The sequence below is a fragment of the Diorhabda carinulata genome, chromosome 3, assembly GCF_026250575.1.
Source record: "Diorhabda carinulata isolate Delta chromosome 3, icDioCari1.1, whole genome shotgun sequence".
NCBI classification, from domain to species: Eukaryota; Metazoa; Arthropoda; class Insecta; order Coleoptera; family Chrysomelidae; genus Diorhabda; species Diorhabda carinulata.
In genome coordinates this window covers 23754285-24845308 of record NC_079462.1, presented here as the reverse complement: position 1 = coordinate 24845308, position 1091024 = coordinate 23754285, and the positions used below count along the sequence as shown (strand labels likewise).

The 1091024-nt window shown below is 31.7% G+C and overlaps 12 protein-coding genes and 1 pseudogene across 41 annotated transcripts; 5 read left to right on the top strand and 8 right to left on the bottom strand.

Annotated features, from left to right (window-relative positions):
- The first annotated feature begins 13993 nt into the window (after positions 1–13993).
- LOC130891777 (uncharacterized) lies at positions 13994–14692 on the top strand (annotated as a pseudogene).
- Positions 14693–30843: 16151 nt separating this feature from the next.
- On the bottom strand, positions 30844–37576 carry LOC130891776 (uncharacterized). Its single transcript, XM_057796739.1, has 3 exons — positions 37181–37576; positions 31066–31305; positions 30844–31002 (listed from the first exon to the last, which is right to left on the bottom strand). The coding sequence occupies exons 1-3, from the start codon at positions 37508–37510 to the stop codon at positions 30844–30846; spliced, it is 729 nt and encodes a 242-aa protein (XP_057652722.1). The 5' UTR covers positions 37511–37576.
- Positions 37577–66757: 29181 nt separating this feature from the next.
- Positions 66758–67728, bottom strand: LOC130891276 (28S ribosomal protein S10, mitochondrial). Its single transcript, XM_057795913.1, has 4 exons — positions 67482–67728; positions 67210–67424; positions 66958–67159; positions 66758–66893 (listed from the first exon to the last, which is right to left on the bottom strand). The coding sequence occupies exons 1-4, from the start codon at positions 67482–67484 to the stop codon at positions 66822–66824; spliced, it is 492 nt and encodes a 163-aa protein (XP_057651896.1). The 5' UTR covers positions 67485–67728; the 3' UTR covers positions 66758–66821.
- A 230-nt stretch (positions 67729–67958) lies between these two features.
- On the top strand, positions 67959–97142 carry LOC130891565 (transmembrane protein 131). Its single transcript, XM_057796390.1, has 18 exons — positions 67959–68222; positions 68300–68355; positions 69015–69106; positions 69166–69289; positions 79914–80027; positions 81750–81872; positions 82460–82623; positions 82952–83253; positions 84321–84580; positions 86561–86737; positions 88043–88267; positions 91111–91302; positions 91356–91572; positions 91692–93301; positions 93356–93836; positions 94305–94820; positions 96283–96554; positions 96737–97142. Exons 1-18 carry the CDS (start codon positions 68129–68131, stop codon positions 96836–96838), a joined length of 5121 nt encoding a protein of 1706 aa, XP_057652373.1. The 5' UTR covers positions 67959–68128; the 3' UTR covers positions 96839–97142.
- Positions 97143–97667: 525 nt separating this feature from the next.
- Positions 97668–131655, bottom strand: LOC130891567 (stromal interaction molecule homolog). Its single transcript, XM_057796391.1, has 10 exons — positions 131331–131655; positions 131129–131274; positions 126769–127001; positions 119529–119641; positions 116684–117003; positions 116452–116619; positions 115368–115629; positions 113046–113108; positions 108680–108806; positions 97668–106998 (listed from the first exon to the last, which is right to left on the bottom strand). The coding sequence occupies exons 1-10, from the start codon at positions 131491–131493 to the stop codon at positions 106635–106637; spliced, it is 1959 nt and encodes a 652-aa protein (XP_057652374.1). The 5' UTR covers positions 131494–131655; the 3' UTR covers positions 97668–106634.
- Positions 131656–132290: 635 nt separating this feature from the next.
- LOC130891218 (uncharacterized) lies at positions 132291–133060 on the bottom strand. Its single transcript, XM_057795824.1, has one exon. The coding sequence runs from the start codon at positions 132877–132879 to the stop codon at positions 132307–132309; it is 573 nt and encodes a 190-aa protein (XP_057651807.1). The 5' UTR covers positions 132880–133060; the 3' UTR covers positions 132291–132306.
- Positions 132291–141708, bottom strand: LOC130891215 (alpha-(1,3)-fucosyltransferase 10-like). The gene is made up of 6 exons (XM_057795821.1): positions 141291–141708; positions 141094–141240; positions 140818–141037; positions 140434–140617; positions 135895–136072; positions 132291–135841 (listed from the first exon to the last, which is right to left on the bottom strand). Exons 1-6 carry the CDS (start codon positions 141390–141392, stop codon positions 135404–135406), a joined length of 1269 nt encoding a protein of 422 aa, XP_057651804.1. The 5' UTR covers positions 141393–141708; the 3' UTR covers positions 132291–135403.
- Positions 141709–141804: 96 nt separating this feature from the next.
- Positions 141805–147297, top strand: LOC130891217 (nucleosome assembly protein 1-like 1-B). Of its 2 annotated transcripts, none has more exons than XM_057795822.1 (4): positions 141805–142096; positions 143009–143255; positions 143333–143662; positions 146521–147297. In XM_057795822.1, exons 2-4 carry the CDS (start codon positions 143013–143015, stop codon positions 147058–147060), a joined length of 1113 nt encoding a protein of 370 aa, XP_057651805.1. In that variant the 5' UTR covers positions 141805–142096; positions 143009–143012; the 3' UTR covers positions 147061–147297. The 2 variants fall into 2 exon arrangements, with proteins under 2 accessions (XP_057651805.1, XP_057651806.1); XM_057795823.1 differs by having other exon boundaries at positions 142031–142289.
- A 6175-nt stretch (positions 147298–153472) lies between these two features.
- On the bottom strand, positions 153473–183016 carry LOC130891137 (uncharacterized). Its single transcript, XM_057795713.1, has 7 exons — positions 182639–183016; positions 181894–182585; positions 181546–181837; positions 179707–179924; positions 163373–163935; positions 161050–161198; positions 153473–153628 (listed from the first exon to the last, which is right to left on the bottom strand). Exons 1-7 carry the CDS (start codon positions 182791–182793, stop codon positions 153571–153573), a joined length of 2127 nt encoding a protein of 708 aa, XP_057651696.1. The 5' UTR covers positions 182794–183016; the 3' UTR covers positions 153473–153570.
- LOC130891138 (short/branched chain specific acyl-CoA dehydrogenase, mitochondrial-like) lies at positions 167194–179639 on the top strand. Of its 6 annotated transcripts, none has more exons than XM_057795715.1 (5): positions 167194–167260; positions 168918–169081; positions 178018–178303; positions 178567–179007; positions 179088–179639. In XM_057795715.1, the coding sequence occupies exons 3-5, from the start codon at positions 178030–178032 to the stop codon at positions 179618–179620; spliced, it is 1248 nt and encodes a 415-aa protein (XP_057651698.1). In that variant the 5' UTR covers positions 167194–167260; positions 168918–169081; positions 178018–178029; the 3' UTR covers positions 179621–179639. The 6 variants fall into 6 exon arrangements, with proteins under 6 accessions (XP_057651698.1, XP_057651699.1, XP_057651700.1 ...); XM_057795716.1 differs by lacking the exon at positions 167194–167260 and adding an exon at positions 169169–169384 and having other exon boundaries at positions 168166–169081; XM_057795717.1 differs by lacking the exon at positions 167194–167260 and adding an exon at positions 169169–169465 and having other exon boundaries at positions 168166–169081.
- A 212-nt stretch (positions 183017–183228) lies between the features above and the next one.
- LOC130892048 (BLOC-2 complex member HPS5 homolog) lies at positions 183229–208372 on the top strand. Of its 8 annotated transcripts, XR_009058981.1 has the most exons (6): positions 183229–183466; positions 183517–183627; positions 183912–184145; positions 184431–186236; positions 187296–187545; positions 188977–189260. XR_009058981.1 is itself a non-coding variant. In XM_057797250.1 (5 exons), the coding sequence occupies exons 1-5, from the start codon at positions 183293–183295 to the stop codon at positions 208305–208307; spliced, it is 2400 nt and encodes a 799-aa protein (XP_057653233.1). In that variant the 5' UTR covers positions 183229–183292; the 3' UTR covers positions 208308–208372. The 8 variants fall into 8 exon arrangements, 7 of the variants coding, with proteins under 7 accessions (XP_057653233.1, XP_057653232.1, XP_057653236.1 ...); XM_057797250.1 differs by lacking the exons at positions 187296–187545; positions 188977–189260 and adding an exon at positions 208233–208372; XM_057797249.1 differs by lacking the exons at positions 187296–187545; positions 188977–189260 and adding an exon at positions 201687–202072.
- On the bottom strand, positions 198823–203153 carry LOC130892049 (E3 ubiquitin ligase Rnf121). Its single transcript, XM_057797255.1, has 7 exons — positions 202929–203153; positions 202820–202854; positions 202627–202768; positions 201005–201159; positions 200718–200946; positions 200529–200662; positions 198823–199148 (listed from the first exon to the last, which is right to left on the bottom strand). The coding sequence occupies exons 1-7, from the start codon at positions 202962–202964 to the stop codon at positions 198926–198928; spliced, it is 954 nt and encodes a 317-aa protein (XP_057653238.1). The 5' UTR covers positions 202965–203153; the 3' UTR covers positions 198823–198925.
- On the bottom strand, positions 205031–975523 carry LOC130892046 (teneurin-m). 17 transcript variants are annotated; one of them, XM_057797239.1, is made up of 20 exons: positions 975259–975520; positions 930714–930767; positions 611405–611620; positions 285420–285596; positions 242779–242897; positions 239804–239966; positions 235636–235788; positions 234358–234552; positions 228859–229136; positions 226815–227034; positions 224974–225168; positions 224450–224659; positions 224051–224386; positions 223281–223488; positions 222845–222871; positions 221825–222627; positions 221521–221770; positions 217865–219896; positions 213035–214795; positions 205031–211882 (listed from the first exon to the last, which is right to left on the bottom strand). In XM_057797239.1, the coding sequence occupies exons 2-20, from the start codon at positions 930763–930765 to the stop codon at positions 211142–211144; spliced, it is 8136 nt and encodes a 2711-aa protein (XP_057653222.1). In that variant the 5' UTR covers positions 930766–930767; positions 975259–975520; the 3' UTR covers positions 205031–211141. The 17 variants fall into 17 exon arrangements, with proteins under 17 accessions (XP_057653222.1, XP_057653223.1, XP_057653216.1 ...); XM_057797240.1 differs by having other exon boundaries at positions 226815–227031; XM_057797233.1 differs by lacking the exon at positions 930714–930767 and adding an exon at positions 696814–696892 and having other exon boundaries at positions 234358–235788; positions 975259–975523.
- Between the last annotated feature and the right edge of the window lie 115501 nt (positions 975524–1091024).

The window sequence follows — 1091024 nt, the reverse complement described above, 5'->3', positions numbered from 1 at the left end:
AGTCGTGCAACGATCTTTCTGAAATTGGAGAAGCGTGCTTACGAATTAGGCAAAAGGATTCGAGGATGAATAAAGAATGAAGAGTCAGAATTTTTAATTTTTTAAAAAGTCCCTGTAGTGAGACCTGCTGTTTAGTCCGAGTAAATATCTAACAGCTCTCTTTTATAGTTTGAAGATTCGCTCAAATTGAGTCGCACCACACGTACTCCAGAAGGAAAGGGCATAAGTTCAGTTCTTTGGAAACTGGTCTCATCGAAAAACAGGAGGAACTTAATTTTTAAAATTTAAACATATGCAATTTGATAGAAAGTATAAATAGTTATAATTTCCCTCTTTGCAAAGCGTAGGTAAATTATGGAAAAAATTATTATTTTGCAAACGATTTCTCTCTCCAAAAATCTTGAAATATGACGTTTGTTTGAATTACAATCCAACGTAGGTATTATCTCATTTTAAAATACTTTTATGGATTGAACAAAAATTGTAAGAATAGAACTATTATTCTTATAGTCTTATTTCAGTATCAAGCTTCAAGAACGTTAGACCTTTGCTAGGTTTCTTGTACTTCCATATGTATCTATGGGGAGACAGTCTTGAGTTTGGGATACTGCATTTTTTCCTTCTCCTCCTAATAGAATATATTCGTAAGTTTTGATCAGTCCTATCCGGAAGCTAGTGAAAAGTTTTGATTTAGCGGTATCCAGTACATCACCTTACGTATTGGTAAATGGTCATAGAGTTAATATTGAAAATAGAGAAAGTGAGGTTCCGGAGTTTGTTCATGTTAAGCCGAACTGAAGGTAGAAAGAGAAAGAATATCGGTATAATATCTAGCTCTCTTTACCATATTCTGATGGGATCACCATAATTTCGATGTTTCGAGCTTTTAAAACGACTAAAATGAGTAGAAAAACAAGTTTAGAATTTAACGCGAGTAGATAGAGTGGTAAACTAATATTCTTCTATGCGACTCTCTGTATCTTTAATATTAACTCTATATAAAAGGTACAGAAAAAAATTTATACAGAATAGTTTTATTCCATTTATCGATCTATATAAAATATTAAGTCATTGGATATTACAAGAAGTACTTCACATAACAGCAGGGAACAGCAGTTTGTTGTCGAAGAGATTTTTGAAATCGCCTCACAGTCAGCTTCAAGAAATGAATGTTTTAAAGCCTTTTTTAGTTTTTATGAAAGTCTGGGTTTATTCTTTTTGGTATCATCAGTTCTCTTGGCATATTACTACATAATATGCAAATTGTATAAGGATAAACAACAGACCAAGAAATATTTACATAATCCGGCAAATAAATAAATCTTACCCAGGTTCATTATCTAGTAAGTGTTTTCGTGAAAATTAACAGGAAATTGGTATAATGAATCACCAATTCTTATCATATCTACGCTAATTATCTTTAAATGATTAGAGGTAAATGTGCTAAATATTCAAGTGTTATGTAAAATTTTATCCAAAAACATTTTAATATTCCACTTATCGCTTTTATTTATTACTTCGTAGTTGAAATGACAGTAAAAAGTTGAGCGTTGCCGGTAGACGACAAAATGTAGTCAGTACTAGCACAAACATATCAGAAAAAGCGTCATTTCTATGGCGTCTGGAGCAATAAAGAAATAGGCAACTGAAAACTAAGGGTATATTTTATAAAACTTGAGCTATTAACCATCGTTTCAGTTTGTTAAACGATAAAGACAAACTTTAAGTGGCTGAGTTACTTTGAAAAAAACGCTTCCACGACGACTTTGATCTATTTTTTGTCGATTATCGTGGGAACGAAGCATTCAGGGAGTTTGTGTAATCAATATCAAATTCTACACTACACATTCTACAAAACTACACTATTAATAATTTACTGAAAACTTGCTTAAAGTACTGGCTAAGTAAATAAGGAACTACCAGGGTTGTCTCACAAATTTTCGAACATTTTTTCCATAATTTTCCTCAAAATAGGCGTTTACGTTGCAATAACATCCTCGCTTGATTGCACGTGAAACTTTAAGGTTAGAAAACGGAAAGGTCGCTGGTGAATACAATAGGCGGTCAACCAATTTATGAATTTTAGCCACAGCGATCATCAAAGTATGGAAAAGTAAGTTAAAAAGTTAAAGTTAAAGATAGTCGATGGGCATAATCCCTTGAATATCCCAAAAACACTTTCTATCAATTTCCCGACCGATGATACGTCTTTATGGGAGCAGGTTCGCCTTTCGTCATCAACTATCTCTACTGTTTTTCGTTTTAGGAGTGTAGTAGGGGATCAAGATTTCATCTACAGTTATGAATCGACGCAAAAATCCCATTTATTCTGCTTAAACAGCATCAACAAGGCCTGGTAAATGTTCATTCCCATGCACTGTTGGTCCAAAGGGAGCCAAAGGGAACCATTTGATGATATCGATGGTTGTCGATCAAGTTGATACGGCCATGTTTGAATTCAGCCTTAAATGATTGTACGGAGCCTTTAAAAAACAAATATCGATACTCTATTTTTTCCATTTTCAGAAAAATCTTTACAACTATTCACTTATACGATTGCCAAACAGAAACAATGCTGAAATTGTTGAGGTCTGAACTTTTTCACACAACTCTCTCTGTCGGATGATTGCAATAATCCCGTTACGTTACTCTAAGGGTTTGGTTTGTTTCTTTGAATCAAATATATAGATTTCCCAATAAATTTATAATCAATTTCAAATCATTTGGTTACCCGAAATAAAAATCAGTTAGCGTTTAGCATATCAAATAACTGTTAATGAAGACCTCTGACCCTGTGAACAAAATATTGAATACTTTTTAGAAACGCAAGTGAATACATATAGTTATTAATTTAATTCAAAGTATGTCAGTTAGGTGATGTCTATTTGGAACAATATTCAAGTTCTCATTGGATCCACAATCTTAAGAATATTTTGAAGATGAAAACTTTGGTCATTATTTCTTTTTTTATAGAGCTATCATACAAATTGCCAAAAAACCTTATTGGGATAAGAGAAGTCCGTTTCGAGAAATTGGTGAAAACAATTATATTTCGACTCTATTCACAAGCTCAGGAATACCTGGTTCGGAATGGAACTTATTGAACACACTGTTTTTATCTCTCTCGGTCAGTTGCGTGACAGTTGTAGGATGAAATAGATAGTGAATGAAGATATACGTTTATGTATTTTTAATTGCGTTGGTCGGATTTCACAAGAGGTGGTGGCCACACGTCATCTGCAAGCAATGTGGCCATTCTCGGAATATCAAACGAAAATAAATAAGATAAATAAAGTCTTACAATAGTTTCTTGCATTCCTTCTAGAATTATTGCCCATAATTTAGCCTTATTGGGTAAGGGGGATGTAAATTCGACAAAATTAATAACTCCACCTAAGGTTTCACAAAGATCAATTTACATTCATTGATAAATTCGACCCAAAAGCTATCACCAATTTTTAGGGTGTATAGAATTTTTTTTCAGTTACTAAAATGTTTTCGCATTGGTGACATCATGGAGGTGGAGTTGAAAGAAATTGTTAGAGAGCGTTGTAAACCTTTGTTGTGGTATGTAAGTATTGCTTTAGCAATACCAAAGCTGGTTAGGTTAGGCTCATTTGGCACCAAGCGCGTCAGTCAAGTTTCGCTTAGTATGAAACCAGATTTACACATTCTCTTTGTTTTAATGGTAAGTTAATATTTCCAATTCAAAAGCGTCCGACTTGACTGGAGGCGAATGGACTAGACTGGCTTGGTGCGAAATGGGCCTTAGGTTGTTGTATTTGTATTTTTTTAAGTTTCTATATACCTATCTGGTATATGGTCCATTCGTTGGGTTACAATTTAGGGTTGCATTCTTAAAATGGCACACACGGGATCTTTTACCTAAAGAAGGAGCTGAGAGATCTTTTTGAGTTGTCGACGCAAATACGAAATAAAAACTACTAAAGTGTTTAAATTCATAGCTAACCAAACTAAATTCCAATTTCACTAGCTAGATTAGTCGACCTGTGAACTTTTTTTACCCATTCGGATTATGGACGAGGATTGCGATGAGGTAGCACAGTACAATAATAAAAGTTCGGTAATTAATCAAACTTACTATATATACAAAAATACCAAACAAAAAAATATATACAAAATTATATCCAAAACGAACAAGTAAATAAGGTCGCTTTTATCTAATCTCTAGGAACAGCGTAAGTCCCGAGCCCCGGGTCAGAGGGATGAAAATGATTCAAAACGTCTCGTCTAGGTTCGTGTAAATATGTTGGTTTTACCTTAAACGTGTACCAGGTATATCGGAGAGGTTTGAGATCAAGATTAGAACATAAAAGAGGATTTTGTTTTATGGAGGGCACATGGCGCTACAGGATCATTTCAGAACAATTTATACAAAACTTCAGATGTTCATGAAACAAATGATGTTATTAATTTTATGTGATTAACCACGCATATTAAATTTTCACTTTTAAGCATCAGTATATTGAAATGAAAAATTCATCTATATTTTGTGGTTAACCAATGAATTTATTATGTAGATAATAATGTGAATGTATTTAGTCAATGTGCGTCACTTTATAATCTCACTGTATATATTTATGATAACAATCCATAAATACCTCAGTGGGTAGACGATTACGTTAAGGACACACCTCTACAAAATATTATTTTATATTGAACAAAATGTGTTGTATTATAAATTTCTTATAAACATTTGGTTAGAATAGCCTTGGAACTTGTATCTGATATCAAATAAAAATCTATTTATAGTAACATTCAGCATTTTGTTGGATAAGTCATAGCACATTGTATCGATATGTTTTGTCGCCGGTAAATTTCCATTCATTTAAAATATTACAATAGTTAATTATTACATATAACGTAGGTATAGTTCTTCCAATATCAACTGCAGATTATAAAAACTGGTTCGAAAACCTTGCCGACAATTTTGTCTGATCTATCATAGGCGTAGATACGTCATTTTATAAATTTATTATTTTTATAAATACTTCTAAAAATATTTATATCTAAATGTTCTTGATTTTAGGTCTCTTTTGTTTTAAAATTAGTTGTTTTTCATAATTTTTGAAATATTGATAGGAATAGAAGATCTCGAGGAAACTGTCCTAAAAAAAACTTGATATAAATATTCCATTCTTTTTTTGATATGCAGATGATTGCATTACTGCCGTATCAATGAATCAAATTGAAAATATAAATAAAAAATTCAATTCTTATCATAAAAAACTTCAATTCACAATCGAAATGGAACAAAATGATAAAATCAATTCTCTTGATGTCACATTATATAAAATTAACATAAGAACAGAATGGTATACGAAATCAACTTGGTCCTCAAGATGTTTAAACTTAAATTCATGTCATCTTATATCACAAAAAAGATCAGTGACAATAAGTTTGGCTGATAGATCTATCCAACTATCAGATCTCGAATTTAGATGCTTAGCTATTCAAAAAGCAAAACCTGCATTGAAAAAAAAAATAATTATCCGGAAAAAATGATAAATAACATAATCAAGAAAAGGATAAACAGATACTACAATCAATTAAAAAAAATAGAAACGAAACATCAAAACAAAACATTTTTCCTTGCCATATGTACAAGTACTTTCCCAACGAATATCAAATTATTTTAATAAATATGATACTAGCTTTTACCCGCGGCTTCGCTCGCATCGAATCCATTAAATAAGTATCAGAAATCATTAAAAATGTAATAGAAAAGAACGAGCTCTGTAGCTATATTAGAACCTGAGATATAGATCTTTGAATGTAGAAAAATTGCCAAAAACCTACAAAAATCCATAACTCCACATTAATGTCCACGCCTAGCTCCTCTCCAACTCAACCGATTTAAGTGTTCTGAAACTCAAAAGAAATAAGGTGTTTCAGCGAGTGTTCTTAAGCCAAAACGAACTCTGTAGCTATATTAGAACCTGAGATATAGATCTTTGAATGTAGAAAAATTGCCAAAAACCTACAAAAATCCATAACTCCACATTAATGTCCACGCCTAGCTCCTCTCCAACTCAACCGATTTAAGTGTTCAAAAACTCAAAAGAAATAAGGTGTTTCAGCGAGTGTTCTTAAGCCAAAACGAACTCTGTAGCTATATTAGAACCTGAGATATAGATCTTTGAATGTAGAAAAATTGCCAAAAACCTACAAAAATCCATAACTCCACATTGAATGTCCACGCCTAGCTCCTCTCCAACTCAACCGATTTAAGTGTTCTGAAACTCAAAAGAAAGAAGGTGTTTCAGCGAGTGCTCTTAAACCAAAACGAAGTCTCTATCTTGAATAGAACCTGAGATATTGAGGATAGAACGTGTGTTTGTGAAAAACTCCCATAAGTAATGTACAGGGGGAAATCGCATTTGAGTATAACTTGAGAATGGTGAAAATTAGATGAAATCCGATGGCTGATGGCTGATCTGTGCATGAATACCTTTCATTAAAAAAAAAATTGAGCAAATCGGTTGGGTAGAACGCCTGAAAGGACTCGGAATGGAAATCATCACTTTTTTTAATATATAAGATTAGTATAAGTCATAAAGGTCATAATACATTAACCAAATATTTCCCTGAATTAAAATCTAAAACACCAAAAAACAAAAGAAGTTATACATATATCAAGTGCTTTGTACTAATTGTGACGCTGTCTACATAGGGAAGATCTCTCAATATTTAGAAAATAGACTAAAAGTTCATCAATACGATAAAAAAAAATAAAACTGCGTTAAAGAACTATGAAAAATAAAAAAAAAACATCAATTCAATTATAAAGTTTTAAAAATTCTTGGAACGGAATCTAATACACGAAAAAGAGAATTTTTAGAAATGGTTCACATTCATAAAAACGAAAAAGCAATAAATGATAAAAAAGACCTAAATAATTTAAGTAAAATTTAAAGCTCTATTTTGTAAATTCTAATAAAACTACAAATAATTTGATTGATTAAATATTGCTACATATTTGAAATTTGAGGAGGAAGAAAAAATTAATTTTTCTTACTAGAACAAATTTCTATTTTGATTTTATTCTTATTCTGATGTTCATGTTGTAGGTAATCTATTGATTAATATAAATTGTCAGTGTCAATATCATATTTTGAAATCAATTTTTTTTCAATCTTTCAAAAATTATTAAAAAAAAACTAATTTTCAAATAGGAGAGACCTAAAATCAAGAACATTTAGATGCATTAATATATCAAAAGGTCTAAGAAATACGAAATGAAAAAAAAATCAGTATTGTACCTCGCTAACTTGCTACAATTGAATATTAAACTATAAAAGGTAAATAGACGAGTACAATGTACCTGCCTGTAAGGGAGTTTGGTTTAAACAGGGTACCAGACGTGAATTGAGCCCTTTTTGTACACTATCTATCAGTTTTTTTTTGTAAAACGAAATTTTTAAGCGAACCAAAAAAAAGGAGAATAAATTCTTTGCAAATAAAACAAAAGAAGAACAACATTTCAAGTCCAAAGTATCTTTATAAATAATAATAGTGTCAGAATCATCATAATTTGATTGAATTTTGAAGGGTTGTAAAGAAGGTTATACTACATACTCATTTTCTTCTTTGATAACATGTTCAACACAGTTTTTCCAAAGCTCTGGGTGGTCTGCTGCTAGAACTTTCTTTTCGAGCTCTACAACCGTTTACTCAGTTCTGGAGACTGATTACTTTTTCGTAATTCTGATTTTACGTTTGCCCATATTAACTCTATAGGATTAAATATGCAATAGTAAGGAAGTAGCCTGAGAATAGTAGGACCCTGTTCTGCTTGCACAGCTTGTCAATATAATAAATCGCCTCTAACTTTGGACCTTTAACAACAGTAAGCAATTCTTTGTTTGTTGGCCCTTTTTTAAGATCGCTGACAGGAATAGGGATATTTTTTTTCAGACTTAAATGCTTAAATTTGCGCTTTGTTACTACTACTATTTGGTATCTTAATAACGAGTTCATTCAACCAATTTTTAAATAATTCTGCTTTCGTATCTTCAGGGGCATCAGCTGCACAGTTTTTAATTTTTTTAGCAGATATTAATAAAGCATTAGACACGAAACCATTATAATGCGTTTCCCTTTAGAACATGACCCATTCAAACAGCAATTTTTACTATTGTCAACCCAACCGAAATTTATTACATCGTGACTCTCAAACCATGTTTCATCTAGACAAATTATGTGTCTATTAGAACCTCGGTAGTCTTTTATCTGATGCAAATAATCTTGTCGCCATCGAACTATCCTTGACGATTTAGTTTTTGCCATCCGTTTATTCAGTTTTTTGTGTTTAAAACCATATGCTGACAAAACTTGAGGCAGTGTTTCTAAATTGGTATAATTGTATTCTGTATAATCTACTACCTTTTACTGTATTACTTCTAATGTCGCAGCCCTGTTCTCTTTAAATTGTCCTAGGTATAAAATCTTGAGGAGTTTTGTTATGTTTTCCGGTTCTGTGAATGATCGACAACGGTCAATGTTGTCGTGTGCAATCATAGAACCAAGGATAAAACAGTGGTATTCGTGTGTATTTTGAGCCACTGAATGCAAAAAACTGGTACGTTTTGTTTAAATCGCAATTGTTCAGACAAATTATGAACAAATGTTTTTTTTCGATTCGAACAATTTTTTTATGTAAATTAACGACATAAAATATGCGCCAGAACAGATCCGCCTGCGTTAGGCGCGCGATGATCGAGGCTTGTCGCCACGTGCTGCAACGTTGAGAAAGCGTTTAATTGTCAAACGCGATAAATGAGAAACGCCGGACCTGCACTAATATCGAAGTACACCAATTTGTAGAGTAAAGTTCAAAGAACAACCCATTTGTTCATAATTTGTTTAAATAATCGCGATTTAAACAAAACGAACCAGTTTTTCGTAAAAACGACGGGAATATTTGGATTCAACGGCTCAAAATATTGTTTTATCCTCGGTCCTTGGTCCTATGAATGCACACGGCAATTCTAAAATTATATTTTTAATTAAAGTAGTCCGAAACAGATTCTTTGATTTAAAATGAAACAAAATTTCCAACTTTTATTTGCAAATAGGTACTTATAAATCTTTTTTAATATAAACAGGTGACCAATCCCGGCGGGTGTAATTTGGGCGCTAACCATCTTTCTTTACCTGTCTGACCAAGAAGGGTAGATAATCCAACATGTATTTTCGGCGCCAAGAAGTACAGGTAGGTCGAGTCATAAAATAACCCAATAGAGGGAAAGTTGATAGATTTTTAAGTAGGTTAGGTTAGGGTATGTAAATCTCTTATTTCATATGTAATATGTACTTAAGTACTAAATAAAAATATAAAGAAATATAAAATTTATTCTGTAGAGTGTTACAAAAATGTTGTGAGGAAACTTTATTAAGTGCAGATTTTTCATTTAAAAAAAGTGCAAAGTAGCCCCCTTTGACGGTAAATTTTTTCAGACCTTAAGTGATAATAGGTCATTTTTCTTATAGGAAAATCTAAAAATTCAAAAATATATCTTATTATAAATGTCGGTGATTTAATAAATAACTGTATTTCATAAATCATGTACTTCAGTCGGTTAGTGCCCAAAATACACATAGGATTAAAATGACCTTTCGGTCTTGGCGCCTAATTTACATGTTGTAAAAAGTACATTAATCCTTTAGTGCCCAAATTACATCCGCCCACCAATCCAAACATTTTGCTATTATGCCTACAGCTTATGGTTGTAAAAGACCAATTAAGGCCCGAAAACTTGTATTAGTTCAGGTACATTTAAGAAAATTTTTGGGGAATATTTTGATTATTCTGTAATATGTAATATTTAGAATAACCTTACCTAAGTTTTGAATTAGTAAGTAGGTTCAATGGTAATTTCATACTTTCGCTTTTTTGTAAAAAAAACGAACAAATTGAAAAAAATTATACAAAAATGTTGATTTATCATGTTTTTACAATTAAAAATAATAACAATTTCTCTTATAATTGACTTTTTCTCACATCTGTACCTTTTTTATCAAGTAATCATTAAAGTTATATGAACAAAAACATTCTTAAAATCACTTATTGTAATCAAGTGTACAATATTAAAAGTTTACTTTGAAAAACTGAAAATTTTCACCATGGTATCTTTCTAAGGTTGACTTAAAGAAAATTGGTAGTGGGGTGAGGGGGGAAGGGGGTTTGAAAAGAAAACCAAATGTGAACATTTGTACTGAACTTTTAAAACCTCTCGCACCCCCCTAAGCTAACCTTATCAATAGGTTTTTTTCGTAAAAACGAAGATTTTAATAAAAAATCGGATGATTTTTCGATTTTCTAGACCCAAAAAACGAGGGGACTGCGAAAGTATAAAATTACCGGTTCTATTACTCTCTCATTCATAAAAATAGACTATAGGAAACATATAATATGAAAAGAAAGAAACGCCAAAAAAGGCATGACAAGATGTAGTAAAATTCTATTTACGTAAATACAATAAAATATCCGCCTCTGTTGCATTAGTCTGGTAAACATCGAGCCATTTCACTGACAAATTTTGGCACAAAATCAATATATTTTTGGCAATGTTTAATTCTAAATATACATGTTTGTGTTCTAATAATATTAAGTAATGAATAACGGCATTCTTTGAAACATCACGTGTTTTTTTTTCTTTAAAATATTTTGTCGACAATATGTATAGAATGTTAATTGCTTTAAAGCAGAGGCGTGTGTCTATACACGGATTATATTAAATTTAAATGAAATGAACAAAAAAAATTACAGGTATACAATGATTTTGGTAATATAAAAAATCCTACAGTTATAAACACGACAAATGAAAGTACCTCTCTTGGTATTTCGCGTTTATTATCATACGAGTGCGTCTACTGATCGGCACCATGTGGATCGCTCTAATTTGCTGGTAATAATTGGTACTAGCGATGCTGTTGATGCAAAAAGCAACTTTTGAGAAGTGTGTCGATGAAGTCATACGGAATACAAATCAGGTGGACAAGCCCCCGTGTAGTTTTGAAATATGAAAGCGGCACAAATAATTGCAACTGTGCAATAATATGAGGAGATCATCATCATCATCATCATTCAGCCTTATCTCGTCCACTGCTGGACATATGCCTCCTCCAAATACTTTCAGTTTTCTCTGCTCTGAGCGGTTGCTACCCAATTTGTCCGTATTCTATTAATATCCTCAGTCTGTTCTCGGTCTCCAATCTAGAATTCATTTTGTCCATCGGTTATCTTATATCCTTGCAACATGTTCTGCCCACCGCCATTTTTGTCTCAGTATTTATATATGAGGAGATATAATTTAATAACATCCGAATTATTCGTGGTTTCAGAATGTCAAGAAGAAAACCGAATTCAGCTAGTGAATATGTCGAGCGTCCAAATCTTATGTTTCATGTTTTTAGATATTTGTGCTTTTTCTTCCTTTTCTGCGAACATACAAACAATTATGAATTGTTCTTATTTTCTTTCTAGAGGATGTCACGGACCCAATTGGCGTTGGTAATCTGATTGCAGTTACATGGGTCGCTGCTGATGAGGTGGACATATTATAAAAATTGGTCCAATTGATGTCATGCAGACATATGAAATTTTAGCGTCTAGGTGCGTAATAATCTAGAAATAATATCGTTTTTAGAGTTCGTACGGTTTGATTAGAAATTCCACAATAATGCCACAAGAGCTTGCAATAGTAAAGTTCACAAGTTTGTAAGTGGATACGACATAACTTTAATCGTCACCACTGATGTCTTTGAATCTGTAAAATTCTTGTGGACAATTCTTTGAAATAGGAGTTACATATTGCCGCCTTATCTGAAAAATTAAGTTTCTCCTGTTTTGCGCTGAGATCAGTTTCTAAAGAATTGAACTTATCCACCTCTATAACAGTTTATTATGCACTTATTGAGTCGCATCTTCAAACTACAAAAGAGAGTTGTTAAATATTTACTCGGACTAAACTGCAGGGCTCACTGCCGGGACTTCTTTGAAAGATTGAAAATTATGACCCTTCCTTATTCATCTTTGAATCCGTTTGCCTAATTAGTAAGTGCTTCTCCGATTTCAGAAAGGTCATTACACGGCTATTCACATAGGAACGCCGAGCACGACCTTTACCTACCTACTCTATGTTCAGAATTAGTTAAGGGCTCAATATTCTACAATGCAAAAAAATGCACAATCACTTGCCAATTGAAATTAAATCGATATCATATTTCCCGCTTTCCACAATAAATTGAGGGCATATTTACTGGAAAGTACTTTCTACTCTGTAAACAACTGCATACTGTTTAATTTTGCTATGGACTTTGTGGTTTTCTTCTGTATATTGAAATTTTATTTCATTTGTATCTTTATTTAGCTTCTTTTATGTTTATTTTTTAGCTTTTACAAGGTTTTGTATACAAATTGTACCAATTTTCTTGGTAATAAAGCATCTCTCTCTCTCTCTCTTTCACAGCAAAAATCGAAGCTTCATAATCTGCAGTTTGTTTTATTTTCGTCTAAACCTATAGCCTTTAGAGTAAATATTTACCAGACATACAAAACGGGTGGTTTATATCAATCTGAAGAGAATGTTACAACTGTGGACTAAAACAAAGCTCTGAAACCTTGAAAGAAGATGATTGTGTTGAATTGAATTTTTAATACTTACCAATCAACGAAGCCATAAAAATTGAAATGTATAGTGAATAATTAAAGCTTGCAGAATAGCCTTAAACCTCATGATATTGCAGCTTTTTTTATTTTTCGAGTTGTATTCGAATGAAAATGCTTTATTTGTGCAACAAGCAAAAGGAGTTGGATTTTTTGTGACGATTCATAACAGTAGATGAAACTTGGATTCGCTGCTACACGACTGAAAGGAAAAACAGTCAAGATAATGGATTGCAAAGGATGAACCTGCTCCGAAAAAGGCAAGGAAGAGTGATGTCGACCATTTTTTTGCTATAGTCATGGGATTCTGTTTATCGACTATCTTCAAAAAGGTGGAGCAATAAAGGGAGAGTATTACGTTTAATAGCTTGACAGAATAAAGGAAGAAATTGCAAAAAATGACTGAATTTGAAGATAAAGGAAGAGCTTTTTCATCAGAATAACGCTCCTTCTCACACTCGGAGATCGCAAATTGCACTTCGAGTTGGTGGGTCAACCACTTATCAGATCTGTCCTCCAGAGGTCCTCTAGCGTTTCCTAACCTTAAAGTTTCATTTGCAGGAGAAAGATTTTGGTCGGGAGAGCACGTTACTGCATACTTAGACACATATTTTGAGGAAAAAGACTGCAACTATTATTTGGAAGGATACTATGTTGAAAAATGGGAAGGATTATGATAAAAAAATATCCAGAAACATTTCAGACAAAACCGTCATATTAGCATGAATGGACAACAAGCAGCCAACGCTTTTTTACATAACAATAATTTTTTTAATCAATCACACACCCTTATCTGAATGTTAAAAAATATTTTGCAGTTTTTAGTCTGGTTTGCTATTAAAGTGTGTTTTTTAACCTATAATTTATTTAAAAATTGCTTCCACCAGCATACGAACATTACCAAACGGTGCATATTGGCCCTGTCTAAAGGAATATTTGGAAAATTCCAGGTTTAGCCACTTTAGTAAGCAGAGGTCGATTACTGCTATTGGCAACAAACCGATTAATTTGAATTTTCTGTTATAGATTATGTCGTATAAAATGTATATGTAACAGACCATATATAAAATGAGACAGACCGTATGTATATGGCCTAGGTCGTATACATATGGTCTAAATTGAGCAGACCGTATGTAAAAAATATGGTATTTCACGTTTATATACAGACTATTGTGATTCAGGCCGTATGCTCGATGGCAGTGTTTCCAAGCACGTGGACAGTTTACCGATATTTTGCGGTTGTTTACAAAGTATTTTATCTGAAAATAACCCGTAACAACTGAAGAAAATTTGGAAAATGTGATGAATTCCATTCATACTGACATTGCTGGCAATGCAGAAATCGAGCAATCGCATCAATCGGAGATAGAAATTGTTACAGAAGCAGAAGAGCTGATAGAAGAGCAGCTGGAAGGAGTATTAGCGGAAAATAATAATAACGGTCAAGAAATTTCATGTCCGATATGCAGTACTTGTTTCAATTCCGTGAATGAAGAAGGTTTTGATGTTGGAAACCCATGTTAGGAAAATATTTGCAGTTTTTGCACTAGAAACAGAAACATAGCAATGGCAAGAAAAGCTGCTCAAGATGGATTACAGCTACAGGCAAAAACGAATGAAAGTAATATCAGATAGCACCCATCCAAAATCGAAAATCGGATCAACTGTAAGAATTCCCGTTGCAGACGTCGATCGAGGCAGAGGAGATGCTAGGTCAATTTTAGCTGTAGTACTGGAAGCCACTGACGATGGGTTTTACTGCTTGGGAACAAAACAAGGAGTGATTTCAAAATACTATAGCCGTTCAGAATTTAGTACGTTTCCAAAGACAGGGAAATCCCCCATAAATCGGTGGCTACTGCTCAATCGACAGGACATGGGCAATGTTTTAAAAAATATAATTGTAAGGCTAAATGTCAATCAAAGAAATGTGCTTGTCGAAAAGGTAATGTATTATATAATTCTAAATGCAATAATAGTCTAAGTTGTAGAAACAAATAAAAAAAATGAAATGTCCTGATTTGTATTCTTTACTTATGTATTTTTAAGTATAACTCATTTCTATAATAAATTAATAAAAAAAAATGTTTAAATATCTTAGAAATATACATATGGCATAGGTACAGCTGCAGCTGCACCTAGACTAGACCTTTTACAAACGGACTAGATAGTTCATTAAAAGATTAAAAGTTTTTTACACATATAGACTAATATTCTTAGTCCTTTTTGTATACGGACTAGTCCTTTTATATATGGTCTATTTTTCATAAACGGTCTGTAACATATACACAATTTGAGCAATATCTTGTTCAGATAAACGATAAAGTAGGCTACAGAAATCACAAAAAGGCTTTTAGGAAACTATGGTCCAAGAACAGTTGATTGTGGATCCTAACTAACGTGTAAAAAGAAACGTTATTTTGATTTTAAACATATTATTAACAATATCGATTAATTAACCTTTTGTATTAAAAATAAACTATCCGCACATTAGTATATCTGTAGAATTTTCTCTCTTTTGAGCTGCAATTCATCATTTTTTTTTCTTTTCTCAGAAGATCATTCAACTGTGGTTTATCTTTATGCTTACACTAGAGTTCCATTGAAGTCGAAAATTCACATTTGCATTTACATGTAAATTTCAAATGGCGACATTACTATTGAATAACATTATTGTTAAGTTTACAAAATGGGTCATCCTGTACTAGAAGATTAGAAATTACCGTACTGTATACTTAGCATGCAATAACAACAAATTATAAATTAACTTGTATGTAATTTCTGATAATAATATCTTGTTTATTTTGATAGAAACGAAAAACTGTTTCAAGGCCACTGTTGCATTATACGATAAATAATCTAATTTTCCAGTTGCAAATGACTGACCTATCTCATTAAAAAGAACTATTCTTGATCACAACAAAAACATTTAGCGTCGTAATGGATTAATTTACCATAATAACTCTGAATGTCATTGTTGAATATACGTCGTTTCTTTCGGTGACTATTTTTCAGTTTTTAAAAATAATTGCGTCTGTTCACAAAATTACTAGGTGTAATTTTAAATGGTGTTTTATAGAGAGCACTTAAATATTTGAATGACACAAAAAACTTTTGGTGTTTGTACATTAATTTTTTTTCTGTTTTCGTGCTCAAGCCTTGGTCCTCTTTTATACAATCATATTTCCGAAAAACTATACATAAATTTTGGAACAGAATACTTGGGATAACAAGGTCAAGCGGCTCAATTCTAATAACAAAATAAACCACAAGGTTGAGAAAACTTTATGAATAAATTCAACTAATGTTACGAGGATAGCCCTGGAAGTACCTGGCACACCAAAGGAAACACAAAAATATTGAAAAAAAATATATTGATTTTTCAACATAATCTCCTTTAGCTCCATACCCTTTTCCCAGCGATGTTCAATAAGTTCGATATCCTTTTTATGATAAGAATCAACAAGCTCCTTAAAATAGCCTTTAACTGCCGACATCACCTCTTCATTGTTGGAAAATCTTTGACCACCGAGCCATTTTTTTTTAAATCAGGGAACACAAAATGATCCGAGGGGTTAAAATCCGGCGAATAGGGTGCAAGAAGTTACAATTCAAACTATCATTCATTAATTTTGGCCATTGCAATAACGGATGTGTGAGCTGGTGCATTGTCTTGATGAAACCAAACTTTCTTCTTAGCCAAAGGCGGCCATTTTTGTTTGATTTCTTCCCTCAAACGTTGCAATAAGTTCGCATAATATTTGAGATAGTTTTTCCTTTTCCAGGTAGTCAATACAAATTATCCCACGCGCATACCAAAAATCCAACGCCATAACCTTGTCTGCAGATGAAACGGCCTTTGCCCTCTTTGGAGCCGGTTGTCCTTTTTCAGGAAATTGTTTGATTGTTCTTTACCTGTACCCAGAAGTACCAATATAACACAGCTTTACTACCATACACTTAAAAAACTATAAATCAACTACAGTTTTCTTGAAATCATTTCTACAAACACCCATATTTTGCCCCAGGATTCTCTCACCTATCTTCAAAGAAAATGAGCTTTATAAATATAATGGTTTGTCTAAAGCCAATAAAGCTCAATCATGTGATTTATCACTTTATTCCAGGAAATAGTCTACGAGACATTGTAAATTTTCACGATTGAAACGATACAATTTTTGTTAATTGTCATCTACAGTTTTCTTGCATATTTTGGAAACTTTCACTAATGATGGAAAATGGACAAATACAATAATAAAACCAATAAAAGGCTGATTTTATTTATTCTGGATATCAATCCGCTCTTATCACACATTCTTCTCCATTTATCCAAGGGCACGGTAGCTTTTGTGCGATTTTCAAAACGTTGTTTGCATCATGTCAAGTGGCCTCAATATTCATGTAAAAATGTAGCTTCTTAGAAACCCAACAACAACCAGCTTAATCGAATTTTTCGTGTGAAGGAGTGAAAAAATTGTGTCAGATAAAACGCTACATTATATATTTTTCGTTTTACTAAAATTTTTATTTTCTATTTCCATGCTATCAAAATAGACAATAACTCTCGATTATTTATAATGTATTCACTCCAATACTTGTTATTACCTAAGCACATCGTTTACGGATTGGATATCCCACAATCAATTTGAATTCGGTTCAGATCGCTGATGATGGATTGATGTAACAGTGTACTGTTATTGGAATATTCAACAGAGGGTGATATTGATAGATGATTGGTAATAATGATGACATAAAACTCAATACCTTTAGGTTCAATAAATGTATTTAACAGACATCTCTTCTTTCCCATTTAATATACACCTTTTTTACTTGCACTGGAAAGTAGTTGGCTTCTTTTTGGTAAATATAAATTTGTACGGTGCAATATCAATAAAGAAAAGTAAGCGATGGTATGAGTCTGGTTTCAAGCCGTGTTTTTTTAGATGGTGAAGTTCATCTAGTCATGAATTATCATTAATCGATGCCCCTTAGGCCCTGAACGGATCAGAAGAATGGATGTACGTTTCATCTATGTAGAAAATGGATCGACCCAGTAGTTTGCGACTAGTTTTTACTATGCGCCTTAGAAAGCTTATGTTACGTATTTTACCACCTCTAAAACACAAATCTTGTACGTATGACCTTCCATATTCATTTCTTAGTTGTGAACAGAATTGCACAAGTCTCCTTTATACAAAAACACATTGATACTAGAGGTCTCCCATTCCAAACTTTAATAGTGCTCTTTATGTATCGTATCAACAAAGATCTAGATACAGGGAATATCAAAATTCAGTGTTTTCTGATTGCATCAAACTCTATTTCTTTTTAAATGCTTCACAAAAAATCGCACACTGAAGTAGAAGTAAAAAACATTTATCATTGGCTGGAAATCGCAACATACACATACACAAACACACTCATACATATACACACACCTCCGAGATTTATGACGAGTGGAAATAACTTTTGCCGAAGAGGAAATAACCTCCTGACGAACCATCATCCTACCGTCCGGTTTGCATGCTAGATACCGCGGGACAAATACTGGAACGGATTATTCACGGTAGGATTAAAAAAGTTATCGAATCGCTGCTATCTCATAACCAATATGGCTTTCGAAAAACCGTTTTCCGTTTTTTGATGGAAAATCTGAAAATAATAGATGTTTTGAGCTATTTCAGTCTTTAGCGATATAAATAGTTACGTTCCCTTGGACCTGACTTGGTCTTTGTTGATTTATTTCCATTCGTAGGAATTTTCTCATTAGAAATCGGCAACAGTACCACATGTAATTTTGTGCTACTTATAATTGGAATTTTTGCTTGAATTGTCAAGCAAATATCGATTGGTATTCATGGAAACAAATAAGTCGAATTGACGGATGGATATATTTCTATAACAGTGAATGGAACAATGTGGTAAATATAAATTAGTACGGTGCAATATCAATAAAAAAAACTAAGCGATGGTATGAGTTTGGTTTCAAGCCGTGTTTTTTTAGGTGATAAAGTTTATCACTAATCGATGCCCCTTAGACACTGAACGGATCAGAAGAATGGATGTACGTTTCATAGCTTGCGACTAGTTTTTATTATGCGTCCTAGAAAACTTATGTTGCGTATTTTACCACCACTGAAACCCAAATCTTTCTTGCACTTACAATTGTGTACAATTCCTCACAAAACGCTATTATCAATGTATATCAGTTTGACGTTGTACTTCTATTGTGGATGGAATGATGCAACGATCATTTTCAATATTTTTGCTTTCATGATAATATTGTTCCTTGTGCTTCTACCAACTGTTTGTGCTTTCAACGTCATAAATTTGAATATATTATACACTATTTCACGATTTATTGCATTTGAACTTTTATGCTTGACAAGCGATCTAAGTTTCTTATTAAAAAGTGTTTCGCTGAATGTACCACTGTTCTGATAAATGTTCTTCACCTACGACATTCTGTTTGGTTTTCAGCAGTTATTTTATTACGTATCTCACTGTAGCATTAAACTCGCCTTAATTCAGAATAACATAAAAACGCTTTTGATACTTTTTCCAGCTTTGGACATGGAGATCTACAGGAATTCTTTAGAAAACTTGCAATAATTATTTGTTCGTTTTTTGTACCACATCATATGTATTCTATTTCTTCTTCTTCTTCTTCTTATTTTAAGACTGTGTCTTGTGTTTTCAAAGAGGCAGCCTAAGTTGTGACTGCGAGGACCAGCTCTCATACCAGCGCTTTAGTGGTCTTCCAGGCGGTCTACTTGTATTGGGTCTCTCTTCCTTTGCGATTTTCGCCAGTCGATCGTTGTTCATTCTATTGACATGATCTCTCCATGCTCTTCTTCTAGTTCTGGCCCATCTCACTATATCCGGAACGTCACACATTTTTCTAATTTCATTGCTCCTTATTCTATCTCTTAGTGTTTTCCCTGTGATTGAGCGTAATGTCTTCATTTCGGTCGTTCTAAGAATCCGCTTAGTAATTTGAAATTAATAATTCATGATAAGTTATTAATAAAGAAAAATACCAATTACGTGCTATAGTTGTTTTTCAAATAGAATAACAACATGTACAATGATAATATGCAAAGAGCCCGCTATTTGAAACTAACATATTAAGGTAGCTAGCTCAAGTCTTCTTGATGCTTTCAATTTCGTCAGTTAAATTACAAAGAGTAGACAGAGGCCTTGGAATCAACCAAAAAAGGGGTGATTTGTTGCGTGGAGTAGGCAGGGAATCGTATCTCTTCTTGCAAATGAACGAATAACCCCTTCCCCCATCCCTCTGTTGATATGGAGCCATTTATGAATTACCTCACAAGAATTTTAGCACTTTCGAACCTCTCCCACCGTCCTTGTCACAAGTTATCACATTTTTATAAACCCTTTTCTGATGTGACGACACACATTTTTTTTAATTTATGCGTGGATATGGAAATAATCGAGAGAAATCACATATTTTGATTTTTCACTTATATTTTTATTAAATAATCTAATAAAATCAAGATCGAATAATTAAATTGAGAAAACTATGAATGTCACTCAGCAAAAGTTAATCGTCAAGAAATCAGTAGGAATATGTTGAAGTCACTGCGCCGGCGCATGTGGTAGCACCTGTCAAAGGAAAAGGAGCCTATTTAACCTATTTAAACCTTCCCCATTCAAAATTCTCGTGAATTTGAATGTTTCACTCGCATTACAACGTCGTTCTAGAAGTTTGAGAGATAATTTCATAGCGAGATTGCCAAATTATTAATAAATTTGATAAAGTTCGTAGATTTTAATAGTTTTTTAATCACATATAAATTTCACGTTTTAGAGTTTTGAATTTTAACATGTGACGTCACAAAACTTGACCCTTCCTGTCCCTTGTCACACATTGTCATATTTCGTAATATATGGATGAGCCCTAATTGCTTCCAAAAGCAAGCTGAAAGGTGGAGAATTTTCATAATTCAAAATATTGAATAATTTTTGTTATAAAATGTTTATCTATAATTATTTCGGCTTAGTATTTTGGTTATCTAATTGAATGCGGAAACTAATTTTAACTCATTCATCGTTTCCTCGAATTAAATATTTTACAATGATTAATCGCATTAGTTCTATTAACTTCCTATACGAGTATATACGAGTCCATTAAAGCAAGTTGACACATTCAATTACAAATATGGTAGTGCCCCATTCAACAAATTAGTTTTCCTTGCGTTTATAGCATTTGCAGACAGGATAGGACTAACATTTATTTGAATTTAAAAATTAATTAGTTTTATTCAACAAACAAACAAACAAAATACAATATATTCAGAGGGGGTTTCAATATCTGTTTATAGAGAAGTCCAAGTTTAGTCTGCAAGCTTCGCTTTTGGTTGATTTCTGTTCTATGAGTATTTTTTATGCTTTTTATGGGATTTCCATAATGTGATCCATACAGTATTATGAAGTTTACGGTTTCAGATTTTGAGTTTTGAGTTTTCAATATACTTTATGATCGTAAATAGTAATACAGGGTGTTCCTATATTCGACCGACAACGCTCTACCACAGAGAGATCAATAAATGATTCATTTTGATATGGGAATACGAACAATTTTGGGGTCTAGCTGCTGAGATATAGGGTGTTCAAAATTTTAAATTAAAATCAAAAATTTGCAATAAATCAAGAATGCCTTTAATTTTTTTTTCAAATTTGGCGACCAATATGCTCCTTGATAAAGTAATATTTTGATATAAACAAACTTTTGAAAAATAAAACAACTGGCAGGCAGGCTATCACTTATTTTTTACGCCACTTGAGCAAATTCTTTTTTTAGTTTTGTTTGAAATTACCTGATTATTTTTAGTTAAAAAACTAATAACCTTTTATGGAGCTAAAATGAACGGTGTTGAATAAAATCCGCACTTTTTTCGTGAAAGGGGATTTCAGCATAAATATTCGGTTAATGTGTGGGTGGGTATGGCTGGAGATTTCTTAATTGGGCCGTACATTTTACCAAATAACGCGCTTTCTGGAAGAAATGTTGGAAGAATTGTTGGAAATTGTGACATTAAATATTAGACAGCACATGTGGTTTTAACACGATGGGATATCCGTTCATTTTGTTGCAGCGGCAAGAAATTACTTAAACAGACGTTTTAGAGAAAAATTGATTGGTCGGGGTGGACCAAATTGTTGGCCTCCAATATCACCTGACTTAAGTCCTATACATTTTTTTATATGGGGCTATATGAAATCCTTACTGTACGAAACAATGATCGAATCTGAACAAAATCTAGAACTAGAATTCAAGCTTCGGTAAAAATTATTCAATCCCATCCAGATTTATTCTCAAAGACACGTTTTTCAATGACAAAACGGTGTAATAAGTGTATTGCAGTAAGCGGCCAACCAAGAACGTAAAAAATAGGTGGATAAAAGTGACAACTAACCCTGACAGCGCGCCACTGGTTAAATTTTTCCAAAGTTTGTTTATGTCAAAATATTACTTTATTAAGGAGCATATTGGTCACCAAATTTGAGAAAAAAATTTAAAGGCGTTCTTGATTTATGGTAAATGTATTATTTTGATTTGTTTTGCTTAAGTCAGAGAAAAACTCTTCCTGTAAGAGGAATATCTGGTGAAGAACTTCGTTTAACACACACATTATTCAGGAACACCAACCCACTTCAGAAAATTACCAAAAATCGTTTAAGAATAGAGACCATTCTTACACGGAAATGTGTGCAAGAAGAAAGTTGCTCTAATACCGAAGCAGAGAAAATGAAAATTAACTTTACAAAAGTAATCGCATCCTTAAATTTAGTTCGTCTCTGATATAGTGTGATGTGAGAATTTTCCGTCAATTATCGTTAACTAGATGTCCGTGTGTTGTATATTGTAGGAAAGTTCCACTTTCTGTAAGAGTAGGAAGGGTGTCCTAAGTTATCAGAATATCTCGCTCATTAACAAGACAATAAAGTATAAAGATATTTATTATATTTGACAGTCCTTTGCTAGCTACCCTAATATTTTATTTTCAAATAGCGCGCTCTTTGTATATTGACATTGAATATGTTGTATATTCTATTAGAAATTATAGTAATTACAATAATTATAAATATGTACTTGGTATTTTTTTTATAATAACTTTTCATGAATTATGAATTTCGAAAGAAACGCATATGATGTAGTAAACAAAACAAACGAAAAATTACAAGTTTTCTAAATGAATTCTTGTAAAATCCATGTCCAAAGCTGCAAAACGTATTAAAAGCGTTGAACTTTACTAATGAGTAAAAGACGGCTTGAGACGAAACTAATCATCATATTGACAAAGCAACATACTACAATGTACAGTCTGAAAGATCCACATCTTAAATAAAAAGATATGTTGCAAAAATATTTCTTATCAAGATAAAAAGTTAACGATTTTTTTTATTTAAATAATTACTGAGATAATGTCGAGGAGTCAGTGGTATTCCCGTGATCAGTGACAGACATTTCGGAAGGAGTTTTTTGCTGGGAATGAAGTTTAAATTTAATTCTATTGATTAGACGTCTAATACGATTTTTTAAAGATCTTTCTTCTACATTAGGATAAATTAAGGACCGATCCTTAAGAATAAGGCAATAAATTTGTTGGTATTTTCATGAAACGCAATAAATTGGGAGCCGTTAAGGGAAAAGGATTCAGAAGTATCGTCGAATTGTTTATGTATGACGGAGCATGATTTAGGGCTTATGAAGTGACAATCGTTTTTAGTCAGTTTAGATTTTTTGGTCCGCTTTTTCTCAGGGTTTCTGGAGCTGGATGTTGAAAATTTTGGGGGAGCAATTGTATCTGGATCATTCGAACGGGGACGTTTTTCGCTAGTTTTTTTAAAGAGGGAAAACAAGAAAGCAACTAAATACTTTTATGGCTCTCTCGACCGCTCGATAGGGAGGAACTTGAACGTTTCACCAGATTTGATTTGCTATGATTGTTTTGTGATTTTTAATCGATTTTTTTCGCTCAATGCAGTGATATAACTGGCATGCGAATGTTTTGAAAGACCCTGTATACTGTATACATTGTATGCCTATAAAATGCATAATGGTATATAGTGAACCTTGACTCTTGATTCATTTAACTGATTTGAGTGAATTTTTATTCATACAATTTAAACAAAACACGTTAAGCAGCAACTTATTTCATTCATGTCGTAGAGTGGATATGTATAATATCAATACTAGCAATAAAACGAGGTGAACGAACTTATTCTACATTTACTGTGACATTGTTCCAAGCGAATGTGCGATTCTGCTTTAATCTCTTAAACACATCGGAGGTTGTGTACAGAAAGGTTTGTTCTCTCACAACATTTCATTCTTATGGAAATTCGTGTTAATGGAAGAGTTAAACTATTTAACCGGGTGTTTACATATTTTTAACTATTAAATGAGGTCTGAACGATTTAGATTTGTATCTATTATAATATCTTAATACGCGGTGGGATCCCTATTCAAATGTAAATTAAACCAATTGTATCAATTTAACCATGACCTTGCAAGGCTATATATTTACGCAATAGCTTCCATACAATCATATTCTTACCAACGATATTGACAAATTTAGGTTCTATTAATTACAAAAGTTGGTAAACATATTGAAACGTTTTTCATTTGAGAGTACTTGAAAATGAAGATGATACTTAGAATGTATAATAAAAAAAATTATCACAAAACTTTATTTAAAATACACTGAAATTGGAAAATGAAAATTTGGTAAATTTGAGGGTTTTTCGGGAACTATAACACGGGATCAAGTAGATCACGTTGATTGCAGATTTTAACCCAGATATTTTTACCAAAAAACGCGATATATTTTTATTTTTACTAAATGTTGAACTCAAAAATTAACCTAGAAATTTTCTGATTTCGCTAGTTTAATTTCATTCACAAATTATACAACTACTGTGAAATTTACTATCGATTTACCAAAACACACGGAAGATTTACTAACACATACAGAAGACGAAGTTTCCAGATGCAAGCAACATTTGTTGATGTGTCTTGTGATTTTTGGTTTGTAATTTATTAGAAAATTTAATGTATTCATTTATGTTTTAACTTCTTATATTTCATGATGGCCTGGAATTATGCTTTATGCAAAATAGATCTATTTTGTGAATAAAATTGAATGAAAATTAGTTTTTCCTACGTCCGTTATAATATTCACGTTTTTTCATACATTTGAATTCATAAAGAATGTAATTTCTGCATCGGCCAAAAAGCATGAGTCTTAATTGAGACCTTTTGTTGAGTGAATATTTTTTAGTTTAAAATCTAACTGTTTTCTCTTGTTTTTGATATGTGTTTTCCATGAAACTTTTTCATCTAAATGCAAACCTAATTACTTGAAAACTCGTTTTATTGGAAAGGGATTATTATTAATGAAGATTTGCGGACAAACAGATTTTCTTGTTGTGAATGGTATTTGCTCTGATTTACTAGCATTGACGTTGATTTTCCATTGATGGCGCCAGTTTTGTTACAAATTTAGATGATTTCGTACTTTTTCTGCAGTTACATTTGGGTCTACATCTATTGCCATGATTACCGGGTCGTCTGCAAATGTTGCTAAGAAGGTATCGTCTGTGCTTGGAACGTCTGCTGTGAATATCCGATACTAAAACGGGCCTAGAACACTACCCTGAGGTACTCCAGACCCTATCGAATGGTAATTTGACTAGACATCAACAGCTTTGACTTGAAAGTAGCTGGAAGTGATATAAGATTTTGAAATGAAGTATAGTTGATCCATAAAATGTAGTTTCAGTTTGCAGAGGAGACTCTGTCGAAGGCCTGTGGTATGTCGAGAAACACTTCAATGCACATCTTTTTTCTTTGAGGGTTGTTTTAATTATGTTAACTATCCTGTCGCATTGTTGAAATGTGGAGTGTTCGCATCTGAAACCGAATTCTAATTACACAAAAAAACTATTTTGATTGCCTTTGGGATGCATTATTGAAATTTTGTTTAAGATGTTTATTCTTATATTAGTCTATAATTTATTTTCTAATGGTGAAAAAAGGAACTATTCACTTTCTTTTCTTTCTATTCTTTTTGACTCTAGAAAATCGAAAAATCATCCGATTTCGTTTTTACCGCGGATTTGCGAAAAAGATTATGGGAATAAAAATTATAAAAAAATTATACAAAAATGTTGATTTATCAAGTTTTTTCTATTAAAAATAATAACAATTTCTCTTAAAATTGACCTTTTCTCATATATAATCCTTTGTACCTTTCCTATTAAGTAATCATTAAAGTTGTATGAAAAAAAACATTCTTAAAATCACTTATTGTAGTCAAGAGTACAATATTAGGTTAACTTTGATAAATTGAAGATTTTAACCATTAAAAAAATGGTATCTTACTAAGGTTGCTAGTTAGAGATAAAAAATGAATAAATTAAACATTTGTCAATTTTTTTCTTCCGAAATGTTCGTTTTTGGTTATTATACACTTTCACGGTCACCTGGTTTTTTGGCTCTAGAAAATCGAAAAATGGATGGATTTTAATGATATTGGTCTCAAAATGTTCCATTTTACGGCGGATTTATAAAAAAAATTAGTAGAAATAGCTGGAATGAAAATTTCTCATAGTTTTACTGTTTTAAATCGTAAAAAAACGGTTTTGCAAAATAATCCTTTACAAAAAATTATGGTAATTATACACTTTCGCGGTCACCTGGTTTTTTGGTTAGGTTAGGTTAGGTTGGCTCTAGAAAATCGAAAAATGGATGGATTTTAATTATCTTGGTATCAAAATGTTCCATTTTACGGCGGATTTATAAAAAAATACGAAAATTAAAAAAAAATAAATATTTTTTACAGTTTCATGACTTTAAATGCAAAAAAAATGACTTTCTACATATAATCCTTCGTAACTGTTTCTGACGTCGTGGAATCAAGTTCGTATATTTTTTTTCGCAATTTACATAAAAAAATGATTATTTTGAAAAAAAAAGTTTTTCTACTATTTAAGGTTTAAAACTATTGAAAACCGCAAATTCAGCCACTAGCCCCGTGTTTTTCATAAATTCGTCGTAAAATGGAACATTTTGAGACCAAAATTATAAAATTTATCTATTTTTCGATTTTTAATGGTCCAAAAACTATTAACATTGAAGAATATAGTACGAAACTATTCGCGAAAATTGATTATTTTTCATCGATTTCATTTTAAGCTGTAAAAACTAAAAAATCATTCTTTTTGGATTTTTTTAAAATTGTTTATTAATTATATAGAATACAAAAAAAATATAAGAACTTTATCTGATAATGAGATAATTTTTTGTAAAGGATTATTTTGCAAAACCGTTTTTTTACGATTTAAAACAGTAAAACTATGAGAAATTTTCATTCCAGCTATTTCTACTAATTTTTTTTATAAATCCGCCGTAAAATGGAACATTTTGAGACCAATATCATTAAAATCCATCCATTTTTCGATTTTCTAGAGCCAAAAAACCAGGTGACCGTGAATAAGTATATTTACCTCGTTTTTTTGTGTAGATTAACAAAAACAATTATAACTTCGTTTGATGCTTTGTAAAAAAGTTATGAACGATTATTTTCAAAAAAATCATCGAAATCGGATGACTTTTCGATTTTCTAGAGCCAAAAAACGAGGGGATCGCGAAAATATAAAATTACCGGAATAGTTATCGTAACTGCCAACAGTACTGATTATTTTTTGAAACAATATATTTATCGACAAATTGATTCATTACTTGCTTTCGTAATAACTAAATACATAATGATGGCAATATCACTAGTGAAAAATACCCTTGAACACTTGGTAGATTTTATTTTTAAATAGCTCGAACCGCTTTTAGAATACATAATCGTATTTTTAGTCACTGCCGTAGATAAAGGAATTCACAATTCGCACAGTTGTTTTCAGCAATTGTAATGTTTATGACAAGGCATCCTTCAGAAGTCCAGCGATACAACATGAAATGTATATTAGTTCATTATAAAATATTTTGTTTTTCAAAGAAATGTCTATAAACTCACAAGATTTGTATAAAATAGCTGTCACTTTTCAACTTCTTTCTTCTCTATTCGGATTTAAAATTATATACAGGGTTTAAAAAAGCTTTTTATAATAAATATATGTTTTTAATAAGAATATATTGTGATGTTACCGGTTATTGAAATCTATTAACTAGCTGTATTTGTTTGTAATTAGATGTATTCACATTAGCTATCAATAATTTCATTATATAAAAAAACCATTGATGAAAATTATCTATAAAATATTCACCTGTATCCATAATAAGATTATTCAATTAATGAATTGTGAGAAAATAAAAATAATTTTCAAAGTAAAATGTCAGGTAATTTTATAATTTCGCGGTTCCCTCGTTTTTGGCTCTAGAACATCGAAAAATCATCCGATTTATGAAAAAAAATATGGGAATAAAAAAAATGAAAACATATTGGTTAGGTTAGAGGGGGGTGTGCTAACAATTCAGAACAAATACCATACCATACTAAGGACGGTTTTTTGATGTGTTGGAACGAATCTTATATATCAAAAGGGCTCCACGGAATTTAAAATTCACAGACCAATTATTTATAACTTTCATCCTAACATTTATGCCAACGGAGATTAGGAGAAAATTTCTGAGTTAACGATTCCATAACTTTTTGAAAAATAGTGATTAAACTACTACCGTGTGCTTGAAGTACGTACATTAGACACACTTTCGAGTGCGTAAAATTCACACAATAGTGCGTCAGGAAACATATTTTTAGCAGTAGTGCGTAAAGCAATTTATTATTAAGGTCTCACTAATGGCTACAGTACAGGGCTCTTTTCTGTAATTAGCTTTTGTAATAATTTTTGAGATAAAATTTGACGTTTCGTCTTTTCTTTGAGTCTTTATCAAAATATGATATTGACACTGACAATTTTTTGCGTATTTATATTAATCAATAGATCACCTACAACACGAACATCAAAATAAGAATAAAATCAAAATAGAAATTTGTTCTAGTAAGAAAAATTAATTTTTTCTTACTCCTTAACTTTCAAATATGTAGCAGTACTTAATCAATCAAATTATTTGTAGTTTTATTAGAATTTACAAAATAGAGCAATAAATTTTACTTAAATTATTTAGCTTTTTCGCTTTTATGAATGTGAACATTTCTAAAAATTCTCTTTTTCGTGTATTAAATTCCGTTCCAAGAATTTTTGAATCTTTATAATTGAATTTATGTTTTTTTGATATTTCATAGTTCGTTAACGCAGTTTTATTTTTTTTTATCGTATTGATGAACTTTTAGTCTATTTTCTAAATATTGAGAGATCTTCCCTATGTAGACAACGTCACAATTAGTACAAGGCACTTGATATATAATATTACTTATTTAGTTTTTTGGTATTTTAGATTTTAATTTAGTGAAATATTTGGATAACGTATTATGTCCTTAATGACTTATACTAATATCATATTTATTAAAATAATTTGATAATTGCTGGGAAGGTCCTTATTGTACATATGGTAAGGAAAAATGTTTTGTTTTGATGTTTCTATTTTGTTTCTTAATTGATTGTAGTATCTGTTTATCCTTTTCTTGATTATGTTATTTATCATTTTTTCCGGATAATTATTTTCTTTCCATGCAGTTTTTGCTTTTTGAATAGCTAAGCATCTAAATTCGGGATCTGATAGTTGGATAGATCTATCAGCCAAACTTATTATCACTTATATTTTTGTGACATAGGATGACATGAATTTAAGTTTAAATATCTTGAGGACCAAGTTGATTTCGTATACCATTCTATTCTTATGTTAATTTATATAATCAAGAAAATTGATTTTATTATTTTGTTCGATTTCGATTGTAAATTGAAGTTTTTTATGATAAGAATAGAATTTTTTATGTATGTTTTCAATTTGATTCTTTGATACGGTACGGCAGTAATGCAATCATCTACATATCGGAAAAAGAATGGAATATTTATATCAAGTTTGATGAGGACAGTTTCCTCGAGATCTTCCATTACTAATTGTGCTATAACACTTAAAATGGAAGCTCCCATAGCACAACCATTAATTTGTTTGTATATTTCATTTTCATATTTGAAGTACGTTGTTGTTAGTGTGAGTTCTATAGCTTTTATAAATTCGTTTCGAGGTATTTCTGTATATTCTTTAATTTTGTCTCATTTTCTCATTAATATATTTTTCGCAATGGAATAGGAATATTTGTATATAAAGAAACCACATCTAACGAAACAAATACATATTCGTTAGGAATTTTTATATTTTTAATTTTTTCTTTGAAATCCCTTGTGTTTTTGATATATTTTAGGGGGTAAGGCATTTTGAATTTTCAATTATTTTGCGTCTTATGGTGAAATAAAACGTTGTTCTTCCCAAGATCGAATTAGAAATAAGAAATGAATGAAAATTATTTTTTAAGTGGCATTGTTAGTAATTAAATTCTGTTGTTTTATTAATTTGTTCTAATCTTGGTAAAAATGTACAAAATATTATAAAATATATACTATATTTTATAAGGAATCCATAAAAGCGTAATAGTTTCTTCTAGCGAAAAAAGAAACTTACTTTAAGCTTACTTACTAGTGCGCGAGGAAAATTATCAATAAACTTTTATATTTTGATAAAATTTTCACTAGTAGGAAATATATTGTATGCAATTCGTGGGTAGAGGCCTTTTTTCGACTTATGTGATTGTCTGATGACTACTTTACAAACTTGTTACATAAATAACTATTTTCTAGGAGGAGTGTTGAGAAGATAGTAGTGTTTTTTCAAATTTTTGAAATGACATTTTATGTTCTAAAAAAATTATTCTTTTCTATAACCTTTTTGGGGGCGAAGCGCGCAAACTGTAACAGCCACGCGGAGCCCTATTTTCAACGTCAAATTAAAATTATAAATAATGGAGATAGATTGTAGGAGTTTTTTCTTTAACAAACTTTTTATAAAATTGCTCAAATATTTATATATTTCGAGTTTTAACGAAAAACTAAAACAACTTTTTATTCGTCTTATTATGATGATAACAATTTTATTTTTTTACCTACACAAAAATCATTCAAAAATATTTTTCTAGGGGTGATTGCAAATCGAATTAACCATCCTTCATATCTTTAGGAACTTTATTTCTATTTTTCACTTTTTTGAACTTGTATTCTAGACTAGTTACCGAGAATACGAAAATAGTAAAATTCTCTATTTTTGTCTTGGGATTGGGTATTTTAAGTACTTCCTCTTTTTTACTTTGTACAGTCTTTCAAGTAATAATTGATAAAGTAATTAGATTTGAATAGTTTTACATGTTCATTTGAATTACAGCAATGAGATAACTTATCATATTAGAGAGTAGGATATTTATATTTGTTTGCCTAATATCAAAAAATCCAGCTGCAGAAAAAACAGGCCTCCAAGTTGCTGCGTAATCGGCACATAGTAGTAAATCATTCTTGATGTCCTTGTTGATTTTCTTACTGGCCAGTTCATAAAATTTGTCGACAACGTTATAACCACTTTTTTCCAAATTATTACAGGCGATTATGACTGCTAATAAATATACCTGAAATTTAATTATTAATATTAATAATAGATCATTAGATTACGAGTATGGTCCCAGAAGTACCTGGCCTGACACAATCCATACAGCATATGTTTCAAGTTTGAGACGCCACATTGCTAAGTATTTGTTTAGCAGCCATCAATACTGATTGTTTTCATGAAAAAATTGGTTATCGTTATGTGATACAATTATTACTTATACATTATATATACATTTGTTTGAAAGGCATTAAACCAACCAATATAAAAGCTGAACTAGATGCTACTTCAGGTGAAACTGGTTCTTCGATATCAACAGTAAAATATAGTAGCAGAGTTTGGCATCGCAGTGGACGACTTAATGAGGTGATGACTCCAGAAATGTTGAGAAAGCTGTGCGCAAGATGAGATGGAACAAAAACCGCTTGGTGAAGATGTTTCCATCGAGTGTTTGGCAATGTTTCACAGAAATAAAGCCCAATTTTTGCGTCGTTTCTCAAAATCATGAATGAAATGTTGGTCCATCACTTCACACCCGAAACAAAATAGCAATCAAAACAATGAACTGAAAAGGGAGAACCGGCTTCAAAGAAGACAGAGACCGTTCCATCAGCAGGCAAGGTCACGGCGGCGGTTTTTTAAATGCGCGTGGGATAATTTTCATTGACTTGAATCTTGAAATAGGAAAAACTATCAACGGCGAGTATTATGCAACGTTTGAGTGAAGAAATGCAGCAAAAACGGACGCATTTGGCTAAGAAGAAAGTGTTGTTTCATCAAGACAATGCAACAACTCACACATCCGTTGATTCAATGGCCAAAATTAATAAATTAAAGTTTGATTTGCTACTCGTGCACCCTATTCACCAGATTTAGCCCGCTCGGATTATTTTCTGTTCCCAGATTTGAACAAATGGCTCGATGTCAAAGATTTTTCAACAATGGAGAGGGGATGTCCGCAGATAATGGCTATTTTGAGGAGCTTGACGATTCTTATCATAAAAATGGTATCGAATTTATGAACATCATTGGAAAAAGTGTATGGAGCTAAAAGGAGATAAAAATTTTTGTATTTTCTTTGTAGGACCAGGTACTTCTAGGACCCCTCTCGTATATCGAGGAATTTGTAACTACAGGAAAGAATCAAGAGATTATACTGATTATACAATGCGTCTCAAAACTTGACCACCTCCTCATAAATCCAGAAGAGTTTAAATATGTAAAAAAATACGTCATATTTTACTGGGACAGAGATTAGTTTATACGCAAACATGCAAACCCTTGTGGCAACCTAATTTGTCTCAATAGTCAGTTCCGTCGACTGTCGCATCATTTCAAACTAAATCTATTTGTCTTCAAATTTGAATTTTGAATTTTGAAAATATTGTAATTTAACTAACTCATTTATTTATTATCGATAATAACACCAAAAACTTAAAATTTCACTAAATTGACAAATTAACTGTCCATAATGTCCTCCACAGAATGATAAAACCTATTTTCAAAAGTTTTTCTTCCATCAGCTCATCCCGAAAGTAAGTTTTTTGATGCCCTTCAAAGGGAACTAAATTATCCGTGTAAATTGCTTATACGTAACAGAACTATGACATATCAATCAAAAACCAGTCGAACATACTGAAATACTGTTCACACTACCACCACATCAACACAATAATTCAAAAAAACATTCTATAATCATCTGAAAGTAAACTAAAAACTATTGCCTTGACCTACCTATCAACACTAAGTTCCTCTCGCGAAAAAACATATCCAGTGGGAAAAACCACTTCGGTAGGAAATTTCACATCCATTCCTTAACTAATAAACTATAGGGTGGGCTGTAAGGAATAGATCCTTTAAACTAATCAACATTTAAAAATCTTAATGCTTTCAAATGGATCTAACGACAGATATAACTCAATTTTTCCTACTTTTTTCCCGAGTAATTGGTATTAAAGCTACTTGCAGTAGCATCAGCACTAATAACAGCTTCTGACGATTTGTACGTAGAAAAAATTAATTTTGACGACCACTAGCTTTTCAGTCTTGTATACATATGTTATTATATATAATATAAATTTTTATTGATAATAATAACAATAATGTCTGTGTTTTTGTTGTAATAAACGGTATTTGTTTTAACCCCATCACATCCAATGTTTCACATATGAACATTTACAATTTGTTCCTAGGTAGCATAATAGTAACGCGATTGCTTAATGCTGATCGAAAACTCGCTCGCGTTAAAAATTCAAGTATTTGAAACTAGTGTATACTAATTATATGTTAGGAAAAAATACATTGGAAAGAATGGACTCTATACGAGAAATGTGTTCCCAAGAAAGCAAATACTGTTTTTTAGCCAATAAGGTCATGGTCAGAGTGTTTTGAGATTCCAAAGTGTCATCATCATCATCAAGCCTTTCAATCCCATGTGGATTATGGCTATCGCTTTTGGTACTTTAAATCTTTTTTTTTGAGCTGGATTACTCCTCGTTTTCTAATTCTCATTTCCTTTATAGTTTGTCGTTTTTTTGGCTGCCTTTGTTATTATTTTCCATTCTTTTCGGTTCCGGCATTTTGCTCTCCAGTTCTCCTTGGCCACAATGGGATCCATTGCGTTATTCTTTTGATCATTTCAATTGGTTTTCTTCTCATTATGTGCCCGGCCCAGTTGAGCGTTTGTGCTTTTATGCATCGCACTATATTCTCCTTCCCCAGTTCTCTCTCTATTTATTTGCTCTTCTTTCTCCTTCCTGTGTTATGTTTCGGCCTGTTATAATTCTCATTATCTTTCTTTCGTTTCTTTTAAGTTCTTCTTCTTCTCTTTTGATAATTACTGTTGTTTCCATATGTGGTTACTGGTCTTATTAGGGTTTTGTACATTTTTATTGTGTTTTGTTTCATTATGTTTTTGTTTTTTAGTAGGTTTTTGTTTCTTCCATAGGCTTGGTAGCCCTTTTGTATCCTATCCTTTATCCTCTCTCTGATTGTTTGTCCCAACGTTATTCCTAGATGGTTAAAGGCCGATAATGCTTCACAGTTGTATTTGCTAGTTTTCAGTTGGTTTGCTCCCTGTTCTGGTTTTCCTCCTATTTTCATATATTTTGTTTTATCTGTATTTATTTCCAGTCCGTAATTTCTTGCTTCTTATTATAATTTGTTGATCGATTTTATTAATTGCCTCTGTCCATTTGCTATGATCGTTACATCATCTGCCGATGGCGTTAGGATTTTTTGCTTCATTCGCCATCCGGCTCTCTTCAACTACTTTCTCTTCTGATTTGCCAGCAATCCAAGCAATTCCGACAGAATATAATATGTTTTTTAAGTTTTATGAATCAACACAATCCTCAATTTCTTCTTCTTTATTATTATTTACAATTGAAATATGGAAATAGAACTAAGTATCTGAAGATTTTCTAAAAGTAAAATTTTTTTAATGAAGTCCTGTAAGTTGGGTTCTTGAAAGACGAAAATAAGTTAATTGCTGGATTGATGACATCAAACCCATTCTTGGTCTATACAAAACCTAAAAAGTCTGAATTGATGTGAATATAGGTAGGGTAAGGTAAGACACACACCTTCTTGCGTCTGCCTTAGCGATTAACTGCTCTGAATAGACACGAAATACGATTTTCAAATGGACACAATCATCTAAGACACCATTACAAATGATTTAGAGTTACACTGATGCACTGAGGAAGAAGTAACAAGTCCAAGCAAATTTAACAGTTTGCCCAATGACATTACGAGGTTCAAGTCAAAGAGATCTATTAAAGAGAAATATCACACATTGAATTTATTATTTTTGTTTCTTCACTTTATATATTTCCTATTATATAAAAAAAATCTGTATTAACGTTTGAGAATTATGAAAAAGCGTTCATAAGCTTGGACACGATTCTTTGATGATTTACTTATACTTCTGAGCAATTTTTCAATGCTTTTCTAATTGTATCATCAATCCTCCTACTCGTACATTGTATTTTAATTTTATGAGAAAAATATGTGTTGAAAATATATCACTAAATTATTTTAACATAAGATCCAAATGTTAATCTTACGAAATGACTCTAGTATTGGATAAGCTGGTACAAGCGCCAAATTTCAATCATATGTTCTGTTTTTGAGGTTATGAAATATATTAGCTGAACGTTATTTCAAATGGATCACCCTGTGTATTTTCGCTTTTCGAAATCCTTAAAAAATACTTTTAAATTTAGATGGCTACCATTGAATAAACTCGTTTAATTTGAATATTCTTTAATAATTTCTGTGCTAATACACATCTCGTAACAAGGTCTAGTGTCTCAAGTTAGTGAAAAGTTTAACGAAACTGAAGACAAATCTTTAAATGTTTGTGTCATGTTATAAGAAGATCCACATTTGTGAAGTAGAAAAATTACGAATTTTAGAAAACACAGTAAAAGCGATTAGAGCACATCTTATATAATACAACAAGCCATGCGATTTTTAAAGCTTTGCAATACATTTTCCAACATCCCTGACTGTTAAATTCTTCTTATCTCTGTGATAAACCTATCTTTTAATTCCTGAATATTGGCAGGTTTCATTTTATAAACGATGTTTTTTAAGTGACCCCACAGGAAGCAGTCTAAAGGTTTCGTGTCGGGTCATCGCGGGGGCCATTCGAGAAAACCACTTCTTCTAATCCAACTTCTGGGAAACACATTATTCAGGTATCGCCACACCACACACGTATAGTGAGGTGGGACACCATCTTGTTGTATTCAAATAAAATATCATTTGGGTTATAGTTATTGTCTGAAAATTTCTAATAATGAGTTTTTTTTAAATGTAATTGAAAAAACTTACTTGGATTATTGGATTAGGAAATATCTGAGCCAATTCAGGTATAATACTATTTTCCAATAAATCTAAATACGCCTTGCCATTTAAATTACCCTCAATAAAAAAGGGACCAATTATTTTGTCGCCTATTATTCCAGCCCATACATTCAGTTTTTCGGGATATTGGATGTAGGATACACGCATCCAATGAGGATTGTTACGTGACCAGTATCTACAGTTATGCCGATTTACGTTTCCTTTAATACAAAAAGTGGTCTCATCGCAGAACATAGCTTTGCTTGAAAAATTTGGATCGTTTTGATTGTATAATTTTTACATCAGTAGGTCTGCAAACCCTTCACGTGTATCAAAATCGTCATCTGACAACTCTTGAACCAACGTTTCTTTGGATGGATGCAATTTATTATCACGTAAAATTTTCATTACGGATGTGTGCGAAATATCATATTTGTCTACTACTCAAGTGTTGATCGTCTTCTAACAGAACACAAACATCTAAAGATTTGTTTTCAGTTGATGCAGTTTTTCTGCGCTCTGAATTTCGTTTAACTTTTTTACTAATTCACTAACAGTAGATCTTATTTCGGTTAGGATATAAATTATTAAAGATATTACACGTTTCTTGTTGACTTCTACGCCTATCACCATAAACAATAAACTTCAACAATAATAATTTATTGAAACGTCAAATTTGTTATTGTAGCAGTTCTAAACGTATTTCAACTTTGGCGGAGATAACGCAAATGTAGCTATAACTCAGAAATTACGGCATTTAGGTATAGGGAACATCAGATGAAAAATAATAAGTATTTCTTAAGGATTTCTAAAAACACAAAAAACACATATATAGGGTGATTCATTTGAAATAACAAAGTTCTTAATTTTTCTGGATAAAGGAAAGAGCTGACAATAATGTAGATACCACCATAATACGTATCGCAAGATCCTTGCGTATAAATATATATAAATCTCAATCTGTATAATGTAATAATAAAATATAATTTTTTGAATGTGAACATGGACGTGAAGTTGTTAAATGAATTGTGGTGATTAATGCTTACCAAGTATATGGAATCACCTATTACGGCCATCAGTTTTGTCTCAATATCGGCATCTGTATAAACGGAGAAGGAAATAGTATAACAACCATCCACCATGACAACTACTACAAAGGTAAAGAATTGCAAACCGAAAATAATATTAGCTTTCTCCATAATTTTGAAGCAAATCTTCAAAAGCTTGACTATTTTATAAACCAGTAAACATTTATTCCTACGATCACTGATATTAATCACATCGTTTAGTTTAAAGCTTATAAAATTGTATCTTTTTTCAAGCAAATTCGCGATGTAAATGATGTATAAACATTCAACGCACATCAAACTCTGCATTGTGTTCCAAAAAATAAAAAAGAAAGCTTGATTTTTTTCGAATTCGCTGATGTATAAATATGTAACATTAATTAAAAGGTAAGGTAACATAATCAACCAGCACATAACTAATTTAAAGACGGACTTTTTAATATTACCGCATTGCAAAGTGGTCAAAATTTTCTCCATCTTATCCAAATACGTATAAAATTCGTACCAATCTTTTGTGAAAGTAATATTAGCAGTAATAATACAACAAGAAACAAAAATTATATTTACGGTAGTACCCAGACCTACAAGAATACCTATAATTGCCGCACTCCATGGTACTGGGTAGAGTATGTTCAGGTAAGCTTCCACATATATGTAGAAAATAACGATATATACTAAAAGTGGATAGTACCTTATCAACTTATTTTTATTCGTATAGAAATTTAAAGGACTTATTCCTAAGTATTTACCAAGATGTAATATTTTTAACAACATGGCGTAGTCGTCATGTCTGATATTGTTTATAAAAGCTGTTTTATAAGTTTTAAATATCATCGTATAATTTTGTTTGGAAACGTTTTACCGACTGTTAAGGTCAAGTTTATATTGCATGTTCGTTTGAATCACACCGAGTGTTAAATTGATTTTCACAGATATTTTTTATTTCAATTAATAATGTATTAATATAATCGTGTTAAATCCTAATTGCATGACAAATAGATATTATACGGGGCATATCCGAAGTGATACTGATATAGCTAGTTCCTATAATTATGAGGAACACCTCTCGCATGGTTTAAGTCATACCTTACAAACAAAAGTCAGCTTGTAAGAGTTGATACAACGATGTCTTCTAGCAAACAAATAGAACGTTCAGAATTAGTTAAGGGCTCAATATTTTACAATGCAAAAAAATGCACAATCACTTGTATCTTTAATTCCTGTGAAATAAACATGAATATAAGAAAGATATAAAGCAAAAATCACTCTAATAGTGTGCAGAAACGATAAGAATAATTGGTACTGCATCCCAAGTATCTAAGGTGAATGTACATTGTTGATTTTATCGTCACGTAAGCAACCATTGCTGCAGAACGATTCTACAGACAACGAGAGATCATCTCTCCAAAAATGATCTGACCTGCATTTGTATAACAAAAGCTATAAAAAAACGCACTACAGCGGCTTAGGAATTAATTATAAACCACACTCCATTGTATATGAATCAACAAGAAAGAATTGAGTGTAAACTCTCACTAGTCAGTGGATAGTAATTCTGAAACATGCAACAATGTGAATGAGGAGAAAGAAAACCTCTTAAATAAATTCAATTCAGTAACATAAATATGTGTTATCAAAACATCATTACTAAATACAAAACGAGTATCATTAAATTCGAGAACGAACTGGTTTAAGAGGATCTGGGTTTGAACAAAAATTTTGCAAGCTTGGAAAAAACCTCAAACTCATTCCAAGCGGAAATTCATGTAAAAACATTTAGAAAGCAGAGAATAATAATCACGTCGGATAGTCAAAACTCCATTCATTTGTTAATCTCTTCTGTAATCAGTTTCAGAATGTTTTTTAGAAGAATTAACTAACTACGAAGTAATAACACATTTACCATGCTGTGGATACCAAGACATAGTAGACTAGTGGAAAATAAAATATAGCAGAAGCAGCCCAAATTACCTTTTAGAACCTATAAACCTTTTATAGAATTAGCACCAATACAATATTGAAAGAAATTGATAAAAAATAAACGGACAACACACTAGGGCTACGATAAATGATGACACTAATGGTAAACATCGACCAGAAGAGATCTACATAAGGCATTAGTAATTGCAAATCCCGTATAATAGTCCTTATCTCTGTTTCATAGATTTGGATACTATTTAGAGATAAATTATCTGAGCCGTTATTACGATAAGTTCTTGTTTATTTTTGTTTTTATTGTATTTACATTTAAATTTTTTTCTTTTAAATTTCTCTAAATCCAATTTAATTTCAAGCCATTTTGGCAACCGATTTTTTAAGGTTATTTTCAAATTGAATTACATCTAAAAATTCACTCTTTTGTGGACTCGATGTGTACCTTGTTTGGATAATAATCGATTCCAATTCTAATAGATGATTAACTGCAGACATCACCTCATTATTCTTGGAAAATCTACCACTACCGAATAAATTTTTCAAGTTTGAAAACAGAAAATAGTCCGAGGGAGCTCAATCTGGCGAATGGGGTGGGTGTATGAGTTTAAATTCAAACTTTAATTCATTAATTTTGGCCATTATATTAACGGTTGTTTGAGCTGGTGCATTGTCTTGATGAAACAACGTTTTTATTAGCCTAATGCGACCGTTTTTGCTTTATTTCTTCGCTCAAACGTTGTATAATACACGCCGTCGATAGCTTTTCCTATTTCAAGATTCAAGTCAATGAAACTTATCCTACGCGCATTAAAAAAACCGACGCCGTGACCTTGCCTGCTGATGGAACGGTTCTCCCTTTTCAGTTCATTGTTTTGATTGCTATTTTATTTCCGGTGTGAAGTGATGGACCTAATTTTTAACCATGGTTTTGAAATGACGCAAAAATTGGGCTTTATTTCTGTGAAACATTGCCAAAAACATGGAAAAATCTTCACGGCGCTGATTTTGTTCCATTGTCAGCAAATGCGTTACCCATCTTTCGCACCGCATCTTTCATATTTAAATTTTCAGTTAATATGCGATTTACCACACTTTTTGAAATTCCTAACGTCTGCTAGCTCTCGCAATTTCAGTCGACGATCATCCAGTAACGCTTTGTGGATTTTCTTCAACATTACCTCATTTGGTCGACCACTACGATGCTGGTCTTCGCAGGTCATACCGTCCTGCTACCCAATATTTTACTGTTGATAATGAAGGAGCAGTCTCTCTCAGAGTAGAATCTAGTTCAGCTTTTATTCACTGAAAATATTCACTATTGATGGTTGCGAAACAAATACTAAACAACGTGGCGTCTCCAAACTTGAAACGTATGCTGTATAGATTGTGTACTTTCTAATACTGTGATATTTTTCTAGCAACTACCTCCATTTCTAGGTCAGGCTAGGTACTTCTGAGACCATCCTCGTGTAATAAACTAGCTCTTGAGTGGTAGTAGAAATTGTAAACGTATATTATGACACTCTTAACTAATCAATATAATTGTATATATCACGATATTCCATATCACGTTAATCAGATAGTAAATATAGATAAGTAAAATTTTTATGATATATCAACATGCTAAATTTGATCAAGGACAGAGATGTCCGAAAGAGGGAAACAAGGAGTGAAAAAGCCTTTGAACCGTAGAGAGAAGCCTGAAGTTTGAGCGTATTAGTCTTCATCAATTGTTCTTTTTGCAAAAAGGTATTTAACGTTCAGTTTTAAATGATGTTGTTTAATATTCTTAATATCCTAATTCTTATTTATAAATCATTAAACATATGAAATTCATAAGGAAACATACATTTTGATTGATAATAGGCTCCGTCGATAAATAATAATTGTCCTGATATATTCTTCATTTTTTAAACTCTTCTAACGAATTTTTTTCTATATTTTGAAATTGAAATATATAGGACAACCTGTAACGTTTTATGAGGATTGAATGCAAACGAAGTATTCAGGGAATTGCCGTTATTATTTCCGACTCTCCGGAAATAAAACCGTCTGGAGTGAAGTATTGATTTGGGGAAGTTCCTCTTAGCCTGACCTTCTCAATTTAATACGCAGTGCGAGATCATACAAATGATAAAGCAATAAAAATACTGATTGAAATAATTCATAGTTGATAAAATTAATTATCGATAATATAGGTGTAGCTTCAACTTTTAAGCGGACAATAAATTCAATACACCCAAAACCCAATTTATTTTAACTAATAAATATATGAATTACGCGTTTAAACATACTATATCAAATGAGAATGGGAGTATACGAAGTTTGCTATTTATATTTGTTGTTTTGGCAACATTGACTGTTGTTGACTGTCACTGACACTTCCTGTGTAAATGTTACATTGTTGAATAACCTCTACCACATTTGGTTATTCGTCTACAGTTTGGAGATTAATGAAAACCCAGTAGCGGTGTTCGGGCAGCCGTTCTGATCGCCCGACTTAGGGAGGTCTACTTATTCATAAGTCTCAAAGATTGAAACAATTAGATAAATACTCGGAATCTTGGTCTTGGTAATTATACACTTTCACGGTCACCTGGTTTTTTGGCTCTAGAAAATCGAAAAATGGATGGATTTTAATGATCTGGGTCTCAAAATGTTCCATTTTACGGCGGATTTATAAAAAAAATTAGTAGAAATAGCTAGAATGAAAATTTCTCACAGTTTTACTGTTTTAAATCGTAAAAAAAAACGGTTTTGCAAATAATCCTTTACAAAAAATTATCTCATTATCAGATAAAGTTCTTATATTTTTTTTGTATACTACATAAATTAATAAACAATTTAAAAAAAAATCCAAAAAGAATGATTTTTTCAGTTTTTATAGCTTAAAATGAAATCGATGAAAAACAATCAATTTTCGCGAATAGTTTCGTACTATATTCTTCAATGTTAATAGTTTTTGGACCATTAAAAATCGAAAAATAGATAAATTTTATAATTTTGGTCTCAAAATGTTCCATTTTACGACGAATTTATGAAAAACACAGGGGTAGTGGCTGAATTTGCGGTTTTAATAGTTTTAAACCTTAAATAGTAGAAAAACTTTTTTTTTTCAAAATATTCATTTTTTTATGTAAATTGCGAGAAAAAATATACGAACTTGATTCCACGACGTCAGAAACAGTTACGAAGGATTATATGTAGAAAGTCATTTTTTTTGCATTTAAAGTCATGAAACTGTTAAAAATATTTATTTTTTTCAATTTTCGTATTTTTTTTTATAAATACACCGTAAAATGGAACATTTTGAGACCAAGATCATTAAAATCCATCCATTTTTCGATTTTCTAGAGCCAACCTAACCTAACCTAACCTAACCAAAAAACCAGGTGACCGCGAAAGTGTATAATTACCATAATTTTTTGCAAAACCGTTTTTTTCACGATTTAAAACAGTAAAACTATGAGAAATTTTCATTCCAGCTATTTCTACTAATTTTTTTTTATAAATCCGCCGTAAAATGGAACATTTTGAGACCAAGATCATTAAAATCCATCCATTTTTCGATTTTCTAGAGCCAACCTAACCTAACCTAACCTAACCAAAAAACCAGGTGACCGCGAAAGTGTATAATTACCATAATTTTTTGCAAAACCGTTTTTTTTTTCACGATTTAAAACAGTAAAACTATGAGAAATTTTCATTCCAGCTATTTCTACTAATTTTTTTTATAAATCCGCCGTAAAATGGAACATTTTGAGACCAAGATCATTAAAATCCATCCATTTTTCGATTTTCTAGAGCCAACCTAACCTAACCTAACCTAACCAAAAAACCAGGTGACCGCGAAAGTGTATAATTACCATAATTTTTTGCAAAACCGTTTTTTTTTTCACGATTTAAAACAGTAAAACTATGAGAAATTTTCACTCCAGCTATTTCTACTAATTTTTTTTTATAAATCCGCCGTAAAATGGAACATTTTGAGACCAAGATCATTAAAATCCATTCTTTTTTCGATTTTCTAGAGCCAACCTAACCTAACCTAACCTAACCAAAAAACCAGGTGACCGCGAAAGTGTATAATTACCATAATTTTTTGCAAAACCGTTTTTTTCACGATTTAAAACAGTAAAACTATGAGAAATTTTCATTCCAGCTATTTCTACTAATTTTTTTTTATAAATCCGCCGTAAAATGGAACATTTTGAGACCAAGATCATTAAAATCCATCCATTTTTCGATTTTCTAGAGCCAACCTAACCTAACCTAACCTAACCAAAAAACCAGGTGACCGCGAAAGTGTATAATTACCATAATTTTTTGCAAAACCGTTTTTTTCACGATTTAAAACAGTAAAACTATGAGAAATTTTCATTCCAGCTATTTCTACTAATTTTTTTTATAAATCCGCCGTAAAATGGAACATTTTGAGACCAAGATCATTAAAATCCATCCATTTTTCGATTTTCTAGAGCCAACCTAACCTAACCTAACCTAACCAAAAAACCAGGTGACCGCGAAAGTGTATAATTACCATAATTTTTTGCAAAACCGTTTTTTTTTTCACGATTTAAAACAGTAAAACTATGAGAAATTTTCACTCCAGCTATTTCTACTAATTTTTTTTTATAAATCCGCCGTAAAATGGAACATTTTGAGACCAAGATCATTAAAATCCATTCTTTTTTCGATTTTCTAGAGCCAAAAAACCAGGTGACCGTGAAAGTGTATAATTACCTTGGTCTTTATTAAGACTCTTATAATATTAGCTTTGTACGTTTGTACGGAACATTCCAAAATATGACACATTTTTTTTAAATTTTCGCCACGATCCTTATTAGTATCACCAGAATCTGAGAATAAAGTGATATAAACCTAACTAGAAATCGGTTATACCTTAATTTAGATTGACAAATCATGTCAATCAGAATAAAAAACTTAATGAAAAAGTTCAACAATAGATAAGCTAATCAAGTCAAATTGTATTAGCCTTTTTACGCAAATGATTATTATTTTAGTTATTTCATCATATTCTTTGCCTTTATTCGTAAAGGTTTAATATAGCAGATTGGAGCGCTGTGAAAATTTCGCTGGTAGTACTATAACGATAAATTGAACAAGAAGCTAAAGCAGACAAGTATTTGATGCAAAAAACATGATAAACAGTTGGCATAAAGAAATCTTTCAAATTCTATTTGATTTGCAACAATGCATTCTCAAGTCACATATTAAAAACGAGATTTTTAACTGATGGTTGTAAATTCTTTACAATGTTACGCTTACAGATTAATATTGCTTTTGCTACATATAAAATGAATGTAGTGTAAATAAATGAACAGATATTCACAAACAATTCGTAACTGACTTAATGGAAAGCGTTAATGAAATTTTCATATAGGAGACACGTGTGTGGGACAGAACAATTTAATGAAGCACATAAAATGATAATGTTCTCATTATTCATGGAACCATAACATTAAGAAGACAGAAATATTTTTAATTTGGTTGAAGGACGTTTTGTTTGAAAAATTTGGCAAGATAAACTGGGTACAAATGATCGTCAGGTATTTATAGAATATTTATGAACTGACTTGAAATTACCAAATAGTAAAGGTAGCAATCAAATTATCTTTCACATTGGAGGAGATAAAAGATTTTTTCATGGAGGCAAGAAATAATTTGTTTCAAATTCTGTGAAATATTAGCATGGAGAAATGATGCTGGTGCTTTTGAGGAATATTTCAGTCAAGTGAAATAGTTTTCACCAACCAATTCTAGAATAGTTAAGATTAACGCGAAATGGAAAAAGAAAAAAATCCCTGATTAAATAATAACGAATACAAAAGTGGCAGAAGGGGCATCACTCAAAAAAATACATATTCTAGTAATGTAAACACCATTCACCATTTAAAAAATGTGATGTAGATGAAATGGCAAATGGTTTTAAAGTGCTGCGGTTACCTTACAACTGTGAAGGTAACTCCATTGAAACTAATCTAGGCTCAATGAATACATTTAAAAATCTGGGACTCACACTAAATAATAAACTTCTTTGGAACAAACACGAAAAAGAAATAATCACTAAAGCCACAAAAGCTCACTTCGCAGGGAGAAATTGGGGTTGTAGCTCAAAGATCCTACTGTAGATGTACATGGCAATTGTGAGACCAATCATCACATAAAGGAGAGTACAACAGGGAACAATATCTCAAAGATATAAAGATTGATTTGCGTATGTGCAATCGGGGACATGAAATCATGCTCAACAGCTGCATTAGTGATTCTACTAAATCTCCCACCTTTCCACATGGTGCTGTAAGGTGTGGCAAAAAAAACATCACTTAGAATGTTCAGAGACGGAATCACCAAAGAAAAACCGTCCTTAAATAATGACCAAACCTGGGATATGCCTCAAGATAATGCATCGAATGTTTAGTTTTGAGAAAAAATTTACCTCAATACTAAGCTACAGAAGTAAGTGGGATCATAACACCATACAAGAAATGAACAGAAATGCCATTAAATGGTATACGGATCCAAAACAGCAGACAGAACTGGATGAGCAGTGTACGGGCTGAGAACCAAACACTCTGAAAGCCTGGGCAATACACCAAGCACTTTTCAAGCAGAAATATATAAAATTGAAGAATGTGCCCGGTTTAATATAGAGAGGAAATCGCAAACAGGAGATCGCATCCTGTTTGATAGCCAAGCAGGTAATAGACCTTTAAGCTCCAATATTATACAATCAAAATTCGTTTAGGACTGCCTAGATAAATTAAAAGAGCTAGTCAAAAAACAAAATTACCCTACAATGGATTCCGGGACACACCGGAGTAAAGGGAAATTAAATTGCTGATAAGCTCGCTAAAGCGGGGGCAGACATGGGACCTGAGCCCTTCTGTGGTATCAGGCAAAGACTATCCTGGGAAACCATGACCACAGAAGATCTGCTGAATGTATCAACCTAAGTCAGCATAATATACGAATACTAACAAGAGTCCTATCGGGACACTACCGCCTCACCAAACACCTGAAGATGCTAGACCTAGCAGATGATGCGGCGTGCAGATTTTGTTGCACGGAGGACAAAACCTCTATCCGCACTCTCTCGAGGCGTGAAATAGTATGAAACTCCAAAACACTACACCTGGTAGCGTATGAAATAGAAAATGAAGATCTCTGACATATACAGCCATCCCACATTCTGAACTTGTTAAAAGGAGTGGGATTAACAGATCAGCTGTAAACACTGGGTTTCTCAGTATCGCAGCAAGAAAGGGGTCATAGATCTTTTGGGTCGAAATGTATATGATACACATACATATATACAAGATATATACCGTGAAAAACCATACTCGAAATTTTAGTCAGATATGATGTGCCTCCATATCAAAATTGGCAGAAAAATGATTATTCTGGAAACTTGATATGTTGATATGGGAAACAATAAAACCGATTGTTATTTCTGTAGATGATAAAATTGATGATGATGGCTGCTTATCAGGAGGAAATGACTTAGAAAAATGAAGAATACCTATAAGAAAAGCCATTTTTTGGATAATGCGAATTACAAGAAAAAAAAAAACTATAGCGGAAGAAGAATCGTGGAAATATGGACACAATATCTTAAATAATTGGAAGGAAAAGAAATAACAGCATAATGAGAAAGTAAATGGGAAGCAAAACAGGTTAACCCAAAGGCGGAGGAAAATATAACAGAAGAGATTTAAGAAATGAAGACAGAAAAGCACCAGGTGAAGATATCAATGTACATGCTGAAAGAAGAAAATGACTTGATGACAGGCTGTCCGAGAACTATAGTGAATAAAAATCTGGGAACCAGGACTGGGAATTATCGGAAATAGTCTATGTAGATGAGAAGAGAACAATTTCAATGATTATAAGTAATGACAAAAACGTACAAGAGAGAAATTAAACTGCAATAGATGAAGCGATTTAAATATCTAGGAAAAATTACTTAATATGGAAGAACAGGAAAAGCAGGAAGCATCTACAGTACCTTCCTTGAAAAGCAAGATATATGAAAAGAAATAAAAACATAAGATTTTATAAACAAAGTCACTCCTATACTCACTTTCGAAGCAAAAGCGTGAAACACATACCAAAAGAAATTATATGCAAAGCATGGAGAAAGTATACCTATGGAAGATGAAAGATAAAACGTTAGTGGAGAGGATTAGAAATAAAGTAAAACCAAGCAAAGCATGAAATAGTGAAGTTAGGGAAGGGGCAGAAAAAGAAGTATAGAATGGAATCACATAAGACCAAGAGAAGGATGAAATGGGGAAGTTAGGGCAGAGGCAGAAGAAGAAACATTGAATGGAATTAGATAAGACGACTTAAGGAGTAAGTAAGCAAACAAATATTTTTCTAGTAATAATAATAAGTAATAAATTTGGTTGTGTGTAGTAGTTCTATGATGTATAGTATTTAATATTTTTCGTCTAATGAAATTTTTCTTCTGTTTCACAACTCTATATTTTGACATAAATTTTGAAAATTGCGCTATCAAATATTTCCAAATAAACTTTAATAAAAATATATTAATAAGGCTTTAATAGGTATCTATAAAATAACCGCTCTTTTGATTTTTGATTTTCGAACAGTCGCTTCGTAATTTATTATGAAATCATTATTTTCCTTTCAAAATTAGAAACACCTTGTATCAATTGACTTGTCCAAAATTCTTAATAAACTGTGACTTTCAAATGATAGTTTATTCTCACTTGCCATAAGCTGGATAACCGCCAGATATAAACTAGTTTTCCATGATGCTAGAACCAAACTTGGCAACTGCTGCTTTTATCTAAATAATTTTAATGAAGACAATCGGCGCCAGCTATTTTTACGCTTGTTCAATTTTTATACAGTAATTACGTTGTTATTAAGTTTGTTAGATTATATAGAGTGTATTGGAAAAGTTTATTGAATTAATTTTATATCAAATGTATATCTCTTGTGTGGTTCCACGAACTACTTCTATTAATTAAATGAAATCATTAATTCAAGTTGTTGACTATAATTTATTAATATTAAAAAATGGTAATTTTAAGTGAGGCAACGGAAATATTCTTGGAATATTACAGATAGTAAATTTTTATTTCTACTTCTAAAAAATATCAACTTGCCCGGATTCCAATCGCCCAGATTTTATACTATATGATCATTTATTAGATTTTTACAATTTCTGATCGGTTTTTAGGGTCAACATCATCTAAAACTACTTAATTCCACTTTTTTCTTGTCCTTCCTCTCTTCTTCTTTACTCCTAGTTTCCTCCAAGCTATTCAAGTTTCTGTAACCTGATATTCGCACTTTTTCCATTCGTAGATTCTTGGCACAGTTTTTTTTCCTTATTTCTTCCATTGAGTGGGCCGTACAACTGTTTTTGGCACCCTTATTTCCAATTTACTAGGAATCTGCTTGGATTTTAGGATCTGCTATAACTCTCTGGCACATATATTTCCGTTTAGCTCTTAGCTTGTAAAATTCCAACATCATTTGCATATTTTAGGCCAGGAGCTTACTTTATACGGCCCGTAGAGTAATCACGCATGCATTTTTTCAATCTCTAATATTTGTTTTTGGCAAATATAATAATATATTGAAGAATTGGATTTTATATGAGAAGTTTTAGTCTGATTTTATTTAAAAATTACGTACATATTATATATGGCACAAACTCTTCACATGTTTTTGTCAAAAAAATCCATCAAAAACATGTGTCCATAGCAGACGGTGTCCGGCTCGGGAGACATCTAGAGAATAGTCTCAAGCTATTGTACATCTGCGATCTAGACCATTCCCGGAGACTCATCATTCATTGCTGTCTCGAGACCTCGATTATTTCATGTCCACCTAAAACTAAGTCTCGAGAGAAAGTCTCGAGACTAGTCTCAGGCTATTGTCCATCTGCGATCACTTTCGGTCTCGGGACCGCTCCCGGAGACTCAACAGTCATTGCAGTCTCGAGACCTCGATTATTTCATGTCCACCTAAAACTAAGTCTCGAGAGAAAGTCTCGAGACCTAGATTATTTAATGTTCACCTGAGACTAAGTCTCGAGAGAAAATGTGAGACTCCACTCACAGTGACAAGTTTAATATAATTTGTTTTATTCATATAAATGGATTGCTTTTATAGTGGGGAGTAGAGAAAAGGGACTTTTGGATGATGAAATGGGTGGATAGAAGACATGAATTAGGAGCGTGTTCCATACTCGTTAATGAGCTGAGGCTAGAAGATGCACAACAATCTCGAGACTACTCTCGAGACTGTTTTGTTTCAGATGGATACGTACCTTTAGACGTATTTGCCCACTCCTGCTTCAGGCATTTGTGGTTTTTCGTTAAAAAACTTCTCTCGTCGATTTATTGTACTGTTTCGTATTATACGCTGCAAAGTTTGTTTGAACAACATAGTCGATAACGGGTCTCCTTTCCTCAATCACTACTATAACTCAAATGCATCCACATCTTGGAGGGGTGCATTCTAATAACTCTTTTTGTTTGGGGGTATTTGAAAATTATTTAAGATTATTAATAACTTCACTGTTCACTATATACGAGTTATAGGGCACTTTAAAATCAATAAATGACATATTCACAGCAATACCGGATTTATCAGAACATTAATATTTGATCTGTTTTGACCTAGACTTCCAGAATCCTCACTCTTGAGGTCTTTGTTGCACACTTGTTTTTGATCTGTTTTTCATCATAATAGTCAACACATCATGCATTGTATCAAATAAAGCTATTTCTCTATAGTTGTTACAGTCTTCTGGTCAGGGCCAGACAAAGGGGCAGATTGTCCCGAGCTTCAGGCACAGGGGGGCCTCTCGAGAGGCTTCAAGATTAGCAGGGGGCTCGGGACCAAACTATTCCACCAAAAGTCTCTCGGCGGCCCTACTTCTGGTAGCTCTTAGCTTATTCAAAAGTTTTTTTTAATATTAGAGACTTTTTCTCTTTGAAACTCATCGACATTTTGCTGTCATATTATTAATTCATTTTATATATAGTGTAATCGCCTGTCTTGACTGTTTTTTCATTTCGGGGCTGTAGTGGTGAATCCAAGTTTCCTCTGCTATTATGAATCGACTTAAAAAAACCGAATTTTGCTTAACCACGTTATTAAAGCCAGGAAAATATTTATTCGAATACAGTTTTGGTGAGTAGGCCCAAATGTATTCAGTTTATGGTCAGAAGTTTTTCAGACAACCCTCGTAATTGATATAGTTTCCACTTCTTTGTGGTACTTGGGGATTGTAACTTTCTCTCAATAACCTCCGAGATCCGAGACTGAAATGAACTCAATTGACAACCTTTAAAATTAAACAGAGAGGAATTTCTTTGGTTTCCATTATGCCAAAACAACATGATATGTAAATATATCAATCTTATAATAGATGTTTATAGAAGAATTTAAAATAAATTTATTTTTCCTTGTTCGTTTGGAAGTTTCAAGGTTAGTGATAATGAATTTCTCGTCAATATAATCAGGTTACTATTCCTGGGTGAAGGATATAAGTCACAAACATTCATGTTATTAATATTATGATTATTTATTTGTGATAATTTCTGGAGTGGACAATATCGACAACTACATAGAACTAGAGAGGGCCAGAAAAGAAACTCAAAAACATTTGAAAATATGTAAAAAATACTGAAACCTCTCTATTAAAACATACTACCCGTGATCTTAGTAAACAACTTACAATCTTTTACTGGTAACATCCGCCTCTTTCACTAGATTTAGTACTATGAGATTTCTGGTTCTTTTTGAGAAAATAGAAAATATGCTAAAAGGGGGACGTTTGAACACCATTTTTGACATTGAAAAAGCCATATTGGATTGTTAACCGATGGTGGTATTTCAAAAAGAAGGACTAGCTGGTCCTTATTTCAACCCTCAGTTGTGTATCTTGAAAATTTTCAATGTTTTATTACCTTATGAACCTCCTTTATTTAATTGACTTATTTTTTGAGACGCCGTATAAACTAAAATTGTCACGGAGTTTTTTGCGAATGTTTGAAGAAATTCTGATAATATTATTCATCTTATCCTCCTTAATATAAGGTAGACTATTATAAATAAAATGTTTTCTGGAAAATAACAATTATTAATAAAATTACGACAAACAAATATTTAAACTGCTGCTTTAAACACAAGGATGGAAATATATGCGCAACAAGATTATAATTAACGTCAATCATTAAATCAACAAGACATAAATTACCAAATAGTAAAAGTGTCTAATGTGTTGTGAAATAGTAGAGCATTATTTATTTTGGTTCAAACCGTTCTAGAATACCAAAAAATCTTTATGAAATTCAGTATTTTAGAAATTACCATATAGCTGATTATTATTTGCAAGCCAGTTAATTATACAACAATTAAATAATGAGACTTCTACCGCATATATGTTAAACTTGTCCTAATAATACAATTTTTTTTAAATTACCTCTCTCATAGCTTCGGGTTTTACGAGGATGGTCCCAGAAATATCTAGCTACTTGAAAAATACCACCATTTTAGAAAGTACACAATCTATACAGCATACATTCCAAGTCCAAGAAGACTCCACGTTATTGAGTATTTTTTTGGCTGGCAACAGTAAACGTTCTCAGTAAATTTGTAAACATGGAAAAAATTGGTCATCGTTATGTGACACAATACTTTTATTTGAAAAGCGTTAACCCAACCAATATGAACTAGATTGTACTACTGGGTAAGATTAATCCTTTGTTATCAACAGTAAAACATTGGGTGGCAGAACTTAAACAAGGCCCTACGACTGCGAAAACCAGCATTGCTGTGGTCGACCAAATGAGGTGACGACTCCAGAAATGTTGAGGAAATTTCACAAAGCGGTGCTTGATGATCTTTGACTGCGCGAGCTAGAAGACCGCTCTTTTTGAAATATCTACTATGTTTTCAGCGCATATTAACTGAAAGTTTGTACAGGGTGCGGCAGCATAACTTCCTTTTTTCAAAAGTTAATAAAACTTATTGTATGAATCAGAAAATTTTTATTCGTTTTTTATAATACAGGCACATACATAAAGTTTTGTTTTACTGAGTTTTGAAGATCAAATCAGTTAGGTGACGTCCCCCATTCTCCATACACTGAGTAAACCGATTTCTGGCGTTTGTCATGACTCTTGCCAGCATAGCAGGCGTTATGTTGGCAATTTCTTCCTGGATGTTCGTCTTCAAATCTTGTAGGGTCCTTGGACGGTTCACATACACACGGGATTTCAAAAAACCCCATAGGAAATAATCACAAGGGGTCAAATCGGGAGAGCGGGCTGGCCACTCCAAATCGCCCCTAATTGAGATAAGGCGCTCTGGGAAGTGTTCCCTCAAAACAGCCATCGATGTTCTTGAAGTGTGTGCCGTTGCTCCGTCTTGTTGGAACCAAGTGTCCCCTAAGTCCAACTCATCTAGCCGTGGGAAAAAAAATTCCTGTAACATGTTTACATACCGGTGCGAATTCACTGTCACTGTGACTTCATTTTCCTCAAAGAACCAGGGACCAATAATTCCACGTGAGTAAATTGCACACCACACTGTGACTTTAGGTGAATGCAAAGGCCGTTGATGCAATTGTCGAGGATTGGTATCAGCCCAGTAGCGCATGTTTTGTTTGTTTACGGATCCACACAAATGAAAATGGGCTTCATCACTAAAAAAAACAATAGCGTCCTCAGGAACGACTTCCAGAAAAACCTCACACGCGTTCCTCCGAGAATTGAAGTCACGTTCAGAAAGTTCCTGCACAATTGCCATCTTGTATGGATGAAAATGAAGATCATCATGAAGTATTCTCCTCACAGAACGATCGGAAAGTCCAAGGGCAGACGCATGTTTGCGCGCAGAACGCCGTGGTGATCGCAACACTGAAGTTCTAACTAACTCAATGTTCTCCGGTGATCTAATGGGCCGAGGGACTCCAGTTCTTCGTCTTGTCACACTTGCAGTTTGTCTGAACGTAGTGACCCACGTAACAATTGATTTCCGGTCCGGGACAGGGGCCAAGGGGGCTAAATTAAAGCGATTCCGAAAGGCGCGCTGGGTTGCGATCACAGAACATCCGCTCGAAAAGTAAACCTCAACGGCAAACGCACGCTCCTCACTGTTCCAACGCATGATGGCGACTGAACTGTGCCGGGACAAAACTTTATAGTCCCCCCTCTCGAACGAGACCACTAGCACTCCGTTACGACATCTACCGACTAAATGGCGAACTTTTTAAAAAAGGAAGTTATGCTGCCGCACCCTGTACATGAGAAAGCTGTGCGCAAGATGGGTGCCGCGTTTACTCACAATGGAACAAAAACAACGTCGTGAAGATGTTTCCGTCGAATGTTTCACAGAAATGGAGCCGAATTTTTGCGGTGTTTCATAACTATGGATGAAACGTTGGTCCATCACTTCGCACTCGAAGTAAAATAGCAATCAAAACAATGAACTGAAAAGGGAGAACCAGAAAACAGAGATCGTTCCATCAGCAGGCAAGGTCCTGGCGTCGGTTTTTTTTGAATGCGCGTGGGATAATTTTCATTGACTTGAATCTTGAAATAGGAAAAGCTATCAACGACGTGCATTATGCAACGTTTGAGCGAAGATATAAAGCAAAAACGGTCGCATTAGGCTAAGAAGAAAGTGTTGTTTCATCAAGACAATGCAACAACTCACACATCCGTTAATTCAATGGCCAAAATTAATAAATTATAGTTTGATTTGCTACTTGTGTACCCCATTCACCATATTTAGCTCCTTCGGACTATTTTCTGTTTTCAAACTTGGAAAATTTGGTCGGTGGTCGAAGATTTTCCAAGAATAATGAGGTGATGTCTGAGAAGACAAAAACCGTTCCATCTGCAAGCATGGCGTTGGTTTTTTCGGGTGCGCTTGATATAATTTTCATTGACTATCTTGAAATAGGAAAAACTATCAACCGCGAGGATTATGCGAAGTTATTGCAACGTTTGTGCGAAGTAATCAAGCAAAAATGGCCACATTTGGCTAAGAAGAAAGGATGGATAGGAAAAGGAAAAACCGGTTTATAGGTTTACTAACACTAATATAGTCAGTTAACGTTTCTAATGATAGCAGATGAGCAAAATAGAAACTGCGAGACTTTCAGGTAGATTTAACTCAATATTTCTCAATGAGAAAGCTCTATACAAAAATTGTTTTGAAAAACATTTCAGAAGAGCATGAACAATATTAAATTTCAACTGCAGGGGACTATTTGAAACAATCAAAAAGTGATCCTATGCTGGAATAAATAACCGCAGATCATGACGAAACTATTCCACAAACTCCACCATTTCCACGATGACACCATGCCAAAAAGGAATTGCAAAGAAATTTAGATAAGTCCTGCCGGAAAACAAAGATTTTCAAGAATATGTGTCTGCCCTCGGAATATAGACAGGGAGACTTTTTATGACTGAACCATCTTCTTTTTGTAAGTTTTACGCGTTTCGTATTTGCGAAACGTACATGAATGAATTAAGTGGGCGATAAAAGTTGGTTTTTTTCTTCAAACCGAATCAACAGTAGTTATCATCTAATGATCCAAGATCAAAGAAAGCTCACATGTGCTGGTCGAAATGAAAACGATGCTCATCTGCTTCTTTAGCAGTTGCAGGTGATCCATAGAGACTTCGTTCCATCTGTAACGATCTTGTATCAAAAATTATATCGAGAAGTACTTGATAGGCTTCGAAAAACAATTGGGTGCTGCATCATGACAATACACATTACTTCTGTGCGATAAATTTGATTTAGTTTTTAGCTTCCAAAAAGGTTCCAGTGCTACCACAGCCACCGTATTTACCAGAACTTTCCCTCCAAATTAAAAATTGATCGATGGAGGACATCCAAACAACCGAGAAGGGAGTACTCTAGGTGGTTCCAGCCAGAGATTTCTGAAATAGCTAAAACGCCTCGAATAATCGCCTAATAATTTCATAACAAATCATTTTTACAGCATCAGTCTCATTACTTAATTGTCAGATCTCATAGAAGAAGATAGAATCTCGTAAAGAAGTTCGATTTTTAAAGAACTGAGAATAATACAGTTGAATGATAAACAAGGTGACCCAAAAAATTAATCAAAACTGATTAAGTGGTCAAGTTGATTTAGTAATGAAGAAATTGGTATAATATTCAACAACCATGCATCAAAAAATGAACACACTACCACTTCACCAACAATCACAATTCCACTCTTTGAATGCATTTTCTTAACGAGATTCTTCGGAGACCGAGGGTAAATTGAGTTTTCTTTCAGTCTTTGAAAACCTAATTATCGAAATACGTATCAAACAATATGTCCAATATGAATAACATCAACGGTTCCAGAACTTCTATCTTAGATGTTTTAAAAGTACTTCGAGTTAAGAATCAGTAATATTACAGTACCTAAGAATACAAGACTGAGTCTGATTCTATTCTCTGAGAAAATTAGCTACATAAAACTTATATTTATAAAAGAAGAGAAAATTTTGCTTAATCTGATTCTATTTGAAATTCTAAATTTAAGAAGGAAGTGGTGCTAAAAAATATAGTTTAGACTGATTCTGTTTGACATTCTAATATTTCCAAAGAAAGTGATACTAACAGAGCCGCTGAGAAATCAGCTGCTGAATATAACTGAAAAGATATGAAATAGAAGGTAAAGTCTAGTTCCGAATATCAATAGATGTTAAAGTTTAGGTTAGTTTGATTCTAATTTAAAGTTTAAGATTTCTAAGCCGAGTAGGACTAAAAGGGTTGCTAGGAAATCATTATCTAAATATAACTGACAGGATATATTATAGAAAACAAAACGTAGCTTAATTAATTCCATTTGAATTAAAAAATAAATGGATCATAGAATGCGAAGTATAAACATCAGGAAAATAAGAAAACTAAAATAAAAACAATTTAATAGTTTAATCGAAGATATCAATAATGAAATTTTGAAAAAAGGGCAAGACTAAAATAATACATGTTGGGTATATTCACTTTTGAAATAATAAAAAACGCAAAACAGTAATTAAAATAACTGAATTAGATAAATTTTATTGCTTAATTAATGACACGGGCTATCAAACGACACCTCATTTAAAATATTTTTCCTTCATACCTTGGTCGAAAGTACGTACTTTCGTCCCTAGCAGGAGGGACGGAAGTACGTACCTTCGAACAAGGTTTGAAAAAAATTGTATACACTACACGAAACTTGAAAATTTACAATTTTTTTTCTCTCAAATAATATCAAAGTATTAAAATTAGAACCGATATTAAATTGCCTTTAGATTAACGTTAACCATATCAACAATTAATTTAACAAAAAATAACAGCAGTTCAATATAATGAATGGTGGGTCACAAAATAAGTGTTGGAAATGAACAACACTTCCTGAATGTTCTCAATTAGAACAGCCAGGTCACAGTGATACGGACATATTTGCTTATAAAAAAAATAATTTGTTTTTGTATGATAATTATGATAACCTCAAAAATATATTTTCGTTTGTCTGTTGTTTGCCCTTCAACAGTATAACTAAAAACTTTGAGGTTATCGTAGTTTTTGTTGAACCTTTTGCTTAGCCCCTATGAATAAAAGATCTGACACCGCAATTTAATATACTCATGTTCAATAACTGATTGTGACCATATCACCATAGTGGTAATTCAATATGAACATAAAGATAAACATGAATTTTGAACATGAGTTTTTTATATCTGATTCAGAATTATAAAATGAAAGAGCAAATATTTTGATCTATAAAATTTGTTATTGTAGCTACTAGAACGTAGTTTTAAATTTCAAGGAAATATATTTTTTAACAAACTTTTATTAGCTCAGTAAGTATATATTTATGTAACGGAATCTTTTATTGTGATTTTTACCCACTCCGAAAATTCGGATTTACAGTAGCGGCTTGTCTAATAAAAAATATTTTTAGATATTTTTGAAGTTAGACCCGATCAGAATAATCAGATAAATTTATCAAATTATTGTATTGCCATGGGTCCATGATAGGTATGCGAAGTCACCTATTATTAAAAGAAAGTAGCTTGAGTCATAGACCCAGGCTTCCAGAGAAAAAATAGCTTACAATTTTTTATGTAACCCCACAATAATAATTTTAGTTCTGTTACAGTTTAATACGAACGATAGTTGGCGCTCGTTTTCAATTATAAAAACGTCAGCACTCCCAAATTTTTCCATCGAAGTTTTGATTCTTTTTATTTGTATAAGATTCAATTTTTCTTGAAAGTAATATAAGTTTCTTCATGAAACAGCAAGGATAAAACAATATGGCACCAGAAACAGCTCATAAATAAATATCTATGAGTTCTGTGTCTAGCCAATTTTTATCATCTGGTAATTTTATTTTCACTAGACACTACCAGGTGTCCAGTAAAAGAAAATCTTAGCCGGATTTGTTAATTAATATTCTTTCCTTTTTTAGTCAGAAGAGATAATATAAATTCGGCGTTTTTTAAAGTCGCAGACTCTCCATAAAGACTTCATTTATGCTTATCTTGATCTGATCCAACACTTAGTATTATATAGGTTTAGAAAATGAGTGCACCAGATATCGCAAACAATTGAGTGCTACTGTGCATTGAGTTTGACGCAGCTTCCAGTGCTACCACAGCCACCGTATTCACTAGATTGATCGCCCTGTGACTTCTTGCTTTTCCCCAAATTAAAACGTCATAAAAGGAATCTATTTTGAATAGATTGAAGACATCTAAACAACTGCTTGAGACCAAAGGAAGTAGGACTAAAAAAGACGCTAAGAAATTAATAGGATATGTAGGTAATAGAAGGCAAAGTCTATCTTAGTCAGATTATATTCCGAACAAACAGACGACCATCTGCTTCGAAGTGCTTCGTTCGCGAACAACTTTTGTTGGAATTTTCTCAGCATTTCTTTGCACCAAACGACACGAGCTTTTATTGAGCGATTGTCAAAATATGCTGTATACAACGCGAACAAATATTTTTGACAGCAACAGACAATTTTAGACAACCTTCATGAAATTCATCCTGTAGCGAAGCGCGACCACGATTTAATTCAGAAAACCAGCGAAATACGCTGGCTCGAGATGTTGCTTTATCACCATGCGAATGATCGTCCACACTGCTGTTGGTTTAATCCAAATCGGAAGTCATAAAAAATAATCGTAAGAAAATGTTCACGATTCAATTCCATTTCTTGACAGAAATGAATATTCCAAGTTTCAAGTATCTGTAAACAACTCGTATGACAAAACGTTCTGAGTACGTTCACCAATAAAAATATCAAATTTAACATATTCACATTAGTATTGCCATATTTCAAAACTCAGTAGTAAAGCACTCGTAGCAAGCAGTTTATGCCTAGAAATTGAGATTAGGTATATTTGAAAATTTGATTAAAGAACAGCTTCTACCTAATATTGCACCAAACTTAATTATAGAAAAGCTGAAATAATTGTATTTTTGTCTCTCTGTAATCAATCTTCTTCTTCTTATGACGCCGTCTCTCTACGGAGGCTGTCGATCCAAATGGCTATTGTAGCACGAGAAACCGCAGTTCTGAAAATTTCTGTAAACGTCTGTCCGAGCCATCTGCGCAAGTTTTTCAGTAATGATTTTTGACTACAGTCGATCTACCCTTCTATTATCAGGCGAAAAATCTCATATCGCTCGACTCTCAGTATATGTTCTAGGTACTGCAACTTTCTCTCCTTGATTGTCGTGGGAAGTTACCCTTTTGCTGTAGGATCTCTATGTTTGTCTTATGTTCCATCCAACATATCCTCAGCATTCGCCTGTAGGCGTACATTTCTAACGCATCAATTTTCTTCTCTGTGGCCGTATCCATGGTCTAAATTTGGCATCGACCAGAGGAAAGAAACACATTGAGATACCACGAAAGTACATCCAGCAACACATTGGCAACACTGTGATACTGCAACACGTCGAGAGCAACAAACAGATTGCAGACATTCTCACCAAGCCACTCAACAGAAGAATCTTTGAAACATTCCGCTGTAAATTGGTCAAGGAGGAGTGTTGAGAATTGATCAAATTGACAGCTGGCCCGACCTATCCCAACCTTGAGCCTAGTCTTACCTCACACTATTTTGTTTTATATAGAATCAAATTGGTAACCATGTTCATGTTAATTTTTAATTTAGTTAAGTTGGCAGACGATAAGCACTTTTTGATATGTTCACGCGACAGCGAAAAAGCGAATAGAAATGGCGACAAGCAAACGTGCTCCAATTTGTAATCTCAAGAATTGTTAAGTATTGATCAACAATCCGACGATTGTTTAGCAAGAGTTTTATTAATCAAAACAAATACTGTCAAACGATTCAAAAGGTATGCTCATTTCGTATCAAATTAAGCTTCATTTTTGTATTCAAATTTTGTTGCCACATGCCAAAACTTTCTTCATTAATTTTCTTTCACAAAATTGTAAGAATTGTAAACAAACAAATAAGTTGCTTTTATATAAAGTCCTGAATATTTTTCTTATTAAAATTGTAAAAGTTAGATACTGATTTTTGTGTACATCGACAGGTACCCCTCAATAAACTGAACATTTTGTCAGCTTTGGACTTCATCATTTCTCAACAAAGAACCCAAACCCACTGAAAATAACAACACAGCCAAGCATTCGGGTTCCGAGTTCCAGGCTGAGGTTGAGGTTTGTCAGAAGTGTCCTCATGTTGTTCAGAGTTTTCCGCGCTTGCTCAATTCTGGATCTGATTTCTAGTTTTGGGTCGCATTGCTGGTTGACTAGCGTGCCCAGGTATCTTAGAGATGACACTTGTTCAATGATATGTTGGCATTTCTTTGTATTCTTAAGAATACCAATAGTTTGGTCTTGAACGTATTCATATAAAGGCCGAATTGCTCGCTATAACGTACATAAGAGATAGTTCCGGTAGGCTACTGGCCACTACCACGTTATCATCTGCGTAACGAAGATTGTTTATAATAATTCCATTGATCTTTAGACCTCCAGTTGTATTCTCGAGGATTGCCTCAGAGTAGAGGTTAAACAGTAGGGGAGACACTACACATCCTTGTTAGAAATAGTAAATATTCTTTATTGACGAACTTTACAACAATCGAGGTCATATTCCTCTAAGGGTCCTTATTATATAAGTATTTTCGACCGGACGTTATTCAACCGCCAGTCGAAACTCCACCGATGGTTAACATCAGTTCGGCATTATAACTCATTTGCAGCCATCCGTTAGCCAACCGGAACTTTGTGCTGAAAATTTTGCGTTGGCTGCACTGATAGTTCAATTTTAACCAATCAGATCCTAGTGAACTAACATTTCCCGGAGACAGTGTGTCAGTCAAAAGTCGAAGTATAGTTTTGTTTGAAGTTTCCACGTGTACTTTCAATATTATATAAATTTAAAAAGATTTAATTGCAAAGGAAAAAGAGTAATCAAGAGTATCAGATGACTCATCATTAATACTATATTTCCAAAGTAGCCTGTTTCGTAAAATTCGAGAGAAGATGATGGCTCAATTAATTTAAAATAATATATAAATTGAGTTCATAAAATGCAAGCCAAAGTAAACAAAAATTGAGGTTAGAAAGTTTCAAGTCTCGGTTGACTCTTTAAACTGAACTTTCGTTGAACCAACCGACAATCAACCACCTGTTCAACACCTGGCTAACGTTTATATATATTCGGCTTCAACCAACAGTTGAATCTCAACCTTCGGTCAACCCACCCACTGAAGTAGAGAAATTAATTTCATTCACGGTTTTTTTTGAAACTTCGTTGTTTTGGAAAAAATCGAATGGGTGTCACGTCTAGTACCCTAGAAATTGGACACCCTTAAGGTAGTTTTTCTCTTGGTTTTCTTAGATTATTTACGTAATAAAAGGAAAGCTTGTATAATTTTTGTGTACAAGGATTTTGTGAGACGACCGGTATTTTGGTGGTATTTACATTGTTGTCAGATCTTTACTTTTTCCGGAAATATAATGAACATTGTTATTGAAATCACCATGTATATTTTTCGCTTTTCGAAATCATTATTATTTTTCACCTAATGTTCCCTATACCTGAATGCCATAATTTCGAGTTATAGCTAAATTTGCGCTATCTTCGCCGAAGTTAAAATAATACATTTAGGTGGCTATGACTGCTAAAATAACAAATTTGACGTTTCAATAAATTATTATTGTTAAAGTTTATTAAAAGTCACAATGGATCGTTTATCTGAAAAAGAACGAGTTAATATTTTTAAATTAGGATATGGTGATAGGCGTAGAAGTTAACAAGAAACGTTTAATATCTTTAATAATTTATATCATAACCGAAATCCCATAACAAGATCTACTACTAGTAAAAAAATTAGTAAAAAAGTTAACGAAACTGGTCCACTGTAAAACTTATCCAAATCAGGGCGTAAAAAACTGCATCAACTGAAAACAAATCTTTAGATTTAGAGAAAACTCACTCTTTATAAATGGAAAAGATTTTGAACATCTCATTATTTAATAATTTTCTTCACTTTGTTGTTTGCTTGTAAGTGAATTTGCAATCCCCCATTTTTAAATCTTGATATTAAGCTTTTCGTATTTGACACTTTATGTTTAGGATTAATTTTACTTCAGGGTGAATTTCTTTTATTTAACTGATGTATTGAAAAAAAATTTGTTTGAAATTTGTTTTTTATATGGTATTATTATGGGAAAAATTGGGCTTGATTTACTTAAGCATAACGTTGTTCAATTATCTGGCTATTGAATATCTTAAAAATATCTAAGTATAAAGTTAATAATCTCCATTTATGCTGCTCTGTCGCTTTTAAGCTTCTGAAATTCTAAATGAATGAACTATACGGAATTTTTGAATGTCTATTAAATTACGAATCTTTCTTAACGATAATTTATTAGATGCCCTCTATTGCATGGTCTCCGATACGATGACCAAAGATATTATAGCTGGATATTTGGTTTACACTACGCGCTCGTGTTTACCGACACGTAGGCATATTAATGAAATATCTTAACAAAAAATAATTTGAAAATCTATAGTTTATTTTTAAAAATGTGCATCTACCTTTAGAGATACGTTCTTAGTATACGAGGGGAGTTGTCTTACTCACTTTTATTGCACTATTATTAAAACAGACTAAAACTGACCCATAAACCATTTTTAAATTCAAAAAATGAACGGAAAATGTCTTTTTATAAGATGTTCAGTACGAAAACTTGATCAAAACTAATTCGCTCAGTTATTTCTTACCGTAAGTTCACCATACTTCAGGTTTCTCTTTGCGATTTCTTTTATACTTCCATGGTATAAATACATTTTTTGTATAAGAAAGCTGTAAATTAATGATTATATAAAAAGACATGGAAGAAAATTTTATTAGAAGAGCCTTCTTTTCAAGTCGGAGGATTCTCCAATTATGCAAATCCTCCATGAGCTAGAGCGAGGTAAATTGTAGAGTGAAGACATTATTCAGGCAACTAGACCGACAGGGCCTTCCCTTTCTTAGTATTAATATTTTACCAATTAGATAATGAGGCTTGCAGCAGGTATATACTGCTGAAACTAGATTAGATACAATAAAAAATGGTACAAAAGAGACGTACTATTTAAAATGTGGCGTTTTATGACAACATAAGAAAAACTGTTATTATGAGTACTGCAATTATGAGTACTAAATATTCTCCCCTTCTCAACAGCACATATATTTCTGGAAGAATACCATAAAAATGATTGAAATCAGAGTTCATTACACTCCTAAGAAACAGTCGCCAAAAATGCGAAGAATACCGTACGATTAGTATTATGGACCATATTTTAAAGCTTTTTCTCAAAGTAATCCAAAAGAGAATCCACAAATTATGTAATCACTAAATACCTCCCAACAGGGTTTATAAATGCAGCGGAGTATTGTTCTCAGTACGGATCCTGATACAAAGATGCAGAGACGTAAATTACGATGTGGATGCATGTTTAATAGACTATGAAAAGGCATTCGATTGAATGAAGTATGTAAAAATGATGGAGATAATTAGGAATGAACACTAACGACCTGGGAATAACTTGAAACATCTACTGGAACTAATCCACAAAACTTATAATCGAAGCAGAAAACACAGAAAAGGTGAAATTAATAAGAGGAATCCATCAAGGCTGCATATATTTTTAAGATATGGAATCCATGTAACGGATTCCACCAGGAGAGTGATGAATATGTGGAACTCTTATAGCCTACCCACTAAACCGCCATCTTCTGTCATCTCCGTTCAACCAGGGACTATTGTGATATTACTTCTGGTTAGTGGGTCTGTCCGTGTATGATGTTTCTACTATGAGATAATAATACCAGGTAGCCGTCTACATTCTTTTGCCTAAGAATTCTCATAGGTAGCAATCAGTTGCCAACATTCTACCTTGTGTAGTATTACCTGGACGATATTATCAGGATTTATGCTGCCGACAGTCTCTTCTATCTCCTCTTTTAAGCCACATTGTGTGAAGATACCTACGGAAGTAGCCGTGTCCCATCAAAAGGTAGGTAATGTAGAAGTTCACTTCTCCAAACTTCCTTTCGGTCCACAGTTTAAGGTCTTTTATTAGTCGTCGCGTTTTTTCAGCTGATTTATCTTCTGTCCATCGTTGTTGCCACGTCCGTTTTGTTCTAGTGCGTTCGATTGTTGCAGCATCCTATCCTATTATATCTGAGCTGCTTCTGTAAATCCTCTTACACTCGAAAGCCAGGAGATCCACGGGGATTATGCCTGCCACCACTAGAACAGCTTGTGCAGAAGCAGATAGGAGATTCTCAGTGCACCTTATCTCTGCACCATCGTCATCGCTTTGCAGTATTTCTTTATTCTCAGGGCTTCTGCCCTCAGCAAGGCTGCAAATTATCTTCAATGTAATATATGAGACAGAAAAATGTATGCTGCTAAATGGATACAGACTAAAGAATATCAGATATACAGATAACACTTGTATTTGATGAGAATATAAGATTTACAAAGCCTAATAGATAGTATCACCCACCACAGTCAGCAATATGTCCTGAATATTAATGTTAAAACAAAAAAACTCATAATTATAAGTAAAAATAAGATCACAGGAAGCCATCTCTATATCAATAAAGTTCCAATAGAAAGAGTCTTGGTACTATTATAAACGAGGAGTGGACAGACAACAACCAGGAAATAAGGACACGCGTCGAAAAGGTAACATCCGGATGAGTGCCTTCGTCACAATCTCTTACCTGAAATGAAAATATGAATGCTAAGATGCTAAGTTTTCTCTGTCCTGTTTATGGTATTGACTCCTGGACATAGTAAAAAATTAAAAGCATTAGCATATAGACGAATAGTCAAGAGCCCCTGAATCTCTTGGGTAACAAATGAAATCCTCACAAGAATTGAAAAAGAGCGAGAAGTAATGATAACCATAAAAACTCGCAAACTACAGTATTTCGGCCACATAATATGAAACGAAGCCAGATATGCATTGCTCTAAGCCATACAGCAAGGTAAAATATGTAGAAAAGGAGGTCCAGGAAGAAGACGAACATCCTGACTTAAGAATCTTAGAACCTGGTTTAATAAAACCTCCCCTCAACTCTTTCACATTGCTGCTGATAGAATAAAGATTTCTATGATGATCGCCAATAATAATATTATAAATAAGCATTAAAACGTCCACTGCTATTATCTATTAATACTGAAAAATGTACAAAAATACAAATTTCAGTCATCACACAATGCAAAATAAAATGTTGAATAATTGCCAACATCCTATTTTAAAGTTTACCGTTTTTGTACGACGCCGTAAACTACAAAAAAAGCTAAATATCAAACCTAACACGTAATAACGAAGGTTGAGATAGGTTACGTTGAAATAATCCCATGAACGTTCCAAACTTCTCTGTATTTGACTTTTTTATTATCAATAAATAAAGTTTTATTATTCTTAGAAGTATCTACATGTAGTATAAATATTGTACACTCTTTCTCTATCTAATAATTTCCAAGGAATATTTCACATTATATATATAAATTAAAATTTCATTTATTACTGTTAATTTTTTAAAGAAAAAAAAAACGTTAAAATATTCCAGACATGAAACAACTTGTCTGTAGTATTACAACGAAGGAATTTCACATCGAATGGAATGCATTTGTTTATAGCCGAGTAGATTTCACTTCACAGTCAATTTTTTGCTCTTACACAAATGACGTCATAAGAATACATTCGATCATTACACTTAGCCCCATCTATATTAGAATAGATTAAGAGAAAGGTTAATAAAACAATATTGTAATCACTGGGAATCATTATTAGCACATCCAAACGGAAATATAACATTCAATTTAAATAAAATCCACATTATTTAACCTTTGGAAATAGAATCGTTTCAATTTAAAATATTATAGATAGGTTCAAGTTTAGCTAGCTGTCTATAATAGAATTTGGGTAAAGATGATAACGTGATTACTGTTATAACATTTCCAAGTAATGGATTTGAGTAAAACCTTCTGTTCGAAATGATAGGTGTAAATAAAGGTAATACTGATTACATATAACACTATCATTACTCAGAATAATTTTAATTATGTACTTTATTATAGGATTCCGGTAATACTGGTTGCATAACCACAATAAAAGAACTGTAGTTCAATAAAAGTTTCACTGGTTGTATAATAAATGTATTCGTGTAATACTATCATAATTAATAAATTTATTTTTTAGAGTGTAATGACATCATTTTTTATTAATGCTTTATAACTTGAATACCACGAGGAACAATCTCTCGAAGGTAAAAAGAGTGGCTTCCATAAGTGTAATCAGGGCAATGAAATCATGCCCAACAGCTGCATTAGAAGTGATTCTAAATCTCCCACGTCTCCACATAGATCCAAATACTCTGAAAGCCCGGACCACACACAAAGCATTTTTTGAGCAGAAATTAATGGAATTAAAAAATCTGTCCAGTATTTCTAGATAATGACTATCTCAAACAGGAAATCATCATCCTGTCTGATAGTAAAGCAGCCATTAGAGCTTTAAATACCAATATCATAAAATCTACACTTGTTTGAGATTGCGTAGACAAATTAAACGAGCAGGGCAAGAAAAATAAAATTTCCCTGCAACGAATTCCGGAGCATATCGAAATGGAGGAAAATAAAATAGTTGATAAGCTGGCTAAAGGGGGCAGACAAGTCCTTCATATGACCTGAACCCTCCTAAGGTATCAGCTGCAGAACAATAGAAAAAGTAGTATATATATATATATATATATATATATATATATATATATATATATATATATATATATATATATATATAATATATATATATATATATATATTCTATCTTTTGTAACAATGACACACAGATCATCTTTCCCATGTTCTCTCTGTTTTGGATCATATTTTTGCATTTTGTGATATTTCCATTCTTAGGTCTTCTATTGTCTTTATCCATGTGCATACTTTTTCTTAACAATTCTAAATCTATTGTATCCAAATATCCGATATGTTTGGTTAATGAAACAAAATTGATATTGTTAAATGTTTTATTAAATTTCTATAATACTAATATAAATAATTTTAAATTATTTAACTATATTAAGCAGACTTTGGGCTTTCTTTGAACGTTTCAGGTGGTATTAAAAATTCAGGTATTGGCTGGATTTCAACCTAAAAAATTAACAAAACAATATATTAAGTATAAAATGAATATTCATTACTACAGAAAACTCACTTTTGTAGCTTTTAATGCGACCCCTTCAGGTAAATTTCTTTCTATGTATTCCAATACCGTATCTGCTGTTGATCCTGTTAAATGCTTATACTGTACGAATGAGTAATAAGTTCTGTGTTCGTATTGCACTCTATGTTTTTTATAAATATGTACTGATTTTAACACTGTGTATCTTTCATGGTTTGGTTTACGTAAATTCCATCTGAAGATGAATCATTTAAAAATTATTTGATACAATGTAAAATAACTTACGATTTTACTGGTATATCTAAATGATTTCCTGTAGTCACGGCGAATTTACAGAAACTTTTTAAAACTGCTGGATCATTTCCTTTTAATTCTAGTTCTACAAATTTATACAATTTATCTGGCTCTTCACCTGGGTTATTTTTAATAGAAATCGCACAAAATGTTCGATGCACATTGGATATTACTGGATATTTATAAAAAATATGGCGTAATGTGTTCTGAAAAATATTTAAGATTTATATATTGGATCAAGTTATCAAATATAGAAATTTTACCATATTTTTATTTAGATATCAAATTATATTCAAATTAAATACATTAAATATCTTTAACCTCAAATTCAATTTAATTGCGTTTTGTTCTTCTTGTTTATATGAACCATATATCTCTCTTTATCAACAATTCTATCCAGGAGATATACAGTTACTGTGTACACAATGGTTCCCAGTACTTAATCTTTCACTGGTCTATTTTTGAGACACGACTGTGAAATATTATTATTTATTAATTATAACCTCACTGTGCTAGGGATCTATATTTCTCGTTCAAATTTTATTCTTTGGTCTTCTGTAATTTTTTAAATATTTCATATAGTCTGGAAAACTTTGCAAACTAATTTTTCATATTTTCGTAGATATGTTTCTTTTGGTAGTTAAAATAGCAATCGAAGTTATCACTGTCTCTACAACGCCGACGCAAAAACCCCCAAAATTCTGTCTTTAAATGTATTTCTCTTGCCATCTCTGTCGTTTAGTTTTGAAGATTGAAACGAAAGTTTTATCAGATCGAATCATTTGGCAGTTGAACATACGATTGTCACCTACCGTTGTCACTAATCGCTAAATGACAGTTAACGAGCAAATAGAGGAGCATCTTGTCGAGTTATTACTGAATATAAATAAATGCTGCTGCAAATGTCAAAATGTTTAAGAATTCTTTATCATGGTATATTTTTACCCTTTCATTACTGGAATTAATAATTAAAACTCATCCAACACTTCATGACAGTAGTCATGGTAAGTTTTTTTCCAAATTGTGTCCTTAAATGACATTAGTGATATTAGCATGATCTCAAATTATCTTTTCATTCTAGGCTTCATCAGCAAAAATCCAAGATATTTCGACGACGAATTTTCGCATTTACATGAGGTAACAGATTAACACATTTATTACTTAACAATTTTTGTATACATTCTTGAAGAGTATCATGGATCCTTATTTCTACAAATAAAAATAGTAAAGTAAAAAGGTGGAATTTTCACACCTTTATTTTTTTTTTGTTATTTATAAATAGTATAAATAACACATTTTTTACTGCCACACATTTTTTTATCCCCTGAACGAATTTCAAATTTTGCTACTTTTTGTGGAATGTAGTTGTTGTTTATGTTGTAAAAAATGATCATATGATGACTTTAAAAACAAGTTTTTTTATTTTCGTCATTAGTTTTTTAGTAAGTTTGACTTAATTGCTATGTATTATAATAGTTGAACTATATTATTGATTATATTAAAGGATTTATGGATTTCAAAATTCAATATTTTGTAGTTATTAAATTAAGTTCATAGATATTTTTTTCATATTTTATGTTTTAAAAGTGAGATTATGTATATAGTGAGCACACTTAGATACAATTCTCTCCATTTAAATCCACAGTTTCTTTTTTAATGAAAACTAGAGAATGATCAAGTAAATTGGTTCTTTGGGATATGAACTCTTTAAGAAACTTTATTATAACATGTAGTATTTATTTAAGTTCAATTTACAAAAGGAGTCTCTACATTTGAAATAATTTTGATTATTCCAGGAATTTGGTTTACTCAGAACATCCAAGTTAAGTGATGTACCATTAAAATTTCATATGAAATTTGAACCAACTTTTCTCGATTTTAACCATAGGTAATGCATGATAGTTTCCTTGAACAATTGTTTACTGTTGTAATTTATTTATTTTTCAGACCGCTGGGTATACCCCATTTGGAAAAAGTTACTTTATTTAATATTGATAAAAATAAAAGCATCCATATGACATCAATATCTGGAAATACTGTCCACTTCCATAGCTCCTTTTTTGCTGATAGGGTAAGTAAATAATTAAACTCTTCTTTTTAATCCTATATAAATTATATTTATGTATCATTAAAATTAAAAATATTGTGAAAAACCAAAGTAAACCAAAAATTCAAAATTCTTCTTCCCTTCCCGAACTACCCTCATATTTCTGTTAAAAAATATGTTTCAGTTTTATATATTGTTTTAATTTATATTTCTTGTTAAATACTACTACATAATTTTTCTTTATTTTTTATAAAGATTAATAACATTTTCATTAACAGTCAATAATTATTATATTTACCCTTCTTTAAATTACAAATTTTATTGATTTATACAGAATAATTTTCCCATTATGGTTGATGCCCAACAGATGTTTTTTGAGTTACTATCTTTAAAGTTGTTTAAATCATAATGAAATCATAGAAGTTTGTACTTATATTATATGTACATGTATATTATACAACTATTAAGATTTTCAGTACTTAAAAAGGCTTTCAGATATTATTTTATCTACTAATATTTTCCCCAAAATCTACAAACTATTTGTAGATTTCAGGACATGTTACCATTTGCAATTAAAGAGTATATATTAGCAGCATATATGTTGATAAAACATTAACTGTTTTGAAAGGGGTAATAATATTGTATAATCCCATATTGTTACTAGTCATAAAATATTACTATACTCTTTGGAATCACAAGAATTATTTGTTTCACATAATCATAATATTACTATTGGGCACATTTATGAATATAAAATAGTTGTTTATGATATAAATGTTAAAAGATGAGTTTATGAAATGAGCGGAGCAAATTATACTACTACTACCACTGGCACTATGGTCCTCAAAGAGCCTTTGGCTCGTCTACCACATTTCTCCAGTCATTGCAGTTCAATGCTCGGCGTCTCCATCCCTTCACACCTAGCTCCGAAAGGTCCTCTTCAACATCATCCAGCCATCGTTAGCGCTCCAAATGGCCTAGCCATCTAGCTGGGATCATTTGTGACCAAAAATAATGACAACTCGATGGAAATAAGAGAACATGTGAAACCTGGGAATAGAGCATATTTCAGTCTCCAACTACTACTAAAGTCACGTTTACTGAATTGTGGAACAAAAAGGCGGATCTATCGCACAATTCTCTCGAAATTTCATGAACATAATGAAATGACAAATCTTATACAAAGTTTTTGTGTATATCTGACCTATTTGGATAATAAAATATGCGAATTTGGAATGACATTAAATTTAAAAATGCATTTCAATATTTAAGTAATCACAAAACGTGTTAAAAATACTTTCAACACACTTTTATGTGAACAATCACATTCAACGCTGTTGACTGTCATTAAAAGTAACGTTTTAATAGCAGTAGTACAAAAAAGATTGTTTTTTCAATTGGGCTTTACACTGAATGGTTAAAATGATCAAAATAGTCATAAAATGAATAATTAAGAGTTAATTTTTGTTTTGGCGGACATTTGCAAATCAACTTCTTTTATTTATCTATGGAATAGTTAATCAGGATTCTTTGCTATTTCCTTCATTTCATCTTTTTTTTTGTTTTTTGAAGATGTTATGTCTAAAATATCATTTTATATCCTTCATATTCACTTTTCATTAAAAGTTCGTTCTTTATCAATAAAATTGAGTCAATAGAAAGATAAATTATAGTTGCAAGTTTAGTAAATAAACAGTTTTTTCACTTATAAATGTATTAAAATGATTTTTATTAGTTAGTTATACAGTTATTGCACAAAATAATGTGATTTACATATTTTTCAAACTCTTATATTGAAGCTGTGGTTTTATTCCAAAAATAGGTATGAATAATGAAATACCACAGACTCTGATATATGTACCAAAATATTATAACATCTAGATGAATGAAAACTAATTCATAAATAAGTAATCAAAACACACAAATTAATTACCAAACATACATACATAAAAAATGACAATTGTCTCAAACTAGTTAAAAACCAAGACACTTTCTCTATAATGATGATGTTGGGTTCATGAATTTTCAATATAATTCTTTAGTTTGTACTTTACTATTTTACCTGACTATCATTTTGTTGAGAATTCCTCTAATACATTGTTATCAAAGAAGTTATAGAAATTATAAGGGTTTTAACCAGTTTTGAAAGCCTCTGATAATAAAAAACAAATTCTTAGAATTTAACATTTTATTCTTATTTTATTATAAGAGGTAATAAAATATATTTTGGTTAGAAATTTTCTATTGAATGGCAGTTTAAGAGTGGTTTCTATCAAATATTTTTGACATTATATGATAATACATTCATGTGGATTTGACCCATAAAAGAAAATATTACATTTTGAATGACTATAAATAAAAATAGGAGTAAATCTTATGATTTGTTTTAAATCTCAAATTTGAGTAATGAGAATTTTAAATTCTTGTGTTTACATCCTTTGAAATTACACTATTTATAAATGAACAGTAAAAATAACTATTAAATTGTGAACCAATTCTTTAACATAAACCAACAATCTGGTGTGTCATAATATTTTACTGTCCTTGCCATATAAGCGACGAATTATGTAACCACTTTAAGGACATGCAAATTGATATTGGTATTAAGCTAATACAATCGAATGATCATAGTAAACCTAATTATCAAATATTGACGTAAGTAATTACCGTTTGTGATACCTGTAGTTGTTTATTAATTTTATGTTGGTGTGTACGTTTTTGTATTAAATAATTTGATTTTCGTTAATATAATCACGCATGCGCTGTTAATACATATTCATCACTTCTACTCAATGTTTTGTATATATATTATTTATGTGTCCCCTCTATTTTCAACAAGAGCTGGTTTTAGAAACAATTCCTTTCTGAGCAAGGTTTTTAATATTCCTGAAATGGTTATGTTTAATTTTAGAAACTTTCTATAAGATATGGCAATGGAACAAGTTGTTGTGGTTTTCAAGAAACAAGTTTATTTTTTAATGTCAATGACAACAATAATAAAATAGTAGATACTTTTAGATTCACTTGCAAATTCTTCTACGATTTATCTTTAGCAAGAGATGGCCAACCCAAAGCATCTTGCAGGCCACATATTGTTTTTATTAAAATAGAGAAAACTTATAATCTGTGTACAAATAATAAATACGTAATAATACATAAAAGTAAATTAGTATTAATAAAAAAAATACCGAAAATTTGGAGTAAACATTTTGAATCGAATTAATTATTATAAAATGAGTTTTGGTGTCACTAAGTGACTACTAATTAAAAAAAAGGAGTTCCGCTTCGATAGAGTACAAGAGTTTGGATATCTGGGAGTAACGGTAACAAGTAAAGGGGACGAAATCAAAGACAATCGACAAGATATTGGGAAGAGGCAATGAAACAGTTGGAGCTCTAGGAAACCTATTAAGATCCAAGGGTAGCCAAGCTAACATTTTAATAGACAGTTACACAACCTACGGTGTTATATGGTAGTGAACGTTGGTCCATGAATAAGAAAGAGGAAAACAGGCTAAAAGCATGGGAGAGAGAGACATTGCCTGCTGTCCTGTTTTATATATACAATTTTAATCCTAGTAATCCTTATTTTCAAATTCTCCTACAAAATGTGCAGTTTGAGAAGGGCTCTTTCATATTGTACGTCTGATGAATTAGTTTTTTTTTCAACTTTCGATCACTACGTGCAGAAAAAGCGAGCATGCGCTGAAGGCGACTGAAACTACACACACCGCCATTGTTGACATTCAGGCGTCAGTCGGCGTTATGCTACAGCCACGTAAATATGGCCGTCACTATTGATGCTCTCGCCAAGTGTGAATTGCGAAGTGTGATTCGTTTTCTATAGGATTAAGGCCATAGTTCTACAGAAATCCAATGGAGAATGAGTCGTGTGTATGGGGAAAACTTCATGAGTGATGGTGTGAAAAGTTTTAAGGTGGCCGTAATGATGTGCATGATGAATGGGGCCATGGACGCAAATCTCTAATTTCAGATGACCTGGTTCAACAATTTGACAGAATGGTTAAAAAAAACTGCAGATTCACCACTTTGTCTACGGAATTTGCAGAAGTTCCAGGGTCTGTTGTGTACTTTATTGATAATGAACGGTTAGGTTACATAGACGGCAACTTTCTTTGAAGAGGGTATTGAAAAGCTTGTCCATAGATATGACAAATGTCTCAATCTCTTCGGTCATTATGTCGAGAAGTACGTGTACCAATCTTTTGGTAAAAAAATTATTGTTTTATATGATTGTCTTTTATTTATAGCCTATCGGAGGTTGAAAAAAAAAACGGCTCTCGTACTATATGTTCCATTACATCATTTTTTCAAATGAAATGTACAAACATTCCAAGTCGTTACAGTGTTATATAATATACAACATAAGTTTTCTATTTGTTTAATGCTTGTCAAATATTGCTAGGTCTCGTTGCTTTTCTTGAATACTGCTAACAGATTTGAAAGATTTAGGTAGCCGTTGAAATTTACGAGTCTAATGAATTTATTAATAAAAGTTTAAACTATTTTGGATACAATTATAACGCATAAAAACATGACAAAGCTCATTGAACAACGTATTAATATAAAATCCAAAATTCAAATTCTAAGCACCTGTTTTTCATTTAACAGAAGATTTTGAAGAAAACTTGCCTCATTTACTGAAAATTCTTTTAAACACTGAGTGACTTTTCAAACGTTTATTCAAGTTAGTACATACATTTGCTTTTGACTCAAATATGAACTTTTCACATTTCATTTCACGTTCTTTTTCATTCACTAAAGGACGCTTGGCATGACGCAAGTCAACGTGCATTGCAATATTTCTCGATGCAAAGTATACATAGGTGAAGTTCAGCTGATTATTTTATAAGATCTCGCACTTGCACCATTATCGGTTTGGTGCAATTCTGAGAAAAAAATGAGTTTCTAATCTACTACGTCTCTTGTCAAAAATTTCTTAGTTATCTTAGATGTTTTATTTTTCTAGGCCATTTGTCAAATGGTTCTTAATCCATTCTCAAATATAATTTTGTAAGTTTTCTGGACCAATTCTATAGAGGAATTTTTGTTTTCTCTTATTCTATCTGGTCAGGGCTTGGCACAATATCGCCTAGGTGCTCTTTTCTGCCCATCAGACTCCAAAAGCAAGGCAGCAGCCTATAAACCTATAATCATGATGCAATGGGAAGAGACTTGCGAAATGTTAAGCAGCATGTAATATTCGTCTATGTAATATTTTGATCTTCCAAAAATTGTATGCAATTTCTTGCAAGTTGTCTTCCCTCATGTCAAGCGGCCTTAATTACTTTTAATGTCAATTTGAATAAATTCACATATTTTACTCATAAAATTATTATAATGATGAACAAATTTAGTTCTGTATTAAAGTTATATTCAGTTTTGAATAATTCATAAAAACGTGGTGTTGTCAAGGTAGTCCAGTTTAGAAAAAAAAATGCGATACAATTCGAGATATGAAATTTTCAAAAGAAATAAATATTTTTGTTGTATTTATTATTAAAATAAAAACAGTCGAAGCGTGGATGGGAACAACGATCAAAACTTGACAACATTGTAATCGCCATGTTTAACCTTAAACTTTCTTTTATAAATATTAATTAGTTTAATTCGTGAAACTAAGAAAACGAAACATTTATCATGAGTATCTGTCAGTAACGACCTTTTCCGATTGCCCCAGAGCCCTGAAAAATGAATGACTAAAAAATGGAATCGGAAGGAACGATTTATATTGTTTTAATTTTGCCTGTATCTATTATTTCATTTTAAATGTTATATTAATTACAATTAACGTTTAAAATGGAATTAAGCACCTTTCTTTGTCACTGAAATAGGTATTTTTACGACGAAGAACAGATCATGTTACCATCTGAAGTTCCCTTTTTAATTTTTTTGCATCAATTATTGCGAAACTTGTTTTTTTACATTAGTTAAGAACTTCATGTCTAACATCTTGGAATAGATTCTAAATTGAATTATTATCATTCCAATAAAGAGTACAGTTGTAGCAATAATAAACTGATGGTATTTAAACTATAACACAATTCACATATAGGTATACATATTTGAAGGCCAACGCACCTAGATATTAACCACGTTGCCAGACAACTGTCGTACATGATCTACCATGAAAGAATTTGTTAATATAGAATGTGTTTTTATAAGTTTCGATCCCCCTGTATATAAAGTATTTTTAAACTGTACGGTTTATGCGTAGAAAACTGCAAATCTTTATATTTGGGTTTATGTAAACTAAATCCTGACATCATTTTGTGAAAATGGAATTATTATGTTTATCTCAATGTCATTTTTAATACAATTATACAATATCATTGTCACGGCCATTATCAATCTACAGGTTTTAATTTTACTCTAAAAACTAATTAATAGGAAGGTTACATACTTAGCGGAACAAGTAGTGACAGGGCGACCTAAACGAAAAGAAATGTAAGTGGAATATTTGTCTATTGGATTAGAACGAAATAATTCAAGGTGCCATGTATAGTAACCGTCATGGTATGAGTCTTATGACCTGTCTTTCGTAAAAACGGAAAATACCTACAGCAGTACCGAGAAATCCCAGTTGTAAATCATTTAATATATATGTATGGATGATGGGGTGTCTAATACACACCGACCCAAAGGATCTATTGAGACCCTTTTCTTTCTGCGATACTGGGAAACCCAATGTTTACAGCTGACCTGTTCATTCCACTCCTTTTAAAAAGTCATGATTTTGAGGTGGCTGTAGTTACCAGAGTGGTGAGTTCCATAGTGGCTCACACTTCGAGAAAATGTGGATAGTGGTTTCGTCTTCATTGCATCAAAATTTATACGCCATATTATCTGCTAGCGTCTTCAGGTATTTTTTGAGGCGACAGTGCCCCGATAGGACTCTTGTTAGTATTTGCAGATTGTTCTTACTTAGGTTGATAGATCTTCTCTAGTTATAGTTCCCTGAAGAGTTTTTGCCTATCTCAGTCCCTGTAGGTAATACCAATAATTAGTTTTGCTCCTATCTACCTTCTTTTCCATTGCTTTTTACATTGTTCAGCAGCTGATAACACGGAAGGGTTTGTCTGCCTCCGTTTTAGCGAGCTTATTAGCTATTTCACTTCCCTTTTTCTTATCTAGCTTGTTCGATTTTTTCAGGCAATCCCACACGAGTTTAGATTTTATGATATTGGAGCTTAAAGCTCAAATAGTTGCTTGACTATCGGACAGGATGATGATCTTTTGTTTGCGATTGTTCCTTTCTAGATTGAACTGGATACATTTTTCAATTACATAGATTTCTGCTTGAAAAGTTCTTGGTGTATTGCCCAGGCTTTCAGAGGGTTTGGTTCTGGACCCGTACACTCCTCATCCAGTTCTGTCTGACATTTAATGGCATTTCTATTCATTTCTTGTATGGTGTTATGGTCCCACTTATTTCTGAAATTTAGTATTGAGGTAAATTTTTTCTCAAAGCTAAATATTTTCGATACATTTCCTGAGGCATGTCCCAAGATAAATCATTGGATAACAGCCGGGTAGTCTGACCGCCCAGCTCATGTTTAGAATGTTTTTCTTAGATGTTTCAATGAGTGAGTTTCAGAGATTTCAATCACTAAGTTTAAATCACTGTTACAAATTTTAAAATCTCTGGCACACTTATTGATCAAATACAAAACGATTTAGAATGTCATTATTGTAATAAGTGTTTAACAGAGTATTCACCTGCAGATTCTAAGAGTAATTTTTACAAAAAAAAAACACCCATATGGATAACCATTAAATAACAAATCAGCCGCTATTATGATGGCCGTTTTTAATTTTGTTAATAAGTTAAATATCAAATATCTTAGTATGAGTTTATTTGTCAATTTTTTTATATCAATGTTTCGACTGTGGAAATACTATACTTACATATCCTAGATGCAGAATTTCCAGAAAAGTTAAAAATCAATAAGAAGGCATCATTTGTCGCGTGATGCTAGTGAGCAACGTGTACCAAGGATTGGTAGAACGATGTTCAAATCCAATCAAAACAACAAATGAATTAACAATATTCAACAGTGCAATCCTAACCTAACCAATAATATCCCCATCCATGGAAGTTATCCCAACATGAGAGGGTTAACCTCCAGGTAATAAAATAGTTAACCAGAATTCAATATGTATTCAGATATCGGTAATCCTCGGAAGTATAATTAGTTTATAGAAGTATTTAGTATCACATTTCTTGGAAAGTCTTCGGGGCAATTCATATACGACCCTTACAGTAACCCGGATTAAAATTTGACCGCGGGACGCAATTCGTATGCAATCGTACCAGGCAATTTTTTGGGTCTAACAAGGGTCAGTATCTGATTGATTGTATGGTGAAAAACCGTAAACAAAATAATCATTATAGGATGACGGTTATTTACGAATTTTGTCATATTATTTAAGAAAGTACCATGAAATATACTTATTTTTTTTCATATATCATACAAAAAATACTTAATATTTATATTATATAAGTAATATTTCATTGAACAAGGTGCTAAGTTGGCATTTCTGCAACCGTTGGCGATATTCATACTGAATACACTATTTACACCACACACTCACAATTACACTGTCTCGATCTCGATCCAAACGCGCGTCAGACAGTGTAATTGTGAGTGTTGGTGTAGTGGTGGTGTAAACAGAGTATTCAGTATTAACAAGGTGCTATTTGTAATAATCTCTGAAATGATTAATTCTATTAGATTTTTTTACGATAAAGTGTTTCTGAATGTCCTAAATAGATAATTATGATTCTAAAAATAACCTCTGCTCAGGTGATTCTTTGAGATCAATTTTTTTCTTGATTAAAATCTTCGAAGCATGACTTAAAGAAAATATCAATGAGCTCACTTTCGATTTGTTAGGCAATATAGACGTAATTCAATTTTAAGATTATTTTAGTAAAAAATTCTGACCAAGGCCCCTCATTTCGGCCCTGGATTTTCTGCGTTCGACTGATTTTTGAGACCGCTATCTCTCACTCACAATAAAAAGCATCAGTATATTTCCCAAATATGCAAATGAAGAATTGTACCAGTAAAATAATACTACCCCTCATTTTGATATCTTCTTCATCATCGTACGTTAGGATTTAGTCCTGTGTTTACGTCAATGGTTGCCTAGCTGCAGCTGGGATGATGAAGACCAGCTTTCATACCATCTTGTAGATGGTTGGAGATGTATTCGGTTTTTCTTCTTGTGCAATCTTCGTCAACCTGTCAACTGACATTCTGTCCACGTGTCCACGTCTCTCCATCCCCTTCCCCAATTTCTCGCCCATCTCACTACATCTTAGATGTCATATATCAGCCTTATTTCGTAATTTCTCTTGTGGTCAAATAATGAATTTCCCGCTATTGATCTCAGTGTTCGCATTTCAGTAGTTCTTAAAAGTCTGTTAGTTATGGTGTTCTCTGCTCGGTCTCTATCGCGTATGTCATTACTGGTCTCACACAGGTCTTTTATATTCTGACTTTTCATCCTGGTAGCTTTTCCACCAAATTACATCTCTCAGGTACCCTGATATTAATGACGACTTTGTTGTTTGAGCTTTCACTTCATTGTTTAGATTTCTATTACTTGTTCTCCTCCTTCTCCTAGATATTTGAATCGCATTACTTGTTGTACACCCTGATCATATATTGCGAGCTTACATCTTCTCGCGGTTCTATGGATACTGTAAAAGATTTGGTTTTCTTCAGGGTCAAACCTATACAGTAGCCTTTGTAAGTTATCTTCGTTTTCTGAGATGATCACTGCGTCATCAGCATAACATACTATTTTTATTTCTTTATTTCTCATCTGGTATCCTCTTCCCGCTTGCTTTACCTCCTTTTGATATGTTGTTCATAATTATTCAGATTAAATATGTTCAAATCATTGGATGGAGAAGGGGGTTTAACTAATGTCCGGCCAAGTCACCAGCTCTTACACAGCAAGTTTATGATACATTCTAAGCGTGGTCTATTAAATTCAGAAGACGATCATCTTTGAGGCCGAATGACAGAAGTCATAGTTGCAGAAACATTCGACTTATTAAAGAAGCTATAACGGAAGAATTACATCATAACATTTACGAGAAATTTTACCCTAAAGATACCTTACACAACCGGGCGTACACATGATTTGCTGCGGATAATATTGAAAAATTTTGAATCTGGAGGTATTATTATATTATTGTACAGGTATTGTAATACTTTTTGAAATACCAATTACATCACAAAGCAAAGTGTGCGTCTTTGAAGATAAAGATCAGAGCTAGTGAAAAAATCACGTTCATTAGGAGATAAATGATTGATTCTTGAGAAAAACAGATTTAGTAGCAAGTTTGAACATTCATATTTCTCTCATTTTACCCTAAAATATTTTTACTTATGATGGTATTAGAAATTACAACCGTATATATACAAATAAGTAAAATTTTTTCAAAGGAAATTTTAGTCTACCGGTTTTTCTTATTGACATTATAAAATTTTATTATATATTTTTAAAAAATAAATTGAAAATTGTTGCTCATGTTGATACATAAATGTCAGACTTAATTACTTCATAATATAAGACAGCAAATATTTACACTATTAACTTTTTATTACAGAATATACCGCCAAAAGGGAACACATCTTTCAGTGTTGTATTTTTGGGCAGAGAAGAAGGCTTTATAGAAAGCGACTTATATATCCACACTTCTGAGGGATTTCTCAAATATAATGTAAGATATTATTATAAACAAAACTTCAGCAATTTATCATACAGACACTATTTTGTTTAATGTCAATAGAAAATTCACGAAACTAACATTTATGATAATAATAAATTTCCTGATATCACGAAAATTACTTTCAAAACTTTATATCGATATTAAGTCCATTAAAAGTGGTAATCACTATAATCTATAGTGATAGTTAGTAAAACAATAACCGTACTTAATTAAGCATTGAAATTCGTTAATCAGCTGAATCCGTCAAGGTTTTTTTTAATTTCAAAATATTTACAAGTATTAAATATCCTGAACTTGAAGCAAATTGGGATTTATAATGAAATTAATACTAGTAAGCACTCATTTTTTTTTATAATTGATTCATATTAAATGAAAAAAATAACCATAAATATCTTAATATAGTTGATTATGAATTATATATACATTTTCTAGTTTTTTATTTGCTAAATGGATCAATTTTCCAGTATCATTAGGTTTAACAAATTTTCTTGACCCAGTGGCACCCAGAAAAGAGAATTGGCTCAGTTATAATCATTAAGATGGTGATGCAGTATATTTTGAGATACAAGTCTTTTTAGGAAAATGATTTTAGTCATGTTCAAAGTATATACAACCTACATAAATACAAATTGGGATATGCCTTGGAAATAAAAAAGCTGTAGAATCAAAGGGAATCAGAATACCATTCTAGAAATGAAGAAAAATGCCATCAAATGGTATATGAATGAAAGAATTAGAATAGGAGTGTACTTAACCAGACCTAAATACTCTGAGAGCTTGGGCAATACATTAAGTATTTTTTGAGCAATGGAATTGGAAAATGTGTCCAGCTCAATCTACAAAGGAATTATAGCAAACAGGAGTTTATCATATTGTCCGATAGCCGAGCAACCATTAGAGCACTAAGTTTCAATATCTTAAGATCCAAGCTATTTTGAGAATGCCTAAACAAATTGAATGAGCTAGATAAAAAGATTAAAGTTACTGGGCTGCAGAACAAACTGGAATGGAAGGCAATGAAATAGCTGATAGACTTGCTCTAAGTAGGGATAATCCTTCATAGTTTCTTTTATGAAATCAGTTACAAAACCATGAAGAGAATGAGAATGAGGATACTGAAAAAGAAAGTAGATATGAAAAAAAATCAGTTACTGGAATAATCTACAGATGTTGAGGCAGGCAGATACTCCTGGGAAACTATAACCATGTATCAACCTAGGCAAGAACAATATACAAATAGTAACAGGAATCTTGTTGGGGCCTCGTCAGCTCAATGGACACTTAAAGACTCTAGGTTTAGCAGAGAGTGCAACATGCAGTTTTTGTTGTGTATATCCTCATTCTCTGAAAGACTACAGAATTTTAGAGTACTATACCTGGGAACCTATGAAATAGAAGACGCAAATTTTTGGCAGCTAGATCCATCCCACATCCTATCTTCCTAAATGAGTGGGATTAATAAATAAGCTATAAAGTATCCCCAGTTCCACAGCCATAAACACAATAGATCTCACTCTCAAAAAATTGATTTATCTCATCATCCATCATGAAATGTCTGCTCCAATTTCTCTAGTTTCGTGGCATCTCAAAGTATACAGAGCTACCCTTGTATAATTATTTAGGTTACTTTATTTTTCTCTCACTATAATATGAACAAAATTTACAGTTAATTGTCAATTTTTCCTTTTTATCTAATATAAATTCGTTTTTCAGGTACGTGCTGCTAGTACATTTAGCCATTATAGAATACGACCCATTGTTGGGGTCAAATTGCCATTAAATTCAAGTTTCGCACCATTAATTTATTTGCACAATCCTCATTTGGAACCCCTCCAAGTAAGTTTAGATTTTATAACTTTATTTAAAGTAGGTAATGGCTAGAAAAAGTTTATCTCTTCAAATAAAAAGTTGAAGAACAATGTGAATCTGTTGATTAGATATCAAACTAAAAAAATAAATTAACACTTATTATAAATATCATTAAGGTAGAAGTTTGCATATGAATACAAAGGTGTCAGTCATTTCTGTTATTATGGTAATATCAATTATTTATTTATTGTTTATTTTAAAGAGATTTTTTTTATAATATAGCAACAGATATTGAACTCTTGTACCCAAGAGAGTCTATATTGATTCACAACCATACCAGCATGTTTATGTTGTTCAGAGTACTAGATTACTGACAAAACCCGCTTACGAAGCCAACTCCACTTAAAACTAAAGGTTTAACTATTCAGATGTATCAGTGTAATTTTTTTCTGAATTTTCTTTCAGAAAAAATTTCCACAATACGTAAATAGGTTCAACCACAATACCAAGTGTATAAGGAACTTTTAATGAGAAAATTCCAATAATAATTATTCAATTTTTTGTTGGTTTCAATATATTCCAAACAATATGAAAGGGTTTTCTCTTTTTTACAGATTGTAGAAATATACGGAAATGGAGGGGGATTTCATCTTGAACTGCCAAATGGAGAACCAGAAGGGTCAAATGACATATGGGAAATCGCTCCTCAAGAAACAAAAGCCATAATTAGGGTGATTTTACATGCTGAAAGGTTGCAGAATTATACTGCCTATGTCAGGTATCAATTTTCATATTATAAGTATGCCACAGATACGTTTTTTCTTTATACTTATAGATTCCGAATAGTTTAGACTAATACTCATATATTTTGTAAAAATTATACACAACTTTTTTAATATTTTTTTCTGAATTAGTTATTCATATAGACATTAACCACCTATCAATTATTATTTGGACTTGTTACTTGGTGGTATACTTGGTGAATTCATAATTTAACCGTTACTGCTAACTATACCATAAAAAGTGTATATTTTAACATACAATTATTTTTATTATTTATTCCAATAAAAATTTGAGAATATAAATTTTAAAGAATTTTTTTTTAGGATACGATTGAATAAACCAAATCTGACACTGGTAGTTCCAGTGGAAGTGGAAGTAACAACTGATACAGAGATCGTGCACCCACGAGGTTATGTAGATTTAGGTTTAGGAGGTAGTTTGGATTTAGCCAGTGAGGTTAAACTGTGCCTTTCGAATCCTAACAAAAAACACGTAAGAGTCCATAGTATTTCTACGACTTCCAAAGCAATCACAGTACAACATTATAATATCAGATTACCACCTGCTGTTGATACAGATGAATTTGCAGATCAATGCGTCGACGTAGGGATGCTAACAGTCGACTGTAAGTATTAGTAAACTACTGCTGTGAGCATTAATCTTTATTATTAATAGTGTAACAATTAAATATGAGTTATTGTTCTTTCCTCTGTAGCTTGGTCTTAACCTATATGATTACCCAGTTATAGAATATACTAGTGTCTTTAAGTGTTCTAAAACGCTGAATTCCTCTAAAGAACTTACAAGAATATTCTAAGGCTTCAGATTAGAAAAAACATTCAAAGTTTTCTAAACCTGGATTTAAGTTTGATTTGTCTTGTATTTTCACTTTTTTGTGTTTAATATATGGGCTATTTGTGTGGTTTTTATGTAGATTACCTCCAAAGTATAATATATAATAAGGCCACCATAAACTACTGTTTTGATATGCGTTTTGAAGACTTTCCTTTAACCAAAACTGCACTTCAATGATTTTGATTTGGTTTTCATCACAAAATTATTTTAACTAAATATTTTGAAGTATGAGATTTTTTCGAAATATCAATATTCGTTCTTTCTGGATCAGGTATATTTTCTTATTTTATAGCCTTGTAATGATTTGTTCTACTGTCTTTTGTCTATTGCCATTACCGCCAATTCCTCTTTTTGCTTCCTTCATTTGGTCTATCCCTTTCTTTCTTGGTCTCCTCCTTCATTTTCCAATGTCCATTAATTTCCTCGTTAATCTGTACTCACTCTTACAAAAATGTGCGTTCTTATAATGTAACTGTTTCTTCTATAATTTAAGTGTTTTATTACTTTTCTAATGTGTTCATTTTCAATCTCAATGTTCCAATTTTCTACTGGATATGTTATAGTTATTACTGCTATGACTTTTTTTAAATATCCATATCTATATGATTGGTTCCAGAATTCTTATGTAGATATATCCTGTTAAAGAGGTTTGCATCTGTTTTTTTCTTTGGTCAAGATACTTCCAAGATATACATACTGTTACTCTTTCTGAAATATGATCATTATATTTTATTTCCTTTGCCCTTCAATTTTTTCAAATTCTGGCGATTACACTCTCATTAGCTTTTGGATTTTATTCTTTAAATTTTTATACAAGATTGAAATTACATTTTTCAGGGAAGACTGTTTACGAAACCAAAGACTTTACAGGAAAAATAATAGTGAAATACAGGAACGGTAAAAATAAATCCGAAATACCGTATCATTTAACAGTTTTAAAGGGTGGATTAACTTACGATCCACTTACCACCTCCTATTTTATGAATGACAAGGCAGTAGATTTATCGTCCAGACTGTTCAAAGTTAAAAATGAATTTGAAGAATATATTTATATTTCTGATGTTATTTTTCCCCAAGATGCTCATTTGTATTTTAAGGTATTCTATCATTTTTATTAAAACATTATTTTAATATTTATTAAATATATATATAATATATTATATATATTAAAAGGTTTCTTTTTATAAAAGTATTCACCTGCAAGGTTTTATGGAAAGGTTCTAGTTTAATATTGGTTTCTATTTTTTTTATTTATCAAGAAACATGAAACTTAAACAAACAACATCGTATTTACTGTAAAATTTCTTATTACTCCAAAATACTCATAACTTTATTAGACGCACTGTATTTTTTAAATAATTTTGTTTCTTAAGATTTGTTATGCAGTCATTGTATGTTTAAACTACAATATTATTAATTTTTATTTCGAAGATTTGTTGTAGATTACCTATTTGTATTTATTTTTAACATCTGGCAACACTGTGTTCACAATGTGATACATGAATGTAAACAAGTACAAACCTGTACATCTCGTCGGGTACGGGCGTGTTTCTGAGGCTTTATCGACTGCGATTGTTTGTTGAACAGTTTAATACTACTCAGTTATTTGTTTATTTTATATGTAGTGTTGGAAAAAAATAATTGGACTTTTTTCATTATGGGTAGAAAAGGCGATCTTTCACCACGTAAAAAAGCTGAAGTGAAGGACCTTGTGAATGTGAAAACATTTACAAACCGCGAAATTTCACGAAGATTGAAGGTTTCTGAAGCTAGTGTACGACGCATAAAAAAGAAAATTGAGTCAGGAGAGGAATTAAGTCCAAAAAGAAAGAAAAGATGTGGTAAAAAACCAATTTTCACTCCACAGTCAGAGATGTTTGAAGAAAATTTATCTAGAAAACAGATTTGCTAGCACAAAGATGATAAAATCACAACTCCAGGATGCTAGCGTTAATGTTTCTGAACGCACTGTTCGAAGAACATTGAAAGAGCTAGATTTTAAGGCCTGTCGCCCCACCAGGAAGCCCTAGTTAACAGCTACAATGAAAGCCAAGCTCCTGAAGTGGGCCAAACAATGGAAAGACAAAGATTGGACTTCTGGAGATCGATAAGATATTGTAATTTAATCAAAAAATTACACATTCATATCATTTTCAGTTAAATAAAGCAAAGAAACATGGAAGTTTGTATATTTTTTTCTACTTTTAACGGGTCTGCTTCAGTGACGAAAGCACATTCGAAATTTTGCAGAATAAAGCTCTATATGTGCGTCGATGTTGTAGAGAAAAGTTTCATCCTGACTGTGTCGTTCCAACGGTTAAACATCCCACCAAATTGATGATTTGGTCAGTCATCAGCGGCAAGGCCACTGGACGTCTGTACGTCGTAGAGAAATAATGAGACAAGATCAGTACAAAGAAGTATTACAAAATCACTTGATTCCGCAGCTGAGAGAATGGTTTCCAAATGGAGAACCGCTCTCTTTCATGCAAGATGGAGCTCCCCGCCACATTCCTCGGTCCGTCAAAGTTTTGTTGACAGGAGGAAAAAGAAGAAGAAAATTTGTGAGTGCTAATGAAAAGAGAAGTAGCTAGGGATATGATTACCAACAAACCCAGCTTTTAGAAAAGATTATTCATGTGTGGAATCTTTATCCTCAAATACAGGAGACAGTACAGTCTTGCATTGATAGCATGCCGCGCAGAATTAAAGCTTTTATAGCGGCTAAAAGTGGCTCAACTAAATATTGATTTTTTCACTTTTCTGTAAAATTTAATAAACATTTGATTTTATAAATTAATGTTGTTTTATTTATGTTAAATTAATTGGTCAATTATTAGATAATAAAAAAATAAAAAACAATGCAATTTAAAACAATAAAACGGTACAATATCACTCGGTAGTTAATATTTTACATAAAATCTTGCAGTGCGTCTAATAATTTGGCCAGGGATATATTTTCATCTTCAACTGCTAATTTTATAACCATTCACTAATCAATTGAGCAGAGCCCTGCTGTAATTTTGAATAAAAAAACCTTGGAATGAAGAATGAATTACAGTTGGTTTTATTTTTAGATTCAAGACCTCTCTCCAAAAATATTGAAGCCTGGCGAAGAGGTGAATCTCTTTAATATTAAGTTGAAGAATAACATCAGATTGTCTGATTTACAACTACACTCTCATATTATTATAAAAACTAATATTTCTAGCGTACGAGTTCCATTATTAAGTTATAATGGGAAACTTCAAGTGGTAAGTCATAAATTAACTGTTTTTAGTAAAGAATCTTCCAAAATTACCCCAAGATTTAGATTGAATAGAAAATACAGCTTTTAATGCTTACCTACATTAATATTTTTTTTGAATAATTAATATAGGGCTCTTTATAAAGTTAACAAATTGGGCAAATGGCCCCTCAAGATTTTGCTGGCACATAAAGATTTTTGTCAAAATTTTTCTGCATAACTTTGGCTAAAGTTCATTGATGCAGTGTTTAATTTTCTTCTGTTAAATTACACGATTTAAAGGAACAATTATGATCGCTGAAACGACCAGGGAATGTCTCATGTAGTAATGATTTGTCTCAGAGTGTAGGGCATGTTATAACGTCTTGTTGAAGTCACCTATTGGCTACACCAGTATCATTTAATTTTAGCAGAAAGTATTGTATCATGTTACATTATCGAGAACCAGTGATAATTACCACTTTACCATTTTCATCTAGATGAAAATGTATTATTAATCTTGTTCAGGAATTCCTTTCCCTGACTACAGTTATTGTGCTGTACTTCTTGCATTAATTGAATTTTTTGAGCAAGTTTACCTTAATTTTGGTACACGTGCATTAAAACACTATATTGAACTGAGCTTTTAGAATAATTCTCATCATCATGTGGAAAGTATTACTTTTTATTCAAACAAAATATTTTTCACTGGGTTTCTTCCATGTTTTCTGCATTAATGTTATGATTGATAAGGATATGATTCTATTACTGGCAATGAAGTTCAATTTTTTATCTATCTTTAAATTAAGACATAATGAAATAATTGAATGAACTTTTTGCCTCTCGGTATTATTTCTTTTAATTTCTATTAATTCCATTCATCCATCCAGATTACATTGATATTTTGTATGTTAACTATCGGTGATTTTTATACTGAACATTACACCAATATATTCGTTATTACCTTCAAAGTCCAAAGGTAAATAAACTTACTCAAAGTTGTAAATATATTCAAGGTGATAAACGGTATTATCCTGCTCAGTTCAACTTTGGTATTCTCAGTAGATCATTTGGTTATTGAAATAGTAGTAAGCAATGTGTTCAGTAGTATGAATATTACTAAAAGTTCCAAAAATCCACCTTAAAGATTTTGTCTTACTTTTTACATTACACATATAATATCCAATACAAAAGAGTTTTAACAAATTGCTTATGATGTCTGAAAAAGATAGCTGAAGTTTCTTTGTCTTACATATTAATTCACTTGCTTGAACGTATCAAAGCATTTATTATGAACATATTTTATTTGTTTAATAAAATTTATATTTTTCAGCATTTACCTTTTAAAAGTAAAGATTACTCCTTGGACATCGGCCTTTTAGGCTTCAACTCACTCAAAGAAGTGTATTTTATGGTTGTGAACAATAATCCAGTTACATTGTATTTAAAACATGTTCATTCTTCCATTCCCATGACGCGGGCTGGTATCGTCGGCTGTGGATCAGGCGACCACAGACTCGTATTATTCCGTGATTCATTTGACAATCTATCTAAATGCGTAAGTTGATTATTTGTTTAAATGAATTTTGTTTTGAAGATAGACAGTTGCATCTCAAAAAACTAATTTTGATAACAAGAGTTTACTTTAATATATGCTAAAAGCGAAATATTGCTAAACAACCATCTTTCTTCTTTTTTAACCGTCGCTACGGTCCTTTGAAAACCAGGGCCTTCTCAACAATCGACTGAGCCAAACTAACCATGATTTCAGTTAATTTGGATGTACTCTTTCCACAAACTCTTCATGTTGAATCTGACACACTTGATTTGGAATTAGGTATAAGGGTGCGTAGCTTTAAACAATGTAAGAGAAATGGGAAAGTATCTGATAGCAATAAATTAAGTTACCCACTGGGAAAGGCTTTCATTTTTCTCCCTATCGCATGCACACTCGTCAGTAGTTTTTTTTTTAATAAAAGCCAATGAGCAGGTATAATTTTTTGGAATGATCTTGTTTGGGAAGACACCACCAGAATGTTTCTCTTTCAATTTCCTTCTGAAACACTTTCTTATGGATAAGGACTCCGGGCCAATAAAATAAGCTTCTGCTCTTTTTCTGGCAAATATTAGTCTCTCAATTTTTTTCGATTCGTGTGTGATTAAGAACCCAGACTGCAGAGACTATTATCATCAAGTTTTCTCTGGCACTGTCAAGTTAGGTTTAAGTCGATGACATTGAAGCTCAGGGCTTTGATAGATACTTGATTATCATAATAAATCATTGTGTTGTATTTATAATTGTTTTTTTTTAAGTTCATTCATCCTTAAGAAGTTCCCATAGGAGACTAACAAGGATACATATCTGGCACAATCCACAAATATACCAGTTCTTACGGTGAATTTTGAACCGTCTATACCATTTAATCGTACTTCTTTCTTGGCAAGCTTCCGATGACCTTCATAATGCCAAAAGCTTCTGTCAAATAAAAAATGCAAACTGGCCTGAGTTTACCTCTCTCGCCGAAGCATACTTATCATCTTTGATCATTTCTATGAATATAAATGATCGCTAGATATGTTCACTAAGAGCATACTTGCGGCTACCACGAGGCTCACATTGGTAAAACGGTCTTTTCCTCGGCATGTAGGGCTTTTTCAAGGTGGAGTCCGGATTGTTCGAATGCCACACATGAATCAAAACATGCTCTTAATAGGTTTAGACGTCACAAAACACTAGAAAATCTTATTTTACATAAAAGGCTTAAAGCTAAAGCTAAATTTATTGTCAAGCAAAGTAAGAAATCTGCTTGGCAAAGTTATACTTCATCCCTTACCCACCCATATCAAAATTCCTTCTTTATTATCTAACGATCTGCTTATCACCGACAACCAAAAAATCTCTGACACATTCGCACAACACTTCGAAGAAAATTTCAGCATCCATAATCCGGCATCTGATTTTCATAACTCACATATTCAGCCCTCCTCCACACTCCAGCTAAATCCTCTCGATATTGCGTCTGTCAATTTAAATGAACTAAAATTCGCGCTATCGTCCTGCAAAAATTCTGCTACCGGTCCTGATGATGTCCTGTATATATTTCTCAAAACTATCCGACTCGTCCCTCTCCCAGCTCCTTGACATCTATAACATTATTTGGAATACTCACCAGTTCCCTGATGCATGGCGCAACTCTATAATCATTCCAATTAAAAAAGCAGGTAAATCCACATCATCCCCTAAGTCTTTCCGTCCAATCTCACTCATTTGCACTACTTGTAAACTCCTTGAAAAAATAATAATCAATAGAAGACTCCAATGGTTCCTTCAAAAATACAAACTTATTCCCGACGCACAATCGGGTTTTCGACGTAATCGATCTACATACGACAACCTTGTTCTCTTGCAAACAAATATCTCCTCTGCATTAAATAACCATCAGGACGTCATTGCAACTATTCTCGACATTGAAGGCGCTTTTGACTCTATACCAGAAGTGCAATACTGAAATAAACTTACTCAATACAATCTACATGGTAACATATTATCATTCATCCATAATTTCCTAACTGATAGAATTTTCAGGGTTTTGTCTCAAACGGTAAGCTCTCCTTTCCTCATCCACAAAATACTGGCATTCCTTAAGGTTCAGTATTAAGCTCTACTTTATTTATCCTCACAATAAATGAGTTATGTGACAACTTCTCATCTCCCGTAAAATTTGTCCTTTACGCTGATGACCTAATCATTTATTGCCATGGTATATACGCAATAAATCTACTACAAGAGAGATCCCCCTACCTAGGATTATCATTTTCCTCAAACAAATTCATGCTGATAAAATTCTCTCGAAGAAGATCTCACCTGAAATCCCAGTTCAGCTGGTCAATGATCTGAAGATTAACTTCAGACACCTCATTAAAAAATCTTGGCGCGATACATGGAGCAAGAGTACTAAAGCACTACATCACATCCACTCATCTACTTCTCACATTTCCCTAAACTTTTTGAATAGGAGAGAAGCTGTGACAATACGCATCAAACACACGAAACTCACTCACGGCTATTGGATGTCGTCAGAAAGTCGTTCTGTCTGCCGAACTTGTCAAGTTCCTGTGACTGTTAAGCACATCCTCACCGACTGCAGAGAATATTCTACCGCATATCAACAGTTTCATATGAAAACCAACTTCAAGGAGACACTTAACTGCCCGACGGAAATAAAGAAAATCGTGGAGTTTCTTAAAGCGACCAAGCTGTATAAGAAAATATAATTTAATTTATGCATTGTAATAGATTTTGTAACAGTCCTCTATTTAACTTATGATTGCTTTTGTACGCCAATAACCAGCGCTGTCAAGGCACGGTAAACTGAAATAAAAAAAAATATTTTGTTTTAGCACACACTAAAACCATCCCATTACGCAGTGATCAAAGTTACAATTATGACGACTCAAGTGGAAGGGCAAGTTTGGGGAGACATATACGTTGAAACGCAATTTGAAAATTTAAAAATTCCTGTTCATTTCAAAATAGCGCATGGAAAATTGGAAATAGGGCCGGATAAACTTATTTTTGATCAGTGCTTTCCAGTTAGTATCCCTTTTAATTTAATAAGAATTCAATTTATTATTACATTTTTTAGGGCAAGTTGTGTACTCATCCCGTACGAATACATTCGACGTTTAACGAACCTATGATTATAGAAGATATTCTGTCGTTACCACCGGATAAAAGGATTTCGAATAAAAACACAGGACACATTCTTGCTAGGACTTCTAAAATAGTAGGACATATGTTCCTTAATCCCGAATTAGAGTGCCAAACAGAATGCTATACAGGTCTGCAATCTGACACAACAGGTAGGAATTGAGATATTGCTTTAGTCAACTGTTTACTGAAATATCGATGTTTTTTTGTTATCATATTTTATATCAAATCTAAATGGAAACATATAATTTATATAATAATTTTGTTTTAGCTCAATGGTTAAGGATACTGTCGCTCTCTAAATATATCTCCGATTTAGATTCACATTTAGCTAATTTATTTTATACAAGATATTTAAATTTAACCTCTAATGGTACAAAAAAATGGCAAAACATAACATTACGATTAGACACATCTGAAGTGAGAGGTCACATCTTTAAATCCAGGGTGAAAATGAGTTGGCCGAGCTTGATAGCTGATCAAAATATTGAAAACAAATCTGTTCTTAATTTTCCACTCACCCAAGTAGGAAATGTCACTTTCCATAATCTCACCATTCGAAATCCAGCCAGTTATAATTTGATAGTGCAGTTAGTTTTTGACAGAGACTATCCTGCTTTTGAAACCTTATACACTGCCCTACCACCAAACTTCATAGTTAAAAATTTTCATGATAGTTATTACTCTCGAGGTTTCTTTTTCTTGAATGAAACTAAAAGAGAACAAGTAGATTTTTTCGAGCAAATGTTGGGTGTTACTACACATAAAGATAGTATACCCATTTTATTAGCTCCTGGGGAGAGTTACACGGTTCCGATTGGATTCAAAGCTGACGATAATGATTTTCATTCGGCGATTTTATTGCTAAGAAACAATCTTACGATTTTGGAAGCAGTTAGATTAAATGCGAGAAGTGCACAGCCACTTTTTAAATTTGGTAATCGTAGACCAGGGTCAGTGCAACCTTTGATGTTTGAAATGACAGACAGACATTTCAGAGATTGTGAAAAACTAAATGTAGTCGATCCAAATTTCACCGTTAAAAGAACTTTTACAGCTAGAAATATAGGAGAAGTAACTTTGTATATTCATTCTTTTCACATAAATGATTATATCTGTGAAGGATATGGTTTCAAAGTAATGGATTGTGAACCTTTTGCTCTTCATCCTAACCAAACTAAAAAAATAGACATAGCATTTACTCCAGACCTAACTTTATCGAAAATTTCCAGAACGTTGATTTTGAAGACCAGTCTCAATATTCCTGTGAATTATACATTGTATACGACGATACCGCCTGTATATTTGGGACTGTGTTCGGAGATAATATCCAGACCGACATGGGAGACCTACTTGAGTTATCTAACTGTAGCTTCCATGACAATTCTTCTTGTCATTATTTTATTTATAGCGGCTATAGATGCGGAAAGAATACGAAGACAGGCGATAGGATCGTTTATACTACCCAGTAGTTCTACCGTCCAACCTGTATTAGATTTAAGGATGGTAGGACAACAAACGAGGGAAGAAATTCAAACACAAAAACCTGCTATTGTTAAGGAAGAGAAGAAAAGTGAGAATACAGAAAAGAGCGTTTGTAATGTGGAAACAGTTGAGATCAAACCAAAAGTCGAAATGGAAAGATATACAGTGCTTGTTCCTACCACAGGAAAGGCTAAAAAGAAGCTTGGTAAGAGAAACAGTAATGAGCCGGCCCAACTGGAAAATCATTATATGCAGGTGGTCGATAAAATCGAGAAGAAAAAAGAAAAACATGTGGAAGTCAAACATAAAGTAAAGGAGAACAAAGATGACAAAGGAATTGGGAAAATAGAAGAGAAAGAGAAGAAACATGTACAAAATACCGTTAAGGAAAAAGAGGTAAGTCGAAGAAGGTTGTAGGCTTTAACTAAATAGAATTTAAATTGTTTTTAGGTGAAGAAATCTCAATTTCATAACAAAAAACATACCAAAAATACAGTAGTACCTGCATACGAAGAGGAGACTTCGTCGAGCGCGACTGAAAGTAATGGTAGCCTCAATGAAGACCCCGAAAAAGAAAATAACCAAAGAAATACCACAAAAGTTTGCTCAAAAACAACAACAATTAAAAAAGAGAGGGATATTCCGACAACCAACAATAACATTGCTGAAGTTAATTCTCCCAATACAAATGATTTTAAATGCGTTAATTTTAATCACAGTAATCATCACAATAAAATAAAACATCAAAAACCAGCTACGAAAATCGCGAAAACTTATGAAAAAGTCATCAAAGAGAGTAAAGACTATGATAATATACAGAAGACCAATGAACAGAACCAAATTCATACAAATCACAAACAACACCATAATCACCCGAGAGACAGAAATGATAAAAAAAGGGAGAGGGGTTTGAAGGATCGCAAAGAAAAGGGTAAGAGTTAATCTCACTTTTTCATATTGTTTTAGTCGCCTAAAATGTATTTTTTATGTGTATAAAAATTTTAATATTTTAATTTAGTGGTACTTGAATTGTAACGTTAATTATTTTGATTGAGTTTAAGAAAATTGTTGCCCCGACGTGTATATTAATTTAATGAGGATTAAAATTAAAATGTCCTGAAAATTTTCATTCTGCGCCTATTCAAAGAAATCGAGAAAATAGAGTTTGAAAAATATGTCCAAATGTATTATGGATTTTGAGGAGTTGAAATTATAACTTGTAGATAGATGCACCATTATTTGATAAGTGCACTTGGAGACTGAAAGTTCGGTAAAAGTCAACAAATGTATTGATCCAAATTTTATATAAAAACAATCTGACAACCTTTCAAAATATTGCTTCTTAGTCTCATGTACTGAAAAAGTTTTTTATATTTATAACTTGTTTCAATTATTGCAGGTTTTCACAAGAAATCAATGGACAAAAATAAACACCAGAACCTCTCAGAACCGATACAAAAACAAAAATCTCTATGTTTTAACGTTCCGCTTCCTACGCCGATCACATCGACAGTCTGGGGTGAAAGTCGAGCCAAGTTTAGCGATGTCGTATCTCGAAGCGAACCGAGTTCAACATCTTCCAGTAATCGCGTTCAAAATCATAATACAACAAAATCGATAGTTACCAAACCAACTATGTACGTGGAGCCTTACAAACAAACAACACCTACAGAACTAGGTCCGATTGGTTCGAGACGTAATGACAGACGATCATCAAACGAGAATAACCGCAGATCGATCATAGATGGCTTCAATCACGATAATTTTTTAAATGCCGAAATCACCAACAGTTATTTCTCCGATGAACCGAGATTGAATAATGTCGGTAGAGAAAACGGTTTTATGGGCGATTTGAATGGTTGGAGTCAACAAGGTTTTAGTAATAATATAGAGGCAGGGTTCAATGTTCCTCAAGGTTTGTTAATAACTCTTTGAATCATAAGATTTATTTCACATTAACATTAAATGCTTTTTGAACAACATAAAATCTTATGAAAGATACATGTATCCTTCAAAACATTGGATTAATGATTGTTTAACAACGTTACTTTTTAAACTTCATTGACTGCTCAAGGCAATTAAACAAATTAAGGCATACACATTTTTTATAAAACTGCAATACTTACGATATTTTTAGTAAAAGAGTAGTCATCGCATATTTTTGTTATAAACACCTCTCATCTAATAAATAAATTTTTAATAATTTCAAACTCACCTTTCTAGCTTTTTCACGGTGTTCCTTAACCAGACTTAAGAGAAAATTACTTGTACATCATCACTCTATGACTCATTGAATTGTTTGAAAAACGTTTAAGTATTTCAAAGTTTTAATAAAGTCGTTGATGCTTATTTGAAAGTGAAATTAGATGAATGTAAATCATTCATATAATCATTAATCAAAAATAAAAAGACATTTTCGAAAATCTAATTCAAACCCATATTATTTTCCAAGTGCTCGAGAAACGGATTTTTTTGAATAGGCTCTAGTTTAAGTGTATATGTAGATTAAAGAGGTCCAAGTAATTTTCATTTAAATCATACCCACATTATTAAAATATTCATGAACTTCATTTTGGTCTATCTCATATTTTCTTTATACTGTATTTAATAAAATAGGATCGTTACTTTGAGGCATTTATTAACACCATAATATAGAATGGTTTTACGAGGGTAAAAAGAACGAAAATAGGAAGGAATCTCACTATAAACTTTTTTATCTCTTCTCTTTTTTCTTATTTTAGTATGCTCTTCCGATAATTTTTTATTATCATGTCTATTATGTTTGGACCAACGGTAATTTGAATATAATTTTGTTTTTTTTTTCTATGCTTTCTTTAGAGGATTATACTGACAATGAAATAGGTAAATATATAAGATGCTAATTTTTGCAATCATAAATACAATACACGGTATTGTATTGAAAAAAATTTGAGGAATATCAATGTAATATATTTACAAATTTAATTCAAATTTATCAATGTATGTTTCAATATAACAGTAGGATAAATGTTAATGAACTTAATTATTCTATTGGATGCCCACAAATATTTGGAAAATACTTTTAAATGAATTATTTTCATTATGTGGTCTTCCAGGTCACCAAATTTATCTTCAAAAGGTTTTTTCATTTTTGGGGGAGTTGGGGGAGATTCTATCAAAATATACACTTCTAGCTTGGAATTAAGTTAATTGAGGTAAAATACTTTGTCTTCTATCCTAAAAATGAATAAACCCGTGTCAGACAGTAAATATGTGTTTTTGTAGTGATAATAAATAGTATGTTTGGTAAAAATATTACCAACGTTTCCACAAAATTCAACTTAGTTGATGGGTATTATCAAGAAAATTAGTCTATGTAGTTACCACTTTTTTTCTAGATCCATGGAGTCCAACTTTACTAAACACAAGTTCCTATTGGGATAGTTTTAATCCTCTATTGAGTGATAATTCGGGGTTGTTGGAAAATTCTTCAGTTATTGGTAGTACTTCGTTGCGTTCACAGAATACCGTAGCACCGACGACAAACGTTTATTTATGGGGTTCATCTTCAGTATGGCAACCTTGGTCTCCTGAAACTCCCATAACTCCAAGTACTCCTACAAGGACACCTCCAGGATTTGATGAATTGGTGCATCGAAAACAGGATGAAGTAAGTTAATTCGAATTTCATCTTGTTCCTTTTTTGACCCAGTTATTCTAATAACAATCAATTCATTTTATGATACTGGAAATTCATTACAAAGCTCAAAATTTAATTTTAAGATACAGGCATCAATCGAATATAAAGAAATTTCTAAATTTTCTAAATAATCGTTTTTATTTTATTTTTAGCAACCACAACAGTCTTTAAGGGATAGTTACAGTCCTTTCAACAGTTCACCGTTGTGGAATCAGCAACAAACGAAGCCATGGAATTACTCACAGGAGCCGTAACAAGCCAAATTTTTTGGATTCGTGTGTTCGATTTGTTAGGCCTTTTGCACTTATTCCATATTTATTTGGAATTTACTGATTGTGTTTTTGTAAGACTGCATGTAATATAATGAAATACTCATTTGTGTAGGAATCGTTACATCCTACTTTTTCATATATGTTTTTGTTCTTTTTGATTTTTCTTAGGAACCTTTCAATTTTAAAACAAATTGATGTCGGAAATGCCTTCTTTAACTTAAATAAATGACTTCGCGCGGCGTTTTCTCTATAAGAAGATCCCTAAATAAATGTTATGAGCAGATTACTCCATATTGTGTCATTTTAACCCTATCTACATCAACTGTTGAGGTGAATAAATTTTCATTATCATATATCTATTCTGTAAGGTAACTGTAGTTTATATCAATGGATATAACTAGTGTCACCTTTGGAAATCTCTGGAACTAATTACTTATGCATAAAATATAGAACCATCTGCCCTTAACCTATGTCCGTAAGCTATAGATATCATCCTATGGTAGGTTTATCTGTTAATGATTTCAGTATAAAACTTGAAACTTTTTATTTGCTGCTAAGACAAGTTCAAAAAAATCGAGATATATGCTCTTTTTAATCGCATCTATCTATTTTAACGATCTTCCTAATCAATTTAAAATGTTTATGAGAGTAAGTAAAACCATTGGACCAAATTTTCGAAATTAAAATGAAATTAAGTTATAGATGTTAATAGATTACAGAACGAAAAATCGAAGTTATTATATCAATGTCTATCCCCGCTGTACTCTTATTACTAACACAAATATAAATTGAATAAATTAATATAGAAATATATAAAATAAATTCTTTATTGCTTACTTTTTACATATTAAATTTCATCATTGAAATAAACCAGGTGTATGGGTTTATCGTCAAGTAAGTTAACAATAGATTTATCAAAAATTATCTTCAAATAAATCACAAACCTATCAGCTTACCCCAATACAAAATTGCACTTTTAAATCTTACAGATCCTTGAAAAAACTTTATCAAGCAAGCTGACAGATATTTGTACAAATCACTCATTAATTTTATTAGTACTATATCACTAGAATCAGATAAATGAAGAGATTTGCTTTTAAAATATAACAATAAATAATAGTGTGAACTAACAAAATCCCCATTAAATTAAAAACGAAATACCGTTTTCCTTGACACCAGAGTGTTAACATCATATCAATTAAAATCCAAGCGACAAATTAAAAATTGCAAGAACTATAAAAAAATCTACAATTATTTAGTCTTCAATCGTGAATATAATTGAAAGACAGTTTTGATGTGTCTATATAGTCAAATGTTGAATAAGACTATCACATGTTTACAGTTGAGAAACTCCCAAAAATATCTCGTATTAGAAATTCAAGCAAGTCATTCTGATTCTAGAAATTTGTTAGAGAGATGCTAAATAAGAACTGCATTGTATACATTATGAAAATAAATGTGTTTATAATGGATGAGATCTAGAAAATAGTTTTTTCGCGTATTTGACGTTACAGAAACAGTTTTTATTCTTCGGTTAGTGCATCACTGTCAAGTTAGGGTCTTTAATCGTAGCTGTCAAAAAACATATATTTTTGAAAGTAAAACAAACCATAAAATTATACATGAGATTTTGGAGACTTTACTCTACACCAGCACATAGCCTTTAGTTGCAGCAATAGCTCTCATTATTTTAGCTTTCGCAATGAAAAAACAACTAAAAATTAGGATTCATAAAACTGAAATGAGGCAAAAACACAACACTATATGCAAAAAGAAAAATTTTCTTTAATTTATTATTTATTAGACCTTTTGATATATAATGATTCTAAATATTCTGGATTCTAGGTCTCTTCTGTTTAAAATTAGTTTTTCTCAAATAATTTTTAAGATTGATAAAAAATTGACGTTTCGACTTCAGTCTTTATCAAAATAATTAAGAGCAGAGGTTTTGTATAAGACTATATCCGTAAATATATGAAATACGAGAAAGTTGAAAGTTAAAATTTTTATTTTATTGCTATGAGAAGCAGGTTTCTATTTTTAAAAACCAAAAATTTGTTATTTTTGACGATTCAGTATTGACCTATTAACCTTATAGGGTTAATTCATTCAGTTTTATTTAATGATCAAGAAAATACAATAAGTTTTATTTTTACAAATAAAAAAAATTAAGTTCAATATCTAAAACGAAAAACTAACTTATGTAAAGAAAAAATATTATTCTTTATTAGGTGCAAATCTCAGTAAATGCATTAACCTATGGCATTTCTACATATATTAAGTACAAAAGCATTTCAAAAAACTGATATTTTTAAAACTGTAATAAATTAAGTACATGGCATTTCTAACAATCATTTTCATTATACTAGTGTCCCAGAATTAACGCATGATTTTCATTGCAAATTCTTGGCAATCTAAAAACGACCAAAAAGACAGTTGTGGCTGAAGGGTAGTAAATATGAAACGTTACACAATACAACAACGTATGTTCACTATTGAACATCTCGAAAGATAATGAAAAATACACCTTGACCTGTTAATTTCGAATGCTATGTTTGGGGTTCGGATAACTTAATGTAATTGTCAAAAAACAAATACAGTGATGATGGTGCGGATTTTGGATTGGTGGCATAATGAGATCTTTGGTATTTGAAAATGATGCTGGTCAAAAGTAACTGTTATTGGTGCTGCTATCGCAGAACTGTCTTGTTTAAATGTGATAAAGGTTGTGTAAAGTGCATCAATTAAATTACTATGTTAGACTTCGCGTGTACTCTCATTTAGATGATCAGGATTAGCCCCCAAGAATTTAACATTAGGTTTCTTAGGCCAGAATTGTTTCCTATTTTCCAACACAAAAATAATTTAAGACTAAAAACGTATTTTTTAATCCAAATGTGTTAATTTTGAGACACCCATTACGAATTCATATATTTAGGATTTCATATTTATTCCCAAGCATTGGTTACTACTATAATTATTTTCATATTATATAAACATTCTTATTTAGCAAAAAGTTCAGCAACGTTTATTTTTATCACAATATATGGGTAAATCTGTCACAATAAAAAATTAATAATTTAAGGAAAGATGTAAATATACTAGAAAATTTTTAAAACAGTCCAATTATTTTAAACAAATTAAAGCTTATAGTGAATTTAAATCACAAGTTAAAACAATGAATATACTGTTTCAATTTTTTTACATTCAATAAATTTCACCAATGGTAAAACAATTTATTTTCCGGCAGTATTTTCATTGATTATTATGTTTTAAACGCACTCTACAAAGTATATTTTACAAATCAGAAAAAATAAGTACCACGTGGAATTGAAAATGTCGATAGGAGAGGATAAACACTCCTTATTTGGAAGACTTCAAATGGAGTTTTTACTATTAAATTTCAATTTTTTTTAACTGTAGCAAAGGAACAAATCATATTCCATTGTGAAATATGAGCATTATCCAGTCGTTGATATTGGCATTTTTTCTCCATATTCATATCAACGACGTATTTTTTTTCTAAATATTTCAGGTGACTTCTGAATAAATATATATTTTTAATAATAAATAAATTTGTTGTAACCTTTTCTTCTTTACAAAAAATGTTGAAAAGAAAATGTGAGTCTTCTAGTGATCATATATAGAATAATCCTAAACCACATTTGTCTTCTTCTCTTACTACAAACAATTTTTGAGAAAATACTTTCAAATTAATGTATGATAGTACTAAGACTCATTTCCCTCAGCACTTCTAATTATGAAGAAAATATTTAAGCACAATATAGTAAATAATCAAGTCGATATGAAATATTTAGATGCAAAATCCGGGAAACCCCTTCCAACTCTATATTCATTTCTAAGAATTATTCTTCTGTTTATTACAAAATGAAAGATCATAATTAATAAGTAATATTGAAAATTTCCGTACTTTTTACTATAAAGAACACAAATTGAATGTATCTGCACCACTATAGGATCATTAATTGGTATTAAAAGCAAATAAAAAGAGGAATTCTGAAATTTTTTTATTGAATTTAAATGATCATTCCCTCTCTGGTGGAGGCACAAAATAAAAAAAAATATTAGAGAAAAAGTGGAGAAATTAATCTATCAAAACAAAATTTAAGAAACTATTATCAATCGATGACTTTAACACCATCTCTATATAAATAGAGATTTCAACAAAAAATAAAAAAGGTATTCTGAATAAATGACATTCTGACACGATCTTCCTTACCTAGACTTAAATTTTTGAACGTCTTCGATGCAACGTTTTAAGCTTATTCAAAAAATCGGTTTCCCGAGCTCTTGGAAAATAATGAAGGGTTTGAATTGTTTGTTCGATAGCTTCTTTTTGTTTTCGATTTAATGATTATATATATAATAATGAAATACCAATGAAGGTAATACTAATTATTTTGATTATTCTTCAAATATTCACATAAAGAATGATTTTCGAATTCCTGCGTTCAATATAAGGTGATATAAACACAATTCAGAGTTATGCTTAGTGTCAAGCTAACTGTCATCGTTCAGTTTATTCTTGATTAATTGTGTTCAAAGTTGTCCTCAAATTTTGAAAAATGGGTTTGAATCGCCCTAGAACTGACGATGAAAATCTAGATTCAATGTGCTTACTGTGTTTTGAGAAATGTTATAACATGAATAAAATAAATGCAGCAATGCAACTTAAATTAGAGAAATTATTAGACGCAGTTGAAAAAGTAAATTTCTCATGTGAACAATGAAAAGATATCTGAGAAGAAGCAAAATTTCATACACTGTTCAAGCTAAACGACAAATGCCAAATACTCATTTAAAATTCGGTATAGATGGGGAAGGTGTATTTTTGGAAGTATGTGTCCATCAAGTTTTCAGAGATAAATGAATCAGTGAAAACAATCTCACGTCAGAAGTATAGTGAAGGAATAACATCAAAAAATTTAAAGCTTCTGGTGCGAAGCAGTTATTTATCTTTGCTATAGAATCCAGTACAAAAGACAATTACACAAATGCTTCGATGTTGTGGTTAAAATTATCGATCAATAATATGGTGAAATGGAACGATTGCTACAGATCTAAAGCTGACAAATATTCTAGTGGCTATTATGAAATACGCAAGTTACTAAGCTTGTACGTGGTGTTATGCTAAAAAAAGCGAAATCACAAACTACGCCTTTATAGAACAATTGGAGAATCAACAAAAAATTATCTAGACTAGATTGAAGCAGGAGCAAACAAAAAAAGCTCAGAATTTCAAGTATTGTATTCATTAACCAATATAAGAAAGATAAACTACTCCTGAGTTTCACCTACTTTTAGATGTTGTAGACACATTATACACACACATGCTTCAAGACTGCAGCGTAAGATCACGCATGGCTCTCTTGCTTTCAAGGGAAATTCATGCCGTGTTGCTAAATAAAATAGACATCTTGAGAAGAGACTCATTGAATTGTTTGAAATATTTTTAAGTATTTCCAAAGTTTCAATAAATATAGTGATAGTTATTTCAAAGTGAAATTAGATTATTATAGTGAACAAGCGATGGAGTTAGTGCATCATGACTTTAATATCACATTGATGAAATATAAAGTTTCAAAGGCGAATCCCGAATACGATAGACAATTATTGCGGGCAGTTTGTGAATATAATTCATATAATATGTGATTTATGCTCATTTAAAAAATGACTTTACTTCTATATTATATGTCATAATTATTGATATTTCATTTTAACGTAGAAAAGGTGAATGTGAATCATTAAATCAAAAATAAAGAAAATTTTCGAAAAAACAATTCAAACTCATATCATTTTCCAAGAAATTGGGAAACGGATTTTCTGAATAGGCTTAAAACGTTGCATTTGTGCTCTAGTTTAGGTGTATACGTAGATTGAAGACGATCAAGTAATTTTCATTTAAGTCTGGTTAAGGAACACTGTGCTGAATCTCTCCCTAGAAGATTAAAAAAATTGGTCTGAAGGAACAACAATTTGTTATTTGTCCAATAGAAGGATTAAATAATGATATGGTACTAGAAATATCACTCCTTATAAATTATTAAAGTGATATCCTATAAGGTGCATACATAAATTTATCCCAAAGAAATGTGAATTATTCATTGATAAGTACTTTACCATCGATGCTTTTTTGAATTTCGTCATTCTATTGTTATTAGAGATATTACAGAGTAGACTAGAAAAGTAAACTTTCCATAGTTTTATCAATAAAAAACGGACATACTTTGAACATTCGTTACAAGTTTTTCTTTAAACAGAATCAAATCAGTTAGATAAAAACTTGTATTGAAATTTAATAATAACACCTAAGTGTGATTGAGCTTTAAAATCAAACCTCTTTGACACTAACCTCTACATTCATAAAGAAAGGTCGCTTTTTCGCAAATAAAGTTTTTAATCGAGTTTTATTTGTTTCATATAATTAAAAATTTTCTAATTATGTCAATGGTATAGATGAAATCTTAAAAATGGTCGAGAATGACAATTTTATTTTATGGTTTGTGTGAGAAAGTGCTGGATTGATTTAAATTCTTGAAAATACATTACATCTTTTACCTTTTTCTATCGCAATATAGTTAGAACAGTATTATTAGTTATTTCTAAGAGCCAAATGGAACAATGAGTTAATTGTTTGGATTTATATGTTAAATTTATTATAAAACTATGAGATTCTTTGATAATTATGTCAAAAAAATTGGAATTTCATTACTAGAGAGCGTTACGCTGAAAGAAGTAGGAAAAAAATCTATTTTTTACCCCTTCCTTACACCGGTGGACGACCGTGACACATTTATACGGGTGGAGTGTGAGAGGAACATATTTAAATTGATCATTTATATCACTAGTCTTTTTTACCAGGTATTATCATACAATTTTGTTTGTATGAGAAAAAAATAGTTTTCGATAGATTATATATTTTTTTAATTCTTTGATCAATTTATAGAGAAAGAAATTAATGAAAATTCAAAAATTTTGTAGGTAGTTTAAGCATTTCAGTAAGGCTACCATATTGCCATTTTTCAATATTTTATAGTAATTACGTTTATTATGCGTTTTATTCTCAACGTCATTATGTAATAATGTAAGAACATGACCTATAAAAGGTTTATTCACTTATATATAAAAAAATGTTTTATTTACACGTAACTAATAAATAAAAACTGTATTATAGTAGCACACGCTACGTTGCCGACAACGATAACGTCGTGATCACCAAGCAGACAACTGTTCAATGTTTTTATTAAACCTTTGACGTCACAATGAGAATTGTTTTCTTATGTAGTTAGAAATTTGAAATTTTTGCGATTTTCAATTGAATATTTAGATATTATTTTTTTACTTTTAATTAAATATTTGACTTTCTGACATTATTTCAAATCAAGAACTTATAAAATAAGCAAAAAATAAATACTTTTTTAAAAAATGCAAGAACCCTATGTTATTATATTTAACTATTAATTGACTAATCATTTCGTCACATTATTTGTTCCAAAATTTGCATAAATTTAAAAATACAGATCATTAAAACAAAAAAAAAATAATCATTTTCGATTATATAAATAAAAAAATACATAACATGTAAAAAAATTGTTCGCATAATTGGGCAAAAGTAACGTGCTTTAAGCATGTTACAATATTTGACATTTTCCGTTTTGCCTGTGAGGGTACAAAACCATATTCTGCAGCTACACCAGCAGGCGTCTTAGCCATACCAAGTTTGTCAAGCGTTCTTTTTTTAGGCGTTCCTAGTAATAATTGCAATACTAAATTTTTCTGCAATAATTGTTGATATGTTTTAAACTCTCCATTGAGATTGTTGCTCACGTGGGTGACAAACGCATTGATTGTTGATAAATTTAACAGATAATCAAAGGTCAACGCTTGGTAGTTCTGGTAACATTATAGGATGTAATAATGTGCTAAACTATGCTTTCGCCAATTTTTGTTTGATTGTAAGATGGTTTCTCATCAATACCCTCTACGTTAATTACCATCTTTGCGCAACAAGGAAATAAATCTTCTTTTACATTAATTAGGGCGGAAGATTCCTTGTTGAGAACTTGTTTTGCATATTTTATTATTTTCTATACATAACATATTCGAACTGAAGCTGAGGTACAGAACAAAACATAATTTTACTAATAATGTTTACGAATCAGCAATCAAATTTAATCCCTTTCAGTAAGTCTGACATGTATTAGAAATATGAGAATTTGATAAAAATATATAGAAAATTTTACAGGTTTGGATTTTAAAGATGGTTGGTAGACCACGCCCGTATAACGGAAAAGGTTAAAAAAAGTATATATAATATTGAGATTTCTAAATTGTCCTCATTTATAGTATATTGTATTATTTTTTAAAGGTAGTGTAATACCTACAGAATTTACAAGGATATATATCTGTGGGTAAATAACACACCTAATTAGGGTAAAATACCAGAAAATATATTAAATTGTGAAAGAAGTGGTGAACATATCTTGTTTTTACAAATCTGAAGGTACTTAAGTATTGGATCAGATTGTACTAATTAAAATAAAAAGTATGGTTGAGGAAAAACCCAAATAATGAAAAAACTATGCCCCACTGTTCTGTAGAAAAATAAAGTGTCATTGTTGTTTTTCAACAATAAAAAAATTTGTAATAATGGAAATAACCAATATTGTTATTTAAATTTTGCTCTTACTTTTAATTATTAAACATTAATTTTTTGAGAAATAATTCTTACTTTTCTATTTACTTTTTAAATCCAAAAAATTAGGTTGGGTTTACAACTTTATACAACTAAAAACAAGGTACTAGTTGATTTGATGTGCAATATTTTCAAGATTTAAAAAATTTATTAGACATTCTTTTGTATATCATATTCAGTTTATGATTAGAATATCTAAAATGAACTCGTTATAAAAGTAAACTAAAATGGACAATAGAGATAGAAAGTAATAACAGTTATAACAGCATTTTAAAGAACTAGTACCAGTTATAAGGGCATAATTGAATTTTTTTCTCGTTTTCTTTATTATAATTCCATTTTAAATTTATGTGTTACAAAAAATTTTTTTTTCTTCAATATCGTTTTATAGAGGGTGCCAAAGTTGAGACTTCGAAAATGATAGTCTCCCACTGTGCTGAGATAATCTCTAATTTGGTAAATATGAAACAAAAAATTCAAAAAGCTTTTTAACGAAGAAGGTCATTTACCACCTTTGGATATAAAAATTAAAAAAAATTATAGCTGTTAAAAAAATATGTAAAATGTTTTTTTTTCATTTTTTTTTGCAAACTGCAAAATTATAACCGGTACTAGTCCCTTTATCGTTTTCAAGTCGAAATGCTTCACTGTTATCAAAAACAAACGAATATTTGTTAAACATTTTCGATTTATCATTAACAAAACAATAATTTGTATAAATTATATCATTATGGAACATTCCCTAGTTGCCTTAGTGTTTTGCCCTGGGCAATGAATCAGTAATCCTTTTTTGGTAAAAAATATCACTTCCAACTAAGTAGAATAGTTTGGAAAAATACAAAATAATACTAGTTACCAAAAACACATAGTTATACGATAAATAAAAATCATCTCAGGTAACTCAAATAAATTATTTGCAGGAAAATTTAAGAAGATGTATATTTGGGTTACCTTGTATATTCAATATTGAATATTTGGAATACTGCGAGGTTTGATATTAAAAAAATTAATAATCGGGAAGAAGTATTTAAATAAATTTCACTATCAAATTGCAGACTCCCATCAATCTCCTTTATTCTTACTTTTTTTTGAAAAAAAATTTAATTTACGTTTTTTCTTCTTAATTTCTTCATCTATCATGGAAGAATCGGTGGAGCAGATGTCTTCCTCCATCGACGACGTCGGTTGTTCTTGAATCGTCATTTGCCTAATAGCTGTTCTAAGTTTTGTTCCTTCTAAGCTTGGTTCTGATTGTGATTTGGATTTCGTTCCTAAAGCAGATACATCTGAAGTTGCTGATTTGGTTACTTGGAATTTTGTAGACAGATTTATTGTTGCTAAGTTTAGTTGACCATGGCTGACGCTTTTCGAATGAGATGCGGATAATTTGTTTGTATGTCGAGACGGGTACGAGATATCCTCGATTCTGAAAATTATTAAAAATTCAAAACTAATCCATAAAATGAATCGCTAATGAATTTTTATTAAAAATTCATTATCGATTCTTATACTTATATTCATTGAAGGCTTGTGATGAGGTCCCATCCAGTGATCTACTCAAAAACTTCTAACATATCTATTGCTTTAGCAAAATATATTTTTCAATGTCTCAGTGGTTATAATAAATAATTTATATATATATATATATATATATATATATATATATATATATATATATATATATATCATCACTCAATAAGTCATGACATTTCGATTAGTCAGAAAGTGAGCCAATGAACTTACTTACTTTTGTTATTCCAAAAATAATGGAATCAAAACAATTTCGTGTATTAATTGCATCTTATTAAAAATATACTGTACAAGCTTAGCAATGGCTTCAAAAGAATTATCCGTACTCGGCTCTATCGATAAGAACCATTTGTAATTGATTTACTGAATTTAATGATGGTGAACGTTCTGGTCGTCCAATTGAGGTGGTTACTTCAAAAAAACATCGAAAAAGTTCACAAATTGGTTATATCTAATTGTAAATTGTAATTGCGTGAGATAGCTGAGGACGTAGAGATATCAGAAGGCAGCGTGTTTACAATTATGCATGAACAATTGACCATGAGGAAGCTATTTTCAAAGTAGGTGTCGCGTTAACTCACAGTCGATCAAAAACAACAACGTTGTTGTTGATGATTCAGAGCACTGTTTGGCTATGTTTACACGTAATAAATCAAATTTTTTGCGTCAATATGGGAATGAATGAAACATAGATCTATCACTTCACTCCGGAATAAAAATGATCATGATCTGAGTGGAGTGTAGCCGATGAACGACGTCCGAAGCGCCCAAAGGCATAACAATCAGCTGGGAAGGTTATGGAATATTGTTCATTGACTATATATAAAACGAGGATACAATCAATAGCGAATACTACATAGAGTTTTTGGATTCAAAAATCAAGGAATAACTGCTTCACATGTCGAAGAAAAAACCATTGTTTCGCCAAGACAATGCACCGATCCATAAATCGATGGCAACGATGGTTAAATTGAACGAATTACACTTCGAATTGCTTCCTCTTCCACTGTATAGTCCAGATCTGTTCCCCAGTGACTACTGACTGTTCGCTGATCTCATTAAAGCAATTGCTGAAACTGAAGCCTATTTTGAGGCAAAAGACAAATCCTTCTACAAGCACCGCATCGAGAATTTAGAGAAGCGTTGGAAAGATAATATTGCTCTTGAAGGATAGACATTGATGAATAAAATCGATTTTTGGCAAAAAATGTGTTTTTATTAGTAAAACACACGACTTATTGAGTGATGTGTTATTTCAGTTCCTCAGCTTGCACAGTTGGCTCCTAATTAATCATTTCACATTATGCTTCTAGAATACCATTAATAGACACCACCTTTGCAATAACCAATCAAATCAAAGTATTACTGGGGAAATCCTTTTTCATCTATAACAACTGTGTATTTTCGTCACATTTTACTTGATGTATTACATGAACTTTTAGTAGATTATTTTTGATCATATCACACTATAGAAAAATATGTTATAGAAATTACATCAACAATTCCATATATAAAACATTATAACAAATAAAATTACTCTTAATAACTGCATTAAAAATTAAATTATGAGTACTTACCCTTCATCGCCAAGTGTAAAATGTATATTATTTCGACTTCCACCTTTGCTTTCACTAGCACAAGCATTTTCCTCTTCTTGTTTACTAGTTTCGCTACTCGAAGAATCACCATCTTTGCCGTGGTACCCTGCACAAATATAGCACCGTCTTACCACCATGTTAGTAACAGTGACGTGCAAAAATTTCATGGACTGTGTTTATATTGTTAAAAAATAAGTTTAGTGGGTTTATTCCTCATCCAAATACATAATTTATTTCTTTGCGACTGGTAGATTTATTTTTAAAAATATCTAAACATAAACAATATTTTTATGACTTGTTCAAATGAAATAATGAATTTTTTTAAATATGTAATTTTATAAAATTAAGATTGATCAAATTAATTGACTATCAGAAGTTTTCATTATAAAATATTTTGATCAAAAAGTGATTTAAATAGAAATTTATTTCAGTTTTTTTAATAAACTGACATAATACGGATATTACTTATTCCCATATGATTTTAAATGTATGCTGTTATTAAACATACACAAACACAATTTTTAAGTAAATTATACTTGACCTCTTGGTGTGTGGTGTAAGTTGTATTTAGTATTTGAGAAGGTTATCATGGTTATTCCTTAAACCAAGTAAACAATTATTTTCAAGCTCAAATGTTAGAGACAGCAATTCATGTTCAATGGGTTACATTTTATAACTGCTATTAAAAATTATTAGAAATATAAAAATCATATTATGTACAAGTTAATTATTGCAAAATAAATATTTAATTAGTCGAAAATAATGTAGACATTAATTTTTCACATCTTTTACTTTACTCGTTAGAAAATTTAAAATTTTCAATACTATAAATGCATTTACATGAACAGAGATTATCATAAACATTTTTGGTAGATTGTATTATTTATTAACAATCAATTGTCTCAACTCGATATTGATGGTTATAGATCTGTTGATGAAAATTGCAACATTGAAAAAACGTTTAAAATTTAGTATTTATCGAACATTATATCATCAAAATATGTACAGACGATTCTACTGACCAAACATATCTTCTAATGCAAAGATTGAACAAAGTCTGTCATTAAGTTTACATTGATTAAAAATATCAAATGGAAGTTCACATGTCACATTATTTTCAAAAGTAATCCAAATTTGGAAGAATATATTATCAACCAGCCAACGACCAAAAAGCTAACTCAAATTTAATATATTAAATGAAATTTCACACTACATGTCACAATGACATCCAAAAGCGATTTAAATTTGGGAAAATATATATCTAACCTGCCATAAACGACCCAAAGTCGTTGTATAATGTTTTTCTTTTTGAAAACTCAAATTATCGGTTTGAAGCATCGATTTTCAGTCTATAGAAGACGTGAAATAGAAGTGGTAATAGCCGAAGTATCTGTTGTATTTTTTTTAACGGGGTATTCTTGTCTAGAAATTTGAAAAAATCGATTTTTTACCATATTTTCAAAGCTTAAACTCTTAAGAATGCGTCCTTGAACGGATTTTTAAAAATTCGCATTATTTCTGGAGATTCGGTAAATTTTGTGACGCAGCGTCCAAGCTGGCCGAGTGGAACAAATTATTCTAGTGGAATTTTTTTTTTGAATTATATATATCTCTATCACGTCTGCCTTGGATTTTAAAAATTTGGACTATTTTTTTTAAATTCGAAAAGGACAAAAAAGGGACAAAAAAATGTTAATTGGAACATTGTTATCAATTTCTTTTAGTGTAATATATAAAATTTTGAGATTCAGTTAACAGCTTATTTAATTAATGTTTACGATATGATAATAAACTACATTTTCAGGACTTTTTAAATGTTTTCTTTTTATAATAATGATCTTTGGACATCCTGATCATTGAACATAATCATTGATCATTTTAAATTCCACATACCATCAATAAGGGTTGATTTCCCATGGAATTATTTTTTTTAGTACTGAAAATAAATTCAAGTTCAAAATTTTACCTCTTTCGTATCGTTGGTACATGAAGGACAAAAATAAAAATTTAAGTTTTGGTGACATATCGACGCTATTTTTACAGATTAAGAATTTATCTAATTTTTTTGTTCCAGATCACTACAAGGGCTGGAATCATGTCAATCAGGGTACACCTTTTTTTGTAGCCCTCACTTTACCGGCCTGTAATTTATTGAAATTCGGATTTTTTACCATTTTTTTATGTTCTTAAAAAGTTAATATATAAAAAAATGGATAGTAAAAATGTTTTTACGTTAGTTTCAAAAATATCTAAAATTTAAGCTTCCAGACCAGAATACCCCCTTAAAAGAAACATTGAATAACTTAAATTAGATAAATGGATATGTATATGGGAAAAATAGACACCTTGCAGGAATAATCCGTTTATGTTATCGTTATATTCTGTATAACTGTATGAAATCATTATTTAAATTCATTTAAAAATATTTTCTTCTTACCTGTGTATACATTCGAATATTCAAATTGAAAAATAAGGAAACAGGTTATCAAATGAATAACGAATTTCAAATACTTCATATATTTATAAATATAATCTACAATGATAATGTACAAATGAAAAAAATTAGTTGATTATCATTATAGTGATTAGTTCTGTTGTATAATGTCTTTAAGTATATGTATTAGTATCAAAAATATTGTTAATATTAATTTAAAAAAAGAAGAGATTCTTATTAGAGTAAGCCCTATTTATTAACACTACCCTGTTTTTATCTTTCCCATTTTTCAATCCGAATAAGTGCAGTATTTTACAAAATAATAACAGCAAGTCTCAAAATAAGTTCTACAGTAACATGATTCAAAATATTTACTCAAAACCAAATATATTTTCCAAGAACAACTATCAACTGTGAGACTCATAATTGTTCGTATCATGAAAACATTTCAACTATAAAAACTATTTTTTCCCATAAAATATTGTTTTGTTAGTATTCTAGTATTGTCGTACCAACCAGGTTTTGTGGAAAATTAACCTGGATCTTTATACTACTACTAAGTAGTAACAGAAAGTTATGAATCAAACTTAACGTTGACATGTTTCAAAATGGTTTGGAGCTACCAAGGAAAAATTATATAATATATAATTATAACCTGCAACAAGTTTTAATATCCAAAGTTATATGCAGAAAAGTGATGTCTCAATTCGGTTTGTATCATGAAAACAATTCAACTATGAAAAATATTGTGATATCATCATAAAAAGAGAACTCGAATTTTCTTATTGCTGTGAGCTATTAGCCTTTTAATATTTATGTAATAATAAATAATCGCGATAACAATTTGAAACAAGCTGTTAATTTCTTAAGTGTTAAAACTATCAACTAAAGCTAATGTAATAGAGTACGATGACTTACAGATTGAAAAGTTCAACGAAGTAATTGTACTCTAACTATATTTTATAAAGTAATTGGTAACTATCGATCTAAAATCATCCCACAGCACAAAAATATCAGTACATCCTAGATCAACAAATGCATAAATAAAAAACTCCACAAACTTAAGTAGATACATAACTAAATATACTTGCGGTGTATATACAGTTTAATAAAATATGTATTATTATATGCAATTATCTCGAAAAGTTGAAAGGTTTTCTGTTCTCGACGTTGAATTTAAAAAATTTTCGTTCGATAAAAATGTTCAACCTTCAATAAATCATAACTCGGTTTATATTATATCTGAAGCAAATTTAAAAAATAAAAACAATTTTTTCATCTTTGTGTAAGCTTCATTTTTGTTTCTCACACTTTTTCTGATCAAATCAAAAGTATTTGAGTTATTCATGAAAAATCGATTCAAATCGTGGTTTCTTTTAAAGAAAAATTCAAGTCGTCAATCAGGCATAACTAAAAAACTATTGAATTTAAAAAAAAATTCTAAGAACATTTTTTGCTTAAAATTTGGTTTTAAATCAATTTCCGCAGTTATTCTCAAAATAAAAATATTCACTCCCTAGTTGAGGCCAAAAGCACACATTTCATTAAAATCAATGCCGGTTCATGGAAATCAGAGGTGAAAACCTGGGACCATAATTTCATTCGTAAATTCCTAATATGAAATTTTCTTGAAAATATGTCACAAAAGTGACATATATTGATAGATCTTATTTCTAAAATAAGCTAATATAAGGATTAAATAAATTTGATATTATCATTGCTTATACAGCAAATTCGGCATGCTATTTAGGTATGCATCCATTACTAACAGCTAAACGCAAATATCTACGTACAAAATTACACAAATCCTGTATTCTACCTAAGTATTGGGTTAAGTATATAAAATTCCAAAAAACTATATATTAATGGTTCACTCACTGTCGTAAACATCATCAAAGGAAACTGTCTTACCTGCAGAGGCACTATAGATAGACCCTGTGTCATCATCCAAATCATCTGTGCTGCTCATACGTCCTTCAAAAAAAAAATGTATCAGATATCCACACATTCATACATAGTATAACAAAATTAACTTTCTTGGTTAAAATAATTTAAGTAATCAATTGAGTCCTCAAATATATAATTATATTTTTTAGTGATCTCATAAGTACGAGATACTGCAGTTAAATCAATAAGAGTTTTGTCTAAATTCAGTATTATGAGCAGCGTCCTTCCATTTTTGCAAATACAAAGAAAAGTGGATACCAGATAATCAGTTTTACTAACATTTCTCTAATACTTTTAACTTTTTCATATGTAATATCTAGGTTGGAATTTCTAGATCAATTCGTATACATACTGTATATTAACACCAAAACTTAAACTGTCTGATGCACATTTTGATAACCAGGCTATTCTCTTTTGGGGGTTAGACTGAAGTAGACAATTTAGATACCAAAATGCATAATTGTGAGTTTTTGTGAAGTGGTAGTAAAAAAGTGCAATTTTGGAATAACTAAATAATATTAACAATTCATTCTGCACTTTTTTCTTGACATATAGTTAACAAGACACAATTTAAATTTTACTTGCAGGGTATTTTCTTCTATAGCGCGGTATTTTTGCTTAACGCGTTGCTTCATATGTTGGACGGTGTGATTGTCAATTCTTTAAAATATTCTACATGAAAGCTGTTGCTCATTTTCGGCTTCCCAATCCTTATACACTTTTCTACTCAATATCGCCCACAAATTTTAAATGAGGCGAGCCTGCGGAACATTTTGAGGATTATCATATTTCAGTACAATTGCCTCTAACTAAGGTGACCATATTTTTTTATTTCAAATCCGGGACGGGAACTTGTAGCGGGGGGTGTAGTTAAGTTGAATAACTTAAATACTATTTAAGGATTAATAAAAATCGGTATTTTTTTTAATGAATTCCTTTTTTTAATCAGAATCATTTAGGACAAAACTTTTGTTTTTTTGCTTAGAAGCATTGTATAAAATTTAGTAAGTAATACTGCTTTTAGTGTGTCGAATCTTGTCGCTTGTTCAAAAAGTATTGATTAAAGAAAATATTTTTTCTGTAGAAGCATTTGTGACAAGCAGTTCGGTTATTTTTCAATTGGACATTGTAATATATACATTCATATATGTATACTCGTCGTATATATCATTTTCAGATATTGAAGCTTGATAAATATTGAAAATTCGGGATAAAAATTGCTTCTAGAAAAAACCGGGACGCAAGGTTAAAATCCAAGACTATCCTGGCCAATCATGGAGGTGTGGTCACCTAATTCTAACCGATCTCTAGTTACTTTAGTGACAAGAGGCTTTGTTATAATTGTCTAAAAGTTTACATATTTCGTTAGTTAAATAACCTACAGCATCAGTAGTGAATATTCCCTGCCTAAAACCATATTGTTGGGGAGAAATTAATTTATATCTATCTATAAAGAATGTTAGTTGTTAATGTAGAAGTTTTCAAAATATTTTATTTAAAGCAGTAATTAAAGATATTGGTCGATAATTCATCTCTTTTATATATTGGTATTACAATGGATATTTCAAATTGATTTGGGCAAACACCTTTTTCTAATATTTTGCTTATAAGAAAAATAATAGGTGGGGCAATGTCATATATTTCTTTAATTTCATTATTTTTGTCTTTTTAATCAAATACTTTTATTGTATTCCATAATGTTTAATAATGATTTAGAAGTATTTTTAACTTTTCAATTTGCTCTTGATAGTATTTTTTCTTTGCCACTGTGATTAACTTGTTTAATTTGTTTCTATATATAATAAAAGCACTCTTATTTTCGAAATCATTTTGATTGTTTTTGTAAATTTTGTAAAGATTATTTTCATTGTTAATTCATTTTATTAAGCCTTCGGATATCCATATTTTTTTCTTTTAAATTCTACTTTTTTAATTTTTATTTCATTAGTGTTTTGGAAAATTTTTATTAAATATTGAAAGATACTTATGGATTCACTCAATGCAAAAAGATGGATATTTTAGTTGTTTTCAACATACAAGTCTCAAGAAATCATTAGAGGGAAGTTACTAATTCATATGACATTTACTAAAAGACAGAGCAATTGGACGAAAATATCATCAGCAAGAGGACCCAACGGATCTTTTTAGAGCTTAGTACATTACAGACCCCTTAGATTTTGAATCTAATCTAATAAGCAGCAATTTATATCATTTATAAAATCAGACCTGCATTATGTCTGTTCAAGCTTCACAATTTTATAACAATAGAGAACTGACCCCACCTACCTTTCAAACTAGATCCACGGCCGTTAGCATTACGATAGAGAACATTTTCCAAAAAATTGAAACCACTATTATTCATGATGTTAAATCCACATAACATTTCGATTTGTTTCCATCTATGAACTCTTTCTTGAAGCTCATGTGTTACTTCATTTAGTGCCGTTCTAGCTTCTACGATACTTCTGTCTACTTCATCTATGGATTTACCATGAGTTGAAACAAAGGCACCTACAAGACTTGACCGTTTCTTTCGGAGTTTTTCACACTGAAATATTATAATTGTTTATTGTTGTTTCTATTAAATTTAAAAACAGTCATTGATATCGTCATTATAAAATAAATACGAATAATGGTAATACTACTGAGGTATTTCAGGCAAGACTAAAAACAAATAAAATTCAAAATCTAATAAACATCTGCTTCCAAAAATACAAAAAATCAAGATAATTAAAACCATAGTCATGACAACAAATGAAAATAAAAATAAGCAATATAATGAAGAATATAAATAAAATATAAAGAAAAATATGATACAAGTAATATGTACAGCAGAAAGATGGACAATTAAGAGGCAAAATGAGGCATAAAAGGAAAGGGAAACGAAACACCTGAAAATAATAGCAGAAATCTATAATAGAATAAATGGAAAAGAAATAGAATTCGTAAGGAAATGACATAAAACTCGAGATATATAAATTAATGAGAATAAGAATGAAATGGATAGATTATATAAAGGAATTGAGGAAGATGACAAAAGACTAGATCCCTTATTTGGGAAATGAAAAAAAGAAATAAAATTTGGAAAAGCGACAGTGAAGCGGTTCCCCTATAGAATTTGGGAGCACAGATGTTTTTATTTAAGAAAAAATGAAACACAAGAATTATCTCTCCAATATATGGAGGTTTCAGAGTTAACAATTAGTTTACTGATTGTGTTATTACTTGTGTAAATATAAATTCATTCCAGCGTCTGAAAAGGCAGAATCATTAATCAAGAAGAAACAGAAAGAAATATAAACTGCTGCCAATTTATCAAGACTTTTTCAAAATTAGTCTTCTTGTCTAATAAAGAAATTATTATACTTACAGCTTCACGTGCTTGTTGTAACTGCTTTTCAGCTTGAATTTTTTTCTTAAGATAAGACTTATTCTCAATTTCGTGCGTAAGCTGTAACCACTGCTGTAATGCTACTGGTGGAGTCCAGCATCTATCTTTCAGTTCACCTTCTGCTAATTGTAATTCAGTTCTTAGCATCTACAATAAAATTAATAAAGTTAAAGGTTAGGACAAGGTCACAACGAAATAAAATTAATTGTACCTCTATTTCTGCTTTTAATTGAGTAACTTCTAAGTCTGAATAGGAGCTAGGTATTGAATTAAGTTCACTTTTAGAGTCTTGAAGTTTCTTTTCCAAGACTTTCTTTTCAGTTTTCACAGATTCTTCTGCCACTTTGGCTTCTTCCAATTCCTTCTGAAGATTTTGTAACGCTCTTTCTGCGTTTTGGAGACTATCCATATCTCTGTTCATTCTATTTAAATGGTTCCTAAATTTCTTTTTCAATTGATAAGCATACCAAATTACAGTAACGCCAACGATTATCAAAAATATTAACATCAAATCTTTCCAGTGCGGTACATCTATAAAAAAACATAGGAAATATTGTATTCCAGTTTTATATTTTGATATTTTAATGCATAGTAAGGTGATCTATCCTTTCATTATGCTGCTATATATAAACGTTGAACCATTGATGATAAAAAAAGGTCTAGAGATAATATAAATGGAGAAGATAATATCCCAGTGGAATTTTAAATATCACAATATACAAAATTGGTTGATTCATTTAGTGTAGGGTGTTAATGGTTATATTTGTGCAAATTTCCTCAGTTCAATTCTATTATGAGCTAGGTCCTTTGCTTCTTCATAGTTTATTCCTAGTTCATTCAATATAACTGTTATAACTTTATCCCACGATTTTCTTGGTTTACCTCTCTTTCTGTTTTTTCCAATTTTCGCTTTCCATATTCTCTTAACAGGTCGTGCTTCATTCATCTGTTTGGAGTCTTTTCTCTATATGATCTAATGTAGGTTGTATATTTAAGTCTTTTCTCATATTTATATTTTTTATTTTATCTTTGATGTCACTCCTTTCACTCTTGTAATAAAACTACTCATACAGTGATTACGAAGTAGAAACTAGGATGAACGTTAGAAGGTAAATCACATATGACATCTTATTTTGTGCTATTCAGTTGTAACATTGATAAACAATCTTTATAAAAAATAAGCAGCTTTTTGACATTTCAATGTCTGTATAAGTAGATTAGGAAGGCACAAAAACATATACAACCAACTCTATTATGCATGAGCTTTACTGCTACAATAGTTCTCATTATTTTTACATAACTTTGAATAGCGTCAGAGTTATACAAAATCCCGCTGAAATATAATAAAAATCGTTACCAACAACATTCCCACCAACAAGAACAATTTGATTTGACTACACTTAGAACAAATTCTACTGCCTGTACAAAAAGTAGAATAAAACAGTATTGTAAATGAGTAAAACATTTTTCACTTGTTGGGTATCAAATAAAGACATGTCACCTTCTTCCGTCACATTACACCAATTGCATTCTATGAGAAACAAAAGAGTAACAGCAGTATTAATGAAACCTTCCCAAACGATGTTCTATATTATACAGCTATATTTCCCCCAAAAATCATGATAAAAACTTTGGCAGTAAGGATATGAATTATCCTTTTTCCTTTAAATCTAACATTCTGTAACGTTGCAAGGAAGAACCTGGAAAGCACAGTGGTTTGGATTAATACAAAAAGTTTTTTCAACATTTTTGTTCATGTTATATTTTGAAAATAGGATTAATCGAATCTCAGTAAAATCAATCCACAGCTCATCACTATCTTCCTTACGTGGTACTGTCTCCTCATGCCAAACTTGATGAGATTAGGCCTAACAGAAACTAATCATTGTATACCATTTGAGAGGTTAAACTAGTTCTGGAATCTATCACAATTGCAAACAATGCTTTGAACAAGTAACCCGAACTTTATTACTCTAAAAGCAGCCCTGACAGGAGGACACAATAAAGCTTAAGGTTGCAACAATTTAATCTCTAATCTATATCCCGGATCTCTGTGTCAGAAATATTTCACCATTCAATGAGTTGATCATTTATATAAGTTAATTTTTCTGAAGGTTAAGCTGATGTTACTTTTTGCACTATTATTATATTCAAAATTACTGGTAATAATAAAGAAGATAATTCAGGAAGAAATAGTAATTGCAAGTAACTCTATAAAAGGAGAGCATTATCACAACTGAGTATAAAATGAAACATACTCTAAAAGAGAAAATATTTGTCAGGTTAATTCTTTGTTTAACCAAAATACAAAGTATAGCACTAGATAAATTTCTAGTGTTTAAATGAATAAGTCTGATAGTGTTTGGAATATACTGGGATTATTCTTACTACATGTTAAAGTCTAAAATTTCAGTACATCGATTGTTTGTTTATAAATTACGGATGGGCAAGAATGAAATATGTCAGTAGTAGTATACCATTTATATAGGACCTTAAAAGCTTCTGCTTTAATATTGGAAACAGAAATTATATTATAAAAACGTTTATAGTTATGCATAAGGAATATAAATATTTTTTAATTGAATCCTGTATATGTCTAGTCATTCTGTAATTCATACTTTCAAACCAAAATATTTTTTTGGCATTTTAAAATATTGCAAAAAAATATCATCCAGTTTTAACTATTGTAGTAAAATATGAGATGGATCTACAATAATTTCAGTTTGAGTCATAAACTGGTAGAAATATTTATTATTCATCAGTGCATTGTTTATCTAACCTTTCAAAACACAACTCATAATCTATAAAAACAATCATTGCACTATAAATATCCCATAGTTGAGTATTTGAACACCCTTTTAATCACATGACCAATTTGCTTGCACCACTGAATTAGACAAAAATGAGTTACACAATAAATCTCTGCAAAAATGTCAAATTTAAAGAGAATCATTTGTCACGGTAAGTAAACAAAATAATAAGCGAGTGTAGGAAGACAACAAACATTACACTTAGTTGAATAATTATACATTTTTTTTTTCAATATTTGCACTTACCTTTTGGCGGTCCGAAAAGGACAACGTCCATTGCCTTTAGGGCGATCTTTTGTTTGTGTATTGGATCCTTTATTCCAAGGACGTTTAAGTATGCGGCATTATTAACAGCTAATCTAAAAAGAAATAATAAAGGTTAAACAACCATTTTTATGTTTAAAAAGTAAAATCGCATAGAGCAATTAGGAAAAATTATGGTAACCACTAGCCATCAAATTTTGAAGATATTGCCAATTAATGTGTATCGCTAATTTAAACAGTAGTTAATAAAAAACTTCGGCCTTTTAGTGTAGATTTTTTCTATTTAAATATTAATAAAAATCTTTTACGAATATACAGGATGAATCACATAGGATGTCCCAAAAGTAGACAAACATAAAATTTTTAAATAGAGCGCCCTATATTTGATCACATTTTTGAATTCTACATGCCGCCCGCCTTAGTGGAAATTTGAGATAACAAGGATAGTTTTATTGAAAACATTGCAGAAAAGGTAAAATTTTTCACCAGAACCGCCACTGAATTATTCTCTATATTAATTTCTTGTTTCATAAATATTTTTTCAAAAACAAATTCAACATCAAAGTAAGTTGGGGTCAATTCTAATAATTAAAGAAATGAATATTTTAAACAAATTTTCCTAAATAGATCGATAACCAGATGAGCCATAATTATTTGAAACACTCCTATGGCAAGACTTAACAACATTAATTTTACTTGGAAAAATAGTTTAGAATATCGGAGAATATTTTTTTACTGTTTATTCTATATTTAATCCTTTGTTTTATAAAACCTTCTCTTTCTTATATCGACTCTGTTTTGCGATATCTTTTTAGAAAGAATAAACGTAATAAATACAAAGATTATCGATTTTTATCTGATCCACGAGTTATTGAAACAGAAAGTACTGAATGATAAATATTTTTCTCGTACTATATAGAAAACTCACATCAACTCAACTTTGTTTGGATAAATCATGACGAAATAATTAGTACACAATGCCAATGCCATGGTTATGTAATTAATTAATATATTATTTAATATGAATAACAAAATAAATAAATGATTCCACAAATGTTTTTATATTGATAAAATGAATAATGAATATCACATAAATTGAAACTGTATATATTCTTATGGAATTTATATTGAACTCATTTCTCTGAATTATTTTATGTAATAATAATCGGCCGAGAAAAAAATTTAAGCGGTTATGATGTGATGTAATAATTTTAATGTGAAGGTCAATTAACAACTTTAAATCGAGTTTTAAATTATTTGAGATGGAAACTATTGCTACGAACATCCAAGGATGGGAAAAATTCTTTGAAGAAGTCACTCATTTTATGTTTGGAAAAGTGTCTAGAATTTCAAAAAAAGGTGTGACATGACATAAAATAAAACTTCAAGAATAGAGAATTGAATAATATAGAATTTGTTTTTCCAAACTAAGAACCTTGAACGCATTTGACAATACTCCACACGAAGCTGTCAAAAGAGCATTAGATGCGTGAGGAGTTGATAGGACAACCTCCAGATAGATGGCACAACTACTATGTACTAAAACAGCAGAAATGAAAGTAGGGCAAGACACCATTTCAGTCAATGCAAACAGGAAATGCCCACAAGGGAAAGTTACATCCCCACTTATGTGGAGCTTAGTAGTAGACGAACCCTGTCAAGGATATGCAGAAGATATAGTCATCCAAGGATGCTTCGAGAATACACTCTATGACATAGTTCAAAGAGGGCTCACCTATACAAAAAGGTAGTGTCGATCAGTGGGACTAAACGTCAACTCGAACAAGACCTACCTAATTTCCTTCACTAGGAAGAAAAAACTCAACTTCCAGCCTATCAAGCTAGACGGGCAAGTAATCGAGTGGAAACAGAAAGGAAATATCTGGGACTCACACTAGATAGTAAACTTCTATGGAATAAACATGAAAAGCCACAAAAGCCCTGATGGTGTGCAGAAACTTTGAAAGGAGGAATTGGGACTGTAATCTAAAGATCCTGCAGTGGATGTACATTACAATGTACAACCAATCATCACATATGGGGCAGTGGTTTGGGGTATTAGAATGAATACCACGAGGAACAATTTTTCAAAGATACTAAGACTAGCTTGCTTATGTGCAGCTGGGGCCATGGATTTTTGCCCAATAACTGCACTAGAAGAGATTCTAAATCTCCTACCTCTTCACATAGTACTGGAAAGCGTGGCAGAGAAAACATCACTTAGAATGTTCAGAGACGGAATCATCAAAGAACACCCGTTCCTAAATAATGACCAGCCTTGGGACATGCCTCAGGACGTTACATCGAAAAATTTTAGCTTTGCCAAAACTTCACTTCAATAATAAACTGTAAATGTAAATGAGATTAAAACATCATACAAGAAATGAACAGAAATGCCATTAGATGGTATACGGATGGATCAAAAACAGGACCCAGAACCAAACAATCTGAAAGTCTGGGCAGTGCACAAAGCATTTTTCAAGTAGAAATCTATGAAATTGAAAAATGTATTCAGTTAAATCTAGAGAGTAACTAACGCGAACAGGAGATCGTCATCCTGTCCAATAATTAAGCAGCCATTAGAGCTTTGAGTTCCAGTATCATAAAATCTAAACGTGTTCTGGAATTGCCTAGAAAAATGAAACAAGCTGGGCAGAGACAGACAAGCCCTTCATGGGATGTGAGTCCTTCTATAGTATCGGTTACAGAACAATGGAAAAAGCACTGAAAAAGAAGTTGGATAAGAGCAAAACTAATTATTGGGAAAACCTATAGGGGCTGAGACAGAAAAAGACTCTTCTAGGAAACTGTAACCAGAGTAGATAATACTGCGTTTTCACTAATAAAGAAACAAAAGAAAAAAGTCTAGCATATCGGGGTACAATAAACAGAAAGAGACAATTGAAACTGCATAACAAAGATAAAATATGTAGATCAACCAAAATCATACAATCGAGGGGAAACGTTGAACAAAAACTGTTATTTTAAGCAAAAAAGAGACAAGAAGAAGAAAGAATTTCGATTTTCTTCGCATATAGTTGGTAATTTTCGTTACAATATTTTTTGACGCATCACTTACCAAAAACCTGATTTCAACGAGTTTACTACACGTACTGAATATTTATCCAAAGATACTGCATGTCATCTAACTTACATTGATTTATAACTATTAAAATAATAAAATAATATTCGAGGAAAAATTATATCTAATTAAATTGGGAATTTTTAGAAAAAAAGGTAAGACAATATATGTGAAAGATATATTATTCAAAGATATTATTGAAACAGTGGAAAATAAAAAAGGCGGTACTATAAGTAATACTAATTATCATATCATTAATAACATATTCAAGTTTATAATGTAAGAGAGTAGCTGGTTAAATCAAAAATTGATGTCATTGTACAGTTTATGCAAATAGGAATAGTTCATAATAATTTTTTTTTTTCGATATACACCAAAAATCCAATAAAATTCTTGGTGTTCTCATGTTATGTAGATATAAATCCCGACCTTAATGTAAGTGATAACAAATTGGGAATTTTAATAACAGAACAATGAATATTTTTCGAGAGTTTGGTAAGGTTATATGCTCATGTGAGTAGAATGAATTATTTTGTTTTGCAAATAATGACTTCACGCGATATGATAAGAGTTGTCACGTGACTAACTGCCGGTTAGATAATTCCACCCTAACTGGCTTTTTAACTAAAGGTTCCTTTAGATTAAAGGGTCGTTTAACTTAGTTATTAAAATGTAACGGTCTCTCAAGTGAAAACGTTAAAAGCATGTTGGCAATACTCTTTCCTTTTCCAATATGTGTTGTTATAGTCCAGGCTACCAAGGTTTTTACCTTCCGCTTTCCATGAACCTGCATCGATTTTAGTGAAATTTTGATAGCGTGTAAGGAATACCTCAAAAAGCAAAATCTACGCCGGTGTGTGCTTTTGCCCTAGGGGTTCCACCCCAACTAGAGGTTTAAAATTTTTATGTTCAAAATAAACGTGAAAATTGATAAAAGATCAAATTTTAGCATTTTTTTTAAATCAATAGTTTTTTTAGTTATGCGCGATTGAAAACTTTTGTTTATTTAAAAAAACACGTGTTCAATAAATTTTTCATAAATAACTCGAATACTTTTGATTTGATCAGGAAAAGTGTGAGAAACAAAAATGAAACTAATAAAAAAACAAAGAAATTTTTTTAAAAATCTTCGATTTATTGAAGGTTAAATATAATCATAGAACGAATATTTTTTAAAATTCAACGTCGAGTAACGGAAAAACGGTCTACTTTTCGAGGTATTTGCATTTAATCTTTTTCAAAGTACTTTTAAAAAGCTTTGAAATGAGAGTAATTATATTTAAAATCGAAAAATCATTTGTATAATTTTCAAAAACATCCCCTTTTTTCTAAAGTTCTGAAAAACTATAGTATAAATATAGAAATTGATGGGGAACAAAAAATTAGTATTTTTTTTTAACAAATAACTGAGCTATGACCTATAAGTCTACGTTTTGAACAACTAATTTGCTTGAAAATTGAAGATGTGGGCAAAAAACTAGATATACTTTTTTTTTTTAAATTTTGGACCAGGTAGATTTTGGAGTATAAGTGAAAGTATGTAAATAATTTTTCCATTTTTTTGTCATAAGGGATGATTTATTGGGTTTTTAAATACATAATATTCAACTTACAAGAGATAAAAAATATCAATTTGATATGAATAAATCGAAAAATTCTATAAGTATATCTGTAAATACTTTTTCCAATTTTTCCCGAAATATGAGATGATTTATGATTTATATTGAAAATTATAAATACAAAATATTCAAGTCAAAATAGATAATAATATGTCCATTTAAAATAAATAAATCATCAACACGAATAAATACGTCTATAAATGATTTTTTTCCGAAATAGTGGATGATTTAAGTAAGCTACCACAAAGTAATTAAATAGTATTTTTTTATTTTTATATTACCCGGGGGTGCTTTATCAAAGATGAAATAAAACAGGCAAGGTTGAAAAATTATAAATACTGTATTGAAGTATCAAACAACTTCTATTCAAGCCTCTAAAGTATTTTTCTACTTATTGAAATTTATACTTATAATTGTAATTGATTTTTTGCAATAAGGGGTAGTTTTCATCTCTAAAAGTAATATGCACGTATCGGCATAGGGTATATTTTGAAGATAAGGATAAATCAAGCTTAATTCCACATTTTCATGCAAATCTATGCAGGTTCGTGGAAATCGGAGGTAATACCTGGTTTTTTACCTTGGTATCCTGGACTATTAGAAAAAGAAATGAAATAAAACGCAGAACTGAGTGTTATTTTTTCGCCAACATTTCTTTTAGCTTGATCTTTGGTGGCGTACTGTTGTGTTTTATATTTGCCAATTTATTTCTTCAATTCAATTTTTAATTTCAATTATTCTACTCAATGATTATTTTTATCATTTTTAATTGTTAAGTATCAAAGGTTTTACATGATTGATACACGACGTTTCTTGTTCTCCTAATAGACTTTTAAAAGACACCAGAGGTACACATAATTCTGTAGATGTGGACCTTTAAAGTCTAACAATTCATCTGTATTAGTATTTAGAATTTTGTTCCTTTGTACCGCATACAGAGTTGAGTGCTCAACTATATTTTTTCAAATTGGCTCTAAAAAAGTTAAAAAAAAATTGTGGCTGTTTCACAACATTATGCAAGTATCTTGTCACTTTAGCATGGCTGTCAGTAACAAAAATTCCATAAGTAAATTAAATAAATTCCTAACGTTAGATTTTATTTAATATTTTGTGACTGGTTTAAAAATGAAGACAACAAAGTGAAATGAACTAGAAAAAAGGGGTAAGTGAATAATTGGCAATAATGATATCTGCGTCATGCATTGCATTTCAAGTTGTATTGCATCATGTCAAGCGGCCTTTAGATCTTCAATCTTCTTGATATTCATGGATACATGACCATTGTATGGTTTTTTCATTAGTAAAACTGGAATAATAAATCAGTTCCTTCTCAAATCCAATCTATTAACTCTTCCAATATTTTGAATGAATAGGTGAGCTATTGGGCATCCTTTCTGATTATCAAATTCCAAAAATTGTAAAATCAAAAATTGTTGTTTATAACTTTGTGGAACTTGTCAAAAATGGCATCTCTCTTATAAAATCTATTCCATCAACACTTGAAATTTAAAATATCTTCTGTTTAAACTATAGATACAATAAACTTTTGATTCGCAGTGTTCCAAAACTTCGCATTGTGCAAAAACAAATGGTCATGGAGAGGGAAGCGATGATTTATCTTAACAAGTCGTCTTGACACAAGCTTATTATATTTCTGTTTTACCCCCCACAAGAGAGAAGATGTAAAGTTCTCTTACTGTTTTGGGCACTTGTTCCTGGATAGAATACAATAGAAATGAACATTTTTAATTGGGGTAAATGTTAGCAGATGCACATACAAATATAATTTGCTTGCCATATTAGTAACAATAGATGAGGTTCAAAATGCAAAGTAAGCACCCACCGTCAAAAAAATTCAAGATGCAACTATCAGCAAGGGCTATATTTAGTGATGCTGTGATGAGTATATTTAGTAGATTTTCTGCAAAATGCCACCAGAATAAGAGGTGCTTAATATATTAATTTAGTAGTATGAAGGTGTCATAAAGTGTCATAAAGTCATATTTGCGAAAAATCAGTGGATTGCAATGTTTCTATTAAGGCACATTAGAAATAGAGAAAGATGGAAAAATGTGTTTACCTTAAGGACTGTATTGAAAAATAGCAATGATATCTTTGACAATGAAACAATGAAAAAGGTCCACTACTTTGTTGATAATCTTTGTTCAATACAAATATGATGTTCTACCATAATATATACATTGGAAAGATTAAAAAAAAGACACAAGTGCCACCAAAACCTTAACAATTTACTAAAGTGAGAACTAAAAAACTACAAAAACTACTACAAAAAACTACAAAAAAAGACTAAAAACGCGATGGCCATTGAGCTAAAATTAAATATTGAACTAATTCCCATGCTACATATGGAAGCACATGACAAATCTAAATTGTTGACATGGATAAATAGAAAAGTATTTTCAAAAATAAGTAATTATTGTAAGAAACAAATCATTTAGAAAGATCATAGAACCAATAAATATATTTGGACCCATTTTTAGATATAGATTTTTGCACTTACCTTGGTAAATTGGCACCAGTAACTTTGTGTTCAATAAACTTAGGAACATACTGGGGAAGTTCTACACAAGATGTTAACCAATCAGTAGTTTGTACCACTGTCCAATTATGAACTTCTGATTTCAGCCAGGCTTCCCATAAATCTTTGACAGATATATGGTAGTCGTCATTGCGATGGAAATTTTTCTGCCTCTTTTCAGCGCCGGAATTATATTTCAATTCTTCTTTCAAGAACTGCAAAAATGAAAGAAGCCTATCAAAAACACATTTATTTGTCTAGAAGATTTAGTTTATTTCAATTCACCAAAATATATTTATCAAGGTTCAAGTTTGATAAATAATTCTTAACTTCTAGACCTTCTGTTACTACGACATGATAAAAATATTAATAGTAATTTTATGGAATAACTAAGAAATACAGAATATTTGTAATAATATTAAAATAGTCCTTTCCATTCCTTTAAATACTATACATTCAATAGATATTAGATGGAATTTAAATAATCGGTATCATAGTTAATAAATAATTATATGTATTTAAAACATTATTTCGTTTCTGGACATATCTGTAGATGAGTCTAGAAAAAAATAACCTCTATGCATTGTTGTTTGAAACAACCTCTACAAGAATTTAATAACCATGTATATAATATTTTAAATAAAAATCTGTGTTAATATTCAGAAAGATAGCAAACAACTTAGAGCCATTTAGAAATAACTAATGTGATTTGTTGTTGATTCTGGGTATCTACGTTTCATACTAAATTATAGCATATGATTGGAACATGTTCAAAACATTATTCATAAATGATTCTTACAAATTATTTTCAATTTACTTGCCAATTTTAGAATGTTTAAAATTTGGTTAAGTATTGTCTAGCATTATTTTAACTACTACACCGAATATATTCATTCAAACATAATAATAGATTACATTTGAGTCGGGACACCAAATGGTAATACCAACATACAGGATGGCCCGTTAGTAATGAAACAGAGAACTACTATAGATTTCAATTTGTGTCTAGTTCCTAATATTGAGTGAAATTTAGAAAAGAGAAATATTTTATTACATTCAAAGTTTTTTCCCATGGGAATTAATCTATAAAAGCTGCTAATATAGTAATTGGAATATTCATATATATTGATTACTGAACCATATAACCATTGTCATAATGTGCCAATGGCAAAAAAAATATAACTTCAACAACGATGACCTGCATGATCTAACAACAAGCAAGAGTTAAACATTCCTCGAGCACCCTGGCAATGTTCATATAGAGCAGGAACAGAGACACAATTTAAGGTAAGTGCCAGTTTTAGGAATTTCAAAAATTATAGGTTATTCATTATCAGTGACAACCAATAACATTCATTAAAAAATCATCTTCTTAATAGGATACTTGATTTATAAATAGCTGCTTTCCATTTACATCAAAACTCAGATTATTCTCACTTGTGACGACATGCACGTTCTTTTTCAGTCTCACAAGTAAGATTTAACAGTTTTTACCAGCAATCTATACAAGCTTAAGACAGTATGGTTTAGTGAGTTTTATGAACTCAGATTGAAGTGAGGTTGAGAATATCATGTTGTCAGATCTTATCACCAAAATAAGCAAGTAATTACACAATACTAAATGATTGCAAACAGTCATTGATTTAAATCATCGTAAAATTAGTATTATTTTAGTTATGTCGTTTCTTTCACGGCGAGTAACAGACGGTTGTATCACCAATGGTAATGGTGAATTTTAAGTTGTTTTTGAGAATATTAACTCACATTATGTTTATAATCGAGTGTCTCAGTTCACTTGAATGTAAATGGAAAGCAGCTAATGTTGAGGTTTTATGTCACTCAATAATTAAGTTCAAGAAAAAATAGGAAATTTATGAATACATGCTGTATTTATTTTGGAGAATCTGTAGAATGGTATCCAAAAAGAAGGTATTGTAATAAGTTGATGTATACTCAATTACATAAAACAATCAATGTTGCCTTTTGACTTTATTGTCAATAACAATAAAGCAAAAATTGCTTTTTTCTCCAAAACTAATGAAATTCTGAAAATTTTTTTTATTTCCTAGTAAAATATTTTTTAGTGGATGAGTCAGTAAACTTTAAAATTCATTCAACAATAAGTAGATTGTGAATTGTTTCAGTTAAATATAATTCAGAATGTTTGTTGATAGCTTATCAATTTTTGTTATTTACAGTTCATTACCTATATATTGAATATTCAAGGTTCTATTTTCATATTATTTCAACATTACAAAAACGCTCTGGATTGTGGGTAGGAAAAGTTGTCTTTTGACAGTATTAAAAAAATAATTAATTGATTGGAAAATTATTTTCATGGTCTAAATATTTTCAGCACTCAGACCAATGATAATATATTTGTAGTCAAGCCTTAATAGAATAAAATAAGAAGAGTAGAAATATTTCAACAGTAAAATGATCTATATGGAAATACCTAGAGATCTAAAGTGGGCTATCAGAAGGACCTATAACAATGTAAAGACTAAAGTACAAACAGCAGGAATAAATAAATTAATAAATAAAGGGATACAGCAGCTTATATCCATTTTAATGTAAATTAATAATGGATAAAATAATAAAACAATTATAAAACTATACTGGATGAATAAATGTAATAATTGGTTAACAAAAACATGACACCAGTGACTTCATTACTTTATGCAAATGATGTAATATTAATAGCAAATACTACAAATAGACTGTAAAAGATAGTGATTATATGAACTAAAGAAATAAAAAATTTGAAAACGGAAATGATACTAATAAAACTAAAATGAATATCATAAATTATAAACGTGATTTGAATACTAATAATATAAAATACAGAGATAAAACACAAGAAAGAGTAACAACATATGTTTATCTGGAGAATGTATTGAAATATGGTGGGAATAATGAGACAGATATAACAACATATAAGAGGGACAAATGTGGAAATGAAGAGATAAGACAAATAACAAACTCAGAACAATAAGAAAAATGAAAAGGAAACAGTAAAATCTGGGTACACCTATTTTTAGAATGAAAGGATATAGAATTAAGAGAAAAGTGATGGAAAGACAGTATTATCAATAGAAGAAGAAGAGGTTGGCAGAGAGGGTATATCAAAACAGGAAACAGGGGATAAGAAAGGGAATGAAAAGATTAGCAAGAGACAAGAAAGAGTTAAAGCATTGGGAATGAGATGAACTGAAATTCTTTTCAGACACATGAAAATGTATAAAGGGAACACAAGAAGCACTTTGGGAGTTCTGAGGTACTTTAGAGGATCTTGGCATAATTAATAGCAGCAACTTTGGTGTGTTAGCTTTTTTAATACACCCAATTAATATTATTATATATAATATTTATATTCTTTTAATAGTTTTAATTATACTAAATCTTGACTGACAATTATTTTAACTATAATACCCTAAATTTTAGTATTTTGACAGCACAAATTATGGGAATTATCTATAGGGTTTTGCTAACTTACATAGATATGGGATATTACCAATTTCATACTGAGGCAATTTTTAATTTGACATCCTGTATTTTTATATATAATAAAGAAATAAATATCATGCTTGATAAAATTTTGTTATTATTATCCATTTTAATAAAATTTACAGGTTATTGAAAAATTCTGTCCATGATATTCTTGTAGTTATTACATTATATATATATATATATATATATATATATATATATATATATATATATATATATATACATATATATACATTATACATATATTATTTGATGTAAACAATAAATAATTTATTATCAATTTAATTACAGTCAGTTTCAGTACATTTTCATAATATTCTGTGAATTTAAATTTGATAATAACTTCAGTTAGTCATTGATAATTTTCCTTGTTTTTCTAATCCTTCTTCCTGATTATTAAATCAGAATATAAACAAGTTATACAACAAATTTCAATTGTTTTCCACGGAAATTTGCTAATGATGTAAAATCTAATTGTTTAATAGATTATGGTAATATTAACATTTCTTTTCAATTAATCTTTTGTTTATATACAAAACTTGTTTTTGTACCTATAAAACATATATGTTTGAATTTGAAAGAACTAGATTTCTTATACCTATTTATATTGATATTTGGATTATTGCTACAAAATATTTCTCAAATAACAAATTATTTTCGGAATATTTCAATATAAAAAAAAATAATACAAATGTGAATTAAAAAATTGGAACTTGACAGTCATAAAGTCCAATCAGCAATATAATCAATCTGATAGTCACAGAATCATGGACATTGAATCTCTTTTTTGTTAACCCTTGAATTGATGGAAATGTTTTGATGAAATACTTACATCATCAGATTCTGATAAATCTATTGTACCATCTTTATCATCATCCAGTTGCTTATGTAATTGTTTTATCGCTTCTAATCCTAATCTATCTTTCTGTGCCATAGCTAAACAGGCAAAATCATCTTCACTGCAGGTATCAAAATTGCCTGAAATTGATAAATAGCTGATACTAGATTTCGTTAATAGAAAAAATTTTATTTACCTTGAAAAACAGTAGATGGATTTCCTGTATATTGATTGATTTTAGGATATTCTCCACTTGTTTTATAACCATCTGTAGTTTCGGGAACTGTATACTCGTTTGAAGATACATACTTGTAGTATAAATTGAAAATTATACAAAAAATAAGGCCCCTTATATTCATTATAATATATAATTATCGCAGCACAAAACTTTTAACAAAATATACAATTAAATCATATCCACAACTTATTATCATAATATTTTTTGTAAATTTTTATCATGACATTTCACCATTTGCTCCTCTTAACAGTCAAGGTTGAGGTTGACAGTTTTGTAGTACGACGATATTTTAGTGGTGTGTACTCGTCTTTTATAAATTTTTCAAAGATCTGAAGTTTTATAAAAAATACATTCTTGTACATTGCATGTAATTGCATTACAATACAAAAAAAGATATAATCAAACGCTACGTTTTTCTATAAATTTAAAAAAATTATTACTATAGATTATGCAACACAAAATACAAATAAACATAGATGAAATATTAGAAAAATAGGAGCTGCATGGAAAATGCTATTGGACAATAAACTATTTCCTGAGTCTTATAACAAAATAATTTCGGTCATTGGCATACGTAAAATCCATTTATCTTGTTTACAAGGATACTAAATTTTGGTGAATTTATTAGGCAACTAGTATAGCTTCTCATATATTTACAAAATAATTGATATTTTTTATATAATTAGTCATGTAAATATGTATTGATATTCAAAATTATCTCTGGCTACGTAAGAATTAATTTGAGTAGAGGGGGATATAAGCATTTGCCTATTGTAAAAGTACTTTCTATTATTCACACCGGCTTCTTTAAAAATCAACTCTCGTCTAAAAGAGCATTGATGAAGTCGACCTTAACACAAATATTTTGTAAAAACTAGAACTTTGTTCTAGATAGGGTAAAATAGTAATAAATAAAAATGACTATATAAAAATTTTATTTTTGAAAAGATGACTTTACACTTTGAATTTTCCTCAACAGAATTTGATTTTCTCTAGCAATTTTTGCTTCTTGACGTTTCCGATTGATTGCCGCGCTTGATAATAATTTAAATCCACTAGATTTTGATTGATACTGGTTAGGTCTTCGATTATGATACAATATTTTTTTCATTAATATTTCATTATTTCTTTCAATTTCCCTCAATTCTGGATCTGGAAATGTACGATTATGTCTTACATCATTAGTAGTAGAAGCGCAAAATGTATTTCGACTTTCCGTGACGAGATTGTGGATATCGTCATTTATACTGTTATCTGAAACACCAGCTTCCTCAAAGTCATCGACATAACTTACTTGGGAGTCTTCACTATCAGAATCTTCATTAGGTGATTCCTTTTTATTGTTCGAATTTTGAATGTCCACACACTCATTTGAAGTACTTTGATTTTTTAAATCGTGTAAATCACAAAGGGTCGGAGAAGGAGCTATATTCTGTATGCTGTCGCATATAGTGCAATCGTTTAACTTGTTTAAGATACGAATTCCATCTCTGGGGGCTGTAGCCATAAATATTTTCCAAAACAAATGGTTAATATTCGGGAGATTTTATAAAATGGAACTGTCTTAATAATACTGATATTTTTTGGATAGAAATGTCAAACCTGATATAATAAACATACTCCGTTACTATAGCAGCGTTTATAATTCTCTAACAAAACATTTGCATTGAATTATTTTTCATGTTATAATTTTAACAAGTTTAATCGATATAATATGTCAAGTCGTCGCTCTTAGTTCAAAACGGATGACCTTGATTATTTATATTAAAGAGTGATTGGCCAATCTCAACTTATTTAGGTATGTGCAAATTTTTTTAAAGTTTTTAAATCCTTTAGAAGGCGTCATTGGTGAATTAATAATTAATTCTATCCAGGGCCGGATTAAGCTATGGACCTGGGGGGGGTATAGCCGCGAGCCCCATCTTTTGGAAAACATTATATTTGTACAGAAAATATGTGATATAATTAATTTATTGGAAATACCTATCACTTCTATTACTCTTGTTTTTCCAGGTTTCTGGATTCTTTAAGGGGGCCCTTTAAGCCTCGGGCCTTATAAATCTTAATCCGGCCCTGACTCTATCTACAAAGTGTACCTGGAAAGATGAAATGAATCTTTTAAGAAATAAAACATAACCTTTCTTTTTATTTTTTGAGGTTTAGACTTGCTTGACAAAAAACTAATTTTTAAAATTATTTAAGTTTTGAAAAATCAATAATACTGAGCACAATGTTTACACCACCACTACACCAATATACACTGCCTGATTCCAGTTTCGATAACCAAGTTATCGTCTTCAGAGACTGAAGGTGAAATGTAATTGTGAGTGTTAAGGTTTTTTCTGGTAGCTGCACTTGCAGAATTAGTTCAGGAAGTGTACACTAAAGCGTTATTTGTAGCAGAATCGGCGCTAGTGTCGCTGTTCTTAGTAGCAGTGCAAGATAACTAGTTCACCCAGTTCACTGTACTGCTTGTACTGGGTCTAGAATAAGTTCAATCAACGCAGTGCAATACAATGTAATCTGGAAACGGTAGCATTATATCTTCGTCATATTACATAAAATATTAAAAAGTACTAAATCGTTTTCCATTATTCTTAATACTACAAGGCCTGAATCACATCAAATAACCTCAAATACAACAGTCAACAAATGCTCCATTGCTCTCTGTACTAAATCGTTTTTTGTATCCGATCGAACTAATTCTATACACTCATGAACTGGTCTGCACTGGTCCAGTTCAGTACAGCTACCAAAAACAAACCTTTGGTTAGTAGAAGTGTGAATAGTAGCTGCTTTCCATTAACATCAAAACTTAGATTATTCTGACGTCGTTTAATGTACGTTCCTTTTCCGTCTCCCAAATAAGACCCAACTGAGTTTTTACCAGCAATCTGCACAATGACGTCATTATCTGTGTATAAGATACTCACATAACTGAGTGTCTCAGTTCAATTGAATGTAAATGGAAAGCAGCTAGTGTATTCAATATGAATATCACTAACGGTCCCAGAAATTCCAAATAAGTCGTTTAGTTGTCTTGCCGAGCTGGGAGGAGCTCCGCTCCCGGGCGGAACGGGATCTCAAGCAAGTATTGGAAAACCTGGCAGAGACAGCCTTCCTCCAGCTCTGAGGCCTATTTAGCGCTTGCTTGGCATATTCATACTTTCCCCAATTCTGGAAATCCGCCAGCACTGATATCATTTCCACACCCGGCAAAGACCCTGAATCTTACCGCCCTCTATCGCTCATCAGCGTCCTGGGTAAAGTCCTTAAACGTCTGATCAAAGACAGAATCTGGGACTTCTGTACCGAGCATAATACAATTCTAAAGCTCCAATTCGGATTCAAGCCCGAACACGCACAACGCCATCACCAAGAAGCTCTATGATTTTCTTCATTTCCGTCGGGCAGTTAAGGGTCTCATTGAGGTTGGTTTTCATATCAAACTGCTGGTATGCGGTAGAGTATTCTCTTCAGTCTGTGAGGATGTACTTAACAGACACAAGAACGTGACAACTTTGTCAGACAGGATGACTTTCTGATTAAATAGCTGTGAGTAAGTTTTGTAATGCTGTAGTACTCTTGCCCTAAATATAGCGCTAAGATTTTTGAAGTTAGTTTTCAGATCATTGGCAACTTGAACTGGAATTTTAGGATGATTCTTTGTAGCTTCTTTGGCATGGCGATCTGTAGATTCGTTTCCAGTAATTCCAGTGTGCGATGGAAGCCAGATGAGAAAGGCTGTTATATCAAGAACAATGAGAGTTTGGTAGATGTCATGAATGTTGGATTATTGGATGGTCGGTGAATGGATGAAAGAGAGTCATTACATAAGGTGATATGTTTATTGGGAGGAGAGATAAATTTGAAAGCTTGAAGTATACTGTATGCACACCAGTGCAAACACTACACGTCGAGGGTAAGCGGAAAGAACTTATAAGTTCGTGATTTGTAGTAACTGCGCAACCGACACCGGATTCAGCTTTGGAAGCATCCGTATAGAGAATTAGGTCGAAGGATAAAAAAATTTAATAGCATTTTTTGTTGTAATAAAGATACTTCCAAGTTTCTTCGAATTTTTCTTCTGTATAGGATACATTCTTGCTTATCAAAAGTTTAAGTGCTCTTGATTGACATCTTCCTATATCCCAATGTTGATCCCAAGTGTTTTCTTTGTTGTGTGGGTTCGGTTTTGGACATTTATAAATATTTTTGTTTTCTATTTTGTAATCGTTCATCTGTTCATGTATATGTGTGCAAACATAACATTCAAAATCGGTTATGGGATTATCTGTTAAAATTTGAGATTTCAACAGGTTATTTTCTATTTTCTTTAGAGTTTTATGTGTTAAAAAACTGTTATATAAAGTATCATTTTCATTTACATATTTTATGAATTCCGCCAAAGATTGCGCATTTTTAAAATTCTTCACTAAAATAGCTGAATTCTTGTTTGGCATCCAATCCTAAAAATCAATTATATAATTAGAATCTACATTTAGTTTTGGTGAAAATATACCTTTATATTGGTAGCGCCTAGATAAACGGGTATACTACCAACAATGAGTGGTCTCCAAAATTTTTCTGTCACATAATCTTCACATGCAGCATTTTCAATAGAAATTATAAATTTGTATTTCGCTATAAATTTCATAAATTCCTCATTATAAACATCTAAAGGATATAATTTTGATAATCTGTAATAGAAATACTTTTATATGACATAAGACTTAAATGTATACTGATAAAAAATTACCAGAATAAAACTGAAAATATTTTGGTCTGTTGATAAGTTTGTCTAATCGTTAATTTTTTTAAAATATGTTATTCCGATTAATTGGTCAATTTGAACAGAAAATCAAATCAAAAATCAAGAATTTTTCATTAATTTTGAAAATCACAACAAAAAATTAGATGTGTTACTAGATGGCGCTGAATTTAGTGGTGATCAACAATGTAAGGGTGTTTGATGTTGTATAGTTTTAAAATTTTATTAAATTGATTAATATCTCTTATTATTATTTTGTTTTCAATAATTTTTATGCTTTTAAAATCCGTTATTAATATAAAAACAAACATAGGCACTTCAACTAATGCGAAAACCAAAATAAAATGAGTCATAGTTCAGTGTTAAAAATAGTTGTGCTTCCGGCTTTCATGTAAATGGATGGCAGTTATCCTTCTTTTAGTATTACTTTAATGGGTACCACAAATAGAAAATTTATGTATTGTTTATCAAGTACAAAATTTCAAAAAGTAAGTTTTGTTATAAATTTAGTACAGTTTGAGGAACAACTTTTTCCAAAACATTGACAAAAATGAATATGTAGCTATTCGAAGAGAAAAAAACGTTAAAACAAAAGTTTAGCTGATTTGAAAGTACTGTCGAAACTATACCAAGAAAATATCAAAAAGTTCATAAAATCTTTTTGGAGAACCATGAAAAAGAAGTTTATATTCCACTTCAGTGACAATCTGGCTTGAAAAGATAGTACAGTTTGTTATGTCTAGGGTAAGATGGGGGAATGGCGGTTACTTAAGCATTGATCCATATTTCAATTTATTTTAGTGACTTACCTTACAGATGTAATCATTTATTTACAGGCCCTATATAGTGGACTACAGATATATATCAAACACATTATCAATCTATCACGGGTTTCAAATTTTTCAATAATTTTGTAAAACCCTTCATTGACCACTATTACCCTATGGTGTGGGTAATGGCGGTCTACTGTTGGGGTATTCCGGTCATTCAGAATGAACACAGATTTGCTTCTAACATGTCTTGAAACAAAATAAAACGACATTTTATTTTATAATCTTTATTTTTTATAATGCAATTATCCAAAATATTTTTTTTACATTCTCACCAAAATTACCATTTTGTTAAAATAAACCAAATATATGAAAAATATTTATATTCCTACTTTGAAAATCACACATTGAGATGCATAGGAACCATCTTTTACTTAGTTTCTAAGTATATTATATTTATTTTTTATATTTTAAACAAAATAAACTCTTTTTTATAATTAACCAAACATATTCTTCTTTCTCCGATCTTGTAACGTACTAAAGGGTATGCCGAACGTCTTGGCTGTTGATCTTAGAAAATTTCCAGCACTAACGGCTTCAGGAGCTTTTTTTAAATCCTCTTTGGTCGATTTTCTTTTCGCCTTGTTGCCCTATACAGGACATTACCAGCCATTGACTGGTATTGCCAGCTTAGAATGATTGCCACAACCTCAAAATATGAGTTTGTTTTGTTTGTCACAAAAAACTTGAATAACTTCCACAAAACCTAGCAATACCCTCTTCAAATAAGGTTAACGCCAATGTAGACTAACTGTTCAGTCACAATATAGTACAAAACAGACTTTAAAACTTCTGGAAATTCCGTAGACAAAGCAGTAATGGTGAATCTGCGGTTTTGTTTAATCATTCCGTCAACTCATTGAATCAGATCATGTGAAGCCATCTTTAGACTTTCAACACTATTCACGCACAACACCATCACTTACGAAGTTATCCCCATACACACGACTCATTCACCGATGGATTTCTGCAGCACTATGGCCTTCAGCCTATAGAAAACGAATCATACTTCGCAATTCACACTTGGCGGGAGCATCAATAATGGCGGACATGTTTACGTGGCTGTAGCACAACGCCGACTGACTCCTGAATGTCAACAATGGCGGAGTGTGCAGTGCGAGAGCTTCGCAGTCGCCTACAGCGCATCCCCATTTTCTCCTAGTAACGTATGCTCGGAGCGATCGGAGGTTGAAAAAGAAACGGCCCTCGTAATTAATATATTCAATGGTATAAATCATCTTAAGCTTACCTTTAACTGAATTTATGATTTTATAACAAAACTATTATCTACCTTTAACAATTGTCAAGCTCACTACACGCGACCCAAAATGGCGTCGCTTGGTGAATAAATTTACTCGGCCCCATACTAGATGGCAACATTAGTAAAAATAACAGAATGTTTTTAGAAGTTTAAGATTTTAACGTGGCCGGCATTGCCCATTGACCGCCATTCCGCCATCTTACCCTACATGTTTTGTCTACCATAGGGTCGCATCAGCTACTTAATGCTGATTTGTGGATTAGATACAATACTTTAACTATTTTATTATGTCGATATTATTAATATGGAAGTAAACTAAAATCTGTGTATACAACATTGATAACTTCTTGCTATATAACTGGAAAATAATATTTACATTCAATTTTTACAAAACAACTTGTCTCGCCGGTGCTTCCACTATTCAAAACATTTTCTCACTCATTTTTTTCTTTATCTCTTCAGTGTTGTGGAAGTCGTGTGCTTTGATGTCTCCTTTAAAGCGTGGAAATAAGAAATAGTCACACGGCGCCAGGTCAGGCGAGTAAGGGACGTAACCACGCCATTTTTAGCAAAAATCTGTTAAACTGAAATGGCTGTGTGTGTAGCCGCATTGTTATGGTGGAAGAACTAGTCTCCTGGCTAAAACAAATCAGGTATTTTTTGACGAACACTGTTGAGCAATTGTCACTCGACGATCTGTAAGTACAAGATCTCAAATGTTTGCATATTGTTATTGATTCGGAAAGTTGATGGTAGTCCACAATGAGGTTTATCATTAATCGACATTTCGCCATTTTTAAACCGCATAATTTCCCCATACAATTGTGTTTTTCCCATAGCGTCATCTTTGAAAGCAATATGTGGGAATATTGAATACAAAAATCCTTCTCTTTTAAGATATTGTACTTTTACAATATCGATTTTAATATGATTTTGGACTTTTCCGCTTTAAAACATTTGTTAAACACCTTTTAACCTTGTCAAACAATATATGTTAGTACATATTTCCTAAAATGAAGGTTTTCGAGCTACAGGTCATAAAACCAGGTATAGGTTTATATATAGAATAAAATCTAAAAATGTATTAAGGTTAGGAAGTAGGTAGTTTAGTTCTCTCCGAGCATTAATATTGTAAAAACATACCTCCGAAAAGTGAAATAAAATATTCTTCTAATTGATAACGTATTTAGTTTTTTTTTCATACATACACCATTACCTTATCTATAATCCCAACATAATGAAACAGTTACAGCTCCACGTTGTACATTTAAACTTGGAATCATAAAAAACTAAAGATACCATCAGTGACTTTCTTCAAGATATATAAGTGAGCCATACATACATTATTTTCAAAAAGATATTATGCGGATTGAAGTTCTCAACTGGGTAGATTTTTGCAGCCACTTCCAACAACCTAAGCCTTCCCTGTGAATTCTTCTAATTACTGGTGAAGAAACCGCATGAAAATTCGTTGATTAGTGTTTGAATTAATCGCAAATAAACAGACAGGCAGACAGAAAGACTTTTTTGGGGTAACTGCAACATGTGATAAAATGAAATCAAATAAGGACTTTTGGTGACAATTTATACCGGGATGTGTGCTGTATTGATTATCCCATAAAATGTGAAGCGCTTAATGAATGAGTGAAGGAACTTTATTGTCACAATAAAAAATAAAATACCATAACTATAATGATAAAAGTGCTTACAAATAATATTTATGTTACCAAAATTCTAAAGGTTTTATTCAAATAAAAACAATAAAAACTAGAAAAGATGACAAATGAACTTTGCAGCAATTAAAAAAAACAATTACGTAAGAGCGGGATTTGTTTTTATGTTGCAAAACCCAAAGAAGACATTTGTTTTACCTATACAATAACTATACTTGAGCATCAAGCGAGGAAGATATTAAGGAGGTAAAAGTTATCTGTTTTGGCTTTATTGTCTCATTTTCTTACATAGTAGGTACTTTCTCCATACAAAAAGATTTAAATGAGAGGTTTTTATAGTTTTCCAGTAACCTATTCCACATTTGAAACAAGGTATACAAAAATTTTTTTGAAAGCTTGCCATATGCAAAGAAAACCTGTTTTCGAGATATTAAAATATTAGACAAGCTAAGAAATAATTCTCTTATTGTTGAAAAAGTTGTGTTTTCTTCATTAGATCATAAATTCATTTATAAAATTAAGTTACCCTTTTGGAAACTCCTTATTTTTCAAGCAATTACCATAACTATCAATTTTTATATATTTCGATAATTCTTCTACAAAATAATCTCTTCCAATAGGGGTATCACAGTCTGATTGTATATATAATACTGGCGAAAGTTGCTTCAAAAACAAATTTTTGTCTTCCAAGGAGACAAAATATTTTTCATCTAAAAAAAGGACAATTCAATTGAAAATAGATACTTAACCACCCTGGGATGTAGCAACCATCAGATTTGAACTTTAAAATAGTTTAAATTGCCAGATACATAAGCAACTAATTTTTATTTACATAAATAATAATATAGTTTAATGCAACAATATAATGAACAACTATCTTGAAAAAGCTATAAGTGGAATAAATTAGTACCTGTCAGAAGACTTAGGTTTCCAAAATACTGCAAAGTTACAGGAAAATCACTGTTTTGGCTAAATGTTGATGTAATATTAAATAAGTCTTGTGTTTCTTTAAATAATATGGGACCATAATTCTTTGGAGATTCTTCATGAAAAATTGCCCAAGGAATTTTTTCGTTTCTTGGCAAAGGAAAATCATGATTAAGAATTTTGCTTCCATAAAACATCAACGCCTAAAACATCATTGTATGAAAACTATTCTGTAAAATAAAGTTTTTTTCTTACTCACACCCAGTTTATTGTCATGCAAATATTCTCTTTTACTACTTAGTATACATTTATATCCGCCAGGCTGGCATTTTACTATCCTATCATAATTTGGCATGAAAGGTGTCCACCATAAAATAATTTTTTGAGACTTTTCATAATGAAATACCTAAAAATTCTGTATGAATTTAATTAAAATTTTTATTTGTGTAAAATTACCTTAATTAAAAAATAAAAAATTATTAAAAGAAATGCAAAGTATAGAAATTTAATAAGGCGCGATAATTTTATTCGGCATAGATAATTCAGTATGAAGAACATCTGGTTTTGAGGTTTTTATAATTTGTGTTACGGTATTATAATGGCATTCTTATAATTTTCGTATTACACATCTCACTTCCTAGACACAATGTGCTACACATTCCTCAAGTTCAAAGTCCTTAACTCAGGTCATCTTATTTAAACAGTGACTGTGATGAATCATATGATTAATATGATTTTTACACGGTACTATCTTTAGTCCTGTTAATGATATAAACGCTTTTTATAAAATAACTAAAAATATTCATAATTATATGAAGTGTTTCGACCTTTATCACTAATAAAGGTTCTTTATAATCTTGAAAAATATCCTACAATTCAAATCGCCGCTGTTTTTTTTTCTATGTGATTAAGTCAATGTCATTTTTGTCAATTATTGAAACTACGTTGTCAAGCCACCTTTTTAGATTTCATGATTTTAAAAGCAGCGAACGAATAAATCTGCTGCGTATGTCTAGACATTTTGAAATTTATCAGTTCTTATAAATTAATCCAATGAAGTTTGCGAGTTTTAATTTGAACTACGAAATCTGACAATGCAGCGCTGTTAACAGAAACTGGCACAGGCGCAGATTCTGCTCTTGACGAAATTTGTTAATCTCAAGGACGAGAGTGGGATCATTTGGAATTTTCTTTCTTCCATTTGCCGCCTTTGAAGCTGGTAGAGCTTGGTTTTATATCAAGCATTTCGGCTAATTAAAAAGGTAATAAGTTGATAATTTACAGTTTATTGACTTTAACGTTTTTGTTCTTAGTAGGCTCACAGCAAAGAAGTAGTTTTATGAAGTTTTAAATTACGTCTAAGTAAAGTGAAATTTGACATCTTAGTTTTCGGTTTTTGTGCACGTGTACAATTAATTATTTCTTTGTGGTAGCTCATTACATTTTAAAAAAAATGTAAGTTTTTATAGAAACACACCTTTGTTTAATTGAAGTTTTATTACTAACATCTTTATAACAAGTGCGATGACACAATCTTCTACTCTTACCGATCAAGTAATTTGTAAAGCGAAACTGTTAAGAATGTAACATTTCTTATATTTCTTTCAAGTGATTAGTAAGTGTTGAATTACCAGAGATAAAAATGTCAAATGTAAACGTTGCAATATCTCGCAGGTAATATTGAAGGTACATTGCGATAAGAATATCTTGTAAGTGCTGCAAAATTTAAATAGGTGTTAAAAATGATACTGGTATATTAAACATTCGATTTTACTGAAATTACAAGTTAGAATTGGATCCAATAAATTGTCTGTTTTATCAAACGAGAATGTGAAGGGTGCTATGCTCTATTCTGCTTAATTCTTATGCAAAAAGTTGAAATCCCTCTTCCTTAAAATCTCGACAATCATTTGAAAGTTACAACATGTGTACCAGCACAAAACTTGTATGAAGAATCTTTTTTAATACTCAATCATTGCATAAATATGTGAAAATTTTTAATCATTTATATACATAGATCTTCCCATTTAAACCCCATAAAGTGATTCTTATATTTATTATATGATTTCAATAGTTAGAACTTCCGTAAAATCAGCAAGTGTATGTCACTACAAATATTTCATATACCTAATTGGAATATTACACAATTTTCTTCAATAGAATTCTTATTTCAGCAATATGGCAACTGATCATGATCAAGCTGGAGACTGCCCTGATGATGTAGAATCTGTAGAGGAGGAGGAACTTAACCAGGAAATTTCTAGACAAATTGAAAACTTTCCACATGTGTATGCAGCTCTTCAAAGTCAAAGAAATGCTGAAATGCTTGCACTTTTGCCACTCTCAGTAAAAAGGCGAATCAAAGCTTTGAAAAAACTTCAGTTAGATACCACTAACATTGAGGCAAAGTTTTTCAAAGAGGTTAGTGTAGAAATTTTTATTAATTTTTTATAAATTCATGTATATAGTTTTAATATATATTTCACTCATTTCTTCAGGTGCATGATTTAGAATGTAAATATCATAAATTGTACCAACCTTTCTATGAAAAGAGAAATACAATTGTTAATGGTACCTATGAACCAACTGATGAAGAATCTCAATGGCCATCTGACGATGAATCGGATCTTCCTGAAGCAATTAAAGAAAAGATTAAATTGGATGATACAAAAAAAGAAACTGAGGCTACTGATGAGAAGGGCATTCCTGATTTTTGGTTAACAATTTTCAGAAATGTTACTTTGTTGTCAGATATGGTTCAACCTCACGATGTTCCAATACTAAAGTGTTTGACTGACATCAAGACTATTTGCAAGGAAGATCCAATGGTAAGGATATAAGTATATATACTTTTCAAATACAAAACTATTTTTCAACTTATGGTATGGAACTGAATAACTGAATAACTTTAATGCTTCAAGAATTAGTTAGGGTTATCAAAGTGTGCATTATTTTTCCTCTTCTGTTAATGTTATTGTCATAATTTTCTATAGAACCCTCAAATATTTCAGTAATCAATTTAAATTCACAGTATTGTATGTTGACACTGTGGTTTAGAGTATTGAAAAGTGTTTTAATATTTTGATGCATAGTTGTGTGAACTTTTCTTATATTTATGCTTTACAAAGTCAAAAATTCTTATGATGACATGCAAGGGATTATAAAAACTACTAGCCACAAAATCTGGCCATGTTTATTTTCTTTTTTTATTATTTACTATTGAATATTGAATATGTAGATGAATCAATATTTATTAACAATAATAAACATTTTTCTGTTTAATATCTCTTTTCTATGCCAACACATTTTTGTAATTCATGTTGGAATCTGAATACAGTGCAATCTTGAAAGAGTAAAAATATCCATTACATCAGTAAATATCCATTATATCGAGTTATTGGATTTTTGTCAACATGATTATTGATAAGGAACGCCTTTTTCGTTTCTAAGCTATTTCAACTTGAATCTTTAACAATAGTGATGAGCAGCAGTGTTTACATTACTTTCCATCAAACAACAATGATTGTTTTATGAACCAAAGCACATCAAATACTGTTGCGCCATAAAATCGCATACTAGGAGATTAGAGTCATACCTTGGTGAGATTTTTATATAAAGGTTTTGGATTGACAAAATTCGTTAATGAAAGGTGTTTATACTTTTTTTTTTGATAGTTAAAAATTCGTAATAAAGAGATTGTTCGCAAAAAATGTTTGCAATGTAAAGGAATATTTTAAATTTACTCCGATGGGCAATTCAAGGAGATTACGAGGGATCTGTTGAATTGAGGGAGTTGTTATATTGAGGTATGTTACATTAAGGTTGCACTATATATTCTAATTTCCCATGCAGATGAAACTGTTAAATAAAAATAAGAATTTTCTAATACAGTCACTGCGTTGAGACGATTGTTCAAAGTTCTCACTAAATTTTTCTTCACAATCTTCCAAGTATCATTATCTTTTTAAATTTCTCGTACAGAATCATTTTCCACATCAACAGCAATTGCAATAGAGTTAACGACAACAATGAATACTGCTTCGGTATTGTAAAAACTAAGTTGAAGCTGGGCTGATTAGGCCAAATAAATATGGTCCTCTTTAATCAAACTTTAATATAATCGAATTATTTGAGTATATTTTTAAGAGTTCCTTAAAACCTGTTTATATGTCTAAAGTAGTCAGCTGTAGTTTTTGTTTTAAGTTTTGCCCTTTTCAGATTAGGGAACAAAAGATAATTATTTGCCAAAATAGAGCTTTTTTGTTTTTAATTAAGAGTCTCAGTCTAGTAACTATCTTTTCAAAATATCACTTCATCCATAAGGTTACATTGTGTTCTTAAATTGGCATGGACCATCTGTTTTTTAAAGCATCTATGTTTCTTATAGTTACCAATAACTGAAAGCTTCCTTTCACAGGATTCTGTCAGGATTTGTTGCAATCATGTGCTGTCTAGTATTATATTGTAGTCTGGTTTCTTAAGTTGGAATTTCTGGAACCATTGGTGATATTTATACTGAACACACTGAAACCACTAAACAGTGTGTTCTGTATAGTCTGGTTTCTTATTAAATATCTCATCTGGTCAATAGCCCGGTTTCACGAGGTACATTTTTCTATTGCATCTTAATCAACACTGCTAAATTCACCAGCTAAGTCCAGAGAATGTGAATTCAACTAGACAAGAATTGGTCCATTTAAGTTACAGTATTTGTCTTTTTATATTTTAACAGCAAAATGACCTCAATATTTATATTCTTTTTTATTGAATATTGTAGTTATCAAAAAGTATTTTGATATTCATTTATCATTATTCATAGCTTTCTTTTTGGAGATGATTTATTTCATATTGAGCAGATAATATCAGCCCACCTGGCCTCACTTTGATATAGTAGCTAAAATGGAAAGAAAAACTGAGTCATCATTAAATTCATTTTATTCCAAGCCAAAATGCACTTGTCAATACCAAAGTAAAATCAAAATAAATTCGCAAATTTTAAGCAAGATGTTAATCACTAGGCACTAATCAAAAAACAAGTAAAAATACCCACAAACTTTTCAATAATTAATCAAATAACTGAACTGAGTTATTTCCGTTAAACAAAAGTTGGTGCTTCATAGGTAAGAAGGGAGGTAAATATCTCAATTCATAGGATTTGAGTAAAATTAAATGGGACGTAGAATTGAATGAGCTCCACATAAATCCACTATTCAAATTTCTTACAATACTGCTGAGCTGAAAATATATTTACCTAGTGTTATTAATTAGGTATAATACTTTTATACATGTACAGAAAGGTTGAAATGAAACAATTAACAAATTTAAAAAACATGCTGTCATCTTCAAAAAAGTAAATGGTGATTTACCTACATTCACCTATTTTTTTCCAGTGTTGTCTCAAATTACTGATTTTTTTTTTGGGGAAATTCATTTGTTAGTTTCTATCATTCCCATAAAGTATTTTTATTCTTCAAGTCATTTTAGTTGAATTTTCTGATGTGATCAATGTCTGAGCATAAGAAAAAGTATTTAGGATATATTAATAAATCCGCGTGATGGTGCATTTCTATTTTCCTACTGGACAATTTTATGTTTAGCGGAATTGCTCTATTTATGGAAAATAATCTATGATTGATATGTTTAGATATAAGAAGTATCGAAAATGATTATTCCATTTTTTTTTCAGAAATTTATTTTAGAATTTCACTTCTCTGCCAATGAATACTTCACCAATACTGTCTTAACTAAAGAATATGAAATGAAATGTGCTCCAGAGGAGGATGATCCATTCAGCTTTGAGGGCCCTGAAATATTCAAGTGTACAGGTTGCACAATAAACTGGAACAAAGGCAAAAATGTTACTGTGAAAACCGTCAAGAAGAAACAAAAACATAAGAGTAGGGGTGTGATACGTACAGTTACCAAAACTGTTCAAAATGATTCCTTTTTCAACTTCTTCAGTCCTCCAACCATTCCCGAAGATACTAAAGAAGAAGATGTAGATGAAGACTTGAGAAATTTGCTCACAACAGATTTCGAGATTGGTCACTACATAAGGGAAAGAATTGTACCCCGAGCTGTACTTTTCTTCACAGGAGAAGTTTGTGAAGATGAGGATGAGTTTGAAGAAGAGGAGGAAGAGGATGACGATGAAGATGATGGGGATTCAGATGATAAAGAAACTGGAGGAAAGGTTAATAAAGATCAAAATTGTAAACAACAATAGACCATATTGCTGATACTAGGATATAAATTCTACCTTTTCAGTTATCCCACTCCTTTCAAACTGTGCTTCGATATTATTATAAATTATTTGTTCTTTCAATATGTTATGGAAAAAAATTATTTGCATCGATTTATAGAATTCTGTTGAAATTGACAGTTTTGTAGTCAGCCTTGTCCAGTTGTAATATTTCTAAAATTTGTTTTGTAAGAAATATATTAATAAAATCATTTCATATTATTTTGAATTTTACTTTTATACCTGAAATGAATAAAATTTTTCTATTTAGTCACAAATAACTTGTAGAAATGTGTAGATAAGTCAAGCTCGTTCCATTAATATACAGTAGAGCATCGATTTTAGTCTTATTGTCACTATAATATGAATAATATACTGTAACTCGAGTCTTATCAATATATACACCTTATACAAAAAACAGGTAATAGAATTTACAAAACACCTTTAATTATGCAAATTACAGCACTGTGTGTTTAAGGATGCTGACAATAGAAATCAAATATATTACAGAAGTTGAAAGAAAACGCATTTATTGGGAAAACACAATTTTATTGCCACTGAATTCAACTATTTAACAGCCGCTTGCTGAGAACATAATAATAATGACTGAAAACTAAAGTCATAGATCGTTTCTCCGTTTTCAAATTCGACAGAGATAAGCGATTAGACAGGTTCTTGAAAAAACAAATACATCGATTATTCATTCCTTAGAAAAATACGAATTCTTTATGATGACAAATCGAAATGAAATTATACAGGTTGTAACAAAATATGAATCTAATAAGAACATGATTCTACCCTACATTATAATACGTATAAACTATTAACAAACAAGTATCTAATCATAAAACATAATAAATATTTTTTTTGCATATAAATCTCTTAGTCTTTTTGAAGACAAAAGCTGAATGGTGTCACATTCAGTTTGAAGCTCCAGTCACCTTATTTATGAATAAGAGCACTTTAGCAGTTGAACTTGTTTTTTGATGGTGTTTTTTTCACATGTTGGATAAAAACTTTCTTATACCAGTCACCAAAAATCTGTTTCCATCCACGATTTTTTTTAGTTTTTGTATATAACAGGGAGTTTGCTTATGCACTTAAAACATCTAGTTTCCAGGCTGTTTTGCTCTTATAATAATAAGCAGCGGGAGCCTGTGATAGCCAGTTGAGTTAGCGCAAATCCATACGGGCTTTGCTTACTTTGTACCTAGGCGCTGCAGTCTACCTTTTGGAAACAAGGGACTTGGTTGGCAGCTTTTTCCAGTTGAGAAATTCTATCATTCTCCTCTATCAATTGGTGTAAAAGCAATCGAAGTCAAAATATCACATCACACTTGCCGCCAAATTTTGAGGTTAGAATTTTTTTCTCACCTCCGTAGCTATATATACGATGCGCATATACCTAACAACACCATTACGAACCCCCCGTGCAATTCGAGGTCATTGTTGATGGTAGTGGGAGAGTCCTAAAAATATTTCCAGTCCAATTCTATTATACGGACTTAAAATCCGGAATCCGAAAATTACGGCTCCAAGTTCAATATTCAACGATTACTGGACCTTTCCTAATGTGGGGGGAAAGTAGTGCTACCATACATCAATGACCAGGATATGTGAAGGCGTTCTGCGCTGTCGTTCCTAAATTGCGGGAAAAACAAATTTTTCAACCCACTTCAGAATTTTTTCTCATGAATTTTCCCCCACGAATCCTCCCGATTTTTTTTCCTTGGGATTATGAATATTTTTTGTCTTCAAAACGTACTTTCCGTTTTTCCGCTATCATTTAAGGTAAAAAAGTTGCACCCCCTCAATTGAGGTGCTCCGAAAATTCTGGCTCGTAAAAAGTGGGGCAATCGTAATAATACACATATTTTTGGAAATCGGGACTCTCAGCCAAGTGTATTGGAATTTTAGAAAACCGAAAAAAGTTTTCATAAAAACACAATTATTAGTTTTCCGTCTTCAATGGTTCAGAAGCACCCATTACGTGGGCCCCTCTATCGTCCGAGATAGGGGGAAGGGGAGCGAGGTCATATTTTTTCCGCAAATCAGAAGGGTTTTTATTTCTGATATGAGAATGTGAAATTTTCAAATTTCACTTAGAAAGCAGAATTCAAGAAGTTGTGGGTACTGAATGACCTTAAAGACTTAGTGTGTACTTACCATTAAATGAAACCATGTAGTTTTGTTAACTGTATATTTTTTTAATAAAAATTGTAATTACAAAAAATTGTTAAAAAAATCTATTTTTTCACCACAGAAAAATATTAGGCTTGTCTAAATATAATAAATTCAAACTTAAAATTAGTCAATTTCATATATAAATTTTTGAGCTTATTCGCAATGTAAATATATTTTTTTATGCATGTTGCATAAACATTACATGATTAAGGCCACTCGACATGATGCAAAACAACGTGCGAGAAATTGCATGCAATTTATTTCAAGGTCACTATATTGCATAGATGATTATTGCATTTTATCTTATATTTGTGTACTGTTCAAAAATGAAAATAACTAGGGACAGTAAACAACAAAAAAGTGGTCAGTGCATCACTAGCAATAATTATAACTTCTGCTACTTTGCTTTTGGAGCGCGATGGATAGAAAAGAGTATTATTCTAAATCCTAACCTCAAATTTTATTTAATATTTTGTGCCTAGCTTAACAATGAAAATAAAGCCAAGTTTTACGAAAGTAAGCTGATGTTAAGCCAAAAGTAACTAGATTTCTTTCTAAAATTGCATCTTGATGAACTTCATATGCGCATGTTTTTGAACAAGAAATATTGCGTTTTGCATTGCATTGCACGTTGTCTTGCATCATATCAAGAGGCCTTAAGGCTACTTGACATGATGCAAGACAACATGCAAGAAATTGTATGCAATTTCTTGCAAGATTAAAATATTACATAGACGAATATTGCACGTCGTTTGACACTATGTAAGTCTCTTACCATTGCATCATGGTTATCACTAATAAAAATTCCAAAAGTAAAATTTCCTAATTTCAAACTTTATTAAATATTTTGAGGATATTTTAAAAATGAAAATAACGAAGCTGAGTTAAGTAAACAAGAAAAAATTGTTCGGCGCATCAATGGCAATAATTGTTTCTTCTGCTGCGTTGCTTTTGGAGCCTGATGGACAGTTTAGCTAGAGAAAACATAAAAATTAGTTGAGAATGGATGAAGAAACATTTGAAAAACTCCTAACGAAAATACAACGTAATATCAGCAGATTACAAACTCATTTCTCTCTAAAATAGCACTTAAAAGGCAATACAAAAGGGCACCAAATCGATAAAATTGCAAGTGCAAGATCTTGCTTGGAACGATCAGCTGAACTTCATATGCGCATGCTTTTGATCAAAAAATAGTGCGTCTTGCATTGCACTGCGCGTTTTCTTGCATGCGATTTATTGCAAGGTAACTATATTGCATAGATGAATGTTGCATTTTATTTAATGAATGAATGAAAATAACAAAACTAAGTAAACAAGAAGAAAGTGGTCAGTGCATCACTAGCATTAATTGTAACTTCTGCTACTTTGCTATTGGAGTGTGATAGACAGAAAAGATTATTAATCAAAATCCTAACCTCAAATTTCATTTAATATTTTGTGCCTTCACAATGAGAATAAAACGAAAGTCAGCTGATCTGTTGAGCCAAAAGTAACTAGATTTTTTCCTAGAATTGCAGCTTGCATGCAATAAAATGACATCAAACCGAGAAAGTTGCGTCTTGCATTGCATCGCGCGTTGTCTTGCATCATGTCAAGCGGCCTTTATAAAAAACTGTTATTGAACGATAGATACGTTTTACAATACAAGTAAACTTAGTAAATCTAGAATAAATGACATCTAAATTTTTACTGTGACTTTTCCACACATATCTTTGTAATGAAGTGTTTGCAATCTATGAGTTATGGCAGTGATGCAGTACGGCCGGAACTCTTCTGCACAGTTGAATAAACTACTGTAAGTACTGGATCCTTGGATTTGGCTCGCAATTTTTTCGTTCTGCCTGGATTTACTTGAAATTTTCACAGAGGGTAGGTAATATCCCATGGATCAATTTCTATATCATGTCACTGCACGCTAAAACCACGGGGGTGGATACCACTCCTTTTCGTAAGTGGAACTTTTTTTTAAATTCTGACTACAGAAATCGATGGAAAAAGTAACGTTTTTACCGTAAAACTAATTTATTATTTGCGGTTGAAAGTAACAGTTTTTCGACGAAAAAATCGACATTTTCGACGTTTGTTTGCGATTAACTCGAAAAATTTACTAGAAAGCAAAGACCAAAATTGTAGCTTTTAAGAAAACAAACAAAACCTATTTATTTTAAAAATTTTTTACGACCAACACCAATCGAGATACGGCATGTTAATGGTTAGTTTTTTTGTTGAACGCATAATTTGAAAGATTCAAAGCCAAATAACAGGAAAAATTTGCGTTTTTCGAGGAAAATTCATCAGAATTCATAATTAGAGCTAAATAAAGGTTCCAACTTTCTTCTATGAAAAAATCAACCCCTCTATTAAAAATAGATATTCACCCTGCTGTCATTCTCTTTATATATGTGTAATTTTAGAAAAAATTGGAGTTCTTCCCCCTATACTTCAAAATATCTCCGAAAATATTGGAAATACTAAAAAATTAATGAAATACTAAATTGTAACTTTTTTAATAACTAAAATGAGATATAGCCGTTAAAATCCTTTATTCGCGAGCAAACATCACCTTATCTGAGCCCTTCAACTCACCTCTTTTAAAAATTAAGAAATTTAATTGACATATTCTCGTTTCTCTTGATAAGCCCTACAAAATCATATTTGAAAAAACTCTCTATCACTAAAAATGAAGTAGCTAGGTACGTTTAGAAAACCAATCAATTTTTTTTTTCAAAAAATTCGAATAGCCCACTTCGGAGCGTAGTAATCTACATAACCAGTATATTTGGCAATAATACGTTATTTGTTTTTTTTTCTACTCAAATCGAAAAACAGAAGAAGAAATATCTGATCATGTGACTGCGTGTGTGAATGTGTATGTTACGGTAAAAGTAATAATTTGATGATTGTATTTAATCTCCACTGAATTTGGTAAATATGATAAATTATTTCATATTGGTTTATAAAATCCCCAGCTCGTAATGGGGAAGTAGATCTAATTTCGTTGCATATAGATGTTTTTTCGCTACCCACTCGTAAAAAATGAAATATTGAATAATGGTTGAATCTGATCATCCACGATAAAAAAAATGAACTAGAAGGTAAAATGAGCCGAATTCCAAATTTTTGTACAAATCGATGCAGGACAAAAAAATTGCGAGGTTTTGCCTTTTTTGAGATTTATTTCGTGAACTATTAGCCAGATCTCGGCTTTGTAGTGCGAATAACACAACAAAAATCTCATGTCTCATATTTATATTAAAATTGCTATGTTATTAAAGGTTAAAATATTATGAACTTGTATCCTACAGCATAAAACAATTCTTAGTCGACTAATCCAAGCCCCATTTTACCCATGTCGAGGTTCAAAATGTTATTTTATGATTTTTTACAATCAGGGATAGTTTTCACTCTTGAAAAACGTACAACAGCACGATATAGAAAATTAAATAGAGGGTGAAATGAGACTAATACAAATTTTTGTTGAAATCGATGCAGGACGAAAAAATTGCAGGGTTTTGCCTTTTTTGATATTTATTTCCTGGACTATTAGCCAGATCTCGGCTTCGTAGTGCGAATCCTACCGACAAAAAACTCATCGTTTGATCTAAATGATTCTCGGCCGTTTTGCTACTATTGACAGCTCCATGATAGCTAATTTCAGCACTACACCACTCTTAATGGGAAAATTTATCATGGCCATAGCGGTAAATAAGTATAGATATGGTTAACTTATCAAAATACCTATCATAAGGGAAAATTAATTTTGTAACAAAATTATTTGATAAAATGTAGTTAGGCGTAAGCGAAGTGGCGACTCGGGAACACCTTTTAATAAGGAGCTCTCCTTTATAGGTCTCCATTAAAATAGGATGTATAAGGAAGGATAAAGTTTTGTATAGATACAGCAGATTACAGAAAAGCTTCTCAAATTGATAGATAATATGTGATTGAACTTAAAGAAAAACTGATTACTTGTATTGGAAAACAGCAAATTAATAACTAAGGATGAGTGTATTACTTTGATTTGGCGACAAGGGAAATACTAAAGAGCTTCATTTTTGTTGAAAATAAAAATAAATATGTATAAATTGCTTTCCATTTTTATCTGAAAAACTTTTGGTATAAAAAAACGATACACTCACAATATACAAATTATTTATATTAAAAACGAGAATATTATTCAATAAATATATTAATTGTATATATAACAAAATAAAAGGAAAACGTTTTATTAGAGGGATATGCTTCACAATACCTATATTTAGAAAGCTCGGATATAAATATAAGGCACAAAACAGCAACTACATTTCGTTACTGGGTTACGGTTTTCATTTCCGTTTTAGAATACACAGATCTCGAAGTTTTTGGCCTAAAATTGCATAAAATTGTAATTATTGATATTTTCTCGCTAAAAATAAGCAAATAAAGATTATTGCCATGTTTCAGATTCATTACATTAGGTCCATAGATTATAATAAACGAAAAAAATGCTCATGAATATAAGTCGATTACATTGGTTAACAATGCAAGTCAAAAAACTGCTAGTCCTCATATACACTCAACAGCAAAAAAAACTTCATATTTTTCTTATTAAAATCTAATTTTTAGCAATTTGTTTGTTTTCGTGGGTATTCTATTTATTATAGAGAATGTAGGGTCTAAATCCATGTAACTAATACTTTCAGGATTAGTAAACAATTAGATAAAACTCAGATTTGATTTGTTTGTCTTGAAATTGATTTACCGGAACTATTCTAAACTGTAAGTAGTTTTTCCCACATTTAAACATCTTTAATTTATTCCCCAAGCCTTTTCTGTGATTAATAGACATATTTTTTTAAATTTTTGTTCAGAATATTGATTCTTTCAAATGTTGACATAGCCCGAGCTGATGCCTTGGCCAGAGAAGGCCGGAACTTACGGTACCTTGGGATAGCGAAGTCTACCTTTCACGATGCACTCCGTCGTCTCCCGAAGACTGGTAGCTACGATAGGACGGCTGGCGGTGGGCGACCAAGGGCAACAACGGCAGTTGATGATCGATTTATTAGGCTATCGATATTGAGAGACCGACATTTAAAGGCTCCCGAGGTTCGGGAGTGGCTCGAAATACACGTGTAAGTGCAGAAACAGCGCGGCGGAGATTGAGGGAGCATGAAATCGTATCCAGGCGACCCGCGACAGGGCCCCAACTCGAAGGTACATCGAGGAAGTCCTCCTAGAGGCTCTTATCCCATTTTCTCTATTTATTGGTGAGCAATTCATTTTAATGCAGGATAATTCTCGTCCACGTACCGCCATTGTTACCGAATACTTGGAGCGAGTGGGAATCACAGTTCTGGACTGGCCTGCACGATCTACAGATATGAATCCCATAGAGCATTTGTGGGATAATTTAGGGAGGCGTGTTAGACGTAGTCATCCTCCTCCTAGTAACTTAAATCAGCTCCAAATTGCTTTTAGAGAAGAATGGGATGCTATGCCGGTGGAGTAAGTCCAAAATTTAATTTCTTCGATGCCTGACAAGGTTCGAGCCCTTCGCCGTAGGAGAGTGAGTAATACCCGCTCTATTAGAATTACATATATTGTTAGAAAACCTAAAATAAATGAACAATAACGTTTTTTTAAATGTGTTAATTCATAATTTTTTCTTTATTCTGTATTTTTTTGTAAATAATCAATAAAAATTATTCACTTTTGGCAGATTTTGTTTAAATAACCTATAAATTAACCAATTCTTACCATAAGTTAAAGAAATTAATATATTTAACAAAATTATAAGACCAAATCTAAGTGTCCGGTTTTTTGCTGTTGAGATTATTTTTACTGGGATATTTCAATTATTTGGAAGTTATAAATTCAAAAGATATTATTTTTTTTTTCACAATTTTCAAATTCGACAACTAAATCAAAATTATGCAAACTTCATTTGTTGCATTAAAGATGAAACATTTTTGGAGAAGAAACGGAATGAAAACCAATGAAATAAGGAAAACAAAATCGATTTACAGCTTCCATTGACTGCTATTTCGCCTAGTTCCCTAAAAAGTCTGGATTGTTAGTGACAACACAAGAAACAGTTGAATAACCAAATATGCTTTTTGCTTTATGATCTATTTTTAATTCAGAATGTAATTAGATGTTCTCTAATCACAAAAATTAGTCCTACCTGTCAGGTATTCTACTAACAATACTGATCTATTAGAAAAATGTGTCATTTAATGACCAACCATTTATTGGTATAGTCACGGGGTTGCATACATCGACTATCTTCAAAAAGTTTAATGAATAATTACTAGATAAGATGAAGAGGAAATTTGGGAAAAAACGATAGCAATTCAAAGAAAACAAAGGGCTTCTCCATCAGGACCCTTCTCACACTTATGTGATTGCCATGGCTCAAATTCACGAATTGCACCTTTTATTGGTCGATCACTCACCATACTCACCAAATTTGGCCCCAGCAACTTTTTCTTGTTTCCTAACCTTAAAGTTTTACTTGCAAGAAAGAGATTCTTTCAGACGAGACTATTATTTAGAAGGATTAGAAAGATTAGAGCATTGCTTAGAAGTCTATATACTCAAAAGGAGACTGAATTAATTTGGAATTTCTGGTACTGTTGGTGATATTCATACACATACATACACTGTTATACACTACCACTACATCAACACTCACAATTACAATATCTGAGTTATCGTCTTCAGAGATTGAAGGTAAACAATTTAGAAAACAGGTGTCAGACAGTGTAATTGTGAGTGTTGGTGTAGTGGTAGTGTAAACAGTGTGTCCAGTATGAAACTGAGTTAAGAAATAAAAATATTAGGCCGGAAACTTTTCAGACAATCCTCGTACATCTTCACACCTAATATCTGTAATAATTACGTTCTTTGACAGATAATGATCCAGACTATAAGAAAAAAATACACATTTTAGTCCGTCCCAATCATTTGCTGCCTCTACATTCAACTTATTTTTAGATATTACCAATTGACCTCAATTTGTTGATAAATATTTGTGTATGTTTAATTAGAGCGAATCAATTTTTTCTTATTCATAACCCTAATTAATATTATTAGACGGATGAAATGAGAGAAAAATATTTTTATTTATCGGTGATATTAAACTCTTCAGATTGTGAAAATGTAGTTATTAAAATTTGATAGTAAATAATAATACTATTAGCAGTTTTAGTGATAATGTTAAGAATCAAAATATATAGAGAAACAAAAAAGGTTGTATAATAATGAGGACTGTCAACATTTCATATTAAAAGTTTCTTTCAAAAAAAATATTGTGTACCTAAATTAATTTTTTTCTAAACATCTGGGGTTTTGGTACATGAGCAGATTTTCCGAATATTTCTCATCAGGCTGAAATACTTACATCTAACATATGAAGAGATTGTATTTAAATAATTGAGTTACAAGTGGTATTTAATACAGCAGTGAGTCATTTACATGTTTCTCTGAGAATGCAGAGTAAGATGTGTCTTCTTTCCCTTATATAAAGTATGAAACACAACTTTGAGTGTTAATAAATATATATATTTGGCAAAAATGTCCCGAATCTTCCTGAGGCTTCAGAATTCAATATAATTCACTTTGAAACATTTTGTTCAACTAAATAAAAAATCACTTGAATTAGCATCATCTTTGTTAATTACATGGACTTCTTGATGATCTATTAAAGGAGTCTCCATTGTTTAGAGCAGTGTAACGTGAAAGAAAAAGTTGTTGGGACAAAATAAGAGTGAATATTGTGGACATTCGTTAGCAATTTCTTTCAAATTATATAGAATAATGATTACTATTGATATTTGCTTTAAAATCAGAATAACAACAAATAATTCATAATATTTAAAATACAATTTAGAGCAACTTTTTAATATATCGAGATTAACATGTTTGCTATCGCTGCACTTTCCTAGTATGGTACAAAAAATATGAAGAATATATAGTGTAGTTCAAAAAAAGACTAAGTGGAAGTACCATTATGTTGTATAACCATCATTATCAATTTCTTTACGAAATCAATAAGAAGTTATTAGAAGTAAATGGCTGTAATATTTTAAAAAATAGTCCTACTTTGCTCAATAGGCGTTTTTAGATTTAAATATAATAGTTAAAACTAGTTTTTAGATAGAATGCGTTATTCCTAGTTAGAGCTAGTTTTTCACATATACTCATATATAATATATACTATATAACTAATGCTCTGAAGTGAGTCAGTTAAAACTGTACCACCTGATCATTGTAGTGTCAATATAGCATTTGACATGGCAATTTGTTTCAGAAATATCTCCAATATCTCTCCCTGATGACAATCTTGCTCTGACAACTTTTTTATAATAATAAATACAGTCTGCCACTTTATAATTATATTAATTTAAATACAATCTCTCGATTACAAGAAATACATTTTAAAAAAATAGATACACATATATAGTTGAGAAATTTTACAAAATATACAGTATTTATACATTGGCTCGAATTTAAAAACCAACTGAAGGTAAAATACTTTTAAAAATTTATCTTAATGTAAAGTGACCATCTAAAAGATCTGTTATCTTTAACTGAAAACTATATTTCAAAATGAGTGTGAGTAGAATATGAAAAATATCAACGTATCGAGTTTGGTTAGAACCGAGTCGCTAAGGTTGTGTTTCCACATTCACATATAAAAGTGAGATATGTAGTGTGCAATTGCAATGAAATACACTGAGAAGGCAAATTTATCCCTTCATTTACAAATAAAAGGTAGAGTAGACAACATCATTTTTTTGGAAAAATAATTTGGTTTTTCGTTATAAAACTAATATGGAAAATTAAAATGGGGATAAATGCTAACACGTATCCCGCTGGTCAATTTTAATTAGTAGAATTAATGGTAGAAGTGGAAAAGAGTCACAAAGACAAACGGATGGTTATTCATGATTAAGTTGAGATTTCTGGAGCTGTTGGTTATAGTCACATTAAAAACACTACTAAAACTGCACCAAAACACATATATGTCTAACGTGCGTTTAGTTATCGTCTACAGATACTGAACGTAAACTTAGTTATCGTAACTCAACGTGGCGATAGCTATCAAACTCGTGTCAGTGTAATCAGTATTCAAGGAAAATGTATTTCGCTTAAAGTATGTCATTGAAAATATATCAGCAAGTATTGTGCCCGCACAACCTAGTATTTATCGACCTACATAAAGCATTTGGTTCTGCAAAATTTCCATAAAGTACAATTTAGTCGCGCACTAAAAGTAATACAAAATTTTAAGTTTTAACATTAGGTTGTCATTTAAGATTGAAAATACAGTTTTAGTAGTATTTAATGTTAATAAGCGATGGATAATTTAGATGTGTCAAGTGAATCAAGCATGTATTTTGATAAGATCGTGTTTGAGAAGAATAATTATCATAAGCTTATTCTGGAAATTAAAATCAAAGCTCCAAAGGAAATTTCCACAGCTTGTACTATTGACAATACCGCACTTTTTTATTTCTAATAATAGGAAATAAGATTTTTTCCGTTTTTTAGTAGACTCATCCGAAGGCAAAAAATAACACGTTAACTGCCAACTAGGAAATAATTAAATTCCTCAAAAAGCTTTTTGTTAAAAAAATCAACCAAGAGAAATAATTCATTATCCTTTTTTTTAAAGCCTCTATTTTCTACACCTTTGGATGATAACTTATCTAAATTAGTGGTTTTAGTGATATAATACGATTAAAACAAATTCTGAAAATCGCCTTGGCAGTCAACGTGTTAAGGTTAATGGTTTACATTTTAACGACTTCAACTGTTTTATATATAAAGGTTTCGTTTTTCAGACACTTTAACTAAGGTTCGGGGCTAAATTGCGCTAATGAGAACTTCAAGATGATCACTGTAAATCATAATTACAAATTTATTTACAAAATAAAATATTTCGTAAATACAAAGTGAAACATAACAATACTATCTCACACAAACAACTAACAAGAATATTTTGTATTATATAATAATAACAGTCTGAATATTAGTTTAATATATACAAGATGGTCCAGAGTTACTGTACACTTTTTTCAAAAACTGAACAATAAAGAAAATAAAATTATTTAATTAGGTGCCCTTTAATTAGGACAATTCATTTCAGCTCATCTCATATAAATACATATGTGGTGGGTAATTAAGTCACAGTTTTTGTAATTTTTTATTATTTAAAAAATATCCTTAGGCGTGGCGCACACGTGTGGGTGACTAGCAAGTTTTTCCTTAATTTTTTTTACGAAAAAACGACAGAAGAAAAGTTAGTAAGGCGGTTAGGAAACACAGAGATATAAGTGATTATATGAAGATGAAACTGAAGAATTGGATTTGGGGTGATTTTGCAAATGTTTTACGTACTTCGGCAAACTTGTTTCGATTCATTCGTGAAATAATTAGCAAAATCAGTATCACTCATTTTAGTTGTACTTAATTTTGAATTGTCCACGATTTTTTCTCTTCGATAGAATAAATTTATTAGGTGATTTAAATTTCTTCCTCATCAAGGAATTAAACAACATTTCCTCATCAGCATCATCTGATTCTGATTCAGAACGTAAGTTCAATAACAACAATTGTTTTGTTCGATTGTCAGTAATGTCAGACATTTTTTGATGTCGCAAACTGCCAATCAAATCCAAACCGTTTCCTAGTTGAAAACGGGTGACTCAATATGCGGATCACCACGTTGCACGTGTCACGCTAACTCACACGTGCTGTACGTGTCCTAATTTGCGCCTTGCCTTATTTTTGAACATACTATCAGTTCTAGAAATTAATGGACTCAAGTCTGGACCATTTTGTATATTAAAGCATCATCGATTTGAGCTCCTATCATTAAAAATTTTAAAATAAATATATTAAGATCAAATAAGAAAAAATTTAGTCGTTATTGGGTGAGGAAATTTTGAGAAAACAAACAAACATTACTTTTATGCTGAATAGATATTTTTTCCTTTCCGATAAATTGATGTTTTGATGATTTTTTTTATCATTTCAATTTGATATATATATAAAAAAATAATTGAAATAAATCAGTGTAGTTCAAGTTAATTATATAAATTAGTGTAAATAAATACATAAATTAGAATTTTATATAAATTAGTTTACAATAAAAAAACTTGAAATATAAATCAAAATAAATAAATTCCTAATAAAAGCATTTTCTACAACTTTTCTACAATCATTTTTATACAGCTATTGGAATTCATCATATTATATTTTTTCGTATTTATTATTCTTTTTCAATTTATTATTTCACCATTGAGACCGTCCCTCAAATTTAATTGGAATGTCATTTTCAATATATTAATTTGTAACAATAAACATAAAAGAAATAATATCAACAATTTTATATCTCTTCATGAATTGGAAACATTGGTGGAAATGTACCTTTTTCAAAGAAAATTTTAATTTTTCCAAACTGGTGAAAAAATGTTCTACATTTTGGACACAATATTCCATGTTGTCATCAGCATCATCAATAATAATATAAATATTAATAAATATTTGTAATTGAAGTCTTCATGAGGCGAATACTTTACCAAATTTGTAATATAAAAAGTCGTAGAAAAAGTATAGTATGCAACGCACGAGAATTAGTTATTTTACTCAATTTCGTAATCACTGTTATGTGAATTTGTTTTCTCAATTTAATCTTAATAAAAAACGATCGATTATTTGTTTCGAATTTCGAGATTTCGTCATGAAAACGAAAAATTTCACATCAAAAATTTCGGGACAACATTTTTACAACATTACCTTACATTACTACCACGAGGTGCGGGTATTTTAGAAGCTGGCCTGGGTATTCCTGTGGGCCTTGGTAAGCCACTAGCTTTTACTGGATGGGGTTTTACAAATGTGTTGTCACCTACTAACGTAATTTTTTCTCTTGGCATCGGTTGTACCTAACAGGAAAATATAGTTACAATCAAGTACAAGTCAAAATAACTGGTAATGGGAAAGTTCGACGAAAGATGTGTGGTTTAACTTAGAGAACAGGACATGCGATATCGATGGTATGAGTAAGAGCATAGATTAGATAGAAGGAAAGATTCCTGAAGATTGGAAAGCTGATACTACAGGTGCACAAAAAGTGATATAGCAAGGACTGCAACTCTAATTTTTTTTTGAATAAATAATAGATAAGAATTGCGAGCTAAAATAGAACCAACTTTCATGGAGTTGCAAAGAGGTTTACGGAAAAGCAGAAGTACAAAAGATCATGTATTCACTATAAAAGAAATCATTTGAAGAAAAATGGCAAAATCCAAATCAATTTGCATTCCTAGACGGGGAAAAAGATTTCGATAAAGTTCCACAAATGAAAATATGGAAGGACCTGCGAACAAGAAATGTTAGTAGCAAATTAACTGAATAGCAGAAATATAAAATTAGAGACGTTCACAACACAAGAAGGAGTGCGACATGGAATCAGTCTGAGCCCGTTAATATTCATAGCCTTTTATGGCAGACAAGATCACTATATATATCCCACTACATAAGCCTTCTTGCTTCTCAACAGACAGTATAACGGAACCACCAGAAAGTATTACTTCATCATACTGCTTAGATTCATCTTAGTCTAATAGATCTTTTTGTTTTTGGGTTTTCCAGACTTCTTCGCTAGCTATCATTTTATAAACAATATTTTTTGGTGACAGTAAGCTCTCGATTCTTTGTATGACTGCTCTACGTTACAAAAAAAGGTATCTTCCACTGTAGGATATATCAGAATGCCACTTGCAAGTGATTGAATGATCATAGCAGAAAACCAGAAAAATTTACAAGAAAATTTGAACAACTGACAGAAAACGAAAGGAAAATGAACAAATAAAACCAAAGTTATGGTAGTTATAAATGTAAAAGAAAAAAATTGAAATCGGGGTCGAGGAGGAACAAGTTAGTAGCTTAGAAACAGAAAAGTAGGATTTGGAATTAAATAATAAAATAAAGAAAGCGAAACAAAAAAAGAAAACTACAAAGAAACAAAAATTAAAGTGTACAAAGCAATTTACACGCCAATCTCACATATGGCTGTGAATCTTGGATATTGACAGAGAGGGACAAGAGTAAATTTAGAGCAGCAGAAATAAAATACCTTAGAAGAGTGAGAGGAATTATTTTTGTGAGCGATTGATGTACATGTTGGTCAAAAAAATATCCAATTGGAAGATGAGTACACTTTTTCACGTAACTGCCATGCTACTGGTCAACGGAAAGTCTTTACAGAATAAGAGTAAGTATCCTTTTAAGTTTAGGATTATTGGAAACCATATTATTGGTTCTTTTTGCATTGATTGCAATTTGAATATCTTTGAATACCTTAGAAGAGTGAAAGGAATTAAGCTCCCATAGAAGAAAAGATTTAAAAGTTGAATCCATAGAAGAATTCATAGAAAGGAAACAACTAGGATGGTGGAACTACCTACAAAGGATGGATAGCATGGTGCCAGTTAAGAAAATCTTAAAAAAGAAGGGAAAGCCATGGGTCACAGCGAAAAATTTGGTGTAAGATAGGGAGGACTATATACATAAGATAGAGTACTTAGAAACAGTAACATAAATACCAACACATGCAAAAAGTCCTGACCTAAGTCCTGAACTAACGTAATTTCAAATAATCCGTATAGTCCGGTCAAATTAGACCTACAAATAAGAGTGAAGGAATTGTTTAAAATATAATTAAAAATAATGAAAGTTTCCCATCATTCCCGTGTATGGCGGTACATCGCTATTGACGCAATTTACATGGACTCAGAATGAAGAAGAAGAATTTGAAAGTTACGACTCCGACGATTAACACGTTCACTGTCAAGTCAATTTTGACAATTTTATTTAATCATATTGTATCGTTAAAAATTCTAATTTAAATACAACGTTTTCACCAAAAGGTATAGAGAATGTAAAAAAAATAATTTATTGGTTGAATCCTTTAATAAAAATCTCATTGGGGGGGGGGCTTAATTACAAGTCATTTTAAACAATTTTACTGCTCAGCTTGGTGGGAATTTATATAACTTCGAATGTCTAAATTGACCGGACTATTAACGTACAAATATATATATTTTTGTATACTTACTTCTACTATATTCAGAGGAGTTGCTTTATTCAACGTCGACGTTGTATTGGAACTAATTAGAGGTGGCGCCACTGGTAGATTAGAGCTCATGGGTCTTAGACTAGTATAAGAGCCTTTCAGTTTTGTACCCATAGTTTTTAAATTAGACCCCATATTAATAGATGGTTGTTTCGCAGTACTCATTTTATAAATATTCGAGTAACTACCAGGTATGTTCGAGTTCATAGGTTTGAGGTTAGAATATGAATTAGTCTTAGCATAGGGTCTAGTTACTGGCAAAGGTTTGGGAGCTGGTGCAGTATAGGAACCTTTTTGACTAATTTTGATTGTTGCATCTAAGGAAATCGGTGCATAACCTAAGCTTTTTGGTTGTTGTTTAATGACGAATTGATCTAAAGATCCTTTTGATGATATGGTCGATCGGACGCTTTTGTAGTCGTCGTTAGATGAATGGTCAGAATCTGATATAGTTTCTACTGTGGTTATAGGTGATATGAAATTATGGTCCCATAATTTTTTGGAAGCTGTCGATATTTTTGGAGTTGACATCACTTGTTGGAGACCTAGAATAAAAAAATTAAGAAAGAACATTTTCCAATAAGCAGAATTGTAAAACCAAAGTTATAATAGTAACAAATGTAAAAGAAAAAAATTAAAAACGGGGTTGAGGAGGAACTTATAGAAAATGTTAGTAGCTTAGAAACAGGAAGGTAGAATTTGGAATTAAATAATAGAATAAAGAAGGCGAAGCAATAAAGAAAACTCCAAAGAAACAAAAATGAAAGTGTACAAAGCAATTTACAGGCCAATCTCACATATGGCTGTGAATCTTGGGTATTGACAGTTATGCTACTGGTCAAGTATCCTCTAAAGTTTAAAGTTATTGGAAACCATATTATTAGTTTTTTTTGCATTGATTGCAATTTGAAAGGCGATCATTATTTGGAACTTTGAAATTTATATCGATATACCTAGTTTCATCAAGATGGAGTACCACCACAGCACAATATTTCCCAATCGGCGAATAGGGGGGCAAAAATCGATAGAATGGCCAGCGCAATTATTTTTTCTAAATATATTTTTCATGGGTCAAAAAAGTACCCGAATTAGAGATTTTTCGAACCTTTAAAAATATTACCTTTTTTATTTATATTTCAATAAAGAATATGAAAAAAAAAAGCCGTGAGCAGCAGAGCTCCATCACGAAAGTCGAATTTTTCGTCGAATGAAGAATTTAACTAATACACAAACAAATCTTTCCACAAAATGAATTTCTTGGAAATGATATCAATTCTCAATCTTATTTCTCTATATGGAAAATTTGCTATTCCTCAATAACTTTTCATTTCACAAGTTAACTCTCTCTCTCGAATGAAAATTCATAATTTCAATAGACCCGGTGGTCTCGAACCCTCTTGTTCAATTCCAATTGACAACAAAAAAAAATTGTCATTATGACAAGAAATTTCGAAAATGGGAAGAAAAAAAATCACCCTATTAAGATCATACTCGTATTATTCATTAAATAGGAGGCGGTCCAGTTCAACAATTACAACGATCAAAATGATTTCGGGCGTTTTGTGCTAGAAGAACTGAAGAAAAAAACTTTGAACTTGAGAAAGACAATTCTTCAACATCACCCCTACTTGCATGCGAAGTTCGAACCCTCTAGTTAAAATTTTTCTGGCCAAAAAATAAGAAAATATAACAAAAATGACCATAAAATGGAGAGGGGTGGAGATGGAAAGTTTCGACCTTAGATAGGAAATCATCTCGCAACTAATTGAACCTACATGTGAAATTTCATTTTTCAGTCGCTTTTCGTTTGACCTGCAGAGGTGAGCAAAGGTCAAAAACCACTTTTTTTGCACTGCGACCCCTCGAAATATTCATTTGTTTTCAACCAAACTCTAATTACATCAATCCGCCGCCAAAAAAGCCATGTGCTAATTTTGAACCAAATCAGACCCATAGCAATTGCTCGAGAGACGAAAATAAGAATTGTAGCTTAAACAGATATATATATATATATATATATATATATATATATATATATATATATATATATATATATATATATACATTCGAAAAACCATCATAATCGTGTTCAGGAGGTCTCAAAACATGCCTACCATAATAGTCTAATTTTTCCTTGAAAAATTCGACTAAAAAGGGCAATTTGAAGGGGATCGCATAAAAAAATTGAGGTGGAACAGATTTCGGTACTCATGTGCCGATTCCTCCTGGACTAAAGAGTTTCTTATTGACTATAACTTAACTTTGAATAAATTTTAACGGAGTAAATTTAACTAAAAATATTGGGAGGCATATTTTGTAGGAAATTTAATTCCCTTCAAGAATCTTTATTGGATTTTTTCGGATACTGATTTTTAAGTGAATTTCAAAATTCCAAAGTTGAAAAATAAAATTCTGAAATTATATTAATTTTCAAGGCGTGGTTATGAGAAAACGGTTCATCTGATAAAAAATTTCAGTCTTTTATTGTCAAGTAATTATCTCGATGGTTTAGGAGTTATTGGACAAAGACCCGCACCGGAAAAAAATTAAAAGTTGCGTTGATAAACCTCTCAATATCAATTTCAAGGGTTCAGATTCTTACAATATTTTCGATATACTTAAAAAAATTAGTTTATTTTTTTGGCTTAGTCTATATTAATATTAATCCATACATTTATATGAAATTTAATATGAAGATATAATATAAACATTAACAGGTATTCAAATTATATATCAATATTCAAATATGATATGGTTCTCAAATTGTCGCCCATTGAAATATTACAATATTAAATTTCTTAACAATACAATCAATTTACATATTTTAGAACACAATGCAGACAATTAGATCCTTGAACTTTCATGATTTTTTGTTACATTGTTGCCAAAATAAAATTTTGACGAGAATCTTGTACAACAATAAACAAGCAGAATAGTAAAATATAAGAATTAAAATCAAATATAAAATATTTAAAACATTCGCATTTTGATGTAAGAAATTAAACATGACACAACCAATTAAAATTAACAAAAATTCCAAGTTAACTAAAGGTATCTAATAAAATAATAAAACTGAAAAGCTTAAAAAGAAAATTAGAGTAAAATTGATAATACTGGGACATATTTTTAAGCAAAATATCCTGTTGAATGAATTTTTAAGAGTGATAGTCTTAAGTCTGCACAACAATTATCTACCAGTAGAACTTTCTTAAAGGTTGAAGAAAATTTAATATAGATTTTTCATCCTAGCAGCAGTTGAGGAATTTAATTCTCAATAATTCATCTAGACACTAGATGAAATTGGGCATTATCAAACAAAATTTTAGAGAATAATAAAAAATGAAATGACAGCAACAAGTCAAATAAATCTATTAAGTACCTAGACACTTTCGCTGAGGTTGATTATACGACCCCAAATTGGAGAAACTGTTCTAATCATACTTCTTAAATTAAACATCTTTTTCGACCTATCAACTGCTGAATAGTTCATGCTGATTGATTAAATTCGTCTGGGAACAAAAAAAAACTTAACGTATGGAATGATCAACATTAGCAGAGCTACAGAACCAACCAAGTATTTTTAGAAAAATAATTTTTATCTGGACAACAATGAAAAAGCTAATTACGTTGATATTGTTAAAAATGTTTGTTAAATCGTCTGTATGCAAACAACGTTTCTTGTAATCAATACATATACTGTGACGCAAATCTCGAACGCCCCCGCCCAACCCCGCTTCACCTGTTTACCAAAAAGCATATTATACGTGCGATAAAGAATATTTGAGCAGGAAATTATGCAAAGTATGTTTTTGTATCGCGTGCTTGTGTGTTGTGAGTTCGTTTTGACCGAGACATTTTAATTTTTTTTAAGTAAGTGCATATGAAGATATAATTAATAATTTGACTAATGTTCAAAAGTTCATGAATATTTGTTAAGTGAGGAAATAACATTACAAGATAAAGTGGATCAGTTATTAATTTAGACGGTATCTGGAAAAACCGTAAAAAAATAATTTAAACGTGAAAAGACGATTTGTGGCTGCAGTTTTGTTTTACCTCCCTTCCTGTCAATAGTGAAAAATTGTGAGTGCATTCGGGTGTTACTGAAGTAGTGGATAATAAAAAAAAAATGAAAGTGATTTTTACAATTATCTTCTCAATCAGGTTAAAGTTCCGAAAATATTAAACTCCCGATTTTGTGAAATTCTCGCCAAAGCTTGTACTTAATTAGACAAGATAAAACCTAAAAGGATTTTGACCCACAAAGTTTTGTTTGCGCCCCAGCCAGCCAGTGCCGGCCTACAAGAAAAATAGTCAATTTAACTACTGCCGAGATATTTTGGGTCATAGCAGTCAAACTATGTTTATGTAAAAAATGTCTACCTTCTTTGTAGAGTTTCCAAGATCTTTATTTTTCGGTGGAAACCTCTTTCTCTAATAAATAATCATAAATCATAATAAATAAAATCAGCTCGAACTCTTTAAAAATTAATAATATATATATATATATATATATATATATATATATATATATATATATATATATATATATATATATATATATATATATATATATATATAAATAAATAAAATCAGCTCGAACTCTTTAAAAATTTCAATTAAATATAAATTATAAATAGAAATAAATTCAAATCTTATATTATAAACTACAGGGTAGGCCAGAAAGGTGTACAATTTTACAAACTCTATTTCGTTTAAACGTTATGAGAGGGAGCTGTGCAGTAGCTGATGAGTAGCTCGGGCTCGGAAATTTAGTCGCGATGGATCACTTCACCGGAGCGCAACGTGCATTCTGCATTAAACATTATTACATTTGTTTCGATGTGAGTTTGGATAACATGACATAAATCAGTGTCCGAAGTGTAATTCGATCGTGGGTCAGAAAGTTGGAAGCACTGGTTCGACTCTCAATCAGAAGCCTACAGGACACGCCCAAGATCAACAAGAACAGAAGACACAATTGAACAAGTTAGAGCTTCAGTTCAACATAATCCTGGTCTTTAGACTCGTAAGCGATCAGCCGAACTTGTGGTATCCAGAACATCTTTGCGTTGCATTTTGTCGAAAGATCTGAAATTACATCCGTATAAAATTCAACATGTGCATAAATTACAGCAAAATGATTTAATATTCTGTTCTTCTACGAAGCCCATTTTCACTTAAATGGGCATGTCAATAGACAGAATTGCCGTTACTAGGCTGCAAAGAACCCACGTGCAAAACATCAAAAGCCACTGTATTCGTCGAAAGTAACGGTTTGAGCGGCCATATCAGCGCATGGAATTATCGGACCCTATTTCAAAATCAATAGGGGCAATCTGTCACTGTGAATTCTGAACTATACGTAGCCATGTCAAGGGATTTTTTTCTTTCCGCAACTGCAACAATTTGAAGTTTATAATCGTACGACATGGTTTCAACAAAATGTCAATATATCATATCCAATATATTTACCCACGAGTCGCCACTGATCTACAACCATGAAATAATGGAAATCAATTTTTAGGTAAACAAACAAACTACAAATAGCAATTCGTCGTGGCAACAACGATACTTATGTTTAGGAGACACAACTGATTGTGATCGCTAAGTAGAATTTAGACGAAGTGCCTTTGCAGTATTATATGTTAGCAGATATTGCACGAACGAATGTTACGGATATAGTAAAATGTAAGTTTCTATGAAAAATGGTGAAGGGTGATTTATAATTGATTGGGGCATATTTATTATATTTTAAAAAGTCGTTCCTATATATAGGTTATTCAAAATCTAGTTAGAACAAAAATGAATATATTGGAGTTGCAGCAAATTTTGGAAATTTGTGTACTCTTTATTAAACTAAAAATCCAAGCTTTCTGGAAGTGTTCTTTCCATCAGCAGGGAAACTACAATATAAGTGGAGTGGAGAGTGTGGACTAAGCACGTGAAATCACCTTTACCTGGTTTGGAGCGAACAAGAGCTCTAGGGGAAAGGTAGGTTGGGGGACGCCCCTAGTACCCTTATCGGTCGATCACAAGATCGGTTGACCAGTGGACGTTTACCTTTATGAGGATGTAAGTCCTACTTGATCTATAAAATTTCAGATAGAGATTTTATATTATGTTAAACTTAGTGATGTTGTGTTGGGATTCGGTCTAACATGTAGGTTTGAATCTAATGAGAGTAGGAATGAATAAATCTCACCGAGATTGTGTATGTCTGTTTTTTTGTTTATACAGTTTTGTGACTGACATATGTAGGCCATTTCTATGAAGGTTCTTTTCTTCTGATGCTTGCAGCATTGAAATCCATCTGATGGTTGGTCGAACTGACATGTTCAACCAGGGCACATCTTCCAGTATGTAATTTACAGTCGCTTTTATGGGAAGTGATTAAGTTAGATAAGGATCTGAGGGTTTGTTATTACAATTAAAACCCGTTTTCATTAACTAGGGTCAACTAGTTCCAACAAACCTATTCAGTTAAAGTTTTTACTAATCAAACTATAGTTAACTACATCTTTCTATTGGGTAGTGAAAACTAGTGTCAATTAAAATAAAATTTTATAGTCCGTATTATAATTGTAATGTAGATTTCACAATTGGATTAAGTGTCAGGTTCAACTTTGTTCGTGCAAAGTGCTACTGAAAAATAATTCACCGGCTCAGGTGGATAGCAAGGTTTCCTAAGATTCTCCCGGAAAAACTGTCGTGTTTCTAAACGCGGTTTGTACAAAAAAAATAATATGCCACGAAAGTTTATTTCAAAAATCCTGACTTTTTAATGTTATACTAGAATAAAATTTTAAAACAATCAATTTCTCAACTGGAAACCCTGTTTTCCATTAGTGGATTTCTCTAATAAAAGCTAATCTCAGCTGAAAATTCTATAAACTGAGTAAATTCTAGTATTTCAAAGTGAAAAATGTAAAAAAAAACTAGGTTTAACTCTGATTGACTAATAAAAACAAATTTGAACGCCAAGGATATTAGACAATACTATTTTTGACTAGTAAAAATAAGTTTTAACGCTGAGGGTACTAGTTAACACTAGTTTTGGCGGTAAAAACAAGATTTAAAGCCGAGTGTACTAGTTTCGACTAGTCAAAACAAGTTTTAACGCCGAAAGTACTAGACAACACTAGTTTTAAGGCCGAAAGTACTAGACAACACTAGTTTTAACGCCGAAAGTACTAGACAACACTAGTTTTGACTAGTAAAAACAAGTTTTAACGCTGAGGGTACTAGTTAACATTAGTTTCGACGAGTAAAAACAAGATTTAAAGCCGAGACAACACTAGTTTTGATTAGAAGAAACAAGTTTTAACGAAGAGGGTACTAGACAATACTATTTTTGATTAGTAAAAACAAGTTTTAACGCTGAGGGTACTAGCCAACACTTGTTTTGGCGATAAAACCAAGATTTAAAGCCGAGTGTACTAGTTTCGAGTAGTAAAAAAGTAAAAAAAAATTGGAGAGATATATAAATACATAAATATATAAAACCTATAATTGTTTTTCATGGTGTGACTGAAAATCTTCTTCTTATAGAACATATATTTTTAATAGTGTTTGATTCAATAAATATTTACTATTATAAACTCACAAATCGCAACTTCAAATTAATTATTATATAATCAACGCTTACCTTTAATTAACAGAATCTTCAAATAGTATTAAAAAATGCTAGTCAATTGATAAAAATTTCAAATACAAAAAGATATAATCATTTTCAATGACTTACACACAAATTATTATGACATAATATATCAGTTCTGACACACGACAGATGTTAAATAAATTAGCATGTAACCTGGTTTTCAGTAACTACTTATTGGATATTGACAATCTGTCCTTTATTGTGTAAATTTATCTGATGGAAAAAACGACCAAAAATGTTTAAAGAATATAAGACAAGAAAAAAATCAAAACAAAAGAGAAGCATGCGAAAATCAAACAATGGTATAATTAGAAATCAAAAAATTAACATAAGATTTTACCACAAATACATTAAAAAATGAAACAAGAAAATCTACAGTGTAGGTAGACGGCAGCGTTTGAAAGCAATATTTTAGTGGAGTACGAGTATTGGAGTAGTTTTTACAGAAGAAATTGACGGAGGAGAAGAATAATCAACCATTATAAGAAGATTTAAAAAAAGAAAATATAGTTATTGAGATGGTGGAACAAAAAACTTAAATGGCCAAAAATATATAACTCTTATGAACTCTGAAATATGAAAATATCGATTTTAATAAAACTAAAAGCCTTAGATACATGAAAAATTGATGAATAAAAACCAATAGAATTTAAACCCAAAATCTGTCTAATTCGGTCACGCGTGACAACTGTTCCATATCTTCTTCCTGCAGCTCAAAAGGATCACAACCACAATGCTGAACTTTAATAACCGGAAGCAATCGGAAGCAATGCTCCGGTGTGACTTATACAACATGGCCGAAAACTTGTCATGACTGCTCAATACATGGCGCTCACGTCGCCCTGCCAAGGTCTTGTGCACTCAAAGGATGGCAACGGACCAAAAAATAAATGATCACTACCTAAATCAATAAAAATATCCCTAATACGTCCAGTTCTGACTTATGTGTCGGAAACATGGACGATGAAAAAAGTTGTAGAGCCTAGTCTTTGAAATAATTGTGAGTGTAATATACGGTCCAATAATATAGAAGAATATTGACGTGGTCAAATACACAAGAGAAACTGCGGTGGGCAATTAAGTCGTGCTGTAAATGAAAAGTCAATTCAATAAAGGATCTTCATTACCGGATTAGTCGAAAGGCAAATGTTAAGATGATTGGATTACGTCTGAAATGTCTGGATTATTCAAATAGAGAATTGGCGAGCGGCTGTCTGCGAGTGAATTAATAGAAATAACCAAGATACCGTGCTAAGGATGATGATGACTACTACGCCGATTATACTGAAGTTTGATTATTCACCAACAAATGATTAATTGTTTTATCAATTTCTTATTTGAGCCATATATTTTTTATGAAAATTAAGTAATTGTACGAAATACCTCAATCGGAAATTATGTACGAGGATGTATTGATATCTAGTTAGCCTAGACCAGTTCCATGCATAAACAAAATAATGCGTTACCATAGCGACGAACATAACTTATTAGAAGTGTAAGTGTAAAGTTTGACGTCAAAAAAGTAAACCAGAGTTACGCAATAAATTGAAAGAAAAAAGATGTCCAGCGAAATTGTGAAAATCGAAAAATTGGGGTATCGAGCCATCATCAAGTACCTGTATTTGAAAGGGTTAAGAGGTAAGCAGATTTACGAAGATATGCTTATTACCCTTGGTGATCAATGTCCTTCGTATGCGATCGTGATCGTGGACTACAAGCTTCAAAAGAGGTAAATTTACCATTGAAGATGATGACCGATCGGGAAGACCAGTTTTTGTGTCAGTCCCTGAAAATATTAATGCAGTTCATGACATGTTGACCAAAAACCTTCAAGGGTAGAAACATCGCGTTTGACCTATGCTCGATTTGAAGACAATGTAGACTTCTTAAACCGAATTGTTACTATGAATGAGACTTGGGAACATTTCTACGATCCAGAAACAAAGCAACAATCGATGGAATGGCGACACTCTGGTTCTCCAAGACCTAAGAAGTTGCGTGTCCAATAATCTGCTGGAAAAGTTCTCGCTTCAGTTTTTTGGGATTGCTATGGAGTAATAATGATTGATTTTGTGGATAGAGGAAAACAATAACTAGAGATTACTAATCGACATTTCTGACCACACCGGGAAAAAATTAAAGAGAAAAGACGCGGAAAGCTATCCAAAAGTGTTTTGTTTTTGCAGGACGTCGCCCCTGCACACAAATCCCATGTTGCCATGCAAAAAATTCGTGATTAGGGTTTGAATTATTAGAACACCCCCCTTATTCACCAGATTTGGCTCTGTCAGAACATCATCTCTTTCCTCAACCTCAAAAAAAGTTTAAAAGGTCGTAAATTTTCTTCCAACGGGAGATAATAAAAGCTGTGAAGGTTTGGTTTGCAAAGCAAGAAGAAAATTTTTTTTTGAAAGGTCTAGAGACGTTGCAGGTTCGCTGTAATAAATGTATCCAATTAAGAGGAGAATATGTTGAGTAATAAAATATTTTGACATTGAAATTTTGTTTGGTTCTATAGTAGGCTAAGAATTTTTCAATATATTCTCGTAAATATTGACTGTAAAATTTTATCAAGGCAGACAAGCTAGTTAAGAAAAAAACATTACATTACAGTTATAAACAAAAAACGTTTTATACGTATACTTTAATTAATTTAAAAATTAACAATAATATTACACCACATAAATGTGACTTATTGTAATTTTACGCCCTTATCTTATGGGGAATACCTGGTGTCACAAGTTAGGTCTAGTCAATATTATACAAAATTTCAAGATGCATGGAATACCACCGAAAACGTGAGTCTCTAGCTCCCACCACACTATTACATATTAAAAGGTCAATTTGCAACATAAAAATAAATAGATAACCGTTACACAATATCGAATGACCTATTAAATATTCACAGGTACTTGATCTCTTTTGGTCTTGAAATCTTAAGAACAATATAAACACACCAATACAATTAGGGAAACACAACAAAGTCGATTTCTTTCTAAATCTAAATTTCTAAAATCATTCATTAATACAACTATATTTTTCTAAATGATAAATTAATCAGTTGCACTTTAACTAAAATAAATGTTGAGCAAACTCACACAATACAATAATGGTCCCAGACCTACCTGGCCCGGCAAAGAAATTCCAAAAATTTTGTTTCATTTCAATAAGTTCGATACCTTTTTTATAATAAGAATCGACAAATTCCTCAACATAGCCATCAACTGCCGACACCACCTCTCGTTGTTGGAAATTCTTTGACCACCGAGCTATGTTTTTAAGTCGGGAACAGAAAATAATCCGCGTAGGTTATATCTGGCGAATAGGGTGCATGAAGTAGCAATTCAAACTTTAATTCATTGCAATATTGGATGTGGAGTTGGTGCATTGACTTGATGAAACAACACTTTCTTCTTAGCCAAAGACGGCCATTTTTACTTGATTTCTTCCCTTAAACGTTACAATAAGTTCGCATAATACTCGCCGTTTTAAACATTTCCAATTTCAAGATAGTCAATGAAAATTATCCCAAAAAACCGACGCCATGATTTTGCATGTAGATAGAAAGGTCTTTGACTTCTTTGGAGCCGGTTCTCTCTTTGCAGTCCATTGTTTTGATTGTTCTTTTGTTTCGGATGTGAAGTTATGGACCCATGCTTCATCCATGGTTATAAAACGGCGCAAAAAATCAGCTTATTACTGTGAAACATTGCCAAACACTCGACGAAAACATCTTCACGACGCTGTTTTTATTCCATTGTGAGCAAACGGGGCACCCATCTTGCACACAGGTTTCTCATGTCCAAATTTTTCAGTTAATACGGGATGTACGTCACTTTTTGAAATGTATTAGTATAGAGACAATTGTGCTAAGCGACGATTTCTCTTTTACATATCCGGATTTGCTGATTTATTTATCTCATACGTCTGATCTTACAACCTTTGAAAAATATCCAGAGTTAGATCATCCTGTATAAGTATATGAATATTGTGATTAAGTTCATTAAAATGCATGAGTAATTAATGTGAATCCTGATTCCATTAAAAATAATGAGTATGATAAACTGCTAGAATTAATTTCCATTTTTTCATTAAATTGAGGCTTCTACCATGTGAACATGAAACCTATAAACATTTTATTATTAAGAAAAATATAACTGCTGCGGTTTCTTCATTTTACAATCCCATAGGTAAAAAATCTGATTTGTATTCTATTTTATTTAGTCACTGGATAAATTAAAGATTGGTTGGTTATATTACATAATATTTATTGTGAGTTGTTGAATGCAACAGTACGGTTAAGACTGAATTCAAAAATATTTTTTCTAATATGTTGCTATTACTACTCTTGTATAATAGATGCTGTATTGTGAACTGAACATATTTGCCATTATTTATCACAAGCTTTGAGTATTACATGTGTACAAGAGGCTGGATACTGTTTTAGAAACAAAAAAAATTAAGCTTTAACATTTCTTAGATAACACTTTTTAGCATAACCTCAAAATTTGAGAATGAATTATATACACTAACTTTTTTATTTAATAATTGCTTTTCTTGAACGAATGGTCTGATTTCGAACGAATGTTTCAGGAAATTCAACATGTCACTTTTCATGGTGTTTTTTAGATATTTGCTTAAGAGCAAAAAACCTTTTTTTTCATTAAAATATAAGAGTTGTGTTAATTTTATACTCTATATCAGTGTATAATTGAATAAAAAAGTGAGAGTGAAAGCTGCTCAGAAAATAAAACTAAATCAGCAGATACCCTTTCCAGCTCCTTCTGAGAAATCGAATCTATTGAAAGTATACCAACTTAATGGCACAAAGTCCTCATTCTAAAGAAATTTCAAATTTTTACCAGAAAATATTCCTTCAGATTTTTTTTATATCTCAATTAGAAATTAAGATGTTTATAATTAAATAATACTGAAACACTCCACAGATTTCAATTATTTGTTTTTGTTTAATAACAATATAAAATAAACTGAAGTGTATTTTCTGTAGATTTCTTTGGGTGTATATGTATTTTTGAATTTTAATTTTTAACAATAATTGAAAATTTCAAGCTTTAACGAGTCTTTTTTGGAATTTTTCAAGTATTTTTTAGAGTTGTAGCCTTATATTATGTATTTATTTTTTCAATCAAAAGTAAATAAATAAATAAGAAAAGATTCCTAAGCCCTAAAAATAAAATATTTAATCAGAAATTTTGTTTGAGAAGAGAACGTTTTTCGTTTTAAAAATACATCTCAAAAAACAGTATGACATTTGAACTTTTTTAAATCCTCTTGAAAAATACTAATTCTAATGAAAATTCGTTAAAATTTGACTGTTCGTTCAAGAACAACAATGAAAAAGTCCGTTTTTTTGTAATTTACTGACAAATTTTTAGGTTATGAGAGAAAATGTTGTCTACAATAGTTGTAGATTTTTACATGATCTACAACTTTTGTGGGACGATTTTACGATGTTACATTTTATTGTAATTTTTTAAAAACCGTTTCTACCTAATTTCAATCCCAAAGCAGAAGGGCTGCGCTGATTTGGTTGTCCACAAAACGTGTTTTATACTTGTTATTAGACATGCATAGTTTATCCAAGATTTTCTTATTGCTCCAACTATAACATTTTCCCAATATTCAGCTGCCCAATAGACCACTTCCTTTACGTTTGTTTCTCTAATCTTTTGTACCAAAGGGATGGTATCGTCCTTGATTAAAGATTTTGAAAAACTTTTTCGGTACTGCAACTTCAGAGCCTGCAAAACTTCCTGGTTCATTGGCTGTAGTAGAGGTGTCACAGTAAAAATGTTGTTTATATTTCGCCTCAAGTAAGTTCTACAATGTCTGTATGGGGTGTGGATGCATTATCGATCAAAAGGATAGCACGTGGGATAGATCATTTTCCTTACTAAACTGTTTAACAGAAGGCATAAATTGATCATGAAACCATTATTTGAATAATTTGCCATCCACCGAGTCTCTTTTCTGGTGTCTATAATAGAGTGGAAGTGACTTCATGTTGATATTTTTAAAGGCTCGAGGCTTAGCAGCTTTGCTTATCATCATGAGAGGAAGTTCATGGTTATCGGCAGCATTAGAACAAGTCATTAATGTTATTCGGTCCTTACTCATCTTAAAACCAGGAGCACGAGTTTCCTTTAGCTGTCAAATTTTTAAATGTAGCAAGGTACTTCCAGCACCGCAGCATGATCAGAAGAAAGCTATTCTCCAGTTATAGATAACTGGCGGTATTAAATGGTCCTTTTTCCATCAGTCAAACCAAGTGGTGCTAGCCGTAATGAATTGTCACCATTTAATAAGACGTTCAACTGAATAGCTTTTTCATGAACAATAGGTTCACTTAAATGGGTTCCTCTTAGAGGTAAGGTGCTATGTTTACGTTTAGTAGCCATTCCATTTTCCTCCCAAACTAATCTTTCAAACAATAACACAACAAACAAAAAGCAATACAGTACTGTATCTTCACACTTACAGAACACGCACGATTCCACTGGTGACCGACCACAGTACAAACAAAATCAGACTAGATTTCGGTATTTACTATCACTATATTCCCATCACATTCTCCAAAAGAAAGAAATCTTTTGTAATGATTTTCATCAAAGTAAAAGATATTAATTCAGTTAAAATTTCCTCGTAGAGTGTGGTTTTGATTGGAATAAGTCCTTCATTGCAATAGAAGTAGAAAGCATAGAATTATTCAAATATTATTCAGTAATATTATTAATGGAAAATATAAGAAACTGTCAGTAATATTGCTGAATATTTATCATTTAAGCAAATATTTTGGAATTCCTATAATCTTTTCACAATATTTACTGAAACCCTGGTAACAGACATAATTTTTTTTTATTATCAAAGGTTAAAATTATTCTATATTTAAATTTATTTAATCACCTTAGTTAATGATAAGTAACACTTTAGTAAACATAACTTCCAGAAGTCTAAAAACATGAATTTGATGAGTAGAACAGCTAAATTATTTCAAAAGAAAAGCCTAAGATACCCCCAAAAAAGGACAAAACACGACCACACAGGAAGGCACGTACCTTTAACGCAATTATCAAAAGATGAACGTGACTTGCAGGAAAATGTTGCGAAATTTGCTAGAACTAGCATAGCGCCATATGTAAGAGAAATGGAAAAAGATGGTGAAATCAAACAATCTGTTATAGATGCTTGTTTTAAAAATGGATTGTTCGGACTAGGAATTGATGAAAAATATGGTAGGTAGAGCATTTTAGATAAAATTATATTCTTACAGACCAAAAGTTAACCCACATCAATTTAAATAAAAACACTGATGGACAGTAAAAGCGAGGTACCTCCAGACTGCTCCTTATGCTTGAAAATAGAGATCAATTGTACTAAAGTAATACCAAAAAAAAGTTTTTATCTGTTTATCCAGGAATCTTGAGATTATCTTTCCTAACACACATATATGTGGATTTACAAGCCTTCTCAAGTAAAATTATTTTTAAATTTTTAGGTGGAATAGGATCAGACTTCATGAGAAGTATAATTGCGATAGAACAAATAGCAAAAGTAGATCCTGCAGTTTCTGTACCAATTGACATTCAAATTACTTTAGTCAATACTATATTAATGAAATTAGGTACTGAAGAACAGAAACGGATGTATTTACCACGTTTAGCAAACGATACCATAGGTGCTTTTGCACTATCAGAACCCACATCTGGTTCTGATGCTTTTGCCATGAAAACATTGGCCAAGAAAGATGGTTCAGATTATATTTTAAATGGAACAAAAATGTGGATTTCGAGCGCTGGTATAGCTGGACTCTTTATTGTTATGGCTAATGCTGATCCATCTAAAGGATACAAGGGAATCACTTGTTTTATTGTTGAGAGAGATAGCCCTGGTTTGACTGTCGGAAAGCCCGAAATCAAGTTGGGTATTTGTGCTTCTGGTAAGTATCAATAAGCCCCATATCAATTTTTTAGACCATATATAAAATGAACAATGTTAAACGTTCATTTTTTTGTTCAGGTACTCATCCAGTCCATTTTGACAATGTCCGAGTCCCTGAAATATCAATATTGGGAGAAGTAGGTCAAGGCTACAAAATAGTCGCTGGTTCGTTAAATGAGGGAAGAATAGGCATTGCAGCACAGCAATTGGGCATAGCTCAAGGTTGTTTAGATGCTACCGTCCCTTATACATTAGAAAGAATCCAATTCAAACAACCTATTTTTAATTTTCAAGGTTTACAATACCAGATAGCAAAAATAGCAACTCATATTGAATGTGCAAGACTGTTAACTTACAATGCTGCTAGGCTAGTGGAATCAAAAACAGATTTTTTGAAGCAAGCTTCAATGGCTAAATATTATTCAGCAGAGGTTGCCCAGCACACATGTACTAAGTGCATCGATTGGTTGGGAGGTGTTGGATTTACAAAAGCATTTATACAAGAAAAAATGTATAGAGATTGTAAGATTGGAAGTATATATGAAGGTACTTACAATATACAGATGAATACTATAGCGAAATGTATAGAGAAAGAATATAAAAATATGTAATAAATAATTTTCAAAAACACTTCTCATTCATCATTATTTATACAGCTAATAAATAATTCTGTGAATTAAACATGAAAGTGACTTACTTCTTTCCTGCATCTCTACAATGGCATCTACATCTGCCATATTGAGCATTTTGTTTGAACCTCTACTACTGCTTGACATGCTGCTTAATCTATCAAGACTGTCTGCAGAACCAGCAGAGCCACTTAGATTAGAAGTCTTCAAATTATTTGAGGATCCATTTATATCATCATATGCTTCATGTAATTCTATATTATCATTTTCAAGGCAATAACTTAACCTATAAAAAATCAGATATGGTACATTTTATTTCAAATCTAAAAGTTAATTAAAAAAAAAATTCAACCCAGTTTAAGTTTAGCAAGGGACTCTAATATACAAAATGATCCACTATTATTTATATTAATTCTAAAGCTACAAAAGATACCACTTAATATACTAGGGAGATACAACTCTTTAAAGGGGCGAATTGAGAACCTTATTCTTTAAAGTTTCTGTCATATATACTGAGTTTATATTCTGGGGGTGATAATTTCGTGCCACTATCTACCTCGTCCCACATGAATACAGGTAGTTTTAGATAATTTCATCGTCATATTTTTTTAAATTTTCAATTATTTAAAAATATGATCTCTTTAAAATATTTCTACATAAAAAATGTCATCTAATACTTCGATAGATTCGATAAATTGTACGATTTTCAATACTTTGTCGATTGTGTATCAGCCAATTCAGGAAAAGTGACGATTTACTAAATGAATGAATCTGATTTCATAAATATCAAGGATTGTACATCTATATCCAGAATTAAAACTTCGATGCCTGGTGCAAATGTGCGAAACATGATTCAAATTATTTTTCAATGGGGAACATACAATTTATTCTACAAAAATGACTATACTAAAAAGCCACTAACATATACTTTACTTTCTTTATACCCATGATTACTATTAAATGCAAGATAAAATGTTCACAGTAAGTACATTTTGCCATTTTACTAATTCATTTAGAAACATTTTCAAGAAATTGTATTCACACAAGCTGGGGGTTACGATTCACAAAATTTGTAACAAACAAATAAATTTTTATCCTTCATAGTTTTCAAGAAAACGAGTTTTCTTGGAACATGCTTTAGTGGCTTAGTCTTTTTCTTTCTTATCAGGGCAAATTGTACGATTTTTCGTACATATCAACATAACGATTTACTAAATAAATGTATCTGATTTCATAAATATCAAGGATTGTACAGCTACACACAAAATAAAAATTTTGAATCCTTGTGCAAATATGCGAAATATGATGCAAGTTACTTTTCAACTTGGAACATACAATTTATTCTACAAAAAAAACTTTGAAGGTGAAAAAATAACACTAACATTCAACTCCTTATCAATGTCTAATTTATATATATATATATATATATATATATATATATATATATATATATATATATAATCATAAAAAAACAGTAAGTACGTATTTTTCACAATAATTCACTGTACTCAAAGACAAGCAAACAATAAAACAACCATTTGTAAAAAATAATAAAACCAATGTAAGTGATTTTTAAATTACTGTTGTTAAAAGACAACAATGATTCAAAATAATATGGTCTTTATATAATAATGTTAAAAACTACTTAATTGGATAAATAAAAAATGCACAAAATAAAAAAAATTCTGTTAAACATAGGGTTTCACAAAAGAATATATTTTTAGTGTAATATTCACTGTTATTTGAAACCTGCAAATGTATTTGTAATAATGGATAAGAAAAGGAAATGTCTGAACCCTTTTATCAAGCATTAAATTAGAAATGATAAGTTACTTAATAATCACATGTTCACAATTTGTATGTGCTAAGGAAGAAAATAATTATATCAAGAAAATAAGCTTATTCACCTATTTAAATCTGTATACATATCCATGTTGTCGGATAATTCTTTTTTCATGTTTTCAACACCATTACAGTCTTTTATAAGCACATGTGTTGTATTTGGGTTAATTTTTTGCTGGGGTTCTGTCTCAAATGTTGTATTTAAAACATTTTGATTCTTTTTAATATCAGACTTTTTAAATGTGCCATTATGTTTAGTAATTCTACGATATGTACCATTTGGATTAACCCAAGTTTCGTTGTTTTGTCCTGTGGAATTTTCAGAAATATTTTTAATTGTATTGTCCCCTTCCTTTTCTGAAACAAAACAAATTCACTTTATGAAGAAAATTTCGTTTTAACTCATTACATACCTAATTCAACAGGCTTACTAAAAGTTGTATCTGTATGTTTCTGCTTGTCTCCTTCTTTCCATGTATTTTTTTTAAATGTTCCATTGAAAGAAACCTTTTTTAAGAAATTTTCAGGAGTGTCAGAATTAATACTGCTGCAACTTTCAGTTATTGATTGAAACATTGGAGCTTCAGAATCTTGCAATAATACAGTTTCAGAATAGTCAGTATCTCTGATTTCTCTTAAAATAGGATCATTCTTAATAAAACTACTTTCCATAAGATTGGCAAAAGTTGATGAGCACATGGAATTTACAAGACTTGGTGGGGACATGTTTTGAAATGAATCTGACTCTCCTAAGTCTGCTATCATTTTGTCAAAATAATAGCTGCTGGAAGGAAGGGATAAATCAAAATTAACAGGCATTTCAGTTTCTCTTATAGGCTCTGAATTTTCTTCTATTATGAAACTTCTAGAGTTTGTTTGTATAGTAATTGTTTCACTGCTACTACCATACATCTCTTCATTGTATCGTTCTATAGAAGGACGTGTAAACCTTTTCTTTGGACGTGTAAATGTTCTAGAGTCAACATTCTTCTGTGAATCAATATATGTTGTGATGTTTGTAAGAGGTGTAGAATTTGTATCTAAATCTTTGCATAACCATTTATGTAAATCTAAAACGGGATTTTCACTACTAGAAGAGCACAACCTATAAAACAAATCTATTATTTCTTAACATCTGTAATGTAAAGAATTACTTACCAGGATTCATCATCTTCAAAATGTATGCTATTAATATCTATGATATCAACTTCTACATCAGAAAAATATGGAGGCAATGAAGAGTTTGAATTTCGTTGTCCTCTTTTGTGTTTTAAAAAGTCTTGGGAAGTTGGATTACCCGATGACAATTCCATTTTGGCACAACAAATTTTTAAACATCAACAATTACAATAGATTCTTATACAGGAGTACGGTCACTGACTACAATAGATTATAAATAATTTACCGCTATTTTCTCAGCTATCGTAAACTAGTTTCAGAAAATAATAATTAAATTAATACATTAAAAACAATGGTAAAAATTTCACCCGTCCATTGTACTTTTCAATCTCATCACTGCTACCACCGTTATTTGCCATGTAAAATAGAATGCAATTCGGCGTTGCCATGAGTAAGGAATTATCGGCAAAACACAGAATATTTAATTCTCCATTATGTAAATAATAGATTATTTATATATAGAAAACTATTATAACAATCGAAAATATTTCCTATTTTTGTGTGAATTATAATAATTAAGAATTAAGTATAACATTGATGAAAAATAGAGGTTCTTACTTTCTGTGTGACTGAAACAAAATAATTTTTTCTTGTTTATCGGTTTCTATTTCATTGTGGATAAGAGAAAAATAAATGTTGGTATGGCTATTACGCTCCCTAAAAATAGCTAAAAACGGCCGAGTGAATAATAACAACATAACCTTTTTTTTGATATGTGTAAAAATGGAAAAATATCTTTTGGTTGAATACTTAAGCACAATTAAAACGGCTATTAGTGAAACTTTTAAAAATACTCAACGTATTAAAGTAAGTAACGTAACCAAATTAACGTAATTGCTAATTGAAATTTGTTTTAGATAACTTGTTTTGATGTTTCAAATCAGTATATCATTTTGGGAACTAGTAGTGGCGGAATCTATGTGTTCAAAAGGTCTCCATGTGAATTTCTTAAGTTAATTCCAAGCAAAGTAAGTCTAAAGTCTTTACCTTCGATTCAATATTTTTTTATAGAATCATGTCCTAATATGTAGTTTGTAGAATTAATGCACTTCTTTGTATATTGTTTGTGTAAACAGAGGTCAAATTAAATACTGATTCTACTATCCTAACAATTATTAAAAGTTAGGACAAACTTAAACGCTTAGATATTTTAAATATGTTTCTCACTAAAAAAAGATACATTGCTTTTAATTTGAATAGCAAAAACCCTTCATAGTAATCAGCTAAGCATGACTCAATTTCTTTGTTTCAGGAAGGAACAACCGTTCAAATAAAAATATCTGCAAATGAAAAAAATTTAGCTCTAGCATCTTCTAGGGGATATGTGATAATTGTAGAAAATGTTTTTGTTGATTTCAATTTAAGACCTCTTTTGTATACAGAACACGAAGGCAATACTATAACTGTGATGACATGGCATGGAAATGATTTATACTGTGGTGATAATACTGGAAAAATTTCAGTATCTACAATAAGTTCAACATTAGTGAGTATTGACTTTGCACATAATTAAAGTATCAACTCTTAAAAGCTAGCAGTGAGAATCAAAATTTAATACAGAATTTTATCTGAAATATTTAATTTTGTTACTTGAGTCCATTCCTCAGAAACTATGTTAATACTCAATTCTTCTCGCAGGAAAATTTGTTGATTATTTGTTTGACAACTAATTAGCAATAGATTTCCTTACAGACTTATCACTGCTTAAGAATTTAAAACGGTATTTTACATGATTAAGAATTTACAGTTGAAATATCAAATTTGTTTTTAGACCAAAGCTATTTTTCAAACTTCCTCTGCAACTTTAATGCATCTTGATTCAACCATAATTCAAATAGATATTTACAAAAACTATTTACTTGTTTCAACTAAAACTTGTACTTATCTTTGTGATACAGAAAAAGAGCAATACAAGCAAATAGGAAAAAAATTGAGGGATGGAAATTTTGGTGGATGTTTTTCACAAAGAGATGCTTCGGATTATTCTTCAAAATGTGAAAGAACTAGAAGTACATTTAAAACTTTGGGAGAGGAAGGAAACTTCAGTGGTGCTATAAATAACAGTGATGGAAAAGTTTATTGTGCTAGGCCTGGAGGTAGATTGTGGGTAGCAAACTTTGAAGGAACAGTTTTGGCGACCTATCAGTTTAAACAGTCTTTCTGTGAAAATCCATCTGATTTAATTACCATAGAAAATACAAAAGAAGCTAGACTCAATGTAACTAAATGTGACAATAATAATGTCTCTAAGGATTTTAATTTTGGTAAAGTTTATCTTTTATGTGCAAACATAATTTTTACTTATGATAATCAAGGTATCTATTTTTTTGATATGGAAACAACTAGCCTCATATGTTGGTCTCATGTTTATGACAATATTAAAGATATACAAATTGTGAAACGAAACATCTATGTTTGGAGAAACAATCTACAAATCAACATTGTTTCATTACAGTCTTTAGAAGAGTTGTTAACAAGTGCTATAAGTAGCCACCAATATTTATTATGTTCGGATTTATGCATAACTTTTAATAATGAAGTTTTGACTTTAATAGAAAAATCAAATAGAATTAATGTATTATGTCTTCTACCACGGAAATTAAAAGAATTAGGTGCCAAAGATCTTTTAGAAAAAACTCAAAATGTATTAGACAAAATTAGCGAGTATTATAATGATGATGAAAATGAGATGGTTTTAGTAGAAAATCAGTATTCACCTGAAAATAAAGTGCAAAATTCAAAAGTCGATAAAAATTTGGAAAAATCGGAAATTTTATATAAACAATATGTACTTAACAAATCTTACAAGTTAGCAGAATTAACAGAAAGTAGTAAAATTCTAAACAGTTTAAAATTGAATGAACTACCTCCATTATTTGAGTCTTTTGTTAAATACGTCCAAGAAAATTATGATGAAGATCCTTCCTTGTGGTGCAAAGAACAGATGATAAAACTTTCTTTTAGAAATTCTAACAACCTTAATGATTTATTACCGAGTACTCTAGATTTTTTGAGTGCTTCGTTTCTAGAATTAAACAATTATGAAGTAGACTGTTGTAATTGTAAATTTCCATTACCCAAAGCTCATAAAAGGAAAGTAGAACATTACAAACTGGCTTGCAAATTGTACGATTACACAGAGAACAAAAAAGAATACTTAAACAACATTCCATCTTTATACAAGCACAAGGCTAGTGAGACAAAATTTAACCTTTCATTAATAGTCCAGTTTAGCGATTTGTGTTTATTTAAAGATTGTGCCAGTAAAATCACCTTCGAAAAATGGGACGAAATTATAAAATTGTTTATACGATTAAATAAAGGCATGTGTTTAAATTGTGATGAGAAGATCGATTTGGAAGGCATATTAACTTGGAGCGATATAGGAAAGCATATGGTTGAAATCATAGGGCCAAAAACCGCTGTTAAATTATTAATGAGGTATTCTAGGTTTATTCCAAGTGGCCAGTTGGACATGCAATTTTATCAGAGTTGTATTTTTTCCACTATAAGTGATCAACAAGGTCCAGCTGTCAAGTTTATTGGTGACATGAGAATTAAGGAAACCTCACACATGGTAAGTTAGATTATTGTATTTATACAAATGATAATCAACTAACTAATAGGGAAATGTTCTATTTGTTTTGTTTATTAAAGTTACGGTTTTTTATTCTGATTTTTCTTTATAGTACTCACAGAATTTTGAGCCTATATTGTAGCTTAGTGAATTTTCTGGTTTTTTGGAATAATTAAATTGAGGGTAATATGGTACACCTAGACTATAACATGTCTTATTTATTAGTATGCATACTCTAATGTTTCCTTATATTATGAGTTATTAACTTTTTATACGTCGGGTAGAATAAAATTACGAAAATTAAGTGAAATAATTACGTAATTTTTATACTTTTTTATTATTTTGATTGGTTTACACTTTTTTAGTATAGTTTCTTATTAATAAGTAAATAAAAAACTCGATCCTCCTATCACTTCATTAAAATTTAAATTTTGCGGTTATTAAAAAAATGTTTCTCATATTTTACAATCTATATTTATAACCAAAAATAGAAAATGAACCATGTTTCCACGTTTTTCTGTACATTACAATTAAAAAACAAAATGTAAACACTATAACCTAGAAATGCTACATTTTTCAACATTGATCACTCTTGGGTTAGTCGATACTCATTGATATATAACCTCTTTAATATATTCCTATAAACAAATTTTATGAAACAGCTGATCGAGAAAATTACATAAATGTTTTATTTATTAAGATTACGCCGTAACTTTAGTTAAGCATATCATGAATACATTAAAGGAAAATCAATTTATTTTCTCTCCCTGATATAAAATCTTTCACGTACTGCAATAGTCAAAATAAAAGTTCTAAGTTGGCGTTGGTTCGTTATTCATTTTTTGACAGTTCATTTCATTATTGTCTACAGTGTTTGAAAAGGTTAACTGAGAAAACTTATTCCGTTAAATTTTGTTGAAAAATGCACTCGCTAAATAGAGTAAATTATAATGATAATAATAGTGATTCAAATCAATTAAGAAATGATGTAAACCGACGAAATTCATTGTCCCTACATGCACATTACACGCCAAACAGACAGCCAGTTTTCGTTCCTAGGGGAAAGAACATTGCTAAAGAAAGTGAACAGCCAAATATTTCGAAACGAAATCAAAATTCAAATTATAGAGGAAGTGATAGAAACTATCTACTGCCGCCGCCGCGAGCAGGTAACTTGCAAAGAATAAATTTGTCACATCCAGTTGAAACTTGCACTGTTACACAAATACGGCCACATGAGCGTCCTAATGCAAATTCTATTGTGAATAGTTATATATCAAAACGGAATATGACTTTACAAACATATCCGGTAAGTACTTCATTATACCGGTTGTCTCATAAACGTTCTCATATTAATATTGAATTAGAACGTTGTGAGTATATACAGTGTGTAACAGCCAAATGGAATAAATTCGCTAATAAATAAAGGAGGGCGTATTGGGGGAAAAGCTGGGACACGTTGATTTATATTTTGAATTGCGCATTTGTTTCAAAATAAAAATATATATACAGGGTGTATCATATGACAATGGCTAATACAAAATTTCTTGCATATTAATTCTTTTTGGGATTCTCCACATAATTCTAGATATAATTCATATACCTTCTATAACTACATATTTTCAATTATATTGGAAATATTAAGTGTTTTCAAATTTATTATAAAAATTAACATTAAAAACAAAAATTATTTCACAAATTCGCTACATTACACTAAAAATCTAATTTGTAATACTAATTCATTTTGAAAAAGCATTGGTGTCATTGTAGAAGATGTTAAAAATGTTCGCAACGAACCTCTTCATCGAAGTTGAGCTGTTTAGTTTTGTATACAATACTTTTGACATATTCCCATAAAAAGCTGGTCATTCTATCGATCCGCGCCTCTCTATCCACCGATTTGGAAAAATTTGGTTCATGTACTACCGGTCATTGATTTGGTAATGGAACGGTGTTCTATCTTGCTAAAACCATAATATATTCGCAGGACCTTATGGGTTTGCTGTGTGTCTGTGTTATACCGTGTCTATAGACAAACAGTTTAGCCGTTTCATTCGTTTGTTTACGAGCTGTTTTTTGTTTTGCCGTAAAAATTATCGACGTAAAAATACAGCAACGGATTGTTGTGAAATTTCACATGAAACTTCACAACTTTCACGTTCCGGTCGCCCTTTCATGTCAATAACGGAAACATTTATCGAAAAAGTCTGTAATCTTGTTTGGTTTTCCCTTCGGTTAAGTATTAGTGCGATTGCACTAATACTTAATTGTATCTATAGGAATTGACAAAGAATGTGTGAGGCAAGTGTTCTAGTCATGGTATTTTTACATCCTGGCACAAAACACGATTTAAATACCATTTTTCAGATTAATCAAAGCTCAATAATAACTCATATTTTAGAATAACCGAGAGAATAACTCTCGTATTTACTTGGTCTCATATGTTCAGTATTTATTTTATAACTATGACGTCACGCAATATGGCGGCCTCACTGAAATGTTTAAACTACCACAAAATTTTTGAATTTTCGATAATTTTTTTTTTCTATAAATATTGATCAAAGAATTAAAAAAACAATTATAATAAAAGTTGTATATAAACTATCTAAAACTATTTTGAAAAAAAATGCGCATATAAAAATACAAATCGACATGTCCAAGCGTTTCTTCTAAGAGACCATCATTCATTTATTAACAAATTGATCCCATTCCACACGTATAAAAAAATCACTTTTTTAAGGCTGTTGGTACGTCCGGCATCACTAATATGAATACGCCAAAACAACAAAAACCTGAAGAGGCCAGCTCTGAAATGAAACGTTTCGGATCAAGTCCAGAGGAAAAATTATGTATTTTCACTGGAACAGTGGAAAAACTGATTCAGTGGAACAAAATATTAACGAAAAATTTATATTATTATGAAGTTATAGCTACGATGGTTTCCTTGAGAGAAGGTAAAGTAAGAACCCAAAAAATAATGCTTCTGAGGAATAGGTCTGGTCCTGTTCTACAAGTAGTTTATTATACGGTGACTCACATTGATTTGGAAGATTTTTATCTGGACAAGATAGTCAGATGCGTAGGATACATGTCTGGACATAATGTTTTGAATGCTTTTAGCATCAGAGGTGCCACTCAAGAAGAAGTTGATAATCTTGAAAGATTTACCTTGATAAGCGATCAATCGGTTTCTTTGCAATTAAAAAAATAAGTCTTATTTAAGTTAATAGTGTAATAATGTCGTTCAATAATAGAATTTGAAATAAACATGTTTACGTTATCAGTTATTTGATTACAATCAGGGGCGGATCCGTTGGGAGTAGAGCCTCAGCCAAGAATTATAAAAAATGGTCATTTACATGCCTACAACTCACAATTTAAACGAGGATGGTTCAAATATTAACCAGAGTTTTTGAATAGCCGCGCGAAACATTTTGTCGTGAAAGTTACGAAGCTGGGATCGCGTAACCTCGCTTTTTAGTGTTGCCAAGAGCATGAAAGATGTACCATTGATTGTTCGCAATACATAATTCATTTTTTGGTTAAAGATAATGCAAAATTCGCGTAAATTTAACGAAAATCACTCGAATAATTCGAAAATGAGTGCTTTACTAAAAGACTCAAGTTTACGAATGGTGTTTCGCTTTCCAAAAAGGCCGAGAAGTGGTGGTAAACAAGCTTGCCACACGCACGGCGCTCCATAAAAATTGCTACCGATAGGAACGTCAGTGCTGTAGAAAAAACTCATTTTGGAAGACCGACGCAGTACTGAATGGCTGAATAATTGGGAATCAACGTAGGTAGTATAGAGCAAACAATTCATGAACATCTCGATTACCGCAAAATTTCAGCAGACTTTTGAGTATAAATTCACAGGAAGTTGGCAAGTGTCTCCTGCAACGGTGTAAAGAAGAAGGAAAAACTTTATTGCATCGAATATTCACCACAGACGAGATTTACGTACACCATTATAGTGCGGAGAGAAAACGCGCGTCTATGGAGAGGAGAAACAAAGACGAAGGCGCGACAGTTACATCATTCAATAAGTCGTGTGACTGACACACAGATGGCGCAGCCACTGTTAAATCCATATGACGTTTATGAAGTACCAACTTTCAAAAGACTATGAAAAATTTCATGAAATTTCGATTAGTCAGAAACAAAATGACAGCCCTTCAAGTGAAGCTACTTTTGTTATTTTCAAAACAATGGATTCAAAATAGTTTCGTGTGTCAATTTATCATTACTACTTAATGAAAAAATGGCTTCAAAAGTGTTCCATCTGGTCCATTGGAAAGAACTATTTGTTATTGGTTTGCTAAATTTAAGCCTGGTCAATAATGGTGAACGTTCTGATCATCCAATTGAGGTGGTTACTCCAGAAAACATCCAAAAAGTCCACAAGGTATTTATATCAAATTGTAAATTCAAATTGCGTAACATAATTGAGGCCGTAAACATATAAGAAGGTAGTGTATGTCCAACAACGTGTTGATGATTCAGAGCACTATTTGGCTATGTTTGCACGTAATAAATCAGATTTGTGACAATGTATGAAAATTGGATCCATCACTTCATTCCGGAATCAAAACGATTTTCGTCTGAATGTACTGCTGCCGGTGAAGCACGTCTGCGTCGTTCAAGGCACAATAGTCAGATGGGAAGGTTATAGCTTCAATATTTTGAGATGCGCATTAGTGATCGACTATCTCCAAAAGGGAGTGACAATCAATGCCAATACTACATAGAGTTGTTGGATCATTTAAATGCAAAAATCAAGTAAAAACGGCGTAATATGTCGAAGAAAAAACCACTGTTTCACCAATACAATCCACCGATTCACGAGTCGATGGAAACGATGGTTAAATTGAACGAATTACATTTCGAATTGGTTTGCTAAAAAGGGTGGGTTGTCCCGGTAAGACAGGATTGATTTTTTTATGAAGTATCTCACTCTACTAACTACGTTACTGTGATATATGTACTCTACGATAATTACATTTTCTACATTACAATTTATCATGCTTTTTATCTTTTAACGTTTCTTTCTTTCGTATAATTATTCTACCAAACATAATGACCCGATTCAAAATTATATTTATTAAAAATCTAATTTCTATTACATTACACTTCAGATTTCTATAGTAAGATGATCCGACGAGTTAATTTTATTTTCCTACGACCAATTATGAAAATGATAAATTGCACACTCACTTTTATTTAAAAAACAAGCTTATTTCACATATGTACTAAAAAATAACAAAACATGCATGTATTGAAATGCTTCTTTTTCTTATGGTATATATGGTCTTGAACGATAGAGGGAATATACACGTGAATACAATATGAATGTGGCTGGGTGCTGAAAGGCAAAAGGCCCAATTTAAGAAGACTGAAGAAGTAGACAATATACTTTTCAACACAAGTTGAAAAGTATGTTATCTACATGTGAGATATTGTTTCATTGACTTTCCTATTTAAAAAATACGTTTTGTTGAAGAATTTTTTACGTGATCTTAGGGAAAATAGTGTACACAATTCGTTGGAAAGTCTCGTTACGTTTCAGTAACTAGTGCGAAGTGTATCACTTTCTATACTCGTTATGTAATACTGTTACACTTAGAAGTAGGAAGATATTCTACGAAATTATTCATTTTATGGTGGTGTAAAATCAATAATTTTCTATTATAAAGTGTGCTGTAATCTGGAACTGATTTGATAATTTCTTTTTCAGTTTGAAGACTATTTGAAAGGATTTTTAAGTGCAAAATATATGGGCACACAATTACCTTTAAATTTCAAAAAGGCCCATGAAAACACTGCTAAATGTTCAATCTGTCAGATATCTTTAAATAATCCTGTTTTAATAGACGTGAAAAAATGTCACTGTGGTAATAGTTACCACCAAATATGTTTAAGCAGTAATAATAATGTCTGTAAATTTTGTGTGAATTCAGCAAGTAGCTAAATATTTTATAAAATCATTTGTTTTAATAATTCTACAGGGTTCTAGAAAATCATGTTTTGTTTAATGGGTTTATACGGTCAAAAGAGATTTTACGGATGATTAAGTGTGATTAAATGAAAATAAAACTATAAACTAAAGCGTACATGTTGGAAAATATCATTTTCAATCCTCATAACAAGGCAGTTACTTCCTGGATTGTAGTAATAGTTTTTAATATAAAAAAACGTTTTTATGTACACTCCTTTTAAAACCGAATAATAAGGAACCGACAATCTGTTGAATTTATTATTATCGTCAGAATATTAAACATTTACCACATACTATCTGAATATATGTTAGTTCGGGGTTAGCTTCAAAATTTATTACTTTATATAGACTTTTATAAACGTGCACATGTAACAATTGTTACATTTCTTCAATATCCCAGAGGTTCACAGAAGGCTCGATAGAGGTCTACACAAATTTATATTATTAGATCAGTGATTCCGATTGTGGGCCAGTAAACTCCCAGTGAACCAAGGAAGAGACTCGAATGGGTTTAAGAAAATGTCCATCATAGATTTTCACATATGTTAAAGAGTTTTGGGAAGATGGTTGAATAAATTAATAGCAGGGAGTCCACGAGAAAAATAGTTTATGAGCTCTATTATCAAAACGATTTGGCAGATATTTGAATAAATGAGGTTCTCAATTCACCCTTTTAAAGAATTGTATTTTCCTCATTATTCGGTTTTTAAAAATTGTACAAGACCGTTCAAATATGATCGAGACATTCTGCACATTCATTTATTATCGAGAATATTCACAAAAATTCACAGTTTTTCTAGGTTATTCCTCTTATACATTTTTGCCATATCTCCGGAAGCTTTTTGATGCCGGTACCGGGAATTTCTTGGGCGTACAAACTCCTCTACTTCGTCGTCGGTGTTGAATTTTTGACCTCCAAGGGCTTCTTTCAGAAGTTCAAACATATGGTAGTCGCGGGGTGATAAGTCAGGAGTGTAGAGGAGATGCTCTAGTATCTCCCACCCCAGCACTGATATTGCATCAAGTGTGAGACGCGCGGTATTAAGGCGCGTATTATCTTGGAGAAGAATCGCACCTCACGCTTGAAAGCTCCTCCGTTTCAAGCGATAAGCGGGTTTCACGTTTGTTCTCAGAAGGTTAGAGTAGTATGTAGCATTTACAGAACGTTGTGTCGCAGGAAGTCAACGTTGGTCGAGGAATACAGTACACATAATCTCTTCCCGCAGATTTGGATGTCTTCGCTTTTACTGGCACTCCTTTCGTCTTACTCGACTTTTTGGACCACACCTTGCTTTCGGGTTTCATCTGTTGTGAAGATTCGTGTTAAAAAACAGTTGCGTTAGCAAGCTGCGACCGCAGGATTTTTGCTCGAAATTCAACAGTTTGGTCTATCAGTACTAATGCGGAGTTTAGTCAAATTTTTCCAAACATTCAACCTACGGTCCACCAAAATGAGAACAACTTTTTCTAAGCGGCGAATGTTGTCTGGTGTGATGCTGATTCCCGTTCGACGATCATGCAGATCATTTTGAACCATTTAAATACAGCAGAACTACTCAGGCACTCATTACCGAATTGATTTTGTAAAGGCAGAAAAATGTCTTCCTTCCCACACCAAAAAACGAATGACATACGTCGCGCAATGGCAATCGGCTCTTGACGTAGCACGCGAGTGAAACGAAAACTATGCCACATTGTTGGCAAGGGATCCAGCTCACACATAATCAAGCCGCGACTCTCAAAACATACAGGCGCGCAGTCTACAGCGTTTGTCTAGATCATATTTGAATAGCTATAATACATAAAGAAGTCTCTTCATCTAAGAACGAACTAATATCTAGAAATTATTATTCTGAAACACTTTTTATAATAGATTTGGCGCTTGTTCAAGTATGATGTAAAGACTACAAGGTGTGTTCTTGCGCAGCCGTATAGCCAAAGCCAATGAGAGGCCATATTGTTCTTCTAACCAATCAATTCAATGCGGGAATTTGAATCTTTTCGTTTTAAGATTGTTATGAACGAAACGTTGAGAAAAATGAATTCAGCGTATGGTAAATTGGGCTTGGTTGAAAGGTATTTAAATAAAAACAATTCTCAAATTAATGTGATTTCAATGATTTTAAATAGATTGCAAAACTTTTTGCCATGTAAAGAATGTATATTATAAATTTTTTCCATTAACAAGGAGAATTAGATAATAAATAAAATCATGTTTTTTAACAATTTATTGATAAAACAAATTGTAAAACTTTAGTTGACATAGCAACACACATAGAAAGCAGGATCTTTAACTGTAAGATATAAACAGTTTTTACACATACTTGATTAGGGAGCTACTTACAAATATTTTATAGTTATACAGCATTTCTGCTAATTTTTTCTACACTCACGTTGAATTTTTGCTGATTGATAGATTCTCAGTTGGCACTGCATCTTTGGATAACACATAGATATTAGTATCTCCACTAACAATCAAGTGCTCGTGCTTTTGCACTATCTTTTTTTTAAATGACTCGAACTTTTTTCCATTCATTAAGTAATTTAATATCTTCTGTAGGAAATCTATGAAAACTAATATCTTTACCTCTACAATTATTATTGTTATTTGCGCATGAAGATACAGAACAAAAAGGCATTTCAATGTTAATAATTACTTTATACACTCAATGTAAATAAATATAAATCAGTTAGCTGGTGACAGCCAATATGGCGTTAATTTTTTTTTCGGTAAGAACACATCTTGTAGGCTTTATATCATGCCTCTAATAATTCCAGTCTGTTTTTTCTATTTATATTTGACCAACTTAAGAATGTAATATTTCTGTGATATATTTTTTTTATATTAGGGCTCAATCAGACGTTGTGGAGTAGACGTGCGACACGACTATTATGAAACGGAGAGAATCCATATATGTAATACTTCTCTCTCTCCTCCGGGCGCTTCAGATAGTTCTGAGCATCTTTTGCGCGCATGAAGCATGCGCAGTATAGGTAAAGTGTATCGAACGAGAGAGAAAATGAATATTGTCATTTCATGACGTACACGCTCTGGGCCGGTATTCTTAGATCCTCGCTTTATTTCACTTGCATTCGCATTTAAATAGACAATTCTAACCTCTCATTTTTATTGATAGTGTTTAAAAAATTATAATTGTATATAAGTCATTTATGATTGTAGTCATATATAAGGGATTGTATATTGGAGTGCTGGAAGAACTAGAAAAAACTGAAGAAATTGTTGTAGATCCCTAATGAGTTGTTCTAAGAGACCCTCTAATACAACTCAGTGATGACCAATTTAAAAAAATATTCCGGCTAACCAAAGAAACTTTCAGATATTTTTTGATACAATATATCTGGACAAACCTGTAATAACTACAGTAGTAAGAACTGTTTTATTTTTTATTTGGTTTTGATTTATATAAAGATATGTAGAATATGTAGCTGCACAGTATTTAACATGAATTGAAAGTCTCTAACTGTTAAAATGAAATGATTCTTGGATTAAATTCAAACTAAAAGTAGTGTAATTAAAAACAACCAGTTACTTTGATCCTCCAGTTTCTCAGTATAAGCCTTGAAATCAAATGATCCTGACTTGCTCTTGATCAACTATCACACAGTAGTTCACAAAACAACTTGATTAAGGCACGTCCATTTATTCAACTCCTACAGTTGGCGTGAATCTGGGCATCAAAAATTCTTGGGTTAAATTCAAATTAAAAAAAGAATAGAACTAATGACAATGTAATTAAAAACGACCAGTTGCTTTCAAAAAAATAAATAGTTACAGAAACGTTTCCGTGAAATCAATATTCAAACGGTAAGTCAATTGTTGTTGTCTTGTGTTCGACCAAGTACGAGGTAGGTAACTCCAACAATGATTTCATTTAGTTATTGGCAGCATTGAAGTTTTTTGATACTGGTAGTTACTAGCAAGATGTAGGTAATAATTATTGTTTGGATATTTCCCAATCATTGTAGTCTTTCAATGATACAGCTGAGTACTACAATGGCCCTGACAATATAGCCCTCTGCTTCAAGTGCGGTAAAGAAGGACATCAACTTAATGCCTGCAAGGAAACCGAAGAAAGGTGCTTACTATGCAATGATGAGAGTCACACCATAGGCACAGAGAGATGTAAAGCATTTAGAAACGCGCTGACAAAAAATAGTAAACTGAGAAGACACACAGACAGACATTATGAAGAACCAAAGAGTGTGAAGGATGCATCAATAAAAATTGTAAAAAAAAGATCTCAATATGCGAAAGGGGCACAGAAAATGGGTTCGTCTGGATTGAAATTTAAAATTTTATTCTAATTAGCTTTTATATTGCACTTAGTAGAACAATCCAAAGATAATTAGATCCTAAAAGGAATCGATGTATTCACAAAATTAGTGAGGTATTCAATAGACAGGAATAAACGGATGCATTCATAAAATTCCCCCAAACAATTCCTAAATTAAATGATATTGTTCTCAGTTGAATATAAATTTGAAATGTTTGAGGTTCTTTTTAAAATCTGGGATAATTGTTTGCATTGACTTCACTCATGCTGCTCTATTTCACAGCTCATAAACTGCTACTATTAAAAAAATATTTTAGGTTAGAAAAGAATTATTTGCGTTTAATTGACAGCACAAGCATATAACTAGAAACTATTTCGACAAAATACGCTAATATACCGATGTTGCCGTAACTAGTCGCTCTCGTTACAAATTTGAGAGCGAAGGGGTACATGAGAATATAAAAATTCCATATCGCTACCAATCCAATCACTCATTTTGGTGACCGCTCGCTTGTGATAGGAGTGATTTAAGAATGGACACGCAGAATCAAGTGACACATGTGTCTAGGTGTTTATTGGCTTTCTCCGTTCCTCAATAGTCGTGACGCACGTCCATTCCGCACCGTCTGATTGAGCCCTAATACATGTGAATATTTCGAAATTTTAAAGGATCTGATTCATGTCTTAAAATACATTTGATTATAAAAATTCGTTAGTAGTTTAATTTGGACCATCCAAACAACTTTCAATCAATTCCCACTGCATAGATTATCAATTGAGGTAAACTTTGTCGTCATTATCAATTTTATTTTCCATTGTAATGATGTGCAATCTGAATTAGTTTTATTTCTGTTTAGTATTTGTGTACATATTACACTTTTCACTTTGTCAGTTTTAATTTTAAAAGTGACATTGTTATCACGTCTACTAACTTTCCTTGGTTTAATTAAAATGTATGTAAATATCACGTGCCCCAATTCTAAGATGTTCTTTATTGTGAATTCAGAAAACTGCGAAATCGTAACTGGATACAAATGTTGTAAATTTAAATGAACCGCGACATAAGATTAGTTATGCCACCTACCATCAAGGGCATTGGCATCGAAAATGCGCCATGTTCTTTAAAATGTAGTAACAACTAAGTTTGTATTTCTTCTTAGGGTGTGTTCTGTGGTTTGAACTTTAATGATAGACGACGCAGTTGCTGTTGTCACCGGCCGTTTTAAAATTGTTACAATTTGTAGGCACAAGTTTTGTAAAAAGGTCAAAAACAAACATAAAAATAACCAAATAAATAAAAAGAAATTAAAATATACAGAAGGAAACCACAATGAATAACAAAATTATAGGTAATAATTTGTAGTATATAAGTCCATAGCAAAATAAAACCAGTATGCAGCATGTCCAGAATTAAATATTATTATTAGAATAGAAGTCGTTTAGAGAGTAGAAGGCACTTTCCAGTAAATATGCCCTCAAATAATTGCAAAATGCAGGAGAAGATGAAATCGATTTGATTTCATTTGGTTAGTGATTGTGCATTTTTTGCATTGTAAAATATTGAGCCCTTAACTAATTCTGAACGTGCAGTAGGTAGATAAAGATCATGCTCCGCAGACATGCAGGAAAAAACTATGTGACAAGGAAAGGACAAGAAAAACCTAGAAAACAAGGACCATTGCTAGCAAGTCGAAAAGTGTCATATGTGATATGGAATTTTTTTTAATTTTCCAAGTCAATATACGTAAACCAAAATGGGATTTCCTGTTATGTTTAAAAAGTAAATATGTATCTATCACTTACAACAATTTTCAACACATTTTTTGTTTTTCCATAATTAAAGACTTTATTTCTGAAAAATATGTGTTGTCCTTGTTTGATTCTAAATTTTAATAAATAATTTACGAACTTATGAAATTGATTTAAAAAAAAAAATTTAAAAAAACGTGTACTGAAAAAAGGTTATTCTGTTGCTTACATAGTTATTCCATAAAGATCTTCAATTATGGTCATTTATTCAGAACTTTCAATGATTATATATCTAAACTTTTGTTTAATCATGAATAGATAGACACAGCAGAGGACTTCGTTTGTAATTATATTATTTGAAGACAAAGATATCCTGTAGTGTCTTACTGATTTAATTCACTTGGTGGCAGAAGAACTTATTGATACTCTACTTTCTAGCTACTTGAAATTGAAATACAACCATTTTGACAACCTGCAATTACAGACCGTTGGTAGAATTTTCATAAAGGAAATCATTCTCAAATCAAGAGATTCAATAAAATTAGTCTTCGCATTGTAATATGATTTTATATTAAATAATTCAACATCACAAGTTTGGTAAGAAAAATTACATAAGTGAACAGATTATCGTGATTTTATTCTTAGTCTTGTTATTCCAGTCCCAATGCCCAGTTTATTCCTTGCACTAGAAATAGAATCATGGGTTGCCATACGACTAACCACCTTATCCAATCTAAGAGTTGTCCAAAAAGTACATGCGGTTTTTCCCACGGATTGGAAAACATCTTTTTAAGATCAACTTTTTCTTTACAATAGGGACAAGTTTGTTTTTTACCTACTATACACCATCCGCGTATACAAAATTCATGAAATCTGCAATAGAGAGATTTACAATATGTATTTGAGGGTATTCAATTGATTACTACACTTTCCAGCAAAATTATTCATGTTTTCTAGTTTCTAATTTCAAAAATATTGCACAGAATTTGGGAAAAAAAATAGTATAAATAGAGATGGAATTAAATCTTGAAAAGTTATAATTTCAATTACTAATGTAGGAAATCCAAAATTTAGTAAAATTTTCCAAACAGGAACAATAAAAGGGCTTAATTAATAACACATAAATCCTTCTCTAGCATCAATTACAGCTTGAATCTAAGACATGGCTCATATAAATTAAGAGGTGGATCTAATAAAACTCATTCATTAGATCCCGGAGAGACTCAATTGGTCAAGACTATTAGTTTGCTATTTTGGGTTTCAATAGCTACCTGATAAGTTTTAGTAAAAGGTTCAACTTCTATTCTATATATAGTTCTAATATGTCAAAAATGTACTTGAGTGACCTTTTGCAATGATCACATTATTGACAAGGCCTTCTTATTAATGCTACCCAGTACCATAACATATCTGTCACTTCTCACACCATCTTGTTTGTTCTCAAATAGACAAAACCTTCATTATCTGAGAACATTATACTAAACCATCAGCGGTATTCCCAGTCCCAATGATCTCTAGCAAAATACACTAGGGTTGCAAGAGGTCATCTTTCAGACATTCTCGTTCTCAAATTGATTTATCCAAGTCCTTTCCATTTTTTGTATTATTGCTTATTTCTTGTTAATAACATAATAATAATAATAATACATGTGCCGATTTGAAGCATTTACAGACCCACAGCCCCCTTTTTCTCGTCTCTTCAAATTTTCTTATCCCCTTATCTTGTTTGCTAGAGTTAATTCGAGCATGCTTCCAAAATAAATATTGTGATTGATTTTCAATTTTTCTCTTAAGACAATGTTCCAAAGTGTATTTTTTTATAAAAAAATGATTATTTTGGCTATTTTTTTTTAAATCTGGGCCTTAAGGGGCTATTGATCTAGTGAGCAACGATTTCACCACTTGCATTTGTGAAAAGCCTTCTTCAATAAACGTAATAGCTACAGAACACTATTTAGGAATAATATAATTTTAGCAAACATAAAGGTCAATTCGAAAATGTAAGCCGAGACCCATTATTTCAAAATAAACCATATCTTACATTTTAGCAAATTTATATGTTTTGCCCAGAAGCAAAAAGTATTTATCAATCTTTGTCCTAGATATAAATATTGGGCATCAACAAACTTCAGCTAATAAAAGAAGTTTAAAGTTTTTTTATTAAAAATTTTAGCCAAATAACAAATTGTTAATTTTGCTGAGGAGTGCATTTTTGATATTTAATTCTACTCTAACAATAGGGATGATACTTACACATGTTGACAACTCAATTTATAAGTATTTTCTATAACACCTTCTTCATCTTCAGCAACTAATAATTTATTTCCACACACTGCACATACACCAGGATCCAAATTTCGTGTACTTATCCCTTGTGGAGAATAATACTAGAAATGAAATTATTACAATGCTTATAATAAATGAGTTCAATTATTTTCTTACCCCAATATGAGCTGCCATTTTATCAGCACAAATCTCAGCAACGTCTCTGCCTAGTACACCATAGTACACTCCATAAAATATTAACAATAATGCACAGTCCATCCAACTATTAGGTTTCGCATTGAATACAAAATTTAGTCCAAAAAAGGTTGCCATCATTATTATATAGCCTACAAGGCCAAGCACATAACTTAGCTTATGAAGAAGTAGGAACCATTTGTATACCAATCTGAAAAACGAACTAGTTTGTTAAGTAACTAATTTTTAGTCATGTAATGTTATATTACCTAGGGGTTGTCCTTTCTATAGGCTTCTGAATGGCTTTTCTAACAATTAAGCTTGTAATACTAGAAAATAATAGCCATATAAAAATAAACCTCCACCAATGACTCCTCAAACAGAGTCCTAAAGGTACAAGCCACATTCCGAGTAAAGTTATAAGCTAAAAATAATAGTAAGTATTCTGAATACAGTTTGGCCAAACATTTGGGTAGAAAGACACCCTACATTATTGAGGATTTTGTCTCAGTATTAATAAGTACGACAAAAAGAATATAAGATTTTTTTAACTGGAAAAAAATAATCAAAAATCTCCTCTCTTTAAGTTTAACAATCAGACAAAAAAAATCCTTCTCTTTGAGTTTCACAATAAAAATAATTATTTATATTTTTGGTTTACCGAAACTGTTTTATGAGATCAGTTTCTTTCAAAATGTATTTGTAAAAATCCTTACATGTCAAATTTTTCAAATTAAATTTTACAACCAAAATTTTGGCAACAGTGTCAACATGTAATCCTGTTGCTTTCATTCGTCCATTGCTGACCTATCAAGAAGACAGCTCTTTCAATGTTTGCGTTATGTCCTGGGATAGCAAAGTAATACTGACAAATAGTTAGGAATTTTGAAAAGCAATCTTGACTTATCATTAATTTAAAATAATTCTTGAAATAAACATTCCCTTTGTTAGTGTTCAGAAAACGGGCGACAGGTGATACTTGGGCCAGCGAGAGCAACCAACAGTCGACTATTCTTCCTGCGCTCGGTAACGCTCGTGTGTAAAATGTAAGAAACCAGACAAAAGCAGGATACCGTTTGTTTTGGCCAGACACGCAATCAAAAAGCCTACCTATTTCAAGCTTAATCCGGACGCCTGGCAATGCTACTTATAATACATTTTTATAATACACAATTTTGATTCCCATTATAACACAGGAATTCTCCCATATAACGCGGGGATTTCCAACATTATATTCTTGTACATACTGTGAAATTTATAAAAGATTTGTACAGTTCATACTTAGTTTTGCACATGTGTAAATTGTGTTATAAAACTAAATAAAATTATTTTACAAATTTTGTGTATTAAAAGGTGTAAAAATTCTATTTAAAATGAAATATTTAATTTTAAGCCATGATAAGTGAAAAGGAAACAAAATCCAATTTAAAAAAAATTATTTCTCTACAACAAAAAATTGATATTCTGGATCAGCTAAATAATGTAAAAAAAATCAACAGTAATAGCAAAGGATCTGAAGCTTAATAAGTCAAAAATACAAATAATTTTACAAAATGAAAGTAAAATTAGGAGTGCTGTAATGTCTAGATCGTTGAAGACCTTAAGTAAATCTTCACGTGTAAAAGATTAGTTATACTAATAATTTGGACATGATATTGTAATCAAAATAATATTCCTATAAATAGTTGTATAAGAAAAGCAAAATACAAAAATGTTTTCAATCATTTAAAGGAATTGGAAACTGTTTCTACCAACAAGCAACATGGATAATTTATATGCAATGCATTATAGGGGGTCGTAAAAACGCGTTATATGGTGCGGAACCAATCTACCATGTTATAGGAGGGATTACTTTATATTAATATAGAATGTCCATTGTTTTATAACTTACAGAATAGCTTCTATAATGTCGCTTTTTCCACTCTATTAGGCACAATTGGGCTATCATTAATGTAATAATTAAAACTATAATCATTTCTGCATGCATCTTTTCATGTCCCTTGTGTTGTTCATGTATTTTCTGATGTTCTAGCCTAAAATAATTATTTTTTAAATAAATTAAATATATGCTGAATTAATTCTACCTGTATCTCTCCTCAACAGTAAGTTCGTCCATGGTCTATGGTGAAAAAAATCAATGTGTTATATTATCGAATTTAAAACATCCTCTAATCTTTTTAAATATATACTAACCCGATTTCCCATGTCTACAGGTTTGTGCAGGTCCATTTTTATGAATTGAAAAATCTTTTCTGTTAAGTTGTGAATTGTCTAATTACATTAGTATACAATTATCTAAAAGTTAGCCCTTAACTGAGCAAATGTAAATAAGGTGATTTTACATCATCACATTAGCTTTAATTTTGAAGTTGCGTTAGTAAACCAATCAATCTGATGAAGATGACATTTGACTTGACATTACTATAACAAGTTTTGGCGATGAATCGTGAAATGAAACGGTTAAGCATTTAAAATGACATCAATTCGGAATATCCAAGTACGTAATTAGCGAAATAACAACCAGTGAGCTTTTCGGAAATTATCATCTTGGGTCATAATAACAGCAATTACAGATGAGTCAAGCTAAAAAAATTAATATTATAGTTCATTATTAAAAATTTCTACAATTGGCGTTGAACAAAAGTGTGAAAATTTGTTCATGATGTAAATAATATTTGGCGTTTCCTTTCAAATTAACCCTGATGCTAATGTTGCGCAACCCTTATTTAAGACATTTCAACCGACACTTTTCATATACACAGTTTGTTCTCCTCCTCTCTCCCCTCCACACCTCTGCACGGAATAAAAAAATAAACAAACGAAACAACCCGTCAGCTGATCGCACTTACTCACAAGCCCTCTAAAGCACAATAATTAAAGTCAGTAATAATAATTTATTTTAACAAAAATAATATTTAATTAAAACATAACCTGAGGGGAATTTTGCAAAACTTTCAATCACTTTATCATTAAAATTATTTAGGTTTTTATTAATTCTAGCTATGTGTACACTCATCATGGCCAGACCATTAAGGCGATATTCTGCCATGGTGCTTCTTAGTCATGTTTTTAGTCTTCTGAGGTTACTAAAGGATCGCTCTACTGTACAGGTCATGCATGGTAAAGCCTTCAAAATTTTTAATGGTTTTTCCGTTTCGGGAAAGAAGGAATTTGTTTCTTTTACGGCATCAACAACTGTTAGATTAAGCCTATCGTGCCACAATTGCTGCCAAAGTTAGATTTCATTCTTTTTGTTTGGTAAATCATAGAAATGGGCAATAGATTTACAAGTTTATTTCAGATTTTCAGTTGTCATTTTTTGCATCTGCGCCGGGTGTAACTTAGATAATGCGAATTATGGCGTGTTTTCTTCAGCAAAATGATAATTGAATTCAAGTATGATATTACTAAAGACCTCTACCAATATACTGAGGGGTTTTCTGCTGGATGATTGCTTCTATGACGTTGATTACCCATAATACGCGGCATTGATGTAATGTCCTCGTCCAGTCCGACTTTGTCTGCAACAACAGCAGCTGGTGGTGCTGGTGAACGGCTGTCACTTTTTTGATAATCCTTTTAACATGTTCCGAGGCTTTGACCACGTCCAAAGCTACAGATAGGAGTACGTTGAGAACGGGTTCCATCAAATTCGAGGATTTGGCTACCAACATAAATCCGAGAATAAAAGAAATTCTGGAAGTAGCCGCATGCAGTTGAAGGTACTTTTATGAGTTGCACTATTTCCTTCCAGAGATAATGTTTTTGAGGCTTTTAAAATTACTGGAAGTTTTTCTTTAAAATGGTTTTGTGTTTCTCACTCCATCTTGTCTCGAAAAGTCTTGAAATATTAGGTATCAACTTCCTCGTCAAAACTGATTCCCGAAAAAAGTTTATAGTATCTTTAGATAATTGATAACTAGATTCAGTTTGTGGGACGAGTAATGAAAGTAGAGGGCTTTGGTGTACTTTTTGCGTAAGGTCGCTTGTACCCCTCCGTCTTTTCCTGATATAGATGAACAACCATCAAAACCAAAACCAACGCATTTTAAAAACGGATGTCGAAATCTTAATGTTATTAATGAATATTTCAATACTTTCTACCATATACATTAAACCTTAATTTGTCATATGATGCGGAATTTATTAATAGGTAAGGAAGTCGCTCGCACGGCCTTAGGACTTTGGTCGCTTTGCGGCTAGCTACATTTGATCTCTGAGGGGGGGGGGCAACTGCCCTCTGCCCCTCTTGGCGATGTCATTGGCTTGGATGATGAAAAAAAATCACATACCTATTTCTGTTTTTAATAAACGATTATATTACTGAATAAAACATAATATATTTACATATAAAAACAATATACACAATAAATTTATATATATACATACATAAAATATTATCAATATTTTACGAATATGGTCATCAGTATTTTCAATGCATTACAAGTGCAGGCCGTGTGTCAGACAGCCACACAACAATTGCACATAATTTAATAATAATAATAATAATTAAGAATAATTTTTTAAGAAAGTATTGCTTTCAATTTTAGTCACATTAGAAAAAATATCACTTTTCCACATATTGGCTTTAGTTCGCCCATTTTGTCCTACCTATTCAAATTTTATGAACGTCCATCATTCGCTCCAAATAAAAAAAAAACTCTAAAAGACATGAGTATTATTGTAGAGTACAAAAAGTTTATAGAAAAGGAGTGAATTTATCATTATAACAGCAGTACCTAAACACAGTTTCGACTATTGCAATATCTAACATATTTTTGATCAATACAAGGTGAGAAAAAAACATTTCTAGTTAGTTGGGCAATTAATACAATTTATTTATTGAAAAATGTCGTTCTAACAGTCTCATCCACAAATGTTACTCCATAAAAAGTTTATAGGAAATGTAAATTTTATTCCAGAAGCAGAACATCTTTTGAAGTTCAGTTTCTAATTTTCCTTTTCTAACATTTTAGTTAACATTATGAAGTTTTCGTGCAGATTACAGAAAATGCCAAACGGTAAAGCTTGTCGTTGCATTTTCATACTATAGTTGATTAAATATTTTGCAACAATACCATAACTTCGAGGGTGAATCTCACGTATTTTTTTCGTCAATTTAAGGAGTGGTTAACAAGTGCAGTCTCTGTTTGTAAGAGGCTGGGTGATGTTCATTTCAAAATATGATGTGAGAAGTATTCAAAGTGAATTTTTGGAACAAAAGAATAATTTTTTACTTCACACTCAATGTTAGAAGAAATGAGCAAGTTTTGATTCAAGTAAAATTTTAATAAAGCATCAGATACAAAAATAAAATTCCAACTATCCAAAAGCAGGAGCTATAAACTTTATATACTTCATTTTAATGTTGTGTATGAAACTGTTCAAGTGAATGAGATTGTCACGGTCACATTTAAGTAGTACGCTATTCTAATGATAACTTTGCCCATTGCAGAGTATTGACGGGTTAGAAAATCTAATATTTCAAGGTTTGTGGAGTTATAAGCACCAATAGAGTTGTAAAACTAGATAAAATAAAAATAACATCTATGGACTATGCTTCGTAATATGTATCTATAATCGTGAATGGATAATATATCAGTCGAATGCTACATATTCATTGATAGGTCAGTTTGTGAACATATTTTTCATTAAACTCAATTGAAAATGTCAATATTGAATAAAATTTGAGTTACATGTTATAATAATTTGTGTGTAAAAAAATTTTATGAAGAATGTTATACAGTATAACATATAACAGTATAGCATTCGCGAAATGTTGACAAAACTAAATGAATTTTTATTTGAACATCCATGTTTTTGTTTAAAAAGTAATAACTATATAAGTTTGTTACAATCTGCTAATTTGGACTATTCTCGGAACGGTTATTGGGTCGATATTTTCTGCGCAATCTCCGTCTATGTACGGTTTTAGTAACAGTACTTGATATCAACCAAATATCGAAAAGACCGTCCCGGAAACGGTTCACAAACTAAACGTCGATTTTGAGTTGGAATTTCTGGAACCGTTGGCGATATTCATACTGAACACACTGTTTACACCACCACTACACAAACACTCACACTGTCTGACGCGAGTTTTCTAGACTGTTTACCTTCTGTCTCTGAAGACAATAACTTGGTTATCGAAACGCGCGTCAGACAGTGTAATTGTGTTGTTAGTGTTGGTGTAAACAGTGTATTCAGTATAAAGGTCAATCCACACGTATCCGTGCCGTGAGGTACCGTACCGTGATCTTTAGTGGAAAAAAAATCGTTTGACGAAATTCTTAGTTAACTAAAGGGGTAAATACGGTGCGTGTTCAAACATTAACGACAACGTGACCACTTGAGTCCTTCATATTGTAAAGAACTGGTCGTTCCCGAACTAACTCGATGAGAAGCTCTTCGTTCATACACAGAAAATATTGAAAAGTGAATCGAGCAAACGACCGGATATGTGTGGATCGACCTTAAGTCTATTGGAACACAAAACAGAATCGTTCCTATAACGGAAACTGCCCTGTTGGCAACATGTAATATCTATTGCGCAGAATCCTCACCGTATCAGGGACGGTTTTTTGTTGGACTTTGGAGGGTGGAGGTAAGGAGAACCGTCTTGTATGGGGGATCAGTTGAAAAAGTGTTCAGATGTAAATAGCAAATTAAAATACGAAGACTCGCCAAAATAGAGCTAGTGTAGCAAATGGAAATGATATTAACTTAGCAGTTATATTTTTTATTTACAATTTTCGAATGAATTTGTATATTAATAGTTTCTTTGAAATAGTCATGACTTTCAAAAAAGAATTTAATTTACTAGTAATAGTTTTTGGCGCACTTTTTAAAATTTTTCCACTTGCTACTATAGCGCCACCTTAATTTGCTTCCTTTCAACAGACATTTTTCGAAACACCGAGGTGGTTCTCCTTACCTCTATCCTCCATAGCTGGAACAAAGCTTATATCTCTTTATAATATGAATGAAAAAAATTGAAGAAGTTTAGCCAAATATTAAAAAAAGATTCAATCAAACGATGACAGTATTTAAACTGTTCTGGGTAGATTTATTTATCTCAAAACACTATAATTTGTTATTAGACAACATTTTTCAAAAAATTTTTGAAATAGTGTTTAATATGGTTATTTCAATATCTCAGATGATGTATAAAGATCTAAAAAAAAGCAAAAGCATGCATGACATGTGAAATTACAAAAAAAACTAGATAAATAGAATGCATGTTCTTTTACTATTCATTTTCATCTAGTATATTAGGCATATGAAAAATTATGGATAAAATTTTTTTGTAATATAATTTTGTGTTGACAGACTGGCCTACGATGTTTTTTTTTGAAACATTCATAAGAATTTGCAGCATAAAAATCTAATCAAATACTCGTCATAGCGATTCACTATAAGTTTTCATATAAAAAGCTTCTGACATATGTACAGGTCATTCTTTAGTGTTACCTTAAATATACTTTAAATTATTTTCAGAGTCTTCGCTTTCTTCACCGACTTATACAGGCTAAGATCAATAGGAGTCATCAACAATTATACAGCAATATTTGAAAAATAAACTTTGGATTTATGCTTACAATATTATTAGTACTAGTTTCTTATTTAAATTAGGATAAATGTGTGTAAATTAAACAGAAGGGTTTGAACACAAACTGAATTCATAAAAGTAATCTCAATGGTAAAAATCAATTAATACGCTCAGTTATCTATGATTCAAATAATATAAGTGTAAATTGGCTGAAAACAATTAAATGATCATAATTTTAAGAAATATATTCTTGCTTCATGACTCGTTTATTGCTTCACATACTTATTTTTTTCAAAGTTTATTGTGTGAGCTGGTCATCTGAAGCATAGTATCACAATTCACTGCTATATATTTCTACCCAGATTTTGTTTGCTTCTGTAGGTTTTATTATCTTAATTAAAGATACTTTTTATACTTGTGTGTCTACTTAAGCTGGAACCATATGGAAAACTTTTTTATTAGTGGTTTTATGATAAAAATTCTGCATGGTCCAAAAGTTAAATTGCAACCATCAGATAGCAATTTTTTAAAGCAGTATACGAGGTTTGTCAAAAAATCTGAATTTTCTGCAAAAGTAAAGTATCTTTATTTTTTACAAAATACCATTTTCTAAATATCTTATTTTTGAACTGTTTATTTTTCTTATTAAATAATTTACAGATATAAAAATTTTTCTCTAAAATTATTTATTACTCACTTGAAATCATTATTTTATTAGTACGTTTTTTTTTTCGTCAAAATTATGTATATTTAGTTGTTGTGCCTCCCAGAGATCCTTTCCTATTTCAGTCAGTACCTTTATTATTTTTTAAATAGTATCCTTTAGAGTATGTTGGCTACCCTGTTGGACAACGCATCCTTTCGTTAACATATAGGCCTTTTGATTGCTTTTACACAAAACAGTTACAAATTTCATTGGACAGATTCATGGCTTTATATGTTCACATTTATTATATTATCAAAATATGCCACGAATTTTATTATTTTTTCATTTAAAAAATATTGTCTCTGTAATGTTTAAATAATGTTGACTTCAAGGAAACGACTAGGATTTGATTTGTTGTCATGGAGTATGGCACACAAAAATATTTATGATGTCATATTTTATAGTAGGGCAATAAAACAAATGATCCAGCTGGATATTTTTTTAGGTACATACCTACAAAATAGTTAGTACTTCACTTCTTTAATTTAAATTGAAATCATTTGATTAAAAAGCCAAAATTGTTAATTTTTAAAAACAATATGTTCGAACATGTATATTAAATTTGGCACCCTTTTTTGAACCACATCCAACTCATTTATTGAAATGATAGGGTATAAAGAACAATAGCCCACCGTACAGTTTTGACTCATTTTTTAAACTCCTATAGGAATTATTTTTGGTTAGAGGAATCGAAAAAGTGCAATTTCTGAATTGATTTGAAATATTGAATCGATTAATGAGAATATTCCACGCAATTATGTTAATATAATTGGTAATAAAAGACAAGAAACTGAAGACGTAATGACTGCTTTGTGAATATATATTTTATTCTTATCTCCACAATAAATGATATTTATTAGTAGTGAATCTTATTAACGTTTATTTTCTATTTTTGTTAAGGGATGATACTAAATTAAGTAAAAGTTTTATTCGATGCAGACACAAATTTCATTCAATACAACATATATTGTTATTCAACCATAAATATATATAATTAAAACTAAAAATTGGTTGTTACATTTGTAACAATAGATAGAATGCAGTATTAGTATGTCCCTATTAAGGATTTTATGAAAAAAATTCATTTTGTTTCCTCTTCCAGAAAGATTTAAGCGATATGCATAGCTAACGACATGTTGGTTAGTCAGTTAGTTAGTTATCACATAATTTAACGTGAATTTTATTGTCGGTGTTTTCCAAGTGTAAAAGTAAAGTAATAAATAAAAATGATTTAAAAAGTGATTTTCCACCTTCGGCGAGTTTAGTTTGCGTTATTTTATCGTTTCTTGTAAAGAGTGAATGTATAAGACGTTTTTCATAATTTAAAATATAAAAGTTAGTGTCTTTATATTTATTATTCGACTGCCTCGACCATCCAACTACATTTATTACGGTATAAAAAGATTTGGATATTGTTTAAGCAAGAGAGTCAGTTCTAGATAACGGATTACAATTTTTGATTCAACATGTTTCTCTAAATATACGAATTATGTAACTGTTCTGATAAACAGGATATAGGTTTTTTATTCATTTGAAAATCTTATGAAAAGATATTAATTGAACTTTCTCGTCCAGAAATACTTATTATTATTATAGCATAAAAAGTAATGAATATATATTTTAAGCATGAGAAATTGGAGCTGTCTTCTTTTCTAGTAAGACTAATAATGACATAAAAGTACTGAGTACTGCTTTAGCAAGAGAAATTGAAACTTATTTTAAAGTAAAACTTTTTATTAAACAAATTCTGCTTAACAGGCATTAACTGCTTAGTCTTCATAACATATCTACATTTACAAAAATTGGTATTACACAAAACAATATTGGAACCTTTTCCAACGTAATGGAAACTGTTATTTCATTAATTCTCAAATAGCGAGAAAGAAACACTTTTGATTTTTTTAGGGTAGTACGAAAAATCTCCAATCTTTAAGTGAATTATTAATGAATAAGTAATTACTATGTTTTTGTCAAAACTGGGGTGCGTTATAGTTCCCTTGATTATTGAATTATTAAATAATTTAAAACAAGCCAATTGTATTCACAATCTCTAGTAAAAATTTAGATGATACAATTAAATTTTAATAAAAACCAGCTGGAATTTCATTTTAAACCATACTATAATTTAATATCACCATTTTAATTCCTTAATCACGAATGTCTATGTATTCTACTTCTTCTGACACCACTCTTCCTTCGTTTGCGTTTAGTATCCCTCTGGAAAGCAACGTTCCCAGGATCATCGGCCAACTGAGGATATTTGTGTATACTATGTATATCCACACCTTCGTAACCATCTACGTCACCATGGGAGATTAATTCTTCCTTTTCTTCTTCTGTCCAATCTCCTCTGCCTTGAAAACCGGCAGCGACGAGTTGCTTTTCGATTTCCCAGGCTCTTTCCACAGCTCTTTTGTGCGCATGTCGAAGAATTTTGTGCGTTTCAATTTCCGGATCGGCACCGTATTTAATAATTACTACTGCATCTGGATTGTGTATTCGCAATTCTTTTATTGTTGTTGTAGAACCGTGTTCGGTTATTTCGTGGGTAGATACATTGAACATACCACCTAATCTACGCAGCTCTTCTAAATCGTCACGTATTTTAAGTACATTGTCTTTGACAAAATAGAAAACGTCTTGATCATGTATACTGAATTGTAAATTTAAAAAGAACGAATTATTAAATACCGAAGTTACTACGTCTTGCACTACACCATTTACTCCTTCTACTACACTAACTAAGGCTCTACTTCCTAAGCGAGATATGAGGACACCTTCGCCGAAGACGGATCTTCTATATGCTACTCTGGGAAGAAGATTCTTCGTTTTGGGTTCCATTTTCAGAAGCGGTTTCGGAACGAAACTCAGATCCATGAATTTTTCATTAATCTATTCAAAACAAAAAATATAAATAAAATTAGTAAGCTGTCGAGTTAATTGAAGATAATTTAAGTTTATTTATAGAGAAAATGTGTCTTAAAAAAAATAAATTTAATTTTTTTCTAATATGAAAATGGAATTTCTGGAGCCTTGGGGATATTTATAATGAAAAAGCTATTGATTGCTACCACTATATAATCCGGTCAATTTAGATATTAGTTACATAAATTCCCAAAAATCAGTGAAATTGTTTAAAAAACAATTAAACATAGAATTTGAATGTTCCTTATCATTTCCGTGTATGGAAAAAATTTTATTCAAGGTCAAAGGTCAAAAAAATTAGTTTTTCGCAATTTTCAGCAAAACGTTGAGTTTTATGATAAAAATACCTTAGATGAAAATTGTAGACCATAAAATTATCTACAAAAAACGTATTTATACTTTTTTCCTACAAGCCACTGTTTCTGAGATAATTATTCAAAAAGTTGTCGTATTTAATGGTTTCACTAATATATTTTCAGCAGTAAACTTTTCTTACAACATTGAAATGAACCCAGACTTGTTCACTGTAAATTTCTGTTGACTTGTGGGAACTGTTATAAGTTCATCAAATAAATTATCAATTGACAAAGATTTTGCTAAAGTTCGATGATGTTGTTCTGCAGTAAATTTGAAGCATTATAACTTTTACAACTTTTTGAATCCTTATATCTCAGAAACGGTGGTTCGTAGGAAAAACAGTATTCATACATTTTTTGTAAATAATTTTATGATCTACAATTTTTGTCTTAGGTATTTTTATGACAAAACTTTGCCCATACACGGAAATGATGAGGAACATTCAAATTCTATGTTCAATTGTATTCTAAACAATTTTACTGATTTTCAGCTGTATGGGAATTTATGTAGCTTCACTCTTATTTTTTGGTCTAATTTGACCGGACTATATACTACATTAACGGTCACATCAATAACGTATCACACGGATATTTTGAAGTAATCGTCTTCAGAAATTGAAAGTAAATGTGAGTGAAGATGTAGTGGTAGTGAGCATTATGACTACGGAATACAGTAGAGTGGCTGAATTAGAGCCTTCCTGTTCTGACAATTTATCCGGAAACGTTACTGGATACATTCTAATAAAATTCAATACTTTCTTACCTTGTCCACTATACACTGAAGTCCAGACATAATTCCAAAATCTGGTGCTAGTTGAGGAGCAGTCACTAGCGCCTTTGGTCTATAAATCAGACGACTGATATACCGTGAACCAAGCATATTTTCAATATCATATCCATATAGTTTCAACCAACTGTTGAAACTTGTCATATAATCCAATGACATCTTGGAGTTGATAGGATCGTTATTGTGGAATCTATAAATGAACACATCAGTTGGTATCGATAATTTCGTCGCTAGTCTTTCCCAGTCTGGCGTCATCCACTGTCCGACGATCGGATCGTATAATCTTTTGTTGACGAATATAAGTTTCGTGTTGGGATCTAGAATACCACCGTGGAAATCTACCGGTAGGTAAAAATCTGGGTTTGTATCTAAAACGATATTACCGAACGGCGTTCTTCTGACCTCCTTTATGAGATTGCCGTTAATGTCGAACAGAGCGATTGGAGAACCGTTTTGATCGCAAGCAACGTAGAATCTTTGTTCAGAAGTTTCGACTGTTATAATGACATTTCGGGAATCGTACAAGAAACGAAAAGTTCTGCCGGTTTTGGGGAAATGTACGTGAGTTAGTAAATCTGGGGTGCTTGGGTTCGTGTATAAGTATTGCGTTACGTTCCCTTTGTCATCGTTCCAAGATACTAATCTACCTCTATCGTCGTAATAGTACCAAATTTGAAATTTATCGCGTTCGAATACATGAATCAGTTGTCCTTTGGAATTGTATCTATATTTTTGTTCCCCTCTTCTGACTACGAAACCACGCGAATCGTAACTGTAGAATTCTACGTCTCCATATTGAACGACTCTATCACCGCTGTCGTATCCTAATGAAATCTTTTCTTTTTCTTTAATAACTCCGATTATATTACCGTTTTCGTCGTAAACGTACTTCCAATTACTAGTACCTATAACTTCCAGGACATGACCGTCGGAGTTGTAAGAAAATCTATCCATAAATTGCGATCTACCGACCATTAACTTTTGCATCTGTATTCTATTTCTGGAATCGTACTCTACTTCTAATCTAAATACGTCAAAGGATTTTATGTTTATTAGAATAGTTTTAATACGTCCGCGATCATCGAAATCGGTTATAGTAAAGAATTGTTTTGTGGTATCTTGCATAACAGATCTGTTGAACGTGTTTCTGTACACCCGTAAGTCGCTTATACCCTCCAAAATTCCAAGATTTTGATTATATTTTAGTCTCAACTGGGGCAGTTCCTTACCGTTTATGTCTACATCTACTGTTGATAATCTGGCGTTTCCATCATATTGATATTTATAGTGAGCATTATCTAAACCACTTTTACTGTTAAATTTGATTTTTTCATCTTTAAGTATACCAGCGTGGTATTTGAATTCTTGTTTCAATTCGAAGTTCGGTTCTATGATCTCAACACTTTTTACAAGATCTAAAAGTTCATGATAGACGTAATGGGTAGAGCTCATTCCGGCTAAAGTAGTTTCGAGTCTTTCTGCGTCATCATATACGTAAGAAACTCTTCCAGATTGATGTGGGAATATTTTAGCTAATATTTGACCGTTATCGTTGTAAATTATTTCGTATGGGTGTCGGTTCATCGGTGAGAAATATTGATATTTGAAAAATCCGAGAGATGTTTGTAGAGAAAACGTGTGAATATGTCCTCTTGGGGTTGTTAAGGATTGCAGAGCTCCGGAATCATCGTATTGGAGCAAGTAATCTGATCCTCTCGGTGTACTTACTTTGAGCGGCTGAAAAAAATATATTTTATTTACACATCTGATAACTAAACGGTAATTAAACTCTGCCGTATTTACCGAACTGAGCAACTAATTACTATAATATAATAACTCGAAGTTATGTTCGTTATGTTCGTCAATAGTAGAAATATTTCTTATATAGATTTACTATCGATCTTATATCGTGATTTAGTGATAATCGATTTATAACATGTCTTTAGAAAATGGTTCATAGCCCCCTACACACACCAGCACTTGTTGCTAGTGATGGTGGTACTAATTTTTTTAATCGATGAATTCATTTAATCTGTTGTCATACTTCATTTTTCTACCCAATTTTCATTAATATTGAGGCACCTATCGTATAGTGGGAACAGGTTTTGTTTTCCATGGTCAAAAAAAGGTTGCCACTTGATTAGATAACCATTGCATTACAGTCGTCATCATTGGTATGGCTTTACCTTACCAGATATCGCTCGGCGCTAGAATGGTAGTTGCTTTGTAGCCTTTAGTACTAAGAAAACGTATCACATCACGCACTTCAAAACGGTACTGACCTTAAAAGCACGTCTTACAAGGTCTGGCTATTGAATAACGAGACTGCGCGAGTAGAGGATTCCCTTGACGGTTGGGGTAAAAAACGAGTAGTGCGTTGGGTATCTAGATATCTTCACTAGGCACGTCCCAAAACACGTTTCCGTCACTATTATAGTATTTGTGGAGTAGCGGTTTGAAATGAATGTGTTTTTTTCTCGTGCTGAAAACCGTGTGTGACGAAAAACTCTGATTGAGTGCTATTAATTGTTGTAAGAGGCCTATGGTGACAATTCTCTATCTCGTGCGCGTGTGTTTGAGTGGTGTAAGCGCTTTAGTGAAGGCCGAGAGAGCACTGAAAATGACCAGCGCCCAGGACGCCCTGTGACTGTTTCAACTCCGAAAACAGTGACCAAAATCAACCAAATTATGCGCCCAGATCGTCGAATGAGCATCCGGATGATTGCCGAGGCTGTAAACACCGATAAAGAAACGGTTAGAAAAATTTTAGCCAAGAAATTACACATGACAAAAAATCTGACTTCTTACCAAAAGCTCTTGCGACAAAATTTTAGCCAAGAAATTACACATGACAAAAAATCTGACTCTCACCAAAAGCTCTTGCGACAACCGGTCTGCTCAGATTTCCTTGAAAGGTTAGAAAAAGATCTGCTTTGAGAGGGACCCAATTTTAGTCGATGAAAGAGGTAAAGCAAAAAACGGCAGATCTCCTAAAGGCCCTCACCAAAGAATACTTCCAGCACTGCTTCGATCAATGGAAAAAACGTATGGAAAGGTGTGTGGCGAGGGGAGGGAAGTATATAGAAGGAGAACATTTTCTATAAATTGAACTAAGGATCATTCGTCAAATAGGACAATAAAACCTATTCAGAACATCCATTTTTTCAATTCGATCTATTTCTTATTACTTTTTTTGTACCTATTTCTAAATTAAATATTCTATAGCTTCGTTAGCTGCAATAATCAAATAAAATTTCACTATAATGTTGCCAGTAGTTTCGTAAAAAATGTGTCTCATTTTTTTTTTCAACGCCCCAATTTTCTACTAAGCAAACCGCAATTATATATAATACAATATACTACCTATTCTAAAATAGGGGTCACTTTTATTAAACACCCTATAGGATTAATAAAACTAGTAGTTACATCGCATAAAATACGCTTGTGGAAAAATATCTGTTAGTAATTTTATGCTACAAACCGACGATATTATAGTGAGTTATTATACGAGGTATATCCAAAAAGTAAGTTTCGTTTGGTTATATAAAAAAACTTGTACAAATGTAGGACAAATTTTTATTGTATCACAATCTACATAGCTTCCGGAATTTTGTCATAGCGCGGCACAAATTTTTGTATGCCTTCTTCATCGAAAGTTTTCTGTGATGATTTCAACCGTATTCTTTCAGCTCATCTTTGGATTTTTGACCACAAAAGAAAGTGTTAAAGTTCGCAGTGTGAGGTCGGGCGTTACCGTGAAAAAAAACAACGACTTCTGGCATTAAACTTCGGCGCTTATGCAGTATTGCGCGGCGCAATTTCTAATGGTTTCACAGTAAACGTGTGCAATGATTATTTGGCTTCCTGGTAAGAAACAAATCAGCCAATTGCCTTATCTATCCCAAAACCGGTGCATATAAGTTTTCGAGGTGTCAAGATTTGCTTACGCTTAACTTTCGTTGGGGACGAAGTGTGTCTTCATTCCATCGATTATCGTTTAATTTCTGGGGTCTTTTAATTTTGTAAGGTACTCTAGTTTCATTCCCATGACTATTCGAGAAAGAAAATCATCACAACTTCATTGAAGCGTGTCATAAACCGAATACGCATTGCGTATCAGTTGGTTTTTTATTATTTAATAAGAATTTTGGTTTTCGCTTTCTCTCATCAATTGCGTGACATACTTCATTAAAAACTAAAAACGGGCGTACACAATCGTGCATTTGATGCCTCCTCGTAGATTTGCCGATGAGGAAATTTCACTTGGTTTAACTTTTTTCGCATTTAGAAAATGAATCATAGGTATGATTTCAAAAGCAGCGGTATTTTCAATTGAGGCTGACATCATAAAAAAGCATTAAAAAGAACACGTTGGCAGTAGCGATTTGAAAACGGCAGTCAGAGTAACCACCGCGCATGCTCGGGTCTGCAATCGTAGAGATGCCGCTGATAAAAATAGAAACAACGGAACTGACATTGTGTATATATCTCGCCACAAAAGTAGTAAGTTATAGATACTATTATTTACTCAGAAGTAGTCGAGTAATTAATATATAAATTGATTAGTGAATAAAATTATCTACTTGTTTGATGTCAACTATTAGTATAAGTAGTTTAAATCCCGGGCTGACAATAGAACAAACTAATTTATGTTGACATATGTGAGTTGTCTCAATTTTCAAACGGACCATTTTTTTCCATAATTATGTATCAATAAGATATAAAGTCTTCGTTTATTGATATTAAACTAATAACTAGATGTATAATTGTTTTAATGAATACAGAAGAAAGGAAAAATGAACTTACCAAACTACTGAACATATCCTTGAACGCATAAACCAACGATGATCCATCACCATATTTTATTTCATTCAATCTTCCAGCTCTATCGAAACCATAGTTTTCACTCAGATCTCCCCATTTCCAGCTTGTTAGTCTACTGAATCTGTCGTATTCTAACTCAACTTCCGTAAATATTCCATTTCTTGGTCCTAATTTAACAGGTCTCGCCGATCTATCATATGTTACGTTTAGTAATTCAATTTTATCATCCATAAATACCGATACAGAAGCAGTTTCTCGATCGTATTCCATTGTAAGGAGATTTTCACCGTTTACTCTTAATTTTTTACCGACTTTAGTTAAAATTCTCGGTGATGCGTTCTTATTATTTTTGGAATTTTGATTAGGTCTTACGAAATATCTCCATTCAAATCTATTAGCGAGATCTCCACCTATTTCTATTCTCTGTTTAGCAGGTACGGGGTAGCTTTCACCTAATATAGGATCTTTATCTGCTAGAATATTATAAGGAACTGTATCTGTTGTTATACTATGGGACCAAGATGATTCGCTAGTTACACTACCATCAGGTAACAAAATAATTCTATTTTCGACTTCATCTATCCTAGTTGCTACACTAGATCCTTTTATTAACATCGAAACTGGCGGTCGATTGTTTTGACTGACTTTAACAGTGGCACCTTTCAAGCTCAAATCGAAAGATAAGCTGATAATTTTTCCTGTCGGTGTAACTGCTGATACCAATCTACCGAATTCATCGTAATTGTACACATAGCTTCTTCCACTACTATCTAGCTTAGTTTTCAATAAACCAGTAGGGCTGTGGTAATCGAAAGTCACGTTGTAATTATCTGGTGTACTAAGTTCATACAACATCCTCATTCTGGACATTCTTAATCTGCATTTTTGACCTTTCGTATTTTCTATAGAATTCACTTGACTGGAATAATCTCTTAATAAAAACACTTTATTTCCGGCGGCATCAGTTACCGTACTAAGTTTACCGTTGCTGGTGTTAACGTTGTAAGTGAAAACATAACTCGATTCTCCAGTTAAAATGTTCTTTGTAGCTACGTGTTGACCGAACCTATTGAATATATAAATTTCTTGAGTTTCCGGAGAATAAATTTCGTATTCTCTGGATGCACTAGCGTCTGGAATACTTGCCATGACGGATCTGATTCTGTAGTTAGCTTGATCGCCGATGTGTACGTGACCATCGGGCGTAACTGTAACTGATGATATAGTGTTGAATTTGGCGTTAGAAGCTAGGAAATGATCAGCTTCGAAACAATCGCAGCCTCTTTCTAAGCAGTTACATTTCGATTCGGCACCGGCGTACGGAGATATTTTTCCATCTGTACCGATCACTCGAACTCTATTTATCCGTTGAGAATCACTTTCGGCAACGTAGAGATCACCCGAGGAACTGAAGGCGATACTTTGCGGCATAACTAATGTGGCATGCGTGGCTAGTTCGATATCGTAGCCCGTAAGAGGAGAAGCGCAGTGCAAAGGTCTACCCGCTACGACTTTCACTCTTCCATCTAAAGTCAGCTGTAAGATCATGTGGTCATCTATTATATGTAGAGTATTATCAAGAGGGTTTATTGCTAGTTCTGTAGGCCATCTCAGATGTACTTCTTCGAGATTCAAAGTTCCTTCACAAGGTAACGGTTTCCAATGCGATTTGTGCATGTGGTTTCCTATAACAGTGGTAACAATACCATCTCTGTCAACCATTCTTATGTTCGTTCCATCGGCGAAATACAAAACGTTGTCGTTAGATACCGCGACTCCTTTTGGATACGCTAATTTGGCATCTCTAGCTAAAGCACCGTCTCCACAATGTGCTTCATCGCCTGGAAGACATCGCTCTCCGGATCCGACCACCGTTTCCCAGTTACGGTCTGGATCGGAATAATCGTCTTTACTTCTAACTTTAATGATTTGATGAGATTCAGGATCGGAGATGTACAAAGTTCCATCTAGTGGACTTAAGGACATGTGGTATCTGTAAGACACTCTGGTAGCGCTGAAAAAAGAAGGTATAATTATTGTAACTAAGTGAGAATATATCTTTTATTCATTTTGATTAAATAACAGGAGAGTTGTCTGCAAAGTTTCTGATCTCAACTTGAAGATGATAGCATTAATCAATATAAGCTGGGATATACAAGGTATTTCTATATTCGACCGACAACGCTCTACCACGGAGAGATCTCAATAAATGCTCATTTTGATATAGAATTACAAACCCTTACAAAATTGGCAAAGTTTCAGAAGTTGTTCAAACTGTTGGCCGCTCAATTCAATACCCTTACAATACACCGTTTTGTTATTGAAAAACGTGTCTTCGAGAATAAATCTGGATAGGATTGAATAATTTCTGCTGCAGCTTGAAATCTAGCTATTAGATCTTGTTCAGATTTGATTATTGTTTCGATAGAATTTAAGTCAGGTGATCTTGGAGGCCAACAATTGGGTCCACTCCGACCAATCCATTTTTCTATAAAACGTCTGTTTGATTAATTTCTGCCGCTGCAGCAAAATGAGCAGATGCCCCATCGTGTTGCAGAGGAAATATTAAATAATATTTTTGAAAGGCCAGTTCTATTCTATGGAAAGTTTTGAAAGAACAAGTGTTACATCCATACAAATTGGTCAGTGTTCAAGCATTAGAACCTAGAGATTTTCAGGTGCGTATGGAATTTTTAAATTGGTATTTACAAAAGTGTCGTGAAAATTGAAATTTTCCAAAATATGTGTTGTATACCGACGAGGCTAGATTTACTAGGGAAGTCAACTCTAGAAATAGTCCAGTTGGGATGAAGAAAATCGGCACTTTGTTCGTGAAAAAGGATTTCAGCATAAATATTCGGTTAATGTGTGGGTGGGTATGGTTGGAGATTGCTTAATCGGGTCTTACATTTTACCAAATAAATTAAATGGAGCAATTAATACGCGCTTTCTGGAAGAAATGGTGGATAATTTTTGGAAAATGTACCGTCAAATATTAGACAATACATTGGTTTCAATACGATGAGACATCTGTTCATTTTGCTGTAGGTGCAAGAAATTATTTAAACAGACATTTTAGAGAAAAATGGATTGATCGGGGTGGACCCAATTGTTGGCCTCAAAGATCATCTGACTGAATTTTTTTATATGGGACTTTACTGACGATAAGAGTTCGGGATGACTAAAAACCGCGATAACTAGCAATATCATCCAAAAAGTTCACAAAATGGTATTAGTAGACAGTCGGATAGAAATTAGATAAATGAGAGACGGCATATCAGAAGAACGCATTTGCCATATACTGGCCATATTGGCGCGATACTATAGTATCTTCTATCGTTTTCTTGAATATGTTATTTATCATTTTTATTTAATAATACAGTTTTTGCTTCTTTAATCTTCAAGCATCTTAATTCAGGATCTGATAGTTGGATAGATTTATCAGCCAAACTCATTATTCCTTTTTTTTGTGACATAGCATGATAAATTGAAGTTTAAATATCCTAAGGACTAAGTTGATTCAATGTACTATTCTGTTTTTATATTATTATTAATTTCATATGATGTGAAACTAAGAAACTAACTTTAACCCTTATCAAAAGTCATAATCAGTGTATACAAATTTCAGTTATACTCACTTTAATCTGACTATAGTTCGTACGATTCCGTCAGTCTGAATCTTTCTGACTAGATTGAAATCTCCAACAAATAAAGAACCATCCGGAGCACTAGCAAGAGCGACTGGTGCAAGAAGTCTCTGCTTGAAAGCCTGACCCTCGCAATCTGTACATTCCAGTGGTCTTTGATGTCCATCGCCCATGGCCGTCAATATGACACGTGGTTTGTGTTTTAAGTATATATTTGAACCATCTCCTTTTTGTAAAATTCCTAAAAACAATCAACATTTACATCTAAATGTACTTTTATTAAAATTATGTCTACCTTCGTGGAAGTTATAACGATGATGAATGTCTAAATTCCATCCACCAACTTCTGATATACTCATATCGTGACCACTTAATTTCGTAGTTTGCACATCCCAAATAATATCCTTGCAATTATTGTATTCGTAACCAACTTTTACGATAGCGTTAGTTACTCCATAAACTCTTTGTCTGTATACGTTGAGTCTATTCCAAGCATACGTAAATTTTATAACTGGATCTGCTTCGAAAACTTTTTCAAAAAGAATCCCTTCAATTGTAATTCTTAAATGAATCAATTTTAAATCGGCAGGAACAATTTCTGGTGTAAGTTGTAATTGTATTGTCGATAAGTATCCAGCGGCGCGAGAACTTTGGTAAACAAGATTCAATCCTGTTCCTGGTATACGAAGACTTTCTTGCACAACTTGAGATTCGGCCAATATAGCGCTTTTATCAGGACAAGCTCCTTGAAAACCATGTTTCCATGTCGCTAAAACGACAGGTTTCATCGTATCATAATCGTGGGAGCTGCAAGGTTGTGGTATGACACTAATTGTCCTTTCATCTCCAGTTACCATAATTACATTTTCTATAATGACTACTTCATTCCATGGAACGTAAACTATGCGACTCTGAGGGCTGAAAGGCGATCTTCCGAATTGTAGAGTAACCGCACCACCTCCATTAACTAGTAGATCAAACCATCCATCATCTCTTGTTAATGTAAAACCTTCCAATGGAGTATTGGTACTAACTCTGACTCCCATTAATCCGGTTCCTACTTGTGTTGTTACTCGACCTCTGACGACCGCAGATCGACTAATAAAATATATAAATTAATCAGTTGTATCATTTATTTTTCATAAAAAGGAAAAAAATATGGAAGCCAACATAAAAAACACGAACACAGTGGATATAGCACACAAAAACAAGCAATAAAGAACAGAGCACAAAATACTATTTAAAAGTGTAGTAAACTTCTTAAAGCTAACTTCTACCTAATTTTGTATGTACTTATTATGGCTTCTAGCCTTACCTCGTGTTAAAGTTGTTCCAGAACATACTGAGCAGCAAGAATCAAGAAAGCCAAAAATTGATAAGTTAATATTTTTAGATTAGTAGCTGCGTAATGTAGATTTAAAAAATAGAAAAGGTAGCTAGTAGACCTAATCTGTTCGTTATTTAAAACATTTAAAGAGCATTGATAAAAACGGTGATAACTTCGGTTCAAAGCTACGTGATCGTAAGCAATTTTATTAAAAACAAACATTATCATTCTGATTTAATAAATACTTTGAAACGAAATAATCGCTAGTGAAAAAGTTTGAAGTAAAAAAATTACATAAATGGGAGTGTTTTAACGTGGGGCACAACAAAGCAGCTAGAAATATATTAAACAGATAACATTTAAAGTTGAAACAATAATACTTTTTTAGAAGAATTTGTGTAAAGTATGATTAGTACCTACTCACCTTTCGTTGAATGTTTCAGCTCGGGCGTAGTTCTGAAGGCTACCTTCGTCTATTAAAAACTTCATCCTTTCAAAAAAAGATGCTGTTATCGCCGGAGGTTGTTTTCGCAGTAAAATATCTATAGGTTTAGGTGACGAAACGCAAAGTTGACTGTTTTTGCAAGCATTGTTCGAACAGCATTCTGGATCTTCACAATCTACTAGGCCATCTAAAACCCACCAAATATTATGTAGTAGGGAAAGGTTGCCTATATTGGATCAATTTTCAGATTTCTTATTATAGATTCAGATTATAACACAAAATTGATCTACATCACAAAAGCTATTTTTTAGTATACTTTAGTACGTTGTCCACTTGCTGGATTTTATACATAATTTTATTCTAAAGTATCTAAGATGTACAGCACTATATAGAAATTACTGTAAGTGGTTCAATGTTGCAAACGGGTTGCCTAAATTGCACCTAGGGGTCCCAAAATTGGGTCACATGATTTAAGCTAGCAGCATAGGTGTTAAACACTATAAAATAGTTCATACAGGAAGTTTTGTACTTAAATTAAAAAAAATAGAAAATCCTTCCACAATAATTGAATATGGAATATTGAATATGAAAACAAAACAATGGTTTATTTAATTGAAATTGAAAATAATTAAATGGCGAAATGTATGACAATGTACATTGAAAGATTGTTCAAATATTAAAAGTTTCTTGTATCATGTGATGAGCAGTTTTCAAGATATTGGACTGGGGGCCAAAAAATAAGTTCTTACCTTTGTCGTTATCTCTTCCATCATTACAATTTTGTTCGAGTAGAAGATTACAGTCGACACCGTCCCATCCGTTATCACATCTGCATTCCCAACTACTTTCGCTACTGAATCTACATTGACCGTGCCCGGAACAACTATTCGGACATCCTTCAATAGTACAGTGTTTTCCGTTCCAACCAGTGACACACAGACAAGTTCCGTTTTTACATTGACCGTGATCATTACACCTTGGATCACATTGTTTCATATTGCAGAATTCACCAGACCAACCAGCGTCACATTGGCACGCTTCGTTGACGCAATGACCGTGACTACCACAATCAAGATCGCAAAGTTCTAAAAAATGCATCAATATTTAAATAAATTCATGATGTTACTTGACTTCTTGCGTACACTTACCTCTTGAACAGTCATCGCCAGACCATCTCGGTTCACAGGTACAAGTTTGAGAATCGAGATCGAATGTTCCGTGCCCAGAACAATCTGGAAGACATTGAAGTGCATCTTTATCCATTTGGGAGCAATCGCTTCCTTTCCAACCCTTCTTACAAATACAAGTTCCTTCTACACAATATCCATGCGATGAACAGGTCGGATGTTGACAGTCAGCTATAACATAATTCGGGATAAATATTTTGAGTCTGAATAAAATATGTTTACGTTTGGGAAATGTTTCAAAAAGCTTTGAGAAGTATATCATTATGCATAGAGTACATAAGCTCTTACATGGTGAAGGAATTTTATTGTATCCATTGAAATTGGACAAAAAGATTAATCTTACAATTAGTTCTTTATTAATTAATAACTTAATATTGTTCTCAACCAAACCTCTTCTGAATTTGATTTCTTGTATTTAAGATCGAAAAATGCTGTTAATGAGTGTATTATATATGTGGTTAGTATTTTGCTAATTATGTGCTCACCTTCCTCACAGAACTTTCCTTTATAGCCCCTGATGCAGTTACATTTGCCGTTAGCACAATGCCCGTGACCGTTGCAATCAGGCACTTCGCATTCATCATGCCTTAGTTGACATTCTTTTCCTTTCCATCCGGGGTTACATTGACATTCTCCATTGATGTACTCGCCACGTTGACTACATAGCACAGGACATACACCTAGCAGAAAGATGTTTAATGATATCATGCAAAAGGAGACTCAAGCAAATTAATCTAACCCATATTTTGTTCATTTACATATTAGATTTATGTACAGTAGGTTATGAAGACTCTGCAGTTTATTGTCATTCGCACGTATCGACAGATTGAAAAGTTATGAAATGGCTGATTAATAATATGGCGATCCAAGCACGATGTTATAGTAGAGTTAGTAATTATTTTTTTTTCATTCCATTCCAGCTCTTAGTTATTACCGTGAAGCTCTAAACCGGTTCATTACATTTATTACATACCAAATTTGGAGGGTCAGTTTTCAAGAAAAAACCGTTATGTAATAGAAGAGGACAATATTCAAGAACGTAGATTGTATCACAAACTAAAATATGAACTTTTTTCGCTTTCCAGCATAATCACTATTAACAATTAAATCTTTCTCAAATCGTGACACTAGGTTTTGAAATTCCCTCATTAAAGAACTTTGCCGTCTGAATATAAAACTAATTAGTAACATTTTCTTTCAACTTATCATCATTATCCAAGCGCATTTCGCCAAGACTTCCCTTCAGCTTCAGGAACAGTTAAAAGTCTGATGGTGTTAGCTCAGAGTTGTAAGCGAATTTCTTCATCTTTCGTTTTATTTATACTGGGATGTTTAAATAGTTCTTCATCTTTCATTCATTAAAAAGCCCACATTTACCCCACCACATACAAAAAGCTGTTGGTGGATTCCAGCATGATCAACTTTTTAGCATTTAAAACCAAATTCTGCGGGAACTTCAAGCCGACGGGATTTCTGATCGACATGGTGACTAATGAAGCAGTTTACGCATGTAATAAACACCAGCAGAGACTGACAGGATGCGCAATCGGTATTCATTATCGATTACCCTCGTTGTATGATGTGACGAATGTGATTTTATAGAAATAATTACTCTGCATTTATTTAAACTATGAGCTGTGACATGTATTAACCCGTTTGACTGGTCAGGTTAATACTACAGCTTCTTTAGTGAAGTCTGGGTATTGATTAACGCATTATAATAAGTAATTTTTCAAATTGGAGAGGAGTGCCAAATAAACTCACAGTTAAAATCGCTCTAAGGTGATAATATAATAGTTTTGAATAGTGTTTACGAGCGTTATGAGCTAACCCCAACTAAGGATACTGTAAACCATGATGTAAAGACTACTTCCCAGCTGGTGCGCTATAGCTCACCTTGTAGTCTTTACATCATGCTGTAAACTAAAATGAACACTAGAATATTTGCGAAACGATGTGCGAAGAAATGAGCTAAAGCTTCCTTTTCTATTATGACAACGCAAGTTTTTGGCCGCCGAAAGGTTCCTGTCGGTTCGCATACATTTTACTAATTAGATTTAGCACCATATGATTTCTGGCTCTTCTCAAAAAGGACAGAGCATATAAGTGCAATGTTAGCCAAGAACTGTAATTTGAAGGAAATCAATCCACGTTCGATGTAACCTTTTTCTATAGAAAAAGTCGTTAATTTTTTGAAAATCGCAAAATCTTGTTATTAGCTATATAATATTCAAAAATATGTGGTTAGATATAAGTAATGTTAGTAGCTTGTACATACCATAAAGAAGTGATTTTTGATAATCTAATATCATCAATTTCAACTTACTTTCACTGCAGTCATCTCCTCCAAATCCAGGATTGCATTGACAGTGACCCATCAGACATTCTCCTTTTCCGCTACAACCGTTCGGACAGTTGTGGGTCATATCATCCGCTACTACAGCAACAAACGTAACTTCTTGAGGATCCCCATCATCGTTGTATAATGATAAAAACCAATGGCCTTGTTCCATGTAATGAGTTACTTCTTTTTTCACACTAGACTGCTGAAAATAATACCTGTTATAACATTTCATCCAAATTTTACTTCCTTCAAGTTATGAAGGATTCAGGAAAGAAATTTCTTAACAGATAGCTTCAATTTGGATTTTTTATATAAAATATGAATTTATTATATACTGTTTTAGCCTCTATTGTTCAAAACAGTACAAAACTCTAAACCAAAAATTTCCAAACTTTTTTCCTCGTAAACCACTTCTAAAATACTTATTACTAGTTTTACTTGATACATTTACACCATATCATCAACTAAGTTCAAGTACACTCCAGTAAAGCTTCCCGTGGACCCTTGTGGAGCACCTGGACTACGTTAGGAATCACTGCTGTAAACTATCACTCTTTTAACATTGCGGCTGCGTTTACAATTATTATATGATGTATATCACCATTTCAGACAGAAAAAAGCTGAAGACGTTTCTATCTATTGGAATACTGAGATGGCTAGTGCAAAAACGAGGACTCGAATCATAAGCAGAAAAATTAAATTAGTGGTTAGTGTGATTAAAATATTAATAAATAGAGTTGTGTAGTACTTATCAATGAATTAGAGTTGAAAAAATGCGAATAAAATTGCTCTTATGAGATTACTAGCTTGACATTTTTAAAATTAAATACTTTGCGATTGTTTTTAGAGAATTATTGTTTTACTGTTAAGGTGAAGGTTTTTCTCCAGTTTGGACAAATATAGGCACCATTGGAAATTGCCTAAATATGTCACTATTTTGAACATACTCCCCAGTATATGATATAGTCAAAGATCGATATACAGGGTTTTCAGACAAACCTATAAGTCGAAGCATCAAACGTCGACAGTAAAATGATTTGTTTCTGGATTTGCTCAGTCGATCATAGAATCTAGCAAACTCGATCAAACATCGATTTGTACTACAAACATAAAGGACCCTGTACACGTTATATAACAACGGTTAATAATTCTAACCATGTAATACCTTGATTTTATCATCCACAACATCGGCATATTGCGATATATGAAGATAACTTATAAATTTTTGCCGCTATTCCTGTTATCATTTTATAATCGCAATTGTGTTCTTCATGGTTTGAAAACAATAACTGAGATCTGGTTTGATAAACACTATCAAACATGTTTGTGAATACAACATTAATCCTAATTTCCACCGAATAAGTTAAAAATTTACATTCTTTGACAACCAATCTTGTACACTCTTAAGAAATTTGAAATACAAAATGCTCCGGTGCTCCGATGAATACAGAAAAGGCAAATGAAGGTCTTCAAGTCAATTGACTGAATGTCTTATAAAATAAAAAAGTTGATGGTTTATACAGAATAGAAATGAAAGCAGGAACAATAAATAGACTTTTTTTGGAGAATTCAATTTCGATGATGTGTTCAACATTGAGCTGTTTCCAATATAAAACCGTTTTAAATTTGAGGACTGTATAAAATACATAAGATGCTTCTAAAATTTTTATAAATGATATAACGTAATGTGCAATTCTCAATGTCATAATAATAATAATAATAATAATAATAATAATAATAATAATAATAATAATAATAATAGTACATAATAAAACAATAAACATTGAAATTAACAAATTTTAGCCCAATCTAGGGGCTTTATAAGAATATTCTGATACCTGATTGAAGTTAGACTTGTGAAATTGAGTTTCGACTTTTTCCTGACCAAATTATACCTCCCAAGTTTGACAAAAGTCGAAGCCCAAATAACGTCATGTTTTCACCAAGACAAGATTGACTCGTCAAGTTCAGAAGTGCTGATACGTCGAGATTTGACTATATACGTCTAATTAAAAATATTACTTACATGTGATGCTCTTGTCGTTCTAGCCTTAAACCCACTAAGTACTTCCAAAATGTGATATTGTGTATGAGTAGGTAGAGCGTTTCTTCTGGCATATACCCCTATACTTGCGCCCCTCGGAATGCTGTAATCAAATTGTACGTACGCCGCTTCAGATTGATAGAATTGCATGTTCCAATAACTATACGCCGGAATTTCTTTCGATAATCGTTGTCCTAGCGATATTTGAGAAAATGTAGTTCCGTCTGGTGGAAACGACTTAGCTGGAAACGTGCGGGCACCTAAATTCAAGACAAAAAACTTAGCGGATGTTTCAAATCGTTGAAACTTACTAAGGCAAAAATCAAAATAATGAAATCTTTTATTTCATATAACTCGACGGGATTGGCATTCAAGTCTGATAATTCAAGGTGAGACGAATATTTTGAGCTGTCGTGTTGTTGGGAATCAAATTGATAGGACTTGAAATAAGCTTAAGGTTTTGAAGGACTTTCTTAGAGTTATAGAAGAAAAAAGTTTTCTTTTCGCGTACTTCTTGCAAGAAAATATAAAAAATAAGAGATTGAAAGAGTAATTTGTGCCTTAGTATGTAAGATTATTTCGTAATATTATAATGAAACCTATTTTTTACTGAATTACTGAAACATTATTATTGGTGATGAGATTAATTTTATTACAATATAAATATAAATATCAATGCTTCTAAATGTTCTGGATTTTAGGTATCTTCTTTTTCAAAATTAGTTTTTTTAATAGTATTTAGAAGATTTAGATGCATTAATATATCAAAAGGTCTAAGAAATAAGAAATTGAAGAAATATAAATATCTTAAAATTTATTATTCTGAATGTACTTGATACAATTATAATTGTTGATAACCTCAATAATTATCATATTTTCATTTAATTTATTGTGAGAATCCTCTTTGGCCGCAAAAGAGGACATATTTCTCTAAAGTTGTGTAATATTTTTATTCAGTATCAAGATAACTATTAAATATGAAAAAAGTTTGAAATCAATATTTAAAACATTTCGTACAGCTTTTTATTTCAAGTTGAATTTAGGATTCTGCTCTTTTTAGCTCTGACAGAAACTATTCTCTTTAAAACGACATTTTGATGAAAATTAACATAGCAGAAAACAGAATTGTAGTATTTTATTAAAAAATATTTTCATATTAAATGCACGCGGTTTTTTGAACTGACACAAAGTTATATTAAAAAATAGAAAAGCCATCTGCTAACGTTATACCAAAGTTTTGGGAATTTCATAACAAACAAAAATTTATTTCTGTTGTTTTTTAATGTAAACGTATATAAAAAAGTTGTATCTGCAGTGGCCTAACTCACGTTTTGATCATCATTAGTGTTAAAAAAAACATCTCTCAGCAATAATAACTTTGCAGAGCCTAGGAAGCAAATCATATTTTAAAGAAATATAATTTGTATCGAAGTTATTTTTGATACTCTTTCATTTTCAATATAAAATGATACGAATTGTAAGACATTGTTTAATATTAATAGTTCTCTTTGATGATTGATTTGTATATACTGCAGTAATTGTTAATAATATTCAATTGCTCCTGCGATTTAGATTCATGCCCAAGTCCATTTTTAGTGTTTACAGAAGTACAGCTTGTTACCAAATTGGGACGGTCACATTTTTTTCTCAGGTTCTTTCATCGGGTACACTTGACTACAATTTTAAGTGGTGTAAATATTTTTACGTTCACAGGATCTCAACAACTCAATTTCAAGAGCTGAAGAATTTGTTTGTTTTCAAAACACATTTGAATAACGAAATGAAACACATGAAAGAGTGAATTACGGTCAGTTACGAATCAATTTGACAGAGACAATGAAGTAAAGACTGTTTACCTCGCTTCGTGAGCACCACCAGAAGATTGTAGAATATTGGAATAGGGCAAATTTTTATTTTATTTTCTATAAATTAGTATTTATAAGATTTACGAATTGATGTGTGAATGTGTGAATATAATGTTGTGGTTTGTTTGAAATGCTAAAAATTTCAAGCTCTCATAAAGTACCATGGCAGAAGACGCATACAAGAATGTCCCTGTTACCACTTCAAGTTTCTGAGATTGGAAAGAAATTTGGTTTATGCACGATTGAGCACCGTGCCATAAGTATAAGAAGAGTATAAAAAATATTTCAAAAAACCATAACAGTTCAGGGGAAAACTCATAGGATATCACCAAGGCGAAAATTGCCAAGAAAACTATAACAATTGAAGTAAGGCTAATTATATAATATAAATAAAAGAAAGTGAATGTATAGAAAGCGAATTGAAGCACATGTAGGTGGATGCTGACGATTTCGCATTACAATGTTAATATTTATTAACAATATTATACAAAATATCAAAATTTCGCGACTGGAATGGTTTGAATTTCCCATTTTCAAGAAAACTTCTCTCAATTGTTCAAATGTCTGCACTGGATGATTAGTAAACTATTCTGGGTATTCTGCAACGTTTGTTTGGTAAATTCTTTTACTTCTGATGACCAAGAACATATGTGTTTGTTCAGGATAAGACACCTCAACGCACAATTAAGTAAGGAACTAGATTAATTTTGATAATAATCCATTAGATCAGAAATTATAGTTTTACAGTTGAACCTTTAGAGCTTTCAAAAGTTACAACGCTACAAAAAATATTCCTAAAAAATAGATCCGGAAAAGTTTTAATCCTAGTAACCAGTCCCAACACCCTATTTTATTTACGACATGGTCATTTGTTTTTTTCTATCAGATTAATTCTAAAAACTGTAAGCGTTGTAATGTTCGTTCTGAGATCTACAAAAATATCACGAAGTTTGGCAATGTTTCACCTAGTCTCAGTATAATATTACGCAATAAATCCTGTCTTAATAAATAAGCGAATACTCATATCAACTAAGCTCAAAATTTAAAGCAATATAAAGCAGCGCAAACGTACAATAAAACTACAGTAGAAGAATGCTAACTACATTGTTATATATTGAGGTGTGTTAGTAGTAGGTCAAAGGGCAAAATATCTATTAATTATTGTTGATATCGTAAAATTAGTTGCACGGTACTGATGGAAATATTGTCATGATGCCATAATGATTAATTAAGGTAGGTACATATTTGGACAAATTTGTTATGAACACGATATTGCCAATTTTGGAGTTTGTAGGGCAATTGTAAGGTGCAGTAGAGTTTCCTTTGAATCATACATTTCTTATTAACCATATTTTTATATGAAAATATAAGAGTCACGTCGTAGGAAAACATCTCTTATATACATACGAGTAAAATAATAATAAAGAAAACGTGGAAATCTCACGATATATAGTGAAGGACGAAATCTTTATTATTATTTCTTCGAATACAGACGCAGATAAGGAAATATCACATCAGTAATGAAGTGTTACATAAGTCTTTGACTTCTCATCTGATTAATCATTTCTCAAACGTCTTCTTTGAGCTCTAAATAAATGTTTCTCCATTTTTTATTTCTCACAAAAAATGAAATTTATCCACAAAATAGGTATATGTGATAATTGTAATTAAATATCTTTTCACCAAGTTTGGAAACAAGAAAGAAGTCTCTCGGTTACTGAAGGCGGAGAAAAGGGCGTAAGGGGGATCAACTCGTATTATAATTAATTGATGTAAGCACCCTCGCATTGTTCTTATGCAAAATAACTTCTTTCAGTGTCCAGCTTCGTTTGCGGATCAAATTTCGAATCATTTTGTAAGGGGGTAGGTTGAAGTCACGTCGACCCGTGAACTGCAATATTGAAAATGCGCATGCAATCCGTCCTAAAATGATTCGGAATTTGACCCGCGAACGAAGCTGATATTCACCACTCAAAACTGTCGCCATGACTATTGGATCTTGACCTTCATTGGTGTCGGTTCATTCGATTTTGACTACTCTTTGATAAGATTACTTTACTGGTTGAATGTGAAAAAACACGGCACGCATATACGGAAATCTTTTTCATATCAGAATCACTGGAAATTAAAACCAATGATCCATGTGAGATGCTTATAGTTTTCAAAATATCTGATCGGCCATGTGAGACGCCTATGGTTTCCACAATTTTCGATATGTCACTACCATATCACGAATGCTGTTAATTGTTTTGGGGAGTGAAGAAACCTCAACTAAAAGACAAAATTGTTTCTTCTTTATCTTCCAAAATTAGGCATAAAGTAATGGTAAACCAATTTTTCCATTTTCTTCTTAAATCAACATCTAGTGGATGTAAAATGAAACTAAGTGACGTAGCTCAAATTTCGAAGAAGTCAAATGATAAATGGCTCTTGACTGGAGCAGAATTGCCGTTACCGTTAAAAGTGTGGACATATTGGTTTGCCTTCGTAATATCCAGATGTAATTTTTATATTCCTCAATCTAAATCGAAAGTATCAGTATTCTATATAATTATTTCTACAACACTACATAAATACTTGGGTCAAATTCAAAATATAGAGCCCATAAACACAATTTTAATTTTTATTATTTGTGGATTAACAGCACCAATGCGGTAATTTAGAATGCTGTATTTGATAGCTTTTTTTCACAAAAACATTGATAATTTTCATGATTTTGATATAACAGAGTTGTCATGTTTCCAGTGTTGTTGAAATAAAATCACAGCACTAATACATGGAGACAGCGTATCTCGTTTATTATTCAACTTTATGCTCATGCAGCTCTAAATACGATATCAGACTTAGGCAGATGACATCCATTGTTGACAATGCACTGCGTTCATCTATTTCTGAAGTTTTATCAATTGTTTTCAGAATATCGATGGATATATCCTTGAAAATCCGCCACAAGGAGCGATCGGCATATTTTTTAGAAGAGTCTCCAGAAGATTGCAGGCTGGTCGAAAAATTCTTCTCTTAATTTCCTACCTGTAAGACATCCAAGATGGAAGTGAATAACTTCACTGAAGCTGGTAAAAGTGATGTCAAATAGAGCAAGAAGCGCAAACTTTCTCTATGTTCCAGTATCTTTGAAAATCCGCTACTACGATCTGCACATTTTTTAGAACAGTCTCTAGAGGACCGCTGACTGCTCCAGTCGATGTTTGGGAATATCCTTACTGGTCGCAAAATTCTTCTCTCAATTTCGCTAAAGCTGTTTACCTATTAAACATTCCACTTCCTACCTGTAAGATATCCAAGATTGCAATGGATTTGACATTTGACACTTCATTATACGAAATAAAGCCAGTAGCTTAAATTTTTACGATTCATCTCACGGAGTAAGCATCAAAAAATTAAAATAAACAAGATATTATGTCTCTTCCTTTATTAAGAATTGAGTCAAGTTCTAGAAACAAATCACTTATTGGGAAAGAAAATCGGGGCTTAGTTGGCAATATCGGTTCAATACACAATACATATCTACAAAAATGTACCTTTTCAATTGATACAAAAGCCAGGTTAAATTGCTTAGCGATATTACAGGCTAAGCGATTGACCAGTGGTATCGTACCTTCCAAAATAAGAATAGTAGGTGGCGGTGGTAATTTCGTAGTGACTTCTGGACAAACGGTTGACCAGTTTTCGGAAGTCGATTCTATATCGGTCGTAGGATTTCTCTCCGTGCTATTACCATACAATTCAGTAGTAGTTAAGTTGTGATGTTCGATGACGATGTTATCGTAATCATAGTCTGCTGTCGAATTGTCTGAAAATTCGTTAGATTCTAATGAAGGACATGAACATTCGCAAGCGCCACCCACTTCTTTTTCAAAATCTAGCGGCGGGGCAGTTGTCTTATCTGATAACTTAACTGTTTCCTTGTGATGATTATCTTTCGTGTCAATTTCAACTCCAGGTTGGGATTTACCATCCGTAGGTACTGACACCGAAAGCACATATACAGATTGCCCATTGTTAGTATCGTCTGTAGCTATAGTTACGTTTACAAGAACTCTTTTGGAAGAGGACATGCTGGCAGGAAAGTCTACAACTTTAAAGTTAGGAGAAGGTTTGGGGTTAGATTTAAAATCACTAAAAACTTCATTGTTAGTAGCGTTATTGTATAATACAGTCGGTCCATTAATGCGGATCTGCTTCAAATCTTTATTTTCTCCCATAGGTAAAATAGATAAATTAGCATCTGTTAATTCTTTGGAATTGTCTTCTATTTTTTTGATATTCTTGTTATACCCTACTTTGGCTTTTTGAGTTGTTGACAATAATTTATTATCCATATTCACAATTTCTATACTATCTTGTGGTTCATCTTTAAAAAAGTCGTTGTATTCTTCTTTATCCAATTTGAAAAGCGAAGAATCAGACATATCGTCTTCGGAACTTTCTAGCAGATCATAATAAAGATTTTCTTCAGTAGCGTATCTTAATGTTTTTCTTGTAGTAGTTTTAGTTGCAGTTTCAGCACTAGATATCTGCTCAATTGAAGATTCATCGGTACTTTGAGTTTCCTCTGAAGACGGAACGGTTTCTTCTAAATCTGTAAAAATTTCTTGTGTCGTCGAAGATGTGATATCCATAAAAGTAGACGTACTTGTAGGAGTCGAATCTGTAGTACTATCTGTAGTAGATATTTCTTCGGTGGTACTATCTAACGCTGTGGTGAAATCTGAATTATTTATATCATGCATTGAAGTAACACTATTGGCATGCACACTAGTACTCCTAGAACTAATACTACTAGAAGTTGTGCTGTCAACTGGTAACACAAAAGCATGCGGTGATATTAAAATCTGTCTACGTTTTCTTGCATATACACTTTGATAGAAATTACCTCCCGTGTTAGAAGTCTTAGGTCGTGTCGATATCGATAAATTCGTTTCGGAAGGTGGTACCGTTTTCGAATCGGGTACTATTTGTGTATTATCCCCTACGAGTACTTCGCAAGGTTTCGTATTTTGATATGACAGGTTTAATAAATTAGAGGCTGAAAAATAAAATTAAAATTAATCATTTTTCTTACAGAAACAGTATGGATCATGACACTTAGATGGTATTGATGGGATACATAAAGTTACGGATTCACGGCAAACCAGAGTACGCAATTTTTTTATACCTGAAAGCATCCGAATTCCTATCCGTAGACATTGGTTTTTATCAAAATTGTTCGATACCACAGTTTCTAATTTTAATCTATTATTGTTCTTAAAGTTGTTCAGAACATATCTATCAATAGTCCATAATAAATTGCAATACCAACCAGCGCTGCTATTTGGTTCGTGTTGTTACAACTTTTTCCATCAGATCATCTCTGGCGCCATCCTCACATTCAATTGTGAACCATTTTGTTGATATATAAGGTGCGTCTAATATATAAATGTTTTAAAAATAATCATCCGATCTTATAAGGTTATTTTATTTTAAATATGTACCCCTTTAGATGTACTGCATCCAATAATTAATTTCATTCCACATTGTAGCTAGTATTTCTTGAGTTATGGATTAGATTGCCGCTCTAATATTTACGGTGCTCCCGTAATTCCATAAGTTGTGTGACTAACCAAGCTTATCTAACTTCTCGATGCTTGTAGAGGGATTTGTCTTTTGCCTTAAAATAGGCATCAGTTTTAGCAATTGCTTCTTCATTTGAACCGTATTTTTACCGACAAGCATTTTTTTGAGGTCAGTGAACAGCCAGTAGTTACCTGGGGCCAGATCTGGACTATAAGGTGGATGAGGGAGCAATTCAAAGTGTAATTCGTCATCGTTGCCATTGAATTATGAATCGGTACATTGTCTTGGTGAAACTGTGGTTTTTTCTTCGACATATTAGGCCGTTTCTACTTGATTTTTTCATTCAAACGATCCAGCAACTCTATGTAGTATTTCTATTGATTGTCTCTTCCTTTTGGAGATAGTCGATGAAAAATATCCCATGCGCCACCCAAAATACTGAAGCTATAACCTTCTCTGCTGACTGTTGTGCCTTTCAACGTTTCAGAGTAGTTTCATCAGCTGCAGTTCATTCAGATGATGATAGACTCAAAACACTGCTATGAATCATCAACACGTTGTTGTTTTTGATCGACTGTTTCAACTATTTCACGCAATTTCAATTTACGATTAGATATAACCAATCCGTGGACTTTTTTTATGTTTTTTGGAGTTACCACCTCAATTGGACGACCAGAACGTTCACCATCATCGGTGTCTGTATGACCACATTTAAATTGAGTAAATCAATAACAAATGGTTATTGTTTTGAAAATAACAAAAGTAGCTTCAGTTAAATCACTTTTTTCTGACATGGATTTGATTATGGCAGCGCCATCTGTATGTCAGTCACACGACTTATTAAGTGATGTTATATTCTCAGTAAAGAGAAAGGAACTATTCTATGAAATTGGACAGAAATTTTGTGTGGTTGCTTGTCCACTATATTCTCACATTGTGGCGGTTCAACTTTTACAAATGAAAAGTTGTCTCGTCACTAAAACTATTTTTCACTCTTTTTTTTACCATCTAGCTTTAGATTAACTCACAAAACTCAACAAGTGTTTGTTTGTCACTTTCCGTTATATCTTGTAGTATTTGAGATCTGTACGGTTCCATATGCAAAAGTTGGTACTAAATGCGCCAGACGGGTGTCGAAGGAATGTTAAGTTCCCTATCAGTATGTCGACTGAATGTCTTGTAGGGCTTGCTTGTACTCGTTTCTTATGCTTTGGAGTAGGAGAAACAACAATTTATGCGATACGAATTTCATGTTACACTGAAATGACATAATCATATACAAAAAAAGCAGTGCGTTGACAGAAGTTATCTGTTATCTTGGAGAAACCACTTGAAAATTCTTCTTTCCAACAGATTATTCTTCTAGGACATGAGATTCATAAATGGATAGCTACGATTTTCATAATAAATACTTCTTGAGTTAAATAATATCAAAAATTTTAAGAGATACCCACCGCGCTCTGATTGATGGTGAATCCGCAACTTTTAATGTGCCCTGATACTACGTACCAGTTTTATTAATTCCTGAATGAAAGAGACATGGCTTGAGAAGCATTCGTCGTATAGTTATTTTGAAAAAATTAGGAATTCAAGTATCAACACAATGGTGAGAATTATAAAAATTTAACGGGTCATAAATTTATAGGACAAATGCCGATATACTTATTATCGTGATAACCAAAAAACATTTGAACTACAACTGTCTGAATGGTTTCTTTCATTCAAACCGAAAATAATATACAATAATAAAACACACATGTATTCGATTTTTAACGTTTCTATAGAAAAACGAATTTCTGAATAAGCAACTGTTCCATTTATTATATCCATTAACAATGTTATGCGAAAAATATCTGTCGAAATGTCAACCGTAGGTACCTTTTAAACCAGGCCAAATCAGATTTTCAATTATCTGCCACTCGAGCGTATTTAATACCCGAAGATATCCTCTCCAAATGGGGTCTTGCCTTCTACCTGAGAAACTTTTCAAAAAGAATGGTTGCCGTCAATACCAGCGACAGAAAGATAAAAAGTCTAATGCCAACCGTTCTACGTGTACCATATTTTTTATTTTCATTAATTTAGAATCTTTTTCCGTATATCATACTAAATCGATTGGAAAACTAGTTTATTATACAAGGGATATTCACAAAATCTAATAATAATATTTGTCAATAGAATATTATATATCTCAACAGTAAAATTCATTTACCGAAGCAAGTTTTGAGATTTGAGATTTTTGAGTCACATTGAGTTAAATTTGGTGAGTTGAGTTACTGTTTCGATTTACGCGCACGGTTCATATATAATAGTCTGTGTCAAATTTGATTAGACCATATGTACAATCATTCGATTTCTCAACTTCTTTTCCTAACCAACTTTTTTTGTCATTTTATTGATATTTCTGGAGATGTTTCAAAATAAACCCAGGGAGGCACACCTGGAGGAACTGATGGCTGCGGAAGTAGCTCGTTCATAGTTTTTATTTGTTACATGATGCATTTTCTTGGTGAAAAAAACTTTTTTTTTACACCAGAGTCCGTCTTTTGTTATTTCCTCCAACGATGGGTCGAATAATATATAATAATAGTAACTGGTAATTGTGTTTACTTTTTCCAAATAGTCAAAGAAAAAAGTATACTATCCGCAACCTTTCCCACCCATTGTTGCGGTTCTGTTCGCTTAGGAATACTTTAGCCGGTCAATTTTGCATACACAGCGCAATGAATGATCCATTGGTTGGTGCAAGGAAACACAGCACCCATTTGAAAAAAAAACTTTTCCATGTTCAAATGCTCACATCATATCTCACCAAGACGTTGCTTAAATGCTTAAAAACAATCAACAAACGGGTTCGGGTTTTTTATTCATCCGATGAACAAAATTTTGGTTGATTTCTTTGAAAACAAATTATTGGAGGGATTGGAATCATATTTAGACGGAGAGATGGAATCAGAAGGAGACAAAATTGAGTATTAAAGAAACATTTTTGTATCTTTTATTGTGAAAAAAGATACCTAGATAACCTAAGATCATTTAAACACTATTAAGATGCTTTATAATTTATGTATAGTAAGTAAACAAATTTTATGATACATTAAATATCTAAGACAAGTCTTTCTAGTTGAGTAATAGAAAAAGAAGGCAAGAAAGTGTTGGTGAAGGTTAATTTTACAGAACGGCTGACTACGGAATTCATTTGCAATATTTGAATACACCTACAGATGTGCATATAAAACTCATTATGGAAAAATTTATTCCAACTTTATATTCAATCATATGATAGTTCTATAATGAAGAACCTTTCTCATTGTAAGTGCATTTATAACAGAATACATGCAGATATTATCAAAATAGTTCTCTTTAAAAAATATTTTTCCATTGGAAAATTCCTTGTCAGTGAAATGGTTATTTTTGTTTGTTTTGTACCTAGAAATTACCTCTTTTCAAATGTTAAATTGTTTGAAGTCTTGAAACTTTTATCATACCTGAAATATATGAAAGAGCCGCCGTTAAGACGACAGAGAGCATTATAAAAGCTATTGCCGTACACTTCCACGTACACTTCGACGTCAGTCCTTTCCTAAAATGGAATCGACTAGCTTGAGGAAAATGACTCGAGTTGGGCCTTCGGACGGGCACTATAGGGACCTGAAATGAAAAATACGGAAATTAAAAAAAAGATATTTCCTATGGTACACCTCACTTAAAAGAACCTCATTTTATTATTCCATTTTTCCATTCATCATTCATATATAGTTTATTTATAAATACCATGAAATTTTAAGAAATTATGAAAAACTTAAACTGGTTCAAAGAGATGGTTGAAATTAGTTAAGCAGGGGCAGCTTCAGCTGCTTCTATTACTTTGTCTCTCCGGCTTATTCGTGGTCAACACTAATATTTGTTCCGATTGTATCCACATAATCACGTAGTATTTGCCGTTAAATAATTTTTTTCTATACATTGTTCATTTTATTATTATTCCTCGGAAGTGTGTTATTCTTGTTTATTGGTGAAACTATTATAGTTTGAATTATATAATGTACAAATGTATGAGCCAGATATTTCATTTTTCCCAAGAGTTGTAGGGGAACTGAAAGTTTCTAGAGAAATAAGGCACAATTCTAAAGCAAACCAATAACAAAGGATGACTCTACAAGTTTTTGTACGATAATCCCACATTCTTTTCTTATGGATTATTTCGTTTTCTATGAATATGATAAATTTATTTGAAGGGTTAATTTCATTGTTAGATGTCATTGACATACAAGCACAAAAATATGATCAATATAATCCCTTGACTCTGGGACTGTTTATTATTATTTGTATAGTATAACAAACTAAAAATGAAATTAGTTAGGCGCGTATTATGAATTAAGGGACTTGGATACTACTATAAATATAAATAGTACAATAAATTTATTTTTATTTTGTCGTCTGGAAAAAAGTAAACACCTTACAAAAGACCCCAAAATCTTCAACAAAGATCGACAAATGGTATAAAACCTGAAAGATGGAAGATAAACAGCGGCAAAGGCCAAGCCGTCCTCTACAAAATCCAAATGCGCCACCGAACCGACAAGAAAATATCAATGATGAAGAAGTCCAGGGGACAATCAAGTACGTCACGTATGCCACGGTAGCATGGAGCAACACAGAACATACTTGTAAAACCACAAGGAACAAAGAGGGGCCAAATAAGACAACAAAGAATATTGGATTTAATGGGTACCAGTACAGAAAATATGTTTGAGGAGCTTGAAACACATCCGAATGAGGAATTAAGGCGATTCAGGAAATATACTGGAGAAGACTACGTGAAACATGTGAGACCGAAGAGACAATTGGATCTATAGGTTAGGTTAGTTCGTGAGGAGTACAAAAACAATAAATAAAGCTTTGTGAAATATTGAAAAGCCAAAAGAAGATCCTAGGACTCGAGTTAACCCACCAGAGGACATGCCTTTAAACGATAACTCCGTACTTCATAAGCAAGAGCCGAGTTAGGCATCTGGGACAACTTCAAAGAAGGCGAAGGAGCACTCGGATTACCCCTACACTTTACGAAGATAAGGGTGTATAGTATCAGGAACTAAACCTTCACGAGAAGAGAAGACCTCCTGGAATCTCCCAGACAACTAGAGGAGAGAGGAATGTCCTGTTTAGCCTCCATCCGTGGACTTTGTCTGAAGGTAGATGCTTAACGGAGCGAGTTTACTCCTGGGTGCAAATATTTCCCAGAGCCTTTCCAATTCTTCAGTCAGTACAAACAGTAACCATAGAAATACATTATGATCACAATTGACAGTTTTACTCCTACAGATGGAGTAAAACGTTTGTACGTATTTGAGAAAAATAAAAGTTGTGACAAGGTTCAGGTACCATAAACACATCGACTAGGACGATAATCTATTAAATTGGAAGTTATTAATAACATCAATAAGATGAATAGTACACAATAATTTCTTCTGTTTGGACGATATTTTCTGGAATCGAAGACAACAAGTTGTGAACAGGCAACACAAACTTAACTTCACGTTTGCTAAGTTTAATAGGAAATTTCAATTCATAGAAATGCAGAAAATAATTACTTGGCACCAAAACTATTTCCATAAAATGGCAGAAAATTGTAAACAATCCATCTGTACTTTTCTCATTCATTAAAAGAATTGGTTGATGGTTACTATCAAACTACATCAAGCCAAATACATTTATCTAATACGGCTATGAAATGGTTTTAGGACTATATCATTGGGAAAATTTCCAGAGAATGTATTATGGTACAAAAGAAGTTATGCTACGCGCCTCAATAGCATTTAATATTACAGTGGAGCGTGTGATATGTACTCCAGAAGAAGATGTTACTTACAAGCATAGAATAGAAGAAAACCACATGGAAATTAGATACTGTTATTCAAGTTAGGGGTGTTAATAGTAGCAATATTAGTGACTGAAGGAAGTAAATCATTTTATGAGGTACTTTGGATCAATATTTTACCTTAAAAATATTACTATCAAACATACCAGCGATGTTGAACATACTGTTTACGCTACCAGTACACTAACACTCATAATAACACTGGCTGACTGAAGTTTTTAATTCTGAAGACGATAATTTGGTTATCAAAAACGCGTGTGATTGTAAGTTTGATGTAGTGGTATTCTAAACTCTGTGTTCATCAAGAATATCACCTCCAAAAAGTCCAACTTAATATATCAGTGATTTATAAACAAAAAATGAAACAAATATTAGAAATAATAATTATATTAGAATATTAATTAATAATTCAGTACCGCTCTTTAATATACTGATTATGCAGATGACTACTTTCATGTTCAGTATTTTGGCCTATAATAGGATTTAACTAAATTTTGGAAGCGTTACAAACAAAATTTGGGTATTTTAGCAAATATGTTTGTCAAAGGATATCCTACTATATATTTATTACTATTAACATACCGCGTGTGATCCATAGGGCAAACTCCCGCACCTATCGGAATTTTTCATTTCTTTGGAAGGACTGCAACACGGTGAATTCGAAGACTTGTAATCTATATTCGGATTTTTGTTGGCGTGATCTGAAATAAAAAAAAATAAGATTCGATTATGATACGGATACGAACAGATGGTTGACGACGGTTACAGATTGATGAATTGATTTTTAATTAAATAAAATGTTGGTAGTTTTCAGGTAGACAGTGCGAGGTAGGTGATGGTAGCGATAGCATTTTTGAGAAAATATTTTGTTGAAGGTTTGTCATGAATCCAAATAGTTCGACAACAGTGATTCTTTTAAACTGTTATCTACTGTTTTTTTTTTCAGAGCTCTTAATTAATACATTTATTAAAAATATAAAATTAACCTTTTTGAAACATGATACATAAAACAGTATACTAACCATTGCATTTCCGTTTAATAATATAACCAAAATCAATGAGAATTGAGAAGGTTTCGAAATACCAAGTATATTAAATATTCTTTGGTCCTCGTAAGTTTTATTGAAGATTTTTTTATTAATTATCTTTTTTGAACAATCCCCTAGAGTAGTTTCATTAAAATTTTCAATCATGTGAAGGATGTTCTATTTGAAAAATGAAAATTCCTAAGAATAGCTAAATCGAAATTCTCATAATTCTAATTAGACGGGGAGGGGTGAAAATTATGTAATTTCTGCAAATGTCGATATTTGGTTGTCATTTCCAGCACACAGAAAAAAAATCTTAAGATTATTGGATTTTTTTGCAAGGGTACTAACGCATAAGTTGGGACCAAAACCATTTGCGGTATTTATCCAAACTCCATTAGACGTTTGTTAATGTTAAAGATGGTTCTTTGAGTTCAAATCTGTTAATTTTGATCCCTATTGATCAAGATCAAGCATTGGATAAAAACTTGTCGGCCATCCAATAACCTTTGCAGTAGTTTGAATAAATAAAGAGCAAATGTTTGAGATCCCCATAATCAATCGGAATAAAACACAGCTATCACATACAACGTATTGCTTCGATGTTACAACACAGAACCGTTTTTGGATCGTTTGATCACTGCAGACGAAATATGGATTCAATGTAATATTCAAAAAAGTGAAAATATTAGATACAATATCAAAAAGGCGCTTCTGTGTGATTGGTGAGGCATGCACGGACTACTGTAACCTAGACAAACTGCTAATGCGGATCTTTATTCATTTGATCAAATGAAATCACTTTTAATTGAAAAATATCCTCCGATGGTCATCAGATAAGGCGCTATGTTGTAACATGATAATGCAAGACCTAAAACACTGAGTTGAGTTGGGAGATACTTGCCTCACTCGCTCGATATCGAACCATAGGAGTTTATTTTATTCCAATCGCTACATCTTTCTTAATAGCATACAATTGGAACATTTGTCGAGATATTCCAATTAAAAACCAATTGATTTTTATCGGTACGGCATCGAAAATTTGCACACTAGATGCCGAAATGTTGACAAAGACATAATTGATTAAAAATGAGAACTTGTTCGGAATTTTACTGATTCCACTGTTTACAGCACCGCTACACAAACACTCACGATCACACTGTCTGACGCGCGTTTCGATAACCAAGTTATCATCTTCAGAGACTGAAATAAACTAAAATCTAATAAATTGATCTGTTTTATACTAAATTTCCCCACCAATAAACCTTCTCCCGCGAAAATTAATTCCAGCGGGTAAAAACCCATATTCATAATCATTCTTTGAGTACTAAACTATAGAGTGGACTGAAAGGTTTTGGCCCTCTGTCCCTATTTAAGTTACTCTTACATCTAGCAATTTCTATGTATTCAAATGCATCGAACAATTTATTATGGGATACATTTTTTAACAATTTTATATTATTAGTATTCATGCCATGATTATACTGGCAGCGTGATCGGCAATACTTGATTTTCCGGTCCGTCCATATTTTAAATGAGCTATGTGCTCTTCAAACCGGACAATAACGGATCTCTTAGTCTGCCCAATATACTTTCCGTCACAATCACCACAGCTAAATATTCCTTCCAATCCTTTTGTATAGAGAGGATTGAAAGGTGTCAGAGCAAATTTTTCTTGTTTTTCACTTTGGGTTTGGAATAATGTGGTTTCACATAGAGATTTCTCAAACCTACGACGATTGATTAACCTTTTAACTTGTTTATTGGTAGGAAAATTCAGTATAAAACATGTAAGTCAAGTTTTTAGATTTTAGTTTACCTTCAGTCTCTGAAGACGATAACTTGGTTATCGAAACACGTGTCAGATAGAGTAATTGTGTGTTATAGTAGTAGTTGGTGTAGTGGTGATGTAAACAGTGTATTCAGTATGAATTTCGTCAACGGTTCCAGAAATTCCAACCTAGTTATTCGGACTTAAGTTGTTTCAATTGAAGTTGGGAATGTTATATATTTATATTCTCGGTCCACAATATATGTTGATGGAACTTTTGACTATAGTGAAGGTTCTTCACACAGTTGTTTGATATTCATACATGAGTAAATGGTTATTTACACGTAGTAAGTTTATTTGACTAATAACTAAATGACTACCTATTGTATCACCTTTAATTAATTATTGTTATAATATAGGGTTAAATAAAATTTTCTCCACTTGTTTGCTACTTTGAAATGGCTATTCAACAAAGTGCAAGTAGTGTATGACCTGAAATCGAAATTATAGGCTTGGGTTTCATTGGTTGAGAACTGGTATTGGAGCGAAGAGACTGAAATTGACAGTTGGTTACATAGATTCATATTTTGTTGGGAATAACATCAAATATATCACGAATGTCATAGTTCACACCTAGAATATTTTGAAGGATAAATTCATACATATAAAATTAAATAGTATTCACATTCTTGTTATAATAAAAATATATTAATTGTTAATAGAGGCACTAATATACTCCAAATTTAATTAGTATGTATAAGTAGATTGGATGTATCCCTTGACTTCAGTGCCGACCTGATCCTTATCACTTACGTCCAAGTATCATGTAGGATTAAGACCCCTTAAAGTTAAAAGTTACCATCGCACGGATATGACCCATGACAATTAATGATAACTAACAAGACAATTCTACTTTAAATCATCTTTAACCAATTGAAAAACATCGATTAGAATAGTAAAAAACATATTTTATTCAAGCTATAACATAAAACTTTGAGGAATTTGATCAAGATTGACAATTTCAAAAATACCAAAGTTTCATAATTTTCAAAAGAAAATTTAAAAAATAGAATAAATGAACATGGTTGTATTGTATAGAATTGAAGCAACTTTGAAAGTTCCTCAAGTTGTGCTTCTGGTCACTAGATACATGATACGAATAGTTTGAAACTATCATAAAGATCTAGCACTCTATAGATTAAAATTGACCTGGCATATTTGCGATGTTTTCACCAAACTCGAAATATTTTAGTTGGATCACTGGAAATAATCAATAAAACCGATTAACTTTCTTTTCTTTCATTAAAATAATCTAACTATTTCCTCCATCTCTGGATATAATTTTTGTTTTTAGTTCGCTATTTTTTTCAATTTACTTTAACTGAATTATCTGTATCTACTCTTTTTGATTTGAATTTTATAGGCTTCACTTTCAGTTTTCGTATTTTAATGATCTGTAGGTGTGGTAGATCACGGTTTTTAGTTTTTTAACACATGTGCATGAAGTTATTAAGATATTAATCTAACAAGATTCATTTCCAATGAAACATACTCACAGTTTTTAATTTATAACAAAAGTATGACTAACGCGAAATTGAGAGAAACTCTGAGGTTAAATGTCTTCTACTCCTCCTATTGTTGGTGGGAAATTGTAATTATTAGAAAATATTGATTCTTCTTCATATTTGACACTGTATGAAGATAATTGAGTAGATTAACGTAGCCGGGCGGCCTGGTTAATATAAAGGTAAAGATAAATATTTATTGACATTTTCTAATTATTTTCCCCTTTTTGGATATTTCTGTATTTAAATATTAAAATATTAATCTCGAAAAACTACTGGGAATTAATTGTCTCTCTCGTATTGCGTTCATATCAGTTAAATATATGGTTCTCCGGAAGGCGGAGGTGTTTTTTTTACATTAATAATAGCTTTTCCTGAATGATGACAGATAGTAAGAGTGGTTATCAATAAAAAAAATAATAAAAGAGGTCTTGTGGTACAGTATTTTTTTAATAGAATAAAACTAATCAACTAGTATATAAATGATAAATAATAAAAGTTATGGAATGGAGTTTATTTTTATTAAAATATCAAATGGATTAATAATACTACCACATAATAAATAAAACGAGAACAACTCGTTGTTACGTTTTCCTTTAAATATTTTGAATATTCCTTTGTTCACGTATTGTGGTAGAGTAGTCACTTCAGATTTATTTATTCGAACTTTCGAGGTTTTGAAGAAATTAATTTGTTATCGACCTCCCACTCCATTCAAGAAATGCAATAAAACCTCGAAATTGATTCGAGTTCTTCCTCTACCTATCTACACTTCAGACTTTATTCTTTATATTCGCTGTTCTACAGCTGCCAGGTTGGGAGTTTCCACAACAATCACCAGACTACAAACTTAACATCAACTCTAACATTTGGAAATCCAGTTGGGAGCTGCAACCATCCCGGATTTCCATAGATAAGTCCCAGCCTTATCTTTAATCTATAAATAAATCTGAGTTGTTTTTAATTTATAACGGCTTTTGTTCGTTGTGCCCTTTTGGATACGCAGTTAATGCGAATTTATTATTTTTTCAATAAATTTATTTATTGCTGAAACTTTTTTTTATTTTTCTAAGCAATAAATATTAATTTGGATAATCGTGTCCGGAGATAGTTTTAAATTGTTTAATTTTCATTTCAATTTAATTCATAAGGTGTTTCCAGTTTATCCGCCTTTTTTATTCATTTTTAACGTCGGCGTCCAATTTAATATCAATGGTTCGCCCCATTTGAATACCAGTTTTTATATACTTTAATTGAGGCCGAATACCAATTCCTCAGCAAGAGTAATAGCAATGGAAAAAAACAATATATAAAATTATGCAATTTTCTTTGGTAGTACAGGGTTAGCGATTACATTTAAGCTCGAGGGTCATCATCATACAGTTACGCAATCTATATATTAGTTTGATTTGGCCATATGTGATCTTCGGTTATTCTTTCACCTGAAGAAACATTTACGTCGTCGACGTTTTAATTCTGAAATTAGAATCATTTTTTTAAGAAAACTTATAGTATTGGTACTGGTATTTTAAAATATATAGCGCTACCCTCGTACGTGTTGAGAATGGTAAGGTTAATATAAAATTTGTATCAATTTCTTTCTAATTACTCACTATGACTAGCAATGCACTTATCTGTTCTGTAAAGACTTCCTCAAACTCGGAAATCGTGTCAAAACGTTCAGCTTTTAGCACACTTTTTATTTTTGGAAGAGTCTTAACTCGAAAGGTCCTAATTTGGATAGAAACAAGGATTTATAGCGGTCAAAAACTCCCGAATCACTAGTGACATATGGTACAGCGAATTGTCATGATGAAGAAAGAATTGAGTAACTGAATTTTTAGGACTCGTTCTGCAAAAAGCGCTCAAATAGTCGATGCCCTTTGTGTACGAAAGTTTATCTACTTCTAGCAGTTTTTCACTCGAGCCTGAAGAACTCCTAAACTGATTCATTTGCCCTTTTCATTCTCGCACAACTTATAAAGTATGTGAATCATGACAATAGAGAGACGGTCTTGTGGCCTCAGTTCTTTATTTGGATTAGTATTATCAAAAATTATTCACTATATGTTGTACTGGAGACTTGGAATAAGTTATATAATCTCTATTTTGTTGTAAAATTGAATATGAACAAGAGGAATCCTCAGAAGGTATTTGTAAATTGATAACACTAGTTTTTAATGTACTGATGCGTAAATTTCCTCGTTGGTTTTGTTTTCAGTTGAATAAGAGTTAGATTGTTGTGGAATAAATATTTCACACGCATGCAATTTGAAATTAATGAAAATAGTAAAATAAAATAGGTAGTTTTATATATTAGGACCTTTCAAGTTTCCAAAACGTATTTATTATATTCATGATTTTGGCAATAGTAGTACGGAAAGTTAATTATGTGCTGCAAGTACAAAAGCTGCTATAAACGCATTTAAGAAATGGTAATTCATCTCCTTAATGCAAAGTTGGACCTGTGTAACTTGGACGAAATACATATATATCCAAGTCTACTGTACCAAATATCAATGGCTTCTTTAAGTTATTTACCATTTAACTCTAGAGTAGCCAACCATATAAAAGAGCTTTGCTACTTCTAGATAAATGCATTAAACATATGCAGAAAGACAAATAGTTGAGAAACTTATGGTCTTTATTTATTCGAGAACAAGTTTCCTAGTGTGCCTAAAGTGAAAATCTGTTTCCATTAATTTTTTATTGATGAATGTAGGTTTGCATTCTCTATCGTGAATTGGTAGTTACAGGTAGAAAGCTTTAATAAATAATTAGAACTGAGCTGAGGTTTGATATGAAATATGCACTAGACTTCCAACAATACTCAATGGTGATGTCGACTTAAGGTTCTACATGGTAAATGAGCCGCTATTGTCTCCATTGAAATTGACATAACGTTGAACTGTGTAGTGTATATCTTACCCATATATTTATAGTAACTAAATTATTAATGTATGGTGTGTCTTTATATGAAATACCAAAACTTTAACCGTCCTTACATTTTCCATGAATAAAATATGATATATCCAGACAAGAAACTACTTTTGTTGTGGTTTTTTCAAATGAATTCTTTTCAAAATATAAATATACGATAACGATATTGGTACTCAAAACTGTTTTCTTTTGTTATACGGAGGATATTTGTAAAGTAAGTTCCGTTTTGAAATAAAAAAATTACCAATGCAGATACAGCAAACCAATTTATTACAAGAAATCTACCAATCTTACAATATTGAATCTTTGAATGTCAGAGACGGTTGAAAACGTCGTACGTCATCCCGCCTTTCTGTGGATTGTGGAGACCATCCACATACTCACACACCATTCAAAAAACGTATTTAATAAAACCAGAATTCAAATCCTTTCATCCATCTTAAACAGTCGTTACGATGTGTACACAGACAACAGCAAGTTCAAAATGGCGTCATATCGTTCTGGGCATTCGTGAAACTGCAGCGTTGTCAAGGAGAACAATGGAAACGGCACTTACTATATATATGTTTTACATCTATTGCATCTAAAATCAATTAATTTGTATTCTAGACAATAATTATTTCCAACATTGAATACATTTTATATTTGCTTGAAGAATGCTTGGTGTATCTGTATCTTTCCGTTTGGTTTTGCGCCCATACATTCTTATCTCAGTTCCATCTGATGTTCATTCCCAATATGGTGTCTTCATCCCGTTTGCTTCAACAGCTTAGTTTGGAGGTACACTGGGCCTAAATGATCGAATGCATTATCACCATTTACCTATAATGATAAAGGCTTCCTCTAGATGTTCGACAAATTTTCCCCAATCTCTTTTTTCCTCAACTTCTCTTTTTAAAAAATAACTTTAGTGGTTCTTCTGCCTAAAAGTTCAATCAAGTTTCACCTCAACTTTTTATTATATGAATTGAATCATTAGGTTTCTATTTCTTTGAGTGAACTTTAACATATTCTCTACTTGCTTTTCTGAGTTGTTTGAGGATATTTCTGAAGCAAAAAATGATAGGGAAAGCTATTTTGTTTGAAAAGCGGCTGTAGAATACAGTACATTTTCTTGATGCTTTCATTCAGCGTGATGCATTATCTGAAATGAACGTCGTTTCTAAGTAATTAATTTTTCTTGCAATAAGTTTACTCAACTTATTCTATTTTCGTAATATTCTTAGCAATACTTCAAATGAGGAAGTTACCATCTGCAACTTTATATTGATTTATGATTCTGTTTGTACTGGACAGTTTATATATATTGCTTGAATTCAAATAGAATTCAAGCCTTGGTGAAACTACGGAAAAAAGTATTTAACAACAATAAATTATTAATTGGCTTGTTTTCACGCCTCTTAACAAATTAATACGCGCCTCCGCTTTCGAACAACCTCGAGATCATTGAAATCTCTGAGATTTTAGTGAAGGTATTTCGTCAATATTTCCGACGAAATTCTTAAAAATAACTGAACAATAAATAATAATGAACCGTAAAATTCCATACATTTTTAATATAACCAACACTAGCCTCTTCTTCAAGATCGTTATGCAGTAAGGTGTCATATGATAAATTGACATTTTTTCGAATGAACATGGACTTGTATACTAGAACAAAGAAAATCCAATTTACTGAATCTAATACCACATCAACCGAGGCACTTCCCACCTGATGCGTGCTCTATAATTATCTTCGAGACGCCAATCCCCTTTAAAGTCATCTGGTAAAATCATCAAAAGAAATTGTACGCTTGTGCAGATCGACACAGATCACCATATGCACCTTTTGGGTTTTTGTGAAGAACTACCTACTACGACGGTTTAATGATAAAGCGAATCGGTCGGTTAAATCAAAATTATATCTGATTTTTCAACACATGTTACTGTACATTGAGGGGTATAATGAGTGGTATTCAATCAGTATAGAGAACGAATAAAATGTGATACAGAGAGTATCAATTGCGTCATTTCTCGAATAATCGATTTGATTCCTGTGAATACTAAGTACAATGACCTATCCTATAGAGATTATATTGAGCGTATTCAACATAGATATGTTTATCTAATACTCGATGAAAGTAAATAAAAGAAAAATATTTAAAAACTAATATTAATCCAACATATGCTTGTCTGAATGGAAATATACGGTAATTAAGGGACTAGTATCAGTTGGCTAGCGAAGAGCACGTTCTCAAAAAGGATTTTTATATTGTTTCAGATTATTATGGGTTATTATATTTTTCGGAGATAAAACGATTATTTTGTTAGTTTTTTCTTTTGCGTGCACCATATGTTGGATTTTTTGTTGAATACAGATGAAGGTTGTCGGACCTTTGTAGGTATTTATAAGATTTTGACTCACTTATTGCCGAAAGGACGGAAACTGGTTATTTGAATTGTCCTTTTGTGATGAAATAATACACCGTGTGAAGTGATTTTATAAGTGTGCTTGATATGAGATCAACAATGATTTTTATGCGTCTTATATTTCATTGCTCAAATAAACCAGAAGAAAAACAATCAGTCATTTATTTTTCATTATCAGCTCTAACTACCATAAAGCCGCATCCGCACGCGAAGGTGCGATGCATCCGCGAATCATGAGTGTGGATGAGGGCTTGAAATAGAAGACGAAGATCTCTGGCAATTAAGCCATCCCACAAATTTTTAAAAGTGGGATTAATGGATCAACTGTAAACACTGGGATCTCCAGTATTGCAGCAAGAAAGGGGGACACAATAGATCCTTTGGGTCGTAGTATATACGAGACTTCAAATCTATATATACATATATACATGAGTATGGATCCGATTCGCATATTCTTCGCGGCTCGTTCCTCGAAAATTTTCGTTTTTTGTCCAGCGATAAAGGGCTCGCTGGATAGAAGCGCACGCGAACATGACAAAACTCCACATTCGCGGGTTGCTCAGTCGCTCAGTAGCAATAATTGCTACGGACGGTTGTAACCATAAATTGCCAAAGAGCAGAGTAGTGAAGCACCTGCTATAGTATTTTCATCGTTCACACAAATAAAATTTGAAAATTTCAAGACTTGCATACGCGTCAAGAGCGCGAACTATACTGTGAGTCCGGCACGAGCCGGCGAGTGTAGAATGTTTATGATCTTATCCGCGATTCGCACTGTTATTCACGCTGTGATTCGCGTGCGAGTGTAGATCGGCCATAAAACTTTTTTTATTCCTTTGAACATAGAAATAATGTATAGTAGAGAAATCAAAATTTATTCAAAATAATGCATTCCTACAAATAGTCAAAAATGCGGATTCCAGAATTATAGTTATGATAACATTATCTAAAATACAAAATTTTCAGTGGAGTGTCAAATGCCTATCAGAGCATATAACAAGAGAAGCGTATGGTGAGCGTCTTCCTATAACATTAGAATAAAAAATCACCTATCTTAAAAAAAGGTAACACAGATTAATGAAGGTCAAGTGAATTTTTTATTATCAGTTTACAATCCTAGATGGTTTTCCAGATATAAATAGACGTCGAGTAGGTTGAAATAAAAGGAAAGTGAATAATTTTGTGTTGGTAGATAGGTGAAAAAAAAACAAGGTCGCAATTTAAAGAAAACAAACGTAAACAATAGGAGAGACTGAAGCAGGATATAAAACTGCTTACAATGCTAGTGAATGATATATCAATACCATGATGAGCTACTTTAAAGGTAGACGTAGGATGGAATCCATATTATTTGGAAGAGATACTGCTATTTCGTTAAAAAAAAAACGTCTTGTCGGAAGAAATATACGGATTTGGGTTATCTATAAAAAAAGGCATGTAGTTGGTCGAATACTTTCAAAAAAAATTTAGTTATTGTTGATGGATATTTTACATTGTTTGTAAAACTAGTAAGGACTATAAAATAAACCTCAAGATATACGGGGCTTGTAGAGACCAGTACGCGAACAGTGAGTGCTGTAGAACGAGAAACTGTTTGAATAGCTGAGTAACTTTCAATCGGCGAAGTTTCCCAATTTATAATATTAAGGGGTAAAAGTGTAAGGGACGAATACCAATGCTACAATCTAGTAATGAATGGAAAAAAATGGTTTCTGGAAATGTTCTTTAGGTGCTTACCGCCACCATCACCATCATTCCACTTACGTTTCATATTAATCATTTCATACGAAAATGATGAAAATTTATAGTATTTTTGATGATTTTAATAATAATAAGAAAAATATGAATATGATTCTTCTAAATTTCATAGCATAACACTTTTTATCTTTTATCTTTAGGTATTGTTACGAACAAGTTCTCGAAATGGGTCCTTAGGCCGCCCCTGTCCAGCTACAATGGAATTTTAAAATTCGGAGAATTCGCGGGGCATCTTTAACATTTTTTATAAATGACGGAAACGTCGTTGATGTGTCCTTTTAGAACTTTTTATTATAGCGGGCGGGTTATTTACAGTATTTCTAGGAAAGTCTATTTATTTATTTATTTCTTTTTGGTCTAGAACTTCTTCTAATAGAAAATTAGATAAATATAGAACTAAACAACTTATTTTAAATCTTTAGAAAGCATTTTATACTGAAAACTAGATTATTCTGATTTTGCACTGTACTTTATAATGTCAAAATCCTTTCCGTTTATAATATGCCCCTTTTCCGGAAAAGATTCATATTACTTGCTATTGTAAAATATCTTTCATATCAAACGGCTGTTGACTATTCAGCAGACTACCGAAATGATTCTAATGATATATATCCTTCATCGGTAAGCATCGACTTGAGAAATCCCTCATTTTTTTGACAAAATATCCGCTAATAGAATTCGTGGCAATAACTTTGAAAACAGGAGGATCTTTCTTGCAAAATATTTGGAACTAGTTTCTTTAATTTCAGTTTACGTTTACCAAAACGATTTGGTGAACGAATAAGAATGTGGGATTTTTATGGCATGATTTCCTCTGTCGTCAAATGAAAAAGTTTTTCCTCTAAAACCATTGTAACTTCTGAACCAAACGAAAAAAGTCATAAAACTTTTATAGTCTAACTCACCCACCCGCTAAATTAATTTTGTGGCTCCATCTGAGATTTATAGCTCACTTTTCAATAAGTTGTAAGGGGTTTTCTCAATTCATAAGATAAAATTCTCGTTTGGTGGAAATTATGATGAATCTTTCCTATAACAAAATTAGTCTTCGGAGATATCACCATTACATAGAGTTGAGTAAAAACGAGTCACATTTTTATGAGGTTTGTTAATTTCATCCCTTATAATTTAACAGAATTGTTGACAAAATACCGGATCATGAGTCTAAATTCTTATCATCATCTTGGGGGAGTGACATACCTAAAGAGTGTGGGCTGTTATAGGAAAGACCCATCGTAATTTTATACAGCCAATTACATTCCGTATTTTGTCGCAATGACTTTGAAATACGTTGTGTATATAAATATGTTTATTTATTCATATAATCTGTTTTAAGTTTAAAAAAAAATGTTAATATAAACATAAATAACGGAATTGCATGGAAAACTATATTTCTATAGTATTTTTCTATATTTATTAGACAATAATTGTCCAATTTAGTTAATAAAAACGACAATAAGTACCAAGTATAAAGAAATTCGTGTTATTATAATTATTAATATAAATCAATTTACATCGAATGAGGCGATGAAAGGAGTTGAAATTAGCATAATCGAAGTCGAATAATGAGTATAAGATGAATTTATTTATACCACAATTAGAATGGTTATTCATCGCAGAATACCTGGCAAATTTCTAGAACAAAAGAAACAAAAGAAATAAATAAATAGACTTTCTTAAAAATTATTTAGAAGAAATGAAGAAAATAAGCCGCCTGCTATAATGAAAAATTCTACAAGGAAATATCAAAGGCGCGTCCGCCATTAATAAGAAGCCGCGCGAATTCCCCGAATACATTGTAGTTGGACAGGGCCGGCAAAAGGACACATTTCACGAGCTTGTTCGTAACAATTCTATACTCGAGGTGATAGATAATACTGTGATATTACTATGCTCTGTTTTTTTAGAAAGCATTCATTTCTTGAGCTTGCTCCGTTTTTTCGAATTTATGTTTGTTTGCCTTCCAATTCCGCTGAATTTTGAAAAATAGCAGCCCTTATTTTTTCATAAATAATCAAAATAAATCATATTGTATCCAAAAAAATTTTTTATTCCAACAGAATAACATAAAAGGTGAGCTGGAATTAGGTCTGGTTTAAGAAGAGGCCTCTTTTCCGCGAGATAAATTTGTTTTGTAGCATTTCTTTAACCACAAGTAAACTTTCGTCATTTGGTGCACTTTATATTTTACTGTTGTAACCCTAAAATGATGTAGCTATGGCTGAAAAAAAGTTTCGTAGCATTTTCACACATTCTTCAAACTGAACAGTAACGCAACCGACGCTTGCATTTTTGAAGAAGTATGAAGAACGAAGCACCAAAGTAGACTAACTTTAATATATATTCCGAGCTTTCGAATACTTATGTATTCATCATCTGGGACTGAAATTATAGTCAAGCACAACGATAGTAAAATTTACTTAAATAATTCATTAAGATTTGCGGCAGTTTTAATTAGTTTCAATGTTAACTTTTGTAAAAACATTAAATTCATGGGTCCTGTCCGGTTATAATGGAATTTGGCGAATCCGTCGTGCCTCTGACGTTTTTTTATGTAATTTTTTTAGAACTAATTTCTAGGAAGGTCTTTTTATTCATTTGTTTGTCTGTTTATTTTTAAGAATTTTCGAGAAATTCGTTTTGGGTATATGAAGGAGTTAGTTAGTTTGTAATTAAAAGTCATAATGAACGGAACGTAAGAAAGAAAAGTAATCGGCGAATAGTGATAAGTTAATTATTATATAACTTAGTTAAATCTAGTGTTAATGTTAAAATAAATTAAATAAGTGAAAGACAGTGTTTATAAATTCACCCAACCGATTCATGACTATGAACTGCTTCTGCGGAAGCATTAATTTTTGGGATATTTTCAAAATATAGTTGTTTGTGTGTTATGTTAACGTTGAATCTAATCATTCGAATAATTTATCAACGTAAAAATAAAATATGAGCTAAAGTTAATTTGTGGGCGTTTATACAACCCAACTGTACACACGTAAAACTAATTTTAATCGTATATACGTTTCGACTCTTTCATTTTGTCCCGACATTCGTTTCGTTACGCCAGGAGTGGAGAGGAGATTAAACGTGGGATGACAAAAAAGGGTTCGGCCAATTGGTTTGTTACATAATAATTTAACGGACGTCGCGTCGTCCGAAAAACTCATTATTGCTGAACGACTGTCACGGTTCAACGAGCCAGTATCTTTCTTGCGGTTGGATATTTTGGCGAAGGCGCCGTGTCCGTTCACCATTTTTGCAAATTGCAACCAGTCTATTATGTTTTTTTAGTTTATTATGGCTTAACGAGTAAGGAAAAGGATGAGATATTATTTTGGAAAAAGTTAATTGAAAAATGGATTATTTATAGGATTTTCAAATTCTTCAGGAAGATTTTTTCTGTCCTGGATACATAACAATTATACTTAAATTAGGAAAATTGAGCAATTAATTAAGTCGTATGGCAGGAAGCCAAGTATATATAACAAAAATACAGGCAGAAACAATAAGTGTTAATTTTAAATACTGCATGGTCTGAATTAGTTAAGGGCTCATTACTGTACAATGCGAAAAAATGAACAATCATTTGCCAATTGATTGAATCAAATCTATAACATATTTTCCCGCATTTGGCAGGAGTTTGAAGGCATATTTACTGGAATGTGCCCTCTATATTCATTCGTAGTTTTCTTGTGTAAACTTTATATTTGGATTTTATTTTATGTGTCTTTATTTAGTTATTTGTGTGTTCATTTCTTAGTTTTTTACAAGCTTTGGTCCAGAAATTGTAAACAATTTTTTGACAATAAAGCATTTCTCTCTCTTTCTCTCTATTTCAAAATTAAAATTCGATAAAAATAATGAATAAATGTAGCGAGAACAAAAAAGTGAGTAGCCTGAATTAGTTGTTGAAAATGTAAAAACAAAATCTTAGTTCTTACCCATATCGTTTCTTGTACATCTTATTACAAGTATATTATGAAAAATTGTAATTGTTATACTTCTTGATAATATTGTTTTCATTGCAATTTCCAATAGAAGTATTTTTTTACGTATTGTGAATCAATTTTATAATATTTTCACTCTCTCTCTTCCAGAAATACAAACAATATGATCTAATTGCTGGAGATTTATGTACAGAGTATTAGTTTTAATAGACTCATCTAGCTAGAAATACGTTGTTATAAACGAAGCTCGAGCTTATTACATGTTTTTCCATTTGGTCTAAGGTTAAACCGCACCTTCTCTTTCGAGGTCTCAATTCCACCTTTTCTCGTACGGAAAACAAAATACAGAATCCAATTTTGTGTCGTCTACGTTCAAAATAATTGAATTTCTTCTAGTCATTTGCTATCGGAGCAAACGTGAGTTTGATGGATTATTCGGATGGTTTCACAGTTAACGTATTTACAGGACCGGTATTAAAATGTGAATAGGTTTGTGTTTATGATTTAATTATAAATATACGGGTTCTTCACAAAAAAAACATTATTTGATTATCATTAAATTTTTATTCTTGTGAAAATAGTTTCTTTTAACAACTCGTTTCCAATTCGCAGACAAGTCATTTGATATGAAAAGCAATCTGAGTAAATGAGACAACTTTTAAGGTGTTTGAGAAGATAAGAGGAAATCTAAAAACTGGAGGTTTTTTTATTTTTTGATTTAATAAGCAAAAGGTTATCGATATGAATTGAGTATTAAATGGAATACTAGATTGTCGGTATGACTAAACATTCTATAATATTATAAAATATATCTTTGGCGAAATTTTGTGAACATCTTTAAGATGGTTTTTTAAGTGATCAAACATGTATTAGAAAATATTTATACCGCTGCTTATGACTCACTAGAGCAGAGCGAAGAAGGATTCAATCTGGAATCTTTAAACAAAACTAAGAGCACTGACGGACGAGTTAATAATAATAATAAAGCTGACTTACACAGGGTGTTCCGACAATTTTCTCATACAACCCCTCGTTTCTGAGTTATAGGTTTTAAAGTTGCGAAATCAGAACTAATATTTAAGTATATTTTCTTAATTATAAATTCGATATAAACTTTTTCCATAAAGTACCGAAACACTCTGTTTATATACAAATAGCTATTATTTTAATAAAAAAATACTTGACAGTTCTTTTGTTTAAACATAAATCTAGCCTTAAAGTATATTTTAGACATGTCGTTCGTGGTCTTTCCACTAACTTTCGACGTAATGCTGTTTTTAATTGTAAATTAAGACCATAAAATCTGCATAAACTTTATTACTTTTTGGTTAACACGTCCCATCGGGACATATTGGATACTATTGAAAATAAAATTATTATGCCGCTTCGACCTTTAAATAATATTGAATTTTACAGCTTGTAATTATGGACATTGTATAAATACATATATACACACAGAGAAGATCACGATAAAAATATTTATGACGAGCTCTTTCGCTCTGTTACATTGTTAAGTTGACGTAAAGTAATTCATTTTATTATTTTCTCTCCGCATCTTTACATCTTCCAATTAAAGTCAGGTTAGATTTTTATTGCTACTTCCTGATCAGATGGTACTTACGGCGTTTGTAATTTAATGAAAGCGAGTTGGTTTCGTATTAGAACGGATTACTTTCAGTACGTAATTAAAACTATCAAATCATTTCATCAAGATAAATATCAGATACATAAATGAATTTAATAGATGTAATTATTCCGAAAACGAGTCGCGACATAACTAAAGTAATTTGAACAACTTAATGAAAAGTCATTTGTTTATATATTTTATTTCATAAGGATACTTTGGAAATGGTAAAAAGCTCGCTAGAAACTTTCGTTTTTACCACACAGACATCTGTCATTTGACAAGTCTATTCCTTTCGCTTCTTCAACCTCTTTATTTTCAAGTAGCATGTGCTGGACATATAGATGGAGTTTTTAGGACATAATGATCCTAAAGAATTTTTTCGATCTTTGCAAATATGTCTTAAATTGATTTAAGAACCAGACGCTTTGCTTAAAGTATCACCGAGACGATCAATTATATTTAACTTTTTTACTCTGATTGAAGACAACCAATCAGTACATTATACTGAAAGCAGGTCCCATCCCCCAGTTTTCATTTTATCACATTGTCATAAATACATATTGATCTATTTCGATTTTGACGTTTCAAATATTTAATATTTTAAAATGTGATGATTTGATTGTAGTACTCAATGAAACCCTACTTGAATCTTGACGAAGAACATCATAAGCACACTATTAACAGCATGCGGATTGGAAATACATCTTTATCAGTTGTGGAAACGAACACGTTTTTGCCCTGTATTATTTCTATAATCGACAAAAAAATTGCTATCCGAATAACATTCATATGTTCAAAAATTTTATAACAACTTTCTCAAGTTTGTTGCTTATAGGTAATAGCTCCAAGTCACAAGATTTCGAAATCAGATATAAAAATTTTTCGAACAATTATTACTACTGAAAATTAAATTGACGATCCCGATTGATGGGTTTTCAATGTTTTACCAAACGTTGCTCAGTGAATCTTTGGTTTATTGTTTATGAACGGTATGGTTTCCAATGTCGATTTGGACTTTATGGCCTTAACAATAGACAATATAAAAGAAATGAAGGAGAATCTGGTCGAAAGAATGGTATGAACTGAGAAGCAGTTATGCGAGATACTGAAGTAGATAATTAGGTACAAGAATTTTCTCCGATTGTACTAAAAATGCTTTGTTAAATTATTAGCATTATTAATAGTTTTTTTTTTGTGAAGCAATACTTTATTTATTGATATAATCCTCAGGTTTCATCGTGATACAGCTTTAGCAATATCCGCGATGTTTTTACAGTCCACGGTGTTCAGTGAGGTATCCGTGACAGACAAGCAACTGGCTACACGCAGTTCTCTTTCCCAAATCTTTTTGACATATCATAATTTAGTGTGAGAATACAAAAGCTATCCAAAGGTTACCATAGTCTTGTAGCAATTGTTTTGTGTAGTCCTATATCAAATATAATTTTTGAATTTGTTCCAAACTACATAAATATATTTCTTTAATACATAAATATGCAACATCACTAAACGAATAATCTGAAAAATTGTTTATGCACTACGAAAACAGTTCATATGAAAACTTTGCAATCCATTTTCTGATACAAAGAAATAATAACTAGCAGAAATACTTGATTTTATGTATGTATAACATACTGCAACAAATTAAAAGAATCGGTCGATCACCAGAATTCCAGAATAACTATTCAGTTCCACGTATTTTATATAGTCAGCTACATATAGTCAGTTAAATATACGAGGTTGTTTTGATATCTAATTAGCCTAGACCAGTTCCATGCATAAAGAAAATAACGCGTTACCATAGCAACGAACAATAACTTATTAGAAGTGTCAGTGTTAAGTTTGACGTCAAAAAAGTAAACCCGAGTTTCGCAATACATTAAAAGAAAAAAGATGTCCACCGAAATTGTGAAAATCGAAAAATTGGAGTATCGAACCACAATCAAGTACCTGTATTTAAAAGGGTTAAGAGGTAAGCAGATTTACGAAGATATGCTTAATATCCTTGGCGATCAATGTCCTTCGTATACGACCGTGAAAAATTGGACTGCAAGCTTCAAAAGAGGTAAATTTTCCATTGAAGATGATGACCGATCGGGAAGGTTAGTTTCTATGTCAGTCCCCGAAAATATCGATGCAGTTCATGACATGATTTTATCTGACCGTCGAATTGTGCTAATACGGATATCTGAAGCTCTGAATATTTCATTCGAATGCGTTCATCATATAGTTCACGTCAATTCGGACATGAGAAAAATTGCTGCAAAATGGATTTCCAAATGTTTGAATGTTGACCAAAAGCGTGCAAGGGTAGAAGCATCGCGTTTGATCTGTGCTCGATTTGAAAACGATGTAGACTTCTTAAACCGAATTGTTACTATGGATGAGGCTTGGATACCTTTCAACGATCCAGAAACAAAGCAACAATCGATGGAATGGCGACACTCTGGTTCTCCAAGACCTAAGAAGTTTCGTGTCCAGAAATCTGCTGGAAAAGTTCTTGCTTCAGTTTTTTGAGATTGCCAGGGAGTAATCATGATTGATTTTTTGGATAAAGATAGAACAATAACTGAAGATTACTATTCGACATTACTGACCCTTTACGGAAAAAAATTGAAGAGAAAAGTCTAATTAAGTTTGATATCAAAGCGTTACTAATGTAACTTATTTTAAACTATTTATCTGTATCTTGGTTTTTATTGAAGGTTTATCTAGGTGGACATGACGCCATTATTTCCATATTTAAAAATAACAATCAAGATTCTTAAAGTTAACCATAAAAATAGTGTACGCGACAGGAAATGTAATTTTCGTTTTCCTCAGTTATAAACACGCCACAAAATTTGATATATTTGGTTCGGTAACCTCATTAAATAGATGCGTAAAAATAGATGATTCATTATAAAGCAGGTGAATTAAATAACGATGAAAGAAAAGCCTATATAAATTTTAAAAATATTTCTATCGAAATTATGAGCGAGACGTATTTTAATTAATAAGATCATTAATAATGGGAATGGCACCGAGAATGATGGACATTAAACACCAGAAGCGGGAGGAATTCAGGACAAGCTCCTAGAGATATCTAATATTACGAGATAAGTAAATTGGAAGAGGTACCGGGAGTAGATCATTTAAAAAGTTCAGTTAAATGGGTTGTCGAAAGTTTTTAGCTAACTTATCCCTCTTCTTCTACATTCTAGTTTGTTCATAGTACTCAATTTTGTCAGTTTATTTACCGATTTTTACAATTGATCGTATAATTTTTCTCAATGCAATTTCAAGCAAATAAAAGTTAATGTTTATAGTCAATATCGAAGAAAATTCGAATGATTTACACAATGGATTCAAAAGCAATTCAGACGTAGTGGAAGATTTATTTCGATGATCAATTTTTTTGATAGACTAAAGATGGAATAATTTCATATTCTCATATGGTTCATGTTATCCAATTCAATATCATAATATTCGATACTATTTTACGATAACTCTACTTAATACCTTCTGGATTTTATGAAATTCATGTAAGAATTAAATTGCTTCCAGTAAAACGTAATTATAATTATAATAACCTCAATCTAAAATTTAACTCAAGTTTTATGCAAATTGATTACATAAACGATGCCGTTAACCTGTACCTCTTTAAGAAGTATAGGAGCTTTCGAAATCATAATTAAAACGTGGGATTTTAGGTAACGCGAAACTTAATAACATTAGTAATAACGTAAAACTAGTTGGAATCTTCAGAAGTTTTTTAAAATAAATAAAAATTATGTGAGGGGTTCCAGATTATACCTAATTAATTGAATACGAAGGAGTTGAAAATATTTGCATTTTCAATTGCTTCATACAAATTAATTGCTCACTATAGAATATGCAAATCCACTAAATGCTAGATTAGGTAGTTTTCTGAATAGACGACTTTTTGTGAGACTTATAAGAGAATTAATTTCATGAATATTTTTTCTGTACTTTGAAATTTTATTAGGAAATATTTGAATAGAACACTACTGATACCTTTTATTTAACTTTTTTATTGTCCTCACTCCAGTTCTTTCAGTTTTATTATGAATATGTACCCATTTTTTTTAATTAAGCAAACTCCTAACGTCAAATTTTATTTAATATTTTGTGACAGGTTTAAAATGAAAATAACAAAGCTAAGTGAAATTGTCAAGAAAAAAACCGTAACCGTAACCAATCGTAACCGTTTTTACGCAAAAACTTCTCTCTAGAATTTCAGCTTGCGTGCAATAAAAATAGCATCAAATCGATAATGTTGCAACTGCAAGAATTTGTATGAAATAATCAGCTGAACTTCATCTGAGCAAGCTTTTGATCAAGAAATATTGCGTCTTGCATTGCATTACACGTTATCTTGCATCATATCAAGCGGCCTTAAGGTTTGATATAAGCCTTTTACATGTTTCGGAATGAGTTCAATTCAAATCAAGTTCAATATATTCAAATGGTGTATTGGAAGAATTGATGTTTGCATGGTGTCAATTTATTTATATTGTGAGATGGTTTATGTAGATTACTTTAGAAGCAATGGAAGTTATAACAGGTTACTTGAAAGAACCACTTGTACGATTAAGCCAATTTGTAGATTGTTTCACAAGGTTATAAAGTATCACACAAAAATGCAGAGGGATATTTTGTTTACGATGAGGATGCTGTACCTGATCGTACCGTGAGAGACTGGTTTAAATGTTTCCTTGCTGGAAATTTACTTGTAAAATATTTTCCTCGTTTCGGACGACTTTTCACTGAAAAAACTGTTAGGTTTGGGTAATTGATTAAGATAAATCAGCATTTGAACTATGAAGACATTCCTGATGTATTGGGTATCAACGAACAAACAGTTTGGAATCATTTGACGAAGGGTGAATATACAATGATTGGGTGCCGCATAAGGTGACTGCACGAAATTTACTTGAACGTTTTCGAATATGGATGGATGAAATCAATTGATAGTTCTTGATGAAAAATGGATGAAATATGAGAACGTTGAATGAATGCGAACTTTTTTCTTAGTGTGGAGAATTATCAGAAAGGACTGCAAAGCTCGGATTTAAAAATTCTGAAACTTGCTTAGTCAACAAACAGCCATGACAACTGAATTGCAAAGTTTTAATTCATACATTGTTTAACCTGGATATTGCACTATCTGACTATGAGTTATTTCGGTATTTGTAAGTCTTTTTCTGATGGACAGAACTAGAACAATAAATAAGACATATAAAATCACTTAGCCAAGTTTTTTGACACTTAACCATAGAAGTTCTACAACTATTGGATAAAGAAACAATTCCGAAAATGGCAAAAGATCAATAATTACACGTATGTACTTGTATAACATCGATGTTTAGTAAACAAACTGTTTACTAAACATCGATGTTTGGTAAACAAAAATTAAATTAAATTTAATCACCTACCATGAGTTTATAGAATAAAGCATAGTTAAATATTAGTTATATAAAGGGTGGTGAATGAGATGGATGAGGCCATAAATTGTAACGCATTTCGGATAATTTTTATAAAATAGTAGCGTGATGGAGCCAAACACTTTTCTTGAACAAATAAATTCATATTTTCTCAAGTTGGGTATCAAAACATACCAAAAATGGCATAGCATTGAGAAGTTATTGTTTTCTGAATAATCTACAAAGGTTAGAAGTTTGGAATTTCAAAATACTGCAAACCTATCCTATACTCAATTCACTAGTCAAATTAGGTACTTGTTATACTGAACACACTGTTTACACTACCACTACACCAACGCTTACAGTTACACTGTCTGATGTGCGTTTTTACACCAAGTTATCATCTTCAGACACTGTTAACGACAGTGTAATTGTGAGTGTTAGTGTAGTGGTGGTGTAACTAGTGTGTTCAGTATGACTATCAACGTTTCCAAAAATTCCAGCATAGTACGTACTTGTTATCTGACGGTGTTAAATACGAAGCACGGATTTTATCAGTTATCCCTTGAGTTTTTATTATATTTCCTCGATTTTTTTAAGTGTTCTTTCGCGTGAAAAGTGGTAATATACTCGAAATTTCTTTTGCCCATAATTACTCAACGGTTTTTATTTAAATATCTGACAAATGAGATCAGAAACATAGCGGAAACTAATAATATATTCACAGTTATAAAAGTTTTGTCAACCCTTCCTCGTTAAAGTAATAATTATTATCGTAAAATAATTAAAATAGTTTTACTGAGATTCAAAGATTTGAAATATTGATGGAATCTGTGTACATTTTTTCACACTACATTTTCCTGTTCCATATCATTAACTTTTCAAATTAAAACCCTATGAATGATGCACGTCGTTTTCTTCACTTCTCACGTTATCAAACGTAATGAGCCAATTAAAAAAAATGATAATTTCAATTTTAGTCTTTTCTCTCGGAGCTGCAGCCCTAATATGCTAGACAGATATAAAAGCGAGGTGAAGGTGAATCTTCCCCATAATCTTATATTAAATCCTAAGATTCTCAGAATAAATATTTCTGTGCATGAGATAACGCCTACACGACACTGAATTAGTAAAGTGGAAGAACTTTTTTGAATTATTAGTTATGGTTTGTTTGTTATATTTGGAAACCTGTTGACGGAACGAACAATGTTGTAGATAAGTGGGCTTGAAAATACAATTTGATGGACATTTGAGGAGCTCTTCATAATCTAAATTGTGATTACAAATTATAGGGGCTCATCGGTCAACGTTCTTAGTGAATAATTAATCCAACCAACAATTTGGTATTAACTTAACGATAGGGCTGTCAATATTTTTATTTATTATGTTTGGCAGTAAGTTTGGAAACCATAACAATTTACAGAAACAAAACTACTGAAAAGCTCATTCTATGAATACTAATCTTGTAAGTGTTGTTTTTCGTCTTCAGGTACTGCGATGACAACTTATAGTTTGATTATTGGATATGTTTCCTCTAAAGTTCGTTACAATTTTCTAGCTACATAATGAAAGTTTTGTACAGAAACATCCAGATTTTTGGACAACAGACAAAAGTGTATTTAAACTTTTTGTATAAAACTATGTAGAAGTCGATTTGTTTATGTTAACAGAATGGATCTATCCCAAGTGACATTTGGAGGGTTGGCAGCTGATTGGGACTTAATGTACCTACGAATGATAGAGCTAAATAATCACGTTAGTTTCAGAGGGCCTAGAAGAACGTTTAAATATCGGCCCCTCCGAATTTTATAATCTACCTGTGATATATCCTAGTTTTAACGTGAACCTGAAGTTTTACGAACACGTTTTTCACTTTACAAGCTCGAACAGTTAGGTTAGTTTGATGTACGCGTCTGGTGTTAATTGTCTAACAGCTGGGGTACTTCAAGATTGGAATGCTTTTGTTACCTATCTAGCGGCTTTCTTGATATTTTCTCTTTCTAGGTCGCTGTGTCGAACATACCAAGGAACGCCTCCTATATTTCTTGGTATTTTTTTTTGGAGCGTTTTTTTGCATTTCCTTTTTTTGGTAGCCCTCTAGTTATAAGGCTTAGGTCCACACCTGTTCCAAAACCTGTTTGTGAATCAGAACGTTTTAATACTTTATCTTTAATTGATCTGTTATCTTCTAAGCATATTTTTTTCCACCTTTTTTTATCTAGATTAACACCTGGATATTCGTCGTTTTCTCACTGCTCAGGTCGATCTGGAGGTAATTTTTTCTTGTGTTGTCAAATTCCATAATTTTAAACGTATTTTTTATAGACAAATATCATTAACTGCCATTTGAAGATTGTCTATTCTATAGTTCTATAGTATTTTACTGCTTTGTCATGAGCTTCGAAAATGTTTTAGAATATTGTTCCGCAACACCTAGAAAAGTCTAAAAACCCTATATGGATTTTATCATTTACTTTGATTACTTCATAGTTATTAGCTCTAGTTAAGTACCAGAATGAAACAAGATCTCAACAACACATCTAGTATGAACCGAAATTCGACCCTTATCATTTTATTGAACAATTCCCTTTAGACTAAATGTAGTAGGTATGACTTATTTTATTAATTCATCATTCATTGTTATGAATTTCAATTTGAAGAATTAAGTAATCATACATCTTAATTATAAGCATCATTCTCGCGTAATATTTATTATTTCAAATTCACAAAAATAGTTTGGAGTTTATATTACTGAAATAAGTTGAATGACTTCATTATAATTTCCAGCCAATTTAATATGCTTAAGAAATTCCATTTATAGGTTATTTTTATTGAACATTAAATTATACGCCCACAGACTGAAATGTGAATACTTATATGGTATATTTATCTTTCGCCAAATTTACAGAGTACATAGTAGTAAATACGCTGTATTATTTGTATAAAAATAAAGTGAAAAAAATGGAAAGAATTAATTTGATTCAAAATATTGTTTAGCAATCCACTTATTCCGACGTTAAATCCAGTTACAGATTCAGGCTTGCTTCCGTTCTAGGCCCAGTTCGATACGCCGCCCTTTTTGATAAAATAGATTCCATTAATTTTGATTTAATAGTTTTATTTCAAAATAACTTAATTTAATTGGAATATAAGCGATGTCCACATTCGAAGACGTTATATTCCGTTATTGCTGAAGAATTTTTCAATCTTGAATCAATACATTCATTGTTTAACGTGTCTTTTTGTAACGCCTTTGTATCTATTTCAGATAAATCATACCCAAAAATGGAAATTTACCTAAAGATATTTCATATGGGCTTTTAAGCTTGGCTAATTGTACACTCAGAGTGTCTAATACATATATGTTAATAAACATTTGTGCGAAAATTGTCTCATCCAGAAAAAGATATTCTTTCATTTGTTCGGAAATAATCGGGCAGAATTTTTCTGTTACGGCAGTAATCAATAATTCTACAGAGTGCTTTGGTTTTTTCTCAATATTCAGAAAATCGTCTGCTTCTCATGTCTTCAAGAAATAAAGCCAAAGAACTGCACAACGGATGATGAATCAGCTTGAAATTACTGGAGCTTCTTACTAGCAGTATTAAAACTATGATATCTGTTTCCAACTGTTGTAATTTTCTGTGCAATCCTATAGCTTCAGATCGCCTAGTCGGTTTCTCATCTCTACTTTCTGCAATAAATTCCAGTGCATCAATTATTGCAGACAATTCTTTTTCTAATGCGTAGTATGGAATCATGTCGAGCAGACCAACAAGTTTGAGAAATACTCATAACTCTTTAATCTGTACGCTGCGTCAAGATTTTCCATTTCCTATGTGTAGATATAGTTAAAAAAATGTATAGTTTTTGTAAAGTAAAACAAGTCGACTGCATCTATTACCGATTCAACTGCACATCATCCTACCAAATTTAATGAATTGGCGGCACAAAGAACATAATCTGCTAAAGAAACATTTTCGACACAGCACCACCTCGATTTATCGACCAATTCAGTACGGATTTACGCCACATAACCGGGAAAGACAACGTTATGGCCGATACACTCTCTCGCTGACGAACGACGAAGAACTGGACAACATATGAAATCAGGATCTTCTTTGCAACTGAAACAAATACAAATGCCGGATGTCGCAGCAGATATAGATGTGTTTGATCTTGTGCTTTCGTTTAATTGAGTGTCTAGTGTCTAAATGGCAAATATCTCCGCTTGAAAAATTTCAGCTGAGTGCCCAGCTTTCTTCCTTTTCGGTCCATTGCTAAAAAAGCTGCACCTGCTGCCAATGGGATCTATATACCGAACAGGCCCTTTTAGGATTAGGAGAATCTTCTTCTCAGTTACGCCTACCAGAGAAGATGACTTTAAGTTTGGTTCTAAAGCTGTAGAATTTGTTACGACGGTCACACGGTAAAATACGAATCTCTTCAAGTTCCCTGTCCTTTAGTATAGCAACATGACCATAATACACTGCACTTCAGAGTCCTTGTGATTGCAGTATAATCGCAATTTTTCCCGAAACATCAAGCAACGCTAGTGGATAGAATTTATGAAGGGATTTGACATTTCTTTTTCTTTTCAATGTAGTCCACCATAAGGTTGATGCGTAGATGATTTGTGGAACCAAGATGGCGGTATAGGTTCTTATAAGTACAAGCAGACTTTAATAAAGAAATTCAGTCTTAGAGGTCTCGCCGATGTAATGACAACTTGTTGTCCTCCCGGCGCACGCAACTCCCAGGGATGCAGAAACAAGGAGGGTGGTTTAGTGGGTGAGAGTCCCACACAAACTCACAGCATTGCACCCGCCCGCTGTGAGGACGGCATTAGCTTCCACCCTACCTTGGGGCCAAAAAAAAAGTCTTAGAGGTCTAGAAAGCTTTCATAGAGACATTTTTTGTAGAGAGTACCGTTTTGGTCTTAATGGGTTTAATCCTCATAGGATTTGACTTATTTTAATGAGATTAAGAGCTTGTTGCGTCTCATTATTTTACGTTGCAACATCATCAGTATAGCCTATAGCTTTAAGGGCATCCTTATTTTACATAGGTCTTTATGTTGCTGTATAGTTCTGTGGTTAGAATTCCATTTTTTAGCTTGAAATAGGTCTCAGTATGGGATAAACCGGGTATGAATGAAATGGAGTATCATCAAATACCCATTTTATATCAATGAAAACGCCCAGTAAGGCACTTTTCTTATGAGTTGCTCTCTCAATGTATCCTACTGCTCGTGTACAGCCATCTCCATGGATTTATCCAACTGGTCAATTGACATTGGTTGTAATTTTTTTAATAAATGTGTCAATTATGAAAGTAAAATTACCTATTTTCATAGTTCGAAATAGATAAACATATCACAGAGAAAATTTAATCTTTCATAGATGCGGGATCAATTGGATGTAATTTATTTACTGCAAAATATCCTGGAAAAACTTTTACCAAACTATGAACATACTCATAATGCTGGGCATCCTGAAATTAATAGCAACGTGAAACTTGATGTTTTATTAAAACTACAAGACAATTATCAAAGTAGTTCAAAGTAAATGGATGAAAATACCTACAAAATTGAGCATCAAGAACTAAACAAGGAAAAATCAGATCTTGAATACAGCTTGTTAAAAGATTGCATGATTTATGTAATCGATTCACGGTTTATTAATTAAGGTCACATTTTAACTAGATAATCAAAATTACTGGAAACCATTCTAGATGGTCTAAGGAAACACGTCTTTGGAAATGTTTAGGGATCATCAATAATAGAAACACTGGTTATAAAGAGTATCTTTAGTATCTTTATACTATTTTACTATTTTACGTTGAGTTATATTTAATCAAGGGCTTATGTAATTGGACCACAAAATTTACGATACTTGAGTAGTATAAACAGGTATGTAATGAGACTAATTACTCCAGTCGTGAACAATGCATCAGTAGTTATTTATTGTCAAGGAGCATGAATCTTCTTGTAATTTTTCTCTGAAAGGTATATTCAATGTCAAGAATACAATGTGTAAAAAGTCTTCAATAGCGTTATTGTTCGAATTAAATAAAAAGTTACAACCAACAAAAGCAGTTCTGATCGAAGTCTACCCAACTGTGAATCTCCTACATTGAAAGATTTCCCTTTATTTGTCCATTCCGTAAGCTCTAGGCGTTCACTAGTGCTTGTAATAACGATCGATGCACTGCAGCTTTTTATACTCTCCGAGGGTGACTGCAAGGGAAGTTGTAACGCGGTAACCAACTTATAGAGGGCACTGCTTTGTTCTAATCCGAGTTACAACTCGACGAATTGACTATTTTATCGTCGTTTGCTACAGCACAAGAGTAGGTTGTTAACACGAACAAACACACTTTAGTTTTTATGAGATAGAATATAAAATGGATTAAGGGGGCAGTAACAGTTTTTGAAAATCACCATATCGATATATTATATACAATACAGATTAGAAATGTTTGTCTAATTTTTTTAATAATGATATTTATTATCAAACTTAATCGTAGTTTTTCAATAAAAAGTATTAAACGACGGGATAGAGAGGAAAGCATTACTTTTCACGAAATACCTAAGCCGGGCGACTTTTTAAATACGAAGATGGTTCCAGAAGTATCTAGCCTGACGTAATGATGATGTAGTTGCTTGAAAAATACCACTGTTTTAGAAAGTATACACTCTATACAGCATATGTTTCAAGTTTGAAGACGCCACGTTGTTCAGTATTTGTTTGGCAGACATCAATAGTGAAAATTTTTAGTGAATTTTTAGACATGAAAAAAAACTTTTATTTGAGAGGTGTTAGCCAAACCAATATAAAAGCTGAATTAGATTGTACTCTGGACGAGACAGCTTCTTCGTTATCAATAGAAAAATATTGGGTAACAGAGATTAAACGAGGCCGAACGACCTGCGAAAATCAGTATAGCACGGGTCGACCAAATGAGGTGACGAGTCCAGAAATGTAGAAAATCCACAAAGCGGTACTAGATGATCATCAACTGGAAGTGCGCGAGCTTAGCAGATATAGTAGGCATGTTAAAAAGAGCGGTACATCTCATATTAACTGAAAATTTGGATATGAGAAAGCTGTGCGCAAGATGGGTGCCGCGTTTGCTCACACTGGCACAAAAACTGTTTGACAATGTTTCACAGATATAAAGCCAAATTTTCATAACCATGGATGTAACGTGAGTCTATCACTTCACACCCGAATTAAAAGAATAACTAAAACAATGGATTGAAAAAGGATAACCAGCTCCAAAGAAGGCAAAGACCGTTCCATCTGCAGGCGTCGGTTTTTTGGGATGCGCGTGGTATAATTTTCATTGACTTGAAACTTGAAAACAAAATAAGCAATCAACGGCGTACATTATGCCGGCTTATTGCAACGTTTGAGCGAAAAAATCAAGCAAAAGCGGTCGCATTTGGTTAAGAAGAGAGTGTTGTTTTGTTAAGACAATCCACCAGCTCACACATCCGTTGTTGCAGTGATCAAAACTATCATTTTCTGTTCCCAGACTTGAAAAAATGGCTCGGTGATCCAAATTTTCCATCAACGAAGACGTGATGATGGTAGTTAACGGCTATTTTGAGGAGCTTGACGATTCTTATTATAAAAAGGGTATCGAACTTATTGAACATCGCTGGGAAAAGTGCTACGTTGAAAAATAAATATATTTTTTTCCAAACTGTTGAGTTTTCTTTGTTGGGTGAGGTACTTCTAGGATCATCCTCGTATATCTTCTTTCTGTTTCTGTAGCTGAGTGACAGTTTTCTCTTACACTTACTTATTCCCCAGTTGAGCCAAACTTATTGGGATCTTATTTCTTGTAAATATTATTGACGAAAGCAGTACTCACGTTAAATATTTCTACATTTGTAATTAGAGCTGTATTTGAATTTCATTGTATTAAAACTTGTGTAGTTAAAATTCAATACTCGAGTTTTAGTTTACTTCTTTTGCTGTTCAGTCCAAAACACAGTTTGCTAATAGATTAAACTATATAGAGTTATTGACGCCAGGAACTCGGTGTCTTGATCAAGTAGGTGAATTTTTGTGGTTTTCCAATATTTATATGAATATTATTTTATATCTTAATTAATTTACGTATTTATGACGGAGTCAAGTAAATTCAAGTGCTGCTTGTGTTTTCCTAAAAGTAATTTGAGGGAATCAAGTTTGATTGATCTTATACTGATCAAAAAGCAAATTATCTCAAGCAATGAATCAAAAGTTTATCATTCAAAAGTGAAGAAAATTGTTATAGTCAATACATCACAAGAAGATATCCATAAAATTTGAGCCGAATAAGACATTTTAATAATACGTTTGCCACATTATCATCGGGAACTCAGTCAATTAGAAAAAATATAGGCAATGGTAAAGAATGACTTAGCTTGATGAAACGTTAATTTCCAGCTAGACGTGTGGAAATCAATAGAAATGAAATTTAGTTATGTAATAATTCAAAATTGGAAAATAAAATATAAATTAGTGAACTGTAAGGATAAGGTTCACGATGTAATAAGCAATGAATGAAATTATTATTATTATGACAGTGTAGTTTTAAACAAATTATTTATCCTACAATTCAACAAGTACAGAGTATTAAATACAGTTCAAATTTTATTAGGTGATGTAAGTGAATTTAATTTATTATTGTATTTTAAAAGATATTCTACAAAGACAATGACTATTGAAGTAGATACGCGATCCAGTCAACGTTTTCGTGTTTAATGATTTCATTATTGTTGCTTTTGAGTTCTTAAGAAATTCACAGATCACTTGCGTGCCCGGGAGCAGATGTTGAGGGCAAACATCAATTTTATACTAATATTAAAAACTGTAAATAAATTATTTGATATTAAGAAAGACGCTTATAGTTTATAAGGATTAACGTTATTATTATTACTTGTAATCGTTTTGAAATGGCATCATATTCTAAACGACTTTCGTTCTATGTAGTTTTTTGTCGGAAAAAGCGCAGTACTTGATAAATCAAGACGTGCTAAGTAACATCAATCACTTTTACTGTTGTAATTGCTCTGTATAATGTATGAAATGTTAAAACTTCCCACAGTTCTTTTTACTTCTTTTTCGGTATCTTTGTTGCGTTTTTTTCGAACATCTATTAACCATACTTTTATTCTGCATTCTTATAAATATTTTCACTCACGACTTGTTTCAAATTAAATTCCCACAAGAAACCGGATCCTACTATATATTAATGAAGTTCACTGTACACTTTAAAATAATACATATTAATTCACACAAAAGGTTAATCATTCGATGAAAATTATTCAAAATGTATTATCTTAACATTTAGATTTTTGAATTTAGTTGAAATATTTTTCTCATTCAAAAGCCACGCTTCTGATGTAGCCTTAATTAATTTGAAATTAAATACCAAGAGAAAGTCATAGTTGAATAAGGTTTATTACATCACAATAGTAATAGCAAGTTAGATGTCCACCTTCTTCTCCCAAGTGTTAGAATCTGAAGTTTTATCTTCTAATATATTGAAAAACTCCACCACATTATTTTCGATATAAACTATAATTTTTTAAGCAACACAACTTTCTCCAACTAGCGATTACTTTAACATTAACCTTACCAAATCACGTGCAAATAAAATTAATCACATATTGTTGTCACAAACACAAATCATAGGAAACCGTTAATAGAAGAACGTTTTTTCGTTTATTTCTTTCCTTATTCAATACATGGACATTTATATCAATCAACAGATTACTTGTTAAGTAAAGTGACGAATGCTTCGACAATTAAAAGTTCCTACTAATGTTATGTGGCTAATAATTATTTGGCATTTTATTATAATGTGAAGAAATCGGTCCTTAAAAAAATTTTATTCATATGGAATATTACAAAATAGTTGTTAACACAGATCTAGAGTTAATGATATTAAATGCACATAAAACAAATAACACTAGTTTAGGGCGGGCAGTTATCTCCAATCCAGACATCCGCCGAATTCATTGAAAAAAACTAAATATCCGATTAAGTATATTACTCAAAAAAATGTAAGACAAAAAGGTCAAAATAGTATCATTCATTGTTCAAAAGTTTAAAAATATTTTCACTGTTGATCGCAATACATAAACTGATTATATAACTGTGATATTTTTTCACAAATAGCATAATGTTCTCAATTTTCTGATGAAATGTATCACAATTTAAGCCGACATCATCGTAAGTTATTGGTAATAAAGAGCCGTTGTTTATCAGAAATACTCTTCATAAGAAGCGAATGCCAATGTACTACTGTGTATTAAAAATGTCGATTCTTCGAAGAATGCGATTAATATCATTACTGCATCACAATTTGATAAAAGCTTGTAATATTAATGGCATTGTTTACTGAATACTTGGATGTTAAATGTGTGTGTGACAGTTAGAAATTATAATTATAATGTGATATTTATCACCAGTCTGTTCACGCATCATAAAAATGTACGGTTATTGATGGTTGGAATGTTTTTAATCCAACTGAGTGTACAAATAAATCTGTCTTTCTTATAGTTTTATCTAGATTTTACCCTATTCACATGATTTATACAATAATTCTTCACGTAATCTCCGGCACAAGTGAAATTTTAGTTTTTAGAGTAGATAAATGAATACTTTCTCAGAAGACGTTAATTTTTTTCATATTAACAATCAGAATATTTTAAAAATTCTATGAGTGCATTTGCTCGCTAGTGTTAGATAACCTAACATCTATAATGTTTCGCGAGGTTCTTAAACCTCATATTAGTTCTATTGGCTTCTTTCAGTGTTTTTGCGTATCTTGGCGTTAACTACTCCTCTAGTAGAGGATTTGGGTGGGTTTCTATAGCTTTGTGGTGTTTGATGATCGTCTCTTGGATAACGGGCACATCTAGGTCAACGTGAATGGTGTGATTTGTTACATGTCATGGAGTCTACTACTAGTTGACGGAATTTTGTTCAATTGGGATCCCTGAAGAATATTTATATTAGATTTGAAAGCGCAACCCCACGGTTCTAATCCATGCGTCCATATAGGCTTGATGACAGATTTGTAGATAAGAACTTTGTTCTCAAGTGAGACTTGGGATTTTCTCCCTATCTACCAATGTAGTTCTCTTGCTTTTATATAAAGTTGTTTTCTTTTTTTGTGATGTGATGTGAAGTTTTTTGTAGAAGACGTTAATTTGAAAACGGATTTCAAATAAGTATAATTAAAATTTTGGCTACATTATTTGTTCTCTACTTGGAATCAGCAATTGAATTTTTAAATATTTCCATGGGAAAGCGTTGAAGAAGTTATTCTTCTTTCTATGTATTATATTTTAAAACTATTATTACGAAGAGAAAAAAATGCTTCTCAAAGGTTTGTCTGTATCTATTTTATTCATTCATTTAGTCAGTTATTAAAAGTTAGATTCACAGTTTAAAAGTTAAGTCCCTTTCTCCAAATCAGTTTTATAACTACTCTGGGAGAAGGTTCAAACTGCGGAAACGTTGAAAACAGGTAGCTAACCGAGTACGCAGATGCAAAGAACATTGATTTAGTGATTATGCAAATGTCATTAACATTTTATTATCAATTAATTTATAAACTATCAATTTTAAAACTAAAAGTCGGAAGTGATCTATAAAAAATATTTCGAAATTGCTATATTATAGAAAAAGAGTTTTGTCTTCGATCAATTAGTGATAACTTAACACTACAAAATATATGACCCAAAAATGGACTTGGGAATTAATCTGGATAGAACAATGTACATGTGTATTGAAAAATAGCAAAGTGGAAAAGTAAAAACAACATTGTGAGGAGTATCATAATAAAAACAGATGTAACACACTATAAACACACACAATAAGATGTAGCTGTTGGAAGTACGAACAAAGAAGATGTTCGAGACAACGAAAATAGATTTCTGGCTGAGTGCTGCGGGAAAATATGGGATAGAGAGTATAGCAAGAAGAAAGAATCATAGTGATCATTAAAACAAAACATACAATATTGAAATATAGACAACTGGGAACATGGTGGAAAAAAAGTTAGATAAGAGATAGGGAAATGTGGTCGAGAAGAATAAATAAATGTTAGAGTGGATTGAAGATTAGGTATTGGATTCGTCAATGTAGCTTATAGAATGAAATGAGCTACACAGAATAGCCTCAGTTTCAAGACAATCACCTCAAGTTGGTTATATCTATGAATGGATTTCGTGACCACCAGTATAAAGTTAGATAGATAAGTCCCAAAGCCTCAGATGTTGGAAGGGGTGGTCAAAAAAGAAACATGCCGTCCCAGCGCCTCAATATTTTCACACCACCTCCAAAAAAGACCATCACAGAACCGCTACTATCGGTGAACTTTCTGTGTTAAAAACATCTCATGTACACATATGTATGTGAACGCATAAGACAGGGTTTGAAACACTTCGCCTACAACTTGTGGATGTACTAGGAAGCAAAGATAGAACTCGATGAGCAAAACAAATATTTGAGAAGGCATCCTGTGAATAATGTAGATGAAATCATCGGATAAAAGTGGAGCTCTCTCCGTAAACAAGTTCTTGGTTTATATCTCAATGTACCGATCAATTATCATCTTTTCCTTCCGAATCCGAGTCTTAAAAGTAATAATTTGCTTCTATTTAGCTTCTAGATCGTGAGAAGTTTTTTCAACTTATTCCAGGTTTCCATCGCTTCTAACAAATTATTCAACTCAATATTAACAGCTATAAGTTTTGCTATTTTGACTGCTTCGTTAAAATTCCATCGTATTTCTCATTACATCTCACAAAGTAATGGACACAAATACGAAGTAATATATTGATTGAAGCAGTCCACATAGGTTTATAGCTGACATGATAAGACAGAATGAACATTTACAATATATAAGTAAAGTAAGTAGCTCCTTTAAGATAACAGATAACTGAACATATTATCATAAGATTGGACATGACATTGTTCAATATATAACCATTACTGTCTTACCAACGTTTTTGTACACTCTCCAGCTGAGATTGATGCAACTTTTTGTATTTAATACATATCAGGTCTTTTTTATCGATTCACATAACTCATTTGTTCTATATGGGAAACATCTGGAGAGCAGTCGAATATTATCTTGTGGTATTTGGCTTCGTTAAGAATGCTATTTTTAACCGCTTAGTCTATGAGAGGGAGAGAGAGGGAGAGAGAGAGAGAGAGAGAGAGAGAGAGAGAAATGCTTTATTGTCAAAAGGTTCTTTACAATTTGTAAACAGAAGTTTGTAAAAAACGAAGAAAAAAACATGAAAATAACTGAATAAAGACAAAAATAAAATGATATCATGTCAATAATCCATTAAGTGTTGTCTTTGATACAAATGCTTCATTTTTAATTTTTTTAAATGTCTGGATTATTATGTTTGGCAAGCAGGGAAATTGCATTCTTTTATAATGCTAGAGACATTGTATGATGAGATCGTTAGAGATTTCGTTATGGAAAGAAATACGATTTTTAATAGATTTAATACATTATTTACATCAGTAATAAAACTTATAATATTTGAAACTTTCAGTAGTTCTCCTAGCATGCCACTTCTCAATCAATAAATTCATACTCATATGTATTTGAACAAATAACAAATAGTATTGTTCAGTATTTTGAGTAAATAAATAATAGAATATATATTCTACAGGATAATAAACTAAGCAGCATTTGTTTAACTTTTCGCAAAGTTTTTCAATAAAAGAACATGACTAGACCAATACATAAGAAGTTTTTTGAATTTCGTGAAAACTTATTTTTAAGAATGTTAACATTGGAACATCAAAGTCATTCATTAAAAGTTAAAGAATCATAAGCAGAAAATACTATTACAACAGAACAAAAATAACTAGAAACAAAAGCTCATTACATGGTAAAAGTCACTTTGTCTTGGATGATTATTAAAAACTGAAATTTTAATTATATTACCAGCAAATCAATTTGTTAAAAAATGAATGATGACATATTCTGTAGATTGGTTTTTCTGTTTGGTATAAAAAAAATAACAGAAAATCAAATATTTAATAAATTGAGTGCGAATAAATAATCAACTGAAAACCCTTTTATAAATCTATCCCTATTCACTTGAAGTTTTCGAGGCTCAGTACACTTTCAGTGGACATAAATATGATGTATACTTTATACGTGTTGTATACCCGCAAGTTCTTCATTGCTATTCCGACTATGTCTTCCCATAAACTATTTTTTTTTACTACCGTGCGTACGTACGTACTTTAGACACACTTTCAGGTGTGTGAAACATACTTCAAGCGTAAAAGAACGTATTATTAAGGTCTTCGTAGTGTAGTGGCTAGAGTACGAGTCTCATGTGCAGGAGGTTACAGATTTAAGTCGCGGTGATGCCATTTTTTATGTTTCTACTAACGTAGTAATAATTATATTTAGGTGGCATTTGTACATGCCGAAGAGGAGAGATTAACTTAGTAGCACAAAATCGTCTGTTATTTTGACAATTTCTAATTCTAATATTGATTAAAATATTAATAAATATATAATATATAATTATACGTCTGCTCGACCTTTATAATACCCATTAATCTCGGTACAATTAATGAATCATTAATCACTGCTGTCAGTTTCTCTCTTCATTTAGCTATATTATATTGTTTTGTTACAAAAAATATGGTTTTCATAATTTTATCCTGTAAAACACTTCTCAATATTTCCAAAAAGTATATTTTGCTAAACCAGATTCGAAATCGGGAGGTCCATTTTGAAGGCATGGAACATTAAAACCTGAGGAGCGACATGAATGTGACAGTAAACATCACCTAGCGAATAATAATCTCCATTATACACTTGTTTATAATATAGTATTTTAAGGATAATTAACATTAAACTCTGTATTTTGATAAAGTTTCCGCTTATAAAAAAAATATTGTATACAATTTGTGTGTAAAGGCTTTTTTAAAAATTATAGTTATTTATGTAACAAGTGTGTAAAGTAGCCTTTTTTCGACAAATGTGGATATTGTTGAACCACTTCTGTCGAAAAAAGGCCTTTACACACGAATTACATACAATATTTTTCCTGCTAGCGAAAATTTTATCAAAATATAAAAGTTTAATGTTTACGTACTTTAAAGGTTTTTTCGCACGGTAGTAGAAAAAATGTTTTTTTTTATATTTCAATGTTAAAAACTTAAAAATGAATCATTTAGCACTAAACTGAATTCAAACAATAGTTCTATAAATATTCCGAAGTCACTGCTTCAAGCTATTTCGTCCATTGTAGAAACATCTTTTCCAGAATTGTAAATTTTCAACTTGCAAGAGCGCAATAAAATGGACTAGGGGAAGAATAATCTGCTATAACAGTCCGTGAAATTCCTCTCTTTTTTTGTTTTTAACAGATCTATTTCCAACAGAATCTGTTAAATGTTTTGTTTGCTTTTTAACTGGCTCTTTATAACCTTACGGAAACCGTAAATATAAAACAAATTGAGAAACTTTGCGAGGAAGTTCAACAAATGCTGCTAAGTTTATTATCCTGTAGAATTTATGTTTTATTGTTTATTTACGCCTTAAAATACTAATTAATACTATTTAGTATTTGTTTAAATATATACGGGCGTGAATTTATTGATTGAGAAGTGTTAAGCGTAGCAGCCGAAGAAAACTAATGAAAGTTTTAAATATTATTAAACATTTTGGTATCGTTATAGATACTGTCGTGTATCTATAAAAAATTGTCTACCGTTTCCGAGGTATCACAGAACCTCCAGAGATCTCATCATACAATGTCCTTTACTTTGTCAATCATAATTTAGTTGTTTTAGTTATAAAAATGAATGGAATTATTGAAATTGAAATTGAAAGAACCAAATACCACACGATAATATTCGACTGTACTCCAGATGTTTCCAATACAGAACAAATGATTCATGTAAATCAATATGTGGATAGACTTGAAACGTTTTAAATGAAAAAACTTGCATTAATCTCCGCTGGAGAGACAGAAGAGTACGAAGAATTCAGTTCAGAGAGTAATTACTTAGATATGAACAATATCGTGTCCAATTTTATGAAATTAGGTATGATTTTGATTGTAATACATGATTCAATAAAAAAATGAGGAAATATTTATAAAATCACGTGATTTTATATGAAACAAAACGTTCTATTCTGCATTTACATCACTTAACAAGTGTTGAATGTAACAAACTTGATTTTACTAATTTTCTAACGATTTTTGTGAAATTAACCATTTAGTAGGGTTTTTGCCAAATAAAGCTTTAAATGTAAAATAGCTTTGATATCTCAATGAATGCCAAGTGTGGGCGTTTGATGTTTATAGTGAGATCGGGAGCAATGGGATAAAATTAAAAGCCTCCACAATTTATAGTATTACTATGTTCATTTGAACCCAACTTCTAGACCTCTACAAAAACACGCGAACTTTTATAGTTCTTACCATATCAATTGTAGAAGACAGTTATGCGAGGAACAATCAATATTTCATAAATATGCAGGGTACTCATACCAAATTAAGAAATGAAAAATAATGTTTACTCCCCATAGAAAATTCCAATCAAAACATCGAATCGTAAACATAAATGCATTGGCCGAAGCTGTGTGTACAGTTTCTTTGAAATATCTATGCTAGACAGTCTGCGATCAGTGGCTTCGTTTGGTGAGATTTGTTTAATTCATAAATTTCTTTAAATAAATAGAAATATAGCGTATAAGTTGTATCTTCAGCGTTACTGTTCTCGTTATAAACATTTGGTGAAGAATTAAGTGGCTGCAATGACTTATTCCGGGGTGATTTTGGACTAAAATATCCGTATTTTTTCAAAACAGCCATGATCTCCATTTTGGCATCCATTTTATAGTCTGGATGAATTGGTTTTAAATCTTCAATCGCAAAGTTGTATTCGGGTTCACTTTCATCACTTTTTCTGTCTTTATTCACTCTCTCGTCCATCCTTTGCAACTTTTTAATCATTTGATCCTCAGTATCATAACATTTTTTCTTTCTTTTCTCTGTTGAATAATCATCGTTTTTGTTTATTGTGTTTCAAATCTCTTTTGATGCCTTTTTTTTTCAAATTACGATCACTAAATTCTTTGCTTCTTTGGTTCCATATTACGTAACGATTTTGAATGAATGATGAGTGAGCACCTACATCCTCTCACAATCGTGTCTCATTAAGAACTGAAGTGAGGTGAGGCGTACGGGTTGGTGTTTGCATGCGACAGTACAAAATGGCCGCTATTCGCAGCGATCTCGTTGCGTGTTCGCGAGGCGTGATCGTTGCGCGCCCGCTTCGTTTTTAAGACGTTCGCAATCCGCTAGTATGATAAAGCCCTTACAGTTTTAGATATATATATTAGCAAAACCTCGAGGGACATTTGATATACAAATAAACATTTATTTTGTTCTCATTATCATATTCATATTCAACAAAAGTGGTGATTTCTAATTTATAATTAATAAACAAGGCTACACATGTATTAAAAAACTCTGAATTTCTTCCGAGAATTTTTTGGATTAGATCATTTCAAGGAAAAATATCACACTGTACAACAAACAATGAAACTAATCGTAATAATTATAGTTCATGCAACAGTACTAATTCTATTTATGTTCACACTCGATGCACAACAAACATATTACAAAACCGCTTTTTACTAAGCCTATCATCAAATTAGGATCGAGAATAAAACGCCGTTATTATTATTATTAAGTTAATGTCCTTGACTCCACAAAACTTATTATTTTCAATTGATGCATGTAAATAACCTTGTCGCGCTTTGTTGTTTCCAAATAATGTTCTTCCTATTTCGAATTATTTACAATAGCTAAAGGTGGATTGAGTAGTTGAATTAATGTAATTCAACATATGGTGAAATTTCTGATTTTCATAGAGAAAATCGTCAAACATACACAATCTGTGTACAAGTACGAGGCGAAATAGTAATTCATTCATCCACAAATTATTCCACTTTCCAAACAATCTAGGAAGGATTAATTAGGTGAATATGGGCGTGATTTACTAGAGCCAAGGTATCATAAATGATGACGAATTACGATGAGACGTCTTTGGTTGTAAATCGATATGATGGAATAATTAATTTGTTGTTAAGTACAATATAGTCACATTATGAATCAGCTTTCAGAACGTTGTGGTCAATCACCAAATGAAATCTAATAACAGTTAACCGCAACAGAATTAGTCATATTACCAAATGGTATCTTTATTGATGAGAAATATATACAAAGGCTTTTACATTATTTTCTTTTTTTTGTTTTGTTGTTTGTGAGTGAATCTTCTTTAAAATTTACTACAATTATTTAGAATGGATGCATTTTTTGGTTTTAATATTTTATTTTGATCAAAGGGTTCACAATACTTAGGTTGGCACAATTTGGAAAACTGTTTTATTAATGGTTTTATGAAAAAAAGTTATTTTTGGTAAAAAGTTCTGCATGGTCTAGAAGTTAAAATGCAACCATCAGATATCAATTTTTTAGGGCAGTATTCGAGGTTAGGTTAGGCTAGATAAAGTTGTTTTGACTTAAAAGTTATATTGAAATATACAATTACAGCCATCACAAAACCTGAATTTTCATAATAAATGGCTGTAATTGCACATTTGAATATAACTTTTAAATCAAAACTACTTAATAACAATTTTCTGAATTGTGAAAAATTAGGATACTTTACTCTTGCACAAAATTCAAATTTTTTGACAAATACTGCTTTAAAAATTTGATATCTGATGGTTGCATTTTAACTTTTGGACCATACAGATCAGACAAATGGTTCCAACTTAAGTAGGCACACTGTATATTATCATAAGTTTAGGTGATTTGGAAAATTCAATATATTCAACTAGCACAGAAGTCGGCATAGTACAGGCAACAAATTTGCATTTAGAGGAAAAAATGCAGCGTCAAAACGAATTTATTGGATGAAATTATAAAAGGGATACGGCATCATTTTTCAACGGAGAGGCATGTCAAGCTGTCCGCGATGAGTTTCGAATTCTTCAATTGCAGTTCGTAGGTCGGGAAGGGTGCGTGGTTCTATTAGAAAAAAGCGGCCCTTGAGAAGACCCCACAGGAAGAAATCACATGGTGTTAGGTCACATGACCGTGCGGGCCACTCAATCAATTATCATCTGCTTATTCATTCTCTAAAATGAACATTAAGGTACTCTCGTATACATAACGCGAAGTTGCGGCATAGCTGCATCTTAGTGCTTAAAAAGACACAAAAATACCAAAATATACAACAATAGAAGAAAAAACATTCCTTCTTTCTCAATGTATAAATAATAATTGATAATACTTATAACATACGCTCAAAATATTGTGATCAAACCTAATTGAGTTTACTTTCTGAGTTACAAAGTGTTTTATTTGTACTATGTATCATACCTATGGACCTTTACGTTTTTCATCAAAGATTTTATCTATTTCATTAATTGAAGTCGTCAACTTTTGACATTCTTTAATTTTACCTGTTTCTAAAGGCAACAATTTTAATATTGTGCAAATTAATTTGAGGTTGTGTATCCTTATACTAACTTCTTTGCTTTTCTTAGAAACATACTATGTCGATCATATTATAGTTTTTCCACATGTATATCATAGTGATAAACCTTCTCGACATTTACTAAAACAATTCAGGATTATTAAAAATCACACTATAGAAAAATGAATGGTCAATCATTCTTCTCCTCCAGTTAGTTAAATGAATTGAATTCGGTTTTACATTATTAGAAAATTTATTCATGTGCCTCCATTATTGAACAGAATTATTCTGGTCATAGCACAAAGGGAATAACTGTCAATGAATGAATTTCCCATGAAAATTAAAATATCAGATAATAAATATGCAATTGCATACAACTTAATTACGTATTCTATATAAAAATTATCAGTCTGCTTCATTATTGACGCCTGCTGAAAAATCTAACCAAAGTACCTCAAACGGATCACTATCTTCAGAGTTGGTAATGCAAGCTTGAAGCGAGATTGTGGTTTATTGGAAATGAATTTAAATTTAAAAACGACCTCAGAATATTTGAAATGACAGCATTTGTGTGTTATCATGGTTTATTGTGAAATATTTCTTTAAAATGAAAAATTGAAAAATACTTTAATATTGAATATTAGAAGTTAAAACTGAATAGTTGATCTGAAATTCTAACAAATCACAGACTTATTTTTTTAAACTAGATGGTTCGCCGGTTTTTATTATTTTGTGTCTTCTGGTTTGTTTGTTTCTACAGGGAAAACTTTAGTTTCCAGGCAATTAGTATTTTCTGTTTATTTGATAAACGAATATAATATAAAATATAATAAAGATGTGATTTGATTTTGCCTAAATCGTCCTCTTCCAATTTTACCTGAGCTATAGGATACGATTTTCTAGAGGACAGTTAAACCTATTTAGCATGTTAAATAGAAAGTAAATAATATCATGTTTTTATAACAAAAGCATTACTACAAATAAAAAATTTGACTTGCCAATATATCGAAATGAAATAGTAGGCATATTAATAGAAGTGGTGATAGAAATATGCTCTGAAAAAATCAGTTAAAAATTGTACTACCTTACTGATGATATCCTCTAAACACTCTATTTATTTTTTTAAACACTGCACTTGTCACTACCTGAACCAACATTTTCCTTTTAAAATATGAATGAAGCCAACTAAAACTCACTAATTGTTCCACTTGGTATGTACACATTTCCTGATGGTGTCCTCACTAGACAAGACGGTTCGAAATCTTGTGCAGATTCTGCTGGAGGTGCTGTTGTTAACCTCCCATTTAAACGGTTCATTGTGGGGTTTCTGGGAGGTACATCAGGGGGACGAGGCACTCCGTCTAACAGACAACCTGTGAAAGAAAACGATTCCACTATTAATTTGGTTTTGTAAGATATTTGTTCAAATCGTTTTGGCGATGGAAGACATAACATGGTGTTTTTGGTGGATTTCTTGATGAATTCGTTACGATATTCAAATTGAAATTTCACTTACGTACTTTTTGATTGGAAGAACTAGAACCATGTCCTGTACAAGTTTCGAAATTCTTAGTGACATTTTTAATATATTTACGAAAATAAGTATTTCCAAACGTTAATCAACACTTGAGACTGTGAAAGATATATGGTTTTTGACAAAAATTTGTAAAATGGTAAAAATGTTCTTTACTAGGCTACAAATGTTGATTGATACTGGAAACAATATATTTTGAGAGCTTCCGTATAGATACCAGCTTCCAGGCGGTTAAATTTGTACGTAATTATTAAATGACAGATTTTTGATAAAGAAAACTAAAATACTTCACAAAAAATTGTGTCTGTTGTTCCTTAGTTTGTTAACATTAATCAGGAATTGAGCTTTTTGGGTTTATGGTGTATGTAAGTGGAATTCAATCTCGTTTTTCATGTGAAAAAAAGTATTTGATTTAAAAATGAGCTAGATTAACTACTTAAAACACGTAGAAAATTTGAAAGATTAAGCTTCAATTCTCAAGCCATTATCTAGTGAGAGGAATTTAGGTTGGTTATTCATTCGTTGATCTTAGAAGTGATCTTATTTGGTTGTTCCAATCTATCTACATGCAACAAATCATCTCTTTAGGCTAATTTCAAGGCGTCAATCTGCATATTCCTTGGAACTATAACGGAAAGTTCTGAAAACAGTACACAAGCTTTTAAATGATATTAACGTAGCCCCAGTTACCTAGAATTGAACATTTATCATAGTTTAGAATAGAAACGTAAGAAGTGTGGCATTTAAGTTCCGAGAGTTTTTTTCAGTTCCACTTCACGTTTGGTTTTTATTTTGTGCGCATTTTTCTAAAGAAACTGGTTTAGTGGTATTGCGGATATTACTGACATATACTACAGACAATATATTCAATTTAGTGGAATCTGACGAAAAACCTAAAAACCTCCGCAGCTTTCAGTCGGTGTACAGAAACGTGTATATATCAAAATTACGTGAATGAGCGAAAAAGTTCGAGGAGAGCATGAATCAGTAGAAGATGTTACCTATCATGCCAATGGCGTCTGTTTGCACAAGCATAGTTGCCTGATACCTAATCATTCAAGCGTTTCTGATGAGGTTGAAAGCTCTCACTTATGTATGAAAACAAATGCAAAAAACGATCAGCAAGCATTTGATGTGCTACAGAGATGAGACCAGGATATTTGCGTATAGCTCTCTGAAAGCGGAGGTCTCCAAGTGATGATTGTAAACAATGTTGCATTATTAAGTGTTTTGTGCCCAACAAATTCTATGTTAGAGTCTTGGAGTAGCTGAGAACAATGGTCCTTTTTTTCATTGATTGAGTAGAAGTTTTTGACGAAATACTCAGTCCAAACACCCTATTATAGTACTGGTGTCACCTCCTAAATTTTTCGAGATGAAGTCACATAAAAAAACTTATCATATAAAAGAAGAGAGGGGTATTTCTAAGCGGGTTAATTTTAGATGGTTACCTAGGATGGTATGAATACACAACGTTAGAATCGTTGTGTAGAAACTAATGAAGACTGTTACGATTGTCGTTGAAAGAATATGTGTTCTATTTCCGCTTTTTTTGCTTGTTTTTATTATTGTCTACCTCGAACTTAATTTCCACACTTAATTTTATTAAGCGACGTAATTCGTTTTTTCCGCACAAAAACTATAAACCCACTAATAACGATTGTAAGTTGTTTCCTTTTCTTACAAAAAGAATTAAAATATTTCCAATGAAGTAAAGAAATTTTAATTTAATCTTGCAACCTTTAAACACTTTTCATCGAGTGTATCACAGTGTTAATAATTAAATTTTAATTCAATAATATCTGAGAAGGAAAAAAAACGAATACTTTGTTCTTTTGTTAAATTAATACTTTCACTTTCTTTAAAAGATCTCAAAGCAGCCCTGTGGCAAGTTTTATATTAAAAATTGTATCATAAATTGATTTCTTCTTGAATCAGAGTAGCACTTTTGATTGATTGACAATTGTGTATTCATTTCGGCATCTTTAAACACTTTGTTTTATTGTTCTTGTATATGATTCATGATTCTAAGTATGTTTTTATTGTATTCATTAAACTTTTAGGGGTTTTGTTGACATTCCACAGTAGTAAATTCTTATATGATTAACATTAATACATACGTGTAAATTAGGCATTATAGTCTAATTTACATTATCACTGCGCTATTGAAGGAATGAATTTTCATTCTAAAGTTATTTTATCATGTAGATGTTATCGACGAGACGATTGGTCTTCACATTCAAATGATCTGAAAGCCCTTTCTCCTGACTTTTAGTAAACATGGTTATCATCTGACCAACAGCGTAAATTTCCATTACGGAGGAGAAGTTTTTGAGCACTTTGCTCAGGAATCTTTGGACTATTTCGATATTACCTTTTTCAACACAATTGTTTGTAAGTCCGGTTTTGAAATTTACTTATTAATTAGCATAGAGTGGATTTTCTCTTCAATATCAATTTTATTTCTAGCACTTTTTCCTTCTATTGATATTGAGAAGTATGTTTCTCAAAATTTTCTTATAAATTTCTATACGTATCTAACAAAAAATCTTGTAATATATCGAATTATGTAGAATAATTTAATTTGTATCAAATATTATACACTGATGGAAGTAACCGATTTTTTAACATAAAAATTATTTCTATCGATACGAAACATCTCGTATTCATAGCCCACACGACTATTTTTATTTTTAACACAGACTCAACTTCGTTTGTCTAATGAAATCTGTAATTTCTTGATGTATGAGGTACGTCAACAAATAATTAAACTTACAAATCAGTGTAAACTACGAAAAGTAATTAAACTTAAAGAATTTTCTGTCATAGTAACTTTGAAGAGAATGTTAAAATCATGAATTGGGATCGACATATTTTTATAAAATTCATGGGTTCAACATTTGTGAATTGAAAAATATATCTACGGATGAAATTAAAAAGTTCTGCAATCGGATGAAACGTGAAATTTTCTTTTATTTCCTATCCCATACAACACATGAAGACAACCATGAATTGAACAAATTGAAGATAAATTTGTGTCATTAAGTATCAACAATAAAATATGATCCAATATAAATACTGATGATTAACCACTTTATATAAAAAGAAAAACTAAATGAAATTAAATTAAATTTGAGAAGCGAAGAAATACTACAAAAACAAACAAAACAAAAGCTCGTAAATTTTTTTTACATTAACAATAAATCTTAACCAATCATATCAAAATGTCAAGTTTCTATATCAACAACTAGAAATAGCATCAGGTGTGTATCTATTGCATGCTCAAATAATTTTGACAAGAATATGAAAGACATTTTTCAATTTCCAATAATTGAATTGAAACAATTGAGTATTTATATTATATCTAAGTTTATATTAGCTCAGGTCGGATCTTTTTTACAAATATACTAAATAAGAACAGATTAAAATGAAGACGTTTCTTTTCGATAGAGTCGTACAACTTTTTGACAGCAACTGAAAACAAAACCAGTCGTATCTAGTCCGCGCATTTACATTTAAATGTTTCCCAAAGCATTATTTTTAAACACAATGATGGAAAATCGTTACGCCTTTGTAGACGTTGAGAGTTTGTTTGAAAATGAGATTTATGTATAGAACTTAGAGAAGTTTTATACCAAAAAGTAAATTGTACATGTGCTTTGGAAGATACGACCTATTTCACACCTTTTTGGAATCGGAAATTGGAATTCCGAACGTTATTTGATGTACATTGAAAAAATGGAGATTCCGAAATATTTGTTGACGAAAAAATCCAATTAAAGTAAATGAATGCTGATAGGAATTTTTTTTATAAATAAATATGAGTCCTTCTATTTTGGACCGTATCGAAAACGTTTTTATTATTTTTTAATATTATTATTATTATTTTATTATCTAAATCAGAAACGTGATCATCAAATATAAAGTTGTATCAAAAACTAAGTTGGAATTTCTGGAACCATTAGTGATTGTAGTAATTGATAAATATCTTTAATTTTTTATTTCTTAGACCTTTTGATATGTTTACGTTTCTAAATCTTCTTGATTTTAGGTCTCTTCTGTTTCAAAATTAGTTTTTTTGATAATTTTTGAAAGAATGATAAAATTGACGTTTCGACTTTTCTTTAAGTCTATCAAATTATAATATTGACACACAAGCTGCGTAATTATATTGATCTATAGATCTTCTCTATCATGAATATCGAAATAGGAATAATATCAAACTAGAGCTTTTTTCTAATAAGATGAATTAATTTTTTCCTAGTCCTTATATCTCAAATATATAGCAGTAGTCAAATTATTTTTAGTTTTATTAGAATATACAAAATAGAGCAATAAATTTTACTTCAATTATTTAGGTATTTAATAAATACACTGTCCTCTTTTTTCTTCACGACTTTTATTCGTAATCCAAATTCATACCCAAATATTTCACGTTTTTTTAAATATTATTTGTTTGAATGCGAATATTGTTGATTTTTCTTGAATGAACAGACTTTTTGCGTTCAATTTAATTCTCCATTTTTTGTCTAGGTCTCCATCACATGAGTATTTTGGAACAGTATTCAATATTTGTTCTCATCGCACTAAAAGCAGTATGGTCTATATATGATATTGGGATGTCTTAAGTATAGATCAAGTATAGTATAGGCCCCACAACGCCAATACTATACTCTAGGGTACTCCAGCTTTTATATCTTTACTTGACGAATATTTTCCTTCTTATTTCATACAGAAAAATCTTGAGAGATTGTATTAGGTTCTAAATTTACTTTGAAAATATCATTTGTATTTTCTAGATAAGCCTAGCATGCTAGACTTTGTCAAATTCCTGGGCTATATCTAAAACTACGGCTTAAAAAATGGTCTCGTCTTCAAATGACCTTTCAATTATATAAGATAATCTGTCTCTGGTCAAGTGTAGAGTATTTCTCTCTAAATCCGAATTTAATTCATTTTATTAAAATTGAAAATAAAATCAAATTTAAAATTGAAGTAAACAAGTACTGAACAAGGCAAATTGACGACAAAATAATATTAATGAATATTTTAAATTGGAAATGCAGGGTTAATTCACTATTAAATTACATTTAAAAAAATCTTTTATTTTCGCCATGAAGCACGCTACAATACTGTCACTTACTTTAATTTACTTTTTTCTAACGACAAAGTAATTAGGTAGGTAGTGCTCACATTATTTCGATTAAAAAGTGTACTCAAGTTAATTCTTTTCTAAATCAACTTCTACAATGGTATTCTTCTTTCTCTGAACATTTTCAAGATTGATATAGAATTTAAAAATCCTAAGAGTTTAGACAATAGCCGTGTGCTAAGATTTGAAAAATACAATTCAAAAAGGTGGTTTTCAAAGAATTTGTTGCATTTAAAATGACTTTAGACATATAGGTAGTGATTATGATGATAAATATAGGATAATATATATTTTGAGCTATCTTAACTTTATATCGTACTCTCATTTAAAATTAATCACTAAAAATTCGATTGGAATTATTATTTAAATTTGCAAATTGATGTTGGTTCAGTGATAATTATAATAACAAAACGTAATCATTCTTTCACCACACTTTTGCCTACTGAACACATAACTTAGTTTGTTAGATTTGTCTGTTTATAACAATAATATCAAACCAATTTAATTTAGTTTTCAAAACCCATATCGCAAAATATGATTATACCAAGAAAGTCGAAATTATTGCTTTACTATAATACTTATCGTGCGTTTCGATAACCAAGTTATCGTCATCAGAGACTGAAGGTAAACTAAATTGTTCATCAGTCATTTTGCAAAGCACATCAGACATGAGTTTCGAGTTTTCGAGTGTTTAGTATAGGTATGTAGACGATATTTTCTCCATATTCATTTCACGAAAAAGGCAAACGAAGACAAATTCATTTTGGAACTAAATTCAAAATATCCATCTAAAAAGTTCATCTATGAAATAGAAAATAGTGGACAGTTACCATTTTAAGAGTCTTTAGTAATTAGGAATAGCTAGAATTTGATGTATTTAGGACAAGTGTGCAAGTATATTCCGGCTGATTCTTTTCATTATATCCAACATAAGGTGGCCAGTCTCCATTACCTGGTACAATTCACTTTTCACTCAAAAACGAGAGATACAATGAGGAAAAGAGCTTCATTGAGGTTGTGGTTATACTCAATGGTTATGATAAAAGAATTGTAAATAGGTTTAAGAAATCTCTATGTAAAACCTCTTTTTGCCAAACTCAAAATTTGCTCCGGTACTTTTTAATCCTGTTTATACAAAAAATTGGAAGGAATATTTGACAGAGTGGATTTTAAATATGAAATTAGCTGTGGTCATTGTGACGAGAAGTATATTGGGCAGATTAAAAGATCCGTTATTGTCTGGTTTAAAGATCACCTAGCTCATTAAAAATTTGGACGAAAAGTCATAATCATAGAATAAATATAAATAATGGAAAATTGTTGAAAAGTACATACATAAATCAAGTTATTAGGTTTTAGTTCAGTCTCTGAAGAAGATAACTTTTATACATTTTCATTAATAAAACTGCTATTAAAACTTTCTGATCTAAATCTAAAAAACATTCTAAACGAAAACATGCATATAAAAATAAATACAGATCACGCAGTTATTATTTGGTGTTGATATTGTTGGTTTACATTTTAAGGATAACAAACTAATTGCTACGCTTTGCCACGCACGAAAACTTAATGAAGATACCTAACAAAAAATACTCAACGTTCAAAATTATCTCTACGTAGAACGGTATAATTTTATGACTCTCGCGATAAATGATCGTGCGTTGAATGTTTTGCTTCATTAAAAGAATATAGATCTGGCATAGTGATTTCGGCGGTTTCATATTTTTACGTTGATGGTAAATTGAGAAAAAACAGAAGTAATAATATTTTCTACAAAGTTGAATCAGAGACAATTTGGATACCATAAAACGCACTAGTGAGTTTTAAGTATTGAGGAATCTTCTTAAATAGAGATGAAGATAGATAATTTATCAGTAGATACAATGAGGATTTAAGGCTTCCTTCAGATACAAACGATAGCACAAATAGCAAAATAGAAATACGTGTGAGATTTGACAGAATACCTTTCAAAAGTTCGAATGTTGAATAAACATTATTTTTTACAATTAAAAAGAATTGCAGAAAACGAGGAAAAGTTACGTGAATATTATTCCGAAAGTACTCCATCACAGGAAATGTGAGTAATTCTATGCTTCTAATGACATGAAAAATTTGAATGAATGTTTGGATATCTTCAAATGTAATCCAAACGAATATTTCGAGCAATGTATCACAATAGATGAAACTTGGATAAACCAATATAACCCAGAAACAAAAAACACTGAACTTTATCTGGTAAACGTGCCCCCATGAAACTATAAACTGTTTTTTGAGTTAATAAGGTCACGAACCCAGTGTATTGGAGTTGAGATAGTAAAAGTTGGAACGAAACTAACCAAAATTACGCTGATTTACTAATACGTTTTAATTAAACTTTTTGTCCCTAATCTTGAAAAAAATGTTTGGTGGTATCTTCTGTAAGTTCAGACAAACGAAGGGATGATGACAAAATAAAAAGTGTATATTTACATATAGGAGAGAGAATGAGACAGTTAATGAATTTTGAAAATGTGAGAGAATAATTCATAAAATCACGCAGATTAAGATGGTACGGACCCATTTATTTACACTAAGTAAAAAGAGAAAAATAACAGAATGAATACCAAAAAATAAAGACGAATTTAAAGATTGTTAATATTAAAAGCAATGAAGAAAGCAAATGATAGTTATGAAGAAAAATAGTAGGAAAACTGAAATTATAATTTCTAGATTTCAATCTATTTTCTCTATATTGCTTAAATCGCTCAATTCTCCTATGAAATTTTATTTTCATTTCATCCATGAGCATAACGATTTTTGTTGAAGTTCAAACGTTCAAATCATAAAATCGTACATGGTTTTACGACCTGAAATTAATCTAAATAATTATATGAAATAAACATGATGGTGGCTAGAGATGAGACCTTAATTGGTACATATTTATATTCTTTAATCAAAAGAGAAGTTGACTGGTATGTAAATGAAGGATAAAATACAAATAAATTCAAAGTAGAGAACGCTGCTTTTATGTAACTGGCCTTTGACTTCGATATCGGACAGTTCGTGCTTTCGACACGTAATTAAAGTTATCTCGTAATTATCAATTCCCTTGATTGATTTTTACAAAGTTGAGATATTGTTTCTGCAATTTGATGTTTTATAAACTTGTGACGTTATAATGAAAAAATGACGTTGACTAAATGAACAGAAGAAATTGATTAAGAGGGTTTGCTTATCACAACAACTCGGCAGTTCGTAACATTAAAATATGTATATATTTCCTTTTGAAATCTGACAAAATGAGCAGAAATTATTTAAAAATGGTCAAAATTTGTTAAAAATGTGTCGCTAACTTCTTCTATTATGCTGCTGTCCGCTACGGGTCTTCTTGTTATCTTTTTAAAGGTCTTCCAATTAGTCTACGCATTTCAAGATATGACATGAATATTTCCTTAATACCTTTCAGTGGTTATTTATTCAGTTTCTCATTTTTTGTTTTGCACAACAGTATGTTATTACAAGTCTTATAATTCTCTTGTATATTCTGACTTTATTGTTTACGTGTACTTGTCTGGATCTAAATAAATGCCTTATTTGCCTGATGAAATCTTCTTCTGATCTCTATGTTTTCATAAGCTGTTCACACAGGTATATGAAATCTGTTACTCTTTCCAGATTGTCATCTCCTATTGTGATGTTCGGTAGCATTCCGTTTATTTCTGTCAATGGAATTTTAGGCCTGTCTGATATCCACGAATATTTGTTGAACATCAACGTCATATTTCTACGCCTTTATTGAGATTTCTTTGACATTAAATATTTGGTCGATGGTGCATCTACCTAGTTTGGTCCCCGTTTTATACTTAATTATGAGCTCTTCTGCATATGGGTAGTCTTCAACTTAAAATGCAAAATAGTAACTAAATAGTCGCCAAAAAATCGATTACATTGCTCGATTCTGTCCTAAAAATGTAAGTAACAATGCTAGTTCGACTTAAAACTGGTAGTAATATCAGAAAATAAATCAAACTTTGTTCCTAAAGGACTCTATTAGTTCTTAAATTTCAAGTGTTGCAATCATTAACAAAATATGAAAAACGGTTGGCCCTCTACACCATTTTGTTATTTTAACAGAAAACAAGTATGCATTAATTCTTTAATAAAGTATTTAAAAATTATAATTTAAAAAATCTAGTGCCCCGTAAGCGGTTTCTCTTCTGGGTGATAGTAACTCCAGTTTCAAAGAATAACCGCTTACTGGGTTCCGAAGTTGCTACGACAGGTAGGCAAATAGGTCACAGTTAAATTATTGAATTTGGGAAAAGCCTCTCCATGTCATCCCATATCTTCATTGTATTATCCTTTAAAGGAGTATCAGTAGATGACAGGAACATATGAAATTCTGTTTATGATTTAGTTTTATCTTTCGTATTTTGAGTTCATATCATTGTGTGACAATATTTTATGATAGCTCTTTCCTGATTATCGCGTTTTTTTGAAACATTTTTGGAGTATATTGTGGAAATATCCCTTTTCGAAATTTTTCAGGCTAAATATTGATCAGTAAACAATGCATAAAGAAATGAAGATAAATTTTTCAGTACGGTCCTCTAGCAACATATTAGCAGAAATGTTTACTTTCGATATCCAGATCAAATGATCAAAAAACTTGAGGCATTTGAGATGTGGCTCTATAGACGCATCCTGAAGATACCCTTGACTGACAGAATCACCAGCGACGAAGTACTAAGACGCATTGGTCGCAAAAGAAAATTGTTGACAATTATTAAGATAAGAAAGACATCTTTTATAGGACACATCTTACGCAACGACAAATACCTACTGCTACAGAACATAATGCAGGGCAGAGTAGAGGGAAAGAAAGGCTTCGGCAGGAATAAGAAATCCTGGCTCCGTAACATAAGAGAATGGACAAATCTTAGCGTCGAAGAATTGTTTCATATCGCGAGGGACAGAGACGTATTTAAAAACGTTGTCACCAACCTTCAATGAAAAGACGGTATCCAGCTATTGTTACTGTTAGTTTTTTAACGCATAACAAACATTTTCTCGTATTTGTTTGGGATAGATCATAATTGAGTTTTCGGCAACTAATTAGCATTTTTAGTTTTTAGTATTTTATTCAAAATATTTGTTAATTTTGCAGTGCTATTTCTATTGAGAAAAATGTGAAAGAATGAATAGAAATACAGATATAAACGTCACAGCGTTGTAAAAATATTGAAAGTTGAAGTATATAAATGGGAAAGAAAAACTGAAGAAACACTGATCGATACAGATGACGAAGATTATAGCTATTGAGCAGTGACAATTTCTTGTATATCAAAATAAGAATATTGGATAAAATTACAATATGCGGTTTGATAATTTTCACAATTAAAGCAAATGAGTGTAGAAAACTTATAGTAGGATCCTTCAATCAAGTTATCGGTAATTATTACCATAAAAAGTGATTTTACCAGTGAGTTGAAGCTTGTCGTAATAAAAACATCACGAAATTAATTTGAACTGTTGTTTTGGCATCTCACAATTCCACTAAACACTGACATTGTACTATACTTGAGACATAGCCAAAGTTCTCACAAACATTACTAAGTAAACACACATGCAGATAGCAATCGCGACATATACATTACTAAAACTAACATTGACGTGATGGTGAGTATATATCTATAATACACAATACACAAATTTAGAGTAAAAATAATTCGAACGACGCGACGCTTCCAAAACCCCAGCTGTTATTATTAGTTATGACTACTAGTAGTTTTTGAAAGATAAAGAAAATAAACATAGTGAAAGTCTTTTGTTTATTTCTATATTTTATCAAAATTATGTTAATAACTTAAAATTATATCAATGAAGAATAACATATTATATTATTATAATTATTTAGTCAAGTATAATTTATATATTGATTTGAATGTATAATATCCTGTAGTTTCGGAAAATTTTTGTAATAAAATTTTATTTCCCTCATTATCATGATGTTGATACTTATACAAGTTCATCAACTTGTACCTAATCAAATGATTAACACCCACACACAACAATTTATACTACAAGTCGTTAAGTATATTGAGAATAGTTTAGTACACTCGAATTAAAAATAATTTCATACCAGAAACAGGTATTATTGTCGAGAAGCGAGGCTTCGAAGTCTTTAAGGGATGCGATACATTTTTTTATCGGGGTTCACATAGTATTTTTATACAATTGGAATTTTATTTGTAAACGAATAGTTCCTCTAACTGATAAAAATCATAAGAAATATGGAGTTTTTTCAAAAATCGAATCATCCTTACTTGTTACATAAATACTTGTTAATCTTTTGCTGGTGGTCTAGATTGTTAAAAATCAGAGATTCGAATGGTGGTACTCCACCTGAAATTTGAGCACTGACTAAAGAAGTGGAGCTATCCCCAAATGAATTACGGATATTCTTTCTTTTGCGTTTTCAAGAGAAGATATAACGGAATTTATTTTGGAAGCACCAAATGGATCAAGATCTAATCATAATCAAGCAGACTATATTTCTCTAGCTTTAACAACTTTTATACTTCAATAAAAGTTATGTTTACAAGCTATGATAAAAAATTTTGAACATAGTAAACTTTAGAGCCTTCCTATTCATTTACACATTTTATATAAGTGTTTTAAATGTTGAAAACAATTTGGTTGAAGTTATCGAATTTTATGGAATCATATTTCTATGAGAACCTCATAATAATTAATCACGATTATTAGAAAATACTATTATAATGTTTATTATAATCTATAGTTAAAATTTTGTCAATATTTAAAATATTCGAAATATTCATCAATTTTATCAAAACCAAATAGTAGTTTATGTAAAATTCCACGATTCTCTAAATGTGTTTTTTAAATGAACAGTATTTTTTGAACAACTTTCATATGTTTATGTTTAGTAACAGTTCTTGGACCTCTGCTGTTGATATAGTTTTAATCTATACAGGGAAAAATGTCAAGATCAAAATCAAAATTTAAGTTGGCGTAACAAAAAATAAATATTAGAAAAAACAAAAAAAAATAGATTCGTTCTGCAGGGATGATAGTAACTTTCACGGAAATTTTATATAGAGAACTACTGGGCTTAAAACTTTTATTACATAACTTTTCAGTTAGAACAGATATATTATATGATATATAATAAATGAAACAGTGAAATCTAAAAAAAATATTACTATGTCAAGTAATATTCACTTCACATGATTATATTATTATCAGCATTTAATGCTAGTAAAGCATTTGAAAAAATAACTGAGAATATTAAGAATATAGAAAACTACACATACTAACCAGAGTTATGTTTAGTTAGATAGAATTCATTCAATGTGATTTGTTCTATAACTGTAAAATAATTCACGTATCCTCGAGTTCAGAACTTTACACATTGATTAAAGAATCGAATCCATTTGTTGTATTGACAAAGATATAGAGGATTGTTTCAAAAAAATTATATTTGGCAAAAGCTCATAAAAATATTCAAAAAGGTGGAAATACATTCTGTTAGAATACACTTCAACCCTTCTAAAAATGTTTGAAATGAAATAATTTAATAGACTTCGATTATACTTTTGAAATATTTTTAAAACAATTATTGAATCTTTTGAATTTAATATTTTTTACAAGCGAGTCTCACTTTTGTTAATATTATTATCATATTAAAAACATTAAAATCTAATCAATTTTTGAACTTATGTTTATTTATAATTTTCGTTCTCAAATCGTTAAGGCATTATATTAAATGCAATATACGATTTACTTTAATAAAATTAATTTTCTTCTAAGAATTATATTTTAATCCTTTGTTCTTGTGTTTCAGTATTTTTTGTATATCGTATCCAATTACATGTTTCTTTGGATAGTAGTTTATTATGTCTGTTGTTAAAAACACATAAATCCTTCAAATTAAATTCAGACATTAATGTAAACTTTGGAAACACTAGCTTTTTATTACTTTTGAAAACATTCTCTGGGAACAAAAACATTTTTGGAAAAACTTTTCAAACATGTGTGTAAATATTTTAGTAAAATTTATACTTAGAATATAGATTTGATAGAAATACGATTAATATGAATTTGTAGTGATATCAATTTATAATTTTAAGTTGTACTATTATTACTTTTGGTGGAACTGCAATTAATTTGATTTTATTTCTTTGTACATTGAATGACGAAAACTATATTTCTCTATTTTTCTAAGGAGCTTCCAAATCCTTCTATTCATTATATTTCAGATTTTGTGAAAAGTATATCTGGTAAGCATATTAAGTATATTTGAAATGACAAATCTGATATTTATTTGGTTTCCTAAAAGCTGAAGCATTCATTTAAATACTTCAACTTTGGTCTGATTTTATTATTATTCACATATATATTATTCACATATAGTGAAAATATCTGTCATGTTAATTATTAAAAATGAACTTGTAAAATTAAATTCGATCTCATTTTTGATACATTTCATTAGTATATTCAAGATAACGAAAATTCTACATATTTTAGCTAATCCATAATTTATCAATTTCCATAGAAAAGTTTTACTTTCTTCTATTCATCATTTGTCATTCATTTGGTTTTCTAAGAGTTGAAGATATTTTGCATACTTAAACTTTTGTCTTATTACATTATTATTATCGTCACTCAGTGAAAATTTCATTTTATTATGTTTGTAATTTCAATTTTATTTAAATAGACTCACCATTTCTTTTATAATTGAATTCGATTTTATTTTTCGACACATATCATTAGAATGTTCATAAAGAAGAAAACTACACACACAAATCCATTATTCATCTATTTCGATAAAAAACATTTATTTTCTTCTATTCATTCATAAAAGTTGAAGATATTTTCAAAGTTTTGTCTTTTTACATTATTATTATCGTCATTTCGTTTTATAATGTTTCCAATTTCAATTTTAGTTAAATAGACTCACCATTTCTTCTATAATCCGATTTTATTTTTCGATACATTTCATTATAATCCTCATAATGACGAAAAATCTACATGTTCTTACAAATCCAATATTTATTTATTCCAATAAAAACATTTACTTCATAATATTCGTCATATTTCAGACCAAGGCAAAAGTATATAAGTTAAGCATTATATATTTGTCTTGGCCAATATTTTCTTTTGATATTCATATAGTTTTCTGAAAGTTGAAGATATTTTGCATACTTGAACTTCTTTAATTTTTTTAGTATTCAACAATATAGTTTTGACTTAAATGTAGTGATTTATATATTACCAAAACCTCCTGAGACATACTTTGTTTTCCTTCTCGAAATATTGTTTATTAAAACTGGAAAATTTGTGAATTTGTGAAAAATAATCTTTTAATGAAGTAAGTTTTGTGAAAAAACTCCTTTCTATACTTATTTTCAGTTTTAGTTTTTTAGAGATTGAATAAAAGGACTTTGAAATCATTCAACACTTATTTCAAATCACTTTGGTATTTTTTTCTAAATAAATCATTTTCTTGTGAGAAATTAAGTAAAAGAAGAGATTTTCAATGAAAATCCTGGGAAACGCTTTCTACTTCTCTCATTCCCGAAAGTTGAAAGGAACAATCGATATATTGGCGAAAGGGATTTCGCAGATGTTGTCAAACAAAAAGATTCTCGCATTATATCACTCATTTACTTGAAAATTTTTGTGCGTTATCACTGTAATCCACCAAAAATTGAACATGTTACATCTTCACACCACCAAAATCACTAACATACATTGCGAGTAACGAGTAGAATACTGATCATCGTCTTCGTCTTTTTCTGTTCTATGCAACGGCCCGCACGCGTAAGGCGATATCATCGTACTGACTAGCAACTCGGATTCTCTTCCACACGATCCCACGAATCGTGTTTAACCGAATGCCGAACGGGCTCTCCTTCGGGTTTGAGAGTTTTAGATCCTACTGAAAGGGCACTATACACCAGACTGGGGTAATGGGACGGTAGCCAGGTCAAAATAGCATCTTTAAGCTGCAGGGTGGGCTCTCTTTTCGAACACATAGGCGGGGAGGGAAATAGAAGAAACACATGTTCTTTGTGTGCGTGTTATATCGATGATTTTTGATAGTAGTCAAGGAATTTTTTAAGGGAGTGGATTGGTTATTGCGTGAGGAAGTTACTTCGTGAAAAAAATCATTTGATTATTCGGAAGAAATCAATTTTATTCTGTTGAAGTTTCATTAACACACACCCCGTTTTTCCAAATTGATGCGTCTAGTATTTATGGCTATCGACAAGTTTTTATCAATCTTATACCACAATAATGTGATTAAGAACATCATTTACGTATCACTTAGTATAGTGATAGTGATAGAGTTTTCTTCCCATCAAAAGGAAAACTAAGATATATTCATATTTACACATACGACATTAAATAGCAAAGTGTACCATTTCTAATATATATACAAGCTATAACAATAATAATAATTACACACATACATTAATTAGTTGAGTGTTCTAAATTTTGTTATTTCATAAAAAAATTGATCGATATCAAATATCAATATTCAAATTGACGCTTGAAATATTAAGTTTATTGATTCTGGTTGCTATAGAAATCGTTGTTGATTTTTATTGGTTACATTTTGAATTTTTATATGCTAGTTCGTTACGAATGGAGCTGAAGATTTATCGGTTAGATTATGAATGACAAACAACATAATAATGATGAACTTCAAAGACAAATAAATAGCCGAAAATAAATAGTTATAAAAATTGTGGACACCTAATAAAACCATTCGGTTTCTCTCATATTGTAATAGCTAGATAATAGTTCTGGTTTAATACAGAAGAAGTATTGACAAAGAAATTAAAAGTGTGATGAAGAAAAAAAATATTTCTAGAGATACTTACTACTTTTGATTAACAAAAAAAGTTGCGCAAGAATTACGAGAACAAACTAACCACTTTATATAAATTGATAATAAACCGACAACACCTGCAATTAATCAGTAGCATCGGGAATTTTGTTGAAATTAATATTGGAAAGTTGTGTACACATGAATGATATAAATAATTGGATATTTAAATAAAAGTAAAATATAATCACGTTATATATTTTGAGATTCAAGAAAACTTAAGCGATCCCCACGTACATCAATAAATTTTGTAACCGAAGCTTTCACAACTTGAAAGTTTGAAGCCATCTACTCCACCTATATTATCCTCGATTGTGAAACTCCAACCACATGTTACTTTAGGTGAAACTATAACTAGAAATCACAATTGGTCAAATCAGGCGAATAGGATAGATGTTCGATGAGTTTCACTTTCTATAACCTAAACATGTAACTGATTTACTGCAAAAATATTTTGTTGTGTACCAGTATGCTGTAACTGAACGTTGATATTCAAGTTTAATTGTTTCCATTAATTTTGTATTATGAACACAATAGAATTTAACATAATTTTCTTGAAATTAGTAATTCTTTATTGTTGGTGTTGAAGAATCTTCGTGTGAAAAAAGTAACAATTTTTCGTCTTTGATCTTATTCGATCATAAGTGTCAATTTTTAAATGTTTTCAACAATAACTGAAGAGTACGGGCCTACTAGAATGTACCTCATCACTAAACGTTATGAGTTTTCTGTTAAATTCGCTATATCAGCGGAAAACAGTAGCACAAAATGCCCGTTGAACCGACCATTGAGTCATAGTAGATCATAGCACACACATGTTCTCTTGAAAAATCCATATTTCAATAAGACATCATATGTACCACTATTAACTCTGTTTACAGCGACTGAACTACAGTTAGAGCATAAGGATGGTGGTATTCAAAAATGCAGTATTGCCAGCTTAAATTCTTCTAGCTTCGTGGTATAGAGTGCTACTTTTACATTATTATTTTACTATAAGATTGTGATTCTCTGCTAAAAAGACTTGTACCAAGTACTCTGACTATTGACATTTTGTTTCATAAGGCCACGAGGTAACAAACACTACTCATTGTTCCATAGTGATGAAGAAAACCATCCAGCATATACATCTCATTGTTTAAAAACATATGTCCAGTAACTGCTGCAAGCAAATCATATAGAACCATAGAAACTAGAATTTTTAGCAGCACAACTAGAAGCTTTAGTAGACACCAATACTGAAGAGTCTTCTAGTGCACATCACTTGAGTAGGAATGTCTTATGAAACAGTGACGATGGCATTATAGTTGAATAAATTTTGCTTTATTGAAATGCAAATTCTTCTATAGCTTTTTTGACACAATTTCTACCGAAGTTGTGAATCTGAAGTATTAAAAGAAAGTGAATGTTTGTCCCATTTCTCTTGAGAACACTATTATTGGATGTTTATTCATCGGAAAAAAAATTAACTTGTGAGTTATGCAGAAACTTGCTTCGTCAAACAAGTATTTTATTATGAACAAACTGATGCGATTGGCAAATTTGCAGAATCTCATCAATTTCCAAGAAGATGGAGCGATACCACATCACTATCTTCCAGTTAATTTATCTCGAATGGACTCTAAACAATATTTCAGATTTGATAATAATAAATGAGATTTAGATGTCAAGAGATTTGGGTAAATTTTTTTCAAAATGCTATTGGAGTTATTGGAATATTTGGAGAGCAGAACTTTTCACTGTTTATGTAATAATGGAAAACATTTGAAAAATTCTATGCTTGTCATCAAAAAACCGCCTAGAAAATCAGGTATTAATCAAATCTAATATCCATTTGAGATTCTACGAGTTGTATCCGATAGTGTTAAGAGGGTTCAAGTAATTCATTTCAAATGTAATGTACAAACAACAACCCCTGCAAACCAGTGTGACATAGCTTCTATATAATTTTCTGTCGAAATATAGACAGTGGTATGTTTTTGAATTGACTCAGTTTACCTTCAGCGGTTATCGAAATGCACGCTAGACAGTGTAATTGTGAGTGTTGGTGTAGTGGTGGTGTAAACACTGTTTTCAGTATGATTATCAACGGTTCCAGAAATTCCAGCTTAGTTGGTCTTTATTTTGTATACAATACATAAAAACTAAGAACTTTTGAAGTAATATCCACATAAGGATAGCGAGACAACTCTCATAAGATGTTGAAAAGAAATTACATGTATCAAACTACCGGTACCTATAAAATTATAGGTTTGTGACCAAATTGGTTCAAAATAACTTTTATATTCATCAGGGGGATCAAAGTTAAAAGAAAGAACAATATTTTACTGAAAACAGAAACAACTTCGTTGGTACTGATGATTTAAAAAGCAAAACAAATATAGGAAAAGTCTTTTAAATTTTACATAATTTTCTCTCGAAGCAATTAAAGCTAGGCATTCATAGATTTACTGTTGTCGGTCAGTTGGCCGAACATAGTAATCAAGAATAAAGGATCTTCGGAATCGTTTATACAATATTTTCTAACTTTCATCATGTCATGTTTTCCATTGGAAATAAAATATCAAAATTGCACTATTGATCCAACAATGAAAAATGCTAAAGAAAATTTATTTTGTGATAATAAAATTTTAATATATTGTGATATTCTTAATTGACAGCTTTCGAACTGAATTTCTCAATTATTTCAGATCGTTAAGTCGAGGACTTGACCCGTTTACGTTATTAAAAACTCTCATCGATTGAATTTTAATGGTATATACATTCATTTCCTTTCGAAACAATCATAAGAATTTCAACGTGGTAGTATATTGAACGTTCTATATATATATAAATTTTTGATTATCGATTTCCGTAAAAAAAATTTATTGAGGCAAAAATCTCCAAATGTATCTCCACGTTTCAGGAAGAACAACTACGAGTGATTATCCTCGATACAAGCAAAGCTTTCTATCGAATGTGGCACAAGAGCTTACTTTTTAAGATGGCAGAATACAGAAATCTCTTATATAAGTCTTGGGCAACCACCTTAAAGAAAGGAAGTTTCAGGTGAAGTTGGCAAACGGGTAATTTTAAGTCGGAAAGGCAGAAATTCAGTATTATCACCAATACTTCATACTATTCACACGGAAGTTGATAGCGCGTTATATAGCAACGAGTTACTGGGGAGTGAGAAACATCATCGAAAAGACTCCAAAACCAAACAAACAAGATAAAATGCAATTAGGGAAAACTGCACTCTATAATAAAAGGTATAGCCACAGTCTCGACCACAATTTAAAAATAATCGACGAAGAAATTTAATGGTCAGACAAAACCAAATGCCTGGACAAATCTCAGAAAACAGAGAAAAAAAAACAAAACGCACAAAAAATGAAAAAAAAAAACCAAGAGGTTTAAAGAGGACACCACCCGAGACGGTAATTTGGTACTTGACCAAATGCCCCAGTTCTACTTTGAGAACAGCTATCTATAGAGAAGGCGAAAGACCACCCAGATTATAGTTTTTCTTGCCGAAGAAAATTGAATAGGTTTACCTGAGGTGACAATACACACACATACTACGATGACCGAATAATCGCGACCATAAAGGTACATAAATAACAGAGCTAGTCATTCACGAGTAGTTTAAACCACTCGAAATCTCTTATAGAACTGGAGATATATGAAAAACGCAAAATAAAATGTAGATCTGTTGAAATGACAGCAGATGTAGGAAGATCCGTAGCATCCATCCGTGGACGTTGTCTAAGGTTGCATGCCCAACGGGGACAGGCTTTCACACGCTTGTGGATGTGGTCTTGAATCATGTACATTGAAATTAAAAATCTTTGGTGCTCAATCAATGAAAATGGTTGATTATTTTGATTATTATTTATTGTGTCTCATTTTTAAAAAAATTGCACTTGATCTACTTAAGTCCAATTGTCTTATATTTTAATATTTGTCTGTGCTGCTCAAAAGTAGCCAACACATAATATTTAATTGTAAATGGATGAACTATAGAGGAAAACATCCTAATTATAGTTAGTATTAAGTTATAGTATTTGTTAATCTTTTGTGTATTTGAATTGCTTTAAAATAAGGAACAAGATAAATGAATCCCATAATAGATGCCCATAATCTCATTCATTATCAAATAGTTTTTGTGATGTGTGTTTCCACATTTGCACTATATTGTTCTTCAGAAAGAGTATCGTCGTATTTTGTTCATAAATAGAAAAGTATCTCAATAAAAACACATTTTGTCGTCTCTTGCAAGTTAATTATTTTTGACGTTTTAACAATAATCATCGTCTTTTCTGTAATCTGGTTGAGGTTGAATCCGCTCATTTACCAACAAACAATATTGTTCATAAGTCACGATTTTGACTAAAAGATGTTGCTAATAATAAATGATAATGATGAACGAGTCGAAAAATTTTTCAATTTATTATTTTTTTTTTGTTTTTTGTTATTATTCATAGACATAAATTACAAATGCACTACGTGCCTGTTGGTATGAAAATATTTGGGAAAATGTCTTCTTTCTTTGCTTAGTTTTTGAACCTCTCGGTGCTAAAGAAATGTAATAAAATTAAAGAAGGTCATTTGCTTCTCAGCAGACTAAGGGGGAAATATAACGGAAATAAAAAGGTATGAGTGTCGCTGTAGGTACAAAAGTAGCTGTAGCGATGCGTCCACTTCATTCTATGAAGTTATGTTTATGTGATTCCTGAAGAAATTGGCAGCTTGGCTAGTTCAAAATGTTATAATAAAACTTGGATTGGACATTATGGTAATTTTTTTTACTAACGTGCGTAAGATACGTACTTCAGACACACTCTCGAATGCGTAAAGAAACATACTTTAAGCGTAAAAAATGTATTATTAAGGTATCATATGCGATAGTTTAGGTTGCATTGATGCCATTTTTGTTTTTCTACTAATGTAGTAATAATTATTTTAAGGTGAGATTTATACATGCACACCGTTGTTTTGTTAATTTGTCCTAATCTTGATTAAAATGTTATTAAGTATATAATATTATTTTATAAGGAAAATAAAATAAAAATAACCATTAACTGTATTTTGATAAAATATTCGCTTGTAGAAATAAGATTGTATGCAATTCGCGTGTAAAGACCTTTTTTCGACGCATGTGATTGTCGCATGAGTCTGCGGCATTCTTTGAAAAAAGACTACTTTACATACTTCTTACATAAATTACTATTCACGCCTCAATTTGTGAACATCATTTTTATTTTTTTGTACAATCATAAAAAATGTCACAATTACAGTAATACAACAACAAAGTTTCTACCAAAACTATCGAATATAGTATATTCTCTGTGCGTGATGTTAAAATATTTGGAGTTGGTGATGGGATTTCCTAAGGGAGTGGGTTTATTCGTTGCGTGAGGAACTGATTTGTAAAAAAACATAATTTATTAGATTGATTTTACTGAATAATTCAATCACTGTTGGGATATTTGATTACATGATATTTAACGACGTTGTTTCTAGCTTTTTCCATTAATAAAGTTATTATATAAACCATCAAATATCAGGTTACATTCAATATAATTTTCCTATTACCTTATTTAATAAAGCAAAAGTTAATTTCAAACTGATATTCAAATCTAGATAAATATATGTTTTATTGACCTTCTGACATATTTTATGTTAAAATAAAATTATTCATTATTACATTTGAAGTAACTTATCAAGACACTTTTCTTGATGCAGAGTTTAATATTTTCCTAATAATTGTTGCTTTCAATATTTGCGACTATGACTGGTGGTAATATATTTTACAAACTAAATATAAAGTAAAATAAGAGGTCGCTGTGAAGCTTGGAAAATAATGGAGACCTTGTTGTTGTGATTTTTTTCCCGTAAACATTGCAATTATGAAGTGCTTGGTGACAACATAGTCTACAATAAACGAATATCGAGAGAAAACTCGTGTCTAAATATTGCGATACTTTAGTTATACGATTTCTATTAGTGAGGTGAATTAATTTATTTAAGCACCACACTTAACTAATTCACTTATCACTATCATTTAACTAACTTAAATAATTTATTTAAATTCCTCGATTACTTCTTTTTATGTCTGTTCACTATGACTATCTATTATAAATTCTAAAAATTCTAAAAATTTCTAGAAAATAAAGAAACAAACCAAATAAATAAATAGACCTTCCTAGAAATTATTCGAAAGACACAATGTAAATAAACCTCGTGCTGTAATAAAAAGTTATATAAAAAGAAAATATCAAAGGCAGTGCTTACGCCAAATTTTCGAATTCCAGGTATCTCAAACGTACGTCGAAGGTTGACGCCGGACAGGGCCGGCGTGAGAACCCATTTCTCGAACTTGTTCGTAACAATATATTGAAATATGTTTTTTCCAGTTCCGTCCTAGTAAGTTCCAAAAAATTAAAACATTTGCTATTCACTATTCATTTTATCAAGGTTTTTATGGATTTTAGCGAGAAAAATTTCACTCATGATTTTCAACGTCCAATATAATTTCTGAATGGTAGTAAATTTTGACAGTTTTCAGTTGGACGTGTATTATAATAGCAAAGCTTCAAAATCTAACTTGTAAATGAGTGAAAGTGGTGAAAATGAAGACGAGAAATAAGTAATGATGAATATTATAATAGGAACATATTAGAGCGTATGAGATTCCAGTGGCGTGCTTTTGGAAACAACAAGGGAAATTAAGTACAAGTCGCGACTGTCGATCAGCATAGCAAATCTGTGATAATTTAGTTTACCAGAATGTCTTGCTGAGTCGACACGCTGTTACACAAAAAATAATGCATTGGATGAAACATCTGTTCCACTCAACAGATAACTGGCAAAAATTGACAGTTTTTTAGCAAAACTGAGTCACCACTCTGAAAAGAATAATACCACTTAGATTCTAAATTAAACGTGGGAGAGAAAATTTGTAAAATTCCGACATTCACAATTTGATTTGATCTGAAAGATTGAAAGTATAACTATAGGGGAAGCAGAAAAAAACGCTTTTTTTTTGCTTCCAATGATCCTTCTCATGAATGCAAATGTGTATGTACTACTTATTCCCGTGCAAGAAAAAGAAAACACAACACAACTGAAAATTGATGTAGCGATAATTAGCTGAACTAGAACTTATGATACATAAAAACTATTCAATTGAAATTGAATGAATGAATAAGATGTTCAAAAAATGTCTATCTAGTTTCATATAATTGTAAGGGCGCTGTTCGGAATTACGTATAATGTTTTGTAGCAATTAATTAACTTACAATTCGGTACTCTTCGGTCTGTTAATGCTAACGAAGAGATTTGAGTTCTTAAATTTTTTCTCTTTGAATAACCTCACAAAAACAAATTTACTTGTAATAGTAGATCTTGCAGATCAGTTACTGAAGCTCCACTTTCCAATATATTTCTCAAGAAATAGTTTATTGAGATATTGCCTTATAGCTACAATATGTGAAGGTGCATCATCTCGTTATACAAAGAGAACATATTCTGAGAATGCCTATTCGCCGGAAGAGCGACAAAAATGACTTGTTCTTCATCTACCAAAATGCAGAAATATGAATAAATCGATAAAAGTGAAAATATACAAATAACATTTTGATTCAGATACTAAACATGAACTGTAGTCTCAGTTTTTGTTGAAAAATATTTTCACTCACTTTATTCGATAGAAAAAAAAATAGATGCCTGTCAATAACATTATCAAATGTATCTAATTGTTTTCCTTTCATTTATTCACAATCTATTATTAATATAAAGATAATTAACAACTTTCAAATATTCTATTCGATTGAAGCACTTATGTTTTGTATTACTTACATGTAAATTTAATTGCATTTATACAGCTTTTCCTTTGCTCTAATTTTCAACTCGCAGTTGAGAATATTTAAACTTTACACTTATTGTTTTTGTTTGTATTATTTCAATTTAAAATACACAATGACCGTTGCAATCGATTCAACTGTTTCCACCTTATATTTCGCTGACGCGTTAATCATTTTTAATTATATCTGTTGGAATGGAATTAATAGTATCTCGTAATAATTTGATATAAATTTTTTCATCTAAATTTTGTGGAAAAAATAAGTCCAACAATACCATAACTAATAGGTAGGGTATGTACACTTAAAATTTGTTGATACAATAGTTAGGCAGAAATAATTGTACATTAAAACTATTTTTCACAGTAAGAATTTCACAATTTCACATAGGTCGTAACAAAAAATAACTTCTTTTATCGTTAGTTTTTAGACATTTACCAGGATGTGCGTCTAGGAAGTTATTTAATTATCAGTAGCTAATTATAGATGATAAGAATATTACTGTTTTTGCTGTACGTTGAACGTATTATCTTTCGTTCTTCTTATCTTTGCTTCTGTGATTTCTAAACAATTTTTTCGTCACAATATTAAAAATTGAATCATTATTTGAAATACACAAATATATATTATCTATGGTGTAATAATATGAAAACTGCTATTTCGTACTAAAAATCATCAGACTCGATTAGTTCAACCACGAAATCAGCATTAGGATATTTTTTTATTTGTAATTAGCTCTTAACATAACTAAACTATTTCTGGTAAAATTTATATTAAGTTTCTTGCGCTACCCTGAAAAATTTTTTTAGTTCTAGCAACTCAAAAGCAGCATACATAAAAAGTTTGTGAGAGTGTAATCCACTTTTGGAAAGTCTCTGTAGGTTCCAATTACAATAATACCACGCTTGTTACTAGTGAGTCTCAAACTTGTAGACACCGTAAAGCAACTTTTCTTCCTGAACCTTCCTTAACCCAATCGGCTTTTTTTACTTGCAAGTCTTTAAAAATCTTTGGTCTACTTAAGTACTGCTGATCGTCTTGCCATAACCGTTCCTTTATCGGAGTTTACAGCCTCGGCAATCATCCGGATGCTCATTCGACGATATTTCTTAGTGTAGGGAACAAATACTTTGAAGGAATTGAGGTATCACATGATTGCGAAATCGAAAAGGATTTGAACGAATATCATTTCCATCTGTTTAGCCAATTGAGATTTGAATTTGGGATACCATGTTTAGTTATGTCATAATTATCTGTTTGAGTTAAACTTTATCAGTAACGAAGAAGAAGAACGATTTGAAAAAATGGTGCTATCAATTTGAAGGAAAAATATCATATTAAAAGCAAAAATTGCTTGAGGAAAAGAATTGAGTGCAAAATGTGAGTTTTTGTAGGGTATGATGATATATGATACAACAAGAATAATTTGTACTAATCGCCAATATTTTGATTAAATGAAGATGGAATAATATTAATAAACATGAGAACTAGAGAAGAAAAATATTGGAGATCAAGAAAACAGCAAAAGCTGAAAATGATAATGGGATATAAAAAAGTAACGAGTCAGTTATTATAGGGTAGATATGGATACTTCCATAAATATCAGTGAATAAATGGAAGTCAAAATATTGTCACTTGAAGCTAAGCTAATGGTAAATAAATTCGAGCATCTCATCAGAAACGACAGGAGAATTTATGTTAATATTGTACTCTCGGCGGTTATTGTTTTTTCAAGGATTCAAGAGATAAAAAATTTTGTACTCACTACCCGATATTCCTTTCTAGTTTTAGCTAAATTTAGAAACATACCGAATTCAATTAGCTGCCATATTTTGATGTTTTGTTTTGCCTAAATACTACTGTAATATAATCCGACAAGTACTGAATTTGAATGTTCTAAATAAGGCAGCCAGCCAAATTAGTGCATCGCCGAATCAGACGAAATGGCAGACGGTTAATGAAAAAAGGTGAAATTCTATTTTCAATGACTGTCACTTGCTTATTATACAAAATTGAATTGAAAGCGATGATACGAGTGGATAATTGCTACATATTGCAGTTATTTTACAAAGTTATTGGGGATGCATATTCTCGTAGACTATAGAGACTTTTTCTCTTAAACACTATCATTCATTTCATGACAAACTTCATATTTTAAATATCTAAAGGCCCGTTCTCACGAAGCGAAATTTGTGGACAAATAGGGATGATAATATACGAAGAGAAAGTGGTTGATAGAACAAATTGTTAATCGTTAATAATAATGTCAGAGTTCCGATAAGTACGAGGCTTTATTATATAATTTAGCTGTTTGCTTGATAGTAAATGGAGGCACTATAATCGATTTGTTAATTTTAATATCAAATTTTGAGGTTGATGAATGTTATGTTTTTTATAAAATATTACAAAATTCCCAGACGATGAATACATAAGTATTCGAAAGCCGGAATATATTAGAGTTAGTACACTTTGGTGTTTAATTTTGCCACAATCCCACTACGAAAAAGTTTATATATAATCTGTTATGTTTTTACCCTTTAGGGTACTATTTAGCTACTTTCTTATGAAGAGTTTCCAGAAATAATCCATGCATTAAATTTCAAAATAATACACTTCAACAAATTTCTCTTTTATATTGTCAAGCGAAGGTCGAAACGGTGTCTTAGAAACCAAAAATAATAGTGTCCTTTATTTATTTACTTTATACGAACTCATGCTTATGTTTCGGCGAGTGCGACAAGTTAAAACTTGCAGTACCGGCTGATTTGTTTATTATTTTTTAACTGTGAAATTATTTCTTAAGTAGTTATTATTGTAGTTCAGTCCCAATTAGCCCTATAAGACGCAACAACGTGCTGTGATTACTATTTGGTTTGGACCGAGACAACTTTTCGTAAGATCGTATTGTTTTCGTTCTCGCAAATTCAGACCTAAACATTTTAGAATGGCCTTGAAAAGCCACAACCGGTCTCAGAGATAGCAGTTCAAATCAGTGATTCTAGAGATTTGCCTTTGAGTACTTCTACAGTGAAAAGTAGCTTGACAGAAGCTGGCCTTTTCGAAGGGTGGCAGTGAAAAACCTCTTTTCAAATCTCAAAATAAAGTATGTACAGAATTAGTAGTGGTCTGAAGAATATAAAATTTAGACGCATGAAGAGTTATAAAATAGTGTTTATGCAGAGCTCAGAGTAATAATAGATGTGAAATATGTAATCCAAACTGCAAAACTCAGCAGGTTATTGTTTGGGAATTTGAAGGAATAGGGTTTTAAAAACATTAAACGAAAATGTAGTACGATTTGCATGCGCCTGATTGGCAGAACATTTGTTTTCTAGCATGATAACGATCTCAAGCATTCCTCGAAGCTGTGTAAATAGTATTTGAATTGAAAAAGAATAATAACTGAAAGTTAATTGAGCGTCGCAGTCGCCCGACCTCAAACCGATTGATTTGTGTTGGCAAATTGGACAGGGAAGTCAGGAAACAGTGGACTTCTTTCACTTCACATAATATCCTGACAAATGAATGATGCAAAATAGACGACGATTATTATGTTCTTTAAAATCTGAATATCAAAATCGGTCATATTGTTTTTATTCGTTGTACATCACGCAAAATATAGGGTTGCTTCAAAAAGCCTTTGTACAAGGAACAAAAAGCGATATTCCTCTTTTAAGAAGTTTGATTCATTCATGTTAATAATCAATTACCATCTATAGAATGACGACTGATAATTCGGATTAATTTAGCACAAGAGTTAAATGTGCTTGTGTAAAAATGGAACTAGTAAATTTTGTCTTTTCTAAGAATTCGCAAAGCATTAGCACTGAATAGGTTCGTTGATGCGAAACTCAAATTTGATTTTTTAATTGCTTTTGTTCTAATTATGTTTTAGATATTATTTTTATAGAATAAAAAAGTAATTCCAATGATTACGTCAACTATTGTGGAGGTTTTAAATTAATTCTATATCAATCAATTCCGTTACCATACGAAACTATTGAAACTTTTCTTTAAGTTATCAAATGTTTATCCATATTATTGTTTTTATTCTATTTTAACACCACAAATGACTAAAAGTAAACGTAAGTGATCTTGACCAATAGTTAATTAAATACGATAGTTTATGTGTTTACTTAAGATACTCGTAAACTTATATTTAACTCCCTGCAGTTTGATTACAGAATTAAAAACATGTGGTATAATTTAAATTGTGCATATCAGTTAAATAATTCTTGGAAACATGCGAAATATAAGTTTTCAAATGTTTCCCGGTATTCTCTTACATCATGTGCGAAATGTTTGGAAGAAATTTGAAAAGGATGTTTTTAAAGATGAGATGTAGTTTGAAATAGTCGAAGCTGTCAACAGAAATTACAATTATTTTTGAAGCTAAAATCGAATCAAAGGAAATAACAGAAGGTTCCAGGAGAACATGTAAATAATAATTCTATTTTAGTGCTTATTAACTAAGACAACTTTAGACTATAAAAGTAGAAAATCTATCAATTAGATGGGATGGTTAAGTTTTAGCCCAATAAAAAAAAGTAGTTGAACAAATAGTATTAAATAATACCATTAGAAAGTATGTGTTGTCTGTTTAATAAAATGCAGTGAAGATGTAGTTTGAGTTTGCTTTAAATTTATGAAATTTATTTATTTATGAAATTTATGTTTTAATGAATGAAAAGTCTAGAAAATAAATGTTTGGAAATTCAAGCCAAAAAGATGAACTTAATGCCTGTTGACTGAGGAAAAGGTGATGCCAAATCTAATTTTAGCTATCATCATAACAATAACTGAAGATGGATTCATAACAATAACCGAAGGTGGATTTTGCCAATTGAACAAAAGAAACGGCCGCGTAAAATAATTTTATTTCCGATCCCAGTTCAGTATTTGCCAACAAAAATTAATTAAAACCGAAGGAGTACCGGATGTAGAAATATCGCTCCGATCAGTTACTACAGCTCAAAATTTAGGTACTGGTCAGGGATTTGAAACATGATCGTGTGAAACAAAAATGTTTTGTTTTAGAAATAATGTTCTTTGTAATTCCAAGTGTCATTTTAGTAATCCTTTTAATGTAGTAATGATTTTAAAGTACGTTTCCATAAATATCTTATACCCTCCATGAATTAGATAAATTACTTCTTTTTCATTTTAATTGTCTATACATATTTAGTTTATTGATAGAATACGAAGTTATGTCATTTTAGATAAATTGTTTATTTTACACTTTAACTGTCTTTCATTAGTTAATTTATAGAATAACTAGTGTCAAATAAATAACATATTACACAATATGGACTTCAACGGTAACATATATACTGGATAATTGAGTGATAACCCTATTCATCTTTTTGACTTATAACTAAATTTTGCACCAGATCACTAGTAGAAGCTGGTAAATTATTTTTCTCATTGCTTTGTTCAGAATTTATCAAACTATGATTTAACCTTTTGATGTTCGGCATGAATGTTTACGGCTTTGTTCGCTTTTTTATTAATATTTTGGAATTTCATCATTTTTCACATTCGGGATTACTCCGTTCATTCACATATTACCTTATATAAATATTTTTTTTAAATAGTTGTTTTTTTATGAAGATTACTATAACTAACTTATTTCCAAGGGTTAAAAATCTTATGAAATTAAGGAAATAAATAATTCAACTTTGCAACGGAATTTCAACTGAACGGTATCGCGAATTTAGCAAAGATTGCGAGCCGCCTGGTTAATATTTGACGAGGGTGAGACAAGGCTTAGGCCCCTGAGCGTACACCACCAAGAACTAGCTAACTTTGACGATTGACTAACAACGAATACAGCAATTATAACATTTAAATAATATAAAGCCCATATATGTTGTTAAATAAAATGAGGTAAGGCCTCGGTAAGGATATAAAATTCGACAGTTTTGGTGGCGCTTGTGATGCTTGAAGAGGAGGTAAAAGACGACCGCATACGAAGAAAAATCACAACAAGGCACTCATTACTTATGAAGAGGAAGAAAGAAGGATTTTACCAGATTTTGATAATGAAACAATCAGAAGACAACAATATCTAGTTACTATTATTTTATGTTGCATAATAACATTGGACGGATTCAATCAAGACACACAACATTACGATTCTATAGTAAGCATCGTGACGCAGCGCAGCAGGCTGAAAGTTAAATTGCGTATAATTTAATATATTAATTTTTTTAAATTAAGTGTTGACAGGAAAAAATATTTTAATTTGGTATTATTTTGAAAACAAAACAAAAAATGTATTTTATGTAATAAGTAAAGAAATAATTGGGTGATTCCGTTCTAACTGTGATTTTTTGTATTCAAAATTTCAAGATTTTAAAATTTAACTTTTCTAACTTTTTTATGCATATTATTCATCTATTTTACTGTAAAAATAAAACTCTAAGAGGAATTTACTACAACTTCAAAGTATCACGAGCAAGACACAAATGTCGGATTTTGAGTTCCACGGTACTGACTCATTTATCCACGGTACTGACATGGTAACTTAAGATATTAAACAACAAGTGCATCAATTTTCCTCAGTTTGATCATAAACATTAGAATTTATAAGGTAATTAGTTTAAATCATTTGTTACGACAAAAAAAATTAATAATTTATCGGTAAATTCTAGGAATGGACATGACACGGTACTGACATTCAAGTGATGTAGTATAAGTTTTCTTTAAGTGGCAAGTTATATTGTATAAAAATAATGTTTAAATATCTTAAGAATTATTCAATTAACACAAAATTTTTATTAATTGATTATTAATTAATGACTAGTACAAAAAAACAATACAGGACATTGAATATCACAGTTAGAACGGAATCACCCAATTATATCACAGTGTTTTTCTATGTTACTGGAACAAAATATTGGACTAATATAGAAACTGAACCATTTATAGTTTGCTTTTCAATTTTATTTCTTAACAATGCTCATTCAAGGAAATTCTCTTTCTTCCGGATTTAATCGTGAAAGAACTAGTTGACAAATTATATAACTAAAGATTTACAATAAAAAAATACATATTTTGAGTACTTTAACCTCAATTCACTTCAATTTCCTTCAACTGTAACAAATTAACCATTTTATCCCACTCGAACATATGTCGGGTCCTTATGTTTCCATTGGTAGTCAAATATATTTTCTACTAGGGGTTTGTGAGTCACTATTTTAGGTTAAAAGAATTGGAAACTGTTTATCCTTTGATTCATTGAATTATTTACATGTAAAATCAACACAATTCAAACTGTTTATAACTCTAACGATTGAGTGTGTATCCAAAATTTCTGTCAATTTTATAACATACATATGGCTTGTTTTATTTTCAACATTCGGCTATCTGCGGAGAAGTTTTCCCGTGTCTCCTCTGCAGCCAATTAATTCAAATGTGCATTCACATTGTCTTAAAGATCTTCATATATTAGTCAAACTGTTGTTTTAGCCACTTCTTCAATTGTAGAGAAAGGTGAAAGTCACCGTAGGTTAAGTCAATACTGCACAACAGGTGATCAAAAATGTCCCATTGAAATTGTTTGAGGATCCGTTTGGTTCCAGTGTGGGAACGAGTGATTTAGCACTACTACTGAAGTCTGCATTCTGCTTTATTCTTTTTATTTATTGATTCCCCTCAAACGTTGTCAAGTTTCACATTAAACATCAGCAATTCAGACTTGGCGGGAGAAACAATAGCCGGGAACCATGTTTACATGGCGCTAGTATAACGCATATCGCTTCCATGTCGACAATGGGAGAACGTGTTAAGCGAAAATTAGGCGTCGCCTACAGTGCCTGCAATGTTAAAGAAAACGGCTCATTATATATTTTTTTATGAAATTGCTCCCACTACGTATACTTGGAAAAAGTTATGGTTATGGCTGGTTATGTTCGTTAAAATTCACAGCCCTACGAATGAAGTGAAAAAAATCTACATCAATTTTATCCGATTTTTTGTTGTAAGCACAACTAATCATTTCAGGTACAGGTATACCTCTAGATCTCTTAGCTTGTCTTCATTTCACTATGGACATAAAACTACAAAATGTAGCTTTCAGAAATAAAAAACTTGAAGGCAGAATCTGCTCAAAGAATTGCAAATTGCTTTATTTAGCCCATCCTCTGTCGTGAACGTCCACCAGGTAAATGTTTCTTTGAAATTACAAATGCTCGAATCGGGTGGATGTTTACTGACTGAGACAAATATTATGTCTGCAGTGTGTTATGGAAATCAACTCCAGAATATTGACTGACTCAAAAACTGCAGGTAAATATTTTATTCTGTAGCAGTTTGCTGTAACAGTACGTTGTTTTTCAAGCTTAATTGCCTTCACTGTACCACGAAAAAACTGTTTACATAACTTTCTTACACAACTTTGCTTTCTCGCTATTGTTGGTGTTGGTGAATCTTCGTGAATTCACACACGCTATCACAAGCAAATATCATAAAATGGTATGTATTGGTATGAACCCATCTCGGCCCTGGAGCCGGTTCTGTTTAGTTATAATAGAATTCTAAAATTTCGCGAATGCGTCGCCGGAATTCGTTTGATCTTTGTTTTCATATCAGTTTTTATAGCAAGCGGTTTCGAATCGAAGAATTTAAATAAATTCCTCAAGTTAGTTAAGTGATAGTGATAAGTGAATTATATTGATTAGTTAAGTGTGGTGTTTAAATAAATTAATTCACCCCACGAATAGAAATCGTATGAATAAATTGAGAACGTAAGAGACAGTGTTTGTTAATTCATCTCACGAATAGAAATAGTGTAGATAAATACGAAATGTTTTTCGTATTTATTGGTGTCAGAATTGAGATATTGTGAGTAAATAGTGACATAAACATGGGAAAGAGCCTTGGTGACTTGAAAGTGAAGAAAATGAAAGCGAAATTGGAGAATTGCGAGTTGGAAAAGTCTGGTAAGAAAGAGAATTAGTAGAAAGACTCAAAATGGCTCTGGTAAGTGATGTATTTGACCCAGAAACTTATCTATTCAAAGACGAGTCTTTCACTTTAATCTCGTCAATTTCTGAGAAGAAGAACGATATTTCAACTATGAAAAGTGATATTCCGGCAATTTTGACGAGACGATTACTATTGGGAAGGACGATATTTCAACTCTGAAGAATGATATCTCTGCCAATATTGAAGAGAAGATTTCCACCATGAAGAGCGGTATGTCTACTTTGAGGAACAATATTTCTGCGGATACTTTGTCATCGAAAAGTGGATGGATAATAAAATTTCATCTCTTAAATGGGATATCGCGAATAAGATGGCGACGATGAATGAGCAGATACAATCGGATATCGACAAATAGAAGAAAACGATTAATGAGAAGATACAATCTGATATGGAGAATAAAATGACAACGATTGATCAGAAAATCAAGGAGTTTCAAACAAAGTTCAAACAAACGAGTTGTTGAGTGCGTAATAGTATGTTTCATCATTATTATTTTAGAAAGAATACGATTTTCTTTTTGTTTTGTGAATCGTTAAGCATATGTGACGAGTAACATGTAAAATTGAAGATCCAATATCAATACTTGCATCTATTGCTTGATAGGTGCAACTTCAATAATACGTCTCTCTCTCTCTCTCTCTCTTTTAACAGAAACGGAAGAACGTGGCCTACGATCATGTGCCTTCTAAAAACCTATAGGGACCTATAGGGATATGTTTGATTCATTTTATTATATTGGTACCATGTATTCCGTTTAAATGTAATTCAAGACTATGAATTATTCACATTTTTCAGTATTCAGTAATAGATTTGTTGACTAAGCTCCATGTGCTCATCCAATTTTCAGTTCGAGATTTATTTTATGAATTTTAAGATACCTCAAAATAAATTTCATCTGGTAAATATTTAGGTCATCTTATTTTCAATAGATTTGATAACATGCCACAAATTTCAAGTAATTCCGATTAAAAAAATATAAATGTTAATAATAATAAAAGAGTTTATAACAGCCATCAATTATTGAATATCTAAATACGAAGCGAAGCCGACCCTCCCTAATGAAAATGTACAAATTTCCACAGTCAGATCATTTCAATGCTCGGAAATGTTTTTGCTGCTATAAAACCTTTTAACACGCTTCACGTTGAGTTAAAAAAATCAAAATGTGTCGATGTAGATATATGAATAAAGGAAACAAACAAAATTAGGTGATTCAAGAAATTTGACACCATAGAAAAACAATTTTTGATCAAAATATGAAAATAACTTATGATAGCTTTACAAAGGATTTATATCGTCTTTCAGTTAAATCTATTATCCTCAAATTCTGTCGTATAGGGTGATAATCACTATTAAAATTACGTGAATGTTTTTAGTTTCGATACAGTTTATGTCATTGGGGAACACATTAAAATCGGCCTCTTGAAATTCCCTATCGCACTTCATTGCTTGGCATATGTCTATCCTTACCCAGACAATTCTCTACAGCACCTTTTTGAAGGTTCTGTGAATAAACGATTACATACCGAGGGTTATACAAAAGTTACATGATACGTAATCGTGTCGAATGTCGGTTTTTTTCAAGGGCCATTGTACGAAGTCAAGATACGTGAAGAAAATGCTAATAATAACAACAGAACATTCTGCATTTTGCAATAATGGGTTTTGGGGATTTTTGGAGTGGGCCCAAACTCTTAGTAGTACCTAGTCAGGACCTTTACGGAATTCATTGTGTCGGGATAAAGGGCCTCTTAATCTTCTTAGCTGGGAAGAATTGTAAATCTGTTTCGGAAAGATGTAATTTTTTTTGAACAGTGGCTTACATCAAGTAGTATGAAAAGTTATAGGAATTGATTAAAAAATATGTTTATTTAATTTATTAAGATGCGTAAATAATTAAAAAAACTCTATTTTGCTTATGTATATTTTCTATTTACAACAAATAACTGAAGAACACCGGTTGGGAAACTAATAACTTATAAACAATTCACAGAGCTTACTATTTTATTAATAAGTGTAAGAAGAAAGATATTTTTATTTATTCATATCTCTACAAGATGTGACCAAAAATATGGTTATTTATTGTATTAAAAACAAATCAAGGAAACATAGAATTTTCATTGATATGCTTCAAATTACAAATCTTGGCTAGCAATGTGCTCATCAAAATGCTGAATCCATTATAAGTAGCATTTATTGGAAAGCTTTTGTCGTAATGGTTTCTTTTGCTCTGTCGTGACCTTCTCAATAACGGTAATGGTGTCAAAATGTTTTTCTTTTAGTACATTGAAAGAGCTAAAAGTCGCATGTTGCCAAGTTTAGTAAGTAAGACGAATGTAAATACAGAGAAAGACTTTTAATGGTCAAAAACTGACGAATTTTTGGCACCGTAAGATGAAGTAAAATGTCGTAGACATAATTTTAGGTCTCCATTTTAGTCCATTACTTTGTAAACTTTCCAATAGACTCTTTAATAGTCAACCTCTTGTTTGAACAACTTGTGTGTGTCTTCTTTATACACATTTTTATCGTACTTAACACTTCTAAATAATATTCAAAGGTTCGGTATTATCATTATAAATGGATTGTTGAACGTGTTTGGCTCTTTTATCAAATTCAAAGAACACAATGTCATTGCGTTATACAAGATTCATATTTCACCACCAAGGCAGATATTACTTAGGATTTGATTAGATGCTACGTAAGTACGAACTCATCTCTACCCTGGAGCCAATCCTGCTTGGATATAGTAGAATTCTAAAATTCGGCGAAGGTGGCGCCTTTGATATAATACCCTAAATTCGTTTGATCTTTGTTTTCATCAGTTTTTAGAGCAATCGGTTTATTTACATTGTTTCTTTTGAATAATTTCTAGGGAGGACTATTTATTTATTTGTTATGTTTCTTTATTTTTCTAGTAATTTTCGGATAAAGAGTTTATGTAGCGTAGTTGAGTTTATAATGAATAGTCGTAGTGAAGTTGTAGTGAACAGACCAAGATAGAAAGTAAGCGAAGAATTTAAATAAATTGTTTGAGTTAGTTAAGTGACAGTGATAACGGAATTGTTATAAGTTAATGTAGTGTACAATGTTTAAATAAATTGAGAAAAGAAGAAAAGAAAACGATACAGCGTCTGTTAATTCACCCCAAAAATACAAATCTTATACATAAATGAGAAAAGCATTATAAAACTCTTATAAGAATTCATTAAATTGATACAGAGGTAGTAACCATTGCTGATTCGTAATAATACTATCGCTTTGATTTTCCTATTTAAAAAGTTACATTCCTCCTTTTCATTTTTTATTCAAAACCCCGCCGCTGCGCTGCATATCTACATTTTAGGGACGTATCATTGAAAGTAAAACACCTGCGTGGTATGTAATTTTATACGTTTGTTTGTCGAAAAATATTTGTTTTTAAAAAAGTCTTCTTGGTTCGTATTACTAGATGACAACTTAGCAGTGCTGGAAATTGAGTAAGATGTTATTATAGTCAGTTTACTCAGTCAATAAACATACTATTCGAGCTATTTAAAAATAACACCCCAGATTTTTAGATTCGTCAATATTTTTTCAAGACTGGTATGAATGTTACACGAATAAACATTGTAATTGGGGACTAAAAGATTGTATCAACATATTTTCCTATATATATATTTCAAACAATTTTTCCAGAATTATTATTTGTTAATAATCAGTAATTTTTCATTATTGTTATATACAAATTATTGATTATAATAATACTTATATAATACTATATATATATATATAATATATATATATATATATATATATATATATATATATATATATATATATATATATATATCCAAAATGTTTTATAATAACTTTTGCACGCGCTTGTTTATCCCACGTAACCTATATTTTTGTTTTTAACGGCTAATGAGTTTATATTATAAAACGTGATTACTTTTGTCTTTACTTTCTTCTTCTTTCGAATTTTGCAATGGTTACAGTTACAGCATAATAAAAGTAATTCCTAGTATACATAATTTCCTGTATATCCACATTTGGAACGTCACCATTTCCGATTATGTACAACAGAGTCGGTTTTAGAAGAAACTTATGAAATTGACTGTCTTTATTCTTGCTAATTAATAAAAACTACAGGTGATTATTCATGTCTTCGAATTCTGTAATGCCAAAGCTTAATTAATTGGTAGGGTACCCTGAAAATAAAATTTGATAGGTCTGCTAAATTGGAGAAGGGTATTAATAAATCAACAACTCTCACTAAAATTTAATTCATCATCGTTTAAGGTATTATGGAAATATTTTCCTATATTCCAAAGCTTAGTTAAGAATTTTTAAACATTATTTTATTTCAATACGTCAGTTAAAGAAATTAAATTGCCTCATACATTTCTATATTATTAAAAAGAATAATTTGTCACAGTACACCTAGAATCATTGTTTAAGGAATGGATCTTCTATCCAAACTGAAATATCAGGTAACAAGTATGCCTATTTATGGCGCATTCTCTATGAAAATGATTTATCTGGTGTATTATTAATGCTTACCAAAGTAAATAACCAAAGTATCAACAAATTTTGTTTGTAAAAGTCCACCACTTTCGCACGACAAAAATTCGAAATGTTTTGATATTTTTTTACTAGAAACTGCATTTAAATTTCATAACAACCGCAGACTTTTTGAATTAACAACAAAAACTGACAGCATTTTTGACTTTTAGACAAGAAGAAGCTTCATTATATGGTATCATTGTTTATAGTTAAATATTTTTTCCGTAATCAAAATAAAATTGAATCAACATAGTGTCAAAAATGGTGTCAAAGTAAAATTAATTCTTAAAAAATTATAGATACATATTAGGTATCAAATGAAAAGCCTCAAACTATACTTTCCTAATCATCATATATTAGGAATACAAAAAACTTTAAAAAGTATTTGAGGTGTTTAAGTAACTCAAAATTCATACCAAAATTTTGTGGTGGAATTGCGGATTCGCTCACAAACAAACAACGGAGCAAAATGAAGAAAAGAAAGGGAAAATACCATTATTTGAAGTGCGGTGAATCGTGGTTTCATCCGTTTTTATTCACTAATGAATCTACTGATATGTGCTAAGGCTTTCAAAAATTCAAAAATGAATTATGTATTCTATCGAAAATGAATAGTGATTATCATTTTTGATCAAATAGTGCACTTTTGTATTTAAAATTAAAATAATACTAGTAGTAGGAGTAGGCCCTGATATAGGAATAGCTCCTCTGCAGGGCTGGGGTTGTGGTGGTTGCGTGGGGTTGTACTGACCTGGCTAAAAGGAGAAAAAGTGAACCACCATAAAACGTTTCTTCTCGGTTTGGGGTTGTGTTTGTCTAAATATTTCTGAAGGTAGATTTTGGCCAAAAAAAAAGAAAATGAAGCTTGTAAGCTAAAACGGCTCTTTTCATTTTTTTTGACGAATTTGTTTCTTTATTTTTTCTATTTTCGAAGAAACACTTTTTTTTGGTTTTTGTGTTTTTTTTGTTCATTTTAAATCTAAAAGGTGGCGGGCGGGTACAGCTGCGGCTGCATTATTCCCTATCTTCGGCAATTTGGCTGGAGAACCAGTTCACCACGTTGCAGGGAAACCGCAGAAAACACCGACGATACGAATGAGAGCATTCGACAGGCTATATATATACGAAAAAAAAATTTCATACAAACTGTGAAAATTCAAGTACTCATCTTAACCATTCCTTCAATCGCAGCGGTCCAAATTTCTCTTTTTCAATGTTTGGCTACTCAGAGAACTTACCCTGAAAATTTAGTACGAAATGGATTATCCATCTCTGATTTCTAGATCCTTTCTCCCAAAATCAGGAATTTTGAAAAACTCCGATCGGAATTGGAAAATCTCACCCTTTATGCATTTCCAAAGGACATATGGGGGCTCTATTTTTAACTTCAAACTCAAAATCTCAAGTCTTACTGTTCTTAGGATTTCCGAAGCATGTCGATAGAAAATAACATAATAACGATAAGATTTCCTCCTTACACTGATAAAAATATTTTTGACGGTCGTTATTGTGTGTTGAAATGATAATTCGCATGTTATGTTGATGAGGACAGGACACAAGAAAATATCTACCCAATTTCAAATTTCTCACTTTGATTTCTTGAAATAATGTTTGGTAACGCCTCACGAGGTATGGGACGCATGTTAAATAAATGTCTATGGAAAAATTCATAAAATTTGTTTCGGTCACCAAAATTGATTTTATTTTGAACATATGTCATCACAACAATCGCAAATATACTTTTCGGTTTGCCAGAAATAGCAGTCAAGTAGCAGAGCTGATGAAATCTAATCTCAGAAGAAACTAGAAGAATATTAAAACATTCTGAGGTGAAACCCTGACGTCGGCATTGTCCAGGTGAACGCCGGGTACGGGTTTTGCTTGGATACGAGACAAGTAGAAGCGAACACCTTCCTTCCGGATCTTTGACTGATATTCTCTACTTGCCTGGACAAGGAAAGACAGGTAGTAGTAGGCCATTGTTTTAAATGGAAGTGAACACAGTCGATCACTTTGAGCCTATCCAAAACCTGAGTTTCTCTTCAATCTTCTTAAATAGCTGTCACCGTGTTACGTTGTGGTTGATCATGACGACTACGGAAGTAGATGTGAAGTTTTTTAATGTGTCTTGTACAAGAAAGGCTTGAGACTCAATACAGAATTATTTACAAATAGTTTCTCATGTTGATATCTTGTTCTTGAATGTGTACCTTTATCTTCTTCAGATGATCGTTAAATGACGCCACAGATATTCGAAAATAGTTGAAAACTTATAATTATCATCCCATAATTTTAAAAATAATGAATCGAATGCGCCATAAAGTTATCTTCTATCTACAACAGGATGAACCTAAATACATCTGAAGCGTTCTTTACTCCTCCGATAGTAAATTAAGCAAAGAATTGCTAGTTTTTTAGGTCTGGATAATTTAATATTTGCAAAAAGACTGTTGGACCATTCAATGTGAGTTCAATCTGCATATTTTTGCCAGGTCCGCGCAAAACCCATAAAGTTGTCGTCTTTCTAAAACAGGATGAACCTTAATACATCTCAAGCGTTTTCTCTTCCTTCCATAGTAAATTAATTCAATCTGCAAATTTTTCCCAGGTCCTAGCAAAACCCGGACCAGATGGACGCTTGGACCAGGTACACCTGGCATGATCAGCACAATATTCGACGTTTGGATCTAATTAATGCTAACAATTGGCTATTGTGAAGTAACTAGCGAAAAATATTGAACTATACCATTAATCCATATACAAGAACTTTTGATTGAATAAGTATTAGTAGTTGTCCAAAATTTAGATAAGCTAATCAAAATAATGCGATGATACAATAAAATTATAAACAAAGCAGAAGTTATGGGAATCAAAACACGCCAATACTGGCAGACGAAAGATCTGTTCAAGAAAGAATTCTACATTGTACTTTAGGATTAACAATCTATTGCCAGTTTTTTACCAATAATATTTTTTTCTGGGAAATGGAATACACTACTTTCTGTTTGAAATCGACTCTGTAGCTAATAAACACATCGTCCAATATAGTAGAATCGGTCGTTGTTTATGTACAGAAGCCGAACTGGCGATCTGACCTACATTAAATAAAACAAACGATTAGAGAATATGTAAATAAAAACGTCAAAATTGATGTCGGTATTATGTAAAATAATACAAGCATACATGATATTTGATACAAACTGGCTTTATAATGTCGGCATGATATGTAATATATGTAATAACGATATAAAATGGCTATCGTTTGCGTGAAAATATACGGTTATTGTTTAGATTATGAAATAATATCAACCAAGCTCAATTTTTATATGTATATAATATTACAATAATACGATCCCGTTGCTTTTCTGAGTGAATATGCCCATGGGGTCTAGATTACATCATTAAAAAAACAAATAAGATTATAATAATTGACTTGTATTACAAAATAAAAAAGAATTTGGAACTTGGGTTATTTAATCATCAGCTAAGGTTTAGAGTGAGTTTCAAAACTATGGAAATATTCGAAAACAAAAATCTTTCCATCCTAATAGAATGTGGAGTGCCCCAAGGCTCAGTATTAGGCCTTATTTCGTTTCTTCTGTTTATAAACGACATCGTCTTGGTAAAATATGTTTATTTGCGGCACTTCATAGAACTATATCTAGTGACCTAATCACCATTAAATCATGGTGCGATTCTAATCTTCTCTATCTCAACGTTTCTAAAACCAAAGTTTTATCATATAAAAATACATTGCTGCCTTTTCTATTAAATAAAACCACCAATGACGTCGTTGAATCGCTAAAATTCTTAGGGCTTGCTGTGGACAATTCCTTGAAATGGGAGTTACATACTGCCGCCTTATTTAAAAAGTTAAGTTCTTCCTGCTTTGCGCTGAGATTAGTTTCCAAAGAACTGCACTTATCCACCTCATTAACAGTCTATTATGCCCTTATTGAGTCTCATATCCGATATGCCCTTCCCTTCTGGGGTACGTGTGGTGTGACTCAATTTGAGCGAATCTTCAAACTACAAAAGAGAGCTGTTAGATATTTACTCGGACGAAATAACAGGGCTCACTGCAGGGACTTCTTTAAATGATTCTGACTCTTCCTTCCTTATTCATCTTTGAATCCGTTTGTCTAATTCGTAAGCACGCTTCTACAATTAATTTCAGAAAGGTCTACTCTGTAAACGACTTCTATTCTAATAATATTTAATTCAGGACATGCTGCATACTGGTTTAATTTTTGTTATGGACTTATATACTAATTATTACCTATTACTATTATCTACGATTTTGTTACTCATGTGTGTGTGGTTTTCTTCTATATATTGAATTTTATTTTATTTGTATCTTTATTTATTTATTTTTATGTTTTCCCTTCAGTTTTTACAAGCTTCTGTCTACAAATTGTAACAATAAAGCATTTCTCTCTCTCTCTCTCTCTTACTGACTCGTGCGTTTCGATAACGAATTTGTCATCCTCAGAAGTTTACGAGTTTACGTTTAGAGTAAGAAATGAAAATAAAGATGTTGTGTATTATAGAAATAGAGATAAAAAATGAGATAAAATTCCTCTTCTTCTTTTCCTTTTCTCAAGACTTAGTCTTTTATTCAGTCTCTTGAGAAGTAGATGTCCAGCTTCCGTGGTTGATTTTTCATCTTTTGCTCATTACTACTGCGCCTGCAGTGTCCTGAGGTGGATTGAGTAATTTCAAGGGCACTGTTGTCTCAATCCCAGAGAGGAGGAAACTAGCAGCTCATTTACTCTTAAAGAGATTCAATGCTCAAAGTACTACTAATAGAGCCTCAGAAATTAGACAGATTTCATGGAATAACGACACGGCAAGACAAAGCAAAAACACGGAATAACAAAGATCAAGAGATTATAATGTAAGTGAATAGACATAATATTGAAATATATGCATTGTCGAAATTGGCAAAGAAGAGAAAGAACGAAGAAGAACGAACTGCCTTTTTTGTGAAACTGCAGTAAGTGATAAGTGAAATACCCAAAAATATCTAAAATCTTTATAATATGAGAGATTTTAACTCCAGGATTGAGAATACAGTTCTCCAGATGTAATGCAAAGATTTAATGTTAATGCTATCAACAACAATGAGGATATAACACTATAGGCGCAAGAAGAATTTCGAATTAATAATATATCTTATAAGCACAAAACTCAACAAAAATACACCTTTGGTAAAACAAAAAACAGAAACCCAAAGATAGACCATATTGTTACTAATAGCACAATACATCTGAATCGGATACTGGACGTTCAAAAACTTACATCAGCAAATGTTGCCACAGAGCGCTGTCTAATGCTATGCAAATACCGCTTTAAAACCAACCCCTTAAAGAATAAACTACCAATGTATATTGAGAAGTTCAACGTGGAGTGCTTGCATAACAGCTCAACAAGGGATTGCACCATAGTAGATTAAACCATATAGTTGACGAAGAAGATGCCGAGGAAATGTCTAAAGAGAGCCGTGTATGGGATAATTGCTTATTCAATCTGTAAACAGAACATTGGTAGTGATTGGTTGCAACTATGGATTGTTGCTTCAGCAGTGTCGGGCCTAGCACTCTTATATAAGATATCATCTTCATTCAACATGTTCGGTTGTTTTTGTTTGATAACTTGTTTTTCTATTACTATGAACCTATGAATGCAATAATTTCACTGACAGAGGTTGTAATTTCAAATAATTTTTCATTCGTAATTTGGAATATACTCCGTAGTTATTTTGTGCTGATAGGGAAGAAATTATGAAGTTCCTAACGATGTAATGTGCTGGTAAAATGGTAAAGCGGAAGACACGTGAAATTGTACATCATTCGTGTGGTTTGGTGCTCATCGGAAACGCACATGGACCTAATGCTTCACATTAGATAAACGATATACTGTACGCTGCCGTAGTTCAATACCAATTCTTAAAAAACTTAATTTCGACTCATGTCGCGGAAAAACTTTGCCAACTGCCCCCAAATTACTTTTTTTTTACATTCAGTCTTTCTGATTGGAAAGATTGACATAATTTCTCTACATGTTGTCTGCTCACGAGCATCTTGCCATTTCAATCGTCCTGAACCGAACCGTACCGTACTTATTCGTATTCCAACTGCATGCAATATATCCTCAAAAGTGGCGACTTGTATTATTTTTTCTGATTATCCCTCGTAATTATGGGTTTGATTAGGAAAAGAAAAGCTGACGAGTTGAGCGTAAAATCGGTTGTTAAATGATACTAGCTTTTAATTTGCACCTGTCTTTCTATTTACACCGTAGTTATTGTCAGTTCATAAAAGTTATAATTTATAGCTTAAGAAGTTAACACTCAAAGCTCCAGAATGGATATGTAATAGGATAATAAAAAAGGTTGGGTTCATTTCAGTTGTATTGTTTTTCTATAAATTAGCTTCATGGCAAACAATATGTTCGAAGATCTTATTAAAAATGAAGTAACAAATACTCATAAATCTCAATTAATTTATAGCCTTTGTAAACTTTTTAGTGGCTACACTTTATGATTCAGTTAAAGTTAACACGTTTTTTGCGAAAGTTTACAGCGCAATCATTTAACTTCAATAAATATTCTCATGGATTGTCGTCCTGGAATAAAATTAAACCTTACCAAATATTGCACATAATCGTACAAGTGGATGGATGTCTTTTAATGTATTCCCCATTGTATTCTTTAATTTCTAGATCTCTAGTTTTAGATATGTTCGTTTTGTTTTAAGATTACCAATCCAAGTCCACTTATAATGAATATTTTTTCTGTGCCTTGTTGGTTCGAATGTTTTCTTAGGTTTATCTCCTAAGTTTACCACTCTATAGCTCGTTGTGTTGTTCTCAAATCAGTGGTAAAAGATAAAAGTAACAATCTTTATATTTCAGCCTCACACTTGTATTTAAATATGAAATGGAAGTGGAAGTAAGAAAATGGCGAATACTTTTTTTGTTAGTACTATTGGAGAAATCAAGTTATTTTATCGAAGTTTCGGAATGGTATCCATTATTTTGTATGTGTATTCTGTTCCTTCTCTTCTACCAATACATTTGGCAGGAAATCTATGATTTAGCTACTTTCTGACTTAAAGAAAATTATGAAGTGAAGCTCAAGTAAATTAGATTCCTTACGTCTATTTTTGTAAAGCAAATTTAAGTGGATTCCGTCAGTTACAACTTTTTTTAATTATTGAAGGTGAAATAATACTATACCCTAGAATACAAACCTAAGTTCACTTTCCTTTGATACATTATCTACATAGTTTTTCACTAGAAGATCTTGAAATTATAACGCTGCAGTAGCGACTATTTTGTTTGTTAATATGCCCATTTAACAAAGCACTCATCGGTAAAGCAAATATTCTGATTTTCTGTTGCCAAAGCCGTCATTGCTGTACAAAATTCCATCCGTCTGTCGAAACCGTCATCAAAAAGGTTGAATAGTTTGAATTTTATACAAGTGATGGGCACCAGTTTCACTAAACTTTGTAATTAATTAGGAGATATTCAGGATTTAAATTACAATACAGACATCCTGCATTAAACATTGTTAAAGTTCTACTTGCATAGCTCTTTTTGAAATATACACACTGTTAGAAAAAATAAAAAACGCTCGTTCTTTCATGCAAAGTTAACTTCACGATAAAGTAATTCTGGTGACATCAAATTGATCTGGAATCTGGAATATGTTAACCAGAATTTTTAGCTTAGTATACAAGTTCTCTTTTTTTCATATATAATAAGTACGACTGCGAAAAGTACTGATTTAGTTCATGTTTAATTGATTACTATGTTCATTTATTATAATTTTTTTGATATTAGGAGGAAAAATAAGGAAAAAGTCCTGAAAATGGCTTACAATTTTTAATACATTATTCACGATTAGCAAGAAATTACGAAGCAGGTATAGTTTTTCCAATAGCAGATGCAAGGATCAATCAATATTTCATAAATACGTACGGCCGCGGCACTTATACCTAATTAAGAAATGAAAAATAATGTTTACTCTTCGTAAAAAAATTAGTAAATATCTTACAAACCGTCAGTCCGCATGGACTCTCATCTTCATTGTTTACCAATCAAAACATCTAATCGTAAACATATATGCATTTCTATTGGCCGAAGCTGTATGTACACAATTTTTTTAAAATATTCCTGGGCAAATATTCGCGTTGCTTGCCGAGATTAATTTAATTAATAAATCTCTTTAAATAAATAGAAACATGGACATTCTTTAGACCATGGGCGAATGAAGAAAATGAAATTACACAGTGTAGTGAGAATAAAGACAGAAATGAATCTAATAATAAAGATTTACATATACAAACACTACAAGTTATTTTAAATATATTCGAATGCTTAAAAAAGAAAAATATTAAGCAATCTGATAATGCAATCATAATAAGAATTGCTGAATTAACTGGATAAATAAACTCGATAAATTTTCCATTTATCGAATAGTCACGAATCATTTGACAAAGTTACCCAAGATTTTTTCCAAGTTCCAAGTAGGACTACAATTAAGTGCATCTGTCTAAATAACGGCGTATAATGCCGTCCAATTCAGGATGATTCGATTGACTTTTAACGAATACTTTCTCGCATAAGATATACATATTTTTAGAAGTATTTATAAAAATAATAAATTTATTAAATGAGGTACCTACGCCTATGGTAGATCAAACAAAATTGTCGGCAATGGTTTTTATAATCTGCTATTGATATTAGAAAACTATAGTATTTTGGAAGAGGTAGATGATCTTTAAATGAGATATTAGTCAACCTCCCTTTACATATATTTTAGGGGTTGTGTTCTCGCTTTTGATATGTAAATATATATTTGAATTATTTCAAGTTTATTGAACAAAAATATGTTGTTCATTTTATTATTTTGATCGTTATCGTAAGGGAGTGGAAATTTTGAAAGAATTAACGTATGTTATGTAATCATTCTGTTACTAATTTTTAACATCCATTTTGTAAATTCTCATTTCACTCTATTTCAATTTATCACCGTATTCAACTGTAATCTCATCATTTAATCATCGTGACTTAAAGTGAATCAAAACTAATTCAGTATAGATTTTTGTAATTATATTATTAAGGAATATTCTTATATTTCAAAAACCAACCAAGTTTTTGGTAAACTATGTGGTGAATAAAAAAGTTCGCCACAAGATACCGTGATAAGTTTTCAAAGTTTTAATTTCTTATTTTATTAAAACTTTTCTGGATATCTGACAAACTGAACTGACGGAGGAAAAGAAGAAACAAACGGAAGATTTCATTAAACATGACACCAGGATGCATAAAAAAACTTTATGATCGGCTTATTGGTGAAGAAGTGTCACAATATAGGCACACGTTCGCTCACGCATTTGACTCATGCGAGTTTTATTAAAACCTTTTTTCCGGTTACAATATTATATATGGTTTCAACTGACTTATTCATTTTGAAAAAGAAATGGAAAGATTTTCTTTTTGTAGATGCAGCCGTTATTTATCGATATGCTTAAGATATTATACTGACAAAGAGGAATAATAAAAATGATATAGTCGGACGAACATATTGAAAAGTGAAATTAAGTTGAATAAATATAATAAAACATTTTTATATTTCACTACTTATTATTTGGGAGAACTGTATTTTTTGGAATCGTAACATTTTAAATGATATACACTTTGAGATATTTTTTGAAAAAAAAAAGTATAATAATTTAGATATTAATATTCAGTCTAGGACAAGACAAGTTAGTAACCATTTTATCAAAATAACTTTATTTGATTTGGCAATATTTTATTATTTCACTAGTGAGCACTTTTCATTATTTTACTAGTATTTTTTCAACAAATTCTCAGGTTTGCTCAACGGAATAGTGATTTTTCAGAAGTCGACCGTATTTTAAATATTTTAGTTAATTTGTTTTTCAGATATAATCAATAATGAGGATACAAAAAATATCTTTTTGTTAAATATGAGTTATCTTCATGCTTGAATAAAATAAAACATTGCTATATTTCACTACTTATTATTTGGGAGATCTGTCTCAATTTTTTGGAATCGTAATATTTTAGAAGATACACATTTTAAGATATTTTTTGAAATAAAAAGTATAATAATTTAGATAATAATATTCAGTTGAGGACCCTGCAGGACAAGACAATTTAATAACCATTTTATTAAAATAATAACTTTATTTGTTTTGGAAATATTCTAGTATTTCACTAGTTAGCACATTTTGATAATGATAATGATTTTTAAGAGGTCGACAGCGTTTTAAATATTTTAGTTAATTTGTTTTTCAGATATAATCAATAATGAGGATATAAAAAAATTTTTTTTAAATATGAATTATCTTCATGCTTGAAGAAAAATAGTTTCGGAGTTTCGTTCAGAATATTATTATCGGTTACCATTGCGGCAGTTAATTTCTGAACCTTCTTCCATTAGTAATATAATCCAATTGGTAGGTACAATTGTCACGTAGTTTTAATGTTAACTATCAGTTCATTTGTCTACAGTGTTATATTAAAGTAACAAACAAATAATTCCTTCTAAATTTTACATTGCAAACGTGCCTGGAAATTTGGTAAAACGCATATACATGGTACGGAATTGAATTTGATTGCGTTGTCACAGAAGGTTTGACTTTCTTTGGTCGACTATTTCCTGCTTCAATTAGTGATTCAATAGTAACTTGAATCATTTTTAAAGAAAAGGGTTATGAAAACTCTTCTAGTCAACATTCCTCTACTGCCTTCTCCGAAAACTTAAGCTTTCTGTGTAGAAATCAATGGAAAAAGATGAATTCGAGAATTTTTAAAAAATTGATTAAATTGTCCAATGAAATATTTTTGATAATAATTGGTTATATTCGATTTAAAGTATTTTGTTGACAATGTATGAAAAGTTTGCCTCAACTGTATTAACTGCTGCGTACAGCAGTTATTTGTGCCTCTCAAAGAATTTATAGGAGATTCTTTCATTAGGTAGCATCACAGGGAGTTTCTTCTATCAAACCAGAATAGTAATATGATATAATGACGTATGAACCCGGTTTTGCTTGACAACCACAGTTATGAAACTTAGGTAAATTATGGAAAATAGCATGGTCGATGAGAGAAGCTCTATGCCTAAACATTCGCAGTTTAGTTGTTTACAGTATTTTTAGTTAGCTAGATGTTGTGGAAGCAAATTTTTTGTAAGAGGCAGTACTTCCAAAATACATGAAATTTCACAATAAATTCTAATAAACTCACTAATCACAATAGCAAATCTATTAGACTACCTTTTCACGTAATAGACTCAATAAAATGGCAGAATTTCGTAAATAAAATGGGTTCCACCACTACGTTCCTTAATCTGATTTCGAACGCTTATGGACAGGTTAACATTAACAAACATGTGAATGACAGCAGTTTATAAAAAGTGGCAGACGAAATGATATAATTCTTTGTATCTGAAAAACTATCAAGAAAATATGCAGGCGAATCACTTCAAACTGTATTTGAGTGCATCATGTAACATGTTGAAAATCATTCTATTGTTATAATGGATAACGCTTTGTTTCATATTCGCCAGAGCAATTGTATTCTCACTTAAAACAATCGAGAATGAAATGTAAAAAAGGGATTGGATATTATGATACTGCAATTAAAGTACATTCAATATTATGTCAATAAAATGTCTAGAAAAGAGGAAAACTGTATGTGAAGATTATATTTTCTAGTAGATATGGCCAGTTTTTATTCTTATTGGGATCGATAAAAGTAGCAGTGATAGTTACAGTTTTTCATCAGTTTTGTGCATTGTGTTTTGAATCACTATTTTATCATAATTATTTTTTATTCGTGAAATATTAAATGTAATGATGTGACATACCAACAAACTTAAATTGAATTGTAATTTTATCGAAGCGCGTCCCTACTAGCAATAAAATCGATTAAAGTCGCGAACATCCCTAGATAAAAAAAAATTCTTTGCAAACAGATCACTGTAGAGAAAAATGTTAAACGGCGCCAAAAGTGGAGGGAACATAGATTTTCTCAGTTTTCAGTAATTATTATTAAGTTATTTAGGGATGCATTAGTGACAAGAAAAAGTGAAAACGTTGAAGAAGATGGTGGCGGCAACATATCTATTCCCAAATATTTATTTATGACGGAAATCAATTATTATTGAAAATTTCAAAGTATTAGCGAGTTGTATGAAAATTACACAAGCTAATCAACCACTGGTTTAAGAGTATTCTATTGAACTTATTGGACGGAAAATAGACACAAAATGGAGTTTGTTCTACATCCTAGTCAATCCCCGAATAGATATTCAACTATTGAGGGGCGTCCATTAATTACATCAGGTAAGATTTCGTTTGATTTGGCTCAACGCCCTCCTAGTGTAAATGCTTGCGGATTTATTCTAAGAAGGAAAAAAATAATTTAGTCAATACTTTTATCAAAGACTATTATATAAGATGCTGAGAAAGTAGACTAGAATTACAGTGAAAATTAAACAATAAAATACTTAAATCGTAACTACTAAGATTCACAAAAGTATATTTATTCCAATTCAGTCCAGGGAGACTCTTGCACGGTCTCAAGAGTGACTATTGGAACTACCATGTCCATATGATTTTCAGTAAAATCATCTGCTCCTTCAACCACGTCCTGATTTAGCTATTTGATTTTAGATTTGGGACTCGCCTTTTATAATAACATAAATTATTCCCTCCACCACTGATACAATGTTTTTATATATCGAAAAAATTACTTACTAATTTCGTTTTTAGTTTTTTAGACTATAATATTAATAAGCATGAGTCCAGGAAATTAATTTTGCTTCGTTTTTCGAACAATGACATCGGAACAGTGCTTTATTTGGTGGAAATAAAAATGTATATCGTTTCATATATTCTGAATAGAATATGGCCAGATGTTGTTGTATATGTTAATATTTTCAATATGACCTGATGGCTTTTAACCTAGAATTCTGAATGAATAACAAACTGCGGGCGGCTTAGCCGTTGAGTAATGAAGCAACCGACAAGTTTGAAATTGCTAATATTGTATGTGGTTCGAGTCTAATCGACTGATAAATTTAATGTTAACGGCCTGTGACTGTAAATATATTTATTTACATCTTTGGATGGTAACGCAAACAAATGTTAGTGTAAAGTAATTAACTTGAGATAAAGTATTGAGTGGAATCATTCATACATTGCAACCAGTTTGAAAGTTTTATCTTTATTTTTTTCCAAGAAGCTTAAGAATATCACATAAATGCTAGTCGATTGGCTCAGCGAAATTGAATAATTATTTGTTGTTTGACAATTAAAGGGGATTGATAGTATTTGCGAAAAATCTTTAAATAAAAACGTTGATGATATAGTGATTATTGCACATAATTAGAATATGGATAAAAACCGACAGTAGGGGGATATAATTATATATTTAGAAAATTTAGGCCCAACAGGGCAAGAGACTCACACGGAATTATGAATGAGCTTGTAAAATATATGGGATAAAACCTAAAACCACTGTTTGAAATGATGAGGATATGCAACCACAAAATTTACGTGTAATTCGTACAAAAAATAGGAAAGTCGGGTATATGAGGTAAATGTTTAAACAATGTTTTGTTTCCAACCAACATTATACTTAAAAGGCATAGTACATGTGTTTTAGCGAAGGATACCTTAGCCATTTACTTCTCAATGCTTCGAGAACGAGTAACTTTTTTCATGGCTTTTCATCTCATTGAAACATCCAATCTATCTTTCACTTTTGAGCAGTGATTTTAGTAAATAATAACGATAGCATTGATCCAGTGAGATTACAAATAAGAAAACAAACAATTAGAACCATGAAAAGTGCCACATAGACAATAGCTGGAGATGAAAGGGGGGGCAGAAGTTATTGTTGTTGCAGGGGTAAGAAATTACACGCCTTTTTTACCGGGATTTTAAACTCTTTAGTGAACATAATATGATTCATTTTCATCATAATTATTTATTGTAATTATTTATAATTGTGAGAAGACTGTTTCAAGTGATCTCATTTGTTTATAACGTTTTCAAATAATAAGAGAATTGATAAAATTACAATAATTTCAATAACCTTCAATCATAAAGAAGTGCATGGCTTCAAATGTTTATTCCGTGCACTTTTCAAAGCTTTTCACGTCTTCAAGGTGAATGATAAGACCCATAAGGGTCAGTTTTTCACGTTAAAAATGGTTGATAATACTTAAAAAGTCGGTAATCTAATTTGATCTTATTGTTAAAGAAAACCAAGGAATTTGTAAAAGGTTATGAGCAATTTTAACATTATATTGTTGATTTGCCAGATCTTCCACCACTGTTTCAAACTAATTAAGTTTCGTATGAAATGTTGTAGGGAAAGAGACCCCACTAATATTGAAGGTGAAAGTAAATGAAAGTATATGACTCCAAAATAAAACTTTGAATTATTGAGTGTTGATAATCAATTGCACGTGTACATATGCATAATATACAGTGCTCAATGCTGCTTAAACTGATCAATAACTTATTTTATATGAAAAAGGCTTTTCATCACTTTCGTTTTGTAGCCAGAAGCTTTGTAAAGTGTTACATGAGACTCTTACTTCCTTAACTGACACTTCTGCCAAAGGTTCTGATATATTATCTTCATTTTCATCGTTGATTTTTTCATTTGTATCTGTCGAAGAAACGGTTAGTGAACCTGAGACAGCAAATCGAACAAAGTCAGAAAAACTCACACCACTGATGTCAACTATTGGTTCTATTGATGGTTCTCCATCATCCGTAATTTTTGTATAAGATTTTTATAATTTTATATCATAATACATATTTTTTGAAGCAGTTGAAAATCGTTTGAGATGTTATAGCTCTCCATGCCTTGTCAATTAGTAAAATAGCCGTCAGAACCGTGGCTTTCGCAGATAACTTAACAATTTCTATACAATAGAACGATCTAAAAGTGTATATGATCCCTTGGTCCAATGGTTGCAATTTGGAAGTTGTATTCTACAGAAAGAAGTAGAGTTCTACGTTGGACAATGTAGGAGGACTGTTGTGGACAGTGGACAATTATCTAAAAAGAGTAAAATTTTCTGTTTTTCTCGTTTCATGTTTCTTTCAACTGTTAAAAGCCAATTGTTAAAACGTTTTGAGGTCATCCAAGCTTTATTGTTAGCACTATAATCAGTATAAAACGATTTTACCCCTTTGAAAAATCGTGATTACATTGCTCTTCCTATCACTAAGGGTTTATGCTTTCTTCATCCGTTCATATTCTCTGCGAGTAAACTGTCAACCTCTCTTTATTATGTTTTTCCCCGTGACATTTTTTATCTTTAAAAGTGTCTTGTCCGGTAAAGATTTGAAAAATAGGCCAATTTCAATAACATTAAAGATGTCTCAGGCATCAAAGTTTTCAATTAAAGTCTTCAATTTACCGCGCCAATCTGACAAAACTTCGTCATTAACACTTCCACTTTTCCTACAAACTTTTTTAAACACAACTCCATTTCTCTTCTTGAAATTTGTAAGTCACCCTCCACTTGTCGCAAAGTTTTTGGTGCTTTTGATTTTTTTAACAGGTTTTTGCTAATAGACACTTTTTGTTCCCTATACTGTTTTATCCAAATGACCAGGGAAGACGAGGGAATTCACCTTTAGTAGTTTGTTCCCGTACTCTAACAGTTCAAGTAGTATAAGTTTTCTCCTTGTGTTTTATTATGGTCTAGAGGAATCTTAAATTACTTATTACTTATAACTAACGCAAACTTTTATTTGATCTGTATTCCATGAGGAAAAGAGAAACAGTAACTTAATTCAACAAATCAATTCGGGTGGAAGTGTTTATCAAACTAATCATTACAAAAACAATGTACGATAATTCAAGTTTGAGCTTGCTTTACTCGGACTTGTTTATAAGAGAATCAAGTGACTTATCCTTTAATAATTGTCGGGTGCCAATAAGTTCGAACTAACGCGTTGTTTTGTTGGGTAAAGTTGATTTATAATATATATAAATTAGCAGGTAACAAAAAGCCAGAGGGAAACGAAGTTAAGAATATATATACACAAAGAGTATTAAATCTTAATTTTAAATATTCTTCTTACATAGCCTTTTAGATACCACCCTTATTTCTCTAAATATGAATTATAACCTTACGACACCTCCTATCTATTCACAATCCGGAAAAAATAGGCTTCCCACGTCGTATATGAACATAAAAAACACTTTTTTAAAATACCGTTCTCTCATGGATGAAGGAACAACATATAATTACTTAACTTGTATCAAATTTCATATACCTTGACTATCACCGACCTTCGCAGGCGGTACTAATATTTATTAAATATCTAGAAATTGTTTATTGTACACGAGGCGGGGATTTATGCATTCCATTATAATCGGAAAGGTAGAGAAGTTGTCAAACGAAAGAGACAGCTACATGAAGATTATATAATTTCAGATTCCGATGTGTTTTACATTATATTCACGTACACTATCCATCAAAATTGAGTTGTACCTAGTGAAAAAACACGTGTGAGCTACTCTTTCTTCTATAGATTCACAACAATTTAGCAACTAGAATTGTATAAATATGTGTATTTGAATGAGCTCTGTTTTCAATTTAAATAAATTCTGTTCAATTCAGGTTCTCTTTATCCTATGTTGCTTTGATAATAGTGACAGAAACTTCAATATTTTAGGTATTTTGATGAAATACGTATGTAGAATATGCGTTTGATTTATATACAGCGGCAATATAATTATATTGTTTTTTAGAACTAATTTCTAGGAAGGTTTTTTAATTTTTATGTTTGTTTGTTCATTTCTAGAATGAGAAATTTGTTTTGCGTATATAAAGGACTTTGTTTAGCGAGTTAGTTAGTTAACAATAAATAGACTTTGTGAATAGAACGAATTAGCAAAGTATTCGAATGATTTGAATAAATTATATAAGTAAGTTAAGTATAAGTGATAAGTTAATTATTATAATATTGAGTTGGTTAAGTCTAGGTTACCCCACCGATAGAAATATTATAAATAAATAAGAAAAACATTACACTATGTAAAATTTAGGTTTTCTGGAGCTTTACGAGCTGTTTAAAACTCCAAATTTATCTTCTTTAATAACTCTGTAAATTGTATATTCCCAATATCGAGCCTACTACAGAATAATTCCACTGTTTCTGTAAATGATAAGTTAGAGGACCGATTTTTCGGCGTTTACGTGGCATTTCTATATTTTCCATAATCATCCAAAATTTCTAGCATCTATAGGCAAACAGATTTATGGCTATAAAAAAACAAGGAAAGATCAAAAACTTGCATTAGCTCAAATACATTTATATTAATTCTAAGATATTTGAATTATTGTATATATATTTAAAATGACCGTGATAAGTTTTGCCTTAGAAATTAGGTTTTATTACTCTTTCATGCATAAGCATATTCGTAAAAACTTGATTGAAAATTGAAAATAACTGATGAAGTTTTTTATTTGGAATGATTTTTCACATAAACTTATAATGAATATCCAATAATACACTCAATATTTTCTTATCCTATCTATATAATTGATTTATAAAGTTGAAATAACAGTGATTTATTATTACAATTCATGATTATTTATACAAAAGACAATTTATTACTTATAATTATGAACTTGTTAGGTCAATATCATCATGGCTATTTATAACTGTTTTAATTATTAGTTAATCTATATTATTTGCACTACATTCAAAATTTATGCCAAGATAGCGAAGGTTAAGTTCCTCAATTTGATTGAGTTTAATAGTGAATTCTTAATTACACCAAAGTTGCCAATAAACAGGGAAGAGCCGATAGATCTAGCTGGTACTAATTTGAATGTTATTTATTTAACATGTTGAGGAAAAGTGATTTAGATACAAAAGGGTTTAGTTGAAAATTCATTTTCAATGAAATAAAAATTACCAAATTTGTACCCTTAATATGGATTACCAGTATATTTCTAAATTAAAAACGCTCGCAATAAACAATGAGTGTTTTTTCTTCAAATTCCCATTTGAACCTAAAGTTTTACCGTTTCTCTCGAGCGAGCTTTTTCGTCATTGTGACAGTGTTTTCAAGTACCATAATTAGTTCTATTAAGTATCATCTCACTTGATCATATTGGTGGTTATAATTTTTTCAGGTTTTATCAAAAAAGATGCACGGCAACTTCGATGATTTAAGACCTACTATGTTTCGAATATTTCAGGAAAACTAAATAACTCCAAGTAAAGTCATAACTACTATAAGAAAAACCGATTGAGGTACAATCCTCTTTTAGTGTAATTGTTCGAACAAACAGTCGAAAAATTCATTTAGTAAAACTGTAGTTGCTCGAAAAAAAGAGCTTAAACTATTTCCAAATACCATAAAGACAAGCTGTTAGTGAGAAGACCAACTGCTACGTCTTTCGCTGCGACATTTGAGTTCATTGAATAATTAGTAAGCTCATGAGTTCATCTGGTCTAAGTTCAACTACTAATGGTCCAAATCGCATCTAAAACGTTGACGATTCTGGGTTAACAATAATAAAGAAATGGAGAGGAAAGAAGCTAAAATAAAACATTGACTCTCAGTAATAAATTCAGATGATGAGGAGATGGTTGCCCGTTTGATTCACCCATTGATCTGGATGCCTTAATAGAATGTACAGCACTAGTCACTGAAGATTCGGTATATTTTTGCTATATATTTTTGCTGGTATGCTATATTCGAGTGATAGTCGTGGAGAAACATGGATCAAGTGCTTCTGGTCTAACAATACTTGCGCTGAGTCTGATACCAGACTTTTTGAATTTTGTGCATAGTTTGGCTTTGTTTTTAGTATACCAAAATCTTGGGGTAGCAAAAAACTAAAACACCAACGGCTACATCTACACCAACCTAGACCACAGCTGGAAGCTAGTATCGCTAAAAATTTTTCATTGTTTCCAGCAAATTATGTCAATTTAGAGATACTTTATTTTGTTTGAATAACGTTAATTTACAAGGTAGAGTGTATCTACCTTTGTCTATGATTTGATTTCATTTCTTTCAATTTGGTTCAATTTAATTTTGATTGTTCAACCCATCAAAATTTCAGATTTATATACTTGAGCTGAATTCAAATACCATTTTCTGGGAAAGAGTCTACAACCTGTTTTGCTATTTTTGAAAATTTTGAGATTTTATTGATTTTTCGCACCCCTCTAGAGAGTTGCTACAATTAAATAGAATATGAGTTTTTCCTCTTGAATATGAATATGTAAATTTGATTTTCTGTAGAGTGTAGTACGTTTCCCAATTGATACCCCATACCAAATAATGTTTTAAATGATGCTGAGACATTTCTTTGAAAAAGACGTTATCTAAATGTTACTGCTAAACTTAAAAGTAGATAAAAGATGACTCATCTGTTCGAACGAACTTTATAGTTGTTTGCACTTTTCCAACTATTATATTCTATCCAAAACGTGACTTTGTTAAGTTCAATTTGACAGTGACATCCTCTTGTGTTTAAGATTATTAAGTTAAATAATTATTTGTATTGAGGATAAGCAAAACCCCTTTTTTAACCAAAATAATGTTGTTACGTTAGAGGATTTAATATTAGTAATCTTCTGTTGTCTGATTTATGAAAGGAAAATTATATTTTTGACATAAATCACAAAAGCAGTTGACTAAAAGCTGGGCGTTCCGGTCGACCACTTGTCTCGTCTGAATTGTTTTCGGAAACATTTAAATCCAAATAGGTTGACTTAGAGATACATTATAGAAGACAAAATTATAGTCATAGAAGGAGATAATTACGGAGATTCCGATTTTATATAATAAGTATATTATAAGGGACAAACATTTTGAAACTGGTTGTTATAAAGTAGTTCTTCCTCTTAAGTATAATTACGGGCGAGTATTTTATAAAAATATTATGGTACGGGCAGACATCAACATTTTTTATACATTTGTCGAACAGTTCTAAGATTATGTTGTGCATTTAATTTTCATAATCGGAATTAGAATTTATGCAGTATTTGAAAATATCCTGCAACTTCTTATCATATTGTGTACTTAATTAAAATATTACTGATTACTGATAAACTGATTATTTTATTAACCGATAGTACAAAAAGAAAGCTAGGCGCATTCTTAGATGGTTAACAACATCAATAACCAATAATACGTGTTCTTGAAAAAATCTTTTGGTAATACGGATGTCAGCCAGACATGTTGCAACTTTTCTCTAAACAACTTTCGGGACACGAAATCTGTAGGATCTGCGTGCGTTTTCGTATGTAATTTATCAACAATTACATCCTGGGGATAATCGCAATAAAGTGTAATATTGCTCCAGGATTAGACGCTCAATAAGTTTCTTAAAAAATTACAAAATTGAGTGGTGTGCGGTTTTGGCTCACGTAATCATTAATCCATACTTTATCGAAGAGATAAGTAGGCAAGTAACATTTAATCAACAGAGGTACATACAAATTTCACCAAACTTTATCCCTGATCTACGTCAATTTAATCGATATCTACGTAATTTTGAATTTGGAGACCAATTTTTTTACAAGCGTTTCTGCTGTGGCAGTTCGATAATTTTTTCACTCTCTATACTGCTATGCAGTTCGTAAACTTCTTGAGAGATTTTAGAATAATCTCGCTATAACTGATGTTTCTAGACGCAAATTGAGCATATAGCTAAAATTCAGATAAACAGCAAAAATCATCAATGCCGTTATAGTTTTTTTTTGTCTTGGACAAGGATGTTTGCATATAGATCATGAGTATAATGTGTGTATGTTTGAATTTGGGGTTTCATATACACTGCGACCCAAAGAATTTATTGTCCCCCCTTTCTTGCTGCGATACTAGAGGATCCAGTATTTACATCTGATCAATTAATCCCATTCCTGTCACAAAGTCTAGAATGTGGGATGGCTTTAATTGCCAGAGATCTTCGTCTTCTATTTCATACACACCCAAGTATAGTTCCTTAGTGCTACACATTTCGAGAGAATGTCGATAGAGGTTTCTTTAGGTGTTTGTTGAGGAGACAGTGCCTCGATAGAACTGTTAGTATTCGTAGATTGTTCTTACTTAAGTTGATACATTCTGTAGATCTACTCTGGTAATAGTTTCCTAGAAGAGTTTTTGCATATTTCATCCCTTGTAGGTTGTCTCAATAATTGGTTTTGCTCCTATGAGCTAGAGTTTTTTTTTGGACAAGGAGGTTCGCATATAGATCATGGAGTGTCATAAATATATATGTCATAAATGGATAAAATCATTCAGTACCATTTATTTTGGGAACTACTGTATTCGTTTGATAATCTATTACCAACAATCCCTTTGCAATCTAAAATATACCCAAATACTTGGTAGATGCCCGGTGTAATTCACATCTCTACGTCAACCGGTACAGTTTACAATCGCCAAAACTTACAAATTTGTAGTTCATCAACTGCTACATACCTGCAACAAAGAAAAGATAGCTTCAAGATATAATTCTTGTTTCAGGATTCATATGAAGTATCATTTTTTTATTTGGATTTCACATCAAATTTCTGATTAAGAGAATTTTTTCGTTGTATCATTTGTTAAAATACGAAACTAATAAAATATACAGAACCATTTATATCGGAAACATACCTATATTAAAATCATATGATACCAATAATAGAATTATATAGCAATATAGCAGACTTTTTATTATTTTGTGAGGTTATTATACAAATTCCTAATTGAACCTATGCTCAATGATGAACTAGTTTCGTCGAAACAACACCCCAACAATATGTGCTACCGCTGCTCTTTTAACAAATAAAGATATGTCGAGGCAAAGGAAAGGGTTTGGAATAACATCTGTTGTAATGACAATTTTAATTTTCGACCAATTTGTTAGATTAACAAATCTATGATCATAATTAAAATCGTGTGCAATTTGAATTTCTATTATCAGTAATGCGAGGTTCGTTACATGTTTCTTATTAGTGAAGAAGTGCAAATAATTTTTTGCTAATCATCGCATTTGGCGGATGTAGCATATAAGACATATTTGAGATGCATGTTCCAAATCATGCGTATAAATATGCTGCACTTAGCAAACCGTAGATAATAGCGGAACATAGAACAATTCTAGAGATGATACTTAGCTTCCAGATCGTAGGAACTTTTTATAACTTTCAATACTTTCACTATTTTTGATAAATATGACGACATTATAGGTACAGTGACATATTTCGTAGCCGAACAAACAGCTCATTTCATTATGTAATTATCAAGTTTCGATATCAGATTGTACAATATATAACTGTCATTTTTTCCATAATCTTATTACACATATTTTCTTATCTTCTCGGCAGTGTCTATGAAATCAATGGAACTTTCTTTTATTTCTCACATATCACTAGCTTTGTTTTACGTATCAATTGACTCATTTATTCTGCGTCATGTAGTAGTATTTGGCTCGTTTGGATAACATTCAAAATACTATTTTTAACTATCATGTCTTTCTGTATTGTCTTTGTTAAATGTGTTACTTTTTAAAACTATTTTTGAAAATCGGAACTTGTTAGGCTAATACAAGTATCTTCAACTTTAACAAGACTCAGGACGTTTTTATTTATGTTTGTTGTTTCGAAAAACAAACGATAAAAATAGTTTACTGATGGATATAATGCAATATTTAGATTAGTTGGTGGTTCGTGAGATCCAGGATAAGAAGAAGAGTTTGCTATATTTCCATGATTTTGATTAATTTCATATGTTATACGTAATTTTTATAAACAAGACACCGTCGTGTAGAGTAACCAAGAAATTTCAAAGTTTTGAAGTGATGGGTTCCGGATTTCTTCCGTAGATTCAGGGATTATTATTAAATCAATTATTTAGACTGTTTTCATATTATAATTGTTATTATTTCAACTTCCTAACCATCTACGAGTTATTAATTTTAAAATTATGGGAAGATTTATCGGCTATCACGGCCCTGTAGAAGAGAATAATATAGGCGCCAGGTCCAACTACAACAATGCAGTATTTATGATCTGACTTCCTTTGAGTTCTTTGTTGGTGGTTCGAGTACTATCAACATTGACGGAATTTATTATGAAAGAAAATAAATCGTTACCAAGAACAAATTTTTTGCCTAAAATAATAAAAAAATATATTGTTCAAATTGTATCTAAATAAATTTTATTTTCTTTAGATACAAGGAATCTATTTTTACTTTTGTTTACTTGCACAGATAATGAAAATAAAAAAATAACTTCACATTTCTCATTCTGAATAAGTTTGGAGGATGTTGAAGAATGGTTGGAACGTACAAAGAAAAATTCATTTTATAGGCCTGACAATAAAAAATTTTAATATATAACGGAAAGTTGACATTTTGGAAATGGTTTTAAAGGTACATTTCTTTTCATTGGCACATAAGTGAACATAAATAGATAAAACATATCAATTTCCTATTTCTTAGACATTTTATATATGTTTATGTTTCTAAATCGTCTTGATTTTAAGTCTCTTCTATTATAAAATTAGTTTCTTCATAATTTCAACTACTTTCAGTCTTCGGTTGCCGACTCTTCTGTTCATATTAATTCTGCCAGTTTAAAGCTAAATGCACTATTAATACACATACGGAAATTTCCTTCTTTATTCCCATAGATTTTCTCACAAATTTTCATGCGTTTTAGGTTTTTTACTAATAAAAATTGGTCTAGTTTTCAGAATCTGTTATTTTTGAGCGATTGTTTTCGTCTATGTATAATTCGGACATTATCATATTAAATCGTATAAATTTGTATTTCTTTTCAGTAATTGCGCTTAATAAATATATTTCAATTGTGTATTATTGTATATTGAATGATTTTATTACATTACTATAATATATAACTATAATATATAACTGAAATATTATGATTGATATTGTATATAAATAAAAAACAAAAATATTTTCAGTGGGTTGAATCATTTTTATCTACAGCCAACTACAACTTTGTTTTTTTGTTCTTAGGTAAACATTAAACTTGAATAAAACCCAAAATTGAAAAAATGACTCTTATCTGTAATTTACTGAGTGAAACTCTGAATTGATGTTTATTATAGTTTCTATTATCTTCCTTCTCACCTTTTTTGGCAATTAATAATTCAATGACAAGGAGAAAATTGTACCAACACTATTAAAAGTATGGTGGAGAACCAGGAGACTCTTGATCGGCTTCATAATTTGACAAGATAAAAGCTTAATATAATAATGAGTCAAGTTAAACCTCTTACATAATATACTAAAATATATACAGTGGGTTAAATCATTATTATCTACTTCGACTACTCTGTTTTTTTTTGTGATTAGAAACACATTAAACTTGAACAAAACCCATACAAGGAAAATGATTCCTATCAGTAATATACTAACTGAAACACAGAAGTGACCTTTACTCTAGTTTTTATTATTTTCTTTCTTACATTTTTAGGCAATTAATTTGGATAATTACAAGAGAAAACCCTATAAACGAAAAAACCATCCCAAAACCCAATAAGCACCTGACGATAACAGTTGAAAAAAATGAGGGGTCAAGTTAAACTGCATTTGTCAGACAGCCTTATCTATTTTTTTAAAATAAATTTTGTTGTTTATATTGATGTGAACAGCACATCACTTTCTGAATAGTCCACGTAATTTCTTTTCATAATGTCTCAAAAATATTTAAGATTATAGTTACTAGAATAAATAACCTACACAATTGAAAGCACAATCTTCACTACCTATAGTAATATTTCGGGATTGCTTCGAAAAATACTGCCTTTAGAAGTTATTTAATGTTTGAAGTTGTAAAGTTCAGTTCGTTAAATTGTCTTCTTATATTATTGACGAATATGAAAGATGGACAACAGTCGTGCTCTAGTATGAGCTCAAACAAAGAACGTGATGATTTTCTTAAAAATGAAATTTCTAAACCATGTTATTTTTTTAATGTCCGGAGTAATAAACTTTTAACACAATTCCACTACTTCCTTTTAGCATCAACTAAACTAATAAACTAATGGTTTTTTCGGGCAATAAAAATGTATAAAGCAACCATCATCTTTCCCAGAAGAGATAAAGCATATTTCAAGTTAAGTGTACCAACCCTCTAGACGCTCTTGTAAATAGTTCATTAAAAGATTATAAAGCGTTTAAGGAAATATATAATTTTTTTCATTTCGTTGTTAGCAGTTTGTGAATACTAAATATTTTATTGCTCTTTGGTAACCGTTATAACGATAAAAGTAAAAAAATTATTAAGACGAGATTATAATTTATAGGAGTCCCTACTTCGTTTAGTTGATTCAACTAATCCTAGATAGATAAACCTTAGTTTGTTTAAAAAGTACGTTCTAATTCATATACAAGCTCAGACATACCTATATGACTTTGACCAAACAAATAATAATTTAGAATTTTCATTATAAATTCAATTGATACGACTAAGCTTATTCGATATTATGATGTTTTTTCAGTTATTCAATATAATTTGAACAAAAAAACAAAGTAATAGGTAGCGACAAGAAGCATTACCAGTCACTCTTAAGTTTTAATACCGTATCAGTTCTGTTTTGTGTGATGCTTCACAAATACACACAATAATCGACTAGAAAATTGTTCTCATTTCCTGAATAAAGCGAATTGATGTAGTTCGAAGTGCTTTTTTCATATGGTGATAAACATTTTCTATCATAACTGCTTGAAGGCCATTTTGAAATAGGAATGTTTTTATCTCTTGGAACCATGTTGTTACAGTTGAACGTTTTGCTTTGTTATTGTTGAAGTATTAATCCCCCAACTAGCAGTTGCATGTCATTAATAGAATGCAATAATTTCTATTCTATAATTATATAATTATCATATAATTCTATATTCTATAATTCAGTGCCATTAATGGAAAGAGACTGCACGATTGTTCATATCAATATATTGGAAACTTGATTTTTCCTTTGAGATAATATTGAATAAATCTATTTCTTTTATTATCAACACAATACCAAAAATAGATTTAGCACTCTCAATTACTGAATTTTTTCCATGTTGAGTTTTGGGTTTGGTGATACAGATTAAACTTGTTGAATTTATATTTCATTTTTCTTAATTTCCAGGGGCTCATTTTACAGAATGTTTTCGAAGAACACGCTCATCTCTTTTGGTAATATTTGAATCCCAGCCAGTTTCAAATTTTCTTTTGTTTCAATTGTGACATTATATTTTTGATAGGATTTACTACAACTCGTGATGATATTTCAGGTAAACGAAAAGGTAATCCAAGTACATAATACAACTCGTTTCATTAAAATTATTAGGTATTTAGTACCTACTCCACATTGCAAAGTTGCAAAATCCAATTTTATAAAAAACACAGATCTATTGAACAATGGTCGAGGAGAATATTTTTTATTCGATAATGATTTAACTAAATTACCTTTGGATCTGGAATACACTGTCAATATATATTCAGTTTTTGTTTTCCATTTTATAATTAAAATCTCGAGCTGTATAATCTTCCGTCACGAGTTGTCTAATCTTCATGACAACTACGATCACGAGTTGGTATATTGTAACAGAAGTTAAAATTTTATGGCAAGTATTAAAATCAAGCACACGCCCTTTTGATATAGACCACAAGTTAAATAACTCAACTGTGCTAAGAAATTATTATTTCAACTCGTACTCGATAATATGATTTTGAGAAAAGATGGTTCAATTCATTTGCATCAGATATTACTTTTCGTTTCTAATTATTGTGTGTAGTGATATGATAAGTATTAGTAATTTTTTATTAAATGACATAATCACATAATACCAATTGTGCATATTGGTATTCGTTTAATTGAATCAACTAAATTACAGTTCAAAAATTATGTTGTATATTTGTTTTGATTTAATTCTTAAGCTTCTTGGATTTGTTCATAAAAATCTCATTCATAATTACTCAACCATGGTATGTTCAGTTAATTTTAACACTTTTTTACATACCTATATGTTGCTGATAAAGTAACGAGTGCAAACAACATTGATAACATTGAATATATAGAAATTTGGAAACTAAGGAAATTTAAATTAATATGGAACATTGGATCCATGATAACTGGCGATTGATAAGAGGGCCGTTCTTTTTTCAACCTCCGATAGGCTATAAATAAAGACAAGTTCATATAAAACAAAAATTTTATTACCAAAAGATTGGTAAACTTCTGTTACTTTCACAAAATAATAACAGAAGAGATTGAAACATTTGTCATTACAAAGCAGACATTGAAACTTTAACCTTTCTGTCAACCGTTTGAACCAGATCCTCTGAAAGGACAGATTTGCGTCCTTAGCCCCCTTCATCATGCATATCGTTACGGCTATCTTTAAACTCTCGACACCATTCATGCACAACACCATCACTCATGAAGTTTTCTCGATACACACGACTCATTTTCCGATGGATTTCTGCAGCACTATGGCCTTCGCCTGTAGAAAACGAATCACACTTCGCAATTTACACTTGACGGAAGCATCAATAGTGGTGGATATGTTTACATGGCTGTAGCACAACGCCGACTGACGTCTGAATGTCAAGGATGGCAGAGTGTTTAGTACGAAAGCTTTGCCCTCGTATTTGAGATAAGATCACCAATCAATGCAAAGGGAACATCAAGCAGAGATTAAAAAAAGCAACATAAATAAAAAATAATTAGATGGTTGAATTGTGCACTATAGAATAACAGAAATTTGTGATTACCGTGATTTAAACCATATTAATTTATACATGAAGGGGAAAAAGAAATGCTTTTACAGTATCCGCTAGAAAATCATGAAGAAGAAAGAGTTCAAAATGCCGTATGAATGAAGTAATTGGGAAACAGGAGAATATAAGCAACAGATAATTTTAATGACGACAAGTTATCAAGATGAATAATGAGGTGGGTATTACAGGAAAGAATGAAGAACGGACGTAGTAGTAAAATAGAACATAAATTAACTCATTTCAAATATCTATCAAGGAATTCTAAGGAGGAATCACGGTTAATTAAGTACAAATAGATCAAGTAGAAAAATTTATGTACATGGGAACCATAATAAATTACAAATGGGATCTTAGCGTGGAGATACGAGCAAGAATAGCCAAAACCAGAACAATCAAATAGTTTGGTCAGGTGATGCGTAACCCTGTAAAGTACGATCTTCTTCACGTGGTATAGTAAAATAATGGGTAGAAACATAAGTTCGCACACAACATCGTGCTTAACGCTAATAGTTCGAAAAATCCACAGCTCAGCTACTCTGCACAGCCGTAAACAAAGCAATAAAAGGCAATATGATAGCCAACATGAGAGTCAACGATCGATCATGATCACGGTACGCGAGGAAGATAACTTTTTAAAATATAAACTAGTTTTTTTCAATCTTTGACGTACTTTATATATATTTATCATAAAATGAGTCTAATGGTGGGTCCACTCGATACAGACTTCCATAAAATTCTATAGAATTTTGACTGTGCAAACTAGACAGTACAGACAAATGTCGGTGCGATCCAAAAGTCGGAGTATGCAAGTAAGTCTGCGTATTTATCGTAGCTAAGAAATTTAAATTGTATTTTCAAACGAAAAGTAATGAAAAGTCTGTACAGACATTCTATCCAAATGTTTGGGTAAAATTTTTTACTCCGACTTCATAGTTCGTACTGATATCAGTACGAACAAAAGTCTGTATTGTGTAAACCCACCATAAGAGCGTTTTCTGGCTTTTTATTTCGTATATATTCTTATATGACTAAATTAATGCAACAGGCTCTTGAACATTTTTTATCATTTATTACGCCATGCTGATTATTATATATGGAGTTGGCTCGAAAACAAAAAACTTGAATGCTTGTAATAATTTTCATAGTTATCTCTATGGGACCATAAAAAGTACCAAGAATAGTAATCAACCCACCTTCTTTTTCCTTTATCTAGATCTATATTTACATATAAAAAAATACATTTTAGTGTTGTTGTGACACTTGCACCCACCAAAGCATTAACCACTCCAAATTGAAGAAGTTAGACGTAGTTGAAGAACTAAGTAGGAGTGAAAAGCGTAGAAGATTTTCGAACCAAGACAAAAGCAATCTTACCATAAAATATATGTTTGAAGTGTCTAAAATGTTACACAAGGTAACGTCATCGAGATTGAGAAGAGTACAATATAAGCACCTAAACCGTTTTGATGTTTTGTGTGTGTGGTCGGTAGTACGGACAATTAAAAAATTAACACATCTATTCAACATAAGTAATAAATCACATTCATACAACGACATAAAGTACGATATTATGCATGTATCTAGAAGAGGATTTACATAATACAAGTTGTCAGACCGAAGAGTAATAATTATTTAAATTCGTTGTTTTCTGATTGTCACGTTACATAAGACATCAGGCGCCATTTTCTGAATGCAGAATTCGTACAAAACAGAACTATGGAAAATTCCAAGTGGAATTCTATAGAAAATATAAATCTCGAATCAAATATAACATTCTTTATTTGGGAAACTAAATATCTTCAAAGTAGATTTCGTAGTTTAATAATTTCATTGTAAAGGTAAGGACCGTTTTCAATATTAAATTTTTATTCTTTTCAAATTTCTTAACGTTAAACTCATAGTATGCTCTACTCTCTCCTTGTTTATCTCGATTCAACTATTTTTCGAACACAGATGGGTGCCAATAGTCTCACAATACAAAAGGTCACGAGGATTCAACGACCACCCACGTATCAAGAATCAGTCAAATCGTTGGACCAAAACAATTACTTGAAACAGTGAAAGATAATGAATGATTTTTTTTCAATTCCAATTTCCGTTGATTTATTAAACCAAAACGATAAGTTGTTAATTTCTCTCAACATAGAGACAGCGTTTAAAAAAATATAAAAATTGAATTAGCACTTTCTAGGAACCTTTTCAAATTTATTGAGAAAGGATTTAGCCACGATTTAATTTTTTTTCTACGTTTCTAAGATATCTGAACATCTTTTCTTTATCATCAACATCCTTCTATTATTAAACTTAATATTAGGACTTATCTTGTTACACCCTACTGCAATATAATAGGGCATTTGTTCTTTTAATTAGGTGCTGCAGAGGCAGCTATAAAATGCCACGTAATTAAATTTGTAAGTATCCTAGTTTTTTCATTTGCATATTTATTTCCCTTTTTTGCTTTATAATACAATTTCCACCCTAATTGTAGATTTTTAAAACAAGAGATGAGATTTTTGTGCCAGGGGCGGGTAATTGATAACGTCGTGGAAAGTGGCGGTAATAGCCTTTCCGCTGTCAAGAAAACAGACCTTTAAGGTACGAAGCCAGTGATTTATATTCATTGTAAGGAAAATCGCCAAGGGAACGGATAGCAGGGATGAGAAATATTTTCACAAATTTTAGAATGAAAAACTTCACATATGAATGTTTCGAATCGATCACATGAAACAGCAGATTTTATTCTTGGCTTGATATAGTTTCTTAAGTGGATTTCAAATATACTTTTCACAATCACATATTGTGTCTGGCAATCGTCATTTATTATCATTTATATTGATTAAAAAAATGCATTTGTTTGGGTATACGTTTGAAAATATTTTTATGACCGTTTCACACACCAAAAGGTATTTGTTGTATCGAAAAAGGAAGCAGGCAAATCACTTATAAATATATTTCCTATCTATGAAACCGGGTAATTTCATAGTAAAAACCTGGGTAAGCGCAGGTCTCTCAACAAAGCAATTTGCTTAACGTATGATGGCTAAAATTATCAATCAATTAATACAAATTCAGATTATAATACAATTTGAATAATTTTCTTAGAACATTGGGAAAATTTACTACGATTACATATAATCTTACGATATTTGATATAAATATAACTTGGATAGTCATCATACTAAATTGTTTTGTTTTCCAATAGCAATCTTTGAAGATTCACAAGAATTCTGATATATTAGTTTTATTGTAAAATTATACGAAAATTTTGTGACTTGAGTTATTACCGAAACATACGCCGTTTGCATTTATGCTTGAGTCTAGAAAACTTATTTAGTTAGTTTTCCATTTAGAAATTTCTCAAACCAAATTGAATTATTTTGTTTAGTAAATTTACTAAAACATTTTTGGTAGAATGACCAAAGAAATGTTTAACAGTGTGTTGTAAGTAATTTGTATATGAAATGAAAATTTCCACCATTAACATTTCATTTTGTTCGAAATTTGCTTCCAAGACATCTCTCATGATAACTACATCAGTTCCGTCAACGTATTTTTAGAAAGGATAATATTTTATTGGTATTATATTAACGGAAAAAGCCACTCTCGCAAGATGAGTACAAATCTATTGGTCTTTATGTTTAGAGACATATATGAGCTTTAATTTATAAATTTCGTCACTAGATATATTCGCCGATGACATGGTTAAGTACAAACAAACTCATTACCTCTGCCTTCTTTGAATATTCTGATAATAACCTCGTGAGCTGTTTTATTTATCAACAAATGAAGAGATGTTAGATATGTGATAATTGACAAGTGTTCTAGTCTGACACCTTATCATAGTTCCAGTAATGCATATACAGGTAAAACTTATACAGGTAAAACTAGTGTTGTTTTTCCTTACGTTTACTCCGATTGGTATATTTAAGCTTCTCGACTGTTTGAAGGTGGAGAACACGTCTGTTCATTGAAATAGGACACATGTCTAGGGACAGATTTTTGAAATTTTTTAACTGTGTAAATTCACTAGATATTTTTTGCCACGTTTACCAATATTAAGTAAGTATTTCTAAATTCTTATTATACCATGATTATGAACCCTTTCAGTCCAGCCATATTCAACTTGGCACTAAGCTTTCTGCCTTTCAGTTAACTAAAGAGGCATCAAGTACACTCTTACTTCAAACCTAACTCAAATTAATGATTGAATTATCTGTCATTGACAATGAAAGAGCTGTGATTCACGTAGGCAAAATGTAAGTCTATGGACAAAAGTGTATGTTTAGATTTCATGTCTTCATGATAATCTTTATTAGTTTTTTTGATACAAAGTGAGTTACAACGTTTATTCGAGGTACATATCTTCAAATAGTGGATCATAACAGTCATATTTTCAGTTGATAATGACACAAATCAAGTTGAATGAAGAATATTCAATATATTTGTGGCATATTTTAAGCATGTCTTACTTCTGCAATATTTTAAACAATGCTACAATACCTTTTCTATTTTTGTGGATATCGGAAAATGAGAAAAAAAATTCTGTTAAAAATAGAAAGATACGTTTTTAGTCTTAACAACAGGTGATTTAATATAGCAGATGCTGAACATATGCCCCCCCCCGCAACCAACTACTCAGCATGGAATATGGCGTTAAATCTGATTATTTTGATGGCCATTTAATCGTAGTACGTACTTCCTTCAAAGTCATAAAAGGTACTAATTCAAATTTTAAGCATAGTTCAATTACAAGCTATTCTCTAAAAAATATTAATCCAATATTTTGTTGATGATACCCGTATATACATTTACTTTTAGGACAGGCTGTGTATGAGCTTCACATATCCAGTGTAGGTTTTACCAAAATGATAAATGTCTCTGTTCACTATTGCATTCAGGTAGAAAGAAGCTTCATGCAAGAAGAGTATATTGACTGGAAATGATCTTCTGGTCAAATCGCCTCATCATTTTCTGACTAAATTACATATTTTATAAAAGCCTCCAGTAGTTCATTTGGACGCAGTATGATTTTAGGTCAATAAAACCGTTGACAAATGTAGATCTTCCTGTTCAATTTCTTATCATCGTCTAAACAAGTGGCCAACTATTTCTACACAAGTCCTTCATTATACTTTGTTCTTCGAATTTGTAAAAAATTTTATTTACAACACCCCTTCTAATTAGATTTTTCGGGTATTTTGCATTCAATCTCCACATTCCATTATTATGAAGTTTTCGATATCCCGTTTCTTGGTTAATGAATTTCCATTACACAAATTCATAACCTAGACATTCAAATTCAATTGTAGTCTGAAATACTATAAACTGAACACAAATATTTAAAATGGCAAAGAACGCAGCATATATTTCATAATACACAGCCCAACGATTGCTTAGGCCTAAACTCATTATATGTATCACAAACTCCAACAAATGTTATTGTTAGGTTATGTTAAACATGATAAATCGATGCTTTGACTGCACAGTCTTGCCTGTTTCTAATAAAAACTCAGAATTAAAGATAACCGTTAGTTATTAGCTGTTATCATTGCCTGAAAGCCTGCTAAGTAGAAGGACTATGGCGACAGCTCTAAAGAGGTTTTTGTTTTTAAAAGAATTTTTTTCTCATTTTGTAATAACCGCACAAGTGGAAGAAAAATAAGAGTTCCATTTTTGCCGAGTTTTTGATTGATACTACACACATCTTTCTTTGTATTTGTAAAAAAGAATTGAGTAGGTTAAAAAACTGTGTAATTGTATGGCAATAAATACGACCAACGTGTTTCATTGTTTCTTTACTGGTCATAAATTTATCCTGCATTCTGTTTCTACCTTTTCATTTGTTTGGTATTCATTTTGTAATATTTATAACTGACTTTCAAATTTCTATACATAATACAGAACTTTTCACCTTCCCTTTTTATATCGACCGAAGAAACATTCAATTGTTGTCTCTTTCCTTCCAAAATTTAGCACGTTGAAGGCAAACTATGAAATAACTTATAATTAAGCTCCCCAAATATATTTACATCAGATGATTCAATTAAGAAATAATTTTTTTTAATATTCGACATTCTCTTTATCTTTTGGTGAAAACTTTGTATTTAAATATGAAATTAATTATACAACACGATTGTATAAAATTGTGAAAATTGGCTTGGCAGTCAACGTGTTGAATAAAACTACATATCGTAAGCAGAGCAGTACTTAACTATCATATTCATACCCAATAATAGTTGCGATCTTTCCGCTGCTGGCCATGGAATTCGCTTGTTTTTATATCCTCTTATAGCAAACTAATTACATTTTTAGTTTGTTAGTATTTGATAATCAGAGCATCAATTTGATGTATTATAGAAAACTATGGTACAGACACGACCGAAGATAATTACTTAATTAATAATGGTTGACAACTACCCACAATTAGTACCTAATTGAAAATAATTAATTATTCAAGAATTGTCATGGAACTTTGGTGCATTATGAATAGGAATCACATAATTTATCCATACGATTGGTCGTTGATTTACTAATTAGAATATAAAATTACAAGTTCAAAATTTATTTGAACTTTTCGAATTTATATTGTTGTTGGACGCTTTTATATAACCTTAGAACTTTGACACTTGTATTTATTCAGTTGAATGAAACATGAATAGTTCATTAGAAGAAAATATAAGGGTACACTGCCCTACAGTGAGCCAATAATCTTTATTGTTGGCATATCTATCACAGTTTTGGAACGAAAACTACTGAAAACGGTTTGATAAACTTTTTGCTTTATTGGGATTAACTTAACATCTAAAACTTGAAACAAATATACTTATTATAATTAAAAAAAAATGTCGCGTGGTTCACTGTGTACTACACTGTGGACAGTCATCATGTACCGACCAAAATAGAAGATTTAGTGCGTTGCAGCGTTGTCGTGCAAATATCGTCGAGATCGAGTATGCGAATTGTCAAAAAATGCTTCCATATTAACACGATTAAATGAAGTAGCCCCTGCCAAACTACAATGCTTTAGTGATCTCAGTAAAAGTTGTGATATCTAGTACGAAATGATTTATGCAACTCCGTCATTTTTGTTGTAAGAAATAATTATTCTTATATTACTATTCTTGGCGATTTCGTAGGCTATCTTTCTGCATTCTATGTTACTTATACCATGGAACGTGTAGACACATTAATTAATAATTAATTAATAATCAATTAAGGATGTTTCCATATGCAAAAATTCTATTTACTTCATAATTGGGTGTTAATTTTACGGCATCCTAGTCTTTGTTGTTTTAAAAGATAGCGTTTGAGTTTTGGACAGCCAAGACCTGTCCTTTTGCTGCTTTTCCTAAACTAAACCTTGACGTGTTAGAACAACCGCCTCTCTCATGTGTTCCTCGGAATATTTTACAATTTTAAGGTCTTTTGACGCTCCATACTAAAACAATAGAAAAAATCTGGTCATACGAAGTAGTACACACTGAACAAGTACACAATGAACTAGTCAACAGGTTCTGTGTGTACTGCTTCACTGGCAAATTTTCACCATATCAGATATAAATACAAAACGAAATAATTTCAGATGTTATGTACCTGTATCTTTGCCCTTTCACTAAAGTAATCAACTAATTCTAGTGAAATGTGCTTGGAATGTGTTACTTGGAATGCTCTTCCCACAGCATCTCATGACACTGAATGGTAATAGCCAAAATGATGTTATTTAAAGTTCAACGCATGTCCGTATGATTCAGTAACGGGAGCGAAGAAATATCAAATGATTCACTTTCTACCTTACTTTACTGTTTACCCTATAAAATTTTTACTTATTGTTCCGAGCTCGTCCATGACATGGACAGTGGAGCCAGTCCTTTTCGGTTATAATGGAACTTCAAAATTTGGCGAATTGATATGCTTTTATCATAAACAGCGGCATATTATTACTAGGAATGTCCTTTATTTGCTTGTTTAGCGGCGAAAGTAAGCAGAAAAGTAACCGGCGAATTTAAGTGAATTATGTAGGTTATTTAAGTATTATTGAATAAATGTCTAGTATCAGTGTTTAATTAAATTAAGTGAGTAAAAGCCAGTGTGTATAAACAGATGAATGAATTAGGAAATAAGAAAAACATTACAATATGAAGCACACAAATATACGTTATAACTTATTAATTTTTTGATATTTTTAATATCGTCTATTCCACCCTCCTATACAATACTTGTGATTTTTACAACTACACTTTTACGCTGTATTTGAAGAAGCAATCTTTCCCATCGTTTATACCATTACATTAAAAAAAACTCCGGGAAACCTATCTTCCTTCAGGGATTTATGTAGGGAGCGCTACAATCAATGCAGTAGACAATATTCAACTTGAAACTCTTGTGCCTCGCTATACTCGTAATCAAAAACTTCCCAGCACCTTCTGAATCCCAGGAGCCAATCTTCCACAATATAAAAAGATTTTCACGAAAAACAGGCTTGAAATCCTATGAATCTGTTAAGTCCAGGGCTATCTTTCATTTTTTTCGGGTTCTAGTTATAAAACTTTCTAATTTACCTGAAGATAATGAAGTTTCTATTTAATGCAAAAGGTTATATTTTGGTGAAAATTCCGACGGTACATAATATATAACAAATCGATAGTTTGTGAAAACTTTAGATTGTTTTAGCTTTGCTCACAGCTAGAATAAAATATATTTAAAAAAGTTTTAACTCTTATGTTGTTTATGTTTATAGTTCTTTCTAGATGTTTTTAGTATACCTGTATGTTCTCAGTAACTTCACTGGTGTTAGTATATAATCGATTCATTTTCCTTCCAAATATTTACTACGATGTTACTGATTACTAAACATTACTAAACTCTATCTAGTTATCTTGGACCATTAGTTGATATCTTCTTCTTCTTAATTTCTTCCCATCTAGTTTATAGAGTACTAATATGCTCTAAAATGGATTATGGCTGCTTTATGTATATAATCCTGTAAATTTTTGCGCCTGCTCACAGATAATCCTTTCCCTCCACGACAATCCTTATCTTGTAACCTATGATTTCATTCCTTTTCTCACAAACATGAAATCTATTATCTGCTTATAGTTATTTCATTAAACGAAATGAGTTTATGGACGATCTTCCTCAATCAACCATTCTTAAAACACGTTTAACATCTCACTTACCATTTATAACAAAGGAGAATTCCCGTCTGTATTTGTATGTACATATGTAGATATCATATACACCGCGACCCAAAGAATCTATTGGGTCCCCATTTTTTGCTAATATGTTAATCTCATTCCTCTTCGTACCATTCCCGTTCAGAATTTGATTTGACTGTAGCTGTCAGAGATCTTCGTCTTCTATACGCTCCCTAGTGCTTTGAAGCTCTGTAGTGTCTCACACTTCGAAAGAATGTGGATAGAGGTCTCAACTTTTGCGAAAGAGAATCTAATCTAGCATCTGCAAATGTTCATTGAGGCGACAGTGTCCCAATAGTTAGTATTCATAGGTTTTTCATACTTAGGCTGATACCTTCTTATTCTCTGGTTTCCCTGACTTAACTTCTGTAGGTTGTCTCAGTAATTGGTTTTGTCCCAATCTACCTACTTCTAAATTACTTTTTCTGTTGTTTTACAGCTGATACCACAGAAAGGTTCAGGTTCTATGAAGGTTTCCCCCTCCACTCCCGCGTGTCCCGAAATCTATTGCTGGCTAACTTTATTTTTCTTGCCTAATTCAATTCATTTGTCTAAGCATTACCAAACTGGTTTGGATTTTATGCTATTGTAGCTTAAAACTCTAATAGCTGCTTGGTTATAAAAAAAAGTATATTATATATATTGTATTTGATTTAGTCCTTTTTAGACACTCTTTCAAAACTTCAGATTTGCTGTGATTACTACGCAAAAAGTCATAAGTAGTCCTCTGTTGTTCACATTATATGACTCCCTACCGTTCAAAAATTCTTTAAAATCTTAATTTACTGATTATCCATTATCTCAAAAGATACTTAACATATATCAATTCCTTTCATGGACGAGATAAAAAAGTATCACTGTTTGGCTTCCATCATACATCGGTCTGATAGCCTTGACCTATAAATTCTAGTAAATTCGTTGAATCATTAAAAATATAGCTATTGGTTAAATTCATCTCATCCTTGGCCGGTTACTACTCACCGAATTTTCAAGAAATAATGCACGGATAGTTAGAACAATGCGAATTGGCCACACAGGATTGATTCTTGCCCATTTAATGACTCGAAAATAATCAGTTCTGTCACGCGTGCAACGGTTATTACCGTTGAACATATAATGATAGACCTTCAATCCTACGGTGATGTGAAGCAACACAACATGAACTTTACATTGAATGAAGAACCAAGTTTCTCCAGTGAATTAGATGAAGCTAAACTATTTCTTAAAGACATTAATATCTTTTTTAAACTATAATAATGTAACGTCCATTCGCCATATTTTTCGAGATAATCGAATCGAATGAAAAATTATATCAATAATATCCGTTGTTGTTTTGTTTCTTTTTGATAATCGACTATTAAAATTTATAATTTCTAGATTCCTATTTTTTAAATTTTAAATAGTTCTAGGCATATTAACGCCTCTTTAAATTTGTTTCAATGTTTTATTTTCATTCTTATCAGTCTTTATTAGTGTTTTCAATTTCCTTTCATTCTATTCGTTATATTCCCGATTTTCTGCGTTTTTATTTTTTGTGCAATTATTTCGACCATTTTTACGATTAATAACAACTGTAATTAGGTAATTAATAGTTTTGTAGTTATTTTGAATAATTCAAGGTTCTTTTCGATTAAGTTAAAGACGTTTTGAGTTATTCCTATCTATTTTTCAATCACACAAAAATATATTTGTTAGTAATACTTCAGTTTTCCTACATTGCCTTATTGAAACAAACGATTTTTTACGGACCAATATTTCTGTTCCTCTTCTACCATAGTACTTTATACCTCATAAACAAAGAACTTTCAACTTAACTATTCCGGAAAAACTGACGGCAGTGTTTAACAAACAAGAAATCTAGTGTTTATATATTACGGTTCAAAAGGTTTCATCTTTCATTGTTGAAAATTAACGTCTTTTAATTTTGAGCAAGTGTCATTTTGTGGTTAGAATTTTGTTTTGGGACATTATTGATAAATTAATTTGTTGGACTGTTATAATATTTAGTTTGAAATATTATGAAAAGTAAAGAGTTGCGTAATTTTCCTTGTATAAATTCTTCTGTTTTCAATTTTAATAATTCATTCCAGGTGTTCAGTATCTTCATATTAAGTTGTGAGTTTTTCGAGTTCTATGTACTGTACTGTACTGTTCCGGAGTTTTTCTTTTGAACTCCTAAAGCTAAAGACATACACTTAGAATGCCGAACCTTAATCTGAATCTCCTTTGTGTGATAGCTTTATTTCTGCTCTGTTTCTAAATCTTCTCTTCAATATTATACGAGTATTATTATTAGCACTTCTGCTGTTGTTTACTCTCGGATTTAGTTTTAGTTTTCTATGTTGTGGGAAAAATTTTGTATAATTTTTGTTCCTCTGTCTACCATGTACGCTTACGCTTCTGCTTTATTATTCTCAACTTTTGGCGTCTTTATACTATTTTCTTTATGTTTTGATTACTTGTTCTACGTTCTACGTCGAGACGCCATCGTATGTGCCGTTTTTTGGATTTCCAATTTGTGCTAAATCTTCATTTGATTTCAGTGTTTGAAAGTAACGTTTTCCGTTATTTATAATTATTCTGTGGCTTTTCAAATGTTATAGTGCTACTTTATCTCGTTCGTTTTTTAAGGTTCTATGAAACCGTTTTTCAACAAGAGAATTAATAAATCGATGTAATTTACATGAGTATTTCATAAATCCATCACTACGTTTTTCAGGGCTGCCTTGTATGTTTGTTTCAACGAAAAATTATATTTAGGTATTTGTTTTCATACTTTGATATAGCCTTCTACACATATAGATAAGTTTTTACATTCACGGCAACGTTTCTCAACGTAGAGGCAGGTGAATTCTTGTCGTTCCAGTACACGCAGATATGCCGACTGACCGTACCGTTCAGATTGAAGGTTGCTCCATCCGACCAAAAAATGAAATGTTGGATCACCCTAACTGTATCCTAACTACCACTCGCGAAATTCCAATCTGCGATTGAAATCATGCTCGTGGGAAGACTCGGACGATGAAGAACAATCGGATATTTGAGGTTCTCCCAATAGCCGCTCTGCAGATCGGTTCGGCTGCTTAACTAACGCCAGCGCCACTGTTTCCATATTTTCTGGTACGTCTTCCACTCTATTGAACGATTTGCTAGCGGCAAGTTCGGAAATTGTTGTTGAAATTAGGTGAACATAGTTTCGTAATCCGTGTTCGTATGCAGATAAGGCGTAACAACAAAAAACTCTTTTCGAAAAGTGAATTTGCAGCGTTTATCCATTCTGAGAACGCGGATTCTTGACAAGCACGTGTTATCATGACACAGACACAACTGTCTGACGCACGAACATACTTCGTTTCAAATCTTTTTCGGCAGCGTTGTCAGACTTACGAGCGTTGCATGATTTTTGTACAGAATAGTTGTTAATTGTTGACATAGTGTGAACTTGAGGGAATGAAGACTATGGTGTTCTTTACTGCTCAATATTGAATACCGCTGGAATCGCTTAACTTGGTGTCGAAGCCCAGTAGTATGGGATGCTAAAAAGGGTAATGTAATGTTTACAAACGAGTGAAAAATTTACTTGCTAACCAATCATGATTAGTGAGAATTTGAAAAGAAGGTGAAGAACGAGTTGGACTAGCTTATCCTTATATCGGTGTGGAATGATTTTGTATGGATTCTCTTGGGGTGCTCACGGAGCTATATACACGTAGTGTCAATATAAATAGTCAAATATATGAAAATTATATTATAAATGTCCCTGTGGAGGAAATCAGGGATAATTTCGAGGCCAATTTCACGTTTAGGTCTTTTTCGAAAGCGTTGTCAGATTTAAGAGCGTTACAGGATTTATGCTGATTTTTCGATAACGTTGCCTGACTTATGTGTATTTCGGTATATTTCAGCTGTTTCCGGGATGTATTGATTCTCTTTATTTGCATTTATTAAGTTATTTCTAAGCATTGTGTTTTTGTTCGAATGCTTCCAATTATTTGTAGTTGTCTTTGATTGATAACATTCATTTAGTTCATTTTTTAAATATATTCTATGCTTTTAATAGCTGTCGAAGTTGCTTTCAGTGCTGTTTAATTTATTACTTTCGATAGTAACTATGTTTCTCAATCTTCATTTTTTCCAATTTTCAAATTGTTTTTATTGTATTTCTGTTATTTATATTTCTCTCATAAAAAGTCCACCTATTATTAGATTCTCCTTTTTGGCTCTAATAATTTTAATTGGTGTCCTTTTCCTTTCAATTGATCTTCTAGTTATTTCAAATACTTTTCCAGATCATCATCCCTTAGAGCGATTGACAACTTTCCTCGTTTGTATATCACAAATTGCAGCGAGCCAATAAGAAAACAGATATCACATACAGAGTGTAATAATAGTATTTACCATCAGTCTGTAATTGCTTCTATGCTTTCCCAAGAAAATGTGCGCCTTATCTAAAACATGCTATACACATTATGCAGCGTAATGTAAATTTAGACATTTTAGGTATCGCTTAGAAAATATGTTAATTTCGACTGAAATACTAGGGTCGGGCCTTTCTAATTAATTAAAGTTGGTTAGTAGAAGTTTTCTATTAGTACAGTTAAATTGGTTTAGTTTAGTGCATTGAGCAACAGCATGGGGATCAACTCAGTCTCTAAGACTGCGAAAACGTAGCATTAAAACAAAACAATAGTCTAAATAAGGAAAACGCCACCTTATTCTAGAAGATTATAATATCGTGTGTCATACTGTAGTATAAATGGAAGTTGAACTTATCCGTTCCTACATAAAAATAGAGGAAAAATGGATAACGATAGTTTTAGAAACATAAGTTATGCTCAGTGTTGAAACTTTCCATTAAAATCATATCGAAGAGACTTGAAGAAAAACACTGGTTCGGATAGAACAGATCGACGGTGGACCAAATATTCATAATATGTTAATTGATAATGTTAATTGATGAAAAAATTGATTATTTTACATACCCATGCTCCTATGTTTGTTAACCACACTAAAGTATGATCTAGAGGAGTAATGATGGTTTTAGAAAAGTACATATTATGAACTGGATAAGATGGAGCATAAGCCTTTCAATATTCAATATAATCGAAGACAGAATAATAGAAAGCGCCGACAAATGACAGAGAATGAAACGCATATTTTACAGCACGTAGACATTTGTAGAAAACTGTAATTAGAGCAATCGATTACTAAATCAATGGTTACCATCAAAAATCGGTAAAGATGTAAACTAGCTGTCAACAACAACATAATACAACGAATAGTGGAATTCAACAAACTTGGTGTAGCAATATCAAGTGACGCGATTTAAGAGTGGAAACACGAACTTAAACGATAAAAGCATCAAGTGACAGCGATGTTTGAGAGTGATATGAAAAAACAATATGATTAGTACATAAATCCACATGAGAATCTACAAAATATGCGTAAGACTTATTCTTAGGTTTATCCACAATTGTTAAAGTATAGAATGGAAACAAGAGTCAAAACATAAGCAACCAAAAGGATGAATAGAATGAAGATGCTGAAAGCAAATAAGGAGTAAGGATTTTAGAGAAGAACTAGGAATTTAGGATGTGGTGAGATGAGCTAGAGGTCAGAAACAAAGTTCAAGAATACCCGAAAACACATGGGGGAAAAGCAAAAACTAAAAATACGGAGACTACTAAACGGACTATAAAAATATAGTATAAGAACTGGAGATCAGGAAATGCTCAGAAGTAAGCTGAATATTCAAAATTGAACAAGACATGCTCTTATTAATAAAGAAAAGAAAATAAAAGTTTGAATGGATGATATTTAGTTGAAACTTTATTATTATTATTGACTATATGAGGTATCCAAGAGAGATTGTTGTTTTATTAGAGTAGTTGACTAGGTAATACATTTTTAGTGAATCGAACAATGCCAGTACTTATTTCACAGGACTATTAATCAAAGTTGCTTGATCGAAATTTGTTTGGTAGCAAGTCGAAAATTCGCATTTGAAAGGGTGAACAACACGTTTTATAGAAGGGGATCTTTTGCCATTATAATAAATCATTCTTGATGACTGCAATGCTCATATTAATTTGAATAATATTCGAGAGGAAGACTTTAGTGTATAACTAAAATAAGCAACTTCAATGGGTCACTTAAAACGTTGGAGATAATAAATGACCATCTCTACTAGACCAGATCTAAATTTGGAAAGCATCTAGTCTGTGAAGTATTTGCATAGGTAAGTGTTTTAGTTTCCAAGGGTGAAGGCCTTGCGAAGGAAAATTTGACTAATTTGAATATTTATTTTATGTCTTTTGCATTATTAATGACCATTTGAGTAAAGTTTCTTCATTGATAATACTAGAAAATTCATATGTTCTGAATACCTATATCCCTATTCTCGATAGTCAAAGTATAATTACATCAGGAAATATGTTAGATAGTTGTTCCATTCTATAATCATGTTTATTATAAAGTATATTATGATTATCGGAAACGAATATGTGATAGAGGTAACATCAAATGAAGAATAGGAAAAAGATGAGTGTCCCAAATATTTCTCACTACGTGATGTCAAAAATAAGAATTTTTAATAAAACGATTATCAACTAACATATCTTTGTAGTATATAAAAAATTCAAAAATTTTTAAAACTAAAGTAAAAAAAAAACTTTGCTTCCAACACAAATAATTTGGCAACTAAGCTGAAGGTCGAAAAACTCAACAATGTGGTTTCACCATAGAAAGTTTTAAGAGCTGAACCCTTTTAGTTACTGTAAGTTTTGCAGGCATAAGGTACAGGTTATAGGTGCAGAGGAAAAGATAAGTATTCAGGAAATTTCTGTAGAATACGATATCAAAATTAGAATATAATTACTACCAAGTTATAAACTATCATACATTTTAAAAGAAAATTAAAAAATTATACATAGATAATACAAAATTGTGAAGAAATTTTGTATTAAAGTTCATAATGTGCAATAACTGTAATCTCAACAATATGGTATCGATATAAAAAGTGTTAATAACCGAATCATTTCAGTTATTTTATGTATTCAAATTAGGTTTAAGTATAGCTATTGGTTTAATAAAAGCTAGAAACTTGGAAGTAGGGAACACTATCCTGGAAATTTGTTTTGCAAAACATTTTCATTTTCCCGATCAATATAACTTTTCTTTTTTATCAAGATATAGGAGTGATTTTCATTTACAGTGGAAGCTCCAACCAAAATTATGGAAGAGAATAGTTGGTTAGATAGATATCTGCTAAAGTTTTGCCCATGTCTTTATATGATCAATCTTAACAAAAAGTAATTTCGAAAGTGTCCGCTAAAATTGTAATTTGTTCAACACACCTTTTTTTCCATATTTCTACTGCTTCAAATATAGATAGATAGATAGATATAGAAAAAACTACTCTAATTAGTCTTATATATTATATATAACTGAAATAATACCATCATCGCACTGCTTTTCTGAAAGTATAAAAAAAGTTTCAGGGGTAAAAAGGACGGGGATGTTTATCATCTAGAACGATATTATATCTTCAGTTGTAATGTAATATTCGATAGATGAAGATTTTTCCCAAGCCCTTTTACCTGGTTTTACGCTAATAAATAGTATCAGCTCTGCTTGAAAGTACTTTTTCAATATTGAAGCTTAATACTATAAATTTATGGTATTTTTTATCATTTTTCCCATCATACTTATTTTGATCTGTTATTTAAATACCTACAATTTTCAACTCATCGTAGGAGGTACTGAAAGTATCGCAATAAATCAATATTTTAAAATATTTTTGTGTGTAGGTTATATTTTCTTAGAATTGAGCTTAACAGATAAGAAACTTTGCCTTTTTAAACAAGTTACAGTGAGACTTTCTATTCTGAAAATATTTTAAATGTTCCAAGACTGAATTTATCAAGTCAAGTCAATTAGGAATAGACTAGTTCTTCACATCCTTATCTAATGGCGCTGATTCCTTTGATTTCTAACCGCTTTGTATGGTTTATATTTATTGTGCATTTTTGCCTTGACAGGCCACGAAAAATTATTAACAAAGTGATATTCAACAGAATTCATTGATTTTTGTTAATACTGACCTCATAAATGTACGAAAAAGAATGAAAGCTATTGTTTAGATTTCCTGTATTTCCTATGACATGGTTATTACAGGCCTGCATGTTATTAAACTTTCAAATAAAGGGACAGAACTTCATATTTGATTAAACTTGGTCACGACAATTCTTGAAGATATTCAAGTGAGGTTTTTAAAATATTTGCGGTATTGTTCAGTTTGGTAGCACTGAGGCGTAGTTTTAATTGAATCCTACGTGCGTCTGTAAGATTTTCTTTCCTGTTGTTCGCCCATTATTCGACGAAAAAGCAGAAATATCGACAATTTATAATTATTGATTATATCAACATAATTAAATCCTTATCTTTTTACCTATTACTCTAAATGTTAAAACATATTTTTAGTTTGTCATTTTTCTAACCGTTCTCAATATAAAAATATTGAGTAAATTTTAGTTTCGGCTTTTATTTCAGTTGACAAATCTTGTTTTCGAAATGAAGAAAAAAATGAATTAATAAATCTTATATCGGAATCTATTAGCCGGTTCTGGAAATAGTAGTGGGAAGTTGAGTGCAAAGTTGCTCCTCATGAGTTGGTGTTTATCGATTAACCCGTGCATTCCTAGTTCAAAAAAGAACAAAAGACAACAAATAAACAAAAATATCCGCGTGCTAAGTCAATGATTAGAATAACCAATTAATTTCCCAAAATAATAAATCAACAAAAACAGACATGATAAGTACTTGGAAACATTTCGAGACCATATATCAACACAAAATCCAAACGGTTCTTATACAAGAGATAGAGATGAACTGAAAATGATTATAAAGAAAAGTTTGCGGGAATCGGATAGAGATATTGTTTAGCTTTGAGCCGGTGGAGGTAAGAATCGAGTAAACTTTGAGCGATGCTTTGAAAGAGACAACAGTAAACTATCTGGCAAACGTAATAAAGAGATAGAAGCAGACATAAGAGAAGAAGGAAAATAATATTCAGGCACACTTGGTTGAAACAAGTGGCACAGGACAGAAACACCGATAAGATTGGAAGAAATGGGTAAAAGAAGAGAGAAAACTCAAACCCTAACACTCTTATGCGCGAAAAAGCAAAAAGCGTTCTATAGAAAAATAAGAAAAAAAATCTATAACCTTACAGATACTCGAAAATAAGGCAAACAAGTGTTTAAAAAAATCTCTTGACTCATGAAACAAAAGAATTGGTTTCAATTTCAATTGCAAGTTTTTTGTTTTTAATTTAAAGAAAAATGCATTACTTTTAATTAAATTGTTGTTACATTGTTATCTTACCCTAATAATTTGTCTTCTCTATATAAACAGCAAAACAAATAAACGTCTCTGTAAACTAACAGCTCATTCTTTTTAATAACCATCGTACGCATAGATTAGACAGATAAAATCCTTTTTTTTCAAGAATAGATTTGTTGTTAAGGGCAAAACAAGGCAATATGGTCAAAATTAGTGGTTACTTTCGACATAGACCAGCCCCTAAGTTCCCCTGCTGAGTTAATGGTCTATTTTTTCCATTATAAACTGAAAATATTTGTTCATAAACAGATACTCTATCTTGACGTTTTTCGATAAATCATTTTGGATAATACATAAAAAACGCCGAAATGGTATGGATGGGTTCTTTATCTATTATTTTTCACTGTCTGTGGGGGTTGGTCGTACACATACAGGATATAGAATGTTTTTAAAAGAAGTGTTCTGGTACATGTAAGTTTCAGTTTACATGAAAATGGATCTGTTTTTACAAGTACTAGAAACTTAGTTCAGAGTTAATTAGGTGGCTTAGTAATCTACTCTGTTTTGTAGCAATATTTTCTATTTTCTAAGAAATTCCATGGATTGAAATAATTAATTGTATTCAAAATAAAAAGCTGATCAAAAGAATACAGAATCAATTCGATTTCAAAAACTGGAATAATTGATATTATGAAGAATATATTTGTTATCTGTCGAATGCCATAAACGAATCATACATTTTTTTCTTATCTTAGAATACAGAAAAGTGCTCGTTTATAATAATAAAAAGAAGAATTAATTGAAGAATTTAATAAAAAATTATATTTAAACAACAGTTGATATTCTGTGTGACCTCAATTTGAATGTATCACAGCAGCACATCTTCTCAACAAGCTCAAGAAGATTCATTCCCTATGTGTCCCAAACATGCTCTATGAGATACAGATCAGCTGAAGAAAACATTCATTTTATATTTCTTCTTAAGCCACCGCACATGGATAAAGCTGCATAAAATTGTGGCCACCACCTTCAGTTCAATGGATCCTTCACCTCTAGCAGTTGTCTCGAGTATTTTTGTAACCGCAAGTCTCAGACAATGATTATCAATCAGGGTTGTAACTCTGAATCTTCCAGTAAGTCCTTCGCCTTTCCACAATGGTTTCCTACAGCCGATTGACCATCCTCCAAATGTTACTTTGGGACATATTTGGTCGAAATGGAGCGTCCGTCTGTATTCTATTAAGTCCTGAATACAGGGAGGATTATAATTAAATCAAACAAATATTCACTGCAACCTAATGTTTTCATAAATTGTCGTTTAAATCATCTCAAAACTTGGTGAATTATATTTTTAATTCGTATAATGCCAATATGCTAAGGCGCTACATTGATCATAGGTGTTTTTTGCAGCAATTCATATCAAATGAAAATATATACAACGTAAAAATATAAAAAATATGCTACGACACTGTCAGTCTACCGTGGCCTTAACTAGTAGATCTATCACGGTATGGAAGACGAGTTTGGTCGACACATCTCATCTTTTTCATGTTGACTATGATTTTAGTAGACATACGGAAAGGTTTTTGGCCTACACAATGGTAATGGAACTCATCCAGGACCCAATTTGTTTGATATTGGCCCAAAATATAGGAAAGAACATGCTCTTAAATAATTGAAGTTTAAAAAATTGTCAAACGTCCCTTATGTCTGTTTTTTGGTAGTAATTTTTGATTTTGTTTTTTTGTTACTTCCTCTCTATATTAATTTTTTTGTTGTCGTGATTGTTGTTAATTGAATAATGAAAAATTATCGAATAGAATTGTTTCTTGTTTCTAAGTGTTCTCAAGCTCACAATTGAACACTGTAACACATTTCATTTCATAATAAGTACATATTGAGATTGGATAGTTCTATATGTGTATATCGATTGAACTCCTTTTCTTTTCAATGGACAACTAAAATTTGAAGAAATTATAAGTAATAAGAGTGATAAACTTGTACCTAGACGACGGCTAATTATAAAATATTAGTAATTGCATCCTATATAACTTCTTATATCCGATAGACAATTGTGATAAACTGCTGCGGGAACTAACAAAAAGCCTGGTGGTGAGTGTTTGTCCTCCTCGGTCTGTGCAGAAGAAAATCTTTTAATCTAATGGACATCATTGACACTTTTCTGGACTTCTAAGCGTTAAAAAATTGAAATGAATGCCAGTGTTGATGACTCAACTACATTTCAATGTAGAGGGCGATGTTATCTCATAAATTTATTGCAACAATGAATTCAAATAAGTAGAATTAACATAATTAAAGGTCTTCGCTAATTACTTGAATCAAATTGTTAATGTCTCTCGGAAATTGTTTCACAACTCTATTAATTCTCTCTTATCAAGATGGTGATCTAACGTAATGAGGAATGCCAAAACTTCCAAATCTACTCATTTATAAATTACGTATTATACGTTGTTTTCTCCTCAGGTCACAGATCACATCACGTTACGAGCTTGGAATTAGATATTTTTGAATATTTAAAAATGTTTAATTGAAATTAAGGGCGCCTTGACATGTTGCAAGACAACGTGCAATGCAATGCAAGACGCAATATTTCTTGATCAAAAGCATGCACAGATGAAATTCAGTTTTTTGTTTCATGCAATTCCGTCATTATCGGTTTGGTGTCATTTTTATTGCTTACAAGCTGCAATTCTACAAAGAAATGAAGCTCTCGCCAAGGAATTCTCATTTATCTTATCTCTTAATTTTCAATAGGAGTTTTTTTAATTTTGATTCATCTATTCTCAAATATAATATATATCTATAGCTAGACTCATGTTTCTCCAAAAGCAAGTCAGAAGCAGACAACTTTCTCTTGTTTACTTCACCCAGCTTTGTTATTTTCATTGATAAATCGACCATAAAATATAAAATAAAATTTGAGGCTAGGAAAATATTTACATTTTTTATGGATTATTTGATTAGTAGCAACCATGATGCAATAGCAAGACGCTCGTTTATGCAATATTTTGATCTTGCAAGAAATTGCATGCATGTCTTGCGTCATGTCAAGCGGCCTTCAAGATGATTCATGATCAAACTTATTTTGTTGAAATTATCTAATTTTTCCTGTCGAATTTGAATTGGGATGTTTGGTGATAGTAATTTTGGCGATTGATGCTACAATATTATTGATATAATTATTGATTTTGTATTGATTGAATGCACTTTTGCAATTTTGTTCTGATATTGTGTTAGGCCACGGGATTAGATAAATGATACGATATCCTACCTCTGGGTATTGAAACTATCTGTCTAAATTCTACCAAAAAATTCAGTTTTTCACCAACTGCAGCTTCCTAGACCACTCGCAAGCATTTATCTGTACATAACCTAGTTTTCTCGCGTAATATTTTTACAAGTCTAAGAAGCTATCGTGAGCTTGTTCTCAGCATTTAATTCTTTGAATAATCTCCTTCCTATAAGTGGTGTTAGTTTTGTCACTGCCGGGCAACTAGAGGATATAACCGCAAAATTTTTTCCACTTAAATGAACTTATGACTTGCCTAAATTCGTCTCAAATCGCTAAACATGGTGGAATCTGTTCAAGATAAGAACTAATAAAATATATTTTTGCTTTTCGCTTTAACAACAGCCTTCTACGGCCAACACCTACGCCTATTGTTTTTGTGTGTACTATCTAGTCGCGAAAGACAAAAAGGTAAAGTAATACATATTTTCGATGCCTATTTTCGTAAAATACATTAGTTTTATTCTAGTTGTATTTGTTCAAAAGCTGTCAGCAATTATTTTTGATTTTTGACTATGCCAAACAATTAGAGATTTTAAACGAATCTAGAAGGGTGAAGTATACAATTCTATACATAAATTTGAACCTGCAATGCGAGATTGACGATCTGACAATTAAAAATAATTTAGGGTAATTCCTGTAGGTCAGTGGGCAGGACAAAAATGATAGAGATTGGAAATTACTCAAACAAGAGAATTCTGAATACCCGATGTCAATAGCTTTATTAGATTTGATGGAAAAATCTAATGTGATATCCTCTATTTAGCCTCTCGTAGACTATAATTTTTAATCGAAAATATGAAAGTTCTATTAGTCAATAATAATCTACTTGAGAATCTGTACACTTGATATTATGAAATTTTGAGTAAAAACTCAACATTTACATTAATCCTTTTTATCTAAAATACGAAAATTATCATAAACGTTGGAATCCTTTTTGTTTTTCTAGAGTTCACTCAAAAATTAATTTCGTTTATGTTGCCTGATAAGTTTTATTCGCCATCAAATTTGGTTATCTAGCTATAAAATGTGAACTATTTCTATCCAAGTTATGGTTAAAGTAGTAGTAAAAACTATATTTTGAAATTGTCTTGGCGTTTATCAGTTTCATAGGTCATTAATACCCAGAATCGTTAAAGATATGATATCACGGCTCATAATCCATATTAAAAATGTTTCGTTTATATTTTCATATGATGAATATAAGAATCAATGTACGCTCGCTTAATTTTATGGAATCATTTTGAAAAAATGGCAATACTAGATTTTTTATTAGTTAATGATTTCAGCAAATATTACATTTTCACCGAGTATTCGAAAAAAACATTTTTTATGTTGCTAAAATATATGGTCACACAATATGAGTCTGTAATTTGAAATAAAATAATATTTTTATGAAACTTGTTCGGGCTAGCAAATTAGTACATTGAATCGCGATTTTTTCTGTCCAAATTTACAGATAATCGTCATCATTTATTTAGTTGAATGGTAACAATGTCAGCTTGAATTAGGTACTGTGGTTTTTAACAAGTCAACAAATATTTTTAATTTGAAAAATCTCACTGTTCACCGGTTCACCAGGTTGCAAACCGAGAAGAAGTTTCCATTCTCTGATTAATCTACTTTTATGATAAATGTAAATATAAATAGACAAAATGGTTGATATTAGGCAAATGAGTATCTATACTTCAAGAGGAAAGGACATACTCAAAGCAAAAATAAAATCAATGAAAAGAAAAAAATTGTGGGAAATCAAGGTGAAGAATTAATATTCTTTGACGAAACTCACTATGGTATACGATATTTGAAATACTTTTAAGAAGAGTTAGTGCCACAATTGGCTAAACTTGTACATGCTTACACAAACTAGAGACATCTGGTTGCAATTGGATTGGGAATATCTAAACAGATGGATAAATTGAAGTAAATCACCAAGACACTCAAATACCAACCTTTTTGACTCCTTCTGATAGGGATACTTGAAAAGGACAAATACGAAATTAATGTAAGATTAATTTCTTCCCAAATATGTTTAAGCCAAATGTATTAATTTATTGAATTAAATTCAATTATAAATAATTAAATTTCATTTGATTTGACAGTGATGCACAACTTACATCATACAGAGTTGTCGCTTAACAAAATCAACGATATCGCAATTGGAAATATATTTCGATAGATTCAAGCATTTTTCAAAAAAAAACTATGTTATTTGAAACATCTGCTCTGAAATATCGAGCTTATTTGGGACAATATATTTATCATTCATGTGATTCATTCAAATAGTGTAAATGTGAATATGAACCGTCATACCTCATCGCATATTTAATAACAATTTTATTACCCATTTCTTTCAATTCTAAATGTATCATATATTGCATCATAGGAAAATATGTTCTTTATTAAATCAACTCAATTTAATAGAGGAATTTACTAATGTAGCTATTGGTATGCTAGACTCGAGCTTTTAATATGAAAACTTAGTAGAACGTTATGTGAAGGAAATGATTAGTGAGATTTCAAGGGAAACGGGAATTCTCCAATCCTTCAACAGAAAGAGAATTATCTCAGAACAGATATATTCAATTCATAAGATACGGATACGCTTTTCCGACGAATTAACAGTTTTATTCCGTCATTTATGGAAAGGGCCAGATGCAAAAATGTATTGATGACTATATTTGAATTTCATTGAATTTTCGTCATAAGATAATACAATATAATCATTTTCTGAAAATTTTGAGAATAGATCAATTTTTTTTCTGGGTTTAAATCAACTTTTATAATTTCTTATCAGCATTTCTACTGAACGATAAGAAAAAATGATCCATGTTTTCTGACAACAAGTACAGAGTAAACCACAATAGTTTAAGTCGACATACATATTGGAAACTAACATATATATTTTACAAATATCTGTTTATAGTTCAAATATTTCCAATTTCCAATTCAGCTTTTAACTGGTAGTTTTTTTTGTTTCCAATTTCCAATGGAACACTACTGGAAAATCCTACTTTTTCCATGGGAACATTAAATTTGTAGATAAATATCCATTTGAGTAAGCCGTCTCCATTTAAAAAAGGCTTCTTATTCCTTTTCTAAGCCTTGAGTCTTAAAGTTGAACTTCTTGATGAAAAATCCACAAGAGGTTTTACCTCCTTGAAGTGTCTAAAAATTCGTACTCCAATGCTGCTTGACCTCAACCTATTGAGGATATTTTTGAGCTGCGTCCGTAATGGATTCATTTTCCAAAAAACTTCAGAGCTTAAATGATTTGTTCCTTTCACACTTATCATGTCTGTGACCGTTAGTTTTAGGATGCCTACTCTATGAGTGCAATTCCAGAGGTAGATCCATGATCGTCCTTTCACACTTACCCACATCCATACAAACTTTGGTATCCGTACCTAGTTGAGATTTCCTTTGCCTTGTAGCTCCAATTAATCGGCATGTTTTTCCTAATTATTTGATATTTCGTCCAATTCTGTCCCTCTAAAAGCTAGGAAAGTTTTTCCAACCTCGCAGAACCTCGAATATAGGGTAAGCTCTGCATTCACTTTCTAGGATGCGACTTGTTACGCCGAAAGAACCGTTCAGATAGATTACCTTAGGGTCATTAATCCATTGTCAGTATATCTACATAGTTTAGCTTTATACAACCGAGACACGTGAAAGATGTTTTCATTGGACATTGAACAATAATGGTTAAAATACACTTGCCTTCGAGAAGTTGCAATGTTCTATGATTCATCCTGCAAAACTATATATTCTGGTTTCTCTCTTCTCCGTACAGAAAAGGGAAACCCAGAGTCAAGTAATTCTGTTTTTGAATTTTTCTAAATTCATCGTGGATTTCAGAGATGCAATTCTACGTCAACTCATTCCATTTTGGTTCACCCTGTACATACCTATCTAAGCTAAAGGCAGTTTTAATGGAGTAATGTCAAGAACAGGGAACAATAATTGATTAATGATTCAACTGTTGGTATGAATAATAAATGTAAAAAGATCTTCACTGCAACATAATATTTTTAAATAATTCGTATCGAGAGTGTCAATCTTAAGTGATGATTCATTTAAATTATACATGCCATAGACGACATTCTTCATATTTATAAGAACCACAATATATTACTTGAATACTTTCCAAATTGCCAATTACGGTCACGTTAATACCCATATCATCAGCGACAATCAAAAATTTTAATTCAATAGCCCGAACTAAACATTTTTCGTATGGCGTATGTAAATGTAGTTTCCACTTTGTTTATTCACGCCGTATCATTTCGTATCACTCTGTGTTTCCAAAGCTTGATATCCATCTTTAACACCCCGACATAATGACTCATCAATTGACTTGTCAACTTTACGCTGTCGGAATGAAGAATTAGTATATTGCATATAATGCGCCACCCATGTTCTTTCCCAGGAAATGTTATACTCAACGCGACACTAAAACTCAATGGGTTATTTTTTGATTGTCACCGTTAGTTTATCGAGGGTTTAAGTGTTTTGAGGCTCGATACTCTGGTCTAACGACTTTTAGTCCAATGTTAATGAATCCTCTTGTACAGGGTGGAAATAAATCTTCGTTGATGATAGATAATAGAAACATCGTTTAAGGGGATGCGGACTTATATTCTGACATATTTATATTGAGGTTAATACGATCTTATATCAATATATAACCGCTAAAGCTGTCACTTCATTAATGAATTAATTCTCGTGATGAAACACTTTTGCTATTAGCAAGTTCACAAGAAAAAATAAGCGAGGAGCGAAGTCCTCTTCTAGCTAAGGTAACGTTTTGAAATTGTGTATCACGTTTACTTTGCATTTAACCTAGTTTTTTCAATATATGTACTCGTAGAATTAGGACTTCACTGACTGTGAATAGAAACCATGTTATCCCAAAATTTTAACTAAAATTCTAACTAATAAAGACATTGTACTGGTATTGTTTAAATAATTAATTTGATTTGATGCTAACTTTTATATTTTGGAATAAAACTTTTTCTCTTGCTAAAATACATGACTTCACCAAAATCATTCCTTGTTTCTCAATTATTTCGGCGGACTGTGAGTGCAGTTTCTTAAATTTCATTTAAATTCTTGGGTGTCTTCTTAATTTTTAACTTCGAAGCATTATACTTCACTTTGCTAGCTTTTTATAGTTTATACTAAGATTATAATTTTTAGACAGATCTTACATCCTGAAAAATATTCTTGTTATAACTGTATATGTTTAATAAATATAATAAATAACTATTCAGTCCTATCAAAACCACAAACTCAACTTTTCAAAATAATGAAAGATTATAGTATTTAAATGCACATTATTACCGTTATTTAGAAACATTTATTATTGGCATTCATCCAAGAGTATGTAAATTTTATTTATGGTGTAATCAAATGCTCAAAGCGGAATGCAGGTGATACCATCTCTGATCCATATTATAAGCCACATCTCCTTAAGCCAAACCATAATGGCTAATATGGATAATGCATGCCCTATAATTCAATAGATGTTTGTGTACCAGTTGGTTATATTAAACACAATTTCACACTGCAAGATATTTACTGTTACGAGTTTTGACTCAATTAGGGAGTCGACGTATTTATGGACACCCAACTATAGTCTATTCGGAATGTATGCCTCAGAGAAATTTCAATAGCTTACAAATATATGTTTATTAATGTTTTGTTCTCAAAATTACACCTATATCACTAATTTAATACCTACTAAAAAGTTTTTTGTAGCGTATTCAACGGTATCTCCAATAAAGAGACAAATTATAAACCTTTGATAATAATAATTTGTTATAACAAGATTTTTACTATATTTGGAATCGAATTGAAAAGAGAAACGAATAAAGGATAGATTAAGACCTTGAATAGAAGTGACTGAAAAGAGACTAGAATAATAAAATTGGAAAACTTAAATTTCAGATTCGATGCAACGAATGAAAAGAGAAATGTAGAAAAATTTGCTTTATATAAAATAAACCGAAAGTTTCCCAGCAATTTTCCTAATAAAGCCTACTTATAATCTATTTTCCAGTTGCCATATTGGAAAATATGCTTTCCTGGATTAAAAAATAATCGACAAAAATTAACATTTTAAACCTAGATTGATAAGAAAAGCTTGGATGGTATAGACATAATTATCCGTAAAAGAATTTATGTACATAATGTTTTACCCTAATTGCAAATTTCTACAAAATTGATTCGTTACATTTTTTGCCAAAAAACTGGTTACTAGCCTAAAAATTTTTTGTTGAAATCAGAGGTACATATTCACCGGTATCACAAAAGCTTATAGTCTTATACAGTTTCTATATTAAGTCTCCCTTTAACTTAAGACAACAATTTCTTCTCATTTCGTATGCTGCTTTGATGTCTTCTAAACCTTCCAATCCTGTTTATTCGCTTCTTACCACTTTCTTTCCAACTAAATAACAAAGAACTTAATTTCGATTGATCAATTGCTCGCAGTAAAAAACCTTCGACATTTCAATGTAATCAAGACTTAATCACTTAATCACATGGTTAACTAGTACAATTTTAACCATCAATAGATTATCTACCAAAACGATGTCAGAATAAAATATGTTTTAACCATTGAAGTTTCCGATCCTAGTTGTCATATCACAAAAAATGCAACATTAAATTTGAATAATTCGAAGTTATATGTCAATTTCTAAAATGGAATTATAAATTTTTACACACATTGTTTAAGTTGTTGCTTTCTCTATGTATGTGAACAATTTTTTTGTCGTAATTGTCTATGTTCCGAGGATTATTAAATTTTTATTGAAAGTATTTTTCTTTAATAGTCCAAGTTTTGTTAATACAGTTTTATTTTACTGACTCTTTAATCCACTTTCTAAATGTTAAGATGTATGTCCTATGTCAACAGCATAACAATTATTACAAAGAACCGCATATGTAGTATAACTTCTTTTATTTTTTGATGTTTTATATTTCAGTTTAGTGAAAGTCCTTGGATATATGATAACAAAATTAACAAAGAAAAAAGTTACTAAACATCAAATTGTAGTGCTGTCAGACATTAATCAATATGATCAAAGAATAAGTCATAAAGACCATTTTACATTTCAAAAATATTTGACTAGAATCTACATAAGATACCAAAAAAAGAAAAGAAAGATTTAATATTAGGTTATTTGTTAGATTTGTGACGCTTGTGATTAAGGACAGTTATCAATATATAGCAAATAGATTAAAAAGTTATTGCATAAACAAACCATGAGATACTAAGAATACTTATATTCAATTATAATATTTGGAAACAGAGTTAAATGCAAGGAAAAGATGATATCTAATAACTGTTCAGGATTGAGTAAAAAGAGGAAATTCTGTACATACTTGTTTGGGTCTGGATTACTTATTACACTTTGTTGAAGGCATTAACTTTGGCGCAAATTTTTTTGATGGAGCCATTAGTTTGTTCTTCTCAATTCTTATGCTACTGTATAAAGATTAGTATGGAAAAGAAGTGCATCGAAAATACTTCTTGTGATTTTGACATTTTGAGGTGAAGTGAAAGTTTCTAAAATTCATATACGTTTAGAAATGCATTACTTCGCCTGTTTATAAAAAATAGAACACACTAAATTGTAGAATTGACATCTATTGGCTTTTTTTTTTGTTAGAGTCAAGTTTTCTTTGAAACAACGTGTATATAATGTGATACTCAATTCTGCGTCTACTAATCTAATGTTATGCTTCATATTGTTGAAAGTTTTAAGTGATTTCTTAGTTTTTGGGATAAATTGCTCTTCGCATAGAAGTTATTTAGTACATATAATTAATACTATATATTTAATACTTCACAATTAATCACAATAATTATTCAATAATATAATGCTAAAATCAAAAATATTGAGGCGATATACCTCTGTTTACTTCACTTCATATTTCCCATTATTATCCTTAACGTACACGGTTGTCAAATTCCCTTAAACCCCAGGGTGCACAAATATCTTTCCACCAGTATTTTAATCAAAACCAATCATCAAGAATAGCAGTTGAAGTGTACGTATCTCATAGACATTAATATCGCTGGGACGTATGATACTTCTATATCCGTCTTGAATACAAACTACCACCTGCAGTTATTGATATTACTTGTGTGTTCTTTTTTCGGGGAGAATTGATATACTTCTTTTATAAAACATATTCAATAGTTTTCCGAGTCATCAATTTAATTATATGTTTTTCATGGTGTGCTAATCTGAATAATATGATTCAAATGTACATTCCTCTACTCAGTTGCCGTTGATTCCTTTTGTTAATTTATTTCGGATGGAACATGCTCGAGGAAAAATTTGAAAAAAGTTAATTATGGGAATACAATAAATAATTTCAATAATTAATGATACAATTTTCTGACGTTAAAGAGTTTAATTCGTTCCAAGGTATTTCGATTTGATTTATTAATTACAAAAATTTTGTTTAACTATTACGAAATAAATAAATATGAAACTTTGAAACTTTGATTTCAACTACAGAATTATTTTAGTATCAATTTCGTTAGTATTAAGATGATATAATGTAAGCAACTACTACATTTTTTTGTTAATCATTGTCACTTGCTTTCTACCAAATCATTTTTACACTTCACTAAGTTTTAAATATTGATTTTCTTATTATACCGAATCTTTTATACATATCGTGTTTTGTTTTATATTTTTACTTTCAAGATCATATCATGACAAGTGTAATAACTAATTTTTTAATGCATTGACAATAGAAAAGATCCTAAATTTTTCTAGATACGGGGTATAGCTACCTGTACTTCATATGAATAGAAAAATTTGAACTTCATTTCAATATTTCTTTGATTGTTTCATCCTGTTTTTGTTTTGCAATGGTCAGAAAACGTAATCCCATGACGCATTCATAAACAAGCTGCACTAATTACAACTTTAATATCTATTTATAAAAAAATCAAAGATACCTGCGATTACAGCATCATATTAACAACTACTACTACAAAAAAGGTTTTTTTATAAAACAATTTGATAATGACCTGGTTAGATATTGGCATCGATTGATTGACAATCTTACAAAATGTAAGATTGTCTTCTTATTATCCGCCATTGCAGGTACGGGAATACAAACTTTAATAACATTGTTTATAATGTCCGAAGATACAAAATCTTCAGTTTATTTTCCAAAGTTTTTTTGCAATTGCCACCAAATAACTAATTTCAACTAACCTTTCAGTGGTTTTCCAGGTACATTCTTAAGATTTATGAAATTCTTAATTGAGTTATATTTATAATTTATAGTTACAACTAGATCATTCTCTGGGATGTTTTCTACAAATTAAGCTCAACTACGCAGTTCTTATTTGTCAAGGACTTGAAAAAATTGAATTTACGAGTCCCTATTATCTTGACTCGAACCAATTTCCTGGGATTCCGCAGTAAGTTCAGTATGATGTTATATTTTACATCCAAATTTCAATATGAAGTTTTTCCGTACTGTAGCAATCTCGCAGTGGCGGAAAAATAAGAAAGTAAGTGGCTACCAACCGAGTTGGTGAGAAATGGTACTACTAATGGTACACAAAAAGGGTACAATCATCAATAAAATTTTATTCTTTTATAATATTATATGTGCTTTCCTCTTTTAAATAGAATTTATTCCCCTATTTTCAACTCAATTTTTTTTGCCTTTTGGCACTTCTTCGGTAAACAATTTTTTTCTCAAAATACATCTTATTAGGAAAGTGTGTGCCAAGCTAATTTCGCGTTGGCTTCTTGTACTATTAGCGGTTATTACAGTAAGTACCCAAAGTCAAAATAGAATCTCATGAATATTAAAACACACTGTATAATATTTAATAGACGTGTATATCATTGCAAACGAATATTGGTTTATATACCTGGGTTTGAGTTTGCTTGTGGATATAAAAAAACCAACAACAATAGTTGGTACGTGGGTATTATTTCCTAGCTCTCTTCTCCGGATCCTGAAAGGTGTGTCAATAAATTTGAAAAGGTTCATTTATCGATAAGACGTGTCCTGGCATACATCATCAGTAACATCGAGTGCATGAAGAAGGAAATTAATATTTCGAGATGACGAACGATGCATATTGTCAGAATTTGAGAGTACAATGGTATCATTGGGAATCTAAATTACATCTCTTCTCATTTAATAATGAGATCTAGATAGAATTGTGGAACGGAGAGAATTTTCAAAGAGGATTCATACAACTTTTAATAATTTCATCATGTGATGTAAGTGTTGATTTTGTTAGAAAAAATCCGAGCTTACGGCATTGGAAAAGTGTTGAATACAATATTTAATTATAAACTCAATTAAAAATTTCAACAGATTTTAGAGAGAAGCGATCTTGAAAAAGTGATGAGAAAAAACTTTGAGATGAGAAAGAGTTTAATAGGTCAAGAGCATTTACGCTACGTTACAAGAAATCACAAGCAAATATAATACAAAATTTGTATTCTAATTGAAAAAAGGGCCGCTTTAGCCTACAGCACCTTTTAAAGTACTTCTAGCATGAAAATATATACATACCCTGTTTAAATTAAATTAGTGAGATCAATAAAAAAATGTCAATTTAGATAGAATATGTTAGCACAGGAACGTGCTTTTCTTTTCTTTGACCAATGAAAATCATAATCACGTAGCTAAATTTTAATTATAATGAAAAATCATCGGGGATTTAATTAAGCTTTGGTGTGTGCAAATATACGCTATTTATGTCTGCTCTCAATATCATAATGTAGAATGAAATGTTATTTTAGATTAAATTTGTATAATAAAAGAAGGGATTTGGTTGTTACAGAAAAATGATATGAAACGCTTCTTCTAAGACTGGTTACATTCTTTGATACTCTGATTAGTGCAGTGGATTTACATAAACTTCCGCATTACATCATTTATTAAATTTCAAAATTATCAACCTACACTGTCCCAATAATATTAATTTCGGGACACATCAATCACACTGTTTTATGTTCCATTTTTCTCGATATATTAATATCAATACCTTGGAAGGATTACATAAAACTTATCAAGCTCGATTACGAGGGATATTAATAAATTGAGGAATGTTTTTGAGTGGAAAAATGAAACTAAATAATAGAAAACAACAGCTTATCTACATGTGAAGTAGAAAGTGGAATTTTACTGTCCAGCATAGTTGTGAAACAAATTGAGGCAGTCCTCATATAGGTAGACAAACTTTGATATAAGTTCTCATACAACTTTAGCTGAGATCCTAGCCAAACTGAGTTGAAAAATTAGGTAAAGTGAATTTGAACGGATTTACTCACAACAAGTTAGAAGTCCAGCTGAATCGAATTCGAATCGAATACGATTTAAACGGGGTTTGTAAAATTTTCGTTCGGTCTTAGTTGATGGTGGAAGAAAGACTGAAATGTTCAGGCTTTTTAGAAGATATAAGCCATACGCCCACGCTATGTGTGCGTTTTTATGTATACAATGGAGAGTTCAAAATTAACATGGAGTTTGCAGATGTTTGTCTTAGGTTTTTGTTACTCTGTTGTTCACTCACCCAATTTTGTGGTTTTTGGTAATTTTAGAACAGGATAAATAAAATAGAAGGTAGAGAAAAAAGTAGTTTAATAGTTTGAAAAGCTACTATCTAATTTATTGAACGATCAAAAAACACTATCCAATAATGGTCTATCAATCATAGCAGCATTCTCGCTAAACGTGATCGCAGCGAGGCAAGCTTCGTCTCCGTTCACGTATTCGTTCACACAAAATAGCCGAGATAAAGCTAAAAACTCAATAGTATAAACAGGGACAGACTCGAGTTTACATCAATTCAAGACAAATCTCGTTTTTCAAACCGAGCAGCGCATCACTATGCCTTATACTTAGGAATAAATGGAAACCTCTAGGTGCAATTAAGAAGTGCAGTTTATCGTGTGATGTCGAGCATTCAATGAGACTTAAAGTTTTCTCGACGCTTATTTTAAATTATTCCTCTATGATTATAGCATAGCTCAAATGACCTTTCACAAACATCAGTAAGTTGTCTTGCGAGCAAATATTTTGCTAGTTTTTTTAGGCGTGTATCTCCATCTTGAAATATTACCCTTGTTCTTAGTCACTATTAAATTTAGTTCTGGGTCATTATACTCATTAACAAAGGTGTTTCCTTTCACTCGCCGTTGTGGTAGCTTGTGACGAATTTCGGAATCCATTTTGCAATAAATTTGTAGTAGCTTTTAGTAGTTTTTTTAACAATTTAAAACAACATACTTCCGGAAACTGGCCAATCCGTCTCACTTTTTCAATAGGAACTACTTTTAAATTGAAATATTGAACAAAGTCGGAGCATAAAAATGCTTCAGTGATGATTTTTGACATTGACTGAGATACAGTGCACGCAGAGACCAAAACAGTGTGCGTCTTACGGTTTTTAAAGGAAACGTTCCTTACTTTCTAAGTTGTCTTCGTATCCAACATTTTATACTCAATATCTCTATTTTTTCACTTTTTTATCTTTATTATTATTTGAGAGAGTTACTACGCTTCGGAATTAAGACCAGAGCGTAGATAATGGGGTTATTTTGGTATAATTTTCAACACTCAGCACAAATTGTGTTCATTTAATCGAGAGAATATCATATGATGGAATCAAAGGTGAGTTTTTATACGATTATATTTTTTCAAAAAATATTGGTGTGTGACAGAGAAATATTACGGATAATTGTTTCTTATTCTATTCTTCATTGTTGTACTGCACTTTTTAGAATGGCAAGAGAAGTGTGTGTCGTTTTCTCTTGCTTAAATTTTTTAATTTAGTAGGTTTTATTGCCGCCTTAAGAAAAATACCACATACACAACCAATCAGTTCTAGACACCATATATTGAATATTTACATAAGAAAAACACTATTTTGACTACATTTTATAAATACGATAGCGATAAGACGGAAGAGATTGACATTATCTTTACTGATATGATTGTTAGTCTTCGCTATTTTTCTGATCTAATCTGTCAAAATTTTACATAACATGACAGATAGATAAGTCTTAATACCCACCTTATACTGAAATGGAAAAATTCGTGAGTAGTTCTCAATAATCCTTATAAATCAACAAATAAAGTACGTGAGAAAGCTAATAAAGTGAATATTTTGATAAAATGGGTGTAACATATTTTATATGGAAGGTTCCATATGAAAAAGCTATCTGCAATGTAAGTGCTACGACTGTTTAATGCTGAATAAGAGCTCGCTAGCATTAAGGTTTTTCAAGCCAATACAATCGTGGTCTTTGTGTTTTGATATTGCAAAGATATAATCATCATTGATTATTTAGAAAAAAGCTAAACATCAATTAAGCAATATCATGCTGATTCGCTGATACATTCTAATGAGAATTTTAAGAAAAAACGAATATATATGTTAAAAAGAACAGTTTACAGTTTATTATCTTATCCTTCGTATTCACCTAATCGTCATCTTCATCTTCACATCTTCGATTACTTTCTTACTTTATTTTTTTCACAGATCCTTATTGATAAAAATTTCAACATATGCAATAAAAGTAAACATTGCGTGAAAAATCTGAACTGAACTGAGTTCATTTTGTTACAAAATTTGAACGTGAGGAAAATGGCAGTTCCTCATTTTTCTCACGAAATTCCAATAGAAATATGGGTTCAAGTAAAACCAAATGTGAGGTATATTCAATATTCACTGAAGATGGAATATAGTTGATACAGTATAGTTTGAAAGACAGAATAAGAAATACGATGCTATTATTTCACATCGCTACTTTAAACGCAGCCAGCAGAAATGCATTTTTTGCATTAGATGTAAATTAAACATTTCGTTTTTTGAGTTGACAACCACGCAGTACAAAATAAGAATAAAATATTCTCTTTTTTGTAAGGTATACATTTGTATCATATATCTCGAACCTTGATCTATTTTTATGTTTGTTGAGAGTTTCCACCACCATGGTGGAATTATCATTGAATACTATTTCAAATCACAAGATTTTTCGCCCCAAATAACAAATAATAAATTTTCGTATTCGCTCGGCATAATACTAGTTCCATTACCAAAAGTATTAACTTGCAAAATCATCTAAAAGTGTAAAGGAAAATGTTCATGAAATACTCAAAGCCTCAATTGTGAAAAATCCTACTGAAATATCGGAAAAACTCTAAAATGAACGAATGAATTTCCTTTAGCTCTATTTCTATTAACTTGATTAGTTTCTGTTTATTTTCATGACAATAATTTCTAATAGATAATTACATAATAAATTTAGTTTCTTGCTTAATTCCCATGTATGAAAATATTGAAATAGTCCTGGTTATCATTTTATAACTATAGTAAGAAACAACACGCATGTGTTTAATTCTAATATTAAATATATAAATTGCGTTTTTCTTGGCATTTTTTTGTAAAAATTGTTTTCTTTTCTCCAATATTCAACTTTTTCAGCGAAAAAAAAAGAAGGAACAAGAGGCTCATTCACATGAAGTGAAATTATTTTCATTTGCAGTGTAATAAGAATTTTAAAACATTTTAAAAGTTGCGTTAACTTTGAGGCGCTTTCGTCGTTATCATAATGTGCAGAAGCCGTTATCTTCCTTAGCACAGCAGTATATAGCTCCATATTGAAGCATCGGATTTGTAAATTATTTTCAGAGATCTTAATTTTTGTTAAACTTTCAGTTTTCTTATTAAATTTCTTATAAAAGTGAATTCATTTTGATCAAATCAAATAATGTTTCAAAGAAATCTTTTGTTTGTTATGGATAAGTTGATTATTAAAACAGAGAAGAAATCAAGACCTGCTATTTAAGAGAATATATATTATAGGCTGTAATTGATACTAACTATATCATTTTCATATAAATTTGAACGGCTTCAAATTAATTCAACTTTCATATTATTCTCGTCCCGATTGTCCTCGCCGATTTGTAAAGCGTGTAAAGGAACAACCAATAATTAAATTTTAAATGTTCAAAACGACAACAATAATATCAATTTAAAACGGAATGTACTTGAGCTCCGTTGAATTACAACATTTTAAGCCGCAATTGTTCTCTTAATTTCCAAACTTTTGGGGGACTATGCTTTTATTTGGTTTAGAGTTATGGTACGCTTTTAAATGGAATGAGAGAAAATATACAACGTACCTAACAAAGAATAGAATGCGATAGAAATTCGTTAGTATTTAGTATATGTCTCAAACAATGAAGAGTTCCAGCTTTTTCATAGCATGAAATTTATAGCTTTACGGAATTAGAATCACCGAATGATTTTAACGGCAATTTAAAAAAAAGCGTTGAGTAATGTTATGGTTCGTTAAATGATTCACAACAATCTACGAATCCTAACAGGAGCTCTATTGGGTCATTGTCCCCTCAACAAACATCTGAAGACGTTAGACCTAGCAGATAATGCGGTGTGCAGGTTTTGTTCCACAGAAAATAAAACCTCTATCCACATTTTCTCGAAGTGTGAAACACTAAGGAACTTCAGAGCACTACACTTGGGTGCGTATGAAATAGAAGTCGAAAATCTCTGGCAGTTAAAGCCATCCCACATTCTAGATTTTTTAAAAAGAGAGGGGTTAATGGGTCAGCTGTAAATACAGGGTTCTCTAGTATCGCAGCAAAGAAAGGGGTCACAATAGATCTTTTGGGTCGCAGTGTATACGAGAGCCCAAATACATACATACATATATACATGATTCACGATTTGTAGTGAGATTCAATAATTTCTAAGAAATTTTTTGTTGACATCTCAATTAAAATGAAATTATCTCTTCCCATTAAACTGTCACTTCACCTTACAAAAACCATGATGACTAATTTATTAGTACTATGTAAAATCTCCCGCAGTATGATGAAATATTTTCAAAACTACCGCTGGTGAGAATGACGAAACTTACACAGTTAAAATATAATAAATTGTGTAGGTTCATGTGACATTGTGATATATTGGTTGGAAAAACAACGTTTTATAAACACGCTTTTCCTTAGAATGTCTTAACACATTTAAGTTTGAATCAATCAATCTTCAGCGGTTATGCGCAAATGCGATTTTGTATGATTCAGCGAGCTTGTGGTACGAGCAAATTAGGCTATTTTGACCTAAAACCATCAAATTAAATTAGGCTGTTTTGATTTTCTATATTCTTGGAGGTTTTGGGATACTGAATAAGTAAGCAATTCTTAACAAACTTACGGGTATAGATTTTCGAAATTTTGGGACTTGAAACTAAACAAAATTTTGAAACGCGAATAACTCGAAAAATATGAGGAAATCGAAAATATGCCCTATTAAAAAATGTGTACAAAATTTTCTATAAAAAGGTATTTATTACTAACCTCAAAATTTTCGCCTTAAAATGGGTTTATACACTCAAAAATATGTTGATCCCGAAAACTACAAGAAATTCGAAAGAAAGTGCTGGAACAAAAAATGTACATTACACATTTCTCTACAGATTGGTCTGTAAGCATTTTATGATGAAATGGGTTTGAAGCTGAAAACTACGTAGAATTTGAAAAAAAGTGCCAAAACTGTAGAGCACAAAATGAGTACCTACATTTTTGTGGAAGAGGAGCTATTAAGAAGTCTGTGAATATGGAAATAATAATCAACCGAGAATGAAGATAGTGTTCATGATCACGTTTTTTAAAAGTTAGTTCATTTGAAACCAATACATTTCCATTAAATATCAATCGAAGCTCTTAGTTTACAATTTTTCATGACAGTTGCCGGTTTCATTTCTTAATTTACAAAAATTTGAGGAAATCATTAGTTACAAAACCTGAAGCACTTTCAGTATTTGACATAATTAGTATTTTACACTGATAATTTCAAACATCTATTTTGTTTGAAATTTCAGGAAACGTGTGAAAGATGAGGATGTAAGCTTCGTATCAATTTTCAGCTTTCTTTGGTATTCAATTTTTTTCTTTGCCTTTTCTTTAAATTTCTTGTTATCTCAGTTCTATTCCATTTGAATCCCATCTTTTTCACCTATTATATGAATGCGTAAACTCAAAAAATATCCTATATTCATTGAGTTTCAGTTACAAATATAAGACATACCTTCAACTTTTTATTCCATCAACAACGTCAAACGAACAATGATTTATTTTTCATTTTAAAAATGTTTGTTGATAAGGATACAGATTCAGCTTGAAAAATTGACATCATGAGCTTGATGGAGAGTTCAGTACACAAGATTTTTCGTGAATACACCAAAAGCAAGGATTTTTGAAACTGCAGTTGCAGTAGGATTTTTTCTTGTATTAATATGTTGCTTCATACCCCTTGATTTTTCTGGCAGTAGCGACACAAACAATATTTGTTGATTCATCTTTATATATTTAGATGTTATACAAATTAATAATTTCAATTTCTCTCAATTTTTGGATATAATATCTCAACCAGATGATGCTGATAATATAATAATGCTATAATGCTGTAGAAAGCGGTAAAAGCTGTCCATAATTTCATACAGAAAGTATCAAATGAAAATCTAAGAACAAAAGTCTGGGATATGGAAAAATGTTATATATCTAGCTTTATTGCCAGCTTAGTTATCGCTAGGGTGCAAAATCGTTCTCGATTAGTAATTGTTCTTTACATCCCTTGCAGTATAAATAACTATTTCAAACTGTAGCATACCAGTTCGTACAAAGAAGAAACTGTTGGATTTTTGGGTATGGAGTCTTGCAAACTTTCTTTTCTATTTCTTTTGCCGATGAAAAACCTGCTTCTCCTTCAATGGCTTGGAATATTGTCAGTGAAAATAATGATTTTGATAATTATTTCTTCTCAAATATATCCACTCACCCTTTAGAAGCTGCAGGTTTATAATGATAGTTTTTCGTGATTATTTATAGGGATTTATAGGGAGTGTTACCCTTACAAATTGCGTAACAGTACTTCAAGGTCATCATGTTTTTTCTTGCTTTTAGAAAGTTGCATACACTGTGAGTTATTCCGGAACCTTGGCTATCAACATAGTTGTCCTTTAAAAATATATCTACATTAAACATATGGAATAATAAACTTTAATTCAACATAGGATAATAACGAAAAACTTTCACTGAAACTCTTTCACAATGTTTATTCCGTGATGTTTCAATTTGACATGAAAATTTTGTTATATTGAGCCATATACAATAAAATCCGGTTTTTCCGTTTATGCGATGATTTGTTGTAATTGAACAAGAATTTTTGAATATGGCTTGGATTTTCGGATGAATTTACAGGATAAATATCACTTATTTTTCCAGTTATAAATATTTCACATTTAGTTAAATGGAATATGTGTATGAAAATAAAAGTCCGGTTCTTTTCATATGAAGTAAATCTAGTTCAAACATAAGTTTTTGTGATCGTTCTTTAATGTTTAGTGAAATCTATCACTGAAAATGAAGTGATAGAGTTAAATGAATTCCAAATCACCATTTCAAAGGTGAAATACCCAAACTTTTAGATAAAAATGATTTAGAGGTGAAAAAGAGATTATCAAAGATGTCAATGTAGTCAGTCTAACCTAACTCAACGTATTCGGGATCAAGAATAGTTTTATTGTAAAATTCAATATAACTGTATTGCTATCTCTAATAATACTTCAAGTATTCATTTGTAGAACATTCATTCAAGTCTCGCATTAATCATGGCTGCAATCCAATCTCGACGACCTTAATCAAAATAAATCACGGGTAACTGTAGCGACGTTATTAATATTAGAAAGAGAAGAATAGATTGTTTTTGTCCCTTCCGTCAATTTGTTGTGCGTGAGAGCCTCCCGCAGTTTTTGATAGAGCTCCCCCGTACTCTTCTATAACTTACTTGTTTAATCGATTCCAAGCTACCCGGTATACTATTCCAGCAAGATTCCTGCAGCGATACAGATGCGGACTAAAAGTAAATACCAATTTATTGGACTTTTAAACGATTGTGAAACATTTATTCCATTATGATATAGCTACAGATGGATATAATATACCATAGGTGTCGAGGTGATATTTTTTTTCCATTTAATTTTATCTTTTGCTTCCTGTTTAGCTCGCCCCCAGCACAGTCCTCTTTCCATTTCCTTCTGGCCCTACCTCCTCTCTTCTTTTTCATTATTTCAGTTTCCCATATCACTTTTACTGTTCTGTTCTTCTTCATTCTCACTATGTGCTCAAACTAACTGAATTGTTGTTGTTCTATTTTTTGAACTGCACTGACTACGTTTAATTCGCGTCTAATTATGTCGTTCCTTATTTTATCAAGTCTCTATCCCCGCTATTTTTCTCAGTACCTTCATTTGACTTGTTGTTATTTTTTGCTTCAATTTGTTGGTTAGCACCCAGGTTTCGCAACCATAGATCAGCATTAGTGGTAATATTCATTCGTAGATTGTACGTTTTATCTCTTTTTTGTTGAAGAATAATCTGTACAGGGCTACATAAGTGAATATGTATTGTCTTATTCAACCTATTGGCTCTTCGTCAATTCTTCCATTTGGTCTTACCATTGTCCCTAGATACTTCAGCCTGTTAATGCTCTTCTTTTCTAGTTCTTCTATTTACACTGTTATTTCTTTTGTTTTTTGTTTGTTTCCGTATCCCTCCATTTCATTATTTCACTTCTCTATTCTTTTTTGTAGCTCTTCTTAGAAGACCGTCTGCATACATTAGTTTGTTTATGTAGATTGGTCTCAATCTGTTGTATCCTATGTTTTCTTTCTTTCTTTGTTCACTTCTTGTTCTTGACTAGAAGAAACAATAACAGGCTTAAAACATCACAAAACTTCTTGCCTCCAAGTGAATATCCAATCATGCGTTGATCTTTTGATTCTAAATGCTACCTGTGGGTCATTTAATGTGTTGTCTATCTTCTGTGTCTTAGTCTTCAATTTTACGCTCACAAAGCTTGTACGAATATGCAGTACAGAGTATGAAATATATTAACCGTATGCAATTCAAGGCGATATTAATAAGTGGAAACATTAACTTGGAATTAAATGGAGAGTTTGAAAATTAAACCGAGAACATTTTCTTTGCTCTTTATTAAGAGTCAGAAGATGATATTGATTAGTAGTCATTATAGTCAAATTCTTCAATAGAATATGCTAGAAATGGTTTATCAAAGTTATTCTAGTTAGCTTTTTATTATAATTCCGCATTCCATGATTGAAGCTAGACTTGCTTCCTGTAAATTGAGTTTCGATGAAAGCTAGATTCCAAGTGACAGTTATGAGCAGATTTCATCGTCAAAAATACTTCAAATAATCATTGCGTTATCCAGAATGAAATTAATATGGATACCCAGACAAGTTAAGTGGTTTGTAGATCCTCAACATAAAACAGAATAAACACACGTAGAGATCATCTACAATAAGCAATAATCTCTTAAACACTCCTGTCCACGCTATTCAAGACTCTATCTTATCGTTCTATGGCCGCGATGCTCAACTAAACAGAATTGCAATTATTTGCTGATTATTTTGTGCTGTGCACGAGCTAAAATTATTCAGGATTTCCATTTTCTAGATCAGAGTTTTATTGTTAACAATGCTTCGAATAATGCGGAAGGCTTGAACTGCAAGCTTAAATATTTTTTCACAAATTATAGTTGTAGGTATCAAACCTCTGAGGACCCATTTGAGATTTGCTTCGAGTAATTGGTATTTACCTAAACTTATTCATTTCTTTTGTGAGATCAATCCAATATGACGCCTCAATTGTCATAGGCTTGATTAATAGTATGATCCAGGAGAAACAGCCAAAGACGGAAACCATGAAACGTTATATTGATTGATGTGGAATTATTATTCATATATATTATATTTTGTGATGAATTGGGGTTTTAATGTTTCATAATATTTAATATATTGAACGTATGGTCATAAATGATACATAAAGCGAAAAATTAACTGAAATAGTGTTGTTGTCGGTTCCATTGTATACTCCACCAACCTTTCAAGATGCAAGGATGACGTGTAGGTAACAGAAAATATTTATTTTCTTCAGAGAGTTATATTCACTATACAACGTGTATTTCTTAATAAGTTCCGTTGCAATCTTTGAACACAATAGTTTCCAAAGAGAATATCATCTAGCTGCCTTTTTAGAGAAAAGAGTAAGCGAGAACTGGTGTCATGTGTAGCTTGGAGAAATTCGTTTGGAGAGTTAGTTGTTAATTAACAATTTCTGTAAAGATGGTACCTTTTGGAGAGTTTTTGGAGACGCTTACCGCTACGCCATCATCGTTTGCAGTTTGTACAGATTCTACAGATTTCTACAGATTCTGTAGTCTACAAACCATGATTTATGTGTCAATTACTCTAGCTAAGTGTTGCTACACTACGATGAAGTTTTAATTGATTTTATCATCTTATCCAATTTAGTGGATACTCATAATATGCGAATTTGAGGATCAGAAACTATCGCGATGACAAGAATGCAACGAGAATTCACAAATTTGGATATTTCTTGTGTCATATTCAGGTGGGGAGCCTTAAGACCTTTTTTTGACGAAATAATGTGAACTAGAACTTCATTCATCAACGACGGTACGTTGTTTGAATAGCATAACAAAATAGACGATTGGTTGTCTATATATTACCATCACAATTACTCGATCTGACACATGGTTTCTACCTTTTAGGTTCATAAAAGGTCAAGAGATACTGATAAAAATTGAAAAGAAGTCACATATTGCTTAGACATGTGATATATGACGAATGTAGCTCACGTTTAACACGTCTGGGCTTTTAAGGAAAACTGAAGTTTAATATATGATAAAGAGAAAAATCCGCTATTCATTTTGAGACACCTGGTATTAATATAATACCTCAAATTTGGGTCTATCAATAGAACCATTATAATATATTATTTTACACAGCTATGTAGGATATGAAAAGTTGTAAGCATTTAGTTTTAGTACTATGTATCCAAAGTTGTAGAGTAATGAAAATCGTTTTAGATGGTCTCAATAATATAGTAGGTATAATGGATAAATTAATTTGGGGTTTTAAGATTCCGCTTTTGAAACACAATCTCATGTTTTCCGATGGATACTCTTACATAGACATGAATTTTTTTTCTAAGTAGCCCGCATAAATATGTACAAATGTTAATAAATGATAATAGTTTTAAAAAACTTGTCCAAAAAATGTTTACATATACTAAGGTTATGCCAATTCCTAAACGGATCATCTTCATTATTGATATCTTACTCTTCATGAAAGACATTTTTCTGTATCATTACTTCTTATATCAAATCCATCATTCTCTGTCTCTGCTCTAAGTTTTTATGATTTTCGTCAACTTTGTTATTTTGTACTGTAAATTTTATTCAATAATACTTCAAGTTGTTTCACTTATTTTTTATGAATCGAATAAGAACGAAATTGTCTCATTATTTCCGTCTCAAACTGAAACATTTATTTATCATTGATGTCTTTTGAATGAACTTAGCTTTTAGTGACAAAGTGATGCGTTAATTGATGCTTCCGGAATAAATATTTGGATTTATTCAAACCATTTCCATATTATTTGAACGGTTTATTCAATTTTCTTGATTTGTTGATAGATATAAATCATACTGTTAAAATTAAACGCTATATGTCATCAAAATGTTATGACTGAGCTAAAATTTACTCTCCTTCGTCGTATTTAAACAGAACTTGTAGGTGGGCAATTTTTTCTCTTCGTTTTTTTATTTTTTTATATCAAGATTCATAATGATAGAAAATTTGGTTGAATTGAATAAGTAAGGCAGATTTCGAAGCGAAGTATCTCATTCGCCATAATTTTTTTGTTTTCTTCTACTGGTGACACGAATTTAGATATATAAAAATGGATGAATCTAGAAAAAGAATTGTTAATTCTATTGTTGTATTAGAGAAGAAATTGTACAGCTTCAATTACATCCAGAATACGGTAAAAGGAAATACTCGATGTTTAATGAAGAGAAAGGGAAGGACTTTAGTCAATTTTGATAAAACAACACAAAAGAGACAATAATTTCCTAGAATTTCACGTTAACAGCTCAGTTGCTCATTGGAGATAATCTAAGATGATCTTACGATTAATCCTTACAACCATAAAACAGAACAAATAACTTCATCAGAGAAGATGGCAATGACTTTACAGTGGAGTCTAGAAGAATTTTTCACATATTTCACAACTAATTCATTGCATAGTTATTAAAAAAATGTGTTAGACTAGAGCTTTGTTGATCCAAACTGGATGGACAATTTATGTTCTAGGCGTTCTCAGTTTGTTAGAGGTTATAAGTTTTCTTCATTCATTCTTCAGATACATGTTTATTTATCCATATCCGCTGCGATATACACATCTTACTGCTTTCAGAGCAGTAAGTCGTAGGATAACGTAGAAAAAATTAGTAGCAACGACTAAAAAATACTAAGAAAAGCACTGCTCATATCTAGACGAATTAGTTTTCGACGATCGGCGAACTTGGATGAAAACGTGGCTTTAATACCTACTTGGTACGTCGCATATTTAAAAAAAATACTCAAAGGTAATCAATTATGTACGACTATGTTACTGACACGCGCTTTTACGGCAATGGGAGGAAGAGATAAAAATCTTAAAAAAATTACAGGAGGTCAAAACGTGAATGAAACATACAATTGAGATGAAATAATGGTTGGTTGAATTAGCAATGGAACAAAAAATGAGAGTAGTAAGTACACAATCTTACCAAAAAGATATTTCCAAAGTTACTTGGATATTCCTTACCCTAACTCAGAACCAAATAGACTACGTATTAATAGTCGACAAAAATCTAGGATGCGTTAAATATACAAAATGTTACCGTGGAGCGGATGTAAATAGTGATCCTAGTCACTATGGAAATACATCAAGAGATACTAAAAACACCGAAGATAGGGAACAGAACAGATATGATATTGAACGACTATAAGAAGATATGGTACAAAAGCTTTTGGTGGTGGTAGTCACTGGAAAACTGTGGCAATATCAGGATATCAAAATAAAAGAAACTGTGCTAGAGACCGTCCTAAAAGTGTTGGAAATGATGAAACAAATAAAAAAGTAGACTGGTACAATCAGTAATACAAACAATTCTGTGCGGTAAAGGACAAAGGCAAAATGAAGATGTTTAAATCCTTAACAGTAGAAAATAAGCAGCAATTCAAAAGAATCAGGGCACTAGCCAAAAGAATATGTAGATATTTGAAAAGAAAACATGTAATGAAAAATTGAATCAGATCAGGATCTACAGCAGCAAGTTCACGGTAGAAGGTTTAATATCATAAGCTTTCAATGTGGTTAGAGGATTAAGACAAGGTGACCACTGGGAAAAATCATATTACACAAGGACTACTTATCAACAGGAACATCAATGTATTGCTTATGCCAGCAACATCAACAAAACTAAAAAAATATGAACATTATATGGATGATAACTTTTCTGTGATTTTTTTTTGTATTTCTGAATGATTAATTTTCCTCAAAAACTCTTGAAATTGAAACACAAATTTAAAATTGACCTATTGCTTATCACGTGTTAACTGTTGTGAGCTTATAATTTTAATTTTCATTATATTGGAACAGCTAACAAAGCAATCAGCTTGTAGTTGATTTTTGAAAGGGAATTGAGCGTTTGTTTTAATAAGCGGAGACCCTGGTATTTGGGAAAACGCAAAGGTAATTATTTAGGAGCCAAAGAATTCCTGGATAAAGGACAAAATTCCAAGGAGCGTTGGCGAGAGAACGGTAACATATTACATTACAGGTCGTTGCATCCTGCGACATTTTCGCTTTTCACGATAAAGTATTATCGCGTGCTCGAGAAGGCGAGTTATGCCCTTTCGAACATTTACAATGCCACCCTTTGGACTTGCGTATATATAGTCGAGTAGCTTGTTCAATCCTGCAGGTACATTACAGCCTGAATGCATCGATGCTGCAAAAAAGCATGGGGTAAAATTTGCTCTACTACTTTCTATTTTTTATTCAAGTAAATGAGGGACAAAAAAGTGGAAATTATATTTATTCGATTCAATTTACAACTAGCTACTAGAAAATGATACACATCATAGATGATTTTAATTGTAGTGTATTTCAAATATTGAAGTTTTATTTTTACAAATGTCATGTATTTGACTGTTTACGTAAGAATCTTTGATCAAATTCCATATATGGGAGAAAGTTATATACAATAGATTTATCCTTATAAATGCGTTGTACTTTCGGTGTTACTAACGAAGGGAAAAGGCGTGCAACTACTTTCCTGTAACGAATGGATCAGTTTGCTCATTGATTGCACTGGTCAACAATGGTTTCTTCACAATTTGTGAACAAACGATTATTTTATAAGATCTGCGTTCGGTTTTTTTTTAAATTTTTCCCTATTTTAAATTTCAATTATTAAGAAACATGAAATAAAATAATAGCATGTTTAAGCAGTAAGCTGCCATCTTGTGACGATCCCACCGACCTTGATACCTTTTCTCCTTCACTACAAGTATGGTTCTTGAAGTACCTGACTCAACAAAGAAAACACATCAATTTTGAAGAAAAATATATTTATTTTGACCGTAATCTCTTTTTTCCCGAGCTTATTGAACATAAGTTCGAAATAGTTATTAAATGCCGACATCACCTATTCATTGTAGAAAAATCTTTGACCATCGAGTTATTTTCTCAAATCTGGAAACAAAAAATAGTCCGAAGATGCTAATTTGCAAAAGGGATGTATGAAGTGTTAATTTTGGACAATAATGGATGTAGGAGTTGGTGTCTTGATGAAACAATACATTCTTTTTAACCAATCACGGTCATTTTATATAAGTCAAATCAAATAGAATTTAAAATTGGGACTTATGATTTCAAGTCGGTTGTCGAATTATTTTTGATATCCAATTTGTTTCGATACTTGTACACCAAGGCTGAGAATGCTGTTGAAAAAGCACTAAAATGGTATCGCTTGGATATTCATTTTGACGGCTTAACCAAAAATTGATTAGTGGTACAATTTAAAACACATTTAAGGTAGATGTCGTATGAGATTTCAATTTAACTATTAACTTATTCTTCACCAAAATTAATTATTTCTTTCTTTTAAGTGTCGACATTAGTCTATTCTTATTATTTATAAAACTATTATTTCTGGAAGATCTTGAATCCTGAACTAAAACTGATTGTGTTTTAAAATGTAAATCTTCTTCTTCAAACAGTTTAAAATATCCTTTTAAAAGTCGTTGTTTCCACACAAAGTTATTTTAAAATTATTTCGGCGAATCTTTCCGATGTACTGAGAATACTTGAGCTAAGCTTTGGAATTGGAACGTTTATTAACTCCTTTAAATCGTAGAATCTATCCTTAGATGGAAAATATAGCGTATTTTTTAGATGTGGGTGTCCATTCAGATATACCAATGCTTCGTCTTTCATCTCAAACAAACGTTTTAAAACGTTTTTCTTTTGAAAGCTATCATGAATTACAATAGAAAAGGAAGTGATTATGATTTTTTCTCCTTAAATAATTGTATGAAAAATCTGCTATTCAGTAAATAAGACTCGAGGTTGCTCAGAATATTTGAAAAAATATTGAATTTAAAGCAGAATGTTATAGATTTTTTGTGTTGTTATAATTTTTGCCAAGACACAGTCAGACACACAGTATATTCGTACATTGCAAACCAACATTTGAAATGAGTAACAAGATAAACAAATATGATCAATTCATATGTCGCGTGGTTGTACGTTGTTATTAGTGTGTCATGTACTATGCTACCCAAAGGATCTATTGTGTTTTGCTGTGGCACTGGGGATACTCAGTATTTACAGCCGATTCATTAATCTCATTCTTTTTAAAAAGTTTATGATGTATGCCGTATGGTAACATAGATTGTTTATAATTTCTGCTATACGTCTAGATATACTTTTATAATTATTAATGACTCTTGTGATAATTGATCCCAAACAAAAAAGCTCGTAATCCATCAAGAGTTTGCGGTGCGGAACTGTGGAAACTAATAGGTAGCTCTTTTGAAACAATTCCAAACGTATTCGCTGGAACTCATATCTGGCGAATTGGCTGGTGATTCTAAATGAAGAATTTAGTTTTGTTCGATTTGTTCAATCAAACTTCTATAAGCTCCCACGTTTACAACCAAAACGTGAAATGAAATTTGGTTCTAAATTATCACCGGTTTCATGTCAATTTTCATTTACTGGACTATTTATAGTGCCATTATGTGTATAGAGCTCCGAATTAGTTCAATTCGTTCTCCAACTTCTTTTTGAACTCTTACTAATCAGAAGTGGTGGGCATATTTTTTACTCGTCTGTAAACATTACATTACCCCTTTTGTCATTACATACTACTCGGTTACGACAACAAGCTAAGCGATTCCTGCAGTGTTCAATATTCAGCGATAAAGTGCACCATAGTCTTCATGCCCTCAAGTTCACACTATGTTAAGGATTAACAACCATTCTATGTAGAGGTCGGCATAAGTTCGGCAACGTTCATAAGTCTGACAACGTTGTCGAAAAATCTTATGTTCGTGCTTCAGACAATTGTGTCTGTGTCATGTTTAAAACGGACTCTGTTGCGGACGCGCTGCGTTCTAGACGACCGGTATCTGTAAGAACTAAAGAAAACATGTGGCGCTGATATTAGTTGAGGAGGCGAACCAATCTACAGTGCGGTTATCGTAAGGACTTTAAATATCTGATCGTTTTTTACGACGAATGCTGAAGCGCATGCACTATCTGGTTTATCTCGGACCAGTCAGAATGATCTGCAGTTCCAACATTTCATTGTATGGTCGGATGAGGCAAGCATACATGCGTGAGATCTCGAGGGTTCCTACTTTCTTGAGGGTTAAGTGAAGGGCCAATGTTATATGGAAATGACGATGAAATTCACCTGAGTGAATGGACAACGATCCAACACACGCGAACAAACGTCATTTCTTGCAGCATGGAGCTTCGCCACACTACGCGTTATGTGTGCGGGAACTTAATTTTCATTTTGGAGAATAAATAGGCAGACGAAGTTTCGTTGAGTGGCCCGTACGGCCTGACACTTTGTCATTTATTCCTGTGGGGCCTTCTCAAGGACCACGCATCCTTCTCAATGTCTGAAGTGCAATTAAAAAGGAAATTGAAACTCTTTGATATACTTCACTGGACCTGCCTCTCCGTTTAGAAACATTACGTTAGATGTATTGATCAAGATGGGCATCAGTTTGAACACTTACAGTAACCCTTTTTCGAATCTCTTTTGTAATTTCTTCTAATAAATTCATTTCTCTTACGGCTGGTTTTTTCACGTTCTAATAAAGTGCCAAATAATTATTAGCCACATAACTTTAGTAGGAACTTTTAATTGTCGAATAAATCACCCTAATTGGTTTAAATCTGAACTAACTAATAAGTATTTGTCACTTTATTATGTACTTAACAAATAGTTTGATGTTGGTTGGTTTCCTATGAGTTGTGACAACAATCTCTGCGAAATTATATTTGCACGTGTTTTGTTAAGATGTTGAAGTAGTCGATAGTTGGAGAAATATTTGTTAATCTGAAAATTATAGTTTATATTGAAAATAATTGATAGGAAAAGAAAAGGAAACGGTCAAAAAATTTCATCATCGGACAAAAAATTGTAATGATCAATTTTATGATGAATCGAATAAGCTTGTTTTGAAATTTTCTGTATTTTCTCAATCAATTCTTCATTGAACAAACTACTTTTGATGTATATCAACGGTTAGTTTCTACTAAACTCTTTAATTTCACACTTGTGACTGCCTAATAACTCATTTGGCTAATAACTCGATTTAATCGGAGGTTCACTTTATTGGTGAATTTTGGTAATTCGGTAAATATTTAGGATTTTATTAGGAAGTGAAGAAACCCAGCCTTAATGCAAATTTTTTACCTGACTTATACCTAACTCTGTATATAATATGAGAGCCACTAGCTCTGCGTGAATCAACAGCTATCACCGAGGTTGGTTTGGTTACATTTCTCCCTGCCGAGATAGTAATGAAGCGGTCTTCTGGCAGTAGATATCGCTTACTTTCTTTCAATTAAAGCTAAATCTAATGCACCAAATATATTTGCAACATACAGTTGTCTCGTACCATTAAGCACCTTAATCAATAGCAATTTGCTAGCTAGATCACAGATCACTGCGTTTTTATAAAATAACAACTCAAATACAAGAAGCTGTGAATACGGTAAGCAATCCTTTAACTTGAGTTTACAACAAAATATTCGTTTTTTTCTCAATTCTTTTAATATCTCCCACTTTTTTTCTAATTTTTTTGAAGGTATTCTAAATCTCATTTATTTTTCAAGGAAATTATTAAACAATGTTAAACTGCATAAAAGAAAATTATTAAGCTATATAAAACTTTCTCTATATACTCATATCTCAAAAAGTATCTCACTATCAAGAATATATGTCATTTTCCATAACTAGTTAATATTTTCATAACAAAAAAATCCAAAGCCACCTTACTAACAATACCGTCCGTTTGCGTGTGTCCTTCAGAAGCGTTTCCGCAATATTTCTTAGCGATGACGACACTTATCAGTTTTCTTATCAACAAATCCGTCGGCTCTATCTGTTCCTTTCCGGCCATCCGAAGACGGTCGCCATCTTGGTAATATCACCCCCTTTCACGCTATATATACTTACATACTTACAAACATACAACACACGACGGCGTGCATAATCGCGGTTTTTTCTAGCCGAAATCTACGACTTGGAACGTGAGTGACTTCTAAGCCAGTCAAATGGTCGTTGACAAAATTGGACGACGAACAGTAGCGTTTCGTACACGTGGTTCTGCATAATGTAGTAGCGCTTGTTCGAGAACTTTACACTCTCGAAATGTGCTTGACCCAACTACTGGTTTCATAAAAAGGAATATATTTACATGCTGCTGGGATGAAAACATTGTTACGAGAGAAATTTCAGATATAATGGAACGATTAATCGTATCTATCGTGAATATATTTAATCGTCTTTACAGATAATAAACTTTCTCATAACAATATCTGTTGTGTATACTTCTTAATTTTTAATAGTTTTTAACACTCTTCCTTAACAGTTTTACCTATATATTCTTATATTTGTAACTGACTGTTTGACCTCGATCTTGCACTACTTTGAGCGATGAAATTTAATTTAAACTCCACATACTTGTCAAAGACTGACAAAAACGCAATAGTTCCATTAAAATATTTGACTATATTGATTAGATTCGCCAGGATCTATAAATTTCTTTTTGTATATTTTGCATGCGAATAAGAAAGATAAAGCAGACTTCGAGAACGAGATGCAACCATCAACACAACAATAAATTATAAATGGATTAAATACACGGGGTTATTCTATTTCTGAAGATCATTCCAATTTCTTACAGCTAATGTTGACTGTAGTTGTAGGCGAAGCAGATTAGATTTAGAAAGATGAACTTAGGTCGAATCATTGACAAAATAAAAACGTTATCAGGCAGTCTATGATTGAGTGTGAACATAAAAATCACGTTGATTCATCTTATTTATTATAGGTATAGAGTATTCTCACAAGACTAGGAGGAGAAAACTCCTTAACTTAACCTCCTTGATATTTTCGAATAGGAAATAATTTGAAGACTTGTATTTATATTTCAGGTCAATATATATTTAAATTGGAGATTAACGTCTTCAGTATTAAAAAAGTACGAAGCAACAATGTTGTTTCGATTCAGCTAACACATATTCAATAGTAAATTTATTGGAGATGGATTCGGTTTTCGTCATTATCTTGATATAGTACTTTACTATCATGCTTTTCTTTTGATTTCTTGTAGTTTTGTTTCCATTTCAGATAATATTCAGGTTAGAAGAAACGCGATGTCTGTACGAGTTGAACCATAACCATTATAGAAAATATGGGCCGCAAAAATATTATTTAGAAAAACGTGATATGAAAAATTGTCCTCAAATTAAAGTATTTAGTGCATCCTCAAAATCTTTTTCAATCTACTTATCTACTCACATATCTGCAACCAAATATTTTTCTCCATTTGGTTCTATTATTGCTTCTTATTTAACACGTCTCCATTTCATTCCTTTTTTTCCCAGGATGTTCACTATTTACTGTATTCCGTTTCCCTCTGGGTCTACTTTTTCTCTTCTCCTTATTTGTTTTGGTTTCTCATATCACCTTAATTGTTCTGTCCCCCTTGATGATCATTATGTACCGAAATCATTCCAACTGTTGTTTTTGATTTACACTAAACTCAGTACGTTTATTCGCGTCTAATTGTATAATTTCTTATTTTATCTACTCTCTTCATCATCGATACTTTTTTCAGTATCTTTATTGCACATGTTGCTATATTCTGCTTCAATTTGTGGAATAGAACCATCCCTCATTTCATTACACCACTTCTGTATTCTGTTTTGTAGCTCTCTTTTTGTGTTAGCAAATATTAATAAGTAGTCTGCATACATGATATCGTTTATGTTGATTCGTTCCAGTCCGTTGTTGTATATTTTTTGTTTTTTTTTATTCATTTATTTAGCTAACTCGTAGTACAATTCCTGTTTTCTATGTTAATCATTTGTTTATTAACTGTTTTGTTTCTCATTCTTTCCAATTTCTTCCACAAATTTGAAAATGTTCTAAAGTTTTTAAATGATTAGAGAAACAATAATAAGTAGTTGTGGTACGACTCTGTTGAATTAAATCTGTATAATACGGCAAGCTCACAACATTTGGCTTTCATCAAGGCAGCAACGAAATACCGAACACATAAAATGTTAACCCCCTAATTTGTCTACCGCGCCTATTACGTCATTTGTCTGTCATAAAGACATCTTTCACTTACGGTCAATAACTCACACCTAACATAACAAAAACATCCACCCCTGAACCGAACTGAGCATACAAAGCGTCCAATTAAAAGGAAAAACAAAACGTGGGAGTTTTTGTTTCGAGTGCAGAATGGGACTAGACCATAGATAGTAAAATAGTTGAATAGATTTAATTAATGATGATATTAAATTCAATAATTATGTCCATAGTAGCTTTCAATAATTTTCCCAATTAAAATAGTTATAATAATTAAAATGGAATTGTTCCCATCCAAATTAGGATGTTTTATTTGTTTGGTTTTAATAATTTTGTACATTGTTCACTTGTTCAAGAGTTTCGTCATTTTTACACTATAGAATGAGTGAAATAGTCTCTTTTATTATTTTATAATCTAGTTGTCCAATGAGGATTATCATTTCTCTATGATATGAATTTTTATTAAAATTTTGTGATTATGTTTTGGTATGATAATTATTTTCTGATTAGGATGTAGTTCAAAATTTCTCGTGTTGATCATCATTACAGATTTCCTTACTTTCTGCTGATCATAATTTCCTAGTCCGGCACTGTTGGAGCAAATTTGAATAGAGGAAACAAAAATAGCAGTTGAAATGACAGAATGATCTCTTCTGTCTGAAACTACTTTCCAGGATGTAGAAATACATCAGTTTCGAAAATATCCCGTTTCACAACGACGGGTGGTGATTTTAAATTTGAACTTTGTTTATTTCCAGCTTTACTTACTCCTCTCCATCACGTAATCCAAATACCACTAAATTACCAACCATTTGGTTTACCTTGTAACTTACTAACGTGGACTCGAATTTATTGAGCAACGTTAATGGTACAAAAGTTCTAAAAGTAATTTAAAATTTGTATTTCCAAAGTTTTCATCCATTTATATCCATTTATACGGTTGATGTGTGTTGATGTTAAGTGAGAGATTAAAAAAAATTGAAATGATACTTAATTATCGAATAAATGTATTAATAAGGGTAATTAACATTCGAGATAATTTAACGTATTCTCGCTTATAGTCGAGATAGGTAATTGCTTTTCAATTCACTACTTTGTAATAAAATTTCTGTACCTACCATATTTTTCAAAGATAAATACAACTTATTTCCTATTTTCATTTATCTAATGATGAACAACAATCAATATCTCTTATTTATATCAAATATTAATATTCCAAATCGTAGAGTATATTAAATCACAAGAAGGTATTGATAGGACTTCTTTGATAGAAGTGATATGGCTAGAGGGAGTATTCTGATAAGTAGTATTTTACTACAAAAACTTCTTAGCCATCTCAGAAATTATTCATAGAATCTCTTGATAAAGAAGTCAAACAATGCTCAGTATAGAGATGAAAGGGATCTAATTTCTAAAATTTTCCAATAACGGACATCAAATTTAAAACGTAATTTATGCCGGCAGCGTGGAAGATTTGTTATTTTTCACAAAAGCCCAAAATTATTTTTGTTAAGCTTGTGCCAGGTTTATAAAAATACATCGAATTAAAAAAATTTGCTTCATTATTTGCAATGGTACTATTCGTATTTGTTTCTTCACTTCTTATAAGATGTAAGTCGTTTTAGTATCTGAACTGAATAGTAAAGTCGCTTTCTCAAATTAAATTCAAACTTCTAAATGGTTAACAAGTTTTTATATTTAATCACTTTCTTTATCAACAACATTCAATCATTTAGTATGCAAATAGTCAATGTCAGACCTATGAGTATTAGTTGGCTTGTGAGTAAAGTATCTTGAGATGACGATATGACATTTTAAATGTCATCCATATTTTAAAATTTTTTGCCACTGAGAAAATGTTGTGACGATATGAATAAATAAAAATCCGAGGGCTAGATATCAGGCGAGTATGGTGGGTAAAGCAGTACCTTCCACCCAAACTCATTAATTTTTTGTAAGGATTGGAGAATAACGCCCTTTTAGTTCAAAATTGCCAGATACTTTTCGATTAAAGATTGCTTCACTATATCCAATTGTTCACAATAAAAATCTGCATCGATGGTTTTTCATATTTCCCTTTAAAATGAACAACTGGCGTATTATCCATCAAACTCACAGAAGCACCTTTTTGGGATGCTAATACTGCTTCACAATACATCGTGGTTACCTTTCAAGTTTTGTATTAAAAAATAGCACCCATTCTTATATACTGCAAATGTTCTTAGATGGTGAGCGGAGGATAGTGAAGAGAGTTATTCGATTGTCTGACATGGATTCTGGTAGAGTCAAATTGAACTTTTGGTTAATATCTATCTTTTGATTTTTAAATATTCCAATGTTACACTAAATTATATCATTAAATTGATAATGGAATAAAATTACAAGAAATACGAAGACAGCTACTTAATTTCATGTTTTATGATAAATTAACAAGCGTCATTAATCAACGATATTGACTGCTGTCCTATCCACATAGGAAAGGTCATTAAGCTACCAGTATGAAGTTAATAAATGAAAGCTTAAACTAAATTCAAAATTTACTTTATTGCAACATTCCAATCCCTATTCACAGATCTTTCAAAAATTTCAAGGAATGATGACGGGCTGTATATAGCATATAGCCTAATATGAAAATGGGTAATGAAGTTTACATAAAAGCAGTTTCCTCCTTATATGGAAAAGGATATAACTTAACTGTTTCTTCAATTATTAATACGTAGTAACAACTGTTTCAGGTCAGACCATTTTAATCCTATTTAATATAAAACCAGTTTGAATACTTCTTTTTTACATTATATTTACTTGTTTTTATTTTATGAACGTCGATATTTGTAACATTAAAATGGCTTCTTAGTTACAATAAGGACGTAGCAAATGAAATTGTATTAAGTATTATTGTTGAAATTAATAATTGTTTGAAAACTATCTACCTAGTGAAATCGGTATCCACGGCATCATAAATCATAAATATGCTTCTGTCGGCTAAAAAATGACGAGACGGCTCTAGGTTAACGACTTGTAGCGGCCGAGAGCACCGTGAAAATCACACCTGCCCATTCCTCATGGAGTGAGTGTGAAAATTTTTGAGAAAAAATTCGCATCATACCGCACTTACATCATAGTCTAGATATTACTCCCTTATTCCTCAAAAAAACTCATTATGGTGATGTTATGAATCGTGAGTACAACTTTGGAATTGCCAAATGAAGACTATTATGATATAAGATCGAGAATTAAATTTTGTATGAAACTTCATTTGATTGCTTTTTATTGATAAATTGCCGGAATATATTTAACATACCTCATATATCAGGAAAACCCAAACAATATGAACATGATATTGGTAATTTTTCCAATAAATTTGATTCCAACCTGAAAACCTCAAAAATAATGAAGATTGATGTTGTGATTAGAATATATCCCATTTTACTAAAACACCTTGGCATCTTCAGCTTTCTAATGTACATTTCATCCTGTAAACGATCTCAACTACAGCATGTGAACTTTATGTTAACAAGCTTTGGATTTGTTATCGGGCAGGTGGTTTCACAAATTACTGCCTTTATCTACTTTTTCATTCTAAAAATTCTTCGTGTTGCATAACAGTGTGTCTTGGCTTCAGTTGTTCATGCGAACATGGCTCAGAGGATAACTGATTTTGTGTTTCATACAGGAAAATCGGTAAGAACAAAAATTGAAAGAGAATGGGTGTATTGAAAATATTTTCATTAATAACATAAAAACACATCCCTTTTGTTGATTTCACTTGGAATATCGCAACTACATAGTTCGCCTTGTTCGCAACGTTCAAAAGTCTTTGTAACAATAATACCTAAAGTTACATTATGTCAATATATAAAACGTTGATAAAGTTTTTTGGATTATGGAAGCTTCGCTGTTCTTCTCATTAAGTGATCCACATTCCTAAAAATGGTAGGGAGTGTCATTATCTCGGTCAAAAAAAGAAGTAGATCGATTTAATACACTGCACCTAAGTTGTACAGATAAAATTGCATTTTTTCGTGGAAGATTTGACTGAGAGAACGCGCAAACGGGAGCCTTATATTTTCGTGTAGACCCCTAAAATAAACTTTTTATAGAAGCCCATGGTTCTATTCTACTAAGGTTGTTGACGCTACAACAAAATATCAAAAAACTTTCCATAAATTATGATTCACATTTGAAAATGAAGCGTATTCATTCTGTGTTAATGTAAATGCCACTTGATTGCACCTCAGTAATTTTTTATAGACAGGCGAAGTTCAATTCATTTTTTTTGTAACGAAAAATAACGACTATCATAGAGTATATAGAATTGTAATTTCCAGTCAATTCTCTCACTTCGCTTTTAAATATGAATAATTTAGTAGTAGAATAATGATTCTACCGCGTACATCAATGAAATTAATATCTAAGATAGTAGGTAGAGTTTTTCGAAAGTGATAAAAAACATTTTAGTCACATAAATGTTGGTAAACGTGGAATGGAATCTTATAGAATAAATACAATTTCATTTATTCTTTGAATCAATAATCATCTTAATTCTCAATTTTTTCGTATGTAGTAGGATACAAAATGTATAGAAGAGTTCGTAAACTTTTGCTAGTCCAAGGGGAAAGGAAATTAGTTATCTCACATATTATCTCTAGCATAATTTGAAGAAAAATAATTTACGTTCATCAGGTTAATCTGTACAGTATATTTTTCTAACCTCGTTTCGAATCTGCTATTTCCTTCAGATATTCTCCTCGTCATAAAATGATTTCCTTTTTTTTTTTTTCAATAAGGGTACTCGTTCTCTTTAAATACCTATTCATCTGAATCAAAGTACGTATTAAAACACATCTTGTTATTTTTGGGAGTTTTTCATTAGATTTAAGATCAAACAATATCTCTTCCAGCTAGATTTTGCCTTGATGACCTCTTAGTGTATTTTCTAAATACTGAAATGTTTGCACTATGTAGACAGCTTCACAATTAGTAAAAGGCACTTGATATATGATATTACTTCTTTTGTTTTTTGGTATTTTAGATTTTAATTTAGTGAAATATTTTGATAATGTATTATGTTCTCTATGACTCATACTTAAATCATATTTATTGAAATAATTCGATAAAAAAATAGCTATATTAGCTATATTAGCTATAGCTATAATAACTATAGCTAATAATTGCATTAACGAACCATGAGATATTAAAAAAAACAGAAATTCAATTATAAAGATTCAGAAATTCTTGAAACGGAATCTAAAAATAATAATTTATAGCTCTATTTTGTAAATTATAATAAATTTAATTGATTAACGCTATTTGAGATGTGGAAACCAAAGAAAAAATTAATTTTTCTTATTGGAACAAAGTTCTAAGTTGATTTTATCCTTATTTTGATATTCATGATGAAGGTGATCTATAGATCAATATAAGTAAGCAAATTGTCAGTGTCAATATCATATTTTCATAAAGGCATAAAGAAAAGTCGAAACGTCAAAATTTATCTCTATTTTAAAAACTATCAAAAAAACTAATTTTAAAACAGAAGAGACCTAAATGAAGAACATTTAGATGCATTAATATATCAGAAGGCCTAAGAAATAAGAAACTGAAGAAATTTATATATTTTTTCTCAATTTTTATGTAATAGTCAATAAAAGTATCAGTTAGAAACTTTTTGGTAAAAGGAAAATGTCAAATTTGATTGGCCTATGGAATCGCTTTACGATATAAGTGTGGGATTCAACGAAAAGTTCTCTATTGATTATAAAAAACTCAAAAGCTCTGAATTAAACTCTAGAAAATGTGCGGGTAGGCTCTGTTAATAGTATTATCTAAGTACAGTATTTGGAAAGGATTTCATATTAAACATAAACCTCTAATTATATAACAACTTTTCTTTCCAGAGTCCTTCTCCCATTCCCATATCCACTTCGACCTAGTTTCCGTAAAAATATAAATCTGCAATTTCGAATGAAAGCAGGGAATACTTGACTAGAAAAATCGTTCTAGAGGCAGGAGAAAATGCGTTCTTGTAACACACTCCGGTTTGCAGCTTTTCATAATGTAACGAACCGTGTATGAAATGCGAATCCTCATTTCTGGCAAAGCATTTCGAAATATGAACAAAGAAATGCATTGCTACGAGAGAAACAAATACTAATTTATTAAAACAGATGTAAAATCGAGAAAATTTGTGATTTTTGAAGGGTGTATCAAATGAGTTTATCTTGAATACAAGTCTCTATCAAAGGAAACTATGTATTAATTTATTAAAAACAAAATAAAACGGTGAGGAACCCTCAACTAGAAGCATAGTTCCAAATCTAGTGAGTAAAGTAGATATGAATTCACAAGAGGTAATTGTCAGGCCAAAACTCACTTCTTAGCTACAAAAACACGCGAAACAAAAGCCCTGAAGTCGGGTGTCTTGATAACGAATATAGTCATTGATACATTCTCTAATTTCTTTTCTTACATTTAATTTCGCAAATCACAAAAATACCCAATAAGATGGTCAGCTTGCATTTAAATTTCAGCAACACAAATTTAATTCTACCATTTATCAATAGTGGCGCTAGTATAATGATAATGACTGTCAATGTTAATTGATGTCTATTATAAAATGGAAGAATTTTGTAAAATTGCATGATCAACATCAAATTATCGCTTGTGTGAAAATTGTTTCATGGAAAGTGATTTACAAATTTCAATAGAAAACATTTAAAGTATAAAGCTATCCCATCTATTCCTACCTTTCATCTACCTTCATTGTCTACTTCCATCAATGAATTTACCTACAAAAGAGACATTGGAGTTTTCGAGTGAATTTTCAGGCTCCATTGTTACAAATGAAATTGGTAGTTTTGACAAACAAAAATCGGATTTTTTGACTGTATCTGGAACTAGTAAGAACAATTCAACACCTAGAGAAATGGTAATGTATAATGTTAATCGAAATACAACAGCCAAATCAAAATTTAAAATCAATTCACAGTTGAGAAATATTCTTAGACAAAGTACAACAAAACGATAAAGGATAAAACTGTGGATGATTGTATGTACATTGATATAGTTTATTCATTTTACTACGAAAGTGCTGTGATATTTAATGTATTATTTTTATTGTGAATTCAGGAAACTTCGAGGTCAGAACTCGGTGGGAAAGAATAACATGTTGTAAATCTAAATGAACCGTGAAAATAGATAGTTCTGCCACGAACCAGCGAGGGCCCTTGCATCGAAAATCCGCCATATTGTTTCCACAACTAAATCTGCATCTATTCTTAGGATATGTTCTATGTTCATTAGTACCATAGCCTGTTTAAACAAAAGATGTCACAGGTTATTCAAGCAATATTGTTCATTAAATTTTGATGATACAATTAGTTGCGGATAGTTCTTTAAGGTTATGACAGCTCCAGTCTATTCTTAACGTTCCTCAAAATGAGAGCGACCTTCATTACAGTAAATAAATCGTATGTCCATACTTATTATTATACAAATAATATATTATGTAAAATCATTCATACAACAATAATAATCAATGTTAAATTATGTGTGTCATCGTAAATTCTGTTTAAATGCTACTCATTAATATTTGTTAGGACAAAGATATATTTTGAGATCATTTTATAGCGGATGTGTATGCTGTAACCACTTCCGTTGCTTCATTTGTAGGCATTTTTTTGTATATCATATCCGAAATGTACCCGTACCCCAAATGCCTGTTTGAACGAAAAAGCTTGTCCACTTTTTGCACATGATCACTATTATTGAGGTCGAAAGACGTTCCGACAACTCTTAAACTGAATCATTTGCACTTTTGAATCACAGTTTTTGTTTTACTACATTACCACTATATATTTATTTTAACAATTCTTGAGTTTCTTTGACCCTTAATATTAGGGTCTTTTTCAAGATCAGTATTTTACAACAGATATTGCAAACATGATCTCATATATCGACTATTTCTAATGTAATTGTTTAAATTAATGTGAAATTACATAATTTATACATAATTCATAGTTAAAAGAAATATGTAAATTTAGACATTCATCTAAATCGAATGATTTCTCGTACACTACTTTTTTTCTTTTCTAGTTAAAGGCATGAAAATGGCGTGTTCACAGTAAGATCTATGAACAATGAACATATTGTCTCAATTCTTTCATCAAACTATCAAGTATTCTTATTTTTTTTTCGGATTTTGGGAGGTTTCGCTAATTAAGGGTATATAGCATAGTCCTCTGTCTTATATTCCTCTGGAAAATCTCCATTTCCAACTTTAGACTGAAAAATATACCAATACGTATTCAATGTCAGTCGACTACCATCAAATCATATATTTATCAACCAAATCAAAAAGTCGCATAAATCTGGAACGATCGCGAAGGATAAAGAGGACGAAACTTTCAGAGTTTTCTCGGAGTTTCCATCGATATGAAATTTTTGTCGTGACGATGCGACGTAGATTCCGTATAGATGATGAACTGCATGTACGATGCCCGTTCATAACATTAAATTGCAAATTGATCAAGACGAATGAAGTTTGCAAAGAACTACGGTATTATGTCAGTGATTGTAGGCACTTCTTGTTTTAATCTCAGATCGAAAATTTTCTACGTCTAACTTATATAAAATATTCAAATTTGAAAATACACCAATTTAATAATTTTACCCCATTGCCCTCCTCTTCTAATCTTCTAACCTTCACTATACCGACGATATGTATAAATTTGCAATAAAAATATGCATTTCTGATTAAGAACTGTTATTTTGAATTGATCGGCAGACATCCACAAGATGCGAGATGGTACGATTAATCATTTTGTCATCTATAAATCAAAGATGCTGTTAGTTAAGCTATGGCTTAGCGTACTGGGAAATATACTAATATAAAAACTCAAAATTAACGAAGAAAACTTCATGTAACGGTATAAAATTAAATGAAATTATTAGATCGTGAAGTGATTCATGATACGATCTGATATTTCAATCATATAAGATTTAACAGATAAATTATAATAAAAACACTGAAAAATACACTTATAATTGATAGAACAAAAAAATAAGTTATAATTCAAAGTTTATTGAATACTTTGAATAAAGTAGACTTCCACTGTTAACTAGACTAAAAAAGTCTAGAATAATTCTCGATAGAATTAATCGTATCGTGTATTATTATTAGAAGTTAGTCAAAGAATAAATGTGAAAGAATCCTCCTAAGTCGCATTCCTAGTAGATCTCTTAACAGATTATCGTTTTTCGGTCAATCATTTTAATTCCTTAATTTCATTATCCTCTTTTGGTTTTCCTACTATCTTTTGTTCTCATATTTCCAATTAATCTTCAAGGATTATGTTTAACGGACAATATATGTATTTGTTGTGAATATTTTTGGTATGGTCACTCTCCAATCAGCAACATTTTCTGATTCCTCTTAGTAACCGTATGTTCCAATCATATTCAACATAATAAGTTGGAATAAGTTCATGGTATTCGTACTGAACACGCTATTTACTCCAAGTCTGACAATTACACTGTCTGTTGCGCGTTTCTATAACCAAGAAATCGTCTTCAGAGCTTACCTTCAGTCTTCTTACCTCGTTGAGCATTTTCGATATTGACCGATTGATTGAAGGCTCATAAAAATTTATCTTACGTAGTATTTACAGTATATACATTAATCAGTACTCTACTTACAGACTTAATAATCTCTTTTCCAACGAATTTAATTGATTAATGAAAAAGCTTTTTCTTCTTTTACTTTGAAGTCGCATTTATATAGATGAATTTATTTTTATTGCAATTTTAATTAGAAATATTGGTGGAAATGTACAGTTTTACGAAAACGAATTAGCTGAAGAAGATGAATCATTCAGAAACGCAGTTCTGAGAAGATATTAAAAGATAATAAGCATTCTATCAAAATGCTTCATCAATCATCATTCGGTATGTTACTCCGTCTACGAAACTAAAAAAAGGTAGTCTAACAATAGTTCTACTTGTTCAGTAACGCATTCCTTTTCTTTAAACACGTGTTTAACTTTTCTTATATTATCTGTAATTAGTATCACGTATAAATAGAATATATAAATGATATTTTTAAGTAAATATGAACTAACACCAAACCTGTGCGAGAAAATAATCATGATATTTCAAAGTAAAAGAACACTTTCAAATTGGGCATGATAATAAAAGAGAAAATATATAGTACAAATCTGGATAGAGAATTCGAGCTATAATTTCATACTTTTTTTTTCGTTTTAAGAGAAATATTGACTATAGTTTGAATTTTTTTTAATACGGTTGTTATACAGATAAATCAAATAACAATAATTTTCTGTTTCTGAATGTTTCCAACATTTTCAAACATTTATTCAACGTTTCTATAAAAACATAATAATACATAAAAGAGAGATACAACTTGAAATGTATCAGCAAAGATGTTCAATTAAGAATGAATTACTATAGAAATTTCTCTTGTTTTCTCTATTCGCAATCTAAGCCCAAGTAGAGCAAAGAATTAAAAGTTATGAAAACATAAGGGGAATGGATATGAAGGTAAATCAAACTGGTCATTCTCCTCTTCTTATATATATTTAGGGGAGACATTTCACTGCAATCTATTGTATCGCCTTTAATGAAGCACTCAGCATAGTTTTTTAACCACCACCTTTCGGAAGACTTCCTTGAAAACATATTTAAGAAAAAAAAACGCGTTAAAACGTTTTTTAAGCTGTCCAAAAGTGATTAACAGTGTATCTAATCACTCCATGTTTTTGTAAAAAATTTTCCTCTTCTCTCTTTTCCTGTAACTTTCTTTGGAATTAGGAAAGATAGATATCGATAATATTTGTTTACACAAATCGAAAAGTAAATTTATAAATGAATCTGAAATAATTTTAATGATAAAATAGTGCAAACCCTTAAGTAATAATATTTCATTACAAGATACCAAATTTAAGTGGGCGGAGCCGTTACAAAAGAAATAGCTGCCCTCACAATTTCAAATCCAAATCAAAACATATTAAACCATTTAATGGTGATTTGATTCGGATAAATGGATATCATAAATTAATAGTGTCCAATAGAAATGTAAAAGACACTGAATTGAATGCCCATATGATAGAAATCATACCCTGAAGATACTCGACTCAATACAGAATAGAGCAGTCGACTTATAGGCGATCCAGAGCTGACCAGAATCAGTTTAAAACATGAAAAAAGGTCGCCAACGTGACTTTGTTTTACCGATACTACCACGGTAAATGTCTGTGGATGCATCTAACAAGACATGTCTTTCCCGAACACTACAGTCTACAGAAGTTCAAAATCAATATCCACAGGCATCTCCACACGGCAGACACCGCTCGAATTATTCATTATTCATATAATTACATAAAAAAAATTCAAGAGGAATTTTGAAGCTTAGCAGTTCTTATGGTCGGTGATAAACTCAAATAAGTGGTTGCTAAAAATTCAGAACAGCCTCATTACAGTGTTTAACTTTTAGATCTGATATAAGTTGTTCAGTAGAAGCATTAATTGGAACCAATGCCAATCACATAAAGTATAAAACAAAGGATATAACCTACCCAACGAATAACTGTTAAGGACTTTCCGGAAGCTGTAATTTGGGTTCAGATAGATCACCTATCAGCTGATTGCTGATCCTAACCCACAACGAGATTTAGAATACAGTTTCCGAACGTCGCGTTAAATTTTCGGTGGAAATTTCATACTTTAAACATTGATCTACATGAACTTTTGATTTTTATATCTTATTATTTATCAAATTTATCAAATAAATAACTTAAATTTTGAAAAACAATAGACAAATGAAACAACTCGTCAGCTGATCGCATTTACACAACAGTTTACCAGAGTAACAGGATTGAGTTAATCCGATCATAGCACCCGAAAAGTTCCGTAGATAGTTTTCAGAAGTAATAGTACTACACTTGCTTAAAATTCAAAATAACTGTGAAATACGAATTAATAATGAAAGGCACATAAATACCATTGAAATCAACTACTAACTTTCCTTCTTTCAAAAATAGAAACAAGTGAATTTGTAATATTCAAACATTTTCTAAAACTTAATATTATGGAATTTGATCTCGACGAGCTTTTCAAAATCATCGAAGTATTAAGAAAACTAAAGCCTATTCAAGAAATTGTGAACATTTGGAATGAAGCCTATAATAAGAAGTATCCTTGAAATAATGGTCATTAACATAATTATGTATCTAATGATACAATTGTGATCCAAGATTTCAAGGTGCAATAGGAGAGAAACCACTGAAGATTTGAAAGAAAAAGAAAATTTAGGGAAAACCTAATCGAAATCCATACTTTTCGATAGTTAAGAAGGAAGGAGTTATGGATCCCAGTCTTCTACTAAGTATATATATTACATTCAATGACGGCCGTTTAAAACAGCCTGTGCCTAACTTAACCTAACATAACTGCATCAAATAATGCAATTCAATTCAATGTAATTCAAAATGCCGCAACAATTCCTCATGCAAAAACAAATAGGTAAATATGCAGGGAAGAGTGATTTTAGTATTATACTTTTTTACATTAAAACGACTGTTTCTATTATCTATTGATTATACGGGTATAAAACATATATGAAAACATTATCATTGAATATTTATTTAAATAATGAGTTATACTATTTTGTTACCAAATGATTATTAATAAGCAGCATTATATTAGGTGAGCTGATGTCTTCTAGATCTAAAATAATTTCATTCGGGTTCTGGGTATATCTGAACAGCCACAACGCGTTCTGGCAAACGCAAGGAGCACAGAACGCATTGTGGCTGTTTCAAACGGCCACTGGCCGTTTTCGGTTTTTGAGCGTAGCATATATATTTATAGTCAGATGTAAAGAAGAATGCTACCGTTATTTTACCTAAATTACATGAAAAAAATTAAGCTAAAATTAGTTGGAGTACTGTAACAAGCAGATTAAATAAATTGAGACTTTTTTAAACTTGTTGATATGGAGGAAGACAGACATCAGTAAGGAGTGTACAGTGTACTCAAAACATCTTGATAATGGAAGATTGAACATTAGAAGTGCTTTTTTTTTAAAACAAAACCAAATTAATTTGCTTAGAAATTACGGTAGATGATACGTTGGATTACCAAAAAAGGTACAAGATACGTTTCACGGTATCAAACACCAACTGTGAAACACGGTATATTTTAAAGCGCATTTTATTGGAAAGGCGTACCATGAACACTAGTAATTATAGAGATATTAAATTGGTTGTAATACTACCTTATGTTTAATGCTTGTGTAAATTATATATATTTTCAATTTATATATTTATTGAACACATAAAGTGTTTGGCCTAATATTAATCAACAATCAAGAATGTTTATTTTTATTGTTAATATTTATACATAGTTACATATAATTGTTTACTTACATAATTTATTTTAATTTATCTTTGGTAATATAATTTTGCACTCAACCTGTACATGTAGGTCTGATTGAAATATTTTAATTTGAGATCATTCCTGGTTCATCTCCAATAGTTTTAAACTGTTAAATCATTAGATAGGAATAAATACTTTTAAAAAGAAAAACAAAATTACGGAAATATCGTAGTGCCACAATTGCAGTAATAACTTTTAGAAATGCTAATTACAAGCATATTTTTGGATTATAATAAATAGTTTAATGCATATAGCACAAAATCTGAGGATTATTCCAGATTAAGCAGATAAAAATCCAACCAAAACAATTGGTTTCTCTAAGTAATGCAAAACAGGCAGATATCTACTCAAATTAATTATTCAGTCAATTTTCTAAAAAATATTACTAAAGGAAATTGTTAGTTCGAAATAGTAACAAGCATCAGCATCAATAATGACAACGAAGAATCCAACCCACTCAATACCCTTTCTAATTAGAGCCACGTTTAAGACTTTTTGTTCATATAAAAACTTGAGTGACACTTGATACAGAAATTAATATCGGTGACATTTCATTAATGTTGATGGGCATGGGTTTAAGTACATTTAATTATTAGATTAATGATTTGGGAAATTTTAAACTACGTTATGAACGCAACAGAATTGTGCTTCATTGTTCTATTAATTTATTCAAAGACATTCATCAAAATGACCGCACACATATTTACATTCTGATCTGTGTAACACGAAAAGATGTATTGAGGATAAAAGCAATTAAAGTATCATTAATAATATTAGTTTGTTTCCACACAGCATTACATGGAATTAATTAATTTATAGACATATCAATGCGATAAATTTACAAACGTCTCATTCTCATTTATGGTATTCGATTTTATGTTGATTTATGGATGTGTGAAATAAACTATGTTTCGCTAAGAGTAGAGTATAAGTTTAAGTTTAAAAAAATCATTTTCTGTGATAGGATTTGAATTGAAAATGGGAATTTACGAGTTCCCTAACCAATCCAGCAAACTTATTAAAGTTTGATCTATTGGTTGCTTCTTTCAAGTTTTGTAGGAAGGTATTATCCTTAAGCTCACTTTTAATTTCTTTTATTCTCACATTATCACTATTAGAAAGCCAAATTTTTATTTGAAAAACACGAATCTCAACATAATTTGTGTGTGGATAAAATAGATGCGATATTGATTCCATATTCTTCCTACCTTTTCATACACCTGATCAAAATTTTTCCGTACTAAATACCTAAAAAAGTCATGTTTATATCTAGTGACCTAATCACCCTTAAATCATGGTGCGATTCTAATCTCTGTCTCAACGTTTCTAAAGTTTTTTCATATCAAAATACATTGTAGCCTTTTAATATTTAACACTACTACTGACGTCTTGAATCTGTAAAATTTTCAGGGCTTGTTGTGTACAATCCCTGGAAAGGGTATTACATATTGCCGCCTTGTCTAAAAAATTAAGTTCCTCCTGTTTTGCGCTGAGATCAGTTTCAAAAAAACCGAACTTATCCATCTTGTTAACAGTCTATTATGCCCTTATTGAGTCGCGTCCTCCTGGGGAACGTGTGGTGCGTCTCAAGTTGAGCGAATCTTCAAACTACAAAAGAGAGCTGTTACAGGGATTTCTCAAATTTCTCTCAGGGAATTCTCACTACAGGGACTTCTTTAAACGATTAAAAATTCTGACTCTTCCTTAATAATCTTTGAATCCGTTTGTCTAATTAGTAAGCAGGCTTCTCCAATTTTAGAAAGGACGTTTCACGGCCATCCACTTAGAAACGCGGAGCACGACCTGTACCTACTTACTCCACGTTCAGAATTACTTGAGAGCTCAATATTTTACAATCCCAAAAATATGCACAATCAATTGCCAATTGAAATCAAATCGATATCATCTTTTCCCACATTCCACTTGTATTCTAATAATAATATTTATTTCCGGGTATGCTGCATAATTTAACTATAGACTTATATACTAATTATTACCTATTACTATCACCTATAATTTTGTTTTTTTTTCTGTATATTGAAATTTTATTATTTGTTTTATTGTTATTTACTTATTTTTATGTTGGTTTTTTAGTTTTTACAAGCTTTTGCCTCGAAATTATAACCATTTTTTGATAATAAAGCATTTCTCTCTCTTCTCTCTCAAAGTTTTATATATTCCAAATAATAAAATAATAGTTTGAAAAGTTTTAATATATACATATATATAATAGATATGTTGACAATATATTCTACCTTAATTTCTATAAACTGACAAATTCATCCAAAATTTTTGAAATGCAATATTGTTGAATTGCCCCAATTCTTCATTGTCAGGAAAAAAGCAATTTCACTGACAATTCGATAAATATCTGATAGCTCTTGCAACAGTGTAAACAGGAGCGTAGCTATGATGCTTGCTAGTCAATCCCGCATTTGCTGAACGACAATCGTTGAGTAACCACCTGACCAATTTATTTCTGGGAACCAAACAAGGTCTTTTGACATCGATATAACCTGTAAAATATGCCACTTTCGAATGTGCCATTCTTATGTACAATAAAATTTTTCGTAATATAACCGCTAAGGACTCTCCAAGAGGCATGACTTGTAAACCCTGGGTTACGTCAATTAACTTCTTCACGGCGTCAAACGTCGATGGGGTGGGTGTACGTAGCTTAACGTCTTCACATCGTATATATTTTTTTGACTTGTTCGATGACAATCCAACCAACAATAACTTTTAATGGGTGGGTTTTACAATGTCTGAACGGTCACGTGATTCGTATAATCATAGAAAAATCCGTTCTCGCTAAGTTTGTGGTTAGCCGCGATAATTCGCGAATAGTGTCTTACTTAATACTCCCGGACTATTAGATCCAGCAACTATGTAGTCTTGACAGTTTATTTCCACTTCTTCAGTATTATAATTTTTGAAGAATAGATTCACTATATTGAAAAGTGAGAAAGACAGTAAACGGCTCTGCAAAACAACTCGAATAATTTGCATTCAGAATTATTTAGGAAAACTGGTAGTAGTAATAAAATATTCTGAGTAGTGGTGATAGTAAAAATAGATAACAATATGTAAATATGAGAAAATGGTTTCTGCGTATACCTAAATAAAGTAAAAATCCTTACTTTACTGCGATGTTCATAAACGCGTTGGCGTGTTGTATCACATACATCTTGTAGACCGTTGTTATCCTAAGTATACATTAAAGCTATGAAATGTTCATTTTGTCCGGAGGTCATCGAATTATATCAAAGTAGGATCTGTTATCTGAAACGCCCAGCAGAAATTATAATGCCGCGTATGACGCTTCGAGCATCCATCTCTGCTATATCGTGTAATGAGGGTGGTTCGGCGATCTTCCGTGTTTCCACTGACGTACAGTTTCATTATTCATGGCTTCATAGATTGTCTTCCGAACAAGTGGCGTACAAATCAAATTTTGATATTTACGTAATTTTCAATATTATTTATTATTTAGATTTCTTCATAATTGATTTAACAGGCTGAACTTTTTCATACAGCATCCTGTGCTATTACTGCATTGATTTTCGTTTAGTAGAATAAAGAAACACCACCATTTTTTCATAATAAATAATAAAATCTGATGTCAAATTAGAAATTGGAGACTTTAATGCCAAGAAAATCATCAGAAAAGCGTTATTTGAGTTATAAAATGGTTAAGTGGCGATAAACTTTGCAGTTGAGGGTCATGAGTAATTAAGTACTCCATAAAGAAGCCTAGATCTCTCTAGATGACGTAAGAAAAAACCAAACAGATCGTGTACTAGTGGAAAGAAAGCATTCAAAATTAATAACAAAGCAGCGGACGCGGACTCACGGAGAAATTTGAATAATCATTGACCACAAATCTAAGAAACAAACAAACATGTAAGGATATCGAGATAGTGTGGACAGAGATAAAGAAAAGAATCAAGGATGTGACTCAGCAAGAACTAGAAAGATTGGAGAGGAGTACAAGAAAAGGATGGTTTGAGTAAGACAGCAAAAGGGCATTAAAAGGAAGAAACCAAGCAAGTAACATAATCTTGAAAGACCCAAAGGCCGAATTAAAACACAAGTATGCACAAGAAAGAAAAAAGGCAAAGAGAATGTGCATAGAGAGAAAACGAAAACATTTGGGGGACAAACAAACTGAAAATAAAATTGGAAAATATTATACAAACGAATATATTAGAAATTTTTATCAAGAGACAAAAAGAGGTCAGATACCAAACCCGACAGGACAGAAATCTTACAGAGACAAAGACGGCAAGAGCAAGGGGACAAAAAAAGTAAATTTGACACGTGGAGAGAGAATATTTCAATTAATTGTTGAATGATGAAACAGAAGGAAACGAGAAAGATGAGTTTGAAGAAGAGAAGACAGTGAATGAACCAGTGCCGGTAGGAATGGGTTTCCAATAGAGTTTCTAAAGTATGATTGTGGTAAGTCCTTGAGGAAGCGAATATATGATTTGATTAGAAACATTTGGGAACAAAGCAGATGCCAAACCAATGGAATAAGGCAATAATTTAAGCACTACATAATAAGGTGGATGTGAAACACTGCGTAAATTATAGGGGTATCCCTTTGTTGGATATCGTATAGTGATAGTTGAAATTATGAGGAATAGATAGGCAAATACTTAGCTGAACATGTGGGTGAGTTCTAGGGAGGTTTGAAGAAGGGGAAGGCAACTAGTTATGAAATTTTCATTGTACTAGCAATCCAGAACAATAGCTATGACCGATGATTTTAAACCTGAAGCTCCTCTTTGTGGATTTCAAGAAAGCGTTTGATTCAAGTAGAAAACATTTCCAAGCACTAGCATTACTCGGAATACTTAAGAAAATGCTTTAGTTGATAAAAATGGCACTGAATAACACCAATAATGAAGAAGTTGTCGAAGGAAACCTATCGCAAAATTTTGAAACAATTAGAGTTGAAATTATGTGAATAGAGTATTAAGATATCCCTTTATTGCCTTTTTTTCGGTTATACGGATATGTATTTGAAATTTTTATGTTTAGTCTACATGTTTCAAAAATCACTTATTTATCGAAAGATTGCATTCTTTATAGGTAGTTATTCGTGAGGTTAGTAAACATCATACAACATTGTTATTTGGTTCCCAATAAAACAAGACTGTGAAAGTAGAGGGAATTTATATATAAAATAGTAGACTTGTCTATTTGGGCTTAAGCGAGTTCATGCAATTCAGACAGAGCAAATCTAGATTAGTAATATTCATTATAAACCGAAAAACATATTCAAAAAATCATTGGGTGGAATAGAACAAAATAAAAATATGATATGAGGGATAAAATCTTAGGAAGAAATAGTCAATTACAAAATTCTAACACAAAATAACCGTAGGTCATTCTTGATTAGATTATGATAAGATAGAATGAGAAATCTGGATATCTAGGAAGATCTAGGAATTCGGGATATGGTAAGATGAGTTGAAAAACGTGAACGAGATTCGAAAGATGATGTCGAAAGAGTTCCAGTTCAAGAAGAGCTTAGGAGGACAAATGAATAGATGATATCAGAAACAAAAGCGTATTTTTTTGAACTTCCAAAATGTTATTTTTTAGATTGTTAGAAAAAAATCAAAACTAGCTGTGATGTTGAAACTTGGATCTAAATGGAGATTTTATTGGAACATAATATATATTCACAGTTAGGTTACTTTTTTTGAAAAGTAACTATTCCATCAACCTCACTCGTAGATCTAAAACAATAATAGGGCCACGTGGCCATCTTGATTTACACTTGAAGTACCTAAAAAAAAAGAATGTTCACTTCAGTTTCAAAAATCACCAACTATCAGGAGTGATTTCCTGATCTAAGAATGTAATTATTATGATTTATTTGATATTCTACAAACAAGTTAAAATGGTAAGTATCTAACGCAGTTTTTATATCTTATTGATCAAGAAGTAATCTCCAATACCACGCGGGGAAAAATTGACTAATAACAATATGGCCGCGGGCATTCTTTGATTTTCGGATTACCCATAATAAGGAAGACTCAACCACTATACTTACTAGTGGTGTAATGAAACGCTAAAATTTTGTCGAACATTTCTTCTAAATATCAAGCCATTGTCTTATAACCCAGGCCAAAATAAGGTATATTATCACGATGATAAGTATATTGAGAGATGTAAAAACCTTCTAATGTAATTTAGACCGTAAACACCGTTTTGAAGGCCATTTTGAGGCTTGTTGGAGGATTACGGCAATAATCTCGAGATCTAAAACAGTTGGAGAGTTAATACATGCGAGTTTAGAACATAGGGAAGTTCGGCCAAGGTATTTTGTATTTCTAATGACAATAAGAAAAGAAAAAGAAAGACTATGTAAACTTGACTTACCTTCCAAGATAGATTTCCACGCAATCGATACATTAATTTGATAATAAACTTCATAATTTCATCCTAATGCTAGAAGCTAATTCTATTGATTAGTTTTTCTTAATTTACTTGATGAAATTACTGTTTAACGTACGCCGATGAATACAAGCTGTTATGTATTAACAGCTTTAGGTGAGATGATAAGTTCGATCATAATTTCGTAATTGTCGTTTTGTATTTTTATTATTATCACCATAGACAAAGTGGTAGTGTGAAAATGGAAATGATACGTTACAGAGTGAATTTATGCAAACACGTTGCCGATAGGATGCGGCCGATAAAACGTTGAAAGTTTTTAATCAATCAGATAGCAGCGAATGAAATTACTAATAAACTTCAGGTTGGGTGAGGATTGACAGGAATTTCCATTATATTAACATCGAAGTTATTGTCGTCAACAATTTTAAATCAGTTTTATGAAATAAATAAAAGCGTATAGTTGAATTTTATTTGAACATTTGATTAACCGTAATTTTAACTGATAATTGAAGATTATGTCAATTGATATGTATGTATGTCACATTTATTCTATCAATTCATAAAGGGAATATTGACAATTTTCAGATACTTGTCAGATATCATACCCCACCTCTAAAAGCTTCAAGTAGGCCATATTTAGTTGAGTAATGTTTTTCGTTTTCTTCAAAATAGGTACCTACAGGTATTAATGTTCAATTTATATCGCTTAAAGTGGAATGAAAACAGAATCGAAGAGAAATTGAGAGCAGCAAGCGTTTATACTATAATATAAACAATAATAAAGAAAACGACACTAAACCAAGAATGAATACGGAAAATATTGAGATAATTGAGAGTTCTGGGCAATATGCTCGCCAAAGAAACAATGACTGATAGAAATTTCACGGAAACTACCGGATAGATGTGAGAAGTACTATATGACAATCCCTTCTAATTTCTCTTATTAATATTATTTTAGCCTCAATAATAGTATTATAAGAGAATAATTTTCCCATTCGTTCTTGAAGGACAGTTGAAAGTAATGTAAACACTAAAAGGCATTATTTTATTCAAATCTCCTACTACCGGTCTTTGCCTATCCTATAGTTTGCTTAACACATATCAAATATAATTAAGACGATCTTCATTGATATTTATATTTTACAGAATATAATATAGATAATTATATAGTTAATAAAACTACAGTTTGTAATTGTTATAAATTTAAATTTTTGATATATTATTTCGGTGTACAATTTAGGCATCCTTTGTAACTATTTCAAAAAAATATCGTCGTCTATTTGATTACATTAGTTTTTCGGGATATTCCAAGGTTGTGAAGTGGAAGTAGAACATTGCTTTTTGACTTCCCTTTCCAATTTGTCCCACAATAACTCAATCGGGTTGAGGTCGGGCGACTGTGACGGACAAATCATAACTTTCAGTACTTTAATTATTTCAAATATATTTTGCACAGATTGCAAAAGAATGTTTGAGATCTTTCTCATATTAGAAAGCGCTGGCCAGACCGTACTACATTATCCTTTAATATTTTTAATAAACCTTTTTTTCAAAATCCCTTCAAATTTCACCAGATTTCCTATCGCCTTTCCTCCAAAAAACCCCCAAACCCTCACCGAGCCTGCACCGTGTTTTACGGTCGGAAATAAACATGGATCTAACATCCGTTCTTCCTTTGACTGGCCCAGAAGCACTCTTACCTTAGACTCAAATTTCTCAAACGTTGACTCCATAAAACTCACTCCCTCTCTTGCGTTCATTTTTTTTATATTTTTTAGACCACTGCCACTTCTTATTTTAATGTTAACATCCTAAAAGATATTTCTTTACTGCCACCCTCCCGAAAAGGCCAGCTTCTCTCAATCTCTTTCTCACTGTATTAGTACTCAAATAGAGATCTCTAGATTTATTGATCTAAGCTGCTATATCTGGGCCTGTGGTACGCTTACTATGGATGAACCATATTATTCCAGTGCTATAGGTAGCCAACTCGAGGTCCCGTTTTAGCGCCATCTCTTCATGAGGTACATGGAAACAACAGTTTCCTTTCTGTTTTTGGCAGCATAAATCAAAATTAAATCTTCCGTTCAGTTATTTTTCGAAGCAATTAAGTGGAGTTCTATCAACCAAAACGATCATGATCTGGATGAAATACACAAAATAAACATAAAGATAAATACATGTCCGTTCGTATATATTAGATATATTGAAAAATTCTTAGTCTACCATAGAACCAAACAAAATTTCAATGTCAAAATATTTTATTACTCAACATATTCTCCTTTTAATTGGATACACATTACAGGGAACCTGCAACGTCTCTAGACCCTTAAAAAATGTTTCTTCTTGCTCTGCAAACCAGACATCCACAGCTTTTATTACCTCCTTGTTGGAGGAAAAATTATGACCTCTTCAACTTTTTTTCAGTTGAGGAAAGAGATGATAGTCAGATGGAGCCAAATCTCGTGAATAAGGAGGGTGTTCTAGTAATTCAAACCCTAAATCACGAATTTTTTGCATGACAACATGAGATTTGTGAGCAGGAACGTTGTCCTGCAAAAACAAAACACCTTTGGATTGCTTTCCGCGTCTTTTCTCTTTAATTTTTTCCCGTAGAGTGGTCAGTAATGTCGAATAGTAGTCTACAGCTGTTGTTCTACCCTTATCCAAAAAATCAATCATGATTACTCCATGGCAATCCCAAAAAACTGAAGCAAGAACTTGTCCAGCAGATTTTTGGAAACGAAACTTCTTAGGTCTTGGAGAACCACAATTCCATCGATTGTTTCTTCATTTCTGGATCGTAGGATCGTAGAAATGTACTCAAGTCTCATTCATAGTAACAATTCGGTTTAAGAAGTCTACATCGTTTTCAAATCGAGCACAGATCGAACGCGATGCTTCTACCCTTGTACGCGTTTGACCAACATTCAAACATTTGGGGATCCATTTTACAGCAATTTTTCTCATGTCCAAATTGATGTGAACTATATGATGAACGCGTTCGTATGAAATATTCAGTGCTTCAGATATCCGTTTTAATCCAGTTCGACGGCCTGATAAAATAATGCCATGAGCTGCATAGATATTTTCGGGGACTGACATAGAAACTGGCCTTCCCGATCGGTCATCATGTTCAATGGAAAATTTTCCTCTTTTGAAACTTGAAGTCCAATTTTTCACGCTTGCATACGAAGGACCTTGATCACCAAGGGAATTAAGCATATCTTCGTAAATCTGCTTACCTCTTAACCCTTTCAAATGCAGGTACTTGATGATGGCTCAATACTCCATACTTTATTGCGTAACTCTGGTTTACTTTTTTGACGTCAAACTTTACACTTTAAGTAGAAACATAGGAATCATTTCACTATTCATGATTTTGTTAGTAATTCAATCTTGTTCTACTGTACCTTGAAGCAAAACATAAATCAGAAATCTTCAATCTCCTATGAAGCTTTCATTAACTCTAAATATCATCTTTCGCCGGCATCTTTATGTAGTGAAACAGAAATGTAGGTCAAATTTTCCTACCTGATTAAGATAAAATGTAACAACAGGAAACCTGCAGTTTGAAAGCAGATATTAACTGAAAAGTTCCATCACTTCTGTTTATTTTAGAATATCCTAGTTAGTAAAGACGTACAAGTGGCATATTCCAATCCATAGTTTCTTATTCACAATTTTTGAGACGAGTACTTTCTATTTATTCATAATTATCCCATAATTTATGGATTATTGAGAGAATATCGACGTTGTTAATTTACTGATATTCGACAAAATAATCATACTTTCAAAAGTTACGAGTATGTTTTATGGGTGAACAAATTAGTATGTTTTTCAAACTGATACTGATCTTTCCAAAGTCGTTAGTTTCGTTGATCTTCGGCAATAATTTTTGTGACTATGAGGATGGAAATTAACCGCAGTTACTGAAAGTTACATCGACAACAATATAAATAACAAATTGTTTAGATAGTTGTACATAAAGTATTATTGGGAGGATTTACACCACTCGCTAGACTTGTAGAGAAAAAGTCGCTTATTAAATAATATACTAATATCTACTGTTATTAATTTATGAATTATGTTTTCAATTACTTGTGAGCAGCTAATAGTATCTTGAGCAAAAAGTTTAATAACTTATTCGTATAACTCACTTCAATACATCCATAAGATTCTGGCTCTATTCTTTTGTACAAGACGATTGGCCAGAAACACAAAAAGAAATGATACTCCCATAAATAATTTAGTTCCACATGATCTGTTTACGGGTTTTTGAAACATTACAGGGAAATTTAGAATAAGCAAAAGTTATTGAAGAATTGTTCAAGGTAACCATCAAAGTTTGTGAATAATTTTTTCTCTATTTTCTCTAATTAAACATAAAGAGCAACTAATATAGAATGTGAACAAAAATGGTCACAAAACATTTTTAAAAACCTTATCAATAGGATAATGAGGCGTACTCATATATCAGATAAGATATAATGTAAATCCATCAATCATACGTAGTCTTTAAAATGACAACCAATTTCTTTAACAGCCCTCAAGCCTTAGTGCACTCAAAAAGGTCCATGCCATTTTCTGTCAAACCGATGCATTTCTCATGATAGTACTTGCCAAATTCTGATATAGTTTTGACTTTTATTTAATCCTTCTCATAAACATGCACCAACTAGCATCATTTTTTCTAGTATCATTTATTGTTTTGAGGGTTGACATCTTTTTATTAGCTTCTCTTTCATGTTCTTCTCAAACAGATCTTTGGAGACTGGAGTACTCTTGTAATTAATAGATTTTCTTCTAAACGTTGGTATTTTCTCATTAGCTTTCACATGTAGGTATAAGCTTTTGAAACGCTGTTCATTTTACTTGAGCTAATGGTGCATGGTATTCTTCATCTTCCGAATTAGAGCTACCGTAAACAATGGGGCAAAACCCTCCAGATTTTCTCTCTGTGGTATAAAAATAACAATTAACTTGTGAGTGAAAAATCTTAATTACTTATGCATCTCGATAAGATTTGAGAAAGATTTAAAATAAGTTGTCAAGTTACGCCTCAATCACAGCTGATATTGTGTGTAAGGAAAGAAACAAAAGTATAGTAATTGGTTCATGATATACGACGTGAAAAGTAAAAAAGAGCATGGAAGCAGAAAATTTTGGCGTATGATTATTTTTAAAAATGAAATATGAAAATCGCACTTACGATTTAGCCAGACGATTTTTTATTATCAGCCACTGCTATTGCTATAGTCGTAGATGAAGTATAGTAATCAACTTTTGGTAATTGTCACAGCTGCCTTGATAAATTTCACCGTGCAGCTCGTGCTGCAAACATCTTGTGCATGAGTTGTGACTTCACTATCATTCGTAAATAATGTACTATTATTTTCTTTAAAATTGGAATTGAATATTTCAATTAAAGTTATACTGATTAAATGTGCAAACCATTCTTCTAATTTCTTTGAATACTTTTTTATTCGTCGTAAATAAGTGCCAATTATTCAATTATTCCTCAATACATCGAAACGTATCGACAAGTTAAAATAACAATAGGAAGAATTATGAACGAAAAAATAAATAATATAAAGAGATTCATGAATGTAAGTTGAAAATACTAATGAAAACTGTAATAGGAATAAAAAAATGTCATATCTGTTTGATGCGTAAAGATTTTGAAAGTTGAGCGGAATAAAAACCTTTTTTCAACGTTAACCTCATAAAAAAATATCTAATAACACAGATCGTGTTCACTCACTTAATTTATTTCCATTTGAAAATCAAATGCATTTATCGCTTACTGTATATTCATCCAAATCGTTTCGTGATCTACGAAATGAAAATTTAAAGATACTCAGCATGTCCGGAATCAATAAATATTGTTTGGTAGTAACAGCGCGCCAAACAGCTGCTAGCCACAATAGTTTAATTTCGAGGTAGCCTATTAATTATAATTTGTCGAAAATTTTTTATACAATGCTTTGATCAATATTTTAATATGGCTAGATAGGAACATTCTTTAATTAGTAACAATAATGATTTATTCAACATTCAACAAAGTGAGTTTGAAATTAACTCGGACACAATAAATGGAACACCAAATTTGGATGTACATACCTCAGAAATACAATATTTCCTTTATTTTGTTAATCCTATTGAAAAAAGTTACAGATTATTCAGACAAGATATTAAATGAGGTTTTACTGTTTTTACTTGAGAGCTCAAAACGAACGCAATATATCATTCTAAGGGTTCCTGCTAGATACAACAAGCTATGAGAATGATGTTTGTAGGTATTATGATCTTTAACGAAAAAAAAATTGTGTTTGATAAATACTGTTTTGTGTACGTTACTGTATTTTCGAAAGTATAATCAGTCAATAAATTGTTGCTATAATTAGCTATTTGTTGTTCATTTTTGCATCAAATATTAGAAACACACCCAATAAACTTCTTACCCGTGATTATGTTTTATTGGCTTTTCGTTCATACTTAATAAAAATGTATTTAATTTTTTTCTTCGTTCCCATTTTTTCGTTTTCCACCTCACCTTGGGAATTGCTACTATCTTCTCCCAAATACTCGTTTATTGTTTCTTCGTTTTCTTCTTCCAACACATGTATGTCTTACTTTTACTATTACTATCTTCATCTGTAAGTGTCTATCCGGTCCGGAAGCTGGCGATTAGCATAGTCAATCTAACTTTGTTGACTACTTCTTTTTCTCATGCTGTCTTCTCATTGAAGGTTGGCGACCACATTTTCAAATGTTCTCTGTCCCTCGCAACATGAAACAATTCTCCGACGCTGAGATTAGTCCGTAATCTTATATTACAGAGCAAATATTTCTTTTTCTTGTTGTTGGCTAGTGCCCCAAATTATTCTGTGGTAGTTTGGACAAATTATTGCCTGAAGTTTTGTAACCAAGAGTTTCTTCTCTATAACTTTGTCTTATCGATTTTCATTCCTTGTTATGGAACAAAATTTTCCAATTTGCCTTTTTTGATGTTCTCTTGTTAAGTCTTTATAATAATGTACGGAATTGATAACCCTGTCCATCCATGATATTTTCTTTATGACAACAAATCTCAAAATATTTCAGTATTTTCATTGATTCTTCAGTCAATGTCCAAGATTCGACTTCTTATAATAAGACAGAAAACACATAACACATGCTTACGGTAGATTACGGCTTCTGAAAACACTTTAATGTAAGGTTCTTTAGCTTCCAATTTCACAAAATGATTCTATTGATGATATTGATATTTGTGCCTAGATATTTGTAGGTGTTCACTCATTGTATTCATTCTAAGCTGGTTTCAAGAGATATGAGTTTCAATAATTATCATGTAATTCGTTCGATTTACGTTGAAGTTGAGATAATACTGGTGGATAACTTCTAGTACCCGCATAATCAGATTCTGCAGACTACAGTGTGTCTATGAATATGAATGTGTTTTGTGCATTTCTCATATTGTTCAATTTTTACCGTTTATATTCCAATATTACAGCTCTCTAAAATAATTTCTATACCTTGTTCTGGTTGAAGGTTCCACTAATGGAAAGATTTATCACTGATTATGACAAACAATCTTTCATTCAATTATTTCTTCACTAACTTTTGTAGCCCGAATTTGCGAACTGCTTATACCAATTACAAATCTTGTTATCACATGGAGGATCAAAACCAAACGTAATGAAGAACACATTTCGTCTCTAAAGAGGATTAGGGTCCAAAAATTAGTATGTTAGCATCCTTCTTTTAGATGCAAAAACAATTTGATTAACCCTACACTGATATAACAATAAACGCAGATCAATATTGTAATATTTTGGAACAACTTGATGTGAAACTTTATTTTTCACATCAAGATGAAGTACCTTCTCACTCAATATTACTGTTTTCTAAAATAATTTCAATAACTTGTTCTGGTTGAAGGTTTTATTTCATCTGGGCCAATAGATCATAATGTTGATAGCTTTTCGTGTTTGACGTTGTCGAGCGCTTAGCTATAATCAATGAACTATACTTGGACTGAAAATGAGGCCTCTTTTGTACCCTGGGATTAACGGAATTGAAATTGGTTACGGGTTAGTTGGGCCTCAAACTTGTTATATATCCCGTGACCTTATAAGGATAATCATTCTTTGGTCGATCCAAATATGGATAAGTATATTCCTCAAAACTTTCCATATTTGATATCTGTTGCGTTTTCAGATATTGTAGTTTGGACAAATAACTTGAATACCATAAAGTAGGCAATGTGAATGTTGCTAGAATCGTTATTATCACTTAGTGTGGTATGTTTAGTAACTTATAGCCTTCAGTTAATGTGTTAATATGTAGTTTGTACCATTTGCAAGAAACCATTATTTTTGATTTGATTTTAATTATATTGTACGCAACTGTTGACGATCGTGTGAATAACGATTTAATAAACCCTGACGACGACCGACGTATCGAACCGCAAGAGCAAAATATCGCCCATAAATATCAATTTTCCTGATGGCAATCAACCGGGATCCTGCATCCTGACTGTTTATGATGTATTAGTTGTATCCAAAAATATTTAAAAGGCATGAGATTGCTCGCATCATTCCACTCAACGTTCGCATTATTATTTTTTATTTTTCTAAAATTATGATACATCCGTGTAGGATTATATTTTGAATATTTCCTCGTTTGGTGATTTATGATTTTTCCACAAATATGGCCGGAAATCGACTTTGGAAGTATATATTGCGTAGAAAGGGCGCTGCTATTTTATTTGCCTTGATAGGGAAACAAAATCGATAAAAGAGAGTTAACCATTTCGGTTTGACTCCTTCCTTTCTAAATTTGTGTGTACCCTAACTATTCATATAAAAAAAGTACCAAATAACGGGTGTATAGTGACATATCAAACGAAAGGGCTACTCAAGCAGTCTTTGTTGTTAAATGTCAGCAACAATCATCGTACAGCACAAAACAAGATTATGTATTGGCTCTTCCCGAACGTTGATCAATGAATTTCGAGTAGCAGGAACTGTTTCAATCCAGTTTCTCAATTCGAATATCCAACTGGAGAATGAACGTGATATCAATATAAAAGTATTAATTGCAGTTGGTTCACTAATAAAGAAAGGCGCGCGCACTTTCCTTCGATTTATGGAAACCAGTTCCATACATTATGAATATTTTTAAGTCCACTAATGGAAAGAACGATTTATCATTGAACATAACAGAAAATCTTTCATTCAATTATTTCTTCATCAACTTTTGCAGCCGATATTTGCAAACTGCTCATATTTATTCTAAATCTTGTTATCACATGGAGGATCGCAGCCAAACTTAACGAGGAACACACTTCGACTCCAAAGCGAGTAAGGATCCAAAAATAGACAACATGTTAGAATCCTTCTTTTGAGATGTGAAAAGAATTTGTGATTAATCCTATACTCATATAACAATAAACGCAGATCAATATTTTGGAACAACTTGATGCGAAACTTTATTTTTCACATTAAGATGAAGTACTTTCTCACTTAGCTTAACAAAACCATTGCAAAAATTTTCGTCAGGCTTGGCTTCCTTTGAATTCTTACTGTTCTATTATAAAAAATTCATGCGATACAATGTGACGAAGAGGAAATAGAAGCTGTGGAAGCGTAATTCGCTAGATACTCACTTTAGAGATTTTATCCATAAATAATTAGATCACTGAAACAATTGCATTGGATATCAGGGAGAGTACATTGAATATTAAAATCTCTTTCAAATCAAAAATGGTTTTCTCATCCAACGATGCGATTTACAATGCATGACGTGAATTAATGTTATAATTTAAAAATTTTTGATACGTCATTATATCATTCATTTCGTGAACATCTTATTTTCTTCTTCTTCAAATACGATAAGTCACAGAAAGTGGTTGACGCTACCATTCCTACGTCGATATTGAGGACTCTTTCTAAAATCTTTCAAGATATAATAGTTGTCGAGGTATGAAAAGAATCAATGTGATACGTATGATGCAGTAGAGATGACTCAATGTAAGTTACAGCTCGGGTATCTAATATTTTTTTCTTAACTTTATGTGCACTTAATATAATCATATTTCCATGAAATGAGATTGAAATATATGAATAGATAGTGTTGTTATAAAGTAACGCCTAGATTTTGTAAAATTACAATGTTCATTTAAACAAAAAAAATAAGAGCACTTCAAATAATCAAGCAATCAAAAAAATTGGTGAATATCTGAATAAACCTAATAACTTATGGATTAACAAAGCAGTCAATTAAATCAAAACTATTTTTCAAGAATGCGTGCATCGAGCGCACATGAGTCGAGCGCATGGTGGTTCGAGCGTACAGAATATACAGGAACTGCATCGAGCGTACAGATTATACAGGAGCTGCATCGAGCGTATATTTGCAGATATAAATACGATATCGTCAATCCCTGTATACAGCTTGAAATGTTTATTACCGTAAATAAAAGAAGAAAAATTATAAAAGAGTTGACAGCGGAGAAACAAAGAAACAAAATACGCAATTTTCTAATTATTTTGAACCTAATACCAAAAAAATTTGTTCAATATTTTATATAATATTGAACATTTACACATTTTGGAAAATCTTAAATGTCACTGAAGGATTTTCGGATTGTGCGTTAGATGCACGAAATATTTTCAAAATGTGCCTGTGCGCTCGATACACGTGCGTTCCTCCCCACCATTTGCAAAGCAATACGAACCGTTCAAGCTGAGTTCCGGAGGACAAGACCAAGGTAGAATTTTCGATCATCTGTGAAGTTATGTCTAATTCGTTCTATTTAGTCTTATAACTTGTCTTATCAAATCAAAAAATCCTGAAGGTGACCTATATCGCCTCTCAAATTTATCCACGTTTCCTCATCCACCTTCCTTCAAACTAGTTTTCCAAAACCTTCGGAAGCTGAGACCATAATGTTGTGGTTTACTATCTTATCATGAACAAATTATGGGATTCAAGTCTTCCCAGTACCGGAAGCACTACCTTACAAAAAGTTCCAAATATCGCTGTTACATTTCCACGAAAAAAATAAGCAGCAACGAAAATCCTCCTCTGGCAATTCCTACATAAACAATATTTTCTCACGGTGGATGGGTAGGTTTTTTCTAATCCAGTGAGTCAAATAGCACAATTGTGTCGATTTACTGTACCCCTTAAGCAATAAATAAATTTGAATTTTTATCACAATGCCACATGAACATTCGACAAAATTCCAAACGTCTCTCCGGATCATCTCCTGGGAGTCCGTGAACAAGATGAAATTTGCATAGGTTTAGACTGAATAATATTGTGTTGTGAGTCATGATCTGTTGAAGTTGCGTGCTGTCTTCCAATGACCACAAGATAACCTATCTTTGCATCGTCGTTTATACCTTGTTCTTCCTGGTTCAATAAATTTTGTAACAATTCTGCTTATTTTGCTTCTAGCAATTGGTAGTGCTTCGTTAAATGAAGCAGATGATTCTTCATGACAAGTCTATTGCCGTAACTCATAAACAATTGGAAAAATTGATAAAAGCTGATATTCTTAGTAGGTAACATTAATTTTTATTTCTTTTAATTTTGTAGTTTTATTTCATAATTTCAAAATCGTAAGTTTATTGTCTTCTTTATTAATTCTCTCAGTTTTTTCTTATGTGATGTGATTAAGCATTTTTTTTATCAAATGAACGTTGTCCGTTTTATAATTTTGTGCAAACTACATATATCAAACTGTATTCACATCAACAATCTTAAAGCAAAAGATCATTAAATTTTTTTTCTACTACTACTACAATTCTGTTTCGTTTTGTTGAACAATAACATCAAATATTTTCTTTAATATTGCTGAGAAAATCTTTCATAGTGACCGGAAGTAACAGCAATTTGGTGTCGGTTTACAAACTCATATATATAAGGGCAAAATATATACCAGATGGTCGTCATTAAAGAGGTACTCGTCTATATGTAATTCAGAGGAAATTAACAAAAAGAAAGGCGTGTCCATATCCTTCCTCGAATAATCGTCTTCGAAAAATGGATATAGGGTTTCAGTGTAATACAAATGATTGAACAACGTTAAAGCAGGTAATAGGATTTACATTATTTTCTTCTTAACAGTTTATAACACAATTTAATGTGTAAAACTTAACGGTAATGATTTATAGTAGTTTATAAACTATATATATATTGTTACAATTAAGTTTGCAAAACGGTTCCCTGGGCCAATCCTGTTCAGTTACTATGGAATCTTAGAAATCCGGCGGATTCACGCGTCGCTTTTCGAGCGACGTCTTTCTCATTTTGTATAAACGGTGGAACTCGTTTGATGTCTATTTGTATATAATTTTTTAGTAGCAGGGGGTTTTACAGTATTTCTACTACAGTCTATTTATGTATTTTTCTCGTTTATTTTTGTGCTAAATCTAGATAATTCTTTTGGGATACGTATATAAGTACATAAAAAAGCAGTTTGTTTAGTTTTAAATAAATTGTCGTAGTGAATAGAACGAATAAGTATTAGAAATCGCAAATAATATTTAAGTGATATTCATAAATAAATTATTATAAGATAAGTGTATTGTATCGTGTATGAATAAATTGAGAACATAAGAGACAGTGTTTATTAATTCACCCCATGAATAGAAAGAGAGTAAATAAATACGTAAAACGTTATGATATGAACATAGGATTTCCATTTTTATTGAATGTGAACTAATGATAAAAGTTAGTTAGTATAGCCTATTCCTAAATTTATCCTAATTTCTGATTATATTACAAAAATGTTTCCTAAAATTAATAGATTTGAATTCGTCTTTTTATGTCGAATATGATGGAAGTCTGATTTGCGAAATAAATCTACAATAGTCTATTGAAAGGTAGGCTAAATCATTGGAGATATTGAGATATTTATATGTAAGACAGTCAATAATTTTATGCCAGTGCATAAGCGCTGCAAGGTTGCAGAGCTCTCAAAGCGATTGAGTACTAAAAAATGATAATTACATGATTCAAATAATAACTAATACTACAACTACTTATCAGTAAAGAAAATTTTAAATACTTCTCACTTTAATATAGCTCAGTAAAATCGACCAGTTCAATAATCCAGTATTATTATTTATCTGGGATACACAATAGTGTCCTGTGTGCTGTTTTTATGACCGACAATGACTTACGTTAATGTTTTGGGGGTCTAAAACAGTAGCGTGAATTAACTGGATTAGTTCGTACATTCAGTATAATGCAATACATAATACGTTGGTTAGGTGCCGAAGAAATAGCTTTTTCGAATTTTTTCTTATATTATGTCTAAGAATCTAGAATATATTTCGCAATTGCATAATATTCGAAACAGGGATGCTATTTAATATGGCAATTTTAATTTCTAATACCTGGTAGAGAGACGAGCGATTGAAGCTTACATCAGAGCAAGATCAATCAAATTTGAGTGTTCACACAAAGTAAAAACGAGTTCAAGCAACATGTTATGTAGTATAAAGTTATCACCTGTATTTTTTTATATGAGACATCTGACTTAATATTGATCACGATTGAATTTACTCAAACATCATATATCTTTTGTGGGCTCACTTAAAAAAGCCCAAATTCGTTTCTGTTTTCAGTCATGTAATGTAAAAGGACTAAGTTAATTTGATTGACAAATACAATTCATCAAATGTAAAAATGATGACAAAAGAAATTTGGGAGATCCAAAATCGTTTTAGAATAAATATTGACCAGTATATCAACTCATAGACAAGACTAAAACCTTTAAAAATGATAAGAAGTTGAAGAAAATAGTGATAGGATGAGGCCCATTAGAAATGGAAGAGAATATTGAAGGTAAAATGATTTACAGGGGATCTGTACCTGAAATTTCACATTTTTAGAATATACAAATTGTAAAATTTTAATGAATATTTCGAGAAAATTTGTGATAGATATATATATTTCTATAAACACTTTCAAAAAGTAGAGATTTCAGAGAAAAAAAAAGCCTACCGAATTTTTTCGAAAAGATATTTTGACGTGAGAATTTTCAATTTAAAATAAGGGTACTTGTTAGATATGAGGTTGATGAATTTCGTAAAAAAATTAAATAAAAAAACTAAAAACTCCAGAGAAACTGTCTTTTACCATTAAAAATTATTTTCCCCTCACATTTTTCTTAATTCAAAAATTTTCTTACCTGGTCTGTATATACAAAAGGAGTTGTGTGCTAGAGATGATACATTACTAGTTATTAATTTCTGTATCGTATGAATGTTATTTTCAGAAATTCCATAGTGTATCGTATTAAGATAAAGACACCTCCAAATTGACTTAATTTCAAGAAATTCGTATTTGAAATTTCTCACGGTTAAATGAACGAATGGGCACCGTTATTTGAGATACCTAAAATCAAAACTTATATCCGGCACCAACTGCTTAGTATGAATTCTTAATTTATTTTTTATGAGAAGGGTTTGACTTTTCAGTGAAAAAATTACTTCACTGTGAAAAAATATTTTATTTTATCTTCTTTCAACTCTACCACAGTGTAACATTTTTTCGAACCTCTTTGAAAGTAGTCTCGGAATTTGCCCCAAAATAATCGTTTGACTTAGACAATTCTCCATTTGTCTGAAATTATTTTCCACTGAGTTCGGAAAAATATTATGCGCGGATGAAGTTAGATCAGGTGATTATGGTGGATACGTAATCGTAACACGGTGCGGCTAATTTTTCAGCAGTATTGATCTAATGAGAATTCGCAGTGTCTTGAAAGAAAAAAACTTTCTCTTAAAAAATGTCGTAAATTTTTGTTCATAATTATTCATAATCATTGTATTCATGACTTTATTAGCATAAATATTTTTTCAACAACTTTATTTAAAAACAAAAATGGAGCTTTTTTTAGGTTAACAGCTAACAGAATCGATATTGTTTACTTAAATCGCTTATGATGGAATATAGTTTAGAAAAAGAATAAAGCAACAATCTGATACTACATAACCTATATCACGAAATCATTTCCAGCTTTCGTGAGTACATGACACACTAGGAATGGTATGACTTCTTATCGCGAATAAAAACTAGTTTGGAATCATTTTTCTCAGTACTTTGTTAATCCAACGTATATACAATTGTCGACATTCGGAATTGTACTACCACGTCCATATAGGAGAACTAGTCCAATTTTAAAACGAGATATTTATAATTGAATAGAAGTCGCTAGCAAGAGCTTGCGCGCTGCTTTTTCATTCTGTCACTTGTGAAATTGTAACAATGATCATTGTTAGGAGCACTATTACCGCTTGTGGTTGTAGTCTCTATATTTGGTAAAATGTTTTAAAATGTTGAATCTTCAACCGAGAATAGGTCGGTTGAAGGAGATCGTTTGATCAGAGGCGTCGAATAAGCAGTAAAAGGTTAACAATCTATTGAAAACTGATATAAAAATGCTTTTATTAAAAAAGAGTATCCAATTTTTAAGAAAATGTAATAATGCTAGAATTATTTATACTAAATACCTGCTTAATATATGTCCAATATAATTTTTATCTACAACTTTATACGCTGGAATCGAATCAGTCATAATCAAATTTTAAAACATTAAAATTTCACGAATATATATACATATATTGACAATAAGCTCAACTCAAGCTATTATTATAATGATTATTAATAGCAAATGTATTCACTTATTTCAGGTAACATAAAAAAAGTAAGTAACTAAGTTTATGCCACCTACCACTTAATATTAACATGGACAATATCCAAATAAGATCCATGGGAAATCATTTTAAGCATCAACGGATTATTTACTCATAAATTGTGTACTTGGATTATTTATTAATAAATTACATTAGTTTCGAAAATTCCTAATGACTGAAGGCTCCAGCAACATATGTCGGTTTGTTTCTCAAAATCTCCCATAAAAGAAATTCAAAGGACAGATATATCGGGTTACCATTCTTCCTACTAGATCTCCTAAGAATTAGAAATACTCCCTTCGCTAAGAGTTTAGAATATTGATCATATAATCGATTTACTACAAACCTCCCCCAAATATGCAGTTTTGGGCATTGATTAGGGCCTTTACTACTCCAGCGTGAATTCTCATCTGCCCAAATCACAAATTTTCTTCCTGTACCACACCATTTAATATAAAATTGTATCAAGAAAATATAAATAATGGTTGATAACCTTTGTACTGAGTTTTCAAGGGGATGGATTTGATATGACATTCATGCTACTAGAAACACTATAATAAGAAGTGAAAAATTATGAAATAATCATTTATTGAATAACAATAAATTTTGAAATAATACATATATTATGAGATTTGATCAAACTCATGATAAAAATGGAGAATATCCAAATAAGATTAATGGGAAATCATTTAAACATCTACGAATTATTTGGTCATAATTATGTCCATGGGCTATTTATTAATAAGTTACATTAGTTTCGAAAATTCCAACCTCTCTAAAATTCAACACAGTTGCTTATGAAGGAGTTCCATCAAAAATTGTGTATTGTAACCGTTCAAGACTTTGTTGTTCACGTAAATCTATATCAAAATCGTGCTCATGTTCTCTTGACAAATCCATATTTCGACGGTGAATCATATGTACCATTATTCACTCAGTTATATCAACTACTCTACTGCAGTCAGAGCCTGCTACTTAAGGGTGGTGGAATTTAATATAACTCCTCTAATTTTTCGAAATATAAAAAAAGCCCTTGTATATCATTGTGCCTAATATCGTTCTCAGCTTATTTAAAATAAAAAATGAGTAAATATTTCTAAAATCTAAAATTACCGTCACAACTTGCTTTTATTTAGTAAGATGTTGTCTCATTCATTCATTTAAATAATTATGAGCGGGATTCAGAGTCTATGATATTGATAACTTATTTCCTATTCCTTTATTGCTCCTTTTTGTAATAATCAATTTCATTTCGGTCTTTTCAAATGATTTTTTGCCTTTTACTACACCCATGATACATAATGATGCCGTGGAAATTCTCAGATGTCTGAACGTTCATTTGTGTACTATTTGCGGCTATTTTATGTTAAAAGGAGTTGAGATGTAAAAATTCCTTTTCCTTTATCTGGAACTGATTGAATTTTCACAGGTGTTGAGATACAATATAATACCAATACTATTTTAATTTAACAAACATGAGTAGACTTTGAAAAAAAAATTGGTGAACAAAAGAGCGAATTTGTTAAATAAAGGGAAAATAAATTTACCCACATAATTGCAAGTGTTGGTCGATAAATATTTGCACGTGTTTAGTAGATATTGTGGGAAAAGCTTGTTTTATCATGGATGTAGGTAAAATAGAAGTGCATAATCAATTAACTGAGTATTTAAACTATATATGGTTTTCCAATTCTCAATATCGTTGTTATCAACTGCATATGTTCCATTATTAACTTTTTACCAAATTAGGAACAATTCGATCCGTGTATAAATTTTGCGAATTAAGGGCAATATGGTAACCCTATTTTCGACTTCTACTTCATGGTACAATTTTTGCCTATCAACAAAATTTTGCAAATTTCGAAACAAATGAAAGTCAACTAGAACGATTTCCAAGTTATTCAGTGGATGCATTGAATCTTCACATCCTACTAAATTTTTAGCGAAACATCTCAAAGTTTCATGTGGTCCACTGTTGCGATGGAACACAACTCATATTCTATGGAACAGTTTCTAATACATCATTTTAATTATCTCTTATAATCCATTGCTTGATACCTGAAAATAAAATTCGTGGACCAATAGTCATTGCAAACGGCTGTCAAAACTCGTAAAGAAAATTATTGAAAGGACACAGAAAACAACAGATTCATGGTAGGACAAATTTTAAACATCAAACTGGTAGAGAAATGAATGCAACTGGATCCCCAACAAAACAAATTCGCAGGATATATATTAAGATAAACAGACTACCCATGAAATAAGATATTGATAAACTGGAGACCGTGAAACCACAAGAGGAAGATCAAAAATTTGTTAGTCTATAGTTCTCTCAATATAGAGGAGCATGTAGAAAAGAATGGGATATCTATGTTTAAAAATGTACATACGAGGCTTAAAAGATTACATACAAACAGTACAACTTTTTGGGTCGTCCCTCCAGGTTTTGCAATCCTTTGTGTCACTTCACTTCCCTTCCTCAATTTGAATTTAATTGGTGTTTATCAATAACTTCGTGTGAATTTTCAATTGTTTCTAAAAATAGTATCAAATTGTACACGATTTTTTCAAATAAAATTTACCAATTTAAGCAAAGGTTATTTCTCATTTCACTGAAACGAAGATTTGTGTACAAGCAAAAAGAAAGTTCTTTCAAAACTTTTATCGACTATTATCTAGTTTTTTCGTGTTAGTATAAGAAGAAGTAGAGAACGTAGTTGTTGAGAAAACACTATCTAGTAGTGAATTTATGTTAACCTATGATTATTAGATACTGAATCATCAGAAAATGTTTTTCTTATGCCATGTATTGAAACAAGCAGTGAAGAAGTAAGAAAATGTTCCGGTTGGTGATACTACTACTATAGACGCCTTAATGGGATCATGTTATCGGGATCTGCAATGAAACATGGAACTTAAGAAATGAGTTTACATTAAGGATCTAAAAGAGTTTAGTGAAGATGAGATTATTCGCGAATGATGTAAATGTGTACCAAATTTGTTCCTAGAATTTGACTAATAAATAAAAAAAAGTTTGTTTCAGTTTGCATGGGACATTGTCACTACAAAAAGTAGTTCATAGCTACGACACTGGTGATCCAAAAATTCAGAAATTTCAATAAAAAACTTTATGAAGAACTGTTATTCTAAGTGGAAACAGTGCGATTGAAAATTGTTCCAGCTCTTAAATCCAAATATAACCTGGTGTACTGGAACTTCATTGAAGGATCTGTAAAGAAAGACTTGAATTAGCAGCTGATTCTTCATGAAGACAACATCCATGTCACAAGTTACTTCTTTCTCACAAGATTCAGTAACATGTGAAGAAATGAAAAGAGTGTTTGAATGGAAGCGATGTGTATCATCAATGACTTTTAGAAGACCATGATAAAGCACTCGAAAGACCTTCCAAAAGAATCGTATCTAGAAATACTTTCTCTTATGAATTTTATATTGAATTGAGTACATTGCTAGCCAGATTGTTTGAAATTTTATGTTACTAATATTTTACTGTGTTCATCTCGTGGAGATTATCACCACAAAATATTTTTAATCTTAGCTGAAGCTTTTTTGACTAATTAACTTTAAACGATTAAACCAACTGCATTTAAATTGATATATAGAAGATAACATAGGTCAAACTACACTGGTTAATTTATTAGTATTTTGAGAATCCATTTGAATTTTAACTTCTTTGCATATTCCTATTGTTCACATTTATTGCTTTTATATGAATTATATGCTCAAACAAACAACAAATTACCATACAATTGAATTATCGACATTCTATTAGATCCGATTTTGAAAATTGAATGTCAACCCAGAAGTAAAGTTTATTAAATTTAGTAAAATGTAAATGATACAATTAGTGCAATGTTCCATTTGTTTGGACAGGTCAACAAGCCGGCTATTTTGCATTCATCACAGGGGATATGTATTTTTATTAAACATTTTAATAACATGAACAATCGATAATAAAAGTATAGAAACATATTAAACATGTATCGAAAGCATTCCAGCTTGATTGATAACAGTTTTTAGATAATACATTAATTAATGTACAAATATGCAAAAAATGAATTTTTTTGGTTTGAATGAAGTTTTCCAATGAAAATATTTCTCACTTACTTGAAATATTATGTGATAGCATGAATAAATTATTTTTTTCAACATCTGAGCTCATTTTTTGCAAATTGTGTCCGATAGTTTTTTTGTTTCATCGGCTATTTTGTTACCAAGTTATCTAGTTTATTAATTCTAGCAATCGTTTCTATAGCTTTGTTCTACCAGACATTTCGTAACTATTTGTTCATGCACGAAACGGAAACAGTATCAAGCTCAAGTAATGAACAAAAAGTGTTACGTACCTGCAACAAATTGAACTTGTTCAGTACTAGCTCGAAAATGTTTTGAATAAATTGAAATGTACTGATCCGCGCATGGCAAATCGTATTTAAGATCGTGTATCGTGCTCTATCAGTTTGCTAAATATTTTTAAGATGGTGATAGATCATTTAGTCGATAGTGAAAGTGAAGGGTTCAGCGAAACTGATCAGAGCACACTGCTGGAACAAATCTTATTTTCCAACCGTACGTCAGCAGTTAATTTATGAATGGATTTTCCTATGTTTAAGATTCAATTTATAACTTCATTATGGAGTCATAATTATGTATAGCTCTTTGAAGAAGAAGTCTGAGTGATCATAATTTTGTTTATAATAAATATTCGTGGCTCTCAAATTTGGTATTTCATTAAACACAAATAATGTTTATTCAAAACGAATTTTCATTTTTAAAACATTTCAGAAAACGTGTCGGAATCCCTGAAGCTTCCTCTACTATATCACCCTAACCTGTAAAATACCGTTCTGCCTTAAATCACCACTTTAATAAAAAATCTGGAATTTTTCAATTACACCCTCAACCTAGCTGACTTCCCTAAGATCTACTGCCGTCACATTAAAATACAATTCACATATCATTTTTATTTTCGACTATAAAGTCCTATCTCGTTCTGGCAGTTTCGTGATTCGTTATTTGACAAGTATGACATTCAGCATTCATCAACAGTGGAAACTATACGATAAGGACAATTAATAAACTACAAGAATATATATTTCTGCCGTGATTTGTCTTTATCTTAGATATCTTCTCTTTGCCCGTTTAAAATAACCGGCAAAAATTTCATATTTTGATTAAAGACCGAAGCGTCAAATTTTTACCTGTTGAATTAAATTGATTTTCTGTGAAAATAAAGACAAATCATAAAATTAAAGGAAATAATATATATAGTAGCAGAAGAAGGTAACAATAATGTTAGTCGCTCCACAGGAATTAACAAATCAAGTTTTCTCAAAAAAAAAAATGTTATGAATTATTTACAGCTGTATTTGCAACCATTGAATTGCATTCTACTATATATGAAGACGAAGAAAGAGTGGAATACCTTTTCCTCAGATCTTATTTATTTATTACATATTTCTAACAGGAAATCCAAGACTTTACTAAAAGTTAAATCTTTTCTCAACCATTAACAGAACTGTTTTCGGCTGCTACCAACAAATTAAGAAGTAATAGTAAAATAATCCCCCTAAGAAGAGATTTGATCAAAGATGTAATCACCAAAAAGCCAAGGGCATCAAGGAATAAAACAGTTTATTTTGAAAAATCTCATTTTGTCGTCAATGTGATTTTGCTATTATAGGTAATTTTTTCTGGGAAATATAGTAAGAAGTCTGTTAATATAATTGTAGTTTAAGGCTCAGTTGCAGATCTGATGTGCTTACTGAATAATTAACAATAATCAATATCAGTATTGTTCTGGGCTGCTACCAACAAATTAATAAGAGGAGTTGTGATTTCTTCAGGGATTTTTATTCTTCGAAGAATTATCTAAAGCGACAAAAGTATATTGTTTTTCATTCTTGCTTCATCCAAACTTTATTCAGGCGATACACTTTTTTCTGAATAATGCACCATATCTTTCGTGGTCGATCTCTACTTCGTGTTCTAATTGGAGACTTATCCCATGGTATTTTTAGCAGTCTATCTATGTGTCATTCGACTCATATGCTGCTTTCACGTTTTCTGATGCTATGATATTATGATATGATATGATTATTCATTCCTAAAATTTTTATCGATTGGACAGGATGTCCCACTTTGATCCTACAATAACCTATTTCAAATTTAAATTATTATATTCTAATAGAAAATGCCTGATAGCATAATTGGTATGAGGTCCACATACAAAATTGTATAGCAGAAGAGGAAGGTAAATATTGATAGCTTATCATTTGGATTTTCAATATTTTATAATATGACGTCTACCAAATACGTATATATTTTGAAATTAATGGATATTTACTGTAATATGTGGAGTCTAAACCAAAAGATAAATTTTCTATTTGTAACCAGTTTATTTTCATCCAAGTTTTATACAAATAAGAAAGATTATTGCCTTCTTAATGTTTGAATTGCCTCATCATGTACTTGACGTTGAAATGACCTCAGATGACAGGAATTATTGGAGTGAATCGACATCTATCAACGTTAATAAACGTCATAGGACATCGATGAACATAAAATAGCAATAGATGTCAATTGGCTGATTTTGTGGGTGATTTTTTATTACATAAACCAATTATGAGAATTGTTTCTTGTTTCACTACAAATTAAAACTTCGTTTTGTGAATTAAGAATTTTGTTAATATTTACTCACTTTTTTACTTGTTTCTTCATACCTCAGTTGAAAATACGTAGTTTTGCCCCTAATAGCAGGGACTAAAGTTTAACATTCACTGAAATATTGAAGTTATATTTTGGAAAAGTTTAAGAAAAACACCAGTTTTTATTTTAGAGTGAAAGAGGCTAAACTAAAATATACAAAAAATTTCGAAAAGTTAACGTATCAGAATATTAAGTAACTTTGAGCCGAAATACAAACAATGAAAATATAATATTGATTCATTTTTGCTTTTAGGAGTGATTCACAGAAAAATAGTCTGAATAAATGAGGTTTTAATGTGCTTTATGACTAGTGCCAATTTGTTCAAGAGCATTGCTTTCAAAATATTTAATAAAGTCATCTACGGTGAACAAATGTATCATTCAAAATATATTGGTAATGTAATTATTGTTGTCAATACTATATCTGAACAATATATTAACAATTTCTGTGCTGACATCAATATTACACATTAAGACAAGTATTGAAGGGTGAGTATGTGAGACTGCAAATGTAGTTAACAGATTATAACACTATCCATCATTTACGGCACCACCCCGATTTTCCCCTCCTATAACTTAAATTCGGGGGATATCTAAACACAGAACCGATCAACTATTTTTTCCCTTGTGTCCAATATATCAAATTTCATCAAAACCATAACCTAAATTCACATTTTTCGTAGTCTGCGTAGCACGACGAATTAAATTTATTACACAATAAGGGTATAAATAATTGACCCATATGAAAATGGTATTGGACTTCCATTAAAATGAATCTATGAACCGAATAAAGCGTGCAAAGAACCGAAAAATATCTGCAAATAGTGTGTTTGGTCTTTATCGTATTTCAAACTAAAATTGACTTTCAAGTGTATCCGCTGAGGTTATCGTATTTTGAGAAGAATCTGGGTACATTATTGATGCGTTAATAGATTTGGACATTTGCAGTGATTAGTCAAATAATTTTAATTTCAATATTTCTTAGAAATGACTAAATATCTCACTTTGGTAAGTAATACACAGAAAACCTAACGAAATCCTCGTTGATATGTTTGTTACAGTTGTGTGCCAGAAATTCTAAACCAAGTATAAACAAGGAAGTTATGTTAGCGATTGGTGTTTTGAATCTTGCTTCATGCCAAAAAAAGATTTAATATACAATTTTCTACATAGTTTCCCAAATTTTGTGAGCACTTGTCAAATTATTGTAGTTTTTTTGTCACGTTCACAGTTTTAGGTAGGAAAAAACAACAACTCACAGTAATCCTCGGCGCTTACTCTATATTACGCAGCGCATTTTCTTAATGGTCTCCCAGTAAACATGGGCATTGATTGTTTGGATTTGTAGTAAAAAATCAATCAGCAAAATGCCTCTTTTTGTCTCAAAAAAATGGTGCACATGAGTTTTTGACGTATAAAGATTAGCTTAGGATTAATTAATTAACGGTGGGGATTAAATGTGCCTCCATTTCAATGATCGCCGTCAAGTTTTGGTCTGTCCTAAGATAAATTTCATCCCCTGTTACTATCGTAAAAAAATCATGATAGTCTTAATTGTAGCGTATCAAAAACTGAAGTGCACTGCTCATACGTTGTTTTTTGTGTTATTCAGTGAGAATTTTGGGTAGCCATATTTCCAAAATTTTTTGTAGGAACATTCTTATAAATTATTGTGTAATTTCTATAGTTGGAGCAATAAAAGCATTTCTTTAATTGCGAGAACCAGTAACTGAAGACGGGCGTCCACTACATTCTTCATCGTGCTTGATCACGTCCTTGTTTGGACATCTGACATCTTCTAAACATTGAATATATTGCATTTGATGCGTGAACCTCGCTGATTTGCTAATAAATTTTACTTGGTTTGAATTTCTTTGCATTTACAAATTGAATCAAAGATCTGATTTCACAATTTCAATTAAGGTTGGCATCATAAAGAACACATCCGTAGTATCGATCTAAAAATGGTATACATTTCTTGTTAGTGTTCCAATATCTTGGCAATAGAAAGTAACCGAAGAGAGCTAAATCGGACAGTTTGAACACAGATTGAAACTCCTTTCTTCAACAAATGCGATTATTTTGTGTTAACTCCGCTATAAGAGTCAGAAAATAAGTTTAATATCCTGTAGTTATCATTTTTTCCTTATTCGAAGTAATAGGTGAATGAATATTATATATTCCGAATCCTCAAACACTGTGGTGATGATCTCTCCTTAAATTCAGTTTTTGTTTTCTTGGAAGCACTTGCAACTTTAATATTAATTTAATTAAATGTTTCTTGCATGAAAACCAAAATTTATTTTTCCTTATCACATTACACATCTGCCTTATTGTTGCGAATTTTAATGACGTTTTTAATATTTCGAAGTCGATTTATTCAAAATTCGAATCTTTAGTACACCCCACAATAAAGAAACGGATGAAGAAATATTGGAATAGGGAGCTGGAAGACTTTGAAATTATAGTTGTTGGGGTGTCACGTTGTAAGTTTCCCGATTTACGTCAAGACAAGATGACGAGCTCAGTCGGGGGTCACCGCGGGGTTTTCGCCATAGTAGATTTGGCATTTCCGGTGTAGATATAAACGGTGTATGGGGAAACAGGGGCGTTTTTTCGACAGATTCAACACGATTTACAATAAATTTAAACATCTCATTAGTGTGAAGGACAAACATATTAACATAATAAGTATAAAACTTGACAACATAGCTTTCACAGAAGAAGGTTTGAATTGATTTTTCACCAACAATGAATTCGGAATTTCGGAGATTGATGTGTAAATAAACATCAAATAAAGTGTCAAAAAGTGTTAAAAATCTTAGCCCAAAAAATGACAAAACGGAAAAAAACCTACAAAAGGTGTTAACAGAGAAGAAAAAGAAACCATAGAAGAAGTTTTGGAAAGAAAAATAGACAAAGACACCGAAAGTTCCAATAGTAGAAGAAATAACACATATTTAGGAAGTGGAAGGTATTCTAGAGGATCTGATGATGGGAATCAAACAAATGAATGAAAACCAGCAAAAAAATAATGACAATATGGAAAAATTATAGAAGGGAACTATTGGAATGAAAAAGAATAATACGTAACCAATGGAAAGGGTGGATTTGTAAAAGGTATATACAAGTAATTCGAAGTAGAACTAATAAGATTAAGAGCAGCGAGAAAAATTGGAATATAACCGTGTAAGTGATGGAACCGGAAGATGAAATGAAGATATCAAAAAACAAATTAAGGCACATTAAAGATGGTATATAAATACAAGGGATCAGCGAAGAGCGGAAGAAAAAAGAGACAAGACAAAGAAGAAAAACGGAAATGGGCTACGAGGAACTAATTATAAAAGATTTGAAATAAACCAAGGAAGCAAATAATTTGGTAGAAGGCTCAGAGAAGAAATATTTTTGAAGAAAGTAGCTTTTATCGATGAAGGAACGCATAATATGGATAAAGACTAAGTGACGGAAAGGAATGTTGAATCTGAAAGAGCAAGTAAAGGGAGAAAAATGGATCAAGAAGAAATAAGAATAGAAACAGAGAATAAATATGAAAACTAGATCAATATATTCTTATTTATTATTGTTATTCTAATGATATTAACAACTTTCAACAATTCTTTAAGATGAACTTAGAATATTCATTGTAAAATACTGCAATAGATATATAATCGCATAAAGAAATATTCAGGGAATAATTTCAGGACCTTCATTACTTTTTTTCAGTAAACAAGTGCAAAAAGCGATAAATTTGAATCTATGGTTATTGAGTACTTATGTATTATTTTCAAAGTAAAATGTGAGAAGTGATAAAATGTGGGCTGACTCTCTCATTATTTTATTTTTTTATGTTCTTTTATTGTTAAGGTTGCAATGGGTGATTTATTTTAATGTCAGAGCTTCCGAAGATATAAGCTCTGTGAGTTTGTCGGGTTGGGTAATGCATGGGGTTACGTTTTTGTGATATCCAATTCAGCTTCCCAATTTCGTGGAATTTATAGAGTTTTTATTTCGTGGAAAAATAGCGTGCACAGCCCGCTAGGAAGTAGTTACCTTGAAATGGCGTATTGGTACAATTGATACCTTCACAATCATATCAAATTTGTCGAATTCTGTTCTAGGTATATAATATACTTTGTATATATTTGATATTTAGATGTGATCATTCACACTTCTTCACACAGATCTATAATAATAATCTCAAAGTTAAATGAAGTTAAATTGTGAGCTGAATATTCATTAATATTGTTTTTTCACTTTTTGAATATTTAATTTTCTCTCTAAATGTTTCAAAATATTTGTAAATAAGAATTGCATTCAGAATGTATTATATAAATGAGAATCCTAAAAGTATATTCACAAAAAACATCGTATTTAATCAAACAAACTACCATTTAACATTTAATAATGAACAAGCCCGTAAAGCAAACACAATATAGTTAACGCATCAAGTATAATACACCGCTTCTGCTAACTAATATGAATAAAACCAACTGAATCTGCATTACATTACGAAGGAGTGGTAATATTAATCAACAATCAATCTTCTGATATTGATTCGCGAACGTTGGAAGTTCGCAATTACTTTCAACCGGCACGTACGCGATCTATGAAGCGGTCGGCAAACAAAGTGCCAAATGCACTGTTTGATGATTTTGTCGTGGAGTGCATGGTGGACATTGTTATCTCGACGGGGCTTTGCATATCTATCCCGAGTCATAGTTGTATATCTGTTTATATTGGGAATGTTTGCTTTCTCTGTGTCATTATCCGTTCCCGGTTAATAACTTCAACTTTGGTCAATAAATTATCCAATAATTACACACATCGATGAGGTTAGTCAACAAGATTTTGATCTGCATTATCTGTTAATAGTACGGCAGCAGATGTTGGTCTTAACAATTTTTTGAGGTTTGATAAAAGAGTAACTTCTCAGAGGCTTATAACATTTTCGCTATGGGAAATAAATTGTTGTTTCCATCATATAAATTTAAAAAAATTATAAATTAAACATTATTAACATGGAAAAAGTCATGTGCGAGTCGTTCGATGTAAAGATTTGTAAGTAGTTTTTGAAATTGACCATGTGGACATAAATCGCTTTTTTGGATGAATAGTGTACAATGTAGAAAATTCTCCAAAATACCACTATGTATACAGAATTGCTGAGAATCGCCCACATTTTTCTAGAATAGTGACAAATTGCCGCTTGGAGAGAATCATGTAAAAAACTTCATTCAATATATAAATATCTACTGTCGAAATTTAAAAATGCTCTTCTGTATAATTTGTGAACGTCCAGAAACATCAGTTACTGTAACTACTAAAAATGTCACAAAATCTGTGAAGAAGCTATCTGCAATATGAGGGCACTATTGTTTAATGCAATGCTTACAAAAGTTCGATAGCCAAAAAAGACAAGAATGCATTCAAAATAATGTTCTTTCAAGAAAGAAAAACATTTTCCTTAACGATTTCGAAATATATTGTAATTGATAGGATTGAATTAAAATTTATGGCTCAAGGCGATTAATTATTTCATTCTGAAAAAGATGCGATCACTTCAATATAAAATAGAATGTGCCTTTTCAGTCGAAGACATTGGGGATCATTGCACAATGTTCGACTCACACCTATTTTCAAATGTATTCTTCATCATTTTCCATTCACCTACAAACTATATCCCATTAATTTAATCTTGCCACTTGATGTAGCTACTACTGAAAACTCTTATTTAAACATCAATCACATTTTTTGATGCAGTAATTATATAAAACGGACAGTCAAGAACTCGTAGATTTTATTGAAGAATAAAAAATCAATATCTCAGTATTATTATTCAAGAAATTCAGTGATTATTTATAATACCTTCCAAGCTATTTTGTTTATTTAGATCGATTACAAAATTATGAGATTTCACATAAAAAAATAAGCATGAGATTTTCTGATCACTCTTGAAACTTCTTTCATAGAAAATTATCAATCCATTCAAGATTCATAGAGGAATTCATTATCTTTCATAGTTAATTTAGCGAGGCAAATATGTTGGTCACTAAATGCAAAAGTTTTGTCCCAAAAATTAGTTTCCAACGGCAACTGGAGCCCGGTCCTTGGTACTTGATTGCGAAAGATTTTGGCTCTACGAAAATTAATGGTTTAAATAATTATAAAATTGGACAAATGAAACAAGCGGATTCTCCACAATTACAAGTAAACCATAAATATAATAATATTATTCCTCGAACTGTGGCTGCTTGTTATTTCTTGGATAACTACCTCGCAGAGTTCATGTGGCGGCAACGTCGTTTAGTTCTGGGCCACTACTCAAAATAAAGATGAACCAAAAAAATGATATTTTGTTATAGTACACTTTGCTTTGACTGTTTTATTTTATACCCTTTTCGACTACAAAATAATAATAGTCTGATTAATAGTTCTTTGATGTGATCATCAAATATTTAGATACCAAAGACTTGTTTACAGTTTTGAAGAGACTCGCGTATTGCTAAAAAAAGTCAAGTAACTCAGATTTTAGAGAAGGTTCTCAAACAATATTTCAACGAGTTAACATTATTTTTGGAACGTTTTGAATATGACACCTTCAATAAAATGCAATTCCAACTTTTCTTTCCATGAGAGTTTCTATTACTTTTCATTGATTAATTATTTAATGATATGTTCCATCTTAGGAACGAATTTTTTTCTGTTCTCCTAAGAGTTTGCGTCTCATTATATCGATCTAACAGTTGATTGACTCATAGTTCATAATTGCATGAACAAAATTTGGTAAGGTAATTTCCGAATACACGCTTACTTAAAGAAATGCTAAAAGGATGTTTGAATTGTCAATGTATTTTTGTACTCATATATTTTGGTTATTTATTGCTTAATTCAAAAATCCTCCAACTGGAAATTATACTGTATCGTATCACTTAATTGTGTGTATTGGTAGCAATAACATCAGCTCTCGCTAGTTGTCACATACCATCTAATAAAGAAACAATTTACATGAAAAGATAGAATAAATAGTGAAGAGACTAACAACAACGATATCAATTCAAAATGTTTTTCTTGTATCATTTTCTGTTGAAAATATTTTTTATTGTCAATAAAACGCCAGACGCATGTTAAGAGGATTCATAAAATGGTAATTTTATTTATTTGGAAATAGTTTTATTATACAATCCATCAGTATATCTATATAATGGTACGCCACTGATCAACGCAAGGAACATCTTCCCGAAGAGTCACTCCCTATTTTCGTGTCGATACTGTCTCGCCTTATTCTTTTTCAACGCGCCCTCTCAGGTTAATTCCCCAAGGATAACACCAAACGCTTGATAATGGTATATCTTTCTTCTGGAGATTTGTACTATTAAGATTTTTTTGCACTTTTCTTCGAAGGGAGGAACTTTTTTAAATGTCATCAGGATTGAACACGGTATAGCCTTGATAATGCTCAGGAAAACATTTAGATGCTAACGGGGGATTCGAGAGATTGTTTTAATAGCTTTGAGGAAAATTTCTAACTAAAAGAACTGCTTGAATTATTGAAAAGTTTGCAGATATATACTGTACTTAATTTAAATGATCCAACGATTTGAAAAAATTATAGGAGACAATGGATCGGGACCCTGAAAAGCTTGATAATATATACATGATGTCTGTTCACACGATTGTAATAAATAATTATGATTGGGCTCGATGTTTCAAAATTTCGTTTAGGTAAATAGATTTTCATACCAAAGTATAATTTTTGACAATCATAATCTTGTGGATACTATATATAGCAGTTCGTAGACTACCCTATACATGAATCAATTATCGCTCGTCGTAATACGATGTTTAAATTAGAATCAAACTGAATTTTCCATGATAAAGGTGCCTTTCAACATTGTGGGTAATATTTTTGGAACAAAGCGTTATCAGAATGTATTTGTTAACCAACTAAATTGAGTTATTATGTAATTTGAAACAAAATTATGAAACATGAATTATCTATTGTACCATTGAGAAGATTAGTGATAGGTTGCATACAAGTATTTTGATGAAAATTTCATTCATATATTTTCAAATCGATAAGTTTGTAAATAGAATGAAATGAATAATTTACAATGTAGATTCGATGCAAACTAAATGTTTACGATACTTACAACTCTAAAACTTCTTATGTTCAAACAATGAGCAAATGGTTGATAACAATATATAAATAAACCTGTAGGAAGATTTCCCATTGAAAATTTCCTTTTACTTAAAAAATATACTTTGATTGAGGGATAACTACATAACACACACTAAGGGTATCACATGAGAAATGTCTTCTAAGCCTTCTCTGGGTGTGGGTCTTACTAGATTTTGAGCCAATGCGTTGGGATGATGAGTTTCAATGCGGTGATCATACTCCTGGAAGAAGTGAGATATTTCTCTATGCAATGAATTTATGTTAAGGAGACAAGCAATAACGTAGTTGGGCACATTCCATGGAATGTTTACAAGAATTCTGAGTCAAGATGGGTTTTATTGATTGTTAGTTGAGATCTTCGACCTAGTAACCAATAAAATTTTCTGGGTTTTTGGCTCAACTGCTTTGTCTTGGATGAAATGTGTCCAAGTTGGTCGGTGGTATAGATGGATTCCGAGATGCCGGCCCTTTCCTGTTAGACTTAGGTAGGAAAAACAAATTTATTTTCATTCAATTTCATTCTAAAAGTTATTGAACATAGGAAAAAGTTTTCTACAATAGTTGAGACGCAATAGCTGGGCCCTAATGAGATGCATATGTTGCGGTAGTTACGTTAATTGTTGTGTCAAACAACTTCACTCCTCTGTAAAATGTCTGATATTATTGGATGTCAAATTTGGTTTTGAATTTTTACTTTGAAGGGTTTGTCTTGCAGGTAGGATTTTAGATTTCTCAAAATGATGCGGGATTAAGTCGAAATCTTTTCTTCTCTTTGACTGCTAGTGGATAATTGCAATACTCCAGGAATAATGAATAAAACTTTGTTCTAGTTACTGTCGTTTACATAAATCTCTTAGTAAAGCCATTATTATAATTATATATTGCTGAAAAAATGCGACTATAATGATTTTTATAGAAATATTACTTAGATTAGATTAGATGAGCTAGTGCGTAAGTTAGTGAATTTACCTCGCTTACACTTTGACCTATTGCTCTATTGTGTGCCCCGGAGTATTCAACAGTCAGTCAGCAACGACTTTGCAAAATGAGTTGTCTTGGGATATGTGGCTTACCTTCTCTAGCTTTGAAAAGTTGGAATATAAGTACCGTAGTGTAGGTGGATAGAGGATGGTTTAGCAATGAAACTGGAGTTCTATTGAATTCTTTGGAGGTCAATAAAAAATTAATTTCTTCAAAAACTCGAATGTTCCAATCAAAATTGAATTCTATTTTGCGACAATACGTGAACAAAGGAATATTCGAAATGTTTTAAGAAAAACGCAACAAGTCGAATGTATGCTAGATACATCTTTGCTCCTCCTCATATAGAGAAGTTACTACATATGTTGATATACATTAAATTTATTGAGAATAAATGTGATCGATATTTATACTGTGCTACTTAATCATTGTTGTCAAAACATTTTAAAATAATATCTTCAGTAAAATTATTTATAATAGATTGCATGCAACACGCATTAAATCGTGCTAAATCTTCTTATAAACTCGATGAAAATCTTATTTATACAAAAGCTTTTACCAATTATAAATTTATAAGTCCTTCATGCTGTAAGGGCAGGAGTCTAAGTAATAAATAATAAAAATGGATTATAATACCGTCATCTTTCTAAGTAAAATTTGAGAAAAGATTAGGAATAGTTTCATGAAATATGATTTAATACTTTATTATATGGAAATAATAGAAGAAACTTGGTAATTCTTCCAAACAAAAACATTCTAAAAGTGGTTTTTGAGTAACAGACTGACAATCCAATTCAAGAAATATTTCGGTATTTGTATGAGACCAAGAAAAGATAATAATAAAATAGATAATGTAATAACTTCTGCTAGAACAAAAAAAAATTGAAAAGAATATAACATTTGAGGAGAGAATAAAAAGCAATGAATGACCAGATATACAGATTGAGTATTAGAATACCGACTGACAAGAGAGAAGCATAGAAAAATGTATGTTAAATTGATTAAATATTGATATATTGAAACTAAAATGATTTTTTATTTCTTGGTAGCATATTCCTCAAACTAAATCCATTGTTCAGATTATATTTTCATTCTAGGCTTATATTGATATATCCATGTTTCATCTACTGAGACATCTCGACGATTGAATGCTTAATGCGAGCGAACTTTTGAACATGTTTAAGCAATCACGGCATTCGCCTTGTAAAAACTTTTCTATATGTAATCTTTTATATAAAATATTGCAAAACCGTTCGGTTGAAATAATCACTTAATTGGCCATATCACGTACTTTCATCATTAAGTACCTCGCCACTAAGTTTAACAATCATTTCTGTAGTTGTTTTAGTTATAAAATGAACTTTCGTTTAAGGGTGGAGAAAAGAATGTGGAATCTAAAGTATTATTGAAAAATATACATTTTATGAGCCTTTACATGTGCTTTCAACGTTTCCTTAATAAGGTCCCTTCCTTTTATTAGTTATTGTTTCCATTCATTACACAAGGTGTTTCAGAAAAAGATGATCCCGTCATTAGGATAGTTAGATAAAAGATATTTGGAGTTTTCTTAGTAAAAAAAATTTTATAATGTGTATCGTTTTCGGAATAATTTGATTTGAATATCATGAAGTAATAACTGATGCTGGTATGAAGTATTGATAAAGTTATTAATTGGTAAGCATTATGTGAGTTGAAAATTTTTTGTCGCGTAAATAAGAATCGATAAAACAGAAACATTTAAGAAAATTGGGACTGAGGACTTTTCTTGTAACGTTTCACAAAAGTCCAGTCTAATCAGTATAGAATCTTGTTTTTCAAAGTAAAATTAGTATTGACTCAGAGCTATCGGAGGCCTTAATATGAAACAAATAAAAATTTTAAGATTATGTATTGCGGTTCTGGGACTCGTACAAACCGTGTAACTAGCGTTCTCTATGAGAGTCAGATATAAAAACAAATTCATTGGATGTACCAGCTCCCAAAACAAATTTCAACACAATGCTGCCAGTAATTGTGGCAAAATTGAAAGAAATGTAAATATTTTTTTTCTTCAACTCCCTTTATCTTGAATACGGATGGCATTATTTTTCAGTTTCTTATCTATCCTAGAGACTCTGTATATGAACTGTATAAATGTTAAATTAGTTTCATCGCCCTAGTTGCAATAACTAAGGGCAACGAGTTCAGTTTTCTACATCTATACTTTTTGTTTTAAAACTTTCCCATCATTAATCGTTGGAATGTACCCCGATTTATGGCATACCTATAAACGCGAACGAAAGAAAATATGAAAACTTTTTTAATATGTATGAAGAATATATCTATTTGTGAGTCGCAGAACCAATATCAACAACTTTTATTTGGTTATTTGGTTATATAAAGATATTTCAGGATAAAGCGTTGCCGTTTGTTCGGTGGACGTGGAGTTGTTCGTTTCGAGGTTTTGAAATCTGAATTATTAATGTACACAATTAAAGACTAATATTGTAAAAATACTGCTTCATCTACCATACTCGCCTGAATCGCACCCTCGGATTTCCATTCATTGCTACATTTTTACATTTTGTTAGTGGTGAATTGGGTGGTACGCAACATGTCAGCTCAAGATATTTTACCCAAGTGATTTTGATCGATCCAACATTGAAAATTGGTTAACTGGATGGCCAAACGTTGTTGATAACTACGATGATTACATTATTAATTGAAAATTGATTCATTTGAATTCAAATGAAGACGACAGTTCTTTTCGGCCTCTCTTTGTAGTTGGCAAATTCAAGTTTCATATGAAATTGTAGTATTTTACAGTGACATAATTTAGAATCAGATCATAGTTGAAGAAGTTTTATAAAAACTGCTCGAAATATAATGTAAATCACTCAAAGGCTTAGTTTTTCCTCACATTCGCCTGTATTTCACAATTAACTTTAGGTATATCTTATCGCACCTTTCTCGCAATATTTACCAAAAGAATAATTCTGCAATTATTTAAATAGTCACGTCACATTCTCCTTTATTAATTAATTCATTCTCATTTCTCTGTCTGTCGCGGTTCTAATTTATTTGCACTTTTAAATGTGGACACGTCCCGACGATTCATTTGAGACGTGCCCGTGCGTATCTACGCAATTTTATAAATTATTGGAAAACCTGGAAAATTTAATCCTGATTCAGCTTTTTATTGAATATCGAGAGCAACTTAAATTGTAGCCCGTCCAGAGGCTTATCATAGCCATCATGAAAATGGTATTATTTAACATAAACCTAATACTTTCTTTGAATTATTTCACCATTTCAATCTAGAAGATTCTACAGAAAATAGATTATTCTCTTCGATTTTCAACGACTGGTCTCATCTAGAAGTCTACACCCCAAGGAAACTAGCAATCTTATAGAGTTCTGTGATAAAATTCACCTGAAAATTCTACAATAAAACATACATTGATTGGTCATAAACGTGTAAACAACTTCTTAAATTACTAGGTAAAAGCTAGATTACCGTCGACGCTTTTAACAAGTAGAACTACAACGGAAATAAAAAAAGACACTTTGCAATATTGAATTTCCAAGTTTTCTCAACTTTGGATGACCTCGATATAGCGGTCCAGTTACAAAAGATATTTATTATAGTGTGCTATTACGATCAAATTGGTAATTATTATCAAATATCAAAATTTCTTCTGGATTGAGCTAATTGATTGCAACTAGAATGAAAAGGGTGGAAAATATATGCATGGAAATTTATTTGGGCAACGAAAAGTGTCATTAATTTAGTTTGAAGACTGCGTATGAACTTTCAATTTTCAGAAAGAAACTTTTATCCTGATGATAATACTAATTTAACAGCTGAAAGCTAAGTAGAAATTCAAAAGATATTAAACAGCTATTCCACTAATATATTGGGCTCACCAATTTTAATTTTCCAATTTCACGCAACTAGGGAAAAGACCTGACCTCAATCATAACAAAAATTTTTGGAGCTCATCAGACAAGATATTTCAATAATTACCAAATATGACAGATATATGTATATAAGAAAATCAGAAAGTAGAAGTTATAAGGAAACCGGATCGTATGTACTTAGACAGAAATCGGGCAACTAGCGCCTTAGATGACCATCTCATTGTCATGCAGACTTTACAAGTCGTCAATCGGCTGTTCAGAGTCATCTGTAACGTAATTGTAAGTAGAAGAACATTAGGAAGATGGTTGAATGAAGTTAGGTTAAATTCTTATGAGCTAGCAAAGGTCGTTAAAGTCGATATAGTTCATGGTGTAACTATATTAGCTAGGAAGCAACCAAACTAGACAAATGAGCAAGGTTATGTTTTATTCGGTGGCGGAAGATATTTTTGTGTAACTTCCGTTGATGTGAGGAAGAGACATCGAGAGGAATGTTATCACCAAGCAAATTTCACAGAAACTGTGTCATAAGGTGGAGAGTCACTGATGGTGTGAGGTAACACTTGTTCGAGAACTGGCATGGAGCTATTGATCATCAATAATGGATCGTACAAAGATACGCAACAAAAATTTTAGAGCTCCATTTCCAAATATGATTACTCACGCTCCCATACTACTTTCTTGAGGTGCACGATCGTTTATGAATCCGATATAATATATTTTGGACTACCTGGGAAGAATGATTCACAGACATAGGAATGTATTGCTTAATAATGACAAAGAGCTCAAATTGGCCTTTGGGGAAGTGTGGGATAATTTACTCCAAGAACAGTTACTTAGAATGGATGGATCGTTTCCCTTACTTTCTATATTTATTGAAAAAGCATATCTTAGCTATAATAATTAATTGAAGTGTGCATTATAATTTATAACGTGAAAATGGATATTTCCAGTCTAAATACTTTTGGATTTTTTTCTATGCTTCACTAAATTAAATTAATACCGCGAAAAAGTATTTCACAGTAAACAATAACAGCATATGATGAAACTTTTTCGTACTTGAAAGTGTTTCCTGTTAATCTGAATATTCTCGGGTAGTGATTAAAATCAAATTCAATCTTTAGGGGATAACAGTCAAAATTTTTGGTATTATCCAAAACTTTGATTAATTACTTTCAATTGCAAAAGTTAATTCTACCTAGTTTGTTATCGTGTAGATAAACATATAGTTTTATCAACGAATAGAGGTAAATATCTGGGAAGATTGATGGAAATCGATAAATTTTCTGACTATGTAAAATGGAAATTTAGTTTATTCAACTGACATCTTGAATGAATAGAACAACAAAATTCATTTTCATATTTAGAAATGTTTCATTTCTGCTTTTAATTAATATTTTGTGATTTTTCAATTGATTGTTGACATTTACTTTCGAACATACCGTATACTATTAGCTTTAGACCAACACTCACCAATATACTCTGTGATGTGAATTTCGACATCCAAGTTATCGTCTTCGGAGACCGAAGGTAAAGTTTAACTGGTTTATTGAAAATAGCTTCAATAATTTCTACTTACTGAACGTTCACTTTCGAAATTCTCTTATTTACTTTTTCATTTAGACCTAGAGGTCTGTTAATTTGAAGATTGCGTTCAAATTATTTGTGAATAAATAAATGGATTGTTTGGATAGTTTTCCATATTCCCATATTAGTTCTTTTTTTCAAGGCTAGGGAAAAAGCCAGTTTTTTATGAGAATTTTCAACCTGCGCGTACAATTGTCTTTTTCTGTCTTTCTTATCCTACTATGAATATGTATTAATTTTTTCTTATGATTTTTTTTGACTATGGTTATTCATTTGACTAATCTTAACATATTCTAATTTTCTCTCAAATAGTGATATAGAACAAGTACAAAAGTAATGAGAATAGTTGTTTTAAGATTGAAATGAGAACCATGATGTTTTCTTTAGAGAATGGAAAGAAGCCAAACTTGGTTGCCACTTGAATTACAAGAGTTTCCAATATTTCCAGTAAAATATAATTTGACCCTAAATGTTCCGCCATTGGATGTCCATTTTAAACGTCATTGAAAAGCTCTGAAATGAAATATTTGAAAACCAGAAAATTTCCAAAGCGACCGAATCATTTCTAGATTCACATAAATATTTTTTTAAATGGGTCAAATAGCCGAGCAAAATTTCAGAATTTTTTCCATCCAATTCCATCGACCTCCCAATTGAGAGGAAATGGGAGGCATTAAGTTGATTAAAAGCAGGCTGCGAAAAGGTAGAAAGCTTTTTCAGATTGAAATGAGTTCAGAAATTCAATTTGCAAAAATTTCATTACAAGGAAATTAAATAGTTAAGATTTATAGAAGCTCATATACAGATAAATTATTTATTGTCTTTTTCACAAATAGGTATTTCAATAATTGTTATATATATTGTTATAATATATTGTTATAATATTGTTAGGAAGAGAGAACGCTTATTATGTGTTATACAATAATGGTCCCAGAAATACCAGGCCCAACTAAAAAAATTTATCTTCTTCTATATCTATTCACGGTTCCTAGCCATGTTTAATAAGTTCTATACCCTTTTTATAATGAAAATCGTCAAGTTCCTCAAAATAGTCATTAAATGCTGATATCACCTCATTGTTGGAAAATCTTTGACTACCGAGCCATTTTTTCAAGTCTTGAATCGAGGGGGCTAAATCGGGCGAATAGGGTGCATGAAGAAACAATTCAAACTATCATTCATTCATTTTGGCCATTGCAATAACGGTGGTGTGGAATGTGTAAGCTGGTGTATTATCTTGATGAAACAGCACTTTCTACTTAGCCAAATGCGACAGTTTTTGCTTAATTTCTTCACTCAAAAGTTGGAATAAGTTCGCATAATACTTGCCGTTGATAGTTTTTCTCCTTTTCCAAGATAGTCAATGAAAATTATCCCACGCGCATCACAAAAAACCGAAACCATGACCTTGCCTGAAGATGGAACGGTCTGCTTCGGAGCCGGTTCTCCTCTTTCAGTCCAAGTTTTGATAGACAACGTTTGTGAATTCGATTACTTGGAAGCAACACTGAGAAATGAAAATACATAACGGACTAAAATTAATAAAAGAATAGCGAAAGGCGGAAGACATAAAACTAGTTATAGAGGAAAGGAAGGGTTTGAGGAATATATTTGAAAAAATGAAGACAAATGAGGAGCTTTGGAAAAGAAGTACTAACAAACAACTGAAGAATATTTATAAATAACCAGTAACGAGTTTCATAAAGCTTAAAGTGTGAAATGGTTGGGGCATATTGAAAATTTACCAGAAAATAAATATGCTAGAAGGGTCATTGAACAAGGAGGAGGAAATAAAAGAAGAAGAGGTAGGCCAAATAAATGATGATTGTATGCAGTATTAGAAAATATTAGAGAGGTAGAATCAAAGTGCGAAACTCCAGGAAAGAAACCAGTGGGGGAGAATTGTAAAACCAGTTGAAAACCGATTAGACAAGTGTCGAAAATGAGGTAGTATCTAGAATGCAACTTTAGTTAGAGAAGCATATGTTACCCTGAAAGCATATTCATTAAATGTGTTGGAATTAAAAATAGCTTGACCTTATCCAGCTGATAGAATATGGAAGAAATCTTATTAAATTTGAATCTATGAAACATCCTGAACTGCCTTGAAGATACTCATTTAAAAAGTTGCCCTAACAATTCAGGAATTTTTTGAAATATTTACCCAATTATCTATTCAAGTAATGAATTTACTCTATGCGATACGTAACGAAAAAATTGGTTACATTATGTTGGTACATCTCAATAATAATTGCAAGCCCGCTTTTTTCATATGTTATGGGTGACGTGTTTATGCTTTTCATTCTATTGAAACCGCAGCAATTTTATCAAATTTTATTCTTTATATTTTATTACAGTTTACATTATCATGAAGTTTATCCAATATTTTCCTTATTAAAAATAGTGAAGGCTGCAAAACATTTCGTTCGAGTTTATTTTTGTGACGTCGTAAATTTTTGTAATAATACTATTTGCAAGATTTCCACGCCTTAGAAATATCTCTAACTTAATATCAAGAGACGCAAGCTGTAAAAAGAACAGTTGACTCGAAGACACATTTATTTTTACAGCTTCCGCAAGGAAGAAATAATATAATTGCTTGTCCGTAAGTTCCTCTCCACAAAGCTACTAGTATTCCTTGCTTTGTTTTTAAATCAGTGTCGGCTCGTTAACAAAATAGAAAAATTTTTCACATCAAATGTCACTAGAAATGTCTATCAAAAAGCTAAGCCAAATTTCAAAAAAGTTATGTATAATATTAACAATGTGGTATCAGTTGATTGTACATATATTGCAGCTAAGGCTTTGGGCATGTTTATATCCTTCCCACTGTTCTACCCGGAACAACCACTATTTCCTTAAATTAAACTCATATTTATTTAGGTAGCTCTTCGTATAATTAGTAAAATGCCATTTTCCCTATTCGCGCTTGGTATCGTTTGTCTCTGAAATATTTGATTTCTCATTTTCAATACATTCAAACGTCATTTTTTATATTGTATACGAATTTTCTTACTTTTTCACAAAATTCTTTTTCAGCGACTAAATTTATGTGTAGCTTCTGTTGATTTGCTTTAATTTATGATTATTTTGCTCAATGTTTTCTCGAATCATGGTTATTATTTTCTCAATAATTCATTATTAGAGTTACTGGCCAAGGTTATACAAAAAGTAATAATAGAGTAGAATTTTAAGATGAATATTTTAATATGATAAAATAATCACGTGGTTGTTCAGTAAAGTTTTAATACACGATTTTATGGTTTGTGGATTTTATTCCTGAAGACTGCCGAAATTGGCTTCCACGGCTGCTATTCAATTGATGCAAAACGTTTTCCACACATACATTTCCGAGAAAATTAATACACAAATTGATGTGGCAACAGTCCATATTTCAATTCACTGATTTTCACGAAGATTTTTTGAGCTGGGTGAGTGATCTTGAATGATTCCTCCTACCGATCGTTATATTTCCAATTAGTTTTTTTTTACAGCTAATACAATATTTGAGAAAATTTGACCAAAAATAGTCTATTTTCATGGAAACATATATAATTGCTCGTAAAAACATCAAAAGACTTATATAAAAATGAAAAGATCTTGTCTCATATAGCAGATAAGAGAAAGGCGTCACAGATAATTTCAGAGAACCGTGAATCTTCTGGAGAAAAACCTTAAAAAAAGCAAAAAGTGAGATTGATATCGCATATCGTTGATCAACTTTTGAACGCTTCGGATTTTATCCAACAGTGACATTTCGTCGAAGAATATTTGCACGAAGAAATGGCGCAAGGATTGTAAAATTCAAAAACACAATTGCCAAATTGTAAAAAAAATTTCTCACTTTTTTATATGCATGAAAGTGTTTTCAAATATCAATAAAAATAATATATTATACTTTCGGGTGACATTGTAACGTAAAATTTGTACTGGAATGAGGAACTGATAAAAAACATAACGTTGAATATTTTAACTACAAAATGTTCATTTATAAAGATGTTGCTTCTAATAACTTAACTAGTTTTGGAGCTAAAGTACTAGGTTTGCCCCACTCTTAAACTTCTTGTTTTAATTAAATATAGTTGTAGGCTCAATTAAGAAACGATGCACGAAATCATTTTCATCTTTTCTAAAATGCTGTGGTGCTGTGGATGTGGTTTGAAAGTGTTTTGTTACGGTTTATTTTGTAATCCAGGACTTCATGCAAAGCATTACTTACACTTTGTTACACTGTTCGTTAATTTGATTTGGTGCTACTCCTTCAAATACTAAGAATTTTATTTATTAGTGCACGGTTAATATTTTCCTGATGTTGTCTAATTTTAACAATTGAGAGTATCTACAACGTCATTAACGTTAACATTGAGAGTATCTACAGCAGGTTTCATAAAATCGTAGTAAACTGAAACGGCTGAATTTATTGAACAGTCGTTTATTACCCCAAATAAAACAGTTTATGCAAACTTTTTGTAGTAGACTCTTCTCACCTAAACAAGTTTCTGTAGTATACCTTATCTCCAGCTACTTGTTCTTCTCAAAATATAAATTATCAATTAATTTTTCCAATTTCCATTAATACGCTCCTCATGAATAGATATGCATGGAATCAAACTTGAACAAAAGCTTTCCTTCTTGACTAATTTCAACTTTGACCGTCGGCGCTACTGACTAACCACAGATATAGTAATAATTATTATGACTTTTCTCGGCACTCCTATAAATCCTTTTACGTCTTATGAATGTTTCATGTGAAAAAAATTTATCACATACGCTTCGCTACACGGAGGAAAGTCACTTAATCATGTGACGAAAAGACATACGTTTCCATCTTCGTTGACTTGAATTAAACAGAAAAATTTCAAGGAACATGATTATACCCAACGAAATATTTGTTGAGAAACGAACTGGAAGTGGAACAAAGATTTATTGGTTTGCTTTTATGAAATTACACAATAAGGGAAAATTGGTGCAATATGAATATACAAATGCATGAATATAAATCTGTCACTTCATTTACTCTGTAATATTGGGAAAAATCGATGATTCTAATAGAATAGAACAAATAATATTTCATAGGACCATCTAAAAAGTATTTTCTGATTCTTACGAATGGTAGGGTAGATTTTTTCACCAGAAATCGATGTCATCAAGTACATATATGTGCCATCCATGATAGCTAACCTAACATATAATTTCTTCCCAATCCTACCATACATGTAGCTTCATCTTACGAGCCTTTCAATATGAGCTTTGTAGTCTTTTGAGTCGCTCCACGTTGCTTCCATCACAATCAATTACATAAGGTTCTTAGATTTTATCCATTTTGCATTGCCACATACATACACTCCATTTAGTGTATCTATGTTTTTTTTAAATTTAAAAAAAATATGGCATATATCAATGCGGTTAATTAAATTTCAAGCGAGACCCAAATGTTTCTGATGCTATAGTTTTTTCTTTAATGAAAAAATAATTCATATTTCTGCATATTGTTACCAACACCATCCTGTGAAATTCGGGAAATACTTCTTATTAACAGGTTGATAACTTGGCTACACGACCAAAAAAGAAATTTAATGTACATAGAGCTATGATAGGTTTCACTTTCCAATATGTTATTTAGATCCAGTTTGCTCACAGGTACTACACATATTAAATGCTATGAGGTGAACTGTATTTAACTGTTTATTTTTTCTCTTATTTAGTAGAAATGTATTGTTATTGTTGTCGGGAATTTGTGGTGAAGTCACAAACCAGTTTATTTTCTGAAAATGCGGGGTAGGCTCATTTCATGTATTTCGGAGTTGTAATGGATAAGACAAAGAGTAGGCCCCCATGTATGCTGTGTTATATATAGCGTGTCATTACATTAGTGGATGAAACGTAGGTCTTTTGCAGTTTCAATGGAATAGAGAGAGCCCATCAACCAATTTGATGATTACTATTTTTGTATGACTAAAACTAAAGATTTCAAAAAAGAAAAACGTGAGATGGAATATCAAACTTTTCAATCTACCATAAGATCCGTTCCTCATAATTGCAGACTCACCAGACGGCTCCTTTGGATTGAATGATGGATATTATAACAGTTCTCCAGAATGGTTCGAGGAACAGTATACTGACCTCACATTGAACCGGGAGCCACATTTAATTGTTCAAAAAGAGTTAAATGGTTTAGTACATGAATTGTGGCTGCCAAACGAAAACTTCATTGGTTTTGGTCATTAGGAGTGGAACTTATTTGCCATAGAAAAAATTAAAACTTTTTAACCAATATGGATGCTAGCTATACTAAGAACTAGTTAATGAAGTTCAAGAATCTTATAAATCACTTTATCATCTTTTCCTGAGAATTTCGGAGCTGCCAGTGATCAAGATATAACAGCAATGGAAATTCCATTTTCCAAATGGAAGGTTAAAGAAAATTTATAGCTTGATATATGTGAGGTTGATATAAATTATACAACTATTATTGATACATAACGCTAAGAAACATGTATAGTCATTTTTTAGATTAATATTAAACGTTTTTTGGTCTAGCAGTGTAATAAATATGAATCTGTCAATTTTTGGAACCATTGAGAATATTAATACTAAATAATTCTTAACTATTTCTAGACAAAATTACTTTCCTGACACGCATTCCGATAACAAAGTTAGAAAGACTTAAGGTAAACGTCTTTCCACTTAAACTTCGGTCTCTTAAGATAACAGACAGTGTAATTATGTAATAGTAAGTGTTGGTGTAAGTTAGTAAACATTGTATTCAGTATTTCATTTAATTATTCATACTACTATTGCTTTTACGTTGTATTTTCAATTAATTCCTATTGTTTATCAAGTATAGAGCTATTTATTATAAACAATATTTCTACTTTGTCGAGTTGAGAATGAATATTTCTACAAAAATACGACAATAAGAATATACTTTTCACACCTTAGTTTGTCACTCCTCAAAGCATAATTCCATTATAATAACTTAATAATAACTTAATAACTACTTTCTCTGGATTTGTTCGAAGATAGCTTCAAATTGGTTAACTTTTCAATTATTTCCATATATTTTGTACGAGTATACTTTAACATTCTTGAATTATGATAGCCCAATAATTTTACGGGTTCAAGATCATGGTTTGTTATCAGTTTTTCTGATAACTTAATTTTGATTGGGACTGATCATTGTTCACTTTAGTTTGAAAAGCAACTGTTATCGGATGGATTAGTTTCTGCAAAAGTTCCAATGAAATGGCACTTTTGGTGGATACATTCAACATTTTATATATGTATGTATATACAAGGTGTTCCTAAATTCGACTACAAACGCTCAAGAGGAAATTCCTTAGGTCAAATTATGCCTATCGGGATATATGTATGTATGTATGGATTTTAAGACTCGTATACACTGCGACCCAACGGATCTATTGTGTCCCTCTTTCTTGCTGCGATACTGGAGAACCTTGTGTTTACAGCTGATCCATCAACCCCAATCCTTTTGTATTCGTTAATTGTTCTTACTTAGGTTGATACATTGTGCAGATCTACTTTGGTTATAGTTTCCCAGAAGAGTTTTTGCCTGTCTCAACCAGAAGGGTTCAGGTCTCATGAAGCCATGAGCCTATCTGCTCCCGTTTTAGGGAACTTATGTCAGTAAACGCATCCTTTCCAAGATACAGGATGTTAAAGCTTCAAAAATAAATCGGGTTTTTGTTGATAATTTTCAAATGATGTGATCCATTGTTATTAAAACGTTTTGATGATTATCAGGTTGATAAACTACTTGTTCTAAGATGAATAGATGATTTCTAATTTTGTTCGGTTAGGTTAGGTTAGGGCTCAAGGACCATTTTTCCATCCTTGAATTCTGCGCCACTGGATAAAATGTTATTTTTTTCTAATTTTCGAATTTTACAATCAATCCTTTCTACATTATCTTGTGACCGCTCTTGTGATTATTTAGAAAAATACAGTTTCTTCCGAATCAACTTACTTCGATAGGTCAATGGTGTTCTACAAAATGATATTTGTTCGTAAAACTACACGTTTTTTTTTGAAAAAGTGTTGTTTTCTACTACACTAAAAAGAAGGGTTTACAAACATAAGTTCCCTATCCCGATAGATGTAATTTGAACTGAGGAATTTCCGTTGGCAGTCGAATTTAGGGACACCCTAGTAACTAATTATTCAGATCTTGTATTTGTAACTAAGTAGTAATACGACACCGGCCATATTTAATAAGAATGTAAGAATTTTTCAATTTCATATGGGATTAAATGAACGATGATTAATTAATCCTCAGAATTATTTGCGGGGAATCAATATGACATACCTATATGCTCCAAAAACAAACCTGATACGATTCGATTATTTAAAATAGAAGTAGAAAGCATACTCTTATTTAAAGTACAACCTATTTTATTCTTTAGTAAATACAAACAGAAAAAAAATGGTACACGAATGTTGCTACTAAAGTTTTGATATACATAAATAAAAACAAATGTTTATAATTAGATATAGCTTTGGTATGCGTTTAAACCAATTGACGAAGCATTCTTTTCATTCTGATTGAAGTACCTTGAAAACGTGTGATTTGAACGCATTAAACGCTTCTTCAGGTGTAGGAAAACGTTGACCTCGTAATTTATTTTCAATTGTTGGGTATAAGAAGAAACTATTTGGTACCAAACAAGTTCTGTACGGCAGATAACTCTTCAATTCGATGTTTTGACTATTCAAAAAGTTTTTGTTAGAAGTGATGTGTGAGAGCCCGCATTGTCGATAGAGAATAATTCGTCTTCTGTTATTCGCTTTCATAATTTTCTCGACAAAAATGCTGGTTTACTCTTCAGAATTGACCATTCTATGTTGCTCTGATGGAACGGTGGCGACATGTCCAGTTATACCGAAAAAACAGTCGAAAATGTTTATGGAAGTGAAGTTATATCTTTTGTAGCATTATCCACATCTTGAGTACTTAGTTCCAGCTTCATTTTTTTAAGAGCATCTTGAAAGTAATATAGTACTGTAAACGAAATAGTGTACAGAGAAAAAGACTGAGTCATACGGTGTTTCTTTGAATATTATTAAAAACTTAATTTCATGTATTTTTTTCACATGATACTTCAAATAAAAGTAAAGCATTGTTGGCTGAAATATTTGCAAAAAGTATCCCATCGTTTTGTACGTCTACTAACATTGTACGATAAACAAAGCTGATCAAATACATCCACCCTCGCCTTTGTGCAATTATAAAATATAACAAGCTCTGGTTTACATATTCCCCTTCGCCGTGGTAACATCAATTTTCTCGACATGATATATATATTTATACAATAACGTTTCTTCTGTAAATATAAAACCCATAACTTTAATATGTTCAATTTTATTTGGAAAAAAAATTCTACTGGAATTTCTTTTTTATTTTCGTATAAAGTCAATCTACTCATTTTATATCCAAGTAATTATTGATTGAATAAGTCATATGCTGGCATACCCGTTGTTACTTGTCATTATATCGGATGTGTAATTACTTTTTTGAACATTTGCAAACATAACATACTGTATGTGAAAAGTACTGATATCGAATATAGCAAACACTTGTTTATTAAATATGTCAATATCCCACACATACTAGATTTGTTTGAAGCGACAAAGACCATAAAATTGCTGCCCAATTTTTTCATAAGTTCCCTGAATTTTCTAATGACTGTAAAATAACCTATTAATATCCAATTTTCTCGATCATTAACATCATAAAAACTTAGATATCGTAATAAAAAAGTTTGATCTTGTTAGGTATCTGCTGACTTTTGTATTACGTAAAGGAAAAGTCGCCAAATATAAATGCTTTTTTTTTATTTTTATAGCAACATCGTGAGTTTCCGAGGGTCGTTTAAAATTTTCCCGTACACGAACAATAAACAGATTTGACTATTTTATGAGTAAACTCATACTCTAATGACAATAATAGTACAATTACTATTACTAGGAGTAGAAGGCAATCATTATTGTTGAGCCCAGATTCTGACTGGGCGAAATATATAATGGGTCTTCTTTATTATAAGCTTTAAGAAAAAAATTTTCACGAGCAAACGATGCTGCTTTTGCAGTATATAGTAGATGGGGTAGAAACAAGATTTCTGGTTCGAAGTTTTGGAGCTGACTTCTATCATTGTAAGGACCTCTATATTTTATCGTGTATATCTCATAGTCCATATATTCATTAGTCTCTGAAGATACAAGAAATATTCTATAAAAATTCAGAATAAAGATTGAAATACGTTAAAGTCTGCTAATCTCATAAAAATTATTCTTTTATGCTTCAGATATAGAATTTTTAAACGTTAACTTTTCGCTTGTAATTTGTATTACCGCAATATTAAAAAATGTGCCTAATCACTGATTATTGGAAAAAATTTAGCACAATTAGTCACGTAGGAACAAAAACATATAAAAATAATGTTATCCTGCTCATTGGAAAGCGCTGGTGTTAATGGAAACCTCGAGGCGTTATGGAAACTTAGGGAGACAGGGGAAAATGTGGTAATTTTAAATATCGGTTTTAAAATCAATCTTTAACAGAGAGGATGGATAATTTTAACCGAAAGTGGTTATAGTCCATTCGTTTTACTAGCACAGGAATTTTAACGGAGTGAAGTGATAAAAATAAGATTAATCACCTTAAACCATAACTTTTAATATTATAAAATAATTTATTTGCATTTTCGGTTCTTAGCAACAAGTAGGAAAAGAAAGTTCAGAACATAATACCCATTTTCTGGGAAACAGTATTGTTGAACTTTGGTTTAGTAGGTAGGTAAAATAATTTGATTTATTAGTATGTTGTTATTGTAAACTTACAATTGAGATTCACATTACTCATAATAAGTTTGAAACTTTAACAACAGTCAGAGTTCATTCCAATGAATTGTAGAAGGGGCAATACAAACAATCACATTCTAAAAATAAGCGAACCTGTGAACATTGTTAAGCTGAGGGTCTACAACGCTCTATTGAACAAGTAAGGAATAAAGTTCATTCAATGAGCAAATATTATCAACTGACAAGGTTTAATTAATAAACACGAAAATTCACCATTGATAAAGAGAATTGAATAAGTGAACTGAATTTGAATTAGATATATAAGAAATATGGAACAAAGCGCCATACGATTTTTTCACAACAACAGTAATATTTTTCATTCATTATTGTTTTAACTTATTTTGAATTTTCAACTTTTTAGTTTGATGTGCTTCGAAAGCGTGTTTTTTGGATTTTTAAAACTATATTTATTTAATTCATATCAACCTCGTATAATGGCTTCGCTGATTATATATCTACATCTCGTCGAAACTTCATTCGAGCAGTGACGGTGTAGTTGGCAAGGTTGTCGAAGTACTTAATTTCCGACTCAGAGATCGGAGGTTTGAATCCTCTGTCCAATGAAATTTTTATTAAATAAGCTATTAGTCCAAAGAAGAGTTACAAACAAACACACCCACATACAGGTGAAGCTAATATAAGCGTGTTAAAAAGAAGTTTTTGTCTGTCTCAACCAGAAGGGTTCAGGTGCCATGAAGGGCCTATCTGCCCCTGCTTTAGCGAGCTTTACGGTAAACGCATCCTCTCCAAGATACAGGGTGTTAGAGCTTTAAAATAAAACGAGTTTTTGTTGATAATTTTCAAATGATGTGATCGATTGGTATTAAAACGTTTTGATGAATATCAAGTTGATAAACTACTTGTTACATACAGGTAAAGCTAATATAAGCGCGTTACAAAGGAGACATATGTTATTAAGAATAGAAATATGAATACAAATAAATTATTTGTATGTACACAGTCTTACAAAAGTATGTGAACAAATTTCGGTTCAAAAGTCTACATAAAGTGCTATTGACGGATTTGAAAACAGTTTATGGTTGGAATGGCCAAGAAATGTAGAAACAATGATCTCCGACTGTCATCAAATTACTGCAAATTGAAACCGATGAAGCTCGTATGGACACAAATGAAAGGGTATGCGATGTAACACAATACAACATTCAAATTTAATTATATTCGGTAGCTTTTATCGCAATCGTTATTACAATTTCCAAAAGCAATAGAACACGTAATTAGAGGCAAGGGAGGCAAGATGTTGAGTATTGAGAGAAAACTATAGAGCAACTTGTTACTCGGATATTTCTTTTAAGCTTTGATGTATCAATTGAATATGACCCCCAACTAACTAATTATAAATATCAATACGATGAGTAATTTATTTGACTCATTGTTTTAAAAATTTGTATTTTGCATATGATATTTGAATTTTTAATTATAAATTTAATTATAGTTAGTTCAAGTCTCATTTATATTTAAAGGTAATTCAATCAGCGTACTCAAAAAGCTACTTTATTCTTATGATAATACAAGCTAATCATCTGAAACATTTTATGAATGGACATATTCTAGTATACAAACTGTTTATTACGGGATTTGATGCAAGAAATTTGGGAGTGAGTAGATGACGTGAAAATAATGCTGTGAACACAAAAAATTTCTCATACGACCCTCCTTTTCTCAGACTTTTGAATGTGAGAAATCAGAACTAATATTGAAGTATATTTTCTAAATCATACATTCCAATATTATGCATTTATAATGAACGCTTAAATAGTTCTACAATAATATCTGAAAGCCAGCGACTGCTCATGCCCAATGGTTAATAATCCGAAACTTTTACGAGTAAAACCCGTACAATTTAAAGATAGCAGAAATTAATTTTTTTCAACAAAACGGTACTTTTTGTTTATCTCGATAGAATTTATGGTTTAGGAAATGTATAGATTTTTAGACCGTTCGTCATTCTGGAGAAAATTATCATAAATTGTAATTATTCATTGAAAATACTTATTATTATTATTAGAACAGAATCAAAAATTTCTATATACAAATGGACCTACTCCAAAGGATGTGAAAAATTATCTTAATAACATTTTTCCTAACAACTGAATTGATTGAGGAGATCTATTTGCATGGTCACCACGTTCCCCTGAAGTTAATACAATGGATTCATTTTTTGAGGATATATTAAAAGCTTGGTATGTGTAATACCGGTAAACACTGTGAACGAAATGATCGATAGAATAAACTTCCATTGTGACGCTATAAGACATAATCTTGGAATGCTCTTTAAAGTTCAAAGAAATATCCTTCGAGGACTCCGGAACTGTGTAGAAGTGCAAGGTGCCCACTTCGAACATTTGTTATAGTTTTTTTGTTTTTACTTGATAACCTGTAGGCTAATCAACTAAATTTCTCTACATTCCAATTGTTTCCTTTTGTACGTAACACTATGTTCGACAGTAGGAACTTCAATTAGACATTTTTGATTGAATTCCAATACTTTCTTCGAGTATTTTCAATGAATAATTACAATTTATGATAATTTTCTTGAGAATGTATCTGTTTGGCGAACCATGAATTTGATCGAGTTTAACAGAGCTGTTTCTGTTGAAAAATCGATTGAAAATTGCATTGTTGCTATTTTTAGATTGCAAAAGTTTTATATTGTTAACCATTGGTATGAGCCGCCCCTGACCTGCAGATAGTAATGTAGAATTATTTATTTCGTCAATTACACTACATAGACAAACGTAGTAATCCATTAAAAATTCATAATGTTCGAGTATATAATTTAGAAACTATACTTAAATATAAGTTCTGATTTCGCAACTTTAACAGCCTATAACTCAAAAACTCAAAAGGAGTCCTATGAGAAAATGTCACATCTTGTAGGCTTATTTTGCCCTTTGATGCCCGTCAATTAGGTAATTTGCTTTAACTTATCAAGGAATATAATTAACTGTTGAAGAAACTTTTGTTCCTATAATTCAGGAAATTCAGTTCATGTTATAGGTTCGAGTTTCCAATAGTATATACAATATTCAGTTGATATTGTATGAAAGCCGGATGGTAATACCTCACAGCCTTTCTACGGTGGAGTGTGAAGCATAGGACTTATTTATTTTTAGGACAGGTCTTTTTGATGCAGCTGGTTTGTAATAGAGCGAATAACGTTTTATGAATTCTTTCATTCTTGTAGAATCGTTTGATATAAATGGAAGACGAAAGCTCTAAAGTAAATTTAAATTTAGAAAAATCAGTAATTACTTTTATTTTATATATCATGTAACGTTCGTTATAAATAGCATTCATACTTTTGTGATTATTTGTTCACAAATGGTCGAACGGAGAAAATACTGTTTTTTTTTGTTTTTTAGTCTCCAAAAATTACATTGTTGAACAGATGTTCCTGGCAAATATATTCAAAATAGACGATTTCATACAAACGTGCTCAGAACAATAGAGGTAGTTTATCATGAAATATATTTTTCTTTTCACGATATTCTGTAACGTTTTCCAAATGAGGTTTTGCATTCGTATTTGCAATAATTTGGAACAGGATTTCATAAAACTTTCTTTCTCTGATATTCTTAGATACAGGTTCAGGGTTATATTTAAATCAAATGAACATTTAGTAATCCTGAAGTTAAGAACTTCGGTTTAACCAACATTTCTTAGTTCATAATATCAGTTCAAGATGTAGATCAAACAGAAACTTGTATAAAATGTACAAAACATTAGAAGTAATATTGGTAGAAGACTTGAACTAGATATTACACCCTATATGGAGAATATTTAGTAATAGATACGTTTAGTATTTGTTTGGCAGCCATTAATAATGAACGTTTTGTAAACATGGAAAAATTTGTCATCGTTATGTAATACAATACTTTTATTTGAAAGGCTTAAGCTCAACCAATATAAAAGCTGAACTGGATTCTACTCTGGATGAGACTTCTCTTTTGTTATCAACAACAAATAAAGCCGAACTTTTGCTGGATCCATCACTTTACACCCGAAACAGAAGAACAATCAAAACAATGGACTGAAAAGAAAGAACCGGCTCCAAAGGAGGCAAAGACCGTTCCATCTGCAGGCAAGTTCATGGCGTCTGTTTTTTAGGATACGCGTGAGATAATTTTCATTGACGAAAACCTATCAACGGCGGGTATTATGCAAATTTATAGTTACGTTTGAGCCAAGATATAATTCAAAAACGGCCGCATTTCGCTAAAAAGAAAGTGTTGTTTCTTCAAGACAATGGACCAGCTCACACATCTGTTATAAAAATGACCAAAATTAATGAATTGAAGTTTAAACCTAACCTCATGCGCCTTATTCGCCAGATTCAGCCACCTCGGATTATTTTCTGTTTCCAGACTTCAATGAGTATTTTGAGGAGCTTGACGATTCTTATTATAAAAAGGGTATTGTACTGTACGTTGCGTCGCTGGGAAAAGAAGCTTAGACGATATTATATTGAAAAATATAATAATATTGAAAAATATAATAATATTGAAAAATATAATAATATTGAAAAATAAATATATTTTTTCCAAAAGTTTTTGTTTTTTCTTTGTTGGGCCAGGTACTTCTGGAATTATCCTCGGATAGTTTGGAATTGCTTGGGGGTAGAAATAAATATTATCTGACCGATAAATTAGTATACCACGATTCCGTATAAACCTGAGTCAAGAACATTGAGACACGGACATGGAATATAATTCACAGAATTGGTGAAATACTAATACAGTATTATTAAATAGACGAGGTCTTTTCAATTGGTTCCAGGGCACCTTGCCCGAGATTCTGTGAAAATCATGCCTGAATCAAATGAGATATTAAGGCCAATGGTAGTAACAGGAAATCGTTTGAACAATGATTTTGACAGGAATGCGAGATCAGAGTCAGGCCATTGGTACAGAATGGGATAGACTAGCACAATGATCCATTTTCAACAATATCTCTTGTTTTGTACCCCAATGGTACAAAAATCACTTTTGACCCTAGAGTTATATAGATTAACTTAGTTCGAAAAAAAGGATTCAAATTTCCATTCAAATAACTAGACTGCATTTTTTAATGTAAGATTTTTTTAGTATTTCACTTAAAGAAATATCAGAAAAACGTGCAATGAAAAAAAAATAAAAACAAAAAGTTTAGTAAAAACAAAGCGCTCATAACTATTGAAGAAATTGCGTAATGAACAATGGTTGACTTGTTGAAAATGTACACAAGGTACCAAAGCTTCGTCTACATCATCCGGATTCAAACCTTATTGAACTGGTTTGGGTAACCATAAAAATCATATGGAGGCCAGAAACGTAAGTTCAATTTTTCCACAATGTTACACATGATGGGTGAAAATACATGGACTGTTTCTTTTAGGAGATTGGAAGATATTGTTGATAAAATTATTGCTATGATGTTAAAAATTGTTTAATTTGACACTGATGATTATATGAATAGATACTGATAATTATCTGTTATAATCATTTCCAATGATAACTCCAGCAACGAAATACACATAACCTCCTAGTTCGTAATTTCAAGCGCAAGTAAATAATCCTCATTTAGAAAACACAATTATTCCTTGTCCAAACGAAATAATTTCGTGAATGAATGGTAGGGACCTAATAGAAAATAGACCGAAAGGAAGACAGATGAAAAGACCAAATATACAAAGACCTAAGACTACTGGGGCGCGAAGAGACCGAAAAGAGCTGAGAAAGATGGTACACAAAATAAATAGCCATGCTCTTATATAGCAAAAATGACTAATAAACGAAATGCAGATAGATCTGAAAGGTCTAATGGATCAGAAGACCTTTACAAGAGCAACCAATACTCATTTTCTCTCATTATCGTTTACATTATGATTTTCTTTTATGATGATATTTTACAATTAGTTGTTAAATTTCCGATTATATGTATTTTCTCCAAAGTGATTATAATTTAGGTACAACTAGCACATCACTCATTCAGCCGTGTAAATAACGCATGTTTTTTTGCCAAAAATCGATTTTATTCATCAATGTAATCTCCTTCAAGAGCAACACAATCATTTCAACGCTTCTTTAACTTCTCGATGCCGTACTTATAGAATTTGTCTTTGAGCTGAATTTCTTACCGGAGCTTTTCTATAGGATAATCGAATAGCCAGTAGTCACTGAAGGTCAGATCTGACTATACAGCAATTCGTTCAATTTAACCATCGTTGCCGTCGACTTGTAAATCGGTATATTGTCTTGATGAAACAATGGTTTTTTCCTCGACTACGAGGTCTTTGTTTCTCAATTTTTGAATTCACATGATCCAAAAGCTCTATGTAGTATTCGTTATTGATTGTCTCTTCCTTTTTAAAGATAGTTGATGAACAATTCCGGGATGAAGTGATGGATCCATGTTTCATCCATTGTCACATATCGATGCAAAAAATCTGTTTATTACGTGTAAATATGGCTAAACACTGCTCTGATTCATAATTGTAAACACACTGCTTTCTGATATGGTTACGTCCTCATCTATCACAGGCAATTTCAATTTACGATTAGATATAACCAATTTGTGGACTTTTTTGATGTTTTCTGGAGTAACCACCTGAATTACAAGACCAGAACGTTCACAATCATCTATGTCTGTACCACCACGTTTAAATTTAGCAATAACCAATGGTTCTTCTCGATGGTGCAGAGTATACAGCTTGTACAGTATTTTTTTATCAAGAAGCAATGATATATTGACACTCGAAATTGTTTTGAACCTATTGCTTTCATAATAACAATAATAGCTTCATCTTAATGGCTGTCACTTTTTTCTGACTAATAGAAATGTCATGAAATTTTACACATAGTTTCTTGAAAGTTGGTAAATGGATTTGACAATTGCAGTGACATCTATGTGTCAGTCACACGACTTATTGAGTGATTTTATTAAAATATCAGTCACCCTTTATATACCTCCATTTTATACTTCTGACTACTTGACTATATTCCATCTTTTCATTGTATTTATTGTTATTAATAAATCGATACATTAGAATTCATCTAAATACCTCGTTGAGATTTTAGAAACCAAATTGTAAGGTTGTATTCAAACTGGAATAATCCTTTATAAATCTAGAGTAACTATCCCCCATAATCCTTTATTTAACGTTTGAATGAATGCTTAACTAACAGGAACAGCGGCAAATGAAGGTATATATGATCGATAGATTTTTATTAAACCCAAAGTTAATGAGAAGTTTTTCGTTCACTACCATGAAATACTCATCTAATTTCAAACACGTTTCTTCGACTTTTCTGTATAGGTTATAATTAATTGGTAATTGTGACATTTTTGAATTTACTTCTACGGAAAATTAGAAATTTGGAAAGTATATTAGGCTGTGGAGACGTCAAAAAATGAATTTTTGCATTATACTGGGTAATTTTATTACTTTTACTTAATAAAATGGGGATATACGGAGTCACTAACAAGTTTTTATTAATGTGTAATTAGATTTCAATGGTAAATCTGAGAAATTGTGAGCTTATTGTTTCTTCTATTCATGTTGTGGTTGTATGCGAATGAAATTTCAAAAATTTCTTACTATGTGGAGTACAGCAAACCGCATATTGAAATTGATAATGTTGATGGAATCAATCAATAATAATACATCTTATCCTGAAATATTTTTCATTGTGCAATTTCAAATATTTTTCCCTTATTTGTCATATATTCTCAATTTTGTTGGTTTATCGTTTGTTTTCCTTCCTTTCACTTTAGATCAAGTCTATTTATTCAATCTTTTTTAATCTCTGCTTACAGTTTCATTATTCATTGGATTTTTTGACTATCCTACTCTAGCCAAAAAAACTCTTGAAACTATAAATATATATGAGGGTGCTTTAAAATAGGCTTGGAATTTTTTTTTGTTGAATACGAACTAACATTCAAAGGCCTACCCTGTTTAAAGTTTAGATCTTTTGTATGAGCGTCTAATTAGAGTCAGCAAAAAGTGGGAATGGGTTGAATTAAATACCTTTCTGAAACAAGTTCGCAACTTGATCCCTAAAACCACCAAAAACAAGCAAAATGGGGTCAAACTTCATAGCGACTCATAGCTAGTGTGGCAAAAGCGGTCTTTTATTACAATGCATCGGTTATTAGAATGACTAGATGGTAATGGTAGCAGTAGCCACCATCAAGCACATACAAGAATGCTCCGGAAAACTGTTAATTCCGCACACAGCGATCTTTAGTACGTTGGAATTTGCGTTATGGGAAATAGTTTTGTTAGTATCTGTTAGCTATAACAAATTTGTTGCAAATGCGTTATAATAAATAAAATGAGAAAAAACATAGTTTCCAAGACATCGATTTCAATTCCATCTATTTCCAGTGAACAAACAACAAAAATTCATGATAAAATTGTTTATTTAACTCATTTGACTGAAGTTCTTAATGACCTGACAAAATATAAGGACACGATGGTCGTATTTCTAACGTAACTATCTTCATCAGTTTTCAAACTACGATTGTGAATTATTAGTTGAATGCAAATTTTTACCATATTAGATAGTTTTATACTTCTGAAATTATAACTATTGTTACTACGGGTAAATAAATATTTACGAAATAATCCATCAAATAAAATTTAAACCTTTTCTAGCTTTTTGTAGCACTTTTAATTTTTTGAAAATATAAAATAATACAGATATTTTTTATATACCTATGTAGATTCTTACTAAAACGTTGTTCAAAACGTCTTGGAAGTGACCGAATAAGTGCAATCTTCTTCTAAATTAAACCACGTTAAACCAAATCCGATACAATAATATTAATGGATTCATCCGACGAAGAACTTCCCGAAGCTATTTTAAAGGGTGCAAATGAAACTAATTCCGAGCTGTCACCTGTCAAATGACTTAAAACCGTTGCTGTCACCGTCATCGTCATCTTTATGCGACCTGCAACCGATGCCATCCTCATCGACGTCATCTACCTTCCAGTTGAAACCAAATAACTTCACTGGACCGACAATTTTTACTAGTCTACAGAATACATCAAATTGTGTTTTCAATATTAATATTCATAATAATTAGTAGTTTTAGTTAAAGTTTTGTATATTATTATGTTTGTTGGAATAAAATAATTTTAGAAAAATGGGTTGGTATTCTTTTTTGTATATACGGTCGTAGAAAAAATAATGTTCCTAACTCGTGCATAAAGTGTCTTTCCCGCAATTGACCGCTTGCCCAAACTCTGCTCCGCATCGTTCGGGACAACTGCAGTCGTGTGCGGGAAAGTATCACTTTCCGCACTTGTGAGGAAAATAACTATATAATGACATACATCATTCTGCGTTCCTTAATTTGAGAAGTACAGCGGTGAACATTTTTTTAAGAAAGTAAAAAGGAGGATACAAAATATATGAATTATCACAAGATTTCAGGTCTTTCTCTAGTACCTTCAGGTTCTTCCTCTAGGTGTCAGAATTCTGAGTATAGTCGTATTTGGTCTTTTGCTAAGAGTGATGCTGGTAGTAATTCAAACTGATTTTTTCTCAATACTCAATATCGAATCTACACCGCTTTCTCTTGAATCTTCTAGAGATTCTCACATGGATGTACGTATTTTTACTTGAAGATGAACAATTTGGATGCAATGTTATTATATATTCTTTCTTGTTTTTCACATAGTGAGTATTTCTTATCTTCCTTATAATGCTTGTTTGATAAATCATTTTGTTGAATGTCAAACGTGTTACCAATGCAGCACTTCATAACTTTACTAAGTTCACCAGGCGTTAGCTATTTATAATTCTCTGAATATAAAAAAATAGTCAGCCAAAAATTGTATTTTCTCTTCATTTACAAGTTCCAGATCTTCTTATATAGTGATATCTAGTTGTTGATTACTCCATTAAAGACAAACTAGTGTTTTATTAGATTACGTGAATAATAGTGAGACAATAATATTTTTTCAGGAAAATTTTCCGAATAATACTCTCAAGAAATTGTTTATGTTACGTAACAAATAAATTTAACTTATCCTTATCATATCCTCTATACTATCAGTAGTTAAATACTCACTGTCTAAAATGTGTTTCTATTAGAAAAAATCAACTTGCCACACATATATATATATATATATATATATATATATATATATATATATATATATATATATATATTATACTCTACGCATTTTTTACTACAACCATAAAACGCCTATTTTTTTGCTTGTCTCGACTCCATTTGTTTCTGATTACGCATCGCATCGGTTTTTGAGATTTATGTTCCGACATTCGTCAACGTCTGAGGATTCTCGGCTCCCTTGTGTCAAAATACCTGCGGTTTATGTGACGAATGACCCTTTGACACGTTAGCCGTCGTGACGACGATACTTCAAGAACGGTTGTTATCTGGTCCGTAGTGTTTTACCATTCTTAAAACTTTTATCTTCCTTATACAGAAATAAATACTTCGGAAAACTCAACAAATATTAATTGGCAAAGGAAATTGGGTTCGGAATATATTGTTTACCCGTTTTAGGTAATGTCACGTTGGAATAATTATCCTATTTTTATATATCAGTGATATAAAGATATATTATAGGCACTATAGTCTCAGAGTCGGAGATGGCCGAGAGATAACACAATAATCAAGTTCGCTAACTTATTGAACTCACTATACATACATATATAGCAACAAAATAATGGAGAAAAACCTGGACAAACGTAAAATTAGTCGTGCGTACCGAATCTGTAGGAACAGCGTAACTTAGCGGAGATCTAGACACTCCAGAGTAAGGAATAGAAGGAGGTGTCATATTACATTGTGGGAGGAAGAAGGACGTGAAAATGTAGGTATATTCTTAAACATGCTGCCAGGTATATCGGTTAGGGTTAAGTTAATTCCATGCTATTAGAGCATTAAGAAGGTTATGAAAGAAAGGTGACTTGGAATTTCCGATTGAAGGTAACTAGGAATTCCTTGGATGAGGGTTCGAAGAATTATTGTTTTATTGAGAAAATTATGCAGGGAAACAGTCGAAAGATTAAAAATGTGAATGAAATTGTACCTGACTTATATATTCTCGAAGGCGTGCATATGGCGTGGTCGCCACGTTGCAAATAGAAGAGGCAGCCGTTTGATAGGTTATGGTATATACTTTTTTCACCATGTCTTTCTATCTTTTGTTTGATTTTTTATTACTTTCCCATTTCTCTTCTTTCTCTTAGCCACTTCTTCTACATTTTCAATCAATGTTTTTCTTTCCCATAATTATTACGTGCTATTTTGTATTCGAACGCTTTTTTTTGTTATTGTGTTTTATGCATATTCTTAGTATTTCTCTATGTGTTTCATTTCTTATTTTCTTTTTTGTTTCATTTTTCATTTTCCTGAAGAATCTCATTCCAATTTCATGTTGATTTCACAATTTCTGTTATGTTATTCGGTACTTTTTTTGCAAAGAATGACCTTTTCATTGGATTAGATAATTTACCAACTTTTCGTAGTTTTTCTTTCATTTCCGGCTATACTCTGCCATTACTTTTTTTATTGCACCTAGATATCTATATTTTACACTTGTTTGATTTAGTTTCCTTTATGTTGTAGATCTTCTTCCGCTTTTAATAATATCAAATCTTCTGCAAATATCAATTTCGTTTTTTGCTTTTACCATAATTTCATTATTTTTGTGCATTATATTGATCATTGTTATTGTATATTATATTATTTCACAAATATCTTTTCCCCTTATATGACTTCCTACAAGTCTATTAGACACAAATGAATTTTCCTTAACTTTATCCATTAATTCCTCACTTAATTGTCTAATTGTAAAATCATTTGTGACTTAGTGATCACATTATTTTCGCTATTATTATACTCATTATTTTTGTTTTTATACTTGTTATTGTTATATCTTTGTAGTTTTTACAATTCCTTTTATCGATATAATAATACGCAGATTCAAATCTTTAGGTATATGTTCCTGATTTTCTTTTTCAGTAATTCTGTTAGTTACTTTTTCATTTATATATTTTGTCATATCATCAGTTATATTTTCTCTTCAAAATTCATAACTTTTTGATAGCAAATTTTAAAATCGACAACTAATCCACTCCTGCATAATCTAATCTGTTCTTAGTAAATTCCATGTATAAATAACAAATACAAATCACTAGTTTACCTCTGACTCTAAGAAAGCTAGGTAATCTGCTGTAATTATCCCTTGGAGACACAACTTGGGTCCGCTGTTGATCTCCTGACGCCTTCACCCTACCTTCCTGCTTATTACTTCACGTAACTCTAGCCAGCTAAAACTAGCCAGAGGAAGAAAACATATTAGATTGGAATATCCCAAGGTGATTGGCTTTCTAAATGTTATTCGCATACGAGGATCTGACAGAAAATATTAATGAATATAATAATATGTAATCCAAATTCATTTGTAAGATATTATCGTTATTATTCATAGGGTACAAGTCGAAGGTTTGTCTTACATTAGATCGCATATTTGAAGTCAATCCTCATTTTAATCCATCATTCACAACTTTAACAGTAAGAAATATCTGATAAGCATGCAGTATATAGTTTACCTTTGTTAATAATCAGTTCCTTCAATACCTGATAAAACTTTAAATCGGAAAATTAAAAGAGATCATTTGTTTTGATAACCATTATCACTGTTCTTGACGAAGTTATAGACGTCAATTTTGGGCCACTTACTGGTCATATTTTAAGAATAAAGAAGATTAGATATCTTAATACCCTCTAAGGTGTCAATTGAGTTGTTTTAATGTTATGAACCCTTAACTACATAGGCCCAAAATAAATTATCAAGAGATTTCAATTCGTGAGAGCTTGTAGACCAATTGACAAGTCGTTTTCTGGTCATCCCCAAATTTGAATAAGTCGATTGTTGCAATCATCGTATGGGGCATAACGATATCTACCCCTTGCTCTAAAAAATCCAGTATTTTTAAATGGAGAACTCAAAGGTTATGGTGGTCATGATCTTCATTGATCGTAGCGTATTCTTCACGTTTGGAGAAATATGGTCCAATGATGCCACAACTGTGTTTTCGTCACTAAACATTTTATTTTTCTGGATGTAATAAAATCTTATGGTTTGATGTAGCTTGATTCAATAATAAACTTCTTTTACCATGAATGAGTTTTATCACTAAACAAAATTTATCGATAAAGTATCAGAACAGTTTGCAACCGCTTGAGAACCCATAACACCAGTTGGACAGTCTCAATTCCAGTACTCGACGATGAATTTATCAATTTGGTTTTTCCTCTATGCTTTCCTCTACAGCGGCGATATTCTGTACAGTACGCACATTATTTTAACGTTTTTGTGTTCACATCATTAAGACTATTTAGAGTGTATGTAGTTTGAAATCATTAGTTCCACGAATAGCTGGCTCAGATGGATAGTATCACATAATTATGCACGCATTAAAAATTATGGAGTTGTATATAAGTTATGTTGATGACGATATTGGTTCAAGCACCAGTAAATTCATGATTACTTAAAATAGTATACTACTTGTCATAAGCTGAGTGTAATATGACAGCGAATAATTTTGATGTTCGATATAGCAATTTTTTTTTTTCTAAATAGATATTATCAACATTTGGTTTCAATAAAACAGTGACACATCAAACATTCTTTAGCACGTTGAGCACGGGTGCGGTCCATACGCCCGCAACTAAATTTTCCGTATAGCCCAGAGGGGTCCATTGGACCGTACGACGTATTTTATTTCAAACTTTCTCCACGGCCCAAGGGATTGTACTTAAATGTGTTTCACAGTTTGGTTGAATCGTCTTGGATTCTTGGAACATTACCCTACACTTGGTCCACTTGATTTTCTTTCGTGATCTTCAATTTCTTCAACAAAAAACCTAGGTTTTCATATTTTTTTTTGTTTTCTTCAACATCGAAACTTTTATAATAAAATATTACAATATAAAAACAACAACAAAAAATATTTTTCCGCAAAACAAGCTATACAATGAAGTGGTTTTTCAAAACAGGCACTGCAAAAAGTAATTACTTTTTCACTTCCGATTTTACTTTCTCTTTCTTCACTAGGCAATGGGTATTTTTTCGTTTTGACGTCTCTTGATCAGCAACATCCGTAGTTTCTTCTTTCAGTAACTCCTTCCTTATACTGATTAGGTTAGGTTATCAGTAATTGGTGTATTCTTTTTTGTTATACTTTATACTGTTGTAGCTTCCCATTCAATCAGATAGAAGATTTGTCTTTGTTACAGTCGACCACGGTTTGAGGCTTTACAACCACTGATGATCGTCTGTCAATGCTTAAAGTCTCATCAGTATGCTATGTAAAAAGAATCACGCACTGGGGAAAGTTTTAGCGGTTTTATTGGGGCCCATAGCGGGACAAAATTTATCAATTTTTGATTGGGGCTCAACGTGTTATAACAACCCAATTACTGCCTTTTCATTTCGATAAAAGGCTGCATATTCGTTTCCTCTTTTAATGCAATATTTTTTCGTTTGGTCGGTTCGGTTATCTGTAGAATTAAATTTGTATGAACCGATCAATGATATATCAACTATTCCTCGTAGCCACTTCGGTACACCGTAACTAGTTAATAATGCTTGATAACTATCTACTGCAACTTACTAATTCCGTTTTGTTGTTGCTGTAAATATCCCATTGTAGCGATTGCAGGTATGTTGAGGTTATTCTGTAGCGGAGAAATTGGTCGTTAATTTTTAGGAGGAAATATTTTGGAAAGGTCATTACATCAGGCGGAATTAATAAGTGATTACTGAATTTGGAATCGTAATATAAAATAATGGAATTATCTGGAGATAATTTTCGTTTCAGTTTTTTGAAGCGAAAGAAATTTCCAATGGTGACTTCTTACACACAACAATAAAAATTGGATGCACAAAATTGGCGAAATGACGTCATAAATGATTTGGTTGAAAGATAATACTATTATATTCATTTATGAGCAAGTCTACTACTAGATTTAAAGTATTCTAGAAGAATATTGATCGCATAATTTGATTTCCTACTATCTCTTCTGAAACATTCAGTTTTAATAGGCATTGATTGTGGCTTTTGTTCATTCAGCGTCAATTGTAATTATAGATTCACTTCACTATTTCACATAAACTACTATGGACATAAACTGATAAGTTCCGGAATAAGTCGTCGTTTCTTGGACATAGGTTGCCAACTGCTCACCATTATTTTTGATGGCATTGAATGGGTCTTTTTTATCTTCTAGTTATGACCATTCTAACCAGAAACATTGTATCAACATACTGGATCCATTACCTTCATATCTATCTTATTCATAATCATTTCATTGCCTGCAACTCCTTAAAGTCCTTAGGGTTTTTATCCCAGTTGTTCTCTGTTTCAGCTTTTATCTCTGCGGCATTTGTTATAGTTTCACACATGTTTTGAATAATTTCGTATTGCATGCGTCTGTTTTATCATATAGTTTCGTAATATTGTAGCGATCAATTGATTTGTTTTCACACTTAATATTCCAGAAACCCATCCCTTCAGATTTCAAATGTTATATATTTGAATAACACGATTTGGTCAATTCTTCCCTATTACTATAGTTCATATCGCTAGATATTCCAATATTATAATGTATTTTGTCTTCGCAGTGGAAATAACTATGGTTGAAAAAAAACTTATAATATTGGTTATCGTCTTAAAACTTAGCAATAAACTTATTTTGTTTTTTTGATTCGTTATTTTTATCTAATGTTTTTCACGGTTATTATAATCTCGTCCCTTATACAGGATTAAACACCCTATTAGAAAATTAATTTATAGAGCTTATGGAATGAGATGGTCTAGTGCAACGGTTAGTAAGGAACTGGTTAATCATTGAGATAGTTTCTTATGTTCTTTTGAAATTGGATGTGAATAAATTGATTCCGTAATTCAAATACCACGGTAGTGGAAGTAGAATTGAGAGCTTAAATCTGATTGAATGAGATAAATGCACCGAGCAGACGAATAAGAAGCTACCGTAGAATTAAATAAAAAAAATTCTCTATCCTTTGAATCGTGTAAACTAATATATCTGTACTGCCAACCAACTAAAAGAGACTCTAATATCAAAGTGACTTTTAAGTATGGAATGATTCAATTATCTGGAAAACGGCTTGCACGATTTTTATAAATTTGGTTTTAAGGGTTTCGTAATCTGATCGATATTATGGTAGTATTTACATCGATGTTTGAATTTTCGTCTATTTGAAACAACAACTTAATTGATACGAATTATTTCAGAAGGTTGGAGAAAGAAGCACGAGATGAAAAGAGAGAATTGGGAGAGACAGTAGACAGACTAAATAAAGAAGGAAAATTATTTGAGGTACTAATCGTTTTGACGAACTATTGCAACTAGATCGCAATCCAGTTGACATCATCGATTTGGTGCTTCTAAAATAAATTTCGTTAAATCAATTCAAAAAAAGTTTTGTTTTTGGTTTTGATTGCTAATATATCCAAAAATACAATGCCAATAATGAAAAAAATGCTATAGGAGCCTTGGTGGAAAAGTTTTACTGATATATGGAACCGATGAAAAACCTCCAAGCTTCACTTCTTGGTGTTTAACGGACCTCAATAATAATAACTTTCTTTTTCAACTCGACAAATAATTTATTATAATATTTCTCAGATACGTAAACCAGATAACAAATACAGGGTAATACGTTGATAATAACATCACATTTCCAGAAACTATCAATACTAAAAGAAGAAATAGGTTTTTCAGTAACCCAAATTGTTTCTCATTATGACTGGATAACATTCAAAAATTGAAAGATTCAAACGCCACTTTTTCTGTGAAAATAATTCATCATCCGTACTCAAATGCAATTAGCTTGTTTTACTTCAAAAAAGGTTTATCGATTCATTTGTCAGATTCCGTTGGACAAACCAGTTAAAACTAGTGAATTTATTTTCCCCGGAAAGTTTGAAAGGAAATTTATTCAATTTACTATACAAAAAGGTGTTGCTACTGGGATATTATATTTTTATATATTCACAAGTTGTCTTCTGCTGAAAGTTTCTACATTCCCAATTTTAAAAAAGTTTTTTCTAAAATTATATTAACACCACAAGGCGCGAACTGTATTTTGAACTATGTACACTATTCATTCTATTTTACTTTCTATTGATTCTAAATGATTTATTACATATCAATAAAATAATGAAAAATATTTTAGTTTATCTTTATTTGCTATTGTAAAAAGTTTCAATAAGCAAAAATGTACGATAACTGAGTCGATCTAGTTTGAGAGTCATTACCTCATAACTCATCATTCCTTCACTTCTATTCAAAATGAGGAAATGTCAGAACAGATCATAACCTAGAAAAATCTTGCAACAACTTTCCGTTACTAGCTAACTATTCGCTATGGTTCCTACCTCTAAAAACATACTTAACTACGCCATCACAATAGAAATATTATAATGACCGTTTTTATTCTTTACTGTGATGGAATGACTAAATAAAATGTAATCTTAAAAAATTACTATGAAATGTTCTTCCAACAATTACTTTAACAAACTTAAAGTCAACTACGAAAAGTCCTCAAAAATATACTTTCTTATCAACTGTTGGTAATACTGTGAGGGAATGATTATTTTTCATGGGACAAATATTGAGTTAACATTGTACATATAGTGACTTATGATATTCAGAGAAATTTTATAAGTTTGTTGTATTTACAATAGACAAGTCATCGTTCCAAACAGATTTTTTTAAAACTTGTTAATAAAAACTTTAGACAATGTTTTAATTTGGAAATTGGCAACAGTAAGGGAATGATGTACTATATATTTTTTATTCCTCACAAATGCTCGTACAATCCCTGTTTTACTCTGAGATCAGTTTCCAAAGAACTGAAATTATCCACTTCCTTAACAGTCTATTGCCTTTGTCCTTATTGAGTCGCATCTCCGATATGCCCTTCCCTTCTGGGGTACGTGTGGTGCGACTCAATTTGAGCAAATCTTCAAACTACAAAAGAGAGCTGTTGAATATTTACACTCAGACTAAACAGCAGTGCTCACGGCAGGGACTTCTTTAGAAGATTGAAAATTCTGTCTCTTCGTTCCTTATTCATTTTGAATCCGTTTGCCTAATTCATAAGCACGCTTCTCCAATTTCAGAAAGATCGTTGCAAGACCTTTCCCAACCTACTTAATGTTCAGAATTAATTGCTCAATATTTTACAATGCAAAAAAATGCACAACTACTTGCCAATTGAAATCAAATCAATATAATCATTTCCCGCATTTCACAATAATTTGAGGGCATATTTATTGGAAAGTGACTTCTACTCTGTAAATGACTTCTATTCTAATAATAATGTTTAATTCCGGACATGCTGCTTACTGGTTCAATTTTTGCTATGGCCTTGTATATGACTTTGTCATATACATTTTGTTACTCATTCCGTATATTGAAATTTTATTTTATTTGTATCTTTATTTAGTTATTTTTATGTTTGTTTATTGGTTTTTACAAGTTTTTGTCTACAAATTGTAACAATTTTTTGACAATAAAGCATTTCTCTCTTTCTTTCTCTCTCTCTCTCTCTCTTTCTCTCCCTCAAAGTTATCACCAACATTTGTAGCATTGATGATCTACTTTTGAAAAAACAATTATCCTAACTCGGTTAGGTTTATTCCAAAAACTTCTAGGATAGGAGTCTAAGATTTCATGAGAATTACCCACTTAATCTTCACCTAACTCGTCTTGGTGGCCTTTTTTTGTGCAACGCATCTGACGATGTAGCAGACTCTTCGACGTCTTCTTTTCGGATATCAGACGTTTAGAAAAACTCGAAGGGAAGATTTCTAGTATCTGTACTGACATATAATTATTTTTTCAACAAACTTTTGTTGAATTTTTGAGAAAATTATTTCGATCAGGAGATTTTGTAGTCATCAATACCTGTGTGTTGATCCTTACTATGCTCTTGGTTTTAGGCTACTTTGACGGCAGTTGATATCTTTCACTCAAATCCTCACTATTAATTGAAAGACTGATCTTCGCTTTTATTATTTCATGGTAGGATCCCTGTTTTACCTGTACTACCACGGCAAAGGCTCAATTTGTTGGGATTCATTTCTTTGGAGATGTGTAAACCTGTGGAATCAGCTTCCAAGGCAGGTGTTTCTCGAGCCTACAGGAGGTCATGATAAATATAGCATAGCGTACGGAGAAGAGTTCATGTGCATACGAAATCAGAATTCGTACAAGATGCATCTGCTTGTAAAGTTTTGCTACTTCAAGTTTTCATTAAGAAAGTGACATACCTCGTCAATTCATATTTTATACAAAATTATTGGCTTTGCTGAAATCCAGCTAAGTGCAAAAAAATTTTTTGATCTTGATAACTTATTTTACCAAATACTAATAATATTAAAATATTATCAACAACTTCGATATTTTTTATATTTATTGCAGACATTCATATGAAAATAGCGTTTGATTCTTTTGTACTCTTGTTGAAAGCCTGTAGCTAAATAAAATGGTATGGGGGAAAATCTCTGGCTCATTTGGAAGTTAATTAGGCAAAACTTTGATATCTTATACTTTGAGACAAAAGCGGGTGGTAAAATTTCCAGAGACTTGGCGAAACTTTCTGCCGCAATTTGCGAATCTGCTACTCGAAAATTTGCTATAAGGATCAGAATAAATTTTATAGCCAACATTTCGAATTCGGAATATCTTTCTTAACAGGTTTAGCACGGTTTCTGAGAGACACGAGACAAGAAAACTCGATATATGTAGAATAGTGAATCTTGTAGAAAATGAAAACTCATATTGAAAAATTATGAAGAAAAGTCTATATAACCATTCAATCATAGCTCCCTAGTTATTCCAAAGCTCAGAGCTCGAATAAGTAAAATGTAATTATAAGTTTTTGTAGATCAGTAGTGGCCTCTACAATTGAAATTTGAAAGAAGGTCGAGGGATACCTATTTCAAATTATTTATCAAGGGTTTTCGATTTAAATACTGGGTTTTAAAAACAAAAATGAATTACTGAATTTTTTGTATATATATTTCAAAATTATTTCCTTCAACTTCCATATAATGGTATAATCTATGTTTAAATGCTTAACAAACATTAGTAAGTCAATAAAAGGCATTATATACCAATTCTATCACGTAAATCTTCACAAGAATCAAATTGTGCTGCAAATACCTTCGATTTCAAATGAACCCAATGATAGAAACCAAACTAGTCAATCCAGATTCCTTTTTTTCCAATCTTCATCAACAAAGTGATAATTCCTTGTACACCAAATTTAGATGGTGCACCGTCTTGATGAAAAAACAGTTCTTATTCTAAAAATACATTGCTGTTGTCGAGATTGAGGATAATCATAAAATCAATGGTTTCTTCCATCTAGGTTACTAGTCATGAAGATTAGTTCATTTCAATTTCTTAGGATTCAGGCCATTTTATAAACAGATCCATGTTTGTTGATATATATTGACGGTTACTTGAGCATTGAAGAAGCCCAATTAGTTTCAAAGTGACCAAAATGAATTGCAAATTTTATAGAAGCTGGTTTATTGTGTATTATTAATCTGAAACGCAGATGCGATGCTCAGTAATTTGTACTTAGGCTTTTCACATAGAAAAATTGATCAATATTAGGAATTAGTATACCTTGCTGTTTTTTTATGTTGTCATTCGACTGATTAAGCAATAATGTCTTCTAATCTACTTTCTTTTCTGAGACAATAACTCAAATTTAAGAGCCAAATCAAGTATACATTAAGTACGTTTTTATCTAAAGTAAAGCATCGATGAAATGGCATTTATTTTGTTCTATTTTCAAAACAAACAACGGAATTTGTATCTACGTCTTCTCCAAAACAAGAGTTGATAACCTGATTGCACAACATAAATCAATTAAAATAAATGGAATCAATCCCGAATGTAGGCGTTTACTAACTTCATTAAAACAGTATCGAAAAGGACATGCCTAAGAGTAGGAATGACTGAAATAGATTATAGCCACGTTTTAAGCTTTCGGAGACAAATTTGCATCTCTCTCATTAAAAACAAATCTGTTCCAAAATCTTTTGTTATAACAAACGATAACACCACCTACCGATTATTTCTTTCAATCGATGGATTAAATTGCTCCACATGCAAATCCATAGGTCACAAAGAATCCGCCTGTTTGAAACAAACCCTTATACATACCAGAAGAAATTATTACTGGAAATTACTCTGACCAAATGAAAATATCGAACAAAAGTGTTGCAGTTGAAACAGAAAACATAAGAGACAACAACAGAGAATATTCAGCTTCAATCATCACAAATATCCCCAAAAGCTCCTACCACACCTCAAACACCCACAACAACGACCTTGTTGAATGTGAAATTTTGCAAGTCCACATTAACACGGAATACAATTATCATTTTCTAATGTTTCACATTTTGTGTAGTTACTGTATCAAAAGGTTTAATTTATAATATTTTGATATTTTTAAGGTTATCTTCTAATGACATAGATTTATGTATCTGTATCTACCCACTAACATATTCAAGATCTGGCCTATAGGATACGACAACACTTCCTAGACCGCAAACTCTCTGAAGAACTAGAATTAGAATAGAATTCTCTGTAGAAGTAGGGCTTACCTGGAACAAAAGAAAAAAGTTGGATTACTTTATATTTCTATTTTTATTTCTTTTTTGCAAATTGTTAGCTTTTTTAATGGAAACTATTTTATTGAATACATTTAGTGTAAATTAAAAATATGTATCAGTATTAGATTCGATTCGAATGAATTTAATATAAACTTAATCACACACTTAATCACTACTTCCGATTATTTTATGGTTTACATATAATTTACTAAACAGCGCAACATCAGATTATGTTCTTTTTTTTTACCTTCATTTGGAATTTATAATTTCTTTCTTGTCACTTCTTTTTGTCATGGTAATGAATACTAGAAGCTTTTGTTTCAATAAAGCTACTTTAGATATGATATCAACAACTTTTGCATGAATCAATTGATTTGATAAATTTTAATATTGGATAATTAAATTTCTTATAAATTTTCAACTTTATAAAAATTTTGTAAAAATCTGTCATTTTACAAAGCTTTTGTCCATGATATATTTCTTGTTATGCTGGATAAACGCAATCAACTCGTTGGAGATGCCAGATATTTACTTGATTACACCTTTATCAATAATTCAATTGATGAATACGTGATTAGCCACACATAGCCAGTTACTGGCTTCTGAGGTTCACTCAATATGCTGTATAGTTAACTGTGTCGTTTATCATATATTAATTTACTTACTGAATTGAACTACTACTACAATTATTAACTAATCTTTAAACAAACTGATGGCACTTTTTTTTCTTACTGCTGGAAAGTGATATACAATTTTATTTGGATGTCTTATTCTATATTTTTTTTCTGAAGTATGAATAATTTTGAATGAATTTTCAGAAAAATCCTAAATCAAAAGTACCCCTTAAGCCAAATACTCTGTAATAATTGGGGAATTGAAAACTGGTTTTCAAGGGTCCCCGGAATCAACCTTGTTAAAGTAACAAATGCAGATAGGGAGTAAATTTCTGCTGCTTTTGTTAGTTCAGTTTCCCTTGGTTGTTTTATAGTAGTCCCTCACCCCATTCATCATTTCGTTATCAATTTGCTTCGATCTCTATCTCAGATTATTAGACTATACAGGGTATATCATGAGCTCAATGGACATTTATATCGGAAACTGAACTTTATATTCAAAAGTTTTTGGGGAAGTTTCTTTCATTCAAAATATTTCCAGTTGTCTGCGACTTCCGTTTATACCGGAAGTGAATCCTGATTTTGTTATTCTGAATAGAACAATCTGATTTTTATTGCATTATTGAAATCTACGATGAATTGGAGTGTAGCAGGGACTGCAATAAATTTAATTTAGATGAAAGCTTTGAACCAAATCAATTTTTCTTAACTAAGACAGTGAGCTTGGAAATTAGTGCAAGAATTTGCCATAACAATGTCTAAACCTATGTACCTGAAATGTTACTCAGAAATAGGCAATTTAGAGGTACCTACAGAATACCGAGCATGAAAAACTTTTTTGTAACACTCATATTTGATAATGAGTGATATACTAATTATTAGATTTGTCTTGTCTTCTTGTTCAAATGAATGGTTGTTAAATATTTTAAAGTGGTTTGTATCTTGCCTATTTAGGGACTCGATATTAGATATTAAATAGGTATCAGTGAACTTAGTATGGACTACTTCTTACCTAGGTATTTTAACTTAAAGTTATACTTCACTGATTGATTGTGCCCAGGTTTCCACTTTCGGTTTCACATCTTTTATTTTCGATTGGATTAGCTTTTCCACAATGTTTGTACTTTTGATTTAAATAGTTTTTTATGATGCTCTACACTATATTGTTTCCCAACGTGGAACCCATGCTGCACAGGGGGGCAATTTGATTGTTAAGGGGAGTAATTCAAAAATGGACTTGATACGAACTAAATCCTTTCGCTTCGCATCAATTATGCAATCGCAGTTTTCGGTGCCAAATTTGAATAGTGAGTTTAATTTGGATGCTTGAAATTGATTAAATATATCAATTCGAACATAATAACAATCAAAGGAGCAACTTAAAGGAACCAATAAAACTCTAGTTGAAGTAAAAGCGAAAATATAATACTCTATCTGCTGATTTTAAACATTTTATGATTCTAATACAAATTAACTTTCCAACCACTTTCCATAGATGATACAGCCTTAGTGAATTTTGTTTGATATGGTGAATATGCAGTAGCAAGAAAAAGTCACAGTATTGCAAAATAATGGGAAATTTATTTAATATAAAAGTAGCGATGGCATGAATTTCTGAAAAAATCACATATGCCAATTCAGCCAAATGTGTAAGAAAATTGTTGCCAATGCTTCCCTCAGTCAAGGTTATTGAGTGAACATAAAGCAATTTTTTAATGTTAAAAATTTTGTAGGAGGGGAGACGTAAGAAATTTAGAAGTGCTTAGATAGGGCATTATTCAAAAAATTTGAAAAGCACCGGTCTAGATTATACTCGTGGCTTCACTAATTACTGTGTTATAGTACCTCTCCTGTACTAATTATATAATTTGGATTTCTATTGGGTGTATGGAATGAAAATTATTAATAAATATATTGTGTTGAGGGAGTGTTATTATAAGAAATATTAGCATATTTAGCATAACGAATGTGTCGAATAGTCTTTCGAAGATTTAAGGGCCAGGTCTTAAGAATATAAGCCGAGAGTTGGCGGTCGCATGAACGATATTATATTTAAGATTCTATGTCCGTTATTTGACATAAAAATTTATTTAAATAGTGTGTTTTTTAATTTTAATTTTTAATTTTCAAATTTAAAAAATTTATGGCACACACGTATTTATCCGAATTGTGTATAAACAATTACCTGACCATGTTTCCTTTGAGTTTGATTCCCTTGAAGAAGTAGAAATATCATTTTTTTCCTCTAGAATAATTTTGGCGTCTTCTAGAGAAAAGGAAAGGGATTCGTGAGAAGATTAAGGAAAAAAATTGTCATTATTTTCAAATTGTGTGCTATTTTTTTCCTTGATAATAAGTTTTTACATCAATACAGATTTGTTATAATCTTTTGTTCAAGGATTATTATATATCTCTAATCTTTTCTTCTCTAATTAATCGATAAGTATTTGATGTAATGTATAAATGGAATATGGAAATATATTTTCTATGTAATTTTATCATTGTGATGAAGCTTGAAATTATCAATTTTTCACAGAAATAAAATCTGTAGCTTTACTTTGGAGCACACAAATTTTTGTCTGGATAAAGTCTATTTCTATGATTGAATGATGATAACAATTTGTTCCATTCTCTTTTGAATTTACTTTTTTCACTTTGATGTGGTAATTACCTGAAATCTTCAATCAAAATATTTTTATTTCCAAACAATAGACTATAATCGACTCTAAAACATTTTTTTAGTATTTGCTTTCATCGATTTAATCAGACAATGATTTTACTATGTACAGCTTTCATATTTCACCTTTTTATTGCTGATTTGAAACAGCTACGAATGAAACATTACTGATTTCAATTTCATGTATCAACTATTTTTTTTTCCATTAATAATCTGCAATACTTTCAGCTCATTCTTCAAATCATTGAATGACCGTTCGTTTTTTTACCGATGAAAAGCTTGGTATACTCGTAAAAGAGTCCAATTCAAAAACCTTTCAAATTAATGTTATGAATGGTCTCTCTTTTTTGTGAAAGCGGCATAAAAAAGGCGAACGTATCCCTATATACTCGTGAGATAATTTCATCAGGACCTGGGTTTGTGAAAATAATCAATTCCTTGTAGAGATCGAAATTCATTGATAAGAAATTGACGAATAGGGGAGCTGGGGTTAAATTGAATAACGGGGAGATTTCAACTACTTAATTCGAGATCAGGTGGTTTGAATATTTCAGTATTTCAACAGATGCAATATCATAATAGGTACATCTAAATATAAAGAAGCGAGTTCACTGCCATTTTCTTTCAACGATTTCTCTTAAACTTGTCAGTCCCAATGAGTCAAATATGAGCAAAGTAAAGCGGTTCAGATTAAGTGATAGAGGAAAAATGACAACGAAATTTGAACTCCATCAAAATTTGTATTCCAATGATAGTTCATCAGAATCTTCCAAAGAAAATCACAACACATCAATCCCAAACATCCTTATAATAAAGTCGAATCAATGGATACTTGTGGACATTTTTTTTTGAGATTTCATATCCCTGCCGAGCAACCTAGAAGGGTCAAATCTTGATAGGTCAACTTTTGAGATTGATGTTTCCTTTTTTGGGGATCGATGAAAAAACCAACAAAATATCAAAGACTTTATAAACTAAGAAGAAAAATCTATAGAGAAAACCTATCAGTACGACATAATGATAAAACTGACAACTTCTTCCTTCCAAACTCTACTCTTTCGCTAAAAATCCAGATGGCGCCCACAAAACTTATCATATAAAAAAAGTGCTCTCATGTTTAAAGAATACTTTTCTTACAGCAAGAAGTGAAAGTACTTTTCAAGGTATCGATTGAGCTTCTCCATATATGTTGAACCTATATTTGGAAGGAGATACAATCGAGAGATTGATGTCTCATTATAATGAATCACCTTTTGCCGTAGCTGGTACATCAATAATTAAAATGGAAAAAACATACCAAACTGCGCGCAAGCAGTTTTGTACGCGTGCAGTTTCTTGGAAGGCCACAGTACTTCCTAATTGTTATAGAATAAAATGATGGTTGAATTTTATAATGAATATATGGGAGGCTTGGATCAGATCACTTTTTTGGCCTTCACGATATGGACAGAAATACAACCACGTGGTAACAGCTGTGGTCAACACTTGGATCATATGTATGGACGGACGGAAAGAGTTATTTGTTCCTTTGACCAGGCCATCATCTTCAAAAACCAGGTTTATGATTATAGGAACTCATTCACCTATGGAAAGATCTTAAGAAGAAGCAAGTAAGTAGAAATAAAACAATTTGTACGGCTTCTAATGTAACACTCTGCAAAATTGCTTACTTTATTGGAATAATAAGTATCAAAGGAATGTATATGTCCAATACCCTGTGGGACAAATAAGTCTGAGTTCCCAGAAAACCCCCTCTATAAAAAATTCAATCATTCAATATCTTTTCAATTCTTTGCTTTTCAGATATTGGTAATGAAAGGTAAGTTGGAAGTTCTAGAACAGTTAGTGACATTAATACTGAATACACTTATCGTCTTCAGAGACTGAAGGTAAACTTGAATTTGAGTATTCAGTATGGTATAGAAAGGTTTAAAACAAGAATAAAAATCCCAATGAAAATTCTTTTTTAAACCGCCCTTTTGTCATACCAATGTATAATTGGATTATAAAAAATTAACTTTAGTGGGTTACAGTAATTTCTACAATAGTTCACCTCTTTAGTTACAAAGTTAGTGAAATTTCCTTAAAAAATGTCTCTCTAGTTTCCTGTTTAATCCTTTTTTACGTTTAAAATCGCACATTCAACTAAATACCACATCATCTCATTAGTTAATCCCTTTAGGAATAGCTGCTGCGTAAACCATACCTCTACGGAATTTAGAAACCCTTCACTCATAATTACTAATTTTCCTTTGCATGTTGACGTCAAAAATTATAAATAATTCGATTTAAGCCATGCTTGGTTATCTTTGGTTGTGATTGATGTTGCTTCAGAAGTCCTATTTGTCGTTCCATTATTTTTTATTTTCGTGATAAACGAAATTTCATAGAAAATAAAATGATTATCCTCCACAACGGTTTCAGCTTAGTTCATAATAATAAGTGGAAGGTACTAACAATTTCGTAAGCATCTGCTTCGTTTTCACTTTTCGTTCATGTTTTTTCCTTACACGTTTTTCCAATTATTGGCTACTATAGTTTCTCTAGAAACACAAAGTTGCTGTTAATTTTTGGAATGAACCACTCCCTTATACTTAAAATTGTATATTCAACGATATATATATCGTTATCATTTCGTCCACTATAATTATTGAGCCAGACTTCTTGTCAAAGCATGTTTTAAAAAAGACTTAGAGTTTTCACTTCAAGTCTAATCTTAGTATTATAAAACAAGGGAGGATGGAATAAAAATAAAATTTCTGGCATATATCTGGGTACAATTGGTCTTCTGAAATGATTCATATCGTTACGAACTCGACCACAGATCTTGATCACGAAGCCGGTCCTGTTCTATTATGTTCATAGAATCTGAAGTTTGGTGGTTGTGCCGGCTACATTTTCAGCGAAATTATGTTTTTTTTTTATACGACGATAAATTTTTGTATTTTTTTTATAAGCTGCATACCATGTGATGTAATTGTTTTGTGTGGACAATGTATAAGGGAGCTTTCTAGAATCCGAATTATCTAGAAATACGCTGAATAGTGGTGGCGGACCTCCTTGCTTTCGATAAGAGGATATACGGAATCAGCTCAGATATAACACGATAGTATGCGGCAACAATCGAACGCACTAGAACATTATGGACGTGGCAACAAGGATGGACAAAAGAAAAATTAGATAAATGGACGTGACTACTAGTAAAAGGTCTTGGACTGTGGACCAAAAGGAAGTTTGGAGAGATGAACTTCTACATTACCTAGATTTTAACGAGACACAGTTACTTCCGACGGCATCTTTACAAAATAAAAATCAACTACAAACACCTACGTGTACGTATTGAGGAAACGACTCAGATGATGCCGAACACACGTTCTTCGTATGTACCTCTGGAAGGGTTTAAGAGAGGAAGTGGAGAAGACTGTCGACAGGATAAGTCCTGATAATATCGTACAGGGGATGCTGCACAAGGTAGAATAGTGGTAACTGATTGTTACCTATACAGAGAGCATTCTTAGGCAAAAGATGGACATTATACACGGACAGATCCACCAACCTGACGGAGATGACAGAAGATGGCGGTTTAGTGAGTAGGCAACAGGAATTCCACATCTCCATCAGCTCTTCTGGTTATGAGCGTATCAGAATAGTAGATAATAAATTGGTGTGTTAAGAATTATATAAGTGTTTAGTGGATAGTTTAGTAAATAGTGACTGGTTTAGTCTATTTACTTTTAGTGTATAAATATATTTTAGGAGTAATATATGAAAATATAAATGTATAAATTCAACCCAATATTTAAAAATATTTAAATAAATATAATAAATTCCAGTGATCGAGAAAGTGACAAAGAATTTTGTAAACATATAAATACAGGAATGTGAATACTAATATAAAATGTGTTAAAGTAGAAATAAAAAAATTTATATGTAAACAAATATTTTGAATATAGATGTAGATTGTTTTATTATAAAGTGTGCCTTTTAAATTTTATCCTATTGCTCTTAAACTTAAATATCCAAAGCATACTTTCCCATTCACTTTTTGACAAAATTTCCAAATATACAACATACAAACAATATTTTTTTAATAATATCAGTAATATCACATTGTACTCGTACAATGGTATTCAAGAAATTAATTTTAGCGCATAACGGATTTTTCAGCTAATAATTAGAAAGGGATACTAAATGTATAATCAAGTTTCATTTTTATTTTTGCATCTCAATATTCACAATATACTTTTACGTCATTAGAAAATACTCTTTGAATCATTCCTATATGACGAACGTACCGATACATCAAAACTTTATTTATCGGAAAAATCTAAATAAAGTATTTTTTGCACTAATGTTTTGTCCAGTTTATTATTTCTCCATTCTACCTTATTTATTATGAATTCTCCGTTATGTCCGTCTTTTATTGTGAATCCTTTGTTATACACAATTCAATTATGACTAATAATATTTAAATCCACAACAATTTCTGGTTCCTTTTTTTGAAGGGGAATTAGTATTTCATAAAGAAATCTTTTTATGTTGTGGTAACAGAATTTCCAAACTTAAAATAGAGTATAACGCTGTGCTTTTCAGTTATTCCCTAGCCGGTTAAAAGCAGTCTATATTAAATATTTACCCTGTGTTTTTCGACTGTCGCAAAAATTTTATTATTTCTCAGAAATGAGAGCGTCATCTTGAATTATTAAGGTTTTATAGCAGGTAGGGCTATTTAAAGTAAATTATTTCGATTAAGTCCTATAATTATAGCATTGTATAACTGAATGTGAGTTTGACACCGGAAGTATATGGATGAGACATATAGGACTAAGTAGAGCAACAAATTGTGTGGACTCAATATTAATAAAATTGGGAGATTCTAGATTCAAAATTGATGCACTTTTATACAAAGTTCGATCTATTCAACCCCTTAGTGGTGGAATATTAAAAAAACCTGTGTTTGTAGAAGGTTATGTTGTAAAAGGAATCTACTCTCCGAATTTCCTGATTGTAGCTTTAGTCGGTCAGGACATGCTGTTGCATGTATTTAGACAGACAGGCCTACTATTTAAGCATCACTCTATTTCGATAAATAACATTTGTTCTATATTTTTTACCGTTTCCTGAAGAATATAGGCTAACTGTTGAAGTTTTTATCAAATTTGATATATGATTTTTCACAATTTGAATAATAATGAAGATATTCTGAATGTTAAGAAGATATTTGTTGTGATGGAAGATATTAGGAGACAATGACATAATTCTTAACATGACATTACTTTTACTACCTAAGGATAATAGGAAATTGGAATTGATAGAACGATAGAAATTTATCATCTATCAACGTGAGAACGTCTGTAAAATGGTAGAATTCTTTAAACGAAATCGAAAAATTCACCAATTATATAGTGGTGAACATAAGTTGAAATAGTAGTGGTTTCCACAACCATAATAAGCAATTGAAAAGCTGTTAGTGAAGGTTCACACTAACAAGCAAAGGACAACAACATACATGAAGAGGAAAGGAAATAATTGAGTTAGCGTTAAACATTTCCTCATACAAATTGTCGAACAGCTGAAAAGCAACAGTAATCAATGTGGAATAGTGATTTCAACAACTATCGAGTTTGCTACGTACTGAAACACATGAAATTACCCCCTTACCATGGAAGATCAATGATAGTAACGGTTCCAACCCAGGAAGCGGAATAAATCGTTTGTAATCCATACTTTATCATGAACTTTTATAATCATCAAATATCAAACATTGCATCCATTTATCAAACATTATACAACCCATTGCTTTTATGTACCCATCTTGTAATTGACTAATTTCATATATAGTTTATTATATTTAGATATAGATTGTACTAGGATGATAAATTTCTTCAATATTCAATATTTGTTGGTTGATTTTTTATTTTATGAATATTCTTCTGTACAGAATACGATTGAAATTTTTATCGTTCCACTTTTCAACTGATTTATTATTATTCTTGATTAACTTTAATCCCATTGGGAAAATGAATTGGGGAAGTAGGGGCAAAACAAATAAAGGCTATGTTTACATATCGACTTAAACTAGTTGAGATAATCTTGAAATGTCACAATAGTTACAATGCTATCGTTCGAATTCATTTCAGAGGCAACAATAATCCTATTGTATGAAACAGATTGGAAGAAAGAACAATTGGTCAATAGTAATTTATGAATAGGGCTGGAAATTTATCTGAAGATACGATCTTATTTACTTTTACTTGCGTCTTATGGGGGTAAGCGTTAAGAAACAACAATATAGATGATTTATATTTATATTAAAAAATGTTTTATTCATTATTTTATACCTATCTTCTTACAAACTTGGAGGACAATTCACAAAAATGGCGAATTTTTGCAAAGTTCTACTTGATTTTTCACGCCAGCACTTAAAGAAAGTCCACGTGAAAAAAATGCGACTTCTCCGAAAAAACTTTTAATAAAACGTTTATTGGAGTATATTTAATTTCTGGGAATATGTCTTTTGGAACATATTGTGATCAAAGATTTATCAGGAATGCTTTTGAATATTTCCTTCTATACAAAGGAGGGTATCAAGAATTTGAGAAAATAATCAAATTCGTCAGGAGTGAAGGATGAGGATCTAAGAAAAGAATGCTATTTATATAAATTATATGTCGGTAGGTGTATTGAGTCATCGATATAGGATTGTATTCCAGTATTTAATATTGATAATTTTCGATAAAATGTCAATAATTTAGGAACGTTATTTTGATTTACGTTATTACTTAATCGAAAAATGATAAATTTTTAGAAGTTTTTCAATTTTAAAGCACTGCTTTATTTAGGCTGTCCTGCACTATTCCCAATTTATTCTCCTATTCTAAATAGTATCGATTAATTTGGTCAGCTCAGTTTGTTTGCTGATTTTATGTTTTATATTAATTTTTTTTGGACTGAACCTGTTGGTTTTCTAGAATTTTACTGTTTCATTTTGTTACTGATTCATTTCCTGTTTCTGTTTTGTTTGAACAGTTTGATAGTTGTATTTTTTGCTTTTTTACTTTATTTGGACTGTTTTATCAGGGCAGTTTATTCTGAACTGCTTTTATTGCTATTTGACAAATAGTTTCTCAGCAATAAATTCAGAAGAAAGTGCGAGAAGGTAACCAAGCAATTCAATATTTCTTATAGCAGCTCACAGATAGTTAACCTAATCTTGAAACAGTTTTTATGTCAAAAAAAAACGATCCCTTCATGATCCATAGTGTAACTTGAACACCCCATATATTACTAGAGTTTTGAATTAAAGGAAAAATTAAATTTTTATATTCTTTACTTAGTTTTACATTTTCACCTTAGTTTTGCATAAAAGACCCAAAATACTGAATACACTGTTTACAACACCACTACACCAACAATCACGAGACTGAAGGTGAACCGGATTCTTTCGAAGAATACCTCAGCAAAATATTCAACGATGTAGAAATGGTTTAGTAGTATCATATAAAGAAGCATCCCTCAACAATATAAATTTTAAAATATCAAAATTTGATTAAAAGTGTCCTATCGTGTATTTATATAACATTTATAATTGTTTCAATTTCAAGAGCGAGCTCTGATTTCCTGCAAAATCCTGCGCGGTTAAAAAAAAGTTGCAGTTATTGAAAATTTCGTCAGATTTCAAAACTTTCTTGTTGAATGCAGATTTATTTGCCAACATACAAGTTGCTATGACTTACAGACTCGCGCAGCGATAAAGGATCGGGAAAAAGGAAAGAGATCAGCAAAGATGCTAGGAATCTAGTATTTTTTTATTATTGAGTAGCTTGGATAAACGAATGTTATTGTAGTGGCTGGTCTACACATTCTGAATAGCAAAGTCTCTGTGAAGCCTGTACTAATATAATACTACGACAGAGCTCGATATATGAAGTATTCAAAGATATATTAAAAATGGTAGAAATAAAAATGGTACATATCTTGAAGATCCATATTATATAGAATTATATAGTTTTCCAAAACTCCGTTACAAATCAAACATGTTATATTTAAATTAAAGATCCCTGTATTGACTGTATTGAGAGGGTTTAACTTAAGATAGTACTCTTTGTGGTTCTCAATTATCGGCTGGATTAGTAGCTTTCTCAAAGACCGATCCATCCAGGTCGCTATCAATGGAGACACAATGTTCTGTAAAAAATTTCTCATTTTATCAAAATAAGTGGTTGTATAGTATAGTGATCCTACACATTTCTATTTAATCTTGAGGAAATCCTTGAAATAATCAGTGTAAACAAAGTATATCAAAATGATATTTTATCAAATAACAATTTAGAATCGTAATATTGTAAAATTTAAACATGACTGGGATGGGAATAGGAACCGCGGATATTAATTTCAAATTAGTTGGCAAACTATATTTTCCTCAGCCGTCGTGAAAGCTGTGCGGAAGTGGTGCCTCTTGTTTAGCAGGAAGTAAAGACGTAACTTTATGACAATTAAAACATCAGAGGGTGTTGATGTGTGTACTCGCTTGGCTCAAATTCAATAAGTGAGTTTGTGCATGAACATGAACTTCCTTCTATCGTAATACCGAGAAAGAGGCACTGCCAGTGTCGTTCAAATTACTTCCAAGCTGCACTAACGGAAGCTTTGAACAAAAATTCTGAAAATACTTCATGCATATTTTGGATAATAACTGGTTTGAAACAGTTGATAGTCAAAGTGATAAATTTTAATTATTAAAATATCCATTAGAAATTCACAACATAATTCTACAGTATTTATTGTATAATTTATAATTTATATATAAAGTCTAACAAACTACGGATAAAACTTCTTGAATACACAGTATGATATATCAGTTAGTAATTATTGTTCTCCAATTTTCCAACGCATCCGTGATAGAATCGTTTTCCAAAAAGAACGCAGGTACTATTTTCCCCACAACAATCCATAAACATAGAATTTTTTAGAAAAAAAAATTGACATATTTTTGAAATTTCTACCGATACTACAATTCAACATCAGTAACGATATTGTGAACAGTTTTACATATGTTGTCACATTTCTCAATTCATACCAGGCAAGTAAATTCAATCATTTAACAAATGAGGTACCCAAAATAGATATCCCTTTGTTTCAAGTAGGTGGGGTAGACAATTGTATGTACGGTTCCTAATCCTTAGAGTCTTCTCGATTTCACCATAGGTCACTCGATGATCTTCAGTTACCCCTTTTCTCACAGCTTCCAAGTTTTCAAAGTAACGGTAGTGGGCGGTCGGTCAGAAGGAATTTCCTCCTTCAATGTTGTCCTTCACATTTTATATTCTATTGTTATTTACGAAGGGAAAGGTTTTGTTTTGGGCATTGAATAAAATCATGATGAATTATACCCCATTCCATAATAATATCAATACTTCCACCTACAATACAAGATTTCTTAGATGTTGTTGTCGTGAATAGTAAATCTAAGAATGTCTAGATTGACCCTCCTTTCAGTGTAGGTTGGAAACTAGTCAGCAGTACAGCTTTTTTTACAATTAATTAGTATTTTGATAGTTGTTTGTATTTTTAGTGGAACCCATCAACATTGAAGAGAGAATGACAAAAAATACGAATATATTTTGATGTTTGGAAAAGAAATAAATACTCATATTATCAGCGTAATAATGAATACTAATATTTCTCAATCTATTCCCTTGAAGACAGTCGACAAGATATACTGCAATCAACATCATTTCCAACATGAGTTGTACAATCTTGCAAAGAAGTCCAGAAACTGCACATCACTAATCATAACAAGAGATAGAAACTGAAAAAATTGTGGAAAAATATTAGAAAAAATATTAAGACGACTTTCAGAAGCAGTCGAATGGTTGCTATTGAAAATCAACTAGTTTCCAAACATCAACAGGCAAATAAAATTGGTTTATAGTAGGTAGTATAGTAGTAGATACATACAGTTTGTTTTGAATGGTTTGAGTCCTTTCTGCATCTTGTCTATTATCGTTATCGATGGTTGCAGAAGATAACGCGTCGAACAATCAAAGAGCTGAAATGTAAAAATGGCTACGTGGAAAGGGTATACCATATTATTCCAACCGAAGCGAGCTATTTCCAAAATACATTGAACCAATTACATTCAAAACCTAGTTGTTGGAATGACTCGTAGAAGCGGTCTTACAGCTGGACTATTAGACCATTAGATTCATTTGAATACAAAGATTTATGTGGCGTGCAAAAATATTCAGAAGTTTAGATTTTGATACGTAATTTCAATCAAGGTTGTGATATATCTTCAACAATGGCATTTAATCAGAAACACAACAATAGCAGTAAGTTAATTCGTTATTTGGAATTGGCTTTGATTGAAAAACACTTGAGGAACGGCAAAGACAACCCAAAGCTTCCAAGGGATTCTTGCAAGCGCATACAAGATGTTAGGAATGTGATAGGTGTCCAAAGACTAAGTAAGTACGGTTACAAATGATGTGGAGTACCTATTCTTGTAATTTGAACCAACTAGGATTTCGGGAAGACTAGTTATGTCTAGTGATTATTATTTTATTTTTGTCCTATTTGTGCCAGATATAAATTTTTTCATGGGCTAAGCCAAGGAAGATTTTCCTCTATCACTAAAAAACTAATTTTCTCACAATGCCTAAAAGCATTGAAAAATGTTTATAATACACAATAAATTGATTAATTTGGCAGCGCCACTGCAACAAATGCTCTAGAAGAATACCCCGGCAAGAAGACGCTTTCTGCAAACTTGAAGCTTGCCTAACAGAGGCATAAGCTCTAGTTTGACCTGACTTAGATACGCCGTTTATTCTGCAAATCGACTCCTTAGATCTTGGCCTCAGAACTGTTCTTACCCAATCATCAAATGAAGGAGAATATGTCATTACATACGTCAGCCGGTCATTAACTCCCACCGAAAAAAAATATCATAGTACCATAGATCACTAATCTTGTTTTGTACTTATGGCAAACTAAAAATATGTCACAGAAATCATATTTGTTGATCACATGAACACTTCACAACATAAACCGTTGAAGGCACCTTGTTTAAGCCTGATGAAAGGTCACAAGGTATTTACTGTGCTGTACTATGTATGACGCGTTTTATATGTGTCGACATTTACCGGACAATGCTAATACCCACTAATTTCTGTATTTCAGGGCAGCATATACATTCTATTATGGAATGTGTATGTATAATATATGTTACTCCAAGATATATCAAGCACTATTTCCATAGAAACGCTACATTTCTGCCCGAATGAATTTACATCGTCGAGAATATTCAAGAGATAAGACGTGCCTCTTGTTATATACAATATATTGGACTGTTCAATTTAAAACACATTGAATATATCTCATACTATTTTCAAGTTACTTTCTATAGAAATACATTTAACAAACTGAATGATTTCGTTTATTCATTTAAGGAATATTTCGCTATTACAAATTCCAATTTCTAATGAAGAAAAAAAAAATATTTTGAATTTTTATTTTGTCACACGTCCCTGTATATTGTCCTTACTAAAACTCTTGAAACTGCCATGTCATTCTGAACGTAATTCAATTAAAACAGCTTCGAACGTGAAATTATGCAGCCAGACACTGTAAGGGCTTTAATCGATTACTGATGAAGTTTAAACATAACCAAATTATTAGGAGGAATAAAAAGCATTATCCATCAAAGGAACTACTTTATGCCGCATTAGTGTGGTGATTGAACTTTTACTAATATTATCATTATTATAGTAATTGTTTCAAACTCTTTCTAAAATTAAAGTTGATAATAACAAAATTAACAGTTATTGTCTTATTTCGATTTTAATATGATTCTGAATTTTGAAGATTTATTAGTATGGGCAGTTTTTCACCAGTAATTTAACAGAGAAATGCATTGAAGAACCATGAATCAAAATCTAAAATACAGACCTCCATTGAAAACAATGAACCGCAATGGAATAGATACAAACCTTAATTGTTTTTATAAGGGTAATTTCAACATGCCCCACCATAGCCTTATAGTGGAAAAAGACCCAGGTCACATAACAAATCAAGAATTGATAAAGCAAGAAATCAGTAATAAAACAATGGTCCAAATGTATAGTATGATGGACACAAAGATCCCATGCAAACTGCCTAAAAATTATGGTTGAACAACTATCTTCTGATGCCAACTTGCAAAGTGTCTCCCTGGTATATAGATAGTAGTTGGATATTGGGTATTTTTGGACTTTAAAATGTAACATACAACTGGGAAAATCACTAACTATTTTTCAGGTTAAGTTGGTAGCAATAAACATATATGCTCCTGAGTCTTGAATAGAAACCTCCCATCCTCGAAGGCCCTGAAGGCTATTGAGTTCTGAAAACACTAGCTAGCAGAAAAAAAGGAACCCTACCAGGTCATGAAGGTAGACTAAAAAAAGAGGAAAAAGACAGCTCTACCACAAAAGGTACAAACTCTGGATCAGCGCCCTAGTATAGTAAAAAACTGAGCGGATAGACGGAAAATTGGATGGAATCCTACTGAAAAAATACTTCAAAGAAAAAACACAAAAGATGATGACTATAATGACCAGAATCGACATCAAACTGGTGGTAGGTCCTCTGACCGTCAAGGTCAATGGCCCGTCAAATACAACCTCAAGACGGCAGATGACATCAACAGCAGATTCTGCGGGTAAGCTATGGAAACAGCAGAACTTCTTCTGCTCATTTCACACACCTGGGTACCTCGAAGGAGTAGTTGTAACACCTTGACAAGTGGGACATGAAAAATAGCCTTTTTTTTTAACGGGTCCACGTACTTTTGAAGCAGAAAATTGAGATATAGATTCTTGTACAAAATAACCTCTAGATATAGGTACAGACTAACTGAAAAGTCTAAATCTCCAAACAGTCTATAATTTAGTTTGTAGTCCATAAGTCTTTGAGATCCACCAGTTTTTTAAGAATATATTTCAATTAATGCCTGAATGCCTACAAGAATAGAAAAGCTATTCATTAAACTCTTTCATAAGTTTTTGAAAATATCAAATATGTACTTTAATTAGGTATTTCCCAAACAATATGTAACAAATCAGCTTCTTAGCGTGCCTGGGCCTAGATGTTCAATTTCCCGAATCATTGACGAGGATTTTCCAAACACTATGTTGTCCGTTGACCTATGCTTCTACAAATTATTCTGCCTCTTATTACAAAGTGTTATGGTTTACGTTGCTTCATAGTTTTGATTACCCCAAAGTTTTGTTATGCTCTCAAAAAAATCGGTGTTGGCTATTTTTGCTCGTATCTTTCTGCTAGGATCCCATCTATTGTTTCACATTCCCCAGGTACGTTGATTGGCTGTTGTTCTGTAATAAGACGATCTATGAGCTTCTGTAGTTTTTCAAAGTATCAAAGAGTATCATCAGTGCAACGTATTTTTCCATTAATGGAGACACTTTCATCATGCTCTCTAAAACTTCGTTGAATGTATCTTATGATCTGCAGTCTTGATTCACTCCTCTTGTTATTCCAACCTCTGGGGAAGATGCCAGCGGTCTAATGACACTAAAGATAAGCAATAATGCATATATATCTTTAATCTATGGGTGATTTTTCCAGTATTTCTAGCATCACATAATAAGAAAACACAAAATAGATATTTATATATCTACTGCGCGAAATCTACTGTGGTTATCGAGCACTGCTTTGAAACAATAGTCAAGGTCATCAAACTATCTTATATGTTGGACATTTTATAGCAAAACACATATAATTATCGAATCCTAACTCAAAGACGCTTCGATTTAAACAAATATTTCAGACAAAAATTGTGAGGAATATCACAATATGTTTGATAAGAGTTAATATGATTTATGCTATGTAAAACAAAATTCTAGACTTCCGTATCAATTTCTTTAATACGACAATAAAGTTCTGTACGTATTCATGGAAGCCTCAAAATTTGTTTTGTTAGCTAGTTGCTTATATTCGTAATAAAGTTTGTAATAATCTTGGATAGTATCATCTAGTCAACAGCTCAAATATATGAATGTGATCAAGTTTCCAACAATTACAACTGAGGGTGTTAATGTTTTTAGAAATACGGGTTGAAATTCAATAAGCGAGTTGGTGAAAACCCTACGGCTGTTTTTAAATAAGTGCACGAAACGTTGCCAAGTCGTTTAACAGTTCATTCAATTAAAATGGTCTCTAACCCATGAAGCTCTGCAGTCAAGTTTCTAATTATAATCGATATAAGTGTTAACGCAGTCTAAATGAAGTTTCTTAATATGTCTTAATTATCTTTTGGGAATGTTGTTTAGAGGGTTTTATCTAATTTACTTCTCATTAAAATCTATATTTGATGACAGACAACACCATACATTGTAACTGGGATATGAAGTAGAATTGTTATATTTTGATTTTCGTGTCGGTACTTTTAAACCTATACTCTGGACATTATTGTGATTCATCAGACAAACATCAGACTTTAAGAAAATGGTTGCAAAGAGTTTGATATCAAATAGAAACGCCTTAATAATTCAACAAAATGTCGACAAACGTAATATCAATTCATTTTATCTAATTTCTTTTGCCTGTTATTATTTATCCGATTGTATCTTTGAGATCTATCTATATTCTTTGAGATTTAGCTTCATGATCTTCTTAGAAAGTGTTATATAATTATTCAAACTGCTTCATATTAATTTGGAGCTTCGCTTATTGTCTTGCTAGAAAATGAAATATATTAAAGTATTTCCACTAAATCATGATTTAAATGTTTCCTCTTAAGACCTGTAGAAGCTGGTCGATTTCTGAACACAAATATATCACACTTTTCGCGATAATTTTGACTTGGGGAACTCTCAAATAGATTGTTTTTTTAGTAATTAGGTATATGATCTATTTAGTTTTTGATAGTGCTAGGAATAGTGATTTCATTTCACCCAAAATATAATTTGTGAGACATTAATTTTAATTATCAAAAACTTATTTTCCATAAGAATAATCTCAATTCTGAAGTGCCATTCAAGAATAGAAACTGAAATACTCATATAATCAACATACACTGTATACCAACAATAATCAGAAAATTTTTTATTGAATAGTTCATCCATGGATTCTGTTTTTGTACGAACATATTGGACCTCTATGCGGTTGTGGATATCAATGTATGGCAATTTGGTAATTGCATTTTGAATTGAGTTGATCACCAACATTATACAACAGCTTATTTGTTTGTAATTATCCCAGAAACCAACTAGATTTTTGGATAAAATCAAATCTACTCCTAGCAAGGGTCGTAATCTAATTAGTGCCTTATTATTCAATGAATTACCTTAACTGTAGGAATGTACAGAATTGATAACATTTTCTTAAATAGTGATTTTAAACTCAAATTAAACGTAGCAGTTTCTTCATGGAAAACCTAAATTTTAATGCAGTCAAGCACTGATCAACTGTTGTGTACATAAGTCTCTTGATAGACTTATCGTGTCTTAGTTAAATCTACCAATCTACCAAAGAACGATATACTTGAAAAAGTATATCAGGTTCCTTTTTTAAGTCTTAACGTCACTGGTCAAACTGTTAGGCGTGTTCATTTGTTTGAAACTCATTCTAATTCTGGGAACTCTTCGATGTCGTGGTAAGCAGTTCCTTTCTCACATCAACAGTGGTTTTTTAGAATATCCGTGATGCTTATAACAATGAAATAGAGTCTTAGATAATCGTGTTCGCTTAAAAGACCATATACCAATAGTATTTCGCGATTGTTCAAAAAGAGAAGCTGATTTATTAGACAGGCAGAAAGCCTATCTAAATGTACATAAGCTTGACGTACGCCATGTATTTCCATTCAAAACCGTAGAGATTGATTTGTGAGAAGACTTTTAGCCATCCTATAAATGCGCTCATTAGTTATTTTGCTTATTCCAGTCTAGTAAGCGAATCAGTCATGTTAATGTACTTATTGTCGAAATAAATTGGCACTAAAATGAGTGGACCTTGTAGCCATCACTCATTAGTTTTGTTTTTGGACGCCATCTCAAGCATAGAATACACCATTTCGACTGTTATCGCTTTTATAGCACCTCCGCGGTGTAAAAGGATTGAAATTACAATATGTATTCCTATCGGATCGATTGAATATCGTCCGACAAAATCACATCTTAGCGATTAATATGTCTCAGAAGACGATAGTATGCTTCCTTACCAAAAAAATCTGCCTACTTTGAGGTGCCCTCTTAAAAGCCTGCTCCGAGTAAGCCAGGCATCATTGAATCAATCAGCTTCATTATTCAGTACTGTTCTCTGCCGGTAATATGTACCTCTCTACCCTCATTATTAACAGTCATATGTGCCATTTTGTTACGGCCCATCAAAATGATAAAACATCTCTTTCAATACTTTGACTGAAATGAACTCAGATTTAGAATTAGTACATTTTCTATTTGAAGTTTGAATAAAGTTTGATATGATTCTATATACTATTTCTTAACGTTCAAAATATGTATGAAAATTTAAGCTTGAAATTGAAATTGAAAAGTTCTCACAAATTATTTCACGTCTAATTAATCGGAGGTTCATCTAGTTTATCATTCTTTTAATCCAGTATATCCATTTATTCTTCAAACATAAGATTGTGACTTTTGCCTTTTCCAATTACTCTCAATTTTTTTTAACATCCAAACCCCTCAAAATCTGCGTTTGTGGAGAAATTACATAATTTAAACCGCGTCTATAATTCAAGAATGTGATCGTATTGTTTCGACTGGATAGTGGGCTTTGTTCAGAACTGTATCTTTTTTTAGAATTTGTTAAACCCAATTAATATAATGGTATTTATAATGATTTCGTCCAACAAAAGGCCTTGTTTTTCTTTCTAAAGTCCATATTCACACAAAGACTCGCATGTGACCGTTGAAATAGCATTAGTATAATATGTCCAGAACTACTAGTTTTCAATGCAAATGTATTTTCAAAGATGTCGTATTATACCGTGAAACAATGTAATGGATTAAAATTTAGTTATTCATGTGAAGCATAGACTAGAGCCGAGGATTAGCAAAAGTTCGTCTTGAAAATGCAAATTGTAAGGCTACGGTGCGAAGAGCGGTGGACGATGAAGTTGCCTTTCATACTTTTAAATCCGATTTAATTTGATTCAAGATAAGGATTGCTTCTCTTAACTAAAGCTGTTATTTTGTATTTTCCGAAAAAATTATTCTAGAAAAAACGATTAAATGGAAAGCATGAAGAGCTAATCAAGTTAATAAGTATTGATAAGTGTTAAAAATTCATTTGACGTTAATTACGTGTTTATTATTAATAATTAAAGCCAAACTTTTTAGTCCTGATGGTTTATCAGCTTATCTATTGCGAGACTGTGCAAAATCATTGTGTTAGCTGTTTTATATCTCGTTAAAATCTGCTAAATTCGGATGGTATAGAAAAATGATTTGTCCCATTTTGAAAAAATATTATGAGGTTGTTATTAAGAACTATCGCATCACTTATATTCAAGATATTTTAAACTCTGCTTTACGTTATTTTCCACGTAAACCATCCATATGTAATGGACAGCATGCTTTTTATCCTGGTAGATCTACAGTCTCGGTTTAACGTGCTTAAAGCAATTTACGGCAGCCCACTTAGAGAACGGTAGTCAGGTTAATGTCACGTACAGATATCAGAAAGAGTACAGCCCTTTATCTCTTGGAACTTGACATTCTTCTTACCAAGCTACCCAACATTAGTTTAAGTATTTCAATTACCAATTTTCTCTTGTCATACTTCATTATCATGATTTTAACTTCAATTAACGCATTTATGATCTAAATACAATTTGTGAGTGGTACCATAAAATTGCACATCCTCTCAAAATTTCAAAATGCACTACCCTATCTTTCACTAGGAAAACCCGATTCATTTCAATTATCGCATTTCTAATAATGTACTTAAGTGGTCTGTAACTTTTTAAAATGTTGGTGTTAAGTTTGATAGAAAACTAACATATCTTATCCTTGATAGAGCCTTCAGAAATCTTGGTTTAGTACTGAGAAACTCTATTTTTATTTTTAATGCATTCGTTCTCTCGAATTCATATCAACAAAATAAATAATATTCACAGAAAATATGCGAATATACATGGTTCAAAACACACTGTTACAATGCTTTAACCTAAGCGATTCAAGTGTTCTTTCTTGATGTTCCTTCACAAAAATGTGACCAATAAAATTGACTGCTAGATCTTAGCATACTGTACATCTCGATTCTTTTTTCTTTATTCTATTTCCCATTTGCTAGCACTAATGTTGTCAAGGGTGTAACTTTAAATTGGATGAATCAATATCACTGTCAAATGCAGAGCTCTTTGGATATGTTTTGCAGCACGATTTCTAAGATCTTCTTCTTAAGGTGCTATCTTCACTTAATGATGGTTTATGATATTCTCGGCACACTTATTTTGGTACTAAGTGGTACGAATTAAAGATGATGTGTTCATACCAGACATGTTTTTTAACCATGAATGTTTTCTGCGACCAGGTCCACGTTTTCCTTCGATTTTTCCTTCTATTATTAATTTCAGGACATTATACTTGTTGTTACGGAATATGTGGCCCAAATAAGCGTTCTTTTTTCTCTTTATTGTTGTAAGTAATTCTCTCTCCTTTCCCATACGTTTAAGCACTTCATCGTTAGGTATATGTTGAGTCCATGATATTTTTAGTAATCTACGGAAGATACACATTTCAAAAGCCTCGAGGCTGTTCATGGTGTCCACTTTTAATGTCCATGTTTCTTCTCCATACAAGAGAACTGAGTGCACGTACGCCTCTACAAAACGATATCTTTATTTTAAGTTCATGGTTGCGTAATAGGTTTTTCACCTTTAGGCATATGGCTCTAGCTTGTTCTATACGTGATCTTACTTCGAGGACAGGATCTACATTTGTCGTTATGCAGCTGCCTAGATATATGAATTTCTCAGCTTTCTCTATTGCGGTCTCATAGATGTTTATGTTCAGTTGTGAGTTTGGAAGTCTTTTTATGACCATTATTTCTTTTTTCGTTACAATAATTTTCATGCCTAGTTCATCTTCCACTTCTACAACTTTGTTGATTGGGCGTTGAAGGGCTTCTGGATTGTCTGCAATAATAACCGTGTTGCCTGCATAACGTACTTTGTTTAATGCTGCCGTTAATTTATATTCCATCCTCGTTATCACCTATTACATTTCTAAGATACTGAAGAAATTTCTTACCGTTTTATTCATCATTACTCTTATTGGGATAGAATTATATAAAATGTTATGTTTACTTTTTCAGCATCTCTCTGTATACTATATTATTTTCATGTATGTACTATTGTTTATTCGTACCATTCAATTTCAATTGTTCCATTGTTAACTTTTATGTTAACTTTATGTTTTTCAAAACTTTCCATTGGCCTCTGGACTATGGGATTGAGTGAATAAATGCACAAATAAATAGAAGGATTATTAATGAGATTCAAGAAATTATTTTTCGTGAATTACATATCAATTGGCCTCGATTTCCTAGCTAATGAATAGTAAAGAGATGTTAAGAAAGTGAAAACGAAAGTGCAAGATAGACAGTTATGAAGAAAAAAGTACAATGGACTAATTTTATTTGATAGATAGATGGATGAGCTATCCCTATAAGGTTTTTGTACGATTTCCTTTGGAATATATAATCATATACATGTGACATGCTGTTACTTCAAAAAAAGTACAACCACACAATGGCAACTACGTATCGGTAAATCCTCAAAGATAATATTCCGTGTTTCAATAATTACATTACACAAAACAGCGAAAGAGATATATTAGATGACGATGTATTCTGTGAAAATTTAACAGAACTACTAGGATTATCCACAAGAAACGTACAAAAATTGTAAAGTATATCAAACGAAAGATATGTTCGAACCGATTTTTCAAATAGTTTATAAAGATGATAGTTTTATAGACAAGGAGAAAATAGATTGTGGATATAGATGTTCACTCAACGAAATATATTACATTGACGAAACTTTGCAACATTATCAAGAATTCTTAACAGACTTTTAACGAGAGAGTATCTACTGGTTTAAATATATCCGAGAAGGAAACGAATCAGGATTTTTAAAAGGTGATTTTAAATATATTCATCTCATCCAAAATATGTGCCTATCGCCAGTATATGAAATCAAATAAAATTAAAAAGTAATTTTCCTTTCAAGATTTAGGATCGGTAATTGTTATATCGCTGAGAAAAAATATCGAAGTAACAGCTTATAACCGGAAGGCATGTCTCAAACATGTGAACAAAGTTGATAAAATGTGAGATATAGATACGCGCGTTAAAGTTCTGATATGGTAATATTGACGACTACAAAATGTTGCTGTCATTTATCCACTTTTGACAAACTTTGGAAAAATAGGTTTTAGTCTTGAATAATTCGTCGCTCATCACTTCTTCTAATTTCTCCATTGGTACTACAGCGTGATTCCTCACAATTTCTGTATAATTATTTGTTTTTATTAAAAAAATTTTGAAATATTATTGGAATATAGGGATATCAAGAGAAAGAATAAATAAATTTGAAAAAATGTACTTGTATTCAATATCCTGCCCATTCTGAATATAATCCATTTTATGAAACTACATTTTTTGATAAATTCACGATGTAGTTTAAGCTTACCACCCTATATATAAAGATATACATAAGTAATTCGGTGTATATTAAAGAGTAGTTAAGAAAAAATAAAATTATATTATTTCTATTTGTCTATTTATAATTATTTCCTAGAAACTCATTAGTTCGAAAACAAAATCAAGAATAAGATTAGAATGCAGAACAGCACTTGTCCTCAATCAACTTTATCATATATTATTTTTATAGAATATGTGCGATTAGTGTGAGTCCTACCTATCCAGCATGGATGTTGCTTCGTCTATAATTCACGTCCATTCAATCCCATATCTATTATCTTCACAAACATAAACCTAAATTTAAAAGGACACAGAATGTTCGTATCATATTCAACCATAATTTGTTCACAAAATTGCAAGGATCATCTTTAGTATTTCCCAGATGCAATTTATTAGCTTTAAGAGTTTCTGCAAGTGACGTTTGGTAAATTTCAACACCATTAGATGTTTTCACAGACAATAGTACATTTATTCTGATATCACCAAGGACAGTTGATGAGTCGATAAGTATTTTTTTTCTTACTCGCTCTTTTCTTTCATTTTACTTACAGCTCTTTGTGTTGCTATGTTTTTTCTCTAAATAGATACGTAATATCCGTTTCTGTTTTTCGATCATTTTTTTTGTTTCATACCATTGACACATCATGTTTACTTTATTATTATATATAAATAATCGAGATTGGAAATACTAATCAACAGTTCCACGTATTAAAAAAATTACATACATTACATACATTTTTAATTTTCGCCTTTTCCAAAAAAGGTACGTCACTGAAATGCTTTGCATTTATAAATCGATTACTAACAAGTTTTTTAGTTATTATCACATATAGTGAAAAGGACGATATGACGATATGAGTCACTTTTGTATTCATTTGTTAGTGAGATACGCGTTATTAAACATTATAAAAAAACATGTAGCTAGTCAGTGAGAAGTTTCATCCATCTGTTTTTAATCCGCCGTATATTTTACATTTCTATGATTGAAAGAGAAAGAGAAATCAGTTAAATAGATTTTATCTCGTAGATAGTAACACGCTTGAGATATTTCCAGACTTTTGCCAGCCGTTTCCAAATTAATCCAGATTAATCGGATTGAAAACTATGAAACCGTGTAGAGACAACTCCACACTCTCGGACTGTATAATTATCTCCTCGAAACGAAACCAGAAATTTACATTTTCAAGTCGAACTCTTCTCAAATCCTCTATACAAAACTAACTCGCATGTGAAACCAAGTTTCAGCCATTTTCGACTTTAGACGGTCAATATATGATGGAACTTCCGTATTACTGTGAACATCCTGAAAAACAAAAGCGCCGCTGACCAAAATGTAGGAAAATTTTCGTGCATTGCGGTAAAAGACAAAGCGGTTGGATATTAATATGATAAAAAGCGGGAACCTTACAACTTGCGGCCTTTTATAATAATTTCATCAAGACCTTTGTACGTACATAGTGCATAAGGATTATTCGTTGTAGATGTAACGATGGTGGCTTACTCAGCGTTATTTATATGTTTCAATGTATATGTACCGATTATAATTACTATTTTTAATACTTCAAATATTCTGTATATACTTCAAAGCTTGACGTTCCCATTTTTGCCTTTTATTAATTAGTGAATATTTAGCAGAGCTATTGGATTGCTGTTTTATATTTTTGAATTTCATTACATACTATGTTTCCAGACATTCTTCGATCATTTATGCATTTAAATTCATTCATCCTATTTTTTGTACTTTTCCATACCGCCATTTGCTTGGTTCTATGTTAGTATTGTTTCTTAAGTAGCCATTTGTTTGCATATCATAGTTTACATATACAAATCATTGTCACTTAAATATCTTGTCTTGAGGTTGGGCCAGATCCGTTGGGTAAACATCGGAGGAACATTAATGAACAACTTAAGATTCGCCTATGATACTGCTATACTGGCTGAGAGTGAAGATGGTCTTCAAATCCCATTAGAGAGAATCAACCTCAAGTTAACGGTCATCCAGTACCATTTGGTGAACTTTTCCGATTATACCGCTGGTTATCGCAGTTTTTGGCCGTCCTGAATGGTCGTTGTCAGTCAAGCTGATATCACCACGTTTGAATTGAATATTTAAATACAGTTGGATATACGTTTTTCTCAATTATCAGAAAAATCTGACGATTGTTAAACATAAACTAACCGACAAAAATGCCTGAAACATCAGTGAAGCTTTTCAATGCTATTTTTGAACATCGATTTGTTGAAATTGGAAACTTTTCAGTCAACCCTTATATAAATAATAACTACGGTTTATAATATGTTGTACCACATTTTTGTCTGTTTTCCAAGAACATCAAATATACATTTTAAGATGTGAAAATATCAATAATCTTGAACACAGTTAATATATTATGTAGAACTTTTCTATTTACCACTCCATTCGTAAGCAATTTCAGCTCTTAAACTTTTGTTGATGATACGGATCTTATCGACGTTAATTAAATGCGTTTTAGCTTTGGCTCGCAGCCAATTAAGAGTTGTTACAAAAATTTCATTGCATCAGACTGTTTAAATTAACACAAGTACAATCATTTATTATAACCCGAAGACTAAACAAATGTTTACTATTTTCGGTTTACATTTACGCTATTCAGTCAAATGCTACTGAAATTTTAAATGGTTTATATTATGACCAGCATCTTATACCTGATTAAATGTAAAATTATTTTTTGAGACAATTATGAAATTAAGAATACATCGCTTGTAGAAATTAAATTTCTATAATTATTTTTTGATTTTCGGACAGTAACTAATATTGGAGTTAATGATATTATCAATTAACAGTTTGTAAGGTAAGCATTTATGTGGAAGGAAATTATAGAAAGCTTCTATAAATTTTGTGTTGAATAAATTTTCACTAAACTTTTTTTTGTCATTTTAACGTATTTTTTATGAAATAATATCGTGAGTAGGAAGTGTGACAATTAAAAAATGAAACTGACGCTGTGAATATTATTCGTTATAAGATGATTTAATGATATCTTAATCTTATTTCTGGTTATCACCTTCCGCACTAATACAATGACTTTAGCGATATTTTAAGGGGTTATAGCAGTGGTAGTAAGACTAGAAGCTCCTACAGTACCCTCGTTACGATTGTTCGTATGTCTTCAATCGTTCCAATATTCGTTACTTCGCTGAAGAAAAAGAAGTTTCAGGGTGATAGATCTGGTAGATAGGATGGCTTTACTAATACTGGGATCTTTCTGAAAGCCCATGTCTCAATTGCGTATTGTCGTTACGCAGTTATTCACAATGGTATACTAGATTGACATGGAACAACTCCCTCACGAACCACCTAGCGGCTGTTTAAGAAACAGATTAACATCGTTTTCACAGTCTTACAAAAATAATTGAGAGAACAATTCAATTCAATAAGACCTACAAATTATCTTCTTTCTTCTATTTGACTGTATTCAAGTCTATTATAAAAAGTTGATGTGGCAATAAAAAACTCGACATATGATAGGCTATTATTACTTTTCTATTTCTCACTTAATCCCAATTATCAGGTTTTGTACAAAATGTTTTTTGATATCTAGAGAAAGAATAGTCTAAAGGCGATGAATCAGGAGATCTGGCTGCCTTTTCTATTGTAACTTCTTTCAAATCATTCCACTTTTGTGTGTTATCTATTGTGGCGATCACCATTTTATCTGAAAAGACAATCTTACTTGTAAACAAGGACACAGTCCACACTGTGGTCTTGGACGCAGCTTGTTATTTAATGAATTAGCTACCTTATCGTTCTTCTAAGATCACACTCTCAATTTCATATCAATTAAAAAAACTCTTGATATTTAAACACAATTCATGGCAAAAGTCATATTATTTTCTTGAACACTAACTTTTTTCTTAATTTTCTTTTTCTCTATAACTCTTTATGCCCTTTTGACCGTCAAAGTATTGACATTTTTCATTCTGCATGCATTCCTTTGCTACTTCATTCATCTGCTGTATTGTTTTCCCTTGTCTTTCCCCTTCCTGTGCTATTTGTTGTAGCCAAATTTTCCTGGGTCTTTCTTTCCTCCGTTTCCTATATCTTTTTGCTTCTGTTACTTTTCTTATTAGGCTTTATGGTGTTCCTCTCTTTATGCGTCCATACCAGTTTAAACTGTTTTGTTTCCTATTGGTTTCTCTTTGACCTTATATAAAATTATCTCGTTTTCCCTGATATCTTTCTCAGTTGCTTGATCCTCACTGCTACTCTGTATTTTTTCGTTCATTATCCAAGTTTCACTTCCATATATTAACGTGGGTACTGTTATCGAGTTGTATACTTATGTTTCTATGGCTTTTCCTGTTTCTTTTTTCTCAAGAATTTTCCTATTAAGAGAATTTTTCCATTATTGTTAATTCCAAAGGATTCTAACGTTGGCACTATTAAAGTTTATATCTGCGGTCTCAATGAATTGATACTATTTATAAAGTATACTGTATAGAAAATATGTTTCAATGGTTTAATCTGGAGTAACGTGAGGTACGCCTATCAGAAATCTTCATTGTTTTTTGAATAAACTCTGCTCTTTACAGTAACAGTAACCGCAGAGATCTGTTAGATTTCCACTATGATTAATTACGTGAAATTTCTTAGTGTCATTATCATTTATCGATCTCTAACTATCGTACATACCGATTTCGTAGCCTTTCTTAAATAGAAAATCCAAGGAAATTGGCATGGAAAAGCAAATCAGAACCAACACGAATCTTACGAAACCGTTAAAAATGACCGCCTCTATAGCTCCAGCAATTTAAATAGAAGGAAATAAGTGACCCTCTTCCGTCTAAGAATCGGACATCCTCGTATCACACATGACTACCTATTAGCAAGAAATCACAAATCAATGTGCGGGATGTGCAATAATGAATTAATAGTGAATCACCTCTTAATTGACTGTTTAGAATATAACAATGAACAAAAAATTAATCAATTACCACAATTACTGGAAAAGGTACTTCAAGAAACTTATGAACTACCTGAAAGACTGTAAACTAAGTAGTAAAATCTAGATTTAACGATCAAATGTATTAGACCTTAATTATTCGCTAATAACCCTATAAGAACCCTGTGTAAGAGATAGAAAAAAAAATAAAAATTCTATGGAATCTTACGAAATATACCCTTCACCGTAGTCATGTTTTTTAAAGAGCAGTTTAAAAGAATGACAAATTTTCCTCGACATTATCATTAGATAATAATGGAATACAAGTAATTACAACGTTGAAAATATATCCCTTTTTTCATCAGCACTATAATTTGGAAACATTTTCTCAAGCCATCAAAGAACAATTAATCTTTTGTGCATCGTTTTTAAACACTGTTCCTATAGAAAATCTGCTCGGTTACCATGGCGCCTATCTTCGAGATTATTTTTTAGCGCCTGTACGGGAAGTAAATTGTTTTTTGCATAGAGTGACGTGTGCATCCCATTCATTGAAGCGAAGGGAGTAAAAGATCTAATCAATCATGGCCCTGTCTATTACCACCCTTACCGAAGGATGTCGACATTCGGTAATCCTGCCGTTTCATTCCGGTAGTGATGACGCTCGAGTATAGACATTTTTCAACGTACGAATCATTTTCTGATAAGAAAAATTCGCATATATGAGGATAGGAACTCGTAATAGTGCGGGATGGTATCCGCCAGTATCGACCTTGAATTTGATCAAATTCCACAAAAAATTGTTGAGGGTATAAGTAAAAACAGTTCAAAGTTGCTTAAATTTGCAAATCTCGTATCATTTTGCATAAACAATTAATAATAAAATCCAATAGAAAACTCAGTGGAAGATAATAAACCCAAAGGTGAAGACACTTAAGATAATATTAGAAGAGTCATATATAGACAGGTCAAAAGCTTCAAATGCCTTGACTCTAACATAGTATAGAAGATTGGAACAAGAGCTAAACGATAAAAATAGAGCAGCTTGGAGATTATTCAGTGCAATTAAGATACAGTTTCTAGCCAATAAGGTAATACCAAAACAAATAAAAACAGGAATATATAAAAAAGCAGCCACATCCATATTGACATATAGATCAGAAATAGACACCCACACATAAACAAAAAAGTAAAATTCAATGAGATTTCTAGAAAAAATAGAGAATAACTTGAATTTGAAATCAATTCAAAACAAAATAGAAAACCATGGAACTGGAAAAAAGCAATTAGGATGGGAGGAGAAAATGGAGAAATGAGATGGCAGGAAATTAATTGAAAGATACAGAAAAGGAAAGAATGGAAACTACTGTGAAGAAGAGAGCCTCGTTATGACTCAGCTACAGCATGCCTTACACTTAAAAAGGTAGAAAGGCTCCAATATTAAGTAAGTAAGTAGTTTCAGGTACTGATCAATCCCCAATGAATATAGCTTCTAATAAACGCCAATTTACTAACAAATTTTCTTAATGTGAGTTTAGATAAATTTATGCTTTTCTGATTCTTTCTTTAATAATTTTTTGACGTGTTGTTACATGTAGATCTATTTATATGTTGTGGTTGAATACATACCATAGAACATCTATCATTTGTTGGAGTCATTGGAATAAAGTTTTCTGGATGATTTGTAGCCAGCCCCATAGCTTAATGATCGCTTTAAAAATTTTGTTTTCTAGATCTAAACTTTCTTAAGGATTCGTTTTGTGTTCACAGCCACTGATACCTGTAAGATACTTCGTACAAGATTCTACATCTCATTGTTCTGCTTCCAAAATACCTAGACTCTCCTTCCAAAGGAGCCTATTTTTGGGAGGGAACTTCTTAAGGTTTATTCACTATTTCTTCATGGTACTTGAGCTTTCTAGCGAAATGGGAAGGACCCTCGCAGAGTAGATACTCTACTGTTTTCATAGCCTCCTCGTAGAATCTGCAGTTGTCGTCCTCTGACATCTTTAGGTAAAATTTGACGGGGCAGTGACCTGTGAGTAGACCCACCATATGTTTCATATCGTTTCTGGTCATCAGGAGAAGTTCTTCAGACTTCTTAGATGATATGGTTATGAATATTGTGTATTGTCTTATTCTTGAAGTTTCTCTCCAGTCACACTCCATCTGATAATTTAGCCATCCATTCAGTTCGTTATTGATGTGGCATCTCATGAGGAACAGTACGGCTCTGGTCCTAGATATGGATTCGTTTGGCAAAGATGTGTACTTCCTCATTATCTGGTGTACCCTGGTGGCCTGGTAGCCATGGTAGGGTTAGTACTTTGCTTTTGTTAGCTAGTGCTTTTAGAGTTTGCTTACATTCCCACACTTGTCGAGCTCTTAAGAGCTGCAAATTCGTTTGTTCACATTTTTTTTCTAAGGATACTTTAAATTTTCCAATGCAGCTCATTTCATGTCAATTTGGTTTCATGTTTTGTTTTCTGTTGTTTCCAATTGAGTCTTTTATCCGAATGGATTCCTAGGTACTTGATACTGTCTTTCTGTGGTATTTGTGTATTGTGTGACTATCCTTGCGAATCGTGATTGTTATGTTGATTCACTTTCATTAGCGTTAATCCTTCCTTTTTGTAGCCAATGGTAATATTTATTAAGGTGAACTTAGAAAGAATGACTGTGCCGTCAGCGAATGTAATGTTTCAAATACAATTCTTCATACTACACTTAAGCAATTGAGTAATAATCAAACTTTTGCTTGGAAGGTTATATAGAATATAAAAAGCGGATCATAATTTGGAGGAATTTTGTTTTTGATTTTGTATTCCTGTTCCTGGTGCCAGGCCTTAACATATGCTTGACTAACATCGCAGATTATAGCAGAGCAGTATGCTTTATTTTCTAAAGCACTGTTTATTACTTGTGTGAGTCGATGAACTGTGGAACTCCAATTTGGTGATGGGCTAATCTTTCATAGAATTAGTATTTAAAATGGGATAGAACTGGGAGTAGACTTGTTAGATCATACCATGTGACGTTGGTTGATCCTTACCGGGTTCACCACTATTACCTAAGCTATTTTGAATGATTTTGGCCAATGTCCAAGTAGTATAATAGTATTATAGATATTTGCCGGAGTGACCTTCCCTTTTTTGGCAATTGTTCCAGCATATAACAATTGTCGATTCTCTTCTTTTTTGTGCATTGTTTTGTTGTGTATTGTAGTCTACTTCTATGTTGAATAGTTGAAAAATTATGATAAATATTTGGATATATAATTTGTGAAGAATGATTCTAATATGACAATAAGTGTTCTAAACCACCTTTGAGCTTCCAACATAAACAGTATTTCATTCAAGATATCTACAAGATAGTCCTTAATGGTGTATATCTATACTTTAAGGGTAGCTGTCCATACCCATTCTAATTTCTAGAAAAGTGCTCATGTTCAATACTGTAATTGGATACAGCATAAATTTCATCAACATCAACAATCTCAAGTAGTTCATATACATACATATTATAATCTGTTACAATGTATTTTTCATGAGATCCTATGATTTATGGTGAAAATTGACGAGCTCGAGAATCTGATTCACATTTGATAGGGCATGTCAATAATAGATTTTGTGTACCAAAAACACGAGTACAGTTTTTGTTCCCATTTGTTTTTTCACAAAAAGAATCATCTCTATTATATTTTTCATCGTGAGGAACCTTAAAATAACATGATCCGATAATATCCATACTTTTTGTGATTTACATGTGATCTAGAAAAAAACGCATTCGAATACAAAAAAATTACACTCAACCCGAAAAGTGAAAAGTTAATATATGTATGAATCTTTTCCAAGAGCAATTTATAAATTGTATAGCATGCGAAATGGAAATGAGATATTTCGCCAAAAGAGAGCAAATTGGCTGGCTCGTTGAAATTTGAGCAAAAATGCTGACTCCAAAAGTAATTATCCCACATAACGGAAAATAATAATCCTAGAATATAACTACAAAATGCTAAATAAGCAACAATATCTTTTTGCTGACTATAATCGAAAAAATAATTTAAGAAACCGTCTTGCTCACTGAGTCCCAGATAAAAATTACGTATTTCTTTCACAATGCTGTTTCAAATATCTGTTTATTATATTAGGCAGTAGATGTCTGAAAATACGCTCTCGCTGGGATTTCATGAAAACAATATTCTGATTTTTTATTGGATGAAATGTTTATCAAATATAAAAAGTAGGTTTATAAGTCCAAGGGTAAAGAGTACATTCCAAGTTGCTCCTATCATTATTTGAATATCTGCAAATAATTAATATTAATCTCATGTGTAGCAAATAAGATTAGGAAATTATGTAGGTGAGTGGAAAATAGAGGTATATTGCAGCCCAGAAGATGTGTATTAATATTCTTCGGCTTACAAATTGTGAAAGCTACTTTCATAAGCAGTAATCGAATCTAACGTATAACCATTCACTTGTTTATACTATTCATCCGATTTTTTTCATCTTGGCTTCAGCTTTCTTTATCAATATCTAATTTCCACTCGCATATACAATCTTTTGGGGCCACAAATAGTGACGTATACTCCATAGCGTCTGGATACAAAATGAATATATTTGAAAATATTGTTTCTAACATGTTATTAAGAAGGAAGAAGCATGTGGTTTTACTCTATTCAACCATTATCATATAAATAAATGATTCTAATTCAAACAAAACTCACTTTAATGATTATTGCTTACAAACAAGTTTTGGAATATAAAAGTTTAGAATTACATTTATTCCTCTTTATAAGCGAGTAATTTGCTAGATTTTTTGTTTGTTGGCAGAACGTTGTCCAATCATCCGACTGCCTAATAATGAATTTATATAGCTTTTACATATATAACTATATACTGTACAACTGAGAAGGTTTTGTTTTCAGTTTTTTTTTCCGATTTCATACCACGATAAATATGAATTTCTGACACTAACTATCTATTCTACACATTTAGTCATTATTTTCAGTTTTTAGTTGTGCGAAATAAACTATACAAAAATCGAAAATTTTCTATTTCATCTAAACACTTTTTGTATTCACACAAAACTCATTAAGGTATCAGCTTCAGCAATACTTTCTGCAAAAGAATTTTATTTGTGATTATCAATTACCGACAAGAGAAAGATTCACAAAGAAAAAAAGCCCAAAGACAATCTAGCTTATTTGTTTCGGATAGATGTTATCAGTTTTTCTTTCCTTTGTTTTTTCGTTCGTCATTTCTCTTTATTTCTATTCAGAACAAACGATTTTCTGCACGTGTGGATGACAAGATGCCTCCGTAATACCATTATAGATATCAATATATATTTCAATTGACTTGAAAACGAAGGCTCCGATGATAATGTTATTAAAACACCTTAGTTTTCGAAATGAGCGCAGAGTTTTGTAATTTTGAAATTGATAAACGTTTTCCGAAATCGTCCGAAAAAACAAATCGCAGAATTGCATTCATTACGTGAATATTCGAAATATAAAATTATATTAGAAGCATACCCATGTTTAGATAAGAATTTTATGACGTTCTGCAAGTACAACATTTTTTTTCAATTATGAAAGTTACGATTGCAGTAAAACAGAGCCTGGTGATCCACATTCTCTTCTGTGCTCTAAGCTAGCCAGGTTTCTGGTCAATTTTGGGTCGCTTATTAGTCTAAATGCTCTCTACTGTATTGAGTCAATCATTCTAGGGGTATATTTAGGAACCGAGCTCAAAACGTGAGATAGTATATAGCTTTTTGGTCTTAAGGAGGGCTCCAAATTTTTAATAAGCTGACATAGCTAATTCAGCCAACAAGTAGCACCCACCAAGCGATGCGGTGATGGTGATATTTTATGTCCAGAAAGGACCAGATCATCAGATGCAGGGTCAGCCTTCTTTTCAAAAATATCAGCCTGCGTTTTTGATTCTTGATTGCTTTCACCCTACTCCAAAATATTTTCAACATCGGTATTTACAGTAGTATATTATTAAGCGAGTTTTAATACTAAGATACAAGAACATTACACACAAATTAAGATAGTCATCACACATTTTGTGTATGAAATTGACTGTAAAGCCAGAAACTGAATATATGGCACTGAACTCTGAAAGTTTATTGTTTCTTCATGTATTTGTAGAATATATGTTGTTGATGGTGTTATAGAGTTGCATAGTTTGTTTACAGTATCCATATTATTATTTTCGGTATCATCAACGTATCCCTTAGTCACAAAAATTGATCGCTAACCGCCATGGTATTTCAGTGCAGCATCTACTAATAAAATTGCCGGAAAAGGGCTACAACAATACCATATATGTATATAAATTACGGTCTGGTAATTTTATTTCCCCATTACTTCAAATTTATTAATACCAAATTTTGTGTATATTGTGCATTATTGGGTTATTTCTGTAGAAAAAACTATTCTGAAAAGATAAAAATGATGTTTAATATCCAATATGTTTCCATTAATAATTAATTTATTATTTGTTTTGCGTTTCTCCATGAATCCCAATTCTAAGTAGATAAAATTTTAGAAATGTATCTAGTTGACCCTGTTTATTCAAAATATTTAACGCACATGTATATACCAATAATTTACATTTTTAATGTACTGCGCTTTTTAATGGAAAATTCAAAAATGTGACAGTTATTCTAAAAATTATACAGCCCTCGAGATCGAGATATGTAGTCCTAAATGAATATAGTATAAATGAAGCATAAATTTCCTTTCCACGTATTCGCTACAGCCAGATGCAATGGAATCGTATCTCTCATATGTGACAGAGGGTGTGATATCGAACGTCAAAAATTAGGGCAGTCAACCGTAGTTTTTGATTTCACATTTTTATTTTCTTTTCTGCATACTACATGTACTCATTGAGTTTCTGACAACGGATTGAACGAAAAATTTCAAATACATATCGGAAAATGTACAGTTGTTACTGAAAACTTCTTGTCAAAGCAATCTCAATATTCATATGAAACAAACTAAATGTTATTCATCAGTAATTGGTAAATCTTTTTATCAAATATTACTATTGTATTCTTTTGGTTATCTGAAATTGAGAAAAGCAGTGATTTGATACTTACTCTAAGACAGTCTAAGAGATATAATCAAATATTTAAACACCAATCGAATGTTATAAACGAAAACTTTTCTCATCAAATACTTTTTCAAGGTACGTGTCCATCTGCCATTTTCGGAAACAAGTCCGGACAGGTCTCAGAGAGCGCACTGACCACAGATACATGTCCATCTGTGATCCTCAGTCTCGAGACTTAGTCTCCAGACTTCCGTCTGGAGTTTGATTCATCTTTATGAGGAAAATGAGTTTTTATGGAATATCTAGCATATGTATGAAAATCGCGATAAAAAATGCAAATATTTGAGGAAATAGCAAAAAAAAATCTAAACTTTTGATGGGAAATCCTTACCCAGCAGTCTCTTTTTTCATTCTCCGTTTTTTATCAATTTCGTTTGCCACAATAAAAGCAAACGTCTGACGTGAATCTATTTATATGAATGAAACAATTTATAATAAACACGCAACTCCGAGTGGAATTTCACACTTGACATGAAGTAATCGAGGTCTCGAAACTGAAATAGATGTTGAGTCTCCGGAAGCGGTCTAAGAGTGGTCCAAAGACTTAGTCTCAGGTGGATACTTACCTTAACATGAATATGGAACGATTTCTTCACAGTAGTTAAGCAAAAATCTTGTAACTAATTCATATGCCATATAATATTTTTGTGAAAACCAATCGGATAGCACAACGGTATTAAAAGTCGTACAAGCTTTCCAACCAAGGCTGCACAAAAGGTATAATAAGATATATCTAAAACTTGATAAAACAAAAGAAAAATAACAATATTTTGTAGACGATTTATAGCAACATTAATGTTACAATGAATTTTTCCCCTTCCTATATTCCTGTTTTAGATGACATACTAACAATTACCAAAAAGGTATCGACCGCCCTTAGGTGGTAATAATTTATGCTATATTAAACTTGCATCTTAATGTTTAAGAAGCAGCCTATGTTTAATAAGCAGCCTATGTTTATTATGTATTTCAACTACAAACAGAGAATACTCTTAATTTTTTAATTTATCAAACATCGAACTAACAATCATTTATAAAAATTGAGTAATATCAAATGATATGAATATCAAAGTTTGGATAAATCTGTTCTCATTTTTCTTCCATTTTCAGTAACAATCATTGTTTACCATCGTTTCTTGAAGTATTGATATTTTGCTTCTTTGCTTTCGTCGATTTTGAAGGCAGCAACGACAGACAAGCAATATTCTTTGCGGAGTCTTTCATATCCATTTACTTTTTTTTGATTTTATTCACTGGTAATGAGGAAATGAAGGAAAACAAGGCTGGTTTTTACAACAGAACTAGAAAATATAATAAAAAAGAACCTTAGCAGATTTTTCCCAGAGAACATCGTGGAAAACTTTAGTACTCTTCATACAAGACACCATCCACAGAAAACGCCCAATTAGACTAGATCCAGAAAAACTTGTATAGATCAGTCTAATATGAAGCTACATCTACGTCTACACACAATCAAAACATATACGGTAAGGGGGAAAGAAAATGATTGTTATATATCGAAGTAATTTTCTGACCTCCAATCTTTGTTTCTAAACCTCATGTGCTATTACCTATTCCGATATGATTGGATATGTGTCTCCTCCCACCTTTAAAGTACTTTCAGCGCACTAAAAAAACCGTAAATGTGCCAAAAATTTTGTTTGGGGTGGAGCCCCACTTATAAATATTGACCCAATTTTACTATAATATCATTGGAATCAACCTCTGGTGGAAAATAACGTCCCTAAGCAGCTCAATGAAGAGGAGTAATGGGCATACAATTACTATGACATAATTTTGAGAAGTCTTGTAGATTGAAATCTGGAGAAGTAACGGTGATTGTTAAAGTCTCTAGTTAAATTAAAAATTTATATATATACAGTTTTCCAATACATTCACGTAGTAGAATATTTAAAATATTTAAAATATTCAAATTAATATCTTAATCATATTCCTACATTTCGATTGTCACACAGAAATACGAAAAAATTGTTGATTTCAAATCTACACATATATGCATGATTGTAAGAAGCTCTATAGCAAGCTGACAAAATAAGTTGAAATTTGTGGGAAATATATGTGGTTCCATAGAATTTAGAATCGTGTTATTACATATTAAATTCATTTAATAATTGTTATCATTGTCACATTGAAAGAAAAAGGGAGGATGATCTTACTAATTCACATAATACTTTTGATTAAATAAATTTCTTTAGGTAAAATTGGTCACAGATTTGAATTAAATCCATATTGAAAATATCCGACGTGTTGATCTAGGTGTTTGCTTGGAATTGCAAACGGGGCGTGAGCATATAATTCCATGCAATAAAATTCCGAATAACCAAGGTAGAATTCTAGTGTAACACAAAAGGTACGCGGTTAGACATATTTATCAAACGAAAGAAAGCCTTTTATGTGTTCTGTGGTGAGATGAATAATTCAGAGGATTACGATTTCTCCTCGGTCCCGCTCTCATCCAGAGCTTCAACGAAATTATCACTCTGCGGTATAATCTCTTAAAACTGGACGGTGAATGAGAACATGGAAGTTTTTTGCTTCAAATATAAATATGGTACGTATCATATTATGCATCGTCTCAAACGTATCAAAGAGTACAAATACATTATCAGATTTCCATATTTTGGATCGCACGAAGTTGCTCGACTATAGTCCGAGAAGCTACCTTTACGACGTGTGAAGGTAAAATCAAATGGAATGCCGATTATTAAACAAACCCCCGTATCTACGTATAAATATAGCTCAAAACATAAGAAAATATCATTTAACGAACTGATATACCACCCATCAATTTGGGTTTTTGAGTAACAAATGCACAAATGATACTATATTCTCCCTCCTTATAATTTTTAAAGATTTTTCTAACGCTTTCGATTGTGTTAATCATAATATTTTAATGGACAAATTGCAGTACTATGATTTCAGCGGAACATCTCTTGCATGGTTTAAGTCATACTTTACCAACAGAAGTCAGAAGGGTTGATACAATTATGTCTTCTTGCAAGCCAATAGAATTTGGAGTGCCCCAAGGCTCAGTACTAGGACTTATTTTGTTTCAAATGATTGCGAGAAATTCTCCGTTATCTCGAACACACTTTTCACACTTTGGCGATCAAAATTGAAAATGATTCTATTAATGTATCGGACGATAACGATGGTTAAATGTGGACGCGTTTCTGTAGTTTTAAGATAGTTGTAACCATTTTTTGTTATATAAAAAGCAAATAGAAGATGGTGAACCCTATTACATGAGTAGTCGAGTAGTCCGTGTAATTCGAGCGGTGCTTACCGTGTGGAGATGACTCTAGAACTCCTGTATATGGTAGTTGTCTGGTAGGACGTGCTATATCAGCTGATTTCACATCTTGCATTTTTCCAAAGAAAGGAGTCCCGATAAACATTCTGAGCGTCTGCAGGCATACTCGGTGCTCAAGGGTCAAGTCAGTCTGTCGACTAGGTATTGCTAATAATACTCGGAGTCGGATTTTGCTAAACAGCTCAAAAAATCACATACCATAATAGTATCCTCCAAGCTTTTTGTGAAGATACCTTGACTAAATCGGCCACGTGACTAAGCCATAACATATTTCTCCCAACCTCAACAGACAACAAGCGAATTGGGGATGATGATGATATTTTACATTACATTCTACATTAAACTCAATAAGATTGATTCAACATCAATCCAGAATGTGTTTAAATCGGAATTGAAGTTGGTGATCGGTTGCTGCCAACGGATTTGGATGATAACTGAGTTTATTGGAGCAGCTGATTTGAACGCAGACACCAGTGTGCTATCGTCGGTGGGGCTACATATCAGATCTGCAGTTTTGTCGAGTAGATCGTTGATGAAGAGGACAAAGAGAGTAGATGACACGATGCTTTTCTGGGGAACAACAGAGTTGACCTCAAACCTTTCTGAGGTCTGTTCATCGATAGCGACCATTACTCAAAATGATGTCTATTGATTTTTCGTGTCGATAATAATAGGATTCAGCGAACAGACATATTCAAGAAGATATTCAAGGTCAACTAAAATGGTGTCAACTTGCGTTCAGATGGTGTCATCTACTACACGAATGGATCTAGACACAGTCAGCTAACGGAGACATAAAAGCGCATATGATGTAAGGATGGTTGGCTTTTGTTATGCAGATTGATCTGGTGGTCTTACTAGTCGCTGATCAGCTGGCTATACAAGATATTTATACCAATAATGTACAAATCTGCATCAGAAGTACAGCGTAATAATGATTGCGCATAACGCAACTATTTAGAAGCCCGGAGGATTCTCCATTAATGTAGAGCACCTATTGGCTATGGCAAGTGCGAACAAGGAGTTTGGAAACGGATTACCCAGGCGATTAATACCGAGAAAACATAAGGTATTAGTATTATTCGGATGTGGTTGTAGAATAAGCTCAACAAGTTCCCAATAATGTATCATCAAATTAAGCTTTCCTTTTCTCTTTCTACCTCTCTCTATGTTTATAATTACCTCTCACATATTCTCACGTACATAGAGCAGACCCTTGTACCTTTTTTGTTTATGGCTAAACTTTTTATGTCTGTCACTTGTTGGTGGGTTACATTTTATAAAAAAGCTTCCTTCTATTACTTTATCATCACTACTCTATAGATCCAAAGAGGAATGTTAAGAATTTAGCGTGGAAAATAACAAGACATGTTATTTTATGCGTTTCCAAATAAGTAACTTGTTTTACTCATTACTTCTTATCTATAGCCTAGGCTTTGTTTACTGTTTGCTGAGAATTCTTCGGTTCATTTTTCTGTTTTCAATACACCTAGATACAAATAACTGTATTCTTTACATTTGGATTTTTAGTTTCAGCATTTCCATATTTATTTTTTTGTGTTAATTCTGAAACCTATGTGTCAATTTTTACTTTAATTTATATTCAGGCCAACAATTTTCTTACTTTCCTTTTACTATATATGCTAAGCACTAGTGAATTTTTGTTAGTAGAGTCTGGTATGTATCATTTTTTATTACGCTCTATCATCTAAGAATAAGTTCAACAATTTGGTTGCTAGCAGGTTTTCTCGCGTTACTTCAAATTCCTCTTTTCGAATAAACTATCTTTATTGAGCAGTGTATACGTAAAAACGAGCAGAGCGCTTACATTAAATTAAATGTAAATTTATTCAGTTAAATTTGTGAGAACAAAGACAACCATCTCCTCAATATATTCACAAGAGATTTAAGTCCTATTAAGTTCGACATACATACACAGGCCTAAAGCTTTTTTTTTTAATAAACTCCCATACTCTTGATAGAAAAGTAAATAAAAGGAGTAACATTTTTATTATCTTGACGAAGCCCCCGTAAAATCCGGAACGGGGATTAGACTGAAATGTGGCATAACAATTATTAGGTAATTTATCATCCATCTCGTGTCAACCTCAACGCCGCAATGTAAATCGTAGGTATTAAGAGGAATTTCGGAGAATTGTGAATTTATTCTACTTAAAAACGCATTAAAATGGAAGAGATGCGAGTCGGTGTGGTTTGATTTATCTTGAAAATTATGTTACAGTGTAAAAATTTATGTATGCTATTCGATTTAGTTGAAGCTCGTAGGTTCAAATAAATAGTTAATGTAAACCACATAATAATTTTCTATGGTGTAAAACAGTTTTAGGCTAATGATTATCGATAAAAAATATGGATTTTGAATTTTGTCATTATGACAAAATTTAATTTTCACAATAGATTCGGATATCCGGATGCTCATTGAACGAGTCAATACGTAGAGTATGGAGCTCTTAACATGTTCTGTCTAACATTCTTTTTTATGTGCTCAACTCTTTTAAGTTGTCATAGCGCAAGATCTATCGCGAATACCATTCCATGTGACAATGTGTGTAATATTAAAAATTCAATATAATATGGTGTGAACTGTGTTAAATTAGTTAGAAGATGATAATTAATTATCAATTTTCTTTATAAATTATTTGGGTTCAAGTTACATCACAATTCATCAAGTATGAACTAAAACTAAAACCTGCAAAGTGTGAAGTTTTTAAGCAACATGCAGCATCAACGTAAATTCATAATTATTAGGTCATTGGGATGTATCACTAGGCTAGAATTTATGGAACCGTTGGCCACATTCATACTGAATACACTGCTTACACCAACACTGTCTGATGTGCGTTTCGATAACCGTCTTCAGAGACTAAAGGTAAACTAACTCACCTTCAGTCTCTTTATTATAAGGTAAAAATGAGGTTAGAAAAGAAAATGAATCTAATTAGTGGAAAAACAAACTAATGAGCCTAAATATAAATGAAAGAAAAATTCAATACACAAGCAGGTAGAGCACCCACGACTTATACGCGAAAGAACTCCACGATTTCCTGTAGCAAGATCGTCGTGTAATTATTAGACGAATATTTGAAGACAGTGTACCACCGAACAAAGCATAAAGATATCACGGATTTTAATAGATACGCACAAGCTTATTCGAAAATAAGTTTTCAGTCTTAGAATGATTTACACCTAAGTCAAACAAAATTTTCTTGCAAAATTAGTGAATATGGATGAGCCATGGGCCAACACCATGAAGTAGAGACCACAATTCAAGTGATGAAATAGTAAGAAGGGGAAATATCATTCCACATCATAACCACCTAAACAGCAAGATGCTTATCTGGAAAGATCATGCTAACCATAATTTCGGATTCTTAAGACGTAATATATTATCTACAAAAGGGAGTCGCAATTACTCTGTATCAATTTATTTCAAAAATAAGCTGAGGGGATAAAATAAAGCTGCGAAATACTATTCATAGCTCTGCCATTGTAATAGACGCAGTAGCTAAGAGAGGCGTCGAAATATCCATTCCACCCGGTAATAATGAAAGAGGTTTCCACTTTCCATACAACCATATGAAATTAGCTGCTTTTAATTAAATAGTGCCTTATCATCAGGTGTGAATACATTTTTTGATGCCACAAGAGATAACTGGAATGCTTGATTAAATCAATACAGAGTGTGTCACAGTCCACTCCGATATTTATTAGTACGCATTAGATTCCTGGAAAATTTTGAAAAATGTCGAATTTCATGCCACAGAAATTTGTCGTTTAATACTCCTCTTTCTTCCTTTGTCCCAATCAATTATTCTTAAATAAGAAATATACTATGGGTGGCACATTATTAGAAAGGTATTTAGATGGATTATCCAGAGATAAAGATCTTCAACTTCATTTTTTCATTACTCACACCATCTTTGCTAAAACTTAAACTCTAAAATCGTGCGGCATAAAGTGGAATGTTTTGATAATATGTCAAGTTTTCTGTTAATTCAGAGCAAATTGAAACAGATATTGCAAAAAGACATTAAATAGTTTGTTAGTAAATTTAAATATTTTTCTCATATTTTTAAATGGAATATTATAGAAACAATTAAGGTTATTTCCATATTTTTTAGAACGAAAGAATGTATAACGTATATCTATCAAGCCTAGTGAAGGAAAGTGGTTAACTTAAAATAATTATTATTAACAAAATGTTTATGCAACTTTTATGACGCACTTTTGTTTTGTTTGTAACTTTAAATGAAAATAAATTCTATGAAGTGTTTAGATTATACAATAATTTTTTTAGGTATTTCAATTCACTTTAAGTAACTCAAACATTTTTTTAATCGTCGTACCTGCTTTCGGCGTTAAAATTATGAACAATGAAGGTACAATTCCGGGAATTTATGCTTTATGAGATACAATTGAAAAACCAAATACTATTTTCTTAATTTGCTCAGTTGCTCATAGCTAGTGAAATATTTGATAGCTTGCTTGCCTCCGGATCGAATGAGCTAATCCACATAATTATAGTAAAAGTATCAACTTACATCTATTCGAACTTTAAGATTAGACTAGTGATTAGCTTATTGAAAGAAGATATGGAAATAGATCCTGTAAGAATAAAAGGATTGACCTAAGAATCTGGTTTTTTGTATCATATTGTTGACATGGTTTTGAAACATAATAAATTCCTTCCTTACAAAATACATTTCACTTTTCAAGATTAATTACTAGATGGAAGCGGATTTATGCATTAACTATCTTAATCATAAATTCTGATAGAGTTAAATGTAACCTGTATTGCCTCCATCAAAGCTCCTCAGTGATTCTAACCTAACTTCTCCCAGTTTACACTCGTTTAATATTCCTAGATACCTTGTAGTTTCAGAAATATGGTGCCAGATACTTAACAGAATACTTGATATCAGTATCAATAATAATGATAATTTCATTATGAACACAGCTGTTTTAGGTAAAAGTTGCCACAATAGATCTTTTGGGTCGCATTGTATAAGATACCTTAGAAATTATACATATACAAAAAAATTATAGTATTGTTCACTTTTTTTACCAAATAATGATATTGTAAGTAAAAAACTATAAATATCTAGGTGCAATAACAGAACGTAATGGCAGAATGGAGCAGGAAATGAAAGAAACAGTAAATTATTCGATACAATGAGAGAATTTTTCTTGAGTAACAAGAACTAACATGTAAATAGAAATTGGGCTTAAAGTAGTGTACTATGCTGTACATGGAAATGGAATCGAAAGCAAATAGTCCGTATGAATGCAATGGAAATAAGATTCATCAACTAAAAACAAGTCAGAGGTGGGATATATGAAGCTCAATTGAGTTAGTTTGGACAAATATGCCGGATGTCAGGAAACAATACCAAAAAGAACGTTCGCATCCAAAATAGAATATAACAATTATAGACGAAAACATGGATTTGAAATAGAAAAGAAGCAGCAAAATCAGAGAGAACAATGAAAAAGAATAAACGATCAAACAAAAGATAGGAAGACTTGCAGAAATAAAAAATGTCATAACTCTCAATTAAATCATACACCTCACTGTAAACTGAGAACTTGATAATGAACAATAATTTAAATTAAGTAATATTTGTGTGATTAGGTTATATTTTCAATGAAGAATGTTGATGTCACAATTAATTCTTAGTTCAAATGTTGTTCTAGTGTTGTTGGTGGAAATAGTCTGTTAAATTACGTGAAATAGTTAAGGAATATGGCAATATTTGGATAAAAACTTTCTGACCCCTTCACAACAAATTGCTTTTTGGAAACACGCATGCATTTGTATCTACACGGTATTAATAATCTTTTAACGCACAAATCGAACAAATATTCTCAGTAGGTTTGACAAAGCACCTGAAAAAATATATATCGCCTATTATTTTTCTCATTGAACAAGAACAACCTTATTAAAATAAATGCATAAATAATAAAATGCAGGAGAGGACGCTAAGTTACCACAGTGAAGATGGGTGTGACTTAGAAACACGTTTGTATTTCAGATAACATGTTATTTTGTGATCAAGATTAATGCGAGAGACAACGAATTAAGTAAATGTGCTTAAAACCTTTTAATTAAGTTATTAGAGTCAAATTAAAACAAATAGGCGTATAATTGAGTTAAAATTCTGTGTTTCACCATAATAAAATTATTAGTTGAGGGAATAAATAACTGATAGTTGTTATTTAGTTCAGGAATGTATATTGTATATCGGACTGACCTGTTGATTAATGGAACTGTCAATTCAATCGACTTGTTTAAGGCAAAATACGTCTTGTCCGTGAAATATAAGTTCAGATTCCAATTGTATCTAATTTATCGGTTAATGAACTTACATATTTCAACTTATGATGCGGAAAAATTGATGGAATGGGCTATAGATGATACTCTCTAATAAAAACACTTTCTTGCACTTTTTTATCACGGGTTTAAAAATGTAGGAATTTTCAGTAATAAAATCATAATTCAAACCTTAAATGGAAACTGAGAAAAATATGTGTGAGGTACCAATGTATGAAGATCAGTTAGTTATTAATTTAAATAACCTGTGTAACGATAGACCTTGAACAGAAAACACTTGTTAACATACAAGTTATAAAAATCAACTCTGTTTCTACTATGAGTTCCACGGTAGTAGTTGTGACCAAATTGTCTAGCTTAAATTAATCATCCTTTGCTATTTTTTTCTGGGCCGAATTTGGAGCCATACGAAAAACGGAGTACTATGACATATTTATCTAATTGAACATAACTTTTCAACGAGATGTGGCCTTTTTATCATAATGCTACCAAAACTTTGTGATGGATATTGAACATTTATTCAGTTAACATTGTTTTTACTACGAATGTAAGTAGACATTGGCGTCAACAGTATTCTCATAACTTTTCTATTTTGATAGAGTGAATATTCCTGTATTATCGTTTTAAATCAGATTGTATAGTTAAATATGTAATGGCGTGCATAGAAATCAACCCACTGTGAACTTCTGACCTCAAATATATCCTTTCATAGGCGCCCTGGAACAGGCAGATTCACAACCGCTCGTTATGACCACTTTATTGTGTCAACAATATTATGAAATCGTCACCTTAATGCCTTTCAAGACCAAAAACAGCTCCGTAAGGTGCGAGGAGTGACTATTAGTTAGTGGACAGTAAGACAAAGACTGCAAGAAAATAATCTGACCCATAAAACACCTGCGATTGGTCCAAAACTTACTCCAGCTCATCGGCAAGGACGCCTGAGTTTTGCGCAGGATCCTTTGACTTGAACGTTGGAGCAATGAGGATCTGTTCAGTTCTCAGATGAGACTAGAATATGCGTCCATGGAGAGATATGCAGATTGCTGCTTTAAAGAGCAGAGTGCTTATGGAGGTAGCTCCTGCATGATCTGGGGTACAACTTCTATAGAAGCACGAACCAAACCTGTGTTTATTCGTAGTGTCGACCGTGTTCACGGAAGAAGAGGTTCAACAGCTGATAGATATAGCGAGAAGATTTTAGTAATTCATGTAGTATCTTACGTGGACTATATTGGAGACGAATTAACTTTTATTGACAATGCAAGGTCGTACACCGCCAGAATCGTGCAAGATTACATTGCAGGAGTCGATTTTTGGGTTATGGAGTGGCCAGCATAGAACATTTAAGGGATGAGCTATAAAGACGAATTCGAACTAGATTTCTTGCCCCAAACTCGATTCCAGAGTTTTTTGCTGCAGTAGAAGAAGAGTGGCTGAATATCCCACAGGAAACAATAGCTAACTTGATTAGATCTGAGTGTTAAGTTTTAGTAACCCTATTTATGTTAATAATAAAAAAGCTTAATTTGCTTAATTCATATGCTAAACATAGGATGTCGAAATAAGTTTTTTATAAATTCATACTCACATTAATGCATATTACATTGTGTTTCAAATAGAATATTTTTTTGATCTGACGTCAGAAGTTTACAGTGGGTCGATTTCTATGGACGCCAGTATACTTACTACTATTAGCTTCTATTTTTGATCATCTCGTTCACCGTGCAAACAAAAAAAATATTATACAACAATGTTTCATAAAAACTTGAAAGAAATAAAGATATGTGTGCTTTTTGAAGGTCGATATCCTTGAAAAATAAAAGACGAAAAGTGGTCAACGGCGCGAAAGAGTCAAGTATCCAAACCAGAGATCTCAAAAGGGATGAAACGAAATTTGATTTAAGCTGTTATTACAATTTGAAGGCAGAGCTCTCGGAAAGTTCCAACCGCAGCTTAATGGAGTGCTGTTTACATTCATATCAAATGCTGACGCGGTACAACAGACACTCCAACCTAAATAGAACTGGAAAGCATTTTACTTGACTAACCTTCTCTAACGCAAACACACTTACTTAATAGAATAAATACGTATTTAGAAAGAATTTCAACTTTCGAGCAAATAATCACGTTATTTGTCAGATTTGTTTGGAAAAAGGGGAAATATATAAAAATACCTCGATTCGAGAAAGAGAATCGAGCTTAAGTAAATATTTACCATTTCTTCGTTTGTTCTTTCGTAATAAATACAATTGTAATTTGTTACATTACTAAGTTACTCTATACATAAAAGGTGATATTTTTTTTGTATCTGAATTTATCAACAGCTTAAGTTTTGAAATAATTACATTAGTTTACATTATTTTGGTTCTTTGAAAAAAAATTTCTTCTCCCGACTATTGAAGTACACACAATTAGTTTTGAATAAATTATGTTAAAGCGACAAGATTATGAAATGTTAATTATTTTTGCAGTAATTCTAGTCCCAGTATCCTTTGTTTTTGATATTTAGTTCAATATCTTTAGGACAAAATTAGAAAGCAAATGAAGTAGATAACCTTTCAAGAATTCAGTTAGCATATGATTGTCGATAATTTACATTCTTTTTCTTGCAATGTCATTGTGCATTCTTCGCAGATCTTTCAGTATTCAAAAGAGTTTTGGAATATCCTAAAAGGCTACGCTAGTGTTGCTTTGACATTTATGTGTATGGAACGGATTTATATTTTATTGGATATGAAATATTTTGCTTCATATCCAGTTCACCAAGAGCATTTTCTTCACTAGCTTGTCATAAATATTTTTATAATTACTTTATTTAGCTCTATAACTCCACAAACACAAATAAAATATAGCAATAATTTTTATAGTTGCCTTGCAAGTCGCATGCAAATGAAATATTTATCCTTCAATTCTTTTCTCGAAAAACTATGTAATTTTGATGGCATGATCATATAACAAATTAAATTCCAGTTTTTAGAGACGTATACACATCTGATACTCATTTTTAACTAACTTATTACTCAATTATTTCAGACATCTGGAATTTTATAGAAAGTAAGCGTTTTTAAACTTTTTACTTCACTGTCAAGAATTGACGTTTCAGTAACCACTGAATAATTTATATCTCACTTATAGCGCGCTGCTTTTAAAGCCAATCCAACGTCTTATAATATTCTCGTAATTTCCATATAATACTTCAGAATATTTGATAACAAAAGAACGATATGTGCTAAAAGAAAAATAATCTATTCTTATGTCATTAGATATGTTAAGGACAACTTAAGAAAAAATAGTCTCACCAACTGAATAATCTATATATAACTTCGTTATAATATTAACATGAGTTAGTGTCGAATTTAATACAAACTGATCTACGAGGGCCGTTTTTTTTTCAACCTCCTATCGCTTCGTGCAAACGCTACGCGGGCTGAAGAAAGCGGGCATCCGCTCTAGGCGACTGCGACTTCGCCATTGTTGACATTCAGGCGTCAGTCGGCGTTGTACTACAGCCCAGTATGAATTGCGATGTATGATTAGTTTTCTACAGGCTAAACGCCAGAGTGCTGTAGAAATCCATCGGAGAATGAGTCGTGTGTATGAGGAAAACTTTATGAGTGATGTTGTTGTGAGTGAATGGTGTCGAAAATTCAAATATGGCCGTAATGTGCATGATGAACGGGGCCAAAGAAGCAAATATGTTTACCTAGTTCAACGAATTGACAGAATGGTTGAAAAAACACGCAGCTTCACCATTACTGCTTTGTCTACGGAATTTCCAAAAGTTTCAAGGTCTGTTTTGTACAATGTTGTTAAGCGGTTATGCTACTTTGGCGGCAAATTTCTTTGAAGAGGGTATTGAAAATCTTGTCCACAGTTATGATAAATGTCTCAATCTCTTCGGTGATTATGTCGAAAAGAAACCGTAAAATTATTATTTTATATGAACTTGTCTTTTATTTATAGCTTGAAATATAGGTTGAAAACAAACGGCCCTCTTATCTATATAGAATACAGCGTTTTGAATAATGGTTGAGTTTTTGGAATGAAGAAATATATGTTCCTATCTCCCCATTCTTGCAAGTAAAGTAGTATTTTCAACATCAATTGCGATTTATTTTGTATCACGCCTCTTCACATACAGGATCATTCACGGGAGGGGCACGTGACTGGTATTTAACGTTTCTTTTGTTCATAGCATTTACATTTGAGTCATTGAGATGGAGCCGTGGGCGCTAGGCCAAAGCTTGTACGCTTATGACAGTTTTGTGCGAAATGACGAATCCATAACTGCAGTTCAGCAAGATTTCCGCCATGAGTTTAATATCCATCGTAATGCAAGTGTCCCTTCTCGTAACACAATATTGCGATGGGTAAACAACCTTTGAACAAGTGAATCAATATCGAAGAAAAAACCACCGAATCCCCAATGAACTGATAGCACCCCGGAACATTGCAGGATTAAGTCAGAAGTCAACGCCGCTCTATTCAGATGCATTCAGGTGAGATGAATTCTGCATACAGATCTAAATTTACATCCTTACAAGATAGCATTCGTGCAGCAGTTAAAAGAGCAAGATTCCCATCAGCGATTACAATTTTGTCGACAAATGCTTACCATTTTTGGGGAAAATGAAAATTTGATATTGTTCATGAGTGAGTCCCATTTTCAACTGAATGTACTTTGGAGGACCTACAGATCGCAATTCGTCGACACGTCACCCAGATGATGTAGACATGCTGCAAAGAATTGAGGCCAGGCTACAACAATGTATTGCCCAAAATGAACAACACTTGCCGGAGATAATTTTTCGTAAGTGAGTAAATAATAAATTCTATAATTTAACAAGTGTTTCTGTACCAATAAAACTTTTTTAAAGTAAATATTCAATTTTCATGATTATTTTAAAAGCATCAGGTTCCCATGAATAATCGATGGCAGTATTTTCTTTTAAATGTCGATATTATTCATCAGTTCTATCACCAGAGCCATGGCTACTTTTACGAGATATTTTATTGTTTATAACAACAAAATGTACAATTAATTTTCACTAAATTATAAATATACAATAAAATTCTATACATAATTCGTTTTTACTGTTTTTTAATAAATACTTGTATCATGAAAATTATAAAACCGTTCCTCTTTTGCATCATTGATTTCATTAAGAACTAAATTCTACCGGATGTTTAATTAAATTTGAACTCCCAGCTAGTCGAGCAGTTATTATACAATGAATAAACAATATGATGGAGCTACACTTACAAATGCTTCACAAGTAAATCAACTCCAAAACATAATAGTCAACCTTTCAACAATTGATAACATAGAAAATCACTTAATTGCACCGTATCAACATACACCACATAAAACTAATATTTATTCATACCCTGGTGTTAAATTACTTTGGAAACATCTAGTTCCGGTTCACAACATAAACGCTTTGGCGCTTCTGTAATGGTGGATGTATCATTCATTAAACATGAACAATTACTCACCAATCATTATTCATTTATTTTAATGACTGTTCCCAGTTGAAAATTGTTTGAGAGAAAAGAGTTTTTATATCCATACATAACACGAATTGGTTTTACAAAATGGAAAGGAGTCATTTTTATGATAAAATATAAAAAAAAGTAAATACTGGAATATTCAGTGAATCTAATATTCAAGCAACATCCCAAATATAAATTTTCCGAGATAATGGTTGTTTGAAGTTTGAATATGAGTTTCATTTTAGCAATAACTTTACTTGTTCCCACAATTTGGTCTATAATTTAGGGTTATAAAGAACTAGTTACACTTAGTTTTGTTTATAACGCTTATAAGCAAGTCATTGAATTCGCATTTATTAAGAGAAATATACTTCAATAATGAATTTGACACCAAAAATAAAATACTTCGAAGTAAATGTTAAAAATATCCACCATCACTTCAATATACTTGCTGCTTTCGCTAAACTGATACCGAAATAAATAACTCTTGTCTATTGTCAATCTCATTCACGGCTTCTTTCATTGCCCTTGTCAATCTTGATAAGTATTTGATTTTTTGTGGACTAATGCTCTAATTTTTGACCAGAAAAATATAAACACCTCTTGTGGTAAGGAAACTTACTTCCAGATCAATTAATCTATGCGGAAACTCTCCGGTGGAATTTTGACGAACATGTAGACCATAGATTTAAGTGCTTCATCCTGATAAGTCAGTAGACGTGTCCTCTAATAATTCTGAATCTAAATCTGAATAGAAATGTCGACTTAAATTGGTTGGCGGTAAAATAGGATGAATTAAATATTGGACTAAAAATGTTTTTCAGTCTGAGTACTTGGATTTCCACCATCTCAGAAATAATTAAGTCAAATTAAATGTTCTGGTGAAGGTTATTATTAAAAAATAGTATCTGTTAGAAGTTAACATTCTATTTATATATCAAAAATTTTACAAATTGTCGATATGTAGATATGTAGGTGAATTTTGGGGCAATAAGCTCTGAAGAGTGTAGTTATGATAATAATGCAGTTTTGTCTTCAATACTTATATCTGAATTCTCTTCTACACGAATTAAAATTTTATCTTTCTCATCGAAAGTGGTTGAGAAGAATTCAAAATTGTTTATAATTGGATTTTATTTGATTGAAGTACAATTTTGAATATCTTCAAGCTGTTGCTCCACTATAATTTCATTGATCAAAAACACAAATCATATCATGCATATCATTTAAAAAAAGCATTATACATATCTGGACATCATTTGATAAATAGTCGTTCTAGTTACTAAAGTTTTAACAATTGGTATACATGAAAAATTTTTTTAATCAAGTATTTTGCCCACAATGACATTTCAATTGGAACATAAATTTTTTTATTGTTATTTATCTATTTGTTATGTTTATAAAAATGTAAATTGAAATTATCATTTAAACAACTTTTTATAAGCGAAAGTAGGCAGATATCGAATTACGAGGGTTGCTATTTAAGTTTATAGATAGACAAATAAAAACAAATATTTATAATCGTATAGGGTTTTATAGTTTTACAAAGTATTCTCCATTAAGATCAATATGCATGTGTTTAAACCAACTGTGGAAGCATTTTTTCCATTCTGATTGAGGTACCTCCAAAACATGTTATTTGAACGCACCAATCTCTTCTTTAGATGTAGAGAAACGTTGACCTCGCAATTTATTTTTGATCTGCGGGAATAGGAAAAAATTATTCAATTAGGCAAACAATGACATCTGTACGGCGGATGACACATCAACTTGATGTTTTGACTGTTTTTGATTGAACTGATGTATGAGAGCACTCCTTGTTGAAGTGGAGAATGATTTATCTTCTGCAATTGGTATAACAAACCATTTAACAACTATGGTCAATATACGGGACGTATTGAGTGTGATCCAATGATTTCAAAAATGCTCTATTAAGTCTAAATAGTTAATACCAAATGAAGCGACTCGAAAAAAATATTGAACAGAAGATTGACAAATTCCAATCCCAGCAGAGCAATACGTCGAATGGTGATAATGTGATAATTTCAATTGATTTTTCTCGATTATATTAAACACTTCACTTGATCTTTTTCGCGTAACATTACAAGAGAGCGCCTCTTGAGGTAAAAGTGTAATCAAATATTGTCTATGCTCTTGCGATATAATAAATTCAGATTTTGGCAGTATCTCAAAGCTTCACTTGTTGACATTGACATGGAAATTGTATCGTTTAATTTTTTATTGAAGAAAATTTTTCAATGAAAAGAGTTTTCTTACAACTGTGATGTACTGGTGTAATTTATTTATAAAATCACGGATGAAACGAGAATTCTAATTGATAATGTTGTGTCTTGAAGTCGAATAAATAGTGATTGAGGCAGTCAACGTGTGAGAGCATGTTTGGGTTAGTGATTTTCTTGAAATTGGCGGTTGGTCGTTATTCCGTATTTTTCCAACAAAAGCATAATCTTAGTTCTTATCCATCTGAAAGTAAAAGGTCAATAACTTTTTGAGTGTCCACTCAATTTTATTTAGTGTTGTTTTTCAAGATCTTTCTTCGGAAGTTATGATAAGGAGGATTCTCATAAGCTTTTTGTAGCACTTTTTTGATTGCCTCTAGGACGGATTCAAATTGAAATTACATCGCGAGATTTATATGCCTTGCCTAATCTATACGAATTCTTTACAGTTGGATAGGGAATTTTTCTCCTCTTTGAGTATTCTTGGTCTTGAAAATAGTTTTTTCAAGCCCTTGGACCTTCTCCTAACCAAACCATCTCGTAGGATGAAACATAAACGTTTTATCCAAACGTGTACTATTTTTATGATTTCGTCGTGTATTAAGTAGGCATTTCTGGAACCGTTGCTGATATTCATACTGAACTTACTGCTTACGCTACCCCTACATTCACAATTACATTTGCTGTCTGATATCCTTTGAGTGTGACGTTTATATACATCTCTCTCATAGGAACTTTAACATTTGAAGAGAATATTCTTGCTAATTCATCATTTCATCCCATTAAAAGTTTGTAAATATGAATAGGATTAGTTGACATAGACATCGAAAATACCACAATACTTTATATATTTTTCATTCGCCAATGATAAACAATCGATCATTTCTGTTAAATCGAAACATTTTTCATCCGCACCTTATATGTATAAAGAGAAAACTCAACCAAAAAAAATTACTCTTTGATAGCTTTTCTCGGAATGGATCAAGAACACTTGGAGTCGACAAGATCTCAATATCAATCATCGTGTCTAGACGGTTAAATTGAAATGTAGGTGTCTCAAAGAGTGCCATCTGTTTAAAAACAAAAACACGTTTATATAATAAACGAGACTATTCATTCACAGGTGTCTTTAAAAGGATCTACAATTTTCATTTAAAACAATAGCTGGGTTGTTAAGGGTCAGGGCCGGCCATTCCAAATCCTAGAATAAGTCAGAATGTTGACAATATTTTTGTCAATGTGAATATTTTAAAATGTACTGGTTATTAGAACAACCCAAGCTAGAATGTGTAAATGTATCAACACATAGTGTGAGTAGGCGAGAATGACAAAGAAAAGGTAATTTCGAGATTAAATCTTTGTAAAAGCACATTTAATAAATGAGTATTACCACCTTGTGTTTAACATCAATATTCTTTTTCTTGTTTCTACATTCGAGGATCGAATTATTCGATTTTTGTTTCCTTTCTTTTACTTAGGTATGTGAAATGTACATGTGTACGTATATTTGACAGAGTTATTTCCGCGTGTTTACACGTTGGTTTCGATCTTTCTTGCACACATACACACTGGAAAGATGCTTTTGATAAACCAAGCGTAACGTCGTTTGTGCTTCCAAACGTATACACCTCTCATTATAAACATCTTCACTCGAAAAGAAGACGGGAGGAGAATGAGAGAGGTTTGCCTCAAAGGCCAACGTAATTCAGATCGAGGTATTATATATATAAACTGCAAACGTAGTACATTAGCGGGTAAGGTGAAGTTGTCTGTAATCTGATTGTTCAAGTAACATAAATACATGAAAATAGAAATACGAGGTGATGAAAGGCGTAGAGTAATTCGATAAGTCATTACTTGAAAAACTGTAAAGAGTATTAACTCTATAAATCATATATCTGAAAGTATCGAAACTTTCAGTACTTTAATAAATTTTGTTAAAAAAAAAAACGTTGATTCACTTCCCATTGTGTTCTATATTAACCTAATTGCACGATTCACTTCACAGTAATCATGATCTTCTAGGAAAATTACTAAAATTTAACTATTTCATATAAAAATTTTAATTACAGGTGACTCCCTACTATTTATTAATGCTCATCGAAATACTCGATGTTTGTAATTGAGGAAATTTCACGGAATGAATTTAAAAAAAACCCGAAATAATAATGCGTTAAAAATGTTACTGGCATTAAACGAACTTTTCTATAATTAGAAAAAAATTTTATTCTGCGATTTAATAGATTTTTATCTAGTTGTGCTCTGTGATTCCTAAACGGGTCCAGACGCATCCCCAGAGGTCCGCAGGAAGCTCTTCAATAGGTGTGTACTTGAATTTCCATAGTTAGATCTGATTTTCTCAGTAGTTGGTAATATGGTATAAATGTATCAACTGAAACTAGTGATAAATATTTTGAAAATGGTTCATGAGAGAAAAGAGTTTGGGAACTTCTGATATAGTTACTAATTTTATCAACAATACCATACAGTTAATGAAAAGAAATGGATGTATCCCTGTAGTTTGCGTTCGAGATAATTCTTCAAGAATTCGCCATTTTATATATAATAGATTGATCTATTTTATATTCACCTACATCTTCCGTGCTCTTTCGTTTTTGTTCAGCTACAACTATAATTGAGATACATATCGATTGGTTAGAGAAATTTCGTTCCTCCCTGTCGTATAACTCTCCCGCTTGTTAATGGAATCCTAATGTGACAGACATCTTCATCTCTTCGTTGGCAAAATTTTTACCTTAGTACATGAATTTCTTAAAGGGCAAGGAAAGGAGGTATCGATGGGAGCAAGATCAGAGCTGTGGATGGTTGATCAAACAACTTCAAGCCATATTGCGTAAAATCAGCTGCTGTGTGTCGAGCTAGACGGCATTATCATACAGCATATACATTTAGTGAGTATTCCATTATGCTTGTTTTGAATTGAAAGCTGTGTTTCAAGCAATAGTATGCATTCAATAACTTTATTTCCACCGAGTGGTACATAGGGTTAGAGGACTAAACTCGCAAAGTTTTCTAGCAAAGACACAGAAAACCTTCTTAAATAGTGTTAAACATACCTCTTGCACTTAAATTTTCAGCAGTCAAGGAGAGCATTTTCCCAAATAAATTTATACCAATTAGGTTTGCGGAACATATTTAATTTGTGTATTTCAGGATCGAAGAATGAAAAAAGCGTCGATGAATAATAGCAGAAGGGAGTAATGCAGAATATTTATTTAAATAAGATGATGTATTTTTGTTTTATATTAACAATTATTTATTGATTAATATATCTATTGATTTAATAACATCCAATAATAGATTATCCGTCTCTTCACAGGCTTCATTTTTATATTCAGAAAATAGTAGCAAATTTTGCTATCAAATACTTTCATCAAGCGATTTATTCCTAAACATCTGAACTTGTTCTAACGAACATGTTACCTCCATTTTATCTCTTTAAGAATGCTATCACCTTTAAATATGTGCTTACATCAATCACATTCTTCACTAGCGCATACGATTTTATCATAACTTACTGTATGAAGTAAACGAGTTGTATACTTTTCATTTCCCCCGGCGTTTTTCATTCTACACCACTTGAGAAAATTATAATATGCAATATCATCCTGCTTAGCCGATTTTTTATAATTAAAATGTAGCTCTTTTTGCAGCTTCCTCAATATCAACAGGAGTACACGGTTCATGATGACTATTTCTCATTATACGAGATTAATATTAAACATCGGCAAGAACTTTTATTAACAAAAAGCGTGAACTGTAAGCTGTATTGTTTGTGGGTAGGTAACTAATGATTCATCGTCTAATATGGTTACTTCCAATCAAATGTCCTGGTTTAAGTGTTCAAATATGATCATGATTGAAATACTTTTATCTATTTTAATATCAAAAAAGGAGCGTTATACAAGATTTATAGGATATTAGTGTAACAAGTAAATTTTAATGTTTATCCAAATTTTAGTCGCCTGATGTCAAACTCTACTGTTCACAGTCACGGATTTCAGTTAACTGGTGATTTGTAATATTTTTATATTAATTTTTATACTACTAGTTCGATTTATTCATTTAAAGACTCAAATTTAGTCAGTTAAAGAAGAAATATTTCATTTCTCCTAAAAATATTCTCACCACATCGAAACCCTCTCCAACGCATCGGCTCAACCTCTAATGAGACCTCCCACCCAACGGAGGCTTAGAAGGCAACTTACGTGTGACCTGTCTGGTAGATTTTAGTGTTATGGCGATATATTGTGAAGTTATTCCTCAATCAAACTATATTTTTTTGAGTGAAAGTGAAAGGAAATTGCACCGGGTAATTTTCCTACAAGATAACTTATATATTACTTTGAACCATTTGATCATTGTGAATCTTACAGAGTTCAAATAAAAAAAGGTTACTAGAAAAAATTTCAAGACATTTATGCGAACGGTAAATTTAGTGAAGCTGCACTAGAGACTCTATCCATCATGAATTTTCATCACAATCACACACGAATTGACATAAAACGGCACAGTACTATAATATCTCTTTAACCAATATCGTATTGGTCGAGGAAAAACAAAACACTAACAATTTCGATTCCTGGAATTCAATTGGGAATCCCTGTGATTCCCAAATATTCGGTCATTTCAACATAGTATTTTAAGAAAATATTAGTTCTTAGGCCTTCGCAATTTCAAGTTCATAAATTCGTTCAAATTTGAGAAAAAAAACAAAAACTATATCCATCAATTTGTATGTGAAATGAATGAAGAGGATTTGCTGAGAAAATTTTCTGATAGAACAGATTTAATACAAATTATTGGTCACAATTGTCCAAACTGATCCTTGAGTTACAAATATTGCAGTAACTATCCCTCTGAAATTTGAGTCGTTAACCATTTTCTCCATTTTATGAGTGTTAAAAGAGCAAGACAAATCAAGACATCAACAGGAAGAGCTTCCCACCTTTTCAAATATACATGAAATACATACGTCACATTTGGGAAAACTTATGGAACAAATCACCAGGGGAATAATCTTCGACGCACATTAAGATATTATTGAATTTCACTTAGGTTCCATACAAATTCACAATTGACCTTTCACATCTTATTATATGCCTAATGTACTATTGCACTATGAATAAGTGTAGATTGCCTTCGAAATCTAGTATGGACGAATACCAATGAAATCTGTTTGGTAACAAATTCAGCTTTCCTTCCGTTTTGCCTTCATTAAGATCACAAGGCAAAACTCATAGTATTTGTGGTCTGAATCTGAAAAATATATATTTTTCTCATACTCAATCGTACTTGGCATATTCAAGTTGATTCATTTTATTTGTTGTTGCCCCTAATAGTAAAAAGAAAGTATGAGAATAAACCCAGGTGCAATCCATGCTACACGCTATTGTAGTTGCTGATTCCTGCACTTTTAACAAGGTTCTGAATATTTATTCCTAATGGACTGTTAAACTAGATAGAACCTTATGTATACTCCACACAATATCATCCTTTGTAGTTGAAATAATACTGACGACTCGTTCGATATCAATTGAAGATAATCAACAGCAAATTGAAAAACTCATTTATGCAGCTCGATTATTATGGTAATTATCCTCCAATTTGAAGTCGCTCCCTCTGAGTTTACTCACATCATTAGAACGAAACTGACTTTCACTCATTGTCAATCAACCCGCCTCTGCAGTCCGTTATCTCCCCAGCTGTAGGTACAGTTAGTTACATGAAAGGGACGATAAGGGGACGCGTGTTTGCCTCCAGCTTTGATTTGCAACACATTGACATGTGATGTTTTAGTCACGTGTCACTAGATCAGCTTTGAACGTGTATTAATTTCGTCAAACGTTGGTTGGCTGGACGGAAAGTGTCCGATCGGATTTGTTGACTGTTATACGCTAGATACGGAATAGTTATTTCATGTAATTGTTTGCGTTATTAGTAAATAATATTATTCGCTAACAGTAACATGCCCTCAGGATAAAAGAATATTTTAATATTCCACCAACACCCATTCCATTATTCTTTTTTTGGAAATAATCTTTTTTAATGGTCTAGTTTGGATATTTGGTTATGAAAAAAATTAGTATTATAACATTCAAGTTATTTGATTTTTTAATCATTAAAATTAATTTATTTGATTGCTGAGGATGTATAGTAAAAAAAGGAAAATTGTTATTGATACCAATTAATGTATGCTTGAACATTTCATTGACATCACCTAGGAGATAATCGATATTCATGTATAGGGTGTTTCTGATTTAATGCGACAAAATTCAGGACGTGATTGCTCGTATGAAATTAAGATCCGTTACTCCTATAACAAAATTTCCTCTGCACACCTTTTTCCGTGATATCACTCTTAAAAGTTGGTGACTAAAAGTGAGTTTTTTTTTTTCGAAAGGTGTACGGCAATCCATGACACGTAGGCTACGTTCATGTATTTTGGCTATAGGCAGTCATTTCCAGTATTTACTATGAATCGTATTACATTTTACATATTTACTGTTTTCCAGGCAATCTATTCAAAAAAAAAATATAAATTATTGTGTTTACGTTTTCTTTCTAGCTATTGGTGTTTGAAGAAAAATTAAGAATAAAAAATATTTTTAAATAAAACAAGGATTTTAAGAGATAATTTTGCTTCAAAAGTTTTGAAATAGAATGAATTAAGGGCTGCTAATTTCACTCCCATATAATGTAACGGGAATATTGAAAAAATATCTGTAGCTAGTCCTTTGCGAGTGGACTAGAATAACAAAAGTTACAAAGTTTCTAGCATAACTGAAATATTAGAAGAAAAATATAAAACTAAATTTTCGTCAGCACTTTTTAAAGGTGATATCTCGGAAAGGGGTGGGCTGAGGAAAATTTGTTATAAGAAGGCTCATCTTAATTTACGAGCAAACCTAGAAACACTCTGTATATAAGTGCACAGGCTGTCACCCAGTATGATCAAGGCAATTCTCCTATCTCTTGTTCATGGAGAAGGCTCCCATTTGATTCATTAACAAAATATGATCTTGAAGTCGCCTTTTAGTTGTCTAGTTCAAATTATAAAAAAATATAACCCCAAGTAACAAAAAATGTGTCTAAAAATGTATATAAACAGAAATGGAATTCACAAAGTAGTGTGGTAAAGCTTATATGAAACAAAGAAAATCAAAATATTTGGCTATTCTTCAAAGAAAATCCGTAAACAATCAAATACAACCAAGATAAATTCATGTTTTCAATGGTTTTTCTCGAAAAATAAGCTCTCACTATCTCGTCTAGACGAGAGATGCATGAAAGTCAAGATGTTGTTTGTCACTGAAGTTCAACAAAAACGGGTAAAGCTTCACCCGTATACGCTTTGAGAGAGTTTTGTGCTATCATACTTGAAAAAAATCAAAGAACTTTTTCTTTAGTTTTTCTCTTAGTTCTTTAGATGTAAATGTGGTGGTGCCAGCATTCCTTCTGTGTGCTATTTGTTATGAAACGAGTTTTTCAGAATGAGGTTTTAAAAGATTTCTATTTGAGCGATGAAAGAATGTGTTAGTATGCTGGAATGAAAAGTTCTGATTTCTTACGTCGTTTTAAATAAATGATACGAGTGATAAGACGGTTTAGTTAAATGCATGTTTAAGTTGGAAGAACAGTAAAACAAGAAAAATAATGATCTGAGAGATGTAAATCATGAATTCTGAAGAGAAATAAGCCAGTACAAATATATGAACTACTACCAAATAATGTTTATATTCTATTGAAGTGTCATTTTTATATAAACAAAGCTACGAGGGTTGCTTAGAAAATTCACAACCTACCAATGAAACGAGACATTTCTTTTCCATAATCATTTTATTTTCAAACATAGTACTCGTATATACAATTAGTTCAGGAATGCTCATAATCCATTACGAATAATAGTTGCTGTTATGAATGTAGAAGTATAAAGCTAGAAAATGAAAATTCTAGTCACTCTTAATTTAGAAAGTGGATAGAGTAAAACAAACTTTTCATGAACTTAAGCAATCCAAGACTAAAAAATTGAGAAGCATTCCTCTCTTCCAATGAAGATGGTTTATATATGTCACCGTAAAATTGTAAATAGCGTTAGGTTATAATCTATCTCGCGAGATTGTGAACCGTAACAAATTGCTTACAATTAAACGCATTATTTTTTGGTGGTTTACAATCTATCGAAGGGAAACTGTCAAATTAAGAAACAGAACTAAAATAGTGTTTTAGTGGTTGTAAATTGATTTCATGTTGGAAATAACTTAAGCTTTAGAATTAGTTGTATGAAATTATTAGGTTAGGTTAGGTTGAAAGACAAATATGTGATACCATTATTTGTGGTTACAATATTCCTGAATTTTTGTAAAACACGTTTATAAAGGAAAATATTTCTAAAAAAAAATTTCATAATTTTTTCAATTTTAATTTGTGTTTCAGGAAAAAATGTAAATAAATTCTTGATGTCACAATTCTTGAAGTGCATAAAACGCGAGTAACCCTTCCATTCTTCTGCTTCGAGCTTCTCTCAAGCTTTGATAATAAACCATCAGCTTGACGTTGTTGATATAATATCAATGCAATGCTTATGACATCATAGAAACCAGTCAAAGCGATTCATAACTTTTTTTAATCAAAAGGAGCGGTTGCTGAAAAGGAAAATTCAGAGCAAAAGTAATAAAAGGCGTCGAAATTTACATATTTGTACCTTAAATATTCCCAATCAGAACAATATTTTCAATGTTTTTGTTCAACTTATTACAAACATCACCGAGTTTACTTTTTATAAGCTTACTAGCAGACCCAGTCACGCGTTGCTGTTGCTGAGTGATTTGATTTGAAATAATTCTAATGACAATACGATTGCTCTCTCTTCTGGTTGTTTAATGAAATTATACTTACATCGAGTTGTTACACGTTCTTCACAATTGCCCATAAAATAGATCTGAAGAAATGTTGGATCTTCATTTGGCGTTGGCATCAATTTTATGATATACCTGGCCTTAAATTTTGAATGTTGCCTCAAAATTACGACCATCAGATGACAAATCACAAACTTTGAATGCCCGAAACGACGTCATTTGGAAGCAAGAATTAAATTTTCGTGTCTTATAAAAATAATTTTGAATCATTTGAAATGCCAGGAAGAAGGGATTTCAAAGGTTCAGGTGGAGTATGGAGTAGTGACAACACAACTTTTCCTGATGCGCAACACATGCGCAAGTTTAACGCCCGACAATAATTGCATATTTTGTCCATCGCACCAATAGTAACTTTGGAATTAGCCGAGTAATTGATGTCTGGTTCATAATTAAATGCAAGACTAACAAATGATCCACGTGTTACTGCGCGGTTGGTTCGATGATTTTCTCGATTTTGTTCTCTATATGAATCTATGGGTTGTTGACGTGCCACCCTAGTTCTCAATGCATTTTATTGTCGACGATTATCACGTTGTGAACGAATTTCAGCTGTGCGAATTCTTTGAGCTGCATTTCTTTCTGCTTTCTGTTCGACTGATTCATGAGCTCTTTCAACACTTGCACATCGAGTCTTCTTGCTACGGGCAATAAGGTTGGATTTTTTGAGTGGCATTCTACTCAAAATGGTATTTGAATTTTCAATGTGAATGAATTTCGCTGTTCTCTGAGTAACTGTAAGTTAGAAGTAGAAAAAAATATTGGAAGTAATGTACGCAACGAAGAAAAAATGAAGAATGATTTGAAAGAAGCGACGTTAAGAGGTATAGGCAAAATAAGACATGTATTTGAGTAGTCTAAGAAAACATATCACATTAAATTGTGGCGCCATCTATGAGGTGCAAAGAACAAAATTTTACAGTTCTTTGTAAAGAAGTTCGCTTTAGGCACCATCTGTTCCAGACTTATGGAAATTACGATTAATAACAATAATCAACGTTGATGATCAGTTTATTATTATCAATTATTGAGACCATTAATTTAAATAATAAATATTCTATCATTTAAGTTTGACCAAATTACATATATATACCAACTTTCATGAATATCAGTTGACTCGTTTTGAGTTCATTCGGAACATAAACACGGACACTGAATTTTTATATATTAAGATAAACAGAAATATTAGTAAATTGAGTCAAATAGTAATCAAATTGCAAAAGGAATATATTAATATGAAGATATGTACGAGGTCTGGATATTAAATAACGAGACTGCGCGCCTAGAGGGCGGCCTAAATGGGTTGGGTAAAAAACGAGTAGTGCGTTGGGTGTCTTGTCTATAGACGTTTCAAAACACGTTTCAGTCACTATTATAGTATTTGTGCAGTAGCAGTTTGAAACGAACGTGTTTTTATCTCATGCCTAAAACCATGTGTGACGAAATACAGGGGCAAAGTATCAATCTCAAATTTTTCATTAAATTGAAAGGTCTGGAAGATTTGAAAACAAGTATAACAACTATGTGAAAGTGAGCTAGTTTCTAGACAGAATAGAAAAAAGTGGAAATATTTTGAATACAAAACTAGTAAACAATTGTTGTTCTATCAATACTGTCTGTCTTTGTTAGGCTTTTGTGTTGACTTGTTTCCATTTAAATTGGCCTACCAACTATTCAAAAATAACTGTGACGTGGTTTTACATATTTTTAAATTTTCTATCGGGGCTAAATTATAGAAAGTTATACTTTTAAGTTGATACCCTGCTGATTTTTACTGAATAGAACGAAAATATTCAAAAATTCCAGGCTTAATCCAATGATTAATTTTGATTCTTAAGAATGAATGTATCTATTCTGCACGTTACATGGGGAGAAATCGAAAGGTTATTATCAGTTTGGGTGAATTTATAGCCTAATAGTTCGTGAGGTGGAGTAAAATGTTCGGTAATTGGAAAATACTTCCGTGCATCTCAGATTGGTGGTTGTTTCATTTCAGGGTAAATGTGCAATTCTTGTAATTTTCTCCCAGTGTATGTAGCATATTGATGAACAAATCAGAAAATCAGTTCGCAATCGACGTTATAAGATTTTACTTATGTCGTGAATTATATTGAGGAATCTAACTAACTGAAGAATCATTCGTACTCATTAGTTTCACAATACTAGTATTTTTCTGAAAACTTGAAAATCTCAACAGAACGTTCATTATATTGATTATACAATCTATTAGAAACTATTATTGATCATATAATAGATACTTTTCTTGATAGTTTACTGCGAAAATAATGAGATAACTGTAACTTAATTAAGTTTAACCTCTGAACACGATAACTTGGTCATCCATATACGCCTCAGAATATGTAATTGTGAATGTTGTTGCGGTGGTACGATCAGTTCGTAAATGTTAATTTTTGGTTCCATCATAATCTCCTAATCTAATTAAGCATGGAAAAATGTAGTGGATAACTTAGCTTCAAATTTTGATGGGGGGCTAAATCTGGCGAATGGGGTGTATGAGGTAGCAATTCAAACTCTAAATCATTAATTTTGGCCATTGCATTAACAAATGTGTGAGCTGGTGCATTGTCTTGATGAAGCAACACTTTATTCTTAGCCAAATATAGCCGTTTTTGCTTGATTCCTCCGCTCAAAACGTTGGAATAAGCTCGCATAATGCTTGCCGTTGATAGTTTTTCCTTTTTAAAAATATTCAATGAAAATTATCCCACGCGCATTCCAAAAAACCAACGTCATGATCTTGTCTGCAGATGGAACGGTATTTGCCTTCTTTGGATCCGATTCACCTTTTCAGTTCAATGTTTTAATTATTCTTTCATTTCGGGTGTGACGAGATGGAACTACGATTTATCAATGGTTATGAAACGGCGTAAAAAATCAGCTTTATTCCTGTGAAACACGAGCAAACGCGGCACCCATCTTGCGCACAGTTTTCTCATGTTCAAATTTCCAATTAATATTCGACGCACTTTTGAAATCCCTACTATGTCTGCTAGCTAGCGCACTTTCGGTCGACGATCATCCAGTACCGTTTTGTGGATTGTCTTCAACATTTGTAGAGTCGTCACCTCATTCGGTCGATCACTGCGACGCTGGTCTCATTTGAATGAAAACAAATTCACACATCTTCACTATAGTTCAGATACGCGTCTTTTATTTGGTGTTGTACAGTTTATCAAATTCAATGAATTTGTCATCACTGTTGGAAGAAGCTTCTGTAAAGAATTGAATAACGATTGTAATACCTGAATTTACGATATTTAGTTATTAGTAATTATTCAGTAATTATTATTTCCTGTGCAAAAAGATCAGTTATGGAAAATACATCGACTTATTGTTTACTTGAACGAATTCAGCAACAGCAAGACAGCGCGACATGATCTAAGTAGGCAAACATTGGAAAATGTGGTCGATATCTTCAGGGCAATCGACGTCACGTTCAGCGTAGGGATATAATTCAATATTTATCTTGACTTTAGACAGGAAAGTAGTTGTTTTCTTTTCCGTAGAACGGAATTAGAATAATAAGAATACAAATCCGGAAATTACATTCCAAATCATCGGTAATCACGTCTCGACATACTTGACTGCTGATTTGATGCTGTATGTGAAGATCGCGCCGGATACTTATTTGGAATGCACCTGCTTGGGAGTCTTCAATTTCTTGGAGTAAACAGCAGCACTGGCGTATGTTGTATTCAGTTTCCAAAGTGGAGGGTGCTGAATTGCTCTGATGGGATGCAACAACATCCAAAGATGTCCAAACAGTTCAGCGAATTGCAGCTCTCTTCTTACAATTTGCAAAAATATCAATCAACGTCAAGTTCTTTGGAGAAGATTCAAATATCATTAGTATTTTTCAGTTTATTTCTTTATAAGGTACTTAAAACATTATATATACAAACAATGACCTGTTATATAAATTTGAAATAAATATTAGATTCATAAGATGATATCAAAATTATTAGAAATAGATATGTGTATCAATTTTTAGAAACCTCAACACAGAAAATGAAAACTTTCAAATTACTTGTTACACATTTTCATGTGGGAGGCTTGTTTGGAACTGAATCATTATTCCAAAGCTCTTCTTTCTCATCTTGTGTCATTTGTTTGGCTTCCTGCCATCTTATTCCTGATTTTACCGTTGCCGTCTCAATTTCTCTGTTAAGTTCTTCCTCGGTTTTACTCACTCCTTATTGTAAGTCCGTCCTTCATATATTTTACATCTTATTTTTTCTTTCACAAGTCTCAATATTGTAAGAAATGCAGTTCACTTTTAAATGTTAGCCATATAAAATACCTCGCATACTATTGAAAAAGTTCAATATCTGATTAATGGATATTATATTTCACATTATGCTAAACTTAATATGAAGAATTTTTTTGTACTATTAATAATAAAAAATATTTCCCATATGCTGCGTATACATATAAGGATAATTAAATTTTGTCTACCAGTGTTTCTAATTAATACATGTTCAAATACATTTAATTTCAAGAATGTTTATTTTGCGATTTTCAGCAGTCGAAGTATATAGACCTCATTAATTTTCCTCAGTAGACCGTAAATACTGGACAGCGCTCTTTTTTCAATTGTGACGCGTCTACCTATTCACTTTTACTTTTTTCTCAAAAATTATTATAGCCATTTGACTTGTAAACTCTCCAACACAATTTAAGAATGTCAAAAAAAAACATGCGTCTCTCACTTACTGGAGGCGCCAGACGAAGTAAAATCACCTACGTATTAAACGAAGTGTAAATTTAAGTGCAGATGGATAAAAATAAAACGAAAAACTGAGTGAAATGCAAACCCTCGAATGTGTGTATACGAATGTTACTAATAAGTTTGTCAACGTAGTATTGTGAGTAACTTTAGCAAGTTGGAAGTAGTCGGAAATCTCATAATTAGGGGATAAAAATAACAAAATTTAGAGTGAAACATGATGGAAAGAGAGAGAGAGAGAGAGACAGTAAGTAACCCTGTGGTGTTTAATAAATTCTCAAATAGAAGGTTCAATAGGCTATAATTGTAGGTACGATCCATTCCTTCACCAAGTGATTACAGATTTTGCGTGCTACTAAATGATGTATTCTCAAATTTCACATATATAGTATGATTCATAAGTTATGATACAAATTGTAACTATACGTTCAAAACGTTAGAGATAACTTGAAAATTATTGTATATAAACTAATTTCAGTGAAGGTAAACATCTCTGGATATGAGGGACACGGGGACAATAAGATTTACGACATTCTGGTCAAGCTTGAAATCACTCAACCGCTGACAGGGCCTGACATAGGTACTTTACTTACTGACGAATTGAGGAACAGTTTGAGTTGTGAAAAAGGAAAGACAACAAAGATGTATGGCTCCAGTTATATGGCTGGTAGACTTAGTCGCAGTCCGTTATCACAAATATAAAATAGACAAGGCTGCTGTTCCAAACTGCTGGTTCTGTGGAATAGAGGCAATACAAATCTTCTTCAACTGTTTCTATTAACAATAAGAGAAAAATCCTCGTATATGACATAGTGGCAAATCCTTGCTCTGAAGAGAGCCTCCATGAGCAATAGAGGGTATCGCAAAGAGATTATTCAGGTAATTAGAATTTGATAGGCCTGTCCATTCTTAGTATTTTGTATTAATAACTTGACAATATTTATCATAAATTGTACAAATTATCTTGATATGTTTGTGGTTTATGTGTGTGTATACACCACCAAAGCCGAGGTGAGGAGTCCAATTAACTCTAACCAGATGAAACTTTCAAGAATATTTTTGTCATTCTTAATTTACAACCAGCTCCTTCAATTTGGATACCCCATTATTCATGTAAAATAATGTATGATTCTTTAATATACCGAAACGCTACATTTAAATGAGTGTGAAAATAGTGTATGAAATACTTTGTAAGTTTCACTTGTTATTATAATCTGTTCTACTATTTCAATTCTATCCTAGAACATGTTACAATTCCGAATTAAAATCCATAATATGATTTAGATTGAATTCGAAAACAGAATTATCTAGATGGAAAAGACTTGAATTAGTTTTTAGAAAGCCCTCGTAATCTATTCTGAAACGTCTTTTATTCGCGTCTTGCTGTAACGAATCAATGCCAACTTATTTCAAATTGATTAAAAAGTTCCAAATCCTCCTTTTCATATAACAAATTTCTAATTACACGGGGTGTGAATTTCATATGATTTCAATTTGCATCTGACACATTGCTAGAAAGAGACTCACACATAAAATAATTGCATGTGATGTAGTGTAAAATTGTTTGGAGATTTGCGGACTTAGTGGAAATAGAGTAAATTATACTAGTAACACAACTCGGGGGGCGGGAAATTGTGGCTAATCCTTTTAGAAGGAATATTTCGGTTCAGGTCGACGATCCGTAGTTAAACTAGAAGCCCGAATATATCGCGGCATGTATATTATTAGGGCTACGTCAATAATTTTAGAGATTACGGAACCATTTAATGATATTCATAAATTGTATAATAGAGCCTGGGGATAATAATTAATGTATTTTTGATCCATATGATGAAAATATATGAGAAAGTGAAAACTATTTGGTTTTGACTTAAATTATTCTTTCAATCGGTTGAATCGGTTTTGTAAAAAAACTATCATCCATTTCAAACTAAATCTCGAAATGGTTTTAATATCATACAATGACAGAAGCGAAATTTTTCGCTCGGGGTTAATCATGGACTTGTTCTTCCTCGACGTTAATCTTTAGGACATTTTCTTTGAGATATTTCAGAAACTGAGACAGAAAACTCAACAAGGAATCAAAACTTAAGGTATTTTGGTATTTTAAAATTGTCATTACTATTTTATCACACTAGTCTACATTAGAAGAATATTGTGTGAATTTTTGATTACATTTCGTGGGTAGACTCATCCAATGTGTCAAACTATTTGGAAGAAAAAATAATGATAAATGATACATTTATTGGATGAGATGTGAATTTCAAGCATCAATGTTTGTACTAATATCTGGAGACAGAAAATAAAACCTCAGAATAGGCGACGGATATACTGTAGCTAAGTAGAGGGAAGGCAAATACCCTGATAGGCCTAGTCACAAAACACGTGGGAACTGGTTATTACAGATACAATACAGACAGTGCTACCAATCTGGACTGTCTTTTCTGTGGAACAGAAAAGAAAACTGCGATACATAGATCAATCAAAAGCTTGTAAAAATTAAGGAACAAACTGCTGACTTAAGTGAACTGAATAAAGATACAAATAAAATTTCAATATACAGAAGAAAACCACAAAAAATATGATATCGATTTGATTTCAATTGGCAAGTGATTGTGCATTTTTTTATATTGTAAAATAGTAAGCCCTTAACTAATTCTGAACGTGGAGTAGGTAGGTAAAGGTCGAGCTTCGCGTTCCTAAGTGGATAGACATGGAACGACCTTTCTGAAATTGGAGAAGTTCGCTTACAAATTAGGCAAACGGATTCAAAGATGAATAAGGAAGAAAGAGTCAGAATTTTTAATCTTTTAAAGAAGTTCCTACAGTGAGTACCACTGTTTTGTCTGAGTAAATATCTAACAGCTTTTTTTGTAGTTTGAAGATTCGCTCAAACTGAGTCGCATTACACGTACCTCAGAGTGGAAGGGCATAATAAACTAATAAGGAGGTGAATAAGTTCAGTTCTTTGGATACTAATCTCAGCGCAAAACAGGAGGAACTTAAGTTTTTAGATAAGGCGGCAATATGTAACTCCCATTTCAAGTAGTTGTCCACAACAAACTCAACGACGGGGTGTTATAAAAATGTATTTTAATATGATAAAACTTTGGTTTTAGGAACGTTGAGACAGAGAAAATTAGATTCGCACCATGATTTAAGGGTGATTAGGTTACTATATATAGTTTATGAAGTGCTGTGAGATCAGGGTTGCTCCAAGAGAAACTAGTGTCATCTATAAATAGACATATTTCACCACTGATGTCTAGATAGGCGATGTCGTTTATAAATCGAAAAAATAAAATAGATGCTAGTACTGAGCCTGGGGGCACTCCAAATTCTATTGGCTTGCAAGAAGACATCGTTGTATCAACCCTCATAAGCTGACTTCTGTTGCAAAGGTATGACTCAAACCATGCGAGAGGTGTTCCCATGAAACCGTAGCACTGCAACCTTAGAAAAAGCACAAAAAGTTAGAGTAGACATTTAGCCCCCATGCACTAGGAAAATGGAGAGGGATTAATCGGAAAAAAAGGACCTTCCTATTCATAGTAGTAGTAGTATTTTGGCACTAATGATGCATTACTATTTGCTTTTATTTGATTTGATTATAAACCTAGCATAGTAACTGAGAATTTGGACATGAAAAAGCTGCGCGCTAGATGAGTGCCGCGTTTCTCAAACAGCGTCGTGAAGATGTTTCCATCGAGTGTTTGGCAGTGTTGTTTCATTGAGACAATGTACCAGCTCACACATCCGTTATTGGAATGGCCAAAATCGATCAATTAAAGTTAGAATTGCTACCCCATGCACCCTATATGCCAGATTTAGCCCCTTTGGTTTATTTTCTGTTCCCAGACTTGAACAAATGGCTCGGTGGTCAAAAATTTTTCAACAATGAAGAGGTGATGTCGACAGTTAATGTCTATTGTAGTGTATGAGGCTGAAAGGAGATTACGTTGAAAAATAAATATATTTTTTTCCAAAATTTTTGTGTTTTTTTTTTGGGCTAGGTACTTCTGGGATCATCCTCGTATACTAAACATGAACCGCTTGTGGGGACATAATATTTCGTTATTTTAATAAAACTAGTTTACATATATGTCTCCCTTACTAACCCTCGCCATGTTATACGTTTAATATCTTTCACAATATATTTTCTGCTTTATTTAGCTACAATGCCCTCTAGTATCTTCCTCGCGAATGAAGAGTTTTATAATATTTCTATTTATATGCAGATGTAGTATGATAACCCTTAATAAGAATCAAAATTGGCAACTAACCCTTCTGTAGAATAATATTCACTCCGATATACTGGTATCCATGTATAGAAATTGTCATTTTCACTTGCGCCGATTTAAAATCAAAATATGGAAATACTTTTAAGTATTTCGTTCCAGATTATACGCCGAATTGAATATTGAATTGAATTTTGAAAAATAACGCGGCTAATTTTTAGTATATTTTGACAGTGATTTAGTATGATCAAAAAGTCGACCATGACCTTCAGAATATATAGATAGGAAAGAATTTTTTTCCTTGTGACACATTTATATTTGAAACACATATTTTCGAACTGGTAGAGATTCAAGTAGAAATCTCTATCCCTATAGAACTAAATCTATGAAATTCAATCTTTGATTCCTAGCAGTAATTTTCGAAATACTACTCAAGTGATAATTGATACTATACGGATAAAAAAGGAGAAATTGTTAGAAAGATGAAATATTTATGCGAGAAATTATATACGAGGAATGTTTGACGAATCAGTGACTCTTCAGATATTGATAACTTACCCTACGGTGAATACACTGTTATTTTCCATCATGTTTCTGATGTCACCTGTCAAAATTTTACAAAAATCTCATAGATTGATTAGTTTTTATCTTCATATGAGGAAATATCTCTTCTATATTGAGAAAAAAAGAATTTCCACTGCTAAAGATTATATTTTGCGGGAAGAAATAATTGCGGAAACCAAGGAAAAGTTATCTTACTATTAACCTGAGAGTGCTTCTAGCCATACAATGATTTATAAGTGATTCTTTGCTTTTGACAGTAGCTATCAATCAATCAATTGTCACGGATGATGCGGAGCGTCTGGGATCACCATTTACTCTAGTTTTGGTTAATAAAATCTTCTACGTAGTGATCGTCAAATATAAGGAACCAAACTAGTATGCAATAATTTGTATGGAAGGTTACATATAAAAACTTATCTGCAATGTGGGTGTCGTTATTTCTAGATTCTGATTGAAAGCTCACTCGCATTAAAAATAGAACGTAATAGACCTGAATTTTTCCGTCGATATGTCATAGTAGATGATGCTTTCAATATTTATCAACTGTTATTCACAAATCTAGTCTAATCAAATGCCTAGATGGTGATGCTGCTACTATCTAATATTTCGCTACCTATACATCAAGTAAATCAATATACATATCAATGCAAATATTGAATATGGAAAGTTCTTTCCATTTTTAGTTCAAATAATGTAACACTTTTTTATACAGGGAATAATGAGATCGAACGAAACCCTGGATTTTTCTAAATCCTATCCAATCCATACACTCACTGTAGTTTGGACTTTTCATTCAATTCTATTCCTAGGTTCCAATATTAATATAATTTCGATTTATATTTGATCATAGTAGTACAAAGAGAAGATTAAGTATTTCTTCTCTGTCTTCCTGTTGACATCGTTAATATTCATCAATGTCGTGTTGATTCGATTCAACTTCATACCTATACCGTCACAATAATTGGATAGGAAAATCTTTGACCTTTGATTCCTAGAATGATTTGAAATGCCCACAAAAATGAACTAATTGAGTTTAAGATGATTGTAAACGGGTATAGCTTGTACTATATTGTGGTAGCAATTCCTAGAATTTTCAAAAAAGATCTAGTTCATATTAATCCTTTGTAGGTAAATGACGCCTGGAGATGGATACGTAACCAATGTGGGTAAGCATTTTGAGACAAAAAATACAAAACGAACCATGTATTAGGAGAGTCTCGTCATCGCTGTGAGAAACACGCTTCAATTTATATTCGTTATCTGTAAATTTTTACAATAACTCCTCACATATCTATGTATTTAGTGCTACATGTGTAAAAAATGCTCAAAGAAACTAATGTTCTGACACCGATGGCCATTAATACTTTATCTGTCCCAATAGTTTTCCATAGAACGCATTGTACTTCACAAAATAGAATTTGTTACATCTCCAAGTGATTAGGTAGCGTTTTTCATGGATGGTCTTTGTTGGTTTCACTTGTTTCATCCCTTATACTTATATCATATTTCGACTGAGTTGTATTCGAATGTATAATTTAGAAAGCACTTAAATATAAAGTATGCTTTCTTTAAACTTTAAAGTCCTATAACTCAAAAACAAGGGATTGTGTGAGGAAATTCTTATGTAACAGCATTATTTTCACGTCATCTACTCCCGAATCTTTTGCATCAAGTACCTAGTAGTTTTTGAGTTTATCGCGAACAGAGAGACAGATAGCTTCATCGGAGGGTTTGGTTGTGATATAATCTTGTACCCATGGTTTATTTCAAATAAGTACAGAACAGTCTTTGATATTTCTTTGTAACAAAGATTGGAATGTTTTTAAAAATTCTAACGTAAAACTTTTGACATTGGAATAGAAAGGAGACATAGATGCATACTTGTAGATCTGATACCTGTTTGCTGAATAAGTCATTTGTCACTTTGTGAAGATTGCCTGCCAATAGTTAATCACATATCACTAAAGTCGCTGCAACAACTATCAGCAATCCAATTCTTCTAGCCGTTACATGATTAATCATGTCCTCAACAATTAGTGGTCTATATTTATCATTACTCATTACACTGTTGCGATGTAGACAAGTTGTAAAATACAATTTATGAATCATTTCTCTTACTGATGAAAAAAAAGAACTTAGTTGCTAGTGACTTGAATAATTTTACTTTATACTGATTCCTATCTCATTAATGCCAACTCAGAATTTTAATTGTTGATTTTTAAATAAAAACTGAAGCGAAAAACTGTAGGACCATTCATCGAGGCGATTGCAAACGAGTTGTTACTGGTGCGGCATACAAAATTGGCGATCGTTTAACAACCACTAGCCAAAAGCAAACTAAAGGTGTGGAGAATTGGTAGGTAGCGCACGTCTTCCGTTTTCGGGCCGCGGGCTAACGGTGCGTGTAGCTTTTGCGGTTGGAATACGTTCCAAATTCGAATTTATCCGACTAAGAGAAAAGCTCGAGAGTTGCAGTCAAATAGATAAGGTCGGGCTCACGGGATTGCGAGGATTTTCCAAATAGGGTTCGGGAAAAGGATAGTGGGCTGAATTATCATTAAAACTGTTTGTATTTATTTTTTAAGCGCAACAAAACAAAATATGAATTTTAATATATTTTATTTCAAAATGTTCAACTAAAAAAGTTTGTATTCACTCGCGAGCCTCGTTCACTCACAAGGGGTCAATATGAGCTTTTTTGATAATTAAATAAATTGTTTGAAACTGAATTAGGATATTCAAACTATGTTTCTTGTATTTCCAGAAATTTTAAACAAATTATAAATCGCAATCTAGAGCTTTTTTATTTTCTTTCAAATAACTATTTCAATTAATTTGAATATGAGAGAAATTAGATCATTCTATTAGGAGAATCCAGAACAATTCCGATAAATTATATTGACGATTTTAACCACTTTGTAAAGTAAAGTAAAGTCGAATCAAATTTTCACGATGGTAAAAGGAAGAAACATTGAATAAGCACTAGGTGTCGATGGTAGAATTTGTCACAAGGCATTAAAATTCCTAAAATGGAGTTCTAAGCTCTGACAATCGTATTATCAATTATTGGTACAATTTATAAATCAACTGCTTACACTTATTATGAGCTTGATTATTTAGATACAAGAAAAGCTGTTTCTATTGCTTAACACTTAATGCTATCCTTTGATAAATGAAAATATTGTCAGTAGCCAAATTATTATCACTTATTATTTAATTACTTTATCGATCAACTATTCAAAAAAACATTTCTCTTTATAAATAATTAAACATAAGGTCCAGCTATCTCTCTTGAGCAAAATATTAATATCATATTCTATCGAACAATACTAATAATGATATGAAACGACTTGTAATTAAAGAAGTATATCGCGAAACGATTATCAGTTATTATGGTGTATTTTAGTAATTACATTCAGTAAATGTCCGTGGGTTATAATTAGAACTAAACTCGTTAGAACTTCACGAGGACACGATCTAAAATTTAGAAGCTTCGATAGAGAAGTTTTGAGGTATAGTTAGGTCGCAATATGAATAGGAAATTTTAAATTTTTAGATAAGGTAAAATTGACTGAATCAATGCTATTATATTCTAAGTAAAATTAAAAGATGTTGAATAATTGTAATATCTAGATTAAGAATTGAGAAACTGCATCTATCCTTTCAATTATATACACTACATAATAACTGAATAACAAAAGGTGATAATTGTAGTTGAATAGATCTGCATCGGTTCTTCTCATGACCTCACTTGATTGCATTATCATAAAACTTGTTCTCTTTTTTAAAACATATCACAGTACTCTTTTCCATATAACTTCAATAACTAACTGTTTATCTATATTTTTTGCATTCTTTTAACTTTATGTCGTATTCTAATTTGAAGTCTTTTATTTACTACAATGTTTACTTCTTCTCAAAATTCTGTATTAAATGTTTTATTCTTTTTATCAAGTACATCCACTTCAATTACTTTTCTATAACTTTATTGCTCTTCATTCTTTCTCGATTACTTCCTATTCAATTTTGAAGTCAGTTTGATACAATGTTCACTTTTTCTCATGCTGCGCATTCAATACTTTATTTTGCCCATTATCTACATCTCACTCAATTACTATTAATGCTGCACTAGGTATAGTTCTTTCAATATGAATTGAGGAAGACAGATATGCGAGGAACAATAAATGTTTCATAAATACGCACAGCACGCCTACCAAATTAAAAATGAAAAATAATGCCACTCTCCGTATAAACATCTAGCAAACCCTCAGTCTAAGTGGACTTGATGAATGTATGTGAAAATCATCTCCACAGTTTACCAATAAAAACATCGAATCGTGAACATAAATCCATTTCTATTCACCGAAGCCGTATGTACACAATTCCTTTGGAATATTCCTGCAAGAAAGTCTGCAGTTTCAAAACGGAAAATATTCAGAAAAATAATAATATAATCATCGACGGCGACAAGATTATTTGCGTCAGATAAAAGACTACCGAAGTTCTAACAGACACATAATTTATCTTGATGAAACATGGTTTGACAGTCACGATGTAATAAATTTCGGTTGGGTTGACAATAGTAAAAATTGCTGTTTGAATGGGCCATGTTCTAAAGAGAAACGCATTATAATAGTACACGCTGAAAGCAAAGACGGTTTCATGTCTAATCCATGAAGATAAGACAGCGGAATCATTGGAAAAATAATTTAATAAACAGATTTTACCTAACATTCCACCACAATCAGTAATCGTTCTTAAGATACCAAGTAAGTAGTAGTAACAAGGCTCGAATTTCAGCATTAATGTCTGGAAACATTATTCCTTTTCTTGTCAACGATCGTAAAAAAAGAAATGCTTACTGTCATTAGAGGTCTAAAGTTATGATGATGTTCTAAGGGATGATATGGTATGTGAAACTTCTACTGATAGGTCTATCGGTCATATGGTCATGTTCTTTTATTCAATCGATGAATACCTATCAAAATACTAAAATCCAGAGACTCTTCAGCCTTCTAGGGTCAGAATCTTAGCTCACAGGAGGAGACGAGTTCAAGGTTTCCAAAAAAGATCTAGAAATAATAATCGTAACCAATAAACGATATCAAAACAACATCAACCATTGAGTCGCCAATTTCCCTAGGTCGATTTTAGAAGTTAACCAAAATGGATAATACCAAGCGCACCAAGACTAACCACCAGCGACTACCTGCTTAAAAAAAAAATAAGACCTGGCAATTTCTTGCGTTGAAAATAATTTGACTATTACAATAGCTCTCACTCAAGTTTTCAAAAGTGTTTCTATGTAAGTAGAAGCACCCTTCTGACATTTCTGGTAATTATATGAAAGTGAAAAATAAAAGGCAGTGTGGATATAGATGCTTTGCTAGTTCAATTATTATAATCAGAACAGGAAAAGTTGTACTATCGATTCCAATAAATCCACACTATCGCGCAGAAAAGATATAGACACAATATTATACGTATATTGTTTGAATATTAAATTTTGCAACCAAGATTTTTGAATAGTTGGATAGGAAAATTGGGTCTATCCTGTATGAATTAGTCCTAAAAAACTTTGAGAACTCATCAATGCCTCCCATTGGTGAGACATCAATCGGTTATATTAGAACTATACGTAACCTATCAATAAGTCCTATTGTTGAGAGATCTCTCGGTTTAATGAGAAATATACGGAATCTATCAATAACAGAACTATTGAAAATCTATCGAAGAGTCCTATTGGTGAGCTATCTCTCATTGTTGTCTTTCGTCATATATTTTTTTAGCTTATGGCGAACTGAACGAGGATACTTTCCAAGTTAGGAACAATGTTGTAAAGTTTTGCAATAAAACAAACTAATGAAATGTATAGAAGTCGACGGCAATGTTTAGGCAAAATTATTGGAGATGCAAATTCGTAATTAGGCCGAAGAGATACTGCTCTAGAAGCAAAACGAGCGAAACCGTTTTCAATTATTGGCTTCATTGTAGTTGTTGAACAAAAGACAGGAGTTTGATTAGAGAAGTTTTGCTTCTAATTGAAATTATACAAAAAGTCTGATTCGACATGGAAGTTTTGGTTGAATTAGAAAGTATAAAGTTGGTTGATTGTTAAGAGAATAGAAAATTTGTTGTAAAGTTTTTTAATTGGGAATTTTTTCTTCAAGTGAGGAGGAAGGAGGGAAGGAAATCGTGTTACTATAGAATATAACAAAATGCAGAATGGGGACATTTTTTGTGGTGCATTTTTTAGAAAAAAAGTAGAATGGAAGTTATTTTTCCCCCAATTTCCAATTATTCTAATATCCAAGACGAAATGAATTTTCTATTATCGAAAACGCATTTAAATGGCAATATAATACTGTGATTGAAAATATAGTACTAGTTGCATATAATTTTGAAGTTATAACATTGAGATCAATCACTAGATATCAACCCTCGTTATCACTGTTTTTTAATAAATTATCCGAGAATGACTACACCTTTGATAAAACATCCAACTGTTTCTCTTAAAATTTCTCTTATGTTAGGGGTAGTACGGACAAATTATATCAATTATATAATTACCGAAAATTCATTATTATTTTTTTAACAGATTTGAAATTTCAATTTCAAATATTATGCTATGAAAAAACAACTCCAACACATCTCGAGGATTGAACGGTTACTAACTAAATAATTTGTTTACTGTTATTATTATTTAATATTTATAAGTTGTTTCGTTATTTACATACTGCTACGAACAAGCTCACGAAATGGATCCTTAGGGCGGCCCTGTTCAGTTACAATAGAATTTGAAAATTCGCTAAATTCGCGTGGCGCCTTTAATCTGTTTTTTTTTATAAATGACGGACGCGCCTTTGACGAACTTTTTATTATAGGAGGCGGTTTATTACAATATTTCTTATAAATAATTTATGGGAAAGTCTATTTATTACTTCTTTTTGTTCTAGAACTCTGTACTATTTGGAGTATATAAATAAGCTTATGTAAAGCAGTAAGTTCAGTTTTAAATAACTAGTCGTAGTGAGCAGAACGAATTAGTGAAAGTTATCGCAAAAATTATTTAAATGATACTCACAAGTAAATTATTATAAGTTAAGTATATTGTATAGTGTGTAAATAAATAAAGAACGTAAGAAACAGTGTCTATTAATTCACCCCACGAATGGAAAGAGTATAAATAAATACGAAAAACTTAACGCAACTTAACGTAACGTGACATTAAATAGCAAATTTTAAGTAATAATGTTGATGGCATATTTTAACTACTAAATAATTAGAAATTACTGAAACTCAATTCAAATTAATGCTATCATTGGAGATGAATTCTCTTGTTCACTCTTCTAAAATAATATTTTTATAGGATTACCCTCCTGTTCTCTGGGACAGAAAAAAAACTTTGAATATAAATATGAAAAAATTAAGATACTCTACAAAGTAAAATATAATATTACAACATTGGATGAGGTTATTAGAATTATTGAAAAATAGGTATAGGTACAAAGTGAAATCATAAAAAATATGTCAACGAAGGACAATATTAATAATATGAAGACAAGAATGATTGGGAAACTTTCACAAAATCATACTTCTTTCGAAATACGTAGGAGCAAGCTGGTCATAAAGGAATGAGAAAAAGAAACGAAATATTTTATTCATAATAATTTTTAATTTATATCATATTCCTCACACTTTCGAGAGATGTTCCACATTTTTAATTATTCCTCAAAATATACTGTGAGCCAGATCTGGTAGTCAACCAATTTGTCAACTCGTCAGTTTTAGCCATGGCGATCACCGAAATATTTGAAGATTTGTTTTCCTTATAGAACAACAATTTTTTTTTCTTTATAAGTGCCCCAAAACAATGACGTTATCACTTTTATTGATCATGAAACCCTCTTTGCCTTTACATAGCGGATCAGCCCTTTTCAATCCACTGTCTTGTCCGTTTTTTATTCCAGAAGCATAAAATCCGACTCATTTTGCTTGAACCATATGAATTAGGCCAGGGAAATTATGATTAGAATGCGCTTTCGGCTCAAAGGGAGCAAACGCACCACCCAACAGGCAGATATCTGCATAAATATTCAGTCAATATATGGCAAATGGGTTCTTTTGATATGGTTTCTTCTATTACCACTAGTACCAGTACTATTTGGTGAACTTTTCCAATGATATGATTGTAGTAGTTTTTAACAGTCTCAGATATTAGTCTTCAGTCTAACCGATATGGCCACGTTGGAATTCCACTAGTCAAAATTTTATGGTCATTAACTTTGTCTAACTTCCCTTTCATTTGCGTAGTCGTATCGCCATTCAAAAATAAATATTTAGTAACTCAATTTTGGCCATTTTCAGAAAAATGTTCTCGATTCACTTAAAAGATTGGCACACAGAAACTTAGCATCCGGAATAGCTGAAATTTTGGCAAAAGTCTCTCAAAACTTGCGCAAACATATTTTCCAACTTATCATCTTCAGATAGAGGTGAAAAATTTATCAGACGGTAATAATTTATGAAAATAGGCCCTAAAGCTAGGACTATAACCTAATTACAGTATAAACAAAAGTAATGTCAGTATTTTTTATGAGTTTTCAATTTATTTTAATCAATTTTCATGAAAGTTATACTCTCATTTAAAATTATCTTAACTTCATTTTTCGTTGATGAAGATTTTTTGTGGCAGCTAATGTTTCTTTGAAAATAACATTTTCAAAGACAGATTTCATGCTGAGATTAACTGTTTTTGTTTACATTTAGAAGAGCGTGTTTTTATCTAAATTGAAAAAGTTTAATCACAACCTTTTTTTATATTAAGTAATGAAAACATCTAAACAACTTTGCTCGGAGTAAGTTACGGAAAACACAGACCGAATGAAATAGTGTTATTATTATAAAAACGACCAATCAATTAAGAATTTAATAACATTTCCCTAGAATTTAATTTTCCAAGTTCTAGCACTGAAATTATCTCGATCTCTTATCGCATACTAACAGATAAAGTCTTTATTTTAATTTCAACCAACTGGAATTTCTAATTAGAGACGATTTACCGGTCAGAATATTGCTTTGAATAAAGGTACACTATAATTTTTGGTCTATTATACCCGAGTGGCGCACATATTTTATTATATAATCCGAGGTATTATCAGTGGAGCGTCGAACAACATTAAAGGCAACCCCTTTATTGGATCCCATAAAGGGCTCATAGCGAGTGTATGTGCATAATACCTGCATAGAAGTGACTAAATGGTATTTAAGAGGGTAAAAGAATTATTTCATTATTTTAAAAAAGTTATTTGGAGAAAGAAAGTTTGGAAAAATTTTGAGATAAAGTCTGTAATTATTGGGAATTGATATATAGAAGCATACACTGCTCAAAATAATACTCATATAATGAGAAATTATTTTCAAATTATTTCTGAACCTTTTTGTTGAAAAAAGCTCTTTGTACCTTCGTTATACTTATACGCAAAGAAAAATTGAAAAGGGAGTGGGAAAGGGATGTGTTCTGTTTCCAATTCAGTTAAACATTGTAGTAGATTGAATGATAAGGAAAACTAAAGATAAAAGTTCGGGAATCAACTGGAGCCCATATAAAAAACTGAAAGGCCTTGTATTTGCGGATAATATATATCTATTAACAACAAATAGAAATCCTATGCAAAAGAAAACGGACATCAACATTAGTTGGACTGAACATAAACAGCAGAATTATAAAGATATTACCACAAAGCAAAACTGCGCCATCCATGATGACATCGAAAGAAGGATAGGCTTAAAGCAAAACGCTTTTAAGTTACTATGTAAAACATGGGTTTCTTCAAGTATCTTGAAACAACACAACTAAAATTGTATGTAAAATGTGTGCTATTCTATGGTGCTGAAACCTGAACATGTTATAGAAAGATATTCCAGAAAATTCAATTCTTCATCAACATATGCCTACAAGTTATATGCGAAATTTCCTGGCAAAACAGAATATACAACATAATAATGGAACATTTGGAACATAACAAAAAAAGAAATAGTAGACGTAGCAGTTACGGAGCGAAAATAGAGATGAATAGATCATAAACGACAGAAACCAGCTATAAACATAACTAGACAAACATTAAATTATAATAACAACAGGCAATAGAAGAAGAGGCAGACCTGTATAAAAATGTAGAAGAGCTATCGAGAACGGATAAACGTAACATAGAAAGAGGCTACTAGAATAGTCAAAAACAGAAGAAAATGTGGAGCTAAATTCCTATACAATCAGTCTAGGGAGTTTCTCTAGACATCAAAAAACTCTTTTGTCTGAAAACTGTTCTAAACTAAGCTATTTACTGAAGTTTGGGGACATCTAGTGATCGGAAGGAATTAGATTTTTCAATGAAAGCGGGTTTTGATCGGTCTCAAGCAATCGCAATAACCTTTACCATTTTGTGAATTTATATTTAAAATATTGCATACACGTTCGGTTGAAATATTTACTTCATTAAATATTTTAGTACTTTCATTCAAGGGTTTATAAGTACAAGAACGCGAATTTAATTATCTATTACTGAAGTAAGTCTAAATGACTATCCAGCATCATTCTTATTCATATGAGTTCTTTCACCACAGATCATTCTATAGGATCGACAGTTTTCTTTGTATGACTACTGAATGCTTATAAAAGTTGATACAACGATATCTTCTTGCAGGGCAATAGAATGTGGAGTGCCCCAAGGCTCAGTACTAGGCCCTATTTTGTTTTTTCGGTTTCTAAACGACATCGCCTATCTATTTGCAGACGACAGAGCTGAAGAATCTATTATGCCCTTATTGAATTATTGAGCGAATCCTCTCCAAACTACAAAAGAAACCTGTTAGATATTTACTCGGACTAAACAGCAGGACTCACTGCTGAGACTTCTCTAAAAAATTAAAAATTCCGACTTTTCCTTTGCCTAATTCGTAAGTAGGCTTCTCCAATTTCAGAAAATTCGTTGCACAGCTATCCATTTAGGAATGCGGAGCACGACCTTTACCTACCTACTCCGCGTTCAGAATTAGTTAAGGGCTGAAAATATTTTACTATGGTCTTAAATACTGATTATTATTTATTACTATTACCTATAATTTTGTTACTCATTTTGGTTTGTGTATATTGAAATTTAATTTTACTCGTTTTATCTTTATTCAGTTATTTTTATTTATATTTGTTTCTCAGTTTTCACAAGCTTTTGTCTACAAATTGTAACAATTTTTTGACAATAAAGCAATTCTCTCTCTCTCTCGAAACTAATCTCTTCATGAGATTCATGTTAAACGTTACCAATATTCAACACAGTGTTTTCAAACTCTGAAAAGTTAGTCTTCCATCAAAGCTTTGTTTAGTTGGACTCATTGACCCCTCTTCGTACTCCACTCAACATCTCAATTTGTATTCAATTATCAACTCAATTTTTGTGGTAAACAATCATTATATTTGTTTGGTACTTAAATTCGTACTCTCACATCTTTTTGAATCAATCTTGTTATTCTGATTTCAGCACTCAGAACTGATCACCGTATTAATTTTTCATTCATTTTTCTCATACATAGAGAAGATATTATCACTTAGAAATAGAATAATATATTTTCAGATATCTAAATGTTGCCAATATCTCTCTCAGAACTACTACAAAATCATAATCATAAGGATAATAAATGCAAAATATAAGGCACCGTTTTCCAAAATCGACCTTAGCCAAATTAAGAATCACTATCAATTCTTTTCTTCAATTTTTCCATATTTCCTCGTCACATGTTTACATATGTAATAATAGTGAAGAGTCGTGGTAAAGAAACGAAGATCAATATTTTCGTTAGACTGAACTGAGAATTGTATATCTAGAAATAAGGAGCACATAAAACGCTAAAAAATATGGTACTTTTTCCCTTCATGCTCACCTCCCAAGTGCCGTATGTGTCATTATATCCCTATATCTATAATAAATTATTATTCAAAATAGAAGCATCAGATGCTTATTCAAAATAGTGGATTAGATAAAAGCATCAATGTTTTTTATTGAAGATTATTTTAATCTGTAGAAATTTATTATACATTTAAGTGGTGTACGCCACTGGATATAAGGGGATTGCCAAGAATATCTCGCATGGTCTAAGTAGGCTGATCTTGATTTCGGTGATTTTGTTAATCCGGCGTAAAAAACAGAATCAGATTTATAATGGCGGTCGAGGGGGAAAAAGTGCGCTCAGATACGGGTAGATAAGTGAAATAGATTGTTGTAGATTGCGGGGATAATTGAAATAAATTTTAAGTTTCGGACATGTATCTTTTTTAAAAGGGTACGCGCTATCAGTAAGGGTTGATTTCTAAACATCCAAATTATGAAAACACAAAATCTAGGCTGATTTGTTATTGTCGATATTATGTATTCTCTACGAGTAAGAAATTTTACCCACGGGTACTAATATAACTTATCTATATTTTAAGACATTGGTATAGCACATTTCAGGAAAATTTCGTTCTATGTATTAAAATAGAGACATATACAATCAGTCAAATGTTTTTACAACCTTTATATGTCATTTTTAGTTAGATAGATTTAGTGTTTGTTTGGTTCAAAATTAGAAGCACTTCCGATGGTACAATTGAGATAATTTTGCATGGTCTCCTGGTATCTAGCAATTTGATATGCAATAATTTCTTATAATCAATTAGATGCAGAGAATATTTAATCAAATTAATATATATCCGATAGTCAGTAAGATTCAGTTAAATGCAAACACAAAAATATTGAATCAAAAAGTAAACAAAGCAAAAATAAGAGAAGTAATTTAATTATAAAATTTTTTAATATGAAGTGAGAAGAGTTGAAATTATCTGAATTACGTAAAAATAATTTATTCCAAATTGGTGGAATTTTAATTTCCATTAAAATTTCTTTGATTGGTTTTAATTACGTATAAGGATTTTGTGGGTCGTTGAGGACCTAGTGAGTGACATTAATATAAAATTAGGTAGTTTTAACTATACGAAACTGTGAAAATATAGAAAAGAAAAGTTCATTAGACTAGTCAATTTTCACATTCATAAATTTGTCTTTACAATATTATTAGCGCAGCGCATTTAAAAAACTGGCAAAAGCGTGAAATAAATTTATCGTTTGAAATACAATAAGAATAGAATAACAATTAGCAGCCACGTTTCTACGACGTCTTAAAAGGGAAAAATATGATAATTAAAAATATTGTAAAGTTTTTCGTATTTAATTACACTCTTTCTATTCGTGGAGTGAATTAATAAACACTGTCTCTTACGTTTTTAACTTATTTACTCACTATACATCACACCTAACTTATAATAATTCACTTATCAATATCACTTGAATAATTTCTGAGATTTCTTTTACTAATTCAATCTTTTCACTACGACCATTTAATCAAAATTAACTAACTGCGATCACGCGAATAATTTATATACCTAAATAAAATTTTACAAATTTCTAGACTAAAAAGAAACATAAGAATCGAAAAGAAAGACTTTCCAACAAATTATTTACGAGAAATACTATAGACCGCCTGCTATGATAAAAAGTTCTAAAAGGGAAACATCAAATTCGCGACCGCCATTTATAACAAACAGATGAAAGGCGCCGCGCGAATTTCGTAGACTTGTTCGTAACAATATTAGAAAACCAAGTTTGTCTTGGCCTGGTACTTCTGACGCTCATTCAATCAATATACGAGTACAAAGCTGAATCTGTGGGACCAATGAGTTTCAAATTTGACATTGACTTTTATTTTAAAAATGGCAATCAAAAGAAAAAGTATTGAATTGTGATTCGTAAGGATCTCCATCCGTCATACTAGGAGAATTTATTGATTGGTTTTATGTTCTTTCTGTTCCTAGTTTAAATTTCTATTCCTTCTTCTTGTTTCATCCTTATGCGTTTACAGCCGTTGGTTGTAATCTAGAATTATTACGCAATATAATTTGCACTCCATATTCATCTCTCTATAAACATTGTTTATTGCTTTATATTCTATACATCATACAGTTTCCCTATAATTTATCCGGTTGGTAACACAACTAATATTTGTGATCGAATGTTTTCTTTTGGCAACGTCCATGTTAAATATCAATGCCATTTGGCACGATGGGGTATCAAATTTAATAGATTAATCTCTGAAGATTAACGTACTGAGCTGATGAGTAAAAAGGGGCTTTGAGTATGCACCGGAGGAGGTTTTTTTTAAGTATTAAATAAATTTATAAGTGTCATGGGGATACTAGAGGGATTTAGTTGTTAGAAGAACAATATCAGAAGCTGTGCAATTTACTTTGGTACATACGAGGTGTGTAAGTAAATATTTTCCTTTTTGAACAATCTTTCGATTGGGCTCTATCAATGTTGCCTCTACAAAAAGAAGTATAAGAAGGAGACGAAACACTAATAACAGGTGCTGGCGTGCAAGAATGATAAAGAGATTGGACATTTTCATTTTTTACGCATAAAAGTTATACAAAAATGAGAACAACAAAAACCATTAATTGTAAATTCTATTAACCTGAACTGATAACTTTTTGAAATAGAAAAAAAAAAAAATAAAAATGGATACAATTTGGAGAAAGTCGAAATTAAATTCAAACTACTGATGTGATTTGGACAAAACTGAACATTTTGAAGTTATTTCAAATATATGTAATGTGTGAATAAGAGAAACGAGTGAGCGAAATCTTTTCTTAGAGTTTTCACAGAACTCTCAGAGATCCAAAAAAGTTTATCCTTGCCTTTGTGAGTCAGATAGTCAATTCACACGATACAAAGATTCCATTTTGGACCTAGATAGTAACTTCCTAATTTACTTTCTATTATTTCTTACTTTCATTTTGCATACAAATATAAAAATTTTGATTCTAAAACAAAATTTAGAAACATACCATAAAATTCCATTGGACTATTCCAATTTTAAATGCTTGTAACAGTGGTCGAAGCACGAACTTCTCCAACCAACTAATTAATTTACAAGATTGTTAAATATTTGATATTAATTACGCGATCGATATTTTTTCAATCAACGTTGCCCTTTCAAATTCAATTCTCATGTACCCTACAGTTTCAAATTTCAGTATCCAGCATTCAGCAAAACCTAAACGGGATTTAGATGAGTTTAATCTTTCCAGAAAATAAATTTAATAAGGCCCTTTTCACTGGTAAATGATGAACTTGCTAGCTGGCACAAAGAAGGATTTATCTTTTGAAAACCGATTATTATTGGTTCCCTAGAGAACGCAGAGACGAACTTGGCTTACCTTAATTATGTTCTTTATGGTAGAATGTACCATATCAAAGCAAATAATTTAGTCAAGAAGATAATTTTCCAATAGAAATCAGACTATATGCACATAATAGCACATTATGGAGTGAGCTCTCCCTATAACTAGTCTAAAACCATTTTTTAATTTCTTCTTTCATTTCAATGTACTAAAAGTACATGTTAGTATAATTTATCTATATGATTCATAACAATTCCAAATTCATTATAATGTGTTCAACTAACTTCTCTGAATAATAACTTTGATTGGTTTGCCTCGTTATATTTCTATGATGAGAAAGCAAGTTTTCTTCTATAACCTGCATATTTAGCATAGGAAATATTATAGCCGTAGCTACATTAACCTCTTTCTCTGACTGATGTGATTGTTTCAAAGGGTACATTTTTGCTTCTCACTCGGAAATGAGCCCAACACAAGCCCATAGTGGTCGCAAAACCTATATCGGAGCTATCCAAACAAGTATATAAAGATCCGGAATATATAAAATGTTCAACTGAAACAGATAGTAATCTTCTTCAGTATTATCTCATTGACAAACGCTATCCGTATCACCAATTTTTTTTAGATTAACTTGAGTTTAGAGTGAAAAATTTATCTCTCATAAGTTTATAACATTCCTATTATTATTCAAGTACCACGGAACAAATAGAAAGAGTTCAATTTATGTTATTTCAAAAAATCGGTCGAGATTGGTACGCTTGAACTGTGTATTTATCTAATTTTATGTATCTCTAAATGGAATGATTTACTTCTCGAAGTTTCTAAATGATTTTGCTCTCATAAATGGTGGCTGCTCAAAGATTTTTTTTTTAACCTGGTGAAGCCCTTCACCAGCCCAATATCTGAAGATGAAGAATAATACAGCTATAGCTATACCACACTCTCCAAAAGCTTGTCGAATTATTTTTCTGCTTCCATGATTTTAATTAATAATTTATTACGCTACTATAATCCAACACAATCCCACCCTATATCAGGGGGCAATTCCTGAAATCTTCATATCCTACATAAAACTGTTCCTATTCTACTCAAAAATAGAGCTCTATCTCTTGGAAAGATACATAATATAATGGATTAATTGATAAAAATCCCAACTGAATTTCCTCAATTTTAGGAGTATGTATATGTTACTAGTTGACTGATTTCTTTCTCTCCTACCCTTACGTAGTCGTTAAGACGTGTCCTAGCTGTTTGCTTTGCAGACCAATCATAGAGTTATTTTCATATCAGTTGATTTGTTAAATACTAAATGTTTGATATTTGTAGCTAATGAATACACTGTTTACACCACCACTACACAGTCTCACGCTTGTTTCGAAAACCAAGTCTCTGAAGACGAAAACTTGGTTATTGAAACGCGCGTCAGAAAGTGTAATTCTGAGTATTTGTGTGGTGGTGGTGTAAACATTGTATTCAATATAAATATCGCCAATGGTTCCAGAAATTCCAACTTATTTGTAGCCACACTTTTTCAGCAAAATTATTTTTTTGCTCCTCATATATATAATCTAGTACTAAATCCGCTCCTGAAGAAAAGCCGATTATTATTGGCTTTTTTTAAGAGGAAAAGAACGATGAGAGAGAGAGAGAGAGAGAGAGAAAAGACTGATTGAGCGTGGAGTATTGCAGCTTCGCTGGTCACCAATAGAAATCGGATTCGTTTGAAGTTGTTTTAAAAGATGGCACATTTTCAGATACATCTGAAAATTTTTTTAGTTTTAAATTGCTCTTGAGGTTTAGCACACGAATGAACGCACAATAATTCTCACAAGCGATTCTACCATTTTTCTTTTATTTAAGATGTTGATATCGTATGAATGAAAAATTGTTTCGCAAAAAGCCCACGCAGAAGTTGATAACATGAAAATAAAAGGATGAAATGGTTTTTAGAGAAAATGATACATTGTATACTTCAATATAGAGAAATTAATGCATGTAATAATACCTATAACACAAAATATATTGTGTAGTATAGAAAGGAATGTCATTGTTAGAATTATTGTCCTCCCTAGTATGTAATTTTGAATGATGTTGCGGGTTGAGGACTGTCCAAGAGTTTTGTAAAATGCCAAAGTTTCAATCTTTCATTTGATCTTGATCAAGGCTAAAAATTTATGGTACATTATAACTCAAACGTTGATGAAGATAAACAAGTAATCAAAATTACAAGTAAAACAATAATCAGATAGTGTAACAATATAAATATCTTTTCATATATTCATGTATGGGTAATAAAATAAACTTTACGTTATAACTATCTATGTAATTCATTATTTGTTCAACTTAAAATAAATGTAGGCATTTCGGAATGTGTTCAAATATTATCCAGATGCCGAATAGTATGGCTGTTTCGATATCTGACATGACTAGTATGGCTAATTATTTCGGCCGCGGGCTGAATTCGCCATCTGTCTCCACTAAATATAAATGAATAGGACACACTGAATCTAAGACAAACTGTAAAATATGAACAAACGAGAACAATGTTGTATGAAACAGAAGAGCAACATTCGAACCATCCTTGGAGACATAAATTAGAGACACCAAAACAGAGTTCAACGTCTAAGAAACCTGAATACTATACTGATATTAATAATAAAACCAGACAAATTCTTAAAGTTGATGGTTGACCAAGAGAGCTGGTTAATAAAATTATCGAAACGAAAATAAAAAATATTTTTTGCATTAGAGGATTGTCGGAGAAACTTGGAAACTGTTCTAAAACACACTCCTTGAATAATTGTTAGCTGGCAGCTTATTTACACATATCAAAGACAAAACACCTAAACCCCAGCATTCCATTGTGATTTAAATAATAAATTGTTTAAACTGCAATAAGAGTTACATTTGTATGACTAAAGAGTACTTGAAGACCAGATCATACCAGCATGAATATGATTGTCGAGAACATAATAATAACAAAAAAGATAAAACTGGCCCAGTATCATTTCACTGATGGTCACAACTTCAATTTTGATGATCGGACTAGTACTTGACAATAAGAATATTTCCAACAGTTTTTACCGTTCATGCTTTTGTTAATATTGGAAAAGTATGGAAGTATTCATTCACTAATAAATGTAGCTTAAAAGGAGAAGTATCTCTTCGTGCGGAATATGTATTTTATTTTTTAACTGGTGTCTGACATAATTTGAAAAGAAATGTCGTTTGCACAGGTTTTTACTTCCATATGTATGTATTGGTTTCTTTAAATAACTTTTTTATTGCTCTTCTGTTTTATATAACAATGTTCTTATTTGTTGCTGTTATATAGTTTGTCTTAGAAGTATATTTTAACCTTGGTAAAGATTAAATAAAAAAGCTAAACGTTGGTATTCTACCAAACTCTTGGACAATTTTATTTTGAGTCCTCAAATCGGAACACCATTCGAAATTATAGAAAAGAATATCAACATAAGTAGCATTTTTTAAAACCTATTACTCCGCCTTCATATGCTTTCAATTTTGTGTTTTTTAATTCACTGTAATAAAGTAATAATGACCCATTCCATGGCTCATAAGTTTTTTCAATTATCGAGTATAATTTCAACTTGTTACTGAGCTGTGCACTACACAATCTTGTTAGGTTTGATGGGGTGGAAACAATGCACGAAGACGATGACAAAATTTTAAATGGAACTAATAGTTCAAATGCTAATAGCATTGCAAATAACAAATTTACATTTCTCACCAATTACAAAATAATAAACGGTAAAAAAGTTTTTGAGAATAAGTGATCCGATATTATAAAAATATAATAATGTCAATTAACTATTTGACAATATTGCCTTCTCCTGTTTATAGAAGCCTTTCCTATTTATTTCCGTATATTTAGCACCCACCTGAACTCTTAGTTAGACTCAGAACTCTAGCTCTCATACCATATTTTTAGTAGTCTTCCTAGTATTCTAGAGTGTTTTGTTGATATGCACCCATCTAACTTATTTATTTTCTAATATTATTTCGACACGTTCCCTTGAACTTCGTTCACGTTCTAGCTGTGTTATCAATTCAATCATCGTCAGCAGTTTTTTTGTTGTTAATGTTGTAATTTTTCTAACTATTCGACGATAATTCTTAAAACAAAGAATAAATAATTTCTGCTACAGAATTATGTATGACTGTTGTTCAGTATTTTAGTTATTTAGATATTCACAAGTAATCGTGATTTAGATCTAGATCAGATAGACTTATTATCTGATTGAAGTTTCCAGCTCTGAACAGATTGTTATCACAGTTCTCGAATTTTGGTTGAATTTTATACTTCAAGAACTTTGATTTGTATCACTTTAGTTTGTGCATAAGTTTTTCCATGATATTTTATCTTAATATCCCTATATTTTAATTGACTTTATATTCACTTTACTCTTTCACTATTATATTTATTTTATCAATTACGCTGCCCATAAGAACGAATTCTGGATAACCCTATAGGAGGAGCTAATAATTTTTTAATTTAAAAAATTAAATAAATAACTTATCAGCTGATCGAATTCACCCATATCCTATAATACGTCTACAAAAATGTGATCCGGATTACTTTTCGAACAATCTGATTATAATCAAGTTAACTCGATCAAAGCAATAACTGACAATTAGTACTTAGATAGGTTTAGACAGTTATTAACTTATCAGAATTCGCAACATCTCTGTTTTCTCTATTCTATAGATTAATAATGTGTACAAATTGTTCAAGTATGAAAGCACGACCTTTCTCATTTTTGTTTCACTTGCGATTAATAAAAATTTCGTACAGTGAACTTCACAAACCCTAAAAAAATAGTCAACAAAATTAAAGTGACGCCATTTCATATATCTAAGTCTCCAAATTGAGACAACCTTCTACACAATAATTATACTATTCAATTTATTCCAAACATACCTCATGTTTTTATAATTTCTAGAACAACAGTAGTCATTTGTCAAGTTAGCAAATAACTGCCACCCTGTCCAATGTCTTGCTGCCATCAACCTCCTCACAATCTGTCCTGATACATTCGACTCAGCCAAAGGCTCTACACTACAGTTGACATTTCCATGAAAATTATATGCAAACAAATGTTTGAATAAAGGACACAGCAAAAAAGGTTGAAGATAAAAATAGGAGAGTGAACAAGAAATGAAGTAAAATCTGTCTTGGATAGAAGTGGTTAGTAGTAGAATAGACAATATCGAATGCTGCATGTACTGAGACTCGTTTTCTTTTAGTGTTTTCTCATATCATATCACAGTTTTTGGTATGATGTATCTTTGCCATAGCAATTTAAACACTTTCGACGGTAAACGTGTCAAGAATGCTTGTAGGTAATGAAAAAATGTTTACAATTTGTTTTAGTCTGACTTTTCCAGTCGCATTAACTTGTTATGCCCAACTAATTCCTTTTTTGTTGAAAAAAGCAATGAACGTATTTACCATCACATTTCAGTAGCGTGAATGTTTATTAATGGACATAATTTTTAGATTTGGCAAATAATTTAGTAGTGTCCGACGTTTAATTTTCTCGTAATTTCAAATGTTACTCAGATGCTGAACTTTCGATATTAGAAAACCTTCATCGAATAATAATGCAATCAAAATTCTTTTTTTTTGCATTCAAAATTCAGACTATTATAGGATAATTTTCTATAATAAAATTACTTTACAACGTTCAATGTTCTATAAACCAAACGTCTATGATCATTGTCAAAAATATTCCGCCTCTTATCTTGAAAAAGGTTTCAAACAATTAGTGTTTTTCTATATATAAAAATCCAATTTTCACATTATCATCCAAATTTACTCCAACCCATAATTTTATAAGCTATAACTGAATGCTTTTGCGACTTTTAGTCTAAATTGGACCACTGAATATTGCCCAACCGAGCATTGGCATATATTTTGGAGCTTTAGATATCATAAACCGCTTTCTCATTATAAAAACTTCAAACTTCGGGTAAGTACAATAAAAATATCCATTTTGAATTGATATTTGTAGGAATAAGAAAATGCAGACGTAAAAAAAAGAAATTCGGAAAACGCACCAAATCTTTCCTCATTAAGTTGCCGAGAATGTTCAGCTACCGCTTCGTAGGGGAGAATACACCCATGGGGGTTGATACACATGCATGATTTACGATGTAGACGGATATTTCCAGCTGTATATATGTGCCGTGATCGAATTTGAAATCATTTTCTCGGGATAAAATTTATTAACCAATTACTGAAACGAGTGGTGGTTTCAATTAACTTTTAAAATGAGATTTCAATTCTAAAAATTCTTTCTAAACCGACAAAATAGTGAGCATTTCTTCATAATTTATTATTAATAAAACCTTCCACTGCAATAACCAATCATTTGGAATTTGATTTCATCCAGATTGTACAATTATTATTTCTAGCGAACTGAAACTTTCCTGTTGAATGGATAAACATTGAAAGTTCGGAATAAATGCATGATAAATTTTTCTAGTCAAAATTATGGTCATTATAGAAAAGAAATAGTCTACAAATCTTGATTCAAATTTTAATGTTAAATTGGAAAAAACAATACCTGAAGTTACCTAGTGATAACATTTATTTTTATCAATTTTTTCAATTGTTGATAAAACAACGGTTTTTGAATCTCAGTCTTAAATCGAATTAAAGAGAAAGGATAGAAAGTCTATTGATGGTAGGTTACGGAGATAGACTTGGCAGACAGCAAAATACATTTTGAAGACCTTCAATTGCTAGAAGCAGGTAAAGCTGAATTGCTGCTAATTTTAATTAAGCTAGAAGCATAATGGGATGTTTAAAAATCTGAAAGATTAGAAATAAGCGACGATATAAAGTTGGAAATTTTGCTCTCATTAGAAGAAAACTCTCACACAACTATAAAAGCAATTGCATTATAACAAAATGAAGTTTGGAACTTCATTTAATCCTCACAAGGCATAGTAATGAAAATCTAAATTTTCGAATTAGTATATTATTTCAAGACGAATCAAAGTTTTTTTACGGTGTAGAGGTGATCGACACAATTCTCACTCATGGGTACGGGAAAACCCCCATTGGCTTGATTTATTGGTCTTTATTTCTTTCGTGATAATTGAGCAGCTCAGCAATATTTTGAACATGCGGAATTCCCGGATTCAAATAATATAATAGTCAAAAATTGGATGCACCACCACATTATAGTTTTAATGTTAGAAGTTTTCTGGATACCCAGTTCCAAAAAAGGTAGATTAGAGGATCTACATAGATGGAGTTGCCACTTTAGTCACCTGATTCTACATCTCTTTATTATGGAGCTATTCAAAGCGTATAGTCTACGGTAATCGTTCAAACAATTTGGAACAAATTACATTTAAAATGGCTCGTATAACTCTGCAGATGATGAGAAACTCTCTAAAATGGGTCTATCATCATCTTGGGTCATGTCAAGTTTTAAAACTAAGTACTAATATTGAGTTTATTTCGATTTTCATCAGTTTCCTCTTTTTTTGTATGACCCCTACTTAAATTATATTTTTGAATGTAGGAAAATGAGTTTAATCAAATAATGTGAAAAGTCTAGCTTCCTATTTAAAAAAAGTATTAATGACGACATAACTTTGACAAATTTGTTTTGTTTTATTTTTTTGACCTATATCAAATAACGTGGAATGAAATAAACTGATTGACGGGATTTACATTTTTCTCATTTTTGTCTCCGTACATATTGTGAGAAAAAGTTATTTACGTTTCAACTCATATTTATCTATACTTATTATTAACATAAGTAAAATTCAGTTGCACCATCGATAATTTAGAACGTGATCTTGTGTTGTTCCATATTAGTCGATCAAATCTCCTCTGAAAAGTAATAATTTGAGAAATAAACTATGAAGAGAGCCGAAGTGAATGAATCCTTAATATCCACATTCGATTTCACCCTCGAAATCCCTCTTTGCAGGTATTTCATTCAATATTTAATGTGATTAAGCAATTGAAGGCTCTCGACCCCAAAATAATATCCCAAATCTGGCTTTTTCATTTCTTTTCGCTCAATAAATAAGAATGGATGAAGAATCATTCATTAAGAATATCTCGTGAGCAAAAAAACGACTGAGGCGACACCTCTGCAATCGTCACTAGAAAAAAATTGAACAAGAAATCTCTAAAATCTTAAAGTTAATTGTATCAGGTTCAAAATGAAATAAAAAATATTGTGGTGTTTCTATTCCTTGCTCTCACACTCCAACATATGTTGTGATCGGTAACCACCCCTTTTATGCTTAATTATAATAATTAAGAGGTAAATGATCCTTTAAAAAGATTATTTGCCTGATCCATCTCAATCATTTAGCTATTAAACATCATCTGATAACAACAAACAAGACTTCTACCTAAAAATATACACAACAAGTCACAAAGCTGTTCAAGCAGTCACACAATTAGGAGAAGGCCAGAGTTAGCGTAAAGTTGCCAGTGCACTGAACATGAGTCAGTCTGTTGTTTTCAGAATTTAGCAACACTGAGAGAAATGACCGATTCATTGTCAGCACACCGCTGAGAAATTAGACCATCTATCAGAAGAACATTTAGGGCAGCTAACCTTGAGTCAAAAAGGCCAACTTCTGACCCTAAGTTAACCCCAGCCCATCGGGCATCCCTTCTACGATTTTCCAGAGAACATGTTGGTTGGATTGGTAAAGAATAAAGCTTCATTCTCCTCTTAAACGGAATCACACTATGCCTACATGGTAACGATAAAAGAAGACATGTCTGCAGAAGAACTGGAGATAAATTCGCTCAGTGCTGCATAAAAGAAAACGTATCTTTTGGAGGAGGTTCTTGGTTTGGACAGGCATTTCAATGGAAACAAAAATCAAGTTTTTATTGAAACTGGCGGTGAAGCAGGGGATTAACGGCGAACCAATATATAGAAGAAATTTTATAATATCACGTCGTTTCCTATGCCAGTTGAATCAGCGTAAACTTTATCAGAATGCAGTTCAATGTCCGTCCACAGACTGCAGGTTCCATACGGCAGAATTTTCAGTCGAAATTGCCTCTATGGTGTTAGCATCGAACAAAAAAGAAACTTATTCCATCTATGGATAGCGATTGGATGCTGTTACTAGGCCAGGAGAGGGAACACTATATATAGGTTACTTTCAAATAAATTATTAATCTAGAGAACTTAAGATTGTATTTTCGTTACTATTTTTTTCATTAGAATAGTTACCGTGTATTACCATTGCTACATAAACTGCACGTACATACTTTATTGTTGGATTTATTCCTAATTTCAAGTGGCATTCGAATCGTTGCTAGTAAATTAACCTTTTCCACTCGTTTTATTTATATTTGAAACCAACTGTTAGTACTATAATTTTTTCTTCTTCAAACCAATTAACTATTTTTTATTCTTTTAATCTTGAGAAAATGGAACGAACCGAAACAATTTTTTATCCACAAATGTGAAGTGAAGCAACGAAAAGATTCTTTAATCACCAAACCCATTGATGGATGAGAATACAAGTAATTTAGGTTTTAATTTGGTTAGTTTACGGGAAAATCCGTGGAAATGTCGAAAACAAATTGATGATCTATTCAAAAGATCGATTCCATTCCTAAACGAAACTTGTTAGCCACTAAATATACTTCGAGAGTCTGGAAGTTAACCAGGATAAACTTTAAAACATAGTAGGAAATGCAATTTCAAATAACCGTATGACATACAGGATGAATTTTTATTGCAGTTGTTTGTAAAATAACATTATTGAGACCTTAAGTCCAAGGAAGTGAAGAAACCTTGCATATACTTGATTGATGAAAACAGGTAAACACTCATACCAATTCAGGTATATATATATATATATATATATATATATATATATATATATATATATATATATACCTATATACTTGCCGAAACGCTTATGTTTTGATAAGGTGGTGACATTTCACTACAACCTACCACAATTTCATGGAAATGAGCTGCTTCAATCATAGCATGCGTCCAATCATATATCAGACAAGTTCAACTAAAAGCAGATTATCTTGGATGGTGTGTTCTTGGTGCTTAAAGGCTATTCATTTTATAGCAATATATTTTGTTATTTATTTTTTCAATAAAAAATACAGTTTTGCATATGATGAAAGTTTGTAATGATATATCGCCAGGTTGCAGCTCCTTATCAAGCTGTGGATCTCATCCGTCTCTCCCTCACCAAACCACAGTGAATCCCTTGATTTAGAGGGACGGTAACTGTAAATAGTAGCACCAAATAAGGACAGTAGGGAAAAAAACGAAACTACGCGCTTTCCAAAGTACTTATTTGTGACTGCTTTATCTCTAAAAGCTAAAAGCCTCAATTTGTAGTTTAGCGGCTGTCTACGACGTCCAAAGCCCGTGGCTGTATGACCTCAATTTTCTCCAGCTCACACTTATGCGGTGTAGTGCTATAGACCTGTTGATTTCATTCGAAATTGATTTTATGAATAGCTGATAATAATCAACCAATCCGTTATCTGTATTAAAGTTACTTAGATAGACATTTAATAATTTTACCATTCAAACGATTCCAGAAATTTTTAACGCCTGAATGCATTAAACTACCTATGATGTCAAAACACTTTGTGAGAAGATAAAAATTATTGGAATCTGAAGGGATATATGCGTTCACCCAATTTTGTTTTTCTGTATATTAATGCTTAGGTTTCCTTCTAGATATAGATCTAAATCGGTCTGAGTTGCCTCATAAATATAACAGATAACTAGAAATGGATAAGTGATCATAAACCAAATTAAAAACTAATCTACGGAGGAATGAAGTCTACTCAGAAATCAGTAGTGAATAATGTGATTACAGAATCACAACAACCCGAATAATGTGATTAACTCTCTTTTGAGTCTGGAAAAATATTGGAATACCTTCCAAGACTGCTATCATGGAAATCGTTACCCACGTATGACTTTTTGATAACAGCTATAAGTCATAAATAGAATAAACGAGGCTACAATTTATTCTTTTTACTTAATATTACAATAATACTTTGCGTTTTTTACTTAACCAGAGTGAAGGTAATCCACAACCAAAATTACCAAAATAACTGATGTTAAAACCTTATTGCCCGATTTCTGTACCCTAACTTACTAGGTTCACACTACTTCTTAGTCTTTTTTTCTTTTTTAGTGAATGCTACAGGCATTTTGCAACGGATTTTGACAGTATTACTGTCCAGTATCTTAGAATTTTCCTGATTTTACATGTTTCGTATATTATCTATGTGAAGGAAAGTGAATCTTTATACGCATCTGTACGTAGAAGCTGATGACATATAATCATTAGTAATACTAACATTAATCTATTCGGAGATTTTTCTGTTCTATCATTCTTTACCAACTGCTCACGACATAGTAAGATTCAAAAAAGTGTATAAGAAGAACCTAAAATGAATCTCAAACGCAAGAAGTACTTTATTTGCATATTAACTGATTGAATATGAAACAAATAACAATGTTTCGTGAGACTAAAACATGATTGAATCACATTCCACTACTGCCAACATATTATATAATAATTACAATAACTTAGTCAAAAAGTATAACACAGTCATTCAATTATATGTCCAATTCTAATTTTTCATGCAACTGCACATTTTATGATACTCGTAAGAGCTACATATTCTTTCGGTTCATGCCTTCACCTAAGAGATGAAATGGTCATTCGGCCGTTCTTAGCAAATACCAATGCAGTTAATGAAAAATCTAAGGTTGTGATCTCCTTCGAATCTCCGGAGCAATTTTAAAGTAACGGTCAATGGATGCGGAAAGAGTGTGAAGAAGGATTGACCCGAGGACAAGCAATCTTATCCGTAAGGATTCGGTTCTCTCGCACACTCCAGCGCCTTCTCAATTTCAACTGAAACTAAATTTCGAGCCAATATAGGCTAGGGTCTTCGACAGATCAAAATTAATATAACTGTTTCAAAAATGTTGAGAAAACAGGATTATAATTGTAAATTATTTGTGGTTTCATGTGTACAACGATTTTTTCCTGATTTTTTTCTAAGAAATCAACCAATTTGAGTATTTTAGAATATTAGAATATGATCATGAAGATTACTAAACAATAAGACAACTGAAGTAGAAATTAAATATCCTACTCTTCAGTATACCTTACTGTCTAACAATTTTAGCAACTCTACGCTAAACAATATTAGCACGATATTGTGCTTTTTAGTTACACCGTCATTAAAAATACCTTACTAACTCAAATGGCTCGAACTTATTGAGCGTTCTAACTAAATTGGCCCCATGTTATAATATCCATTGCTTGCGGCTACTGAGGAATTTGGATACTTTGTATTTCGAGGTCCCTATGGAGATCACTGTCAAGGAACATAATGCTATATTTTGGAAAAGTTGCATCACTTTTACTGACACATCATCGAAGCTGTTCGCCATGGAATCAGAAGGGTTTCTGTTTGTAGAAAAGAAGTTTATTGTATACGGACAATTTCGAGTCTAGAATCTGTTCATATTTGATACCAAATCCTTCTATTTTTTTTAACGTGGACTCTCCATCTAAGTCTAGCTTCAATTGTCATCCCCATCATTGTTGGAATAACGAATTTGATTATTATTTATTGTCATTAGCATATAATGTTTTCGCTTTTTGTAAAATTAATATGAGCAGATTTGCTGCTTAGTTCAGATGTTTTGCTAGGTGAACCACAATATAAAAAAGGATATTTGATGTTTTAGGAAAAGCCACAAGTCGTAAATATTAAAATACCGTATTGTTTCTAAACGCGACAATAAATCTAAAAATTTTGCGTGAATTTTTGTATCTATACAAGTTTACAAAGATTAGGAGAATATCATACTACATTTTTCAAAAGTTCAATTTTTAACTTTTAATATCTTTATCTCATTAATATCTTTAATTTAATTCATCGTTAAGCTCCCACGAAAATTGAAAATCTCGGTGTCGATTCTAAAACGTTCTCTATCTACAACGCCTGCTAAAGGTGAAACATAAAGTGAATTTCAGTAAATTTGTGGTAATACTACTCATTATATTCGCTGGTAATTTTTCCTATTATTATTTATAATTCCACTGAAAATTATTTCAAGCCAATTTTGTATACTCATTTCCATGTTAATTCGTATCTTCTATTTATTTGGGAAACATAACAGATTTCGGTATCGTTATTGCCTCAAAAATGAATTCATATTATTTGCTAGAGCATAAGCTCTTTCTTATTCAGATTTGATCTACCTCCTCATTCTCTTTTTAATAATTTTCATTTGTATTACTGTTTCTTCCATATTTTATTTCCACAGTTCTACAGCTGTCAGGTTGGAGTTAAGCTGCAATCGAGGACTCAACCGGTACACCATTAGCACTCAACTAGAACAAGGAAGTCCACAACAAATTAATTTCTTCAAAACTTTGAACGTTATAATAAAACAGAAGTGACTACTGGGCCACATTAAGTGAACAACGAAGTATTGAAAACCATTGTAACAGGCCGAATGGCATTTTGGAATGGAATTTTTTCTGCACAACTTCACCCTTATTATCAATCCAATTCATTAACTCGAAGAAAAAAAAACATATTAGTAACAAAGACAAAAATTAATTAGTACATACATAGTTATCTAATAATTTTGACGATTGACTCTTGAATTTATCACACAGAATAATACTTTTTTTAAAAACTTTTTGTAAAGTTTTATTTAGTTTCACAGCCATTGAAATAAATCTCGTTTATTTGATAGCACCAGCACAACAGCTGGCTGAAGCAAAAAGTGGATAAAAAGATGAAAGTATATGAGGGATAGAAAGCTTTGCATGAGACACTTTTCGTTCTTTTACTTTGATTGTGGGAGCCATTCACGATGATTATCTCTTTGAACGAATTGGAATTTGCAGAGTATGCAGTAGACTATCCTCTACTTTTTTTAAATCGAATCAAAAAAGGGTCTTTCAATCAGAACGGGGATGGATATGGTCGATAGGACCCTAGTAAAATAAGGTTACATCTCAAGGAACATCTGTAACTAACAATAAAATTTGTGTGTTAACCGGAACAATAAATTTATGAATTGAAAAAATTATTGCTTGGAAGTGAAATTTCATGACTACGATTTTATTTATTATTCTTTATACAAATAGATAAAGTGTAATAGCTCAAATATTTGCAATGAAAAACTTTCTAGTCTCAATGATCATGAAATTACTGAAATTATTGAATAGTTCTCTTTTCAGATATTTCGTCTTGATTTACTACATACTAATCGACAATAATCTCTAAAAACTATAAACTGAAAATTGTTAAGTCAATAATAAGAGAGTCGTGAGTGAAAAATGAAGTTCTTTTACTACCCTGCGTGAAGTACTTACTTTGGACACGATCCAAAATGCTACTTATGCATAGAAAAGGAAGAAATTGTAGACCACGTCATCGCTGAGTGCCAAAATCTCAAATGGGGGGGTCTAATTACATGAGCAAGCCTTACAATTTGCACAGTGGCGATGAGAAATTTGAGCCAAGGTATCTGATTATATTTCGAAGGATATCTACATTTGGTTGTTTTAAGTGGGGCACGTAAGATCTATTTGCGATTCATGGTATGAGAAACCAGGGTCCACTATAGTGATCTGTTAATGTGTCGAATCACTTACAGATCTCACGATTTATGATTATCATAATTGGCTATACGAACATACTGACAAGCCAGAACGTATCCAAACTACTTGTCCTAGGATGAGGATTTGAGACATAATATATGAAATGGATGCTATTTTTATTCATTGATTCACCGTATTTCTTTATTACACCTCGTAGATCGGATCGTCGAATAACTCCAAATTTCTCTAATCTAAGCTTTTTGTCAGTTCTTCGATACTGTACACTCGAAAGTGAAAAATTGTATGGTAATTACATTGTACTAGTTAATTAAGACGTCAATAACCTTTCCAGCGATATTGGAGGAAAATATACAAAAATCTTTCGAAAACAAAAAAAATAGAAATGAAATACAGGAAATCCTGTTATTTCAACAGCTTAATCTAAATGCAATTACGTTTTTCTGACGCTTTATATAGAAATAAGAAAAGCTCCGGTAAAAACCTCTCGGAAACTTTAATTCGAAAAAAGAATAAATAGCTTATGAGTTGAGAGAAAGAAGTGAAACTCTCGACTACGTCGTTACAGCCTTAATAGGAATCTCTCTTTGAATCATCTGGGAGAGAATCGTTTCATTACTATAATGAGTTTCACTCTCTTCTGCATTGTATTTACTTTGTTATAGCCATTAATAAGACCGAGATAGTAATTTGGGAAACTTGATGGAAAACTTATCATTTATGATGCACTTTATTATGTATACAACAGGGCCATTAACTATTCTTTGGAAAATTATCTTTACCCCAATTCCGTTTAGTTGTAAACACAAATCAATCAATATTACCTAAGATAAACTTCGAAATTTATATTATTCTTTTCCAGAGTTTAAATCTACTCTTTTGGAACTAGGTATATTTAAGATTATTCCAAGAGTATCTGATTAAGGTTGTTCTGTATTACTTCTTGTCATCCTTTATTTGAACGAGATTGTTTGACCCGTTATACTGTTACGAACGTGTCTCCGCCCTAAAGGCGGCCCTGCCTAAATGTATTGAAGTTCTAAAATTCGGCAAAGGCGCACGCGGCTCCTTTGAAGTACTTTAAATGAACCGCGGAATCAGTTTGACGTTTGTTTTTTAGCAAGCGGTTTATTTACATTGCTTTTTTTAAATAATACGAAGGAGGTCTATTTGTTTTGTTTCTTTATGTTTGGAGGATTCTATTTGTGGTATATAAATAAGTTTATGTAACGCAGCTGAAAACAGGGATGAGCTCGCCATTGGGATTGCCAAAGTCAGGGGTACCTAACAAGGTTCAATAAGAATAAGAAGAAGAATCCTGGAATTTAGCGACTTTTTGTTTAACATAGTTGAAATGTTGAAATGAACACTAGAGCTAACTTTATAGGTAGTGAGTAGAATATGAAATACATGTTAATAATGTGAATGAGATGATTATAAGAACCAGAGGAAGATTTTTCTTTTCTCAATCAACATTTCTTCAGTTTGATTATAATTGTGAATTATTATTATTTTATTATGTTTCATAAATCCATTTTGAAAATGAGGATATACTTTTGGTTGATTGTATATGTTCCGAGTGAATTAATTACGAAAATAATTTTTCCTAATTTGAATATAACTCTCATGAATCAACAAATGATTGTGGGAAAAGTTTTCGATGTGCGATGCGTATCATTAAACAGAATTCAATAGATGCACCTGAAAAATGTGTGTTTTATAATGAACCAGAAACTCATTTTGTTCTTCTAAACGAATTCCTTCTGAATAAATGCTTGATGGAATTTATCGTCACTCCCTTCCAAATAACCGACATTATTAAGGAAATACACGAGGAAAAGGGAAAGTACTATCAGTAATGATGTTGCATTTCTTGTTATATAAAACTGACTCATCGAATATTTTGAAAAAAGCTTTATATCCGTCATCAATTGTTCTGCTTTGACATAAAATTACAAGTGCAGTCAGAGGGTTCGTGGTAAATAATTCTATTTACCAGAATAATCAATCAAATATCGGGTAGATTATTCAACAATTATATTATATCCACCATCCTACTATTATTTTTCCCTTTATATTTAGTGGTAATTACAAATGCCCATTGGGAATCGAGAGAAATTGTCTAGTAACTATATTAATAAAGAAATTTCTACAGAAGAGGAAAGTCAGCAATCAAATAATTTCAAAGATAAATAACGTGTTATGAGACAAACATAATCCTTGTTCTTTAATATTAATTGGGTCAGTCGAGATGCAGCAGAGGTTAACTAAAGAGCTTCGGTCTCTGAAGACGGTAACTTGGTTAATGAAACGCGTGTCGGACAGTGCAGTCGGGAGTGTTGGTGTCGCGGCAGTTAACATAACATTTTCACAAATCTTCATATGTCAAAAATCAGCTATAAATGGAAAAAAGGATATTTATTTTTCTCTTCTGTAGTGAATGCATTCAAATAAATTTCGTGAGAGCACTGGAGTGTTAAATAAACGAATGTACCCAAAGATCGGGAGGGCAAGAAGAGTGCAAATAATTCGACCTGTAATAGGGCGTGTTTATCCCGAGAGGTCGTAAATATGGTCGAGAATTCAGCAGACTCGTAAAATCGAACACTCCTTAAAATTAACTGCTAATAAATTACACAAACTTCCAGTCTTCGATTAACGCGCAGTCTTTCGATCTGTATCCACCATGATTTATGATCAAAGATAGTCTGATCTGAATTGCGAGATTCGTGTCATTCCTTTTAGTTTGGCATCATAAGTTGGATGAACTGTGAATAATTCTGAATATCTTTTCTATTGGAAACGAATTTAAATTTTTCTCAAAGCAATGGTTATTTCCCATTCAATATATTTTAGTATATCTACCTCTGTTTACGATTTCCATTTTGCAAATACTGGAAAGATAGAATATAATGTGACCTAGAAAATAGTACATTTCAAAATTTTCAATATTTGAATAATTTTGAAGATATTGTAGTATTTTCTCTTCAACTTATTACAAATAAATGAAGCTTCAAATAGTATTCGAGTAATTTTTTCTTTTAAAATTTGAATAACAGAAATTTTTATGTGGTTTTCTACGAGATAATCGAGAAGAATCATTAATCAGTATCATAATTCTGATTATTTAATCACTGAAATGTCACTTTTAATACTAATTTACTTCTAAAGTTTATATCACGTAGTAATGATTTGTCGTACAATTGGAAGGTTATGCTCCGAGGATCATTAAATGTCACCGAAAAAGAAAATTTATTTTTCAATTTCGCTTAGAACCTAGCGACCTTCCGGCAAAAAGGAAAAAAAGTATTTTGAGAACACAGAACCGGACGAATATATATTTAAATATAAAAAGAGTCACACGTACTTAGTATGCTGATGCAATATATATTTGGAATGGGTAGGGCAAAAATTGTCGGCCGATGTTCTTCAAATACAATTGTTTGATACATCGAGAACTTTCTTCTAGATTTCAGCTTTCATTAAGTAGAGAAAATGATCGACCTATTCACCGCCGCCAGATTGATGACAAAACGGCTCTGATGAAAGAAATATAGAAACCTTTAAACAAACTATTTTGGTACACCAAGGGATTGAGCAATGCCAAATTGAGCTGTAGTTGCTTGGCCTGTGGGCTTTTCATGATAATAAGGCCTGAAGACCACATTATACACTAGATTTGAACGGGTGTAATATTTTTTCGTGCTATGTATGCGGATTTTGGGTGTTCATTCACGTATATACGAGATCTACTTGTCCTTCTTTCTTCCTCGTGGCTGGGGATTCAGTATGGCTTGAGTAAAGGGAACATGCGCTTGGCGAACAACGGCTAACAGCTAATGTTATGTATGCTGATTGATGCCCAATTACGTGGCAAGTAATCTAGTTGATACTTCTGGGTTCTATAAGATATCTTTGGCCACAGCAGAAAAGTTACTTTGTGGTAACTCAGATATGAAAGCATCTCATGTCATACTATACTTTTCTAAGTGAGCAGCTGAACACCAAAGTGTTGGTATTGACGACTAGAAAATCTACACCAACATCAGCGGAAAATTATTTAGGAAGAAAATAGAAACAACATACTATTACGTTTTCTTGAGGAGAAAATCCATTTATCTGTTATTCTGTAACTATTTTTATCACAAACCTCAATGCAGATTTGACATTTATCTTTATTCGGGAATGTTAGTTGATGATTATCATACCACTTGTTACATATAAAGAAATAATATAAAGGAACTCGAAATAATATATTTTAGTAGCTGATTGTTAGGAATGCTTAGAAATTAAAATATCTTATGTGACATAAATGCTGATGCAGTCTAAATATCCTCTTCCGTATTTTTTTTTTGTCTTAACAATACTGGTCCTTCTGTTATTTTCTTGCATATCAACCATGATAAAATATTTCTAAGAGATACATGAACAAAATAATCTACTATACTATACTACTATAATTGAATGCCTAGTGTAAGAGAAATTTTTAAATCAGTAGGGCCCATTTATATTTTGAAAGTAAGGTATTAGATCAAGAGAATTTCACACAAAGATTTTTTATCAATTTGTAATTTTTGATTTGTGTACAACGATAAGCTGTTCAGTTGCAACCAATATCAGATGTGAATGATATCGCTACGTTGAAAGAGTTTTGTAGATTCCTCCATAAATGTATTCCAGGGGTACAAAAAACATGAATTCAAAGCAGTTTTTGGACAATAAATAAAGCTCACTATGTATAACTGAAAGTAACCGGTATCAGATGACAAGGTTACGTACACGTAATGAAGGACAAACACAGGATAATATATCGTGTTCAGTTTTATTCAAGTTCAAGGAATCGTAATTTTATTGTTAGCTCATCTCTGAAATTTAACGTGAAAACTATCTTATGAATTACTAAACATTCGAATACCAAATATTTCACTCATACTCATACAATTTTTAAAAAAGCCTCAAACAAATTAATAATTCCTGAAGATAATGTATATTTCGTATAGAAGTAATTAATATTAAGAAAACATATCATGATAACAAAGAAAATACAAAGGAAATATTAATAAAATACTAATAAGCTAATATCTAATCGGGATATTTTTCTATCCTTATTACGACAGGAATGATTAAGCCAATCTGGTCCTGAACATTCTACAAGCGAATGGAGAAAAGAGTATTTTAAGAAAGCTATAAGTCGTCCTTCCAGCTACAAAGAAAATTACCCATTCACATTTCAACGGGAATGTATCCACTATTTTTTATTCCGAAATGTCCTGCTACGCGATTTTCCTTAATATTATGAAGCCGTAGATGTGCATAAGAAAAGGCCGAGCACTTCCATTGTTGCCACCTGTTTTCTCTATTTAGGTTACGCTTTCGTAAACCTGAAAGAACTAAATAGAGTATAAACCCATCAAATAGTATTTATGACTCTATTTACCAGAAGGGTCGACTGTTGTTGCTCAATATTAATTTGTAAAACATCAGTTAGTCGAACGTATAATTGAACATATTCAATGGATGTTTCTGATAATTGGATATAATACGAGGTGTAATGAAAAAATACAAAAAATTTTTATAGAAGCCAACACTTACGCTGAATCTTTTTCAACTATTATGTTTTACAAGAACCAATGAATTCGAAACCGTTTTATCTTGTCAGTCTGCTACAATAATTACTTCAGATCGTGCGCAGTGCGCAACATACTAATTTTTCTTTCATACCAAACAAGCTCCTAGATTAGTAAAATATATCGATGGCTATAGGTCTGAAACTAAAATTCATATTATGAAAAGGATGCCATTTATGTATCAAGAAATGATCCATATGAGTTTTCGATTCGACATGATTTGCTTATCTATCTTTGGAACGAAGTGGACTTCCATTCCATTGATTGCCGAATAGTTCCTGGGGTGTCGTAAAAAGGCCAAGTTTTATCCCCCGCGACTATCCGTGAAAGAAAATCATCACGTCTTCATTGCGTGCCATAAAACGTGAGCAATATTTCCGACATAGTACATTTGATCACGACCTTCATTCAACTGTCTGACTCATTTTCTATACATTAAATCAGTTATAGAATTTTTTCCTTGAATTTCGTTGATTTACTTTATCTTTATTTGTGTTTAGAAAATAATCTGATTTCACAAGAGGCTGCGTTTTCAATTGAGGCTGGCATTATAAAGGAGCTCTACAAAGAACCCTTAGGTAGCAGCGATCTGATCTGCTTAAGTAAGAGTAACGTTCGCACATGTTCGGACTCGTCTGCTGCTCGCCTCACTTCACTCAGACTCGTCCAACAAAGTAGTATTTCAGCCGCGGCGTACACAACATTTTTTAGACGACGCATAAGAATGCAACAAGAATTTTATATTTGTTGAGTTTTGGATATTTGTTGATGTGAACATATTGTTTTATTGCGAGAGTACTTTTAATCATAGAGTATGAAGAACATAAAGTAGAACTTTTCCAGATTTTAGATTTTTGTGAAAAATAAGCGAGCACTACGTTTTCCGTTGGGTTTTTCGCCTTTTTCTAGTGACACCACTTCATAAAGAGCTCGTACTGTTTTTCGTACCTTACACGAGATTTATCCGGCAACGAATTAAGAAAGGCCGCATTACTTTCTTCAGTGAGATCAGGTGGCGTGGATTCGAGTAACTTTTCATCGCTGATGTTTTAAGGTTACGTAAAATCATCAAAGTGAAACTGTCAACTGTCATTATTGAAGTGGCTAGAGTCACATTTAAGGAAGTTAAAGTTGTCTACTCCAGAGCGTACCGAAAGTGTTTTGCGGCACGGAACTGTCACTTTCACTACATGGAACACTCAAAACGCAACTTTCAGAGGACGTCGTCTAAAAATATTGTTTGTCAACGGAATCAATACGTATTATATGATAAAAATTAGCAGTAGATTTCTAAGAAATAAGAAGTAGAGAACAAAAAACACTGATTCTCTTATTTCATAAAAATCAAATATATAACGTTTTTTCCCAATTTATGTTTATTAAATAAATACATTTTTCTATTATTTCCTATTTTATTTCAACATGAAACTTCGCCATATATATAAAATTCTTGATCGATTAGACAACTCTACGTTTAAGTAATGACGACACCATTCAGAAGAGTAATGTCGAGAATGTGATGAGTTGACCAAAGTAATGGTTACCCGGTAGCTATTATCAGCTTTCATCTTTCAGCCACGTAAAAACTGTTATGGTTGAAGGGAAAATTGCCTAGGTGGTAACTTTTTATGATAACGAGTAAACATTGTCCCAGCATTTATTTTTGTCATGAAAGCAAGATTGCCGGAAAAGTGGATGAGATGAGGTAGGTATATAAGTTTATAAAAAGATATGTGTGCAAAAACAGTATATTTTTAAAACGGATAGCGTTTTCGTTCAACTTAATTTTATTAGGATCCCTAGTTTGAAGTGAAAAGAGTTGTTATGGGAGAAAAGGTGATGTTGAACATAGCATATCGTTTATGTCTCCATTTTGTTACTAAGTTAAACTTATCACGCAACAAGATAATCTTCTTTCACAATGTATTCATTAATTTCAATAATTATTGAATCTCTTGTATAATTTTCAATCATTTAATACACCATAGTTCTATAACAACGCTGAAGCCGCAATGAAACCTCATAAAAATTGAGTCAAATTTCAATAGTGTATTTTCAATTATTTGTAGTGTCTGCTGTGTTTATAATTGAAATATTGATTCAAATGCTTCGAAATTTGCTGACATCTAAGGCTCCTTTCACACCAAACGAATCCGAATCAATCTCGATCACTCCGAATCAAATTGAATCTGATTCGTCATCTCCATTCTTTCACACCAGCTGAATCAACCTGAATCTATAAAAATAATTTGATCTTCTTTTTGTTTTCCTTCTTTTAGTTGCTTTTGAGCTATCATCATGGACGCAGTTGTTTTAAATGCAATAGTGTTTCGTAGGAGGCAACGACGGAAACAGAAAACAAGAAAAGTGTGAGATATCTGTTGCTGTGATTTTTATCACTGGCGTCATAAATCGCACTATTTTCTTTAACTTTTAAAATTAATAACTCCACATCCATCACGTATGGTTGTTGATTCAAGACTGACCGGACGAGGAATCTGACAGGTTGAATCAAGTGCGACCTCGAATCAAACCCGATTAAACCAGATTCGTCTGGTCTGAAGGCGGGAAAAGAGTGCCCTCACATTTAAACGGAGCGCTCGAAGCCGAATCTTGGTCAATCAGATTCAACTTGATTCGGAGTGATTCTGATTGATTCGGATTCGTTTGGTGTGAAAGGGCCCTAACGATCACTCAATATTTTCTCTCTAAATTGAACCAAAATTTATGAACGTAAATATGCATTCTCGACAAAATTTGCAGTGTGTTCTATTGTGTGACAGAGTAGATAATGATCTAAAGAAATTTTCGGCAGCAAATGTTGGGAGTGATATGCTCATAGCTACGTTATATTTCTTCTCTTTCTCACAACAAGAAATTTTATCAAATTATATAGATAAGATATTTACTTATGACGCTAAATATTCTGTGTATGAATTTCTAGTGAATTATTCATTTTGTTCAGTAAAGTGAGGAATATTAGAAATTATCGATTTGGTGCGATCTAGGAATATAAATTTATGCTTTTCTCAATTTTCTAAAATATTTCTGTTTAATATATTATGAAAAAGTTGTCCTTTTGATTTTTTGATATATTAGCTATACATAAATCTATCATTCTCTCAAATTGCATAAATACAACACTACCTATCGCGAAAATAGAACGGTAAACCAAAAAAAAATTACTATTATTATTACAATTATTATTACAATTCATATTCAAAATAGGCAGTCTATGAATGTATATAAAAAAGGTTATAATATAATGATTATCTTACATTCGAACGCTCCCTCTCAATATACTCCCCTCCTATCGTCACACACCTTTCAATACGTTTTTATTCATCGATCGAAGCAGATATTTTTCTAACCTTTCAAGGAAATTTGAGCAGAGCCGTTAACGTAAGAGCTTTTGGTCAGGAGTCAGATTTTTGGCATTAACTTCGCACAGACTTGTGTCGTGTGTAAAACCTCGTGTAAAATTTTTCTGTTTTTTTATCGGCGTTTGAAGCGTTGAAACAGTCATAGGACGACCTGAGCGCTGGTCATCTTCAGTGCAAAAAATTGTCCCCATAAGCCTCTTACAACAATGTATAGTACTAATTCGGAGTTGTTTTCAATTTAACGAGAAATTTGAGATTGATACGTTGTTCCTGTTTTTCGTCACACATGGTTTTCGGCACGAGAAAAAAACTCGTTCGTTTCAAACCGCTATTGCACAAATACTACTATAATAGTGACGAAAACGTGTTTTGGGACGTGCATCTCGTTTTTTACCCCACCCGTCTAAGGTGCCCTTTAGGTGCGTAGGTCTCGTTATTTAATAGTCAGAACTCGTAGATTTAATTAAAATATAAAAACTGTCACTGATTGAAATAAAAAAAAAATGTCAGTGTTAAAAGGAACATACTTATTTCACACGATAATGCTCAAGTTCGTCATACGGTTTTCATTCCTATTTACTCAAATGATAATTTGGTGGGTAGGTTATAAAAGAACATACATGGATAGCGGATATCATAAATTAATTTTTTCATGTGCGGCTATATAGAAAATCGTGTCTAACAAAAGCCAACAAATTAAATCAAGGAATCTGATAAGTAATGAAGTACAAATACTTAGAATTTTAACAAATTCATTTGAAGGTCGAATATTTGTTTTTAATGGGAAAATTTCCGTAAAATGTGAGGAAACATATTAATCAATTGAAAAAATAAAATATTGGCGGAATGATTCAACAAAAATAATCAGTTTTATTCATCATATAGATGATCTTCAATAATTCCTGTCCAAATACTCGGTAATTTTCATAAACTCACAACCAAATAAATGATTCATTCACTAGTCATTCAAATAAAGAGTATTAATTATGAAGTTTTCGAGATAAATTTCGTCATATATTATGTCATATAATTGATTGATAATTGAAAAACGAAATATTATTAAATATAAAGGAAATATATAGGGTATCTCATTTTGAAAAGGTATTCTTGCTTTTGAATGGATGGAGAGATAAGTAGATATCACTATATTTTGCAGATAAACAGCACGTTGTTATATAGAATTTAAGTTAAGAATTTCCAGTTTCACATCATTTATCGACCGTATATGTTTCTGAGAAAATCACTCAGAAGGGATATTTAGCATTGAAACTTCTCAAAACTATACTCCAAAATGTCAATTCCATATTCTAGACACCTGTTCTATTTTCCAAGTTATTTTACTTGTAAACCAACTATTAATTTTTTTTATGTTCTAGATAAAAAGAACAAATGTACTAATATTTCTTCCAATACGAAAAACCTACTCACGAATCTGAGTCGTCATAATCGCTGATTCAATAGAACAGTTTCTCTCAGCATTTGAATACAATTTGAAGTCGACATGAATTCAATAAACACCAATCTAAGAACAGATACATCTCTATTCGTTGAATCTTCGGGGGGCGCAATGATTTCGTAATAAGGAACTGCAAGCTCCTATAGCCTGTATTTTCTCCATAAAATATCACATCCATTGTCGAACACGACTATTGAAAATTATCAAACAATGAGAATCTATTGAACGTGTTATTGAAATGCAAGTCGATCCAGAATGTTTATATCTGAATTCATTCTATTTCTTCACATTTTGTGATTTAACCACGAGTTCAACATTTTCCTAAGTATATTTCGAACTATATGAAATTTATACAAGAACTTAGGTATTAAGTCATTCAAAATATTTAATTATAATTTTATGAACCATCCACAAGTGTGCATAAAACCTTCAAGAATGGTCTTGAAAGTGAGGAACTCGCCAATGTCATCGGTTGTCGGTTGAAGGATCGAAAATTAGACGAACTAAATATCAACCGCCAAACCATTAAGCAAATTCTCAGTCAATATTATATGATAATGAAGTTCAGTGTGAAATGGTTTCAGATAGATGTTCATAAGAGCAAACACAACACCAAATATCAATGGCAGAAAGTATTTTCAGTACGATTCCGAACTGAAGTTCCACAATCACCCATTACTACTAAATGATCGGAAAACAAAGAAACTGAAATGACGACGACAAACATGGAAACGATACTCATCTGCATTTTCCGTCGCGAGTTGGTCCATAACGAAATGGTTCCGCCTAAACAGGCTAGGGATCAAATATCCTATCGCGAAGGATTTAAAAAGACCAACAGAGTTCACCAAATATCGCGAATAATCACGACAATAGAACCTGCTACTACGCATTATTGAGAGTTACGCAATTTGTATCAGAATCAAACTATTGTGGCTAGAGTGCTGTCAGAAGTTGTCATAATACTTCCAGAATTGCTACAATGCCTGGCATAATTGCCGTGTATAAATTTGGAAGAAATTACGTTGGAAGAGATCATGTTCAAATATTTCAATATATGTCAAATATTTTAAATATGTTGTAGCAAAATAAGAATACAACTAATGAAGAAAAATGTATGAAATAATATAATATTTGAAAAACTTTTATAGAGAATTATATATGAATTTAGAATTCAAAAAAGAAGTCATTTCGTTTTGGGAAAAACAAATAGTATTCACAGAAATATTTGACTCTAATGGAAGACATTTACTCGTGATTCGATAAAAGAAAATGAGTTAATTTATCAAGTAAGAGAAAAAAAATCGCACTAACTATAATTCAGGGTTGCATTAAATCAACGGGAAACTCCGGAACTTCATCGTCCGAGTCATAAATTTGGTAAGCGTAGTAAAAAAGAGTCCGTCGCAGTCGGTTAACAGTTAAATCTTTTTTCTTGACATGATAGCAGTTAGGGTCATTTCAGGATAAGAGTTTTGGGTACGTATTTGTTTAGTTTCTGTTATCGAAATGATGAGACTCTAAACGTAACAAATAAAAGTTATATCTACTAATAAATTTATCAACAACGATTTCACAAAATTATCGGCAATATTCAAATGCAAAATAATTTATGGGAGAAGTGAAAACAAACCGCCTTCTTTCTTGATTATCAACCATTATAAAAAAGTATCTGGCGGTTTGGGTAGAAGCGTAAGCTACTCCGAAAACTAAAATAAATCAGAATAGTGTTTAAGGGAGTGCGACCACTCCTCTCTTCAGCTCCTTTAATGATAGTAATTCTATTCAAAACATCTTAATCTAGTGGTCGTAATCTTTAATTCTAAAATTTTTACGAAAATGTACTTACTTCAGATTTTATTATATTCCATTTAGAAATTGAATAAAATTGTATTGCAGTAAACTGCAGATTTGAAAGTTTCTGAAAATAATATAAATTATACTTTCTTGAAATTTTTCAAATTTGGATGTTTTTGAACAAAAACTGAACGTTTTTTCTGGTATTTGCTTCCACTATTTCTATTGTCTATACTTGGCTATATTTTTAACTTTATTCTTTATCATTTTACTCATTGTATCCACTTTTTCATAGTTCTTCTTATTTGTGTATCTGCCTTCTATTTACTGCGTGTTAATAAATAACTTATCTTGCTGTTTATTACCAATGTGTGTCTTATACTTAGTCATATCCGTTAGTAGGTAATTCCTTTTTTCGATGCTTTTTATGCCATTTTTATGGAATAATACTATACATTTCGGTATTCTCTTAACAATTTTTGAACGGTATGTTGTTCTTTTTATGCCTTTCCAACAACTCTTTACTGTACTGCCCATAAAGCACAATTTCCTCCTAATTTAACGACATTTTCTTTTTTGAGGTTTTTTAAAATCACTATATTTTCTTGTTAGTGCTCGAGTTTTTATTCGATCAGTTAGCCTTCTTTTCCATATACGTTCTGTTTTCTATGATTTTCTAGTTTTTAAAGTTTATACAAAATCCCATTCTCCCTGTACTAAAAATTTTTGCATACAGTGCGCGTTTGATTCTTGTTGTGATTTTCATTTTCTATATAAGTTTCCTGTACTTATACTAATTTACGGTACTGAGTATTATCCTCATGGTGGCCATCTGAAAATCGAAAGAGGTACACCTTTGATTAGATTTTTATTCTTTAGTTATTAATTAACAATTTTTTGGCTATGATTTGAATCTTTGGTGTGATTGAGTGATTTGATGAGTGGTTAGTTTCCTTATTTTGTGATATTCAATGTACAAAGTTCATCATCAATCAGTTCTACATCAATGAAATTATTTATGTAGATCAAACAAAACCTCTAATCAAGTGTACTTCGTATCAATTGGATTCAAATATAATTTCCATGATTCACCGTTTGTATACTTTATGTGTGTCTTGGGCACTCGCTACTTTTATAGACATTTAGTTTGAAAAGCAACAAAAGAAGGAGTTGAAAATGTTATTGCCTACAGCCATTCGCCATCGATAGTTCTAGAATTCTACTTTTCATAAATTCTATCGACGCACGCAAATAAACATGTTCCACTACTACACCAACATTATCAATTACACTGTCTGACGCGAGTTTCGTTAACCAAGTTAACATCTTCAGAGACTGAAGGTAAACTGTCTTACATTACGTTAGATAGTGTAATTGTGAGTGTTGGTTTAGTGGTAGTGTAAACAGTGTGTCCAATATGAATATCACCAACGGTTCTGAGAATTCCAACTTTATCATGTTTCAAAATTTTCTGCTCACGTTACTCAAATTTGTATTTGATACGAGTGGTCGTCGGTGAAATGTACTATATATTCTAGTACGAATGGTTTGATAAAACAATGATTAAAAAACATATTTTTGAAGCTTCTGACGAATTCTATAGCTTTAAAAACCGATCTTTCGACTATGAACAAAGAAAAACTGCCAAAGAATGATTAGTAATATGATGCATCACAATTCCACGGAAATATAATTAATATTTCAGAAACATTATCACACAAAATAAGTAACATTACTGTCAATAAAGTTATTATTGATTCATTGGTATTCGAAGAATAAATTACATGTCATTTGCCGATTTATAGTTGACCGAACCCAATAGTTATGATTTTATAATTTTGTCAGGTACGTTAAGGTGACTAACTCTCAATTGCCCGGACGTGACCGAACCAAAATAATTTGTTAGAGTCAGTAAACTAATTTTTCTTTCCCGCCGCAACATTTTACGCAATTCTAAACTCTTTTAATAAAAAATAAGAAAATTCCCATTTATTGTTAAAAACTGCTTCCAAAATTCTCATGTTTGATCCAATAACTTTGCAAACGGCATCGAAATCAGAGTAATGTAAAAACAAAACAATAGGTGGAAAAGCAGCCGACAGTGATAGTGCGAAGGAAAAAGTGGCAAAATCGGTTGATTATCGAAACGTGCATCAGATAGTGCAATTGTGACTGTTGGTGTAGTGGTAGTGTGAACAGTGTGTTCAGTATGAATATCACCAACGGTTCTTAAAATCTAGCTTAGATGACCAGGGTACAGAAATGGAATACAATACCAAGCGGTCCAATTAAGTACTACTGACAAAACTAAATATAGGCGATACTAAATTAGCGATGAAGAAGATCCCCGACTTAACTGTACATCTTACAAGATATTTCTTCTTTGTAAATCACTTTGAAAAACACAAATGCATGACTTCCAGAATCTCTAATCTTCACTTTCCTCAAAGTAATAATTTAGTTTGTCCCTGTAGTTTCTGTGTACAGTAGAGCAAACAACATTATTAAAGGCTGTTGTGTTCACTTCAAAGCTGCCACCAACTGAAACTACTACTTTTTCATTTGCTACTGTTTTACTGCAGGATATTTTATGCATCTTAGGCCACAATAAAAAAATAAATGAAATATTACGAAATATAGTTAAAAAAATCACCAGGTCACAAGAAGATTAAATTTGGTATGGTCACCAAAACCCACAATTACGAGATCTTAAAGAAAACGATTAGCTCAGCTGCATTTGTGCATGGTTGTAATCAAAACATATTGCACTGCACGTTAACTTGCGGACGTAAGTTGTAACTTTTCCTATTTAGGTATCTAGTTTATCGAAATTTAAATAAAAACATCATGCAGTTTAAAAATGAGAACTTTTGATATATTTACTATGGTTGAACTGAATTTCAACATATTATATTTGAAGCAGTTACTAACCGTTATGAACGAGAAGAGTTGAATCCCTCGCTAGCGCCAACTCTGAATCAGTCAATGTTGCGTCCGAAGCGTTCTCTGACGTAGGAGTGTCACTCAAACCAGCTGGTTGTTGATAAAGAGGATGTTGGTAGGTATTGTGTGAGGAATTGTATCTACGAGGTGAGTCTTCACCTTCTGAACCACTCAGACTATACGCCGGGTACAAACGCCCTTTTCCTGAAACAATAAAGTATGTTACATTATTTGAAATTCTAATTCTTGGAAAACCCTTACTTTGCATATTAATTTGTTTTCAGTATATGCATAATTCACGCAAGTATGCTCAGAAAATTCTAGCCAAAATAAATATTATTCATTCTTAACAAAAGGATTCCAGATCGAGTGCAGTTTTTTATGTAAGCGTATACGAGCATCGGATTAAATTGCATGTAAATAGATGAAACAACAATTAGCGATATCTGTGATATTTTGAAAAGTAACAAATCAATTAAAAACAAAGCAAAAAAATTAGAATAAAATTTAAATCGTGTTAAAACGTTAATCTTTTAATAAATTTTCATGCTCGGCAAGAGCTATAAGTCGCATGCTGCTAAACATACTGATTATGGCTGATTATATGGGTGGACAAAAAGAATTTTAGTTCTTCCGATTCAATAGCGGAAAAAAGCAGTTGGCCCACTTATCAGCACTCTTTATTTTAAATAATTTGAATCCGTTGTGAAAATTTTCTCCTAAAATAAGAAAGGGATTAATTTCTATATATAATTTGAATACATCTCTGAAAAATAGAAGTTAATTGAGTGTTATCACTGAAATAGCAGCCGGACGCATATTTTGGACTTAATTAATATAATCGTGGAGTTGAAAGTGCTCAAAGACGACGAAAACTCTAGGGGCAAGAACAATAGTATTATATCAAGGAATAGCTTTCCTAGTAAGCCCAACGATGCCTCAATTTATCAGGCGGAAGTAACGGCGTATCACTATTATGTGGAAGAAATTAAAACCCGCTAAAAATGTATCGTTCAATTGCTCTCTTCGCAAACAACCAAGCAGCGGCAAAACATTTTATAGAGGTTAACTTCAATATAGTACTCTTCACAGTGGCATGGTTAAAAATTAAGCTGTATTAAAGCCATTCGTTCGACTGGAACCTTTTGCATTGGGAAGTGAATTAAGCTACAGCCTAACTAGCTATTATTGGTTGCGGTGGATGGCTTTACCAGGTCAAATAAGAGTATACTATCATGATTAGAAGAGAGGAGGGTGAATAATATTCACAACAATAACTAGTGATTGACGAGAAAGGAAAATAAATATATTTTTTGTTAAGGAAATTAGTGAGTAATCATATACTCAGCACTAATATTGAAAAATGGAGGGATTAAAAAGGGAAATAATCTTGGTTTTATACCAAAAATAAATTATTATATGAAATTCATTTTGCGTGTTTCGATTTTATTTTCCAAATTATCAAATTATTTAGGGGGATGAGATCAGAAGACCTTTTAGGCTACTTTATAAAATGCCATTTTTCAGCATGACTTTATTAGTATCTAACTTATTCTTCTTAATAACTAACATCATATTGTGCAGATTTCCGGATGTATCTACAAGAATTTCGAATAACTATGAAGAATTAATAAATGTAGAATTTATTTGTAATTTAAAACATTAGAAGAAGCCTTATGGCAATAAATCCTGCTAATAGAGTAGCTATGAAGATACTGAGAGCTTTATGGATGCCAAAAATTGCATCAAATTCACCGCGCAGTGGCAGGATGCTCTTTTGACCTTTTTTGGGAAGTATATCAAGTACTTCGCGTTATTCTTGATTAACAGTCTGTTTAGATGGAAGGAACTCAACACGGATCACTTCACGGCAGTAATAGAAACAGGATAGAATCGTTTCCACTTTCGACTGGCTTATACAAGCATTTTTTGTTATGGACCCTATAATGACAGCTACTGTTAACTCTTTTGCAATATTTAGTTTGTCTGTTATCATCAGTGCTCATTTCGACCAGAAATCTTAATCGCGCTTCATCATAGTATAGGTTATAGCTTTTTATAGTAGAAATTTCGTTGTTACTAGGTTATCAAATGCCCTCAACAAGAATAATTTCCTAAGCTACAATAATGGAAATATCAGCTTCGCTACATTATTAAATATTTTCCAACAAATTAACTTATACGGAGTGTTTGTCGCATGGAACCAAAGATTTGTTTGTGTGGCTCTTACACAAAGTTTTTTCCGGAGTTTCACGGTAGCTCAGATTATTTTTCCGTATTTTGAAAATTACTGTCGTAGTTTCAAATCATCATAGCTTTTTATTTGACGTTCTAATACCTTAAAATAACTTTTCCTTGTTTTCTGTAATGTCATATCTTGGGTTACAAGTTATATCCCAACTCAGATATATTCGACAACGTTTTTGACAGATCTTCAGAAGTAAACTATCTCAAAGTAATTACTGAAAGTACGGATCCTTTAAACAAAACTATCAACTAACCTATTACGTATTAGTTTATCAATATAGGCATCTACTTTAACCTGTAAATCAATAGATATTTATATACGAGTAAAGTTACTTAAAAAATAATTATCAGAATTATGATGTCATATGAATGAATAAAATTAAAATACGGTGTCCTAAAGTACGTCCTTTGAAGCTTCCGCTAAAGCAGTATAAAATTTTATGACTACAAAAATTCGATCACAATGATTTTCAATAGACAATAAAAGAGTTTTAAATATTCGCATATTTTAAAAAGCAATAAACAACTTTCAACTTCCGCACGATTTTATAGCATTTAAATTGACTCAGTGTTGTATGCAAGGCGTTCTTTTATATTATTCGAATCGGTAAATTTGAATGAGAATTAGATTCTACAAAGAAAATGATTGTGAATAAATTTGCTTGTTTTATACATTCTTTCTTCAAACTTTCAACACATAAACAGAGTTCTAACCATAACTGAATAAAATAGATTATTTTATTATTAAATCATGCTTGGGACAGGGTATGATTTTGAGATTATTTTCTATTTACCAAGGAAACATTAGATCAATCTCATAGATATATCTATTCAACTTTACGCGTGAGAAGGGGAAATGAAAGTCAATGACATTCCTCAATATTGGAATGTTATTTTAATAGGGACGGAGATACTACGACATAGAGTTCTCCTACTAATACTTCCTGCTTTTCGCTAACGTAGGTTTCCAATGGTACCCAAGTCAAAACGCGTGGAAGAAAAGCTTCCAAAAAACTCAACCTCAGATTATTTACTAGTTTCTTCCGCGAGACAGCAATGAAAAAATCATTTACAAAAAAGAATCATTGATTCATAGTTTTGTTCATAATCAAAATGTAGCTAGTGAAATATTTTATGTGGATAATATTTTCGACTTACAACTAATATTATTTGGGTTACAGTGCGAATGAATAATGGATGAAATGGAAATGCCAATTTATCACCACGTTCTTCCACTACCCAGAAGAACATCTCGTCCCACCTAAAGTAGCTAAAAAGTGAAACGTATGAAATTTCGTTTAAAAAAATCCTTCAAAACCAGAAATATCGATAAAACGATTCATAATTATGAAAAAAAGATTCAAAAACTAATTCAACAAAAACAAACAATTAACTAAGTCCACTGTTTAGTGTTACCATTACACAAACACTCACAGTGTCTGTGTGTAACCGAGTTATTGTCTCCAGAGACAAAAGGTAAATTACTTACTTACTTAAAATGATTTTTCCGGTCGAACTGTTTCTCGTTGGTAAAGGTTCATTAGCGGGAAAAGTAGTATACATTGGTAGTTCAAGTTTCAATTTACCTGTGGCCTTAGAAGACGATTAATTGGTTATCGAATCGCGTATAATCGTGAGTGTTGGTGTGGTGGTAACAGTCAGCAGTGTGTTGGGTTTGAATATCACCAACAGCTCCAGAAATTCCAAATTAAGAGCTTGTTGTTCCACTTTGCTAGTGTCAGCTTCATAATTCACATTCATGAAATTTGTCACTTTTTTTTCTTGTTGTGTAAAATATCAATATTTGATATAGATTTTTATACATCTTGTATATTCTCCGTGATATTATTGATAAATATACAGAGGTCCACATAAGTCAGGCAACGTTTTGTCCATGCGGAGGTCTCGTGGGTAAGTTATCTGGAAATGCTCGAAGATTTCCGTGGGCAAATGGACCACCAACCAACAATCGCGAACATCTGTCATTTCATGCAGGATGGAGCTTCGCCGCACCACGTGTTATGCGTGCGGGAGTACCTTAATGTTTATTTTGGAGAATGGATAGGCAGATAAGGATTCGTTGAGGATAATGCACCCTTTCCGATCTGCAATTGAATAAGAATTTGAAACTCCTTCGTGGACAGCTTGACATTCTTCGCCGGACCTGCCTCTCCGTTGAAAAACGTTGTATTGATCAAGATGGGCATCAATTTGAACACTTACTGTAACACTTTTTTAAATTCCTCTTGTGACTTTTTTTAATAAATTCATTTTGACGTTGCGCTGCATTTTTTCTCTTTATGCTTATTTGCTACCTGACTATTATCTGACTTATACCCGTTGATTAACAATATGAATGTGTTCAAATTAATTGCGTTATTTTCCAAACAACCCAACAACTTTTCACAAAAAATATTAGTAAACAAAATTTTACTTGAAAAATGATGGCTTCAACATAATCGTGTTAAGGGTACAAAGAAAACAAGAAGAATTGATATGAAAATGTTGTATAGGGGACAAAAGCTATAGATGGTTGAAAGTCTTCTATACACATTATCAAATTATATCCCGGAATGGAATGAACTTTCGATTGGGGTGGATAGGATAATATTTTCCATAGAAAAGCAATTTCAAATTTAAATTTAAATAGAAAAATGGAGGAAAGTTTAAGGGATGAGGCTGGATGGTATAAGGATATACTGAAAATTTTAGAAAAATCGATGAATACGTCATAGAAGATGTGATAAAAATGTTTTATTGCGAAAATGAAACGTGGAAGGAATATTTGATAACCGCATCAAGACAATAGAAGATGATAAATAGTACTGTATAATACAGTTGTGGCGAAGAAAAGTTATACCTCAATTTATAAAAATTTTTTCTTCAAAAATTCAAATGTATGGCCAATATTATTAAACCATCTAAATTAACTATTTCTTCAAAATATTCATTCTAACAATGTGTAATCAGCAGAAGTCCGAGTAACTATCCCATTCTTCAACGAGCTCAAAAATTCCATAATCCCACAACCTCTTCGATTATGAAAAGAGCTAGTTCTCTACAGTGTTCTTCAGTTTCTGTTCCCAGTTGAAACGTTTCGTTTTGAGAGGACGGAAGGTTTCTTAGAGAGTTTCTTAGCTGACCGAACAGATTTTAGTAATACGTACAGACTGTAATTCGGATTCTTAGACTACTTCAGCTTAAAAATGTTTCCAAATTTTTCATAATTTTGAGAAATTCAAAGTGTAATGAAACTTCAACCTGGAATACGCATGGTGTTGTACCAGCTTTCGTCATTTGTGACGATCGGTTTCAAGAAAGCAGTCTATTCATGATACTGAAGTTGCAGTGTTGGTACAATACACAGATCCCTTTGTGTTTTATAGAGCTCCTTCAAAACCTACTACTCTCACACCTTCTGGCAACCTATCCTATTCTGAATAATTCTGCTTAATATTTAATATTTCAATTTAATTTTTTGTGTTTATTGCTGAGATCCGTCGATGAATACAGGTTGATTCAACATCTTCCGGAGTCAGAAATCTGATATCACCTTGCTGTTCCTAATTCGCCAAATTTTGCAATGTGAACTCCACAATGTCCTCACACGCACTGCCGCACTTTTGGACAGAATACAGAACCCTTTGCTTTTCTTTTGCATCATTTGCAAGCGCTATTACATGCAATTAACTAAGCCGAAAACTCCATTCGCATATAGTCTGAGTATGTTATCGTAAAGCGCTAACTAAGCGAAACTAATGAGGAGTTATTCCGAAGAAATTTTTTGATGTAAGGACACAAACAAAGAGCTTCTTCCTTGACACTTTCACAGGAGCTTCTTCATAACCAACAAAAATGGTCTGGATTAAGCGTTTGTGACTCTTTACTGAGAATTGTATTGGCTTCTCCATTTTCTTTGTTTCGTGTAAGATAATTCGCCTTGCGGTATTTGTCGTCATTCGGCTCTCGGCTTTTGAAATGTTCTATAACATTTTTTCCTTTTTGGAAATAAATAGCATCCGCGCTGGCCAAGTTGTTGATGTGAAGTTGAACCAAACATTAGCAGAGAAACAAACATCCACAGATATCTACAACTTTGTCTGTCTGATGTGGTATCAATGATTTAACTTCAAATCTTGTTTCACTTTTTAAGATTCGATATCCATCTATAAATTCTGGGAAACAACTATAATCATTTCAAAAACCAGCTCAAATTAATGATTATGTCTACAGTATTCTCCTTGGTACTTATTTCACGAACCTGGATTATTTTAAAACTGATCTAAATTCGTCCCTGAACAAATGAAGATCTATTAAAACATAAGAGTAACAAGGTCGTTAATAGAATCGTAAACTGAACGCTCACCATATGTTTATCAAAAACCAAAAACAGTTGTATCGCTCGTAAAGGAACTTTTTACTTTCAATTTTATGGAATTTGGAAAAGAAAGAATTTTGAGTGCTTTTATCGTTGAAAGTCTTAAAGATTGTTTCTTTTTTTATGTTTCGGAGAAAGAAATATATCTTTAGCGATGAAATTCGAATATTACTTTTTAGTTCGTTTTTAGGGGTTATCTGTGATAAGCTTAAAATGGAAAGCCAGTTAAAAATAACAACTCAATTCTTATTAACATCAACAGTTATCACTGAAGACACTTAAAAACAAATAAAAGAAGAGCTGTGGAGAATAAATTTTACGAATAAATTGACTACATTCATTAGGTCACTTACTTACTTTGTCTAATGAAAGACAAAGAAAGTCCACATTAAAATTTGTAGTTGTATCTTTTCTAAACTTTACTTTCTTCTTATTTACATCTTCAAACATTGATACCGTGCAATTTATTTTAAATTTGATGAAGATATATGACCGACATACAAGGTCGGATCCAAAATTATGGAGAATTATTTTTCATAGTATCAATTGTTTATGCTGCATATAGTTTCTCTCATATCGTAATGTATTTAGGCATATTCAAGCTCATTTTGAGTTATTGTATAATAGCCGCCTTCGTAAAATCGTATTTGCAGTGTCTGTCCTGAAACGGGCATCTTGAACAATGCATTAACAATCAAGCTTTGTTTCATGTTTCAAAAAAGCACAAGAAATATTAAAATATAGTTATGACTATTACTTTAAGACTCAATACCCTACAATTGTACAATTTTCAAAGTCATCGTCAATATTTTCTTCGGTTGTTAGGGCATAGTTTACATCAATATTTACAGATTTACATGTTTTGTGAAGAAACTAAATCTATTTGATTCACCGTTGACAGTCTCTTCATATTCTTATTATTTACCAAATTAATTTCCATACGATAATTCTCTCTGAAAATAAGAAATGTGTTTTGAATTCATCGTTGATGTGAGTGTTCTGCTAGACAAGGACAGGAGGAAGAAAATTCTTTTATATTTTACTTTGGTTTTTAATAAAATAATTGTTCGTATTTTTTCATCACACCTAAAATTGATAGAAAAACTGAATCTTGATAATCCAAATTTGATCCATGTTTAATATTTCAGTTTTCTATCGATTGATTTCATTTATTTTCATTTGCAACGTACCTTCTTTACAGCCGCCTCCAACACTATATCAAAAGCTTTTCATGATATAGCAGGTGCATCTAAAAACTCAAATATTTGGACAAATTGTTCAATAAGATATGTATTTATTAAGTAAAATTATTTTCTCAATAAATAAAGAGTTGAATGATTCAACTGTCATTTTCAGTATACTTCTCCAGAATAATAGCCTAATAAAAATTTCAGTTTTTACACACCTTGGAAATGTCACGAGAAAAAATTAAGTCAGAATCGAATCGACTAGAGAAGAATGATTTTTGAACTTGTAATTGAAAACATTGAAAAACAACACCTTAAATGATCTTGACATTTTTGTGGAAAGAAGAACAATAGACCAACAATGAAGATTTGGCAAGATAGAGAAACGAAAAGGAGGAAACAATAACGCCCAAAAAAATATTGGACAAACACAATTGTTAAAATGATGGGAGAAAAAAATAACATGGACAGAGACTATGACAAAGAATAGAAATAGAAAAGAGTGGTGGAAATTTATGCATGAACAAATAGATACACATATCCGACACCTACAGCAGATACATACCAAATAAGCACCAATGGTTATTCTCAAAAACGTATCAATCTAGACAGGTAGTGTCAGAAAAAATACGAATTTGCTAATATTCTCCTATCAATTTTCTTTATTTGCAACAACATCCCTTGCCACAACATCAAATATCAATATTAAGAAATGAAATTAATCATTTAGTTGTTGAAAGAAAATAATTATTTTCACCTTAACCCCAGAATGTTATATTAAACGTTATTATTTTGGCCTGTACAATTGATAGTGCTCGCGCTGTCCTCATAACGCAGTCTGCCATTTAGCTCGTACATAGACTCGAAGTTTTGTTACTACATGTCAAAAGAGAATCATCCCAAACGTATGTGGTAAGCTGTATTCAAGACAGGTTAACATCGTGCAAAATTTGTTGCCCACTGGCTAGACTGTATCGGAAGTTAAAACAACGGAAATGAATCTGAAATAATTTATATCAACGCAAACGATTCTTTGCGTATACAATAAATCAATAGGCTATTTTTGTGGATGAATTTATCTTCAAAAAACAACAAATATCCTGATCTATATGAGAAATAGGAGACATTTCAGGCTAATACTACTAATCAGTTAACGAAGATGCGTACACTATATTTACTCTTCTAACTAAATATTAAAATGGTGTGATGAAGATAATGATGAAGGTAAGTGATGGGCAGCTGCTGACTATAATTTTTAATATTTTATGCATTGATTTGTTGTTGTTAATTTATCCATTCAGCGTTGAAAAATTACTATAATTACTACGGACGCTAGAAACTGGATGAAAAGTTGACAGACGTGTTGCGTATATAAAAGAATGAAAACTATTACGAATGATTAAAATAGGTATTTTTAACAGCTCTTCATCATAAATTCTCTCTTATACCATATGACTTTTCGTTTTGCTACAAAAAAAATGAGATAATGAGTTTTTATCATAGGCGTAACATACTGTACTTCTTTAACGCAATGAAAATATTAATTGTGCCAATTTGAAAAATAATCTTAATATGTTATTTCAGTAATTATCTAAAAATCAACTTCCACCCCGTATTGACTTGCGGTTATGGGGAGTGTTAGAGTTTGGTTAGGTTAGGTTAGGTTCTACTCAAGAACACTATTTATACAACATATTTCTGTGCTCTTTTAACATCTCCGCCGTCACACCCCTTTATCCTTTTTTTACTCTATTTTACCATGAAAAAATCGTTATTGAATTCTTAATTTTTCCATATGTATTTTTCTATGATAAAATAATAATTACTTACGGTTACGTCAATTAACAATTATAATTGTGCATGAATCCACTGAATTAATTTCATATATTTTTCACATATTATTCACACTATTTAGCTGGATTTTTTGTTTATATCTTTCCAAATGAAATTCATAATTCGTCAACACATGTAATTCCGAAAATGTCAAATTTTTATTTCTTAACCCTCTCTATTTTTTTAACAAAGGATAACCGACGGCAGGAATAATTTTTTTGTATTCAGTGCACTTTTCCCTATTACCCCCACAACCCCAAGTCGATAGGAAATGGGGGATGATTTTTAAATAATTACCGTTATTTCAAGAAATTGCAACAACAACGAAAATAACTTTCATCATAACAAAAACTAGGAAAAACAAATGCGCCGATTACATATTCTCCCTTTTATTTTTTTTAAGTGTGTCACTGGTGACAGCGGCAAGCCAAAGTAATTAGTCATAAATGGGAGATTTACGATCTCGTAAAAACACAGTCATCTCTTGCATATTTCTTCCATGTAAATGACAATCAACTACACTCAATTTTATCAGTAAATTACATTGTTTTTAACATATTAAAGCCGTTAATACATGGAAGGATAAAAATGCTATAAAATATCTCCAATAAGAAGAATTTAAATCACTGAGTAAAATCATGATCATAACTAGACCATAAGTAATGATAAAACTTTCGTTTCTATTATCAACTTACATTTAACAGATCTTAGAAATATACGAGAATTGTCTGGAAAATGTCTCAACGCTAAAGTGCTCTGGAGAATTTTCGAGGTGAAATATTGAATACTGGCAACGTTGCCATTATTTGTACAAGAAAACGCACCCGTTGCTCCCAAGACGACCATAAAATAAGCAACTGCTTCGCTGCCTTCGTCGAGGGCTGTATGCAGATTTTTTAATCATCGTTAGTATTAATTTTTAGCTTTAGTGTTTCGCTGTGCTCTCTTTTACTTCTCCTTTCTTGACTCATCTTAACAGAATCGGTTTCAGGTGTGGTGAATTTAACTTGGAACAAAACACTTCTTAAATATTCATTTCTCATATGATAAAGAAGATGGGTTGAAAATTAGTAAATGCTTACATTCACAGGAGCTATAATGTCAATATTTTATGTTTGACCATATTTGCCAGAAAATATTTCATTTCAGTTTTTTTCTAAAAAAACTATTATTTAAGCTAAATACTAGAAGTATTGTGAGGCAAAACAGCGTGTCTGTTTAGGAGGGGATGATGGCCATAGAAGAATAAAACATCATCGTAGAGACCAAGATGGTTTGGCATTTGCACAACATTCTTATAGAAATGATTTGGATGGCTATTGCTTATAGCAGTATAACATCTGGGCGTTATAATGATGATATCCTAGAAACAACTTTGGTACTTTATCTAAATTATCGTCCACAAATTTTTTCAACAAAATAATGCACGTCCACATATTGCACGTCGAATTATGGAGTCTCTGCAAGAAGCTGGTGTTAATGTTTTGCTTGGCTACACAAATTTCATTGATTATGTCTTGGATATAATATGGAGAAGAATATCCAATTTGAACCACCTTCTACAGATTCCCACGAAGCTGGCTACTACTCGTATATATATATATATATATATATATATATATATATATATATATATATATATATATATATATATATATATATATATATATATATATATATATATATATATATATCTTATTTTATAATAATATGCTGATAAACTTTTGTGTAAAAGCTATTTTCTCATTCTAGATATAAAGCTGAACTTATCGACACCAGAGAAACACCGTAATTTGAATCCTCTCAAAAGGAAATGAGATCCATTCGCTTTGCCAGACTAAATTCAGTCCATAAGCGATTATTTTTGTAACTTGCTCGATAAGTTCCCTTTTATTCGGACACGGTCTTGTGAGTAGAAAAAGAATCACGGAGGATGAGGAATATCGCTGATGCGAAAGAAACTGGTAGTTTTAGAGCTGCGGGGATCAACCAGGATGTCTATTTGGATAACTCATATCATAAAAAAATATTGTTTATTGAATTAAAAGTTCTCCTTTCATCAATGTAATGATTTTGGCGATTTACATCATATATTCCAGAGTATTTTAATTCTACAGCATTAACGAACATATATAACCCATACTTTAACAAAAAATGGTTATTTACTAAAAGGTTTTCGGAAATTGAATAATAGAGTAGACAAATGGATTTTTAGTAGTATATTAAAGAGATTATATTATGTCATTATATTCCATTTTTGGAAAAAGTAAAAAAGACTGGCAATTTTAGCACAGCTCTACAAAAAAAATTTATTGGCCAGGACCCTTTGGCTCATATAACGAATATGTCATCAATTTTCATGATCATATATTATAATTTAAACAACTAATTAATTGTGATAAATGTTATTTTTTGAGTCTTGATAGGCTATTGCGTACTTTTTATGGGTATATAAATATCACGTCGTTTACCCCACAGAACCTGTGAGATCTCAGTTATTTGAGTACTTTTCGTGATACAGGATAAGATGTATGTGTCAATATTAATACTTGTTTATTAATCTTTCTTGAACTAAATGTTTATTCTAATATATCTTTTTTTTTCAAAGTATGAGCTCATCATGGAGAAAGTGTAAGGGTAGTAATGATTCCTTTTGTTATACGAGAATGATCCCACTTGTACCTGGCCCAACAAAGAAAACACGGAAATTTTGGAAAAAAATATATTTATTTATCCACGTATTCTACTTCAAGCTCCATACATTTCATAGTTCGATACTCTTTTTATAATAAGAATCGTCAAGTTCATCAAAATAGCCATTTACTGCCGACGCCACACCGAATTCAAACTTCAATTCATCAATTTTGGCCATTACAATAACGGATGTGTGAGCTGGTGCATAGTCTTGATGAAATAACACTTCATTCTTAGCCAAATGCGGCCATTTTTGCTATCCAATGCTGCAATAAATTCGCATAATATTCGCCAATAATAGTTGTTCCTTTTTGAAGATTTCAGTGATCCCACGCACATCCCAAAAAACCCACGCTATGACCTTGTCCGCAGATGGAACGGTTTTTGCCATCGTTAAAGCCGGTTCTCCCTTTTCAGACCATTATTTTGATTTAAGTCGACGATCATCCAGTCCCTTTTTGTGGATTTTGTTCAGCATTTCTGGAGTCGTCCAAAATCGAAAATTTAAAACGCGATCTAAATTTATCAAAACAAGGCTCATAACTGTTAGCCTCGAGATTGAAAAATTATGTCTATTTTTAGTGAAAATGATATCGCAAGTATGCGTCTAGATATAGGTTTAAAATAAGTTTGAAATGTGTCATAATACATAATAGAAATAAATTAATAAATAAAATAAATAAATAGAAAGATATTGTTGTATTTACATGTGTAGAAAATTTCCGAAGATCTGTATGAGAACGTTGAAAGGTGGAATATACGGAAATTGAAGACTATACAGATTATATTAATGTTATGTATATTATGTTGGGAAAGTAAAACTCAGAAGAGCTTGGTCGAAAATTCTTAGATAACCATAAAGTACCAAATTATGAAGAAATTGTGGGAAAAATGCATACAAACTTTTAAAGAAATCAGGTAACACCGTCTCCGCAATCATATTATGTATTTGATTCGAAGAATCATCGCATGATTGCAAATTAGTACAGGTTTTAATAAAAAGATTGTGTCTTGAAAAGGATAAAAGAAAAGCGTTTCATAGAAATATAACATTCGACATATTTTTCTTTATTCAATCCGATGTCTCGGAAAAAGTCAAAACAAAGGACATAATATATCACATCTGCTATTTTATGTTTTTCGATGTTCGTAATGTAAAATTTGTCCCTTATCTTTTCATCAACTTAATTTCCTACTCTAGGTACAGAGTTTTCTTCGTTTCTACAATATATTACTATTATATTTCTTATTATCTTCTTTTTTTCGAGGTATTCTTCATTCCATTCTTTATGATCTTGATGTAGGTCATTTTGTCTCTAATTTTATTTGTCGGCCTTTGTTTTGTATTTTTTCCTGTCTCATTTGAATGGATCCATATTTTTCATTATTAATTAATCATCATCAATGTGAACAGTGTGGTATATTCAGAATCCACTTTCTGATATAACTTATCCATGTTCTGTCTTCTTTTAAACTATGAAATTCACGTTAAAGAAATATGTATGTAAGTAGTTTAATCAACCTTGAACCTGTCCTGTATTAGCGCAGTTAAAAGTGTTTCAAACATTATGCGAAGCTTAAAACAATTGCTGAAGGCGACTGATATCCAATTTTCGCTTAATGGCCCGTTTACTGAGAGACACTTTATACCGAAAGTCACGATTAGTTGCAGTCAAAATATTTTGAGGAACTCGTCGATTGTTGTTCCCGTTATTCTTCTGGGATTAGTATCATTCAAGCAAAGAATGGGTTGCGTTAGTCGAATTAATTCTGGGTCGTAATATCCTTTGATGACTGTTGTTTATGAACTTCGATTAGATTTACGAGGTATGGGGTTAGGAGACAAACATTATCGGTTTATACGAGTATTACTACCATAAATATTGTCTGTTCGCATATCACATTAGTTTCAGAGAGTTTCATGGTTAATCCTAAACTTTTAACCCTAAATTCAGCTCCTCAAATTTGTTAGAAAATTTATTGGAGTCGTTCATTCATGGTATCCGCGAATATCTGGTAAAATTTTCACATATGTAAGAATAGTGAGGCTTTTTGTAGATATTTAGAATTTAGTTAAATATCTGTGGTTGGTTATTGCTTCTTCAATTGCTGCCAATACTGCTCAGGTCTATCCTAGATCTTCGCCATATAGATGGGATAAATTAGAGGGTATTGATTATAGATCTTAATAGATCGACGGATTACATAATATCAGACAAATTTAGTAATAGATTTTCAGCTCGGCCTTTGGTTCGTTCCCATTGATTGCAACACATTGTTATCTCATTCTAGATGAATGTGTATTTGCTGATAATCATCAACTGGGATATTCAGGGTAAACTTTCTATGGTTATGAATAGTATTATTACAAAGAATTGTTAACCAAAACCAATATGTCAAGCAATTTCCTACACTCATTAAGCGTTCTGTAGGTTTCATTCATTCTATTTCATAGTTGTTGACAGCAATTTAGTCTAAACATCAGTAACATCACACCTCAAGTATTGATGAGTAATAATTCTTCGCGGTGTAATTAATATGTTATTTTCTATTAGCATTTGCTTCCATAAAGTTTTCTATGGTCAATATTTACGAAGTTACGAAGTGGGTTACTATTGAATTATCCAATAATGAGAGTCGACTCTTCTCTCTGGACTCGTGTAAAAATTTATTCTATTAAGTCACTATTTGTAAATTTGGATTACAACTTATGAAATATAGAAATTAGAATAAAGAATAAAAATCTTCTTTTGAATTAAGTTTAATTTCATTGTCATGGATAATAAAGTACAATACGATGAATCTGATTTAGACTTATGAGAACATGGTTTAAAAGTGTAGAATAATAGTTAAACAGTAAATGAATATAGTACTAGAAGTCCACAATTTTTTGTATTGAACATTATACAAATAAAAGTATATTTTCACAAATTAGAATCAATTTGGATAATTTCAGCTATTTCATCTCTATCACATTGTACATTTTAGTATTTATTCAGGATAATGAATTTTAACTTTACCCAATAGTAGATTTTTCAGCTATTTATTAGAGTATTAGTTCTTATCTGATTAGATTTCTATAATTATATGTCGCCTTTGTCATAATCAACATCTATTATTCATATTATTTTTTAAGACCAATTTTTGCTAAAAATTAGAAATTTTTTTAGTGGACTTAAAATTTAGTTTAATTCAAAAAACCACAATGGATTGAGTTCACCGAATAACAAATATAATCGAAAAATAAAAAAAAAGCTCCTCTGCATTCCTAGATGTAACGCAGGCATTTGATAGTGTGGTATGACAGTCTTGAGTATAAATTAAGACAATTTTTGCCTAGACAACACATAGAAAGACGTTCAGAATACAACAAGAAGACGCTTACTTTGAATTAAATGAAATTAATGCAGGGGTACCACAGGGAAGTGTACTAGGACCTATCTGTACCTACTTTACACTAATGATATTCTTGGCCTTGCGAATGACATCTTGGCCACTTTTACGGATGATACTGCAATTTTGGCAGTAGGTAATGCCCACAATGAAGCGGCAAGAAACGTTCAAGCCTCTGTTCACAAAATTAACAAATGGACAAAACAGAGAATAAAACTGAAAGAAGCAAAATCTGCCCATGTGAACTTTACAAATATAAGGAATCAACACATTCACATTAGTTTAAATAATACCCAAATACCACATTCAAACACAGCAAAATATCTGGATATTACTTTGGATGCCAAACTACGCTGGAGGGCTCACGTCAAGAAGAAAAGGGGAGAACTGGATATAAAATTTAGAAAAATGTATTGGCTACTCGGACGTAACTCTGCTCTGACTATATACAGTAAAGTAGTTTTTTATGAATACATATACTATAGCCAATTTGGACATATGGCTTACAGTTTTGGTAATATGCTAAAAGAACGATATAATACAGAGATTCCAAAATAAAGGGCTAAGGAGAATAGTCGACGCCCCTTAGTATGACAGAAACAGTGATCTTCATAGGGACTTGGACTTAAAAACTGTTAGTGAAACCAAAAGATTCGCAGGAAGCCACAAACAACGACTTCTACACCACACAAACATTGAGGCAATCCAGCTTCTGAACAATGTGAAGTTTAACAGAAGGCTCAAGAGGACCAAACCTTTCGAGCTAGTTTAGTGGAAAAGCGAAGTATATTTCAGTTAGTGAGAACGATAACATTAGTGTAAATAATTGTTAGAACCTAAGGATTGCTAAAAAGACAGACCTGGGTTAAGTTTTCAAGTAGTAGATTAAGTTAGAATAAAATTACTCATTGATGGGAGGGATGGAGGGATATAATAAAATAGCAACAAAATGCATATATGGAATTATTTTCCATGGAATTTGAAATCGAGTTAATTCATTTCTTCTTAAGTAGTTTCGTCATCTTTTTAGGAAATTATAAAGTTTGATTCAAAAGTTCTACATCATTCGGTTTCATATAAAAATCAACGCAATATTATTAAATGAGTTTTTATTCAACCATCCATAGTTATCCAAAGAAGTGACATTTCAAGTGGATAGATTGATTAAAATTTTAAAATTAGATTAAAAAGTTTCATCCTAACAGACCAAAAATAAACAGACAATCTAAGTTAAATAAAGTTTGGGAATAAGGGATCGTATTCTTATTGTAGAAAATATATTCTATATTATACTTCCTTAAGATGACCATATACTCAATCTCTCAATCTCTATTTAAAATGAAAAACTGTCCAACATATAACAATATACATACTTAAGAAAATAACTAATGACAACAGGAATTTTCATCAGTCCTCAAGTCCTCGTATAAATCGTTAACTTTTTTGAAAAAGGTTATCTAGAATACATCAAACAAAAAGCATCCTCGCTAGGCTCGGGTGAATTTTTCTTGAAATACCTACCTCCAAGCATATTCTTTGTCTATTTCCTCTACTTAAAAACTCCAGCCTCAACCATTTAATGAATATTTCAGAGGCAGAAGTTTTTATTTCTGGATTTCTCGAATCTCTTTCATCCGGTTTGGCAAACTGGAAAAGGTGGCAAGTCTTACTCCATGCATACTTCATTTCTATATATACTTATGCTTTTAGATTTCCTTATGCTCACTGCAATTTCATTTGAAATATGCTGGTGCTGTCCGTTTTCACAAAAACAACCTCATTAAAAATAAAATGGAGGAGAAATGTGAGTTTCGATATACCGCTTTGTGTTGTTATAATCTCTAAAGAGATTTTTGAAAATGTATTTGTAAATTTCCGACAGGAAATGTATGAATTAGAAAAATTTTGTAAGAAGTATGTAAATCTTGTAAAATAATTTTTTTCTCCAAATTACATCTCATATCGAGAATGATAAGTTAAAAAAGGGCTGATGGAAAAGGTTAAGGATTTTGAAGTGTTAATATATTATTAATATAGCTTATTACTACAATTTCCACTGTTAATCATTGTTATCTTTATAATTATAATCTAAAGAATGAACGTTTTCTCAGCTGTTATTATAACATCGAACTCATGAAGCATTGACCTTAGTGAACTAATTTTTGATATACGAACACCCATTGCTACTTAATCAAATTTTATCTTAATCTATCCAATTAAAAGCAGCTCTAAAAAGTATGATTCAACTGTTTTCTATGGATTAAATATCTCACATTAATTATAGTCTATGAGTTATAGTTACTGTTTAAACGAAACCAACAATTGATTCATTTAGATCAAATAATTTCAATGTATTTATTTCGAAGATCCGAAAGCTAGAACCGTTTTGTGATAAGAAATAGCGTAAAATTTGTAAATGAAAAAAAAACATTTTAATTAATCTCAATTAAAATATAATCAACGCATTTATCCTTTAGCTCTTTTTACTAGTACAGACCATTGCAATTTGGGAAAAAGCTTATAACTTCATATTTAGGCAGCAGAGAGTATTAAAAACTTAAGCTAAAGGTTAAACAGCTTTTTCCGTTCAAAAAAAATACTTAATAAAATATCCCACAATGAAAAATATAAATTAGATACAGAGACAAACAGTAATTGAATTTGTTTTTAGATAAATAACGATAAAGAAGTTTGATTATTACCTTAAAATCCTGTAATTATTTCAAAAGCTATAAAGAACAGCCGTATATTGAATAATTTAGGACATATCAAGGTGGTGCTTCGTTGATTGAAGGATTCTACTATTTCACGTAAAATGATAATGTTATTCTCTAAAAAATGGATTCAAAAGATTATTTTTCGAAAATCCTTTAATTGCAAATTGAATATTTCATGGACATGTGTAGATTTTTGGGAATTGAATTCGCGAGTTATCATATTGAAAACCATCCCTTTATCACAAACAGTTCTAGAGATCTGCGTTTGAGCCACCATCCACGCTTTCAGTGCTGTCCGCCCCCGGAAAAAATCGCTCCACAAATCTCATTAGTTGCAAAATTGATTTTTATATGAAATAATGTTCTGTTCCTATTTTTTTTGTCTTGCACTGTTTCTCATAATAAATTATCATAGATGTATTATATATATATATATATATATATATATATATATATATATATATATATATATAAATTACTAAAAAACTAATTAAAAGTTAAGGATATTTCTAAATATCTCTAAATTTCAGATAATTTAAATTGAATCAATAGCGGGATATACATTATTTGACCACAAAAGAAATGATAAAATATGGGAGGTATGTGACATCCAGGATGTAGTGAGATGGGCAAGAAATCGGCGAGGGGAATGGAGATACCACGTGGACAGAATGTCAGATGACAGGTTGGCAAAGATTGCAGAGGAAGAAAAACAGAATACATCCCGACCACCAGAACGACCACCTACAAGATGGTAGGAAAGCTGGTATTCATCATCCCAGCTGAAGCTAGGCAACCATTAATGTAAACACAGGACTAAGTCCTCACGTACGATGAAGAAGAAGGAGAAGAATTTGAATAAACAATCACTCAGCGCGAGCTTGTACAAAATTAGGTATCATATTGAAAACCAATCCTTTATCACAAACAGTTCTGGAGTTCTGCGCTGGAGCGTTGCAAAATTGGTTTTTTTATGAAATAATGTTCTGTTCCCATTCAAAGTTGTGGAAGCTACTGATAGAAGAAAAGAACAAGACTTCAATTAATGTAAATATCAAGTTGGTAGTTGGTAGGGTTTTCTATAAATTTGCTTACATAAGTCAACATACAGATTCTATTTGTAGTTAATTCAAAATATTTTGATATAACTTTAAAAATAATCAAATACTTCTATGGTCATTGCTTATATAAAAATATTTTTGGTGTATCTATTTAATTAATTTATATTTTTAAACGTACCACTTCTTCTTTACAGTTCTTTATTAGACAAAGCAATAATAACTCGGGCAATTACATTTGGAATCAATTTACTCAAACTAACGGGTTTGATCTTGTTCAAGCGTATCCTAATTCGAGAGGGTCAAATCTCAATATCAAAATGGATGATGTCGAGTAACACGGGGTAATCAAACTCATGCGCAAGTTCATAAAGATATAAATTGGTGAATAAATTAGGAGAATCTGATGTAAGATGTAAAGACTAAATGGATATTGAGAAGTGGAAACAGCGTGGTTCCCCACTGCCGAAAAAATTCGAAATGCAGCTTTCATCATGGATAGTCATACTAAAAGTATTTTGTAATGAGTAATTTGAATAGATTATTTGCGAAAAAAGGCATAATAACATGTGATTTTTGTAGCAATCTTTATCCACAGACGTTCTGTGACTTTAACTGCCAAATTTTTGCTTTTAAATTGCTCATACCATTTGAAATCAATTTTGAAAATTGCTGTAATTTCTTCATGGGGTGATTCCATTATTTTATCAACTTCTCTAAAACTTTTTTAACTTCGAGCAAAACTTAATGACAAAGTGCTATCAAGATCAATGCCTCACAACAGACACAGCATGCACGGCTAAAAGTAGCTTTAGTAGCAGAGTTTTGTCTGCTTGTCTAAAAACACTTATATAAAGATTCATCCACGTAATGATGACACCTCGTATATTCTTCTGTTTCCAATTTTTCCCTGAATCATGAGCTGTAGGATCTCATATTTTGGATTTTGTCTGACGTGGCAAAGTTTTTTTTCTTTCCACTTCGTGAATGATTCTCTATCTCTATGTCTATATCTGCATCCTATGGTAGGCTCACGTTTCTAAGGCTTCTAGTATTCGCTCGGAATATGCGTTGGGGGTCCAATCATTTACACCATACACGAGGATTGGATATATAGCACTTGAGCATCCGTGTTTTCTTTGCAAGCTCAGGTTGCAGGTATATACCTAAATGGCAAGCATTATTTGGCATTTAGATATTAGAAACTCCCATAAATTCCTTATATTCTTTAGGTTGTTCAAAACAGAATTTATCATGTATTAACGATAGGCGTGGAAAAGTGTGACTAAAAGAATACCATTTTTCCACTCACAAATTGATTCAGTAAACAAGACTTTCGATACAAAAATTAGACACTTCCTAATAGTATTTCTATCATTCTACTAAAATGAAAATTGATTTTTCAAATTATTTTCAAATTAATGACAAATTCTCAGAATTTCACACTTTACTTGTAAAACAGGATTATCTGAATCCTTTGAAATCGAAAATTCATCAATTGAATAAAGGATGTCACAATCTTAATTATCAGCAAACCCCTTTAAGATGGGTCGCCGTAAGCGCCGGTCCTTTGTGTTAGTTCCTCATTTTATGTTATTTATGATTGGCAAGATTTGATAAGGCTAGAAGGTTGTGTAGTTTGAATGGGGCACAACATTCGGGCGACACTGGCGACACAATTAACAGGGGAATATTTATTACAATCACGTGTTCAACGATAGTAAATCTTACAGATATGCTATTGCAGGAATGTTAATCACATGCTGGTCATTGAAAATGATTTAATAATTCTGAAACCGGAAATTTATATAAAAACATCATAGATTATGAAACGAAATTAAGTTGTAGAAAATATTATTAAAATAATTCCTTTTCTTCCGTATAAATCAACTAAAATTATTATTTATATTAGAAGAATATTTTTTGCAAAAACTTGATTTAAATACTATAATGTTAATTGTTCTTCATAAGGCAATATGATCCTTTTGAGGCGAACAACAAACCTTCCAACAGTTTGGCTCAACAACATTTTCTGTATTGAAGAAGTCACCCAAAATGTACCAAGACGGATAGGCGAAGAGATTGCAATAAAATGGTCGACCAAATTCTAAGCTGTATCTGTTCCAACAGGAATTTGTTGAATCTATTACAGTTTTTGAGATCTGCTTAGTTAAATTGATAGTGGACTTAAAAAAATGTGCAACACGTGGTGAAACAGAAGATGTACTAGTGTAAAGTGAATTAGATTGCGAGCTGCTACCTCAGTTGCTCTACATTTCAGCCAGTCTCTATGACTATTTCTTGCTCCTTTGAAGTCTCTAGAAAGTTCTGAGTAAAGACATTCGACTCAATGAATCCAATAATCTCAAATGAGAGACCAAGATAAACTGTATGTAATTTCTTGAAAGTTTGAGAAGTGTTTCACGGAAAACTGAGTCCAGTTAGTTTCTCTCTAGCCATCAAAAAAAAACTCTTTTAAAAAGTTTCCACCTTTTCAGTTGTCTAAAACCGTTTTAAACCAGGCTATTTATTCAGGTTTGGAGACATTAAGTGATCGGAAGGAGTACGATTTTTTAATGCGGCGAGTTTTGATCGGCTTCAAGCAATGTGTTCATTCAAATCAGAACTATCATTTATAGTAAAAACATTTTATTTTTTCAATGTATTGTTCAAAAATCGTCAGTTTTATATTTTAGGAACAAAACGTCTGGTATAAAGACTCATGATTGAATTTAATTATTAATGTTACACTGTCTAATGCTGCGATTCAGACGAGCTAATTTTAGGTACAGTCACATATTGACTGTGTTGTGTCATAACTGTAACAACGTCTCATCTGTGAAATACCTGGTCATCGATTACCAGCATTAATCATCTAAAAGAAGAAAGCTGGATTTATCAACCACGTGAAAGAAATTTTTTTTGTCTTTTACTGTTTCTCCAAATGAATTGTCATAGATTTATTATATATAACTTAAAAGTTGAGGATATTTCTAAATCTGCATTAGAACTAAATGGATATATTTGAAATTCTTTTACCTTTACTGGTGAGATGGGCGAGTGAGGGGAATGGAGATACCACGTGGACAGAATGTCAGATGACAGGTTGGCAAATATTGCAAAGAGAGAATAACCGAATACATCCCGACCACCTACAAGATGTTATGACATTTGGTCTTCATCCAGCTGAAGCTAGGCAACCATTAATGTAAACACAGGACTAAGTCCTCACGTACGATGAAGAAGAAGAAGAAGAATTTGAATAAGCAATCACTCTGCGCGAGCTTGTACAAAATTAGGTGTAATTAAAGTAATTGTCAATTCGATGTAAGATATATTCGTTAAATTAGAATCGAAATGGTATGCAGGAAGAAATTGAGCAAAATTATTGATTGTTATTGATTGAGTATACATATTTGAGGGAAATATGATCCGTAATCTGACTAGTTAGAAACATGAGAAAAATATTTACTGGTTATATGACGTTATAGAACTTTCCCAGAGATTATTTAATAAGTTCAGGAAAGTTCTGGTTCTGGTGGATTCACAAGCTTATGAATCTCCAAAGTTTGGTAAAAATGATTCCTTCAAAAGGTTGCTTTATACTACATTTTTCTATCAATTCCTTTACAGTTTGTTCTGTTTTTCAAAGCAGATAATTTCCATTTCTGTGATTCCCATTGTTATATGGACGTAATCTTCTATTCCATCCAAATTTGAGATCTAGTTAAAATTGATTTTGATGAAATATACTCTAATGATTGATAAAGCAAATTTCTGTTCTATAGTAATATTATTATTTGAAAAAAATTTTCCATGCAGTCAACAATTTAATGAGACTAGTTTCTTGAGCCAACACGTAGACAATCAATAAAGGTATTTTTCATTGGTACCAAAAAAATGTGGAACGACATTCATCACCTCAAATCCATTGAATTAACAATTCAAGCCTCAATTTTCTTTTGTCCGGCCGGACAAACTTCCGGATGAAATGTGCAATTATTTTCGAAAAAAAAAAAAACACTGAATATTTGTATGAATCGACGATAGTTAAAAGCTTTTCACTCTCGACTGATCGCATGTATAAACAAAACAAATTTATTTTTAGAATTACTTTTACTGGTGAAAACGCGATATAAAGCAAATAGCTCTGGTGAAAAATGTCAATTTGTAAGGTAGTGACTATGAAACCGATAGTGGTAAACTAACATAAGAAGTAACTATTTCTTGGAAAATAAGAGTATAATTTTATATAAAATTAATTTATGCATAGAAATAAAACAATTATGAATATGCTTCCGACCTCAACTTAAAGATAACAGCACTTATAAATGCTAGTTGAGGAATATATTTGTGCATGCAATAAATTTACAGCCATTTTGGAGTGAAAGAAGAATTAGCGAGATCGACATATTAAAATATTTCCCATATAGTAACTGAAGAAGTATGCATTCGTAAACTATCCGCTCTTTGAATGTCGCGCATCTTCCAGGAATAAAATGAGTCGTATTTTTGCATAGATAAAATCTGGAACCACTGCTACACTGCAAACAAGAAAACAGTCAAGACTGGATTGCAAAGAAATCTGCTCCGAAAAAGACAATAACAGTTTGATTGGCCGTGAAAGTAATGACGACCGTTTTTTGGATGGGACTAGGTTCTTCGAATGTCGAAAACGCATTATTGTTTGATAATGTGATTGTAGTAATTAGAAAAGAGCGACTGCATTTGAAGAAAAATAAAGTGCTTTTCCATCAGGACAATGCACCTTCTCAATAATCGGTTATCATTAAAGTATTTCACTTCTAATTGATTGACTACCCACCGTTTTTATCAGATTTGGCGATTTATTTTTGTTCCCTTACCTCAAAGTTCCATTTGCAGAAGAGATATTTTTATTGGAAGTTTACTTTATCGTATATGTAAACGCCTATTTTAGAATAACGATGGCAATTGTTATTTGGAAGTATTAAAAAGGTTAGAGTAAAGCTGGAAAAAGTGTATAGACTTGAAAAATCACTATGTCAAAAAATAAAAATGATTATGAAAAAAAAGTCTTGTTTCTTTGTTAGATAAAAAAGAATTCATATAACCTTTGTAAACGGATAATAATGGAATACAGTTATACCAAATGAGGGTTTATATTCCTCCTATTTTTGTCTCTTATGCCTTTTCAGATGCTACCTATCCATCTATTATTTCCATTCTTTCCTAAATCAAATATTATTATTTTTCCAGGGATTACCTTTTTTCCTACTACTGTTCACCTAGTTTTACTTTTTTCTTTGATTCACCTACTTTCATAATTTTCCTACACTACTTTTTTGTTATCAATTGAGTTTGCCTGTTATTTTCCTTATAAATTGATTTCTTCTTTTATGCTAAGTCGGTTTTCATACTACTTTTTTCTAATTTTTAATTTAAATACTACTTCATTTTTAGCTCCGTATCTTGTCTGAGTTACTGAAGTATCTGTTGTTTATACTATTGTTTCAATTTCTTTTGTGGTATAATATTATCCTATTAGTTGAATATTTCTATTTTGTTGATTTAATAGTTAATTTTGTTAATTATCTGCCTGTTTACCCGTCTTCTGTGATTGTGTGTTTAGATATTCATATTCTGATATTTCTCCTGATATTTTTCATCCAAGGTTTTCTTTTTAATCAATTTTTTTTCTTTAGTTTAATACGAGTATCATTACTTTATCCTTGTTTTTGTTCATTTCCATGATACAACCGATAAGTTCGATATATTCACCAGCTTCTGTAATCTGCAGTAATTTACAGTATAGGGATAAATAAATGATACATAAAAGCTTAGACAAGCCGGTCAAGTAGACAGAACCTTCATTTAATGAATCTAAACAAATATACGAATCGAATACGTTACATTTATTACAAAATTATTGTTGGAGTTTGCGAATTGATGTGACTATACTGTATTTACAAGTACAGCAATAAACATTTCCACTTCATAGGTTTCAGTTTATAGATAATTTTAACGTGATGCTCCTGGTATTTTTATACATTTGTAAATTGGTTCAGAATAAACAGAATAGAGTTATTGAAGGTATTCCAATTTCAAATGATGAAAATATATTCATTTTGTTTTATGGTTTCCATAATTCCCAGTGAAATTAGAAGTAAATTGAAGATTTTTGAAATATGGATGAAAATGTATGAGAAATAAAAAAGTTCATTTCTTTTTTAATATTCGTGTAAACATCTCTAAACAATGAGAGTATGAAATTGGAAACAAGCACTTGAACCATAGAGATAAACCAGAAGTATGTTTAAGTTATGGTGAGAGATGACAGACCGTATCGATCAACATCAATTTTCGCTAGATCACATCTTGTAAATCAGTGTTCAAGTTTGGTATGTATTATAACATTTCATAGATAAGTTGTTAAGAAATTAATCAAATGTACGTATTTAGTACAAAGGCTGGGAATGTTACTGAATAATATGGGCCGTACTCGTTTGAAGTTACGAAATTTATGTTTAATAAGTTGTGTTATGCTTACAAGAACTGCTATAATCATAATTGCAGTGTTAGATTCAGAAAACTATTATTTGATACTCTAATTTTTTAACTTTTAACTTAATTGCAAGTTGAGTTAAATGTAGTAATATTCTTTAATTTATTAGTTTTTAGACCTTCTATATATGTTTATGCTTCTAAATCGTCTTGATTTTGGGTCTCTTCTGTTATAAAATTAGGTTTTTTCATAATTTTTGAACGGCAGATAAAAATTTTGACTAATTTCGACTACTTTCAGTCAGTCATATCAAAATATGATTTGAAACTGATAATTTGCGTATTTATATTAATCAATAGATCATGAAATCAAAATATCAAAATAGAAATTTGTTACAATAAGAAAAATTAAGTTTTTCTCAGTTTTTACATCTCAAAAATATGTAACAGTCATAAATAGAAGTATTTGTAGTTGTATTCGAATTTACAAAATTCGAATTCGAAATGGAAAACAAAACAAATCAAATGACTGAATTATTTATTTTGTTATGAGAAGCTTTCTACATTAGGTCATTTGGGTACTGGAAACATGAAATAGTAAATCAAAGAAGAGCTTTTCTTAGTGGGAATAAGTCAGTATTTAAATTTGTAGGTGGTAAAGAATGAATTTTTAGATCCTTAATAAATAAACTCGATTTTCCTTAATTTTAGATTAGCACTTGCTTCTAAAAACCCACAAATATTTTGATAGACACTATTCTCCAAGTGATAATTTACGTTCGGAGTTACTGTATTAACTTTTGGTTGCTGCTGTTTATTCAAGACGTTGGTTTGCAATTTCCGTTTTCTCAGTACGCAACCCCCAATAAATAATGGCGTTTCGGCAATTTCCCGAACTTAAATCATTCGTTGTATACGTTTACTAAAAAGAAATCTTGTATTTTGGGCGATTGGCCAACTTGAAATGTATTGCGTTATACATATACCATAACGCAAGACATGCCACTCTTCGGTATTGATTATGTACGATTGCATTGGGGTGCAATTTCAAAAAAAAAAATTTAACGTCGTTATATTTGTGGTTAACAAAATGAAATAATAGGCGGGGAAACAACATCTGATTTTAAACGATTTTTTTTTATGCCGACACATTTCAAATCAGCTCAAATTTTTGGGATATATAAATTTTTGTCTTCTGGCAGTTTTTTAATGTCTCCGTTCATCCTAACTTTTTGATTGTGTTAACGATATCATCAATTTCGAAAAGATTTTCAATTTAATAGATCAAGAATACTTATTGCTCTTACTCTCCATTATAATTTTATACTTACCATATGGAATGTATCCTGCACAGATTCTTTGTTTTGTTTTATTCTTTGTGTCACTTTGTTGCTTATCATTGTTCCTAATAATACTTCGAAGCAGACGTTATGGTTAACTAAGGTTAATATATATACGAGTATATATAAAATAGACATAACTGGATACACCTGAATTAAGATTCTGCAAGTGTATTCAGATATACTACTTGTTCTTTCCTCAAGAATATTCCCGAACTTCCACCAGTTTATACAAAGACATGGTAAAACAATCTGATGGAGGCAATTTCAAATTAATATACTGAAAAAGACGTACAAAAAGGGAGGACATATGTACAAACAAAAAATCTAAGGAATGTATGGGAATCTCAAAAAGACACATAATAACCATGGGAGACATAATCAACATGAAGAGTTACCAAAAAAAGAGAAAGAAGGTGGAAAAAGGAAAAATGGTAAAAAGGAAGAAAATCTTAAAGAAATAAGCATTGTGAAAATCGTAGATTCAACGTCAGTGTTACTACATTCACTGGAAAACAGTGAATTTAGTTAATATAGAATGAAAGTGTACTTGTCGAGAGGTCAAAAAAGAGAGAAAGAGATGAAGGTCAAAATTTGAGTAATGCGTTCATGAAAAATCGCTTTATAGTTGAGTAATAAATTGATTTTTTATCAGTATTTGTTTTCAGACTATAGAACATGTGTTTGTTAATTTTTGTGTCAAAGAGTGCAATTGGTATAAACCGTATACTACAAAAATTCCACAGTACCTTGTGTTTCATAATACTAATGAAAAATCAAAAGTCATATCTATTTGTATGAGAGAAGATCCGTTACTTTAACGACTCTGTATTTGTATCAAGAGAAACTAGTTGAATATCGCCTTGCGTATAATATTTTCACCTTGTTTTCTTTAGTACAACTGCAATTTCAGGATATAACTTTGATTTGGTTTCTAATACAACCGACATTGAAGATATTGATCTGTTTGGGGTACTTTGGTTGGATGCAGGCGTAAATAACGAAGCAGAATGAATTTTATATAGAATGCACATGTAATTGGATACTTACTACCTGATAGTTTAGTTTGGATAGCAGATTAAATTCTTGAACATAATAATTAATGCATTTTCTTATGATATAGAAGGCGAATTCAATTATTCAACTACCGTATTGAATGAGAAGAATGTATTTCGATATGGTGTTCATTTGTAAACAATATTCACACAGTATAAATTTTTATTTAAAACGTACCTAGAAACGGGAAATGCCTTTTGAGAAATAGTGAATTCCTGATAAACTATTTTCTTATATCAATTTCAAAATTATTCAGAACGTTAAGCACTTTCAATGATACTATTTACTTTCGTTAACTGAAAGTTGTTCATTCGTCGATTGACATCAACAAAGACCCTCTTTTCAACTTTAAGTAAGTTGAAAAGAAAACTGCATTTCCAGAAATCTAGCATGTCATATACGTTACAGGGTTTTGTTGAAGCGTGTAATACACGCTGAAATGATTTATCAATGTTATTAAACTCGTAGACCGTTGTTGGTGGTCAAGACATGACGTAATGTCACTTTAACATGGAATTTCATTGCAATTATGGTTTTGTTACGAAAATAGAGTTCTCACGATAAGCGGTGTACTAGGGTATTATTAAAAATAGACTTACACAACAACTCAACTTAAAATATTCCACCGAAAATTATTCGAAATATTGGTGTATTTCTTTAAATATGAATGGATTATGAACTATAATATTATATAGCAATAATTCACAGTTTTTCTAGAAAGAACAAAACACTGGTATGCTGACTTGTCGGCTCAAATTTGACACGCCTCGCGCATGACGTCACGCTGGAACCAGAATATTCTCTTGGCCATTAATATTAGGTTGGAGTTGAACATTTTCACTGGATTTTTATGTATTTGTTATATTGTAGAGTTGACCTAACAGTTATTATTTTCTTTTAAAAGATTGTACTTTCTATCATTAGATCATAATACAGTCGCTACATGCAAAAACACTAATCTAAATACCATAATAACAGGTATCAAATACTTGGGTTTCCAAACAATAAAGACTTGGCGAAGCAGTGGACAGGACCCCGTGGTCGAGAGGATGAAATTAATTTAAAATATGTTAAATGAATGCCGTAAATCACAAAATAACATAGAACTTCCTATATTTTCAATAATTATACTCATTTTATAATGTTGTTGATTCATTTGTAGAATTATAATCAAAAACAGTTTCAGCCTGGTTGGAAATATTTAGTAGTATCATTTCGAAGAGGGTAGTTCCATATAATGCAAAGTGTCTAGGTTTAAAACAGTGTTTACGTATCTATACATGATTCGCTTGAAGAAATAAATAAAATATAGCCATAATAAATCAGAAACAATATTAATAAATTCTCTTATTTCATGGAACAGACAGGAAATTTTATACACGTGCTTTAAAATTTTTTAATAGGTATACAGCATACATTATACTTCACATTTTGATTCCAACGTGACGTCACATTGTTGGAGACAAATGGCGCGTGTCTGCGCATAGGCCTACCGATGTAGTATATCTGGGCAAAACTCTAGCAATCCTTCCATCGAAAAGCTAACCTCCAATATACTAAATCCTGAAAAATTTATATAAACTTAAATGGTTTGAATCAATTTCATGTCAAACTGAATCGTTCATTCCAAATTTTGAATGCCTCTATAATATTTTTGGCAAACAAAATCCCCAAAGGTTGAATTTGTATTTGTGATTCGAGGTATTTCGAAACAAGTGTCGATAATTTTTGTCAGTAAATATAAAACCCAAGCGTGATATTCACTCGGAATTTAACATGTTGATTGGAGGGGTTTGGTTAAAAAGTTTATTAACTTTGGGTTTTGCTTTAAATCACAGTATTGAGTAAAATTTTTATCGAACCTTTTGTCTGTAATATAGAGTAAGTTTGATTATTTTGTGCTGAGTCAAAAATAACTAATTATGAGATAGAGTTGCACCAGTTACGTGTATCTGATATGATTTAATTACCAGTTACTCTATCGATAAAGTTTTCGAATTTTAAAATAGACGTTCTTATTATTCTCATCGACTTCTCATCATTTTGCAGAAACATAGCGTGCTCACCTAAGGATATTGGTAGTATGTGTCAGTTGGTAAATTCGACACGCGATGTAAAAGTCAAAATATGCGGAGCAACCACTATTTTCTTGCAAGAGAGGAACCGGAAATTAATATTCGCCCACACCTTTCGCTTTAATAACTTCGTTTCGGTTCTTTGGCTTCTTAACGTTCCTATTCCAACAGCAATCATCCTGTCAAACCGGTAACCAATCAGAAAATTAGAAAATTATTTGCATGGGAAACCGAAGCCGCGCCAGTTGTTTCTTCCGGGCGAGTTTTACCCTTATACAAGGGCGAACCATAAAATAGTCTCGGTGTGATCTTTTACAATCAAATTGAAATATAGGTTGTTACCGTATACGTCACTTCTGATATCAATCCCAATAAGGAAATCACGTCACCAACACAGCGCTTTTCCGTGCTAGTAGAAATATTGGTGGATGTGAAAAATTGAGGAGGATATGATAGGTGGTGCATTTGAGGTATGGCAAATATTGAGTCTTATTTCTAAAGTTTTCATCAACGTAATGAATACCGCAACTTACCATTCAAGCTACAATAATCATTGCCACGAATTAGTTGACTTTAATCGGAATTTCATGTTTGTCTTAATTGAAAAAAGTATACTATTTCCTAATATTGTATTGAAACCAGTTTAGTTATCTGCGAAGAAATACAAAGTTAGATTTAAAATGTATTTTGTAGACGAAATGGCAATTTTACATAACAGATTGTGGCAACGAAAGCCTTATTGAACTAATATGAAGGCAAATAAAAGGGACATTTGAGCGAGAGAATACATTCTTAAAACAAGATAAAGAAAAATTATTCTTAGAACGTTTTGATAAGACATCAATAGCGGCCATTGGTGGAAATACATCAAGCGTGTCATAAAAGAAACGGAAACCTCCATGGACTAATAATGGACATCTGACATGTTCATGGATAAATTTTTTTGAATGAAATGGACATGATTCCGTTGACAGAAATAATCTATGATATGAATAAGGGGCTCGGAATACCAGGAAATTCAATACCACTAATAAACAGGTGAAGATAATTGCGTTTATACTGTTATCAACTCGTCTACGACACGGACCCTGAAGACAGTCCTGTTCGGTTATAATGGAAGTTCGTTTAATATTTGCTTTCACACATTTTTTCATCATAGCAGCGTGTTTGGTATGTTTTTTACACACAGCGGAGAGTTGTTCATATTATTTTTTTTAGAATAAATTTCTAGGAAATACATTTGTTTGTTTGTTTATTTTCTTTTTGCTTAGCAGCTTGAGTTAGTTTATAATAGAAAGTCATAGTGAACGACACGAAATAGAAAATTAACCTGTGAATTCAAATAAATTAGAAAAATAGTTATAATAGTAGTTAATTATTATATAAGTTAGTTACATTCAGTGTGAAATAAATGAAGTATGTATGTACAGTGAGTATATATTCACACCACCGTTTAAAAATAGTTTTAAGAAAAAAATTACAATACCCTTACAGAATCAGTTGACTGAGTAATTTGAGATAAACATAGAGATGGTCTAGCATCCATATTATTCAATAAAGCTTTGTAGTAAATCATAAGAAAAATGAAAGTTATTCCACGAAACATCCTCAGTTACAGATCACCAAAAATTGTTGCATACCCTGATGACATCACTAAAATGGGAAGATCACAACAAACGGTTAAGCTAAGGAAGTGGAAAGAGCAATCAATATGGAAACTCTGTAGATTCCACATACCTGGGTTTTACAACTTACCCAGAATGGAAACTGAAACACAGATATCAGAAAAATAATTAACGGGGCAAATAGGGAATACTATGCTCTCTAGCACATATTAATATCGAAAGATATAAACATAAACAATAAGGTAACTATATAATATACTAGTATATACATATACATAAATCCCTTATAAAGAAAGATATTAATGAAAATATTTGTTCTGAAATGGGAGGACGGGACATAGAGAAACAGATATAATCATGAGCTATGTGATTTTGGGATTGGTCAAAGCACAGAGATTGCAATTAGGAGGCCATATAATTATTTTTTTCTGATATAATTATGATTAAAAGTCAAGTTGACTTTTTATATTCAATCAGAATAAAGATTCGGCAGCTTTTTGCATAAAATAAGACAGAGGAATAATGGTAGGAGTTTGATAAGCCACCCCACGACGATCATCATGAAATTCTATACATAGATTATTGGTAATACAAAAATCGAGATATCGGAACTTTGATCATGATGATTGATGAATGATCATGATGATTGACGCATGCATAAGTTTCTATGAAAAAAGTATGCAAATGCATAATTTTTATCAAAAAAAGCAAGTCGCTCCAAGAAGCATAATTCATACAGATGGGTGGCTAGCAAATCGTTGCCTCAGCAATGAAGGAAAAACACTAATAGCGGGGTTCATAACCAAGGAATTGGGTATGAAGATCGGAAGGACAGAATCATATAATATACATGCCGACGAGAATGTCGTAAATCCGAACCAAAAAATACCCATTTCATTAATAGAAGAAATCAAAACAGATTTTCAAATGTAAAAGTTAGATAGATATATTCAAACTAAAATATTTGATAGAAGGAAATTATTTGTGTTTACCTTTATTTCAGTATCTAGCACAACAAAAATTACTAAATTTAGATCTATTGAAAAAAGTTATCCATAGTTCAATATCTGTTAGCCTTTCTGAGATAATGGTCACTTTCTGCATAAAATAGATATAATAAATCGATTTCTCGTAATATTAATAACCTATGTATTGAGTTTCATGATGATCTTTGTGTGATTGCTTATCATACTTGTGCCGAAATAATCGACTATCTTAAATTATACAATTTAGGTATATCTCATAACATTCATTCTCAGTTTACATCACGGGTTCAATTTTTAATCTGTTGAAAATGGAAAAGACACTAAGACCGAATATTTAGAATACTACTTGGTTGGTTTATCCTGAGTTGGATTTGGTGAGGACATTAGAACTTATAATTTAGCCGCATTTATAAATAAATTATGACACAAAAATGTTCCTAGGTAAAACTCTCAGTAAGTATGGAAGAATGAAATTGAATGCTTATTCCATCCATGTTAATGAATAAAAATTGAGTATGAATGTTTAGTACCGAAAATTTATGATCCGCTGTTTTCCTTATCAACACTCTTTGAAATTAGAAAATTCGAATGGATATTATCTTTTTTAATTATTATAGCTTATTAAAGGAATCCTCTAGTGTCCTTCAGGTCGTTAAACTCCCGAAGCAATCAATTATAAGTTCTTTGTTTAACTTGTTCCAATATCCACTCGAGTCTATCCATGTTATCCTCACACAATTCTCCAAGGCATTTAGCCCAAAATCATTTTCTCCCTTCTGAATAAAGGAACAGGGATGACAGTATTGTCAAATGAACCGATTTTTGAAATTTACGATTAGTTAATCCCTCGTAATCGAATTTATGGTTTTACAAAAATGATTTATAAGATTGGTTGAACGGATGATAAACAGAGTGGCTCTTAATATATAATGTTCGTAGAGTTGCTAATAATTCTATAGCTATATATATATACTTTCCAAAAGTAGACAAGGTACATAATTCCAAAAAAATAGATATTATACATAAAAGTGTATATAACGGCATAGATATAAATTGAATAATATTTGATATATTGAAATTAAAATAATTAACAAATTCTTTATGTCAAAAAAGTGATGTTTCCAATAAGCGTCTTTAATGTGATATTTTTGAAATTTGACAATGTTTACTCAAGATGAAAAAATAACGATCCTTATGATGAAAGGATATCGTGATAGTAAAAAGCTTACGATGTGGTAGCTACTCCACTTATTCAAAACTGTATTAAAAAATGAAATTAGTGCTGGATTTGTCTATAATATTTTTAATAAGTAAAAGTTCCATCCTTATAAATAAGGCCAATATCATATCCCAAGAATTAAGTTTCATAATGCAAAATATAGGAGCAGACTGAAATTTCGCAAGAAAGCTCCTCAGATGACTCCACGTTTATGTTTAATGTTACAATGTCAATATTAATTGTCATAATTGTAAATATCGGATTGATTGTAATCTTAGAACAAAGGTACGTTTGAAAGAAAGTTTAAATGATTAAGTAAGTATCACTTTTATTACACTTCTTTGTAGAAGGGGACGTAGCTAAGTATTCAGATTTGGTTGGAAAGCTACTAGTAACTGCAATAAGAAATGCACTTCGTAACTATATTAATGAACTTCATCACCACAATTTAGTGAAGCTGTTCTTATTTATTTGAATACATAAAGTTGATAGTTGTAGTAAAAAAAAGGGCACAATGCAGTTGCTAACTAATTTACCCCTTTTAGGGGTAAATCAGACAATTAGAGCATTTGTTCTGTCAACTATTTGACTTTCTTTCTTCATCGTAAATAGTTCTTGACACTTTTCAAGTAGGAAAAGCTTCTCTCATCTGAACTATTTGTCGCTGGTGTACTCAGAACAGATTATGAAGTGCTATATCAAAGTTTTTTGATAAATGATTTATAAATTCTTGTTGTTGATCAACAACTTGGTTTGTAAATTCCATGAGATTGAAGATAGCTTTGAAAGAGTACGGAACTAACTAAATTTTATAGGAATTGAAAATTTCTCTGTGCTCTGTGCTCTTGCTAAGTCGGATTTAACTCTACCTATGACAAAAAGCAACTCTGAAATAATTACTCGCAGCTCCTATATCTTCATCAGGTGTTTCATCGAATTTTTCTTTTTCTTGGTCTCTTTTGGTTATCTCTTTTTAATTTCTCTATTATATTCTTTTGACAATGTTAATTCCATTGTATTTTCTTCGAAAAAGTTAAAATCTTTAATATTTGTTATTTACTTTTTCGAATGAAACACATCGCATGAGAAGAATATTTTCTTTTCAATCAATTACGTCATGAGAACCGGTGATTTAATAGCTAATTGGAAGTTTCCAATTCATCATCCTTCCAACCTATTTTTCCTGTTCAATTAATTAGTACGTCTATTTAAGTTTGAGGCCTTACTCATTTCCTTCCAGTATTGAGATGAGACGAATTGTTTGAGTAATGAATTCTGATCGAAATAGAACATAAAAATATCATTAACTTCATCATTCAAAAAAGCTCTTTGCGACTAATTTTTCTCTCAACGTTGAATAATGTCACTCTTTAATTTATCAATTGCTGTAGATAAAAATTATTGGGCCAATATTGAACATTGTCTGTTATATTTTTTTTTTTCGGGTATTTTGTAAATCCTCCTCATAATCAGTTATCGACCGCTTCGTATTAGATGTCTCACATTTTTCTCCCCTGAGATTTGACTCAGTTGACCACAAATGTTCCCGTAATAGCTCATGTTTCCTCCGTGATCCTGAAAATGGTTGTCTTATAAATAATGTCGCTTGGAGCTGCCTCACTGAAATTGCTAGAATCAATTAAGGATATTGTTGTCGCCATTAAGAATGTCATTTTTTACTTAGGTTTTATTAGTTCCAGGATTATGTAGGGGATGTACTGGCAACTACCGCGATAATTTGAAGCGATCATTTATATAGAGTGATTCACTTAATTTAATAGGGTCTCTGTTGGGAAAACAGTGATATTTTTCAATATTTCGTTCCATAATCATATTAACATCAATTACTTTAAGACCACATTTTTAAATTCTATATGGAAAATTGGGCCAGCTTTAAATGAGGTTCTGCCATTGAGATATTCCATTTTTTGAAAAATAAAGAATGGCGTAGAGCTTTTATTCCGATGAATCCGTTCATTTTATATAGGTGAAGTTCACAACAATGATTTAGGATAACTTGATTCATCAATAGTATCGTTTGTTATTCCATATTCATATTCATAAATGGGTGTTTAAATATTGAAGAAAAGTTTGGCTTAATTCAAACAACAATCACTCTACTACTTAAAATATTATAATACTCCGCATATTTTTTCAATGTATTGAACAGCACTCTTACGATTCTATCATAGTGCATTAACCTTATTAACGTTATTAACCTTTCATATAAAATGATATATTGTTCTCATCTGTAAGGTTACTTCAAGTCAATACCTCGCCAAACAAATTTGGTACAAGCATCTTTACATCCGGCATGAAGAATAATACCTCTCCAATAGTTAATTTTTTTCTATATCTTCCAGGTATTATAGATTATTTTGGGGAGTCGTGTTGGCTTTACAGCCACTTCGGACCTATACCTAGAAGTTATTTTGTATATGACTCTACATCTCAACCATCTGCTTCAAACATAGATAGATTTCTCCGAAAGATATCTATTGTTTTGGGTCTGACTTATCTAGGTGTTAGTAGTACTCTCAAGGTACTCAAACCTTTTAGTTAAATAGGCACGACATTATCAAAATAGATGCTCTGCTGTTTCCATGGCTTACTCTCTGAATCTGCAGTTGTCGTCCTCTGCTGTGCCCATCGTCTTAAAGTGGTATTTGACAGAACAGTGACCTATCAGAAGACCGACCACCAGTTTCATGATACGTCTGGTTATCACGAGAATTTCTTCAGACTTCTTCGCTGATATGGTTCTGAATATTTTGGATTGTCTTGCCTGGAGTGTATCTCCAGTAAAACTCCATCTGATTGTTTAGCTATTGGTTCAGTTCGTTTTTGATGTGGCATCTCTTGAGGTCAAATTAGGGTTCTTGTCCAAGGTATGGAGTCGTTGCCCTTTTTTTGGTGAGGGTGTCCTAGTATATCCTGGTGACCTGAGAGCCATAGTAGGGTTAGTACTTTGCTTTTGTTAGCTATTGCTTTCAGAGCTTGCACCCAATAGCAAATAGCGGACTTAAAAGTCCGCTTGGCTCTACCTTAGGTGACCTACCAGATTTCCTGGCTTTAGTTTTACTGTCTGGATTAGCCTATGCGCGTCGATAAATGTCACTTTCTTCACTATAAGGTGAATAGGAGGCCGAATCAGTAATTGCCTCTGTAATACCTAGACAGATTATCCTTTGAATCTAGTTTTTTCTGAGCTATTGTTCAGTTTTCAATTTTTCAAACAAGCGCTGCATATGTTATCATGGGTTTGATGACTGTTTGGTATGTCCACAATACTATTTTAGGCTTTAGTCCCAATGTCCCTCCATTGTCGAGGTAATTATTCCAAGTAATTGTTTTATCCAGGATGGCTCCTAGATATTTCATTGGAAAGTATTACTTTAGTTCAATTGAGGATATGTGCGCTTATATTTGCCTTCCTTTTCCTTGTAAATAGGACTAATGATGTTTTACTTTGGTTGATCGAGAGTTGCTCTTCATCGCTTCAATTTTTGATTTTCTCCTGGGCCGTTTGCATCCTGTGCTTGTCCTTTACTACCACTATTAGGTCATCCGCTAAGGTAGAACTGTAAATCCCGCGCTCTTAAGTCTAGTGAGAATTTTGTGCACTGTCAATGACCACAGTAGGGTTGATAGACTCCCCGTTATAGTTAAATCTCTACTCATCATGCTTCAGATGACTGGTGACTTATATACTTATATACCGAACCAAACTTACAAAATACTGTCATATATTTAAAACAAGGCACAGAAACAAAGGATGAATTTTTGATTCCTAAAACGTCATTTCTGTTACAATTATTCATTTTCAATTCTTTGGATTGTGACGCAAAATCTAAAGACTCCTATGATTCCTCTCGTTTCAATCGGCCACCAACAACCATTTCAATCAATATCAATAAGTCCTATAACACATATTTTTTGTATTTCTAAAAAAATATTATGAGAAGGATCACAAACTAACAGTGTACCGACTAAAGAAGGAACATTGTATAGTAAGTTATATCTGACAACGTTGCTTTTTCAAATCTTTACATTCAAACAATAAAATCATTTTAGTTTCAAGTCTATTGAATATATATAATATACCGTTGCTTTTCCGCAAATATATAACAATATCTTTTGAAATCAATCAAGTCAGGAATAGAAACGGCACGTGACCATTCGATTATATAAACTTTCCCCATCGTTCAACAAAGCATGCTCCTCAATACGATGTGTTTAATACATTGCCTGTCAACTGTAGATATGAATCTAATCGCTTCAAATCGTATTTACTGTTTAGTTTTGGTTCACGTAAATGTCCATGCGACTAGTTTAGATAATATCTTTGTTTTGTGTGCAATAATGAAATTATAATTGTTAATTTCATAGTTTGCTGATTTCCCTTTAGTTTTAAAAAATGTAATTAATAATAAAAATACGTACTGATAGCCATGAATGAATAATCTGCTGGTCGTATACAGGCGAATTATGCACGCGTACTGTTGACCTCGTTGTAATAATGTAAAGTACATTTGAAATTGTATGATTATGGAAATATTGAATGGAGTAAAGTAATAAATACTCCTTGAATTTACATATAATTACACAGGAAAAGAAATTTGATGTTCTTGATGAAATTAATTAAAAATAATATTTTCTACCTAGTCAAATGAGAACAGCAGAATGAACAGAATGTTAAGGTCGGTCACACGTTTAATTCATGTTATACGTGAAACGAAATTTATGTTTCAATATAAATATATTAACTATTGTTACGAACAAGGTCGCGAAATGGGTCCTTAGATAGGTCCTGTCCAACTAAAATGGAATTTTAAAATTCAGCGGCTTAAGCGGTGCCTTCGATCTATTTTTTATAAATGGCGGACGTGCCTTTGATAAACTTTTTATTATTTTAAAAGGCGGTTTATTACATAATTTCTTTCAAATAATTTCTAGGAAAGTCTATTTATTTATTCCTTTTGTATTCTTGTAGAATTCCATTTATGGTATATTAATAAGTTTATGTCGCGCAGTAAGTTAGTTTTAAATAAATAGTTGTATTGAAACGAATTACTGGAAGTAACTACAGAACTTACTAAAGTTATATTTATAAGTAAATTATTTTAAATTAGGTGTGTTGTAAAGTGTGTGAAAAAATTAAAAAGATAAGGGACAGTACTTATTTTATTAATTCACCCCACGAATAGACAGAGTGTAAATAAATAGGAAAAACGTTGCACTATTTATTAATATATTTGGAAAAATATATATATGAGAATATAAACTTAGATTGAGTGCTTCAATGGTATACAAGTAAAAAAACGTGATATGGTAAAATCCCGAGTATGTAGCTTGAATGTTTTTCTATGGGTTGTTACATGGTGAAAAACGATAATCCATGATTTTCTATTTCTCTAGTGGAATTCCTTATGATTATTCAATAAATAAACTGATTATAGTAACTTTTATGGATATTGAAAGTATTGGTATATCTTGTGAGACAGACACTTCTTGCATTCCGGATTCGGGATTAAGAGCAATCGATTTGTTTTGCTCAACATCTCTTGTAGGACACTTGTAGCGGTAGGATTCTTTCATTCCTTCGTAGTTTTGGTACGACCTATGAATTGATCATACAATTATATTAACTATAGGGTTGCTTTGTTGCCACGCAAGGCGATCTATATTAAACAATTGGTAGAACTATTTTTGTTAGCCATCCGAATTCCTCTTATCAGAAGTATCATATGGACTTTGTTTCCAAGGTTATGAAGGGTCTTCCTAATAATATTCTTTGTTATATTTATAATATTTTACCAAAATTTCAATGTTCAAACAGTATTAGGTTCTAGTGGAGTATTTATTGATGTTACAATTATTCGACTAGATGATGGTGTAGGCTAGAGATCCAATTAATCAATTTATTTTTCCAAACTTGTAGCGATTCACTGTTATATTAAGAAATCAAATGGTAGTTTCTATTTCAACACACACTGTTAGACTCAGAAAAAATTGAGTAGTTAAACCAAGTGGTCCAGCCTATAATCGCTTTTCTAGACGTTGTAATTACGTTGAATTCGTTTCTATTGGTTAATTTTGTTAAATTAAATAAGTATTTGAACGAAATTGAATGCGATAGCCAAAATAAAGCGTTGCTATCTATTTTCATTATTGTTTTATTAGTATACTAATGGAAACCCTACTCTTAAAATAATTGTGGTATTAATGTAAGTGACTACAAGAGAAGCTCATGGTTCAATATGCAGGCCGGATTTTTGGAACATTGCATACGACAACTGGATGTAGCAGCATGGACTGTAGTTGTGTCTAAAAAAGACCAAAGTTGTCCTTTCTAAAAAAAGGTTCAATGACATTATTTTTATTCGAATTGTGGATGAGAATGAAACAAAAGGCTTAGGGAAGTATCTTGGAACAACTGTCGGTGATGAAAATACAGAAGTATCAAAAAAGACTAGCCAGAGTGAAAGTAACACATGATGAGAGGACTCGTACGATGGAAGAAGGGTAACCCAACAGAGAGGAAGAGAGAGATTCATTGGATATTTTTTAGGTAGGATAAGGGAAATTTTTTATAGCAGGAAGTTTTGTTGGAATTGGCCCTGATATAGGAGCTGTTCCTCTGTAGGGCTGGGGTTGTGAAAGTTGCGTGGGGTTGTGCTTGCTGTCCTGGCTGGAAAGGAGGATAATCAAACGACCATTTGCCAGAAGACAAAGAAAAAGGAGCTCTGGTGTAAGTAAAAACGGCTCTTCTCGTTTTGGGGTTATATATTTTTTTGTGTTTGTAATTTTTTGTTTTGTTTATCTATTTGCTTTGTTTTGTTTCTTTGAAATAATCAATTTTTTTTGGTATTTCAAATATGGGCGGGCGGGTACAGCTGCGGCTGCATAATTCCCTATCGCCGGTCATTTGGCTGGTGACCCGGTTCACCAGATTACTGGGAATCCGCAGAAAACCTACAATTCTAACGATACGTAATCCAACCCGATTTAATGTGTTAAATAGTTCCAAATTGGTTTTAGGAACAAGAGGTGTGCAGCACTCTGTATTGCCAAAACTTTATTGACGATTGTAAAAAGAATACCATCATACATAAGAATATAGTACGTTATACACCAGGGAATAAAGCGTTACTTTTAATTTTTAAACAAAAAGTTTACTGTACTACCTACCAGCAGAAGTGCTATTAGTTGTCGAGTACTCAAAATAATTTATTTAGTTCTCTTTTTTTAATTCTTGTAATATACATTATAAATTATTGTGTAATTAAAGTAAAATACAGGTGATTCAAGTATAAGGTACGTGCTTTCATCTGTAGTTTTCTGAAGGTATTCATACTTTCTTTTTCACAATACTTTAGGTCCACTACTACCATTACTCTCTTTTAAAATAACGGCAACTGCACATTAATTGTATAAAAATTTTTGTTGGCTCAGCCGTAAATATAATGAGCCGGTACATCTCAATGCACCACCTGAAAAACCTGTTTATTATTTTTCCAAAACACCCGGTATGGCACGTGCACATCGGACACATTTCGCACCTGCCTGTATTCACAAGCTTGTATACAGCATGGCGCCACTAAGAAAACTAGTGGGCGGTGTTGTTTAATTCTCACAATATTCACAGTGAGTCAGTGATTTTTGATTAAAATTAGGCAAGTTGTTTTTCATCAAGAGATGCTGATTTTTATTGACAACGAAGCTACTACCAACAGTTTTCTCACAGGTAAATTACAAGCTAATTCTCTAACAAGTGTAAAAGAAGAATAATGACAGCTTGTTTATCTTGCATCTTTGGTTACATAGTTACATATTGTTTAGGTTAAATTTGATAATCATTTATTTTGAGTATTGGTTCGTTAGTATTGAAATTCGATAATTTCCATTGAACTACTGATAAGATATCCCTATCCATCGACACTGCTGACAGATTGATGAAATTGCTAGAAATCAAATTGATTTATTCTTACAATCGATCCAATAGAAGTATATTCAAAATAACTAAAACCAAAATACGATCTTTAAAATGATGATAAAGAATATTGAAAACTGGAAAAATATTAATCCTTGTATCTTGACTTCAGAATGAAAAGAGATTAGATACATGAATCGTTTATTACATTTCAAGCACAACATTTTGAGCAATCAAGGATATGAATTTCACAGTTGTTTCCCAAAAAAAAACAGATAGGTAAAGTTTATTTAGACTGAATTACGAGAGGATATTGCTATTATCACACAGACTTTATTGATATTACTCATAAAATAAAATTTTTTTAATCTTAGGCTACTTCTAACAAAAAATGGATATGTATTATTCTCGTCAGAAGAAGGCGGATTCATTGTGGGCGTTTACTTATACTGTTCTGCCGCCTTTAGATGGACGAAGTTGATAAATACGTTTTTAAAACCCAATAATTAAGTTAAACTATGAAACAATTTCTGCTTATGTTCGTTAACAATTACTTCACACTTGTGATAATTTTTGTGAATAATATTTCATTAGTCATAGTGTCATAGTGAAACTGAAAATAAAAACACCAAATCAAAATGATTTGAATGCGCAAATTGTTCAGACAACTTCGTTTTAATGTATTTATCACTTCCATTGGAAACATTCTAGATAGGGAACAAGCATTTGATTATTCCAACGAATTAATCGGAATTCGTTCAAACACATTTCGTCAATATTTGAATTCACAGTAATCGTAGCCTACAGATCATTCAGCTGTTGATTGCATATGCTTTCTTTGGACTCTTTGAAACATATGGTCATGTATTTTAATTTGTTATTTTTGAAAAGTTGAGAATTTAGTGAAACATTTGCAAAGTTTTCGACTCTTTTTGAAAAAGAACTTTTTGTTTTTACCACAGAAAAAAATATTTCATCAAATGTCAATTCTCCCAATATTTATCATTCTTGTCAATCTCCAAGTAATTAAAATTTATCAATAACAGTATTTGTTTGACATGCGGTGATTTCACTCGAAGCAAAGTAAAAATAAAACATAAAATCTGAATAAATCTCTTTCACAGTGTTGCAATGACTGGAAGCACTTCTAGAAGCCTTATTGTGAAATAACGAAACTGTTGACACATTTTACTTACCACTTCGTTTTTAGCATTCCAGTATATCATTCAAAATTTTCCTTGAAGCAAACTCTTATTTTACTACGCTACGACATTCAAACAGAAACAAAAACTATAATCTTAATATCCTATACTTATTGACGTGTAATAGTAGATATAGATGAGAGTTTTCTATTCAGAAGTAATATCCTTTGACAGATTTAAACTTTTCCTGTTTATCTTACACTTTTCAACGTAATGTATCATCACACCCTTGTATATTCAAATAACTGTGTAGTATAGTAGTAATAATTGAAAGTATTTTAAGTGTGAGCCACCTTGTAAAAGAATGTCGTTGCCGCGAAACCAACTGCGGATACGGAAGCAATCGGCATTGCAAATGAGAGTCGCATCTGGTCGCTAGGTATAGAAGTTTTCGATAAATTATTACCGGTGAGAAATTTCGAATTGTTCTCTTTTTAGTCTGTATTGACGATTTCATGTCATTATCTCAGATGCCATAGTTAGTATTGGTTCGAAGTATGATGGGATGTATTTTACGAGGAAGAAACGTCATGATCAATAAAATCATATGAATTGCCATCTGAAAATGATACGAACTAATTCCCGGAACAAATTATGAATTAAATAAATATTCTGTATTTTGTTTAAATGTCAAATTCGAATGATAAATTGGAAATTCAAAAGGAATCATTACATGAAAATCAGCAGTGCATTCCACGACAGCAGCTTTAAATCTTATCGAAAGGTATAGACATCAAATTAATTTTCTATTCATATCTATTATAATCATTTTCTAAGGCCGTCTGAATTGTTAAAAAATTCCAAGTTTCCTTGCACATACATACATTTTTTCTATTAATGATAATCCTGTTGCTTGTACTGCTTTAGTAAGCTCACCAAGTAATTTATGAATTTGTTCTAGAGAATCTTCCAACCGATGGTTGGTATGGAAGCCAACTTATTCTCACATATAGAAGTGACATTAAAAGCATCAGTTTCTCAATAAATCCCTGCATAATTTACCTTCAGATGTTTGAAAAAAAAAACACATTTTAACTTTTGTTACCACGCCTTCTTTTGACATAGGGATGGCGAGATCATTTCAAATGAATTGTGTTGCATTTGATTTATCGAAAGGGAATAATTTTTCAACAAAATGATCTACATGATCTGTTCTCTTATGAATGAAGTTATAATTAGCATCTGATATTATTTTGAATATTTTACTACTTATGTTGATCTTAATATCTTTTTACCTCTTTGGGCCTTTTTTTCTGTCAACTTATTTTTAGTTTTTCTCTGTCATCTTCATTTTTTCTATCCCACTCTTCCTCGGTCTCACATCCTTGGTTTTGAAAGTTCGTGTTTCATACTAGGTATATCCCCAATGAAATCTGATCAGATGATTATGTTTATTTTTTCTGTAGTTAACAAGGAATTATTACATCAAAATCATCTTCTAATTAATAAAAAAAGAATACACCATTTCATCCATTACCTTGAAAGCACCCATGGTTGGTATGGAAGCCAACTTATTCTCACATACAGAAGTGTCATTAAATGCATCAGTTTATTTAATAACTCCCTGCATGATTTATCTTCAAATATTTGGAAAAAACACATTCTAATTTATGTTACCATGCTTTCTCTTGACTTAGGAACGGCCCGAGACTATTCCAAATGAATTGTGCTGCATTTGATTCATCGAAAGGATATATTTTTTCGACCACATGGACTACATATTTTACGTCTGTTCTCTTCGTGAAAGAAGTTAGAATCAGCATGTAATATTAGTTTCAATATTTTAGCATTTATCTTAATCCTGATACCTGCCTATCTCTTTGGGTCTCTTTTCCTGACAACTTATTTCTCGTTTTTCTTCATTTTTTCTGTCCCGCTCTTCCTCGGTCTCACATTCTTGGTTTTGAAAGTTCGTGTTTCATACTAGGTACATCCTGAATGGTTTCGTTTCTGTTTATTTCTGCGGCATTGTTGTGAATGCAATTCAGAGCTATGAGTGATTCAATTATTAAATAATGGGTGAGACAGTTCAAGGACGAACTTCTACACGAATTTGGCTGGGTCATGTCTGATTGCCGTTCGTACAGCTAGGACCTAGCTTCTTATACCTAAAATCTTTCCTTGATGGTCAAAACTTCAATGATGATGACGAGCTAACGCATAGTTGAAAACTTGTGTCGCGCTATCTCAAGTGCTTAGAAAATTTTGAGGGCTATATAGACAATTAGTTTAACAGATGTAGAGAAATATTTTTTCTATACTTGTATACGTCTTTGTTTATAACTAAAAAGAGCTCAATATGAGTATGGCTACTTTTTATATATTTTCGGTATTTCCTTATTGGCTAAAAATTGTGTTTACTAATCTATCATTTGCTCCAGTCCCTTCGTTTATCTATCTTGTGTTAATGTCATGTAAAGGTGTTCAATACTTTTGACCTCTATTTTTGATTTTTATAGTTTCATCTCATATGTTTTTACCTTTCGGCTTATCATAATAGTCTTAGTCTTGCATTGAGAAAAAATAAAATCAACTTGGACCTATTAGGAAACTATCGCTAAGCTGATTGGAAAATAGTTTTCTTGTAAAATATAAGCCCTGTCAAATATGAACATTGCTTCTTCTTGTTAAATTCGATAGAAATAATATGACAGGTCATTCTTATACGAATTGAAATTACATTTTATGTTATTATTCGCGATAATAATATTCCAAACTATTTCTATGAGAAAAGCCAGTAGCTATTTTTAGTAAAGAAAGTAAAGAAAAATTCATGAAAATAAAGTAACATCAACAAAACATCAGATCGTGCTTTCTGATAAACTATAGTGAAATGTAAATATTTTTGCAAACTTTTTTGCTTTTCTAGACCAGCGCCTACTGGCGACATCGAAAGTGATATGGAGGTGCATACATGAAAGAACATATAAGGCAGCAAATATTACTTGTAAAAGTATTGATTGCAACTTCATAGTTGAGTATTACAACCATCATTATACACTAGTTGCATAATGTATATTTTCACATATCTCTGTAAGAAAGGCACTAATATTATGCAGGGAAGCGGTTTTAATATAAATTTTCTCGCAGTAAGTAGAATGTGTTATTGAGTTGAACCTTTATGCCAATCAAAATATCCAGTGCACACACTTAACTTGAACCGTTAGTTTACAAAGTAATTAATTGAAGAAGCCCACCAAAAGCTTCCCAGGTAGTTATATATTGTTAAGAAGTTTTGCTTCAGGTAGATATAGGTGCACAAACAAAGCCCCAGGTATTAATTGTTCTCATTCTAGTTTGAAAGGTCCTTTTCATCGAGACACCCGGTACACGCACTTCGATTTCCAAACTGTTGTTTACAAAGTGAGCCAGACTATAGAATGAATATAGAAAACGTAGTTTCTGGCTATTGTTCACTTCCCAACGCGGTGTTGCCTTTATAGGATAACACGGAAACTTAGGAAATAGGAAGTGAGCGGAAAATATAACAATAGAATGGGAAACTTTCGTCTTGGGACGGGTTTAATGGCTGAAAAGTTTCCTTACTTATATACGAATTAGTCAGAAGTTAGTAATTTTAATGATCGCCAATTCTCCTACGTTACGTGAAATTAAATTATATCCTAAAGTTATACAAAGAAGTAATAGTCATTTGGTGACAGGGAGTTTATTGGATGACAGACATATATATTTAGGGTATAATAAAGACTTATGAGGCTTTGAATATATGATAAATAAGATACTATCAACGAAACAATAGAGGCATGTTTTAGATTTCTTAACTGATTTATCTCTAAAAGATATTATTCTATATTTATGATCAAATAATTCGATTGTTTCAAATTCGAAATCTAGTCCAATAAAGGAGACTCGGATCACCAAATAAAGGAACTCATGGTCCCACTAATTTGTAGTGAAAAATTTATCTTCCAATCAATAACACATTAAAATTATTATGATGTACAGTAAATGGTAGTTGAAAGAAATAAACAAATGACTAAGTATTGAGCATTTTCCGTACAATTTCACTAATTCCCTGACTTATGCATTAATACATAATTATAATTACTGAGTAAGTTGTAGTGATGAGCGAGACTGGTCTTGGTCTAGCAGTCTTGATCCAAAACCAAGACCAATACCAGCTAAAGGCTTGCAAGTTTAATACCGGCCTATAAGACTCTTGCACTCTTGCTTTTTTTTTCATTAATTTAATAGAGTTCCAAATTAATTTCTACAAATGTGTTTTTTTACCTCAAAACATAAAATAAAAATATGTTTGTTAAACAAATTATCCCCCTGATAATATTAGCTGTGATATCACAGACTAATAAAATACGCGCTATAAGGAGGATCTTGTTCTAAACCTATTTAGAATGAAGGGTTGCCGGTTGATTTATGAAGGGTACTTAAGAGATAATTTTATTACATATTTGTTTACCATATATTTGGGCATCAGATATGGAATAATCTGTCTACGTCTTTTGTTTCAATATTTTTCATATTTCATTTCATTTCATTATTGTTGCGTTGTGCTTTTTTCAAATATGTAACTAGTTATGTCTTTAACAGAGTTTCCTGATATGTTATAAAAATTATTTGAATATATATCAAAATATGGTAAATACAAGGTATATATTTCTATGTATTTTGGTACAAAAATACGGGAAAGAACAAACGTCATTTTTTTACAAATGGATAAAGTTTTAAACAGATCTTTTTGAATATTTGATTTCATTATATTCCAGATACCTACATTGCAGATTTTCAGCAAAATAGCTAGCTTTTGAAAAATGATTGACAACTATTTATTAATAAATCAAAAACTAATTTTACCATAGATTTCAACGAGATTAGACCATAAATGGAAATGATTCTGATTTAATTTCAAAAACAATTTTCATTTTAAGAAAAATCAGTTTTCAACCATTCCAAGAATACACATTTTGCATCCCGTCGGGCGCCAATGGTCCAGATAATCTATTCTCGTTCCAATATTTTGATTTATTTCAAACTTACGTTATGAGATGATTCTGTATTATGATTCTCATACTCTTCAGGATCAATTATAAAATGTAAGACCTTGCAGCAAGACCAAGATCGATCTATGCAAGACTAATACCAAGACCACATATGAGGCTGCAAGACGAAGACCAGATCACGCATGCAAGATCAACACCAAGACTAAGCCGCTCTTGGACTTGGTCTCGTTTTTGCTCATCAATAGTAAGTTGGGAATAGCATGTCCTGTAAAATATGAATTGTGTTCAGTTATTCGATTTCTGCATGTCAAAGGAAACATTGCAATTAATATTCATAGAAGAATGAGTGAAAGTATGATGCAGGCGGTTGGGGAACTAAATTGGTTTCAAAGAATAAGCTTATTCGGTAGAACAGAAGAAGGCATCACACGACTGTATGTATATGTCTACGGTGTTTTGAGACCTAAAACATTTTATCTTGATGGAAGACATGTAACATAATACAACGATAACCACAGCTTTGTACAGCGTAACTCTCAAATATCTTCGAAGGGTTCTCGACCATTACAGAAGAAGAAATAAGAGTAAAATACAAAAAAGAAAAAATAGGAGGCATTTACCTAGGCTTAGTCATCAATAAATGTATCTTAAAGGCACTTTTTCTACCAAAAAATAATAATTACAGTCTTTTAGGATAGAATCGTTATTTATGAGTCGAAAAATGGCTTGTACACAGGAATTTCATACAATAATTTTCCTAATACTGAAAATATTATCAAAATGCAGAAGTTTGATGGTAATTTTCCTTATAAAATATATTATATTTTCAATATTTTGAACAGTTTGAAGATTAGAACAATTAATAAAACAACAGACTAATTTGTCAACCCTTCTCTTTGGCATGTATAAATACCATCTAAATATAACTATTACTGCATAAGTAGAAAAATAAAAAAATTACGTTTGCGCGACTTGAACCTGCTACCTTTTGCATATGAGCCTCATATTCTAGCCACTACGAAGACCTTAATAATACGTTTTTTACGCACTCGAATTTGTGTCTATAGTACGTACTTTACACACGGTAGTAGAAGAAAAGATTTTATCTCCTGTGGAATACGTGAAACGTGACTTCTGGATGTCTTCGAAGCGCTATCATCATAATGGAGGAAAGTTTTTGGTAAAATTATTAAAGATGCGGCAAAAGTATATGGCGGCAGTGTTTTACAAATGATAAGATTTTATTTTGATGGAATACATTCAATAACCATAACTACAGCTTCGTACAGCAAGACTCTTGAATCTCTTGGAAGCTCAAGTTGAAAAAAAAAGGAATTCTGTCGTTTTTTTGCTTCATGATACTGTTCGATCACAAACAAGTTTTTGATCATTGTTCACTTGGAAAACAGACTAAAAAGACAGAAATTCACCATATATAATGAGGAACTAGAGTAAAAAAATTAACTGAAAACACAAATGGTTGTGTTCCAGAAAGGTAGTGGAAATTTATGATTCCGAACGGCGATTCAGACAAAAAATAGGTTATTATTGACCAACATTTCTATAAATTAATGTTTTTTATTTTAATTATAATTTTAATTTAGCAATCAATGGTACTTTGGAAGAAATAGCCCCCGCATTTAGCAAAATATATTATACAATTCCAATATCAGAATTATTCATTATGAAAGCAAATATTGAAAGGAAACTTAACTCCATTGATTTTTATTATGATGTATTGTGATTATCAAATTATTACCATCAATTTACGCAGTATAACACCGTATGAATTTTTTATTTTATTAATTATATCCAAAAGCAAGAGATTTATTTGAATATTCAATTTAGGACGTAGTTGTAAAAAAATATAACCTCATATGTAAATATTTGATGAGAATAGGACTTATATAGTACTAAAGCATTTTTTTTTAATTCCAAATAATATTGAGGTTAACATCAAGTCATTGTATATTTCCACCGAAATCAGAATTCCTGAAGGTTTACATGTAAATGTTCGTATTCAGTCCACAACGGGTCTCTACTTTGTAAACACCAATTTGGAATAAAGTGCGTGTATATCCCAAACTCCGAAAGAATTCAACTCCTCGATGTGCGGTGACGCGGGATTTTTACATGACAATAGGCGTAAGTATACTCGTAGTTGTATTCATGTGGCATCTCCCGGCAATCATGCGGGATCCATGGGGAACAACGAGTATTACGTCAGTTGTAATTCCCAGGGGAATGTTCTCGACAGCAGCGACGCGCAGCCACTGTCGTACCATAAGGAGTCCGAGATATGTGACGAACAGTTCGTCGGATATGAACGATAGTTGGCGAGGTGTAAGGCGTAATGTGACTCCCGGGAAGAACAGCTGATTGCTCTACAACGACAACTAAATCATGGTTTCACCAGCTAGGCTCTTTCAAACATTGTTGCCGATTTTAACTGAAGTATTCTCACAACGAGTACATTCTTATTCTTAATTTCACAAAGTTACGAGGGTTGCTACGCAAGATTTGATATAGACAAATAAAAACAAGTATGTATAATGAGATATGGCTTCATTGTTCTACAAAATAAAATCAATATACTTTTGCATAAGTTTGAACCAATTTTCGAAGCTTCTTTAGTTGAAGAAAAGCGGTTACCTCGCAAGTTATTTATGACTTATCAATTCGATGTTTTGTGAAAGCTTGCATTGTCGTGGTGGACAATGATTCCTCTTCTGCAATTGGTTACTCTGATTTTTTCAAACACTCCACAAATACTGGTGTACCATTCAGACGTGACATTTCTTCGTTGCTTTAATGGAATAGTGGTAACACACACATAATTCCGAAAAAACAGATGACCATTTGTTGGAGTTGGTTCGTCTTTATGAATCCATACTGTCGATTGTTGTTATATTTAGCGTTTATGTGCATAGGTCGCCTATCACGATCTTATACACGTCTTTGAAGCACCACGATTGTATCTTTTAGCATTTCTTTGCAACAATCGACGATAGCTTGCAATTGAGTTATTGCCAAATTATGTTGTATCCAGCGCGAAAATCTTTTTGACAGACAAATGTTCGTATAATATTGAATGTATGCGAGTGAGAATGTATGTGAAGAGTATGTAATTCAAGTCCAAAAAGAATCTATTGTGAAAGAGTTTTTGATAAAATTACGATAATAAATTCTCAATAGTAGCAAAGTCGCATGGTGATTGAACGTCTTCTGCCTCAAATATCTGTACGAAGGTGAGTACAAAATTCCTTTGAATTTTCGTTGCAAAATAGGTACAAAATTTGTTAATATAGTCTCCACTTTTAGTAATACATTTGGTCTAGTGAGCCTGAAACTTCTATATGTTTTCCTGTTGTAAAGTTTCTAAGTGGTTGGTCCAATGCTCTCCATGCTCTCTAGAGTGTGATGTACCATGTAACAACGAATCTTTGAGAGTAAACGACGTCAATGAATTAGAATTACTGATTTCAGTGAAGCCTACAGCAAGGCGTATGCGGCCGCCTTATATCTTAGTTTGCTGAAGTTTTAAAACGAGAAGTGTCAGTAATTGTTAAGCTGGTCCTAAAATAAAGATCTTATGAGTATTTAGAGATAAATACAGGAGGATTCAAGTTTTAAATTATGAAATAGAAATTTATTACTTCATAAAATTTTGGAAACAGTTACAAAAGATATTATTTCAGTTAATTCATTCATATAAATATTTATAAGTATTTCCCAGATACAACGACAGAAGTTTCGTACTTTTTAGAGTAAATCTGCACATGTGGCTCTTAAAGTCAGTAATGCATTTTCACTTTTACCTAATTTAATATTGTTCACAAAATTTATAGGCCAAAAATAGCGGCAACAATGTATCTAATGTCGCCGTCGACGTCGAACATTCCTCACTGAGACTTCCTCCGTCGAAAGTTGGCAGGAAGGGAGTCCTTCCGGGAATGATAAGTCCTATCTTAAGAGAGACAGAGAACGTACAAACATTATATAGGCTTTATGCTAGGCTGAAAGCCGCGTTTGTACTTGCTTAGAATGTTCATTGCCGAGAAATTTAACGGATTCAGACATGTTACGGAAACAGGTAGTGCGTAAGGAACAATGTTAAGATTCAGCATGGGTTATTATAGTGGTTTAATCAGGACGTAGATACGTATAGCGATTATGTCTTTATTCAAATCACGTTTCAGTCATGTCATCTGTATACAGAGTTGAGCTGATTCCAGTTGAATATTATTGGAAATTAAGTTTTCATAAAGAGTATTGAGTACGTTTGTCTACTGATTTGGAAGAACTGTTGTCTCTTCACTTTTTTAAAGCTTAATTAACTTTAACTATGAATATATAAATGCTTTTTCAAAAAGGCATAGGGCAACAGTGACAAAAAAATTATTAATTTCATCTTCAATTTAGTTACAAGCTACTGGCGCAACCAATTCTTCTTATGAATGGAACACTCCACTTAACTGGACATACCAAAACATGAATTAATGACGATATCTTAAATAATAGATGTAACAAATTTATTATTTCCAACAAAATGTCTGATTGCTATTTATATCTTTCGTTTACTTCCAATTTCCAAAAATTCATTTATTTGTGAATTGGCAGAAGCTCAAAAACTTTTACAGTGGGTCGTTGGACTTTTCATATTCAAGAATATGAGCATGCCAATCGCATTTCGTTTTATCAACTATTTTTTTAGTGAGTCAGTGGCTGCTCAAAAACAGTAGAGTAAAAGAATATCTGATGTCTGTTGGTATATCTAGTCTAACGTAAATGTACTCATATGGTATTTTTAACAATATTTTATGTAGTAAGGAATGAATTCATTTTTATTTAAAGACACACAATAGTGAAACAAAGTGGAATACATTTTCGGATACTGTTAGCATTTATGCATTATTCATTATAATGAAAATAATGAATCTATACAATAGAATGAAGTATGTCGTGCTTTGGTAATAAACACTTCATCAACACAGCATTGACCCTACTAGTTTAAAGTACTTGTTCTTCAGTTCATCATAGTAGAACAACACTTCCGGAGTTAATTTTTTTCTTTCGTAGTGCAAATCATCTCAGCTGAATATTTCTTGAAAATATACCGTACGTTCCCAATTAAACTTAGGTCTGATTAATTTTTAAACCAATCAAGCACTTAATCTATATTCTAGATTAAAGTTCAGGACAAATTTTGAATTGTGATTAGAGAAATGTTTCATTGAAATTTTCCATGAATAAAGCAATTCTACGACGTAATATTTCAATATCTGGTAGAATTCAATAAGAACTAAGCTTCCATAACAATTTTTTCTATGATCGTTATTTTTCATCGCACACTATAATTTTCTGAGATGGAATTTGTTTGTTCATTGATCTTTTGTCTTCAAGACATTTCTCAAAACCCTTGCTTGTACAATTGAGGTACAAACTCGACCTCTATAATCCATCAAATCTCTTCGAAAGTCTGTCTTTGTCTTTCTTGGGTTCTGCTCTTGTCAACAATCCTAAAATGTACTTAGAATTTTTAAAAATAGTTGACTAGCACCACATCAACTACCGTAACTATATCTCTAGCAATCATGTTTGTTCATTGAGTGCAATTATTTTAGCACGCTTCTTAGGAGAAATACGTATCTTTAAGCGAAAGTAACACGTGTCACAAGATTATAATCATCGACCTAAGCGCAAATACTCTCAAAACTGAACTAATGACACTTTAAAAACCAGACCAGAAGTTCCAATTAATTTTGACAGTATTTGGAATCAATTGGTCTTCTGTCAAATCGATAAAACCTATTGACAGTAAGAGAAAATTTGATTTTGAATCAAAAAACTGTTTCTATGTATTTCGTGTGGTTTTCTGAAAAAATTAATGACGTTCTTCATGACCTCGGCAGTAGCTGAAACTAAAGCAATCGGACGGTAGTTATGGAGAACCGCTTTTTTCCTTTTTTTGGTATGGACTGAGCCCGATGAACTTTCCAATCTGCCTCTTTTATATGATAGAGAAAATAGTTTGCAAAACGAACTTGTTACTTCAACTGAGCAATTCTTCAATACGATTGCGCCAGTCGCTTTATTGATGTTCAAGCCTTTGAAACATCTAGGTGTGGAAATTGTATTTCTGGCCAATAAGTACCACTAGACAGGCCGGGTGCTAGTTTTCCCCACGAGTCAAGAGTTGAATTTGAAACGAGCAAGCGACCCAACAAGTCCGCCTCGCGGTCACTGCGATTGACCCATCTTCTCCAGTCAACGGTGGAATTTGTGACTTACAAAAGCCTTGGCTGACTGCTTTTGTAACCAACCAGAAAGAGGTGGATTTAGTAATCAAAACAAAAAAAGTTTTCAAGCGTCATCTTTTTGATGCGCAGGATTTGAATACTGTGAAATTCCATCCCATAATATGTAACAACATGTCTTAGCAGACATATCCTATAAAAGGTATATGGAACGACAGGATCGTAGGGAATGGAGGGATGTTTCTTACATGTCTTGAATTGAACTTAAATAGTCAATCAAACCATGGATTTTCAATGATAATTTAGGGCGATGATGTTGATGCGTATTAATAGTCACGATTATAATATCAATGTTTCTCTCAATTCATAAATATCATTTTTTTGGAAACTTGTCCTAGCATTTGAGGAAGGGAGCTACTGGTTACTTTACCGTTCTAAAACAACCACAACAGATTGTTAAAACACAAATATTCCACTAGAGCTTATCTTGTAAATACAATTCAAGTTTCTATGTATTTGGAACAAACTTGGGCTTCGGTCCAAAACAATAATCCAGTTGCTGCATTCGCGAGTGAAGGAAATAAATATTTATTTTTGATTTCGTAAAATCGATATGGTGGATTGTATCTTAGTATATAACTATTTCCTCTAAAAATAAAAATATATATAGTATCGATGAATTTTCGAAATTCTTTTATTGAAACAATGAATCTCGAAAACTCTATATTATATAACTAATATCAAAGTAAAGACATGAAAGAAGTGGTTTAGAATATTCATAAATGTTATAAATTTATTATTCAGAAAGAAAGCGTGTCATCTTTATTTAGAAAATGGGCGATCTATGAGGAATGTGTATCAAAAGATTTCAGCACACAATAGGCCTTCCGAATGCACAATTTGCTCTACCATTATTAAGTATGGGACCCAATTTCAATTATTGGATAATATTCGACCAAACAGACTAAATCTGGAACTAGTGAAGAAAATATAGAGGCGGTATTAACGGCGGTATAACAGCTGTATTAACGGCCCATCGTAATCAACAACATGGCATATCTTATGTGAGGATCTAGCGCAAGAGCTGAAACCGACTAAACTTCCGAAACATTTCTGTTTCAGTCATTGTACTTTGTGCTATTGAAAAGCTTCCAAAAGATCCACGGTTTTCGACAAAAATTTTTATCACCGATGAGGCTGTATGGACTCGTGAATCTTCAGATAATTTTTGTGATAAGGTTACTTTCTAACGGTGGAACTCATTTTAATTGATACGGTTGCAGCGGATCTTATATCATCCAAATCGAGTTCAGAGGTGGCAAGTGAAATCATACAACAGAATGTACGCCCGATGGGCCTACCGACTTATTCCTGATATCAAAGTCTAGGTGAACAGAAAGCATGGAGAAACTGATTACTTCTTAACACAAGTAGTTACTAGCCACGGATGTTTTCGCAAGTATCTAGATAGCAGGCAGAGATCAAACACTCCTAAATGCACTTATTGCGGGGGAGGAGAACGATGTTGCGCATACGCTCTTCCTCTGCTCCACTTATATACTCAGAAGCGGAGAAGAAGTTTCAATTTTGTTAACATGATGGTGTGCTTATCAGAATCAGAGTAGTCCTGGAAGGATTTCCTCTCCTACAGAAATAAAATTCCTCAGTTTTGAAAATTTGCTTACTAATAATGAATGAGCTTACTCATTTAAGTTCTTTTCTGTTCGGTGAAGATAGTTAATATACACATTTCATTACAATATTTTATACTGAACACACTGTTTACACTACCACTACACCAAAACTCACAATTACCCTATCTGATGTGCGTTTCGATAACCAAGTTATCGTCTTCAGAGACTGAAGGTAAAAGCGCGTCAGACGGTGTAATTGTGAGTGTTAGTGTAGTGATAATGTGAACAATGTGTTCTGTATGGATATCAACAACGGTTCTAGAAATTCCACCTTAGACGACATTTTATAAACATTGTATCAATATTTCAATTATTCGTTCCAATTATATTCTCTTCAAAAAGTCGTCGTTAGGGGATTTGGAATGATGTTTCATATAATCTACAAAAAATCGCTCACTTTATCCCCTGTATCACCTATAGACGGTTGTTTTCTCCATTTTACAAATTTCACCCTTTGTGAATAAATTAACAATAACCCTTATATAACCGCAATTTGCTCCTATAAAATATTCAATGCTCATCATTTTTTATGAAAGGAATAAACAATCATTTATGTTGAGGCGTAATATATTTTTCACCAAATTTCTCTAACACAGCTGTAATAATATTGGTGGCGATTAACATCGTAATTTCTAAATGGGTTAAACATCAAAATGTGAATTCGATTTGACACCGATCGATTCCGGCACGAATAAGTGTTTACTGCAAAGAAAAAGTTTCAATCGGACGACATGCGATGCACTCAGGCGTACAATCAATACAAAGCAAAAATTTTAAGGTTTTGTGGAGCATTTCATCGAGTTGATTAATAATAAATTACATGTATAGATCCTAAAAATTATGTTCAAAATTACAGGCGGATTTACATCACTCGTAAATAGTATTTATACGTATATTGTTAACAATTGTTACATTTATTTTTATTAATTACACAAATTTTCTTTATAATATACTATTCGTAGCAGTGGATGATTTCCACTTTTCCTGGTTTCTTTATCTGTAATGCGACATCTCCGCTCAAACGTATCATTTCGATTATCGATGTGTGGAGTTCAGGATCATTCCTTTATAGAAACATACGAATTTCTTCGCTCTAAAAGCTACCAATATATTGATACAAATTTTTGTATATGGTAGTTAACATTTTGTTAAACAGTTTTTGATGTGGCATGAGGTGGTGGTAGTGAAAGATATTTTCTTCAAAAAGTCAACTGACACGGTAGGTAAACGATCTAGAAGACTTTGTCTTTGTGGTAGGTGTATTGACTATAAGAGCTTCGTTGTAATCTTCTATATCTTATAAATTTGTTCAATTCCTCTGGTGTAGAAGTCTTGATTATTTTTGTTCGATACCCTTCAGACTGCCATCTTAGGAACGCCTGCGACAATTTTCCAGGTTTATGTTATGGTGAATATTCTGGGTAATTTTTAGCATTTAGTAGAAAACACCTAGCGTGGACGACTTGTACGTCTTATACAATTCAGCAAAATATACGAATTTTTAGTTGACTTCCAATCTATGAATTTTTTGCATACGATATTATACTATTTTAATTTTGTAGGTAGCAGATTTTTTGTTCTGCTTGTGACCATGTCCTTAGGAAAACTACTACCCATTTCAACTTTATCAAAAGTACTGTTACTAGTTCTTGTACGTGAAACAAACATAACTCAAAGTAGAAATTCAAAAAATAGCACAATTAATTTTTTTAGTCACAATTGTAGCAGTCTTGTAACCTCTACTGGTGCGACAATAATGCATTATGATTTAATTTTGTCTTATAATGAAATATTTCTACGGGCAAAGATAGAAACCTAGTTGATGATGCTAGTGAAAACATCTGTTCCAATACGCGGCATTAGCCATTTTCAAAAATAAAATAGATTCCCAAACAAATAAACCTCGTTTTCATTTGAAATACTAGGTTCCGAAAGACCTTTTGTTAAATCGTTAAACTTTGTATCAGATTATCTGTGATTACACATGATTATTGAAAGTATAGATTAACAGAGATTGAATTTCTACTTCACTAATGTTGCTTATTGTTAGTATTTTCTAGTATTTTCAGTAATGCCGTGTTTGGAGGAGGGGAGGTGGTACTAAGTAAATGGCGTAGAAGAGTCTTAGTCTAAGATCCGAACCTAAATCGAACTTCGCCGTGTTGATAATAGAATCATACATATTTTATAATAAATTTCGTATATCAGAAAATATATTAAAAATGGGTGGACAATAAAAATCCTGGATAGAATATTTTTAATTATTTTTAAAAAAATAATTGTTCATAAAATGTTGTAACATGAAGATAATAATAACATTTTATACTGGACTTAAAGTATAAAACATCTAGAATGTGCAGACGTAGGGTTGAATATTATTTACCTGAACGAATTACTGGGTTGACAGATATAAACAGGTATGTCAATACTAGTTACTTTCATTTGATTAGATAATAGATTCTATATTTGCGAAGTTAAACCCTGTAAGCTACGGTTGGCATTTAGATGGTTTTTTAAAACCGAAAGGTTTTATCGGAGATCAAACTCCTTTAAAAATCCAGGACATTATTGAAATGGAAGTTAATGAGAAAGAACTTAAAGAGTCAGATTAATTCGAGAGTCGTAATTTAATTTCAGATGAATCAGTTATTGAATAGAAAATGTTTATTAAAATTTTTTTTCATCAATATTATTTTTGTATTTTTGCTGTTCTGTAATAAAATTATTATTATTATTATTATTAAATATCATACAAGATCTTTAGTGTATCTTTTTAATATTTTTTTATTTGAATTGTACCTCTACTCTCCATACAGTTTATATACCGAGCATGCGCACTTTCTTATATTCACGATCCCATCAAACACGACTGTAATGTTCCACACGCATTGATATTTTTAAAAATCTTTAAAATTTGTATACCCCTATTAGGCCAAATTTTTTGCAGTCAACTCTACATCATCGTGTTCAGAACAAAGCAGGGCTTTATGCTGATATAATTTTTTTTCTATTATCTTATCACGTGAAAGTAACTAGTATTGACATACCTGTTTATACCTGTCGGGTCAGGTCAGGTCGTCCAGGTAAATAATAGTCACCCCTACGTCTGCACATTCTATATGTTTAATACTTTAAGTCCAGTATAAAATTTTAATATTATCTTCATGTTGCATCATTTTATGAAAAATCATGTTTCAAAAAATAATTGAAAATATTCTGTCCAGGATTTTTGTTGTCTACCAATTTTCAATATATTTTCTAATATGTATACGAAATTTATTATAAAATATGTTTGATTCTATTATCAACCCGGTACTATCTTTATAAGGTTACAGTAGCACCAAAACAAATACTATTACCTGATTTCTTTTTATACCTTTGATCAAATTTTTATTTTGAAATATTATTACTAAACAGTGGAAGCTATATCCTTATTTGCATCAGGAATAACAGCTATAGACATCTTGCAAACGTATTGACTGGCTTTGCTTATGTATCCGATCCAGTAATCTTTAAAAGTATGCGATTGATTTCTTCCAATGAAAAATTACATTTTAATATAATATAACGTTATCAACACAGTGACTAATTGTGTTTTCATTAAGAAAAACTTATCAGGACTCTGCTAAGAATTTATTTAGAAGAATTTATGAATTTTTCCTTCACTATTGCTCCACTTTCCCATTTTAATGATTCCATAACCTTTAATTTGGTTTTCAAGCTTATTATTAGAAAATTTACTCGATGTAGTGAATGAAAGGTTATTTTAAATTGGATACCATCCTTAGTTTCAACACTCTTATTTCATTTTATCTTCATTTCGTCGACTGTTACCACATAAATTTCATATTTAATGTGTGTTCCCTTTTTACGGCTGTCAACCTTGCCTGATTGAGAATAATCTGCATTAATTAATTTGTTAAATATTAAAGAGATTTTCCCGACTCTTTTGTAAGTAGTCAGTTGAATTTGCTACATTTTCAAATGAATTACTGAATGACACCACAACTGTGGTTCAGCGACAATGAATGATCATTAAGTTAGATTTCATGTTAACAATATTTTTATTAAATGTAGACGTGTAAAGGAAGAATAAATTCAGTATAATGGACTATTCTTATTTCACTTTGTTTATTAGGAAGAAATATTCTATATATAGAGGGAGATTTCAGCATTATACGAATATGTATTATACAAGATTTGACAATTAATTGAACAGACTGATGCTGTGAAAATCAATTATAGAAATATTCGATGAGAATAGGATCAAATCCAAAGTAATTCCCTTCCTTACTAATACAACAACAGTCCAGGCGTTGTAATAATTCTGGAAGTCTTTGCTGGAGCCTCCCATAGAACCCTCATTTCAGCCGCTAATAGATTCAAACTACGTTCCTTTTATAAAGATTTGGTTTTCGGGGAAAAAAAATAAGTTATAAAGTGATAGTTACGCGAATAAGGTGACTGCAGAAACACTTCAATTTTCCCAGAAGCTCAAAGCTGTGCCTCTCAATGACTAGTCGTAGAGTGCATTGTCGTAGTCCAGGAACCAATTGCTCAGGACTTTTCTTCGAAATCTATCAAGTACTTCACAATAGAATATTTGATTCACGGTCTGTTCAGTACGAAGCCCTTATAGACCCCCCGCAACTGTCGAAGAAGCAATTGGGCAATGCAATCGAGCAGCTAAGATAACTTTCTGTCTGCTCCAAATCGTCTTCTGCGATTTACATTTGATGTTTTTTTGTGCACAGTTCATTCTGTTTGCGACATTGTAATTGATTGAGTTGTAATCTGTGACCGTTAATAGTTCGAGCTTGAAGGCTCACGTTATTGAAAGAGAAGAGTCTGTGACTCCCCAATATCGAATAATGGCTCCGACATAATGACTTGGCTGGAGCAGGCTTTTGAGGAGGATATTCCAGTATAAGCAGTTTTTTTCCGCTTCTTCCAAGCCTTCGATGTAATGGAATTTGGTCCGGCTCTACTGAGTCGACGCTATAGACATACTGTGATTTCATTCTGCGAAGACAACAGAGGTATTATGAAAGCGATATCGGTTAAAATGATGTACTTTACGCTTGTGTTGTGCAAAACTAAACTGATGAGTGACGACAACAATATCTAGCTCATTTGGGTCCCAGTCACTCCAGCAACAAGAACAACGAATAGGCTGATTTTTGTTTGCTGCAGAGGCTTGATGATTCACCAAAAATTTGAAAGATTTATTATCATCAAAATTTTGCATAATCGCCGGCTTTTGGTTTAGGTGAGTGTTTGTGATCTATCTGAATTAATCAAATTAAATTATTTGTCATAATTTTATCCGTTTAAATGTCTTGAAAGTTATGATGAATAACTATTTGATAATTGACAGTTAACAAAAGCAACGATGATGTTATATAATTGAGCCACCACATATTTATTACTATTGTACATAGATAAGCCTTTTGATGAAAACTACTATTAAAATTTTAAATTTATTTTAAAATACCGACTACATATATCGGAATTTTCATTTAAAAAAATCCTCAGTCAAAGTTGTTTAGTATTAATTTCATATCATTATCTTATAGAATACAAGATATTAAAGCTCTAAATCTGTTTAAATAAACATACCAATAAATTCATTAACACAAATATTTTTCTCATCATTTCATGTGATTATGAGGTAAATATAAATTTTAATATTTTCTCAATGAAGCTTAATACCATTTCTTTTGAGATAAGTAATATACAAGAAGAACGTCAATAGAAAGTAAATCTTGGAAACATACCCCATTAATTAGAAAAGTTCTACGTTTCCTTACTATCCGACATCCTCAACAAGTGCCTCATTTCCAGATATATATTCCCACAGAAAGTTTTCATTTATACTGACGCTACAAAAACGGATAAAATAATAAATAAATTTTGCTTAGTAAAAACTTGGGAAGTTGAGATGGAAACTGAAAACAGACTTAAGAAAAAATAATGATATCTCTAACTGAGGAACCCAACATCTGGGGAATACGGGAACAAATGAAGAAATATCGAGGACATAAACTTACTCTTAACGACTTCCTTACATTCTCGCAAGAAAGAAGCTGAAATATGGAATTACGGCATGTTCTTAGCGACATTATTTTTTCGACGGCCCGGCGTTGCCTCATAACTGGAAAATTAATCAAATAAAAGGAATTTATGTTAAAAGTCGGGTACAGAGAGAGTGGAGGTGTGCATATATCATATAAATAGTACTCATAAACTTTAAATTGAAGGATATTTTTAAGAAGGACGTTGTAACCATTTCTTATCCTAGGTTAGAAAAAAAGTCTATATTCACTGGATGCAAAATTGTTGATAAGCTCAACAAAAATTGATTGAAAAATTAATTATATGCATATTGAAAAAATAGGAATTATTGTAGAACAGCACCGGAAACGCGCGGCTCAAGACCTACCTGCGGTCTGCGACTGTTTGGTTTACGTTTAAAATATTTACAAATGAATGTGGTTTATCTTCAATGTAATGACACTCAAAAACTCCGTGAAATTGTTCTTATTAAATTACACAGTAGCTTGACTTCTGATTTTGACGAATTGACCATTCAATTTTGACAAATTAAATGTTTTTGGTAATTCTGGATTACAGAAAAATATTTATACAAACAGAAAATAGCCACTCGAATACTGCCTCAAGCTTCACTCTAAGTTTTCTCGATTATCTCTTTTTTTCATTAATTAATCTGCGTATTAGTTATATAAATATAAAATGAATAGAAATATATAATTTCGCATTTTTAATATCACTTACAGTACTTACTACAATAGATAACTAGGTTGTTGTCTTCAAAAAGATATCTTACAAGTACAGTCCGTCGTCATCAATATTTTTACTTTGTGGTCCATGTCTGCCAAAAGATTTCCGACCCCTCTTTAGATCATAAAATCAAATATTCTTTCATTATTAAATATTAGTCTATTATTTTTTGAATTTTATGTTATCTAATACAAATTTGTGTCGCTTTTTCCATAAAATTGAAAAATTTTATTATGACATTGTTTTATTGGCTTCCGTACTGGAATGATGGATTGTTGGAATGTTTGCACGATTAACATATGAGTCACTAAACACTATTTCACGTCTTTAATAAGGTCTTTACTTTACTTTACTACTTTACTTCTATTGTCTTTTAGAAAATCCGCTTTTTTTTCAAAAATATCCTGAATAACTAAAAACCTATCTAATGTTTCCATTCTGACATCCAAATAAGTGAAAAAATCTATAATTCCAAGAAATATGCCACGTTTATCGGAATTATCATATTCGCTAGAAGCCAATCAAGTGCTTCGCAAAAGTCAATACAATTCATATTTTGACAATACCTCTTCTTGCATATATACGACGAATATCTACAAAGTTAATAAAATGTCTGAGCTAATTTTCTACATAGCTTCTACAATTTTGTATGCTCGTGATAGTGTGGCACTAGTTTTTGTATGCATTTTTTATATAAAGTTGCATCCTATATTTTCAACCATGTTCCAACTTTCTCTTTCAGTTCGTTATTCTTGTCATTGTCATAGTTGAAGTGTTGACTATTAAGAAAAGATTTAAGGTGTAAGAAGAGATGACAGTCGCTAAGAGCGAGGATGATCAAACACGTATCAGCCAATTTACTGTTTTTATCACTTTCGCAGTGTGGGGTCGGATATTATAGTGGTGAAAAAGAAAAACACCTATTGACAGTAATCCTCGGCACTTGTTTAATATTGCGTATCGTATTTTCTTAATAGCCTCTCAATAAGTAATGTATATTGATTTTTTGGCCTCGTGGTAAGAAATCAATCAGCACAATGTCTATTCCGTCCTAAAAACCGATGCACATAGGATTTCCTTAGGCTTATTTTGCTGGAGGAGTAGTAGGCCTCCATTCCCTTGATTGTCGTTCAGTGTCTGGGATAACGTAAGATACCTAACTTTGATCCCCCTTGAGTATCCGAGAAAGAAAATCATCACCATCTTCATTGTAATGTATGAAAAACTGAAGTGGACTACACATTCACTGTTTTTTGTGTTGTGTAATGAGAATTTGGGGTACTCAACGTGAACAAAATTTCACAAATTTCAATTTTGTGGTAAGATTTCATAGCAATAGCACTGATATTAACTGGGCGCAAGTTGTGATGCAGTCAACACGTGCAGGGCAGCACAGTTTCTGTAACTCTTGTTGTCTAATGGGACCGCGCGAATTGAGAGGAAGAACAGGTGGCCAATGTGGCAATCGGGAATGTCACACAGAAACTGCGTCACACTTACACAGTTGCCTACAGGTGTTTAAGGGAAAATGGAAACTCGTGAAGAAAAGTTGACTGAACAGTTCCAATTGCTGGTTGAGCATTGTATCCCTAAGAGTAAATTATAGGTTGAATCATAGTGAACTTCATTGTTCCATGTCAGGAAAAATTTGTAGAGTCGAAAATACATCCACTTTGTTAAAATGCAGCTGTGAACTGGTAACGAAAACTGTGTCTCAATATGCGTAGACAACTGCGCAACACAGCTTTCTCGAGATGCCTTCCCTTGCGCTGTGCTGCTCCCTGTCCCGCACTTGCGCCCGGCCTTACAGTTGTGTTTAAGCTTCTCTTCAATTCTGTGAATCTGTTCAACAGTAACCGGGCGTCCATATCGTCCACCATCTTCATCTTCACCATTCTTCATCTTGATCACCTCCTTGAAAAATCAGACCAATGAGTAATATTTGATAAATTGAATCACTGTTCTCTAACTCACGCAGCTAGATTTCATTTAGTTTCTTGCTTTAACTTTGTTTGCATTTAGAAAACGAACCACAGAACTGATTTCACAAGCACTAGCATTTTCTATTGAGGCTGACATTATGAAGCAGCACTATAAATAACACATTGATATTAGCAATCTAAAATTGGCGTACATTTCTTCATCTTGAGTTAGAGTAACTGCCGCGTATGCTCGAAACTGCGATTTCAGCGCTGCCTCTTATAGGAGTATAAAAGGAACTTACAATGTGGATCTACCTTGTATTTAACCAATAAGCAGATTCTAACTGAGCTATAATATTGGTTAATACTAATAGTACATCTTCCATGCAATTATAAACATGGGTTTTCGCGTTTTCGTAACTTTTTTTCTTTAAACTTAGTGCTGTAGATTGTTTAAGCTTTAAATCGCCATCAACACGTAAGCAGGGAAAACCATGTAATTTCCATAAATACAATTATTTTTGGCCCCAATATTTTTAGTAAATTTTTCCTTTACTTACAACAGTTTTATCTATAATACACCGTAATGGTTTTCCTCTCTTTCTTAGTATTATCTTTTCTTTGTTCAAATATAATAAAAATCACAAACTTTTTATAGCATTAAATTTTTAAAATTATACTGAATCACCGGACAGTTTGGAAAGCCGCAAAAGAAAACATTTATTCGGCATCTAACCATCGTATTGAACGTGGCGCTGGACTAAATATTGTTAACTTCTCGAGCTTAACAGGCGACATTTTCGAACGTTCGGGACGATAACGTGGGTTATAATATGTCATAGAAAGAGTACGCAGATGCGTTTGTTAATCTCAGTCAAGCTGTCGCGAAGTATTAAACAAATTTTTCTGCGAAAGTAATATTGTATTGGCTTAGATTATTATTATTTAATTTCTGTATCAATTATTATTTCATCATTAATTTTTTTACCAATAATTATTTTGAGAGCGCACTGCAATGCTTAAGTACTAACCGCTGCAAAGTTAATAAATATATTTGGATCTATGGTTGACTTTAGATCGCAGAATTGTCATTATCAATTATCTCAACCACTGTCAGATTTTTTTATCTCTATTGTTATATTTTCACATAAATATGTTTGTAGCTGTTATTCTTTTTATTAAGTATTGTGGAGTGTAATATAGGACTTTCCGCTTCATTCACTCACTTGCTCATGTTTGTGTCCTTTTGTGATTTTATAGAGAAGTTAGCCTGTATTATTTAGCTCTATCAATGACAAGTTCCCTAGAGTAGACCTCTACCGTCCCATACGTTAACTCCGAGTCACAATAGCTGTTGTCTATTCTCCTATAGATGCAATTAAACCTGTAATCATCTGGACGGGTTTCTAATTTCCGTAAGTAACAAACTTAGACTATTCCAATTCAGGATTAGTTTCAGGCTACATCCAGCTATATGTATCTAAGTTTCTCTTAAGGAAACTTTACATCCGCATCGCTCTGTTGTAGTCGAGTCGATCGCGAACTTAATTTCAAGATGAACTTCAGAGAGAAGACTGTTATTGAAATCGACATATCAATAATTTGAATGCATCTCACATATAAATGTTTTATATGAATTACTAGATTTGAGACAAATAATTCAATGCAAATTTGATACAAAACAACGACAGATAGAAGGTTTGGATACAAGAACCACTGATATATTCGAATAATAAATTTCGACATTGACTTAAAACACGACAATAGAAATATTGTCTCGTTTATTTAGTAGTATGGTAAATCAATCTCTTAACATTTTTCGTGGGCGTTGGTCAACGTGAATTCTATACTCGCCATAAAATTTTAACTTCTTTACAATGTCTCAATGTGATTATAGTTGTCATGAAGATTAGACAACTCGTGATGGAAGATTATGCTGCTCAGGATTTTAATTATGAAATGAAGAATAAGTATTTAAATGTGCCCATGTAAAATGTTACTTAGTTTTCTTAAAAAAAAATTAAATTGATTTCATATCCTAAAGTAATTGTGTTATTAGTTAAATCATTGTTCAAAAAAAAAAAATATTTCTCCGTCAATTTTTTAAGGAATTATTTGTAAAATTATCTAACCTAAGCTAACCTAACCTAAAGGATTGAGAAACTCTAAGTTTTAATTTTTGGATTTTCTAACTTTACAAAGTAAATTAAGTACTAAGTTCAAGGTAATTCTCTTGACGAATCGTTACAAGTTGTATTATGTACTAGGACTACCATTTACCTGAAATATATCCCCTTCCGATTGGCGCATCCTTATCTCAACGGATTAAAAATCGTCACGAGTTGTAGCGCACCCTTTTTGTTTGCTACCAAGTCACTGATTTAATATTTTTCTTTCCTTTGTTGCTCAAAAGATAGATGCCAAGAAAGAGTCTACATGAGATAATGTTTTTGATGTGGCAAAGGAGTGAATCAAGTTAGCATTTGTCAGCCATTTCATCTTCCAGTATATTTGTAGCTGTCCAACTTCTTCTATCTATCCACTGCCGTGCACTAATTGTTATCATTTTCTAAATATATAACTTTAACAGCCTATTGATATGTTTTTGCCAGCTTTGGACATCTTTCGTGTTTGGCGTGTATTAATGAATATAGATGTTACCCATGGTTACATTTCAAAGCCAAAAACCGTTTTTTTTGCCGAATACGTAGACTTAGCAAGAAAAAAGCTTTTCGTGGTCAAATATTATAAACAGGTTATTATGATATCTTTCTTAATTCAATTTTAGATTATTAATCTCAATTCCCTAATGTATCCACCCATTCTAAAGATGATATCCCAAAGGAACCTCTATACGTCAGACAGGGGATAGACATTCTCTATTATACATTTCTTATCACAGTTAGTGAATTTGTTATAAGCTCGTTTTTTCGATACCAAGATTATTGTCACCCGCGACAGTTACTTGTAAGTTAGATAATAGATCAGACGATGCATTTATAGATTGAATTTTCCATATTCTCAGCATCATTTATTTGTCTCAAGTTATTAAAGTCTGAGTTTAAAATATAAATAACAGTTGAAAAATTATTTTATAACTTCTCACATGAACTTACATGTGTGAGAAACTTTTTCACAAATATCTGTCATTATCATCAATTTTTGGAGAGAAGAACCTCTTCTAGACGTAGTTTCTAATTTCATGATTGATTAATGACAAAAATCAGATAATGGACTAATAATAGCGATGTGCTACGTTATGATACAAATTTCACGGATTCTTGTACTTGGTCTAGTTGGGAATCACTACTCTAGAGCACTCTCTAGGATTATATAAGCCGGCTGGTGAAAGAAAAATATAGCAACCCACTTATTTGTAAGTGGAATTTCTGAACATTTCTGGATATCTGCTATAACATCGGCTAGGCACAAAAACATTTAGATACCATTTGTCAAATTTATTCCAAAAGGTAAGGTGTTGAATCGTTTCTTGAAATAAGCTCATTTGCTTTGGTTGATAATTTTGATTCTTCTGTCGAATCTATCACAAGGAAATTTTTCCAAAAACGATTTTATCAACACTAGAACACATTGTACAAGAAAACGTGTGTACAGTTTCGCCCAGCCAGCTATTGATCAATTAATTAGGTGGTACAATGTTCAACAGATAATCTAAAAAGATCACAAGCAATCACATTTAAGAACGGCGTGTCCCATGTCATCTGGGCACAAATATGGGCATTAACATTAACAATGTTTCTCCTTGATCTTCAACTTCGGGTTGTTTTAAAGCTTTCACCCGTCGCGTTTCCTCGATTCTCCTATGTTCTGATTCATTTATATTGAATTTTATTCATTTATTCACATGTCGAAGCAAAAGTTTCCTTTTATTTTGCCTAGTCAGACTCAAAAAACGTTTTGAATTGTTGTTTTTCATCTATTGTGTGTAAACGAAATGCTAAGTTGAAAAGAAGATAAAATGGTTATAATTCCATGTATCTTCTTGATGTTTACTATGTTTCTTCAATTCAATTTGAGAATTTCCATAATAATAGTCCCACAGGACAAAGGATTCGTGTTTTCTGCTGTAGCTACTTTCATGAACGCCTTGATCATTGACCATAATCATGCTTGGACGATCATGTATATACTCCTTATGCAATAGACTGAGAAAATTTCAAGAACACAACCTAGAAGATACAAAAACATAATAATATAGATATGTTAATAGAGATGATGACGGAATTTAAGAATTGAAATACTAGACAAAGAAAACAAGCAACTAAAAAAAAGAGAATAAAGAAAAAATACAGTGGATGAAGAGAATACCAAGGAAAAATAATGTGATCCTGCATGTTTTGAAAAGGGATGCACAGGATGAATATTCCCGACAACAAATAAAAGAGATGAAAGGAATTGAGATACAAATTGAGTCTGCCTAATGGGGACAACGAACGTTCATTAACGAAGAAGGTGAAAACAAAATTATGATAAACAAAAAAAATCTAAACGAAAAGAAAAGTTAAACGAACGATTATTAAACAAAACAGTAAGTTTCACTTTCTGTTTTGTTTAATAAGAAAATTTCCCAAAATGGGAAGGAAAAAAGTTCAGATAGGACAAAATGAAAAATTAAATTAGAGATACTAGGTATTGCAGAAACAAAAAAGTAAGGAGAAGGGATTTAAGTAAATAATGATTACACAAAAGATACAGATTGTTGTGGATGGGGGGTCAAGGAAAAAGCGGCAAGAAGGGTAGATGGTGAGTATTATATATAGATTGGAAAACAAAAGAAAAAATCATTTCAATAAAAATGGATTTATTATATGGTGAAGTGTGGATGCATATGGAATATATGAAAATACAAAAAAGGAAGAAAAATGTACATTTTTCTAAAAATACAGTCGGTGAACATAAAAAAGGATTAAAAAGAAACATGAGAAAAGTGAATAAAATTAGAAGAAATAGAAGAACAAGCGAGAAGTAGAAAGGCGTTGATAAAAGATTAAATGTCGCAACCCCCTTTCATACATCTCACGGTAATCTGGCTCAAAATCAAATGCATAAAAATAATATATTCAGTATGATCAAAATTTCTTACTCGCTTCGATTTCAAAATAAATGGTAACATTCTAAAACCCATGGAAAATAAGCAGTTTCTTCCTTACTAGATCTAAAAATCGATTGTGTTACTGAAAAATTATTGTAAAAATAGCCTCATTAACAAACTAGACTTGTTTATTTTTAAAAAGTTGACACTGTTTGTATTAAAGACGACAAGAGAACTGCAATTTGAAATAAGACTGGAAGTAACTAGATGGAGTTCTCTCAACCAATCAATTACGAATTTCCGATGACTTTTTATTCTTAAAATAAATTCAGCCTAAGAAATTCTTTTCGGCCACATTTCTTCATTAAGTTTTAAATGAAAAAAAGTTCATGAGGCGTCTCTCAGAAATACATTTATAACGGTGTCAAGATATATTTTCAAAATGTCATGTTTAGATTGTAATAAATGGAATGAGGTCCCGACTTTCAAGTGTAGACATGAGGCCTGACCTATTTTACAGCATAAAGTTCTAATATAAACGTAGAACTTTTCCAGACCACTTCAAAACCTCATAAAAGTGAGTAAAATGCGTTTCTAAGTAAACTCTTCATATCAAATCGTCTACGTTATAACTAGTTCTTATATAAACGGTATATTACGTTTCGCAAGAGTGACTCGAGTGATGGTTGTTCAAATTTGATTTTAACTAAGAGAAGTTAGTCCGTTGAAATATTTTTTTTTTATTTTCAAACTTCTCATATAGAATATATTAAAAGTGAATGTTGCCGAAATAATATTAGCAGAGAAAAGGAAATTCATGCCTTTTCAAGGATTAGCTTATTCGCCTGCTTCTTTCTTTTCATAATCGTGTAATAAAAAAAATTCTCAGTGTTCAATTTAAACTAACCAAATACATAGAAATCATAATATTTTTGTTACAAGTAGCATTATACCCTACTCATCGGTATTTAAATCATGACAGATAAAATTGTGTCGAAAGAATGTCTAAATAAACTATTAGTTTTGGATAAATAAGAAATAAGACGAAATGACCATTTACTGTTGGAAATTGATATGTTTTTGTGAATATAGCTATTTTCTATTTGATAATATTATCTACAAGTCGAATTCACTTAATTTCAACAGCTGCAATGCCAGTAGTCAATTAATTCAATTATCTATAGTTCGAATCACTATTGTATTGTATTATATTGACCATGTGAAATAGTACTACAAATGGTAGTAGAAGAGGAAGAACCCAATTGAGATAATAGAGTAGATGTGTTGAGGTTTGGAGCAATATGTCCTGGCAGAGTCGCAAAGACAGCTTAACAAACAGCTATGTACTTCTACAGCTTCTAATCTTTCTTCTTTACAAGGCCGAGATTCGTCCATCTTTGAAGTAATATTCGTACATTTCCTTCCCTGAGGATGCTTGACTCAATACAGAAGAGACCAATTCGACTAATAGGCGACCCAGAGTTGACCAGAAACTTCGAAAATTTGGCTTTTTTTTACGATACTCCCACGACAAATGCTCTTCCGAGCTGTCCCACATAATACCGCCTATATTTGTGAACCTGCTCGATAGGCAGACGTGGTTAATGAACGCGTCCTACCATGGCACATCTTTTCTAAACACTAAAACGTACAAGTTCAAGATCAATATCAACAGACATATCCACACGGCAGACACGACTCTAACTACTCATTTGTAATAAGGTTTACCCTGTTTGCTTTTTACATAAAAAAATTTAAATTTATGCAGTTCACATCAATAGCTACATTCTTCTCAATAGTAAACTTTATTTAAAACGTGAAAATTGTTTTTCAATACCTATTTTTCTTTCTTGAATTATTTCTAAACAGCTTGTTGATTCAATATTAAATTCAACGTCCATATATCAAAGTTATAATTTATATTGGATTCCTGTATACCTTTAAAATTACATATTTTATAAGTTTCCAATGCTGATTTTATCGTAATTGCTTCAAAATTAAAACCAAAGACCTTTCTACTTTCATTTCCTACTCCAGTATTCTCCATCCAAGAATTTTAGAGTAGAGTAACTAGTAGACGGAATGTTAACATGGATACATACCTCAACAATTATGCACAGAACTTTGTGACAAGACGAACATTTTGATAGTTATTTTTCCTAAATTAGATAGAATTAAAAATTACACTTATTCTATACCGATTTATTTGTTTATTCATTTTTTTTAGTTTGAAAAAATATCACTTAATTCTCTTCTCAATCACAATAATCACCATGGAACTACTGACCAAAACGCTAAAGAAGCTAACTCTCTCGTTACAACTTCTAATGGTAAATCCTAGGAAATATATTAGATCTACATAAATTAAGTTCACTTTGAAAATCATCCCACCCGAGGCGAACTTCTACACACCAAGTTTACAAGAACTGTTAGAATACAAGTTTGCCACATAAGATTGATTCTTCTACATATGGTCTTCGATAGCTCTGATATGATTTAAGTTAAATGAATAACTCGAAGCACACACTAAATGAAAAAAATATTTAGACAGTTATGAGTATTTGAATTATCAAAATATTATCCAAGCCTGTATGTCTATAAAAACATTTCATGGAATAATCATTCCCTTATTATTTATAATGGAACGGAGTATATGCTATTTTTTCTATTATTCAGCATAAAATAAAGAAGTGGGTCTCATTAATGCTTTTATTTATGAAGTTTATCTTTTGTGTACGCTGCCTTCCAATCTCTCTTATCACTAATTTTCTCATTTTTTTGCCTCTGGATATTCTCGTTAGCGTTCTTTTGTTAACGCAATTTAATTCAACTTTCCAAAAGAAGAATGATTCTTTTTCATATTATGGTAATTTTGTAAAAGTCTATCTGAGAATATATTCTCAATTCCAGAATATTCTCCAATCATAATAAAGAAAAGTTATCAATAAAATCAGTTAATTATCATTAATGAGTCTACTCATTCTATTCTTTCAACATGCATTGATGAAACAGCCATCAAAAATTGATTAAAGTTACATACATTTTCATATTCTAGTATGGTGGTGAATGCTTTTCATATTTAGAATGCGACGAAATGCAAATAATTGGCAGCTGAGTCGTTGAGAAACTTGGCTGTCAATGTCGCTAAAAGAATAGTAGTGGAATAAACAGGAGTGTGAATATTTTCGAGAGTTATCAAACATAGTACCAAGAATGCTGGGCACGAAGAGTTAGAGACACAGTGCGAATAAGCGAAACAAAACAAAACCAATATCCTCACCTAAGGATATGAGCTCTCAGTGAACGTTTTTTACTGAAAAGGGAGATAAATTGCAGTATTTGAAAGAATCGTTGGAAAGCGAGGTGTTTGTGAACAGATAAGAGGAATCAGCAACAGAAGTTGAAAATCTATTCTGCATAGACTTACCTGATTCTTTGGATTTTGTAACCTTAAATTTTTTGTTTAGTGACATTTTTCTCGAAATGTTTAAGTAACAGTATATTAAGAATTCCTGATTCTATTTGTGTTTAAATTTGTTGCTGGTTTTAAACGAGGATGGCCCCAGAAGTACCTGACCCAATAGAAATTTTGAGAAAAAACATTTTTTATTCCATACAGTGATGTTTAATAAGCTCTATACTCTTTTTAACCTAAGAATCGTCAAGCTTCTCAAAATAGCTATTAACTGCCGACTTTATCTCTTCTTTGCTGGAAAATCTTTGACCATGGAGCCATTTTTTCAATTTGGAACAGAAAATAATCCGAGGGGACTATATCTGGCGAATAATACTCTCTTCTCCGCCAAATGTGGCTGTTTTTGCTTGATTTCGTTGCAATAAGTTTGCATAATACTCGCGATAAATTTTCCCTTTTCAAGATGGAAATTATCCCAAACACATCCCAAAAAAACGACGCCATGACCTTGCCTGCAGATGAAACTGTCTTTGCCTTTTTTTAAAGCCGGTTTTCCCTTTTCTGTCTATTGTATTGATTATTCTTCTTTTGTTTGGGGTGTGAAGTGATGAATTTACGTTCAATCTATGGTTATGAAACAGCCGGAGAATTCGACTTTGTTTATGCGAAACATTGCCAAACACTCAATGGAAACATCTTCACGACTCTGTTTTACGTTCCATTGTGAGCAAGCGCGACACCCATCTTGCGAATAGCATTCTCAGTTAATATGTGATAAACCCAGCCCTTTTTGAAATGCCTACTATGTCAAAGAGGTGGCAAGGTAAGAGAAAAAGACATTAAAAAATTCTGAAGTGGTTAAGAAAAACGAGGAAAGAGCTCAACCAACACTAAAACAAATCTTAAGGTCTAGTTTAGAATAGTTTAGGCTGTTAAAATTATGATAAACTTGCAATAATTCTATGCTGCTTACATCACAGAACATGCTCCAGAATTCTCCAGGTTCCAATATTCAACTGCCAGAACTGCTTTCTTCATCCTGTTGATTGATATTTATCACCCCTAAACGTGTGCATTTAATGTAATGTTATCTTTTGAGTAATTGTAACAATTTTCGATCGCTTTTACTTGTTCTCAGTACTCCTTCATTGATAATTAGCGAAATACATTGAATCTTAAGAGAAAACGTAAATCTCAAAAGCTTATGTCCATGGTCTCCATGTGTTGTACTTCAGACAAACTAGTACTATGAAAAATAAAAATGAGATCAAAATATAAGAAGAAACTTTTGAAACCGACAGTGTAATAATATTGGAATAGTTGAGACACGAAAGAGGAGGAAAAGGAAGAACATGGAATCCGTCTGATATATTCGGTAAATAGAGAAATAGCCAACTTTTTCAAGTATGTTATTTGTCTAATATCATTCAAGAATCCTAGAAAAGATCTCAGAGTATTCCATACAAGTATTTTTAGCAGAATTTAGATCATGCAGATAAACCAAGTAAAAAAATTCGACATAAAAGTCCCGGTAAAATAAAAAATGGGGTTGTATCTGATAATTAAAGGAGTTAATAGCATATCTATCCTTCTATTTCTATTTCTTTGGAATTGCCATTGTTACAATGATATATCATTGAAGCTGGATATTTTTATTTCGTCTTTTTATTTTAATCATTCGTGAATAAAATACTGATGGCTTCTATATATCAATTGTATAATATTTTGCATATAGGGTGTATTAAAAACTCATTAGGAAATAATTTTTTCAGTGTAGAATTAAAAAATCCAACCAGTTGGTTAATTCGACGACTAATGTTCAGGATCCCGAAACGACGAAAACGAGAACCAGATGGGAGCGATGCCAGTTCCAGGCTTACTAGATTAGATACGTTGGGGCCCGATTAAATCTTCGTATTGTGTTAGTGAAATGGGTTAATTTTACGCCCATGTACCTCTAGGGATGAATGGAATTACAATGAAGGGTCGACGGATGGAGGTCATCCGTCTTATCGATGAGATTCTGAGTCCGCGCCACGATTTAGTATAGTCTTTTTTTCGGTCATTCATTTAAGAATAAATCGTTCCAAATTATTGACTCTGGAGCGACTTTGTTGAATTGATTGTAGCTGTTTATTATGTATAGAAAATTCATTGTAAAAAATTAAATAATAACCAAATTAACTTTAAAACTGAGGTAAATTATTATTATTTCAGTATGTAAAGTGAAAATATTTACAGTGCAGTTTTCACGAATTTCATTGTAGATTTTGAAATCTATATAAAATAAAACGTTTTGTTTCATATGAAACTATAATAATTTCTACTTGAATGGAATTTTTTATCATCATACTTCATGGGAACCAAAAATAAGAATCACTGAAAACAAACGGTATTATAGGATTGGTTAGTGGGACATATGTACGAAGAGATATCCATAATGCTTCTAGAAGGATAAAAGGGATGAAAATTGAGAGGAACAACTATAATTTACTAATTTGCCCTCATAACTTCAATTCTTTTAAACTTTTCCTACTCATGAACTGATCTCATTCTATATCCTGTATTCCTTTTAACCCTTCACTATTTATTTAATAAAGCATACAATTGATCTCTACGAATCAATATGCTATCTTACAGGGTCTTTCCTGGTTGAAGTCAAATAAAAAAGATGGGGGTGTGCCATAAAAGAATGAAATGTCCTATTTTATGTGACATCAAAACTATATTATTTACTTTGAGTACGACATTCATTTGGGTTAAAGGACATGGTAATGAAACAGCTGATCCATTAGCAAAAGATTCAGTAATAAACGGAGTTTTTTGTAACGTATATACAGGAAGAGATGCGATCAATTCAACAGAAGATAAATTGTACGTATCTTGGCAGAAACACTGGGATACTGCCTATTTTGAAATTCATCCTACTTTATCCTCACCCCGAACTATATTTTCAAATACACAATTTTACTCAGCAAGTATAATTAGAATGAAGACTGGTCATGGGAGATATCCCGCCCATCTTGCCAGGCTGAGTATTATACAATCATCAGTCACATTTTTTTCGGATGTCACATTCATAAAACAAACAATTTGTTGCTGTTACTTGTTAAACAAAATTACTTCCTACCTCTAAACCTCACACACCTTTTAAGCATAGATAACCGACAAACTTTAGATCACTCAGAAAATTTTATCAAAAATATTAAAATTGATATTTAAGTTGTATCATTAAAAAATTCTGTAGCTGATGGACTTGCTTCCAAGCCATTTTCTTTCACACACACCCAAATACAATTGATCGCGGAAATTGTCAAAACTAGTTATTCATCTTAGTAAAATCCATTCAATACGAGGCTTGCTACTTACGTTTTGAGATAAAACAACGCTGTGATTAAGTCACATCTAACATTGCTATCTTAAAGTTTGATATTTTTAATAGTGAACGCACTCAGAACGTGTTGTCATACTAGTTTTATTTGAGTAGTTTGCAAATACTTGAAACATTCATCTTGATCAAAAAATTACATCGAGAATATTTTTCTGTGATGATTTACTAGGACTTATGGATTAAACCAACAGGAGTGTGTCGAAATACTCGATTCGACTTTTGGTGATTAAGTACCGCTTCCAGCCAGCGATTTACGAAATCAATCGTGGTCACAGTTCGCTACAGAAGGGTCGACCAAAATCGGCTGTTGTACCAGAAAACATCGATGCTGTGCGTAAATTAATATTGCTAGATCATCATGTGATATACAGTGAGATTTAAGCATACTTGAGCATTAGTTCCACTCACATACATTGAATATTGCATGAGCATTTGGCTGTCAAAATGATTTATTCGCGTTGGATACTGCATAGTTTGATAATCACTCAAAAAAAATCTCGTGTCGATTGGTGTAAAGAAATATTGGAAAAATTCGAAAGCAGTGCTTCAAAAGACGTATTCCATTGAAGTAACGAAGAAAGGTCAATTCTGAATGGTACACTAGCATTTGTTTGTCAGAAGTCGAAAAAATCAGAAGACGAAGCATTCTCCACCACGACAATGCCAGCTCTCACACATCAGTTCTTACAAAAACATTTTTGAGCAGTCAAAACATAGAATTTATGGGTCATCCGCCGTACAGTTCTTGTTTGGCACCCAATGATTTCTTCTAATCCCCGCAGATCAAAAATTGCGAGGCCAAAATTTTCCTAAATCTAAAAAAGTGGTTGACGCGTTCAAATAACATGATTTGGAGGTACATAAATCGAAAAGGAAAAAATGCTTCGACAATTGAGTGTATTAATCTTAATGGAGAATATATTCATTGACATCTCAAAAGGTAAGTAGCAACCCTCGTTATGGATATTATAATGGTTACCTGCTGACGTGCCTCTAAATTTCCACGGAGGTGAAATCTTCTTGTGTTATTTTGCAATTGTTCAATCTCGGCTTTTATGATAGTCGCATTTTATGGTTACTCTGAAATTTACACAAAGTATCCAATTTTATTGTCTTTATACATAGACTATTAATGATACGAGGAATCGATTTATCAAATCTATTTTATGCGGAAACATTTACTTCCGGAGATATCGGAAGTGGCCATTATCTCAGATATCGGTCCATGGATAACTTTGTTCGATAGATCTCATCTAGATCTATTTATGTGTGGAAAGTCATTATGACTGACGCATGCGCAGAAGAGTTTCTGTGAAAAAAGTTGTAAAAGTTATAGATTTAAGTCCAATTACAATATTTGATTGAAGAAAATTATTAGTGTTTACCTTTATTTCACTAACACAACCCAACCTAATCCATCTTAACCTAACCTAACTTTGTCTAGCCTAGCGTAACCTAACATTACCTAGCCTAACCTACCCTAACCTAACCTAACTTAGCCTAACCATATAAAAAATAAATTTATTTAATTGCTCATTTCTTAGACCTTTTTATACGTTTATGTTTCTAAATCGCCTTGATTTTAGGTCTCTTCTGATTTAAAGATAGTTTTTTTTTGAAAACAAGTAAAAATTTAACATTTCGTCTTGTTGTGATCTTTATCAAAATATTTTTATGAAGACCGCAACAGGTCAAAACGTCAAATTTTTACCTGTCTTTGAAGAAGAAAGAAGATACCTAAAATCAAGACGATTTAGAAACATATCACAAATATATGGTATATAGAGAAAAGTCCAATAAGGCTCCCAAAAAGTTATTAATAAAATTTGATTCCTCAATTTCCCCCCTTAGTTCACGTCAATGCATGATTCGCACGCACCACACACAGTATGCATTTTTTTCGAATACTTTCTCTCTACGGTACAGATCTGCGCAGCCAGCAGTTCTCCCACAGTCTTATTCTACAAGTATCCTAAGCACGTGAAAAAAACGTCTGTAGTTGAGAAAATAGTGTTGATTTCAATAAAATTTATTATGTTTTTGTATTGATAGCGTCGAGAATAAGGGTATAAAACATTCCGTTGGAAATCGTAATGGTTGGATGGAGTTTGCGGTTCGTTTCCTCTCCCCAGTCGGATCCCGCAGGATCTCTAGAATTACAGGATTTATGCAGCGGCCTCTGACATGTTTGAATTTATAGCATTAAATAGGTGACATATAAGACTCGATCAAAATGAATCTCGGTTGGTTTTATCGAAGTATGAGAAGATTTATATCATGGTTTCGATTTCTACGACTTTTACTCTCTTTCACTATGTAGTAGTCAGTTGGAAATAATTTATACAAGTCAAATGAGGAAAACTTCAGCCTTTAGATATGGTGAGAATGTTAAAGAACCACTTAATTGGGGTATTGTTCGATAAATCACTTTTAACTACGAGGGAGGAGAATGTTTCACATGATTATTATTTATCATAATTTCTTATATTTTGTGCGTTATTTCAATTCAAAGAGTGTGGTTACTTCAAATTTCTGAAACGGTAGCCCTTTCCTTCCTAATATTTCATGATTTTGTTAACACTTCAAAATTAATTTAATCAAATTTGACAAAATAATAAGAGAATATTTCGTGCGTTATTTCAATTCAAAGAAGGTGATTACTTCAAATTTCTTAAACGGTAGCCCTTTTCCTTTCTAATATTCATGTTCAAAAGTGCTTCACAATAATAATTTCATTATGCTCATAAATTACAGATTAAACTCAAAAAACAGAATTACGTTGAGAAAATATGTTGAACCGAATTAAATGCATGGAATGAGTTTTAAAATTTTCTCAATTGTGCATTAATTTTTTAGGTAGGGAATTTACATAATTTTTAAATAAAAATAGTATCCATTACTATTACATCAGTGATTTAAGATAAATATTCCCCTTCCAAACAATCGTTGGAACTAGAAGTCAAATAAACTATTAAACGTTATTGATAAAATACAGACCCTAAGCACTTAAGTTGAGACAGTTAAGATAATGTGAATAATACATAAATCAAAATCGTGGGAAAAGGAAAAAACTGTGGTGTAATACTATATCGTATAATATATTATCTGGTTTTTGGAAATACTACTACAGCTATTTGGAATTTAAAGTGCGGTTGATTAAAGAACTTATAATAATGAAAGTGAATATTTTTAATTCAAAAAACAGTATTTTAATATCAAATTAGTACTCCAATCATCTTCCCAAACAAGGAAAAAAAGAATACGTATAAAGAATAAATGAAACCAGATTCAACAACTCAAGGAAACTTATACTGGATAGTTGTTTGAGATAAAAGCAGGGCCTACAACGCTTCAGCTGAGCTTATCTTACAGTGTTTAAACGTTGTAGGAAATTTTATATTACGTCACCAACTGAAATCTGTAGCTCCAGATATTTCGAGTTGTATTGTCAATATATTAATACGACTTGAATGTCAAAGGGTGTCTAGTAATATATAATTCCGAAATAGCTTCCATTATATATTCAATCCAGTTGTTTCTAGATGATTCTAATTTTGGAAAATACGAGATTCTCTTGAGATCATATGAATAAAAATTTGAAGGAGCTGAACTTCGTTAAAAATAAGAGAGATTCTCTAAGTCACCTTCTAATGAATAACGGGTATTCATTGAGAATTATTGCTGATATTTACTAAATAATCAAAGTTTGTAGTTTGAACAAAATCTGACTCGGAGGTTGAATGATAAGGAAGGTATCAGAGTAGTTCATTCAACTTACCTAATAACTTAAAATTGGTGATCATGGCAGCAAATGTAGAGTAAAATTACACAGCTAAAAAAATGTAAAAATCTGTCCCAAGACTTGTAGGCTATTTCGATGAACAGAAGTGTATGTTCTGAGAATTTTTATTGCAACAAAGAAACTAGAAAATCACAATTTTCATGTTTGTTAAGGTGAGGAATGATGAGAGCCGAGATTTAATTATTTTCATCCAAAAATAAACTTTTTCCGATAGCGAAAGTTGATTTTCGAATGCTCATTATTCAAAACAAATTTATTATCTTATTGAACGTGGTGAACAAATTGATACAAACAATACTATTTATTTTCATCTTTTCACTTCCGCAAAATCGATCGAGCAAAACCGAAATCGAGGAACACAATCCACGTCACACCTTCCGCCAATAATTCCCATTTGTCTGAGATATTGTGTTAGGACATCACTAATTGAATTCCAGGCATTCTCTCAGATCCATTCTCGTCGAGTCTGAGTGCTCGAGCGAAGTCAACCTGTGTGCCACAGCGGTCACCTCATCATAAGTTTCTGTGCTATGCTGCTGTACTGTTCCACATTTTCTCCTCGTCTGTCTCCGTTTCCAGATTCTCCACTATTTCTCGCATTCGATTGCGGTTTGAGGATGTATATACCAGAATTTAATTGATTACAGAGCTAGGAAGTTTTTGTTTTCGGGTTTCTTAGATCGTATTCTGCTAAAACTGTCTAATTGAATAGTTTTGTGAGTAATGAAAAAATCCTAACGAACATATACGTACACAAAAAAATATATTGAACACTACACTAATACTGATTGAGAAAATTCCGTAAATATTGGTTTTTAATCCTTGTTATATTTCAAAACAACAATAAAGCTAGAATAAGATAAAACATAATTTTAATTTAATGATATATTAATACTATGTCGCTCATATGTAATGGAAAATTTATTTGCTTGTTCAAATTATCAATAATAATAATTGAATGTTTTAGTGCTTATTCTATAGTCTGACATACCCTCAGATAAGTTCTACGGATTCATTCGTACCCTTATAACAAAATTCGAAATCACTACCAAAAGGCAATATAAAAATACACAGAAAGTACTAATTTTTCATAATATATTCAAAGTATACGTACCTCAAATACAATTCAATAATCCAAATAAATAGCAAAGAAATACTCATGATGAGATTATGGTCGATCCATTTTAAAAATAACAGAGAATATTTACCAAACTTCCGGAACCTTTAAGAAGATCGAAAAATTGATCAGATTTAATCATAGATGGTGCAAATGTTTATTAAATAATCATACAAAAAGAAAGCCTCAATATTTGAAGTACAGCCAATAGTATTCTGTAGTTTCAAGCCAATATTCAGCAAACTTTTTGAGGCATAGGTAAAACCATTCCTTGGGCTTAGATACAAACAATTGTCTCATTGTATTTTCAACTCGCAAGAATTTTGCTATGGATCTGAATAAATAGTAATCTGACGATGCAAGATCCGCTAAAGTCTTTGATATTATTCCGCGTAACTTTGGAAGTAATGCCACATACCATTGTTTTGTTGTAAGAAAACTAGCTTTCGGTTGACTAAACCTGGATCATACATTCATTTGTCCACTATATAATTTTACATTGATATTTCGACCATTTGGAATTATTTCTAAGCACACCGAATCTTCATAATTCCACCAGACTCACAACAAGTCTTTCTGATCGAATTGACTTCACTTTGCGATAGATTCTTGTAATTATACTTAGTCTAACCAATGATTTTACATATTCGGATTGTTCAGATAAATTCATTTTTCATAATGGATCTAAAAATACGATTAATTTTTGTCAAGAAGCTGCTCACACACCTTTGCTTGACATTTCGCTTGAATCTCGCTGAATTCGTGTGGCACTATCTGACAATTTTCACAGATCTTACCTAATTATTTTGAATGTCGATATATGGTATACTTAGAAGGTCTAGGTGGGGCCAATAATCGCAATTGGTGGCTCTAGTTTGGTTTTCTATTGCTTCCCTTGTAATCTCAATATCCCATGCAAGTGGATGAACGATCTTCAAGCATCAAATTCCACTATTAAAGCAATTAAACCCACGCTGTTCCGTTCGCTCATTAATTTTATTTCTCCTCAATCATATATTTTCTTTGCTGCTTGAAACTTTCTTTCTTAACAATAGAGAACTGTTAGAGACTAGTTTTAAACAAGTTACGACAAATCAGACGTAGGCATATTCACACATGAAAAACGACATTATTTATTAGACACCCTCTATAAAATGATACATCTTACGAGACTTACTCAGAGTTTGGTGTCAGATAACACCGTTAAAATTGAAACAAACACTTTAAGTTTTGAACAAAGCTCCCTAAAACTAATAATTCTTCCATACTTTGATTCGTTCTTTTCAATTCAATAATAGTAGCGAACAAACTAAAACCAATTCACTTCCAATTGCCATATACAATAAATGTTTGCGAAATCTCTTTCTATATCGAACAAATTCAATATCAGCGTAAACCAACACCAAAACGCTGAAACGCAAGCACACCCGAAATGATGTCATATATCGGTAATTGAAAAAAACATTGCAAATGTGTCATTGGTAATAGATGTAATAAAATCTCGTTCAATGGAATCGATAGAAAACAGTGATTCGAAACTGAATTTCCATACCATTTCCTCGTTTATAGACATTATTTGCATCGTTCCCTATCGTTGTATGCACTTAAGTATATTTTTCACACAAAAATTGATGAAGCTATAAAATAAGTATAGTGATGATGTTTATAGATGGGCTTGACATTATAAAATCATACAAGGTGATGGGGGATAATACATATTTTATAAAGCTTATAGTTTCTATTAATTAATTATGTCCCCACCCAACTCAAGTGTCCTACGATGATTTTGTTATGAAAAAATGTATCTTTGTTAATTTATATGTTCTATTTCTCAAGAATGCACCTAGTTCCACATCTTCTCTAATGATTCTGCCTACGTGTTCATATTCAGATAGTCTAAAATATTTTTCCATTTTCCATTTCCTTCACTTCTATAATCCATATAGTTTATAATTTTCTTATAACAAACGACTGATTCTAATTGCTTCTTTGTATCCTATTAATGTAAATTTCCTTCCTTCACCATCTTATCTATTACCAAATACTTCACTCTTTCGTATGTAGTTTTTCTTTTGACTACACAAGAAGAGTTTGAGCTAGGAATTATACAAGAATTATAAATAATTGATAATTACTTTGGGTTACTGAAACCAGCCTGTATTTTATCTATATAAAACAGACTACTTCCAAGGTGAACACACTGCTTAATTATCGTCTCCAGAGACTGAGGTAAACAATTTACCTTCAGTGTGATCAGCATGAATATCATCATCGATTCCAAAAATTCTGACTTAGACGGCTTCCAAAAGTGTTATTTGGGAATACAAACATTTCAATTCACCTCCCAAATTTTATATTCCTCATTATTTAGTTTGAGAATAGAGTACATGAAATAGTACTCTTGATTACGTAATCAATAACATTGCAATGAAAATTGTAATTTATTTTATATGAAAGAGTGTAGTTTTTTAGTTTTTGTCGTAGTTATTGCTTAGTTTCATGTTTTCCCTCTTTCGATATCTATGCTTTCTCTTGATTGTTTTTATAGGTCTACCTCTTTTTGGTTTGTTAGTTGTCTTATTTGTTATTCTAGCCAAGTGTTGTTTTGTTGTGTTCCACTGTTTCAGCTATTGCTTTAATGTTCAATTCTTGTGATACAGTTTCGTTTCTTATTCTCTCTTTACATGTTATTTTTTTACTCTCCATAAAACTTTATGTCCATTTCTTAAATTCTACTTTGTGTTCTTCTATATGTTAATATTAAACCGGTACATTGTGTTGTAAACCGTCATTTTAGTTTCCCTGCTGATTTCTTTTTTGCCTATGAGTGCATCTCACAATTGATGCACCAGATATTCTTCCATTTATTTCCGTGTCGTTTCTGTGTATTTGCACGCCTAAATATTTTATCACTTCGACGTGTTTCATTTTTCGGCTTCTATCATTATTTGCAAACGCTCCATTTTTGGAACAAAAATAATCATGATGTCACCATTACTAAGAAACAAAAATTTCTCGTTATACTATAACGCTAGTGGAGTGATAGGCTCAAGACTGACAAAATTTAGTTTAAAATGATATTTTAGTTGAAAAAGTGGAGTAATGAGTCTTCACCCGCAGACAAAGAGTTCAGTTTCCTGACTATTAAAGTGCAAATCAAATTAATTGGTAGTTTAATAAATTGTTCGTACAACGTTCATTATGGTATCGGTAGCATACCGTTGATCATAATTAAAACAATGATAAAATGTGGATTAAAATAACAAGTACAAAACATCAGGTACTAAGTACTTTCCACTGCCTTTTCCATTTTTATCAAAAATTCTAGTGTTGATTCATGTATCAACACAAAATATTTACTTGTCAATAAGGATATAATGTTAGGATTACTGTCCATTTTGAAATAGTTGATTTCCTCCGCACACAACGTCATAATATCAATATGTTACACATTGGCGAATACATCTTTCAATATGGTTTTATCTCAAGAAAATCTATTAAATGAGTCCATGCAAATATTAAAAAGAAAATAATACGAACCTTGAGAGTAAGTGCTCATTGCCATCCCAGGACATATGTCGGAAAGTTTTTAATGATCTACCGAAGGACACGGACTCACCTGAAATGACAAACTCATATTACAATAAAAAATAAACTAATTCCTTCAATTCTGAAGAACAAACATTCTTCCAAATCTATCAAAAACTTGACTTGATTTTCTCGGAATAACAATGATTATTCATTAAATATTTTATGACTGAACAAAGCTAAGACTCTGAAAAATTATTATCTCAAGTACAGAGCACACAGTGCAGGGCTGAATAGTTCGTAATCTGTAAGAAAAATGGCTATCGAGCAGGAATAAATTATGATTTATTGATGTACACCAATTACGTCACGTTTCCGTTCCATCAATAGAAGACGATCCACGTGTAGGAGCTTCCGTTACCTGATGTTCTATTAAAGTACGTTCTTTGACTTTGACGGGAGCCTAATCACGCGTTTTCTGGTGAGTTATATATCGGCAAAGAGACCGTCCGTAAAATGTTACACGAGATATCCACCCATCGTTTATCGTAACTTTGTTTTTGACCAACAAACAGTGAATGGATAGTTCTATGTTAGCTTTTTAGAGGAGCTGGTGGTATGCTTTTTTCGTTAAGAAGCCGAACTTACCATTGACAAGCTGGATCTTGCATCACGACCATTTTTTATTTTCTAAGATGAAGTCATTCTTCAAAGTAACACATCTATTGAAGTTCAGAGAAGATTTAGAAATGATTCCAATTTGTTTTTCAAGGTATTTTAAATCGTGGAATAAACGTTGAAACCGTTGTGTAGAGTTAAATCAATACTAACTATTGTGAAGTGATTTCAAATTAGCACACTTCAAATTGAAAACAACACTTATATTAGAGAAAGAAAACGATACTTGTGATATGTGAAGCAGGTGAGAACATAACGATATTAGAGGAATGAAATGTAAATGAGTTTTTCACTCAGCTTCACTCAGATATTTTAAAGAAATAAATTTGAATTATATATACATTAGTGGAAAACTGACGCATTACTCTCATTTTCTACCAACAGATTCAAAGGAGGAGAGATGAATATTGAATTACGGGTCTGTAAAGCGGTTGCCTTTCCGCAAAATTAGAGAAAAGTTATGAAATTCGGCCTATACACGAAACTGGAACAGAAATATGGAACGTGAGAAGAGTGAAAGGGATAGGAGTTTTAGGACTACGTTGTACCTAAATAAATTATATCGTCAGTGAATGTAATTCATTCTGACACTGACAGCATAGATAATGTGGGTCTGAATGAAACCCAATGAACGCGACAGCATGGTGCGGCAGCAGTAGGATATCAGCTATTGTGTGTCATTAACACTGGATACCAAGCATTTTTTAATTTTGCGGTTTTAATATCAAACAGAGTCGCTCCAAATTTCGGAATTTGTTTGCTTCTATTTTTTATACGATGTGAATGATTAGCAATAATATTATTTTGTCGGGTATTTTATATTACTCAACACTTCACTTCTTACGATATTGTATGTGGGAGTTAGGTAGCGATAATTGATTTAATTGTGACGAGTTTTGAATTCTATTGACTGCACATTAGAAAACGTTATAAAGAAAGATATAAATCATGAATATCTTTTGGAATTGACAATTCAAAAAAAAGTTATTGTATTCCTTTACTATTATCATGATTCTTTCGTAGGATTCAAACCACACTAATATTTTTATTGTTGTGAAAATAATTATATTTTTAGTCCGGTCAATATAGACAATTGAATTAACCAAAATTCCCAGAGAGCCAAATATTGGTAGAGATTTGACGTTTACTATAACAAATGAAGTTTTAAAAATCCCTATCGATCCTAGGTGTGCTATAAAAACTATTCGAGATCAAAGGTCAAAATTTAAGGTTTTTTGGATTTCCTTTAAGACGTTATGTTTAACCAAAAAAAAACTTCAAACCAAAGCTGTATATCTTGAAATTTTCTACAAAAATAGTCCCCATATTTTTTTGCTAAGAGTTACCATTTCTGAGAAATCGCCATTCCAAGTATCACATTATATTTGATATGCACATATATTATACTATCTTAAAAACATTTATTCAACTGAATCCCCTCTACTCTTATAACTCGAAAAACAACTATTTTACGTACGTCACGTTCGTACACCTATTTCTTTTAGTGCTAAAGGTTCAGTTCAAGTGAATATAAGTACTTAGTACAAGCATCTATCATTAAGGTTATTTGTACTATTTTATAGTAGGTGAAATTAGCTAAAAATCGTTCTGATGATGTTCCAAAGGCTGTTCTTGAACGTATTAATTTTGATTTCTTCTTGCGGTTTATGAAACTTTAAAAAAATTACTTGCATTGATAGTAAGTGTTTTATTCGGCTTTATTTATTTGAAAGCACCGTCAAAGATAAAACCTTTATATTGTTATTATAGCATACTCTAAATAATATGATCATGATGTTGCTAAAAATTAAGATGAAGGAATAACTGCTTTTGGTTATAACATTTATAATACCATTGAGTATATGTGAGTTCTGGTGCAGTTCATAAATTGATTCCTTAATTTGATTCCATATAACTCCAGCACTTTCATTATTATTCAAGGAAATATTTGCATATCTCTGAAATAAGATCTGGACTATTTGATGCCTATGAAATAGGTGTAACCAATCCAAAGATAATATTAACCTTTTAAATGTTCTTCCAGAACTTAGTGCGGAAACTCTTAGTTTTGTTGTCAAATTATTTTCCACAGTCATTCAGTATTAGCTAAGCTACCTCTGGCATTGATTTATTGTGTTGATTGAAACCACAATATGTAACATATTCAAAATATTTTTAACGATAAAATAATTTGACAGATAATTGATTAATTAAAATATGATGGTGTCATTTAATAAGATTTTTCTCGGTATATACGTTTGTGGGCTAGTTCCACTACACGTAAGTTATACATAATTCAACAGCGACAAATGTAATTCTTCCAGTGAAACAAATAAAAACTTTAATACCCATGTAAATTGTACTAGACTATCAGAAAGTTCCATACCCGTTTTCGTTTATTTCTACTTTACACCAGCAAACGTTTCGCAATCAAACATCAATGAAAACGAAAAGTGATTTCCCTTGCGATTGTTCTGCTAGGAAAAGAACTTCGATGTGTTCAGAATTTGAAATAAACGTTTATTTGTATTAGCGATAGCTGGAGATCAACAATGCATTAAGTATTATAGAATAAAGAGAATTTGAAGTGAGTCTGGGTTTTAAGAACTATGTAAAAAATTCCAGCTCGAATCTTAATATTCTTTGAAATGGGAATTTATATATTTTCAATTTTCTATATAGTTAAAGATTGAGTGTACAAATAACATTTAGAATAGGCCAATTTATGTGATTATACAGAACATGTTTGTATGATATTAAGATGTTTTCATTCTATTAGTATTTGATAAATCTAATGCATATACATTCATTTTTTGTTTTTAATCTGCGCAAGTTTTCAGGACAACTAGTGAGTGCTTATCATATAAACAAAGCTCTAAAGAAAAAATCAATTCTACATCGAACCCATCCAAAATTAACTGTATTGAAAATTCCTGACTTTAAGAACATCTCTTTCTCGCGGTTTACCAGTTAAATTCGAATTGTCGTTTATGTGAAACATTACGAACCAAAATAGGTAGACAAGGCTGTCTATACTACGAATCTCTCTATAATTAGAAGCGTTTTCTTTATATTTTTTAAGAAATCCATTTATTTTTAAGCACCACATTTATAGCTACATAACAAAACGACGCATTCGTTAGAACTCATAGGCGTCAAATACTCAAGTGATCAGATTGATTACAAGTATACGTACATTTTGAGATAAATTCGAACTTGGACCACCGTTGTACTAGCTGTTGTTGTGGAACTGATTAGTTTGACATATATTTCAATCCTGATGTATTTGATTTACTCTTAGTTACTTAGTTACTTTGGTTGTATTTATACAAGTTTTTGCAAGTTATGAGTTTTAATAGGTGATCGAAATAATATAAATCACAACAAAGTTCATGTTACTCAAATTGCTATCTACTGAGTACTGAGGACAAAAAATGTCTTGTGTCTATAAATAGAAATTGGTTAAAAGTAGAAGGAAACATCTGCTCTAAGCATCCAAATTTTGAAACACGTGAAGATTGTCTTCAAATTCTAAAAAAAAATGGAATTGTCTTCAGCAAAAATTGTGAAGGAAATGGAAGTTATACTGTTTGATTTATATTGCATAAAACAGTGAGTGAAAATATGATGTCCTAGACTCGCTACCTACAAGAACGCTATAAGCATCTACTTTAGTTCACTGGACGCAGACTTCGTACAGATTTTGTACAAAAATGATTACGCAAATATTTTGGCAGTAAAATCATTTTGCTATCTCAACAAATCTCCTATTTTACGCCTATCAGAATTAGAAAATAGTCCTCGTTATATTTTTTACCGCATCTCATGGCGTGATAGAGTCATCGAAAGAAAACCTACATCACGAAGTACTAATTTTTTACCAAAAATAATAGAATAAAAATTTTATGAAGGAAACTTTAATTTTATAATAGGGGACTCGATATATACAGTGAATTTTTCTCTGCATCTAAAAATGCATTAGCGAGAAAATTACAGAAAAATATGTGAGAAAGCTTGGCATGCAAAATATAGTCAATAAACAAACTGGCGGTGTATAAGGTTATACTTATACCAATTTGGACATAGGACATCCAGCTGGGGGAGACTGCAAGCAATTCCAGTCTAGAAATACTGCAGTGGTTTCAAAATGCACATTTATAGAGAAAGATCTTCAAGTACCTTCAGTAAAGAACGTGATAAAAAGTTCCAGCAGGAGGTACAGTAGTCGTATAAGTGCACATCCTAATATTCTCGGAAAAGGACTGTTTGAGAGTAGTGGTGAAGGGCGCAGACTAAAAAGCTTTAAACCTGATGATTTGGTGAACACGTTTATATGAGGTGAATCAAAATGTATAGGGTTTATTAATTGTTATTTCTATTGTATTGGTAAGTTGGAGTGTCCTTAGATATAGTACATTATCATATACCTTAAAGGGGTACCTTCACTGGAAGATACTCCTACATGTCTATTAGAACCAACTGAATTACTTAATAACCCACTTTGGTTAGATTGCAATTATAACTGGAGTAGATATTAACTCAATCAAAAGATCAGTATAGTTCAATAATTCAGTAGAAACCATGAACTATAATAATTCTGATAGTATTATATTTTAAAGAGAAAATAATGTATGCAATTCAATCTAGATAGGCAGATAGCCCAAAAGATTGGCGTGGTGAAAATCCGAAGAAATGAAATTGAAAGGGAAATACTCATGAAAAAAAATTTTTTGTGGCTGTAATCTCCACTCATAATTATATGATGTTTTTCTGCATTATAATAAGATTATTCAAATCAACCTACACAAACGTTTAAACCTTATGATTGTATTATGTAATGACAATGACAATTCGAGCATATTTTCCAATTCTTATCTATCTATCTATAACATTTATATTTCTAAAAATGTATATAACTTATTCGATTCCACTAAAAACGGAATATTCTCGGTTGCTGTCTCTTTCAAATACTTTTATAACATTTTACCAAATAATATCAATTCTAAGCTGGAAGTTACACATCAGCTCAACTAAAGTATCGAATCCATTTCACAAAATATCACCATCACAATTCAATGAATTCTAGCTTTAATAAAAGTTTTACATAAAGAGTTGAAACGTTACTATCAACCCAAACTTTTCAATCGACCTAAAAGTATATGAATAGGAACATCTACACTAAAGTGAAGTTGTGAAAATGCTGCTAAAAGAGAGAAAAAACTTCAAATACAGTCAGAGGTTACGATTTTTCGTTTAACATATTCGAGAGATCAGTCATTTCACTAAGAGCATAAACGAAAAACAAAATTTTTTGATGATTAAAAGAATGTAAAAGAAAGTTTTTCAACAAGTTTAGGATTCTATTTGATTTATAGATCTCTTATAGATCGAGAGTACATTTGTAACAATATTTCAAATTTTCAAAGATGTTTATGTTGATTATATTTCTGAAAATACTGATCTGTAATTGTTTCAGACTTGTTTTACTGTGGACTCAACTACATTTTTCCTGCTTCCAGTACTGTATGACCCAGAAAAGTTTTACAAAAACCTCTTTGAAACTTTAGCTCAACGCTCCTATATTTTGACGTGGATGATTTTTTAAACATATGTTTTCCATCAATATTCGAACAAGTTGGGTGCCAGGTATTTCCAATACTGTCTGACCAAGCAAAATTCGGATTTTTTCCTACAAACATATAACCTCCATTAACACTTCTCTATAATTTAAACCTAATTCTTTATTATTTTGATGTTGATGATTTTTTAATTTTTTAAACATCATATGTTTTTCATCAATATTCGACCAAGTTTGGCACCACGTATTTCCAATATTGTGTGAACCAGCAAAGTCCTGATTTTCTACATATATCTAGTCTTCACAAACACCACTCTAGAATTTCTTAGTTATTTTGGGGTGCTCTTCTCACAAATATTGATCATTATCACATTAATAATCTCTTCGATTGCTTTCCATTTACCAAAGGATACCGGAAAGTGAATTTTCTTTTTTGAATAAAATTCCAACGATTATATCTCAAGTTTTTATTCTCAATCAAAATAACCTTCTTTATCAACAGTTTACCATCTAGTGCGTTTTTAATGCTAGACCAATTAAAATCGATTGAATCTTGAGTCAAATATTTTGGACATCAATCACTTTTTTGGCACGAAGAAAATGTTATAGGAATCGTAAACAATGGAATGGTTTGTGAACCAGGCTTTGCAATATTTCACGTGATTCATTTATAGAAAGCCATCCCCTTTTTTGATTTAGATTATCATAAAGAACCCTCTTTTTCTCTCTATAGTGATAAAGCAACCAAAAAAAAATTTTGTCTGCTGCTGCTGAAACAATAACATGTGTTCTATGTGAAAAATCGGTATGCTTTGTTCTTTTCGTACAAATTATTGTGGATCCGAAATCCTTCTTCCCTTCTTTGCTCAATTTGTCGCAAATATTCTTGGATTGGAAACGAATGTTAATTAGTGGTATATGAGTGTTTCTAGATTGTCTGACATGTATTTTTTTCGCCTCTGTCTCAGATCTGAATTACCTTTGGTATTTACGACCGACTAGTACTTGGATAACCATCGAAAATGTTTTTGGTCACATATGTTATTTTATTATCCTTGTAGCATTAAATGCCGAATATACTCTTCTGATATTTGTGTGGCCATTTAAACTCAAATTGCAAAACCGATTGTATAGATGTTAACAAATAACTATAACTCTAAAATTTGTTTGACATGGTTCCCAATTACGTGATTACTTGACAAATGAAGCTTCTTCCTTCTTTTCTCTATTTGCAAAATCCTCCCTATATTTTATCACAAGAGATGTTTCCACAAGCAGAAACAAACAAGAACCAGATATTTGTTTGTCAAGCTCACTATTAATTTTCTTTTTACTACCAAACACAGCAAAAAAGTTATATTTTGATAATAACTTGGAGGAAATTATGGTGTTAAATTGCAGTATAAGCTTCTGATTGAATAACAGAAAAAAATTTGCTTTCTAATAAAAGGAACTTGTGTTATAAACTCCAGAAACCAGTTAATGTTTATGGACTTCGAACACATTTCTCAAATACTCCAATTTAATTAATTTCTGAAAGTTTGTGATTTAGATTGTCGTCAAATTTTGTTTGTTAACTCCGCTTCACTTAATATTTCAGAAAGAGAGAACTTCCAAAACTCGGCGGATTCAATTATTATATCTGAAAAATTATCAGGTATGCACGAGAAAGGCTTCGTTTCTAATTAACTGAATATCATTGGATTTTTTTAAGAAGATATGTAGGCGAATATTATCATTGTGCAAATATTATCACTATTTATTTGCACATTAAAAAATCACGTTTTTCTTCACAAGAAAACTAAGATATTCATACAAATTATACATCATACAGATTAGCTACCACAACACAATTTTGGGAGAAAGGCAATTTTTGGTTGCCTCTATTGTTTTTAATGTAAACATCCAATTAAAACGTAGAGAATACCTAGATACCTAGCACGGTAGTCCCTACCACTACAAAACATTTCATTAGGTTCGTACCAATCCATCAAAGAACCTTCCTTGGTACGGTGACGGATTCTGCGCAATAAAGATTAGGTATTCCAACAGTTACCGTTATACGATTCTGTTTTGCCTTCCAATCGACTTAGGTATCGTTTGTGAACCGTTTTCGAGATAGTCCTTCTGATACTTAGCTAATAGCAAGTACTGTTACACGAACTATGCATAGTTGAATATTTCGTGATAATATCTTTAAACGCTTACAATAACCGTTCCTAGAACGGACCAGTTTGCAGGCTGGTACACTTCTATTTACATCAAATGTAGTAAAAATATCATCCATGTACATTATATACCACGTCTAGTTTAATAAGCATTCAACTCTTCAAAAGTATAGGCGGACAGAAAAAAAGTATTTCCAGGCAAGTCTTCAACCATAAGCATAAGTTAATTTGGGATTTAAATCTCGTTGGAGAAGATTTTCCTTCTATAACTCTTTACTGTAGAACAAAACATAAAATAAATTTTAGTTTACTTAAGGTATGTGAAGAAAATAACTTCAAATTAAAAAAAAATGCCAAGATAGGTTAAGACTTGTAGTTTCAAACTTATATCTCATCCTCTGGCGTCAAGAAACTCCAATGAGAAACATGGAACGGTAAGAGGTTTCCAGTAATACATAATTTTGAAACCTTGGCCTTCGCGCATCCAATGCGAATATACGTCCGACCAATAACGGTAGTTTTGCGTGTTTACTTCTCCATTTAATTTAAACGTAGCCTCGTCCGAAAACACAATATTTTTCACATTTTCATTCTCAAGGCACATAGCTTGTAAACGTTCGCAGAACTCGAGACGTCTGTTATAATCGTCTTCATAAAGTTCTTGAAGGACTTGCATTTTGTAAGGGTGGTATTTGCTTTTATGTAATGTTTTGATCACTGCTGTTTTACTAACATTTAATTCTGAGGCCAGTTCTCTAGTTGTAACATGCGGCCGTTCTTGGACACTTAATAAAACATCCAATTGTGTTTCTTCTGAGAAAGATGGTCTACCAGACTTTGGAGCATCTCTTACATGACCAATTTCTCGAAATTTTTTTTCAATCTTACTTACTGTTGATTGCGAAATTGGAGTCCGATCGGGATATTTTTGGTTAAATAACTCGCATACTTCCTGTTGCGTTCTGGTTCTATTCCCATAGCCAATCATGATTAAAACTTCTATCCTTTGCGTCTCAGTAAGCCGCATCTTGATAATAAAATTAATTATAAAAATGTTTTTTCAAAAAGAAAAAACTATTGCGACCATGCAAAAAGATACTTTGATAGATATTTAGAAATCGAAAAACACTTTAGGCAATATCGAATTAAAAGCAAAATGAAATAAAGTCCTGTTTTGTGTCAAAAAGTCATAGCCTACTTATAATTTAATAGTAAATTGTTCATTCCTCTAATTTCAAAACGGTTAAAGTTAGGTATAGGGAGTGTTACATGAAAAATGCTTAGAATTTTACAAGGAATCCGAAAATGTAAAAAAAATTGGGGGTGTCTATTTAAAAAAACAAAGTTGCTACCTGCCCAGCTTTTTTGAGAGCACCCTGTATATTAATTTTTTATTCAAAAAAATCCTCGTCGAAAAATAAAATTGACGTGTCCGAGGGTTTTTGAAAATATCTCTTGGATTAGAAATTATTGAATTTATTCCATACTTTACGACTGCACTGTATATCAAGTACCTTGCTTTAATTGTGACGCTACATAGGGCAGATATCTCAGTATTTAGAAAATAGACTAGAAGGTCATTAATACCAAAACAAATGCATTAACAAACCATGAAGTATCAAAAAAACATAAATTCAATTATAGAGACTCTAAAATTCTTGGACAGAACCTAATACACGAAAAAGAGAATATTTAGAAATTGATCACATTCATAAGACCGAAAAAGCTACAAATGATAAAAAACCTAAATAGTGTAACTAAAATTTATAGCCCTTTTTGTATTTTGTAAATTCTAATAAAACTACAAATAATTTGTTTGACTAAGTACTGCTACCTTTTTGAGATGTAAGAACAAAGGAAAAATAAATTTCAAATTTGATTTTCTTTTTCTTTTGATATTCGTGATCTATTGATTGATATAAATACGCAAATTGTCATTCAGTCAATATCATATTTTGATAAAGACTTAAATAAAAGTCGAAACGTCAATTTTTATATGTCTTTCAAAAAAAACTAATTTTAAAATAGAAGAGACCTAAAATCCAGAACATTTAGAAGCATCGTTATACTTTACAAAAAACAACTTATCTTAAAACTTAGGCAGTTGTGTTTTTGGAGAGCAATTTATGACACTGACTCCATCACCGAAATTAGATTTCGTTAAGATTACTTGGTGGATTTTCTAGCAACAAAGTAATAAGCTCATGCCTTTAGTACGGGAAGCCCATGTCAAAAGAGACCTGTAATAGGATTCATAATATTTGAAAGCTTATGGTGCTTTGTGTAAGCTATTCCGAGTGTTTGCTATTGCGGGCTATTAGAGATATCAAGAAAAAGGTCGATAAACCTCACGCTCTCTAGAGGGGAGGTTAATTAATTTTTTCGGAGAATTATTCAGGAAACTAGCTATTTCTTCTTCAGACAACGGCACACCACCTTTTGGAATTATAAAAAAATATATAAACATTAAAATTAGAAAAAGTAATCATATTTAAATTAGACGCAAATCATATGCCAAAGGGAATCTTATGTTTCGTATATATCTGGCAGTTACAAGTTATTACTTTCCCTAGCATGCATTTGATACTGTAACGTGTTTCGTATTTATTCTCACAGAATTTCGTTTTTTCATTCTTTTTCTTCACGATCACTACTGGAAACACTCATGGACTAGTAGATGGTTCTATCACTTTTTCCTCTTCCATATCTCGAATTATTCTTTCAGCTTTCTCTCTCTTTGCTCTTGGAAGTCTGCGAGCTGATTGTCTGATCGGCTTGGTATCACCAGTGATGTTCTAATAGCCTTATCTCCTTTTGGTACAAATATGTCTCGATACTGCAAGAGAAATTTTCTCATTCTTCTTTTGTCAGCTCGATTAAAGGATTGACCAGCTACTGATATCATCTGTTCGAATCCCCAAAAAGGGACTGTGGTGCGCTATTTATTATTTGGCACTTGGGGTTAAAGTCATTTATACATTTTGTAACCTATAGATTTTACTTCCTCAAACATCATTTCAATACATTCCACCCCAAGTTCCATTATTTCATATGACTAAGTGGAAATTTTCCCAGCTTTGCATAGATAATGTAGAATAAATAACAATAAAAATACAAAAATAACGATAAAACAAAATAAAATAAAATAGTATGAAAAGAGATAAAGATTTGGTAATGTAAAATGAGTGATATAATTAGTAAATCTTATATGAACTAATTGAAAATATGAAACTAGAGTTAACTAAGAAGATCGGTCTGTTTACGCTCTGTTTTATTTTTTGAACTACAAAAAACCATGAAAAATTCTGATATTTGGTCGATGAGAGCTAACACAAAGTGATATATAACGTTATAAAAGTATTTGAATTTTTTATGTAAATCAAGCCACTAGCCATCCCGTATTGACTGTTAAGAATGGAAGTAAAAAGTTTTGTAACCGCCCTATTTTCAGAAAAAAAAAACATTGCGAAAACAGTCGCTGAAAAATAGATTTATTCGAATGCTTTCAGAGTAGTTTTAAATGTGATGATGCTCAAAGGAAGGAAAATAAAACGGAAACGTTTGAGTTGAATTTAAGGATAAAAACAAATGCAGGATAATCGTAGTGTCTGAAAAACCTAATAATAAGAAATAATTCAATGGCAATCCAAAAAACTGTATAAAAATTCTTTTTTATAATACTAAACCTATCATGACATATACTATGAGGCTCGCCCCTAATGCTTATTACACTATTTTAAGTGAGGACAATATTTAATTCATTAATTCGTTAAAAACATATTCTATGATTAAAATGGCGTGAGGCGCGATTTACAGTGTCAATTTTGTCAAATCTGTTCAAACTGATCATGACAGTCCAATATTTCCGCACAAACTTTTTAGACACCCTCGCGCCAGATAGGCGTCACGTCATTGATTTTGTCTAAACTGTAGTTGTGATAAGTACTTGTGATAATACAAACGAAAATTTGTAAAAAATTTTAAATTTATTGTATGCTTTTAATAAAATTAATAATGTAATGTAAATTTTTGTAATAAACAGTTATATTCTTTTAAACTTGTTTATAACCAACAAATTAGTAAGGAATAATAAAATTCTTTTAAATAGACATTATTGTAACAGAAAATAACACTTTTTAGTCTTTACTCACTTAATAAAAAATATAATAATAAAATAAAAAATACTGTATTGACTTTTACACCATTATACATCATAGAAAATAAATTATTATATTAAAATATTTGCAAGATCATTTCCAGTAAAGCTTCGTTTTTCAGATATACTTTCATCTTCTTTGTTACTAGTATCTATATTATCAGAGACTTTATTAAAAAGCTGTCAAAGTTTCGTCGATGTTCCTCAACTTCTCTCACATGTCCAGCAAGAACAAGATTTTTACCCTTGGTAGGACCGAAATCCTGTTTTTATAATAATATCCATGTCTTTGGTTAAATTAAAAATAATGAAAAAACTAATTAATTAAGCAAATATTTACTTATTCCATTGAAAAACCAGTTTAAAGCAACTTAACCTCATATATGTTCACTGCATTCTGTTATATATTTTATCATTATACTTACTTGTGTTTTTGGCTTGTTCAAGATAATTATAATATTGTACTAAGTATTAAATTGTCACATTCTTTTTACGACTAATTTTTAATTATTTATTATACTTTTTTCCAAAATTTTTCCGTTTACTATTGAAAAACGTAATAATACATGCACTGACAGCCTCCCGTAGTTTCTTATCGTAAACCAATGATAACCCATTTTTGTGAATACTACTGACAAATATCGATATCGTCAATGCTAGCTCTTTTCTCTATTTAAGGATTATTTTTATTTGAAATATTACTACAATCCGGCGGCGTACTTGATTTATGTACATGTGCAATACATTTCGTATGAGATTTCTTCATATATTTTCATTCTTTTCATTAAGTTTTAGTCTTTGTTGCGTTGGGTTTGTATTGATATAAAAAGTTGTTGAAGATGGTTATCATAAAAAGTTCCTCATTCACATGTATATTATTCGAAAATATTAGATAATTGAATGATGGATTTCAGGATTGGAAGTTGAACCCACCAGTGTAGAATATTGTCATCTAAAGTAATATAACCAATTTCAATAGATCATAAACGAATCTATTTCACATTCAAATTGGAAAGATATTATTCAAAAACCATATAAAGTCTAATATATGGAAGTAAATCTGATAATCTCTCTTTGTAATGGATTCGAATATGTAATAGAAATTCGAATACGTTGTGTTCTGATTTCCCAGAGCGAACATATTAATACCGAACATCATTTCAAATTTTACTGAACCTTTTTATTCTGTAATACATCGGTATTTGTATTAAAATCTCGTATTCTGTTTTAAATCCGCGCTTTTCATAAATTTCTCTTTTTTCTCTAACTCTATATTATACTAAGATGTGCTCTGTCATTTTTCTCAACTATAAGGGTGATTTGAACAAGATAAACATTTTTATATCAGAACTGTTCCATCTGAAATGATTACATCAGAAAAACTAATCCAACATTCTGAGTACTTAAAATGAACATCAGGAGGTTTTTAGGATATTGTGATAAGTCACCTCAAAAGTGAGACTGAAACCTGGCTATCTTCAGTTGTTGGTTGTGTGTTATACTCTGTGAATGAAAACTAAGGTAATTGTTTTCTCATTTTTCTTTCATTCTTAGTCTGTAACATTTTAGGGAAATTATTCCACGCTTTCGGTTTAGTTCACATCTACTATGTAGCAATTTGCGTCCCAAATGGTTTACGTTGGCATTATGCTCCTCATCAGACTTGTCACTGTCCTCATCTGTAGCCTAATCACCTCGTTCAATAGGTGGTTCAGCATAAATAAAGTTTTCCGCAGTCTCATTATCATCCTTACATTCTAAAGTTGATAGAATTTCATGTACCTTCAAGCGGCGACAAGCAAGCAAAAACCACACCTTAGAGCTTAATATGCATGAGTTCGATTTATCGGACGACAGTGAAGTCACACACATAAAAACAGAAAAGAAAGCTTACGTATGCATAAGTATTCACTATATGAACAAAATAAATAGATAATTGTTGAAATTTATGTGAAAATACAAAATATTACTAATAATTTACCCATAATAGTTTTGGAAAATAACAGCTATGTCAAGCAGCTGTATGAAACGGGGTTGCCTGTGTAGAAAAAATACTAAACTATCAAATCAATTATTTTGTTTGTAAAATATGAAGAATATCCTTCCGTCCGATTTATCAGACTTTATGCTGTAATTGGTTAAGATGGGGTATTTGAATTTTGGGAAACATAATCTATATATAATAATTGATTTGTTTATATTATACTCATCTATCGTAGGAAATATAACCGTGAAATAAAGACTTTAAGTTCAAAAATATGAATTATAGTTATTATCACGTGATGATTATAAATAGATAGATGTTCTTTACAATATCACAATACAGTCAAAAGTATTTTAATGTCTTATAACTATTTTTTGTTATATCTGCGTTTATGTTAGAGTCCTATTTCAATGTTTCTATTTTTTTTTTCCTAAATATGCTCGTAACAAGATAATTCACTGAGCTTCGATATTTATATTATTGTTCAATTCCATACATTTATTAGATTCAGTCCTATTAGGGGAATTGCGTCTGTTCTTTATCAACTAAAAGTTCCAGTTGATCTCTCAGTTGAACGTCAAATATCTACTTTGTATTCCCTGTCTGTTCTCTCTGATACCAATCTGAAATAATACACACACACAAGCGATTCCATCAGAAAATTGAAATAATCTCCCCGAGATTCAATCTTCGTCCTCCTCGATTCTCGTGTCCCTTCCGTCCGTACATAGAGTAAAGCATTATTAGTTGGGTGATGCCATTATCAGAGTTCCATTGGAGGACAAATTGGCTGAAATTATAATACTGAAATATGTCGTAGCTTCGATCGATGAGCACTCACCACAACCTTAATAAATAACTGGACAGTTGCGGATCTTCTAAACTACTATGGTAATAAGCTAATAAGCAGAAGTTGAGAGACAAAACGTTAGCTCATTCAATTAAGGATATGCACGTTATTATTTTGACAACTGTAGTCAATTTCGAAATTCCCCTATTGCACTATAATTAGAAACGGCTGCACGATATTCTTTGAAAAAAGTGATTAAAGATATAACTTAAATGAAATTTTTGTCTCCAATTCCTTAGCTGTAACCCTAATCAACTTTTCTATTGTAAGACAAAAGTATTTCGTCCGAAAGGTCAGTGAAAAGTTCAGAGAAAACGGAATCTTGTAATACCCTATTTTTTATTTATCTGAATGTTGGAAAACGGGAAATGAACAAAAATCCTTTTACTTGTTATAGTTACAGGTGATGGTTGAATCTAATATCTGTAGACTATCTTTGATTCTAAATGAGTTTTTATTTCTTAAAATTGATCTACCTACGTTGACATTTAAGTTTTCAGAAAAACCTGTAACGTGAAGTCTGTTTAAATCTAAGAAATGTTGAGTACTCTACTGAAAGAAGTAGAAAGTGGTTGTTTTGCCTGGGTAAACATTTCATTTATTTATTAGAAAAATAATATGATCACAGAAATAGCATATCCAAGTATTATGTATACTTCATCTAATGCAAATTAACCAGAAACACTTATTTCATAGGGGAGGAAGGTCTTAGAAACACAAAAACATCACCCAGTTGTGTGTTGTCCAAGAAACTTTGACTTTGACAAGCGCGCTCAATCTTGTGAGGATATGATGAATCTATTGTTGAGTTGATTGAAATGTGAAATTCATCTGCAACCTCCTCAGAAAGTAAATGTACATGGAGATATCATCTTGAATATCAGGTCTATATTTCCTCTAGCTGCTATGTTTCCAACAAATTGACGCTGGATTCGACTTTGTGCTATGCCACCAACATCTCTAGACTCAACAAAAGTGGATTTTTTTTTGGATATATGAGAAGACGGTTGATTAAAATATACCGGTTAATAATAAGATCTAAAGAACTGTATAGGAGTGGAATTAAATAATATAACAATTGAGGGTTTTGATTTCCATGAAAAAATTTAACAACTGGAAACCTCAGAGCTTGCCAAGTTTAGAGTAGCAGACATTTCCATCATTTGTAGTGGTAATACCGTTTTATTAGCTTGTAACCGACCTAAACCTGAAGATGAATAAGTTGGAAAATATATTCGCGCATTCTACAAAAATTTCAACCGTTTGTATGCTTAGTTTCTGTTCGACAATCGTATAAGTGAGTCTTGTGAAGACTTTTCAAAAATCTGGGTATCGAGCTATCAATCAATATTTTTTGTTGAAAAGCAATACGTCCACGCCAATGAAAGTGGAGTGAGATATTGTGTACGAAGCCTATGCATCATCATTTAGGACCGAAAAATTAAGGCATCTGAATTCAAACGAGACCGAGACGGGCAAAAACTGCGACAATCAGCAATATCATGAAAAAAAGTTCACCAAATAGTACTGGTATACTTCTGAAGCGAAGAAACAAGTAAAACAGTTTACGCAATAGGAGAACCTGGTCCAAAAAAGGCAAAGACGGTTTCATCTGCCGGAAAAATGACGCGAGCGTTTTTTGAAACTAACTTCGACTTTCTTCAAAAAGATACCAGAAAAACAGCTCAGTATTATCCATAATTGCTTGAAAAGGTTATGGAGGAAATTGCAAAAGCGCATATGTAGAAAAATTGAGAGCTTTTCTTTAAGAATAATAATAAAATGTTAAAATCCGTTCAGTCAACCCGGAGTAATTTATGTTTAAAGGAAAATGCTTAAAATTTACACATTTCTCAGGATATCTCGTAATACGAAAAAGATATCAACATGCGGTTTTCGCTATTCTGTTGCTAATTTGGTCTACTTTCATATTCCTTGATTAAAACTGCATGTTTCCGTCCAACATTTTTCAAGGATAGCTAGATTTAAACAAATAAATAAATAGCGTCCTCTAGCGTATACTTTACTCATTAGGTTGTTTCGAAATTATAACTCTTACATTGGTAGAAATGAGCTCTCTTCAAAAAGACTAAGTTTGCATGGATATGTTAAGTAGAACTGGACTTACAGGCGTTTTTTCATAATAAAGTTCCTGTTTACCCCACCTCTTATTTGAAGAGATAGACTAAAACTTGCAAATCTAATATACGCTGAATTTCTTGAAGAATACGATGATCATAGTTTAAATGCATCTTAATTAGGCAAAAATTGTAAATTATTCATTTTATAATTTTTGGTATTTAATGACGCCCTCTGGCGGTGGACCTACAACTCTGTAAATAATTTCCAGGTTTTTCTTGAGGTTACTTTTGTTATAAATTTTTTTCCCGACATTTATAATTTTTTCCCGGGATTATGTGACCCAGAAAATATTGCTAAGAATTTATATTGAACTATTATATATTTTGAGAGTAAAATTGTGATTATTATCTAAATTGTTTCCAATCTCGAGTATAAGAACCAATTACAACAATAACTCCAAAATAACCCCTAGACTACAATAAACTTTTTTACTAACTTACTTTTAGCTCATCTGGTTTCATTAGAAAATTAGTGGTAACTTGTGATTATTTTCATCATTCATATTTTCTCTTACAGATACTCATCATTTTATACATAAAAGAACCTAAATTTTATTATGTATTGATTGAATTATATGCGAAAGAATGACCACAATACAAATGCCAAAAATTCAACGTAACTTTCCGATTGCATCCCTCATAAAACGTTATGTTTATACACAATGGCGGTCGTAAACATTCCTAAAGTTAGCGACAAACACTAACAAATGCGTCGGTGGTAGCGTAAACAAATGACAAGCAATGCCCTTTACTCGAACGACCCATTTTACGATTTTATACCACATGAGGGGAACATAACTGTTATAGATTATTACCTCATTGGTTATATGTACATCGCAAAATCTATGAAGATGGAAAACAATTTATTATATATTTATAGATTATAAAAATTTTAATACCATATTGATACTTGCGCTTCGTTTTCCCATTGATTTACTTTTATTACTTTTTTATGAAATACTTAATAATATGAATTTATAAAGATGTAAAAATTTTTATGAGAAAAGTGAACATCTGAGCTTTGACTTTACATATATGTTAATGCCAGGTCATCCGAAATCGGTCAACAGATTATAAAATCTATATTAATGATCTAGACTAAACTTAACGTCTAGAACTGGGGTCCTTCAAAAATGAAACAAATAAATTACGCCCTTTTATGTATTGCTCTAAATCAAAATAAGTTTTAATTAGATGTTCTTGAGATTCGACCAATTTTAATTTATTCATTCCATGTAACCCAGAAAGATTGCAGCATATATTTCCTTCTAAGAATTCATATGCTAATCTGAGTTGAGTATGGTATTTAATATTCTGGTACATATGCGCCAATTACACTATTTTCTCTCCAGTTTCCCGTTTTAATAAAACCTCCAGTAAAAATTAATACAAACACTTGTCGTACATTTCGTTCCATCTGTGTATTACTGCTCGACAGTACGAAATTTAGTTTCCTCTATTATTAACAGCTTTAATTTGACTATCAAATTTAACTACATTTTACAGGTTTCACACCAATTTCCATAATATGTTAACAGCAATATTTGTTGATATACATCAACTGACTAATGGAGAGTCACTACTGGGATTAATCCTTATATTATCTTGCCATCAAATCAGCTATTTGCATTTTGAATATCATAGCAGCAGAAGTTTTCACATTCTGTCCCTTGGATATGATAATTTCTGAGTCTTCAAACACAGATGAAGATTTTATGGAAGCCTATCATGCTCTCACCTGATTAAGAGAAATGAAGATATTTCTGAGATTATTTCTCTACGGATTTTCCTATCATAAAAAATAAGAAAAGTATTTACCCTCGGTAAGTACCACTACAATTTGGTGATTGTATTCTGGGTACTCCTCATCGATTTAATACCATCTAGGACTATAATAACAAATATTTTGGTGCATTGTAAAATTTAGGACTGTTATTAGCTCGGACGAAGCCCCGAGCTAATATCAACTCTTCCCCAAGGTAAAGGTCAAACTAACATTAATTGAATTGAGAGCTCGCCAACTTTTAACTTCTCAGTTCAATTTATTAATTTTGTGAGGTTGTGATCACAAAATACGTCAGGTTATTCTGTATTGGTGGTATTGTTTTGTTTATAATATCCTTGTTATTCAGTTATGGAAATATTATCCATGATAATGCGCCGATTTCCGCCGTGGTGTTTTAATTTTAAAACTGATGGAAAAAATCAACATCTGAAAGTCGGCAATATTCTTTAGACAGTGGAATACTGATAGATAGTGTCAGGAGCTTACTATATTTGTAAGATAAAAAGTATCCAAACAGGCAATTTCTATTAGTTTACAAATAATTTATAATTATCATTAATTAACTGCATAAACTAAAAAATTACCACCCAAAAAGTTTAATTTACTGTTATTTTCAATTTAATTCTAATTTTGGCTTCATAAACCTAGCTTTAGACGATGAAGTCCGGATCAACGGATTCGCAGTAGACTTCTTTGACTTAGGAATACAGATGCTGGAGCCCTACCTTCAAAAGACTGTCGAAAAAATGGATACTACATTGATAAATAGGCGACAGTGTAAGCTTTTCTACGACGTATAAATTAGTAACGTTTTCAACTTGTAAAAAATATTGGAACGTTAATTTTGGTACACCACTCGCATTTTTAGTCTTCTATACTGAAATGATTATTCTAACAACTGATCTTTCAGAATGATGACAAGGATGGATATATATTTTAAACATATAGGTACAGAAAAGTAAAGGATGTATATATATAGTGAATTCATTAGCAGTTGAATACAATTTCAAACGCCCACACTCTATTTATTTACCTGTATGTAGTAAATAAATAATATTTATTCAGATATTGCAACCATTTTTAAAAATTTTAAATTCATCCCATAACATTGTACATTAGTAACCATAACAATGAATTTTCACTTTATTCGATAGCGTATATTTTAGTCAATTATTAGAGTCTAAGTTCTAATTCTTATATGACCAACTTTTTTTCACATTTATATAATACGTACATAATACTTAACGACCAATTGTATAAGAATTTTTACAAAAAATTTCATTTTCTATTTCTTAATATATTTAAAATGAATGCTCTCTATTCGTTGTGTTTTCAAATTCGAAATTGGTACGCGAATTTTGTTTCTTTATTTTTTCAAATATATACTCGTAATTGCTAAAACTTTTTCATTGTTTGCATTGTTTTCGTATTGTAGAGAATTGTACCCTTAACTTATTCTAAACGTGGAGGAACTTGATGAATAACATACTCCCCATTCCTAAGTAGATGACCTTTTTAAAATAGGAGAAGTGTGCTTACGGATTAGGCCAACACATTCAAATATGGAAAAGAAGTCTTCTAAATAATTGTTTGTTAATGAATATTCCTGCAGCTTCTCGATACGTTTTTTCCTCGAAACTCGAAACCATCGGCACAGTTTAAAGTAATTTCTAAAAATGTAGTTCATATATACGAGGATATATTGAAAAATTCTTAGCCCACTATAGAACCAAATAAAATGTCAATGTCAAAATATTTCATTACTCAACATATTCTCCTCTTAATTGGATACATTTATTACAACGAACCTGCAACTTCTCTAGACATTTCTTCTTGCCCTGCAAACTAGACCTCCCCAGCTTTTATTGCCTCCTCGTTGGAAGAAAATTTACAGCCTTCTAAACTTTTTTTTCAGTTGAGGAAAGAGAGGATAGTCGGACGGAGCCAAATCTGGTTAATAAGGAGGGTGCTCTAGTGCTTCAAAACCTAAATCACGAATGTTTTCCATGGCAACATGAGATTTGTGTGCAGGGGCGTTGTCCTGCAAAAACAGAACACCTTTGGATAGCTTTCCGCGTCTTTTCTCTTTAATTTTTTCCCGTAGAGTGGTCAGTAATGTCGAACAGTAGTCTCCAGTTATTGTTTCACCCTTATCCAAAAAATCAATCATGATTACTCCATGGCGATCTCAAAAAACTGAAGCAAGAACTTTTCCAGCAGATTTTTGGACACGAAACTTCTTAGGTCTTGGAGAACCAGAGTGTCGCCATTCCGTACCCAAGTCTCATCGATAGTAACAATTCGGTTCAAGAAGTCTACATCGATTTCAAATCGAGCACAGATCAAACGCGATGCTTCTACCGTTGCACGCTTTTGGTCAACTTCATAGATATTTATTCGCAATATTGTTTATGCATGGAACTGGTCTAGGCTAACTCGATATCAATACATTTTCGTAAACAAGCATCATGTCAACTCAATTGAAAACTTATATATATGGGACTGAAATTATGGTCAAATACGGTTTACTTACAATAATTAATTAAGATCTTTAGTGGTTTTTAATTGTATTAATTCAATGTATTGTAAGAATTTTTAAATTCATAGAATTCAATATTCAAAGTGACGTTGATAGAAATATTTATTAATTGAAATATTGACTGAGTGAGATATATAGGGATACAATTTAATTGCTAAAATTAAATATATATATATATATATATATATATATATATATATATATATATATATATATATATATTTAATTTTAGCAATTAAATTGTATCCCTATAAATGAAATCAATGTCTTTCACGCATTAATATGAACATAGGATAATATTTCGTATTTTATTTTAAATATCCAGTGATATGTGTTGCAAACTATAACCGATGAATTTCTGAAGACTGTGAAGAAAATGCGGTGATACCAACGAGAGAAGATTGCCATGATAGATGTAAAAACGACGTGCACGTGTTACATAGAAAAGTACCGCTATTTGCATAAATATGACATTTTTATTCCAATTCATTCTTTCGAATAAAACAAGTCTAATTCCAACGAAAAAATTAGAAATACGTGGTATTTCATCCCTCATTTATAGGAATGTATTACAACCTTGTAAGAGAAAATGATCACGTAATTGTTAGTTTATTCATGGTCTCGAAATAAGAATTTCAAGACGTTTTCTGTAACAATGAGAATGATATAAAGTTTATTTCGTTTAATTTTACCCAAGATTATATTTTAGGGGTGCTTTGTATTGATTCTTTTAATATTGGGAATTTATTAATCTAATAATATAATTCATAAAACTCAAAAAATAAGATAATAATTTGGATATAGTCATCGTTATGTATCCATCCACCGTAAGGAAAACATTGTTCTTTGTAAAAATTTTATTATTTCGTAAATTTTTCTTAAAAATGAAATAAAACAAAGTTTATTGCTGGAATCTTGAGATAGACAAATAAAATCAATTGGAAATGTCTTAATTGTTTTTCAAAATATCCTCTATTGAGATCAATACACTTTTGCATGCGTTTGAACCAATTATCAAAGCATTTTTTCCATTCCGATGGAGGAACCTCCAAATCATGTGACGCATCAACCGCTTTTTCGGGAGTAGAATAACGTTGACGCTGCATTTTATTTTTGATCTGCGGGGAAAAGAAAAAATTATTGGGTGGCCAACAAGGACTGTACGGCGGATAACCCACCAATTCGATGTTTTGACTATTCAAAAACGTTTATGTTTGAACTAATGTGTGAGAGCTCGCATTTTTTTCGAACACATCTGTAAAACAAATGCTGGTGTACCATTCTGAATTAACCGTTCTACGTTGCTCTAATGGAATGTTCATTTATTCCGGAAAAAACAGGCTAGCATCTGCCTCTAAGTGCGAGAACAGCTTTTGTTGGATTTGGCACGTCCAGAAAAACCCATACAGTCGATTGTTGCTTAGTTTCGGGTTTATATGTATAGATCCATGATTCGTCGCCTTAACAATCTTATAGACGTGCACCGCCATTAAATTTTTTGAGTATTTCTTTGTACCGATTCAAACGAGCTTTTTATGCACGATTTTCATGCCATATTGAATTAAAGCGAGTGAAACTCATGTTCAATCATGCCTCAATCTTATGACCATGACCATGACCAATGTTTGCGATTTCATTCCATTTTTTAACCACGTTACGTGTCTGTAAACAACTCCAAACTTAAAAAAACTCATTACCTAATTTAACAAGATTATTTCCCAAAATATTCAGTATTAACATTTCTATGTCATTTTATGCCTTTATTTTCACTGAACAAAGTGTATTTTATAGTTTGGTTGTTGCTTTACGTGTTCCTATTCTCACAAATTCTATTCTTTGATCGATGATGACTCCCCATCTTGTTAAAGAAGTAGGATTGATACTACCCATTGTTTCACACCTACTAAGGGCCCTCTCAAGTTCTTGAAATATAGCGCTCGGGAAACCTCTGACTAAAAATACGGTCTATCGTTTGAATGTTTTGTATCAGTATCGTTGCTACCTTATCATTTGAAGTAAGTATTATTTACATCCTTGAAACATTTAAACGTTAGTCTCAAAACGGTTTAATAAACTGTTGAATGTACCAAAATTGATATAGTAACAAAAACGTTAAATTAGAGAGAATTGAGAAAACGTTATTTGACAACCATCTAGATGGGGCTTGAATTTTGGTATTAAGTGTTAACCTTTCAAATATTCTCCTTATTCTGGAGATATTTTCATTTTATTCAGGACAAATCTAAGTGAAGAGCTCATAAATAAAACAAATCATTCACTTACTAATTAAACTGAGACAATCACAAAATTGAAATTCTAATATTCTTAAAATTAGTGGATATCACACATATTGTCATTAATTAACTCTGCTGTTACAAATTTTGTTTTCGAAAGTATTTGGTGCGTGTGGAATCATTGGTTGGTGTTAGGTTTTACCAAATGAAAATTCTTAAGTATGAGGCAAACGGAATATCCTAAAATAAATATATTTAATATCTAGTTTGAGCTATAAATTGATTTAGATCAATCCATAATAACATGTTCATGCTTTAAATTGAAATTCAAATCCCTCGCGAAGCTATTCCGTATTAAGGTCGAAAAGTAGATTTTGCACTAAAGGGAAATCACTGTACAAATACACCTCGGTATCTATTATAAAGCGGGATTGTCAGATTCAGTTTGGATTTACGATACTTTATAACGAATCCCTACGGGGTGCATTATTAATGTCCCCTTTGGGCCGAGTTGACGCGATTCGCTGCCAATCAATGGCAATGGTCGTGGCAACACCGGACTTCTGGCACCGCAACGAGCTTAACTGGGATGAATTAGGGCTCCCCCGATGCATTTCCTACCCCATAGCTGGCCCACACTTCAGTTGACCTCAGTGGCTTGCAATCGTCTACTATTAAAGGCATGACACTTGTCACATCTTAACAAAGCTTCGGTGATTATGTCCAAAATACTGGAAATTCACATTTTTCCTTTGAATAAGAAAACACAATCCTATATAAAATAAATATTTTTTTCTATTTGGAATCTCAAAATAGATCAAAAGACGAAGAAAACTTTTGAGGATATTCCAGGAATTATGAGAACTATAATAATTTTGAAATTGAAATTTGTAATATTTTCTGAAATTATTCTATCCGTTTTGTTTATTTCATAACATTGGTGTTTCATATGAATAATGAAAAAACCTTCAAGCTCAAAAAACTCTTTATTACGTATTATAATAGATGAGACTGGAGTTTTCTCACTAGTTTATGTATTTTTTGATATAATAATCTCTATAGTAATCCCAGTAATGTATAAATCCATCGCAATGATTTTATCTGATATACTGTATGGAGTCATCAGATATAAAATCTAAAAATTATAATTTTACTCGTAGGATAATATCTGTAGGAAATTGAAATTTTCATAATTGGTTGAAATTCAATTGAATAAGAACAAGTCTCCATTCACATTTGAAGCCACTGGATTCCTTCCTGTTGTACTCACTCATATACGTAATCCAATATCTTTTGCTCGTGAGTTCTCAAGAAATATATTGTTGAAGCATTTCATAGTTTTCCAAGTCTACTTTCTCATACCGTTCCATAGCAGACTTTGGTTACCGCAAAAGTGAGGCATCTGTGTAAGTTAATATGTCAAATTCGAACTCCCTCTTCACGCTTTATTTGCTTTTTATGCTTTTTATCCAAAATACTCAAAGTAACTATAAAAAAGTGATTATTGTATCAATATTAATAGGTAAGTAAAATGAAATTTTGAGAAACCGATTTTATCACGAAAATGTTTCAATTGATAAAGAAATATATAATGTTTGTAATCTTTATGTGAGAATTTCTTTCGTTATTGTAATTCAAGGATACACCACTGATAGATTTCAATGGATCTGTCGGGGAATTCTACACACTTAATTCCTTGATGCATAACTATGTGTTAGGGTCATACAGAGGTCGATAACGTAAACGGATATTCAGTTGGATTTTGTCTGGATTTGTCGGATTCTGTGTATTAACAGTTCAGTTGCGACATATCTAAAGGATTACTTCATAATTACGTTAGCAGGTAAAGATCCTAAAAGGGTGGAATAACTAGTCAAATATGGAATCACAGCGTAATTTAACGTGATTTCCACTGTTTATTACCTAATTATCCTATACTGTGAAGTATTGATACATATCATGGCATTGCACTTACTGAATAGATTTGGCACTATGTGATTTCAGGATCATCTGCTAAAAAGAAAACATCTGCCAACATTCCATCAAATTCTAGATGATTCAACCATTCAGAATGTCTCGATTCTTTGAACTATTGTAGAAAACATTTTAAGAGGAAATGACGAAGTTGTATGCAAGAGGCGTAAGTGAAAAAGCGCAACAACCCGTTTGTGTAATAAAGAAGCAAAAAGAAGTTTCTATACATACAAGTGTAAATGATGATAGGAAAGTACTTCTATCAAATATAAGCCAAATTTAGTTAAATATATGCTGGTGTTATAGAAAGATGACGAGAAGACGTTTAAATGGACTGTACTACTAAGAAAAAAAGGCCAAAAAGGGAAATGGGTCTTAAGTAGATGAAAGAAACTCAAAATAACGTTGGACAACTGAAACCGTTATTATCCAAGAAGTAAATCAGAGACTTTGCAGAGTATTTGAAAAGAAAAGCTATAAAGAGCTCATGGAATACTTGAAGTGTTGCTCAATACTTAGATCAACCATAGTATCTTTCTACAAAGTCTTCATAAGCCCAGTTTAGAGTAATGAGTCGAAAAGTTGGATTATGACGAAGGTTATAGACCCTTAGTCTTTGTAACTAACCAAATTAGAGAAAAATATATGGCTTATTAACACAAAATAACAAGTGGAGGATACTACATAATCAAAAACTTGCCAACTTCTCAAGGACGTGATCAAATAGATAAGACTCGTGAGTCTATGCTAGGTGAGTCCCAACATGCAGATAGATGAGTGCTTTGCTAGACAGAGCATATTTTGATGGAGACTATTTCAAAATTTTCATTAACCATTTAGTAATAAAATAATTCGTTTTATTCTTTGACCACACCTCGTATATTATAACTCGCAAATTGTTATTTTAGTTTCTGAAATAATTGTTTGTCCTCCATAGGTGAGATATTAGGCATAGTTACGCAGTAAATGTATACTAGTGGTTAAGGTATAAAACATTAGAGTAAATTCCAACGTCAATAGCCCGAGAGGAATACCATACACCTTTATGTTCGGTCAATTAACTTTCCAATTTAGTATTCAAATCTACGTACCAGCGTCTATAATATAAACGGAATACGATTTGCATCGTATTATTGCATTTCTCCATCAATTATATATTTCGAATTCATCGATCATTCGGTTATGATACTGTACATATCAGAACGATTCGTACTTCAGATTTTACGACCAAATTATTATCAATTTATAATCGATATTTATTTATTAACAGATTTTTTAAACTCAACTCCAGAACAGAACAAATAATAACATCATCAATCATAGAAAAATATTACAGATATTAGGAAAAGAAAAATATCAAACTATCAACTTATAAGATTACAAATCGAATAGGTTCTGTTAAGAAGCGACAATTTTAAAATATTTGTCCGATGAGTAGAAAGGTATTGCCACAATTTTGGAAGTTTTTTGATCTGAGAAGTTTTTTATTTCGTTAGCAATAGGTCGACATACATTATATGTTTGAGTAGAAACTCTAAATACCATATTTGGCAGTGTTAGATGTCTTGGGCTTAGGCTACAGAAAGTACAAAACACACTCGATTGCGACTTTTCAACAATTTTTAGCAATAAAGAAAGACATTAGATAAGATTTAGGTCTACCACTCAGGTCTTGAATATTTTGTTGAAAATAAAGCACCCTCTCACACAACTATTGAAAATCAGTCAATTACGAAATATTGAAATATTGTTTTATTCAGCAAATTCAATTCTTTCAGACTTATGGTCAAATCTGAAAAAATTCGTGTGAAAAAGTAGCAGCCGTGAAAGTATATTTTGACTAGATCTTGATCTAGATTCTAGCTTTAGGGATGGAATCAACTTCTGGATGGGAACACTGGAACAGTTGCGAAGGGTATACTATATAACGAAATATCTCTAGAACTATCAAATCATATTCTTCCTTTAGAACAAAACATCTTGAACAACATAAATAATAATCAAAACAAATGCTTCGTCATATTCTACCCACACTGGACACTGAAGTTGTGTTAGGTACATATGAATTTAGAAAACTCATCGAACTCAACCTATGCTCCAGATACGAATAATGTTCATCGTAACAGTTTCATCGATAAACTCTTGTTTTGAATGTTTTTATTTTTACTGTACTGTTAGTGCGATTCAGTATTATTAATACATACGGATCAACTTCTTAAAACACCGCCATTCTCAATATAGAGGTATTGGAGGGCTTGGAATTATATTAGAATCAGTACACTTTGGTGTTCGCTCATAAACTAGCTAGCAAAGACTTCGTTTCAATTCCAATGAGTTCAGTTTATTATCTGTTGCTCTCGGTGTATTGGGCCTAAAGTTTTGAGAGCAATATTAACAACCCGACAATCGTCAAATCCAAAATCCAAATGTCAATCTTTTATTGACTGAATTCACAATCTAGCGACATAATTTTGATTTGAATTTCCAACCATGATACTTGAATAACTCATTTAGAATGGATGTTAATTAAATAAACTCACTTTTGCTATAATAATTATAATTATTACTTTAAAGCTTAATATCACGCTTTTTCAATTTGACAGACTTATTAACGGATATTTTAGTTTGAATAGCAGATCAATTTCTTAAGTAGCAATTTGTGATTGGACTATGAAAACAATTATTTTATTAATTGATACAGAATCATCGATAAATTTCCTACGAAAGTAGAAACGTATTCCAATTAATATATTAGTAATCAATAGTTACAAATCTTAAATTTTTCCTTCTTTCCATATTGATGAAATGAATACCAATTTTAATAAATAAGAAAAAGAATTCGTGGATAACTGAATTGAAGCACCCTGTATTTCAAGAGCTTCAGCTATACTATCATGCTTAAGAAAAATTCTCATTTGTCCGAAGACTTTTATATCAACTTATAGTTTAGTATACTATTGAGTGTTTCCCTTAACAGCTACTGACTAGATAAATTTCCTCACAAAAAATTATGTGGCCGTTTAATTCGCATAGGCCTCATAAATGGATAATCCTTCATATAAATTAACTCAAATCGAATCTAAAGCAATTACCATCAATAACAGTCGGGATTGCAAATTTTTAATCCCATTGGGTGTAACGGGCATACACTGGAAATACCGTCACAGGTTTTAGTTTATTTTTTGAGCCCGATTAGCCTCTCTGATGGCGGCCAATGCCAGGTTGATTAATCGGCAATGCGCTTATTTTGATGGAGTCATGTTAGATGTTTTAACTATATTTGGAAACAAACAATGAAAAAGAAATTGCATTAAAATTGAAAAATGAGTCGGGCATTGATAGATATATCGGATTCTATATCAATCACAAAAAGCAATGATTTTGAATAAAAGGACTTTTAAATTCATTGTAACGTTCTTTTGTATACATCCAACAAAAATAAAATCATTGTTAGGTATATAATATATTGCATTAAGTTTTTGATCATCAATTTTGCCGTCCTGGGTACTCACTCACTTTAAACCAAAATGGTATTTACTTAAAAAACAAATTGAACCGAATCCAAGTTACAAAAGGCGAGAAAAAACCGAACAAACTATATCAGTACATCATTTCCCGTTTCCAATCTTTTGAAATTCGCTCTAAGCAGTGATTTTTAATATTAACAACACAAACCAACTATAAAGAATAACTTTGTTTTAGGGTGCTGAAACTGAATATCAAACACATATAGATTTTCGAAATTTTATAGTTAAATTTATCAAATAAGTTCATTGTATAGTTACGAGGGTTGAATGAAAAAGTTTCCTACCAAACAAATAAACAATTATTTTTATTTCACGTCCTCGTCTAACGAAAATATCGCTTTTGCGTGAACCTTTGAGATTAGGAAACAAGATCCGGTGAATATGTACCTAACCTAACCAAAGTGAACAAACGCGGCACTCAACGCCCGAATAGGTTACGCATGGAATTAAGCTCATACGCCCACGATTGTCAAACAGAAGCTAAGCATCTAAAATGGCTAAAATCTAGTTGAAATTTGTTCAACGGATTGATACTTATAATGATAAGTACTGACATCTACAGGTTGAGACTGTTCAGAAAACTGTCATAAACCAATTGAAATAATATAGTTATGGTTATAAGTGACTGATATATTCCGGCTAAAAAAAAACATAAAAACATTTCTAGCGTTCTGGTTAGGATTCGTGTCTTTTGACTATTAATGTAACCTCACTTTCACATATCTATACATAAAACAGCATCATAAAAAAATTTCGTCTTTGTGAAAAGGCTTAAGCTCAAGTTATGTTATGTATATCAAGATTTGAAAAGAATAGACGAGAATTAAAAGGAGATATTCAAATTTGCTCTCCATTTAGAATAAAAGAAGTCGCCCATTGAGTGATATACAGTGTTAATCCCTATCATCAACACGTAACTCAAAAAACAAAATCTCAATTGCTTTGCAATAGAATATAAGGAACCAGTATTGGTGGGTGCAGAAAGAGGAATGATTGTGCTGCTGAGACATTCCCGGACTCAATACAGGAAAAATGCGCATTCATTCCTCATTTTTGTGTTAATGGGGTATTATGTCTAGAAAGAACATTAGTGCACAAAGAACTGGTCTATGAGATTTGGTGTAACCTGACCCTACGCAAAAACATAGATTCATGGTTATTGATATTGATAACGAACGTTGCTTTAAAGTATCTGTGAAAAAATTTTCCACACGTTTCACCGTTTTTGTTGAATATGATATTAAAAAGATAATGTTTGACGTGGATGCTAAGTCCACAATTACTTTAAGTGGGATACTGCAATAGTATCATTCAAGGGATCGTTACAAAGTACTTGGGAAATGGAAAATGCTCAGAAGACGTTACTATTTATCTTTATCTATCTATTTATCTGAGCCTTAGCCATTATTTTGATTACTTTCTAGGCGATTCGGGATATCTTACTGGGAAACAAGATAAGCATGCTACTGAAGAAAGTATAGATCATGTACAGTTGAATAGTGAAATATTTTGGCGAATTTAATGTGTGGTTGCTAAGAAGTGGTTGCTTGAGAAAAACGTGGTTTCTTGATACTAAAAATAAAAGATTCAAGTCGAAAATTTGATTCCTTCATCATTCAAATAATAATGACATATAGCAGAGGACATTTAGGTCAATAATGAACATGCATTAATTTCGCGACATTTATGGGTACTTTTGATAGTAATGGACATATGATATATTGATTTGATATTTAAATTTATAATAGAGAATCAATTACAAGCAACTAGAATATTGCATTTGGAATAATCCCAGACTATATCAATTCAAGTGTAACTTTTTGAAATTCCAGAGGCTAGAATGGCAAGGAGACACGGCAAAAGGATTTCGTAATAAAAAAAGAAAAAAAAAACTGGAGACGATTATAAAGTAGAACAAGACCAAGAAAAAGATAGAAACACCAAGTGAGATAATATATCAAAAAATGCGCGGAGCGGAGTGGTATTCCCCGGGAAGTTATGCTGGTTCTTACTATCTTCTAACTTTGTCATAAAGAAATCTTCTATTGGGGTGAGATAGATTAAATCCTTAGATGAAATTAGTTATATTTCAATTCATATGAATAAATGATTAAATCCTTTCTCCATCTTTGAAGAAATCAGATGATATTAAATAGGCCACGGAAGTAATTGATATACTTATCAAGAGATCAAGGTTGAAAAAAGAGAGAAAAATATGTTTCGTGTCTTTTGGGTCTGAACTTTATGTAGATAGTTTTGAGCATATCCAGGTGACGTAGAAATTGTTGCCTCTACAATAAGCTCCAATCGAAATTCAACATCAACGAAAACTCATTATAAATATTCATAAATACATTTGTTTCAATAACCAACTAACCAATTAAAAATGAAATCAATCGAATATTGAGTTTATTGAAATTTAGCTAGAATACTAACCCTTAAAAGTTATAAACATGTTGGAACTTTTGGAATATACCATATATCGTGTGGAAAGTCCCCTGGATTAGTCACATAAAAAACACATTTAATAACGATAAAAATAGGAATATTAAGTTAATTTCTAAATTACGTTATATGTAATAGAAAGATAAAGAAATTGAAATAATAGGTATGAAACAATAACGACCGAAGCAAACAAAATGTCTCTTGGTTTCATGAAAGGAGTTACAGAGTTTATTGTGGGCTATATAAGGTGTATCTGGACTAGGTTGATAAAACTCATCCACAAAACCTATTGTTATAGGAGTTATTTTCTCCAAAATCAATGGAAAATTTTAATATACATTTTGATAACAACCATAATAAAATTATAATATCTTAATTCAACAATATTAATTACATAAGGGCCAGTATAGTGTTTTTGATGATCCAAGAAAAAATTACATGTTTATCAGCTATTATCGCTGCAAAATCATTATCATTTGTTCAATATTACTATGATACTGTGAAACAAATTATCATTAGTTCAGGATTATCTAATGAATCGAAAACACAAAGGTGTCTTGGAATTCTAACAAGTATTTCTGAAATGTTAACAACCCAAACAAACTCCGAGTCCATTGTTTAATTACAAGTATACCATGAAAATATTTTTGTTACGCTTTAACACGGTCCCTCCTAAATAAAATACTTTTGAGAGAGGTTACTACGGTGGCAAAACAGACTTCTTTACATTTTTCTCCGCTCTGAAGAATTTAATTAATGAATCACATAAATAAACAGAATCCTCATTAAAGGGAGAAGAGAAGTTGTTGTGTACAGTATAGAGGGTGAATCAATACATATTCTGGAATCACGGAACAGGATTGAACAAAATTTACATGACACTACTATCTTTTAAAGTACAAGTAAGCGTTAAATAAATTTTACTTATATTTGTGATGTATTCCAGATATTTTTCATAATGTTGAATGTCTAGTACCACTTATTAACTTTTAGAGAATCTTCCGCGTGGGTCGTTAACTAATCTAAACAGTTTCATATAACGAAGCGTACGTTGCGTTAATTGAAAGCAAGATATGTAATTTCATGTAACTAAATGCCTTGTCACGAATTATTTATCGCATTTATCTACACTTCCAGTTTCTTTTAATTACATCGGCGTTAGTTTAATGTTTTATCACTTTCGGCATTGGGTAGTACGTCTCCTGATTTAATAGTCTAATATATGTCAACTTTTATCTTGATAATCATTAGTGTTGTCTAAAATACCACCTTTATGTGATTATTAATTGTGAATAGTTTTATATAGAAAACAAAGATTGAGTCAATACTTAATAACCAATGAATAATCTGAATAAATTATTTTTGCCATCAAAAGGAGAAGCTCCTAATACTGATATTGACTCAATAAAACTATATATTTAAAACATATCAAAATATTTATCAATATTATATATATATATATATATATAAATTATCGTCATTCAAGGGCAAGGTTGGTACATCTGTACATTTTGAAAATGGGCTCAAAAATGTGTGATAATAAATTAAAAGCACCAAGAAGCACGGTTTTTGGATTTATTTTAAACAGTGAAACATAAACTATAGTTCAAAAAAGTGGAAAACACGCTTTGAGCAATAATCCAACCAAAAAGGAAAAATAGTCAACTACATAAGAGACCCACCGAGAAACACTACCGTTTATCTTACCGTGAAGAATCATTTGAAGCTTATTAATAGAATGGAGGAAAGAAGGAATCATGGATAGACAAAAGCTACTCATTGAATAATTTTCAGTAATCGAAAAAATTATTCGGACCGTCCGGGGATTGGGAATCATTCTCAGATCTATTGGTTATAAAATGTTTTTATAATAATGACATTAATTTTTTTATCAGTAATTTTACTCTTGCAAAAATAATATTTTACTTTCTAGTTTGATTATTGTTAAAAGCGAGTCTTTGAGTTAAGTCAATTTATAATTTACTGGTAATTGTGGCTCACTCACATATCAATATAAGGAGGAGAGAGAAATTATTTTACCGAGTATTCTGTGAAAAAATTAAAGCATCAATATATAACGTTTGATTGCATTAATTCCACAGTTTAAGTCCAGCTATGTTTATATTGTATTTATATTTATATTGTAAAAATATGTATTTTATATTTGTATATCGTACACTCCTTCTCCACCAATTCATTGCTTGAAATTATTCAACCATCATGTATCGAATAATATGATGAAATTATTGAGTTGAAAAAATTAAAGGAGAAAAACATTTGAATGAGCAATTCCTATCGCCAATGACTGGAATTGAATTTTTTTCTCCTTTCTTGCATCTGTATCATCAAATAATTTTGACTCTCTAATAAACTGAAATTACTTACTTGGCTTACTATGAAAGATCTTCCAAATATGAGTTGCTCCTAGAATTAGTAAAAAAAATGAATAACATAAAAACCGCTTGACATGTATGAACACTATTAATAAGTGACATGATTGCCATCAATTGCGACTATTCTTGACATATACTTCTTGCGCGGATCTTCGTAAACTTTTTTCGCTTTTTCACTCTGCTTAAGTAAATGGTAATTAGAAATATACAAGGACACATTTGCTCTACAAGTTCATTCTTATGCCAAAACTGTCCAATGCAAAGTTTTACTTCTCTAAGAAAACGTAATAATCCCAAGGTCAGAAGTCTTTCTCTATTATGTTTGTCGCTAATTTCATAACTATAAATAAAGCTCTGATTTCAATGGATTTTTCCAATGCCACATCGGACACTAATACTAACACAGTTGGTTAGAGTAAATAGTAAACGCTATCGAAAAATGTAAATGGGCTGAAAATGTTAAATCCAGTTTTATTACACATTCTATCCTCGAATACAGTCCTTAATGAAGCAATTTAGCGGAGACTTAACCATCTGTCACATTCTACTAATACTAGTAATAATTGAGGGGTTTTAGATCAAATTACTTTCGGAGCATACAAACGAATGGAAATGACCTTTGTTGAGGGAGTGGTAATGGTCACACATAATTAAAGAATTTAGTTTTATAGACGTACCATAAGGTGGTATGTATTACATACATTTTGTGAAATTTGATAAAATGTATTTTTCAACATTATAAGTTTTCTCAATATCAATTAATTAGTTGAAGATTAAAACACATTATAGACGGGTAGCAAAATAATCCAAATATGATATGCGTAGCGGGTAAAAATTACGCATTCTAAATGTATCATTTTAAAAATAATTACCAACCCCAAAAATTCTCCCTCATGAAGGAACACATTTCAAAACTGGCACATAAAACAAGCTTTACTCCTTTTCTTGTGAGTAGCACAAACACATCATTTTTTCTGATAGTTCTTTTACTAACCTCCGTAGATCTTTTTACAATTTCATAGTTTTTGGCATTTAATAATCTATTTGAAAAATCATTTCGTCTCCATGTACTAGAAGGTTTGGGTCCTAGATCATCAGTATTATGTACGACATTTCTACCTGTCCAATTTTTGGTCATATCGTGCTAAAACTTTTTTTGAATTAAGATTCGAAGTTTTGAAAACTCTAGAAGTATTGAAAAGAGCCCAGTTTAGTAAGAAGATAATTGCTATTTGGTTCCTAGATCATCAGTATTATCTACGTCATTTCTATCTGTCCATTCTTTAGTCATATCATGCAAAAAACTTTCATAACTTTTTTTAATTAAAATTCGGAGTTTTGTAAACTTTAGAAGCATTAAAAAGAGCCCTATTTAGTAAGGACATCACTGCCCTTTTCGTCCATTTTTTTGTGACAAATACTGATCGGCGCGGTCGACACCTTTCATAAATTTATTGTGATGAATAACGCGTATCGGCTTTCAAGTTTTTTCTTTTGTTTTACAATCAATATTTGTACTTTTTATAATACGGGCTGAATGAATTGTTGATATCACTCGAACGGGTCTTTTTGATTGCCAGCGTTGTAACAGGCGACGAAATAGATCCACCTATGTTTAAATTTACATTTTGTATACATGTAGGAAGGCCTCTATTTTTACGAATAGTGCCACAGCTTCGGAATCCAAGATTTGGCTTGTATTAACACTATTATAATAGTTGCCCATATAGAAATAGTGTCATAACTGTTTATATGGCCGTAGAAGGTGTAAACTTATTTTCTGAAGTCGATTGCATATATATCCCGTTTTTGCTTCACAAACCATCCAATTACGAACTCCATATTTGGTAATTTTTAAAACAATATAAACCTTGAATTCTGATCGACCTTTACATGGTATAAAATTTTGATGACAACTCTCGTTATGGCTTTTATACATATCCAAATTTTGTTGTAAACTTAATAAGATACAATTGGTTGATTGGCTCTTTGATAATGTCAATTTCATTATTAGAAAAATGCCACGAAGAACATACTTGGCCGAAACCATACTATATACTATATTTACCAAACTTGTCCATAAATATAAGCAGACCCAATGCTACCGTAAACACGTTTTTAGCAATATCGACATGATTTGCAATTTGACGAATAATCTACTATCACTATCATAAACCATTAAGGAGAGATCTTCAACCCTGCTAAGTCGACTAAATACTGAGCTGGAATATAATTTCCACATCCCTTGCTAGTAAATGTTTCTAAAAAAGTTAAATCATCGAAATTGCTTTGTATTTGTATACATTTGTGATACAGTTGACTGTATAAAAACATCTTTGAAACGACACAAATTTATGTCTTTTTATATTTATTACGTATTCATTACGTTTACAAATACAAGTTGTTGAACCTAAATAAAAAAATAAGAGATTATTCTTTCAGTTCTATATGTAAACCAAGTGAAATTACCTTTCTTAAAGTAATTATATTCAAAAAGGTAAAAATACTCGCCCCGCTAATAGATAACAAGTATTTTCACCCAACCCATTTATAACATGTTAATAAGATATTCACGTTCAATAATATTTCGATAATACTGGTTATATTCCAACAAATGGCAACTGCATATTCATTGTAGGCGTCAAAAATATTTTACCAACATTAAAAACTCTTACTGACCACATTATTTAACAACAGTATACCAATAAGTGAAGTTGAATCAAATAAAAGTTCCATACGTGTTTCTGAACAATAATGTATTCAAAAGTTATTATTTGAAATCATCGGACAAGATTTCTTGTATGACGTGGGCAGAATGAATTCGAAAACAAAGAACTTTTCTTATAAATCCGTAGGAGGAGTAACAATTGCAAAAATTATATACTTGTTTAACAAGATAACGACTCATGATTTTATTTCGACCTAGTGGTTTGTAAATCTTTTGTTTGGAAAAAGCTGAAATGTTCCATTCAGTACATATCATGGATTAATTAAGAACAGATTTTCCCCTTTAGATTGTTCTAAATTCTACATATATTACTTATAGTAATATTCCAATAATTCATAATTGATTCAATTTGTTTTTATCCAATTAATTGAACATTTATTTCCAACTCAATCTGAAAAATGATTTCACTATTTTCCTTTTGTATATTGAGTTCATATTCTGCTTCTCCTAAATAGGTTTTGTTGGTCTTGGCTGCTATTATTTTGAATAGATCTCGAATCACGTCCATGTCCTCTTCACCAAAAGTACCTGACCCAATAAAGAAAACATTTTGGAAAAAAATATATTAGTACTTTTTAACGTAATCACCTTTTAGCTCCATACACTTTACCCAGCGATGTTCAATAAGTTTGGTACCCTTTTTTATAATAAGAATCATTAAGTTACTTAATTGCCGACATAATCTCTTCATTGTTTGGAAATCTACGACCACCGAGCCTTTTTTTTTCGAGTTTAGGAGCATAAAATAATACGGGCGGACTAAATTGCATGAGGTAGCAATTCAAACTTCAATCTATCAATTTTTGCCATTACAATAACGGATGTGTGAGCTGGTGTATTGTATTGATGAAACAACACTTTCTTTTTAACCAAATGAGGCCGTTTTTGCTTGACTTTTTCGCTCAAACGTTGCAATGAGTTCGCATATTACTTGCCGTTGATAGCTTTTCCTTTTTCAAAATTGTCAATGAAAATTATCTCATGCGGATCCCAAAAACCGACACCACGACCTGGTCTGCAGATGGAACGGTCTTTGCCTTCTTTGGAGCCTGTTCTCTCTTTTCAGACAATTGTTTTGATTGTTCTTTTAATTCCGGTGTGAAGTGATGAACCCATGGTTATGAATCGGTCCAAATATTTGGTTTTATTTCTGTGAAATATTGCCAAATACTCGATGGAAACATCTTCAAAAGCGGCACCTATTGCACACAGCTCTCTCATGTCCATATTCAGCTTTTATATTGGTTGGAATAATGCCTTTCCAATAAATATATTTTATCACATAACGATGACCAATCTTTCGTATGTTTACAAATTCAGTGAGAACGTTAACTATCGAAAAGAAACACTAAGCAATGTGACGTCTTCAAACTTGAAATATATACTTTATAGATTGTGTTTTTTCTAACACAGTGGTATTTTTTAAGCAATTACTGCCATCTCTAGGTCAGACTAGGTAATTCCATGATCATTCTCGTAAGAAGTTCTAGCTACTCCATAATGGCTACCAATAATCAAAACTAACCCTTCTCTCTCCTATTACTAACTTCTTGCTTCCTGGATTCAATAAAATATAAATTGAAGAAATAAAAGAAGAAGAATAACGCATTATCCAGACTACATTGCTTTCTACTTCTTATAGCAAAGCTCAAAATTATAATGTTGAACGCGCGTGTGAATAGATTACTTCGTTCTCTGAATACGACAACTTGGTTAATGAAAGGTGCTTCACATCTTGTGTCTGTGTGTGTGTGTGTATGTGTGTGTATAGTTGAAGTATCAGTAAGACGTATGTTCAGTAGGAATATCACCAACAGTTCCAGGAATTCAGACTAACTACAATTTTAAATCGCAAGAATTAATGCTAATTTGTTAAAGATGTAAATGCTCTATCTTACATAAATCGATTAGCTAAGGTTCATTAGCGCATGCTTTTGATTTAGTTATATCGCGTCTTGCTTTCTTATATCGAACCACCTTTATATGTGGATATTATTAACATAATTTTCTCCTATTTAATGGAGCATGTTATAAGAGTTTGTACCATATCACAATACCAGAATATATTTAATTATCGACTAGGTGTTGTTTGAAAATTAAATTCAAATAAAAAAAAAGATTTATTTATTGTTGTATGTTGCGTGTTGCATTAGACGATTTATATTTATTGTTAAATAGTATACATGAATTTATTCGCTTTTTTATGAATAAAATCCGAAAGAAAGATGAAAAAGAATCAAATTTATTGTGATCGTACTAATAAAAGAGATCATACACCTTTCGACCAATCAACTAAAGTGTCAGTTATTTCTCGTAGAGAGTGAAGAAAAAATTTTGGTTCTGTGGTCATAGGGTATCGTTATTAATATTAGTAGATCTTTTTGGTACGTTTGATTGCCATGAGAAATGGAGTGAAATATTAAGTTATATATTAATTTTATTTCGGATAGGAAAACTATTAAAACATCGATGAAATATTTTTGTCGCCTCGAATTTTTATCAAACTCAAGCTAAATTCTTGATATTTTAATGACTATAATTATTAATACTCTGTTTATCTAGATTCAATTTAAAATAACACGACTATAATCTGGGATTCGGTTTTAACCTCATCAGATAAGAATGCAACTAAAAAAGACTGTTTACAAACCATAGGCGCTCTCACATAATTTCTTTGAAATCTATACAATAAAACAGGATTGTCAATGATAAATTTTTTTGTGCATAAATCGTTATTTCTCACGCTACTAATACGCAAAAAGTGGTGGCGCAAAAAGAACATTTCATACAAATTGGACTCACATGAATACAATGCTTAAATTATAAAATTTATGACTTTGCTCATTGGAACCTAGTGGAGCGATGAGGACTTTGAAGAACCGACGCCCTAGCTCTGTCGACATTTTGTGGAACTCGCGTCATGCGAGGACGATTTCTGCTCCATAACTGACCCATCGAAATGTGTTGCGATTAGGTATCGAACAATTTTTTGGAGCATTGAACTCTGTGCGGAAAAGGTGTTGAACAGTAATAACAGATTCATACCTTTTGAAGAAATGTTCAACAACGAAAAAGAGATGCGCCACGGTCCACTGCGCCATTGCTATTGAAACTGGACGCCCTAACGTACAATACCACCCCCCGCCTCTCCGCTCCGTTCCGTTCCTTCCTCTCCCACTACTCAACTCAAATTTATGGGTTCTTTTTGCTCCACCCGTTATATATTTTATGAACAAAAAATAACGTATACTCTCAACCATTATTATTTGTTTAACTACAGCGTGTCTCCTAATAGATGAAACGACTCTGTAAGCGATACATTTTTTTATTTCATGGAGTTTAGCCCTATTTGACAAAAGAATACCATAATTTAATATTAGGAAAATCAAGTTTGGGAAATTTTCCAAATAACTTATGTGGTGAATATAAAAAATGGGAAAACTTCTGTAAAATGAACCTTGGACAATTACTCGTACATATATATATATATATATATATATATATATATATATATATATATATATATATATATATATATATATATATCTTCTTTTAATGCATATCCATTAATGGATGTTCCCCTTTCCATTGTGCTTGTTCTAGCGATTAAATGCACCATTTCTTATTTTTCATGGTTTATTGCACATGAACCATTGTATTTCATAGTTTTATTTACTTCGATGAAAATTTTGAGATACATCCCGTCCTTAAATAGTTTTTTAATCAATAGTCAACTGTACTGAACACACTGTTTACACCACCACTAGATCAACACTCACAATTACATGTGTGACGCGCATTTCGATAACCAAGTTATCGTCTTCAGAGAATGAAGGTAAACTAAAATATAATAGCTTGACATACTTGTTCTATACTTAATTTTCCCACCTATAAACCTTCTCCCGCGAAAATTAATTCCAGCGGGAAAAATCTTCTTGGAGGGAATCTTCACATTAATTCTTTGACTACTAAACTATAGAGTAAGCTGTAAGGAATTAGCCATATTTAAACTACTCTTATATCTAGCAATTTCAATGCTTTCAAATCAATCCAACAATTTCATTTCATTTCTTTTAAAAATTTGTTATTTTATCCTTACGATTGCCCAACAATTGTTTTAATATATTGTTGGATTTATAAAACCAAATTAAAACCCATTCTGCTAAATATAAATAAATAAAATACTCATTTATCTCTATATTAGGTATGTTTATAGTTACTATGTATTATAAACTTATGTATGACACAATTCCCATGTTCAATTAAATTCTTTATTCAATAATCATAAGCGAAGCATTCTTGTTAGCTTTACTTCTCTATAGATTTGTTAAATCTGTTACAAACAATCTTAGGTTCAGCTAAAGTTTGCATTATTCATTTCTTCACACGAAATTGGAATGTTGTCTGCTGTTTGCCATAGTTAATTATTAGAAAGAGTAGGCAATTTTCACGCAGAGTATTTCGATTTCCGTTTCAATCTTATTCTAGTTATTTATCTAAACATTTGAAGATTGGAATTTGTATAATATATTTCTGGTTTCATATATGTTATCTCACTGATCACATTTACTTGTAAAATATGTATCCTCTAGTTTACGCAAGCTATAGGGTTTCACATGAATAAAAAATGCATACGATATCACAAAAAGATCGTATATCCTAACGAACAAGACATGATGCTATTACATATTATTCACACCTTGATGATTCTTTTTTGTATACATGCTTCCTTCTACCTGGTTCGATTTCTTTTTATATGAAAATGATACCATACGAACTCTTATTCAACATATTTCTTATGATAATTCTAACTCTGAATCAGTCATTATTATACATTATTTAGGGATATTTGAATTATTCAATATATTCCTACACTTTACTTTTGAAAAGTTTTGTAGAATGATAGGTTATGATTAATTTTCCAATATAGAGTACACGTGAAAGGAATTGCGGTAATTAGCTAGCTGTTATACAAGTTTATCTTTGGAAATACCAGCTTATAGTTTTTTTCATGAACGTATTGAACGTATAAAGCATTATTGTACCTCATCACTTTATAATATGTCGTTTAAAATATCCAGTCTCAAGATTACTTGATTAAGGTTCTCTATAAATAAAAAATCTGGAATTTCCGTATAACAAAATTGGGCGTTCATAGTTCATAGTAGGATTGTGGGCAGTTGAGGACTGTTTAGCATACAGGCATTCTGATAAACCCGTCGTGCCTCACTTGAAATTACCAGAAGCTAATGTTCTTTGATAAGCTGATCAGACCTTCCGGCTTGAATCTTCTGACGTCACTAGGCAAACTGCGAGGTTGCAAGTGTGGGTGCTGGGTATTCACCATGGTAAACAGTCAATTTTTTTGCGCCTCTTCAATGAAGCAATTATTTAGTACGAGAAGTAGAAGGTTCATCGATGTGTGCCTTAGCTTGTCTCATGCCAGGTATTACTACACATCATTATTGGACTTTATCAGAAATCTTTTTTACTGAGTATTTAGGTATTATTTTCAATCTATAGTTTGATATTTATGCAAATTAAAAATCTTTGTTATCTATTATATGAATTCGTTATTTCCTTGATCTGTAAGTCATAATATTCAATACTTAACGTTTAATGAAAAAATTTGAATCATTCAATATACTCTAATGTTTTTGTACAGTTGTACTGTTATTATCTCTTCATTCGATGAAAATCGTGTTGCACGCATGAATTTCTTTAATTTTTGAAAGGCTAAAAGTCTGAGGAAGATAGATCTGTTGAATAGTGTGGACTTTTCAATAGTTCATAATTTCATTCACTCGTTTTTTTGTAGGTATATTAAGTTATGTAATAGGATGAAATTGTTTTGGGAGAAATCTACAACGGAAATACCTTTCGCATTCCAAAATCTGTAATAAACAATTTTTAGCATTCTAAGCTCCCTTTGGAGAAAAAGTAACGGCTTCGCTCCACTCCTTGGCTTCTTATTGTGATTCAGGCTCATGATGTTGTACTTAAGTCTCATCTGCAGTTGAAAACTAACATAAAAAATAATTTTGATATCCTCTAAAATTCGTCAAATATTATCAAGAAAGTCGCGTTCCAATGGGTTCTAATTCCGGTGTTGGTAAATGCCGTTCAGTTTATACAGGAACCAAAAGTTTTTCAAAAGTGCTAAAACTCCATAATGACATGCCAAAGGCGGCTACTTCATCTCTATGCATAATAATATTCTAGTTCTCTGCTATTATTTGTAGCACAGTTTTGAAATTTCTCCTTTGTATGAAAATACTGTGACCAACTGAGATTATACTCATCTATTGGCTGATCTACATGTGTATAATTATTATACATATATTAAGTAATTGATATGGATATTTAGCTTGTATTACATTCATTCTCGAGCTCCTTTCAAAAATTATTTGGTAGAATTTCCAAATCTATTAAATTGATATAAATTTTATTATTTATATTGGATGGTTTCTGAAAAGCGTCGGCTTTTTTTGTTAATCTAAGTCAATTGTAGATTTTGTATCACCTCACTTTGTTTCGAAGCTGATTTAATTATATAATACGTATGCAGTGTTAATTTGTTATATTTATTTTCCTGGAGGATTTTTTTCTAATATCAATATCATTTAGTCCGTACATCAAAATCGACTTTATGATACTGTATTGCATTTATTCCATCTTACATTTACCCTGAGTCATCTTTCAATTGCGTAATGTTCTCTTATATTTCATCCTGTTAATATAAAAATCATCTGTACATTTTCTTAAGAGACAATTTCTTTGTTTTCATCTCAATCTTAAATTTCATATATCATGTATATCTTTCAGCCTTCTCAAACAATTAATAGAAACAATGGTATATATTTAGTGGCTTTTATGGTTATCTCGTCAATAATAAAAGTTTCAAACCTGGCACGCTATACTCTACACGTTTCTACAATACCACTATCCATTAGCATGGAACTAATACCTTTTCATCCGAACTATAAATTTTCAATACGTTAAACTCATTTCAGTGCTTTTCTGTTTAATTTCGTAGTATTCAATTCTAATCCAACTTCCTCTAAAACTTATCAATTCAGTTTGCTATTTAGTTATGGAATCTTGATAAGACTATTCAATACGTTGTTGATAAAATTTGTAAAAACGATAAAACATTTATACATCTAGTGAATATTTTTCATATTGTTAATCACTTTTCAATAGATCATCCAAAAAAGGTTTTGCAGGAATGTTTTGAAATTTTAATGTTAAATAGTGATATTTATGATCTAAGCTATTAGCTTTCGTTAATTCCTGCTTCATTCTTTACTTGGTTTGATGGGTAGATATATGGTTACCGTCAGGTAATGGCAGTTGCGAGGATATGCTAATTAGTTTAGTTAGAGTTGTGTAAACCTTGTAACTGACAACAATCGGAGAATAAAGGAATTGTTTCCAACCGAAATAACTATTAGGGAACTTAACCCAATTACATATTCATCTACGGTTATGACAGCAATAAGAATAAATTCATTGACCTCCAGTTTGTTTTAACTAAATAATGATTATTATGAATAGACATCACAATGGGTTATAGTAATTGACTGGGTGAAAATATTTCTGAACTAATCAATAAGGCTCGGTAATATTTTTTTTTAAATATTCTTTAATTTAATAAACTCTATCAAACAATATGGAAAACGAACAAAAGAATGTGTACGTTCATGCGTCGACTAGACGATAACAATGAATATTAAATTCATGCTAAATAAAATGAAATTTTCCTCAAATTTGGCTCTGAATCAAATTCGATAGGTGACTTGGCAACACGAACCATCAGAGCAATGCCGTCAGATGTCATCCTCATCAGCAAACACCTCTCATGTCCCTCATTATCAGTAGAGTGACATTAGTTTATCGCCGCTAACTGTGATCAATCTCTTCCCTGTCAGATACACGTAAGGCTTTACATGGAATCACACTTGCCACAAAATAAATATCTGGTAGGTATATACTTGACTGATTCGTTGGAGCGGGGAAATACCAACGTGAATCATATTAGCAAATCAGATGGGATCAGTGTCGCTCTTAGAATTTGACGAAAATTTGAAATAAATCACGTTTGTTATTTTAAAAACACACTGACTAAATTATTATTATGAATTCCAATAAAGGTTATATATGTTCATACAATATTAATTAATATTAATGAAATCTGCAATTACGCAATAAATTACCTTACATACAATATAATAATTACTCTATTCATTCTTTACTTATCATATTTTCATATGAGGTATATAAAAGTCAAACGTGATAAATTTTATTTTATGTACCGGATGTCCTGATAGGAAAGGCCATGTTTACATTATACTAGTGAAAAAAAATTATAAGAAGAATGGCCTCGAGAACAACTTAAATACTTTCCAGTTCGTACATCTTTTGCTACCGGGTGTTACTTCAGTCAAATTAAGGTATATAGCAATAAAGATCATCTTGTTCTTCGGGAAATTACGCGTGTATTTGATTTCAAATAAATTTTAGTCTATAAACTCAGAAAAGGTATGAAATTCTTATGACCAAGGCCTATAACTGAGATCAAGAACAATAATATTTTGAAACGACTTTTAAGAATAAAAAATCTCATACTAAGAAATTGGTGGTTGTACTTTAGTTTTGGAGCTACAATCCTTAGATTGTTTTTGGAATTAGAGTTTAAATAAAATAATTAATTTGTTATTATGAAAATACCAGTTGCACTGTTTCGTACTAAATATACATGAAGATTTTAAAAAGAAAATAATATTTTTTTATATAAGACATAAGAAAGTCTGAATATTTGATCACACTAAGTGTCAACTACATACTTAAATTGTCAGTTCACATGTAAATTTTAATATATAGTTTGACTCACGAAAGTCTAGCATAGTTTTAGTCTCAATTTTTTCAAAAGATTTGATTTCGATGATCTGTATTCATTAGGGTACAATATATGAAATAATAAGAAGTATTTTTCTATAACGAAAGCTTTCGTTATTCTGGCTAACTTATTGTGTATCTTTCTTCCAACTTTTTGATATTTTTTTATATCTGTCATTTGATATTTCCGTTTATTATTTCATCGACATCTTGTTCCACTTTCTATTGGTCTCCATTTTTTTAACGTTGTTAATCAAATAAACCGATTCTTAAAAGTATTCTAACAGCGAAGTATGGCAGATGAAACAATGAAAAGAAAAAATGCTAATGAAGACCGAAATGGATTTCTGAAGAAGAGTAGCGGACAAATCCAAGAACAAGACAAGAAATTATAGAATATAGGAATGGAAGTCAGATACACATTAATGGATGACACAAAAACCAAACAACTAATCTGGTATGGTCATGTAGTTTGTCATAGAACAGAATACCCAAACAGATCCTAAAGTGGACACTATAAGGGGAAACGAGAAGGAGAAGGCCACGAAGAAGAGAGCTAACAAAAGACCTACGGCAGGATATATACAGATGGCAGTTAGATTTTGAGAGACGTCGGATAAGGTTCTAATTATGATGGAATACAGCTACCATCTCTCTACATATCCTTACCAATTAAATCTCTGGGATTTTCTGAATGTATTTTTATGTATTGCCCTTCAATTACCTCTTGTTTTTTTATTCCCCAGCATTATATATTCATTCTTCTTTATTTTTTAACCTTAATATTTTTCTTTATATTTTATTTTAGGATAACCTTTTTCTTTCTACATGAGATACATCGTTTCTGCGGTACAAGTGATATTTTCAACTTGGATTAGGGATTTAAGTTCTTTTTCTTATAAATCTATACATTTATATATATATATATATATATATATATATCTGTATACTGTATAAAGAGTCTAACTCTTTTAATCTCTCATTCTATTTATTTACAACAATACAATAAAGCTAAGTATTTCAAGCTCACTTTTACAGCTTTATTTCAAGCTATATACCGCAGTTGGTACTGTATCTTTCTGTCTTGCCACTATCTCAAGCTCTATCTCCTCAATCAAACCTTCTGTGGTAAATACTTCCGTTTTTGATCTGTCTTTGGTAATTTTTGTTAATTAGGTAAAATTTATTGTCTATTATTATTTCTTTGTCTTCAATGTCCCTTATTAGCTTTCTCCTATTAAAACTTTAAATGTTCATTTGAAATTGATGAATAATAGTTCTATGTCATATTCGCGGCATCTTTCCAATGTCTGTCCTAGAGTACCTACGAAGAAACTTTAAACTCTTTGAACTATTGGAATTCTCCGACTTTTTCACGTTCTTGTTTGTTAAAATAAACCAACAGAAAAAATCACCGGCATTAGGTCGGGTTATCTAGCTGCCACTCAGTAATACTTCCAAACCAATTTTTAGTAAACCCTATGTGAACAACATTGAAGTACGTTGCTTTGTTTCTATAATCAGATATTTTCATTCGGAAAACTCAGTTTCATGGCATTGAAATATTGTCCCTAATAATCATTTTTCCAGGTGTCACATTTTCATCTATAAGTAGATGATCAATATTATGATGATCTATGCCGCTTGCACAAACATTCACCTTTTAAGGTTATCGAGTTGAATCAATTTTTTTTTAAAACTAATGACTGTTCTTGATTTATCTGTACCTTTAAATAACATTTGAAAATTGACTAGTCTTAGATAAGTGATTTCTAGATTCTGTATTTTATGTATGATCCCTTTTGACCTGCCACTGTCCACTAAATTTCAGTAGATATATACCGAAAACGCATGGTTATTCTTGCAGAATCTCTCCACGTCTAAGTCCAATTAACTTAGATCTAATTGGATGAATGTTTCAATGAAGATGCAAGAGACACGGAACTGGAGATGTTAATTCTATTTGTGGGAATACAGTAGAAGTGATACAGGGTATTCTTGAATCTGGAATGAGATGTTTATAAGTTAATCAACCTTGAGCAAAATACATAATCAAATAATAGGAGCTAACCTGAATATTTTGATTGTCAGTTTTTAAATATTGTATTCTTCATTATATCCTTCAAACTATAATTTTTTTTTGTAAAACATGTAAAAAATGGCAGGATTGACTATCTCAAAGTAAAGAACTGAACAGTGACAAGAAGTCAGTTTTCATATCTCAATGAATTCAGGAGACTCACGTCATACTTAAATGACAATTTTTCGTAATCGTACTCATAGAAACCCGAACTTGTATAGGAATATATTATCTTTCGCGTTTACTATCTAGTAATCAATTGAATAATCCTTTAATTCAGTGTATGGAATCCTTTTCTTCCAGACTACCGGAGCCTAGATTTTAGGGGAAGTGGAAGACTTAAGTAGTCGATGGAACTATTCACAGATAACCACTTAAGACTCTGTGTAAACTCTGCTGATTGATGCATAATTGCGAGTGATGTTCCACAACCGCTATCTTTACTTCAGTGCTGACCAGACCTGACCAAATCTCGTACTTCTGATTACGCATTTGGTAGCTTGTCTCACTTGGTTGTTGTAATTTCGGCGATGCTGAAGCACTACATTTTCACTCCTTAGTGTGAATTACTTGTTACTTGTTACCATAGAGATGGATACATAAGTTACTAACCTTACAAGAAATTTTTCTTTTTTTGTGTATACTGCGGCAAGGATAAGATGTACCACGTGGTACATCTTCAAATTTTTGTTTAATAGTTATACATCTATGTAACTACCAGAAATCATTTTTTCGACATTTTCGTGTTGGTAACGGTTTTGGGCGCTCCGTATGCATGTTTGTCTGCATACCTCTCACCATATTTAAGCTCACTACATTCTGATACTGAGATGACACATCAAATTCAGACATCTACAAGTATGGTCCGAGAAATAACTGACCCAACAAAAAAACACAAAAATTTTGGAAAATAATATTTTTATTTTTGAACCTAATCTCCTTTTAGCCCCATATACCCTTCCCAGCGAGGTACAATGAGTTCGTTTATAACAAGCTCCTCATAATAGACATTAATAGTTGACATCACTTCTTCATTGTTAGAAAATCTTTGACCACTGAGCCAGTTTTTCAAGTCTGGGAACAGAAAATAATCTTAGGTTAACCCCCTAGGGAATAGGGTGCATGAGGTAGCAATTCCAGCTTTCATTCATTAATTTTGGCCATTGCAATAACGGATGTGTGAGCTAGTGCATTGTCTTGATGAACACACATTTTCTTCTTAGCTGACGGAAACATCTTCACGACGCTGTTTAAGGTTTCTGGTGAGCAAACGCAGTACCCATCCTGCGCAAAGCTTTCTCATGTCCAAATTTCCACTTAATATGCGATGCACCGCTCTTTTTAAAATGGATACTACGTCTGCTAGCTCACGCACTTTCAATCAACGATGACCCAGTGTCACTTTGTGGATTTTCTTCAACATTTCTCGAATCGTCACCCTAATTTGGTCGACCACTGTAATACTGGTCTTCGTAGGTACGTACGGCTTCGTTTAAATTCTGTTGATAACGAAGGAGCAGACTCACCTAGAGTAGAATCTAGGTCAGCTTTTATTTTGGTTGGGCTAAGACCTTTCAAATAAAAGGACTGCATCAAATAACGATGACCAATGTTTACAAATTCACCGAAAACGTTCATTATTCATGGCTGTCAAACAAATACTGATAAAACTTCAAACTTGAAACGTGTACTTAATAGATTATGTACTTTCTAATACAGTGGTTTTTTCTAAGCAGCTACTGCCATCTCTGGGTCAGGCCATGTACTTCTAGGCCCATCCTCGTACGACATCAACAGTCAGTTTTAACTATAAGTCCAGACCCAACAGCCTATAACGTGACTTGATGAGAAATAATTGTTTTGATGTATTGATAGTTGAAGGGTGGAGAAAAGGGATCAGTCTAAATAGAACGATTTTCATTATGCCTGGAAAAAATTCATCACTATCAATATTCAAATAATTCTCTGAATTTTAATGATCAACTATCAAAAACTCGGGGTAGTTTTATCAAGATACATCTATTTTTTATAATATGAAAATTCTGAAAGTAAAATTATTTTTTTGTCTATCACTCAAGTTTTATTGCCTTAGGGATCACTTTTCCTCATTTACTCAAGTTCATGTTCCATTTTTTAAATGATTGTTACATTATCTTTTTTTGTTGTTTCACGTGCATCGTTTCAATAGCGAGCAAATGTACTCTATTAAAGCGAAATTATAGTTTTATAATAAAACCATATTTTACATGGACTTATTTACGATATACGGTATTTATTGCACCAGTCAAGATGTCATTGTTACTATACATCAGTGAAGATTAGGTTGACAAACTCGATTAACTGTCCCACGCTAATAAATCACTGTACTTAATAGGTAGTCCAGATCGTTCCCCACGATCTAGATTGGTAGCACAGACTTGAGTAGTTGAAATGCTTTCTTTAATGATTTGTTGAAGGAGAGAGGGCATCTGCATTAACATTAACACCAGTGAATGGTCGACATGGGTGGTGGAACGTGACTTTTTAGGCACTTTATTAAATCTCGATGACTGATATAGAGTTTAATTTTTAACTCCACCGGATTGTTTCACTAAAACATCTGCGAAGGAAATATGGATATGATTCCCTATAAATATTTGTATTTTAGTTTATTTCTTAAAACTTTAAGGTGGTGCAAGGAATTAATAATAATACTGATACAATATAACGACTGAACATTTCTTAGCTGAGTTGTGTTGATACATAAGACTATTGGAAATACTGCCCATTGTTTAGTTTTAAAATCCAAATATATTTATTAATTAAACAAAAAAATTATTAAAATTTATTCGAGAAAATACAAAGAAACCAACACTGAGTAAACTCTTTTCGTCACTCGTTAGAAAATATCAGAATTAACTCAGTATCTATTTAAAAAGAGAGTTAAAAACATTTATAGTCTACTCTAATGCCTTATAAGTACTTCTAGCCTGGTCCAGACCACTAACTTTTTTATGAGCATTCTTTAATCTCGTAGAATTCTCAAGACTGCATTAAAAACTTGTAGTTGTTTATATTCATGTAGGCGGAACCCATTATGGGAACCACATGTTCTGCATCTGACAGATTTGTGCATAGGGTTCCGTCGAGGTCGTACGTATTATTTATCTCCACAGGTTTGTGTTAGTTATAAATCACTAAATTGTTTTATTTTCATTCATTTCAAATTAGTGTAACATAATGATACAGTCACTAATTTAATTGTGACAATTATTATGCAAACAAATTAACTGGAAAAATATAATTCATTAGAAAGACTCATCTAACCCGTAAAAAATTGCAGACTTAATATATTTCATTATATGGGTTTCATTATATGGGTAATATTCAATATTCCTATTTCACACAACAAAACAAGCATCTATTTATTTCAGGAAAGTAATCATTTTGACAGTTATACGATAAATTGAAGATCAAGAGTTTATGAAACGTCAAAATAATCATTAACTGCCGACTTCACCTCTTCATTTTTGAAAAATATTTGATCCCCAATGCCTTTTATTAGATCTAAGAACAGAAAATGATCCGAGAAGGCTAGATCTGGCGAATAGGGTACATGATGTAGCAATTCAAACTTTAATTAAGTCATTTTGGCCATTATATTAATGGATGTGTGAGCTGGTGCATTGTCTTGATAAAACATCACTTTCTTCTTAGCCAATTGTGGCCGTTTTTGTTTGATTTGCATCTCAAGAAACTGACGCCTGCAGATGGAACGGTCTTTGCTATCTTTTGAGCCAACTCTTCCTTTTCAGTCCAATGTTTTGATTGTTATTTTGTTTCGGGTGTGAAGTGATCAACTCACGTTTCATCCATGGTTATAAATCGGCGCAAATATTTGGCTTTATTTCTCTGAAACATTGCCAAACCCTGGATGTAAACATCGTTACGACGCGATTTTTGTTCCAGTGTGAGAGCAATGCGTCATCTTGCGTACTGCTGTCTCATGTCCAAATTTTCAGTTAATATGCGATGTACCGCACTTTTTGAAATGCCTACCGCCTCTTTAAAACCACCCAATATTTTACTGTTGATAACGAAGGAGCAGTCTCACACAAAGTAGAATCTAATTCACCTTTTATATTGGTTGGTCTAATGCATTTCCAATAAATATATTTTATCACATAATGATGATCTTCCCATGTTTACAAATTCACTGAGAACGTTCAATATCGAAAAGAAATACTAAGCAATGTGGATTTTCTGGAGTCGTCACCTCATTTGGTCAACCACTGGGATGCTGGTCTTCTCATCGCTTCGTTCAAACTCTGCTACCCAATATTTTACTGTTAATAACGAAGGAGCAGAATCTAGAATCTAGTTCAGCTTTAATATTGGTTGGGCTAATGCCTTTCAAATAAAAGTAATTTATCACATAACGGTGACTATTGATGGATGCCAAACAAATACTAAACAACTTGTCGTCTTCAAACTTGAAACATTTGTTGTTTAGACTGTGTACTTTCTAATACATTGGTATTTTCTAAGCTACTACCGCCTTTTCTACATTAGGCCAGATAATTCGGCGACCATTCTCGTAAGTAGTTAAGTCATGAGTGGTGATTTTTTTAAACTAGTGCATCAAAATAAATAGACATAACTGATGTGATGTGGATTCAAATATTGAACAATTTTCTCTGATTACAATTTAGGAATCACGAATTTATTTGAACGTTATTGAATCAAACGACACTAATTGTTGAAGAAAAGAAAACATGAAATTCATTCCATTTTAGTTTTGCTGATCAGTTGTTTACCACTGTGTTTGTACGGCACCCCGAAAGTAACCGTAAGTTTTTTCGAATAATAATAAATATGAAAAAAATTTTCTCACATCTAAAACAGTGGATTTCACCATATTTAGGAATCACTTTTCTATGAACGCTTGCCTTTCATAACAGCGAAGGAAAGGAATTTCTCTTACTTATTAATACTTGGATCCTAATACTGCTTTCGTGGACGTTTTGTTCTCTGTCTTAAGTTTAACCAAACAATATTATATCGTTCCAACAATATCGAATAAGTATTTAATAAATGAATTCGCAGAAGAAAAATACGTCTCAAATGATTTCTATGCATAAGCGCAATTGGAAATAGATACAGATTCGTTAACAAAGAAGTCTGTTGATCGGTAAAATTTTGTTTACAGAGAATAGACGACTAAACTCTACTAACAAAATTTAATCCTCCTTCTTTAGATTTGAACAAAAGATTAAAACCGTCGTCTATAGAAAGTGTTGTACACTTTTCTGTTCAAACTTTGTAAAATCTGCAGGTGGAGAAGCGTATTTTTTTTAAATTCAGATGTATAAAAAAAATAAATAGGATGATCTGGCCTTCACTTCATTGGACTTTGGGCACCTCACCTATTGTCAAGTTAGTTGGTTATTTGAAAAATTATTATTCTGATCAAATGCGTAATTAATCATTGGGTTAATAACGTCTTGTAACAAATTTAAATGAGTAGTGCAATCGTGATTTCAGATACGCCAAACTATCCATTTATTTTCTGATGTGTTTATATATTTGACTCTATGATGCCCAGGACAACAGTTATGTTAATTAACTTCACGATTCAAGATGAAGGTATACCCGTTGTGGTTAAACAAAAACCTACGATGCGGGATGCTTTTCCATAATCTCTAAGCTGAAAATGATTGTCTTTTAGACTTTCGTTTAATCATTTGTAAATGATTCAATACCGCCAGTTCTTTATATTCATTTTTTACTAGACTTCGTACTTCGTCGTTTTTGTTCAAAGTCGCCTATTAATTATCTATCAATTGCTCTTTTGCCGTTTTTTATTGGGTTTGGTAGAGAGAGAGAGACAGAGAGAGAAATAAAGATACAAATGAAATAAAATTTCGATAAACAGAATAAAATAACAATAAGTAACGACATTATAGGTAATAGTAATAGTTTAATATATAAATAGTAGTAATTTATATAGAAAAAATTAAACAGTATGCAGCATGTGTTGAATCTTCTTGACATAGCCTTGGCAAACTGATTATTCCGATAGTATAGCTTAACGATTTCTATTCTTTCCTCAGTATAATATAGTTTGTTCATAATTGTTGATTTGTGGTTCATGATTGTCGATTGTTAACAATTCTCTAATCAAAAATTAATTGGATATTGGATGGTTAGATTCAATTATATATTTGTAGTTAAATCCATAGCAAAGCAAAAATAATATTTTCAGACATAAAATGAATTTACAATAGTTTAGTAGGTAGCTTGTGGATGTAGTGGTTTTTTGCAGTTTCTCTACTACCTTATTATCTCGTTCACCGACTATAAAGTATTACATAGTCAAAGCTGTCCTGCTCCCTACTCTACTCTTCTCAAATACCCATTGTTTCAAGTAGTAATCTTGCTGTTATTTTGTTTCATTCCACACACCACTCAAAAAACATTATTGAATCCAAATTATACTTATTTTGTAATTCTTCATTATGAGAAATAGAGTAAAATATATTTTAAATGGAGTCACTCGACCATACTTGATATTAAAAAAGGAGATTGATGCGGGTTTGTAGGACATTCCGTTTTTCAGTATGAATTTTGAAAGGAATTCCCACGAAATTACCTTCAAGTCTATTAACGTGTATTTTCGAAAATTTTTTATATCGTCTCGCCCTGTTAACATAATTGAGTAACTACAACTATTGCCTAGTTTACAACATTCCCACTTCTAGGAAATTAGTTACTTCCTTTTTCCGTAAGTTTTCATAATAATCAACAACTGCCGATGAAATTATTTTCATTTTAATACTAATGGAAAATGACAAAGAACTAAAATAGTTTGCGGAAATATTACACTTGTCATCATGAACAGAAAATTATTCACGTCTTGTAATATTTTGCCGTTTTGAATGAACACTCAATTTTCCATGATTTCCCTATGAATTATTTCCCTATCAGTATCTATCGATAGATACGTCTATGGATGCGTCAGTTGCAAAGGTCCTGTGATTAATATAAGTACGCCCTCTGTTGCATATGGGATGATTGGAATTTGATATTGAAAATCAATTCATCATTCATAATGTCTTGGGTTTTCGCTATTGTAAAGGGATGAAAAGTTCTTTAATGAGTATTCAAGACTTGTGCTAACAACAAGTTAAATTATGTTTACATTACAGTTACTCACATAAATTAGATTTCTGTTTGAAAGTAGTGTTGATTTTAAAATATATTTTGTTACAGAAACAATAATAAAAATTGATTTAATACTGTTTGGTCTCTTTAAATAAAGCTTTTATTGATACTAATAGATATCAAATTTAATTGAACACTCTCCAATAATATGAAGTTTATTTACCAAAATACGAAGCTGATGCTGAATATTCAATTTTATTTCATGCGTTTATACTCAGATTTTCTTACTGGAATCCATGCCAACCTTCTGCTAATGTAGAAACAATGTAGAAAGTCATCTTCGTTCAGCTTTTCAAAAAAGCTTCAACGGATACTAATTTAAGAAACCAGAAATAAATCACACTGTGCAAGATCCGACGAATAAGGAGAATGTTGTGTGTCAAGTTTTTCAAAAATTTAGCAAGCACTGCAAACCTTCGATAGTGAATTTAAACATTACCAACAATATTTGTTATTATATTTTCCAAGTATACATAATTTTCAATGACATTTTAGTAGCGTCTCCATCTAGGCCGTCTCAAAAATATTTGTATGCGATAAACATTCACTATAATTATTTTTTTTTCAATAAAATACAAGTGTTTGTTGCTCTTTTCTTTTTTCCACTATTGTTATACTTAACATTTTTCCGAAAAATCAAAAACAGCTCTTATATGAATAAAGGCTACTGCTATACTGGTTTGATCACTACAGCAAGAGGAACTGGATTCGTATCAGTAGCTGTTAACCTGCTCTCTTCACGAAATAAACACTACAACAGTAATATCTTGGTATCGAAAATCCAGAAGGTATGGTTTGATCTTATATAGAGGAGCTTGAAAGTATATGCTCATGAACCAAGTCCTACATCACTACAGTAAAAATAATTGGAGTCTAAGGGACAGAATCAATTGATATTATAATCACTTTAGACAATAACATTCCTACCAGTATGAGACAATTGAAAATTATTGAGTTCCAAAATTCACTATTGGATGTAAATTAAAAATAGAGACAAAACGACGACACTACAATTCAGAATACATGCAGTTAATTTGTGTTAATATCTGCTACAGAAGGAACTTGTTACTATGAAAGTGATTACATCTACCAATCTAAAAAAAACATTATTAGTAAAATTGGGAAAAATTTAATGAATAAATGAAAAATTTCGAAAAAAAAATATCACTATAAGATTTAAATGTTTATTCTTCATACCCTATATGTACAAGGATCCTCTGTGCGTTCCTGAATAACTATTCCCTAATCAAAAGCTTTCTATACCCCATAAGTTATCGCGTCTGGAAGATTTCATTATAAAAATTATCAGTTTTCTACTTTTTTCTGTAGTTGAAGACGTTAGAGAAAAAAATCCAATTAGCTAGATCAATTATATCACGCCGACCCTCTTCGTAATTTAATATTAGGCAATCTGTTTCATTCACCAATTCTATGAAAGCCATATCCCACGGCTATCATATTGAGTTATTACAAACAAGCCTTCCATAAATGCAAGTACGTGTATGTCTCGAAGATAATCATGAAAGCACCCCCTTCTGAATCCAAGCAGTTTACCAGCTGTTGCAGTTACGAGAATATGCATGTTTTATGTACACAATGTATACGTAGATGTGTAATTATGGTTTATATATCTGGATGTTTGTTAAAACACCTGTTTTGTTACATTTTTATTTTCCCCTCTTCATAAATATGCTGTCAGCACATAATAATGAAAAGGTTTTTGTGTGTTATTCAGGATTAATGATACAGGACAATGATGTAAACGGCTATTTATAACCCAAACAATAACGTCAAGCCTTGTTAACAATTAATTTCCTTTTTAATAATAAAGTATGATAGTTTTGCTTTTATTCTATGTCTATCGACTGTAACTTGATTTACTGTAATAGATTTTGCTTTTTAATTCGTTAAAATTAGTTCCACAAAGTTCACAAATTCTGTAATTGCATCCTAACAATAAATTTTGGTCATCAAGAGTTACATGTTTTTATACATTCAATTCAAAACAACTAATTGAACAATGAGAGGGTATTGAACAGAAATTTGATTGGAAATTTAAGTAATATGCATCAGTTGCAATCCAAACGGTGCCTTAGTATCAAGTAATTGAAGTAGCTTGGATTGGTTTGTCTTCAAACTATTCGTAAAACTTATCTAAGTTCATGAAGAATCTGTAAGGATGGTATCTTGCTGATTTTGTTCGTTTAATTGAAATAGAGCGAAAGAAGATGTATGCGATACACCATGAAACTATAAAGAGTCTTGGACTATTCTTTCATGATTCAGTCGACTGTTATTGACTTTAAAGAGTGATGTTGGATTGACAACAGCTTGACACAAAGGTTTAACATTGTTAATCATTTCTTATGGATGAATTTATGTATAAAATTTCCATAAAGCAGTAAAAATTCTATCCACATTAAAACAAAAGCCCCTCCAAATAGGGTGAGCGTCTTTCGATACTATTTCCTTTCCAAACAGTGGAGAAAGAAGGTGAACACAGTAAGCCATCGATACCTCTATATAATATGCCAATTAACGGCGTTTACTCTTCAACGCACTGTTTTAACTAAAACCGAAATACTGAAAGCATTGGATGATTTCACAAGTACTTACAGGTTCTCTGGGGGTTAAAAAAGTCAAAAAAAAATATAGTGCAGGGATAGCAGACTTTAGTTGTTACATAGTAGTAGTTACATAAGGTAGTTGTTGTCTACTGCAACCAAAAAACAGTGCACAAGAATTTGTCGCATTGTTTTAAATTGTGATTTTTTGAAAATAATTCTATTCTGGACTATCGGATTTTAAAAAAGAAACGTATAATTGTGAATCGTATACATACTGTTGTATATTGGAATAGTTTAAACAGTTTTTCATTTCTGTTACATATACAGAAATAACTTGAAATGGAACCTTGGGGCACCGTTTTTAGTGGCAAATCTTTGGATTTGTCTACCACTTCATTATTTTTTATTAAAACGCAATGACATGTGTCTGGAGATATGATCTGATAAAGTCGGTAGCTGTTTTAGAAAAGCCAAAATAATTCAAATTGGCTAAAAGCATAATATGATCAATGGCTTTGCTGTAGTCAAGAAGCGACAAGCAGATAGCCTCTCCTAGATTTCTCTAGATCTTATATCATTCACCAATTTACCCAGATGACATTATGTTATGTTATTATATATTTTTGTTCAATTTTAAAGAAATTTATGTTTGCTATTTTTGTTAATATTCCTTACCTATTTCCTCCTTTTGTTTAATATACTATCTCCTTTTTTTCTGCCTCAATTAGAAAGGAGCGTAGATACTTTTATAATTCTACTTTATAAAACCTTCAAAGATACTAAGACTCTCTTAAAAATAGAATTGCAAATCACTTTCTGGTTGTCTTGTCCTGTTTATATAAACATACTCGTAGATTTCCATTCTTATTAAAATTCTTAACATTCTAAACGATTTGTTGCAACAAGGTGCATTGAACAATATTAAAAATTTAATACATTTGTAAATGACAAAAAGAAGGCAGTTTCCAGCTTCTAAATAGTTTGAGAGAGAGTATTCGTAGATTTAATTAATGGCGATCATTTTTCAGAAACCCATCTTCTCATTTAATATCGAATCATTCTGTCACCTGTGAAGTCTAATTAACTAAACTGAGCTACCGAGTGTAATGTTCTTAACACTTGTTTTCTAACAATACTAATAGAATTAGAACTGAACAAAGTTCTTGATTGAACATAAAATATACAAAGATAAGGCTTGGTATTTGTATAAAAATAAAACAAACTCATTATTTGAAATCATATTGTTTACTCATAGTATAAGCGCAAAGTGGAATATAAAAAGTTCAGTTGAATACACAATCAATTGATAACAAGAAATCGATAATTTGAAAAGCTTGCTAAGGTACTATCCAATTATTTTTGTAGCCAAGTCCGAAGAGATATTGTCCCCTACACAGTGTTTGCCCTTAATCAAAATCGATCGAGTATGTTTTTGAGATTGCACAGTTTATTTAAAACTGTTGAAGAGAAAAACCTGGATATTGGCTATAGATAGGTATGTATCTAATTTAAGATCTACTTCTTTTGCTACGCCTACAAATGTAATTCTCTGGAGTTCCGTTCCGAGTTCTCATACCAGCAAATGTGAATAGAGTTTTTCTTTTCAACGTAGCAAAATCTCTACTAAGGTGTCTATTGAGGTGGCAATACCACGATAGAATTCTTTTGGTTACAGATTTGCAGAAGTACCTTTCCCTTAATCTTTCTCTATTGTCCAATATCCGATTCCATTGAAGGATTCGGGTCCTTCTAGTCCATTTATAAATTTAATTTGATGTACCATTAAGAAGAAAAAGAGAGAGTTCTGAATAACGTGAATCTCATATCCCATATTGTGTTCATACTTCTACAGTGCATAAGAAGATGGTATAAGAAATTTAGTGATACAGGCTGGCATTTGCGCCCACATTTGCGTATCTAATCGCACAGATCCCAATTACTATAAGATTTGCGTGGAGGTGATAAAGGAAGAGACGTGTTGAGTTTGTGTGGAAAGTGATGTTGGAGATTTTATATGAAGTATAGAATTCATGCCCTTTCGAGTTTATGCCCCTCCTCTTCCAAAAACATTGGTTGAACTGAAGAGTTGTAATAAGTATTGGTTACACATAGACAATGTATTTAAAGACGACCATATGAGGTACTTGTAAATAGTATACAAAGAACTTACCTTTACAAAAGTGGCCTCGTGTCTATATAATTATATAAATCTATAAATATGGATACTTTTGAATCACCTTGTACGTATTTTTATTGAATGAGATAGTGTTTATAGATATATTTGTACCGATTTTTTATTCTAAGAACAAAGCAACAGTCAATTTCCTTAAAAGTTCGACCGATTTGATTACAAGATAATAATTCAAATTTTATAACAAACTCTCACCATATTTTCCTATTTTTATCTTCAAAACTTCTCAACTCAATCTTATGAGCATGAAGATTTAGTGGGTTTCCACCTCAAAAGTCATTTGCTTTGATATTATTAAAAGAACGCAATTAAGTGGATGCGTGCTAAATTCGAACTATCCTGATTAGATATTCCAGGAATTCCAGCCTGTAAACGGGTGGGTAAAACTAATACATCACATTTGTCTTTGATGCTCTCACATGAAAAAACCCATAAATTAGGGAACGCCTATTTTGCAACGGGCTCTCAAGCTAGATGCTATTAATAAAAAGCCACAAATCGTAAATATTCTGAATGGAAATGAAGGTTTCCGTTGATATTAATGGGTGTTTCATATTTTATTTCGGTTGTTGTTATATTTCATAAGCGCACAGAATTATATGTAGGATATAATTAAAGCTTGTCATTAATGAAGTATCGTTTCCACTATGTACCAGGTTTTTCACAATAAATTGACCACCATTTAACTGAACTACAAGAGATGAGTACAATGGCCAACATTGTACTCATTTACCGTACTTCTGAATTCACTATCTGAAGAAAATCGTTAACAAGGCAAGTGTTCCTTAAGTTTTGAAAAGAGACGGTAATCGATGAGTTCCGATTCTGGAGAATTTCGAGAATGCTGAACTAATTCGAACGCTTCTTAACTTTGGTTGTGTTTCCAATTTTTTTGCAGCTACGGTTACTCTACTCTGCATTTTGGTCTCTAAATCACAGCTATGGATCCATGGCAAATCTATTTTTAATAAAGTTTCACAAAAATTTTCTCTGCTCCCTCTTTACTGCATTGAAAAACAATGGTAAATATTAGTTCAACTTCGCTTGTGTGGATCGGTTAGTTTCGTGATACCTACGAACAGATAATTTTCCACTATCTTCAATTATTCATCTAATAATCACCTGTCGATGTAGCAACACGAGATTATGAACTATTTCAACATTTTCCTTTGTGGTAACGGTTGTGGATGCTTCATCTGCATGTAAGTAGGCTACTCTCTGCCACTGCCTCTGTAACTCAAGACATCACCTTTCTGCTATGTGATATGATACTGTGGATTTCTCCAATGCATCTACAAATCCTTGTGACTGGGGTCAAATATTTTGAACAAGTATTCATTAACCACCAAACTCTGCTGAACGCGATTCATTTTAATTCGGAAATAGGACGTGATGATAATTGTTTTGATTCGTGAATTGCACAGTGAGAGAGCATAGGGATCTGCCATCACACACATCTTTGTATCAAGTAGGTTTGGACTTGGAAATAGCACTATCAAGTTTAGATTATTGGTCATAAATTGATGTTACAGATTTAACTATAACCTGAAAACTTTGATTATTATTTAAATAATTATTTCTGCTCTCATTCATTGAGAAATTAGACTTCGTCGTCTAAGAATTTTGAAAGACTTTCAAACGGTTATAAATATTTAAGAATGTATTTTTACTTGGAGATTGGAGAAGGATGCCTGAAATATATAGTTTGGAGAACTATATAACTAAATATGGAAAGTACAATCAAGATATATAAAACGAATGACTTATATACTGAGAAGTATATAAAAAATCAAAATATGGAGTAAGGATATTAAACAGCAAAGTTGAATACAGAATATAGAAAGGTGGGTGAGGTAGAGACGAAAATTCTAGAAAAAACGAGTACGTTTCCCACTCTAGTTGAATTCGTAACACATTTTGTATGGAACATTTTTATTTATCTCTAATTGTAACAAAGTTAAAAGACAGTTAATTTATGATGAAAAACACGGTACTTTAGTCGCTGCATGAGGTACTTAGAATAAAATTTCTATTACTTTTCAAATGAAAACTACAAAATGTTCCATAAACAACATCCAAACACAGAATGTCGCCGTATAGGTATATTCAACTCTGTTAATAACACCTCGGAAACACTTAACGGTAAAAAATAATATTCAAATGCCGCTGGCTCGTGTTGACTAGAAAGAATTTAATTATTGATTACTGAAAAGTTTAACTTTAACCAGCCATTAAATTAAATCCTTGCGTCATCTCACATTAATAATTTATACTGATTTATGGGAAAACTTCTCACGCCATTTGACAAAGCTTAAGGTGTTTTTGTAAATAACTTGATGAGGTTTTACCTAAATTACGCTGTCAGTACAAATGGTTCCATCAATTTTATATTTCAGGTTCATTCGGATAATGTGATTATTTAACAATACTGATATAATTAACTTCAATTCTTATCAATATACTATTTGATTGTATCATTTGTGATAATTTGATAGTATTGATGTGAATTTGCTTATATTGACAATTTAGAGTTTCACAATTTGGAGCTAAATGGACACTTTAGAATTCATGATGTAGAATTGGAGGTGCGTGAAAAAAGTGATGACAGTGCCGACTATTTGTCAGTAATGTGTCTAATTGCAGGCCTTGACCCTTCTACTTCTTTAATTAGAATTCTAATTTTCTACATAAAATACATTATTTTTACAGTATAATATCTGAAAATGTATATAAAAATGAGTAAACTAATGAGTTTAACTTCTGAAAAGTTCAAACAGCCCGTGGAACAAACTACTTAACAAGATCACAAGTTTCAGCTTGTACAAAACCTTAAATTTGTGAGATCCAATCGTAGTCTGAACACTTCACTGTAAATTTTACCGAATGGTTTAGTCACGCGTTGTTTAAGTAATAGGAAGTTTTGATAATCGATAAATCTCTCATTCCGAGTAAAAATATGCTTTTTTTAGTAACTGTTCATCTCTTAAAAAAGTAAAATTTCACAATAACCATACCGAGGAAGGTATGTTTGTTGACACAAAATTTAATTTTGCAAAAGCGTGAAATACCATATTACACTTTTCAATGCAGTTACAATTGAAATGGTTTCAGTTTAAAGTAATGTTCTTATCACCTCAATAATTCAAATTATTCATTCCAAATATGTCAAACATGCAATTCAACATATATATAATAAACAACTGAAAAATGGGAATAGAATGGTAATAATATCGTACCACGAAGAATAAAAGTATGATATAACATCGTATTTGATTACAGAGCAGTTTATAAGCTTCTGGTTTAAACTCATCTATTCCCCGTAGTTGCTTTCAACTCCTACAAATTTCCCGTACCCTTTCGATTGTTCATTCTCCCGAACCGCCTTGTGTCGCTATAAAACATCAGGAAATTTGCTTTAAATGGGTTAGAAAACATTGTAAGGAGGAACAAGTCTACCGCTCATGTGGCGCGCGATGTGTACGATGTGTGTGGCAAGAAATAAAGTCTGACAGCTGAATGTCATACTAATTGCTCGACTTCCCCCTTTACTTTATGAATTATGGTTAAAGTGAGAAAAATTGTTCGGCCGGAACAGAGAAGTTTTTGTTTTTACTTCAACTCGTTATATATTTTTTTGTCGTTATTAATAGTGACAAAGTTGGACGGTTTAACGGATTTATTTAAAACGTTCGTACATTGAGCTCATTTGTATTATTAATATAATTTAATATTTCAAAAATAGTAACAGCATTAATGGTTTATGGTTATATACGATGCGGTTGAGTGATATTTTATCAAAAAGAGTATATGCGGTAGATGAAGTTCAAAACATATGCGCATGATGGAATATATTTGTAACATGAAAGTAATATTATTTTACATAATATAGTAATCGTTATCAGGAAATTATTATAATATTATCTTAGTTATTTAGTGATATCATATGACTGAATTATGAGCTAAATCAAATTTAAAGGGAAAAAATAGTTATAGCAATCAGATTCAGCCAAAATATGAACCTCTCTTCAAAGTATTGTTGTAGTTCAATTTCATATAGCACCAAATATTCTCAACGTTACTGTTTAATAGTGTATCAGTTTAATTGTAAGAAAAATGTCACAGTGTAGACGAAAACACAAATCATTAACGTTGCTTTTAAAAAAAATGAGATTCTGAAAAGGTGAAAAGCTTCCTAACCTTTCACCTTGCTACGATACACAAAATTAAATAATTTTGTAAAAACATTTATAATTTAAAATCATTGAAAACTTTCCTCATGTTGGTTCCTCCAAGAGCGAAGCAGGCATACACCGATCTCGGGAGAAGTTTTCAAAGAGAAATCCAGATTCTACAGTAAAATAATGGGAATAGATGATTTTCAAGCCAGTGAAGGATGGTTCAAAAATTCAAAACGAATTTTGGAATTCGTCAACTAATTATAGCGGGCGAAAAACTCTCTTCTGATACTGCAGCGGTCGACCCATATAAAGATAAGTCAAAGAACTAGGCCTAACTCCCGACCAAATTCATAATACAGATGAGAGCAGTTTATTTTGGCAGCTTTTGTCTAAAAAGACACTTGTCCATAATACTAAAGCAAATGACATGAAAGTGGCACACTGAATCTATTGGTGATTGGAAAGGCGAAAAATCCCAGGCAATTCAAAAATGTTCATCTACCTATTGATTATAAAAACCAAAGTGGGGGATGGATAACGCAAGCTGTTTTTAAGGACTGGTTTTATGGCATATTGCAATCAGTAAAAAAAATTCGCAAGAAAATGACATTGTCACAGAAGGACCTGTTTATTTGGGATAACTGCCCTGGTGACCCAGAAGAATCCGAGTTGAAATGTTCAAGTATACAAGTGATGTTCTTGACCTCTTACGTAACTACTCTTTTACAACCAATGGATCAGCGTCTCATCCAAGCAGTAAAAATGCAGTACAAAAAAGCTTTGCTGTACAAGGTTTTGGAGGAAAGATAGTGTCCTGTTGGAGCAATACAAAAAAATGAACAAAAAAATGAAAGAAAAAACATGATACTCAAGATGTAGAAGAGGGAGTTTTTCTCAGCTACTGAAGAACCTGAGGAAAATGTTGGTGAAATGATAGAGCTAAGAGAAAAGATCGCCGAAAAATTTGTTGATGAAGGCGAAAGGTGAACCCGAGCTGATGTGAGCCTGTATCTAGCCGGCGAGGAAGAAGGAAACGGCCTTTTTATGACCGACAGCGAAATAATAGAAAATTTGTTGAGTTCGGAAAAAGAAAATGGTGATCATGATAATGGAGATGAATCGTACGCTGTTCGTTAGTTAGCCATGATGCTACAATAGGTACCTTTGCTACTTCCATAAATTAGGCAGAAGAAGATGATGTTTCCACAAATGATATTCTTGTTTTAAACATGCTTCAAGAGAATGTGTCTTAAGCCAGTAGGAAAAGAAAATTGACAATTTCTTTACTTCAATGGAATAGGCCACCAGAACTGTTTACAATAGAGTAAGACGATTATTTTTAAAACATTGTTTCTACAAGAGACTCTTTTTGTCTGTAATATGTAACTTAAACTTTACTTAAAACTCAACTTCTATTGTAGTTTTTGTGAATTTTTACTATGATTTTCCAGTAAAGCAGTGTTTTACTGGAATAACGACAGTCTACTGTATTAAAATACCTCTCTCGTAAACAATATTTGTAGTTTATAGAATGCAATATGAGAAACAATTAAAATTTTTGTCTGTTACATATGAAAGATTGCTTATTCAAATAATTTCTACCAGAAATTTGTTTTGTATAGTTCATTCGTTTCGTAAGCAATAAAAATTAGGTTAATCTTCATAAACCATAGCTTTTAATAAGAAACTGAAATTATTTATAATTTCAATTATTATAAGATACCACAAAAATTTTATTTCTTCTAGGACAAGCAGGATCTTAGATGAGAACTGGTGAAAAAAGAAAAGTAGTAGATAGTTTGTGTACGACGACAATATTTAAGAAAATACGAATATTAAGATCAAATGGAAATCGGATATTCTATTAAGATGAAGCTTTACTGGATAGAGCAAACTATTAGAAAAGTCTCATGAGACAAATCTATTGAAAATTCTCTGTTTCTTGTTAGAAAATATATTACCGGAGATAAACTCTTCGTATGATATTAACCCAAAGTAGGAGTTTTGTTAAGGTGGTTCTAAAAAATTCGACAACAATAGATTGACAGGAAGAAATAATTGTCGATGTTTGCTTTTACTCCGACATAGTTTTGAATAATGTGAGAAGAGAAGAAAATATATGTTGAAGAAAAAATTTTGTTGTTGGTCATATAAATCAGAATTCAAGAATTACGCTATTAACGAGATGGACAAGTGAAATCATTGTTTATCGATTGCAATCATATCATTGATTCAATCCTATCAAGCTTATTAGAGCCCAAATGTAAGGATATTTGGCTTGTTATAGTGCACTATCTAAAACTGATTATAGTTCGTAACTTTTTTTTATTTATTACTTTCAAAAAAAGTTATGGAATATATATTTGAAGAGAAACTGAAGATAAAGGAGATTGAAAACAAATTATATTAATAATATGTTGGGTGATTTTGTTTTTCATAAACTGATTTGTATATAAATTTTGAAACATCATTCACACTATTAAATTATCATTTTCTATCCAAAAACTGATTGTCTGTCCAGAACACGGATTTCACAGGTCAACCTCAATTAGTATTTCATATTTGTATAATTCACGTACCTAAATAATCAGAGATTTATGAAGATACAAGGTGGTTAGTTAAATATTTAGGGAAAACCACCCCGAGACGCTTTCAGTCGATTAATTTGCAAAAATATATATACATCAGTTAATTATTCATATATTTATAACCAAAATAAATCAAATGACTGAAGGTAAGCTTTCAAATTAACCATATTCCTTATATTACTCACGAGTTTCATATTTGGGTTTGTTTATATAATTAGGAAATATAGTATATCACGTTAAGTATAGAAGAGAACCAATAAATCATTTGATATAGCACGCGAGAAAATATATCAAGCGAAAAAACAACAGTTTCATAGATTAAATTAATATTTGTTATACAAAATGAATAATTCATTATATCCTGAGAAACATGGTCCAATACTATTAGAATTGGAGTTTTCAACTATAACATTTTGCAAATAATATGTTTCAAGTATTTTTTATCACGTCTAATGCAGAGTAATGGTGTATTCTTACAATGGCGATTCTACTTTTTTCCATAGAATATACATTCGTCACATTTTGCTACATTTAATCTCATCAAATGCTTCATAAGACTACATTCTTTTGTAGAGAGGCTAATGAAGAGCTGCTCCTTGGTTTAACTTAAATCCTAATACGTTTTGGATATTCCTACATCAAAGTTCCGAAGAAACTTGTTGACGGGGATGTCACATTCAGAGTGCTCCATTCTTCGGTATGTTATTTCTATAGAAATATTTTCCTATGACATAGATGAGATTAAGGAAAACAAAAATTTCATACTCCCTTGATATATTATATTTTAGATATTTTGGTCATCTTGTGTTATGGTTTTAAAACTATATCTATACCACCTAGTAGTATTCCCTATTTCAATCTTCTTTCTTTCTTAATACTGTAATAGAATTTTTCTGGAAACTAATTCTCTCAATATATATATTTAATCATTCTTGAAAATTTACCTACTTTCTGGTATTTTCTATAATTTTCTCCATTGTTTTAAGAAAATGATCCCAAAAGTCCCTTGCTTGAAAAGCACCACATTATTAGAAAGTACACAATCCACACAGCATATGTATGAAGACTCCCCGTTGTTTAGTGAACTTGTAAAAAATTGTGTGTCATGTGATACAATACTTTTATTTGAAAGGCTTTAGCCCAACCAATATAAAAGCTGAACTAGATTCTACTCTGGGTGAGACTCCTTCGTTATTAATCGTAAAATAATGAGTAGCAGTGGTTAAACGAAGACCAGCATATCATGTTTGACCAAATGAGGTGACGATTCCAAAAATATCGAAGAAAATTCACAAAGCGTTACTGGATGATCGTCGAACGAAATTCATCGAAGGAAATTTGGACGTGAGAAAGTTGTGCGCAAGATGGGTGTCGCGTTTGCTCACAATAGAACAAAAGTAGCGCCGTGAAGATATTTCCATCAAGTGTTTGGCAATTTTTCACAGCTTTTGAGCTGTTTCATAACCATAGATGAAACATTTATCGATCACTTTACACACGAAATAAAAGAACAATAAAAACAATGAAAAGCAAGAACTGGCTTCAAAGTAGCAAAGGGATGTGGGTTGGATAATTTTCATTACTTATTATAACGTACGGGAGAAGAAATCAAGCAAAAACGGCCACATTTTGCTACGAAGGACGTATTGTTTCATCAACACCCCATGCGCCCTATTCGCCAGATTTAGCCCCCTCGGTTTGTCAGTTCATTCAACAATAAAAATTAGCTTATTCTCAACCATAATTTCTTACGAAAACAAATGAGAATATTTTATTATTTCAATTATAATTTATAGACTGTAGAAGATTTTACAGGGCTGGAATTTTCTTTGGGTGATCGGGTTTATAGCTCAGAACTGGCGAAAACTAAAAAAGGCGATAGTTTATTGGCGATGACATTTTTAGTAAAATACGGGAATCAAGACCAAACTAGAAGAGAATGTTCTATATGGTGAAGTTTTGTTGCATGGAGTGAACTATTAAAGAAGTCTGACAAGTCAAATCGGTTGAAAATTCTTTGTATGCTTTTTTAAGGGTAAAAAAGATCGTCGTTAAATATTTACCCATTGTAGGGATTTTGTTGGGTGGCTCGCATGTATTTGTCTACCACAGATGAACACAAAAAAATGAGTGTCGATGTTTACTTCAATTTCCATTGATTCCAATATAACTTTAAATTATGTCAAAATCATCCTAGATTGAGAGATTCTCCATTATCCGCGTTGACTTCAAGAAGATTATTTAATCACTTTTTGATCTAAGTATCACTAACCACTCAAATTCCAAATTAATACATAGTGTTTATGAAATCAATTGTAATTCTTCGAAATGATAACCGTAGGAAAGCATGAAAAAACCCTTCTGAATATCAAATAATTTTTTGTGACTAATCCGTTTGATTTATAGCCCATAACTTCTGACCACGAATTCATAATCTAGTTATGGTTTTTAAAAAATCTTCATTTTATTACTTAAGCTTGTGGTTCGATAACAAAAATCTCTTATAATTTATCGTTGCTATGATGAGTTTCGGTATAATATATTCATAAAAATGCCACAACTTGAAAGCCCGCATTTCACAGCCTATTATAGTATTATTACTACCTGAGGCTATATAGACCTCTGGTCACCACTATTCAGTTTCGTATATGGCTCTTTGGTTATGAAAATAGACTACCAACAATGATGATACAATTTCTGATATATTTTTATATAAAACTTGGTATTTAAACTTTACTAGGTCCTCTCGATTATAAAAATGTCAATAAAAAACCACAAAAATAGGTACATATACTTTGAGTTTTGAGTTTAGATGTCATTGATTATCCTGGAAACGTGTTGCACGAATTTTATAACTAATAATTTTGTTTTTAGGAGTTATCATAAATACAAATTCAAAGAGGAGATACAAACAGAAAATAATCATCAATACAAAATGAGTCCCAAATACGGAGAGCCTTAACTATATTAAGTTGTGTGGGAAACAGATCTCCCATGAATTTACTACAATGCTTTTTCCGGATATGTGTCTAACAGTTATAATGAAAATTTGAAATAAACTTAACGTTGTTCTGTATTGGATTTCTACGATGGCATATACACTCAGATCGACGTCAGGGTATACTCCTAATAAGATGATTAATTTTCTTTTGTACTAACTCATCCCAAGGTAGTTATATATCAAGTATCGTTGGAGGCTGTGGCGGATCGGATAATCATCTTGGTATTATGTTCCCGTCATGTTTAAAAAGTCAAAGATCAGAAGATCATGGGGCCAAACCACCAATTAACAATTAAATTATTGATGGAAATCAAAAGCGTTGCTCTTCCAGAAGCAACAGCTCTCATATCTCAAATCAAATAGTGTAATACACATGTCTTTTCATGAAAAAGGTCGCGTCTTTCATCACGTTGCCTTCTCATTCTTGTGCGTCCATAATACTTGTTTAAACAGTCTCGATCGTTTTTTGACAAGACAAACTAAAGATGGTTCGTTTTGTTATTGATCTGTAATGCTTCGCAAGCAGTTGGTCCACAATTCATCTTATGGATATGTCTGGTATAGACAAAAGCCTAACATGATGCATTCTGCACCATTAACTCTCTGCGTACGATTTTTGATTCCATTTCTGACAACAACTCACTACTGCATTTGTTCAAACCAGAATCGCGTAAGTCCACTATTTGCCTCCTTTGAAATTCGTAGAGCTGTTGGAGGGCTAGTAACATTTTTGGTTGATGAAAGTGCCACTCGTGAAGATTAGGCCTGAACACCATACCAAGGAGATAATATTTGGAAAACAATGCATTTTTTTCAGTAGTCATCTGTAGCTGATTACCATCGATTGAAAAACATCCCCAACATGCCGTGGAGGAAAAGAACTGATTATTATTTATGTAAACTTTATTTTTTAGTATGTTATTGTGTTGACTATTTCGAGTGTATATGACAATTGACATAACAAAATGGCAGTTCTAAATACAAAATGACTGGAATATTTCGTATGCGCGTGATTATTTCGAGACTTTAATCGTACAATAATTTATGTTATGAATTATTTAAACATAGAAAACATAGACATCCATCTTTGGAGCTGATATTTAATACTCATTATTTGAAAATGAATCATGACAATTGCAAAAAAGTTGTCGAATTATTTTTTATAGGACATTAAATTCTCCAGAGAAATTTTTTTGGTATCGTAGAAAAGCAATTACGATACATATTATTATAGTTGTAGTGGAATTGTCAAGAAAAGTTTCACATAGACAAAAAATATTGTAAATAAATCTTATTATGTAGAATGTGTCTCAGAAATAATGTCGTTTTCCAATGTTCACTTTCTATACTAAATAATCATACATAAGGAATGTTTCGATATTCAAAGTAAAATCAATCATCTTCTAGGGTCATAACCGAACGTTCAGCGCAATGTCTTTGGCCTTAATTGCAAAAAATGTTTGCGCTGCATTTTCAACATCTCCTTTGAAATCAATCTGATAGTGCAAGGACCGGAACTATATGCTGGATGTGGTAAGAGTTCAATACCATCACCACCACCACTTCGACTTGATACCGCGGAATTTCCGCAGTACAGCTTTCGACTTCAATGCGTCTCCAAGAAGCTCAAAATCACTCTCAAATATTCTTTGATAAATAATCAAGAATGGTGTAGTTCCAATCCTCAATCAATGGGAATAGATATACTGAAATGATTTTTTTGCAAGATCTACTCTTCAATTTCATAGTAGGAAATGGATTTAGACGTCTTAAGCAGTTCGTGGTCCGAATTATCAAGCAAGGGGAAGACAGTTTTTCACAGAATATATTTGTAGGGGTGCTAAATAAATGATTTGCTGAAACAATATGACAAAACTTTATTCACCAAAGGAATTTGGAGTAGACTAAGTTGAAACGGCGTAAAAGAAAAATTTAACAGAGTTAAAATTATCAAAGAAAAGTCGAAACGTCAAAATTTATCTTTCTTTTAAAAATTATCAAAAAAAAAAAATAACTAATGTTAAAATTATTTCGATATAACACACAACGGAAGGCATACAGAAAACCTAATTCCATAAAAAATTGATGAATGGGATATCACACATGAGAAAATTCACTGTTTTGTTTGTTAAATATAAATTGCTTCTTCTTGAATCACTTCATGTGATTTAGATTACACCTTGTATAAGATTTAATTTTTCATTTACCTCTCAGTACTGGAAGCAAAGAAGCTAAAATATCTTTGTATATGTCATTTTATTAAACCTGCTCTTAAATGGAAAATAATTTTTAATCAGTTTAACAACATGTTATAAATAGATTACTGTTTCCCGATAATATTAAAACTTGATTGATTTTGTCGTTATAATATGATAGGTTGAGAACAAAAGTTACATTTTAAGGTGGCTACGATTACTACTCAAATTTAAAAACTCCAACTTCGGCTCCGATGTAACCACGTTCGTTTTCCCTATTGTTGTTATCAACAATAGAAGTAGTAAGACTAGAAAAGACTGTATTTACCACTTTGACTACCTTTACCTGGGACTTTAACTAAAATTTGGATAACAGACTATTGGGTTTACAGAATAAGAAAAAAAGTAGGATAAAAGAAGTCCTATTTATTTATTTTTTCGCATGTCAATCAATCATTTATTGCAACACGTGGAGGCTTGGTGACATTGTGATTTAACATTTTATTTTATTTTTAAAACGCTACCTTTTTTCATTATATTTTATAATATTCTTCTATTGCCAAATATTTGTTTATCAGCCTCCTATAAAACTTGTTGTTCACTTGAAAAGTATACGGATTGTACAAATTGAATACAAAAATTGAAAAATTAGATCCAAATTTTTTTGTTTTGCCTACACTGATATTATCAAAATAAACATTAATAAGCTTGGTTTTGTTTCCAAACCTAATAATTGAGATTAAAACATTGTGAAGAAAGTTTGCCCAATCATTTAGAATGTATTGACTATTTTCCATCTTATTCGTTAACCTTATTTCATCGAAATAAAGGTGAAAATCTATATTTTTAAGTCTAGACTCGTAAGTAACAACTGTTAGAGAATAATGATTTTAGTTATAACGAAAACTCAAACTGGCACATAGGAGAGATTCCACCATGAAACTCACAGTTGCGCTTTATTAAATACTAACCTCGCTCCGACCGACCGTACAATTAAGAATAGCAATATGTGATGTTGTTAAACCATCATTAACGAACGAAATCGTAGAATTCTCAGGAACCGGCCGAAGTTCCACTATTTGGAAACCGTATTTTATATCACTTTCAGACTAAGGTTTTCCAATTTTGTCGACCCGGGTAGATAATTCTTGAGTTACGAATTCTTAATGGGCTTATTAATTAAAATAATAACATAATACGCAGGTCATTGCGATGAAAATAAAATAAACTTTATTAGACATAACTATTTGTCATGTCAATATTGAAGATTATATTGAGAATACTAGTTTTCCTTTATCTTAAATATAACTCGTTTTTCCTAGCATAACTTTGAGTATTTTCAGTTACACTGAGAGATATAGAAAGAGAGCTCTCTGGATGCTACTATTTGTTACCATCAGCAATTTTACAGATATAAAGAATTTCTCGATCAGTTGATTTGCCAACCATTAATACAATTTAATAAAGTAAATGTTATCGACTAAGAATCTATACCAAAGTAATTATTCCTACGCTATTGAATTATCAATTTTGAGAGTTTACTCACTACTTTAATTCGAAGTAACATTTTTACCTACTACGCAAAAGAAAAGGCTTGGCGAAAAAACAAAAAAAAGCTAATGGTATTGAGAAGAGCCACTAAAGAGAACAAATTTGATTATAAAATGAATGTTGAATTATCATTCCTCGTTAAAAACAAAGTAATTAACATTTTCACGAATTATTCGATTGTTGTAAGTATAACGAATCGATTCCAAAATAAAAACTTTCTGGGTTTAAGCTTGAGAAAAATGATAAAAAGTAGCATGGATTGAATTCGATTTGTAATACAATAGAAAAAATTAATGATTATTTCTACAGATGATTATTATTAAATTTTTGGTGTTGGGCCACTATATGTTTCCAATGGAATCGTTGAAAATGTCGCAGATTTGGGGAAAAATACTTGATCAGCAAATATTTGAGTGTTACGAATCGTTCAGATGGAAGTCGTGAATTTGAGGAAAATGGTGTTCGAGAAGCGTCGTGTCCGCATCCGAGAGATAGCAGAGGATCTTGACGTATTTTATGGATCGACTCTATATATTTTGATCGATGTTTTGGGTATGAAGTATGTCAATATTAAATTAGAACCAAAGACCCATTTCTTTAGCAAAAACAAGTCGAGTAGGCATTACAATAGAGATGCTCAACAAAATAGCTATGGACCCTACATTATGAGACTTAGGTTTATGAATATGACATCTATACAGTCCTACGATTTAGCAAATGGCAATCGAAGCTGAAGAAACAGTTTCTTTCCATTACCATAGTCAAATTCATCAAACATTAATTCCAGTTTAACCGTCAATAAGAAGTACTGGTTGTCATTTTGAGATGCTACGTGAAGTAATTCGTTATATCAGCATCATAAGAATAATATTCATTACGCACCTTGAACTTATTATGTCTGTAGTAAAATATCAATTCCGATATTGTTGTTAAAATTATTTGAAACAACAAATTTTTCTGGGACAAATGTGCTTGTCAATTCTTTTGGGGTTATGCAAACTTGCTTGCCGTGTTTGTCAAACAATATTGCCATGTTGCCATGTGTTTGAAATAGCCACGGCGCGGCGCTTCTATCTAGGAATGGACCTAGATGAATATTCTGATATAATGCGTATAACCTAAAATTGGCGAGGGCGTTATAAAATTTCCCCTCTGCTCCAATTAGGTTATTTAATTCTTTTCATATTTATTATAATTCATTTGAAGTTGAATATATTTTTCATCCCTCGATAACAACGCTGACCTGGCGGACATAGATGGAAATAACTAAGCGCTTTTGAAATGAACCACCCTCGTTTTAAGACCTGTATGTAAGACCGTGATGGAAATTTTAATTCACAATTTGTTTTATAAATCGGTTTGTGTCAAATTAATTTTTATTTAAGTGCGTTCAGATCATGGACAATACGGCGATGGGATGATGTGATGTGATGTCGACGGAAATAGCAGTAAAATTTCTAAGAAAAAATATTTTATTGCAATTTATCTACGTATATCGTAACATGACAAAGCTTTTCTGCTAGCGTCAATGCTAAAAACGCCTTATGGTTTGATGAGAATATCAAGTTTAGCAAACAAATTAAACAAGGCTTTTTATAATAATTTTCACTGATTCCAGTGATATTTGCGCGATTGTAGGTAGAACTGATGAAATCGTCCAAATTTGAAATATTATATGAATCTAATTAGTGTAATGTGTTTGCGTTCTCGTGACTATTCTACTCAAATTGAAATGTTCATTGAATCATACAGAATATATTCATATTTGTACAGAGGACAGGTTGAAATTCAATTTCTTTTTTATTTGAACACATCTAAACCTTTCAAAGATATCCTACATCCTATTTTACATCGAAATTACATTGAAATATCTTGAGAGCAATAAATATCTTAAGCTAAATATTCCCTCTTAAATAAAATAAATATATGTTTAAATTGCTTCTATTATAATAAAGAATAACAAAAAATAAAACTAGAAAATATTATAGTCCCATATATTAAAAATTGTACAGATACAATATAAAAGTTATAGTTGTGGAATTGTGTCACTAAAATACCAAGGTATACTGTTTCAAAAATATATTTCGAGCTTTCGAATAACATTGTATTACTTATCATAGAATTAATTTACCGATAATTGTGGTATTCTTATCTTGTGATGCATCATTAAATTCATAAGATTCATAGATGACAAGTAGTTGAAAAAGCTATAGAATACGGCAAGCCCGTGTATATGTGCTTCATAGATCTCCCCAAAGTATTCGACAGGGTAAGGCTAAACGACGTAGTAGACATCCTAAAAAAGAAATACGTTCCAAAAGCCATAATACTCGTAGACATCATAAGACATTTAAACTATAACACATCCACTCACATATTAGTAAAACCTGACGAGGAAATACAAACGCCGATAGGTGTCCGATAGGGAGATTCCTTAAGCCCGCAACTATTCAACCTGATAATGGACGAAATAATAAATCATGTCAAGAATACAGCAAGAGGATATTTACTTACAACGGGAGCAATAAAAATAATCTGTTATGCCTATGACACTGTAATTGTGGCAGAGAGTGAAAACGACTCACAGCAGCTCCTATATTCATTCTACGTAAAATCTAAAGTCTTTAACATGCGAGTATCTACCGCAAAAACTATAACCCTTGTCATCTCTAAAGAACAAATGAGGTGCAAACTCGCTCTAGAATAAAACCATAGAACAGGTAATGTCATTTGACTTCATAGGCACACAAATCAGCGCAAAGACCAGAACAGAATATTTCAAGTAAAAGGACAAGCAAACAAAGCCAGCTGAATATCAGGCGCACTCCGGGACATTATCTGCAATAATGCCAGTATGAACAAAAGGGCAAAAGTTAAAATTTATATATAGGATAAGACCCATATTGACATGTGTTATAGAAACAAGAGTGGACAACAAAAGAACTAAAAACATTATTTGAACAACAGAAATGAAACATATGCGGATACACACTAAGAGACAGAAAGAGAAACACGGACATAAGACACGAATGTGAGGTAGAAGACATAGTCAGATGGGAACGTAAACGTAGAAGAGCTTGCAACAAACACGTGAACAGGATGACCAGAGAAAGATTAGAAAAGATCGCACGAGACGGTAAACCAGGGACACGACGACCTTTAGGAAGACTTCCGAAAAGATGGATGGATTCATGGATATCAGTATCTCAAGGATGACAAGTTGGAAATTACAGGCCTAAGGCCTACAATACGTTGAAGAAGAAGAAGAATTGAAACTAGCACTCAGCTATTGTACCTGTAGTTTATTTATCATTAAAATTAACAGCATCTCTGATTTTTAAGACACTGGTGTGACAATCACCTGCACCGTCGTTAAAACCTTTCTTCTTTCTAGTTACTTTTTTTTTGGTTTGTGAGAGCAAATCGTCGGGAGTTTTTTTGTTTGTATGAGGGAAATTTAATGTAGGATATGATGATCTATAAATAAAAGCAATAATTTCAAATTTGACGGAATTAAACAGTGATTTGTACGTAGAATCAATTTGACGTAAAATGGCGTATCGATCAGCTAACATCGATGCCACAACTACCTTAAATATTTCACGTAAGCTTAATCTAGTTCATTCCCAACAACATCAAGCTCCAAGCATATTATTGTTTTCATTATTCAATACCTTGAATATCTAAGTAGGTACTACCCTATATGGAGAATTTAATACTTATCACACTAAAATATAGCTGTAGATAGAATTGTGTAAAATACGTATCAAGGAATTCACTACATTCAAACATTTTTACCTAAAAAATTGCAGTTCCCTGGGATTTTTCACCCTCCAGTGATAAAAAGAGAAATGTTTTTCAACCGAAAAATCTTTAGTCCTTGCTAGCAATGAAAATGCTGTTACTTTGTTCCGTACTGATGAAAAATTACGACCTGAAAAACGCCGTCATAACTATTCGCTTCATAACTGCACGTACAAATTGCTTACCAAGAGACAAACACCTCCTGGAAATTTTCAACAAAACCCCACACTGTGAACTGAAGAGAAATCACCTACGGAAAGTTGACTTACGAGGGGTGGAAAACAATAAACGTCATAATATTGAATGATATAATACTAGTTATGTACTATTCTATCACTAGAAATATTTCTGAAAGGCCTCGTTGTGACTTTATCAATAACAATGGTGTCCACATTAGGAAGATGGGGAAATCCAGAAATATTCACCATTCAAACACTTATATAGAGAAAAAAGTCTTCAGCTCATTTTTTAGTTATTCTCTTTCGTATATCGTTTCGCAAACTACGATTATTTTTTTAGGATTATAGAAATAACCGCTTGGAGAAGCTCTTTCAAATATATACAGTGGCTATAGGAGAAGAGTGACAAGTTGAGTTCAAACTTGTCGATGCTTGAGGGTGAAAACTAAGTAGTTATTGCTATTACCTCATCTTATACGCTTCAGAAATGTTTCCTTACTCTGTCAATTATCAGTTTGTGCAGATATATAATTTATACTAACATCTCGATTAGAGCTACTCTCTATACGCGGTTGAACGGGTGGTACAGAAGGAGCACTGTAACTTACATTGTAAATTTGGAGTGTTAAACTACCTTATGTATTTGGAAATGAATCATTTTTAGCACGAACTAACAACTGGTCTAAAGAGACATTTTTCAGAACACTGACACAACTTATTTAGGCACGTTTTAGCAAAAATTAGAACTATTCAATAAGGTCTTGACCAATGTATTCTCATTTCAAGGACCTGAAGAGAACCTCGAAAACGGAATACACTCCCTTGAAACTAAATTAGCGTTGGTAATAGTATAGGTCTTACCTCGACCGTCAAAGAGCTACAACAACGATTTGCATTGATAATGGCAATGCTTCATAATGACAACAAATTAATTCTAGCATATGCTTGCCATGACGTAACGGATAAAAGATAACCTCAAATTCATTTGTCGTCAATAATCCAATAGGTCTCTAGTCTGTCTACTGGTTTTTAGCTTATTATAACAAAAGAATGGAACCAAATTTTGTCCTGTGTAACCTTAAGATCAAAGTGCTAGACGTCAGAATGGTGTCTATGAAGAAATTGAAGATTGAAGATTATTCTTGAAGCTCTGTGCCGTCCGTCGTCAGTTCTAAAATTTCAGGAGATTTCACTAAAAGTTTACGGTCGATTATTTTGAATCATCTCAGCCCTTGTTGATTTCTGTCGTTAAAGTGTTTGGCCGGACACTTCCTGCTATATTACCGTTTGCGATATCCTGTACGACTAATTGAAAAGAATGATAATAGTTTGATACATCTTAATTACTCATTGCTCATTTACAATTCAAAGTTTATAATATTAATATGAATGACGTTATGGCACATTCTTTACCCTTTAAATTTAAAATTACTTCCACTTTCACACTAGACCAATTTTCTGGTATTAAATTGTCTAGAAACTATTCTCAGTATAACAAGTGGTGTTGGCTGGCTCCACTATGAGTGACCAAAATTTCTTCACAATACTGAAATTGAAAAAGTAGAAAAAGGCAAAGAATTAAACATTACCTAATTCAGTGGACATGTATTCACAATTCAATCTAAAAATTTTTAAAAATTGTTGATATTTTTTCTCCCAGTGCCTAAGAAAACTGAAATTAAGTTACTATCAGTGTTTTATAGCCAAACCAGTCTATCGATTATCCTAAAACTTCAAAATGTCGATCTATATTAACAGCGTTGCTCAAAATTTCTTCAACGTTGAGGAAGTTTTTTATTAAGGTATCCGTATCCCAATATGATTCTCCAAATTGTGGGAAAACCGATTTTTTGACAACTTCTATACTTTGCAACATATAGTGAAATTAAATTTCACTGTGTGGTCATAGTGGTTCTTAGAATATTTTTGCAAGAAATGCTTGATATAAATCATATTAATTACCGTTTATTACGAGTCTTACGGTTTTCAACTGAAATATTGAGGATAAAATTGAAAAAAAAAGAACTACTACTTAAGAATTTTCAACTGAAAATAAATTTCCTTCTTTAATGTGACTTTTTGTGCCCATAATAAACCGCAATTGTCTGATGTAGGACCCTAAAATAGAAGCAATATTATTTGCTATATTATGTTATTTCCAATTTAATTCTAATAATTATTCTCATCTCATCCTCTCAATATGCTATAAACTGACTAAAGTTATGGTTTTGACTAGTAGTTCATAGTCAACTTTAAGAAAGTTATTTTCCATGAAAGTTTCTTCGCGACCCTTGTAACAGAAAAAATTATGTGAAAATATCAGCCGAGAAAATTAAAAGTGCTCGTCGTAGTCGTTGAGCAACAAACGTTGAACTCCCCGGCACCAGCTACGGTAGACGGGAAACGTGTAAGTTTTGCCATTCATAACGTTTGATTAATGATAATTGCCGGAGTTTACCATCAAGTTATAAATTGCTGAGGGGAGTGTTAAATCTATAGATTTATAAGAGCTCTGTTTTTGTTTACAACGGGGTGAGATTTTGGCAAGTCAGCTACGAAAGTACCTATACAGGGTGGTCTACGTCCTTTTCTAGATTGAAATATTCCAGCGGATAAAAATAAACACTGTAATTTCATAAATTGAGGCAGCTATGCTTGGTACATGGCAGAATATGGAGGATTTTTAAATAAAATGAGAAATAAGAAATTTTAAGCCAGAAGAGACCTAAAATCAATCAATCAAGAACATTTAGATGCATTGATACCTAATTATCTTGAAAAGACACATTCCAGTATTCATTACACGAATAAAACTTGTTCAAACATATATTCTCGCCAGTATTCAGAAAGTTCGATTTTTTATACGTAATTCCATTACAAATGAAGCGAAAAGTTAGCTTATGTTCGTCAGGATTCGCATGGTGCTAAATCTGGTATATAAGGCACACGGATACTACAAGATATTTAGCATATAAAAATATGAGTATAAAAAGCGATTTCTGACACGTTACGTTATTATGTTGGAAGAAAAGTCGTTGGTCTATTTTTCACATTTTTTTCACCTTTAGTAAACTTTCCAGTATCTCTCAAATAGTTTAACAAAAGAACAAGTGTCACTTCAAGCTCATTTTCATTTGTTTCGAGGGGTAATATCGAGGTTCCTCACACACAACTAACTCATTTTTACCTTAAATCACTTAAAACACATTTAAGCAGTTTGCAAAGTTACTTCAAAATTTAATGTTATAGCTTTGCTCCAGATCCATATTTCAAGATAAGCACTGGACAAACACGGATGGTTCAAACTTAATTCTGTAAAAGTTCCGGATTGTTAACAATCGGGCATGAGCCGCTCCTGGCCTTCTGATAGTAGTGTAGAATTATTTATTTCGTCAAACACTACAGGGACATACGTAACCATCTATTAAAAATTTATAATGTTCGAATGTATGATTTAGAAAATAATAAGTTCTGGGTATAAAAAGTACAGAATGAGTATGAGAAGTACAGAATGTGATCCAGGAGAAAAAATGGAATAATTTGATGTAAAATTTACGGTAACAAAATGTTTGAAAAGCTACTGCCTTCGAATGAAGTGCACGAAGTGGTGCGACACGATCAATTGAGTAAAATAATTTTTAAAGAGAATTAAAAAATGATGACACAGCTTAGCTGAAGAAAGAAAAAAATATTGTTATAAAAAAGTAATGCATGAATTTGCAGCCAGTTTAAATCAACAACATTGGATCTCAACAAATTATATGTGATAAATCTTGTTATTGAGACTGAGAAATAAAAACTTTGATGGATCGATTCGATTAGAAAACATTTATGGATAGAAATTTAGAACCTAAACTAAGTATTGTGTAAATAGTGAGCCTAACAAATTATTGAGTTTCCAACCAATAATTTAGGTATCAGCACGATTTTAATTTCATATATCAGAATATTGTTTACAATTCCTTCCAATAGTTTCCTTCCTATAATACTCATTAGCCTTCAACACATACACTTGTGCATGTTTAAACTAGATTTATATGCTCGAAACTAATCCGCTCTCATTTCTATCCATCAGAAAACTTCCAACAAAATCAACATTCACGAATACCCTCAACTTTCTCGTTCCAGGTGCGTGGTTTTAGTAACTTTCAACGAGCTCACAGTGAGCCTCCAAGCCTTTAACGCAATAAAAATTTTGAGTGACGGGCGACTTTGCATGTCCGTCAGCTGATTACGGAGTTCTAGAACGGAGAGTAACATCGCGTGTTGTCTAATAACAAATCTGGCAGCAGCAATCATACCAGTTACAGCAAAGTTATTGTTTAGCCAGGTCAGGCTATGCACACGTCGACACGACATTCTGTTTGCAAGCTCAAAAGTAGGGGTAGTATTTTTGTTGGCCGCTAGATTGGGAGAAGCACGCAATCAAAATTCTCTCAAAGGTTACATTTCCCGAAGTGAGTACAACAATTTCAGAAATATTACTTGTTTTTTTAATTAAATGACTATTATAAACATTTGAAAAAAGCCAATGCAGATAAGAAATCCTTCAGATATCTATAACTTCTCCATTATTTTACAAACTTCATTATATTGGTTGGGAAAACAGGCTGGTAGATGGAAAATATTGAATATCCTATATTTTGATACTTTCTGGGAAAATTAATAATAAAAGATATAAAAATATAAAAACTGTATGTATATGTAAGCGTTTTTGTAGTGGATATGTGGTGAAATTAAACACCGATGTGTAGAAACTCTAATATATTCTGAGCTTTCGAATACTTATGTATGCATCGTCTGGGAATCAACATAAGATATTACAGAATTTATTACACCACAATTCTTAACTAACTAATTCCCAGACGACGAAACAAATATGTAATTCGAACGCTCGGATTATATTAGAGTTAGTACACGTTGGTGTTAAATTTTGCCATATTCCTACTAAGAAAACGATCATAATCGAACAAGCAAGTTTTCGTAATGGGATGTAGGCAAAAATAAACACCAAAGTGTACTAACCCTAATATATTTCCGAGCTTTAGAATACTTATGTATTCATCGTCTGAGACTGAAATATAAAATCGCGGCAGCTTTAAATTGTGTTATTTTATCCAAAAAATCTAAAATCTATCGATTTCAAAAATCAATATCAAAATTGATGCTTGATAGGAATATTAAGGTATTTATTATTTTTGTTATAGAAATCGTTGGTGGTTTTTTTGATTGGCTAGATTATGAATGACAATAAATTTTCATAGGTTAGATCAGTCTATGTTATTGCGAATAATGTTGAATATTTACCAACAAATTTGCCACATTCCCACTAAGAAAACGCTCATAATCATAATCATAATATATATATATATATATATATATATATATATATATATATATAAAACCAATTTTGTGGAAACTTGATAATCCAAAGTACCTGAACATCAAAAAGTGCAATTGAAATTAGGGTCTTTGAATCCATCTTAATCGATTTTAGATCATGATTGAAAATGAGATGAATCGGAAGAAGGGACATTTCAGGAACGTTGGATACCGAACGGCGCAGTAATATGGCTTCGTTTGTATCTCCCTTGGGAGCCTAAGGTCTAACAAACGTATAAGAAAATGTGAGAGACTTTCAATTGGGACGAAAGATATGTTATTATATGTTATGTTATTATATATTATGTTATTATATATTATGTTATTATATATATATATATATATATATATATATATATATATATAAATGCTTTTTTCAAAATACTAATGTTTTTTTAGTCGAGACCACCTCAGTATCCCCCGATAGCTTAAAGCCATCTGAAATTCACTTATTTAATTGACAAACAATATCATATCTTAACAACCAAACGACATTGAAATATTATTGCAAGGCATGATTAATATATTCCAGGAATATTCATTCTCAAATCAAATTAACCTCAATTAATTAAAAAATCTAGTTTAGTAGGAATGTAAATGCAGATAAATAAAAGAAAATTATTTATAATTCTTGTAACCATTTTGAAAACGAAACATGAAATCGATAAACCAAAATAATATTCGACCTATGATTTCACTGAATGATAATATTTTTTTCTACTTTTTATCAGTGTTATGTCAGTTTAGAGTTTTATTCGAGCCATTATTTTCACCCATTTTATTTCTCACACTCTGCGAACGTGAGATGTAATAAAGACTGATATATCTTAGTTGGTGGCCAATGAACTTTTTTTAAGGACATATATCTGATGTATGGCCATCATTTATTTTCAGTTTTGTCGACTAGATGAAGTTCCGACATTTTCCAGTATAAGCTCTCAGGAGGATGATCTTAAAATAGTTGGGGAACTGGATTAATGTCGCTCATTAATAATACGCTTAATAGTTGCATTAAATTGTGGATAAATGAATACAGGAAAGATGATTCTTAACAGATATTTTTATATTTTGTTCCCTACCTGTTTTACCAAATTACTTAATTTTTTTAAATAATAATTGTTTTCGAAGTAATGTATTATGTTTCAAAATACAAGAGTGATGCTATATAGTTTGACCCAAAAGAAAACTATACGTCTTTTTAGAAAAATGATTAGTTATTTTCCAAGTAATCTTCATCTTCATCAATGCAATTTTGAAATCGAAGCGTCCACAATTTAAAATTTTGAAGCCAGTCATGTTTCTTCAGGTTGTAGAATCAACAGAACTCACACAGTGGCAGATTAGGCGGATAGGATGGATATTTAAAATATTCACCCACTTAAGCTGTAGGTAAACATTTGGTTGTGTACCAGTTTGTTGTAACTGTATATTTATCATCTTAATTGATCTCAGTAAATCTGTACTACGGAAATTAATGGCTACAAAACTTTGTTCACCACTATTTGTGCGTATGAATTAACACACGGTTCTCCTAGCGGGTAGGAACATCATTAAATGATATTTATGTTATAACTTGTTATATTTTTGAAAGAATACAATGTCCATCATTAATTAACATTTCTATCTTTCAAAAATCATTAAAAGTATTAGTCCAGAGAGTAATGAATTCCTTCACATTTGTTGTCTAAATCATTCGATAAGTACATCTTGAATCCTTTTCGAAAATACGTTCCACTCTCTCCAACTATCCAATAGTCACTGAAGAATAAGATTCACCGACATTTGCCTCATCATCAAACGGTGTTCATCCTCTCCTATATTAGTTATACCACCACCACACATCAGTTACTCGTGGACGATTTCCTTCTCAAATACGTATTTTAACTTTGAAGTTCTGTTGTTACTGGTACTTAGTTATAGCAGCGGCTCCAGTGCAGTCAGATGTTATAGTTCTTCCAATCTTCCAACATCAATTGCAGATTATAAAAACTGGTTCGGAACCTTTGCCGACAAATTTGTTTGATCTACCATAGGCGTAAATACCTCATTTTATAAATTTATTATTTTTGTTAATATATATATATATATATATATATATATATATATATATATATATTTATATATATATATATATTTATATATATATATATATATATATATATATATATATATATATATTTATATATATATATATATTTATATATATATATATATATATATATATATATATATATATATATATATTTATATATATATATATATTTATATATATATATATATATATATATATATATATATATATATATATATATATATATATATATATATATATATCTTATACAAGAAAGTTTTCGTTAATTCGTTAAGCGCCACTCGAATCTTTATAAATTGGACGGAATTATACACCGTTATTTAGACAGATGCAGTCAATTGTACTTGGAACTTAGAAAAAAAATCATTATTATACATCTCTAACTTGCAACAACAGAATATTAAATTATAAAACGTAAATAGAACAAATGAAATGCACCTGTCTCTTAGGGAGTTTGGTTTAAACAGGGTACCAGAAGTGACCTGTGCTTTTTTTGTACACCATTCGGTTTTTATTCTGGAAAACAGAATTTTATAGCAAAAACCATAGAGGAAAATGAATTTTTCATGAATAAAACGAAAGAAAAAAAATATTTCAATTCCAAAGTATTTTTATAACTAATCATGGTAGTCAGAATCGTCTGAACTAGAGTCACCATTTGATTGAATTATGATGGGTTCTAAAGAGGGTGATACCACATACTCATCTTGTTCTTTAATAACATGTTCAACACAGTTTTTCCAAAGCTCCAAAGCGGTCTGCTGATAGAACTTTCTTTACAAGTTCTACAACTACTTTACTAAGTTCTGAAGACAGATTAGTACTTCTAATGCCGCAACCCTGTTCTCCTTATGTAAATTGTCCTACGTATAAAATCTTGAGTAGCTTTGTCATCTGATTTCAGTTTTTCTCCACATGTTTTTCGGTTCTGTGAATGATCCATAACAACTCTTTTCGTGACTACTCGATAAATGGAAAATTTATTTACTCTAGTTAATTCAGCAATTCTTTTTATGATTGCATTATTAGATTGCTGAATATTTTTCTTTTTGGAACGTTCGAATATATTTAATAATTTACTGTATTTGTATATCTAAATTTTTAGTATTGAATTCATACCTGTTTTTATTCTCACTACACGGTACAGTTTCATTGTCTTCATTCGTTCATAGTCTAGAGAAAGTCATATTTCTATTTGGTTAAAGAATTAAATTAATCTCACCAAGCAAGGCAAATGATTATCGCAGACTTTCTGGCAGGAATATTTCGAACAAACTGTGTACCCACAGCTTCGGCCATGTTTTTATTGGAGATGATGAGTCCACGTGGACTGACAGTTTGTTAGATGTTTACCGAATTTTATACGGTAAGTAAACATTATTTTTCATTTGTTAATTTGGTATGTCGTGCGTATTTATGAAATAATGATTGTTCCTCGCATAATTGTCTTCTGCAAGTGATATTGGAAGAAATATGCTGCTTAAATATTGAGGTAAATAAAATTTCTTTGTTGGCAGCTCTGGTTTCTCAAGTTCCCTGACATCTCAAAGTAAACAGAGAGGTCTTTATATTGTAGATATAATTTATTATAAACTCACAAAAAACATGTTTTCAAAGATAATGGAAAAAACTTTATCTCTAAATTATTTATTTCAATGCTCCTTAGTAATTTTCAATATCATCCACTTGAAAATAAACGTGATCTGAGTTTTAGTAATGTAGGAAGTAGAACGAATCAGGAAAATGTGGTTATTTGAAGGATTATTATCTTGATTTCCAAATATTTTGAATGCTGGTCTCTTAATGCAATATATTTGGGATTCTTATCAATACTATTTTATCGATTGAATATATAATTATATTCAAACTGTTAATGGAATAAAAATAACAACAACGAGTTTGGAATACATTAACTAATTTGGAATACGGATTGCCAAATGCGGTGACATGAAATTTGAATATCTCGTTTGTTATCAAACCGCACAAATTGGGATGCTTTTGATGGGTTAATGCTGTCAGATTAAGTGAAAATTAGGGCAAACAGTAACAAATAATGCAAATGTAAATTTTGTGATCGAAAATTATACAAAGTTCTGGAAATTGTTCATTGTTCTAATTGAGCATGATATTGAGTATGTTTTTTTTATTCTTTTCAAGATTATCTATCCAATATTGTATCTATATAAATTTGAATGTGTTTAAAAAATAAAATATATTTACCATCAAACTATATTTTAAAAAGTTCAATTCTTTTTTAAATAGAGAAAATTATTTTATTATATAATATTTATTCACAAACCCATGTGTACCCACTGGGGATGTCGGGTGTGTGTTATTATTCATGCACAAAGTTTCGTGACTTTCGTCTTCTTAAGTTTTTCCATAATCTTCATCCATGTTACCTTTTTTTTTATTCGTTAATTGTGTTCTCTTGAGATTTCCTTGGACGTCCTCTTTTCTGCTTTGCCATTTCTCTAATTTGTCAAATCCTTGTCATTGGTCTCTTGTTCCCCATTCTACGAAGGTGTTCGAACTAAGAAAACCAATCATCATAAAACTTTGTACATAGGATACTTTTTATTAAAAGACAAATGTTTTTTACGAGGTATAAAACAATTTTTTTACAAAAATCTCAAAATCTAGCTTCTTCAACGCCATCTAGCATTCCAGTAATGGAGTTCCAGCCCTGAGTACTGTTACATGCTGTTCATTATTTTAGATCCTACTCTTTGATTTCAATTCGTACTCTGTTCTTCTTTCAAAATGCCCCTAAAAGCACGCAGAGATGAAAAGACAATAGCAAGCGACAAAGTCCTTTTGGAGAGCAGCTGAAATTCCTCTTCAGATACAAATTCGTTCAGAAAGACAAACTACGCTGCAGGCAGAAAGAAGAACGATAGAAACTCCAGAACAATCGCAGGCGATAAGAGTTCATAATGCAGAAATGCAAACCACGGGCTGTCGAAATTACATGCGTAACTAATAAAAACTGTCACTATTGCGATGCTTTTCAATGGAAAGATGAAACTGTTGGAATGTGCTGTTCCAGTGATAAAGTTTCATTTTCATTTCTTGGTGAACCAGAGGAGCCTTTGAAAACTGTATTGTTAAGTTTCACAGATGAGTCAAAGTAATTGTTAAGGAAAATAAGTATAATCATATTCATTCATTTCTATTGTAATGATCTCTGAGATTTATTTGATGACTTCAATGCTAGCGAAGCTGCGGGTAAAAGCTATCTTTATATAAAAACTACAGAGTAGCAAACGAAATGCTTGATTTTCCATATATTGCTACTGTAAATGAAGTGTCCCACTAAAATTAGTTCGAAAAATATCCCTTATCCTGCCGCTGATTAAGCTAGAATTCTGATTGTAACTATAATTTGATATGTAGGGCTCTTCAAACAACATCTCAATTTTTGGCATTACATTTTTCACAAAAGCATAACTTCAAATGAATGTTCAACATTATCTTACTAAAATATCAAATGTATATTTTAAACAACTTAGAAATTTGAAATTGAAGATATAAGGAAAACAATCAATCGAACTAAATATATAGAAGGATTTAAAAATAAAATTAAGCTTCTTTTAATATAAAGAACACAAATAAAGAAAAATTCTAAAAACGATACAGTTTAGAAAAATCCAAATAGTTTTCTCAGACCTTTACAATTAAAGTTGATATGAGCAAATCAGAACATGCTCTCAAACTGTGGTATTTGTAATCAAATCCTTTCTAACAAGGTAGCTCTGGAACTAGATTGTTAAGCCTACAGAACAATATTCTCACCACGAATCTCAGGACTAAACAAGACACATGATTTAAAAGCAAATCTGTGTACGAAAACTGCTTCTAAAACATGGAATTCAAGTGTAGATGTTTTATTTCTGATAAGTCACTTACTGACTTGCTTTGTTTATGTACAAAAATATAATTAATAATAATTTTGAATTAATTGAAAAAGTAAAACAAGCTTTTTTGGTACATATAATACCGATTAAACTCACTAAGAAAATTGCATACGATGTATTTTGTACAGCTCAATTTTTAAAGCGATCCTTTAGGCACTAGAAGTAAGACACCTTTAAATTTCATTCAGTCAATATTCATAAAAGTAGTTGGAACATTTCCAAATTGCATTGATATTTCTACGGCATTCCGATATTGACAATTTACAGAATAATCATCGTGTATAAAGTAGATGCATTTCCTTAGAATAGTGGTCAGTAAATTACAGTAATTGAATTTAAACGAAAGTTTGAAGAACAATAAAAAGAGAGAGGAGTTACGAGCGGACTATATTGACACAAGCAATTTTACTGATATTGCTCACTTAATATTACATATTCCAAAAGGTCAACGAATTGAGAAATAACTGCTCTAAATTATCATTTTGAACTAGTTGTTCCATTTAAAAGGGATTTTCTCTTTTACTTAAAAAAACTTGTAGGCACAATAAACTGTTAGTTGTCACCGCAAAGCCGTTTTTTATTACAAAGTAAATTTTCTACCCTCAAAATTTACGACTTGAAATATATCCGATATTCAAGAAAAAAGTGCAATATGCCATAAAAGCTAACCTAGCATCTGCTACAAATTCGACTTTCCCTGACAAAGAATAATGAATGATGGCCGTTATACAGGAAAATGCTATCATAAGCATACATATAGCGCTTTTGCAAACTTTAAAATCTAGCTACCAGTTTCCAGTAGAGGTCAAAAAGAGCTTAGGAAGCCAAGGATATATAACAGGGAGGATGGATGTTATCACCTGAGCCCGATGTAGTAGCATCATTCATTCATTTCAGATTATCAAATTAAACCTATTTTCTAAATAAGCAATTTAAATTCATATTTTTATTTTTATCAAATTGGACCTAAAAAACATTGAGATTATACCGTTGAAAGGCTATATGTACATGCCCCAATGTTTTTAATTGGAATTATAAACTTTTGATGTATCGTGTGAAAGGTCTCTCCAGTATCTATTGAGACATGTTTCATTTCCAATCTATGGAATAATTGAGTTGGAATAAACTAAAATCATATTATTACAAATATTTTGCTACAATTTAATGAGAATTACAATGCAAAATGTAATGCTACTTGAAAAACTAATAATTACTATGAATCTTAATGAGGCAGATGTTCAAAATGTTCACTGTGAACGTCTCGGCTACTTACTTCTAACCTTATTAAATATATCAGACGTGTTTGACATAATCGCTAGCGATATTATTCAAATAAGTTTTCTACACAATACTCTCCGGTCTTCTTATACCAGGATAGAATAAAATCTAATAATGTAAGATCGCGCTGGCCATTCAATCGATCCTCGCCGATTGGGAGATATTCCATTGAGGTATTGCTGGGCAATGCTTTGTTAAAGTGGTGGTGCTCCTTCTTGCTAAAACCATATGGCAGTCACTGGAACTTAAGAGTTCCCTGGATAAGAATATAAAGTCCGAAAGACTCATTTTAAAGTAGTTATATATATATAACAATCGTTAAATAAATTAACAATCGTTAAATAAATTGCAGTCGATTTAAAAGGGAAAGATGACATGGTTTCCAAGGAATAGCTTTTTAAAGGTCTTTCCTCATCCAGTGAAATCAGTTAATCAGCAGCGGCAAAAAATACACAAATATAACTAAATTCATAAATAAAATAAAATAAAATCTAAAAGTGCGCTTATCAGATAGTATATTTTCTAATTGAAAAAATGTTTATCCAACATGTTCATCATTTCACGTGTTTCAAGATCTTCCATGAATATGTACAGTAACCATGTGTTTATGTTAGAATGGTCTTAACAAAATAGATATGGGTAAAATTACAGGTAAATGGTCTGTTCATGGGTTTCAATGAAGTGAATGTAGCCTTTGTAGAACAAATTATTTTATTTGACGCTGTTGTGAAGTCGATTTTTGTGTCAATTGGTTTTTAATGCATAATTGAAATTGACAATTAGTAGAGACGTTTTTGACGAAATAAAAAGGAGTGCGAAATGTTTCTCAAATCCAGTGTTGATAAAGCAATTCAGTTCGCAATATTATAGGAATCGGTAGCTCGATAACCAAGAACCTAACGACTGCCTCATCACTCCAAATCAACCTAGGAATGTTAAAAACGATTCACAAACAAAAAATGGGTGCCAATAACAATGAATCAAACATATTACGGAATAATGAACCCACAAAAATATTTTAGGAGCAACTTTTCATTTATCGGATTAAAACCTGGATTTTTAAACTTAGGAGGTAAGATTTTTATAAACAAAAGAGATGATCTCACTGATAACAATTCATGAAAATCAATCAGAGTGGGTAAAAAATACAAATTATGATCTCCTTACTAAAATAAATTCATTATCTGTAGTGATGAAGTCACATTTGCGTCTCATAAGGACTAAATAAGTATTTCAGAATGACTCTTAAGTAGAAAGTTAAATTTTTGGCTTCTGTTATGATTTGGTGATTCTTATCAGCTAGTGAAATGAGAAATTTAGTCTTTTATCAAGTTACTATTAATGAAGGTTTTAAGATATTACAAAATTTCACAATTGAAATAATACGTTCAATTAATAATGAATGTATTTCCCAACAATCTGTGCAGCTTGCAATACAGCTTAGTAGGTGTTTTTGGAAACCTTTATGTAATTGCTGCCACAAAACCAAAACTGTAGTGCAGCAAGAGCTGATTCTAGCTTTTCGAAAATGATGAAAGTTCCAAATCATTATAAAATATATTAATGAAAACATTATTAGTGTCGGCACCAAGTTTTTGTTCTAATTGCAAGTATTATATAAAACTTTACATTTGCTTTGTGATAACACATTCTTTCAAATGCTAACTTTCGATATTTAAAATCTGTATTCATTAAAATTGAACACTTTCTAGATCAATTAACTGCGAGGAAGCGGCGTATATTGAATTTTCATGGAATAGTGGGATATTGAGAAAAATTCAGCTTAATTCAACCATAGCTTGAAATTAATATGTCAACATGAAAATGTTGTGATAAAAACGTGATAAAAAGTAGAAGAATTGATTCCAGTTTTCAAATAGACGTCCTGTAGTAGTAATCTTTCGTCGGCATACCATTAAGCCGTCATATATCAAACGAAAAAGTTGAGATCAAATTCCATAAGAGCAGTTCTGGAATTGAGGATGAATAGAAGCAGTACACAGTCTAAAAAGGGGTGTTGTACAGCGGATTAGATTTCAATTGTTTTCGCTGATTTTCATAAATCAATCATATATATAATTTATAAGATAATTAGTTTTTTTAGATTGAAGTTGAATAAATGTTATCAAAAATACGTGATAGTTTTTAAACATTTTCATTAATTGGTAAAATCAAAAAGCTGATGGTAACCCTACAGAATTTTCAGTTATAGGTAACAAACAAAACAGTATTGTACATAAAACCAACAAAAATTTTTTTGTAATTTATTTTTAATAATAATGGATAGAATTGTTTCGAATGGTGCAGCCAAATAACGGTTTAATCTCGAACTATGTAGCTAATATTTAAATTAATCAATTATCCTCAGTATGGAGTCAGCAATGTATAGGGAAGGGGATCGGCAGATGCGGTAGGAGACGCAATGGACAAATTTAATTTACTGCTTGCCTGACTACAATCACAAATTTCAATTTATTTTAATGTTATATTGTAGAGTCTAATATCAAACTGAAAAAGGAATACAAAATTATTTGAACGTCGAGTTCAACGGACTATTTTGTTGCCAGTCGTTTATACAGTGAGAAGCGGAATTCCTTTGACATAGAAATATCTATACGAGCCTTTTAATTCTAGATAAATGGAATTTATAACCTGTAACAGTGGAAGATTTATTCCACTGAAGGGTGGTTATTTCCTGATTTGAATATTTGAAGAGCCACAATTTTACATAATCGGATTATTACAATCAACGTTGAATTTCAACCATTCCAGCACGTATTTCTATAGGATGATTCTTTAGAAAAAAGTTACTGATCTTAGATGAAAAATATGCGAAACATTTAATAATTACCAGAAACGATAATTCATTGATTGATAAATGAGAATTAAATGACAATTTTCAAAAATTTTTCGAATTACGTGTAATATACAGTGAAAGCCTTCGGATATATGTTAATTATAACTAATTTGAACATATTTACATATTTTTGAAGCACTTCATAGGCTACATAGGTGATATGTATCAAATGTGGGGGTATCAAGCCTAATACAGTATTATATTATTGCAAATATTTTATACGCGCCTAAACAGCAGTTCAAACCATAAATGTTCTTCTTCATCGCAGTTTAGTCCAAATAAACTCAAATTTTCACACATCACTTAACAAACTGAATTCGTAGGGTTTTTGGAATACTTGGCAAGGAATGTTTCACACAATAATCGCCTTGCTTTACACGTTATCAATTCTCTAATGATAACTGCCATATTTCATGTAAATGCAATTTATCATACGATTCATCAGAGTTAATTTCACGTTATTCATAATAGTCTGATCACGTACCTCAATCATAACAAAATAAAATCCGTTCAAACCCTTTTATTTATTTTGATTGAGCAAGGCGCTCAGAAACTCATCCTGGACACAATTCATGGCAAGTTCGGTTGCACAATACATGGAGAGAAGTTTCTTCTTCACCCATATATTCGTGAGGTGCTTTATGATCAGCCATAGTCGATTTCTTCCGAATTCGATTAGAAAACTTTTCAAGAAACTATGGTGTGACAGCACTTTTTGCTAATCCATCTGCTCCTTCATTTCTCCCCAGTTGTGTTCCGCCTACCGAGTAGCTCATGAGCTTTTTTAGGATGATGAATTGTCCAGTAAGGGCCAAACTTGCGTATACCTCTGGTTGAGAGATGGTAGCTAGGGGGCTGAACCCGTCAGTATAAAGAGCTACTTTTGCTTCCAGTTGAGACTTGATACTATCTGGATACCAAATTGGCTATTTTGGGTAGAAGAAATTAGGAAAGTCAATATAATCCAATGCTGTTTCCCAAAGCTCTTGCGATTCCAGCATCATTGCAGTTTTTACTGCTGTAACATTTCATAAGCTTCATTGTCAAATGTAATCTTTTGATATACAAAACAACCACAAATTTCGATTATTCACAGTGCCTCAAAATGACCAAGCCTTTTTTGTCCTTCAACAATGGCGCATCAATATTTGATTTTGTATCAAAATCTGCATGTTATTTTGGTATTACATGGTTTGTTATGCTATTTTTTCATTTTATCGACGCTTTTTTAATCTATTTTCTATATATTGGGATGTCTGTGTTATATAAACAGCATAAAAATGGATTACAACGAACCTCAAATATAATGATAATTATTTAATCTATTGATGTTCCAAAATTCACACTGCTGAAATATATTGGTGTTGATGTCATTTATGACAATCTAAACTAGTGAGAAAGTTCTTGTGAATATAAAAAGAAAAAATGTTGCGCATTTTCTTTGTCACAAATTCGAAAGCTGATGAGATCTAAATTATGAACCGAATCTATCAATTTCACATAATTTATTTAAATTTGCCATCATTAGAGAAAAAATAATGGGGTTTGGTTTCGGTGTTGCGTTTAAGAATTCCAAATTGCTTATTTTTTATTTGTATAAAAATATTCAACGGCTGTACAAAATTTTTGAATGATTTAATATCAACGAGTCTTCTCGGATTATTAGATTACTCCTAGCGAGCTCAACCCAAAGGGACACTGCAAATCGACTGAATGAGTCATTTTGCGGATCTCAATCGGCTCCAGGACGCTGGAAATTATTGAAATTATTGCTGAAACATGGAGTCCTAGAAGATTCATCGTAACAACCGCTATTGATAATCTGGGACTAACCATTTCGTAGAAATCCTTGTAATATCTGCAGAATCCTGGGTAGAAAGATTCTCAATACTAGAGGAGAAGAGTCCGTAATGATAGTTTAAGAGCCAGATGACTTCTAAGGAGAGTATCATTTACTCTTGTACATAAGCAACAGAAACATCAACACTGGCGTAATGAACAGAGATGATTCATAGATTAGTCTCGTTATGAATTATTTTCAGACAATTGTATTGTATAGAAATCAGAACAGATAAATAGGGATGAAATGATGGTGGCCATCATACCACAATTTTCTGCCGCTATTAAAACCAATTCATATTTATTGATGATGACAGGAGACCAAATCAAGCTGCGATGGTTTCAAAAGAAATAGAAAATCAAGGTTTTCTCTATCTATCCCTTCCACATAGTTAATCTTATATGAATCCTATAGATAAAATTTGAGATTAATTATTAAAACTCAATGATGACCTCAAGCTGCGATTAGAAACAATCCAGAAACCTAGAAACCAGAAACCCAGAAACCAGAAATCTTCTTCACAAAATTTATTGGACTGCTTGGTTAAAGGCACGTCAAGAAGATGTACTGTTGTGACACGTACAAATGAAAGTCACAAAAAATATAAGCTGTTGTTTAGATTCCTTGATGAATTATTTTGGCATTGGCATTGGCATTTTATAAGATTTTCAGTATTTTGAGATAAGAAAAACAAATTCTATTAGTCGTTTCATGTATTTAACATATCCTTTTAGAAAATATAATTGAATTTTTAAACATCGAATTAAATTAATATCATCAACTATTGAACAGCTGTTTATTTCCATTTAGTACACGGTACAATTTTTTTCCGACTCTCCCCTATAATCATAAATGAATTTCAAATTAGAATTCGGGTCGCTATTCCATTTTTTTTTGTTTAGACTGCTTTCTTTTGTTCTTCATATTTTGAGAGTCTATCCGTTGGAAGATGCGATAAGTTCAAATTAATTTTGGAGAAAATTACCACTCACCGTTTAGTTCGGTCTAGTCGCCGTGAGAAGTCAATAAACTCATTAAGAAAACTTACCTGAAACAAAAAAAGGCGATTAGTTAAATCATGTTTTCCCATGCTATATGTGATGTTGTTAGTTCGCAATTAGTGGGCTTTCAACATGTATTTATTTTAGTAAATATTTATGTTGGATGTAAGCCGCGTATTCTCAAAAACAGTGAATCCATTATTTTTATCTTCTTTCTAAGTACAGAACGAAAATCATATTCTAGCTATATCCAATTAGCGTTTTCCCATTGAAAATCTTCAATGTAGAAGTTATTTCAGTGAGAAAGAAATTGTAATATTTCATCTTTGAATCAATAATAATAATTTTTATTCCTAAATGTTCAACAAAATATAAATTCATCATAATGGGATCAAGTTTAATCAAGAAATTCTTAGGTATAACAATTAAAAAACCTGAAGCTTTCTTTATCTATATCGAATTGTTTTCTTTTTGCCAACCAGTTATTTCAGATTCTTCCCCACTAAATTATTACAACTATTATACATTCTATTGGTCTACTTTTCCACTAGATTTTCCACTTATCTTGCGAAATTATTTATTTTAGAGACATATACGTATTAAACCAATCGATTTGTCAGATTTATATAAATTTTTGACAGGAACTTCAGAAATATGGCGCAAATTAACAGCTATCTGTGAGGTAGGTGTCATAATTACTTGATGCTGACCAAAAGCGCGTTTAAATTCAAAATCATACCATTGTTTGATATCTTCAAACAACTATATTGTCTGAGTTTATATCATTTCATATTACTATTAACAGAAATATTTTTTTCAAAATTTCAACATTCTGGTGACATGAACGCAGCTCCACTACCTTGTACTCGTTTCAACGACAATCAAACAAAGGTAAACAACAACGATAATGCCCCTGTCGGCGTTAATCACGACTTAAATCACAATAAACTAGATTATAATAACAACCAGTAGTTAGACATCATTTGGGGGTAGGTTGGAGTTTATGTGTTCTATACACGATCCCCATTGATAACCGTAGTCATATGAGGTCAGAAACTCAGTAAGCCAGTCACGCAACGCTGTCACGAGGCTATGAATCTGAGCTGCCTCCTGTCAGCGTGTCTACAATGGCGCGGGTGCTTCGGCAAATGCCGTTATCGCCTGTCTATCTAACCGTTCTAGTAGTTATTAAGTTATTTTAATCAAGTTAATGTATTCATTGAGATCATTTCTTGAGATTATTTTCTACGGGCAAAGTTTTATCAGTTTGTTGTCTCAAGTTTCCTTTCACTTTTAGATATCGATTCTGATAATATGGTGCGTCCGTATCCGTAATTTACATAGCGTTTATATGTAACACAACTAAATACACAATATTTTTAGGTGTATAAAAATTTGCCAAAATTTACTAAAATCCAAAATAACATTCCAAATACTACCCGTTTACATCTTACTTATGGCTATCGAAAATATATAAATTTAATGTTTTAGTGGGTTTCTTCGGATCATAAAAAGATATTTTTCAAATAAAAGAAAGAATTCAGTAGAAATACACGTTTTTATATATCTTATCTACAAAAAAAACACACATCTCAACTCACTCCTCTTCCAAGCGAGCAATCACCAAGGAGAGTGATTTGATGGGCAACGATATGAAATTTTTAGATTCTTATGTACCCTGCGCACAAACCATACAGTTTTCATATTCTCAAGGAAAGTTTTTAATTGGAATAATATTTTCAAAGTCTACTGTCAAACATGAATCAGCGCTACCAACCCACCACTAACGTTACGGTGTTGTTTTTCAATTGTATATTTTTAACAATTTTTCTATAAATAAATAATGTGACTATTAGCCGAAACAGAGGAAATAATATAAAACACTCGTAAAGGAAAGTCACTAGTGCTAAGCGGTCGTTTCCGAATTTGGAACTCTTGCTGAAATGAAAACCCTTCTGTTACTCATAAATCATAACCTAGAAATTCTAAAATTCCAACATCGATCTACCGTTTCTAGGTTAGTTGATTTTTATTTGATTTCCCGATTTCCAAATTTTATGATTCTCCAGTCTATGGGGTGCATTTTTTAATTTGGCGTGAGACATATTAGATCAGACATAAGAATAACTAACCTCAAACAAATCCTTGTTTGTTATAGATCATTAAGGATCAAAACTACAAACTGTTATTTGAATATACGCCGCTCATTCAAAATATATTCCACAAATCAAGATTATTATTTGACTAAAACTGAAAAGAGTAAAAGTGACCAATGCCAATTTTAGATTGAATTTTTGGTATTTTTTTGTATCCAAACAATTCTGATATTTTGTCACAAGTTTTTGAGTGAGGTTTGAGCATTTCTCTTTTCAATCTCTGCTTACATCAGTAAATAACTGTTTATAGTTTTAATAGATGCTAGAAAAACAGTTATTCTGATCTCGTTTTGAAATATAATGTTTAGTTCAATATCAAACCAAATAGTTCGTTCTTATTCAACAATAATTTGATCTCCAATTTAAAATTATATGTTTATTGGGAAGCCTCAGTCTTTCCAAAAGCTCATAGTAATTAAATGCTTTGTTATCATCGAAATCTTCAAATTTGATTGTGAACAGCTGCAAAACAATTGCGGTTGTCTTTGACTCACGAATTATACTCAATCAAAGAAAGATAGAACTAATACGAAATTACGATGTCGACATCTGAATGAATTACAACGGCCACGAGATTGCGCTATGTACGGTATCCAATTAGACGGTTGTAATTTGAGTTTATAAATGACATCCTAATCATTAGTCATTTAATGCTTGCCGCCACCGCGTCATATATTAAGATTCTTAACGCACAGCGAAGCCGTACTTTCCTATTAAGTGGCATTTGTAATACCAAAGCTCGCACAAATAATTTTAACTTGGTAAATTGAAAATTGCCGGGCTCGATTTAACAATTATATGTAATTTTATATAATTGTCCAAAATTGATAACAGGGTGAGTAGAAGAATTTTGCAATGAGGTATTCTCTAAACAAGATGTATAAGAAGTGAGAATTTACCAAGCCTGAGGCTTTGGAATCAATCAAAAAAGGGATGGTTTGTTGTTTGGAGTAGGTAGACTGAGACCACGGAATAGAACCATTTCTTATCAATGAGCAAATAACCACTCTACCCCAAGTCTTGATAATGGCTCAAAGTCGGAGCCGAAACGTCGAGTATTTTCAAAATTTCAATGCGGTTCAACCCGTGAACCTATTCGCCGGAGAAGACATAGTTAAAGAAATATTACAAGTGGAATAAAATGTGATATGTGATAAAAAACTAGAGTAGAATAAAGATTCAAAAATGCTGCGCGATATGAGAAGAAGGAAAAAGCTGTATTGGAGGCAGACGAAATATAAAATAACTCAATAAGTTCTGTGACTGAAACACAGATGAAGTACCAACTTTCAAAAGACTATGTGTGAAATTTCATGATATGTCGATACGTCATAAAAAAAATGAATGAATTGGATCCAAAACAATTTTGTGTGTCAATTTATCAAAGCTTCCTAATAAAAAAAATACTGTACAAGCTCAGCAATGGCTTCAGAAGTGTTATCCAAACTCTATCGAAAAAACAATTTATTATTGGTTTGATTAATATAAACGATGTTGTGAACGTTCTGGTCTCCCAATTGAAGTGGTTACTCCAGAAAAGTTAGAAAAAGTTCACAAATTGGTTATATCTAATCGTAAATTGAAATTTCGGGAGATACCTGAGGCCGTAAAGATATCATAAGGCAGTGTTTTTACAATTATGCATGAAATTTGACCGTGAGAAAGCTTTTTTAAAGTGGGTGTCGTGTTTACTCACATTCGATCAAAAACAACAAATTGTTGATGATTCAGAGCAATGCTTATCCATGCTTACACAAAAAAATCATCCGTGTGGACTGCAGCCGGTGAACCACATCTGAGACGTCCAAAGGCACAACAATCAGCGGGGAAGGTTATGGCTTGAGTATTTTGGGGTGCGCATTGAATATTGTTCATCAACTATCTCCAAAAGGGAGAGACAATCAATAGCGAAAACTACAAAGGGTTGTTGAATAGTTTGAATGCAAAAATCGAAGAAGAAAATATACTGATTCACAAGTCGAAGGCACCGATAGTTGAATTGAACGAATTATTCTTCGAATTGCTTCCTTCTCCTCCTCCATATAGACCATATGGTCTCCAGTAACTACAAGCTATTTGCTAATCTCAAAAAAAATACTCGCCGGTAAAAAATGAAGACGCAATTGCTAAAAATGAAGCCTATTGTGAGGCAAGAGACAAATCTTTCTATAAGCACGGTGTCAAAAACTTAGAGAAGCGTTGGAATGATTGTATTGCTCTTGAAGGAGAAGAAATTGTTGAATAAAATTGATTTTTAGCAAAAAATGTATTTTCTTAGTTAGTCACACGACTTATTGAGCGAATGAAGTGGAAAATGTTGCAGCGTTAATAGGGATTAGAAATATGCAAACATCGGACAAATATATGGAAATATGAATGATACATAGTTGTAACATAACCAATTAATTGTGAAAATGAAATCTAGATGTTCAATCAATAAATTTGCATTTATCGTATCTAGTGTTCATTAACAATATAATCAAGCTATTGTTCTCAAATTCTCTGTAATACTTCCCGATATTATCAATCTTTCAATATTAAAGGTATAGATAGTGAACTACATCGCATGTTCGAAGGGCGTTAATAGTTAATAAACACCATCAAATTACCAACAATGTCCTTTGACAAAAAGAAGCATGTCAAGCTCCGAGATATCTTCACTAATAACACAGTAGCTTGGAACATTCTGAACGCGTTATATTTAATTGACAGCTCCGAGAAAAAGAAACTTTCAAACATAAAATTAGATAAAACCGACCACATTGGTGTATCTTGAGGAATAACGTCGCTTTCTCAATAACTCTCAGAACTAATTTTCAGCATATGAACTAAATAAAAATATCAAAGAGGTTCTCATATACGTAGAACTTTTCAATGAATAATATATTCAAATATACAATGGGACAAAAGTGTGTTATATCTCATTCGCTGGACAAGATCATCAAAAAACTGTAAAAGTATCTTAATGAAATATACGAGAATCATTACATTCGGGAGTTAGTAGATGACGTGGAAATAATGCTGTGATCACTTGACTCATAATTGGTTTGGACTTGTCTCATAACTGGGGTTTAATGCTGGGAGATGCTTCATGAATGCATTTTTAAGATCATTTATTCAGTTTAGTTCATGTTTGATTTTGAGCCAAGTTTGCATTATAACATCACAAAACATAATCCAGTGGTGTTAGCTTCGGCAAGTAAGGAATTAAAATTTGAAATAACAAGGAAAAACCAAAGCAATCAGACCGCTTCACCTACAGATTTGAAACCCGGAGACTCAAAAAAAACGTAGAACAAATTCTCTCCACAAAATTTGGCCTCATTATATGTCAATAATACAAACGATGTCAAAACTTTAGCACATCATGAGAATCAATTCTATCGTTATAATAAAGATACATCGAAAGGTTAAGATAATGAACTGTGTACAATTGAAAATATGAATGTGAGATATATGGATAGTAATAAACTTTTCTCTACAATAAGAATGTGAGTGGGTACATACATATTTTTTATGAAAAGTACTTTAGAAAGAAGGGGCGTAACGAGTAGATCAATCTCATACATAACATTATAACAATTGTAATAAGTTTTTAGGTATCACACAAACCGAGTTTATTACATGTTACAATATGAATTGTGAACATATATCAGTTGACAAGAAGAATTATTGCTGTTTTTGAAATTGTGAATTGTTAGAGTACTCGTACGATGAAGATAACATGTTTTTATAGTAATATAAGCTCCAGTGTATAAGATCCAATAGTTGTGACGTATTTAATTAGTATTCAAATGAACCTAAGTGATGCTAAGTTGGCTCTAGCGATTAATGGTACATAGTAACGGATCTACCCATTGGGAAACATTGCTTCAGATGCTTATCACTGATAGTTGCATTATAAAGTAGGCAATGTCTTGTTGCCATTATATTGTATTTGGGACCAAAGAAATGTCTTCATGTAGTTTTTGTACATGAAAAGATAATAATTTTCTTTAGTCAACATAAAAGTACGACCGAATCAAACGAACAACTCTAGTGTGCAATCTCGTTAACCAATAGGGGGATTGTCTGTTAGCAAAGCAGCTTCTATCAGGCCAAAATATTTGATTCGAAAGCAACAGATTAACGGCAATTATAAGGCATTGGAAAAAATGCAACGGATTAACCGCAATTATAAGGCATTGGAATAAATGAATTTGATAAGGTTTTTGTTTGATCTTTTGTACGGTGGTTTGTCTGTTTCCTATTTCTTCAGATATTTCTCTAAGGGTGAATTATTACGTTATGATCATTTTTCAGGAAACCTTTTGTTGAAGTACGAATTGATTTGGATATAAACTGCTACGTGCCTTCTTTTTCAGTCTACGAATATCGGACATGACGATGTCGAGGTAAACTTTTTTGATATAAAGGTGCGTACTGACATGATCATTCGTGCGGGCAAAGAAAGTTTACGTATACAAATATTACAAATAGTACGTTGAAGCAAAAAGAAGCACACAACACACTTTCTCGTGCGTGGAAATCGTCTTCCCAGTTGTACGTACAAATTTCTAGTCAGTATGTTGAGAAACGGAACAACTGTTTGATTTAGTAAACACGTGCAGACTGAGTGCATAAGTCCTGAGATGACTGTGCACGCATATTCACATTAACAAAATTTGTCATTGTACTCATCACTTAAATAATTTTACGCGCACAGCTCAGATCAGTAGGCATTACTCATCTCATTAGTGCATACCACCATTCCTCGGAAATTGTTTCAAAAAATTGATACACACTTTTATAACGATGATCAAGTAATAAGAAATGTCACTGTTATCATTTGAAATATACCATTTTTTCCATTCTAGCATTCCAAAATTTTTTTAGCTGGAATATGTTCAGTTTGAACAAATCATTCAAAATAATAAACATTCGTTCGTAGTATCAATTCCTTCATGTGTCCATTATTGAAAAATAATTTGAATTTTCCCCTAATGGAGTGAACATGTCTACTCCCCTGCGAAATTGCGAAAGAAGCAAAAACTATCATGAAATATGGTCAATTCTTGTTTGTCTGTCTCCCCATGTGCTTTTTCCTTACACTTTGGAAGTTCAAAGTGCCGAATCGTCGAGATGTAGCAAAAATTGCAAAGTTTTACTTTTTTGTTCTCCCTAATGTCACATTGTCATTGTCACCGAAGCAATTAACGGTGTATCTATGTATTTTCTTGTCAATAAATATCAGAGTTATGAAACTGCTACGTGTGTCTTTGATCATTGTTTTAGGGGAATACTATTTTAATAGTCAGCGGGAGTAGTGATGGTAAGAAGAAATAAGTAAATTCGACTGTTGTACCGAAACTTTAGGGAACGTGTCTTTTATGCAATGCAAATATAATAATTATACTTTTTCTACAAATGATTTTTTTTTGTAAAATTTTAATTCTTGTTTTTTTATTTGCAGACAGAAGTGGCTATAGTTGAGCCATAGTTGAGCTTGAGTTGAGAATCGATAATTTAAAGGATTTAAATTCAGCTTTACTTGTAAAATTAGATAAAACAAAAACAAGAATGTTCACTGTAACGGGAGAATTTTATGAGATAGTTGGCATTAACATATTTGCTAGTATGGCTAAGACAATTGCAATTTTTTTAAAATTATAAAACCTCAATCTATACACCGATTAGTGAATGCAGGAGGGAACATATTAACCACTTTACAGAAATGGAGACAGAAAATACACCGTATATGAACGAAAAATCCTCAACATATACTTTAGTATTATTTTGATTTTACTAATCATAAAAATAAACATCCAGTTCCATTACTTTTATTCTTTCAATTTGTTCAGTTGTTGAAAAAGTATAGTGTACACCATGTGGGAAAATTTTTTTTCTCACTCTTAGTCGTGAAAAAAGTTGAACTTTTCCCACTTGTTGCATAATATACTATTCCATATCTAGGAAATGTAATGTTATTGCATAATAAAATTTCATAAAAAGTGACGTTTTGTTACCTGTCAACAGAAATAAAATGCCAAACACTTTTTCCGTCATAGAAAAAAATAATCTTTCTCCAAAATTGATGGTAGAGAAGTTTTATGTTTAGAATAAAATCATTTCTATTATAGAAAATACAAATTCAAACATATTAATATTTAAAACAAAGAAAATCTTACTACCAAAATCTTTTTTTTACATCTGATTTCAAGTTAAGTGAGAAATACGTGCATTTATATACTACCGGTCAAAAGTTTATGCCCACCCTATAGTTTGGTGATGCACAACAAATAAAAACAATACGATTTTGATATTCATATTTTAATGAACAAATCTACAAATTCACAGGGTGTCCAGAAAGTCTTCGGGTATTAAAAGGTAGTTTAGTAATCGACGGATAGAACAATTAACGTTTCCGAATTCAGCTTAAGGTTTGTTGACAAGAATAAAAACCACTGTTTTCTATAATATAATTTATCAATACATACTTATACAATGTATTAAGTTCAAAGTAGGGAGCTGCTGTTTTTACTCCAATAAAATTTAAATTGCCTTCAATAAATTGATGATAGTTCTTGCATTTTGTTCACTAACTACACCAGCATTTAAGGAATTGTGATATATAATTTCGACGTCACCGGGTGAAATTGGTTGGTGTCTAATGAATCGAAATTAGGCGCGCAAAGAACACGAAAGATAAAATTTATCAGCTCAAAGATTACTGGAAGATCGGATAAAATGTGTACTTTGCGTACTTATAGTGTTGTATTTTGGAGCAAAATTTAGTCTATTTGAAGACTTTGTTAACCAAAATTTGGCTTAGTCTTTCTGAAGACGATGAGCATTCACCAAAAAATTCATTCTCTGATGGATGCATAACTCTTATAATTTTTAAATTATATTTGTTTTGTTCAGTTTTATGACTAAAATTCCACTAGTGGATTGTTTTTGAGTAAATTTTATTATTCTTTCTTTCTCATTCTACTTTTGGTCTTTGTTGTTTTTATACTATGGAAACTATTATTCTCTGTCGTCGTTACCTTTATCTACCGGTTGTATTTGTTGGATATTCAACTGTTTATGCAACAGCCCCATTTTTAAAGGATTATAGCTACTGTAGAAGTAAGTATATAAGGTAAGGTAGGCATATAATCACAGTCTAAGAGTATGTTATGTCCTTAATCGTTTGCTAGACGTCCGGTTGTTTAATCTCAGCTCCTGCTATAGAGAAAATTTCTGGATCATAATCTAGAGAATTATTTCCCAAATATCATATTGATTCATCCTGTTTCAAACAACACTAGTAATTGATAGTATTGTGCTACATTACTTTGTAAATAGACATCCCAAATAAAAAGTGTATGGATAATCGAGATACATCATATTTTTTCAAATCTGAAAATTAATTTCATTATTTGTTTCTAACTGAAAAGCAGATTAAAGCAGATACTTCAGTCTATCAAACAGGACGCCTAATCTATTTTATTTATTTACTAATCTAGTCTATTTATTATTATGTATATATTGGAATTCTCTATTCAATGACTTCAGAAAAGCAAATAAAGGACTGTTTGCAATTTGCAATTTCTATTGAATCATTAATTGTTAACAAAAATAGAGAAAATGCTTGTATAAATAGACTAAATTATATAATTATATAACATGGCAGAAAACTTATTATCTTGATAAGACTTTGGTAAATACTTTTAATGACATTAGGACTGACACTACTGAAACCTACAATCGAAAAGTTTGTTACAGTTGTATCGTAAGTATTCTACTCGGATAGATTAAAATGGAAGAATGACACGTAAAGGCAAGAGTGTATGGCCTAAGATCCAAGATCGTTTTCCTATTTGGGCGGAAATATACGTTATGCATACAGGTTCGGCCCTACAAGCACATGACTGTGATAAAACTATGTCAATGCTTGCATGGGAATACACGCAGTTCTAAACTCATTAGGAGTAAGTGTAAAAGTTAGTCTGATGTGGCTACTGAGCAAAGCTAAGTGCGCGAAAAAAGTTGATCACCTAGTGTAGAAAGATAGGACACCTCCTTTCATAGAATCATAACCTTTTATAGGTTTAAAATAATAAAAAAATTGGTGAACAAGATATAAACAGAAATATTTATGAGTAGGATAGCTAAGGAGAGTTACTAGTACTGGACACTGTCTGATGAAGTACAGTCTAAATAACGTTGAAAAACTCCAGATAGCTCTTGTAGTTTATGTAAGGGACCGAAATAAACAGTCGAGCACATCATCTGTGAGTGCGAAGCATCGTGAGGACTACAGTCATTATATTAACGCATAAGATATATTCTCGCATAAGATGGAAGCTGCATGGCCTACCTGACTGGTAAAGGGTACCAAATGAACAATAAAGTAATAGGCAAAGTCTTGGCGAGGTCAATTCATGGTCAAAAAAAAAAGTTGAAAATAGAGAATCATAGGTGAGTGACTACTGATTTCAAGCATTCAAATGAATATCATCAAACGTGAAACAAGTGATTCATTAGTCTTTATGCTCCAGTTAATTGAGACCAGTACATGCCAGAAACAAAAATGGAGTTGAAAAAATGAATTATATCTGATGAACGTGCTCCCAAGATAGCATAAACCGTTTTTTAAGCCAACGAGATCATGACCACAGTATTTAAGAATTCCAAAATCTTCATTGATTATCAAAAAGAGAGACACGAAAAAACGATCGCATTTGTTAATGAAAAAAGCTTCGTTCTATCACGATCTTACACCTGCCCATTCATCCATTATTCTTGCATTAAAAATTTATTGCCTCAACTGCTATTTTTACCTGATCGCTCCCTCTGATTATTATCCGAAAACATAGAAAAATGAATTGGTAGTGATTCCGAAAAAATGAAAAAGTGATCACATAAACAAACGTTATCGAACGTTAGGTTTTTGGTTGGTTTGTGATATTAGAAGAGTGAATAATTAACAGGAGTTTATATTGCAAATAATATATTTTTCTTGTGTATAGTAGCTCTACCTGTAATAAGTCGCTTTACCTTCGAACTGCTCTCGTATATTTTTCAAGGGGTTAGAGCGAAGGACATTACTTTCTTTTGGAATGATTATGTTTTGTTCTGTATTAAATTCCCAGTTCATTACTTTCTATTTTGAATTCAATATTTTCATTGCTGAAAATTTTAATAATAATTGAATCTACCATTTCGGATATATTAAAGGAGTATACAGTTAACTCATATCGTCCCTTACGAGCCTGTTTTGGGCCTATTTAGTAGTCAATTTTAATGCAAAATGATGAATTGTCAATATCGCGTATGAACTCATGAATAATCTAAAGAAAAATGAAAGACTTCATCTCAGCCGAAAAATTTCTTAGAATTCCTTAGATTTCAGCTATTTTTGCATAACAAAAGAAGATAGAGAAAGGATAAAAAGCAGCAATCAACGAAAGACGTTATTAGAGATCGACGTTGAGCTTTATTAGAAACGACGCACAATAATAATTAGGGAATCCAATATGTCAGCGCTTCAAATATTAAGGTCGAGACTTACCACACTGAAGAAAATTATTCCCTTAATACTGACAGAATTTCCCGTTTCGTTTTTCATTGAAATAATGCCTTGGTTTAATTAATTCGTAAAATATTTATAACAACTGAATCCAATTCGATATAAAAAGATTTTATAATGAGAACATAATTTGAACGAAGAAAATATTCCTTCCGATATCTTACCATATTTATAGAAATTTTCTTTTGTATAATGAAGGAGTTTATTTACTGATAACTCGATGGAATCGATGAATATTCATAATAAAACAGTCTCAGCTCAAATAAGATTTTATAATGATAAAGTGACTGTTGGAATGAAATTATTATTATGAATTGAAAGATTGGGAAGAGAATAAATTAATTGGACAGTTCTTGAACGAATAAAAAGGATCCGAATACTTTTGAGATAAGAGCTATAGCAAAAATTCAGGAAACGAATTTTTTGAAATTTTTTTATGTGATTCAATAGGTTCAGATAAAAGGATGACTAACGTGCACAAGTATTTTATAATATGTATCTCTAATCAATTTGCCTGCATATTTGAAAAAATTAAGCATAGATTATCGAAAAACGATCCAATTTCAGCTGTCACAAAAAATCATGTGTTCGTAGGAGGATCCATCCATGTTATCACGAAGATGGTTAATAAATTGATGGTGTATATCCTAAGCAACTGGTCGTATACTATGTAAATTTTTTCATATATCAGCGTGGAGCTTAATAGCAAAAATGAAAATCGATCGCATGTATAGCATAATAGCCCAGTGAAAGTTGTATTATATTTCTTTAATTTTACAAATTGATTTTGACTTACTCACATAACTTTATACAAACTATACTGTAGAACAAAAATGCTCTATTCGCACATGTATGTATGTAAAATAGCTTGATAACTAATTTGGGTATAAATTTATTCTAAAATATCTTCTTTATCGTTCGTTAGGACTTAGTCCTGTGTTTGGATCAATGGTTGCCTAGCTGCAGCTGAGATTATGGAGACCAGTTTTCATACCATCTTGTAGGTGGTCGTCCTTGTGGTTGGGATATATTCAGTTTTTTTTCCTTTGCAATATATGCCAACCAGTCATCTGACATTTCTGTGGTCTCTCCATTCCCTTCGCCGATTTCTCGCCCATCTGGATGTCACATAACTCCCTTATTTCAGCATTTCTCTTGTGGTCAAATAATATATGTCCCGTTATTGATCTCAGCGTTTGCATTTTAGTAGTTCTTAAAAGTCGGTTAGTTATGGTGTTCTCTGCTCTGGTCTCTATCGCGTATGCCATTACTGGTCTCACAGAGGTCTTATATTTTGCTCCAGGTAGTCATGTATTTATTCCACCAAATTCCATCTCTCAGGTACCCTGATATTAATTTGTTGTTTGAGTTTTCACTTCATTCAATAACTTGTTAAGTTCGCTCCTAGATATTTGAATGACATCACAGGTTCTACAATCTGATCATATATCGCGAGTTTACATCTTCTCGGTTCTCTTGATACTGTAAAAGGTTTGGTGTAAGTTATCTTCGTCTTCTGATAACAGCATCATCAGCATAACATACTGTTTTTATTTCTTTGTTTTCTATTCGGTATCCTCTTCCAGCTTGCTTTAGCTCGTTTATAATATCATCCGTTATGATGCTGAACAAGATCGGGCTGAGGCTATATCCTTATTAAATATATTAAACTTAGTAAATGGTTGACAACTTAAATCGCTTCAAGTTATTCATTTTTCACAGAATCAGATGCTGGCTTCTTCACCGAATATCTTGGTATTCATTTCTTTAACTATTTTATTTCATTATTTGATTATGAACAAAGAGGTCTAAAACCGTGTTGCATCTCCAGTATATAAGATGATCAGTGTTTTGCCTGTCCTTTTCCCTTTTACTCGGAAACGATATACACTTCCTATCGCTCCAGTTTAAAATAATGTTCAATAGCGTTTATTTCAAACATAGAATTATACTCGGCCCACAGTTTACGGCTCATCAGAAACGTGAAATTTTAATTTTCAGAGAAGTATGTGTATATGAAAGAAGACGTCATCATATACGGTCCTAATACCATTACTACTTATCTGTCTTGTTACAAATACAAATACATTGAATCGATTTTTCCCATTATAGCAAGTAACGCTGTAATATTGAATTATTTCTCTCAGTAAACATTATTGAAACCGATAAAGACGGTATAGATTTCTTATTATTTTCTGTGGAGAGCCATCGTTATCGTTTTTTCTTTCATAAAGCATTCTTGGATAATATTATTACTTTTAGAGTATGCAGATTTTACAAATTAAATGGAAAGAGAATTCAGACCATTCGAATAATGATCCGAAAAATATTTCAGAAAACAGAATAGCTATAATGAAAAATCTAACGATTAATATGATATTCGGATTGCCAAAAAGAATTTCATGGTACAAACTAGATAAACTATTGAAATTAGAGACACAGGGAGATAAATGCTTCATTGCCAAAAAAATTATTATAATTTGTAGACAAAAGCTTGTGAAAACTAAAAAACGAACATAAGAATAACTAAATAAAAAAATAAAATAAATAAAATAAAATTTGAATATACAAAAGAAAACCACAACAAATTATAGGTAATACAATGTATTTTTATATGATAAAACTTTGGTTTTAGGAACGTTGAAACAGAGAAGATTAAAATCGCTACCATGATTTAAGGGCGATTAGGTCACTAGATATGGTACCCGTGAGATCAGGGCTGCACTAAGAGAAGCTAGTGTCGTCTGAAAATAGACATATTTTACCACTGATATCTAGATCGGTGTTTATAAACAGAAGAGAAGTTTATGTCTGAAGAAAAACAGATTTGGTTTTTCTTATTTTAATTCTCTGGATACATAGTTACTTCGGGGCGTTCCATGCGAGAACTCAGTTCATTAGACAAATAGGTAATAGGTAATGAAAACAGTTCATTACGTCGAGCAGCATTTTGCTCCAGAAATCTTGTTTCTATGCACTTCGGATATTGAATGATTGTGGACAACATTCTGAACATGTTGACATTTTTTCGTATTAATTGTACCCTTCAGTTCTTGCCAAATGGTGAACAGACTCTTTTAAATGAAAACCTGTAAAGTCGAATAGCCGCATATAAATATTGGTTACATAAAAATTACGATTTTGACAAGGGACAACTATGGGTAGCTAATTTTTGATTAGCAAATTCTATACACTATGCTTTTATTTTAACAGAAAATTGAAACGTGACTAGGCGTGACTAATTTTACCTCTCTACAAGAAGTTACTATTTCTTTATTTTTAATTTGACTTGAATTTTTTAATAAAAATTATTTAAATATTAATATTCAACTACGAACTTCTTTCATCCATAACTAGATTATATCCACAATACAAATAAATAGTTTAAAATTTTCTCTAGATTTACACACACGAACAGCGGATGTATATTTTATTATACAACACAATAGACCCAACATTTCTTTTACATAATTAGCAAGTTTTGCGGCATTCTTGAACACTTGAAAATTTGGTAACGTGGTGGAAGTGATCCAGAACAGATGGTCTTATCCCTTCTACTACTGTCGTTCGGTAATAAAATTCTTAAATAAATAGAGCATTGAGTAAAACATTGCGTCCACTGAGTGCTATTCAAAACAAACGCGCGGAGAGCTTTCTGCAGGTGTTATGCCCTTCTTTGGCAAAGCTCGTCCTTGCAGGAGTTGATTTACCGGAATTTTACAAGAAGTTGTTTGATCATCCATCCTACAGCCCTGATTTTGCTCCCAGTTATTTTCACGTTTTTTTGCACCTCAAGAAATGTCTATGCTGTGGTGAGCGTTAATACTTACATAAAATACTTAGTTTAGTTAGTACATTAAAATAATATAAGGTACTAATAATAACTAGTTTCGTTCGGTAAGATTATATATATATTAACAGCTGGTAGGAATGACCTAAAGATACTTCAACAGTCCAGATTTACAAAGAAACACTTGAATATAAACGAGCCACACAACTTCATTTTACGAGAACAGAATGAAAACATACAGCTCAACAGGCCTTATAGGCACAAAACTTGGAGTCGATCTACTGCTTTTCTCCATCCATTTTTGTTCATAGTTGCTTCATGCCTTGTTTACACGTATCTATCTATTTTTTCCGTGGACTCCCTCTTTTCCTTTTCTTTCCTTTTCCATTTAACAAGGATCTTTTCACTTAACTGTCTTGTCTTAATTCATTCTGTTTATATACCCCATACCAACAAAGTTTTTCTGCTCTGACCACATATTCCATCTCACCGAAAATCATCCTTAGTATGTTTATTTTGTTTTCTTCTTTTCTGTTCATGATACACTATTCACTGCCATACAGAATTGTTGGTTGTAAAACTGTCTTGTAAATGCGTAACTTGGCGGATATTCAAATATCTTTTGATCTTAATAGACCTTCTAGGGCTCCAAACATTTTGTTTCCTCTACCCAGTCTTTTGTTGATTTCTCTGGTTTCACCTCCCTTCCCATCTCCATATATTTGGACTTTTGTGCATCAATGCCCAGTCCATATTCTTTTGCTTTTTTCTTTCAAAGATTGGGAACATGTTTTCCAGATCCTACTCATAAGTACCACACCATCTGCGTAGGCAAGGAGTTGTGTTTTGTTATGGTAAGTCATCCCTTGGTTTCGGATGCCACTACTTCTCAAGATGATTTCTGATACAAAGTTGAACAGCACTGTTAATAGTGGCTCTTGCTTTGAACCTCTTTTTCGATAGGCTTCCTTCGATGGCTACTTCATTCTCGCTGGTATTCATTTATACATTTTTACCAAATGTAGTATTTTCTGAGGTATTCCGACTGTCGCTAGGCGCCTAGAACTAATTTTTACACTTATTCAATCATAGGCCTGCTTGAAATCCACAAAGAGGAGCTTCAGGTTTAATCCTTGGTTATAGCTATTGTTCTGGATTGCCTTTCACATTATTACAACGTTGGGAAAATACATTATACAAAAAATAATGATATAGTTAAAATCATTCTGGGGTTGTAGCTATTTTTGGTGAAAATGCTTTTATTTATACATAAGCTTATTTTATATTGAACTGATGAAAGTATCTACCAATATTTTTTTCAATTATGTTATGTTACAAAGAGACTTTTGGTCTCAAACTAACGCATAAATTGAAAGTGAGCGGAGTGAAGTGCTTAATTTTGTAACTTCAAAAACTCGGAACGATCGGTGGAACATTCGATAGCCTGCTGTGTAGTACTTTTATGAAATGGAATTCATCAAGCCATTATAAAAGTATTTCATTAATTTTGGTTTGATGTTTGAGGTGATTGGATTTGTAATCTATGATTACTTTACGTTTCGCGAAAACCTAAAGCGATTCAAATGATGCACTATGTTACAAACCGAGTATATATATATATATATATATATATATATATATATATATATATATATATATATATATATATATATGCGTGATAAATAGTTTGTACACTTCAAATTAATTTCTACTTTTCTAGACAAATCGTTATGTTGTTTGACTACCGATAAAATCGAAATGCATTGGGAATACACGAACAATACAGGAAAACAGAAATGTTACAATATTTATAATGTTCACTGAAATAATTTCCAATATTGGATTACAATTACACAAACAATAATCAGTTATACCTATTGTATTGTTTACCATAATCTAGCATGTTATTTATTTAGAGGGTTTGGATAAATATTGAATGAATAATTTCAAAATAGTTTCAATTGATCGAAATATGTATTTTCAAATTATGCTATTAAAAATGCAAGACAGTGCAATGGATTAATTACATATTTACATTGAAATTATACCTACATTGTTTCCGGGGCGTTTAGGTATTACACTAAAAATTATTAATGCATTATCAGATTAGTTTATATACATAAGGTGATTTATTGGCGGATACTATTAACGATTTCTTGAGAGTAGTGAATATTTTTATAAACAATCCCACCGAATCTGTCTTATTTACAGAAAAACCACAGGGGGGAAAAGCTAACATGACTTAAGTAATGAAAATGGTAGTCCATCCATAAAGAAACCTGGATCCATTCGGACAGCCGGACCCAACAAAATCTGAACTAGGGAAGAAATAAAAAAATTATAACAGATGTCAGAAGCTACAGAGGAGCGGATGCAGACTAAGACCACATATAATAAGACTAGCAGAAAAAATTCCAAAGAAATAATAAACCAGAATCTATTAAAATATGACGTGAGCGCATTAAAGGATGGCAGTGTGGCGAAAAAATTTGAAAATGCAATAACCACAAATTTGGAAAACTAACAAACAGGGAAGGATATCGAGATAGAGTGGACAGGATTAAGAAAACAATGAAGGATATCACACGGCAACAACGAAGAAGAGTGGGAAAGAAGACAAAGAAAGAATGGTTTGATGAAGACCACGCAAACAGGCATTAGAAAGACAGAGTGACAACAGAACAAAACAAGGAGTATAGATTTGATAAAGTTCAGGAGTTCGAATACTTGGGAGTGACAAATAAAGAAAGTGAATCCAGGGAAATGAACAAAAAAGAGGAAAACAAAATAAACAAATGGGAGAGAAAGGTACTAAGGAGAATTTTCGGTGAGATGGGTTATGTGATCAGAACAAAAAGACTCTGTTCTATGGGGCAGATCGCCAGAATGGACGAAGACCGTTAAGTGAAAAGATCCTTGTTAAGGGGAGAAGGAGAGAAAAGAAAGACGAATAGAGAATTGGCGTGAAGTATCTATGAACAAAAATAGATGGAGGAAAGCAGTAGATCGACTCCAATGCTTATGCCTATAAGGCCTGTGGGATATCTCGTAGAATGAAGTGGTTTATGCTGAAGTATTTATTATTTAATTTCATCACAGTGAGTTAAACTCAAATCACAATTGTATACTAGTCTTTCTAGCCTTTAATAAAAGTGATAGAACGAATTGTTTTTTTTTTATTTTTTTAAATCCAATGAAATTTACAGCCAAAAACATATTATGAAAAATCTCACGTAATATTGGGGGAGGGGGGAGATAGGAAAGGAAAATCTTACGAAATCTCTGGGGGAGTCACAAAATCCTAAGAAATGTTTCACGTAATTTATGGACGCCCCCTTATAGAAAAAATCCCTTATTACTGCCTTGTATATTTGTAGCAAAATGGATAATTTTCAAAAATTAAAAATTTGCCTGGACTATTATACACAATATAAATACAACGGTTTTAAAATTAAATTATGACATTAAAACGTTTTCTTCTTTTTTAAATTATGATCGAACTTTCACGTATATAAATTTCATTAACTACCGCCGCGCCGACTACCGAGTGTGCCAGACAGGTGCTAAAAAAACAAAACGAAAAATAAAACTCGCCGGTATATTCCTTAACACTACAAAAAGGAGACGGATATAATCCTACATGGTTGCAAAAAGAAAGAACGACCATCTGCGTCAACAAGGATTGTTTGGATTTATTCCGAGAGATGATAATAAGCCCAAGCGCTACAACGTTGGTTAAAATTAACCAGAGAAGGCTTTTGGAATTTTTTAAAACAAAGAATGTAATGGAATAGGAAGTAAATGAAAAGAACCCAAGTTACAGAATGTTTATACAGAAACAGAGTAAGAATAATTTATTTGAGATGGTGTTTCAACTATTGGTTAAAGCTAATTATAACATTGAAAATATTTTCATGGAAGTTCCGTGGGATTGAATCAATAGTAGGTTTTTAGCTTCTAAGTTGTATACGTATTTTCTGGCGAAAGAAAACGAACATCGTTACTTACACGTAACAACGATCTGGATAATTGGATTTGAATGATAGCGATGTGTCTGTAAACAACACGGTCAAGTTCTGTAGGCACAAGATATCTGATGTTGAAGCTCTAATTATTAAATTTAATAAGAGGCTGGATTCAATCAAAACGCAATGCCCTAATGAAAATCCCTCTCCACTCGTATAGAACTACTTGAATAACATCTACGTTATGAAAATGCTGAAATACAAGGTGTCATTGAGAAGAGTAACAAAAAATTACCTACATATCTTTCCGAATATTGATGAACATATGGAATACCCTCTAACTGCAGATGATATAGATACTATCTCAACAAACATAAACCAATTACTATTTAATCAATAAACAAAAAGAGCCACAGCTTTAATAAAATGTCTTCAATCTAATAGATCTAATCTTGTACAAAAACTAGATAAAAAATCAAGCCAGTATTACGTAAACCAACACCTTGCACATTATTTGAAAATATTTTCATGTAATAAGAATTTTTCCTGAACTTAATTATAATAAACTGTAATAATCTTTTTCATTCTTATTACTTTTTAATTATAATTAACTGTTTTTCCAATGCTTGTCTTGGTTTCGAACCGTGGTTTAAAATCGAAACTTCTGAACATTTTCTCTTTAAATTTGTGATCAATACATTATATGCTTAAAAGAGACTAAATGATTCAATTCCTTCTTCAGCAGTACTGGAAAATTCCTTCTCAATTTCTAGAAATGATAGGACAGATTCTGGTTGTACCCATTAAAAAAGAGGAGTAGTCCTAATTGGAGTTAAAAATAACATTCACTGAATGGTGCAGAATGTTCCTGAAGGTGTAGGGTGACTGCCAGTCATTAATTTTTCCAACTTACTCACTGCATGACCTTGTAAACGAACAGGTACGGGCACAATATGAAATAGTTTTCAAGAAATGAGAATGACAGCACAGTGCACAAGTGGGAGGATTTCAAGTGCAATTATATTATAAAACAATTATATTTTCAAAGAGATCATTAGCATGATTCAAGATATTCTATTTTTGAAAATTTATCTTCGTAATCGCCTTACGCCTACTGTACTAAGTCGACATTCGTAAGATGACTAGCGATAGCGGTAAGCGTCCATTCACAACATACGGTTAACTAAGTCATTTAATATAAGATTTGCTAGACTTTATTCATAGTAAGTTTAGCGCTAGACTCTTTAGACTTAAATTATTTAAAGCTCTTCAACTTGAGCCCCATTTTACATACTTACGAGTATATGATTATATCTCTCATGTGAACACCAATTTGGATATCCCATTTTTGACAATCCAGTCCTGATAATCGGTTACTTTCAGTAGAGATTGGGGGTAAGTTTTATAATGGAATTTTGGCATTATGGATACATGGGGGAACTATTCGTGAAATTTCATCAAAGTGCCTGCATATAAAAACGGGGAGAGAGTGAGAAGCTATGCATTGAGAAACGATGAAAAATACACTTGATACATTTCAGGGGATTGCCTTAACAGCCCTTCTTGTGTTAGCATAATTAGAGGAAAAAAAAAACAAAAACGTGGTGTAAACTCAAAGACTAACACTTTGTGTGACGAGAAACCTTTTTTGTTGCATGTTAAAAGGAAACAGAGGGGAAATGTCTAGACAAAAGTATCGATTTTATAAAAAGTAACAAAAAATAAATCGATTATGAAGCAGTATTTCAGTATTTATTATCCAAATTTGAAAAATATCAGAGTTCTTGTTTTTTTCCCATTATGAGTAGTTAAGCGATAACTATAAACTGTTTTTAATTCACATGTAATATATTTATACACCTATAGTCAATCAAATTCTTTATGCATATCTATTTCTGGAAAGTTCTAATAGAATATTATTGCTGCTTTCACGAACTAAATACCCCGATTCGTCGACTTGTTTTGAAACGAGTGGGTATTATTTTTCCCACTCGTATTCAACTTTATTTATGGATGACAACAATAAACAGATGTATTTCCGAAACAGAACGTTTGACCGCTAAATCCAGCAAAGAAATTTCATTGTCGTTAGAAAAAACAAATAAGTGATAAATACTTAAATATTTCGAATTTAGCCAGAGAATGATTTGTAAACTGTTTTTAAGGAATACTCGGAATGTTTGATATGCGTTGAAATACCTGAAGTTTTTGTGGAATATTTTTGTTAATCAATAACTCATTCAAACATATAACAAAAGACAAAAATAAAAATCAACGGTGCCATTGATTTAATAATTAAATTCCTATAGGAAAACAGTAGCCTTATTATAACATTAAACTCCATATTCATCATAATTTTGTTTGTACAGTGAAACTTGGTTAAGTGAGACATCAAGGGACCTGCACTATCGTTTCACTTATAGAGGTATTCCACTTACCCAGTGTCTCAGATATACAGGTATAAATAAATATCTGTCTCATTTACAGAGGGTTCCATTAATAGAGGTGAGAATACAGGTTATTTAAGTTATACAGGTTAAATTATTAAATAAAATAAAATAACGTGTTATGTGTGTAAATGAGTTTAAATAAAAAAAATACATAGTACTTAAAGGTAATCATACAAATTTATGTAATCAACAAAAATATTCAAGAACGTTTTTACACGTAATATGTACTCAACGACAAGAGCTGAGCTCTTAAATATATGATGATGATGTTCGTTTTGGCATTTTTCAAATAAACATCTGTATGATAGTAAAGCGAAACTAAAACTGAAGGTAATTGAAGCTCAAAATTTGTACTTACGTACTTGAAATTATGTGTGGAATTTGTGGGTAGAATAAGAATGAGTAAACAAACAATGTTATCTCAGTTACAGAGGTTTATGCATATAAAATTTATTCGCTATCTCAGTTATAGAGGTAACTATGATGATAAATCGAAAGAACAAATCCCAGATATAGAGGCTTACGTCGTCCCACTAACAGAGGTAATTCAGTGCCAAAGTGTTGGGACCTCAGCATGAGTTCCAGTTATGGAGGTTTCTCACTTATCCAGGTCCCACTTAACCGAGTTTCACTGTAATTGGAAGATAATACATTAGGTAGTAATCATCCGTTGAACTATAATAAATATTTCAACCGAAATATCGTTAAATTTATTTATGACGCAGTGAGGATTCAACAAGAACAAATTGAATACCTATAGTAATGAAAGAAAATGTTCTATTATTATTTCAGAGTTTTGAGTAAATTAGGGCCGGTTTCTTCACGTTATACTGAAGTGCCAATTAACTAAAACTTTAGTATGAGCTTAATTGTCGAATAAATGTTTACCGTTTCTTCACCCTAATTGGTTTGAATCCGAACTTACTAATAACCATTTGTCACACATTATGTACTTAAAATCTAGTATACTGGTAACACCATGAAATATGCCTTTATAATTTGTCCATGTATTGAATAAGGAAAGAAATAAATGTTATAACCTTCTACTGTTGACGGTTTCCTATGATCTGTATTTGTGACAATATGTGCTTAATTCTCTTTGCACGTGTTTTGGGAAGGTTAATGTTGAAGTAGTCGCTAGTTGAAGAAAGTTGTGTTGGTTCATAAATCATAGTTTATATTGAAAATAATGGAAACTAAGGAAAAATAAAAGGGTCTAAAAATTTCTGAAATTAACATTCTCATGAAAATTGTGATGGAGTTTATCAATATATTTGAATACAAAACTAGAGATTCTCATTCTTGGGAGGAGAAGAAGGTGGACATCCAACTTGCTATTGCAAGAAAGGAAATGTTATATTTAGAAGAGAAGCAATCTTTAGAAAGGCGAAGGACAGAAGAAGAACACAGAAAGAAGATACTTTTATTTGAAAACAAATATAACTTGTAAAGTTAAGATTAAAAATAAAAAGAAAACATACGAACAATGAAAAGTTACGCAAAAAATATTTTATATGTTCATAATTTCTTTATTGGATATTTCTAAAATAATCTACGAATTGATGTCGAACATTATGAATTTCATTATTCTCTTGGATTATTTGATGGTTTTCCTCTTCAATGTGTGGAATTTCAATTTCCTCATATATATCATTAGACATTTGGCATACGTTGTGTAAAATGGCACGATCAGTAACAATGTTCATTTCTAAATTATTATCACTAGAAAATTTTTACAATTTTATGGACAAAGCTACATAATTTTATATTACTTGATATGAAAAGAAAAAATAATGATTAAATTCAATAGTAGTAATTATAATGCATATCAAGTCTATCGAGTCTATGGTGAATTGTAGAATAGAAACTGCTCAGTGCAGTTTCTTGTTGTTATTATATCAATTTTGCTACTTTCCATGTGGATTGAAAAATAGAATTGGAAGATAAGGGCTGAGGGAATATTCACTATCTCCAAGAAATATACCTTGACCCATTTTGCCAACTAACCTGACTTTTATTTGTGATTATCGTGAGGAGATCTTGGCCAACTTGCCACAATACAATTTTAAGCTTAGCATCACAGATAACTTATGCGTATATTGAAAAAAAAAAGATTTTTTGTTTCTAAACAGCTAAGCATGATTTACTTCTAAAAATTAGTATGAATTAACGGAAATAGAACATGTATATTGTTTTACTACCAAGATCTAATATCTTTATATGTGTATAGTTGTTCCAATATCAATTGCAGAAAACAGTTATGCGAGGAAAAATCAATATTTCATAAACACGCATGGCTCTAACACCAAATTAAGAAATGAAAAATAATGTTCACTCCCCTTCGGTAAACATTTAGCAAACCGTCAGTCCATGTGGACTCATCATCTCCACTGTTTACGAATGAAAACATCGAATGCTTTTCTATTGGCCGAAGCCGTATGCAGACAGCTTCCTTGAAATATTCCTACCAGAAACTGCGATAATCATTGGCGTGGCTTGGTAAGATGAATTTAATTAATAAATTTCTTTGAATAAATAGAAATATGGCGTTCATTAGACCATGGGTGAATAAAGACAATGAAATTGCACAGTGTAGTGAGTAAAAACAGTTATTCATTTAATAATAAAGATGTAGTTATACAAATTCATTTATTTTAAATATATTCGGATGTTTAAAAAAGGAAAATATTCAGCAATCTGATAATGCAATCATAATAAGATATGCTGAATCAAGCAGTAGTAACATTTATTGAGTAGTCACGAAAGGGATTGCTGTGGATCATTCACAGAACCGAAAAGCATGTAAAGAAAAACTGAAAGACAAAGCTACTCAAGATTTTATGCGTAGGACAATTTATAGTTTATATAAGGAGAACAGGGTTGCGACATTAGAAGTAATACAGCAAAAGGCAGCAGATTATCCAGAATACAATTATAACTGTTTAGAAACATTGTATTTTGTTATTATGTGGTTTTAAACACAAAAAACCAAATAAACGGATGGCAATAACCGAATCGTCAAGGATCGTTCGATGGCGACAAGATTATTTACGTTATTTCGAAGACTACCGAAGTTCTAATAGACTAGACTATCTTAATGAAACATGGTTTGATAGTTACGATATAGTAAATTTGGGTAGGGTTGACAAGAGTAAAAATTGCTGTTTGAATGGGCCATGTTCTAAAGGGAAACGCATAAAAATAGTACACGCTGGAAGCAAAGACGGTTTCATGCATAATTATTTATTAATATCTGCTAAAAAATTAAAAACTGTGCCGCCGATTATCATGAAGATATGAGAGCAGAATTATTTGAAAAGTGATTTAATGAACAGCTTTTACCTAACATTCCATCACAATCAGTAATCGTTATGGACAACGCATCCTACCACTTGCGGCAACTCCTTAAGATTCCAAATAGTAATAATAACAAAGTTCAAATTTTAACATTTATGTCTTAAAAATATATTCCTATTCCTGTCATCGATCGTAAAAAAGGCCCAACAAACAAAGAATTAGTTACTGTTATTGAAGGTCTAAAGCTATTGAAAAGCTGTGCAAAGAACAGGGTCATACTCTTCTCAGGCTACCTCCTTACTATTGCGTATTTAACTTAGTTAATTTGTTAATATGGACAAACGTAAAATTAGAATTACGAAAATGTAATCAGTCTCCAGAACTGAGTGCAGAGGTTGTAGAACTCGTAAAGAAAGTTCTAGTGGCAGACCTGCAAGAGCTTTGGAAAAATTGTGTTGAACATGTTATCAAAGAAGAAGATGAGTATGTGGTATCAACCTATTTACAACCTGTCACAATTCAATCAAATGATGACTCTAGCTCAGACGATTCTGTCTACCATTATTATTTATAAAGATATTTTGGAATTGAAATGTTTTTATTCTTCAGTTTAATTTGCAAATAATTTATTTTCTCTTATGGTTTTTGCTTTGAAATTTCGTTTTCTAGAAAAAAAAAACGAATGGAGTTATTTGATTTAATATATAGTTATAGCAACTTAGAGAGGTATAATAATGATTTTTTCTAAGTAGAACTACAATTAAGTGCATCTGGCCAAATAACGGCGTATAATTGCGACCAATTTATAATGATTCGATTGCCTTTCCCGCATAAGATATACATATTTTCAAAAGTATTTATAAAAATGATAAACTTTTAAAATGAGGTATGCTAGATCAAACAAAATTGTCGGCAAGGGTTTTTGTAATCTGTAATTGATATTGGAAGAACTTTTTTGTTTTCACCACGTTAGGAAATCTTTCTCGTAAAGAGCATAAAGTGTGAGAAACATGGTTACTAATTTTTGAAACAGTTCATTTGTTAATACCACTAAAGTCGCTAAGAACATTATGGAGACTTAAGCATAGAACGTTTGTTCTTAAAATACAAGAAATTAGTGATAACATAGGCAAATGACCATTCTCATTTACCCTACCCACTCAATTGGTACCTGACCCACATCTCTGTATAAGTTTGTCACCTTTCCACCTGTTATGCTCAAATCGAGATATTATTGCAATTGACACTTTTCAGTGAAAATTGTACCACTTCCTTCTAAGGTGTTTGGATATTCTCCTACCTTAATAAAGGCCATATTTGGAATTGAATTAGGGTAAAACAGCGTTGTAATCCCGTGTAGAGGACTTTTTACCAAATATTGAGTTAAAACTCGGCCTAACTGGTTATAAATACAGGTTCTGTTTCGCTTCTGCTTCCAGAAACTAAAAATAACGATAAAGGAAACCGTTTACTTAGTCTTTCATCCAGTTTATTACTGATATTCATTACTCAAATGTAATAAGAAACCACAATCTAGCGCTTAAAATATTTCGATCCATATTGAGTTTTTCCGAAAGATTCATTTCAAATAACATAAAACAATGATTTGGATAAGTTTTTAAAATTTGACCTACTACTTTAAGTATCAGAATCTTATTAACTATACAACTATTGAATTCATAGTATACAATTTTTTCAACGAGCGGTTTGTGAATGATCATTTATCCATTCATAAATAATCTTCCAAAGAATTTCAGTTGTTTCCTATCCTAGGTGTTCATCTCATTTATCAGGTTAGGGCGTACTATGTTAATTACAAAGTACTTATCCACTAATCTGCTGAGCTATATAAGAACTCCATCTAACATTAACTAATTGAATAAATTTTCAAAGAATACACTTTACATGTAATGTAAAGCCACTTTGTGTAATATTAGTCAGCTAATCTCAGTTACCAATAAAGTTATCATCCTAAAACCAAACATGATGTCTGATTGTAAAGTGCGGGCCGCAATTTCTGCGATAAACACACAATAAAGCACTAGTATTATTCGGTTTGAATTCACCACATATACACGTATGCGTCGCATCACATGTGACCTCTAATGAGCAATTCAAACTGATTTTCATTAGAAGTTCGTGTTGACGAAATGGATGGATAGTGATTAGAGCCAACTGCGTTGATAGATTTAGTTTGTACTGTAATTATAGCGAAAATACCGGTTTGATGATTGATTAGTTCATATTGACAATCTTCCAGTTAAAATATTATTTCACTTCGATACTTTTTCCTTATTCAAACGATAGCTTCTATTTGTTCAGCTTAATTCTGAATTGATTTATCATATTCTTGGCTAAAAGCATATAATGTTGCATGCAGTTTTAGAAAAAAAGTACATTTCCATCATATACTGACTCCAAGGCTAGTTGGAAAAATTTCCTTACTCGTCCGTTGCTTTAACTACTATAGGTGTTAATTTGAAAACGTGACATCCTCTTTATATTGACTTAATTTTTAAGGATGATTTGTGAGCAGATATGTCAACTAGTTATTTGAGCGAGGACAACCTTTGAAATCTTCAATGGAGAAGGGATTTCTATGACCTCATTTCTGAGGTCGTTTAGTGAGAAATCTATCTGGTGACAACTGAATTTTGATGACTTGAATTTCATACTTGACATTTTGTTTTTCCCAGTGTTCGGAGAAAATAATGAAAAAGCACTTAATCTGACTCCAATGCCACTAAAGGCCGCTTGACATAATGCAATACAACGTGCAAGAAATTGCATGCAAGTCTCTGTAAATAGTAAAAGTAAGCAAATTCCTAACCTCAAATTTTATCTAATATTTTGGACCTAGTTTAACAATGAAAATTGCAAAGCTAAGTTTTAAGAAAGTCAGCTGATCTGTTAAGCCATGTTAATGTCAAGATCTTGCAATATTGCGTCTTGCATTGCATTGCACATTGTATTGCATAATTTCAAGCGACCTTAAGAAAAATTTAGATAGTCGTTCGTTGCTTTTACTGTTATAGAAGGTAGTACACTTTTTCCTTCCTATGTCGGCTCCTTTACCAAATCCAAAAGTATGCCAAAGAACATCGCACTCTTTTTTCATGTCAGCTTGTACACTAGGTTCCAACTAATGTGTTTAAGCGGGATCAGATACAACCCCTGTAATATTAACGGGATAGACTATGACCTCATTCAAAGGTCATTTAACAACTAAACCACATACGTAACTTTTTTTGGACTTTGCGAGAAATCTGGTGGAAACAGTAAACAAGTTTCAGGTGTCAAAAAAGATTTGTGATATTATTTTTATAAATAGGGGAATAAGGATAAAGTAGGATTATATGAAGGTAATTGTTGAAATAATTTTAGTACTGATATGTAAAAAAATAATAGAAAAGCATTATTATCAATTTAAAATTATTATTAAAATGATTATAAGTAATATACCCGAACTAGTTTACTTTCATGAGTTGAAGGAAATGCGTTTATCATTTTTATTTATCATAACATCAGAGAGAAGCTGAAATTATTGATGGAAAACGTTGAAGATGCTCAAAAAGACCGTCAACATTATTAAATGAAAGATATCCGAATAGTCATTTGAAACATAAATATGCCCCGAAATTAGTTGTTAACAGTGCTAGTACCAAACCTGCTAGCAGAGAAAGTTTTCGTTCAAAATTTTGCCAAAATTCACTCAAATGATACATTTAAATAAGGTACATTTACATGAATAATCTCTAATAGGATAATTTAACTTTATAATAATAATTTAAGTTTATGCAGTTTGAACTTTCATAGACTCTATAAATTTTTATTAATAAAAAACATCTGAGTTATTCATAAAGAAAATCGATCAAAATCGCTCAGAAATCTACCTCCATAGAAATTAACTATGACTATTACAGTTTACTTTCCATTAATAATTAGCTGTAGGTTCATGCCGGATTACGAGAAAAAAAGTTCTTTTTCAAATTTTTTTCTTTCTAGCATTTGCCTTTTTTTCAAATGTTTTCCCTATTGATTCCAGTTTCTCTGTTTTAAATGTTTGTATCATTGTCTTTAATCCTCATGAATTGTGAAAACAAGAAAGTCGATAAAGAAATGAAATTCGATATCGGCATAGTATTAATAGCAATATGAACAAAAATCACAACATTTTAATTTTTTCAGAACAAACCATATAGGTTTTAAAGATGATGAGCGGGCATATAGACAATGGATTCACTCTTGAACTCGAAAGTATTCCTACGAAAAAGGAGCTCTGTGTGGGCGATAAAATTTTTTCTTATATGGGAAAGGGAAGTGTTGGTTTTCCGAAAAACTCCATAACCCTTTTATACGGTTACTCCTATAAAAAAATCTTCAGTAAATGTTGCTGTGATGTGGGAGTGGAATCAATTTTCGACGTCAAGTAATAGGGTTCTAATTGAAAAAATGTGTCTTCTAAGCCATCCTGAATATCAAAATTAAAATTTGAATACAGAAATCCATTTTTCGTAAAAAAATGAGAGTTTACGTTTAACTCCTTTTCGTACGGCCTTAAAACTACAATGTCCAATAATTTGGTGTTCTGCCCCATGTGCGGCGATGAAGTGCTGCGTGGCAAGTCGCTGAGATGGCAAGTGGTAGAAATCTATGTAAAAAGAGTTTAAATGCTTATCTGCCGTCATGATAACTGCTTCATTTGATACCTATGTACGTAAATATCTTCTCGGAAGTCCTTATCAACAATATCCACTCATCCTTCAAATCAAATAAAGTTATTTGTTCTGCTTAAATATTTCATTGACAAAAATCAACAACATATATATTATCTTGTAATTCATGTAATTTATGGAATTTAAGAGGAACACTCATCAATTGAGTTCTCTGAAAACAAAGAACCTCTATGAACGGAACTTGAAATATTTTCATCTTAAGTTTAATTCACAATCAGCTCGTATCTCCTTTCCACCCTATACCCGTCAACGACAGACAGTGAGTAATTGCCAACTTTCAAGTCTGGAATCCCGAGATAGGTTTTCTCACTTTTGGGGATTTTCATTCGAGGAAGTAGAGCTTGCCTCTTATCTAGGTTAAACTAATCTCAAGATCTTTTAGCAAAAACTTTGCGTAAATATTAAAATGTTGAAGCAACGGGAATTAATCAACTCTTTCTTTCTCTTATCATTATAATACGTAATGGAATTGTTATTTCGAAAAACGTAACCAATACTTCGGTATACCTGACATCCTCAAAAAATATAATTCGATTTCATATTTTCCTTTTCTAAACATTCGAATATATTTAAAATAACTTGCTGTATTTGTATATCTAAATAAACATAATTTTTCATTTCTTAATTTGGTATGAGTACCGTGCCTGAATTGATTTAGATCAAAATTGTATGATTTCAACAGAACTTTAGATATTGAAAATTATGGAATATCTCCACTAAATAAGCCTTCGTTGAGCTAGACGATTGCTAGTCGATTAAAAGAGCAACAAGTGTGGTATGCTGAATATAGTGTAATGTTTTTCTTATTTATTCATATTGTTTCTATAATTGGGGTAAATTTATAAACACTATTTTTCACTTATTTAATTTACTTAAATACTTACACTAGACTCAACCAATTGATACTCAACTGATACAATAATTAATTATTCACGGTTTAGTTTCCTATTTCGTTCCGTTCACTGGGATTTTTCATTATAAACTAACAAACTCCGGAAAACAAATTTCATAAGTTCTAGAAAATATACAAACAAAACAAATGAATAGAAAGTAATTTCCAGAAATCAGTTCTAAAAAAACAATATAAACACATTGGCGCAGTTATAAAAACAAACATTCAATGCGCGGCGAGTTCACCAAATTTTAAAATTCCAATATTACCTGACAGGACCGCCCTCACGTCCTATGTCGTGGAAGAGTTCGTAACAGTATAAATATATATAAAAAATCAAATTTTGCACACAAAAAATATGAACAATTGAAGAAATGCTAGTAAGAAGAATTATTTTTCAATTTAGATCTGCTAAATATTTTGCCGAGATATTCGATATTGTTCTTAAAACTTAATGATTTTTTAAAAATACTGTAAAACTATTTAATACTAATAAAAATTCCAACATTTTTTTACTATTATTTGATAAACTGTAGTTATAGAAGAAGTAGTAACATCGAGCTTGTTACTCTCATAATCTTACTTCTGTATTTATAATGATGCCATCATTTCAGAAAGTTATCGTTTACTTCAGGCGACATTATTACAGTGTTATACGATCCTCTAACTGCACACTTGGTTGGTTTTTACTACGTCTAGCTCATTCCCTTGAGCCAACTCTCTGGATTTAAATTGATCCCTAGACTCTTTGCCAATTAGGTTTCTGATACTTCCATGGCATAAGCTATTCTGCACGTATTTTAACCGGTTTATTTCGTCTTGAACTTTCTTCGTTCCCAGATAATTAAAAATGCAAAATCGTTCCAATTAATCCGTAAATTTTAACCGATGAATTTTGATACATTATAAAAAAAATATTAATAAAAGTTTGTCTTATTCAAATTATAGGTTGAATCAACAATATGTGCTTCATCTAGTGTTAAAAACTATGTTACATATCCAATTAACAAAATTTGTTATTCTCTGTACCTAGTTTTTCAATTACCCTTGTACCTTAATGTCAATGTTTTTAGTTCACTACAATCAAATATAATGTAATGGATATTCGATTTCGATTGGCAATAGCTTTTAGCACTCTCGCCAACTACACGTCCTTCATTGAAGTATCTAGCCGAATGTAAAGCCTTTGGTAAACAAATTGCTTGCTTAGGTTAGAGGACGCAACTCAAATAAGAGAATTAGTGAATAACAATGTTGAAGTGTATCCAACAAAATAAACATTATGTCAAACCGACTTAAATCATGTAACAAATTACATCTACTGTGATTCTTTTTTCTAGTAATTTGCATACGTGTCTTTTCGAAATTATATCTATTCGAATTACTTTTATTTTATTTCAACAATCTCCCCACGGTTTTCTGTTATCCCAATCATACAATTTATTATTATGTATTTTTTAAATGATAAATTTATGGAATGCAGTAATAAAATCATGATTATATTTTGTTATACCTGTTATCAATTCTGGTTGGTACTGTGATATCTCAGTTTTATATGGACTGAAAAATAAATAAAGGGTGAAAATCAGTTTTATCATCAGTTTTTTAATACCAACTTCAAGCTCTTCCTTTCTCTCAAAATTACCTTATTAGTATATTATGTACAATTAAGTCAGGTCAAGAACGATTCAAAAAAAGAAATTTATTGACTGGAATATATTGAACAGCAAAAATATTATTGGTTGGTTTATTGTGAAGCATTGGGAGGAAGTGCAACTAAATATATTTCATTTACTTGTTAGCTAATGCAAAGGCTTCGACTTCAATCAAGAAACAATTCAATATTTTTTTCAATAAACCATGGATTGCAAACATGCCGTTGCCGTTGCGGTTTGCTCTTACAAAATTAAAAACATTGAAATGCATAAGACCATTCATATTTGCCGTTTGACGTCGCCATCTGCCTTTAGTGCCTTTCAACATAAACGCATTTTATTTTTTCCCTTTGGCCGTTCGTAGCAACTTTTGTAGTAATAGAAAAGTACCAATCACATTCGTTTGCGTTTTTCACGTGATTTTGTCTAATACTTCTAATAAAAAACCCTTAATCCATAAATCCATAAACACCGGATACAAATAAAAACACAAAAATATCACGAAAACAGAAAGCAGTACACAATTAAAAACTAATAACAAAATTTTTAGGTTAACGGCAGCAACGTCAAGTTTAAGAATAGGGTCAATAGATGTCAAACGGCAAACTTCACCTGCGAACGGCAACGGCAAACAGAAAGTCAAGTTTATGAATCGGCCTTTCATCTTTAGCAGGAACTTTAGTTTAAAAAAAGCCTCTTTTTTCGCTAGAGGCTATTCAACAACAATATTCCAATACTAATCAGATTGTTAGAAATAAAAACATGAAAAGTTTACTTTTAATTCAGCCTATAATTATAAAGTATGAAATGTCAAAGTGATTCGATAATTATTAAAGTTATTTAGATCGAATAGAAACTGGATTTTTCTCATCATTTATTGATTGAACCCTAGTGCTACTCACATTGCATGTCAACTTTTTTCTATTTTTCTCTGAACATTAATGTTTCTCTTCACCGTAACAAAAGCCCATTTATTAATGTACAGGTGGTAAAAATGATTTTCGTTTCCTGTAAATAATCGTATTTTCTTTTTCATTTCATAGAATACTCAAGTTTCTCTGAGTATAGCATATAAAAATAGCCTTGCTATGCGAGTGTTCTGCTTGAAAGAAAATTGCCCGTTTTAGACAAGTTTCTTACGTTTAGGAGCATTAAAATGAATGTAGGTGAATGTTGAAATTAAATCACAGAACCTTTTTATGAACTTTTCCTATAAAAAATAAATAGCTTGATATTAATTTGAAACTTTTAAAAGGTTTCCCAAAAGGAAAAACTCATCAAATGAACTGTGAAATCCCCTAGCTGTAATCGGAAAGGAATATCAAACTTAAATTTTTCCAAGGGAAAGTCGTAATTTTCCGTACACTGTTAAAAAACAGAATATCTGAAATTCTTTTATTTTATCAAGAACAAGATTATGACGTTTGGGATTTCAATTATAAAATGAAAAACAAAATTAAAATATATATTTACAATGTAATGCTGTGAAATATATTTTATATTCTAAGCAAATAACAAAAAGTACTCTGGACAGTATTTGAAAGTGTCATCCATGTAAAACGTTGCTGAGTTTTTGGTTAAATAAATTTAAATTTATTCCAGATTCAAATGTAATTATGATAATAGTTAAATCATTGTGCACAAAAATTTTTTTCTCGATCAGTTTTTAAAAAACTGTATTATTTATAAAATTGTAAATTTAGATAATTTAACCTAACCTATCCTGAAAGATTTAGAAATTCTAGGTTTTAATTTTTGGTTTTTCCAACTTTAAAAAGTGGATAAGTGGATTAGGTACTAATTCCAAGTAATACTCTTAATGAATCTACCAAGAGTTGTAATATATACTCGGACTACCTTTTCGTTTACCTGAAATATACCCATCCCGAGTTGACGCACCTTATCTCAACAGATTGAAAATTATCACGAGTTGTAGAGCAAACCTCTTAACAGAATCTCATTTAAGAATATCAAGTTTTTATAGATTTAAAAGAATAGAATAACAACAACGTCTCACGGAATTATTGACCTTGGACAGTTGTTAGAAAAATTCTCAAGCGTGCCTCAGAAATAGAATTGTACCTAATATGTGCCAGTTTTCTGCAAATTAGATCTACCCATACACACATTGATAGAGTTAAAAATACCAAATATCAAACAATTTCAAATTTTCTGATATATTCGAACCATTATTGTGCATAGAATTAATAGCTATACGTTGTTTATACCTTGTCTAGAATTTCATTCGGTTAGTGAGCTTTTTTCCGCGTTAATCACGCTTGCGGACAATTATAGCAGCTACAATTTGTAAACAGTACTATATTATGTGGAAATATTGCATAATTTATTGAAATTTAAGAAATTGCAGGTACAATGTAATGAGCCATCGATGCCTTTAAAAAGAGACGCGATATGGTTGCACATGCACTTGGTGTTAACCAGAGCACAGTGAAAAATATTATCAAGCAAGGCGAAAATATTGAAAAGGGTAGAGGCATCATTCCACATGAAACACAATAGATGTAAAACGAAAAAAAAAAAAAATATAAATGATGATAGTGCTTAGAAATTTTAAGGACGTGGGTTTCGGTGATGGTGAAGACACTTTGCGTAAAGTCATTAATAATATAGGTTTTCATGACATAAAATAAAAACTGACTGCAAGCTACTGACAAAGCGACATATCATTAAATAATTGAGGATAATGTTTTACCCATAAGAAGAAGCCGGTGAGAAGGGTCGACACTTTATCTACATTGACTGAAGCTTATCAAAAATCTTGGTCTGATAACAGTAAGGAAAGACAAATGGGAAGTCGTTAATCATAGTTCATGAAGGATATGAAAATCTATACATATCAAATGCTTACGTGTTCAAATCAAAAACCAAGCATGGTGATTTTAATGACGAAAAAAACTATTTCAACTACAAAAAATGGTTTGAGATCAAAGTCATCATCATTATCAAATTTATCACTGCATAATGTTCTTGTCATTGATAATGCATCATACCAAGGTCGGAAGTTTATAAAATTTCCTACATCCTAATTTCGAAAACACGTAAGGAAACAGTGGATACGTTACTCAAATATTTCAAATATGATACAAGTAGATACATTTAATATTAATCAGTTTATGAGTCCAGAGTGAAGCTAGTCCAGAGTTATTTTAGAACAGCATGGTAACAATATTCGACGATTGCTACCATCTCACCCCGATCTCATCCAATTGAACTTATTTGAACGTCTCTTGACAAGACGCTGCACATGGAAACAACACATGCTGAAAATCTCTGCGAATAATTTTTCGACAATTTTTCCTCATTAGTATGGCAATGTCACCAGTATACTCTGAAATTTAAAAACGATTCTCTTAAATTGGAACCAGCGATAGATGTAGTAACAGATCAAATTATGATTATTCTTCACAGCATTTCGGGAAATGATGATGATATAGAAAATTCTAACATTGAAAATAGTGAACTCGTTTATAGAGATTCATAGATATTGAGTGTGCACAACATGTTGCACTTCAATATCATCGAAATATTGGCTTAGAGTTTAAGCTCAATATATAGCAGTTTGAAATTAATCTAGCGATAGACAAAGTTTTCCGAAACCTTCTTACTTTAGTACTGAACCTCAATGAATGTAACTTGATGTAAGAAGGTTAAACGACTTCTGATATCATGAAGCATTCTCAGCTACAAATGTCAACTAATGTTTCAACCTTCCACATTATATAGAATTATAAAGATGTACAAATTAGTATCTTAGTACAGAATAAACGGAATATTCATGTTTTATGAGAAAGTCTGGAATACTATATCCAAACTTTAAGCTATGAAGATGAGAAATATGATATATAGTTGGTAAATAAATATACCTTCTATCTTATTCTCGGGATTTTCTCCTCGGTTATTCTATTGTCGCATTTAAGTACAATGAGGTCTCCGTTCTTTTTTGTACATGTCACAGTCAAACTGAACTGGGACAAGTACATTAACCAATTTCTCGATAGCATTTGACATATTCGACAAGGAAATTCTTATGAAAAAACTATATATAATATGATTGTTAATCATCTCCAATATATTGTTCATCTCCAATGTAAACAATGGACACCATAACCAAAGTAGAATATTAAATTAAATAAACCAAATTGAACCATCTCTCCAGAAGACTTGATTGTTCATAATTGATAATTTTAGCTTAAATCAGTTGTTGACATGAAAAATTACAACTATATATTGTTTCTTAGCTAGATTGTTGACTTTTCATGAATCGAGTTTGGCAAATATATATGTTCAATTTATTGTAAAAATAAAAACTGATGGGAATTGAATAGTTTCTTTTATACATTATCAACATATTATCTTAATTGAGTATTTTAAGAAATATCTCAATTAAAATGAGCAGTGATTTTTGTTTGCTTTAAATAATCCAAAAAAATTGAGCTATAAAGAAAAAACGAAATGAAGGAGAAATTCATATTTTACTTTACTGAGGACACAGCATAAGTGAATGTTTTATATATAAATGCCAAATCTTTGTTTAATTTCTTCCTAAAGCTATTATTGAATCTATCAATCGTATGATGCGAAGAATCTGAGTCACATTCGTTCTTATCGACATCCATCGATGTCATCTGTTAAATCGTGTAGGTAAAAACGAAGAGAAAAACATTAAACTAGAAATTCCTGAAACCCAGAAGCGGCAAAACTTTCTTTCGAATCTACCGCACATACAAAAAAAACTAACAACCAATTTCACTTCTATCTCTCCTCATCCTTCGGATCCTGTGATCGCATCCCGAAACCCCTGGCATTTATCGCTGTTCATTCCTCAACACCTATCCATCAAGCTGTCATTGACCCGTAAGGAAGAATAGAATCGCCTTTTTAGAACATTTATAGTACAAGAAAACTTACTTTTCAACGAAATATCACTTATTGGAATATTTTTAGATATTTATTCATTCGGTTTGAGTTCTATTCAATTTAATTATATTTGCTCATACACATAAAAAAACCTCATAAATCGAGTCGTTAGATCAAAAATTGAGGCTTGCAATGAAAGATCGCCGTACTTTAGTAAGTGTAGAATACTTTTCGAAATATAATAGACTGAAATTATTACATACGTATACACTCAACCTCAAAAAAAACTGACACTTCATATTTTTCCTATTAAAAGCTAATTTTCAGCAATGTGTTTGTTTTTGTGGTTATTCTACTTATCACAGAGAATGTTGGGTATATGTCCATTGAATTAATACCTTCAGGATTAGTAAACAATTAGATAAAACTCAGATTTGATTTATTTGTCTTGAAATTGATTTATCTGTCGGACCTATTCTAAACTGTTAGTAGTTTTTCGCACATTTAAACATCTAATTTATTCACCAAGCCTTTTCTGTGGTTAACAGACATGTTTTTTATTTTGGTTCAGAATAAGGGTTCTCTCAAATGTTGACATAGCCTGAACTGATGCCTTGGCCAGAGAAGGCCGGAACTTACGGTACCTTGCCGAAACGTTTGGGGTAGCTAAGTCTATCATTCACTGGTAGCTACGATAGGAGTGCCCACAGTGGGCGACCAAGGGCAACAACGGCAGTAGACAATCGATTTATTACGCTGTCGGTATTGAGAGCATTTAACGGTTCCTGAGGTTCAGGAAAAACGTCCCGCGACAGAGCCGCAACTCCTAGAAAGGCATCGAAGAGAAGGGCGATTATTTACCCATCAGTATTCTTATTGGAATCTGGAGCAATGGGGAACTGTTTTATTCACGGATGAGTTTCGATTTGGTCTTTATCACCCAGATGATCGATTTATAGTGTGCAGAAGACCGGTGGAGCGATTTGCTCGATGTATCACTCGTGAATCACGCCTTTTTGAAAGATCAGTACAGTGGCCTATACGATATCCCGATATGAATCCCTCATAGCATTTGTGGGATAATTTAGGCAGGCGTGCTAGACTTCATCATCATCCTCCTAGTAACTTAAATCAGCTCCAACTGCTCTTTGAGAAGAATGGGATGTTATGCCGGTGGAGTACGTCCAGAATTCAATTTCTAACAGAGGAAGTAATACCCGCTATTAGAATTACATAAATTGTTAGAAAACCTAATACAAATGAAGAATACAATTTTTTCAAAATATTCATCATTTTTTCTTTATTTTTTTTTTTTGTAAATAATCAATGAAAATTATCTAATTCTGTCAAATTTTGTTCAAAAAACATATGAATAAAACAATTCTTATTATAAATTGAAAAAAATTAAAATTATAAGAATAAATCTAAGTCCGGTTTTTTTGCTGATAAGTTTATACAGTTTCTTTTCTAATAGATTTTTTAGTGCACATTTTGAAAAACAGTTTTAAGCTAGATCATTATTTGTTCCTCAGTATATTTCGGTTTATTATTTGTATGTGCGATTTCAATAATAAATACACAAAACAAATTTCACAACTCCTATTTGAAGAGTTGTTGCATGAAAAATATTCTTTTATTTGATTCATGTAATTTCACTAACGATCGCCTCTATTTAAAATAAGACTCACGCTTCCTTGTTATACAAATAACTATTATCAAACATTCAACCAAGTAATTTCGCCTGAACTATAGGAAAAACTTTTGCACGCCATATATCGTCTCTCCAGAACGGAGGGGCCTCCTCTTTTCATCTATCGATATATACCGGCGATAGCGCTGCATGTAGAGTGCTGGCCCTTACATCAAATTCTGGCTTTGTTTTCAAACGACAACGTGGGTTGTGGCAATAATTCGAGCTGTTCCTTTGTTCCGCTGCCACTGCCACTAACACACAGTATTTACTGCTTTTGGTATGAATGTTACTCATACCGGGGTATATAGTGATGTCTATTGCTTGTTAGCATCATGTTTATTATTGTTTGCTATCGTGTTATTATTATGTACTGAGTATCACTTTCATAATTTTGATATATAAAATTTATTTTTGCTGATATACACTGTGTTTACATAGTTGAATAGTTATTACTATTCAGGGTCACCAATCCAACAATGTTATGTAATTAACTCTTATAGAAAGATATTCAAACGTGTTCATGATCAGTATGATGTCAAAAAAGTAGAAGGTATATGAGGCTAGTATACCTACATATAACTTTCTTTAATTTCTTATTTCTTAGACCTTTTGATATGATTATGTTTCTAAATATTCTTGATTTAAGGTCTCTTCTGTTTCGAAATTAGTTTTTTTAATAATTTTTAAAAGATAAATAAAAATTAACGTTTCGACTTTTCTTTAAGTCTTTATCAAAATATTTTTTGTTCTAATAAGAAAAATTAATTTTTCTTTGGTCCTTACATCTCAAATATATGGCAGTAATCAATTAAATTATTTGTAGTTTTATTATAATTTACGAAATTGAGGTATAAATTTTATTTAAATTATTTAGGTCTTTTTTATCATTTATAGCTTATTCGTTCTTATGAATGTAAACCATTTCTGAAACTTCCCTTTTTCGTGTATTAGATTCCGTTCCAAGAATTTTTGAATCTTTAAAAGTGAATTTGTTTTTTTGATATTTCATGGTTCGTTAATGCAGTTCTATTTTCTTATCATATTGATGACCTCTTAGTCTATTTTCTAAATACTGAGATGTCTGTCTTATGTAGATAGCATCACAATTAGTACAAGACACTTAATAAATGATATTACTTCTTTTGTTTTTTAGCGTTTTAGATTTTAATTTAGTGAAATATTTGGATGATCTATTATGTTCTTTATGATAATATAATATAATAATATGATATTATACTAATATCATATTTATTAAAATAATTCGGTAATTGTTGGGAAAGTCCTTGTACATATTGTAAAAAAAATGTTTTATGTTTTGATTTTTTTCTGTTTTGTTTTTCAATTGATTGTAGTATCTGTATATCCTTTTCTGGGAATATGTTATTCATCATTTTTTCGGATAATTATTTTCTTTCAATGCAGTTTTTGCTTTTTGAATAGCTAAGCATCTAAATCAAGGATCTCATAGTTGACAGCTCTGATAGCTCTATCAGCCAAACTTATTATCACTGATCTTTTTGTGATATAGGATGACAAGAATGATGACAAGATAAAAAAACCTAAATAATTCAAGTAAAATTCATAGTTCTATTTTGTAAATTCTAATAAAACTACAAATAATTTAATTGGTTACTGCTATATATTTGTGATTTATGGAGCCAGGAAAAAAATTAATTTTTCTTATTAGAACAAAGTTCTAGTTTGATTTTATTCTTATTTTGATATTCATGATGGAGGTGCTCTATTGATCAATATAAATACGCAAATTGTCAGTGTCAATATTATATTTTGATAAAGACTTAAGGAAAAGTCGAAACGTCAATTTTTATCTATCTTTTAAAAATTATTGAACAAACTAATATTGAAACAGAAAATACCTAAAATCAAGATTATTTAGAAAAATAAACCTACCTATAACTAAATGAATTGTTTATCAAAAACAGGCTAGAATTTTTTCAATATTGGTGGGTGAAAGAACGGAACTCAAAACTACTAAGAAAGCGGGTAATTAGTCATTTTAACAAAAATCATATAAAAACTAGAATGAAAAACCGAGGCAGCTACTGGAAAATTTGTTTATATATGGATATCCGACAGACATTGAAAAAGGAGAAATAAACTTAATTAAATGCATTCATTGATGCTTTAGTACTTCACAGTAGATAGTTTTACATTGCAGAAATATAATAAAAAGTTTTCTTGAATTTATGAATTACCTCTTCAAAATATCTGGCCCTCATCACCAACGTTATTTGGTTTCTCCACTTCATGATATTCACAGCATTCTCTTCACTAGCATGAAGTCAGATTTCCATTTCATATTTCATGAATTCCATGTACTTATGGCAATTCTGTCTTCAATTCAAAACTGATGAATTATATTTCACAGCTTCTTTGTAGACTTCCTGAATATTATTGCTATTCGCAAGAATTCAGCACTGTTGAAAACATCCATGGTCGTTTTCTATACAGTATGCTATTACACAGATTTCGATGCTTTACATCATTTTTCAATCAGATATTTTTTTTCGTTAGTTCAAGTTCCCTAAAAAGATCTTGATGAACATCTTCCTAACAGTGGAATTTGAAATATTATTTTTTGTTTTTAGAAATTCAGATATAGAACACCACTATTGTTTCCGTCAACAACCATCTATAATTTTTTTGCGTTTAACAACCATCGGTATTGACCTGTTGTTTTGAGAATTAAATCGATTCATTGCACTTTATTAAAGAAGAAAACAAATTCAAGTTGGTGATAAATGGCATGAAATTTCTGATTACAATAAATTTTAATTGTAGAAAAATTATTAATATTAGCACACCATTTACAAGTTTCAATTTTGAAGTATTACTTGGATATGAGAAAGTTTAGCACTGTTTTGTGAGAGTGTGCACATTACAAACCAAACAACAGTCACAGAGGTGGATATATCAAGGACAATTTTCGCCAAAAATGGCTAATAAACCTTTGATCTTTGAAAGTGTAAGACATAGCAAACGTTATTCCAAGTTAATGGATCCATTCAATAAATATTTGAGCAATACACCTCATTTAGTAAAAAACTTCTTATACTCGGAGACAACGCAAATACATACATGTGCAGTTTTTAGAGCAAAAATCTATGTATTAGGTAACTTATTCTACGGACATAGCTCTAGACCTGAAAAAATAACTTGATGAGTAGAGATTTCCCTCTAAAGCTGAAATCATCGCTATAACAATTTTTTATTTGGTTTGTCTTAACAATTATCATATTTTGAAATGAAAAACTTTAAAAGCATTACACATAGAGACTACGTTAATTCAAAAAGTGAGAATATTCTCTATCGATTAATCAATTTTCAGTAAATTGTGCTGATAATTGTAAATATCTTTGTCGTATTTTTATTTAAACCCTCGTACAATACTATAACCCGAAGACTGTAGCATATATTCTCATCAGGAGGTGTTGTAATGGGCCGTTGAAACCATTTACTTGGTTATTTATTGGAATTGTAATTCATATCAGCATGAAGTTAGACACTGACAATACAATACTGTTTGTATGTGATGTAATGGCATACCAATATCGTCCCATAGGAATTCGAGATTTAGTGATAGATACAGTTTTATGGAGGCTGTGTAGCTGACGTTACTACAGAACAATAGTACATATTTTTAAATATAGGGCCAGTCACTATGTGGGTATTGAAATAACAGGTAGATATTCATAGATATGACGTTGATTAGATCTAAATAATGTGTTTACATCATTACGTAATAAAGTGGATAGTAAATCAGAAACTTATTACGATGTGTCGATGAATATTAAGTTGAGAAGTGGTGAATGAAGAGAGTAATTGAAACTACAATCTAACTGATAAATCAAATGTATATTAGCACACAAGATACTGTTCGATCTGGTAAAATTATCTTGTCCTGTCCTGTCCAAAACCGTAATTCTGATGACTGTCATGATATAATGATTGCAGCATGATCATTTGATCATGAATGAAATCAAGTAAAAGAAAATAAATATACCATGAAAGATAATAAGGGATAAATCAAGTGAATATTGGGGGGTTAACTTGTTACTAAGATAAACAAATTTTTGGGCTATAATCCATATTATTATGAAATGAAATTCAGACGCGCTCTCTATAATTGAAATAAAACTGTATTCACATATTTTCTCTTCAAGGTGTGTGTAACCTACGTTAGATTCTTGTTTGTACTAGACTACTGACATACTTACCATACATATGCTCAGAATAGAAAAAAAAAAACTGGAACTTCTTTATATATGAAGAAATTGCAATTAGAGACTAACGTATCTTGAGATAAGCCATAAAATTATTAATAGAAATAATCTCCATTCAATATATAGTTCGAAGATTACAGTAATTTTATCGTTTTTGAATTGAACGAGATATTTAACTAAAAACTAGAAACAATTTTTCATAGTTAATCTAACTAAGATATAAAATAACACTGGCCGACAAGATTTTCGTAACACCTTAACTTTTAAAATGGATATACCCGTCCAAAAAATATTTATTAAGCCCTAACAAGTACCACTTTTCAATAGCTTAATTATCCCTGCTTACATTTATCAAGTAGGTAATTTTATGAAGTGGCGGTTTAAATATATAAATTTTATGGGCAGAAAAATACCTGAACGGTTTTATTCAGAAAAGTAAATATAAAAATAACATTAAAAATTAGTATTTTGTTGAGTTTCATAGTAAGTGGTTCTTATTCATTGATATTGAGCATAATCCCAGCGAGTGGCGCCTATTTATTGACTCATCTAAATACAATTTAAAAGCAGTGTTATTACAAAATGGAAATTCAAAACCATCTATACCAATTGCTCCTTCTGTGAAGATGAAAGAAACTTATGAAAATATTCGCTTGCTTTTAGACAAAATTAACGACAACAAGAATAAGTAGCAGATATGTGGGGACCTGAAGGTGATTGGAATTTTAATGAGACTTCAGGGAGAGTTTACGAAACATTGCTGTTTTCTTTGTCTATGGAGCAGCCGGGCAGTAGATCACTGTGTAAAAACATGGCAATTGTGTTTGTATAGTTCCATTTTATCACAATATGCTATTCATTGTTGTGTTATTACAAAAATTTTTTTGGCGACCAGTGTAATTATTAATATAAGAATAAAATGAGAATGAGAGATGATTTATTGTTAAGAAATTGTTACAATTTGTGGACAAACCTTTAAAAAACTAAAAAACAAACAAAAATAATTGAATAAAGATACAAATGAGATAAAATTTCAATATACAGAAAAAAACCTCAACGAATAACAAAATTGTAGGTAATAGTAATAGGTGATAATTAATATATAAGTCCATAGCAAAAACTAAACTAGTATTCAGCATGTCTCGATTTAAATATCATTATTAGAATAGAAATCGTTTACAGAGTAGAAGGCATTTTCCAGTAAAAATGCTGTCAAATTATTGAAAAATACGAAAAAGATAATATCGATTTGATTTCAATTGGCAAGTGACTGGGCATTTTTTTGCATTATAAAATATTGAGCCTTTAACTAATTCTGAACATGGAGTAGGTAAGGGTCGCGCTCCGCGTTCCTAAGTGGATAGCCGTGCAACGATCTTTCTGAAATTGAAGTCGCATGCTTACGAAATAGGCAAATGAATTCAAATATGAATAAGGAAGAAAGAGTCCTTTAAAGAAGTCCCGACCGTGAGCCCTGGTGTTTAGTCCTAGTATACAGAGTGGCCCATTAATGTTTGGAAGTGCAAAAACACCGAACCCCAAACGAAACTTCTACTCTGTTCAGAAATTTCAGCCATCCTTTACCTTTGCACTTACTAAACAAGTTTAGTTAGTTCTCACTAATAACGTTTACAAGGCAGCATTTATAGTGCACCAATTTTCGTCGAATCTTCATATTTTTCGCTCCAACTTGGCGACGTCACAATTTATGGGCTAGATGCAGAATTTTACGCTAAATTCTATAGTAAACAAATATATTTCAAAAAACTTTACTTCATGTTGTCACGCTTAGGCTGAGTACTCTGTATACCTCAAAATATTTTAAAAATGTGTACCTGTGCAAATACAACAACTTTTGTTTGAAATTTTTTTTGTATCTTCTATCTTAAGTAAGTTATTGCAATTCCATACTAATGGGCCACCCTGTATATCTAACAGTTCTCTGTTGTAGTTTGAGATTTGCTCAAATTGAGTCCACCACACGTACCTCAGAAGGGAAAGGAATATCGGAGATGCGACACAATAAGGGCACAATAAACTGTTAAGAAGATGGATAAGTTCAGTTCTTTTGAAACTGATCTCAGCGCTAAACAGGAGGAACTTAGTTATTTAATCAATTAAGACTAGCGCTAAATAGCAAAGTTTAATTTGAAAGTATAAGATAAAGAAAATCTAAATATGTTAAATTCGAAGACATCAAATTGTGTTGGAATATCTAAATTTGGTTAGGATCTATCTCATAAATCTGGAAGGTGGATTTGAATTAATAACCTACTGTTAGAGTACGCACGTTAATGTAGTAATGTTGAAATAATCATTACCACAAGCACCAGTTCATGTTATGTCCAAATTCATCACCTCATTATCACTACTGTTATAAAACTGAGATACGAAATGATAAATTGAGAAGATTGGACAAAAGTAGCCAACATGATATGAGGAGCTTAGAAAACAAGTACTTTGAGATTTCGTGTTTACTTATTTTTGTTGAATTTTTATAAGAGAACAAGCATGTGAACAGTGAAATTAAACCACGAAAATAACGAGATTTAATTATATAAAAAGAAAAGTGCTAGGCCTCATATAATTATCGATCAATTACATTATAAAAGATGAAGTATATTTTATATAAATTCACGAATAATCAAGAACGATATATATGTCACAACAAATTCTATAAAATTACTCCTCTAATAGAATTCACGATATACAAATTGGAATTGATCCAATTGAGCTAACTCGTAGTTATCCAATTTGTTCACGTGTTTAGTAGAATCAATTTTCAATACTAAACAAAGTTCGGTGTTGGAACTAGTCGCTGTAGATAACAGACTTCTATTTTCCCATACAAGAGACATAAATATAAATTTCGCGTTAAGTTTCCAACCCAGATTTAACAGTTTCATTTAATGTCTGTTAACACGAAATATTTTTAGAAGGTCATGGTATCAATATTTTTCTGGTAAATTCGTTATGAACACGACAAACTGAATAAACAATTTACATTGACATCTAGAATGTTTAATATTAATTAGTTTAGGCATTCTAAAAGTATTTTATATTTTAAGACAAAAATTTCTGTAATTTAACAAAATAAAAGTTGAACGCACTTACGAGGGAGGAATCGCAATTATTTGTATACATACTTCTTTTAGTATTTTGATTTTTGTTCTAAGACAACATTACAATTTTTATTCAAATAATAAAAAAAATTACATATTTATTTAATTTCACGTGAAAAGAAAACACTGAGACTTTGTTAACACCTATGAAATATATTATGACACCTTACTTGTAGACTTATTTTCATGTTAGCTTTTCTCGATGTTATTTTATTTCTCGAATTTTTGTCTACCTCTTGTAATAAAAATACTTGAAATTGAATTATATTTTTCTGGTGTAGTCAGTAGGATTCGCTAAATCGTATAAATATTTTAAATCCACTTTTGTCTTTTAATAGTTAGATTTCTAGACTTTCAATTCCTTTTCACAAAAATTAGAGAGCAACTACCTGGCACTTAATGTTGATGAAACCCAGTTGTAGAAAGAAGAATCCTCAAAATTCAAATATATCTACTATTGTTATCGAGAATATATTTCTGCCGACAATTGTGGGCCAGAATTATTGAGAGAGCAATCGCCAACTGAATGTTATGCGACCAAAACATAATCAAAATTCAATAGTTAATAAAATTATAAAGAACAAATGTTTTGCATTTTTTTGCAGCGAAAGATTTTCCATGGATCTGGATACATTGTAATGAATGATCTAACAAATGTTGAATATAGTAGGAGTTTGATACCATCAAGTTCGTCGATTTAGTTCTGGGTAACTTTTCGCAATTTGTAGTTTAGCATTGTCTTGTTGTAAGAGGACCCGTTTTCGGTCAAATAAACCTAGATTTTTCTTCGATTAAATCTCTTATATTCGCAACAGCTGACCAATATATAACTAGGAACTATTTACACACCTCTACTCGTCGCTTCGCTTGAATCTTGGTTAATTCGTGTGGCACTATTCGACAACTAGAACACACCATATGATCTTGAATGACAATATATGGTATCTTTGGAAGGTCCAATGGAGTCTGATAATCGCTGAATGCTATTACTTTTTTACAGCTTTCTCTTCTACCTCAATATACCAGGAAGGTGGACGACCTAACTGTGAACCATTTTCAAGCGTCAAACTCAACTATCAAAACGATTAAACCAACGCTGTGCCATTCGCTGATTAACTGTGTCTTTCTTTCAATGTCAAGGCTGCTTCAAACTTTTGTTCCCAATAATGTCTGAACTATAAATTTATTTCATATTTATCACACTCCATACTATTTATTATAAAAACCGCGTTGTCAATAAACAAAGAAAAAATCATTAAAAGAAAGTAAAGCATGTGTACTCTTCATAGAATTGGAGACTAGTCTTAATAGTTATGGTCCGCCGTTAATCAAGAGAAAAAAAGTACATTATCATTGCGCCTTATGCCCTTGTTCAAATCTTTCATTTATTGAGGTTTCAAAGTATCTATAAATATCTCTGTTTTAATAAATATGAAGAAAACTCTATAGCTGAATATTTCCCACGTTGTTTTATTTCGGGAAAATTCTCATAACATGTATAACGGTCAACGTCGATGGAACTAATTGAGAATCTCGTATTTTTCGAAGCGAATGTGAACCGATAAATAATTGATATATTATCCCTTGCTAAATGACAGTTATTACTACAATAATGTAGAATTAACTAATTAGTGGTTAATAGTTTTGGAACTGATAATTGAAATGATGAAAGCTTTCATGCTTCTATCAGAAGATGTATCTCTATTCCGGATGATAATACTCGATATATTCCAGCACATCCATTAGACAAAATCCTATCCAGGGGTATATTTGGAAATGTAATACTTTCTTTAAACCACTAGGAAATTCAATCTTCGACATATCGATCAGTCGTTCTCCATTTCCTAGCATCAAGTTGGCAAATCATCTTAGATTTCGCGGTGAGATGAACGAAAAAATAGGTCACCGTGCCAGTCGAAACTTAATAGTATGTGTTAGGTATACTTAACGTTGAGTGATTAACATATTTAAGGGATACACGAAGCAATTTCGAAGCTCTTCCTTATTTTTAAATGACTGAGGAAATATTCTACTCTTTAAAACAAATTATTTCAAGTAACATTCTTTGAGCGTTCGTAAATTTTGAGATAAAACAAAATAAGTTCAATTTTGAAGACTGTTAAAGTAATCAGAACCTATTTAAATATGAAAAATAAGAAAATTAACTCCAGTAACTATTTTTCATTAAATAAGGGACACAGTAATAACTTAAAGTTTTGCTTTAATTGGAATTATATGAAACATATTTAAAAATTCGTGTGAGTATTTATTGCGTATTGATTAGTAAATATATTTTTGATGACTTTTGTAATCATTCCTTTTGAATGAATGGAACATATTTAAAAATTCGTGTGAGTATTTACTGCGTATTGATTAGTAAATATATTTTTGACGACTTTTGTAATCCTTTTGAATTTTATATAGTGATTAACATATAAAGGGTAGTAATTTTCCATACTGATACCCTGTATGTATTATTTCTGTAAGAAAACAATGTGAATAATGCCAAAAGTCGACGTGAAAACTTAAAAATAACTAAATAAACATACAAATAAAATAAAATTTCAATATACACAAGACAACTACAATGTGGAACAAAATTATAGGTAATAGTGATAGGAAATACTTAGTATATAAGTTGTGTATAAGTCCATAGCAAAAATTAAACCAGTGTGCAGCATGTCCCAAATTAAATATTATTATTAGAATAGAAATCGTTTACAGAGTAAAAGGCAGTAAATATGTCCTAAAATTATTGCGGAATGCGGGAAAAGATTATATCGATTTGATTTCAATTGATATGTGATTGTGCATTTTTTTGTATTGTAAAATATTGAGCCCTTAACTAATTCTGAACGCGTTCCTAAGTGAATAACCGTACAACGCAACGTTCTTTCTGAAATTTACGAATTAGTCAACCGCATTCAAAGATGAATAAATCTTATTTGAGATGAGAAGGAGAAGATTAAAATTGCACTATTATTTGAAGGTGATACCACTGATGTCTAGATAGACGATGTCGTTTATAAACAGAAGAAACAAAATAGGGCTTAGTACTGAGCCTTAGGGTACTACACATTCTATAGACTTGCAAGAGGACATCGCTGTATCAACCCTTACAAGCTGACTTCTGCTGGTAAGGTATGACTTGAACCAAGCGAGAAACTCCTGAAACTGTAGAACTGCTATTAGTTGATTGAAATATTATTATTAATACAATCAAAACTATTAGAAAAATCACAAAAAGTTGTTGCAGTAGAGTGATGGAAACATATATAAAGCTCTAAGAAGTGAAAACTTGGAGAAACTTTGAATATACTAATTTTGAGGTTTCTTCGAAATCTTGAAAATAAAAATAACGATCCAGCTCAGTGAATATGCAGCGCATTGAGTATATTTCTGATGCTGGTTCAGATGATGTTATTTCAAACTTTTTCAACTATACGACATGTTGTGGACTCTTAGATTTCCAATACGTGATTTCGATTCCAAAGTCATAAGCCGATTTTTTAAAGTCGGTTTAAATACATATGGTGATTAGTACTGAATTTCATTTATAGCTTTCTATTTTTTCATATCTGGTTTCTTATCTAAAATTCTCTAGATTCTTAAAGTTCTCTGCTAATATTTCCGTAATGTTCAATACATTTATTTCTCTCTAATTTCCTATATCCATCTATTTATTGTTAATGGTACATGAAAATTGAATTCCTAAATTCCTAATTTGTAAGATTTAAACTTTATGAGTTCGGTAATGGTAATGGTAGAGCTGCTACTAGATAATATCACATGAGATCCCCTAATCGTTGAACTTCAACTCTTGGATCACTTTTCAACTATTTGTGAGAAACTTTTCCTAGAGGAAGAACAGAACTACACGTAAATGGAGCGCAGGAAGATGATATTATTGGCGCTGTTACTACGAACTAGCACTAGACAAGTAAATCGGGAACTTAATATACTCATACTCAATTAGAAATCATTTGCACCGATATCATATTCAAATAGTGACTACATCTTGGAGATGAAATCCATAGATTGAAATTTTATAGATGGATTAATAATCATCGACCAACGCTGTACAGGAAACTATTTACAGATGAAGCTCAATTTACAAGAGATGTGATTAATAATTCCCGTAATTCACATTTGTGAACAGAAGAGAATCCTTATGCTAGTCGAGAATGTTTCCAGTTCAGATTTTCGGTAAATGTATGCATTGGTGTCATCATTAATGGGTCGTCACTTTTTTGATGATCCATTAAAAGGACAAATCTATTTGGACTCTATAAATTATTTTGCGAAATTCGCTTGGCATCGCGAACGTTCTTACCCGAGGAGGGAAGTGTATTTATCATGATGGGGCATCCCCCTATTTTCAATAGCAGTGAGACAACATCTAAATAATGTTGTAAGGCAACCGGTTGGTAGTACGTGAGATCCTATTTCATGGCCTTTAAAATCTTCTGATTTCAATTCCGTTGAATACCATACTTGAAGACGATTGACGCGACTGGTTTATACTTTTTTGTAATACTAGTAGAAACGATTCGTAATTCAATAAGACAATTCCAAATTCGGCAACAAAAATTTGTAGAAGCTGATGGGTTCTATTTCGAGAATCTACTTTCAAATATTTGTTGCAATTACTTATACCTTTTCACTTCTTCACTACATAATTTCAGTTCTTGTTTTCAAATTGTTGCTCGTTATTAGTCAGTTACTGATTTTTGTTGTTTGGTATTTATCATTATTGCCATTCGTTCGATAGAGTTCATTATTTTAGTTTGAATACTCGAAATTTAAACATTTGTTTCAATTATTACCTTATTATGTGTTACCTCATTGTGAGTGTTCTATGTTTTATTTGATATTCGCTAGAAATTGAATAAAGATGGGACAACTTTGTCGATTTCATTGGTTATTTATGTAGTTTGAAAATCGCTTATTGCATTTAAATAGAAACATTATACAGGGTGTAATAACTAATAAGAATCCCTAAATTGATTTTTCCAAAGGCGTTCCTGAACATTCTTAGCTAATACCAATCAAATGCTAGATAGTAGTGTACTACATCAAGAATAAAGTGAAAAAATCCAACGTGGAAATATTATAGCCAATTAAAAATTATGCTCAATATCACGAATCACCCTGTAAATTAATAAAAATAGGGAATTGACACTTATTAGTAGTAGAAGTATCTAAAAGTATTGCTCATAGATTCATTGAAGTGCAATTTGAAACCTGATATTACAGATTTTTGTCTCTTATCTTTTTCTTACCCTGGAAAAACTTAATCTGTTAAATTAAAACTTGCATGGTTATATTTTGAATTATTCTTTTTCTTTCTGAACAATATCAAAGTGATAATTTTTATTTCAAAATGTTATTATCCATTGAAATATCTATTAACAGTTCATCGAATTTCACACGGAATTTAAATGAGGCACTCTATTCTACACACACGTGGTATTTTCCACAATAATAGACTTGAAGTATGATGGTTTTCATTTGTTTTGAGTACGGTGCCCGCATTGTTTTAAATAATTGTCATCGACAACAAAGCGTGCACAATGACATTGTCTTTAAAAAACAAAAGCCGTCACACTTGATTCGGAAATGTAAGAGGATTATCTAATCTTTGTCACGTATTGTTTATAAGAGTGGTAGGGGGTGAACTGAGGTCTCTTTAGAATATTCGAATGTACAAAAAATTATATATAAGAGAAATGATTAAAATTTTGTATAATTTGGATTTTCCCGACCTGCACAAAAGATGTCATATATAATACAAAAACTTGTAAAGATTTATTTGCTACGTAATAATATTCCATAAATTATCTGTGGAATTGTAACAACAGCCAACTTTTTTTGAACAAATATAGATTACTGCTTCATTACGTGTCATACAAGCACGTGTCAAAAACTACTTCAAAGCGTTGCACACACAGTCCGCGATATCTTTTTTTGCTACTTCTTAAAGTGTAATTTACCCTCAAATACAAAATATGTGAAATCTTACTTCACCGATAAAATAGAATAACATGTGGCGTTACTGGCGGAGCTTAGTCCCTGGAAATCTGAGAGATCTAGCTCTACCATAATCGGATATCCTAAACACCAAGAGTACATGTAAAGAGTGAGTTTTATGTATGGAACGAATCAATTATCTCGAACACGGCTTGTACGATTTTTATAAATTATTGTGTAAAATAGTCTTGTGATACGGCCGGTATTATGGTGGTATTTACATAGTTGCCAGATCTTTCCGTTTTCCGGAAAAATGATGAACTTTGTTATTTCAAGTGGATCACCTTATATATTTGAATCCTTAAGAAACACTATTATTTTTCATCTTATGTTTCCTGTACCATAATTTCGGAGTTATAGCTACATTTGCGTCATCTCCGCCGAAATTAAAATAATATATTTAGGTAGCTACAATAACAAATTCGACGTTTCAATAAATTACTATTGTTGAAGTTTATTGAAAGTCACAATGGATCGTTTATCTGAAATATAACGAATTGATATTTGAATGATATTGGAATATGGGATAGTCAACAAGAAACGTGTAGAATCTTTAATAATTTATATCCTAACCGAAATCCTATAACAAGATCTACTATCAGTAAATTTGTAAAAAAGTTTATTGAAACTGGTTCAATAAAAGATTTTTCTAAATCAGAGCGCAGAAAAACTGCATCAACTGAAAACAAATATTTAGATGTTTGTGTCAAGTTAGAAGACGATCCACACTTGAATACTAGACAAATTTCCAGGAAACTTGATATTTCGCGAACATATGCAATAATAATTTTACGTGATAATAAATTCCATCCATACAAAGTGACGTTGGTTCAACAATTGTTAGATGACGATTTTGCAGACCTAATGATGAAAAAATGTTACATTCAAAACGATCCAAATTTTTTGGTTAGGTTATGTTTTGCGATTAGGCCACTATTTGTATTAATAAAAACGTAAATCGGCATAATTTAGATACTGCTCACATACAATCCAAGTTGGATGCCTGAATCCCACACCAAATATCTCGAAAAACTGAATGTATGAGCTGGAATAATAAACGACAAAATAATTGGTCTCTTTCTATTGAGGGTGACTTAAATGGTCTGGCGTTTTTCGATTTATTGGAAGATAGTATTATACCTGAGTTGGCAATACCTAAATAATGTGTTTCCTGGAAGATGGAGTGGAAGCCGTGATTTTATCGAATGGCCCCCGCGATTACTCGACATGAATCCTTTAGACTATTTCCCGTGGGGTCACTTGAAAAACATCGTTTATAAAACAAAACCTGCCAATATTCAGGAATTAAAAAATAGGATTACCACAGAGATAAGAAGAATTGAGCAGCTAGGGATGGTGCAAAATGTATTGCAAAGTTTTAAAAATCATATGGCTTTTATTGAAATAATGGATAACATTATGAGCATCTGCTGTAATCGCCTTTACTGTATGTTTTCTAAAGCACAAAAATGATTAAAGAATATTCGAATTAAATGAGTTTATTCAATAGTAGCCATCTAAATGTACAATATTATTGTAATTTTTGTGGAGATACTATAAATGTAGCAATAACTCCGAAATTATGGCATTTAGATATTTAGAGAATATCGCATAAAAAATAATCTGACAACAATGTAGATACCACCATAATACCCACCGTATCATAAGACCCTTACGCACAAAAATTTATAAAAATCGTACAAACCGTTTCCAAGATAATTGATAGGTTCCATACATAGAATTCACTCTGTATGAAGAGATTGAGTCAAGTTGATTGAGTAGAATTAAGTAATATTTGGTCTAGTGTGTTATAGTCACAAAATTTGAAATCATTTTTGGTGAATCGCTTCTTAAAAACCATTCAATAATTTATTGAAATTTAAAATAAGCACCAAAGTCTATCTTTTTTCCATTATATGTTGGTAGAAGCTTCAAAGTTGACGTATATTTCAATGGGTAAATTAATTATTATTATAAAGTGTTATTCATTTTATACATTAATTTAAGCTTTTTTGTTAATTCGAAATAACCGTTTAGTATATAAACAACACTCAAATTGAAGATAAATATATATGTATGAATGAACAAATTTATAAACAGTGTGCCTCACTTTATATTCACAAATGTTATATTTTTTTTTTGCCATGTAGATTTCCGATAAATTGATTCGATGCAGTTCGTGAGGGGCTATGAACGTGGGTGCGAACATCTGATATTACTACCAAAATCATAAGCAATTCATCTTCAATGGATAGGGAAATTAGCTTGCCAAAAGTAATAAATGAGCTTCAACATAAAAAATATTACTGCGTCCAACGTGTGCATTAAAAGAGGGTGAAGCCGATGTCTATTTTGTATTGTATCGAATATCAAATGTATGGCGAATTATATAAATCGGTTCTAATAGAAAAAGACATATTCTCATAGAGGGGGGTTGCATAAATTGTGTAATGTGAAATATTCATTATATTTGAAAATAATTGCATAAATGAGCCTCACGGAGTGTTAATCAAATATAAATATATTCGTTAATAAGAGCATAACACCAACTAAATATGAAGACTTCAATTGTAAATGTACAATCCTACGTTGCTCCTACAAAATAATGAATTATGTTTAGAAGGCCACATCGCGTCGAGGATTTTTCAGAACATCCAAAACGTGACGTAGCCGTTATTAAAAAGTCACAAAGCGTTGTGGACGTTTAATATTTACAAGAATTCTGTAGCTATTTTGGGAAAGTCGCTGCACCAATAATAATATGAGTTAAAATTGAATTTAAACATCAATCACCACCTAACTCAACCTAACCTACGCCTGCCGACGTTAATTGCATTATCGAAAATTAATTAGGTTAGGTAAGATTAGGTTAGGTTAGGTTATGTAGTGGATAATATTTCATTTCAATTTCAATTCATATAATTCGTGTGGGGACTTTTCCAAAACGGCTACAACGGATTATGGAAAATATTAAATGCACAGAATGTGGCTCTTCGTGGCCGTCCACGTCGCATTGTAGATGTTCTGAAAGATCTAACCTAACCATTTATTATGGTAAATAATACTCATGAAAATAATTACCGACATGAATTATAATTATTAAAAAAAATATATTCTATTTAGGCGTGCTTGATAAAACAATTTTTATTGCAATAAACACTAACGATTTATCTCTTTCAACTAGTATGTTTCATACTACGAACCGGTTCGAGTTTATCAATCTGTTACTATAGCTACTTTAATGTATTAGCGTTATTTGAGCTTGATGTTAGTCGGATCCATTAGATATAGTGGGTTTATTGGTTTGTGTCAAATTATCTCATATCCTCTAAATTTTGATAAGCGATAATTTTTTCTGGTGGTGAACTCAACGATAGTGATAATAAATATAAGTCTCGGGAAGAATCAGAATAGGATATAGATCAAGAGAACGAAGATCCTATGACAAAAAGGCTCTCTCATTTAGGCTCTGCTGCCAAAGATGAAAAGAAAATAAAGTTGAAAATACCGAAAATATTCGAACAACATGTCACAATAAGCTTTTCCTCCTCCATAATAGCAATGTGATTTGAAAATGAAAAACTTTTTCTTTAATATCTTGGAAATGTTTATTCAGCGATGAAATAATGACTCCAATTGTTGAATATACAAATATATTCATAGCTTACAAAGCTAATCAATCAATATAAAAAAATATAAAGTTGGCCAAATAAAATATGCTGTGACAGACTCTTTTGTACTTATAACGCATTACTTCCCATCAGCGAGAAATTAGCCCGTTCCATTAAACTTTGTTTACAAAGGTCAAGTGTGAGTTTGTCTACCTAATATTTGATTTTGAAAAGCTAACACAAACTTAAATTGTATGAAAAAGCTTATGCAATAAACTTCAATTTGTATATTGCGTTAACATGTAAAGACTTTATTTGATTATCCAGTTTAAAAAGCCTTCCTTTACTAGTGTTGAGAGTACCATTCCGCCTAAAACCCCATTCATGTATGCTTAAGCTGCCTCAGTCTTAAGTGTGAAGTATATTCTCATTCATACTCATAGCACATGAGTATGAATTAAATAAGAAAATAAATCATACACAAAAAAGAGTGCATGATTTGTAGCATTCCTAATTCCTGTGATATAGTATACCATGGTTATATTATTAATAGTACGCCATATCCCATTTTTTGATATCCAGACCCTAAACAAAACAAAATATGTCACGGTTTACAACGTTCTCGGACGTCTTCCGATTTCTATCTCTAACCTATCATAGGTCTTCTATTAGTTCTCTCTATTCTCTCTATTTACTTATCTATGACCTCTCTCCTGCTTCATCGAGGTCTTTCTCTTCTCATTTTCCTTTGTGGTGTCTTTTTTGTGACATTATTTGTTTAAAATTATAATTGTTTGGTTTTAATGACATCGATTAATATATATCTGACTAACATTTTTATCTGTTGATTATTTGATCTCCTCTTTAATTTTTCCAACAAGAAAAGCGTGTATAGCGTTGTGTCAATGGAAGATTTCTCCATCCCACTCCATTTTTGCTTCTACGTCTTGAGACTACTCAAAATAGATCCTGCATAACATTGGCGATTGGCGACATGCTTGATTTGGACCTTGTATAGCAATAAACCCATTAGTTAACAGTACACACGTTTGCTGAGTGGTACACTGTCATATGCATTTTGCAAATCCACATATAATAAATGGATTTCTTGTCCTATTGCAGTTTTTATTTCGATCACTTGTGTAACACAATAAAAATGATCTATTCCGAATTTTCTGGCTCTGTAATCAGCCTGTTCTTCGCTTTAAGGTCCTTATATTCTGTGTCGATTTTAATTTTCATCATTTTGCCATAGATTCTGCTAATGGTAGGTACTAGTCATTTCATAATCTCTGCAGTTTTCGCATTGATCTCTGCTGCTTATTTTGTGAATTTTCGATATTTATTTTATATTTTCCATTCCCTTGGTACGTCCGCTCCGTTCAGACATTTCTTGGACGGCGACTAAATTCATTGTAATCACATTGTTTTAAATACATATTCGACTTAAAAATGGGAAACGCACTCTTATGAAGGATTATAATTAAAAACTCATTGTCCAAGTTCCAAACAAATTCATTTTAATAAGTACTTTACAAGATTTAGATTTTATTCAAATCATAAAATTAAAAGGTTAGGGGTGAGTAAACAATGCCAAAATCATTCCATCCTTGATAACCCGAAAACATCTAATTTTAAAATAACTTGACCTCCAAATATTTTGTTTTTGTTTACATTTATAATGGTAGAGAAAAGAGATGGTATGATAACACATCAAAAGGATTGAAGAAGTTAACTTACAAAAGTCAATATTTAATTATATAACATGCTGGTGGGGAAAACAGATCCTTGGAAGCGGTTTGTATATATTCGATTCAGGTAATTTCAAGGAGCGCTCAAATTTACTCGTTATTTGATCACTTATTAGCATCAAAATCACATGAATCTTTGAAACTATGATATAGGCTGAAAGGAATTTACTATCGAATCCACCTTAATGATTGTAAGATATTTTGAATTGGTTTTTATTAAACAGCAAATTCAAAGCTAGCAATACCGAAGTTGCATGAAATTATAGAAGAAAATAAATATTCCTTTCCTACACCATTGGAAAGTACAGGTACAACTCGTTTGGATGCCCGGTCACTTGGGACGCAAAGGGAACGACGAGGCTAATTTGGTGAACAAATTTTGATTGGAAGATCTACGTATGGGTCCAGAACCCATTCTTTGCAAAGCCAAAAGTGTTACTATTACATCTCTTAGTAGTTTGCTTGTAAAATAGAATCTGCGAAAAAAGATGGGAACACAAACTAAGGCACACATAGATGGGCATTCTGCCTTTCTTACTAAATAACTGCTACAAGTAAACAACCGCGAAATTTGTCCAGTGGCTGGTCTTTCAACTGAACAAGATCATTTAAGACGCCATTTTTGTTTCAAAATCTGCTTTGAAAGGGACCCGATTTGAGTCGATGGAAGCGGTAAAGCAAAAAACGGCAGAGCTTCTAAAGGCACTCGCCAAAGGAGACTTCTAGCACTGCTTCTATCAATGGAAAAAACGTTTGGATAGGTATGTGGAGAGGGGAGAGAAGTATATTGAAGGGGAGTATTCGAATATAGAGTAATTTTTATGAAAAAACCCTTTTTCTTAACCAGACTCGTTATTTAATAGCCAGAACTCGTATTTCAATGTCAGGTAGTATATAGAGCTCACTTTCAACAGTTTTTGCGATCGATTCTTGAATCTGTAATAATTATTGGTTATAAATGATTTAGTCACATTCAATATAATCAAATACAAACTAGTGGTATCATCGATTGGATTTTCTCTATACCTTTGAGAAGAAATCGCTTGCCATAGATTTATATTCGAAATTATTGACGACATCTTTTACGAATAAGTCATTTATCATATACCATACTTATAATCCAAAGATTAAATGGAGAGAGGAAATTTTGGGATAGAACTGCAATACCTTGTCTTGCATCTTTTACATATTTATTTATATATAGTTATAAATTATTGATCATTGTAACTTAGGCAATCTAGTCCCAAAATCAAAATAGAAAAAGATACTTTTTGATACATATTAATATATTTATTCTATAATCAATGAAAATAATGATATCGCATGCCAAAACAATAATAAATCTAACACACAAGCTACAATCCTATTTATTCATTTCATAAAGAGACATACATAAATAATATTTACCCGACGCGTTAACTATATTAAAAGTGACTGTTCAAGTACCGACAAAGACCACTTAGAACACAAACAATATTATTCAATCCACATGAGCATAAAAGGAAACATTCTATTAACATCCAAATTTCGTATATAAAAGAGCGTCACACGAGCTTTTCGGGCTTCAAACGATAACCGACCAAAAAGTCATTGAATCCCCTCTCGAATACAAAATAGGACTGCTGGCTTTAGGATTTCTAGCAAGAAGGTTAGACCAAATGGCATTTCACGCAGTTTTGATACATTGTTGCCAATTCACTACATACAAGCCGTATGTTTTATTTTACTAATATTTCAAACTATTTTCTATACACATTTGGTTAAAGAAGTGATTTGTGTTTTCTGGATATACAAATATATTTTTCAACCCCACCATCAGATTGAAGAATTATTCTTATGTGAAGTGTTTGACGTAACCTCTCCTTATTGACCTAAATTTTGTTTGATACTATTTGGTGTCATTTATAAATAAGGTGCTCATGGAAATGAAGTGAACTTAGTACATCATCAATAATTGTAAAGAACATCTGATTTAACTTTATCATTCATAACAATGAATTGGCAACAACACACGTCTTTTTGGAAACTCTTACTTGATAAGAGAAACCAAATTTGCAAACTGCTCGCAGTCTCCGTACTAAAGAAATGACTTACTACCATTACATCAATCCTCACAATCACTCTGAAAATGTTATGCATACTATTAAGAAGACACTTCTTTCTTCATATATCAAAATAGGTAACTTTGAACTCAAATCAACTATCTCCTTACCAAACACCGAAGTATACCACACTCAACAATATAGAAATCTTCATTTCAGTTGTATTAAATAAGGAAAATAAACATTTTTTTGCTCAAGATATAACCAAAATTGATAAGTAAAACAAAAGCAAATTTATGCTGACATTAAGAAAAAAATCAAGTCTCACAACTTCAGACAAGGCGATTCAGTTCTTCATAAACAATCGATAGAAAATATTTTGAAGTCATATTTGGAACTAAACTCTAGTTTAGTTTGATTGCAAACAGATATCGGAAAGGAATTATGAGAAATACACTTAACAAAAAATTATACAACGGTACCGTTAGAAAATGAGACCGAATAGGTAACAAAATCAACTACCACATATTTGTCCAAAAGATAAACAAGAATTAAACATTTATTGATGATGCAGAGTATTTTTTTCTGTGGCACTGAGGATGCTCAGCGTTTATAGCGGATCTATTAATCACACTCCTTTGAGAAAGTTCTACATCCAAAAAACTTCATTACCTATTTCATACTCTTCAGGTGAAATATGAAATGCTCTGGAGGGTTGTAGTCTCGCATATTTCAAGAGAATGTAGATACAGGATTTGTTCTCTACGTAGTGGAATCTATACGTAACCTCTGCTAAACCTTTCCTGTTGATATCTAAAAATAAGTAGTACGTTAATAGATCTCCTCTACTACCTCTTAAGGTGTTTTCTGTATTGTCCTTTTGTCGATTCTCTAGAATTGTTCATGTTCTTCAAAGGTCCTTCTTTTCTCTAGCAGTCTATCTGGGTATTTAAATTCCCTCCACTCTAGTATTCTGGTATATGCCTAAACAGATTAGAAGGTTACTTCATTCTTCTTAACTACCTCATTCACTTATCCAGATATTTCCAAATCAGGTTGTACATTATGACAGTGGAGCTCAGAGCATTGATGTCCTATTGGCATTTGGACAATATTAGAATCGTCTATTTGTGATAATTCTGGTGGACTTCGATCTGAGGTATGTCTTAGATTTGATTATTTTTGGGATGGAAGTTTTATCTCATCGTCAGAAATGATTTCAAATTTTCTGAGTGAATTTTTTACTGCCATGCTTCCCAATAATATACGGAAAGGTGGAATATCAACTTGTAGTATAGTTGTTGGATACGTTCTCATGGCCCTGGTTGTACACGTGTAAATTTTACACGTAACTCATATGTATTTTATGTTACTGAATTTTTTTTTATTATCATGAATAATCTGATTTAATGTACACACATTAAATCGGATGTGTTTTATGTATTCATTGACGTGACTTCAATCAAAAATGATAAAACCAATAATGCCGCATTTTGTTTATTGCGCCAACTATCTTGTTTGAAAGCTATAAATTCGAAGAACTAAGAATAAAAACAAAACATCCATAAAAACTAGGAAAAACACAATAAGAAATTTTATGATTGTGAATCATGATGACATAAAGGTAATAAAAAATATTTGGCCATTTCCTAAGTCTTACGACACTATCAAAAGAGTATTTCGTAATAAATTAACTAAAAATATCGTAAACCAAAATAAACTATATTAGAATGAATTTCATACAAAACGACATTTGAAAAAAACTCTTAAAGTCAGTATATTTTATTAATTACCGAAAAAAGTATAATATGGGCATAAGCACAATAAGGATCAATAAAAGATAATCTAACAACATAATTATCAAGTATTAATGTATAAATGTATATAAACATTTATGTCTAAACTAATAATATTACGGTGCTTACCACCAATTACTGATTAGTTATTGTTGTGTTTTCTCATCTTCATTTTTAATTATCAATTTAGAATTCAACATCTCTAACTGCCCGAAAAACTTATTACCTAACGTTCCTAAGTTTGTATGTACTATAAGCTTTAATCATAGTAATCATCTCGATAAAATAATATTATCGATTAATACCTTTGCTCATTATCTCATGCTTTCAATGAAAGAGAGGCATTTCCATTCAGTTTCAGATAAATCTAATATTTAAACACATCTTTTCACAGAAACCAAATTTTTTTCTTATAAATTTCTATCCTCCACGTGTCAACCATTAAAACTTTCTAAATATATTTCACTATAGATATGATCAATTAAATTGGATCGATACAATTCATTGCGAGTAAAGAAGAAGTCTTCTATGAAGAAAATTTTCCGTATAACTTTAAAACTTTGAATTATACGAGTATGGTTCCAGAAGCACCTCACCTGAACTAGAGAGGGCAGTAATTGCTTAAAAAATACCACTGTATTCGAAAGTACACAATATATACAGCATATGTTTCAAGTTTGAATACTCCACGTTGTTTAGTATTTGTTTGGCAGCTATCACTAGTGAACATTTTTAATGAATTGGTCATGAGAAACCTGTACGCAAGATGGGTCCCGCGTTTGCTCACAATGGAACAAAAACTGCGTCGTGAAGATGTTACCATTGAGTGTTTGGCAATGTAGCACAGCAATGAAGACGTTTCATAATCATGGATGTAAAAAACAATCAAAACAATGGACTGGAAAGGGACAACCGGTTCCAAAGAAAGCGGAGACCGTTACATCTGCAGGCAAGTTCATTGCGTCGGTTTTTGGGATGCGTGTGTAATAATTCTCATTGATTATCTTGAAACAGGAAAAACTATTAACGGCGAGTACTATGCGAACTTATTGCAATATTAGAGCAAAGAAATCAGGCAAAAACGACCGCATTTGGCTGAGAAAGTGTTGTTTCATCAAGACAATTCACCAGCTAACACATCCGTTATTGCAATAGGCATAATTAATGAATTAAATTTTGAATTGCTGCCTATTGCACTCCATTTTTCCATTGTTGGTATAGGTACTGCTGGGATCATCCTCGTATATATTGAGTCCACGAAAAAGTTTTTGGTTGAACCTCACTATCAATCAAATTAGAGGAAAGCACGTGACTACTTTTCGTAATATAATCATCAATGATCAATTGAAACAGCTAGTGTGTAGTGACTTTATACGTCAAAGCGAATAATGTAATGTCCCAGAGGATATTGGTTTGCATCAATTAAAAGATTCGGTCCCCTATGATCCAACCCCCAAATGCAAGTGCTGCAAAATAAAATACTTCCAATGATTATACCGTAAGAGGATTAAGTCTTACTCTCCCTCTGTTAACTTGATTATTTCGAAGTATTAAGAGAAAAATTCATGATTTTTTTAATTCAATTTTTATAGGAGGATAGGTTAAAAAATTTATTGCGAGAAAAAATCGCTGCTGAAAAGGATTTGAAATATATTCAAATTATGGAATATATTCGTATGATGATGTGATTTAATGAATGACATAACAATCATCTATTAGTTCTTTAGTCATCACGTATCATATTACCATAATATTTATTGAAAATATAAGAAAAAATATCATTCGTAAGAACAAGCTATATAATTTCCATACATTTTCCATACAAAAGAAATCAGATGAGCTATGTTGGAATTAAGAGACAACCAAGTATCACAACTCTGCAGAAGGCGATCTAATTGTTTACAAGCAACCGAAAAATAATGTATCCTCGTCTTTCTATCCAAACTTTGATTCATCTAGATTGACAGAATAGAGAATTGTTAATAATACACATTTTTGCCACACATTAGCATAGTTTAAGTTTCGTACAAGCATATTCAAAAGCTAAGATAATTCAAAGTCTAGTTTCAGAATGAAATTAAGCTTAAACTTATTCGCACCGGCGCATGGCGTAAAGGTGATTAATAAGGTTGAAAATAGAATAAAAAATACCTATATAAAATATAAATATAAACACGCTAAGTAACCATTCTTCAGCATTAGAAATAGAAAATAATCGATGAGTACAATATACTAGGGATAATCCAACCTAAATCGTCGCAAGAATTTTCTTTAGCAGTATGAGGCGTAGCGTTAACGTGCGAGGATGACAATGTTCTATATGAACATGACTTTCATAATATGGTTGCTCTAACTCTACACCGGGCAGAAGGTGTAGCATTGAATTTTTCGGTCATCGATGATTTAGTGCACATTCCATAATTACTTTTTTGCTTGCGAGGACAAGATTATGTTTCATTCCTTGTAACAGTATTACTGACCATCAAATTCGGAATAATATACAGATCTGAGACTTCACATCGTTTTTGTGGATTTGTACTCATCGAGTAACGTACGTGGAAGCCTGAGCAACACATCTATAATAACGTAACAAAGCGAAAACAATACGTTGTACGCTACCAAATCACAGTTACAGCTCTGACGTGATTTCATGCAAAATTATCTGTGGTTATTCAGATAATTTCTGCAAGTTGTGTCCTGTTCATTTTTGTCTTTGAGTAAATTGGTGGGCCGCTCTTTGCTCTTTCTTTTTCGACTTCCTATTTGTCTGACTAAAAGGAGCGATACCATTTCTCTACATCTTGTCTGCTCTTTTTGTGTCCACGATTTGACCATCAGATCATTCTATGCTCAATAAAATAGAAGCAAGACTGTCTGGAAAATTTCGATACCTATCTGCTTGGAAGCTGTATCAAAAGTAGCGCCATCTCTAAGGAAACATTTCTTACAGCCTTTTCTTATATATAGATTCAAAACTTTAAAAAATCTGTCTACGTACTCTAGTAAGTACAAAATTTTTATAATAGAAATAAGCAAAAATTAAACTTTTCAATAGATTGAAAACCAACATGCTCAACGACTCCCCATCACTTTTATATAAATCAGGATGATATTTGAACTTCTCATATCCGATTAGTCGATGGCCATGATTCTAACAGAACATTTATTAGAAGCTGAGAATTTTATATAGTTTGACAACAGCGCTATCGCTTTTATTGTAAAGATCTATTGGGGTGGATGGAATAGATGCATAGAACGTTAGTCGTATGAATATTATGTGACATTCAAATTACCCATGTATTTTCACTAATAGAATACATTTGTATGGCATCAAATACTATTCCAACGACCAATGATATCTTTGTCTGAATCACACTAGGTTATCCATGGATGTTATTTAGTTGAAAGGGTGTTTACTACTGTTAATAATGTCGGGACATATTGTTGGAAATAGTCGAATTCATTACATATTAGACATTAGGTAATAATGATCCATCTTGATATATTCATTGTTCAATTCGATGAATTGGGTGAAACAGATACTTGAAAATTAAAAATATGAGTAAATTTTTAATTCACAATAAATGTTGAACCGATCATTTGCTCAATTAAACAGTTTAAATTAGAAAAAGTCCAGTTCATGAATAAAACTGAAGATATTTAGTGATAAAGTGACATCACATTGGATATATGGAGTTTTCCTGAAATATCTATGTTTAGCGGTAGGTTATTCTAGTCTTGAAAACAAACATTTCTGTTTGCGGTCACTTTATATACGAAAATTGCGCTCAAAGTTTTCGTATGAAATATTTTGTTTTAGCCATAAACTATGTTTGTTTGATCAATTAGCTTTCACAATCAAGACATTTATATAGTTAAAAAGAGAAAGAGTCAAAACAATTGCTCTACACAACTACATTTTCATGTTTACCCATACTAAATTCCGACATAGAATAACGGAACGAAAATATACCTTAACAAAAAAAAACTAAATTAAACTGCCTATTTTACCCACAACTAAACATTAATCTGCATGAAATGAACTATAAAAGTTTCATCTCTATCCGCCGTATCGTAATTTATGAGCGTTATCAGGATACCTGATTTTGACTTCATGTCTAGTGTAGAAGAGTTGGTGTCGCGAAGATTGTGTACAACGAATATTTTATTCACTTGGAATTTGGCAAAGATTGCATATAGCCTACCAGGTTGATGCTTGATGAAGATGAGATAAGGCTTGCCCCTAGAGGTAGCGGAATGTGGCAGGATAAGAAAGCATACATCACCAAGAATCACGTCTAGCTGTTTACTATAAACATTGAGTTAAATAACAAATCAGCTCTAACGGATTACATAAAACTTGGCAACTATATTAAGTAGTGTAACTACCTAATACTTAAGCCCCACATTTATGTTGTTAAATATATATAGGTTAGGATAGGTTATGTTGGGATTAAGGTTAGATTTTCTTCGCCTGTCACAGTCCGTTAGCTCAAACGTCAGACTTTTTCCCACCCCATTCTTCGCGTATTTACCAAGATAACAAAAAATATGCAAGAGATATGGGCACAAACACCAACTTGCTCCTGATGCATATCTATTTATTGGTTCTTCTTTATTATTTTCATAATCGTACTGGTTCATCTTCATACTTGCAAAAAAAATATTCGGATTTCTGTGTATTGTATCTTAAGCATAATCTGGACCCAGCTTTATACGTATACGTCCCTAAAGTATTGATCAGCAGTTCTGGCAAATCGTGGTCATGCATTTGATGTTATGGTCTCTATCAACGTACAAGCAATAGTTGTTGATCTAACTGGGTTGTCACCTATGGTCGATTTACGTTTTTCTGTTATATTTCTAACAATCGTTGAGCTAGGTCTCTCGTTATATTCTGCATGAATATTATTAAATACATTTTTTTACATTTATTTGGTTACTGGCTTTCTTCATACTTCAGTTTTGTTTCAAATATAATTTTTCAGGTACCCAGTATTATCATTTTTGTCTTAAACCATATAAATAACTTATATCTTTAACGTATGGGCTACAAAATCACATAATAGATCAGTTAAGCATAGTTTATGCTTCATAAAAAATATTTCATATGAAATTTCTAACATTTCATTTCCCCTAGTGAACTTATCTCATACAATGTTAGATTCTCAAAAAAATCAAAAAATGCCATTTCTCATAATCCTTTATTTAAATTTTTCAATATTTACTCATCAGTAGTGTGAATTTATTATTGAAAGGAATAAATTTTTAAGCTCAACGTTTGGTTATCTTCCAAGAAACCACCCAACTTGAGAAAAGTTATTTCATAGAACTCTCATGAAAAATTATCATTGATTTTTGGTACTTTGGGCCTTTCATATTTTTTTCGCGCTTGTTATTTCGTACATTGGAATTAGACAGCAATTTATACGATAGAGAAATTTAAATTATTTGATTAGTATCATCGTAATCAATGTTCCGAAATCATAGCCCATAATAATGCATTGCATTCTGATTCACTTATTGAGATAAATCATTCCTATTATCCCCTATACTTTTACAATTACCTGTGGGTCCTGGCTATTTTAGTTACATTTTATCATTCTCCTCAGATTTCCTACTTCCTTCATGAAGTCACGTATTTTGATAAAAAGAATTCTTCAGGAAATAGTTTCTAATACATTATGTTCACATTCAATGAGATATTGTCATTATTGAATTTGAAAGTTCAAATCACCCGATTTATCCCTTTTTGACTATTCGTGAAATATTTTAAAAAACAGTGTACAAAAAAACCTTAAGCTTCTTAATTTCTTGTCCATGATTCATAATGTACTTGGATTATCAAATAGAGGAGGGAAGACATTAAATTAATGTTACTTATCGTTATCAATCATTGTTGTGAAAAAAAAGTTTCTGTAAATTATACTTTCGGTGTGTTTGTGAAATTATGTAAAATTTTGAACATGCTATTTAGCAATATCGTGAATGTCCTGAATTATTTGAATCATATTTCATTTCACACTTTTTTGTAAAGTAAACAGAAACGAGACAGTTTTATTACTCATCAAATACAATATCTGTCCTGCTTATTATGATCTTTGTGATTTTGAGAAACTTAGAAGAATGTTTTTCTATCGAATTCGTTTTCAATTTCTTTAGAGCTTTTCCATCTTACTTTTTCATCCCTTGTATTATCTAGACTTAGATATTTTCCCATTACTCTCGGCTCTAAAATTTTCCTTCTTGCTATTGTGCTCGCTTTTAGTGCTATGGTGGTAAGTGCTGTTACAATTGTCTGATATTAATATCTGTTGAAATTTTAATTTTTAACCTTAACCTGATTACATGATTGATTTTCCTTCAATATTCTGTCTTCCACTTGCTTTTTTCCATCTTGTCCAATGATCATTCTTAAAAAATTGTGTGGTGGGTGACATTCCGAAGCCTGTGCTTCTATGTTCCAAGACATAATTATTATTATCTTGTGGCGAAGCTGAATTGAAGCCAGAAATAGAGAATGATGTACTTTGTAACTGAGCAATAGATGAATGCTCCCTAAAGTCCTATAATTTGAGATCAAATTATTAAAATAACAAATGCTGGACCAATAGACAACAGATACCTAGTATTTTCCTATTAAGTTATGATTATTTTTGTTTCTAAATCTTTTTGATTTTAGGTCCGTAAAATTGATGTTTTAAATTTTCTTTAAGTCTTTATCAAAATATGATATTAATACTCACAATTGGCATATTTGTATTGATCAATATATCACCTTCATTATCAATATCAACAAAAGAATAAAATCCAACTAGAACTTTGTTCTAATAAGAAAAATTAATTTTTCCCTAGTCTTACATCTCAACTATATGGCAGTAGTCAATTAAAGTATTTGTAGTTTTATTAGAATTTCCAAAACAGAGCTATAAATTTTACTTAAATTATTTAGGTCTTTTCTATGATCTATAGCTTTTTCCTTGTGTGAACCATTTCTAAAAATTCTTTTTTTCGTGTATTTGATTCCATTTCAAGAATTTTTTAATTTTTATAATTGAATTTATATTTTTTTTGATATTTCATGGTTCGTTAATGCAGACCTCTTAGTCTATTTTCTAAATACTGAGATGTTTGCCATATGCAGACATCGTCACATCTATTACTTCATTATTCTACTCTATGGTCCGCAAGTTTACTTCACTTTATAACAAAATAAATAATCACGTGTCCAATATTATGTTTTTCCTATGATTTATCTAAAATGGAATGTTCACCTTTAAAACTTATACTTCCGATGTTTCCATTATTCCATGAATACTTTTGGCACTTTTAAGACTAATTCACTATTTTACATATAGAAATTTCAAATGGAAATCTTATGTTCTTGCTAACTGTATTTATTTATAGAAACGACACACCTGTGAAATGAACCTTGCCAATGTATACATTTTTAAATGAAAGATATTGACTGGCATACATCGGATTCAACCACGCTTCTTTGTAGTTTTGAATAGACATCTTTTTGGATTGAATATTTTAGTGTTTAGCTCATTGATTATTTAGCTTTAACTCGATATAGGGCAGCTTATACAACTTGTAGTATACACTCACCGCAAGTTCTAGTAGAATGAAACTTAATTATTTAATCAAGACTTAGAAACTTCCTGGCGTGGTTCATATATACAATACAACATAGTTCACATTGAAGTCGATAATCTTACTCAGTGGGGAGTTGGAAAACATAAATATAAAAAGAAAAAAATATATATTTTGCTCAATAAATGTTTCAAATTTATTCATAGCCAATCTTCTATTTTAGATGTATTTTCCTAGCGGGTCAATATTTACTTTTTGTACTCATCATGAAAAATTTAGTTATCCATCTTTACATTTCAAACATAAGTAGAGATGTTAAACTGAATATAACACAATTTAAAAAGAGCAAGTATTCAAATCCACTCCATTAAAGGTCATATAAGTCATGAAAAACTACGAAATGTTCTCAAAACTTCTGATTCGAATATTTGATTGGAGTTACTTAAAGTCCATTAAAGTCAAAACACTGTTGCATGCGTTTGAATCAATAGTCGAAGCATTTTTTCCATTCCGATTGATGTACATCCAAAACATATGATTTGAACGCATCAATTACTGTTTCAGGTGTAGAAAAGCATTGACCTCGCAATTTATTTTTAATCTGCGGGAATAAGAAGAAATTATTTGGTGCCAAACAAGGACTGTCCGGCGAATAACCCATCAATTCGATGTTTTGTCTGTTGAAAAACGTTTTTGTGTGAACTGATGTGGGAGAGCTCGCATTTTCGAATACTTCTGGCAAATAAATGCTAGTCTATCATTCAAAATTGGCTGTTCTACATTGCTCCAAAGGAACGGTGAGGATATGTCCAGTTATTTCAAAAAGACAAGGGACCATCAGCTTAGAAGTGCTTCGTGCGCGAATAACTTTTGTTGGAGTTAGCTCGTATTGAAAGACCCATAGAGTCGATTGTTGTTTAGTTGTCACTATCTTGTAGATGTCTTTCGAAGCGACGCGAATAAATCTTTTGACAGCCAAATATTCATGCAATATTGAATGTATGTGAGTGGAACTAATGCTTAAGTACGCCTCAATCTCAAGGCATGTCACATGATAATCTTGTGCAATATCAATTTACGTACAACGATGTTTTCTCGCACAACAGCCGATTTTGAACGACCTCCACGAAATCCATCTTCTAGCGAATTGCGACAGCAAATGAATTAGGGAAACCAGTGAGATGGTACTTCATCACCAAAGTCGAAGAGAGTTATCGGCTGTTGGTTTAATCGAAATGAAAATCATAGAAAATCATCGTACGACAATCTTCGCTTAATTCCAATTTTTGACCAAGATGAATTTTTCAAGTATATATGAACAACTCAAAGAGCACTCATATGACAGCATGTTTTGAGCACGTTCACCATTAAAAATGTCAAACCTTATAATGTTAGATTTGACTTATTCACATCATATCTCAAAACTTAACTTGCAGCTCTCGTGGTAATTCGAACACAAACGGAAATCATCACAAGAAGGATAATCAATCTAAATGGGCTAATTTCTCTGAATGTTTTATTTTTGAATTTCTGAATATAAGAAGGTAAAATCGAAGAGGACATAGAGCTTTGTTTGTTAAGGAAATAACAGAAAATTATAAATAAAATATTAAATAAATGAGAGAAAGGATTAAAGTTATGAAAAATAAATTAGAAAATAGTTCATAGTTAAGATGAATTCATAGAATAGGGGGAAATGTTACGGAAGTTTGAATAAAGACAACATAAACCGTGGCTTCATGCAGTTTGAGGTTAAAACAAATTTATTATGAGTAAAATTGAGAAATTAGGGTGTGAATAAGTTGGGGTTTTAATAAAGGAGAAACGTTCTTGAATCAATTGGAGAGTAGAATTTGGGGATAATAACAACATCAGTAGCAGAGATATTTGAGAAATGTTTTATTTTCAAATTAGTTCATATGAAATCAATTGGTTTAAATTTTATATTGTAATATTTTCATGATTGGTTTTGATTTTTTTTTAAAAAGTGAAAAATGTAAATTTATTTAAAAATGTATAGAATTTCCCTTAAAAATATACATGCTTAGTTTATCGCGTCAACCTTTCCATTACCGGTGATATAAATGGTAAACTCTTTGTGTATATTCTGAGAAATGGTGCTTTGAAAATCAGACAAGCGCGCATTAAAGATTAATTTTATACCGGCTTGGAGGACAGCCATGTTTATGAGTTTTCATTTACCTAATCCGCACATTTTTCAACTTGGGAGACATAATCCCAATCACGTACTCTCGTTAATTATAAAGCGACCATCTATCTGGAGTATAATATATATATCAAGAATTTTTTATTTATTTTTTATCTTTTGGTAGCGTTAGTTTGTAATCCAAAAATGATGTTTATTCAGATATAATGAGAAATTTGTTCGTATCCTGTATATGAATTATTCAATTTTCCAAGATTTACTGGAAAATTCGTTGAAATTAAGTGTATTGTATTTTCCATATACGTGTACTATATATAGTTTACAACCATATTTAAATAAGTTTAATTATCTATTTGACTGAATATAGGAAAACTGACGCCAACAACTATCAATTTCGAGAAGGAGACTATATTCAATGAAAATTACAGACTTATGTAGCTGGATGAACTTAATTCACTTATCTGATAATGTTTTGTTAAGAAAATATCCAGCATCTAGACAAACTATGGTACATCAAGAAAAAAATATAGAAGGAATCACCACTATATACAATGCATAGTTACTATTAGTTACTATATAAAATAATACAGAGTAGATCGAGAGCATCGAATATGACCAAATGAAATTGAGATTAAAAATATAATATAAAAATAATTACAAACCAGGATATGACATGGTTGTTGAAGATATTGTTGAAAATGTCTTTCAACAGGAGATTATTCCTATTATTACTACTGGGTACAAGAAGCACCTGGATTTTTTATGTTGTGGATTCATTCAATTTAATAAAAATATATTTGAACTTATGTACGTTATTTTGACTTTTTTCACTCGCTCGGAACATATTTTAGTTTAATTATTTTATGGTTTCAATGTAGTAAGACTCAAATGTAATTTTTGTGTGTGCTACTGGAAACACTTTTGATTAAAAATATGAAAAAAAAAGCAATGGAGATATCTTCTAAACAAAACCCAGAGAGAGTGTGATTCTATTCACAGTGCAATTGAGCTAAAAATGATAAATAGAGTGATAAACCTTCTAAGGATACCTACTTATACGGCTGTTACAAAGGAATCTTGAAGGAGTCCATACGAATCGAACCGAATACAGATATACAAGAATCATGCAGACCCTGATAGATGGTAATTAATTTGAAATTTCTGGAATCATTGTTGATATCCATACTGAACACATTTTTCACAATTTCAATGTCTGAGGCGCGTTTCGATACCCAAGTTATCGTGTTCTGATAACTGAAGATAATCAGTGGAAGTGTAGACCGTGTGTTTAGCCAAATGTATGGGTTGATGAAAGCATTTAAACTGATCAAAAAGCTAGTGACAACGCAATGTTCGTTGACCAGTGTACTCTATAGTCCCCATTCTACTATTAACATATTGAGCTCCAACCAAACTTGGGGTGTAGATCCAAGAAAAAATTTATTTGAAATATAAATTGCGAAAAAATGATGTTTTTCGTATGCGGTCCGTAGTCCCGCTATGGGCCCAAGGTAGAGTTTGTTTTTTTATCCTTTGCACGATGATTTATGCTTTTATGTGAATGTACAAAAATGTATAAAGGTTAAGTGAATGTAGCACAAATAAAAAATTTTAATTAAATAGTATTTGAATAATGTTGAAGGAAACAACAAAATATGGAAAGTTAGATTTTTTGTTTAACAATAGAGTTGAAGATCATGTGAAAAATCAAATGGACCAAGAACGGTACAAATAGACTTTAAAACATATTTAGATGTGGTCCCTTGGGCCGTTGAGAAGGTTTAAAATGAAATACTTCGCGTAATTCATGGGACTGCTCTGGGTTGAAGGGAAAGATCAGTTGCGGGCCAATGAACCGCACCGGCTCTCAGCGTATTAAGTTCAAAACAAAGGACAAATGGAGAAGTCTCCCAAGAAGACTCAAACCTGAAGAAGTTGTCTACATCCAACTTTTTTCCAATAAGCTCCCGGTATCAAAAATCAAAGTTTCACAAGAATTAAAAAATATGATTGTCATTCATGATTAAACTTATTTTTTTGATAGTCTGATTACTCATCACCTATTTGTTTATGCGTTATTTTTTATTGATTGAAAACGGTTAAGTATAATTAGAAATATTAATCTTTTCATTGTACTCTGAAGAAGAATTTGAACAACTCGTTGTATTTCTTATAATCTTAGTGTGTTCGTAAGTATAATAAGAGACAGGCGCTGATTCATCGATATCGATATAATGTTTTTCGCCCTAAATATGTCACATAACTCAACTTACGATCCGTTAATCTAAATTTATACCTCCTATCTACGTATCAATACCCTTGAAATAGATAGAATATAGTGTTATTATTTCATTATCAGATCCATGTTACTATAGAAAAAATTTATTTTTTGTCCCTATATAAATGTAACTTTGTAGATCGGTGTTATGAGTACTTAATTGTCGATATATGGATCCTAACAAACCTGTAAATCATTTAAAATGAGAGTGAAGGGTTTTTCAACCGGCTTTTGTTTAGATGAAGCCTACTGATTTAGTTTTCCATAGGACAACTTATTTCAGATTCCAGCATCAGTTTTTTGTTAGGTAGATATTTACATTTATTCACTTGGTCTAATCCATGAAGTTGCGGTCGACAAGTTCTTAACAGATTATGTCCTGATTTCAAGATCATGACAAAGGTAATTTTAGATGTCTTGACAAGATAAAAAGTTTTATGTAAAGTCTTCTTGTCATAAGATATTGAAATTTCTGGACGTAAAATGAATATGTGCAATGCAACTCTCAATAGAAGTACGATGAAATTTCAATTTATTGAAGAATTTTTATTTCCAAAGAAATATATTTTGGGATAAAGTTTCCTAGTGAAAGGTTATACATTCTGAAATGTGGAAGAGGAAGTGCATTTCCATCGCATCACTCACATATTATATCTATATCAGATTGAGGTAAATGACAATCTACAATGTTTAATAGATCATGTGCATAAAAGCGAATATTGGAATTTGGTTTTGAGATACTGTGATATATGAATATTAACAATAACGACCCAAGATATGAGCCCTGTGGTATTCCAAAAGTTGCATTAATTTGTATGGAGTTAAAACCCTCATAAGTAACTGTAGGCTTTCTATTCGTGAGGTATGACATAAAAACATTGTTAAATAAATCAATTGAACTGTTGGATAGCTTAGTAAAGAGACTGCAATAATCCCAGCGATCATAGGTTTTAAAATATCAGTGTAGATGACATCAACCTGACTACTGTTATCTGTGCCTTAACACATTAAATTGAAGATTGTAGATCTACCAGCATAAAAACCATGCTGTTCACTACATATGAATGGCTTCACGTAATGGTAAAAAACGTGGTAAAGCAGAGTTTCAAATATCTTGGAAAAGTTGATTATTATTTTGATGGGGCGATAGCTGTCAATAACAATCTTATCATCATTTTCTTAAAATAGTACAGCCTCGTCAATTTATCCATATCACCCGAAATTTACCATATTATAAAGAAAGATTGAATAGAATAACAGAAAGGTTTTGCAAGAACAGTCACACTGTTTCCTAATAGAAATACTGGTAAATCATCAGGTACGGATAGAAAGTTTGTTTTATTTTTTTGATAGCAGACTAGAGATCACATGGGAAACCATATTTTTTTGAATCAATATTGTAAAAATTAGGAATAGATGAGGTAATATATCCTGATAAGTAATCTGTTTAGTCAAGAGTTGGTCTTATAGAACATGGTATTAGTTATGACAGTAGTTTTCCGATTGATATTTATATATAACCTGCGCGTTTTAGGATGCTAGCTGTTGTTTAACATTTCTCATGTAATTATAATGACTTTCACTTTTTGGTTGCGAATAATGTCGTTGTACCCATGAAACCCATGAAGGGTGTTTCAAAGCAACTGGGAATTGTTTTTGGAACCATTGCAGGGTATGGTTAGGGTATGTTGGTACTATAGTTTCAGTTATCTTGTCAGCATTGGTAAGACGTTGCCGACTACGAGTATATTACTCTACTCGTATGATTCTGCTCGTAAACACTCTCCTTACCAACAAAAATTCATATTAAATTGCGAAACAACCCAAAAATTCAAATCTTAGTAAGTAGTAATAGTACTAGTAGGTAGTAATAGTACCTTAGTAGGTAGTAATAACGGATTTTTTGCTTCAGTAAACCAAAGTACCTTCCTGATCATTTAATGATATTTAAAATAATTTAAATTCGTATGTAAATGAACGTCGCATTGTTGAAACATGACCAACGTTATTCAACATTCTGATATTAATCACGAAGTACCTGAGTACCGTGTCATCTTATCGATACTAATCGGATATATCTGATAAATACCTTGGGAAATTCTTTACATGTTCACAATTAGTGACACGACAATTATTGTTGCTTAATTCTTTGAAATCCTAGTTCTCCGCCTCTACTTTGTGCCACAATGCATTATAAAATCGTTTATATCTGATAGAGATCATTTGGTATGCGATGATCGATAAGAGTGTCTATTATAAGCTTTTTAAAATGCAGTTTTTGTAATCTAAATTTGTATAATTAAGGCCACAAGATAAAACATGGATGTTGTAATAGATATTTTAATTTTTTATACATAAAAATTCATTGAGATTTTTTGTTAACAGATTGTAGGAATAGTCAATTCAATTACATTGTATCCTCTTGAATATCTTTGTTTTCAAAATATTACATATATCAAGTACAAACAAATACCACTGAAGTATAAGAACTTTTTGAATTTTCTGTCACTCAATTGAAAAGGTAACACTAATCGTATCAATAGACTTCTGTCTTTTAACTCCTATAAAAATATGTTTAAAAGAGAAAGATAATGCTCAAATAGCATTAGTTTTATGGAAAATTCATTATCATATCACGGCTAAATTCAATAAAACATGAGAAACTCTGATTCATCAATTTCAATGATGAAAAAGTCTTGTTGACCGATGTGAGATAGAATATGAGAGATGGTGAAAACCATACGTATCTCATCTGGTTCAGTGGTGTCAATTTCAAACAATTATTCGAATATAAGAAAATTCCAAGATGATTCTCGCATTTCGTCGCAACCTATCATAAACTAAACGTATTTTTACCTCGTTTCGTGGTCATTAATGATTGGTGGATCCACTATAACACAGAAACCAAAGAGCTCGCACTCCAAAGAGCGAGTTTATAGAGTTCAATCGTTCAATCTACGCCAAAGAAAGTAAAATTGCATTTATCAACCAATAAGGTCGTGGCGACGTTTATCTGGGATGTATATAGTATAATCCACATTGTCGCATTCAGCGAACAAAACCCAAAAAGAATAGTTCGGTGGCACATACGTACAAACTCAATACTTAATAATTCAACACTTTCCAAGTTGAATAAAAATTAATTGTATGAATAAATTAAACAGAGCAAAACGCAATCAAAAACTAACAATTGTCAGAAAACGAAATGATGAAGAACTATCAACACGAATTCTTTTAAATAGGTAAAATAGTCAATGGGGAATATTATAGAAACTTATTGAGTCACCTACATAAACATTTTCAAAGAATATTACTAGAAATAAACTATTTTGTACAACGTATAAATTCTATTAATAAATATCTATTTTTTAAATTGAAACCTGAGGAAATGATACGATTGAATAGGTGTAACTTCAATAATGAAAGTATCTCATCAATTCGATAGAATTATTTTGTGAGGATTTCAAAAAAATTGGAAGAGTATTGGTCAAAGTGTTAGTTGGAAGTAGTAAAGCACAAATAACTCTCGCTACTATGAACTATCGTCTGAAAATAGATAAACCAAAGTGCCCGGTCCTCATAAAGGTAATACATTTCAACGACTGTTCTGATTTGAGGTAAGAAACTAATTCGAAGAAGTTTTAAATTTAAACAATTTAATTCTTTATTCAGTGCTTTTTTGTGATGTTTTCACAGTTGAAGAGGGCTCTATCAAATAGTTTGAGCAAGTTGTGGACATAATTAGTTTTCGACAGTCTCTTCAACAAAAAAGCTGAAAAACTCCATTCCGTATTAACATTAGATAACTACATTTATGATTTACTACATACCTTTCTATTCAAGAGAATCCAGAGTACAAAAGAATATATTTTCAACAAGTGCTTAGAAAAAGCAGTGGTACATACCGTACTGTAATACTATGAATACCTTTTTATGCAATTAAAATTACGTTTTAAACTCTAAGAAGTAAAGTAAAAAGTAAATATTTGAGTTAGAAAATTTCATTATCCTCAATCTTCATTTACCATACATTTTTAGTTGTACGGGGATGGTCCCAGAAGTCCTGGCCTAACAAAGAAAACACACAAAAAAAATATATATACTTTTCAACGTAATCTCTTATTAGCATCATACACTTTTCCCAGTGATGTTCAATAAATTTGATACTCTTTTTATAATAAGAATCGTCAAGCTCAAAATAGACATTAACTTCTGACATCACCTTTACATTGTTGGGAAATCTTTGACCACCAAGCCATTTTTTCAAGTCTGGGAACGGAAAATAGTCCGAGGGGGCTTGATATGGAGAATAGGTTGCATGAGGTAGCAATTCAAACTTTAATTCATTAATTTTGGCCATTGCAATAACGGATGTATTAGCTGGTGTATTGTCTTGATGAAACAACACTTTTTTATTAACACTAAGCGGCCATATTTGCTCGATTTCTTCGCTCAAACATTGCAATAAGTTCGCTTAATACCTGCCATACATAGTTTTTCCTTTTTCAAGGTAGTGAATGAGAATTAAGGTCTTTGCCTTCTTCTGGAGCCGGTTCTCCCATTTTAGTCCATTGTTTTGATTGTTCCTCTGTTTCGAGTGTGAAGTGGTGGACCAACGTTTCATCCAAGGTTATGAAACAGCGCAATATTTTGGCTTTATTTCTGTGAAACGTTGCAAAAATTTTTTTGTTCCCTTGTGAGAAAACGCAGCTCCCATCTTGCGGACAGTTTTCTCATGTAACAATTTTCAGTAAATATGCGATATACCGCACTTTTTGAAATGCCTACTATGTCTGCTAGCTCGCGTATTTTCAGTTGAAGATCATTCAGTACCACTTTGTGGATTTTTTCTGAAGTAGCAAATATTTTACTGTTGAGAAGGAGTGTTGGTAGGGCTTTCAAATAAAAGTATTGTATCACATAACGATGACAATTTTTTCCATGTTTAAAAATTCACTGAAAACGTTTAGTATTGATCACCGCCAAATAAAGACTAAACAACGTGGCTTCTTCAGACGACTACGTAGCGATTCTCTCATAATTTTTACTTTTAAACGTCCACATCCCATTCATATTTTTAGTGTCTGAAATATTCTAATTCCGGGTTGTATCAAGTATTTTTGAAAAGAAACAATGTATCCAGAGAAAACTAGTCTAGAATATCTTTCTGATCCCATCGATACCATTATACGTTTGATGTAATTCACTCAATCTGTATTTTATAGAAAAAATAACGTCTTCGATAGAAGCCATTTCATTTGCTCTTCAGTCCCCGTTAAGCGGGCGGCTATGTGTTGTATAGTGAATCACCAAGAACTTGAATTGACAACAGCTAGACTTCCATACGTTCATTTAAATTATACTCTGACGGCTGGAACAGTTTTGTTGAGGTTGCGCTATACAAAATTGACTACGTAATGCAATTTTCATTTTTGGACGTCTACCACTTTGTCCCCTATCCATATTTCTAGTATCTTGAACCAATAAAATCATTCTAATTGCAGATGATCTGGGCATATCAAGTCATTTTGAAAGGCGATAATTTAACAAAAATTCTTTGAGCAAAGTGATTGTTATTAACCTATTAAAAGGGCATTATTCGCTGAAGAAAAAATTTGTTCAGAATTTTTAAGCCACTAAAAGTTTTTAACAAATACTCTGCTATAAGTAAATTTTCTGTTCTACCCAGTGATTATTTCTTAAAAATATTGCTGATATCGGATTAGTATACTATATTATTTTATGCGAGGGTATCGCATAAAATAAGAAATATTTTCTCTAATGTAATTCTATGAATTTCTCTCGATGAAAGTATAATTGGAAAAAAGGAAAAAAATTATAGATATTTTTGTTAATAAATATACTTAATTTGTTCTAAGCTGATGAATATTCCAGTTAACTCATACAGTCTTGCTATTCCTAAATATAATATCACAAATGACACATCTCCATAAACATCATAAAAGCCTAGTGGCACCTAGATAATAAGTCAATAAACACATATAAAGCCATGTGTTAGTAGACCAGTATAATTTCGAGGCCGTCGCCTAATAGAAGACGGTCGATAACTAGAACCCGAGGCCTTCCCTTCCTACACTCAGATAACCGCCACACTAAAACAAAGAGAATGATGAAGGCGGCAAGCCAAATTATAGTTATTGTCCTAGTGAGTTAGTTGGTTAACTATTTACTTTCGACTCGCAGATTTGTATCTAGTCGTCACGAGTGAGTTGACTAATGAGAACGAACGGTTTTGTGGAAATATAAAGGGCCAGAGATTTATTTACGCTTGATAATTGCTTTGCCCGTGATTTCAATCATCAATCTTTTTCCATATTTGTGTTTATACTACCATATTTGTATGAATGTACAGGGTGGCAATATGAAAAATTATCACCTATAATATCATAACCCCCAAAAAATTGCTGTTATTGATATGACAAATAATGTTCAGCAATTAGAATGTGCAGCTCAACTTCTCTTCATTCAAGACTCCAATGGGGACGGTAGTCCTTTGATATACAGTGCTTTTCAGATAAAAGTATCCACCTTTAATAACTTTTGTAATACTGGTATTTAGAAAAAATCCAAAAACATGTCAATTTATGTTGGAAGGGGCAAGCATTATGGCTTATTTAAACTTACTGGAAAAGCCACCCCCTCACCCCTAGCAGCATCCCCTTTATTTTTTTAAATTACTTTTCATATTTTTTATGTAAAATTTGGATACTCCTCTTTGAGCTGATTTCAAAAATGTATAATACTTGTAGGTTAAAGTGGTTAGTTTATGAGATAAACAATTTTTCTTTTAAGAGCACAAATTTTACTTATTATTTACTTTCACCTTATTTGCCTGTACTAAAATGGGTTGTACAACAGTTCAAACTCTTTAATCTTTTTAACTGTGCTATTTATTCTACTTAAAAAATCCAAACAACAAAAAACTCTACTTTTTATTAAAGTTTGACATTGTCAACTAGAATTTGTAGTCACTATTGATAGTGTAATTTGATACATTATTTATTTTGTTTCTCTGAAATGGTTTACTCTTTGCAAGAAAGAATTGAAATTGTAGGTTTATACTACCAAAATAATAATTGTGCAAGAGCTGTTGCTAGAATATTTAACGAATTACATGACGGAAGACATGCAACTCATAAGTATGTAATTCAACTGATGGAGAAATTTACCACAACAGGGTCTGTTTGCAATAAAGTGCATAAGCGAGAGGGACTCGTAAATAACGAAGCAATCCAAGTGGCAATTTTAGGGCAAGTCAGCTTAGAGGCTCAACAACCCCAATCGTTGTCAACAATAAGTAGAGCGATCGGTGTTTCATCTTCTACAGTTTTCCGAGTTCTACATAAATTCAAGTACCACCCATACAAAGTTAAGTTGGTGCACGAGTTGAATGAAGATGATTTTGATCGTCGTCTAGAGTTTTGCGAATCAATGACGCAAATTATCAATAACAATCCACAATTGTTAAACAATATTTGCTTTTCTGATGAATGCTCATGGTCATTAAATGGCTTAGTAAGTAGGCATAATTGTAGATATTGGGCTGAAAGTGATCCACATATTATGCGTGAATTCCATACACAACATCCCCAAAAGTTAAACGTTTGGTGTGGTATCCTAGGTGACCACATTGTCGGACCTTTCTTCATCAACGGAAATTTAAATGGTGAATCATATCTTGAGTTACTCAGGGAAGGGGTTGACCCACGTATTACAACAATAATAGAAAATGATGATAACCTTTCCGAAGATTTACTGGTATTTCAACAAGACGGAGCTCCCCCACACTATGCTATGCCTGTCCGACAATTTTTAAACGAAACATTCCCCGCTCGTTGGATAGGTAGAAGGGGGCAGATGATGGAGTGGCCACCTAGGTCACCGGATTTAACACCCCTAGACTTCTTTTTATGGGGGTATTTAAAAACAAAAGTTTATGCTACCCAACCAGAATCTCTGGATGATTTACGAGAGAGGATAGAAAATGAATTTCGACAATTAAATCCAGCCGTATTAAGCAATGTCAGAGAGGCATTTCAAAATAGATTATACCATTGTATGGAAGTGAATGGTACTCATTTTGAACACTTATTGTAACTTCATAATAAATAGCACAGTTAAAAAGATTAAAGAGTTTGAACTGTTGTACAACCCATTTTAGTACAGGCAAATAAGGTGAAAGTAAATAATAAGTAAAATTTGTGCTCTTAAAAGAAAAATTGTCTATCTCATAAACTAACCACTTTAACCTACAAGTATTATACATTTTTGAAATCAGCTCAAAGAGGAGTATCCAAATTTTACATAAAAAATATGAAAAGTAATTTAAAAAAATAAAGGGGATGCTGCTAGGGGTGAGGGGGTGGCTTTTCCAGTAAGTTTAAATAAGCCATAATGCTTGCCCCTTCCAACATAAATTGACGTGTTTTTGGATTTTTTCTAAATACCAGTATTACAAAAGTTATTAAAGGTGGATACTTTTATCTGAAAAGCACAGTACATATATTAATACAATAATTTGTCTTTAATGTTAAACTTTCATAATCTAAGCTTTTAACGTCTAGAAAATATTTATTATATGATATAATATTCCCTCATAACATATTTATAATTATAACAATAAAATAATTGAAGGGAAATTTCATTAACTGTAAAATATGAATTCATTTTCAGAGTTAATTATTCATAAATTCTCAACATTATTACTTTTTTTTATTTGAAATGACTGGAAGTTGTAAATTAACAAGGACCTAACAGAAGTTATCTACACAATAGTACAAGGAATTTTATTTAAAATAGAATGAAGACCCAACTTTTGCATAATTCTTTCCATAAATCCTTGCAAGATTAATATATCAATGAGCACTTCGATTCATTTGACAGTCCCCATCTTAAACTTAGTTCTCGGTTAAAAGTTCTCCATCCATAAATAAACTTTATAAACACACAAATCAGAAGTTCAACGAGCAAAAGTAAGAGGCACAAGGGCCTTACCATACGAGCAGATTGCGAGCGTGCTCAAAACGGAGCGGGCGCGCAATGATCACGCCGTGCTTACGCGGCTAATTCGTTACGGACGCTCAACGAAATCGCTGCGAATAGCAGTGTAGACGTCATTTTGTACTGTCGCGTACAAACGCCAACCCGTACGCTCCTCTTGGCTCCAGTTCGTAACGAAACACGAATGTGAGAGGATGTAGAGGCTCACTCGTATCATCATGGCATCATTGGGAGATTCGGATATTGATACAGAGTTATTTATGAGTAAAACTCATAATCGTTACGTACTAAAAAAGCAAAGAATTTAGTGGTCGTAATTTAAAAAAAGGCATGGGAAGAGATTTGCAATACTATAAACAGAAACGATGATTATTCAATAGAGAAAGGAAAGAAAAAATCTTATCATGCTGAGGATAAAATGATTACAAAGTAATGCAATGGATGGACTAGAGGATGATTAAAGACACGTGGTGAAAGTGAACCCGAATACAACTTTGCGTTGTCTCTAGTTGAAGACTCAAAATGAATTCATCCAGACTATCAAATGGAGATCATGGGAGTTTTGAAAAAATACAAGCATATGTCCAACAGCTGTGCTCCAAACTATCCAGTCCACAGCCACCCTGGAATATATCATTGTAGCCAATTAATTCTTCACCAAGTGTTTATGACAAGAACAGTAACGAAGAAGATTAAATTTATAATGATTTTTTTCTAAATAGTGATTTCCTAAATCCCGGTCTTCTAACAAAGCGTGTTTAATTCTAGACACCGGGCAAGGATGTTTAGCATTAGTTTTTTGTGATGCAAAAGGAATTTTACTTCAGGATTATCTCGACGCTAATAAAACAATTAACATATAGTATCAATATTATAGATCAATTTTATAAAAAAATTATGATTATCGTCTATAAAGAAAACGCATCCTCTAATATATCTTCGTGAAATCGAAGTTGTCACACACTTATACGTGGATAACGATTTCTTACTTACCTAAGGTACAATTAATGAAAAATACTGTTCCTTTACTTCTGTTCACCATTATAACACACGATAAAACAATGAAGATAATTTAGTAAACTAGTAGTTCAAATATTTGTTGAATTATTATAAGTTTATTCTAGAGCACTCTGTATGGTACATACAGTAAATCATCACTGATTGCATTAATGTCTTCAATCTCTTCAAGACCAATTATAAAACAAAGGACATATGCACAAAAGAACATCACAAAGAATCGAAAAAAATCTTAACTCGGAATTCACGGTCCAAATGAACTGGATAATTATTAGTCTGATTGGCTGATTGAACTAATTGAAATTAATTGAATAATTGATGGGCAGCCGTCTGTTCGAATAAAACGTACGTAGAATAAGCTGAATTGCGTTGGTCGCTGGTTTGAGCTTAAATGAATAAATTACCAATATTTTCATCACATTTTCATGGATTGATTCAAAAAGTTTTCTGCATGTCATTTTATTCACTGATTGTGGTGACTACAAAAATGGAATTTTATATTAACGAAAGGAGTATGTTTTAAGCCCCCGTAATCCAATCGTTTCTCTCCGATTAAATTAAGGCTTAAATGGGAAGAATACATATCGATGGATATACGAGGTTTGTTAAAAAAATAAAAATTAAACAATCTAAAACTATCCCCGGGCACGATTATCCAAATTAAAATTTATTGCTAAGAACAATAAAAAAAGTTTCAGCAATAAATAAATTTATTGGAAAAATAGTTGGCATTATCTGCGTATCCAAAAGAGCACAGCGAACAGAAGCAGTTAAAATTTGAAAACAACTCAGATTTATTTATTAAAGATAAGACTGGGACTTATCTATGGAAATCCGGGATGGTTGCAGCTCTCAACTGTATTCCCAGATGTTGGAGTGTGTTGAATTTGTAGTCGGTTGATTGGATTCTTGGTGGTTAAAACTTCCAGCCTGGCAGCTGTAGAACAGCGAATATAAAGAAGAGAGAGAAGAAAACTCGAATGTTAGAAAAAATAAATCAGAAGTAAAGTAATTTTTTCCTAATAATGACCAAAATTTCTTTCGTTTCGGCACATACATGTTTCCTGTGAGGAAATATCGCTACTACGGACGAACGAATGGTCGAACGGACAAACAAAACGCTAATAATCACGATTTTATAGGAGCAGCTCTAGACCTCAAATTCAACTAGTAAACATAGTAATGTATGTACTCGCCATGATCGCAATTATAAACGTCGTCAATTATTTTATCATGGAAGACATCCAACATTCACAGTAACAGAACATTTTATATTCCTTCCAAAATTGCCCCAAAGATCACTAATAGCACTCCACCAACAATATTCCAGTCACCCTTTACAGTTTTATCATACACGCGGTTTGCGAGCGGCTGTGGAGCGGAGCGGGCGCGCAACAAATGCGTCGAGAACACGCCGCGGCTTCGTCGCGAGGACGTCGCGAACGCGTGGCAGAAATGCAACGTTTTCGTCGCGTGTTTGTAGCGCACTATACACTCATTAACAAAATGGATTCCGAGGAATGGAAACACTACTGGCTTTGCAACTTCGAAGACGCCGTAGTCGAAATCGAAATCATTGACGAATTTGGGAGGACCCATTATCAATTAATCGTACTTACCTTGTCAAGACCTTTTATTGTTGCATATGATACAAAATGACTTAAGATATGAAGACATACAATTTAGATTATCAGTGACACCTGAAGAAACGCTCGTAATTACTATAAAGTATGTTTTTAACATTAAATAAGTACACAGGAGATGTTTAAGTTATAATACTTCGTTAATATTATTAATAAGATAATTATAAGTTACCCACTAATTTTCAAGCTTGGAGCATAGCTGCTAGACATATGCTTGTATTTTTCCGAAACTCCCATGATCTCCATTTTGGCATCCATTTTATATTCTGGATGAATTGATTTTAAATCTTCAACCACAGACAACGCAAAGTGTTATTCGGGTTAATTTTCACCACTTTTTTTGTCTTTATTCATCCTCTCGTCCATCCTTTACATTAACTTTGTAATCATTTTATTTTTAGCATCATAACATTTTACTATTCTCGGATGAATATTCATCGCTTCTGTGTATTGTGTGGCAAATCTCTTCCCGTGCCTTTTTTTAATTTATGACTACTAAATTCTCTACCTTTTTAGTACGTAACGATTTTCAGTTTCACTTATAAATAACTAACTTTGTATCAATATCCCAATCTCCCAATTATGCCATGATGATACGAGCGAGGCATCCGGGTTGGCGTTTTTACGCAAGAGTACAAAATGACGTCCACGTTGCTTATTCGCAGCGATTTTGTTTGCCGTCCGTAACGAATTCGCTGCGCGTGCACGGCGTGATCATTACGCGCCCGCTTCACTTCGAAGACGCTCGCTATCCGCTAGTATGATAAGGCCCTTAGACATTAAGCAACTAAATTGCACAAATAACAACATAAATGCTTAGCGATTTTATAGTATTCCATAAAAGCAAATAGCAAACAAATTCTACGAAGCTGGTGCAAATTGTAGCAACAGGAACATCGATAACATGAATAGAAGCGAACAAGTGATAGTTTAGTTAATAACTCTCTACTAGCGGAAAAATATAAACCAATGTGCTAAATGTGCAAATTCACTGGAAAAACTACTACGTGCTTGATGCGAAACTGAAAAATACTAATCGAATAGTATTCAATGTTGACTTATTCACAATGCTATTATTTTGAAGATTAGTGGTTAGATTCATTTTCAAACACACATTGTTAGAATTCTTGGATTATAAAAAGTTCATTCTACGATTTTCATGCTTTTAACTTGGAAGCAAAATTGATATAAATTCATTCATATTTTGTAAATTACTTCAGATCTCTCGTGAAATCAATAGAATTTTTTCACTGGATAACAATGTTCAATACGGTAATAGTGAATACAAACTAGAATAAATAAAATACTACGCGTTTGTACAGTGAATCTATTTCATTTTTAAGGTATGCAATATTATTTTATCTTCTTTCAAGTTAGATGATAATAGTATGCATGTTTAATATGAAGCTTTCGAAAAATTGATTTTGAGAGCAATCCTTTCAAACAATCTTTCCAAAGTTTTTTCACAAGCACAGCTTTCCATAAAATTCAACCGTAGCGTTAGCTAAAGAAACAATATCTCACATACAAGCTCAAAGTAAAATTGAAAAGTAACAGAAAAGAAATAAGGAATAAAGAAAAAGCAAAGTATAAGTGTTCCTCCCTTCTCCGGAAACTAGAAAAAGTTTTACTCTGGAACAGTATAAAATATGCGCATCAGTTTGGAGGTGACTTTCGTTGAAGTTGAAGAAGTTAACACACAATTATTCGGGGGATTCAGTTTGAAATACCGGAGACAAGAAATTTGTTTTTAGATACTGAAATTTGATCAAATTGTCTTATATGAATTGATTTTATATAAGAAGATGACACAGTGACTATATTTTATGAATAATCCATGTATTCCGAAATAAATTAAACCTATTACTGTATATAATTATAGAAAGCTTGGAGTACGATATTTCCTCGGAATTCACTTACCTCTAAACTTGGTTGAGATTTTGCTGGAATTTTCTTATTTTTGCGGGTCTGATATGCTTTTCCAGATACTTTTACCTTTCTTCGTCGTCTATTTCCCATATTTCAGGTTATTTTTACTGACTTAATAAAATAATAGCAACAACACAGCCAATGTATTTAATTAAACTACTTGTTTCTGCTTGTCTGGAATATATTTAGTCACGTCATGGCAATTGGCACCAGTACCATCTGGCAATGAAAAGTAAAGATACTGAATACACCGTTGGCAGATTGCTCCTTTCTTACGTTGGCTTTTGGCTACTTTGTATGATTACAATTGAAAATTATCAACATGACCCCTTTGATATTTCAACACTTCAATTATCAATCATAATTGAGCTAGAAACAAAAATATTTATTCGATAAACCGAACAAAATTGTAAGGCATTACAGAAATTCAAAATAATAACATTATAGAATATTGCCAATTCCAATTTAATTAATATTATTTTTTGAAACTTTCTGCAAAAAAATTGTTTTTCAGGTAACTGCATTCGTTGATGAAGATACAGTGATTGAAACTTGCTTTCATTCACTTGAAATACTGAATATATTTGTTCTGAAAAGAAACTTGTTTAATTGAAAGACTGCGGATTAGAAGGAGAAAAGAAACGAACCATATAGAAGCGACTGGAACAAATTTCTTGAAAAGTTTTCTCATTAACAATATCAGCTTGAACAATCTTAATGAGAAATTTGAATGGTCAGCAATTCTATGGAAACGATAAAGAAAGCGAAACATTGATAAAATATATTATTGTTCAGCCACGAAAATATTATTCATGAAATAGCGCTTGCTGCGAGGGAAATTATTGTTTATAATTTAGATTAAAAAAATAACAGCAGTTTGAATTTTTCTGTACTGAAACTCAGATAAATTTCTACAATTTGCAACTCACAACTTAGATTATATCCATTCTCATCTCATCTTATGTAATCCATGATAGCTTTATTATTTTATTTTAAGTTCAAAATTGAATATTTGAAACTGAAGAATTCACATTTTCATCTTAGATATCTCGTAATATTGATATTTGATTTTATACATTATGATGATTTATTTCAGGTTCAAAATTAACTTCCGTGATCTTAAATCTTGTAATAAAGGGATAATTTTCTCAAAATCAAAACTTGATTGTTTATTACAGTTTTAAACATTCACTTAACATAAAAAACCTCCCTAACAATTTCTTCTCTTGATGAGTATATTGGAATAACTTTCATTTTTACCAAAGAAAGATCATTTATCTATTTGGTCGTGTGGCTGGTATCACAGATAGAACCTACGGAGTTGATTGTTTCATTGTTCATTGTTTTTTCCGCTGTGTCTTCGTCTCAGTTAACAATTGGTAATGGACAAATTTTATTGTGAAAAAAAAGTCATACGACATTATATATTATAGACAAAATAAATCTGTAATAATGTAAAATGATTATGATAAACAAATAAATATGTAATAGTAGATGTGGTTCAATATTCGTCGGCATTTGCCAGGAAAGTAGTTGTTTTCTCGTTCGAGGAACGGCAGAACATAATTCGAATTATTAAAATTTGGAACAGAGAATAGGAATTATATTTCAATATATTCGATACACAGTATATAATACCGGAAGTTAGTTCTATATATTTCATACTATGTGAAGAGTAGGAGAAATATTGAAATGAACTTAAAACATTTTTATTAAGCTTCATTTTACATTCCAATATCTGGTTATCTCAAATAAAATATGAAAAGTCCTACGCTTGATGAATCTTTTAGAAATAATATGACAAAAACAATGTACTTTATATTTATATTCAATTATACGATTTCAATACTGATATTTTCATTACATGCGGATATATACGAGTATATTTTCAATGTACATTACATTTCTAAGTTGTAGGAATGTTAAGACTCAATTTCGATGCACAAGACGCGGATTGCTTGAGTTAAATAAGAGAATTTAGAAATATTATTAGTATATATCTTTTTCTGTACAAACTTTTTGTTATTAGTACATTTACTAAAATTAGTTTTTATGCAAAAATAACTTCCTAAGAAAGTCTGGATAATGAATAAAATACATGAATAAAAATTTAGATTATCCTTAAAATTGAGACGTTAAAAGATCATATTTTGTAAACATGTGTCAGCATTTATTTTAATATAAAATAGGATTATTGTAAACTCCTAGCAATAAATTTCCAAAAACATATTTTTGGACACCGTAAACATAACTGATGTCAAAGTTGACTAATCACATTGTTCTTAAAATGTAGAATGTTCTTCGAGTCGTACGAATATGACGTGTCATATTCTTATAAATTGTTTAGCCGATTGATTTCGGTGAACAAAGGCCAAAAGAAATTACTTTTTTTGAGCAATTCTTTACTTTTTCGTAAGCTGTTTAAATCGAGAAGTAATCTATTTCTCTTGATCAACACCTTTTTTAATACTCTTTTGATGATAGTTTAGTAATACTGAACCGGTAAAACAATGTAGGTTTTTTCATTGACTTCAGAAACATTAAAGCTCATATATGCAAAAGTAAACTTAATCGTTAACAGAATTTTCTAATAATTTAGTAGATATTTTGAATACATGAAAAAGAAATTGTTTGTAAGGAATCCTGTCTGAACAAAAGAAAATCTAATAATATGTCACCAAAAATTGAGTATATGAATGATTTTATACTTATTTGTGTGTCGAACGTAATTTGCAGGTTGCTGGATAAAAGTATTGGTTGGCTACCGGCCGTTAATCTTTTCGTCTCTTAGTGCTGCTGGTTGAATTGATCTCTTGTTGTTGGCAGATAACGTTTAGAACTGAATTTTGACTATGAAGAGGACAAGATTATTTGTTTGCACTGTGAGGCTTCTTATGTCTAGACGAAAAAGCTCACAAAGAGTTTGGGTATAAGTTTCTTCTATCAGAGAAATAAATTTTATGGTTAGTTCTGATAGGAGAAATGAAACAGAAGATAGGGTATTGAAGGCAGCATTCGGTTTTCATCAACGTTTAATTTCTAATATAACTTCGACAAATAGTTGTTACTAAAGGATTCTATTTTCTACTTATTCAAGAGTAAGAGGTCATACGATCTATTGATGCTAATATTACAGAAATCGATAAGTTTATGGTTCCGCTTCTTTGGATTGACTACTACTATAACTAGGAAACTTGCTCATAAGCTTAATCAGTTAGCAAGGAAAAATTTGGAATTATACGTTCACGACAAAGTATTTTCATTATTCTTGCGTGTTCCAGTACCAGAAATGAAGAGTTTGGCTCTCAAACCTTTACTACGTACCAACTATAATATGGACAACATATAGTCTGACAACAAGATGAATGCAGCAAGGAAATTCATGCCACCATGTTAAATTTCAAGCGCAGTTCGCAGCAAGCTTAAATGGCTCCGGCATTATATTATATACAAAAGATTACAAACGAAAATTCACGCAAACCAAAAATTGTAAAGCGATTATGGCATAATAATGGAATCTTGATTGTTAAAAAGCCGTTAAATGATTCACTATTTAAATTATCTGTTCCAAAACTTTGAAATTCAAAGATTATCAATCGAACTGTACTACTATCACTATAATTACATCAAAATTACAATACTACTGTAACATTTGGAGGTTGAAAAACGGACAGTATTCAACCAAGATTTTTGACAATGAAAAAGAAATAAAGCCAAAAATCTAAAGAATCGTGAATATATCAACTAAGTAAGGAACATCGTGAAATGTATTGAAAACTGTGTAATGGTTGAATAGCGAAACTGATGGATTTTTTTTATTGAGTAATAAAATATTCTTCATAGTTATATATACTCATTATTATTTGTTGTACTAAAGTCTGCTGTCTTGTTAAAATAAGTGTTTTGATAAACGGTCTTTCTAGTTTCCTAGAAATTTCAATCATTAGATAGACAGATCTTCTGAGGCTGTTCTATTCAAGTCTCAAATAGATGTTATATAGAAAAAAAAACAAAGAAATACTGATGAATACATTTTTTGACTACAACCAACTAAACGACTTTGATTAAATTTTATTTTCCAATGATGGTATTTTCTTTGCTATCATAGATGAAGAAGTTTTATATTAGTTTGGAATCAATAAAATAACAAATTATTTCTGTTGTTTTCATGTAAGAAAGTAATTATTTCAATTCAATGTTTTCAGTCTCAGTATTACGATTGAATCGAACGGACTCTGACTTCTCATGCGCAAATCCATAAATTGTCTAAAGTTTCATCAGTTGCGGAAATGAAATTTGGAGTATGACATCTTCAATGGCCGTCATATTTCTTGGTGGGCTAGCCGGGTGGTCGTTTCTATTAAAGATTCTCTCTATCTCTTGACATCACTTCGGAAACATATGTTTGTGTTTACTATAATTTATAAGTGTTGAAGCAAGAAAAACAACACACTAAGTTAACTCAGTCGTTTGTTATGAAAAATACTGTCGGGTTTTTTGATTTGACTTGACGGCTTAACACATGTCGAATATTTAAAAAGAGATGTTCTTATTATAATTTACATTTGTTCAGTCGTAATTGAGTCACAAGCCATTAAAAGTAGATAAGCTTCATTTCGTGTACTGTAACTATGACTAAACAAAAACTGAAATAAGGTTCATATGAAGAATTGAAATGTTCTCATGGTGATATAGGGAGGAAACTATCAATATATACTCCATAAGCAATTCAATTTACAATCGAAGATGGATTTGAAAGTGTGCCAGACCCTTTTTCCTTAGAAACTATTTAGAGGATGTTAAAAGTATTGTCTGAATCACTCTCGATACAGGGAACTCATGGGAAATCTGATATATAAAATTATCAACTGAACTATTTGGAAAAAGGTTCGCCACTTCAATATACAGAGTGAGTTCTACGTTTGGAACGCTTCAAGTATCTCAGAGACGGCTTGAACGTTTTCTATAAATTTTTGTGTACAAAGGTTTCTTGTGATATGGCCGGTATTATTGTGGTATCCATATTGTTGTCAAATCTTTTATTTTTATCATCTGATGTTGCCTATACCTTAATGCAATAATTACGGAGTTAATAACTAAATTTGCGTTATCTCCGCCCAAGTTAAAATAATAGATTTAGGTGGCTATGTCAGCTACAATAACAAATTTGACGTTTCAATAAATTATTATTGTTGAAGTTTATTGTTTAAGGTGATCGGCGTAGAAGTCAACAAGAAACGAGTAATATCTTCAATAATTTATATCCTAACCGAAATCCCATAACAAGATCTACTGTCAGTAAATTAGTAAAAAAGTTTAATGGAACTGTTTTAGTGGAAGATTTCTAAAAACACAAAATATATAGAGTGATCTGTTTGAAATAACAGATAATTTTTCCGGAAAAAGGAAAGATCTGACAACAATGTAAATACCACCATAATACGTACCACAATACAAAAATTTATAAACATACATAAAACTCACTCTGTAAGATGGTATACTGAAGAAACCGATCGACTTAAATATGTCGAATAATATAATAAAAAGGGTAAAATTGTACTGATATGTCAAAATATGTTTTTGTGAAAAGTTTTGTAAATATGTGGATATTTATATTTAAAATTATGATAAATACAAAATAATAATGAATTCTGTTGGATATCCATAATTTATTTTTCTGTAATCTGAATTTGATTAGATGGAATAATTTCCTTTAATCAAGCTGTAATTTTCCATAACTCATAACTCAAATCGTTGAAATAGCCTTGAGTATGCCCATTTTAATATATCATTCATAATGGGTTTTAACCGTGTCCCAGAGAATGTCTCGACCTGCTAATGACTTTGGCGTTTCTTTCGAGCTCCCGTCATAATTCTGGACACTTTTTAATCGCTTTCACGCTATTTTTCTACCAATGTAGGTCAAAGTAAACGTGATTCGACTTTACATGACACCTTTTCGTAGACACGGCCGCTTTAATTGCCTATTTTTAAAATTAGAGCTCAGCTAAATCCTTACGAGGGACATATTTTCTTCTTTAATGAATTGAATGGAAGATGAATGATTCTCCCTGATAAAATATTAGTAATGTCTGTTCAAAGGAAATTTTGTTATTATTTCGATTCAGTAGAAACAGCTTATATTTTCAACCCCTTTTCTACTTTTTTGGTAATAGTATGGATAATAAAATTCCAAGTTCCAATTATTGGAATTATCACTAAACCATCACTTGGGATAGATGTGACAATGATCAATAACTGCGTCATTACTCAAGAATATTTACGTAACACCATGTTTTTTATATTAAAAATATACTATTTTACTCATGTCTTACTCATGTCTTCATTCGCCCATGGTTTAAGAACGTCATATTTCTATTTATTCAAAGAAATTTATGAATTAATTGAATCTCACCAAACGACCCACTGCCTATTGCAGACTGTCTGGCAGGAATATTGTTTACATTGTTTACCCTCCGACAGCTTCGGTCAATAGAAATGTATTTATGTTTACGATTCCATGTTTTCATTGGTAAATAGTGGAGATGATGAATTTTGAAACACATTCATCAAGTCCACGTGGACTAACGGTTTGTTAGATTTTTACTGAATTTTATACAGGGAGTAAACATTATTTTTCATCTCTTAATTTGGTATGAGGACCGTGCGTATCTATCGTCATAGAGCATGAAGAGAAGGGTGGTTTAGTAAGGTGAAAGTCCCACACGAACTCATACCATTGCACAGCCCGCTGTGAGAAAGGCATATGCTTTCACCCTACCTCAGGGCAAAAAAGGGCTGGTTTGGGTTAGTTAGCTTTATTATAAACCAAACTTGGATTAATTTACAGTATTTCTCTACTTTTTATAAGTATTAGACCTATCAGTAGGGCCACGCTTAAAAAATACCTAATTATATTGGTGAGATTTTTTCATTATTACATTTAAGAATCTTGTATCAAAAGATTCAGAGTATTTTTATGAACATTTTATTCATTTATTAAACGATTGAGTTATTTTAAATACTCACACATGCTTAACTACTGAATAAATAATTTGTAAGCGTGGTCGTGTAGCATCCAATTTTTTTTACCTTACGATTTGCACCCTCATAATAGTATTGAATCACGCGCCGCCGCCGCCGAATATTTGGAAGGTTTATGATATTAACATTTCGACTTCTTTCAACTTTTATCAAAATATGATTTGACACTGACAATTTGCGTATTTATATTAATCAATACACCGACTACAAGAAAATCAAATAGACTGCTTTAACAAGAGAAATTAATTTTTTCCTTAGTTTTTATATCTCAAAAATATGTAGTATTCATCCATCAAATTGTTAGAAGTAGATTGCAATTTATGAAATAGATTTATACATTATACTTAAACTGTTTAAATCTTTCTTCACCCTATATTGTAAACAAAGTAATTTCACATTATTTTAAGGACATACTTATCAATTACATAAAGATATCGATTGCCCTTGACGAATGGATGACGAAGATTCCTAATTATAAGGAGTGAGAAATATGAAGTGGTATGAAGAATAATAGTACAATTATTGGAATTATAAATAATGTATACTATCCACAAAATTCTAAAAACTTTAGATTATGGACCGTCAAAATGGATTTTCATATTTTTAACGCGAATGATCCATTAGGTGAGGTACTCATAAACGAAATTTTAAATTGTGGAAATGAATAGCTTTTGGGAAATTAATTTTTGAAAATTTTTGTTTTTCAGCTTCACGTAAAACGGAACGTAACTTGTTTGAGATGCCATTTTGTATTGTGTCATGTATAGCGTGTCCAATGTTGCCGTCGAATTGGACTAAAACGGAAATCTGAAGCACTGAATATTTCATACGAACGCGTTCATCATATAGTTCACGTCAATTGCTGCAAAATGGATCCCCAAATGTTTGAATGCTGACCAAAAGCGTTCAAGGGTAGAAACATCGCGTTCGATCTGCTCTCGATTTGAAAACGATGTAGACTTAAACCGAATTGTTACTGTGGATGAGACTTGGGTACATTTCTACGATCTAGAAATGAAGGAACAATCGATGGAATTGTAACACTCTGGTTCTCCAAGACCTAAGAAGTTTCTTTTCCAAAAATCTGCTGGAAAAGTTCATGCTTCACTTTTTTGGGATTGCCATAGAGTAATCATGATTGATTTTTTAGATAAGGGTAGAACAACAACTGGAGATAACTATTCGACATTACTGACCACTCTACGGGAAAAAATTAAAGAGAAAAGACGTGGAAAGCTATCCAAAGGTGTTTTGGTTTTGCAGGTAAACGCACTTGCACACAAATCTCATGTTGCCATGCGGGTTTGAATGCTTTGCCATGATTTAGGGTTTGAATTACTAGAACACCCCCCTTATTCACCAGATTTGGCTTCGTTCGACTATGATCTCTTTCCTCAACTGAAAACAAGTTTAAGTTGCAAATTTTCTTCTAACGAGGAGGTAATAAAATCTGTGAGGGTCCGGTTTGTAGAGCAAGAAGAAACATTCTTTTGAAAAGACTAGAGACGTTGCAGGTTCGCTGTAATAAATGTATCCAATTAAGAGAATATGTTGAGTAATAAAATATTTTGAAATTGAAATTTTGTTTGGTTCTATAGTAGGCTGAGAATTTTTCAATATATCTTCGTATTATTATTATTATTATGTATTTCATTTGAAACTTCAACCAATTATAAAGATAACAATCTATAAGTACTATTTAGTCAGTACTAATATGCAGCCATTTTAATCTCAGTTTTGAATTATTTAAAGAAAGGCTCTCTTTACGGTGCGTCTCGTTTCTTCTTCCGGGGGAAAGGAGGTGTCCCTCGCAGCTCCTTCCGGTGGCACACAAAACTCCTTTGTTTGCGATTTATACTGGTCAGTACTGATGTAATATCGATATAACCTCAACCTTTGTCTTATAATAAACAGAACGGGAGGGGCTCCGCACCCTCCTTCAGAGGGGGGCCTCCTTTTAGTAGTTTCCATTTAGCTCCCATTATTTAGCACTGAGTATGCTTTATATTAAGTACGTGGTTTCATTGAATTGTACAAAATATTATTTGCTACTTCCATTTTATTGTTGATACTCTCCGTCACGTGACTTTTTATCTCTCTATCATGATGCTTGAAAGCTGAGACATCAACTCCTGTATTCGCCAATGAAACGGTAGACCTTCTCTTAAGAGATATTCAAAACTGTAAAAATTCAGAAATTTAGCAAATTTATTTTTTTCCGATAGAATGGCTTAATCACTTTTCATTTTGATATCGCATGAAGGAGCGAGAATTGAAATAAGTCATGGGGAATCTACAAAAAACCTTCTCATAGTCACTTTAAGTTATTGTATATATACCGTACGCTCTAGCAATTACTATTGTCACTAAAGCTTTTATCAAAAATTAAATATCATCGGGATTTTCTAATAAAAATCAATTCACTCTGTCAAATATATTAGATTTTTTATTTCATTACTTTTGTCAACAGTGACATTGCTATCAATGTACTCATTGTAAGAGGTCAGTGTACATGATTTAGTGTAAGCGTTATTGTATGTGTAAATTGAAATAACGGAGATTGCTTAGATTTCTATATTGATATAATTATTAAACACATATAGTTAGTATCATATTATTGTAATAAAGTCCACTTGAAAATTGTCGTGATATAAGAAAGCAAAGATGATTAAATGTATGTATATCATGAAATTATTTTTCGTTCCTTGTATATTGGTAGGTGCACAATTCATAGTTAACAGCATTAGTAACATTGGAAAAAAGTTCTAATTTTCTTCACTGATATTATAATCCTCCAATTTCGGCTTACACGAGACGATACAATTTCAAAAGATATTTTCCAGATGCATTTAAAAACACGTTATTAGAGCCTGTTTCTTTTCTGGAGGTAAATAAACACCGAAACGTAAGCAAAGTTATTCGAGCAAATATTAGTCAAACGTAGTAGTATTCGTTATTGATTACTTTAAGATATTGGCGCTCCTTTGAAAGCATATTTTCCTAAGGTACAGCGTGGGACGTGTTTTATTTTCTTTTCTCAAACCGCTCTCGGTTAATGTAGGGAAGGTGGAGAAAAATGTATGGAAGGATATAAATAAGTAAATTATTATCCAAAATATATTCATTTCAACTGATATCTATACGTGAACTACTTTTTTTTCCACAAGACGAAGTACAGGAATCTCAAAATCAATTGATTCTCAAAGCAAAATCAAAAAAGTTAAAATCAAGAGTCAAATGTTTGTCAAGAAGTATTATTCCATTTATGTTGTTGTGAATATTATTTGTATTATATGTGCTCATTTATAATAAGTAGCACTTGTATTCCAATACATATAACCATAGAATCAATATATTCCACTTGCAACAAAAAATCTAAATCGGTATTGCATTGTCGTGTTGTAGAATCACGCTTTTCCTGTTGACAATTGCCTGATACTTTTAGATTATAGATTGGTTCGTACGATCCAATTATTCATAATGAAGATTTTCATTAACACTTTACCTAGGGTTCAGTAGCTCAAAGTGAACAATACCGCATATACTTCACATCAGATTCGCAGTTTTGAGTAGACTGAGCCGATGGTTTTGCGTTTTAGATCATCATATAGGAGATATTCTCCGTTTTGAAGAATCAAGTGTTGAAAAAAATATCTTAAAACGCTACTGTGAAGTCCTCAATTAGCTGATGCAGACCCGACACCAATTTTTGGTCCCCCAGTACATCAAGTATATAATTTTTTTGTTACACATTGTCACTCGATTTCTTGTAAAACCCAGAAGATCTGTACTTCGTCACATATGAATCCAGACAAACAATTTCGATAATTATTGCCATAAAGTCACTAACTTCAATAATTACTTGACATTGCACGATTTATTACCAACTTTCTAATTTGTCTAGGTATACTCATAACTGCGAATTTCTATAACAATCTGCCGTTTCACGTATGAGGTACGGGAAAACAAAGGAAAAAACTGGTATAGGAATGTAAGGGTCTAGACCAAAACACATAGAGCTTGGAAAACATAAAGAAAATTCCAAGCGAAAATTTACAAAATTGGGACATGTTACTAACTCAATACCAACAAGAAAAATAGAATGAGGAGAATAATAATCATGCCATACAGCCAAGAAGCCTTTAAAACGATGAGTTTTCCTGTGATTAGTTCCAACATTGATTGAAAACGTTAAGAAATAGAAATTCTCAAAGAACTATACAAAAAAATGATGTGGGTACCAAGCTACATTGGAGGAATAAAATATAACCAGCAAAATGGGTCTAAATATACTTATTTGAAGAGCAAAATCTTATATGGATACAGCAGTAATAAAATACTGGAAAGAATTGGTGAATTTCTACCGTGACTAATAAAAAAACCTAAACAATTCGAGTATATTTGAGGATTGAAATGAATTTGAAACGGAAGTATTCTGAGTATAAACGACCGAGCAAAAAATTAAACTGAAAAGCCAGGAGATGAGTATTCAGATGAATTTCTATTGCATCGATGTGGATCCATTTTGCCTAAAATTAAGGCCAAAGGTGATTTTGGGTCATAAGAAATGGTAACAGCAGTATTATATACATTACCAACAAATAATTGAGGTGTGCTAAGCTCTTTACTATCCATTTGATCCTCGCTTGATTATGCTTGATCAAATAGAACCAGGAAGAGATAATGTTTCATTTTTGAATGGAAGCCAGTCATTATTTGCAAAACTGTCAATTTATTGCTTATTGCAGATATGAATTCATTATAAAAAAAGTCATAATCTTCTTATCCTTCTATAATATCTCGCATCTCAATTGATACTATGATATCTTTTGAGTTGCTGCCTATAAGATAGATGATATAATTTGGTGAACATTTGGACTTTTTGTTTTCCTGCTCATTCCTTCTGTGCATCGGGCTCTTCTTTTAGTACCGGATGCATTCTACATATGATAAGTATTTGCCAGGTCTTGTAAGGTAACATTCCAAATCACTCTACTAGAATAAATTCGCCTTACAGCATATGAATTAATTGAATAAAGCACTCAGATTCTAATCTTATATCATCACATTTTTGAGAAATAGTGAGTATCCTTTGATTTCGTCAAATAATAATCAAATACAATATAATTTCAATAATTTCTTTCTGCTCAGTTCCTAGTTCATTGGATTTATAAAAATCTATCATTTGTTCTTGATATGTTCTAATTTTCTAAGCTTCCGTATTTACTTCCGAAGATTTTATTCTGTCTCCGAATAAGGGAGGTGGTGAAATAAGAAAAAAGAATGATCACAAAGACTTGAATCGAGTTCAGTGTTCAAAGTTCAAACAAAAAGAGTATCGGGTATAAGTAAGAATCTGTATATATATAGGCAGTGTATGCATTGTGAGTTTATTTAATAAATTTCCTCTTCTCTCGTGCTGTTTCACTACCGTGCAAATATGTGCGACTCGAATAGGAGTAATAAGAAAAACGAGCTTGGGAAATTGAATTTTTTCGCGATAAGAAATATTTCTAGTCGATGAATTAAATCTAGACTATGATGAAAAGTCACATCTCACACCTTATTCATGGAAATAAATAAAAACTTTTGTACTATTTCCAAAACTATTGTAAAAACTTGTGATTGTTCAGACAAATGAGTTTTCTGGAAATAAATTTATAAAATTTTCTTTCTTTTCATATTTCAGTTTCATTATAGTCCAGGAGCCGGTACCACTGAAAGTCCCGTCATAGCGGAATCAAAAAAAATTTATTTGAATAAATAGAACACAAGTATGTTGCCGAAAGGATGATAAAAAAATGAAAAAAATTTTTACAGCGGATATAAATTTTTTTTAATGTATTCGACAGTAAATTTTATTGGCTTTTAGAAAAAAGCCACTTTGAAGTACATAAACTATATCAGCATCTACTGTATGTACGATGTTCAATAAATTTATTTTGTAGTAAATGCTTTTTGTGGAATTAGATGTCTTCTTCTCTGCTTAGATTTAAAAGAATATGAGGATTAATATGATTCCATGAATAATAGGAAAATTTTTATTTTGGATAAGTGAACCAATAAAATAATATCGAAATATCTTCATTTGATTGGCCACTAAGAATTTCAATCTTCAACTTTTGAAGATTCTGCTGGGCCTTTATAACACAATGGTTCAAACTTAATTTCTTGATTCAGTTGCCATCCACATTCAGTTAGTTCGAATAAAATACAAATTGGCTCACTGGCATTTTGCCATACATTGCATTTATAAATATGGTGCGTAAAATTTTTTGTGACAGAGTTTTCCAACATGGAGGAATATTGTTAGAATTGAAATTTATGAAACCTTTATAAAATTCTTCTCTGTCACTAGTGCTTGCAAAAAATTTCAAGAAAAAATCAAATCTTGCACTATTTATGTCTATATTATACATTTTGTTGATGAATCTTTGCATAAGATATGTTTTCTCTTCGTCATTGATATCTTCCGGATCCATCAAATGTTCAAACATATTTTGGTAATCTTCATTCTGTATTAAAATGTAGAATGGCTTGATTTTTCTTTTGCGAACAAAAGCTGCTGTATAATCAGAACTTGTCAAGAAATGGAATCCCGAAAGAGCTCGAACTTGAACTAATTCTTGTGCAAGATCACTACAACTTATATAATTAATTTCTTCACTTAATTTAATAGTTATCCATATTTTTTGGTTTTCGAATTTGTGAATATTTCCGAGACAAATGATTAACACGTCAGTATCTACAGATTTATTGAGAATTTTTTGGTGAGATGACATTTTTTCAAGTGGAAGAAAATTCACGTATCATAGTCTTCGTGATAACATGTATAATCCTCGTTCAATGTCCGCGAGACAGTTCCATTGATATTAGTGTAAACGAAGCATTGGGCTTCAAATGTTACAAAAATCTATTTATTTGTCATTGAGAATGGAGCTGAATGAGTCCTCTTGTAAAAATTGTATCGATTCTTTAAATTCAGGGTTACTTAAAGTTTTATTGAAATCAGTTGGTCTGTAGAATTCCTGTGATTGCCAATGGTATGTCATTTTCTTTTCGTGTTGATCTTTAATTGAGGGAGAAAAATATCTATCAAAAATTAGATGTATTTCACACTCTGTGGTATTACATATTTATTTGAGTGTAAATTTTGCGATCTTATCAAATGCTTGAGGCATAGATGGTCCTAAATTGTGTAATAAATAGAAATAATCGATAATCTCCATGTCTACGTGGTCTGGTATTGAGGAGTTTATTGATTCCAAAATAGAAAACGAAATGATGAAACATTCGACACTTGAAGGTGAAGCAGACTGTAGGGAAAGAATAGCTTCTACCTTCTAAAATGCCCAAAGACAACCTAACCTGAATTAGAGAAAAGTAATAAATATATACGTAGAAACCATGGAGACTATATAGCCGATTCTCCATGATAGAAACTATTGCAACTATTTAATCTCTTGCGATTCACCCCTGAAAGAGTACTCTGCACTAAACTATATTATGTATGGAAAAAATGTATTTAAAAAATCATTGATCAACAAGAGTAATTTTACAAGAAACATAATTATTATTGATGTAATATACGAGATCATAATAATTATGTAACAATGGTTATTCGACAAAAAGCATTTACTCCAAAATAAATGTATTGAATATCGTACATTTTGGAGTAAATGATAATATAGTTTATGCCGACTTTTTTTGAGCGGGCATACCAAGATATTTTTGAAAATTTTTTTTCTAAAAGCCAATAAAATTTACTGTCGAATACATTGAAAAAAATAATATCCAAACATACCATGCTTAATTTATTCCTATACTTATGTTTCCTATTTATTTAAATAAAAATTTTTTGATTCCGCTATGACGTGATTTTCAGTGTTACCGGCTCCCCGCCAATTAGAATACAGATACAAAAGGAGATGGAATTTTTTACAATGCACTCTCAGAAGTTATGATTGATGAGAAATAAAAATTTTTATATCCAATAAAACAAAGATGTGATGCAGTGTTGATTTATAAATATCTGTAGCTAAGCAAAAATACTGGTCGAAAGAAATTATAAAATTTCCAAATAAAATATTGAGTATCTTTAATTATTTTTTTTTAAATAAAATCATATTTGGTAACAACGAAGCAGCTCTTGAATTCAGATAACAATATGGGTACATGTCTCTTTGAATTTGTATTTTCATATATATTCATTTGAATCGAGATGTTTGTCAAGTCTTTTGTCTTAATTTCTTTTGCTAACGAATAACCTTGAGAATGATACAGTTTCGAGGTACTAGAGATTGTGGTATTCATTCCCGTATAATCTGTTCTATGTGTATTTTCACTTCTAAGCATTCAATCATTTTGACTAATTTTTCCCTTTACATCGCTATTTTCAACTGTTTTTGTTTCTTCTATTATGCACAATACTTTATCTTCCCAACGTATACCCTAAAATTTCATATCTTGGTGTTATTTATTAAATTCCTTCCGGTAGATTCACTCATCATGAAGTCATCTGTAAATTCAAATTCCAAAAATTCTGCTGGTTCTAATGTACGAATTTTTTGTTGTTGCTCGAATAACTATTATGAACATCTGTTCCTAGGGATCATCCAGGCATTTGACAAGTTTCAGTTTGATAGCCTTTTATGTGAAATCAAAAAATCCTTGCATCAAAACCACTTTTCAAAATAGTTTCTACAAGGCAGTGTTCTGGTGCCGCTGTTTTATCTCCTTTTCACAGCTGATCTACCAAATAGCAATGACGTATTAGTATCAAATACTCCATAGCTTCACCTCAATAAGGTAGAAAAGTGGTTAAAGAAATTGCGAATTAAAGCAAAGGAAGTCTGTTCAGGAAACTTTCACTAACCGTAATCACAAATGTGCTGAAGTCAGAAAATATTTTTATTTTCTGTTAGCTTTACAAAAACTAATAATATTACCGATACTATACTATCTTTATTATGTTAATGTTCATATATATTATTTAATGGAAATTTTTCAAACTGAGAAGACATTACTTGTTTAAAATTACCAATCTATATAAGACATGTTAACGATGTCGAACGAGGTGAATCTTTCGAGTCTACGTGGAATAATAGATTCTGACACTAGGTTTTGGTTAGTTGAATAGGATAAGACTGAAATCTTTTATTGTACCTACAACTATTAACTTCAATTTCTTCTCCAACCAAGAGAACTTGTAGATCCAATGACGAATTGGACAGATACCATGGAATATTATTTGTTATCATCCTCCGTACTATTGATTTAGAACTTCAATAACGATCTTTATAATTGTATGGAAGATGCGTTATTGAAATGGATCAATACTATAGATCAATTGAAACCAGCTTGTTGGTTAAATATACAGGAGAATTATAAAAATCTGTCGAAGAATTGGTATTTGTTGTCACATATTATTAATTGTATCAAATTTTGTGGAGCATCAGAATTTACTCTTCGCGGATATGATTAAATGTTACTTCAGATAATCGTGATATGTCTCAAGGAGTTATAAATAATTTTGCGCCGACCTCACGTTGGTGAACAATTGATCAACGTGGCTACGTTTGTAGTGTTAGAAGTGTTCATGTTGTTCACGATGTTTTTGGAAATTTAAACATTGCGATTTCTCTTCAAAAACCTGAAATGACCTCGATAACGTCGTAAAGTAGTACTTGGTAATTAACATTTTTCTTATGTGGTAATCGTTGTAACAATTCACCATAGAAGCTGATAAAATTAATGGAGATTTAGGAACGACAAAAAAATTGTACAAGGTAAGTTTTTCGGAAACATTGCAGAATATCCAAAACTAGCATCACGTGCAGTATATGATGAAAATATATGCCTTGATTATCAATAATATGTTTATTCGTCATAAAACATATTTATACTGATAGTATACTTTATAGTACAGTCGAATTCAAAATATATAATCTAGTACATCTAAAAAGTAAAGTTAATTCTTAGACTAAGTAGAGAACATTTTTCTCACTTATCAAGTTACTACGGACTGATTTCTTCCTGAAGACTAACAACCATACTAACTGTTGAGAACAACTTACTCTAATAAATTATTCTAATTTCATTCTCAAAGAAATAGCTCCGAGGATAAAGTGTTAAGTAGTTGTTCATGAAAGATATAAAAACTTCACATAAAAAATACGACTCTCACTAAAATATCTCATAAAGAGGGCAATTTAACTATCGTTTTACTTATCTCTGAAACTATCACTACTGAAATAAAAAATACAATTCAACTAGAATATAGAAGCATGACAAATAGGCTTATTGAACGCGAGAAAAGGTGAGAAATAATACTATTAGAACAAAAAAAATATACTACTTTGTACAGTATAGTTTACAGTTTAGAAATTGAGAACGCATCAATAAAATGTTAGAAATTTATCAATTCATCAATATTAAAAACACCAAATTAATTATTTGGTGTAACAAATCAAAAATGAAATTAGTTGTCTACATTGTCCATATACAAAAAATCCAAATTTAAGTCAACTTCATAATTTCTTGGTTTCTGATATTTATATGTGTAACAGAATTTTTTTTATATATATTACATATATATAAATTTAATTTTTTCCTCTTTCTAATTTCTTGGGTTCATAGGTTATTTGGATACAATAATGAAACTTCGATAAAATATCACATTTTTATGTATAACTTAAAGTTTCGCTCCTTCCTTGGGAGCATTTTCAAAAGAATAATTAATATTTGATGATTAAAATATTTGTAGAATAGATAAAACATATAGTAGATATCTTAAATATTATACCAGGTAGATTGAAATAAACTAGTTGATCAAATTATAGTAAATTTGGCTGAGGTTTTCTATATCTTGTCTATCATTTACAGAACATTTATCTTGTTTTATGTGTATCATTTCTTTGATCAATAATTTTTGATAGTTAGTGTCATGAGCTAAGATTTTTGTTTTTTAAAATAAAATTCATGATGTTCATTTTTCTCTTGTTTATGTAGAGCAGTAGATGCATTTTTGGTGTATTTGTGACCATTTATTCTGTTTTCTATATATTGCGTAGTCATTCCTATATAATTTTTAACACAATCCAAACATGCTCTGGAATTCAAACATGATTTGAATTGTCCTAAAAATTATATAGGAATCACTACGCAATATTTAGAAAACAGAATGAATGGTCAGAATAAATTTATAGAAGTATATCACTCTCCACACTGAAATTTAATCATTAATGCTCTAATAAATTTCTAATTCCCTCTAAATCTAATGGATAATAATCACTTATAAAGCAAAAATGTTCTCAAAGTGAAATGGAAGATGAGGATTTGGATTTCACGCTTGATAAAACTAGCTAGTCCTTTGAAATTGATCTACCGAATTCTTCGAAAATATAAATTTTATTAAAACCATTCACTTCCACTCATTTATCTAATGACATATAATTTTGAGACATATATAAACTTTAACCCTAATTATTCTCCAGTTTTCAAAGTGAAGATGCTTATGCATGAATAATCAAATTCCAGAATTTATTATTTAGACTCACTTAATGATTTCTGAGGTAAAGTCATAGTAGAAATTTTTCTGTCACTAGAAGTAGATGGTTAAACATTATTTTATATATTAGTTTTCCTATCGAATGTATTCAAAACTTAAGAATGTAGAATATGATTCACATCCTCGAAAATGAATTATATTTTATAAGTTTACTGTTTACAGCTATCTGATCAAGATATGGTCAGTGTGGAAACTACTGGCTGCGGTATATCAAATTCTGTATCAGAGAAAATGAAAAAGTATTCAAAAACATGAAATTCAAATTGTGTGTGCGAGTTGGGCGTTGATGAGGACTGAGGAGTTAATTGAAGAAGCAAGCTTTGGTGATTTGATTGCGATAATCGACATTTTATTATTACACTTTATTTTACTGAATCTGTTAGTTTGTCTGTTCAGATGGAATTGTTTAATCAAGTTTTCACTAATCTTCAATCAAATATTTGGCAAATTTTATTGTTGTTAATTACAATAAATCAGTGGTGGTTTTACATAATTGCCACTTGTAGGCTATTCATCTTTTGTCGCCTCTATTGACCTCAAAAATTAGCTCACAATTATTTAAATTACATTCGTTATCAATAAAATTTCAGCTTATTAATTTGAGAACTGAAGTTACGTATACAATCCTTGGAGATTTTCACATAAAGAATGGTTAATTTAAACAAAGAAAATTTCAGTCTTTGTCCCATTGCAGCACTACAAGTCATTTTAGACTTAATTGTTTCATCAAAAACTATAAAGTCATGATAACAATGGGTAGATGCAAAGATTACGTTCTCATGGGAAATTGACAATCTGACTGTTTCAAATCTTACATTTTCCAGGTGGAACAAACGCTATTCGTATATAGACACCTCATTGCGCACAACTACCTCAACTCATAGATATTCATTTTCTCCGATAGCCGAGCGCCCCTCCAATTAATATATAATTGACTCAAGGTTTGTTTGAGAATCCACACAATATTATAACTCACTCTATTACACTGTGTGCACGGCAATGAAGAAACTGATCATCTGGCAAAGACAGGCTTCTTTGCTTCTTTGACTTGATCGCAAATTTTTATAGGTTTTACAAGAAGATATCCAATCAAGGTCATATGAAGGGGCAAAACAGGAAGGAATCAGAAAAATGGATCAGAACCCTAGGTCTGGAATAATAGAAAATATTGTTTCTTATTCCACCAACTGGCACACGAAGTATATAAGAGTTATTGGGATGCTTACTGGACACTCTTCGGTAAATTATTATCTGAAGAGCTGAGGAGCATATCTGAATTGCTCCCAGACACGTAGCTCACTTGGTAAAGTCGTTGCTACCTGACTAGTAAACAGTCTGGGTTTCACAATAGATGAAAAAGTCAAGAGGTAGTAAGGTAGATTCACGTTTACGTCGTAAATTATCTAATCTAATCTAGGTACACACATATGAAAGAACGATGAGCTATCACATTCTTGTAATTAGCTGGAAATAAGTTAAAACATATGTGTAATGTGAAAAAAAAAATTGTTTAAAAGTAAATGAACATAGAAAATGGCTAAGTGTGGATATTTGTTATATACTATGAGTGGATTATTGAAATAAAATTTGAATTTATGGTATTATTAACTTTATTTGATATTTAACTATTTTTCTCACAATACAACTATTTTTCGTGCTATTATTAGCGATTTTTCTGTCCGTCCGTATGTCTGTAGCAGCAATATCTCCTCACAGGAAGCATGTAGAGAGCTCGGGTTTTTTAAGCATTGAATTCCTGTATCTCATTGGCCGAATTACCTCAAATGACATGAATTGACGTGAATAATCATCAATTAACATCAAATGACAATAGACATTAATTGGATTCTCTAGCTTATTATTAGAGAGTATTAGTACCTCTCCTTTACATTTCTCTACCTATATATTCACATTATACTTTTTCTTTTTTGTTGTAATTAGCTTTTAATATTTAAATCATTCTAAAGACCAGTAGTTTCAGGATATACGTTAAATAGAATGTGTGAATTTTCTGCTAATTTTTTCAATTATTTGGTTCTGTAGCTATAGGACTAATAATTATTTGGAAAACTAAGCTATCCAATATGATTTTCATCACATGTCAATCCAAGATCGTCGCCCAAATTGATAAGAGTATGTGAGTGGATAATAAATAAGACGGTAATTCTCAGCATATCTCTTGTCACAATCATTACAGTTCATTTCTCTCTTTTCCAAATACAATATGCTATCGTTAGGATAATCTCACAAGACGTTCTCGAATTTTCTTCCATAAATACAATGTACAATTGAAAGATACTATAGCAAGTTTTTCCTATTTTTTCTTTTTATTTTCGAAAAAGGTGGTTTCTGCAAAAGATTTTTTGAACCTATGACAATTACAAATGTATTAACAATTTTCTTATCATAATCGTTATTTACACCTACATTCTTAATCAAAATTTTCTATTTCTATCAAAGTTAAGTGAAAAATTAATCCGGGAAATGGAGACTCGTCATTTCATGTTGGAGACAATGGAAATGATCAACCGGAATGAACCTGCATGCAGCGGTATTTCTTCTAAATAGGATAAATTTTAACCTTTTTCTAATTACGAAGATATTGTACCTTTATTGAGTAAATAGTAGAATATTATTTCCATTCGTTTCACATTTTTCTATATCTGACTGACCGTATGTTTGATTGTATTCAATTATGAATATGTTTGCTTTAGATCGAAAAGGTAAAAATTTGAATATTTTTCATTAATATTGCATATTAAATATACATGTATATTAATTCTAAGGGAGCATTCAATTTACCTTCTTACTCGTACATATAAAGTAGTTGATATTACGTCACTGTATAATTGTTCTTGTGCGCTACAAAAACAAGAGAGGAATAACGATCTTATTATACTGGTGCGGTTGATATTTTAGTTATTCAAAGCTTATGTCTAGATAACGTGGACAAACAACTTGCTAATGTCTTGTGTACTGTCGGTAAATGAGATGCAAAAACAACATATTTTATGTTTGTATCTTATCGAGTTGGGAGAGTCTCGGGAATTAAAACTATTTTGGAATACATTATGCTTTCATGACCATTGTCGGTCGCTTTTATTGAATTCCACTTGGATTTTTTATCATTTTCTTATCATAGCTATAGAGTCACGTAGAAATATAGTATAAATAATGTCAAATTGATTTGTGATGTTTGAAAAGAAACAGTACCGTATTCCTCCCAAGATCATCTTTAATATAAAAACCAAAAAACTTGATAACCTGGTGACTCGAAATATCTACAGAGTGATTTATTCATCTCCAAAAAGAGATAAAAAGCTTGCGGTAACTTCATTGGAAGTATAAGGATATTTTTATTGTGAGAAATGGTTTTTTTTTCGAAATAACCCTATCATAAAGAAAGAGTCATTTGATTGGTGAACTTTAGTGAATTTTGTGTTTTAAGTAGGTAGCATTTACATGATTTTTTCTATATAATACCTGATTACTACACTTTCCAACTTTGGAAACAAATATCAAATTAAATAATGATCAACGGGCGTTTCAAGGAATAAAAACGAATAGAAAACTGATAAGTAAACTAAAATATTGGAAGTATCGTCATATCTGAGTTACAAATATTTGTAACTACAAGCAATTTCAATTAAATTGGTTTTTATGATGACAGCTGCGTTTATTTGAGCAAACGAACCAAAACAGAAAAGTCGGACGCTTTAATACTTTTAAACGCAACTTCTCGCGCCAAAAAAAAACATCACTAAAGAAAATGGGAACTTCAAAAGATTATAACAATAAAAATAAAGTTTACCTCTTCTAATTTTCTCATTTATGACTTAAACCTCCACCATAAAACTTGCAATTTACACACTGTAAACATGCAAACACAAGTATCTGAATCATCAAATTAACGTAAAATGTTAACGCCTTTGTGATTACCGTTGTTTGATATAACCATTTTAAATATAAAGGAAATTTAAAATCACTTCTTAATAGAACATTGAAATTATGAACATTTAGAAGGATGATCTTGAAACATTCCTTGAAATAGGAATAACAAAATGAGGCTAATTTGGAATTAACTTTTGATAGTACTAATTACATAATAGCACGTTGGTCCTAAGGAACTAGTATAATTCCCGCAAGATTTTTGCTTAGGACACTCTTTTATATCGATTGCAGCATTCCATAAGAGTATTAAGTACATTTAGATTGTTAGGGGGTTAAAAGTAAGCTGCTTTCTCTTCCTGAAATACGTATATGTGATTACAAAACAATTTACGAGATGGAACACGAATATTAAGCAATTTTTCATACACATATATACTGTCGCTTTTAATGAAACCTGCATACATGCAAATATTTAGTCATGTAACCGTTATTTTTTCACGTCGATGGTGTATTATATGATTTACTAAATCAGAAACAAAATACAGCAAAATATGAGAATAATATTTTAGAAAACAACTTGAGTAGATGGTCTAAGAAGGTACCAGAACGGAAGTGACGTTTGCGAGCTTATCGCTACGTTGTTGTAGTATCCTTATCGCCACGTCTGGCCGCTGCATCGAAGTATCGAATTACGGGGTGCGTTAAGAAAGTGACTCGATAAGGACGAAGAATCGAAATACGGAGTGTGTTAAAAAAAGATAACGGCCAACGAGTTGTATGTATGTACGGGAATGAATATTATACTGGGTCAAATATTGACGTCATAAAGAAAGGTGAGGTAAGGCATAGGTAAGGTATATTGTTTTGTTGATAATGGTGGGAGATATGTCAATGGTAAAGCGAACAAGTGACGAAAGGCGATAACGGCAACATCGAAGTATCGTCTATACACGTCACACGACGTAATGAATTTTCGAATAAGCTCGGGCAATTAACGAAACCAGCATAATATACAAACGCCATAAATAAAAGATAAAAATAGATCTCTAGATCTACAACACCGTGGTACAATGCAATTGCGACACATCCGACTTATTGTAATGTCGTGATATAAGTCATCAACCCATCCTTCCAAACAATAGCACCCCGTAGGTACGATACGTTCATGGAATTATGATCCATCTGCCGAAATTCTATTTTCTCACTTAATGATGTCACAAAACTAGTATCATGCCTGTCACACTACTAGACCTTCACTTTAAGGATTTTTTTACAGAAAACCTCCAAAAATTCCGTCGTGGGAATGAAATCGCGAGATATGGGTGAGATAGAAACACGGTAAAGAACTAAAATAATTATATTTCTCAAGTGACTAAAAAAAATATGTGTGCTTCAACATTACTTTATGAAGAAAGATGGAAAAAATGAAAATATAACAAGGCAAAGTCTGTCTGAAGCATCGGATGGGATTGACATTATCTTTCTTATTCTACGGTTCCAAAGAAGAAACCAATGTGACACAAAAGCAAATATTATATCATCATAACTGTATATATTTCTTAATTTAAGCAATTTCCGTTGAATGGAATGGATATTCCAGTTTGAACTCGACGATATAGATCTGCAAATTCCTACTGTAACCAATAACTGCAAGATCACGGAATTCAAACTAAAGAACATGCTGACTAAATCGTTGTAATTGAAGATTCCATAATGCATCGAAATAGGAATGTACTAATTAGATGTAATGAAAAATTAGAGAACTACTATTTTTTCTCGTAAATCTAGTAGTTGAATCAATATATCATATAGCAGTCTTGGACTGAGTATGATATTAATAATATATATACAGTATCAACTATTGTGATTATCTATAATTTCGGTATTTATATCTTAAATAATGGATATTTCTACGAAATAACTTGAATATGTCCTGTTCATAATGATATAATTAGTTGTAACTGAATGTTTAATATGTTGTCCAAATTACTTGAATAACGATTTTACCTAACTTTAGACCCTCATGTAAATGAACGTGACACAATTAGATTCTCAATTATTTTTTGTTTGGAAACAGATTTATGGACATTTCGACTCATATATTTCTGTATGCCACAAAAATTCAAATCATCAACTATAAGAAATTGGCATTGGGCCATGTTATGGAGAAAACTAGATGTACTGGAAACTGTGAATAGTTCCTTGAAATTGAAAGCAAATTATTAGAATTTGTGATAAGCACAACTTTTAGTAATAGTCATAATTAAGTACTCATTTATAATTGTTATAATTTACTTATAGTTGATAACTTTGTACTATACAATTCCATAATCTTCACACTTCAATTGAATTCGATGATTTATTTTCTAACATTATAAATCTTACTGAAATAATATTTTGAACTGATAACTACACAAGACAAAAGTTTGTTGTCATTAACTCGCCAAAAGTAATGTTTTAGCAGTGCTGCAAAACATCTTCACGACGCTGTTTTTGTTTTATTGTGAACAAACGCGCACTCATTTTGCGTACAGCTTTCTCAAGTCTTAATTTTCAGTTAATATGCATACTTTTTGAAATGCCAACCATGTCTCATATCTCGCGCCGAAAATCATCCAGTACCTGCTAGTGGATTTTCTTAAAAATTTCTGGAGTCGTCACCTCATTTGGCCGACGACTATGATGCTGGTCTTCGCAGGTCGTTCGGACTCGTTTAAACTCTCCTACCCAATATTTTACTGTTGATTATGAAGAATCTAGTTCAGCTAATATATTGGCTATTATTGATGGCTGTCAAACACAAATACTAAACAACGAGGCGTCTTCATACTTGAAAAATATGCTGTATACTTTGTGTACTTTATAATACAGTGGTATTTTTCAAGCAACTATTGCCATCTCTAGGTCAGGCCAGGTACTTCTAGGACCATTCACGTAAATGAGAAGATCTAACTTATTGCAGATATTTTGTTTGTCTCAAGTTTTCAAGTATGGGACTTCTAAATTTGATAGCAATTGGATACTCTTATTGGATATAAAAATTCTCAGAATCGACCAGGATTGTAACTAAACCAATATTTATATTAATGCCTATATAAGTTTCCATGAATAAAAAAAGAATTCGTCAAATCGGTAAATTTAATTCTGTTTAACATAATTGGATCGTTATCTGAAAACCTCGAAACAGCACATTTTTAATCATCTAGTAAATTTAGTAATAGAATAATAATATTAAAGATATTACATTGATCTTGTTGACTTTTACGCACATACGAGGTCTGGCTATTAAATAACGAGACTGCGCGCCTAGAGGGCGCCGTAGACGGGTGGCTTAGAACACGAGTAATGCATAATTTAATAGTTAGAACTCGTATGCTAATACAAGGTTCTAGGTCTATTTGATTTGACAAGCTCATTTTATTTCCAGAAATAGGAAAGACTAAAAATTATTGATACCACCAAAATATCGGTCGCATCAAATAGCCTTCAAAAAATTTTAAAAAATAATGCTTTACTATAAAATTGAAGCTTTTGTTCTATATATACCTCGTACATATTCTGTACAACTTTTTAACCATGTCTTAATCCAATTTGAATCCAAAATGGAATAAGTTGAAATTTCAAGTATGCATATATGGCACACAAATCCAGCAGAACTTCAAGACAGGAGCGGCGTTTCTATTCATTAATTATGCAACTTCTATTCGAAGGGACAATGCCCATTGTGTGGAATGGCGTGTCAGGGGAATTAATTACGTTCCTTCTTAGTGGCATAATGACTTGGTACGCGTTGACTTCCAAATTATTAACCACGTGTAGAAGGAGGGCTCTTAGTCCATTCTCTCTTCAAAGGATTCTATGTCCGCTATGCATGGACACCAGAAAAAGGTTTTCTAGGATTCTTAGTCATTTATTAGTATATTTCTGACGTAACTGAAGCCGAACTAAAATTAAAAAATTGGAATATGCTTATTGAAAGCCGACAATTGCATTAAAAAGGTCTAATAATTCTGTATACGCCACGACAGAGCAATAATTAAAGTATAAATAGATATAATATAATATGAAGAATGGGACAAAATCGTGAATCTCAAATCTATATTGATACAAGGTAATAGACTATGGACTAAGAAAAATATGATTTCAATTTCTAAAAAAATAAAATAAGAAACTCAATTCCCATGATAGGTATGATTTTGGTAGAGGAGAAAGCATAAGATATCTTCTCTGACTATTGACTCCAGTTTTCTAAATTTTCCATCGAAAACATGCAAGAAAATTGTAAATTTGAACGGATGTTTGTCAGAGAACAGAATGTTCTTTTACTACAATGTTTTTCGTGTCTAGTTGATTTATAATTTCAATTCCATCAGGACCTTTTTTCTTCCCAGAAAGATTTGTAGGTTTGTAGGAATTCAATTTATGTGCTAATAACGACTAGCTAATCACAACATCATTTGATATCTCCTTGAAAGGAATTATGTATATTCTTGTACTTTTAATCTGATGTATGCATCAAGGGTACTTTGTGGACGAGTACTTGTTGTTCTTAGATGTTTGTTTACTCTAAATTTTCCTTTTGTTTCACTTTTTCAAAAAGGGTACTTTTTTCTAAGCAAATGCCAAATATTCATTTGTACTCTTATTCTATCTCCATACTCAAGCGTTCAACCTTCTGCCATTCATGTAAATAAACCATATCGAACTATCCCTCCAACTACTTTGTTAATAATTGATATTTATGGGAACTAGATTCTGACTGCCCAGGCCGCTCAGCAATTGTTTGGAGTTTAAATTGTTTTTGAAGTTCGAATTAGTTTCCTTATATCTTTATTATTGGTCCAAATGTGTTTTTCCATGCTATACCTCAAGATGGGAGAAGGATTTTGTTATGTAACATGCTGGTGGATTCTAGTCTTCTTCTGTCCGTTAGACTTTGGATAAAAATTATGGAGATCTGTGACGTAATGGTGACAACACTTTACGCTAAACCGTCTGCCCTTCCATTTGCACTGACACCTGAATGTACAAAGACTTACACAAGTCTTACATATAGTTATTCGTTGATTTTGGAGCCACTCCATAAAAATCTGCAGGTTACCATCTTCCCTATCGCCTGAACAGTTTATCGATTGTCACAGCAGATATAGAATCTCAATGTATTTATTTTGGTGATTTTGGCAGATTAAATTTCCAACGTAGGCAAAATTGGATATATCTATGTATGAGAAACCGTGACTAGAGAATCAGCCTCCTCCGTTTTCGGTCTGTAACTAGGAAAACCGCTTCCGCACCCAACAGAATCTTTAACTCCAGCGTATATCAATTTTGTTTAGGAAATTGGGGCAGTCAACTTTCCAATTCCTACTTATAATGTATGAAATATGTTCCAAGTATGCAGACATAATATTTTCAGGTTTGTTTTTCCATGCGATTGATTAGGATTGGATATTCGATTACACACCTTATGAAACAGTGTTAAAATTTAAAACCTAAAAAGTCATATATCAAAATGAGTCGGTGAAAAGACTCAATTAGATATGCTATTCGACATTCTTTTATGTTTATCAAAAAATAATTTATATTTTAATTTTACCAATTAAGATTTGTGTTATTAATGAATCAGCAATTTTCTTGTTTAGTAAGTTTCAGCCTGTAATTTTACCATATAACTTTATTTCAAAGCCCAGCTCTCGCCTCATTTATTCAAAGTAAGCAGAAACTTCAAGAAATGAAACGTTGCCTCTCATTCAAAATGATGTAATAATTATTTTATCTCTAGGCCTTTTCAATTTATTCATATCTCCTATAGATAACTCTACGAATGACTTTGTTTCATTTTAAACTTAAATAAATTCCGCGAGGATTTAATTCATATGGATATGTGAAAACTTGAAAACATTTAATTAAATATTCACCAATATAGCAGACTGTTAATTCATATAGTAGTAGATGGTGCAGATACTAAACGTGATAAGTATACTTCATGAAGATGACTTTGATCGCAGAATTTTCAAGCTGAACGGTACGATCTATCGGCATAGCTGCGTGTACTGGAACGACCAGAATCCTCACGTCTTCATTGAAGAAGAATCAAATCTGCCTGGGGTGTGTGTTTGTGGGCAGGTATACATGCTGGAGGTCTCGTGGGTCCGAACTTTTTAGAGAGTCTCGTAACGGGCCAAAGTTATCTGGAAATGCTCGAAGATTTATGTGGAAATATTGACAACGATTCCACACTAGCAGACATCCGTCATTTAATGCAGGTTGGAGCTTCGTCGCCCAACGCTTTTTGTATGCGGGAGCACCTTAATATTCATCTCAGAGAATGAATAGGCAAACGAGGATTCGTTGAGTAGCCATCTCGGTCATTTGATCTGAAACTCTGTGATTTCTTCTAGTGAGGTATTCTCAAGAACCGCGTTTTTCCAAGAAGGCCACGCACCCTGCCCGACCTCCGACCTGTAATTGAAAAATAATTTAAACCTCTTCGTTAACATGCTTCCCCAGACCTGCTTCTTCCTTAGAAAACGTTGTCAAAAATAATTTGGCATCAATTTGAACACTTACAGTAACCTTTTTTCGAATCCCGTCATAAATTTCGATAAATAAATTTATTTTAAAGCTGCATTTTGGAGTAAATTTGTTGCCTGACTTAACAATAATTTCGTCAATACCGAGACTGATGCGCCCACAAAAACCACCGAAAATACTTGGAAATGATGCAATATCTCTTTGATTAAAATTGATTAACATATAATTCACCCAAAATTGTCTTTGGAAAGTTGTATACGTATAATTAGAACTATACACCAAGCACACCTCACATCTGAGTAGTACCTACTTAAGAATTTACCAACAATTTCAAACATATATTCCGCAAAAAAATAGGTAGCAATAGCTCCCTATTCTGCAGAATTCGATTCGAAAATTTTTTTGAAACTCCTTCCAGTCTTTCATCATACTATCTATTAAAGGTCTGGTATTTAACATCCATAACATAATAATAGGTTAATCCTCAATCTCCATTCAAATATAATAAATAGTAATGAAACTGAAACATATTAGAATCGTGAATAAATTTTTCTATTGCTGAAATTATTAAGCTTTCTAGTACTGGCGATAATAATTTCGACAGTAACAAAAAGCGATGAAATGTTAATGATCAAATAAAACATTATGAAATGATATTATGAATAAAAGATAATTTCACTGAATTAATTAGTCTTCTGTTCAAATTTTCTATCACAATATACCTGGAAATACGTTGTGTTAACTAATCTCTCAATCGCTGAAATAATGTATATTACATAAACGCAAAAATCCAAATAGTCGAAGTATTCTAAAATATATTCAATCGACATTTGAATTTACAATAAATATACTTGGAGTGAGGATACGAAGTCAACAACAAAAAGGCCAGAATGGCCCGTTCATCTAAGTTAACAAATTCACCAGCCTTGGGCAATGTATCCAGGGAAGTGTCTTTCTTTCCGGGTCCTGGAGGAATCCTATTTACATTCGCTTTTTCGCCTCCGCTTGAGAAGCATCGTCCTCAAGAGCCCACTTTTCTATCACTTACTTGTTTCCAGGCCATTCGAAAAATATACCGCGCCCTATAGATAATGGACCCACTGGCTTAGGAAGAATAGTTCTCGCTTGTTTACCGATATCGGTTTTATTTCAAAAGAAAAGTACTTTGTTTTGCATTTCTTGGAATAGATTTGAATAAAAAGATTTGAATAGAGGACCCAAGGGAAAAATATATGACCGAAATGTTAACTTTTATTTTACGGTTAGCTGATACAAAACGGTTATATCAAGCTATGAATTGTAGAAATTTATGTTTATTCACAAACGACTTAAAAATATTTATGATGATTATATTGATATTAATTCTTTAAAAACGTCTGCTTAGCAGTTGATAGTTACAAATTAATTTACCACAACGAATTTCCTAAAATAGACAATAGTAATTCTTAGAAATATATTTTTCTCATTTATTCTTAATATTTTCCTTCTTACTTGCTATTGTTCGTGAAAACAAACTTTGTATTTTTATATCATTGTTTTAGGACAATTTGTAATTGAATAAACGCAAGCTACCGTCTTACCATAGGTAAAAGCGCGATATCCTCGTTCTAGTTTTTTCATCAAGTAAACTTGTACGTATTAGAGCTAAGTTACATTAAAACACTTATGAGAACTTCAATTTTTTGCCACGAAAGACAGATAGCTACTTTGTGGTTCCTAGCAACTGGTATATGGGATGAATCTTTTTATTCTACTGCTATATTATCTCAAGTTCCTTGATAATATCGTTTTACAACTTTCTTCGCCATCTATCGCTTATGTTATTTTCATTCAAGATCCCTATTTCCTGTACTTTTCGCAGTTAAGTCTTCCAATTTAACATGTATCATAAGATGCATTTTTTGTTTCGCGATATTGGTACTCTTTACGTTTTACCTGGTACTCTTCTATCACGTATTCGGTTTCTCAAGATGATATCAGAAGTAATACTATTGTACGACATTTACTAAAACCAATACCAAGAAAATCAGAGTAGAGTATTCGTTCCCGTCGTAAGGAATTTGCCACAACTATCCAAAAAACTGTACAGAAATGACTAATTGACACCCACATATATGTTGTTCTACGTAAAAATAATGGATTTTGAATTTTTCTCTAGTCACTGCACAGTTTGTTACTCCTACATATGTGGTCTAAAACAGCTGGTCCAAACGCTCTGACTAACCTTTAGAGGTTATATGATAAAACAAAACTCTCCGGTAAACTGGAACCCAAGATTTAATCACCGTTGAATTAGAAGGCTCAGCATGTTATATATATTTATTGGACGTACAGACAATACCATTAAAATTACACTTTTACTAATGAAGTAAATGCAGTATGGTGCGCTCTAATGAAAACTACTAAACATTTTCAATCTAAATTAAAAAAATGATCCATATTCGAACGAAGTTTTTACACGTATCGAAATCAAAAATGCAGTTATGAAGAATTTATTTATTATTTATTGGCACATTTTCTTTCGCTATATATTTTAGTGAAAGGGCTCTTAGCGACCACTCTATTTAAACTCCTTATTTCGAGAAAATTCTACACAAAACAGTTTCTTTTCTCAACAAAAATAACACAACGGCGCAGACAAAAGATATTTTTCTTTCCCGGAAAATCCATTATCGGTGAGGCGTTATTTTCATTTAAAACCATTATTAGATAAAAAGTAGGACTTTTAACGTGATGGTAGAATAATATGAATAAATTCGTATTTTTTCAAGATTTATAGAAAACACAGCCCGATAAAATGGAAAAAAAATTGGTGTAGAAATCCAGGAATCGATTCTGAATGTTTCCAATGTGCCTATTTGAAAAATAGATAGATTGATCTAGTTTTGGAGATATTTACATTATGTTAGATCTAATATCAACCCAACAGACAGAATAGAGGATATTTCACAATCAAAATAGAAATATAATAGAGTCTACTTAATGAAATGTACCCACCTTCAAAAGCTGCAAATCTACTTGCTATTTTTATTATATAAGTTATAGTTTGACGAATTTAAGAAACATACTTGTGAAGAATTGGAACCAAATGAGAAAGAGTTGTACTGCTAATGTTCAGAGGTAGTTGAGTAGATGGAAGTTCTTCAGAAATTCTTCCAGTAATATATACAACATTGGAATAAATGCATTGCTAGCAAAAGTGATTATATATTATCTTTCTACTTTCTTAAAATAAAATAATTATGATCAATAACAGAACTATAATATCAAATTTATATTAGTTGTAGACTTCATAATAAGCTAGAAGTTTTTCACGATACTGTACTAGTTCTTCAACATACACGTACGCCGTGCCGCTTAAGAACTACTTGTGCATTCCGACTACGTAACCGATGTTCCTTCAATGCCATCGTCTATATATTTCCTTTTACCTATATGAGGAGTTTTTCTTTACCTATCAATGCGTATCTCAGTAAATCTACGGGTTTACTTGTCTCGACAAAGCCGGAACGAAACGTAGGTAAAAAAGGCTATAAACTGTATTCAAATGCGTTGAACAAAATAAAGTTTATTGGGGCTGCAGATACTAAACTTCTACTTGTCCTTTTTTTAGTTTTTGAGCAACTCTGTTGTGAGCTAGTTGTATATTCTAATAGTGATTTTCAAGTAAAGAAAGAATTGGGGAGATTTAGATATTTACTAATTATTTTGATAAGCACATGAAATTCCAATAGATGATATAATTAAAACATGGAAAGAAAATACATTGATGAAGAAAGCCAGTAGTTGAACAAAAAAATTCGGTTGCAACTCTACCAAATCCTTCGTTTCGATAATACAATCACGTGAAGGCTCTGTTGATCCCAATCTGCAGGTGCTTAACGAAAGATATTACAAGTAGATTCCCAAATAGACTCTAGAGGGTTCCGATATAAGTCATGGCAACTATTCCATTTCTTCTATATATGTGAACGTTTGGAAATTTTGCAGGTATAGTGTGTATGTAGAGCAACATATAGTAGCGCAGCGAGTACTGTGAAATCAGCCAATCGGTGAGGACTTGAGTAGCACGTTCACATCAAAATAGCCGTTCTCCGAGGACCAGTGACGAAAAATGTTCGGTACGTAAATCAGTGAAGACCCACGTGCCATTATAGAGCAGCTCATTCATGAAAATCCGCATCCACTGAAAGAAGTTAAAGGTGGATGCGCCATGCAATATACTCTGACCACCTTGCACGCTGGCAATAACACGGTAATCAATTCTTATCAAGGGCATATGAATGAAATCTGGATCGTAAGCTGGTTGAGCTGCGACATGTTGGATCACCAAGTTAGGAGAAGTTCTGTCAGAATTCTTCTTCTGTCAAATTGATGGTGATCGTCGCATATGACGTGTCATTGTTTGCCACATTGTAACTTATCTCAGTACAGTGACATTACGTAACTATAGGGATTTTTTAGTGCGTTAGGTACTACGTGAAATAAGCGTCAAACATCCGGATCTTCTGCTGCGATTTTGGGGGTACAGCACGAGAGGACATTGCTAATGCTATTCGCCAACAGATGACCCGATTTGTAATGCAAGGGGTAACGTTGAGGATATTTAGGTTTGTTATATCAACTTTAAATATAATGTGTGATGATTATTGTAAATATATTGTATGATAATTTATACTGTTAAAGTCATATTGCACTGTAATAAATTTATGGTATTGGATCTCGATATTTGTATTTAACACCTTCTCCTTTTTCATCTGTATAAGTCTAATAGGACTGGTCTCTATAAGGAAAAAGATAGTTGCCTTAACTTGTGCTCCAATCATCGTGTAAGTTATCCATAATTCCTTTTTAAACTGCTGTCATCCATATTAGATGACAACGTGTCTTTAATCTAAAATAGTTCAACTATGATTTTGACAAGAAACTGGAACACTGAAAAGAAATTTAGTCGTTTGAAATAAAAAAATATCCCAAAGATATTGTCTCAATGATGAGAATGTCGATTGCCGTCTAGCATCAAACACTTTTAATATGTGATTGCTTCTCATGAAACACTACTCATTAATCTCTTCATATCGCATAAAACTTACGGAATATGTTTCCAATAGACTTGAGACCTTCAAAAAACAATTTTATTTTCAGTATTATACTAATACACCTTTTTCCTAACTCCACCTCTGGATAAGGATGTACCGTATCTACCTTTAGAACCTATTTATGCAGGACGCGTCTCTGGGAATATGGAAAGCAAATATTAACACAATTTGTTTTTTAAAAATGTTTCACATTCCCCTTTTTTGATTTCAACAGAACTGTGAATATGTTCAGGGTTTTTTTTTTGTGAAAAGATAATATTTTTGTTGACGTCGCTTGTAATTATTTGTAAACTAAATCAAAAATAAATTTAAATTCACAATGGATCAAATTGAACAAATTGATAAATAATATTAACAAAAAGGTATAACACACCAGCTTGGTCCTCAATGTGTATAAACAATAAATGTCATCCGATCTTTCGACAAAATTCAGTGATTTTACTGATAGAGTTGATATCATATCTCAAATTCAGAAGCATAGCTATTGGAAAGCAAAAGCTGCATCAAGAGAAGATAAAGAAAAATAACTTATTGGGTTCAAACTATGAGACAACATAAAATAAAAAAAGTAATATTATATTTTATGTCCCTTGTACTGAACATACATAGAACAGACAAATTAATATGTGGAAAACGGAATAAGGAGTCATCAAGACAATGAAGAAAATAAAACTACAATGATTAACAAAGAAACGGAGTAAATATATAATTAATTAAGAAAATTTAGAAGTACTTGCTTCAGGGAATAATGAAAATGAAGAAAATATATGGAAATTATCTCATGTCATAAGAAAAGCCAATGATAAAAATTCATGCGAAATTTATAATATGACGCAAAATATTTCAATCCAATAATTTAAATTGATAATTACTTCTTTTTAGAATAGAAAATCGTCGCATATTCTTCCGACAGAGAATGAAATTATGTGATCACCTCAAAAGTAATTATAATATAGATATATGTATAACCTTGGACGTGCCTCAGTATAATGCATTGAAAAAGATTAGCCATACAAGAAATGAATAGAAATGTCTTTGAATGGTATACGTATGTATCTAAAACAGCAGACAGAACTGGAATAGGAGTGTGCGAGCCCAGTACCAATCATTCTGAAAGCCTTAACAATACCCCAAGCTTTTTTCAAGCAAAATCTATGGAGTTGAAAAATGTGTCTAGTCTAGCAATTTAGAGATTAACCATCGCAAACAGGAGATCATCATCCTGTCCGATAGCCAAGCAGTCATTAAAGCTTTAAGCTCCAATATCAAAAAATTCAAACTCGTTTGGGATTGCCTAGGAAAATAGAACGAGCTAGGCAAGAAAAATAAAGTTACCCTACAATGGATTCCGAGACACACCACTGTGAAGGAAATGAAATAGTTGGTAAGCTTGCTAAAACGGGGGCGGACAAGTCCTTCATGGGACCTGAACCCTTGTGTGGTATCAGCTACAGAACAATGGAAAAACTACTAGAAAAAGAGACAACCTACACGAGCTGAGACAGGCAAATACTCTTCTGGAAAATTGTAACCAGAGTAGATCTGCTGATTATCAACCTGGGTAAGAATAATCTACGAATACTAACAGGAGTCCTATCAGGGCACTGTCGCCTCAACAAACATTTGATGACGTAAGACTTAGCAGATAACGCGTAATGCAGATTTTGTCACACAAAAGACAGTGTGGACCACTGAGGAACGCCAAAGCTCTACACCTGGGAGCTTATGAAATAGAACACGAAGATCTCTGGTAAGTAAAGCTATCTCATAGTCTAGACTTTTTAAAAGGAGTGCGATTGATGGATCAGCTGTAAAACTGGGTTCTCCAATATCCAATAAAGAGATACCTCAATATTCATATATACATACCTTGAATTATTCTAAACAATTTTTGTTATGGAGGTGTACGAAAATATTCTAAACCAAACAAGACACGTGTATAAGAAAAAAATACTCTCATTGTTGCATCTGATGCATAAAATATAACTCGCAACTAGTCTAGTAATTTATGAAATGCATTATCAATTCATAATATTTTTATGTATCTGATGAAATTTCCAGAAATCCCTGTTCCGTTAATGAAATGCTGCTTTCAATTCTTTATTCAATCAATTCATCTGAAACTTTTTCTAGGTAGGTTTTTTCGAACCTACAAATGGAATTCAACTAGACAATATCAGCTGAGCAAAAGTAAGCAAAAGTATATTCATATCCTCAAATCAAATTTGTTTTTAAATTGACCATTCGCATTAACCTTTTCAGTTACTGAAATCGTTCGCAGTTAATTATATTTTACGAAGATTTTGATGATATCAGAAGTCTCTACTGAAATGATCCAGTATCCTAATGAACTATTATTCTCGATTAATTAGAAAAGCAAGCATCAATTATGACGCAAAATTTAAAGATTTTTTAAGTCCAATCACCGTGAAGATAAACTGTGTAATCAAAAACTCGTTACCGACAATTCTCCACCCTTCTCTACCCACTCTTACTACTCTACCACCATTCCGAAAATCCTCTCAAGGAAAATGATGGTCGAATTAATTCCATCTAACCCTCTTTTGGGGCATCCATGCTGGGAGCGACATAAACAAGCCTTTGTCTCTTTCCCTTCTTCTCGTTAACAGTTTTTAAATGTTCGGCACTTAAAAGTCGAGTCTGTGTTTACGTTGGGAACGACTGAAATTGATTATTTTACAGAGTAATTGTTTTTAAATTTGAAAAAGTTCATTTGAAATTTTTTGCACCGTTGCGTTACGGGAAAATACAAAGGATTGAGCTTTTCTAAATCCACCAGTCCATACAAATTTAATGAAACTGCTCCAACAGTAGTAATCAGAGTTAGGTAACCTGAGTATAATGTCATTCTATTTTTAAAGACTTATTTGAGGTATGAATGATTATTTTGTGAATACGCTTCCAAATCATACAAAGGAAAATTGAAAATCATTAACTGTATTCATATTCCGATTTAATTGGTTTAGTGATGGTTGCAGAAAACGTGAAACGTGAACATTTGTTATTGGGAAGGAAAAATTGCTTGATTACGAACTATATCGAACTAAAAATAAAGTAACCACATTTATAACTGGTGAGAATTATTAAATTAACACAGTACTAGGAGGAGTACAAATACACCCAGTTCATATAGTTTTTGTGGTATCTTCAACAATGAACTGTTATAATTCTGGCTATCTTTCTATAACCTATAATTAAATTCAACGGAATTGGATCTTGTTTAAAGTTTTACATTTTGAACTATAACTACCAATATTACCATCTAGAGATTTCTGGACAACAGAAGTCTCTTTGTCGTCAAAGACTCTTCTCAATATCTCTATTAGTTATAATAAAACTAAATAAGTTTTGAGATAGACAGATAAAAACAAATAATAATTGGATATGTCTTTATTGTTTTTAAAAATATTCTTCATTAAGATCAATAGACTTTTGCATGCGTTTGAACCTATTTTAAGATCATTTTTCAATACGGATTGAGGTACCTCCAGAACATGTGATTTGAACCCATCAACCGCTTCTTCAGGTGTACAAAAAAAGTTTTTTTATCTGTGGGAATAAGAAGAAATCATTGGATGCAAACTAAGGATGAACCATTGCATTGGTTTACCTGAATTTTTCGAACAATTTTGTCCAATAAATGCTAGTGTACCATTCAGAATTGTCTTACGTTACCCTAATGGAACGGTGGCGACATGTCCAGTTAATCCGTAACAACAGACAACCATATGCTTCGAGGTGCGCGAACAAGTTTTGATAGATTTGGCTAGTCTTGAAACACCCAGACATTTTCCTATTGCTGGGGTTCGGATTCATGATTCGTCGCCTGTCACGATCTAATGAACGTGTTTTGTAGCACCGCGATTTTTTTCAGTATTTCTTTGCAATAATCAACACGAGCTTTTTTTGAGGGATTGTCGAACTATGCAGTATCCAACGCGAAATAATCTTTTTGACATTCAAATTCTCATGCCTTATTGAACGTATGCGAGTGAAAACTAAAGCCCAAGTATGCTACAATCTCGCGGTATGTCACATGACGATCTTGCAATATCAGTATAGGCATAGGATCGATGCTTTCTAGCACAACTGCCGATTTTCGACGACTTGAATCTTTCAACAACATGACTATATGTTTTACTTCCCTTACATACTTTTTGATGTGATATTGAGTATACTTAGAATGGCTTTCTCATCTTTACAGATTAGATATACTCTTTACAGTTGATATAATTCGAGGATTTGTCTTGAATTCACACAAAGAGTCTGAAAAATACGCTTTTTTTCATCTATCAAAGAGTGACCGATAACATTTCTACACATTTGGAAAAGAAAAGAAAGCTTATTTATATCTGCTTCGATTTTAGGTAAAATATTTATACCAACAACACTTAATTCAATTTGGATTACTAGAAAAACTATTCATGTTCGAATTTCTTTCGAAAAACTATCAACATGTACTGAAGAAGTTCAACACTTGCAAGACTCTTGGTGCAAGACAAATACCACTCATTACACTGCAAGGCAAGACTATATATGCAAAAGCAGAACCAAGACAAACCTGATCTGATCTTACATTCACTCATAACTAGCTAAAACATGGTGGCCATGAACATATTGGCCAAATAAACGATTTTGGCTCTCTCGGGGATACGTTACTTGATAAGTCCACTATTCGAACTGTATATTTGTTTGTATATATATATATATATATGACGACGGGAAAAAAATACACTTAGATTAGGTTTAAAGATATCCAAATAATCCTTCAATTTTCCTAAGTGAGCAATTATTTGATCAGAACTAAGCAATCTTAGCACCCGGCTTGGAGTTTATTCATATATGTAACCTACGATCTACAATATAGCATACCCATTCGGTTGAACTATTTACTTTATTAGCTATTTCACGTACTTTTATTAGACAATCGCTGCCTACAAGTGATCATATTTTATTAAGCTGGAGTATCGCTTTCAAGTACAGTCCTGGAATTATGGCATCATCCGTGTTAAAACAGTTACTTTTTTAAAAAAGAGAACCACTCATATATTTGGGTTTTTAATTGTTGTTTACAAAAAAATTGGACATAGGACTGCAAAAACATGTTAGAAACCAACAATATAATCATTGTAATGAAGGTGTTGCCGACTTTACCACTTTTTGGCACATTCCATAAGTACGATATTGACCTCTAATTAAAAAGCTGAAGAAAAAGAAGTAGGAAACCCACTAGTCGTTTTCATAATTTAATTCCCTCTGCCAGAAATTCTTACTGAAATTTTCAATAAACTACTCAAGCCTCCAGTGCAGTTTTAAGAGCGTGATAAATATTGGACCTTTTTCCTCTTGCTTCTCACACTCAACTCTATTCAAAAATCAAAGTATGTTAATGGAAGAAACATCGTAGGAGAGAAGAGAAAAACTTGAGTATCCCTTAAGTCTGTTTATAGAGGGTTAGGCAACGAATAACAAACCTTCTAAGGTAGAACTGCATTCATTGTTCCACTGCAAGAATGCTCTTGTGAAGTAGCCGGTTATACGAAAATGCTTATTATTGGAGTACGATTTATTATTTTTTAAAAAGCTCGCTTCTGATATCTCACATTATAGTTTACAATTAGAAAAACAACTATTCTGTTGATGAATAGATGTAATCGAGATTTTGGAAAAAACTAGTAATCAATGAGTACTCGGCTTAGCTAGAGAAAACTAGCAAAATGTTCCTTATTAATCGAAATTGTTTCCTTAGAGACTGATACAGCTAGTCTACCTTTTCAAGCCTATATATATATATATATATATATATATATATATATATATATATATATATATATATATATCTTTAACGATTTTTCTTAGCTTTATAACACAAGTGGCTGCACAATGAACATAAGAATCAGCATATAAAGAGGTATTGCTAGAAGTATAATCATTGGCCAATGATGTTTTACTTTTTGTAAATAAATCTTGTGAAAATGTTTTCGTTTCGGATTTGATTCATACTTTGGCTCATATAGTTCAGGAGCGGTCAATGCTGCCTAGTGCAATCATAGGACCAAGGATAAAACAGTTGTATTCTTATGGTGAGCCGCCGAATGGAAATATGGCGTTTTTAAGAAAAATTGGTACCTTTTGTTTAAATCGTAATAATGTCTCTTGTCATTTTTCGCCGATTTTTACTAACCTTCGATGATGATACCTTTTGACCAATTGAACATTTTTTAATATTGAAAAATCGTACTTGTTCTTTGAACCTTACTCTACATATTGATTTACTTCGATATTCGTGCAGGTACGGCTTTTGGCACATATCGCGATTGACAATTAAGCGCTTTCTTAACATTGCAGCGCGTGGCGACAAGCCTCGATCACCGCGCGCCGAACGCAGGCGGCTCTGTTCTGGCGTGCTTTTTATGTCGTTAATTTACTTCCGGTGTAACATCCAGATGGCCACCAATTAGTTGAGTAAAGCATTATATCACCGTACGGGACCGAACATTTTCAAGTTAGTGGAATTGGAGGAAAGGAATTAATGCAATGCCCTTCTGGATCACCTGATTTCACTCTATAACAAATTTTTTCATAGGACTCACATCCAAATTATTAATCTTAAATATGTATAAAAAATTACAAAACTGGACTATTTTAATAATGTATAAAGTTCATTTTCTCTTCTCCAGTATAATATTAAATAATGATTTTTGGAGTGTTCTAAATCTATTGGAAAAGTTTTATAAAGCAGGTGCACAGTAAACTTTCATGACATTTAACAATAAAATAAATGAAAATGTCACAGTTTTGAAACAGCTAGTAAGTATTTTATAGCAGAGTGAAAATAGCACTAGATAGGTATATATTTTACTTTTAAAAAGAATAAATCCTTAAGTTTGCGTGTTTTTTCTCATTTTTCGTGTACTGAATGACCCAGTTAGGTGTTCATGCTGAGAAATAACCAAGAAATACATATGATAGCCAGTTTTAGCACAAACGCTCATATAATGCATTTATGTTTCACAGACCTTTATTCAAATTATTGAATCTAATTTTAACATTTATTGTTAGCCTCCGATTATAAAAGATAAAAAAGTAAATGCTCAAATAACAAAAATTTAATATCACGTTTACCGATAGAAATAAGAACGGCATATATATTTTTAAATGAATTAACAAATCTTGTCAAATCTAGATGAATTTCTGTACACCAGAAAAATTACGGCAATGAAAAATTTTGTAAAAAAAATGGGCACAACTCGATTTTTCAAAAATTCTATACGTCTAGCCTAAGATAAATGAACAGATTAATAATGATTACACATAATATAGATATTTTACTTTATTGAAATTTTAGGTCTTTGAGTTAGAATAGTTTGGTTAATAAAATAGTGAACGAACAGTATTCTATTGTAGTAAGAGCTCAGTTAATTTAATTTTGTCAACTTAAAACAGTATTCAAATCTAAGATACAGTGATAGTCCAGTTTGTTTAAGGTTGGTATCCCTCTATTCAAGGATACCAACGGCATTTTGTACATTCTGTGGTTCAATATCAAAATGAAATCTTTATTTGTGGAAAATCAACAAACATACCAAATACGTCGAAAAACAGTATCGAGACGCCATTATGGCAGCTGGATTTAATGAAAGTGTTAGATGCTTTGAAGTACCTTCTTTTAATTTTGATGCATCTGAATAGATAGATTCAATAAATTGGAAAGATCGCAAATGCACTGAATCCAATCTTGTCACGATTGACCGATGAAGAAATTAAGAAAATAGTTCAGACAGGAAATTTTCCTGTTATTCCCAAGCGATGGCGAGATGTGTCAAAATTGTCACCACTGTATCAGGGTATAAAGCTGGGGATAGTTTTATTCTGGTAAAACTAAAATCACGAAATATCACGCCAAAGTTTGAAACTAAAAAGGATTATGAGCCGGTAAATTAGACAGATATAACAAGTGAGTTGGAGGTGAGTGGAAGTCGATACGCAGCCACCTCCTTGTAGTGACTTCGTTTAGTGCATGCAAATATGAGCTAAATCTGCATTTTTCAACTTCTGGTATTTTTTTAACTGAGATATTAAATATCAACACTTTTGCAGTACCGGAAGGCGAACTTTTTTACATTGTATATTTAATGTTCCGAGGAATTGAATTTCAAGTTTAGAATCCTATTTTAGGACCAAAAAAAAATCGTCCTAATATAAGAGTTCAGAAAGGCTGGAAAATTATTGTACTAGATGTATCACTATCTAAATAAAATATTTGAATGAATAAAAAATATTTACAAAATTTCCAGTCATTCCATTACCTTAATTCACCTTTTGAACAGTTATTTTTCTAATTATTGATGGTTATGTGAGATTTCATGAGCAGAGTTTTCTAAAAATAACGAATCATAATTTAATAATCACCCTCTTCGTGTAACTCGCTACTTCGCATGAGCTTTCTCGCAATTGAACGTTGAATTAAGTTTCAGCCTAGACGGTTTGACATTCGTTGCTGAGGTTCTTCAGACAGACTTGAGGGAAACTCAAATTCTCCTTCTCTCTCTCGTTTGCTGTGTCTGTCCCTTTCTTTAAAGTACTCTAAATTCTCAAATAGAGTCGAGTGTGGGAAGCAAGAGGGAAAAGAGACGATATTTATCACGCTTTTAAAACTGCATTGGAGGTTGGAGTGGTTTATTAAGATAAACAAATCAAAAATTTTAGTAAGAATTTCAGAAAACGGAAAATAAATTATAAAGATGATAAGTGAGTTTTCTACTCCTTATTTTTCACTCCATTTTATTGGGAATTTAAGAACTTAATTTATATAGAAATCTTATATCTGGATAAATTGAATATCTTGTACAAATAATCAAATAGTGAAATTTATCTTCTTCCTTCAAAAGATAGTGTCGAAAGCTCAAGATCAAAAATTATTACTAGATATAATTATAATCAGCAGTTTGTACATCATTTTTCCCAATTTTTGTAGTATTTTATTGTAGCCCGCTGTTTTATCTTTTTCAAGCTTCAGAACTAATTGTTTGACTTCTTCTGTTTATATCTGTTGTTGGTTGTTACATTTGCTAAGCTCTACATGCCTGTCATCTTGGATTTTGAGCTGTGTTTCTTCTCCTACATTGAGTAATTCCTTAGAATATTCTCTCCATGGCTCTCTAGTTTCTTATTATCTCAATACAACAAAACATTTATTTAGATACATTAATGATCATAGATAAAATTATTGTGGTGTATGTGTGTAGGAACAATAGACTATATATATTTATTTTAAAATATTTACACTACGGGGGGAGCTTATAAAAGAAATCTCAAATATTGTTCTGTAATAGTGAAAATTTTGTTCCTTTTTTCATCTCTATAACGCAAATATTTTTATTCAAAAATAAAATAAACTGGCGCCGTAGAGCCGTTAATTACCTACAGAAAATAACTCAAGTTTATTATGAATTGTTTTCAAGCTATTTGTACCTATCTCATTGATAAATTCATCTATTACGAATTCGACCTTGGTTACCCATAATGCGCTCAGTTTAGGACCTTTGCAATGGATAAATTGTCTACTACATGCGAATAAACTACCTTTGAGGCAGCTATTTTAATATCTTGATATACAGACAACGGGTCTTAGGGGATCTTTTGGTCGAAAATTTAATTGGGAAGACTTGAGTGTTAACCAGAACTACTTATTTAAAACTTGTCAATCCGAAGTAGTGTCCGAAGACTTGATAAAAAGAAAACCAAGAAAAGTTATTCATTCTCGCTGGTTAACGACTCCAATTAGAATTTCACTTTCATGGTTCTTACCGAATTTGTTATTATGGTTTATAGTCAAATGTGGTTCAACATCAAAAGGAAATCTTCATTTGTGGGAAATCATCAAACATATTAGATAACTCATAAAACAGTATGAAGATGTCGTTGATCCAGTTATTGAAAGAAATACATTTTTTGCCAGTTTAGAAAATATTCTTCCAAGAATGGTAATACATTAGGGAGCATGGGATTTGGAGAATTATGGCAGCTAGATCTAATGAAAGTGTTAGATGATTTGAAGTACCTCCTTTTAATTTTAATCCGCTGAATCCAATCTTGTCACGATTGACCAATGGAGAAATTGAGAAAATGGTTCAGACAGAAAATTCTCTTGTCATTCCCAGGCAATGGAGAGATGTGTCAAAATTGTCATCACTGTAAGTCAAAGGGTATGAAATTAGGATGTTTTTATTCTGGCAAAACTAAAATCACGTAATATTATACCAAAGTTTGAAACCAAAAAGGATTATGAGCCAGTAAATTAGACAGATATAACAAGTGAGTAGGAAGTGGGTAGAAGTCGATACGCAGCCAACCCTCGTGTTGAATCAAATTTCGTTTATTGCAAGCAAATTTGAACTGAGATATACGTTTTTCAAGTACTTTTGCGGCTTTTGCGGGCAACAAAAATGAACATTCATTTCAATATAACGAGTAAAGTTAACAAAACTGATGCTTTGCTATAATTAAGGTTCACCCTAATCTACACTCATTTTTTCTTAATAAGTAGAACTATATCTTAAATCACGGAATAAATCTAAATTTCTGTTTTTCTCCCTAGTGACTTAATACAGAAATAACAACCATTATCAATAACCGTTTATCGGTAATGATGACACAAAGAAAACTAGACTGCCAAAGTTTCTGGGAGACAATCAGATACGGAAAGTACCCAGACCCTGAGAGACCGGTCGGTTGTTTTTCTTAAAGTATGTAGCGGCTCTAAGTCTTAGATTGTCTCTGTTCTTAGAGTATCGTACAAAATTTGACAAGGTTTTATCTTTTCTATATTTCCCTCGGGAAATAAAAGGTTGCTGCAAAGAAGTAATTAGTATTTTTCTAAATATTCAGAATTACGATATATCAGATTATAGCACTTAATTTTAAATTGAATCAGCGAAGTACAACAGCGAATTTCTAATTTTATACTTACAATGGTTGATTGTATTTTACCATGTTTTTTCAAAACTTCATTTGCTAGCTAGATAAATGTCAATTGGAAGCTGACCTTAATAGTTATTCTAATAAAACCTATGATAATGTAAGAGATAATTATAGTTAATGACTCGATGTGGTAGCTCTGGATTTCAAAATCAATCTAAAATATTTTATAAAAAATATTCATTTATGTCTGTCGTGTACTCATTAACGCACACACTTTTTATAGTTTTGTACTTTTTTTAATCCTATATTTAAATGTGTATATTCATAATTATGATATTTTCATTTGATATATCATTTTCTGTCAACAGATGTGTGAAATAGCTCAAATTAAGCTTCTCATTAGAGGCATACTTTTGATTTCTGAAATAACTTTCTAGTCCAATGAATATTTCCCAATGGGAACAGGATATTATGGTTTATTCCTTTTTCTTTTGTTAGGTTGTTATTTTGAAACAAAAATTGAAAAATCATCCAAATTACTCCTCTACTTTCATTTTTACAGTATGATGGTGTTGTGTACCGTTTTCGGAATATTTTGATTTTAAAATTAAAAGTGAAGACTACCATCATATAATCATCAAATTCAATTACAGTCTGGTCAAATTGTCCTCCATTTTCACAAATACACAATTCTATGCTTCTTTTTAAAGAATACAATAATCTTCTAAACAGTTGGGGAACAGTTACGAGATCATTGAAGTTAAGTTCTTAACGAAAATAACAGAAAATTTTCTTTTAAGATAAGACCAAACTGTGTAGTCCAAATAATTCGAATCCCATGACCTAGGAGGCCAAAGAATCGGAACTTCTGCACATATATCAATTCATAGATTCGATGGTCGCTTAACTCAACTCAACCAATTACGACGATTTCTATTAAACAGCAGTGGAGCTCCATCGCTCATAAAAAATAGGGTTAATTTAGCTTTTAACACCTCGCATAAGTGATTGTTCGAAAAATCCAAATACATGCCGAATAATAACATAACCAGAAGAGTCACTTTAGTCGGAATGGTAGAAGTCGGGCCTACAAAAGCGTGACGACATGATACGACGTTCCCGATTATCAGTGTTCATACGAGATTATTCACATACTTACCGGTTTGATTCAACATTTTGTGTATATTAAAAGCTTTAAGTTGTTTATTTATTGAATCATAGGAAAAAAACTTTTTATTTATGATTTGTCTCTATTTTAAGTATCTTTTCTATGAAAATCTGCTTAAAATAGCAAGTGAAAATTGACGTTTCAATCTACTTCGGTCTCTATAAAAGTAATGAAGTGTGAAATTCATAGTAATAAAATTTAATAATGAAAATGAAGAAAGATTCTTATTACTAAATCATTAAACACATAATATATGTCTTCATTAAATACATGAAATTTCTCTTATCAAAATCAACAGTTTGTTGAAGATGTTGTAAATGATTTAATTGTGTCGATTTATTGAATTATACCTATATTTCATATTTCAGTTCGCAAATTCAATTGTAAAATAATTACGCACCTTGACATAAAGTATTGAAAATATTTATGAGGAAACTCTCCACAAGGATGCATAAAGGCACATTTTCATATAACTTTTCAAGTTTTGCTCCCATTTCGGTGACAACTAATTTTATTAAAATTTTCAACAAAGATTTCCTTTTCTAACGGTTTGGCATATTCTACGATATTACTTGGAAATAAATTCAAAGTAAATAACTTTTTTACACAATTGTTATCGTGAACACACAAGAAGAAAGGAAAGAAGTATCGGTGTTACCTTAATAAATATTAACTAAAAAATGAGAGACCAATTTATAAGTATAAGTATAAGTATTTTTTTCATGTCATATATAACTTACACATTTTTCAAAACTCAAAAATTACTATTTTTTATCAAATTCAATGACGAAACAACGTTATATTGCAGATTCTTCTAGAAATTATTTTCTATGAATCTTTCTTCGGGAAAATGTAATTAGCACATTCTAAATTTATAACTAAATTGTTCAGGTGTTATATTGTCCCGTTACCAACGTTGGAATCAAATTATATGACAAAATTAATCCAATTACTTAACTAATTTCATCCTTCGGACAAAGAAATAGAGATAGAACATCCATTAGCACGGTACATTCGTGGCATTTCATTGCAAACTTAAAACGATGAGGGAATGATTAGTTCAAATTAAAAAAGAATTGATATCACTACGGCAAGTAAGGACAATCGGTATATTTATGCACTTTTCTCTACGATACGATGTTGCGGACAACCGGTTTATGTATGGTAACTTCAAGTGAGGCATAACAATGAGAAATGAGCCTAGAGTGACACTTCTTGTCTTCTTAATATTCATTGATATTACCATTTAAATTTCCAAGTAGGATATGAGAATCTATTAATTTGTTGCCTGAAGGCTCTGCTATATTCCTTAGGCTAATAGTTGGATCTTGTCAACTAAATTCAAAATAGTTATTTTCCTAACAAGTACGCAAAGTGATACTTTCCCGCACGCGACTGCAGTTGTCCCGTTGTTCGGGCAAGCGGTCAAGTGCGGGAAAGACACTTTACGCATGAGTTAGGAACATTATGTTTTCTACGACCGTATATACATAAAAGTATACCAACCCATTTTTCAAAAATTGTTTTATTCCAACAAACATAATAATATACAAAATTTCAACTAAAAACTATTAATTATTATAAATATTAATATTGAAAACACAATTTGTTGTATTCTGTAGACTAGTAAGAATTGCCGGCCCAGTGGAGTTATTTGGTTTCATCTGGAAGGTAGATGACGTCGGTGAAGATGGCATCGGTTGCAGGTCGCATAAAGATGACGATGACGGTGACGGCAACGGTTTTAAGTCATTTGTAGTACAGAGAAACTTTTTACCATCGAATAGCGGGACCATAACGTATTAGATTTCAAAACCTTACTTAGGTCTGAAAAATACGCCAGAAATACCTCTTCCTTATAAGTTTTGGCCCCTTTCTCCTTACACCATGTAACAAAATGGTCGTATTGCTTCTCATACTTTAGTCTGGATTTGGCAGGTAACAGCTCGGAATTAGCTTCATTTGCAGCCTTCAAAACGGCTTCGGCAAGTTATTCGTCGGATGAATCCATTAATATTATTTATATATTATTATTATATATACGTTTTAGTAACAATTACACGCTTGGGTTGTCATAGCAACTGATATCAAACCAGTTTTGATATTTGTTTCTCCTTTGAAGAATGTCACTTTCCCGCACTAGTGTGGGAAAGTGACACTTTCAAAACTAAAATGCGTGCGGGAAAGTGGGTTAAAACGCACGGTCGTAGAAAATAATATTCCACATTAAATAAAGATCAGCTTGAACTTTTTTTGGTTTTGTATAATAAATACAATGGCTACTAGATCAATAAATCATCATCTGTAACAAAATAATGATGAGTTCGTAAATATTCTCAAAGGACTGTAAACTTGAATCTTGAAATATTGTGCTATCAACCAAAACAATGATAAAATTGTCAATAGCCATTAACTCCTAATTAGCTATTAGAAAATACAAAGAGTGATCTGCTTCAGTGCCCTCGAAACGATTATTTCTAACCCATTAAATCGCCAAGCTAGTCTTTTGAACATTTTGTGGCTCCTTCTGTCCCTTTTGTGAAAATCGGCATTCCAAATCCTATTTTGATACCACTTAACAGGAACAATTTTAATCGGTTTCTGCCTTAAATGAGGTCAATTCATTGTGGTTGCCCTTTGAACCTTCTAAAATATTTGTTTAAAAATCATTCTGTCCATTTATGGCTATTACTTAATTCATTATATTGCTTAATATATATGAGACTTACGTTCTACTTATTGAAAAAGAATTCAGTACATAAAAATCATAAGGTGACGTACATCGAGCTCCAAAAGTACTAAAACAATTTTGGTGATACTGTATACATGACTACCTCTAAAATGAATGAAATAAAGCATAGACATCCATAGACAAATAAATATTACATATCACAAATATTTCCGTGAGAAATCAATTCGCTCGATTCACGATAAATTACAATGAAACAATTATTCAACATATACATAATGCTCAAACAATTTATTTGCAATTTGTATGATTCGTGGAACTTTTATTTTGTGAATCCCATCCCGAAAGACGAAGAAGTGATCTCTGGAATCAACTATTTTGAATAGCGAAAAATATGAACAAAAATTATTGACAATAAACAATTCGATCGTGCATCAAGATAACCTCAAAATTATTTTACATGCGTCACTCAAAACAGTTTTCTTCTTTTTGGGATATTTTGGAGATAAATTGAAAATAAAATATTTTTACATCAATCAAAATAGAAGATTGAACATTGTTCAAAAATTTTCTGAAGACTGAAACACATATATGATTTAAACCAAACGAAAAAGTCATCATCCTCATCATTGGGCCAAATCGACATCCAGAATTTTCATTGTACCATATACAAACGAACATTCAACATTATTCCTCCCAACAGTATAACTTTAAAATTATCGATAATATCACGTAATGATACAGTATTAATTACTAGTATTCCCGCCAAATCAATGTTTACATACACACTTGTCATTATTACGTGTGTGGTGTGACCAATTAATTGATTGACAAGTGCACAAAGAGGAAAACTTTATGAATAAAAAATCCATTAGGAAGTCGATCTATCTCCTTAGAAAACCCATTTTTGTCTTTTTCTTCTTTCTTCTCCATTGTGAACGCTGGCTATTAACAAGGCTTCTTTCATTTTATCTGCTGCGTTTCTAAACAGATCAACAGATGACATTCCAAACCATTGGTGCAGATTCTGTAACCGTGAATGCCTTCTTCTCCCTGGCGCCCTCTTACTATCCACTTTTCCTCTGTCCATCAAATGATAAAGGCGGTATTTGTTATGTCTTAGTATGTGGCCGAAATACTCAAGTTTCCATCTTTTCACTGTCTTCTCTAGTCTCCGCAGAGCTTTTTTTATGTTAGTGATATGCTCCGTCCAGGATATTTCCAAAATTTGTCGTGTTTATTGAGGTTGCGAGATGTGTAATGTTTGTCCAAATCTGAGAAATGAGTGATTTGTTTGGGAAAAAATTTCAGTGTAGATTTTCTGTGTGGTCACTTATCAAAAATTTGGATATTTGCAATTGAAGAAATTGATATTATATTGTATATAAATGCAATTTTTGTTCGTATTTATATAACGAGCCGAATAATCTCAATCGTTCTTTCTTCTTATTTTTTGTAAACTAGTGCGTATGCGTCACGGGGGAGACTATCATGCCCTGGTTATAGGACCTTATGCCATTTTTAGTTTTTTTTGCAGATATATTATTAATTTTATATCTAAATAATAAAAAAAACAGATGGGACTCTATTCCAACCTGCAGGTGAAGTTGATTATCAATGTCAATTCGTACTACAACTACAATATCTACAACTACTGAGCTCTAGTATATTATTACCTGCACTGGGCTTTAGAGTTTTCCCCTTATTCCTAGTAGAGTGTTTTAACATACCTGCAAAAAAAATTTTTCTATGTAAATATCCAACAATAGTGTGGTAAAATTGATAATAAATACAAATGAGAAATCAACGAACTATTTGTATAGTGATTTGATGGAATATTGTCATCAGCATATTCATTGTAATTCGTTAATTAAGTTGATGGAATTATATGTTCAAATAATTGGAGACTAATCAATAGTTTTTCAACAAGATTAATCAGATAATGACGTTGATTGCAGAGGCACACTAAGTTATCTGTTATTTTCACATTAAGTGAAGTATAGCCAATCCATTATGACTTGTTAGACTCATTTTCAACGATTTGTATTTTCTGTTGCAATTCGAATAAGTTTATTATTTGTTTCTTCTCAATATGATTTAATGGATCTAGTCTTTTTAGTATTCTTTCCTTGCTTGTAGAAGAAGTGTGGGGGAAGCTCCATTTTACTTAATAATACTTATATAGTGGTGATGGTCTTTTAAACTGTGGACGTCGACATGCAAGACATGGAACATACCATGAGACATTGCATATTGTTCTTAGTACCTTGGACTCGAACCGTTGAATCCTCACAATGTTTCTGTCGCTATATAAGCCCTAGATCTTAATGAAGTTATTTTCAAATAAAGATCTTATTTTGTAAACTAAGTTTTGATTTGGGACCGATACCTTTTCTAGTGTTCCAATTCCAATTGAAGTCTATCCATAGATGTTATGTTAATGAGAATGTAATATTTCCTTGTCATCATTATCATCATCTTGCCGTTTAATCTCTTGGATTATGGCTAGCGATTGGGGCGCCTACATATCCCTTTATTGCAGTGAATTACTCCCCTTGTTCTTTCATTATAGTTTTTGTTGGTCCTAGCTTCGTTTGTCGTCTTTCTCCATTCTTTTCTGTTTCTGGATTTAATTTTCCAGTCTTTTCTTTCTAGGATTATGGTATCTTCTTCAATTTGGTTTATCCAGGTATTTCTTGGTCTGTCTCTGCCTCTTGGAAGTAGATGTATTCATTGTGTTATCCTCCTCACCACATCTGTCGGTTTCCTTCTCACGATGTGTCCTGCCCAATTTAGTCTTCGTGCTTTCATATACCTTATCATAGATTCTCCTCCCAGTTCTTCTTTTATTACTCTAGCTCTCCTCCATCTTCTCCTATCCTTGTACTCTCTATAATTTTCACTTGGTAGCTAATTGATTTTGAAGCATTTGCAATGCTATAGTCGTATTTGCGGTGGTTGGTGATTTATATAATAAGTATAGGGTGGATCTGAGTATAATGCCCTGCGATAGGCCAGATGGGATAATCTTCCAGAGAAGTATGACTTAGAAAAAGTGCTTATAAGGTGACAAGAGTGTTTTTTAATATTTGCTGTAAGATCACAGTGCTAGACCTTATCGAAGTACTAATAGACATATGAGAAAACTTTCGCAGGCGGCTCTTGAAGTTTCAACTACTCGGTGTTCTATGATGCTTTGTAGTTTCCTAAAGCCAAATTGGAATCATGAGATAAGATTAATCTCTGCTTTAGTATATTCCATCCTTCAAAGTGATATCTTCTTGAAACTTTTGGATATTCAATGTAAGAGGCTTATTAGACTGTAGGAAGAGGCATCGCTAGGATCTATGCTGGGTTTCGATATTGAAATTAAGCAGATTTCGATTCTTGGATGTCTTATATACAATTTAGAGCTGAGGAAGCTGGTTGATGTAAGATTCGTAGTTGTTATGAAGCCGTCCACTAAATTAGAACATGTAGGGTCAAAGCAGTTTCATATGTACGTTATTTAAGTCATGGTGCTGTTATTTGAATTACATAAATAGATAGACATTTCTTGGGATAGACTACGGAAAATATTGAAGCAGTCGAGTGAAATTATAAGGGGAGTTATTTTCTGAAACGATTTCTCGTCTAGTAACTTCCCTCATAATTGGAAATACAAAAGCCTGAAGAAGTAATCAGGGTAACACATTCTATAATATCAAGACATATTATTATTATACAGCCTGGTATAACAGTCGGTTTGAAAATTAGATATGATTGAACTTATTTTCAAACACACTATAGAGATGTGTTATTTCATGAGACTGAAAAAATAAACTTTTATTGTGTCAAAATTTCTAAACTGCATTTACAGTTGGCAACCGATGTTTTATTTCACGATTTCCATAAAACAGCTGCTCTCCAACTCAGAATTTAAATGTAAACTGTCACTACTCCAGTGCGAGGCATTTGTTGAAAATAATTTATGACTGTATTACCTTTTTTGATCTTGAAAAAAAGCCGAACAACTGAATTCACTTATTGTCTGAGTGTTATTCTTATTCTTTTTTTTTTAAATAAAATCAATGTTAAAAAGTTCTGTAGTAATAAATTAAATACAAACTTAATTTGTTTCTAGTATTTATAATGTTATGAATATCAATATATTTGAAATCACAGTATCGAATATTGTCTGCAAGTCGTAGGACACTTTAACATTTAAAATTAGGTTATTTCCCGAAACTCACATCTGCAATCATCATTTCCATGATATAATTCACATCAAGTAATTATAGTACCAAGGAGGTAACTTGGGGTTATTGGCACAGGTACATTACATGTATTTATATGAATTATTTGCACCTATCACTTTTCTTGAGTTATATTGGCTGATGGAGGTTGTATGGATGCTAGTCTAATGGTCGAAGATGGTAAGGAGTTAGCACAATAATTCAAGCTCGACAGCTATTTTAACTTACTACTAATACCAAGTACACCAACAAAACATAATACAAAGAAATAAATACAAAACTTAAACTTAAAATAAGTCGCGCGTGCCGAATTTCAAGAAAGGGTTAATTTTTCTTCGATCCAAAACTCGCCTGGGTTCGTGTGGGTAAGAAATAGAAGAGGGCGCCATGAAACAATGTAGAAAATAAAGAGATGTAGGGTTGTCGGTTTTTCATAAAACGTGTACTAGGTATATTGGAGATGATTGAGTTAATTGCATAGTATTAGGACATCGAGCAGGTTATAAAAGAAACGTCGTGAATTAATGTGTACCTGTATTAAGTATTTTTAAATGCGAGGGCACGTGGCGTGACTGAAACAGTTGGTAGATTTGAAAAACTATAGAAAATTTCTTCATTTTAGTAGGACTGGGGATAGTTTTCGCAATATTAATATCCATATCAAATTTTTCTATTTGAGTAAGCAAATTTTAAAAAAAAAGGAATTTTAATAAATCAATAATTTCACTACTAATGGTGTTTAGTATTACCTAAACTGTCTATATTGGACCGAAGGCAATCCCCATTACGTATTTAAGACAAGAAGGGAGTGTTTCAAATATTTGGTGAGCCGTGTCATATGAGCTAGGAATCATCGGATCTTACTTTATTGAAGGTATGGTGAAACAGTTACCTTACATATAAATTCTGCGAAAATTTATTGGGAAACTTCCTTTATATCAGCGATAGACTCGTTTCCTTCAATTTAAAGGCTTCTCTGCCCTTTCTACTTAAAGTATTACTGATTTGTTTAATAATCGGTTTGATGAAAGGTGGTTGGGAAGAATGAATATGACATGCTGGCTTGCTAAATTCCCAAATATTGAAATAATGGATTTTTTCGGGAAAATAAGGGTGAAACAAATAATTTTCAGAAATACATTTCAATTGATAGTTAAATATCCCAAAACAGAATAACTCGCGCAGTAAAATCCATTACTAGAAAACAAATACAGGGAGCTTTTGGACTATTTCAAAAAAGTATTAAAAAAGGCTCAGATATAGAAAGAGAATTAGTGGAGCCCACTCTCAATCTGACGATTTCAACTCACTTTTATCCAATTATTACTAATTATTGCTTAGCCAGTATTAATAAGTCAAGTGTACACTTTTTAAAATAAAAATTACAATTGACATTTTATTTTGGAATTGATGTAAGAGAGTATATTTATAATTGGATATGGTTTTATTGTTTTCCAAAATATTCTCCATTAAGATCAATACACTTTTGCATGCGTTTGAATCAATTGTCGAAGCACTTTTTCCATTCCGAGGTACCTCCAAAACATTTTTGATTTGTGGGAATAAGAAGAAATCATTGGGGGTCAAATACAACTGTACGGCGAATGATCCATCAATTCGATGTTTTGACTGTTTGAAAATGTTTTTCTTTGAACTGATGTGTGAGAACTCGCATTGTCGAGGTAGGGAATGATTGGTTTCCCTGATTTTTTCCAACGATTTTGGCCATTCAGAATTGATCGTTCTACGTTGCTCTAGAGGAACGGTGGTGGCAACGTTATTCTGATTAAACAGACCATTTGCTTCGAAGTGTGTGCTCACAACTTCTGTCTGTCTGTCTTTCACGAAATTCATCCTGTATTGAAGTGCGATCACTATCAAATTCGAAAAACCAGCTAAATACGGTCGAAAATATCGAAGCGAGTTGTTTGGCATACTGCTGTTGATTTAATCCAAGTTGAAAGTCATTGTAAATCATCGAACAAATATGTTCGTCATTTGATTTCATTTTTTCAACAATATAAACGTTTAAAATATCTGTAAACATCTCAAAGAATACTAGTATGACAACACGTTCTGAGTACGTTCACTATTAAAAAAGTCATAATGGCAATGACAGATTTGACATCTCAAAACTTAAGTAGCAGCGCTCGTATGGCCTTAAATGTTGACCTTAACCAACTCGAAAACTTAATTTAAATCCGGCACATAAAATACCTTTTCCTTTTACCTATCCAGGCACACATTGTATATTGGATTGAAAGTTTTTACATTTCTGCCTATAGATTCAAAATAACCTTCAACTGAAAAATAAATACAATTGATTAACTTAATGGTTCATGTATTCGTATTTTTCTAACATTTTAAGAAAAATATTGGTGACAATGAATGTGATGGACGATGAATGTTAGGAATCTAGTCCATAATTAAGCTCTTAACTTCATGCTCGACATTCGTGATGAAATACATATTGAGGTTGAGTTTTAACTCCTATTAAATTATCATTTAGTTTGAATTAAATCGTTTTACGTCTGAAATCGTTCCAAAATATATTAGACGGGGTATAAATTTAATTAACTGAAGTCTATTTAATGTTCTCTATTAGCATCCTCCTATTGATTTTCCATCTAAAAGTCCTTGTCCGCATCTTGGGCCATGTTTCAATTTTAATTTAACATAAAGGCACTCAATTTCTGCTCTGAGGCTCTATCCTCACGAAATTCAAACTACTATAATGACGACATCTATTTAAAGCTAGCAAGCTCTTTAATTGAATATATGTCACTGAAAGTGTTATGTTCAGAAAGGGAAATGTACAAGGCTGCTGTAGAGAAAAGCTTATCAGGAAAATCCTGTGCCAAAATATATAGTGGTAATATTACGGTTGTCGCAGTGCAGTACATATTATATGTCCCATCACTTTTCTTAATATCATTCGTTTTCTATTGCAGATACCGATAGTTTTTTTATTGCAGCACTATGAAATCTTTGAGCAAAATACGTCACTTTATGATAATTATCAGTATTATTATATATACGAGGATAGTCCTAGAAATACCTCGCTCAATAAAGAAAGCACAAAAGTTTTGGAAAAAATATATTTATTTTGCAACGTAATCTCCTTGTAGCTCTATAAACTTTTTCCAGCTATGTTCAATGAGTTCGATATCCTTCTTATAATAAGAATCGTGAGAAAAGAAAATATTCTAAGACGGGTAAATCTGGCGAATAGGGTGCATAAGGTAGTAATTTAAACTGAATTTCATTCATTTTGGCCATTACAATAACGGATATGTGAGCTGGTGCATTGTATTGATGAAACAACATTTTACCAAAAGCGATCGTTTTTGCTCAATACTCACCATTGATGGTTTTTCTTTTTTCAAAATAGTCGATGAAAATTATCCCACGCGCATCCAAAAAACAGACGCCATGGCCTTACCTGCAGATGGATTGGTCTTTGCCTTCTGGAGCCGGTTTTCTCTTTTCAGTCCATTGTTTTGATTGTTCTTTTGTTTCAGGTGATAGACCCGTTCCATCTAAGGTTATGAAACGGCAAAAAAAATCTTCATTCATCTTCAAGACGCTGTTTTTGTTCTATTGTGGGCCAACGCGGTACGCATCTTGCACACTTTTTGAATTGCTCAGTGTCTGCTAGCTCGCGCACTTTCAGTCGACGATCATCCAATACCGCTTCGTGGGTTTTCTGGAGTCGTCACCTCATTTAGTCGACCACTGTGATGTTGCTCTTCGCAGATCTTACGGCCTCATTTAAACTCTGCTACCCAATATTTTACTGTTGATAACGAAGGAGCAGTTTCACCAAGAGTAAAATTTAGTTCAACTTTTATGTTGGTTGGACTAAGGCTTTCAAATGAAATTATTGAGTCACATAACGATGAACAATTTTACAAATTCACTGAAAACGTTCATTATTTAAGGATGCTAAACGAATACCAAACTACGTGGCGTCTTCTTTGCAAAATATTTTGTATAGATTGTGTACTTTCTAATACTGGTATTTAGTGGTATTTTTCAAGCAACTACCGTTATCTCTAAGTCAGGTCATGTACTTCTAGGATCATCCTCTTATAATAATGATTACAATTCCCATATTTGTGTGATGATCCCAATCTCGCTATTTTTTAATATATTTACTATTCACTCAACCTGTCTTATATATCTACGATTGGAAAATGGTACTCCATTCACTCCTATTTTGAACAATTTTCAATAGTTTCCTTAGATATTCAGATATTTCATATTTCTGTTCCTCTCTCTAATTAGAGATACAAGAACTGTCTCAACTCATCAAAACATTTTTATTCTGAATTCATTTCAAAGCATTTCAAACAAATATTATTTGTAATAATATTTCTAATTTTCTGGTCAATGAACATTTTAATAGTTAAAAAAAGACAATTACGTCAAAATCGTTTACAATTTCTAAATTATACTTGTTTTAAAATACCACAGAATGGCAACCAAATGAATCCATAAAAGCTTTGTAGCTTATATTGATATAATATATTATTTATTTAAATATGGTCTCTAGTTACATAATATTCAGTATATTTTGCTAGTTTCTTCACAAGGAAATTAAATCTTTTGAAGAAAATATTCACGTTAAGAACCTGAGTTATTAAGAAATGTTAGGGTCCAAAACTTCTATTTTCTGAATCAGTTATTTATGCTGATTACAACTTTGTAACTATTTGTTTCTACGACTTTTTGTTTAGGCGGACAAACAGGCGAACCGGTGAACAGATAGAATACCTACATAAGCTCTCCTCTCTAAAAAACAGAGAGAGCTATTTTTGAATAGTTTTCGTATTTTTGGTATTTAACGTTTCCACAAAGTCAATTTTGATGTTTTTTTTTTTATTTTTATTAATTTTAATTGCTCATATTGAAAATAGGACGTGGTAAAGTTTTTTTGATGAAATAAGTGATTTGTATTTGAAGGGTCTGAATGTTTCCGAAATCAGTTGTAATAAGTCAGAAAAATCAGATACTCAAAGTGAACTTCCAACCGAACTCGATAATTCACGCGCGTCAGATGGTATAATGGTGTATGTAGTATGGTAAACAGTGTGTTCAGTATGATCACCAAAGATTCCAGAAATTCCAAGTAGTTATGTAGCATATCACTGTACATTAAATGTTAGAAAATATCTTGAACATCTAAAACCTTATTCACATATATTCTAATCTATTTTAGCCCGCTAGATTCTCTAACCATATCGATTTCTTATGGGGTTAATTCGGATGAATAGATAAACAGAAGACGTCTACTATTATCTGTTAACTACTCTGCTCTACTAATAGGCCATAAAAGTTTTCAATATATTATAAGGAATGTATCAAATTTGTCAACAGGAAGATCAAGTGTATTGTTTCTATGTAGAAATCATATTCTTTGAAAAACCGCGTATATTGTATTTGAAATTTTGGATTTAATTTATAGAGAATTACATTTTTTCTATAATCTGCAATTTTCCTTCATGTTGAATCATCGAATAATATTGATTCTCCATTCAACTTAGTACAAACATGGGTTATTGTGGCTTCTGTTTTCTCGAAACATTTTTTGTTCTCACTAACGTAGTTATTCACTTATTCGAAAATATTATGTCTAATAATATACTCGACTATATATGTGTGGGTCTCTCACAATATTTTCAGTAAGCTAATTCCAGAGGAGCTACTTTACTAATGTTATTTTTGTGATCTACCCCAATTTCCTCAAGAGTTAAAGTAATCCAACTATTAACTTCCCACAATATATTTGGTTAGTTGAAACATGTTTGTAGTTTTTCTTCTTTACTAAATCTATCGTCTGCAACCCCAACGTATTTTTTAACCACCCTCGCTGAATATATTTTGTGGCAAGCAATCCGGAAAATAAAAAGCAGTTTAATGGAAGTATTTTCTAGTGACTTACGTCGATATTGATACACCAACAGAAAACCAAAACGATTTTTTTCTGCTGATTGATGACAGTTTAATGGAGGTGGAAAGGTCGCGACGGCTGACTGAATGAGATACTTCGAGGAATATTTCCATCTTAATGTTATAGTGGTTATATGCACAACATTGAATCGCTCTATTATAAATAATAAAATTGTTAAAATTACGTGACCAATGGTTCATTTATATCGATATGATTCGTATAAAAACTGATTTGTATATAATACGTAAATTGGCAGTCTAATTTCTTGAGTGTAACAATTAACATGGTATGTATGTAAGTATGCAACTATAATTGATGTACATTGATGCTTTCATTAATTATAAACAAACTTCCGATTTCTCTACCGTCTCCAGTAACGTCGACAAATAATTTCTAAAAGTGTGAGCATAATTATTTAGTGAGAGAGCTACAAACACGAGTGTAAATAAGCAACTTCGTAAATCCATCTCAAAGTAAGCATATTTAAGATCATTATAACAACGACTTTGAAATTTGAATTCTAAAAATCAAACTCGATTGTTTGTAATTGAGGTCACTCAACAAAAATTAACTTCCAGTGAATAGTATCTGTTTAAGAACGAAGAATATGATTATTAAAATCTAAGACGATGGATGATAACAGCATAAGTAATCATTCTCCACAATCCTATTCATCCATACAAAGTATAAACAAACAAATTTCCCGAGTAGACAATATACACCATTAATAAGTTCACTAAATGGAGTGAAACTAGAAGAATACCTGATAGCCGTAGGCGCTATTACCAATCTCAGCAAAATCATATTTTCGTCAAGAATAACCAATTATAGAACAGGCGTATGCAAATTAATAAAAGAAGATGTAGACAAACTCGTAACAAAATGCAATAGGAAGATAAAACTCATTAAAGAAATTGTTTCTGTACGTAAACTTATAACACTTACTCCAAGATTGCACTTCTCCACCTTATGTCCAACAATATTTCACAAAATTAGTTTGAAAACGTACCTAAACGAATTTCTTTAACATAATTTAGCCATTTGTGTACTTATAATCAATGATTTAGGACATCAACAAGCATTGTACCAAATAATACATCATCAAAAATGAAATCTAGTATATCAAGCTCAATAAACATCGTCAACCAAATAACCAGCACACCACTAACTTCTTGCTCGACTTGCACAAATATAAACAATCAACCAGAAGTCAATCCATCATACATTACTCCTACAAATCCTGAGCATGTACAGTATTGGCAGAAATACACATGGATGCAGACAGGATGATTACAAAACGCAACTTAACTGACATCAACACTCCGCCCTCACATATACATAATCAAAAAAGTAACAGATACACAAGAAACGCTTACAACAGCATTACCATTATTTGAACAAAAATGATAAATTCTAACTTTGACGGAAACAAATGATTTCTTCGAAAACGCAATAGGATAGAAGGTACATTAGATGTATCAGAAATATATTCAGAAGAAAAAAACAATTTTTGAAACTATGAATGTATTCATACAGCACATATTATAATCTTGCTACATGTTACATGTTGAATTGAGTGTGTGTACACGTGGAAAATTTGGTTCGCTAATATTATCAACGTCAAGTATTTATAGCAAAATTTTCTATTAATTAAGAGAGGAGCTAGGAGAAGTAGTTTTACTTTTCTTATATTATTCTTATGACAGCTACAACCAATTATATTTACGAATATTCACTGCTCATATTGATTCTATCTATAAATATCTAGTTGAAAACAAAATGTTTCATTTCTTCTCGCTAAGAATTATGAGAACATTTAGTAAGTTTTCTTTTGTAACAAAAACAAATTCAACTGACTAACTCACATTAGCGACATATCTAATACGTACTTCAACAATTTAAAATAAACGTTTTTTACATTGCTACGTAAACTTCACTTCTATCTATTTAAGTATCGCAGAAATAAATTTTGACAAGGAACAGCTGGAATTACTCCTATGTTTGCAAAACAAATGGAAGAAGAATCGCATCTTTGAACTTGTACTAACCAATTGGCAGATTTACAGCGAAAATAAACAAGTGATATCCGGTCAAATACCGAAACTGATCTTAGACAAAGAATAAAAACTGCAATTAATGAAACGAGTCAAAAGGGGTTTTGAGTTAATTTATAAGACGCTTTGAGCTGCTTTTATACACAGTGAAAGATAAATTGTCATATTGAAGTTGTGAATTGTGAGTCTTAGTCGAAAATACGCTCGTTCTCAATTATTTTGTCAGTTAATTCTCAGTTTATAGCTTTGTGCAGAAAATATCCTTCAATTTAAAGCCATTCTAATTGTTCGAGATGAGGATGATCATCTGGTTTATCTTTCTATTAGAATTGAATAAGTTATTCTTAGAAAGAAAACAGAGTGGAATCAAAATGTGTTGCTTCATGATTAGACATACAAAGTCGGTCACAGAAGCAGTTCACCCCGAGACATAAACTAAAAAGGAATCTCTGAGATAAAAAAATCTTAGTACAAACTATATTATTGAACTGATAAAGGTGATAATTTTAACACAGGAGTCAAGCTGTGGAGAATTCGTTAGGTGTGTAATTTTTAACTGTGAAATGAAAATTTCAGAAGACAGTACAGGAACAAATAACCTTTTGCCACATCAACAGTCCTGCTTGTTTTATTTCTAGAGAAAGAGATCGTTAAGTTTCTGGAGAGTGGCGGATAGAACACATAATAAATAATTTTGAAAAAATACAAAATAAACTTTCTTGATATCCTCACAGACAACATAGAACGCTTTATGCAGTATTAGTGAGAAACTATTACACAATTCTGATTTATGAAAACGAGGTGAAAATTCAAACTTATCTCTGAGTTTATAACAGTCTTACAGCAACGTTTCCCGCATTTTCGTATGCATCTTTTGTAGTTCACATGATTCGTGTCTGTCGAACAAGTTCTACGTTTATTGCAGAAACACACAACCTATTGCAGAAAATGTTTACCTGAAGAACAACCTTTTTAATTATGCAATTGTGCTCTGAGGGAAGTTAAGTATTTGAAATCAAAATAATAATATTTATATTCACTTATCAACAGTGTTCAGTTGAGTGAATTTGTTATTTGGCTGTTTGATATGATAATGAATTTGAGAACAAGCTAAACATTCAAATAAAAAAATTGATGTTATTTGACCCGGTTGTACTATGGAATTAACTTCAAGGATATTGATTTTTGAAGCCATACTTTGAAAATGAAAGTTTATTTCGCAATTATGTGAAACAAGCAGAAATAAGTAGTTAGACAGACGGAGTAAATGGAAATAACAGTGAATGAAACATCATTATTGTCATTTTGAGTTTCGTCAAATTAAATTCGGACGTGATTCAATAAGGAAGAGAAAGGATTGATGTATCCGAAAAGGTAAAAGCAAATTAAAATCAACACAAGACAAAGAATATTTCCAACGAAGAAATAAGTGTGTTATCTGCTAAATTGGTAGGTGAATGTTGATTAGTTTTTGATGGTTCATCATTGTTTAATGTAATTTCTCGTTACTTTCAAATCTTGCAAGGTTCGGAAAAGTATGGAATTGAAATTTATTTGTATGTACCAATTCAAAAAAATATATAGTACTACTAGCTGACCCGGAAAACGTTGTTTTGCCATATAAATTATTTCTAGGGAATTTCTAGTATAGAAAAAAAATAGGTAACTTATTGTGTGTAAGGATGTGGTATATGAGTGAAAGAGTCATCATTAATTAATTACGACAGTAACACTAACAAACTATATCAATCTCTTTATGCTATAGCGCGAGCAATATATTTTGTTAGCCCATCTTTAGCTAACACAAACAAACTGGATGGTTTACCCACTCGAGAGCATGCCACGTATAATTGTCCGTGTGAAAAACATAATGTGCTCAAATCTAAGCCACAAACAGACAATCTAATCGGAAGCTGAATACGTTTAAATTGAATTGGCACATATGTAGGTATAATAGGGATTCGTGGTATTAATATATTTTCACCTCGGAACTTGCCATTTAAAATGCTGACTTCGATAACGTTTTTCATTAATTTTTGAATGACTAATCGCGTACCGTTGCACAACTGTGGCGGGTTCAAATTACGAAGCAAAATAATAGGTCCAACCTTCAATTGTAAATTATGCGGTGGCATGCCTGGCAAATCCAGTGAGTTCAAAAATTCTGTTGGAAAATTTACAGCTTCGCTGGCATCGCAAACTGTATCAATAGATTAGTATGATACCAAGTTCCCTGGCAACAACGTCCACATTTTTTGCCACTAAAATTGCTCTTTCTGCAAGCCATTCATGATTTATGTACTGTGTGTGTACATCGGGAGATATTTGTTCAATGAGAGCATCTTGGGAATGAATGATTGTGCAAAAATCGGTCGGTAATTATACGCATCCAGTTTCATCTATAGTAACTTTTCCATCACCGATATCTAAGAGTTGTTTTGAGAATGTTACAGCGGATGGATCTTGAAGCATTTGAACGCGCATATTTACTTTCAGCTGTACTTTTTCAACATTATGCCACAATGGCGATGATTTTCAGTAAGCATTGACCTCATCAGCTGTTGAACGTGGAATGATGATATGTGTTTGTCTGAAATCACCTGAAAGGACTAACAGAGTGCCGCCAAATAGTTTGTCGTTGTTTTTAATATTTCTCAATGTCCTGTTCAACGCCTCAAGCGAATGTTTGTGTGCCATAGTACATTCATCCCAGATGATAATTTTAAACTGATTCAGCACTGTGGCCATGGTTGATTGTTTTTTTATGTTGTACACTGCGTCAGGTTTATTTTGAATATTTAGTAGTAGCTGTTGAGCCTAACATTTAATTGAGAGTAAGTTATCCCCGCCAGTGATAATTGATCAGTTATCGAGCGGGATGAAAAATGATTAAATTACTACAATGACTATTAAAAATAGGGGTTGGTGATAGAAGGGAGAATTGAAAATCAAAATTTTCTTCAAAAAATAAAAATTAAATGTTAGAGGTGGAACCCTTATCACTTAGAGGTATGAAAAATAGATAGTAGCCGATTCTCAGACCTACTGAATATGCTTATAAAATTTGATAAAAATCGGTCAAGCCGTTTCGGAGGAGTATGGCAACTGACATTGTGACACGAGAATTTTATATAGAAGATAGTTTTTAAATTTCTACCATCATATGGACTTCTGGTTTCAAGTATTTGAGAGTTTAAAGCTACCCTTTAAAGTTACCCTGTTTAATTTTTTATTCAAAGATATGACGTGCCTGAAGTCATTGAAGAGATCATGGAATTGAATCTCAGCATATCTCTCAATAAATTTCGAATATCTTCTAAACGATTTAAATGCGCATAATTTGTTCAAAATATGTTTTTAACAATTTATGAACTAGTTTGACTTTCTTATGGTTTGATCTTAAGATAGTAGTTATATTCCAGGATTTGTTACTTTTTTTCACATTGAATCATTATAAACACTTAGGTAGTGGTGAGTATGACGACTGAACATGCATCAAAAATTCTTAATCAGGTCGGAGGATATATTAGACTTATTCAGACAAACACAGAATTAGAAATCTGTACTACACGAACACGTGTTTTATTACCACCGCGAAAGAAAAATTCCAAAGTGCGTATGAATCTTATGACAGAACATCTTCAGGATCTCTACCGCGAACCACAGTTTATGAAATCTCATTCAGAATTAACGATAATCAATCGATATTAGGTTTTACCATCACTTAGATGCCAGTTAAAGTACGGGAGGAAGACATTCTTAGTTAATTCACATATCAATAACACTACGTCTATTGTTATTGAGTCGTCGATAGAAAAGATAAAATGTAGGGAATGAAATTTGTTTCTTGCAATTTCATTTTCTAGTAAACATAACGAAACAAGTTCAAACATATAGTTGGTATATCTTGTTTAAGTGTACAAATTCATTTCCAATTTTTTTATTTTTCACCAAAGTTTCGATATCTAGCGCGTCCCAAAATTTATTACAGCGCGCCTGAGGCTACAGTATCAATCCCACCATAGAACGCGCCTATACGGCGACCACTGGAGTTTGGGTTTTAGCCAGGTATTGAAGAGCTTTTTCCGTGTCACTGCCAAAGCATCTGCTCCTTTTCATAGCATTAAAGTTGGTTGTCCCGAATCTTTAGAAGGACGGTACGTATTTGAAAACTTGTGTAAAAATTACCGATTGTTTCATGTACATTCAGTGGTTGTGACCCCACGTCAACTTTCTATATTATAAAGTTGGAATTTGAATACACATCGATTGATTTTGCAATTCCACCGATTCACAAAATCAATGATTAAAAATAAGTTGGATAATCTCTCACTACTTTCACCCACCAGCTCAAGGGATAGTTCATGAACATGTTTTCCGGGCATATCTACAAGTACAAATGTAGCTGTAATTTTTCAGATATCCTCAGGAATGGGTTGAGCAACAGACTAATTTTCACCGTAGCTGCACCGGCACCACTTGAGCTTTCGAAACTCATATAATGCAATTGGAAAGTTGCTCAGAGCTACTTGTTGGTGCAGGTGAACTGAAATGAATGACCAAAAATAAGTTAAATAATCTATCACTTCACCCAATAACGAAAAAAAAAACAGTCTATGAACACTTTTTCCGGGTATACGTACAACCATGACTCGGATTTTTAAAGATCTTCATGAATGGGGTAGGAGACTGAGTAATTTTCACCACCAGCGAACCCGCTCCACCTAAGCTTTTGAAACTCATATAGGGCTATTGTAAAGGAGTTTGTTGAGCTACTTGTGTGTGTACGAAAACAGAAATCAGTTGCTTCGTTATTTGTTTGCAATGGAAAACTAAGCAACGACGTCACACTATGACCACGATGGTAGTGGTGATATTTCGACCGTCACAGCATCATTTCCGTCAGTTCAAGAATCTTCACTAAACGAAGAGTTTAGAACGGAGGTAGTTCTCCAGCCAGGACCATCAAAACGACAAAAACAATAAATGAATTTTTAGGTAGGATCACGGTTCTCAAATTTGATATTGAAATTTTTTCGATTCCTCTCACGGGAAGAAAATAAATAGCTAAAAACAAATTTCATTCCTTAAATTTAATTTTTTAGATCGATATTTCGATAACAATGAGCTGTGGATGAGAAAAATGTGGAACGTGAAAAATTAATTAGATAGTATTCCATAAAAAGTTTCTGTGAACCAAGTTATTATGAAAACATAGAATTTAACCCTTTTTCATTGTGGCGAAGAATCTAATTTTGATCGACAATACGATGTTAAATTTTCTCCAATTAGACATAATTATTCTGTTCATATGCTTTTTTAGATGTATACAATAATGAAACGTCTTTTATGTCCGGAGAATCAACCCTACCGTATATAGAAGAGGACTTATTTCAACTTCCCCGATTTTTGAAATATTATAATATCTTTATTCCTTTATAGCCAATAGAACTATTGAAATAATTATATTTGGAAACCTCGTTTTTATAATAGCATTATATGTCATATAGTTCCACTCATGTTATCATGATAACAAATTTTCTATTACTTTTGTAGGGTGCATCTATTTTTAGAATAATTTTCAATGTTATGTTATTAAAGTCAATCGGAAACGACGATAAATGACAATCTAATTCGAAATAGTTCGTAACGGCAATTTAATAATTCAAAGTATGATGTCGAAAATGTAATTTGCAAAAAGCTTATTATGCTGTTGGTAATTGCATTATTTCGTGGTACAATTCTACTAAACACTTGTTTCAATTAATATTCAAACCGCATACACTACAACCCGTTTGTTCTGCAATTTTAACGTACGAGACTTGACGGAGATTTAATAAAAACTTGAAAGCATTCAACAAAGCACAACGCAACGCTGTTCATTTCTAGAATTGTTATTATTTCTCGTTTTTAGATTCCGAATAAAAATTCCAATGATACTTACTAATCAAATCAAAAAGCTTTATTCCTGTCGCGTCGGAATGCTTGAATTGAAAAAGTGGCTGATGTTAATAGTGCACGGTACTGCAACAGTAACAAAGCAGATTTCTGACGTATGCGGGACTTTACTAGTATTATAATAGGAAAATACTCGTTCTTCAACAATAAACCCGCTTAAATAGGGGACATGCATGTATTTTTTTCTTTTTAAATCATTCTTTACATAGCAATAGCTCGATAGAAAATATACATTTAGTCAAAATAATTTTTAAAATTAGTTGTTTATGCAACAAGTGAGTAAAGTAATACTTTTTTTCACGAGTCGGACGATTTAACCGGCAATTACTAACACCTTACTTCAATCACGAGTTTTATACAAACATTTTTCTACGTCCATAGACTTAAAAAACAAAACCTTTATCACTTTAAATTTTATAATAGTAATATTAAAAGTACAACTGTGATCATTGATAATTTGAAGTGAAGAAGAAACTACATTACTATTGGTACTTTAATTGGCAACATTTAACATCATTTATAGTTGTATTAATACTTATTGCATTGTTGGTAGGATCGTGAATATTTACAATGTTGCTTAAAGTCGAACTAGTTGTTTCCGTTAAAATTTTCACTATCCATTTTGTTTGTTATTGAGTCGTCTACGTAACTCTCCGCAACTGTGTTGAATTTCCACTTACCGTGCTTCTTTGGTTGAATTATATCACAACCGGAATCCACTAATAGAGACGCCGAAGAGCGTCGAAATGTATGCCCAGTGTTTTTTCAATTAGGTAAATTCAAATATGTTGCGATATGCGAAGAAATTTTTGAAAAGGTTTTTCTATTCTGCAGAAAGAAATGATCTGTTTTGACATTTGTGGGTCGTTGGTTTTTAAATTTTTTATAAATGTTTAATAAGTTTAATCTATTGTCAGATATTTCACCAATAAATCGACGTTCAACATGAGTTTTTGTATCTGTGGTAATTGAAATAATTAAAGCAGTATTAATAATATCGTTACACTTCATTTTATATAATTCCTTCCTCAGCAGAGTTCCTGTGATTCCCAATCTTAAGGCAACATGAGAGATTTTACAAATAATATCCAAGCTAATATTAAAATTTTTCGCTGTCATACCTTATGCTTTAGAATGATCATCTAGAGCTTGCAAAATAAACTTAAATCAATTTCTTCACGGGCAATTGTTGTAGATTTTTTGGATCTATAGTCAACTGATTTATAATTCAAATATGTAATGAATTTCGAGTATTTACTGATGTCTTCGTCGTTATTCACCATTAGGGTGCCTTTCAGTTTTGAATAAGTCGACCAAAGTACTGAGGACTTCCACATTTTGCTTTTAGTTTCAAAGAAAGCATCAAATAATGTAGGTATTGATGATTTTCCTACTTTACTGTAAAATTTCATCAATTGATTATTTGTGTCAACCTCTCACCTCACAATTATTTTTTACCGCCAACAGGTAACTACCAACGTTTAAAGTTTTTAGAGTAAGGTTACGCTTAGAGACAAAGAATCTTTGCTTCAATTTTAAACTAGTACCAATTGAGGACTTGGTATTTGAAGTCACGACCAATGATAATGCATTTATTTTCAACAAGGGAGAAAAAAATGAAATGAGTGAATAATGATTTCATAATATTGAAACTTTAGTGTCACTGAGAAGATATAATCAAGTGAATTTAAACTACAGAGAGAGCCCTGTTGCCCAAGCCCAAGCCCAATTAATAAACTTAAGTAATTAAATTTGAGTAAGAAGATTTAATCCTACCAACAAAAATAATGTACAATATTGAAAATCACGTCAAATTTAAGCTAAACCAAAGTATTGCAAAGGTGTCAACTTAATAATAGGAGAAACATAAATTAGAATTTGTGATTTCAAAAATCATTCATTGTAAACTTTGAACAAGAATTTCTCTGTAGGGTTCATTAACTTTCAGAAACAAATATAAACAATGACAAACAAGTTATGCAGTAGGGCAAGAATCACATTCTGTGTTTGTCGTGAACCGTATTGACCATTATAAACATATTGTTATTTCAAATTGAATCGCTAGGGAATAATGAATTCCTTGCCAGAATATTTCAACATTATTATTTGTGCTTGAAACATTGTTCTTATTGACACTACACCAACACTCACAATTACACTATTTGACGCATGTTTCCATAATCAAGTTATCCTATTCAGGAACTGAAGGTAAAGTCTCTGAAGACGATAAATTGATTATCGAAACTCGCGTCAAACAGTGTAATAGTTGAGACTATTGTAGTGGTAGTGTAACCAGAATGTTCAGTATGAATATTACTAATCTCTAGAAATTTTCAATAAATTATTATTCATTTTAGTTACTTGTATATTTCGTATTTAGTTAACCTGCTATTAAACAAGTAGTTAATACAATGAGAGTTAGTTCTACAGCAGATGTTAGAATTCCGCTCTCTCAACAATTTTATTTAAAACAACAGAACAGAATTAGACGAAGGAATATAAAATCTAAAAAATTGTTGACCACCTTAATGTAATCGAATAATAGCTGAGATTATGAAAAAAATATAGGGAAGAAAGTGTTTGTAGATTGTTGAGCTACTTGTGTGTGTACGAAAACAGGAATCAGTTGCTTCGTTATTTGTTTGCATTGCAGTGAAAAAATAAGCAACACCGTCTTCAGAGTAGCCACACTACGTCCACGATGATGGTGGTGATATTTCGACCGTCACAGCTTCATTTCCGTCAGTTCAAAAATCTTCACTAAGCGAAGAGTCTTGAATGGAGGTAGTTCTCCAGCCAGGACCATCAAAACGACAAAAATATTTATGAATATTTAGGTAGGAAAATTTTCCACGAACACAAAACTCAAGTATATTGGGGTGTAGAAGTGCACAAGATTCACATATTTTTTGTGTTACAAAGAAATTAGTATAAATTTCTTTAATATTTCATTTCTCATACCTTCTAATATGTTTATGTTTCTAAATCGTCAGTCAGATAAAAATTTGCGGTGGTCTTAATCAAAATAAGAAATTCTATTCAACCAATTTTAAATCAGAAGAGGCCTAAAATGAGAGACGATTTAGAAAAAATAAAAATAGGATATATACACCTAAAAACAGTATTCGACAGAGTGACCGTGCGCGTGAGAGATAGAGTACGGTATTTTTAAGAGAAAGAGTTGTTAAAGAAAAAACGAAAAATGTAAAAACAATACATAAATATAACATGAACGCTTCAATACCTGATAATATAGAATTAGGAAACATTTGAAACAATAGAAAGGTTACAATAATGACGAAGTTCAAGCCATATTATCAAGTAATATAATAAATTAAGTTGAAAACTGTGATAAAAAAATGAAACTAAACAGAAAAATCTCTACTAACAGACAGTCCTGGCCAGACGGCATTCCAAATGAACTTCTTAAATACAGCGGAAGAAGCTTGAAACAGCAGCTAACAGTTTTAACTCGCAAAATCCTATTACATAAAAAAATTCCGCCGAATGACGCCTAAGCACCAGAATTTTACTGTTCAAAAAAGGAGAAAAAAATAAATGAACTCAGCACATTGAGCGATGAACAGCAAGGATTCAGATCAGGATGATCTTGTACAGATGTGATATTGGTCCTGCGACAAATAACTGAGTATAACAAACCGGCGTTCATGTATGTATAGACCTTGAAGAGGCGTTGATACAACTGGAGGACTTGATACACCATAAAAACCATCAAAAACATTTACCAGAGAAACAAAATACCAAAATTAATGGCATAACTACAGAAGAAATGTCTGTAAACAATGGTATTCGACAAGGAGAAAAGCACTCGTTACCTGAAACGGTATAAAATGGCGAACAAAGACGTCAAGATCCTATGCTATGCCGATGATGTTGTTCTGATTGCAGAAAACGAAGATGACCCACAGAGATTACTATTCAAATTCAACACAACGGCAAAACGTTTGAAAATGAAGATATCTGCAGCAAAAACAAAATGCATGATCACTAGTTGTATATATAATCATACAACAAGAGATGAAATTTATATTTCTAGGCATAGAAATATCAGGATACGGTGATATCGAAGAGGAGGTAAGAAACCAAGCGGCAAAAACAACAAGAACCTCAGCAAAATCGAGACAAAATCCCGAATCTACAAGGCTGTCTTCCGGCCTATATTAACGTACACAGCGGAAACCAGACCAGACACATCGAACACAGAGAATATTAGAAGCCACCAAAATGAAAATAGCGCGCAGGATCGCTGGGAAAATACTTTTTGGCAGGAAGAGAAGCGAGGACATTAGGAGACTATATAAGATTAAGAACGTTAACGAATAGATATTGGGAAGAAAGAGAGGGTAGAGCGAACACATAGATCGAATTAATGATGACAGAATGGTCAAAATAGCTAGAGGGTGCCGAAGCGTTGGAAGATCCCGCAAGAGAGTAAACGACAACCTCTCTAATAATTTAACTGCATAGGATACGAGGAAAAACAAGCATTTTAATAACATTAAAGAAAGAAGAAGAAGAAGGAACAGATTGGGAATATTGGTGCGAGAAATAGTCGAAGAATGTATTGCTTCTAGGTAACAAATAAGAATACCTAAAAGTATAGAATGAAAGATTAAGGGAATACATAATGCGAAGACATAAAATTAAAACCACAGTAATGAAAATATGAGATTAATAGATTACAATGATAGAGGAATAAATACTACGCAAGTAGAATATTTTAATATTGGAAGAGACAGTAGCATCAGAAGCTGAAAGAAACTAAAGAATAAAGACACGCCAAAACTGGATTTTACCATGAGCATTACCTTCATTTATCAATATGAAGGTATACCAAATTAGGAAGCTATAAAATAATAATACATAAGACAATCCTGAACTTGGATATGAAATACCAGACGGCATTTATTAAACAATAGAAAAAAACACAGAGTTGTCTATACGAGCTTCAATAATAATTAAATTCTATTATAAATATCAATCCCATCTATCTATTTCGGATATTAATAGCTGATAAAATCATTTAAACCATATTTGTTTAAAGCACTACATTTAAATTTGTTTTAGTGCTGATCGGAATGATTTAATAATGAAAATAGACTTTAACATTAATTAAAAAGGATGATAATTACGTTTTGATGATATCGATCTAAATATTCATTATATCGTTAAAGGTGTCGTCGAATACTTCCAATAATAGATTGTATCATTAGATTTAATGGAAGTATAAAATGAATACGACGAATTGAGAAGGCCCATATTCCAATAATTAGGATACATGAAACATATTTTTTGAAAAAGAATGCTGTTATACGTAAACTTTTACACAAGGTGTGAAACAAGATGTGAGAATTTTTATAGTAGCAATCACTTACGCTGTTTCTAATTCAACTAGTCAGTCTTATACCCTTATGTATTATATTGGGTTAAATAGTTTACTTGGAAATTTCTTGACCCGTTGATAATATTCTGCTACTACTACATCAACAATAACAAAACTCAACTAATAAACTTAGGATCTCTTAATCTTTGAAGACGATAATTTGGTTATTGAAACGCACGTCAGACAGTGAATGTTGGTTTAATGGTAACAGCAAACAATGTGTTCAATATGGAATCAGAAGTGACAATTCTTGAGTGGTTTAAGTTATTTAAAAGTGAAAATGAGGCAGTTGTAGATATGATAAGGTTGGTAATGAAAATAGAACTGATAGTTTTCTTCATTATAACAATTCCCTGTGGTTTAAGTCGACAATTTAATTTTTGGGTGCTAAAGTTCTTCCTGTCTATTCAAATTCACCAAATTGACAAGATTTGGTACCTTATTCTGGAAATAAGAAAATGTGCTAAAAGAGAAACGTTTCAAATCACTTCTGATATGGAGAAGGCCAAGTTAGACAAGTTGAAATACACCACCAAAAAAGTTTTTTAAAAAGGTTCTATTCATGGATTTAACAAGAAAATAAATTCAAGTGATGTGTAGTAATGAAGATTTATGTTTCTATCATTTTCATATCACATTAATAATATTGGAGGGTATTGATAATTGCAGTTCATATATTGCAGAAACTCGAACGGAAGAAGTAAAATCAGCTGTTTAGTAGTATGAACGAAATCGACTATAATAAAGGATGTAACCGTATTGCATTGTTTTTGTTGTTCTCTAATTGATTCATTATTTGGAATAGTTTTTTCTCCTTCATTCTCTAATACGCCTATTATCTTAATACTGAACAACGGCATATGTAACATCTTACATTTAATAATACTAACGTTAACTTCAAGTTCATCAATCCTTTCAAACCAAAAACTCATTACATACGTCATCGAACCCTTAACCAAGCTGTGCATATCCTTCGGAAGGCTAATAAAACCGAAGGGCGAGGTCGTTTCTTAGCGGTTTTCAACAAAGGAATCGTTTTAGTCTCCCTTGATAACGGAACGGCCTTACTGGCTAAGAATTACAGAAACGTACTAAACCTACAAAACATTGTTTTTGACTGAAAATGGAATAATTTTGTTTTTTATATCTTTATATGACAACTTCTTATTTTTTAAAGAAAGCTACTGAGTACTAACCTAAGCTAACCAGTATCTACTGTAATTTCTCCGATTAGCACATCTGGAAATATGTCAACATCTTCATAAACTTATTTTTAATCAGTCGTGCTCAACAATTCTGACTTGTTTGACTACTCTTGAGTTGAAAATATTAATTCTAGAACTTATAAAAGATATTTGTTTGGTTGATGCTTTCTTGTCCACTATACAAGATATAGTTTATCGGGAATATTATATTTGATGCCATTTCAACTTCCCTAACTTGGTAGAAGTGGTTGTATAGAGACTTCGAAGAAGCTTGTGTTTTTAGTCGCTGGATTCGGTCTAATAGTTGTTCAGATATAGTATTTTTCTACTACACTCTTAAAGAATTTACTAAGTAATTGAGATATCAATCTCAAATTCTAGATAAAGATTACTTACATCGATGTCCATCAATTAGTGGAATCGAGTTCCCTTTTTGAGTTTTTAGCTCCTAGACAAATTTCTTTTGACAAAAAAACTGAAAAAAATGAATTTTCTTGCCAATTTGGTCAAGTTTTCTTATCTAATATTTAGAAACATGCTTCTTTATTTATCTCATTACACCCGTTCATATTAGATAAATTTTAAATCCAATTTGATGATTTTTAAGTTTTTCCTGACGAGTTGAATCACTTACTTTCCATATATAATATGAGAGGTATCCAATTTATCAAGTCATGAGCATATTTTCGTCAAATTGATACAGGAACGTCTAGGTATCGGATTCCATGATTCGAAAATAGAAGTTCTTTAAATAAGTAGATAGAGAACAATTTAAGAATATTTCATTTCTGCGTAGATTATAAGTTTGAAACGTGTGAAAAATTAATTTTTTCAAAATATTTATCACGAATTCAAGATTGTGAGTGAGACCGATCCTGTTCGAGGTTCGAGAAGGCGCAAGAGGGCAGTGCCGAGATAGATAGGCGGTTGATCCCATACAAGTGCGGTGATAAACGCGGATGGTATAACTTGACTGATGTTGTTGTTGAGCTGTGATTTATAACAACCACAATCGAAAACAATGGGAGTATAGGGTTTGAGAAACGGATAAAATAATATTGAAATTTAGATTAACCAAGTGTGTTCCATTAAATTTAAAAGTAAAAACTAGTTTATTCGCTACTATCAGGTGATTTTCACAAGATAAGCTTTTAAAAATTAAATTTTTCTGAGATTATAAAAGTACATTGGAATTTGTTACGTACTCCAAGAACCAACCATTGATGTATAAAAAAGATAATCAGTATTATCCTATCCCGTTTAAATGTAATTTTTTCTCAAATTTTTCCATTGTTTGATTATATATAATATAAAATATCAACTCCTTTGTACAGTTGTATGAACAAAACACACACATTTAAGATGTGGATAAGATATAGACAATTATTTGAAACACTTTTTATATGGCAACTTTTCCATTGTTCTAAAACAAAAATGAACCATTGCTGGTCATCACCTACAAGACTATACAGTAGAGCTGTACACACTGAACTGAACCTTGTAAAACTTAAAAGTTATTAGCGAAGTAAAATATCTCATTCCTTGGCGTCCCTTGAAAAATGATATGGAATAATCTGTGAACATGGATTCTTCGGAGATTATCTTCATAGTCTCAAACATGAAGACCCTTCATATTATCGAATTTTTACATAAATTAATGAGAATGCAGGGCATACATTATTCATGTTCTCGCATTTCAGCGTATTTGTTCGTACCTGGAAAGTTGCATTTTCAGGAGAGGTGACACCTGAGAATATGGTGGAAGCAACGCTGAGATTTCCTGGACACCAACTCGCGGCTATGATCACAAAGAAAGAAATGAGGAAAGGCAGTATAACTAAATCGTTCACTTGCGAATTGGTGTTTACCGGCGGTTCTAGAATGAAATGGAAACCAGAAGTAGAGGACGTGGAATTTTTCAATACTAGCATATCGACCTCTGAAGAAAAGCTCACCTAACCAAACACAAAGCTGAAATCAAAACATATAAAATCCCCTCCAAACATTATTTACTCAAACTTTCAATGACAAAAGTAATTAAACAAAACGAGAATATATCTGTATATGTACGACCTTGACCTGTCAGGAATTGTTAGTCATAAAAGATATAATTATAACTTTGATAAAGTGTATAAAAAATCTAATGCAATGTTATTAAAATTGAATATTCCGTAAAGAAAAAATACTAACAATTCCCCATGATTTTTATACACATTCTAGACAATTCTATGCTAATAATTCTAATATACCGCGTGTACAATATTGTCTATACACACAGGAAGATTAATGTAAATTTGAAAATTGTTGCTATAAGTTGAAAATGCAGTATTCATTACTTTTTAGATGAATTTATTTGTAACCAGAAGACATAATATTGTATTGAAACGAATATTTTTGGAACTTGATTTCGATTCAGATCAGTATCAAATCATTATAAAAAGAAAACGTATGTATGTAACTCGAGCAACGAGCACTATGTTTTTCTAATTATGCAAACAATTCGTCGTGCTTTGGGAAAAATAACTTGACTTGTATTGTTTTGTAAAACAATATTGCGGACTGGCCTTTTCGGGGTGGTAGAAAAGATACGGTCCACTAGTTTGAGTAATGATCTGTTGTCTTGAGACCTATTATGAATACATGAATTCTAAATAGGAGGAAACAATGAAATATAAACAAGTATACATAGGGAAATGATTCTAGCGGTTTTTGTTATTCATAGCTCATTTTATTATTCAGATACTGACGATTTTTTAAAAGAAGTTTTATTTGAATTGGAAATTATGTCGTGTAATAGAAACGGTTCTATTTGTCGGTTCAAGGTTACAAGAAATGTGATTTCTAAGTATAACTCACACATAAACAAGATCACTAATGTATGCATCAACTACTGAAGGTATTAAAGTATTAAAAAAGAAGTAAACTGTATTATTTGGGGCATACCACTTTAATATGATTAGTTTTTGTTTGGTTTCAGCACAAATATGAACATTTTTCCTCAAATACTGTAATGGAAATTTTGAATTGATCCATCATTCTGAAATTTCCTCTAAGGAATTAGTTGTGAGTGTCTAACAAAAAAATAGATTTGAGAATTTTTCATTACGATTACATCCAACCCATATCTTATTTTTCAATCAATATTTCCAGTACTCTCCTTGACATTTGCATTTGAAGTGAGAGATTCGAGCATAATCTCAAATACTTTACTGTAGATGAGAGAAAAAGAGAAAAAAAATGAGTCATATTAATGATGGATTGATTATAGAAAAAGAAATACTAATATTTGATAAAAAAATCTATAAATATGTGGAAAAGTGATTTAAAAAGATATACGAACAAGAAAAAACATGATAATAAGCGACATTTCCCAAAAATCAAATATTGGTTTTCAATAACATGAAATGTTGGGAAAATACAGGAGGAAATATCGAAGAGAAGAACGGGGAAATATTGAACTTGCTAGGCTACACACGAAGAGAGAAAGAATAGTAAAAAAATGTATTTGAAGCTATAGAAGATGAAAACCAGAGAATCGACAAGAAATATATGGCTAGAATATCGGCATTAAATGAGAAAAATTAAGATTCAGGTTGGTTAAAAAGGTTAAAGCAGCGGCAAAGGTTAATGGAGATAGAGTTGAAGAAGATCTTCAAATACTCAACGCCAGTAAATATGATAACATCTATAAATACGTATCTGTTCTAATGACTATGTCTATTTTCGAGCCAATAGTGTTGGTTGGTACGAGCAATTTCAGCCAAGATTCGTCGAAGCTAACTCAGAAGCCTTGGGCCCATTGTCTTCCAATGCAAATAGTGTTGATTGTTAAAACATTGGACCTAACTATATTTAACTCTTGATTTCTTTATCGATTTATCCTTACTAATATAAATATGAATGTGAAGTTTGTTTGTTACGCTTTCACACGTAAACTACTCAACCGATAATCATAAACCTTTCTACACATATTCTTGGAGGTATTAAAACTAACATAGTATACTTTTTATAGAAAAAAAATTAATAAATACAAAAATATTATTTGTCAAAAAATTTCAAAATCTAGCTTGTTCAAAGCCATCTAGCATTCCAGTAATGAAGTTAGGTTGACTATAGTTTCAGCTGTTTGGAATTTTTTTGTCTTTATATATGCAGTATAGAACTGTTTGAATTTTTGAGGGTAGGTGTCATTTTTTTAGTTAGATGGTATTGCTAAGTGTACGGCACATTCCGTTTTAAAATTACCATTGAATCTGGCACAGAAGATTCGCCCGTTTCTCATTTAATTTCAGTAGAAATAGTTCGAGAGATGGGATGCTGCGATAATATAAGCTTTTAGAGTGAGAAGAAAGTGCAACGTCTCACAAGAAGGCTATAGAAGGTTCAAACCCGACAGGATTTGCGAAATAGTATAGATATATTAGGAGGAATGGTAGTTTTATTGGCTGATGATTTCCGACAAACCCTCCCTGTCATTCAGAGGGGGACAACAGCAGATTGAATTCAAGCATTCATTAAATCATCCAGCTTATGGTCTATAGTTGAAAAACTGAAGACGAATATGAGAGTGCATCTTCATAATAGCATGGTTTTTACCCAGAAATGTTGAAAATTGGTGATGGTGATACTTATTTGACTTGAATGTGAGCGAGTGAAAGTTGTTACAACATAAAGAGGTGCATTCTACTAATTTTAGAGATATGGGTCACTATAAAAAGAGGAAATTCGTGTGTTGTTGATGATTAATGAATCGTTTTACAGGTCTCGAGTCTAAATTGAAATTTCTGAAACAGTTTGTAACTTTCATACTAAACACATTGATTACAATATTATTGTGTTGGAATATATTGTTACGAACAAGTCCAATATATAGGTTGTGAATCCGGTCCTGTCCGGTTATAATGGAATTCTAAAATTGGGCCAAGTCGCAGCACGTTTGATATACTTTTCAAAAACCACGAAATTCGTTTAAGGTTTTAATTTTTATTAGTGACAAATTAATTATTATATGAGTTAGTTGAGTCTAGTATAAGTGTTTGAAACAATTGGATGAGTAAGAGATAGTATTTATGAATTCACCCCACGATTAGAAATAGTGTAAATAAATGAGAAAAACATTACAATAAATATAAATAAAAGAATATCGGAAAATATATCATTTTAGTGACATGAATATTCAAAAATATGCATTTGATGGTGCAGTTCAAAATTAATTGAAAAGTGGTGGGAGATTTCCCGACCATTAAGTTTTCCATTTTGATTTCTTTGGAACAAATCCAAAAATAATGTAAATAAAGTCCAAGAGAAATAGAGATTGTTGAATTTATTTATTCCTGCAATCAATTTGTCAAACCTAGCAATTATTTAGCCACTACAAATAACGCATCATATAAATTTGCATGTAACCAAGACTCCAATAAGTTTCTTGAATGATTATACATTCCTATGACCACTATTATCGGAATTTGTATCTTATTTGAACGCATTTCTTTGTCTTCAATTCCAGTTCTAGGTCTGTAAGAACGATGGATGGAATTTGGTCAAAATATAGGTATTTTTTTCAGGTGATAGAATGAATGGAGATAAATAATAAATGAACGTTCCCGGTAGTTTAGATCATGTGTGTCACAGCCAAACGATAACAGTTTTATTCTTAAGTAAAATGTCTCTTTTCTGATGTGATATGGTATAATTCCGTTGCGTCTACGTTGGCCAATTCTTCCCCGCAAATGGAAGTTTTACTAAATCTCCTCCGATTAATTCGCATCTCTCATATGTAAATCAGGGTTAACTGCACTCGAGACCAAGCCAAGTAGTAATTTCTCTCAGAAACTACACCCTCGAGGGTAACGCTCCTCTATAAACTTCAAAGTTTAGGGCCAAATAGAGCCAAATATAGTCGGTCAACTGCCAACCCTGGATCTACGCATTATACAAGACAGTCTTTCGTATAGTTAGTTTTAAGTCCATGTTGTTGGGAGTTTAATATTTTATTGGTTTTAAAATGTTCAATAGAAACTTTTTCTGGAAAAGTGTCGATTTTTCTTTTAATTCTCTCTAAGTTGAATAAAGCTTTTGCGTCCTGTTCTCCCGTAATTTCATGCGAAAAAACGTGTATTGATATAGGTTTAGGTCGAAAGTAGAGCATTTTAAATTGGAATGTTAATTTAATGTTATTAAGTAGTACTCGTTCAAAGTAGAGCGTCACACAAGAAGTAGATCTATAAACATCATAAAACAGTTATCCCCAACAATGTCATTGGATCAGTATATAAGAGAACATTGGATCAGTTTTTGAACGGAATCTCATCATTATTTGATTCTCCATCCTCTTCACACATTTATTTTGAAATTTTTCACAAATTTTGGTTATTGGTTAACGAAGTGTATGTATGTTTTTACTGTCTCAGGCTAATATTTTCTCAGTCTATTTGACAAAAAGTTTTACACTCCTTCTCTATAGCTGTCCGCGCTACATAGCCTAGCACTTACTTATTACGGAAGTGAAGTTTCTTTTTTATCTGTTTTCCCGGCGTTTGTTAATGTTAATCCGTAGTCCAGTCTACCTCCTAAGTATTTAGCGTGTTTCACCTTTGAATTTTATTGTTAGTAGATTCTTATTTGAAAAGAGCGACTTGGCTTTTTCTGTTCATCTATATTTTCCATGTTTTGTACAATTCGGCGACTCAGTTTGCAACATTTTAAAGCCACTTCGTGGAGGTATCGTCTGTGTAGAATGCCATTATTGCTTAAAATAGTGCCTAGTACCATACAATATCGAAGGATGTCGAAGGAAATTCCTCCCATGGATTCTATTAATTTAGTTGAAACTTCCAGTTGTGTATTATACAAATCTTATGATTCCTTTTTAGGTGTTGTGTTTTTATTCAAGACTTAATTCGTATTTGTTTATCGAGAAGCTTTAATATTATTTAATCTATTTTACTCTTGACCGGGAACAAGCTACTTGGCCGGATCATTGTGAAGCTGGATTTTTTCTGCATATTATGTCCGCTAGTTTTCTTTTTATGGAGAAGTATTCAATCCTTAATTGAAGTCTGTGATGTTGTTAGGTATATTATACCTCTATTTGAAATTTTTTCCAGCGCTGTGTTTGTTATGCCACGAAGGAACTAGTGTTAACCGTAATCCTACCACTTCTGCTTTTGACAAATCTATGAGCTCTTGATCTTCCCGGGTAGGCTTGTATAAATGATATGAAAAGAGAAGGCGAGTAGTCTGAAATGTGATTTCAGTATGTTTTCATTCAGGTCATGATAAAGTCAAAAATCTACTGCAAAACTAAAATGTGACTCAAGGAGATATTGATGCAACAAATCATCTATAGATGATACAGTTTCCATGGATCAACCTACAATATTCTTTTATTTCTGGTAATTATATGAAATTTCATATGTGTAATTTGATGATTATTATGTGCATATTTGCAAATTCTGAAGAAAAATGAAGTATATTAATAAAACTTATCTGGACCAAAATTTAAATTGATGAAAATATCGTTGTAAAACTATCTAATGATTAATGAGTTTTTCCCGTCAATTCACATGTTCATTTGCCGGAATATGAATTATAAAATGGATGATTAAAAATATAAAATTTCAACATAGTACTTCGAATTTATTATTACCGCAACAGCTGCAACTAACTGTTTATTTTCTGCATTCCCGAGTTAATATTAGACAAACTTGTTGTGGACTAAAATCACAATTTGTTGAATCACAACGTTTATTATTAATGCAAGGCTGACCAAAATAAGGTCACAACTGACATAGATTTCGGTATTTACTATTAAAAAAAAGGAAGCGACAAATTAAATATACGCAGCTTAACTACGTTTATGAAAAGAACAAGTTGAAAACTAACATTACCAAATTGAAAATGATGATTAGGATAAAGTCAATTACAATATGAAATTCGGGGAAGCCAATGTTTATTGTATCGAGAATTTTTGATAGTTCGGAGTATGAGCTGATGTTTTTATAAAATTTGAATCGAAAAAAAAAATATAATTGGACATAGAGGAGGCGTTTCTTTTTTTTTTAGTAAAAACGCGTTTATAATGACGTTATCTTCAAGCCTAACAAAATACGATTCACTATGAGCTTCATGTAATAGTTTTTATTTCGAATGTAGATTGATACATTGTGATCAAACTAGATACAGAGAGTGTTCGATAAATGTCGATTCACATAATATGTGCAAATTCTTACGTCTTAATCTAGACATGTCCTAAGAGTACAGTTGCTTCACATTCTCCTAATTATCCTCTTTACTTATTATAATAAATTATTGGTATGTATAATTATGAAGTTTATAGCAGCCTTGGCAGTGGGGAATATATGAAACTGAAAGGGAGGACATAGTTAATTAGCAGACGGCACAGCGTTGGTTCATTCGTTTTAAAAGTGGAGATTTGAATGAGATCTAAAAACTTGATCATATTGAATTCCTACCATATCCGGACCTCGTATTATCAGATTATTATTATATAGTTTAATTGGGAAATTCTTACCTGGGAGAAAACTTTAATCCTAAGGACTCAAAGAGCTTGTTGAACGTTGAATACCATTGAATACAATGGGCTATACTTTAGATATTAAAGCTTCTTCTTGGTATGATTATTCAATTTTTGAAATTAACATCGTCTCAATGACACGAAACTAGATCAGATTAAAATAGACTGTACGGGGTCTGTCCAAAAAGTTTCCAGCCTCAATTTGATGCTAGCATTAATATAAGTTGAGAAAAGATTTCTCTAAAATTGGAATATATTGAGTATAAACAATATGTTTTTGAAACACAAGACGCCTTCACAAATTACAGAAGAATTAGACGTATCATTCACGACCTTAACATTTTCGACCATTTAAACGAAATTGTATCACTGAATAGCGTTCGTGATGACCAAAAGTTACGACAACCTTCGATATAAACAGAAAGTTCACTAAATATTACTGGACGACCATCGGATTGAAGTTAGAGAGGTAGAAAGAGCTGTCGGCACATCAAAAGAACGAATTTGCCTGTTACTAACTGAAGAATTATGCATGCGCAAGCTATCCGCGCATTGGGTATCGCGTTTTCTCAATTTAGACCAAAATCGCAATCGAATGAACATTTCACAGGTCTTATTAACGTGGTTTATTCAAAATTAGTCGGATTTCTTCCGTAGATTCACAGCTCAGTGACATTCTCCTGATTGCTCATCTTAAAGTTCCACTTGCAGATTTCTATCTTACTAGAATGTTGTCGTATACGCAAACAGCTATTTTGTGGAGAGAAGCGGCAACTATTATTTGAGAGGATTGAAAAGATTAGAGAAAGTGTATAGGGTTAAAAGGAGACTATATACAAACAAAAAATTATTAAAAAAACGTGTTGTTTCTTTGTTTAAAACCCGTATAAACACAAAATCGCTAATATTCGACCTCTAACACTCTAGCAATACAACTTTGATAGATTTATTTATACACTTTCCGACGTTAAAGTGGCCTTTATTCTCTCAAGCTGCAATGCCTAGTAAATTGATCTACTTAGTCTCAACAACCCCGAGGTCTTGGCTCAAAAGATTGGTCAAGGAAGTATCATCAAAAAAAGGAGCACTCCAAAATACAGTAGAAATTAAATTATTGATAATGGAGCAACAATATAAGGAAATAGTTGTAAATAAATTCCAAACGATGGAAAAAACTGAGTTCGATCACCCTGACTAAAAAAGAAAATCGATTGAATTTCATATTGTTCACGACCAATATTTGGCTCTAAGCCAAAACTCACTGACAGTTTCAAATTTACTCTATTATTGAAAATGTCTATTTGAAATAGAGGATTTATGGTCTCTCAATTTTGATCTTTAGTAGGTACTCTAGGATAACGTGACGAGTAGACATTGAATAAAATGCAATTCTCTTATTATTGTATCCAATTTAATCATGTTATCAGTTAATCGGGGGCAAAATGTATTGTCTGGTGCAGGTATGAACACCAAAAACCATTATATGATACCAAACAAAATTAAAAATTATGAATAATTATTGAAGAAGTTCAACTAGCTCCCAGAGATTTAATATATACTGCTAAATACTAAAACTTAAGCCTTTAACATATTTCTTAATCAAATTCCTCCACAAGTGCGTGATTTACATTCATATGACTGTCTTAGATCCTAATTTAAACTTAGAAATGAGTTCTTCAGTATTCAGTTCTCTATAAAATTGTGCCGTTCAACATTTCCATCAGTGGTTGAGTGAAACGTGCCTCTACACAGTTTAGCATGTGTTAATATGGTAAGTAGCTACCTTTTTGATACACAGCCGGCCTTTAGAAATCTTTCAACTTATCAGAGAATATATATATATATATATATTCAGCTTACAAGTCAATAATGTCAATTTATTTCAAGTCTATCTCATTAATGGAGGAAATAGCTGTATTTTGTGGATATAGCTGTCAAGTCTCATCAAATAACTGATTGTCGAGATCGTTACGATGATAATTTAGTACTACACATTTATCATTAGATCTATGAAATGAAATTTTTTTCACCTCATCGTAAAATGTTAGAAATTTTAACAAATATACATACATAACTGTTTCGTTTGATATGAGATTGAAAGTTTGGAATAAATACATTTCCAGTGATAGATCCATATTTAAACAACTGCAATTCTCCACCAATATATCGAAGGTAATCGGCAGCAGTATCGCCTTGAGGAAAGGCAAACTTTGTCCGATACATAGTAAATTTATCAAATAAAAATAATCTTAAGGGATTTTTTGTAGATAATTTTCATATTCAATCACAAGAGAAAGAGAAATACTTTTTTGTGAGAAAATGTTGCAATTTGTAGAAAAAAGCTTGCAAAAACTAAACAGCAATCATAAAAATAACTAAATAAAGATACAAATGCAATAAAATTTCAATATATGGAGGAAATAAAATATAATAGAATAAAAGTCCTTTACAGAGTAATAGGCACTTTCTAGTAAATATGCCCTCAAATTATTGCGGAATGCAGGAAAATATGATATCGATTTAAATACAATTGGCAAATGATTGTGCATTTTTTTGCATTGTAAAATATGAAGCCTTTAACTTGCTTACAAATTAGGCAAACGGATTAAAAGATGTATAAGGAAGGACGAATCAGAGTTTTTAATATTTCAACGAAGTCCCTGTAGTGAGCCCTACTGTTTAGTCCGAGTAAATATCTAATAGCTCTCTTTTGTAGTTTAAAGATCCGCTCAAATTGAGTCGCACCACTTGTACCCCAGAAGGGAAGAGCATATCGGAGATGCGACTCAATAAGGGCATAATAGACTGTTAAGATGGTGGATAAGTTCAGTTATTTGGAAAGTGATCCCAGCGGAAAGTAGAAGGAACTTCATTTTTTAGATAAGGCGGCAATATGTAACTTTGTCCCTAGAATTTTACAAGTTGAACCACGTCAATGGAGGTGTTGTTTGATAAAAAAGACAGCAATGTATTTTTATATGATAAAACTTTGGTTTTAGAAACGTTGAGACAAAGAAAATTAGAATCGCACCATGATTTGAGGGTGATTAGGTCACTAGATATGGTCCTATGAAGTGCTGTGAGATCTAGGTGGCCCCAAGGGATAGAGAGTGTCGTCTGAAAATAGACATATTTTACCACTGATGTCTAGATAGGCGATGCCGTTTATAAATAGAAGAAACAAAATAAGGCCTAATACTAAGCCTTGGGGCACTCCACATTCTATCGGCTTGCAAGGTGATATTGTTGTATCAACCCTTACAAGCTGAATTCTTTTGGTAATGTGTGACTTAAACCGTGCGAGAGGTGTACCCCTGAAACCGTAGTACTGCAATTTCTGGATTAAAATATTATTATTGACGTTATCGAAAGCTTAAATAAAATTACAAAAAATATTGCAGTGGAGTGATGGCTGTTTAGGCTAGAGTACACATTATTAAGGAGGGAGAATATAGCATGGGTAATAAGCAATTTTATATTTAAACAGAAATGATAAAAGCCTCTTTTCAACCAATCTTTCTATGATCTTACGTGGAAAGGACTGCAATTTGACGATAATTCTATGCTTGATTTTTATCTCCTACTTTATGCAGAGGTATAATTATAGCCGTCTTAAGGCAATTAGGAAAAGCCATTTAGTAATCAATTATTTGCGTAATCATTCAAATATGATGATAACGGAAACATACATATGAAAGTTAAAGAAACATTTCTATTTAGCCGAAAATATCGAATTATCATAAATGAAAATATATCTAGGTTGATGCAGAATCCTCTATAGAAACTGATTTATTGTTTGACACTAAATTATACATTATATGTAATTACATTATAAACTTATTGCGCACAGCTGTGTATTGTATAGTGTGTTTTATTACTAACACATTGATTATGAGAGTAAATAATCAAGTGTCAAAGATATTTGTAGAATATCTGCTGCAAAATATGCTCGTCCCAATATTAACAGTGATATGGTAAACAAAGTAAACATCTAATGAAACTGGTCGTGGTATCGAAATACCTTCTACAAATGGATCCTATCCAAAGGAGAAACAGAATTGAATAACTTTATTTTAATTATTCAAGTAATAATCACAATACCAGTTAAAAAATGCTAGTATGAATTTCATCCAAAAACTATTTGTCAATGTTTCAGAACGTACCAAATGAAATCTGAATCAACAATTCAATTCATTCACTGTAATTATCTCATTTGTGAATTTCAATTTTGATTTCTGTTTATTTCGCGAACAATGTTAATACTACATCAAGATTGAGTGCTTTTGATGAAGACGGAAGTACTCCTTCTGGAGTTAACCGAAAGTACAACAGGAAATCTGATAACTACAAAATGAAAGAGCAAATGTAAATTTTTCTGGATTTAATAGGAAGTCATCCAAACTAAGAGATGCTTAAGAAATCCTGAATGTTCACTATAACACCATAAGGAAGAGTATATGAGGCTGCAAGCGTTGCTAATATACCAATACGATAAAAAAGGGAAGACTTTACACCAAAAGAATTCAATACTTTTCATGAGGAAGCATCAGATTTTCCATGTCTACTCATCAAAAGGAATAATTAAAAACGATATTTTGAAATATTTTATTAGATTTTGAATGAAGTAATAATTATGGGGACAGCTGGAAATGTCATGGAAATTGAAGATATAGAATATTACAATGGAGTCAACATACCTGTCACCAAAACAAAAAATTGTTTACCATGTCAAATAAATTGTACGACGATTTTTGGCTGCTATCACCTCATATCATTTCAAACTACTCATTTCAAATCACCAGAATGGTATATACATAATATACACATACAAAAAGTTGCTACAAATAAGTTCTACTATAGGCAAACAAATTGGTATGTTGTCTGAACTTTGTACGGGTCACACTTTTCTTGTGAGCGGAGGTGGTGACATCAGCTGTGACAAAACTAAGGATGTAAATCAACCTCATTTATCGGGGGTTACATCGACGATAACATAAATAACAAGTAAAAAAGAGGGGAAAAAGAATTAGACGTAATTAATAATAGCACCTACACTATACAGTATTAATAGTACCATCGGAAATAATACTTTTACTACTACTACATCTTTCAATAAATGTATTAGTATTCATTATAATTATCATGTGTTGTAGATCAAGTATAGTATTCTAATCGTTAGTAATAGCCATTACTAGCTTATTGCATGACGATCTATTGCATAAACAAATCGCTAATAACAATTCTCTATAGTCAACAACTGAAACCTATCGTACTAAATCCTAAAAATTGAAATAACTGTTTGATATTTTGTTCCGAATTTGACATTTAAAAAACCTCTTATAATCATGTGTATCATATTTTGAGATGATGTTGAATTCGTAAATTAAAGTTGGTACATACTAAGTATGGCAGATATATATCTACTTTCACAAATAATAACAAAATTAGTTCAGACACACAATATATTTAATTAAAATATGTAGACACCCACACTGGTAAACTGATATGAATTCTCCTAGTTTTAATTGTAGACCGAGAGGAGAAAACTTGTAACACTCAATTTTAATGCGGTTTCATGGTTTGTTTTCCAGCATTCGAAGAAATATGATACCATAAAAGGGGTAATTAATTTCGAAGTTGTTCTTATTTGGTTTCTTTCGGCATTATTAATTTCGAATAAACCCTTGTTGTCGGATGTATTCGAAGGGTGCATTAATGTAATGCACAAGTCGTTATTAGAGGGGTGTACAGCCTCTTAAAGAAGAGATAATTTCGAAGATGTTGTCAATGGAATTTTGGGAGTAATAGGATATCCGGAGGAATGACGATGGGACAATAATTTATATAGAAATATGAAATCAACGGATAGGGATATAACCATTAAGATTTCATTTCTGAACATTTTTCCGATTGTGATTTTATTGGGAGATTGGAAAGTTTAGCACTGTCGGAAAGTGAAAGAAAATTGAATTTTAGGAAAGTGCAGATAAAATTTCAAGGCTACATTATAAATTATTTCTTCTCAAATTAATCAGGAACTATTCGTGACGTATTGTAAAGAATGTTTATTTTTCAAAAATGAACTACGTAAACTTTGTTATATCTAATAATAACACTAATCAAATGATATCGCAATATGTTTTGAATGCGTTGCAGACTTGGCAGAACTCTGAGCAACTATATAAAGTTTTGTTCCAATATCTCATCCATAGTAGATATCTTAACATTAAAAGTAATATTTTTTTATCAATAAAATTCTTTTATGCATAAAAGACAATAGTAAATAGAATAATAAAAAAAGTATCACTTCTTGTTTGCTTAACGAATATTTTTATGTACATTAAATGTTAGTAGAGTGCATTAATAGAAATTTGTCATAAAACTACGATTTTATTAACAATATATTGAAAAAGGCAACCGGGTCTGCTCCAGGCTTGCAAACTCATCGAGGGACATTGTTATAATCCCAGAATCCCAGCAAGTCTGTGCCAAGAACGGCTTTCAAGCTAGTGCCAGAGTTATACATACTTGGCTCAAGTGTGGGCCTATACTGGGCATATCGTAAAATAATATATGGGTAGTTACATGGTTCGTACTAAGTAGTATTGAGCCTGAAAGTCATCACTCTGGAACTAATGAAATAACAACCGAGGCAGGTATAAGGAATGGATAAAGTTAATAAATTATTATTATTATCAATTAGTATGCATTATGTGAATACAACATTCTATGTCTTGTTTATAAGACTTCATCGATTAGCGAATACAAGTTACAAAATTGGGATTGGAGGATTTTATTTCTTTAAACTTAAACTCACTTAGTTTAAGTTTAAGTAGGTACGCTGCGTGTGTTTACTATTGAGTTAGACTTATCATCATATCGATTCGAAATTGAAAAACTTAAAAAACATGAAACTATGTCCGCGTTTCCCTAAAATTGTAAATTGGATGGACATAATCACTAAAATAAATGTTGCAGATTCATGTTGAATGTACTGCAAGTTTCAATTTCTCATTTTTGAGAAGTATTGTAGCTAAAATAAAATTATTCAATTCTGAACACGTGAAAAACCAATTAGGTCATTCAGTTGGTGCGACGTATTAATAGGTCCAAATGGGAATACAACGACCCTTCATAATTAGCAGCTCAATTATCAATAGACTTTTCTTTGATGACATAACGATAGTTGTTCAATATTTGTATTCGAATTCACTCATTATCGAAATAATTTCTTGAACACGATGGACTGAAACGTTGTTGATTAAGATAATTCGACGTACAGAGTGTCTTGAATTCATAATTTTCAATGTTCAAACTTGCTAATCTGTTTTTCTCAAGACTCGATCATTCTTTTCCGACTGAACATAATTTTTTACTTGCGCTGATTTTAATCTTCAAAGACTCTGTCATTTAGTTGGATTTCCATAGCACTGTTACCTCCCGATTTAAAATCTATCAATATCGCAGCAAATCATATGTGCGTCCCGTAGGGTAAAATTTCTCCTAAATGTTAGGATGTACTTCTATCATTATAGCTTCTCTAACAAGTCGAATGTTTTTTGCAGCTTCGACTTCCGTCGTTCGGCCTGTACGAGGATCGTCTTCTGAATTTAATAGACCACGATTAAAATGTATCATAATCCTACGGCAAAACCATTTTGTCTGTAGAAATCAGTCGAACTCCGAAAATGAAGGGCTGAAATGAGGGACCTTGTTCGAAATTTGATACTACAATATTCTTAAAATTATTACCTCTATATTATCTATCTATCTTATTTCAAACTTAAAATGATATTCATTTCGTCTCAATCTTTGTGATTGCTTTAGAACTTAGATACTCTTTATACAATAAACGAATAGAAGGTAAGCTTGTTAATATTTTCGTTAAACAATCAATCTGAGCAGAGGTCATTTTAAAATAATAATTACCTATTTAGGATATACAGAAACTATATTCGATGAAAAAAAAATAATACGTGCTTGAAGCTTATTGATTCGTCAGACATTTATTTATAAAAAAAAGATGAATAGAATTTATCAGTTCAGAGATTATTGCAAATAACATCTTATTCATTGAGGTGTTCCCAAATGTGGTACACAGGAAATATTTATTCTAAAGCTAACCCTGTATCGGTTAAGTCTATGAATCGTAATTTTTTCAGATCTCTAAATGTCTAGAGATGATTCAGGGAAAAAAGCAGGAGCTTCGAGGATGCCTTCTATATTTTTATTGAGAAAATCGTTAAAGCAATTATATAGGTTGAAACGAAATTTGTAATTAAGATTTAACAATCTATAATACCTAATCAATATTATCGTACTTCAAACATGAGGTTTAATACATAGATGATTGAATTTTTAGGGTATTTAGTACTAAATTCTTATAAGATTCCGCGTTAAAGTGATTCCTGTTGCCGTTTGTTTTGAGCTCAATCTATTTACTGCCTAAACATGACCAGCAGTGAAATTACAGTTTATAAAAAACTAAAATTATGCTACAAATAATTCCTGTCTCGATGTTTATCTTTTGCATAAGTATTGAGTTGCATCATTCATTGAGGATTTATAGGTACCCAATATGTATTTTCACCTGAAAATATTTTATTCCCAACTAACTTTATTTTTTGTTGAATTTATAATAACTTTATAATATATGAGTGTCATTTACAATACTTCAAGTAATTTCTAACTGACTGTTCACTGATAATAAGTGTATGAGTAATAAGTTCCAGAATACATATTATTGGACAAAAAACATTTTCAATTTGCTCAAAGTTTTTCAATTTCTTGAAAGTATTTTTAGTGAGTGATTGTTCGTGACAGAAATAAAACAAAATTTCCACTTTGACTTTTTTTACCCAAACGTTCCCTAACGCCTAATGATCAAAAAATTTGAGGTTCCCAGCTCTAGTAGTATACTCATATATTGATAATAGTAACAATCATTTTATGTCTTTACATCCCACCGGGATATAAAAAAATATACGCATCATGTTCAAACGTATTTTACAGAATACCTCCCTGTAATAAAACAATTTACGATACATAAATAACATAAACATTTTGATCTAGTGAAATGGAGTTTTTTCGTACAACTTTACGATCAGAAAGCTAATTTAAACCATCTTGGAATCAGGAAACATATTTAATTGCGGTCGTTACGTGCTTGGGGAGGATTTTTTTATGCAGAAATGTCATATATTAAAGTAACATAACCCTAGGGATTTTTGCTACAAAACGTTTTCACGTTACTATATTGTGTGTGGGCAGGCAGTAAATGTTTATTATGCTTTATAACATATTTATTTAGGTAATTAGTTTAATTTTACAGAGGATAGTTTTAACGTAACAATTATTTTGTCACATGCACTGTTTATTTTCAACAGTTTCTCTCTATATGTTTGGGATAGTTGATAATTAATTTGAGTCTTGATATAAAAATGTAAACAGTTCCGTCTCAATTGTCAATTTTGATAAGAGCATATGTTTATGACAGTTTATTTACAAAATCATATGTCAATTACATAACCATGCTCCCCCAATATTTCTAATGGTCATGGTCAACAAGTGATAAAAAGTTCTAAAAAACATATTCAAAGTCTCGTGTCTCCTAAAATACTAAATACTTATATAGCTCTTATTTAATAGATGTAGCTCTAGATATACTCATAGATATATGGCTAATATCAATTGCAGAAGACAGTTATACCAGGAACAATCAAAATTTCATAAATACGCACGGCACTCATACCAAATGAAAAAATGAAAAATAATGTTTACTCCCTGTATAAAATTCGTGAAACATCTAACAAACCGTCAGTCCCCGTGGACTCATCATCTCCACTAACAATTTGATGTTTTCATATAAATTTATCTCTATTGACCGGAGCTGTCGTAAGACGTATGTACACAATTTCTTCAAAATAATCATGCCAAACAATCCACGTTAAGCAGTGGCGTTAATTTAATTCATAAATTTCTTTAAATAAATAGAAATATGGCGTTCCTTAGACCATTGTAGCAAGTTAACGAGGTATAATAAAGATTTTTTCAGTTCCAAGTTCCAAGTAGGACTACAATTAAATGCATCTGTCTATATAACCGCGTATAATACTGTCCAATTTACAAAAATAATAAATTTATAAAATGAGGTATCTACGCCTATGGTGGGTCATACGAAATTGTTGACAAGGGTTTTTATAATTTGAAATTGATATTGGAAGAACTATAATTTTTGAATATCTATTGGTTAATAATCAGTATGTTTGCTTACTTGGGTAATGCGGAGTTGATTGAGCTTAATTCGAACAAGTAATATTTTCTGGAAAATAGAAACCGTCCAAGAATTCGACTTCTCAACTGAAGGCCACTGATAAAATTTTTCTTGGAAATAAATATGTGTTTATTGAGCGTACAACATGTCCTTCGGATTACAATGAGAAAATTGATGGCCACTCTTGAACATGAAATAATTATTGTGACTCTGCGAAGCTGCATATTAAGCTTCAAAGTTGAATATATTAAAAACTTGTGCGAAAAATTATTTGTAGCAATTATATTGTGGTATATCAACTCTATATATTCATGGAAAAGTTGTTTATTCGATGTCAAAGGAAAGATACTGATTTTCTTTCTAGAAAAATATGGAAAATTTAAGAATTGACTTATCACCTAATATTATGTTCATTAGTGTAGAAATTGGTAGAATATCAATTTTTGGATATATAACGGAGAGCCTATTTCAACACAGGTAGGTTCAGAATAACTGAACTTGGAATGCTGAACTGAACAGTTAATGAAGTCTTCTCCTTCTCTTTAATAATAAGAATATAAACGAAAATTAAATTACCTCAAATGGTTTATGAAAATAGTAATAATAAAATATATGAGCAAAATATATATCAGCAATACAATAATATAATACACTGCTGCGAGATGCGATGAAGACTCCATAATCAATAAGAGAGAGACTTCCTAATCACATAAATAACGAAACGTTGGAACTTCGTGATAATCAAGATACAGTCCGCAGGCTCAAACGCACCAAACCTTTAGAACTTTAGCGACAACAGTGAAGTGCGCATAAACGTATATTTCTTAAGTAAACTTTGGACAGAGGAGTACTTAGTAAATTAGGTTGAATGCAAAAATTCCGGTTAATCCTATTACTAGGTGAATTTTTTTTTGTTCTATCGTTAAAAACATTTGTGACAATTAGGCCGGCTATCATCAATAGTAGGCTAGTTCGAAGCCGATGCTATTTTCCAAATTTTTGATATACGAGACGACAGAGGACTTTTAAATAGCAGAGTATCCTCCAGTTAAAATAGTTTCACTGTTTTCGTTTTCGTTCATTGAAAATATTGCAAAAATCTATCTGAAATATTCTTTTCCTTTTATACTCTATCATTGAGCCAGTGGTGATAATTCTAGTTTTGATATAAAAAACACACCAACTCTTAAATTGACAGTTGGTGTGAATCAACGAGGAATCATATGATTTTTTTTATTATATGAAAGGCATTAATTGAAACAAATGAAAAACCATCATTCGAATGAATATTGTGTAATTGTGTATAATTTTATTTCAAAATTTAATGTGAATATTCGTCTAATCCACTGACTATAGCTTGGTTTATAACATCAAACTAATAAATAACATTACTAGTTGAAAGACACTGAAATAGTTTATGTAGAAAATTAACAGTTCAATACTTCACCAACTTTCAATTTCTAAGTTCAACTTCTTAATTTTGTGAGGTTATGGGCATAGAATACATCAGGTCAGTTGGTATTGGTGGTATGGTTTTGTTTACAGCATCTAGTTCTTTGTTTAAGAAAAGATTATTGACATTATTGCGCCGATTTTCGCCGTGGTGTTTTATTTTTAAAACTGATATCAAAAAATAGGAAAAAGCAATGTCTGAAAGTTGGCAGTGTATTTTAGGCGATGAAACACTGATAGATGTCTGTATGATAAAAAGTAATTTATAATTATCCTTAATTTAATTTATAAACCAAAAAATTACCACCAAGAAAGTTTAGTTTTATGTTAATTTTCATTTAGTGTTAATTTTGGCTGCATAAACCAAGCTTATATCTTTACAATTAACACAGCATCTTCTATTCCGTAACGGACAATAAAGAATCTCAATATTTATCATTACGCTCTAAAACTATTGAATGATAACAAAATTTCATTAGAAGGTGAAGTATGAAGTCCCGTCAAATAACTCATTCCTTTGATGCTAATGTAAAGAAATATTCCATAATCCTAAAATTGTTGTTCAACTCTTGAAATATACGAAGAATACAGTCGATATGAAAGTTATTGAGAAACTTTTGAGGTATATTTTGTAACGTAACAGAAAATTAAATTCTATATATGAATAATCAAGTTGATGGAATTTGTTTTCAATTGAAACATTGTCAGAATTAATTGAAATTATTGACTTTGATAAGTATTCATTATGATGTTGCGTTTGTTAATGAATATTATTTGATAATTATCCCTTTAATTTCCCTTCCCATTCCATCATTAGTTCCAACCAATACCATATTTGAATCAAATTTATTTGTCTTCATGAGGAAATAACATTAATGATATTTCCACATGAAAGTACCACATTAACCAAAAATCACTATTTAACTTAATTATAACATGATAAACTTTAGAGTTTAATCGCTCAATTCTAATTTCAACTTTATGTTATTCAAATTTGCAATTGATATAGAAGCAGAGCTTCGCTTTATACATTTTTGTTTACAAATATGGTAGTGATTCAACACATATGTCTTGCGGTAGGTCAGTGAAAAGTGAGTATGGCTGCACAAACAGTTGCAAAGCAAGTTCTCTCTACAAAAATCTCAACTCACCAGCCACGGTGACGAGAAAAGATTTTCCCGTAGATACTTTGGACAGTTATTTCGTATATAAACAAACACAATCACACAAAAATATTTTTAAAAGGCTAGTTCATGAATGAGAATTAAACCCTAACCACTCGATATTAATTTTTCAGCAAATCAACATTTCACACTGTTATCGTGCATGCCAATTTTTTATATAATTGTGAAATTTTGTTGGATCAAAGAGACATCTGCTTCGAAAACCGTTTCCGGAGATGCCTCACAACATACTGCCAGAAATTTAAATAGAGAAAACTTGCTGAGGACGGTGTCCATGGAATCAATGCGCGGAGTCGACTCCTGCGCTCTGGTTATCCCTCTGGCGGGAAATCTGTAAAAGTTACAGTAACGATAATAGCGCAGGATTTGCAGGACGAAACTCTTGTAAAAAGAGTCGTCTGCAATTCCGTGACATATTTAATGCGAGACAAGTCAGTTCTCTTTTAAATGAGTAGAAAATATATACTCATACGGAAAACTTAACAAAGCGCGACTAGGCTGGAAATAAGTTTTAGTTCCAAATAGATACGTGATGGAAAATCATCCATTACCTATCTGAATTTGAATGTGTTTACATTTTGAAAAGAAAGACATATCCTTAAGATGTTTATATTTTTTTTGTAATATTCATGCATGTTAAATATATTTATTTTAGTTAAATATTTCACAGAAATCTTACTGTCCTATCTATTGTATTGTATTGTAGGCAATCAACTAATTTTTATCAAACTTATTCCACGAAACGAAAAATATTGAAGTGGATAACAAATTGAATGTCATTAATTAAATTTTAGTGGTCTCTTATCTTATATATACCAATCTCACAACATATTTTTATTAGTTCAAATTGTAATAATTCTCTCTTTCGTATATAGGGTGAATGAAAACTCTAACATCAATTTTCTCACTTCTTTCTCATATTTTATAATTCAAATGAAATCGGTTGTGTAACTTTGTACGTAAAGTTTATAAATGCAAAATTCATTGTTTTTTATTGATTTTCTTACAAATAATAATTAATTATGATAAATAAATCGTATTAATCAAAACAAGTCACCAAAAGTAGAATTCTAACCGTAATGTCAAACGAAAAATTAAACTATATCACGGTTAACATCTATGGAATGCACGATGTCTCTATGGTTGTCGTAGGACCTTTAGGAATCTCATTTTTTACGAAATCACAAAAGAAATCAACTTTTGTCAAATCGAAAACTAAGCTGGGGCTCTCTTCCGATTCGTTTACGAATTGTGTATTGAGATGGATCCTATTAAAACGCAATTTTGGGCGCACTATCAGTTCCAACACCACAGAATATTACGATTTGTTTATAAGCTACTAATTTCTGATAATTATGTCGATTTACACATCTTTTTTTAGAAAATTTGCTTTATCCACAGAGTCAGTGAAATTTTTCTGTGGATTGATTTGGAATTAGTGTATTTACAAAACGTTACTCTTAATCACGGTTCCTATTAATGGCGTTTGATGCGGTAAGGATCTATTTTACGTTTTAAATGTTTATTTGAACAATGTGATTATCTTTCTCAGGTTTTTTGTAGTCGGAAGATCTTTGAAGATGATATTTAGACAAAAGCAAACACTTTTTGTTACATTCAACAAATACCCTGTAACATAACATTCGGCGTGTTACGTTTTTCTTCAAACATATTGAATATTCCTTTGTTCACGTATTGTTGCACAGTGGTCACTTTGGACTTATTTCTTATTTATTCTAACATTCAAGTTTTTGGAAAAATCAATTTGTTATCGACCTCTCACTCCATTCGAGAAATTCAATAAAACCTAAAAATTGATTCGAATTCTTACTCCACCGATCTACACTCCTAATAAATTTTGATAAATTTGTGGTGAGTTTATTCATTATATTCGCTGTTCTACAGCTGCTAGGTTGGGAGTTTCAATCACCAAGGATCCAATCACCAGACTACAAACTGGGAACCCAGCCGAGAGCAGAAAGCATCCCATTTTTTTCTTTTTTCACTAAATTTATTTTTTGCTAAAGCTTTTTTTATTGTTCTTAGCATTACACTTTAATTTGGATAATCGTGACCGGGGATAGTTTTTATATTGTTTAATTTTTATTTTTGATTAAATTCATGAGGTGCTTTCTTTATTAATTGTAACGCAGTTCATTAAAAAGCTGGTGAAGTTCAATTTAATTTTGATTGTTCACCTCATCTGGGTACCAGATACTTATATACTTCAACTGAGGCCGAATACCACTTGTAGCCTCCTTCCGCGGAAGTGAGGCTACAACCCAAACCAAACAATTAAACACGTGAATTATTCAATTTTTTTGATATATCACTGTTTTAAATAGCTTATTTTATTTGTTTTAACTAAAATGTCTATCAATATCATCATTTAACATTAATGAAGTTCAGTAAAGCTTTCTTATATGTACAACTGAACTCACTCTCATCAAAAATTATAAGAAGTGAATATACGTAAAGTAAAGAGTTCGCGAAAGAATTAATTACTGATTTTTTATATAAAACTCTTCTTAAAAAGCTCTTTATCTTTTTGGCTGTGTATTTGGATCGCTGTTGAGAATTCTATATAGTTGAATATGGTATTCAACTAACACATCAGTCGTAGAATTAATGAAGAAATTCATTGGATCCGTTACTTAGTGAGAAGTCTCTTATGAGGGAATTCTCTCTAAGTTATTCAGCAAAGTTTTGGTTCAGTGTTTTTTTCTATGTTCACAATGTGTACCATTAGGATACACTATCCGAATAATGAGACCTAATGACCTAAAGACGAAATGAAGTATAAGAATGTAGAATATATAAAATATTTCCAGAGAATAATGATTACCAATAAAAATCACCAGCTCCTATGGTAACCTAGAGACCGTATTTACAACCTTAATCCTTAAGATCACAGTGGCAGCCTTAACATCAACAAACCCAGGCCCAACGAATCAATTTCTCGAGACGAAAAAATTTCTCCTCAACCGTCAATAATTTCTATAAATATCCAATGATTCATTAGGACTGAACAACAAAACACTTGGCATCGTAGTCTCATTAGTCTCTGGGATAGCGGAAAGCGCCGATACCGATAAATATTAGTAATAGAGCTACAACACAGAATCGACAGAATCGAAACCCAGCACCGAAATTTTAGAAATCTCAACGACAGTAAAATCTACCAATAATAACATCCGATAAATTTTCTTTGATCATACTAACGAGAACTATGATTATAACAAGAATGAATTTGAGGATGAAACTACTTGTAACGATTACGACCTAGATTTCTTTACTGTGAGTCATATGGAAATAAATGCTATGAACAAACAGCGAATTTCCTGAAATATTCCAAAAAAACACAATAACACTTTGTAATAACCACGATTGTACTAAAACAAAAGGTAACGGAACTACCCTTCATAACTTCCTCATAAATCATTTCGTTGACATAACAATATTTGCTGAAATCCAAACGTATTTCACATTCTACCTTTCCAATGTTCACCAAATTTTCATCGGTCTTCAAAATGTCTAACTTCCAGAATCGAAACTTAATTTCCTTGATTCTGAGCGCATCATAGAAAATTTCATTCTACTTATTCATCATTACTAAAGTAACAGAGCCCAATTTTACTTTATCCAACTCTAACTACGAATTAACATCTAGGTCCACGTACCCATTCAAGAAACTAGAAAAACTAAGAAATCTTCATACTCACCAATAAAAGCTATTCCAGAGGTAAACCTAACTACAGCAGTCAGTTGTAAAACTTGCACAGAACTTGTCAATATTACAGATAAGGCGATTCAGAAATTCTAACAAATCCTATGAGAAACTCAAAAATCCATATACCTTAAGTTTACGAACAAGTTTGTATATGAATTGTTTTTGAAGATTTCTCCATAATTTTCACAATTTCTTCACCTTTAAGTGTTAAGTGATAATTTGAACTGGTAAGCGAAAATAATATATAGTTAGTAGAAAAATTCCAATAAAATGAAGAATTATGTAGAGGTGACTTTTGTCATTCATTTGTCCAACTTTGCAGTATTCAAGAAATGACGAACTTGGAAAGTTTTTAGAAGTTTGTATGCAAATGAATGCCTCAAACTCCTAGTTATGTGCTACCGGTTGAAATACGAAATTAGGAGGAACTTAAACAAAAACATTCAGAGTATTACGTAAATTTTGCGGCTGGTGTTTTCAAATTGCAAATGAGTCGAGCGATTGTTTCAAACAGATCTTGGAGTTTTTCTTACCAAGGGGAAACTTTAGACAAACATCATATAATTTAAGATAAACTATGAGGCTTGATAAGTGTTTTTAAATTATATCGTTATCACACATCAAATTGTGTAGTTTATCCATTCGTAAACCAGAGTAACAAAAATTATTATTAATAATACATCTTTCACGGGGTGTTATATATTCATGAATCTTACTCGTTAAAAAATATTTTTCTACCAAAAAAATAACCAATAATCGGCTCTATACATGTCTTAGTGAATGTATATACAAATTTTCGTTCTAAAGCGACTCAACCGTCTCCTTCTCTGCACTTCAGCCAGAATTTGTACTTACCGAAAATTTATTTTCCATCCGCTTTCCTCGAAAAGGGACAATTTGATTTCATGTCGAGTTTGTTGGCAAATCAAGTTTAATTTCACTGATTGCTGTATGCAGAATGTACAACTTGTAGAATACGTAAGCGGAGTTGAATGTTTTTGTAAGAAAATACAAAATCAGATACAGGATATTTGGAGTTATATTTCAACGTCTGCGAAATCTTTTGCAGTACAATTGATACAACTATATCGTTGAAATGTCAAATATATCTTCTATATAGGATATTTGAGAAGATTGGGCCGCACTAAAAGTATTGATTTCGGAATCCATTCGTCAGTCATTATTCCACTTTTATTCTCTGAACATTTAGCTGTTTTCATCCACTAGGTATACCTGAGACATTTATATCAATTTAGGAAATTAAAAGCACGATCTTTATGACTTTCCGTAACGAACATGAAGGAATGTATCTTCGGGGGTGTTATTGAGTACAGTACATGGTAATATTTTATTCTATAAGTATAATCAATATGGTGTTACTTTGGGTGGACCATTCTATAGACAGTAAACTCGTACACACTAATCAAAAACCTTGAGATTATATATGTTTAATTGTACACTGTTTCAATATAAATTTCCTCTTTTATTTTGAAAGCTCTCTTGTGAGGAAATATTCGGCTTAGCGTGTAAAACGAAATCTGAAATTATTCAACATTCACTTCAAGTGTACAAATATTTTCAATAACACAGACTAGAAAACTTATTTCAAAAATTATTGGAAAGTTGTTGTGACATCATCTGTAGTAATCCTTTTTTTGAATTTTGGAATGGCAGTTGGGAATGTTGCATATTTTTTTTGGGGGGAAAATATGAAATGTTGTGATCTGGCCGATCACGTTAAAGAATTTTCCCTGCAATGTGTTGGTAGTATATATAATATTGAAGAGTAAAAATAAACGTAAGACGGAAGGTAAAATATGTGGAAGTAAAAGATTCGATAAAAAAAATTTAGATCGGAAAAATAAGAATGAAAAGAAGAACTATCGAAAGAATACCTTAGAAGAAAGACATTTGTAGAGAATAGGAATAGAAAAAGCGGAATTGGAGAGAATTTACAGGGCATAGAATCACGTGAGAAAAATTATAAAAAATAAGAAAAAAGATAGAAATAATATGAAAATGAGTAGACCTAAAGCTAATTGTGTACACAATATGTACACCTTCTATTACTTTCTATCAACCTATTTGATTGAGATTTTACTTTCTCATTTTTGATCAAAAAACTTGCTTCAATAGAAAATTAGAGGAATGTTAAATAATTATGCACGAATCAATTATCTTTTATTTATGAATCATAATGAATCTTCACGCAGCTCAAATTATATACAGTTGATGAGTTAAGCTTGCATTTATCGAAAATCAACTAAAATTTTCCTCTAACAAAACATTGACGTTTTTCGATAACTCATCTGATGAATCCTAATTCGTGTCAAATTATATACAACCCTTTGTAACCCCAACAGTACGCAGTACCTCCCATAAACATCAATTACTTAAAAATAACATTGAAACTTTACAATAGCTCACGGGTCATTAAAAAAGATACACGACATGTGGCTACCCTTAGGACTCTAGGGTTGGGGTTTGACTAAACAAAATTAGGATTGGTACACTCTCTTTCAATAACCGAGACGAATTGTAATTCTGAATTAAACAGCAGAATGGAAGTGAAAGAGATTACGTGTCACAGAAGAGAAGAAATATAATTTGTCGCCGGTGATGTACTACAAATTTAAATGTTAATTTTCAATACTGCATTGTTTTTCTTCTTTATTGCTTTTCGTAGGGTGAATTAATAAACACCGTTTCTTACGTTCTTAATTTATTTAAATACTATTCACTACACTTAACTAACTTATAATAGTTCACTTATTACTAACACTTAACAAACTCAAATAATCTATTCAAATTCTTCCTATTTCGGTCTGTTAACTAGACTTAAAACTTCTAGGAAATTAAGAAACATCTAGTCAGAACCGGCATCAGTGCGGAGACGCATTCGTAATAATACGATGAAATGAGAAACTAATATTGTTGATTTTTTATTTTCGTTTAAAAAAATCCTCACGCGGGTTCCCGTTGAGTTTGACATTTGAAATTCTTAAGCTCAACGGAAAACGCTAAAAGGAGCTTAATATTAGTTATTTAACGAGGGATAATATAGGTCATAACTCACGCTGGTGAATTTGTGAAACGGACCGCAGGTGAATGGTATAAATCATTATCACCATCACAACAGTTGAATACTATACTTGATCTACAACTATCATAATAAAAACTGATATGCAAGTATATGAATAACATTAACAACTAATCATTTAACTTATTAGTAGAATTAAAACTAAATTGTTGCATAAAAATGTTGTTGATGTTACTATGTATATATATATATATATATAGTTGATTTTGTCATCAACAATGTGACCCAAAGAATCTATTTTGTCCCATTTTTAGCTGAAGTACTGGGAATGCTCATTTTTATAGCTGATCTATCAAACTCACTCCTTTCAGAAAGATCTTCATCGTCCATTGCCATACTTTCAGGTGTAATGCTTTGAACTTCTATAGTCTCTCACACTTGGGAGAATATTGATAAAAGTTTCGTTTTTTATGTCGCAGAATGTGCACGTTGCATCCTATCCTAAACTTCAGATAACCCTTGATTCGGCAATGCCCCGGTAAGACTTATGCTAATATTCTTAAATTGTTCCTTCGTAAATTAATACATTCTATTATTTTCTTTGACAATAGGTCCACAGAAAAACATTATTTGATTTTTTTCTATTCACCTTTTTTTGAAGTGTTGTTTCTATACTCTTGTAGTAGATTTCACAGAAGGGTTTAGGTCCCACGAACGGTTTATGCGCCTCTGCCGTGGTAAGTCTGTTTTAGCTATTCCATTTCTCTCCGCTCCAGTGTGTGTCGGAACCCATTGGAGGGTTTGCCGAACTCATATTCAACTTGTTCAGACTTTCCCAAATAAGCTTTGGTCTTATGACATTTTTTATGTTTCAAACTAATTCAAGAGTTATAGAACTGTATATGTTATTTGCAGTATTATTCTTTTTGGAATAATCAACGTATCTCTTAGCCGCAGTGGATGATTGCCAACAAGCGTTTCAGCAATGTCTTTCCCCATTACGTCGAATTCGTTTATATCCATTCTTTATGAATTATATCATTACTTTGAAATTAAAAAAATAATATATTCTACGTTATATAGGTAACATTTTTAACCTATGGTATCAAAATTTATGTAACAGAAAATTTTTTGACAAAATTTGTTTTTGTAGTATATGACCACAAAATTATTCTCTACATTGATTCCATCATATATATTAAGTCTGTTTTCTAGCATAGAGTTTTTTTTCATACAAGGGAGCAGAATGTCCACACACAAACGGAGTCTTCTGAAACTATAGGCAGTATCTGGCATACAATACTTCCTTCTCAACTCTCGATGACTTCCCTGGAACTACTCCACTTTTTCTTTCACAATTCACAACTATTAATTCATTCGCTTTGCAAAAAAAGAGGTTCATGATTAGAGAGGTTCCTATCCCCTTCAGCTTTGGGTTTCTTCCTTGTGCCTACAGGTGTGCCCGAAATTCCGGTTGTCTTTTTCCTCCTGCCGATAGAGTTCTTTTCTATCTTCTCCATCAAGCTGTTGTTTTTGGTAGCGTAGACAATCATATCACTAAGGACATTTGGATTCCAAAGTTTTTCTTATCTGCTTTCTGTTATCATAGAATAGAAAGTGTCCGTAGAGCCCACACTTTATATTTGGTTCCAATCTCGCTAAAATATACTAAAAGTATATTGAATAGCTTGTCTTATTTCTGGATGTGTAGTATTATAAAGGCATTTTATCCAATATTTATTAGTGTTTTTCTGGTTTTATTAATCAGTTGCCAAATAACATTTAAATAAAATAGCTTTTTATTTATATTCGATACTATGAATCAAATTTCGAAGAACACCGTTATGGAAATCGAAAGTTTATATTGACAAATCAGCTAAAAAATGATAGATTTTTTTGTTTTGGAATTGGAAGAATAAACGATATCTGATATCCACGTAGTTCAAACTGTTCTACTATAATTGTTTTGCTGGATCTCAGGAAAATAATAAATTCTGAATAGTAAGTACTGCAAAAAGGAAAAAACTGGGACCACATATTCTTCATTTTTGTTCATATCTCAATTAATTGAGGAAGGAATACTTTTTACTTTCATGCATTCTATTTGGTTAATTCTTTTAAATTATACCTTCCTACTATGATTGCAATTCATCACTGTATCTTTTCTATTGCTACTTACTTCTTCTTATTAACAAGGCGAGAATCATCATAATTTAAAGTCAATAAAAGTAAGTGTTAGTGGTAATAAATAATCTAAAATTGCTTAAAAATTTTAAAAAATTCGTAGTTTTCATTTGACAGGTCATACCTATTGTCCATATTACAATATTATTTGTCAAACAACATATAAAATTGAAAATTTCGCACTTCAATTCAATAGTTTGGTATGGAATTTAATTCTTGTTTGTGTACTGTTTTATTTTTCATTTTCACAAATATAATTAGTTAGTAAATTCTCTACCTAATATAATGCTATTAGTTTTTTCCTGGACTGTACCACCGCCACGCAAGCTCGCCCTAAATTAATTCACACAATAAACTTTCCAAATTAAGATATTCGTTTGAACTCACCAATAATCTAACTTTTGGTGAGTACACTGAAAGAAACCCTTTAACAACAACTGTCGAGCTAAAATGTGACTATTGAGAGGGTTGATTTTTTAGGGTGATAAATTAATAATGAGGGCACGTATTTCTCTTAATCGCAAATGTAACAAAATATTTTTTCATTCTATACCTGAAGCTTACGAAACATTTTAAGACTGAATACCAAAATACTCCATCATCAAGAGCTGAATAGAAATAATCAAATCACTAAATCTAATATGTCTAACCATTCTGTTATATAGATAACAAAATATTTCTTTAACAAGGCCACCTTTTTAGACGAACCAGATGGTGGTGATCATTTTGTAACCAGTTTCATTGCTGTATCGAGCAGATATATCGCACTATATTTAGCCGATCTCCTTCTTTATACATGAGTGTAATTATACTGTCTGATATTTTGAAGTATTGTATTATTTTCGCGTGAGATTTGTAAGTTCTTGTATGAAATGTTGACCACCACCACCACTTCTTGAATGATGACCTCCATGGTTGCAAGGTTTAGTTATTTCTTTCCACTGTTATCTTATCACCCTTCATATTTGTTTTTGGACGTTGTAAAAGTGACCCTGCAATTCCGAAATTTTTTTGTTGTTTCATGTTAATTAACCTCTATTTATCCATGGTGAATCGCAAGTAACCTGATGTAAAGGGTTGTGATATGGTAAAAATTGTTCATTCTTTGAAAAACTTAAAACCACTTCATTTGATTCCGGGTCTTGTGATTTTAGTAAATTTTTTTTCTTCTTTATAAGAAAATAATTTGAGTGGAGGTCATATTACAAAAATATTAGAAAAAAAAATAAAAATCGTTATAGACTCAATTTTAGAATTAACTTCTAAATTAACTCAACAGTCTATTGAACCTAAATTATTTCTTACCAAAATTTTTCAAACTGTGTATCGGGCATAAATCAAAGCGATGGTAGAGTTTTCGATCATCTGCCGAATAATTATTTCATTTTTACTCAATTTTGTTAACTCTTCTAAATTTTCATTTAACGTAGACAGACTGGTTCCAACAGAAAAAAAATTAATGGGTAAGATCAGCTGACGTAGGTAGTCACTCTATTGATCCACTACAAACGACTAACTAATATTTTGTTGTAATACAATTTCTGTTGTAGTTGCGTTGTCTTTTAATGACAGTAAAATATTTAAATTTGCGTCGTGTCTTGTTTCTGGTCTTCCAGATTTTTAAGAATTCCATACGATTTTCGATTCATGAAATGCTGCAACAATTCTGCTCACTGTGCTTCTGGCAATTGAAGGTCTTAGAAAATAAATAAATCGAATGGGGTAGATGCTTCTTCATTACTTGAAGTCTATCGTCGTATCCATCATTTCAATTTCTATCCTTTTTTTCCGGTTAAAGGAGAATTATATAATTAGTATGACATTAATTACAAGACTGACATTGGTAAAGAGAAGTTTTGTTAGAACTATTGGAAAAATTGAAGAAAATATATATCATTTCTAAGTAACTTCAATTCTTATAGTATAACGCCGTTTATCAATTGTTGTTTCAGATTTTACATTAACTAAATATTTTGAAAATGTATTATGACTAATTCTAATTTTCTATTTATTAAATGGATCCAATAATTGTTGATATGGTCAGACATTCTCATATCTACAATAAATCGTACTACTAATGATATATAAGTGTCCTATTTCGGAATATGACATATTCGATGATATTCTCTATAATATATTAATCCTTTCCAAAAATAGCTTAAGAACCAAATTAATTTTGTGTACCTCCTCTATTATGAATTTGAGCTAAGGATGGAATATATTTCGCTAGCTGTGATTTTGTTTGTATAATTCTCATTTTTTTCCATGAGAACCTAAAAACAATTTGATAATAATATTTTTGTCTGATATCAAATCATTTTTTATATTGAAAGACTCCTTCCACAAACTGGCCTACTTGTTTCATAAATCGATACAGTAATTCAGTTTGATTCTAATCTGATATAAAAAACTAAGGGGAAGAAATATATTATTGAGATTTAATTGTTGTGTAGCTCATCTCCCCAAAAGAAAAAGGCACGGAGGCGTATTAGCGGACTAATAGCTTCCTATTTGGTCAAATTGTTTTCGAGGACGGCAGAATTACTTATATCGATAAGTTTTTCTCTCTGCTTCGCTTGAAGCAATAAAATAGTGTATATAATTGATTGTTGTCATATTATGTTTCAAAAATTTGGACATATTGGTAGGTGGGAGAAAATATATGTTATATTTTTATGAAAAATATAATTACACTGGTGAACACTGTTTTTATCAAACGAACTTTATAATGATTTTTATTTGTTTTGATAAACCCTCAACAAAAAACATTATTATTTAGTTTCAGTAACAACCAATTTTATCGTGACAGCTATATATTCTCCGACCTCATTTACATGTTTTTGTTTGAATAACTTGATTTAGGCGACTGTATAAGGATTGCATTTAACTAAGTTACTTTATATACATTGTAAGTATGCCGCGAAAGTATTCTAATAACTAGGACAGTTTTTGTTATGTATGTGGAGAATTAACTTGTCGAAAATTTACGCCATTCATTGAAAAGTGATATTTAAACTATTTTCGTTATGAATCCTTGGTTTCACATATGTAACATGTGTGAGACTCCTATTAGGTTGGGCTAAATAAGAATCTAGACAATTGCCTTTTGGTATACCAATGCTACCCAAACTTGTCATCGGCCAACTATCTGTGCCAAAGCTTCCAAATAGAGAAGAAAGTCAGGAGTATGTTTCTAGTTCGGAATTTGTTTTTCGTCAACCCGATATGGTATCTTAAAAAAGTTATATACCGTCAACTTCAAAAGAACCGCATTTATTGATACAATGTTATTTAAACTATTTAGTATGTGATTTGAATTTGTCTAAAAACCAAGCAGATGTTTTGGGGTTTAGAATAAAAGACTGGAATTCACTTTCTCTTGGTACGAAAATTTCTTATTTCCGACATCGTGACGATGAAATAAAATCCTACTTTTCTAAAGCAGATGATTTGGTCTATTTTAATAACATTCCTGATGAATTTATTGAATTTTGAATATGATCCAAGTCACTGGAGATTGTTCATTGACACCTCAAAAATGAACTTGAAAGCAGTCAGTGAAAGTTGCTATACAACGAAAACAAATTTTCAAAGGTAAATTTAATTCATGTTCTACGTTTTTAGAAAATAATTTTAGATCAAGTATAACAAGAGCTACTGTTCAAGGACTTAATTTTCTTCACAAACTAAAATAAATGAGTATCAGTCTGCTTCGTTCTTGACGCCTGCCTAGCGTCTAGCCAAAGTACCTCGAACGGATCAGAACTTTCAATATTGGTTGTACCAGCGTTTCGCTCCTGGATGTAAACGAATGTTATTATCCTCGTTTATCGGAAACTGAATTTGAATTTAAATGATCCGATAATATTTTCATAACTGTCTGCTATTGTTCGTTGTTAGAAAAATTTAAAATAATTTAGTAGTGATGAACATTATCTAAAATCAAACAGATCAATTTTACGTATGTAGTTCTAATTTTACAACAATAGATTAACCCTCAAGCAAACAAAAAGTGGAGAAAATAATGTAATAACTACAAAAAGCCTTGTTCAGTATGGAACTATAGTTGAAAAATCGAAATTATTAATTAAAACAATAATGTATGAATAATCCATATTTTACAGAAGCAAAATTTGATAAAATGTACCATTTTTTGTAATTAATGGAAACGTATATTCAAAATTTGTGTGGTATATGTGATCAAGCACCATAAAAAATGAACTAAAAAATTAGAATATCTGCATAAAAGGATAGGGACAAAGATATACCAATATTACTGAATGACAAAGAAAGGGGAAGAAGAGAATCTGAATGAACTTAATACTTAAGTTATAACTACAAAAAATCTCGCTAAAAATATATGTATTCGTAGAATTGAATTCCTGAGGAATATATTTGATATTAATCAGAACAAAAATTATTAAATTTAAATCATCGACGTCACTGTTTCGAATGTGAATCCAATAGTCTTTCCCGATGCCAATTAATCAGTCAAATAAAATGCAATTCACAATTGCACGCGTAACAGCAAAATTATTCATTGAATTTTATTCGAGGAAGGTGTCGAGTTGTGCGAGTCCAATACAGCGTCGATACAACGGTAACTTCTAATGAAATTTGCTTTGTTGGAAACAAAGTCAAGGCTATACTGATTAATGTGCATCGTTTTGTGTCACCCGTTGGATTTGAGCTCATCAAGCTAGGGCTATTCATTACTGTCTACTGGAGTTAACCCCTGTATGTAGGGTACGTGCTCTGTTGCCAAATTTTCCAATTATACTAGTCGACAAAGGAGCGGACTCTCTTATTCGGAAGGAGAATTAACCTCGGAATTAATTTTGTTTAGTAGGGACATTTATCACTCCAATGGAATATCTATTTTATAGTTCAATTTGAATTTATATTATACACTCAAAATTTCTAGTGAATATGATCGATAATCGAACGTATAAATAGAGTTGAGATAAATAAGAACTAAAAGGACCGCAATATTCACAATTTCTGACTGAAAATATTTAAAATCATATAACTTCAGAGAGAGTGATAAATTTCTCTATACATTGACGAGCATTAATGAAAATTAATCATTAGTAATAGTAGGGTTGCTTTTACATCAATTTTAATCTCTGTATCAGGTGTTTCAAGATGAAATCTCGAGCTTAGAAGACAGCCATATCGAACAATCTTCCCATCAGGAGCATGTTGCATATCGATTTCATTATGTCGAATACCACAATAGGTTTCTTTATTTACGTTAAATGCTAAATTTTCCAAAACTTATATCGCTTTCCTTAATAAAAACATGATAAACTTCAATGTATTAAAATGTCTTTTCTAAACCGTTGGTGACATTCATACTGAATACACTATTTACACTACCACTACACAAACACTTACAATTACACTGTCTGACGCGTATTTCGATAGCCGAGTTATTATTTTATACAAAATTCTCCCACTAATAAACCTTCTCCCGCAAAAACTACTTCCCGCGGGAAAACCGCCTTGGCGGGAATCTTCACAATTTTTTCTTCGCCAATAAACTTTAGATTGAGCTTAAAGAAATTCGTCCAGGAAGCGTGCAGAATCCAGATCTCAAAAAAATGTCTATTAAGAATAAAACTCCATCATTCAGAGAAAATATTTGAATACTGTTAGGAGTTTGAGGAGGTCATAAGTTTTAGTTAATACAAAAGGACTATTTCGAGAGAGTGAACAACAGGATCATACACCAAAATGAGGCAATGGCAATGAGACCTATTGTTTCAACAATTTGTACATCTAATATTTCAGTATTCAGTATTCAGTATTCAGTACGTTAAAATAATTGTTGGGTTATCATAGAGATAAAATATCAATTTTGTAAATATATGAAATAAGCTGTGGTGATTTTGAAGGGAAGTATATTGGGAAGACTAAGAGATCTGTTAAGGTCCTATTTAAAGAGTACATACATAGCTCAATTAAAATACGGACGGACCAAAAAATCGAGAATTGCCGAACACGCTGCTTGTTATAATCATGACATAATTATTAATAATATGAAATCGATAAAAAATGTATCCAATAATAAATTGTTGGATGCATTTGAAAGCATTGAAATTGCTAAATGCAGGAGCAGCTTAAATAGGTACACAGGGCATATTCTTACAGCCCACTCTATAATTTAGTAGTTAATTTATTCATTAATTTATTTTAATATAATATAAATGAGGAATATATATATAAATAAATATATAAATACATATATGTATGTACATACATATAGTTGTATGAATATTTCAGAGTGTCACAGCAGAGCGAAAGTTTTCTCACTTCGTTCTGGACTCCATTTTTTGAAACAAGACAAGACGTTTTGGAAAATATCTAGGTTTTGAAGTAGTTAAGTTAGTTCTTTTGAAGTTTCATATAAAACAAAGTCAATACAGGAAACAATATAATTTAAAAATGATAAAATCTCATTATCTGTAGAGTATTTTATTATGATATTGATAGGCTCGATGATTTCTTCAAATTTTCACTTCAACTTGTTAATGCTCATAAATAAAAGGTCTGGCATTGAATAACGAGACTGGTAACGAAAAAGCGTTTTATTATACCACACACCTTTCCATACGTTTTTTCCATTGATCGAAGCTGTGCTGGAAGTCTTCTTTGGTGAGTGCCTTTAAGAGCTCTGCAGTTTTTTGCTTCACCGCTTCCATCCTTTCAAATTAGGTCCCTTACAAAGCAGATCTTTTTCTAAGCTTCCAAGAAGATCTGAGCAGACCCGTTGATGCAACCTCGCACAGACTTTTGTCATGTGTTATTCCTCGTGTAAAATTTTTCTGTTTCTTTATCGGCGTTTCCTGCATCGGCAATCATCCGAATGTTCATTCGACGATCTGCACGCACAATTTGCTTTTGGTCACTGTTTCCTGAGTTGAGACAGTCACAGGGCGACCTGGGCGCTGGTCATCTTCAGTGCTCTCTCGGCCCTCACTAAACGCTTACATCACTCAAAAATATCCACACTAGATAGAGAATTGTCCCCATAGTAATTTGAGACTGATACAAGGTTTTCTGCACGAGAAAAAACACGTTCGTTTCAAACCGCTACTGCACAAATACTATAATAGTGACGAAAACGTGTTTTGGGACGTGCTTAGACAATATATCTAGATACTCAACGCACTACTAGTTTTTTACCCCTCCCGTCTAGGGCGCCCTCTAGTCGCGCAGCTTCGTTATTTAATAGCCAGACCTCGTATTTATCCTTTATTTTAAGTTTGAAGAATTTTTTTACAAGATATAATCTCAATTGAGATTAAATATATATATATATATATATATATATATATATATATATATATATATATATACTTTCAAAAGGTAAGCGACTTTTCAATCATCCAAATGAAATGTGGAGAGTATAATATTGATAATCATTATTTAGAATTACGCGGGACAAGACGAGAAAACTGATACCGAAACGAGACTTAATTTGTGCGGAATCGATGAGACTGAGACGAAATTTCTGTTAAATTCGCTTACTTTTATCTCGTGTGAAACCCCTTGTATATTTATTATTGAATTATAAGTACCTGATACTGACAGTTTACTTTTTATGTATTAAATGATTTCTAGTTCCTCGTCACGGAAAACATATAATTATCGGTTAATTCCTCGCGGATAGCTTATGAACATTTAATGATATATTTTAATGTTTTTCAGGATATCCATACTAAAATCTTGTGAAATTTGAAAAATTATTGGATTCTATAAATTGGATTCAATATTTTGAAACTCAACTAGTGCCGGTCCAGACACTATTTGTGGTCTTTCCTTCACTACGTCATCCTCTACCCGACGAAGTTGACTCAGACGATGAGTCGAGTGCGTGCTCGAACAAAAGACAACATAATGGACTCCCTTGCAAGAGTTTCTACCCCACAAAGCATGTTGAAATTATGTGCTATGCTACATAATGTAGCCACTGTTGATGACATGATTATTATTTCAACGGGACGACAAACTTTGCGTGAAATATCTATTGCCGTCTAACCGATCTGCAAACTATGTTCTATATATATTCTAATTTTTCCCGGAATCAAGGTATTTTGAGAAATTCAATCATTTCAGTGGATGTGAAGTATATACACTATATAAAAAATTTGAGCTCTTGATATCATACATTCAATTAATATATTTAGGCGAGATAATAGGAGGATGGTAGTAGTACCTGGCCCAAAAAAGAAAGCACAAAAAGTTTGGGAAAAAATATATCTATTTTTCAACGTAATCTCCTTTTAGCTTCATGTAATTTACCCAACGATGTTCAATAAGCTCAATACATTTTATATAACAAGAATCATTAAGTTCCTCAACTGCTAACATCACCTATTCATTATTGGAAAATATTTTACCACCGAGCTCTTTTTTCAAGTTTAGAAACTGAGAATAGTTTTTGAGGGTGCTAAATCTGGCCAATAGGGTGCATGAGGTAGCAATTCAACAACTTTAGCAACTTTATTTCATTAATTTGGCCATTGCAATAACTGATGTGTGAGCTAGTGCATTTTCTTGAAGAAACAACCCTTCTTCTTAGCCAAATGCGATTTGATTTCTATGATTAAACCTTACCATAAGTTCGCATAATACTCGCCGTTGATCGTTTTTTCTTTTTTAAGATATACAATGGAAATTATTCCACGCGCATCCCAAAAAACCTACGCTTCCTTCAGATGGAAAGGTCTTTGCCTTCTTTGGCTTTATTTCTGTGAAACATTGCCAAACACTCGATGCATACATCTTCACGACGCTGTTTTTGTTCCATTGTGAGCAAACGCGGCATCCATCTTGTGCATAGCTTTCTCATGTCCAAAATTTCAGTTAATGGTAATGCTATTATATCTGCTAACTCGTGCTCTTTCATCCCCTTATTTGGTCAGCAGTTTAAACTCTGCTACCCAATATTTTACTGTTGATAACGAAGAAGCAGTATTACTCAGAGTAAAATCTAATTCAGCTTTTATATTGGTTGGCCTAGTGCCTTTCAAATAAAACTATTATATTACATAATGATGACAAATTTTTTCCATGTTTACAAATTCACTGGAAAAGTTCACTATTGATGACTTCCAAATAAATACTAATCAACGTGGCGTCTTCAAACATATGCTGTATAGATTGTATACTTCCTAATACAGGCAACAACCGCCATCTCTAGGTCAGACCAGATACTTCTGGGACAATTCTCGTAATTCATATTCTTAAAAATGGAATTTTATTGACAAACACAAACACAGGCTTGACTCATGGGAAAAATATCGAAAACATGTGAAATCGTTAATACAAAATAAAAATAGTAATAGGCACAAATTAAAAGTCACAATTAATGAAGCAGTTGACATATTTTTAGGTTATTTCTTTGGAAACCATTAGTCTTCAGTAAAATTCGATTTCAGAATTGTTTTTTCTTTAGTACAAATTTTCACTACGATTCGCCCTCACAATAAAAGAAAGCTGTGACAATGACTTTATCAGATTTCCTAGAGATCATTTACATCCTTCACCATTCATTTCAGTTCATGTGAATAATTCTCAAATAACAATAAGAAACAATAAAACAAAGGAAACTTCATACAAACATGTTTTCAAGGGCCAACATCACAATGTACGCTGACAAGATTTCTTCCGTTAATTATTTCCAAAATCAAAGTTGTTAGTTAGCAGATTTGATATGTCCCAAATGGATTAAATATTTGGTATTTGTAAAATTAAATATTGAATTATACAAGTGATACAAACTTGATTTTCAAAACAAACCAGATAAATTCCAATATTCACATATAGAATTGGCGAAGGGGTTGCAAAAAGAACAATTTTCCCAAGCAGTCAGTAATGTTCATGAAGTGACGAGTCCATACTCTTTAGTATTAATAGGTTCAATAAAAATTATCGAGATAATTCGTATAGAGATACACATAAATTTAAAAATAGGAGAAGGCAATGTTTCATTTCATCAATAAATGGAGAATGAGCCCCATTAATTTTAGATAAGAAACAAGAGTTTATATCTTTTGATACAGCAGAACATCATAGTATAACAAAACTTTGAATAATATTGTAGGTATAATAGATCAGATATGATTCATATCTATTAGGAAAAGAAACAATACACCAAATTAATCATTAGTTAAACTCATACCAATTTTTGTTCGTAGTTTCCAAATGATATCGTGTTTGTTATTTTGAGGTTTCAAGTCACTTCAAATGAGATCCAATACTTTTTTTTGATGCTACACTGAAATTAAAATGTGTAATCGGCGTTCTTGTACAATTGAGAGAAATCCTTTAATCCAAGTATTCATTGGTTATAAATAAAAGGCTTCTGGAGAAGGTATAGGAATAGAAGAGACAAAATCGAGATAAATAAATCGAGCGGACGGACCCAATATCAACCAAACAATCGATTCCATTAAAAAATGTGGAATCCCTGAAATGTTATTGAGACCCCTTGTATTTTAACTGCAGTCTCTATGACATACACTCTCCAAATTAACCCTTTGAATAACTATTTTCCTAAAAAACCAACTCGTGAACGTCTCTAACAATAACGAGACAAAGAACAAAAGTATGATTGTTACTGGGGAAAATAATTTTTTTGGATAGATGCACGGTCGGTTGAGCAAAGGGACGGCCAAATGAATTTTAGCCATCGAATTGCCATCGATATGAGTTGCACAGTGGTCTAACGGAAGCGGCAGGGTGTGAAATTGGGGTTGCACAACGTCAGTAAAGTGTATCCCTCAAGCCGCCAACCGTCGAGCTTTATATATAGGATAAAGTACTATTATGCCAGCGCAGCATCATATAAAAATAAATACCAGCTTATAGTGGACTTTGGGACATCGAATTATCCGAAAATACCCGATACAACAAAAATTTCTCATATTCCAGTGGCGCGCTATCCAAACTCGCATCTAAATTGTTCTTGACACTTGATTTAATTTACGATACGTTGATAATCCTATAAACTGTCAAGGATTTATCGCTTCAGTGATATATTTTTGGATAACGGAGTTAAATTTCATTTTGTGATCCTCGAATAACACCGAAGACAAAGGTCCCAGAATGGTTGATAGGCACATTTTAAATTTATTCACGTATGCCGCTGATATGAATGGATTAAAAGTTTCATTTAGTTGTTCCTATTGTTCGCTTTATTAATTTTTCATCTCTTTCTTATCTTATTTCTCGCTCTAAATACTAACCAAACGTGACGAATTTTCCGTTGCGCTGAACTTTTATTCTGATTAAAGTTGTTCTTTCTCACTCGGACATTGTAAAATGACCGAATAATTTGGTATGTTCACCAATGCTCATGATATATTGTAATTTACATCCACTTTAAACTACACTATTTATGTTAAAACATTTATAAATTAATTTATCTTGACACAGCGTTACTCAACTGAGCCGAACTCAAGTGCCTTGGCATTGTGAACAAGAGATAAAAACATCACAGTATTCAAGTAACGATGATACATATTCTGTTATTTTTTCTATTGTTGATCATATTGTTGGGTAAATTTTTTGACCCGTTAACAAAACGTTTACAGAAAACTATGACTCATAGAAACGATACAATAATTACAGTTTATATCTCATTTCATCTCTGAGAAAATGTTTTTCATTTCACTGCATTATTTTCACGTATCCATTTACTACCGAATTTTTTACATCAAATCCCGGAACACTATGTATAAATAATATATTATAATGTCAACGTGACGTAAGTGTTGTGATTTATAAAGGTTCGCAGCAAAGGAATTAGATCATTGTCATTGGTAGAATTATTTAAATTTTATTGCTACTAGAAGCCAATTTATCGCTGGATTAATATAATGTTTATTTCGAATCTGGCCTAGTTATTTTGATCTTTCTGATTTTACAGATTCCAATTGAAAAATTAATTCATATAGTTTCACTGCAAATTCAATTAACACAACCATAAATAGCAATTAGCCGGTTTATATTCGTCGTGGCAATTACGACGCCCGGAGGTGTTTGCTGTTGAAACGTGGGAGACACTAGAACGAATGGTTACTGGGGTTTTGTTTTGATCAATGACTTCTCATTTTTTTTCTTTATACGTTGCTAATAAACACGAGCTGCACTCGTTATTTGCATTATAATTTTTAAAACAAGTGACTTCAACTCGTTGTTTGTCATTTAGAAGTAATGTTCTAGAAGATAAAAAACAAACAGCACAAAATATGTGTGCGATTGGAGATATTTCATTGTATAGAGAGAGATCAATAATCAAAAAAATACTTTCAATTAAAATAATATGATTATTTATTACATATTTATGAAACTAATAACAATTATCTTCCAGCTGATAATAATTTGATTGAAAAAATGGTGGATTAAGAAAATTTGTTATATCAACTTACTTTATAACAAATATTGAGTTTTTGGGGTGGCTGTTTTAGTGACTTAGTGAAAACTAGCATTCAGTTTTCAAGAATTTATTGTTTCGTTTGTATTTTGAAATTAATGAACTCTATTACGAAGCTTATTTTTACACAAACAGAATGCGTAGAGGTATTTCAGATGTCCCAGTTTATTTATTTTGAGATAAGACAAATTATTCGGTTACGTGAAACTTATTAATCGATAAAAGAAATTTTCATTAAAACTAGCAAACCTTTATGCACTATATTACTGTATCAATAGTCGTAAACTCAACAAGGCTCAGGCTATTAAGGGCAGTTTTTTAAACCTTTGATAGGCTATTAATAAAAGACGCTCGGATCAACTAGAAGATTGAAACGAATTCTGGAATCTATAAAGAATTCCAAGATCGGTGACTACGTTTGTAAGGTCAATATTAGTTGTCAAATTTGGTGGCTCTTAAAGTTCTGAAAAGTTTTGTATTTATTGGTGTAGCAAATTTTAAAACAAACATGAGATCTGGGTTGTTTCTGATCAAAGGAGTCACACTAGACGCAAAATGTATTATTCAGATATCAGAGGATGTTTGTTTTGATTTTTGAAAAGTGAGCTATATGAGAAATGAAGATCTGTCGAATGAAAAATTCAAGTAGAATATCAAGCAGACCTTGAAATTTCTGGAAATTCCGTAGATAAAGCAGTAATGGTGAATTTTCCATTCTGTCAACTCGTTCATCATGCACATCATTACGGCCATCTAAATCAAGTCATCTTCAGGATCTTCAATTTGACAGAAAGTCTCAGCTGCACCGCACTGTGTTGGTGTTATTGGATATGGCCATTATTGTTCATTAGAGGCAATAAGAGAGCCCGGCAAATATCAGGAAGTATAGTAATCCATATTTTCAAACCATACAAGACCTTATTACTCATTTATACAATGCTAAACCATCGGAAAACACCATTTCAACCGTTCACATTAGCCAGCAATTCCCAATTGATTTTTCCTACACTAATGTTTTCAATTTGAATTTTTCGATATATTGTAAATGGAACCAACATAAATTCTGAAAGAACAATTCCAACAACTTGAATTCGTAAGGACCATGCAAAGCTTACTCTCTAACTTTCCCAAACCTTTCTGGTAACGACATTCTGTTATAACTCTTTGTCGAAAGGTATCCACTCGGTTGATATAGCTGGTCATTAAATATTAATATTAAAAATTAAATAGTACCGTACATTCATTTTCCAGGAAAAAAGTGTCTGAAAAGTTATTTATACATAATGGTCTGCTAGTAATCCATCCGGCTATGAAAACAACCAGTTGTAGTGGAAATTTGAATCAACTTTCAGTGTTTATTGAAAGATCAATAAGGTCTTTGAACAAGTTTGAATGAATGTCCCCAGTATAGTGGCATGATAATGTGGTCGCTCTGAAAATGCGAGGTTTACTTTTGTTCCAGTGACCAAAATTATACTTGTCGACGTAACAAGTCAACGTAAATGTAATTTTATCCGATAGTTAATCAATATTGTAAACTGAATCTGCATTATCATTCAACTGCTGAAATTTTCGCAATACGTTGATCCGGAACATATTATCGTTAAATTCTTCGTCCATCATAATATTGAACTCAGGAAATCTATGTTTCTGTCAATTCGTTGAACACTACTTCTGGTTACACCAGATACATGAGAAATTTTTCTTGATGATTGCCAGTTATCAATTAAAAGATGACAGCTACTTAAACATATCTGATATAGTACGCACACAATCATGGTTTTTGTTTGAAGCGGAGCCAGTTTCCTTAAAGTTTCCAATTAGAAGTATATCTACTCAAAATATACAATATACTGATTTACTTACTGATTTACTACATTGAAGAATCTAGCATCGACACTAACACACTCATTGTTTTGATAGTATACTTATTCAATTCTTGTAATGTACAATAAACCATTTTAATAATTGAGACCCTTTTGATAATGATCATATTATGGATCAAGAAAAACTTGGAAACTTCCCCATTTCTCGCCCCAAACAAATTTGAAAAATACTGAAGAGCAATTAATGTAAATATAAGCAAATTCCACTCTATCCATAACAAAGAATTCATCCAGAATGATAGATAAAAGAGTTGCATAGACAATAAAAGCAGCTTCTTTTCCATTAAAGTATGTATAGCAGCGGTTTTTCGCGCGGAAAGAATTGAAAAAGTTTGGAACTATGGTAAACACTCAGCTACCTGTATGCTAAAGATGACCTTTTTTGGTATTTCCTTCAAATTTCAGCATACTATAAAGATTCATCTGTTATTTATTTGATAATTTATTCAACTCACATTCTTTTTCGAGTCAACCGCCAACGTAATCGTTATTTCTAACTTCATTCAATACCAGTTCTGTGACTGATGTGTTATTTTGCTTTTGGCATTCGGGAAACTCTACTCAATATAATTACGTATTCAGAATGCTAATCTAGATCATGCTACCATCGCCTGATTGGAGCATTTCCACTTCTATAATTATTTTAAAGTGGCACAGAATAAAGTTTTACTTGATCACAATCAATAGATACCAAACTTTAATTATCTCTTTTGTATGATTCTCTTCCGTGATGTTTGTCTATATATTTAAATACTTCGATGAAAAAATTAGAATCTCGAAAATTGTAATTGCTCTGTTTATTACTGTTGATTTAATCAATAACTTCTTCTAAGTCAAATTTTTGGTTGATGATTTTATACCAAACTACATTACTTATATGTCACTTTTTATATTGATTGTTCAATTTCTGATGCCTTCTTTTTGAGACCTTATGTTATCAACAGCTATTCTATTCAGTATCTAAATTATTGTAAAAACAGTAAACGATATCTATCAGTAATCAGTATTCGTAATCCAAAGTAATGTTTTGTATCATGGAAATATGAACGGAGGAAATAAGCACCTAAACTATAAAGAGAAGCCTGCAGTATGGTCAATTTATGGTAAGATATAACGGAGCATTATACAGATGTCATATTTCAAAAACACATTTAACGTTAAATTTTAAACGAAAAATTGTTTCGTTGTGGAATTTAGTAATAGTTCAAAATAACTAGAACTTTTAAAATAACATTTCAAATTGTAAGGAAAGTTAGTGAATGGTATGGTCTGTATTCGATCAAAGGTATGAAATTTTCTCATTATTTTATTATTCAATTTATGCTTCATAACTTTTGTGTGCATACAAGAAATTGTTGTAATAATAAATATTTTTGTTAGATTTCACTGGATATCAACAAAAAGTGTAACAAATCAGAAAAACTACAAAAGAATCCCATTACATTTTAGGGCAGTTCAATACTAAAAAATATACAGATATTACTAAGAAATAAATGATTTTAGAGAAGCATAACTATTCACGAGACATGATAATATGGAGTTTGAAATTAATATTGAAAATAAAATCGATTGAAAGGGGGATTAAATTAATTAGAAAATGCTTTCTCCATTATAACCCTAACTTTTTTCAAAATGGACCATTCTAAACTTCTTGATCCTACTCTATATATTGAATTAAAGTATTTTCCGGATTAATAATATATTATTTCAATTAAGGGGACACTATCAAGGGTAGGTATATTTTTTTCATGAAATGAAAGGATTTCATCTCACTTTCGTCATAACTTATTTTTTGTATTACAAAGTCTCATTTGAATGGATTTCAAACCTCTCAATATTTTTTCCTTGAGTTTGACCGTTTTCCACCTATTCAATTCTCAATTTTTCGAAATATTCGTTTTACTAAATAAGTTCATCCTATGATAGAGCATTTAAATTAGGTCTATAACGAAAAAAACATTATTTTCATTTTTTATTGCTGCTTACACTTTCTTGATAAAATCTTTTATTTGTGTCGATTTGAAATATACTTTTTTTGTGAAAAAAAATTCATAATTTCAATAACGAATAAGTCAAAAAGTATTGATATTTCGAAAATAATACAATAATTTGTGCTCACAATGCTTTTTTTTTTCTATTAATTTCAACAAAATAATTACAGCCCCCTTAGTTGGAATGGTATTCACCCCCAGACTAAAACCATATATTGGCATAGGGTAAGACATTGCTTTTTAAGAGTGATTGTCTAAAAAATTGATTAATATCTCAGCGATAATCTCTGCTTTCAATTAATATTTTTTCCTTCAATATTTTACAATTTAAAACAGCCAATTTTTGCTGGGGCCGGATCTGGAGATCATAATGGGTGAAGAAACAATTCGAGGGTCAATTCATTAACTTTTACCATCGATTTGTGACATTTATAGTCTATTTCAGAAATGTGTAGAGTAATAAAATGAGAAATTCTGTCCAGTGCGGCTCAACTTCGGTGTCGGCCTTAGGTGTAAGTCTTGAAATATTGAGTAGGAATTACTTAGTTAGTAGATTATACAGTTAACGTTTTGCGTTTAACAGGTACTGTTTAACCTTCTAATAGTGCCTATACCTAATTCCAACCTAATTTCAGATTCAGCTTTCGTTTTTACGAGTATCCTACCTGCCTTTGGCACACTATTTTTAGTGTTTTTGAATGCACAACAATAGGCCTGCACTTCATAAAAAGAAAGAATTCTACAAATAAATCAATGCCAAACTATTAAAGTGGCTTAAATATTCGTTAGGTCACTCTGAGGTTCCTTTGCTTACCTAATGAGGTTTTATTACTCTATACCTGTCTGAAATAAACTATAGTACATGTACGGATGGGGAGGTTTCTTTGTAGCTTTCTTTTCAAATCGCTCTAGTAATGTACAGGAATTGTCACTATGGAATGTTTTTTATGTTTTCAAATAGTGAATAAACATTTCCCCAAGATATAAAAGCTATGACATTGCTATATTTTGCTCGCTTGGAAGAGCTTTTGTTCTAATCAATGATATAGTGATTGAAGGTGAAGATCGCACACCCAAACAAAAAATTGGTTTTATTTTGTCAGAATAGCTCCAAATAACACCCTAAATCATTTATATATTATTGTTCTTACACATGGAAATCGTTTTTTATTTCATTGACTAAAAGAATATAAAGATTGTTCACTCTAAGCATGAACTCATATTTGGGAACTAATGTTGAAGATATGGAACTTCTAGAGAAAAATATAGAATGGAATTCGTCAGACCGGGGCTTATCTGCATACATATTCAGAATGAGAATTTGCCACTAATAGTGACACCATCATCTTCTTGTCAAATGTAACACAAAATAAATCAACAACAATTCAAGTTTAGATATATCCTAAAAGTGTTTTTTATTGTTTAACAAGGAAAAATATGCCAAAGAACTACTGAATAATCATGTATCGTTTTAATTTGATTACATATTGGTTGATTTGTAAATGTGAGTAATATAAGTAATAACAAGATGAATAACAATAAAAAAAATAGTTAACTGCCGTTTCGTATATTTCTTTTATATAAAACAGAAAATTCCATTATTGACGCAATTGTCAGTTACGGCTTTGATAAAAAAGCGAGTTATTGCATGTCAACATAAAATAATTCAACTGACTCACTGCATTCACTTTATCTATGAGATCTCATATAATTCTTCACTTGACTCGAATCGAATTGATTGTGATAGAACAAAAAGGGCGTTTTCTCGTTTTATTAGATTGTTTTCCGGCTATTTTATTGTTAACTAAACAAATGAATTAATTTTCATAAAAATTACACGCGAAAGTAACCAGATACATTTTATTTATGATATACTAGATTTTATCTTATTTTTGATACATTATTGGTTGTGTAACTGTTAATTATAGTTATAGCATAAATACTACACCAAAATAAAGATTCTCTTCTTTTTCATCATACTGTAACATATATTGATATCACATATATTTACGTGTATTCGAGTAGGTAATATACTGAACTCAATGAAATAGAGAAATAATGAAATTATTGTTCTTTCTCCGGGGAAATTGGGTTAGATATTGCGTGAAGTGTATAACATCTATATTTTCAGTGTGAAAAATATTTTATAATAAATAAATGAGCCATGTGATTCGAATCCGTGAAAGAGTTCCAAAGTAACTTCTTATCTTTGAATCCAAGTAAATGTATTCAACAAAGAATGTTTGTTCAAATACAGTTTGAAAATCACGTGAAATTTTTCGTGAATTCCGATTAGGCAATTGGAAAAGAAACATGAAAAAGTTCGTGAAATTTTGGAGATCTAAATAATTCCAGATACTAGAGTTCATATGTTATGGATTCTGCAGCTGGTGACCGATCTGTACCCTGTCTAGTGACGAGAATATCTTCGATATGATCAAAATCTAAGCCACCTATTGAGCGTCATAATCCTTGTATTTTTTACTTGAATTATTACTTTGTATGTTACTTCTTAGTACAATATGTCGAGGAGCAAATGCAAGATAAAGACCAAAACCGGCTTAGTCTTGTTCTTAGCGAGCTACGATGTTACAAAAAATTGGGGACTTGAAAAACCATGCGTAGAAATTGGAATATGCGACAAGAAATAATAACAACGAGAGTGATAACTCTATATCAACATTAGCGGAATAAATTGCTATAATGATCCAACTTTTCACCACAAAAATTTGAAAACTTATTTAGAATCGATTAGAAAACATATCCATGATGTCTAAACCGATCAATTTCATTTTTAGCTTGCTAGACTAAAGAAGAAGTGTACTTTGGAAAAAATTCAATCTAATACAATTCAATTATGTTAGATATTAGATAATCAAACCCGAGAGACTTCATTGGTTTGTGACATTTTTAAAGAAACAATTTCACTTAGTTTTGAAATGCCACACGAGAACTTGTACTATTGGAATTTGTTTATTATCCAAATAGTTTATCACCCTATGGATCTTATTAAACTTGATATGCACTTTTTTCGTCGAGTACGGATGTTTTTCAGCCCAAAAATAAGAAAAGGACTGAATCCTGAATATTTTTTCACGGAGTATGTCTTACAGCAATACAACTACACAATAATTTATAGATATTTTTATTGAATTTTTCTATTCAGAAAATGAGTTATTAATTCCCTCTTATCCAATTTTAGGGAATATATCTCTTATTATGATTCCATGTTAACTTCTAACCTGGAAGAATATATCAGAATAGTTGGGTATGTGAGTTTTACTATTAAAACTAAGTCAAACAATATAAAAATACCCCTGTTAACTCTACATTCAACCAGCTAATGAGCCTTTTCACATAATATTGATATCCCCCATAGAATTTAGAAAATACTGGAAACGGAAAATTTCTACAAAACTTACACATTAAAGTAATATCAATCGGTTGTTTCAAGATTACACCTTAAGTACTCTGTTATTTTTGATTTTAACTTTAAAATACTTCGACAAAAACGCATAAACTGTACGTCTTAACTTTCCCCATTAGTTATTTCTCGAGTTTATAATCTTCTTAACCTGAATTATTTATAGTCTCTTTAATGAATTTACAGCGATAATAATTCAACGTTTTAACACAAAAGTGAGCTGTCAGAAAGCACGTGTTTTACATAATTTGTCGCACGGAAAATTTGTACATTGCTCAAGGGACGTTCATGATACACATAGAGACACCTTCAAGGGTGGAAAGTGGTCATTTGTTCTCCAATTTACGAAATTACATGGTGCGTCTGGAGATTTATATGCTTTCATTAATTCCAAGTGGAAGAAAATTTTACGTGAAAGTCTTCTCAAGACTCGCTAACTACGTTATAGAGGGTGTCTAATAAATTATTCCCAATTATTTTCCTTGGTATCAAAATGTACATCGGGAAGTGATAGAGTTTCAAAACTACGTTTTTTGCAAATAAATAATTTATATCAAACTAATGTTATAAAAATGTTTATTATTGGAAATAGAGCATTATTAGTTCCAATTTATGTCTTATCATTCAGTAAGATAATCACGGTTAAATAAGTAGTGAAGCATCGGGATTGATAAACCTGTGATTTTAACATCGTCATTATCCTCTCTTTCTCTATTATCCAAATTACTACATAAGGTTGCAAATATTAGCTTTTTATTCAAGTCCTCTTTCTAAAAAGTCCACTTCACAATCAAAATTCATACAATAATTTCTTTTATGTTACACTCCATAAAGCTAACAATAACATCAGAAGACGATAAAGAATTGAGTCAACTTGGTCCTTGAAACATTCATAATTCAATTAAAGTTACACTACAACTGAAAATTAATGATTGACAGTTTTGATGATATATCTATTCAACTACCAATTCCTAAATTCAGATATATATTGAAGCATTTTAACGAATAATCGACAACACTTCTGCTACGGTGATAATATTGTCAGTTTCCTCCATGTTCGGATGTCATCTGTCAGATTTTTTTATAAAACTAATAAATTTATCCGCGGTTCATGAAAGGGAAAACTAATTCCGTTAGTAGTTAAATATGAAAGAAAGAACCTCTACCTTTGATTAAATATTATATATTAAGTGGAAAAACAATTGAATAAACCGAGAAAAAGTTATGTAAATATTATCCTCAAAGTGTTCCTTCCTATGAAATGATTGGTAATTAATTCTTCATGGCCATATGAACACAGATGATAATTAATGTCTGGGATCGTCATCTACACTAACCACTACAGAGATCGTTAATGAAATCCATGAATGGATAATGAATACAAAAAAAATTAATATTTGAACCGAACGAGCATTCGATATTATGCATAAAAAGTTACATATAGAAAAGCTATCTGCAAGATAGGTCCAGCAATTCCTTATTGTGAACTGAAAGCTAGCTCGCAATAAATTCAAGCGTATATACAGTTACCGTCAAATTCAATCCAACTGAATTTTTCCATCGAATCATCACAAAAGATAAAACTTGGTGTCACCATTATAAAGTAAAAATAGAAGTACGGTGAAAACAATGTCATTTTCTGCCAATAAGGACGAAGCCACAGTGTTTTAAGATTCCAAACGGTAATCTCTATGGATTATTCAGAAAAAAAGAGGAATAAAAAAAGGTGAGAAGAAGGCCAATGTTATACTAATTTTCCGATATGTTTTGATGTTGAGTTCAAGCAGAAAAGCCCGCATTTGTTGAAGAGATGTATTTTATATAGTACTGACAACGCGCATAGTTGCAGATAAATTCTCTGTACGGTGTTACAATTTACTGCCTCTGTATCTGACGTCATTCGATAACTTTTTGATCCAAAATATGGAAAACTGACTTGGTGGAAAGCGTAGGCAAACATTCACACTCCATATGCAGTTTTTGGGGCAGAAAAAATATTTTAATTGAATAATCTAGTAAAATATACGATTACTTTTCACGAGGCAAAACAATCAATGCACATGTTTATTGATAGATAATTAAAAAATGCGTGGCAAAATGTATTTTTTTCCATGATAATGCTCGACCTCTGCGAACATAACAAAAAATTTGACTGGAACATGTTTGATTATCTTCAGTATATCCCGGACCTCATCCTAGCGACTTTCAGATCTTCATACACTAAAACCGTTCCTAGATGTTCAACACGTCAACGTGAAGATGAGGTAAAAGAACATGACACCACACGGTTAGAAACACAGGTGGTAGCCTCCTATGAAAAAAGCAAACAAAAACTTATACCACGCTGTGAGGAGTGTCTTCAAAATTTCGGAAGCAGTTTCATATAAAGAAATGATTATACCTCGTAAAACATCTAATTGTATTAAAAAAGTTTTGAAGATGAAGAGCTCGTTGTTGTACAAAAGTACATTCTATTTATTCATACATATGGTATTTTAAATATATATTCATTTGCTATAGCCGAATAAAAATTTCGTATCTTTTTGAAGCAGAAGTAGTGTTGCATATTATTCCAAAATCAAGGTAGCAATAATATATTATTACAAAACTGTCATAGAATGTGGAAAATTCAAATACAGAGAATCTGGAATGAGTAAAAAGAAAATCATTTTTAGTAACATCTAATCTACAAAATTTGAATGTTATACAAGTGAGTATAAAAAATTTCATCTCGAAAATATCAAACACAGAAATATATTCGGTATTATAAAGTAAGCAATATCAGTTTGTCAAGAGACACAATTATATTGTTTATGATAGAAGAATGTTATCGTTTCACCATTAAAATGATACAGATCAAAGAAAAACAAAAATATATATGGTAAAAGAGCAATAACATAAGGAGATTTAAAAATATTACTGCGACAAAGTCGTTGCTTATCTTCTAAAGGAGCAAAACAACTCGCCAAGAATCTTATTTGACTTTCATCGTGTATACTGTTTCATCTAAAGTTCCTCCAAGAAAAATAGAAAACATCCAAGATATATACATAATGAATTTACGATATGTATACGGGTTGGCGCACGTACAACTGTTCCTATCCTTTGCTACTTCAACTAACAAAATTGATGGCAGTAACTGTACACTGGAAATATAATGCGTAGAACCTTGTTGATATATGAGAAAACTTCTAGTTTAAATTCCACGTAAATTAACGAATGTTTTCTCTATTTCAAAAGTATAACACTATCGAATGTATTTTATGTAATAGATGACTAAATTTTATAAAAATTTTCAGCTTTAGGCCAACAGATATAGTGTGATAAAATTTTATATCAACTAGTGCATTTAGACTGCGCGAGTAATTATTTCAACCTTGTTATGTTCATGCGAAATTTGAACGCCATATCTTAGTAATGGTCGTGAGTTCGGGGAAAACATGCATTTCATGATAAATATGACTTCAAACTGTCCAACAATCAGCGCTCCAAAAATGAGCTGAAAATTGGACTAACCACGTCAATGACAACGAAAATCAAGGAGTCTATGTGAAGTATTTCGTCGTAAAGAAACAGATTTGTGAGCAGACAATTGATGGTTTTTCACCACGATTCAGCATTATTATGACTTATTTTTCAGCTACACACGAGAAGGGAGTCAACGTTTAGCCACCATATTCACCAGAATTGGCTTCCTGCGGTATTTTATTCAGTTTTTGAGTTGAAAATCCGCTTCGGTAAACTCGCTCAAGGTACTAAAGACTAACCTTGCCGATGCTTACAAAAAAGAAGCCTATTGAAGACGGTACTTAATATTTGTATTGAAATACGTGAACATGTTTTTCTCCAGTCAGGAAAAAAACTGATAGATCATTCACTTCTCTTTCACATTGAACATATAAAAATTAAAAGAAGTATTCACCTTCTAGGCAGAAAAACAGTAATAATCAATAAAAACGCAGAAATTGGAGAGATTGAGGCCTAACTAAGAATCGAGATGTCAAGTAAACTTCAAAATACAGAATGGAATGAATATACAGTCAGTCACGTGATGAATTAGTCGAAGGAAGAAAAAGTGAAAGAGACGTTCATAAATCTCTATGAAAACTGAGCAAATTATGATTAACTGAAGGATTAACATGCAATTTGTTCACAGTACACATATCTTTTGTAGTTTAAAAAACGAATAGCGAGCCTTATGGTACCTGATGACGTTGTATCCTTGAGAAAACATCAACATACATACAATACGGAAAGAAATTTGGATGCTCAGTAAAAAAAGTATTGTATTCAATCAAATAGTATATCTCGTTGAAAGTAAACTTACATCTTCATCGTGACTTTTTCCTAATAAAAGCAAATACTGTAGCAATAATTAAGATAAAAATGATAAGGTGTGTTGGAAAACCAAGCTGGAACAACTTGAAATCACTCAATTGTTAACCTGATTCAGATTAGTTGGGACAAACTTATTATGATATACATATATATATTTTTTTATATATCGGTTTGGAACGTTGTGAAAGCATTTCAAATGACTCAATTTGCATTAAAAATCTGTATGATAAAAGTTTTGAGAAGAAATGTTTGACACAGTTCTAATAAAAAAAAAATATTAACAAAAGTTATCATTAGGAATGCAAAAATTTTAAGACAAGAAAATTTGTACTCCAACTTGACCATAAGAAAATATTATTTAGAATAGCGAAGAGGCTTCTATACTATTGAATGGTTTCCGAAATAGCAAAATGCTGCTTCAAAAAAGTGTTTTGTTGTTGGAGTGAGATAATATTTTGATAAAGACTAGAACAAGTCGAAACGTCAAATTTTCATCTGTCTTTAAAAAAATACATTGCAGCCCTCAATTGATCCTTAGGTTTGGTTGAAACTTCGAACCTAGAAAACTAGATAATAAACAGAAACACAGATGGAAGATACTAGAGAAGAATCAAGTTATAAAATTTACTTAAAACAAAAGAAAATTAATGAAGATAACTGAAATTTTTGTAAGAACTATAATAAAAAGAAAACGTTAAAAAGATATTTGAAAAACCTACCTGCGAATATGAAGAGTAATAATGATAAAACGTAACAAGCCGAATGGTATGTACCAAGATGAAGATTTGATACACGAATTCTAAAATTTGTATAATTAATTATATAGCTTTACTATTAGTAAACATATTAGAATGTCAGAGTTCTGTTTATTGATTTTACTCAATTGTAGAAACTTCTAGAGTGACATATCGATATCTAAATTTTCCTGTTTATTTGTATAATTTTTTTGCGTTATAAGAAGAGACAAACTGTAAATGTACATGAATCTCGTCGGCATATAAACAAGTCTAGTTATTTCTTTTTATTAACATCATTTTTAGACATACACGAAAGGAGACTTTTTCGATTTTCTTTCGAGTTCAAGTCATTGATTTAATGGAAAAACTTGGACGTTATTAAAAGTTAAGATATTACCTATCCGCCGTTACTCCATAAAACAGAAAACGTATTGGTGTAGGATAAAGGGCACCCAAGGGAATATGTTCCCGCAGGATATGCTGCCGAGCCCTGAAAAGTTATCTTGATGGCTAATATGAATTCTCGATGATTTTCCGGCCAGACCCCGACAGGTAACTGCTTGTATAATGTTTTGAAGATGAAAGTGGGATTAGAGATCAGAAGCTTTCTGAGTTATTTTGATTTTTATCCAGAAAAAAATATAGTCCCGAAATTAAATATTATACCTTTCTGTTGTTTTATTGTTGTAAAAAACATTTGAAATTTACAATATTTACAATACATATGTGAAAGTGTGTGTCAATTATGTAGACTCTACGTTCGAAAAATTCTAGTTTTCATATGAAAAGAAGAACCTGCAACCTGCAAATCTGCAATATAATTTGTTTATTATCTTCGTACTATTAAATTAAATATGTATTATATCAGTTCATCATTTAATTCTTTTGCTGGACTTCAACCGTTCCAGTTTTACTTATTGATTTTTTCATCATTTTTCTTTTTCTTTTTTTCGTTGTATACGTGAGAATAGATATTACACATATTTTATTTACGAGGTCTGGCTATTAAATAACGAAACTGGTTCCGAAAAAGATTTTATTATGAAAATTATTCTATTCGAATGCTCCCCTTCAATATACTCCCCTCCCCACGCCACACATCTTTCCACACGTTTTTTCCATTGATCGAAGCAGTACTGGAAGTCTTCTTTGGTGAGTGCCTTTAGGAGCTCTGTTGTTTTTGCTTTATCGTTTCCATTGACTCAAATCGGGTCCTTTTCAGAGCAGATTTTAATTTCGGAAACAAAAAAAGTCGCACGATGCCAAATTTGTTGAGTACGGTGGATGTTCGGGAACCGGAGTGCGTTTACTGGCCACTGGCCAAATACTGCTTCACAGATAGAACGTTATGAGCAGGTGCGTTGTCCTGGTGCAAAATTGGGCCGTTTTTTACGAACTCGTTCTCACAATTTTACCAAAACTGATAAATAGTAAGTCTGGTTGACAGTCTGATCCTCTGGAACCCATTCAGTCATCACGATACCGTTAATGTCGAAAAAAACGATCAACTTTTCCTTTCGTCGAATTTTGATTTACTCTCGCGGCACTCACTAAAGCGCTTACACCACTCAAGAACACGCGCAAGAGATAGAGAATTGTCCCGATAGGTTTTTTCCAATTTAACGAGAAATTTGAGATTGATACGTTGCTCTTGTTTTTCGTCACACATGGTGTTCGGCACGAGAAAAAAACACGTTACTTTCAAACTGCTACTTCACAAATACTATAATAATGACGGAAACGTGTTTTGGGACGTGCATAGCCAAGATATCTAGATACCCAACGCATCACTCGTTTTCTAGGCGCGCAGTCTCGTTATTAAATAGCCTGCCCCGTATTCTAATCTTGTTTTATAAATTCATAATATTGGTTAACCGTATTAGTTCCCTCAAATATTCGGTGAACCTCGATGCTTCTATCGCTTCAGTTCATGTTTACCCTTTTAAATCCCTTCCTTGATATTGCTACTAAGAAGTAGTTTCAGTATTTGTCGTATTATGTTCTTGTCCACAGTTAGTTAACATACATCCATATATCTTGCTGTGACCATTTATTGAGAATTTTCAGCTGAGATGATCATATTATCTGCCATTGTCGTCATCTTGCATGGTAGTTGCTGTGAGTTGCCTTTTCTATCTGCCATTAGTACTTTATCATCCCCATAACCTTCTATTTTTTATGATCAATATTCCACTCTGTAACCTGCATTGAACTTTTTGACGCTTTCTATGATTCTATCCACATTAATATTCGATGGTATCGAGTTCATGTTATCTCCCTTTACTTCTTTGGACAATCCTATTCTGGTTTCAATCTTGGCTATATGTCCAGTGTTCAGTTCTTCATTATTCATGATCTATATTGCTCTTCTCTAGAATCTCTAAGTTCGACCCTTCTTCACCAACGGCTTTTGTTAGCTTCATACAACATACAAACATGATCTTGATGATAAATATTAAACATAACATGAGCTTGTTGAGAGCTATTGAGTGAACCCGTGCTGTTCTTTCTATATTGGAATTTTATTTCCTTACTACGATGAAGAGTAAAACTTTTGTGATGTAGAAAATCTGGTTCGCAATATTCTTCAGCTTATAGTAATTTATTGGAGAAACTTTCCTCTATACTTCATAATACAAGAACGATCTCTATAAATGTATATTTTTGACTCCGAAACAAAGCTTGCATTCCATTTATCAAATTGTGTGGTTCAACTCATTTGTAAACGGTTTGGGTTGCAAATGTGTCAATTGTCATTTGATTGGGTCGCACTTTCATTGGGATGCGTTTTGGAAAGTTATCCATATTTTATTGTACACAAATTACCTGAGCATATGGAACAGAACATAATGCTCTATCAACAGAACAGTACTTCAATTAATCAAACAAGTATTGTTGAGACGCATCTCGATCAACTTTTTCCTAAAGCTGGTCCTTCCGGCTCGTCAAATTAACACTATTGGATTATTTTTTGGGGATTATTCTAGTAAATATGAGAATACGGATGATCCCAGAAAACGAATTTCTGGAGCATATCCATAATATTATAGAAATTATTTGTTTCAAATCACATCTTAAATTTTCCAAAGTCGATAGTTTGAAATCATAGCCTTGTACTGTAAAGACGTTTATCTGGGAAACGCCACCATGAAACTATCAAATTATATCTTAAGAAGAGCATAGAATTTCCCAAATAACACTATTAACTTTACGTGTCCCTTTTAAATAAATATTCCAGTTACATATGTAAGTATGGACATAAGTAAGTATAGACACATTTGAAAAGCGAGTTGCTTGAATATTGTTACGCACTCATCTCCGCCCTGGAGCTGGTGCTGCTTGGATATAATGGAATTCTGAAATTCAGGGAAGGCGCCGCCTTTGATATGATACCCGGAATTAGTTTGTTCTTTGTTTTAGTATGAGTTTTCATAACAAGTAGTTTATTCACATTGTTCCTTTTGAATAATTTCTATTTATTCAATTGTTTTGTTTTTTATTTTTTTAGATCTATCAAGAATTAATTTGGGATATATAAGGAGTTTATGTGCCGCAGTTCAGTTCAGTTTGTAATAAATAGTCGTAGCGAACACAACCAATTAGCAAAGTAATCGAAAATTTACATAATTTATTTAAATCCTGCACTATAGATACTCCTCATTTATCCTAAAATAATTATCAATATATCTAAAAAAATGAAGAAACAATACAAATAAATAAATAGACCTTCCTAGAAATTATTCAAAAAAAAAACAACGTAAATGAATATTCAAGCAGGACCGGCTCCAGGGCGGAGATGATTTTTTAAAAATATTTGCCCTTAACTTTATAAACTTTTCATAACTACGTTTAATGATCTATTCGACTACACAAATATATCATAAAAACTTGACTAAAAAAACTTCAATACGGATATTCACTTCTAAATTATTCCCTTAAATAGTGTAGCTACTCCCCTTAGATAATATTTTCTAGTGCTCATGTCTGGAAACCCTCTGCTCTTTGTATTGATATAATAAAGCTATTGTCGGATGAGTGAGGTAAATATTCGGAAACTCCAAAATCATAAATTGATGATAATTTGTTTCTCGTGCTTCAATGCACACCCCATTTCTACCACATAATTTTTGTTCTTTTTGACGTCTTGCCCTCTTTTTGTCAACCGCAAGTATAAGTGAATCCTATGCTACATTATTATGAACAAAAAGAAAATAACATAAATACACGGAAATCGGACGGAAACGAAATGATTGAATGAAATTCACAATGCGACTGGAATGGTTTTTATTTCACCATAGTAAATGGTTTTACCAAAATAAATCGAGGAGTTTCTAATGTTTATAATAATTATGTGAAACTAAAATCAGCTCTTCGCTTTAAGAAATTATTATGGTGTAGCACAATAAAAAAAGTAGCATACTACTAACGATATTTACACCCACAATCAATAAGTTAGTGAATGTTAACATACACGGAGGAGATACTGTGAACCTTAGATTCGGCGATTTACAATTTGTGTGAATGTTAACAAACGCCATTTTTTTTTTCGAAAAGCGAGAACGTCATATATAAGGTTCTCTTTTTAATATACGCTGCTTCACTCCTAACCTAACCTAACCTAACCTAACCTAAGCTAAGCTAAGCTAACCTAACCTAACCTAACCGAACCGAACTTACCTACCTATACTTAGTATAGGTAGATTGTTTTAATGATTTCTATTAATAAACAATTTGATTCTATTTATGATTCTATTTATTGTAACAATTTGTGGCTTCATTAGTCACATACTGGTCCAGAACTTCTGTTTCCAACATCTTTATTATAATTTTATATAATTTCGGTCATAATGAGCATTGACCAAGTCGTCGTTACTGACATATAACTATCCCTTGCCAATATAGTTAATGATTATTATTTTAACAAAATGTTATTGAAACAATAACTTTAGCTCGGTATAAAAATCCTCGGAGCCGATTTTTTTTTCAATGACCTTTTCGGACCGTCTCTTTTGGCTCCACCACTAGTGTGCAATCTAACGCTCAGTTTACTGAACACTAAATATCGGTTTGAAATGAAATTCATTCGGTACGCCCTATCATTGAAATTTTCATTTCATTTTTTGGTAGGTAATAAGGTAACAGTTAGAAAAGTGCATCATAAACTATACAGTATTATGTTAAGTGGGAAGGATTAGTTTAGTATTGGAGAACATATGTAGAAGTATGCATCACTCTATTTAATTAACCCGTCACATCAAAATGAATGTTCCCAAATACATGTATTTGAAACAGAATATAATCAGGACATTATCCGATAAATCAACTCGAAGAAACCGGAAGTTTGTTATCAACGAAGATAACACTTAAAGTTTTAATAGTGACTGGAAAAAGTTTTTGGACTGTCGCAGTATCTTACAGCAAATCCTGTAATAAAAAGGGATTGGATGTCATCATTGGAAATACAAATAATCCGAAAAGATGTGAAGTTAGGTAACCATTCGAGAAAGACGGAAAGTTTTCTGTTTAATGTAATCAAGAGATGGTAGATAAAGTTGAGAGATGCTAAAAGTGAGCGTTAGATTAGATTATAGCAAAACTTTTGATGCGGGGATCGGTTTGCAGCGATATCACTGCATTTTATTCATAAATATACATTGGGGCGCAGTGTATCTACGAGGATTATATTTTATGATTTTCATTTCATTAAAAGTGTATTGATTGAACTCTACACTAATCTTTTTATTGAATGGGCAAATATGAGTTTGGAGATAGACAAATAGAAACACATTTTTGTAGTTAGACATGTCTTTATTGTTTTTCAAAATAGTCTCAATGAAGATCAACACTTGTAGAAGCATTTTATTCCATTCTGCTTGAGGTACTTCCGAAACAGGTGATTTGAACAAATTAACCACTTCTTCAGGTGTGAAAAAACTTTGACCTCACAATTTCTTTTCGGTCTACCGGAATAAGAATAAATCATTGGATGCCAAACAAGGACTGTACGCCGGATGAACCATCAAGTCGATATTTTGACTGTTCAAAAAGATTTCTGTTTGAACTGATGTGTGGTGGAGAATGCTTCGATAAGTTTTCCTGATTTTTTCAAATATTTCAAGTGAACAATTTCTGGTGTACCATTCAAAATTGACGGTTTTATATGGATCAGTGGCGACATATTCAGTTATTCCGAAAAACAGACGACCATTTGGTTCGAAGTACTTCGCGCGCAAACAGCTTCTGTTAGATTTGGCTAGTATTGAAAGATTCATAAAGTCGATTCTTGCTCAATTTCGTATGCTTAGATCCTTGCGCCAATCAACAAGAGCTTTTCGACACCCAAATCGAGCACAGCATCGATGTTCTCTCGCACAACAGCCGATTTTGAACGACCTGCTCAAAATTCATCCTGAAGCGAAGTGCGGCTACAATCGAATTAAAAAGACCAGGTGGTGACTCCGGGTGGTGCTTCAACACTAAATGTTAAAGTGAGTTGACCGACACACTACTGTTGGTTCAATTCACATCGAAAGTGCCAGAAAATCGTACGAAAATGTTCGCGATTCAATTCCATTTTTTTCCACAATGAATGTTTCAACTATCTATAAATAACTCTAATAGCACTCGTATGACAACACGTTCTGATGACGTTCTCCATTAAAAATGTCAAACTTTATGATGGTAATGTCAGGTTTGACATATTCAATCAATGTTGCCATATCTCTAAATCTAATTAGCAACCCTTGAATCTCTTGGATTATGTTCTATTTTGATTACATTTTTGTAAAAATGCTTTCGAGAATAATAAATTTTTGTTGAGAGTTAAATTCCGCATACTGGTTGAAAATTTCCTGTCATTGTTGATTATATCTTTTGTGTAGTTTTAATGCAAACTGTCCTGTAACCCAATTACATGCAATTTACTAACTGAATTATAAATTCAGAAAACTAGTCACAACGGCCATAATAACATTAAAAATATAAAACGACATTATCCTGTTATTTCCTGGTACATCGACTTAATCCTTGAAAGCACGAACTCATAATCGTAATAGTAACATTTGAAATTTTTATTAAAGTAGCAATTATCAAAAGTTCTTTTACAAATGGAGAAAGTCTATTCTTGAAGATAACTGTTGGTCGTTAAAAAAGTTGATAGGTTCTAAGGCATTTATTTATTTGCAGAAAACGTCCAGGTCTGGAGCTAGGAAAATCGTCCACGAAGACTTCTGGAGTCTGTATATTCCAAAATTTTGGAAAAATCATCAATATCATATCAATATCAATAAATATAAAAATATATTTACGAATCCTCAATTTTATAGAATTTAGTTCAAGGACTCTATGGAATTTACTATGAAATTTATTCTTTTTCCTGTTTAAGTTTATAAACTTTAACTGGTACAAAATATTGTTTTTCAATGATTGAATTTAAAATTGTATCATTTGATGTGAACGTTTGAAAGCCAGTTAGAGCCTTTAAACATTGCCGCAAAATGAGGAAGGCATTAATCGCGTTTCTATCATTACTGACAATTTGGAATCGAACAAATCCAAGAAAACAGACGATTCTCAAGTTTCTAAAGTATTTTTCATAAAATTGGGGTGAAAGATTTATTTTTTGGAAATTACGCCACAAAATTGCTGATTATACGACGGAGAAATGATCTTTTAAGCCTGATCGTGGTAGACGAGGAAATATAGATGGCTTATTTTGAACCAGAATCAATATGTGGAATGGCGAGATTAGAAAATGCTGATAAAAGTCATGATTTGGAAAACATCGTCAGTCCAAAAAAATATGTTACCGTTTTCTTTTGATCAGGAAACAGTGTTTTTTTGCCACATGTTAACAAAATCAAATGCGCAAGGTAAAACCAGAGATGTTAGAAATTCTAAGATGAAGTTCTGTCAGTAACCACTACAAGTAGCCTTATAAATTATTTTGTCGTACGTAATAAGTAACAACTTTTGAAAAGGAGTTGAAGTAATACAATGAAATCAATTCCTATATGGGTGATTCCATTATAACTGTGATATTCAATGTCCTGTATTGTTTTTTTGTACTAGTCATTAATTAATAATCAATTAATAAAAATTTTGTGTTAATTGAATAATTCTTAAGATATTTAAACATTATTTTTATACAATATAACTTGCCACTTAAAGAAAACTTATACTACATCACTTGAATGTCAGTACCGTGTCATGTCCATTCCTAGAATTTACCGATAAATTATTAATTTTTTTTGTCGTAACAAATGATTTAAACTAATTACCTTATAAATTCTAATGTTTATGATCAAACTGAGGAAAATTGATGCACTTGTTGTTTAATATCTTAAGTTACCATGTCAGTACCGTGGATAAATGAGTCAGTACCGTGGAACTCAAAATCCGACATTTTTGTCTTGCTCGTGATACTTTGAAGTTGTAGTAAATTCCTCTTAGAGTTTTATTTTTACAGTAAAATAGATGAATAATATGCATAAAAAAGTTAGAAAAGTTAAATTTTAAAATCTTGAAATTTTGAATACAAAAAATCACAGTTAGAACGGAATCACCCATATTGCAATATAAAAAATCATCTTATAGTTATTTATGATATTATTTTGTGGGTACAGTCTGGGTGGGAAAAGTACTAGCAGTACAAGTATTCAGTACCTACAATTTGAAGGTACTGGAAGTAAACTATTTAAAGTGATAAATACTTGCAGTACATTTTTATTGCAGCTAGTACATTTCTGGGAGAGACTTCGAAAACTTCACCGTATTATTCTACATAAAAGGGGTGATAAGCAAGGCAAAGAATCATTTATCTTCACAATAATCTTCGTCCTTATGCTGTTAGTCGAGCCCAAACAATAATTTCAGTTGGCTATGCCCACAGTCCTTATATAAGTCCATCCCATCTGTCTTCATTTGAAGAATTGGAAGAACAAAACCGGCTGTATTGGAGTGATTATCTAGATAGGCGATAGAATTTTCCGAAAACGGAATTCAAAATTGAATTGGACGATATAGAAAGTGGTTATTTTTAGTATTTATGTGAAAAAATAGATAAACGCATATAATTACATAAAAAACATCCATCATTTTATGAAAATTATGGAAGGTCCATGAATCTTATGCAGGTATATGACAAATAGGAAAAAGAAGATTATGTAGTGATGAATGTTATCAATTTGATTTTAAATTGAAAATAAACATGAGTTTCTATTTATTATTCTTCGTTTCAACTTCATAGATGAATTGAGAAGAAATAAGGATATTGAAATTGGAAATAACAAAAAGTTATCACTAGATATGAAATAAACGTTGTATGCAAGCACTAACTCTAATATTCTTCACCTTCTTCAAATCAATTGACTAAGTTTTCATACTTTCCTTCTATGTTTTTGTCTGATCCTGATGGGCGCTCGATGTCCACATATTTTGCCTTCTAGCATTGAGAAGAAGTACAGAAGCACAACGGAAATAGGTCCGCAGAACGTGGGCTACGATTTGGTATCCTTCGTTGTGAGGTGCGGTCTATTATACGGAGTTTGTTTGTGAAAAACCTAAACCTTATAGATATCCATCGGCAAGTTTATAAATTGTACGGAAACATCATGAAGAAAAGCGTGGACGCCTGAGCATTGTGACTGAACTATTGGTTGATGTTGATTTGAAGCTTAGTGAAAACACTGTTTGACGGTTTCACCAACGTTTTTATTGAAAATAATCGAAAAAAAGTTTTGTATGTGGGGGATAGTAAGCAAATTGCATATATAACATCATTATCGTGAGTAAATAGGGAAACTTTGATATGTCTTAACTCATCTTAGGTAACATCAATTGTAAGACAAAATTACATTCCATATAAGGCAGCATAACAAGTTTCCGTGAAATAATTGCAAACCTTGGCACAAGGAAAGCAGTTAATATTAAGTGCAGAAGAAAGCTTACATTCAAAACTCTGTTTTTGTACGTCAATCACATATACAAGCTCCCCAATTTCTTGTACCCCAGCTTGTACTTATTGAATTTCAATCGTTTTTAGGAATAAAAAGTTTTTCCGAGTGGAGCAGCAGTTTCGTTTTTCTGATTAGATTAGATCGCTGGTAGAAGAATAACCATGAAAAAAGTTATTCCAAAAATTTTGTACCTATAAGATGAGTCTTCCAATTTGTTTAGTGAAAGTAGAGAATTAGTTTCATACATAGGTAGTATTTTTTTCTTTCACTCTTTTTTTTTCATTCCAAAACATTCATTAGCTTTTAAATAGCTCTCGTATCGTTTTTCTACCCATAACCTTCTAGGTAATTCTGCTTGATTTTTTATTTCTATAATTTGATTATTGGAATATGTCGATTTGGGTCGGTCCTGGCTGTGAGCCACCGTAAAATCGGAAAACACTGAATTTTTATGAGACATTTTCTGAGAAAATTGTTCAGATTAACCGTAGTTTTGAAGTAATTTTCTTGTGAAGACCATCTAAATTCGAAGAGGGCACTGAGATTGGCTAACGTTACAATGGTCACTCCATTTCCTTTTCACTTAACCAATCATCATTTCTATGTAAATGTGGAAAATATCTTTAAATAGTTAGGTAACTATCGTTTCCTTTTTCAACATATTAAGCTCCATCAACCGAATAACACCAATTTTCTGTAGAGTAACAGCTTTTTTATTTTTGAGTTCACGAAAAAGGTAAAATAAAGTGTTTAACATATAAGTTGTTCAAGACTTTATTATTCATGCTATATCTTTAGAATACAAAAGCAGTTTGGAAAAAGAATGAGTAGTTTCCGAAATGCTTTTAATATCATCAATGTCCACTTAAGTTCCCACCATATGGTAAAACTTTTTACTTTTTATTGTTAATATTACGAAAAAAAAGTTATTCTTCATAAAAAGTTACATACGAGTTTCCCATAAGATATATTAGTAATTATGGAGACAAGATGATTTCAAATTAATTGAAAATTATTTTTTTTACAACCATATATGCAATGCTGTCAAAGTCCATTACGAGGTAAGATAAAACAAATGAATTTCATTTAAAAGCAAATTACCTTCATTTCTTATTATAACTGGAATTAACTGAATTATTATAAAGAATTTGATAACATTCTAGTTGCACTCTACAACAAAATTCTCTTAAAACCTTTCTAACTATGTTGGGAGCTATAGTTTGAATGGTGATAACACTTTCCAAATGTTGAACGATCGGCCGTTTTTTGTATACCTCTTTCAAGTAACCCCAAAAGAAATAATCTGACGGGGTTAAATATGGTGACCTAGCTGGGGAAAAATCTCTGAATATATGTGTAGTACTCCAAATATAACCTTACTTCCAACGTACTATGACATGTTCCGCCGTCCTGCTGGTACCAAATTTGTTGCTGTTCATAAAAAAAATCATACAGTTGTGTTTGTAACAAATTTAGATGTATTTGTGAGTTCATGAATCATCAATTTTGAGAATTTACCGTTACATTTGATTTAAATGTAGCTTCGTCTGAAAAAATTATATTTTTAACTATAAAACTACCGTATAAATTTTTTTTAATGAGACAAGTAAATTCTATTCTCTTATCAAAGTCTAGGCTTTAATATATGAATAAATTTCGTTTTATAAGGGTGAAACTTATTTTCCTTATAAATTTTCAAAATTGTGCTTTTATCTACCCTTTTTCGCAGACAATATTTGGCCTCGCTAGACAAATTCACGTCTCGTGCAACAAACATTTACTTTTTGTAATTGTTGCATAATAGTTATTTATACAAGTGAGTTAAGTAATACTTTTGTTTATATGTAGGACGGTAGGACGGCAATTCCTACGAGTAAATGAAAGTTACTTTACTCACGAGCTTCTTACAAAAAAATTTCTACGAAAGTAGACTTAAAAATATTGGACAAAACTTTTATCAATTTTTATTTTCTAATAGTAATATTAAAAGTAGAACTGTGAGCATTGTTAATTTGAAGTGAAGAAGAAGTTACATTATTATTGGTACTTGAATTTGGCTACATTTAACGAGTTATAACGAGAAATAGCATCATCTATAGTTGTATTCGTACTTATTGGATTGTTGGTAGGATCGTGAACATTTACAATGTTGCTTGAAGTCGAACTAGTTGTTCCCGTTAAAATTTTCACTGCGGAATCTATTTTGTTTTTTATTGAGTCTTCTACGTAGCCCTCCGCAACTGTGTTTCTTTAGTTGAATTATATCACTACCGGAATCCACTAATAGAGACGCCGAAGAGCGTCGAAATGTATGCCCAGTGTAGTTTTTTAGATTGAATGAATTCAAATATGTTGCGATAAGCGAGGGAGTTTTTGGAAAGGTATTGATACTTACAGCTTGGGTTTCCCATTTTCCATTTCCATACTGCAAAAAGAAATGATCTGTTTTGACATTTGTGGGTCGTTGGTTTTTATATTTTGTTCACAAAGTTTAATCTATCGAAAGATATTTCACCAATAACAGTAAATCGAAGTTGAACATGAGTTTTTGTATCAGGCACTGTGATAATTAAAACATTTCCGGTATTATTAATAGCATTACACGTCATTTTATATAATTCCTCCTTCCGCAGAGCTCCTGGAGTTCCGAATATTGAAGCAACCTGAAAGTTGTTACAAATAATATCTAAGCTTACATTAAAATTGTTTTGCTGCCATGCATGATCGTCTGGAGCTTGCAACAGAAACTTATTAACTTCTTCACGGGTAAATGTTTCAGATTAGTTGGGTCTATAAACAACTGATTTATTTTTCAAATATGCAATGGGTTTCGAGTATTTACTGATGTCTACGTCGTTATGTACCAGTCGATCAAAGTGTTGAAGACACATTTTAGATTTAGTTTCAAAATAAGCTAGTAACACTCTTTCTGTGAAGCTGTTTATATCTTTTTTAGTACGTCACTCCATAAAATAATTTTATTTTTTCAAATACTGTTCCCTGGATTTCTCAGGGAGAAGATTCATAGTCGCTGCCGTTGCCGACTCAACATCTTCTGGTGTGCAGTTTAAACATCCTTTTATTTAGACACAAAAGGAGTTTCTTGAACGAATATCAAGAAATGATAGTCCACACCCACACACATCCCACTATTTTGATAAAACAATTTTATAATTGCGTTAAAAAATGTTACGGCAATTTTTTTTAACGGGAAAGCGTGAAAAAATGAACCGTTATGGTACTTTTTTTTCACGCTTTTCGGCCGATTCAGAAATTACATTCCTTATCAATACAAATGTATGAAAATATGTGAATATTATAATGGACGTAGAAAAATAACTATTTCAGTATTGATAATAGGAAAATATACAAAATCATTGTTGTTATATGGCTGTATATTTAAACAAAGTTTACACTTATAATTTTTCCATATTATAAAAAATGAAAGTACTTTGTTTTTAAAAAAAAATCATATTTCTTATAATTTCTTGTATACGACTGAAAAAATTCATAATCTGTTGTATATCTTCCAGTTTATAAACCTTATAGAACTTTTTATGAGGAACAACTTTTTTCCGTAATATTAACAATAAAAAAGTTTCCCATAAGTTGCGAACTTAAGTGAACAGATATATTAGTAATTATGGAGACAAGAGGATTTGAAGTTAATTGAAAATTATTTTATTTACAACCATATATGCAATGCTGTCATTAGTAACGTCATTGAACCCTCACTTCCTGCCCTCTAAAATATTGTGATTGTGAAATTTATCTCATCTATTCCAGATGAAAATTTACTATATTTGAAAATATAATGCCTTGACAAATATTATAATACCTATTTAATGGCAAACAATAAAAACTAACAATGAACTAAAATACAACAAATTACTCATTGAAATTAATGGTTAAATTTGAATTAATATAAGCATTTATAGAGATATTTAGGCCAGTACTAATGCTGGCGTCCTCAACAGTTATCTCCTTGGTCGACAAATTACTTTGCTATTAAATGACTAAGGTTTTTGAACTACTTGCAAGATCTTCAAAATACATGGCACATTGGGACATCATATTGGCAGCTTTGACCATTGTTTGAAAAATCGTCTATATTTGAATTTGAATGACCAACAGTTTCACATGTTTCGAAACATCAGTTTTTTCTTCAATTTTTAACATCGTCCAAATCATACTGTAGATTGCTACAAAGTGGACCGCTTCTTTTGTCTCCAAAATATGCTAACAGTACACTTTCGGAACTAGTATTCTACACACTTCATCGGAGGACATTTTTCGCGAACTTATTATCCATCCGACTTTATCTAAAATTTTCGTATATTAGTGACAGTTTTTTACCACAGCAACAGTAACAATATAGGTACTTCTTGATTATTTCGAGATAAATGACCGGTAATTTTTTGTTAAATGTCATATTTTAGGAATGTTCAGAAAGAATCACAGATTTATTACTTTAGATCGAAATATGATGGTTGTAAATGAAATAGTAAACAAACCTCGATAGGAAGTTTCAATCCAGTCTCGAGATCATAGTTATATCTAATCTCTCAACAGTAATGAAGTTCTTTCCCCGTCGGAGTATAATACTACTATTTCATGAGGCATAACTATTAATAAAAGGTTCTTCAAGTCATTGTCTGCTTTTAAAAGTGACCATATTAAAATGGATAATGATGAAAGTTACTGCTTCTCACAGTAACTACTCCAGAAAGGTATGATGAAATCTGTGCCCTTGCACTTAGTAATCGTCGAATAAGTATTGAAATTTCAAACGAAAGTTAGAATTTATCACATTAGATTAAACTTGGGTACCAAGTATCCCAGGAATAACGAACAGGCGACATAATGAACTTTATATTAGAAACGTGGTCTTTAGAAGGCAAAAACCGTTTTTTCATCCAATTAGATTATAGCTACACTATTTACATCACTCTAAAAGTTTCACACAAATATTGATAGTAAATGGGTTTGTATTAATATCAAAATGACTTGGAAGGATATTATTTTGAAATAAACATATTGTTTAACTGTTTTTATCGAAAAATAACGTTTCTCCTGAATCGCACACGTGAATTATATTCCCAACACCATAATTCAACAGACGGACTACTATTTATTACCCAATTATATGGTATAACCACGGTAGGCTTTTTATATTCACTCAGAAAATATATGTTTTGATGTTTCTCTCATAAGCCTAAAAATAAACACTTTAAGGTGTTTTTAATCAATAAGGGAGCAATGTAATACGAGCATCCTTCTCCTTTTACAAAGTACCGACAAATCAGCTTTAAAAGTTTATCCCTTAATAATTAGACACAGTTGAAACTTATGCAGGCCCATATTTAATCCTAAATCATTTGCTACAGTAAATTCCCGGGTGTCTAGCGCAAGTGTATTGGGGAAGTTTAATATCTCTATAATCAGATGCCATTAAAAAAATTTGAAATCTGAAATTAATGTTACACGCTGCAATAACTCTGGTCGAAATTCTCAGATGCCTTGAAAGCAGTTTCGAATTTCGTTCCAATGACTTTGCAGTTTTCCGCTTCGATTCGGGATTGGCGGTTTCGATAGAAACAATGGCGTACCTTAACTATCACAAAGTTTTCATACTAAATCTCCAAATTACTTTCATATATAAAAACAGATGGGTTTTTCCTATTTATTCACACTTATTCTATTCGTTCCTAATTTATTTACACACTATATAATACACTTAACTTATGATAAATATCACTTAAATTATTTCTGCAATTACTTTTACTAATTCGTTCTCTTCACTACGATTATTTATTTAAAATTAACTGCGTTTACACGTTTTCATCATTTATATACCATATATAAATAGAATTCTACAAAGTTCTAAAACAAAAAGAAATAAATAAATAGACTTTTCTAGAAATCATTTATAAGAAATACTGTAAATAAACCGCTTACTTCTAAAAAAATATACATATAAACATCTAACAGGTTCCGCCATTTATAAGGAATGTGAAAGACGTCGCTCGAAAAGTGCCGAGCGAATTCGCCGAATTTTTAAAAATCTATAGAAGTTGGACAGGGCTTGCCTAGGGAACCATTTTGCGAATTTGTTCTTAACATTATGCTTAGAGTTTATTTGTGAAGTTGATATAAAACTAACACCCAAAAAATCAGATATATTTATCGGCAATACATTTAATTTTGCGTTTTAGAGAAAGTCATATCTTTTCTCTCCAAAGCACTAATCACCCATTATAGCTGAATCCCATCGTCCTTAGTACCGAATTTCCATTGTTCTGATATCTTGATGGAATCTTTCATCCTGCTCGTAACTGATAGTTTCTAAATTCTGAAGATAAATAATAAATGAAATGGGAGAAAATGAATTTTCAATGACATTCTACAGCCAAGCAATTTATGAGAATCTGAAAGCTCATCTAGCTGTTCGCAGTTTGCATCCATATTGTTGCCTTAAAATCTCCTCACGACACTTGATTGAATTACAAATTATCAGTTCTTGTGTGGTAACTTTTTATAAAGTTAATATGGCCTACCAGCTTTCTAATTTGTGTACAAATAAAAATTCCCTTTCTTCAACTTGGCGTCACTTAAATTGGAGAAAGACTTATCTTAGGTAATTAATCCCTTCGCCCTCTCTATTCATAGCCTTCACAAATATTTTCATGAGTCCAAATTTAATGTGAAGCGGAGGCAAAAGGACATTTTATGGGTCTACAAAAGGCTTATACTCAATATTTTGAGATCCCAGCTGATATTAGGACCTTTCTGGATAAATTTGTCTCACATAGTAACATGCAAATAGAAAAATGAGGTAACGTACTAGTGAAGCTTGTAGTACGGTAAGGGGTTTTAGCGCCTCATAAAAATATAAACTCGTAATAACAGCAATACACTTATTGTAGATAAACATGATTCATCATTCAATATATTTATTTTATTTTGATATATAGATTGAAACATGTTGTATCCCGTCGCGGCTTTTCCCGCGATATGTGCCCGTTAAATTTAATATTATTAGATAATTTATAACGTTTTTCATCCAAATCTTTCAAGCAGATTGTACGTAACTCGAAATGTTCAAAAAATAACAGATATCTTTGGTGGCATAATTGTATGGCAATGACGTGAAAAATGTGTTTGAATTAATTATGATCAGCAATCCGAATATCACATTGTACCCAATCCACTTGCTCTGTTTTCCTACCATTTTTCTTCGAAACATAAATGCACCACTCAGACACCTTTGCTGGCTTTGCTAAATATCATCACATGATCACATGTGATCAGAAAGTGGAATCTGATTCCTACATATTTTTTAGAAATTCAAAATATGAAAAAAATATCAACACCTCAAAATTTTCTAGAGTCTGATATAGAGCTTTTCATTCATTCAAATCTTTCGATATTTTTCTTGCATATAAATTTAAGTGATATTTAATCAATCCTCAATATGTAATAAAATAGATTGGTCTCTGAAGAGGATAGCTTGTTTGTCGAAACGCGTGTCAGACAGTGTAGTTGTGAGTGTATAGTAGTAGCTGTTAATATTGTATTCAGTAATAATGAATTAACTTTATATCTCACTTTAAGGAGCCATAAGGACAAAAACTCTTCTTTAATTTCAACCTAAGCGATTGATATGTGATACATTGTATGGATTTTAGTTCATTTAATAATATAGATAACATTCATTATCTGAAGTAATATACTACGCCTGTGGAGGATCGATTAATTATAAAACCGCCAAAAGCCGCACTTCTGATATTAAATTATCTTTATGGGTTAATCCACCGGGATTACTAAATGTAAATTTTGCAAATCTTGATGACAACGTTTCTACTTGGTAATATGTGGTTTTAGGAGTTTCGATGATTTCTTTATATAGACTGTCATTATTATAAAGACTTACTCAGTAATAAATCCAACATTGATATATAGTTCTTTATATTATAAGGGATTTAAATAATACAAGGCCTGGCTATTAAATAACGAGACTGCGCGTCTAGAGGGCGTCCTAGACGGGTAGGGTGAAAACGAATAGTGCGTTGGGTATCTAGATATATTGTCATCCCAAAACACGTTTCCGTCACTATTATAGTATTTGTGCAGTAGCGGTTTGGAACGAACAAACTCTTTTCCTCTTGCCCAAAAACTATGTGTGACTAAAAACAGGAGCAACGTATCAATATCAGATTTCAAGTTAAATTTGAAAAAACTCCGACTGATTGCTATAAATTGTTGCAAGAGGCCTATGGGGACAATTCTCTATCTCATGCGCGTGTTTTTTAGTGGTGTAAGCGCTTTAGTAAGTGCCGAGGGAGTACTGAAGATAACCAGCACCCAGGTCGCCCTGTGACTTTTTCAACTCCGGAAACATTGACCAAAATCAACCAAATTGTACGTGCAGATCGTCAAATGAGCATCCAGATAATTGGAGAGGCTGTAGACGCCGATAAAGAAACGGTTAGAAAAATTTTACACGAGACAAAAGTCTGTGTGAAGTGGTGCCAAAAAATCTGACACCTGACCAAATGCTTGAGTCAACAGGTCTGCTCAGATTTCCTTGAAAGGTTAGAAAGAGTAAAAAAATCTGGTTTGAAAGGGACCCGATTTGAGTCGAAAGATGGAAGCAGCAAAACCTATGGAAAGGTGTGTGGCGCGAGGAAAGGGAAAATAAAAAAATAATAAAACCCTTTTTCGTAACCAGTCTCGTTATTTAATAGCCAGACCTCGTATTTTCTAGCCAAAAAGAATTTTACGCCCAAACGAAATCGAGGGCTAGCAAAAAATCTCAAAACTCAAGATTAATATTTTTTCATTGTTCTAATCATCATCGCCAACTTGTCAGTCCATTATCAGAAATTAAATTGAAAAAATTAATTAGTACAAGAGTCAAATGGATATAGAATAATCAGTGAGTATTGTTTGCCTGTCGCTGCTGCCAAAAAAATCGAGGAAGAAGTATCAACAACTAGCTTTTACCCGCGGCTTCGCTCCCATCGAATCCATTAAATAAGTATCAGAAATCATTATAATAGAAATATATCAATATGATAACTTTATTTTATTGCTTGATTGGTATTATCGATTTTTAAAAATTACTACATACAATGAAGTTTCAAAACATTTGTTCTGGCGTTTCTATCGCTTTTCTAGCTACCCGCTGCTGAGTATGTCTTTTTAAACGACGTTGGGTCTGAAGAATTATTTCAGCAGCTCTCAAATCACTTTGTCGCCTTGCTTGCTGTTGTCTTTAAGCTCTGCATGAACCGAAGATTCTTGATTTCGTGCAACTTTTGTTGCACAGGCCCGTGACGAATTTTTAGATAATGTAGATTTACGCTTCCGAGGCATTTTTTAGGCATACGCTTTCAGTAACAGTTGAAAATAACAATGGTACCTAACTTCAAAAATTCCAAACAACTGAAACTATAGTCAATTGAAATAGATGTATAGATCAAATAGATATTGACTTGACCGTCAGTAATATCGTACCTCGTTAATATAGTATTTAGGGTTTTTTTTTTAATAAAAAGTGTAATATGTTACTTCTAGTACCTGCTAGAATATGTGTACTAAGTTTCATGATGATTCGTCAAGTAGTTTTTGCGTGAAAGCGTAACAAACATCCACGCTTTCAAATTTATAATATTAATAAGGATAATAAGGATGTATCAATTACTTTATTAAATGGTGCAAGAAAGACTGCTACCGCAGTTCCAGAAACTGTACTTTTGACGTGCACAATAAATCTGCTTTATTAAAGTCCACGTCAAGTTAATGGTATGGATATTAGAGAGAGACATAAGATAATTATAATTTGACTTAATATAGTGATTATAATATATATAATATATGGTAAATTGTAGAATTCTGCCACAGAATAATAAGGCATTTCAAGCAGAAATTGTCAATCTTCGGAATTTATTAAATGTATTTGTCATTTTTAATTCCGAGGGTAGCTGATTGCATATTTTTTTTTTCGCTAAAATAATGGATTTTTTCACTAGATCAGAAGTGGGTATATTTAAATAAATGTCCAATTTTTTACTTCTAGTAGGGTAGGCTTCAATGGGTCTCTCAATTGAGTTTTGAAAGCGTTTTCGAAACCAAAGAAATTCTAGATTCTAGAATGAAAAGTATGGAGAGAGCTAGAATTTTATGTTTTTTGAAATAGAAATTAAAATGCGTTGTACTAAGTACTCAAACCATAAATATAACCAATAGCTCTTATTTGTAACTTGAAGATAGATTCGAAGAGGTAACTAACCCAAGACCTTCAAAAACCACAGTACAGATGCGATTCGAACAACCAGTAGTAAGTTATTGAAGTAGTAAGAGAATCTAGATGTTCAGACACAGCTTCAATCACAAAACAAGCAGAGGATAATTTTTTTGCCAAGTTTTCCACATGAACAGACCATTAAAGAGCACCGTCAATATGTAGAAAAAGAAACTTGATCGAACATGAGGATCGTATTAAGTCACTGTTGAGTTTTAAGAGTTGGTAAAGCTCCTCTATAGGATGAAACTAAAGTTTTCTCAGTGTTTAAACAGAGACATTCGCCTCAATTCAGGATGAGATCTTTGCCCATGGTAGAACGTAAAGCTTGTATATCTGGACCACTCCAGGTTTTAATGGTTTCATATGCGAATAAAGTAATTACCATAAATTCGTAAGTCTACCCTTTTTATGAACCTGGAGGTGAATAATGTTCATGATTGCATAAGTTATAAGGTTTATATGGCATACCTTATTACCACCTAAGAGTGGGAAATTCACTTACAAATGTCATCAAGGGCAATCCACACATTTTGGTCTTTCAGAACAGTGGCAAACTGTTGAAATAGAAAAACAGAATTTATATTCCCTGTACAACAATAAAACAAATATTCTTGATTAAATTCCAATAATTCAAATTCAAATCTCTATATCTCCTGAAAATTTTCAGCCTCATTTTATATTGAGGAAGATTTTTCAACTGTTCACATGATTTGAAATTTTATACAAACCATTTCATCAGTTGCATGTATTTTGCCATATGATCTACCGCATAAATTATAACTGTTCATGTTAGAAATTATAGCGGTATTCTCAGTCACTCGTAAATTTCAATTCAATACCTTTCCACCGAATTTACTGGTTAATATATCATTTACAGGAAATGATTTCACTAAGTCACAAAAACGAAAACTAATTCACATTAAAAAATCTGTGTTTGTGTTAACATGTATTCGTCTACCTTCATTTTCTTTATTAATACAATTTATGTATGTCTAAAGCAATTCGGATATTGAGATCCAAAAGTACCTTCGGTGGTTTTCTAATACTCCAAACACCTTTGTCCCATAAATTTATAATAATTGAAATGTATCTAAAGAAGTTAATAGTTCCAGATTTTAACCCATTCATGGAAAATTCTTTCAAAAATATTTGGGATTGAATTTTAATGTGAAAATATTCAACTAGGTACAATACCATACTCATTTATCAAAGTTTGCCAGGTTTCCTTTTGAATGGGAAATATCATTTTCTCTTGTTCTGCGTGAGAAATTTAGCGAATTTTTGTTTCTTCTTCAAAAATATTCACAGTATCAAATTTCATATCAATTACCCGGATTATTCATCCATGTGTTACTTCTAAACCTACACCATGGAAAATTCAATGAAACAAATTTCCAAATAAGTCACATTGCAATCAACTTGTTATGTTTTCGTTGAATATCTCTCCTATTTTGTTAAATATTTCTCCTATTCCATTGAATAATTATTATGGCGCAGTAGTCACTTCTATTTTACAGTCACTTTCAAGTAATTGGTTGTCGACCTGCCACTATATTTGAAAGTGTTGAAAAAGTCTGCGTCTCTATTTTGAAACGTCCTACCCCTATTTTTATATGAAATGCTTACAAAATGCTTTCTCTAATTGTTAGATATCTTCCATAATTTCTTTGAACATTATCTAAAGCAAATGCTGTACATACATTTCCATGGAACTACGCATGCCTTATTTATTTGGGGAACATAACAACCATAAAAAACTAATCCACCAACAGCTGCACTTATACGTCATCTCCACCACAGTTGAAGACTGCAACCATTCCATTTCAGATAAGTTGTGAAGATTGATATCTAAGTTGTTTTCAATAAACAACTGCTTTGTATGCGTTGTACTGTGTTAAGTACTCAGTGGATTTTATCACATTTTAAAAAACATATTTTTGCTGAAACTTTCTTTGTGGCTTACAGCAGTTTTTATTAATTTGGAGAATCGTGATATCAGGATAGTTTTATTTGCTTCAGTAAATTCAATTATTTCGAAAGTGTATTCAGATTTTTTACATTTTCTTCATGATCTTTTTGTTTCGTTACAAGGCAGGTCACGTCAAATTCAATAATAACTGTTCACTCCATTTACTTTATCTAACGCCGAATACCATTTCTTGAGGAAAAGTCTTCAGCCGTGGTTACAACTAGACTTACTTGAGTTTCACCATTACTGTTCAGTTTATCACTTTTGGTACATACCTTTTTCTATTTATTAACAAATTATTTTTCAATATTGAATTTCTTATGATATTATCAAAAATATAAAGTTTATAGAATAAAACTGTTTATTTGGGGATTATTATTATCAATACTATATAAAACTCCTTGCAGAAGATTCTGATATTACTTGAAGCAAATAGAATACTAATTGTTTATTTCCAATAATCTTGAACTCGTAGAGTAAAGTATCAAATCATAATAAAACTTTCGAAATTTTTCTGATTTTTTGTTAAAATACCTACAGGTTCATAGTATGTAACGAATATTTGGGATAAGTGATCAAATTTTTAATTCTACAATTCCCAAAAGTCCCATTGTGTCAATTCTATTAGTTTTTTTTTGGTGGAAGAAATGTATTTAGGCATAGGGTATTCATCTTGAAAGTTCATCACCTCCTCAACCAACTAAAGCCGCCTCTTCCCCAACACCAACTGTTTAATACATCACTTCGAGCTGGATTCCTTCTTTATCATTCGGACTCTAGCTTCTTTTGTCTCTTCTAAATCGCTGTCCAGTCTATATTAGCCTCTTTGGTACGTAGAAATCCTGGAATTTATTGAGGAACCATATTCCAGTGGTTCCCTACTCTTAACACCTTCACCACTATAGTGTATGCTGATAGTTCGCCGGCAGTTTGCTCCCATCGTGTGCAAGTATCGCTTAAAATACTCATGTTTAGGAAGAAATTGTGTAAGATAATCAACTTCATCATAGTGCCTTTCTATATAAGGTTGCACGTGTGATATCAAACTCTTCGTATATGATCTTGCTCCCAAGAATTTTGCCATACTTCAATCCCTGTTATCTATTATGGATGGCTCCAAGACCATCCGATAAGCTGAAGCGACTCTCAATGCCACTCTTCTCTGCATCTGTGCTAGACTTTTTTGCTACTTCTCTGAGTGCATCTAGTCTATTAGTAAAATTAGAATGATAACGTGACGATATGTTGAGGAATCTTTTGAAAAGATGGAATTTACATTTAGAAGGGGAAGTGATGAAGAGAAATATGTCAATATCCTTAGCATTGCCCAAAATGAGGAAGTGATATACCGGAGCTCATCCAAAAATATTATGGTGTGTATTTATCAACTAGGCTGTATTTGTCCATAAAACAAGTTGAACAAAGAAATAATAGAAATCTCTAGGTCTATCTAGGTTCGTTTTGGTATGAGGTATCTATTCATTGATCTAGGTTTTTACAGCACTTTCTAAATAAAATCTTTGTTGGATAAGCTCTTCTCCAACCAAGAAACCTAAGTTGCTTCAGCAGTTTTTCATTATTATTTCTTATGTCAGTTCTGAATCTGAAAAATACACCATGTGAATCTCAGAATGTTTGCTATGACTTAACCAACAAAGGTTATCTCCATTTCCTTCGTTGTCAACGATCCAGGGTTTTTCCACTCAGTCTTTTTTCCACTCTTTCCATAGAAGTTCAAAATGATAAGTTTATTTCTGGGTGCAGATATGTTCAGTGAAGTAATAGCTACTCATGTTTCGTGAGGCCTTATGTAAAACATACATGGTAAGCAGTAAGCATTGATCAGAGAGACATTATTTCACAACACATTGTCTGCTTATTACTTCTTCACTATAAATTTTTATCTGTGAATGCCAGATGAGAATACAATCAAGGCAGAGACTAATTTTTCAAGCATCTTGCCATTTTAAACATCCTAAACATTCTGAACATTCCACATATCACATAAATTGACTGATCGATTGTGACAATCAATAAACTAGAATAACAGTATCTTTTGTGCCAAATTAGGAACATTATTAGGAAACTTCTTAAAAATGATTTGTAATATGTTGTTTAATATTTCGTCTGCTTATAATTTCAATCCAATTTGTCTAAATATGATCTAACAAAATAGTTCGTATGTTGCGATTAAATTAATCTCTCTATTAACTGGGTTTAAGATTTGTGAGTAGTTTTAATACCCTAATATGTTTCCGGAGAATCAGACGAGAGTTTCAAAGGCAAAAGAAGCTAAATGAAAGTAGTAATAACGCTTCACTGCACGCAAAAGTATCAAAACATCAAATTTGGCAGCTTTAATCGAACCATAAACGTGCAAACCAACCACATTAAAGGATACTTCAAGTAAATGAAATTGGTAGATGGAGATGAGGCACTTGCGAAAGCAGTACGGGGCTCAGATTATTTTTCAGAAGAATCCTCAACTATTTCCTCTTTTATTTGAAAAATGGTGATATCACATATTATAAATATACACAATTGTCAATAGCAAACATGTGTTTATAAAAAAAATGATTTCGTTAATTTATGTCATCACTTCTCGTAAATTGATGATTATTTGAAATATCTAAATATATATCTTTGAAAATTGCAATCAAAAAGCAAATAGTCTGAATCAAAAACTTGGGACTCCATGAACTGCAATGTATTTTTTATAAAAAATAATCCCGGTGGTTATTGAAATTCTAAAAATGAGAAATTGAAAAATTTAGTAGGAAATCGATTAAACAATTTAAAAAGTAGCTCTTTTAATATAAGAATGGAAAAATAGCATCAACTATATAAAAAAGTTTTACTTTTACTTATTCATGGCTCAGAATATTTGACAATACTATACCCTAATTATAAAGTGGAGGGAATTATTTGAATTTACGTTGGCAATTCTGTCGATTTCTGAGGGAGCCAAAGGTGGATGCCATTGTGCTTAAAATTGCCATGGAACATTTTCTTATATTTCATACTCATCCAATTTGCTCTACCAATAAATACAAAAGTTTTCAGAACTGCAAGTGCCACCAAATTTAACAACTATTATTGACCTTACAAACGTAGACACCGACCTTGAAATTCTTTATAGATTTAATTTCAGAATTCGTTCTAATTTTTTTTGTTTCCAATAATAAGAATTCACTGTTTTACCGTGTGTCTATTAGATGATTTCTAGTGCTGTGATTCATGTTTCTTAAAATGGTCCTCCTAGTTTAAACACAGGGTATATATAAACACAATATTCATCAGATATTGACATGAAATTTATAAAATAAACTTCAGTGACATATTTGTAGAAAAAATTTCTAATTATTGTATAAGCTTTAGTTTCAATCTTCTAGTTGATACAAGCGTCTTAAACAAACTTGAATTCTTGATTATTTTATGAAGTACGTCTATGATTTAACGGCAGACATGTCGAAGACGATAGATGATGTACCTCCCAATAAAGATCCCGATGGTGGATTTTCTTGACTAATATATACCTCAACAGATTACGAGATTGTCGCAATATGTCATCTCCGAATCTTAATCATTGCTGCGTCAACAGCAGTTCAATCATCTTTCGGGTTATGCTTTGTATGTACTGTGTTATATCAAGGAATATTGTGAATTATGCATTTTCTGTCATTTAATTTCAGTTACATTCAGAAATGCAACGTGTACGTATTTTAATTGCAGCAATTGAATCGTATGCCACCAATAGAAAATGTTCTTCTGTTTGGTTTGATTAAAATGGAAACAGATGAGGGATTTTGCCACTATAACTTATTTTCCATGTATAATTTTCACTTGAAATTGAATTATGAATAAAAATCAAAATCCAGTTCATATAAATCGGTGCTATACAAGTATGTTTTGCGGAAGTCATTCATGGATTAGCTGGATACTATGACATCAGTAGCTCGAGGTATAAATAACTGGTAGCATCTGTTCCGATTGGTTTTATCATTTTCTATGTAGATGTGATCGGATTGTTGCACAAGAAAAATATGAATCACCAAGCACTGCTTTATACCTTTATCGAGATGAGCAAGGAAAACAATATGATGCATTTTTTGGTAATTTATTGTTTTCCGTATTTCCTAATTTATTTGAACTTTTCTTCGACGAAATGTAGATAATATTGGATCAATTGGAATTCTATTGACTGTTTCTAGTATTATGAATGCGTTATTGGTCGCTTGATTGAGTCACCTTGCATTCAAATAGAACAGAAGTCTCTCTGGGAAATGTGGAACTTTGAATTCTTGACATTTTATAATAGTATTTTTTAATTGAATTAACTTGATTATCATAACGATTTTTGTGATATAAATCATTCAAATGAGCCAATTGAGGTTTGAAATGTGAAATAGCTTGATGCTTTGTGATCGCAGATTAGAATCTTATGATTGAATCTCATTGAAGATGTGAATAAAAAGGACAGCTCTTCTTAACCAGCCCTGTAAATTTTCACACTGAATTAATTTTAAATCCTATAAAAGTGAAAAGGGTAAAATAAAAATATAAGTTAAAAGTAGGCATGAAAGGCATTACAAAATGGAAATTTTGATGTAAATCTGGATACAAATGGTTTTCGAGAATAATTTGAAAAATGTATACTGGATGAAATAGCTTAATAAGTATATTATGAACATAGAAGTGTAAAGAAACTTTGGTCATAAACTGAATAAGTCGTGTCACACATTTTTTCGCCAAAAACTGATTTAATTCATCAATGTGATCTCCTTCGAGAGCAATACATTCATTCCAACGCTTCTCTAACTTCTCGTTGCCGTGCTTGTAGGAGGATTTGTCTTTTGCCTCAAAATTTTTTACAACTCTGAGATAGTTAATGCAGAATATTCTAGGCGCATCCCAAAATACTGGAGCTATAACCTTCAAAACTGACTGATGTGCCTTTGGACGCTTCGGACGGGGTTCACCGGCTGCAGTCCACTCAGATGATGATCCTTTTGATTCCGGAGTGAAGTGATGAATCCATGTTTCATCCATTATAACATATTGATGCAAAAAATCTGATTTATCACGTGTGAACATGGCCAATTCTTAATCATCAACACTGTTTGACGCGCGTTTCGATAACCAAGTTATCGTCTTCAGAGAATGAAGGTAAACTGTGTTCACCTTCAGTCTTTTTACCTTTAGATAACCAAGTCATCGTTTTCGGAAACTGAAGATAAACTGAGTTCACATTCAGTCTCTGAAATGAATTGAATATCGAAACGCACGTCAGACAGTTTAATTGTGAGTGCTCGTGTATTGGTGGCGTAAACAGTATGAATATAGCCAACGGTTCCAGTAATTCCACGGTCAAATGTTCATCCATAATTGGAAACACACTGCCTTCTGATATGTTAATGGCCTCACCTATATCAAGCAATTCTAACTTAGGATTAGATATAACCAATTTGTAGAGTTTTTGAAGTAACTACTCCAATTAGATGACCAGTACGGTCACCATCATCGGTGTCTGTAGGACCACGTTTAAATTTAGCAAACAAATTAGAAATGGCTCTTTTTGATGGTGTCCGGATAACTTTGTTGAAGTCATTGCTTAGATTCTACAGTAATTTCTCATCAAAAAGCAATGGTAAATTAACACACGAAACTATTTAGAATAAATTCTTTAGAAAATGACAAAAGTACCTTCACTTAAATGGCTGCCACTTTTTTATGACATCCAAATGTTATAAAATTTCACACATAACCTTTTGAAAGTTGGTACTTCTTAAATGTTATATGGATTTAATAATGTCAGTGCCATCTGTGTGTCAGTAGCACGACTTATTGAGAGATTTAATATATAGTTAATAAATCCGCCTTTGAATTAAGTTCAAATGATTGGGAAGTAGTGAAAAAACGTTAAAAAGTGATTAATATCATGAAACATGGGTAGGAGCAATAGAATAAAATCTAATATTTCAAATGATGTGTAGTTTTCCATAGAGAATTCTGTTAATTACTTCCTACTACTACTACGGTAGTAGTAGGGATTAATTTCATATCTTCAACCTTTTTGGGGTTTATTTCATTATAATATGCGCTAAATAAGTGGATACTCTTTTTTGTCAAATGTCAAATCAAACATATGTTCAATAAAGTCAAATATATTAATATATAGCCAAGATTTAGCAGAAAAATTTCTCTTATTAGACTTTTGAGTATGTTGACAAATGTATGTATGATATTTTCAAAAGGAGATTGATTGTTTTGAAATCCTTTCTAATAGACCAGCTTGTATAGTAAGCAGTAATAGATAACTTTTCTCTTTCATTGGCTATAATACTACCATCAATTAAACATCTGCCAACATATCCTTTCCACGCCATTACAACATCTATATTTTTATATCTCTTCCACGTAATTATGTTGTACGTTGATAGTGACGAACCCCTGTGCTAGAATAATTTTCTATTCACATCGAATCGACCCCATATTCTCCTATCAATAATACCTAACCCCTGGATTAAAGATAAATCCGAAGAGAAATGGGAGGTTCGCTTTAACCTAATGAGAGATGCAAAAAATATTACTTGTGGTTGTAAAGTATGTTAAAAACAGAAAGACGAGGTGCAGATAAGCAAAATGTTACTTTTTTGAAAAAATACGGAAACAAATTATATATCGGGCTACCTTCAATTTTTAGAACGTTGTACGTATTTTATTATACACTGCAACTTAATTCAATTTATTATTAAACATAAAACACGATGCATCTCATAACATGACTCCTCTATCATCATCAATCAACTCCTGTCAATCATTCCAGTTTCACATCAGTGTTGAAGCTTGATATCAGTGTCGGGTGAATCAAAGAATCTCTACATCTGAGTAATATCTACAAGTCATGTTGTTTGAATTTTATTAACAAGTTACGAGTAGTTGCATTGTAACTGCTAATAAATAAAATAAAACTTGTGATATAAAAACATCGAATTACTTTATTAAAAGTCAAGTGAAAAGATAACATAAGCATTAAAATAATGTCTTTCGAAGTACTGCCCTTGACAAGCCATGTACTTATCTCAATGTTGAATGATTTGATCAAATCTGGTAGATTTTTTTGGAATGGATTTTATATGCTTTGTCAACATCAAAACGTGCCCTTTTCAGTATATTTTATTTTCAGGTGTCTGAAACTTCTAGCTGCAAAGAACTCAATGTTCAATACATTATGATCTATTTCTAAGGACGTCCAAATCATTTTTCGTCATTAACCAATAACCTAGTTAATCTTCGTTCACCAGCTTTCCTGATATCAAATGCGGAACATTGAACTTTTAAAATGTTCATTGTTCTTGGATGGTAATAATCTTTCACTACGAATAAGTAGAGCATGCTCCAATGATTTCAGGAGAGTGCTCTAGTCCCGCGATTGATGTTTAGCCTTCAGTTTCTTTTATTATCTTCAATTTTCAACTCTTTGGAAGTAGACTTTTGATTGATAACTCCCAAAAAAAAAAAAACATTCATGGATTAAGCATATTACTGTTCTATGATTGGGAATATGGAAATTTTAATGTTAACTTTTCAGTTAATGCAAACTACTATAAAAATATCTGTTCCAACCTCAATTAAGTGACTTACAAGGGTAGCATCCAATTCAATTATTATAATTGTAGATGTGGATTCTATAACCGCTGTGGATGTGAGATCAAAAATCAAACAAACGCAAAATAAATTGAATTGGTTAGTTGAATGATTCTCATTATTGTCAAGAAATGACCTGAAGGGTAATTTTGTTTGTAAGCCTCTTCCGTTAAATCGTTCAAGAAACTATGTTCGCATAAAATCTTGGAGATAAGCAAGGAATAAGGATGTTCTGTCATCACTAAGCACAATTTTGAATTTTGTGTCAAACTATGCTATTCTTATCTGCCATTGCAATAGATGCATGAAAATATAACCTAGAAAGCAAGAGTTCGCTAAAATATGCAGAAATTAGTATATAAGCAGTTTTAGGCATTCTGGGTAGAGCGAAAATTTGTCTTTGAATGAACACTTCTCGTATTCTTAAAGACATTTCTTTCAATGTGAAGCTAACTAATGGCGGCAATTATGAAGAATGCATTGTAAAATGAATTAGAAAATTTCATGATTCCACTCAGAAAATAGACCCAACCAAATAAATAGTTTCTTAGAATGACAGAAATGCCCGTTCGACCAAAGTACTTCAAGATAGAAGAAAATCTAGCTCTGCAGCTCTGACAATTGAAGTGATCAGCAAGATTGAGAAAAACTATAATAAAACTCATATCTCACAATAATAGTTGTACCAAATAAATAATGGAGCAACCTTATATCTAGTAGAGTGCTTTAAGAACGTCGAATAGTTAAGTTGTATTGAATACATCATATTCTCCAGAGCTACACAGGACGGAGAAAACCTTACCGCTGCATGTAAATTATTAACATTAAACAAAAAATCTACTACAGAAGATGTTGAGTGAAAGATCAACGAATATGATTGATTTAATCATTTTTAATTTCTTAACTACTAGTTTAGTAGGAAAAGTTGACAAGTAGGTATTAACTCAGTAAAGTAAATGGCCAATAACCAATACTTTTGATCTCTTCTCCACTGCAAGCAATTTATGACTCTACAACTGAGTGTCTTAAGTCATATCTTAAGCTGAGCAATGATCATCATATTAAGATCGTTGAAAAAATGCACTATCAATATCGTTTAAGCTTATCGACAAATTGTACGTTCAATATTTACAAAAAATTAATTATTTATTATTAAAACTCAAATTATAATACATTGGTAGCAAATACCAGTAATCGAAGTCATCGATCATTACTTTCCATTTGTTTCTTTTCAAAATTCATAAAAAATTTACTTGGGATATACTTTCGTGATTTTTTACAGATTACGTCTGGCTACTCAAAAAGTAGTCAATTATTTTCCAAGCTCTGATATTAGAACTCTATTCGAGAGTTAACAATTAACTCAATTGAATTATGAAGAGTCTGAAACAAATCTGACCAAAATGAAATTCAATTTTCTAAACAAAAGTTCCATATTCACTCGTTAATTGTGGTACAGCGTTGATTTGCTACTAAATCAGACTTTCCATATAAAGAAACTATATGGATTCATAAAAATGTTTTCTCTACTTGCAGGTAATTCAGTAGCCGTAATGAAAATATCATTATTGCGTTTTGTCTAATGTCTCTTCTAAATTCAAAGAATATCTCAATATTTAACGCAGATACAGGAATAAAACTATTTTATATAAATAAATATAGTGGTAATAAAATATTTGTATCTCCAATGAAGCTTACAAATGAAAAAGTACGAATCAAAGAACCATTACATGCTGTGTAAAATGTAATTTTTCCTTATACATCCAAGTCTCTCTGCGGCCCACATCCCTACTCAATTCTTTTGTCAAAAGTTTGCGAAATGAAATTTTCTCTACAAGTTGACAAGTCATCTAATAGCGTCAACAGCGCCGCTTCTTTCCGTTTGGTTTTCTTCTACATAAGAGAACATTTTACTTTTTTTATAAGTTCTATTAGGAAACCTTCCTTTATTTCTTTCAATTTTCTCTTCATTCTGTCACTATTCCCTTGAGATGGATTGAGAAAGTATATTACGGTAGACGACGAATATCCCCCCTTTTTTCAAAAGCGCATACACGGAATGGTAATGGGGTAATCCTTCTTTCAATCTGGAGATAATAATGTGCAAAAAATCGATTTTTTCGGGTTGATTAAATGTTAAAAAAGAAAAATGCGTCTCCTTCGGATAGTCTAGCATCTCAATGGAGAAATTCAAATTGGATGAACTCGTCATTTATCCATTTTACAGACAGTTATTCTCCATTGAATACATTTCAAATAGCTTTTTGTTTAAATGAATGGAGTGATGTTTCGTTCACTTGAAAATTATGTTTGTTGACTATACTTTGTTCTTTTAAGCCGGATAGACCTTTAAATTGTAAAAATTTTAGGAAACTCATTCAAGTTTTTTCAATCGAACTCCAGGATTAATATGAGCAACGTTAATTTCCAAGTCGTCAATTGTTGCTCACGGGTATGCATCATGCTGTTGAAACCACATTTTGCCTGTAAATGTAATCTACTGATTTTTATGCGAGCTCCGGCTTCAATTGTGAATGAATAAGTACAAATGTATGAACTCCACCAAATAGTTCGTTAATATGAATAAACTGGAGTCTGTAGGGCGAGTTTTAGATTGTTTCCATTCCATAGACGCCAATTTTATCAATATAGAAATACATCCAATTTCAGTAGACATAATCGATGACATCACTATGCTTATGATGGTGTAGTGACTATAATTCTTTCACCAAATGGATCTTATACGAATCCAAGCCAATATCTTTGAGCAAAATTTTCCACTTGTTGAACGAAACACAATAAGCGCAAGCCTCGATTAATGGATAAATTTAAATATTAGTTCACATTTTATAGAGCGAAGAAATTACTTTCATTATCAACATTCCTTCAACGTTATTATTTTTTTATGTGAAAAGAAAGCATAAAAGCGTAAACCCTCTTACACTCGAGTAATTCGAGGGGTGTCTGCCGTGTGGAGATACCTATGTATATTGATCTTAAGCTTCTGTAGGTGGTAGTGCTCGAGAAAGACGTGCCTTGTAGCTGATTCCACAGTCATGCAATTCTTCGAAGAAATTAGCCTCCACGTCTTGCAAAAACTGCTCTAGGAGGGATTACGTTGGACAGCTCGAAAGGGCATTGTCGTGGTAGTATTGGTAAAACTGAGACTCTCTAAGTCGTCCAGATTTCTGGTCAACTCTGGATCAACTGCTCTCTTCTGTAATGAGTTGAGCAATTTCAGAGTATGTTTGAGAGCTGAGTTCCAAATGTCTGAGCAATATACTAAAGATAGACGAATCCGGGCCTTGTAGAGAATTAGAAGCTGTTGCGGGGTATATAGCTTGTTGGTCTTAAACAGAGCTCCAAGTGTTCGTGGAGCTGCATTGGTTGGGTCGAACACGCGATTATGCCAGGACTGAGCTGAGTTACAGCCTACTTTGGAAAAATAGTAGCTTGGGTCTTTGCTGCAATGAATTCAGATCTAGTTTGCAGTTTTGTAGAGTAGATCGTTGGTGTACAAAAGGAAGAGATTAGTTTCAGGGGGCATTTTGGGGTATGCCAGCGTTGACCTCAAACTTTTGTATGTATATCGATAGCAACATAAAAGGATCGGTCTTTGAAAAAGCTACTAAGCCAGTCTATATTTGAGAACGACAAACCGTTCGATCTCAATTCATTTAGAAGGTCGTCATGCCAAATCCTTTGGATTCCCCATTCTTTCACACTCAGTCCATACGTTGGTGACATAGGCAAGGAGGTCCACGGTTGATCTCTGTTAATGGTGTTAGTAGACTCAAGATATCCCAAGATTTGCGGGTTAACGACTTTTTACATAACCTTGGCAATAGCTGGGACTAAAGTAATCCGTATTTTTCCTTTTTAAATTATGGGTAGAGCTCGAGCAATTTTCCAATCTGCGGGCAAGAGACCTCTTTCATATAATAGAGAAAAGAGTTTGCACAGCGTACTTGTATGATCTAGAGAGAGTGTGGTATTATTACATATATCTACAGTTGAAAATATGACTTGATATGGATAATATGGATAAGAGATTCAAATCACAAAATAATTTACGGGAATTGAAGATGGATTAGTATCATTGTATACGCGTCTATCTTTGATTATTTGGGGTTTAAAACACAGCCTCTGAAAAACGATACCATGCTCTTTTAAAAAACACTTGATTATAATAAGTAATCGTGTATTCCAACAAATGACCTCATTTTCTTGAATACATTTACCCTCATTACAACATTTATGATCACATATTTGGAAAATTGTTAACTGTTGGTTCAATGATCGTCCATGTATATCAACATCCATGATTCTTTTTCGAGGAAAAAATAAGGAATGTTATTCAAACAATATAATAACTGAGCTGAAATTCGAAGCAGATATATTTAAAAAAATATTCATCCATTTTTCACGCAAAGGGAAGCAACTAAATTGCAATCATGACATTCATTTCTACATTCGTGTCATTATTTCCTACCATCATTTGCTTGAATAGAATCACTCGTCGCCATTCTGCTATTCTCTGTAATAACAAATGGTGTAGCACAAATTTGATGATGAATACTGGTAGTGACAAAGGACTAGTGAGTGGCAGGTTCTGTTCAAATGGATTCTCATTACGATGCACATTCGATACATTATTGTTTATTATGTCATACTGTCTGAAATATTAGTGCACCAGGATGTCTTTCTATGTTTTGGGGTGGCGAATATGTAATTTGGGGTGCGTCTATTTATGATATGTGTGTTGAACAAAAAAATCGCCCTCATAATATATACTTTGATATTATTTCCACCACAATTTGTATTAAAATATATACAAGAAAATTTTTCAAGATACTTCGACATGATATTTTTTAAATTATTTGGATTAGCTCACACGATCTGGAATGATCATTGTGCGTATGACAAATTTCAAAAGTTACAAACAATTAAACACGTTCAAAAAATAGTGTTTGGTTTTCGCTTATAGGTCGTAGAGTATAAATATTCTATTTCTAAAAAAATCCGATTTCCATTATTTATAATTTCAAAGTAGAAAGAAAAAAATATAGTATAATCTACTAATGTATTCCCGTTCTAATGTTTAATTTAAATAACAATTGATTGATGTTTTACAAATTGTTCTCAGACTTACTCCATCGTTTCTAAACTAAACTGAAATAATGTCTAATTAATTGTTCATTATGAACAAAATATTCATAGTTCCACAATTTTTATAGAATAGACATATTTTACTATCATACATATACAAAATATTAACAGAGAAAACAGAGATTCTCAATTAGAAAGCATTACATAGTGGCAATAAAACGTGGTATTTAGCAAAATTCCAATTTACTGTATATTTTGACATGGGAATCACAAAACTGAACTATAATTTTTCTGTATTAAATATCAAAATTATGTACATCAGTAAAAATAAATCATTTTTCAACCAGATATACTAAATATTTACAGCAAGGTATGGAAAAGACGAAATTATTACTACATAAAATTACTGCATTGCAGTTCCATATTTCTTCATTAGGTTCTCTTTCTATATTCTGACATTCTTTACATTCTTTTGTCTGCCTTTGTTGTTGCATTTAGAGGTGGTTTGCTGCAATACAATTATTGTGGTCGGCATCTGTTATTTTGCTCGTTTCAGTCAAAAGCTGATGCTGAGGTTCCATCTTATTTTCAAATGTTGGTTTCCTGTATTCTCGTAGAAAAAAATATGTGCTGCCTTTCAACGTTTCCATTGTGTGGCCTTTTTTCTTGAGGCTTTATTTGTTGTGATTGTTCTGTGTGTTCTGATAAATTTAACAGATTCAAACAGGTACTTTGATGTTATTTAATATTAAGTATTTTTGTCAATGCAGTTTAAAATCATTTATGTTATTAACTGTTGCTTTTGAAGTAATTCTTTTCTGATGTCTTCAATATTGCCAATTTGTGAATTTTCCAAATTCAAAATTGTTTGTGAATCCACTTGATAGATGGGGCTGCCTACATTGCAAATTTCTGAATCAGATATTTCGGCATTTTAAGAACTTAAATTTAATGAATCTTTTACATGAATTACCAATAGACATACAAAAATCAGCTTTACTCAAAAAATAATAGCAAATCTATATGGCTGTTTATAATACACCACATCTTATACGATATTCACATAATATGAAACACTCACTGTTTTTAATAATAATATTTTGAATTAAATTATTTCTCGCAGGCACAGGCATAGGAAAATTTCTTTTTCCGAGTACTTTCCTGTTGGTCTGACGAAATATTTTCACCTTTGTACAGAAATAAATTGTTGCTATCAAAGCACGTGATTTAGCGAAATTACCGACACGTTTCATGACACAAACTTGTTTTGTATGTATACAGGTAGTGCTCTATACAGCGTAAAGGATTCATTCACGATAGACAAAGTTTGAAAAAATTTTTTTAATTAACAATCGTCTAATACGTTAATAAATTGACTTGACTTGGAAATTTCAATGTGAATGAATTCTCTCTAAATGTTAAGATTATAATTTAACTTATTTATCCCGTTGAATTCACTTTGAGTATCTTAAAAATCTTTTATTATTGATGACCTCGCTCCGCTCAACCTAAAAATGGCGCTTGGAGACCTATTACCAGAGCTAAATTAAATTTGTGAATAATGAAGGTACAGGAACCATAAGTTTATTTCAGTAAATTACTTCCTCTTTGGATTTTATTTGTAAATGTAGATTACTATTATAAAACGTAGCGTGAAGTCCAATTCTACAAGTGAAGTTGAAATCTCAAACGTCGGTTTAAATTACAGATACCTTTTGTTTGCCGTTTTAAAGATGGTATTTACTAACGGTTTAAATGTTTAACATGAAACGGAGGATCCGGATCTAAATTTTTCATATTGTTCACATTTTCTCAACATTGTCAAGGATATTGGTAGAATGAAGAAGAATGAAGATTTGCACTTGATATTTGATAAACTAAAAGTTCTAAAGCGAATTGTGCTACATTTTTTAGATTTGTATTTGTTCTATCGAAAACATGAGCGTTTTTTTAATCAATAAATTCCTTTGGCAACCTCTCCCAATTTTTTCTTTTTTCTTCCAAGTTCCACATTTTTTGGATTCGACTATTTCTTTGTATTTCTTCACAATGTTAACCAAAAGCTTCCTATTTTTTATCATACAACTCTTAAATGAATTTCAAATTACATATTGGAAAAATTAATAGAGAGAGATGCTTTATTGTTAACAGTTTGTTGACAAAAGCTTGTAAAAACTCAGAAACAAACATAAAAATAAATAAATAAAGATAAAACAAATTGAATAAACATTTAATATACAGAAGAAAATCACAATAAGTATTTCTCAATTAAACCAATGTGCAGCATGCCCGGAATTGAATAATATTATTAGAATAGAAGTAAAAGGCACTTTTTAGTGAATATGCCCTCAAAGATGATATCGATTTGATTTCAATTGACAAGTGATTGAGCATTTTTTTTGCATTGTGAAATATTGAGCCCTTGAATAATTCAGAACGTGGTGTGGGTAGGTAAAGATCGTGCTCCGCGTTACTACGTGGATATACGAGCCACATCCTCTCTGAAATTAGAGAAGCGTGCTTACGAATTCAAAGATGAGTAGATGTTTAGTATGAGTAAATATCTAACAGCTCTCTTTTGTAGTTTGAAGATTCGCTCAAATTGAGTCATACTACACGTACCTCAGAAGGGAATAATAGACTGTTAAGAAGATGGATAAGTTCATTTCTTTGGAAAATAATTCTAGCGAAAAACAGGAGAAACTTAACTCCCATTTCAAGCCCTCGGAGTTTTACAGATACAATTACGTCAATGGTTATGTTATTTAATAAAAAGGCCTCAATGTATTTTTATACGATACAACTTTAGTTTCAGAAACGTTGAGGCTGAGAAGATTAGAATCACACCATGATTTAAGGGTGACTGACTTACTACATATGGTTCTATGAAGTGCCGTGACATCAGGGTTGCCCTGATGTCTAGATAGGCGATGACGTTTATAAACAGAAGAAACAAAATAGGGCCTAGTACTGAGGCTTGGGGCACTCCACATTCTATTGGTTTGCAAGAAGACATCGTTGTATGAGTCCTTACAAGCTGTTGTTTGCTTGAAATATCATGATTAACACAATCGAAAGCCTTAGAAAAATCTAACAAAAAAATATCTGTTCATCTGTAAAATACAGCATTCTTCTTTATTTTTGGCTCAAACTACATTACAAATCATGGTTTAAACTTAAGTTGTATCTCCAGTTTTACTAAGGAAATGGGCTTAAAATCAATGATGAGTATAGTAACTGGTCAACTTAATATGTTGTTTGGTACAATTATATATAGAACTCCAGCTCAGTCACTGAAACTTTGTAATAAATGCATAAGAAATTGAATAAAATTGTATTTTTTGCTATGATGCTCATGATTTTCTTCAAGACCTATGATTGATCTGGATACTTGTTATTTCAAATTTCGAAGTTCTCAGTTACGCCAGCTGAAACAATTGTACGTATTATTTAACATATTCAAACATTGGAGAGAATTTAATCATTTTTATTTTATTTCCTAATATGACAAAAATACAAATGGAAGTTGGCAACTATTTATTTTTGAATTTATTAGAATGAATCGAAATAAAAGTAGTGAAAATCGATAGATACATATCTCAAAAATAAAAGTTAGTAGAAAAGTTTCAGACGTGACGATGCAGTGACCGTGGATTTTCAAGTCGAAAAATGTAAACCGTTCTTCTTCTCCTTGCCATCAAACTTTTCCTGAAACTTGCAAAGATTGTTCGTGTAGTTTTAAACAAGGCAAGGCTTTTTCTAACTCTCCTCCCCTTACTTCCACTACGTAGGTCAGATAGGGAACCGTTACGAAGCAAAATTCTTTTATTTTAGTTTTATCAGTTCCTTTTATCTTCCTATTGTAGTCTGAGAAAAAGTTATTATTTTCAAAAAAAGGTGGCGATAGGATAATTCGAATAAAATGATTGAACTAAATTGTTTTGAAGATTGAAAAATATAGTGGTTTATGGGGTTAATCTACTTTAGAGCCACGTTTTGTTTTAATACATACCTCAAACGAGTACGTTGTTATGTAAGATGGTATACTATAATTTGATATCTGCTAATTTTTCATCATGGTTATTACCTAATAATTGGAGGATATTTGTATAAACTTAACCCTTAACGGGTATAGAAGACACAAATACTTGTTCACAAAGATAATACTATAAATGCACATTATTAAATTTTTCGTCTAGTTCAAAACCTTTTTGCACTAGTTGTAGATACAACGTTTCAAAGTGACTATTGTTGCACTAAAAAAGCGTATGTCGTTGTTACATAATCAACGGCGAATAAAAAATGAGGAGAAAGAAATATCACATTAGACTTTATGAAATTCCTTTGAATAAATCAAAACTTTAAGCTGTTACCATCGGACTAACAATTACGATTTACGAAGATGGTCCCAGAAGTACCTGGCCTGGCCTAGAGAAGCAGTTGATTGCAAAATACCACTGTATTTGAATTTACATTTTCTGTACAGCATATGTTTCAAGTTTGAAGACGCTACGTTGTTCGTATTTGTTTGGGAGCCATCAATAGTGAACATTTTCAGTGAATTTGTAAAGATGTAAAAAATTTGTCATCGTTATGTGATACAATACTTTTATTTGAAGGGCCTCATCCCAACGAATATAAAAGCTGTACTACGTTGGGTGAGATTGCTTCTTTGTAATCAACAGTAAAATATTAGGTAGCACAGTTTAAACGAGGCCGTACGACCAATATAGCAGTGGACGACCAAATGAAGTGACGAATCTAGAAATGTTGAAGAAAATCCACAAAGCGGTCCTGGATGATCATTGACTGAAAGTACATGAGCTAGCAGACATAGTAGGAATTTCCAAAAGCGTAGTACATCGCATATTAAGTGAAAATTTGGACATTATGAAGCTGTGCGCTAGATGCCGCGTTCGCTCACAATTGAACAAAAATAGCGTCATAACAATGTTTCCATCGAGTATTTGGCAATTTTTCACAGAAATAGAGCCAAATTTTTGCGCCGTTTCATAACTATGGATGAAAAGTGGTTCCATTACCTCACACCCGGAACAAAAGAACAATAAAAACAATGGACTGATATGTAGAACGAACTCCAAAGAAAGCAAAGACCGTTCCATCTGCAAGCAAGGTTTTTTGGGATGCGTGTGGTTTAATTTTCATTGACTATCTTGAAAAAGAAAAAAATAGCAATGGCGAGAATTATGGGAACTTATTGCAAAGTTTGATCGAAGAAATCAAGCAAAAACGGTAGCGTTTGGCTAAGAAGAAAGTATTATTTTATCAAAACAATGTAGTAGCTAACACATATGTTATTGCAATGACACTAAAAAATAGATATATGTTTTTCAAAACCATAGTAACCTTCTTTCCTTCATTCCAAGCCTGCTTTTTCTATATCAAAACTCTTCTTACTTTTTTCACTTCAATTGTCCATTCTCTATAAATGTGCCCATCATCTCAACGGGTTTCTTTCAATAAATTCAATGACTTACAGCTCTTCTTTAATACTATCATTTCTAATTTTATCCTTTCTTGTTACTCCTTTCACTCTTCTCAAATATTTCATATCTGAAGCTTGGATTTCACATTTTGTTACTGATTTAACACCCATTATTCGCAGCCATATGTTAGTGTGTATCTAATAGTTCAAAATATATCCATTTTAGTCTTTCATGACAATTATCTATTTTTACTATCTAAAAATTGCCAAAAACTCTTTCAAAAACACCTTTCTGCATTTTCAGCGCGTTCAGAGGTATTGAAGTTGTAATTTTTTCTTTTATTTCTAAGCGCAAATCGATGTTTTGCAATTTTGAAATGTTTTCTGACTTCAAAAGAAAATTAAAAGGGGACTACTATCCTAACATACCTTGCTGAATCTAATGAAAAACTAAAGTAATTAAAACAATGGGTTAACGTAGAATTGCTTATAAAGAATAATGATAACAATGATAACTATGATCATTTCTTTTGGATTATCAAAATTTTGTGAATACCTTTTTGCAACTTTTAAATGTAACATTTACTTTCCAATTTGTCAAACGTAAACAATTGTGTACAATACGGTCCAGTGAGTCATATTAAAATATTTATTTTAATGGAAAGCAATACTATTTCCATATGAAATTTTTCCAAATATATGGTGATATTTTCTTTATTTCAGTTTTATCAGTTCTCTACATCCTATAACTTCGGCCTGTTTACGAAAAACACTAGCTTGTCTGATTATCTATTCACGGTAGAATTATTGTGGTCATAATTCTTGAGAAATATCGCTTTTTAGTGCTGAGATTTTTTTCTGGGACGCTACAAAGATGATAAAAGGAGCATAAAATTTTCTGCTTATGTATTTTTCTTTGATTTATAGATAATTTCGTTTCCAACTTTCCTTAGATGTGAACTTTTCTGCATTGTCTTTATAGTTTGACTTCGGATGTGATTAATTAACATTATCCTTCATTATAACCACAACATTGTTTCATTTATTTAACTTGTATTATAAATGATACAGTCACATGATTTGAATTGAAGAAAAAATAACCATCTTTGAAGAAGTTTTTAATATTTTCTATAAATAAACTTGAAGCGTTTATCTTTGTTTTAGTATCCAGATTTACATATTATTGATACTGTAGAAGCACCTACTAAAAAGCATGAATAATACAAATTGAAAAAGACTTTTCAATAGAAAATTCACTTCAATGCAAACTTATTCGGCTACTACCTTTCCATTTTGCTAGAATCAATATCCACAAAGTAAAGTTTTACATTTGGAAAAAGTAAATTGTCGAAAGGAATCAAATCGGGTAAATATAGGTAATGAAGGAATGAATCATTACTCTTTTTTCAACAACTACGGTTGTTTTCTGTGGAGTTCGTCATTAAAATTTGTTATCAAATCAGCATATTATTATTGAGTTACTATTTTCTGTCGTCACCACCTTATTATCTCAAAAAGTTTTTTTTATCGGAGCACATTCCTTGAATGAATGAATCACTGTATTTTTGTTTCTGGGGTATTGTGATGGAATCATTTTTCATCCACACATATGGACCGAACAAATAACTTGGACTATATTTGGAGGTACACAAACATTCGTTTGAATTTTTAGAAAACCAACTTGCCAATAGCTTTTCCCCATGTAACGTTTTCTCTTCTTCTCTTACTTCCAATAGTACTAAAGTGTTTTCAAATTCCTAGCTCTTCTGAGTTGCTATCATACTATTTTTTGATGGTCTAACTAATGGTCTCCGTGTAATGGGTTTGTGGCTTTTCGTCCATTTTGCCCATCTGTTTTCTGACATTCTTGTGACATGTTATCTTATATCACGTTTACGATCTTCAATCTTGAATTTCTGGTTCTTCTCTAACCTGACTTCTTATTCCTTCGATTGTTCTTATTGTTTGTGATTTCCCTCGTTCCCATTTTATGTGTGTTATTAATGTTTTGGTTCATTTCTTTGTTCATTACTTGAGAATAGGTTTTGTTGATTTTTAATATTCTCATTTTGCTTTGTGTACTCATCATATTGGTTTTTGATATTATTACTCTCAACTGTCCCGTGACCCTTGATGCTTTTACTGTATGAGTTCATGGATCTTCTATGAAAATTTCACGTGATAATAAATTCTATCCATACAAAGTAACGTTGGTTCCAGAGTTGTCAGATGACGATTATGATAGACGTGTTTGCAGACATAATGATGGAAAATGTTACAATCAAAACGATCCAAATTTTTTAAGTAATGTTATATTTTGCGATGAGTATTGATGGAAACGTAAATCGGCATAATTGTAGATACTGGTCACTTAACATTCCTCGTTGGATGCGTGAATCCCACACCCAATATTCCGAAAAAGTGAATGTATGGATTAGAATAGAAGGCAACAAAATAATTGGTCCCATTTATTGGAAAAAGGTTTTATACAACAAGATGGTGCCCCAACTCACTATGCGTGTGTGGCGAGGCAAAACCTAAATAATGTGTTTCCCAGAAGATGGATTGGAAGGCGTGGTTTTATCGAATAGCCCCCGCGATCACCCAACATGAATCCCTTAGACTATTTTCGGTGGGGTCATTAAAAAAACAACGTTTATAAAATAAAAGCAACCAATGAGCTACCGCAAAAATAATAAAAATCGTATGGTTTGTAGCATGCATTTGGAGCATCTGCTGTAATCGCCTGTACTGTAAGCTTTCTGAAATTCGTAATTTTTGTACTCCACAAATGCGGATCTACTTTTAACATTACACAAACATTTGAAGATTTGTCTTCAGTTGTTGTAGGTTTTCTGCGCCATGGTTTGGATGAATATTTTACTGCACCAGTTTCGATACTGATTTACTGACCCTAGACCTTGTTGCGAGATTTGTATTAGCACATAAACTATTGAAGGATATTCAAATTAAACGAGTTTATTCGTAGGTATTTAAATGTACAATTTCTAACTTTGGTGGAGATACTCTAAATGTAGCTATAACTCCGAAATTATGGCATTTAGCTATAGAGAATATCATATGGAAAATAATCAGTATTTTGTAATTGGTAAAAACCAAAAATATATAGGGTAATCCCTGCGAAATAACAAAGATTTGGAAACAATGTGGATACTACCATAATACCGGCCGTATCACAATACTCTCGCGCACAAAAATTTATAAAAATCGTATAAGCTGTTTCCGAGATAATTGAGGCGTTCCATACATAAAACTCCACTCTGTATGTATTGCAATAAGTAACATTGAAATAAAGGAAAACAGAAAAGAGTATAACGGGTGAGAAAAAAACATTATTCTTTCTTGCTTCTAATGAAAGTTCTCTCTCCAGTCTTGACGTTAGTATATTATTATTGATTAGAAGCTTGTACTGCGAAATAGTTACAGAATCATAAAATGTCCCTTTTCCAAAGCTATCGACATCTACAGAAAAATATAAATTGAGACAATACCACAAATTTGAAAATTATTCATTCAATTGGATCAAAGAAATAACCTCATTGAAACTATTCAAAAACCTTTTCACGATCATTAGTTTACTCACGCGCTTCTTGATGAATATCTAATACATTGTATAATTATTTCGGTTATTCAGTAAAGTACAATCAAAAGCTTTCTATATCTAAACAAAATGCTCTTGTGTCAATACAGCGCTCACACGAAGCAACGTAATTAAACGTCAGCACTATCCGTTATATTCCACTATTTATACAAGACTCAAGCTATCTTAATGCCCTTTCCATGTACCATTTTCTACTGCTAACATTTCAACCTTGAACGCACGCAACTTAACATCTTCGATTTAAGTTAAACCCCTCAGTGTGACCCCTCGGATATATCCTGTATTACTATTAAGCGAGAAATTTTACAGGTATATGTTCACCTCAAGCAATTAACAATAACTTAAACTTTTCACTTTCTAGTTCAATTGACATTATTGATGGACATTACAGTCTTCTTTCGTCTATCGCATGTACAATGAGAAATGTTCAGTCTAATAACTGTCGGACACATCACGAATATTGGAACTGCAATGTTATGATCCTAGATATAGCTCAACAACTTTCTTATTATTCCAAAGTTAAGAAAATACTTTCTGAGTAATAGGCATATACAATATGGGTTTGAATTTTTGTTGCTAGTGAGCTTTTTAACAGCATTAATCGAACGTCATACCCCCCTTGTACATATTTAGCTTACCTTGAGGAATATTGCACCTATTCAGTTAAAATATTCACTTTACAAACTGTTGCGTTGAAATTTAGATTGGATAAGAAGTAATTATTATTATGGAGTGGCTGCATTCTACATACTGTTTGATTTAGAATTTCATCGTGACGTAAAAACTCATCCAACTAATCATAAAACATTGTTTACAAATTTCATATTATATATCACACGTTTTTCATTCTCATCATGTTTCTTCAATTTCTATCGTTTTTTTTTGTCATTTTGCCGTTACCACTGATGCCCAAAATAACAAAATTAGACTTCATGTGTTCATAAGATTTGATTGGAATAACTAGGGTCAAAGTTCACCAAATGCTCATGTATCTATAAATATTTGTCAGTTCTTATACCCTTAGAACAGTTCTCTAATACCACTAAACGATCTATTTTCAACTAGTGTTTCCTTTTCAAATCAAGTGGAACGTTCAATGAACTCTACCATATGTCTGATACTCAGGAAGGAAGCGGCGAGTGTCAATATTCACTTCCTACTTAGAGCAGGAAACTCACAGATGAGATGTCGTACTACATACAAGTTTTTGAACCTTTATAGAAGTCGTTTGAGCTGAGTCCAATAGACCGTAAGGCTACCTATTACTCTAGAAATTTTTGCTCTATTGGAATGCATCAGTACGGAGGTATGTTTCATGTTGTAGAAAAGTTAAGTGAAATTCGTAATAGCACAGGTGGCAAATACCAATAGAATTCTCACATAGAAGGTTATAAATGGTCCTACTTTTCTATGTCATATATGTTGTTGTTCCGAAGTCCATAATGATGAAAAACCCAAATGATAAATCTACCACATTTCTAGTAAAATTAATGGAAAAAAGAAAGAAAGCACGATACCTCTTCACATTTTAGGATGCTGGGACAATGAGTTACCAAAAGATGGATAGATTGAAATTAGTTTATATCTATAAATTATGCTAGAATTACAGAAACGTGAAAATACAATATAATATTTACTGAATACCAAGTAAAGCTCAAAATTTCTTTGTTTTCCATCAAATTCCTTTTTTTTACGTATATTGAACCTTCATCAATCGAAGCCCCAAAAATTTAGTATCGTATAGTCAAAAGAAAAATCTTATTGCCCTGATGTTTGTTGAAATTTGTAAAATTTTTGAAAATTATTATCTCAGTTTTATTTTCAGATCCAAAATGATACAGTCCTCGGAAGAAAATACTACATCATAAAATTAAACAAATATAAACTCGAAATTCAATTTATTATCAAACAAAAAAATTTTCATGAAGTATAGACCAAACTTCCAACCCAACTTTCAATTCAATACATTCTAGTTAGAACAAAATGGGCAATGGCATCTTTTTGATCTTATAAATTGAGTTAAAAACCAGATTAGACGGCGACGAGCCGCCTTTGACTCAAAAGCTAGCAAGCAGGCCATCATAAAGAGTTTGTGCTGCATCCTGCAGTGCGCTATGGTTTAGCTAACGAGATCCGGACTAACTGATAAACGGGAGCAATCACAATCTCATCAACCATGAAAGCTGCAGCTTGACCACCCACTCCATTATGGCGATTATCTGACGTAAATTGTACCCTCCATGGCTCCGTCCCGGTCGTCGTTCGAAGCGAACTTACCTGCCCGGAGCTACACATCCGAGTCACTACCGATTAGTCCGTGAACGTTGAAAAAAAACTTATTCATGTTTCAGGCAGTAACGTGTTCTTTTTAAAATAAATATCTATTTAAAGTCAAATTGATACACTTGATGGATCATCTCATTTTTATTCCGAATAGTTTTCAGTATTAAAATTCGATATTACTTAAATTTCTCTGTGCTGTAACTCAAGCAATATTCCAATGCGATTAATCGGTAAGTATACAGGATGTGACTGAAGTTTTTTTTTAAGAATCTATATTAACTCTGACAATTGTGCTTACTGAATACTGAAATATGAATATAGAATTAGATTGGAGCCTATGATAACTTTGATGTTTAAACTAAATTCCAGAACAACAAAATTGAGATAATTCAAACAGGAAATCTATCAAATTGATACATATTGCTATAAAAATTTTCAACAATCAATATGTCTTGGTGGTGAGTTGAATAAATTGAAATGAAGAATCTAGGAGACTATAAAGTTTTCTACGCTGAGCAAATAAGTCATTCGATACAGATTCACGATTTTTGAAGGGCTATATTGATAAATTCTCTTCAGTCACAAAGTATTTCAAAAGAATTAACAGAAATTATTGCTCTATTTCTAATTTTGAGTAGTTAAGATTCTTGTGGAGAGTTTTCTGCAGAAAGACGGTTGCCAACACTCGTTCTTGATACGGGCAGTGATGTTGCAGGCCAGCGAATAATTTTCCGGTAGAGTGGAAAAATTTCGTTGTTGTTCTGTAGTGACTCCATATCAAGCTTTGCCGGTACCTCCATACGCACCCGTAAATTCATCGAAGGCAGGGTCAAGCTCTTCTCGTAAATGGTTCAATTCTTCCTGTAGGTCATCGTGACATAATTGATCTTTGCTTGATTAAGTATAAACCTTCCCAGGTGAATCCCTTTCACCTTGCCCGGTTGTGCAGCCATACTTTGTCCCTTTGCCCCTCTTTAAAACCGCCGTCTGCGGCTTCCGTGTCGTATCATTTTTTCATTCTGTCACTGGCAACCAATTAATGGATATCGTCCATTCTCCTTCTCAGTTGGATCGCATTATTTTTTCATGCTAGGTCTTCTCTAGTTCGACAACCAAATTCTAAGTCACAAGGAAGCTTCATTCACGGAATTGTTGCTGGTGCTTCAGCAATGAACTCATTAATAGCGGATCGGTAAGCCATTGAAAATAGGGGTAGATAATGATCCCAATCTCTTTGGTGGATAGAAACTACTTTGGACACATATTTGCCAATAGTTCTGTACATTCTCTCGACCTGTCCATCTGATTGGAGATGTAATGCAGTCGTCCTCATCTTGTGATATCATATCAATATTTATTACTCAAAACGTTTGAATTTACCACGGGTATTGATTCTAATACTAAGTATCCTTATTAGTAGTTATCAGCGATGTATTCAGTACGAATTTCTTCATCAATAAGCTGTTTCAATGTTTAATGTATAACAGCCAAATAAATATTATAAAAAAGCCAAATAAGTATGAAATTCGCAAGCCTTGGTAACCTGTCATTACTCTGCTCATAATTATTGATGATTAACAATATAGAGCAGATTAATAATTTTTGAAGTTTAAAAAATAAAAAACAAACGAAATAACAGCTTATTGCGTTCACCAACGATAAAGCAGAGTAGAACGGATCCTATCAAATCAATTCTTTCTCTTTCCGAATGATAGTGAAGAGCACTAGAACCGGATTACTTTCAGAATATTCAAATCATGATTATGTAAACCCAAACATAGTTTCTAACAACAAGTTGAATTGTTTGTGTTGAAACGGCCGAAGTAAAGTTGATATTGATGGTGTAAGAAGTCATAAGAGAAGAGAATGATTTAGTATACAAGTACATAAATGTGTTATTTGGAATCAAAACTTTTAGTTCGAATTGAAGATGTTTCGGAAGCTCACTCTTCAGGAAATGATACTCAGAATGATGTGAAATTTGAATGAATAATAAAGTTCCAGATAAACTTAACAGTCTAAAGAGAAGGAGTGGATAGAAAGTGGTGTGGGACAAATCCCGTTCAGAGAAAAAATGAATAATTAGTCTATGTTGTCGGTGACGATACTGTGATGTTTTTCTTATTTCCTAATTTATTTAAACTGTTTTTCGAGGGTAAGGTAAATTTATAGACACTCTCTTTCACTAACTCAAGTTATTTAAACACTTAGACTTAACTAACTTATATAATAATAATTATCCACCTTAATTCATTGCTCTGCCAATTCACCGGTTACTTTTCTATTTCCTTCCGTTCACTATGACGTTTAATTATAAATTGACTTCCGCTACTTAAAAGGCTAGAATATATATCATAAAGGAAATCCTAGAATTCTAGAAAGTGAAAAAATAAACAAACAAATAAATAAAAAGGCATTTTTTGGAATCATATAACAAACAATATAAATAAATCGCCGCTCTTATGAAACCATATATAAAAACAAACATCAAACGAATTCCCCTAACCAGGATAATCGTTAAATTTTAGACTTCCATTATAACCAAACAGAACTAGCTTTCCAATTATGTGGACTGCTACTTTGGCCGAGAAAGTGACGGAATATCCAAACGAACAATCATCAAAATGATCATCAATGACTCCCAAAGAATCGAAAAACGTTTCTAATGTGAATAGTTAGAAAATAATTTTCGATCATTTTACAGGGATAAGAAATAAATTTTAATTGTTTTAGAATAATCAGATATGATTTTGATTGTTTTCAGAATTATTATGATTGGTTTCTAAAAAAAATAATCAGAAAGTAATGTTTAAAGTAATGTTTTGATCCGGATAAAATTGAAATAGGTATAGAACATGTAGAAATCCTTTCTACCAGTAAATGATGTTACAGCAGCAAACAGTTCGCAGTGTATATTATTTTTTGAATAAACTAAATTGAAAAACAACATATTAAAAGAAAATTGTAATCCTTTTTTTTGAAGCATTATCATTCCTAATGGTATTTAGAAGATATTTTTTTCTGGTATGAGGAATTACTGTTTTATTTATTAATAAAATCTCCCAATATAGCGGAGAACGCCACTTGAAGCAATTTCCTCTTGGTTGTTGATAGCAGAAGGTAAAGAAAAAGAATGAGTACAAAAGGTCGCTTTGGGATTTCGAATATTAAGAATTTAGGTTGGTATGGGCAAAATGTGGGTTGTCATAAATAGAGAACGCGTTGAAATATATGTGATTTCGTTTCGAGTGGAACACAAAAGAAAATTGGGGATAAACACTGGCGTGGAAAATTTAGATTCTGCCATAAAATTACGAAAAAATTCATAAAAAAATTATCTTCTCGAATTTTATATAAAGAAAAGTTATATATTATATAAGAATATAATATACATACACATACTTTCTAAATTAGTCATTTTTAATGTACACTGCGATGTGAAATCCAACTCTTTTGATCACTACGAACAATTTGTCACATGAATTCATGGAAGAAATATCCAGAGGTTTGACATTCTGTCATGCACGGTCATTTAGATTTAAATTTATGGTTCAAATAAATAAGTGTTGAAATTCCAAACTAAAATAAAATATTTTCTTCAGAGATACACTAAGTGAAAACTTGACTGATAACATCATTACAGTGCTAACTTAACTATCAGTAAAGACTGACTTCATGTAATAATTGGCAGGAAGAGAAGAGATATGAGTATTTGGATGCCGATTTTGTACGCCACTGCTCAGAATATGTTAAAGTGCGTTTTCTATGTGCGATATCACAATAGAATATGTAGACTTCAGAGTCAGAGCCGATAATATGTGCCCACTTCACATTCTTAAACCTTTAGATCCAATATGCTGCAGGTCGTATTCTATTCCAATATACCCAACTCGATATCGTCGGACTTAACTACTTTCAGACTACATTCAGAAATTCAAAAAGGTATAATATAGAAATATTTCGTTCAGGACAAACGAGCATACCTACGAAATAAAACCAAATTAAAAAATATAAAATGGAATAAGAAATTTCGTGAGATCACTATAAATGTACGATGAATACAAACGAAAACTTTTTCTTAAACTGAAGAGATACTTGGAATGTGCATAATCGCATCATTCTTTTATTTTTGTTGTGGTGATGTTTCCTATGAAGCATAAGAGTGTGAATTTACCAAATCGTTATGTCTTAGACAATTCAAGTGAATTTCAAAAATTAAATTTTCAGTAGAGGGAAATATAAAAACAATTTTAGTTTAACAAACAACCTTCTAATTACTAATAATCAATTACATTATATACATTTCAGGTTAATCTTAGTATATGAACTCTTATACAGTGTTTGACACAAAATAAAATGAATTTTTGTTATTTGCAGCAAAATATATCTAACATTATTCTTGGTTGAAATCATATTAGGCTCAATATTTTGGTTGTGACAAAAAAATTCATGGTATACCTCGAAAATAAGCAGATACGCGAAATAATTTGAGAATTTTTATTGAGTAGGCAAATTATTTCAGGGCATATAATCATGCTCTTCATCGGGCTCCACATTATCAGCAATGTCGACATCTTCTTTGGATTAATAGAAACATAGTCATTGGCGTAAGCCTTTTCAATTGGTCAGTTGGTAGTGTTGCTTCTGCTGATGTCCTAGCAAAACTAAAAATATATTTTCGGAGACCATCAATAAAATATTGGGGGGGTACGAACCCTTTTTTGATTGAGTTATATTCAAGACCCATGTATTTAGACACTGCGAACTACTTCTACTTTTTGTTCTTTTGGCACATTTCTTGCAATATTTGGACCTTTTTTAAAGTTTCAGAATCTGAGATGTCTGCATCATGAATACAGAAAATTTGGAGCTTGATTTCGCCATAATAGAATAGTATATTTCTGGAACTTATATTCGATCGTATTTTTTTATGTCGTTTTAGCATGCCGAAGTTTTGATCATTAGGGAGGAAAGAATAACCTCTGATAGGAAAGTAGTGTGTTAATTTGGAAAAAAGTTTTATGCATGTTAAAGCCAGTAAAAATCATACTACCGTTTGATTTTTATTCTGACCAGAGCAGTTGCCTGAAAAATGGAAAACTGTTTTTTGCTTTCAATTAGAAAATTTTCAATGTAATGCTGTATCAATGAACAAACTTTATGGGCATCTTTATTAACCTGTGTAAAATATCGATTTTTCGGTTTTCAGATTTTTTCTACCGAAAAAATTAACCCACAGTTGACGCAAATAGAAAATCTTCTGAACGGGTATACACGGTAATGGTAAATTCTGCATAAAATCGAGCTTAAGGCTGCCACATCATAATGTGCTTTCTCTTACATCGGATATTTTTTTGTGAAATTTCTATGGTCTTTTTTGAATACTGCTAAATCGGCTTGTCCAGTTGATGTGGCATTTTTATCTAAGCTTAGACTTTCGATTTTTACATAAAATTCCTCACAATTACATAAAATTTGTAATTTACTCCAATGTTTTGAAATTTATTTTTAAATAAGATAAACATCGTCTTCATAGTCAAGCAAGCATCAAGATTTCTTCTATATTCCTTCAAGAATAATACCTCTGTGTTCTTGGGACAAACTATTTTGTTACAATAAAAAATTCACAAACTTGACAGATTGCAATGGTTCAGCCCTCCTGCCTCTTTAATAAACGACAAGATTTAGGGATGATGAAACGGTGGAGGTATTACCCGCGAACACTCTCCTAACTAGCTAAATTTTGATTAATTAAAGGGTAATGTCTAGTGTCTAGGTCAGGCAAGAGTGTATAGGGTTACGATTAAGAGACAAAGTCGATACAGGACTTGAAAGGAAATGGTCATTTTGTAGATACCGCAGGTTCAAGTTTTACTTAGAAGCGACTTGGTTCAGTTTAAGGATAAACTTGTGTACGTACGTATCCAAAGAGGTCATTAAACATAGTTAAAGTTGGGAAGCTGATGCCGAGTATTCCAATAATAATGACAAAATTATTTTGGTTTGAATAGGATTCTTCAATTAATTGGATTCGGTTTTCAATGCATTGAATCTTTTTGTGCCTTTTATAGGAAAAAACTTTAATTATTTTGTGAATGTTACGTGCAATTTCATAATTCCTGTGAAATACAGGCAGTTTAACGAAAGAGTGACTTCAAATGAAAAGTTACTTTACTGTGAAAAAATTATTTCTCCATTTACCTTTGATGTACACAAACTTAGTTTAACGAGTTTTTAGTTGTTTCAAATTATTAAAAAATAAATAATTAGTCTTCGGAAAAATACGTCTTTGCTCAGATCTATTTCGCTTTCCACCAAACCATTTTTGAAAATTTAGGAACAAAAATTGATTGGAGAGAACAAAATCAGGACAATATGGTTAATGACTAATAAGGCTATAAATTGAGATGCAGACGGCTTATTTTTCTGCAACAGTAGCGAACGAATGGGTAGGCACGTTGTCGTGGTGGAACAAAAATCTTGTCTTCAATAAATGCGGTCATTGCAAATCCCGAAACTCCATGATCGCATTGTACGAAAAATGATTTTGGATAAAGCAAGTACTTTTGATGATAATGTCCATTATTTCGACTATATTTTTGATTCTTAGATATAATGGTGTACCTAAGTTTTATCTACTGTGACATGACAGAAAAATTCACTTCAAAAATATCACAACAAGCTATCATAATTATGGGACATTGCTTGTAATATGAGATCACTCCATTTCATTCGAATATGATGAACACTTATCTAATTTGTACCCTTGAATTGTCCTATAATTGTAGAGAACAGCAGTCGTCGATAACTGGTATAGTTATATATAAGGTCTCATCTTGAGTCCTTCCAAAGTTAGTTACAAGACGGTTTTTCAATTATTATCCATGTTACGTTTTGCACTTGGTATCCTATGAGTTCTGTGAAAATATTTGCAAATTTATACCCGCCAGATTAGTTATCTGTTTTGAAAGCTATCTGTTTTGAAAATAGATGTTCTACTTAAGCCTGATTTTTTCGTAGAATATTATACGGAATAATCTCGTCCTTGCCTATGTTATCGTACCGACCTTAGACGTCGTTCCAGATTTTGACCTTTCCTTACGGAACAGAACAAACATTGTTGTTTCTAAAAGAGAACAGAGAAAATCCTTCCAACACTTTCTAATAAGTGTGAGTTTTTCACTCAACTACCTGACATTGATAATTGCCAGAAACTCAACAATCTATTCAAGTCAGTTGTTCCGAAACACTTCTTCAGTTAATACATGACCTCAACTGTGACCAATACTTAATTCAAATCTAGCTTCAGCGCTCCAAATGATGGAGTATATAAATTGTATGTTTTGTTGAAGCTCCTCCATTCATCTTCTGAATTTCTACTTATAATTATAAATTATAAATAAGCCAAGTGTTTTAGCAGCTCTGTGGTAGGTTGGTCTAAAAAATTTTAAACTAGAATCATTTTATATTTTGTTATTTTGTTCCATTGTAATAAAAATGCGATACTTCTTATTGATGCTTTTAAGGACTTTCTAAAATAATGTGACGGTATCCCATTTCTTGTTTTTGTAGCCGCCAATTTATATGTAAATTTATGATCATTTCTATTATTTCGTTAAAAACATCTTACCTATGTTGTCTTCTACATTTATCTTGCTTAACACTAACCACTTCATGAAGAAGTCCATCCCAATTCAGAAACTTTTTCGTCGATTCCATTATGTATCGATTAACATTTGAAGAAACCAAAATCATTACAATATGAATCAAATTCGAATTTTCGCTATCACTTAAGAGACATTCATGATGTTGAAGTACTTTTTTGTATTATATATTAAGATACAATTATCATTTTACACTCGTTGATCACAACCACAAATTGTAGATGAAAATTTCTTCTTCAATTTTTTTGTTTGCTTTTTGACCGTGTACTTCAGTTTCAAGAACAATATTCTCTAAAAAGTTTTTCGTTAGATAATAACTTCCTTTGTACCTCGACAATTGGTTCTTGAAACTTTCCATCATATAGCTGATATTTACCAAGACTTGTGTGTTGTATGTTTTCAAATAAGTTTAAAATCACATACTATTGTTATTTTATTTCCCAGATAATTGAAATAGTTCCTGTTAGACAAACGTCGCAGTGTTTTCAAACATCTTTCGAATTGTTCTGTATCACACAGGAAAATTTCAAGTTATCCCTGTAAATGTTGCTAAAATTGCGATCTTTTTTAGAATGCACTTCCAGCCAAGTTAGGTATTTAATTGAAGAAAAGGCTTTGAAATTGAAACACACGTTTATCCCCTCATACTCTTCATCAGAGACGTAGAAGAAAGGTTCAGGGATGTTTTGAAACAATTTATGTATAGACTGACAGTGAAATGAATCAATAAATAGAAGAAGAAAGCGCATAATAAATACATTATAGTTAGTATTGAAAATATATTTGTAGAACTTGTGAGAAATGGAATTTATTGGTTCCACCAGAGAAAAATAATTAATTGATTTCAAAATATTTAGTTTTTCAATCAATTATGCAGATTTCACATCTTACGAATTTGATAAAAAAATAAGTTCATTATATTAATGTAAGAAGATGTAATTAGCAATTAAATTTCTGTTTATCACTTTTTATTCTCCTGAATTCCACACATTAAGACATTAAGACTATTACACTCCAACTATAACAACACATTCTTGTAAAGGAAAGTGAAAAAGCATCCTAAGATAGTAAAAGTTTGTAAAATACAATCGAAAATTATCACTTCTTTAAAACGACGATATTTATTCAATTTTACCCTTGCAAAATCTTTTAAAACCCGCTAGTGTCCTTCAATCCGATATTGTTTACATTCCCTTTATTTCTGACTTCAGAAGATCCGAAAGGGCAAAACCCAAGACTTTATTGGAAGCTGATCTTTGCAAGCGAAGGTTAGTAAGAATCTTGTTGAAGTTAGCTAGACTGGAAACTCAATGTTGATGAAGCGTAAGCTTTTTGATAGTTATCGACTTTAGAGTTAATCTTTTTAAATCTCTGAAATAGCTTTATTCAAACTATAATTCAAGTTAATTATCACAAAAATTATCAATGCAGTGCTGATTCACGTATAAATTTCAAGACAGATTTCTGTAAATCAATGATTTTATGGGTATCCAAATATATTTAAGGAATTGCGATTAACTGGAGCGACTAACATTCGAATCTATAGTTCTGATGATGTTCTATGCTTCTTTTCCTCTAAAAAAAAAAGATTCTCAAATATATTGAGATACAATCATGGAAATATTTGAGCCTGTTTGATATTGAGTCTTTCGAAGGCATCTTAGGTACCTAACTTATTTTAAACTGTTTGATAAAAAGTATAAAAAATTTGTTTAATCATTATTCGTTCTGAAAATTATCGTCATGAGTGAGAGGGTTAGATATAAATTGAAAAATATAGATATGGAGCTGGATGAAATGAACGATTTTTGCAGCTTTGGGTTACGGAAATTGATGATCTTGTACTATTTTCTACATAATCGTGAATTCAAATTTGTTTCATAATGTTGATGAAGAATTTTCCTCATATTTGCAACCTTGCTATTTCTTCACACTATGCAAAAATAGTCAAAATTACGACTTTAGGATACTTTTTAGTAAGTAAAGAACCAAGCAAACCCATTACAAGATTATTCTGTTGAAACCTAGTTTTTTCCAAATTTATAGTTTCTCAATCCTCTATAAAATAAAAGTAGTTCTCTTTGAGGTTGTGGGGTCAATATTTAAAAAGATAACAAAACAGTTTTATTCATTGCAAGAAATACCTTTTCACATATTAGTTGAGAAAAAACTACTACACACAAACGTGTGGAAATATTTTCATCCCTCAAATTCAATTTGAAAATATTAGGACTATTTTTCTCTATCTCATAATCCCTGTTTAATTATTTGGCCATGGAAAATTTTCTCACAAACATATTATCACTTTCCTCTCATACACGTTTTTAAAATTGAAAGAAGTATCGACATTTGATTAATAATGTTAAGCATATCACCAAAAAGTACTGGGAGCTGCACATTTCAAAACTCGAAACAAAACTGATTGTGTAGTCACTTGAGGACAACTGTCTTTATTGCCAAGGAAATTATCTCAGCAATTGGTTGCGAATTTTTACGTATATTTTATTAGAAAAATCCAGATTTTAGTATTGGCGATATCCATTTACTTGAATACATTAGAGCTATAGCCAATCCTTAAGCAATAATTGATGGTAGTATTTTTTATCAAAATCCTTATCCGGAATGTGGACGCAGAGTCTCAAAGAAAGAAATGTTTTCTCAATTATTCCTTTCCACTTATTAGGACTTGGAACAGAACAAATTTCAACTAGGAAAACAAGATGAATTTTGAACTCTCAACAAGAACTTTGGTTTTCACTTTTCTTGAACATTGAATTATGAATCAAAATTAGTTTCATATTTCCAGCCAGTCTCCTAGTTATACTTTCATTTGAATCTACCATCATTTTATAAGCCTTTTCCCGCTGCTCCACCCTCAACCTTCTTTTTTGACAACATCTTTTTTCTTCTATTGAATGTAAGTTATGATTTGAAGTTTTTATACATTGCCAGCCAAAGTATCTATTGTATCCACTTTTCTCGCTATAGCACTAGAGATGCTTAATACTTGTTCTGATATATTAATTCCACTCCTTCGAGGAAGTTCAAGATCTGGGATGGCCCTAGCTGCCAAAAGTCTTCATTACCTATTTCATACGCTTCTATGTGTTATGATCTAGAGTTTTGTAGCCTTTCATGTGAGAGAATGTGGATACAGGTTTCATCCTCTAAATAGCAGAATTTGTACGTTGCATACATAGCGTCTTCAGATGTTCATTGAGGTGGAAATACCTTCACTTAGGTTATTATATTCAACAAATTTTCTGCTGTTAGAAATTTTTTGTGCTTCAACTTATCAAAAAAAAAACTTTCTCTCTTTGCTCTACACTCTGCTCTTAATATATTGTCATAATCATTCTTTTGACTGATACTTTTCTGTTCAAATATATTTAGCAAATTATTATTCATTTTTCATACGATTATTGAAACGTTTCTTTTTGTTTCAAATATTATTAAATCTATGTAGTACTTTTTTCTTAAGAATTTCGCTTCTGAATTTATCCACGTTTTCTGTCGCGATTCAATTCCATTTCCTAACCAAGATTAATGTTTCAAATGAGTAAATGAGTAAACATTAAAAATGTTGAACTTTATGATGGCAATGTCAGATTTGACATATCTCTCATTGATTTCAACAGATTCATGATATAGGGAAAACTATTAAAATAAACTCTTCACATCTATATCTTATTCGAGGGTAAGTGTTTGTAAATATTTTCTTGAAGATATTCTATTTCAATAATTTAAAATGAAAGATCATCTCCACAATAGTTATTGCATAACGCGTGTATACGTAAATTTATATGAGTGAATTTTCTATTCTCGAGATGTATTGCAATATTTGATGTGTGCGCTGTTGGTACATTCACCGTTTTTTAAAGTAGCTACAACTAATGTAAATAATTCGATGATAATAAAATTAGAAGTCTAATTATGGCGAAAACACAGCTCCTGTGTACTTCATTAAAACATTAAATTATTGGTATTTCTCCGTAAGTGGAAAATTGAATTTATCAATTAACTTCGTTGGTCCTTTGGAAAACAGTTGAGAGCTCATTTTAGCTTGTTCTTGGTATCACTTGATATCTCTCATAATTTCTTACACTTGCTTACTCGTATTTCCTCGAAGTGCAATTTGATTGTTCCTATCGATCCCCTTGCAAAATAATAAACATATTTGGTAACCTATTTGCAGCCTCTCTCGATTTTTTGATATTATGAGAATCAATTATTATAGATTAGTAAGCAAAATACTGAAAACCAAGTAGACGCTGAGGCAATTTTTTTGGAAACTTTATTGTCGGATTTAGTATTAGTATAATTATCGTAAAACGATAATGTTGACCAAGCTATTTGATGATTTATTTACTTCCAAAGAGCTGTATCTGTTTAGAGATACATATTTTGCCATAACAATAATATTTTCATTATTTTTCATTTCCGTATAAAAAAATTAATACATGTTTCATTACAATATTGATGCCACCCTCTATACCAAAATTTTTGAAATCTAAAATCCATACTCATCCTGAATTGTGATAGTTCATAAAACAACTTGTATACGTACTAATAAAAATGAGAAATGCAATTATATCTGTATAAGTCATTCATTATATATTATGTGGTAGATTTTATCATCGTATATCTCGAAATCTTAGAGATCGTTGGATAGTACGATCTCGTTTCAATTAATAAATATAACATCTAGGTGCTCAGCTGCAAAAGTTTAGTGGATGAGGCTAACTATGATATAACTTGAAATATTTTCTCTTCAATAAATTATTTTATCTCGGAATGTCATTGTCAATGCTCGAAAACATTTTCTACTCGCATTATATGGTGCTCCAAATTACAGATACTGTAGCTTTGCTAACCTAACAAGACAAAATACAGCTGTAAAATTTCCTTTATTACCACTTACTTCTTCAGTAGCTAAACAACATATTTATTGAGTACATCATCATACAAACCTAACTAAAAAGAGAAATTGATCCAGTGCAGTGGAATTGGAAGTTGAAAAATAATATACTACAGCCAATAATGACTTTATTACCACTAGCACCCGATGATTGTAATTATACGAAAGATTATGGATTGAGGTGATCAAAAGTTTGTATGTGTCGTGGCCAGTCATGCTTAGACTCAAGTTCAACAAATGATGGAAATTATGAAGATGTAGATGTGAATGTGTGTGAAGATATCGACAGTTTTTTTTGTATTTTACTGAATCTCAATAAAAAAGTTATTGTGAGATAAAGTGTTTATTGATTTACCCCACGAATAAAAATCGAATGAATAAAGTAGAAAAACAAAGAGTATTATAAACAATATTTTGAAATTTGTGGAAAAGTATGTTGTTAAAAATGTTATAAGGGAAATATCATGTGAAACGAAGAATTTTATCAAGTTGATATGAGTGTTTCCATTAGATCTATAGAGGATATCGGTTGAGTATTCTTAATTAATCATCTTCTTCTTATATAGCTGCCTCTTGAAGTTTCAAAACCGTGTTGGTGCTAGATTTGCTTCACATATTCTCTACTGTTGAGATCAGAGCTGATTTACGTCGCAACTAATATTGCTGTGGAACAAACTTTTGTTCGATCAGAGCTGTATGAGGCTTGGCATTATCCCGCATTAGCAAAAATTAATCGCCAATAGAGCCGGCATATGAAGTATTATCCCCCACACCTGTTTCTAGTGAGACCATTAGTTTGACCTAAGAGGAATCAGTTTTGTTCTCGCATGATATGAAATTTCTTACAAGGTTTATTTGCATGAGAAGTTGTATCCTCCACGTAACCCAGTGAGAATTACTCTCCAACACTTTTATGTCGATTGCTTTCATGAGCCTTCACTGAAAGAAGCATTTCATACTTCCTAGAGCTGCTGCTACAACTAAATACCATTTTCTTCACAGTGTTTCAAAGACTTTGGCATCAAAAATCGGTCATCTCTTTCGGTAGTGGGTTCCGGATTAATAAAATGATAGGATTTTTTAATGGTGGTGAATATACCGAAGTTTTGAACGACTCATATTTGGCAGTTATCTGACTAGGATCTTATCCGAAAACGACTACCGCTGGAGCCGTTTACTTTAGAGATCTTTCCATATTTCCGTTCAATTTAGCTGTAATGTTCACTCCTTAAACTCAAAAGTAAGCGAAATGATAATTTCTTTGGATTATATTCAGTTTTATACTATTAGACGATGACGTAGACCTAAACCGAAATATTGCAACTAAATGTGATGAATGTCCAATGAAAATATATATATATATATATATATATATATATATATATATATATATATTGAAATTAGCTGATAAATGATAGTTTAAAGTCAGATTGTGTGAAATAATTCAAAAACCAAATTATTAGAATGAGTAATGAGCTATCTCAAATTTTTAGAATATATCTGTTTCTACATGCTTTCGAATAATCAAAATACAGGTACATTTACTATCAACTACTTTAAATATTGACAAAGTACAATGAACTTTCACATGAGTCTGCGGTTTCATTTACTGTCAAATGAATTTATCAAATCACATTCTCCTCTTCATTTTCCTCCGATCTGTTTTGTTTGTGAATGTATCAACATAATTTTCATTTGAATTTTGAGGTATTTGAAAGCATTGAATGGTTTTGAATCTCACTTAAAGTAGATGTATTCTTTGTTCTATATATTCGGTTCTCATTATATTAAAATCACAGATAAAATAATTAATTGAAATAAGCACTATAATGTCCATGTTAAAATGAATATTTTTCATAGAAATACATACTATAGGGCTTGATATTAAGCTTTTCGCATTTCACATTTCGTATACCATATGTTTAGGATTAATTTCCTTTAGATACGTTTCTTTTGCACTAAGCTCAATTAATTTGTTTTTTAGTGTGAGAAAATATTTTAAAATGAACAATAATAGCCAATACAGTCTTCTTATACCTGTCTGTTAAGAATGCTGTTAACTCAAATTTTATTGGGGTGTTTCTATAGAATTAGCCTCAAGTTTTCACACTAAATAACAATTAAAACATTTTTTATGTTGAATGTACTGGAATTATTCGTCTCAATGATACAGAATAATTATTGAATTTGATAAGAAAGAAGAATTTAACGGACGTTTTAAGAAAATTGTTATATTGATATCATTATCTATTTCAGTTGAGCGCTAAGCCCGCTACTGAGCTCTCACAAGCATGCACAGGAATAGCACAAATTAAAATTCTACCTAATTTCAAAACGCAATTAAAGGAGTAGTGCTGGAAACTTACCTTTTTTACTTTCATGATCAAAGTTGTAACGAGGCTTCTGTGATTTTCAGAGAGTTCTACCACTACTACTTTTTCAATTAAGTTGAAGCTGCATAACCAAAACAGTTTAGGAAAGACTGCACAAAGATTTGTTTTTCAAGTTTTTTCGCTTGGGTACATAATTCTACTCATTCATTATTCGCTTAGAGGCATAAAATGGGTAAATTTATCCAAAAGAGTGATTTTTAGTATTTGAATAGAATGGCCATAGAATTAAGATCAAATAAAAAGTTTGAGCTGATAATTTATTTACTAATTCAATCATTTCATAGATTACTCTTTTTTTGTGAAAGTTTTAATGTAATATACCATTTTTTCTATATAAATCACTTAATTATTCAAATAAGTATTCTACGATCTAAGTCAAGGTTGTATTTATACTAACAACCATTCCGTTCCATTAGCCTGTATTTTCTAAATCGCCACTACCAACACTTCCTTAAATGTATTCAAAGATAATCTGAGCTTTGTTTTCAAATCTCAGTTATCAACCGCACTGAATACAACATAAAAACTTCCTAATGGTTTCCAGACCCTACTAGAATTTCTATTACTTCCTAATGTAATTTCAAAATGAAATTTATAAGGTTTTATCAGAGTTTTCCCGTAACACGAGACCATGAAACACCCCCTATCGGACTGATCTCACTAATCTGACTTCTTTTATTTCTAGTTTTTTGATGTCAGGGGCTTAAAGGCGGGATGAACTCTCCCAATAAGATAATACAGAATCGGACTATGAAGATTCGTAATAGTTTATATTTTATAAAACTTTGAGAAGGTACTATTCATAATAATCGGGACACAATTCTAGGATTATTTGACTTATTACTATGTAAACTATCTAGTGTTTACAAGTTTCAATATTCTATCATTTAACCAATAAAAGTATACAATACCTTCCGAAATACTATTACTTCTGCGTAAACAAGATTTACCAATATTAGTTTCCTTTTTTTGTAAATTTGAGTTATTTGAACATAATTGTAAATGTTTGTCTCCTCATTTTGCTGATGATATCCAAACTATTGCACTTTGATTCTACATTATAATCTGCAGTCCAATAATCTTTCTCTACTTTTTTAGTGATGTGTAGATTACAATTTGTTCGAATATAAAATTGGGCAGTTCCATTTGATAGAGGGTTGTGGAAATCTTGATGACCAAAAAGTTTATCAACATTACAGAAACACAAGATATGATTATGCAAGCTCATTGATTAAACGAAAGAAACTCTTCAGATAGTGGAAGCAAGATTTTGTCTGGAGCCTCGTGCTATGGAAAACACTGTGCGAATTGGGTACCGCGTTTGCTGACACCATAACAAAATCATACTCATATGCGACTTATACAACAATATTCCATATGTTTTAGAGAGAATAAAAAGGACTTTGTGACTCGTTTTTTGTTTGTAAATAGAAATTGGATTCAATCTATGATACTAAATCAAAACAAGAAGGTAAAGAATGAATGGTGCTTACTCGGTGCATCAGTTTGTCGGTATATCAAAGAAATTTTGCCTGTAACACTAAATGCCTGGTATTATTGTAATATTGTCAAGCAACTGAATGTGAAAAAAGACTTTAAAGATTTACCTAAGAAAAAAAACATTTTATCAAGTTAACGCACCTTTTTGCACACACACACAAAAACCATTACAAAAATTTGTACTAACTGTTGCATCTCTTGGCTGTTCTCAAATCTAGAAAAATTGATGGATAAAAAATGATTTCTATCGAAGTGGAAGCAGTGAAATCTGTGAAAATTTCGACAGTATTTTTACTCTAGGCATCGGATCGTTGAATCAGACCATCACTAGAAAATGTCTATTAAAGGTCATAGAAAGTATATTGAACAGTGTAATCCGCTTTTTCTCATCTAACGATAAAACTTGAGACAAAACGGACATTCTAGGAATATTGAATTGAATTTGAATTTTCCTGAAATTATTCCAGAAACTGATGCCTGAATAAGTTCAATACATTCTATAGGAGTACTTTTGATGAGATGAACTCTGATTTAACGTTACCCTCTAATTATATTTGAATCAATAGATTTATTGGCACACTACTCGAATATATGAGTATGTGATCGACGACATTTTTGTTAGAATTTGAGAAGCAGCCACGAAGTCCGTTTCTGAATAAGACCAAATTTATTACAGGATATAAAGGACGTTTTTTCTCATATTTCGATTTCTCCTACGTTTTTCTAATAGTTTTTCCCTTATCAGGATGGTAATTGCAGTAGAACATGGGCTCTCTAATTATGTTATCTCAAAACTTTTCTTTTCGTATGAGGAAATTATTTAGAACAAAAACATATATCAATCTAAACTCTTGATGGTGAAACTACTGGTCAGCTAATTATCATTTTTTTTATTCACTTAGTTTTATCACTTTTATTATACATTACCTAGTGGACATAAAACAAATTCTCAATAAGCAATTAATCGAAAAATTGACCAATTAATAAATTGATGATTGATTTATCAATTGAATTAGTAAAATATTGTCTGAGATTGAATTGATTCTCGGATATTAGTTGATGCATTCATTCACTTTATTACTTATGAAAACGTTCATAAATTTGTGAGCATACTTTTCACTTTTTATGATAATATAACGAGACGGATAGAGGAATAAATTTTACATAGTTATCACATTATGCGACTAACAATTAATTTGAAGGCTGAAACATTATTGGATTCCTGAATAGATCATATGTTGATTATCATTATTAAATATGAGTTTCGTATTACGTACGTATCATAGAATTTCCTTAATAATAGTATCGATATTTTGGCCACATAATAATATCCAATACTCAAATTCATTTAGCTCTAGCGTCACCAATAAGTTTTCACAAACTTTATTTTCTTTTCGTCAGCAGCTATCAACCTTGTTTACTAATTTCCTTTCATCAATGTGAAACGATTCGAATGATGAGATCAAATAATTGGCACATTAAGTTTCACACTAATCTTGAGAAAACTGAATTATTAATAATAAATACAGTCTAGGAAGCAAACCTAATTTTTCACAGTCAAATCAAGCTTAATTGACAAATCCAAAATAGCATATCAAATTATGAGCAGGATGGGGATAAACTTGTACTTCTTTTCATTCTCTTTCTTTGTCCCTGTCCTGTTTAATTTTAAATATTCAGCCTACTTCTGAGATTTTCTTAAGACAACGAGCTGCAGCTCTTTTACCACCTTTTTGGTAGTCTTTCTAGTAGCCTCAGTGTATTTGTTATGTGTTTTTTGCTCATTTTACTCATTTTTTTCCTGGCATACATAATCTCTCCAACATTGTTCAAGTTCTCTAGTCCATTGCGCCAAATCCTATATTTTCAGCTCTTCTGGAATATCGTGACTTCTATCTCATATTTGTAACCTGCGTTGATGCTTCCTAGGAATGATAATATTGAATAGTGCTAAGGCTGTCTTTATATCGAATTTCAAACAAAATCTGTACGTCCTGATTCAAGTATTGTTATATTTCCGGTGTTTAGCTGTTAAATAATATTCTGTTATTCATATCTGTACTGTTTTTTTAATACGTCCCTCAATTGTACTTCATCAAAAGCTTTAGTGAGTTGAGCAAAACATATAAACGTGAGCTTGTTGAAATCTACCCATCACATATTATTGCGGATACCATCGATCTGTTTTGATTGAACTCCTGTTGAGGTTCCGATGATGAAATCTAATTCAATTCTCATCGCTATGCTTCCTTTAAATACTGAGCTTAACATAATTATCTTTCTCAAATTGTCGAGCTTACATTCGTGCAGTATGACATCGGATATTATAATCGTTTGGATCCATGTAATGAGTATGTTATTCAGTTTCTCTACTCCTTATTTGATCAATTCATTGTTTATATTGTCTATACTAGGTACTTTTTCCTTTTTTTATTAAAAAATTCGTATTAACCGTATGCTGGTTATTATCGATTCAGTGTTTTTTCTTTTCTTCTAATTCCTAATCGTGAAAATTAATCTACTGATATTTATTAAATTAAGTTGATATTCAAGATCTGTTTGAGGTAAGCTGCTACATTTTGGTTCAGGCTTCGCATCAAATAAGTAGCTATGGGTCAGTCGCGTATGGCCTAGAAGAACTTCATCTCTGCGATTTTTAAGTAGTATTGACCATGGAATCTTTCACTTCACGAAGTTTGTATGTGGACTTGACCAACTATTATCCCATTCATTGAGTACTTTTCGCTTTAGGATTGATTTAATATCGACACTGGGTACTTTTGTTATTATTGCTTCAACTTCCTCTGGTGCTATTTCCGCTCCATTATTACCATTTACTGAGATCTCTATCGGATTATTGTCATCATCAGTGATGCCATATGTTTTTTCAAAGTAATCCATTTTTCTTGTGTAATGTAATTTACTTCTTATTATTTGGTGACTTGTTATTTCATCTTAGCATGTTCCACATTTCCTTCTGACCAACATATGGGTTTGTCCCCATTTTTGATGTGAATATTTCCAAATATTCTCTATTTCTATCTCTGTAACACTTCGTGTTATACTTAATTGAGAGTACTTCTACATTATCGTTCTCTATAACCTGCATTTGAGTTATCTCCTCATTCTTTGAAATAGTCCTTCCATGGTGTGTTCAGTTAACGACTCTATGTTTAGTTTTGTTAATCGCACACCTACTGATCGATTTTTGCAAGGAACAAGGTTATATCGCGTAAATACTTCTCTTTTAGTGGTCTTACGTCCATAGCTACCAGAATTTGTCTAGGGTGCACTTTTCTATTGAAAAAAGAAGATGTTCTCTGTTTTCTTCGATTATTGAGGTATTGTGTAACACGAGTTAAGCTACTTCATGATAACTATGCAACAGTATATGCATCCAACTATGCAGAAATATGTAATAAACCCCCGTTGTTGCTAACTACTTTCAGCTCTTTGCCACATTAAAAACGCTGCTCTCGGGATACAAAAAGACAGTTGAAACTATTATTACAATACACTGTTTTAGAAGTGGAAACATTGTTGAGAATGCATTGTTTTATTACAGTTTGAAGGGTTACTAGGTGATAAAGGATAAGAACAACGCGAGTTATGAAGATAGGTTCAATACTTTCGGGAGGAACCTCGAAGATTCACCGAGCAGTACGGATTAAAAGTGATAATACAGATAAATAATCAAATCAACTTATTATTCTGAAACTTTTTTCATGAATTAAAAATCGGTTTTTCCTGATTATACTTTCAAAAAAATCGGCTATATATACTACTACTACATCAAAGTGCTATGCAAAATAACCGGTACCTATTTGTACCGATATACCGTTCCATATATTCAAAATATTTTGCAGCGAATCGGGAATATTTTTTAGGAACGAATCCGACCGAATAACTTTTTGCTCTTTTGTCCGCTTTTTGGATATTTCGAAATATTTCATTTGATGTAATTACCTTTTGCTGCTTTGTACAGCGAAGCTTTTTTTATACAGAAAATAATTGCGATTGCTGGTTTAGCTGGAGTAATTAACACTTTAACTTAATGGAATTTGAGTCATGATATGAACATTTGAGAATGGTATATGCGTTTCATGATTTATTTGGATTATAATGAATACACGGAACATCCAATAAAATAATAACTGAAAAGTACAGAATCAAATTGAATTTCAAGAGCAGAACTCTTGAAACTAAGCGTAGTATGCGGTATTACGAGGGGATACTCATGATTTAAGAACAGGATCATCCTCAAAATGATTACAATAATACGCCATTGGTTACAATATATAGAAACAAAATTAATATGAAAGTGGTGGTGGAGACTATAGTCTGATGAGCACAGAATATACCCAATGAGAAGGTCAACTTGCGTCTGAATTATTCAGCAACATAAATTTAGCCATTTACCAATCGTGGCGCTAGTGTTATGAAAATGAGTCATTACTGTCAATGTCAATTGTCAAATAAATAATCAAGTTATCTCTTGTGTAAAAATAACTTTCTCTAAAGTGATTTTACAAATTTCAATAGGAAACATTTGAAGTATAATGGCAAACCTTCTGTTCCTACCTCTCATCTGCCATTGCGTACTTCTATATATGAATATCACAGTTAAGCCAAAGTTAATAACGGTATAAGAAACCAAGAACATTCTTATACTGTAAATACAGGTATAGTAGACACTGATATGATGGTTGAAGAGTATCAAGTTGATAGTTCGTGTGATCATGCCTCGACATGTGGTTATGTACCTAACTGGCATCGCAAATCCGCCATGTCTTTTCCACTGAATAACAACATTTCTTCTTAGGGTATGTTTTGGTATACGATTGCACGCCATCTAGTGACGCAGGATATAATTTAATACAGAACTTGACATTTCAGACAATTTCTATCGTATTCTAGAGTTATTGCAAGAGTATAAGAAGGTAGGAGCTGACAATAGAGAAGTGAGTTGAATATTGAAGATACGTAGCGCAAAAAAACCTGGTCGGTCATATTTTGGCTCAAGTACTATTCATTCTCTGGAAAAATTTCAAATATATATTCTATAAAGTTTAAATCGATACTTATTACTAACAAATACTCGGAAATGGTATTTTAGTGAGATCTTTGAAACTAGGAAAGTTATCGTTGGAAACTAGTATTTTTTGCAAGCCAATAGACTATGGAGTGCTCTAAGGCTCAGTACTAGGCTCTATTTTGTTTCTTTTGTATATAACCAACATCGCCTATCTAAACATCAGGGTAAAATATATTTAATTGCAGACGACACTAGTTTCTCTTGGAGCAACCCTGATCTCACGTCACTTCATAGGTGCGATTCAGAAAGCGATTCTAATCTTCTCTTTCTCAACGTTCAATCATATAAAAATAGATAAAATAGATATTTACTTGGACTAAACAGCAGGGCTCACTGCAGGGACTTCTTTAAAAGATTAAAAATTCTGACTTTTTTTTCATCATTTATCTTGGAATCCGTTTGCTCAATTCGTAAGCACGCTTCTCTAATTTCAGAAAGGTCCGACCTTTACCTACCTACTACAGTTTCAGAATTACTTAAGGGCTCAATATTTTACAATGGAAACAAATGCACAATCACTTACCAATTGGAATCAAATCGATATCATCTTTCCCCGGATTCCGCAATAATTTGAGTGCATATTTACTGGAAAGTGTCTTTTCCTCTGTAAACGACTTCTAATCTAATAATAATATTTAATTCCGGACATACTGCATAATGGTTTAATTTTTGCCATAGACACTTATATACTAATTATTACCTATTACTATCACCTATAATTTCGTTACTCGTTGTGGTTTTCTTCTGTATAATGAAATTTTATTTTATTTGTATCTTTATTTGGTTATTTTTATGTTTGATTTTTGATTTTTTCTTTAAATATCTTCTCTAAATATTGTAACATTCTTTTTTGAATATAAATCATATCTCTCTTTAATGAAAATAATAACTAGATTCATAAGCGAGTATAATTGTTACTACAAGTTTTTCCAAGTTATCTACTTGAAAAATTTCAGAAAACCAAAAGTTGAGATCGATTTTTGTGACATAACTTCTATAACTACCTGTTAATACTTACGTCATTTTGATTACATCTCGAAAGTATATATATATATATATATATATATATATATATATATATATATATATATATATATATATATATATATATATATATGCAAAACCGGTATGATCAACAGAATAAACTTCCATTGTAAAATATTTAAAGGTTAATCAAGAAAGATAAAAGCTCTAACTTCTCTTTATTAGTAAAATATATTCGCGTACTTTAGATTCATGAATCATCAAAAATGATTCCATCGGTACATCTCATCCAACTTATCATAACATAACATATTTTCGACGATATTTCTTATTATATACTACAAGCAAATCAAAGACCAAGAAATATTCGAATCCTCCAGCTGAGGAATTCTTAGCTTTTAACTACCTAACCCAACATATAAATATGAATCAATTGATAAAATGAAAATATTATATAGTAAAATTCAAGTTAAGTGTACGCCACTGTAATCTCCCGTGATAGTCTCTACCCTAGAGATTCCCAATTACCTTTGCTATTCGACTTTCTCTTTTCCCCACCGTTACCCTGCATCGCTTTTGCTCGTCATCCAGTAGGCTTTGACTGGTCAGCCAGGCCGTCGCATACTCACTCCCCTAAGCCGCCCTTATCAAGGATTTTAGATTTTTATTTCGATTTGAAGTCGTATTGCCTATAAAAAGAACAAGAGTCTGACGAAACTACTCTGGAAATTATTTGGTGGATTAGGGTCAGCATAAATAGAGAACTCCGCTTTATATTATGTATAATTGATGAAGCAATCATTTAATCTCGTTTTTCAATTAATTTGACTGGATGAAAGCTTACAAGGGATGTTTGAAAAGTTTTCGACCTCAAACTGAAGATTTCAGCAAATTTAAGTTATTCGGTCGATAAATATCTGCTTAAAAATCATATCAGTAAGTTTTCTGAACATAGAGAACATTTAACGTGGTCTAATTCGCGACGGCCAAAGGATTCGGAATATTAAATGAACGCATTTGCTATATACTGACTGAAGAATTATGCATACATGATCTATCTGCACATTGAATGCCGCGTTTGCTCTCTTTGGACCGATACCGCTTTTCTTAGACCTTGTTGATACAGTCGAATGTTTGTGTCGATGCATAGCTGTATATAAAACCTGGTTTGACCAATACGCCCCCATAACGTAAAATAAGTCAAGTTAGTAATAATTGTAACACGTAAGATTTTTATGTTACATTTATAGTACTATATTCATTAGTAAAATATTTATTAAACAAATAATTTCACGTTTTTTAAATCGTATATATTGACAAAATTTATAGTTTACATCTAATAAACATGCCTCACATCTATTAAAAACAAAAACTTTGAAAAAAAATCATTTTAAACATCAATTAGCTCTACTTTTTCCTTTTATGAGGTGTTGCCCCAACAGTAATCACCGAATCCCATCGTCCTTGATACAGAACTTCTAATAATTCTATTCTATTCTAATTGTTCTGATATCTTGGTAGAACCTTTCGCCCTGCTCATCACTGACAGCTCCCAAATTTTCGGGAAAAAATGTCAGATAACCCCAAATCACCTGAACTGGTACTTGAAGTAAAAATAGAGTCGGTGCATTGTTCTTCGGAGATTTCTAATGATACGTTGCATCCAGTATCTTCTAAAACAATAATTTATGGATCTAAAGGCGCAATCGGTACTGGTGAATCTTCGTTAGCAGACGGCAAATTTGGATACTCGATCTTGAACTTTCCTTTCTTAGTATAACCTTCAGTTTGTTAGACAAAAATAGTAGTCCTCAAAATGGTTAGTAAGTTTCCGCCATACCATTGGAATTGCAAAAGGTTTGCTTTCAACACAGCACGCGTGGTGGGCCCACTGCTTGTCTTGGTCTCCAATTAAAGTACCAAAACATTTGAAATAGGCTTTTTTCACATTTTCGGAAAAGCCCTGACTTGCGATTTTACCAGGTCTATAGGCTTTGTGTAGACTTACGAATGAGGCTCTATTGAAAAGAACAATTGAAAGAGTTATTTTCACGAAATATTGATGTGGTCACTCTGTATATATAATGTTATTGATAGAAAGATATAATTCAGCTGGCAATTAAAAAGAACGTCATTGAAGCACTACAACAAATTATATCATGGAAAAAAAAAACAAAATAGCAGTTTGGCATGAACAAAAGGTTCATGAAAATCTGTTTAACAAATGTTACACACACGAAATAATTTCGTGGAAATTATTATTCACAATTACGGCCGTTTTAGAGCCAATCAAACAGGAATTCCGTTGTATGCAGAATTATGTGGATCTTTCACATTATATCGGTCGGCTAGAGCGTTTTGTTTATTTACCAGTGGACATGAGTCCCTTCAATAGTCAAATTCATAGAAATTACATTAACAATCACCATTATTATTTGCAGTTCTGATTGCAACGACCGACGGCTCTCTCTTGTTGTTTGAACAGTGTAGGACAATCGAGCCGAGAGGACAAGGGACTTGATTATTTCAGATAGCGAATGTGTGCCTGATTTTCAGGAAAAGTTTCCTTCGAAGGAAATCGTTAAGGAACATAAATCATAGTCAATAAATTGAAATTCTCTAGGCGTTCTTGAGGGATTTCTGTTTTTTTACAATTGAGTAAGATTCTGTTTGTTTTATCTATTTCCTATTTTGGTTTATAGAAATTGTTTCTATTTTATTAGTAATGAAAATAACTTAACTAATATTAGTAAACGTATTTGCACCAACTGAAGAGGCTGAAAACGAAGATAAAGTTGAAATTAAGAAATCCATGATAAAACTAATAACAATGGACAAGGTTTATGCAATCTGGATGCAAGAATGAACTTGATCACAAGTACTCGTAGCATGGAATTTCCACATTCAAGAGGCATAAAATAATTCGGACTCCACTGAATCTATACTAATATCTAATGAAGCAGCAGAGAAACAATAACGATGAGAAGAAAAACGATTAACAAAACATTGGTATGGGGAGGAATACTATCAATACCTCTAAAAAAGAATTTCAAGGTTTAGATGTTTACAAACAAACAAAAGATATGGAAAGGCCAGAAGGAGATGCAACAAAACTAGGTATATGAAAAACAAAACAAGAGCATATTGTTGGAAGAAAAAGAAATATTAAGAGCCTTAAATAATTTAATAGGAAAATAAATTAAGAAAAGTAGACATATATAGATGAGAAAAGATGAATCCAAAATAAAAGCGGGAAAGAAGAAATCTGTTATAGCATTTCCAACAACACAGTGACTATGAAGGAATCGAAAGCAAATGTGCTGACTAGGAGAAGATATAAAATTCTCAGTTAATTTCCCCTACACAGATATATGAAAACTACAGAAATATACGTAAATGTCACAAGCCTAATAACAAACAGGAGAACCATGATCAAAGTTATATTAGAAAAACTGACAACAGAAGGAGAGAAATGAAGTTAAAAATAGATAGAACAAAAGAAACAAAAATTATTAGATATGACAAAAAATTTCAAAAAGGGAACAATATAAATAGTTCTGAATATCTAGTAATAATGATTGGATGGAGCCAGAAAATGAAAATTACTACATAATAAGTTCAAAATGAATATTTACAAAACAATTATGCTGAAGTACTTACATACAGGCAAGAAAAAGAGTTGAGAAGAACGAAAAGAAAGATAATAAGAACAATTTAAGGACAATTAGGGACCGATCAGGACTGAAAGAGGAAGAAATATCATTAAAAAAATAAAAACACAAAGAATAAGATTACCAGGGAATCTGTGGAGATCTGGAGAGAGCCTTGTCAATGCTTCAGTGGAATATATGAGATGGAAAAAGAAGAGAAAAGTCTATAATGAAATTGTAGAATGAGAATCAAACGTTGGGAAATTATGGATATAGCCGCCTGGAGAATAATCAGGCACAAAGTGGAATGAAGGACAATGGGATCAGATCTACTACGAGAAAAGAATCTAGAATCCATAATATGTGAAGATCCTTTCCACTTCCAACTAGATGGAGCTCTATGATATTCCTTCTTCCAGTTAGATAGTAGCTAGGAAATGAATATCTTGGTAGATGGATTGGATGAAAAAGAGAAATAGATTCAGCACCACGATCTCTCGACTTAGCACCTCTAGATTCCTATATGTCGATATTTTATAAAATGTGGTTCCAAGAAATTTGAAGAAAAACAATTTAGACAGATTTGAACAGATCTTTTTTCAAATGTGGCTCCGAAACTAATGAACAACTTTTTGAAAATCGAATAAAGTGACCTACTTTTAATTAATTTTCCACATTTTATGATTTTAATCTACTTTCCTTAGTACTAAGAAGATCAATTAAGTATTTACAATTTTTCAAAACATAAGCAAGGTATAACTAGACATCAGCCGAGCTCTGCTAGAGGGACTGATGTTAAGTATCTTTAAATATGGTTTCTTCAGACATTGGACATTGTAATAACTTTTAAAATAAAAATCATCCCTATTACTAAAGATGTATTAATGTATGCTACAAAATTAGGATGATCCATTTCAAAACAAGTCACTTATTTCATAGACTTAGGAACATATTCCTATTTTCTGACTCCTTAAATAACCAATTTCATACTTGAGACTTTTTTCCTATATTCCTTTAAAACATTATTGCATGAATGCAGGCAATAGAGTAATTTTCCAGCATTTACATGCTCACTGAAGAGTATATTCCGAACAATTTATGGTTAACAAATATATTTTCTTCGACATACTGAATGGAGAAAAGCCCAATCGAATGGTAGTTGATTTATTGAATGGCCATTACATGATAACAGTCGCAGTGTAGAAATACATCTCAATGGATTTTCCAGAAAGTGAACTACGAATATTATTGGCTTATGTCCAATTCCTCCATCTTTCTTATGAGCCAAATTTGATGAATAATCCTAATAAACGAGTTATAATATGGAACTAAAGTAGAATAGATTCATTTTCAAGTTGTTCTCAATATATAATTAATGCACAAAAGATCCAGTGTTTTTAATATTATAGGTAGATATGGTTCTGTCAACCACACAAATATTTGAATGAAATGCTGCCTTTCTCACACTTGTCTCACTTTTTCAGACTTCATCAGATTAAATTCATGAATTTCATTACAATCTGTTGAATATAGTCGGAAATATCCCTAGACAAAATATAAATGATATATGATAAATTTTCGTCTTCTTGGAACAACCTCGACTTTTCAGATAAACAAATCTGGCCAGTGGGAAAGATCTACTCCAGTTTCTTCATCATAATAACTCACAACCACAGATCTGGGGACCAAGATCATGACGAAGAATTTACTTGTGCTGTAAAAAAGGTTCTTATGAAGTGAGATTGTTCTATATAAGTTGTATACTCCTAATTTGAATAAGAACTATTAACAGAAGATTTTCGCACTGAACAACTGAAGACAAATATTTAGATGTTTGTGTCATGTTAGAAGTAGATCCACATTTGTGAAGAAGAAAAATTACGAATTTTAGAAAACATACAGTGAAAGCGATTACAGCAGTTGCTCGAAATGTTGTCCATTTACTTCAATACAACAAGCCATGCAATTTTTAAAAGTTTTTGCAACATCCCTTACTGCACAATTCTTCTTATCTCTGCGATAATCCTATCTTTTAATTCCTGAATAGATATTGGCAGGTTTTATTCTATAAACGATGTTTTTTAAGGGAGTAAGTAAGTGAGTTTTTTTCAAATGTAATTGTAAATAATTACCTTAATTTGAAAATATCTGAGCCAAGTAAGGTATAAAACAATTTTCCAATAAATCTCAATATGCCGGACCATTTTAGTTACCATCAATAATAAAGGGACCAATTATTTTATCGCCTATTATTCCAGCCCATACATTCAGTTTTTCGGGAGGATGTAGGATACACGCATCCAACGAGGATTGTTACGTGACCAGTATCTACAATTATGCCGATTCACGTTTCCATTAATACAAAAAGTGGCCTCATCGCCAAACATGAAATTTGGATCGTTTTGGTTGTAACATTTTTTCATCATTAGGTCTACAAAATCGTCATCTGACAACTCTTGAACCAACGTCACTTTGAATTGATGGAGTTTATTATCACGTAAAATTTTCATTACGTATGTTTGCGAAATATCAAGTTTCCTGGATATTTGTCTAGTAATAAAGTGTGGATCGTCTTTTAACAGGATACAAACATCTAAAGATTTGTTTTCAGTTGATGCAGTTTTTCTACGTTCTGATTAGGATAAATCTTTTACTGAATCAGTTTCATTAAACTTTTTTACTAATTTACCGACAGTAGATCTTTGTTCATTTGAAAATTGATGACATTAAGGATATGGACTCCTGGTCCATATCCTTAATGTCCAAAATTTTGCAGACAAAAAACAAGAAACCTCGTTTGTTTACCATTATAGGCGATAATTATTTGCGTTTATTTCGAAAATATGTTGCACTACGGCCATCAAATATACAGGAACGTCGTTTATTTTTGAAGTATGTTAATGGGAAGTGTCAAAGAGTGGTTGTTGGTATTCACACAATTAGTGCCGTGTCGCAAGAAATAGCAAAATTTTTGAAGTTAGAAAATTGAAAGGAGTATACTGGACATAAGATAAGAAGGGCATCTGCTACACTTCTTATTGATGGTGACGGTGACCTCACTTGTCTTAAAAGACATGGAGGTTGGAAATCGAGTACGGTAGCAGAAGGATATATTGAAGAATCACGTATCAACAAAGAGAATACTGCCAGAAAAATATTTCAACCTGACAAAGAAGGTACAAGTACCAGATATTTCCTCGAATGTTTCATCCACAATTATGGAGAATATTTTGAGTGGTTCTAACATTAATGGAAATCTTTTTAATTGTTCGAAAATTGTTAGTGATAATTTCAGTGGTGCTTAAAATTTTGGCAATAATTGTACATTCAATATCACTATAAATAACAAATAAATACCTATATATCGTTGCCCAATTAGTTTGTTTTATTAAGTTTGTGAGAGACAATGTTTTTTTCTTCAAATTTCAATTAGAGAGCTCAAATGCAAATACTTTTAGTCCTAGGATTAAAAGTAGCGTTTTTAATTCTAGGATTAAAAGTGTTGCTAAGCACCGAGCAAATTTTTGTACGGTAAGGGAATGGCTTTTGCACCTGAAAATAGTACAAAAATGTCAACAGTTTTTGATGGTTGGAGAAAAATATTAATTCGTTCGTTTTCAGATAAACTGACTTTCAATAAACTTCAAAAATAATCATTCATCGAAACGTCAAATTTGTTATTAATTCTGAGCTCTATTTATTCATAAAAATAAGTAAGTCTTCCACATAAATCAAATTTTATATATTTACTGTTATTTATGACTATCTTCATTTTCAATCACCATCTATTTCAGACAAATCGTTGATACCAAATTTTTTTACCTAACTTTACCAATATATAAATAATTCGATCGATTTTTATTTTTTGTCTAATGTATGATAATAGTGTTGGCATCAGGTATAGTACCTTATAGAAAGTATTGATTGCTGTGTTAGTGTTTCATACTAAAATAATTTGTTTTGAACAAATAAATTATTAGCAATCGCTTAGCGTTCTATACACAAAAGCTCATGTTAACGGTTAGTAGTGAGCATTTGTAACCGCGTATTATAACAAATTTATCGATAGTGGAAAAGCCTATGATGGGAGTATAATCAGGGCTGATCCCATTATTAAAACGGCCGCATCCACCAACAACCGCAGTGCGCTTTCTGTACCCTGATAGTTGGTTGTTGATACACGCCTGGTTGCTTCCACGCGGTTTAATAAGGTTTTGTACATTCGTTGGGAAACTTTATAATATATATACGTATATATCTGTAGTAAAATCTCTTGTTATTAAATTTTCGTTTGTAATTACGTTTTTTGTTGTTTCAGAAAGTTTGTGGTATTTTATTGCTTTTAGCAAAACCTTATTGCTTTTCTCGTTGAAATTTTATTCATTGAGTACTTTTATATTAGATTTTTCGTCGAATATACATTCAAGTTGTCTCGTCTAAATTGATTCGAATGAAAATATTAGTTTCATTAACAATGATAGGTTATTGTTTTCATTTGTGTCATTGAGGTTATTTTTTACCTTTCCGTTCATTTAACATCATTGCAGTGTATTAACTTCCTTCAAGAAAATGAATATATAATGCATCAAAGGTTGATGAAACTAAAATACACACTAAAATCAGTGAAAAAGCTCCAAAAAAGTAGAGAGAAATAAACAAAGAATTGAAAAAACAGCAATTATTTTGGAAGGACGAAAAGAAATGCTTATAGATGGGAAACACACTCTGAAAAAAATTATTAATCAATACAAATAGGGTAATTTCAATACAACTATCAAATTACTAGTCTAAACCTGAAGAGCCTGATAAATTAACGAAGAATTTAAATATCTGAATAAACGACCATACAATAGTTCTTTATAGCTAAGAAACTTGGACAAGTATGCTGACTGTAGCCCTTATTATTAAAAAATTATTCTGGAACTATTATCAAGGAGCTGGAAATATACATTTAGGACCTTTCAAAGAAGAAAATTCTCAAACCCTGACCTTTAGGGACAATCAAAGAGTAATAACTCAAGAGAAAGAATCTATAAAGTATGTTACCCTAAATTTATATAAAAAAGTGAAAAAACAACCTGGATGTTAATTGAGATGGCATCATTGATATGTGCATTAGAGGAAAACAAATAAAGCTACAGCTGAATAGTGGGCAGCGAATCAAAAAATGTGATACCTATCTGGGAATAGAACCATCAAATGATTGATTCAATGAAGGAAGTTAGGACCAAAATACTTGGTATTCGGAACATAACTGAGAACAATAAAAATATTTAGAACAACAGTTTCAAGAATATCATAATATTCAGATGTATTGAAGTCACATCAATAGTAGGAAACACTAGAACCAACTGGTCTATGTAGAGTATGGTGAATATGAGACTTCCGAAGCAAGCCATCGATTTAAAACATGAGGAAAAAGAGGACTTGGAAAATCTACAAGAAAGTGGAGGAGAGATTAGATATCTTATTTCATTATTTCATTCAAATTGTAATGTAGATTGTGACTTCTGTATTGAAAAATATAGTACCTAATTAATAATAGCTGTCAAATGCTTAAAAACATCTTAAAAATTACGAGAATCATGATTGTTTGTTTTCTTGGGGTAATGAGAGAGAGAGAGAGAGAGAGAGAAAATCTTACAATTTTATCGACAAAGCAAAAAAATTTTATAGTAGATAATATAAAAATTTAAAAAATATAGAATTGCAATTTGACTTAATATAGTAATTATAATATATATGTTACGTCCCAAGCCCGATCTTGTACGGAGTCGAGCTTCGTACAATGAATTTGTACGAAGTCCGATCTGTACAAGCCATTTTGTACGAAGCCGAGATTGGCGGACTTCGGACAGAGATGATTGTACGAAGTCGACTCTGTACAACGCTGGTTGTACGGAGTCGGAGCATCGATACTCACTCGGTAATGAGCGCGTTATTCCGAAGTAGTACACGCAACCTAACCTAACCTTACCTAACCTAACCTAACAATAGATGGTAGCCAACTAGCCGGAGAACATACTTTCAATCACAATAACTACGTTTGTGTTTACTAACATCTTAATAGCGCGCTCATTACCGAGTGAGTATCGATGCTCCGACTCCATACAACCAGCGTTGTACAGAGTCGACTTCGTACAATCATCTCTGTCCGAAGTCCGCCAATCTCGACTCCGTACAAAATGGCTTGTACAGATCGGACTTCGTACAAATTCATTGTACGAAGCTCGACTCCGTACAAGATCGGGCTTGGGACGTAACATATATAATATCTCACTTCATACTAAATTAAATTATGTCATTCTATTTAGTCTATGGTAAATTGTAGAATTTTGGCACAGAATAATGAGATTTGTCAAGCAGAAATGTCTTTGTCAATCTACGGATCTTATTGAATTTATAATTCCGAAGCTAGCTGATTAATAATGATAAAAATAATTTTTTCGCGCTGAAGATGATAGAATTTTACCAGATCAGCTAGCACTAGATAATGATACATGATAATTATTGTGTAGGCTCGAAACAATGGGAGACGCTTGTATGAATGGAAATGTTACGTCAAATGACATTGACTGAAAATACGGAAGACTGAAATACGCAGATGACAAGTCATCAAATGTAACCAATAGAATAGTATGGGGGGCTTAGAGAAAAATAAATATCACAGCCTCATAAAGTCAGTACAATTAAAGCATTAAAACTACCAAAGCTTCCTTTGCAATTGGAATATTTTAATTGTTATAATGAGAAATATTGCCAAATACGTAATTTTACGAATATTATTTGTATATTTGTATATGGATAATGCGAAATTTATTACAGTAAAAATTTTCAACTCATGGAACATGGGTTCTTTAGTGAGGTCTGCAACTCAAATTTTCGATAACTTTATGTCGACTTTCGTAGAGGATTCTTTGATTGAACCATACACTTTCTCAATTGGAGCAATTGCAATTTATTGAAGTTGTTTTATGAACTGCTAAAAATTATGCCTATAAATGTTAAAGAAATTTAATAGATCTATGAAGAAGCACCAATTGATTTTAGTAGAAGTAACAGATATTATCAACAGTCAATATGAGGTGAAACTAAATAATTGTGCCAAAATCTAAGCCCTATTGTAACTGAGAGAGAGGGTTAATTTGCGAAATCATTTTTAAATCAGAAAAATACTTGATGCTCTAATTATTTTTAATGATGCACGTCTTGTAACGTTTGAAACCTCTGGGAATTGCCATCAAGTTAATGGTAAGAATATTCACGAGACCTTATGATTTAGGGCAAGTATACTATTTTGAATAAGAATTTTGATCAGTTTAGAAGATATTACAACAATATTATTTGTCTTTTTAATCTCCAACACTCTAAATATCATTGAATAATAATTTGGAAAGCCTTTATTTCCACCTCAATTTTTATTATTTTCCAAATTCTATTCAATAGAATATCGGAATATCTTAAATTTATTGGTCAAACTTAAAGTTAGAATTTAAGATTGTTAAATGGATGAAAAAACATACAAACAAAGCGTTTCTTGTCAAGTATTAATTGATATAAATAATTTCAATACCTGGAATGATTCCTTAGTAGATGATTCTTATTGTTAAATCTTTAATAATTTCTGCGTATGGTATGGTATATTACCCTCGGCAGTTGATATGTAACATCGACAATTTTGCACTATCAAATTTGTCTATGTTTGGTACACTTTTTAAAAAAACTCTTTCGAACTTTTATTGGGGACGTTTTAGTGTATTGATATTTATTACAGAATCTTTATTATATCAAATAGTGAGATCATTTTTTGAACCAGCGCTATGTGCTTAAAAATGACTTCATGACTTCAATGACAGACTTTTCTATTTCTTTGTAGTTATTTTTGAAAACATATATTGTAAGATTGTTTTATTCAATCGACATCTCTACTTTCTCACTATACCTATCACTTTATTGAAACCATATGTGCCTTAGAATTTCAGGTTTTCAGGTCCAACTAAATTTCTAATGTAGATTGTTACACATGATTTTGATTGAAAAACAAAAAGAATTCTTTTTTCACATTGCTGGATTAAATGAAGTTTTCAAGGAATACAGTAATGCAACATCAAAACACAGTGTGTTTTGCATATTTTTTCTTATCTGTTTCAGATTTGAAAAATCTACCAGACCTCTTTTGGAATCAAAAAGTGGTGGGAAAGGGATTATTATGATTTGCACTTCTTATGAAGATAATTTGACACAATATTCGTGAAATAATAACCTTCCGTAAAATTAATCAGGGAAAGTACCATAAAAGCCTATCGAAGATCCAGTAACTTGTTTCTTTACGGAAACTTTTGCAATAAACAGTAAAAATTTATGTAGGTACAGTTTTTTCGGTGTAAATCTGGAAGTTCAATCATGTGGAATAGCATTTAACGGTGCATCGAAAAAATATAACAAAAAGTCGTTCTCCAGAGACAACTCACATCTATTCACAGCGGGATTCTTTAGATCCCAATGGTGATTGCAACTACACTACTTCAAACGAAACTAATGAACTATACGTGCTCAAACAAGGAATTCTCTTTTTAAAGGCTTGAGCTCTAGGCGACGAAAAAAGACAAATTTTACCTTTTCTCTTTATTTTTTCGATCATTAGAGTTCAAGAATAATTGCTTTTGCGTTACTTGTAATTAGGAAGTTTTTTCGGAAAAATATGTAGGTTGGGAGTTTCTGATTAGAGGCCGAGCTGGAACCGGTAATTTAATTGGACAACTTTGAGAAGTTGCAGTTTTAGTTTGGTAGTCATCGAAAACGTAAGAAAGGAAACGAAATTGGAGTGGGAATATAAAATAGATTCCCAATGACGGTAATAAGACAAACGAAGAAATGAGATGTAAATATTGAATCCTACACATTCAATCATATTTTTATACCCTTCCTCGTAAACTAAATTGTATTTTCTCAATTTTTGTAGAAGTGTAAGCGCTTTTCTTGAACTCTCAAGCCATTAGAAACTTAATTTGCAAAGAAACTTTGTATACTATTTATAACAACGAGAGATTGAAATAATGCAGAATATATTCATTTCAGGAAGCTTGGAAGATTTGTATGAATAACCAATTAGTGAGGTAGTAAACCACAAAAAAGGGTAAAAATAAAAACTAACCTTCCGTTGATGTTTTTATTTTTGTTTCACGTGGAATTTCCAATGAAAATTTGAGAAAGTTCTCTGTGCTTTTTTACTATTCAATTCGTCCGAATGGAGGAAGAAAAAGTTTTGTCCCTGCTCTCTGGAAATAACAACTCTCCAGAGTCTATTGTGATTTTTTAAATTTGCAATCGACGTTGAGAAAGTTTGTGAAAACAATTTGTACGCTTGAATTTGTATTCATTAATGCAAAATTCAAGAGCTAATTGCTATGCTC

Coding starts and splice junctions, on each gene's coding strand:
- LOC130891217 (XM_057795822.1), top strand. CDS start 143,013: ATGGCAACTGATCATGATCAAGCTGGAGACTGCCCTGATGATGTAGAA. Junction 143,256..143,332: donor AGGCAAAGTTTTTCAAAGAG/GTTAGTGTAGAA, acceptor TCATTTCTTCAG/GTGCATGATTTAGAATGTAA. Junction 143,663..146,520: donor TTTGCAAGGAAGATCCAATG/GTAAGGATATAA, acceptor TTTTTTTTTCAG/AAATTTATTTTAGAATTTCA.
- LOC130891776 (XM_057796739.1), bottom strand. CDS start 37,510: ATGCAGAGTTTGATGTGCGTTGAATGTTTATACATCATTTACATCGCG. Junction 31,306..37,180: donor TAGGTGATTCCATATACTTG/GTAAGCATTAAT, acceptor ATTAAATTTCAG/GTATATTTATTAGCAGTCAT. Junction 31,003..31,065: donor TGATAAGTTATCTCATTGCT/GTAATTCAAATG, acceptor ATTACTTGAAAG/ACTGTACAAAGTAAAAAAGA.
- LOC130892046 (XM_057797229.1), bottom strand. CDS start 930,765: ATGTTAAAACACTCTACTAGGAATAAGGGGAAAACTCTAAAGCCCAGT. Junction 229,137..234,357: donor TACTATTCTTATTTTGGAAG/GTACGATACCAC, acceptor TCTTGAATTTAG/GTGCCCGCACGTTTCCAGCT. Junction 224,387..224,449: donor TGGCGATGACTGTTCAAGAG/GTAAGTGTACGC, acceptor TGCATTTTTTAG/AACTTTGCGATCTTGATTGT.
- LOC130891276 (XM_057795913.1), bottom strand. Junction 67,160..67,209: donor TTAGATATACCAGTAAAATC/GTAAGTTATTTT, acceptor ATTCATCTTCAG/ATGGAATTTACGTAAACCAA. Junction 66,894..66,957: donor TCGCATTAAAAGCTACAAAA/GTGAGTTTTCTG, acceptor TTAATTTTTTAG/GTTGAAATCCAGCCAATACC.
- LOC130891215 (XM_057795821.1), bottom strand. CDS start 141,392: ATGTTCTTCATACTGAATTATCTATGCCGAATAAAATTATCGCGCCTT. Junction 141,038..141,093: donor TGCATGACAATAAACTGGGT/GTGAGTAAGAAA, acceptor ATGATGTTTTAG/GCGTTGATGTTTTATGGAAG. Junction 140,618..140,817: donor AAACCTAAGTCTTCTGACAG/GTACTAATTTAT, acceptor TCCTTTTTTTAG/ATGAAAAATATTTTGTCTCC.
- LOC130892049 (XM_057797255.1), bottom strand. CDS start 202,964: ATGGACCTGCACAAACCTGTAGACATGGGAAATCGG. Junction 201,160..202,626: donor GACATTATAGAAGCTATTCT/GTAAGTTATAAA, acceptor TATTATTTTTAG/CTTATAACTTTACTCGGAAT. Junction 200,663..200,717: donor AAATGGCAGCTCATATTGGG/GTAAGAAAATAA, acceptor TTTCATTTCTAG/TATTATTCTCCACAAGGGAT.
- LOC130891565 (XM_057796390.1), top strand. CDS start 68,129: ATGTTTAAGAATTCTTTATCATGGTATATTTTTACCCTTTCATTACTG. Junction 91,573..91,691: donor TCTGCAATCTGACACAACAG/GTAGGAATTGAG, acceptor ATTTTGTTTTAG/CTCAATGGTTAAGGATACTG. Junction 96,555..96,736: donor TGCATCGAAAACAGGATGAA/GTAAGTTAATTC, acceptor TTTTATTTTTAG/CAACCACAACAGTCTTTAAG.
- LOC130891137 (XM_057795713.1), bottom strand. CDS start 182,793: ATGGAATTGTCATCGGGTAATCCAACTTCCCAAGACTTTTTAAAACAC. Junction 181,838..181,893: donor TAGTAAGCCTGTTGAATTAG/GTATGTAATGAG, acceptor GTTTTGTTTCAG/AAAAGGAAGGGGACAATACA. Junction 161,199..163,372: donor CTCCTCTGAATATAGTAGAA/GTAAGTATACAA, acceptor TTTTCCTGTTAG/GTACAACCGATGCCAAGAGA.
- LOC130891218 (XM_057795824.1), bottom strand. CDS start 132,879: ATGGCTACAGCCCCCAGAGATGGAATTCGTATCTTAAACAAGTTAAAC.
- LOC130891138 (XM_057795715.1), top strand. CDS start 178,030: ATGAATTTGATGAGTAGAACAGCTAAATTATTTCAAAAGAAAAGCCTA. Junction 178,304..178,566: donor AGGAATTGATGAAAAATATG/GTAGGTAGAGCA, acceptor TTAAATTTTTAG/GTGGAATAGGATCAGACTTC. Junction 179,008..179,087: donor GTTGGGTATTTGTGCTTCTG/GTAAGTATCAAT, acceptor TTTTTTGTTCAG/GTACTCATCCAGTCCATTTT.
- LOC130891567 (XM_057796391.1), bottom strand. CDS start 131,493: ATGAATATAAGGGGCCTTATTTTTTGTATAATTTTCAATTTATACTAC. Junction 127,002..131,128: donor ATTTATCAGAATCTGATGAT/GTAAGTATTTCA, acceptor TCATTTTTGCAG/TTCTTGAAAGAAGAATTGAA. Junction 116,620..116,683: donor AATTAAAAGCAGAAATAGAG/GTACAATTAATT, acceptor ATTTTATTGTAG/ATGCTAAGAACTGAATTACA.
- LOC130892048 (XM_057797248.1), top strand. CDS start 183,293: ATGTTGGTATGGCTATTACGCTCCCTAAAAATAGCTAAAAACGGCCGA. Junction 183,628..183,911: donor TTAAGTTAATTCCAAGCAAA/GTAAGTCTAAAG, acceptor TCTTTGTTTCAG/GAAGGAACAACCGTTCAAAT. Junction 186,237..191,970: donor TTAAGGAAACCTCACACATG/GTAAGTTAGATT, acceptor TTTCTTTTTCAG/TTTGAAGACTATTTGAAAGG.